The 1,153,433-nt window shown below is 41.9% G+C and overlaps 14 protein-coding genes, 1 long non-coding RNA gene, 1 other non-coding gene and 3 pseudogenes across 80 annotated transcripts; 11 read left to right on the top strand and 8 right to left on the bottom strand.

Annotated features, from left to right (window-relative positions):
- Positions 1 to 20,409: 20,409 nt before the first annotated feature.
- Positions 20,410 to 22,090, top strand: SLC18A3 (solute carrier family 18 member A3). The gene has a single exon (XM_077124365.1). The coding sequence runs from the start codon at positions 20,492 to 20,494 to the stop codon at positions 22,088 to 22,090; it is 1,599 nt and encodes a 532-aa protein (XP_076980480.1). The 5' UTR covers positions 20,410 to 20,491.
- A 13,962-nt stretch (positions 22,091 to 36,052) lies between these two features.
- CHAT (choline O-acetyltransferase) lies at positions 36,053 to 92,074 on the top strand. Its single transcript, XM_077126486.1, has 15 exons — positions 36,053 to 36,152; positions 37,196 to 37,257; positions 37,330 to 37,521; positions 38,236 to 38,354; positions 39,640 to 39,693; positions 42,775 to 42,955; positions 44,846 to 45,023; positions 70,060 to 70,229; positions 75,371 to 75,471; positions 76,075 to 76,203; positions 78,674 to 78,796; positions 83,061 to 83,202; positions 83,342 to 83,404; positions 89,938 to 90,075; positions 91,797 to 92,074. The coding sequence occupies exons 1-15, from the start codon at positions 36,053 to 36,055 to the stop codon at positions 92,064 to 92,066; spliced, it is 2,022 nt and encodes a 673-aa protein (XP_076982601.1). The 3' UTR covers positions 92,067 to 92,074.
- Positions 92,075 to 102,256: 10,182 nt separating this feature from the next.
- Positions 102,257 to 110,702, top strand: C13H10orf53 (chromosome 13 C10orf53 homolog). 2 transcript variants are annotated; one of them, XM_077124363.1, is made up of 3 exons: positions 102,257 to 102,392; positions 109,471 to 109,590; positions 110,114 to 110,702. In XM_077124363.1, exons 1-3 carry the CDS (start codon positions 102,296 to 102,298, stop codon positions 110,176 to 110,178), a joined length of 282 nt encoding a protein of 93 aa, XP_076980478.1. In that variant the 5' UTR covers positions 102,257 to 102,295; the 3' UTR covers positions 110,179 to 110,702. The 2 variants fall into 2 exon arrangements, with proteins under 2 accessions (XP_076980478.1, XP_076980479.1); XM_077124364.1 differs by lacking the exon at positions 110,114 to 110,702 and adding an exon at positions 109,676 to 109,762.
- Positions 110,703 to 151,534: 40,832 nt separating this feature from the next.
- OGDHL (oxoglutarate dehydrogenase L) lies at positions 151,535 to 187,068 on the bottom strand. Of its 5 annotated transcripts, none has more exons than XM_077124637.1 (23): positions 187,012 to 187,068; positions 181,721 to 181,925; positions 180,133 to 180,303; positions 175,457 to 175,559; positions 174,871 to 174,986; positions 174,562 to 174,716; positions 173,679 to 173,825; positions 172,201 to 172,291; positions 169,833 to 170,012; positions 169,634 to 169,762; positions 168,489 to 168,668; positions 168,084 to 168,236; positions 167,539 to 167,641; positions 166,957 to 167,085; positions 165,850 to 166,000; positions 163,823 to 163,950; positions 162,841 to 163,019; positions 161,641 to 161,712; positions 161,412 to 161,537; positions 160,989 to 161,061; positions 158,887 to 159,050; positions 158,540 to 158,694; positions 157,326 to 157,913 (listed from the first exon to the last, which is right to left on the bottom strand). In XM_077124637.1, exons 2-23 carry the CDS (start codon positions 181,922 to 181,924, stop codon positions 157,790 to 157,792), a joined length of 3,033 nt encoding a protein of 1,010 aa, XP_076980752.1. In that variant the 5' UTR covers position 181,925; positions 187,012 to 187,068; the 3' UTR covers positions 157,326 to 157,789. The 5 variants fall into 5 exon arrangements, with proteins under 5 accessions (XP_076980755.1, XP_076980752.1, XP_076980753.1 ...); XM_077124638.1 differs by lacking the exon at positions 187,012 to 187,068 and adding an exon at positions 186,935 to 186,970; XM_077124640.1 differs by lacking the exons at positions 157,326 to 157,913; positions 187,012 to 187,068 and adding an exon at positions 151,535 to 151,755 and having other exon boundaries at positions 181,721 to 182,050.
- A 58,798-nt stretch (positions 187,069 to 245,866) lies between these two features.
- PARG (poly(ADP-ribose) glycohydrolase) lies at positions 245,867 to 431,518 on the bottom strand. Of its 11 annotated transcripts, none has more exons than XM_077124627.1 (18): positions 431,009 to 431,518; positions 426,856 to 426,922; positions 419,842 to 420,810; positions 418,789 to 418,972; positions 406,743 to 406,865; positions 406,536 to 406,619; positions 402,700 to 402,774; positions 329,746 to 329,838; positions 318,792 to 318,949; positions 309,797 to 309,876; positions 304,601 to 304,661; positions 300,616 to 300,691; positions 295,146 to 295,293; positions 274,999 to 275,077; positions 273,402 to 273,510; positions 265,146 to 265,251; positions 247,664 to 247,792; positions 245,867 to 246,966 (listed from the first exon to the last, which is right to left on the bottom strand). In XM_077124627.1, the coding sequence occupies exons 1-18, from the start codon at positions 431,226 to 431,228 to the stop codon at positions 246,812 to 246,814; spliced, it is 2,916 nt and encodes a 971-aa protein (XP_076980742.1). In that variant the 5' UTR covers positions 431,229 to 431,518; the 3' UTR covers positions 245,867 to 246,811. The 11 variants fall into 11 exon arrangements, 10 of the variants coding, with proteins under 10 accessions (XP_076980742.1, XP_076980744.1, XP_076980745.1 ...); XM_077124629.1 differs by having other exon boundaries at positions 431,289 to 431,518; XM_077124630.1 differs by having other exon boundaries at positions 431,439 to 431,518.
- Positions 431,519 to 431,555: 37 nt separating this feature from the next.
- On the top strand, positions 431,556 to 455,180 carry LOC143653532 (mitochondrial import inner membrane translocase subunit Tim23). Of its 3 annotated transcripts, none has more exons than XM_077124624.1 (7): positions 431,556 to 431,803; positions 434,180 to 434,238; positions 437,000 to 437,093; positions 437,326 to 437,410; positions 439,881 to 439,939; positions 441,752 to 441,862; positions 454,619 to 455,180. In XM_077124624.1, the coding sequence occupies exons 1-7, from the start codon at positions 431,698 to 431,700 to the stop codon at positions 454,732 to 454,734; spliced, it is 630 nt and encodes a 209-aa protein (XP_076980739.1). In that variant the 5' UTR covers positions 431,556 to 431,697; the 3' UTR covers positions 454,735 to 455,180. The 3 variants fall into 3 exon arrangements, with proteins under 3 accessions (XP_076980739.1, XP_076980740.1, XP_076980741.1); XM_077124626.1 differs by lacking the exon at positions 431,556 to 431,803 and adding an exon at positions 433,917 to 434,030; XM_077124625.1 differs by lacking the exons at positions 431,556 to 431,803; positions 434,180 to 434,238 and adding an exon at positions 431,895 to 434,030.
- LOC143654684 (small nucleolar RNA SNORA74) lies at positions 439,138 to 439,334 on the top strand. Its single transcript, XR_013161880.1, has one exon. It is a non-coding gene; the product is annotated as a small nucleolar RNA SNORA74 (small nucleolar RNA).
- A 570-nt stretch (positions 455,181 to 455,750) lies between the features above and the next one.
- NCOA4 (nuclear receptor coactivator 4) lies at positions 455,751 to 523,011 on the bottom strand. 11 transcript variants are annotated; one of them, XM_077124596.1, is made up of 12 exons: positions 522,405 to 522,720; positions 487,912 to 487,951; positions 484,536 to 484,603; positions 463,643 to 463,797; positions 462,289 to 462,429; positions 462,040 to 462,128; positions 461,625 to 461,733; positions 460,997 to 461,086; positions 460,289 to 460,432; positions 458,205 to 459,236; positions 457,626 to 457,766; positions 455,751 to 457,283 (listed from the first exon to the last, which is right to left on the bottom strand). In XM_077124596.1, exons 3-12 carry the CDS (start codon positions 484,600 to 484,602, stop codon positions 457,278 to 457,280), a joined length of 1,974 nt encoding a protein of 657 aa, XP_076980711.1. In that variant the 5' UTR covers position 484,603; positions 487,912 to 487,951; positions 522,405 to 522,720; the 3' UTR covers positions 455,751 to 457,277. The 11 variants fall into 11 exon arrangements, with proteins under 11 accessions (XP_076980711.1, XP_076980713.1, XP_076980712.1 ...); XM_077124598.1 differs by lacking the exons at positions 484,536 to 484,603; positions 487,912 to 487,951; positions 522,405 to 522,720 and adding exons at positions 468,505 to 468,542; positions 469,163 to 469,237; XM_077124597.1 differs by lacking the exons at positions 484,536 to 484,603; positions 487,912 to 487,951; positions 522,405 to 522,720 and adding exons at positions 468,505 to 468,542; positions 469,141 to 469,224.
- On the top strand, positions 522,871 to 590,557 carry WASHC2A (WASH complex subunit 2A). 12 transcript variants are annotated; one of them, XM_077124589.1, is made up of 31 exons: positions 522,871 to 522,979; positions 523,665 to 523,787; positions 524,508 to 524,672; positions 531,873 to 531,935; positions 534,440 to 534,613; positions 536,983 to 537,076; positions 537,740 to 537,801; positions 539,102 to 539,149; positions 541,419 to 541,526; positions 542,079 to 542,163; positions 542,770 to 542,829; positions 544,217 to 544,332; positions 544,778 to 544,835; positions 546,383 to 546,442; positions 546,800 to 546,970; positions 548,699 to 548,826; positions 556,774 to 556,860; positions 559,912 to 560,013; positions 561,453 to 561,584; positions 563,577 to 563,746; positions 565,250 to 565,352; positions 568,669 to 568,821; positions 570,830 to 571,012; positions 576,366 to 576,494; positions 576,631 to 576,711; positions 577,415 to 577,537; positions 578,384 to 578,446; positions 578,799 to 578,999; positions 581,457 to 582,065; positions 582,718 to 582,892; positions 590,220 to 590,557. In XM_077124589.1, exons 2-31 carry the CDS (start codon positions 523,665 to 523,667, stop codon positions 590,357 to 590,359), a joined length of 3,966 nt encoding a protein of 1,321 aa, XP_076980704.1. In that variant the 5' UTR covers positions 522,871 to 522,979; the 3' UTR covers positions 590,360 to 590,557. The 12 variants fall into 12 exon arrangements, with proteins under 12 accessions (XP_076980704.1, XP_076980698.1, XP_076980693.1 ...); XM_077124583.1 differs by lacking the exons at positions 522,871 to 522,979; positions 590,220 to 590,557 and adding exons at positions 523,251 to 523,578; positions 583,551 to 584,640; XM_077124578.1 differs by lacking the exon at positions 522,871 to 522,979 and adding an exon at positions 523,253 to 523,578.
- On the bottom strand, positions 555,009 to 555,801 carry LOC143654500 (large ribosomal subunit protein mL48 pseudogene; annotated as a pseudogene).
- A 2,466-nt stretch (positions 590,558 to 593,023) lies between the features above and the next one.
- On the top strand, positions 593,024 to 683,929 carry ZFAND4 (zinc finger AN1-type containing 4). 5 transcript variants are annotated; one of them, XM_077124590.1, is made up of 10 exons: positions 593,025 to 593,284; positions 596,337 to 596,637; positions 628,348 to 628,423; positions 629,361 to 629,428; positions 633,320 to 633,506; positions 638,335 to 638,482; positions 677,472 to 678,650; positions 679,074 to 679,128; positions 681,895 to 682,012; positions 682,983 to 683,929. In XM_077124590.1, the coding sequence occupies exons 2-10, from the start codon at positions 596,454 to 596,456 to the stop codon at positions 683,116 to 683,118; spliced, it is 2,151 nt and encodes a 716-aa protein (XP_076980705.1). In that variant the 5' UTR covers positions 593,025 to 593,284; positions 596,337 to 596,453; the 3' UTR covers positions 683,119 to 683,929. The 5 variants fall into 5 exon arrangements, 4 of the variants coding, with proteins under 4 accessions (XP_076980707.1, XP_076980706.1, XP_076980705.1 ...); XM_077124592.1 differs by lacking the exon at positions 682,983 to 683,929 and having other exon boundaries at positions 593,024 to 593,284; positions 679,052 to 679,128; positions 681,895 to 682,006; XR_013161348.1 differs by lacking the exon at positions 679,074 to 679,128 and having other exon boundaries at positions 682,983 to 683,096.
- Positions 656,535 to 671,773, bottom strand: LOC143654499 (protein CLN8 pseudogene; annotated as a pseudogene).
- Positions 683,930 to 689,798: 5,869 nt separating the features above from the next.
- Positions 689,799 to 927,562, top strand: MARCHF8 (membrane associated ring-CH-type finger 8). Of its 21 annotated transcripts, none has more exons than XM_077124622.1 (11): positions 765,914 to 766,132; positions 771,433 to 771,552; positions 840,266 to 840,342; positions 842,139 to 842,280; positions 843,843 to 844,022; positions 884,815 to 884,865; positions 920,868 to 920,950; positions 921,148 to 921,990; positions 923,402 to 923,673; positions 925,459 to 925,606; positions 926,003 to 926,113. In XM_077124622.1, exons 5-10 carry the CDS (start codon positions 843,921 to 843,923, stop codon positions 925,566 to 925,568), a joined length of 1,461 nt encoding a protein of 486 aa, XP_076980737.1. In that variant the 5' UTR covers positions 765,914 to 766,132; positions 771,433 to 771,552; positions 840,266 to 840,342; positions 842,139 to 842,280; positions 843,843 to 843,920; the 3' UTR covers positions 925,569 to 925,606; positions 926,003 to 926,113. The 21 variants fall into 21 exon arrangements, 19 of the variants coding, with proteins under 19 accessions (XP_076980732.1, XP_076980731.1, XP_076980737.1 ...); XM_077124605.1 differs by having other exon boundaries at positions 765,941 to 766,132; positions 923,402 to 923,582; positions 926,003 to 927,562; XM_077124611.1 differs by lacking the exon at positions 765,914 to 766,132 and adding an exon at positions 766,245 to 766,533 and having other exon boundaries at positions 923,402 to 923,582; positions 926,003 to 927,562.
- On the bottom strand, positions 842,143 to 843,612 carry LOC143654498 (chloride intracellular channel protein 4 pseudogene; annotated as a pseudogene).
- A 7,253-nt stretch (positions 927,563 to 934,815) lies between the features above and the next one.
- Positions 934,816 to 997,786, bottom strand: ALOX5 (arachidonate 5-lipoxygenase). Of its 2 annotated transcripts, XM_077124577.1 has the most exons (15): positions 997,586 to 997,786; positions 990,205 to 990,403; positions 978,546 to 978,627; positions 958,563 to 958,685; positions 952,404 to 952,510; positions 951,463 to 951,635; positions 947,259 to 947,405; positions 940,748 to 940,951; positions 940,034 to 940,120; positions 938,051 to 938,229; positions 937,772 to 937,893; positions 937,289 to 937,389; positions 936,748 to 936,918; positions 935,502 to 935,717; positions 934,816 to 935,052 (listed from the first exon to the last, which is right to left on the bottom strand). In XM_077124577.1, the coding sequence occupies exons 1-14, from the start codon at positions 997,733 to 997,735 to the stop codon at positions 935,538 to 935,540; spliced, it is 2,025 nt and encodes a 674-aa protein (XP_076980692.1). In that variant the 5' UTR covers positions 997,736 to 997,786; the 3' UTR covers positions 934,816 to 935,052; positions 935,502 to 935,537. The 2 variants fall into 2 exon arrangements, with proteins under 2 accessions (XP_076980692.1, XP_076980691.1); XM_077124576.1 differs by having other exon boundaries at positions 934,816 to 935,717.
- A 37,785-nt stretch (positions 997,787 to 1,035,571) lies between these two features.
- OR13A1 (olfactory receptor family 13 subfamily A member 1) lies at positions 1,035,572 to 1,037,709 on the top strand. The gene is made up of 2 exons (XM_077124362.1): positions 1,035,572 to 1,036,567; positions 1,037,495 to 1,037,709. The coding sequence occupies exon 1, from the start codon at positions 1,035,572 to 1,035,574 to the stop codon at positions 1,036,496 to 1,036,498; it is 927 nt and encodes a 308-aa protein (XP_076980477.1). The 3' UTR covers positions 1,036,499 to 1,036,567; positions 1,037,495 to 1,037,709.
- A 4,719-nt stretch (positions 1,037,710 to 1,042,428) lies between these two features.
- Positions 1,042,429 to 1,048,870, top strand: LOC143654609 (retinol-binding protein 3-like). The gene is made up of 4 exons (XM_077126485.1): positions 1,042,429 to 1,043,823; positions 1,045,774 to 1,045,985; positions 1,047,583 to 1,047,725; positions 1,048,425 to 1,048,870. The coding sequence occupies exons 1-4, from the start codon at positions 1,042,429 to 1,042,431 to the stop codon at positions 1,048,868 to 1,048,870; spliced, it is 2,196 nt and encodes a 731-aa protein (XP_076982600.1).
- A 35,679-nt stretch (positions 1,048,871 to 1,084,549) lies between these two features.
- On the top strand, positions 1,084,550 to 1,133,468 carry ANTXRL (ANTXR like). Of its 2 annotated transcripts, XM_077124575.1 has the most exons (18): positions 1,084,550 to 1,084,697; positions 1,100,501 to 1,100,769; positions 1,112,139 to 1,112,210; positions 1,112,820 to 1,112,891; positions 1,114,062 to 1,114,143; positions 1,114,252 to 1,114,285; positions 1,115,331 to 1,115,410; positions 1,115,487 to 1,115,555; positions 1,115,912 to 1,115,992; positions 1,116,114 to 1,116,174; positions 1,121,241 to 1,121,339; positions 1,124,654 to 1,124,723; positions 1,125,411 to 1,125,489; positions 1,126,881 to 1,127,315; positions 1,128,089 to 1,128,130; positions 1,128,829 to 1,128,924; positions 1,130,260 to 1,130,331; positions 1,133,095 to 1,133,468. In XM_077124575.1, exons 2-18 carry the CDS (start codon positions 1,100,579 to 1,100,581, stop codon positions 1,133,326 to 1,133,328), a joined length of 1,869 nt encoding a protein of 622 aa, XP_076980690.1. In that variant the 5' UTR covers positions 1,084,550 to 1,084,697; positions 1,100,501 to 1,100,578; the 3' UTR covers positions 1,133,329 to 1,133,468. The 2 variants fall into 2 exon arrangements, with proteins under 2 accessions (XP_076980690.1, XP_076980689.1); XM_077124574.1 differs by lacking the exons at positions 1,084,550 to 1,084,697; positions 1,100,501 to 1,100,769 and adding an exon at positions 1,102,974 to 1,104,310 and having other exon boundaries at positions 1,133,095 to 1,133,374.
- Positions 1,133,469 to 1,151,784: 18,316 nt separating this feature from the next.
- Positions 1,151,785 to 1,152,920, bottom strand: LOC143652989 (uncharacterized). The gene is made up of 2 exons (XR_013160999.1): positions 1,152,796 to 1,152,920; positions 1,151,785 to 1,152,125 (listed from the first exon to the last, which is right to left on the bottom strand). It is a non-coding gene; the product is annotated as an uncharacterized LOC143652989 (long non-coding RNA).
- Between the last annotated feature and the right edge of the window lie 513 nt (positions 1,152,921 to 1,153,433).

The raw sequence follows: 1,153,433 nt of genomic DNA, 5'->3' as shown, positions 1-1,153,433 counted from the left end.
ATTTCTATCTTTACTTCAATCAACCTCCTGTAGCATTCAATGTCTCCTTCCAACTTATGGCCTGCCCTGTGCAGTTTAGATTTGCTGATCTCCATGGTTGCATGAGCCAATTCCTATAATAAATCTCCTAACATTTATATATACATACACATCCTTTTGGCTCTGTTTCTCTGGAGAACTCTGACTAACACAGCAAATAAAGCCATGCTTCCTTACCCCCAAATTTGCCCCCTGCATTTTGGAGACTTACCTCCTCATGGGTCATTGGGCACATCCATCCTCCGAGGCCCAATTGTCTGGATGTTTTCCCAAAGTGTTCTAGTTTGCTAGCTGCTGAATGCAATATACCAGGAACGGAATGGCTTTTTAAGAGGGAAATTTAATAAAATGCTAGTTTATAGTTCTAAGGCTGAGAAAATGTCTCAATTAAAACAAGTGTATAGAAATGTCCAACCAAAGACATCCACGGAAAGATACCTTGGGTTCAAGAAGGCTGATGAAGTTCAAGGTTTCTCTTTCAAGTGAGAAGGCAGATGGTGAACACTGTCGGAGTTTCTCTCTCAGCTGGAAAGGCACATGGCGAACATGGCATCATCTGCTAGCTTTCTGTCCTGGCTTCCCATTTCATGAAGTTCCCTAGGAAGTGTTTTCCTTCTTCATCTCCAAAGGTCGCTGGATGGTGGACTCTGCTTCTTGAGGCTATGTCATTCTTCTCTGTTCTTTCTGAGTCTCTCTTATTCTCCAAAATATTTCCTCTTTTATGAGATTCCAGTAAACTAATCAAAACCCATTCAAATGGGTGGAGACACGTCTTCACCTAATCCATTTTAACAAGCACTCTTAATTGAGTCACATCTCCAGGGAGATGATCTAATTACAGATTCAAACATACAGTACCAAATAGGGATTAGAAGAAACGGCTGCCTTTACAAAATGGGATTAGGATTAAAACATGGCTTTTCTAGGGTACATACATCCTTTCAAACCAGCACACAAGGGGTCAGACCTTTTCCCACGGGCCCTGTGGCCTGGGCTTGGGGTGATCTATGAGTACTCATGGGACAAATAGGGTCTTCTTTGAGAAAACTTGGAACACTGTGGATCTCAGAGCAAATCATTACTGGGACGTGCCAGCTTGCTGTCCACTCCGATCCCTGAGTGATTTGCTACTAAACCAGCATCTCTTAAACATTCATCAATGTTCTCAAGAAGAATGAAAGTGTTCAGTGGTCAAGTAAGTGGAGAAGACATCGGATAAGCTCACTAAAGTTTCTGAGAAGTTCTGTAATAAAACAGAAGACGACAACCACCACAATAACCCACCGCTCCCCAACGCAAACCTATTGGTTTAACGCAGCACCAGATTCTGCCCTCTGCCTTGATCTTGGTTTATTTCCAAGATACCAGTTGCTCCATAAGAATCACTTCAGAAAAATGATGCACTTACTGCCAGGAATTGAAGAAGTTGGGAAATTAGAAACGAAGCAAGCCAAAGTTGCATTTCAATCACTAAATCATTCATTGTTTGGCATCAGTTAGCATTAGTACCTAGCAAAAATAAAGTGATTGTAGTGCTTGTCATGGTCAGCTTCATATGTTGACTTGGCCAAGTGGTGGTACCTGTTTGTCTGGTTGGTCAAGTGCTGGCCTGTCTGTTGCAATGAGGACATTTCATAGAATTAAATCATGATCACGCTAGCTGCATCCACAGCTGATTCCATTTGTAATCAGCCAAGGGGAGTGTCTTCTGAAATGAGTGATGCTCAATCTAATCACTGGAAGCCTTTTAAGGAGAATTCAGAAGAGACAGGCTCTCTTCCTGCTTCGGCTGGCGAGCCTCTCCTGTAAAGTTCGTCCAGACCCTCCATCGGAATCGTCAGCTTCACAGCCTGCCCTGTGGATTTTGGACTCTGTGATCACATGAGACACTTTTATAAATTTTGTATTTGTGACTGTTCCTTGTTGGGTCTGTTTCTCTAGAGAACCCTAACTAATACAGTGCTTATTGTTATAAAGGACCCACCAGGAAACTCTGGAATGGGACCTGGCCTGCCTTCTTCTGGGACAGATGGACAGTAGATGGTGCTATTGTCCTTCAAAGAGGCTGGCGGAGACCTCTGTGTGTCTCCCCGAAGGTTGCCTAGGGATCTGCTCTGAGGGAGAAGGACCTGTATCTTCTGCCTTGAACAGATATTTGAAAGCCAGCCCCTTGCTTTAAAAATCCTGCTTGCCCGTTGATCTTGAGGCTTTCTCTTAGGAAACTTATTTCTGTAACAGAGAAGCTAAGCTTACCTATAATTATGCCTAAGGGTTAGCTCCAGAGAACCTCTTTTATTGCTTAGATGTGCCCCTCCCCCGCCCCGTCTCTCTCTCCACTCACCTCTGCAAGTAAAAGCATTACCCTTCCCTTACATGGGACATGCCATCCAGTGATATAAGTATCCCTGGCAACAGGGGACATGACTCCCCAGGATGAACCTGGAGCTTGCACCATGGAATTGACAGTGCCTACTGACCAAAGATAGGGGAAAAGCATGAAACAAAATAAGGTATCAGTGGCTACAAGATCTTGAATAGTTGAGAGGCTATTCGGAGCTTAGTCTTATGCAAGCTTCAGCAAGATATTGCTAATTGCAATGGTACCCCAAGACCCAACCCACAGTATTCCTGTAAGTCCTAAAGAATACCCAGGGCTCTAGCTGAGATTTTATAAAATTTTCACTTACTACGTTATTTCTCAGAAACATAAAACCCCCAGATGGTCCCTGACACCCAGAGTTACCAATCTCTCCTAAAGCGCCAACCTGTTGTATCTGTATACTTCATAATGTCAACACCTCCTTTTAACATTAAGAGGTTAGAATGGGCATTCCCTAAAGATTGGGAGAGGATCAGAGGAGAAGGAGGAGTTATAACAGAGAGGATTTAACAAATGAGTATGACTGTTGAATCATTATATTGATATTTCTTTTTCAGTCTCCAATGTCTTGGTGTAGCTAGAAGGAAATTCCTGAAATGGTGGAACTTTAAAGGTCAGAATATTCCCCACCTTTCACTAGAAAAGTTGCCCAATTGTCCTTAGAGGGGCTTGACTAAAGCTGCAAGAAAATCCGCTGTGTCTACCTCATTGCCAGGCAAGATCAACCAGCCCCATGGCCAAGACCACGTGAGCTGTCTCCAAACCCCACTGGCACCTGCGGAGGGAGCCTGTGTGTTGCTTGTTACATACACGGCAGGGATTATGGAAGGGGTGAAACCCTCACACTGTGCTCTGACTGGGGGAACCGGGTGGGGGATTCCTATTTCCAATTCAAGGAGAACAAAAGAATCAAAGTGCAGGCTAGCCCAGAGAAGGGTGCAGCCTAGTGTTTTTTCACTGAACCCCCATGAAATCGAAAAGCAGAAACTCTCCCAAGATCAGACGAATAGATTGGAATCCAGGTCTTCTAACTTTGATGAGTCCAGATTTCTTGGTTGTTCTTAGAGGTCAGCTCATAACCCTTAAAGAGATCCAGACAAAGCAGGATATTTGGGCCCTGCCATTTCAACACCAGTGACCTGTTGACCAAATTGCCTGAAGAAAAGAGATATGTTGGAACTAATCAACACAAATGGAGTAGATAAAACAGCCTAGATAAAAATTGTAACTGACTAAAAAAAATAAAAGATCTATTAATGATAATAAAACAGTCCCTAAAGAAAATTTACAGAGGTAGAAATTACATTGGCAAAATCTGACATGGATTTTTAAAGCCCTATGGCTAGATCAAATCTTCGTTGGGCAATTTACAAGGAAGAGAATTTATCGCAATGAAAACACTTTCAATGAAATGAAAACTCACATTAACAGCCAGGTGGCTGGACGTGTCATTGACATGGGTCTGAGAAAGGAACTGCCATTCTCAAGAGTGACCAGGCAGTGGCAGCAAAGACCAGTGATGGCAGCGTTCCAACGGGCAGTTCTCGCTGTGGCCCAGACCAGCAGCTTGCCGCATTGAGGTATAAGGTGATTTCCGGCAAGGGGACATAAAGCCCTTGGGGGGGATTTGTTAGAAATGCAAATTCCAAACCCATTGAATCAGAAACTCAGAGCACAGGGCTCAGCAATCTGTGGTTTAATGAGACTAATGGTCAATCACGTTTAAGAACCAGTCAAACGTGGGTCGGTTTTCTCCAAAATTAGCACGTGCTACTGTCCGAGTTGATTGCGTGTTTAGATTATTATTTCACGGAACAGCTTCCAGGCTGGCCACCCCAGCACCCGGCTGTTATCTTCCTGGTCCAAGCACTGCCACAGCACTGATTAGTTACCTAGAGGTGGGGCTTTTCTTGAGAATCTCCTCTTGGGAAGGAACCCAATGATCATCTCTAGGCATCTCTGAGTCCTAAAAAATGTTAGGGGATTAATTGTGTCCCCCCAAAAGACATGTTCAAGTCCTGACCTCTGGTCCTTATCTGGAAATTGGGTCTTAGAAGATATTGCTGGTTTAGATGGGTCCGTGCTGGCCTAGGTGTCCCATAACACAATATCACTGGTGTCCTTGCATGAAGCTGGGAATTGGACCCGGACAGACAGACAAGTGGGGGAATTCCACATGGCCATTGAGGTACACTCTGAAGCTCAAGGATTGACAGCAAAGCGTAGAATCTAGAAGAGGTGAGGAAGAACTTTCCCCAGAGCCTTCAGAGGAGGCATGGTTCTGTGGACATTTTGGTGCTGAACTTCTAGCCCTCAACTGCGAGATACAAATTTCTGTGGTTTTATGCTCCTTTGTTTGTGGTATTTTATTATGGCAACCCCAGGAGATTAAGACAATCAATTAGATGGAAAGTCCAGACCTGGCCCTCATGTCCTCCACATCTGGCCTGATTTCTCCTGTGGAAGCCTGGGAAGCCCCCCAGAGTCACACATATGAAGGGGTTTCACCATGACAGCTGAAGGGGGTGGTTATATGGAGATGCTATTGTTCAAAAAGGCTGAACTGGAGGTCTGGGTGCAGCAGGTGAAAGAACCCAAGTACTGGAAACAGACAGACCTGGTTCCAGTCTCAGCTCCCCCACTTTGGACAAGTCACAAGTCACCAAACCTCTCCAAACCTCAATTTCTGTGTCTGTAGAATGGAGCTGACACTACATTTCCCAGAGGTTCCCTGAATCATCAAGCATGAGTACAGAGGGGAGCTAGCACCTAGCAGGAGAGAGTCTTCCTTTCCTCAGAAGGTAGTGAACTCCCTGTGCCTAGCAGGATACAAGTAGAGCCACTGTGGGACAGAGGTAGCAAACTCAGATGCATTTCTACAAGCCCCCTGAGGGTTTTATTTGCCCTCGCCTGAAATTGCCTTTTACCTCCCTGCAGCATGCTGTTGGTCCTGACCACACCGAGAAGTTAGTGCAGTAGCTGAATGGGGCTTCCACGAAGCTGGAGACTGCACGCCCACCTAAGGGAGAAGTTGCCAAGTGGAAATGGGGGTCCACAGCTGTCAGACTTTCTTAATTTTCAAGAAGAGCTGGAAATATGGATTTTTTTCCTGAAGCCCAGGCTCTGGCCATCCACATGAGGACTTGTTTAGCAGAAAGAATCCATGCCCCAGGTCATGCATGGCTCCAGCATGTTGAAACCATCCATCACCCCTGAAGGTCTTCTGTGGAGTCACAAGAGGAGAGGAAGTGCCTGGCCCTGGGTCAGCAGAACTGCTTTTGCATCCTGGCTCTTCCATGACTAAATGTGAGACTCTGCAGGGACCAGCATAAGCCTCTTCTTCCCTATCTGTAAAATGGAGCTAGTAATAGTACCCAACACCAGTCTTTCGTGAGGCTTCAGAGAATGGAGGTGTTTCTGCTGATTGGTAATTACAAAGCTCATCTGATAAAGACCATTAGGACCAAGATTTTACATGAGGGTTCTCCAGAGAAACACAACCAACAGGATATATACAAAGAGATTTATTATAAGGATTTGTCTAACACAACTGTGGGGGAGGGGAGAGGAGAGGGTGGCAAGTCCACAGAGCAGGCTGCAGACTGGAAATTCTGTTAAAGGTGTTTCTAAAGTCCTTAGTCCTAATTCCCCAGGGATTCTGGCTGGAAATTCCAGCAAAAGCCAATGCCAAAGTTATGTCTGAATTCCTCTTCTGACCTCCGGAACCCCAACTTAAATGGGATGAGGAGATTCCCCACACAGCTGAGGGCGTTCTCCACTGTTGACTGCAGATGCAATTGACTAATTGTAGATGCAAGCCCCAACGCGAAATATTCGCACATTGACAAGCAGCGCTTGACCAAACAGCTGGACCCAATCACCTAGCTAAGTTGGCACATGAAATTAACCATTGCACCATTAGAGTCCAACAAGGTTAGGTTTATTAACTTGCTGCAACAAGGGGGTCTGCACACCAGAGGGATGGCTGTCCCACCAAAGGAAGCGACAGGGCTGTTATAGAATTGAGGGGAAGGGTGGAGTTGAGGTGAAATGCAAACGAAGCAGCGTTTGACACATTCAAGGCAACCTGGGGCAGTCTGTAAAGGCGTCTGTGCTGAGAAGTGGACCCAGAGCCCTGTGTGTTTGGAAACCACAAACGTAGGATCAGTAAGCAATGTTGTGCCTGAATCCCCCTTACCTGAAGCTCTGTACCTGGGCTGGAAATCAAAACCGTAGCCCCCATTCTCGCTTGCAGGATTTCAAACAGCAAGTTTCTGGCTGTCTGTGATTTTAGAGAACAAGATTACTTAACACCATGTTCTTGATAATTCACAAAGACAGTTCTTACAGATGTACAATAATAATAAAAAATAGATGCTCTGCCTTTTCTGTACCAGTTAAGATCCCACAGGTTGGAACCAGAAAGACTTGCCATGCCCCAACTCTGTGATGTTTGGTAATTACTTAATCTCTCTGAATTGCAGTTGAGAGCAAATACAGACCCATAAGCCCTTATCTTCGATTTCAAAACCTCAAAAGCACTGAAAACCAAAATATTTTTTTGTAACTCATATGGCTGCAAAACCTGCCTGGACCTAAACTCATTTGGTGGCAGACCCTGATCTCAAGTGAGGTGAGTTGCTCTATAATTTTTATGAGTCCTACAAAGTGTGAAAATTCATGCATTTCCCTGCAGAAAAAAAAAATAATGGATTTGATTATAGGGTGTTTCCACAGATTCTGCTGGGATCTTATTTGTCTAAACTCTGAAAGATTCTAGATTCCAAAACTCATCAGCCCCCAGGGTTTCGGATAAGGATTTGCAAATGTTTGGTACCAACCTCACAAGATGGTTGAGTGTTCCAGTCATTATAGTGATGGCATCAGCTTCATCAGCACCATCCACCCCTCCGAGGTCCTTCTCTCCCCTGGTTCCCCTTCTTCTCAGAGCTCCTGGGCACCTCTGCCCTCTGCCTATCCCTGCACACCACCTCTGGTCATTGCCAACCCTCGGCTGTCCTCACTTGGTGAATCCCCCTCCCAGCAGAGCCTTGTTACAGGCCAGGCTGTCCCCAGGTACCCCACAGAGCCTCCATTCCTCCCCCACAATCTGGCTGTATGGGCTTCCTCCTGAGTCCCAAACTCAACCCTCTCCTCCCCACCTTCAGTTCCACAGAAGGTTTGACCCTGTTTCCATCCAGTTCTTCCTTGGAGCTGGATGCCTGGAGCAGCTCCTCCCGGCTCTCCTCTGAACCAGCCATTCAAAGGCTCCTTTGTACCTGTTGCCTATGTGCGTGGGCCCTGGGGCCAGCCCCCCGCCTGGAGGACCCTGCCTGGCCTGTGCTCCTTCAGCAGCCAGGAGCTGGCTGCTGTGGGAGGTGGTCTCCAACCACAAGGTGGTGACCTCCAACTGATGTTCACTGAGACAGAGCCCCCCACGCCCCCTGGGGAAACACCCCGCAGCTTTCGGCTCCCTTCTAGGGGAAATGTGTCTGCAGATGTGGCTTTTCAGCCCAGGATGTCCTTGAGCAATTTCCAGGTGGAGGGGTGAGATGGGGAGTGGAGGGGGATGGTGCAATCTCAGCCATGGCTTTACTGGAGGAGGATAAATTTGTACCTCCCCGACCCCTGAGACCCCGGACCAGCTAAGGCGAGTGGGGGAAATTCAGTGGCATGGGGTCAGAAGTCACTGACCCAGGGCTGCAGGTCAGTGCCCCTAGGCTGCGTCTCTTGAGCCATGTTTTAACCACATTGACTCCAACCCCTCCTCTTTGTGTCCCTCCCCAGAGTCCCACTGCTGTGGGCTCAGCTTCACCCCTGCCTTCTGAACCCCAACACAAGTCCATGGGTGCTAACTTTTTCACCTTGCCCACTCTGTCAAACCAACGCCCTATCTCAGGGCTTTCCTGAAGGCTGGCTTTTTTCAGGGACATCCTCTCTTTCCAGCCCTCCCTCAACAGCTCTTCGGTCTTGGGGTGCCAGCATCTGCACCTCTCCAGATCCCTACCCCAAGCACCCCCCCCCCCATGCCCAGACACGGAGGACACTGATACACTCAGCCAACACTGCATATCATGTACTGCCACCCAGACTCCACCTGAAACACAGAACAGCCCAAGGTCTCTGCTCTAACCTGGGGACAGCCACCCCAGGGTGATTCTCCTTCCCTTCTCTTCCACCCCCAGCCCCTGTCTTGTGCTCTGGGAGGGTCCCCAGCCCTCCCTCTTCTTCAGCCCAGCAGCTGGTGCTAGCTCCCAGGGCTGCTGGATTCTCTCCTTCTTACCAGCTGGCATTCCACTCTGGGGTCCCACATAGCTCCCCTCTGCAGGTGGGCGTGGGAAGAAAAAGTGTTTATATATATGAAAAATCTCTAAGACCCAGATGACTAAGCGCCTTCAGTGTACCAAGTGCTATGTCAGGCACCATGAAAGCAGCCGTGGGCTTAAGTAACAATAACCTGGGCCTCTGGGAGAGGACACGGACACTAAACACAATAAATAAATGATACAGCATGTCAGATGGTGCTAAGTGCATGGAAAAAATATACACAACAGCAAGGGGTTGGGGAGTGCTGGAGAGGGCAGGTGTATTGTAACAAGGTGGTCTGAGAGGTCCATTAAGAAGTGAAGATGGAAAGGTGATTGTCATGGTCAGGTTCATGTGTCAACTTGGCCAAGTGGTGGTACCTGTTTGTCTGGTTGGGAAAGTGCTGGCTTGTCTGTTGCAGTGAGGACAGTTCATAGAATTAAATCATGATCACGTCAGCTACATCCACAGCTGATTCCATTTGTAATCAGCCAAGGGGAGTGTCTTCTGCAATGAGTGATACTTAATCTAATCACTGGAAGTCTTTTAAGGAGGATTCAAAAGAGACAGGTTCTCTTCCTGCTTCAGCCAGCGAGCCTCTCCTGTGGAGTTTGTCCAGACCCTCCATCAGAATCGTCAGCTTCACAGCCTGCCCTACAGATTTTGGACTCTATGTTCCCACAGTTAAACATGAGACATTTTTATAAATTTTATATTTATGAATATTTTCTGTTGATTCTGTTTCTCTAGAGAACCCACACTAATACAGTGATGAGGTAATGAGATATGCAAAATAGATTCACCCCAGGAAGCAAGGAAAGCACTTACAAAGGGCCTGGGGTGGTTGGAGCCACCAGGCTAAGGACCACCCAAAGCATCGGAGAAGGGTGGATGCAAACTGCAAGAAGTGTAAACTGTGAGAGTGTGAAATTGGTGTCACCAATCACCAAAGAGTGGTGGTCAAATGACATGGCATCATTAGCCCATCAACTTTTTTTTTTAAGGTAATAACATTGAGTTCTGTAGGTTAGAGCTTAGCACTTTTACAGCTGGTGAGAGTGAAATCTACCATCATCCTTTTAGGGGACCAGTAGGATTAGACAGTAAGACATTTTCAAATGGTCTTACCTTTCAGATCAATAATTCCGCATCCTTTAGAAAATGCCCAAACATGTGAGTTCTTATTTCCTTCATATTAGTCATGGAGAGCTGGTGGGTCCCCTAGGACCCTTCCTGCTGGCCCTCAAGTTCCCCCCTCCCCTGCACTTTAGTATTCTGCCTCCCTCCCTCTAGTTCCCTCACGCTGATCTGGGACACCTGCCAGGCTCCCCACCCCTTCTCCAGGTCCCCAACCTCAGTCAGGAAGATGAGTCCTCTTTCTCTTCTTTTCATTTGTAGCGGTTCTGGGCCAGCATCTTCTGGCCATCTCCCCTACCAGTGTCTGAAGCTGGGCCTTTTCTGGAAATCTTCTAGATGAGACCAGAGTCTGGGGCTCTCTCGAGCTCTGGGGATGTGCTCAGTGGAGCCCCCACTCGGGACGGATGGCCCCTGGCCTTTGCTGGCTCTCCCCCTCTGGTCACCGGTGGAAAGGACAGGGGCTTCTGGAGTAGATCAGGCACACAGACTAAAGTCTCCCAAGAGGAGTCTGAAATTTCTCCAATTCCTGGGGTCTGTTGAGAAGAACATTCCAGGTCATGCTGTCTGCTACCAAACAGCATCGGATAAGTTCAAGCAGGGTACTGGATCCTGTCCATTCATCATCTGGTCGTTTAACAAATCCATAGAAGATGGCTGTGCTGGGTGTGGTGGCTCCTTGGGCGACGGGGCGGTGGGGGTGGGGTAGTAAAACAAGCCCCTCTGGACCCTGGTAGGGGGGTGGGGGCGTGGAGGGAAAGAGACAGGCATGCAACATAGGAAGAGTCCTCTCACATGCTGTCAGGAATTAGTTTGAAACTAGTTCTAAGTGGGGTTTAATTAATTACATTTTAATTACCTAGGGAAATGATGCTCTGGTTATTTGTCTTGACACTCAAAGCAGACCATGATTTCAACCATATTGGGAGGCCCCGTTGACTTTCTCCACAGCCCCCATTCCCTCAGCCCCGGCTCCTGGGTCCACGCTGCTGGTCTGCACACCACCGGCACGTGAGTTGAGGGAGGCCACACATGCTGTCGTGTCTCCAGGTCCTCCTTCCCTTTCTGGACTTCCAAAGTTTTTAGGGGATCTCTCCAACCCCCCTTGTTCAGACAGCCCCAAGTCTGGCCCTGCTGTAGACCTCGGTGGATAGAGCCCAACGGGAAGGGCGTTGCCCTGCAGTGGGCGGCCAGCTCTCCAGGTGGCCCCTCCTCACCCCCACCCCACCCCCCAGCAGACATCCCTGCTGCACTTGCAGCTCCCCAGATTCCCGTCCTGGTCCCAGCCTGGCCCCTGCACAGACCACGGTTTGGAAGGACTCCTGATGCCTGTTGTTCAACAAGGGGAGGCCCAGTGGGCACCCATCGGGTAGAGCCAGGTGGCCGAAGCTGGACCCTGCGGGAGAGGGGGTGGGGAGCAATGGTGGGTGGTGGGTTGCTCCAGGCCTTTCCTTCCTGCTGGCCACTTCCCTAGGGTGGTCTGGGAGCTGGGAGTCACCCCAGAGTGGGCCATCACCCACCAGGTCAGGATGGCTTCCCATCCTAAGGAAACCTTAGCTCCTCACTCCCTGGTCCATCATCAAAGCTATATTAGGAGTGATCAGAAGCAGGGATTCTGCCACCACCCTGGTTGAGTTCAAAGCCTGCCTCTGTTGCTTCCTTGCTGCATGACCATGGGCAAGTTACTAAAGCTCTCTGAGTCGCAGTTCCCTCATGTACAAAATGGGAGAAAATAGAGTATCGATGTGAGCAGGATGTCAGGAATAAATGAGGCCACGCAAAGCTCAGCAGGCTGCAGGTGACACATGATTAGTTGGTTATAAAATCCGATGAGTGGGCTGTGACCAGCATTTAGCATAAATAGAGTAAAAAAGAGTTTCTCCCTTTGAAAGGCTGATTACACACCTGTACACATGGGTAGGTGTGTGCAAACCACCCCTGGATGTTTTCCTGCCTGCCAGGCTGTTCTGGGCTGTGGAGCTGTTATACGAGTTTGAAACTGGCCAGCCCAGGGAGCCCTCAGTCCTGCTGGGGAGCAGACATTGTAGGCACCCGGCCACCCCTCCTGGCAGCTAAGCACACAGGATTTCTTAGTTCATAATAGAGATGGTTGCTACACAACCATTTGAACACGTTACTCCAAAGCAAGCATCGCCCTTGGACTTTCATTGAGTCCTTCCATGAACCAGACTTTGTGCTGGGTGCTGGGCATAGCCTAGTACAGATGGTGCCCTGCCTGCTGAGCGACACAGTTTGCCGTAGCCCATGTAGGGGGCACATCTGCACGGAAAATCCTTCCGAGAGGGTTCTGTGTCCCAACATCCTCCCCCACCCCTCCCCCTTCTCCTGGCTTCCTAGGTTTTCTCTGTGCCGACTGGACATTTGTCAACTCTGAAAATGGAGGTGACTGGCTGATGAATGCTGGTTTTTCCAATCAAGACAAGCCTCCCAAACCAGAAGAAATTGCTGGTAGCCTTCATCTATCTTCTTGATTTTCCCAGCAACACTGACCCTGATGGCAAAATGCAGAGTTTTCCTTAAATATCTTTCTACCTACCGGGCTTATCAGCCAGGGGGACTTTTCATCAAGGCTGCAGCATCAGTTCACTCTTGAAGGATTCTCTTAGTCTTGGTTCTCCCCCAGCTTGTATCTGGGGGCATTTTTCAGAGCTCTGGCTTCCCTCTAACTATACCCCTGCCCACTCCAGACTCACGAGGATTTCGACATGGTGAGGATGTTCTCTTCTTTTGAACACCGTTTATTCTTTTATTCCACAGCCATTTGTTGGGTATATTCTGTACAGCAGTGAGTGAAAGAACTGACATCCCAGATCCTACCTCCCAGGGCACAGTCTGGTAGAGAAAACAGATGTGTGATCCAGAATGGCAATGCAATGCACTGGGTACAGTAGGAGAGGCATGTCCAGGGCAGGGCATAGGACGTGATTTACTTAGAGGAGGGCAAAGAGGCTCGATTTGATCATCAAAGAAAAGATGGGGAGTGTTTATAAAAATTTTTAAAATAAGAAGAAAGGAAGAACAGGAGGAAAGAAGGAGAGAAAGAAGGGAGGAAGGAAGAAAGAAATGAAGAAAGGAAGGATGGATGAACATGCTCGTAGAAAGCAGTGGGAGTTGACTTGAACAAGTAAACACAAAATAAATGTGGTTGCAATATTTTCTAATAATTTTGGTAACAGGTATATGAAGGCTTGAGTCAAGTTACTGGTGGTTGAAATAGATTGCATGGGATGGACATGAGGCAAATTTAAAAGGCACATTTCAAGAGAGAAACCTTTCACAGTGTCCACTAACATATCACGTGGCTTGTTGTAAATGCCACACAGGCAAGCATGGTTGTTTTGTTCACTGATTCCACATTGCCTAGAAGAGCACCTGGCACTGAGAGGGACAACAAAAGATGAGCAGGAATCACCCAGCAGGCAGAAGGAGGCATAGTCAACAACAGCCGCAATTTACTTGGCACCTGCCAGGGACCTAGCACTTGACCAGTCATCTCATGCCATCAGCACAAAGTCCTAAGGTGTGTCTGCCACTGCACCCGCTTCATAGGTCTGAGGTTCAGTGACTTCCAAGGTCCAAGGACTGGAGAGTAACAGAGGAGGGTTATCCTGTAAGGTAGTCCATTTTTAAAATGACGGACCTTGGCCCAGAATTTTTAAGGAAATTTTCTCAATATTGGCCAGGTATTAGGTGGTGGAAGCAGGAATCAAATCTGGGCATCACAATAAGACCATAGAGGTAAAAGGATTATAGAGGACCTTTTTATGTCAAACTAAAGAATTTGGGCTCTCTCCATTGATGATAAAGAGCCTCTGAGGGTTTGAGTTGGCGTGGCAACCTAATAACTTCTCTTATTTATCCTGCCAGTAAGTAAATCCAAGTTATGAAGAAATAACAATAGTTTTCAGCCACAACAGACATGTTCAGGGACAAAAATCTCTTTTAAAATATTAAAAATCCTTACAACTTAGTAAGGAAAAGACAAATAACCTAATGGAAGCATGGAGACAGAAAATATGGGCAATTCTTCAAAAAGAAAACACAAACAGCCAATAAAATATGAAAAGGTTTTCAGCCAATTAAAACAATACAAATAATATTTTTCTCAACAGACCGATAAAAAAGTTTGAAAAAGACTGATAATATCGCGTGTTGGCACAGGTGTGGGGAAACTGCTCAGTCATACCCTATGTGTACATTTATGCAGCCACTTTGGAGAGCAAGATGGAAATTTCCTTTAAAATTTAAATGGCACAGAGCCCATGAGCCAGCAATTCCACTTGTTGATGAATCTCCTAAGAAAGCACCCCCACACATGCATAAGGATAATCAAGGACAATATTCATTGCCACCTTGTAACACCTAGACATTTGAAATAACCTCAAGACCCTTCAGTAGGAAAACAGCTGAAAGCACTGACATGTTCATAACAGAAAATACCAAGCAGCAGGGAAGAAAATTGAGATATTTCCATATAGACCAAAATGAACGTATTGTCTAGTGGCAGAAGGACACACACATATAACATCATTTAAGCTAAAACATAAACACTGTTTCTGGCACAATTCATATCCTTATATAGATACATATGGAAAAGGGTTTAGAAAGGACTTAGAAAATACACATTAAGACAGTGCCCATGGGGATAACTGAGAGGAGACAGAGGGCACAAGGATTGAAGCCCAGGAGTGCATATTCATGATGTTTTCATTTCTATGAGAAAAATGTATTTATGCATTACTTATGTCATTGATTTTCATTTTAATAAATGTAGAAATGAATTTTTTAAGTCTCTGGCACAATAGTTCTTAGGCAAAAGGCTATGGCCAGTGCTTTGCAGAAATGCATAACAAGTGAGACCTGATGCTGCCCTCACTGCTGGTCTGATGGTGATCAGGTCTGATGCAGCAGGGTGTGGTAAATTCCAGGAGAGGAGCAGAAAATGCAATGGGATTTGAGGGGGGGGGGGGAAGGGTGTCTTTAAATATTTGAGGAATTTGGGAAGAGTTTATGGCAACCAGGGAGATGGAAAGTTTGGCGGTGGCCAAGGGAACATCAAGTTCAAAGGTGCAGAGGCCAGAGCTCCTGGGGCTGTTCAGAAAAGGAGAAGACAGGAAAGAGGAGGAGGGAACCATATCGTGGGGGCCCACTGTTTTAGTTTTCCCAGAGGTTAAAACAAATACCATGAAAATTAACAAGAGGAATTTCTTGGCTCATGGTTTCATAGGCTAGAGGGCTTGCTTCCTCCTTGGGTTGGTATCTTCTGGCTGGCCAGCACTCTTTGGGATTCCTTGACTTTTCCATCGCACGGCAATGCACATAGTGGCCTCTTCCTTCTCTTCTGGATTCCATTGACCTCCAGCTTCTGGCTGCTCCCACTGGCTTCGCTTTCTGTGTCTAGTACTTTTGCTTATAAGGACTTCAGCCACATTGGATTAAGGCCCACCCTCCTTCAGTTTGGCCATACCTTAACTGATATCATCCTCAAAGGTCCAGTTCACGGGGGGATTCACACCCACAAGACCAGGGGTTGGGACTTGAACATGTGGGGGCACATGGTTCAACCCCCATCAGCCTTGATGACGGAGAGAAGGAGTTGGAGTTCAGTTCCAAGCAGCAGGGACCCCTGCTGGGCTTGTGAGCAGGCTGGGCTCCTGCCTGAAATGTATATTGGCATCCTTGCAGGGGTGAGTTGGTTAGGACAGGTGGCAGGGAACAAGTTGAGAGGTGACTGAATGCCACAGATGTAATCTGAGCAGGAGGCAGGGGATGCAGGTGGTCTCAGGGGAGGATGGAGATGAACCTGAGAGATTGGTTGTATTGGGTTGGGTGATATGGGATGTGGATGGAGGGAGCAGAAGGCACAGGGGATCTAACGGCCATGCAAACACCCCACTGATTCATAGGAAGTGTCTGGAAGAGAAGGGAAGCAGGTGAGCCAGGTCTCCTTCCCTGGGAACTAGGAAGAGGAGCTGCAGGCCCCTTCTTTTCCCAATCTGAACAATCTATGCCATGTACAAGGCACTCTGGGGCCCATGAGGATGGAGCTGGCCAAGGGCAGGCAGGCACATCGTCGTCCTGGCTTCCAGCCACCAGACTCACAGTCTTCCGGGAAAGGCTGACACGGGGCCGCGCTGTTCCTTTGAATCTGAGACTATGTGGCCAGGGAAGCCTAAATTAATTAAGTGATGCTGAGGCCCTGCGGCCCTCCTGAGACAGCACATGGCGGGGGGAGGAGGGGTGGCGGGGGAAGGCCTGGGAAAACTGCACCCCACCTTCCAGCGCTGGAATCCAGAGAGGCTTACGTGCTTCACTGGAATGGAGCCCGTATTTAAGTGCTGCCAGGGAGACAAAGAAATAATAAATCACGAGCAGGCACCCCACCCACACATCGCTGCGACCAACGCCAACCTGCTTCTCCAGAGAAACAGTCATTTTGCATCTCTGGGGCCAGCTGTCTTAGGAAAGCAACAAATGGCAAAGCCCTGGAATTGACTCTGTCCTAAGACCTCCTCAGAAAGGAGGCCAGGCTGGGCCAATGCTTCCCTCTACTGCAAAGCCCCCTTTGCTACCCCAAACCTCCTTGCAGAGCAGACCCCACCCAAGCATGGTGCTGGCTGACTATGCCTCCTTCCCCTCCCCAAGCTCCCAGTTACAAGGCCTTCCCTGGTTCGCTGACAAGCCCCTTTTACTGCACTGGCCCAGGGTGGAACCGATTTTACTTTCTCTGACTGAGGTCACAACCTTGTCAGGCAGATGCAATGAGAAGAAAGTTGTCGGTCAGAAACCACCAAGCTGTCTGTAGCCATGCAAAATAATAATAAGCTCCTAGGAAGCCTCAGGCTTTGCGCTGGAAACTTTCAAATATACCATTTCATGTAATCATCAGCTGTTCTAGAGCAGGATGCCTATAGTTAAGAGCTGGATGCCGGAGCTAGAGCACCTGTTTTCTATGGCTTGGCTCCACCATTTGTGAGCTCTAAAACCTAGGGTAAATTGCTTTACCCCTGGGTCCCTGCCTGGAAAGGGGTAATATGAAAAATCTCTACTTCATAAGGTTGGGGAGAAGATTAAATGAGTTAATATTTGTAAAATGCTTAGGACAGTGGCTGACATATTATAAGCAAGTCTATGCCTCTAATGATAAATTCCTTCCTTGTTCACTCAGCCTTATAATGAGTTCCAGATTGTACCCTGAGGATAAAGAGGAAAATAATGCTTTTGTTTCCTCTTATGAGACTGGATGAGAAGTTCCCTTTTCCTGTAAGTTATGGGTACAGAGAGGAGTCCCAGGAAAGGAATTTACCCAACATTCAGTTTCGGAAGGAGCCATAGGTGCAGGACAAAGGACAGGGCCCTTGAGGGAGGCAGCCTGGCAAGCGGCAGAGCCCTTGGTCAGCACTCTGGATAGCTCCCCGCGGGCCGGCGCAGGAATGGCGGCAGTTGCCTTTGGTTCCCTCCCTACCACCGCTCAGGTTCTAGGGTTTTGAGACACGGGCACATCGCCTTTCTACCACTTCCCCCTCCACGCCCACTCTAGACTTTGAGAATGGGGTTGGCTTCTGAGGGAGGGAGTGTAGTGTCCCTGAAACCTCCTCAAGGGGTGAGACCTGGACCTTCCTCCCCCCAAGGGTCTCCATCTGCCTCTCCCTTCCACTGTGAGGGTGCAGCCACCCTGCAGACAGAGCAGCAGCCACCCTGAAGATAGAGCAGCAGCCACCCTGCAGACAGAGTCTTGATCGGGTGCAAGCCACAGGGAGACAGTGAGAGCTCCACAACACGGGGTCTAAGAGCCTGGGTTTCAGTCCAGCTTTGCTGCTGGGATCAGTGACAAGTGACTCCTCTCTGTAAGATGGCGGGGTTGGGGGGGTGAGTGAGGGGGATAGCACCTAACTCCTGCCTCAAATCCTCCCCCCTCTTTCTTAATCAGACAGACCAAACAAAAGGCACACAATTAATCACTGTCCCGAAGGCTGGAAGATTACCTCTGTAAGTGGCTGGAGGGGCCAGAGAGTTGTCACAAATGTGAGAAGCCAGCAGCAGGAGACTCCCATGGGCTAGACAATTTGTGTGTACTGACTAAAGGCCTTCAAGTAAAATTGAATAGAATTCTTCACCCAAACAGAGCACTCTGCAGCACCTACTTTGGCCAGAGCACTGCAGCAAGCAACCACTTGCCTGGCCCTTTACTTGACAGAGACAAGAGACTGAAACCCAGAGAGGGGCAATAACTTGCCCATCGACAGGCCAGTCTCCTTCCTTCCTCTGAAGGGGACACTGCAGACAGAGGGCAGAGTGGCCTTGGAGAGCTGCCAGCTCCCTAAGTGGATGAGTTTCTTCTCTTTCCATGGTGTGCCTGAGTGGGTGGAAAGATTTGACAAGCAGAGGCAAGATTGGTGCTTCTCGCCCTGATGCACTGGTCTCCACCACTTCACCCCACAGCTCAGGGATGGAAGCCAGCTTTCCAATGCCCTCTAGACCCCCCAGCACCCTGGACAGAGCCGGTGATCTCTATGCTTATCTCAATGCCAGGGTGCCCTTTTATCTGCTCTCCACAAATTGCACAACTGTGAAATGAAGACAAAGTAGCACATTTTGCAGATAATAATAGCAAACACCTTGCAACACTCTTACCATATACCAGGGACCCTAAACAGTATGCATGATTATTATCCCCATTTTACAGATAAGGAAACTGAGGGATAGAGAAGCCAAGTAATTCCCCCAGGTGCCCTAACCAATGAAAGGTGGGGCTGGGAGTCACCCCACTTGTCTGCCTGTAAAGCCTCCTTTTTGAAATTCATCCTGGAGATGGGGAGCACGGTGAAGGAAGAAGCTGGATCTGATGCTGGCTTGCTTTAGCAAACTAGGATGGGAAGATTTCTCTCTGGCTGTAGAAGAGAGACAAGCTGTCATCTCAACAACACAAGTGCCCCAATCCATTTAGCTGCCTCGGAGCCTCTGCCTGCAGACCGGGACACGGCCTAGAATAGGTCAACGCTCCACTGGGGACACATCAGGCACAGAGCACAGCCTGGGCGACTCCCATCTGTCTGCTGAGAACGCGGCTCCTGGGCGGGTAGAGCCTTCGCGGAAGGTGAGCCTCCCTGAGCCTCTGAAGAAAGCAGAGTTCCTGGGCGCTGCCTGGAGTGGGCGCGGCGCCCATGCGGGGTTTCCTACAGCAACGAGAGAAGACCCGTGCCCACCTGGGACCGGGAGGCTGCCCAGCCCAGACCTGGTGTTGAGGGTGGGAGTGGGACAAGGGGGTGAGGTGGAGAAGGGGCAGGGCCTCTCAGGAGAAGATGAGGGGCCTGGGAGGAGTCAGAGTGGGGAGGGGTCAGGGAAAGAGAGGAGAGACTATGCGAAGCTGGGGGTCTCAGGGAGTTAAAGTCGAAAGGCTTGGGGAGGCAGGTGGGTAGTACAGGAGGGTAGGAGGGACCGGGCCGACATTCGGGACCTTGGGTGGAGATGAGGCAATTTCTCTCCTCATCCTCCCCCCGAACCCCCCCGACCCCATGCCTAGATGCTCACAGTGGGAAATTCGCTGCCGCGACATTCTCCCCCGAGTGCCGGTGGATAGGAACCCGGCCCAGCAGTTTCTACGCCCCCCCCTCCCTTCCCCCGGGCAGAAGAGGACAGTGGGCGGGGCCAGGCAAAGGGGTGGGGGTTCCGTACCCGGCGCCCCTCCAGTGGCGGCTCCACGCGAAGCCTACGAGAACAGATGGACCACCGCGCGGCTCACCTCGGGGGCTCCCAGCCCGCTGCGCGCCGACATCCAGGCTGAGGCGGACAGCTCGAGCCCTGGCGCCCCCCCCCGCCCCTCTCTCTTGCCCCCGCCGCGGGGTAATGGGCAGCCGCGCCCGTATCCCCCAGGGGAGAGAGAGCCGCGACCCCGCGGGTCCTAGAACCCGGGGCAGAGAGCCCGCTACTAGCGCGCGGCTCCCACCTCGGGGGACTTGGCCAGAGCTGGGTACTAAGACCCCCTGCCTGGGGCTTCCAGCCCCGGCGCAGATAGAGAGGGGGACCCCCACCCCCCCACCCCCCGCCACCGCCTCCCGGCCGCGCCCCGCCCCGCCGACGTCGCATTAGCATGAGCGACGCAAATGGCCCGGGCACCACTCGGGGGCCGGGACTCGCCGCGTCACAGCCCCGAGTGGAAGAAAAAAAAAAAAAAGAAAAAGAGGAGGCGGCGGAGGAGGAGGAGGCAGGAGCCGACGCGAGGGGAGGGGAACGCCGCGGCGGGGCGGGCGGCAGCAGCATGCCCCTCGGCCCGAGCGGGCGGCCTCTCAGCGCGGTGGGGGCGGCTCCGGGCGCGCCCTGGGCGCACTGCTCCCTGCCTCCCGCCGGGACCCCGGGCCTCTAGGCGCGCGCACCGCCTCCGCCGTCCCTGAGCTCAGCAGCGGCGGGTTCGGACTCGGCTCGCTGCAGCTGCGTCGCCGCCTCGCCGGAAAGGGTCCTTGCCTTTCCCGGAGCCTGGGGCCATGAACCCCGCGGCTACCTGAGGCACCAGGGGGCTCCGCGCGGCGGGGACCGCGCCCCCCGAGGTCCGCGCCGGCTTCTCTCCACTGCCGGGGCGGAGGGGTCCTCGGAGGAGCCGCGGAATTTGAGGCCATGGAACCCGAGGCGCCGACGGGCCTGGCCCAGGCGGCTGCCACCAAGCTGTCGGAGAAGGTGGGCGCTGTGCTGCAGGAGCCCCGGAGGCAGCGGCGCCTGGTCCTGCTGATCGTGTGCGTTGCGCTCTTCCTGGACAACATGCTGTACATGGTCATCGTGCCCATCGTGCCGTACTACATCGCCCACATGCACCCGGGCAACAAGAGCTCGGACCAGATCCCCGAGGTGAGGGCGCCCACCCTGCCGCCTCCCACTCCGGCCAACACCAGCGCCATGCCGGCCAACACCTCGGAGCCCCCGATGGTCGCAAGGCCCGCGGGGTCGGCCCTGTGGCACCGCTATCCCAGGGACAGCGAGGACGTAAAGATCGGGGTGCTCTTTGCCTCCAAAGCCATCTTGCAGCTGCTGGTGAACCCCCTGAGCGGGCCCTTCATCGACCGCGTGAGCTACGACTTGCCGCTGCTCATCGGTCTGGGCGTCATGTTCGCCTCCACGGTGCTGTTCGCCTTCGCGGAGAACTACGCCACGCTGTTCGCGGCGCGCAGCCTGCAGGGCCTGGGCTCGGCCTTCGCGGACACGTCCGGCATAGCCATGATCGCTGACAAGTACCCCGAGGAGCCCGAGCGCAGCCGCGCCCTGGGCGTGGCGCTGGCCTTCATCAGCTTGGGCAGCCTGGTGGCGCCGCCCTTCGGGGGCATCCTCTACGAGTTCGCGGGAAAGTGCGTGCCCTTCCTGGTGCTAGCCGCCGTGTCGCTGCTCGACGGGCTGCTGCTGCTGGCTGTGACCAAGCCCTTCTCGGCCGCCGCGCGGGCGCGGGCCAACCTGCCCGTGGGCACGCCCATCCACCGCCTCATGCTGGACCCCTACATCGCGGTGGTGGCCGGGGCGCTCACCACCTGCAACATCCCGCTCGCCTTTCTGGAGCCCACCATTGCCACGTGGATGGAGCACACGATGGCGGCGTCCGAGTGGGAGATGGGCATGGCCTGGCTGCCCGCCTTCCTGCCGCATTTGCTGGGCGTCTACCTCACCGTGCGCCTGGCGGCTCGCTACCCCCACCTGCAGTGGCTGTACGGCGCGCTCGGGCTGGCGGTGATCGGCGTTAGCTCGTGCCTCGTGCCGGCCTGCCGCTCCTTCTGGCCGCTGGTGGCCTCGCTCTGCGTCCTCTGCTTCGGCATCGCGCTGGTTGACACGGCGCTGCTGCCCACGCTCGCCTTCCTCGTGGACCTGCGCCACGTCTCAGTCTATGGCAGCGTCTACGCCATCGCCGACATCTCCTATTCAGTGGCCTACGCGCTCGGGCCCATCGTGGCGGGTCACATCGTGCACTCGCTCGGCTTCCTGCCGCTCAGCCTCGGCATGGGCCTGGCCAACCTGCTCTACGCGCCCGTCCTGCTGCTGCTGCGCAAAGTGAGCCTCCTCACCCGCTCGCGCTCCGAACGCGACGTGCTGCTAGACGAGCCGCCCCAGGGTTTGTACGACGCTGTGCGCCTGCGTGAGCGCCCAGTGCTGGGCCCCGACGGGGCGCCCCACAGCCCGCCTGGGCCCTTTGGCCAGGGCGAGGACGGCTACAACGACTACTATGCCCGCAGCTAGCAGTCCCCCTGCTCCTCTCGGCCACCCACCCCCTGAGTCAAGGTGGCTGCCCTGCCAGCGCACAGGCCGACTCAGACTCAGGGCCCACCCCGCCAGCCAGTATCCCTGCTCCTCCCCCGACTTTGCTTCCCTGTCCCATTCCCTTCCATGTCCCTTTCTGCGTCCCCTCTTCCTGGTCCAGCTGGGTGTGGAGCACCGAGACACGCAAAGCGAATGCGCTCCCTGCAGGGGTGAAGAGGCACTCGGGCCGCCACCACGGGCCTCCCCTGTGTAGAGCCCTGCGTTCGTCTGTCCTTCCTTCTGTTCCTTCCAGTGCCAAAACCTGGCCCATGCTGCACCGTGGTGTCTCCAGGCCCGAATCAATAAATCATGTCTGTCAGAGGACGAGTCTCATTCCTGGTGGGTGTGGGCGGCCGGGCCCAGGGCCCCGGGTAGAGGGGAGGATGGGCTGGGGCTCTCAGTCCCAATGCAGGCCTGAGCCTGGTGGGCAGGGGTAAGGGTGGGGGGCTGTAGTTCTTTCACTACCTGAGAAGAACTGTGATGGATGCAAACTTACCGGGGACACTCACCCACGGACACCCTTGGTGCATACCCGCAATCCCACCCCATCCCTCAGCGTGTGGCTCCCCACACAGCCCTGCCTTCCCAGGTCAGGCGCAGCCCTCCAGGGCGCCACCTGGGGGAGCCTGGGGACACGTTCCTTACGGAGCACCATGCCCCGCCCCTCAAGGACACGCCCTGCACCAGTTCCAGAGCCGAAGCGCCAGGCTGGGTTTAGCTTTGGAGATGCGCCCGCCCCGTCCAGGCTCCGAGAAAGGAAAGAGAGAAAAACGGGCCCCATGTTCCAGGGTCCAAGCTCAGGATGCAAGCTGTGAGAAGTGCTAGCCTCTAGAGACTAGGAGTGGGGGAGGAGTTGGTGGGTGGGGTCTCCGGGAGGTTGTTCTGTGGAGCAGCGCTGTCTGAGTGGGAACCCCAGGGGGTGGGAGTGTGGGTGCCAACCTCCTCCCTGAGGCATGGAAGCCCTGCGTGGAGCTGTCAGAGAAGTTTCCACGGTAGACTCAGGCTCGTGGGTTAATCCCGGTCCCGGGAGCCCCCAACCCGCTTTTGCGCTCCACTCCCAATGCGGGCGGGCTGGCAGAGGCCCGGAGTGCTCGGATGCCGGCGTGGAGAGGCCGCCGGCTTCGGATTCCCCTGTGTCACACCGCGCCTCTCCGCTTGCGCGACGGGGTGTGTTTTGGTGTCTGGGCAGGGTCGCTCTTTGTGGGTGAGTTTGCGTGTGTTTCTGGGAGGATCTAGATCTCCGGCGGGCGCGGGGGGTGGGGGGAGGTAGCGACGGGAAGCTTCCGTCCGGGGGAGCGTCTGCCCCGAGGCTCTGTCCCTAAGCATCTCCGAGCCCGTGCGTTCAGATGGCCCAAGCCTGCCAGCAGGGACGGAATGGGAATAGAGAGGGACGGAGGTCCTGTAGTGATCAACAAACGGATTTTATTTTATTTTTTTAATTTTTTAAGGGGACGTAGTCCGGTTTGGGTTGGGTCTGGACGATGGGGAGGGCGCAGGTCCCGGGGACTCTCCTCTCCCCAGAGTTCAGCGCAAGCAGCCACCCGGGACTTGATGGGTGGGAGCACCCGGAGGGGTGGGGGAGGCTGGGCTGGGGGCAACAGGCACCGGCAGAGCGATGTTCTGCGGCCCCTTCTCAGGCCTGCGTTCCACCGTCCAGCCCAACAGCTTGTCCGCGAAGCTGTCCCGGCTGGGTCCGGAGCGACCCGAAGCGGCACCCCGCTGGGCAGGGGTGGGGCTGGGGGGAACCAGGGGACCGAGATCCGACAGGAAGAAAAAAGGGGTAGGGAAAGGGAGAGGGAAGGGGGGAGGGGAGAGGGAAGAAAAGAGAGAAAGGGGAGGGAGGGGAGGAGAGGAGAGGCGCGGCCGGCTCGCTCACAGCCAGTCGGGCGGCGACGGGGACCCGGCGACGTCGGAGGCGCGACCAAGGACAGAGCCGGCGGACCTCACCCCGGCGCTGCTGACGCGCCCCCTCCATCCCTTCCCACTCCCACCCCACACCCCTACGCCCGCCCCCAGTCCTGCTTCGTGCAGTGCAGCCGCAGCCCAGGCAGCAGAGCCCAGCAGAGCAGGTGAGCGGAGTCGGACTGGCGCCTCAGGGCGCGCGGAGCCGGCCGAGGGCAGGGAGGAAAAGGCCTCCGGGGAGGCTCCGTCTAGAGGCCGCTGGGACTGAGAGGTCCCAGGCCCAGCAGAGCCCTCCGAGTCGCGGGCTGCAGTGGCCGTCGGGGGACAGCCAGGAGACCCCTACGGAAAGTTCGGTACTCCGATGCTTCCGGCCCCCGCCCGCTGGGTCCCCCACTTCGCGGGCGCACTCCGGGTCTAGGTTGCGGTGGGAGAAGGGACTGAGACATGAGAAATTAGGAGGGAAGGTTATGGAGAAGCTTGGCCAGAGGGACCTCGGGGTTCCACGCGCGTGTTCTCACCGCGCCTGGCCCCCATCTGCTGGGTGCTGAGGTCTGGGCTTTCTGTGCCCAGGCCAAGGGCCTGCCCGACCCTCCAGAACAGCCGGCGAGCACCCACTTTTTTTGCAGACCGCAGCGGGGGGCGGGTTGCCGAGAGCCGCGTGAGTGGCACATCCGAGCTGGGTCGCAGAGAGTCCCCGCAGCGCGCGGACAGCCTGAGCTGCTGAGGCGCGCTGAACCCCTCCGGCAGCCTTCGGTAGCCAAACGGGCGGGAGCCTGGCCGCGAGGGCACCAAACAGAAATATCCACATGTACATCCCCTAGACGCCTCTGCCCAAGGGCCAAGGAGGAAGGGAACTGCTGTGGCTGGGACGGGGTCCTACCCGTAGGCTGCCCCATGCCACCGTGCGGACTCTGGGGCAGTCCAACCACCAAACCATCCTTCTCTGGCCAGGCGCACCAGGCCTGCGGTCCTGAGCTCTCCCTGGTGACTACCCGCTGTGTGCGGCCGGAGACCACAGCAAGGGGAGGCTGTCTTGGGGCCTCTTCCAATCTGACCCTGCCCTCACCGACCCCACAAGAAGCATCCAAGCCTGGGAGGACGTGCCCCGGGACTTTGCAGCTTTCACCTTAGGTGTCCCGGGGCCAGCCCCTACGCTCCCACAGCTCTCAGCATCCCTGCACAGCTTTGGGGAGGGCTTTGCACCCTCTGTCCAGCGGCTGCCAGGTAGCTCCAGGTTCTTTCTTCCCCCTAGCCATCTTTCTGGATGCTCTGGGCTTCAGGTTTACGCTCTTGGGGGAAAAACAGGGTGGGCGGGTGGAAATCGCACTGTGAGCCTTTGCAGGCTGAGGCTCAGGGGATCTGGAGGATATGAGTTGGACCCCCACCCCAGCCTTAAAAACCCACCTTTGGCCCTCTTGGTCTGGCGCAGTCCTACTGCACCTTCAAAATGAATCCACCCCTACCTGGGGAGCCCAGCTGCCTCGCTGCCTGCATCACCTCCCTGAGCTTTCCTACCTCCAGTCACCTACACTGGGGCTTCCAACCTTCCCTCACACCAGGCCCCAGCATCTTCCTTGCTCTGGTTCAGGCCCCCCGTGAGGCTCCTGGTGCCCAGGACCTTAGAGGGCAAGCCGGACAGGTATTGTCTTGTCTGCCTGCAGCTGACAGTCTAGCGAGAAACAGAGATTGTAATCAGCAAAGCTCAGACCTGTTGGCTCTGATGGGCAGGAACATGTGTGCTTTGTCAGTAACCCTGCCGACGAGGTGCTGTCAGCCAGGAGTGAAGCAGAGGGGGCAAGTCCCAGCCCTGCTCCCTCTAACCTTGCCCAGGGAGGTTGGATTGTGCTGCAGTAGCAGCAGTCTGATGGGAGCAGCCCCCAGTGGCAGGGTCACCCTCTACTATTTAGGGCCTCACAGACAGGACACTGCGGTTGGAGGTTGGTCGAGGGGTTGTGGCTGGGACTCATCACCAGGTAGGGTGGGGTGGGGATTCAGGCTGCTGGATGTGTGCAGTTCATGGAGTCTGCTGGCTGATGCCCCCCTTCTCCCCATCACCAGGTGAGTGCTTCCGTGAACCCACACCAAGAGCCACCCGCCGGGATGCCCATCCTGGAAAAAGCCTCCCATAAAGTGGCGGCAAAAGCTCCCAGCAGTGAAGAGGAGCCTGTAAGTGACATTTGGAATCCTCTCCTATCCCTGCTCCCCTCACTCCTGGCCCCCAGGGCTGTCCTGACGGTGACTGTCCCTGGTGCTGTATTGGCCCCCCGCTCTGCCCTCTCGTGGGCATGAGGAGCAGGCTGCAGCCTGTTGAGGACCCTGGGAGGGCCGGAGGGCCAGAGAGAGGCCTTGACCTGTGCCAGGTATCTGTCATTCCTCCCAGGGTGCCCCTTCTCCAAGGGAGGCCCAGGGCTGGTGGGCTGAAAGATCCCTTTCAACACCTCCAGTTTTACCTCTGATGGCTGTGAGCCTAGTGGGTGTGGTCTGAGGGTTCACCCCCAAACTTTATCACATCAAAGACCCATCTGCTGTTACTGGTTCATCCCTGGAGCTTAAAGCACCCTCTCGCCCCTGGCTTCAGAGGGATGTGCCCATCCACCCTGTCCCCACGGCAGGCATCCTGCTGTCCCCCTCACCCGCCCTTTGAGTGATTGGGCAATGTGTCCTTTCTCAGGCTGCTACATGGGTTGGTCCCTCCGGCACAAGCATCTTCTCACTGCTCCCACCTCTTCTCCCCAGCTCTCATTTGAAATCCTGATCAGAACTTTCCAGCTTCTCCCCCATAAGTTTGTTCACCAAATGCTCCCATCCTTCTGCATGACAAACAGCTCTGTCGTGGCCTTCTGGTCTCTGGCACATCTGTTATAGACAAAAGCAATGGTTTCTTCTGTCCAATGTGCTCAAATGATCAATTCCTGAGACATCAGGGTTTCAAAGAGAGAAAGAGTTTATTACTAGGTGCATAGTAGGAGATCAGAAGGCTTTTCAGCCCAAAATCTGTTTCCCCGAAATGCAATAATTCTGATTGCTTTCTAGAATTAAGAGATGGGCAGGTTTAGGATAATGAGCCCAGTGGCCCAAGATGATGTAATTAGAGGTAGTCTAACTATTCGGTGTGTGCAGACTGATTACATGCCTAGTTACAGAATGTATGTTAGAAAATGGTGGCCTTATTATGATGATGAGCATGACTTTTAGTGTTATAATGAGATATAGGTGACTCGTAGGTTAAAGTCTAAGCTACTGCCCATGTCAGGTGGGCCCACTTTGGTTAGACCCAGTCTTGGTTATCAAGATAACTTTGGACTTGGGGTGGGTTGGTCTGGGCTGACCCAAGACTCTTCATTAACAAACACTAGGGGCTGTCTTTATTGATTACAAGACTCTAAAGTTGAAAAACTGGGTAACTGGGTATAAATGAGGGTTAGTCACAAGGGTTTTACAATCACAGGGGCCCAAGATAAAGGCGCTACAATCATTATCAGAGATCAAGGCAGCTGGGTTACAATTTAGAGATTTCAGGTATTTCCCTCTGTCTGCTCCTATATATAAGAAAGCAAAAAGGAGTATTTATATAATGATTCAATAAAAAAAATCATCCCTTAAGTCCTAATTTTCTCAGTTACAATTCCTCCTTCTCGTTTGATAATTATCTCTCAATCGTGAGATAATCTTGAGAGCTATCTGGGCCATGACTCTTCTAACTGCTGCACGGCTGGAAAGGGCATTGTTATTAATGGCCAACAGGATGATACTGATGAACTAGCTGTTGTTCTTGGAGTGTCTGGTATTTCTGGGTTTCAGAACTTTTCTAGCATTGGAACTATCTGGCGGTGTTAAGTCTCTGAAAAACAAACTTCATAAGTCAAATTTTATAAAGCCCAGGATATCTTTCAGGGTTTCCAGGAATACTGTTTGTTGGAGTTTGCCATATGGTGGCAGTTTGAAATATCTGGCTGAAATTTGCATTAGAGTAGCCTCCAGAATGACCTCTTGACTGGATTTGAGATTTCTTAGCCACTGAAACTCCATTTCTTTTCCCCCTTTTGGTCAGCTAATCCATGATACCAGGGTCAGTCTCATCCTTAGGACTTAATGTCTCACGATGCCAGGGCCAGCTATGTCTCACAATGCCAGGAAAAGTTATGTCCCACGATTCCAGTCTTACATCCCTGGAAATTATGTCCCACATGGGGGGGAAGCGCAGAGTTTCGCTTAGAGAGAGACCACATTTGAGTAACAGCAGGGATTTTCTGGAGATGACTCTGAGGCACTAATTATAAGTAAGTTCTGTTTGCTATTACAGAAATAAGTTTCATAAGGGCAAGACACAAGATTGAGGCCTTGGCTTATTAAATTAGGAGCCCCTCTTGCTTAAGAAAATGTCAGGAATTCCCCAGGTGGGGAAGTATTGTAATACGTCTTTTTTCCTAGTCCCTCAAGGGACTTTGCAAATACTTTTTCATTTTCTGCCCAAAATACTCTGAAATGCATCATGATATAACATTAAGTTGTATAGAATATTAAGATTTTATTCCTTATTCTAGGTTCCATATCAAATGGAATTGAATTAGGTTGTTAAAATAAACTGACTAGACGGATTAAATTAGTGTGCCACAGAAAATTTAAATTTTGGACAAAATAAACATTCTTATTTTTGTCTCACACAAAAGTTAAAGATTTAAAAAACAGACAATATATTTTTTTACCTTGTATATTGATTTAACTTAGTTTTAACCAGATCAGCTTCATTACCTCTTTAATCGCAGTTCGATCTTTTTCAGTTTTCTTTAAACAGTTGTAATATGGACTTACACTAACTTTCAGAGCTAGAGTTCTAAATCTGAGTCTCAAGTGTCACACAGATACTTAAATTTCCAGGGAACTACTAGCTTATACTAAGAGCAAGCCATTTCAGAATTTAAAGATAACAGTTAAACCTTACCATCCAAGCTCTAATTTTTATAAGCATTTTTAAATGAAGCCACTTTCAAAATAAAAACCTTAAACAGTTGTTTTATATAAACAAACCATAGCAGAGGTTTTTTCTGTTTTACTTTTACACATTCACCAGAGTTATGTAAGTTAACAGATAAAATTTAATTTATATATTTGTCCTGCCTTTCTTTTCAAGACTTCTCTTGTTACAGATGGAGCTCTGACCTATAGCTGACCACATATACTTTTAGAAAAGTATTAGAGCAAAGCAATGCAACTGACAAGTAAATTTGGCTGTTTCTATGATCTGTAGCTTTTTAAGAATAACTAAAACCACGAATAAAAACACCACACCATTGTTTAACATCATAGAGATTAGCATCAGGATGTAATATGGACAGTGAGAATATTGTTACATTTTTATGAATTCTATATAGTCTTTAAATATATGAATAATATTATTTTACCCATACGATTTTATCAGGAACAGGATAGGATATCCCTTTTAACCACTGCAATACTTCCCAAACACCTCCTATGCAATATGTTAAACTCTTTTAGCACCTTAGTTTTATAAGGTGAAAGAGCACATTTTTCTAACAGTTTTTCTCTTAACAGTGAGAAGACATCTTCTGAATTAAAGGAGGATAAGGCCAACATAAACATTAACAAATATATTATTTTGATGTAAAATCTTTGTTTTTTAGACTGAGCACTCAGATGATTAAGAAAAACTTTTTAAAAACTTTAAGAGCAGACTAACAATCCTATAGACTAATTATAATAACCGTATTGACTAACCATAATATAAAAACTTGGTGAACTGAAGTCGAGAGCATGGGTTATTAGGTTGGAGCCTATTGTAATGGGTCCTAGATTGTAAGCTCTTCCAGCAGTCACATATATTCCAGAGTTGTAACTATTACTTCTAAATTCTGAGATCCTGAGCTGTTTGTATTTAACCTGGTCATTCCCAGAAACTTCAGGTATTTAGGTGACACCTGAGACTCAGAATTAGAGCTCTGAAGCTATGGACGTGAGCGGTGCCCCATACAGGAATTGTTTAAAAAATGAAAAAGGGATCAGACTTCAAGTAGAGATATGAAGGAAGCTGATCTGGATAGGAGCAGAATACAGGGTAAGGATAGCATCCATATTTTAAAACTTCAACTTCTGTGTGAGACCAAAGGGAGAGATGTTTGTTTGGTGCAAAATTTATATTTTGGGTAGTGCATTTCCTTCTTTAATTTACATGGTCAGTTTAGTTGAACATCGTAAGTACATGGAATCTTGAATAGGCCATGAGATTTTGTTGGATTGTCCAGGTTAGAGTGCTGCCCTGAGTAATTTGGGCAGCGAATAAAGAAGCGTTTGCAAAGTCCCCTTGAAGGACTGGGGAGAAAGGAGGAGATAGTCAGCTTCCCTGTTGGAGAATTTCTGATATTCTCTCAAGCAGTTGGGACAACCACATCAATAGCCTTGCAAGCCTTCCTTCTTGGGGTTTGCCCCTGTGAAACGTATTCCTACAAAGAATAGGCTAAGCCTACTTAAAATTAGGCCTATGAATCATCCCCTGAGAAATCTCTTCTGTTGTGCAGATGTGGCCTCTCTCTCTAAGCCAACTTGGCAGGTGAACTCATTACCCTCCCTCCTACATAGGACAGGACTCCCAGGGATGTAAATCTCCTTGGCAATATGGGACAGAACCCCTGGGATGAGCTGGGATCCAGCATCAAGAGATTGAGAAAACCTTCTAGACCAAAAGGGGGAAGAGAGAAATGAGACAAAATAAAGTTTCAGTGACTGAGAGATTTCAAACAAAGTTGAGAGGTTATCCTGGAAGTTATTCTTATACTTTATATAGATATCCCTTTCTTAGTTTTTGGTATATTGGAGTGGCTGTGAAACTGTAGCGCTGTGTTCCAGTAGCCTTGATTCTTGAAGATGATTGTATAAAGATAGAACTTTTACAATAGGACGGTGTGATTGTGAAAACCTTGTATCTGGTGCTCCTTTTGTCCAGGGTGTGGACAGATGCATGGAAGCAGGTAGATAGAAAATAGATAAATAGTGTGTGTGGGGGAGGGGTAGAATGAATTGGGTAGATGGAAATGCTGGTGGTCGATGAGAGGGAGGGGTAGAGGCTATGGTACGCGTGAGTTTTTTTCTTTTTTCTTTTTGTTTCTTTTTTTGGGAGTGATGAAATGTCTAAAGGGTCACAGTAATGATCACAGTAAGGAAGCATGGCTATGTGGTGATATTGGGACATTAATTGTAGACCATGTATGGAGTGTATGTGTGTGAAGATTTGTCAATAAAAATTTTTTAAAAAGCAGACTAACGATCCCTGTTATTTTAACAGGGAGAAAACTAATCTTTAGTTTTGCATGTATACCCAGTTTGACACAAAAGCTTTTTTTTTTTAAATTTATGATAGACATTAAATTTTGGTCAGAACTGATTATGACAGACAGAATTCACTTTAATCAACTCCTTTTTTTTCACATGGACAGGCACTGGGAATCGAACCCGGGTCCTCTGGCATAAACTCCTTTTTAAAATCAACTCTCTATATTCATTCAGAGCTTGTAGTCAACAGTGACCATAAAAAGCAAACTTCACTTCCTGCAACTCTATACACTTTCTGTATCCGTTCAGGGATGGTGGTCAACAATGAATACAGCAAAAAAAAGAAAAAAAAAGCATTTCCTTCACCTTTCTACCACTTTTCATGCCCATTTCCACTACAGGTATTATTTATCCAGACTGCACATAATCAGTAATAAATTTGATAATAAATTCACAAAGCTTTTTGAATTTGTGTACTTTCTTCCAATAATAGCATTCATGAAGGGGAGAAATGACAGAGATACTACAAAATAATGGAATAAAAGGGAAAATATATGCTTGGGTTTAGAACACAGTGAGGCATCTATATACCTTATGCTCAGAACACACAAATGATTACAATATGCCTAATATCTCTCATCCAATTCAGTACTGCCTTCAAAGGTCAGAAAAGCCCCAAGTTTGAAATATAATAAGCTTTTCTATATTTAAGGGATTTATATCCAAAATAAAAAACCTCAAATTTTTCCACAACATTTTCCCCAAGTGCCAGGAATATGTTAGTTTACAGAATTAAGTTATGGCTTCTGAAAAAAAAAAAAAAACCTAGTTCGGAGCTCTGTTTATTTAAATGCTACTTTCTTATGTAAACGTTCTACATGAGTCACCTCTTCTATGAGGTCTTCTTAGCTCATTCTTTATCTGTCTGCTTTTAAAATTCTCCCAACATTTTTATTCTTTTATTATTACTGTCTTAGACTGTGCCTTAGTAGATGTATATTCTAACTAGAATATAAACTCTTTAAAGTAAGAATTAGGTTTTCTCTATTTATGAAACCATTTACTAATGAAATACACTGGCTGGCATTAGCAAAGTCATTACAAATTCAAATTCTTCCACATACTGAGGTGAAGAATGACTTAAGTAAATGAAAGCCAAATTCTTTGAAATCCAGGTAATCAAGGCTATAAAAAATTTATTTATATTGTTTACTAAATTTAACTGACTTCTTAAATAAAATATGTTTGAAGCATTAGCATATTTTAAATTTTATTATACTTTAAATAAGTGTTATTATCACCAGGTACATTGCTCAGTTTATGTAACTTAACCTGTCTAATTAGGCTATTTTAAGAGGAATTTAAATTTTTAATTTATTTTATCAGTAAGCTTGTATAAGCTTACTTATACAAGGAATCTTACTTAGGGAGAACTTACTTAGGGATCTTACTTAGGGAGAACTTACTTAGGGAGAACATACCCAAGCAGAATAAAATAGCATTTGTTCAATTCAAATTTTATCATAAAATTCTTTTTATTGGAAGTTGAAAAAAAATCTTTATTTTCATAATATCTTAAAATTATTAACAATTTTAAAAGTACATTGACTATCAAGTTCTGGAAAATACACTGCAATTGCTTAATTTGTCCCAAACCTAAATCCAGGAAAACTTCTCCGTATCTCTCAAAGATCTTTCATTTTGCTTAGTGAAATTTGATGGATTTTATTCGATTCCTCCTATCCCAAGGCTATTTCTATTTTAATAATGATCTAATTGCTAAGGTTACCATTACAAAGGTATTATTGAAAAACAATAATATTAAGAAACAGCCTATTCTGTAGCATTTTTCATGCTTACCATTTCTAATTTCCAGGCTGAGTAAAAAGCATTCTAAACCATACCTTCCCCCCATAACTGCTTAAGGTGGTTAGGCCTTAGGGCAGGGGTAGGTTAGGCAGAAAGAAACCTGGCTTATTGAGCTTGGATCTGAAAGTTTTAGGTGAGGGCTGTGGAATTTAAGAGTTCCTATGCCCTTCTTTTAACTACTTCCAATAATTAGATCTATCTCACTACAAGCTGTGACCCCGACAAATGGAAAAGGTCTTTGCCTTTCCCAGAGGTAATTTTCCAGCAACCTTTTGTGGCTTCAGGGAAATTCCAGGGCAGTTACTTTCTAATGTCCAGGTTTGTTTATAGTAATACAGTACTAATGCTTTTGAATCTTGCTGCTCAGAGAGTTTTTCCTTATTTATTTCAGAATTAGCAATTTATATATTTATATAAAGCACCTAATTATTTCTAAGCAGCCTCATCCCATTTCTACCTCTCGTAGAACAATTTTATAATATATAATAAAATATATTTTATATATTTTATTATATATTATATAATATATATTTATATATTATATATTTATAATATATAATAATATCTTTAATTTTAACTGTATTGGTAGTCTTTTCATTTCAATTCATTTTGAGGCCAGATTATGTTACAGAAATAAACCCCTTTTTATGGACTTGCAACTGAAATCTTTGCAATTTTCAGTATAGCCCAAAGGTTCCCTTTTTAAAGAATTTTCCTAGTCAGTAACCGATTAGGAAGGTTTGAGCGATACAAATGCAAGAATATACAAACTAACAAATTTAAACAGACACTTAACACTTACTGTACTTAAGTAACACACCAATTAAGAACTAGATCGAATACATAGCTAACAATTAAATGCTTAACACACAGATTAACAATTAAACAAGCATTAAAACTCTTACTATACCTAGGTAACACAGAGGCTGGCACTGCACTACTTAATTTCATTACATGCCAATTAATGTTGGATTACTCATTTTCTAAGAGTATACTCAACAGAGAAATTTAGGGCCGGGCCTCAAACCCCATACAGCGTGGTACCCAGAGAACAGAAAGGTGTCGAGGTCAGAGCACAGGGATCATTCCAGAAGCATGACCCAGGCATAGGCTTAGGGGACTCGAACTGCCTGTTTACTCTCTGATCCACTTTTACCCCAATGACCCACTCACCAGTCAGATGCCTTGGCATGGAACTGGAAACGGCTTCTCTCCTTGAAGCTTTTTAAACTGCCAAAAGTCTCTAAAGTGCCAGCAGAGCAGCGAACCCAGGTTGCGGAGCCTCTAGACTAAATGCAGTCCAGTGGCTGCAAAAGGCTCAGTTGCCTGGCTTATTCACTCTGCTGGGGCTCCAGAGCCTCGGGCATCATCGCTTCGTGGTTGCTGAATTGTTACAGGACAAAGGCAATTGATTATTTTCTCTGATGCACTCAAAGGACCAATTCCTGAAACTCTGGGGTTTCAAAGAGAGAAAGAGTTTATTACTAGGCACAGAGCAGGAGATCAGATGGCCTATCAGCCCCAAATCTGTCTCCCCGAAATGCAGTAATTCTGATGGTTTTATAGAATTAAAAGATGGGCAGGTTTTAGAATAATGAGCACAGCGGCCCCAGCTGATGTAATTAGAGATGATCTGATTATTGAGCATGATTGATTACGTGCTTAGTCATAGAATGTATATAAGAAAATGGCGGCCTTAATATGATAATGGGTGTAAATTTTAGTATTATAATGAGGTATAGGTGACTTGTAGGCTAAAGTCTAAGCTACTGCCTGTGTCAGGTGGGCCCACTTTGGTTAGACCCAGTCTTGGTTATCAAGATAACTTTGGACTTGGGGTGGGTTATTCTGGGCTGACCTGAGACCCTTCATTAATAAACATGAGGGGCTGTCTGTAGTGATTCCAAGACTCTAAAGTTGAAAAACTGGATAACTGGGTGCAAATGAAGGTTAGTCACAAGGTTTTTACAATCACAGGGACACAAGATTAAGGCGCTACAATCATTATCAGAGATCCAAGGCAGCTGGGTTACAATTTAGAGATTTCAGGTATTTCCCTCTGTCTACTCCAATATACCAGAAAGCAAAAAGCATATCCATACAAGGATCCAGTAAGCAAAATCATCCCTTAAATCCTAATTTCTCGGTTGTATGTCTGCCCCTTCCTTGAAAGCTGGACCTGTCTCTCTGCCATCTCGAAGTCCAGCCCAGGCCCAGCTTACACGAATGACCCAGGAAAATCTGTGGAGTTGAGACTCTGGAGTCCAAAGACCCTCATTAGTGCAAGTCGTGGGGCCGAGTCCTATGAGCTGAGCTTTCCTGCCTCCTTCCCTTCTTTTCCATCCATTGGCTCCTTGTTACCATGGGCTGAGTTCCAGCTCAATGGTCTGTTTCGTGGGCCTGCCAGAGCCGGAGAAAGTGTGTCCTGTGTATATGGGGGGCTTATGGCCAGCCACCAGCTGGGCTGGGTTTTCTGAAGGGGCTGGCCGCCCCCCACCCCGACACACACACACACACACACACACACACACACACACACACACACACACACAGACCCCAGGCCCCAGGAGGAAGAGGAGAGACCCGAGCCACTGCTGGGGGTGCCTGGGCCCAGCTCTCTGGGAGTGGACCTGGCAGCTGGGGTTCCCGTCTGGACCCGTCCTGGCATCTTTCCCCAGGGCACTGACACCTTCCCTGCCTCCCGGGGCAGTGAACTCTAGAGGCAGGACCGGGCAGGAAGAGTTCCCCAGCCATCCTTCAGCACATGTGTCACTTCGCACAGCCGGCCTCTGCCCGGGCCGCGCCCGCGTGAGCAGACGGGAGGCTCCCACGTGGGATATCGCACCCATGCCAAGCCCCCCACCCCCGCCTGCTGGCTTCACAGAACCTGAGCTGAATGAGGGAGAGGCAGAGGCAGGGGATGGAAAAGGGAAGCTGGGGGGTGAGGGTAAGTGGAGGGCAATGAAGGGGAAGGGAGCACAGCAGACGCGCCGGGAAGAAGACTGGATGTCCGATGGCAGCAGGACGAGGGACTTGTCCCTGCATTCTCTGGGCTTCGGTTTCCTCAGCTACAAATGGGACAAAAATCCCTGCGCTGGCCAAGCCCCGGCACGGTGGAGCACACACAGCCGCATGGTCCCAGTGTGCACACAACTGGGGAGCTGCAGAGTGGTGTGTCCGCCTGGGGAGCACGCCCACCCGCCCCATCGAGGAAGGGCACCCCTACAGGTGGGGAGCTCTGCCCGGACTCCTCTTCTCCAAAGAGGAATTCCTGCAGCGATATGGTCACTCTGTAACATTCAAGGATGGGCCAATTTAAGGTTGGTGATCATCTCCTTCAGCTGACTCAGAGGCCCTCAATGGCAGGAGCTGTGACTTCTGTCTTTTGGAGGAGGAGGCTGAGGCTTGGAGAGATCCGGGAGAGAAGAACCCCTGCCCGCCCCCTCCCCGGCCCCCATATACCCATGGAACTAGTGGGCCTCCCCGGGTCAGGCATGCCTGACCTTCCCTGAGGATGTCGTGTGGCGTCCTGGTCAGCAGAGCCGAACTAAAATGTGCCGGCCGAGGAATTTGGGAAGCTTCCTCCCATTCCCCCCAAAACCAGACACCTGTCCAAAGCTCCGGAGGACAGCGGCACCCTTTGGGTTCAAAAGATGAATCGGATTCCAGAGCCTGGCTAGGAGCCCACATTCAGAGTGATCGGCTGCCAGCAGCATCGGTACAGGAACATGTCTTCTTAAGCACGTCCCTTGTGGTGTGTGGGCACTTTCTTGTCCTTTGTCCCTTTGATCCCGTGAGTCAGGCTTTATCATCTCCATTTTAGAGGGGAAGAAAGCGAGGCACAGAGGTAGGGTGACCGGCCCGGGTCGCATGGCTGGCCCTGGACGCCCAGGTCTTCGTGGTGCCAGCATCGAGGTCTTCTCTGCATTTTGTTCCCTCCTGGGGGTGGGGGAGAGCAACTTAGCTGTCCTCAGCCTCCTGCATTTTTAGGCTGGCTGGGCCGAGCCCTGGGAACAGGCAGGTCCCAGGCCAGGGCGCAGGATGGCGCAGAGGTAGGTGCTCGGGGATGAGGCGGGGACGGGAATAGCCGAGCTGCCGAGCCCAGCTTTGCGCCTCTCCCCCAGGAACTGCCCAAACTGCCGGTGCCCCCTCTGCAACAGACCCTGGGCACCTACCTGCGGTGCGTGAGGCACCTCGTGTCTGAGGAGCAATTCCGGAAGAGCCAGGCCATCGTGCGGCGGTTTGGGGCCCCTGGCGGCCCCGGCGAGGCCCTGCAGCAGAAGCTCCTGGAGCGGCGGGAGGGGACGGCAAACTGGGTATGTGCTGGTGGGCGCCCAGGCAGCCAGGGTGGCCTGGGGGCGGGCAGACTGCGGGAGGCGGGGGGGCGGGGGACAGACAAAGGACACACAGGGGAGGGGTAGGTGGCAGAAATGGGAGGGAGCCAGGGATTTGGATGAAGGACAGACAGGTGATAAGGATGGACAGACACGGGAGCAGGGCTGGGGGACAGCAAGGGACGAGGGGGAGGGACAGAGAAGGTGGAAGGTCGTGGTGCCAGCATCAAGGTCTTCTCTGCATTTTGTCCCCTCCTGGGGGAGGAAGAGAGATAGGGGTGGGGATAGAGGGGGACAGAGGGGGACAGGGATGGGGGATGTGGGGAGTCAGGGGACAGAACTGGGGACAGGCAGGAAGAAGAGATAGCCGAGATAGCTGAGGGCTGGGAAGTGGACAGGGGTGGAGGGCAGGAGGGACACACACCAAGCCAGGCAGGGGGACAGGGATGCAAATCCAAAGGAGCAGATGGAAGAGAGGCCACAGGAATGGGGCAAAGCCGAGGGACCGGGGCGGTGGGTTGGGTGCCCGCAGCACCTGGAGCACGACTGGGGCTCGCTCCGTGCCCATGGGATGAGTGAATGAACGATGGCGCCTGGGGACTCTGGCGGCGCCTGGGGTTGCAGGCTGGGGTTACACCATCGGGGCCACCTGCCAGCGGGCAACGGCACCCTCCTCTGCGCCCCACTCTCCGGCAGGTGTCTGAGTACTGGCTAAACGACATGTACCTCAACAACCGCCTGGCCCTGCCAGTCAACTCCAGCCCAGCTGTGATCTTTGCCCGGCAGCACTTCCACGACACCAGTGACCAGCTATGGTGAGGGCCGCAGGACTCAGGGGAGGGCGGCCTGGCTGAGCGGCGTGGGTGCAAAAGCCCTCCCTGCCCCGAGACAGCGGCTGGCCCCGGGCCCTGCCTGGGGAGAGGGTTAGGTGCAGCTGTGCCTGATAACCCCTCATCTTTCTCGGAATGCATTTACTTGGGTGGGGGTGGGGACGTGCTCATGCAAGTCGTGGGACCCCACGTGTCCCCAGGCCGGTCCTGACCTGGCTGAGGCCCAATTTGGACGCACTGAAACATCTGTGAGAGAGGGCTGCCGCTGCCCTTCAAAGCACCCCCCCCCCCCCAGCTCTAAACGGAGGCTCCAGCGGGTGGAAACGCTTTCTTCCTGCCAGCCGCCACTAGAGCCTCCGCCATCTGCTGCAATTTCTGAGTTCACTGAGCCGCTGGATGGGCCTTCTGGGCGGCTGCCGCGGGGGGTGGCGAGAAAGGTTCTCCCTGCAGGCGCCGCTCAGACGGCACCTGGTCCCAGGTCTCAAGGCAGTCTGGGGTGCAGGCTGGACACGGCTCAGAGGGAGGGCGAGCCACCCCCAGGCCCGACCCCGTATCAGCCCTTCCCGGCCGCCTGGACCCACCACACAAGGAAGGGTCTGGGCAGATGTGAGACTTCACAAAACCCTGCCCCAAATTGCCTCCTAATGCAGTTAAGCCAGGATTCATCACCTTGGACGATTAAGAAAACACGGTCCCAAAGCACGGTGCCTTTTTATTTCCTGCACCTGCTGCCCGTTTCATTAGCACAAAGGGGGCCGAAATACTGATTTTTTCCCCCAGAGGTGGGATTTCCCAGCATCTAAGGGGCACAGCCCAGTCGGGCCTCATGGCTGGTGTTTTCCAGGAAGAATTCCGTCCCTTCCAACCAGCCCTCTCCTGCTTGCACCGTGGCCGGCCTGGGCTTCCTCTCCCTCCTCCTGGTTCGTGGTCTGTTTCTTTCGTCTCCCCCAGACCGCTCTCCAAAGGACCCCTTTTAATCCAAAGCGTTTAGGGTGGGAGGTGGGAATGGGGGCCCATCTGTTGAGTGCACCTCTCAGGAGCAGGTGCCTGACCCAGGACCTGGCATATGGTGGGTGCCCATGGAGTTTGGAAGGAAAGAGGGAAGGATGGGGAAAGACAAAAGGGAGGGAGGAAAGAAGGAAGGCTAGAGGGGAGAAAGAGACAAGGAATAGAGGAAGGGAAGGAGGAAGAGAGGGAAGGGGGAAGGAAAGGAGGGGTGAAGGGACGAGGGAGGGAGAGGAAAGGCTAAGTGTTTACCTCCTGCCTGCAGGTTTGCCGCCAACCTCATCTCTGGTGTGCTCAGCTATAAGGCCCTGCTGGACAGGTAGGACCTGGGGCCCTGGCTGGGAGAGCTAGTGTCTTACTATGGCCAGTCTGGTTATGCATCTGTCTTCCTCCTGCACAGGGTGGGGAGCTCCTGCAGGGCAGGCCCCTTGTCTTTTTCCAACCCTGTGCCCCCTCCCTGGGTTCCCACTCAGCCAGAATCATGGTGGCCTGGACCCCAGCTAACTTGACCATTAACCCTTCCTTTTACTTCACTGACCTTTGAAAATGCCTCCCTCTCCCAACTCTCTCATGGTCACCCTTAGCGTGGATTTGTTTGCCAGGAGTCTTAGAGAACACATCGGAAGGAAGGGCTTCGGTGTGAGAAGATATAAGCTGAGCTTTTTGGTCCTGCAGAGTGGAAATGGTCTCCCCACTGGGAGCCTGTTCCCCCAGCACCACCAAGCCTGGTGTTCTGACAGATGGAGAGAGCTGCAACATATCATGGATTATTACTGATTTTTGGAGGAAAGCCCCTTTCTTGGCCAAGCCCCCAGGGTGCCTGGAAGCAGCCAGGAGAGGGAGAGGGCCTGGCTTCCCAGGGTACCCAGAGACGGAGACTATAAAGGCATCATACGCTGGAATGAGAGAGAGGCCCAAAGACGTGGAAGCTGAGGCTCAGAGAGGTTGTGCAAGTTGCCCGTGGTCACACAGCCAGGAGGTGGCAGGGTGAGGTGGGCACAAGAGACAAAACTCACTCTCCTTTCAACTTGGATCCAATTCAGTCTTTGCCAAGCCTTGGGGTAGAGGCCCAAACATGCAGCTCCTCCAGGAGAGGGCTGCTCTCAGGAGAGGGGAGGGCCGTGACCCAGGACAAAGGTCCTATCCTTCTGCCTCTGGGCCTGGGAACTGCTCCAAGCCCTCACTGACAGTTTAGGTTCCACACTCATGTGCACGTGTGTGTGCATGCATGTGTGTGTGTGTGCGTGTGTGCATTTGTGCACACTCACTCCAACATATATATCCACACCTATCCACACGAAGGTTTCCAGATCTAATTGTCGAGGTCCTAGTGTGGGACATCTGCCTGAGTACCTGTTGTGGACCCCTTGGTTCACAGATTCATTCATTTATTCACTTTGTGACATATTGACGCTGGGAGGATAAAAAGCAGTAAAGCCTAGCCCTGCCCCCAAAGGCTCTCAGGCTATTGGGCAAGGCAGCCACATAACCAGGCACAAGATACAGATGCAATTATCCAATCTCCTCACCTCTACTTGGGATGTCTCTTTGGATTTCCCTTCACCCGCCCCATCCCTCACTTTGCCGCTCAGTCTGTCTTTCCATCTCAGGAAATGCACCAACACATACCCAGTTTGCAAATCCAGAGACCTAGAAGTCACCTGAAGTTCCTCTTTTCTCCCTCACCCATCTGGGCTAACCCACCCTTGGGTGCAGTCAGCTCTCTCCAAAACGCATCCCCAAGCCCTCCTCTCTGCTCCCTGTTCTCCTATCACCTTCGCTTCAGCCAAAGCCCCCTGCTTTGTTCTGCCTGCGAGCCTCTTCCATCCATTCTCCACATATAGCCAGGGTCACCCAAAAAGCGAAACATGAATTACACCAGGCCACAAAAAGCGCTAAAACCTTCAACAGCTTTCACTGCACGAAGAATAAGGTAAAACCTCTGCACCGCTGACAACAGGGCCAGGTACCATGTGCCCTTGCTTACTCACGAGCTTGCTGTCCCGTCTGCCCCAGTCCCACTGGCTCCCTTCTGCCTTCTCAAACTATCTGTGGTCTGGGACCAGGTTTCATTTTAACTCTGTAAACTCTTTGTAAGACACAGCAAAAATGAATCACTAGAAAAATGAAATAAAGGCATAACATGCAAGACCAGATGTTATATTATTAGATTCAACAGACATGAAATTCCTTTGCCAAATTGCTACAGAAGTTTATGAATGTTTCCTCTCAATCTTGGCACACCCCCAGCCATGGATGGGACCCCAATGGGTCAGTCCAATGCCTGCACTTGAGTCGCAGTAGGACACCTCCGGGCCTCGCTGTCCCCTAACCTCCTCTTTTAGAAGACTTTTACTGTTTGAGTTTAGCATAAAGGACCTGTCCTCAGGGAGACCATCCCTGGCCCCACATCCTGCCCCTGCCAGTCAGCCTCTCATCACTCTGTGTTACTTTCCAACATTCTCCTTTTCATTAATTTGCAATTTGTTGTTTCTTTACTCCCTAGATATGACTCTTTACTCATCCCAGAGCCCGCACTATCTAAGAGCAGGAAACTTAACTGCTCATCAGTTGCTTTATCCCTAGAGCCAGAAGGAGCTTGGCACAGAGAAAGTGCTCAATAAACATTTATTGTCTGAAAGGGTGGAATGTATGAATGGAAGGAAGGAAGGAAGGAGGGAAGGATGGGTGAATGGATGGGTAGATGGGTGGATGGATGGATGGATGGATGGATGGATGGATGGATGGATGGGTGAGTGAGTGGCTGGATGGGTAGATGGGTGGGTGGATGGATGAATAGATGGTTAGAAGGATGGATGAGTGAGTGTGTGGGTGGATGATGGGTAGATAGGTGGACAGAAGGTAGGTGGATGGATGGATGGACAGAAGGCATGCTAAGATCACGAGGGAATGGGAACTTTCTGCCTTGAACTCAGAGGAGGTTTCTAGAAGCGTGATGAAATAGTAGGCTTTTGAAGAAAGAGGAGTTCTCTTCCCAGATTGAGTGTAGGAACAAGGGCAAAGTCATGCCAAACAAAGTTCAACATAAGCAAGGGCACAAAGGGTAAAATGGCAAGACTCTCATGCAGGGTGTGAGGCAGGGTGAGGGTGGAGGTTTGAGAAAATCCCTTGGGTCTCCATGGACCATGGCAACAGGGGCACTCCACTGCTTTAAAAATGTGGGGAATTGATCTCTTCAACTGACACCATAATGAACTTATGGATTTTGTGCCTAATCAAGTTACAACAGGCAAGTTTTTATTCCCTCTTGCTCTCCCTTCCATCCTCTCTCCTGACCCTCCTTCCATCCTCACTCTCCCTTTCCCTGTCCAACCTCCGTCTCCTCTCCACCCTTCCGCCTGGTCCTTCTACCGTCCTCCCTCCTGCTCTCACCCTCCAGTCACTCCATCCCCACAGACTCTGCCAAGGGCCAGCTGCCAGGGCAGCCCCTTTGCATGAAGCAATACTACCAGCTCTTCTCCTCCTACCGGCTCCCTGGTCACACCCAGGACATGCTGGTGGCCCAGAAAGGCAGCATCATGCCAGAGCCCGAGCACGTCATCGTGGCCTGCTGCAACCAGGTGAGCATTCCTGACCCTGTGGTCCTTTGGGCCCTTGGGGAGGGTCATGGGGCAGGCGGTGAGTCCATGAGCTGACCCTTCCTGCCCTTTCGAGGGTGTGTACCCACTCCCCAGAGCCCCGTGGACAACGGGGGCAGGGTGCCCAAGACTTGGGTCTCCTGATCCCCCATCAGCTCCATTGATCTCCACTGGCCAACGTTTAAAACCTAGAGAAACTTCAGAAAGTGCCTCCCTGAGTCAAGAGAGAAGGTCACTGGGCTCTCAGGTTGAAAGGAGCACTTCTGGGACTGAGGGTCATTCATGAGCCCCCCGCCTGGCTGCAGCCTCTCCACCTTCGGGCACGTCAATCCCCAATCAAGAGGCCACACACAGATGGATGGACTGTTATGGACAGACCCACTGGGCCCACCATGTGTCAGGCTGTGTGCTCAGCCCTGCAGGGTTTCATCCTATCCAATCCTCACCACATTCCTCCAAAGAAGGCCTTAGCATCCCTCCGCTTGACGAAGAGATGACACTCCAAGAAGTTCAGTGGCTTGTCCAAGGGGAGGGACCCCTCAGTCTACCTAAAGCCACAAGCCCACTGCAGTTAGGGTGTTCAGACTGGTTTCCATCAGGTGTTCCGGGGACAGGCTGAACGCAAGGGTTCCCAACTCTTTCCCACCAGATGCACGTCTTTTATGTATCACCACTCCATATAAATATTTCTATCTGACATAAAGGGTGAGTTTTTTCCTCCCACTAGATATTAAGTTTGACAACCACCCCAGCAACTCCCCTTGGTATTTCTTCTAAAACGTTTCCTTCTTGGGCTCATCTCACATTTTTGGTAAATCAGTAGCTCAGTGAAATTGTGCCATCCGAGAGCAGCTGTGAACCCTGTCCCCAGTCTGGAGGCTGACCTGGAGGCTTCCCAGCCCACCTGACACCCTGGCTGGGTAGCCACAAAGCAGGAGCTTTTCTCTATCTTCCTTCAAACCTCTAAACCAGCCCAAACCAGCCCCACAGCCTCAGTGGCCATGCCCCCTGCTAGAGCTTGGGCAGATGCACCCAGATGTCCTGCAGATGAAAAGGGGCTCTTGACCTTTGTTGAGAGCTGCAAACAAGAACACCCCCCAGGCTGGCATGTAAAGCACATGTAGGCACATATGTGTGTGTGTGTGTGTGTGTGTGTGTTCACATCGAGCATTTTGTGTGTCATTTTCTGATTTTCATCTTCTGGTGCATATTAGTCTCCAACTTGCCTTTTTACCACCACTCACCAGTGTGTTTGAGTCTGTGGTTCTCTCTAGAGCCAGGCCGTTCCCTTTAATGCTGGGTGGGAATACACTGGACAAACACACTGCATTTTATTTAACTGTGCCCTTACTGAAGAATATTTGGGTTGTTTCTGCTGCTTTGCTACTGAGAGCAAGGCTGGTATGCACATTCCCTCACATGTCTTCTAGTGCACACGGATATTTGTTTTTCTAAGCCTTAGGCTACAGTATGTATTTGCAAATGCAATTGCTTAGTCAGAAATTGTGCATGTTTCTAGCCTTGCTGTTAAGTGCTCTCCAACAGTGGTTGTAGCTTTTTATACTTCTCCAGCAGTGTGTGAGGACACTCGATTCCCCACAAGCAGAATGGTTTCCTGTGAACGGAGAGCCCCCAAACCCAGCGTCTTTTCAGTTAAAGGTGTTCTGGCCTTCTCTGGGAGCCCAGCACAGTCCGCAGTTTTGGGTTGGTCCCAGACTGTGGCTCTCCAGAACCATCAACCCCTTTGGGAAGCTCAGGTCTCAGCATTCCCATCCGAGCTCACGGGACAAGGGGCAATGGAGACCTGGCCCCTGGGGCCCTGTTTTGAGCTCTTTTGCCACAAGTGACGTGTTTGACCTGTCTCCCCCACAGTTCTTTGTCTTGGATGTTGTCATTAATTTCCGTCGTCTCAGTGAGGGGGACCTGTTCACTCAGTTGAGAAAGATAGTCAGAATGGCTTCCAACGAGGACGAACGCTTGCCCCCAATCGGCCTGCTGACGTCAGACGAGAGGAGCGAGTGGGCCAAGGCCAGGACTGCCCTCGTGAAAGGTTAGCAGAGTGACCCAGCACTTCTCCATGTTCATCGCATCCTCACCCTCGCTGGTTTTCCCTCCTCTGGGGCCCGGGAGCAGGGACTCACATCTCCACTAGCCGTGGCCCTCTAAGGACCGAACAGCGGGTCCTGCTGTCAGTGGCAGTGCCACGACCTCTTGTAGCCGCGTGCTTCATCTGGCAATGTTCCAGCTTCCCAATTAGACTGATTAGAGCTGCAGTGGGGGAGGAGTCCCGGGTCACGCGGGGTGCACTGGCTGGAGGAAGGCTGCCGTTAGACCGCTCTGTTTTCGCTGGTGATAAGAAACGGTGCTTATTTTGGAGATCTGAGTTGCCCGGGGAGCTTGGGGTGTGTGGGGTGAAATCCACATCTGGGAGTGTACACAGCCACCAAATCACAGTGCATGGCCATGATTTCTCGGTCCTGGGACTTTTCATCATGAAGCGAATTCTTGAAGCTGGCTTCTACTTCCAGCTGGCTGCTGCTCTTATGAATGTCTCTGGGGATTCCCACAAGAAAACCAGTAATAGTCTTAACATTTTCTAGCACCCTTCTGGAAACAACTTTTCAATTCTAAAGCCGGCCCTAGGTCCAGGAACTGGATGGAGTGCCTTCCTTTCTTGCATACTTTAGAGATTCTGGGATGAAGCGTGAGGTGTCTCTGAGTCTCCATCTGTTCATCCAACTGAGCAGTCCATTCTAGCTGAGGAGCCTGGGTTCGGGGTGGGGGATCAAAGAGGCAGAAAGGAGGTGGCCCCTGTCCATGAAGAGGTTGACTGAATAGCAAACGGGGGGAGACACAGAATGAGGGAAGAGTTCACCTACATGATAATATGAAGTCTACCCAGACAGGGCAATGTAGACAGCAAGTGCTAAATAAGTGCTCCAGGACTTCAGAGAGGGGAAGGATCCCTTCCAATTGGGAGGACGTTGAAAGGCTTCTTCGGAGGCGGTGGGAGTTGAGCAAAGCCTGATCCATGGGTGAGGTTGGCCCAGGCAGAGCTAGAGAGAGGGCACGCACCCAGGTGGGTGGACAGAGTCTCCAGGGACCACAAAGAGAGCAGTCCAGCCAATAAGGATGGCCTTGTGGGCCACACCTGGAGAGTGAGAAGGTGGTGGACCCGGCTCTGTGACGACAGACAGGCCCTCGTGCTTTCTGGCCCTCCCCCGAGACCCAGCTGGCTCCCGGCATCCCAGGCCCTTCTCACCCCCACCCGTCCCCACATGGTCCTGCATGTTTGTCTCAATTGCATTTCTCACTCTCTGAAACCAGCCTTCCATTGATTTGATTAATGCCTATTATCTGTCTTCCTCCCTGGTCTGTTAGTCCAGGGTAACAAGGACCCCGTCATCTGGTTTAACTTCTGGATCTGCTGTGCCAAACACAGCAGGGGCCCAATTACATTTGTTAAATAAAAGGATGACGTGTTGCTAATGATACTGGGCCCCAGACCTGTTTCCCACTTCCCAGTGAATTACTCTTTCATTCAATTATTGGGCGTCTGCTGAAGGCTCCGTCCGAAATTGGGGGCTGCCTCGACTACGGGAGGTGTGAGACCTGACCCCGTTCTCACAGATCTGACTGCCAATTCAGAAATTAGTTGTTTATAATCTGAAAGTGAATTAATTCCTTCAGGACACCACGATGTGATCAAATTCCACTATTCTCCCCTCCAGGGACAAAGACAGGCATCAAAATAATCGCTTCTGCTTCCCGTATGGTTTCCACTTTATTAGTGAGCCAGGCTCAAGCCATCTCCCCCCAGGGCTGACCAGGGTTGCCTTCAGGTCTAAATGCTTGGGCCACACTAATCAGAATTAATTTGTTAATGGCATTTGATCTGATTTCTGGGGGAAGAGCAACAGAAAGCAGGGAGGACACGGGCATTCTCTTTGGAAATCCAATTAATCCAGTTAGCACTCACTTTGTCATTTGCACAGCAGGAAACCAATCCTTCACAGAGCCCTCTTCCCTGCAGGAACCCCTGTCACGGACTGGAGACTGGGAAACCATTTGGGAAACCAGTTGGGTTTAAAAGTGAAAGATTATGGCAGCTCAGATTGGAGTTGAAAGAGAAGATGTATAAACATGGATGCACTCTGGCTTTATTTTGGAAGTAGAAGCAACAGGAAGGAAAAGATAAGTGAGAAAGAGTCCTGTGGTTTTGGTTTGACCAACAGAGTGGAGAGTGGTGCCATTTACTAAGATGGAAGCATGTTGGGGAAGTGTCACAGAAGGAGAAAGGGCTTCTCAGTATGTTAGGTTGGAGATGCCTTGAATCATCTAAGTGGGAACGTCAAGTTAGATCTATGCGTTTGGGGCTCAAGGGAGAGGCCAACACAGAGACATAAATTTTAGAGCCACCAGCACATAAATGTCATTTTAAGTCATGGACTTAGATGAGATCATCCAGAAAAAAAAAAAGAACAGGGACCATGAGTCAAGTGGAGAAAGATGCAAAGAGGATTGAGAAAGATTCAGCAGAAGAAAGGGGAACCGGGAGGTGAGTCACGAAATGCCAGCTTTGCGCAGAAGGAGAGGCCAACCACCCTGAACATTGCCAAGAGGTCGAGAACGGCAGGACCTCTAGGAGACACCAGATTTAGTCACCGGAAAGTCACTGGTGACCTCTAGAAGATTCAGACGGGAGTAGTTGGAAGAGCAAACAATTCTGTGCTGATGGAAATGACCCAATGGCTGAAATAAATTGTTGATGAGGAAATCATGGCATAGAATCAGTAAGTATAGATGATTCTTTTCAGACATTTTGGTATGAAAGAGAGTGGAGAAATGGGGGAGTAACTGGGAGAGGATGGGGGTCAAGGAAAGCTTTTTGAAATAAAAATTGGAGATACAAGTGCATGGTTGTATGTTGATGGAAATAATCCAGTGATAGAAATTGTGAACGAGGAGAAGGGAGAAAAATGGAAGAGTGGAATTCTTGCAAGGTGGAAGGAGATGGACCCCAGTGGATAAGAGGGCTCTGGTAAGTGCAGGGAAAGTTGAACACATAGGGAGAAGTGCCTGCAGCTGCAGCTGTGGTGGAGGAAGATGAGGTGAATCCTTACTGGTCATTTCTCAGGGTAGGAGAATCCTAGCCATGAGCTGAGGCAGGGGGTATTCTTAAAACAAAAGAGAATGCATGAAGTAGCCTCCTGGAAAGCGGAAAGGAGAACTTAGGGAACTTGGCAAGATTAATGGACTGTGTTGAGCTCATAGCGCGGGGTTTGGGGGTCATAAAATTTAGGAGAAACTAATTAGCATTGTTATGTGACTGTTCCCCCCACAATGTTCCTCAGGTTCAGGCAAAGGGAAAGCTGATTGTTGGGTTCAGCCAGGGTTGGTGAACACGAATGAGGCAGGGAGGGGAGGTGAGGCAAGGGTGTGGCTGTGGTATTGGGAACCAAACTGAGTGAGGTGCTCAGTGAAAGATGGAAGACGAAGGTGGACGGTAAAATGAGCAGTGGAGATGATGGGTCTTGGAGGTCTCAGCAAGGGCTGAGACGTGCTGCAGGGGGATTGAGAGGATGGACTGGAGAATCCGAGCTGGTCGGTGTGGGATACTGAGCACTGAGATTCCAGCGATGGTCAGAACCTAGTAACGATAAGGTCCGAGAGGTGACCGTAGGCGTGGGTGCCTGGGGGAGAGGGTTAGATGCATAAAGGTGGAGGAGGTCGAGGAATTGAGAGATGGAAATTTGGGGGAGCCGCCCAAGTGTACATGAAAGTTACAGAGAATGAAGCTACAAATGGCAAAGGGGAGGAAGGAGAACAAGGGACTAAGATCTTCACAATGAGAAGGGATGAGAAGGTGAGCATAATTCAGCAGCAAGGAGGTGAGGCAGTCTACCTCTGAAAGGAAGGGGGAAGAGATACAGCTTAGGAGGGGAAAGAGCTGTCAGGGAAGACTTCTTTCTGGCAGCCTTATGGCCCTGAGGTTCTTGAGTGTGGGAGGAAACGAGCTCCCTGGGAGAGGACTGTGGGCGAGGCAGAAGGTGAAGCAAACACTTGATGATGGCACAGGGGAACTGGCCCTTCATGAAGGCGGGGGGGACTGAACCCATTCAGAGGACATGGAGAGTGGGAAGGAGTAGCAGTGCCAATGGGTAGCCCAGGAGGCTAGTATTTGGGAGTGTGACGTGTGAGGAGGTTGTCCTGCTGGCCCTTTGGACATGGTGGGTCATCACTGCAAGTGACAGTCCCAAGTCACTGCCTGGCTGTGGTTGTTAGGGGTGAGGAGGGGTTTTCCTGGCCCTCAGCAGTTTCCCAGTCAACACTGCAGAATTGGGGGGGGTGAGGGTGAGCTGTTTCAGGGTATCATAGACCTCACACCTCCTCTGCTGAGGTCCCCCACTCCTGTCCTGGGAACTGGGGCTAGAGACCAGTGACCGGGCACTGGTGCTAAGGTGGACACTGCCCAGCAGGAAGCCTCGGTGCCCAGCCAAGCTCCCCTCGACCTGGCTGAGGTCTGGACGGAGGAACCTGAGCTCAAGCAGAAAGTGCCTCTGAATTCTCGTGCTGTCACCTGAGGCCCAGAGGAGCAGGGGCTTGTCCACCTGACCTGTCATTTCATCAACCCTCCCTCCTTTGAGGCCATCCCTGGTCCTTCAGCCCCCAACCAGATGAGCCCCCAGGCTGCCCAGGCTGACCCTAGCCAGGAAGCTAGGAGGAAATGGAGCTCATGGAGCCGGGCAGTGGCGAAACTGCGATTCTGCCCACACAAACCCATGCTCATCGCTTGTGCTTCTGGGCTCCAGGGCCCCCACGGCCCCTCACTCATGCAGAACTTCATGCAGAAAGTAATCAGCAGCCCAAGCATCCACAAATCAATACCAAATCCCCTCCTGAGGGCCAAGGTGCTAGGAGCTGGGAATAAATGACTTAAAGAACTGCCACTGCACCCCAGGGGTGTTATGACAGGAGCATTTAGGATAAAACCAAAGGAGCATCTTGGGCAAGAGTCCTGCGGGAAATTCAGAGCCTCCTTCCTCCTCCTACCACAACCTGGGAGGGCTGCCTGTAGGAGGTGGGACCTGAGGCTAAAGCCAAGTGGATTAGGGTCAGTGTGTCTCAGCCCTGCTGCAGACTGGGGTTGCCTGACTACATCAAAATCATCTACAGAATCTCTTTAAAAATACAGATCCCAGTGCTTCTCCTTGGGCAGGACAAGAGTGAGACCCAGGAGTCCGTATTTTGAAAGCACCCTGGTGTTTTCATATGCAGTCAAGTTTGGGACCCAGCAGCTGCCATGTGTCACGATCCCACCTTGAACCTGGCCCTTTATCCAGGTGCTTTTGATCCCCTGTGGACCATGACCTGGGAGGCAGGTGCTTTATCACCACTGGACAAAAGAGAAAGCCACATCTCACGGGGCTCAAGGGGCTGTGGGAGAGCCGGGATTCGCTTTCAGCACCTGCCTCCCAAGCCCGCCAACTGCAGGGGCTTAAAGAGAGCTCAGAGCCTCAGAAGGGGCCTGCCCGCCCTCTGGGGTGCATCCCTCCCCACCCAGCCAGCCGCAAAGGCCTCAGCCTCCCTGAACCCAGGAGGAGCCAACACCGTCTCTCCTGGCCTGGAAATCTAATCAGACATTCGGCCCTGCGTCTGGAAGACTGCAGCACTTGTCAATTTGTAGGAAAAGGATGGCCATCCCAGAGGCCCCGGAGCCTCTGGCTTTCCTGGGTGCCTGCGCATGGAGATCCCACACACCAGATTTCTGAGGCAGATGCTCTCCATTTACACAGTCCCGTAAATATTTATACCCAGCAGACAATGAGGGCTGAGCCACTGCTTTCAAGGAGGGAGCGCGCAGAAGGCAGCAGCTGCTGCATACAGACGGCCTCAGTGGCGGTTTGCGAGAACCGCTCAGGATGAGGCATTTTCTATTAAAGATCGTCATCCAGAGCTGGGCAAGTCTGCTGATTTTAAAACCAATTACACATTAGCAATAACAGCCTCTCCCATGTAATTGGCCCAGAGATACCTCCTGGGTGCTGTGCACTGAGCTGTTCTCTTTCTTTTGGAAGGGGCTGGGGCCAAGGCAGGTCTCCCACAATGCGAGTGTGAAATGAGGGTGCATCGTTTTATGCATCAGGAAGATGGCATCCATGCAGGGAGGGGCAGGGGGGCAGGAGCAAAGCACCGAGCTTAGCCTGTCCTTTCCCACTGGTCCTCTAGGGACTCAAACATCTCGTGGATGGCTTCTCCGCCCTGTGGAAAGGACTAAAGGGATGGTGGGTCGGCTGTGCAGCAGATGGCCTGAGGCCTGGCACACACAGGGTGTTTGCTAAATGGTAGCTCTAATTCGATTTGGGGAAACACTCTGGGGAGGCTTTGAGCAAGATCTGCAACCTCTATGGAAAAATCTGGTCAACCGAAAAGAGGCACCTGCTGAAACGGTCTTGGGGGCCAACAGCCCCCAGACTGAACGGTCTTTGCTCATTGCATGAACCCTAATGCGGATTCACTCTGGGCATACTATTTTCCTTCCCCAGGACCCTCCATGCACTCTGTGATCCCCGTGCATATACAGACCAGCCACCTCTCTCTGGTTTCTCCCCGGTTGCCATCTCTCCAACCTTCACCTCCATTTTGCATGCAGCACAGTAATTTGGGTACCAGGCATCTGGGATGTGTTTCTTGGTATCTCCTGCTTTTCCTCCTAACCCCCACACCCACCATGCCCCCTCCCTCCAATTCTGGCAGCATGACAGCACTTCATAGTCCCTGCCTTTGCGGGTGCTTGGAGAGAACCTGGAGAAAGAGCCATTCTTGGTTCTTAAGTTCCTTTTTATTGTTAAATCAAACTTCTTATTTTTAGGCCATTGCAGACTCCAAAATAATATATAGAGATTCCATGTACCCTTTCCCTGCTCCCCCAGTGGTGGCATCTCCCGAAATCTCTAGTCCAACATCACAATCAGAATGTTGACATCCATACAGCTGAGATACAGACAGTTCTGTCCCCACAGGGGTCCCCTGCGTTGCCCTTTCATAGCCACACCCACTGCCCTCCCGCCCCACCTCCTCCTTGACCTCTGCACCACTCTGGTTCTCCAGTTCTAGGATTTTGTCATGTTTAGACTGTTGCAGCGATAGAATCATCCAGATGGTGTGGTCTTTTGGATTGGCGTCTTTTCACTCGGCACCATCCCCTCGGGAATCCTCTGAGTTGCTATGGGTCTCAATACGTCACGCCTTGCCATTGCTGGGCATTTGTCCGCGGAATGAATACCCACCGCGTGTTTAATCATTTGCCTCTTGAATGACGTCTGGGCCATTTCCAGTCTTTGGTTGTTATGAATAAAGTGAACATTGGTGGATGGGGTTTTTTGCAAGAACGTAAATTTTCTGTGGAAAATTTACTGAATACGCTAGATCATAGAGCAGTTGCATGTATAGTTTTGGGGTTTTTTTTCCCCTTTTTTTTAAGAAACTGCTAAACTTTTTTCCAGAGAGGCTGTATCATTTTATATTCCCACCAGCAAGATGTGAGTGATCCAAATTTCTCTCCAGTCTCCCCAGCATTTGGTGTGTACATTATTTATTATTTTGGCCACTCTAATGGGTGTATAGTGATATCTCATTGTGGTTTTAATTTGCATTTCCCTAATGACTAATGATGTTGAAAAGCTTCTCATGTGCTTGTTTGCAACCAGTATATTTTCTTGGGTGAAATGTCTGTTCATGCATTTTTAGCCCATTTTCTAAGTGGGTCGTTTGGTTTTTTTGCTGTTGAGTTTTGAGAGTTCTCTGTATTCTAGATACTAGCCCTTTTCTGGATTTGTGGTTTGTTAAAGTTTCTCCCAGTATGTAGTTTGTCTTATTTATCTTTTAAAATAGCGTATTGCACTGAGTAAAGCTTTTAGAATTTTGATGAAGTCTAATCTATCAACTTTTTAGTTAATGGATTCTGATTTTGGTGGCAAGTCTAAGAATGCTTTGCCTAGACCTAGATCCCAAGATTCTTCTCCTATTTTTTCTAAATTGGATATTTTGCGTAAATTTTTCTAAAATGTGTGAGGTTTATTTTATTTCATTTTTTTGCCTAGTTGCTGCAGTAGTTTTATATGTTGCTGAATTCTATTTATTAATATTTTGATATATCTTGTGTCATCAATATTCATAAAAGATCTTGAACTGCAGTTTTAGTTTTTGTCTCTTATGCTGATAATGAATTGAGAAGACTTCCCTCCTCTACAATTTTCTAGAAGAGATCGTGTAGATATGGTGTTAATTCTTCTTTAAATGTTCACTAGAATTCTGCTGTGAAACCACCTAGGATGGAGATTTCTCTTTCAGGAATTTTTTAAACATGCAAATTCAATGTCCTTAACAGTTACAGGGATATTTAAATGATTTATTTTACACTGAGTATGTTGTAGTAGTTTGAACTTTTCAAGGAATTGGTCCATTTCATCTAAATTGTCAAATTTATGTTTGGAGGGCTGTTCATAGTGTTATCTTATTATCCTTTGTGTGTCTGCAGGGCCTGTAGAGCTAGCCCCCATTTCATGCCTGATATGGGTAATTATTTTTTCCTTTTGCCTTTGCCAATTGTTTTCTCTTCATTGAAGAAGTTTTAAGTTTACAGAAAAATCATGCAGGAAATAGAGATCCCATTTAATAGCCCCCCATTAGGAGCACTTTGTATTAGTGTGGTACCATTTTACAATTATGAAGGAGTATTACTATAATGACACTATTAACCCTAGTCCAAATACTTGTTTGTGGTGTCCAGTTTCCTGTAGTATTGGTTTTTAACATTTTTATTCTGGTGACAGATATACAACCTAAAATTTCCCCTTTTAACTACATTCAAATATATAATTCAGTGCTGTTAATTGCATTCACAACACTGTGCCACCATCACCACCATCCATCACCAAAGCTTTTCCATCACCCCAAACCGAAATTCTATGTCAAGTAAGCATTGACTCCCCATTCTTGGCTTCTACCCTGGTCCATGGTAACCTGTATCCTAGTTCCTGAATTTATGAATTTGCTTATTCTGATATTCTGTACCAGTGAGGTCATGCAATTTCTGTCCTTTTCTGTTGGGCTTATTTCACTCAATCTGATATCTTCCAGGCTCATTCATTGTCGCACGTATGGGGACTTCATTACTTCAAGGCTGAACCCTCTTCCATTGTATGTCTATACCACAGCTTGTTTATCCAGTTGTCTGTTAATGAGCCCTTGGACCGCTTCCATCTTTTGGAAATTTTGAATAATGCTGCTTATGAACATCACAATGTGTGTAAATGTTCAAGTCCCTGCTTTCAGTTCTTTTGGGTATATACCTAGAAGTGGGATTGTCAGGTCACATGGAAATGTTACCCTTAACTTTCTGAGAAACTGCCAAACTGTCTTCTACAATGACTGCAACAGTTTTCATTTCCACCAATAATGCATTATGGGTCCCTATTTCTTTACATCCTCACAAACGCTTGTTATTTTTCCTTTATTTCATACTAGCCATTCCGGTGGCTGTGAAAGGGTATCTCATTATGGTTTTGATTTTCATTTCCCTAATAGCTAATGATGTTGAGAATCTTTTCATGTGATTTTAGTCATTTGTATATTGTCTTTGGAGAAATGTCTATGAGGGTCTTTTATCCATTTTTAAAATTGAATTGTGTATCTGTTTGTTGTTGACTTGTAGGATTTCTTTATATATTCTTGGGTGTTAAACCCTAATTGAATATATGGTTTTGAAATATTTTCTCCCATCTATAGGTCGTCTTATCACTTTCCACTTTCATGATGAAGTTCTTTGATGTACAAAAGTTTTAAAATTTGATGAAGTCCCATTTATCTACTTTTTCTTTTGTTGCTCATGTTTGGGTATAAAGTCTAAGAAACCATTGCCTAACACAAGATCCTGAAGATACTTCCCTGTCTGTCTTTTTCTAGGAATTTTGTACTCCTGATTCTTTCATCTAGGTCCTTGATCCAAATTTTGAATTAATTTTATATGTGGAAAGGAATTTCTTTATTCTTTTGCGTATGGATATGCAGTTCTCCCGGTATCATTTATTGAGGAGACTGTTCTTTCCCCATTGAGTGACCAAGGCCCCTTGTCCAGAATCAATCGGCCATAGATGTGAGGGTTGATATTTGAACCTTCAACTCAATTCCATATGCCTATGTGTCTGTCCTCGAGTCACTGTCATGCTGTTTTCACCACTGTTGGGATATGTGAGTCCTCTAACTCCTTTTTTCTTTTTTCCAGAAGGTTTGAGTTATTCAGGGCCCCTTACCCTTCCGTATAGATTTGATAATTAACTTTTCCAGGTCTGCAGAGAAGGCTGTTAGAATATTTATTGGGATTGTGTTGAATCTGCCAGTCGCATTAGATATCTTAATATTTAATCTTCAAACCCATGATCATGGAATGTCCTTTCATTTATTTAGGTATTCTGTGATTTCTTTTAGCAATGTTTTGAAGTTTTTCATGCATAAGTCCTTTCCATCCTTGATAAATTTATTCCTAGATATTTGATTCTTTTAGTTGCTATAGCAAATGAGTTTATTTTCTTGATTTCTTTTACAAATTATCCATTACTTGTATATAGAAGCACTACTGTTTTTTGTGTGCTGATCTTGTACCCCCACTTTGCTGAATTCATTCATCAGCTCTAGTAGTTTTGGTGTGGATTTCTCGGAATTTTCTCTATATAGGATCATGTTATCTGTAAGTAGGGGAAGTTTTATTTCCTATTTTTCAATTGGGATGCTTTTATTTCTTTTTCTTGTTTAATTGCTCTGACCAGAACTTCCAGTATTATGCTGAATAACAGAGGTGGAAGTGGGTCTCCTTGTCTTTTTCTTGATTTTAGAGAGAAAGCTTTTCAGTCTTTCATTGAGTGTGATGTTAGCTGTGGGTTCCTCATATGTGCCTTTTATCATGTTAAGGAAATTTCCTTCTAATCTTCATTTTCTAAGTGTTTTTTATTAGAAGCAGTGCTGGATTTTGTCAAACAGCTTTTCCACATCAATTGAGATGATCACGTGCTTTTCTTCCTTTCATTCTGTTAATATCAGTATATTACATTAATTTATTTTATGTTGAACCCACTTGTATACATAGGATAAATCCTGTTGAGCATTGTATATAATTCTTACAATGTGCTATTGGATTCAGTTTGCTAGTATTTTGTTGAGGATTTTTGCATCTATATTTATAAGAGATATTGGCCTGTAATTTTCTTTTCTTATGGTATCTTAATCTGGCTTTGGTATTAGGTGATATTAGCCTTATAGAATGAGTTAGGTAGTATTTCTTCCTGTTCAATTTTTTGGAAGAGTTTGAGCAGGGTTAGTATTAATTCTTCTTGGACTGTTTGGTAGAATTCACTCATGAAGCCATCTGGACCTGGGCTTTTCATTGTTGGGAGATTTTTTATGACTGATTCAATCTCTTTACTTGTTATTGATCTGTTGAGATCTTGCATTCCTTCAAGAGTCAGTGTATGTAATTTGTGTGTTTCTAGGAAATTCTCCATTTCATCTAGGTTAACTAATTTGTTGGCATACGGTTGTTCTTAGTATCCTCTTATAATACTTTTTATTTCTGTGGGTTAGGGAGTATTCTCTCCCCTTTCATTTCTAAACTGTAGTTATTTGTATCCTCTCTCTTTTTTGTTGCTGTTGTTAATCTGGCTAAGATTTGTCAATTTTACAGATTTTTTTTCTAAGAAAAAAACAGCTTTTGGTTTTGTTGATTCTCTCTACTGTTTTTTATTCTCTATTTCATTTATCTCTGCTCTAACCTTTGCTTTTTCCCCTTCCTTCTGCTTGCTTTGGGTTTAGTTTGATCTTCTTTTTCTTGATTCTCCAGTTGTGAGCTTAGGTCTTTGCTTTGAGATCTTTCTTCATCTTTAATGTAAGTATACCCATACGTTTTGGTATGTTATGTTTTAATTTTCATTTGTCTCAGATATTTCCTAATTTCTCCTATGATTTCTTGTTTGATTTCTTGGTTGTTTAAGAGTGTAATGTTTAACAGCACAATAATACCTAATTGTAAAGTAATCATGTTAAAACACTGAATGAAGCTGCATCTGAGCTATAGGTTTTTTTTTTTTTTTTTTTTTACTATCATTATTACTTTTATTTCTTTTCTCTATATTAACATTCTATATCTTTTTCGGTTATGTTGCTAGTTCTTCTAAACCAATGCAAATGTACTAAGACATGATGATCATGCATCTATGTGATGATGTTAAGAATTACTGATTGCATATGTAGAATGGTATGATTTCTAAATGTTGGGTTAATTTCTTTTTTTCCATTAATTAAAAAAAAAAAAAGAGAACGGGTAATTGGAGCTGAAGGGATACAGACTGTACAACGGGACTGGATATAAAAACTCAGAAATGGACAACACAATACTACCCAATTGTAATGCAATTATGTTAAAACACTGAATGAAGCTGCATGTGAGGTACAGGTTTTTTGTTTTTTTTGTTTTTTTTTTTTCTTTCTATTATTGTTTTAATTCTTATTCTGTTGTCTTTTTATTTCTTTTTCTAAATCGATGCAAATGTACTAAGAAATGATGAATATGCAACTATGTGATGTTATTAAGAATTACTGATTGTACATGTAGATTGGAATGATTTCTAATTGTTTTGTTAATTCTTTTTTTAATTAATTAAAAAAAGAGTATAATGTTTAATTTCCACCTATTTGTGAATTTTCCAGTTTTCCCTCTGTTATTGATTTCTAGCTTCATTCCATTGTGGTCAGGGAAAATATGTTGTATGATTTCAATATTTTTTAATTTATTGAGACTAGTTTTATGACCTAGGATATGATCTATCCTAGAGAATCATCCATGTGTGCTAGAGAAGAATGTGTTGAGTGGAGCATTCTATGTATGTCAATTAAGTCGTTTGTTCATAGTATCGTCAAGTCTTCTATTTCCTTATTGATCCTCTGTCTAGATGATCTACCCATTATTGAAAGTGGCCTACTGAATCTCTTACTATTAATGTAGAACCATCTATTTCTCCCTTCTAATCTGTCAATATTTGCTTCATATATTTTGGTGCTTTGCCATTAGGTGCATATATATATTTATAATTGTTATGTCTTGTTGTTGAATTGACACCTTTACTAGTATATGAGGGACCTTTTTGTCCCTCATACCAATTTTTGACTTAAAGTCAACTTTAACTGATATTAATGTACCTATCCAAGCTCTCTTTTGTCTACTATTTGCGTGGTATAATTTTTCCATCCTTTTACTTTCAACCTGTGTGTATCTTTGAATTTAAGTTGAGTGTCTTATAAACAGCTTATTTGGGTTATGCTGTTTTATCCATTCTGTCAATCTCTGCCTTTTGACTGGAGAGTTTAATCCATTTGTATTAGAAATAACTACTGATGATACAGAATTTTCTTCTGTCTTTAGCTACATGTTCTTTATATGCCATACCTTTTTTGTCCTCAGTTATTCCATTAATGCCTTCATATTTATTTTTTTTTAATCTACCATTTTGAATCCATTCTTATTTCTATCTTTATATATTTTCTTTGTGGTTACAATAGGGCTCAAATTTAACATTCTTAATCTATAGCAACCACATTTGATTTGATACCAACTTTACTTCATAGCACACAAAGTCACTGCTCCTTTACTCTTCCATCCTCTCACCTTTTTGTTACACTTGTTACAGGTTATATCTTTATACTGTGTCCTAAAGTATATCTTTATTCTGTGTCCTAAAGTACAAATTTACCATTACATTTTATGCATTTTAGAACCTACAAAAAGTGAAAAGTGGAGTTACATACCAAAAAATATAACACAGTAGTACTGGCATTTATTATTACTCCTATGGTTACATATACCAGAGTTTTTCTTTATACCACTTTGATGCACTTTGTATTGTCCTTTCCATTCAGTCTGAAAAAATCCCTTTAGCTTGTTGGGCTGCTCTAGTGGTGATTAGCTTTTGTTTATCTGGGACTGTCTCAGTCTTCTTCTCATTCTTGAAATGAGAAGAATTTCAAAAATTCTTGGATATAAAATTCTTGGTTGACAATCGTTTTCTTTTTTCTTTTTTTTTTTTATTAACGGAAAGAAAAAAAAAAGAAATTAACACAACATTTAGAAATCATACCGTTCTACATATGCACTCAGTAATTCTTAACATCATCACATAGATGCATGATCATCGTTTCTTAGTACATTTGCATCGGTTTAGAGGAACTAGCAACACAACAGAAAAAGATATAAAATGTTAATATAAAGAAAAGAAATAAAAGTAGTAATAATAGTAAAAAACAACAACAAACAAACAAACAAACAAGCAAACAAAAACAAAAAAAACCCTATAGCTCAGATGCAGCTTCATTCAGTGTTTTAACATGATTACTTTACAATTAGGTATTATTGTGCTGTCCATTTTTGAGTTTTTGTATCTAGTCCTGTTGCACAGTCTGTATCCCTTCAGCTTCAATTACCCATTGTCTTACCCTGTTTCTAACTCCTGCTGAACTCTGTTACCAATGACATATTTCAAGTTTATTCTCGAATGTCCGTTCACATCAGTGGGACCATACAGTATTTGTCCTTTAGTTTTTGGCTGGATTCACTCAGCATAATATTCTCTAGGTCCATCCATGTTATTACATGGTTCATAAGTTTATCTTGTCTTAAAGCTGCATAATATTCCATCGTATGTATATACCACAGTTTGTTTAGCCATTCTTCTGTTGATGGACATTTTGGCTGTTTCCATCTCTTTGCAATTGTAAATAACGCTGCTATAAACATTGGTGTGCAAATGTCCATTTGTGTCTTTGCCCTTAAGTCCTTTGAGTAGATACCTAGCAATGGTATTGCTGGGTCGTATGGCAATTCTATATTCAGCTTTTTGAGGAACCGCCAAACTGCCTTCCACAGTGGTTGCACCCTTTGACATTCCCACCAACAGTGGATAAGTGTGCCTCTTTCTCCGCATCCTCTCCAGCACTTGTCATTTTCTGTTTTGTTGATAATGGCCATTCTGGTGGGTGTGAGATGATATCTCATTGTGGTTTTGATTTGCATTTCTCTAATGGCCAGGGACATTGAGCATCTCTTCATGTGCCTCTTGGCCATCGTATTTCTTCTTCTGGTAGGTGTCTGTTCAAGTCTTTTTCCCATTTTGTAATTGGGTTGGCTGTCTTTTTGTTGTTGAGTTGAACAATCTCTTTATAAATTCTGGATACTAGACCTTTATCTGATATGTCATTTCCAAATATTGTCTCCCATTGTGTAGGCTGTCTTTCTACTTTCTTGATGAAGTTCTTTGATGCACAAAAGTGTTTAATTTTGAGGAGCTCCCATTTATTTCTTTCTTTCTTCAGTGCTCTTGCTTTAGGTTTAAGGTCCATAAAACCGCCTCCAGTTGTAAGATTCGTAAGATATCTCCCAACATTTTCCTCTAACTGTTTTATGGTCTTAGACCTAATGTTTAGATCTTTGATCCATTTTGAGTTAATTTTTGTATAAGGTGTGAGATACGGGTCTTCTTTCATTCTTTTACTTATGGATATCCAGTTCTCTAGGCACCATTTATTGAAGAGACTGTTCTGTCCCAGGTGAGCTGGCTTGATTGCCTTATCAAAGATCAAATGTCCATAGATGAGAGGGTCTATATCTGAGCACTCTATTCGATTCCATTGGTTGATATATCTATCTTTATGCCAATACCATGCTGTTTTGACCACTGTGGCTTCATAATATGCCTTAAAGTCTGGCATCGCTAGACCTCCAGCTTCGTTTTTTTTCCTCAAGATGTTTTTAGCAATTCGGGGCAACCTGCCCTTCCAGATAAATTTGCTTATTGGTTTTTCTAATTCTGAAAAATAAGTTGTTGGGATTTTGATTGGTATTGCATTGAATCTGTAGATGAGTTTAGGTAGGATTGACATCTTAATTATATTTAGTCTTCCAATCCATGAACACGGTATGCCCTTCCATCTATTTAGGTCTTCTGTGATTTCTTTTAGCAGTTTTTTGTAGTTTTCTTTATATAGGTTTTTTGTCTCTTTGGTTAAATTTATTCCTAGGTATTTTATTCTTTTAGTTGCGATTGTAAATGGGATTCGTTTCTTGATTTCCGCCTCAGCTTGTTCATTACTAGTGTATAGAAAAGCTACAGATTTTTGAATGTTGATCTTGTAGCCTGCTACCCCGCTGCACTCATTCACCAGCTCTAGTAATTTTGTTGTGGATTTTTCTGGGTCTTCTACGCATAGCATCATATCGTCTGCAAACAGTGATAGTTCTACTTCCTCCTTCCCAATTTTGATGCCTTGTATTTCCTTTTCTTGCCTAATTGCTCTGGCTAGAACTTCCAACACAATGTTGAATAATAGTGGTGATAGTGGACATCCTTGTCTTGTTCCTGATCTTAGGGGGAAAGTTTTCAATTTTTCCCCTTTGAGGATGATATTAGCTGTGGGTTTTTCATATATTCCCTCTATCATTTTAAGGAAGTTCCCTTGTATTCCTATCTTTTGAAGTGTTTTCAACAGGAAAGGATGTTGAATCTTGTCAAATGCCTCCTCCGCACCAACCGAGATGATCATGTGATCCCTCTGCCTTGATTTGCCGATACGGTGCATCACATTAACTGATTTTCCCATGTTGAACCATCCCCGCATACCCGGGATGAATCCCACCTGGTCATGAAGTACAATTCTTTTAATGTGTTGCTGGACAATCGTTTTCTTTCAACACTAAGTAGTTCTTCCCACCGCCTTCTTGCTTCCATGTTTCTGATGAGATGTTGGAACATAATCTTCTTGGGACTGTCTGGTACATAACATGTTGCTTTTCTTTTATAGCTTTCAGAACTCTCCTCATCCTTGGCATTCAACAGTTTAACTACTAGTTATCAGGGTATATTCTCTTCGAGTTTATCCTGTTTGGGATTCATTGGGCTTCTTGAATATGCATATTCATGTCTTTCGTTAAGTTGGGAAAGTTTTCTGCTATTATTTCTTTGAATATTCCTTCTGACCCTTTGTCTCTTTTCCTCCATCTGAGACTCTCATGTGCACACGTTAGAATGTTTGATGGTGTCCCACAGGTCTCTTAGGCTCTGTTTGCTTTTTAAATTACATTTAATTTTTCACCTTGCCTGAAAAATTTTAATCATTTGTCTTAGGGTTCACTAATTCTTTCTGCTTCCAGCTCCAATCTGCTATTGAAACCCACGAGGAAATTTTTCATTTAAGTTGGTATGACTCTCAACTCTAGTATTTCTGTTTGGTTCCTTTTACAAATTTGTCTCTTTTTGAGATCGTGATACTGTTCATTCATTGTTTTCCTGATATCATTTAGTTCTTTCTCTGTGTTTTCCCTTCTCTCCTTGAGCATATTGAGGATATTTTTTTAACATCTTATGTCTGGCACGTCTGAAGTCTGATCTTCATTGGTAGTTTCTGGATTTTTATCCTTTTTCCTTAGGATATGCTATCATTTCTTGTTTCTTTGTTTCTCTTGCAATCTTTTGTTGCACACTGTACCTTTTAATATTTGAAAATATTAAGTCTGGGAGTTAGTCACTGAGATATCTGTTCCTTAAATTTGCATCCAGTTAAAGATATGACAGATTTCCTTGACTGCCAGGAGCTACTATGAACAAATAAAATAACACACAAAAAACAACCTTTCCACAGCCTGCAAATTGGCTTTGCCTTGCGCAAGCCTTCCATTAAGAAAATCAGCCTGAGGGGAAGGTGAAGTGCATGGTCTCCTCTGTCTTTACTGAGCCTGTGTCTTGCCCTGGGCTTGAGCTTGCTCTTGGCCTTAGGTTTCTCCCATTTACAGGAATTCAAAAGTCTGGCTAATCCCTGTGAAATAGATATTCTCCCCCTCCTGGGTGCTCCATTGCATAAATTAAACAGATAATTCTTTGTCCCAGGTGGTTTTGACTTAATTATTTCTTATACTGCTTTAGTTGTCTGCAAAGCTGCCTCTGCCTGCAGGGCAGAGTTTCCTAGTTCAGTCTTTCATGCTGCCACCTGAAAGATTGGCATCAACAAATGGGCATTCCCAGCAGGTACAGAGAGGTTACTCTGTTCCTGCAGAGGCAGGACCAAGGACCCCACAAGGAGAGCACAGGCTGGCTCCATAGCAAGCCAGATCACAGGTAGGGGAGAGGCCAGTAGGGCCCCATGAGCTTCTCCAAATACTTTAAAAGCTGTATTCGTCTTGATTCAGCGCTCACGCAGTTACTGAAACCCTTCAATTGTTCCATAGTTCTGAGGAAGATGAGTCTGCCAGCTTTCCTAGTTGCTCAAAGATTCTGTGGGGGAATGGCACACTGGAGCATCTTACACTCTACCATCTTGATTGAACAGCTTGGTCGATTATTTTGTTGTCATTTCGTTGTTAGCATCTTGGTCGATTTTGATAGATGTTTGGCAATTGATTGATCTTTTCAAGGAAGTAGCTTTTCTCATTTTTTTCCTTCTTTTTTTTATTTTCAATTTCATTGATTTCTGCGCTCATCTTTATATATTTATTTATTTATTTATTTTTTACCTTCCATCTGCTTGATTTGGATTTATTTTGCTTTTCTTTTTCTAGGTCCCTGAGACCTTAGATTATTGACTTGAGATTTTTCTTCTTTTTTAACATAAGCATAGGGCTATAAACATCCCTCTCATCACTGCTTTAGCTTTTAGTTTAGATAGGTGTAATTTTATTTTCATTCATTTCAATGTATTTTTTGTGTGTGCTGTGAGATTTCCTCTTTTTATGATCCTTGAGAAGGAAGGCTGGTTCTTCTTTCACCCATGATTTATTTAGAAGTATGTCGACTCATTTTCAAGTGATTGGAGATTTCTCTGATATTTTTCTACTCTTGATTTCTACTTTGATTTCGTCTTTGCCGTAGAACACACTCTGTGTGATTTTAATTGCTTTAAATATGTTGAGGTTTGTTTTTGTTTTAGTTTCCTAGGCTGCTTAAAGCAAATACCATGAAATGAGTGGGCTCAAACACTGGGAATTTATTTGCTTGTAGTTAGAGTACGGGAAAAATGTCCAAGTCAAGACATCAGCAAAGTGATGCTTTCTTCCAAAGACTGGCTTCCAGTGATGCTGAGCTCCTCTGCCACATGGCAAAGCACATGGGGCTCTGCTGGTCTCTCCCTTCTCTCCTAGGTTCCACTGATTTCAGCTTCTTGCTTCCAGAAGCTGGAAAGAGAGAGCTTCTCTCTCTTTCTGTTTGAGTTTCATTCTTATAAAGGACTCTAGTAGGAGGACTTAGACCTATTCAGATTCAGGTGGGTCACACCTTAACTAAGGTAGCCTCATCAAAAGATCCTATTTACTCTGGGTTTACACAGGGACAGAGTCAATTTAAGAACATGTTCTTCTGGCATACATACAATTTCAAAACCGCAGTTCTATAGACCTATATAGTCTATCTTAGTACATGTTCTGTTGACCTTTGGAAAGATTGTGTATTCTGCTGTCACTGGGTAGAGTGTTCTATAAATGCCAATTAGATCTTAGTAGTTAGTGTTATTGTTGAGTTCTTCTTCCATGCTGATTTTCTGTCTAATTGTTCTATCAACCCCCTTTTTTTTTTTTTTTTTACATGGGCAGGCACTGGGAATCTAACCCAGGTCCTCGGGCGTGGCAGGCAAGCATCTATCAACTTTTGAGAGAAGGGTATTGAAATCTCCAACTATAATTGTGGATTTGTCTATTTATCCTTTGGGTATACTAGGGTTTTTTTCCCACATATTTTGAAGCCCTGTTGTTTTGTACATACTAAATGACACATATAATTAAGATTGTGCTTTCTTAATGGATTTATCCTTTTATCTTTGGCTTTAGTTTTCAGAAATCTGACTGTTACATGTCTTAGTATGGATTTCTTTGGGTTTGGGACTCTGATGACATGAATATTAGCTCTTTTATTATTATCCTGAGGCTCTGTTTAAATTTTTCAGTCTATTTGCTTTCTGTTGTTCAAAGAGAAAAATACTCATCTACTGAGATTTTAATTTCAGTTTTCATATTTTGCAGTTACAAAAATATCTATTCTATTCTTCTCTATATCTTCCATTTCTTTGCTGAGACTTTCTATTTCTTTGAGAAGATCTATTTTTTCATATGATTCAAGTATATTCACAAATGTTTGTTGAAACATTTTATAATGGCTGCTTTAAATGTCAGATGATTCTAGCATATCTGTCATCTCAGTATTGGTGTCTACTTGTTTTTTCATTCAAGTTGAGGTTTTCCTGATTCTTGGTATGACAAGTGATTTTCAATTGATATTTTAACATGTGGGTATTATGCATGAGAATCTAGATCTTATTTAAACCTATTTTAGCTAGCTTTGTGTAATACTGCTCCAGCAGGGAAAGAGGAGATTCCCCTTAATTACTGCCAGATGGGGAAAGAAGTCCAAATTCCCCACTTGGCCTTAATTGATACCTGGGGGAAGGCTCCTCTGACTGCTGGCTGGGGATGAGAGTTTGGGCTCCCATATGGTCTCTACTACTGACACCTTGGGAATAGATTGGTTATCACCCATTGTAGGTGGAGATTCTAGCTGACATCATCAGAGATTGGGATGCCTCAGTATAGTCTGGCAATAGAAATCTAGGCTGCCTACTCAGACTCTGCTAGTTTTTGGAGGGGGGCACTGTTCTTTGTGGTATTTGGCTGAAGTAGGGTGGTTATTGTCTAAAAGTGTTCTGTCTTGCTAGGTTACCCCTTTCCTGACATTTTCACTAGGGAGAGCAGACCTTTGTCGGATTTTGTTGCTGTTGTATGTGCCCATTTGTGTTTCCAGTTTGCCGGCTTCTCCAGCTCCAAGTCAGATATACGAGGCAGAAAGGAAATGGAGGAACTCACTACAATGTGTCCCTTCGTTCCTGAGGTCTCTAGCTAGTCCCCTTTCCTCTCCATTTTTCAGAGGCTTCCCATGTTTGTTTCACATACGACACCCAGGATTTTTAGTAGGAAAAGTCTACTTCATTTTCCACTCTCATGGAAACAGGAGTCCCTTCCTCCTGTGCTCTCTAAAGGAGGCTTCTGTAATTCAAACCAAAACAGTTCTGATTTGCAGGAACCAGGTTTCACTGAGCAATAAATATTTTTTGTTGGCATTCCCATAGCTTGGTTTTTCCTCTTGGAACTGGTAATATAAAGATTACCCCACAGCCCGTGGAATAGGGAAGGAAATGGGATGTGTGATTGCAGGCTTCCTTCCCAAAGGTGATAAAATGTCATCATCTGAAGAAGGAGATGCTTGGACAGGATTAGCAAACATTTAGAAGTTCTAAATCCCTGAGAAGGAAACCAGTGCCTCCCTCTCCCAGAGCTGTGAGGGCGGTGGGGACGGCAGTAGAACAGGAAGCCATTGAAGACATGTGCCAACCTCGTAAGGAAGTTGGGGCTGTAGGTCTCTAGGTGGACATTGTCCTTTCAATTAGCAGGGGTTCTAAGTGTTCATCCACCTTCGCTCACCTGAGTAGGTAAGTCCTCAACTTCAAACTGAAAGCCCTGAGAGCCCCATGGCCTCTGCAGCTTCTGCATTGCTGAATCTGTCGACTCCTGCAGGCGTGGGTGGCAGAGCAGGCCCCTCCCATGACTCAGCCCCCACTTCTCACTATTAAACGGGGGCTCCTTGAGGAAGATTGATTTGCCCCATTAGAAGAGACCCTGTGTGCTCGGGGTGCATGTCACAAGACTAACAGCCCCTGCTGCGGGCTGCCGGCCTCCTGCTTGTGTTCCCATTACACTCAGGCCAGAGTCATGGTAGATGAGTTTGGGCGTAGTTCATTTTCTGCCTTACATGATAAATGTGTCAGCGTTTGACGGATCAGTTACGTGTATGCAGGGAGTTCACTCACAAGGCCACCTGGCTGCCCAGCAACACTGTCCTGTTCCCATCCCACTCTTCCTAATGACCCAGGACCTGGCTCCTGCTGGCTGGCCCTGAGCTCCTGGGCCCTGCAGAACCTTCACGTCTCTCCAAGCCCCTCCCCAGGGATCTCTCTCCTCTGCCTGAAAGTGGCAGGATCAGGGATGCCCAGGAGAGCGTTCCTTTCGCACTGCCAGCCTCTCATTGCCCAGGCAGAAGGAACAGTGCCAGGTCTCCACTCTCCTGCCCAGAGGCTGCACAGGCTTGCTGTGGGCTCCTGGGGAGCCTCAGCCCGCCCACTGTAGCCCATGCCCATCTGCTCTAGGCAGAGAGCCATTTCCAAGGAAGGCTTGGTGAAGGCAGGTACCAAGCCTGGGCCTATTGAACTGGCTCACTGCATGGACACCCGTCAGATTGAGTTGGGGATGTCCAAGAGGCTAGGAGGAAGTTTATGAGGCCCCCTGAAGAGACTCATCCTTGAGAGACCCAAGGATAGACTGGCTTCCTGATCTACTCCCCATTCATTCTTTATCTGGAATGGATACGTGAAAGCCTGCTATGGGGGACCAAGACCTCTCCTTCCTTCAGGGTTTGCAGGAACTGGGAGGAGAGGGATGGATACTGGACTTTGAGACAATTTTCACCCATAGACATATGTGGATTCCTAGCAAGAACCTGGAGGAATCATCTGAGCTCAGCGAAGTACACCACAGAAGTCCTTAGCATCCATGCACCCTGCAGGCATTGGGGAGACCCTTCCCTGACCACTCTAGGCATACCACACTGGGTGAAGGTGTATCCACATTCCAGAGGGATAGAGCACCCCAGAGAAGTGGTGGGTGAAGCTGGGGGCCTGGAGGAGCAGACATATCCTCACCAAGGGCCACTGCAGACCCCAGCCGGGTGGAAGAAAAGGCAGGTGCATTTCTGATGTGGTCCTCTGCTGGCAGCATCAGCAGCATTTTTTGAACTCAGCCTTCCACTGACAAAGGAGGTGCTGCTCTGTGCCGGGCTCAGCACTGCTGAACAGATGTAGCTGCCGAACAAAAGCTAAGGTCCGAGCGGGTGGAAGCAGGCTTGCTTAGACATCTTTCCTGAATCTCAAGAAGGCAGATTTCAGAAAACCCTGAGAGAAGACGGGCAAGACAGTTGGCTTGAGGAGAGAAGCCTCCAGGGCTAGGGACTCCAAAAAAGAGTCCCAGCTAGGGGAAGTGTGCATGTGACTGCACAAGCAGGCATACCCGGGTAAGCTGCCGTCTTGAAGGATGGTGAAAAGAGCTGTGGCAGAGCGTGCATGCCTGGACTCCACATTGGAGGGGCCACAGAGCTGATGACTGGAAATAACAAGAGGGTCAATACTCAGGAGCTGCGGCTGCCCAATCCCTGCCTTGATCCCGGGGTTAGGAGGAAGCAGGGAAAGGCTCAACTCACACCTGGAGGATTCCTCAGAACCCAAATGTTTCTCTCTGACAAAGACAATGGCCTTCCAGGCAGGGACCTTGAATTTAAATACGTGAAGGGAACAAGCAAATGAGATAAATAAGGGAGGGCTGTGGCAAACCAAGCGTGCAGCTTTTCAGCTCCAGCTAATCCCACCCGTGTGGGAATGTGAGCCTGACTTTGCCAGATGGTGGACACTAGGATTAGACTTGGCCACATGTCAGAAAATGCAAAGGAACAGTTGCCTAAAGAAAGCATAGGTTTCAGTCTCTCATGTAGACCGGAGGTGAGTCACCCAAAGCTGGTGACTCAAGAGGTCATTAGACATCCAGGGTTCTTCCATCCCACTGCATTGTCTTCCCGAGGGTATGACCCTCATCCATACGGTCCAAAATGGAGGCTAGAGCTCCAGCCATCACACTTGTATTCCAGGCAGCAGGAGAGAAGGTGGGAAGAAGGACAAAGAGCACATGCTTGCTATCTTTAAGAAGGTTCCTTGGAAACTATTATGCAGTTTTCTACATCTTCTTGGCAGAATTTAGATACATGGTTACCCCTGGTTCTAAGGGAGGCTGGGAAATGTAGCTTTAGTTCTGGTTGTCTGAGTGCCAAGCTGAAAACTTTTGCAACTAAACGGAGAATGAATGTGGGGGATGCAACTGCAATCTCTGCCACATAAGGCCCTTCACCTCCAAATATCCATGCATCTCATCTTCCCTTGCACACAACCCTTTCCCCCGTCCCCTGGTGATACCCCAAGCCTTATCCCATCACAGCACCCAGCCCAGAGTTGAGGATCTCTGGGCAAAGTGCAGCTCAAGTGCAGCTCTCACCTTCAGGTCCCCTTATGACTGGTGATATTCTGGCTAAGAGATAAATTATCTGCCCACACACCAGCATCTGATGGTGGAGAAAAAACACGGCCACCACCATGGAGGGTCCCGTTTGGGAGCAGGGGAGACCAGCAACCTGCAGCAGGCATGTTGCATGTTGTGCCTGGACACCACCAAATGTGACCGCAATTGAACTCTGCTGGGCAGATTACCTGAACCTCCCTATACTCAGGGAAGATGCCTGGGACAGCTCCTCTGTCCCCCACATGTCCGTCATCCCCCGTGGGAGGGTCAGGGTCCCCTGCACCCAACTCCCCTTTGGGAGGGTGGGCTTTGTCCTAATTCCTTCATTGCCACCCAGAGGTGGACATTGGAGGAATTGCCTTCTGGGGGCTGCACAGCTTTTGAAGCCCTTTTCCTGCAGGGGAAGGCTGGGACCTGGGAATTTGGGGGGTTTTGCGTCAGCAGCAAATTGCAGGCAGGCTTAGGGATCACCATAGCTTTTGGTCTATTTGTTCCCAGGTGTTTCCCAATTATCTTATTGTGATCTGGGAGTGAGGCTGGCCTCAGGGTCTAAACATCTAGGAAGAGGGCTCCCCGGGAGCCCCCTGTGTCCCAGGAGACAGGACAAATGAGCTCTCAGCCCTGGGGACAGAATTGGCTCCGCTGGAGCGTGGGTAAGGCAGAGCTTCAGGGCAGTTTGGCTGACTTCACGGCCCACCCACTGCGGGAGAGTCAGGACTGGCTCAAAATCGGGGCCTCCGCGTGTATTCAGGGGAGTCGGGGCTGACAGGGGCCCTGCGGAGGGGACCCCATCGCAGGCCAGGGCAGGCGCTAAGGCCCTGCTTGTCCTGCTCGTCAGACTCCACCAACCGAGACTCGCTGGACATGATCGAGCGCTGCGTCTGCCTTGTGTGCCTGGATGCCCCCGGCGGCGGCGAGCCCAGCGACAACGCCGCGGCCCTGCAGCTCCTTCACGGCGGGGGCTGCAGCAAGAACGGGGCCAATCGCTGGTACGACAAGTCCCTGCAGGTAAGCCCTCCCTGCAGGTAAGCCCTCCCTGCAGGTAAACCTCTCCTTGCAAGTAAACCCCTCCTTAAGGGAAACGTCTCCTTGCAGGTAAGCCCCTCCCTGCAGGCAAGCCCCTCCCTGCTGGAGCGCATAGGAGCATGCCATGCAGCAGAGCCCCACGGGCACTGTGGGGTCCCAATTCCAGGCTGAGCTCTCGCTGGAAGCCTCCTGATGGAGCCAGGGGAGCCCGAGGGTGGAAATGTCCTCCTGGGTTCAGGAGTTGGGGGCTGATTCCCCACCCCAGTGACCCTAATTGCCCAGTCCGGGGGTCAGCCCACATCACTGGACACATGCAGTGTGAGGTGGGGTCATCCCAGGGCCCAGACAGCGAGGCAGCCGCTCCCCTGAGGAGCCCCGACAAGGTCAGCAGGGTCCGTGCTCAGCGTCCAGCGTGCTAGCTGTTGTGGACGCCCAGCCAACCCGCCGGCCACCTCCGCACACCCCCTCGGTCCCTGGGGAGGAAGGGCAGCCTGGCGGCGTCAAAGCAGATCAAACAATTCATGTTTCACTCACATGACATGAGCCTGGGAATATGCTACTCTAGACATTTACTTTGGCCTAGAGGAAAATAAACACGCAGATGGGGTCAGAGATGAGGCTGAGCCATTCATTTCTGCTCCTCCCTGCTTATTTGTAAACAATTTCAAATGTACAGGACAGTTACAAAATAAGACAAAACCCATGCAGACAACTCCACATACCCCTTCCCCCAAGAACCGGAGCCACCAGTTTTAACATTTTGCCACAGTTGCTCACTTGCCTGCCTGCCTGCCTGCCTGCCTGCCTGCCTTCCTGTCTCTGCTTTTCTATCTTTCTATCTACTATCATCTATCTATCCCTGTATCTACTTCTATCTGTCTAATCTGTTCATCTGTCTATTCATCTAGTCCATATCACCCATCCATCCATTTACCGCCTGCTTTTTCCCCCAACATGGCAATCCTGAATCCAGTTGTGTTCAGTTTTAAAACCACCACACTTTTACAATGCCCACATGAGACAGAAGGCACGCACTCTTCTACGCTTTGGGTAACGCGGCTCACGTTTGTAAGCCTTTCGAGGCAATATCTCAGTTTTTCTCTTTCTTTGTCCCCAGCATCCTGTGGATTATCCTCTTTATGTGTTTGCATGTTGACGTTGTTATGTCGCATGGGTCCTCTCGCTGCTGTGCTGGCTCTTTCCAGCCTCCACCAGGGGTGGAAATGGTTTGTAATTGTTCACGGAGCAGTTGTGGAAATCAAACGAAATAATGGATGTGCAGCACCTGCAGCATAAGAAGCCTTAGTAGCAGTTTTGTTTTCTTTTGTTTTTAAGCTTTTTCTTAATGATGCTCTTGCCTTATCACTAATAATCTTCCAAGGATGATTAATCATCATAACTACTTTTTACTCTTTCATTATGTGCCAAGTGCTCTATTAAAGACTTTATAAATATCATCTCATTTAATTCTCACAACAACACTGCAGGGGAGGTATTATGTTCCTTGTTTTACAGATGAAGAAGCTGAGGCTCAGACACTCTAAGCTATTTGAAAGAAAAACAAAAAAACAGCTCCGAATTGACAGCGCCAGCAGGGGCAATTATCTGAATCCACAGCTTGGGCTTTTCTTTTTTAAATTAATAAAACCAATCAACATACAAACACGAACATTCTTAATGTGTGAACATTCCATACATGGTATACAATCAATGGATCACAATATCATCACATAATTGTATATTTATCACCATGATCATTTCTCAGAACATTTATATCACTCTAGAAAAGAAATAAAAATAAAAAACTCATACATATCATACCCCTTACCCCTCCCTCTCATTGACCACTAGTATTTCCCTCTACCCAATTTATTTTAACATTTGTTCCCCCTATTATTTATCTATTTTTAATCCATATTTTTTTACTCATCTCTCCATACCATAGATAAAAGGAGCTTCAGAGCAAAGTTCCACACTCATGCAGTCACTTTGTAAAATCTGTATCATTATACAATCATTTTAAAGAAACAAGGCTACTGGAACACAGCTCTACAGTTTCAGGCACTTCCCTCTAGTCACTCTAATACACCTTAAACCAAAAAAAGGTTATCTTTATAATGCATAAGAATAACCTCCAGGATAACCTCTCAACTCTATTTGAAATCTCTCAGCCACTGACACTTTATTTTGTCTCATTTCTCTCTTCCCCCTTTCAGTCAAGAACGTTTCCTGACTCCCTTGATGCTGATTCCCAGCTTATTCTAGGATTTCTGTCCCACGTTGCCAGGAAGGTCCACACCCCTGGGAGTCATGTCCCACGTAGAGAGGGGGAGGGCAGTGAGTTTGCTTGCTATGCTGGCTGAGAGAGAGAGGCCACATATGAACAACAAAAGAACTTCTCTGGGGGTGACTCTTAGGCCCAATTTTAAGTAGGCTTAGCCTATCCTTTGTGGGGAAAAGTTTCATATGAACAAACCCCAAGATTAGGGGCTCAGCCTATTGATTTTGTTGCCTTCACTGCTTGTGAAAATATCAGGAATTCTCCAGATGGGGAAGTTGAATTTTCCCCCTTTTTCCCCATTCCCCCAAGGGGACTTCGCAAATACTGTTTTTATCCACAGTTCAAATCACTCTGGGATTTATTAGGGCATCCCTCTGGGCAAACCTACAAGATCTCATGCCCTACTCAAGGCTCCATGTACTTATAGTTAGTGTTCAACCAAACTGTCCATATAGGTTAAATTAGGAGATGCACTAGTCAAATTATAAATTTTGTTTAGTAGTAGTTTTTAAAAGACACTATTTTCCTGTCTTTTTTTTAGTGGCAGGGACAGGGAAGCGCTGATATGTGCGTGGGCACACCCTCCCCTGCCTGGCTCGCAGGGTGCATCCAGGGTTACCTCCTGAGCCTTTTTGCAGGCTGCTCAGATGAATAGGTGAGCTGGCGAAGCCAGAGAAGCTCCATGGACATGGAGAAAGGCTCAAGAGCTCGAGAGCTCGTCTCAGTGCAGAAGGGCAGGAGAAGCTGGCGGAGAGGGAGAGAGAGAGAAGCGCGTGTGAAGGATGAGTTTTGAGAGCTTTGTGAGAGATTTGTTTGTTCATTTGCTTGTTTGTTAAAGGATGGGACTAAAGATTTGGGTAACTGACACACTCTGTGAGTGACTCATGGAAAGACACCGAGAAATGTGGTTCACGATGTGCCATGTCATAGGATCTCCCCCTGGCATTCTGCAAAGATTTCAATTTTTTGTGATGTCGTTCATGGATGATGAAGGAGTATCTCTTCAGCTGAGATGGGCTTAACACGGCTTTATTGGGGCTCCGCCTTAACAGCCAAATTTCTTCCCTCTCATTGTTTTCTCCTGACATTGTTGTGCACTGGACATGTTCCTTTTCAAAGTCAAAGCCTTTGCAAAGGGGAAGTCATAAAAAGTCGTAACTAACCTTACAGCTCGTATGGTTCTCCAATATACATTTTCTCTATCCTTGTAACAGTCCTGTCAGGTATGCATTATTGGATACACAAAAGACATGTTCAAGTTCGAACCCCCAGTCCTGTGGGGGTGAACCCTTTTGTACAATAGAACCTTTGAAGAAGGCAAATCAGGGTGTGGACTCATTTAGGTGAGGCCAAATTGAATCAGGATGACCCTAGTCTCTATAAAGAGAAGAAATTCAGATGCAGTCAGAAGCCACAAGTCAGAGGAAGCCAGAGAATGAAGCAGATTGCCAAAGGTGGAGGTAGGGCTGTAAGCCACGGAACCCCAGAAATTACACCAAGCCCATGTCAGACCCCTGCAGACTTCAGGGAGAAAGCAGACCTGCCACTGCCTTGACTTTGGACTTCCAGCCTTCAAAACCCTGAGATGATAAAGTCCTCCTGCTCGAGCCTATCAGCCTGTGGTGTTCGTCATAGCAGCCCAGGCTAACTGAGACAGACCCATTTTCAATGAGAGCAAAGTGAAGTGCAAGGGGAGACAGTGGCTCCATCAGGGCCACACAGCTGGCAGGAGTCCACAGCCCAACCAGAACACGGGCCCTTGACTCTGAGCCCGATTACAGGAGCAGCCTGTCTCTACCTCCCCTTTACCCCCAGCAAGGGATGTTTCATTTCTCCCTAAGGAATTGGCATGTCATCCAAGTACAATGGTGATCTTTTGTCGATTCATTCAACAACATTTTTGAACACCTACTTTGGGGAAAATGTTGTCTGAATTCTGAGAACAGTCAATGGGCTGCCCAAAGGAATGAGGTCCATCAAATAGACCATTACACAAAGAAACGCAGGGCATTTGTATTTTTCTATTTTTCTGAAATCAAAACTTGAAAACTTTCAGTAACATAGGTCATTGCTATAGCAAAGTCGATGTTTCTAATAACTCTCTACTTGATATTTTGAGAATGTACCCAGTTTTGATAGCTAATCAAATGGTATTTAAGTTAGTGTTTAATATTTAGAATTCAAGAAACTCTGATATCTGTATTTGTACATTTTTTTTTCCTGGTTTGCTCTAATTTTAAATTGGTTTATGAAAGTTACTGTACAGACAAGCTTTGCAATTATTATATCTTATTTAAAATGCCAAAAATTTAAAAAGGGGAGGGGAAGAAAGAAAGAGAGAGAGAAGGAAGGAAGGAAGGAAGGAAGGAAGGAAGGAAGGAAGGAAGGAAGGAAGGAAGGAAGGAAGGAAGGAAGGAAGGAAGGAAGGAAAGAAGGAAGGAAGGAAGAAAGAAAGAAAGAAATGGAGGGCAACGGCTTCAAAGTGCACATGGAAAGGGACTCGGGGCCGAAAGGAGCCAAAGGAGCTTGCCCATGGTCTGAGAACAGCATGAGCAGAGGAGATGTGAGCTGTTTGGGAGTCACTGGACTGCTCCCATTGGGGAACTTCAGGCTCCCACTCCAACACCCAGTGTATTTATAGGAAGGAGTTCGCACCAGTTAGAGCTGTTTTGCGAAGCCCATGTTCTCAGGCGGCAGCAAATGTGTACAGAGTTCTTTCTGGGAATGACATGCTTGGGGGTCCTTGGAGGAGAGGTGCCCCCGAGAGGTCAGGGGAGCAGGGCGGGGGCTGGTATGAAGTGCAGACTTAATTGGGGTCAGTCCCCTCTCTTTCTCGTTGCAGTTTGTGGTGGGCAGGGACGGCGTCTGTGGCGTGGTGTGTGAGCACTCGCCCTTCGACGGCATTGTCCTGGTGCAGTGCTCGGAGCACCTCCTCAGGCATATGTGAGTCTGGGGTACAGGGCCCTTCCGGGGAGAGCATAGGGGACCCTGCCAGACTGCCCACGCGGTGCCTGGCTGGAGCCAAAAAACTTCAGGTGGCCCCTGGGGACAGGGGGGCTGTGTTACTCTAGAAAGTGTTTTAACAAAAGATGCATTTGCTAATTCATCAGCTTGAATGAGATTCCATGTGCTTTAGGGGCCAGGGGTGGGAGGGGCCAACTGGGTAACACATTGGAGGCAGTGGGGAGAGGCTTGGCAAAGAATTCTTAGCCTTTTATGAACATCTGCTCTGGTCCAGGAGACCCTAGGTCCATACCTGTTGCTTGAATCTCCTCCCTGCATCTAAGTCCTAAATTTCTTAAACTTGATAGGGTATCTAAAACCCAGATCAACCCTTGTAGACAGAACCACACAGTTTACTTCCTAACTTGCTCTCCAAGTGTTTTATAAGCATAGGTGGTATAATGTGGTCCAGCAGGGAAAAAATAAAATAAAAAGAAATAATAGGCTTTGGCGTCAGACCGAAGTGGATTGAGTCTACCTCTGCCACTTGCTCATTTGGGGGCCTGCCTGAGCCTCTGTTTCTTCATCGGTGTTATGATTCAGGGTGAAGAGTCCCAAGAGGCTCGTCCGAGCCGACTCCGTCAGCGAGCTGCCGGCCCCCAGGAGGCTGAGGTGGAAATGCTCTCCCGAAATTCAAGGCCACTTGGCATCCTCGGCAGAAAAACTTCAACAGTAAGAGAAAACCTAAGTCCCCTGCAGGGCGAGCCTCTGATTCCTCCACAGCCCAGCTCCCCTCCCCAGCTGCCACCCGCCCACCTCACCCTGTCATGGAAATGTAGTCAAACTAAAGGGGAGTTATAACTCTCGGGGAAATTACCTTGCCGAAGTATCCATCATTTCCATAAAATGCAAACGTGGAGCTATTTTTTTTTCACGGGTTTCACCTGACTGAGCAGAGTCAAGGCCAGGCAATCATGCCCTGCTTTCAAGGGGTAATAAACAACTGGTTTGAATAGGTGATTTGAATCCCAGCTATTTCAATTTGCTTGAATTTACACTACACCTTGACAAGGGAGCCTTTCTCCCCCAGGGGAAGGAGGCTTTTGGGTCCTAACGGGATGGAGAGGAGAGCGGAGCAGAGGCAGGCACACTGGGGTGTTTCTGCCTTCCTCTTTCTAGCTGCTGCGGCTGCCCAGCTGTGGTGGGGGTCAGGCTTGTGTCCAGACCTGGGCCCTTGATTATTGGTCCCTCCTTCAGTCAATGAGCACCATGCCTGGGGCAAATGGTGCTCGAGACACCAGAGGTTAGAAGCGGAGTGGAACAAGGGGTGCCAGAACTAGTGGATATTCAGTCACTGATTCATTCATCAAGCATGAGTGGAGAAGGTAGCCCTCTAGACCAAAACCTGTATCATACGATAAGATCAGAGCCCAAACTAGAGGTAGGAGTACATACCTGAATCCACATAGAAGACAAGTGCTGAACTCTGCCAAGAGATTAAGGAGGGCTTGGCTGGGGAGATGGGCTTTGAAGGATGTGTAGGAGTTCGTGGTGCAGGTGAATGAGAAAGAGGGTAGAAAGGCAGCTCATTCAAAATACAGGTACATAAAAGATCCAGGCTGGTGTGGAGACCAGCAAGTGGGAGAGGGGCCAGAGTGGGGGCACAAAAGGGGAATAAGGCCCATTATGTTGTGGAGCCCACAGGCTGCCCTGTGGAGAGGAGTAGTTCCTGGAGGGGGTTGTGTGGGGGAAAGGCTGGAGATGGGAACAGCGGAGGTGAGCAGGATGGAGTGTGGTTGGCCTGGGGCTGTGGGAGTGGAGAGGATGGCTCATGAGGAACTGCTGCGGAGGGTAACTGGGAGGCCTCTGCTTTCATCTGTAAAACGATTGACATCTCAACTCCTACAGGGTTGTTCTGAGCATAAGTTGGCCGCCGGGTGAACGAACTGGTGGGTTAGTGACTCCTCTGTCTGTGAAGGTGCCCACACGTCTTAGGAATTCAGACAGGCCCCACCTGCTCCCAGAACCCGCAGCTCCTCTTTCCCAAGGTCAGGGAAGGAGCAGGAGCTGGGGGGTCTTGAGCTTCCCAAGGAGGCCGGTAGGGTCTGAGTGGACAGAGCCTTGGGAAGACTTTCCAGGGGCCAGTGGTGGGGTGAGAGCAGTCTGTCCAGGAGCTGGGGGCCGGAAGTCTGTGGAAACTGGGCTCCTGCACATCCCTCTGGGTCCCCAGCAGTTGGCATGGCCCCGCTGAGAACCGAGCCCCAGTGAGGTGGGAGAATTCACTCCAGGGAGGACAGGCAGGGAAAAACGCGAGTTCCCCGGGAAGGAGCAGGGGGGCAGGTGGCCCCAGGGCTGTGCACTCACGTGTGGCTGGTGGAGGAGGTGTCCCTGCGCTGGACACTGCTGCAGTGGGAAGTCATCCTGGGTCTCAGATCCATTGTCAGGAGTAAGAAGGTCAATATAGGGGTGGCGGTGGTGGCAGGGGCTGGGAAAGGAAGAAACCAGTGCTCAAGAGTCTCGGGCTAAGCACAGGGAACTTGCCTTTCACTCTGACAACGAGCACAGTGAAAACCTGTGTGTGTTGGGAGTCTCTGGGGCACAGCAGCAGTTTCTGGATGAAAAGGGTCTTCCGTCACTGGTAAAGCCACATGCCAGCGGCCCTTGCTGCAGTGATGGTGACCGCAACAGGCTGCCAGACCCAGCCTTTCCTCCCTGCAGCAGGACAGGGATGAGCCTTGGGTGCGGAGACGCTGCTTGCCTCTGAGAAACGGGCTTTTCCTTGGACAAGCCTAGGGGGGTGGGTTTGCCAGGTCCTGAGAATGGCCAGGATGCCAAAATAATTTGGAGGGGTGCTGGACACACCTTCTGGAGCAAGCCAGATGAGTGATCTCTTTCAAAGCAACGTCTGCGGGCAGAATTGTCTCGGCCCATGCAAATAAATGTCTCACATCCTCCTTGCTTCACTGCCACAGCCAGGTCCCCTGCCCCCTCCCAGGCCTCCCCCCACCCCGACCTGGTCCATCCTCACCTTCAATTCAGAGTAACCCACAGTCCGCTGTGCCCTCCCACCATTCCCATATGTCAGGGTCTGTCTCTGTGCCCCCTGCCATCCCCCAGGACCGTGTCCACACCTCGGTTAGATTCCATGCTACGGACATTCTATTTTACATGCCGTCAAAGCTCTTTTCTTTCTCCTCCACAGGATCGTAAAGAATCTGGATTTCACAGTCTACAGGTTTGACACCTACGGCAAAGACTTCATTAAGAAGCAGAAATGCAGCCCCGATGCCTTCATTCAGGTGGCGCTCCAGCTGGCCTTCTACAGGTGAGCACAGCCCGATGAGCAGTACACCTGTGCACAGGTGGGCTGACCGCCGGGGTGCTTGAGACATGAGAGTCTAGAAGCAGGGTGGAATAAGGGGTGCCTTTCTGGGGGCCGGGGTGGGGAGAGGAGGACCGGGGAAGCTGTGTGGAAGGGGATGGGTGAACCCAGCCTCAGGTGAACCCGATAGGGGAAGGAGGAAGCCCTTTCTAGACAGAGCCACTGCCTCGCCCATTAGAAACACAGCTGGTGCAGAGAGCCAAGGAAGGCAAGGTGGGTGGGCCAAATCAAGAGGTCCTGGGAGGCAGGAGAGGATTATGCACTGCAGTTTGATTGCACCCACACAATCTGAGCCCCTGGAGCTCATACCTGTCCCTCCCGTCTTCCCAAACTTGATAAGTAAATGGAACCAGCATCCACACAGTTGGTAAAGTAAAAGATTTGGAACTCCTCTTTGATTTGCCCATTTGTCTCCTTGCCCATATCTCCAAAATATCTCTCAAATCTGCCCTCCCCTGTCCACCCTGCACTGCCACCAGCCTCTTCCAAGCCTGCAGCGTGCTCCCCAGGGTTCTCTGGGCTTCCACTCTTGCCCCAGACATAATCCTGTCTTCGTGAAGCAGCAAAAGTGAACTTTGAATTATGCAAATCAGAATCTGTCACGTACCTCCTTACAACCTTCTTTTTTTTTTTTTTGAGACTCTGTATATCTGAAAATGTCTTTATTTTGCATCCACTTTTTTTTTACTTCTCTCTATATTTTTTTATTAATTAAAAAAAGAATTAACAAAACTATTAGAAATCATTCCAATCTACATGTACAATCAGTAATTCTTAATAACATCACATGGTTGCATATTCATCATTTCTTAGTACATTTGCATCGATTTAGAAAAAGAAATAAAAAGACAACAGAATAAGAATTAAAACAATAATAGAAAGAAAAAAACAAAAAACCTATACCTCACATGCAGCTTCATTCAGTGTTTTAACATAATTGCATTACAATTGGGTAGTATTGTGCTGTCCATTTCTGAGTTTTTATATCCAGTCCCGTTGTACAGTCTGTATCCCTTCAGCTCCAATTACCCGTTCTCTCTCTTTTTTTTTTAATTAATGGAAAAAAAGAAATTAACCCAACATTTAGAGATCATACCATTCTACATATGCAATCAGTAATTCTTAACATCATCACATAGATGCATGATCATCATTTCTTAGTACATTTGCATTGGTTTAGAAGAACTAGCAACATAACCGAAAAAGATATAGAATGTTAATATAGAGAAAAAAAATAAAAGTAATAATAGTAAAATCAAAACAAAACAAAAACCTATAGCTCAGATGCAGCTTCATTCAGTGTTTTAACCTGATTACTTTACAATTAGGTATTATTGTGCTGTCCATTTTTGAGTTTTTGTATCTAGTCCTGTTACACCGTCTGTATCCCTTCAACTCCAATTGGCCATTATCTTACCCTGTTTCTACCTCCTGCTGGACTCTGTTATCAAGGACATATTCCAAATTTATTCTCGAATGTCGGTTCACATCACTGGGACCATACAGTATTTGTCCTTTAGTTTTTGGCTAGACTCACTCAGCATAATGTTCTCTAGGTCCATCCATGTTATTACATGCTTCATAAGTTTATCCTGTCTTAAAGCTGCATAGTATTCCATCATATGTATATACCACAGTTTGTTTAGCCACTCTTCTGTTGATGGAGATTTCGGCTGTTTCCATCTCTTTGCAATTGTAAATAACGCTGCTATAAACATTGGTGTGCAAATGTCCGTTTGTGTCTTTGCCCTTAAGTCCTTTGAGTATATTCCCAGCAATGGTATTGCTGGGTCGTATGGCAGTTCTATATTCAGCTTTTTGAGGAACCGCCAAACTGCCTTCCACAGTGGTTGCACCATTTGACATTCCCACCAACAGTGGATAAGTGTGCCTCTTTCTCCTTACAACCTTCTGATGGCATTCCATCATGCTGGGAACAACATTCGTGCTTGGGACAGAACCCCTGTGAAATGGCCTCGCCTGGGGCCCTCCCTGCAACCTCTCTCCCACCTCAGGACCTTTGCACTCACTAATCCTTTTTCCCATCCAGTGGTCACCACCACTCTTCACATGGCCACCTTTTCTCGGTTCTCAGGGCTCCACTTGCATGTCCCCTACTCAGACGCCTTTCCTACAGCCACCACTGCATCCTCCCACCACCACCACCCAGCCCTCTCTGTCATATCACACCGCGTTTTCTCTTTCTCTCATAGCCATATTATTAATGAGAGCTGCCTTGCTCACCACTTGCAGATGCTGCTTTCTAGACTTTGGGCATTTTGGGAGCCTCTGTAGCTCCTGCATCTACACCAGACCTGGCACGGGGGTGGGGGCATCTGGGGGCTGATGGAATCTCAGAGATGAGCAGACACGACAGGAATTTTAGCAAGGAGTGGCAGGACCAGAGCTGTGATTTAGAAGCATCACCATCATTATAGCCAGACGTAGGGTCAGGGATGAGGGAGGTAAAGATCAAAGGCAGAGTTGGGGGGACAAGGCTGGTCTTTTATTGGGGCCCCAAACTCAAATGCAAAGTAGATATTCCTGGAGTGGCTCCCGGTGGTTCCAGAAACAATAGTTCAAAAACCTCCTGGCATGGCCATTCCAGGGCCACCCCACCAGACCTGCTTTCAGTTCACCCAAGAAGGAAACTGCCACGTCCCCGGGAGATGGTAAAGCGGCCCGGCCACGCAGCCGTCGTAAGGAGCGTTCACAAGTGGGCAGGCAGCACTGGGTGGGGACAGCTCCCAGGGTGACCGCCTGGCTGTGACACAGTGGGAGACAGGCACAGGCCTCCTTGGGGAAGACTGATATCACCCCATGGGACAGCTGTGGCTTCGTCACAGGGACATGAAGCCACTGACCCCTCACCGGCACGTGAGGAGAGGCAGGCCCTGGGTGTGAAACTGCAGGCAGCACCAGCCTGGTTGATGCTTGGATGGTGCGTGGTTGAAAAGGCGCACGAGGTCAGGGTCAGCCCTGACAGCTGTCTAGACCAGCTGCTCCTGGCTCCTCTGGATCTCCAGAACCGAGGGGGTCAGTGGGCCCTGCACAGGCACCCCCATTCCACCCACCAATGGTCCGTGCTGACACTGGGCATGCATGGCCAGCGGTGAATGTGGTCAAAGGCTCCTAGGCTCAAAATATGACCTGCTTCCCATGGATAAAATCCTTCAGACTCTAAGCCATTAATAATAATAATAGAAATTTAATCTTCCCCTAGGTTCAGCAGAAACCTGGAAGCTGCCTAAATTGCAGGTGGTCAGTGACTGGCCAAGGATGGGGTATATATTTGGGGGTGGGGGGTTCAGCGTAGGGTTTGCTTCCAGGAGCCATAGGACATATAGGGAGTGAGTTCCCAGCCAGAGTCTTCTGGAGGTGAGACATAAATATCTAGGAAGTTTATTCAGTCATTCACAAATGACCGGATGCTACCTTCTCTGGCCGCGTGTTTCTGTGCAGGTGTGGGTGTGAGTGTGGGCCCTTAGATGGCCAAGTGCTTGCCAAGTGAGGCCACTGCTTGCCAAGTGGCTTTGGGCTGTCATAGCCCAGCCTCTGAGCTCTTTCTCTTCCCCCAACACCACCATCAAGGGAGTTGATCAACTGGTGAGAAGCAGGTGTGCAGCCTAGAAATGCGGGTTTGTGCTGTTGCTACGGCAGCAGTCCCAGACTTCCTTGGAGGAGGGGTGCGGCCTGGATGGCACAGGTCTGGCGGAGCCCAGCTGCCCCTGGAGTGAAAGAGCTGAGCCGTTGGCACTCCAAGCCAGGAGGCCCCTCCCACACGGAACCAAGCCCGCCTTGAGCTGTTTTAAATATAACGTGGTTCCCTCAGGGGTACTGGTGATTAATTACACAATTATTCCATTCTGCGCCATGGATCATATACTCACCAGATTTCACAGAAATTTCTAGGTTTTGCCACTAGACCTGGAATGTCTTAAAAAGCTGCCAGTCATATTTTTAAAATGTTTTGATCAGAGCAGTACCACAGATATTGGAAAGTGTACCCAGCTCTCCATATTAAAGACTGCCTAACATTCATCTCGGGGAAATCTCCTCCAGAATTCTATTAACATTAAAATGAAATACTATGCCAAATAAAGTCAACCCTGTAAAAATAAAGCCTGCTGAAGCTATTTTTCTTCCCGGCGTTCATGCTTCTCTGAAAACAAATGACCGTTTGCCATTCATGCTTCATCGGGTGCAGGCGCCACGGGAAGCTGGCGCCCACCTACGAGAGCGCATCCCTCCGGCGGTTCCAGGAGGGAAGGGTGGACAACATCAGATCCGCTACCCCAGAAGCGCTGGCTTTCGTGAAAGCGGTGATTGACCGCCGGGCTGCCGTGCCAGTAAGTCCTGCCCGGGTCCTGGGTTGTGGCAGGGAAAGCAGGCGCACGGCTGGGGGCGGGGGGTGTCGCCCGTCTGTGGGTCCGTTCGGCCCCCTTAGGCTCGCTGTGTCACTGAACGCATTCTCCGCTCTGTCCGCAGGATTGCGAGAAGCTGCTGCTGTTGAAGGACGCCGTCCGCGCTCAGACGGAGTACACAGCCATGGTGAGCCCTGCGGCCAGCCCCTGGGGTGGGGTCGTGGGCCAGGACTGCGCGCGCCAGAGCTTGGCCTCCTAACGCCGTTTGGCAAGGCTCCCTCTTTCAGGGCCTCTTTTCCTTATTTCACTACCAAGGTACTAACACCACCGCTACTACTTTTTTTTTTTTTTTTTTTTTTTTTTTACCCTTACGTGACTTTCACTAGAATAGGATGATTGGCATTTGAACCCCATTGAAACAACGATAATGATAATAATAGCTCCTAATATGTACAGCACTTTGCAATTTATGCAGTGAGAGAAATCAAAGGCGAGAGCATGGGGCTAGGCCAGAGAGAGAGTTAGATTGCACTGTCCCAGGCCAGGCATTCTTTATTCTCCACTTAGGACTGGTTTTGCCTTCTTGTTCCCCGTGTCTTTATTTATTCTGCCTACAAATAAAAATGTCTTTGCTGAAAATTAATAATGAAATCAGAATTGTAAGGGAAATGTTTCCCTCATTTGGGAAATAATTTATCTTATAGCAGTGCAAAGCTGTCTTTTGCATACAAACAGTACAGAACAAGCTACGACGTGGGCTGCTGATAAATATGTTAATTGCCACTCATGCTGATAGAGTCTTTGAAGGATTGCAGTCCATGAAAAGGTGTTCACCAAATTTCAATCTCTATACTTTAAAGCGAGTACAATGCATTCCTGGTTTTTTAGAACTAACCAATTTAGTCTTTTCTCGAATTTGGTTGCTAGGTCCCCAATTCATCTGAAAATCAAGCACGCCCTTGTGTATTCGACAAGTAGGTTTTGTTCTCATGCTTTATGCCAGGCAAGGCTCTAGGTGCTAGGAAATCAAAGATGGATTCCATAAGCTCTGTCCTTAGGGAGTTTACTGTAGAGTTGGGAGGAGAAGTTCTTAAATAAGTACAATCCCATGTGAAAAGAGCCCTAGTGAAAGTAATAAGGTAGAGCCTGCAGGAACAAGCTTTTTACTCTGCTTGGGAAAGCCATGGGAGAGATGACAGACCGAGTGCTGCTGAATAAAAGACTTAAGGAGGAGGAGAAGCGAAGGATGGCCCAAGAAGGGAACAGCATATGTGAAGGCAAAGAGTCTCAAGAGAATAAGACATATTCCTAGAAAAGCTTGAAAAAATAGTTCAGTGTATGCAGTTTGTAAGAGATAGGGAAGCAGGGATGTTCGTGGTCTGGATTTCCCTGTTACAAAGCTTAGTCTGGAGGCTAGGGGGAAAAAGATTTGTTGGGGTACAGGGTGGCTTGCCGAAACGCAGAGGCACTCATTAGGAGTCTATAAAATATTTAGGGAGTGCTGGTATGATGATTGAAATTAGGCGGGAGCAGTGGGGGTTGAAGAGGAAGAGAGAGACTTCTAATTAAATACAATGTATTGAACGCAAGCATTAACTCTACCTGGAAACCCTCCAAAATGAAAGCAAAGGCATTTTTTAAAGCCATAAATTCATAAACGCAAAGAGACTGGGAAAGGAGGTGATAGCAAAGCCTTAGAGCAGGAAAATAGAACCGCAGTAACGGACTTAGTCCAGAGAAAGCTGAGACTTGAGCAAACAATGAGCAAAGCTTAGGAGCCCAGAGAATTGCACTGCAAAACCTCAGAATGTCTCAGGCATTGGATATCCAGCAAGAGTGAGGGTGCATGTGGGGCTGAAAAGAGGAGGCAGGAAGAGGCAATTAAATCCCCAGGTCCTCTCCACCACCCCAATGAACCAGCTACTACCTTCCACCTTCCCTAACGGTGGACTAGAAGTTTATTCTCTGGAGAGGGTGAGCCAGGGGGAGTCTAGACTTGAAAATAGGGAAATTGATGGAAGTCTACTTACTCACTAGTAAGCCTCCCAGCCACTCACCTCCAGGTACACTGAAGCCAGCTTGATGATGACCCACTCCCCTAAAGGAGACTAGAGGACATCTCTAGCTTACCAGGTCAAGAAATCAGTTTGCATGGCACTAGGTCCCCCAGTGAAGAAACTCAGCCAGCTCGCCCCACAGAGAAGCCCACCAGCTGACAAGGACATTCTCGCACACATATCTTCTATCCATCTGTTCAGGGCTTCTTAGATATAATCACATAGCCATAGATCACCAGACACTGGGGAAAGCTGCTTAAATGGAAGAGTGAGACTAATACAAACCAATTTTCAAAAAGGAAGTTAGAGGGAATTAAAATAATGCAAGAAACAGGAGAAACTTTTGAAGAATTATTATTAAGACTCTCTGAAAGATAAGGAAAGTTATTGCACCCATAAACAGGAACATGGCACTCAAAATTTTACAGGAAATAAAAAGAACTCTTGAGGAAATATATGATAGTGTAAAAAATGCGATGGAGGATGTTTTGGTTGAATTGTGTCCTCCCCCCGCCCCCCCCCCCGAAAAAAAAAAAAGTCCTAACTTTCAGTCCTGTGAATTTGATCTAATTTGGAGCTAGGTTCTTAGAAGATGTAATTAGTTAATGAGGCCAAGCTGAGTTAGGGTGGGGCCTAATCCGATATGACTGGTGTCCTCATAAGAAGAGGGAAATTTGTACAAAGAGACAGAAATGAGAGAGCAAGGCCATGTGACAACAGAGTCAGGGGTTGTAGGGATGCACTACAAGCCAAGGAATGCCAAGGACGGCCAGCAAACACCGGGAGCTAGAAGCAGCAAGAAGGACTCTTCCCTACAGGTTTCAGAGGAGAAGAGCTCTGCTGACACCCTAAATTTGGACTTCCTGTCTCCAGAACTGTAAGACAATAACACTTCTGCTATTTAAAGCCACCACATTTGTGGTAATTTGTTACAGCTGCCGCAGAACACTATGAGAGAACAATTGGAAGATAAAGCTGAGACAATCCTCCTCCCCCCGCCCCCCATACCCACAAAACAAGGAGATAAACTATAGGAGAGAAAATAGGCTAGTCTGGAAAGACCAACATTCTAAATAATGGACTTTTAGGAAGAGAAATCTTGGGGAAGGGGGCCGTCAGCCAAATAATTTGAGAAAATTCCCCAGGAGGACTTGAAGGACTTGAGCTTCCATGTTGAGAGAGCCCACCAAATATCTTGCATAATAGAGGAAAGATACTCATAACAAGGACATTCCACAACACTAAAGACAAAGATAAAGTTCTAACCTCTCTCAGAGAAGAAGAGAAATTGAACACAATGATCAGAACTAAAAATGGAATGGATATCTCAATAGCAGCACTGGAGGGTAGAATACAGTGAAGCACGCCTTCAAATCCTGAAGGAAGATGATTTTCAACACACACTCCATACCCAGCCAAACTTCTATCAAGCTTGAGGGTAATATTTTCAGACAAAGTCTCAAAAAATTTTAGCTATTAAGTACTCTATCTTATAAAGTTCCAGGTGGATGTAGACTGCTAAATTAAGAGAATAAAACATAAAAGAAGTGATGGGCTCCAAAAATCAGAAGGTTCAACACAAGAAAGAGGAAAAGAGACTCCCAGGATGATCAACAGCTGTTCACCTAGAGAATAACCAGCCTGTAGAGGAGCTAGAAGCAAGAGAAGGAATGAAACTGATAGATTCTCCGGCAATATATTTTAATGTGTTGAGGGAAATTTTGCACTTCTGGCTGAGCATTTAAGAATCAATAATGGACACATAGAAAGCCAAGCAGGTGGGAAAAAAACCAATTTAAATAATTTAAAATTGTCATGAGACTCAGACCTTGTGGAGTTTATGGCATAAGGGGAGGAAAAAAACTAATCAGTCATTCAATTCTAGGGGGAAAAGATGGATGAGAAAGGAAATCTCATCCTAGTACACTACATGACTCTGCTTTGAGTACTTGCATACTTATAATCATGTAAGTGCTGAATGTTGATAAAACAACAAAGAGTTTAAGCATAATTCTATGGGGATGCTGGGGTGGCAGTGTGTTTGAGGAGAGGGATATAATAGAGCAAAAATCTCATCTTCTGTAATAAGATTATATGAAAACCTGAAAAAATGCAATAATGGCAAACAATAATGGCAACCAAGCATACTATTTAGAAGTATGGAAGTAAATGTCAAAAGAAATAAATAAAAAGGTTGAAAGTGGTTGCTTCTGAGGAGTGGAAATCAGTGGAACCAAGGAGCCTTTGGTTATTGGGCTTTTTAAACCATATAGCTATATAATTTTGATGCTCATTTAAAATTTTTATGAATAATCTGGTAGAAAAATATCCTCCAAAGCATCACCATAGGATTCAGTTGTATTTATTTTAATTTGATGAGAGCACGGGACTAAGAGGGCTAGGTCGTAGAGGTGTGGCAGACGAGGGCAAGGGGAAGATGTCAGATATAAAAAAGATCCTTAGTGGGTAATTTGGTTCCTAGCTGGCCACCGAAGGTAAGGGAAAGGAGAAAGAAGCAAGAGACCCCTCCCCCACCCCACCCCAATACCTCAAATATATTCCGTGGTGATAGTGGAGGAGGGCAGTCCCAAGAGAGGAGCAAGTGTGGTCCAAGCCCCCTACCAGATACTCTCACAGTGACTGATATCTGCCCTGAGGACACCATGACCTCCATGGGGCTGAATCTATGACTCTCTTTTTCTCTACTGCAGCTCCAGAACCCAGCAGCCGCAGGCACATAGTAAGCACTCAATGCAGATTCCTTGAGTCAATGAAAGGCTGAATGATGAGCCATTTTATTCATTACTACTCATGGTTCCAGTCCAAAAAATGTGTTAACTCAACCTGAGTTGCCACAGTTAGTTCAGTGATGGTAAAACGGGAGGAGGGTTGGCTGCTTCCCCAAGTAGCTGCTTTTAGAAACCCACACAAATCAGAGAACAGAGAGAACCAGAGGAATCAAAGGCAAACTCTATTTCCTAGCTTAATTCAAAGTTCTCCTCCTCTTTCTGAGACAAGCTGAGATTGTCTAACTTCTTTTTTTCAGCATAGAATTAGGTGGGCTTGGAGTGACTGGGGCCTCTGTTTCGTCTTTATGCATTTATTCTAAACTGAAAGGGAGCAGCTGCCAAATCCCACAACGTGCCTCATGAATTGTGATCAGAGGTGTCTTCCTTTGGCTCCAGCAAAGTGGTCATCTTATGTAAGAGTGAAACTCACAAGAGTTACTTACAATTACTTGGATATTGACCCAAAGGTTATTGCTATGGGCCAAGGGTGGCCCCCAAATCTCCAGCACCCCCCCAGAGTTATCCCAAATCAACACGTAATCCAAGCAAAATCGGTGGGCATGCCATGTGCACAATCTCCAGTGGGAGAGGGGTGGGACCACTTGCTGTAGCCCCATTTCTGGCCACATTTTTACCCATGAGCCCCTCCTACACAGGAACACTGGAGCCACCTCTGCAGTTATCCTATCCTTTTATAAGGGCTTGAATATCTTATGATAAAAAAGAAAAGGTCTTTTATCATTCAACTCACTTCCCTCTTGAAAACATCAAGTGAGCCTCTGGTAAGGTGTCTAGTTCTGGCTTCACAATTTCTTAGATGATAAATCCAGTTTAAAGTGCACTGATTCTGGGTCCCTGAAATAGCAGCCCAGTTTAAGTCTCCCATCCCTTGTTCCTTGGGGTCTTGGTGGGGTGAGAGCATCTGCCCACTGATAGCCTAGGAAGTCCCAAATGATGCATAGACAGAGCACAGCAGTTCCTGACCCAGCTCACATCCTTCTCCCCAAACTTTCTCCATGTCTGAGCAGGTTAGTTCTGGGACCCACACCAGCCACCACACTCTTTTCAGTTGTAGCACCTGACAGGCAAGCTCACCAGGAACGAGCTGGGACAAGGAGTTCAGGCAAAAGCTTTATTTCAGGGAGAAACCAAGCCAGCCGGGGCAGCATTTCAAGAGACAATCGGCCGCGCAGAGGTGGCAGGGGATAGGGTTTTATGGCTTAAGGTTGGGGATTGAGGGCTAAGGTTAGGTAAGGTTCTATCATCTAGTTTTCAGAATTAGGGTGTTAGGTTAGGAGTTGGCAGTGCATCACTGATAAAGTTACAATTTAAGCGCTACCTGAAGCATGCAGGGTTGTAACTGTCTTCTACTGGAGGGTGGAGGTTTAGTAAGGGGGCTTATTATAAGAGAGCAGTTGCTAGAGGGTGAAAAGGTGCAAGCTAGGGTGGGAGAGCTGTTCGAAATATTTGCCAGGTCACCTCAAGGGGGGAAGGGGTCCTGTTCTCTAGGCCTAACAGCACCCAGACCAACAGCAACCAGGCTGTGGGTGTCGGGGCTGGGGTGCGGGGACGGTGGGTGCCTGGACTCACTGACTTTTGATCAGAACAACCTAGAGTTAGACCCTAAGGTGCTTTAGACATATTCTGTGCAATTGGAAAGGTGCCAAGGCCCAAGGAGAGGGAGGCCATTGTGTAAAGCAGCAGGCAGGTCCCAAGTAGCCATCTATGCACGACGTCAGCATCGAGCCATGGGTAACCACGTGCCTGGCCACACTGCTGTCATTAGTCTTGTGTTGTGGACTGCAGAGCAGGGCGAGGAGGTGGTGAGCGGGACCCTGTGTCATGTCTCCTGTTCTTTGTCCCATGCTGCCCAGGCCATCACAGGGATGGCCATCGACAATCACCTGCTGGGACTGCGGGAGGTGGCCCGGGAAGCATGCAAGGAGCTGCCTGAGATGTTCACAGATGAAACATACTTGACAAGCAACCGGTTTGTCCTCTCTACCAGCCAGGTAAGGGCCAAGCGTAGCCATCGCCCAAGAGGCCACATGCACTTAGTGACGCCAGTTGGCTTTCTAAAGAGCTTGGCGATGATGTGCCCATTGGTCAGAATCACGCACTTTCTGACTCAGCTTCCTATGTGCTACGTCACCTCCAGCACCACCATCTAGACTCTCAGAGCATTGGGTTTCCCATCTTCTATACGGGAATAAAGTAGGCTTTACCTTACGCAGAGGTGGAGGCAGAATGGAAATCCACGTTTTGTTGCCTTTGCCGTCATGCTGTGTCCACCTGACAGGTGTCATTATATCATGGTGACCATAGGCTCCGAAGCCGGACAGGCCAGGAGTGAAGTCCCAGCTCAACCAGATGCAATGACAGGGGTAGAAAACCCCACACCAAGCCTGGCATGGCGGAGGCCCTCCAAAGAGGCCACCAGCGTGTTTATAAATGGCCACATGATCAATAGCATAAGATTAGCCTTCCAGCCCAACGCTCTCCTTAGAGAGAGGCAGAAGGCACTGGGCGGAAAATACCCCCAATCATCATTGTCCTCAAACCACCACATCTGCAAAAGCCCTGGATGCAGCCAATAAAGGGGGCTGATAAAGTTGCGTGAAAGGATAAAAGCCCATTCGGTGATTTGATTTTGTCATTACGGCAGTTAGCTTGCAGGCATGAATAAAAGAAGGCAGAATACAGCAACATAAATTCTTCAAGAACCCATCCATGGACAAAAAGTGTTTTGAAATAGCTTTATGGCCTTCGGCTGTCACAGGGCAAATTTATCTGACAATGTGATGACTCTATTAGCAAGACTAATAGTAGTTCTGCCCCATTAAGATGGTCACAGTCACTTCTGAAGGCCCAAGTAGACAACGCCGGGAAACCTGTGGGCTTAAAAGTAACCGTGCCCTGCCCATGCCCAAGAACACATTCTATGTGTTTCCCTTAGGACCAGCTAATACATGTAATCTGGGACGTGGTGCTATTTTCAATGGGAAAATAGCATTCACAGGTCGAACATCTTCAGAAAGACATTTTCTGGGTTTGTGATCCCAGTTTTAAAAATCTCAGCACTTCTGAACTCAAAATGTATTAGAAGTGCATAACTAAAACTCACAGTTAATGGCCGTCTTTGAAATTCCCGAAGCTGGGTAATTGTGCATGGCCAGGCTGAGGGGAGAAAATCAGACCAGCCAGGCAATCTTGACAGTAATTAAGGATCTGGGGGAAGTCGACAGAGAAGACAAGCTAGATTTCCTCCAGTTCATAAATTACTCCCACCGGGAAGCCATCTCACTGTTGGGTGCCACCGGGGTGCCATTTAGTAAATTATGGTGATTGCTTTGGTGCCTCAACCAGCCCCCAGGCGAGGAAGGAACTCAACCCAAGACCAGTACCAGGGCACTCAGGGAGATACTGACTCCACAAACAAAGCAAATTCCACTATGGGGAGTGGGTCTGTTGCCCCCTCCCTCTGGCATTGTGCATCTGGATGGGTTCATTTCTATGATGCTGGCTGTGTCCATTCATGCTGAAACAGTGGGTTTGTTTGGCTAATTCAGTCAAACACACGGTGGAAAATAGTGGACCAGAGAAGCAAATATCCATTTGAGGTGGCCCGGGGTGGGGTGGGGGGTGGGGGTGGCGCCTGAATGCCGGTGTTCTAGCTGGCTGGCAGGTCATGCCTGAGAACAGGCAGCTTCTCAACTAGCCTCTCCTCCCGCAGGTACCCACGAGCATGGAGATGTTTTGCTGCTATGGTCCCGTGGTCCCCAATGGCTACGGTGCCTGCTATAACCCCCAGCCAGCCAGCATCCTGTTCTGCATTTCCAGCTTTCACGGCTGCCATGATACTTCTTCCACCAAGTTTGCCAAAGCTGTGGAAGAAAGCCTCATGGAAATGCGAGCCCTCTGCAGCCCGCCACAGTCTGCGGGGCCCCAAGCACCTGCGGCGAAGGAAAAAGCTGCCACGTCCAGCCAGGGGCACAAAGCTTGATTCCTTCCGTGAGGTTTCGCCTCCCCCAAGCCCAGCCTTCTGCAAGCCCCCACTCCTGTCCTTCAGCCCAGCTTTCTGCAGCTCCCCCAGTCCTCAGGGCCCAATTCACAGACCACACGGAGGCACCACACAGAGCTGCGGTTTGGGGAGAAATATGTCTCTTATTGTGCATGGGAATCATCCCTCTCCAAGGCACCCTGGGGCATGTGCCCTGGGACCTAAGGTTCCCTGGGCTCAGGGGCCACCTGGGGGAGGTGGGAAGCCCTTCCACGTTCCTCTGGAAGCTTCATGCATTTGCCTCCATCGCCAGCAGGACCCAGAGTGTCCAGGTGATGTTTTTGCACAATGAGAGAATGAATCCCATGCAGCGTACCTATATGAATCACCAAGGAAGCGCTCACTCTGGGTCATTACCTTTTATCTTCTGGGGAGGAATAGGAGACTTTGTTTTCAAATTCCAGGCAGTCTGAGCATGATGTTTGGGATGGCCTCGGTTGAGCTTTTCAGTCCTGTAACCACCACCTGACCCCACACACCGACACAAAGAATGCCCAGTGCAGTGACCTGGGCCCACAGATGTCTCCTTTTCCCTTCGAAGGGCAACCTTCAGTTTGAGTTCTAAAAATCTGGTCCAGCTATTTTGAAAGGGGGAAAAAAATATGATCTGTTCTCTGCTTCCCAGGTGGCACCGCGGACAGAAATGAGCAAACTGCACACCGCGAGCAAACAGGCGGCTGGTTGGGAGGTGGCGTGGGGGTGGGGGTGGGGACCAGGCTGCCTCCCCAGGGTCCCCAGCCATTGTGCTTTTTCTGGTTGCTTCCCCAATCCCCTTCCCACAATGCATGCCCCCATGGGTGGTCTGGTTTTTTAGTGGCGGGGAAAGAGGGTTGCTTTTTCTGTCTTGTTTTATTTGTTTTCAAGAAAACTGCTATGATGTTGACTTTAGAAAATGACGGTAGAGCATCTTAAGCAACTTTGGTCCCAGGGCATTGTCTAGGGTTCTGACAAAGACTGGTGCAGAGACGAGAGCATGGCCCTCTGCGGGCCTGGGGAGCTGAGGGCAGACACGGGAGGGCCGGCGGGGGGCGGCAGCGGCCAGTGCTGCAGCCAGCACCAGTGGAGAGGTCCCATGGACACTTCAGAGGGAGCCAGCATTGAGATTGTGCTGAGGGGCTGTGATCGCAGGGAGGCGTGATAGGAGCTTCTGTTTGGGGTATAATTTTATGGGCCAAGGAAGGGAAATGGGAAAGCAACCAGAAAACTTAGAAATTGCAAACAGCGGAGGGTAGCTGGCCTCTGCAGAGGATACTGAATTATGGTGTGTAACCCACGTGGGTGGCCTGGAAAAGCCCCTGGATCCTGCCGTGGCCCTCCCCCCATCATTCCAAGCGCTCCCCCCTCCCGGGAACCCTGGCGTGGGTCCCATCTCGTGGCCACTGTGAAAGCGCTCTGCACTTTGACCCCGGTTGAAGCAGGTGCCGCTGTAGTGGGGGCAGGCTCTTTGACCTTTGCCCAGCAATTTGAAAACTCAGACTCCCTCAAGCTCCTGTGCATTCCTCCGGCCCCTGGATCTCAGGCTGAAAGTGAGTTCCAAAATAGGATTTCTACTGGATGGTCAGGGAGATTTGGCCACTGCCCTTCGAATGTGCAAACTTCAGTCCCTGCTCCCTCCCTCTGAGGTCCACTTTCTCACTGTCCTTGGGAAGTTGCTGGTGAATACCCACAGGTCCCAGGGGCATCGGGGAACTGGCAGTTCACCTGCTGTAAGTTGGCTCAAAGCCACTGTCCGTTCTTACCAGATGACCGGAGCAGAGATCCGAGTTCTATCCTGGGCTTCCCTCCTGCCGGTCTGGGCAGGCAGAGAGCTGGGGCTTCGGGATCGGACAGCCCCGATGACCTTGGCTGAGTGGTTTAAACGCCCTCCAATGTGAAGGGTCCCTACCTTGCCAGGTGATGAGGATTGGAGCTAATGTGTGCAAGCAGGCAGCGTGCCCAGCGTCAGACTGACAGTTCCCCCAGTCAAATGCATTGCTTTATGTGATTTCCTTTTAAAGTACAGACACTGGTCTGACCAAACCCAACTCATATCTGCTGTTGCCTAAGCACAGGGATGGGTAACTCACACGGTCTGTTCAGGAGCAAACCATGCACTGTGTGGACCATGAGAAGTGCGGCTGGCAGAGCTTGGCAGGAGGGAATGCCTCTCTCTGAGGAAGGGGCCGGAAGCTGGTCTTCCCCCTCCAAGAGCAGGTGGGTGCCCTCAGTCTTTATGCAAAGGCAACACTGAGCCATGGCCATGCGCAGCTCTGCGGGGACCCTGGTAAGGGAAACTGCTCAAGTGTCCCCAAAGAGATGGGAAATGAAACCCGGAGAGTCATTTTAGAATAGCAACATATAATAAAATTGTATGTGGCCACCTTACAATACTGCTAAGTTGCCAAAATATATAAAGTTGATATTTTCGTTCTATTTTTATAAAATAGTTCTAGATTTATGGCAAAATGTACATGCGTATTTATAGGCTTTCCACTTTAAGTTATAGTTTTGTGCATTAAAGAAATATATATGATTAAAGAACTCTACACTGAAAGCATTCTATTCAAACTGTTTAAAGACCATGAGCCTGTATTCAATAAAAAGTAATACTGAGAAAGATGGTGTTCGCCATTGTCTCTACCCAGAAATGCTATAAAATATTTTGTTGTAGATTTAGTGAGCTGGGTCAACAATTCATTTGGTCTTTGTCTAGGAGATGAAGGGGCAGGGAGAAAGAAGAGAGGGCCCTCTCAGTCTCTCCTGCTGTATGGCATGCTGCGGGAACAGAGAAGCTTCCCAGGATATTTAGTGATCAGGTTGTCAGAAACTTGGGTGTCTCCACTTGGGTCCCTCCACCTGGGTATCTCCACCTGGAGACTCCACCTGGGAGTCTCCACCTGCGAGTCTCCACCTGGGTGTCTCCACCTAACATGTCAACAGCACGGAGTAGAGGGATAAGCTCCAGGCTGAGAGGCTGGATGCCCAGTCTGTGAGTCCAGCTCTGCCTCTACCTTGCTGTGGCCTCTAGGTAAGTCACCTGACCCTTAAGCCTCTGTTTCCTCATCTATAAAATGGGAATGTTGAGGTTAGCACAGCCCATTTCCAGGGATGTGATGAGATGGTCTGCATGAAAACAGAGGAAGTGATATAAAAACCTAGCATCCTCGTTCCGGGTCCACAGAGATAGGTGCACACAAGGTCTCTTCCCCGGTACAGCACACAGATTTATACAGGCTGCAAGATCTACTCTGCAGCTTCACAATCTGCAGATCCAGAAATGCATTTCGTCCAGATGGAAGCCCCAGAGCATTTCAATCAGAGCCCAAAAGGAACCTAAACTATATGGAGGGTGGGAATGGAGGGAAAAGAGGGAGAAAAACAGGATCAAAATAACATGGCTTTGCTCTTGTTAATATCATGTGGTCCCCAAATAACCAGATCTAGAGAGACAGACAATAGCGGGGGAGAGAACAAACAGGCAGGCCAACCCCCAACACGCAAAATAATCTACCTCCTCTTTATTGTCTCTAAAGCCCCCGAGGGGTAGATGTTGGTATGTTCCACAAAAATGCAGGGGAGACTCTCTCCTAGAGTCTTTGATAAGAGCACCAAAAATTTTCAAATTATTACTAAGCAGTTCTCCTTGGAGAGAGAAAGGAAGACTGGTGCCTTGGGTCCTCTTTATAAACCCAACCTGCTTTGTTCCTTGTCTGAGTTTTCCTTCCAAAGAAGCCTCTCAAATCATGAGATGAATAACATGCCATTTCTGGGAAAATCTGACCTCACGTCACCGAGGAGGACTCTTCTAAAAGCGCTATTCTCCCTTGGCTCCTAAGGACCAGTTCTCTTCTTATCATTCTCCTATCATCTGCTCCTTTCATCTCTAGGAGTGTCTCTTCCTATTCCTGTCCCTTATTTGTTAATGGACTGCGGGTCTCTCCTTGGTCTCTTCTCTATTTCTATTATTAAGGAGCAGCAGTATGTGAGGCTGAGCTCATGCAGAAGGAACCCCTCCACCTACAAAACATAGACGTGAAGGGAAAATTCTTTCAAATATATAATCGAGTGCAAAATAAAGAAAATAACTCCTTAAAATCTGAAGAAGAAGAAGATGGAGGAGGAGATGGTCTAAGACGGAGCAGTAAATGGGAGCTAAAGATGTGTTAGAGCAGACACAGAGCCTAGCAGATGGTAGCTGGGTTCATCACCTCTGCAAGTTGAGAGGACGTCACTCCACCTATGCAAGATGGGAAGCTGCTGCTAAACTCCCTATACAAAACTAGAACTTCACAGAGGTGTCCTAACCCTGTAAAAAAGGACTAGAAAAACTTTCCCCCTCAGCCCAGGGAAGCAGCAAGGAAGCTTGCCGTCCCCACTCAGGACTGTAGATGGGGGAGAGAAAACATCCATGCAAAATTAAAACTCATGCTTGTGCCATCTGCGGATGCAGAGTCTGAATTTATACAACTTTGTGTAAAGTAGGAATTCTAAGCCAATGATTGAAAAAAAAGTTAGCCAGTATGTCCCAAATGAAAAAAAAGTTAGCCAGTATGTCCTAAAGGGTCTCAGTAAGATCAAATGCATAGCCACTTTCCACAACTCTGGACCCACTGAATGCCCGTGATGGGAAAAATACTGCGTTATAGATGAGCTCACAGTCAAAATCTACAAACAACAGGATAAATGACTCATCAGATAAAGCAAATTAACATCACAAAGGATAAGTCTTACATTACAAAACTGGAGACAATAGATGCATGGGGAGAAGCTATGAAATTGGTATGTTATGATTTTTAAATAAATTTAAATGCAGGGAGGATAGAATAAAGAGTTCCAATAAACATGAAAGAGTTCTAGAAAGAGAGATGAGAGAGAATTGGGAGAAAGCACTCTTCAAGGAAATAATGGCTGAGAATATTTCAGAATTGAAGAAGCACATATTTCCAAGACTCATGGAAAATTTTAAATACTTAGAGCAGATGGATAATAAAGATAACTTACATCGAAACCTCTGAGATATAACATAATAAAAGTGATATTTCAGGAAAATATATAACCTTAAATACATCAGAAAAGAAGAAAGAGTGAAAATTTACGAGCTAAGTATAACTCAAAAAGTAAGAAAAAGAGCTACACAGTAAACTCAAAGAAAATAGAAGGAAGAAGATATTAAAGATAAAAGCAGTTATTAATGAAAGAGAAAATAAGCAATAGAGAGGCTAAACAAAGCAAAGTTTAATTCTTTGAAAAGACTAACAAAATAGATAAACCTCTGGCAAAATCAACCAAGGATAAAAGAGAAAGGCAGAAATAAATAATAGTATGAATAAAAAGCTGACATAATTACCAGAAACTGGACATTAAAAAGTTATCAAGAGAACATATCAGCCCCTTCTGACAACAAATTTGAAAAATAGATAAAAATGTAAAATACTTTAGAAAAATATAATTTACCCTAACAGATGGAAAAAGGAATAAAATATCTGGAGAGTCTTATAGATCTCAAAGAAATTGAAGAAGTATTTAAAATCTTCCCTCTCAGTTTAAAATTTCAACAGTGTATAAAAAAGATAATGCACCATAACTATGTCAGGTTTATCCAATAATGCAAGGTAGATTAATATTTTAAAATATCTAAATATCATTTATTCATTATAGTTTAAGAAAAAAATGTCAGGATCATTTTAACAGATCATGAAATGTAGTCAATAAAATTCAAATTATTCATAATTTTTAAAAAACTCTCATCAAAATGGACTTTGAAAAGAACTTAGCCTAAGAGGCATCTACAAAACACTCACAGTAAATATCATCCTAAGTGGATGAAATGGCGAAAGTATTCTCTTCCTTTTAAAATCAGGATAAAAAGAGGATGTTTAATAATACCACTTTTCATTTGCCAATGCACTAGAGATTCTAGCAAGGACAATAAGATAAGAAAAAGAAAATAAAGGTTTAATAAAGGAAAGAAAACTTACATTGTTTTACAGTTGTCTACCTAGAAAAACCAAAAGAATCTATAAGTAGATTAATCTAAACAATAAAAAGTTGCGGCAGTTTATTGCATTAGTCAGGTTGACACATGGACCTAACCATCACAGTTACATAAGATCAATGTATTAAAATCTGTTTCATTTAATACACCAGCAACAAACAGTAAAACAATTTTTTAAAAAAACATGGTTTACAATAGCACCTAAGAATAAATCTAACAGAACAGATGAAGACGTATACATACGTAATTATAAACCTTTAGTGAAAGATGTTGAAGAAGAACTAAATAAAGGAGAGATATTCCAAGATTCTGACCAGAAAGAGCTCAGAAAGATGCCAGTTTTCCCCAAATTGATCTTTAGATTCAATGTGACTCTAGCCAAACTCTCAACAGAGAAATTTCTGGTTCTGAAAATGGTAGACTAGTGAATTCCAACTAAGCTAACTGAAGACAGCTAAGCAATCTGGCATATATATATTAAATCTTCTTATAAAGTATGAAAGCTCTAACAAGATAGGAATTACGAGATCAAAATCTGGGAAAGGATGAGAAAAAGTGAGCATAAGTCTGGGTCTGCTTTTCCCCTGGAGCTATCTCGTGATCTTGAATAGGTGGCCCAAAGCATGAGCTGCAAGTTTTTAGTTTATCAGAACTAGTACAAAAACTGGAACCCTGGTAAGCCCCCACCCTCATTCTGCAAATATACTAAAGGGCTGCACTACAGTGTTGAAATAAACCAATCTGTACATGGGCTGCAGCCCCGTCATCCAGCTGACTCAGAAAATCTCAAGCCCCAAAACTGTACTGAGACAACCCCAGATTGCTAGTGTTACCAGGACCCGGCAAGAAATGAATTAAAATCCCCTACAGAGGAAGATATCATCTTAGACCTCAAATTATTTCTGTAAATAGTTTTTCCAATCCAATGTCCAGTACATGATTATAGTAAAACAGTCACTCTAGGAGACAAAACAAAATGAGCAGAAACCAGGAGAACAGAAACAAAGCCACAGTGTCTCTGTGTAGGATAATTCATAAGCACAGACTATAACGATGTTTCCTGTGATAAAGGAGATGAAGTTAAACCTAAAGGAACCGAGAACTACAAACGATGGCAGTGCAGATTTGAAAAGGGACTAAAATAAAAGCCTAGAATTGAAAAAGAAATAACTGAAGTAAACAATTGAATTGATGGTCTTAACAGCAATTAAGATACAGCTGAAGAGAAAATTAGTAAACTGAATTAGAGGTAAAAATGGATGAATGAATGAATGCTATCCTAAAAGAGCATGAAAAAAAGAGAGACAAACATCAAAGAGAAGAGACATAAAGAAGACACAAGGTCTAACATATACTTAGCTGGACTCCCAGGAGAGTGACAATGCAACAGAAGTAATATGTGAAGAAACAATGGCTGATTTTTCCAAAAACTGACTGTGGTAGTTTGAAGTTGTAATGTTCCCCAGAAATGTCCATGTTCTTATAATCCATTCCTATGGGTGCAGACTTATTGTAGGTGGGAACTTTTGATGAGGTTATTTCAATTGAGATGTGGCCCACCCAATTCCAGATGGGTCTTAAGTCAATCAGTGGAATCCTTTATATGAGGATAAAACACATACAGAAGCTAAGAGATGAAATTAAGAGAAGCTCAGAGAGAAAAGTCCTGGAGAAACTAGGAGGGGACCCAGAGAAGGTCAGAGAGGAAACCATTGTAACCGGAAGCTGAAAGCAGCAAAACCCAGGAGTGAAAAGGACTATCAGATGCCAGGCATGTGCCTTCCCACATGACAGAGGTGTCCTGGATGCTGTGTTTAGGGTCCAGGTATCATCCTCTTGATGCCTTGAGTTGGACATGTTCATGGTCTAAGAAACTAAATTGCAAGTCAATAAATCCCCATCGTAAAAGCCAACCCAGGGTGGTGCAACAGTGGCTCAGTGGCAGAATTCTCACCTACCATGCCGGAATCGAACCCAGGTTCAATTCTCAGTGCCTGCCCATGTGAAAAAAAAAAGCCAACTAATTTCTGGTATTTTGCATTCCGGCAGTTTTAGCACACCAAAACACTGACCAAAGGACTTAATTCAAAGTTTTAAGAAGCATGAAAAATCCCAAGATAAATAAAAAGAAACCTACACATAAATAACTCATAGTGAAACTACAGAAAACCGGATATAAAGAAACCCAGGCAGCCTTGAAAATGGAATAGTAACAAAACAATAACAATCCTCATAAAAACATTAGCAAAGATCCGATGAAAAATTTAAATTCCTAATAAATAAAAATGCTAAGGTAAGGTGAGATGTTTGCCTTTTAAAAAGAGCACATAGATTAAGGAGAACCAGACAATAAGCTCTTCCAAAGGGATGTGGCCAACTTGAGCCTAAAAGAAAAATAAGAACATTTTGCCTACCGTTGTGCCCCCCTCTACAGCCTCCTCTGCTCCGCTGTGTTGGCGAACTTCGAACTTGCTGTTTTCTGTTGTGCAAAACATTAATGAGTTGGGAAAATTACATTTGACCAAAACAACTACAGTATACTGTGAGCATTATTCTTTTATTTACCAATCAGATAAGGACAATTCTCCTTAAAGAAATGTGTGGATAAATTACAAATACAGAATCAAAACACACAGCAATAGCATATGAATTGGGAGAAAGATTAACAGAAAAGTATTTTCAAATCCTTGCCCTGTTCCAAAGAAGGGTCTTTTGGTTTGCTAATGCCATCAGAATGCAATATACCAGAAATGGATTGATTGGCTTTTGCAGAAGGAATTTATTAGGTTACAAATTTACAGTTCTAAGCCCATGAAGATGTGCAAATTAAGGTATCAACTAGAGGATACCTTCTCTCGAGAAAAGCTGATCGTTTCTGGGGTTTCTCTGTCACATGGGAAAGGATGTCTGCTGGCTTCTCCCTTTGGTTGGTTTCCAAAATGGCTCTCTCAGCTCCTGTAGGTCCTGGTTTCTCCTGGAGCGTTTCTTTCTCCGGGGAGAAAGCTTAGCATCTCCCAGGGAGTTTTCCTTCCTAGCTTCTATAACTCACTCAGTTCTCTGTTCTCTCTTAAAAGACTCCAGTCAACACATTAAGACCCTCCTGGAATGGGTGGGGTCACATCACCATGGAAACCACCTAATCAAAAGTTCCCACCCAGCAATAGGTCTGCCCCCCCCCCCACCCACCCCAAGATTGGATTAGAAGAAATTACTTTTCTGGGATACCTAAGAGTTTCAAACCAGTACAGAGAGTTAAAAATATCTACTAATATCGATTTTTAGAAATCAAGGTATGCTGTAATTAGGAAGGGAATGTTGGTTAGGTTGGGCTAATTGCTATAATACACCCTCCCAAATTCTCAGTGGTGACATGCAAATGTTTTCCTCTCGCTTTGTCACCTACTAAGGTTGATGAGGCTGGATTCCACGCAGCTATTCAGGGGCCCAGGTTCCTTCCAGGAAGTGTCTGTCATCCTCTGGGGCCGGAGGCTCCTTGGATCCCCGCATCTGGCCGCAGGTGGGGCAAGAAGGAGGCAGCAGGTGCGGGTAGCCTTTCTAGGCCCGTTCCCAGAGGACCGACGGACTCCCTGAGGCTGCCCTTCCATGAACAGAACCGCGCCAAGCAAATGGAGGCGGTGAACTTAGCGCATCGACCCGCCTGATCGCTTAACGAGTAAGAGAACAGAAACAACTTTCACACAGAGGCAAAGCAGTATCGGGAGAAAGTTATTGAACCAATCCAAAAAACAGGCAAGAAAGGGGAGAGAACACAAAGGTTTCCGATCCAAGCCACCCTCCTTGGGAAAACCACTTGGTCTCTGAAGTTCTGTTTTGTAAGCTGTGGATAATAATGCAATTGAGTTATAGGGAGACAGTATGATGTTTCAGTGGGATAATCATGGAAAGGACTTAGCACGGTGCCTGGTCGTGCTAACTGTCGCAGACATCCACTATTGCTGTTATTACCACACCAGGGTTTTACCTGGCACCTGGCCTCCAACCGGCCGCACAGTGAGTGTTTCTGGCACCTGGGAAGGGAGATTTCCCAAGGTGGGGAGGATTGCCGAGCCCCACCCGCCCAGCCTGGGCCCCACCCACGCGTGTAGCCACGCCCACCCCAGGGCGAGGAGGGCCGTTGCCTAGCAGCGCATGTTGCGCGGCAACCGTATGGGCGGAGACAGGCGGGTGGGGCCCGGCTATGCCCAAGGACGCTGTGGTCTACCTGCGCTACGGGCCGTACAGCGCGGTGGGCCTGTCGGTGGAGCACCGCACTTTCCGCCTGGAGGGCCTGCAAGGTGGGCCGCCGAGGGCCCCTGTGAGCCCACTACACTCTGTCCGCTGCCTCCCTCCTCCTTCAGTCCCAGATTAAGTGCCACTGCCTCCAGGAAGCCTTCCCTGACTTAGCATCTTCTTCAGCGCTTCCACTGCTTTCATGTAAGAATGAAACCAACACGCACTGTGAGTTAAGAGTAGATGTCTGAGCGGAAGATAAAAAGGTTGGAGTCACTGACTTGGACGGGAGATAAATTATGAATGAAAAGCCAGCCAAGGACTGAGCCTCCACACATGCCCAAATCTAGGTTCTTCCAAACAAAATGCTGTAGGAGTTCAGAGGAAGCAACATTAGTTTGGGCCCAGCAATCAGGGAGGGCCTCTTGGAGGTGGTGGCAGTGAGTTGGGCTTTGAAGGATGGAAAGGATTTCAGTCAGTAGAGAATGTGGCTTTACCCTGGCAGCGACTTAGAGTCCCTGGGCTTGCTATAGCATTTCTTTACAAACAGGGTGGGTCTTAGGCCACTGGAAAAGAACCTGCATTTAGGCGTCTCTGAGCCTTTTACTTCCTCTCCTGGTCGCCAGCCTCTCGACTTAGCAGGCTCTCTTTGCGCTCCTTACTGCTGCCACAATCAGCAAGACTATATATAGAAATCAGTTAGATCATTTACATACCAGGAGTGCTTTGAAAGCAGAATGCACAATGAGCGTGCCATAACATTGTTATAATGTATATTTTACAAGTAATGAAAAAAAAACATCCTGCAAGCTCTGTCACCTCTTCCTGGACTTCCCTCCTCCACAGTCCCTCACTGTTCTCTTGCTCCCCTCTTAACAGTCTTGGCAGGGAGATGGCAGAAGCAAAGGCGATGAACCTATCTCCCACCATTTGAAGCTGCGTGACCAAAGTCAAGACCACGATACTTTGACTTTGTGAGATTTGGTTTACTCATTGGTCAAATGGAGATGATTTTTACTTCGCTGGTGGAAAAATGCACATAACATACTAAACAACACACATTCACACAGTGAGGACTCAGCCATTGCTGAGTTTTCCCCCAAGGGAAATGTTTCCCCCAAGGGGGTCCTGGGTGGGGGGACAGCACAGCTGAAGGGGTGTCTTAAGGGAGCAGTGAGCAGTGGGGCTGGCTGTAGGACGGTGTCCAACATGAGTCAGGCTCGTGCAGAAAGTCACACGTGGCCACAGGGAGCCAGCGAATGTTCCTGAGCTAAAGAATGGTCGGTCAGGCAAGTGCTTTAAGAGGCCAATTCGGAGGGAAGAGGTTTGGAGAGAGGAAGTGGGAGAAAATGAATTCGGGTGAAACTATTAAGCCAGTTGGAAATGACATTCTGAAGTTCAGGAGAAAGATGAAGGTAGGCAGGCATTTAGCCATCTGTACGTGATGACTCCCAAATTTTGATCTCCAGTGGGGACCTCTGGCTGCCAGGGTATTTATAGGGATCGCAGACTTGATATGTCTAAAATTCCCAAAGATGTATCCTGATATGCCCTGAGCCAGCTCCTCCTGCATCCTTCCCCATCTCCGTTGTCAGGAGTCTCATTGCTTCAGTTACTTGGATCAAGACCTCTTCTCTTGCTGCTGCACTCCCCATTTAGTCTGTCAGCAAATTGCATCAGCCCTGCTTTCAAAATGTGTCCAGAATTCAACCCCTCCCTGCCACCCACCTCTTCTCTTCTCTCCAAGCCGCTAACAGGGCTTGCCTGGGTCACTGCCCGGTCTTCCTGCAGTCTAGCCTCAGCTCCAAAGCCAGGTGACCCGATATACCCAGATCAGAGACATGGCTCCTGCCCCAGACACCAGCCCAGCGGCTCCCAGCTCATTCAGAGTAGAAGCCAAAGACTCACGATGGTCCATGAGACCTCCCAGCCTCATTTCCTTCTGCCAGGCCAGGCTCTCTCCCCTCACTCCTTCTGCTCTGACAGCCAGCTGCTTGCACCACGAGATGGGCGTTGCTTTGCCTCGAATGCTCTTGTCCCAGGACTACCTGGTCCCTACTCTTGGTCTCTCAGCCTTCAGCTGGGTCTTTCTCAAAATGCCAACCCTTCCCCTTGCCTCCCTCTGCCTTTTCTCCCTTCCCTCCTTTTTGTTTCTTCTTAATGCTCGTAGTATCCAACATAACGTATATTTTACTTACTCCCTTTGTTAATCTTCCCCCTGTGTGCTTCAGGAGGGCTGGGAATCTTGTCTGCTTATCCCAGTGCCCAGAAGAGTGCCTGGCATACAGGCCAGGCCAGTAAATAGTCGTTAAGGCAATGAACCCCCATGGAGCAGAATGCTGCAACCTAAGAGAAGAGGCTTCAGAGGAAGCAAGTGGAGACAGGACAGACAGCAGGATGTTGGAGGCAGTGCCTCTGAGGGATGAGAGAGAGCATTAAGAATAGCTAGACAAGGAAGGGTTGTGAGGTTAAGAGAGCCAGGAGGTACCCAGGAGATCCAGGAGACTTTGAAGAAGAAAACGGCTAATGGGCCACTGAGCAGGAGTCAGCTCCAGAGAAGGATGAATTTGTGGTTGACAGAGAGGCTTAGGGAAAGTGTTTCTCAAACACTTGGGCTGGGGGGGTGGTACATTTCCCTAGGAACTCTGCAGAGTGGCTTGGCAGTGTCTATTAAAGTTAACCACATGCTACGGAGTCTAGCTGTTCCGTTTCTCAGTATCTTCCTTATAAAACACGCATATGCACAGAGGTGCGCACAAGGTTTATTGCAGTGTCCTTGGTGATAGTGAGAATTGGAAAACAACCAGCAAAAGACTGCCACTGTCAGATCTTTGTTGTGGGAAATACAATACAGTCATGAAAAAGAATGCAGCAGGCCTGTGTGTCTCGGCAGGCTAGCTGTCCAAGACGGAGGGTTAAAAGGAAAAGGCACGTGGCACAGTTCCATGCACAAGTTGATCCTGTTTCCATTTAAACAGACAAAGGGAGAGAGAGAGAAAGGGAAGACTAAAGGGTGATATTTTAAAATATTTGTACTTTACTTTCCTGTAACTTTGCAGCTTTGTACAACAATCATGAGGCTACATTGCACTTATAATCTGAAACAATTTTTAGAGTTTCCATTGTGTTTTTTTTTTTTTTTTCCTGCAAGAGTGTTTTCAAGAAGCAAGAAAGGGCATGGGCAACCCCGTCCATCTGTGAGAGGACTGGGGTTGGGCAAAACCGGTGACCCCATTGAAAGTGGTGATAGGATTCTTGACCGTGGACGGCAGACTCAGGAGAGGGTGGGCTGAAAGCTGCAGGGGGAGAGGAGCAAATGGGGACCAGACAGCAAGGAGAGAAGGCAGCAGGTACGGGCTGCACTTCCCGCAGTAGGGAAGGGACAGGAGTATTTTAGGAAGCTCAAAGCGAGAATTGTTATAGTTGAAGGTGACTTGAGCATGCTCAAGCTATCAGCAGGTGGTTGATTTTTAAAGTTAGCTCTGCACATCTCTGAACGGTGAATCACATAATACTGGCAGCCGATATTTACTGAGGTTTTTGCTTCCTGTGCCTTACCCCCCATCCCCTACACTGACATCCAGAGAGCCTGGAATAGGAAAATCCTCTTCTGAATCTTGTATTTTCGCTAAAAAGCACTGTCCTTTATCATTTCCTGAGGCCCTTCCAACTTCAGATATATGCCTGAACTTTCCTGAACGTACTATCACCTTGAGAAATCTGAAACTTATTTTTCTTTATTACCCACCAATTATAGTACTTCACCAAAAAAAGAAAAAAAAGAAAAAACAACCCACCCTGCAGGGGCCTACATACTGATGAAACTAAAACTTAACAGAAGTTCGAAGTGAATTCCCTGGCCCTGGTTGCTTCTTGCCTGCTGTACCTCCATCTGCCAAACGCCTCCACTGAAAGGAGCTGGAAGGAATTTAAAGTGACCCTTAAAAATGAGACACACCCTCCTTCAGTTAAGACACCCTGTGTGCCCCATCCCGATCCTGGCTGCCCTTTGGTGGCACCCGATGCTGGTTTCTCTCCGGATGCCTTGGCTTCCTCACCAGCAGCATTTAAATCCTCGGCAGATGGTGCCCAGTTCCACTGGCACTGAGCCGAGGGAGGCTTTTCTGGATCCCTTCGGTTCATCTGGGTCCCCCTTGAAGGATGAGGTGCCACTTCAAAGCGGCGGGCGTCCCGTGGGTGGTTTACCGCGTCTGCTGATTTATGCTGGAGTTTAGCCACCGTCTTTGCAGAGACTTTGTTTTGGGACCGGGTGGGGTGGTGTATATTTATCTGACCTTTCATTGAATAGACAGCCCGGCGCAGCTCATGGGGGGCGGGAGGGGGGAATGAATTGGGTCCTCCGTGCAGAGAGGTGGCATTTGGCTGAGCTGCAGGAACGCCGGGGCTCATCGGTGTTTGATCCTTTAAGCCGGCACTTGCCTCCCCGCGGCCGGGGCCAGAGCGTCCTGCCGGGCACAGGAGAGGGGACCGCGGGTGAACCGGGATGAGACCCGGTGGGGGCCCTGAGAGAGCCCAGCTATCGCTTTCAATCCGTGAGAGTCAACCTGAAGCATTCGGGGCCCAAAGTCTCTGGGATTGAGCAGTGCTTTTGCTTATCCATGGAGCCTGTGTTTAACGCCAGGAGGTGAGGAGGGGGTGCTTTGTAATAAGTGAGGGAGACGCAGACCCTGGCAGGACCAGAGAGCCTGTGCTTTGGGACCTCCTAGAAAGAAAGTCAAGTGAGGGATGTCACACTCTTCACAATTTAATGCTGTCCGGAGTTTAGATATACTTGGAGAACTTCAATGCTGAAGTGAATTTTTTAAAGTCTTTTGTAATGGAAACAATTTCCCTATAATTTATCTATTTTGTAACTTTGTGGTACAGTAAATATCCATCGTGCCACAGTTGTGCTGCTTTTCTTTCCTTCCACGGGCATGCTAAAACTCTTGTGGATTTTGTGTTGGAGAATTTATGTATTCACCGTGTGAGGAGATGAGGTATAAAAGCTAACCAGGCATAGTGAAAAGCACAAAATTTAGAGCTAAGTGGTCTTGGCATGAACCCCTATTCTACCATCCAGTACTTGCGAGCGAGTTATTTAACCTTTCTGAACCTTAGTTTTCCTCTTCCCTAAAATAGAGATAACTTGTACTTATCTTGAATGTTTGAGGTATTGGGCAAGTTATTTAAGCTTTTTGAACCTCAGTTCTTATTTGCTCGAGTATGAGGCAGACCCCCGTTATTTGGCACCTTACTACTCCGTGAGGTGGGTTGTTTGGTGTAAAAATACCTCTTTCTCATACCCACACACTGTGGCATGTCTGAGGGACGCTGTCCTCCTTAGGAAACAAACCCCAGTGCCCGGGGGGCCCTGCAGGGGGTAGGAGCATAAGGGACTGGAGGCCAACTTGTACCTGCCCGCTTGCAGCTTTTCCCTCTCTGGCTGCCCCTCCCCTTTCCTGAGGGGCCACTGCGGGGGGAGCCTGTGACACCCCCTTGCTCCAAAATCTCTGCCTATGAACTGCCTTTCTGGCTTCCTAGATGATGAACTGGCCGCTCAAAACTGGCCAGACTGCTTCATTTAGACTCGCCCTTCATCGGCCGACACCAGGTCTTCTTTCAAAGATGCCTAAGAATAAGCCATGTTGGAAGGATACAATAAATAAGCCGGAGAAGAAGATGAGGCCGTTTGTTTAGCAAGCAGCGAGAGCTGAGGCAGGGTCAATTAGACGGCCCCGGGCGCCCAAGGAGCACGCTTGTGTTAATGGAGACCCTCGCTGAGTCACTTTCTCAAGTTCCTTTCCAGAAGGGAAATTAAAGTCACGCAATTAAAATGTTCACAGTCGGGGCTGGATGTTCTTGAACTGATTGAAGGATGAAGAAGTGGACACACCAATATTTCGAAATGGTAATTGTCTCTGCAATTAAATGCAATTAACTGGCATCACTGTCTGCTTTTTTTCCGCAAAAAAATTGATTGAAACGCTAAGACTTGAAAAATCTTGCCCCCCTGTCCCCAACTGATCTTGTTTCGCATCCTCACCAGAATTCTCACCGATGTAAGAAGGCTGCTGAAGGTGAGGAGATAGCACTTAATGTAGCAAGAAAATTGGGGCACATGCTAGAGAAAATGGATTTCTCATCATTCCCATGTACTGTTCATTTCCACAATAGAGATGAAAGCTAATGATTTTCCCCTGACTGATCCCTGGAAAAGGGAGCACCAAACACAAGTGATAAGCAGTTTCCAAAGAAGAGAATAAAAGCCAAGTCCATTAGCTTTTATAAAAAACATTTTTTCTGTTTATTATTTTAGAAACCTGAAAAAATGCTAAAGAATAAAGAGGAAAGAGGGCCACGTAATCTCCCTCAGAGAGATAACCACTGTGTGTTTTCTTCTCCCTTTTTCCTATTACATATATATTTTTCGATTACTATTGGCTATATACATATATATTTGTACCCTGATTTTTCACTTAGAGCACAAAATTTTTTTCTTGCCTTTTACAAAGTCCATGAACTTTATTTTAAATGTGCAAGTGGAATCTCACTTTTCAGACTTACCACCATTTACCTGCCCATCATCTTGTTATTGTACATGTAAGTTATAGTCATTTGCATTTATAATAACACTGAGATTATATATTATATTATGTGTTTCTGATTTTTTTCCTTAGGAAGCTTTCTTTTAAGTGGAACCCTCTGGGCCAGAGACTATCCTCAGTTTTCTGTTTTTCCTTTTTCTCTTTTTTTTTTTTTGAGGCTTTTGGCACGTACTAAAATGGTCTTGTAGAAGGTGACCGATTTATATTTCCGTCTGCAGCATAAGACATGCCTAAGCCCCGACTCCTGTCCAACACTTGTCGCTGTAAGAGCACACCTCTTAGAAAACCCAGAAAGGCTCTTTCCTGGACGAAGCTTGCTTGTAACAGATAGGATGGGTCTGGAGGCAAATCTCAAGGGAAACCTGAATTGCCTGGCCCTCTAGCTCCCTGCTTCCCAAGGCAGGTGCCCATAAGGCAGCCGAGTTACCCAGGAACAACCAGAGAGCAGACCAGCTATGGTCTCAGTGAGGACAGGCCCACAGGGGGCTAGCCTGGAGGCTAGCCCCATTGCGCCCCTCTCCTCCCCCCTCTGCAGCCGTGTTAATGAGAGATGGACATGAGGTCATTTTAGAGAAGATCGAGAACTGGAACGTGGTGGAGCTCGTGCTCAACGGAGAGGTGGTTTTCTGGTGTAACATCAAGGACCTGGAGTTTGGTAAGCCCTGGGCGAGGTTCCCAGCCTCCCCCACCCCACCTCCCGCCCCCGAGTAAGGTGCTTGACGCCCTGAGGTTCCCTCCAGAACGCTGCAAGCAGAAGAGGTGACAGCAAGAAAAGGAAGCGTTAGCCTCAGACTCCCAATGAGATGGATGATATGACCTGTGTTAGGTATGGCATGTGTGTTTTATTATTATTGTTTGCTTTCAAACTGTTCTGTTCCATTTGATGATTGTATCTAGGCTTGCTAAGCAATTAGAGCTGAAAAGCCAGCAGTGTGAGTGGCATTATAGCAACATTCTAGGGAGCTCTGGCTTTACCCTGGAGAGCTTCTGGCCTGGCTGGCGGGCACAGTGCAGACCGCACTGGGCTCCTAAGTAAAAGCTTTTACAATCTACTAATAATCCGTGAAAGGTTCGTTAACCCTTTACGTGCCTGTGCCTTTTGAAAATGCACCCCAGGTGGAAGCTGCATCAAACTGTCCGTGAAGTTGTCCCAAAGACCTCTTTCTCTGTTTCCCCAGGCGGCGACGGAAAGCTGGACCCGCTATGCGAAGAGGCCAGGCTAGCTGTGCTAAAAGCCTACTAATGCCCTCACCGGCAAGGCCATCTTGGGCCGGGAAGGGCAGCGTCACCGATAGTTCTGGATGAAGGTGGCCTTGCCGGGGCCATGCCAGCCACAGCAAATCCCCTCCGGCTGGCCCCCAGCCTCCGCAGCCTCCCCCCGTTCCTCACCTGGCTGCAGGGAAACAGGGCCCCACAAAAACAACGAAACCACAGGATTTGCAGCACCTCTCCATCTTGACCCATAGGGAGAATCCTCCAATATCAGCTACGCATTGCGCTGAAGGAAATAATAAAATGCAATCAAATAACAAAGCACCGTCCCTTACTAATAACGCGCAGTTGCCAGAAGCGTTTGAGATTCCGTTCTACAGTAGGCGAAAGAGCCGGGAACAGGCAAAATTAAAAGTTGCAGGGAAATGTGTACCTTGGAAGGTCTGAACCAAAGTCAGCACTGCCATTTGGAAACCTGATTACTCGGACAGATTTGTTTCTAGCTCCCCATGGAATAAATATTTTAAACTGGCAATGTAAAAATGACCTAAAGTCAAACCTCCAGTTATTCTCACTTAAAATAAGAGAATCATCTGCCTTCTATGGGATTCCTCCGTGTGCTGAGGGGAATCCGACCAGGTGCGGGCACGGGGAGAAGGGTGAAATGACTTCCCTGTCCCTTTGGAGGAAACCACAACCCCACAGAAAGCAGGATTCCACTTAGGGTCAGTGTCAAAAGTGAGCCACATCGAAACGATGCCGTTTTTACTTTCACACCCCCCTCCCCAAAGTGTAGTCTGGGTTCTCAGGGGCAGATACTGATCTAGCGAAGTGAAATGTGAGCTCACAGTGAGAAAGGCACCGCATCTTTTGGAAGAAAGATGGACCCCTTCACAGAAGGTTCTGGAACCCTTGGAGCCAGTGTTGAAAGTGCTGAGGCAGAATCACCATCACACCAGAGTCCCAAAGCCTGCCCGAGACGCCGCGAAACCACTTGTGCACCTGCCTTCTTGTATGTGATGAAATGGGGGCTATAATTTAAAAAAAAACAACCCAGCCCAGACTTACCCAATTTGATTCAGAGATTACAAATCACTTAGGAATCTTTGGAAATAATTAACCATCCTTACTGAGAAACCGAGGCTAAAGAAAAGGCTTCCGCAGCATTCACCAGGGCTGGTTTCACACTAAGTTTGGTCAATTATCCAAGATCTAGTCTCGTCTTCTCAAAGACCAGCTTACGCGACTATATGTGTGGCACACTTTATTTCAATGTCAACATTTTATACAAGAGGAATACATTTTCATTAAAGAAAAATGGAAACACGCAAGTAAGGATAGAGTATAAAATTAAAATGTCTAACCCTTTGTCATATTTCTACGCATAAATATTCATAGAGAAATAAAGGCAAAGAGGGTAAAAGGGTAGTTCAGTGGTAGAATTCTCGCTTGCCACGCCGGAGACCCAGGTTCGATTCCCTATCTATGCACTTTCCTAAAAAACAAACAAGCAAAACAAACAAAAATGCAACTAATGGCGCTGTAATAAAGTGATACTCACGTGGAAAAATAATGAAATATGATCCCACCATACAAAAAAAAATAGACATAGAAATCAATTCTACCAAATTGGGGATCATATTATATGTGCACGATTTTATCTTTTTTAAAAAACTTACAATTTTTAAATGTTAAGCCTCTTAAACCTTCTAAAGCCTCTCTGCGCATTATCAAAACATTTTAATTAGATAATTAAAATCTATCTTTCAAAGAGTTCTGTCTTGAATCAGGAAATTTCTTCCTTCCTGAGCAGATTCCTGCTTTGATTGCCCAAAATTCTTCCCCTTGGAAACTGAAAGTGCAGGCTTTGGTCCGTCCGGGTTGGGCGCCGTGACTTCAGCTCAGGGGTCCCCACAGGGTGCTGAGCCTTCACCTGGGACTGGAACCCAGTGAGACCCCAAGCGGCCCCCTCACCCTCCTCCACCCCTGCCCCCGCCTAGCCTTGTGTGTTCCCACGGAGCAGAACCCACCCCCACGTCCCCCGGCACATCCCCCCACTTCCTCAGGGACCCACTGGGTGAGTCCAGCCGAAAGGAAGGTGAGACTGGGCAGATTCTAAAGCAACCCAGACTGCAAAGGTTTGGGACGTGGGGGTGGAGAGTGGGCATGCCCGTGCCCTGGGGTCCGGTTTAAATGAGAATTAAATGGCTTTGATTCACCCTTGCAGAGCCTTGGAAAAAGTCACAGGGTTCACCTCTGCGCGGTGGGATGGAGAAGTGGGGGGGCAGAGGTCAGGAGGACGACCGTTTCTTCCCTGTTGCAAATGTTTTCCATCATGGGATTGATTTTTTACTTTCTGAGCATGTATATTGAAGGTGGGGGGATATTTTTCCAATAAGAATTTAAAATAAGATCAAGAACTCAACATACCGGTCACCTTGTCTATGCCTCGCTCTGTGTTTGATTAGAATTGGGAAAGTAAAGAGAACTTTCTCTTTGGAAATGTGACTATCTTCTCAGTCTAAAAAAAAATATGCACAGTATTTGTGCACCAGTATCCGTGCATAGCATTATTCACAGTAGCCAAGAGACGGAAGCAACCCAAGTGTTCCTCAGCAGATGAATAAACTAAGTGTGGCCTATGCATATATATTGGAATATTACTCAGCCATAAAAAGGGAGTTCTTATACATGCGACAACACGGATGAACCCTGAAGACACTGTGTTGAGTGAAATAAACCAGACACAAAAGGACAGATATTGTATGATCTCACTTACCTGAAATCACCAGAATAAGCAAATGCATAGAGATAGAAAGTAGATTACAAGTTACCAGGGCAGGGGAGAAGGGGACTGGGGAGTTAATGCTAAACGGGTGCAGAGTTACGTTTCGGGTGCTGGAAACATTTTGGCGATGGATGGTGGTGATCGTGGCATAATGTGGTAAATGTGATTAGTGCCACTGAATTGCATACTAGGAAGTGGTTAAAATGGGAAATTTTATATTGTATGTATGTTGTCGCAATTAGTGAAAACAAATGAACAAAAGCAAGAGAAAGGATCAGAAGAACCTCTGATCTATAAAAACAGAAGGAAAACAAACCAGAACAGAAATGTGTAATCCCCTCACTATAGCCCCTTTTGCATTTACCTCCCTTTGCCTTGTGTCTTTGACATTAGATCTCCCAGCAGAGAGAGGGGAAACACAGCTTGCTCACCAATGGAAGCAAAAGTGCTCTGCTCTTGAACAGGCTAGACTTTCAGGTGCCTTTTACAGCTTTTGAAATGCCATTTAATTTAATCACATTTTAAATTTTATAAGATGCCGAATCAATTTCATTCTTATGAGAACATAAAAATAATCTTTTTAGAATACAGTTAGAATCCTGACTGTCTTACTCAATTTTAGATGGAATTTGGAGCCTCAGAATTTTTTTTCCCCTCTAGTTTTAAATTTTTTAAATATTAGAGGTTTCCAGGGCCTTGCAGGGCTTGGTACCTGGCCCTCCCTGGCTGTTCCTTCCTCCGTGGTGGTTTCAGCCTTAAAACCCTGAAAAGCAGCGTGCACGGGTGGTCCAGTGGGAGAATGCGTGCCTTCCATGTGGGAGACCCGGGTTCGATTCCTGGACCATGCACCACCCCCACACACCCCCCAAAAAAACACCTTGAAAAGCAGCATGCCCTGACAAGGCCAAGTAAAGAGAGCAACATACAAATTCAGTTCCCAAGGTAAGTTGCTGGGACATCTCCACAGTGGGGGATGGAGGGCCCTGTGGGATTCCTTGTGCCGTCAGTAGCAGTGGCTGCCCCCTGGACACATGTCCTGGCAAAGTGATGCCTGGATGCGATGCCCAGCGTGCCAGCAGCAGGCCTGATCCCCAGCTGGTGGGCTTAGCAGGCATCCCCGGAAAGAGCATCAGGTTCAGTGGGAGTGCACCCCGGGGGCACAGGTACCAGAAAGCCAGCCCAAGTCTCTGGCATAGAGCATCTGTTTTAGTTTGCTAATGCTGCCAGAATGTAATATGCCAGAAATGGGTTGACTTTTACAAAGGGGGTTATTAAGTTGCAAGTTTACAGTTCTAAGGCCATAAAAATGTCTAAACTAAGGCTTCCAGAAAAAGATACCTTGACTTAAGAATGGCCAACGTCTGTCATATGGGAAGACACGTGGCTGGCGTCTGCTGGTTCTTGTTCCCAGTTCCATTGTTTCCAGCTTCTGATGCCAGTGGTTTCCTCTCGAAGTGTCTGTGAGCTTTCACTTAGCTCCTCCAATAACACAACTCTGGGTTCTGGCTTGCTTAGCCATGGGAAGGCACATGGTGATGTCTGCTGGGCTCTGCATCTCCAAACGTCTGTGTATAGACATCTGCTCTCTCTTTCGGCACTCCAGGCATCTCCAAGCATCTGTGTCTCTGTCAGCTCTCAACTTTTTCCTCCTCCATGAACTCTCTTAAAGACTCCAGTAAACTAATCAAGCCCCACCTCCAGTGGATGAAATCACATCTAATCAAAGGGCCACACCCACAATGGGGTGTGTCACATCTCCGTGGAAGTAATCCAATGTTTCCACCCCACGATCCTGAATTAGGATTAAAAGAAACAGGGCTGGCCCCACAAGACTGGATCAGGACAAAGGATGTGGTTTTCTGGGGTATTTAACAGCTTCAGACCAGCACAGCACAGAAAAGTTTTCTTCCCAGACTGTTTGAACACTGCAGGAGTTCCTGGCAAAGTAGATATTCATGGTTAGTTCAACCCTCAAGGAATCAGGTGCTCCCAACATGGAGAGCTGGGAATGCTTTGGGTCTGTGCTGGTGTGAAAGGAAGCATGCCCCCTAAGAAAAGCCATGTTTTAATATAAATCCCATTTCATAAAGGTAGAGTAATCTCTATTCAATAGTGTATGTTTGAAACTGTAATGAGATCATCTTCCTGGATGATGTGATTTAGTTAAGAATGGTTGTTAAACTGGATTAAGGGATGATATGTCTCCACCCATTTGAGTGGGTCTTGATTGGTTTATTGGAGTCCTATAAAAGAGGAAATACTTTGGAGAAGGAGATTCAGAGAGAGCAGAGAATGCTGCAGCACCACGAAGCAGAGTCTACGAGCCAGCAACCTTTGGAGATGAAGGAAAACGCCTCCCGGGGAGCTTCATGAAACCAGAAGCCAGGAGAGAAAACTAGCAGATGACGCCATGTTCGCCATGTGCCATTCCAGCCGAGAGAGAAGCCCTGACTGTGTTCGTCATGTGCCTTCTCACTTGAGAGAGAAACCCTGAAATTCATCGGCCTTCTTGAACCAAGGTATCTTTACCTGGACACCTTAGATTGGACATTTCTATAGACTTGTTTTAATTGGGACATTTTCTCAGCCTTAGAACTGTAAACTTGCAACTCATTAAATTCTCCCCTTTAAAAGCCATTCCGTCTCTGGTATATTGCATTCCGGCAGCTAGCAAACTAGAACAGGGTCTTAGGACAGGAACCTGAATTCTCCCCCATTGTGAGCCAGAGGTCAAAAGTCACAGCCAAAGCCTACAGGGTCCAGGCAGGGGCACCCTGAGTGACACCACGCTGATACCACAAGATGCCAGGGCAAACAGCACGATGAGCACTCACAAACAGCGAGGAGGCTGTGGGAAAGCAGTGGAGAGGGATGGATTTGGAGAGCTTGTGCCCAGACTTGTGGGCAGCTGAAATCGCCCCTTCCACAATGCCGTTGCTGTACGGGAGGAAGGCGGCCCACTGTTACCTGCCTTACAGGTTTTTTCCAGAAAAGCTGGACATTTGAATTTTTATTTGAAACATGTACAATTAAAATTTTGCATTTTTATTTTAAAATGCTGGCTCAGTTAGAAAGATACTCAGTGCTACATTACTGAAAAAGCTGCATGAACTGGCAATCCCACTTCTAATGATATACCCCAAAGTATTGAAAGCGGGGACTCAGATATTTGCACACTGATATTCACAGCACTATTATTCACAATAGCCAAAAGGTGGAAACAACCCAAGTGTCCATCAGCAGGTGAATGGATAAACAAAATGTGGTGTAGCCTTACAGTGGAATAGTATTCAGCCCTAAAAAAGGAATGGGGTTCCCATATATATGACCACATGAATGAACACTGAAGGCATCATAAAATAAGGCAGAAACAAAAGGACAGACATTGTATGACTCCACTTATATGAATATGCAAATTCATAGAGATAGAAATTAGGGTCCAGGTTACCCAGGGGCCAGGGAAGACAGAAGGAGAAGTTAATGCATGAAAAGTGTAAGGTTTCTGTCTGGGGTGATGGGCAAGTTCTTGTAATAGTTGGTGGTGAGGAATGTGATTAATCTCCAGAATGGTACCCTTGGGAGTGGTTGTGATGGGAAAGTTTAAGTTAAATATATTTTCTATAATTAAAAAAACAGAGCAGAAAAGAAAACCCACAATGCTAACCAAAAACCCCATGTCTGTGCCTGTTGTTAGCATGACCATCTGCCCGGTTTGTCTGCAACACGCCAGTTTACACTTTGCTCCCGCTGTAAGCATCCCCATAAATGATCTAGCCCCCTTTCCAGCAGGTCCTCACCCACCCCCCCCCCCACAACTGTGCTGTGTAAACCCCTCTTTGTTCTAGTAAAACCACGTGACCCAACCATTTGCTTATGCAAATGAAAAGGCAGGACTCTCTGCAGATCTTTGAAAGGAAAACCTTTGTGAAGCTGAGACCCTAGAAAGCCTATCGTTCTGTGTGATCAGATACAGGGGCCCAGCGGCAGGCAGAGATGCCCCCCCCACCCGCTAGATTATGTTTCCTAGTGGGAAATGCTTTTATTCCAAGGATGGTGATAGGCCCTGTTTGCTGCACGTTTATGTGATATGTGCACTCCAGTTTGAGTGGTTGTCCTGAGCAGGTCAGAAACTGAGATCCAGAAGTCTAAAGAATGGTCCACCTCACTCTTCTCTTCATGTAGGTATAACACCCGTAAAAGGCAGCTGGATCTAACTGGGGGAAGCTCAGTGTAACCTGTATTACTGATGTCCCCAATATATAGTACTTAAGCTCCAAAATTTCTGACTGCAAGGATTGCACTGAGACCACAGCCTCTCATCAGCAGATTCTGAGTCGACTGTTACTGGACAAAGGCCGTGGATTCTTTTGCCAGACACGCTCGTGCTCAATAACCAATTCCGGAGACACCAGGATTTCAAAGGGAGAGTTTATTACTAGGCATGTAGTAGGAGAGCAGATGGCCTAAGGGCCTGTGGTAGTTAGATTCAGTTGTCAACTTGGCCAGGTGAAGGCACCTAGTTTTGTTGCTGTGGACATGAGCCAATGGTACGTGAACCTCATCTGTTGCTCATTACATCTGCAGTTGGCTAAGAGGTGTGCCTGCTGTAATGAATGATGTTTGATTTAATTGGCTGGTGCTTAAATGAGAGAGCTCAAGGTTGTACAGCCCAAGCAGCTCAGCATACCTCATCTCAGCACTTGCAGCTCACCCCAGGCCTTTGGAGATGCAGAAAGGAATCACCCCTGGGAAAGTTGTTGGAACCCAGAGGCGTGGAGAGAAGACCAGCAGAGACCATCCTGTGCCTTCCCACGTAAGAACCTCAGTGGAAAGTTAGCTGCTTTTCCTCTGAAGAACTAATGAAATAAATCCCCTTTTATTGAAAGCCAGTCTGTCTCTGGTGTGTTGCATTCTGGCAGCTAGCAAACTAGAACAGGCCCAAAATCTGTCTCCCCAAATTGGAGTAATTATAATAGTTTTATTAAAGAAAAGATGGGCAGGGTTTAGGATAATGAGCACAGTGGCCCCAGATGATGTGATTAGAGAGGATCTGATTATTGAGCATTTGCAGATTGATTACAAGCTTAGTCACAGAATGTATAGAGGAAAATGGCAGAATGAGGTCTAGGTGACTCGTAGGTTAAAGTCTAAGCTACTGCACATGTCAGGTGGACCCACTTTGGTTAGACCCAGTCTTGGTTACCAAGATAACTTTGGACTTGGGGTGGGTTAGTTCTGGGCTGACCCAAGACCCTTCATTAATACACATGAGGGGCTGTCTGTAGTGATTACAAGACTCTGAAGTTGAAAAACTGGATAACTGGGTGCAAATGAAGGTTAGTCACAGGTTTTTACAATCCAGGGGCACAAGATAAGGGCTCTACAATCATTATCAGAGATCAAGGCAACTGGATTACGATTTAGGAGTTTCAGGAATTCCCCTCTGTTTACTCCAATAGACCAGAAAGCAAAAAAGAATATCTGTATGATGATTCAGTCATCAAAATCATCCCTTAAATTCTGATTTCTCAGCTACACCCTTCCCAGGCTCTGACTTTATGGGTCTGGATGGGACCCAGAAGTCTGCATTTTTAATATGTGCCTCAGCTGATTCCTATATACCTTGGGGTATCAGGGCAAGAACCTGTCCTGTAGGTAGAGGGGACATGTCCCACTGTCTGTAGGGAATGGAGCTGCCCTCTGGCAGCCACGCTGGCCAGGACTAGGAAGACTGTTGCTAGATAAGTGAAATGGGGGCATTTCTCCCCACTGGGCCTCATGTTCTGAGACCTCATTCCAGGGAACCTAGAAGGGTTTGGGAATACTCTTGGGATCTGAGAGAAGCTGGTTTCCAGAGCATGGGGGAGGCTGTGTTCTAGTTTGCTAGCTGCCAGAATGCAATATACCAAAAACGGAATGGCTTTTAAAAGGGGGAATTTAATAAGTTACAAGTTTACGGTTTTAAGGCTGAGAAAATGTCCCAGTTAAAACAAGTCTACAGAAATGTCCAATTTAAGACATCCAGGGGAAGACACCTTGGTTCAAGAAGGCCAATGACGTTCAGTGTTTCTCTCTCAGCTGGAAGCGCACATGGCGAACATGGTGGCATCTGCTGGATTTCTTGTGGCTCTACAAAAAGGGACTCTCTCCAAAATGTTTCCTCCTTTAAAGGATTCCAGTAAGCAACTCCACCTTGAATGGGTGGAGACACACCTTCATGGAAATCATCTAATCAAAAGTTACCACCCACAATTGGGTGGGACACATTTCCATGGGAACAATCAAAATGCTCCCCCCCAGCAATATTGAATGAGGATTAAAGGACATGGCTTTTCTGGGGTCCACCACAGATTCAATCCAGCACAGGCTCGTACCTCATGAGTGTGACCAATTATTCCTGAGCCTTCAGCCAATAGTTATAGCTCCATCTGGTCTGTGATGTAAGTACTGAAGGAGGGGTTTCCCTTCTACTCTGTGACTACTTTCTATTTTATTTCTATTGTGGTAACATATATACAACACGGTGGTCCCCATTTTAACCATTTTCAAGTATATAATTCAGCTGTGCTAAAAAAGCTTGCGCTACCATCAACACCATCCATTACCTAAACTTTTCCATCACCTTGAACAGGAACTCTGTACCAATTAAGCCCTGACTCCCCATTCCGCACCTCTACCCCTGATAACCAGAATTCTAATTTCTGATTCTTGGAATATGCATATTCTAATTATTTCATATAAAATAGATCATGCAATATTTGCTCTTTTTTGTCTGGCTTATTTCATGCATTATGATGTCTTCAAGATTGAGGTACAATGTAATATGTATCAACACTTCATTCCTTTTTAAGGCTGAATAATATTCTGTAATATAGTTCTCCCACATTGTGTTTATCTATTCATTCATTGATGGACAGTTGGGTTGCTTCCACCTTTTTTGGCAATTGTGAATAATGCTGTTATCAGCATCAGTATGCAAATATCTGTTCAGGTCCCTGCTTCTATTTTTTAGGGGTAAGTGGTAAATACCTAGAAGTGGAATTGCCAGGTCACATGGTAGTTCTATCTTTAACTTTTCAAGAACTACCAAACTGCTTTACACAGTGGCTACATCATTGCAAATTTCTACCAACAATGCACAAGGGTTGTTATTCCTCTGCATCCTCACCAGCACTTGTTATTTTCCATTTTCGGTTTTTTTTTTTTATTAATTAACGGAAAAAAAGAAATTAACCCAACATTTAGAAATCATACCATTCTACATATGCAATCAGTAATTCTTAACATCATCACATAGATGCATGATCATCATTTCTTAGTACATTTGCATCGGTTTAGAAGAACTAGCAACACAACCGAAAAAGATATAGAATGTTAATATAGAGAAAAAAATAAAAGTAATAATAGTAAAAACAAAACAAAACAACAAAAACCTATAGCTCGGATGCAGCTTCATTTAGTGTTTTAACATGATTACTTTACAATTAGGTATTATTGTGCTGTCCATTTTTGAGTTTTTGTATCTAGTCCTGTTGCACAGTCTGTATCCCATCAGCTCCAATTACCCATTATCTTACCCTGTTTCTAACTCCTGCTGGATTCTGTTACCAATGACATATTCCAAGTTTATTCTCGAATGTCGATTCACATCATTGGGACCATACAGTATTTGTCTTTTAGTTTTTGGCTAGACTCACTCAGCATAATGTTCTCTAGGTCCATCCATGTTATTACATGCTTCATAAGTTTATTCTGTCTTAAAGCTGCATAATATTCCATCGTATGTATATTCCACAGTTTGTTTAGCCACTCGTCTGTTGATGGACATTTTGGCTGTTTCCATCTCTTTGCAATTGTAAATAACGCTGCTATAAACATTGGTGTGCAAATGTCCGTTTGAGTTTTTGCCCTTAATTCCTTTGAGTAGATTCCCAGAAATGGTATTGCTGGGTCATATGGCAATTCTATATTCAGCTTTTTGAGGAACCGCCAAACTGCCTTCCACAGTGGTTGCACCATTTGACATTCCCACCAACAGTGGATAAGTGTGCCTCTTTCACCGCATCCTCTCCAGCACTTGTCATTTTCTGTTTTGTTGATAATGGCCATTCTGGTGGGTGTGAGATGATATCTCATTGTGGTTTTGATTTGCATTTCTCTAATGGCCAGGGACATTGAGCATCTCTTCATGTGCCTTTTGGCCATTTGTATTTCCTCTTCTGAGAGGTGTCTGTTCAAGTCTTTTTCCCATTTTGTAATTGGGTTGGCTGTCTTTTTGTTGTTGAGTTGAACAATCTCTTTATAAATTCTGGATACTAGACCTTTATCTGATATGTCATTTCCAAATATTGTCTCCCATTGTGTAGGCTGTCTTTCTACTTTCTTGATGAAGTTCTTTGATGCACAAAAGTGTTTAATTTTGAGGAGTTCCCATTTATTTATTTCCTTCTTCAGTGCTCTTGCTTTAGGTTTAAGGTCCATAAAACTGCCTCCAATTGTAAGATTCATAAGATATCTCCCGACATTTTCCTCTAACTGTTCTATGGTCTTAGACCTAATGTTTAGATCTTTGATCCATTTTGAGTTAACTTTTGTGTAGGGTGTGAGATATGGGTCTTCTTTCATTCTATTGCATATGGATATCCAGTTCTCTAGGCACCATTTATTGAAGAGACTGTTCTGTCCCAGGTGAGTTGGCTTGACTGCCTTATCAAAGATCAAATGTCCATAGATGAGAGGGTCTATATCTGAGCACTCTATTCAATTCCATTGGTCGATATATCTATCTTTATGCCAATACCATGCTGTTTTGACCACTGTGGCTTCATAATATGCCTTAAAGTCAGGCAGTGCAAGACCTCCAGCTTCGTTTTTTTTCCTCAAGATGTTTTTAGCAATTCGGGGCACCCTGCCCTTCCAGATAAATTTGCTTATTGGTTTTTCTATTTCTGAAAAATAAGTTGTTGGGATTTTGATTGGTATTGCATTGAATCTGTAAATCAATTTAGGTAGGATCGACATCTTAATTATATTTAGTCTTCCAATCCATGAACACGGTATGCCCTTCCATCTATTTAGGTCTTCTGTGATTTCTTTTAGCAGTTTTTTGTAGTTTTCTTTATATAGGTTTTTTGTCTCTTTAGTTAAATTTATTCCTAGGTATTTTATTCTTTTAGTTGCAATTGTAAATGGGATTCGTTTCTTGATTTCCCCCTCCGCTTGTTCATTGCTAGTGTATAGAAATGCTACAGATTTTTGAATGTTGATCTTGTAACCTGCTACTTTGCTGTACTCATTTATTAGCTATAGTAGTTTTGTTGTGGATTTTTCCGGGTTTTCGACGTATAGTATCATATCGTCTGCAAACAGTGATAATTTTACTTCTTCCTTTCCAATTTTGATGCCTTGTATTTCTTTTTCTTGTCTAATTGCTCTGGCTAGAACCTCCAACACAATGTTGAATAATAGTGGTGATAGTGGACATCCTTGTCTTATTCCTGATCTTAGGGGGAAAGTTTTCAATTTTTCCCCATTGAGGATGATATTAGCTGTGGGTTTTTCATATATTCCCTCTATCATTTTAAGGAAGTTCCCTTGTATTACTATCCTTTGAAGTGTTTTCAACAGGAAAGGATGTTGAATCTTGTCAAATGCCTTCTCTGCATCAATTGAGATGATCGTGTGATTTTTCTGCTTTGATTTGTTGATATGGTGCATTATATTAATTGATTTTCTTATGTTGAACCATCCTTGCATACCTGGGATGAATCCTACTTGGCCATGATGTATAATTCTTTTAATGTGTTGTTGGATACGATTTGCTAGAATTTTATTGAGGATTTTTGCATCTATATTCATTAGAGAGATTGGCCTGTAGTTTTCTTTTTTTGTAATATCTTTGCCTGGTTTTGGTATGAGGGTGATGTTGGCTTCATAGAATGAATTAGGTAGTTTTCCGTCCGCTTCGATTTTTTTGAAGAGTTTGAGCAGAGTTGGTACTAATTCTTTCTGGAATGTTTGATAGAATTCGCATGTGAAGCCGTCCGGTCCTGGACTTTTCTTTTTAGGAAGCTTTTGAATGACTAATTCAATTTCTTTACTTGTGATTGGTTTGTTGAGGTCATCTATGTCTTCTTGAGTCAAAGTTGGTTGTTCATGTCTTTCCAGGAACCCATCCATTTCCTCTAAATTGTTGTATTTATTAGCGTATAGTTGTTCATAGTATCCTGTTATTACCTCCTTTATTTCTGTGAGGTCAGTAGTTATGTCTCCTCTTCCATTTCTGATCTTATTTATTTGCATCCTCTCTCTTCTTCTTTTTGTCAATCTTGCTAAGGGCCCATCAATCTTATTGATTTTCTCATAGAACCAACTTCTGGCCTTTTTGATTTTCTCTATTGTTTTCATGTTTTCAATTTCATTTATTTCTGCTCTAATCTTTGTTATTTCTTTCCTTTTGCTTGCTTTGGGATTAGTTTGCTGTTCTTTCTCCAGTTCTTCCAAGTGGACAGTTAATTCCTGCATTTTTGCCTTTTCTTCTTTTCTGATATAGGCATTTAGGGCAATAAATTTCCCTCTTAGCACTGCCTTTGCTGCGTCCCATAAGTTTTGATATGTTGTGTTTTCATTTTCATTCGCCTCGAGGTATTTGCTAATTTCTCTAGCAATTTCTTCTTTGACCCACTCGTTGTTTAGGAGTGTGTTGTTGAGCCTCCACGTATTTGTGAATTTTCTGGCACTCCGCCTATTATTGATTTCCAACTTCATTCCTTTATGATCTGAGAAAGTGTTGTGTATGATTTCAATCTTTTTAAATTTGTTAAGACTTGCTTTGAGACCTAGCATATGGTCTATCTTTGAGAATGATCCATGAGCACTTGAGAAAAAGGTGTATCCTGCTGTTGTGGGATGTAATGTCCTATAAATATCTGTTAAGTCTAGCTCATTTATAGTAATATTCAGATTCTCTATTTCTTTATTGATCCTCTGTCTAGATGTTCTGTCCATTGATGAGAGTGGTGAATTGAAGTCTCCAACTATTATGGTATATGAGTCTATTTCCCTTTTCAGTGTTTGCAGTGTATTCCTCACGTATTTTGGGGCATTCTGGTTCGGTGGATAAATATTTATGATTGTTATGTCTTCTTGTTTAATTGTTCCTTTTATTAGTATATAGTGTCCTTCTTTGTCTCTTTTAACTGTTTTACATTTGAAGTCTAATTTGTTGGATATTAGTATAGCCACTCCTGCTCTTTTCTGGTTGTTATTTGCATGAAATATCTTTTCCCAACCTTTCACTTTCAACCTATGTTTATCTTTGGGTCTAAGATGTGTTTCCTGTAGACAGCATATAGAAGGATCCTGTTTTTTAATCCATTCTGCCAGTCTATGTCTTTTGATTGGGGAATTCAGTCCATTAACATTTAGTGTTATTACTGTTTGGATAATATTTTCCTCTACCATTTTGCCTTTTGTATTACATATATCATATCTGATTTTCCTTCTTTCTACACTCTTCTCCATACCTCTCTCTTCTGTCTTTTTGTATCTGACTCTAGTGCTCCCTTTGGTATTTCTTGCAGAGCTGGTCTCTTGGTCACAAATTCTCTCAGTGACTTTTTGTCTGAGAATGTTTTAATTTCTCCCTCATTTTTGAAGGATAATTTTGCTGGATATAGGAGTCTTGGTTGGCAGTTTTTCTCTTTTAGTAATTTAAATATATCATTCCACTGTCTTCTAGCTTCCATGGTTTCTGCTGAGAAATCTACACATAGTCTTATTGGGTTTCCTTTGTATGTGATGGATTGTTTTTCTCTTGCTGCTTTCAAGATCCTCTCTTTCTCTTTGACCTCTGACATTCTAACTAGTAAGTGTCTTGGAGAATGCCTATTTGGGTCTAATCTCTTTGGGGTGCGCTGTACTTCTTGGATCTGTAATTTTAGGTCTTTCATAAGAGTTGGGAAATTTTCAGTGATAATTTCTTCCATTAGTTTTTCTCCTCCTTTTCCCTTCTCTTCTCCTTCTGGGACACCCACCACACGTATATTTGTGCGGTTCATATTGTCCTTGAGTTCCCTGATACCCTGTTCAAAATTTTCCATTCTTTTCCCGATATTTTCTATTTCTTTTTGGAATTCAGATGTTCCATCCTCCAAATCACTAATTCTATCTTCTGTCTCTTTAAATCTATCATTGTAGGTATCCATTGTTTTTTCCATCTTTTCTACTTTATCCTTCACTTCCATAAGTTCTGTGATTTGTTTTTCAGTTTTTCTATTTCTTCTTTATGTTCAGCCCATGTCTTCTTCATGTCCTCCCTCAATTTATCGATTTCATTTTTGAAGAGGTTTTCCATTTCTGTTCGTATATTCAGCATTAGTTGTCTCAGCTCTTGTATCTCATTTGAACTATTGGTTTGTTCCTTTGACTGGGCCATATTCTCAATCTTCTGAGCGTGGACCGTTATCTTCTGCTGCTGGCGTCTGGGCATTTAGTCAGATTTCCCTGGGTGTCGGACCCAACAAGGTTGTAAGTTTTTCTGTGAAATCTCTGCGTTCTGTTTTTCTTATCCTGCCCAGTAGGTGGCGTTCGTGGCACACGTTTGTCTCACGTGCTTGGAAGGGATCCCCCCGGTCACCGATCTCCGCGGCCTGGGGATTTCCGATCCAATTCTCTCCATTGGTTCGGGGGGCCGCGCGTGGTGGGGGCGTCAGCCGCCGCGGCTTGAGGGGATCCCGTGGCTGGTCGCCGGCTGCAGTGGGCCCAGGGAATTTGCCACCGGACCAGGACGTTGCCCGTGGGGGAGGGGCGTCGGTCACTGGCCACCACGGCCTGGGGAATTCCCCACCAGACCAGGAAGCCGCCCGTGGGGGAGGGCCACCGCGGCTTGGGTAGCCCTCTGATCTGAGACTCGTAGCCGGACCAGGAAGCCGCCCGCAAAAGAGGGGCGCCGGCCGCCTCGGCTTGGGAAACTTGCCTCTCCGAGACTCTCAGCCGGCCCAGGAAGGAGGGAGGGAGGAGCTCCGGCTGCCACAGCTGCTGCTGCTCGGGAAAGTGCGCACCGCTCGGGGATCTCACCGCAGCCAAGTCTCGCAGTCAGACTAGCCAGTCCAGACTGGGGTATGCTGTGTGTCCATTCCCTGCCGTAGCCCCGGGAGCTGTTCTGCACTGTTTCAGTTCACCTAGTAGTTGCTTTGGAGGAGGAACTAAGACGCACGTACCTTACTAAGCCGCCATCTTGGCCCCCCCCATTTTCAGTTTTGATTTGCATTTCCCTAATTGCTAACAATGTTGAGCATCGGGGCTGAAATGACCTCGGCAGTGGTGGCCAAGGGATCCTCCCAGGCCTGGTTTTGTTTGTTGGCCATGTGTTCTCAGTTGCTAGCTGCCAGAATGCAATATACCAGAAACAGAATGGCTCTTAAAAAGGGGAATTTAATAAGTTGCTAGTTTACAGTTCCAAGGCTGAGAAAATGTCCCAATTAAAGCAAGTCTATAGACATATCCAATCAAAGGCATCCAGGGAAAGATACCTCGGTTCAAGAAGGCTGATGAAGTTCAGGGTTTCTCTCTCATTTGGAAGGGCACATGGCAAACACAGTCAGAATTTCTCTCTTGGCTGAAAGGGCACATGGTGAACACGGCATCATCTGCTAGCTTTCTCTCTTGGCTTCCTGTTTCATGAAGCTCCCTGGGAGGCGTTTTCCTTCTTCATCTCCAAAAGTCGCTGGCTGGTGGACTCTGCTTCTGGTGGCTATATTGTTCTGCTCTGCTCTCTCTGAATCTCTTTCTCCAAAATGTTTCTTCTTTTATAGGACTCCAGAAACTAATCAAGACCCACCCAAATGGGTGGAGACATGTTGTCACCTAATCCAGCTTAACAACCACTCTTGACTAAATCACATCTCCAGGGAGATGATCTGATTTCAGCTTCAAACACACAGTATTGAATAGGAATTATTCTACCTTTATGAAATGGGATCTTGATTAAAACATGGCTTTTCTAGGGGACAGACATCCTCTAAACCAGCACACCATGCCTCTGGTTTCATGGCCTCCCTTTGTCTCTATCCTTTGCCCAACCTGCTTCTCCAAGCTTCCTGGCAACTCTTTGGTTTCCTTTCCAAAAGTTCCTTTCTGAGCCTATCTCAGTCAGAGTCAGCCACTGCTGCTCACAGCTGCAAACCTCAACCATGACATCTGGAAAAGAATCTAAACTCTTCACTAGATGTGAGAGACCCTTTCTGCTTGGCCTTGCTGACCTCTTCACCTGTCTGTCACATTTACAGGTGTTGCCCTGTTCTCATTCCTTCCTTCACCTGCTAAAGCCAATAAGCTCCTAGGGCTCCTCCTGGCACAGCCTTCCTCACCTTTTCTCTCCCAGCAGGACGCAGGCTTCCTCCCATGGTGCCTGCAGCTCAGGGGCTCTAGTACGCCCCCGGTTGTCACCTTTTATGTCTTTGCCTCCCACCCCACAGCCCAGCCTGGCACTCATCACCTAGTGAAACCTCAGCAGACATGACAGTGGACAAACGAAGGCTTAAAGACTAGCAATTAACATTCCATCCTGCAGGAGGGCTGGAGCCACAACCCCTCAAAGGGGCAAGGTGTGGTTTTCTGGCTTCTTGCTTCTTGGAAAGTGTCTGAAGGCCTTGAGGACATTATCTCACTTTGTGAATCAGATGACCTGCTGGAGAAAACTATCTCGCTTGGGTTCTGGGCAGCAGGGCACTGTCAGCTCCATCTTTGGGCCACCGTGGTGGACGGTAGCTGTTTGCTCCGGCTGCCTCCCTTGCATCATCTTCCATGGCAGCCCCCTTAATGTAGGGGTCCGCCTGTCCCCCAGTCTTAGCCTGTGTGGTCCTTCTGGACCCCCCTGCCCTGCCGTGCTCCAGCAGAAACTCTCGTCAGGCCCATCAGGCCAGGACAGACTGGTTCTTCTTAGGTCAAGGTCAGGTAGGTATCCTCTCACTTTGCTCCAAAATGTCTTTCACTAGATAAGCCACCAAGCACACACTAAGTGCTCAGCGAGATCCAATTGGCCCCTCTGCTCGGAGTCGCTGGCGGCCCTGGGCCCCGGGAGTTCCAAGCACCACAGCCCATCTGTGTTAGTTAGATTCAGTTGTCAACTTGGCCAGGTGAGCATACCTAGTCTTGTTGCTGCAGACATAAGCCAGTGGTACCTGAACCTCATCTGTTCCTAATTACATCTGCAGTCAGCTAGGAGGCATGTCTGCTGCAATGAGTAACGTTTGACTTAATTGGCTGGTGCTTAAATGAGAGAGCGCAACGTAGCACAGCGAAGCAGCTTGGCATTCCTCATCTCAGCACTAGCAGCTCAGCCCAGGCCTTTGGAGATGCAGAAAGAAATCACCCCGGGGAAAGTTGTTGGAACCCAGGGGCCTGGAGAGAAGACCAGCAGAGACCATCCTGTGCCTTCCACGTAAGAAAGAACCTCAGTGGAAAGTTAGCTGCCTTTCCTCTGAAGAACCAACAAAATAAATCCCCTTTTATTAAAAGCCAGTCCATCTCTGGTGTGTTGCATTCCGGCAGCTAGCAAACTAGAACACCATCCCAGCGTGGGACCCAAATCACCCAACACTCCCAACTCGGCATCCTGCTCAGCTCCCCGGCAGGGGCTGGCCATTACCACCCCTTCATCTTCCTCTTGGGGTGCCCCCAAACAACCCCCCGCTCACCCAAAGGCAACAGTGCACAAGGTAGAATTTATGGAAGATTCCATGGAGGAGAGGAGCGGGTTTCTGACACACGCCCCAGAGCAGGTGGTTTTCAGACATTCCTGGGACTTGACTGCTCTCCCCGGGCCTCTGTCCCACCCCACCCAGCCCCACCCTTCCCTCCTTCTCCTGCTCCGCCTGAGGCTCTGCCTTGCCTGCCTTCTCAGAAGCAAATACTTTGCTATTTTCTCAGAAGGCAGACATATTCAAGGTAAAAATGGACCACAGACCCGGAGTCTTCCCTGTGGTACCTGCTCGGAGCCAGGAGATTTCTGCTCTGCTATTGCAGGGTTATTGAGCTCTCCACAACCTGAAAGCTAGCAAGCCTGTCAGGTGAAGGAAGCTCCCCAGGGCCACAAGGCTGCTTCAGGGCAGAACCAGGAAGCAAGCTTGGGTCTGTGCACCCTGGGTGGAGCTGAGAACCCAGCGCGGACACATGTGGATAGATGTGGGAGAGGGCGGGCCGGAAACACTTGCCTCACCTCATTAGAGATGCAGGTGTTAGAACATGTCGGGGCTTTTGGCAAAGGTACGGAAATATATGCTATGACGTTTTTCCTGAGAAAAATGATGGCCCCATTTCCCGAGCTGCTGTTCCATGTGGCATGGTGACAGTGGCTGTTTTCCAGAAAGCAGGTATTGCACGGCGAGTAAATGTGGCTCACGGTGGCATGGACAAGCACCAGCTCGGATGGCAGCTTAGTCGTTCGAAGCACGCATTTCAACAGGAGGTAAGATCCCAGCAGAAAGTGTTCGTGGAGCCAGACAAGCATGGGCATACACGTTCCAGAAACTGCTTTGATAATTGCTGAAGTAAAAGCACATGTGTCATTTTACGGAGTGGGGGCATAGGAAAAAGAAAAGAGTGCTGCTTTCTGAGCCAAAAAAAACAACATATAGGGGGTGCAAGGGTAGCGAATTCTCACCTGCCATGCGGGAGACCCAGGTTCAATTCCCGGCCCATGCACTTCCCAAACAAACAAACAAAGAAACCAACAAAAACAAGGAAACAAAATATTCAACAAATGGTGTTGCAATAACGGGATACTCACATGGAAAAAGAATGAAATGTGGCCCCTCCATACAGCACACACACAAAAATAAATGTGTTCAGTTCAGGGGGGCGGTTTTGGAGGCAGGAGGAGTCCTAGCTCCTTGCCTACTCCCTGCATGATTTCAAACACTTACTTAACCTCCTCAGTCGCAGGTTCTTGTCTATAAAAAGGAGGGAGAGAGTGAACAATGCTTCCCTCATGGGACTAATATTATGAGGATAATTTAAATAACATGGAGGGTGGAGCCCAGGTCCTGGCACACAGGTGAGCCATCAATAAATGTGGGTCATTATTCTTCTATATGTTTTCTGTGTCTTCTTGTTTTTTTTTTTTTTTACTCAAAGGACTTTTTTCATCAGGAAAAAAAGGGTGCAGTTTGGTTTTGAAGACCATCGCAATAAAGTGGTAGCATCTGTTTTCTTTGGCTTTTCTGTTTTGGTCCAGCAGTTCTGAGATGGAAATGACTGCAAGGTGTTTTCATTTTACACGTCAGCTGGAAAGAGAGGTGCAAACAGATCATGGGCAGAGAGATAATTTGTAATAGGGTTCCACCAGAGCTTCCACATCTTGAGAACTCCCTCCCAACATGCTTAAATTTCCCCAGGTATTCAAAGAGAAAAGAGATCGCATGGTCCCATCCCACTCTCGACATATGGAGGAGACCTAAGCACACCATCTGACCCACATTGGCCAACTTGGGCGCGGTCTCATTTAATTCTCTCAACAACCTTATCAATAAGCACCTAAATCCAGAGGCGGTGTGGGTCTGGGGCTCAGCATAAAGATCCCTAGATCACAACCGTCTAAGTGTGAATCCTGGCTGCGTGACCTTAGGAAAGTTATTAACCTCTCTGAGTCTCAAAGCCTTAATTGGTAGCATGAAAGCAATCCATGCCATGTAGGGGGGATTAAAAGTGTTATTAGGTGGAAGAGACCAAGGTCAGTGTCTGGCATATAGTAAGTGCTTAAAAGTATTTGATAAATATTCGCTGTTACTATTGTTCTCACATCCATTCAGTGGCAAAGTAGAATGGGCATCTACCGCTCTACCAGTACCCATGCCGCCTTCTTCCGGGAACCACATCCCATCTTCTCCCCTGATTGTTGCATAGTCTTGGGTAGGCTGTCAATCAAGTTCTATCAAGAAAGATAGATGGCCAAGAAATGCCAATCAGATCCTCTTCCCTGGAATTTGACCCTGAAGGATAGTGACAAAATGACCGAAAGTTACTAGAAACCAAAGAATTCACTTTGGGAACAGAGCATGGACAAGCCTATCAGTTAATTCCTGTGAGTTCGTCAGATCTTTCCTGGTCACTCTTTCCATGCTGTGAGCTGCTTTCCAGTTTTCCGAATTCCAGAGATCATTTCTGTGGCTTGCCATAATAGAAATCTAAAATGTCCTTCAAAAAACCTTCCTACTTAAGCATACCTTTCTGTTCCAAGTAGATAACAATGACAGATTGATTTTTAAAGAGACGTATTCTAAGATACAGTCAGGCTGAAAAGAGGATAAATATTTTTGTGGATTCTTCTGGTTTCCTGGCTGCCAAAGCAAATACCACAGTGGATTGGCTTAATGACAGAAATTTATTGGCTCATGGTTTCAGAGGCTAGAAGGCTTGCTTCCTCCAGGGGTCAGTATCTCCTGGCTGGCCAGCAATCTTAAGGGTTCCTCGGCCTTTCTGTCACGTGGCAATGCACATGGCGGGACTTCTCTCTCTTCCTGGTCCTGTTGACGTCCAGCTTTTGGCTGCTCCCATGGCTTCTTTCTCCATCTGAATTTTGCTCTGCTTATAAAGAACTTCAGTCATCTGGATTAAATCTCAGCCTGATTCAGATGACACCTTAACAGAAGTCACATGTTGAATAAGTCTTATTTACAATTGTCCTACACCCACTAGAATGTGGACCAAGTCTGAGAACTCATCAAACACAATTCAATCCCCATCATGGCCAGAAATAGGACAGAAATATAGTATAGTGGATGGTACAGAAGCTGCAGCCTGCTGAGCAGTAGAGACAAAATCAGGCAGAGTATCTTAGCAGTTGGTTTTTGCAGGGTAATAGAACTAAAGATATTTGGTATTAAATGGGGAACTGGCACCAATCTCTGTGTAAAGTCAGGTTTTGGGATATAGAGTCCATGATCAGGAAATACAGCTGAAATAAACTCTGATCCACTGCTTGGAGCATCAACTTTATTTGAGGTCTGGACCTTTGCCTTTGGACAAAGAATGAGCCTCATAATCTAGAATTAATCTAAGCTACCTGCTGACTTTTTGTCTGAGTCTAGGAAATCACTACCATTGCCACATAACAGGAGCCCTAAAACTCCATTATCATGTTTAGTCGTAGATGGAATTCCTGGTGGCTTAAAGACAAACACAAAAGTGAAAAATTGATGGATAAGGCGGGAGCGAGATGAGAACCAACCAAAACCAAAACAAATAAAAAACTCTAAAAAATCCTACTCAAAATAGATCAGATAATCAAATTTCCCAAATATAAAGAAGAATGAAAATACTAAAAAAAAATTGCAAACGAAATCAACAATTGGACATGAATTCACTCCAGATAAAATTGTCTATAGAACAATTTGACAAATACTTTAAATTTAATATAAGCTGCTCAAATATACTATTTAAAGAATAGCATCCATTAAAAATAAGATATTTTAAATAGGCACAAATGAAAAATGCATTCTAAAATGAAATATTAAATAGATATGATAGACAATTAAGAAATCTTAGAAATGAAAAATATAGTCATTGAAATTCTTTTAGAAAATTAGTAAGCAACCTATATTCTGCAGCAACTAGAAGGAAAAATCTGAGAGGATGGAATGGTAGTCCATGACAAACTCTGGGATCTGTCCTGTAACTATTTGTTGAAGAGTGCTTTGAAAACTATTGCTTTTTTCTTTCTTTGCTTTGTATATATGTTATATTATACAATAAAAAAATCAGTAGGCAGGATAAATTTTAGGTTGAGGAGAATATTAATGAATTGGAATTCAGTACCAAGGAATTCATCTATGCCACTGTATAGATAAAGAGATTAAAGGATACATTTGACTAGACTCGCTCAGCATAATGTTCTCTAGGTCCATCCATGTTATTACATGCTTCATAAGTTTATCCTGTCTTAAAGTTGCATAATATTCCATCGTATGTATATACCGCAGTTTGTTTAGCCACTCTTCTGTTGATGGACATTTTGGCTGTTTCCATCTCTTTGCAATTGTAAATAACGCTGCTATAAACATTGGTGTGCAAATGTCCGTTTGTGTCTTTGCCCTTAAGTCCTTTGAGTAGATTCCCAGCAATGGGATTGCTGGGTCGTATGGCAATTCTATATTCAGCTTTTTGAGGAACCGCCAAACTGCCTTCCACAGTGGTTGCACCCTTTGACATTCCCACCAACAGTGGATAAGTGTGCCTCTTTCTCCGCATCCTCTCCAGCACTTGTCATTTTCTGTTTTGTTGATAATGGCCATTCTGGTGGGTGTGAGATGATATCTCATTGTGGTTTTGATTTGCATTTCTCTAATGGCCAGGGACATTGAGCATCTCTTCATGTGCCTTTTGGCCATTTGTATTTCCTCTTCTGAGAGGTGTCTGTTCAAGTCTTTTTCCCATTTTGTAATTGGGTTGGCTGTCTTTTTGTTGTTGAGTTGAACAATCTCTTTATAAATTCTGGATACTAGACCTTGATCTGATATGTCATTTCCAAATATTGTCTCCCATTGTGTAGGCTGTCTTTCTACTTTCTTGATGAAGTTCTTTGATGCACAAAAGTGTTTAATTTTGAGGAGCTCCCATTTATTTATTTCCTTCTTCAGTGTTCTTGCTTTAGGTTTAAGGTCCATAAAACCGCCTCCAGTTGTAAGATTCGTAAGATATCTCCCAACATTTTCCTCTAACTGTTTTATGGTCTTAGACCTAATGTTTAGATCTTTGATCCATTTTGAGTTAACTTTTGTATAGGGTGTGAGACATGGGTCTTCTTTCATTCTTTTGCATATGGATATCCAGTTCTCTAGGCACCATTTATTGAAGAGACTGTTCTGTCCCAGGTGAGTTGGCTTGACTGCCTTATCGAAGATCAAATGTCCATAGATGAGAGGGTCTATATCTGAGCACTCTATTCGATTCCATTGGTCGATATATCTATCTTTATGCCAATACCATGCTGTTTTGACCACTGTGGCTTCATAATATGCCTTAAAGTCAGGCAGCGCGAGACCTCCAGCTTCGTTTTTTTTCCTCAAGATGTTTTTAGCAATTCGGGGCACCCTGCCCTTCCAGATAAATTTGCTTATTGGTTTTTCTGTTTCTGAAAAATAAGTTGTTGGGATTTTGATTGGTATTGCATTGAATCTGTAAATCAATTTAGGTAGGATTGACATCTTAATTATATTTAGTCTTCCAATCCATGAACATGGTATGCCCTTTCATCTATTTAGGTCTTCTGTGATTTCTTTTAACAGTTTTTTGTAGTTTTCTTTATATAGGTTTTTGTCTCTTTAGTTAAATTTATTCCTAGGTATTTTATAAAGGATACATTTGAAAAAACAGTTATGAGACATAAAGGCAACTTTGAGATGTCTTAACATATCTAACAGGGGTTCCAGAAGAAGGGAATTGTGCTGATTTGAAAGGATGTATGTCCCCTAGAAAAGCCACGTTTTAATCAAAATCCCATTTCATAAAATGGCAGAATAATCCCTATTCAATACTACGTTTGAATCTATAATTAAATCATCTCCCTGGAGATGTGATTTAATCAAGAGTGGTTGTTAAGATGGATTAGGTGATGACATATCTCCACCCATTTGGGTGGGTCTTGATAAATTTCTGGAGTCCTATAAAAGAGGAAACGTTTTGGAGAATGGAAGGAGATTCTGAGAGAGCAGAACGACATAGCCACGAGAACCACCAGCCAGCGACCTTTGGAAATGAAGGAAAAGCCTCCCAGGGAGCTTCATGAAAAAGGAAGCCAGGAGAAGAAGCTAGCAGATGACGCTGTGTTTGCCATGTGCCCTTCCAGATGAGAGAGGAACCCTGACTGTGTGTTCTAGTTTGCTAGCTGCCAGAATGTAATATACCAGAAATGAAATGGATTTTAAAATGAGGAATTTAATAAGTTGCTAGTTTATGGTTCTAAGGCCGAGAAAATGTTCCAATTACAACAAGTCTATAGAAATGTCCAATCAAAGGCATCCAAGGAAAGATACCTTGGTTCAAGAAGGTCAATGAAGTTCAGAGTTTCTCTCTTAAGTAAGAAGGCACATGATGGACACAGTCAGAGTTTCTCTCTTGGCTGGAAGGGCACCTGGCGAGCATGGCATCATATGCTAGCTCTCTCTCCTGGCTTCCTGTTTCATGAAGCTCCCCAGGAAGTGTTTTCCTTCTTCATCTCCAAAGTGCTGGCTGATGGACTCTCCGCTTCATGGTGCTGTAGCATTCTCTGCTCTCTCTGAATCTCCGTTCTCCAAAATGTCTCCTCTTTTATAGGACTCCAGAAACTTATCAAGACCCACCCAAATGGGTGGGACATGTCATCACCTAATCCAGTTTAACAAACGCTCTTGATTTAATCACATCTCCAGGGAGATGATCTGATTACAGTTTCAAACATACAGTATTGAATAGGAATTATTCTACCTGTATGAAATGGGATTTAGATTAAAACATGGCTTTTCTAGGGGACATACATCCTTTCAAACCAACACACTGTATTTGCCATGTGCCTTTGCACTTGAGAGAGAAGCCCTGAACTTCATTGGCCTTCTTGAATCCGGGTATCTTTCCCTGGATGCCTTAGATTGGACATTTCTACAGACTTGTTTTAATTGGGACATTTTCTCGGCCTTAGAACTGTAAACTTGCAACTTATTAAATTCCCCTTTTTAAAAGCCATTCTGTTTCTGGTATATTGCATTCTGGCAGCTAGCAAACTAGAACAGGAATACATATTTTAATAGATAATAATCAACAATTTTCCAGAATTGAATAAAGGTTCCTGAAGACAAGACAGCACAAAATTGCAATTTTGCAGAATTGAATAAAGGTTCCTAAAAACAAGAGAATTAAGACAGATTAATCTACACCTAGAGGAATTATAACAAAACAGTAGAGGATCAAGGGTAAAAAGAAAATCTTAGAAGTTACTAGAGAGAAAAGACAGATCACTTATAAAGGAACAATTAGACTGATGACAGACTTTGCAAAAGGACTGAAGGAAAATAACTGTCAATCATAATTTAATGCCAGCTGAACTACTATTTATGAATGATAATAAATGGTTTTTTAAAATAATGTAAAGACTAAGATAGTTTGCCACATACAAACTCACTAAAATAATTATGAAAGATTGTATTTCAGCCCAAAGAAAAATGAACATGAGAGTAGTTGTGGAATACAAGATACAATGCTGAGCACAGAGATAAATCATGCCAATAAATATAATTAAAACATTAATATAACAATAAAAATTATTTTTTTAACAATATTATTTTTAGGCAAGCAAAACAAAATGGGGTTATTCAATCAGTAGTTAAATTTGCAAAATTCTTTTAGAGGAGGTTAGAAATACAAAATAACTTAAATTTTGTAAAATTATATTCTCAAGAATGCATACTAATAGGTATAGAAATATCTGTAGCTTTCAAATCAGCCAGATATAAATTAGATTACAAGAAAATTAAAATTTTTATTCAACAAAAGATAAAAATAAATAAATTGAAAAGTTAAGTCACAGTTTGAATAAATATATTTGTAATGCATATAACTGCAAATGATTAGATTCCAGAATTTATGAACAACTCTTTATATTCAATATGAAATAAATAGCAAGGAGTTCAAACTGTATTTTTTGTTTTATTATTTTTAAAATAGGTAAAGCATGCATGGCAAGACTCTATGAAATCATTCAAGATAAGAGGTTGATGGATATACTGATGTTGGCTCTTGTATTCCCTTTACTTATTGGTATAATTTAAACATTCTCATAATAATTATTTAAGAATTAGAAAGAAACTGAAATGTTACAGCAGGATCAAATCCATATTCTTTAGAATCCCAAGCCGTTACCTTCATCACCACACTGAAAAGCAAGTGCTATGGTGTCTTCCCACAGTGGTCCCAAAGGGACTAAGCCTCCCCAGCTTTGTGGACATGGATGTGCCAAGTAGGGGAGATCTTTCCTCCCTACGAGAGGGAGTCCCTTTCTGCTATTCAGAAGAAGCCAAAGAGCCCACACAGGATGGGGTGGGGGATGATTTCCAGCTGTCCACAACTGGAGAGTTAAGTCTCCTTCAAGTGCTCTTTTCCTGCTGAGTTCCCACGTGGTGTACGTCTACAGAGAACCACTGGCTCCCACGTTGGGTCCATCTACAGGGAACCACTGGCTCCCACGTGGTGTCCGTCTACAGGGAACCACTGGCTCCCACGTGATGTCCGTCTACAGGGAACCACTGGCTCCCACGTTGGGTCCGTCTACAGGGAACCACTGGCTCCCACGTGGTGTCCGTCTACAGGGAACCACTGGCTCCTACATGATGTCCATCTACAGAGAACCACTGGCTGCTGTGTGGTGTCCGTCTACAGGGAACCACTGGCTCCTACATGATGTCCATCTACAGAGAACCACTGGCTGCTGTGTGGTGTCCATCTACAGGGAACCACTGGCTCCCTCGTGGTGTCTGTCTACAGGGAAACACTGGCTCCTACATGGTGTCCGTCTACAGGGAACCACTGGCTCCCACGTTGGGTCCATCTACAGGGAACCACTGGCTCCCACGTGGTGTCCATCTACAGGGAACCACTGGCTCCCACGTTGGGTCCATCTACAGGGAACCACTGGCTCCCACGTGGTGTCCATCTGCAGGGAACCACTGGCTCCCACGTGGTGTCCGTCTACAGAGAACCACTGGCTCCCACGTGGTGTCCGTCTACAGGGAACCACTGGCTCCCACGTGGTGTCCATCTACAGGGAACCACTGGCTCCCTCGTGGTGTCCGTCTACAGGGAACCACTGGCTCCTACATGATGTCCGTCTACAGGGAACCACTGGCTGCCATGTGGTGTCCATCTACAGGGAACCACTGGCTCCTACATGATGTCCCTCTACAGGGAACCACTGGCTGCTGTGTGGTGTCCATCTACAGGGAACCACTGGCTCCCACGTCGGGTCCATCTACAGAGAACCACTGGCTCCCACGTGGTGTCCATCTACAGGGAACCACTGGCTCCTACATGATGTCCGTCTACAGGGAACCACTGGCTGCTGTGTGGTGTCCATCTACAGGGAACCACTGGCTCCCACGTGGTGTCCGTCTACAGGGAACCACTGGCTCCCACGTTGGGTCCATCTACAGAGAACCACTGGCTCCCACGTGGTGTCCGTCTACAGGGAACCACTGGCTCCCACGTTGGGTCCGTCTACAGGGAACCACTGGCTGCCATGTGGTGTCCATCTACAGGGAACCACTGGCTCCCACGTGGTGTCCGTCTACAGGGAACCACTGGCTCCCACGTTGGGTCCATCTACAGGGAACCACTGGCTCCCACGTTGGGTCCATCTACAGGGAACCTCTGGCTCCCTCGTGGTGTCCATCTACAGGGAACTACCGGCTGCTGCAGAGGGCTCACAGGAGGTGGGAGAGAAGATGGTGCTGTCATGTCACTTCTGCAACCTGCATCCCATTTCTACTGGCTCCCAGGAACTGTTCACTCCACAGCATTTCAGGACCTTTTGGCTTCATCAGAAGAAATAGAAAAAAATTCCTTCAGCACTTAGCCAAGGGAAGGTAGGCAAATGGGTGCAGCATTTCAGATTCCACATCCTACACTCTTCAAGAGGATGAACGAAAATAATAAAATAAATTTTAAAAGAGGATATAAGCTTCAAAGAAAAAAATTATACAAGTTGCCCCATAGCAGACAAGTTGAGAGTCCCAGGTAAGCCGGCTTCGCCAATTTGAAGCTATGTCAGTGCAATCAGTGTGTTCAATCCATAGCTGCCCAGCCCTTGTCAATCACAAAGAACTTACCTCTTAAATGGATCTTGAGGGCATTACACTGAATGAAAAAAAAGGCCCATATCAAACAGTCACTTACTATATGATTCTAGTTACACAAAACTTCAAAATGACAAAATTATAGAGATGGAAAACAGAGTAGTGATTGCAAGGGGTTAGGGACAGTTCATAGGGTGGATGACAATAAATGGGTAGCCCACGTGAGATTTTGGTTTGATGCAATAGTTCTGTATGCAATGTTAGTTACACAAATCTACATATATGTTAAAATGGCACAAAAACTATATACACCAAAAGCAAAAAAAGCAAAAAATAATAAATAATAAAAATACGCTATTGTTCCAATGTTAATTTACTGCTTTCAATATTGTACTATAGTAACATAAGATGTAACCACTAGGGTAAACTGGATGAAAGGTGCAAAGGACCTCTCTGTACTATCTCTGCAACTTCTTGTGAACCTATAATTATTTAAAAGTTAAGAGGAAAAGAACTCATGTATCAAAAGCTAAACCTATAGACTAGGAATCACCAAGTCACAGCCCATTGGCTAAGTCCAGCCCACCTTTTTTAAATGGGTTGAAAAATATAAGAATAAAGAATACAATTTTGGGCGGGCCGCGGTGGCTCAGCGGGCAAAGTGCTTGCCTGCTATGCCGGAGGACCTCGGTTCGATTCCCGGCCCCAGCCCATGTAACAAAAACGGAGAAACAGAATACAATAAAACAAGAAAATGTTTAAAAATGTTTCCCTTTCTTCCTTCCTTCCTTCCTTCTCTCTGTCTTTCCTTTAAAAAAAAAAAAAAAAAAAGAATACAATTTTGATACATGAAAATTATGTGAAATTAAAAATTCCAAGTACATAAATAAAGTTTTTCAGCCATGATCATATATTTATGTGTTGTCTACTGCTGCTTTCATGCTTCGTTGGGAGAGTTGAGTCATTGCTACAGGGACCATATGTTATTTACTATCTAGCCTGTGGTACTTAGGTTCAGGTTACAACTTGGCCAGGTAAAGGTGCCTAGTTCTGTTGCTGTGGACATGAGCCAATGGCATGTAAAGCTCATCTGTTGCTGATTACATCTGCAGTTGGCTAGGAGGCGTGCCTGCTGCAATGAATGATGCTTGATGTAATTAGCTGGAAGCTTAAGGGAGAGAGCTCAACATAGCACAGCCCAAGCAGCTCGTCATACCTCATTTCAGCACTCGCAGCTCAGCCCAGGCCTTTGGAGATGCAGAAAGGAGTCACCCCAGGGAAGGTTGTTGGAACCCAGAGGCCTGGAGAGAAGGCCAGCAGATCACCCTGTGCCTTCCCACGTAAGAAAGAACCTCAGTTGAAAGCTAGCTGCCTTTCCTCTGTACATTTTTAACTAAATAAATCCCCTATATTAACATTCTATATCTTTTTCTGCTGTTTTGCTAGTTCTTTTCCTAAATCGATGCAAATGTACTAAGAAATGATGATCATACATCTATGTGATGATACTAAGAATTACTGAGTGCATGTGTAGAATGGAATGATTTCTAAATGTTGTGTTAATTTCTTTTCTTTGATTAATAAAAAAAAATTAAAAAAAAAAAAAGCCAATCTTTCTCTGGTGTGTTGCATTCTGGCAGCTTTGGCAGGGTAAAACATAGCCATTTACAGAAAAAGTTTGCCAACTTTTGCTATAGGACATTTAGGGCTTCTAATATTTCACTGTTATGACCAATGCTGAAATGAAAATCTTTCAACTCACTTCTATGTGCACACATGTAAGAATATCTCTGGGACAGACCCAGAAGGATTTGAACAGTGAATAAAAAAGTATTTGCAAAGTCCCCTTAGGGGAATGGTGAAAAAGGGGGAAAACTCAACTTCCCCAAGTGAAGAATTCTTGATATTCTCACAAGCAGTGGGGACACCCAAAGCAATAGGCTGAGTCCCCAATCTTGGGGTTTGTTCATATGAAACTTAACCCCACAAAGGATAGGTCAAGCCTAATTAAAATTAGGCCTATGAGTCACTCCCAAGAGAACCTTTTTTGTTGCTTAGATGAGGCCTCTCTCAGCTAACAGGACAAGCAAACTCACTGCCCTCCTCCTCTCTACATGGGACATGACTCCCAGGGGTGTGGACCTTCCTGGCTATGTGGGACAGAGATCCTAGAATGAGCTGGGACTCAGCACCAAGGGATTGAGAAAACCTTCTCGACCGAAGGGGGGAAGAGAGAAATGAGACAAAATAAAATGTCAATGGCTGAGAGATTCCAAACAGAGTCAAGAGGTTATCCTGGAGGTTATTCTTACACATTAAATAGATATCACCTTTTTAGTTAAGGTGTAACAGAATGGCTGGAGGAAACTGCCTGAAAATGTAGAGCTGTGTTCCAGTAGCCATGTTTCTTGAAGATGATTGTATAATGATATAGCTTTCGCAATGTGGCTGTGTGATTGTGAAAACCTTGTGTCTGATGCCTCTTTTATCTACCTTATGGATAGATGAGTAAAACATATGGATTAAAAATAAATAAATAATAGGGGGAACAAGTGTTAAAATAAATTTAGTAGACTGAAATGCTAGTGATCAATGAATGGGAGGGGTAAGGGGTATGGTATATATGAATTTTTTTTTTTATTAATTAAAAAAAGAATTAACAAAACAATTAGAAATCATTCCAATCTACATGTACAATCAGTAATTCTTAATAGCATCACATAGTTGCATATTCATCATTTCTTAGTACATTTGCATCGATTTAGAAAAAGAAATAAAAAGACAACAGAATAAGAATTAAAACAATAATAGAAAGAAAAAAAAACAAAAAAAACAAAAACAAAAAACCTATACCTCACATGCAGCTTCATTCAGTGTTTTAACATAATTGCATTACAATTGGGTAGTATTGTGCTGTCCATTTCTGAGTTTTTATATCCAGTCCCGTTGTACAGTCTGTATCCCTTCATCTCCAATTATCCCTTCTCTCTTTTTTTTTTTAATTAACGGAAAAAAAGAAATTAACCCAACATTTAGAGATCATACCATTCTACACATGCAATCATTAATTCTTAACATCATCACATAGATGCATGATCATCATTTCTTAGTACATTTGCATTGGTTTAGAAGAACTAGCAACATAACCGAAAAAGATATAGAATGTTAATATGGAGAAAAAAATAAAAGTAATAATAGTAAAATCAAAACAAAACAAAACAAAACAAAACAAAAACCTATAGCTCAGATGCAGCTTCATTCAGTGTTTTAACATGATTACTTTACAATTAGGTATTATTGTGCTGTCCATTTTTGAGTTTTTGTATCTAGTCCTGTTGCACAGTCTGTATCCCTTCAGCTTCAATTACCCATTGTCTTACCCTGTTTCTAACTCTTGCTGAACTCTGTTACCAATGACATATTTCAAGTTTATTCTCGAATGTCCATTCACATCAGTGGGACCATACAGTATTTGTCCTTTAGTTTTTGGCTGGATTCACTCAGCATAATATTCTCTAGGTCCATCCATGTTATTACATGGTTCATAAGTTTATCTTGTCTTAAAGCTGCATAATATTCCATCGTATGTATATACCACAGTTTGTTTAGCCACTCTTCTGTTGATGGAGATTTTGGCTGTTTCCATCTCTTTGCAATTGTAAATAATGCTGCTATAAACATTGGTGTGCAAATGTCCGTTTGTGTCTTTGCCCTTAAGTCCTTTGAGTAGATACCTAGCAATGGTATTGCTGGGTCGTATGGCAATTCTATATTCAGCTTTTTGAGGAACCGCCAAACTGCCTTCCACAGTGGTTGCACCCTTTGACATTCCCACCAACAGTGGATAAGTGTGCCTCTTTCTCCGCATCCTCTCCAGCACTTGTCATTTTCTGTTTTGTTGATAATGGCCATTCTGGTGGGTGTGAGATGATATCTCATTGTGGTTTTGATTTGCATTTCTCTAATGGCCAGGGACATTGAGCATCTCTTCATGTGCCTCTTGGCCATCCGTATTTCCTCTTCTGAGAGGTGTCTGTTCAAGTCTTTTTCCCATTTTGTAATTGGGTTGGCTGTCTTTTTGTTGTTGAGATGAACAATCTCTTTATAAATTCTGGATACTAGACCTTTATCTGATATATCATTTCCAAATATTGTCTCCCATTGTGAAGGCTGTCTTTCTACTTTCTTGATGAAGTTCTTTGATGCACAAAAGTGTTTAATTTTGAGGAGTTCCCATTTATTTATTTCCTTCTTCAGTGCTTTTGCTTTAGGTTTAAGGTCCATAAAACCGCCTCCAGTTGTAAGATCCATAAGATATCTCCCAACATTTTCCTCTAACTGTTTTATGGTCTTAGACCTAATGTTTAGATCTTTGATCCATTTTGAGTTAACTTTTGTATAGGGTGTGAGAGATGGGTCTTCTTTCATTCTTTTGCATATGGATATCCAGTTCTCTAGGCACCATTTATTGAAGAGACTGCTCTGTCCCAGGTGAGTTGGCTTGACTGCCTTATCAAAGATCAAATGTCCATAGATGAGAGGGTCTATATCTGAGCACTCTATTCGATTCCATTGGTCGATATATCTATCTTTATGCCAATACCATGCTGTTTTGACCACTGTGGCTTCATAATATGCCTTAAAGTCAGGCAGCGCGAGACCTCCAGCTTCGTTTTTTTTCCTCAAGATGTTTTTAGCAATTCGTGGCACCCTGCCCTTCCAGATAAATTTGCTTATTGGTTTTTCTATTTCTGAAAAATAAGTTGTTGGGATTTTGATTGGTATTGCATTGAATCTGTAAATCAATTTAGGTAGGATTGACATCTTAACTATATTTAGTCTTCCAATCCATGAACACGGTATGCCCTTCCATCTATTTAGGTCTTCTGTGATTTCTTTTAGCAGTTTTTTGTAGTTTTCTTTATATAGGTTTTTTGTCTCTTTAGTTAAATTTATTCCTAGGTATTTTATTCTTTTAGTTGCATATATGAATTTTTTTTCTGTTTTCTTTTGATTTCTTTTTCTGAATTGATGCAAATGTTCTAAGAAATGATCATGATGGTGAATATACAACTATGTGATGAAAAAAAAAGAATGTTCATATTGAAAAAAAAAAAAAGAATATCTCTGGGATAGATTCCAAGAAATGGGGACATTTAAATTTCAATAGATGTTGCCAAATTGCCCTTCAAAACTGGTTGTTCCAGTCATGTGGGAGGAGCTTTTATTAGATTAACTCTCCTGCTGACAACATTTGCAAAATGTTAAAACAATTGTTTGAAGAACTGGGGCTCCACCAAAAGTGGGCAGAAATTTGATGGAATATGCTCTTATAAGAAGAGAAGCAAACTAAGTGAGAGCCAAATTTAACTAGCTTTTTCCTTGAGGGTTCCCCCAGCCCATATGACAATGGAGAATAGAGTTCACTCAGTAAATTACTATCTTGCAAAGCTGAAGATCCAGGTATCAGAGTTTAGGGCTGCTAGAGTGACTGCAAATTGAGGGATGAAATCCTGGATGAAGAGGCCAAAACCTGCATATAAACTCTTGTAAATTCTTAGCTGACTTGTAAGCTTTCAAGAAATCCAGTGGAAAACAACAGCTAGAAGACTAAAAGCCTGAGTAGAGATATCAACAACTTCCTGATATTTGTGAGTTGGAGTTTAGAGTTCAAGTTTTGCAACTCAGAAGATTTTGGCAAACTTCTCAGAATTTCCAATGAAGCCTCAGAAAAGTCACAACTTAGAAGTAAGGACCATCTACCAGGTTAAGGGCTGTACCCTAAGACAATGTGTGTGCCTCAGCCTTTCTTCCCATTATTTATTGCCCCTTCCCCAAAAGAGAAATCTTTAAGTCCTCTCTAGTGGGAGAAAATGAATGCTAAGGAACTGGACTTTGTCAGGTATGGTTGAGCTCTGAAGGACCACAAACCACTGAAAATATCTAGGGTGTCTCACCCCCACCAAGAATTAATTTTCATCCCATTGGAAGCAATACTGCTCCTATTGAGAGTGATAAAGTAGAGATAGGAGAATTCTGAGAAAACCTAAAGCCTTCACCAAATCAAATCAACCTATCAAAAGTTGACTGCTTGCTAGAAAAACTCAGCGTTCTTCAGAGGAAGATAAAATTCAGAGTTTTTGCAGTGTATCATCCATAATATTCAATTGCTATATATGTGAAGAAGCAGGAAAAGGGTGACCTAAACAAAGAGGAAAAATAATTGACGCAAGGAGAGAGAGCTCACCATGTGACAGGAGATTGTTGGAACGCTAAAGACTTTGGAGAAAGCAAGCCCTGCCAGTACCTTAATGTTGAGCTTGTAGTCTCTGAAACTGGGAGGCAATAAACTCCTGTTGTTAAGCCAGCTGTGCCAGTTTGAAACCATTGTGTATCCCAGAAAAGCCATGTTCTTTATCCTCATTCACCATGCTGTGTGGGGTCTTTTTTATTGTTTCCATAGGCGTGTGACCCACTCAGTTGTAGGTGGTACCTTTTGATTCAGTGGTTTCCATGGAGATGTGTCTCCACCCATTCAAAGTGGGGTTGCTTACTGGAGCCCTTTAAGAGGGAACTATTTGGAAAAAGATTCAGTACCAACAGAGCCCACACAGCCAGAAAACTTTTGAGATAAAGAAAGACAATGTCCACAGGAAAGATGTTTGAAACAAGAAACCAGAGACCTCAGCAGACACCAGCCACATGCCTTCCCAGCTGCCAGGTTGGACCCATCAGCCTTTCTCGAACCAAGGAAACTTTCAGACATTTTTAGAGCTTTCGAACCGTAAACTTGCAATTTAATAAACTCCCTTTTTAAAAGCTGTTCTGTTTCTAGTATATTGCATTCTGGAAGCTTTAACAAACTAAAACACCTACCATTGTACAGTATTTGTCGTGGCAACCCTGGCAAACAAAGACAGTTTTTGGTAATGGGAGTGGGGTGCTGCTATTACAAATTTCTAAAAATGTGGACATGGCTTTAGAATAGGGTAATGTGTAAAGGATAGAACAATTTGGAGACACTTGTGAGAAAAGGTCTAGATTGCTTTTAAAAATATTGGTAAATATATGGATATTTAAGTTATTTATGGTGAGGTCTCAGAAATATGTGAGCGCTAGAAAATGTTTCAATTGTCTTAGAGAATATCTATATCATCATGAACAGGCTACTGGTAGAAATATGGGTATCAAAGATGCTTCCAGTGAGGCCTCAGGAGGAAATGATTAATTTATTATTGGAAACTGGAATAAAGGCAATTACAATAATGTAGCAGAGAATTTGGTGAAATTGTATTCTGATGTAGAATAGAAGGCAAAATTTGTAGGTGATGGGCTTGGATATTTAGCTGGGGAGATTGAAAAATTAACTGTAAAATGTATGGACTGGTTTCTCCTCACTGCTTGTGGTAAAATGTGAGGGGTGAGAGAGAAGTTGAGGGCTGAACTCTTATGCATGAAGGAACCAGCAATCGATGTTTTGGAAATTTGGGGACCTTTCCAGACAGTGTGCTCTGACACCAGAGCCAGAATCAGCTTATCAGGGCTCTCCCTGAGCTCCTGGGAGGGGAGACTCTGTGCGAGGGTTTGACCAAACAGCTGATTGTTACGGAGATTTGATATATGACTCATAGAGCCAGTCAGCCATCTCAGAAGAAGTCAGGATTGGAAAGGCATTTATCCAGGAAGGATCTGAGGAAAATCCTTTTGTCTGACAGCTTGGATCCCCCTTAACTGCCTGCAAAACTGACAAGGATTTTGAGAATTTCATCCGAGCAGAAGCACTGCAAGCCTGGTCAGAAAGGAACAGAGATGGGGAAAAGTGAATGAAAAATGACTTCCAGGGGAGAACCATGTAAGCAGAAGTCTGAACCCAAGCACTATCCTCAGGCCAAGAGAGAGAGACTTCTGCCCCTGCCATTGGAGGGAGCGGATTTCCATCCGGATGTGCTGGGAGAGTGTGGTCACCACACCAACCCTTTTCTTCCTAATTGCACTGGAAAGAATTTCCAATAAAATGGTGAGGCAGAGTGGTGAGGGTGGCACCTGATCCTCTTCCTGATCTTAGGGGAAAGTATTGACTCCACAGCCATTAAGCACAGCGTCAACTGTGGGCTTTTCGCCCATATTTTTTTCAAGTTGAAGTTCCCTTCTGCTCCTATTCTTCTGATTCTTTTAAATCATGTGAATGGGTGTGATGGTTTGGAGGCTTTCTGGACCCCAGGAGATCATGTTCTTAAATAACCGATTCCTATGGGTGTAGACCTGTGGTGGGTGGGGGTTTGGATGAGTTTGTCTTAGTCGAGGCGTGCCCCAGGTGGGTCTTAGTCATCTTACTGCAGTCCTTCCTAAGAGGATGAAATTTAGAGAAAGACACAGAGAGAGAAAAGCCACAGAAGCTGTGAGAGAAAGCCGTGGAAGACAGAAGCTGAAAGTGATGACGCCCAGAAGTGAAGGGAGAGACCAGCAAGAGCCGCCCCGTGCCTTATTTCTGGCAGAGGAGTTCAGGTATTGTCTTGGTGATGCCTTGATTTGGACATTTTTCTCATCTTCACATCTATAAGCTTGTTAACTACTAAATCCCCATGGTAAAAGCCAACCCACTTCCGGCATTTCAGGAGCTTCAACACACTAAAACAATGAGTGTCGGAAGTTTTCAAGGCTGCTACTACAATCGATATGATCATGTGATTTTTCTCCTTTAGGCTGTTACTATGGTGGATTATATAGATTAATCTTCAAATATCAAACAAGCTTTGCATCCTCGAAATAGGCCCCACTTATTCAGGGTGTTTAATTCTCGTTATATGTTGCTGAATCCTATTTGCTAATATATTGTTAAGTAATTTTGCTTCTATGTTCATGAAGGATATTGGTCTGTAGTTTTCTATTTCAGTACTGTCTTTGATTTTGGTGTGAGGGTAATGATAATTTCATAAAATAAATTGGAGCGTGTTCCTTTTTCCACTATTTCATGGTCGTATTGGTTTCTAATGTTCGATTAATATGTTTTCTTTGGTTCTAGAATTATTCTTATTTTATTCTTTTATTCTTTCTTTTCTTTTTTCTTTTTTTAAAAGATAGTCTTAAATGTCAACAAAGTATTTGATTGCCTTTATTCCCTGAATTTGTGTCTCTTATTAGTTGAGTACATCCTCCAAGAGCGTTTTCAATGCAGGGTTTTGTGATTAAAGTCTTCGGGCATCTTGGATGCCTGAAAACAGTTTTATTGCACCCTCACATTTTGATGATAATTTAACAGAATATGAAAACACAAGGTCAGTACTCTTTTCCTTTAAAACTTTAAAAATGAAACTCAGCATGCCATGTTGATGTCGAGAAGTCTGTCTGCCACTCCTTTGAGGAATGTTGCTCTCTCTCTGCCTGAAAGAATTTTCCATTTTCTCTTGCTCTTTGATGTTCTTGAACTTCACTACAATATATCTAGATATGTTTTTTCCCTTGTATTGTCTGCTTGTCCTTTCAATCTGAGGTTTATGTTCTTTCTTCAGTTTTGAAAAATGGGTCATTATTTCCTCATTTTCTATTTTACTCTCTCCTTCTGAGATGCCTATGTTGGCATTTCTACCCATATCTCTTCATTTTCTATCTCTTTATTTCTATCTCCTTTATCTCCTTCTGCCTGTATCCATTCTGCTATTTATCCCACCTGCTGCGTTGTGTCATGGTTCTCATATCTAATCTTTCCACTTGCTTATTTTTAATGATTTTTATTCTCACATCATATTTTAGTATCTTCCGTTTCTCGTCATGTATGTTTATCACAGTGCTTGCAAATCCTTGATTCTTTTGGACCTGTAGTTCTCAACCAATGGCCATTTTGCCCCCGACAGATATTTGTCAACAGTTTGGAGACATTTTTGGTTGTCACAGGCAGTGGGTGGGTGTTAACATCCCACAATGCACAGGAGCCCCCACTCCCACCCTGTAGCAACGAATTATCTGGTCCAAAATGTCAGCAGCACCAATACTGAGAAACCCAGGTCTGTGCTAATACCTTTGCTTCAGACACTATGTTTGCTTCAGTTTGTATGTGTGTGCATATGGGTCTTGTTGGGTTTTTTTAGGAGGAGGCACAGTCTCCTTGGGTTGCCAACTATCAACTCTGGGAGTTAAGAGGATGGAATGGAGAATTAAATGATAGGAGGTAGCTGCTCAGTGTGCATCTGTTTTCATCAGTGAAACTTTTTTTGTTGATTCTAGTATACCCTGGGCTACTGCTGCTGCATCTACAATGATTTTTCCAGGGCAGCTTGGGGCAGAGGGGAGAGAATTTAAAAGGCTTCCCCTTCTTATCTCATTCCCCTGCCCATCACTCCCAATGGCAATCAGCCCCCGTACACCTACACACAAACAACGGCTCAATTTGGCCTTCAACAATCTCCTTAGATAGATATTTATCACAGGTAGTTTGGCATGGGGTGTGGGCACTTGTCCTAAAATCTAATCTTCTCTTTTTCTTCTCATAGGTTCTCCAAGTTGGTTTGTAGAGAGGAAGCCAGCTCATGACAGGAACCAGAAGTTTCTACATTTCTTAACCCTCACTGTGCTTTAGAATCACTTGAAAAGCCCCAACTCCAGAGATTCTATGGCCTTTTCTGGGGCACATAACAGCTCCAACCTAACAAATATACCCTGGAGGTTCCAATGTGTAGCCAAAGTTGAAAAGTGCAGTTCTAAGGTTGGACATCTCTGTTTTATTGTTGGGGTGTTTAATTGTTGGGTGCTTATGTTTATGTTTGATCTTATTGAGAGAAAGATGGGCAGAAGAAAGGATACTGACTTTTCTCCTTCTAAGGTCATCATGGGGAGGAGCTGGTGAGAGTGGAGAACAGGAAGCATCTTCTCACTAAGCCTTCCCTTGGACAATGGTCCTTAAAGTGTGGTTCTCAGCAGCAGCTGCAGTTCATGGAAATTTGTTAGAAAGACAAATTCTCAGGCTCCACCCCAAACATACTGAATCAGAAATTCTGGGGTGTGCCCAGCAATTTGCTCAAATAAGTCCTCCAGATGATGCAGGTACCTGCTAAAGTTTGAGAACCACTGCCTAGAAAATAGGTTCCTGTGTCATGGGCTGGCAGGAACTCAGGGGAAGGGGGTGGGTGGAGGCTGGTTTTCCTCAAAATTACTCAATCTTCATATTTTGCTTTTAAAACTGAGCAAATAATTCAACAACAAAAAGACAACCCAATTCGAAAATGGACAAAGGACTTGAATAGACATTGCTCCAAAGAAGATAAATAAATGGCCAATAAGCACATGAAAAGCTGTTCGGCACCATTAATAATTAGGGAAATGCAAACCACAATGAGATACCACTTCATACTCACTAGAATACAACTGTAGAGATTCTAATTCAAGTGACCTGAGGAGCTGACCAGGCTTTGGCAGTTTGAAAGCTATTGTTTTAGTTTGCTAAAGCTGCTAGAAGGCAATATACCAGAAATGGGTTGGTTTTTACAATGGCTATTATAAAACATTTTTTTTTAATGGAAAATGGTGAGGATGTGGAGAAACTGGAACCTTCATGCATTGCTAGTAGGAATGTACAATGGAGCAACCACTGTGGAAAATTTGCAGTTCTCCAAAATGTTAGGCGTAGAATTACCATATGATCTAGCAATTCCACTTTTAGATATATACTCAAAAGAATTGAAAACAGGGACTCAAACATACTTGTACGCCAATGTTCACAGAGGCATTATTCACAGTAGACAAAAGTAAAATAACCCAAGAGTCCATGAGCAGATCAATGGATAAACAAAATGAAGTATATATATACTACATATATATTTATATAGAATACTATTATGTTTATACTTATATAGAATATTATTCATTCATAAAAAAGAGTGAAATTCTGATACATGCTACACGGATGAACCTTGAAAACATCATGCTGAGTGAAATAAACCTGACACAAAAGGACAAATATTGTCTGATCTCATTTATACTAAATAACTAAGATATGCAAATTCATAGAGAGTGGATTAGAGGTTACCAGGGGCCAGAGGGAAGGAGAAATGGGGAGTTATTACTTAATGAGCACAGAGTTTCTATTTGAGGTGATGAAAAAGTTTGGAAATAAAGAGTGTTGGCTACATGTCATTGTGATGGTAATTAATGCCACTGAATTGTACTCTTGAAATGGTTCAGCAGAAATGTTTATGTTTTTATTTCACCATAATAAAATGTTCAAAAAACTTGTAGGGCAAATCCCATCTTATTGATGGCTTTCAGATATTTCCTGTGCATTATCAAGCTGCACAAAAGTTTCAGTTCATAGTTTGAATCTGAAATATCCTTACCGTGTCTTTGGTGGGGAGCAGCTATTATTAAAGAAAGCCCCCCTTTGCCCCCTCAGTCTGTGTGGTTAGAGAGAACAACCAGGAAATGGAGCTGATTTCCATCAGCAATGCCTAGTGTGGAGTGCAAGCCTGGGTTGCTGCAGAGCCTTGGTGCTCCCACGTCATGGGGCTGGGGGGTTGGGGGTTTGGGGGTGGGTAGGGCTTGCCTGAGAGTGAAGTCAACAGAGAGGAAGTAGGTCTAAAGAGAGAGACTGCCTGCTAATAACATCATTTGAACTCCTGGGTCCCTTCTCTGGACTTGGCAGTTATAGGAAGCAATCAGTTCCTTTGCTATTATGGTAACTCAAGTTGGGTTTTCTATTACTCTCAATCAAAAGAGAACATGTTTAGTAGCTACCCGATTAGTTCCAGTTAACTCCCTTGTATCTCCTAGAAGACTGATAATACCATCTGCAAATGAAGTTTTGAGTCTTCCGTTTATCTCATTTACTTTCTTTTCCCCTCATATTGCATCAGCTAGAACGCTGAGGGAAACGGTGGCTCAAAGGGGTGACAGCAGGAATCCTTGTGTCATTTCTAACGTGGGCAGGAGTGCCTCTTAAAGCTTTATCACTGAGTACAAAACTTGCCAGAGGTTTCCAGTGTAAACTCTTTATCAAGAAGTTTTTCTTGTATTCCTGGAAGACAAAGGATTTTTATTTAGCAATAGGGTTGAATGATCTCAAATATTTGTCAGCGTTTATTGATATAAGTCACATAGCATTTCCTTTTATCCTGTTAAGAGGGACGTTCACCCTGATAGACCTTCCTATCGTTGGCCCACTGTCGTATTCACAGAGAAACTGTTCAGTCCCGTGATGAAATATTCTTTTAATTCATTGTCGAATTCAATTTGTTCATTGTTTTGGTTTGAAAGGATGTATGTCCCCTAGAAAAGCCATGTTTGAATCCTAATCCCACTTTGTAAAGGCTTTCTTCTAATCCCTATTCAGTACTTTTTGCTTGAAACTGTAATTTGATCATCTCCTGGAGATGTGATGTAATCGAGAGTGCTTGTTAAACTGGATTAGGTGACGACCTGTCTCCAACCATTTGGGTCTTGATTAGTTTCTGAAGTCCTATAAAAGAGGAAACATTTTGGAGAATAGGAGAGTCAGAAAGAGCCAGAGAAGAACGACATAGCCGTAAGAAGTGGAGAGCCCACTAGCCAGTGACCCTTGGAGATGAAGAAGGAAAACGCCTCCCGGGGAGCTTCATGAAACAGGAAGCCAGGAGAGAAAGCTAGCAGATGATGCTGTGTTTGCCATGTGCCCTTCCAGATGAGAGAGGAACCCTGACCGTGTTCACCACGTGCCCTTCCACTTGAGAGAGAAACTCTGAACTTCATCGGCCTTCTTGAACCAAAGTATCTTTCCCTGGATGCCTTAGATTGGACATTTCTATAGACTTGTTTCAATCGGATCAATTTCTTGGCCTTAGAACTGTAAACTAGCAACTTATTAAATTCCCCTTTTTAAAAGCCATTCTGTTTCTGGTATATTGCATTCCAGCAGCTAGCAAACTAGAACACTCATCTTTTATTTAGGATTTGTGCTCATTACTGACATTAATCATAACTGAATTGGACTGTACAAGATTGATCTTGTACAAATTTGATATTCTTCATGTGTTAACTTCCTAAAATAGCTGGATACTTTTTCATCTTATGTTCTGTATTCTGTCTATATAACACGGGAATTATATATTGTTGAAGATTAAGCAGAGCTCACCAAACAAGATTTTCAGCATGATTTTACTTCTCCCCTCCTCCTCACCCCACCTCCTCCTCATTTACAATCTCCCATGAGATTACCTCTCATTTGTTCAATTTGTGAAAGTTATTTTTTGAACTGACACTCATTTATGTTTTAATGTCTTCAGTGCTCTTCACTCCTACTTGCAATAATTGTTTCTCTCATATTTATTTTTCATTTTGCTGGAATATGTCTTCAGGTAACTTTTTCAGACTAGGGTTCATGGGAGATAAATCCTCTGAGTCTATGGGTGCCCAAAAATGTCTCAACTGTGCCACCCCATTTGAACTTGAATGGTTTGGTGGTTTGAAGATATCGCTGCAATGTCTTCACGTAGCCAGTGTTACCAGTCAGAAAACTGGTGTCAATCTTATCCTTAACCCTCTGCAAATGTTATGTTTTACGTCTCTGGAAGCATTTAGGAGAGTTGTCTCTATTCCTGGTGTTCAAAAAACTTGCCAAAATTTGTCAACTTTTTCCATCTTTGATGGGCCTTTTAAGTCTGAGGGCTCAAATTTTCATGCCTAGAAAACACCCTTCCATTATCTGAATATTTACCCTCCTCTTCCTTGTCTTTTCCTCCTGAAAGATGGATGTTCGGACTGTGGGACCTATATAGACCCCATGTCTGTTTTTAAAAGTTTAAACATATATACATACATATATATATATATATATTCTAGTTTGCTAGCTGCTGGAATGTGATACACCAGAAACAGAATGGCTTTTAAAAAGAGAAATTTAATAAGTTGCAAGTTTACAGTTCTAAAGCCATAAAAATGTCCAAATTAAAGCAAGATTATAGAAATGTTCAATCTAAGGCATCCAGGGAAAGATACCTTGGTTCCAGAAGGCTGATAACGTTCAGGATTTCTCTCTGAACTTGAAAGGCGCTTGGCAACATCTGCTAGCTTTCTCTCTAGGCTTCTGGTTTCATGAAGCTCCCCAGGGAGCGTTTTCCTTCTTTGTATCCAAAGGTCTCCGGCTGCCTGGGCTCTCGTGGTTCTTGTGGCTCTGTAGTTTCCTCTGTTAAAGAATTCCAGTAAACTAATCAAAGTGCACCCGGAATGGGTGGAGTCACAGCTCCCTCTAATCAAAGGTTGACACCCACAACTGGGTGTGTCACATCTCCATGGAGACAGTCTAATCAAGTTTTCAGCCTACAGTGCTGAATAGGGTTTAAAAGAAATGGCTCGCTCCACAAGCGACACAAGAAGAGTCACAAGTAGACTCTTCAAGTCTCCTAAGGCTTGTTTGTATCCAAAGGTCTCCAGCTTTTCTAGGGCATATAAATTCTTTCAGATCGGCTCTCTCTCTCTATCTATATATATCTTTGTTCTTTGTTCTGTTCTCTTGAAAGAATTCCTTGTCCTTAGTTCCAAACACATTATTTTGCTTTTTAGCTATGTCCATTCTGCTACTCAGCACATCTATCAAGGTTTTTATTTTGACAATATTTGGTATTTTCCCAACAGCTATCTAATTTGTAGAGTTTGGAGCCTTTTTGTCATGATACTGGTTTTCCTCAAAGCTGGTGATTTTGGTGCATCCCATCTTTCCATGGACTTCCTCCGTGGTCTGTCTGCCGCCTTCCTCCAATGTCAGTGATGCAGCAACCGTGCAACGCCAGAGCGCGGGGGTTCCCTGACCACCCGGGGCCCCACGCACCCCGCTTCTTGAGGGGCAACCCCAGCAGGGTGGGAGGGGCCAGCCCACCTGCTCTTTAGTTGCAGGTCCAGGAATCCCTCTTCCCATTTCCACCAACCTTCCTTGTGGCTCCTAGGAATTCCTCATAGATGTCAGTTCAGTGAAAGACTTCCTCCATGCTTTTCACTACTGCTATAGATTTTTCTTAAATATATTTTCTGGTCATTTCTATGGGTCCAGAGCCAAAGGAAACGAGAGGGCGCAGGAGCCTGTGCTCCTTTTACCACCTTAGTTGACAAAGGTGAAAAAACCAGCGTTTCCATCGAGAAACACAAGTGGAAGGAATGCACCTCGATCTCTGGACTCTGTGTCTCAGAAGTACAGACTGTGGGTATCATGGGGAGGAGTCTTGGGAGCACCTCCTAGGGGTCTCCCAGCCTTGGGGTCAACCCCTTTAGTGACAGGCAGATCCCCATTTCTGCCGGGCTCTCTATCCCATCTTTAGCCAACACTGGCCACAGATTCTTCCTTATAATCATAAACGCACCTCCCTCTGTTCCGTTCTTGCTGCCGGAGCCTCCCAGACATTTTGGTGGTCTTCAGATGCAGGAAGGGAGTGACACACAGTTCAGGTGTCTCCAGGCTAAGAGCTCAGGGGTCCCAGGGTCCTCCCTGCCTCCTGCCACCAGCCCAGCTGTATTTCCATGGTGCAAAGAAATGTGTGTTACCGGGAGAGTTTATTTCCCAGGGAAGCAATGTGGGCTTATGGAAAGGGGCCATAGTCCAGATCCACCACTTCCTTGGCAAGTGACCTCAGGCAAATAATTTCCGGTGAACCTCAATTTCCTCAAGCACAGAACAGGCATATTCCCAACACTTAAAGCCACAGCGAAGGTTAATCGGCATTTAATAATGCATGCAAAACGCCCAGCAGAGGGCCCAGAACACAACAGGTGTGCTATCGTTATTTTTACTTTGTATCACTTAGAATGCGCCTGGGTGTGGTTCAGAGCACAGCCCAACAAACTGCACTTGAGGCTGATGAAACCTAACACCCTTCTCCAACCTCTGGCCGGTATTTTCTTTAGGTTGCCCTATCCCTGCCCAATAGTCAATATTTCTGTGACTGCTCCATAGAAACCTCTTTGTTTTCCTGAAGGATTCTTCTTTCTTCAAATACCACCACCTCCAGGAAGCCTTCCCTGACAGCCCGGTAGGTTGTAAATTGTCCCATGGACCCCTGTGCCTGCCTCCATTACAACTGATACCTCAGGGCATTACACTGTTTCCACATCCCCAGCTGGAGCCCTGAATTTGCATATCAACAGGCAGATGAGCATCTGTCCTCCCCGGGCCCTGCATCTAAACACAGAAGAAGTGCTTCGGGAAGGGATGCCCAAAAGTGCTGGTTTGAAAGTATTATGTACCCCAGAAAAGCCATGTTTTCATCCTGATCCAATCTTACGGGAGCAGCCGTTTCTTTTAATCCTGATTCAATATTCTAGGTTGGGAACTTTTGATTAGATTACCGCTACAAAAATGTGGTGCGCCCAATTGTGGGTGTGATCTTCTGATTAGATGGAGACGTGAACTCCCCCCATTCCAGGCGGGTCTTGATTTGTTTACTGGAATCCTTTAAAAGAGGAAACACTGGAGAGAGCCAGAAATGACAGAGCCGACAGAAATGTTAGAGCAGAGCTAGCACAGATGCCAACACGTGGAGAACAGAGACATGGATAAGTTTGGAGATGCTTGGAGCCCAGCACACATCACCATGAAATGTCAAGCAAACCAGAACCCGGAGAGAGGCAAGGGAAACCAAGAGATGAAAGTCAGCCCTGGAGAAGTAAAGTGAGGAAACCCCGCAGGAACAGAGGCTGAAAGCAACGGAGCCCAGGAGCCAGGGCCCAGCAGCCATGTGACTACCCAGCTGACAGAGGGGTGCCAGACCCACTGACTCTCCCTGAATTAAGGTATCTTTTACTGGATGCCTTAGTTTGAACATTTCTATAGGCTTAGAACTATAAACTTGTAACTTATTAAATTTCCCTTTTTCCAGGCCACCCCAGTTCTGGTATATCGCATTCTGGCAGCTTGCAAACTAAAACAACAAACAAATGGTCTGTGTAAAGCAAAACATCCCTTGTAGTAGTTTTCCGGGGCTGCTGTAACAAAGATCCACAGACTTAACAGAAATTTACTGTCTCATGGTTCTGGAGGCTAGAAGTCTGAAATCAAGACACCACAAGGGCTATGCTTCCTCTTAAAAGACTGCATGTTCTTCACCTCTCCTCTGGCATGTGATGGGTGTTCCTTGGCTTGTGACAGCATAACGCGATCTCTGCCAACATCGCATGGCTGTCTGTCTCTCTCTATCTCTCCCTCTGTGTCCAAATTGCCTTTGCTATAAGGACACCAGTCATTGGCATGGAGCCCACACTAATCCAGTTTCCCTCATCTTAACTAATCACAGTCTCCAAAGATCCTATTTCAAAGAGGGGTTTTCATGCCCAGGACCAGGGGTGAGAACCTGAACATACCTTTTGGGGGCACACAATTCAATCCTCTCAATCTCAGCAGCTTCCCCAGCATCTCCTGCCGGGTAGCAAAACCAACCAAAGGCAAAGGAGCGGGAATGCCAACAGATTTACAAAGGTTCTCAAAGGCACACCTGTCCAAAGGAAGCAGATATTTTATCCTCTAGATGTTGATGATTTTCTCTCCCTCCATTCCCTACCCTCTCCATACCACCTTACCCCTCCCCTTATTTCACAACACGAAAAACGAAAACAGAAACAGCCCTCTTAGGCATTTTTTATTTCCCTGTGATTTGGTTTTCTACTTTGGTACCCGTGAGCTGCGGCAGCATTTCACATGGAAGCCGACACGCCTCATAAGACACGCCCCATAAAACAGAGCACACACAGATCAGACCAGCACGGCCTGGCCTCGCCTGACTATTATTGCTAAAATCTCTATTTCTAAGAGCATCAGAGATAACATTCTCGTGACTCTACAGATGAACATGGATGGGTGGGAGACAGCATATCTTTCAGGAATGGGACTCCCAGGTGGCTGTTTTCAGACATGAACAACACAATCGCTGAAAAACTGGGAAAACACCAGTACTAGCATCCCTTTCACCAGACCCAAGGCCAAAGTCGGTGGTGCACATCCCTTGGGCTCAATCGCTGGGTAAGCTTGCTTCACTCCGGCCCCCGGGACCCCTCTCCTGGGCAGGACCTCCACCCTGACCCTTTTAGGGACAGCTCTAAAAGGTCTTGCCCTCGAAGGCCTTAAGATTGAATGCAGTATCCAAGAACTTCTTCAGAGTCACCAGGTGTGTGTTCCTGTTTCCCGTGGCTGGGGCAGCCGCTGGGTCACGGCCAACATACCTGGGCAAAGAGAGACCAGATCAGGGGAGGGGTGAGCTGGGGCCATAGGTGGGCATCTGTCCGAGGAAGGCAGGCCTTGCGGCTGTGGGTTCTGCCTTTCACCCAGGACCACTACGATGGGACATGCAGCAGACTCAGCTACCCAACCGCACAGCGGGAAGGAGCTGTCCCCTCCATGCCACTGGACTCCACGCTGACCACACACAAGGCCCCAGTTCAAAGGCTTGGAGGACAAATGCCTTTTTGGGTTCCCCAGGTTTCTCCCACAGCCCCCAGAGCCTGAGCAGACTTGAAGAGACAGAGGGTCCAAGAGCCCTGAGTGCCCTAAGAGCAAAAGCAAGAGGTGTGAGGAAGGCGGGAGTTTCTCCAAGCCGCTTCTAGCTGCAGAACAAAAACCACCCTTTATTCCCCATAAAGGAGGTATCGATGGTGACTTGACCTGGCCCCGGTGACCCTCAGAGCCCCTGGGGACTAAAAGGTCCAGTCCCTCTGTTTTCAGATGAGGCCCAGAGAAAGGCAGTGGCCGGTTCCGGGAAGCACAGAACACGGGACGTGGCAGGGCCAGGGTGAGAGCGTAGGCCGCTTTCCCCGCCTTGCGGGCCACAGGCGCCCTCCTGGGTACGTACCATATGGGCCGGGCACGACCCAGCAGGGTCATGAAGCGCGGGCTGATGTAGTCATAGTAACCCATGTTTTTGTGCTCCTCCTGGCACCAGATGAGCTCGGCACCCGAGTACTTCTCTGCCTCTTGCTTGATCAAGTCGAAGGGGAACGGGGAGATCTGGGGCCGGGCAGCGAGAAAGGGAGCAATGGCCAAGGGGAGACCCAAGATGCCCAGGGCCTGGCCCCCAGGAGAGAAGCCACGGGGCCTCACCCTCAGCCCCAGCCCTGCCCCTGCCCAGCATGCCGCCTGAAGCCGGGGGGCTGGCAATCTGCCTACGCCTGCTGCTCTGGATGTGGGGTGCAGGTGCACCTGCTCCAGGCGTGTGATGACCACCTGCTCCTCCAGGCCCCGGCTGCTCCGCTCCTTCACCAGGTCGTAGTACACCTTTCCTGTGCAAAAGATGAGCCTCCGCACCTGGTCCGGAGCCCGTGCTGCAGCCCCGCTCTCGGGGATCACCCGCTGGAAGCTGGTCCCTTAAGAGACAACAGGGGACCCAGAGGGCTGCGATGGGCTCTGCACTCGGGAGCCAACCCACCTCCCCAAAAGCCCCAGGCTCTCCCTGGCCCCAGTTTTAGACCTGTGGCTGCAGTGGGCACCTCTTGAGTCAAAAGATGGCTCAGGAGACAAATGACACTCTGAGGTATCAGCACGAGAGGAAGAGAACAAGGGCTGTAGCCAAGGGCAGAGCCCCGAGAGGTTATGGATGGTGGCGGCGGGGGTGGGGTTTCTCAAGGAGCCAGACAAGGTGAGGTCATGGCCCCCTCCAGGTAGTCCCTCTCCTGCCAGAGGGCCGGGAGGAGTCCCAGGAGGGGGGACAGGCCCTGCCTCCATCAGCCCTTGCCGACCCACCCCTACTACCTGTCAGTTCTTACTTTTAAAAACTAATGGATGCTCCCTGCCAAACACGGTTACAAAAATCTCTGAGGAAATGGCCCAAAATGTCCCAGGGTCCCAGTCAAGGAGACAAGACAGGGGCCTAACTGCATGCAAGGCCAGTACGGGAGTCAAACCCAGGGGGCCTGACCCCAGTGCTGGAGCCCAGACCACCCCCCTGGACTCAGGAATGGGTGGGCAGAGGTCATGGTCAGGGTCATGTGTCAACTTGGCCAGGTGGTGGGGCCCGGTCATCTGGTCAGGCAAGCGCTGGCCGGTCTATTGCTATGAGGGCATTTCATGGACTTCAATCATGATGATGTTGGCTGCATCCACAGCTGATTCTATTTGTAATCAGCTAAGGGGAGTGTCTTCTGCAATAAGTGATGCTTAATCTAATCACTTGAAGACTTTTAAAGAGGACTCAGAAGAGACAGGCTCTCTTCCTGCTTCGGCAGCCGAGCCTTTCCCGTGGAGTTCATCCATACCCTCCATCGGAGTCACCAGCTTCACCGCCTGCCCTACAAATTCTGGACTCTTCCATCTCCACGGTTGCCCAGCCAGCCTCTCCTCAGAGTTCGTTGAGGACTTTCATTGGAGTTACCAGCTTGCGGCCTTCCCTACAGACCTTGGACTCTACATCGCCACGGTTACGTGAGACATGTTTATAAATTTTATATCTATGGACATCTCCTGCTGATTCTGTTTCTCTAGAGAACCCCAGCTAACACAGCAGAGAGCCCTTGTATGTCCACAGATTGAGGTCAACCACCGTGGCCCACTCCATAGCATGCCCCTCTGGGCCGCCACGCCCACAATCCTGAAAGCCACGCCCCCATGCCCCCACGCCCCTCCCAGCCACCACACCACTCCTGGCGTGCTATGCCAGTCCCTACTCTTCTGGCCTCCCTGCCCTTCTCCGTGCCACGCTCTGATACTGCAAGCCACGCCCCTCCTGGCCACCACACCACGCCCCCACCCTACCCTCCTGGCCACCCTGCCCCTCTGGGTGCCACTTCCGGTCCCCACTGCGCACCGCCGCCTGGGGGCTCCAGGACCACTCTGTGTGGACAGCCTGGAGCCTGCGTCCTGCTGCGGTCTGCCAGGCTCGCATCTCCACCCCTCTGCTCTCATTTCCCACACCTGCTCCTTCCAGGGCCTACGGGACCCTGACTCCCAGGTCACCTGGGGAGGAAGCTCCTGGGTAAGGGGCTCTGGCTTTTACCACCCTGGGTCCCCAGGGCCAGGACTGAATGTTTGGCTCTTGTGTGAACGAATGGACAAATGACGGACATTGCTCAATGCTCGCCTCCCTGCACTCAGCGGGTCTCCACCAGATCTCCCCTCCCAGCCTCCCCACCCCCTCCACCCCCCCCCCCCACCCTCCAGCCAGGTCAGGCCCACGGGGCAGCTGCCAGAGCCCCAGTGACTGCCTGCCCTATGCTCAGAGCCACGACCCAAGCCCAGCCCGGCCAGGCTGGCCGCAAGCCCACCCCACTGCCCACACCCAGACAGAGGGGCCCCGGGGGGGCACCTACCCACCACCATCTGGTCGAAACTGGACTTGGCTTCTGGATGCCTCAGGAGAGACTTGGGCGTGAAGATGATGAGCTGGGAGCGGAAGAGCCCCCAGCTGTCACACACCTGCCAGGCTAGGCCCTGTGGGCCGCTGACCTCCTGGTCCCTTGGTTCCCTGCCACTTGGGCCTCCTGACCCTCCTGGGCCCTCTGGGCCCCTCCCTCCTGGACCCCCCCCCCCCCCCCCGTCCCCTCCCTCCTGACCCTCCCGGCCCTCCCTGACACCCTGGGGCCCCTCCCGGCCCCACTTGAACCCCCGGGCCTCTCCCCCCCGGCCTCCCAGGTCCCTCCCTCCTGGCCCTCCCGGCCCCCTTGGGCCCCTCCCTCCCGGCCCCCCCTCCGGCCCCCCGGGCCCGCCCCGGAAGTGGCCGCGGCAGCAATCACCGGCTTGCGGAAGGGCAGCAGGATCTGCCGCCGCAGCACGTGGAAGTAGCTGGCGGGCGTGGAGCAGTTGACCACGACCCAGTTGCAGTCATACAGCTGGCTCACCTCGAAGTCCTGGGTGAAGGCCTGGGGGGCAGGGGTCGGGCTACAGGGTGTCCCTCCTCCCCAGCCTTCCCTGGGCTGCGCGCCACGCCTGGTCCCCCTGCGTCCCGGGCTGCGCGGGCCTCACCGGGTAGGCATCCGAGTCGTCATTGCTCATCTGCAGGAAGCGCTCCGGCCTCGCCGAGGAGTGCTCAGGGCCCTGAAAGGGAACGCGGGGTGGACGGAGGGGAGGGGGATGTGCTGACACACAGGGCAGAGCAGTCCTGGAGGAGTCTAGGCGGGCTTCCTGGAGGAGGTATCCTCAGTCTGGGGCCTGAACCTCAGGAGAAACCTAGACTGTGGGCACCCCAGGAGGATCTGGCCAAAGCAAAGTGTCGGAAGGCCTGGGATATGAGGACAAGGCTAAAAGCCAATGGGGTAGGCTCTTTCTACGGAATGTTCTGGCCCACAGCAGCCTCTTCACTGAGGTCCATGTAGGTACCAGGCATGGTTCTGTGTACCCCACACACTGCCTACTAATCCTGAGGAGGACAGTCATGTCCTCACTTTGGGTGGGGGGTGAGGTAAAGAGAAATGGAGGAACTACCCTGAGATTATAAAGTCAGAAACTGACAGATTAGACCTTCCACCCTTGCCCACCACTGCTCCCTGAGAGCAGAAAAACCACCCCACACTGATCAGAGCCTGTCATGTCCAAGCTGGCTCCCCATGGCACTGCCATGGCAGCCCGATTGTACAGGGTTGGGGAGGGCCTTGGCTGGGGTCACCCAGCTGGCCAATAAGACCCTCTCCCCACTTGCCCCCTGCCGACCTGGTCTGGCTGTGTGTCCATCCTCATGACATCATGTGACACTCTGCTCTTCCCCTCACCCCAAGGGTGGCACCCCAGCCCACATACCTCACCTCTGACCCCACATGCACCTACACTGCCAGGCATATTGGAAGGGACCAGAGACAGCAGAGCGCAGCATAAGTTCAGACCCTGGCTACCAGCTGTGAGACCCTGGACACACTAACTGCACCTCTCTGTGCCTCAGTTTTCTCATCTGGGAAGCATGAACTGCAGCCACCTCACTGAGGTGCAATGAGGATTGCAAGGGTTAATGCACACAGCGGGTCTGAGTGCCTGGCACATAGCAAGTCTCCAACACTGCAATACTTCTATAATTATTACTAATAGTGTCCTCAATGCCACCAGCTGCAACACGGGAGCAGGCAGGCTCCACCTTGAGCAGACCAGTGTGCCCCAGGCTGGTCCAGCAGATACCCCCAGCCCTGCAGGGAGCTGAGGCCCCCCCCACCCAGAGCTCCGGCAGGCAGCCCTCACCATGCCCTCCATGCCGTGGGGCAGCAGCAGCACGATGCCATTATGCCGCACCCACTTGGCTTGGCCAGTGCTGATGAACTGGTCGATGATGCACTGGGCCGTGTTGTGGAAGTCACCAAACTGGGCCTCCCAGAGAACCAGGGCGTTGGGGCTGGCCATGGCGTAGCCCAGCTCAAAGCCTAAATGGAAGACGCTGAACTAGAGCCTGCTGCATGCCGTCACCAGGCGGCGCCCTCCCTGCCCCCTGCCCAGGCTTCCCATCAGGCCCGGAAGAGCACATGGACTCCCTGGGGCTCAAATGCCAGGATCCCCCTTCCTGGTAGCTGCCAACCTGCCTGGACAGCCCACCCTCAGCCCTGATCTCATGCCTGGCCAGGCTCAGTATCCTCTAGACCAAGAGCCAAGTCCAAATATATCCCAAGGTGACTGGCTGGGTCCCTGGTGGGGCTACTGTGTCTGGGAAGAATAACGGGGCTGAGAGAAAAAAAAACAGGGTAAGCAGCCTGGGAAGGCAACCCAGAAGCTGGGGAGGACTCCCTGCTTGTTTCCTGGGGAACAGAGCAGAAGAGGTAAAGTCTGGGCTCCGGAAAGGGGAAGGGAACAGGGACCAGGTCCCCTTCCACTTTGGGCTAATCAGTGGTCGCACCCACAGGGGGCTCAGTGGGCATTCGGTCTGGACCCTCAGGGTCCAGTGCTCAGGGGAGGGGCCCTGATTCTCACTGAGCCCCCACCCAGGCGGTCAGGACCACCCATCTGAGTTCCCTGGGACAGGATCTCCTCTCCCCCTTGGCCTCAGCTCCAGGAAACAATTCAGCCTGTACTGAGGGCAGCCCACAACCTTGGCCTCTCAGGGACATCCCCTGACTCAGGGCACCACAGGGCCTCTCCTGCCTCCCCCAGACCCAGGCCCAGGACAGGACATAAGGTACGAAGCCAGGACACCTCTGGGTGCCCCTCTTCCCAGCAGGCCCCTCTGACCCACCCAGGACTCCGTATTCTGAGAGGGAACTATTGCACACGGTGTAGGGGGCCTGGTCAGGCCAAAGGTGGTTCATGGGGACACAAGTCCTCCGGTCAACCTCCTGGTCGTGGAGAACGTGGTGCCGGTGACTGCGGAGACAGACAGACAGACATATGGGGGGGACAGAGGAGCAGGTGAACCATGAGGAGCCCGAGACCCAGCCGGCACAGTTAGGGGGGTCCCACCTGATGAGCAGCCCTCGGCCCGGGCTGGAGCAGACCCTTGGTGATGGGCGATGGGAACGACAGCTGGTCAACCCCTGGGAGCCACACCCACCAATGCTTGCTGGCCAGGCAGCGACTGAGTCAGGCTCCAAAACACCTGGACCTCAGAGGGATGCCCCGATAAATCCCAGAGTGATTTGAACGGTGAATAAAAAAGTATTTGCAAAATTCCCTTGGGGGAATGGTGAGAAAGGGGAAAAATTCAACTTCCCCAAGTGGAATTCTTGATATTCTCACAAGCAAGGGGACAACCAAAGTGATAGGCTGAGCCCCCCATCTTGGGGGTTGTTCATATGAAACTTAACCCCACAAAGGATAGGCTAAACCTACTTAAAATTAAGCCTAAGAGTCACCCCCAAGAGAACCTCTTTTGTTGCTTGGATGTGATCTCTCTCTCTCTCTCTCTCTCTCTCTCTCTCTCTCTGTCTCTCTCTCTCGGCCAACACAACAAGCAAACTCACTGCCCTCACCCTCTTTATGTGGGACATTACTCCCAGGAGTGTGGACCTTCCTGGCAACGTGGGACAGAAATCCTAGAATGAGCTGAGACTCAGAATCAAGGGATTGAGAAAAACCCTAGAATGAGCTGAAACTCAGCATCAAGGGATTGAGAAAACCTTCTCGACTGAAATGGGGAAAAGAGAAATGAGACAAAGTAAAGTGTCATGGCTGAGAGATTCCAGAGTCGAGAGGTTATCCTGGAGGTTATGCTTACGCATTAAGTAGATATCACCTTGTTAGTCAAGACATAATGGAGAGGCTGGAGGGAACTGCCTGAAAATGTAGAGCTGTGTTCCAGTAGCCATGTTTCTTGAAGTTGATTGTATAATGATATAGCTTTCACAATGTGACTGTGTGATTGTGAAAACCTTGTGCCTGATGCTCCTTTTATCTACCTTGTCAACAGAAGAGTAAAACATATCGAATAAAAATAAATAATGGGGGAACAAATGTTAAAATAAATTTAGATTGAAATGCTAGTGATCAATGAAAGGGAGGGGTAAAGGGTATGGTATATATGAATTTTTTTCTGTTATCTTTTTATTTTTCTGAATTGATGCAAATGTTCTAAGAAATGATCGTGATGAGGAATATGCAACTATGTGATAATATTGTGAACTACTGATTATATAAGTAGAATAGAATGATCATAAGTTAAGAATGCTTGTGTTTGTTTGTTGTTATAGTTTAAAAAAATTTTTTTAATTAATAAAAAAAACACCTGGACCTCAAGCCAGAACAAATACAATGGGTACAACTGATAAGAGTAAAGGCTTCCATTTAGATTCAAAAACTCAACTACCGAAAAGCAAGTTAGGGAGAGCTGGCTTGACAGCCATTCACACCACACAAAAAGGATCTTGGGGACCAGAGAAGACCACAAGCTAGACACAGCCAACAACCTGGGCCAAGTGGTTGGCTCTGCCTGCTTGCTCCCTGGGGGTCAAGGAGGGGCCCAGAGGCCCTCTGATGGCTTGGCCCTGAGGGTGGGGGCTAGTGAAGCTGACAAAGTTCCTGTGAACACCTCAACCAGACAAGGCCCCCACCCCCCACCCCAGACTCCCCAAACAAGATCCAGGGAGAAGAGAAAGGGCTGCTCTACCTCCATAGGTCCCGTGCTGACTTGGAGACCCCAAGCGGAACTCTGAGCTCTCCATCACCCCATCTGGTCAGCGGGGATGAGGTCCATTCCTCCAAAGTGGGATACAGGCCAGACAAGTCCAGACACCCCCTCGGGGGTCCTGAGCCTGCCGCTGCCCTCACCTGAACGTGCCCCTCTCCACATCCTGCCCACTGAGCCGCACATGGATGCCCTCCTTCAGCAGGGAGCCGAAAGCCATGTACTCAGCCAGGGCCCAGTCCACTGTCCGCTTCTTAGTCATGTCTGCTCGGGCCCGCAGGATGCGAGACAGGCCTGCAGGGGGAAGGGCTGGCCTGAGGGCTCGGGACTGGTGTGTACAGACTCAGCACAACCCCTATCCATCCACCCACCCACACAGAGGAGGGCCCCGACACCCGGTGCCCCCTCCCCTAGCAGCCCCCAGCCTCCAGCAGGTCCAGTGAGCCCCTCAAGCCAGCATCCCAGCCTCCCTCCCTGGAGAGAAGTGGCCGGTGACTCCTAACCACTGCCATGTGCAAACTGACACCCTATGGAGGGAATCTTGTTCCTCTCCCCATTCTCCAAATAAGGAGACTGAGGCTTCAAAACGCTAAGCCATTTGCCCAAGATCACACAGCTAGGAAAGTGCATCAATCGCTGCCCAGGCTTCCGGCACCCAGGGCTATGACCACACACCCAGGGTAGGCTTGGCCCAGACCCCATCAGCATGGGCGCCTGTGCATATGTGGAAGGAATTCCTCAACTGACCTCAGCAGTTTGTCAAAAGGGCTCCTGACTGGGCTTCTAGGATTCCCAAGCGGAGGCCACGATAGCCCCAGGTGGCCCAGGGGTACAGTGAGCCCCCAGCTGAACGGCTGGTGCACCCAGGAGACAGCACTCCTGCCCACCCGCCCCTCCACGGGAAGCCCTCGCTCCCTGTTCTCCTTCTGCCTGATACAGAAGGAAATTCCCCAGGGAAAAGATGCTCAGAAAACCTGAGGCACAGGGTGGTCACAGAGCATCCAGCTGGGAGGGTGGCGTCTGAACTGCCCGACCCTGGCCCCACCCCAAGAGGTAGCTGGGATGGGGGTCACCCTCACAGAGGAGCAGTTGCGGCTGTGGGAGCTGAGGGGGCCTGAAAGGGGCAGAGCTGGGGCTGGGACCAGGCATCCTGCAGCCCCAGACCCCACGCCATCTCCTGCGGTGGCCCCAACAGGCCTCCCTGCTCGGTCAGCAGCCCTTGGTTTTGGAGCCCGGCACAGTGTCCTCACCCACGTGGATCTTGAAGTCCTCCAGGGGCACCGAGCTGGCCACGTTACCAATGTGGGTGAGCATTTCCTCAGGGATGCCCGTGGTGGGGCACGTCATGCTCTTGGGCTCCCCGTCCACATTGAAAAAGCCTAAGGGGCAGAGGCTCCTTCCGCTTTTGGGCAGGGGTCCCTCACATTACCCCAGCCAGCCTAGGACAGCCAGGACAGAGGGGCCCGGCCCTGTCCTTCACCCCACCCAGCCCTGGGGACCCACCCTCACCCCAAGCCCCATCCTCGGGCCCAGTGGCAGATAAAAGCCCTCTCCTCCCTCCAGGCCTCGGCTCAGCCATTCCCTGCACCCAGGGTCACAGGTGAGCTAGTCACCCCTGTTTCAGCTTCACCCCAAGGAGAGTTCCCTTCACCCCCAGGGTACGCTCCCTTGGTTCCAGCTCACCCTGCTTAGTCCCCCTTTACCCCAGCCCTCCCCACCCCCACAGCCTCGGGGCTCTCACCTGCTCAGGACCACTCCAGGCCTGGTCCCAGGGCCACAGAGGGGGGCCCAGAGCTCAGGCAGACCTCTCCCAGCCAAGGCCACCCACTCACCCGGCCAGGGGGAGTCCAACCAGTGCTTTATGTGCAGGATCTTTTTATCCTTGGATCTGCCATAGGCCTCCTCGCAGATCCGGTCATACTTGGCAATTTCTTCCTGAAATCATGACCGTTCCATGGGCTAAGACAGCCATGCCCTGGCCCCCCTCACCAACTTATGGGATGCTCTCTCTTCCAGCCTGGGGACCCTCACGGTCAGAGGCCAAGTCTCAGGGTTGAGGGGAACCTGGACAGGTGCCCAAAGGCCTGGTAGGCCAGCCATACATTCAGCAAGGGGTTTGGGGAGATACAGGAAAGACTGATATGTCCGTTCGAGAACTGCGGGGGTAAAGCCAGCCGGGGCTGCCTCCTACTGGACGCCCTCCCTGACTCAGCCTGAGGTGGGGCTTCCCCTCTCACATCCCTCAGCACATCGGGTTGTCCTGGTTTCCTTGGTTCTCTGTTACCCTTGCTGGGCTGGGAATTCTAGGGGACAAGGGCCGTTATCAGCGATTTCAGCGGAGCCTATCTCAGGAGTCCACGCAGAGCCGCCTGTGCACCTCGAATTCCTGCAGGGTGACGGTGCCCTCGGCGATGAGCTTGTCAGCGTACTTCTTCAGCACGGGCGCCTGCCTGTGGATCTGCTTGTACATGAGGGGCTGCGTGAACATGGGCTCATCCATCTCGTTGTGGCCCCGCCGGCGGTAACAGACCTGCGGGAGGGGCGCGGAGGCTCGGTGCGTGCCCGGGGCTGTGCGGCCAGCGCCGCCTCCGCAGAATCCGGGCCCACCCGGCGGGGCCCCGACCAAGCCACGCAGACGTTGCTGTGCTCCGGTCCCCGCTGCCACCCACCAGCGCCCGGCCCTGAGCCCCTGCACGCACGGCTCAGCCCTCCCGTCCAGGCCTGACAGCACAGCGGGGACCAGAACGCACCCCCCGTTTCAGCGCCCCCCACCCCGACCCACCAGATCGACGACGACGTCTTTGTTGAAGGTGCTTCTCCACTCGGCGGCCACGCTGCACACGTACATCACAGCCTCTGGGTCGTCCGCGTTCACGTGGAAGATGGGCGCGTTGACCACGCGGGCCACGTCGGTGGGGTAGGGTGAAGAGCGGGCCATCCGGGGGTCCGTGGTGAAGCCGATCTGAAGAAGCAGGGAAAGTCGACGGCGCCCCTATGCCCTCGGAGCGCGACAGGCAGCTGCTGCCTGCGGCCACCGGGCGGGGCAAGGGGCCGGGAGAAGGGGCAGTGGCCGGGCCTGGAGGCCCCCAGGTGGGACAGCGATGGGGGTGGCTGCTGACTCCCGGGGAATCGCGCTGCCTTTTTCGCTCCCACAGATATTTCACCCAGTGGTGAACATGGGGCCTGCGTCAACGCCAGCCCCGCCGGGGATTAACTGCACACCTTGGGCAAGCACTTCAAGTCCCAGAGCCTCCTTCTCCTCATCCAGAAACTGGGTGAATTAAATACCTCCCTGGCCAGGTTGCCTGTGACGATTTAATGACTTAAAGCAAATAAAGCAGCTAGCACAGAGCCTTACGGACCCGTAAGAAGATTCACTCCTGTTCATTGTTGCTGTTTTAAAAGCAAAGGCCCGGGGTGGGGGAGGGGAAGTGCGAAGGTAGTTTAGTGGTAGAATTTCTGCCTGCCATGCTGGAGACCCAGGTTCGATTCCCGGCCCGGGCACTTCCCCAAAACAAACAAGCAAATGAAAAAACCAAGACCAAAAATCATCAACAAATGATGCAGCAATAAGGGGGATACTCATATGGAAAAAGAATGAACTGTGACTCCCACCATACAGCATACAAAAAAAAAAAAAAGAAAAAAAGCGAAGGTCCTGGGATTGTTGGCTGCATTTGAAGGCTGGTTTGTTCCCCGCAGAGCTGGAGGGAACATCTAGTTACACCCACACTGGGCTGGGCACGGGTCACAAGGTAGCGTCCGCCTTCTCCGTGCTACGTGTGCGCGCATGGGGACGTGCGTGCTCCCGCTCTCAGAGGCCAGGCAGTGCTGGCCGGGACCCCTCAGTAAGTGGCAGTGCAGCGGGTCAGCGTGGGGATCGTCCCCCTTCTCGCGGAGCTGCCGCCTGACTTCCGGGGCCCCCACCTGGTTGTTGACCACGACGTGCACAGTCCCGTTGGTGGTGTACGAGGGCAGGTCGCTCAGGTGGAAGGTCTCGTAGACCACGCCCTGGCCGGCAAAGGCGGCGTCCCCGTGCACCAGGATGGACATGACCTGCGGCGCCAGGATGTGAGCCGGGAGCAGCCCACCTCGCCCCAGCCTCCCGCCCCAGGCCCTGGCACACCTTCCTGCCCTCGGTGTCCCCGCGGTAGAACTGCTCGGCCTTCGTCTTGCCCTGCACGACGGGGTCCACGGCTTCCAGGTGGGAGGGGTTGGCCACGAGCGACAGGGCAATGTTGCGGTTGGTGGCCCGATTGATCCGCTCGTGGTACATGCCCAGGTGATACTTGACATCCCCAGAGCCCTGCAGGTGGAAGCGGGGCGTGGCGAACCCCTCTCACCCATCCCAGACTGGACCGAGGCTGGGCAGGCCCGGGAGCCCAGGGGCAGGCTGGGATGCACACCACAACCCCTGCAGAGGCCCTTGATTGTGCTCCCTGGGGACTGGACTGTCCCCCGATTTTCCCCATCATGCCCTCTTCATCACCTGAGCCTCCCATCCCTGCTCAGCTCCCACAAGAAGCCCCTCCCCACCTCAGACAGCCACCTCCTCCCATGCCCAAGGAGGCAGATGGGAAACAGTGAAATGGAATCCCTACCTTACTCCCTACACCAAAGAAATTTCTTAAAATTCAAAACACGAAAGAATTTTTTAAATGTCAAAAAATATGACATTTTATCAACTTCCCCAGGTTGAATTCTTGATGTTGTCACAGGCACTGTGGACAACCAAAGCTATGGGCTGAGCCCCCAGTCTTGGGGTTTGTTCATGTGAGACTTGACCCCATGGGGGATGGATGGGTCAAGCCTACTTAGGGTTGGGCCTAAGAGTCACCCCCAAGAGAACCTCTTTTGTTGCTCAGAGGTGGCCTCTTTCTCCAGCCAACACAACAAGCAAACTCACCACCCTCCCCCTGTCTACGTGGGACATGACTCCCAGGGGTGTGGACCTTCCTGGCAATGTGGGACAGAAATCCTAGAATGAGCTGGGACTCAGCATCAAGGGATTGAGAAAACCTTCTGGACCAAAAGGGGGAAGAGGGAAATGAGACAAAGTGTCAATGGCTGAGAGATTCCAGAGTCAAGAGGTTATCCTGAAGGTTATTCTTATGCATTAAGTAGATATCGCCTTGTTATTCAAGATGTAATGGAGAGCTGGAGGGAACTGCCTGAAAATGTGGAGCTATGTTCCAGTAGCCATGTTTCTTGATGATGACTGTATAATGATGTAGCTTTCACAAGTTGATGTGTGATTGTGAAAACCTTGTGTCTGATGCTTTTATCTACCTTGGCAACAGATGAGTAGAACATACGGAATAAAAATAAATAATAGGGGGAACAAATGTTAAAATAAATTTAGTTTGAAATGCTAGTGATCAATGAAAGGGAGGGGTAAGGGGTATAGTATGTATAAATATTTTTTCTGTTTTCGTTTTATTTCTTTTTCTGAATTAATGCAAATGTTCCAATAAATGATCATGATGACAAATATGCAACTATATTATGATATTGTGAATTGCTGATTACATATGTAGAATGGAATGATCAAAACAGGAATGTTTGTGTTTGTTTGGTGTTTTTTGGTATTTAAAAAAATAAAATAAAATAATTTTTAAAAAATATGATTTTGGAGCAAGAAAGGCCTTTCTAAAGAATATACAAAACCCAGAAGCCATAAAAGATAAGAGCGAAAATCAAATACATTTTTCCTGGGGAGCGGCAAATCCATACACGATTATTAGGAGAAAAAATTAAGCTGAGAAAAATATTTATAAGACAAATGCAGTCAAAGGGCTAATTCCCTCGATATTGCACACACACGCGCCTACGCAGGCATGTGCACATGGACTCACACACGCACACGCACACACACACGCACGGTAGACTGCAGAAAGCCAAAGCAGAGACTGCCCTGAGGTCAAAGGGGAGCCGGGGTAAGAAAGCAGCAAGCTGCCCTGGGGAGCAGCAAAGCCACTCAAGAGGAGAGAAGCAGGCCTCGAAAGAGGCAGAGAAAGCAGGAGAGGGGAAGGCAGGCCAGGCTGAGGGCCCAGCGTGGGCAAAGGCAAGACGTGTCCGCGCACTCACAGGGCGTTGTGTCGCCTTGGCTCTCCCATGGGCATAGGAAACTGTCCCCACCTCCCAAAGCTCCCCTGGGCAAAAACTGAGTGAGGGGCCCTTCAGGAGCAGCAGACAGAACTCCAGGTACAGAGACAGGGCCACACAGGTTGAGCCAAACAACTCAGATGAGTCCCTTGTCCACTGTGGGCCTCAGTTTCCCTAGCTGGAAACAGAGAGATCGGCCCAGATGATCCATGGACCCTCTCAGCTATCACAGCGATGGCACTTGCCCCCAAAGGCCTTCTGGGGCCTCACGTCGAATGTCCCCAGCCTCTCTCTCACAGTTCTGCATGTCTGCCTGTCTCAAGGTCTGTCCGACCAGCCTCTCCCGAGTCAGCTCTCCATGAGCTCTGAGACTTGGGTTTGGCACCCACCTCGTCCGCCGCCTCCAGCTTGGGGTCGAACTGGCAGAAGATCTGCTCCAAGTCCTTGCGAATCACATTGGCCAGCACATTCAGCCTACCCCTGGAGCCAGAGGGGCCTGGGTCTCACCTGGCAGGCTGCCACCCCTCGCCCCCCACTATCCCCGGCATCACTGTGTAAACTGCCCACCTGGAACCAATTGGGATTAGCATGGGGGTAGGGTGGTGGCCCCCCCTGCTGGAGCCCAAGGGAGGCTCAACTCCTTGATCCTGCCTCAGTCTACAAGAAACATGAGTGTCCGGCCAGGGACACATAGTAGACCCTCCTGAACCCAGAGCCACACAGAGTCATGGCTTGGTCTGACCTCCAACTCCATGTGGGCTTGCAATCAAAGCGCAGCCCACTACCAGCTGGGCCTCTCTCCTCTTTGGTGGATGCAGGGGTTTGGGGGCTATAGGGGCCCTATGAATGACCCTGAGCCCTTCCAAGCAAAGCCCCCCAACCTGAGAGTCCCCTCTGCATCCGGCCCCACATGGCCTCCTGGTCCCAGAGCCCTCCTGGGGCTACTGGAGCTCCAGCAGCTGCTGGACAGACCCCAATACCAGCCCTGACCACCTGGGACTACCCTGCTGCCTTCACTCTCACAGCTCGGAGAACTGACACCGTGTGTGCCCAGCCTGCCTTGGCCCATTGGGCTGGCTCTCAGCCTGACCCTCTGGGTGCTTACAAGAGCCACAGAGCCAGGAGCCTGTGACAGAAAAGCTCACACTCCCAGAGTTAGCCACAGGATGGTGTCCCTCTGCTCCTTGGGTCTATGTGCCCATGTGCACCCACCCAGCCCGGAGCTGCCGAGTCTCTGCCTCGGACACAGGAAATGTCTGGGGCTCTGCCACCCTATGAGCTACTCCTATGCCACACGCAGTAGGAGGTCAACCATCTGACTCTAACCCCCCAGGCTCCATTCCTTGTTAGTCTGTAAGTTCCAGCTCCGAGCCAACTGTCCAGCTGGCCAGCTAGCCTTCTGAGGCTGTATCAGGGTTCCAGGTGAATGGGCAAACAGGTTTGCAGCAAGGACAGAGACGCTGGGCCCAGGTCCAGAGACCTCCCTCCAGACCTGCCCTCACTTCTGGGACTCTCTCCTCCACATAGCTCCTTGTCCTCCATGGGAGCCTCAAAGAAGATCAACACACCCCTTTCTGCAACCCTGCCCCTCCTGGGGACTGTACCAACCTGGGGAGGTGAGCCTGAGAGGAGCTGGCTAGTCCCTAGCCCTGCATGGCTGAGGCTAAGACCCAGTTCTTCCTGTGACTCTGCGAGCCCAGGGACTCTGAGAACTTTCCAGGCCTCACTTCTCTCTCCTCTACCCCAGGTCCCACCCATACCCCTTCTCTGAGTTCCTCTCCCTTGTCTTCAGTCCTGTGGGTCTGCAGGAGAAGGGGCAGGGCTGAAGGAGAAGAGGGAAGCCCGGTGCCCGCCCTGCCTGCCCCACCTGTGCGGCATCCCCAGAATGACATTCTCGATGCCCATCTCGCTGGATTTGTCGATGATGGTCTTGAGAGCGGGAATCATAACCTCACAGCCCTCCAGGCCAAAGCGCTTCTCCGAGGACCACTTCCGGGCCAGGAAATCTTCAAACCTGCTTGGGGTGAGGGGGCCGGGCAGGGAGCGGCTCAACAGGGCACACGGCTGGACACCCAGGGTGGAGGAAGCTGCTGAGCCGCTGCTTCCTGCTGTCTTGGACCAGCCGGATGCCATACCTCCACCCACCGCAGGGTACACGGGGTCCCTCCAGCTTAACTAAAAACTTGTGCACCCCAGGGCCCTCATCAGCTGCCATGCTTCCTGCTTTGCTGTCAAACCTCTCCAACGATTCCTCTCCATGGGATGCCTTGGCTGCCCGCTTCCCACCCACTGCCCACCTGTACGCTCTGGAAAAGGTCATCTCCCCAAGATCTCCACGTTGCGGAATTCCGGCCTGCCCCACAGGAAGCCGGCTTGGCACCCCGCGGTCCTGGGCGCGCCCCCACCCCCACCCCCGCTGCAAGGAGGCGCTGCTACACTCACTCCGGCCCCAGAACTTTGTGCCCCGGCAGTCCCGCAGCCGTTTCCTGCCACTTCCACCCTGGCTCAGTGTGCAGACTGAGCCCCGCGGCCCCCACCGCTGCCCACCTGCCAGCTCTGCCCTGGGGTGCCCCGTCACCTTAGTTCCAGAGCTCCCCTCTAAGGACCTCCCCACCCCACCAGCCGGGGCTGAGGCTGATTCGGCCGGGCCTGACCCCTTCCTTGGTCCTCAGCCAGGTTCAGCGCATTTTCCCCGCGGCCCGGAGCCGCCCCTGCGGCAGTGGGCGACCCCCGAGCGGAGGCGCGCTGACCTCATGGAGCGCACCAGCCGGGCCAACAGAGTCCGCTTCTCCTCGCTGGAGAAGCGCATCACACCCGGGCTCTCGAACTTCTGCCGGATCCACTGGCACTGCTCCACGTCGTTAATGAACATGAACTCCAGGCCGATGTGCTGGCAGTAGGTGCTCTGGGGGGAGGGGAGGCAGGCGGGGACTCCGCGAAGATCCCGGGCACGGCCCGGCTTGGGGAACAGAAAAGGCAGCTCCCCCTGCACCCCCGTCCCCGCACTCCCGGACTCCTCCGCAGAGCCTGGTGGAGCACCGCCCACCTCCCCGGCTCACCTCCAGGCGCCGAATGATCTCGCGCAGGGACAGGGTGTTCTCGGAGCCCCCGATGAAGGTGGTCGTGGGCAGGTGAAATTCCTTATCCAGGTCAGCCTCTCCCAGGTCATAGAAAGCTGGGAAGGTGGACAGGATGGAGTTCCGGGCAGCCCAGTTGACCACAGTAGGGGCCCCGAGATTTCCCCATCCCCATGCCACCCTGGCAATGGCCTTCTTCCCGCCTCTGCCCTCCCTCCAGGTCCTGCCAGAAAGGTCAAAGGTGCTCGGCCAGCAGGAGAGAGCCAGCGAGGGTCCAGTTCTGCAGCCAGCGGCAGTGGGTGTGGGCAAGTCTCAGGCTCCTGGAGGTCTCACCAGCTGGGAAGATGGAGACAGGCCCATCCCTCTCCAGGACCCCATACTGGAGACAGCAAGGGGTCAAGAAGGAGGGCTCATGGGCTAGTCTCAGGTCCATGTGGATCCGCAGACACTCTGGTGTCCAGTTATGCCTGCCCCCCATTCCCACCCCCAGAGCCCAGACCCCTCGCGGGGGGCTCAGGCACTGGCTCTCTCAGGCATCTCGGGGCAAGTGGGAAGACAAAGTCCTCACCCAGTTTATCAATGGTTGTGATCAAATCCGAGGGCACAAAGGAATCCAAGTCAGCATCCAGAATACCCAGGGGGTCGAGCTGGGCCACGTGGTGACCCCGGATCTAAAAGGAAGGAGAAAGGACAGGCAGGGCTGGGACCCAGCAGGACAGACAGAAGGCCCCAGAACTGCACCCTAGCCCCCGGCCCCTCCCTTCCACTTGAGACTTGTATGTGTCCATATGTCCAGGCACCCCAGCCTGGGCAACGAAGGTGGCAGGAACTCAACATGGTTTAAAATTAAGCATGCAAGACATGACTCCCAGGGGTGTGGACCTTTTGACAACGTGGGACAGAGATCCTGGAATGAGCTGAGACTCAGCATCAAGGGATTGAGAAAACCTTCTCAACCAAAAGGGGGAAGAGGGAAATGAGACAAAGTGTCAATGGCTGAGAGATTCCAAACAGAGTCGAGAGATTATCCTGGAGGTTATTCTTATGCATTAAGTAGATATCACCTTGTTATCCAAGATGTAAGGGAGAGGCTGGAGGGAACTGCCTGAAAATGTAGAGCTGTGTTCCAGTAGCCATGTTTCTTGATGATGATTGTATAATGATATAGCTTTCACAATGTGACTGTGTGATTGTGAAAACCTTGTGTCTGATGCTCCTTTTATCTACCTTGTCAACAAATGAGTAGAACATATAGAATAAAAATAAGTAATAGGGGGAACAAATGCTAAAATAAATTTAGTTTGAAATGCTAGCGATCAATGAAAGTGAGGGGTAAGGGGCATGGTAGGTATAATCTTTTTTTTTCTTTCCTGTGTTCGTTTTATTTCTTTTTCTATTGTCTTTTTATTTCTTTTTCTGAATTAATGCAAATGTTCTAAGAAATGATGAATATGCAACTAAGTGATGATATTGTGAATTACTGATTATACATATGGATGTTTTATTTGGTTTGTTAATTTTTTTAATTAATAAATAAATTTTTTTTAAAAAGTAAAGCATGCAGCTGGCAAAGAGATGAAAGGACCTATACACAAAAGTATTCACTGCAGGACTTTAAATAATCATGGAATTCTAGAAACTTGCCAAATGTCCATCCAGAAAGGACTGGCATATGGAGACGGTAAGAACACACAGAGGACTACTATAGAGCAAATCGTAGAAAAGTGTGGATAACCAACCACCCATCATCTAAGAAAGGGGAGATACAAGTAAATACATACTTGCATATATTTGAATATATACAAATAAATATGTACATTAGACAGAGACTGTAAAATAAGAAAAATGATGATATATAGGAAGGGACAAAAGAGAGTGGAGAGGCAGATGGAGAAGCTAGACTTTTTAGAACATATCTTGCTTTGAAGATTGGATTGTGGGACCCTGCCAATATTTTACATAATTATAAAACAAAATTAAACATTAAAACTTGGGAAGATATCCATTTGGTGGCATAATTACCCAGAGAAGAACTGTTCCATTGGACTAATAGAGTTTTCTGTAAGGACAAACTGAACTGGAGGGTAAAATTTATTTATAAACTCTTTTCTATTACCAAGTTAGCAGTGGTGACATTAGAATTGTCATTCTAAGACTGTTGGCATGGGTACTGAGATAAATCAAGTAAGTAATTGTATTTGTGTCTTTGAGGACTTCTTTAAAAGAAGATCATGATGTAAGATTGACAAAGGCAAGGAAAACCCCTGAGTCCTGAATCTGAAGTATCTAGAAGTGTGCTGGTTTGAAACTCTAATTTACCCTGGAAAAACCATCTTCTTTTCATCATAATCCAATCTTGTGGGGGCAGACTGTTCTAGTTTGCTAGCTGCTGGAATGCAACACTCCAGCGACGGATTGGCTTTTAATAAAAGGGGGTTTATTTCATTAGTTCTTCAGAGGAAAGGCAGCTAACTTTCAACTGAGGTTCTTTCTTACATGGGAAGGCACAGGGTGATCTCTGCTGGCCTTCTCTCCAGGTCTCTGGGTTCCAACAACTTTCCCTGAGGAGATTTCTTTCTGCATCTCCAAAGGCCTGGGCTGAGCTGTAAGTGCTGAGATGAGGTATGCTGAGCTGCTTAGGCTGTGCTATGTTGAGCTCTCTCATTTAAGCACCAGCCAATTAAGTCAAACACCATTCATTGCAGCAGGCACGCCTCCTAGCCGACTGCAGATGTAATGAGCGATAGATGATGTTCATGTACCATTGGCTCATGTCCACAGCAACAGAACTAGGTACCTTCACCTGGCCAGGTTGACAACTGAATCTAACTACCACACAGACCTATGGTTTGGCCAGGATCTTTTGATTAGTTTTTTCCATGGAGATGTGGCCCTGCCCATTCAAGGTGGGTCTTATTTAGTTTATTGGAGTCTTAAAAGAGCCAATACAGATAACAGAGAGATGAAAGCAAAACACAGACATTTGGAGATGCTAAGCTAAGAAACGAAACCCAGAGTTTGCCCTAGAGAAGGTAACTGAGGACCCACAGATGCTTAGAGAGAAAGCCACTGGAAACAGGGGCTGAGAGAGCCATTTGAAACCAGGAGCCCAGAGAGGACAGCAGATGTCACCATGTGCCTTCCCAGGTGACACAGGAACTGGATGCAGCAGTCGTTCCTCCAAGAAAGTTGATGCCTTAATTTGGACATTTTCATGGCCTTAGAATTGTAACTTGTAATAAAAGCCAATCCATTTCTGATATAGCATTCCGGCAGTATTTATTAGCAAACAGAAACAGAAAGCATAGTATAAACCCACGCTGTATGCTATCTTTTTAAAAATATGTATTTCCTGGCTCCTGGAAAGGTGTAGAAGTAATGACCAAATCAAGAGCCATGAACACTCCTCATGCCCAGATTATGGTCTCAAAATACCATTTCCTAGTAAAAGGAACCAGGATCAGATTTATAGAAATTTATAACATTTTACAGAATTTATAAAAATGACAGGGGACAAAATGCAGGCAATAAAATCCAGACTTAGGAAAACATTACCAGATAAGCAGCCTAGTTTCTTCAACAACACACACACACAAAAAAAAGGCAAAAAAAAAAAAAAAAAAACCTCAAAAAGAAAGAGAGAGGAACTGAGGCTAAAGGACCACATTAGCCAAGCACAAGCAGGAGACTGCTTTGGATCCCAAGCCAAACAGGCAGTAAAAAGAAATCCTAAAACAAACAGATAAATGTAAATGCCAACTAAATATCTGATGATATTAAGGATCATTGATATTATTTTTAGGTGTAGCAATGCTGCCCTGTCACATTTTCTGAAGAGTCTTTATGTCTAGGAATATATAGAGAAGTAATTCAATGAATGGAATGACGTAATGTCTGGGATTCGCTTCTAATAACCCAGCAGTGGCAGGAAAAGGGTACAGATGAAACATGATTGGTCGCTATTCTTCCTTTGGTATGTCTGTTGCTGCAGGTGAAGCAAACCTGATCCCTGTCTCTCCCCATGTCCTGGGGCGTGGGAGCCCACCCATGACAGTAAAATAGGCTGGCGCCCACGGAACACTTCTCTTGCACCCTTGGCAGGTTTTACCAGGCAAGAGCAGAGGGATGTGCTGGAATCCAGAGACCACCCTGCTAGAAGGGTGCTCAGTCTTGGCTGGTTCAAGAAAAAAAAGGTCCCCAAAGAGCTAGGAATGGGGGCAGCATTCTGAATGTGACTGTATCCAATATTAGAGTCTTCTGTTCCTTGTCCTTCCTTTTCAATTCAATGGTTAGATCCCTTTTGGCTTCTTTCAGGCAGCCGAGAAAAACACAATCACAGCTTGCTGTCTGCAAGCAGGTGGTCCACAGCCGACCGTGGCCTCAAGCCAGGAGGGTGACCATCCCACTTGGCTCCCCTCTCCCATCCTGTGCCCAGGGCGCGCAGTCACCAACCCCCAACAAAGCCCACCTTATTCCGAGGCAAGACACCATTTCCACTGGCTGTTGCTGCTGCCTTCCCCCAGCTCCTGCAGCGGCTTCCCGCTCCTCCCACTCAGACCCAACAAGGGCCCTGGGCCCCCTGGCTCTTCTCTCTGCCACTGGTTCTCAGAGACAGCCCCAAGGGTGACCCCTGTTGTGGAGTGAACCCCCAGGGTACCCTCTGATCAGGCCTGTTCAGTCAAGCTCCAGAACAGGGAATGTCAACAGAATCTCTCCAGAGCAAGGCCCAGCCGGGGACCAGCCGGGCACCAGCCCCGGAGAGCCTTGTCTCCAAGAGCGGCTGATGTGGGGTGCTGTTCACTGCCCTCATCATTCACCCCATAAACACCCATCAGGCACCTGTAGTATACCAGTTCCTGGACTCTTGCAATGCCCTGTCTTAAGGGGACAACAAACATCAACCAGAGTCAATCTACTCAACAAAGATTTACTGGAATTGGATTCTCTATCAGTCACTTGGGGCACGGTGGTGTGCTGTGCAGGGCAGACAAAGCCCCCCGACCCCGTCTCAAGGACCCGACATTCCAGGAGGGAAACTACAAGCAACTAAACACACCGAAAAACCAGAGGAGCAGTCTAAGTGCCGTCTCAGCATGGCAACGAGACCAAGACGGCCAGGGCAGCGGGGACCCCAAGCCGCAGGGCTCAGTGAGACCCCACCCCTCTGTGCCTGGCCATGATCACCTGGGAGCCAGTCCCCCACCCGTGCCCCCACCCCCGCCCTGCTCCTGGGTGGCCCATCACCTGGTAGGCCCGGATCAGGGACTGCACGGCCAGGTGGTCCTCCACCAGCTTGCTGGTCGTGGCCCGGCTCAAGACCGCCGGCCTGCTCTCAGGGAGGACAGCCAGGGAGGGTGGCCGATCCGGGCTGGAAGAGGCTTCCTCACTGGCTTTCCGGAAGAAGCTGTCCCAGGACTGGGCAGGGACAGAAGCAAGAACACAGGCAGGTCAGAGCCTGGGAGGAATTGGGGAGCGGGGAGTAGGCTGGAGCCTTGAGGGCTCATAAGCCATTCCTAGGACCCTGCCGAGAAGGCTCCTCTCCACCAGCTCAGATCCCTCTTCCTGTCCCCCAGAACCTAGATTTCCCCAGCACCCAGCTTGAGGGGTGGAAAGGAGCTAGCAATTGTGACCCAGGGCTTCAGGTGTGAAGGGGCTTCTACTCCTGAGGGAGCTGTGTCCTCGTACACTGTGGAGGGCAATGTGGCAGGCAGGCTGTAAATATGTAAATGCACATATCTTCTGAACCAGCAATTCCACTGCTAGAAACTGATTCTACAGATGTACAGGTATGTGTGTGCCTAGATGTGTGTACCTGGATATTTTATAGTCCTTTAAAAATAAAATTATACAGTCTTTTAAAAATAAAAATAATATAGTGTTTTATTGCTGTTGATAAGAAGTATCACCAAGATATGTTACAATAGCAGTAGAGGATATGTGGTTTGCTACCATTTATGTAGCATCGAAAAACAGACATGCACACTCATAATCATTTATATGCACAGAACATTCTGGAAGAACACATATAAAAGTGCTTTCCTCCATGCATTCATACAGGACTGGTGGGAGAATAAGTTGGTGCAACTTCTGTGGAAAGCAATTTGGCAATATATATAAATTACGAAAATTATACATGCAAGATTATATACCCAAAATATTCTCTGACCCAACAATTCCACTTTTATGAATTTACGCTGCAGATTGCCTGCATATGTGCAAAATGACATATATCAAAGACTATCCATTGCAGCCCGTTCACAGTGGCTGGGGACTGGAAACAAAGCCAATGTCCACCTGTATGGACAGGTTAAATAAATTACGGTACGTCCATACAATGGGAGAATACGAAGCTGGAAAAAAAAAATAATGAAGCTCTTTATGTACTGATACAGAAGAATCTTGGAGCTGTACTGCTAAATGAAAGAAGCAAGGAGCAAAACAGTATGCGTTACATGTTACTTTCATGTAAAAGGGAGGAAAGCCCAGAGTTATATTTGTAATCAAGATGACAAAGAAATTCTCCAAGAGGATATTGAAAAAACTAAGAATAAATGGGGTCAGGGAACTGGACAGATGGGGTGGGGTGGGAGGGAGACGTTTATTTGATCAGGGCCATTCAGCCCGTCACCTCCACAGGCTGGTGCAGCAACACAAAGCAACAGGCATCCCTCACCCCGGTGTGAGGACAAGCAGGGACCACAAGGGCCTGCGTGGCAAAGACACCGGCCCAAGAGCACACAGCAGGCAGGGCGCTTCTCCCTGCACCTCCACCCCCACCCAGCCAGCTCTGCAAGGTTCCCTCCCGCGTGGTGGGCAGGGGTAGGCTGCTGACCTGGTGGACGCTCTGAGGGTTTTCCAACCAGGCGAAGTACATCTCCTCCATGTAGCTGGAGCCGCCACCAGCCCTGCTGCTCGGGAAGGCGGTGGATGGACCAGAGGACTTGCTGCACCAGCCGAACACCCGGGCATCCTGGGGGGCCAGGAGCCTTGCTGTCTGGGCACCAAGCCGGGATGCCAGCAGCCGCAGCTGACTCATTCTGGACCCAGACACAAACCACAGGCGTTTGTATTACAGCCACAGGACTGAACAAGGCCCTGTCGGCCACTCCTTTGCACGCTGGGCAGGTACTGTCTCTCTGCGTGGCGCCGCGCTAGGCAGGGTCACCGGCTGCAGGAAAGACCAACTCAGGAAACTTCGCCAGTCTGCACTGAGCATCCCTGAGCGCCAAGCCTGCCACTTTCACCCCCCACCCCACCCCCACCTTGCCTGTTGCAGAGATATCTACCACTCAGGCACTGGTTCAGGAAGCAGCCCACCCAGATATGGAGACCACCCAGGCCAGGTCCTGGGGCCCACTCAGAGCATCACTGGATATGTGCAGCCAACACTTCAAGAAAGAACGGTTCCTCTCTGTCTCTCTCAGCCAACACAGCAAGTGAACTCACCACCCTCCCCTTTTCTATGTGGGACATGACTCTCAGGGGTGTGGACCTTCCTAGCAACATGGGACAGAAATCCTAGAGTGAGCTGGGAATCAGCATCAAGGGATTGTGAAAACCTTCCTGATCAAAAGGGGTAAGAGTGAAATGAGACCAAATAAACTGTCAGTGGCTGAGAGATTTCAGAGTCAAGAGGTTATCCTGGAGATTATTCTAACACACTACATAGATATCACCTTTTTAGCTTCAGTTGTATTAGAATGGCTAGAGCTAGGAAGGGTGTGAACCTGTAGAGCTGTGTTCCAGTAGCCTTGATTCTTGAAGATGATTGTATAATGATATAGCTTTCGCAATGTGACTGTGTGATTGTGAAAACCTTGTGTCTGATGTTCCTTTTATCTATGGTATGAACAGATGAGTAAAACATATGAACAAAAAATAAATAAATAATAGGGGGAACAAATGTTAAAATAAATTGAGTAGATTGAAATACTAGTGGTCAACAAAAGGGAGTGGTAAGGGGTGTAGGAAAAAAATACGGGGACAAAGGTTAAAATATATTGGGTAGATGGAAATACTAGTGGTCAATGAGACGGAGGGAAAGGGAGTATGGTATGTATGAGTTTTTTCTTTTTTCTCTCTATTTCTTTTTCTGGCATGATGCAAATGTTCTAAGAAATGATCATGGTGATGAACACACAACTATGTGATGATGTTGTGAGCCACTGATTGTACACCAACTATGGAATGTTCATGTGTTAAGAATGTTAGTGTTTGTATGTTGTTCTGTTTTGTCAATAAAAATATTTAAAAAAGAAGAAGAAGAAGAAAGAATGGGCCCCCGTGACCCACCACCCTGGATCAGGGGAGCCCTTCAGGGGCTGGATGTGGTACACGGTTAGGAAAAAGTCAGAAGCAAAAGTGTGGGGTAGAAGGGATGATGGAGAGAAAATCTGGGATAGTGTTTGCCTCAACTGACATCCTGGGATTTTAGGGAACAGAAAGGACTTTTAAAAAGTCATTTTGCCCAATCTCCAGCAAAGCAGCAGACTACTTTCCTCATTTAAAGTGATGCCAAGGGACGGGAACCCATGCTCTTTTTCCCATTTCTTGAGACCAATATCTCTTCAAGGACCAGCTTGCACTCCCCTACCTCCAGGGAGCCCGTCTTGTGGCCCTCTGAGACCTCTGGCTCTTCATTAAAGGCAAGTGGCACAAGCAGAAAAGGCTGAGGAGTCAGAAAGCTCTGGGTTCAAACCAGGATTCACCACCAGCTGCTGAGCCACTTATGGAAATCTTCTGAGACCCATTTCTACCGTCTGAGAATGGGGACAGTGACCTCTGGATGGGGCTTTATTGAGGGTAACCAGTGTGGTCGGGTGTGGGAAGCATTTAGCTGGTACATAGGACATTTCCAATAGGCAGGGCAGTTTGATCATTAGTAAACGGCAGTGGAGACAAGCATGGGCAGGGGCTGGCCAGGAGATCCAGGTTCAAATCCCAGCTCTGCACCTTCCTAGCACTGAAATCTTGGCCAAGTCTCTGCCTCACTTTTCATTGGAGGCTGCCAGCCCCACCTCTCAGGGCCATCATGAGGATGACAGGAGGCAGCTCTACAAAATAGGGGTGGCAATGAGGGCACATTGCCTGGGTTCTGAGTTCCTGCAGCACAGCTGGGGATCGAGGTGCTGAGACCAGAGTGGCCAGTGGTGCCCTCTGACTTCACAGTGGGAAGAACCACAGTCCAAAGAGGGAAAGGGGATGTGACTGGAGCGTGGAGGGGGACAGAAGTGAAAGCAGCATCCATGCCCAGCCAGGCTCCCCAGTAGGGGAGGAATCAGAGCCTGGAGATCATCTCACCCCCTCCCCCAGCCCCAGGGAAAATTCCTGAAATGATGGGCTAGAGTTTTAAGACCCCGACCCGGCCTGGAGAGTCCCCAGGCCTCCCTGTCCAGGCAGGCTGGGGGTAACAGCCCCCTGATGACCCTGCTACCCCAGAGTCCCACTACCTTGTCCTCTGTAAGACGTGTGTAAAGTGCACCCTGTGCCCCCCTCCCCAGTCCATGACTGTGGGCTCTGCAAAGGTAGAACCCCTTTCTCTGCTCCAGCCCAGCCACTGCCTGAAAGCAGAACTCCCCTCAAATGCCCCCTGAGGCTCTCCTGCTCAGGGCACCTGACCAGTGAGCAAATTCAGAGGCTATGCAGGCAGGAGCCCCCTGTCCTGCATTCCCATAGCACAGTCCCCAGAAAACATGAATCTGGCACAACCGACTCCCAGATTCTGCCTGGGTCTGGCCCTGAGTCAGAACCCGGGCTGGGTACCAGGGCACCGCCCCAGAAGCGCACCCATGGGCCCCAGGCCAGGAACGGCCCAGCTGGGCCTTCCACTAGGGGTCAGGCAGGGCCGGCAGGGCCCTCCCCGCTGGCCTCCTCCCCTGCTCTCCAACCTCTCTCCCTCCAAAATCACAATCACGTGAGCAGGAGGGAGGGGTAGATGGTCTTCGCAGGGCCACCAGCTGCAGGTCTGAACAGAGGGAAATTCAAAAGCAAAACTAAAAAACCCACTGCAGGAAGGGAGGAGGGCGTTTCAGCTGGAGCCTGAACCCCAAGTGCCCCCTTCCACGGGCTCAGCCCCCGAAGCTGAAAGCCCTCTGGGGCTGGCTCACCCTGGGGTAAAACTCCTGGTCTGCCTCTGGCCGTCCGTCCCCAAGGTCTGGGCAATTGCAGGGCTGCCCCAGGCCAGCTGGCCATAGGAGCACAGCAGATACTGGCCTGGGGCACCTCAGTCACGAACCTAAACAGTGACCCAGGAAGCTTTATTAACCCCATTCTACAGCAAAGAAAACTGAGTACAATTCATTGGGGAAATAAAAATATAAGCAAATAACGAGTAAGCACGGATTCTGGGGTAGGCATTGTGCTTATTTAATCCTCCCAACAGCTCCACTTTATAAACAAGGAAACTGAGGCACAGAGAGGCTAAGGAATGTGTGCTAGTTCCAGGCCGGCCAGTGCTGGACCCCTGGGTTATTCCAGAGCCTATTGCTCTTGCTGCAGGGTCATGATCGAAACCCAGATTTCTCTTGACGGCCAGGCTCTCACACCACCCCCTGATGGGACGGTTAAGGCTGGGGCAGGGACAAAGGCTGGCCTTGTCTGGCCTAGCCTTGTGCAAGAACATTGTGTTCTGCAAACACTGGACACTGCTGTGGTCTTTGCCTGGCCCGGCAGCCAGGCACCCCACCCCTATCCTAGTGGGGCCCTGAGAATCCAGGAGCTCCCCTGGCACTGGGGACAGAGTAGACCACAGTAGCCTGAGCCAGGGCCGCAGCCAGCTCTGCCAGGCCCTGCCCACTCAGGCCAAGGCAGCAGGGCAGTCAGAGGTCCTGCATGGCAGGACCCAGAAGCCCATTTGCCCAGATCAGCCGAGCCCCTGGCAGATGAACAGGCAGAGTTGCTCTGAGCAGCTCTGGGAGGCTCCCCTATGTAGGGACAAGGTCATGAGCACTTCCAACCCCCACTCGAGAAGCCCAACTGCAGGACATCCTTGGTCTGGAAGCCTCCCATACGCAGGACCCCATCTGAGCTGCCCAGGTGAGGACTGCTCCGGAATGCACCCATTTCAGAAATCAGCTAACAGAGACCAGGAGAGGAGAAGGGCCCTCCCAAGACCTTGAAGTCGGGGAGGCAGCAGCAGCAGCACCTGGACTGGCATCTGCTGGCCTCTACGAGCTCCATTCTGAGAACTGAGTGGGCTTCCCTCAAGGATAATCCCTGACTCTAGTCTGTGGGGTTCTGGAACCACACAGAAGGCCCTGGAAGGCCCTGGAAGGAAGTTCTGAAGGTGGGTGCCAGGACGGAATTGCCCTTAAGAGAGACAGAGGGCCTGAGCAGAAGAGCGGAGTTAGATCTGCCTGGGGGAGGAGGCTCGCCAGGCCGGTTTAGGCCCCGCGCGGGAGGGGCGTTAGGATGAGGGGCCACTTAAAGCTCTACGCCCCGCTTTGAGGGGTTGCCCCGTCTCCCTTGGGGCGGGGGCGGCACTTCCCACGCTGGCTGGGCCCTCGGTCCAGTCCCTGCTTCACGGCGGGCCTCAGTTTCCCCGTCTGTAAGGGCCCTGCCCCCATGAGGTTCCGAGACTTCTTCGAAGCTGTCTACGTGCCGACCAGGAGGACACCGCGGCGGCCGGGTCCTCCCCATCCCCAGCGCGGCTCTCCGCAGGCCCCCACCCCTCCGACGGCGAAGGATCGCAGCCCCGTCCCGGACCGCGAACACCGAGGCGGGCAGTGGGTCCCGTCTCCGGGCTGATGCCTGAAAGCCCACCCTGGGCGCAAAATCACCGCACTCGCCGGAGCAGACACGCGCCAAGGACGGCGGGTCCTGGGGGGGGGGGGGGGGGGTAGGTCGAGGCCGGCCAAGGGCGGGGCAAGGTCACGCTCCCTCCCCCTCCCCCCGCGGCGGGCCCGGCTCGGCACCTGCGGCCCGCAGTGCCCCAAGACCGCGGAGAGGGGCCCCGGTGGGGGGGCGGGGAGTCGGGGTGAACCCGGCCCCTGGACGGCGGATGAAGGCACAAGACGCAGGGACCCGCGGGAGGAGCCGCCGCGCTCACCGGGTCGGGCGGGGGTCCCACGGGATGCAGGTCGGGGGGCTGCGCGGAGGGGGTGCGCGGCGCGCAGGGCTGGTTACCTGGGTCACGTGACGTGGCCGCGGCCGCCGCAGTCCGCGAGCGCGCGCCCCGGAGTCTCCGCGCGCGGTGGCGTCACGAGCCCCGCCCCGCCCCCGGCCTGGTTGGCGCTGTCCGCGGTGCTGACGGCCCAGGCCCCCGCCCGCCGCGGGCCGAAGGAGTGAGCGTCCCACTGTCTCAGGACGGTTTTGACGGAAAGATGCGATAATGCGTACAAAGTGCTTAACATAAAGCTTGATACGCAGGACGCACTTCGTAAATATTCCTTACTGTTATTGGTGGCGTCATTTTTATACTCGCAGATAAATCAAGTTCCCTTCTGGACTCCTTAGCATCCAGCCTCGTTGATCTCTCCCTTCTCCTCCAAACCTCCTTTATCTGGCTTCTGGAAACGCACACCCTCCGCTGGCCTCCTGACTTGCTGGTCGCCCGTCTCAGATTCCTTTGCCAAGTTTTCTTCATTTCCCGACCTCCTAACACTAGGAGACCTGGAGTTGTCCTTACTCCTCTTTGTTTCTCTCTCTACACTCATTTCGTTGGTGAGCTCATCCAGTCTCAAGGCTTAAATACCAAAAACATAGAGCCTTGTGTCTACTCATTTCCCTGACATCTTCCCTGGAACATTAGTTACTATTGCAGCATAACAAACTACCACAAACTTGATGGCTTAAAACAACATACGTTCATTACCTCACAATTTCTTGGGTCAGGAGGCTGGACAAGGCTTACACGGATCTCATGGCCACATCAAGGCATTAACCAGCGTTCTGCTTTCATCTGAGGCTTCACCTGGGCAGTAGACCCACTTCCATGTTCGCTCAGCTCCTTGCCACCTGGCTTCCTAACATAGACATTCGCTGCTTCAAAGCCAGTAGGAGAGAAAGTCTTTAAAGTCATTCTGTTAGAACACGATATAATCAAGCTAAGCACAATGTAATCACAGGAGTGGTATCCTAAAACCTTTGTCATATAGCATAATAACCTATTGATTAGAAAGCAAGTCACAGCGAGAGGATTATACAAAGGGGGAATGTGGGAAGGTGGAGATCTTTGGAAGTCAGCTTAGGATCTGTTCACTCACCTGAACAGGCATCCCAGATCCAACTGAACTGGATTTCTGATCTCCCCACTGCCAAAAAAAATCCTGCTCCACCCACAGCCTTCCGCTTCTTGGTTGATGGCAACTCCATTCTTCCAATTGCTGAGGCCCAAACCCCGGAGTCATCTCTTAATCCCGTTTTTCTCTCACATCCTGCATCCAATTTGTCAAAAAATCCTATCATTTTACCTTCAAAATTCATCCAGAATCTGACAACTTCTCACCGCTGTTACTGATACCACTGTGGTTCATAATAAATAATAAATTGCAAAGTTTATGCTAGAAGGAGGTAAGTGTCACGGAAATTGTGAATAGGAGGTCAGGACAGTCTTTGTAGGGAAAGTCATGTTTGAGTGGGACTGGGCAGTTGACCCAGAGCAATGGCGATACCATGCCATGAACTGAGGAATATAATTAACTCTATCCTCTGCATCTGAGTTCTCCCCAAAAGTTCTGTATTTGGGGATTTGTCAAGTGACATATTATAAAGGACCTTGCCTATTTTGTGCACTGTTTTATCCCCTGGATTGTTGCAACAACCTCCTAACTGGTCTCCCTGTTCTACATTCTAATTTCAGTGCAGCAGCCAAGGTTTTGCTTGCAAAATACCAATTCAGATCAAGTCACCCCTCTGCTCAAAACCCTCCAGTGACTCCCCATTTTATGCAAAAGTCCTTATATCCACTTCCAAGTCCCATCACCTTACCTCAACACTTTCGACTTTCTACCTTGCTTAATGAAGAAAAATATGAAATATATATAATGTAATGCTATGTATGTATATTAAAAGCATATACCCACAAAACTACACTAAGCATTTCAAAAGAATTCATTCAAATAAAAAAAAAATACCTATCATACACATTGAAATGTTTGCTGTGCTGGTTTGAAAGGATATATGCCCCCTAAGAAAGCCATGTTTTAATATAAATCTCATTACTTAAAGGTAGAATAATCCCTACTCAGTACTGTATATTTGAAACTGTAATGAGATCATCTCCCTAGTTGATGTGATTTAGTTAAGAACGGTTGTTAAACTGGATTAGGGGATGACATGTCTCCACCCATCTGAGTGGGTCTTGATTAGTTTCTGAAGTCCTATAAAAGAGGAAACATTTTGGAGAGAGAGATTCAGAGAGAGCAGAACGATGTAGCCATGAGATGCAGAGAGTCCACGAGCCAGCAACCTTTGGAGATGAAGAAGGAAAATGCCTCCCGGGGAGCTTCATGAAACCAGAAGCCAGGAGAGTAAGCTAGCAGATGACGCCGTGTCTGCCATGTGCCCTTCCAGCCAAGAGAGAAGCCCTGACTGCATTCGCCATGTGCCTTTCCAGATGAGAGAGAAACCCTGAACTTCATCGGCCTTCTTGAACCAAGGTATCTTTCCCCAGATGCCTTTGATTGGACATTTCTATAGACTTGTTTTAATTGGGACATTTTCTCAGCCTTAGATCTGTAAACTAGCAACTCATTAAATTTCCCCTTTTAAAAGCCATTCCATTTCTGGTATATTGCATTCCGGCAGCTAGCAAACTAGAACAGATTTTGGTACCAGGAGTGGGGTGCTGCTGCTGCAGTTTGCAAATACCAAACATGTTGGAACAGCTTTTTAAATGGATATGGGGAAGATTTTGGAAGAGTTGTGAGAAGCTTGATAGAGAAGGCCTAGAATGCTTTGGAGAGACTGTTGGTAGAAATGTGGACTCTAAAGATACCTCTGATGAGGCCTTAGAAAGAAATGAGGTACGTGTTTTTGAAAACTGGAAGGAAGGTGATCCTTGTTTTAAAATGGCAGATAATCTGGCAAAGTTGACTAATGGTATTGACTGGAAGGCAGATTTTAAAAGCCATGAACTCGGATATTTAGCAGAAGAGATCTCCAAATTAAATGTCGAAAGTGCAGTCTGGTTTCTCCTTACAGCTTATAGTGAAATGCGAAAGGAAAGAGATAAGCTGAGAACTGAACTCTTGAGTAAAAAGAAACTAGAAATTGAGGTCCTGGAAAATTCTGGGCCTACAGAAAGGGAGACTCCAGAGTATAGTGCCCTGTGTGTGGATTTAACCAAATGTGGAACCAGCCAGCCATTTCAGAGAAAGTCAGGAACGGACATGGAGTTATCCAGGAAGGATTTGTGGAAACTCCTTCTGTCTGATGGGCATGATCCAAGGCTACTGCATAGAAAGCCAACAAGAGTGCTGTGGGACCTGTATAAACAGAGCCGCTGCCAGTCTGGACTGGGAGATTCAGAGAAGGGACACATTGGAGGAAAAATAACTTCAGAGGCAAAGCCATGGAGACTGAGGTCTGAAGTCAAGAAGCCCTGGGCCAGGAGCGGGGACCCACCCAAGCACGTGGAGAGGGTGAGTTTGCCCCAAAGGCAGAGGATGGGCCTTCCACCTCATTGCAGTGGAAGAGTCATGCCGCCTCAGACCTTGGAGAAGGTGAAGCATGTTTCTTGGGGTTGGGGGAGAGCCTGGCTGCCACCACATGGAGGGGTTGAGCATGTGCCCCGGAGATGGCAGAGAGCCCGGGTGCGGCCCCAATGTCTGGAGAGGGTGGAGCCGAGAAAAAGGTGGTCTCCCCAATATCCCCCAAGGTTGTATTCAGAGAGAGGCAGGCGTAGGCATTTGGAAAGGGTGGGACTGCCACTTTCTAAAGCCCTGAGGATAAATGAGTCTCAGACTTTGAAATCTAATGGACTTTGCCCTGCAGGTTTTCGAAACTGTATGGGTCCAGTGACCCCTGTGTTCCTTCCTCCCTATGGAAATGTGTATATGTATCCTATGAATGTTCCCTCTTTATATGTTGGCAGCAAATAACTTGTTATGAGTTTTCAAAGGTCCAGAGTAAATGGAGAGAATTTTGCCTTAGGACAGACCATGCCTGTAACTGATTTGATGAGATTTTATACTGTCTCTAATTTGATACTTTGTTTGTATTGCTACTGAAAGGTTTAAGGATATCTGATATTGTTATGAAATTAATGTATTTTGTATATGGGAAAAACATGTCTTTTTTAGGGGCCAGAGGGTGGAATGTGCTGGTTTGAAAGGATATATGCCCCCTAAGAAAGCCATGTTTTAATATAAATCTCATTACTTAAAGGTAGAATAATCCCTACTCAGTACTGTATATTTGAAACTGTAATGAGATCATCTCCCTAGTTGATGTGATTTAGTTAAGAACGGTTGTTAAACTGGATTAGGGGATGACATGTCTCCACCCATCTGAGTGGGTCTTGATTAGTTTCTGAAGTCCTATAAAAGAGGAAACATTTTGGAGAGAGAGATTCAGAGAGAGCAGAACGATGTAGCCATGAGATGCAGAGAGTCCACGAGCCAGCAACCTTTGGAGATGAAGAAGGAAAATGCCTCCCGGGGAGCTTCATGAAACCAGAAGCCAGGAGAGTAAGCTAGCAGATGACGCCGTGTCTGCCATGTGCCCTTCCAGCCAAGAGAGAAGCCCTGACTGCATTCGCCATGTGCCTTTCCAGATGAGAGAGAAACCCTGAACTTCATCGGCCTTCTTGAACCAAGGTATCTTTCCCCAGATGCCTTTGATTGGACATTTCTATAGACTTGTTTTAATTGGGACATTTTCTCAGCCTTAGATCTGTAAACTAGCAACTCATTAAATTTCCCCTTTTAAAAGCCATTCCATTTCTGGTATATTGCATTCCGGCAGCTAGCAAACTAGAACATTTGCCAAAGGAGAAAGGAGGACAGAGGATGGGATGTGAAGTAATTAATCAATTGCCCAGACCCATGTTGATAGGATGCCATCAAATGAAAGAGAATTAATTCTTCACTCTGGACTTGAGGTCACTCAAAATTGTTTGTTTTGGGATTGTACTGGTTTGTTAAAGCTGCCAGAATGCAACATACCAGAAATGGAATAGCTTTTAAAAAGGGAATTTAATAAGTTACAAGTTTACAGTTCCAGGCTGTGAAAATGTCCAAATTCAGGCATCAACAAGAGGTTACCTTCACTCAACAAAGGCTGATGCTGTTTGGAACAACTCTGTTAGCTGGGAAGGCACGTGGCTGGCATCCACTCGTTCTTGTTCCTGGTTCCATTGCTTTCAGCTTCTGATGCCAATGGTTTCCTCTATAAGCATCTTGGGCCTTCACTTAGCTCCTCTAGGACATAACTCTGGGTTCTGGTTTGTTTAACATCTCATGGGAAGGCATATGGCAACTTCTGCTGGGCTTTGCCCGTATATCTGTCAGCTCTGAAGCAAGTGTTCTCCAAGCATCTGTATCTGTATCAGCTCTGAGGTGTCTTCAAAATGTTTCCCTTTTAAAGGACTCTAGTAAACTAATAAAGACCCACCTCGAATGGGTAAAGTGACATATCCATCTAATCAAAAGATCATATCCACAATTGGGCGTGTCACATCTCCTTGGATATAATCTAATCAAAACTTTCCACCCTACACTGTTGAATCAGGATTAAAAGAAACCGCTACCCCTACAAGATTGGATCAAGATTAAAACATGGCTTTTCTGGTGTCCGCTTTTCTGGTGTCCATAATAGCTTCAAACTGGCACAGGGATGCTTTGAGGTCCATATATACAAGGACCATATTTGTCTCATTTACTACTGTATTCCCAGCACTTAATGCTCAAAGAATGTTTTCAGTAAATATGTGTTGAATGAAAGAATGAATGAGTGAGTGAGTAAATGAACAGTCACTTGACTTGCATCCTAAAGGATGAGTAAGAGTTTGTCTGATGGAGAAAGGCAGGGTTCACTGGAGGTTCTTTAATTACAAGCTCCAGAAACTTACCTGGCTGGCTTAAGCCACAAAGGAGCTGATAGAAGGACTTTAAGGCAACTCACAGAATCAGAAGAAACACTGAAGAGTGACTGTCAGGAAGCAGGTCTGAGCCAGTGATAAACTGTCTCTTCAAGGTTCTTATGGTACTCAAAATTCAAAAGCCCCATGTGCAGGGGGAGAAAAGCTTTATGATCTAGGTTTGCCTGGAGGTAGGGGGTAGGGAGGCTTTGGAGTCACCCACCTGAACCGCACATGAACTGCGAGGCAAGGCAGATGGTTCATGGGACACTGGTACCACAAGAAAAAGGAGCAGATGCAGGGGAGGAAGAATCAACACATGTGCCCTGAAGGCCTCCAGTGGGAGGGAGCACCACAGCAAAGACAGAGCTGTAAGGTGGCCTGGGCTGAGTGGGAGCCAGCTTTAGATTCCAGGTGAAGGGGTCTGGATCAGATCCAGTAGTCCATGGGATACCGGCAATGTTTTAAGTTGGAAATTACATGGTCAGATTTGCTTTTCAAGAGAGATTTTTATGGAAGCTGGATCAGCAAAAGGTGAGAAGGAAAAACTGTCCAGGTGAGAAACTATCAGGCCGTGAAGATAGAGAGAGGGAGACAGGCCTGAAACATGGAGGGGCCAGCCCCACAGGCTCTGGTGGTTGGCCCGACGTGGGTGAGGGGGCAACGAGAACACACAGGTTTCTAGCTTTAGTGACTGGGGGGATAGTAGATCCTCTCTGTGAGCTGGGAAACAGGAGCACAGGGTGTGAGGAACAGTGGACAGATTTACAAGTCAGAGCTACTAAAGAACCACTTAGAAAAGATGAAGAGGTTTACAGGGAGGAGCAGACAGGAACAGTGTCCCAGCAAGTCAAAAGGCTGCAGGGCCTCCCACCCGCCCACTGTCATCTTCAGAGCTCTGGAGGGAGAGAGAGAGGAAGAGACCTGCGCCATGAAGGGAAGCTGAGTCACCGAGCATGACGTGGGAGCCAAGAACTGAATTGATTGCTGTGGGAGCCTGCAGGGGCTGCTGGCCTTCCAGCCTAATTGATGCTCTGCTAATTACACTGATTAAAGCAAACATGTGGGAGCAATTAAGACTCCCACGAATGAGGACTGTCATCCTCAGAAGAGGGAGAGGGCTTGAGGCAGCAGCTGTGGACTCAGCAATTGTCTTTGGGAGCAGACAACTTTCTTTCCTTCTTTGCCTTTGAGTGTGTGTGACAACAGAACACACAAGGTTTTGTTTAGTCTGGATACAGAGTAAAATGTGAAAATCCCCCTTTTACCTGCCTCCGTTCCAGCTTTACCCCTCCCGGAAATAACTACTTGCTGCAATTTGCTGGACATCTTTACAAAACTCTATGTGTTTACATGTGTGAATTTGTGTATGTACACACTTATGAAAGCATAAAATGGAGCACACTAGAATACAGTTCCCTGGCTTGCTTCTTTTTTCCCCTTCTGTTTATTTTAATCCCAATACAGGTAGGACCTTCATTATTTTTAATGGCTGCATTGTGTTCATTAGAAGGATGCACAGTGACCATACTTAGCTCTCCTCCATTAAATGGATATTTACATTTGGCAGTACAGGAAAACAAATTTTTACACAAATATCCTTTAGTACATGTGCAAAAATTTCTGTGAGGTTGATCCTTGGAAGAAATCAGACCCTAGGTTAGAGGATAGGCATGTTTTACATTTCAGTAGGTACTGTCATCAGTAAGACCATTCCAACATAAGCTTCCCCATTAGCATTTGAGGGCTTCTGTTTCCTTACCTCCTTACCATGATTTGTTATCAGTCTTTTAAATTTGTGCTGATCTTTGGCAAAAGCAATGATCTCATTTTGCTTTAATTTGCTTTAAAACCAATTATAAATGAAGTTGAATCTTTTTATTTGCTTATTATTTTGTACTCTCTTACTGTGAATTGCCTATTCATATTCTTTGCCCATTTTTCTATTGGACCATTTACACATTTCTTGCTGATTCATATAAACTCTTTGCATATTCTGTCCAGTAATCCTTGGTATGTTATAAATGTTGCAAATACTTCTCCCAGTTTGTCACCTGTTTTTTAACATGGCATATGGGGGGCTTTTGCATATCGTAATTTATGTTTTTTTGTTCAGGGCTCATTCCTTGATTTGGGAAACACTCAGAACTCCGGGGTTTCCCCCTCAATATAAGCTTCTCCTCCCAATTCCATTTACATCTCCTTTCTGCATCCTGGAAGCCAATCTCAAGAGGGGTTTCAGATGGCCCCATTCTACCCTCTTGGACATCTCCCCACTAGCCTGATTAAAGTTGATCTGTAAATTTTGCTTTCTTCCTCTTACGTCACATTATATTATTATCCTGGCAAAAGATAGCAAAAGGACAGAGTCAAACACCCAGAGGCTAATACTCTTAACTTTTAGACAGGTTTTATCCTCATTTTTAAAAAATATATCTTCAAAAATGCATCTGTTATGCACACAGGTAAGATAATACTTTATTTGCCTTACAGGATGACATAAACATTTCCCCCGTTCCTAAATATTTATAAACCTAATTATAATGAGTGTAAGTATATGATTGTATTTGTGTTTCCTCCAGCGGGATTTTTTTCTTAATTCCATCATTAGCTATTCTTCTCTGGGGCATTTGGCCAGACCTCCCACAGTGTTTTCTCTGTTACCCCAAAGATTATCCACCCCCTCCCAGGGCACTTCACAGGTGTCATTTCATTTGATCTTTAAAACAGTTACCAGATGAGAAAATTGACAATATATAACAATAGGTGGAGGCAGAGTGACATTCTGTGTACCAGTGAAGACATATCAGACAGGAACTCTGAGGTTGCCAGTTCTGGTCCCAACACTCGTTTCCCAGAGCTGGAAGCTCAGCACCCACCAAGGTTCTGATATTTGCACAGGGTCACAGAAGGAAGCCCACTGCATATACAAATCAGTTTTATTGTGAGATCAGTCACATACCATCCAATTCCCCTATTGCAAGTGTACAATTCAGTGGTTTTTAGTATATCCAGAGTTGTGTACCCTTCATCACAATCACTTCTTTTAACATTTTCATCACTCATAAAGAAACTGAAAAGGGAATTTTTACCAACTTAAAAAAGAAACAAGTTATTCCAAGACCTTTGGCATATTGAAAACCATCGGTGGGTACCCCAGAGTGGATAAGGGGTCTCCTGGATTAGTTTCTGGGGAATGGCCTGGAGTGGTCAGTTCTACCCCAAGGCCCAGAGGCACTTTGACAAGCTCCCCACAAGCACAACTGCCCCCCACCCACCCCAGGGTTGTCTGCCTCCAGTCGGGCCTTGGCCCCCAGCCTCCAGAGGACAGACCAGAGCTCTTCTCCCTGAAAGTTGGACTCCCTGCTGTGTGCAACTGCTGCAAACCCTTTGCATCACATCCTGCTCAATTCCAGCACAGCCGGCCCTTCCTACTGGGCCAAGAGGGTTGGAGGCAGGTAGCATGGAGGCAGTGAATAATGTAGCCTTCTGCTTGCAGGCAGCAGGATGCAAATGCAAGCCACGCCTGAGCCTCCCACCCAGAGGAGCCTCGAGGCAAGATCCCTGGCAGGTTATTACACTGAAGGCGCAGGCACCTGGTCCCAGGCCCGGCTGGCCATCGGCTCACAGGGGCCTGGTGTCTCAAGCCCCTCTGCCCAGCCCTGCCAGGCCCTGACGGGCTCTGCAACCCTGGGTGGCCAGCTCTGGGGCAGGCCTCTCCCGGGGTGTCTGGAGCTGGTGGGGGACCAGTGGCCGGTGGAACCGGGCTCTCAGTCCCATCACTAGCACCACTGGCGGCATGTCCCTTTCCTGCCTCCGAGTTTGGGATTCTCCGTGGACAGGTGCTTAGCAGACCAAAGCCTTTCCCCTCCGGACATGGTGAAGCCACTCGCCTCTGCCACAGAGCGGTCTCTGAAACCAGGAGCTCGGGGAGGACATGGGCATGAAGCAAGAGGGCTTTTGGGCTGAGTCCTGAACCCTAAGAATTCTACAGGCGGTGAAAGGGGCGAACCCAAGCAGCAGCAGGAGTAAAACCGCCGGGAGGGCCACCCTCCCTGGGCGGTTTCCTGGCGCCCGGGCTCAGAGGAGGTAGAGAAGGGAGGGAAGGCTGAAAGGCGGGTGGGGGCCAGCCCAGCCCGCGGTAGGAGGAGGGACGCGATGCAGGGACTGTACGGTCGCCACAGCCGCAGGTGGGCTAAGCCGCGTGGACCCTGGCGGGACCCCGCGCCTCCGGTTGTCTTCCGGCTGGGCTGTTGCGGCGTTTTCCCTGGGGCGGACCTGGGGGGGGGGCGGGGGGCCGGTCCTTGATGTCCCGTGGTGCGCGCCGCATCCTCGCCTTCAGCCCGCAGCTAGCACCGCCCAAGGCAGAGGGGCGAGAAGGGGGGGGGAGGGGGTGGGGGTGTGCCCAGAGCCCGGGATCAAACGCCTCAGGGCTAGAAGTGACCCCTCTTCCCATCCCGCCCCCTCCTCCTCCCCTATCCACCCAAGAAAGCTTCTCCGCCCTGAGGCTCCGCGCCCTGGGGCCAGGTGATGACTGCAGGCGCTGCACGGGGGCGGGGCCAACTAATCCACATCTCGCGGTGGCCCCGACAGCCAGGCTCCCCCTCCCCGCGTCTGAGCAGACAAGCTTCCACAGTGTTCCTTTTTTGAGAAAAACAATTACTCCGGGCCCCTGCTGCTGGGGAGGGGCGTAGGGTGGGAGAGGGACTGGGCAGGGAGGGAGTCGTGGGCTCACCGAGCAGGGCCTCAGCTTCTGGGCTGTGAGATGGAGACAGGCACCCTGAAACCTCCACACCATGTGAGGGCTTGGAGGTGGGATTCCTCCCGAAGGCAAGTGCTCAGGCAGAGCCAGACAGGGCACTCACTGCCCTGCTAACTCCCTGTCTGAGGGCAAGGGCTTCCCAGACAAAAAGGAAAGGATGTTGGGGTTATGGGGAGTTCTGTGAGCAAAGGCTGGAGGGAACTAAGGGTACCTGCTGGAAAGCACAGAGTTCCTTGTGGCCCAGTGCCACCTCTGCAGGGCATTGGATGCTTCAGGGCTGGTCTTGGAGTTGGAAGGGAAACATCAGCCAGGCTGGACAGGCCTCAAGGGCCATTATCAGGACAACTGAGTGCTCAGCACTTCCTGCTGAGGAAGCAGTTTTTAAAAACCTGCAGGGTTTTAAGTAAGGGGTATGGTGAAAATTTGTTTTAGAAAAATCATCCTGGAAACTGGTAAGGATCTGTTAGAAACTAAGACAGAAGTAAGGAGTACATTCCCCCAATCCAGGAGAGAGACAAGAGGGCAGGAGTGAATGAAGGTTGCGCCTGTGGGACTTGGGAGGAGGGGAGAGAATTACGGAGGTGGGATCCACTGGGCTGGGGGCTGGAGGGTAAGAGACAAGGATACCTGCTAGGCCCCTGGAGGTTTGCCCAGGAGCGCCCATGCGACTATGGGGCCAGTTACCACATTGGGAAGCCCTGCCCCCATGCATGGCTGGCCCTGGAATTCGTTTGACAGCAGGAGACTTATGTTTCTTCATTACCCTAGGAGAAGTAACCTGAACTCCCTGGACAGATACCCAAACAGCCCCTGCTTCCATGGTGGTTTCAGGGGGCAGGGCACTCCCAGAGGTTCAGGGAGAGCCTTCAGCCCTGAATGTGGACAGAAGGCAAGACAGAGAGAAGGCCTCTACTGGCAGAGGGACTGAAAATTAAAGACATGAAGAGAGCACTACGTGGTTAACTAATCAGGCAGTGGGCAGGACTTTTAATTGAGTCTTTTTTTTAACAGTAAAAATTTCTTTTAATTTTAAATTGCAGTATAGAGACATGCTCATTGCAGGAAGGTTGAAAGCACTGAAAAGAATTATGAGAAAATATAGTCATGTTTCAATATGAGAAATCAAAAAACCACCTGTTAGAATTTAGTGTTTTTCTTCTAGTCTTTCTTCCTTATATATTTTTCAAACTTTTAACAAAGTTGTCTTCTTAATTCACAAAGTCCCTTTTCACTTAAGATTGTCCCAAGGCATTTTCCATTGTGTAATAAATACTGAGCCACTTTAAACATTGAATTGTTGAAGCAGTGTACCCCAACCTTACCAGTTCAGCTTAACCCCTGTCCCTCAAGTTCTAGTGAATCTGCAACTTACGATTGTAAATGCCATTTGGTTTGCTTGGCTTTTCCATTATAACAGATGTTAAGAAAGCTGGCTTCCTATATTTATCAATCCTATTTTTTTTTCTGCAAAACCTTTAGACATACGTAAGTGCAATAATGTAGAAGCCCTGATGGTGTGATTAACTTCCAGTAGAATCAAGCAGGAGGTGTGGGCTGGGTTACTTAATAAGATTAGGCTGGTCTCCTGGTTTATCTGAAGTGTGTGGACCTGGAAAAATCAATGTCACTTTGGTTGGGTGGCATAGAGATATTGTCTTATTATTGAAACTCCACCACAAAAAGACCCTGTGGCATATTCTCAGGGGTTGACCCAGGAAAAAGAGGATATTGCCATTATTTACGACGTGAATGACAGCTAAAAAATGTGTATCTGCTGACCTGTCAGGAAACTCCAGGGACCGGGCCTTATCTTCTGAATCAGGGACACAGCAGCAGGAGAGTTCCACATCTTCCAGGGATGGCACTTCGTCTTTGCTCTTTAAATTGTGGTCAGAATCACCTGGGAGCTCGTGAGAAATTCAGGATCTCAGGCCTCATCCCAGACTTACTGATTAACAATATGTATTTAATCAAAATCCCCAAATGCTTTGTGTGCACATTAAATTTGAGAAGCACTGTTGTCTGTAACATCCACAATCCTGTTTTTTTAGAGACAAAAAGAGAACGAACTTCATGGCTTAACTTTCAGGGAGCTCATAGACTAAATAAAAACTCTATGTGTCTGAGAATTCTAGTCTTTGAGAATGTATTCCCTCTTTCCTTTTCAAAGGAGGCAATCATTCCTCTCCCAAGTGCTGTAGGAAGTGTTTTCTTTTATTACTTTTCATGAGAACCATACGAGTATGAAATATAAAGATCTTTCCTGGGTGTAACTCACAGATGGGCCATTCCTTCTTAGGAAGGTTTAGTGTTATGATTTTTGTACATGCATTTTTAATATATACCCCCTTTCCCATTTATTTATTCAATTATTTATATCAGTGTGGACTTGTGGATAATTATTTTCTTTTCTGGGTCATAATCTAATGTATAATTATTCATTTTGTTGCTCAAATTTCTCCAGCTAGTATATGCATTTTTAAATAACACATTTAAAAATATATATTATTGCTGCTCATTTATGGCCAGCTCTCTTTCTTCCTTTTTCAATGCCATCCTGCCAGAGCTTTATTATAGAATGGTCCCCAACTCAGAGAAAAGGGACAGGGTGGGGTTGGTGACGTGCCATGCCCTCTTTGAGGATATGGTCACAGAAATGAATTTCTGGGGAAGCAGATTAATTCTGTTAATTTCTAAAGCTGGTGATTTAAGAATCATTACCAAAGGAAATGTGTTATATGCTTTGTGGAGGAAAGATTAATATATTTGTCCCACTAAGCTTTCCATGGGCAGTAGAGGAGCTGACCGACAATCAGGGCCAAGGACACCGCCCTGGGTTGCTGGTGACCTGGAACCCCCAACAGGACAGCTTGTTCCAATGCAGGCAAAAAAAATTCCCAGCTCTGGATTTACAGCACCTTAGAGTGCCACAGAACTTTCAAAAGGTTCTTGATTTCAGGATTAATTGACTTTTAGAAAATTAACAAGGTACATCAATTTTCAGTCAGGGGAAGTAGAAGGTTGTAAAGGCCAAATAAATGATATTATGTTATGAAGCCCAAAATATGCTGGACGTGACAAGATGGCATTAAACCGCAGCAGCCCAGGCTAGACCAAATTGGCAATGCTCTCCTCCTTCCACAGTCCCACTCATCTCCTCTGCCAGCATCTCTTCTCTCCTCCTCTGCCCCATTATCCTGGGGTCATATGCAGTCAATTCAAGGAGGGAACCTGAGAAGAACTCAGAAGATACCATGCTATAGAAACAGCCATAAAATCCACTTGGCAGTATGAAATCCAACTCCCATCTCCATTTGCTTTGAGCCACTCTCACTAAGCAACAACAACAGACACAAAGCCTGCAGAGTGAGACACAGGGTGTCTGACGGTACTTAGCAAAAAAGAAGCTGCCAGCTTTCTTATCTTGAAGTGTACAGAACTGGGTTGTCTGTATCATTTCCCTAAGTTTCTGTGTATTAGTTTGTTAAGTTGCCAGAAGGCAATATACCAGAAATGGAACGACTTTTAAAAAGAGAATTTAATAAGTTACAAGTTTACAGTTTTAGTGCTAAGAAAATATCCAAACTAAAGCACCAAAAAAAGGTTACCTTCACTCAAGAAAGGCTGATGCTGTCAGGAATACCTCTATCAACTGGGAAGGCATGTGGCTGGTATGTGCTGGTCCCTTGTTCCTGGGCTCCATTGCTTTCAGCCTGTTTCCTGTGGGTTTCCTCACTTGGCAACTGGGCTCTTCACTTAGCTCCTCAAGGACACAGCTCTGAGTTCAGGCTTGCTTAACATCATCATGGGGAGGCACATGGGGATGTCTGCTGGGCTTAAAGCATCTCCAGACATCTGGGTTTCACGTTGGTTCTATCGGCTCTGAAGCAGCTGTTCTCCACGCATCTGTGTCTGCTCTGAGGTTTCTTCAAACTGTTCCCCTTTTAAAGGACTCCAGTAAACTAATCAAGATCCACCTTGAATGGTAGAGTTACACCTCCATCTAAACAAAAGGCCGCACCCATAATTGGGCATGTCACATCTCTTTAGAGATAGTCTATCAAAAGTTTCTGCCCTATAGTATAGAATTAGGATTAAAAGAATGGCTGCCCCCACAAAATTGAATCAGGATTAAAACATGGTTTTTCTGAGGTACATAATAGCTTCAAACTGGTACATTCCACCCTCCAGGCCCCCAAAAAAGACATGATCCTTCCACATATAAAATGTCTTAATTCCATTACATATCACAAAGCCTTAAACCATTTCAGTAATAAAACAAGTACAATACAAAGTCAAAACTAGTATGAAATCTCATCAAAGTCAAAAGCATGGTCTGTTCTAAGGCAAAAATTCTCCACCGGCACTGGAACTGTGAAACTTAGAACAAATTATCTACTGCCAATATACAAAGAGGGCCAGTCATGGAATACATGTTTCTATTGCTGTAGGAAGGAATTGAAAGACAAGCAGGGGTCACTGGCCCAAACAGTTCCAAAAACCTGCAGGGCAAACTCCATTGGCTTTCAAAATCTAAGAGTCATTTATCCTTGGGGCTTTAGAAAGCAATAGTCCCAGCCTTTCCAAGGGCCTATGCAGCAGGCTTTCTCTCTCCAAATGCTGGGGTGATGATTGCAAGCCTGGGGAACCACCTTTTTCTCTGCTCTACCTTCTCCAAACATTGGGGCAGCACCCAGGATCTCTGCCATCTCTGGAACACATGCTCATCCCCTCCAGAACAATGGGGTGGCAGCCAGGGTCCCCCCAATCCCTGATTTATGTGCACCACCCTCTCTGACACCTGGGGCAGCACAACTCTTCCTGATCAATGAAGCGGAAGGCATGCCTTCTGCTTCCAGGGCAAAACAGCCATATCTCATTCTCTGTATTTTTCATCATGCAATGCACATTCCTCATTTCTCCAGAAATGGAGTGGCTTTCAAAAAGGGAAGTTAATAAGTTATAAGTTTACAGTTCTAGTGTTGAGAAAATGTCCAAACTCAAGCACCAACAAGAGATTACCTTCACCCAAGAAAGGCTGATGCCATTCCTAACACCTCTGTCAGCTAGGAAGACATGTGGCTGGCATCTGCTGGTCTCTTGCTTCTGGGTTCCATTGCTTTTGGCCTGTTTCCTGTGGGGGTTCCTCACTTGGAGTCTGTTGGCTTCCACTTAGCCCCTCTGGGACACAACTCTGGGTTCTGGCTTGCCTAGTATCTCATAGGAAGGCACATGGGGACATCTGCTGGGCCCTGCAGACATCACCATGGGAGTTTGCCCTGGACACAGAGTGAGCTTGTCCTGGAACAGAGGGTGGGCCTTCTCCACATATCTGAATCTCATATTGGCTCTGTCAGCTCTGAAGCAGCTATTCTCTAAGCATCTGCATCTGCTCTGAGGTTTCTTCAAACTGTTCCCCTTTTAAAGGACCCCAATAAACTAATCAAGATCCACCTTGAATGGTAGAGTTATACCTCCATCTAAACAAAAGGCCGCACCCATAATTGAGCATGTCACATCTCCTTAGAGATAGTCTAATCAAAAGTTTCTGCCCTACAGTATAGAATTAGGATTAAAAGAATGGCCGCCCCCACAAAATTGAATCAGGATTAAAACAGGGCTTTTCTGGGGTACATAATAGCTTCAAATCAGCACAATCTCTTTCCTGAGTTAAAAGCAACCAAAAGCTTGTGTCTGCCTTAAGAGTAAATCGAATGTTGAAATGAAAAATCTCCCATAAAGTAGTAGAAGGAGGGGAGGAGGAGAAGGAGTAGGAGAAGGAAAGACAGCAGCATAATAATCCATGAAGTGGGTGTAAGGACTTTAGAAGGAAAGCTGATGTTGGTGAGTGTGACAGGGGAGGAGTCCTCATTTAACACATATTTATGGTGAGTCTTGCTCTTTGCTCTGTGCTCAGTACTGGGTACTTGGAAATGAAACAGCCAACTGTCATCCTGCTAAAGCAAAAAGAGAAGATAAGCACATGCACATATGCACAAATAATAACCAAAATGCTGTGCTGAGACTATCCTTACCACTTAAAGTGTTGCATGGACCAGCAGCCTCTGCATCACCAGGGAGCTTGTTAGAAATGCACAGTCCTAGGCTCCAGAATAGGAATCTGCACTTTAAGAGGAACTCCAGTTAACAAGAAGGTACACCAGTGTTTTAGAAGCACTGATCTGTATGGTAAGGAGCTGTGTGGAATATGGAGGTGGGAGGAGAAGGGCTATCTGTCTGAGAGGGTCAGGGAAGGCTTTGCCAAGGAGTCACTTTGGAGCTGGATCTTCAAAGGTGGCTAGGGATTTACTGGTTTGAGAAGAAGGGGAAGGAAATTCCAAGTACAGGGAGCGGTAGGATGAGAGGGCAGCAGACTGAAGAAAGATGCAACTGAACTGCAAACATAGGCTGGGATCTGATTTTGAAGATATTTACACACCACATTAAGGAATTTATGTTTTGTTTGTTTTTGAAGGAAAGAAATCAAGCAAATAGAGAGAACATTCTCCAGGCACCATGCTGATGTTTAATCAGTAGCAGAGTGTTCAAACGTGTTAGAGATGCTGATGACCTTGTTCACAGTGGAAATAATGCTTTCAGGGGGAAAAAGTCAGGAAAAGACTAGTGCTCACCAGGTTGGCTCACAGAGGGTGGGTGATCCCTGAATTTGAAAAGGGAAAAAACAGAAAAAAAGATTTTCCATGTAAGTACTTTTTTTTTTCTGAAGGTGATAAAGCAAGGAAATGCCCAATACTGCTAAATGCTATTAAACACAGCACAGTCCCAAAGGACTGGAAATTAATTTTTTCTTGGAGGTAAAGTAGCGATTTGTTTAATCTTTTAAATAGACCCATGAAAAGCCAAAGCAGATATAGCATGCTTGCCTTGATTTAGCTGAAGCTTAGTTCTAACCCAGGGCTCAAAAGTCCAGTTTTCCGGTCAGGACAGGCCATCAAAGCGCCCAATCAATTGTGTTTTGAATCGTTGCCCAGAAGCTGGGCTCTGCGTATGATTTAATGTTTCTGTTCACATTACAGGCCTTCCTTCATCTCCCAACTGATGGATTCCTCTCTGTGATGAGCCAGAGCAAGCCACGAGGCTGTCTTCCCTGCAGGTTTGCCTAGACTTTGGAAAATTCACCCAGAAGGCAGAAAGACAAAATTCAAGTGACTAAAACCAATAAATTTAATGCAGATTGGTAAATGATATATAATTTATGAATTCTATGTAATCACACATGATAGTAGTTGTTTACTTTTAAAAGTTTCACTTTGCAAATGACTTGGGCCTAGGTTTTAAATATCCAGAGTCTAAAAGCGCTTCAAATGATCGGTTTCCAGTTATTTGGTGTATAGTTTTCCTGGAACACAGTCTTCATGTCTATGTTTTACAGATGAAGGAGTATTTCATATAAATGCAAATTTGTGGGCCCATCTCATTCTTTGAGACATTAATAACAGCAAATCAACGAACATTTATCTATTGTTTACTCCTTTAGAGATGCTGTGCTAAACCCTGGAAGAGAAACAAGGGTGAGGGAGACACAGGTTCTGCTCTTGAGAGGTCTCTCTTTTGAAGAGAGATAAATCAAGCAAGTAGAGAATTAAGTAAAATAATCATAGTTTTAAAAATGTTGGTAACATTAGAAAAAAATAGAAAGAAACAGAGATAAAGGCTTTATTGGACTAAATAATATTCAGATGATACTTGTCATAGGGACTCAGGAGACAGGAGATCAGGTTCAGGAGGGTTAGGGAAATCTTTGCAGAGCTGAGATTTGTTGTTGGATTTAGAAAGGAGTTAAGATGTCTGTTCTAGTTTGCTAGCTGTCGAAATGCAATATGCCAGAAACAGAATGGCTTTTAAAAAGGGGAAATTTAATAAGCTGCTAGTTTACAGTTCTAAGGCTGAGAAAATGCCCTAATTAGAACAAGTCTATAGAAATGTCCAATCTGAGGCATCCAGGGAAAGATATGTTGGTTCAAGAAGGCTAATGAAGGTCAGGGTTTCTCTTTCAGGTGGAAAAGCACATGGTGAACACAGTCAGGGTTCCTCTCTCAGCTGGAAGGGCACAAGGCGAACATGGCATCATCTGCTAGCTTCTTCTCCTGGCTTCCTGTTTCATGAAGCTCCCTAGGAGGCATTTTCCTTCTTCATCTCCAAAGATCCCTGGCTGGTAGACTCTGCTTCTCATGGCTGCATCGTTCTTTGCTCTCTCAGACTCTCTCATTCTCCAAAATGTTTCCTCTTTTATAGGACTTCAGAAATTAATCAAGGCCCACCCAAATGGGTGTCACCTAATGTTGTCACCTAATCCAGTTTAACAACCACTCTTGATCACACAAGATCACATCAAGATCACATCAGGATCACATCAAGATGTGACTCCCTAAGGCACATCTCCAAGGAGATGATCTAATTGCAGTTTCAAACATACAGTACTGAATAGAGATTAGAAGAAACGGCTGCCTTTACAAAATGGGATTAAGTTTAAAACATGGCTTTTCTAGGGGACATACATCCTTTCAAACCAGCACAATGTCAAAAGGCAAAAAGAGAGCATGTTTATCAGTTCCCCAAAATAAGTACAGAGGAAAATGCATTTAGAGAAGAGTAAGAAGACTATTTTAAATTAGGATAAATATTTGCAATGATATACCAGGAAAAGCAAGTTGGAAACAAACTATGAAGAAGACTTGAAAGAGCCATGTAGCAATTTGGATGGCTTTCTTTAGGTGTGGAAGCCACCAAAGGTTTCTGATCTGGAGAAGAATGCCCAAACTCTTCCTGAATTTTCATCAAATGGTGCCAGGACATTTTTAAGCAAATATATAGCGGCAGAGGGCTGTGGACATAGGAATGGGAAGTGAGAGTAAGCATGAAGTTTCTTTTAGAAGTGTTTGAAAAATTCTAAGAGTAAATCCTGGTAACACTGCAAAATTCTGTACATATATTAAAAATAATGGAAGTGTGTTATTTAACACAGTTGAATTCTATGATATGTAAATAATACCTCAATAAAGCCATTAAAAAAAATTCTTCCTTCCTTCTCCCCTTCCTCCTTTCCCTCTTCCCGTCTCTTCCCTGTCCCTTATTTTCTTTTTCCTTTCTCTTTTGCTCAGATTTTAAACACAGATGATTATTAAAACATAAATGTGCAACAAACATCCATCTTACCATTCAGTTCAATAAATTGAATACTGAGCCCCAGAGTGCTGTCTCACACGTACGGCACCTCTTCTCAGCCACAATCTCTTCTTCTCTAAACAACCAGCTATCCTGACTTTTATAATAATTGCTTTCTTGCTTTTCTTTATAATTTTGCCACTAAGTATGCATCCCTAAACACGTGATGTAGGTTTTGTTTGTTTTTGGAAAAGAAGTATACAAACACATATGCATTCATGCATTTACTTTTGCGTCTTGTTTCTGTCATTCAACATGTTTCCAAAAATAGAGTCTACGAATTGATTCACATCTGTATGATCAACTGACATTTTACAAAGTTGCCAAGATCATTCACTAAGGAAAGGAAAGTCTTTTCAATAAATGATATTGGAACAAGCGGACATCGAAAAAGGAAGGTAGGAGGGAGGGAAGGAAGGAAGGAAGAAAATTGACTCTTACCTCATACCATATACAATTAACTTAAGAGAGGATGCTAGCAAAACGGCAGCTCTAAACACCTCTCCTTCCACAGAAATATTGAAAATAAGCAGAGATTCACAGAAACAACTTTGTGAGAAAAACTTTGAGTAACCAAGTGAACACATGTCCGTGGTAAGAGACATGCTCAGAAAACACCTGAGAGGGCCCTAAACTTCCAGTTTGGGGTGTCCTGCAGGCTCACTGCAAGGCTGTCAAACTGCTGAAGGGGAGCCCAGCACGGAGCCAATTTCCAAAGACGGGGAGAGATTTTTTTTGGATGTGTCGTTGTTGTTAGCTCCTGACGTTGAAGAAAAGTGAACAGAGTCCAAGGGACCGGTGGGATACTATCAAGCATAACAAAATACACATTATGAAAGTTCCAGAGGGAACAGAGAAAGAGACATGGACAGAAAGAATATGTGACGCAAAATGACTGAAAACTTCCCAAGTTTGATGAAAAACATGTATACAACCAGGAAGCCAATAAACTTTCAATAGGATAAACTCAAAGAGAGACAAAAAAGTTCTTTTTTCGTGACCAGTCTATGTTATTAGTCTTTTAAAAATACTTAGACATAATGAATTATCTGTAGTTCATCTTTATTTTCTATTTAACTAATTCCTGCTCTTTTTTCTTTCCTTCTATTTTATTTGGGTTCTATAATATTCAGCTGTTCTACTAACTTCTTCAGTTAATTTTCAACCCTCACTCATTCTTTTTCCAACATAAATTAGAAAATTCTAATAAATTTTTTTCCAAAGTATTTCTGGCTAGAAATTTTCCTCAAAGTATTGCTTTTGTTGCAAATTTTGGTATACCACATTTTTATCATTGTTTAAGGAAGTTTAAATTTTTCATCATACTTTCTTCTTATACCTAAAAGTATTCAGAATTGTTAAATACTTTTGTAAAGTACTTTTACGTTACTTGCACCATGATCAGAAAATGTGATCTACGTTTTTATAAAATCTGTTGAGACTTGCATTTTGGCATAGCATGTGCTTGATTTTGTGTAAATGTTTTAAATATGATTGAGAAGAGTGCATATCCTCTATTTTTGTATGTTCAGAGTTCTATATATATGTTTATTAAGTCGAGACTGCTATTGTGCTATTCAGATCTTCTGTAGCTTTACTATTTTTTGCACCTTTTGACCAATAATTGAGAGGTGTGTTGATCACTTCTATTGTGATGGTTTTATTAGTTTCTCCTGGAATCCTATCAATTTTGCTTTATGCTTTGGTGTATTTTGTTAGGTACAGGTAATTTCAGAACTTTTGTATTTACCTGGAAATTTTAATTTTTATCATTATGCAGTATCCCTCTTGTTCTAGTTTGCTAGTTGATGGAATGCAATATAACAGAAACGGAATGGCTTTTACAAAGGGGAATTTAATAAGTTATAGTTCTAAGGCCATGAAAATGTCCCAATTAAAGCAAGTCTATAGAAATGTCCAATCTAAGGCATCCAGGGGAAGATACCTTGATTCAAGAAGGCCAATAAAGTTCAGGGTTTCTCTCTCAAGTTGAAAGGCACATGGCGAACACAGTCAGGATTTTTCTCTCATCTGGAAAGTCACATGGTGAACACAGTCAGGGTTCCTCTCTCATCTAGAGTGGCACATGGTGAACACAGCAGCATCTGCTGGCTTTCTCTACAGGCCTCTTGTTTAATAAAGCTACCCAGGAGGCATTTCCTTCTTCATCTCCAAAGGGCGCTGGCTGGTGGACTCTGCTTCTTGTGGCTATGTCATTCTGTCATCATTTTCTGCCCCCTCAGAATCTCAAACCTTTTCCAAAACTGCTTCCTCTTTTAAAGGATTTCATTAAAGTAATCAAGACCCACCCAGAATGGGTGGAGACACATCTCTACCTAATCAAGTTTAATACCCACACTTGATTGAGTTACATTTCCATGGAAATAATCTAATTAAAGTTTCCAACATACAGTACTGAATAGGGATTAGAATTGGCTGTCTTTTTAAAAAAAATATAACAACATACAAACACGAACATTCTTACCATATAATCATTCCATTCTTGGTATATAATCAATAACTCACAATGTCATCACATAGTTGTATATTCATCACCATGATCCTTTCTTAGAACATTTGCAATTCAGAAAAAGAAATAAAAAGAAAAAAGAGAAAAACTCATACATACCATACTCCTTACCCCTCCCTCTCATTGACTGCTAATATTTCCATCTACCCAATATATTTTGACCTTTGTTTCCCTTATTTTTTCTCTATACCCCTTACCCTTCCCTTTCATTGATCACTAGCATTTCAGTCTACTAAATTTATTTTAACATTTGTTCCCACTTTTATTTGTTTATTTTTAATCCATATGTTTTACTCATCTGTCCACACTGTAGATAAAAGGAGCATCAGACAGAAGGTTTTCACAATCATACAGTCACATTGTGAAAGCTGTATCATTATGCAATCATCTTCAAGAAACATGGCTACCAGAACACAGCTCTACATTTTCAGGCACTTCCCTCCAGCCTCTCCAATATACCTTACCTAAAAAGGTGATATCTATATAATGCATAAGAATAACCTCCAGGATAACCTCTTGACTCTGAAATCTCTCAGCCATTGACACTTGTTCTAGTTTGCTTGCTGCCGGAATGCAACACACCAGAGACAGATTGGCTTTTAATAAAAGGGGATTTATTTTGTTAGTTTTTCAGAGGAAAGGCAGCTAACTTTCCACTGAGGTTCTTTCTTGCATGGGAAGGCACAGGATGGTCTCTGCTGGCCTTCTCTCCAGGCCCCTGGGTTCCAACAACTTTCCCCGGGGTGACTTCCTTCTGCATCTCCAAAGGCCTGGGCTGAGCTGCGAGTGCTGAGATGAGGAATGATGAGCTGCTGAGGCTGTGCTACACTGCGGTCTCTCATTTAAGCACCATCCAATTAAGTCAAACGTCCTTCATTGCAGCAGGCACGCCTCCTAGCCAACTGCAGATGTAAATCAGCAACAGATGAGGTTCACGTACCATTGGCTCATGTCCACAGCAACAGAACTAGGTACACTCACCTGGCCAAGTTGACAACTGAATCTAATGACAACACTTTATTTTGTCTCATTTCTCTCTTCTCTCTTTTGGTCTAGAAGATTTTCTCAATCCCTTGATGCTGAGTCCCAGCTCATTTTAGGATTTCTGTTGCACATTGCCAGGGAGGTTTACACGCCTGGGAGTCATATCCCACAGAGAGAGGGAGTAGGCCGTGAGTTTGCTTGTCATGTTGACTGACAGAGACAGGCCACATCTGAGCAATAAAGGAGGTTCTCTTTTGTTCTCTTTTGCTCCTAAGGTGTATCTTAGGCCTAATTTTAAGTAGCCTTAGCCTATCCTTTGTGGGAATGTGTCATATGAACAAACCCCAAGATTGAGGGCTCAGCCTATTGCTTTGCATATTAGTTAGGATTCTCTAGAGAAACAGAATCAACAGGGAACACTCACAAATATAACATTTATAGGAGGAGGTTGGGTGGCCAACTCCTCAAGGCAGGCTGGAGGTGGGGCAGCTATGTCCTCAGGGCAGACTATTACAGGGTTATCTAGAGAAGATTCAGCATGACCTAGGATTTCAACCTCATCCCAACATCATTATCAATCAATATGTCACCATCCCATTTTTCAGGGTCCCACTCCTTTCCAATCAATGCACTTTAAGAGCAGATACTGTGCAACATTGAGATTTCAGTTTACATTATAAAGTTGCTACTCTAACAATAAGATTCTGAGTCTGATTTTCAGAGATCTCAAGTCTACGGCTACAGGAAATAAGATTTTCCTTCAGGATACTCATAGACACTTCTACATCTGTCAGATGGCACTTAAGCTTCTTGTTTGAAGACTTAAGCCCATCCCTTTCATTCCTAAATGTAGCAAGTGTATCTAACAACAACCAGCCAACATCTCTATATCTCTTATTTCCACAAAACTCTGTAAAGGTGTCAAAAACATTATCCCCCAGAGTCTGGCTTCATACAAGTGAAGCATTAGGAGAATTGAATGGTGATATTTTGACTATCACTTTTGTCAACTCACTCCATGGATTGGCAATGTCATTCTGATTATGGGAATCAAAGTCCTTAGTGCCTTTGAGTTCAGTCAGAGTAGAAAACCATTCATAAAAACCTATTTTTAAGATTCTGTTTCTTAAGAACCACCCTCGTACCAAGATGTATTAGTTAGAGTTCTCTAGAGAAACAAAATCAACAGGGAACACTGGCAAATATAAAATTTGTAAAAGTGTCTCACGTGACCGCAGGAACACAGAGTCCAAAATCTGCAGGGCAGACTGTGAAGCCGATGATTTCAATGGAGGGTCTGGATGAACTCCACAGGAGAGGCTCACTAGCCAAAGCAGGAAGAGACGCTGTCTCTTCTGAATCCTCCTTAAAAGGCTTCCAGTGATTAGATTGAGCATCACTCATTGCAGAAGACACTCCCTTTGGCTGATTACAAATGGAATTAGCTGTGGATGCAGCTGACGTGATCATGATTTAATTCTATGAAATGTCCTCATAGTAAAAGACAGGCCAGTACTTGCCCAACCAGACAAACAGGTACCACCAACTTAGCCAAGTTGACCCATGAACCTGACCATGACTTTGGTTGTCCCTATTGCTTGTGAGACTATCAGGAAGAATTGGCTGTCTTTACAAAATGGGGTTAGGATTAAAACATGGCTTTTCTATGGTGCATAAATCCTTTCAAACATGCACACTTTTCTATGCTTTTTAATTTTTGTTGAGGTATCTTGCTGCTGTTAACATATGATTTTAGTCTCCGCTAATTTCATGCTGATGTAATTAGGTGTGGTTTTCTTTTTATTTATTCTATTTGGAATATATTGAAGCTTCTTGAAACCTTAGATTCATGTATTTCATCAGTTCTGGAAAAGTCTCTTCAAAAAAGTCTCTTCCTTTTTCCTATCGATTCTGGGCTTCTGCTTAGATCTACATTAACATCTCATTCTGCCCTCCACTTCTTTTACTAATTTTGTTTAAAATATTTTTTTTCCACAAAAAGATTTATTGTTCCCACTTTATCCATGGCTTAGTAAGGAGTCTGGGGAGTGTAAAACAAATTCCCTGGAGCTGGAGACAAAAGTATAGGTGGAAGCCCTGAGCCCATGGGGCTGCATTGGTGACCATTCAAGGCCACTGGGCTAGGCCCATAATCATGCTTGAGAGTGAGTCTTTTAAAGAGGCCTGTAGTGGTTGGTCAGATGGAAGTTGTGCTGGTTTGAAAGGATGTATGTCCCCTAGAAAAGCCATGTTTTAATCTAAATTCCATTTCATAAAGGCAGAATAATCCCTATTCAATACTGTATGTTTGAAACTGTAATTAGATCATCTCCCTGGAGATGTGATTTAATCAAGAGTGGTTGTTAAACTAGATTAGGTGATAGCATGTCTCCACCCATTTGGGTGGGTCTTGATTAATTACTGGAGTCCTGTAAAAGAGGAAACATTTTGAAGAATGAGAGATTCAGAGAGAGCAGAGCAGAATGACATAGCCATGAGAAGCAGAGTCCACCAGCCAGTGACCTTTGGAAATGAAGAAGGAAAATACCTCCCGGGGAGCTTTGTGAAGGGAAGCCAAGAGAGAAAGCTAGCAGATGATGCTGTATTCACCACATGCCTTTCCAGATGAGAGAGAAACCCTGACCCTGTTCGCCATGTGCCCTCTCACTTCAGAGAGAAACCCTGAACTTCATTGGCCTTCTTGAACCAAGGTATCTTTCCCTGGATGGCTTTGATTGGACATTTCAATAGAGTGGTTTTAATTGGGACATTTTCTCAGCCTTATAACTGTAAACTAGCAACTTATTAAACTCCTGTTTTTAAAAGCCATTCTGTTTCTGGTATATTGCATTCTGGCAGCTAGCAAACTAGAACAGAAGCCCACCCTCTTGATGAGTCTCACTTTCTGCTTTAGGAAGTAGTTTTTTAGTAAGGTCCCACAGAAATAGATGTCCATGCTGGCAGAACTTCAATTTCTTCTCCAGGACCAGAGGGCTTCAGCGATATCTAAGGTGTGACCTGAATCATCTTGGGATGGCTTTTGCTTATCACGGAAAAAGACACAGTCACCACATTTGTTGTGAAAGGGTGCATTTGGTGCCCTAGCATTTCTCCTTTGCCAACTTGAAGAAGTGGCACGTGCCTTCTAGCATACGTTGTTTGAGTTAACATAGTAGCCTAGAGTGAGGTAGGTGTTGGAGGCCCACAAAAGCAGTTTGGGTAGGCAGCAGATAGTGATCTTGGCCTCAGTGGAATAATTCTGAAAGATCTGGGAGCTCTTGGTTGGAGGCAAGGCACTGACTGTAAAGTACAGTGTTAGTGGTCTTGGAGGTGGCTGTGGCCCGAGAGGTAGTCTGGTTGCTGAGGATGAATAGGAGATTGGAGGATGGTGAAAGCCTGGAAGGTAATAGTCTTGGTGTGTCTTCCATCTAAACACTGTTGAATTGAGAGAAATCCATGAGACTTCTTATGCCTCTGAATTTGTTTTTTAATTTTTATTTGTTGACTTACCTCTGTGTACATTTTGAGTATTTTTTCACATATAACTACCAGTTCACAAATCTCTTCTCCAACTATGTTTAATCCACCATTAAATTTTTTCCTTTTTTTTTTTTTTTTGTTTCAATTTATTCTTTTCCTAATCTGTTTTGGCATTCCTGATAGTATTTTGTTGCTGGAGTCACCTTTGTGATTCCATTCTTAAATTCCTTGAACATTTCATATGTACTCTATATTTGTCATATTTCCAATCTATGAAGTCCTGGGCAGAGGTCTAAACTTTGCTGATAGCTGTTTCTACTGATTTGCTTAGAGTGGCTTGCCTTCTTCTGTGCTTAATGAATTTTTATTATAACCTTATATTTATTTGATGCTTTAGCTGAGAATCCTAAAGACCTTGTTTAAACTCGGGATTCCCCTAGAAAGGGTATCTCTTTGTGCTGGGAGCCATGATTATATCTGTGGTTTAGTTGTATTAAAAATATTTACTACACAATACTGGAAACAGAATTCTGTTGGTCCCTTCATAATCTCAAGGATGGGTAACTGTTGGATTAGGCTTACTGTTTTTAAGCAAGAGGTAGAGGGAGATTCTATATTCGTAGATACATCAAGGTTCACAGACCTGAGTTTCATGAGACTTGTAGAAAAGTCTCATGACCACCATCACTGAGACCCATAAATATTAGTTGTTCCATAATAGATCCTTGACACTGGGTAGTCCATCAGTGCTAACAGAGCTTTAAGTTCTATCAGTGGCTCCCCTTTGCTCTTAGAAAATGAAATTTTCAATGAGGTTCTAGGCCCTGGAAAGTTTGACCCCATAAAAAATTCATACTGATCGCACTCTCTTTATTTTAAATTAATGGACTTAATTTTTAGAGCAGTTTTACATTTATAGAAAAAGTGAGCACATAGTACAGAGAATTCCCATATACTCCCTCTCCTGCACATTGTTTTCCCTATTGTCAAAATTTTGCATTAGTGTGGTAATTTGTTGTAATTGATGAACCAATATCGAAACATTATTAATTAAAATCCACAGTTTACATTAAGGCTCACCCTTTATGTTGTACAGTTCTATGAGTTTTGACAAATCATAATATCATGTATGTATATTAGCAGTATCATAGAGAACAGTTTTAATGCCCTGAAAATCTAGTCTTCCATGCTCCACAAGGTCATCTCCTCCACCCACCTCTGGAAACTATCAATCTTCTTACTTCTCTATAGTTTTGTCTTTTCCAAAATATCAAATGTTGGAATAATACAGTATGTGGTCTTTCCCAACTGGGTATTTCACTTAGCAAAGTGCATTTTATGTTCCTCCATGTCTTTTTTGTGGTTTTATAGCTCATTACTTTTTATTGCTAAACAGGATACCATTGTTCATCCATTCACCTATCAAAAAATACTTCACTTCCAGTTTTTAGCAAATATGGACATAGGTTTTATCATTTGCTAAAATATACCATATTTTAGCAAAGATACCATATTTGCTAAAAACAAGGTATCTTCTTGGGTAGGTACCTAGGAGCATGATTGATAGATCATATGGTAAGAGCATGAGTGGATATAGATTTTCTTTTTTTTTTTTTTTTAACTTTTTTATTGTATAATACAACATATATACAAAGCAAAGAAAGAAAAAAGCAATAATTTTCAAAGCACTCCTCAACAAGTGGTTACAGAACAGATCCCAGAATTTCTCATGGGCTACCATTCTATCATCTCAAATTTTTCCTTCTAGCCTCTCCAAAACACTGGAGTCTAGAAGGAACATTAATATAGTAATTCAGCAGCCATACTCATTTGTTAAATCCCATATTCTCTGTTATACTTCCTCCTTCTCCTTTAATCCTTCCCCCAATCTATGGGGATCTTTGGGCAGTACCTGTTCTGACTTTTTCATGTTGAGAAGGGGTGTCCACACTAAAGGATAGGGGGTGTGATTAATTGATAATACTGGAGAGACTGGTCCCTCTGAGTTCCAGGATTTATCTGACCTAGGAATCCTCTGGGAATTATATGTTCCAGGAAGGCAAACCTAGTGCATGAAACCATTTTAGAATCTCAGTTTGAGCCTAAGTATTCTAAAGGGTCAGGAGTGATGTTGATTGGATTTAGCAAACCATGGCAATTGGCACTATCTAACTGGAGCTTGCATAAGAGTAACCTCCAGAATGCCTATTGACTCCATTTGCTCTCTCTTGGCCACTGATGCCTTATTTTATTACACTTCCTTTCCCCCTTTGTCAGGAAGGCATTGTTGATCCCATGGTCCCAGGGCCAGACTTATCCCCTGGAGTCATGCCCACGTTGTCATGAAGACGTTCATCCCTGAATGGCTTGTACTGTGTAGGGGGAGGGCAATGATCCTCCTTGTAGAGTTAGGCCTAAAGAGAGAAAGGCCATATCTAAACAACAAAGAGGCTTCCTTGAAGTAACTTTAAGGCCGCATTATGGGTGGTCCTAGCTTCTCCCCTATAGAAATAAGTTTCATAAGAGCAAGCCTCAAAATCCAGGCCTTGGCCTATTTTCTTGGGAGTCCCCAGTGGTTGAGGGGGTACCCAAGATTTTCCAGATTGGAAAGTAAAATATATATATGTATATATCAGTGGCTCCCTGGATGTGTATATATATACATATACATCATATATATATACATCATGTATATATACATATACAACATATATATATATATGTTTTCCCCCCTTCAGATCCTCAAGGGACTCTACCAATACTTTTTAATTATCATCCCACCATAGTCTGAGATGTATTCTGGTATCATATTAAGCTAAAGAGAATTACAAGGACTCATTCCTTTTCTGGACTCCAGGAGTTTGGGTTGTTTAAATGAACTATCCAGAGGTTGATTTAGATTATGTATTAGGGCTTTCTAGAGAAACAGAATCAACAGGAAATATTCGTAAATGTAAAATTTATAAAAGTGTCTCACATAACTCTGGGGACCTAGAGTCCAAAATCTGTAGGGCAGGCTCTGAAGCTGACGATTCTGATAGAGGGTCTGGACAAACTCTGCAGGAGAGTTTCACCGGCCAAAGCGGGAAGAGAACCTGTCTCTTCTGAATCCTCCTTAAAAGGCTTCCGGTGATTAGTTTAAGCATCACTCATCAACGAAGACACTTCCTTTGGCTGATGCAAATGGAATCAGATATGGATGTAACCAACTTGACCATGATTTAATTCTATGAAATGTCCTCATAGCGAAAGACAGGCCAGCACTTGCCCAAGCAGACATACAGGTACCACCACTTGGCCAAGTTAACACATGAACCTGACCATGACAGATTATGCTATAAAAAATTTTGTTTCTAGACATAATGAACCTCTCTGCCTTTGATCTCATGCAGTAATTGAAGGTCTAGAGTACATACGCTATTGTCTTTTACCCTGTTTCTAATTTACCTTAGACCCAGCCAGACCACCTTTGTATTAAATCTAATTGAGGCCCAATCTCTTTTTCAGTTACTTTAACAGTTATTGTGTATAGCTATGCTAACTTACAGGTCCATTTCCAGGACCTAAGTGTCACAGAGTTACTCAAAGTTCCAGGGAAATACCACTGATACACATATAGCTCAGTGTCTCAGAATCCAGAATACATCTACGACTTTGGACCAAATGTGGCTGCTATAAAGGCCCACAAGCTAGGCCCCCATTTTCTTATAAGTATTTCCCAAGAGAAACCTCAGCATATTTGCTCTTTTGTTTGTGGCTTATTTTGCATAACCAAGGTTTATTCAGTTCATTGTGTGCCCCTTGACATCCTTTTTTTTTTTTGTAGCCACATCAAATTCCATCATATAAATATATCATTGTTTGCCAACGCGCTTCTCGGTCATTGTATCCTTTGGCTCCCTCCCTCCATCTATTGGGCATCCTGGATACTGTCCAAAGTAAACAAACCATGTCTCACAGTACCTTCACTTGGTTGCACAACCAGCAGCACTCTCAATTTTGGATTCTCATTGGTCCATGATGACAAAGAACCAACAAACAATGTTACCAACTATCAAATCAAAACGACACTTTATTACTTGTCCCTCCCTCGCTCTGCTGATTTGAAATCATTATGTACCCCAGAAAAAACATGCTTTAATCCTGATCCAATCTTGTGGAGGCAGCCATTTCTTTCAATCCTAATTCAACATTGTAAGGCAGAAACTTTTGATTAGATTATTTCCACAGAGATGTGGCTCTGCACATTGCAGGTGGGCCTTGACTAGTTTACTGGAATCTCTTAAGAGAAGAAACATTTTGGAAAGAGTTAGAAATGACAGAAGCCTCAGAAATGACAGGGCCAACAGAAACTTCAGAGCAGAGCTGACACAGATGCTGACACTTGGAGGACAGAGACATGGATGTTTGGAAAATGCTTGGAATCCAGCAAACATTGCCATGAGATGTTAAGCAAGCCAGTACCTGGAGAGAATGAAGGGAAGCCAGGAGATGAAAGCCATCCAGAGAAGCAAAGTGAGAAACTCCTACAGGAACAGAGCTGAAAGCAACAGAGCCCAGGAGCAAGGGACCAGCAGATGTCAGGACTTTCCAACTGACAGAGGTGTCCTGTACCCCTCCACGTTCCTTGACTTAAGGGTTCTTTCCTTGGATGCTTTAGTTGGACATTTTTATAAGCTTAGAACTGTAAATCTGTAACATGAAATTCCCCTTTTTAAAAGTCATTCAGTTCTGGCATACTGCATTCCAATAGCTTGCAAACTAACACATTACCCTCTGCCCCCAGTTAGTTGTCCCCTGGTAGAGTTGTGGTACTGTTCATGTCTTCCTTTTAACTATTGGCCAGAGCATGCATTTTTAGTATTCCCCCTATATCCCTCTACTATCCTACTGATATTTGACAAGATTGCCAAGTCCACTCATTGGGATAGAATAGTCTTTTCAACAAATGGTGCTGGGAGAATATCCAAAAGAATGAAGGAGGACCCCTATCTCACACCATATACAAAAATTAACTCAAAATGGATCAGAGACCTAAATATAAGAACCAGGATTCCAAAATTCCTAGAAAAAAATGTATGGAAGCATCTTCAAGACCTGTGCTAGGCAATTGTTTCTTAGATTCTACACCCTAAGCACAAGCAAAAAAAAAAGAAAAAAATAGATAAATGGAATCTCATCAAAAGTAAAAATTGTTGTGCACCAAAGGACTTTATCACAGAAGTGAACAAATGACCTATTCATTGGGAGAAAATATATGGAAATTATGTATCCAGTAGGGTTATTGATTAGTAGTTGATTCAATTTTGGTTGGCGAGTATATTCTGTTTGATTCTAATCTCTTTAAATTTGTTGAGGTTTGTTTTATGGCCCATTTATGGTCCATCAAGGCATATGTTCCATGGACATTTAAAAGGAACTGCATCTGAGAAAAGGATTGCGCCGTCAAGGGGCAGACGCAGGAGGTAACGGACTTGTCTTTTCCTAAATTTTGGAAGCCAGATACCTATCCCACTGTTAAAACAGGTGGCATTCTGGCTGAACCCAATGTGATAATATCGATAGAATAACTCTTTCCTAATCTAAGTCACTTGGCGGCTTTGTACTTTATTTTGGAAGAACCAAAAATAGGCCTAAATAGAGAAAAGAGCCATGCCTGATTTAAATCAGTGCTGTCCAATAAAAATATGAAGCAGTGAGAGTCTTCCAAAGTTAAAGTAGCCACAACATCTTTTGCTGGTGGGACCCACAGACAGACAAGCGCCACATACTGGGCAGGATAAGAAAAACAGAGCCCAGAGACTTCACAGGAAAGTCTTTCAACCTGCTGGGTCCCACACTCAGGGAAATCTGATTAAATGCCCAGACACCAGCAAAAAATAACAAATCACACCAGGAAAATTGAAGATATGGCCCAGTCAAAGGAACAAACCAACAATTCAAATGAGATACAGGAGCTGAGACAACTAATTCTGAATATACGAACAGAAATGGAAAACCTCTTCAAAAACCAAATCAATAAATTGAGGGAGGACATGAAGAAGACATGGGATGAACAAAAAGAAGAAATGGAAAGTCTGAAAAAATAAATCACAGAATTTATGGGAATGAAAGATACAGTAGAAGAGATTAAAAAAAATGGAAACCTACAATGGTAGATTTCAAGAGACAGAGGTTAGAATTAGTGAACTGGAGGATGGAACATCTGAAATCCAAAAAGAAACAGAAACTATAGGGAAAAGAATGGAAAAACTTGAGCAGGGAATCAGGGAATTGAATGACAATATGAAGTGCACAAATATACATGTGGTGGGTGTCCCAGAAGGAGAAGAGAAGGGAAAAGGAGGAGAAAAACTAATGGAAGAAATTATCACTGAAAATTTCCCAACTCTTATGAAAGACCTAAATATACAGATCCAAGAAGTGCAGCGCACCCCAAAGAGAATAGACCCAAATAGGCATTCTCCAAGACACTTACTAGTTAGAATGCCAGAGGTCAAAGAGAAAGAGAGGATCTTGAAAGCAGCAAGAGAAAAACAATCCATCACATACAAGGGAAACCGATTAAGACTATGTGTAGATTTCTCAGCAGAAACCATGGAAGCAAGAAGACAGTGGAATGATATATTTAAATTACTAAAAGAGAAAAACTGCCAACCAAGACTTCTATATCTAGCAAAACTGTCCTTCAAAAATGAAGGAGAAATTAAAACATTTTCAGACAAAAAGTCACTGAGAGAATTTGTGACCAAGAGACCAGCTCTGCAAGAAATACTAAAGGGAGCATTAGAGTCAGATACGAAAAGACAGAAGAGAGAGGTATGGAGAAGAGTGTAGAAAGAAGGAAAATCAGATATGATATATATAATACAAAAGGCAAAATGGTAGAGGAAAGCATTACCCAAACAGTAATAACACTAAATGTTAATGGACTGAATTTCCCAATCAAAAGACATAGACTGGCAGAATGGCTTAAAAAACAGGATCCTTCTATATGCTGTCTACAGGAAACACATCTCAGACCCAAAGATAAACATAGGTTGAAAGTGAAAGGTTGGGAAAAGATATTTCATGCAAATAACAACCAGAAAAGAGCAGGAGTGGCTATACTATTATCCAACAAATTAGACTTCAAATGTAAAACAGTTAAAAGAGACAAAGAAGGATACTATCTACTAATAAAAGGAACAATTAAACAAGAAGACATAACAATCATAAATATTTATGCACCAAATCAGAATGCCCCAAAATATGTGAGGAATACACTGCAATCACTGAAAAGGGAAATAGAAACATCTACCATAATAGTTGGAGACTTCAATTCCCCACTCTCATCAATGGACAGAACATCTAGACAGAGGATCAATAAAGAAACAGAGAATTTGAATATCACAATAAATGAGCTAGACGTAACAGACATTTACAGGACATTACACCCCACAACAGCAGGATACACCTTTTTATCAAGTGCTTATGGATCATTCTCAAAGATAGACCATATGCTGGGTCACAAAGCAAGTCTCAACAAATTTAAAAAGATTGAAATCATACACAACACTTTCTCAGATCATAAAGGAATGAAGTTGGAAATCAATAATAGGCAGAGTGCCAGAAAATTCACAAATACGTGGAGGCTCAACAACACACTCTTAAACAACCAGTGGGTCAAGGAAGAAATTACAAGAGAAATTAGTAAATATTTCGAGGCGAATGAAAATGAAAACACAACATATCAAAACCTATGGGACGCAGCAAAGGCAGTGCTAGAAGGGAAATTTATTGCCCTAAATGACTATCAGAAAAGAAGAAAAGGCAAAAATTCAGGAATTAACTGTCCACTTGGAAGAACTGGAGAAAGAACAGCAAACTAACCACAAAGCAAGCAAAAGGAAAGAAATAACAAAGATTAGAGCAGAAATAAATGAAATTGAGAACATGAAAACAACAGAGAAAATCAATAAGACCAGAAGTTGGTTCTATGAGAAAATAAATAAGATTGATGGGCCCTTAGCAAGATTGACAAAAAGAAGAAGGGAGAGGATGCAAATAAATAAGATCAGAAATGGAAGAGGAGACATAACTACTGACCTCACAGAAATAAAGGAGATAATAATAGGATACTATGAACAACTTTATGCTAATAAATACAACAATGTAGATGAAATGGACAAGTTCCTAGAAAGGCATGAACAACCAACTTTGACTCAAGAAGAAATAGATGACATCAACAAACCAATCACAAGTAAAGAAATTGAATCAGTCATTCAAAAGCTTCCTAAAAAGAAAACTCCAGGACCAGACGGCTTCACATGTGAATTCTACCAAACATTCCAGAAAGAATTAGTACCAACTCTGCTCAAACTCTTCAAAAAAATCGAAGTGGAGGGAAAGCTACCTAATTCATTCTATGAAGCCAACATCACCCTCATACCAAAACCAGGCAAAGATATTACAAAAAAAGAAAACTACAGGCCAATCTCTCTAATGAATATAGATGCAAAAATCCTCAACAAAATTCTAGCAAATCGAATCCAGCAACACATTAAAAGAATTATACATCATGACCAAGTAGGATTCATCCCAGGTATGCAACGATGTTTCAACATAAGAAAATCAATTAATGTAATACACCATATCAACAAATCAAAGCAGAAAAATCACATGATCATCTCAATTGATGCAGAGAAGGCATTTGACAAGATTCAACATCCTTTCCTGTTGAAAACACTTCAAAAGATAGGAATACAATGGAACTTCCTTAAAATAATAGAGGGAATATATGAAAAACCCACAACTAATATCATCCTCAATGGGGAAAAATTGAAAACTTTCCCCCTAAGATCAGGAACAAGACAAGGATGTCCATTATCACCACTATTATTCAACATCGTGTTGGAGGTTCTAGCCAGAGCAATTAGACAAGAAAAAGAAATACAAGGCATCAAAATTGGAAAGGAAGAAGTAAAACTATCACTGTTTGCAGACGATATGATATTATACATCGAAAACCCAGAAAAATCCACAATAAAACTACTAGAGCTAATAAATGAGTACAGCAAAGTAGCAGGTTACAAGATCAACATTCAAAAATCTGTAGCATTTCTATACACTAGCAATGAACAAGCTGAGGGGGAAATCAAGAAACGAATCCCATTTACAATTGCAACTAAAAGAATAAAATACCTAGGAATAAAGTTAACTAAAGAGACAAAAAACCTATACAAAGAAAACTACAAAAAACTGTTAAAAGAAATCACAGAAGACCTAAATAGATGGAAGGGCATACTGTGTTCATGGACTGGAAGACTAAATATAGTTAAGATGTCAATCCTACCTAAATTGATTTACAGATTCAATGCAATACCAATCAAAATCCCAACAACTTATTTTTTGGAAATAGAAAAACCAATAAGCAAATTTATCTGGAAGGGCAGGGTGCCCCGAATTGCTAAAAGTATCTTGAGGAAAAAAATGAAGCTGGAGGTCTCACGCTGCCGGACTTTAAGGCATATTATGAAGCCACAGTGGTCAAAACAGCATGGTATTGGCATAAAGATAGATATATCGACCAATGGAATCGAATAGAGTGCTCAGATATAGACCCTCTCATCTATGGACATTTGATCTTTGATAAGGCAGTCAAGCCAATTCACCTGGGACAGAATAGTCTCTTCAATAAATGGTGCCTGGAGAACTGGATATCCATATGCAAAAGAATGAAAGAGGACCCGTATCTCACACCCTATACAAAAGTTAACTCAAAATGGATCAAAGATCTAAACATTAGGTCTAAGACCATAAAACAGTTAGAGGAAAATGTAGGGAGATATCTTATGAAACTTACAATTGGAGGTGGTTTTATGGACCTTAAACCTAAAGCAAGAGCACTGAAGAAATAAATAAATAAATGGGAGCTCCTCAAAATTAAGCACTTTTGTGCATCAAAGAACTTCATCAAGAAAGTAGAAAGACAGCCTACACAATGGGAGACAATATTTGGAAACGACATATCAGATAAAGGTCTAGTATCCAGAATTTATAAAGAGATTGTTCAACTCAACAACAAAAAGACAGCCAACCCAATTACAAAATGGGGAAAAGACTTGAACAGACACCTCTCAGAAAAGGAAATACAAATGGCCAAAAGGCACATGAAGAGATGCTCAATGTCCCTGGCCATTAGAGAAATGCAAATCAAAACCACAATGAGATATCATCTCACACCCACCAGAATGGCCATTATCAACAAAACAGAAAATGAGAAGTGCTGGAGAGGATGCGGAGAAAGAGGCACACTTACTTCCGGAGAAGATGGCGGCTTAGTAAGACGCGCGGGTCTTAGTTCCTCCTCCAGAAAAGCAACTAAAGAAACAGAAACAATACGAAACAGCTCCCGGAGTCACGACAGAGACCAAAAAGACAGCGTACCCCATTCTGGAACGGCTGAACGGGTAGGGAGAATCCACGGCAGTGAGATACCCGAGGGGCGCACGTTTTCCCGGCTAGGGTGGCTGGCGACTGGGGTCCCTTCCACGCACGTGGCTCCCCGGTCTGACTGGGAACATTGGATAGCGGGGCCCTCCCGTCACGCTTGGCGTCTCAGGCCAGCTGGGCAATTTGGACTGGCACTCCCCCAAGCCGCGGCCAGCGACCCCCGCCTCCACGCGCAGTTTCCCGGGCCGACTGCCCTGCAGACAAACGACTGCCACGAGCGCCACCTACTGGGCAGGAAAAGAAAAACAGAGCCCAGAGATTCCACAGAAAAACCTTTCAACCAGCTGGGTCCCACACCCAGGGAAATCTGATCAAATGCCCAGACATCAGCAGAAAATAATGGATGACGCTCGGAAAATTGAAGATATGGCCCAATCAAAGGAACAAACCAATAGTTCAAATGAGATACAGGAGCTGAGACAACTAATGCTGAATATACGAACAGAAATGGAAAAACTCTTCAAAAACCAAATCAATAAATTGAGGGAGGACATGAAGAAGACATGGGCTGAACAAAAAGAAGAAATAGAAAATCTGAAAAAACAAATCACAGAACTTGTGGGAGTGAAGGACAAAGAAGAAAAAATGGAAAAAACAATGGATATCTACAATGGTAGATCTAAAGAGACAGAAGCTACAATTAGTGAACTGGAGGATGGAACAACTGAATTCCAAAAAGAAACAGAAACTATAGGGAAAAGAATGGAAAAACTTGAGCAGGGAATCAGGGAACTGAATGACAATATGAAGCGCACAAATATACGTGTTGTGGGTGTCCCAGAAGGAGAAGAGAAGGGAAAAGGAGGAGAAAAACTAATGGAAGAAATTATCACTGAAAATTTCCCAACTCTTATGAAAGACCTAAATTCACAGATCCAAGAAGTACAGCGCACCCCAAAGAGAATAGACCCAAATAGGCGTTCTCCAAGACATTTACTAGTTAGAATGTCAGAGGTCAAAGAGAAAGAGAGGATCTTGAAAGCAGCAAGAGAAAAACAATCTGTCACATACAAGGGAAACCCAATAAGACTATGTGTAGATTTCTCAGCAGAAACCATGGAAGCTAGAAGACAGTGGGATGATATATTTAAATCACTAAAAGAGAAAAACTGCCAACCAAGACTCCTATATCCAGCAAAATTGTCCTTCAAAAATGAAGGAGAAATTAAAACATTTATAGACAAAAAGTCACTGAGAGAATTTGTGACCAAGAGACCAGCTCTGCAAGAAATACTAAAGGGAGCACTAGAGTCAGATACAAAAAGACAGAAGAGAGAGGTATGGAGTAAAGTGCAGAAAGAAGGAAAATCAGATATGATATATATAATACAAAAGCCAAAATGGTAGAGGAAAATATTATCCAAACAGTAATAACACTAAAAGTTAATGGACTGAATTTCCCAATCAAAAGACATAGAATGGCAGAATGGATTACGACCCAGCAATACCACTGCTAGGTATCTACTCAAAGGACTTAAGGGCAAAGACACAAACGGACATTTGCACACCAGTGTTTATAGCAGCATTATCTACAATTGCAAAGAGATGGAAACAGCCAAAATGTCCATCCACAGACGAGTGGCTAAACAAACTGTGGCGTATACCTACAATGGAATATTATGCAGCTTTAAGACAGACTAAACTTATGAAGCATGTAATAACATGGATGGACCTAGAGAACATTGTGCTGAGTGAGTCTAGCCCAAAACTAAAGGACAAATACTGTATGGTCCTACTGATGTGAACCGACATTCGAGAATCAGCTTGGAACATATCATTGGTAACAGAGACTAGCAGGAGTTAGAAACAGGGTAAGATAATTGGTAATTGGAGCTGAAGGGATACAGACTGTGCAACAGGACTAGATACAAAAACTCAAAAATGGACAGCACAATAATACCTAAGTGTAATGTAACTAGGTTGGAACACTGAATGAAGCTGCACCTGAAATATGGTTTTTTGTTTGTTTGTTTGTGTGTTTGTATCTTTTGTTTTTTTCTTTTTCCTTTTTATATATATATATATATTTTATTAGTATTATTATTTTTATTCTCTTCTCTATATTAACATTCTATATCTTTTTCTGCTGTTTTGCTAGTTCTTTTCCTAAATCGATGCAAATGTACTAAGAAATGATGATCATACATCTATGTGATGATACTAAGAATTACTGAGTGCATGTGTAGAATGGAATGATTTCTAAATGTTGTGTTAATTTCTTTTCTTTTTTTTGATTAATAAAAAAAATTAAAAAAAAAAGAAAGAGGCACACTTATCCACTGTTGGTGGGAATGTCAAATGGTGCAACCACTGTGGAAGGCAGTTTGGCGGTTCCTCAAAAAGCTGAATATAGAATTGCCATACGACCCAGCAATACCATTGCTAGGTATGTACTCAAAGGACTTAAGGGCAAAGACACAAACGGACATTTGCACACCAATGTTTATGGCAGCATTATTTACAATTGCAAAGAGATGGAAACAGCCAAAATGTCCATCAACAGACGAGTGGCTAAACAAACTGTGGTATATACATACGATGGAATATTATGCAGCTTTAAGACAGAATAAACTTATGAAGCATGTAATAACATGGATGGACCTAGAGAACATTATGCTGAGTGAGACTAGTCAAAAACTAAAGGACAAATACTGTATGGTCCCACTGATATGAACTGACATTCGAGAATAAACTTGGAATATGTCATTGGTAACAGAGACCATCAGGAGTTAGAAACAGGGTAAGATAATGGGTAATTGGAGCTGAAGGGATACAGACTGTGCAACAAGACTAGATACAAAAACTCAAAAACGGACAGCACAATACTACCTATTTGTAATGTAATTATGTTAAAACACTGAATGAAGTTGCATCTGAGCTATAGTTTTTGTTTGTTTGTTTTTATATATATATATTTTTCTCTATATTATTTTATTTCTTTTTCTGTTGTCTTGCTATTTCTTTTTCTAAATCGATGCAAATGTACTAAGAAATGATGATCATACATCTATGTGATGATATTAAGAACTACTGATTGCATATGTAGAATGGAATGATTTCTAAATGTTGTGTTAGTTAATTTTTTTAATTAGTAAAAAAATATCAAAAAAAAAGGAAGTGCATCTATTGTTATGGGGTGGAGTGTTCTATACATGTAAATTAAATCTTATTGATTAATGGTGTTGTTGAGTTCCTCTATACCCTTGAGGATTTTCTGTTGAACTGTTCTATCAGTTGTTGGAGAGGGATGCTGAAGTCATGAACCATAATTTTTTATTTGTCTGTTTCTCCTTTCACTTCTAACAGGTTTTCGTTTGCATATTTTGCAACCCTGTTGTTTCATGCGTAAATATATAGGATTGCTGTTATCTTCTTGGTTAATTAATCCTTTTATCATTATGTAATACCCTCTCTTTCCCTGACAGTTTTCCTTGTTCTAAAGGCTACTTTGATATTATTATTGTCACATCCTTCTTTTTTTTTGGACAGTGCATCTTTTTCTAGAATTATTTTTACTGACTCATATTTGCACACATACAGTTCATACATAGTGTACAATCAATGGCTCATAATATCACCACACAGTTGTGTACTTATCACCATGATCATTTCTTAGAACATTTGCATCGCTCCAGGAAAAGAAATAAAAAGGAAAAATAAAAATCTCATACATCCCATACCCCTGACCCCTCCCTCTCATTGACCACTATTATTTTCATCTACCCAATTTCTTTTACCCCTTATCCCCCCATTATTTATTTATTTATTTAATCCATATTTTTTCACTCATCTGTCCATGCCCTGGATAAAAGGAACATCAGACATAAGGTGTTCATAATCACACAGTCACATTGTAAAAATTATTTATTTATACAATCATCTTCAAGAATCAAGGCTACTGGGACACAGCTCAACAGTTTCAGGTACTTCCCTCCAGCCACTCTAATACACCATAAACTAAAAAGGGATATCTATATCATGCATAAGAATAACCTCCAGGATAACCTCTTGACTCTGTTTGAAATCTCTCAGCCACAGAAACTTAATTTTGTCTCATTTCTCTCTTCCCCCTTTTGGTCAAGAAGGCTTTTCAATCCCGTGATGCTGTGTTCTGGCTCATTCCTGGAATTCTGTCCCACATTGTCAGGGAGATTTACATCCCTGGGAGTCATGTCCCACAGTGAGTTCACCTGCCAAGTTGGCTTAGAGAGAGAGAGAGGCCACATCTGAGCAATAAAAGAGGTTCTCTGAGAGTGACTATTAGGCATAATTTTAAGTAGGCTTAGCCTATTCTTTGCAGGAATAAGTTTCATAGTGATGAACCCCAAGATCAAGGGCTCATTCATTCTATTGATTTGGGTTGTCCCCACTGCTTGCTAGAATATCAGAAATTCTCCAAATGGGGCAGTTGAATACTTCCTCCTTTCTCCCCAGTTCCCCAAGGGGACTTTGCAAATACTTCACTCACTGCCTCCAATACTCTGGGATATATCAGGGCATCATACTAACCTGGACCAACCAAAAAAATTTCATGCCCTATTCAAGATTCTATGTACTTATGGTGTTCAACTAAACTGAATATACAATTTAAATTAGGTAATGCACTAAACAAAATATAAATTTTGCATCAAATAAATATCTATCCCTTTGGTCTTACACAGAAGTTGAAGTTTTCAAATATGGATATCATTCCTTACCCTATATTCCAAGCTACCTTATCAGATCAGCTGATCTGATCTGATAGAAGCTGATTCTATCCAGATCAGCTTCCTTCATAGCTCTAGTCAAAGTTTAATCCTTTATTCAACTTTTTAAATAGTCCTGTATGGGGGTACTGCTGACTTTCTTAGCTTCAGAGCTCTAATTCTGAGTCTCAGCTGCGATGTAAATGCCCGAAGTTTCTGGGAACAACCGGGTTATATACAAACAGCTCATTATCTCAGAATTTAGAAATAACAGTTACAATTCCTGAATATATGTGACTACTATAAGAATTTGTAAGCTAAGACCCTTTACAATAGGCCCCAACCTGATAACTCATACTCTCAACTTCAGTTCATTGAGGTTTTTTTTTAACATTCTTAACATATGATTATTCCATTCTACTTATATATCAGTAATTCACAATATCATCACATAGTTGCATATTCATAATTATGATCATTTCGTAGAACATTTGCAATTCAGAAAAAGAAATAAAAAGACAACAGAAAAATAAAACAAAAACAGAAAAAAAATTATATATACCATACTCCTTACCCCTCCCTTTCATTGATCACTAGCATTTCAAACTAAATTTATTTTAACGTTTGTTCCCCCTATTATTTATTTTTATTCCATATATTCTACTCATCTGTTGACAAGGTAGATAAAAGGAGCATCAGACACAAGGTTTTCACAATCACACAGTCACATTGTGAAAGCTATATCATTATACAATCATCATCAAGAAACATGGCTACTGGAACACAGCTCTACATTTTCAGGCAGTTCCCTCCAGCCTCTCCACTACATCTTGGATAACAAGGTGGTATCTACTTAATGCGTAAGAATAAACTCCAGGATAACCTCTCCACTCTGTTTGGAATCTCTTAGCCATTGACACTGTCTCATTTCACCGCCTTTTTGGTCGAGAAGGTTTTCTCAATCCCTTGATGCTGAGTCTCAGCTCATTCCAGGATCTCTGTCCCACGTTGCCAGGAAGGTCCACACCCCTGGAAGTCATGTCCCACACAGAGAGGGGGAGGGTGGTGAGACTGTTCGGTGTGTTGGCTGGAGAGAGAGGCCACATCTGAGCAACAAAAGAGGCTCTCTTGGGGGTGACTTTTAGGCCTAATTTTAAGTAGGCTTGACCTATCCTTTGTGAGGTTAAGTTTCATATGAACAAACCCCAAGACTATAGCTTTGGTTGTCCACACTGCTTGTGAGAATATCAAGAATTCAACTTGGGGAGGTTGAATTTTCCCTGATTTTCACCATTCCCTGAAGGGGAGTTTGCAAATACTTTTCCACTCACTGATCAAATCACTCTGGGATTCATCGGGGCATCACTCTGGACAAACCAACAAAATCTCATGTCCTACCCAAGATTCCATGTACTTATGCTTCTCTACATAAGTTATATTAGGAAATGCACTAGTCAAAATATAAATTTTATACCAAATAAACATTTTTTGCTTTAGTCTCACACATAAGTTGAAATTTTAAAATATTAATAACCATGTATTTTCAGCACCCTGCAGTAATGACATTCCTTTATTCTTCCTCATGCAAAAACATTTTTTAAATTTGTACATTTAGTCACTATCATTATGCACTCTATGCATTCCTAGATTATACCATCTCAATCTTTATCATCTATCTTTCTTTCTGATTTTATTTATGCCCCCTGCCCTCCTCCCTCTGTCATTCTCACATTCAGCTTCATTCAGTGTTTTAACATAATTGTATTACAGTTAGGTAGTATTGTGCTGTCCATTTCTGAGTTTTTATATTCAGTTCTGTTGCACAATCTATCCCTTCAGCTCCAATTACCCAATATCTTACCCTATTTCTATCTCCTGATGGTCTCTGTTATCAATGAAATAGTCCGAGTTTATTCATTAATGTCAGTTCATATCAGTGAGACCATACAGTATTTGTCCTTTTGTTTTTGGCTAATCTCATTCAGCATAATGTCCTTACGGTCCATCCATGTTGTTACATGCTTCATAAATTTATTCTGTCTTACAGCTGCATAATATTCCATCATATGTATATGCCACAGTTTGTTTAGCCACCCATCTGTTGATGGACATTTTGGCTGTTTCCATCTCTTGGTAATTGTAAATAATGCTGCTATAAACATTGGTGTGCAAATGTCCGTTTGTGTCCTTGCCCTCATGTCCTTTGAGTAGAGAGAGCATATAGATGGGTCCTGTGTTTTAATCCATTCTCCCAGTCTATGTCTTTTTTTTCACTGTTTTTATTAATTAAAAAAAAATTAACTAACAAAACATTTAGAAATCATTCCATTCTACATATACAGTCAGTAATTCTTAATATCATCACATAGTTGCATATTCATCATTTCTTAATACATTTGCATCGATTTAGAAAAAGAAATAAGAAAACAGAAAAAGAAATAAAACGATAATAGAGAGAAAAAAAAAAACTATACGTACCATACCCCTTACCCCTCGCCTTCACCTACCACTATTTCAAACTGAATTTATTTTAACATCTGTTCCCCCTATTATTTATTTTTATTGCATATGTTCTACTCTTCTGTTGATATAGTAGCTAAAAGGAGCATCAGACATAAGGTTTTCACATTCACAGAGTCTCATTGTGAAAGCTATATCATTGTTCAATCATCATCAGGAAACATGGCTACTGGAACACAGCACTACATTTTCAGGCAAGTCCCTCCAGCCTCTCCACTACATCTTGAACAACAAGGTGATATCTACTTAATGCATAAGAATAACCTCCAGGATAACCTCTCGACTCTGTTTGGAATCTCTCAGCCATTGACACTTTGCCTCATTTTACTCTTCCCCCTTTTGGTCGAAAAGGTTCTCTCAGTCTCTTGATGTTAATTCTCAGCTCATTCTAGGTTTTTTCTCAGTCCTTTGATGCTGAGTCTTAGCTCATTCCAGGATCTTTGTCCCACATTGCCAGGAAGGTCCACACTCCTGGGAGTCATGTCCCATGCAGAGAGGGGGAGGGTGGCGAGACTGCTTGTTGTGTTGGCTGGAGAGGCCACGTCTGAGCAACAAAAGAGGCTCTCTTGGGGGTGACTCTTAGGCCTAAATTTTAAGTAGACTTCACCTATCTTTTGTGGGTTTAAGTTTCATGTGAACAAACCCCAAGACTGGGGGCTCAGCCTATAGCTTTGGTTGTCCATACTGCTTGTGAGAATATCAAGAATTCAACTTGGGGAGGTTGATTTTCTCCCCACTCTCACCATTCCCCGAAGGGGGCTTGCAAATACTTTTCCAGTCACTGATTAAATCATTCTGGGATTCATCGGGGGATCACTCTGGACAAACCAACAAAAACTCATGTGCTACCTGAGATTCCAAGTACTTATGACATTCAATCAAACTATCTACATTAGTTATATTAGGCAATGCTCTAGTCAAAATCTAAATTTTGTAACAAATAAACATTTTTTGCTTTAGTCTCACACATAATGTGACATTTTAAAGTATTAGATATCGTCTATTTTCAGCACCCTGCAATAATGACAATCCTTTGTTCTTCCTCATGCAAAAACATTTTTAAAATTTGTACATTGTACATTTCACTATTATTATACACTCTAGGCATTCCTAGATTATATCATCTCGATCTTTAACATCTATTTTTCTTTCTGATTGCATTTATGTCCCCAGCCCTCCTCCCTCTATCATTCTCACATGCAGCTTCATTCAATGTTTTAACATAATTACATTACAATTAGGTAGTATTGTGCTGTCCATTTCTGAGTTTTTGTTTCCAGTCCTGTTGCACAGTCCATATCCCTTCAGCTCCAATTACCCACTATTTTACCCTATTTCTTTCTCCTGATGGTCTCTGTTACCAATGACATATTCCAAGTTTATTCACTAATGTCGGTTCATATCAGTGAGACCATACAGTACTTGTCCTTTAGTTTTTGGCTAGTCTCACTCAGCATAATGTTCTCTAGGTCCATCCATGTTGTTACATACTTCATAAGTTTATTCTGTCTTACAGCTGCATAATATTCCATCATATGTATATACCACAGTTTGTTTAGCCACTTGTCTGTTGATGGACATTTTGGCTGTTTCCATCTCTTTGCAATTGTAAATAATGCTGCTATAAACAGTGGTGTGCAAATGTCCATTTGTGTCTTTGCTCTTAAGTCCTCTGAGTAGATACCTAGCAATGGTATTGCTGGGTCGTATGGCAATTCTATATTCAGCTTTTTGAGGAACCACCAAACTGCCTTCCACAGTGGATGCACCATTTGACATTCCCACCAACAGTGGATAAGTGTGCCTCTTTCTCCACATCCTCTCCAGCACTTGTCATTTTCTGTTTTGTTGATAATGGCCATTCTGGTGGGTGTGAGATGATATCTCATTGTGGTTTTTATTTGCATTTCTCTAATGGCCAGGGACGTTGAGCATCTCTTCATGTGCCTTTTGGCCATTTGTATTTCCTCTTCTGAGAAGTGTCTGTTCAAGTCTTTTCCCCATTTTGTAATTGGATTGGCTGTCTTTTTGTTGTCGAGTTGAACAATCTGTTTATAAATTCTGGATACTAGACCTTTATCTGATACGTCGTTTCCAAATATTGTCTCCCATTGTGTAGGCTGTCTTTCTGCTTTCTTGATGAAGTTCTTTGATGCACAAAAGTGTTTAATTTTGAGGATCTCCCATTTATTTCTTTCTTCAGTGCTCTTGCTTTAGGTGTAAGTTCCATAAAACCGCCTCCAATTATAAGTTTCATAAGATATCTCCCTACATTTTCCTCTAACTGTTTTATGGTCTTCAGTCTATGTCTTTTGATTAGGGAGTTTAATCCATTAATATTTAGGGTTTTAACTGCAAGGGTAGTACTTTCTTCTACCATTTTGCCTTTTGGATTTTATATGTCATATCTAATTTTCCTTCTTTTTACCTTTACTCATAGTCTTCCTTTCTACACTCTTCTCCACACCTCTCTCTTTCATCTTTTCATATCTGTCTCTAGTCCTCCCTTTAGTATTTCTTGCAGAGCTGGTCTCTTGGTCACAAATTCTCTCAGTGATTTTTTGTCTGAAAATATTTTAATTTCTCCCTCATTTTTGAAGGACAACTTTGCTGGATATAGAATTCTTGGTTGGCAGTTTTTCTCTTTTAATAATTTAAATATATCATCCCACTGTCTTCTTGCCTCCATGGTTTCTGCTGAGAAATGTACGCATAGTCTTATTCGGCTTCCCTTGTATGTGATGGATTGCTTTTCTCTTCCTGCTTTCAAGATTCTCTTTCTCTTTGACCTCTGACATTCTGATTAGTAAATGTCTTGTAGTACATCTATTTGGATCTATTCTTTTTGGGGTATGCTGCACTACTTGGATCTGTAATTTTAAGTCTTTCATAAGAGTTGGAAATTTTCAGTGACAATTTTCTCCATTAGTTTTTCTCCTCCTTTTCCCTTATCTTCTCCATCTGGGACACCCATAACATGTATATTATGTGCTTCATATTGTCATTCAATTCCCTGAGTCCCTGCTCATATTTTTCCATTTTTTCTCTACATTTTCTTTTTCTTGTCGGATTTCAGATGCTCCGTCCTCCAGTTCACTAATCTATCTTCTGCCTCTCAAAATCTACCATTGTAGGTTTCCATTTTTTTTCATCTCTTCTACTGTGCCTTTCATTCTCATAAGGTCTGTGATTTGTTTTTTCAGACTTTCAATTTCTTCTTTTTTTGTTCATTCCTTACCTTCTTTATATCCTCCCTCAATTCACTGATTTGTTTTTTTTTATGAGGTTTTCCATGCCTGTTCGTATACTCTGAATTAATTGTTTCAGCTCCTGTATCTCATTTGAATTGTTGGTTTGTTCCTTTGACTGGGCCATGTCTTCAATTTTCCTGGTGTGATTTGTTACTTTTTGCTGGCGTCTAGGCATTTAATTACCTTAATTAATTTATTCTGGAGATTACTTTCACTTCTTTTATCTAGGATTTTCTTGCTGGATGAATTTCTTGTCTATCTGTTCTTTGACATTCAGTTCAGCTTATTCTGGACCTCTAGCTTAGGTTTTGTTTAACAGAGGAGAATTTTTCAGTTCTTGTTTTCTTGTTTCTTGCCCTGCTTGTATGGTGACTTCCCCCACTCCCCACCCTTAGGGAGGGTCTACCTAGGTATTATAGACCCCAGCTGGATTTTCCCAAACAAAACTGGTCTCCTATCAGAAGGAAAGAGTCACCTGCGTCAGTTTTTCCTGAGGGTAAGACCCAGCAGCTTGAAAGAATTTCCTGTGAAATCTCTGGGCTCTGTTTTTTAATCTTGCCCAGTATGTGGCGCTTGTCTGACTGCAGGTCCCACCAGCATAAGATGATGCAGAACCTTTAACTTTGGCAGAGTCTCCCTGCTGGGGACATGGTGGAGATGGAGAGGTTGTAGGCTGGTTTTAATGGCTTCAAATTACCAAGCCCTGGTGTCTGAATTCCTTGAGGAAGGGATTCCACCTGAGTTGGGCTTCACCCCTCCCCTGGGGAAGGCACAGGCCCCAGACAAGCCCTCAAACAAGCTTGTTTCTGCCTATGCCTGGGGCAGTTGCAGCCTGAGAAGCCCTGCCACTGTATCCAAAGGCATTCAAGCCTTTGCAGAAACACAGCCACAAAAACCTGTTTCCTTTTTTTTTTCTTTCTTTTTCAGTCAGCCCTGCCCTCTTGGTACCGGGGCAAAAATGAGTGACCTCCGCTTTGACCAGGTTCACCTGAGCTGGGGCCTATTTTTAGTAGCAGAATTTGTTAATTAATTCCATAATTGGCGTTTGGTTGGGCTCTGCCATTGCTGCTGGTAAAGTCTCTTTCCTTTCCCCTCTGGGAAGCAGCCTGTGGGGGAGGGGCACTGGCCACCTCGGCTTGGGGAACTCACGGTTCTGGGGGGCGCTTGCAGCCAGTCCAGCTGGTCCAGACTGGGGTACGCTGTGTGTCCAGTCACTGACATGGCCCCAGGAGCTGTTCTGTACTGTTTCTGTTTATTTGGTAGTTGTTCTGGAGAATGAACTAAAACGCGCACATTGCTAAGCCACCGGCTTAGCTCGGAAGTTCCCCAGTTCACCAAGTTTTTATATTATAGTTAGACTATATGAATGAGGCATGATAATATTTGTCCATTTGCTTCTGACATTTCTTCCTTGACCAACTGGTTGTTTAAGAGTGTGTTGCTGAGCCTCCATATATTTGTGAATTCTCTGGCCCTCTCTCTGTTATTGATCTCCAACTTCATTCCATTATGATCCAAGAAAGTGTTTTGTATTATTTCAGTCTTTTCAAATTTATTGAGACTTGCTTTGTGACCCAGCATATGGTCTATTCTTGAGAATGATCCATTAGCACTTGAGAAAAATGTGTATCCTGCTATTGTGAGGTGTAATGCTGTGTAAATGTCTGTTAAGTTTAGTTCATTTATCATATTCAAATTCTCTTTTTCTTTATTGACCCTCTGTGTAGATGGTCTATCCATTGATGAGAGTGGGGAATTGAAGTCTCCAACTACTATGGAAGAGGTGTCTCTTTCTTCCTTCAGTGTTGTGTTTGCCTCACATATTTTGGAGCACTCTAGCTTGATGCATAAATATTTATGATTGGTATGTCTTCTTGTTGAATTGCTCTTTTTATTAATATATGGTGTCCTTCTTTGTCTCTTTTAATTGTTTTACATTAGAAATCTAATTTGCATAGCTACTCCTGCTCTTTTCTAATTGTGGTTTGCATAAAATATCTTTTTTTGTCCTTGGATCTAAAATGAGTCTCCTTTAGACAGCATATAGATGGGTCCTGTTTTTTTTTTTTTTTTAATTTAATCCATTCTGCCAGTCTCTGTCTTTTGATTGTGGAGTTTAATCCATTGACATTTAAGTTATTACTATAAAGGCAGTACTTTCTTCTACCATTTTGTCTTTTGGATTTTATATGTCATATTGAATTTTATTTCTCTTTTTACCTTTACTGATAGTCTTCATTTCTACATGCTTCTCCAGACCTCTCTCTCCTGCCTTTTCCTATCTGCCTGTAGTGCTCCCTTTGGTATTTCTTGCAAAGCCAGTCTCTTAGTCACAAATCCCCTCTGTGCTTGTTTGTCTGAACATATTTTACTCTCTCTCTCATTTCTGAAGCACAATTTTGCTAGGCATAGAATTCTTGGTTGGCAATTTTTCTCTTTTAGAATCTTAAATATATCTTACTATTACCTTCTCACGTCCAGGGTTTCTGCTGAAACTGTAGTCTTATTTAGCTTCCCTTGTATGTGATGGATTGCTTTTTCTCTTGCTGCTTTCAAAATTCTCTCTGTTTTTGACATTTGACAATCTGATTAATAAGTGTCTTGGAGTATGTCTATTTGGATCTATTCTGTTTGGGGTATGCTGCATTTCTTGGATCTGTAATTTTATGTCTTTCAAAACAGATGGGAAATTTTCAGTGATTATTTACTCTATTATTCTTTCTCCTTTTCCCTTCTCTTCTTCTTTTGGGATACCTACAACATGTATCTTTGTATGTTTCATGTTGTCATTCAATTCCCTGAGTCTTTGCTCATAATTTTCCATTCTTTTCCCTATTTTTCTTTTGCATGTTGGATTTCAGGTGTCCAGTCCTCTAGTTCACTAATCCTTTATACTGCCTCTTCAAACCTATTGCTGTAGGTTTCCATTGTTTCTTTTTTATCTTTTCAATTCTGCTTTTCATTCCCATAAGTTCTGTGATTTGTTTTTTTCAAGCTTTTGAGTTCTTCTCTCTGTTCACCCAATGTCTTCTTTATATCCTCCCTCAACTCATTGATTTGATTTTTGATGAGATTTTCCACGTGTGTTTGAACATCCTGAATTAGTTGCTTCAACTCCTAAATCTCATTTGAATAGTTGGTTTCTTCCTTTGATCCATATCTTTGATTTTCCTGGTATGACTCATTATTTTTTGCTGGCATCTAGGCATTTGATTCCCTTAATTAGTCTATTCTGGAGGTTGTTTTCACTCTTTTACCTAGGATTTTCTTGCTGGATGGCTTTGTTCCTTATCTGTTCTTTGACATTCAATTCAACTTATTCTAGACCTCTAGTATAGGTTCTCTTTAACTGACCAGAATTTTCAGTTCTTGTTTTTCTGTTTTCTTGCCCTGTCTATATGGAGCTGGGTTTTTTTGTTTTTTTGTTTGTTTGTTTGTTTGAGGAAGGTCTCCTCGAATCCAGTCGGAGATTTTGCCCTACCAATCAGGCCCACGTCTAAGGAGGAAAGAGTAGTTAGCATCGGTTTTCCCTGCGGGTAAGACCCAACAGGTTGTCAGACTTTCCTATGAAACCTCTCAACTCTGTGCTTTTCCTATCCTACCCAGCATATGGCACTTGTCTGACTGAGGCTTCCCACCAGCTTAAAATGATGTGGAGCCTTTAATTTCAGCAGATTCGCCCTGCCAGGGGCATGATTGAGGTGAGGTAATATGATGACTTTGCCTCAGTTTTCCAGTCCCCAGGGCCTGAATTCCCTGAAGGAGGGATTCCACTTGAGGCAGGCCTGCCCCCTTTTACTTGGGGAAGGTACACCTTTTAGGGAATTAACTCCTTTCACCTGACTAGTTACTTTGCTTCTCAGACAAGCTTAATTCCCCCCTTGCCTGGGACAGTGCTGGAGCCTGAAAGTGCTTCCAGTTCTACCTAATGAGCTGGTAAAGAGTGAAAAAAAAAAAAAAAAAAAAAAAAAGAAGCAAAAGCAAAAAAAGCCTTTTAGAGCTGGACCCCTGCTCCTCCAGTTTTCCATCAAGAGCTTCAGGTGGTATGTGGCTCTGTATCTCCAGGCTCCATGTGCCCCCTTTTCTTGGGGTCCAGCCCTTTTCCAATATTTTGTCCTGTCCAACTCAAAAAGCTTCTTTTGTTTGTTGTTATGTTTTGTTTTTCATCAGCCCTGCCCCTTTTCTGCTGGGACAAAAATTCCTAGTTCCTTTAGTATTTATTCCAGGCTTATCAGGCTGGGGGCCTGTTTTCAGAATTAATTTATTAATTAATTCTGCAACTGGAGCTTGGTTGAGCTAAGCCCTTACTGCTAGTAAAGTCTGTTTTCTTCTCCCTCAGGGAACCAGTCTGCTCTGCCTGTAGGGGAGGAGTGCCAGCCTCTGAGGCTTGGGGGCCTTACAGCTGTGTGTGGGATCGCAGCCGGTCCATCTGGTCCAGATTGGTGTACGCTGTGTGTCCATTCACTGATGTTCCCCCAGCAGTTGTTTTGTACTGATCCTAGTTATTTACTAGCTGCTCTGGAGGACAAACTAAATTCCACACTTCACTATGTTATCTTGCCCCACCCTTAGTACATTTTTTTCCCCCATCCTTTCCTTTCAACCTACCTATATCTTTATATTTTAAGTGACTTTCATATAGAGAGCATATGGTTGGTTCATGTTTTTACCCTCTCTGCCAATTCCTTTTATATTTGTCTTTATAGTTAATGTCATTATTAGTATATTAGGGCTTAAGTTTGCTATTTTTTTTCTGGTTGTTCTCTGTTTTCTATTTTCATTTTCCCATCTTCCTAGGAGTTACTTGAACATCTGTTAGAACTTCATATTTACAAATCTATAGTGTTTCGAAGTGTTACCTCTTTTTACAGCCATTCTTGTAGATTGCTCTGTGTATCACATTATAAATACATAACAGTCTACTGTTGTCCACATTTTACTGGTTTGAGTTAAGTGTAGAAATCTTACCTCTCTTTATGTCCTTTTAACCTCCCACATTTATAACATAGTTTTAATTATTTCCTGAGAACCACAATAGACAGTGGTTCAATTATGTTCAAGTCAAACATAATTTAGAAAACTCAAGTATAAGTCCATTTATTTACCTCTTTTTTCTTTTTTTAATCATTTCCTTTCTGTTTGAAGAAGTTCCTTCATTGAGGAACTTCGGCCATTGAGCCGGTCTGAATCTGTGGTGGACTCCAGAAAAGCCATGCCCTTTGATTCTCATTCAGTATTGCTGGGTGGGAGCATTTTGATTGTTTCCATGAAGATGTGACCCATACTGGGTGGTAACTTTTGATTAGATGATTTCCATGGAGGTGTGTCTCCTCCCACTGAAGGTGGAGTTGCTTGCTGGAATCCTTTAAAAGAGGAAACATTTTGGAGAGAGTCCCTTTTTGGTAGAGCCACGTGAAAGCCAGCAGATGCCACCATGTTCGCCATGTGCCCTTCCAGCTGAGAGAGAAACGTTGAATGTCGTTGGCCTTCTTGAACCAAGGTATCTTTTCCCGGATGCCTTAAATTGGACGTGTCTATAGACTTGTTTTAATTGGGACATTTTCTCGGCCTTAGAACTGTGAACTAGCAACTTATTAAATTTCCCCTTTTAAAAGCCATTCTGTTTCTGGTATATTGCATTCTGGAAGCTAGCAAACTAGAACAGCCATTCTTTTAGGGTAGATCTCCTGGCAACAAGTTTTATTTGCTTTTCTTTATCTGAGAATGTCTTTATCCTATTATTATTTGTATCCCTCAATCTTTAAGCATATTTTCATTGGTTGTATTATTGACAATTCTTTTCTTTCAGTACTTGAAAATATTGTGCCACTTTTAGTCTCCACAGTTTCTGATAAGAAATCTGTCATCAACATGAAGTGTTTGAGTTCTAAGTAATTTATTTCTGTCTTCCTGTTTTCAATATATTTTCTTTTTCTTTAGTTTTTAGAAGCTTGACTATGATGTGTCTTCCATGGATTTCTTTGGGTTTATTTCGCTTCTTGAACCTATAGGCTTTTTTCTTGCTAAATTTAGGAAATTTTCAGAAATTATTTCTTTGAGTAGTTATTCAGTCTCATCCTCTCTCTCCTCTACATCTGGAACTCCAATGACAAAAACATTAGATCTCTTAATCTCACATTTCCCTGAGACTCTGTTCCCTTTTCTTTTTTCCAGCCTGTTTTCCCTGTTGTATAGAATGGCTTATTTCTATTATTCTATCGACGTTCACTGATTCTTTCCTCTACCCTCTCTATTCTGTTGATGAGCATATCCATTCGTTTTCAAATGTTCAGTTATTATATTTTCCTGTCCTAAAATTTTCACTTGGTTCTTCTCATATCTTCAATTTCTTTGCTGAGACTTCCTGCTTTCCATTTATTTCAACATGCTCATTGAAGCACTTTTATGAAAGCTGCCCTAAAGTCCTTGAGATAATTCAATATTGTGTCAATGAAGGCTGTTGATTGTCTTTTGTTATTCAAGTTGAGTCGGGGGATCTCCTTGCTACTGCTGGACTGGTGCTGGAGCCCAGGCTCCACTATAGGTATCTGCTGACATAAGCCTGGTGGGAGGGGAAGAGGACCTTGTTACTCCTCATAATGTGTCCTCCACTGACACCGCAGGGGTTGCGTCTGTGTGAATGTGGCTTGTTTTGCTGGGCAGTGGTGAGAGGTCCTGGCTCTCCACCAGGCATCCCTTGACACCAATGGAGAGGGAGGGGAGCCTTGCTATTCCCAGATAGACACAGAAGTCCAGTTTACTCATATGTTCTCCACTCATACAGCACTGGGGAGGGGATCTGCTTACTGTCTGGCTGAGGGAGTAGGGGGTGAAGAAAGGAGGTAGAATTGGGGTTGGAGTACCTTATAACAGTCTAGAGGGTCAAAGTCTGGGTTCTCCAGTCTTTGCTGAGGGGAAGGCCTCAGAATTTTCTTTTGTCTTTGGTGTAGAGTGGTTATTCCATAAAAATTTTGTCTTGCTAGGCTTCCCCTTTCCTGGTCATTTGGCCAGAGAGTGCAGGTTTCTCTTGGGCCTTTTATTGTCTGCACTCAGCATTTCTGGGTTGCTGGCTTCTCCAGAATCCAATCCGGAATATATGAGGCAATAAGAAAATCAAATAAAATCACGACTATCATTCCTTGTTTGCCAAGATCCCTATCCACTCTGCCTTCTTCTCTCCATCTTTCAGCGTTGTCTTGTTTGTTTTATATATATATCCAGGGGTTTTAGGAGCTTTAGCAAGAGGAATATTATTGGGGTGGTGGGTGTGGGTAGAAATATAGAGGAAAATTAAGTAGCCAGGAACATCTTTGATAATTTTGAAGGTGGGTGACAGATATACGAAGGTTCATTATTTTATTTTTGTGTATATCTTAAATTCTCCTTTAAATGAAAAACAGAAAGAAAACCATTCCCTGACCACCAGTCTATGTCACATGATGTAATAATAATATTATAATAATCACAATTTGATTTATACTGACTATCTGTTTTCCTTGCTAAATATGAACTTGACACTCGGGACCAGGTATACCTTAATCACAGTTATAGCTCCAGAATCTAAGAGTGACAGGCATATAGTTGGCACTCAAATTATCGTGTTTCCTCAAATATAAGATGCATTGATTGTTAGACCTTATTTTATGTACCATTAAGAAAAGTTAGCATATGCTAAATTAGGACATATTATAAGTTTTTAGGTGTATCTTAATTTTTGAGATGCTACAATGTGGGGGGAAAAAGTCACTTAAGGATTGATGTAATATATCACCAGTGGAATAAATGAATTTTCTGAAATACTATAAGGTCAAGATCATGGTGCAAATGGTTTCTTACATTTCACTAGCAGATCAGAGTATATTTTTGAAATTATTAAAAATTCTACAAGGAAACTATTTGTTCCCAAATACTGAAATTTTATGCACAAACTTATAGGTTTCAGTTACAAACTTAAGAAAAACTGCAACATTCTGACTTGATGGTCTCTAATTTTTGTACCACCAAGGACAAAAATTTTTTCATTTTTTTAAAAATTTTACCCCCAAGGTCTCCAAATTTTGAAATGTTTCATGTCAACTTCATTTGTTAATATTTCTTTGCCTTTTATCAATTAAATGCATTAAGATTAAGGTGATATAATTACAGCTAAAATAAAAGAAACCTGACTTTTTATTAGCTGTATGGTCTCACTATGGGGAAATGTGACATTTCCACTAGGAAATTACCTTTTAACCTCCAGTGCTACTTAGAGCACACTGAGCAGCAGAATCTGAGTGGCAGGCACTAGTTCTTAGCTTCCTATAACAAGTCAAGAAAGGGCAGTTAAGCCAGCCCATCTGATATCATTATGAGTGAGTCACTTATTTACCCAACTCTCCAACAGAGGAAGTTGTGAAAGGGAGCTCAGCACTGTGCTGAATTGAAAACTATGCAGGGATCTATTCAAGTTTTTTAATTGATAGCATAAAAATTCAACTGGTTCTTCTAAGTTGAATTAGAACAGAATAATGAAAAGAAGATGCTGTTTTGTGGGGTTTTAGAGCACTTGATTTCTCTCTGTGTCTCAGTTTAGAGTTGAGTACAGGGCACAAGTCATTTGTCTTTGCATCCCATGGGATGCTCTGACTGGCCCAGAGAAAGCATTTCTAACTGTCTATTGAAGGTATGATGGGTGGAAGGACAGTGGTTTTTACTTCAGTGGCCAGTAACACCAAGGGCTGGACAGTGGTCCTCAGAACCTTCGACTCATCTTCCCTGCCCCTGATATGAGCTCTCTTGAGGAAAGATGGAAAATAGGAAAAGGGACCAAGCACCAGGAAAACACCACCAAAAAAAAAAAAAAAAAAAAAAAGAGAGAGCAGCATTAAATGTTCTAAGCTCAATTCCAGTGATGGCCAATCTTCAGCCACAGGTTGGGGCAGTAACCCCAGGCTTGAGAGAAGGAAGTACAGATTCAAATCCTCCTTGCATAAGAAAAAAAAAAAGCCATGAACCTGCCCCACCCAGATTGGAGGGGAAAAAATCAGGTGTGAATTATACGGCTGCCTCTCTTCACACCAAGGATGTTTTCAAGAATACAATCTAATTCTTTGCCCGAATATCTTCTTGGATTGGGACAACTTAATCAAAATTTGGTTTTCAAAGCAATATATATAGCTTGGGAAGCAATACTGGCGGGCAGTACCTAGCATAGCAATCATGGAGCTTGGTTAGACCTCCTTTTCAAGCTCTCTTTTAAATAGCAATTTGGGTACACCTGCCATAAAGGTCACTCCAGCCAGCAAGACCACGGATAACTCTCTCAGACGACTGAAGATGCCGTGCTGGTAACTATTCATTCATGATGAAGAATAAGCTGTATCAGGAGTTTGGGAGAGAACAAGAGTGTCCGGGCCTTTGAGCAATCAGATCCCCTACACAGCTGACAGGATAAGTCTTTCAAACTCCTGGAAGTCAAGGAAATTATTCCCTAATCTCAGAGCATGTATTAGCCCATCTGAAAAAAGGGGCTAAAATATGTAAAGCAACTAGATAATACCTAACACAACATCTCCTGATCAACTGGAAAAATAGCTGACATTTACTGAGCACTACCTATATGCGAAACCCTGTGTTCAGTGCTTTACATATTTTGTTTCCTTGTAGGTGTGATTAGCCCATTTTCTAGATGAGTTAACTAAGGCTTCATAAATCAATTTATTTAGACATGATCAAAACATTAGCTAGTGGCATGACTAGCATTTGAGCCCAGCTTCTCTGATTTAAAATCCGATGTCCTTTCTATTACTGCACATTTGCTTCCTTAAACTGCTACTGCATATTTGTGTGAGCTAGAAAGTGAAAAGTGACAGAGCCATATTAAAAATCTAAGAATTCTAAACTAAAAATGTCCTTTTGTGACCTGGTAGATTAAAGAAAGGAAGGGTAAACAACATAAAATGAAACAATAAAGCCCAAAATGGGAAAGAATAAAAAGATGCTGCTTAATTCTCAGAGTAGACACAAATGCTTTAGATGTTCAATTTTTTTATTTTTCTTTTTTGCAGAGATCATTTAAGAAGAAAATAATCAGGTTCTCTCCTCCTTCCTCTCTCCTCAAAAAAAGGGACATTATTTCCTTTCTTGTCCCAATTGATTAAGCTGTCCTACTCCCAAAATGTACTGGGACAAAGAACTAGTCAAGTTTTACTCTTCAAAACTCCTCAACAACAAGAGAGGCAGCTATGCAGACTGCCCAGTCTCTAGCTCTTTTCTGCACCAGGAGAGTGTCTTAGCTTCTGGTCTGGAATATTAGGTGGTGAAAGAACTTGGATTTGATTTCTCTACCATGTGAACTATCCTACACTGTTCATGAAACATTTTAAAGAACTGTTCATTTAGTCTTGGGGCTGGGTAGATGGGTAGAATATGGGGATAGGAAAAATAAGGAAATGAAGATAACCATGAATGCTTAACAAAGGAATAAAATGAGTTAGGAAGAAGAGAGATCTTAGTACCAGAAGAAATAAAGCCAGATTCCTTGGACTCAGCTGATTCAAAAGCTTAGTTACTATGGTAAAGAAGTTTGTCAATGACAAGTAACTGCCTTTCAGTTGTCAAATTCTCTTACCCTCTCAATCCCTAATAAACAAACAGTTACAGATACTGGGTATGGCCCTATTTTTTTTTCCCCTGCCAATAACTTTGGATTATTAACCAAATTTCCTTATTAATAGGATTTGACCTTTATTAGCTTTTCCTGACAGTTTACTATAAACCAGAATTTCAATAATGTGGTTTAGGATTATTTTCGAAGTCCAAATAAGTGCTTTTGTGATTAAACTCTACTCTCAATGAACAGAATTGGTATTGCCTTTCCTTTTAACCTTCAAAGGACATTATTTGTGTTTGCTGACAGTTTTAAATGGACACAATTGTGAATAAAGGATTTTAAACAGAGCCCCTGACGAAACCCTAATCACCTTCTATCATGTTTTACTTAGATTTTTATGTAATTGCACGTAGACATACTTAAAGAATATATATTTATAAATATAAAATATAGATGATATGGGAGTTTCTGACACATGATTTGTTAATAAAAATTTATTAACCGTATAACCTTTGAATATGAGATAAACTTAAATATGTACAAATCAGCATGAAGTTCCCAGTTCCCAAACTTTGGTTATATGAACATGCCTCAAGCACCATGGAACAGACATTAATCCTAATTAAAGAAAAAAAATCCCCCCCAAAACAAAGCAATGCTTCAACTCTCTTAAATCTGTTTTCTTTACAGCATACAAAGAAAATCCCCTGCTATTCTATATTTCCTTCCATCTTGGTCAGTTTCCAAAGATAGAAAAAATAGATAGAAAAAATGATCAGGAGACAAAGGACTGACAAACCATTACAGGTAAAGGTGGTGTCTTAAAATAACCATTGCTGGAAATTATTCTTTTTTTAAATAAGAAACTACCTTAGCTTAGGAGCTTTGTATTAAGTAACATGTATTAAAAAAAAACACCAAACTTAATCTTCAAAATTCATAAACTCAAGCAAATCAATCATGAAAAAATGGGGGTAAAAAGTTCACAGGGAGATCTTTAGTAAACCCAGTTAACCAGATTCTTGAATTTCAACCTATTCCCTAGAATCACTGTCATAAGCTAACTGTAGAGGTAATTTGTATAATATATAAGCATCAAAGAAGAGACCCAATGGGACTGAGTACAATCTTTCATGTGATTTCATAAGAAATCTGATGGGCAAAAAAAAAGAAAATTCAAAAAATGAAGACCGAAATAGAAGAAATGGGAACAAAACATATCTGCATCCATATAAGTCAGCATGGAGGACATGTTAGGTGCACAAACTGAAAATTCCATGTGCAGAAGGGCTTGCATCCTTGATCACAAATGTGGATTATACACACATTTATATTAGGTTAAATCAGTCCAATATTACACCTGACCGTTCAAACAGGCTGTGTCTGATGAGAGGCGGGGACGAGGCTTATTCCCTTGGCTCTCAGGTCTCTGTCCTTTTCCCAGCTTGGTCGGTGTTCTCCGCACAGGCATCCAGCGCATGGTATATGAACGGATACAGCTTGAGATCTGGTCCGGGGGTAGAACAGTTTCTACATTCTTCATTGTAATATCGTAGCAACAGCTTATACACTTCTCCTGGAGAGTAAAAAGGCCAAACCAATTTGTACATTTAGGTGTATGATGAAAAAAACGACAAAAGAACCCTCTAGTTAGATCTTCATCTAAATAGTATTCACTCAAAATTGGCTTTTGAAAACACAGCATGAATTTCATATGCCTGGAAAACTTTCCTGACATAAGGTTAAATAATTTAAAAAGACCTAAAAAAAAAAAACCAAACTACTTAGAGTACATGGATAGAACCAGCTAATACATGGTAGGTGCACTGTTCATGCACTGTTCTAGGAGTTCACAGCAACACTAACTATACACTCAGTTCTCAGAGCAGCAGCCTTTCAAGCCCGGCTGAGATATACTGTGAGCATGCTGGCATGTCTGAGAAACGACTCTAAGTGAGCATATTAAGTTTAAACTTGTCCTTATATGCCTTCCCCCTTTTTATTTTCTAAATATACAGAAGTAAGAACAGACAACTCCAACTTCTTGGCCTTATTTTAATAAGCTGATATACTCATTCAAAAGTGTAGACGGAATTTGTCAGAGTAGAGAAAAAGGACTTGGCAAATGCAGTCCCCTTAAGAGTTTTAGCCTTCCCACCTCAAAGTCACATATTCCTTCTGATCCTGTGTGATTCGTCTGGATTTAGCAAACACTGCTCAGAACAGTGTACAATCCATCTAGATACCAAGTGTCAACACTCGCTCCTACTTACCAACAGTCAGTTTCCGTTCAGTAAGGAAAGTGTGCATGCTGTAAATGTCTCTCATCAATTCCGAGTCCCCAAAGGTGAAATAAACCACATCTCGTTCAGCTGCAGCAGCTGCCAGGATCTGTATTAAGGCTGTGGCAAAGGAAAGACAGAGCTATATTATGACACTTTCAATCAAGAAACCGTTAGCTCTTTCAACCAGCTAAGTTATAGCTGGTGTGCCACAGCCTTTTCCTGGATTAAAGATTTATAAATCCAATATACACGTTATTAGAAACAGTGAATACAGGATGAGCATCAATCATTTAGTTGTGTGACTTTTCAGACAGGCTTCAGAGAACATCATTAAACTTCAGAATTTCCACACAAGCATCTTCCCTGGACCACCAATAAAGGAAGGTACAATGGAGGTAAAAAACAAACAAACAAAAAAATCAAGGCCCTAAGGTGGGATTTTTTCTTCCACCTATATTAACTTGGAAATAAAATGGTTTTTGCTTGTTTGATTTGTTATAATTATTTTGTCTTATTATATAGTCACTGGTCTTTTGCACCACAGGAGGGTCTGATTTTCCCTGGCTGATGCACTCAGGAGGTGCTAGGCTCCTTAAGCCCAAAGGAAGCATTCTCCAACAGGCTGGAGAGCAAACTCCCATCTCTCCTGTGCTCCATCTCCGTCCCCAGTAATGCAACCTAGAGTCAAGGTTACAGTAGATACTGTGCAGTAACCCTCCAGTGTGTTGGGATAGAAAAACAATTAAAGACTACTGTCTCCAGGAATCAAAGTTACAAATGACTGAACCTCGAGTACGCTTCCAAAAATGAAGTTCCTTCAAATGAATCTCAATAGAAAGGATTAAGTTTAAATAACAAAACTGAATATAGTTATAATAAATGCTCTTTTGCTAGTTATGTATCTTTTCTTTAATAAAAGAGGAGGTGGAAACAAATTAAAATATTATGAACTAGGAACTTTAGTGTGTTACACATTGGTAGGAATGTAAAATGGCGCTGTTGCTATGGAAAGCAATACAGTGGTTCTCCAAACAGAGTTAAACAGAATTATCAAATGACCTAGCAATTCCACTCCTATGTAAAATGGAAATAGGGACTCAGATGCTTATACACATATGTTCCCAGTGGCATTATTCACAGTAACCAAAATGCAGAAACAACCCAAGTGTCCATCAACAGATAAATAGATAAATAAAATGTGGTGTATAAACACAATGGAATATCATTCAGCTATAAGAAGGAATGAAGTTCTGAGACATGATGCAACATGGATCAACCTAATTTTATTTATTGAACCTAATTTTATTTATTGAAAACATTAACTGAAATAAACAAAGAATATAAGGGCTATTATTATACAATGTCACATATGGGATATCTAGAAATAGCAAATTTATAGACAGAAAGTAGATTACAGGGTACCAGGGAATGGGGGAGGGGGAAAAGGGAGAAGAATAAAAAAAAAACAGTGAATATAGTATCAGTCAATATATAACAAACACTATATTACTAACTGTGAAACTTTGTCTAAAATAAATGTATACTTCCTAAACTTAAAAAAAAAATTATGGAGTGTGCTGGTTTGAAAGGATGTATGTGCCCTAGAAAAGCCACATTTTAATCCTAATCCCATTTTGTAAAGGCAACTGTTTCTTCTAATCCCTATTCACTACTGCATGTTTGAAACTTTTAATTAGATCATCTCCCTGGAGATGTGACTCAATAAAGAGTGGTTGTTAAACTAGATTAGGTGGAGAACAAGAGAGAAAGTCAAGAAAGTCAGAGAGAGTAGAGAAGAATGACATAGACACGAGAAGCAGAGAGTCCACCAGCCAGCAACCTTTGGAAATGAAGAAGGAAAATGCCTCCCAGGGAGCTTCATGAAACAAGAAGCCAGGACAGAAAGCTAGCATATGACCCCATGTTCACCATGTGCCCTTCCAGATGAGAGAGAAACACTGACTGTTTTTGCCATGCGCCATCTCACCTGAGAGAGAAACCGTGAACTTCATTGGCCTTCTTGAACCAAAGTATCTTTCCTTGGATGCCTTAGATTGGACATTTCTATAGAACTGTTTTAATTGGGACATTTTCTCAGCTTGAGAACTAGAAACTAGAAACTTATCACAGTCCCCTTTTTAAAAGCCATTCCATTTCTGGCATATTGCATTCCAGCAGCTAGCAAACTAGAACATGGAGAAACATTTATGTATAGTTTTGACTTTTGGGAGCATGTTAAAAAATATTGTATATATTCAAAAAACAAAATTAAAACAGTAAAAATGAGACTGGGGAATGAACCTGTACTTGAAAACAAATAAACCCAATTTTATTTCAAATGAGTAACAAAACTATACTAAAGGGAGAGGGAAAGAGAAAGGAAAAAAGAAAGAACTAACGCAAGTAACATAAGCACAGTATCTGACTATATACTTTCAGTCTTGGGCAAGGAGGAAAGAATTGTAAACAATACCCCAACTCTTTTTACTAGGTTTGTTTATTGTAGTAGTTCAGACAATGCAGTTAGGAAATGCATTAGAGGATTAAACAAATGAATGGATGTACTGATGTTGCTAAGAGCAAGGGTTCTTCAGAGTGGGAAAAGGGACATACAAAGACAGAATGGGGAAAGACAAATCAGAATTATGTGGAGATGGATGGAAACTGAAGGTGTTGTGTGCACTCATGATTTCTCTAATAATATTTGTATGTGTGTATGTGTATGTGCATGTAGAAGCATGTATCTCCCAGCTTTGTCTGCTAAAAGGGCCAAAAAGCAGACATCCCAAAAGCAAAGAGCACACCTAGTGTCTTGGTCTCTAATCCCATCTCCCCTCAAAAGGTACTGGGTTCCTCAGGGAAACAGTCAATTCTATGGTTGGACAGGACAGTATGAGACATGCCTAGAATGTCCTGTTATACCTGAAAGTAAAGAAGTGCTCAAAAAAAAAGATGGGAGAAAAACTAAGGGGAACTTGTCAGAAGGATACAGAAGCCAGTTTGATGGAGCTTCCACTAGCTCTGGGACAATTTGAGCACCAAAATATTAAGTGTGGTGATCAATTACAAACCACTGAAAAAATACTGAATTCAGGAGTCCATACTGATAACAGATAATTAAAGGGAGAGAGGGAGGGCTCTTGCTTATAATAGAGTGCCAAGAACTAACTGCTATTTATGGAAGAAGTGCCAGAAATGGAAAATCATCTTTTTGCAACCATCATGATAAAGACTGAATCAGGCAAAAATCATTAAAGGATGCTAAACATAGGGACAAATTCTGTCTTAAAGTGTCTTCCCACAGATCACTTATTAGTTGCAATGGAGATAACTCAATAATTATGTGTGGGTAAATTTGAGATAAAAACTCATTAATCATGTGTGGGTAAATCAGGCTACACTTCGACTGGGTGATCAAAACTAACATCACTAGTGGGATCAGAGGGCCGTTCTGTCACTGAGGGCATACTCTTGGAGCCAAGCTCAACAGAGCTGCCAAAAAGAGGTTGGATTTTAAGTGATCCTAATAAGAGAAAAATAAAATGTAAAAATAATTCACATTACATTCTTGATCTCACATCCGTTTCTGTCTTGGCCTACTGTGTAAATAACCGTGAGCTGGCCAGTTGTGACCAAGAGACAGAAGGCCTGAGTCCCAAGCTACTCTCATGCTGGCTTTCCAGCTCTGTAACCCTGGCCTCATTTTTCCGAGCTGGGCAATAAAAAGACTGAATTGGATGGGACACTGAGGGCCTCCAGCTCTGATGCTGTGAGAAGGACACATCGTTTGCACAGTGTTCTGACGGAGAACGTATAACACAGGACAAAGAACACTCTTCTCTCAAAAATGCCAATGCCAGAGGAGATAAAGAAAGGCTGTGGAAATACTCCAGATTTAAAAAGGAGGCTAAGGGAGTGCAAGGGTAGTTCAGAGATAGAATTCTCACCTCCCATGCGGGAGACACGGGTTCGATTCCCCACCCGTCCTCAAAAAACATAAAAATTCAACAAATGGTGCTGCAATAATGGGATACACACATGGAAAAAGAATGAAACGTGACCCTGCCATACAGCATACAAAAAAAATGGAGGCTAAAAGATGTGACAATTCCTGATCCTAGATGGGAAGCTGTGTGAGAAGAGAGAAATGATATAAAGGACGTTTATTAGGTCATCTGACAAAACTGGAATATGGGTAATGGGTTAAAGTATCATATAAACAAATGTTTATGAATTTAATAACTTTATTGTTATAACTTTAACTATATTTATGTAAGAAAATATTTTATTCTTAGGATATACACATTGAAGTATTCAGGAAAAAGGATATAATGTATGTAACAATCTGAAAAGGTTTCAAAAAATTGTGTGTGTATATATACATAAAAGGAGGTGTATTATTGTAACTTTTTGTAAATTTGAAGTTATTTTCAAATAAAAAGTTTTAAAAAATTGTTGAGGAAGGAAAAACATTTTTTATAAAGTTAAAATGGTAAATTCGAAATAGCTGAGTATTCCCCAGATTTGGAAAATAATCTATGACAGAATAATATATGTGGAATTCTGAAACATTACCAAAATATTTTCTAATTTCCAGACTAATATTTATTGAGTAACCACAACATGTGAGGTACTGTGAACAGGCCTCATTAATCTCACAGTCTGAAAGTAATTAATCTCAAGATAGAGTTAAGTTTTAATTAAAACTGCTCAACCAATCTATGCATCATATTAAAGCTTCAGCACACCCAATTTTAAAAGGTTTGTTATTAACCTAAACTACATGTAAAAATGGAAACTAATGAATTATCATCTTCCTCAACTAAGAGGGATCATTTCTTACCTTTTAGGGAAAATGAGAAAACTTGTTTTAGTTATTAAAAAATTAAAAAAAAAAGACTTTTAAAAAAAGACTAAAGAAAAGTCCTTTTAGTTCTATTTTCTCATTACATACCGAAATCCTAGATCACTGGCCATTTGCCATTTATGAAAATGAAATATTAACAAAAACATTTAAAATGTATCTCCTTAATATAATTTATTTACAAAATGCTCCACAGGCCGTTCTGTCACGGAGGACATATTCTTGGAGCCAAGCTCAACAGAGTTAAACAGAATTATCAAATGACCTAGCAATTCCACTCCTATGTAAAATGAAAACAGGGATTCAGATGCTTATACACATATATTCCCAGTGCCAAAAAGAGGTTGGATTTTAAGTGATCCTAATAAGAGAAAAATAAAAAGTAAAACCAATTCACATTACATTTTTTTTAATTTTTTTTATTAATCAAAAAAAAGAAAAGAAATTAACACAACATTTAGAAATCATTCCATTCTACACATGCACTCAGTAATTCTTAGTATCATCACACAGATGTATGATCATCATTTCTTAGTACATTTGCATCGATTTAGGAAAAGAACTAGCAAAACAGCAGAAAAAGATATAGAATGTTAATATAGAGAAGAGAATTAAAATAATAATACTAATAAAAATATATATATATATAAAGGAAAAAGAAAAAAACAAAAACAAAGGATACAAACAAACAAACAAATAAAAAACTATATTTCAGGTGCAGCTTCATTCAGTGTTCCAACCTAGTTACATTACACTTAGGTATTATTGTGCTGTCCATTTTTGAGTTTTTGTATCTAGTCCTGTTGCACAGTCTGTATCCCTTCAGCTCCAATTACCCATTATCTTACCCTGTTTCTAACTCCTGCTGGTCTCTGTTACCAATGATATATTCCAAGCTGATTCTCGAATGTCGGTTCACATCAGTGGGACCATACGGTATTTGTCCTTTAGTTTTTGGCTAGACTCACTCAGCACAATGTTCTCTAGGTCCATCCATGTTATTACATGCTTCATAAGTTTAGTCTGTCTTAAAGCTGCATAATATTCCATCGTAGGTATACGCCACAGTTTGTTTAGCCACTCGTCTGTGGATGGACATTTTGGCTGTTTCCATCTCTTTGCAATTGTAGATAATGCTGCTATAAACACTGGTGTGCAAATGTCCATCTGTGTCTTTGCCCTTAAGTCCTTTGAGTAGATACCTAGCAGTGGTATTGCTGGGTTGTAATCCATTCTGCCAGTCTATGTCTTTTGATTGGGAAATTCAGTCCATTAACTTTTAGTGTTATTACTGTTTGGATAATATTTTCCTCTACCATTTTGGCTTTTGTATTATATATATCATATCTGATTTTCCTTCTTTCTACACTTTACTCCATACCTCTCTCTTCTGTCTTTTCGTATCTGACTCTAGTGCTCCCTTTAGTATTTCTTGCAGAGCTGGTCTCTTGGTCACAAATTCTCTCAGTGACTTTTTGTCTATAAATGTTTTAATTTCTCCTTCATTTTTGAAGGACAATTTTGCTGGATATAGGAGTCTTGGTTGGCAGTTTTTCTCTTTTAGTAATTTAAATATATCATCCCACTGTCTTCTAGCTTCCATGGTTTCTGCTGAGAAATCTACACATAGTCTTATTGGGTTTCCCTTGTATGTGACAGATTGTTTTTCTCTTGCTGCTTTCAAGATCCTCTTTCTCTTTGACCTCTGACATTCTAACTAGTAAGTGTCTTGGAGAACGCCTATTTGGGTCTATTCTCTTTGGGGTGCGCTGCACTTCTTGGATCTGTGAATTTAGGTCTTTCATAAGAGTTGGGAAATTTTCAGTGATAATTTCTTCCATTAGTTTTTCTCCTCCTTTTCCCTTCTCTTCTCCTTCTGGGACACCCACAACACGTATATATGTGCGCTTCATATTGTCATTCAGTTCCCTGATCCCCTGCTCAAGTTTTTCCATTCTTTTCCCTATAGTTTCTGTTTCTTTTTGGAATTCAGATGTTCCATCCTCCAGTTCACTAATTGTAGTTTCTGTCTCTTTAGATCTACCATTGTAGGTATCCATTGTTTTTTCCATTTTTTCTTCTTTGTCCTTCACTCCCATAAGTTCCGTGATTTGTTTTTTCAGATTTTCTATTTCTTCTTTTTGTTCATCCCATGTCTTCTTCATGTCCTCCCTCAGTTTATTGATTTGGTTTTTGAAGAGTTTTTCCATTTCTGTTCGTATATTCAGCATTAGTTGTCTCAGCTCCTATATCTCATTTGAACTATTGGTTTGTTCCTTTGACTGGGCCATATCTTCAATTTTCTGAGTGTCATCCATTATTTTCTGCTGATGTCTGGGCATTTGATCAGATTTCCCTGGGTGTGGGACCCGGCTGGTTGAAAGGTTTTTCTGTGAAATCTCTGGGCTGTTTTTCTTTTCCTGCCCAGTAGGTGGCGCTCATGGCGCTCGTCTGTCTGCGGGTCCCACCAGTAAAAGATGCTGTGGCTCCTTTAACTTGCCAATCCGAATCTCGCAGTCAGCCTGGGAAACCGTGCATGGATGGGGGGTTGCCGGCCGCCACGGCTTGGGGGAGTGCCGGTCCAAATTGCCCAGCTGGCCCGAGAAGCCAAGCGTGGCGGGAGGGCTCCACTCTCCAACGTTCCCAGTCAGACCGGGGAGCCACGTGCATGGAGGGGACCCCAGTCGCCAGCCTCCCCAGCCGGGAAAACGCGCGCCCTTCGGGTATCTCACCGCAGCGGATTCTCCCTGCCCGTTCAGCCGTTCCAGAATGGGGTACGCTGTCTTTTTGGTCTCTGTCGTGGCTCCGGGAGCTGTTTCGTATTGTTTCTGTTTCTTTAGTTGCTGTTCTGGAGGAGCTCAATAAAGTCTTTTAATCTCACATTACATTTTTGATCTCACATCCGTTTCTGTCTTGGCCTGCTATGTTAATAACCACATGTTGGCCAGTTGTGACCAAGAGACAGAAGGCCTGGGCCCAAGTCACCCTCATGCTGGCTTTCCAGCTCTGTGACCTTGGCCTCACTTCTGAACTGGGCAATGAAGAGACTGAATCAGGTGGTCCCCAAACACATTTCAAATTCAGAATACTGTGATCTCTAATATAATTTTCTCTTCACACTGGATTTTAGACTATAAATACACAAATGAAATTTCCAGAAGGATAAACCAATCTTAACCCTAGATACACAGTAATCATTACCCAAAATAATTTTTAACACAACTCTCTTCAGACCCTCATAATCTACAAAATCTTGAAGATCTCTGCAAATCTAGAGAATTATGCTGCATGATTTAAGTTAGCTCTCTTGCATCACAGGTTAGATGAGAATAAATCACAAACCTAATAATGTATGTGGACTGACTCCAAGCATCATATAAAAGCATTAAATTCTAACTTCAAGCACAACTAGGTGCCAAAATAATCACTTAAATTAACCTGCAGGGAGCTTGGTTTTAATTTTCTTTTTGGCATTGATGTTAAGCTATGAAGAAAATACAAATAAATGTGACTAACATAAAAACAAAAATTCATATAGGGCCCTGTTGCAAGATAAGCCAAACAAAACCTGGGTAACATGATAGCTGCTCATACTCCAGGTGTGGTCTGTGGACTTTGGCATGACACATTAGTGTCTGCAGCTAATACTGAGCTCTTAGAGCATGCTGACACCATCCCAGCTTTATAAGCATGAGCTCAAGATTTACAAGTACTAATTTATTTAATACTTAGAAAACTCGAATAATAAGGTAATTATTGGTATTATCTCCATTTTAAAAACAGAGAAATTTAAGCCCCCAAAGGCTAAGTAATTTGTCCAGGGTAGCAGAGCCAGAGGTCATGGAACAGAAACTGGAAGGCAGGTCTGACTCAAGACCTCTTGACCAACACACTGCAAGCTGCTGTTCCAACTCACTCTGCTCTGCTCCAAGTTAACTGTTTCCTGAAAGTTGTCTATTATTTAAAAGCTTACTGGAAGGAGGCTCAAATAACATCCACTCGAAAGGACTACTGATGTCCTTCTAATGATACCCAGGTCTTGTGTGAGCTCTAACCTCCTGAACTACCTTGAAAGCCAAGCACTGCCCCTACTCAGCAAAGGCTTTCCTCTGGTTTCCACAATAAGGCATGACTCAAGCCCTCCCTTTAGTCTCTTATTGGGCTTGCTGTTCCCTGTCCACTGTTAGTCCTTACCCTATTTGTCCCCTCTCCTTTATACCATCACTACATATATTACTGAAGGCTCAATCTTTGGTGCTGAGCTGCTTTAAATTCACTCTCTCTTCAAGAATTCAACCACCATCTCTAGAATGGCAACTCCTAAATCTATACCCAGATACAGGGTTTATACCCTAACAATGAGAATAGTATTAGCAGTTGTAACAATAATAGGGAAGAATACATATTGGTTTCTAAAGCAGACAAGACCCAGTTTGAAAGTTGGTTCTGACACTTACTAGTTTTTACTCTATAAACCATGGCTTCTCTATCTCAAAAATGGTGCCACACCCAGAGAACCTCTTTTGTTGCTCAGATGTGGCCTCTCTCTCTAAACCGACATGTCAAGTGAACTCATTGCTCTGCCCCCGAAACCCTACCACCCACCCCCACACGTGGGACATGACTTCCAGGTTGAGCCAGGACTCAGCATCAGAGGATTGAAAACAACTTCTTGACCAAAAGGGGGAAGAGAGAAATGAGAAGAAATAAAGTGTCAGTGGCTGAGAGATTTAAACAGAGTTGAAAGGTTATCCTGGAGGCTATTGTTACACATTATACAGATATCCCTTTTTAGCTCACGTGTATTGGAGAGGCTAGAGGGAAGTATCTGAAACTGTAGAGCTGTGTTCTAGTAGCCATGTTTCTTGAAGATGATTGTATAATGCAGCTTTTACAATGTGACTGTGTGATTGTGAAAACCTTGTGTCTGATGTTCCTTTTATCTAGGATAGGGATAGATGAATAAAAAAATGGATAAAAAGTAAATAATAGGAAGGACAAAATAAATTGGGTAGATGGAAATACTAGTTGTCAGTGAGAGGGAGGGGTAAAGGGTATTGCATGTATGAGTTTTTTCTTTTTTCTTTTTCTAGAGTGATGTAAATGTTCAAAAAAATTATAATGGTGATGAATACACAACTATGTAATGATTTCATGAGCCATTAATTGTACAGCATGTATGGAATGTTTGTATGCTAAGAATGTTTTCATTTGTATATTAAGTTTTATCAATTAAAATATTTGAAAAAAATGGGGTTACAAATGGGAGAGTATCTGTTCAAACTAAATGAGAAAATGCAGTGATTCTTAGATCTGGTTGATCATCAAATCCTAGATGGTTAAAAAAAATTCCTAAGGCCATTTTCCAGATCTGCTAACTCAGTAGCCTCTCCAGACTGCTGGTAACAAACATGCACTTACTCTAAACCTTTGAATGCCCACTTTCATACCAGACCACATTCTATCTGGCACTGGGGCCACAGAAGAGGAAAATACAGCAATGCTAAGGAAGGAATCTTCTGACTCTAGGTATAGGAGCAAGGCTGGGAGATGAGGAATGTGATGAGTTCTAACAGAGGAAGCAAAGGGAAAAGGAACTAGTGCAAGACACATTGAGGTAGGCTGCCTGATTATATTCTTCCACCTTTGATTTTTTAGTGATAATCACCCCTTCCCCACCTCTACAACCACACCTCCCACAAATCTGGCCAAAGGGGCAGGCTAGGCCAACCACAGTGTAGTAGAAGATGGTCTACCTATATAGTCCAGATTCCAGTCTTTCTTTGATTAGTGATTTTTCTGTATTTAGCTATTTTGATTCCAAAACAGCAAAGTAACTAGTAAAGATAATATTTGTATTTGATATAAATGGGATATAAGATAATGGAAGAAAATAAATGCATAAAAATTTTCTATATCTTGGGAAATTCTTCATTATAATATAAATGTCATAGAAATCAACTGGAAACCCTCTTAATCTCATTAGGGGATGTGCCCAGTGCTGGCTGATTCCCTAGTTACAATAACTTGGCCCTAGGGATGGGAAAGTGATTCAAGTCAGTTAAGTATTTCTATAGAATTTAAAAAACTCAAGAGAGTCCGTCTTTCCTTTTGGGCCACCCAACTACAATGCTGCAAGCCTGGAGCCATTTGGTCCTGTTTCTTGACATGCAGAGAAACCTTGATAGAAACAGAAGAGAACCTGCTAGAAACAGGAAGCTGAGGAACCAGCACACACAGACTAGAGGGAGCATTTGATTCCCTTAACCCCTGAGACCAACCTATCCTGCTTTACTCAGTCACATTAGCCAAGAGGCCCCTTGCAGGCTTAAACTATGAACCACAGAACTTGTGTGTGAGTGTGTGAAAGCGTGTGTGTGTGTGTCTATGTGTGTGCGCGTTGGGGGGCGGGTGCTGAGGGAGTTCTAAGGTTTCGCTGGAGTGCAGTCTTAAACATACAGAAGAAATTAGCCAGATAGAAGTTTCAGAAAAATGTTAAAAAATGCTTGTGAAAGGTACATGAGGTTGTTAAATAAATTGGTTACATAGAAACTCAATGAGCATATATTATTTGCAATTCACTTTTAGGCCCTGGAGGTAGTGAATAGGATTAGAAATCAGAATGAACAAGACTACAACATCAAGATACCTTCAAATAAGGCTAAATTATCAACAACATGATCTTTTTACAAGTCAGATAACACACTATTGATATATATATATATATATATATATATAAACAACTGAAAGAAATGCATGGAGAAATCGACAAAAACATAGTAGAAGAGAGAATTTTAAGCACCACTCAGTCCTTGACAAAGGAAGCAAATAAAAGCAATAAAGCAAGATAAAATCAGAAGAACAGAAGGTCTGATTTAATAGGTAAAGAACCTAATAGACATATAATATAGTAAACTTTGGTATACATACTTTCAGTGCCTATATAATATCTACAAAAATTGACTATGTTAGGCCACAAAGAAAGCTAGAAAGGTTAGTATCTTCAAAGTAGAAATAATATCTTTGATTTCAATGCAAAAAATTAGAAGGAAGAGATAAAGGAAACACATTTTTAAAAAACTCAAGCATTTAGAGATTTAAAAAGTATCTCCTAAAAATCTCATGGGTCAAAGTAAGGATCAGGTGCCTGGAGCTTCATGGTACATTTCAGGCAGAAGCCTTCCTTGTAGCATCTGCTGAGATAGACGTAGACAGCTGCAAACAAACAAAAAACAACAAACTGTTCCACCCCTAACAAGACACAATAATCTGAAAGTTGTAACTTTTACTGAGTCTACCAGAGAGCTAGTGTGATACCCTTCTAAGAAGAGATGAGATACAAGTATTGTTTCACCTACGGCAGAGCATGGAAAAAAGTGGCCATTTTACAAATGGGTAAGAATAAATCAGTTAAAATTTCAACAAAATTTTAAAAGCCAAGTGTAAGCTAAGGGGTGAATTTAGAATAGCTAGGAGTTCCCAGAAACAAGGGGAGTTCATGCTCATTCAAAAGTTCTTTCCTCCCAGGGTTGTGGACCTTTCTGGCAACATGAGACAGAAATCCTAGAATGAACTGAGACTCAGCATCAAAGGATTGAGAAAAACCCTAGAATGAGCTGAGATTCAGCATCAAGGGATTGAGAAAACCTCCACCAAAAGGGGGAAGAGTGAAATGAGACAAAGTGTCAATGGCTGAGAGATTCCAAACAGAGTCGAGAGGTTATCCTGGAGGTTATTCTTATGCATTAAGTAGACATCATCTTGTTATTCAAGATGTAATGGAGAAGCTGGAGGGAACTGCCTGAAAATGTAGAGCTGTGTTCCAGTAGCCATGTTTCTCGAGGATTACTGAATAATGATAAAGCTGTCACAATGTGACTGTGTGATTATGAAAACCTTGTGTCTGATGCTCCTTTTATCTACCTTGTCAACAAACGGGTAGAACATATGGAATAAAAATAAGTAATAGGGGGAACAAATGCTAAAATAAATTTAGTTTGAAATGCTAGTGATCAATGAAAGTGAGGGGTAAGGGGTATGGTATGTATAATCTTTTTTTTCTGTTATTGTTTTATTTCTTTTTCTGAATTGATGCAAATGTTCTAAGAAATGATGAATATGCAACTATGTGATGATAGAGAATTATTGAATATATGTAGAACAGAACTATATGTTAATGTTTTTGTTTGTTCTTAATTTTTTTTAATAATAATAAAAAAAAGTTCTTTCCTGCAGGGGTCCCAGGGAGAAGAACAGGGACTGGGCAGGAGAGGAACAGCTCCTTCGGGACAGGTAGAAAGGCTTTCTCTTTTCCAGTCTCTTCTTCCTTACACTCTGGTTCCAATGGTCTAGGTGAAAGTCCACTGCCTGTTGAGGAGGAGGAGAAGCAAATCCTGTTTGCCGTGGAGTGAAGTGAGGGTAGGATACCCTCTTGCTGCTAGGACACAAGCAAAAGTCCACTGGTGGTGGGAGAGGGGTAGAAGCAAAAACCCTCTGACCCTAAGGGTGAACTATGAACTATAACACAAAGCGAAGGTCTGCTATGTTAGAGACGGGGCATGAAATGAAACCCTCTAACAAGTGAGTTCTGCAAGGCAGCAGGATATAAGGTCAATATAAAAAAATTAACTGCATTTCTTTATAGTACCAATGAACAACTGGAATTTGAAATAAAAAAGTACCATATATAACAATAGCAAAACACATGAAGCATTTAGGGATAAACATGCATACAAGAGCTGTACACAGAAAACTACAAAATACTGAGTAGAGAAATTAAAGACCTAAATGAAAGGAAAGATTCACTGTTTATGGATAAGCAGACTTGACATTAAGCTGTCAATTCTCCTCCACTGACATAGAAGTTCCAACAGACTTTTCTGGAGAAAACGACATACTGATTCTTAAATTTATATGGAAAACAAAGGAAGAGAACAGATAAAACAATTTTGAAAAGAACAAAGTTGAAGGACTTATCCTATATGATTTCAAGATACTGAAATCTACAACTACAGTAATCAAGGCTGTGTGTTACTGAGGTAAGGACAGACATACAAGGGGAGTGGAACAGAATAGAGTCTAGAAGTTAGTTTCACATATATGGCCAATTTATTTTCAACAAAGATACAAAGTAATTCAAAGGGAAATGAATCTTTTAACAAATTGAACCCTTACCTCACACCACACTCAAAAGTGAACAAGAACTGGTTTACAGACCTATGTGAAAAAATTATTAAAATTCTTCGCTGCTTTCAGGGCTGTCTCCTGTCTGAACCTTCCCCACGGGAGGGGTGAAACCCAACTCAGGTGGAATCCCTCTCTCAAGGAATTCAGACCCCAGGGCGTGGCAATTTGAAGCCATTAAAACCAGCCTACAACCTCTCCTCTGTCTCCACCACGTCCCCAGCAGGGAGTGTCTGCCAAAGTTAAAGGAGCCACAACATCTTTTGCTGGTGGGACCTGCAGGCAGACAACCACCACATACTGGGCAGGATAAGAAAAACATGAAAATGTTTTGATAAGGTTTTTTATTACAAAAACATATGCTCACAACAAAAAAATACAGATAAAAATAAAACTTCTACACCACCCACCTAGAAACAACCATACTTAATCTCTGCACACAAACAGATGAACAGAGAGAACCTCAAATTTAGGTGGGATGTTTTATATTCATAACTTGATTTTTAAAATGGTTTATTTGGCACATACTTTGGTAATAGTCCAAGAATATCTTTCCACGTTACTAGCCATATCTCTGCAAAGGTTTCTAATGGCTGTATAATATTCCATTGCACAGATGTACCTTAATTTCTTTCTTTTCAATATCATAACTTCAATAACCAGTCTCCTACTGAAGGACATTAATGAATGCTTTTAATTTTTAAATGATTATTCAAGGTAATAATGAGAGGATGTTGTCAAAAAGCCACTGCAGAGTTTCAAAAATTGTCTGAGAAAATGAATTACGTAATGGAAATCTTTGAATGCTATGCGTGCCAGTCTCCAGAGGAAGCAAAGCTGTAGTCTGAAAGAAAGGCTTTTATGCTATAAAGAAAATAAAGCAATACATTTATAAAGCTTCTCAAATTGTCCATCAAAGATGACCAAGGCTTATGGCAGACCTGGTTCATGGATTGATGACATGAATCTAGTCATTCATTTTACTTAAGAGAAAAACAGAAAAAAGCGACTGTCATAAGATCAATAAGCCCAGAAGCGAAAAACAGGTTTTCTCAAACAAATTTAGGATGACAAAGAATATCATAAAATAAAAAACAGAAATTCTTTCTTTTATAGGCTTTCAAAAAAATGAAAAAAAAAGCACTGGCAGGTTTTGTTTTTAAACTTGAAGAAAATGTGGGTGAAATCTTAAGAATGAGGGGATAGGAAGATTTTTCTAAGCACACCACAAAAATTTGAATACATACAAATGAACTCTATATGGCAACAACCCAACAGGTAAAATAAATGAAAAGCAACAAAATGGCAGTTTTAAATGATTAATATTTCTTAATAAATAGTTATTTGCCAGTAAAAAAGCAAAACTACTTCCCAAGATATGGATAGGAGATGTAAAAAGCAATTTGCAAACCAAATAAAAATAGCTGTTAAATAGATGAAAACTGTTGAAGCTCAGAAAAATTTTAAAATATTGACAAAATTCTATTTTAGTGAAGTTGCTCAAGCAAGGAGCACATAAACTATGATAATCCTTGTCCTTCAGAAGGGTAATCTGCAAGTAGTATCAAAATATAAAGTTTGGATATCTGTGCTGGTTTGAAACTGCTGTGTACCTCAGAAAAGCCATGTTCTTTAACCCTGATTCAGTATTGCTGGATGGGATCTTCTGATTAAGCTGTTTCCATGGAGATGTGTCTCCACCCAATTCAAGGTAGGATATCTTACTGGGGTCCTTTCAGAGGGAACCACTGTGGAAAAACCTTCTGAGCCCACACAGCCAGAGACTTGGAGACACAGAAAGGAAATGGCCTTGGAGAAGTCTTTTGAAATGAGAGGCTTGGAGAGAAAGCTAGTGGAAGACAACATGTGCGTTCTCAGCTCACAGAGGTCTTTCAGACATATGTCTTCCTTGAACCAAGGTATCCTTCTCTGAATGCTTTAGTTTGGACATTTTTATAGCCTTCTTAGAACTGTAAACTTGCAACTTAATAAGTTCCCTTTTTAAAAGCCGTTCTACTTCTGGTATATTGCATTCTGGCAGCTTTAACAAACCAAAACAATATCCTTCTATTTGAGTCATTTATCTTGCTTTTAGGAATTTACCCCATGAAGGAAATAATATATAATTATATAAAGTTTAATTATATACCATAGTATTGTTTATAATATAATATAAAGCAAACTCAGCTTTCTATCATTGGAGAATTGGTGAAATAAATTACAGTAAATATGGACACAGAATAGAATAACATGTAGTTATTAAAAAATATTGACAGTGGCTCTACATTTATTCATTTTGAAACCTACCCATGACAGTAGAGGGTCTTTAAACAGAGGAGTTTAGAGAATTACAATAATATGTGATATGATCTCACTAATTTAAAAAGGCTCTATAGAATATTCACAGAGGCATCAGAAAGCATGTTTGCCAAAAAGTTAACAGAGAATTCAGGTGATTTTTACATACTTTATCGTATTTTTCTGGGTTTTTAAAAAGCAATAAATGTTTCACTTTTACAGAAATAATAAAAAGCTTTTTCTAAAAAAATGGGGGGGGGGCAATATTACATCACAGACTCAACTCTTCTAGTCCCAACGAGATGGATTTCATCTATATCTAGTTTAGCCATCAAAACCAGCTGACTGTTTCATGTATGCTTTCATTGTTATTTTGGTAACAATGGTAATGATACAATGCTATTTTGTACAACTACTTGCAAAAATAAAGCAATAAAAATAACATTAAAAAAATAAATCTGGCAATGGTAAATGGCCAATAGGTTTGATGATTAGGTTTTGTGAATTTTTCACTATAAACAATAATGCGCAAAAACAGTTTCTCCTCTTGGGTAACCAAATGCTCCCTACTCTGTGCTGTTCTGTAGCTCCCCAGACCGTCCTCCCACAGCCCTGAAGACCTCTGTTCAAGCAAGCACTCACTACCATGAGCTACATTTGCCAAGGCCTCTCTCTCATATGTGGACTATGAACCCCAAAGTGGAATCATATCTTATTCATCTTTGAATTCTTAGAGCTTTCTACAGTGCCTAGAAGTTAGCAGATGCCTCAAACATTTGATGAGTAAGTCAATGAAACAGCTCTGTCCATAAAAATCATTTCAGTTAAGAAGAACACTTGATTGGGTGCTTCGGTGTGAAATTCCTCAGTAATTTTGGTCTTCTGACCTTTCTCTATTCAATTAAATACTGTGCCTAGTAGATCACAGAGTTAAGCAACCTATGCAGGGAAATAGCAAGTGAAAAATTCCTTTAAACACCAATGAGAAAAAAAAGGAGGATGGTGTCAAATATTCTTTTTCTTTTTCTCAGATCTTTGTGATATCTTATAACAGAATATCACACATTGGGTTTGAGTAACTTTTCCGCAATGAGATTCCTTGTCTAGAGCAACTTGCTCACTTACCTTTTAATCTAGAATCACCTCCAAAGGCACCACAGCCCCAGTTTCCTGTGGCCACTGCAGAAAGATTCTCTGAAGAAACCCCAGGACGGAGAAATCCACAGTAAGCCTGCAGGATAAAGGAAACATCAAAGCACGAGTTACTAGACACTAACAGTATTTCCGATGCACTAGCATCAGTTTCATAAGCAAACTTCTTTCTCTCCCTCTCTTTTCCTTTTTGTTCTTGGGGGCCAAAGCAGACAGAAAGACAGAGAGAAAAGCCTGAGTACAAGAGAAGAAGTAAGAAATAATGCGTTCTAATATGTATTTGTATTGAGGCTGGGCAAGACATGTTTTAGTTTCTTTTTCTGATTTAAAGGAACATAAATGTAAATACCAGATATACTTCAAGAACCAATGGGATCCCAATTCCAAACTACCATGAACTAAAATGGAAGAAAGACACTAAAAAAACCTGTTTTGGGGAGGTCTTTTTTTTTTTCTTTTTGCATGGGCAGGTACCAGGAATCGAACCCAGGTCTCCAGCATGGCAGGCCAGAACTCTGCCTGCTGAGCCACCATGGGCCAGCCTGGGTGGGGAAGGCATTTGAGGACCATATTTTCATCAAGGCAGAGTTAAAACTAGGCTTCCTCAGCAATCTTTCTTTCTCGGCTTGAAATATTTGGACTAGATTAATAAGTGTGACTAACTTTTAAATGTGCTTCCTGCCACCAAAATGATTAACAAACAAGCAACCATCTAAAATAGGTATTCCTACACCTTTTATGAAATAACCATTAAGATCCCTCCTAGCTCCAAGATTCTCTACTCCCAGAGTCCTGCATTAAACTAGAATATTTAAAAATTTGCCAGCAACCCAAGAGAAGTACAGCATATCCTAAGGATGCTGGTTAAGTATTAACCGAACAGCTCACTTTGCATATAAAAAGGCTACAGTTTAAGATCTCAGTGTTTCTGATTTCCATTTCTTTGCTGTCAGCTAGTTGGTCTTTCTGCCTTCTAAAGGTTCTTACTTTACTGAGACTATCAGACTATATTAAAAGGTTTAATATAATAGCAAAGCAATGTCCCCTGGGTTCTTTCAAGTACCAAACAAAGTCTGAAACATAGCATGTATATAATAGTAAATAAAATTAGAAGAATGATCTGTGACAAGTGTTGTCAGGGAAAAACCAAGGATGAAGAAAGATGCTTCTATGAAAGCTGCACATAAAAATATAGTAAATTGCTCGCTGAAGTTTCCACAAAGGTATACAAATTTATTTCACATAATGTATGGATGAATTAAAAAGACTATTCCTTCCTCTCCCTCCTAGGCTATAAATCCTGACAGATATTAATTATAAGTTGGTACCATGTCATCATTCAACTCTCGTGGTACAAAGCTAACACAAGAACTCACAAATTACCTGCATAATCAGATGTACAGAGCTTCTGAAAATCTCTTTCAGGGCAAAAATGAGAGCTCAATTTTTTCAAGCAAGTTCTTGAAAGATAAAGAGTCCCTGCCATTATGCCAACAAGGGAGATAACAAACCCTCTGTCAGACAGACAGAACTTTGCCGCTTTCTTTCCTGTCAAATTCTCGTAATGTGTCTGTATACAAAGGTAGGTTTTATAGCCTCCAGTTCATGTCTCTGTTTTATATACTCATGTTTTTAGTCTCTTCTTCACTGCTGTCTCTAAATAACTGGGATAACTGTCATCCATGAATTAATAGCTTAGTGAAAACCAAAGCTTAAAATTGGAGAATTTGAAAGCAAAATCAAATTAAAGTATTAACTAATTTTCCTGAAAAGTATCTATTTTGACAAATGGCCACAACGAAAACAAACTATGAAATTGAAACTAAACTATATTTAGTATTTTAACCAAATAAGACTTTAACAAGTTAATCAGACAGAAATTGAATGATATAAAACAATTGCATGGTCCTTGGGTGTACACAATAAGCTGGTTATAAATGATGAAGAACAAAATTCTTTTATTCTGTGAAAATCAAGCATTTCTAAGGTCAGAAACAAGAGACAGACAAGCAGTAAGCTGCTCTGAGTCCACTTTAAAGGGACAACCCAGGCCTCCCTTTTCTCCTGCAAGGAGAGGAATACCTTAAATGCTGGACACCAGGACAGGACTGTTAATCAAGGAAACACTTCCTTTTTTTTTAATTTCATAAAAAAGTTTTAGAAATGATCCTTTGTAAATAATTTTGGTCCCCCTGCAATTTCCTAATTTTTTTTTCAATTATTAAAACAGCTTTTTGAGATATAACTCATACCAGAATTACCTATTTAAAGTGTACAATTCAGTGGTTTCTAGTATACTCAGAGTTGGGCAATCATCACTACAATCAATTTTAGAACATTTTTATGGCTTTCCCAGTAAATTCCAAACACATTAACAGTTACTTTCAATTTTTCCCTAAACTCCACAGTCCTAGGCAACCACAAATCCTCTTTGTGTAATTACAGATTTCCCTCTTCTGGATATTTCATATAAATGGAATCACCTAACATGAGGGCTTTTGTGTCTGGTTTCTTTTGTTTAGCATAATCTTTTCAAGGTTTATCCATGTTGTGTCAGTACTTCATTCCTTTTCACTGAACAGTAATATTCTAGTTTATGGATATCAGCTGATGGACATTTGGGTTGTTCCACTTTTATACTATTATGAATAATGCTGCCATGAACATCAGTGTACAAGTTTTTGCATGGACAAATGTTTTCATTTCTCTTGGGTAGAATTGCTGGTTCATATAGTGACCTATGTTTAACCTTTTGTAGAAACGCCAGACTGATTTTCCAAAGTGACTGCACCATTTTACATTTCCATCAGCTATGTTTTCCAATTTTTCCATATCTTTGTCAACTTGTTTTTGTCACTTTTTGGTTATAGCCATCCTAGTGGCTGTGAAGTGGTATTTCAGGGTGGAACCACTTCCTTGTACAGTAAGAACTGAGCTCCTTCCCTAAGAAACAAAGATCAGATAAGGATATTGAGATCCCCAAAAGAGCGCCAAGTTTCCACTTCATGGGGAAAGAGACTAGGAGCTCTCAAGAGCTCAACACTGGCAAATGCCTCCTCCACCCCCCCATCTCTCATCCAAAGCAAGAGTATGTGAGGAGAGTGATCAGTGATTCAGAGAACAAAGGAAAACCAGCTTAAACTCCAGCCACACACTGATCTGACATTACACCAACAGAGCAACTTTTGTTGACTAATAAACAACTTTACAGGGGAAAAAATAAGAGGCATTTACACCACAGGAGAGGAAGTAAGAGATACTAATGAACACCTATGTCACACTGAATTGCACTGAGTAATGAGTTTTGATTCTATAAATGATCAAATGTTGAACTCAGAAATGACCCCAGCAAGTATTGACTGGTCTTGTTATCAAAGTCTGGTTAGTAACAATTCCCTTCCAGATTTGATGGTGGTAATAATAACAAATCATTAAATAATCAATTTTAAAAATAGTAAATGGTGGTGATTCCCTGCTGGGGTAGTCACTGCACTTTAATTTCTGATCCAGAAACCTTTACAAAATATATCCATTACTCAATCTTACCTGAACAAGCCTAAAATGATTACATACAACTTTTCACAGCTGATTTCTTTCTTCCCTTGGAGAGCTATTTGCCACTTTTTCAGGCTGGAGTCATAAATCTCTCCAACTACAAAGATAATTCTCCTCTAGAATGTTGCACAGCTGATCTCCCGCAGTCAAACACGGCATCACAGGAGAATGTGATGCCTTTTAAAAGGCCTTCCTTTTAAAAACCAACACTACTTGAAGGTCACAGTGTGAGTCCTAGAGGTCAAGTGGCACCTGAATGGAGCGGACTCTCTCAAGAGGTAATAAAACACTTGGTGGGATTACCCTTCTAATATCTAGTGAGGAGTACCTATAAGTAGCAAACAGACCCTCAGAGCTTAGAAATCCATTCTGAATTCTGATGGTGAAAACTGGTTTTATGCTGTTGCTTCATTTGTCTACTTTCTCTCTAGCATGAAAATTAAAATAAAAACAGTCTGTGCAGGTTAGGTTATCCCTTGTAATTTAAGACGGACAACTGCTATAAACGTAAGTTTACAGACCTTAATAAGATGTAGAACGTTTAATTCACTATTCTCTCCAAGTTGTGCTGTCAGTTCATGCAAACCTCCCTGTTGCTTATACTAAAATTCATAAAACTATTTTATTTAATTTATTTTTTTGCACAGGCAGGCACTGGGAAACAAACCCAGGACTCTGGCGTGGCAGGTGAGAACTCTGCCTGCTGAGCCACCATGGCCTACCCCATAAACCTATTTTAATAGGTAAATTTCAGTAGGTAAAAAAGTGATAGAATGCTTTATTCTAAGTCTGAAGTTATTTGGATTAGTTTTCTAATTAAGTTGTCAATGACATTTAACAAAATCATTTATATCTTTCTCCTTTTTCAGTGAAAGAATCAGAAAAATTCCTTGCTGAAAGAAAAACTGGGGGTGCATACTGCAGTGAATAGCAGCACATTCATCCGTCAAATGCCTCCCCATGTGCCAGGTCCTGTGCCAGGTCGTGAACCAGGTGCTTTCACCCCGTTGGCCCATGTACCGATAAGGCCATCTGACACCTGCACTACTTCCTTGGTGCAAGGGAATTCAATGAATCGGCTAGGTCAAATTCCTCAAATTTCCATGAAAAACAAATAGAAAAAGATACTGAGGAAAATATTAAACATGCATGGTGCCCAAAGCCAAGAACATGATTAAGAGAAGAAGCGGCTCAGGCATATGCATGAGGAAATGATGTGATAATCAAATGCAGGGAATTATAACTAAATTCTCAGTGATTTATAACTGAACCATCGAAAAAACATGGAAGAAGAGACATAAATTATAGTAATCTCTACTTGGAAGGATTAACATTTTAAAAAGTGACCTGAAGTCAGGTGGATGTGGATTTCAGTCCAGCTCTGTCACTGCCTAGCTGTGGGACCTTAGACAAGTCACTTTCTTGCTGAGGCTCAGCTCATCAAACTGGAGGTGAGTATAGTAGCTAGGCCTCACTGGGTGGCTAAGATTAAATCAGACAATGCATATAAAGTGCTAAGAAGAGCACCAGGCACATACCCAACAATCATTTAACAATAAGCAATTACTTGTGCTATTGTTACATGTATACATTAAAAAAAAATTTCTCACTGAAAAGAATCTATTATGGATTATAAATGTGAAGCAGCATATTGACATGGAAATGGCAGACTGAAAACAAAAAACAAAAAACTGTAGCATTATACATTAAAAACTAACCCATCTACTTCATATAGTTCATTTGTTTACTGCACTTGATTTGACACTGCGTACTGGGCTTTATTTAGTATTTGAAGAATATTTAGGAGATACCAAACAATCTGTAATAATTTGAGTGATTTGAGATAATGTATTTGTATAATTTCTAAAAATTTATCTTCAAAAACTGTACTACCAGTATCTAAGAAGTTATTTAATCACTAACCATTTCATTTAACAAATTTTTAATATTTTTTATTTATTAATTAAAATTAACAACAAACAAAAATGTTAACATATCATTCCATTCTACATATACAATCAGCAATTCTCAATATCATCACATAGTTGCATATTCATCATTTCTTAGAACATTTGCGTCAATTTAGAAAAAGAAATAAAAAGACAACAGAAAAAGAAATATAACGATAACAGAAAAAAAAAAAAGATTATACATACCATACCCCTTACCCCTTGCTTTCATTTATCACTAGCATTTCAAACTAAATTTACCTTAACATTTGTTCCCCCTATTATTTATTTTTATTCCATATGTTCTACTCATCTGTTGATATGGTAGATAAAAGGAGCATCAGACACAAGGTTTTCACAGTCACAGAGTCTCATTGTGAAAGCTATATCACTGTTCAATCATCATCAAGAAACATGGCTACTGGAACACAGCTCTACATTTTCAGGCAGTTCCCTCCATTCTCTCCATTACATCTTGAATAACAAGGTGATATCTACTTAATGCATAAGAATAACCTCCAGGATAACCTCTCGACTCTGTTTGGAATCTCTCAGCCATTGACACTTTGTCTCATTTCACTCTTCACCCTTTTGATCGAGTTAACAAATATTTTTGAGAAACTCCTATAAGCAAGCATTTTGCAAGGCACTGACTGACTTGAATGAAAAAAAGAATCTTCTCCTCCGGTTGCCAGGTTACCTAAAGATACATTCTTTTTGGAAAAAGTGTGTCTCACAAGGACTCTGCATTCTACAAATAAATATTTTTCAATATGTAATACTTACAACTAACAATTTATTCACAGAGACCCAGGTCTCATATTTAAAACTTCTTGGCGTCTTTCAGGACAAGGTAAACTGAAATAAATTATAGTTTTACTGACATTGAAATGAGAATATCAATTAGCCATAGGAAATAAAAATCAAATGATTTGTTTATGCTCAAGGTTACCTTTTAAAAGGATCATAACTGCAGATAATTTCTACAAGTGAATGGTGTAGCACCCATGGAGAGAGATACATGTGAAAGTATAGATTTTATCCATAAAAAAAAACATCTTAAAATTTGTGTTAATGTATGAGATTTTGGTGAAACACATTTTAGTTTTACTTTCCTTTTCATATATTTCTCTCTACACTACCTATCTATTGCTTATATAAATGTCTTCTAGTATCAATGACCATGTGATAAATTCACAAATATGGGTTTAATAGGAAATGCCTGCTGAAAATCTAAAGACGAATTTTATTCTACTTGATATGCTATATCATAAAAACTTCATGGGTTTGTAAACTGCTTTAAGGCAAGAGTTTTGGAACAGTAAAGGTAAGCGTATTTATAAAATGGACCCAACTACAAGTAAAAGATATTCATTCATATAGGTAAATCTCTGACTTTCAAAGTCAAGTAAGAGAGAGGAAATTAGAACTGTTGATATACCAAAATATAGCTTTTCTAAGGAATTACTTCTTTTGTTAAATAAAGGATGTTTGTTATATAAGTTCGACTTTGGAAAATAGTGCATTACTTTTTAAAAACCTTTGATGAGATTCCCTTGAGAACTCTTAAAATAATCTAATAAAATTTATATAAGAACACACATTCAACAATAAACAGATTCTCAAATGGATTAGGATACAATTTAATATATAATTATATTCAAAATATGTACTAAGTTGTAAGTACATTAAAAACCTTTGTGGACTATTTGATCATTTATTTTCCTAACAATCTAAAAGGCAAGTTGAGTGAAGATAGGCAGAACAGCACCGACAGAGGATTCTTGTGGTAAGAACCAGGGAGAAGATGTGAAGATAATTCATTTCCTGTTCGACATGCCAATAAAGAACATTTACAACTTGCTCTCAACAGTACAATCCAGATTGCTGTCATTATCAAAAGTTTTTGTGTAGGGCCTGGCAAGTGTGTAGCTAGGCAAAACCACAAACCTTTATTTTTAAATATTCTCACAACTAAATCATGCTCATGGGAGGTAAACAATGGTTTTCAGAACTGGAGCAGTCTTCTTGGTTGTGTGAGTAACTGGAAGAAATGAAAAAAAAAAAGATCCCAGCTGTTCTGGTAAGGCCCCAAATCTAGAGAACAGAATTAGCACTCTATTTTACAAAAGAGTTTATTTACTGTAGTTAACAAAAGTGAACATTTGAACTAACAATAGGTAATAAAATAAAAAAAAAGAAAAAAAGAAAATTATTAGATAGTCCAGTCACAGAAAATTATAGATTCTAGGAAAATATGTCAAATGACCAAATCAACAAACAATTTACATTTCTATCTAGTTTCTGTAAATTTTACCTATAAAAGAACAACATTAACTGACTTTTTTGGTTTATCTGTTTTAATTCTGACAGCAGACCTTTTAAAGAAAACACTGGGTAGATTTGAAAAAAATGTTCAGGGTTCATTTGTTTCTATATAGTTTTTAAATGATAATGTTCCAAAGCAGCTAAAAGTACCTGATGAGATAAATGTATGTGTGGGATTTAATATCAAGCAACAATATATTTGACAACTTCTGCCAGTAATCAAACAATTACCAAATGGAAAGTACATCCTGTACAAGCCGACAGCCATTAAATCAGGAGCACTGTAGGCAGACTTATTGACACTGCAAGAATTACCAGAAAGCATTAATTTCAGCATTAATAAAATGGCAGTAATGGAGGACAGCTGCTAGATGAACTGAGAAACGAGGTTACTGGCCTTGTTGAGCTCACGTCTGATCTTCTCAGGCAGAAACTGATCAAGGTAGCGTCTGAAGTGCAGGGCATCGATGGCTACCACCTCAGTACAGCGCCTCTGCCAGTCATCCCTGGACAGGACCGAGACAGGAGAAAGATAAGGTGTGGTGAACCACTCACAAAAACAAAACCTGCAAAGGAGTCAGTTTTATGAGATAGTGGAGAAAAGAATGAAATGTGAAAATATATTAAAAACAAACCTACAAACCAGTGTCTATAGGTCTCAGCAGTAAAGAAGGGCAGGAAATACCATTTTATTTTTAGATTCAAAGGCATACCCACTGGGGACTGTTGGACAGCAAAATGAAAAATTATCAAGAGACAACACAATGTGACATTATTCACAGGTATATCCCTTACAGTGAATTTCAGGGGTTAAAGGGTAAAAGGAATTCAGTTCTCTGTTCTCCTCTAACACTAAAGTTACAGCATTTGTGTCTCAATGGGAGCTTACTCTTCCTTTGCTCTGAGAGATCTGCTCAAAGTCACTGGCTTTGTAGTACCACTATATATCAACGGGAAATAATCCCAAGAAGCCAAGTGTTTAAAAAAAAAAGTATAATGATTCAGTACAACATTCTACTGACTGTGCTCAACTGCTGACTGAGAAAAGCTATTTTTAAAAATACAGCAAACTGGGTTTGGTTCCTGATGCTTGCCCTCGTAAAAAAAAAAAATACAGTAAAGCAGACAATAACACACTGCCTGTGGAAATGGGAAGAACTCAATGAGATCATGATTTTGGAAACATGAAATTCCAAACATTTCACCTTCTGATACTGAAGAATAACAACAGAAAACGTTATGGTGGTCTATAAATAATTACCAGAAACACACAGCCACATGGATAAGTACTTTAAACAAAATAAAGGGAGAAAGAAACCAGGATCTGGACTCGAGACTACACAAAATAAATCTGTGGTAAAAATGTCACTAGTAGAAAATAGCTGATTTATTCTGCCACAATAACTCTTCCTCATAAAAACACAAGCTTTCAGGCAGCACTTCTGCAAACATTTGCCTCTGAGAAACTACATGATTTAGTGGAGAAGCAACTAGGATGTCAAAATATAAAAATATATTTCAATGAGAAATAGGAGACAGCAGAAAAGTTCACTGGATGTCCACTGTCAACTGATTTGTGGCATTAGGCAAATTGTCCCAACACAAGTTTCCTCCATCCACCTACTCTCATAGAAAAATTAAGGCTTTCTAAATGAGCTAGTCAAAGGCTTTAAGTTCTAATTAGAACCTATTCAAAGTAAGTGTGGACTTGGAAGTTACACTCCACTGCTTCCAATTGGAAGCTTAGAGATAAAGAACTGTAAAGAGCTGTGCCCTTCTGAACTAATGGAGACAGGTCCTGGTTTTTATCTCCTCTGCACTTCCCTTTGGTATATGTAGATGGTAATACTGTTCTGATTGCCAATGAACCTCTAAGACTGAGTTTAAAAGACGTGCAATGGCCAAAATAAGAGTGGATAGAAGACAGAGGGTACCCAGAGTCAAATCCACTTTTCTTTTCACTTAGTGCCACAAGAGAATCAAAGCAAACTCACCTATCACTTTCATCTTCATGGCTCCGGGCCCAGCGGTACGTCTCAGCATAGCCTGTGTATTCGCTGTACTGTTCGGAACCTAAAAGAAATAATCTGTCACTGATTTCTCAGAAAGATTTTTCCTAAAATCTATGCCTTGTAAAGGGTCTTTATAAATAAATTCATCCCTCCTTTCTAGAAATATTTTATTGGCAAAAGTCAATTAAAAAAAAAAACACAAAAAAAGCTGGTCCTAATGACTTACTTTTATTTTCCTTAAAGAAAAAACACTGACTGTTGCAAAAGCCACGCAACATTAATCATAAAAAGAGTGAAATAATGTCTCGATCAACACGTAAAATCTGCTGTCATATTCATTACTTTTTCTTTGATGAGGAATTCATGAAGACTGTTTTATAAAATCCACTATCCTCAATGTCAGTCATCTGATGGTAACACTTAACTTGTATTGTTGAGAAAAGAAATTTTTAGCATACACATTTCCTGTTAAGAAAAGTGACATTAAAATTAAGCCTAGTAGTTGTCTATCAATAGGCAAGGTACTTCAAAGGGCTTTTAAGGCCAGGATATTAGGCCTGAGAAGAAAGGGTGGGGACAAAAGCACAATCAACATTCATTTCATGAGAAAATGCATAAAGCTCTCCATTTAACAAAGATTTCAAACTCATCAGGCTTAGGCATATCAGGAGGGACATGGTCATAGGGGCCCCACCATCTAATTAAATAAACCCATTCCAATTCCCCTGGCCAACTCAATAGTCACTTGACTTTTAAAGACTCAACAGCACAGTAACAAAGAAAGAGAGGGAAAAAAAAAAGCTGAAACCCCAGAGCAAGATATCACCTTCTGTATAAACAAAAATAAAAGGAGGAAGAAGCAAGGCAACACTGGGAGCTAGGAAGTCTCAGTTCTTAGTTCAACTGCCCTAATCCTGCAGGCAGACTGAATCTCTCAGGGAGCTGAACTATTTGTTAACAAACAAATTTGTTAACCAAGCCCCAACAGTGAAAATATTTATTATAAAGACTCTGTATTCAGGAAAAAAATGAGTCTACAATACAGAGTACTTGAGAAAATGGAAATTTATAAAAATACAGAACATTTTTTAAAAATGGAAAAAATACAAAATTAAATCCAGACAAGTTCATAAATTAATTATGAACTGTCAGTAATTCACTACATGACACCGACTTAATTTCATATCTGAGGTTGGGTTATCTTCCTACCTGCTGCCTAAACAACTCCAAACATAACCACTAATCATAAAAAAGCTGGAATACCTATATAAACATCAGACAAAACAAAACAGATGTTGAGTCAAAAGGAGGATCAGGATTTAAGGGATGATTTTGATTACTGAATCATTATATAGATATTCCATTTTGCTTTCTGGTATACTGGCGCAGAAGAGGGAAATTCCTGAACTCTCTAAATTGTAATCCAGCTGCCTTGATCTCTGATAATGATTGCATAGCCCTTAATCTCATTGTGCCCCTGTGATTGTGACTAACCTTTATTTGTACCATTTATCCAGTTTTTCAACTTCAGAGTCTTGTAGTCACTAAAGACAGCCCATAATGCTTGTTAATGAAGGGTTCTGGGTCAGCCTAGAACTAACCCACCTCAACTCTAAAGTTATCTTGATAACCAAGACTGGATCTAACCAAAGTAAGCCTGCTTGACATGCGCAGTAGCTTAGACTTTAACTTACAAGTCACCTACACCTCATTCTGACATTTTCTTATACCATTTTGTGACTAAACATGTAATCAATCTATGCATTCTCAATAATCAGATCACCTCTAATTACATCATCTGGGGCCACTGTGCTCATTATCCTGAACCCTGGCCATGCTTTTCTCTATTAAAACTATCCGAATCACTACAGTTCAAGGGGACAGATTTGGGGCCATTAGGCCATCTGCTCTCCTACTATATACCTAGTAATAAACTCTCTCTGAAACCCCAGTTTCTCAGGAATTGGTTACTGAGCACATCGGGCAAAAGAATCCATGGCCTTTGTCTGGTAACAATAAAAATAAAAGGGTTAATTCACTAGAAAGATGTAATATTTATAAATGTGTATGGAGCTAACAAATGTTGCTGGAATAAGCAGATATCCCTGTGGGGGGAAAACCCACCTTAACTGCTACCTCATACTATGCATGAAAAGTAGGTTGAGATAGTAAGGGGTATGGTATGTATAATTTTTTTTTTCTGTTATCATTTTATTTCTTTTTCTGTTGTCTTTTTATTTCTTTTTCTAAATCGATGCAAATGTTCTAAGAAATGATGAATATGCAACTATGTGATGATATTAAGAATTACTGGTTATATATGTAGAATGGAATGATATGTTAATGTTTTGTTTGTTGTTAATTTTTTAAATTAATAAATAAAAATAAAAAAATAAAAAATAAAAAAAGCAGGTTGAGATAGAGCATACATATAAAAACAAAACCTAAAACCACATAGACTTCAAGAAAAAAAAAATGAAGAATAGATTTATGATATTTGGGATAAAGCTTTCTTAGATGAGATGAAGAAAGCAGTAAAGAAAAAAATTAAAAAAAAAACTAGACTGGTTTAAAATTAAATACTTCTGGTCAAAAGAACACCTTTAAGATAATGAATAGGCAAGATGGGGAAAATATTTACAAAACAAATATCTGACAAAGGCTTTGCATTCAGAATATTTGAAGAACTACAACTCAATAATTACAACAAAAATAATCCAATTTCTAAAATTGCTCTAAAAATAACCATGTGAAATAAATAGCCACATGAAAAGTGTTCAACATTATTGGTCATTAGATAAATGCAAATTAAAACCACAATAAGATATTACTACATACCCAACAGAATGGTTAAAATAAAAAGACTGACAATACTAATTGCTGTTGAAGATGGAAAGCAGATAGAATTCTTATACTGCTGGTGGATATAAAATGGTGTAACAATTTTGGAAAATGGTTTGGTAATTCTTTATAAAATTAAACACATATCCACCTCTCACTCCTAAGTATTTATCAAAAATAAACTGAAAAAATTATGTCCAAAAAAACTACATACAAGAATGTTCACGGCAGCTTTATTCATAATAATCTTGTGTCAGTTAGGGTTCAACCAAAGAAACAGAGCCAGTAGGATATATGCATACATTAAAAGATTTATTGTAAAGAATTGGCAAATATAATTTGGGGGCTAGCTTAGCAAGTCTAAAATCCACAGAACAGGCTGTCAGGAAGAACAGATGGAACTCTTGGGCAAAGGTTAAAACTGCTGTCCAAATAAAAATTCTTTTTTCTTTAGGGAAACCTTAGTTCTGCTCTTAAGTCCTTTCAACTGAATGAATCAGGCCCATCCAGATTATTGAGGATAATCTTCCTTAAGGTCACTTAATTATAGACTTTAATTACATCTATAAATAACTTTACATTTTATAGCAACACCTAGATTATTGTTTCACTTTTATAACTGCATAACCAGCCGAGTTGACAACTAAAAAAGACCATCATAAGCCTAAACATGAAAACAATCCAAATGTCCATCAACAAGAAATTAGCAAAACACATGGCATGAGCAAGCAAAGGAATACTATTTAGCAATAAACAGAAACAAACCACTGCTACACTAAAAAAATCTCACATGTATCATGTATCTTGCACACATCACACTAAGCAAAGAAGTGAGACACAAAAGAGTACATACTATATACATTTATTTATGTGAAATTATAGAAAAGACAAAAGTAACTGATGAAAAAAAATAGTGGTTAATTCAGAGTGTGGGGTAGGATTAACTGTGACAGGGACCAAGGGAATTTTCTGGGGTTGACAGAAATATTCTATGTCTTACTTAGTAGGGATATGAGTTACAAGACTATATCTATTTGCTGAAAACCATCAAAATATACACATAACATTGTATACTTTGGTGTATGTAATTTCACATAGAAAGAAAAGTATTGTAAATAAACTGTGAAATCTAACAGGTTTGCTTATTGCTCTGATATGGCTTGACAGTTCTGAAACCATCTTCTGTGTATTTGAGGGTTTCTCAAATGAGTAAGTAAATCAGAGATGCTGGGAGTCATGTTCATTATTGTTGGGGAAGCAAATTATGAATATGGAAGGGGGATGACTAGAACGTACCCCATAATGTGGGAATGGAATTGGAGGCATCAGTAGGGATTCACGATTGTGAATACATATACATGCTGTGCATGTAACACATAGGTCCTCACTCTGTCTACTGAGAGAACTAAGAGGCAATGACACCTTTAGATGCAAAGAGCACACTGAGAATTCAAATTTTGGTTTCTAAAAACTATTCTAAAACCTAGGAGTCCTTGAAGAAATGGTTGATTCTAAAGATGGGGCAAGGAATATACATGATGAACCGGAAACAGTATTTTGTACCTAAAAGGAAAATAGTGCAAGACGATCAGAAACTGAGAGAGCTTGTCAACAAAAAAATCCGTTCTATAAGAATTACTAAAGGAGATCTGTTCTATAAGAATTACTAAAGGGAGTTCTGCAGGATAACAGGAAAAGACAGGAGAAGGTGCTTGGAGTAGTGTGAAGAAATGAAGATCTTCAGTAAAAGTAATTAAAAGGGTAACTGAAAAACCCTACAGTGATACTGCACCCTCAACACACAACTCTACTCTTTAATTCCTCTAAGAGTTAGAATACAATTGAACGAGAAAAAGGTATATTTCCTGATAATGGATGCACGAAAATAAAGAGGTAATGTGGATCATAAAAAACATAAAGAGGAACTACCTGAAAATGTAGAGCTGTGTTCCAGTAGCCATGTTTCTTGAAGATGATTGTATAATGATATAGCTTTTGCAATGTGACTATGTGATTGTGAAAACCTTGTGTTTGATGCTCCTTTTACCTACCTTATGGACAGATGAGTAAAACATATGGATTAAAAATAAATAAATAACAGGGGGAATAAATGTTAAAATAAACAAACTTAGTAGATTGAAATGCTAGTGAGCCATGAAAGGGAGGGGTAAGGAGTATGGTACATATGAATTTTTTTTCTGTTTTCTTTTAATTTCTTTTTCTGAATTGATACTATTGTTCTAAGAAATGATCATGACGATGAATATATAACTATGTGATGAAAAGAAAAAGAATGTTCATATTGCACGTTAAAATAAAAATTTTAAAAAACCATAAAGAGGGGAAACAGAGGGATATGGGAGCACAGAACATGTATGTCACTGAAGCTAAGTTGGTATCTTTTCAGATTAGAAGGTTATAGATGTAGGTTGTATAATACAAATATCAGGGTTACTACAAAAAAGTATTTTAAATATACACAGAAATGGAGATGAGAAAGGGATCAGTTAAGACATATCACAAAAGATCAACAGAAAAGGAGACTGCAATAATGGAAAATGAAAGGCAAAAAAGATATAGAACATATAAAAACCAAAGGGCAAAGTGGCTAAAGTACCGTCTTTACAGTAATAACACTGAATGTTAATGGAGTAAATTCCCCAAAGAACATATTGGCAGAATGGATGAAAAAAAGCAAAATCCAACTATATGTTGTTTACAAGAGAAGCACCTTAGACCTGTGGTAGTTAGATTCAGTCGTCAACTTGGTCAGGTGAAGGTACCTAATTTTACTGCTGTGGACATGAGCCAATGGTACATGAACCTCATCTGTTGATCATTACATCTGCAGTCGCTAAGAGGCGTGCCTGCTGTAATAAATGATGTTTGATTTAATTGGTTGGTGCTTAAATGAGAGAGTTCAACGTTGCACAGCCTAAGCAGCTCTGCATATCTCATCTCAGCACTCGCAGCTCAGTCCCGGCCCTTGGAGATGCAGAAAGAAATCACCCTGGGGAAAGTTGTTGGAACAGAGGCCTGGAGAGAAGGCCAACAGAGATCACCCTGTGCCTTCCCACATAAGAAAGAACCTCAGCTGAAAGTTATTCTGCCTTTTCTCTGAAGAACTAACAAAATAAATCCCCTTTGATTAAAAGCCAATCCATCTCTGGTGCGCTGCATTCTGGCAACTAGCAAACTAGAACAGACCCAAAGAAAGAAATAGGTTGAAAGTGAAAGGTTGAAAAGAGATATTCCATGCAAACAGTAACCAAGAAAGAGCTGAGGTAGCTATACTGATATCAGAGAAAATACATCAACAGACACAACATTTAGACACAAGATCAAAAAGGAAACAGAAAAGTTGAATAATGTTATAAATGAACTAGACCTAACAGACACATATAGAACAATTATACTCCCAAACTGCAGGATATACATTTTTCTCAAGTTGCACAAGGATCATTCTCCACGAGAGACCCATGTTGGGTCATAAAACAAGTCCCAATAAATTTAGAAAGACTGAAATTATACAAATCAAATTCTCTGACGATGACGGAATAAAGCTAGAAATGAATAACAGGCAGAAAAATGGAAAATTCACAAATATATGGAATAACACACTTAAACAATCAGTGAGTCACAGAAAAAATTACAAGAGAAATCAGTAAATATCTTGAGATAAGTGAAAACAAGCACAGAACATAACAAACTTATGGGATGCAGTGAAGGTAGTGCTGAGAGAGAAATTTAGCCCTAAGTACCTACATTAAAAAAGAAGAGCTAAAATCAAAGATCTAACTGCACACCTGGAGGAACTAGAAAAAGAACTGAAAACTAAACCCAAAGCAAACAGAAAGAAAGAAATAACAAAGATTTTAGTGGAAATAAATTAATCCGAGAAAAAAACAAGCAAACAATAGAGAACATTAATAAAACCAAAAGTTGGTTCTTTGAAAAGATCATTAAAATAGACAAACCTGGGCGGGCCATGGCGGCTCAGCAGGCAAGAATGCTTGCCTGCCACGCCAGAGGACCCAGGTTCGATTCCTGGTGCCTGCCCATGTAAAAAAAAAAAAAATAATAAGACAAACCCTCGGTTAGGCTGAAAAAGAAAAAAAGAGAGAAGATGCAAATAAATGCAATTAGAATGAGACGGGGAAAATTACTAATGATTCCACAGAAATATAAAGTATCATAAGAAGATACTATGAATAACTGTGTGCCAACAAATTAAATAACCTAGATGAAATGGGCAAATTCCTAGAAATACATGAATGACCTATACTGACTCTAGAGAAAATAGTAGAACTCAGCAGACCAATTACAAGAGATTGAGTCAATCATAAAAAACCTCCCCAAAAAAGAAAATTCAAGGACCAGACAGCTTCACAGGTGAATTCTAGCAAACATTCCAAAAAAAAATTAATACCAATCGTGCTCAAACTCTTACAAAAAATTGAACATGAGGGGCACTACCTAACTCATCTTATGAGGCCAACATCACCCTGATGCGAAAGCCAGATAAAGATATCTGAGAAAAGAAAATTATAGGCCAATTTCTCTTGTGAATACAGGTGCAAAAATCCTCAATAAGAAACATACAAATCAAATCCCCCAGCACAGTAAAATATTACACACTATGATTAAGTGGGTTTTATCCCAGGTATGTAAGGGTGGTTCAACATAAGAAAATCAATTAATGTAGTACACAACAAATGAAGGGAAAAAAACACCTGATCTCAATTGATGAAAAGATTTTTAACAAAATTCAGCATCCTTTCTTGATAAAAACACTCTGAAAAATAGGAATAGAAGGAACCTTTTTAAAAATGATATAGAGCATATATGAAAAACCCACAACTATCATCATACTCAGTGGTAAAAGACAAAAGTTTTCCCTCTAAGATTTGGAACAAGACAAGGATATCCACTGTCACCCACTGTTATTCAACATTGTGCCGTAAGTTCTAACCAGAAGAGCTAGGCTAGAAAAAAAAATAAAAGGTATCCAAATTGGAAAGGAAGAAGGAAAGGTTAAAATAAATTGAGTAGATTGAAATACTAGTGGTCAATGAAAGGGAAGGGTAAGGGGTATGGTGTGTATGAGGTTTTTCTTTTTTATTTCTTTTGCTGGAGTTATGCAGGTGTTCAAAAAAAAAGATCATGGTGATGAATACACAACTATGTGATGATATTGTGAGCCACTGACTGAACACCATGTATGGAATGTCAGTATGTTAAGGATATTTGTATGTTAAATTTACTTCTTTCTTTCCAATTTGGATGCCTTTTGTGCCGGTCTGAATCTGTGGTGGACCCCAGAAAAGCCATGCCTTTTGATCCTCATTCAATATTGCTAGGTGGGAGCATTCTGATTGTTTCCATGAAGATGTGACCTACCCAATTGCGGGTGGTAACTTTTGATTAGATGATTTCCATGGAGGTGTGTCTCCACCTACTGAAGGTGGAGTTGCTTGCTGGAATCCGTGAAAAGAGGAAACATTTTGGAAAGAGTCCCTTTTTGGTAGAGCCAGCAGATACCACGATGTTCGCCATGTGTCCTTTCAGCTGAGAGAGAAATGTTGAACGTCACTGGCCTTCTTGAACCAAGGTATCTTTCCCCAGATGCCTTAAATCGGACATTTCTATAGACTTGTTTTAATTGGGACGTTTTCTCGGCCTTAGAACTGTAAACCAGCAACTTATTAAATTCCCCTTGTTAAAAGCCATTCCGTTTCTGGTTTATTGCATTCCAGCAGCTAGCAAACCAAAACACCTTTTATTTCTTTTTTCTAGACTAACTCTTCCTTTCAGGTCAAAGTGCAGTTGACTTGATCCTGTATATACAAGATCCCAAAAAAACTACATCAAAGTACAAGATCAAAATGCAAAACTCAGTACTATTTCTATAGCACTAGAAATGAGCAGTCTGAGGGGGAAATCAAGAAAAAACTCCAATTACAACAGCAACTAAAGGAATCACATCTAGGAATAAATTTAAACAAGATGTAAAGAACTCATTCAGGAAAAACTACAAAAATTTTCTAAAAGATATCAAGGAAGATCTAAATAAATGGAAGGACATTCCATGCTCATTAATTGGGAAACCAAATACTGTTAAGATGTCAATTCTACCTAAAATTATTTACAAATTCAAGGCAATCCCAATCAAAATTTTTAACAACCAACTTTGCAGAAATAGAAATGCCAATTTTCAAATTTATTTGGAAGGGTAAAGGATACAGAATAGCCAAAACTACCTCTCTCTCTAAGCTGACACTGCAAGTGAACTCACTGCCTTCCCCTCCACCCTCCACATGGGACATGACTCCCAGGGCTGTAAATCTCCCTGGCAATGTGGGACAGAAATTCCAGGATGAGCCAGGATTCGGCATCAAGGGATTGAGAAAATCTTCTTGACCAAAAGGGGGAAGAAAGAAATGAGAAAAAATAAAGTGTCAGTGGCTGAAAGATTTCAGAGTCAAGTGGTTATCCTGGAGGTTATTTTATGCATTATATGGATAACCCCTTTTTAGCTTATGGTGTATTGGAGTGGATAGAGGGAAGTATCTGAAATTGTAGAGCTGTGTTCTAGTAGCCATGTTTCTTGAAGATGACTGTATAACGATAAATAAAGCTTTTACAATGTGACTGTGTGACTGTGAAAATCTTGTGTTTGATGCTCCTTTTATCTAGGTTATGAACAGATGAGTAAAAAATATGGATAAAAAATAAATAATAGGGGAACAAAGCTTAAAATAAATCGAATAGACTGAAATATCAGTGGTCAAAGAGAGGGAAGGGTAAGGGGTATGGTATGTATGAGTTTTTCCTTTTTTATTTCTTTTGCTGGAGTGATGTAGATGTTCAACAAAATGATCATGGTGATGAATACACAACTATGTGATGATATTGTGAGCCAATGACTGAACACTATGTATGGGAATGTTTGTATGTTAAGAATATTTGTATGTTGTTTTTACAAAAAAAAAAAAAAAAAGAATAGCCAAAATTATCTTGAAAAATGACAAAGTTGGAGGACTCACACTTCCTAAATTTAAACCTTATTACAAAGCTATAGTGATCAAAACAATACAGCACTGGCACAGATGTAGAGAGACAAATGGCATAGAACTGAGAGATCAAAAATAGACCCTCACGCCGGCCACGGTAGCTCAGCAGGCAGACTTCTCGCCTGCCATGTCGGAGACCTGGGTTTGTGAGAGAAAAAAATAAAAGACCCTCATATCTACGGCCAGTTGCTTTTTGATAAGGCTGCCAAGTATACTCAATTGGTAAAGAATAGTCTCTTCAACAAACGATGCTAGGGGAACTGGAATACACATGCAAAAGAATGAAGGAAGACTCCTGTCTTAGACCATATACAAAAATTAATTCAAAACAGATTAAAGACCTAAATTTAAGAACCAGGACTATAAAACTAGTAGCATCTTCAAGACCTTGTGATAGGCAATAGTTGTTTAGACTTTACATCCAAAGCACAAGCAATAAAAGAAAAAAAAAGATCAATAGGACCTCATTAAAATTAAAAACTTCTGGTACCAAAAGACTTTATTGTGAAAGTGAAAAGAGCACCTACAGAATGAGAGACAATATTTGGAAATCACATATACGATAAGGGTTTAACATCCAGAATATCAAAAGATATCCTACAACTCAACAATAATAAATAACCCAACTAGAGACTTGGAAAAAGAGAGCAAAAGACTTTAACAGATACTTCTCCAGAGGATACACAAATGGCTAAAAAACACAACATCATTAGTTATTAAGGAAATGCAAATCAAGCCACAATGAAATATCATTTCACACCCACTAGAATGGCTACTATAAAAAAAAACAGAAAATTCAAAATGTTCAAGAAGATGTGGAGAAATACGAACACTCAATCATTGCTGGTGGGAATATAAAATGATGCTAGCTGCTATGGAAGAAATTTGCAGTTCCCCAGAAAGTTAAGTATAAATTTGACATGGCAATTCCTCTACTAGGTATATACCCAAGAGAACTGAAATGGGGCACTCGAACAAATATTTGTACACCAAAGTTCATAGTGGCATTATTCACAATTGCCAAAGGATGGAAGTAATCCTTTTTGTGGGATGTTCATACGATGGAATATTATTTACCAGTAGGAAGGAGTGAAGTCCTGAAAATGTGACAACATGGAGGAAATTTGAGGGCATTTTGTGGAGTGAAATAAGTCAGACACAAAAGGACAAATATTGTATATCTCACTGATAGGAAATAATTAGAGTGAATAAATAGAATGTATTTTAGATTCTAGTTAGTACATAGAATATAGGCTACCAAGGGCTAGGTTGGGGGTAGGGAATAGAGACTTAATGCTTAATTTGTACAGAATTTCTATTTGGGTTAATTGTAAAGTTTTGGAAATGAATGGTGGTGATGTAGTTAAACATTGTGAGTGTAATTAACAGCACTGAATTATATATGTGAAAGAAGTTAAAAGGGGAAATTTTATGTCGTACATACGTTTCTAAAATAAAAATTAAAAGATAAAACAGAGAACAGTCCAACATAGTGAATCCTACTTCAATAATGGGCTATAGTTAACAGCACAGATACAAAAATGTTCTTTCATGAATTGCAACAAATGTACCACATGAATGCAAGGTGTTAATAATAGGGTGATTTATGGGGAAAAAATAGACCCTAATGTAAATTATGGACTACAGTTAATACTACAATTATAATATTCTTTTATCAGTTGCAGCATAGGTGCTAAAAGAATGCAAACTTCAGTCATGGGGTTGATAAATGGGAATGATGCATTTTTTTTACATGATTTTTTCTATAAACTTATAAGTTCTATAATTAAAAGAAAAAAAACGGAAGGCAGTGCTCAAAGAATGATGGGCACATGAAATGGGCATACTAGTTTACAGGAAGGGATAAAGAGTCTGCTACTGGCCAAACCTGGGACGATTTCAGCATCAAAATAGATTATAAAGTGGATTATTACCCACTGAATAAAATAAGAATGCATGTGTCTTTACAAATATTAATTAGTTGACCTGATTCAGCATGGTATCTATAGTAAACGTCAGAGCCAATCTCAGCATGTTGCAGTTATCCTCAACCAAGAAATCCTTGAGTCAGAATGTAAACATGAACAATTTCTAAAGATATGTAAGAACTGTACAAGTTTTTGTACAAAGATAAGCTTTGATCAACATATCCTGCGTATTTCTCTGAACTCCCCAGTACTTTTCAAACTCTCTTATGTAAACAGAGAATTATCCAAAGCACCATATCTCCAGAAATTATTAGACCAGTTTTAAACTGTCAATATCATAGGTGCTCTTTTTTTTTCAGTGTTTACCACTAAACTGTTGTACTTGGTGCTTTTTCAACTTTCATCAAGTCAAGGATATTCACTGTCTATTATCTGAAGACTACGAGACTTTCATGCTAACTGAATTAAATCTGTACTAGATCTCTGAATAATTCACTTCTTAAAATGTACAAATTTCTCATTCTTTCACCTTTAACATTTTTTATAATGGAGGTGTTGAATCTGCTCCAGTATGTGTAACATCTTGTAAATCCCATTTGAGTAGATCATGTTTACTTCCCTGTGGAAGGAGCGCTGACTCTCTTAAAGAAAGAATAACCTTTGTGTGTTTTCCTTGAATTGTCTGTATCAAGACATGTTACTTAGAGATATCCATTCACTTTATAATTTCAACTGCGAAATATTTTATAAATCTACTTTTTTTCTAAACAACTGAGTAAAATACTGTGCAATGCATTTTATACAGATGATTTTCAAGTCGTTTGGTAGATCTCCTCTAGGTTTTGTTTGACTCAGAGTTGTTATTTTGATCAAACTGCAAATAATAGTACCATGTGTAGCATTTTGAAACATTATTTTCTAAAACTGCTGTTTTGCTTTCAACTATTAATGTGGCATTGTGAGGAACTGTGCAAAGACATTTTTGTTACAAGTAATAAAAATGTAACCAGATTCCCTCAGTAGACTATCAATGCCTCAAGGGCAGGGATAATAAATGATTAAGATTTGGGTCTACATTAGCATCTTACAATACAAGAATAGAAAAGCAGTTAAGTACAAATTAACATATTATTAACTAACAAGCAAAACAGGAAAAGCATTGCATTCACTGACTTTAGAATAATAAGTCCAGAAATACTGGACTGAAGGTACTATGTATTTGATAGCTATAAAAAATTCACATCTACAAAGACAGCATGGCATGGTAAGCAGAGCACCACACAGAGATGAGGAGACCTCTAGTGATGAAAAATGGTCTCCAGTGATGAACTTGACATGAATCTTTACTAGCTAGGTGACACTGAGAAACTAAGCCTCACTGGATTTCATTTCATCCTCTGAAAATTGGGGTTGTTAATCACTTTTATCTTGTTTACTACATAAAATTGCTTGGGAAATTAAATAAGTTAAAAATCATTCAAAACCATGAAGATGTTAGTATTGGTGTTATTAGATTTACCTTTGTAAAGGGGTAAAGAAACCAGAGATGTCTGAATCCATTTATGTGGGGCTTAAAAACAACCTGGTCTCCTGGTCTGACCAGGATCACTCTGCTGCTTTTCTGTTTTTTTGCCTAGTGAGACAGCATTATCGTCCCTGTTTATAAAAAAGAAATACTGCCTACTCTGAGCTCTTTACTATGAAAACAAGTGTTCTCCCATCTGAAAAAAACAGTGGTTGAAAAAATGTAAAATATCCATTACAAATTATGGATATGAAATAACCATTTCAAGTTAAGATGACTTTAGTCTTCTTTTCCGAGAGGAAACAGGTTAGATTTATTTCCTTCTGGTATGGGAAATAAAAAATGTATATAACAAATGCTTTTGCTCTAAACAAATTAAATCCTAGGTTTTATAAGTAGACACCTTTCAAAATTATGTAAACTGTCTGCTTCGAAAAATGAATGCTCTTAGCTTGTTTTAAATTCAAATTTATTGATGAACTATGATCAAAATATAAAGGTAAACAGTGGTAACAGCAAAGGGAAAGAAGATGAAATGACCTCTGGGACAGCGCTTCTCTAGGGCTAGCCTACAACATTTATGCTAAAAGATAAACCTTCTCTTAAGAAAAAAACTAGAAGGAACCTATTAAAATTTTATCAAGAATGCATGACAGCTACATGAGTTTTTAGACTTAATAGTAAGAAACATTATTTTCTCTTACTGGTAATGGAAGTTTTTGAAAAACATGAAAAAATATTTGGAGACTAAAAAAATTCTACTTGTCAATGGGTTACATAAAAGTTATCTTCCCTACTTTTATCAGCATCATTCATTCAGTGGTAACTATGTAGTAGGTAGAATACTCTTCCTTAATTCTCATAATTAATAAAAATTTAGAAATGACAAGCACAAAAAATGTCTGATTTCCAAACATCTTTGGAAAACTTCAACTGAATTTGGATGAGATGGTGTCATTTAGCATTGGAGTGTTTTTGTAGTGTCAGGCACATTGTTTTGTTACTCTATGAAGAGATGGTACCCGATACTTTAAAACAATGGTATCTCCTTGTCATTTCTACTGGTTCTCCTGACACTCAGAAAAGATGTAAGAACCTGTACTATCTGGAGTGATGTGATGCATTAGAGGACAGGTTTTATGTTAAGAATACTAACACTCTGATCAGTAAAAGTTTCGGCCTATGTATCTGCTTTATATGCTCACCAAACAGAAGCAGAACAACTAGCCAGAGCCACTGTAACACCCTATGGGTACTGAAACTGTTTGCTGGGTGTTACAGAAGAAAACATGGTGGGGTGGGGGTAGACATGAGGAGAAAGGGGGTTGGGAAAGAAGTTTTAATTCTCTCCATATTTATGGGAAGATATGGGTACCTCCAGGAGGATCACAGCAAACAGAGGGATAACACTGTCTGGATAAAAGTATTTGCCTGTTTGCATGACCTGTTTCATATTCATTTAAAAGGCTGATACCGACCAGATGTCCCACAATGATGATAAATTTAATTTATTTCCAATTTTTCAAACTCTTCTACAGATTCAGGCAGCACAATCAGAGCCATTAGCTCACTGAGCCTGAATGCATCATTGAAGGAATGGAATTGATCAGGCAGACAGATTACGGTACATGCTTAAGAGTGTCCTAAGAAGGGAGATGGCAGAAATCCAGACATCAAGTAGATGATGAAATGGCCATTTCCATTAAGGGAACAGCACATCACAGATATTAATTAGGAGGCACTATAATAAAGTTAAGTGGATGTTGGAAAAAATGCTGAGTTAAAAGTCACCCCTGAATGTCCTCAGCTTAAGGCAATTAAAGATCTGAAGGTGAGCCATGGACATACACTTTTCCATTCATTTTATACTGGCCACAGGTAAGTTAGAGACCAGACATAACTCTAAAGTGATCCATTTTTTAGGTAGGGGGCAAACTAGCTTTAAAAAGAAGGAAAAAATAATGTTTTCTTTTTAATATTCCAAGAGGAAATGACATCCTTTATTTATAGTAACATTAATGGCAGATAACAAGAAACATTACTTTTCTAGTACAGGAGAAATGAAACAACTTAGGTTTAAGTTTAAATGCCTAGCATTTTACCAAGTTTTTATTTCACGATGTAAATTCATCTTAATTACTGGAGGGATATTTTTGTTCTGAGACTTCAATTCAAATCTAGCTTAATTATTAAAAAATTAAACCTCTTCTAAAGTAATATTTGATACAAATGATGGGGACAGTCAAGATTCCAGACCTTTAGAGTTCCCTACAATAGTATGAGACCAATATCAAAGTTTTTAGTACCCATCAATGGATTTAATACAATTTATCTATTTTCAATGATACTATCATTTTATCCCAATAGATGAACTTTTCTATACATTTTAATGCAATTTTATTGAGATATTATACAATCCATCCAAAGTGTAAAATCAATGGCTCACACTATCATTACAAACTTGCACATTTATCACAACAATCAATTTTAGAACATTTTCATTACTCCAGGGAAAAAAACCAAACAAACAAGAAACCCAAAACATCCTATACCCCTTATCTCTCCCGTCACCGATTCCTAGCATTAGTGTGGTAAGTTGTTACTATCAATGAATGAATATTAAGATACTACTAATAGTTTATTTTTAATTTTTGTTCTTTAATTCCTTGCACTTTACCTCCCCTAAGACCTTTCGACTGCATCTTTTTTTTTTTTCATATGAAAAATGGATTGTACTGTTTAATGCAGATCCAGGTCTATGCTTTTTTGGGGTAGGTTTTACTTCCAATACAGATTTTCTTCATGTAAAATTATAAAACACAATACAATGTGAAGAGCCCAATTAAACATTTACCATGTAGCAGCCCATGTCAACACAAAGAGCTACCAATGAGGAATGAGAACAGTCAAATCTGGTGTTACAGGGGCTCATTATGTAAGCAGACTGATTGGCTACAAGTAACATGAACACATTGAAAACAGGATGAAATCATGCCTCAACAGTCACTGCTGGCCAATTTGATGGTTTAGGTTACCAAAATAACCCGTGCGAAAATTTCAAAATGATTGTGGCAGAACTCAGTATCCTATCCTCACATACAATGCTTGAAGCTCAGGAATAGCAGGTATTTCTATGTAAGCTATTTAAAAAATTGTGTGAAAAGAACTATAGGTGAAATGGATACTTTTTAAAGAAATGTTGACATTTAACTTGCAAGAGCAAAATTAAAAATGAAATGGTATGACCTGATGAAGGACAACTGCATCCTTTTTATTGCATATACAATGGACAACAAATGCAGATAAATGGCTATGACAGTTTGAATCTGTTGTGGACCCCCCAAAAGCCATGCCCTTTAATCCTCATTCAATATTGCTGGGTGGTATCTTTTTAATTGTTTCTATGGAGAGATGACCCACCCAATTGTGTGTTATAACTTTTGATTAGATGGTTTCCATGGAGTTGTGTCTCCACCTATTTAAGGTGGAGTTGCTTACTGGAGTCCTTTAAGAGGGAACCATTTTGGAAAAACCTTCAGAGTTCACTCAGCCAGTGACCTTTGGAATGAAGAAGGAAAATATCTCTGGGGGAGTTTTATGAAACAAGAAGCCAGGAGAAAAAGAACAGACTTCACAGAATAAGTTCAGTGACGTCATTAAACAGACAATAACAATGAACAGCAACAACAACACTGGAGGGAAGTGACAATCTGATTTCTGAAGTTGCCACAGTATATTTTTTAAAACATCTATTTTTCAGCAAGGAATTATAAGACCTGTAAAGAACCAAGAAAATGTGGCCAGGAAAAAAGCAATCAAAAGAACTAAAGGAAAGTATGAAAATAATGCCTCACAAATATAGAATACCAATCGATATATAAAAATAAGAAAAAAGAACCAAACAGAAATTCTGGAGTTGAAAAGTACAATAATTGAATTAAAAATTCACTAAAAGTGCTCAACAGCAGATTTGAACAGTAAGAATCACAGAATTTAGAGATAAATCAATTGAGATTATCCAGTCTCAGGATTATAAAAATGAACAAAGCCTCAGAAGACTGTGGGAGGCCATCAAGGTTACCTCCATATGCATAATGGGAATTCCAGAAGGAGAAGAGAGAGAGAAAGGCATAGAAAGAAGATCTGAAGAAATAACGGCAAAAATTTGAAGAAAAGTTTTCTGAAAAACATTTATCTAAAAATACTGAAGAAGCTCAATAAACTCCACAAAGGATGAAGTCAAAGAGATCCACACCTAGACACATCATAATCAAGCTGCTGAAAGTGAAAGTCAAAGAGAGAATCTTGAAAATTACACATATGGAACAAAATTAGATATTCCCCTGAATACTGCCTAGAAATATATCTTGAGGGAAACATTGTCACTTTAAGATTAGACCTCAGAGCCTTAGTTTTGTCATGTATCTTGGTGAAGGTAACTTAATTGATTACACATTCGATACAGTTCATAGGGGGTGATTTCTGTCCTACTGTGATATTTGGGAATGATAATAAACCAAATTTTCCAACCCAGGTGAAAATTTAGTCTACATCTAAGCTCAAAGCAGAAACAGAGTCAAAGACAAAATAAGAAACCCACTTTTGCAGAAAAATAAGGATAAATAGATGGGTAATTATGGCTTTTATGTGGAATATTCTGTTAGATACTCAAATAAAAAGCTCAACATATTGTCCAGGTTAGTGTGATGCCCTGGTAAATCCCAGAGTGATATGGACAGTGAATAAAGAAGCATTTGCAAAGTCCCCTTGGGGGAATGGAGAGAAAGGGAAAAATATTCAACTTCCCCATTTGGAGAATTTCTGATATTCTTGCAAGCAGTGGGGACAACCAAATCAATAAGCCAAGCCCTCAATCTTGGGGTTTACCCCTGTGAAACTTATTCCTGAAAAGGATGGGCTAAACCTACTTAAAATTAGTCTAAGAGTCACCCCCCCAGAGAACCTCTTTTGTTGCTCAGATGCGGCTTCTCTCTCTAAGCTGACATGGCAAGTGAACTTACTGCCCTCTCCCTCAGCCATCCCATGTGGGACATGACTCCTCTGGCAATATGGGACTAAAATCCTGGAATAAGCTGGGACCTGGCATCAAGGGACTGAGAAAACTTTCTTGACCAAAAGGGGAAAGAGAGAAATGAGAAAAAAATAAAGGGTCAGTGGCTGAGAGATTTCAAACAGAGTCGAGAGGTTATCCTGGAGTTATTCTTACACCTTATATAGATATCGCCTTTTTAGTTTATGATGTATTGGAGTGGCTAGAGAGAAGTACTGAAACTATAGAGCTGTGTCCCAGTAGCCTTGTTTCTTGAAGAGGACTGTATAATGATAATAGCTTTTACAATATGATTGTGTGGTTGTGCAAATCTTATGTTTGATGGCTCCTTTTATTTAGGGTGTGGACAGATGAGTAAAAAAATATACGGATAAAAAAATAATTAAATAATAGGGAGGGGCGGGCCGCGGTGGCTCAGCGGGCAAAGTGCTTGCCTGCTATGCCGGAGGACCTCGGTTCGATTCCCGGCCCCAGCCCATGTAACAAAAATGGAGAAACAGAATACAATAAAACCAGAAAATGTTTAAAGATGTTTCCCTTTCTTCCTTCCTTCCTTCCTTCTATCCTTCCTTCCTTCTCTCTGTCTTTCCTTTAAAAAAAAAAAAAATAAATAAATAAATAAATAAATAATAGGGAGAACAAAGGTTAAAACAAATTGGGTAGATGGAAATACTAGTGGTTAATGAGAGGAAGGGGTGAGGGGTATGGTATGTATGAGTTCTTTCTTTTTTCTTTTTTATTTCTTTTTCTGGAGTGACACACAAAAAATAATTTTAAAAAATGACCATAGTGATGAATACACAACCATGTAATGATACTGTGAGCCACTGATTCTACAACATGTATGGAATGTTTGTATGTTAAGAATATTTGTATGTTTGTTGACTTTTATCAATTAAAAAAAGCTTAACATATCTATGATGGCTGATTAAGAGTTTAGTAAGAATTATGAGACAATTGGTATTTTTTTAGGAGCTCATTCATAAGAACATATTAACATCTCAATCTGAAGAAACTTAGAGCTCATTCATAAGAACATATTAACATCTCAATCTGAAGAAACTTAGAGAAAAAAAATTTAATCTCTATAACAGACCTAAATCATAGATTTGACTAAATCTCATCCCCTTTTCCTCTAACATTAACTTAAAAGAAATCAAGGGGGCACTAAGAGAGTAACACTTTCTCTCTTAGGATTGAATAGTTAGGGTAAACATAAGGTTACTGATTTATTTTCCTTGTATAAAGCTCACTGTTATACGGATTCTCTCCAAATGCAGTAACTATGTTTTTTTTTAATTTATATTGCGGCTTCATACTGAAGTGTAATACATCACTTTCAAGATAAAATGGAAGAGTATCAACAGAACATATGCTTAAAGCATATTACTATCTTCTTTTGAAGAGTATCATTATGCTATAAAACTTCACATGGAGAGAAACGGAATAGTTTTTATTCCTCTTCCTCAGAAAAAGATGCCAAGTAAGAAAAGGTAGGGTAAAATGTCTAATGCAAGATTAGGAAAACAAGAATGTAACAATTTCAAAAAACAAAAACAAACAAATGAATAGAAATATTGGGACTAATGCCCATGGTAGAGAGAAGTTAAACATGGATGGCCTCTAGTCTTCGTGAAAGATTGACATAGAAGGGGGAAACTACCACAATGTCCAGACTTTCCCAAACTAACCTGTGATGATAAGACATTCATTGTGATCCAGCACTTCAGTGAAGAGTCGTGATACAATCAACTCAGGATTGATTAAAAAGCGGATTTCTTCCTGCACAAGTCCTGCACTGGTTACACCACCTCCAACAAAACGATTTGCAAAATCCACCTAGTTGAGAAAATGCAGCATATTAAATGATGGCCTTAAACACCCACATATATGATAAAGAAGCAAGCTCTTTTTAATCTCTAATCTTTTCAATTTCCATAAAAATCTATCTCCACATTAGCAATCTTTCCAGGGAAAAGAGATATAAGGTTGCTTGGACTTTTTTACATCTCATTGCGGTTAACATTCCTGCCCATTTCTGTGGATCCCAAAACTTTAGGAGGAGCCTAGAAAATGGAGCTTTTAAGCACTTTTGCCTAATAAGCCTCCAGGAGTTATTGGAGATACTTTGTTTATAAAACTTATTTGTGCTTCAGGAGCAACTAATCAAGGGAGAGAGTGATCTGAAAAGGTTTCAAGGTAATTTCCCCACCATTCACTACTCAATTTTCTTTTATGTATTTCACATGACTTTAACATAATTATACCTTTTTTTATATAATTTGACAATCAAACACTTGTTCTAAAGAACCAAAAAGTTTAGTAACTGACCTCTTTTTTATTGGTAACTTTTTTCTACTGTGGAAGAATAAAGGAATAGAACTGTTGTATATCTAAATCAGCCCCAAGCCCCAAATTGTATGAGTATTACAAACTATTGGGGAAAAAAAAGAACTACCAAAAGACAAGGAAGAAGAAAATTAGGAAAACCTAATTTCATAATGAAGATTCAACTAAATTAGTACTCCAGGGCGGGCCACGGTGGCTCAGCAGGTAAGAATGCTTGCCTGCCAAGCCCGAGGACCCGGGTTCGATTCCCGGTGCCTGCCCATGTAAAAATAAATAAATAAATAAATAAATTAGTACTCCAATTTAGTTAAACTAAAATGATACATAAACTTGCTGTGGATTACAATGAATGATGAGATTGTAACCAAGAAATCAAGATTTAAGGGATGATTTTGATTAATGAATCATTATATAGATATTCCTTTTTGCTTTTGTTATAGTGGAGTAGAAAAGTGAAATTCCTGAAATCTCTAAATTATAATCCAGCTGCCTTGATCTCTGATAATGATTGTACAGACTTTATCTTGTGCCCCTGTGATTGTAAAAACCTGTGACTAACCTTCATTTGTACCCAGTTATCCAGTTTTTCAACTTTAGAGTCTTGTAATCACTAAAGACGGCTACAAATGTTTATTAATGAAGGGTCTTAGGTCAACCCAGAACTAACTCACTCCAAATCTAAAGTTATCTTGATAACCAAGACTGGGTCTAACCAAAGTGGGCCCACCTGACATGCGCAGTAGCTTAGACTTTAAGCTACAAGTCACCTATACCTTATTTCACCATTTTCTTTCATACATTCTGTGACTAAGCCTGTAATCAATCTGTACACGCTCAATAATCAGATCACCTCTAATTACATCATCTGGGGCCACTGTGCTCATTATCCTGAACCTGGTCATCCTTTTCTCTAACAAAACTATTAGAATTACTGCAGTTCAGGAAGACAGATTTTGGGTCACTTAGGCCATCTGTTCTACTACATGCCTAGTAATAAACTCTTTTTCTCTGAAACCCTGGTGTCTAAGGAATTGGTTATTGAGCACGCTGGGCAAAAGTATCCATGGCCTTTGTCTGTTAACAGGATCCCCAATTCTTATTAATAAAGATTGAGTTACACAATCCTCAATACAAAGAAAACTCAACTTATCAGCATTATTTCATTTCATCTTCAACTTACCAAGCACTACAGCAGGTCTGAACTACTCCAGGCTCTATGGAGCACTATATAAGAAATGATTTTCATTTTTGCCTTACATTACTCTATTTGAAGAGTTAAGATTATAATCATACACACAACTTGCACATATACACAGTCATATATACAAATAAAACAAAATACAGTAGTACTGCAAGAGAGATTTCTATACTTTCAGACTACTCTTATAAGATTTCTTTAAATTTGTTTGTGTTCTCTAAAGCAATTACAATATTAAATGAAGTCTATTTTACTAAAAGAGTAAAACAAGAATAGGGAATAAAGAATATAAATCTTTTGATATATAAAATATATGTGAAAAAACTGAAAGAAATAGAAAAAAAAGTCTTTTTCATATTGAAGAATTTGGGCAATACTGAAAATACCACTGGACAAATTCTTGAAATGAGTTATCATAGAGAATCATATTTGGATTTGTAGTCTGGAGAACTAAATCAATGCTGAAAAAGAGAATAATTCTTTAGCTTATACAGAAAAATCAATTTGGCGAAACAAGCCAGTTGAATAAAATCAGTCACCAATTTCACGTGAGCTCTTTATGTACTGAGCGAGGCAACAAATACGTACTGAGTATCATGCTGGGAACCATGGGCTACAAAGACAGACATAGTTCCTGGCCTCAAAGTGTTAACAGTCCAGATGGGTGTCAGGCACAAGAGCAAAAATGCTTTTGATATTTGCCAAATAATACAATGAACTTTAACTGGAGTATAGGGGAACACAGGAGAGATTGACAGAGGATGTGGCGCTCAATCTGGATTTAGCTGACATGTAGAATGAGTGAACGGCATATTCAAGGATGCAGGGGAAAAAACAAATGTAAATATCTGTGTGAGGGGAATGGAAAGCAGGTTCCTCCAGCTGGCCTGTAATGGAGAGTATGTGGATGGTTACAGTTGGTGATAAGGTAGGAAGAGTGGTCTGGAATCTAGCAGACCATACCAAGGAAATTCTGAAGATTCTGGGAAAGATTCTAAAGCAGGAAAACAACAACCAGTACTTTAGGGAGATAATTCCGACTAGAGTTTAAAGAATGAACTGGGAAAGTGTAAGACTATAAGCAGAGAGGTTGACTAGGTGACTACTGAATAGTTCAGACAAGTACTAGTAGAGTCTCATTTAGGGAAGCAGGAAAGGAAGCAAAGGAAAGAAAGTAGAACCAAGAAAGAAATACAGTGGACAGCACTTGAGAACTGAGAGACTGGCTCAGTGCCTAGACATATAATGGTATTGTGAATGCAAATGAGAAATAAAGATGATTTGGGATCAGCTAAACTTAATTTTCACAGGAACAAGGTACAGAACAAAATTTAAAAGATAAGCTCTAACTTATGTACTACTTGGTAATGACAGATTGAAATATATTATTCAATGTATATGCTGCTGCTATTCATTCTGAATAAAAGGCCAACACTTATTACTTCAAAGATGTGCATAGAAATAAATATATTAAACAATACAACTCTCAAAGCAAGGTCTTTTGGAAAAGCAAAGTTTCTACTACTTAAAAAAGTTCTTAATAGGGGCGGGCCGCGGTGGCTCAGCGGGCAAAGTGCTTGCCTGCTATGCCGGAGGACCTCGGTTCGATTCCCGGCCCCAGCCCATGTAACAAAAACGGAGAAACAGAATACAATAAAAAAACAAGAAAATGTTTAAAAGATGTTTCCCTTTCTTCCTTCCTTCCTTCCTTCTATCCTTCCTTCCTTCTCTCTGTCTTTCCTTTAAAAAAAAAAATTCTTAATAAAAGGCTATTACAGGTTAGAAACCTGTTCCAGTACATGAAAACAAGCATATGAGTGCTTCTACTATATTTTTACCCAGTCATTTTCCAAGTCACTTTACTTTAAAGCTACTTGTTCAGATTACTCAGTTTCTTAATTAGAACTTGATGAAAAGAGGAAATGATACTACGCCTTTGAGAGGTTTTGTTGCTGTTGCCGTTCAGTATAATGTAATTTATATGCTACACAAGGAGCTTTGTTGTACCGCAGTACAATATTCCCTGATCTCCTGGGGATACAAAGCATGGGTAGGGAGAGCAACTAATAGTGCTAGAAGCCTTTATAATATTCTTTCAATCTTCCAAGGTCTCTCATTTCATCTATAATATATTCCAGGGAAGTAGAGAGAATCTCAACCTTGAATATTGTTAAATAATTCCTTGTTCAATTGTTCTGTAATGAAAGGTCAGCATTCCTGTGGTGCTAACTAGCAGTAAGCTTTATTTATTTCATATGTATTAAGATCCCCCTTAGTTAATCCAGGATTTCAGTGGTGGAAAAAAACTTCATCCAAAAGGGAATGTGGGTATAAAGAGATACTTACTTGAAACAATTTTTAAGTCTATTTCAAAATTATTTTTTTAAATAGAAGAAAAGGTATATGATTACATATAAATTAAAAGATCTTTTGGATGGCAATAGCTAAACAAGAGAACAGGTTATCCAAGGTATTTTGCTTATGAGCTTAAATAATCACTGGTGTGAGGTGATTTAAAACAAAACATGGTTTTTATCTCTGAAGTATTAATTATAAACATGTCTAAATAAAAGCCTATTTTTAAAAAGAATCTTATGTTCATCAGATACTTGGAGCATAAGTATATAATAACTAAAATAATTCAAATTAATCTAGTCATTTTACAATAAACATTTGGTATATATTCAAACGAATCAGCCTATTCTCACTCATCTGCTTTCTCTAGATTCTGACCTAATATAAGGGCACCAAATAAGGATCTAAGAAGAAAAATCAGCCATTCCCCATATAAATAAGATGATGTACAAGCTTCTTCCAAAGAAAACAAAATTTACAGTACTCTTATAAATGAGATAAGAACACAAAACACAATATTTGTTTCTGATTAGTGCATTAAAATAAAAGACTACTAAAAAGCAAAAGGAAAATGTGCACAGGTTAGGTCTTCTTAAAGCTAGATATATGGAGTGTTTTATTTTAATCCTTTTTTTCCAAAAAATATGCTTTAAAAGTAAAGGCAGAACAAACATCAATTAATAACAAAGACTAGGGCATGGACAAATTATCTGCTCTAAAACAGAAAAAAACATCAGCAAGCGTAGTTAGCTCACATGCTTAAAATGAACAGTTCTAAATGGGAGAGAGGCCTTTCTTATCATCTACTTGTCTGACTCCTAGACCTAAAAAAGGCTGTTCGTGGCAGAAAAAACCTCTCGAGCTGGTCATCACTTAGGGCAGAGCAAGGGCCTTTAAAGAAAAAAAAAAACAGAACATTCAAGTGACAGCTTGTCAAGACCATATCCTGGGAACTTCCTCCACTGTCAACCTACAATCAATGCCTGAACCGAGAGACCTGATATTGTCCAGATCTTAGGATTTTCTGTCAAAGCCTTTTTAAAGAGGCATGTATGAGACAAAGAGTGTGCATTGGCAAGTAACAACATTACCAAGGCTGTCAAAATGATCTGTTCGGTGTTTTTCTCCATTCTGCTATTATGCTTCTTGGCATTAAATCAGTTTAGGAGATAAACAAACAGCTTTTCAAATTTCCTTTGCTGTCAGAAGCTTGACAAGAGAAAGTCCTAAACACAGCTATACTGCTATGCAGCACCTACCTGGAGCATGCCTCGACCATTTCCTTCTATGGTTCCTTCATAGGTGACATGCAATCGAGTCAGGAGCTTTTCGCACCTGCAGTTCAAAAAGATATTCCTTTGTTTAACTTCTAAATGACCAGCCATTCACTACAGAAAAATCTGAAAATATAGATAACCATGAAAGAAAAACTGAAATCCCCTCAAATCTCAAAAGGCAGAAATAGATGCCTATTGCTATCAGTCTTAGAAATTCTAAATTAAAACTTAGAAATTCTAAGTTTCTTTCCTTTCAGACAGTTTGAAAACCGTCTCAAAACACACAAAAATTAAGGGCTATGACATTTTATTACTTGCTAGAGTTAGCAACCTAAGGAAAAATACAGAAATATTTCGCAATAAATTATGTATGATTCTCAGACGGGCTGTATTTTGATCAGTTGGTGGGGAGGGGGTGTGTTAAAAATACATGTCACAATTAAAAATAAATAATGGGGGACAACTGTTAAAATAAATTAAGTAGATTGAAATGCTAGTGATCAATAAGAGTGGTTAGGGGTATGGAAAAAAATAGGGGAAACAAAGGCTAAAATATATTGGGTGGATGGAAATATTAGCAGTCAATGAAAGGGAGGGGTAAGGGGTATGGTCTCTATGAGTTTTTTTTTCTTTTTAATTTCTTTTTCTGAATTGATGCAAATGTTCTAAGAAATGATCATGGTGATGATATTGTGAGTTTTTGATTACATACCAAGAATGAAATGATCATATGGTAAGAATGTTCATGTTGGTACGTTATATTAAAAAAAAATTAAAAATTAAAAAAAATACATGCCACAGAAATTCTGATCTATAGTATTTTTATATTAATAAGGTTGGCAGACAAATCTAGTACCTATAAGTCATTCAGAGGGCACAATTATTGTTTTCCCTTTCATAAACTATGGTCATTAAAATATTTACTTGGCTTACATTTAAATTATAAACCAATTCCCTTTTAATAATTATATTTGATGATTCTTTCCCCTGCTTACTTATTGAATAAAACATATAAATTATAATAGAATATAACAGATGAGACCCAAATATCTAATGAAGATTATACTAAGAGTGGCAATACTTAGGAGAGGAGGGGGAATTACATTTTTTAAAATAATTTAGGATGTTAGCTGGGGAAGCATTATTTACTTACTGAGATTTGCTTCCTTCCTGGTTTCAATGAGTCCAAATACATTTCTGGCAAAGGTCCAGCCCAACAGACTGCTATCCTTAAACTCAAGAGGTAATTCAGTGCAGGTCCTATTCTAAGAGCTTCATTTGTATTAACTCAATCCTCACAGCAACCCTATTATTATCTCTTTTTATAGATAAAAAAACCAAAGCACAGAAAGCATTTAAGTACCTGCCCCAAGGCTAGTGAGGTAATAGGGATTTGAATCCAGGTAATCCAATTCCATCATCTAAACTCTGAGCAACTATGATATAATCTTAGAAAAATTACTTGACAAGTCTTATGTAGAAGTAGTACCTACATCTGATTCTTTAAAACTTCCTTTTGTTTTTGGCCCTGCTTTCTCCTTTGAGGATACTACCTAAAAGATAGATTAGCAGGATCCAGGAGCCTCTGGTCTGTCAGTTGGGACTTCAACACAGAAATCCCATCTGTTGTCAACCATCCTTCATGAAGTTGATTACATATGGTGCAGTTTTCAATATAATTATGAAATTACTAAAACTGTGATTTTAGGCTTCTTTTTTTTAATCTTCCAATTCCTGGTCGGATAGGTCTCCCCTCTGGTCTCAGCAAATCTTCCACAACCCTATCCAGGAATCAGACACAGACTATTCTGTCTGGCTCTCAGTGATGAGCTAAGTCTAGCTAAGATGTTCACTGATAATCAAGGGGTTAGCTGTAACACCCTGGGAACCTGGAATTCAGAAAAGTCTCTAACTTCCTGGGTCATGCAGTCCCTTACTCTCAGGAATACCAACAATCCTCATCTCTTCTTCATTCTCCCTCTTTAAATAAATGTGTTTCTGGCTCTGGAGTCTGAGAGATTGATTTTAATTACCTTCTCCAACTCACCTATAAAGAAGCTAAAACAAAAAAGAGATCAATGAAATAAAAAGAGTTAGAAAAGGTAGTAAGTTAAATTCTGCCTATCAAATTAAGGGGACTTTCTCTCCTTTAGGGACAAAGCGATTATATTTCACTGACACAGGAGCTTTACAGTCTCTACATTTCTACCTCTCCCTTCTCCCAAATGGTGACAGACCAAATGGATGTCAGATTCAGGGGAGGGATCCTGCCCTTAATGATCTTTCAAAATTGACACCAAAGTGACATGAACAAAGCATCTGCACTCCTAGCAGAGACTGATAAAAGAGCTAAGAAAAACAAACCTTTGTTCTGGTCAGATAACATAGCACAGTGTTGTTCCTGGTTTGCAGCACCTTTTTAAAGAGGGACCAATAAACTGGTGCATATCAAGAGCAGCACAAGAGGTAGAGGGTTTAGAATCCATATGATGTGAACTAGAAGATATGAGTATGTTTGGTTGGAGCAGAAATGACTCATGCACTGGTAGAGGTGGGGATGTGTCAAGAAAGCATTTTTAAGATACATAAGGAATGTCTAAATGTTAAAAAAAGTTATGTTTATTTATTAAAACTCCAGAAGGAAGACCAGAAAAGGGGGTGGAGTGGAAAGATAACCGGAAGACTGACTTGTTTTAGCAAATGAAAGCATTAGAATAATAACACAAGTGACTAACAATGGAATGGACTTAGGTGAAGTGGTGAATTTTTCATCTCTGAAACTGTCTAGTCTCCATCTGTCACATGTATCATAGAGGAGACTGATATTTCAGTAGGTGGCTGGCCCTGATGACTTCTGGGAGTCCCTTTTATCTCTAATATGCCATGACTCCAAAATGTTATACATGCTGTCTTCCTTTTCACCTCAATTTTGCTTTTTTTTTTTTTTTTCCATCAGGTTGTTTTATCCTTTATCTACATCTTTTATTAATCATCAACCGAACCTTGCATTCAGCAAGTTTTTTTTCTTTCTCCTCAAAATTAAACATTGCTGATGGATGAAAACACCACGGGCCAGCACCTAACCAGACTTGCCTTCTTGAGTGAACTTCCCCTACCAGGGATTCCTTTATCACCAATTCCCCCTAGAAGTGATTCCTTCATCACCAATTCCAAACAAAACAACTACAAACTATGATAAAAATAATTAGAAAGTGAATACCCAGAGGCCAGAGTTAATGTAAATGCATACCCACAACATACATTCAATTGTTTGATCACTGCCTCATAGGCATTTAAAAAGCTGGTCTACACTGGGGATATACTCTCTAGATTGAGAAACGTGTTAACTTTTTCAGGGCGCTAAGGAGCTTACAAACCCAAAGTAACTCAGATTGATTATTCTCCTCAGTATCTGCAGATAAATGACACTAAAAACAAACACAGTAAATTAGCTGCTTCTACAAAATCTGCCCATAATATAAGCAAACTTCAAAATTCTTGTCATTGAGGCAAATGCTACACAATTACTGTTTATATTTTAGTTGACTAAAAAACATTTTTCTCTATTCGTGTCCTCTATTTTCTCTATTCTTGTTCAAGAAAGAGAAAACATAAAAGATAAACACTAACCAAAAAAAAAGGGGCTAGGAGGAACATTTAAATATTGGTGTTCTATTTAAAAAATAAGAGTGTCTTGACAGACAAATCTTAACCTATTAGGACATTGTTTCAGGAGGCAGAACTGAGGCAAAAGCATAGAAGACAAAGGGCTGTAGACTGTCATTCAAAAGGAAAGACCACTCTAACAACCAGAACTATCAAGGGATCACCTATGGGAATGAACTCCCTGGCACAAGGGCAATTAGAAGTTAGGAAATCATCTTTCCAGAGGCTGTAAAATAGAATCCTTTCTAACGGTAAGAGAGATTTTCTAATTCCGAAGTCCTGTGACTGTTTTTATCATTACCTTTCCCATTCTGGAAAATCTTCAAGGCTTTGTCTTGTAAATGTCACCAACCCTGTAGGCTCTACAAAAACAATAAAACAAAACCACAAAATAAGTTCCAATTTTAAAAGATTATATATAATTCAATAAAATAATGGAGCTATCAATGCCTACAAAACTAATCAGAGAATATCAAGCCTGGTGTCATGATGCAACAGTAGACTGAAAATTATGAGATCCTTACATTGGTACCTTCTGTAAAATAGCAAACAAAACTACATAAGAAACAGCTCTTCGGTAGGTACTTCTTAAAAAATGTATTTATTAATTAAAAAACAAGTAAGAACAAAAACATTAACATATCATTCCGTTCGACATATATAATCAGTAATTCTCAATATCATCACATAGCTGCATATTCATCATTTCTTAGAATATTTGCATCAATTCAGAAAAAGAAATAAAAAGACAACAGAAAAAGAAATAAAACGATAACAGAGAAAAAAAAAAGATTATACATACCATACCCCTTACCCTCACCTTCATTTATCACTAGCATTTCAAACTAAATTTATTTTAACATTTGTTCCCCCTATTATTTATTTTTATTCCATATGTTCTACTCGTCTGTTGACATGGTATATAAAAGGAGCATCAGACACAAGGTTTTCACAATCACACAGTCACACTGTGAAAACTATATCATCATTCAATCATCATCAAGAAACATGGCTACTGGAACACAGCTCTACATTTTCAGGCAGTTCCCTCCAGACTCTCCACTACATCTTGACTAACAAGGTGATATCTACTTAATGCGTAAGAATAACCTCCAGGATAACTTCTCGACTCTGTTTGGAATCTCTTGGCAATTGACACTTTGTCTCATTTTACTCTTCCCCCTTTTGGTCAAGAAGGTTTTCTCAATCCCTTGATGCTGAGTTTCAGCTCATTCTAGGGTTTTTCTCAATCCCTTGATGCTGATTCCCAGCTTATTCTAGGATTTCTGTCCCACGTTGCCAGGAAGGTCCACACCCCTGGGAGTCATGTCCCACGTAGAGAGGGGGAGGATGGTGAGTTTGCTTGTTGTGTTGGCTGGAGAGAGGCCACATCTGAGCAACAAAAGAGGCTCTCTTGGGGGTGGTGACTCTTAGGCCTAAATTTTAAGTAGACTTGACCTATCCTTTGTGGGGTTGAATTTCATATCAACAAACCCCAAGACTGGGGGCTCAGCCTATAGCTTTGGTTGTCCACACTGCTTGTAGAATATCAAGAATTCAACTTGGCGAAGTTGAATTTCTCCCCGTTCTCACCATTCACCGAAGGGGACTTTGCAATTACTTTTCCACTCACTGATCAAATCACTCTGGGATTCATCGGGGCATCACTCTGGACAAACCAACAAAATCTCATGTCCTATCCAAGATTCCAAGTATTTATGGTGTTCAATCAAGCTATCTACATAAGTTATATTAGGAAATGCACTAGTCAAAATATAAATTTTGTACCAAATAAATACTTTTTGCTTTAGTCGCACACATAAGGTGAATTTTTAAAATATTAATTACCATCTATTTTCAGCACCCTGCACTAATGACATTCCTTTGTTCTTCCTCATGTACAAACATTTTTAAAATGTGTACATTTAGTCACTATTATTATACACTCTAGGCATTCCTAGCTTATACCATCTCAATCTATATCGTCTATCTTTCTTTCTGATTTCATTTATGCCCCCAGCCCTCCTCCCTCTATTATTCTCACATGCAGTTTCATTCAGTGTTTTAACATACTTGTATTACAGTTAGGTAGCATTGTGCTGTCCATTTCTGAGTTTTTCTGAGGTACTTTTTGATGAAGTTTTCTAAACTGAACATATCTAAAAATTATTTTATAAATGGATGCATAATGGTTGTAAACTTATACAATTAGGACAAATCGAATTCTAATTTATAGTCTGCTTCGCAGAGAAAACCCTAATCCCTAACCACAGACTGCTGAACGGTATATATTAATCTATTTTAAGTTAACATAAAATGTTTAAGATTAAAATGAAAATATTGGCATTTCCTTTGAAGTTACAGCTAAATCTGAGGCTTAAATGATATACAATTGCTCTACAACCTTTGTGGAAAGGAGGAATGTGTTCTAATAGCTTAGAGAAAACATTTTTCAAGGGGCAATAGATTTGAGAGGATCAAAATAACATACTCGGGGAGCAAGGGTAGTTCAATGGTAGAATTCTCAGCTGCCATGCTGAGAGACCCAGGTTTGATTCCAGGCCCGTGCACATCACCCCCCCCCCCAAAATAAAATTCAACAAATGGTGCTGCAATAGGAGTCACATGGAAAAAAGAATGAAATGTGTCCACCACCATACAGCACACAAAAATAAATACCTAAATAAAATTAAATACTCATAATGCAGTAAACAATTTTAGAGGCTAAAACTTTCTTACATTAAGCTTACTTTTTATTTTAAGCTAGTGGCAAAAGCAACAAATAAATCAGCAGGCCAGAAGTAATTTGTTTGATTCAAATCAAAGAACAAACTCAAAAGACCAGCCATTTCTGTTTTCTTCTGTTAAAAAAAGAAAAAGAAAAGAAAAGCTCTAAAGGAAAGAAAGATGTCAGGAGCTATCAGTGCTAAGATAGTGGAGCTCCAATGAAAACTTGGCAACCCTTTCATTCTTATGGATGATTTCACATTTTTTTACTCTCACACAAGCAGTAACAACTCAAACATCATATAGAATAGTTGTGTTAGAAAACAGAATCTTGTTAATATGGATCATGAAATATTCTTTAGATATCTAACTTTCTTGAAAATAAACGGACAGCCAAAACTCATAAGCGAGAAGTCAAACTATTCAAACACCAGAGAAGCAATCCTATTGCAAACTGTCAGAATCATCCATTCAGTAACAAGAGAGAAGTAAAAACATTAAATGCCCTTTATATATACTGAGAGAGACCAAGAGAAATTCATAAAAAAATAAAACATTGCTGGCAAAGCAAGAGAAAAGGCAGAAGAACACGGTTCTTAAGATATAATTATTAGCAAAAATCTTTGGGAGCATGCCTGTTACCTTTCTCTATAAACTACATAAGGGTCATCAGTTTTTAAATATTTCTGTAAGACTTTATCTAAAACTATACTGTAAATAATCTAACTAAGAAGGCTTTTCAAAATCTTCCAGTCTCAAAGATCCTCATTATAAATATAAATGTTTGACAACACTGGAAAGTTGGTCCTGAGGGAATTATAATATTTGTATCAATTTTAAAAAGCACTTTTTTCATGTATTAAATTTCCAAAGCTGGGACACATATTTTATAATTGAAGGTATCTTGCTATTGCTGTTGGCCTGGATTAAAGTCAAACTTTTCCAGAGAAGCTGGGCATCATCTTCTGCCAGTCATCTGGGAGCACCCCACCTGAGAGTTGGTTTTAATTCAAACCTCAGCTGCAGTTTTCTGGGGACCATGCTGGATATGTGCTGTCAAACCCTAAATGTATGGCTTGTGGTTCAAATTCTCAGGGGAGATTTTTCTCCCTTCCCTCTACCCAGTGTCAAGGTTGAAACTTGCAAGTTTGTTATTTTTTTCCTGCATGAACAGGTTAATTTCTCATTTATCCTAATCAAAAGATACAGAACGTTGGTGTACCAGCTTTGTGTAAGAAGTCTCCTATTTTGACTCTCCATTTTAAGTGCTTTTATTCCCCTTAACATTACTTATCATCTAAGATGTTCTGCACTTGATAACATGTGATACTTTAAATAGATTTCTGAAGTCTCTGTTCATTAGGCTGCAGGACTTCTATACAGCTAATTATTAGGTTGCAAATCTCTTTTATTCCCCTTAGTATTTCTTCCTAATCCCTTAGCCTGACATCCTAAAGACCTATAGGAATGTTTCATTATTTTTCTACAAGGAATTAAATTAACATGTACAGTGAAATAGCCAAGAAAAAAATGGCTAGTTATAATTCATTTCTTCAGTTCAATTCTTAATAGTGAAAGTAAGTTAGTAAGGATAATTTATGATGGTTTATGCATTTCTAGTTGAAAAAATAAATTTTCTCTTTTCCCTGAAAGTATCTGAAAACTAGAAAGACAAGTTAGCTTTCAGAAAAGACCTATATGATTTCACTTTCAAGATAGACATTCTGAGATACTCAGTTAAAATCATGGAATTCTTTCCATTTAGATTTGGAATAGCAAAAATGTAGTCGTCTTTCTAAATAATTACAAATGCTAATATGGTTTTATGCTTCATGGCCTGAATGAGCCTACATTTTCCTGAATATTTCATTCATTACAGAACACAAAACTGAAATTCAATAAGCTAAAAATAAATAATTCTCTATCAAAGAAGTATGACTTTTCCCCTTCAAATGCCAAAATCCTGATCACTTCTCTCCAAATATTTGAACAACAGCTCACAGCAATACATTCAAGGAGGGAAATGCCAAATGCACTGTAATGTAGGGAGACTACTTATTAAAGGAAGGGTATGAGAAAATGATCTTAAATGATTCAATGATGTGTTTTAAGACAAACTTACAATCTGGCAACCAAAAGTGAAAAGAATTCACTTCCCTTGATCAGGACTGACCTGCTCTGGAAGGAAACTTTTGAGATGTTCTAGTTTCCTCCCATGAAAGGCCCCCCTTGATAACAGCTAACATTTATTTACTAAGCACAGAGTTTCTCATTTAATATTTGCAATTTCTCTATGAGGTAATTACATTATTTTATTTTATAGATGAGGAAACTGAGGCTTATAGATGTTAGGAAATGTGTCCAACCTCACCCAACTCCTAAGATAAGAGTAACAATGCCAATCTACTATCACAGGTCACTACCAGATTAGTTAGACTTTAAATTACTGTTTATTATTAAGTTACCTTTTTAATAAATTACTGTTTATTATTAAGTTACCTTTTTAATTCACAAAAATGCTTTTACATATGTTACACTGGTCTGATTCCAGAGTATATAACCCCCCTCACACACACACTGATAGTACACATTTACGTATATACACATGTATATACTTATGTATAACATCAACATTATAATACTCAATCACTACAGTTATGTGGTTTAGGCAGAAGGAAATATTTTGAAGACAAAATGTTTCTGATATATCATTTGATATGAACTGTTCCATCAATGGGAAAAAATTTCACTAAGAATAAAAGGAATTTACTTTTCTCTGTGACTCTTCTAAAGTAGCAGAAGAGTGTTTTAAGCTTCTCTGGTTTCCTTGAGGAACGTCCTTCAAATAACCTAAAGAGACCAAAAATAAAAGAGGGGGAAGAATGATTAACAATGCCTTAATGATTCCCCCCCAAAATGAAAATTATATTTTTTATCAAGTAATAACATAAACAATTGTTCCAGAAGCCAACTGTGTAGTGATAGAGAACTGGAAAACTGACTTGAATTAGAATGGCACCCAGAGAGGACTGAAATACGCTTCAATCCAGGCTTTTAAAAAGTTGTTCAAGTCAGATGACACCCTCTAACAGCCACACTTCTCCAATACACCTTCCTAATAAATCTTCCTCAGGGGTAGGCACCACCTGTCCCCCTAGAATCAACTAGGGTCAGAGAGTTAATTCAAGGCCATTCTTCCCAATGGCAAATACTATTTATAATTCATAATATTACTAAGTAGCTAAATGATTAAACAAAAACAGCATCTGGAAAAAAAATATCCACATTCGATTATGTTAGATTGGTGGAGGAGAAAAAGGGCAGGTATGAGATACCAGACTGACCAGTCCTTGGTAATTGAACAAAAATATAAATATATCCTTTGCATGGTAATAAAAATAGTGCCTAGTTTCCAACCTGGACTTGCACTACCTAATTTTGTTTTTGTTGAAATGACGTGGCATTGTTATTGGTAACACATAATGCAATTTATCCTGAGGAAAGAAAAGCAGGGCTTTAGAAGCATGTGCTCTCAGTAAGCAATTCACTAAAAGATTTCAAACACAAAAGCATGCTTTGCATGTAAGATCTAGTTTTCTAACAGCATCTAAAAATTAGAGGGAAAATCAGTGGCCATAAATGATGAGGATTATTCATCTGCCTCTAGTTATATATTTTGACTTTAAAACCAGAAACCCTACAAATGAAAGTACACGCTATTAAGTACTGAAATGGGTACAATTTTTCATGGTTAAAAAAGCAAGCTTATGTAACTATACAGAGAAGGAAGATTCATTCCTAACAAGTTAATTCCATAAGAAAATTGTATTGAAAATTGACATTAATTAGGAAGAGAGAAGAAATACAGCTTTCAAATGACCCTATTTTTAATTAACTGAAATCCTGCATTCAGGGTCAACTTCTGAAAAAATAACTGTGAATACTTATTTTCTACAAAGAGTCACAGGTAAAGAAACTAAACCTGTATTTTAACCAAATCTAAATACTCAGTATGTTAAAAACAGTTGAAGAGTACCTGTGTGATAATTTTTACTCATCTAAGTTATTTTTCCAAAATGTTTAATATAGGTTGATTTCCTCAGCAATATGTTATCCAGAATAGAATTTGCCAAAGTAAGTCAAAATGAGTAAGTCATTTGGCAGTTTAGTTAAACATCCTGTATCAAATAAATTATGAATTACTAAATGAATACCTTGGGATCAACTGCAAAATCCCATTCTAGACTTACCTCTTTCTTGGTAGAGGGAAGCAGTCAACACAAAGGCAGCCACTACCTTTTTCTAGAAGTGAACTGATGCACTATACAATTCCATTAAGGGAAAAGAGTTCCTTTTCAGCAGAATTGTCACACAGAGAGGAAATAATGGCTTTTCCCCTTAAGAAATAATTACCAGAAACGTAAAAAGAAAAAGTCTCTCTAAGTTTGTATATACAGTCACCTGTTTGTAAAACTGCATAAAAGTTAATACATTTCATACCTATGATAACAAACTATTAACCTTAGGAACATCTTGGGACTGCAGACTTATTACCCTAGCAATATGGACTTTCCCAGAAAATTATATGGCTGCTATTATCACCTACTACAAATGACCACCAGTGTTTAGTTTGTGGCCTCAAACCTCATGTGTACAAATCAAACAGAATCTCAATCTATTCTGTTTCTTAGTTACTACAGCCCCAAATTCAAATCACTATGGAACCAAATATGCTCTTCCATTTTCCTGATTAAGTTAAGGGAGGGAAGGAAAGGCAGGTAGAGGTGGGGAGAAAGCTGGGAGAGATAAAGCCAGTTCAAAATTCTTATACCATTGGAATACAGGGAGCCCAGAATAAAAATGAGGGCCTTTAATCCTGTACAGCTTAATATACTGCCTGGATATATCACTGAATATATTAAGCAGATAATCAAAAAGTATTGGCAAAGTTCCTTGAAGGATGAAAGAAAAAATATGGAACTATTAAACTTTACTATCAGGGAAAACCCCTGGTACTGTGTCAAATGTTAGGGACACCCAAATCAACAGGTCAAGCCCTTGAACTTGAGGCTTGCTCTTGTGAAGCTTATATATGTACTGGAAAAGCTTAGCCTACCTATAGGTGTGCCTAAGAATCGCCTCCAGAGGATCTCTTTTGTTGCTAAGATGTGGCTTCACTCTCTTTAAGTTCAACTCTGCAAATGAAATCAATGCCCTCCCCCTATATGGGACATGACATTCAGGGGTAAAAGTCTCCCTGGTGGCATGGGAAATGACTCCCAGGGATGAGTCTCGCCCTGGCACCATGGGATCAACAATGCCATCCTGACCAAAAGGGGGAAAAGAAGTATAGCAAATAAGGTATTAGTGGCTGTGAGTGTTCAAAGCCAAGAGGTTACTGTGGAGGTCACTCATGCAAATTTCAGTTAGATATTGTATCTATCATAATTTGACAAACCCCAACCAAAACCATTCCAGTTAATCCTAAAGAATACCTAGGGCAATATATAGGATTCTACAAAGGTCCCAGGCACTAGGTGACTTGCCAGAAACCTACAACCTCCAGATGGGTACAAGTCCTGAAATCTAGAGGGGCCAGCCTCACCAGAACATCAGCTAGTTCCATCTCCCTACTCCTTAATTACTGACACCCTTCCAACATGAAAAAGTTAGAATGGGCATAACCCAAATATCCCTAAGGAGTGGGAGAAAGATCAAAGGTGATAGTGGAGTTAATCAGAGAAGGTAGGGTTTAACAAATGAATATGATTGCTGAATCATTATATTGATATTTCTTTTAGTCTCAGTATCTTAGAGTAGGTAGGAGTAAAAACCAAAAATTGTGGAATTGTAATCCATACCAAACTCTGAAATTTGTTCTACAACTAATTGTTGTGCTGTGCTTTGAAATTCATTGTTTTGTATATATAATATTTTTCACATGCAAAAAAAGAAAAAAATTGATGATAAAAAAATATTTATTCCTTCTAGCCTCCAATGCTCTGGAGCAGCTAGAAGGAAAAATCTGAGATGATGGTATGGTACCTCATAACAAACTCTGTAACTACTTGTTAAAGAGTGCTTTGAGAATTACTGCTTTTTTCTTTCTTTGCTTTGTATATATGTTATATCATACAATTAAAAAAGTTTTAAAAAGGTTAAAAACAAACCCTTGTATCAATTAAAACATTCACCATTTTGCAGTCTGGTTTCTCAGTCAGGTAGCTGTGAAATTTTATACATAAAATGAATTATCCTGTTATTAAACACAAGTGAAAATAACAGAAATATCCAGGCAAACAGCAAAAGCGGAATTCATCGTGAGAGCAATGTACTAAGGGGCAGTCTTTGTCGGGGGGGTGGGAGGCGACACAGACAGGGGACTGTAGATAGAGTCTGAGAAAGGAGAAAGAAAGGCAGATGCGGCTGGGGGATAGAGAGAGGAGAGAGAGAGACAGATAGAAACAGGGTTGGGGGCAGACAAACTGGGAGAGTAGGAGACAGAGGGAGGGTATAATAGAAACTCATGGAAAGAAAGATAACCACAAAGAGACAGAAACTCAATGAGAGTGAGAAATTCTCATAATAACCAAACACCATTCATATTTTACCTTCCCAATATCTTAACTTTAATACAGATTTTTCAATTTGTGGGTATATCATTTGGAGTTATGTTTTGAGTCAGCAGGAGAGCATACAAATATGCACATAAACTCTAGACATAATAACCCCTCTGTATCTTGGGAAGACATTTTGGCATTTAATTGAATGATAATTTCAGATTATTAAAGAAAGCAAACAGAAAAAGCCAGTCTGGCAACCTCACTTTGTTCTAATCAAAAATTTTTATTTTCAAGGGAAGAAATCAATCATTGGTCATATACTTACTAACTAGTGTTTCCTTTCCATATTTATAAAGAGAAACAGTTAAATAATTCTTTCCCTGAATAGAATGGTGATAATATTATTGGACCTGCACTCTAGACACCCACTTCCCAATTATGATTTAAAGTTAAGAATTAATCCCATTAATACACAGCAAATCAGGCCCCAAACACTATAATCACTACTTTAAAATGGAAGCAAGCGATAAGAGGTGTCAGACCGAAAATCCTGGGCTTTCTGTAAGCCATTCTGCCATATGGCCCCACCAGCTTTTTCAATCCAGGGAAGAGGCAGATGTAAAAAGCCTGCTGGGCAGTACACTGCTGCAACCAGTAATTTATCTTTGACCATCTAGTTTCCAAGCAATCTCAGAGCATCAATGCTAATCACATTGGAAGCCTTTCTATGAATACATAGGCCCTGAAAGGCAAGCAGGGGAAAAGGTCAGGGGTATTTAACATAACTAAGCAGGGCTGTAAGAACATAACCATAAATAAAAAGAAGAGTTATTCAATTTATTGATGTCAGCCTCCTGCCACATACTCTTACCATTTTTCTTATTCAATCAACTAGCTAGCCATACTGCCATACCTCTTTTGAGATTAAATACACACATATACACACCCACCCCCACAACTCCTAATGGCCAGAAACCATAATCATAAATAGTAAACGTGCAAAAAAATTTTTTTAATAACTTTTTTTAAAGGAAAAGTTTTTCTGATAACAGTCCTCACTTAGAAAGAGATGCACAGTTCCTATTTTAAAAATTTAAGTCTACAACTCAGTCAAAGAACCAATTTTCTGATAAAGCCTGTAACTAAAACATCAAAGGTTTATTTTAGGGATCATCAAGACATATGCACTGGCTGGTTAGTCAAATATTTCACAGACACAAACTGCAAATGACCATTAAGAAGCTAAGTTTAAATCATCATTAATTAATCCTCCTTGTTACCAAAAACGAAAACAGAAAACCCCCAAATCGCTGGACTGTCTTCAGTATTCTGGTTAGGGCTTTATAATTTACAGCATTCTGGCAGAGTCTAGAGTTGATCAAATATTTATTTCAAATAAACAGAAAGGCTATTCACTCTTTAGAGAACCAGTATTTCCAACATAAGTAATACTCTACATGGAAACAGGCAATTATAATTCTACAAAATTAAATTTTCACTTTACTTAAATACAAAATTTGACCATTTCCTTTTCTGTATTAAAATGAGGCTACTTTAGAAGCAGAGAAAATTTTTTTCACAATTTTTTTCAAGCGAACAAAAAAAAAACCTGCATTTAACACACAGGTTCTTTACATAACAGCAATCACAGCTACCAGCGTTCTTTATTTTCTTTCAGTCTTGTCCCAAATACCAAAGAAATGAAAGGTAAAAACTGTGTTTAATTATATGTGGCTTTATAATAAAGGAACTAAATATCTTAGAGAAAGGTCTTTAAGCATTATTCCTTCAAACAAGGTACAGTTTGAACAATAAGAAGACCCAGACTAAGGGCCAGGAGGGTCTAAGTTAACAGTCTTGGCACTGCCATCAACTCAAGGCACTTCATTTCTCACCTGCTTCACTTGTAAAATTTATTTTCATTTATTCAACAAAGATTTACTGAAGGCCTATAATGTGTGAGATTTTATGAAGACAACACACAGGACAGATAAGATCCCTGCCTTGTTGGCAGGATTAAATAACCAATTATAAATAAGACAAGTAGGTGGTATAATCAGAAGAACAGAGGACACTAATGGCCACATCTGGGTGCCCTCTGTCCCGATACCTGTCTCTCAGCCCAGGACCATCACACTGCTGTGGCCTTCAAATAACTCAAGGCTCCCCCACTACAGCACCCCAGTTGCTACCATCTGTTTACTGTATTGCCATAGCCTTCCCAACCCCCGCCCCAACCCCTACACTTGGTTACCACATTGCAGCCAAATTTGGAAAAGGTAGGTTTGATCTCGTGCATCAGTGCCTGCCGCCACCCAACGCCCCAACCCCAGAATGCAATAATTTCTTTCCTCATCGGTACAAAACTCACCATTTCATACTTAATTCAAAGGTTTTGGGTAAGGAAGTGTTTCTTTATTAAATTATATCCTTCTCAAACAGGGTGTAAAGTGCTGCGAACCACTCCTTTACTCCCACAGGAGTAGTGAACTATTCCTGGCAGGACCAGAGAGTTCAGGAACCGTGACTTTATACTCACATTCTACATAACATTTGCAGGAAGAAGGAATTTTACTCCAGCTTTAACATTATTTCAGAATACAAAGAATATAGTGTGCAACAAACATTCCTGTGAGTAATGTCCAAACAGGTGAGCTTTGTCACGGAGGAGGACTAAACGCCACGAGCAGGATGTGCACACCTATCCCAGGTGGCTGTGAGGGTTAAAGTGAATAACCACCCAAGAGAAAAAAAATTCAGAAATCAGATTCTTTCTTCTCTGTAACTGAAGATATTTATTAACCCTAAAGAGAAAGACAGTAATTTTACAGTGGAAAAATCCATCAGACACCAACTTAGCCAAGTGATCACCTGTCATAAGGCACCAAGAAGGACACAACCTCCTTTCTGTGATATTCCTGCTGAAAACGCATCACCTTATTTATTTTATTTTATTTTGTTTTTCTTTTTTTAAAATTAATTAATTTTCTCTCTCTTTTTTAAATTGTAAAATATAATATATGTACAAAAAAGCAATAAACTTCCAAGTATACTTTAACAAATAGTTACAGAACAGATTTTAAAGTTTGGTATGGTTACAGTTCCATGATTTTTCATTTTTTCTTCAAGTTGCTCCAAGACACTGGAGATCAAAAGAAATGTCAGTATAATGATTCAGCAGTCATATTCATTTGTTAAGTCCTATCTTCTCTGCTATATTCCTCCTTCTCTTTAAATAACACATATATATATATATAAACAATAAATTTCAAAGTATATTGCAACAATTAGTTGTAGAACAGATTTCAGAGTTTGGTATAGGTTACAATTCCATAATTTCAGGTTTTTATTTCTAGCTGCTTTAAGGTACTGGAGGCTAAAAAGAAATATCAATATAATGATTCAGCATTCACACTCATTTATTAAACCCAATCTTCTCTGTTTAACTAGACCATCACCTTTGATCTTTCTCCCACTCTTTAGGGGCATTTGGGCTATGCCTACTCTAACTTTTTCATATTGGAAGGGCCTGTCAATAATATGGAATAGGGGGACTGAACTAGTTGATGTTCTGGAAAGACCGGTCCCTCTGCCTTTCAGGACTTAACTGGCCCAGAGACCCATCTGGAGATTGTAGTTTTTGGAGAGTTAGCCTAGTACATGGAACCTTTGCAAAATCTTATATAATGCCCTAGGTATTCTTTAGGATTGGCAGGAATGGTTTTGGTTGGGGTTTGGGCAAGTTATGATAGGTAGCAATGTCTAACTGAAGCATGCGTAAGAGCGACCTCCAGTGTAGCCTTTCGACTCTATTTGAACTCTCACAGCCACTGATACCTTATTTGTTACATTTCTTTTCCTCCTTTAGATCAGGACAGCATTGCTGATCCTATGGCATCACCTTTTTCTAACTGTGGGAAAACATGAGCCAAACCCAGATAGAGGGACATTCTACAAAATAATTGCTCAGTGGTTTTCAAAAGTATCAAAGTCATGAAAGAAAAGAAAAAACCAAGAAACAGATTGGAGGAGACTAAATGCAAATAAGAACTAAATGTAATGTGGAGTGCTGGATAGGATCCTGGAATGGAAGAAGGGCAGCAGAAAAAGTGTGGAATTCAAATAAGGATTTTAGTTGATAATATATTGTGCCAAAGTTAACTTCCTGGTTTTCATATGGGCTTCATAAGATGCTAGCATAAGGTTAAGCTGGAAGGTATATTCAGGACTTCCTGGCACTGTTTTCACAACTTTTCTGTAAGTTTAAAACTGGTTCAAAATAAAAAGTAGTTAAAGAAACTACATTAAAAAGTCACATAAAAAACAGAGCAGTGTGGCTGACAAAAGCGCCTTTGCCTTGGGCTGCCCCCTCGTATGCAGTGTGCTGCCTACACTGACGCACCCTCAGAGGTACGAGATGGGCAATTAGAGAGAGGTGGAGGAGGAGGACATGACATAATACGCGTTATACCCATTTTCTGAAGGCCCATTCCCGAACATTAGGGAAAGGAGCACACATCCTCTTCTTGGATACTATAAAGACAATTTGGAAGTGAGTGAAGGAAGGGAGGAGGAGGGAGAGAAAGAGAGAGATTCATTTGCCAAGAAGACTCCTTACAATGCTTTTGTATGTGGATAGGTGAAGAAGGATACTCCGGGAGGGATAGTTATGATCTGAAACTTTATCAACATCTTCACAAAGGATTAATTTAGCCAAATGATTTGAATAATCCTCATGACTTTATACTCACATTCTACATAACATTTGCAGGAAGAAGGAATTTTACTCCAGCTTTAACATTATTTCAGAATACAAAGAATATAGTGTGCAACAAACATTCCTGTGAGTAATGTCCAAACAGAAGAGGCATAATGAATCAGAGCACCCAAGAAGGAGAATATTCTGAAAGGATGGAAAGAACAGGGCTGGGAGTAAGACAGACCTGAGATTAAACCTCAGCTCTGGAACTGAACTCAGCTCTGGCTACTGAACCCTAAGCAAGTTTTTTTTTTAACCTCTACGAACTTTAATTACCCTGCCTGCAAAATGGCAAAAATATCACATAGGTCAAAGTATTGTATATATTAAATTAGATAACGGTAAATAAAATGCTTGGCCCATGGTAAATCACTCAATAAATATCATTAGTTTCTTCCACTCTTCTCTATTTCATTGTTAAGAGGTGTTCTCTGAAAACATACCGATTGAAGTTAATATCTGGGTAACTAGAATATTCCGATTTCATCTTAGCATTTCGTCGTGGAAATGTGCAGAAAAAAGCATTAGCTAAAAGACTGGCAATCTGCTCCTGTGACATTGTGATGGAATGATTCATCTTCTGCTTCAAGAGAGGTATTGGCTGAAAGAGGAAACAAAAAATACAGACAAGAAGAGCACTAATTAGTTTAGCAATTTCAAAAGCAGAAGCACCAAATTGCATTTGCTAAATTAGGGCAAGAATAATTTCAGGCTACTCTTGAATTCTTAAATCAGCAATATCATTAAAGTCAAGGGTTGTTTATCAGAGATGACTGGGAAAATGTTCTTGTTTGACAAATTGCAGATTTCTAATCAATAATAACGATAGTAAAGAGAACACAAAACATTACTCATCAGTGAAAAGCAAAATTGCTTGAGCAATTAAGAAATAAAGACGTTACTCATGTAAGGAAATAGTAAAAGATGAAACAGAAAAATGCAACACTGAGTTTACTTATTGTTTACACTAAATTCTTTTCTCTCATTTATGATAAAGATTGTTGGACAGAATAATTTTTATATTTTAATTCTAACATTATCTAAGGAAAAAATTCAGTAAGTCTTTCCCCTCTTATTCTGACTTACACTTCAAATTGACAATTTGTTTTTGAAACTTAAATCTAATTTTAATAAAGCAGTCAATGGCATATGTGAAAACCATCACACAAAAAATCTGCATATCACTTAACAATATAAGCATTTCCTTTATAGTAAAAAATTCCAAGTCAGGAAAGATGCATGGACTTTTTCTTAAAAATGTATATGGTCGAAATGTCTTCTATACCAACCCCAAATTCACTGACGCTTCATATTTTTCTTTAACTTTTTAAATTGTATAACATATATACAAAGTAAAGAAAGAAAAAAGCAGTAGTGCTCAAAGCACTCTTCACAAGTAGTTACAGGACAAATTCCAGAGTTTGTCATGGGCTACCATATCATCATCTCAGATTTTTCCTTCTACTGCTCCAGAACATTAGAGGCTAGAAGGAATAAATATTTTTTTACCATCACAATGGGCTTTTTTGCATGTGAAAAATAACATGTATACAAAAAAAAAAGGAATAAATTTCAAAGCACATTGCAACAATTAGCTGCAGAACAGATTTCAGAGTTTGGTATGGCTTACAATTCCACAATTTTAGGTATTTACTTCTAGCTGCTCTAAGATATTGGAGATTAAAAGAAATATCAATATAATGATTCAGCAATCATACTCGTTCATTAAACCCTACCTTCTCTGTATAAGTCCACCATCACCTTTGATCTTTCTTCCACTCTTTTGGGATATTTGGGCTAATATGCCCATTCTAACTTTTTAATGTGGGAAGGGGCTGTCAATAATATAGGGTAAGGAAATGGAACTAGTTGATGTTTTCGTGAGGCTGGCCCTTTTAGGTCTCAGGACTTATCTGGTCCAGGGACCCATCTGGAGGTTGTAGGTTTCTGGAAAGTTACACTAGTGCATAGAAACGTTGTAGAATCCTATATATTGCCCTAGGTGTTCTTAAGGACTAGCTGGAATGGTTTTGGTTGGGGTTTGGCAAGTTATGATAGGTAGAAATGTCTAACTGAAGCTTGCATAAGAATGACCTCCAGAGTAGCCTCTCGACTCTGAACTCTCTCAGCCACCGATACTTGTTTTGTTACACTTCTTTTCCCCCTTTTGGTCAGGATGGCATTGTTGATCCCACAGTATCAGGGCCGACTCATCCCTGTGAGTCATTTCCCATGCTATCAAGGAGGCAATGCTTTTTTATTGGGGGTTGGGGCTTGGTGAGGGTGGTGGTGCCTGGGAATTGAATCCAGGACTCCCGCATGGACAGCGAGCATTCTACCACTGCACCACCCATGCACCCTACAGACCTTTCATTTTGAGTATAATCTACAGGACCTGAGTAATGTGTTCAGTGTGTTTTATTCTATTTTAAAGGTTTAAACTTTATTTTTTAAAGACATGATGGTAAAACCAATGACCACCTGCCAGTTCACCTATCAGCTATTAAATCTCAAAATGCTCTAGCATAATATTTTGAGATGTTAAGTATCTTTATATCTTTGCTACAGTATGAATCTGCTAGGGACAAAAAAAGTTAAACTAGCAGTTCAGCTACTTTTCTTGGGAAAAAATTAAAAACTGGGGAAAAGGTAAAAAATTTATTTTCATTGTGTTCTCCAAAATTCTCTTTTCTTTCAGGCCTTAGCAATCACCATTTCTAATAAAGAGGAAATAAAGAGCTTATATTATATTGATCTCCATTTCCCATCCTATACATTTAAGTCACAACCTAGCACTGAGTACAGAAAAGGTGAAAGTGTGTCAGTGATTTAAAGCAAACTGTTATTTGGCTTTATTAAGAAATGAGTTTCTACCTACCATCTATCACGTCATCAAGAAAAATAATTTAAAAAATTAATGGTAACTACTTTAGGCTTAATGGACTTTAAACATTTCCTGGGCTCCAAATAACCAAATGGTATAGTTTCAAACAGAATACATGATTTCTGTTCCCTTGTGAGGAGAAGGCCTGAAAGTCACACTTGAGGAACATGTGAGGATGCAAATCCGATTAGAAGCACTCAGGAAGATAAAATCAGAGGCCAGTTACTATGAACCAAAATCTGTCCAAGTCCCTCTCCAAATAATGTCTCCTATAATTTCCTTTTTGTAAGTCTAAATTTTACCTTTTAGATTTGACCTAGAGTACTTTAATGTAATAAATCTACAATATCAATGTACGCAATTTAACTTGCGAAAAGATAAATTTTGATCGCAAATCAAAATCTTAACTTTCATAGCAAAGATTTACTTTTCAGTAAAGGGTAGAGAGGTGAATTAAGATGTTCTTCCCATTAATACACTAATGGAATGACAGTTATTTTAAGTCAAGACAAAAGACAAGGGAACTATGAGTCAGATTTTGGTTTTGTCAAGTGACTGATAAATTTAGATGCTTTTAAATCAATATCAATTCATTACATATGAAAACTTTCTCTCCTAGCATGAGAGGAAGAGAAGATTAAGTGAATCATGTCTAAAGGCTGTGTATGTGTCAATTATGCACAGTAATTGAAAAAGTATTTAAACGCCATATTAAAGACAGGACACAAAGAGATTCTATTCTGCATTCAAGGAGAATATAATCTAGTAGGAAGAGATATGTAAAGACAAAAATTTCAAAACAATGTGCATGTAATTATGATTTGATGATTTGAGAGCTGCAGCATAGATTAACTGTAGGGAGGAGAGTCAGCAAAGGCTCCAGAGAGGAAGTAAATGGTAGGTTGAGCCTAGAAGGTAGCCAAGAAACCTCCCTAGTAAGGGGAAAAGCACAGAAGGAAAGGAAAAATAATGAATACGGAGCATAATCAAGCAAATAACTTCAAACACAAACAACAAGAAGATGAATTTTAAAATATATTTTCCCACTTCTACAGAAGATAGCGGCTTAGTAAGACGTGCAGGTCTTAGTTCCTTCTCCAGAACAGCTACTAGGGGAGTAGAAACGATACAGAACAGCTCCCGGAGCCACGACAGAAATCAAGAAGACAGCGTACCCCATTCTGGAACGGCTGACTGGCTGGGAGAACCCGCTCTGGTAAGATCGCCGAGGGGCGCGGGCTTCCCTGGGCTGGGGCGGCAGGCGGCCGGAGTCCCACCCTTCCTCCTTCCCGGGCCGGCTGGGAGAATTGGACAGGCGGTCCCCTCAAGCAGCGGCGGCTGGCGCCCCCCCCGCCACGCGCGGCCCCCCGGATCAGCTGGGAGAATTGGATCGGAGATCCCCAGGCCACGGAGAACGGTGACCGAGGTCCATTCCAAACACGTGGCTTCCCGGTCTGGCTGGGAACGGTGGATAGACACTCCCCCAGGCCACGGCGGCTGGCGCCCTCCCACCACGCTTGGTGCCCCGGGCCCGGCTGGGAGATTTGGACGGGCGATCTCCCGGGCTGTGGTGACCGGCGACCTTCCCTGCGTTCGGATCCCCAGGCCGGCTGGGAGATTCGGACAGGCAATCCTCCAAGCCGCTTCGGTTGGTGAACCTCCCCCACGGCGAGAGTTTTCCAAAGTTAAAGGACCCACAGCACCTTTTACTGGTGGGACCCGCAGACAAATGAGTGCCACGAGCGCCACCTACTGGGAAGGATAAGAGAAACAGAACCCAGAGATTTCACAGAAAAATCTTTCAACCTGTTGGGTCCAACACCCCGGGAAATCTGATTAAATGCCCAGACGCCAGCAGAAGATAACGGATCACGCTCAGAAAATTGAAAATATGGCCCAGTCAAAGGAACAAACCAATAGTTCAAATGAGATACAGGAGCTGAGACAACTAATGCTGAATATACGAACAGAAATGGAAAACCTCTTCAAAAATGAAATCGATCAATTGAGGGAGGACATGAAGAAGACATGGGCTGAACAAAAAGAAGAAAGAGAAAAACTGAAAAAACAAATCGCAGAACTTATGGAAGTGAAGGATAAAGTAGAAAAGATGGAAAAAACAATGGATATCTACAATGATAGACTTAAAGAGACAGAAGATAGAATTAGTGATTTGGAGGATGGAACATCTGAATTCCAAAAGGAACAGAAACTATCGGGAAAAGAATGGAAAAATTTGAACAGGGGATCAGGGAACTGAAGGACAATATGAAGCGCAAAAATATACGTGTTGTGGGTGTCCCAGAAGGAGAAGAGAAGGGAAAAGGAGGAGAAAAACTAATGGAAGAAATTATCACTGAAACTTTCCCAACTCTTATGAAAGACCTAAAATGACAGATCCAAGAAGTGCAGCGCAACCCAAAGAGATTAGACCCAAATAGGCATTCTCCAAGACACTTACTAGTTAGAATGTCAGAGGTCAAAGAGAAAGAGAGGATCTTGAAAGCAGCAAGAGAAAAACAATCCATCACATGCAAGGGAAACCCAATAAGACTATGTGTAGATTTCTCAGCAGAAACCATGGAGGCTAGAAGACAGTGGGATGATATATTTAAATTACTAAAAGAGAAAAACTGGCAACCAAGACTCCTATATCCAGCAAAACTGTCCTTCAAAAATGAGGGAGAAATTAAAACATTCTCAGACTAAAAGTCACTGAGAGAATTTGTGACCAAGAGACCAGCTCTGCAAGAAATACTAAAGGGAGCACTAGAGTCAGATACAAAAAGACAGAAGAGAGAGGTATGGAGAAGAGTGTAGAAAGAAGGAAAATCAGATATGATATATATAATACAAGAGCCAAAATGGTAGAGGAAAATATTATCCAAACAGTAATAACACTAAATGTTAATGGACTGAATTCCCCAATCAAAAGACAAAGACTGGCAGAATGGATTAAAAAACAGGATCCTTCTATATGCTGTCTATAGGAAACACATCTTAGACCCAAAGATAAACATAGGTTGAAAGTGAAAGGTTGGGAAAAGATATTTCATGCAAATAACAACCAGAAAAGAGCAGGAGTGGCTATACTATTATCCAACAAATTAGACTTCAAATGTAAAACAGTTAAAAGAGACAAAGAAGGATACTATCTACTAATAAAAGGAACAATTAAACAAGAAGACATAACAATCATAAATATTTATGCACCGAACCGGAATGCCCCTAAATACGTTAGGAATACACTGCAAACACTGAAATAGACACATACCATAATAGTTGGAGACTTCAATTCATCACTCTCATCAATGGACAGAACATCTGGACAGAGGATCAATAAAGAAATAGAGAATCTGAATATTACTATAAATGAGCTAAACTTAACAGACATTTATAGGACATTACATCCCACAACAGCAGGATACACCTTTTTCTCAAGTGCTCATGGATCATTCTCAAAGATAGACCATATGCTGGGTCACAAAGCAAGTCTTAACAAATTTAAAGATTGAAATCATACACAACACTTTCTCGGATCATAAAGGAATGAAGTTGGAAATCAATAATAGGTGGAGTGCCAGAAAATTCACAAATACGTGGAGGCTCAACAACACACTCTTAAACGAGTGGGTCAAAGAAGAAATTGCAAGAGAAATTAGTAAATACCTCGAGGCGAATGAAAACGAAAACACAACATATCAAAACTTATGGGACGCAGCAAAGGCAGTGCTAGAAGGGAAATTTATTGCCCTAAATGCCTATATCAGAAAAGAAGAAAAGGCAAAAATTCAGGAATTAACTGTCCACTTGGAAGAACTGGAGAAAGAACAGCAAACTAATCCCAAAGCAAGCAAAAGGAAAGAAATAACAAAGATTAGAGCAGAAATAAATGAAATTGAAAACATGTAAACAACAGAGAAAATCAATAAGACCAGAAGTTGGTTCTATGAGAAAATCAATAAGATTGATGGGCCCTTAGCAAGATTGACAAAAAGAAGAAGAGAGAGGATGCAAATAAATAAGATCAGAAATGGAAAAGGAGACATAGCTACAGAACTCACAGAAACAAAGGAGGTAATAACAGGATACTATGAACAACTTTACGCTAATAAATACAACAATTTAGATGAAATGGACGGGTTCCTGGAAAGACATGAACAACCAACTTTGACTCAAGAAGACATAGATGACCTCAACAAACCAATCACAAGTAAAGAAATTGAATCAGTCATTCAAAAGCTTACAAAAAAGAAAAGTCCAGGACCAGACGGCTTCACACGTGAATTCTATCAAACATTCCAGAAAGAATTAGTACCAACTCTCCTCAAACTCTTCAAAAAAAATCGAAGTGGAGGGAAAACTACCTAATTCATTCTATGAAGCCAACATCACTCTCATACCAAAACCAGGAAAAGATATCACAAAAAAAGAAAACTACAGACCAATCTCTCTAATGAATATAGATGCAAAAATCCTCAACAAAATTCTAGCAAATCGTATCCAACAACACATTAAAAGAATTATACATCATGACCAAGTAGGATTCATCCCAGGTATGCAACGATGGTTCAACATAAGAAAATCAATTAATGTAATACACCATATCAACAAATCAAAGCAGAAAAATCACACGATCATCTCAATTGATGCAGAGAAGGCATTTGACAAGATTCAATACCCTTTCCTGTTGAAAACACTTCAAAAGATAGGAATACAAGGGAACTTCCTTAAAATGATAGAGGGAATATATGAAAAACCCACAGCTAATATCATCCTCAATGGGGAATAATTGAAAACTTTTCCCCTAAGATCAGGAACAAGACAAGGATGTCCATTATCACCACTATTATTCAACATCGTGTTGGAGGTTCTAGCCAGAGCAATTAGACAAGAAAAAGAAATACAAGGCATCAAAATTGGAAAGGAAGAAGTAAAACTATCACTGTTTGCAGACGATATGATATTATACGTCGAAAACCCAGAAAAATCCACAACAAAACTACTAGAGCTAACAAATGAGTACAGCAAAGTAGCAGGTTACAAGATCAACATTCAAAAATCTGTAGCATTTCTATACACTAGTAATGAACAAGCTGAGGGGGAAATCAAGAAATGAATCCCATTTACAATTGCAACTAAAAGAATAAAATACCTAGGAATAAAGTTAACTAAAGAGACAAAAAATCTATATAAAGAAAACTACAAAAAACTGCTAAAAGAAATCACAGAAGACCTAAGTAGATGGAAGGGCATACCGTGTTCATGGATTGGAAGACTAAATATAGTTAAGATGTCAAGTCTACCTAAATTGATTTACAGATCCAATGCAATACCAATCAAAATCCCAACAACTCATTTTTCAGAAATAGAAAAACCAATAAGCAAATTTATCTGGAAGGGCAGGGTGCCCCGAATTGCTAAAAACATCTTGAGGAAAAAAAACGAAGCTGGAGGTCTCGCGCTGCCTGACTTTAAGGCATATTATGAAGCCACAGTGGTCAAAACAGCATGGTATTGGCATAAAGATAGATATATCGACCAATGGAATCGAATAGAGTGCTCAGATATAGACCCTCTCATCTATGGACATTTGATCTTTGATAAGGCAGTCAAGCCAACTCACCTGGGACAGAACAGTCTCTTCAATAAATGGTGCCTAGAGAACTGGATATCCATATGCAAAAGAATGAAAGAAGATCCGTATCTCACACCCTATACAAAAGTTAACTCAAAATGGATCAAAGATCTAAACATTAGGTCTAACACCATAAAACAGTTAGAGGAAAATGTAGGGAGGTATCTTATGAAACTTACAATTGGAGGCGGTTTTATGGACCTTAAACCTAAAGCAAGAGCATTGAAGAAGGAAATAAATAAATGGGAGCTCCTCAAAATTAAACACTTTTGTGCATCAAAGAACTTCATCAAGAAAGTAGAAAGACAGCCTACACAATGGGAGACAATATTTGGAAATGACATATCAGATAAAGGTCTAGTATCCCGAATCTATAAAGAGATTGTCCAACTCAACAACAAAAAGACAGCCAACCCAATTACAAAATGGGAAAAAGACTTGAACAGACACCTCTCAGAAGAGGAAATACAAATGGCCAAAAGGCACATGAAGAGATGCTCAATGTCTCTGGCCACTAGAGAAATGCAAATCAAAACCACAATGAGATATCATCTCACACCCACCAGAATGGCCATTATCAACAAAACAGAAAATGACAAGTGCTGGAGAGGATGCGGAGAAAGAGGCACACCTATCCACTGTTGGTGGGAATGTCAAATGGTGCAACCACTGTGGAAGGCAGTTTGGCGGTTCCTCATAAAGCTGAATATAGAATTGCCATACGACCCAGCAATACCATTGCTGGGTATCTACTCAAAGGACTTAAGGGCAAAGACACAAACGGACATTTGCACACCAATATTTATAGCAGCGTTATTTACAATTGCAAAGAGATGGAAACAACCAAAATGTCCATCAACAGACGAGTGGCTAAACAAATTGTGGTATATACATACGATGGAATATTATGCAGCTTTAAGACAAAATAAACTTATGAAGCATGTAATAACAGGGATGGACCTAGAGAACATTATGCTGAGTGAGTCTAGCCAAAAACTAAAGGACAAATACTGTATGGTCCCACTGATGTGAACCGACATTCGAGAATAAACTTGGAATATGTCATTGGTAACAGAGTCCAGCAGGAGTTAGAAACAGGGTAAGATAATGGGTAATTGGAGCTGAAGGGATACAGACTGTGCAACAGGACTAGATACAAAAACTCAAAAATGGACAGCACAATAATATCTAATTGTAAAGTAATCATGTTAAAACACTGAATGAAGCTGCATCTGAGCTATAGGTTTTTTTTTTTTTTGTCTGTTTGTTTTTTTTCTTTTCTTTTCTTTACTATTATTATTATTTTTATTTTTTTCTCTATATTAACATTCTATATCTTTTTCTGTTGTTTTGCTAGTTCTTTTCCTAAATCGATGGAAATGTACTAAGAAATGATGATCATGCATTTATGTGATGATGTTAAGAATTACTGATTGCATATGTAGAATGGAATGATTTCTAAATGTTGTGTTAATTTCTTTTTATTCTTTAATTAATAAAGAATATATATATATTTTCACTGTCCAGTGGAAAAACTTACTTCAGACACAACACATTAATGAAGTAAAATTAAAGGTACAAAAAATCAGATCACAGTAAAATGTTAACAAATTGGGCACAATGAAAAACAATTCAATGGTTCTCAATTGAAGGTGGAATAGTCCCCATGAAGATGTTTGCATGTGTAGGTTTTTAGTTGCCCCATGGCTTCGCTTATAGTTTTGGGGTTGCCCCATTGCAATGTGTAATCCTAAACATTAAGAATTTGTTGCTCCCAAAATGTCAACAGGACCCGTGTGGAACAACAGTGATAGCAGAACCTTACTAAGATCCAGGCAGCAGGGCCCTTGCCCTAGAAATAAAAAACAAAGGAAATTCAAGCATTCTGGCCACTGTTGTGAGAAACACAGGAAGAAATCATGAAGGGCAAAACAACGAGGACCTGGTGGCAGTTTAAAAGTATGACCATAAAGCCTTCAGTAACTCCTTCCTTGAAAAGGCTAATTTCCCTTTCCTTGAGTGTGGACTGAGCTTAGTGACTAGCTTATAACAGAAAAATAATGCAAGTGGTGTGTGACTTTAGGAAGCAGGTCATAAAAGGCATTGCAGCCTCCCCTCTCTCTTTCCCTCTGGTCACCCATTGGAGGAAGCCAGCTGTTGTATTCTGAGGGCAGACAAGCAGCCCTAGGGAAACTCATGGCCAGAAAGTGAGGTTCCTGATAACATGAGTCAGCTGAGAAGTAGGCCCTCCGGCCCTCAGACTGCAGCCCTGGCTATGCTGACTGTGGCCACAAGAGACCCTTAGTCAGAACCACTCAGCCAACCTGCTCCCAGATTTCTGACCTCAGACATTGTGAAATGATGAACATTTGTTGTTTTAAGCCATTAAGTTTTGAGGCAATTTGTCATGTAGCAAAATATAAAATTAAATAATACCAAGTTCTTTCTTTTATTTTTACAAGTTAAAAAAATACTATCAACTCATTTGTAATAAAACATAACACTTTGGGAGAGGGTAGAGAAGGGGTGGGGTAGTGTCAAACCATTGTGAAGATAACATGTTGTAAATTCATTAATACGGTTTGAAATAATTACTTTTTTTTTAAGTTAGAAATTATTGAAACAAAAAGAGAAAAAGTCTGAGTAAGCAAACTTCAACAGTATAAACTGAAGCTCAGAAATTGAATACTGCATTTTTAATGTTCTTTTGCGGCATTCTCTCTCACCTCTAACCTTTTCCTTAATACAGAAAATTATCACACTCTGGAAAAAACTGTTTCCCATCTCTCTCTCTTTGACCTTTGCCATTAGAGTTTAAAGGAAATTCAACTGTTTTGTGTCCCAAGAAAGTGATGAGGAAGTTATATTCACTAACCTGGGTGCAAATATTTGGCAGACAGAGTGCAATTTTCACCATATCAGGTAAAATGGACTGATATAAATGTTGAGCTTCTGCTTCTTCAAGTACCTGCAAACCAATAAATTGTTATCAGTAAATAATAACTAATGAACAAATGCTTATTATGAAATTAAATTACATATTTGCTTTTCATGGAATACAATAAAAACCATTTACATCATCAAACATATGTAAAAGTATACCAACAAATACACTGATGAAATTACAAATTCATTTCTGAATGTATATAATTCACTTTAATGCCCTCTTAAAATGCACTAGGTATTCCAAACATCAAATCTCTCTCACATCAACATTCACAGTTAAATAAAACACTTGCAAATGAAGAACAATACATTCTGCCCTTTACGTCCATCTCCTGAAAACTGCCAGATGACTGAGATCTACCACAGAAACCCTCAAGGACCCACCTAGTTTCAATCCTCTATAATTTTTAGAAAACTACCATAAAAATCACACTAATTATTTCAGACCATATTAAATGTTGTTAAATCTCTGTTAGGAAGTAAACAATGAGGTTTCTGGTGACCTCAGTATTTTCCTTTTCTAGATCCCTTGGGAAGTTGAAAGCACAATTCCTACATCATAACTTCGAGCATAACAAAGATGGTCCTTTCTTATCTTTGATAATTTCCCATCTCTATAGGTTTTAGAAATTATTTCAATTCTTACAGATTCAATTTCTTTCTAAACATCAGGATATTTAATAATATTGCAAATGACAACATTCTTTAATTTAGAACCATTAATACCCAACCAGATCATTTACCTTCTAGAAACACACTTAAACAAGAAGTCTTCAGTTATAATCCAGTCTGATCCTGTCATTATTATAGAGAAGAGAAAAGTGAGGCCAAAGAAGTTGCCTATCTTCCTAGATTGATGAGGTCAATTAGCAACTAAAAACAAGGACCACAACTAAGTGCTCAGGCCTCTCTTCAGGGGCTCTCCGCACTGTACTATGTGACCAGGTGTCATGGTTAGGGACAGGTGTCAACTTGGCCAAGTTGTGGTACTTGTTCATCTGATTGGGCAAGCGCCGGCCTGTCTGTCGCAATGAGGACATTTCATAGGATTAGGTCATGATCACGTCAGCTACATCCACAGCTGATTCCATTTGTAATCAGCCAAAAGGGAGTGTCTTCTGTAATTAGGGATGCTAAATGCAATCATGGGAAGCCTTTTAAGGAGGACTCAGAGGAGACAGATTCCATTCCTGCTTTGGCTGGTGAGCCTCTCCTGTGGAGTTCATCCAGGCCATCCATCGGAGTCATCGGCTTCGCAGCCTGCCCTGTGGATTTTGGACTCTGCGTTCCTACGGTCACGTGAGACACTTTCATAAATTTTATATTTGCAAGTGTTCCCTGTTGATTCTGTTTCTCTAGAGAACCCTAACTAATACACCAGGGTTTAAGAATGACGAGGATGCAGACTCTTCACAAATATGTGTAGATTTTCTTTGCTATCAGGAGCTAAGTTAAAATACAGGAACAGGGTGGGCCATGATGGCTCAGCAGGCAGGAATGTTTGCCTGCGATGCCAGAGGACCCGGGTTTGCTTCCTGGTGCCTGCCCATGTAAAAAGAATAAAATAAAATAAAGGAACATCTGTTCATTTATCTGTAGGTGGACAGTGTAGGTACATAAGTAGAAAAAGTAAAAAGATAATTTATCTTCATCTGGTTGTACAGGCCAGGTCCAATACAAAGAATTCTCTTGGAACCAGAGCTCTAAAATACAACCAATGCTTACCTCCCTCCTTAAATAAGGATAATGGCAAAACACATTCATAATGAATAGAAAGACATTTGCAGTTAGGGAGTTTGGGGTCTGAGTAATCATAATATAGAAAACTAAGCAAACTGAAAAACACAAGACAATTATTAATTCTGGGGAAAACAAGAAATTGCAAAAAAAGGAAAAGTACTCATAGTTGAGCTGTGAATGGCATTTATACCATCTTACTAAAAAAAAACAGTACTCATCTAATTGAAATTGGCATGATAATTATATTGGGGAAATGGGGTGGGGGAGCACGTATTAGTGGTGATGGGGGAAATGAGGAGAAAGCTAAATTGCGATCTTCTACAGTGAGAAGTCAAGACATTAAAAAAAAAGGAAAAGAAAAGTAAAAAGCTGTGTTTTTATTATAAGCCTCTTTAACTCTGATAAAAATAAAAACTAAATGTTTAAAAATCATATATTCATAGAAGGCATTCTAGTATTTCAGAGGCACACACTAAAGATACTTGCCTTCTAAAGCCTGAAAATGCACCAAATGCATGCATTAGTTTAAAGTATTGGAACTTTTTGCTTATAATTCTTTTTTTTTTACTTTTTTTTAAAACTCTTAACTCTGAAATATTTATAGATTCACAGGAAGTTGCAAAAATAGTTTAGTTTCTCCCAGTGGTTTCATTATATGACAACCGTACATTGAAACCAGGAAATTATCACTGGTACAATGGGTGCTGTATTGTGCGTGTATAACACTTCATCATACACTTTTTTGCATATGTATATGACAATGTGTGTATATGACATTTCATCCCATGCGCATAACCTTTGGTGAATTCAAGATACAGAAATGTTCCACTATGACAAACATCTGCCTCATGCTACCCATTTACAGACACATTTTGCAATTGGGTTGGCTGTCTTTTTGTTGTTGAGTTCAACCATCTCTTTATGAATTCGGGATACTAGACCTTTATCTGATATATCATTTCCAAATATTGTTTCTCATTGTGTAGGCTGTCTTTTTACTTTCTTGACAAAGTTCTTTGATGTGCAAAAGTATGTAATTTTGAGGCATTCCCATTTATTTATTTATTTCTTCAATGCTCTTGCTTTGGGTGTAAGGTCTAGGAACCTGTCTCCTAGTATAAGATTTATAAGATATTTCCCTACATTTTCTTCCAACACGTTTATGGTCTTAGAGCTAATGTTTAGATCTTTGATCCACTTTGAGTTAATTTTTGTATACGGTGTGAGATATGGGTCCTCTTTCAGTCTTTTGCATATGGATATCCAGTTCTCTAGGCACCATTTATTGAAGAGACTGTTCAGTCCCAGGTGAGTTGGCTTGACTGCCTTATCAAAGATCAATTGTCTATAGATGAGAGGGTTTATATCTGAACACTCTATTCTATTCCATTGGTCAGTATATCTCTTTATGCCAGTAGCATACTGTTTTGACCACTGTAGCTTCATAAAATGCCTTAAAGTCAGGTGTCATGAGACCTCTGACTTCATTTTTTTTTCTCAGGATACTTTTAGTTATTCAGGGCACCCTGCCCTTCCAGATAAATTTGGTTATTGGCTTTTCTATTTCTGAAAAGTAAGTTGTTGGGATTTTAATTGGTATTGCATTGAATCTGTAAATCAATTCAGGTAGAACTGACATCTTAACTATATTTAGTCTTCCAATCCATGGACATGGTATGCCCTTCCATCTATTTAGGTCTTCTGTGATTTCTTTTAGCAATTTCTTGTAGTTTTCTTTGTGTAGGTCTTTTGTCTCCTTAGTTAAATTTATTCCTAAATATTTTATTCTTTTGGTTGCAATTGTAAATGGAATTCTTTTCTTGATTTCCTCCTCAGATTGTTCATTACTAACACTACAGATTTTTGAATGTTGATCTTGTAACCTGCCACTTTGCTGTACTCATTTATTAGCTCTGGTAGTTTTGCTGTGGATTTTTCAGGGTTTTCGACATATAGTGATAGTTTTATTTCTTCCTTTCCAATTTTGATGCCCTGTATTTCTTCTTCTTGTCTAACTGCTCTGGCTAGAACTTCCAACACAATGTTGAATAACAGTGGTGATAGTGGACATCCTTGTCTTGTTCCTGATCTTAGCGGGAAAGTTTTCAGTTTTTTCCCATTGAGGATGATGTTAGCTTTGGGTTTTTTATATATTCCGTTTATCATTTTGAGGAAGTTCCTGTCTATTCCTATCCTTTGAAGAGTTTTCAACAGGAAAGGGTGTTGAATTTTGTCAAATGCCTTTTCTGCATTAATCGAGATGATTATGTGGTTTTTCTGCTTTGATTTGCGGATACAGTGTATTACAATAATTGATTTTCTTATGTTGAACCATCCTTGCATACCTGAGATGAATCCTACTTGGTCATGATATATAATTCTTTTAATGTGTTGCTGGATTCAGTTTGCTAGAATTCTGTTGAGGATTTTTGCATCTACATTCACTAGAGAGATTGGTCTGTAGTTTTCTTTTTTTGTAATATCTTTGTCTGGCTTTGGTATGAGGGTGATGTTGGCTTAATAGAATGAGTTAGGTAGCTTTCCCTCCTCTTCAATTTTTTTGAAGAGTTTGTGTAGGATTGGAACTGATTCTTTCTGGAATGTTTGGTAGAATTCACCTATGAAGCCATCTGGTCCTGGACTTTTCTTTATGGGGAGCTTCTTAATGACTGATTTAATTTCTTTACTTGTGATTGGTTTGTTGAGGTCATCTATTTCTTCTCGAGTCAAAGCTGGTTTTTCATGCCTTCCTAGAAAGTTGTCCATTTCATCTATATTGTCATGTTTATTAGCATAAAGTTGTTCTCAGTATCCTGTCATTACTTCTTTTATTTTTGTGGGGTCAGTGGTTAATGTCTCCTCTTCCATTTTTGTTCTTATTTATGTGCAACCTCTCTCTTCTTCTTTTTGTCAATCTTACTAATGGTCCATCAATCTTACTGATTTTCTCATAGAACCAGCTTCTGGTTTTGTTGATTTTCTCAACGGTTTTCATATTCTCAATTTCATTTATTTCTGCTCTAATCTTCATTATTTCTTTGCTTTTACTTGCTTTGGGGTTAGTTTGCTGTTCTTTCTCTACTTCTTCCAAGTGGACAGTTACTTCCATGCTTTTTGCCTTTTCTTCATTTTTGATATAGGCATTTAGGGCAATAAATTTCCCTCTTAGCACTGCCTTTGCTACATCCCATAAGTTTTGATATGTTGTGTTTTCATTTTCATTTGTCTTGAGATATTTACTGATTTCCCTTGTAATTTCTTCCTTGACCCACTGGTTGTTTAAGAGGGTGATGTTAAACCTCCACATATTTGTGAAGTTTCTGGCACTCTGCCTATTATTGATTTACAACTTCATTCCTTTATGATCTGCGAAAGTGTTTTGTATGATTTCAATCTTTTAAAATTTATTGAGACTTGCTTTCTGACCCAGTATATGGTCTATCCTTGAGAATGATCCATGAGCACTCAAGGAAAAGGTGTATCCTGCTATTGTGGGGTGTAATGTCCTACAAATGTCTGTCAAGTCTAGCTCATTTATTGTACCATTCAAATTCACTGTTTCTTTATTGATTCTCTGTCTAGATGTTCTGTCCACTGATGAGAGTGGGGAATTGAAGTCCCCAACTATTATGGTAGATGTGTCTATTTCTCTTTTCAGTGTTTTCAGTGTTTACCTCATATATTTTGGAGCATTCTGGCTCAGTGCATAAATATTTATGATTGTTATGTCTTCTTGTTGAATTGTTCCTTTTATTAATACATAGTGTCCTTCTTTGACTCTTTTAACTGTTCTACATTTGAAGTCTAATTTGTTGGATATTAATATAGCTACTCCTGCTCTTTTCTGATTGTTATTTGCATGAAATATCTTTTCCCAACCTTGCACTTTCAACCTATGTTTATCCTTGGGTCTTTTGATGCGTTTCCTGTAAATAGCATATAGACGTGTCCTGTTTTTTTAATTCATTCTGCCACTCAATGTCTTTTGATTGGGGAGTTTAATCCATTAACACTTAGTGTTATTATTGTATGGGTAGTACTTTCTTCTACCATTTGCCTTTTGGATTTTATATGTCATACCTAATTTTCATTCTTTTTACACTGACTGATAGTCTTCCTTTCTACACTCTTCTCCACAACTCTTTTATCTGTCTTCTCGTATCTGCCTCTAGTGCTCCCTTTAGTATTTCCTGCAGAGCCGGTCTCTTGGACACAAATTCTCTCAGTGATTTTTTTGCCTGAAAATGTTTTAATTTCTCCCTCATTTCTGAAGGACAATTTTGGTGGATATGGAACGCTGGCTTGGCAGTTTTTCTCTTTTAGTAATTTAAATATATCATCCCACTGTCTCCTCACTTCCATGGTTTCTGCTGAGAAATCTACGCATAGTCTTATTTGGCTTCCCTTGTATGTGATAGAATGCTTTTCCCTTGCTGCTTTCAAGATTCTCTCTTTCTCTTTGACCAAAGTGTCTTGGAGTACATCTACTTGTATCTATTTTCTTTGGGGTACGCGATACTTCTTGGATCTGTAATTTTAAGCCTTTCATAAGAGTTGGGAAATTTTCAGTGATAATTTCCTCCATTAATTTTTCTCCTCCTTTTCCCTTCTCTTCTCCTTCTGGGACACTCACAACACGTATATTCGTGCGCTTCATATTGTCATTCAATTCCCTGAGTCCCCGCTCATATTTTTCCGTTTTTTCCCCTATATTTTCTTTTGCTTGTCGGATTTCAGATGTTCCATCCTCCAGTTCACTAAACCTATCTTCTACCTCTCAAAATCTAATACTGTAGGTTTCCATCGTTTTTTTTATCTCTTCTACTGTGCCGTTCATTCCCATAAGTTCTGTGATTTGTTTTTTCAGGCTTTTGATTTCTTCTTTTTGTTCATTCCTTGCCTTCTTTATATCCTCCCTCAATTCATAGATTTGATTTTTGATGAGGTTTTTCATGTCTGTTTGTACATTCTGAATTAATCGTTTCAGCTCCTGTATCTCATTTGAATTGTTGGTTTGTTCCTTTGACTGGGCCATATCTTCAATTTTCCTAGTGTGATTTGTTATTTTTTGCTGGCGTCTAGGCATTTAATTACCTTAACTAGTGTTTTTTGGAGATTGTTTTCACGTCCTTTATCTGGAGTTTTCTTGCTGGATGAATTTGTTGTCTGTCCTTTGACATTCAGTTCAGCTTTTTCTGGACCTCTAGCTTAGGTTTTGTTTAACAGAGGAGAATTTTTCAGTTTTTGTTTTCTTGTTTCTTGCCCTGTCTGTAGGGTGCCTTTCCCCCCCCACCCTTAGGAGGGTCTACTTAGGTATTATAGGCCCAGCTGGATTTTCCCAGACCAAACTGGCCTCCTGTCAGGAGGAAAGAGTCACCTGCATCAGTTTTCCCTGAGGGTGAGACCCAGCAGGTTGAAAGATTTTCCTGTAAAGTTTCTCAGCTCTGTGATTTTCTTATCCTGCCTAGTATGTGGTGCTTGTCTGCCTGTGGGTCCCACCAGCATAAGATGATGCAGTAACTTTAACTTTGGTAGACTCTCCCTGCTGGGTGCATGGTGGAGACAGAGGAGAGGTTGTAGGCTGGTTTTAATGGCTTCAAATTACCAAGCCCTGGGGTCTGAATTTCTTGAGGGAGGGATTCCACCTGAGCTGGGCCTCATCCCTCCCCTGGGGAAGGCACTGGCTCCAGACAAGCTCTCAAAGAAGCTTGTTTCTGCCTATGCCTGAGGCAGTTGCAGCGTGAGAAGCCCTGAGCTGTATACAAAGGCAGCCAAGCCTTCTTACAAACATAGTCACAAAAACCTCTGTTTCTTCTTTTTTTTCCCCCTTTTTCCATCAGCCCTGCCCCCTTAGAGCCGGGGCAGAAATCAGCGACCTCTGCTTTGACCAGGTTCACCTGAGCTGGGGGCCTATTTTTAGTAGTCAGAATTTTTGAATTAATTCAGTACTTGAAGCTTAGTTGCACTCAGCCCCTGCTGCTGTTAAAGTCCCTTTCCTTTCCCCTCTGGGAAGCAGCCTGTGGGGGAGGGGCACTGGCCACCATGGCTTGGGAAACTCATGGTTCTGGGGGAGCTGTTCTGTACTGTTCCTAGTTTTTTGGTAGATGTTCTGGAGGACAAACTAAATCCCACACTGTGCTAAGCTGACATCTTGGCTCCCAATCTCCATGTAGTCTCTTTTTAATTCTATTCCCACAAATTGGTTATGTAAGCATTTTGTTCAAAACTTACATGAGTTTCCAAATTAAAATACATTTTGATTATTTCATCTCTTTAGATTATAAACCTGTCCATTCATTTAAAAGGCCCGCCGACCAATATTTGAATAACTATGTGTCAGGTATCATGCCAGGAGTAAGGACAGAACTGTAAATGATAACAGATGTGGTCACTGACCTCATGAGTCTCACATTAGAAAGACCTATGCTCTTTCTGTGACCTCCAGCATGTCAGCCTAAACTTGAAGGACAGCAATTATTAAAATCCCTCATAGTGACTATGGTGAGGTGTTTTAGTTTTCTAGCTACTAAAATAAATACCATATAATGGACTGGCCTAACAATAGGAATTCACTGGCTCATGGTTTCATAGGTTTGCTTCTACTGGGGGTCAGTATCGTCTGGTTCAGCGGCAATCTTTGGGTTCCCAGGCTTGTCTTTTCCATCACATGGCAGTGCACATAGTGGCATCATCTTCTTTCTCTTTCAGGTGCCACTGATTTCCAGTTTTTGACTGTTCCCCTTGTCTTCCTCTAAGTCCAAATTTCATTGTACTTATAAAGGATTCCAGTGATTCAGATTAAATACCCAAACTGATGAGACTTCAGTTGGCCATAATTAGCTAAAAATAACATCTTAAAAGTTCTCATTTACATTAGGTTCACATCTACAGGAATGGATTAGGATTAAAATCCGTTTTACTGGGGATCATAACTTCAAGTAACCATAAGTGGCTCTCTTCCTTCCTTCAGCACCTACAAACACAGAAAACTAGTAAAACAGAATAACTGAATTTGTCAAACGTCAAAACCGAATGATTTAAATATGTAGAAACCTACATCTAGAAAAGAGATGATTACTTATTTCTTCTTAGAATACTTGATCAAGCAAAACTAAACCTATGAAACAATATTCTCATGTTAAAGGCATATTCATATAGTACTAAGTATACGCACTGTTCTAGTTTGCTAACTGCTGGAATGCTACACACCAGAGATGGATTTGCTTTTAATAAAAGGGGATTTACTCTGTTGGTTCTTCAGAGGAAAAGCAGCTAATCTTCAACTGAGGTTCTTTCTTACATGGGAAGGCACAGGGTGCTCTCTGCTGGCCTTCTCTCCAGGCCTCTGGGTTCCAACAACTTTCCCCAGGATGATTTCTTTCTGCATCTCCAAACGCTTGGGCTAAGCTGAGTGCTGAGATGAGGTATGCTGAGCTGCTTGGACTGTGCTATGCTGAGCTTCCTCATTTAAGCACCATCCAATTAAGTCAAACATTCACTGCAGCAGGCATGCCTCCTAGTCAACTGCAGATGTAATCAGCAACAGATGAGGTTCATGTATCATTGGCTCATGCTCACAGCAACAGAACTAGGTGCCTTCACCTGGCCAAGTTGACAACTGAATCTAACAACCACAAACACCTAGGGTAATATATAAGATTCCACAAGGGTTCCATGCACTAGAGTAACTTTCCAGAAACCTACAACCTCCAGATGGGTCCCTGGTCCAGATAAGTTCTGAAACCTAGCCTAGCCTCTCTGAAGCATCAGACAGTTCCATCTCCCTACCCTGTATTAGTGGCAGACCCTGCCAATATCAAAAAGTCAGAATTGCCATAGCCCAAACAACCCCAAAGAGAGGTATGAAAAGATCAAAGGTGATGGTAGAATTATATACAGATGATAGGATTTAATAAATGAATATGAATGCTGAATCATTAAATTGATACCTTTTAGTTTACAGTATTTTAGCGCGGCTAGAAGTAAAAACCTAAAATAGTGAAACTGTAATGTCTATCAAAGACCGAAATATGTTCTCCAACTAACTGCAGTGCTGTGTTTGGAAATTTATAGTTTTTCTGTATATATGTTATTGTTCACAAAAAAGGGAAAAAAAGTCGATTGTGATGATAAAAAAAAGTTTAAGGAGATCCAAGATGGCGGCTTAGTAAGGTACATGCGTCTTAGTTCCTCCGACTCCAAATCAACTAATAGGTGAACAGAAACAGTACAGAACAGCTCCCGGGGCTACAGCAGGGAATGGACACACAGCGTAACCCAGTCTGGGCTGGCTAGTCTGACTGCGAAACTCGGCTGCGGTGAGTGAGATCCCCGAGCGGCGCGTGATTTCCCGAGCAGCCGCAGCTGCGGCGGTCCGAGCTAAACCCTCCCTCCTTCCCGGGCTGGCTGAGAGACTCGGAGAGACAAGCTTCCCAGCCAAGGCGGCCGGCGCCACACTTTTGCGGGCGGCTTCGAGTCTCAGCTTCGAGTCCGCGGCTATGAGTCTCGGATCAGAGGGCTATCCAAAGTCTGGGCTGGCAAGTCTGACTGCGAGACTCGGCTGTGGCGAGACCCCCGAGCGGCGCGTGATTTCCTGAGCAGCTGCAGCTGCGGCGGTCCGAGCTAATCCCTCCCTTCTTCCCGGGCGGGCTGAGAGACTCGGAGAGACAAGCTTCCCAGCCAAGGCGGCCGGCGCCACACTTTTGCGGGCGGCTTCGAGTCTCGGCTTCGAGTCCGCGGCTACGAGTCTCGGATCAGAGGGCTATCCAAAGTCTGGGCTGGCTAGTCTGACTGCGAGACCCGGCTGCGGTGAGACCCCCGAGCGGCGCACGATTTCCCGATCAGCGGCAGCTACAGCGGTCCGAGCTACTCCCTCCCTCCTTCCCGGGCCGGCTGAGAGTCTCGGAGAGGCAAGTTTCCCAAGCTGAGACGGCCGGCGCCCCTCTTTTGCGGGCGGCTTCGAGTCTCTGCTTCGAGTCTCGGATCGGAGGGCTATCCAAGCCGCGGTAGCCCCCCCTCCACGGGAGGCTTCCTGGTCCGGTGGGGAATCCCCCAGGCCCGCTGCGGCCCGCAACCAGCCACAGGGTCCCCTCAAGCCGCGGCAGCTGACACCCCCACCACGCGCGGCCCCTGAACCAATGGAGAGAATTGGATCCGAAATCCCCAGGCCGCGGAGATAGGTGACTGGGGGAGACCCATTCCAAACACTTGAGACAAACATGTGCCACGTGTGCCACGTACTGGGCAAGATAAGAAAAACAGATCCCAGAGATTTCACAGAAAAATCTTACAAACTTGCTGGGTCCGACACCCAGAGAAATCTGAATAAATGCCCAGACGCCAGCAGCAGAAGATAACTGTCCACGCTCAAAATATGGAGAATATGGCCCAGTCAAAGGAACAAACCAATAGCTCAAATGAGATACAAGAGCTGAGACAACTAATGCTGAATATACGAACAGAAATGGAAAACCTCTTCAAAAATGAAATCGATAAATTGAGGGAGGACATGAAGAGGACATGGGCTGAACATAAAGAAGAAATAGAAAAACTGAAAAAACAAATCGCAGAACTTATAGAAGTGAAGGATAAAGTAGCAAACATAGAAAAAATAATGAGTAGCTACAATGATAGATTTAAAGAGGCAGAAGATAGAATTAGTGATTTGGAGGATGGAACATCTGAATTCCAAAAAGAAACAGAAACTATAGGGAAAAGAATGGAAAAATTTGAACAGGGTATCAGGGAACTCAAGGACAATATGAACCGCACAAATATACGTGTTGTGGGTGTCCCAGAAGGAGAAGAGAAGGGAAAAGGAGGAGAAAAACTAATGGAAGAAATTATCACTGAAACTTTCCCAACTCTTATGAAAGACCTAAAATGACAGATCCAAGAAGTACAGCGCACCCCAAAGAGATTAGACCCAAATAGGCGTTCTCCAAGACACTTACTAGTTAGAATGTCAGAGGTCAAAGAGAAAGAGAGGATCTTGAAAGCAGCAAGAGAAAAACAATCCATCACATACAAGGGAAACCCAATAAGACTATGTGTAGATTTCTCAGCAGAAACCATGGAAGCTAGAAGACAGTGGGATGATATATTTAAAATACTAAAAGAGAAAAACTGCCAACCAAGACTCCTATATCCAGCAAAATTATCCTTCAAAAATGAGGGAGAAATTAAAACATTCTCAGACAAAAAGTCACTGAAAGAATTTGTGACCAAGAGACCAGCTCTGCAAGAAATACTAAAGGGAGCACTAGAGTCAGATACAAAAAGACAGAAGAGAGAGATATGGAAAAGAGTGCAGAAAGAAGGAAAATCAGATATGATATATATAATACAAAAGGCAAAATGTTAGAGGAAAATATTATCCAAACAGTAATAACACTAAATGTCAATGGACTGAATTCCCCAATCAAAAGACATAGATTGGCAGAATGGATTAAAAAACAGGATCCTTCTGTATGCTGTCTACAGGAAACACATCTTAGACCCAAAGATAAACATAGGTTGAAAGTGAAAGGTTGGGAAAAGATATTTCATGCAAATAACAACCAGAAAAGAGCAGGAGTGGCTATACTAATATCCAACAAATTGGACTTCAAATGTAAAACAGTTAAAAGAGACAAAGAAGGACACTATATACTAATAAAAGGAACAATTAAATAAGAAGACATAACAATCATAAATATTTACGCACCGAACCAGAATGCCCCAAAATACGTGAGGAATACACTGCAAACACTGAAAAGGGAAATAGACTCATATACCATAATAGTTGGAGACTTCAATTCCCCACTCTCATCAATGGACAGAACATCTAGACAGAGGATCAACAAAGAAATAGAGAATCTGAATATTACTATAAATGAACTAGACTTAATAGACATTTATAGGACATTACATCCCACAACAGCAGGATACACCTTTTTCTCAAGTGCTCATGGATCATTCTCAAAGATAGACCATATGCTGGGTCACAAAGCAAGTCTTAACAAATTTAAAAAGATTGAAATCTTACACAACACTTTCTCAGACCATAAAGGAATGATGTTGGAAATCAATAATAGGCAGAGTGCCAGAAAATTCACAAATACGTGGAGGCTCAACAACACACTCCTAAACAACGAGTGGGTCAAAGAAGAAATTGCTAGAGAAATTAGCAAATACCTCGAGGCGAATGAAAATGAAAACACAACATATCAAAACTTATGGGACGCAGCAAAGGCAGTGCTAAGAGGGAAATTTATTGCTCTAAATGCCTATATCAGAAAAGAAGAAAAGGCAAAAATTCAGGAATTAACTATCCATTTGGAAGAACTGGAGAAAGAACAGCAAGCTAACCCCAAAGCAAGCAAAAGGAAAGAAATAACAAAGATTAGAGCACAAATAAATGAAATTGAAAACATGAAAACAATAGAGAAAATCAATAAGGCCAGAAGTTGGTTCTATGAGAAAATCAATAAGATTGATGGGCCCTTAGCAAGATTGACAAAAAGAAGAAGAGAGAGGATGCAAATAAATAAGATCAGAAATGGAAGAGGAGACATAACTACTGACCTCACAGAAATAAAGGAGGTAATAACAGGATACTATGAACAACTTTACGCTAATAAATTCAACAATTTAGAGGAAATGGATGGGTTCCTGGAAAGACATGAACAACCAACTTTGACTCAAGAAGACATAGATGACCTCAACAAACCAATCACAAGTAAAGAAATTGAAGCAGTCATTCAAAAGCTTCCTAAAAAGAAAAGTCCAGGACCAGACGGCTTCACATGCGAATTCTATCAAACATTCCAGAAAGAATTAGTACCAACTCTCCTCAAACTCTTCAAAAAATCGAAGTGGAGGGAAAACTACCTAATTCATTCTATGAAGCCAACAACACCCTCATACCAAAACCAGGCAAAGATATTACAAGAAAAGAAAACTACAGGCCGATCTCTCTAATGAATATAGATGCAAAAATCCTCAATAAAATTCTAGCAAATCGTATCCAACAACACATTAAAAGAATTATTCATCATGACCAAGTAGGATTCATCCCAGATATGCAAGGATGGTTCAACATAAGAAAATCAATTAATGTAATACACCATATCAACAAATCAAAGCAGAAAAATCACATGATCATCTCAATTGATGCAGAGAAGGCATTTGACAAGATTCAACATTCTTTCCTGTTGAAAACACTTCAAAGGATAGGAATACAAGGGAACTTCCTTAAAATGATAGAGGGAATATATGAAAAACCCACAGCTAATATCATCCTTAATGGGGAAAAATTGAAAACTTTCCCCCTAAGATCAGGAACAAGACAAGGATGTCCACTATCACCACTATTATTCAACATTGTGTTGGAGGTTCTAGCCAGAGCAATTAGACAAGAAAATGAAATACAAGGCATCAAAATTGGAAAGGAAGAAGTAAAACTATCACTGTTTGCAGACGATATGATACTATACGTCGAAAACCCGGAAAAATCCACAACAAAACTACTAGAGCTAATAAATGAGTACAGCAAAGTAGCAGGTTACAAGATCAACATTCAAAAATCTGTAGCATTTCTATACACTAGCAATGAACAAGCGGAGGGGGAAATCAAGAAACGAATCCCTTTTACAATTGCAACTAAAAGAATAAAATACCTAGGAATAAATTTAACTAAAGAGACAAAAAACCTATATAAAGAAAACTACAAAAAACTGCTAAAAGAAATCACAGAAGACCTAAATAGATGGAAGGGCATACCGTGTTCATGGATTGGAAGACTAAATATAGTTAAGATGTCAATCCTACCTAAATTGATTTACAGATTCAATGCAATACCAATCAAAATCCCAACAACTTATTTTTCAGAAATAGAAAAACCAATAAGCAAATTTATCTGGAAGGGCAGGGTGCCCCGAATTGCTAAAAACATCTTCAGGAAAAAAAACGAAGCTGGAGGTCTTGCAGTGACTGACTTTAAGGCATATTATGAAGCCACAGTGGTCAAAACAGCATGGTATTGGCATAAAGATAGATATATCGACCAATGGAATCGAATAGAGTGCTCAGATATAGACCCTCTCATCTATGGACATTTGATCTTTGATAAGGCAGTCAAGCCAACTCACCTGGGACAGAACAGTCTCTTCAATAAATGGTGCTTAGAGAACTGGATATCCATATGCAAAAGAATGAAAGAAGACCCATATCTCACACCCTATACAAAAGTTAACTCAAAATGGATCAAAGATCTAAACATTAGGTCTAAGACCATAGAACAGTTAGAGGAAAATGTAGGGAGATATCTTATGAATCTTACAATTGGAGGCGGTCTTATGGACCTTACACCTAAAGCAAGAGCACTGAAGAAGGAAATAAATAAATGGGAGCTCCTCAAAATTAAACACTTTTGTGCATCAAAGAACTTCATCAAGAAAGTAGAAAGACAGCCTACACAATGGGAATCAATATTTGGAAACGACATATCAGATAAAGGTCTAGTATCCAGAATTTATAATGAGATTGTTCAACTCAACAACAAAAAGACAGCCAACCCAATTACAAAATGGGAAAAAGACTTGAACAGACAGCTCTCAGAGGAGGAAATACAAATGGCCAAAAGACACATGAAGAGATGCTCAATGTCCCTGGCCATTAGCGAAATGCAAATCAAAACCACAATGAGATATCATCTCACACCCACCAGAATGGCCATTATCAACAAAACAGAAAATGTCAAGTGCTGGAAAGGATGCGGTGAAAGAGGCACACTTATCCACTGTTGGTGGGAGTGTCAAATGTTGCAACCACTGTGGAATGCAGTTTGGCGGTTCCTCAAAAAGCTGAATATAGAACTGCCATACGACCCAGCAATACCATTGCTGGGAATCTACTCAAAGGAATTAAGGGCAAAAACTCAAACAGACATTTGCACACCAATGTTTATAGCAGCGTTATTTACAATTGCAAAGAGATGGAAACAACCAAAATGTCCATCAACAGACGAGTGGCTAAACAAATTGTGGTATATACATACGATGGAATATTATGCAGCTTTAAGGCAGGATAAACTTATGAAGCATGTAATAACATGGATGGACCTAGAGAACATTATGCTGAGTGAGTCTAGCCAAAAACTAAAAGACAAATACTGTATGGTCCCAATGATGTGAATCGACACTCGAGAATAAACTTGGAATATGTCATTGGTAACAGAGTTCAGCAGGAGTTAGAAACAGGGTAAGATAATGGGTAATTGGAGCTGATGGAATACAGACTGTGCAATAGGACTAGATACAAAAACTCAAAAATGGACAGCACAATAATACCTAATTGTAAAGTAATCATGTTAAAATACTGAATGAAGCTGCATCCGAGCTATAGGTTTTTGTTTTGTTTTGTTTTGTTCTTATTATTATTACTTTTATTTTTTTTCTCTATATTAACATTCTATATCTTTTTCTGTTATATTGCTAGTTCTTCTAAACCGATGCAAAGGTACTAAGAAACGATGATCATGCATCTATGTGATGATGTTAAGAATTACTGATTGCATATGTAGAATGGTATGATTTCTAAAAAAAAAATGGTCAGCACAATACTGCCTAATTGTAATGTAATTATGTTGGAACGCTGAATGAAGCTGCATCTGAGCTATAGTTTTTTTTTTTTTTCTCTTATATATTTTTGTACTTTTTATTTTTATTTGTGTTTTCTCTCTGTGTTATCACTTTATTTCTTTTTCTGTTGTCGTGTTATTTCTTTCTCTAAATCGATGCATATGTACTGAGAAATGATGACCATACACCTATGTGATGATATTAAGAATTACTGATTGCATATGTAGAATGGATTGATTTCTAATGTTGTGTTAGTTAATTTTTTTAATTAATAAAAAAAAAAAAAAGAAAAAAAAAGTTTAAGCCCTCTAGCCTCCAATATTCTGGAGTAGCTAGAAGGAAAAACATGAGAGGACCATATGGTAGCCCATGACAAACTCTGCGATCTATTCTGAAACCACCTTTGAGGAGTGCTTTGAAAACTATTGCTTTTTTATTTCTTTGCTTTGTATATATCTTATACTGTACAATAAAAAACGTTAAAAAAAAGATATTTACATGCCACAAAGACAGCAGAAGACCACCAAGCATATCACAACGCAAACTGATATAGCCCTGCCTAATGACCAAATTAAAACACCAGGAGACACCATCATTGGAACAACTAATTGAACATGTTCATACAATTCTGCTTAATAAAATAAGTGGGATGGCAAATGACATAAAGGAGATCAAGAAGACAGTAGAAGAGCACAAAGAGGAAGAGGAATCTGAAAGAACAAACAGAAAAACAGCAGAAATTAGAGAGATTAAAGACTCTGTTGACCAAATAAAAAACATAGTAGGGGCACACAACCCAGATTTGAAGAGACAAAAGAAAGAATAAGTGATATAGAGGACAGGAAACTGATTTCAAAGACTCAAAACAGCAAAGAGCATAAAAGACGGAAAAAACTGAATGGGAACTCAGGGAAATGATAAATAAAACAAAGTGCACAAATATAAGAATCACTGGTGTTCCAGAAGGAGAAGAGAGGAGTAAAGGGCTAGGAAGAGTAGTTGAGGCACATACTAATCAGTCTGTCAAATATTGAAGTGAAACAGAAAATCCTGAAAGCAACAAGAGAAAAACAATTTACTAAATACAAGGGAGACCAAATAAGACTAAGTTCAGACTACTCAACTAGCACCCTGGAGGCAAGAAGGCAGTGGTATATATTCAAGATCCTAAAAGAGAAAGACTTCCAGCCAAGAATTCTGTACCCAGTCAAATTGTCCTTCAAAACTGAGGCAGAGATTAAAGTTTTCACAGACAAAGAAGTCCTGAAAGAATCTGTCAACAAGAGACCAGCCCTACAACAAATACTGAAAGGAGTTCTACCAGCTGAAAAAAAAAAAAAAAAAGATAGGACAGGGAGGTCCGGAGGAGGGCACAGAATTGAAGACTACCACTAAGGGTAATTAAAAGATATAAAAAGGAAGAGAGAAAAGAATATATAGATCTGACGAATAAAATTTAAAAGATAAGATGGTGGAATCAAGAAACGCCTTTTCAGTAATAATTTTGAATGTTAATGGACTAAACTTACCAACTAAAAGATACAGATTGGCAGAACGCATTCACAAACATAATCTGGCTATATGTTGTTTACAAGACTCATCTTAGGTACAAGGATACAAATAGATTGAAAGGGGAATGATAGAAAAAATTTTCCACGCAAGTTGTAACCAAAAGAACGCAGGAGTAGCTACACTAATATCGGACAAAACAGACTTTATGTAAAGACATCTATAAGAAACAAAGAAGGACATTACATACTAATTGAAAGGTCCATTCACCAAGAAGATAGAACAAACATAAATGTCTATGCTCCCGGTCAAAGGGCTCCAAAGTACATGAGACAGACACTGGCAAAACTGAAGGGAGCGATAGATGTTTCAATGATAATAGCAGGAGACTTCCATATGCCACTCTCTTCTATAGACAGAACAACCAGAAAGAAAATCAACAAGGAAATAGAGAAGTTAAATAGCTTGATAAATGAATTAGACCTGAAAGACATATACAGGTCACTGTACCCCAAAGCACAATGTTATACATTCTTCTCTACTGTACCCCAAAGCACAATGTTATACATTCTTCTCTAGTGTGAGAGAAGATCACATGCTCTAGGACAGATCATATGCTGGGGCACAAAACAGGTCTTTAAAGAATTTTAAATACTGTTAATTATTCAAAGCACTTTCTCTGATCACAATGGGATGAAGCTGGATCTCAATAACTATCAAAGAACAAGAACATTCACAAACATAGGGAGATTAAATAATATACTGTTAAACAACTAGTGGGTCAAAGAAGAAATTGCTAGAGAAATCAGTAACTATCTGGAGATGAATGAAAATGAGAATACAACTTATCAGAACTTATGGGATGTGGCAAAGGCTGTGCTGAGAGGAAAAATTATTGCCCTAAATGCCTATATTAAAAAAACAAGAAAGAGCAAAAATCAAGGATTTAACAGCAAACTTGGAGGAACTTGAGAAAGAATAGCAAACTAACCCCAAAGCACACAGAAGAGAAATAACAAAGATTAAAGCAGAGCTAACTGAATGGGAGAGCAAAAGAAGAACAGAAAGAATCAATAAAACCAAAAGTTGGTACTTTGAGAAAATCAATAAAATTGAAGGGAGCAGTAGCAAGGGTGACAAAGAAAAGAACAGAAGGATGCAAGTAAAGAAAATCAGAAATGAGAGGGGGGTCATTACCACAGACCCTGAGAAAATTTTAAAAATCATAAGAGGATACCATGAACAACTATAGGCCAACAAACTAGACAACTTAGATGAAATGGACAAATTCCTGGAAACATACAAACAAGCTACACTGACTCAAGAAGAAACAGAAGCTTTCAACAAATCAATTACAAGTAAAGAAATTCAATCAGTCATCAAAAAGCTTCCCACAAAGAAAAGTCCAGGGCCAGATGCTCTACGGGAGAATTTTATCAAACATTCCAAAAAGAATGAACACCAATCCTGCTCCAACTTTTCCACAAAACTGAGGAAAAAGGAAGACTACCTAATTCATTTTATGAAGCTATTCACTTTAATACCAAAACTGGGTAAAGATGCTACAAGAAAGGAAAACTACAGGCCAATTTCCTTAATGAATATAGATAAAAAATTTCTCAACAAAATATTAGCAAATAGAATCCAGTAACACACGAAAAGAATTATACACCATGACCAAGTGGGGTTTATACCAGGAATGCAAGTATGGTTCAACATAAGAAAATCAATTAATGTAAATATAGCACATTAACAAAACAAAAAGGAAAACTCACATGATCATCTTAAAACATTCAACAAAATTCAACATCCTTTTCTGATAGAAACACTTTAAAAAGTAGGAATCAGAGGTAACTTCCTAATATGATAAAGGGCATATATGAAAAGCCCATAGCCAGCATCATACTCAATGGAGAGATATCGAAAGCTTTCCTCCTAAGATTGGGAATAAGATAAGGACACCCTCTGTCACCATTACTATTTAACATTGTACTAGAAGTTCTAGCTAGAGGAATCAGGCAGGAAAAATAAATAAAAGGCATCCAAATTGGAAAGGAAGAAGTAAAACCTTCACTGTTTGTTGACGACATACTATACTTGGAAAATCCTAAGAAATGTACAACAAAGTTACTTGAACTAATAAACAAATTCAGCAAGGTGGCAGATATAAAATTAATGTACAAAAATCAATAATGTTTCTATATTCGAGCAATGACCTAATTGAGGAGTCAATTAAGGAAAAAAATCCATTCAAAATAGCAACTAGAAAAATGAAGTATCTAGGAATGAACTTAACTTGTGATGTAAAGGACTTGTACACTGAACACTACATAACATTGCTGAAAGAAATCAAAGAAGATCTAAATAGGTGGAAAGACATTCCAGCTCATGGATAGGAAGGTTAAATGCAGCTGTTAATTCTACCCAAATAGATCAACAGATTCAATGCAGTACCAATAAAAATTCCAAGGACATACTTTGAAGATTTGGAAAAACTAGCTACCAAACTCATCTGGAAGGGAAAGAGAACCCAACTAGCTAAAAGTATTCTAAAGAAGAATGAAGTGGGAGGATTAACACTTCCTGATTTTAAAACTTATTATAAAGCCACAGTGGTCAAAACAGAATGGTACTGACACAAAGACAGAAGTGTTGACCAATGGAATCAAATTGAGAAATAGATCAATAAATCTATGGTCAAATGATCTTCAACAAGGTCCCCAAATTCACTGAACTGGGATAAAATAGTTTTTTCAATAAATGGGCATGGGAGAAGTGGATATCAATAGCAAAAGAACAAAATAGAACCCTTACCTTACACCCTATACAAAAATTAACTCAAAGTGGATCAAACACCTAAATATAAGATCCAGTACCATAAAGCTCTTAGAAGAAAATGTAGGGAAACACCTTCAAGACTTAGTAATAGGAGGTATCTTCCCAAACTTTACACCCAAAGTACAAGCAAGAACAGAAAAAATAGATAAATGGGAACTCCTCAAAATCAAATGCTTTTGCACCTCAAAATTCTTTGTCAAAAAGGTGAAGAGGCAGTCAACTCAATGGGAGAAAATATTTGGAAATCACACATAAGATAAAAGTTTGATACCCTGTATACACAAAGAAATCATACAACACAATAGCAAAAGAACAAACAACCCAATTTTAAAGTGGGCTAAAGATATGAACAGACATTTTTTCTACATAGCAAATACATATGGCTAAAAAGCACATGAAGAGACGCTCATTTTCATTAGCTATAAGGTAAATGCAGATCAAAACTACAATGAGCTACCACCTCACACCTATAAGAATGGCTGCTATTAAACAAATGGGAAACTACAAATGTTGAAGAGGATGAGGAGAAATTGGGACACTCAGGCACTGCTGGTGGATATGTATAATGGTACAGCCACTACGGAAGACAGTTTGGTAGTTCCTTAGGAAACTAAATATCAAACTGCATTATAACCCAGCAATACCACTACTCGGTATATACCTAGAAGAGCTAAAAGCAGTGACACAAATAGGCATTTGCACACCGATGTTCATAGCAGCACTATTCATCATAGCCAAAAGATAGAAACAATCCAAGTGTCTGTTAACAGACAAGTGGATTAACAAAATGTGGTATATACATACGATGGAATATTATACAGCAGTAAGATGAAATGACATTTTGGAACACATGACAAGATGGATGAGCTTTGAGGACATAATGCTAAGTGAAATAAGCCAGACACAAAAGGACAGATACTGTATGATTCCACTTTTCTGACCATGGTAAAGATAAAATCAGAGACTTATAATATAGAATATAGTGGACCTAGAGATACACAGACGCTCGAGATGGGTGAACAATTTAGCTTATGAGGTTGAACTTAATTGTAAGCAAATAGAAGTGAAAGTGGTTCACTAGTGAGTCTATAATCCCATTTTGAAGGTGAACGTGACTGAAAGGAGTTGTATAGATTCATGTGTCCTATTGATTAACACTACAAATATTAATAAGTTCTTGCATGAACTATTGCTTAGGTATGAATCTTGTACTAAGAGTGTATAATTTCAGGGTATGGGGGAAAAATACTATTGCATGCTACGGGCTATGTTTAACAGGAAAATCTCAGCAGTACTGCAGGAATACCAGGGGTACATAATGGAGGGAGGGACAAGAGTTAGGGAGAGGTCTGGATTTTCTATTTGGTGATGGTGTATTTATTGGCTATCTTTCTCTTGGTAACAATGAAATTATCTAAACTTGATGGACTGTTGACTTTGGACATTATACACAAGGCCCAGCAGGTGGAGGTGGCTGAAAGATGCACTGATTGAAGAGCAGACTGGATATGATCAAACAATGTGCTGCAAAATGACAGTTTAATTTGTTCCTTTAATTATTAATGATGTTGAACTTTTAATCCCATGCATATAAGCCCCGCTGTGATGAGTCCACAGTTCTTCTTTTCCATTACTTTTTAACTACTATGCGAGTGCACTCTTGCTTTAAAAATGTCAACCAATTCGGATGATGCAAATCTTCCCCTTGACCACAAATTCTTAGTTTCCAACTATTTCTCAGACATTAACAGATGGCATGTCTCCTTCCTAAACTTCTAAACATACATATGGACATGTAGAAATTTAGCTTTGCATTGTTAATTTTTAAAAACTAAATGACACTATATTTTTATGCAATTTGTTTTTTGCCATAAGAGAAAGTCACAGAAATGTTGTCAAGTAATAAAACTGATAAATGCCACAGAGTATGGGTGCACAATAATTTATAATTCCTCCAATGAAGATAACCATTTTTTCCAAAATTATGAAAAATTTTGAAAATACAATAAAGTTAAAATAACTATACATTGAACACCCATATATTAGCTACTTAGTTTCTACAGTTAACATTTTATTGTATTTGTTTTTGTTGTATGTCTATCCATAATGATATATCCATCATTCCATTTTTTAATGGATATTAAAGTTATGAGCATCAATACATTTCACCTGTGCTCACTTCAGCCTGCATATAAATAACTAGAGTTCAACATTTATTTACAGTTCTTTTCTTTCGAGGTGAAATTTACATTCAATGAGATGCACAGATCTTATGTATACCCAATCATTGACTTTGGGCAAATGCATACACCTGTGTACCCAAATGCCTCTCAAGAGAGGACATTACCATCACCAAGAAATCTTTCTCATGCCCCTTCCCAGGAAACCCATGTCCCCACATTACCAGAGTCTACCATTGTTCTAATATTTTTCTACCATGGATTTAATTTTGTCTCTCATACGTTGATAATGTACAACATGTATTGTTTTGTGTTAAAGTGTTTCTTACTCAGCATGATGTTTGGGGGCTGAAATCCATGTTGTGCTTATCAGTACTTTGTTCTGTTTTACTATGTTATTCCACTCTAAGAATATACCACAGGTTTTTAAAAATCTCCTGTTATTGGAAAGCTGGGCTGTTTTCAGGTTTGGTTATTACAAGCAAAGCTGCTATGAAGATTCTTCCACAGGTCCTTTTGTGTATATTTTTCATTTCTCTTGGATGGAATGGGTAGGAATTGAATTAATGGGTTTTCTAATGAACTCTAGACCTTTTCCTAAAGTAGTAGTATCATTTTATACTCCCAATAACAACATATGAGGGTTCTCGTTGCTCCACATCTCTACTACTCTGGGTCTTTTTAATTTTAGCCTTTTTTGTGCCTGTATATTAATATCTCATTCTAGCTTTAATTTGCATTTCCCCAGTGACAAATGATACTAAGCACTTTTTAATGTATGCACTGGTCATTTGTATATTTTCCTTTATAAAGTGTCTTTTAAACTCTTGCTGTTTTTAAAATAGAATTATTCTTTTTATTTTTGAATTGTAGTCCTTTATATATTCTAAACAAAAAGCCCTTGCCAGATAAAGGTTTGGTCAATTTTCTTCATGTCTTTGGCTTGTCTTTTCATTTTCTTAATGTCTTTTCATGATGTTTTTTCATTTAAAATATTTTTACTGATAAATCTTAACATACAAATATTTCATACATGATGTACAATCAGTGGCTCAAAAAATATCATCACAATTGTGTATTTTTGCAATCTTTGCCTTCCCCAAAGTCACAAAGATTTTTTCTCTTTGCAGCTGTAATTTCCTATATTTTCTTCTGGAAGTTTTACAGTTTTAGTTTTTGTGTTTAGAGTTATTTTCTCTGCATACTGGGCAAGAAGTGAAGTATCCCCACGTAGATATCCAGTTCTTCCAGCATTATTTGTCGGAAAAAAAAAAGGTTTCTTTTCCCTTTGGCTTGCTTTGGCAATTAAATGTGGAAAATCATATGACTGTATGAGCACAGATTGACTCCTGGTCTTTCTACCCTGTTCTATTCATTAATTTGACTCTTATGGAAGTACTACACTATTTTTAAAGCTAACACTGTAGCTTTAAAAACAGACGCTCTCCGTCTGTCAACTCTGTTCTTTTTCAGGATTGCTTTGTATATTCTAGGTCCTTTGTATTTCCAAATATATTTTAGACTCAGCTTTGTATTTTCTACTGTAAGTGTGCTTGGTAATACCATTCAGGTTGCATATGGGGAAAACTGACATTTTAACAATACTGAGTCATCCAGTCTATGAGCATGGCAAAAAGCTCTTTTCATTTAGGTTTCCTTTAAATTCTTTCAGCAGTGTTTTGTAGTGTTCAGGTTACAGGTCTTATATTTTTGTTGTTGTTGTTAAATTTATTAAGTATTTTATGTTTCCTAAGGTGATTTTAAACTAAAATGTTTTCAAATTTAATTTTCTGTTTACTGATAGTACAAGAATATATACTGGATTTTTGTATACTGACCTTATATCCCGTCAAATACACTTACTACTTTCTAGCAGTTGTTTTGCAGATTCCTTGGGTTTTTCTATGTGAACAATTATATCAATTGTAAACAGAGACAGTTTAACTTCTTCCTTTCTTATTTGCTAAGCTTTTACTTCATTTTCTTACCTTATTGCAATGGCTAGGATTTCCAGTACAATGTTGAAGAGAATGAATAGCAAGGTCATCCTCGTTTCTTCCCCGATATTTGGGAAAAGCATTCGGTATTTCACCATTAAGTATGATTTTAGTAGTAGGTTTTTCATAGATACATTTATTAGAATGAGGACATTCCCTTCCAGTCCTAGTTTGCTACTAGTTCTTTACTGTGACGGTTACTAAATTTTATAAAAATTTTTTTTTTTGCATATACTGAAATAATCATATGGCTTTTTTCCTTTATTATATTAATATACTAATATGGTTAATATATTAATATGGCTTTCACATAGAAAACCAACCTCATATTTCTGGGATAAACTCTACTTGGTAATGATACACTAAGCATTTTGTAGGTTCAGTTTGCTAATATTGTGTAAAGTCTTTGTTAGATACTAGTATAGGGCTGGCTTCATAAAGTGAATTGGAAAGTACTCCCAGCTCCTCTATTTTCTGAAAGTTTGTGTGAAACTGGAATTATAACTTCTTTAAAGGTTCAACAAAATTTATCAGTGAAAATATCTGGGCCTAGACAGTAACCATTTCTTAATTGTACTTATTTTATTGGTTACTAATCCTTTGCCTCTTGTGTACGTTTAAAATATTCTTCCCTGTCTGTTCTGAAATCACTATTCAATTTTATTATCTTTATTTTTAGTACCTGGAATAAATAGTACATTTGTATTTCCACAGTACTAGTCCTTTTCCAGTTTTATCTTTAACCATTCTGTCACTTGCATGCTATACTGTAGCGATACTGAACTACTTGAAGGTCCTCAATGTTTCATACTGACTTCATCCCTTACTGCAATTAAATCACAATCTCTTTGAGCTGGTTTTCTCATTCATAATAGGAAAACACCTACCTTGCAGGGATGCAGTCAGAATTACAGGGATACAGAAGCTTTTCAATAAGCAGGATGATGATGATGATGATGCACATTTTGCTCTCTTGTCTTGTTTAACATTTTATCACCAACTGCTAAGTATGTTTCAAGACATCTTCCTGTGAAGCCTTCTCTGACCTGCCTAATTGTTCCTGTGGCACTGCAGTCACATGCATATACCTATGTTAGAACACTAATTAAAGTTTATTAACTATTCATTAACATTTTTTCCTCTCCTTTAATCCGTGAAACACTCAAGATCAGAAATTGTGATTTATACATCTTGCGAATTTGGTGCCTTGCATAGTATTTAGCACTCATAATTATTTGCTGAATAAAGAGGTGATGAACCAAAAAAAAATTACATTTTATCCTGATCAAATTCTTGTCAGATGAGTAAGGACATCCAGAGAATTTAAAACTCAAGAAGGTAGGCAGTCTGCATGTGGCTCATGGCAGTCCACGTGTGGCTTGTGTCACGTGATGGAGAAACACCTAAGATCTTTGGGGGAGAAGTACACTTTGCGCTGAGTGATCACCAGCAGCCAGAGAACGGAGGAGACTTTGGAGCAGCACTTGGAGGACACAATGACACACCCACTGCTGGCGTCCTGTGCACAGATTCTCAAGGACTTAATGTGGGCTATGTAACCAGCTGATTATAAGGGCAAAAGCATTTCATGTCAGTACCTGACACAGGAGACAGTGAACTGAATTTTGTTTTTGTGGATAATTCAATGATAGCTCCTACTACAACTCCATACTCATTTTTTGGACAGTCAGGTGACATGATATCTCTACTTCCCAGGCTGTGGGACTTTGTCACACTAGCTTGCTAGTGTGATATCAGTTCTAGCCCAGCAAGCTGCTAAGCTAACTTCTGACCCCACTGATATTCTTGTGTTATGTCTAGAATCAGATAATGGGTGAGAGTAGATGTTAGGAGATCCCTTCCTTTCCTTTTTGTTCAGAAACCTTCCTAGGAAACTTGAATGAGTCTGTTGGAGATTGAATTATGTCCCCCATAAAAGGCACATTCAGGTCCCAACCCCTGGTTCTGTAGATGTGCAACTATTAGTAAATAGAGCCTTTGAAGCTGTTATTAGTTAAGATGTACCCAAACTGGATGAAGGCGGGTCTTCACTTCAATTGAATATGGCTGAACTTGGACACCGAAAGAAAAATCACAGGTAGCAGCCAGAAGCCGGAAATCAGCAGAACTCAAAAGAGAAAGAAGACCCTACCATTTGCACCACCATGTGATGGAAAAACCAAGGAACTACAAAACTACAAAGATTGCTGGCCAGCCAGAAGATATCATTCCTGGAAGGAAGCAAGCCTTCCGGCACCTGAAACCACAAGCAACTTGCATTCCTATTAAGCTAACCCACTGTATGGTATTTGTTACGCAGCCATGAAACTAATACAGAATCTACCCTGTGTTCATCAGTAATTCCTTATTTAACATTTTCATAATGACCAGCATAGTGCAGAGATTTATTTTCTTCAAGAAATTTGAGGGAGGTTATTCTCCAAGTGGACCACAGTAACAGACAGATTGCTCTCTGAAGCTAATGTGCTTTCAGGCCACAATGACATTTAAATGAATCATAAAAATTACCATGAACTGTCAGTCTACCAAGAAAAAAGAAAGTAATAAATAGAACAGAGAAAACTAATCAAAGATCAAAACTTATGTAGTTATGGTGTATACCAAAGATATTCCAAGTGAGGGACCTCAGAATAATAAGTGAAAAAAGCAGAATATAAAAATTATTTTGGGGCGGGCCACAGTGGCTCAGCAGGCAAGAATGCTTGCCTGCCATGCCAGAGGACCCGGGTTCGTTTCCTGGTGCCTGCCCATGTAAAAAAAAAAGAAAAAATTAGTGGCATACATTGGGATTACACTACAACTGTTCTCTCCAGATTCACAAAGGAAGACACATTAGAGAAATGTCAAAAATTGGAAGTCATGGTTATAGGTCCAGATCTGCATATAATCTTTGTTTAACAAAGAAAAGTCCCTAAGCTCTTTATTTCCTCATTCATAAATAATAATTCTGTTTAACTTACAGAGTCACGGAGGCTCAAATATAAGTGTTTTTTGAATTTTTAAGTTCCATATACAAATGAGAAGCATTATTATCTAGTGGGCCTGTAATTCATAATCTTGTTGGAGCCTCTTTCTTTTATCACCCCCACATTCCATTAATACCATCTCCTATTGAGTGACTCAGCAGGACCTCCCATACTCATTACCGCCTCTTAATCACCACCAAGCCAACTGACTCAGCCCCTTACCCAGCCTCACCTACACTGCAACAATACTCTAATGCTCCAGGCTGCTAGCCCACCTTCGGTTTCTGCCCAAGCACACCCTGTGTGTCCTGCTCCACTTGAAAGCTTTCAAGGGCTTTTCGCTGCCTTTTTAATATAGTACAAACTCCTTGAACTAACAGTCAAGCTAGCTGGCCTAGATGCTTGTCTAATCTTATTTAACACATATGTACTATCTTCTGTTCATCTTACATACCAGTCTATTCACTCTTCTCCAGAACATACCTGTGCTTCCAAGGATATAATTTGCTCTCTGCCTGAAGTATCTTTCCTCCTCATCTCACCTCTTAATATCTTGCTGAAACAAGATATTTGAAACTTTTATTCAAAGTCAATTCAAATGTCTTCCTCAGATGGAAAGACATCTTTCTCATCTAATTTACATCTTTTTTTTTCACAAGAAACTCAAGATTTCTTACTTAATGTTACAGTTATTTAAGGGCATGTATTCTAGCACTTATCAGAACTTCCTTAAAAACAAGATTCATTAGGTTCCCAGATCATGCATTAAAAAAAACAAAACAAAACATACAAACAAAAAACCCCAAAATTCACTGTTGATTTATCAACAGTGAGGTTCACATGTAATATTTTCAATATAAATACTTGTTGAATTAAATGACATTTTCTATCCAGGTGAACTGACTTTAAAGGCTCATCCTCCTCTTCTCCACTGCCTATCCTAATTTCCACTGCTTACCAAAAATGCTATCGTTAAAAAATAAATTAAACTGAATAGACATGGAGCTTTCTATAATATAGCTAAAGCTTACTGGAACTACCTCTAGGGTTCTAATCCAAGAAATAGGTTCACATTTCAAAAATTACAGAAATAAGATATACAAAAATTACAGAAATAACATACAGAAATAAGATCTTTCAAATCCACCTACCTAAAGCATGTTTTAGAAAACAAAAAAATTAAACTTCAGAGGAAAAAGAAAAATTATAGCACTAAATTATAAGAGTGAAAACTCAACTAGAGAAGGTATGTGTTTCTAACATTTATCTATGAGCGACTGAGGCTGACACTTTGAAAAGAAGAACGTGACAGCTCACAAGAAAACAAGCTCACTTATTCCCCTTAATTTCTGAAGGCTCATGCAAATCTGACAGGCCAACCATGGGGTGATCTTTCATGTGTATCACCCGTGACAATTATGGTTTCAATGAAAATGTTCTCCAAATTTTAATAAAGTCCAACTGGTTTTCAGGAACGAGTCTAATGTTTCCATATTTAAGAAGGAGTATTTCACAAACGTGTCACTAACTAATTCATGGGCCTAAATACGACCATCCAGAACTTCTATCTTTTGGCATCCAAAGGGTTATAAAACTAATTTGGAGGCAGAGGGCAAAGTGATGTGAAAGGCTGAGTGGGCTGCCAGAGGTAAGCAGGGGTGACACAAGAAAAAGGCCACACTGAGAAGTTACCCTGCCTTTCAACCTTTCTTAGAGTTTTGTTTTGTTTTACTCCTCAAACACCTATTAAAAATTTCCCTGTGAATTCTCAAAGTGCCATAACACAAATCTGGGAAACCATGATAAAGATCACAGCTCATTAGGAGCATTTACAATGATTTATTCTAAGGATACATAAATGAGATACTGAGTCTTTAAAACATTTGTCCTTAACTTACACTGGAAGTGTAATTCTATACACAGAATTCATAATTCTATATGAATTCTATATGAATTATGAAACCAGGCTGCTATAAATATTCCTATTTTCTCCCCATCACTAGTTTCCAGTAGAAGACAGGGTAAAAAGGGGGGAAGGGGAACAATGGAATATCCTTTTTTTCTTAACTCTACTCCCACAGCCATGCTCTTATCAGCCAAGGAAAGGAATGAAGGGACAAACAGCCCTCCTGCCAATCTCCACCACAAACCAATTTTCATTCTCTCCCCATCATTATTTTGTTTCCAAAAATAGAACTCAACTAGTTTCTAGTTTCTCACTTCAGAAAACAAGCCTTTAGTGGCTAATAACTCACAGGCTTTGTGATTGAGTGTGGAAATTTCACCATTATGTGCTCCTAATACGAAATAATTAACAGCTAATCTGGGAAAACACTCAGTTTAGGAAGAATGCCTTCATCCAGCTCTGGAAACAAAATATGCCTCTAATAAGAAACAGTCACAGTACTTCCTACAACAAATTTCATTAGATTAAACATGAAGAATAGAATTGTGTGGATTAATGTAACATGAAGGAAGCTCTTTCCTAAACAGTTTTTATTTTTAGTTTTTCATGCTTCTAATAAAATACACAGAGCATTCTCACCTTAAAAAGGACCAAACATAATAATAAACCCTCATCATCCTCTATCTCCAAGAAGAATTTACTTCCCAATACTGTTATGGTAAATGACTGTTCTTTAGGGAATAGTCCCACACCGACACAAGATGCTCTGACAAGTCTTTCTCATCTCTCACTTCTATTACTGTATGACCACATGGCCATATCCATCAATCACTTTTGCAAACAGCACCAAACCACGGTGCTATTATAGTCAAGCCAACAGAAATTTTCAATACCATACAGTCATACTATTTTCATCTTTTAGAGACAGACTAACATGACAAGATTTCAGGGAAATACCTAATAGCAATATAAGTTTTCTAGTCCTAGAAGCAAAATGGATTTAACTTGTTCAAGAAATGTAAGTGAACAAATACTTCAACTTTTTACTATAGTTTACACTTAAATCTAATAAAATCTAGATTTTTTTTAACTATAAGAACTACTTTAAAATTACTTATTTTTACTTCTAAGTAAATTTTAAGATGGCTTTTCACACATACACCACTAGGAAAAGAAACTGCTGCACAAATCAAGTAATGTGCAGAGGTACACAGTACAGTACATAATTCTTGCATTGTCCAGTATGAATTAATAATCAATCTTGTAGTCTGAATTTTACTCTTATTAAGACTCAAACAAACGTAATTTTCCCAGAAGGTTTGCAAGCACCCCCCTGGTGGCAGAATCTTTGAGGAAAAATAAATTTACAAATTATTTAATAACTAAAACAAATGTTATTATAATGAAAAAATCTTTTTAAAAAATTGACTAAGTTCTACTCAGCAACTCATTTATTTCAGGCACTATCCAACCTGGAAAAAGTAAAATGTGAACATGGAATGTTGAGAATTCTCTGAAGCTCCCCATCAGGAGATGCAGCTTCTAGGAAGAAGATATCAGCCCCAGGAGAAATCTCCGAATCTATCTAGTTCAGGGCTACCCAGCAGAACTCTCTGCAGGGATGGGGATGTCCTAGATCTGACCTGCCTAAGACAACAATCACTAGCCACATGTCACTACTGAGCATTGAAATTATGGCTAGTGGGACTGAGAAACTGAATTTTTTTTTTTAGGTTGTTTTTTTTTTTTTACATTTATTTATTAAAAAATAAAGAAACAAAATAAAACAACATACATAATCAGTAATTCACAAAATCATCACTTAGTTGCATATTCATCATTTCTTAGAAGATTTGCATTAGAGAAACTGAATTTTAATCTTAATTTCATTTTAGTTAATTTAAATTTAAACAGCCACATATAGCTAATGGCTACTGTTTGGACAGCACAGATCTAGTCCTACTTGCAGACTCCCTGCCAATGAAACAGGCAATAGCGCTATCCAAGGGAAATTCAGAAGTTCCAAGGCATATCCAAGTACAAACACAGATGACTAAATCTGCAGCTTTGTCTGGGGATTTTAAAACACAGCTCTTTTTATTTGATTGCATCAGACTACTTTTTGTAACTGCAATTCATTTAAAAACGCAAATGTCTGAAAGTGATCAAATACGCCTCTCGAAATAATTTTGGTTTTATAGTCTACATAGAACTGAAGGCATATGAGGACTGGTGGAGCACTGAGCTTCAGCAGACAAAACAGATTAAGAACTCAGGCTCAATCTGTTTAACATGGGGCATTCATCTTTTCTTGAGTGTAGGTGATGAATGAAATAGGTAAATAGGTCCCTGAACGGACTGATGAATAACTGAGTTCAGGAAGTCAGGAATGAGAACAGCCCAACAGGTCCAGCCCCTACTTCATACCTAACTATAGTAATATGTTGCTAGTGAGCTCAAGCACATACATCCACTTTATCCAGACATCAGATTGAGCACTGTGAGTAATAAACACAGAAACAATGAAGGTCTTTGTCCTCTAGAATCTTACTAACTTTTTAGGGAAAAATTTCATAAAAACAACCATACAGATTATGTGTAATGGCCTTACCTTTTGTCTCTACTTTCCAACTGTCAATCTCAAATGGTCAGCTAGCACCTCATACAAATAATTACTAAGTCTCTCAGTAAGAGATTGTGGCTTTACCCCGCATTTCTGCATGCTGCCCTCTCCTTGAAAATCTTGAAGTCAGTTCAAGAAACATTCATAAGCACAAGCTTTAAAACAGAAAATACTATCAAGATGTCCTGGAGAAGGGCTGTCTCCTGAAGGAGGCAGACATTTCACAGACAGATCATGAACATATGGTAACTGCACAGAATTGTGTACAAAGGTACTTCTGTAAGCTCAGTGAAGGTTTTAGCTGAGGAGGACAGAAGAGGGTTTGTAGAGGACGTAAGAAGTGAGCTGAGTCTTGAAGGATGGATTAAAGGGCAAGCAAAGAGCATGTCAAACAACCACAAGCAACTTTGAGGTGTTAAAACGTCAGCTTTGGAGCAGGAATAGTGGAATGAAATGATGCCAAAGAGGTGAGCAGAGGGAATTTCATAGAGTGCATTAAATGTCACCTGACAGTTGAAAATGGATGAGGTGCCAAGAGAAGTTTTAAGATAAAAGCTTTAGACAGCTCACCATCTAAACACCGCACACAAGGGTTAATTGAATAACTTTCTGCAAGGTACCAGCTGAGTTATGATGACAGTATAAACGAGAAGAATATAACACAAACAAAGGAGAGACTTAAGAAGTGTTTAGGAAGTCAAATTCTGAGTTTTACAATAAGGGGATGAGGAAATATATATCAAAGTGGAGGAGATGGCTGAGGCATAGTAGGGCAGCTAAGACAATGAAGAATTCTGGCTTGAATGGATGGACAGATTATAGAACCATTCAGAAGGAGTGGGGATAAATGATAGTTATACGTACTTATGGAAATTTCTGGTGAATACATCTTACATGCAATTAGAAACTATAAAAGGGAATGAGCTGAAGATAAAGATCTGAGCATTACCAGCACTATTAATGTGGAATTTGAAGCTGTATGAACAGATGCTTCCTCTCAAGGATAGTCTACACAGGAAAAAGAACAGAAGTTAGTGACCAAACACTGGAAGCCACAATATGAAAAGGATGAATGGAAGAAAGAGACCATTCTGAGGGACAGGTCAGAAAAAAGGCAGTGATTCTCAGAAGATTCAAGGAGGGAATGGTTAACAGTATGAGATACCATAAAGACACAAGAAGACAAAGTCTAAAAAGGTCCTGCTGACGTGGTGATTAGGAAAGCACTGCTGAACTCCATCAGAGGAATTTTAGTAAAGTGAGTCCAGTCTGGCTGTGGTGAGTTGAAGAATGACTAAAAGATAATGGAAAGAAGATACGTGTAGAACACACTTTCAGAAAATCTGGCTGGGAAAAAAAAAAGATGGGAGGGAAAGTGGTGGCTAGAGGGGGTGTTCTAGTTTGCTAGCTGCCAGAATGCAACGCACCAAAGATGGATTGGCTTTTAATAAAAGGGGATTTATTTCACTAGTTCTTCAGAGGAAAGGCAGCTAACTTTTGACTGGGGTTCTTTCTTACGTGGGAAGGCACAGGATGATCTCTGCTGGCCTTCTCTCCAGGCCTCTGGGTTCCAACAACTTTCCCCAGGGTGATTCCTTTCTGCATCTCCAAAGGCCTGAACTGAGCTGCGAGTGCTGAAATGAGGTATGCTGAGCTGCTTGGGCTGTGCTACATTGAGCTCTCTCATTTAAGGACCAGCCAATTAAACCAAACATCATTCATTACAGCAGGCATGCCTCTTAGCCGACTGCAGATGTAATCAGCAACAGATGATGTTCATGTACCATTGGCTCATGTCCACAGCAAGAGAACTAGGTGCCTTCACTTGGCCAAGTTGACACGTGACTCTACCACAGGGGGATAATAAGAGTCAAGTATGTCTGTAAGCTGGGATAACTGAAGAGGCATATAGTTTCAGGGTAACTGAGAGAATGGGCTCAAAAGCTCAGGTAGAGGAGCTGAGGTTGGAGAGAAAGGAGCTATTGTGGGCAGTGACACAGTCACTGGAATGATAGGAAGAGAGCAATTGAGGTAGTTCATGCCAAACTGCCTCAATTACCTAAATAAAGTTAAGTGCAGGTTATTTACTAGGAGTGCAGGGCTAGTAGGAGGCACAAAGGGAGGAGACACAGCTTAGGTTCATTGTTGAGGAATGGGGAATGGGGAATGGGGAATGGGACCTGAGCAAGAATGTGTTAAAATACCAATAAACAGTGCTAGAAGTTCATAAGGCTGAATTCAACCATCTTCCAGTGGCGTCACATGACTGTGGGATTTTTTTTCCCTCTATCAAACTGATAACCATGGGTGGGGAAACAGAGAAAGGAAACTATAGGATTCATAGTAGGCCACAAATGGGGACAACTGAAATGACCTTTCTACCTTAATATGTCTCATGATGAATTTCTTTGATTTTTGTCCTTTATCATCCTCCATTGCCATGAGTTTGTTACCAAACCCTGTCCATTCTACAGGCACAATATCTCTACTATTCCCTACCTTCTCTTCACTTTCATTGCTAGTGCCCTGATTATCCTCATTATTCTGTCTGTACTATTGTCAAAGCAATTATCTAGCTTTTCTACTTTGATCCTTCCCCACCATAGTTCATTCACTCATTCAACAAATATTTAATGAGCACCTACTATATTCTCAGCATTATGCCAGGTGCTAGGAACATAACAATGAACAAATGGTAGCCTGCTATTAGGCAGGGGGAGTATGGGAAATGTGCAAGGAAACGGTCAATTACAGATATGACAGCCCCACATAAAACTAAAGGACAAGCCAGGGCTAACTGGGCACTGGGGGGAAAAGAGACAAGGTTAGAAAGCATACAAGCTGACATAGGTATTCTAAAGTATAATCCTGTTGGAAATCCTGAGTGAAATGGAGTTAAGGCTAGATCTTTCAACATAACAAGAAAGTGATGCTTGAAGAACAACCAAAAGCCCAAAATGAAAGAACAGAAAGAACTGATATTTTAGATGGCCTCAAACTTCTCAAGAAGGTGGCAAGTGAAGTAGGACAAGATGAACAGGGGCATATGAGTGACAGCTAGAGAACAATGAGGAGTAATGAGACACATGTAAAAGATGACAAAAAGAACCAAAGGGCAAGTTAAGGTTCAATAAGGAAATATGGAGGCATAGTGAGGTATGGAATTTAGTTCGTCATCCAGAGCACTGGTAAATAGCCAGGAACTGTATGGAACAACTTTTGTGGGGACATCAGTGACTGCACACATATCATACACCTGTCTGGAACATCTGAGATCCCACACAGAACTGTAAGTCTCCCAAACCATGAAGGTACTGCTGAAAACAATACCTCTAGCCCAGATAAACCCGGAGTAAGTACGCAGAATTTTCATTCCAGCAGAGAGGGGGCAGGGCTGATGGGGAAACAAAAAAACAGAGGCTTTTTGAGTTGGACAGCACAAAATACTGGGAAAGCGATGGACCCCAAGAAAAGGGGGCACACAGAGCCTGGGGACACAGAGCCGCATACCAATGTTACTGGACATGGATTCTTTTGCCTGATGCCCTCAATAACCAATTACTGAGACATAGGGGTTTCAAAGAGAAAAAGAGCTCATTACTAGGTGTGTAGTAGGAGAACAGTCGGCTCTCTACACAAAATCTGTCTCCCTAAATTGCAGCAATTCTGATAGTTTTATTAGAGAAAAAGATGGGTGGGGTTTAGGATAATGAGCACATTGATCCCAGATGATGTAGTTAGAGGGGATTCATTACTGAGCATACACAGATTGATCACATGCTTAGTTGCATAATATATATAAGAAAATGGCGGAATGAGTATAGGTGACTCGTAACTAGGTTAAAGTCTAAGCTACTGCACATGTCAGGCAGGCCCATTTTGATTAGATCCAGTCTTGGTTATCAAGGTAACTTTGGACTTGGGGTAGGTTAGTTTTGGGCTGAGCCTTCATTAATAAACATTATTATTCTGGACTGTCTTTAATGATTACAAGACCCTGAAGTTGAAAAACTGGGTAACTGGGCACAAATAAAGGTTAGTCACAGGTTTTTACAATCACAAGGGCAGAAGATGAGGGCTATACAATCATTATCAGAGATCATGGCAGCTGGATTACAATTTAGATTTCATGTATTTCTCTCTGTCTACTCCAATATACCAGAAAGCTATTAGAATTACCACAGTTCAGGGAGACAGCTGGGCAAAAGAATCCATGGCCTTTGTCCACTGACAACCAGATGAGAGGAATGCCTGAAACTCTGGAGCCCCAGCAGAGCAGGTAAGCTAGGTGACCGAGCCTTTTGTGGCCGCTGGACTGAATTATTCTGAGCTGTACTGAATTAGTCTAGAGGCTCGGCAACCAGGGTTTCTCTGTCCTACCTTCACTCCAGAGACTTTCAGTGCCTTAAAAAGTTTCAGAGAGAGAAACCATTTCCAGTTCCATGTCCAGACATCTGACTGGGTGAGTGGGTCATCAGGGTAAAAGTGGATCAGGGAGTAAATAGGCAGTTCGAGTCTCCTTGACCTAGGCCTTTGCTAGCTGCCGGAATGTAATATACCAGAAACGGAATGGCTTTTAAAAGGGGAACTTAATAATTAATAAGTTAATAATTTACAGTTCTAAGGCTGAGAAAATGTCCGAATTAAAACAAATCTATAGAAATGTCCAATCTAAGGCATCCAGGGAAAGAGAGCTTGGTTCAAGAAGGCCGATGAAGTTCAGGGTTTCTCTCTCAAGTGAGAAAGGAATTGGCAAACACAGTCGCGGTTTCTCTCTTGGCTGGAAAGGCACATGGCGAGCACAGCGTCATCTGCTACCTTTCTCTCCTGGCTTCCTGTTTCATGAAGCTCCCTGGGAAGTGTTTCCTTCTTCATCTCCAAAGCACTGGCTAATGGACTCTCTGCTTTGAGGTGCTGCAGCATTCTCTGCTCTCTCTCTCAATCTCTCTCATTCTCCAAAATGTTTCCTCTTTTATAGGACTCCAGTAAACCAATCAAGACCCACTCAAATGAGTGGAGACATATCTCCCCTAATCCAATTTAACAACCACACTTCATTGGGTTATATCTCCAAGGAGATGATCTAATTACATACAATATTGAATAGGGATTATTCTGCCTCTACAAAATGGGATTTTGATTAAAACATGGCTATTCTAGGGTACATACATCCTTTCAAACCAGCACAGTCACACTTCCGGAATTTCTGCTCTGACCTCTACACCTTCTGTTTTTGGGTACTGTGTGGCATGGGGTTTGAAAGCACTGACGTACTCCAACAATTAACTGGTGTTTAACGAAATTAAGTGGTCTGTTTAAGTGCTAGCTGATGTGTTACCTAGGTATTGTTTAATTGTTAATTGATGTGTTTGGTGTGTGTTCTATACAAGGTTTGAGGCTCTGACCTAAATTTATTGGCAGAGTATACTCCTAAAAGAAATGAGTAATACAACAATTAATTGGTATTTAATGAAATTAAGTAGGCCTGTTTAAGTGCTAGCTGGTGTGTTACCTAGGTATAGTAAGAGTTAATGTTTATTTAATTGTAAATGGCTATGTTAACCATTTAATGCCTGTTTGTTCGTTCGTGTGTTGGGTGTAGTTATTAATTGGTGTGTTTCTTAAATATAATAAGGGTTAAATGTCTGTTAGAATTTGTTAGTATGTTTCTGCATTTGTATTGGTCAAATGTTCCTATTGGTTACTGATTACAGAAATTCTTTAAAAAGGGAAACTCTGGGCTATACTAGAAATTGTAAAGAATTTGGTTGAGTCTATTAAAAAAAGGGATTTATTTCTGTAACATAATGTATGGTCTCAAAATGATTTAAAATGAAAATACTAATATTACACTTAAAACTAAAGATTTTACAATTAAAATTGTTCTGCAAAAAGGTAGCAATGGGATGAGATAATATATTCAATCCTTTGTCCCTCTCAAAAGTATTTCTGTGTTTCTGTTTCTTGTGTGAATAATTTTCTATTTGTGTCTGTCTGCATTTTTAATGCATATTCACATAACTCCAGATGGTAATAGCAAATTAATGAGAAAATTGTTAGAGCTCTATCTGAACTGCTTAGAAATAATTAGGTGCCTGATATAAATACATAAATTGGTACTTCTGAAGTAAAAGCATAAAAAGAGAAAAAACTGTCTGAATGGCAAAATTCAAAACCTTAGTTCGGTAATTACTGTAAACAAACCTGGACATTAGAAAGAACCCACTCCAGAACTAAGGCAGCAGAAAACTGCCAGCTTTTAGTAAAATAAATCTAATAACTGGAAATAGCTAAAGAAGGGCATAGGAACTCTCAAAAGTCCACAAGCAAGGCTGCATTCTGTTTGTACACCTATCCCTGCCCTAAGGCCTAACCACCTACAGCAGTTTTAGGGGGAGGGCTAGACATAGCAAGATATGGCAAAGTGTGGTTTAGAATTCATTTTACTGGGTCTGGAGATCAGAAATAGTAAGCGTAAAAAATGCTACATAATAAGCTATGTTTGCTAATATTATTTTTTTTCAATAAGAGCTTTGTAATGGTAACTGTTGTAATCAGATCATTATTAAAACATAAATAGCCTTAGGATAGGAGTTAATTGAGTAAAATCTAATTACTAAATTTCAGTAAGTAAAATGAAAGATCTGCAAGAGATACAGAAAAACTTTCATAGATTTAGACTTGAAATAAATTAAGCAATTGCAGTTTATTCTGCAGAACTTGATAATAATGTACATTTAAAACTGTTGGTAATTTTAAGACATTATGAAAACAAAGAGTTTTTTTCAACCTCCAATAAAAAGAGGTTTTGAACTGAACAAGCACAATTTTATTCTGATTGGGTGTCTTCTCCCTAAATCTATATAAGCTTATTGATAAAATAAGCTAATATTATGAATATATTCACAAAATTCCTATTAAAATAGCCTAACTAGATAGGTTAAGTTATATAAACTGAGCAATGTGCTTGGTAATAAAAATTATAAAGTACAATAATTAAAAATATGCTAATGCTACAAACATTCTATTTAGGAAATCAATAAAGTTTAGTAAGAAATATAAAAGGATTTTAGATTTAAGATTATAACCTTGATAACCAGGACTTAAAAAAATCTTGCTTTTGGTTACTTGGTCATATGTTAACTCAATATGTGACAGAATTTCAAATTATAGTGGCTTTTTTTAATGTCAATCGAGATATTTCTGTTAGTAAATGCTGCCATTAAATAGAGAAAACCTACTTCTCAGCTTCAAGGAATGTATATTCTAGTTCAAATATACTTGTACAAGGGAATAGTAGAAGACAATAATAATGAAGGAATAAAAATGCTGGAAAAATTTAAAAAGCAGATAAAGAATGACCTAAGAAGACCTTATAGAAGAGAAGACACTTGTAAGACACTTAAATAAGAAAGCAGTATTTAAATAAATAGAACTGAATTAGTTTTATAGAAGGCATAACTTAATTTTGTGAACTAACATGCCTGATATTATTTAGCATTTGAGGATACTGTTGAAAACATTTAAAACTTTTTTCTGGATGGAGGCTTAACAACGTGCGCATTTTAGTTCGTCCTCCAGAACAACTACTAAATAACCAGAAACAGTACAGAACAGCTCCCGGAGCCACGACAGTGACCAGACACACAGCGTACCCCAGTCTGGACCAGCTGGACCGGCTGCAAGCACCCCCCAGAACCGTGAGTTCCCAAAGCTGCGGCGGCCAGCGCCCCTCCCCAACAGGCCGCTTCCCAGAGGGGAAAGGAAAGGACTTTATCAGCAGCAGGGACTGGGCACAATCAAACCCCAATTGTGGAACTAATTAACAAATTCTGAGTACTAAAAATAGGCCCCCAGCTTAGGTGAACCTGATCAAAGCAGAGGTTGCTCATTTTTGCCCTGGCACCAAGGGGGCAGGACTGACAGAAAAAGGGGGAAAAAAAAAAGAAGGAAACAGAGGCAGGCCTTTTCAGGCTGCAACTGCCCCAGGCACAGGCAGAAGTGAGATCTTTTGGGGGTTATCTGGAGCTTGTGCCTTCCCCAGGGGAGGGGTGAAGCCCCACCCAGGTGGAATTCCTCCATCAAGGAATCCAGACACCAGGGCTTGGTAATTTGAAGCCATTAAAACCAGCCTACAACCTCTCCTCTGTCTCCACCATGCCCCCAGCAGGGAGAGTCTGCCAAAGTTAAAGGTACAACATCATCTTATGCTGGTGGGACCTGCAGTCAGACAAGCGCCACATACTGGGCAGAATAAGAAAAACAGAGTCCAGAGACTTCACAGGAAAGTCTTTCAACCTGCTGGGTCTCACCCTCAGGGAAATGACTCTTTCCTCCTGATAGGAGGCCAGTTTGGTCTGGGAAAATCTGGCTGGGGTCTATAACATCTAAGTAGACTCTCCTAAGTGTGTGTGGGGGGAAGGCACCACACAAGCAGGGCAAGAAACAAGAAAACAAGAACTGAAAAATTCTCCTCTGTTAAACAAAACTTAAACTAAAGGTCTAGATAAAGCTGAACGGAATGTCAAAGAACAGATAGACAACAAATTCATCCAGCAAGAAAACCCTAGATAAAAGAAGTGAAAGCAATCTCCAGAATACTTCCCGCGCCTGATCACCGCGAGAAGGTGAGTACTTCTTATTACGTGAGAGTTAAGGGCTGTGGGCGTTCAGGTAGCCCCAGTGACTCGGAAGAGCTCTCCGAGTGATTAAAGTACAGTGCCGACTGCAAGCATGGGGCAGTCAGGAAGTTCACCTTTATTACCCCCTTTAAAAACCCTTTTGAAGCAGCGGGGCATCTCGGTTAGGAAGAGTTCCCTCCTGCGGTTCTTAGACGATGTTGCTGCTTTTGCACCTTGGTTCGCCCACTCCGGGAGCCTTAGTCTGCCTTCTTGGTTAAAACTTGGTAATGACATAGAACGGGCGCGCCGGACGGGCCTTTGTATGGACCCGATCCTGGTCCCTATCTGGGAAACCGTCCGTGCTTGCCCTGAGGCAGAGTCTACTTCAGGCCTCAGTCCGTCTTCCGCCCTGCTGCAGGCACGGCACGCGCTCCAAGAAACTCAGTCAGTTTCGTCTGCGGACGGCTCCCGTAAAGGCAAGCCGCCAGAGTCAAGCGATAGTTCAGACACCTCTGATCAGAGTCAGATGGGTGAGACCGAAGGTGCGGATGCGCCTCCGTTCGATTGGGGAGGCCCCCTGTCTCACCCACGCAGCCTTCCGCCCCGCCAGCGTCTGCTGCAGGGGCGCGGCGGCTTCCGGTGAATGGTTTTGGTGATCTCGCCAAAAACCCTCACCACGGGCTCCCTCTGGTGGCCGAATCAGGTAATTACAGTGGCTGCTCTCCAACTTCTAAGCGCTTGTTAAAAGGAATGGGATATGTCCCCGGCAAAGGCTTAGGAGCCTCATTGCACGGGCGCGCAAGGCCTATACAAGCTGTCTCCAATTCTGACAGACGAGGCCTGGGTTTTTCCTAGGGGCCACTGAGGGGAGACTCCCACCCACACCTATAAAACTAAAGTGGAAGACCAGTACCCCGGTGTGGGTGCCTCAGTGGCCCTTACCAAAAGAAAAGCTGTCAGCATTGCATACTCTAGTGTCTATACAGCTAAAAGAGAGCCATATCATTCCCTCCACATCGCCTTGGAACACACCCGTATTTGTCATAAAGAAAAAATCAGGCAGATGGAGATTGTTACATGATTTAAGAGCCATTAATAATTGCATGGAGTCCTTAGGACCTGTTCAGATGGGGTTGCCCCTTCTCTCAGCTCTGCCAGAGCATTGGTCTATTTTCATCTTAGACATCAAAGACTTACTAAAGAAACAGAAAGGGGGAATAGGTCACGGCCTGTCCCCAAAGGCTCAACTGTCCATAGCCTTATTTACATATAATTTTTTAAATGAAAATTCACTAGGAATGACACCTGCTCTTCAGCATACTACTCCGAGTCCTCCACATAGAGGTCTAGTCCGTTGGAAGGATGTCCTGTCAGGACAATGGCAAGGCCCTGACCCAGTGCTCAGCTGGGCCAGAGGCTCTGTTTGTGTTTTTCCCTAGGAACCAGGACGTCAACCAGTGTGGGTTCCGGAAAGACTGGTGAGAACCGTGACGTCGCCCGAGGACGCCAAGGAACTGTTGCCCAAAAATTGATAAGCCTCAACCTGAGCCACAGATCCGGTCCCAACTCTGCTGATGATGGCGACGACGACAATGACAACAGGAGCGCTAGTCACCCTTCTATGTTAGAAGGGGACCAGTTTTAAACCCCCTACCTCTCCCTCTCCCAACAGGTGGAATCAGACCTTAGTGCTTGGGAATCAAGTTAACCCCCGTTGCCTTCGACCTTTCCAAACTGGGCGAGACTGTACAAAGTCTGTGGAACCGAGTCACCTCATGGTTCTCTTGGCCCAATTTGACTACTTGGATCTCGTGCAGTGGGACTATTAGTGGGCTTAGTCACTGTTAAATGTTTGTTAGAACGCTTGCTCCAGACACAGCAGCAATTACGTGTTACTACCATGTTGGCTATGTCACTCGCCCCTGATGCTCCTGGCAACGACCGCCCGCTGCCCAGTCCTCCCCCTCACCGGACGTCCATCCCGGCCACTCAGGGCGGGGCGCTCGAAAACAGGATCTGCTGCAAAGCCCATGGCCGTGTCCCGGGTGTAAAAGGCGGCACCAGAAGTCATAATTTTGTCTAAAGGATGATCTCTAAGGCAGAGTCACGGTCCTGGCCAGACTAGACTCCGGCCATTGCACAGAGACATCTAGTGACACCTCGACTCTGGTTGCCGCTCTCCTGAGCCCCGCTTAGCCCAGTTGCGAGGCGAAGCACTGCAGGGAGAGTCACGTTGTTTCCAGTTCACGGGCTCTCCGGTCTCTATATGAGGAGGCATTCTGGTTGGTGCCTAGCAAGCCTAGTCCAGACTCCCCAAAGCACCAAAACAAGTAGTGGGCTAATCAAGCTCACGGGAGCTCACTCATCAATGGAGACACTGGGTCTAAGAAAGGGTCTACGGACCAAAAATAATAAAAAAGGGGGAGATGTGGAGAGCCGCCTCCCGGGTCCTAGTGGACACGCTGCAGCCTGCTCTAGAGTTCCCCCCGCCCATCGAGTGAGCCAAGATGGCGCCCGCATCCTGCCTCCGCGTATGACGTACGCGCCCGTCAACCCTGTCTACCAATCACCCTTGTATACGTGGCGTAGCCCATTGGGTTTGGATTTTGTATATAAAGGTTACCCGGACGGGGGCGAGACGAACTAATTAAGGTAATTAAATGCCTAGACACCAGCAAAAAATAACAAATCACACTAGGAAAATTGAAGATATGGCCCAGTCAAAGGAACAAATCAACAATTCAAATGACATACAGGAGCTGAAACAATTAATTCAGAATGTACGAACAGACATGGAAAACCTCATCAAAAACCAAATCAATGAATTGAGGGAGGATATAAAGAAGGCAAGGAAAGAACAAAAAGAAGAAAATGAAAGTCTGAAAAATCAAATCACAGAACTTATGGGAATGAAAGACACAGTAGAAGAGATGAAAAAAACAATGGAAACCTACAAGGGTAGATTTCGAGAGACAGAACACAGGATTTCTGACCTGGAGGATGGAATATCTGAAATCCGACAAGAAACAGAAACCATAGGGAAAAAAATGGAAAAATATGAGCAGGGACTCAGGGAAATGAAAGACAATATGAAGCACATGAATATACATGTTGTGGGTATCCCAGAAGGAGAAGAGAAGGGAAAAGGAGGAGAAAAACTAATGGTGGAAATTATCACTGAAAATTTCCCAACTCTAATGAAAGACTTAAAATTACAGATGCAAGAAGTGCAGCGTACCCCAAAAAGAATAGATCCAAGTAGACATACTCCAAGACATTTAATAATCAGAATGTCAGAGGTCAAAGAGAAAGAGAGGATCTTGAAAGTAGCAAGAGAAAAGCAATCCATCATATACAAGGGAAGCCCAATAAGACTATGCACAGATCTCTCAGCAGAAACCATGGAGGTGAGGAGACAGTGGGATAATATATTTAAATTATTAAAAGAGAAAAACTGCCAACCAAGAATTCTATATCCAGCAAAATTGTCCTTCAAAAATGAGGGAGAAATTTAAACATTTTCAGACAAAAAATCACTGAGAGAATTTGTGACCAAGACACCAGCTCTGCAAGAAATACTAAAGGGAATGCTAGAGACAGATACGAAGACAGAAGAGAGAGGTGTGGAGAAGAGTGTAGAAAGGAAGACCATGAGTAAAGGTAAAAAGAAGGAAAATTACATATGACATATAAAATCCAGAAGGCAAAATAGTAGAAGAAAGTACTACCCATGCAGTAATAATGGATTAAATGTTAATGGATTAAACTCTCCAATCAAAAGACATAGTCTGGCAGAATGGATTAAAAAACAGGACCTATCTATATGCTGTCTCTACTCAAAGGACACGAGGCCACAGATTGTGCAACAGGACTGACTATAAAAACTCAGAAATGGGCAGCACAATATTACCTAACTGTAATACAATTATGTTAAAACACTGAATGAAGCTGCATATGAGAATGATAGAGGGAGGAGGGCTGGGGCATAAATGAAATCACAAAGAAAGATAGATGATAAAGATTGAGATGGTGTAATCTAGGAATGCCTAGAGTGTATAATGATAGTGACTAAATGTACAAATTTAAAAAATGTTTTTGCGTGAGGAAGAACAAAAAAGAATGTCATTACTGCAGTGTGCTGAAAATAGATGGTACTTAATATTTAAAAATTTCAACTAATGTGTGAGACTAAAGCAAAAAATGTTTATTTGGTACAAATCTATACTTTGACTAGTGCATCTCCTAATATAACTTATGTAGATAGTTGGTTGAACACCTTAAGTACATGGAACTTTGTATAGGACATGAGATTTTGTTGGTTTGTCCAGGTGATGCCCTGATGAATCCCGGAGTGATTTGATCAGTGAGTGGAAAAGTATTTGCAAAGTCCCCTTTGGGGAATGGTGACAATGGGGGAAAACTCAACTTTCCCAAGTTGAATTCTTGATATTCTCACAAGCAGTGTGGACAACCAAAGCTATAGGCTGAGCCCCCAGTCTTGGGGTTTGTTCATATGAAACTTAACCCCACAGGGGATAGGTCAAGCCTACTTGAAATTAAGCCTAAGAATCACCCCCAAGAGAACATCTTCTGTTGCTCAGATGTGGCCTCTCTCTCCAGCCAACACAGCAAGGAAACTCACCACCCTCTCCCTGTCTACGTGGGACATGACTCCCAGGGGTGTGGACCTTCCTGGCAGCGTGGGACAGAAATCCCAGAATGAGCTGAGATTCAGCATCAAGGGATTGAGAAAACTTTCTCGACCAAAACGGGGAAGAGTGAAATGAGACAAAGTGTCAATGGCTGAGAGATTCCCAACAGAGTTGAGAGGTTATCCTGGAGGTTATTCTTATGCATTAAGTAGATATCACCTTGTTATCCAAGATGTAATGGAGAGGCTGGAGGGAACTGCCAGAAAAAGCAGTGCTATGTTCCAGTAGCCATGTTTCTTGAAGATGACTGTATAATGATACAGCTTTCACAATGTGACTGTGTAATTGTGAAAACCTTGTGTCTGATGCTCCTTTTATCTACCTTGTCAACAGATGAGAGGAACATATGGAAAAAAAATAAATAATAGGGGGAACAAATGTTGAAATAGATTTAGTTTGAAATGCTACTGATCAATGAAAGTGATCAGTAAGGGGTATGGCCTGTAAATTATTTTTTTTTCTGTTTGTTATATTTTTCTGTTGTCTTTTTATTTCTTTTTTCTGAATTGATGCTAATGTTCTGGGAAATGATCATGATGATGAATATGCAACTATGTGATGATATTGTGAAATGCTTAGTGTATGTGTTGGGAATGTTTGTTTCTTGTAATTTTTTTTAATTAATAAAAAATTAAAAAAGAATTAAAAAAAATTTTTTTCTGGACATAAATCCCTTAATTATCTAAAAGCTGATTACATTCCAAACTTGGGGATTTTTCTGACCTTTGAAGGTCAGAATTGGAATGAATTGGACTGAAAGATTTTATACATATTGTAAAGTAATCATTTGTATACTCTGAGTATAAAGTATATATACGCCTGGCTATGTTCCAAACCCAAGCATAAATTTTTTCCTTCTTCTACTATTTTGTAGTATCTATGTCTCGTCTCCCATTCATGAATACTGATATTGGAAGGATATTGGCAGGTTCAAAAGCTTTGTGAATTTAGTATCAAATTTATTTCTGATTATGTGCAGTCTGGATAAATAAAAACTACAGGTGGAATGAATATTGAGGTGATAGAAAGTTTAACAAAATGGATTTTATTTGTTATAGTCATTGTTGACTACAAGCCCTGAACGGATACAAAAAATTATAGTGAGTTGGAGGAAGTGAATTTCGTTTGTTATAGTCACTGTTGACTATAAGCTCTGAATAAATTTAGAGAGCTGTAAAACAGGAGTTTAAGAAAGTGAATTCTGAATTTTGCGAAGATGGCCAAATAGGGTAGATCGAGTTCAGCCCTGCTCCAAGGAAAGGTTAGGGAAGGGACAGAAGGGCAACTGAGATGGAGATTCAAGAGTGCAACAGACCTGGGAGAGCCTTCTGCACTACCCAGGGCAGCCCTGGTTGCAAAACCTGAGGAACTGAGAAGTAGAGAACTGGAGCCTAACTTGGAAGCACAAAGCCCACGTGTACAGATAGGAGATGGGGACTAGGAAATAAGCCAAGCTGCATTCTTTGAATGAACTACCCTTCATCAGCAGAGTCTGTGATGCGTGGCTCACCCCACACCTCACACCCCACACACCTGAGCCCCTTCACCTACCTCCAACTCTCTGCGCTCCAAACACCCCCACCCCACCAACCCCTAGGTCTGTATCAGCCCCACCCCCCCACCCCAAGTGCAGCCCAACCCAACCTTCTTGCACCCCTCCAGAGTACTACCTCCTCCTCCCTACTCCCTGTAAGTTCGCCAGTGCATAAAGGCTGCAGGCACATACCTCCATACCCAGGCTACACTCACCACCAGCTCATAGTGTTGCACAGCCTCATCATGCCCCCCCTACCCCACCTCCCCAAGCACCACACATCAGTTTACGGCACTTCGAGACCCAGGCATGCACTCAGCCCTGTCACCCCTCTCAGCTCTGGGAACATCAGTTTACAGCACTCCTAGACCCATGCATGCATATGGCCCTCTATCATGCTTCCCAGCTCTGAGAAAGTGTTGACCTGCGCAACCGGGTCACATACACCCCCAGGCCATGAAAGCATAATACTGACCTGCTGCCATAGCTCTGCACATGTGCACAAAGGGCCCCACGTCCTAGCCCAGTGCATACCAAGGTTATGCCCCACAGACCAGTGCACCTGCACAGCTACATTCTCCTTAGCCACTGGGCGCCCACATTCACAAGCATTAGTGCAACATCCCCAACCTGTGCCTGTACCTGTGCTGCAACACATCACCACACTGTTGTGTCCCGCCCCATATCCTGCACCCTGCTACACATCCATCCTGCAAACATGAGGCTTTTTTATTTCTTTGCTTTGTATATATGTTATACTATACAATAAAAAAGTTGAAAAAATATTTTTAAAGCAATATAGTACACTTCTATTAGAGTTTTCTTGGTGTTTTTATTGGGAAAGTGTGCAGGGTTTTGTTAAACACTTTTCTGTATCTATTGAAATAGTCATGTTTCCCTTTGTTCTATTTATGTAGTGCACTACGCTGATCAATTTTTGCATCTTTAGTCTTCCAAAGCTGCCTGAATGTAACACACCAGAGATGGATCAGCTTTTAATAAACGCATATATTTAGTTAGAAATTTATTCATACAAAACTGAAGTTTAGTTTTCTCCCTGTTAAAATAATGTGGATTCTTAGTAAGCTTTTAATGTAAAGTTTTTCTTAATCATCCAGCGTACTCGGTCTAGAAAACAACAATCTTACATCAGAATAATATCCTTGTTGATATCCTTAGCCTTCTCATCCTTTATTTCAAAAGACAAGTCTTCTCACTGTTATGGGGGAAAAACTGTCACAAATAATTTGTTCTTTCACCTTGTATAAGTAAGTTGCTAAAACAGGTTCACCTATTGCATATAAGGTGTTGGGCAAGTATTAACTATGGTTAAAAGAGATTTTCTATCCTGTTGCTGATTAAATTTATATAGGTAAAATAATATTATTCGTATATTTAGAGACTGTATAAAATTTCTAAAAATCTGGCAATGGTGTCACTATACATGTTATGTCCTGATACTAATCAGCATGATGTTCAGTAATGTTATAACACTGCTAGTCATAGTTTTAGTTATTCTTAAAAAGATACAGGTCATAGAAACAGCCAAATTATCAGTTACACTGCTTTGCTCTAATACTTCTATAAAAGTATATGTGGTGAGCTACAGGACAGAGCTCTATCTGTAACAAGGAAAACTTTAAAAGATAGGACTTATGTATATTTTATCTGCTAACATAACTCTGGAAGATGTGTAACAGCACAAAACTTCCACTATGGTTTCTTAATATAAAACAACTGTCTAATGTTTTTATTTCTGAAAGAAGCTTCATTTAAAAATGTTTATAAAAATTAGAGCTTAGGTTTTAAGCCTTAACTGTTATCTTTAAATTCTGAAATGCTTTGTGCTTTATATAACCTAGTAGTTCCCTGGAACTTCAAATATCTGTGTGACACCTGAGACTCAAATTGAGTTCTCCTGCTCCAAAAGTCAGCATAACTCCATATAGAAATTATTAAAAAACAAACAAACTGAGAAACATTAAACTGTAACTAAAGATGTGATGAAACTGATCTGGTTAAAACTAAGGTAAATCAATATATAAGGTACACAGAATGGAACCGAGTTATCTGGCCATCTGCAGAATTACCTTCTCTAGCTGCGCTGTGGGTGCTAACCTTTTGGGTGTGATCAACTGACACTAAAACAAAGGCTTTATTGAACTACCTGCTACGTTTACTAGCAAAAACAAAACAAAACATATATACATATATACACACAAACACACACACAAAGTAAAGAATATTGTCTGATTTTTTTTTGCATGGGCAGGCACCGGGAATAGAATCCAGGTCTCCAGCATGACAGATGAGAATTCTGCCTGCTGGGCCACCATGGCCTGCCCTGTCTATAATTTAAAGGTTTAACTCTTACGTGATGCAAAAATAGATGTTTATTTTGTCCAAAATTTAAATTTTCTGAAGCATACTATCTAATCTGTCTCCTCAGTCCATTAAAATGCCCTAATTCTGCTTTATTTGTTATAGAACCTAGAATAAAAGAGAAAATCTTAACATTCTGTACAAGTTAATGTTATACCATGATGTATTTCAGAGTATTTTGGGCAGAAAATGAAAAAGTATTTGCAAAGTCCCTTGAGGGACTGGGAAAATAACAACTATTAAAATGCTTCCTCACCTGGGGAATTCCTGACATTTTCTTACACACGAGGGACTCCCAATAAAAAAAGCAAAAGCCTCAACTTTGAGGTTTGCTCTTATGAAACTTATTTCTATAAGAACAAACTGAACCTACTTATGATTAGTACCTAAGAGTTGTCTCCAGAAAATTCTCTACTGTTGCTCAAATATGGTCTCTTGAAGCCAAACTCTGAACATTCCTTCTATATAGGACATAATTTCCAGGTATGTAAACTTGGCCCTGGCATCGTGAGACATAACTGGCCCTGGCACTGTGAGACATAAGTTCCAAAGATGTCCTGGCCCTGGCATCATGGATTAACAGACCAAAACAGGGAAAAGAAATAGAGTTTCAGTGGCTAAGTGATTTCAAATCAAGTTGAGAGGTCATTCTGAAGGTTACTCTTATGCAATTTTCAGACAGATACTGCTGATTGCCACAATATGGCAAACCCCAACCAACAGTCTTCCTAGAAACCCTGAAAGATTTTACTTAATAAGTTTGTTTTCACAGACTTAAAACCTCCAGACTGATTCAATGCCAGAGAAGCTGTGAAATCCTGAGATAGTGGACTCTCCAAGAACGACAACCAGTTTCACTGTTTCGTCCCTTCGCCTTTTAATAACAATGCGTTTTCAGATCTGAAGCAGTTAGAAGAGTTATTGCCCAGATATCCCTCAATATTGAGAGATAATTATCAAATGAGAGGGCAGAACTGTGGCCAAGAAATCAGGATTTAAGGGATGATTCTGATTACTGAATCACTATATAGATATTCCTTTTTGCTTTCTGGTATAATGGAGTAGATGGAAGGAAATTCCTGAAACTCCTAAATTGTAATCCAGCTGCCTTGACTTCTGATAATGGTTGTATAGCCTTTATCTTGTGCCCCTGTGACTGTAAAAACCTTGTGACTAATCTTCATTTGTACCCAGTTATCCAGTTTTTCAACTTTAGAGTCTTGTAATCACTAAAGACAGCCCAGAATAATAATGTTTATTAATGAAGAGTCTTGGGTCAGCCCAGAACTAAGCCACCTGACGTCCAGAGTAATCCTGATAACCAAGATAGATCTAACCAAAATGGGCCCACCTGACATACACAGTAGCTTAGACTTTAACCTCTAAGTCACATATATCTCATTTCGCCACTTTCTACATACATTCTACGACTAAGTATGTAATCAATCTGTGCATGCTCAATAATTAGATCACCTCCTTTTACCTCATCTGGGGCCACTGTGCTCATTAGCCTAAACTCTGCCCATCTTTTTCTCTAAAAAAGCTATTAGAATTACTGCAGCTTGGGGAGACAGATTTTGGGCCAAGAGGCCAACTGCTCTCCTAGTATACACATGGCATTAAATTCTTTCTCTCTTTGAAACCCTGGTGTCTCAGGAATTGGTTATTCAGTGCATTGGGCAAAAGAATCCACAGCGTTTGTCTGCCAACACTCATGCTAGTAAAAATTGAAGCTTTCCATCTAAGATCAGGAACAAGACAAGGATGTCCAATGTCACCACTGTTATTAAATATTGCGCTGGAAGTTTTAGCCAAAGCAACCAGACAAGAAAAAGAAATAAAAGGCATTCAAATTGTAAAGGAAGAAGTAAAACTCTCATTGTTGCTAATGACATAATACTATATGTTAAAAATCCCAAAAAATCTACAGCAAAGCTAATAAATGAGTACAGCAAAGTGGCAGGTTCAGGATCAACACTCAAAAATCAGTAGTGTTTCTACACACTATTGATGAGCAATCTAAGGAGGAAATTAAGAAAAATATTTCATTTATAATAGAAACCAAAATAATCATATATTTAGGAATAAATTTAACTAAAGATACAAAAGACCTATACACAGAAAACTACAAGAAACTGCTAAAAGAAATCATGGAAGATCTAAATAAATGGAAGGGCATACTATGTTCATGGACTGGAAGACTAAATATACTTAAGATGGCAATTCTAACCAAATTGATCTATAGATGCAATGTCATATCAATTAAAATCCCAAAACTTATTCTAAAGAAATAGAAAACCAATAACCAGATATATTTGGAAGGGCAGGGTGCCCTAAATAGCTAAAAGTATCTAGAGAAAGAAAAATCAAGTGGGAGGTCTCACACTACCTGACTTTAAAGCATATTACAAATCTACAGTGGTCAGAATAGCATGGTATTGGCATAAAGATAGATGAACTGACCAATGGAATTGACTGAGTCTTCAGAAACAGATCTATGGACAACTGATCTTTGAGAAGGCGGTCAAGCCAATGCACCTGGGACAGAGCAGCCTCTTCATAAATGGGGTTTGAAGAACTGGGTATCCATATGCAGAAGAATGGAGAGGATTCATACCTCACACTCTACACAAAAATGAACTCAAAATGTACCAAAGACCTAACATTAGAGCTAAAACCATAAAACTTTTAGACAAAAATGTAGGGAACTATCTTAAAGATCTTGTGATAGGAGGTGGTTTCCTAGATCTTATACCCAAAGCACAAGCAATACAAAAAGAAATAGATAAATAGGATGTTCTCAAAATTAAACACTTTTGTGCATCAAAGAACTTTGTCAGGGAAGTAAAAAGGCAGCCTATGCAATGGGAGACAATATTTGGAAACCACCTATCAGATAAGGGTTTACTATCCAGAATATATAGAGATTCTACAACTCAACAACAAAAAGATAACCCAATTAAAAAATGGGCAAAAGACATGATCAGACACTTTTTAGAAGTTGTTTGTAATGACTAAAAGGCATATGAAAAGATGTTCAACTTTACTGGCTATTAGGGAAACTGGAAGTCAAAACCACAATGAGAGATCATCTCACACTCACTAGAATGGCCATTATAAAAAAATAAACAAGTGCTGGAGAGGATGTGGAGAAAAAGGCACACTTATCCACTATTGGTGGGAATGTCAAATGGTACAACTGCTCTGGAAGGCAGTTTCATGGTTCCTCAGGAAGCTAAGGATAGAATTTCAATCCTACTACTAGGTATATATTCAGAGGAACTGAAGACAAGGACACAAACAGACATTTGCACACCAATGTTTCTAGCGGCATTATTTATGATTGCCAAGAGTTGGAAACTGTCCATCAACAGATGAGTGGCTGAACAAGCTGTGGTACATACATATGATGAAATATTATGCAGTTGTAAGAGAGAATAAAGTCATGAAGTATGTAACAACATGGGTGAAACTTGAGGACTTTTTGCTGGGTGAAACTGGTCAGAAACAAAAGGACAAATACTGTATGGTTTTATTAATATGAACTAACATTAATGAGTGAACTTTGAGAATTAAAGTTAAGAACTTTGGTCATCAAAAGACAGAGGGTAGAGATTGGGCATTTGGTGCTGAAGGTACAGAATGTACAACAGGACTGATTATAAAAATTCAGAAATGTATAGCAGAATACTATCTGATGGTACACAATAAGGTAAGTACAAGAATGAAGTTGAATGTGAGCATGGTTCAGGGAGAAAGGCTGGGGGTGTACATGACACCAGAAGGAAAGACAGAGGAGAGACTGAGATGGTATAACTTAGAAAGCCTAGACTGGATGATGATGGTGAGTAAATGTACAAATATAAGAATGTTTTTGTATGAGGGAGAACAAATGAAAGTCAACATTGCAAGGTGTTGAAAATGGGATGGTATATAGGAAAAGGTACAATCAATGCAAGCTAGAGTCTATAATCAACAATAATATTGTAATATGCTTCCACTGAATGAAACAAAGGCAATATGCCAAAACAAAATATCAATAAGTGGGGGACAGAGGGGAGGGGTATGGGATTCTCTGGGGAAGAAAAGAAAACATCTCCATATAGATTTGTGGTGGCAAAGTCATGGCTATGTATTATACCAGGAACCACTGATTTTTTTACTTAGGTTGGATTGTATGGTGTGTGAATAATAAAGTAAAATAAAAAATAAATAAATAAAAAAAGATTCTGCAACATGGATTCTCTCAGGGATGCCTCCCAGTAAGATTTATGACTTTAAAATCCATATATAACTCTCCACTTATTCAGATAAAAGGAAACAGGCTTTTTCTGGGTGAGAGCAAAATTGGAAGTCAAAAGACACCAAAGGTCCAGAAGGCAAAAGATGCTAGGAGGATCTGAGTGGAAAAGTGGAATAAAGGTGCCAGGCTGGGCATGAAGAGACAGGAAAGCAGAAGAGGGCCAAAAGGCCACTCCTGGGTTCTGCAAAGTCTGTTCCACAGAATACTAGCTACAAAGGATATCTTAAGTTATTACATAAAAAGGGGTTCTTCTTATAAATAGGTTTGGAAAAATACCTTAGCTAAACAGAACTAACCATGTTGCTTTATCGCTCAAAATCATTACCAATAAAAATACATAATATGCAGCATTTCCTGCTAACTTGACCATTCAATCCTTTATTCACAAAGTATTTAAGGAACACAGCCTGGGAAATAATGGACCAGAAAAAAAAAGGTCTGCTAGAAGCTGAAGAGATCTTAAAAACAGATAGTACGGTTGGGATGAGGGAGTTGAAAACTAGGAGGCTATGGGAGTAGAGGAACTGAAATCTTAGAGAAGGAATCAGTCTAGGGGATCACAGGTCCAAACTGTAGTCATATGTGGTCACATGGATTAATAAAGTAGAGGGTCTCATGCATAGATATGGGTCATCAATAGGAATCCAAACCAGAGTTACCCAAGCTAACAGGGCTAAGAGGAAAAGAGGTCAAAGATGGGCAGATAACATGAATTTATACAGATGGCAAAGGAGTCAAAAGGACAAAAACTTTTGGAAGTTGGCAGGCGGCTTCAAGTCAGTGTCTTTAACTGAAGACAGGTCTAAGACCACTAATGCCCCCTTCTTCTACGGAATTTTTACCATCCTACCTATAATTCAAATTGTGAACTCATCAGGCCTCCCTGGCTTTATTCAACTGGTTTCTGAAATGATTTCCCCTTTTCCCTTGTCATTTCCAGTTGACCTAAGATCTCAGTGCCTTCCCTTAGTTGATATCAAAGTTCAACTCTAATGGCTTGTGCTATAGCTCACAGATGAAAGATGTCAACCCCACCTAAGCCCAGACCCTTGGTTATTACTCTGGGTTTTCATGATCTGGGACAAAAGTTAAACAATTTAACAACAGGCAAGAATCAACAGTGGGGGCTAAGGAGAGAGCACCTTCTCTTCTAGCTAACCCCTTTGAAAAGAAAAAACTGCCAACCGGAAAAACTCTTTCCTTAAGTTAAAGAAGTTAAAGGCCAGAATATTTAAGGGGCTGTTCAAGAAAGATGATCAAGTCTGCAGAAATAGAAAAGCAGTGGTTCTGAAACTTTCCTGTACATCAGAATCATCTGCAGAGCTTTGTTAAAACACACATGGCTGGTGCTGGAGATCCTGGTTCAATTCCCTGTGTCTGCCCATAAAAATAAATAAATAAATAAATAAATAAAAAATAAAAGAAACACACATGGCTGGGCCTCACTCTCAGAGTTTCTGATTCTGTAGGTCTAGGGTGGGGGTTCCAGAATTTACATTTCTAACAAGTTTCCAGGCAACGATGGCATTGCTGGTTTAGAGACCACACTTTAAAACCACTGCAGAACAGCAGGGTTTCTCAATCTTGGAACTACTGACCTGATGGGCAGGTAATTCGTTGTTGGGAGGGCTGTCTTGTGCATTGTACAATGTTTACCAGCATCTGGGGACCTCAACCCACCCTATGACAGCAGCACTCCCCCTCGCAACTGTGAGAACCAAACATGTCTCCAGGCATTGCCAGATGTCTCCTGGGAGGCAAAATCAACCACAGACGAACAGTACCACAATAGAGTTCAGCAGTTAAGAGCTAAGACTGGAGTGAGGGGTACCAGGGTTCAAATTCTACTTTACCGTTTGAGCAAGTTACTTAAACTCTCTAAACCTGATTTTCAGTAATTCATCTATAAAACAGGAACATTTATGGAGTCTAGCTAAAGGAGTAGTTGTGAGGATTAAATGAGTTAAACGAGACAGCTTAACACTGTGCTTGGCAAAAGTAAAGCGCTTTGTGCTTTTATAAGCACCACCAAAGTCTCCAACAAATAGGGTGCTCTTGCAAACAAAGAGGAGCTATCTCCAAGGCAAACTTGCAACAGGGGTAAATCTGAAGGAGACAGAGCCAAGCCTGGAATGGATGAGAGTTTGCCAGAGAATTGCGGCTGGGGTGGTCTGCAACTTAAGCACTGTTCATGAACAGCAGGTACTGAGGAAGGAAAGGGTATAAAGGGAAAAAAGGAACCAACTCTGGGAAAAGCAGTTGTGTCCAGGGTCACTGAATCAATGGTCTGACATCAAGTGGGGTCAACATTCCACTCCCAGTAAAGCTATCACGTGTTCATCTCTGAGCTGGGCTTCCCAGCATTGGGGTGGATTAGATCAATAGTAAGGATTACCTCAATATATATCACTTTGGAGTTAAACTGAAAATATTCCACATCTCAGTATGATGGAAATGGTTCTTGCTGCAGAAAATACCATCTTATAGTATGTTTAATGTACCAAAGAGCATCTGAAGCAACACCACCCAGCTTACTAAAAACTTCTTTTATACTATAAAGAATAATTGCTCAACTAGCAGAGAATCTACCTGCCTCATGTAGTTAATCATTACCTGTCATTATGATAGCAGGGTTTGGTATTCATGGATGAATACCTTTCACTACTAGAACTAACAATGAACTATAGAGAAAGATCACTGGCTTAGTCTCAGAAGTAGACACAGCTACCACATGGCTACAGTGATGCCAACGGTACATTCCCAGCGTCAAGAGAATGGTGGACCTATTCAGTGTTTTCAACCGAGTTTACTGTTTGTTTATACAGCTACACACTGAAATAGCATGTAAATTTGAAAAACAGATCTAACATTCTGTTTTTACTTACTCATTACCTTTATCCTACTTTTTATTATTTGTATACTTCATATTTTTAATTCCATTTTCCACAAAAGTCCCTCGAGTTTATAAAATAGATCTTACATGTAGGTAGGTATTAGGAGCTTACTTAAAAAGAATATCATATTTATTTTTAATGAACAGAAATATAAGGAGAGTAAATATAAATTATTTAATAAAATTAAAACAAAACAGGGCCAGTTGGTAAAGACATATAAATTATGGGAGAGATTCAGACACAGAATTATTGCCACCCCTCTAGCAGAAGAGATTTCTGAATAAAGAAATCAATGCCACAGCAACATTTAAAAGAAATGGCTACCAATGTTACTTAAATAAATAAATTATAGGTTGGAGTTACAAACTTTAATTTACTAGCTTGATTTCATTATGAGAATGTAAGAGGAATGCTACTGAATGGATTATCGCTTATAGGTACCTATAGCTTCCACCTTTCTTCCCCACATATTTAAATACAACCCACACAATGTCTCACAAATAATATACCAAACAAAATAACTACTCTAGTATCCTTAGTGGTTGAATGCATGGAGGGCTGGACTAGGACTGATGCTCCTTAATTCAGTAAGTCTGTAAAGCAGGGTGCCCAGTTGAAGCCATTACTCCTCAGAGATATGGCACTAACAAAAGTCAATCATGACTGTTACAGCCCAACATATGCTCCAATCCAAAAGCACACATTGAACCAAACACGGGGAAATTCCACATATGTCCTATGTATTTAAATCACAATTTACCTGTTTTAATATTTTAGTGACTCTGATTAGATCTCTCTGACTCCTACATTTCTCATTAAATTAAATTAACTTCAGCTATAAAGTAATGAAGACCTTACTGATTCCAGAGACTGAGTCACCAAAGGAAGCAAGTCCAAAAAGGTTAAATTTCCACTGAACTCCAAATCAGAGGTATGAAAGCTAGAGAGATAAAGACATTAGCTGTAGTCTTATGAAACATTCAAGGCTGTTTACATTTGATTTAGGAGTTTGCTATAGGCTCTTTATTGCAAATATAAGTACACAAAATTTTAAAGCTTTGAAGAAAGACCCAAAAAACAGATTAGCCAGGAAGAATTTCAAATCAGAAGCTAAGGAGCAATATTTTTCTATACATTCAGAGACTTATTTTAGCATTACCACAAAAAAAGGCTATAGTGGAAGGCTACAATCCTCACTGGTTAAGGAGATTTGTACTGTAATTTAAAACAGTGCTTGCTATAACCTGTTGCCTTAGGTCAGTGTTTCACAAATTGTTCTAAACAACATGAATGTTCCACAGATGTTTCTAGAGATTCTGGTATGGAAAATAATGGAGAGAGAAAAAAGATAAAAATCCTCTAACAATATTTTTGTTTTGAAATTGTTCACACACACACATATATATAATACTATGTATGTTTGATAACGTTATAATCATGAGATAAGCTGGCCTTAATAGTATGTCACACCCCAGAAGGCCAGGAAGGCCACAAGACAACCACTTATGTATGAACACATCAATGCTCAAGTTATGCATAAGCATACAAGTATTGTGTTTTACACTGTTTAATGATAGCCAATTTTATTCATTTTTTGCTGACAATTTCAACATATTACATTTTAATGTTAAGTGTATAATAAAGATATGAATCAAACCGTAACAATTTCCCCTAGCCATGAATGTATATTTGAAAAACGACTTTTTTGGTTAAAAAAAAAAGCCATTTCCTTTTTTAAAATACAAGCTTGTGTTGCTTCTTCTGAGTTTGTACTGATGTTCTGTCAACAAATAATTTAAAAAAAATTTTCATGGTCACGAGTTTAAAAAAATGCTTTTTAGCTATACGCAGGTAAAAAGGACATGACTCAATTTTTAACACAATGAATTACGTTGTACCTGTTTAGTTTTTGTTTTTTTTAAAGATGGGCAGGCACTGGGAATCGAACCCAGGTCTCCATGGGTTCAATGGCATGGCAGATGAGAATTCTGCCAGTGAGCCACGGTGGCCCACTCTGTACCTGCTTTTAAAATGTAGAAACTACACATAAAGAACTCTGAAGAAAAAGGTGACTTAGGCATAATAATCTGCTCCATTTAATTTCCATCCTTCAAACCTCAACAAGACCCATATTCACATTTTAAAATTAAGTAGCACATAAACAAGAAACCAAGTTCATTATTGATAGATTTGAAGACCCTCTTTTAGAAGGAAAGAGACTTTAAACTGCTATTGTCCAACCAGTCACAGCACAACAGTTGATGTGACAACACATACTCAATATTTTAATAACAGTGAAGGCAAAAAATGCACCATTCCTAAGTTGCAATAAAGAATTTATTTTATTGGTATGATCTGGGGTATAGACTGCATGCTGTATGTATCAAAAAAATTGTGGATTCCTAAGAGGATATATTACTAACTAGTTACATCAATAAAACCTTTCTACTTTTAAGTCTAAATTTTTCAGTTTTTAATTTTTCAATATCCTCTCGTTTCTCTACTCATGTCTCTCTCCCTCTTTTAGCAGTCACTAATGCAACACCAACAATGAAACTCATTTAAAAATTTATGGCAGCCTTTATGGGTAAACCAAAACAAGGAGGAAATAAGATGCTTATTCATTCATTTCCATCTTTTCAATTTCAAATATAAAACTAAACATGGAAAAGAAGATGAAACAGTCACTGAAATCCTTAGTGTCTGCCTACTACTCTACTTCTAGATTTCCTTTCAACAACTAATCCATTTGCTGTAAAGGGTAGCTATACAAACCAATTTTAGAATTTAAAACTCTTTATTTTGAGTAGTTTTAACATTTTACATTTATTGTGAAATATATATTCAAAGGGTATACTAAAATGTGCAGTTTAATGAATAACTAGAAAGCAGACACTCATTTTTAAACTATCACCCGAATCAAGAGATAGAAGCCAGCATCTCCAGAAACAGAAGTGACCCCTCTTCAATATATCCTTGCCCTTCTTTAATCATGGTACTTTCCAATTCAGAGGTTTTCATGTCTTTTCACAAGTTAATTCACTAAGAACGAAGAGAAATAGTGCCACAGGTGTTTTACTATGGAAGTATTAAAAATATCTATAAAATGCATTACTAGAGAACTTTTTCTAATATATAGGACACTTTGATAAATTTCCTGTGAAAAATGTTAGCAATAATTGTATTGATTTCTTTAGAATATAAATTACAGACAAGTGTTTGAATTTAATTCTGTAGAACACCACACAAGAGGGCCATAAAACACAGATTATCTGTTCCTAGCACTTCCAACAGCTGGCAGTGAGGAAAACCAATATTAAAGCACTTGAGATGCAAAAAGCATTAAAGCACTGCCATTTCGACCTAGTAGCCCCTAAATATATAATCGTAAATTACAAATTAATGGATTGATCTCAGTGATCTTTGCTTGGCTCTGACAAAATAATAAAATGGCAGTAGTCCTCATTAACACTCCAAAAGAGGATGCTTGCATGGCAGGATTCTGGGCCCTTCCTTGATGGCTGGAGGCTGTGCAGGGAAGAGTCATAACATGGAGCCACACAAGTGACTGCTGATATTAACTCTGCATATTCTAAGATATGGTGAGTTACAAATATGTGTGTACAAAAACTTGAGTTACAAATCTATTATAGAACTAAAGAAAGATTTTGAGGATATAAATAAAAGTGGCCCCACACTAAACCTAATTGTAAAATATTAATCTAGACATGATATTCAATTTGAACTTGGTATTTTGCCTTAACAAAGTAAGTAATTCAGAGTTCAATGTGACAATTAACTACAGGATTTCCAAATGTGGTTACTAAACAATGTTTAAGAACTCTTTATAAAGAAAGAACTCCTACTCCAGAATGTGGATACAGATAAACGCACGCAAGGATATATTAATATCTTTGGAGATATGATGGGCAGGAAAAGACACAACTGAATTCAAAACTTCTAAGGTCTTTTGTTAAGGAAACTGATAATGAAAATAGCAGTCACAGGAAGAGACACCCTTGAATCTCTATTTATGCTTTATATAAATAGAGTTCCTCAAATTTCTACACTTGGAATTGCTGTTCAAATATATAAATCTGATGGAATATTATGTAGCCATTAAGACTAAAGATTTTTAAACTATATAACATGAAAAGGTTAACATGGAAAAAACACTTATACCTAGCTAGGACTAAATAAGTGTGTGTGTGTGTGTGTGTGTGTGTCTGTGCATGTGTGTGCGTGTGTAGATGGAAAGACTTGAAGAACATAATAGGAAATGGGTATTTGGTAAAATTATGGGGCCCCTCCAAACCTTTACAGTTTTGTGAAATAAATAAAAATCAGAAGGTCAAACAAGCAATGATTCCTCTCTCTAAAGAACTGTAAAACTATCATCAGCACCTTGGTAATCACCTCGTATTTATGACCTACATTAAAGATATCAAAACTTGCTATATATTACTCTTAGAGGAATACCTCTAGACAAGGTCACCAACTAAAGGGGAAAAAGTCCTTGTCTGGGTATTCTGATTAAGAAGAGAGAAAGAAATGATGACTTTACCTCATAGTAAAGTGACAGAAGCATTTTGACCAACACCATGTTTTACTGCCATTTCAAGGTATCAAATTTATTATTAGCTCTTAAGTCAGTAGCTAATTACAAAAATTAACTACTATATCCAATTTAAGCCCAGAAAAATTACGAAATGTGCATAGACCATCTAGATTATATTTTGATAACTTCAGTGACAAAGAGTTTATCTGCTGGAACAATTTTTCAATGCATGAGAAAATATATCTCTCTGAGAGTGAGAGACACTTAGATTCAAGGATACTCTGAGGATCGATCTCCTTATGTAATTTCCTGACATAGCCATAAAGTTTCCATTACTTACTTTATGCCTGCCTTTAAACGCTATATGGGTAAAAGGCATAATAAGATCTTAAAATTACTGCTACTACACAAGATGTAGAATTAGCTTCAATTCTATAAAGGTAATTACAAAAATTACTCTCCCAACTAGCTTTTTCGCAGAAATTGACAATCATATCCTAAAATCCATGGAAATGCAAAGGATCCTGAAGAGCCAAAAATATCTTGGAGAAAAATAAATAAAGCCACAGTTAAAGGACTCACACTTTCCAATTACTACAAAGCTAGAGTAATCAAGACTGTGTTACTAGCATAAGGACAGACAAAGAGATGAATGGACAAAACTGAGCGGCCGGAAATAAACTTTCAAGTTTACAGTCAATTGGTTTTTGACTAGAATATCAAGAAAATTCAACGCAGAATAGTCTTTTTAACAAATGGTGTAGGGACAACGGGGTCCAGATCAAAAGAATGAAACTGAACCTCTATAAACTGTCATGTGCAAAAATCAACTCAATACGGATCCTAAGTGTAAGGGCTAAAACTATAAAACTCTTAGAAGAAAACAGGTTTAAATCATTGTAACCCTGGATTAACCCTTGGTCTTAGACATGGCAGCAAAAGCATAAGTGACAAATAGACTTCACAAAAATTTAAAACTATGTGCTACAAAAATAAGCCAGAAACAAAACAGCAAATACTGTATGATCTCATTTAGAAAATACATATAAGAAAACTGGGGCCTAGATAGTAAGCTCTTACAGAGTCACATTTAGTCCGGAGTGGTAACTGTTATTTTTGGATCTTTTTTCTGTTTGTTTTGTTTTTGTATGGGCAGGCACCAGGAATTGAACCTGGGTCTCTGGCATGGCAGGCAAGAACTCTGCCACTAAACCACTGTGGCCCGCCCTAGTTTTGCATTTTGAGGGGCTATTTTATTTTTTGGCTTTTTAAAAAATTTTAATTTATTTATTAATTAAAAAAATAAAGAAACAAAACAACATACATAATCAGTGTTCACAATATCATCACTTAGTTGCATATTCATCATTTCTTAGAACATTTGCATTAATTCAGAAAAAGAAATAAAAAGACAATAGAAAAAGAAATAAAATGAACATGGGAAAGAAAAAAAAAGATTATACCTACCATACCCCTTACCCCTTGCTTTCATTGATCACTAGCATTTAAACTAAATTTATTTTAGCATTTGTTCCCCCATTATTTATTTTTATTCCATATGTTTTACTCCTTTGTTGACAAGGTAGATAAAAGGAGCATCAGACACAAGGTTTTCACAATCACACAGTCACACTGTGACAGCTGTATCATTATTCAATCATCTTGAGGGGCTATTTTGTAAATGTATAACTTGGTACTTAGAAATAAGAATGATGCCAATTGGGCCGGGATTAAGGTAATTCAGAATACAGGGGTAAAGAAGACAATGCTTGTATTTTAGAACTTCACCTACTCTTTGAGACCAAAGGAAGAAAGTTTTATTATGTCCAGAACCTAGGTTTACTGTAGCACATAATCTAAATCAACTTGTCTGGATAGAAAATTTAAACAATCCAAATACAAGGAGCCCAGAATATGAATAAGAGCCTTTAATCCTGTACAGCTTAATGTAATGATTGCATATATTCCAGAGTATACTAAGCAGATAATCAAAAAGTACTGGCAAAGTCCCTTGAGGGGTGGTAGAAAAATAATGGAACTATTAAACTTTACTATCGGGTAAACCCCAGATACTGTGTGAAACATTAGGGACATCCAAATCAGTGGACCAAGTCCTTGATCTTAAGGATTGCACTTGTGAAGCTTAGGTTAGGTAGTGGAGAAACAGTCTACGTATAGGTATGTCTAGGAGTCACCTCCAGAGGATCTCTTTTGTTGCTCAGATGTGGACTTTCTCTCTCTAAGACCAGCTCTGCTAGTGAAAACTGCCCTCCCCTCTACGCGGGGACATGCCATCCAGGGGTGAAAGCCTCCCTGGCAGCATGGGAGAGGACTCCTAGGGATGGCCCTGGTCCTAGCACCATGGGATCAACAATGCCATCCTGACCAAAAAGGGGAAAAGAAGTGTAACAAATAAGGTATCAGTGATGGAGAGTTCAAATAGACTTGAGAGGCTACACTGGAGGTCTCTCTTCCATGTGCTTCAGTTTGACTTTGTTACCTATCACAACTTGCCAAATCCCAACCAAAATCATTCCTGCCAATCCTAAAGAATACCAAGGGCATTATATAAGATTCTACAAAGGTTCTATTGCACTAGGATAACTCTCTAAAAGCTACAATCTCCAGATGGGTGTCTAGACCAAATAAGTTCTGAAATGCAGAGCAGCCAGCCCTTTCAGAACATCAACTAGTTCCATTCCATATTATCAACAGCTCCCTTCAACATGAAAAAGTTAGAATGGGCAGAGCCCAAATACTCCAAAGACTGGGGGAAAGATCAAAGTTGATGGTGGAGTTATACAGAGAAGGTTGGGTTTAACAAATGAATATGAATGCTGATTCCTTATATTGATATTTCTTTTAGCCTCCAGTACCATAGAGTAGCTAGAAATATAAATTAAAATTGTGGAATTGCAATCCATACCAAACTCTGAAATCTGTTCTACAACTAATTGTTGTGATATACTTTGAAATTTGTTGCTTTTATGTATACATGTTATTTAAAGAGAAAGAGAAATATAACAGAAAAAATAGGATTTAACAAATGAGTATGACTGCTGAGTCATTATATTAATATTTCTGTTGGTCTTCAGTGTCTTGGAGCAGCTAGAAGAAAAAATGAGAAATCATGGAACTGTAACCCATATTGAACTTTAAAAGGTGTTCTATAACAGATTTAAAATGTACTTGGAAATTTACTTCTTCTTTGTATATATGTTATATTTCACAATTAAAAAAAACAACCATGTGCTGCAAACAATACCATCAAGAAAGAGAAAAGAGACTTCAGGTGTGCAAAGACTTGTCAATGAAAATAAAAAAAAAGAAAGACAGTTAAAAGACTAACCACAGAACAGGAGAAAATATGTACAAATCATGTATCTGATAAAGTGCAAGTCCATAAGACCTCCTGCAACTCAACAATAAAAGACAAACACTTTTAAAGGTGCAAAGGATTTGAACAGGCATTTTTCCAAAGAAGATATACAAATGGTCAATAAACACATCTATAGAAAGATGCTCAACATCATTAGTAATTAGGGAAATGCAAATCAAAACCACAATGAAACACTACTTCACACCCAATAGGATGGCTATAGCTAAAAAAGACACACAATCATAAGTTGTTCTAGTTTGCTAGCTGTCAGAATGGAACACACCAGAGACAGATTTTGGCTCTCAGTAAAAGGGAATTTATTGATTTAACATATAGATCTTCAGAGGAAAGGCAGCTAACTTTCAACTGAGGTTCTTTCTTACATGGGGAGGCCCAGGGCGATCTCTGCTGGCCTTCTCTCTAGGCCTCTGGGTTCCAACAGCTTTCCCCAGGGTGATTCCTTTCTGTATCGCCAAAGGCCTGGGCTGAACTGCAGGTGCTGAGATGAGGTATGCCGAGCTGCCTGGGCTGTGCTACATTGAGCTCTCTCATTTAAGCACCAGCCAACGAAATCAAACATCATTCATTGCAGCAGGCACGCCTCCTAGCCTACTGCAGATGTAATGAGCAACAGATGAGGCAGGTATCATTGGCTCATGTCCACAGCAAAAGAACCAGGCACCTTCACCTGGCCAAGCTGACAACTGACTCTAACTACCACATAAGTGTTGGCAAGGATGTGGAGAAATTGGAACCCCTGTACATTGCTGGTAGGACTGGAAAACGGTACAGCCACTTTAGAAAACAGTTGGTAGTATCTCAAAGTATTAAAGAAACAGTTACTATATGACCATCAATTTCACCCGATATATACCCAAGAGAACTGAAAACATACATCCACACAAAAGCCGGTACACAAATAATTGATAACAGTATTATTCACAATAGCCAAAAAGTGGAAATAGCCCAAATGTCCATCAACAAATGAATAGATACATGTAGTATAACCATACAATGGAATTTTATTCAGCAACAAAAAGTACAGATTCATTTTACAACATTGACGAACATTGAAAACACTATGCTAAGTGAAAGAAGCTACACAGTTAACACACTATTTGTGTAATAAATATTCCTTTTAACTGTTTCTTCTCTACACGCTTTACACCCCCAAACCATATCTTCTATAACATTTACCCAGTGCCCCCAAAACAAGTCTTTTGCCCTTCCATGATGCATGGGCTGTACTACATTATGTCTTCAACTCTGCCTAATTATTAGTCCTCTATGGACATGTCCAGTGCCCCTGCCTTATGAGAATAAGGGTTTCAATTAATTCTGTATCTTTTGTAGGGCAGTGCCTGGTGTAAGGTTTGTTCAGTGTTCTTTAGGGAAGAATCAATACACTGAAAGGAAAACAGGTTTTGGAGTACTAATCTGTGTATTCAAGGATAGTTACTGGTCACCTATTTTGTGAAAGAACTGACTTGAGTTAAAATCTAGACTCACCCATTTAATATTTGCATAATGTTGATTACGTTACTTAACCTCTCTAAACCTGATTGTATTTTCCTCTCCGAACTGAGTATGCTACCTATGCTTCACAAAGGTGTTTGAGAATTAAATGAGATAATAAATATATTACTTTTAGGACAAATACGTCCTCCACAAATAGTATTTCCTTTAGATATTGGGAAAATGCTGTATATAATAGATACACCCATGAGATAAATGATTCGAAACTTTTTGCAAGTTAAATTTTAAATTTATTATTTAGATTATAAGCCCCAAGTTTTATCATTAAAATTATCTTGAGCCTGAGAATGTCATTTAAATTGAAGAACTCTCATATCCCCCACTTACAGCACTATAGCTGCTAGGAAATTACTTAATCCTGACCACAATTTCTTTTCTAAATGCCCTGAATATCTTTTAGATGCACTTTCTTAGGAAACAAAGTTAACAAGCATATTGGGCCTTTACTCTGTATAAGAAGCAGCATAGGGTGTTTTTATGTTATCACCTTTTAAACATTCTGAGGTGGGCAGAGTGATACAAGAATCCCACACTGCTAATGAGAACCAAGTACCAGCACCAGGAATGTAAACTGACAATGCAGATCAAAGGTCTCAAAATCAGCACACCCTCTGATCCGATATTTATATTTCTAGGAATCTATTCTAAGGAAATAATGGATAATACCAAAGACCAAGGCACCAAGATGTTCACTGTAAAATAACAATTAAAAATCTACATTCAATATGCAGAGAAGGATAGAATTACATTTTCTAAAAATGGTAAGATTATTTCTGAGTAGCAAAAGGGGTTTGCTTTTCTGTAGTTTTCCAAGTTTTCTACAATTCAGATATGAAAAAGTTTTATTTTTAAGTTACAACACCAAACTGATTAAAGAATTTGAGAAAGAGAGCAGAACTTAAAAGTCATTTCAGATACGTTAGTTGAAGTCTTCAATTGTCTGTGAGACGGATAGTGGTTATTTTCGTCCATATGAAAAATGGGGAACCTAAGGCTCAGAGGTCATGTGACTTGTCCAAGGCCACAGAGAGTTGAGACCAAGAACCATACTTATTATTCCCATGTCTAGGCTCCTTTCTCTACCTGAGGTTCTTGAAGTCTGGTTCCTGAACCACCAACAGCAGCATCACCTAAGAACTTGCTAAAATTATGAAGTCTCAGGCCTCACTCCAGACCTACTGAATCACAAACTCACGGGGAGTGTTCAGCAAACCCTCCAGGCTTATCAGATGCACGTTAACTCAGCAGAACTGCTGACATGCACCATGCTGGCTTGCAAACACTTTGTAAGATCACTGAGACATCTCTGGAAAAAAAGGGAGGGGATATGTTATTTCTACCACTGTCAACTTCATTTTCACATTTTCAGGCTCTTCCACATTTTAGAAGCTATTAACTATAAAGATTCACAATAATCTTAATGTTTGGTTCCTGACAATGTAATTAACCAACCACTTTCTTTTTGAAGTACTTCCAACAGTTCTGATGACAACACTAACTAAAAATGCTCAGAAAAGGGGAAGACTTTTATAAATGGGTGTGTTGTGTACATGGATAGGAAGTGGATTCAGGAATGAGAAGCAACAATTTTATTAAACTGAACTACTGCATCTAGTGAATATCCTCCTGACCTTGGTAAACCTGAAAACCAGTGGCTGCCTGATCTCCTGTTGAAATCAAGTCCATAAATATTTACTGAGCACTGACTATCTGTCAGGTACTGTACCAGGTACTACAGAAGACACAAAGCTGAATAAAAAGGTCTCTGCACCCAAAACTTTTCACCTACTAGATGATGTCAACATTCCACAAATGTAACAAGGTAAAGAACAGGAAGGTCACAAGATAAATGAAAAACTTTGTCACGGAAATTTAAAGACAGGTGACATTTTTATTTTTTTTTAATTATTATTATTTTTTTACATGGGCAGGCACCAGGAATCAAACCAGGGTCTCCAGCATGGCAGGCGAGAACTCTGCCTGCTGACAGGTTGACATTTCATGTTGGAGGGAGCAGATGGGAATATATGAGTCTGGGGAGACAGGACTTCAACCCAAAAAAAAGAGAAAAGAGAGGGGACATCTCAGTGTCTAATCTAGAGGAAATGAAGCAGCAAGTAGGAGGGAAGGGACTTCACACCAGGCCTGCTTGCAACAGTAAAACAAAAACTTATAGGTTAGGCTGTCCCGCCTGCCACTGTCACCTTGGCTGAGAAATTTCATCTCTAAATCTCAACGGACTCATTTGTGCAAAAAGGAAAATAATAATAACCTTATTTACCTCACAGACTTATTGTAACAAATTAGAGAGACTATACAAAACCATCATGTAAAATATAAATTATTACATAAATTGTGAGGGATAAAAAGGCCAGAGAGGGAAAGCTCCCAACAAAAAGACATATTATGTTCAGAGATCAACAATTATTCTCTATTAGGTAGCCAAAACTGGGTAATATTGAAAATATTTCAGTTCAAAATGTTTCCATTCCAAAAATTATTTTCAGTTCCTGGGATTAGTAAATGAGGCCATATTAAGATGACTAAAAATAACCTGACAAGGTTCTGGGTCAAGATGGCGGCTTAACAACATGCGCATTTTAGCTCACCTCCAGAACAACTACTAAATAACCAGAAACAGTACAGAACAGCTCCCGGAGCCACGACAGTGACCAGACACACAGCGTACCCTAGTCTAGACCAGCTGAACTGGCTGCAAGCACCCCCCAGAACCATGAGTTCCCAAAGCTGCGGCGGCCAGCGCCCCTCCCCAACAGGCCACTTCCCAGAGGGGAAAGGAAAGGACTTTACCAGCAGCATGAACTGGGCACAATCAAACGCCAATTGTGGAACTAATTAACAAATTCTCACTACTAAAAATAGGCCCCCAGCTAGGTGAACCTGATCAAAGCAGAGGTTGCTCATTTTTGCCCTGGCACCAAGGGGGCAGGACTGACAGAAAAAGGGGGGGAAAAAAAAAAGAAGGAAACAGAGGGTTTTGTGGCTGTGTATCTACAAAGGCTTGACTGCCTCTGGATACAGTGGTAGGCTTTTTCAGGCTGCAACTGCCCCAGGCACAGGCAGAAGTGAGATCTTTTGGGGGCTTATCTGGAGCTTGTGCCCTCCCCAGGGGAGGGGTGAAGCCCCACCCAGGTGGAATTCCTCCATCAAGGAATCCAGACACCAGGGCTTGGTAATTTGAAGCCATTAAAACCAGCCTACAACCTCTTCTCTGTCTCCACCATGCCCCCAGCAGGGAGAGTTGGCCAAAGTTAAAGGTACAACATCATCTTATATGCTGGTGGGACCTGCAGTCAGACAAGCGCCACATACTGGGTAGGATAAGAAAAACAGAGTCCAGAGACTTCACAGGAAAGTCTTTCAACCTGCTGGGTCTCACCCTCAGGGAAATGACTCTTTCCTCCTGATAGGAGGCCAGTTTGGTCTGGGAAAATCTGGCTGGGGTCTATAACATCTAAGGAGACTCTCCTAAGTATGTGGGGGGGGAAGGCACCACACAAGCAGGGCAAGAAACAAGAAAACAAGAACTGAAAAATTCTCCTCTGTTAAACAAAACTTAAACTAAAGGTCTAGATAAAGCTGAACGGAATGTCAAAGAACAGATAGACAACAAATTCATCCAGCAAGAAAACCCTAGGTAAAAGAAGTGAAAGCAATCTCCAGAATAAACTAATTAAGGTAATTAAATGCCTAGACACCAGCAAAAAATAACAAATCACACTAGGAAAATTGAAGATATGGCCCAGTCAAAGGAACAAACCAACAATTCAAATGACATACAGGAGCTGAAACAATTAATTCAGAATGTACGAACAGACATGGAAAACCTCATCAAAAACCAAATCAATGAATTGAGGGAGGATATAAAGAAGGCAAGGAAAGAACAAAAAGAAGAAAATGAAAGTCTGAAAAAACAAATCACAGAACTTATGGGAATGAAAGACACAGTAGAAGAGATGAAAAACACAATGGAAACCTACAATGGGGGAAAACTCAACTTCCCCAAGTTGAATTCTTGATATTCTCACAAGCAGCGTGGACAACCAAAGCTATATGCTGAGCCCCCAGTCTTGGGGTTTGTTCATATGAAACTTAACCCCACAGGGGATAGGTCAAGCCTACTTAAAATTAAGCCTAAGAGTCACCCCCAAGAGAACCTCTTTTGTTACTCAGATGTGGCCTCTCTCTCCAGCCAACACAGCAAGCAGACTCACCACCCTTCCTTCCCCTGTCTACATGGGACATGACGCTCACACCCTTCCTTCCCCTGTCTACATGGGACATGACTCTCAGGGATGTGGACCTTCCTGGCAGCGTGGGACAGAAATCCCCAGAATGAGCTGAGATTCAGCATCAAGGGATTGAGAAAAACTCTAGAATGAGCTGAGACCAAGCATCAAGGGATTGAGAAAACCTTCTCGACCAAAAAGGGGAAGAGTGAAATGAGACAAAGTGTCAATGGCTGAGAGATTCCAAACAGAGTCGAGAGGTTATCCTGGAGGTTATTCTTATGCATTAAGTAGATATCACCTTGTTATCCAAGATATAAGGGAGAGGCTGGAGGTAACTGCCTGAAAATGTAGAGCTGTGTTCCAGTAGCCATGTTTCTTGATGATGATTGTATAATGATATAGCTTTCACAATGTGACTGTGTAATTGTGAAAACCTTGTGTCTGATGCTCCTTTTATCTACCTTGTCAACAGATGAGAGGAACATATGGAATAAAAATAAATAATAGGGGGAACAAATGTTAAAATAGATTTAGTTTGAAATGTTAGTGATCAATGAAAGGGATCAGTAAGGGGTATGGCCTGTAAAATTTTTTTTTCTTTTTTTCTGTTTGTTATATTTTTCTGTTGTCTTTTTATTTCTTTTTCTGAATTGATGCTAATGTTCTGGGAAATGATCATGATGATGAATATGCAACTATGTGATGATATTGTGAATTGCTGAATGCATATGTTGGGAATGTTTGTTTCTTGTAATATTTTTTAATTAAAAAAAAGGGTGAGACTCAAAAAAATAATAATAATAATAACCTGACAAGAATCAAATAGTAAACATTTTAAAAACCAGACTGTTGGACAGGCAGCAGCGGCAGAGTTCTCGCCTGCCATCAGGTTCGATTTCCAGTGTTTTGTCCATGTAAAAAAAAAAAAAAAAAAAAAAAGACTGCTTATGAAAGTATCTTTTTTTTTTTTGGCTCATTAGCAAAACTATACTACCATTTCTTGGTACAACCATTCTGATAAACAGTTTAGCAGTTATCTGCTAAAACTAAAAATGCTCATGTTTCCATATGACACAGCAATTGCACGCCTGGGCATTTATATCAGAGAAATAAAAACCTATATTCACACAAAAACCTGTATACAAAAGTTCACTGCAGCTTTAGTTGTAATAGCCAAAAACTGGAACAACCAAAATGTCCTTCAATGGATGACTGGTTAAACAGACTGTGGTCCACTCATATCGTGGAATATTACTACTCAGCAATAAAAAGGAATGAACTATTGAGGTCCCTTGGTCCTCAAGGGATTTATGCTGAGTGACAAAATCCAACTTGAAATGGATACATACTGTAACCGCCTTGAAATAACAAAATTATAGTGATAGAGAAGAGATTAGTGGTTGTTAGGGGTTGGAAAGGGGGTGGGTGGGCTGCTAAGGAATAGAACCAGTGAGTCAGGTGGTGATGATACAGTGCTATATCTTGATTGCGGTGGCTGTTACAGGAGGTATGTGATAAAACTGCACAGACCACTATATACACACAGGCACACAGACACAAAGGAGTACATATACAACTGATGAACTATAAATAAGCCACGTCAACTTCCTGGTTTTGATACTGGTAGTATAGATATGCACATGATCAACACTAGGGAAGATGGGCTGATGGGTGCACAGGGCCTCCCTGTACATCTGTTTGTAATTAGGTGGGATTAAAATTATTTCAAAGTAAATAATTCATTTTTCAAAATGGATGATGGCCATTATACTAAAGGTAGCATGAAAGTGGCATTTTTACCCATTGCTAGTGACATGGTATACTGCTACAATCTCCCATGGGAAATTACTTCACAGCATATATCCAATGCCACAAAAGTTTTGTGTCCTTTGACCCAGTCATCTAATTTCTGGGCATCACCTAGAGAAATAATATCAAATATAGGAAAATATGTATGTGTGTGTGTAAAGATATCTCTACAGTGTTACTGAGAACAGAATAAAATTGAATGCAATCTAGATGTCTGAGAATATGAGAACTGTTAAGTCTAAAAATCTTGTAGTTAAATATTATGCGGCCATTTATGTTGATGGCAGGACGAAATATAACAGAAAATGCACAATATACAGAATAAAGAAAAATTCAAAATTAACTCCTAATCATATCTCCTAAAATATGAATTAATAAGTCAGAGGAAACTCACAAAATAAAATATGAGAATTGTTATTATGATAATATTATGGGTATTTTTTCCAAACCTTATTATAAAATCATCATATTATTTTCATAAAGAAATAAGAATACTTTTACCTTATCCCAGAAATCGACCAAAGCTGTAAAGTCCCATTTCTTAGAATATGCCACATTGTATTTAAGTATAGCATCCTATGGAAAAAGCATAAATGAAACCTCATCATAAAGTCAAGTATATTATCTAATGAAAACCCAGTTTCCTCTATGAAATACTTCTGGTAAATTTCTTAATGCTGAACAAACTTTCTTCTATTATTAGCTATTTCATATCAGTACTTATGGTAACTTCTTATTCACTTAAGAAACATGAGATTAGAAAAGTTAAATAATAGAAAAAAGAAAAATCATAAGCCCCAAAGCATGTATTCACAACAGGTGTGATATCATCCCCAGAGGACAAAAACTGGATCTTGAGGGATTAAAAAGCTTAGATAATAAAACGGTTTGTGGCCCATCAAAGAGTAATACTATAGATACAGATATATAGTATATGTAATATCAAAATTTCACTGGGGAGGAGGAGAGGGTTGTGATTAAGAAAAAAAAAAACCTAAAATGGCCCATGAATGAGAAGGGCAATACTGAAAAAATAGATTGAGAAACAATGCCCTAAAGCATAAAATGGGTCTTTTTTCCCTTTCTCAGCAGCTATTTTTATGTTACATATAAATGATCATCATTCCTCAGTAGTCACACAAATTACTATTTAGGTAGAAGGAAAAAGTCAAAACAGTATGCCATCTACTGGTCTGAATAGGCAGTAATATCTACCCTGTCTCCACAGTGGGGTTGTATAAGACAACACATCAGGTATGCAAAAAGAACAATCATTATAATTATATTTTATCTCATTGTTTTATATTTCTATTTTACAATGTAATATTACATTATATTAATATAACAACATTATATTAAAGTAACAAATATGTAGAGTTTATCAATAACTATTTATATTGATAATACACATTCAAAAATCTTTTTACTGAAGGAGTTTACAATTCCGAAAAACACTGTGTTAGATTATTATTACCAACCTTTCAAATTTCTTCACTCACTGAAGTTTTAAAAAACCAGTACTCTGGAAAAGAGCTTCTGAATGCATACAATTAATCTCCAAACAATAAGGTAAACTAAGAAAAAAAGATCTAAGAAATGTATATTATTGACTTGGAATCAATGTTTTTCTGGCAAGCAAAAAAAATTTTCATTAGGAAAGAAAAGATTTCAAGTATTTTTTCCTAGTCACTGGCATCTGATTTTATTACCTCACATAAAATATTAAAAAGCAGTATCTATCAATAGACAGGTAAACAATGCATATGCTGGAAAACTTACTACTCAGCAACAAAAAAAGAACAAACTACTTGACATTTGGATTCCACAACATTAATGAATTTCAAAAATCTTCATTCTGAAAGTAGCCAGACACAATATCATACCATACATAGTATATTAGTATCTGGAGTGAAAGAAGGCAGATCAGTAGTTGCTTGGGGCCAGGAAAGAAAAGAATTGGATGAAAAATGGGCAAGAGGAAGGAAACTCTGGGATATGACAGAAACATACTGTAACTAGGCTATACAAGTGGTTTCATAGGGAGGTATACACAAATGTCAATATTTATCAAATTATACACTTTAAAAGGATACACTTACTTGTGTATAGATTATTCCTCAAAGTCATTAAGGAGAACCTTTAAAATAGCATTTCACTATAACTCTTGAATGGAGTTTTGTAATTAGCATTAACGCCTAACTAACATTTACTTTTACTTCAGTCTTTAAGTCTCAAAAGTAATCTACCATGATGAGGTCACCTGTCATTGGAAAAACCAGATGATATTCCGTATTTTTAGTTATCAAGTACTGAGTGAGGGTTTTTTAGTACATAACTCATAATAAGCATAATAGTTAAAGCACAGGAAATCCAGTTTGTGCAAATTATACCACACATCATTTACAGAAATTTTACTGTTTTAATCAGCTTTTGAGCATGCTGCTTCTTTTTTAAATTCTTAAGATCTCAAATCCCTCTTAATCTAACATTAAGTAGCAGATAAAAAGAAAAAAGACCATTATAATCAAATAGAGGGATTTAGTGTTTTCCCTTTCCTCTCCTACAGCATTCTTTCAGCAAAGGAAACAATTACCATAAGCAGAAGAAAATGTGGATGGATTATTCCGTTATGTTAAATCTACTATAAGCTAAACAAGAAAGGCAAACTTAAACTAAAGCAATTACCTCTTCCTAAAGTAACCAAGATGCACTATGGAACTGCTAAAAAGTGAGCAGACCACATAATTCAGAACACTTGGATTATTCTATGTTTATGTTTTAAGAAAAATATGAACCCCCTCAAAGATGGTGTCTCTCAAATGCAGTATTCTTGGATAACCTGTTTTTGTGTTTGTAAGTTTATAGCTATGGTTTTGGAAAACAAGGCCAAATGACAACATGTAGGAATGAAAGCTAGTACTTTAAATATATACAAAGAGTAGAAAGATTAAGCTATCCTAAAATATATTAGGCTGAGACATCCTAAGATAGGTATGTCTAACTCTAAGGAATCTCGACCACAGAAGTCAGTACCACTGATGGCTACATATAGATCCCATTTTTATATCCAGAATATCTATCAATGTTCACAATTGGTAAGAAAAGGGGTAAATACAAATTAAAGATGTATTTCTTTATACAGTATTTTTAAAAAATTCTCAGCATAGTATCTTGGGGTTTGGACAATGGTTAAGATGAACTTCTATGCAAAAAAGAAATACTGAACATAAATTCTGTTCCCTGTGATAATGAAAACAGATCAAATTATGCTCATTATGCTTAAAATGGAAAATAATCAAATTGATATAACTATATAAGCATAAGGAGTTTATTTTTAGTTTTAATTTTCTACATACAAAATTAACATTATATTAAAAATAAGCAGACCCTGGCACACCTTGAAAGTTTTTTACCATTTCAAAGGAGAACATTACAAAATTGAGAAACACTGTTCCTAAGGAATGAAACCTTCAAAATACATTATGGTACAACATATTAATGTTTTTGTGCAAAGTAAAAAAAGAAAAAAAAACAAATAGAAGATACAGAAAGATAAAGAAAGTTAAAAATAACATACGTATAGGCGGAAAACATTATGAAACCCAAGAAAATACACTCAGCAAATTGAATCTCAAAGAAAATGACATACGTTTTCTCTGAAATATAGAAAACTCTATTATGTTTATATTTATAAAAACTTTAAAAGTTTATGTGGCTATAGTGAAAAAAGAGGCTCATTTATACTTTAGATATCACAAAAACAATCTAATGACTGCCTTACAGTCGAATGAAAAAAAGATCAAAAAATAAATTATTGCCAAAATGTAAGATTAATACATAAATTATTTAACTGCTAGAAGCTAAATTAAGAATAACGAAAAACAGGAAGCTTAATGTATACTTTAATCATCAGGAAACAGGTTCCCTTTAGGCAAAAACCGCTGTATCTTAAAGTCATAATTCTCCCCTGATTTACTTTTAAAGGCATTTCAGAAACATGATAATTTCAAAACAAAAATAAAAGAGAAGCCTGGACTGAAGGAAATTGGATGGGGACTCAAGAAACTGAGGTCTTATTCATTTTGGTTCCCCGAATTATTGGTATATGTGGCTTCAGGCAAGTCATTTATAACTTCCAATTCTTCCACTCATTCCTAGTAATGGTGTGGAAACCAAGAACGTCTCCAAGGAGAGTTCCCCACAGGAAGCAAGGACTTTGAATATATGTAATGCTGTTACTTGAGTCTATTAAGAGCAGAAAATGTCCTCAGGGAAGGACAGAGGGTCCATCTGTAAGAACTACTGTATAAGAGATAGGAATGGCATGGAGTACATACCTTCAGATTTTGGGGTCGTGTGAATCTGTTGAGAAGTGCAGTCTGAATGAGCTCCCACCGGCTCCCGGCAGTTCGCTCACCATTCTTTTGGGGGCACGGAGAAGAGAAAATCAGTCCTAAGTTCTCTTACATCACAGAATCAGAAGCCAATGAAGCAAGTACTAAATCATCTTTCAGAGACTAAAACAGCAGCAGATTTGTTCTTACCTCATCTTCCACAGGGTACAAGTTTTGTTCTGAACAAGGCATTTTAACGTGTTTGTTGTCCCACAGATCTTTATAATGGGTTGGAAAAGGTTTAGGAACTTCCCCTGCTCGCAAAACATCTACCTGAAATAGAGGGTAGACAAAAATATTTTATATATATAAAAATTAGGCATATCTTCTACAAAATGATTTAAAGACTTGTATGATCTCATGGAAGCCGAAGGATGAGGATATTCTATGGAAGAAAGAATGATCAAGAGTCAAATGTGGCTGAGTCATCAATTACACTGTAAGTATTTTCACCCTCATAAGGAGGTCCTAAAGGTGATTTGTAAAGACATTTCATGGAGTCTAAGGTGACAGAACAAGTACTGGTTGAGCTTCACATAGAGGGGAACACACATGTAAGAATATGCATTATATATATATCTGTAAGTATGTGTATTTATATATAATCAAGCTCTGGCTGTCATTTCCAAGCAATTTCAGACTGCCTTTCATTTCTAAAGCTAAATATCAGCTTCATTTGGTTACTTTAAATTCTGTAACTATTCATATCTGGCATCTTAGAAGTGTGAAAAACTAAGGACTGCTTATTAAATAACTGTTAGTTACACATTATTGTATTACTAAATCCAGGGGGAACAAAACAGACTAGAAAACCATATACCAAACTGTTGACCTCTGGGAATGGGACAAGGAGGATTTGGGTATTCTGAGTCATAAAACTTTACATAACAGTTATTTTTCTTTTACAATGACCTGCATTACATTTGCAATAAAATAAAGATATTTTATAAAGATTTTAAAAATTTATAGATCACTAGATATGTAACAAATAAACAGTAATTACAGAGGTCACATAATAATGTGCTTTGGATTTTCTTTTGTGGGGTTTAGAAGAAGGAGGAAAAAATATCAACTAACTGCCCCAAGAATCTTTTTTTTCACTTCTTCACTATTAATATTCTCTCAAGTCATCCAGTCTAAGAAATTTTAACTTTTATCAATCTTTCTCATCCTCCTATTTAACAATTCTCTGTGTCCTATCAATTTTACCTCAAAACAATACAACCATTAAGTCTCTTTTTAACCCCATAGCTATAAACATATCTTAGTGATTTTCAAGCTTTTTTTAATAGCAGAACTTTTTCCCATTATGAAATCTGACATGAAATCATATCAGGGTCAAATAAAAGCTATTTCCTAAACATAATTTTACAGTAACTTTTATTTATTCTAACAACAATAAATGACAATGAGGTTATTTTAACAAGTACAAAACTTGAAATTAGGTTTACAGGTGTAGTTAAAGCTTACAACAACCGACTACTGAATTTACATCTATATTTTTTACATAGTATTTATTTTAAATGTTTTTTATTGTGATATATAACATATATATATGTACAAGAAAAGAAAGAAAAAGCAACAATTTTCATAGCATACTTCAACAAATAGTCACAGAATAGATTTCAGAGTTTGTTATGGGTTACCATTCCACTATTTCAGATTTTTCCCTCTAGCTGCTCCAAAACACTGGAGGCTACAAGAAATATCAATATAGTGATTCAGCAGCCATACTAATTTGCTAAATCCTATTTTCTCTGTTATAACTCTTCCTTCTTCTTTGATCCTTCTCTGAATCCATAGGGATCGTTAGGCACATTCCTTTTCATGCTGAGAAGGGGTGTCCACGCTAAAGGAAAGGGGGATGTAACTAGTTGATAATCTCGGAGAGGCTGATCCCTCTGGGTTTCAGGATTTATCTGGCCCAGGAACCCTCTGTAAAGTATAGGTTCTAGGAAGGCAAACTTAGTGCATGAAATTTGTAGAGAGTCTCAGTTTGAGCCTTAGGTGTTCTGTTCTGTTTTGTTTTTTGTTTGCTTGGCTTTTTCAAAGGGGAGTTATTAGGATACAAATTCACAGTCCTAAGGCCATGAAAATGTCCGAATTAAGGCATCCAGAGAAAGATACCTTGACTCTGAGGAAAGGCCAATGACATCCAGAGTTTCTCTATCACATGGGAAAGCACATGGTGATATCTGCTGCCCTTTCCCAGGTTCTGGTTTCAAATGGTTCTCTCAGCTCGTTTCCAGTGGCTTTCATTCTAAACCTCTGAGGCCTTGGTGTTCTTAAGAGTTAACAGAAGCACTGTTGGTTAGGGTTTAGCAAACCATGGCAATTAGCACTATCTAACTGAAGTTTGCATAAGAATAGCCTCCAAGATAGTCTCTTTAAACCATCTCTCCTAGCCACTGATGCCTTATTTTATTACACTTCTTTTCCTCCTTTTGGTCAGGAAGGCATTGTCAATTCCACAGTGGCAGGGCCAGATTCATCCCTAGCAGTCATGTTCCATGTTGTCATGGAGTTTCACCCTTGAATGTCATGTACCATGTAAAGTGGAGGTTAGTGATTTTTTTTTTTGTAGAGTTGGGTTTAAAGAGAGAGAAGCCACAACTGAGCAACAAAACACATTTCTTAGAAGCAACTCTCAGGCCTTGTTATAGGTAATCTTAGCATCACTCCTACAGATTAAGTTTCATAAGGGCAAGACTCAAAATCAAGGGCCTGGCATATTTCCTTAGGAGTCCCCAATAGTTGAGAGGGTACCCAGGGTTTCCCAAATGGGAAAATTTAATAGTTTCTTTTCTTTTCCTTCAGACCCTCATGAAACTCCACCAATACTTTTTAATTGTCAGCCTACCACAGTGTGAAATGTATGCAGGTACAACATTAAACTATACAGAATTACAAGGCCTCATTCCCTTTCTGGATTCCAGGCATTTGAGAGGTTTAAAGAGCTATCCAGACAGGCTGATTTAGATAGTGTGTTATAGAAGATTTAGGTTGAAATCTCTCTGCTTTTGGTCTCATACGGTAAGTAGGTAAAGGTCTAGAGTGCATACATCATCGTCTTTTACCCTGTATTCTCATTTACCTTAATCCCAACTAGATTGGCTTCAACTTTATCTCTCTCTTTCTCGGTTATTCTCTATTGCATATAGCTCTGCTAAATTTGAGGGCTGCAGCATTCTATTTCTGGGTCTTAGGTGTCACAAAGATATTCAAAATTCCAGGGAAATACCAGCTGATACACATATAGTTCAGTGTCTCAAAATCAAGAAATAAATTAAAAAATACAGACAAATTGTGGGTGCTATAAGGGCTTACAATCTAGACTCCAATTTTCTTATAAGTATTTTCTGAAAGAGACTAGCATATTTGTTCCTTTGTTTCTGGCTTATTTTGCACAACACATTGTCCCCAAGGTTTATTCAGTTTGTTACGCATCTCTCAATGACCTTCCTTTTTGTAGCTATATTTCATCATATATATGTATCATAGTTCAACTATTCTGCTTCTCAGTCATTGGACCCTTCAGCTCCCTCCATCTATTGCGCATCACAGATAATGTGCAAAATAAACAAGCCATGTCTTACAGTATCCTCATTTGGCTGTATAATCAGAAGCACTCTCAATTTTAGACAATTTTCATGGGCCCATAGAGACAAACACAGCCTCACCAAATAACAAGTGAAAACTACCCCTTATCACTTGTCCCCCACCCCCACCCCAATTAGTTGCCCCTGGTAATGCTGTGGTACTGTTGATGTCTTCCTGTTAATTATTGTCTAGAGCATGAAATTTTAGTTTTCCCCCTCTACCCCTGTGCTACTCACTCTGACCAATATCAAACCTTTAAAATAGCTCATGCAAGAACATTTATAACTATACAGTTAATCAGTGGAATACATGGAACTATACATCCCCTTTCAATTATATTCACCTTCAATATGACTATGTTACCTATAACCCCACTAAATAGTTACCATCACTTCCATCCATTCCCTTGCATTTAATTCAGCCTCACAGGTAGCCTTTCCCACATCTCTAGAATTTGTGTACCTCTAGGTCTGCTATATTTTATAGTGTAACCTCTGAAATTACCTTTACCAAAGTCCTAATAGAGAAATCATACAGTATCTATCCTTTGTGACTGGCTTATTTCATCCAGCATTATGTCCTCAAAGTTCATCCACATTGTAATATGCTTCAGGACTTCATTTTGTCTTACTGCTGCACAATATTCTATCAAATGTATATACCACATTTTGTTTATTCACTTGTCTGTTGATGTGTACTTCGACTGTTGCCATCTCTTTGCAATTGTGAATAGTGTGACTATGAACACAGGTGTACAAATGTCTGTTTGTGTCACTGCCCTCAGCTCTTCTGGGTATATATCGAGTACTGGTATTGCCAATTCATAGGGCAACTCAATACTTAGTTTTCTGAGGAATCACCAAACTGTTTTCCACAGCAACTGCACCATTATACACAGTCCCACCAACAGTGAATAAGTGTGCCAATTCCTTCCCATCCTCATCAACATTTGTATTTTTCTGTTTTTTTCAATAGCAGCCATTCTTATAGCTGTCAGGTGATCTCTCATGTCATCTTGATCTGCATTTTCCTTATAGCTAATGAAAATGAGCATCTCTTCATGTGCTTTTTGGTCATTTGTATTTGCTTTTCAGAATAGTGTCTACATATCCTCTGCCAATTTTATAATTGGGTTGTTCATTCTTTTCTTATTGCACTGTATAATTTTTTCATGTACACAGGTTATCAAGCCTTTATATGATATGTGGTTTCCAAATATTTTCTCCCATTGAGTTGGCTGCCTCTTCACCTTTTTTTACAAAGTCCTTTGAGGCACAGAAGCTTTTGATCTTAAGGGGTTCCCATTTACCTATTTTTTATTTAACTGTTTGGGCCTTAGGTACAAAGTTTAAGAAGCTACCTACTAGTAGTAGGCCTTAAAGATGTTTCCCTATACTTTCTTCTAGAAGTTTTATGGTACTGGCTCTTACATTAAGGTCTTTAATTCATTTTGAACTAATTTTTATATAGGGTATGGGTCCTCTTTCATTATTTTGGCTATTGCTATCTGTTCTAGTTTGCTAGCTGCTGTAATATAACACACCAGAGACAGATTGGCTTTTAATAAAAGGGGGTTTATTTCATTAGTTCTTCAGAGGATAGGCAGCTAACTTTCAACTGAGGTTCTTTCTTACATGGGAAGGTACAGGGTGCTCTCTGCTGGCCTTCTCTCCAGGCCTCTGGGTTCCACCAGCTTTCCCTGGGGTGATTTCTTTCTGCATCTCCAAAGGCCTGGGCTGAGCTGTGAGTGCTGAGATGAGGTATGCTGAGCTGCTTGGGCTGTGCTACCTCGAACTCTCTCATTTAAGCACCAGCCAATTAAATCAAACATCATTCATTACAGCAGGCATGCATCTTAGCCGACTGCAGATGTAATGAGCAACAGATGAGGTTCAGGTATTATTGGCTCATGTCCACAGCAACAGAAGTAGGTACCTTCACCTGGCCAAGTTGACAACTGAATCTAACTACCAGACTATCCAATTCCCCATGCTCTTTCATTGAAAAGACTATTCTGTTTCAGTTCAGTGGATTTGGAGACCTTATCAAAGATCAATTGTCCACAGATCTGATCATCCATCTCAGCACTCTTGATTTGATTTCATTGGTAGATATTTCTGTTTGTGCCATTACCATGCTGTTTTGACCACTGTGACTTTAAAGTCAGGAAGTGTTAGTCCTTCCACTTCACTCTCAATTTTGAGGACATCTGAACTATTCAGGGTCTTTTTCCCTTCCAAATAAATTTGATAACTAGCTTTTCCAAGTCTTCAAAGTAGGTTGTTGTAATTTTGATTAGCATCATATTGAATCTATAGATCAATTTGGATAGAACTGATGTCTTAACAACATTCAATCTTCCTACTCCTGAGCACAAACAGAATGTATTCCCATCTATTTAAGTTCTTATTTCTTTTAGCAATGTTTTGTAGTTTTCTGTGTACAAGTCCTTGACATCCCTGGTTAGGCTTGCTCCTAAATACCTGATTTTTTTGGTCACTATTTTGAAGGAAATTTTTTCCTTAATTGTCTCTTCAGATAGGTTATTACTTGTATATAGAAATATTATTGATTTTTGTACATTAATCTTGTATCCCACCACTTGGCTGAATTTGTTTATTAGCTCAGGTAGCTTTCTCGTAGATTTCTTAGGGTTTTCCAAGTATAGGATCATGTCATCTGCAAATAATGTAAGTTTCACTTCTTTCTTTTCTATTTGGATGACTTGAATTTCCTTTCCCATCTAATCACTCCAGCTAGGACTTCTAGTACAATGTTGAAAACCAGTGGTGACCATGGGCATCTTTGTCTCATTCCCAATCTTGGGGGTGATGCTTTCAATCTCTCACCTTTAAGTATGATGTGGGCTATAGGTTTTTCATATTTGCCCTTTATGCTTTTGAGGAAGTTTCCTTTAATTCCTACCTTTTGAAGTGTTTTTATCAGGAAAGGATAAATTTTGTCGAACACTTTCTACCATCAATCGAGATGATTATCTGCGTTTTCCCTTTCATTTTGTTAATGTGCTGTATTATGTTGATTGACTTTTGTGTTGAACCACCCTTGCTCTCCTTATATGAACCCCACTTGGTCTTGATGTATAATTCTTTTAATGTGTCATGGGATTCCGTTTGCTATTATTTTGCTCATAATTTTTACATCTATGTTCATTAGGGAGACTGTAGTTTTCCTTTCTTGTAGCATCTTTATCCGATTTTGGTATTAGAGAGATGTTAGCTTCAAAGAATGAGGAATGAGAATCTTTTTTCCTCAGTTTTTTGGAAGAGTTTGACTGCATTCGTTTTTAGTTCTTTTTGGAACGTTCAATAGAATTCCCCATGTGAAGTCATCTGATCCTGGGATTTTCTTTGTGGAAAGATTTTTGATGACAGTTGACTCTTTCTACTTATAATTGGTTTGTCGAGGTCTTCTATTTCTTCTCAAGTCAATATAGGTAGTTATTGTGTTTCTAGGAATTTGTCCATTTCACTTAAGTTGTCTAGTTGTCTACTTGTTCATAGTATCCTTTTTTTTTCAAAGACAGAAAGAGTTTATTACTACATGTGTAGCAGGGGAACAGAAAGCCTAATGGTCCCAAATTTGTCTCCCCAAACAAAGTGGAATTCAGGTTTTTAAGGATTCTAGCAAGGGTAGATGAGGTCATTTCAGATAGCAAATTCAAGGTAGGCTAGAAAACAGTGTTAATAGTAAGTTCAAAACAGAAAAGAAAACATTATGAACATAAGTTAACATAAATCAAAATGAAAGGAGGTAGAGGGTGGGCCAGAGTGGCTCAGCGGCACAGTTCTTGCCTATCATGCCATACCAGAGACCTGGGTTCGATTTCCGGTGCCTGCTCATGCAAGAAAAAAAAAATGAGGCAGAGCTATCTATCTTTCAAGGGCAGAACTTAGCAGATGATTTACAAACATGAGGACTGAGTCTAGTTAATGAGTGTTTTCCTTTAGCATTAAGGAACATGTTGCTTCCTATGGAACCAGAGCATGAAGGATATTAAGGAATGATGAGATAAGATGGGATCAGGGGGTCTGAAGATCAGCCATAACAAACAACAGACAACTTGATTCTTAACCAGATCCTGCTTATATACTGCAGGGTGACAAAAGGCATGCATGCATTTCCTGAGGGAACAGAGTACTTATCTTTCTTCATACTTAACGTAATCATTTGGGGTAAACAAACATTCTCTTCCTCCCAGACTGTTCTACATAAAGCAGATAATCTTCAGTTTACTGATGCCAGCTGCTCCCAACAAATTCTGCAGGTCTTGTTTTAACCCTTGGCTCCTACATTTCCCCCTTTTTTATTTTAATAGCTGAGGAGACTGTGCCTGTCTTAGGTTGCCCTTAAGCTCTGAAGAAAGGGTCTAACCTGTCATTGGCTACCAGTCAAGCTCTCTGACTTTGATTTGGGAGGGAGCCAAGGGCTTTTGCAAGAATCACACTGTTAGCGTGGCTTTGCTTAGTGACTGTGCCTGTCTTAGGTTGCCCTTAAGCTCTGAAGAAAGGGTCTTACCCGTCATTAGCTACCAGTCAAGCTGTCTGACTTTTGATCATTTGTTGTTTAACACAGCTGAGGGGGAAGAGAAAGAGTATAAACAGTCCCAAACCTAAGCCTATAGTAGTAAAAAATGATGGGATTTCCACTAGTAAATAGGATTAAGATTTTTTAGCTCTTGGGTAAGTGATTGTATAATATCATTTCTATGGGCTATATGTAAATTATTCTGAGATATTTCTAATACCCCTTTTTTGTAATTCTAAAATATCAAGACTTAAATCATCTGAATGCCCCAAAAGATTCCTCTTTACCTTTTCCCATTCTATTTCAGATAGGTTATATCTTAAAAGGGGTAATACAAAAACTGCTCTCATTCCAGTCATTTCAAACTTCATAAAAATTTAAATTACACATTTGATCTCCAATATGAACCAATGCCCTCTCTATATCATTTAGTCTATTATTAATTTGCTCATCAATATGAGATTGACTATGCCACAGTTCACTGGCATTTTTATGCCATTCTCTAACATAATGCTGCATCTGTATAGTTTGATGCAATGCAGTTTCAGCGACCACAGCCACTGTGATACTTTCAATGACCCAATGACAGCTGCAATAATGAGTCCAATTAGTCTCTTAGTCCTTTTCAGATATTCTTTTGCCAAATGAATCAGGACTTGTGTTTCTGGAGAGGATTGCCAGAATCTTGACATCTGCACTGGCAGCCAAATACCTCTTCTTCTCCTTGCTGCTATAATCTTCTCATTTTCCTGCAACATAAATGCTTGGAGACAAGTGAATAGAGAATAATTCTCACAGTTAGAAGTTTGATTTCTTATATGCATATGACTTTTAACAAATACATATGGATTCTCTAGTACATGTTTGCATATAGTGTTTATGGCTGCTATTTAAAGAGAAGTTATAGTTACTAGAATTTGCTATAAAAATTGGTCTCAGTCCTAGGAAAATTTTCTATAATTTCTTTGACTAATATGTTATGTTTATCATCCCATGGATTTGGCACAAATCGTTCTCCATGTATTAAACTCTGATTTAACTTGCCTGTCCGTATAATCTCAGTTATCTCCCACAGGGGCCGCATCTCTTACAACTCCATAGGAATCACTAATTATGATAACTGCCATCTATTCCAACTTTCTTTCCCAGCTAATAGGCAAGTATCGTTTGATTCCATAGAGTTATGCATATGGGTCTTTCTAAAAATGGAAGAGTTAAATTTGATACCATTTTTCTTCTTCCTTAAGTAGTTTTGGAAGCCTTGAATCTACTGGACCTGGGAATCCTAAACTAGCATTCAGATATTTTGGTAAAGTTGGATCTGCCCATGTTAGGGCCTGCAGCAGAGGTGGGTTAGGAATAGAAGCCCAGTAAGGATAATTATATCCCTGTCCTTCAGCAATTAAAGTTATATGTCCTATAATGTACATTACCCATTTAGTTATTTTCATTAGGGTCAGCATATCTGGGTTTTATTCTCTTCGAGGGAATCCAAACCAAGGTTCCGTTATCAATATGACTCGAGTCCTCTTCTATCGGCTGGACAAACGTCCCTCTAACAGAGACTTTTCCTTGGTTCCTTAATATTGTCTTGGAGTCTTCTTCTTTGAGCCCCAGGTTGGGTGCCAGATGTTGCTTCCTCACTCCATGTTGGGTTCGGTGAGCTCTGCCCAGGAGCGCAGCCAATAAAGCACACTCACTTAAAATCATTTCATCTACTTTCCTTTCTCTCAAATACCTCATATCTTAAAACCTTTCAGTTACTTCTTATAATCTTCTGAATTTAATGCCAGGCCATGTTACGGAAACGAAGGCAGGAGCTTCACACTCAGCTCCTTCTGGCTTCCTGTCACCATCATATTCTGCCCCATCGTGTAAAAGTCATTACCCCAGGAAAGCCCGTGCCTTCTCCAGGAGCAGTGAGCAGGGGTGGCCGCCATAGTATCCTTTTATGATTTTTTAAATGTCTTCAGGATCCATGTTAAAGACCTCCCTCTCATTTCTGATTTTATTTGCTTCCTCTCTCTTTTTTTCTTTATCAGTCTAGCTAGGGAGGGGTTCATCAATTTTCTTGATTTTCTTAAATAACCAACTTTTGGTTTTGTTGATTCTTTCTACTGTTTTTTTTGTTGTTGTCCAATTCATTTATTTCTGATTTAGTCTTTATTATTTCTCTTATTTGTTTTGGGGTTAGTTTGCTGTTCTCTCTTTTTTGCCAGGTGCATAGTTAAGCCCTTGATTTTTGCTCATTCTTATTTTTTATTTTTTAATTTTAGGCATTTAGGGCCATAAATTTCCCTCTCAGCACTGTCTCTGCTGCATTCCAGAAGTTCTGAAATGTTGTATTCTCATTATCTGTCTCCAGATATTAACCGATTTCTCAAGCAATTTATTCTTTGACCCACTTGTTTAAATATCTAAGAGTGTGTTGTTTAATCTCCATATATTTGTGAAAGCTCTGGTTCTTTGGTGATTATTAATTTCCAGCTTCATTTTGTTGTGGTCAGAGAATGTGCTTTGGATAATTTCAATCTTATTAAATTTATGCAGACTTGTTTTATGTCCTAGCATATGCTCTATCCTGGAGAACATTCCATATGTACCAGATAAGAATGTGTATCCTGCTGTTTTGGGTATTTTTTACACAGTACTTTATTACATAGAAAATTATGAATCCATAAAAACTGAAATAGCTGCAAATCATTACTGATAGTTTTCTAACTGCTCTTGGATGTATAAGAGCACTCTTCAGTCATACAACAGTGGCAGGAGAATCTTAATGCTATAGTCTCCACAAAAGTGAGTTCTCTCTTGGCAAACCTGCTGGAATTTCACATGCTGAAAAATGGAATTAAGCATTTTCACATTTAACTGTGCTTGTTAGCTCTTTTAATACAGAGTTTTTACAGTTATACAATATAATTTAGGGGCGTTCCACAGTGGCACAGCAGGCAGAGTTCTAGCCTGCATGCCGGAGACCCAGGTTCAATTGCTGGTGCCTGCCCATGTAAAAACAAACAAGCAAAACAAAACAAATATATACATAAGAAAATAAATTCAAGTCAAGACAGATGCCCTGAAGCACATCCACCCATGCAGCACAATTTGCTAATTACCAGCCTCACTTACTACCTCTTATCCCATCTCTTATTGGACTTCGGATTACAATGTACCCTAACTTCAATTTTCCTGACATCCAACTGTCTGGTTAAACTTGCTACAAGACAATTATTTCAATTTTCTCAGATACCTATAGGCTCAAGCCCAGTGAGAGGGGCCCAATCCACTTTTCAAGTCTTCTCCCCCACCATTCCCCCATGTGAATTCTAAGCTCTAGCAAAACAAATGCCTTCCATTTCTAAAATAAATATTTTTCAGCCACATAGTCTTTTCTTTTAAAGCCTACACATCTGTCTGAAATACTCATCTTACTATTCCTATCTTACAAACTCCACCTAAGAAATTTCTGCTCTTTCTGGGCTCAGCTCAACCTCACATCCCTAATCAATGTCTCTCCCATTATAAACATGCCAAGTATTTTGATCTTCAAAATTTTAATGACCTCTAGACTAAGCTGTATGATTAAAGAGATCATGTCTTAATTTTAAGTAGTCCCTGTGATATCTAACATAGGTACTGACAAATAAATGAGACAGATATTTATAACAACCCAGAAAGTGACGTAAATATTCGAAACCTGAATTATGGTGATAGTTGCATGACTCAGTAATGTACTAAAAATCCACTGAATTGTGCACTTAAAATAGGTGAATTTTATATACTTCAATGAAGTTATCTTAAAACAGAATCCAAGCAATTCTCTTAAAATAACAAAAAAATTCCATTTCATCATCAGTTGACAGTGACTCATCTTGCTGATTTGCTAAGCACTTAAGCTATCATTCTATTTCTCCTATAACTTCTCAGTACTTTATATTTGCAGAAAAGTGAAGAACTGTTTGTGCTTTGGTCTGCTTTTCACCTTAATAAATATCACAATGCATCAGGTCTTCACAGCCATTTCTCTTTATAGCTGAGAGGTAACACCTACCCGTATAGTTACTGTGTGATTGGCAGATGGTCTCAACTGAGGCAGCCGGATCCCACACCAAGGCATTCTTCTCATCTCCTCAATGGGAGTCCCAAGCCATTTCTTATCTGGAGAAAGGCGAGGTGGAACGTATTTAGGGATCTTCCTTTCTGGTCTTTGATGTTTGGTTTCACACTGTTCTTTTCTAAGGTCAAGACAAATGTAGTTAGTCACAAATTATTTACTGTTTAAATTCCCTCAGATACACAAGTACAAAACTTACCCAGAACTTCATTGTTAAGTGTGCCAAGCCTGCACTCTCTCCTTTATTCTTTTATATTTACAATCAATAGTAAATCCCAAGAGCTTATTTTCAACAGTCTGTAGAAGGAATTTCCAAACACGAATATATGGACACTGTCAAATGAGTAAGGGTTCATGGTATCAGCTACAAATACTGACCTGACTCTCAGGACTCTATGTAATAATTTTAAATGAAATGAACTTTTTATTGCATGCTAGAAAATTAATAATCAAGGAAATTATAATTCTGAAAGTGGGCTTTCAGTTTCCGTATGGAATAATGACAAAATATAAGCTTTGTAATGAGACAGACTTGGATTAAAACCTCAACACTAGCAGCCAAAAGTTAATGATTTCAATGAATTCTTTAATTCAAATCTCGGTTTTCTTATTTGTAAAGTGGGTACAATACCAGCTATCTGGCAGGATTGTCTAAACATCAGAAAAAATGTAGTAAACAATGATCTAGGGAAATATCTGGCCTAAAGCAGCTACTATCAATCTAATACTTTCATGTTCTAATAATTCTCATAAATTTCAAAAGGAAGTTCATAAAACCAAAAATCTGATTTCCAATACTTATTTTACTTCTTGTTTTCAGTTTTTAGAATTTAAATATTTGCGTGTAGGATTAAATTTAGCATAAATAGCTAAGAAGAAATGCAATGCCTTCATTGCTTCACAATTTAAACCGTAACTTTGTTAAACCACCTTACAAGGTTATAAAATGTGTTACACTATTAGAGAGAGTCTTCTGATGAGAAAAATTACCTTTTGTCCTCAGCTTTGGGCAATCTCATGAAATGATCTGTGATTTTAGAATCCTTTTTTCCATGTTGCTTGGAATTTCTGCATTCTACATTCAAAGTAGAACTGGCATTTAAATCATTCATTCCAGTGCGACTCTCTCCTCCTTCAAATTGGAAATGTAATCTAATTTCACTTCCCTTAGTAGAGTACCGTTTCTTATACTCAGCGTCAGCAACTCTCACTTGAAACCTTAAAGATTTATTTGCTATTTGAGAGGAACTGCCATCTTTTTGGTCATCAAAACCTGGGCTTGTCTCTTCATCTGCTTCTGAGTCCTGACAGCTGTTTTTGGAATTATCTACATCCATGGGTGACTCAGGTTCACTTTCCTTCTCAAACGGAGAATTTCCGAGGCTACTTTCTTGTCCACTCAATTTGTTGGCATTTTTTAGCCCAGTACCAATGTCCTCAAAACCAATATCTGACAATGGACTCTCTGGCACCACATCTATCTCTTCTTGCTGACAACTTCCACATTCTTCCCCAAGGTGACCAGATTCACTGAACATGTGGCTGCTTCTGGCTTCTCTGGCCTGTTCATCTTCTGCAGTCTGCTTTATACTTGCAAGCTTTACAGGTGTCAAAAATTGTTGATTATCCCTATTTTCTTCACTATCTGTGTCACTGTGATGGTCATTTTGGGAGGATTGATCAACATTAGCATTACTGAACTGTCCTGGCACCAGGGTCACTGTGGGAGGCTCACATTCCAAAAGCCGCTCTGTATGTTTCCCTTCACTTTGCCATTTGCACAGAGTTGCTTTTTGTTTCTGGTTCAAGTACTGTGCATTTTTTTCAATAGGCGATTTAGCAAGACTTAGCTGAGAAACATTTTCTAATTTTTCCGTGTTATGCTGGTAAAAGTTATCTTTTTGTACAGAACTCATCATGGATTCTACTCTTGTGTTGTTATTTTCCGTACTGTGCAAACTAGAAGAGAACAGAAAGAACTTAAAACAACTTCTGATAAAAAAGAATAACTGACCCAACACACCTCCACAATGTCACAATAAATGACTTGTGGTCACTTGAGCACACATACTGCTCTTTTGTGACTCCATGTCTTTGCATTTGTGCCTAAAATGCCCTTTCCTAAAGTCTTAAACTTCACTCACCTCTTTGTGCAGCCTTCCCTGATGACCCAAAGGTAAAACTGACTGTTCCTTCCATCTGTCAACTACCACTGCAGCTTTCCTGTTGCAAGGATCATATTATATATTAACTACGTGTTGTTGGACCTGTCCCCACCACTACACTATGAGTGTCTTCAAAACAGACTATTGCCCTTTTATCTCTATATCTCAAGTACACAGGAGGGTTCCCGACACATAGGACACTCTAAAAATGTTTATTTATAAGTTCGAAGGATGAATGAAATAGATGGAGAGGACTTCTGGAAAGATGGTAGAGTAGGGAGTTGCAGGCCTCACTCGTCTTCCTAAAGCAGCTTGTAGACAGGCAGAAATTGTCCGAAACAATTGTTGTGGGGCTCCAGAGACCAGGGGAGTACTGCACGACACACAGGAAGAGCAGGATTGAGAAACTACAGTGGAAAACTGTGATTTACCCACTCAACCCCAGCTCCTGGTGCCCATCACCCACTCTCGAGGCAAGCAGCTCTGGGTATACCAGTTCCTGCCTGCTGGGCAGCTGCAGACTGGGAGGGTCTCAGAAGTCACCTCCCTAAGTACAGAGGGGGATACAGACCAGTACTGATCCAGCTATTAGCCCCAAATTCATACTCCCCAGTTCCTGCTGCTTTACCCTGTCCTAGACAGGGATCCACCCCATTGCATCCACCAGCATTAGAGGCTGAGTTTCCAGAGGGTTAAAAATATCCTGCCATCTTAGGGCTGCAGGAAAAAGATTGCAAAGATTACTATCTGCTGTATTGGCACAACAGATAAGATTAAAAATACACTAAAGGCATACAACAGCAGATTAGAAGAAAGGATCAGCAAATTAGAGTCAGAACATTTAAAATTGAACAGACAAAAGAGAAAAGAATGGAAAAACTGAGCAGTCTCAGGAAGGACATCACAAAGCACAAAAACATTTGTGTCACAGGTGATCCAGAAGGAGAAGGGATGGGGTGGGGGTGGGGGAGTGCCAGAAAGACTATTTGAGGAAATAATAGTCGAACATTTGTCAACTCTTATGAAAGATATAAAGGTCCATGTCCAAGAAGTGCAACTACTCCAAACAGAATAAATCCAATTAGAACTAGTCCAAGACACACAATAATCAGCTGTCACCTGCAAAAGATAAGGATGGAATTCTGAAAGCAGCAAGAAAAAAGTGATTCATCCCATATAAGGGAACTGCAATAAGGCTAGGTGCTAATTTCTCATCAGAAACCATGGAGGTGAAAAGAGAGTGGTATGATATATTTAAGACACTGAGAGAGAAAAACTTCTAGCCAAGAATTCCTTCTCTGGCAAAACTGTTCCTCAAAAATGAGAGTTGGGTGGTGTGACAGTGGCTCAGTGGCAGAGTTCTCGCCTGCCATGCCGGAGACCCGGGTTCGATTCCCGGTGCCTGCCTGTGCAAAAAGAAAAAAAGAAAAATGAACGAGTTTAAAATATGCATAAATAAACAGAAGCTGAGCTGGTCTGTTAACAAGAGACCTGCCCTATAAGAAATACAAAATGGAGGTCTGCAGGTTATAAAGAAAATACAGGGCAAAAAGGCTTGAAGGAGAGTATAGAAATATAAGGGGAACAAAAAGAGTACCAAGAGAGACAAAAACAAGAATGACATATAAGAGCCAAGGGATAAAATGATTGAAGTACTGCTTCTACAGTAATAACATAGAATGTTAATGGGTTAAACTCCCCAATCAAAAGACAGAGATTGGCAAAATAGATTTAAAAAAAAATACATCTATATACTGTCTACAAGAGACTAACCTTAGACCCAAGGATACAAATAGGATAAAAGTGAACAGCTAGAAAAAGACATTCCATGTAATCAGCAATGAAAAAAGAGTTCAGATAGCTATACTAATATCAAACAAAACAGATCTTAAAAGCAAAAATATTATATATTTATAAAAAGGGCAAGAAGAAATAATAATCACAAACATTTATACACCTAACCAGGGTGCTCCAAAACACATGAGGCAAACACTGGCAAAAGTGAAGGAAAAGAGATATTTCTACGATAATATTTAGAAACTCTAACATACAACTCTCATCAATAGACAAAGAAAAGCCCAGGACCAGGTGGCTTGACAGGTTAATTCTAACAATCATCCCAAGAAAAATTAATATGAATCCTGCTCAAACTCTTCCAAAAATTAAAGAGAAGGGAACATTGCCTAATTGATTCTATGAAGCTAACATCACCCTAATACCAAAGCCAGATAAATAATCTACTAAGAAAAGAAAATGACAGACCAATCTCTCTAGTGAATAAAGATGTAAAAATCCTCAACAGTATACTTGCAAATCAAAGCCAACAGCACATTAAGACGTATACACCATGATCAAGTGGTTTTTTTTTCAAGTGTGTAAGGGTGGTGTCAACACAAGAAAATAAACTAATGTAATACACCACATTACAAATTGAAGGGAAAATCCACATCATTATATTGACTGACACAGAACAGGTATTTGGCAAACTCCAGCATCTTTTCTTGATAAAAGCACTTCAAAAGACAGGAATAGAAGGAAATTTCCTTAACATGATAAAGGGCATCAGTGAAAAACCCACAGCTAGTATAGTACACTCAATGGTGGAAGACTAAAAGCTTTCCCTCTAAGATCAGGAACAAGAAAAGGATGCCCACAGTCAGCACATTAATTCCATATTGTGCTAGAAGTTCTAGTTAATGCAATTAGGCAAAAAATAATAATAATAAAAACAAAGAAAAGATATCCAAATATGAAAGGAAGAAGTAGAACTTTCACTATCTGCAGGTGACGTAATCCCATATTTAGAAAGTTTCGAAAAATCTATGACAAAGATACTAGAGCTAACAAGTTCAGCAAAGTGGTGGGATTCAAGATCAACACCCAAAATTCAGTAGTATTTCTATACATTAGTAATGAGCAATCTGAAGAGGAAATCAATGCAATCCCAATCAAAATTCCAACAGACTCCGTTGAAGAAACTGAAAACCAATTATTAAATTAATTTGGAAATGTAAAGGGGCTCAAATAGCCAAAAACATCTTGAGAAAGAAAAATGAAGTTGGAGGACTCAAACTTCCTGACTTTAAAACACATTACATGTTTTAAAAACACATTACATGATCAAAACAACATGTTGCTGGCATAAAGATAGACATACTGATCAATGGAACCAATCTGAGAGTTCAGAAATAGACACACACCGACTTTTTACAAGATTTCCAAGTGCACTCAACTGGGACAGAACAGTCTCTTCAACATAAAGTGCTGGGAGAATTGGGTATCGATAACCAAAAGAATGAAAGAAGATCCCTAACTCATACCTTATACAAAAATTAACTCAAAGTGTACAAAAGACATAAATATAAGAGCCAGGAAACAGATAAATGGAACCTTGTCAAAATTAAATATGTTTGTCCTTCACAGGAATTTGTCAGGAAAGTGAAAAGGCAGCCAAGTCAATAAGAGAAAATATTTGGAAACCACATGTGCCAGTTTGAATTGTTGTGCACTCCACAAAAGCTATGTTTTTTAATCCTGATTCAAAACTGTCGGAACGGATCTTTTTGATTAAGTTGTTTCCATAGAGATGTAACCCACCCTACCATGAATAGGACCTTTTGATGAGGTGGTTTCCATGGAGCTATATCTCCACAAATTCAAAGTGGGGTTGCTTACTGCAGTCCTTTAAGAGGGACCCATTTTGGGAAAAGCTTCAGAACTGATACAGAGAGAGAGACACCTTTGGAGATGCAGAAACAAAACACCTCCAGGGAAGCTGCTTTGAAACCAGAAGAAATCATCCATGTGCCTTTTCAGAGCAGCCTTTCTTGATTGAGTCAAGGTATCTATCTCTGGATGCCTTAATTTGGACATTTTTATGGCCTTAAAACTGTAAACTTGTAACTCAATAAATTCCCTTTATAAAAGCCAACCCATTTCTGATATAATGCATTTCTGCAGCATTCACAAACTAAAATACCAGATATTCGATAAGGGTCTAATACCCAGAAAATATTTTAAAATCCTATACTTCCACAATAAAAAGACAAAAACCCAATTTAAAAATGGGCAAAAGGGAAAGTGCCAATTTAGAATCTGGTACCCAGTGGGCACATGGCTGATAGTGTCCCCTTTCTTTTGGCCCCCATGAGACCACACGGTGAGTGACAGAAGTGAGTTATCCAGAGCATGTGCACTTTGGGGACTTTCTAGGAGAGTGGGAATCCCTTTGGACTGGGGTGGTCTGTGAAGGCTTCTTTGAGATGCTGGGGTTCACCCTGGATTTGGAGCAGATTTGGTGAGGTAGAGTTGAGCTCTCTAGCTCTTCATCCCTCCTCGGTAGCACTTCTAGATTTTCAGCCTCAGGCATTTTCAGATATGTCTAATTCACTCATCTATTGCTGACCTTCCCCCACCCTCCCCCCCCCCCCAAAAAAGGGCAAAAGATTTGAATAGACAGCTTTCCAAAGAGGACAAAGAAATGACTAAAAAACACATGAAAAAATGCTCAACATCCCTAGCTACTAGAGAAATGAAAATCAAAACCACAATGAGATATCATTTTACACCACTAAAATAGCCAGGATCAAAAAAAAGAAAAGCCCCAGAAAACTGCAAGTGTTGGAGAGGGTATGGAGAAATAGGAAGACTCATTCACTGCTGGTGGGAATTTAAAATGGTACAGGTGCTGTGGAAGACAGTTTGACGGTTCCTGGGGAATCTAAGTATAGAAATGCAACATGACCTGACAACCCCACTACTAGTTATATACGCAGAAGAACTGAAAGTAGGTATGTGAACAGATATTTGCACACCAATTTTCACTATAGAGGCATTATTCACAATTGCCAAAAGATGAAAACAATCCAAGTGTCCATCAATTGAAGAATGTATAAACAAAATGTGATATATACCTAAGAGGGGATATTACTCAGCTATAAGAAGACAGGAAGTCCTGATGCATGCAACTACATGGATGAGCCTTGAGGACTTTATGTTGAGAAATAAGCCAGACACAAAAGGAGAAATACTGCATTATCTCACTAATATAAACTAAAAATAATGAGCAAGCTCAAGGAGTTAATATCTAGAATATTGGTTACCAGAAGATAGAATGAAGGTAGAAAATGGGGAGCTAATGCTTAATTTGGACAGAATTTTTAATAAGGTTGATGATACATGTTTGGATTTAGATATGGATCAAGGTTATGGTAGGACATTATTGTGAGTGTAATCAACAGCACCGAATTTTGAGTGTGACTGTGATTGAAAGGGCAAGCTTAGGGTCATTTATGTCACTAAAAGGAAAGTTAGAGGATAAAACATGGGACTGTAAAACACAGTGAACCCTGTTGTGGATGATGAAGGTAGTTAATAGTACAAATAAAAGAAAGTCCTTCCATGAACTAAAACAAATGTACATCACTATTACAAGGTCTCAATAATAAGGTTGTATAGGGGGAAACTGTACCTAATGCAAACTATGGACTATAGTTAACAGTAACATAATATTCTTAAGTCAACCATAACAAAGATACCACATCAATGTTACGTGTCAATAATGGGAGGCATAAAAGGCATATGGAGTTTTTCTTTTTGGAGCAATGAAAATGTTCTAAAATTGATTGTGGTGATGAATGCCCAACTGTGTGATTATACTGAGAGACAATGAATGTACACACTGGATGGACTGCATGGTGTAGGAATAAAACTGCCTTAAAAATTTTTTTCAAGTTAAAAAAGGAAAAGGATGAAGCAAAAAAAAAGAAAATAGAATGAAGCAAGATAAAACATACACGCATTATGTGATTCATTTCTCTATATAGGCAAGTTTCTATACCTTTCTGATTCAGTTGTCTTGATTGCTTTAGTGTCCATCCAACTGGTAATAGTCTTTTGTTTGAAAACTGTAAAAAAATAAAATTAATATATATGCATACATTCCTTCAAGTAGACTATCTCTACAGCATACTATACATGCAAGGCACTATGTTAGGTTCTGTGGTCAAACAAAGATTAATTACTTTCTTCTATCCTCAGACAACAGGATATAAGTGAGAAGCATAACTATATACATATGGCATAGGGTAGAAGATGACTGGCCCCTAAAAGAGTTTGTATGGCTTTATACATGAGGCGCAGGCTCTGGAAACAGACCACCTGGATTTGAATCCTGGCACTCTCACTGTGAGAGGTCATTTCTCTGTGTCTCAGATTCCTTATCTGTAAAACACGAATATTAACCGTCTCTCAGAACTACTGACCAAGGGCACAAACTAGTTCTTGTGAAAATAAAGAGTAAAAACTGAGGAAAAACTACAGACTTCACAATGACTGGAAGTTAAAGATGACTCTAAGCTCCAAACCTGAGAGACTTGAAGGATGATAATATTAAGCAGAAATGGGAAATACAGACAAATATGTTTGAACAAAATATGATTGGGTAAATACAAAATACGAGCTGCCAAAGAGATGACTGAATAGAAATGACTGGTAAACAATAGCAAAGGTAGAATCAATGGCTCAGGAAAGGGAAATGCTATATAACAAATCCAAGCCACATTTTATACGAGCTTTAGAAATAAGTGAGCTGTCAAATTTTAATGTGCTGGTTATGGGCTAAATGTATATAAAATTTTAGTATAAGGACAGATAAAATCTTTACATTCTCATCTACTCTCCAAATTGCAATGTAAGAATCTAGGCACCTCCTTAAGTCAAAGACTCAATTCATACCTATGTCTTCTCAAACACTATAATGTAAGCAAAAGAGATGCTGGCTCAAACATGCAAATCAACCGATTATCTACATCTGAGATGATAGAGTAATTAAAATACATTTCAGATTTGAAGAGACTTTTATACCAGAAAAATATTCAAAAGACATGTGATTTATATTTGCCATAAAGTACTGATATTTCAATTAGTAAAAATCTTTCATTAATAGATTTTTAAATAGTTTCTATCATAAAAATTACATATAAAATATTGAAGTTTATGATTCTTCTTGTTAAGTACCATTATTTTAGTGATTTTACTTAGTAAAATCTCAAACACAAGATTGATTCAAATAACAGATTCATTCTTTGAGTCAGTTTAGAATTTAAAACACCTTTTCCATAAACGTAAGGATTAAACAGAATGCAAAGACTAGGTCCCTCTAACACACATGAAACAGTACTACAGTGATACATCTACAGAGCCTAATAACTATATACAACATTATTTCGTGAAAAACTGTGATGAGTGTTCCAGTTAAGTACAAGGGGAAGAGGGCTCTCTCCTGCAGCCCTGACATGGAGAATCTGTTTTGTCTGGCTTCAGGAATTCTATAACCTGGAAACCTGAGAAAGGTATGAAGGAAAAGAATCAAGAGGTGAAGGGCCATTATTTTCTGCTAATAAACCATTTCTTAGTGTGGGCAGTCTTTCTTGCCTTCAAGTACCCTTGGTAAAGGACTGCTACTTCTCTTTCCCGCATCACTGCTCTGGCTTTCAAAGGTTTCTTACCTAACACATCACAGGACTGTTATAAGATGTTACCACTCTGATTCCTAAAGTAGCATAAAATCATGCAGAGGCTTCTTTCTTTTAACCAGAAATAATGAGAGCAAGGCAAAAGGGAAAAAGGAGAAGGAAAAAAGATACAAACTCTGGAGTCATGCAGCGTTAGGTTGAAATTCTGGCTCTATCATTTACTAATACCAGCTCGGGTGAGTTACTTTCCTTCTTTGAGTTTCTACTACTCTCTTGTAAAATGGGGTCAACAACACATACTTCCAAGGGTGAGAAGAGCACTCTAGGTAGTCATAACAGGCAGAAAAGCGGAGCTTCTATAGCAACGCAATTGGGTAAGTTATTCCTGACCAAGATACGAACAGCATACTGATTTCTACCTATATGTACATTCACAGATTTTAATATGAGAAACATACATAGGCAGATAAATAATACCAAATGTAAAGAAAACAAATAAATGTCCATTTCCCTACCCTACCTATTCTTCTAAAATAACTAAATACAGGTGTTTTGTTTTTTTTTTTAGGAAAAGAATTTTACTAAAAGATTTTCAAACTATGAAACAATAATTTCTGATATACATTTACTTTGAACATTCTATTAACCAATGTCCTATGTCAGGTATAAAAGAAAATATTTACACAGATGGGGTACAGTCCAAGTATTAATCTGGTTCCTCTTCTGCAGAAAACTCAAGATCCAAACAATGAGGCTTGACTATTTTACCCCCAGGAATTAGCCCCACCTCCTTTATATACAAATAAAATGAATGGAACCACAGAGTACCCTCTCACAGAAGTCAGATATAGTGCGTTGAGGTTATCCTCAATTCCTCTCCCTTGTACTCTCCTTTACCACATTCGCTGAAATCTACATTCTAAATCTTAAATCCATTCCTTCCTCTCCACCTTCAATAGCATTATCATTAAAAGAACAGTTACATCACCTATTAGTCAAGGGTATTTGCTTCCTTCAACTGGCCTCCATCACTCTTTTCTACAGTCTTAACATTCTCTAATCGAGTGTTTTACAAACTTCCAAAAATGATGAGCATTTTAAAAATGAAAGAGGATATAAGAATGCACCATACATAATTAAGGTAGGTCTTATTTCATGAAATATTTGTTTCAGTCATAAATATGAAATATTTACCACATTACATATATTTCTTACTCTGTATACTAGATAAAATGTAGTCTGCAGGGTGTAGGCAGAAAAAGTCCAAAAGATACTTCCAAAGACATCCTTCCTAAAATATTAACCAAATGGCATTCCTCTGCTTAAAAGATGTTAGTGGCTTCCATTACCTATAAGCTCTTGCCCATGTTCTCACCCTCACTCCAACATTCCTATCCAGTCCTACCAACTTTTGCAAGAGCTGTTTCCTCTGCTTATATAATGTTTTCTCCCCTTTTATACAGCAAACACTGTTCCTCCTTCAAGACTTAGTTCAAGTCTGTCTCCATTGTTTCTAAGTCCCAAGAGACCTACATATAAACCATTCACCATAGGCCTACCTGACTTTGCCCAGTTGATTGATGCACCTTTTTGAAATGTTCTCTTCTCTGCATGGCACCACAGAGGCAAGCATTTTCTGCTATCTCCCTGGTTTCTACTCTTTAGTATTCACTTAAATGTTGGTGTTCCTAAAGGTTCTGTCCCAGGTTGTGTTTACTTATCTCAACACACTTCATTTGATCTAATCTATTTCCACAGCATCAATTACATATTTATGCCAAGAACTCCCAAATCTACACTTCTGGCACAGAGCCCCATATCCACATTTCCCATTCTTTTCTAAAACCATCCACTATTTGGATATCCAAGTCTAAGCACTATTATCTACTACCTAGACTAATTCTTAACTAATCTTGGGTCTCATCCACCTCTGCCTCCTTCCAATGTTTTACGTTTTCCACACACCAGCCACAGGGAGTTTTCACACACACACACACACACACACACACACACCTGATCAGTCACTCCCCTACCCACTAGAGGGTTCTCCTTACCCTTAGGAATAAAGTTCAAAAGCCTCAGCACAAATTGCATGACCAGTTATGACCTGACCCTTGCCTACCTCTCTGCAGTTATTAGTCTCTTCTATACACCAGCCGCACTCCTGGAATACTTCTCTATCTTCTCTTCACTCAGTCAACTCCTACTCATTCTTCAGGCCTCAAATAAGCATCCCATTTTGGGTCCCACAGTCTAAGCTAGGTGGTACTTCTGACTTCCACTGTTAAACTCTGTCCTTCACTTATGACAACATCCATTACCCCTTATTATATTGACTTTATAACTGTTTATGTTCCCTGATAGATTTTTGAAGGCAGAAGCCAGGAAGTTCAGCAAGAGAACCACAGAATGGTTCGCACAAGGCCAGAAAGGAATGATGGGGGTCCCCGGGTCCTAAGAGACCGGGAAGAGATTCGAGTCCGGGAGACAGACAAAGACTTTTATGCTCCCACGTACCAAGAGAGGTGGTGCTGCCTCTGTGCGGTCCCGCCCGCCCCGGGACGCAGCCTGGAGAGGACGGTGGGACCCTGAACTGCACGGGAGCGTCCTTGAGGTCGAGGACGCGCTTCTGCCTGCCGGGGAAGCCGCGGGTGTCCGAGGCGGCCGGCGGAGAAGTTGCAGCGGCGCCCCAACGGGGTCGCTTGGTGCACGGCTCACAGCCAGGGCCCGCATTCATGCTGGGACCCACGGCGCACAGTTCCCGGGCCGACCCCGGCGGAGAGTTTCATTCACTAACCCTGAGAGGGACGGACTGCGCCTCCTTATCGGCGCTTCCCCACAACATTCCCTCTCCGCCGCTGCCGGCTTCTGCAGTTGCTGCTCCGCGGGCCTCCCAAGCCGGCCCCTATCCAGGGGCCTGTCTTCCCTCTTCTACAGGGACCCCCACCTGCCTCAGGATGCGCCGCTTTGACTCTGGCTTCGTTCACTTTCCCACCACCGGAAGGTTGCCGTCAGGTACTTCCGGCTTCCGGGGCGTACGCTGTCGCAAAGCGGAAGTGTGGCGAGTTTAGCGAGCGCTGCCGTCCGGAAGGTCAGCGTGTGAAGGAGGCGGTGGCAACGCGGGTCTCCCCGCGGTTAGTGAGGTGCAACGGCCGAGCGGACGACCCCGGCTTGAGGCATCGGCTGGAAGCAGGCGCAGGCACACCATGGAGGGCGGCGGGGGAAGTGGAAACAAAACTACGGGGGGCTTGGCCGGCTTTTTCGGAGCCGGCGGAGCGGGTTACTCGCACGCGGATTTGGCCGGCGTTCCTTGTAAGTATCGGGCCTAGCCTGCGACTATTTCTGATTCTGATTCATTTTGCGACTACACGACCTTGTGGTATTCCTTATTCTTTTTATTATTTTTTTTGCGGGCATTCACAAGTTTCAGTTCCAGGAGGGGTTAGAGTGTCTTTTGAGGATTGAAAGGATTTGGGGGCCCGTGAATCCCGGAGAGGCTCTCTGAGGTTGACCTGAACTCTGATGCTGCTTGTATTCTCCATTTTGTATCCAAAGTGGTGCTTTTTCTTTCTTCGGATACGTTGCCTGTGTGTTTGGCCCTTATATTAAGAGGGAGCCCAGCTCTGTGAGTAAATATATTCCATATAGCGAGTCTTTAGATAGCTTATTAACAGCCACGTATTCGACATCAATATCCATTTCCCTACCTAGCCGTGAAGGCAAAACGTTGAATAATTGTGTCCATTTAAGAGGTAAACATATATGAGTTGAGCCAAGCCAGGAAACCATATGAAGGAACTGGGAAGTGAGCTGAACTTTAAAGGTGACTTACAGACATGAAGAGAGAAGCCAAGTGGGGATTCTAGGTGGAGAAATATGCAAGATGCAGAGTGCAGAGACGTGGAAACCCTATCCCTGCCCTGCCCTCAATCCTAGGAATATGCATTTCAGGTGTTTGAAACTTGTTAGTCGTAGATATTCAACTGTATAAATTAGAAGTTGGACATAAAAATAATAGAAAGTTGGTGGTGGATAAGCCCTTTGCCAAAGTATTTTCTCTTTGGAGAATCCCTGGACATGTTTCTGTAGGACTTTCACACTCAAGGACAAAAAGTGCCCTTTTATATACATAGTGTCACCAGTATCAGAACTGGGTCCAGAACACAAATTATACTATATGTAATGACTTAGGCACTCTGAATTTCAGAACACAAAGGGAACTTCCTTAATGTGATGAAATATTGTTAAATTGATTTGATTAGGTTAAAGATTTGAAGATTAAATTGAGGCACTGTAAGGTGAACAGTGTTAATTAAGTACCTCCTACAGTGTGCCAGCTGCTTTTCAGGGTGAGGGGCTACAGCAGTTTAAAAAAAAATTTCTCCATTTGTGGCTCCTGCATCCTCCTGAGGTGAGCCAGTTAACACATAAAAGCATTTTGGATAATGACAAGTGCTGTAAAGGAAATAAAACAGGATCATGAGATGGTCATGGGACAGGGGTAATTTGGAGCAGGTGGTCAAGGGAAGCCACTCAGTGGAGATGACATTTGAGCTGTGACCAGACAGAGAAGTTGGCTAGTATGCGTGCCATTAGACAAAACAGTCATGTTTGAGAAACAACTGACTGTTAAGCCAGTGTGTCTGCAGAGTTGCAAGGGGGTTGAAATGGTAGGAGTTAATAGGTCAGAGAGGCTGGGAATCACAGCTAAGGTAAGTTTTGTAAACCATCCTGAGGAATTTGGGATTTGATCAACTATAGAGAAAAACCATTAGAAAGCTTTAAGTAAGGGAGTGATGTGATTGAATTTCCTTTAAAAATCACTGATTGGTATATAGAAAGTAACCAAAGGGGCAGGAGGAAGCAAGAATTCCAGTTAGGTAGGAGTCTGTGGCTATAGTCAAGGTGAGACTTGATGTTGGACTAGGGTAGTAGCAATGGAGATAGTGATAAATAACAGTTTAAGATCTATATTGAAAATAGAACAGGACTTGGAATTGATTAAAAAGACAACAGTCATGGGTAATGTAGACATTTGTGAGCAATCACTTGAGATATGGAGGTAGTCAGAAGTTAAATTTTTAATGAAAGAAAGATGATTTTCCTAGATATAGTTTTCTCTCTTTAAAGTTAGTGAAATTCATTTCTGCATCTCTGAAGGTTTGTATTTTCTTTGGTCACTACCCATCCCCATGGTGATGACCAAAGAATTCTCTTCCCTGCCGTGGTAACTCAAGACAGCAACTGTCAGCTCTAAGATCTGAAGAAACTGCCTTAAACACACGTTTTTTTCCCCCATGAAATTTGTCTTCTCTTGGTCTTATTTTGCAATTTGTGTAGTTACCAAGCATTATTTCAGCAAAGTAGAAAGTAGTTAGTTCTATAATTGACATAGGCTGTGTTTCCTGTTAGTTTGATGATTAAACCTATATTATGGCCCATATTTTCTTGGTGTGAGAATCTGCACCACCAGTGCAAGACCAAGTTGGGGCTGAGAGCCCCAGGAGGAGACACGCCCCCAGCCTGCCAGATAGGAAGGGTAAGCCTTAAGAGAAGGGCAGGGTGCATTGACAATCAGTGAGCCTATAAATTCGAATTACAAAACCCATGTAACAATCACTGAATTAACTCCAAATGAAATAGCTTTAAATAATTTTGTTGCAATACGACATTTTGTTTTTTCTCTAGTAACTGGTATGAACCCTCTGTCTCCTTATTTAAATGTGGATCCTCGCTATCTTGTGCAGGTAAGATTAAGATTAGTCCTTTTATAATTTTCCTAAATTGGTGTTTTATTTTGCCATTTTGGAAAACTGCTGGGTATTTATGATGACTTGGATGTTTGTATGACATGTACTTCTGAAGCCACCAAGTCTCTGGTCTCCCTTTTTTTTCTCACAAATCTTAGGTACTTGGCTTACATCTCCCTGAAACCAGTTGATTGACTTTCTTTTAAGGTTCATTTTCTTAAAACAACAAAGAATTAATAAAAAGAACAAATTGTGGTAGGTAGTTACAAAGTTTTTAAGAAAGCATTAGTACCAAGTTAAAAGTAAATGAAAATGAGGGTGTATGAGTGGTTCATTGGTAGTATACTCTCCTTCCATATGGGAGACCCAGGTTCGATTCCAGGACCATGCACCCCCCCAAAAAAGAGTAAATAAAAATGAAAAGCCTGGGACTCTTAAAACAGAATCTGTTTATATAAGAATAGGCGGAAAAATTTGTACCTCACTACGTGTTTATTTTATTAGGTCAGATTTATAATTTTGTTTAAAAGTTTATAAGAATTAACTTGTGATGAATGCAAACATTTGAAATTAGTAATATACAAATTTAAGATTTATATTAGCCTCAGCATCCTCAGTTTTGTTTTGTTTTGGTTGGTTGGTTTTGTATTTGTTTTTGTGTTTTTTGTACGGGGAAAATCCTTATTTACACAGGTAAAATTGTAAATGGCAGGTTTTTTAAAAGCTCAGTTTGCAGTATCACGGTGCCAGACTGAACTAATCCAGAGGCTTCAGCCAGTAGTATGTGCACATCCCAATAGTGCAAAGTTGGTTTAACATCCAAAAATCAATTAATGTTCTGTACATGTCAATATATAATAAAGGGTATGCTTGCTGAATCATTATATTGATATTTGTTTTAGTCTCTGGTACCTTAGAGCAGCTAGAAGTAAAAGCCTAAAATTGTGGAATTATAACCCATACCGAACTTTGAAATCTGTTCTACAACTAATTGTTGCATTGTACTTTGAAATGTATTGCTTTTTTGTATATATGTTATTTATCACAAAAAAAAGGAGATGAAGAAGTATAACAGAAGATAAGACTTAACAAATGAGTATGACTGCTGAATCATTATATTGATATTTATTTTGGTCTCCAGTGTCGTGGGGTAGCTGAAAGAAAAAATGAAAAATCATGGAACTGTAACCCGTACCAAACTTCAAAATCTGTTCTATAACTACTTGTTAAAATGTACTTGGAAATTTATTGTTTTTCTGAATATAAGTTATATTTCACAATTTTTTTAAAAAGTTAGGAAAAACTATATATGTATATGGAATAAAGGACAAAAAACATGTAAGAATCTCAGTAGATGCAAAAAATAATTTTACTAAATTATTATTATTATTACCCCTTCATGATTAAAAAAACATACAAAATAGAACCAGAAGGGGATATCCTCAAACTGATAAAGGGCATCTACCAAAAATCCACGCTGGTATCATACCCAAAGTTGAAAGACTGAATGTTTTCCCACTAATGTTAGGAAAAGACAAGAATACCTGTGTGTTTTACGTCTATTCAGCCTTTTGCTGGATGTTCTGTTCAGGGAAATTAGGTACAGAATGAAATAAAAGGCATCCAGATTGTAATGGAAGAAGTAAAACCGTCTCTATTTGCAGGTAACGTGTTCTTGTTATATAGAAAATCCTAAAGAATCCCCTAAAAATTTATTAGAATTAGTGAACGAGTTTAAAGTAATGTTGCAGGATACAAGATAGAATATTCATGAATCAGTTTTTTGTATTCATTGCAATGAATCTGAAAATGAAATAACACAGTTCCATTTATAGCAGCATCAAGAAGAATAGAGCGCTTAGGTAATGAAGTTTAACAAAAGAGGTACGAAACTTACATTCTGAAAAGTACAAAACATTGTTGAAAGAAATTAAAGATTTAAATAAATAGAAAGGCATTCCATGTTCTTAGATTGGAAGATTTGTTTGCTGAAGATGTGTGCAATTCATCAGAGACTTATTTAACCATTTTGGTGTGGAAAGCTTTGAGAAGAGGAATTAAATGTGTTGTTCATAAAAATGTATTGACTCTCTTCAAAATCAGCTATCATATTGTACTCTTAGAGTAACTTTCCTTAACCTAGGGTTGTTAGGTGGCTTTTAAGGGGTTCACGTTCTATTTTGTATGTACATTTTTTGGAAAGAAAGTCTTTAGTTCTCTAAAATTCTCTAATAAATATATGTCCCCCAAACATTTAAAAACCTTAAGATTATTTGCCTTTGCGTAATTCATCCAAACTGTTATACTTTTACAGATTTCCTTGTTTTTTAATGATCATTTTGGTCATACACGTTGTTAGATGATGTTCAGTAAATTGTTGCTACAGAATGAACGTTATTTTCTCTGGTAGTCATGGCTATCAGTATGCCTTTCTCTAGAGCTGTTCTTTCTCTTTCATATATTGCTACTTCATCATTAAGGTGGATTACATACAATCCATCAGTCTTACATTAAGAAGGAAACAAAGTTCTTAACCAACAACCCTCTTAAGCTCTAAAGATCATAACTATATATAGTAGATTTCATTTCACTATTCTTTAGGTGTTGCTGTTCTTGCAGAAAAGTTTTATTTTCATTTGAATAAGTAGAGTTGAGTTTGAGTTAAATTAATATTTTACTCTCTGTGAGAAATTTTAAAATATTTTGCAAAAACTGTATTTTGCGGGGGAGCTCAGCCTGGTTTTCATTATTCCTTTAGGATACAGATGAGTTTATTTTACCTACTGGAGCTAACAAAACCCGGGGCAGATTTGAACTTGCCTTCTTTACTATTGGAGGGTGTTGCATGACAGGTGGGTATGATTTGTTGTTGTTGTTTTTTAAGTGTCTTCAATCCAAGTAGTTGAAGGTGCTTGAAATCAAAAGCAATTAATGAATTGGCTTCAGATTTTTTAAACTATTACTTAAATTTATCATCTTTTTCTGTTAAATAACAATGGAAAGAATCCAGACTGCAGTTGTTTATAAATGAATTATAATGTTTATAGCTGTGTTATTTGGATGAATATTGTTTTGATTTACTAGGGGCTGCATTTGGGGCAATGAATGGTCTACGACTAGGATTGAAGGAAACCCAAACCATGGCCTGGTCGAAACCAAGAAATGTACAGTGAGTCATGTAGTGGGGTTTGAATGTTAGCCTCTGCTTTGTTGGTTCCTTGACATTACAAATATTTAGAGTTTTGATTTACTTTTTTGTTTTTCAGTTTATCTTGCTCTAAATAAAATGAACTAAGGGAGCAAGTTAATAAGTTGAAGCATTAAAAAGGAGTGTTTTTTGAGTCAGTATCCCTCAAACAACTGGTGCTACCTCAACCTAAATCAGCTCAGCAACACCTGTTCCTTTCTTCAGTACTATATGAAATGCTTTCCAAATTGATGGATTATTAATACGATGTCTGGCTTATTCAAGGTTCCTGCAGAACCAGAGGTCATGGTATTGAAGAAATAAGCACATAAGAGTGCTTGCTAGGTCTGCTGTCATTTCACTTGAACTTCTTATTCATTCTTCATTTCTGAAATGGAGAGCTACAGAAAACTTCAGTGAAACTTCTAGAACTTAGAGGTTGCTCTAAAGGGACTAAGACAATCTTCTCAGAAAACTGAAGTTTGCAGAGAAAGGAAAGTTTAGAGTTAAGAGTTGGAGAGTAAATAAAATGTATATGTTCACCTATTTAAGAAATAAAACATTATCAACTCCTGTTGATACTCCCTAAATACCGTACTGTTTAGTTTGTGTTTTTTATACTTTCTATACATGGAATCTGTATATACTCTAGTGGTTTTGTTTTGGGGCACTTTTTAGACTCCCATCTTTCTGACATTATTTAGCCAGCAGATGGCAGCAGATATACTAAAATTGACCCTGGGTAATCTTGTACGACCTTGGGTAACTTGAAAGCCTGCGGATTTTTTTGTGTTACTATTCTTTAATGGCTTGCTGCCCTTGCTTGATCTGGAATGAATTTTTTTATATTCTTAATATTTCTTGTCACTTGTTCCAATAATTTTTTTAATTTTTGTGTTATGGAGATTCTTTTTTTTGATTAATTAAAAAAAAATTAACAAAACATTTAGAAATCATTCTACATGTACAATGTTATGGAGATTCTTGAATAGACGCAAAGATGACAGACTAGTACAGTGAAAAATAATCCTTCCTCAACAAACTCCTCCTATATTTTGAAATATATATCCAATGTCATAGCACTAAATCATTATTTAATATCAGTTTGAAAGTGGTAGGTCTCCTAGTAAAACTAACCTTGTTTTTTGAGAAACTTATTAACTTCCTTGAAGACAGTTGCATTGGTATGCCTTTTTTTATCAGATTTTTAATCTTTTATCTTATATGCTTTTTCGTTCTGATCTTCCTAGATATTAAAGAGACAGCATTTCGTAATGGAAAGAACAGAAGGTTTAGAGCCAGGCAAATCTATGTAGCTTTAAATTCTAGCTTCATTACTTACTAGTTTTCTGATTTGGAGCAAGCTTTCACTAATGTCTGCTTGTAAGGATTTTCAAGAGATGCTATAAATTTGAAATAGGTAAGGGCCCAGTAAATGGGGCTATGAAGTTAAATTATATTCCCAAAGATTTTAGCAATTTGCAGTGTCACCAGAAATACAATAAAGAAAATAAATGGTTTTTAAAGCATGTTAAAATGCTGTAATTAAAATAGATTACAAATATATAACATAATTACTTAAACAGTATAGTTGTCTTTGTGAATATTGCTAATTTTTTCAAACAACCTTTGAGAAATAATTGAAATTTTTGTTATTTTAGAGCATCATGTAAGTGAGTTCTTTTCCTTTTGTTACTGTAACTTTAATTTCCAGCAGTAGTCAGCTGTCCAGACAGACTCTCTCCTGTGATGGTGTTACACTGCTGGTAGAGCAATGTCTGTCCCCTCATCTGCCTCCATCACCGTTCTGGTGGTGGTTGGCACTGATATGAGGCAGAGCTGTGCTTCCTGAGAGTGTGCTGAGCATTCACCTTGGCTGCTCAGTGCTAGTCTGGGAGCAGACAGATTGTGCTTCCTCAACATCCACTACTACTTTTTCCTTCTCTTTATTTATCTTTGATTCTACTTTATGTTTTATGCTTTAATCTGCTTTATGTCTATATTTTGATCTAATTTATATTGTGTACTTTGATTCTATTTTATATTCTAAGTATATACTTTATATTCCCCTCCACTTAAGGAAATCTGGGTAGTTTGTCATTGTTATAATGGCATTTTCTTACATAGATGAATTTCTGTAAACTTCTTTACAGAGTCCTTTCTAGTCTGTGATTCACAGCCTTTGTAGTTAGGGTTAAGAATCTGCATACATTTAATAAGAATTTGCCTTAGTCATAGCCCATAGTGTTGCCAGTTTTAACCTAACCTTCATATATAGAGAATAAGAGTCATCTTTATGGAAATCTAAGGATGTATTAAAATAAATTTAAAAATTAAGAGAACTTGGGGGCTTGGTTTTTTGCATTTAAAAGGACTTCTATTATGATTTTAAAAGCTATATGAGAGAAAAAGTGATTTCTAAACACAGATCTTTCTCTTTCTGTCCTGGTAGGATTTTGAATATGGTGACCAGGCAAGGGGCACTTTGGGCTAATACTCTAGGTTCTCTAGGTAAGTAGAGATATTGCTTGATAATAAATTATTTTATTTATTTATTGAAGAGAAGGAGTGTGTGTCATGCACAATTTGACCAACCAAAATTCTGGTCCTAGGATATGGTATAAAAAAAAAATGTAATTCCATTCTGGTGAATTGTGTAAATACTACTTAGGAAAAGACTGAGAACTGCATAATGATGTAATTCCAGGTGCCAGTATAATTCTGAATGCTATTAATCTTTTTAAATACTACATACTGTGCTGCCTAAGCAGGACAGCAAATATAATTATGTTTGGGGAAAAAAAAAATGTTTGAACTAAATGAAACACAGATGATTTAGATCAAGGCAAAGGGCTTTTATGCTAGGAAAAGCTCAAGGTCCTGTAGTGAAGCCTGACAGATTAATCCAGCACTCTTGCTCTTTTCCTAATAGCTTGTTCAGCAGTCTATCTACTTGAGTAGATTTCACAGACCTAATTGCCCCAATTGTGATACGACTTTTGTAGATAATGGAAACATTTGCGTTCTAGGCAAAGGGTAATTTAGTAATATTTGGTGACTAAGAACTGGATACTTTCATATCATGTTTCTTTGAATGACTGTTGATTGCTGATAATGTATACTTGTGGCACTAAATACCCTAATATCTAAGTTTTTCTTTATGAACTAGTTGAAAGTCTTAAAACCTTTTCATTGTGGCAGATTAATTAAGAGGAAGCAGAGACATCTCCTTGCAAAGATAGTACGCCTCTGTTGTGACAATGTAAGATCCCAGCCTTGCCACAGGACTCAGAAGCAGTACATTGTCACACCCTGAAGAAAGAGTTGTAATTTGGAATCCTAAAGATAGCCACTTGCGTATATTGCTCCCACCCACATTCTCCCCAAGCCACACCGTCACCCTCCTTCATTCCCTTTGGGTTGTTTGGTTACCTAGAGTGATCAGCTGTCTGGTCTGCCTGGGACTTTGCCGGTTTTAGCACTGAAAGCCCTGGTTCCAGAAATCCCCTTGGCACTAAGCCCAGTTGAACGGCTTATCACCCTGGAGTTCCAGTTGTCATATGATTGATCACAAGGCTGTGCTCATGTTCAGTTTCAGCTAAATAAGTTAAAACAGGAAGATAAGCTTTTATAGAAATATAAAAACATCACAACAGAGCAACTGTAAGCCTGAGCTTGTAATGGTTTTGGGTAGTGGGTGATGGGAGAGGCAGTTTAAATGTGATTATAATTTTGAGAAAGGTTAATGCATTTGTCCCTCATAAGAACCTTTAGAAGTATGGGAGAATGGTATTTTGCAAGAAGAGCTAGTTAGAACTAAATGGTGCTACTGTTACAGTTTCTAAATGTATGAGAACTAACCTTTACTTTTTAAATATTAGATTTTTTCTTGTAATGGAAGTGCATTTTTTTTAACCTAAAGTATCATTATTATGGATAAAATATAAGTGACTATTAAAAAGTTCCCAGTGGTACTTTCCAGAAATAGCTGCTATTAATGTTTCTTCTGAATCTTTCCATTTTCTTTGCATCCAGAGTCATGTGTGTGCACACACACACACATGCTTTCCATATTAATACAGATATATTTTCTTTTTAAGTGAGGATATAATGTTTCTATGACATGAAATGTCCCTTTGATTCAGTCCCCCTTAATGGGCATTTTATTTATTTACAGGTTTTTGCTATTACAAAGTATAGTCCTGTGATCATTATATATCTTTGAATGCTTATACAGTTACATCCAAAGGCTAAATTTACCTATATATATTTGCCATACTGTCTCCGTAACACAGTTTTATTGCTGATCCATTTCCCCTGTAGCTTTGCTCTATAGTGCATTTGGTGTCATCATCGAGAAGACACGAGGTGCAGAAGATGACCTTAACACAGTGGCGGCCGGAACCATGACAGGAATGTTGTACAAATGTACAGGTGAGTAACATTAAACACAGAGTCTTCTTCATTCATTGGAAGTTACTCTCACTTGCTCACACACAGCTGTTTAGTGGCCTAAACTCCCAAAGCCTGACTCCAGAGCCCATAGTGTTTTTTTTTCACTCCAGGATAGAGAAAGGAAAAAATCAGGAGAATTTCTTGAAAGGAGTAATAATAGTTTTGCTGGGACTTGAAATGATGGACTGGATTTCAAGTTTATCTCCTGGTCTATATGATGTGCTTAAGGCAAGTGTGGCAGAAGTCTGGAAAGACAGGATAAGAGCATGGAAAGCTAGGGTAAGGAATTTAAATTTGGGTTGAAAGGTAGATTTTTAGTCAGAAGCTATTTGAATTCGAACCTCCCTTGAGAGAGCGTAAACTGGAAATAGAGGGTAGGGAGGAGATTGAGCCCTAAAGTCAAACTGGCCAATAAAAATTATTACAGAAGGTTCTGGGTTGTGATAAGACCTCATTCAGCTTGGGTGATAGGTAGTGAACTTCACCACTGTTTGGATGAGGGGATGGTGAGGGAAAAGGAGAAGACTATTTCCTACTTGTTTGTTGTTTTTTTTTTCCTTTCCTAGTTTTGTTATATTGTGAAAGCAATACATGTGACTTTGAATAGCTAACATGGGCTTCCCGCACTTCCATCTGTCCCTTTCTTGCAACCCCAATTCTTTCAGAGACTGTTTTTAGCCATCAGTTCTTAGTCTATATAGTGGTTGCTTTTTTACAGCTGGTGAAAATCTTATGGAAGTTTTAGAAGGTTTATAAACCCTGAGTTAACATTTCCTGGTGTAGATGGTATACTCTTTAAAAGACTTAATGCTTAACTCTAGGAAAGGTACAATAAACATTTAAAACTTATAATTAGTTGAAAATGCTAGCATTTAGAAGGTAAAGTCCATTTATGCCAAATTCTTTACGTGGCATGGGACGCTCTATATGCTATATATTTTGTTCTTGGCATCTTTCCAACTCCATATTCTACCACTCTTCCATTGCCTTTTTTACTGTTTCTCTGATAACAACAAGTACACTCCTGTTTCAGGGCCTGCATTCTTGCTGCTACCTTCTCCTAATGTTGCTTGTCCCAGACATCCAGCTCGTGTGCTTCCTCATCCCCATCCCCTTCTTATCTTTGTTCAACTACCACCTTCTCCTTGACGATGAATTGCTGATAGTTCAGTTACTTGAGCAAAGAATCTATGTATTTAAACTGTTGATAACTAATGCTAGATTGGCCTTCAAAGTACTTTCTTACCTTTGCCAATAATTTTAAGTGTCATCAACTGTCAATTTTTTCTAAGTCAGTTGATGAAAATATCTTGATGTTTTATTTTGCTTTTTCCTGGTTTCTTGTGACATTGAGCAGCTTGTGTAGTTTTGTGATCATTTGTATTGCTTCCCTGAAGTGCTTTGTCTGTTTGGGGGAGTTGTAGGTTTAATTCATTTGTTGAAGCATTTTTTTTTATTATTAATTAACGTAAAAAAAGAAATTAACCCAACATTTAGAAATCATTCCATTCTACATATGCAATCTGTTATTCTTAACATCATCACATAGATGCATGATCATTGTTTCTTAGTACATTTGCATCGGTTTAGAAGAACTAGCAACACAACAGAAAAAGATATAGAATGTTAATATAGAGAACAAAAATACAAGTAATAATAATAGTAAAAAAAAAAACACCTATAGCTCAGATGCAGCTTCATTCAGTGTTTTAACATGATTACTTTACAATTAGGTATTACTGTGCTGTCCATTTTTGAGTTTTTGTATCTAGTCCTGTTGCACAGTCTGTATCCCTTCAGCTCCAATTACCCATTATCTTACCCTGTTTCTAACTCCTGCTGGACTCTGTTACCAATGACATATTCCAAGTTTATTCTCGAATATCGGTTCACATCAGTGGGACCATACAGTATTTGTCCTTTAGTTTTTGGCTAGACTCACTCAGCATAATGTTCTCTAGGTCCATCCATGTTATTACATGCTTCATAAGTTTATTCTGTCTTAAAGCTGCATAATATTCCATCGTATGTATATACCACAGTTTGTTTAGCCACTCGTCTGTTGATGGACATTTTGACTGTTTCCATCTCTTTGCAATTGTAAATAACGCTGCTATAAACATTGGTGTGCAAATGTCCGTTTGTGTCTTTGCCCTTAAGTCCTTTGAGTAGATACCCAGCAATGGTATTGCTGGGTTGTATGGCAATTCTATATTCAGCTTTTTGAGGAACCGCCAAACTGCCTTCCACAGTGGTTGCACCATTTGACATTCCCACCAACAGTGGATAGGTGTGCCTCTTTCTCCGCATCCTCTCCAGCACTTGTCATTTTCTATTTTGTTGATAATGGCCATTCTGGTGGGTGTGAGATGATATCTCATTGTGGTTTTGATTTGCATTTCTCTAATGGCCAGGGACATTGAGCATCTCTTCATGTGCCTTTTGGCCATTTGTATTTCCTCTTCTGAGAGGTGTGTGTTCAAGTCTTTTTCCCATTTTGTAATTGGGTTGGCTGTCTTTTTGTTGTTGAGTTGAACAATCTCTTTATAAATTCTGGATACTAGACCTTTATCTGATACGTCATTTCCAAATATTGTCTCCCATTGTGTAGGCTGTCTTTCTACTTTCTTGATGAAGTTCTTTGATGCACAAAAGTGTTTAATTATTCCTTCTTCAGTGCTCTTGCTTTAGGTTTAAGGTCCATAAAACCACCTCCAATTGTAAGATTCATAAGATATCTCCCTACATTTTCCTCTAACTGTTTTATGATCTTAGACCTAATGTTTAGATCTTTGATCCATTTTGAGTTAACTTTTGTGTAGGGTGTGAGATATGGGTCTTCTTTCATTCTTTTGCATATGGATATCCAGTTCTCTAGGCACCATTTATTGAAGAGACTGTTCTGTCCCAGGTGAGTTGGCTTGACTGCCTTATCAAAGATCAAATGTCCATAGATGAGAGGGTCTATATCTGGGCACTCTATTCGATTCCATTGGTCGATATAGCTATCTTTATGCCAATACCATGCTGTTTTGACCCTGTGACTTCATAATATGGCTTAAAGTCCGGCAGCATGAGACCTCCAGCTTTGTTTTTTTCCCTCAAGATACTTTCAGCCATTCGGGGCACCCTGCCCTTCCAGATAAATTTGCTTATTGGTTTTTCTATTTCTGAAAAATAAGTTGTTGGGATTTTGATTGGTATTGCATTGAATCTGTAAATCAATTTAGGTAGGATTGACATCTTAACTATATTTAGTCTTCCAATCCATGAACACGGAATGCCCTTCCATCTATTTAGGTCTTCTGTGATTTCTTTTAGCAGTTTTTTGTAGTTTTCTTTATATAGGTTTTTTGTCTCTTTAGTTAAATTTATTCCTAGGTATTTTATTCTTTTAGTTGCAATTGTAAATGGGATTCATTTCTTGATTTCCCCCTCAGCTTGTTCATTACTAGTGTATAGAAATGCTACAGATTTTTGAATGTTGATCTTGTAACCTGCTACTTTGCTGTACTCATTTATTAGCTCTAGTAGTTTTGTTGTGGATTTTTCCGGGTCTTCAACATATAATACCATATCATCTGCAAACAGTAATAGTTTTACTTCTTCCTTGCCAATTTTGATGCCTTGTATTTCATTTTCTTGTCTAATTGCTCTGGCTAGAACCTCCAACACGATGTTGAATAATAGTGGTGATAATGGACATCCTTGTCTTGTTCCTGATCTTAGGGGGAAAGTTTTCAGTTTTTCCCCATTGACGATGATATATTAGCTGTGGGTTTTTCATATATTCCCTCTATTATTTTAAGGAAGTTCCGTTGTATTCCTATCTTTTGTAGTGTTTTCAACAGGAAAAGATGTTGAATCTTGTCACATGCCTTCTCTGCATCAATTGAGATGATCATGTGATTTTTCTGCTTTGATTTGTTGATATGGTGTATTACATTAATTGATTTTCTTATGTTGAACCATCCTTGCATACCTGGGATGAATCCTACTTGGTCATGATGTATAATTCTTTTAATGTGTTGTTGGATACGATTTGCTAGAATTTTGTTGAGGATTTTTGCATCTATATTCATTAGAGAGATTGGTCTGTAGTTTTCTTTTTTTGTAATATCTTTTCCTGGTTTTGGTATGAGGGTGATGTTGGCTTCATAGAATGAATTAGGTAGTTTTCCCTCCACTTTGATTTTTTTGAAGAGTTTGAGGAGAGTTGGTACTAATTCTTTCTGGAATGTTTGATAGAATTCACATGTGAAGCCGTCTGGTCCTGGACTTTTCTTTTTAGGGAGCTTTTGAATGACTAATTCAATTTCTTTACTTGTGATTGGTTTGTTGAGGTCATCTACTTCTTCTTGAGTCAAAGTTGGTTGTTCATGTCTTTCCAGGAACCTGTCCATTTCATCTAAATTGTTGTATTTATTAGCATAAAGTTGTTCATAGTATCCTGTTATTACCTCCTTTATTTCTGTGAGGTCAGTGGTTATGTCTCCTGTTCCATTTCTGATCTTATTTATTTGCGTCCTCTCTCTTCTTCTTTTTGTCAATCTTGCTAAGGGCCCATCAATCTTATTGATTTTCTCATAGAACCAACTTCTGGTCTTATTGATTTTCTCTATTGTTTTCATGTTCTCAATTTCATTGATTTCTGCTCTAATCTTTGTTATTTCTTTCCTTTTCCTTGCTTTGGGGTTAGTTTGCTGTTCTTTCTCCAGTTCTTCCAAGTGGACAGTTAATTCCTGAATTTTTGCCTTTTCTTCTTTTCTGATATAGGCATTTAGGGCAATAAATTTCCCTCTTAGCACTGCCTTTGCTTCGTCCCATAGGTTTTGATATGTTCTGTTTCGTTTTCATTCGCCTCGAGATATTTACTAATTTCTCTTGCAATTTCTTCCTTGACCCACTCATTGTTTAAGAGTGTGTTGTTGAGCCTCCACGTATTTGTGAATTTTCTGGCACTCCGCCTATTGTTGATTTCCAACTTCATTCCTTTATGATCCGAGAAAGTGTTGTGTATGATTTCAATCTTTTTAAATTTGTTAAGACTTGCTTTGTGACCCAGCATATGGTCTCTCTTTGAGAATGATCCATGAGCACTTGAGAAAAAGGTGTATCCTGCTGTTGTGGGATGTAATGTCCTATAAATGTCTGTTAAGTCTAGCTCATTTATAGTAATATTCAGATTTTTTATTTCTTTATTGATCCTCTGTCTAGATGTTCTGTCCATTGATGAGAGTGGTGAATTGAAGTCTCCAGCTATTATGGTATATGAGTCTATTTCCCTTTTCAGTGTTTGCAGTGTATTCCTCACGTATTTTGGGGCATTCTGGTTCGGTGCGTAAATATTTATGATTGTTATGTTTTCTTGTTTAATTGTTCCTTTTATTAGTATATAGTGTCCTTCTTTGTCTCTTTTAACTGTTTTACATTTGAAGTCTAATTTGTTGGATATTAGTATAGCCACTCCTGCTCTTTTCTGGTTGTTATTTGCATGAAATATCTTTTCCCAACCTTTCACTTTCAACCTATGTTTATCTTTGGGTCTAAGATGTGTTTCCTGTAGACAGCATATAGAAGGATCCTGTTTTTTAATCCATTCTGCCAGTCTATGTCTTTTGATTGGGGAATTCAGTTCATTAACATTTAGTGTTATTACTGTTTGGATAATATTTTCCTCTACCATTTGGCTTTTGTATTATATATATCATATCTGATTTTCCTTCTTTCTACACTCTTCTCCATACCTCTCTCTTCTGTCTTTTCATATCTGACTCTAGTGCTCCCTTTAGTATTTCTTGCAGAGCTGGTCTCTTGGTCACAAATTCTCTCAGTGACTTTTTGTCTGAGAATGTTTTAATTTCTCCCTCATTTTTGAAGTACAATTTTGCTGGATATAGGAGTCTTGGTTGGCCGTTTTTCTCTTTTAGTAATTTAAATATATCATCCCACTGTCTTCTAGCTTCCATGGTTTCTGCTGAGAAATCTACACATAGTCTTATTGGGTTTCCCTTGTATGTGATGGATTGTTTTTCTCTTGCTGCTTTCAAGAACCTCTCTTTCTCTTTGACCTCTAACATTCTAACTAGTAAGTGTCTTGGAGAACGCATATTTGGATCTAATCTCTGGGGTGCGCTGCACTTCTTGGATCTGTAATTTTAGGTCTTTCATAAGAGTTGGGAAATTTTCAGTGATAATTTCTTCCATTAGTTTTTCTCCTCCTTTTTCCTTCTCTTTTCCTTCTGGGACACCCACAACACATATATTCGTGTGGTTCATATTGTCCTTGAGTTCCCTGATACCCTGTTCAAATTTTTCCATTCTTTTCCCGATAGTTTCTGTTTCTTTTTGGATTTCAGATGTTCCGTCCTCCAAATCACTAATTCTATCTTCTGTCTCTTTAAATCTATCATTGTAGGTATCCATTGTTTTTTCCGTCTTTTCTACTTTATCCTTCACTTCCATAAGTTCTGTGATTTGCTTTTTCAGTTTTTCTACTTCTTCTTTTTGTTCAGCCCATGTCTTCTTCATGTCCTCCCTCAATTGATCGATTTCGTTTTTGAAGAGGTTTTCCATTTATGTTCATATATTCAGCATTATTTGTCTCAGCTCCTGTATCTCATTTGAACTATTGGTTTGTTCCTTTGACTGGGCCATATTTTCAATTTTCTGAGCGTGATCCGTTATCTTCTGCTGGTGTCTGGGCATTTAGTCAGATTTCCCTGGGTGTTGGACCCAACAGGTTGAAAGATTTTTCTGTGAAATCTCTGGGTTCTGTTGTTCTTATCCTGCCCAGTAGGTGGCGCTCGTGGCACACGTTTGTCTGCGGGTCCCACCAGTAAAAGGTGCTGTGGGTCCTTTAACTTTGGAAAACTCTCGCCGTGGGGGAGGTTCACCAGCCGAAGCGGCTTGGAAGAGTGCCAGCCGGCCCGGGGGTCCGAACGCGGGGAGGGTCGCCGGCCGCCGCATCCTGGGATAGCGCCCGTCCGAATTTCCTAGTCGGCCCGGGGCGCCAAGCGTGGTGGGAGGGCACCAGCCGCCGCAGCCCGGGAGAGTGCTCTGTTCCCAGCCGGACTGGGGAGTCACATGTTTGGAAGGGACCCCCCCAGTCACTGTTCTCCGCGGCTTGGGGATTTCCGATCCAATTCTCTCAGTTGGTCCGGGGGGCTGCGCGTGGTCGTGGCACCAGCCCCCGCGGCTTGAGGGGACCACCTGCCCAATTCTGCCAGCAGGCCCGGGAAGGAGGAGGGGAGGGACTCCGGCCGCTTGCCACCCCGCCCGGGGAAGCCCGCGCCCCTCGGCGATCTCAGCGGAGCGGGTTCTCCCAGCCAGTCAGTCGTTTCAGGATGGGGTACGCTGTCTTTTTGATCTCTGTCGTGGCTCCGGGAGCTGTTCTGTATCGTTTCTACTCCCCTAGTAGCTGTTCTCGTGGCAATGGGATAGTATCCAATCCCTCAAAAGGCTCTGGAAGGGATTTAAAGCCACTTGGTGCGGTTAGAAGCACACCGAATCATCCGACTGTGCAACTCTCCATGGAACACTCCACTGTTGCCCATGAAAAAAGCTCAAACCAGGGAATTCTGCCCCGTCCAGGACCTGCGAGCAGTTAATACAGCTGCAGAAACGATCTGTTCTGTGGTCCAAATCCATACACCCTCCTCAGCGTGGTTCCAGGGAAATCTAACTCGATTTGTTGAAGCATTTTATATAGTATGGCTGTTCGCCCATGAATTTTTATTCATGGGAGGATTCTCTCTTTGGTGTGTGAAGTTTAATTTTGAAGTCCTGGCATTCTGTTTAGGTACTGATAAGCAGAACATTTTAACAACTTCCCTGATGGTAGTAGTTTAATCTGAAGTAACGAATTTGTATATCCTTTTACTTTTACTTACTTTGCTTTTACAAACGGACCTTCTCACAGAAAGTTTAGGATTAATCAGTTGGAGATTTGCATGGGTGGGTGGGGGCGAGGGGTATGCTCCTATCTTTTGGTTTCTGAGGCCTTACCTCCTAAAGATATGTGACCAGGTTTCTTAGGATTCCCAAGTTTACAGATGTTAACAGAACTACAGTTGTTCTTGTTCTGGTGGACTCCTGGTCACATGTCACAGGAAATCTGCTAATGACATTCAAACCCTTTGAAAAACATTCACATACTTTGTTAAATAAGCATTAGACCCTAAACCAACATGCATCATCACAGTCCTTCCTTTAAATGAGCCTCTTTTTAAGTCTTTCATACTCCTTTTTTATGTATTTTTCTCATGATTTTTCTTCCTATCAAAATATCTCCATACCTGCATTCATTCTAAACACCTTTCCTTTTTTTCTTATTTCTATTTTTCATAAGTACATTGGCAATTGGAAATATTTTAAGTGGACAAGAATTAGCGTCTCCCCTAAATGTAAACTTTTCTTAACAGTTTGTGTTAGCTCTATGCTAAAACTAGTGTCTGATGATGTTTCCAAATCCTTGAATCTGGCAGTTAAATCTATTTGTATTCTTACCACACAGAATTCGTAATTCTGTGTTTTGTCTTCTTGAGTTCATACTAAACCATAAATTAACAAAAGATATTGATTTCCCTTTGTTAGAGTGATTTCAGTGAACTGAGCTCTGTTAAGCCAGAAACTGAGCTGATGTTGGAATCCTGGATCAGCAGATTATTTACCTTCTCAGTGTTATACAATTGGAATGGAAACTGAAATTACTTAATTGGCTTTTGACATAGAATTATTTTTTCCTCTTTTGAGCTGAGAACTTTCTCTTTTATATTTTATATTGGAGGTATCCCAGATTGTATTATAAATGTTGTTTCTGTAACATTTTCTAATGTTTATAAATGTTGTTTCTGTGTCTTTGACACAGAAAATTAGGCTCCCACTTCCTTTGATAATATCAAATATTCAACCTTTCCTATCTTACAAATATACATAACATGTCTTAGATTAGATACTTAAGTACATTCTTAGATTCAGAGCTGTCCTTAACCCAGGAAATGTGTAACAAATTAGGGAGTGGTGGGGCTGCCTTTAGCAGTAGCTTTAATGTCCAAGAAACTTTATGAGCTTTTAAGGATAAAACTCCAAATGCAGTCTACCTTCAGTATAGAAAATGCCTGTTATATCTCAGGAAAACTTGGATTTTATAATCCTTTTGGTACTTCTCTCATGGCTGTGGAGTAAAAATGCTACAGATGTGTTACTAAAAATACACAATTAGCTAATCAGATGTCTAATTCATAAGAAAGCCATCACATGAGTAAAGATAGCTTTCAGAGGCATGGGTATGGAATGAATATAGTAATTAAGCTGTTTAAAACCAAAAGTATGATTTAAAAAATTGGGAATATCTATCACAGTTGTTTGACCTTTTGAAAACAGTCATCTTAAAACTTTGCTTATGTATAAATTGGAGTACGAATATCTTCACAGTGTTGTGAGGAATTTTAAATGAAGTTACATAAAGTACTTATTGCTGAGGATTTAACCCTAATGCCTTAATAATAATTCCGTTTCCATGTTAAAGAATGTGATAATTGATCTTCACCAAGGCTAGTGGGTGATTAGTGTTAAACATTGAACATAATTAACAACACTGAATTATATATATGAATGTAACTAGAAGGAGAAATTTTAGGTTGTTTTAAATTAAAAAAAAATTTTAATTAAAAGAAATTTAAACAAAACAGAACAGAGGACTGTACAACACACAGTGAACCATGGACTATAGTTAAAAAATAAAAACAAAATGTTTAGTCACCATCTCAATGTAAGTGATGCTGCTTGTCTAAAGCAAGAGTCTCTAGAGATTTGCTGGCAACCACCTGTTGATTGTTTGTAGGTTAGAATGTTTTTTACATTTTTAAATAGTTAAATTTTAAAGGCTTATTAAGTACTAACATAATAGCCTTTGGCCGTCAAAGCCCTTTACTGTCTGTCCTTTTTTAAACAGATTGCTGATCCCAGTGCTAAAGTAAATCTCAGTTGTGTAAACTCTAATGAACCAGCTCTGTATCTCACAAACAAGGCACTTGAATTAAATATTCTGGGTCCCATTTTCATCTTCAGAAGTGGCAATACTTGCCCTTGTTTCTGGAAGAGTTGTAAGGATCCAGCAGGATAGAAGGTGAAACTTTGAAACATGAGTCTCATGTTTGTTTTGCTTTATAGATTGACCATTGGCCTTATTTGGTTACTCCATGTCCAAAGCAGGTATATTTGCTGATGGACTTCCTGTGCTTAGTTGGGCAGAGGTTGTTTTTGATTACAGAAAGCTTAAAGCAGAGGTCCTTTACCAAGCAACCCTGGTTTTAACAATTTCAGTTTGGAAACCTGAAATGAATGGGAAAAGTTAAAATTAAAACATGGTTGACGTGATGAAAGGCTACTTCCTGTGGAGTTTCTTGGCTTGTCTTCACAATAAGTTTACAAAACATTTTGTAACCACAAATGTTTTAAGCATTTTCTGTTCAGAAATTTATCTGTAGCTTCCTCTTATTGAACTTTGGGATTATTTTTAAATAACTGGTTGGAATATTTTGCAAACCTGAAAAAGAAATTGGACACTATATTCTTCACATGGTAAAGAAATTGAACACTACTATATATATTTAGTTTCTTCCTAGAAATATTTTTCTAGCCATTATAGAAGTGACTTAATTGATCTGCACTAAGCTTCACTTTGGCCAGAAAGTAGAAAGCTTTCTAGGAACTGAATTATTCTTTTAGGAGACTTAATTCTCCTTCCCATCTTTCCCGTCGCCCTCCTGCCTCCAGCAAAGGGCCTTCCCAGAGATGCTCGATAGCCAGAAGCCAGTGTGAAAGTCCCTCCCTAGTCCTTAGGAGGAAACTCTTTGCAGGTGTTTCCAAACCAGTGGGCAGACCTCAAAATCTTGTAGATACATAAGGTCCAGGGGAGTTCTTCTGAAGTTGAATGTTTGGTCTCAGGAGACGGTTTCTGAAAAAGTATTCATTTTTTGTTTCATTCAAAATAGAGTATTACATTTTGGTGACCTGTGAGAGAGAATCTTCATTGGTCTAATAACTGAGCAATATTCAGGCTATAGCAGATAGCTTAGCCATGTTTATTCTCCTGTGCCTTTTATTGTTTTTATTTTTCCCCATTTTAGGGATTTGATGTAATTAATGAGTTAACTACAGTTTTTTGACTGACTGACTGGTCAGAGACACCAGTTAGATCCTTTACTGAACAGATTGTTTTAAGCTAGCAAGTTGAATGTATGTTATTTTCCAATTTTTATTTTTCAACTACATTGAACATAGTTGTGAATTCAACTGCCATGTATACAGTCTACATATGACATGTAGAGGATGTGGAAGAAACATCTCCAATTACTTTGATTAATGGTGTTTTTTGTTTTTAAAGTTTTGGTTCCTCTTCCCATATTTGACAGCTGTTTATAGATATCGTCTTCAGCTTGTTTGAGTCTATTTGAGAAAATTATGGCACCTCACAGTGGAAGCCTGAGAACTGAAGCAGGTTAGCTATCAGAAGTCTTCAGACTAGAGAGATTCCTAGAGGGAGTGGTCCTTTAACTTATCAGTTGGAGCCAGCTTGTTGGACAGAAGCAGCTTGTTGCAAAGCAGTTCTAAAGTGTAACTCTGCAGCTTCACTGTTCTTCAGTGAATTGGCTGGTACAGAACTAAAGGGCCTCTAACAAAGTAACCCCTGGAACTAGAGGTCCACCCCACCTTTGTCTTCCTGACAAATGACTCAAAACAAGTACTCCATATGGATAGCAAAGGCTCCCTGAAGTTGAAGATATTTTACTTGTTTGTGGAGCTGGAGGAACATACTAGGTAGCTTCTGAAGTTTGTTTGGATACCCCTGTTCCTGTGGAGTTTCTTGGTTTGGCTTGTCTTCACGGTAAGTTCATAAGACATTTTGTAACCAAAACGTTTAGAGCATTTTCAATTGAGAAATTCATCTGCAGCTTCCTCTTATTAAACTTTGGGACTGTTTTTAAATAACTTGTTGGAATATTTTACAAATATGTTCCTTCACATGAGAAATTGTTCTTTTGCTGTCAATAGTTCAAAGTCTAGCCTTTCAATTTTTTTCGACTAGTACAGTGGTGCTAGGTGACTCACTCACTGCTCATTGGTTGTGGGAGATTGTCAGATATATCAGGCCAGCAGTTGGGGGGTGAGGTAAGTTATCAGCACTCAAGGCAAAGCTTGATTATAGCGTTCCCTAACACCACTGTTCTTGAATCTTCAAAGCTAATATTTAGAGGACCTGGCCCAGGGTTTGAAAGCTACTGTTTTCAAGTAGGGTGTCAGCTTATTTACATTACAGCTTTAAATCCTCTGAATGTACCAGTTTTGAACAACAGGACTAGGAGGAAATAACTGATCTGGTTGGGACTTTCATGGTAAGTCTGTCAAGAGTAAATAAAATCATTACTGCCAATGAGATTAGGAATAAATTGACAACGTATTAAACAATTTTAAAAAGTTGAGAATCTGAAAATACAGAAGTTTATGTATTCATATTATTTTGTTCAGTTAATTTATAAACAATTGATTTGGTGGATTTATCTCCTGGACTAGTTTTTTGGTTCCTTATATTACTTTAAAACATATTTCCTCCTGTTTGGGATGAAATATTTACAAATACGGTGTCTCAGTTTTATGACTTGTTAAAACCTTTGACGATAGACACTATACAGTACAAAGCCACTTCATTTTGTTTTCTTCCCATTCTTTCAGGTGGCCTTCGGGGGATAGCACGAGGTGGTTTAGCAGGACTGACACTTACCAGCCTCTATGCGCTGTATAATAACTGGGAGCATATGAAAGGTTCCTTGCTCCAACAGTCACTCTGAAGATTTTGCTGAGTCGGGAATGGAGGACATTTTAGTAGTCATCCAGATCAATTTATAAGTCAGTCTGGACTTATTCTCTCTTCTGCCTACAATTAGTTTGAAAAATTAGATGTCCTGATTTGCTGTAATGAAGATCATTGATGGTTTATCAAGCCTGGTACTTACTTCCCAGGAGCCACATTCCTTTTGGGGGCTGAGTAATATGCTTCTTGCCTCCTTGGGAGAAGATCCTGCACATGTTCACTCTGCTATGCCCTGAACTGGAAAATGTAACTCCCAGAGTTCAGGCCAAGTTTGTGGTCAGCACTCACCGAGTTTGTCATTTGATGATCCTAAATTGTAATGTTGCTCTTTATTCCCAATAAAGGGTAAAATCAGACCCAAAGTCTTAATTCCAACATAAGCCTACTCAGTGTCTCTATTAAAAACACCCGCCTGAGTATGAATTGAAAGTTATTCCTGGCATGTTTCTGCTCTAACTAAGTAACAATATGTTTCATGTTTGTGTTGAAATGAGATGCATTTAAAGTTAGGATAAGCTTTTTCTCCAGTAGAGTTGACACTAAACAACCAAGCTATTTCAGGTTAACCATCATATAGGTAAAGTAGCATGCTAGGATAACCTGTCCAGCAATCATGCTTAATTCTTTATGAATGAACACATTTCCTTACAAGAGCTAGAAATTTTTCAAGGAAGTCTTAGGGAAGAAAACTAAAAGAAAGAAATGCACGTTATTTAATTTCTAAGTTAGTTTTCTCACCTATAAAATGTATATATTTATAAACTTTACTGCAGATTACATACATACACATATATAAAAGTTCCTAGGTTTACTTTTTTTCTTTTGTTCTTTGCTAATTTAAGGTTCATAAAATACATCGCTTTTATTGTAGTAAATCTAAACAATTTTTATATGTTCAAGTTTCTCAGTTTTACTCCTCACCAAAAGTTCACATCTGTATAATGTGATAGCACGTTTTGTGACCAAGGTAATTTTACAAACACACATGACAACTGTGGCTGTTATGCTTTTAATCGAGGGGGATGTAAAGTATGCATCGATGCAGAAGAATGTTTTACATATTCATTAGCATAGCAATTGGTGTAAATTTACAAATAGAGCAGAAAGAAAGAAACTACATAAAGTTTCCTGCACTTCAAGATATTAGAAAGGCTCTGTAAATTTTTACCAAACACCTTTTACATTATAGTTCACAAATGGTATGTCAGGGTGGCGGTAGGGGATAAAAAATAGGAGGTTGTTTTTAGCTGTGATCCAAACAATTGTAGGGTAGCTACATGGCAACAACACTGGGAATTACGAAGTTTCCCAGAAGGCCTAGAATCTAGATGACCACAACACAAAATTAAAAGTATTTCCAAAATACAGAGGCAGGTGAGAGGCTTCATAGTTTCAAAGCCTGGCAAAGAACTAAATCTTCTCATTTTTGAGAATTTTAAAACAAGTCCTATTTCTCTCCTATAGAGAAGCTAAAAAGCATGGACATGACTTTAAGATGATGGAGAAAACACATCAATAGTTTTCATAAAACTTCAATAAATACTCCAAGGCACAAGTGTTTAAAACAGCCTATTCACAACAACATCACTGCCTTAAACTTTTGGAGGTGCATTTTGTGCTTGCAGTGAGGACATGTAATGCATTCCTAGTTAAAGCACCAGGTGTGAAACTCAGCACTTGTCTTCCATTTACTCAGAATGCACCAACCATTCCTGTAAGAGTGAATAGTTCAAGTATTACATTTCCCATGTCTTTACTTTTTTGCTAAGTTAACATTAAGGCCCTTTTGCCTGTAGATGTGCAGAATATTTTGAAAGAGGCTAGGGCTACATTGAATATGGTCTTGAAATAATACAGAACCCTTCCAAGCACTCACTGGACACTTTAATAAACACTTTAAAAACGGAATAAAGAGAAATTTTGCAGTAATGTAAAATTGACAAATAGGCTAAAATACTTTGTAATTAATGTCAAAAACTTCCAAGATTATTGATACACATTTTGGTAAGGAAGAAAATCACTGTATTAGCCAGGCTAATTATTTGTGTGAAAACATAACATTTCAGATCACTAATGAAAGAAAACCCACAGCAATGGAAGCATCTAAAGAAGGTCATTGGAAAGGAAAGCTTAGTAGTTTTATGATACATCAACATACTTTTCCACAGAAATACTTCATTTTTAAAACTACAGTGCTTTAATGTACTTCTAGTAACAACCCAATCTAAGAAGGCTTAGGAAAAACACCTATCCAACAAGATGCTGTGTTTCTACTATAGGAGTAAATTAAAGAATACTTCTGTAAGAAGGAACAATCACCTCAGCATCAATTTAACAAACAGCCTTTTTCTTTTATACAGTAACTCATAATTTGAAGACTTCACTAGTTCAAAATTAGGCAGGAAAGGAAAAAAGCTGACTGGTCAAACCCAGAAACAATCATTGGCAAGCCGCAGTCACTTGGCTCATGGATGTGCAATAATTTGTAGAAAAGTTGCTAGACTCTTAGTATTCCATGTTTCATATCTGTAAAGAAAAGCCCATAGATTAAAATTCACTTCACTTCACTGTAAGATAAAGCAATTTGCTCCTCACCTTTAAAGCAGTGCTTCAATAAGTGTCAATAACCTGAGAATCCATAGAGGCTCTACAAATTTCCCTGACAATATCTTGAAACAACACTTTCAGGTACGTCAAGTTATTTCATAATTTCAAGTGAAATACAAAGTACTTATGACCTCCTATCTTTACTTGCCTAATATTACATATCATCAACAGGAATAGGGTTCACTGGGCAAAATATGCACATTGTAAGACAAAATCATCATTTCGTACACAGTTAAAATGATACTTAGAACTGCTACCTACTTGTAGGGGAGTCCGATACAACCACTTTTCTTTATCAACTTTAAGCTGCATACAGGCAAAGAGATCACAAACTGCTGGAAGGCCATAACAATCGGGGGAAAACTTATGTTCCTCCTGAAGGGGAGAAGTAAGTAATACTTCCTGCACGTAAAAAAAAAGAAAAGGAGTGGGGGTTACCACATGACAACTGGGAAGCATGAGACCAACTGAACTTTTTAGTATCTGGAAGGAATCATATAAACGTTGGCCATTGTTTCTATAAGCAAGAACAAAGATGACAACTGTTCTCCCATATCTTTCCCATAAATTGCAGTAAAACAGGCTGAAATTTTTTCTTTCCTGAGGGAGGGGAAAAGGGGATTGAGAATGTACAAAATTTTCATTCTGAGTAATTACAAGTTAACTAGATTGGTAAATCTCATTTTATCCTACATTCTGTTGCTAACATGGCATCAAATACAGACCCTTAGCCAATTTAACGTTTACCATATTTAACAATCTGGCCCATTTACAAGGTTTGGAATTAAGAAAGTAAAAATCCAGTGTATTTCAAATGGTGCTATTTTGATGTCTGCTCACCTGGGCTTTCTTTCGAAGTAGCCACTTGTCTTCTCCAGAGGAGAACTGGCTGAGATTTCCTGTTTTCTTTCCTGGCAAGACCCAGTCAGCTGTATTAAAAGGATACCAGAAAGTGGTTGTGGGGCTCACAAACATTTGTTTGCTTGGGGATACCGCTTCCTGGGCAGCTCTGTCCTCGGTACCAGGCACTTCCTTGGGACTCCCTTCTTTGCAAGAAGATCTAATGAGCCATTCTGACAAGGGACTGTTCCTTATGACCTGGAAGGAATCGATTCTAGAAGGTTCCATTGCTTTTGGTGCCTTCGCCTGTTCTGTTGCCTCTTTTCTGGAAGGACAGAGCCACATATTCAGGGAATCTTTAAGCTTCTCAGACTCAGATTTTGGATCCACAGGCATTCCATTTTTATCCCTTCCTTCTTTCTTCAGAAGCCACTTACACAGAGCTTCCTTCTCACAATTTTCATCAAACACACACTCTGAAAAACTTGTGCAGGGCTCATTGGCTTTGCATACTTCTGCTACTTTATATGGTTCTGGATGTGTCTGGACAAGCCAATCCTCAGTAATCTTGCTGGGGGTGAACAGTGGTTTCTTGGCCTCCAAGTGGTCATTCAGGCACTTCAGATTGCCCAGGTTTTCAATCTCCACACCCTTGGGCTGACTGCCCCGACAATTGGTACAGGAATCTGGTTTGACAAGCCAATCACTCACACTATAGGACTCCTGGAAAATCTGGAACAAGAACTTAAACTTCTCACTGGTTTCACAGCTGCCACTCTCAGGCTTCTCTGGCTTATGGGATTCCTGTGGAGTCACAAGCCAATCAGAAAGATCCATCTCATCTTCAAGAAGCTCTAGATCGCTGACCTTTTCAACTTCAGTGGAGAAAGAACTGGCAGTAGAATAGCTGTTATACTTTTGGTTACTTGGTTTCTCAGGAACTTCTTGCTGCTGACTTTTGAGGAGCCAGTTTTCCAAGCCCTTTAAGTTGCCCCAGACATTACTGAAGAAATTGCAGGCTCTGGGGGCAGTCTACACAAGAAGTACACAGTATTAGTTCACCAGAAACAATGACTGCTTTGGAAAGTCAATGATAAAAAGAATTTTCTTTTTATAATTACTATACTGCCCAATGTTTCTAAATTTAAGTACCACAAAGCCAAGAGGCAAGGGATTTCTCTGTTTAGACAGTAAATATATGACTACATACAAAATGAAAAGTATTAGAGGCAAACACAGTGAGAGAAAAATATGTGTAGCATACTTGATAGAAGAAAGGTTAGTATCTATATAATATGGCTTTACAAGCCAAAAATGGGGAAAGAATGGCCAAGCAATTCACCAAAGAAGGCTAATGTGAAAAAAATCCAACCTCTAGCAAACAAAGAAGCCCAAAAAATACAATATTTCAAGTCAAATTCAAAGAAAAAAAGAAACTTGTAAATGACACAAAACCTTCACCAAGAGTTCAGGGAAACAGTATAGCATCAATACTCTGCTGACAGGAATATAAATTGCTAACTTTTGGAAAGCCAAGTTGACAATATGTATCAAAAGTCTTAAAGGATATACAAAACTGTAATTTAGGAATGCAATTTCTATGAAATTATTCCTAAAGAATGAACCAAGATTGTACAAAAATAACTAGCTCCTGGATGTTTAGGGGAGTTCTGCTTATTTACAGAAAAACTGGCAATTAAGTTAAATCCAATGAAGACGATACTATGTACTATTAAGAATTGTATTTAGAAGAAATTAAATGACAGATACATCAAAATGTACCAGTGAGAAAATCTGCATACAAAAAAAGGATTACAGGATTTTTTTTTAAAGTAAATATATATAGAAAAAATGAAGTTCATAAAAATGTTACAGTAGTTGTCTGCATGGTGGAATTACGGATTTGTATTTCTCTATGTAGTTATTTTCTAAATTTTCTATTTATAGTGAGATGTCACTACAATAAGAAAGGAAGAAATTAAAAATGTGTCCAAACTAGAACTAAAAACTAAAAGACCAGTTAGGAGTAATCAGCCTCATCTACTACTACATCTAAATCAGAAACAATGAAGACAGAAACCTACTTGACAATGCTCCAAGGTCTGCTTTGGGAAGAGCCAGTCCTGGGGGTTGGCGCTGGGCACATGAGGAGCCTGGTGATCACTGACAGGTTTGCTTCCAAGGAGCCACTCGCCGAGAGGGACAGCTGTGGTGCTGGACGACGACTTCTGCCAACCACATAATACTGTGCTGCTTAACAGGGCGATGTAAAATACAGTGGAAACTGCTCCAGCAAGGGAGACCTAATCTTGGCTTTCCATTGACCTGAGCAAGTCAGGTGATATCTCTGAACTTCAACTTTCACAATTACACAATAAAGAGTATAACTAATCTCCAAGGTTCATCTCAACTTTACAAATCTAGGATTCTATATTCACAGTACCTTTAGAAGTAAGTCATCTCTATGGATTCTAAAGAAAATGATCCCCAAGAGAGAACTGGCACCAATAAAACAGCTAATGATCATTTCCTATAAACATTAATCTGGTAACAATTATTTTATCTCTTACTCAACCCATCTACAAAACCTCTCAATTTCTATTTGACATTCAAGCCCAAGAGAAGCATTTAATTCAATAATCTAACACACTGACCACTGATGGGAAGTGCTTGTTGTTTTTGTTTAACAAATAAATAAATGCTAGCCAAAAAAAGAAAAGAGATTTAGTAAAAACCCAAAAGAGATAGAGTCAAGTAGAGACTCAGTTACTTGAAACAAACTGACATTTTACCTGTTCTGGCAATGGGATATGACCTCTTTTCTCCAGGAAAGGCCCAGTATTTGATGAACTAGCATGAGCCATCAAGTACTCAGGAATTTGCTATAAAATAAAGGCAATTTAATTGTATTATTTATGCTATGCCTTCACATACCAAAATAAATGAAACCGTAATCTCTAAATTTCAAAAGTATTAACATTTCACTAAAAGAAATATTCCTCACATTAAATTCAATGACCTATGAAGTGGTTATCAACTCTGAGAATTTTCTATCTACTTCTACATAACTTTCATCAAATAAAAAGTCTTTGCCAGAATTGACAGTACATTATTTTTAAAGACCCATAGGAAACCACATTTGGTTCTTTACTAAAGATCATTCAATACATAATTTCAAGAAGAAATCTGTTGAAAATATTGACAGATATATGGGGCGATTTCCAGAGACTATGGAGTCAATACCACATTCCTAGAACTACCAGTCTAAAGCCATCACTACAGGCTTAACGAGAACATGAAATTCCTAAAGCTCAACAAATTATCAAGAGAACCACTATTTATAGGAAAAAGGGTGTGTGCTTTCTTAGGACCACAAACCTGAGAAGCCCCAATGAACTACCTCAGATCAACATTACTCACGATGGTCTTGAGGGACCCAAATGTGGTGATGGTCTGGCGCAGAGCAGTTGTATCTGCGTCAAAGAGCAGGACAGTGGAATCTTCAGGTTTGAGGGTCAAACTGCCTAATCTGGGAAGAAAATAAAGAAAAGAAGCTTGGCTTTATTTTTGAGGAATATCAACTTCAACTTCATCCAAAATAAAAGCCAAATTGTGAGGAATTTAAATTACACTTTAAATTTAAAGAAATTCAACCAAAGGCTAATCATGTATCAGCAGGTTTAATATTTAATATATAAAGCCAGATGTCTTATCACAGTGTCAGAGAATTCCCAGTTTAATCAATATCTGCAATGAGTAGTTAAGAAGTTTGATTTTAAAAAAATACACTAAGGTCAAAGAGCCAAAAATCAAAGCAAGCAACGGGTGTTTTTACCTCTCCAGGCACACAGAAACTTGATTGGCTAACTCTTTATTTTGGGTGCGCTCCAGCTGATGAATAAGACAGTTGAACTGGCCCAATAACTATTTAAAAAAAAAAAAAGGATATTTAAAGCACCAGGAATGTACAAGTTAACAAGTAGCACTTGAAATTAAACTTTTATCTGATCTCCATTACCCAGAAGGCATTCTCTGGAAACTACCACCCATGCTCAAACCAATTACGGCCATGCAGCCACCTTACCCAGTAGAGCTGCTGGGCTTGCTGCTGAAGTGTCTCCTCCTTAAGCTGATAGATGAGATCAACCTGCTCATATAGCCACACCTCGCGGCTTCGAAGGCATTCCAGGTGACGGCTTATGCAGCTGTGAATCTGAGCTTTGACCTAAGACACATAATCATGTCAGTTTCACAAGTGCTGTCCCACAGGACAGTGAAGTTCTTAAACCTTGGTGGGGTGTAGCTGGAAGGGAAGAGTCACAAAGCTTTTTGATCATCCAATGACATCTGTGGAGCATCTTCCCAGAGAAATGCATAAATCAAAATTTTACCAATAATTTCAGAGATCAGTATCCCAAAGCTCACCCATGGACCCACCAAAACCCCACACACCCCAATTTAAGAATCCCAGCCATAGAGGCATACCTAAGGTCTAAAATCCTCCTTTAATACCCCTCCTCTGAAGAGGAAGTTTATTTTGGGTATCCTAAAGTAATTAAGAGAATATAAAAGGATGTGTCAGGAGATACTAATTCCCACCCCCCTCAGTTTTCATAAATTTTAACACCTATGGCCTTAACAAGTTTATCAGTGGAATAAAACAGAACATTAATTTAACACCTAGCCCTTATCTCTTCCCATTCCTCAGACTGAGCAGTTCATTTAAGATATGCCAACTTAGCAAAGAGATGTGCCACTTTTATGTCAAAGGCTACAAAGACCTTTAGGGTAGGCTGCTTAAATAAAATTATAAACTGAGTGTTTCTGGAAGCCTACTCCGTAATCAAATGGGGGCTAAATATAAAAATCCTAAGACAAAAAAAAAAATGTAAACAGCTATAAATTATAGCCATCCACCTAAGAAACTATAGTTTAAAGCACATCTTCTGTTTAATAAAGTTGTGTTTCAAAGTCACCTAAGACTCAGTCTGACCACTCAACAACAGAATGCTATTAGCCTAACAGCTAACAGCTTTCCCTCTAGCCTGCCCCAACATGAAGTCATTTACAAAGCCATGCCACAAGTGTTAGAAGATGGTTGAGAACAGGCTGAAATGCTGTCGCATATGCATCAAGAGGACACAGCTGAGCAGGATACTGCTCATCATGTCATTATTTTTTATCAATGGCAGTGGCTGGAACAGGGACCACAACAAAGGGGCAATCAAAACTGTGTACTGAACAAGTTTTTCCAGAATCTTAACATCTGCCTTCACTTCCTTTTGCGATTAAAGGCAACTGTAAAGGATTAAGAGGTCCATGTAAAGCAGGGGTGAGACTTTTTGATTGGCACTGAGCAGTTCAGTCCCTGCCCAGCTTCTACCAGCCCTGTGCTAAGTAAGACTCCAGACAAGGGAAAGTAAAAGTGCCCGGCACACCTCTCGTGAGTTATCTTTAATTTGCTGTTCAGCCCGGAGAACTCCACCAATAGCAAGCTCCAGATCCCTCCGTGCATCACAACACCTCAAAAGGGGTTCTCTGTTACTGGAGCAGCCACTCTGGTCCTGGGGTGTACTCATCCTGCTCACTGTTCCTTGAAAAAGAAAAACAAAATCCAATAGCACTGTAATTACAATCAAAATCCCCTCTCAACCATCCCCAAAGGGTCATTCCAACCAGCTCACAATCACTAACTACTTACATTACTTCCAACACAAGACCTGGCACATGATGGACTCTTAATAAATATTGCCTCCCCAACCCCATTGTATGCGGGCCAGAAAATTCCATAAATCTACTTTGACACTTAACATGTAAACAACTATCTCTGGAAAACACACTAATTTTCCTATATCAATAGGGTGTATACTCTCGACAAAGTTAAAAGAACATTTGAGTGTAAATTTCTGTTTTTAAAACACAAAAAGTCACATGGGGTATGTGTTCCTGTTTTGCAGATTTAGACACGATGACTGAAAAGTCAGGAAGGATCCATAATTACTTACAAAATAAGCTGCCAACCATTAAAGCTGACACACAGATTTCAGAACACTGTTTCAATCTGACATTGAAATTTTTCAGGAGGATGGGAATTTTTTATTTTCTCTTTGGATGGATTTTTGTACATTTAAATTTAGAAGTTAGGGATGTCTTCACAGCTAGGAAGCTCCCAAGAATATAAATCTGACAAAATAATTTCATAGGATTCTAATGAGGATGTAAGGAGGGATTTTTACAGAAATTGGTGTGGATATATACAGAGCTCACTAACAAACTCAGGTTTATTGTGAGATAAGAAACAGAAGTGGAAAGAAAAGCACATAACCTGTGCTCTAAGAGAAGACTGTGACAGAAGAGTGCTGCAAAAGCAATGAAGCGAAGCTTGGCAAGAATCACTGGAAGAACAATTTCATTTCTATTTTCAAAAGATCTAGAATCCGAGATCGTTTCTAAACATGTAGAAAAACAAAATAATGATCACTGTCAACCAGCAGGGGTTCACCAAGCCCTGTGACATCAACGTTATTTCCTTTTAGGGGAGTTTTACTAAACTGAACAGTCAATGGAATGCTGTAGACATAATACATCTGTACTACAGTACAACTTGGACAAGGTTGCATGCTATTTTTTTTTCATGGACAGGCACCGGGAATCGAGCCCGGGTTTCTGGCACAGCAGACAAGAACTCTGCCACTGAGCCACCGTTGCCCTCCCTGTATGCTATTTTTGTGGACAATGTGAATCCAGGCTAAAGAGAAGTACAACTAGACTGAATTAGGAGGATTTTTTTTTTTTTTTACAAAGTTAAAAGTTGCAAAATGTTACAAAGTCAGGGGTTTTTTTTTTAACTGCTTAATGAACTGAAGCCAGCCTCTCAAGATTTTTAGTGGCTTGTTTTGCTCAACTGTTTTCTCTAACTGCTTGAATGAAAACAAAAGGCAGATATTAAAATTGCAGATAATGTAGGGCTACCGATACATTTAATGACAGAAACAGATTTCTAAACAATCTCTACAAAGCTGTTAAATCTAACAAATTGAAATGGAAATTTTTTGTACTTGAATAGGGAAGGACAAGGTGGAAGAGAATAATTCTTTTTTAAAGGACAGAAAATTGTCATTGAAAGTAAGGTATACTGAGTTAGCAGCGTGCTGGGTCTGAAGACAAATAACTTAGTTGCTATCTGACTACTTTTACCAAAACTATAATATCTGTTACAAAACTAATGTGTTTCATGTTCACTGGACTCAAGAATTCATTTCTGAGTAACACACTTTAGAAAAGGGCATTTAGAAGAGAGAAAGAGGCCTCAAAACCATGAAAAGCTTCTCCAGGAAGAGAAGCTGGTTAGCTAGATAAGTGTCTGGGAGGGCATGATTACTATTCTCAAATATTTGGAGAGCTGTCAGGTAGAAAAAAGGATTCAACTTGTTCAGAATAACCCCAAGGGGGGCAAAAAGAATTAACTGGAGATATTTTGGGGCAATACAAGAGAGAACTTTCTAATAATCCTAAAGGAAATCACCAGAGAAGCCTGAATAGGGGCTTACCCAGTGTGTGTCTGCCTGTTTGAGACAAAGCGCAACTTTGTCTGGCCTTGACTACACCCTCCAACCTCAATGTAGGGGCCAGGGGGGCTAGCGGAGAGCTGGATGGGGACAAAAGCAGTGTGAGCCCCACCCTCAAAAATAAAACAGTGGAAAGGAGAAGCCCAAAATACGTACTTTTTTTTTTTTTTAATCTTTCTGGTTTTTATTGATGAGGGCATGTTTTGTTATTTTTGTTATCTGTCATCTTTTTTATTCTGTAAACATTATTTCATTGTTAAATATAACATATATACAAAGAAAAGAAAGAAAAAGCAATGATTTCCAAAGTACACTTCAACAACAAGCTTACTTTTGATCATCGCAGCAAAAGATTCACATCCAGGAACTATGGCATTCCTGTAGGAAAGAAAACTTTCTAACTTCCCTTAAAATTTTATTATCTCAGTGTTTCCCCAAAATGATTTGCAGTGTCAAAGATCTCAGAGCTCTGGATGATTCAGGAGACAAATTCAAATGCATACACTGCTGACTGTATTACTAGGTGCCTAAATCAAGAATTCTCAGTGAAATCCCAAGTACTATACAACTCTGAATAAGAGTAAAATATGGCAAGAACACACCACTGGATTTTCCTCTTACCACCTATGGGCAGACTACAGGACAAGATTAAAGTTGCAAAACTGATTCCCCACTGCTACACACACACACACATATTTCTATCACGCTTCAAGCTCAAATGAGCATCATCCCTCAAAACAGGCATCTTGCTGGAACACCTCTTATATGTAAGGGTCTATAGAGTCCATCTGTCAGCCACTAGGAAAACCTGTCTCATTTCTTTATAGTCAGTCCCAGAAAATTTGCCCTTCTGCTGCCTTGGCTTTGTCCCTCCTCCTTCCTGTGGGACAATCTAGGGGCTTCGGCTTCAACAACCCAGCCCCCAAGAAGGAAACTTTAGTGCTTGCCAGTTCATATTATGGCGAAAAGGAAGCCTTTCAAAGCTGAAATCAAGAACCACACTACAAGGATGAACTAAAATCCTGAGTTGAATCATGAGCCCACTTTATGAAATGGCATATGCAGTAAGAGTTGGTCATTTGCAGCAATTTGCCATTCGTTAGAGAGCCAGTGTAGTGCAGCAAGTGTGAAGGTTAGGAGATCACTCTGAGGTGTGACAGGATGTTCCAGGATGCATCTGCAAGCCTGAGACCCATGAGCTATACTTATTTAACCTCTCCAAGCCTTGATTTCCCCTCTGGAACAATGAAGAGAAAGGGCTGCACTGTAGTTAAAGTTAAACATTACCTATAAGCCCTCACCCCAGCCGCTGCACACTATAAGCTCCCCATTACTCTCGTTGTTATTATTATTATTAGGTGTAGCTGAGTGAGGGGCACCTCAGGAACCTTCACCTTTAGAGTTCAGAAATCAGCACCGAAACTGGAATAGGCTTTGAGGTGAGAAGGCCCTAACTAAGACTCCTTTAGCCATTTATCAGTGCCATGACTCTGGACCACTTGCCCTTCTTGAACTTAACTTTCTAATTCATAAGTAAGGAAAACAATATCTGTTTCATAGGCTTGTGGGTACAGAGCTAGTACTTGCTTAATAAACAGCCCTGTCTGGTCTTTCACTATACGATGTGGCAAAAAGCAAACCGTTTTTACAACAAAAACTCATAAATTTACACCTTACAATACATTCAAAGTACGCAGTTTTGCCTGTAGAAAGATTGGACCAAATCAGTCCTAATTTCAAAATTAATATTTACTATTATTGTCCAAATTCCTGTCCTACCATCTTCAAATGAGGATCACTTTAAATTTTTATTTTTGAGACAAAGTTAAAAGTTTAAGCGCTTTCTAAATCTTCCCTGGCACTAAGATCCCAGGGTTTTGGAGGGGAGGAGAGAGGGCAGGGCACAGCAGAAGCAGCTAGAGACACACACAACCCTCAAATAACAGAACCTGGAACCTTCCTCAAAAAAAATTGTACGAACTGTACAAGCCATACTTGCACAAATCTTGTTATGAAATCCTAAGATCATGAACAACTAACCACAAATGAACCTAAGTCATTATCATATGGCTTAACCATAAAATTTCCAAAGAGCTATAAAACTCTCTTGTGACACATAAACCACAATTTAAAGTTGGAAAACACCTTGGAAATCTGCTTAGTACACCACCCTAACTTTACAGATGAAGACACAAAGGCTAGGATAGGTTAAATGACCCATCTAAAGTCTCACCATCAAATCTACCATCTAAAAGGGTATCTGGATTTTGAACTAAGGTTCCTGAGGTCTAGTCCTGGATTCTCTCCCTACCACACCTATTCTTTTCTTGGTGTATTATCACCCATGAGTTCATTTTATTTGCCAATAAGTTTCAAGGTATCATTTCAATGGTCTACTACCTAAAAAACTTCCATTAAGATTAGCTCACCTTAGACTAGATCACTTTAACTGCGCCTTCCAGTTCTCACATTCTTTATCTACCTTCCCACCCTCCCTCCTTCCCCCCAAAATAATCGATGCCCACTTTTCATCTATTTTCCTGACTCTGCTGCTAGAAGGCCAAGCCCTCAAGAAACTATGTACAGAATACATTTGTCCTATGCATTAGTAAATTCCAAATACTTAACGACCAATTACATTACCTTGGATAAGGCAACCTACATAAGATTTTGTACAAACTTTCATTAAAACAATCATAAAACAGTAATTGATAGTATGCGTTTAATTTTACCTTGGGACATTTCTTCTTTACGCCAAGAGTTTCTTCTTCTTGTCGGTTAAAAAAAAAAGATCGTTTTTTATATCAAAATTCATTAATTTTGATTAAATTCAAATTCATTAAACCATGTTACACATGGTTACCCTAGCCCACTTTCAAATTCTTTATCAAGACAAGTAGTTTCTGAAATTCAGAAACTAGTTCTGCATAACTGTTTTTAAAACCACTCAAACAAACGTTAATGTCTAAAGCTAATTAAAATAAGGTAATAATTTGAATTCGCTAGAGCATATTTTAAGGTTTTTAATACTTCAGAGCATAATGAGCTCGGATTTATCTTTTATACGTGTAACTGACTTATGGGAGCAAGTAATCCCAGTATATCAACTTTTCGAACCAGTAAACTGAAAACTGACTACAAAATTTTAGCATGGAGTGACAAGTAAAGCTCTTCTATTTCAAAAGCAACAGTGATTCATGCAGCTTTCTAGGTTTCCACATTAACTTCCACGCACTTTCCGCAGCCTCCAACCCAACCGCCCTTCACTTGCGGCTGAAGGCCGGGGCGCCGCGCAGCACGCATGCGCGCAGCCCGGGCCTCTGCTCCTGCGCGCGCCGACCCAGGAAGACTAGCTGGCCGCGACGCACCCGCGGGACTGCCGCGACGAACCTCGCAGGCCGGTCTCCGCCGCGCGAACAGGCCAGCGAGCAGGTGGCCCTTTTATCCCCGGCCTCGGCACTGAAGCTGCCCAGAGCCAACCGGCCGCGCCCCGCCTCGCCCCGCCGTCAAGCGCCCGCCCCCAGCGCCAGGGCTTCCGAAGGCATCCACGCCCTCCCTGCAGCCGGGCCAGCGTGGCAGAGAACCATCTCGCGTCTCCCCTTCAGACCCTTGGCTTCCTTTATTCCTTCCCCGTCCAAATCTTCAAGACTTCTCTGTTTTAAGGTTTTGAGGCTAGTCACTACAAAGAAATAACAAACGTGGAGGTGCTGGGCAGTTGAGTATTACTGAAATGTTCCTTCCTAACTCCCTACCTCCGTCAGCCCAGCAGAGGTTCAGCCCCCGGCCTGTTTCTGCCTCCCTGGCGTCCCCTCACATTTGTGACACGCCTCTGTCTCTGCCACATTCATATTCTCTTCTTCTCCCTCTGTCCAAAACTTCTGTTCTACAATAAACAGTGCCTGAGCCAGACAATCTACTCTCGGGGCTGGGAATACGGTAGTGAACCTGGGAGTTCCTACCAGCAAAGGCAGTAGATAGCGGCTAAGAGGATGGACTCTGCAGCCAGACAGTGTGGGTACAATACCTGGCTCTGCCACTGATGCGAGGTATAACCTTCCATCAGTCAGTTAACCACCCCGTGCCTCAGTTTCCCTATCTGTAAAATGGGGACAATAATGAACCCAACGTAACACTACCTGCTTCTGGTACTTCTAGACCAATATCCTTTTTTCCGAAGACAATCCTTTTTTATATCCTGAATCAGGGCAAAAGAGGAAATCTGGACAGCACTGTCATTCCCAGTCTATAGTCTTTTGAATGTAAAGGCTTGCTCTTGTCTATGCATGGAGCTTTTTTGGGGGGGGGGGGAAGGTAAAGAGTAAAGCAAAACCATGTGACAAAAGCAAAGGGGACCACACACATAGCCTCAATGAAGGAGGCCTTCGATTTCAAGAGAACAGTATTTGGGGGCACTCCTGCACACAGTTTCGGAGATCCCATTTCAGACATCCATTACCAAAAATATTGAGAAAACAATTTTTCCCTAATTCAAATTACCCTCATTGGATGAATATACAAAGAAAATTCAGCATCTTTCTGAATGATGAACGTTAAAAAATTCACAGTCCTCTGCACTTTGTCAATGGCTACAGAGAAGGAATTCTTCATCTGTTCAGTCAAGAACTTCTCATCTCTTTTATGTGCCCCTGTGAAGTGGTCACAATATAAATACAGGAGACACTTTACTGGCCATCACTATTTAACCAGCGGCCTCTACTCCCTCTAAAGGATTCTGACCAAGGCTCCCTCACACTGGAGGCTCCTGCTACTCCTCCACCGATGTGCCCACTGAGTTACAAAATTATCAAGTTCCGACGTGTTTGTTCTCTGGCCAGTTTATGCCAACTTCGTTACTACAAAGAAGTGATTTCATTAAATATTGCATAACATAATAAAAAACTGGAGAGAGAAATCTAGAAGAATTCTACACTCAGGCCATTTTGCAGGGTTTTTTTCACTCCATTAAGCATATTTCCCTTGTGTCTTTAAAAAATGTTTAGGTCCTGAAGGGGAAATATTGACAAAGCATTTTTTCTCCCTTCTGCCTCAAGATTTTCTATGCTATCTCAAAACAACAGAACCATCCATTCCTAGTAGATCTTTTAAAGAGAGCATGAACTTTAACATCTCCAGAGACTCCCCCACTGCCTGTGGGAGAAAGGCCAAATCACCCTGACTCTCCTGCGGTCTCCTCAGTGCAGATGCCACACCCTGACCTGCTGGACACTGTTCCACGCCTAGTCCAGGCTTACTCTCCCAGCTCTTTCTGCCAGCAGTGCCAGTCCCCCCACTTCTTCACACTGGTACATTTGTAGACTCTGTTCAAGTGAACAGAGCCCTTCCTGACCAAACATGGCACTCTTCAACAGAGATGGCCACTGCCTCCTGTGCCCACTGTAACTTGAACAGGCTTTCCACATGACACAGGTAACATGTGTTGCCCTTATGCTACATGCCTGTGTTCTGAGATTGGGAACTCCCTGAGAGAAGATATAGTGACTTATTTGCCTTTGTAGACCGTAATGCTGAAGGGACAGCCTGGTATCACTACCGTGGCATTATGCAATCCCACTCACATTCTATGCACCTCAATGAATGACATCAAGAGAATGGTGTCCCTGGAGTTGTACAATACTGCTTGAGAATAAGTTTCCTAAACATTTTCAGACCATCCAATAGCGGGGCTTGATTCTGCTTAAACATAACCAACTTGATGTCTCGCTAAGGCCTGCATTAACTCTGGAAGGGTTTTCAGAGGAGATAAAGCTTTCTAGCCTTAAAACACAGCTATTACTTTTAGTTTTCTTTCAGGCAAGACAAAGCTGACAAGTACATTGCCCATGGGGTCATGATCTTAGGCTAAGCCCTAGGATAAAATGTCCTCCCTGATACCAGGCCTGAAGCTTAACCTCACAGATGAACAAGCACCAGGAGGTTTGTGAGTTAAAGAGAAAATTATTTCTTATTTAACTTTGTATTTTTTTCTCAGACTTTGCAGTATCACAGAAATTCCACCTAATGTCAACAGGAGTTTAGTAGGCTTTCAGAACTGGGGCTTTGCCCTATCTTCAACTTTAAATGTGTGACCATAACTTAAGCAAGGGTAGGAAAACATGTTACTTATCTACCATCAGAACACCACCACCATTTTATCCCTGCTTTTACAGAGTAAACATCTCGTGTTACTCTCCTCTTCTAAAGCTTGAGGTGCTAGCAATAATGTCAAAATAGACCCCAAAATATACACATGCTTATGTTCTCATGAAATCTGCAATTGTCTAAGAACTATGACTAAACTGACAAGTCAAACAAGCACAAAGCTTTTAACCTAATAGGGTGCGGAGGGCAATGCTGGGAAAAAGAGACCTCCTAAGTACCCTGGAGTTGCAAGCACGGTGGGGGTGCAAGGGTAGTTCACTGGTAGAATTCTTGCCTGCCATGCAGGAGACCAGGGTTCAATTCCCAGCCTGTGTACTACCCCCACCCTCCAAAAAAGCAAGATAGTCACATGGAAAAAGAACGAAATGTGACCCCCCGACCATAAAGCATCCAAAACAAAAAGTGCCCAAACACAATTCTAGTTCCACCAGCAGGACACCTTGACTCCACCGCATAATGAAGCCAAGCCAAATCAGGGAGGACAACTTGGGATAAGAATGAATCATTCACGTCAGGAGTAAAAGGAGCACCCATGAAACAACTTTTCATTCACTTGCCAGTGGGCCTAATTCAGAAAATACCTGTGATGTGTACGGATATGAGGTATTGCAGGGTTGCAGGTAAGCTTATAAATCATGACCGTGATGTTATGATTTAACAATCAAAGATGACATGCTCTAACTGACAAGCAAAGACACAAAAAGCTCTTTAGAGAGCAAAAGCGGTCACCCAGCCCCTCACTCCAACCCAGGTGACCACACTGTTCACTTGAGTTCCATGTTTTTCACTTGAGTTACATATTGAAGCAATGTATGTACATCTATCTATGATAAAACAAAGCCCAAATGAAAACCTGCGACAAACATTTTAAGAGGGCTAAAACATAGCAAGAAGAGCACTAAAAATGCCATAGACACTGACAGCTCTCTCAGAAAACTGAACTTCACTGCAGGATGCACATTGGCTGGTACTGATTACAGTCATCTCAGATTTGCCTTTCACGAGCTAACCTATAAGTATCCAGAGGCGGTTCGATAATGCTGCAGAAGTCCGATCCCAACGGGGGCATATTCATTCAGCTGTACGTCTTGAATAATGTCATGCCTTCCTTCCAAATTTTTTTTTAAATTGCCAAAGATTAATGTATGCAATGCACTTTGACTAATGCTTGGCACATAGTGAGAGCTACATTGCCATTTTTATGACATTTTGTCAGAGAAAAAGCATAATAATAAGGAAAGAAGACCTTTGATTTTGTAGTTTGTCCATTTCGTAAGCCCCCACCTTCTCCAGCCCAGATTCCTGCAGAAACCTCAGGACAGCCAACCACCCCTACCCTCCTCTCTTTGCTCACTCAGTCTAGCCTCATTGCTGCTCCTCCAGCAGGCCAAGGATGCTCTGCCCTCATAACCCTTGCATGTTCTTCCAGATATCCTCATGGCTCTCCTTCCTTCAGGTGTCTGCTCAATGGTCATGTGCTCAGTGAGGTCTTTCCTGACCATCCTCTTTAAAATAATTCTTCCCTCCACCCCCTTAATGTGCTTTAGTTTTCTGCATCCTACTTATCACGATCGGACATACAGAAACTTTATTTTCTGACTCCCCTTCAGAAAATACACTGGAAGGTAAGTTCTACAGGGACAGACACCTCATCTTTGTGTTCACTATCATATAGTGGGTTTTCAATATATATTTGTTGAACAAACGAATTCAGTAAGTATTGACTTCCATATAACTATGGCCCAGGACTTTCTTTTACACAGTATCTCATGTGCTCCTCACAAACCTTTAAGGACACCATTTTTAAAATAGAGAAAATGAAGCTTAGCAAGGTTAAATATATTACATGCAGCCATAAGCTTCCAAGTGGAGGAGCCAAGTTTAGTCCCAGTTGTGAGTCTAAAGTCCACAGCCACAGACTGCATATTAAAGGAATCACTTGGATATTAAGATTTTATGTATTCATTCAACAAATACGTAGTAAGTATCTACATGTCACTTGTTGTGAGAGTCCCTAAAGATACACCGGTAGCTAGAGTAGGACTGCCACCTAGAGGAGGATTTGTGTCACTGAGTCACATAAAACTAAACAGAAAATCCCAAATCTTTAGAACTAGAGATTGAGAAAAGTCCATGAGCAGTAATGATCGGCTCTGAATGCCTTCCAGTATGCTAATATTTACCATAAGGGGTTCTCAAATGGAGAGAGGGTTACATGTCAGAATATCCTGGGGCACTTTATGGAACCCCTATACAGGTTCCAGAGGTCCGGGCACATTTAACGCTGATTTTAATAAAATGAGCGGAGGCAATGCCCTACGTGATCCTAAAAAAAAAAAACTAACTAATTCTAAAGCAAGAGACCTTCTTCCTCTTTAAGAATCACATTTTCCCTCCTCACACAGTTCAACATGTTATTCCTACTTCTTAAATATCTGTTAGCCCAAATGTAAGTGTAGAGCTTCATTTAGACGGAAGCTAACAAAAGTTTAAACCCTAAGATTTTCATTAAAAACCGAAGGATAAAGGTTCCATGGAAAAGGGGAAAGGAGAAATAAAATGTAAGGAATATCACTGTGCTAGACTTTACAGACAGTATCTCACTTACCTGTCTTCACAAACATGCAAGCTAGCAAATCTGCAAAAGGGCAAGCCAAGGGGCTTACCTAAACCATGAGGTAGTAGGTGAATCCTTCTCCAAAGTACAGGGTACATGCACCCCAATGCTGCATCTGAGTCTTTATCAAAGGGTCTGATGTTCTCTAAAGTCCAAAAATGTTACACTGGACCCCAGTGCAAAACTGGGTCAACGGCATTTCCAAATTACCAAGTAGGTGGCGGACATAACAAAAACGATATAAAATGGTGTGCTCAAAAAACCCTGCTCTTGAGGTCGGACTGTAGCACTCCGACTTCAAGTCATTCTTGATCTCAAACGTTCATACCACCTAAGACTACTCTGCTTATATGACTATAACGAGAATTTAGTTCCAAGGTAGTACGGATTTTGTCCTTTTTTTTTTTTTTTCATCGCTATATCCTCGGCGCCTGGAATAGGCACTGAGTAGCTAAATGTGAGTTGGTGGGAAGCAACAATGAATGAGCGAGCCTCGCTCTTCTCATCTGCACGACGGAACTGAGCTAGGGGCCTCTCGGAAGGGCTGGGAGAATTACACGAGATGTAATTACACGGAACACAGACGACAGACGGAACTTTCGCGTCTTCAGGCCGGATCTGAAGGGGCCCCACCGGGCCCCAAGGACTCTGACGAGCGCGAGCGGAATCTCGGAGCGGTCCCGGCAGCGCGCGGAAGGCCGCGGGTCAGGAGAGGGCCGGGCCGGCGGGCGACCGAGGAGGTGGCGGCGCCGGGCCGGACCTGGGGGGTGGAGGGGGCCGGGCTGGGACTCGCGGGGCGACCTGAGGGCGCTGTGAGGCGGCCCGGGAGGCCCGGGCCGGCGAGGAGATTGGCATTGCGAACTGAGCCAGTAGCGGCGTGAGCGGAAGGAGTCGCGCACTTCGGCCCCCGGCCCCACCCTGTTCTTACCAGCTCGATGCGTCCTCCAAGGACACCTGACAGCACCTCCAGGGACAGACACACCGCCAGACCCAAGCCAACGGCCTAAAAGGCAGCGGTCTCGCGAGAGCACAACCTCCCTCCCACTCTTCTCGCCACCCGTCTGACAGTCTCGCGAGATTTCTGCTCGGGTCAGCCCAAAGCCCTCAAACCGTCTAGAGGACGCAGAGCGCAGGCGCACACCTTCCTCAGTGTTTTTACCCTCTTCCTAGATAAGTCCAATTAAATGAAACGAACTTCTTTTGAAGGCAAACTCTGTGCTTCTCTCACACCAAATGACTTCACAAGGTAGATATTATTTGGCCTTCACGTACAGATGCAAAAACCGCACCTTGGCGCTGTGAGGTCATTTGTCCGAGGTGATCCCAGTAATAAATGTCAGTGCCCAGATTCCACCCCAAATCGCTCTGATTCCTTAGAAAGCATTTGTCTGCACCACATCAGTCCCGTATCCCACCACCCTGTCTCTCTCTCACATTCTTTCCAGTGTGGTATTAACCACACTGAACTTTCTTGTTTCTTTGTTTGTGGCCGGATGTTAAAATGGGACTCTTTCCCGCAGACCAGGTGTCCAATATTCCGTACCAACTGCCCCCCACGTTTCCTAGCAAGGTGAAGGGCCATAAGAAGAATTTGCAAAGACGGGATCATAACGGGGCATTTTGAAGCCCACCCAAGACTGATTTTACAAAGAGCAAAGCAACCTTGGCAGGAAGAGGCAGGATGTACTGACCCCATGCAGAAGCTTTAGAGGGCAATCCCAGCTGAGGTGCCGAAGGCCAGGTGGGGAGAAAGACGGGAATGCTCCAGAAGCCCACAAGGGTCCCCACGAAGAAGTCACCTTTAAAAAAGGTTGCATCAGGCCATTCAGGTAAGCTTTGCCTGCCCTTACCTCTCCTCTCTGGGAGCCTCTCTGCTACTGAGATGCAATCTCTGGAATGAGACTTTTGTAACTCGAAGTGATCACAGCACTTTTTTTATTATCTAAAGGTGATGGAAAAAGTTAAGGGAGCTTAAGCCCACACAGGAGAACTAGGGACACAGAGTTTGTTTAAACAGGTAGGTGTTTGAACACGTCTCCCGATTGCTCCACAGATGAAGACCGCCTGTTTGTTTTTTGTCACGTACACACATATCTGAGTGTAGGGACCCTGTCTCCAGGCCCAGAGCACTGCCTGACCCTGAGCAGGCACCCAGTCAAGATCTGCAGAGAGTATGAACGTTCTCTAACACAGAAACCACAAGAGGCTGTCAGTAACGACACAGTTTTAAATCACAGTATTTTGGGGTGGTCCATATGCAGCGATAGGGATAGGGAGCCCTAAGCCCACGCCATTCCCCATCAAGAGGGCAGAGTCTTTGGGTCCTTTCATTCCTGGTGAGCCGCATGTGGTCTTGGGAGCTTCTGCCAGGTTTTCTTGCTCTAACCTGCTCTAATTTCAGGTAAACACACAGGTAGGTGAGGGAGAAAGGATAGCCATGTACACCTCAAAGAGAAGCAGGGATGTGATTTCATCTTGAAGACACATTTTTTGTTTGTTTGCTTGCTTGCTTGTTTTTAATTGTTCACCAGATGCAGAACACTGAGATAGCAGAGTGCAGCTAAATCAGAAGTGGCAGAAAAGGGGCTTGCTTCCGGTATCCTGAATAGGGGATGCGCAATGATGCACTGAGGTATGGGAAAAATATTGTAATTTTTCCCACATTTTTGTCTCCTCCTTTGTCTCTGCCTTTAAATGCTTGCATGCTTTATAATGTACATTACAGTGATCATTTATAAATATAAATTTATAAATAGATAATTTAAAAATTAAAATATAAACAGATCCCAGTGTCTGCTGAGTCACAAAGAAAGTCTCAATAAATTTAAAAGGATCAAAGTCATACGGAACACTTTCTCAGATCATAATGGAATGAAGTTGGAAATCAGTAACAGGCAGAGGGCCAAAAATTCACAAATATATGGAAGCTAAACAACACACTCATACACAACCAGTGGGTCAAGGAAGAAATTACAAGAGAAATCAGTAAATATCTCGAGGCAAATGAAAATGAAAACACAACATATCAAAATGTATGTGATGCAGTAAAAGCAAGTACTAAGACGGAAATTTATTTCCTTAAATGCCTATATTGAAAAAGAAGAAAGAGCAAAAATCTAGGGATTAACTTCACGTGGGAGAACTAGAGAAAGAACAGCAAACTAACCCCAAAGTAAACAAAAGGAAAGAAATAACGAAGATTAGAGCAGAAATTAATGAAATTTAGGACATGAAAACAATTGAGAAAATCAACAAAACCAGAAGTTGGTTCTTTGGGAAAGTCAATAAAATCGATGGGCCCTTAGCTAGATTGACAAAGAAGAGAGAGAAGATGCAAATAAATAAAATCAGAAATGGAAGAGGGGATATAACCAGTGACCCCCCAGAAATAAAGGAGGTAATGAAAGGATACTATGGGCAACTATGTGGTAATAAACTAGACAATGTAGATGAAATGGACAATTTTCTAGAAAGGCATGAACAACCAACATTGACTCGAGAAAAAAATAGATGACCTGAACAGACTAATCACAAGTAAAGAGACTGAATCAGTCATCAAGAACATCCTTAAAAGAAAAGTCCAGGACCAGAGGACTTCATATGTGAATTCTACCAAGTGTTCAAGAAAGAATTAGGAAAATTCTTCAAAAAACTGAAGAGAAGGGAAAGCTGCTGTTCTAGTTTGCTAGCTGCTGGAATACAATATACCGGAGTCCTAAGAATGACTTTCTCCTAGAGTTCACTTTGTGACCACCTACTAGAGTTCCCAACTTGACAGTCTCCTAGAGCCCCCAACATTACCCTCTCCTAAGTGCCCAGTGGGACCCCTTTCGAGAGTCCCTAACGTGACTCATTGCTAAAGTCCACAGTGTGAACCCTCCTGGAGTCCCCAGTGTGACCCTACCCTAGAGTGCCCAGAGAGACCCTCTTGTGGTGTTCCCAGCATGACCCTCTCCTAGATTTCCCAGAATGATCCTCTTCTAGAGTATCCAGCGTGACCCCCTCCTAGAGTCACCAGCGTGACCACGTCCTCTGAGAATCCCCTTCATGACCTCTACTAGAGAGCCCAAAGTGACCCTCTTCCAGAGTCCCCAGCATGACCTCTTCCTGGAGTCCCCAATGTGCCCTCTCCTTAGAATACCTAGGGTGGCCCCCCCCCAGGGGCCTCAATGTGGCCATCCCCTAGAGTATCCAGGATGCTCCCACTTAGAATCCTCAATGTGACCCTCTCCTAGATGCCCCAGTGTTACCACCTCCTGGAATCCCTGTGCTGGTTTGAAATGATGTCTGTACCCTAGAAAAGCCATGTTTTAATCAAAATCCCATTTTGTAAAGGCAGCTGCTTCTTCTAATCCCTATTCAGCATCATATTTTGAAACTGTAATGAGATCATCTCCCTGGAGATGAGATTTAATCAAGAGTGGTTGTTAAATTGGATTAGCTGGAGGCATGTCTCCGTCCATTTGGGTGGGTCTGTTTGGTTTATTGCAGTCCTATAAAAGAGGAAATATTTTGGAGAATAGGAGACTCAGAGAGATCAGAGAATCCTGCAGCACCAGGAAGCAGAGAGTCCAGCAGCCAGTGCTTTGGAGATAAAGAAGAAAAATGCCTCCTGGGGAGCTTCATGAAACAGGAAGCCAGGAGAGAAAGCTAGCAGATGACGCTGTGCTTGCCATGTGCCCTTCCAGCCGAGGGAGAAACCATGACTGTTTGTCATGTGCCTTCTCGGATGAGAGAGTGACCCAGAACTTCATTGCCTTCTTGAACCAAGGTATCTTTCCCTGGATGCCTTTGATTGAACATTTCTATGGACTTGTTTTAATTGGGACATTTTTTCAGCCTTAGAACTGTAAACTAGCAACTCATTAAATTCCCCTTTTTAAAAGCCATTCTGTTTCTGGTATATTGCATTCCGGCAGCTAGCAAACTAGAATAATCCCCAAGTGAAGCCCTTCTAGAGTTCTTAGCATGATGTTCTCTTAGATTGTCAACAGTGTCCCACTCCTAGAGTCCCCAGCACAACCACATCCTAGAGTTTCCAGTGTGAGACCTTACTAGATTCCCCAGTGTGACCCTCTCCTTGAATCCCCAATCTTAACCTCTCCTAGATGCCCCAATGTGACCTTCTCCTAGTGTCTCCAGCATGACCCTCTCCTAGATTTCCCTACATCACCCTGTCCTAGAGTTCCCAACATTACCCTCTTCTAAATGCCCAAGCGTGAGCCTCTCCTAGAGTCACTGGATGACCCTCTCCTACAATCTCCAACGTTACTCTCTCATAGACACCACAGCATAACCCCCTCCCAGAGTCCTCAGTATGCCCCTCTCCTAGAGTCCCCATGTGACCCCCTACTACAGTCCCCACCATGACCCCCTTCTAGAGTCTAGAGTCCCCACATGACCCCTACTACAGTCCCCACCATGACCCCCTCCTAGAGTCTAGAGTCCCCACATGACCCCTACTACCATCCCCACGGTGACCCCTTTCTAGAGTCCCCAACGTGACCTCTCCTTGATGCCACAGTGTTTCCCTCTCCTAGATTTCTCAATGTGACCCTCTCCAAGAGTTCCTGTGGGCAAAGAATGGAAAGTGGCAGGGCCTCCTGCTGCTGACCAAGTGATATGAGAGGAGTTTAGTTGCAGGAGTCAGAGCTATCTGAGTCAGAATGTCAGGCTATTGTAGGCCAGCTGAGTGCCACTAGGCATATTTCTTAAAATCTCCCAGCCTCTCTTTCCACATTGTGAAGTAGGGAGAAGCAGATGGGTCTGAGAGTTAAATGAGATTGTGCATATCTGTACTTTAGTTAACTCAACCAGTACCTGATGGTTTCTCTATGCCAGGCTAGACCACCGAGCCTAGGACAGTGGTGGCATCTTGCATGGGGGTGTCCTTTTCTCTTTTCTGCCACGCTGCCTATCCCATCTGCACACATGGCTCCTTCCTCCCATGAGAAATGGCTTGTTGGGCCCCACTCTGCTTCCGGAAATGTGTTCATTTCTCCCTGCCATTAAGAACCAACTCCTTTTGCCCTGGAATTGCTCCACTACCCATCTAGTTTGTTTTTCTCATAATTTTTTTTTTTCTTTTGCCCATTGCACCCTTTGTGGAACACTGGGCTAGAGGCCCAGGCAGGGGACTCCCAGGCTGGTCTGGCTACCTCCCAGGAAGTGAGGCAAAAGGCAGAGGTCATCAACCACCTGCTCCGATATTTGAATAACATACCCATGTTTGTGGTTTGTTTGCCCACTTCCTCTCTGAACTGCTTTACCTACAGAGCTAGGTGTGGTTTGAATTAAAATATGCATTCAGCCATAGCAACTTACACCTGCACACAGATGGCAGAATCACACATTTTCACTTTCTATCAAAAACTTGTAATCTCTACAACCACAACCACTTTCAAACACTAAAGAAGTGTAAACTATATTTTTCCAAATGTTCACTATAAAATATTAATTGTAGAATGACTGAAAAGTACAGGAAAAAAAGAAAAATGCTCACTTCAGTATGGACAACCAAAGCTACAGGCTGAGCCCCCAGTCTTGGAGTTTGTTCATATGAAACTTAACACCACAAAGGATAGGTCAAGTCTATTTAAAATCTAGGCCTAAGAGTCACCCCCAAGAGAGCCTCTTTTGTTGCTCAGATGTGGCCTCTCCCTCCAGCCAACATGACAAGCAGTCTCACCACCCTCCCCCTCTCTGCGTGGGACATGACTCCCAGGGGTGTGGACCTTCCTGGCAACGTGGGAAAGAGATCCTGGAATGAGCTGAGACTCAGCATCAAGGGACTGAGAAAAACCCTAGAATGAGCTGAGAATTAACATCAAGGGATTGAGAGAACCTTCTCGACCAAAAGGGGGAAGAGTGAAATGAGACTAAGTGTCAATGGCTGAGAGATTTCAAACAGAGTCAAGAGTTTATCCTGGAGGTTATTCTTACGCATTAAGTAGATATCACCTTGTTGTTCAAGATGTAGTGGAGAGGCTGGAGGGAACTGCCTGAAAATGTAGAGCCGTGTTCCAGTAGCCATGTTTCTTGATGATGATTGAACAATGATACAGCTTCCACAATGTGACTATGTGAATGTGAAAACCTTGTGTCTGATGTTCCCTTTATCTACCATATCAATAAAAGAGTAGAACATATGGAATAAAAATAAATAATAGGGGGAACAAATGTTAAAATAAATTCAGTTTGAAATGTTAGTGGTAAATGAAAGCGAGGGGTAAGGGGTATGGTATGTATAACTTTTTTTTCTCTATTATCGTTTTATTTCTTTTTCTGTTATCTTTTTATTTCTTTTTCTAAATCGATGCAAATGTTCTAAGAAATGATGAATATGCAACTATGTGATGATATTAAGAATTACTGATTATGTAGAATGGAATGATATCTTATTGTTTTGTTTGTTTGTTGTTAATTTTTTTAATTAATAAAAAAATATTGAAAAAAATGCTCACTTAATATCTCACCACCTCAAAGTAACAACTGATAACATTTTGTCATAATTCCTTCTCTTTTCTAGCACTTCTTTTCTTTCTTTCTTTTACATAGCGGATTTCAAAGTTGAAGTTGCAATTCTGTGGTCTGTTTTTCCCCCCCATTAATATTCTAGCATTAGCACTGTTGCATCTCTCCCAAGCTCTCCAGAACTGGGGTGTTTGCTTATACTCAGGCACAGCCCACCCAGCGTGAGTTCATCTTCTCTCATTGCACAACTAAGAGTTGTAAATTCAAATATCTTGGGGACCCTGCGCTTCCTATAGATATGTGGCACTGGTTGAGAACAGCACTCTTGCATTTTCCTTGAAGCATGAGGCCCTCTGAATCAGTCTCTCTTTTGATACAGGCATGATGCAGATAATATTTCTGTACTTTAAAGAGAAAGTGCAGTGCAGGTGGCGTGGTGATTGGCAGGGGGCCCCTGGGCTCAGTTGGAGATGGTGTAAGGAGGACCGTGATAACAGGGGTACATGCTGGAGGTTAGAGGCAGCCCTGGCAGAGGGCATGAACCGTGAAGTTCCAGCCGGGGGAATTTTCATAGCCTTTGATTTTTCAGAGCAACTAGGAAATTGGATGTTTAAGTGAAATCTCCAACTTTTAAATATGGGACAGGAAGAAAAAACACACAGAAGAAAAAATCCACTATGGGAGCCAAATTAAACATCTCTGCGTACCTATATTTGTGTCCAGTTTGACCCCGGTGCCTGAAATCCTTAGGAGACCCTTGTGGAGATGGGTCTGGGAGGCATCCAAGCTGTGTGCTCCCGACCACCCCTGGCCACCTTCCCCATCCTGGGGGAGCTGAGGCTGGGGTCAACTGGCTGCTCCTCTCCCCACTGGGCTCTGGGTTAGCACGGAGATCTCCTGGAAAGTCTTTCTCTGGTCCCCACTTTGATTTCCTGATTACACATTTGAAAGAGGATTGCCATGCCCCATTTGTTAAGATAAAATCAAGGGCTGGGCTTTGGAGGGAAACACAGGGCCCTGGGGATGGCCGCTGCTGTATAAACTTCGGGGAGAAGGATTTTAAATCTGGAGTCTGTGGATGGGCTTCAAGGAGATGCTCAAGCAAAATTGAACGTGAGGGATGAATTTTCCCAGGGGAGGTGTTCCCGGGTTTCCACCTGCTTCTTCGTGGACTCCAGAACCCTAGGCTGGCATGACCTATTGGCTGAGCTCTTCTGGGAGGCCTCCATGCCAGGCCAAGGACCACCTGTTTCTCTCCTGTGGCATTACAACAGTGATGCTGGTCAGTCTTGGGCCTGGCTGCCACAGGCTGCCCAGTCCCAGGGTACACAGCCCTGGTCCTTGCTGTGGGCCTGTGAAAACTCCTGACGTCCTCCTGTAATCCAGGATGGAATCCAAGGACTGTGCTGGGAAAGGGCCATGTGATTCTAGGGTACAGGTAGAGCTGGTTTCCTGGAGGAGGCGATTCTGGGTTGGCTGCTAAGGAGTGCCCTCAAGTGGGTGCTAGCCAGAATAAGGGCTCCCCAGGCTGGGTGAGGAGGAACACAGGCAGCTGGAGAGTGGACAGCTTTCTCCACAGAGCTGGCCCTGGGGGGGCTCGATGTCATTTCTCTTCTAATAGGCCTTGCTCTGGTCTCAATGACAGTGTGGCTGAACTCTGAATTTTTATTTTATTTTATTTGTATTGATAAATCTTAACATACAAACACACAAACATTCTCCCGAGATCAGTCGAGATCAAGCACATTCAGGGTGGTATGGCCGTAGAACACATAAGCATTCCTAACATGCAAACATTCCATACGTGGGGTACAATCAGTGGCTCACAATATCATCGCATAGTTGTATATTCATCATCACGATCATTTTTAGAACATATGCATCACTCCAGAAGAAGAAATAAAAAGAAAAAAGAAAAACCTCATACATACCATACCCCTGACCCCTCCCTCTCATTGACCACTAGTATTTTCACCTACCCAATTTATTTTACCCTTTATTCCACCCCCTATTTATTTATTTATTTTCCTTACTTTTTTACTCATCTGTCCGTACCCCAGATAAAAAGGAGCATCAGACACAAGGTTTTCACAACCACACAGTCAACAGTGTAAAAGCTACATAATCATACAGTCTTCTTCAAAAAACAAGACTACTGTGGAAACTTCCCAGAAAATATTAAGCAGATAATCAAAAAATATTGGCAAAGTCCCCTGAGGAAGGGTAGAAAGACTATGGAACTATTAAACCTTACCATCAGGGAATCCCCTAATACTGTGCCAAAAGGGGCACCCAAATCAATAGGCCATGACCTCGATCATGAGGCTTACTCTTGTGAAGCTTACGTAGGTAGTAGAGAAACTTAGGCTACCTATAGGTATGTCTTATAGTTGCTTCTGGAGGACCTCTTTTTGTTGCTCAGATGTGGCCATAGTCTCTCTAAGCCTGACTCTGCAACTGAAATCACTGTCCTTCCCCATACATGGGACATGACATCCATGGGTGAAAGTCTACCTGGCAACACGGGAGAGGACTCCCAGGGATGAATCCAGACCTGGCACTGCGGGATCAACAATTCCATCCTGACCAAAAGAGGGAAAAGAAATGTAATTAATAAAATATCAGTGGCAGAGAAGTTCAAATAGAATTGAGAGGCTACTATGGAGGTTGCTCTTACACAAGCTTCAGTTAGACATTGCTACCTATCATAACCTGCCACCCCCAACCAGGACCATTCCAGCCAATTCTAAAGAACACCTAGGGCAATTTATAAGACTCCACAAGGGTTCCAGACACTAGAGTAGTTTTCCAGACACCTATAACCTCCAGATGGGTCCCTTGTCAGTCCTAAAACGTAACCCAGCCTCTCCAGAACATCAAATAGTTCCATCTCCTTACCCCATGTTAGTGACAGACCCTTCTAATATCAAAAATTTAGAACTGCCATAGCCCAAACAACCCCAAAGGGAGGTATGGAAAGATCAAAGGTGATGGTGGAATTATACATAGAAGATAGGACTTAACAAATGAATATGAATACTGAATCATTAAATTCATATTTCTTTTAGTCTCCAGTATTTTAGAGCAGCTAAAAGTAAAAACCTAAAATTGTGAAATTGTAACCCATGTCAAAGTCTGAAATATGTTCTACAACTAACTGTGGTTATTTATAACTAACTGTGGAAATTTATAGCTTTCTTGTATATATGTTATTGCTCACAAAAAGAGAAGGAAAAAAGTTGATTGTGATGATAAAAAAGTATTTAAGCCCACTAACCTCCTTTATTCTGGAGCAGCGAGAAGGAAAATATGACAGGATCTTATGGAAGCCTATGACAAACTCTGGGATCTATCCTGTAACCACTTTTTGAAGAGTGCTTTGAAAACTATTGCTTTTTTATTTCTTTGCTTTGTATATATGATATATTATACAATGAAAAAAGTTTTAAAAAAACAAGTCTACTAGAACACAGCTCAACAGTTTCAGGTACTTTCCTCCAGCCACTCCAACAAACTATAAACTAAAACTGGATACCTATATAATGCATAAGAATAACTCCAGGATAACCTCTTGACTCTGTCTGAAATCTCTCAGCCACTGACACTTTATTTTGTATCATTTCTCTCTTTCCACTTTTGGTCAAGAAGGCTTTCTCAATTCCTTGATGCCAGGTCCTGGCACATCCTGGGATTTCTGTCCCATGTTGCCAGGGAGATTAACACCCCATGTAGGGGGGAGGGCAGTGAATTCACCTGCTGAGTTGACTTAGAGAGAGAGAGGTCACACCTAAGCAACAAAAGAGGTTTTCTTGGGGTGACTCTTAGGCCTAATTTTTTTAATAACTTTTTTATTGTATAATATATTGCATATACAAAGCAAAGAAATAAAATAACAACAATTCCCAAAGGACCCCTCAACAAGTAGTTACAGGACAGATCCCAGAGTTTGTCATGGGCTACCATATGATCCCTTCAGATTTTTCCTTCTAGCTGCTCCAGAATATAGGAGGTTAGAAAGTATGAATTTTTATCATCACAATCAATTTTTTTTTGTGTGTGAAAAATAACATACATACAAAAAAGCAATAAATTTCGGGACTGGATATAAAAACTCAGAAATGGACAGCACAATACTACCCAATTGTAATGCAATTATGTTAAAACACTGAATGAAGCTGCATGTGAGGTATAGGTTTTTTGTTTTTGTTTTTTTTGTTTTTTTTTTCTTTCTATTATTGTTTTAATTCTTATTCTGTTGTCTTTTTATTTCTTTTTCTAAATCGATGCAAATGTACTAAGAAATGATGAATATGCAACTATGTGATGTTATTAAGAATTACTGATTGTACATGTAGATTGAAATGATTTCTAATTGTTTTGTTAATTCTTTTTTTAATTAATAAAAAAAAAAAAAGCAATAAATTTCAAAACACAGTATCACAGTTAGTTGTAGAACAGATTTCAGAGTTTGACACGGGTTACAATTCCACAATTTTAGGTTTTTACTTCCAGCTGCTGTAAGATACTGGAGACTAAAAGAGATGTCAATTTAATGATTCAGCATTCATATTCATTTGTTAATTCTATCTTCTCTGTATAACTCTGCCATCACCTTTGATCTTTATGTCCCTCTCTTTAGGGGTGTTTGGGCTATGCCATTCTAACTTTTTCACGTTGGAAGGGTCTGTAACTAATATGGGGTAAGGAGATGGAACTAACTGATGTTCTGGAGAGGCTGGGCTCTCTAGGTTTCAGGACTTGTCTGGAACAAGGACCCATCTGGAGGTTGTAGGTTTCTGGGCAGTCATGTGAGTGCATGGAACCCTTTTGGAATCTTATATATTGCCCTAGGTGCTCTTTAGGATTGGCTGGAATGGTCCTGGTTGGGGGTTGGCAGGTTACGATAGGTAGCAAGGTCCACCTGAAGCTTGCATCAAAGCAACCTCCAGACTAGCCTCTTGACTCTATTGGAACTCTCTCAGCCACTGATACTTTATTAGTTACTTCTCTTCCTCTTTTGGTCAGGATGGAATTATTGATCTTATGGTGCCAGGGCTGGATTCATCCTGGGAATCATCTCCCATGCTTCCAGGGAGACTTCCAACCCTGCATGTCATGTTCGACATAGCAGGGAGGGCAGTGATTTCACTTGCAGAATTGGGCTTAGAGAAAGTGAGATCTTAGGCCTAATTTTAAGTAGGCTTAGCCTATCCTCTGCAAGAGTAAGTTTCACAGGGACAAATTCCAAGATTGAGAGCCTGGCCTAGTGATTTGTCGTCTTCACTGCTTGTGAGAATATCAGAAATTCTTCAAATGGGAAAGTTGAATATTTCCTCTTTTCTCTCCAGTGCCCAAAGAGGGCTTTACAAATATTTCTTCATTCACCACTGCCCAGTTACTCTGGGATATATCTGGGCATTCAACTAATGTGGGCAAACCAATGAAGTCTCACACCCTATTCAAAATTCCATTTACTTATGGTGTTCAACTAAACTGACCATACAAGTTAAATTAGCAAATGCACTACCCAAAATATAAATTTTGCACCAAATAAACATTTCTTCCTTGGTCTCACACAGAAGTTGAAGTTTTAAAATATGGACGATATCATCCTTTACTGTGTATTCTGATTTAACTTAGTCCTATCCAAATCAGCTTTATTCATATCTCTACTTGAAGTGAGATCCCTTTTTCAACTTTTTAAACAGTTTTTGTATGGGGTACAGCTGACTCTCACAGGTTCAGAGCTCTTATTCTGAGTCTCAGGTGTCACGTAAATACCCAAAGTTTCTGGGAGCGATCAGGTTATAAATAAACAGCTCCATATCTCAGAATTTTAAAAAAGTGGTTACAGGGCGGACCATGGTGGCTCAGTAGGCAGAGTTCTCACCTGCCATGCTGGAGACCTGGGTTCGATTCCTGGTGCCTGCCTATGCAAAAAAAAAAAAAAAAAAAAACCAAAATTAAGATAACAGTTACAACTCTGGAATATATCTGACTGCTATAAGAACTTACAATCTAGGACCCTTTACAATAGGTTCAACCTGATAACCCATGCTGCTGACTTAAGTTCACCAAGTTTTTATATGACAGTTAGTCCATATGTGTGAGGCATTGTAATATTTGACTTTTTATTTCTGACATTTCATTCAACATACAGTCCTTTAGTTTCAATCACCTAGTTGCACGCCTCCCAGCTTTGCTGTTTCTTTTGTTCTGTCAGTAGTCCATTGTGTGTATACACACAGTTCCGCCTTCCACTCCTCAGTCAGTGTACCCTTAGGCTGCCTCGCCCCATTGTGGATTGTGAACACTGTCACAGACACCAGTGTGCAATTGTCCATGTGTGTCCCCACACTTAGATGTGTGAAACACATTTATTCACACATCATACTGAAGTAGGGAAAACTCTGTACACTGCTCAGGAAAGCACCTGAGTCCCTGAGAAGTGGACAAACTTTTATTGCCTCAGCAGACTCAGAGGATTCCCATCCAAAGTCTGAGCCCTGAATATCCTTCGTTTCCAGATTATATAGGCTAGTAAGCAAGGCGGGAGTGACTATGGGAACAAACAGCAAACGCTGTACAAATACAGAACACGCAGGGCAGGAGTTACAAAGCTAGTTTCTTTTGTCTGAGATGGGTCATGTTCAGTAGACATGCTATTTTACAGACTAACAGCAGGTTTTGCGTTCATGACTGGAGCAGGCAGATGCAGCATTTTGTTTTACTTGCTTGGGGAAAGCTTGCATTTACATACATTTATGAGTGCACAGATTCATAGTGATACACACAAACACATAAAGTGATACACACAAATTCATAAAGTTATATAGCAATAATACTGAGGTTAAACTTATGAACTACCTCAATACAATACAATCTAAGTGTATAGACATGCCTTTCCCACGATAATCTATCTGAAGACGTTTTTTTTTTCTTCCACAAAGAATCCATACTCCTTTCTCAATCCCCCTGCCTGTTGACATTTAGTTTTGACATAATGCCTTTGTTACATTCAGTGGAAGCATATTACAATGTTACTATTGACTATAGACCCAAGCTTGCCTTGACTGTGCTTTTTCCCACATACCATCTGTTTTCAATACCCTGCAATGTTGACATTCATTTGTTTTCCCTCATGAAAAACTCTTATATTTGTACATTTAATCACCATCATTGTCCATTCTAGGCATTCCAAAGGTATACCTTTTCTGTCTTTATCCTCTATCTTTCCTTCTGGTTTCATACGTGCCCCCAGCCTTTCTCCCTCAATCATACTCACATCCGGCTTCATTCAGTGTACTTATATTATTGTGCCACAATCAGGTAGCATTGTACCATCCATTTCCAAATTTTTACAATTAGTCCTGTTGCACAATCTGTATTCCTTCAGCACCAAATGCCCAAACTCTACCCTATTTCTATCTCCTGATAACCTGTTTTTAATTTCAATTATCCAAGTTTACTCATTAATGTTAGTTCATATTAGTGAGACCATACAGTACTTATTCTTTTGTTCTGGCTAATCTCACTCAGCATAATGTCCTCAAGGTCCATCCATGTTGTTATATGCTTCATGACTTTACTCTGTCTTAAGGCTGCATAATATTGCTTCATATGTATGTACCACAGCTTGTTTAGCCACACTCATCCACTGAAGGACATTTGGGCTGTTTCCATCTCTTGGCAATCATAAATAATGCTGTTAACTTAATTGAACATCATAAGTGCATGGAACCTTGAGTAGGGCATGAGACTTTGTAGGTTTGTCCAGAGTGATGCCCCAATAAATCCCAGAGCGATTAAAAATAGTGAATAAAACTGTATTTGCAAAGTCCCCTTGGGGGAATGGTGAGAATGGGGGAAAATTCAACTTCCCCAAGTGGAGAATTCTTGATGTTCTCACAAGCAGTGTGGACAATCAAAGCAATAAGCCGAGCCCCCAATTTTGGGGTTTGTTCATATGAAACTTAATCCCAAAAAGGATAGGCTAAGACTACTTAAAATTAGGCCTAAGAGTCACCCCCAAGAGAACCTCTTCTGTTGATCAGATGTGGCCTCTCTCACTCAGCCAACATGACAAGCAAACTGCCCTCCCCCTCTCTCCGTGGGACATGACTCCCAGGGGTGTGGTCTTAACTGGCAATGTGGGACAGAAATCTTAGAATAAGCTGGGACTCAGTACCAAGGGACTGAGAAAACTGTCTCAACCAGAAGAGGGAAGAGAGAAATGAGACAAAATGGAGTGTCAGTGGCTGAGAAATTCCAAACAGAGTCCATAGGTTATCCTGGAGATTATTCTTATGCATTAAATAGATATCACCTTTTTAGTTAAGGTGTAATGGAGAGGCTGGAGGGAACTGCTTGAAAATGTAGAGCTGTGTTCCAGCAGCCATGTTTCTTGAAGATGATTGTATAATGATATAGCTTTCACAATGTGACTGTGTGATTGTGAAAGCCTTGTGTCTGATGCTTCTTTTACCTACCTTATGGACTGATGAGTAAAACAGATGGATTTAAAATAAATAAATAATAGGGGAAGCAAATGTTAAAATACATTTAGTAGACTGAAATGCTAGTGATCAATGAAAAGGAGGGGTAAAGGGGTATGGTATGATAAATTTTTTTCTGTTTTCTTTTTATTTCTTTTTCTAAATTGATGCAAATGTTCTAAGAAATGATCATGATGATGAATATACAATCATGTGATGATATTGTGAATTACTGATTATATATATATAATGGAAAAAAATTTTAAAACGTGGAAAAAACAAAAATAAATAATGCTGCTATAAACATTGTTGTGCAAATGTCCATTTCTGTCCTTGCCATTAGGTCCTCAAAAATGGGATTGCTGGATCATATGGCAATCCTATACTTAGCTTCCTAAGGAACCACAAACTGCTTTCCAGAGTGGTTGATCATTTTAGATTCCCACCAACAATGCATGAGTGTGCCTCTTTCTCCACATCCATTCTAGCGCTTGTCACTTTCTGTTCTTTTTCATAATGCCCATTCTAGTAGGTGTCAGAAGATATCTCATTGTGGTTTTGATTTGCATTTCCCTAATAACCAATAAAGTTGAATATCTTTTCATGTGCCTTTTAGCTATTTGTATTTTCTCTACTGAGAAGTGTCTGTTCATGTCTTTTGTCATGAACATTTTGTCTTTTTGTTGTGGAGTTGAAGAATCTCTTTATGTATTCTGGATACTAAACTTTTATCTGATATGTGGTTTCATTTTTTAATTGGATTTTTTGTCTTTTTGTTGTGGAATTGAAGAATCTCTTTATGTATTCTGGATACTAAACTTTTATCTGATATGCAGTTTCCAAATATTGTCTCCAATATTGCTTAGGCTGCCTTTTTACTTTCTTGACAAAGTTCTTTGATGCACAAAAGTGTTTAATTTTGAGGAATTCCCATTTATCTATTTCTCTAATGCTCATGCTTTGGGTGTGAGATATATGAAACTGCTTCCTATTACAAGTTTTGTAAGATATTTTCCTATATTTTCTTCTAAAAGTTTTATGGCCTTAGCTCTAATGTTTAGGTCTTTGATCCATTTTTTTTTTTTTTTTTTTTAAAGGAAAGACAGAGAGAAGGAAGGAAGGATAGAAGGAAGGAAGGAAGGAAGAAAGGGAAACATTTTTAAACATTTTCTTGTTTTATTGTATTCTGTTTCTCCGTTTTTGTTCCATGGGCTGGGGCCGGGAATCGAACCGAGGTCCTCCGGCATAGCAGGCAAGCACTTTGCCCGCTGAGCCACCGCGGCCCGCCCATTTGATCCATTTTTGAGTTACTTTTTGTATAAGGTGTGAGATATGAATCCTCTTTCATTCTTTTGCATAAGGATATCCAGTTCCCTTAGCACCATTTATTGAAGAGGCTGCTCTGTCCCAGATTAGTTAGCTTGACTGCCTTATCAAAGATCAATTGTCCACAGGTGAGAGAGTCTATATCTGAACACTCTATTTTATTCCATTGGTCAGTATATCTATCTTTCTGCTAGTACCACACTGTTTTGACCACTGTAGCTTTATAATATGCCTTAAAGTCAGGAAGTGTGAGACCTCCAACTTCATTTTTCTTTCTCAAGATATTGTTAGCTATTTGGGGTACCTTGCCCTTCCAATTAAATTTGGTTATTAGTCTTCTACAAAGTAAGATTTTGGGATTTTAATTGGTATTACATTGAATCTATAAATCAATTTAGGTAGATGTCATGGTCAGCTTCATGTGTCAACTTGACCAAGTGGTGGTACACGTTTGTCTGGTTGGGAAAGTGCTGGTTGAGAACGTTTCATAGAATTAAATCATGATCATGTCGGCTGCATCCACAGCTGGTTCCATTTGTAATCAGCCAAGGGGAGTGTCTTCTGCAACGAAAGATGCTTAATCTAATCACTGGAAGCCTTTTAAGGAGGATTCAGAAGAGACAGGTTCTCTTTCTGCTTTGGCCAGTGAGCCCCTCCTGTGGAGTTTGTCCAGACCCTCCATTAGAATCATCAGCTTCACAGCCTGCCCTACAGATTTTGGATTCTCTGTTCCCACAGTTATGTGAGATACTTTTATAAATTTTATATTTATGAATATTTCCTGTTGATTCTGTTTCTCTAGAGAACCTTAACTAATACAGTAGAATTGACATCTTAACTATATTTGGTCTTCCAATCCATGAACAAGGTATGCTCCTCCATTTATTAAGGTCTTCAGTGATTTCTTTTAGCAATTTCTTGTAGTTTTCTATATATAGGTCTTTTGTATCCTTAGTTAAATTTATTCCTAATATATATATATATATTTTGGTTGCAATGGTAAATGGATTTTCTTTTCTTGATTTCCTCTTCAGATTGTTCATTACTAGTGTAGAGAAACACTACTGACTTTTGAATGTTGATCTTGCACCCTGCCACTTTGCTGTACTTATGAATTAGGTATAGTAGCTTTGCTGTGGATTTTTTGAGGTTTTCGACATATAGTATACCATCTGCAAACAGTGAGAGTTTCACTTCTTCCTTTCCAATTTGGATGCTTTGTATTTCTCTTTTTTGTCTAATTCCTCTGGCTAGAAATTCCAATACAATGTTGAATAATAATGTTGACAGTGGGCATTCTTGTCTTCTTCCTGATTCTAGAGGGAAAGCTTTCAGTCTTTCCCCATTGAGCATGTTACCTGTGAATTTTTTGTATATTACCTTTATCATGTTGAATGAGTTCCATTCTATTACTGTCCTTTGAAGTGTTTTCATCAAGAAAGGATGTTGGATCTTGTCAAATGCCTTTTCTGCGTCAATTGAGACAATAATATGATTTTTCTGCTTTGATTTGTTGATATGGTGTATTGCATTAATTGATTTTCTTTTGTTGAACCATCCTTGCATACCTGAAACAAAACCCACTTGGTCATGGTATATAATTCTTTTAATGTGCTGCTGGATTCAATTTGCAAGAATTTTGTTGAGGAGTTTTGCATCTATATTCATTAGAGAGATCGTTCTGCAGTTGTCTTTTCTGTAGAATCTTTGGCTTTGATATGAGGTTGATGTTGGCTTCATAGAATGAGTTCGGTAGTCTTCCCTGCTCTTCAATTTTTTTGAAGAATTTGAGCAGGATTGGTACTAATTCTTTCTTGAATGCTTAGTAGAATTCACATGTGAAGCCATCTGGTCCTGGACATTTTTTTTTGGGGGGGGGGGGGAGTTTCTTGATGACTGATTCAATCTCTTTACTTGTGATTCTTCTATTGAAGTCGTCTATTTGTTCTCAAGTCAATGTTGGTTGTTCATGCCGTTCTAGGAAGTTGTCTATTTCATCCACGTTGTCTAGTTTATTAGCATATAGTTGTTCATCGTATCCTCTAATTACCTCCTTTATTTCCACGGGGTCAGTGGTTATGTCTCCTCTTCCATTTCTGATTTTATTTATTTGCATCCTCTCTCTTTTTCTTTTTCTCAACTTTGCTAAGGGTCCCTCAATTTTATTGATTTTCTCAAAGAACTAATTTTTGGCTTTGTTGATTTTCTTATTGTTTTCATATGCTAAAATTTCATTTATTTCTGCTCTAATCTTATTTCTTTCCTCTTGTTTGCTTTGGGGGTTAGTTTGCTGTTCTTTCTCTTATTCTTCCAAGTGAACAGTTAATTTCTTGGACTTTCTTCTTTTTTTTTTTTTTCCATAGGCAGGCACCAGGAATCGAACCCCTATATTTTCTTTTGCGGTTTGGATTTCAGATATCCAGTCCTCCAGTTCAACAATCCTTTCTTCTACCTCTTCAAATCTATTGTTGTAGGTTTCCATTGATTTTTCGACCTCTTCTGCTGTGCTGTTCATTTCCATAAGTTCTGTAATTTCTTTTTCAGAATTTTGATTTCTTCTTTTTGTTCACATATTGCCTTCTTTATATCCTCCCTCAACTCACTGATTTGATTTTTGATGAGATTTTCCATGCCTGTTTGAACATCCTGAAATAATTGTTTCAACTCCTGTATCTTTGACTGGGCCATATCTTTGATTTTCCTAGTGACTCATTATTTTTTGCTGGTTCCTAAGGCATTTGATTTCCTTAATGAGTTTATTCTGGAGATTGTTTTCACTTTTTTACTTAGGATTTTCTTGCTGGATGACTTTGTTCTCTATCTGCCCTATGACATTCGGTTCAGCTTATTCTAGCCTCCAGCACAGGTTTTGTTTAACTGATTAGAATTTTTCAGTTCTTGTTTTTCTGTTTCTTACCCTGCCTATATGGAGCCTTTTTTTAAAGGAGGGCCTACTAGGATATTATACACCCAAGTCAGATTTTTCCAGACCAAACTGGCCTCCTCTCAGAAGGAAAGAGTCATCTGCATCAGTTTTCCCTGAGGGCGAGAGCCAGCAGGTTGACAGACTTTCCTATGAAGCCTCTAGACTCTATGTTTTCCTATCCTGTCCAGTATGTGGTGTTTGTCTGCCCGTGGCTTCCCACCAGCATAAACTGATGTGGTGCCTTTAACTTCATCTGAGTCTCTGCTGCAAGTATGGTTGAGACAGAGAAGAGATTGTAGGCTGGGTTTAATTGCTTCAGTTTTGTAGTCTCTGGGGTTTGAAGTCCTTGAGGGAGGGATTCCACCTGAGCTGGGCCCCAATGCTTTCCTGGGGAAGACACAGCCTCCAGGAAATTAACTCCTTTCACCTGACCAGCCACTTGCCTCTCAGACAAGGTTAATTCTACCTTGCCTGGGGCAATTGGAGCCTGACAAGCTTTGCAGTGCTATCTAATGAGCTGTTAAGAAGTACAAATAAAGCAAAATAAAAAATCCTTTTCAAAGCGGTACCTCCATTCCTTGGATTTGTTAATCAAGAGCTTAAGTTGGTATGTTGTTATATGTATCTCCAGGCTCAATGTGGCCCCCCTCTTTCTAGGGTCCAGTGCATTTCAAATATTTTGTGCTGTCTGATCCAAAAACCCTCTGTTTCATTTTGTTTTGTTTTCTGGCAGCCCTGCACCCGTTCTGCCAGTGGCAAGAACTCCTAGTACCTTTAGCTCTTATTCCAGGTTTATCTGAGCTAGGGGCCTATTTCTCATAGTCAGAATGTGTTAATTAATTCTGCAGTTGGAGCTTGGTTGTGCTAAGCCATGCTGCTAGTGAAGTCTGTTTAATTTCCCCTTGGGGAACCAGGCTGCTGTGTGCATGGAGGAGGGTGCTGGCCTCCACAGCTTGGGGGACTTACAGTTCTGTGTGATGTCACAGCTGGCTCAGTTTGTCCAGACTGGTGTAAGCTGTGGATCTAGTCACTGATATTGCCCCAGCAGTTGTTCCATACTGTTCCTGGCTATTTACTAGCTGCTCTCGAGGACAAACTAGATTCCACGCCTCACTAAGCCACCATCTTGGAACTCTCCAAACAATAACAACCAATGGGTCAAAGAAGAAATTACAAGGGATATTTGGAAATATCATCAGAAGAATGAAAATGAAAGCACAATATACCAAAAGTTATGGAATGGAGCAAAGGCAGTGCTGAGAGGGACATTTATAGTTCTAAATGCTTACATTAAAAAAGAAGAGACCTCAAATCAGCAACTAAACCTCACATTCAGAGGAGTTAGGAAAAGAAGAGTAAGCCAAAACTAAAGTGAGCAGTAGGAAAGGAATACTAAAGATTCAAGTGAAGATAAATGAAACAGAGAATTAAAAAACTTTAGAAAATCAACAGAACCAAAAGTTGGTTCTTTGAAAAGATCAATAAAACTGACAAAATTTTAAGTTGTCTGACAAAGAAAAAAAAAAGAGAAATGATTCATACAACAAAACTCAGAATGAAAGTGGGAACATCCCTACTGACCTTACAGAAATAAAAAGGACTGTAAGAAGATATTATGAACAATTGCCTGCCAACAAATTAGACTACTTAGATGAAATTGACAAACTGTTAGAAATACACAGAATACATAAATGGACTGAAGAAAAAAACAGAAGATTTCACAGAACAATAATAAGAAAAGAGATTAAATCAGTAATCAAAAACCATCCAAGAAAGAAAAAAGTCCAGGATCAGGTGCTTCACTAAGTGAATTTGACCAAACTGTCATATAAAAATTAATACAAATCCTTCTTAAAGTCTTCCAAAATTAAAGAGAAGTAAAACTTCGTTATACAGCCTGTGATTCCAGCATTATCTAAAAATTAAAGCCAGCTAGAGCTATCACAAGAAAAGAAAATTACTTATCAATACCCCTTATGTATACAGATGCAAAAATCCTCAACAAAATGCTAGAAAAGTGAATCCAACTGCACTTGAAAATGATTATACATGGTGATAAAATGGGTTTTATCGAGAATGCAAGCATGATGCAACATAAGAAAATCAATGTAATATACCACATTAATAGAATGAGAGGAAAAAGGCACATGATCAACCCTATTGACATAGAAAAGGCATTTGACAAACTCTAACACCCTTTCTTGATAAAAGCACTAAAAAAAGAAAATAGTAATGGAAGGCTACTTCTTCAATATGATAAGGGCCATTTATGGAAAACCCATAGTTCACATGGTAGCCAATAATGAAAGACTGAAATCTTTCCCCCTAGAATCAGGAATAAGGCAATGATGCCAGCTTTCATTACTGTTATGCAACATTTTACTGAAAGTGCTAGCCAGAGCAATTAGATAAGAAGAAAAAAAAAGAAATGAAAGGTACCCAAATTTTAAAGGAAGAAATAAAGCTACCATTACATGCAGATGATGTGATCATATACACAGAAAGTCCAGAAGAATCTACAAGAAAGCTACGATAACTAATAATCTAATTCAACAAAGGAGTAGGGCACCTATATGTATATCACCTTAAACCATACGTAATTTCCTAATGAAAACAACAAAAAACACTTTTTTTTCTTTTTTTTACTGAAAATACTCATTTGTCCTGCATATACTGGAAACACTTTAAATCTCTCCAGAATAGGGTGCAAATCCTTGGGCAACATCCATTCTTCAACATGATATCTTACAACTTAAATAGTATAATATGAACAAAACAGCACTACAGTCCTCGTTTCTGCAACTGATCACGTGGCCGAAGTTCATGTTTATCACTACCTTCTTCCACTACCCATTCCATGTTCCCTTTACCTTCAGCAAGCACTTCAGCTAGCCATGGTTCTTTGCCTGGTGGGGTGACCCAAAACTTCATTCTTGAAGTTTCAGAGCCATTAGTAGTCCTGCCTGGATTGTGTTGTTCAGTGTTCCACTAATTTTAATCACAGGGCATGGTAGTACTAAAAGACACCCTAGGTGATCTCCTATATTCCAAGAAAACTCTTCTTTACCTCCATTATGTAGTTGCAGTCCTACTTCCTCCTGATAGTCAGGGTCAATTACCCCAGACAATAATGTAATCCCCTTCTTGGCTTGTTGATCCAGTGGCATAAGTAGCCCAAAGTGACCAGGTGGCAGTCTTAACATCCAGTTCAGTGGAATCATTGGTGTTTCGCCTGGTGGAAGCACACCCCGTTTGGAACTAAAACCTGTAGACCAGCAGAGCTCAGGGTAGCAGGGACAGGAAGCAAAAATTTACCTAGTGGATCGCTAGGGAAAATAGTGAGTGATACCACACCCATTTCCACCCCTTGGTTCCTGGACCCATGGATCCTGGCTATGGGAGAAGCAGCAACATTCAGCGCACACTGATTCAGAGCATATACAGCTTCCTGGAGAACATTACCTCAGCCTTTCAAGGTATAGCCACCTAGTTGGAACCGTAATTGAGTTTTCAAAAGGCCATTCCACCATTCTATCAATCCAGCTGCTTCTGGATGATGGGGAACATGGTAAGACCAGAGAATTCCATGAGCATGTACCCAGTCCCGCACTTCATTTGCTGTGAAGTGTGTTCCTTGATCCGAAGCAATTCTATGTGGAATACCATGATGATGGATAAGGCATTCTGTAAGCTCACGGATGGCAGTTTTGGCAGAAGCATTGCGTGGAGGGAAAGCAAACCCATATCCAGAGTATGTATCTATTCCAGTTAGAACAAATCACTGCCCCTTCCATGAAGGGAGTGGTCCAGTGTAATCAACCTGCCACCATGTAGCTGGCTGGTCACCTCGGGGAATGGTGCCATATCGGGGGCTGAGTGTGGGTCTCTGCTGTTGGCAGATTGGGCACTCAGCAGTGGCTGTAGCTAGGTCAGCCATGGTAAGTTGAAGTCCATGTTGCTGAGGCCATGCATAACCTCCATTCCTACCACCATGACCACTTTGTTCATGAGCCCAGTGGGCAATGACAGGAGCTGCTGGGGAAAGAGGCTGACTGGTATCCACAGAATGGGTCATCTTATCCACTTGATTATTAAAATCTTCCTCTGCTAAAGTCACCCTCTGGTGCACATTCACATGGGACACAAATATCTTCATGTTTTTAGCCCACCCAGAAAGGTCTATCCACATACTTCTTCCCCAGACCTCCTTGTAACCAATTTTTCAATTATGCTCTTCCAAGTCCCTGACCATTCAGCCAAACCATTAGTAACAGCCCATAAGTCAGTATACAAACGCAAATCTGGACAGTTTTCCTTCCAAGCAAAATGAACAACCAGGTGCACTGCTCGAAGTTCTGCCCACTGGGAGGATTTCCCCTCACCACTGTTCTTCAAGGACACCCCAGAAAGGGGTTGTAATGCTGCAGCTGTCCACTTTCAGGTGTTACCTGCATATCGTGCTGAACCATCTGTAAACCAGGCCCGAGTTTTCTCTTCCTCAGTCAATTCACTGTAAGGAACTCCCTAAGAGACTACAGCTCTGGTCCGGGAAAGAGAAGGTAATGTGGCAGGAGTGGAAACCTTGGGCATTTGTGCCACTTCTTCATGTAACTTACTTGTGCCTTCAGGACCTGCTCAGGCTCTATCTTGTATATACCATTTCCTTTTACAACAGAGAGCTGCTGTGCACGCCCAAATTTGTGACTTGATGGGTCAGACAACACCCAGCTCATGATAGGTAACTCAGGTCTCATGGTAAATTGGTGGCCCATGGTTAAGCGTTCAGTCTCTACTAAGGCCCAGTAGCAGGCCAAAAGCTGTTTCTCAAAAGGAGAGTAGTTATCTGCAGCAGATGGTAAGGCTTTGCTCCAAAATCCTAAGGATCTGCGTTGTGATTCTCCTATAGGGGCCTGCCAAAGGCTCCAGACAGCATCTCTATTTGCCACTGACACTTCCAGCATCATTGGATCTGCTGGATCATATGTCCCAAGTGGCAGAGCAGCTTGCACAGCAGCCTGGACCTGTCGCAGAGCCTCCTCTTCTTCAGGTCCCCATTCAAAATTAGCAGCTTTTCTGGTCACTCGATAAATGGGCTGGAGTAGCACACCCAAATGAGGAATATATTGTCGCTAAAATCCAAAAAGACCAACTAGGCATTGTGCGTCCTTTTTGGTCATAGGAGGGGCAAGAGGTAGCAACTTATCCTTCACCTTTCAAGGGATATCTCGACATGCCATGCCCCACACCACTGGACACCTAGAAGTTTCACTGAGGTGGAAGGCCCCTGTATTTTTGTTGGATTTATCTCCCATCCTCTGACACGCAAAATGCTTTATCAGTAAATCTAGAGTAGTGGCTACTTCTTGCTCACCAGGTCCAATCAACACGATAACATCAATATAATGGACTAGTGTGATGTCTTGTGGGAGACAGAAATGATCAAGGTCTCTGTGGACAAGATTATGACCTAGGGCTGGAGAGTTGATATACCCCTGAGGTAGGACAGAGAAAGTATAATGCTGACCTTGCCAGATGAAAGCAAACTGTTTCTGGTGGTGCTTACTAATAGCTATTGAGAAAAAAGCATTTGCCAGATCAATAGCTGCATACCAGGTACCAGCGGATGTATTGATTTGCTCAAGCAATGATAACACATCTGGAACAGCAGCTGCAATTGGAGTTACCACCTGGTTGAGTTTACGATAATCCACTGTCATCCTCCAAGACCCATCTGTTTTCTGCACAGGCCAAATAGGAGAGTTGAATGGGGATGCGGTGGGAATCACCACCCCTGCATCTTTCAAGTCCTTAAGGGTGGCAGTAATCTCTGCAAGCCCTCCAGGAACCTGGTATTGCTTCTGATTTACTATTTTGCTAGGTAGGGGCAGTTCTAGTGGCTCCCACTTGGTCTTTCTCACCATAATAGCCCTCACTGCATGACTCAGAGAGCCAATATGGGGATTCTGCCAGTTGCTCAGTATGTCTATACCAATTACACATTCCGGAACTGAGGAAATAACTACAGGATGGGTCTGGGGGCCAACTGGACCCACTGTGAGACAGACCTGAGCTAAAACTCCATTGATCACCGGGCCTCCATAAGCCCCCACTCTGACTGGTGGTCCAGAGTGATATGCTGGGTCCCCTGGAGTTAATGTCATTTCTGAACCAGTGTCTAATAATTCCCGAAATATCTGATCATTTCCTTTTCTCCAAAGCACAGTTACCCTGGTAAAAGGCCGTCGGTCTCCTTGGGGAAGGCTTGGAGGAAGATTAACAGTATAAATTTGTGGCAGTGTAACAGGTTTCTCCCCCAAAGAGACCTGGCCTCCCCTTCATTCAAGGGGCTCTGGGTCTGTAAATTGTTTCAAGTCTGGAAATTGATTAAGGGGCCGTGACTCTGTGTTTTTGTAATTCAGGTTAGACTTCTGTTCACTTGACCTAGAACTCTTGTTTATACAGTTCGCGCACGAATTTAATAGACCGCCCTTCTATTGCATTTCTACGTATCCCATGATCTACTAGCCAGTGCGACAAATCTCTGCATGTCATATAATTCTGACGCCTGCTTTGAGTTTGCTGTCTGTTATAATAGCCACATTTACACTGTCTTTGGCGGTTAAGTGCTGCCACCTGGCTTCTGCCAACTCGGGATCTGGTCATCCCCATTGTGTTTAAGGACTCCAGCTCAGTGACAGCAGTTCCTACAGTAATATCTGACCTACAGAGAAGTGCAACCACAGAGCTATTGAGGGATGATGGTGCTGGTCTCACAAATTTATTTCTCACTGTTCTCGTAAAAGGTGCATCCTCTGGACATTCCTGGGGTGTAAGAGCAGGCTTTGCGTGATAAATCCACTCTAACATCCCAATCTCTCTAAGCCTCTAGATACAATCATCTACATTATACCAGGGCAGTTCTGGCACTTCAACCTCAGGTACTATTGGCCACCTTTTGATCCATGTTTCAACCAACCATCCAAACAAACTGTTAATACCTTTTCTAACTGCTCAAGCTATAACACTGAATGCAGAGTCTCTGCTTAGTGGGACCATATCAATAAATTCAGCCTGATCCAGCCTTATGTTCCCCCCACCATTATCCCACACTCTTAAAATCCATTGCCACACATATTCCCCTGATTTCTGTCTATATAAATTGGAAAACTCACACAGTTCTTTTGGAGTATAACGTACCTCCTCATGTGTAATACTTTGTACCTCACCTTCAGGGGCCTGTTGGGACTTTAGTCTAGTTATAGGTCTGGAAGTAATGAGGGGTGGTGGGGGTGGTTCATGAAAAGAATTAGAAATATCTTCCAAGCCATTTGCTTCAGGGCCTTCGTTTGCAGTTTCATCTGGTGAAACAGGATTAATCACTCTAGGGCTAATCCCTCCAGGAGGAGGTTGGGTGGCCAACTCCTCCAGGCAGGCTGGAGGTGGGATGGTTATGTCCTCAGAGCAAACTATTACAGGGTTATCTAGAGAAGACTCAGCATGATCTAGGGTTTCAACCTCACCCCCGACATCATCATCAATCTATATGTCACCATCCCATTTTTCAGGGTCCCACTCCTTTCCAATCAATGCCCTCACTTTAACAGCAGACACCATGCAAGATTGAGATTTCAGTTTACGTTGTAAAGTTGCTACTCTAACAATAAGATCCTGAGTCTGATTTTCAGAGATCTCAAGTCTACGGCTGCAGGAAATAAGATTTTCCTTCAGGGGTGCTCATAGAAACGTCTACATCTTTCAGACGACGCTTAAGCTTCTCGTTTGAAGCCTTAAACCCATCCCCTTCACCCCTTAATGTAGCCAGTGTATCTAACAACAACCAACCAACATCTCTATACCTCTTATTTCTACAAAACTCTGTAAAGGTGTCAAAAACATAATACCCCACAGTCTGGCTTCCTACAAATGAAGAATTAGGATAATCAAATGATGATATTTTGACTATCTCTTTTGCCAACCCACTCCATGGATTGGGAGTGTCATTCTGATTATGGGAATCAGAGTCTTTAGTGTCTCTGAGTCCAGTCAGAGTAGAAAATCATTTACAAAAACCCATTTTTAAGATTTTGTTTCTTAAGAACCACTCCTGGTACAAAGATGTATTAATTAGGGTCCTCTAGAGAAACAGAATCAACAGGGAACACTTGCAAATATAAAATTTATAAAAGTGTCTCACATGACCGCAGGAACACAGAGTCCAAAATTCACAGGGCAGGCTGTGAAGCTGACGACTCAGATGGAGGGTCTGGATGAACTCCACAGGAGAGGCTCACTAGCCGAAGAAGGAATGGAACCTGTCTCCTCTGAATCCTCCTTAAAAGGCTTCCCGTGATTAGATTAAGCATCACTCATTGTAGAAGTCACTCCCCTCTGGCTGATTACAAATGGAATCAGCTGTGGACGCAGCTGACATGATCATGATCTAATTCTATGAAATGTCCTCACAGCAAAAGACAGGCCAGCACTTGCCCAACCAGAAAAACAGGTACCACAACTTGGCCAAGTTGATACATGTGACTAACCATGACTCCTTCTATGCCAACTCAATACAAAACCTTAGATGATGGAAATAAATCAACTTCCAAAGTAACCCTATCAAGATAAGCAAATGCTTCAAAGCCAACAGAAAATCACAAAGCATATGAAAATGCAGGCAGATATAGCCCAGCCTAAGGATGAAATTAAAACACCAGAGGAGACAACAGTTTTTGGAGGAACTAATCAAAGATGTTCACACAACTCTACTAAAATAAGTTCAGTGAGTTGGCTAATGACATAAAGAATATCAAGGAGACACTACAACGGTATAAAGAAGAATTTGAAAAAATAAGTAGAAAAATAGCAGATATCATTGGGATGAAAGATACTGTAGACAAAATTCAAAACATACTACAGATATACAAATCAGATATGAAGAGGCAGAGGAAAAATAAGCAAACTAGAGAAAGAACAATTGAATTCAAAAGCACAAAAGAACAAATGGCAAAAAAGATGGAAAAAATTGAATTAGATCTCAAGGAAACTGTTGCTTCCTATGAGACAGAGCTCAAAGGATATTAAGGAATGATATCCTCCTGCTTGCCTCCTGCAAGCACTCAACAGTCATAAAGGTTGTGGGTGCTTACTTCCATAACCAGGCTATACCTACCCACATCCCAGCAGTTGTGTAGTTCCACCTCACACACCCTCAGGTTTGTGCACGTGTACATCAGTATACGACACAACCAGACCCATGCATGCACACGCCCCCCAACTCTGGGAAAGCACTGACCTGTGCAGTCAAGCCACATCCACCCCCAGCACATGCAGATGCAAAATGGAACCACGGCCCTAGCTCTACACATGCACACAAAGGGCCCTGCACCCTAGAATAGGGCACAACAGGGCCCCACCCCTGGGTCGGACCCCCGAGACCTGGGCATCCACACAGCCACATCCTTCCCCACTGCTGGGTGCTCATGCTAACAGGCACCACTGTAGCATCCCCAACCTGGGTCTATATTTGTACATCAATGCATCAACACAGTGCTGTGCCCTGCATCTTATCCTGGTCCACATCCACCCAGCAAAAGGCTTTAGGCTACTGAAGGAAATCAATTTCTAAGATAAGCCAATCAAGATATTTACATGCCACAAAACAGAAGATCACTAAATACATCATCATGCAGACAGATATAACCCAGCTTAACGACCAAATTAAAACACCAGAGGAGACACAGACACTGGGACAACTAATCAAAGATGTTCATATAACTCTAGTAAACAAAATAAATGGGATGGCTAATGACATAAAGGACATCAAGAAGACAACTCCAGGAATATTATGTGAAAACAGGACTGGAGCAAGTAACCAGGAATGAGGCTGTAAGCCTCCAGGAATGTTTCACTGAAACAGAACAAACTGGGATTGAGGCTCCAAAGTTTCAGTTTACTAGTCTATAGCCATAGGGCTCAGCCAAGTAGCCTCTGAAACTCTGAGCCCTGGTACAAGGTATTTATATACAAAATGGCTGCTAGCATCTTCCTAATATGGGAACTGGCTACATTCGAGGGAGGTGATTGGCCGTTGGCAGTGTTTCCCTAATATGGAACTGGTGACACTTGGGGGGAGATGAGTGGCTGCTCAATGGTGGGAGGTGACTGACTGCTGGTAGCCAGAACCAGGACTGGTTGCCAAAGCTAAGTTTACAGGAGTAGATGAGTGGTTATGGGGGGAGGAGCCTGCTTGTTCCCAGGAGCTTGCTTGCTACAGAAGAACATACAGAGGAATTTGAAAGAATAAATAAAAAATAGCAGATATCACAGAGACTAAAGATTCTGTAGACCAAATTAAAAAAATAATAGAGACACACAAGAGCAGATCTGAAGAGGCAGAAGAAAGAATAAGTGATGTCTCTTCCAGGATCTTAAATGTATAATACCACTACCTTCTTGCTTCCATGGTGCCAGCTGAGTTATCAGAACACAATCTTATGTGGCTTCCCTTGTACACAGTACATTGTTTGTCTCTTGCTGCTTTCAGAATTTTCTGCTTCTCTTCAACATTTGACAGACGGATTAATATGTGCCTTGGGGAAGGCCTATTTGGATTTATTCTGTTTGGAGTTTGTTGAGCTTCTTCGACTTGTATATTTATGTCCTTAATAAGGGTTGGGAAGTATTCCTCCATTATATCCGCAGCTAATCTTCCTACCCAATTACTTTTCTCTTCTCCTCTTGGGACATCAATGATTCTTATATTTGCGTACTTTGTTTTGTCCATCACTTCTCTGAGATCCAATTCAATTTTTCCATCTTTTCTTTCATTTACTTTTTTGAATATCAAAAACAGTTCACCTGTCCTCTAAATTTGGCTCTTTGAGAAAATCAATAAAATTCATGGGCCACTGCAAAACTGATGAAGAAAAAAAGAGAAAGGAAGCAAATTTTAGAAATTCAGAAATGAGAAGTGGTGCATTACCACAGACCCTAAAGAAATAAAAGAAATCATAAGAGGATAATATGAACAACTATATGCCAACAAACGAGACAACACAGATGAAATGGACAAATTCCTGGAAACACACACAAAAGCTATAGTGACTCTGGAAGAAACAGAAGATCTCAACAAACCAATCACGAGTAAAGAGATCAAAGAGTCATCAAAAATATTCCTACAAAGAAAAGCCCAGGGCCAGAAGCCTCCACAGGGAAATTTTATCAAACATTCCAAAAAGAACTAACACAAATCCTGCTCAAACTTTCCCAAAAAAAAAAAAAAAAAAGAGGAAAAAGGAACATTACCTAACTCATTTTATGAAGCTAATATCATTTTAACTAAAACTGGGTAACATGCTTTTTGGAAGAAAGGAAAACTACAGACCAAGCTCCCTAACGAACACTGATGCAAAAATTCTCAACAAAATACTAGCGAATCGAATTCTGTACACAGAAAACTAAATAACATTGCTAAAAAAAAAATCAAAGAAGATTTAAACAGATGGAAAAACATTCCATGCTCATGGATAGGAACATTAAATGTAGTAAAGATGTCAATTGCACCCAAAGAGATCTATCGACTCAATGCAGTACCAATCAGAATTCCAAAAATCTACTTTGAAGACTTGGAAAAGCTAGATTCAAACTCATTTAGAAGGGAAAGGGGTCTCAAATAGCTAAAAAATATACTAAAAAAGAAGAATGAAGTGGGAGGATTAACATTTCCTGATTTAAAAGCTTATTATAAAGCCACACTGGTCAAAATAGCATGGTACAGGCACAAAGATAGAACTATTGGCAAATGGAATCGAATCCTGAGTGCCAAGACAGACCACCAAATCTATGGTCAACTGATCTTTGATCAGCTTCCAAATCCACTGAACAGACTTTTCAATAAATGGGCATGGGAGAAATGCCATCAATAGCCGAAAGAATGAGAGGACCTACCCTTACCTTAGACCCTATATACAAATGAGCTCAAAATGGATTAAACTCCTAAACATATGAGCCTGCACCATAAAACTCCTAGAATAAAATACAGGGAAACATCTCCAAGACCTAGTAGTAGGAGGCAGTTTCCTAAACTTTATATCTAAAGCACAGCAACAAAAGAAAAAATAAATGGGAACTCCTCAAAATCAAATGCCACTGTGCCTCAAAAGACTTTGGGTGAAGGGGGTACACAGGTGGTTCAGTGGTAGAATGCTCACCGTTCACATGGGAGACCCGGGTTTGATTACCCGACCATACACCACCCCCCACCAAAAAAAAAAAAAAACCAAAAAAGGTGAAGAGGCAGCCAACAAAACAGGAGAAAATATTTGGAAATCACATACTGGATAAAGGATTGATATCCTGTACACATAAAGAAATCACACAACTCAACAACAACAAAAAACAAACAACCCAATTATCAAGTGTGCTAAAATATGAATAGATATTTTTCTGAAGAGCAAATACTGATAGCTAAAAAGCACATGAAGAGATGCTCATTTTCATTAGCAAAAGGGAAATGTAGATCAAGACTACAATGAGATATCATCTCACACTTATAGGAATGGCTACTATTGAACAAGAAACTACAAATGTTGGAGAGGATGTGGAGAAATTGGAATATTCATGCACTGCTGGTGGAAATGTATAATGGTACAGCTGCTATGGAACACAGTTTGGTGGTTACGTAAAAAACTAAATATCGAGTTGCTCTATGACCCAGCCATACAACTACTTGGTATATACCCAGAAGAGCTGAAAGTAGTGACATAGACAGACATTTGCATGCCAATGTTCAGAGCAGTACTATTCACAATTGCCAAAAGATGGAAACAATCCAAGTGCCCATCAACAGACGAGTGGATTAACAAAATGTGGTGCATATATGCAATGCAGTACTATGGAGCAGTAAGAATGAAATGGGGTCCTGAAGCACATGACAACAATGAACCTTGAGGACATAATGCTGAGTGAAATAAGCCAGGAAGAAACAACAGATACTGTTTTATTTTGTGATTATGATTTTGATAAAGGTAAACTCAGAGGTTTATAATATAGAACATCAGGACCTAAAGACACACAGAAGCTAGAGAGGGTGAACAGATAGCTAATGAGGCTAAACTTAAATATAAGGGACTGGATAGAAGTGAAGGCAGCACCTTAGAGGGTCTGTAAGTAATACTGCCATATTGAAGGTGAAAATGATTGCAAGGGGCTGTACAGAGTCAAGAAGCCCACCAAGTAACACTACAAATATCAATAAGCTCCGGAATAAACGACTTCAAATGTGTGGATCTTATACAAGGAGTAAATAATAGCAGGGTACAGGGGGATACAACTACTGCATGCTATGGTCCAAGTTTAGCAGGAAGACATCCACAATGCCACAGCAATGCCAGGGTAAATAATTGGGGTAAGGACAAGAGTTAAGGGGAGGTGGTTTTGACTTTCTATGTGCTGACGGTTTGTTTATTGGTTATTTTTGTCTTGGGAGCAATGAAACTTCTTTAAAATGGAGAGTCTTGATGACTGTACAACTAAGTGCGGATAATGTGCGTCATGAATTGTTGACTTTGGACACTATACATGATGCCCAATGGATGGAGGTGGCTGAAGGATACACTGACTGAGAAGTAGAATGGTGAATTGTGTACACATATGACAGAATATTGTATGGCTACAGAAAGGAATGAAGTCCTGAGGCATGCAACAAGGTGAATGAACCTTATAAGCTAGAACCAAAACAGCAAATATTGTATGGTTTCTTTTTTAAAAATATCTGTAACAAAACTGGGGCTTAGAATGTAAACTTGTATAGTAGTAACATTCAATCTGGAGCTGTAACTTTTATGTCTAGATCGTGAGATGCTGTGCTATATATGTATAACCTAGTATTTCCCTGAAATTTTGGGTACCTGTGTGACACTTAAGATTCAGAGTAGCAGTTCTGCAACTCTGAAAGTCAGCATTGCTATCATAGTGAACAACTATTCAAGAAACCAAAGAAGAAGTCATGCTTCAATTAAAGATAAGAATGAAGGTGATCATGTCCGGACTAAGGTAAATCAGAATACAGGGGTAAGAAGGACATTGTCTACATTTTAGAACTTAACCTGCTGTATGAAACCAAAGAAAGAGAGGCTTATTTTGCTCAAAACCTGAATCTTCTGTAGCATATAATCTAACTCAACCTGTGCGGATAGCTTGTTTAAACCCAAACACATGGAGCCTAGAATGGGAATGAGGGTTTGTAATTCTGAATAGCTTAATGAAATACCAAGATACATCCCAGAGTATAATGGGCAGATAATTAGAAAGTATTGGCAAAGTCCCTTGAGGGACAGGAGAAAAATTATGGAACTATTAGGCTTTACAACCAGGGAAAACCCTGATACTGCTTCAGACATTAGGGACTCCCAAATCAATATGCCAAGCCCTTTTTCTTGAAGCTTGCCCTTGTGAAGCTTGTTTATGTAGCAGAAAAGCTAAGTCTACCTAAAGTTATGCCTAGGAGTTACTTCCAGAGAACCTTTTTTGTTGTCCAGATGTGGCCTCTCTCTTTCTAAGCTCAATTCTGCAAGTAAAATCATTACCCTCCCCCCTATTTGGGATATGAATCCAGGCGTGAAAGTCCCCCTGGCAATGTGGAACATGAATCCCAGGGGTGAGCCTGGTCCTGGCACCATGGGCTCAGGTAACAAAATAAGGTATCAGTAGCTGAGAGAGTTCAAATAGAGTCAAGAGGCTATTCTGGAGGCTACTCTTACACAAGCTTCAGCTAGATATTGCTATTTACCATGGCTTGCCAAACCAAAACCAAAACCATGCCTACCAACCCTTAAGAACACTCAGGGCTGTATCTGAGATTCTACAAAAATTTCATGCACTATGATTAATTTTCAGAAACCTACAACCTCCAGATGGATTCCTAGACCAGATAATTCCTGAAACCTAGAGAGCCAGCCTCTTCAAGAACATTAACTAGTTCCAACACCCTATACTATATTATCGACACGCCTTTACAACATAAAAGTTCGAATGACGTCAGCAACTTCCTGGTATGCCCAGAAAAACATTTCGCTCCAGAACCTTCAGAAATCTTTTCCATTGCCACGGCAATCCTGGAAGCCAGATTGCATACTAATACCCCTAAAGACTGGGAAAAGGATCAAAGGAGAAGGAGGAATTATAACAGAGAAGACAGGATTTAACAAATGAGGATGACTACTCAGTCATTCATTATTGCCAGTATCTTGAAGCAGTTAGAAGGAAAAACCTAAAATTGTGAAACTGTAACCCATACCAAACTCTGAAATCTGTTCAATAACTACTTGTTACAGTATACTTTGAAATTTACTGCTTTTTTGTATTTATATTTCATAATTTTAGGCATATAAGGTGGGACGACAAAGCAAGTGGCAAAAGTGGATACATAGCAGGATTCTAATTATAAAGTGCAAAAGTACAAGAAAAGACAACAAACAGTTTAGAGATACAAATGTGATGAAACTAGAAAGAGCAAAGAAATAATAAACACAAAATATAGAGTTAGCGGTTATGTTTATAGGAGGTAAGGGGTCTAAAGGGTCACCCAGGCAGCAACAAAGGTAATGTAAGTATTTGTTCCTTAATTGGTGGGGGTTACCAGGTAAAGGTGTTTAAATTCTACACAAATATAACAAATATGCTAATGTCTACTGAATGGTTACTTTAAAAACTGAAACCCTCCAGGAATAAAACTTCTAACTCCTACATTACCAAAAAAATAAAATAAAAATATTAAAGAAAAAACACTTCATTTTTGGGCCAATAACATTCACTGAAAAAGAAAATTCAAATAATACATAAAAACCCAATCAGTTTTTAAAAATCACACGTACCTAGACATACCCAACTAGCAATTTTCTAAACATTGTTTTGACCTGTCCTGTGCATTCTGTGTGTGTGGTGTGTGTGTATGTATACTAGACAGAAAGACAGACAGAAAAGTAAGTAGGTAGGCAGGTAGAGAGACAGACAGATGGACAAAATGAAAGAGAACTGGGGTGAATAGTGCCCCCACCCCACAAAAAGTCACATCCAACAGAACCTTAGAACATGACCTTACTTGAAAATAGGGTCTTGGCAGATGTAATTGGACAATCCAACATGACTGGTATGCTTAGAAGAAGACAGCCATGTGAAGGTAATGGTAGAGATTGGAGTGATGCTGCCACAAGCCAAGGAATGCCTGGGGCCACCAGAAACTGGAGGAGGCCAGCAAGGATCCCCTTAGTGGTTTGGAGGCAGCATTACTCCACCAGCACTTTGATTTCAGATGTCTAGCCTCCAGAAACGGAGAATAAATTTCTGCTATTCAAAGCCACCCAGTTTGTGATATTCTATACAGTAGCACTTGATACAGGTCTATTCTATAAATGCTCTTTAGATCCTGTTTTTAAAATCAACTTGCTTAAGATATAATTTACATAAAATTATATGTACTCATTTTAAGTATACTGTTCGATAAATATGAGAAATGTATATACTGGTGTACCCATTACCCAAATAAGATATAAAAAACATTTCCATCGCTCCAACAAGTTCCTTCCTGCTCCTCTGCAGTCAATCCCTCCCAGCTCTGATCCCAAGTTCAACACTAATCTACTTGCTTCATTACAGATCAGTTTTGCTGATTCTAGAATTCCTTGTGAATGGAATCATACAATATGTACTCTTTTGTATCTTGGCTTCTACAGCTCAACAAAATGGCTTGCAATTGCTTGCTGTGCCATGTATCAGTCCATTTCTTTTTAACTGTGAGTAGTATTCCACTGTAGACTTGCTAATGGACAGTTTGAACACTGGTGTCCAAGTAGTGTGTGGACATAAATTTTCATTTTATATTCAGGAGTGGAACTGTGAGGTCATAACATAAATATGTGTGTGTGTGTGTGTGCTAGTTTGAAAGGATGTTTTAGTCTAAATCCCATTTTGTAAAGGCAGAATCCCTATTCAATACTGTATGTTTGCTTCTGTAATTAGATCATCTCCCTGGAGATGTAACCCAGTCAAGAGTGGTTGTTAAACTGGATTGGGGGAAATGGGTGGGTCTTCATTAGTTTTTGGAGTCCTATAAAAGAGGGAACATTCTGGAGAATGAGAGAGATTCAGAGAGGGCAGAGAATGCTGCAGCACCACAAAGCAGAGTCCACAGCCAGCAACCTTTGGAGATGAAGAAGGAAAATGCCTCCCAGGGAGCTTCATGAAACAGGAAGCCAGGAGAAGAAGCTAGCAGATGATGCTGTGTTGACCATGTGCCCTTCCAGAAGCGAGAGGAACCCTGACCGTGTTCACCATGTGCCTTTACAGATGAGAGAGAAACTCTGTGTTCACCATTTGCCCTTCCACTTGAGAGAGAAACTGTGAACTTCTCTGGCCTTCTTGAATCAAGTTATCTGTCCCTGGATGCCTCAGATTGGACATCCCTACAGACTTATTTTAATTGGGACATTTTCTTGGCCTTAGAAATGTAAACTAGCAACTTATTAAATTCCCCTTTTAAAAAACCGTTCTGTCCGCCGTAAGTGCTTGGAATCTCAGGTAGGACATGAGATTTTGTTGATTTCTCCAGAGTGATGCCGAGATGAATCTCAGAGTGATTCGATCAGTGAGTGGAAAAGTATTTGCAAAGCCCCCTTCAGAGAATGGTGAGAACGGGGAGAAATGTAACTTCCCCAAGTTGAATTCCTGATATTCTCACAAGCAGTGTGGACAACCAAAGCTATAGGCTGAGCCCCCAGTCTTGGGTTTTTTCATATGAAACTTAACCCCACAAAGGAAAGATCAAGTTTATTTATAATCTAGGCCTAAGAGTCACCCCCAAGAGAGCCTCTTTCGTTGCTCAGATGTAGCCTCTCTCTCCAGCCAACACTACGAGCAGTCTCACCACACTTCCCTCTCTGCGTGGGACATGACTTCCAGGGGTGTGGACCTTCATGGCAACATGGGACAGAGATCCTGGAATGAGCTGAGAATTAACATCAAGGAATTGAGAGAACCTTCTCGACCAAAAGGGGGAAGAGTGAAATGAGACAAAGTGTCAATGGCTGAGAGATTCCAAACAGAGTGGAGAGGTTATCCTGGAGGTTATTTTTACTCATTAAGTAGATATCACCTTGTTGTTCAAGATATAGTGGAGAGGCTGGGGGGAACTGCCTGAAAATGTAGAGCTGTGTTCCAGTAGCCATGTTCTTTGATGATGACTGAACAGTGATATAGCTTCCACAATGTAACTCTATGATTGTGAAAACTTTGTGTCTGATGCTCCTTTTATCTACCATATCAACAGAGAGTAGAACACATGGAATAAAAATAAATAATAGGGGGAACAAATGTTAAAATAAATTTAGCTTGAAATGCTAGTGATAAATGAAAGCAAGGGGTAAGGGGTATGGTATGCATAATATTTTTTTTTCTGTTATCGTTTTATTTCTTTTTCTGTTGTCTTTATTTCTTTTTCTAAATCGATGCAAATGTTCTAAGAAATGATGAATATTCAACTATGGGATGATACTGACAATTGCTGATTGTATATGTAGAATGGAATATGTTAATATTTTTGTTTGTTGTTCATTTTTTTAATTAGTAAATTAAAAAAAATAATAAAAAAAAACCATTCTGTCAAGTAGAAATTATGGAATAAAAATAAATACTAGGGGGAACAAATGTTAAAAGAAATTTAGTTTGAAATGCTAGTGATCAACGAAAAGGAGGGGTAAGGACTATGTTATGAATAAATTTTCTTCTGTTTTCGTTTTATTTCTTTTTCTGAATAGATGCAAACGTTCCAAGAAATGATCATAATGATGAATACGCAACTATGTGATGATATTGTGAATTACTGATTACCTATATAGAACGGAATGATCAAAATAAGAAGGCTTGCATTTCTTTGGTGTGTTTTTTTTGGTATTGAAAAAAATTAATTAATTTAAAAATTAAAAAAAAAACATTCTGTTCCTGATATATTGCATTCTGGCAGCTAGCAAACTAGAACAGAGTTTATGTTCAAACTTATGAAAAACGGTCAAAGTCTCTGTGCCACTATGTACTCCCACCAGCGGTTTGTAACTCCATACCCTCACCAACATTTGACATTATCAGTTTTTTAAAATTTTAGCTATTTTTGTGGGTAAAGAGTTGTGATTATCATTTTTATATGCACTTCATTGATGGCTAAATATGTTGCACTGTTTTAATGTAACTATATCAAATATCTTCTTTTGTGAAACGTCTGTCTATATCTTTCACCCATTTTGCAATTTGGGTTCTCTACCACCTTAATATTGATTTGTAGGATTGCTCTATATGTAGTGAATAAAGGTGCTTTGTCAGATATATGAATTGTAAATACTTTTCCTCCCAGTCTGTGGCTTACATTTTCTTTTTATTAACAGTGTCCTTTAAGGACCAGAAGTTTTAAATTTAGATTAAGCCCAACGTAACATTTTAAAATTTCATGATTTAGTGCTTTTGTGTTAAATGAAAGACAGAATGCTTTCCCTCAGCATGGGAACAAAACAAAGACATCAGCCCACAATCACCACTTCCATGTCCTGAGATCCTACCTAGTGAATCCTACTTAGCACATAAAACAAAGCAAAGGCAGGTTGATTGCAAAGGCTGAAGTAAAATTGCCTTTGTTCATTATCATGATTGTGTTTGCAGAAAATCCTACAGAATTTACCAAAAAAAAAAAAAAAATTCTTAAAATGAGTTAGCCTAGAAAGGCTGTAGGGTACAAGAAGTACAAAAATCAATTCTATTTCTACATATTAGCAATGAACAACTGGAAAATTAAAACTTTAAAAAACCACACATAGAACAGAATCAGACATAAAATACTTAGGGGTAAGTTTAACAAAATATGTACAGAAGCTCTACAATGTAAAATTTACAAAGCACATTTTAAGAAATTAAAGAACTAAGTAATAGAGAGATATGCCATGTTGATAGGAAGGTTCAATGTTAAGATCACAATTCTCAGCTATTCATTCAATGCAATCCCAATTAAAATCCCATGAGGATACTTTGAGAAAATGGCAAGCTGATTTTCAAATTTATATGAAAACCCAAAGGACCCAGACTACCCTCAAAAATGCTTTAAAACGCAGAACAAAGTTCGAGAATTTACACTATCCAATTTCAAAACTTACATAAGGCAAAAGCAATACAGACAGCATGACACTGGCAGAAGGACAAACACACAAATCAACAGAAAGAGTACAGAAATAAACCCATACAAATATCAGTTGATATTTACTAAATGTAAATGAGTTGTAATATAAAGGGCAAACACCAGTAACTTTTAAATATATAACAATTACCAGAAGACCATGACAATATGAGAAAAAGTCTGTGTTGCTATTTTCATGGGAAATAGATGCTCTGGTTAATAGAAATTCATAATATATCTACAGAGGTTATCAATTTCAAATTGGAATAAAACAAATATAAACTATTCTGGACATAAGTTTTACCCCAATTTAGAGGATACTTCAGGAAATGTATGTATTACTGCCTACTCATTGTCAATTACATATTTTTAAAAATGATAGTCAGCTGTAGTTTATTGATTTAACCACCACTGTTTTCTAGAACACCAAAACTAAAAGCAACACATATTTCAACGTTGCTGCTAGTATACGAAGTATGTATTGCTGCAAAATAAATTTCTCTAAAATTCAGTCGTTTAAAACAATGGTCAGATAAGTGAGAAACAAAAGAGCAAATACCATATGATCTCATTTAGAAAATACTTATAAGAAAACTGGACCCTAGACTGTAAGCTCTTATAGTAGTCACATTTAGTCCAGAGTAGTAAATGTTATTTTTGGAGTTTGAGGGGCTGTTTGATTTATATATAACCTGGTATTTAGAGATAAGAAGGAAGCTGATCGGGTCAGAATTAAGGTAATTCAGAATACAAGGGTAAGAAGAAACTGCTTGTACTTTAGAACTTCACCTACTCTTTGAGGCCAAAGGAAAAAGGTTTTATTATGTTCAGAACCTAGGTTTTCTGTAGCACATGATCGAACTCAACCTGTCTGGATAGATCATTTCAACAATCCAAACACAGGGAGCCCAGAATAAGAATGGGCTGCATAACTTAATGTAATACCTTCACACATTCGAGTATATTAGGCAAATAACCAAAAAGTACTGACCAAGTCCCTTGAAGGATGGGAGAAAATTATGGAACTATTAAACTTTACCACTGGGGAAACCCCGATATTGTGCCAAACATTAGGGACACTTAAATCAATAGGCCAAGGCCTAGATTTTAAAACTTGCTCTTGTGAAGCTTATCTATGCAGTAGAGAAGCTTAGCCTACCTATAGGTATGCCTAAGAGTTACCACCAGAGACCTCATTTGTTGCTCAAACGTGGCCTTTCTCTAAGCTCAATTCTGCAAGTGAAACCATAGCCCCTCCCCCTACATGGGGCATGACATCTAGGGATGAAAGTCTCCCTGGTGGCATGGGAGATGACCTCTGGGATGAACCTGGCCCTGGCACCATGGGGTCAACAATGCCATCCTGGCCAAAACAGAGAAAAGAAGTGTAACAAATAAGGTATCGTGGCTGAGAGGGTTCAAATAGAGTCGAGAGGCTACACAGGAGTTCACTCTTACTCACACTTCACTTAGACATCACTACCTATCATAACTTGCCAACCCCCCCCCCAAAAAAAAAACATTCCTGCCAATCCTAAAAATACCTAGGGCATTATATGAAATTATACGAAGGTTCCATACACTAGGGTAACTCCTGAAAACCTACAACCTCCAGATGGGTCCCTGGGCCAGATAAGTCCTGAAATGCAGAGGTCCAGCCTCTCCAGAACATCAACTAGTTCCATCCCACTAGCCCATATTATCAACAGCCCCTTCCGACATGAAAAAGTTAGAATGGGCATAGCCCAAATAACTCCTAAAGAGTGAAAGAAAGAAAAAAGATGATGGTGCAGTTATATAGAGGTCAGGTTTAACAAATGAGTATGACTGCTAAATCATTATACTGATATTTCTTTTAGCCTACAGTATCACTCTGAGAAGCTAGAAATAAAAACCTAAAATTATGGAACTGTAACCCATACCAAACTCTAAAATCTGTTCTACAACTAACTGTTGTGATATACTTTGAAATTTATTGCTTTTATCTATACATGTCATTTAAAAAGGAGGAATATAACAGAGAAGATAGGATTTAACAACAACAACAAAAAAGATATTATCTCAACATTTCAGGTTTGCCAATGTTATAACATATTTCAGCACTCCATACCTTTTTATTTTCAAAACATGTTCCAGCTTACATATGTACCACACCTCACCCATTCATCAGTTGATGGATATTTGGGTTGTGTCCACTTTTTGGCTATTACAAATAATGCCACAATGAATATTCATGCACAAGATTTTGAGTAAACATAGGGTTTCATTTACTTCAGTATATACTTAAGAGTGGACTTGTTGGGTCATGTGGCATCCACATGTTTAAACATTTTAGGAACTACCAGACTGTTTCCCTCCCTGGCTGCACCATTTCACATAACCATTAACACTGAATGATGAGTCCAAATTTCTCCACCTCCTCTCCAACACTTGTTATTATATGTCCTTTTGGCTGTAGACATCTTAGAAGATGTGAATTGGCATCTCATTGTGGCTTTGATTTACATTTCCCTGATTGTGAGCGTGTTTTCATGTGTTCATTGACTATCTGCATATCTTCACTGGAGAAACACTGCGATAGACTGAGTGACGCACTCCAGAAAATCACGCCCTTAACCCTAATCCATTCCTGTGCACTGTAATGAAGACCTCTTGAAGATGCTATTTTTAGTTAAGATGTGGTCAATTGAAGCAAGATGGGTCTTAATCCTATTACTGGAGGCTTTATATACAAGGCCACAGAGAGAAAACCACAGGAAGGACAAGGTGGAACTCAACAGAACCAAGAAGAAAGGAGAAAGCACCACGATACATTGCCAAGGACCAAAGATCACTGGCAGTCCGTCACAGAATGCCACAGACTTCAGGGAAGAAGTATCACCTGTCGATGCCTTGATTTTGGAATTCTCCTAGCATCAAAACTGTAAGCCAATAAATTCCTGTTGTATAGGACCCTTTGCCCACATTTAAGGTGGGTTACTGTCTTATTATTTAGTTGTAATAGTTCTTTATATATTCTACATATAAGTCCCTTATCAGATATATGATTTGCAAAAATTTTCTCCGTTCAGTAGTTTGTGTTTTCACTTTCTCGTACTTTGCACTACAAGTTCTTAATTTTGATGAATTCCAATTAAACTACTTTTTCTTTTCTCACTGGTGCTATTGATGCCATATTTAAGGTTTTCCCTAAACCAGGGCAATTTACCTAAACCTAAATTTTCTTTGGACAGCTGTATAGTTTTATCTCATACTTGCATCTGTGATCCATTTTGAGTTAAAGTTTGTATATGGCATGACTGCATATGAATATCCAGTTGTCCCAGCACAACTGAAAATCAATTTGCCTCTCAAGTCCTTTGTCTTGAGTACTCCAATATTGTAGGAAGTTTTAAAACTGGGAAGTGTGAGTCCTCCAACTTCGTACTTTTGTTTCAAGATTGTTTGGGCTATTATGAATCCCCTGCATTTCTATATGAATTTTAGGGTCAGCTTGTCAGTTTCTGTAAAAAAGCAAATTGGATTTTGATAGAAATTGTCTAAATGTATAAATATTGTTAAAATCTTAAAAATATTAAGTCTTCCAATTCATGAATGTGCGATATCTTTCCATTTAGTTAGGTCTTCTTCAATTTCATTCAAAAATATTTGTTGTTTTCAGAGTGTAAAATTTGCATTACTTTTTAAAAATACAACCCTAAGAGCTTTATTCTTTTTGATGCTTTTGTTAACAGATTTTTTCTTAATTTCCATATTGTTAATCATTAGTGTCAGAAATACGACTGATTTTTGCATATTGCTCTTGTACCCTGTAACCTTACTGCACTCATTAATTTCAGATGTTTTGGGTGGACTTTTATATATCCATAATCATGCCATCATCCGCATATGGAGTTAGTTTTATTTATTCTCCCCCAATTGTGAGGCCTTTTCTTCGCTTTTCTGGCCTACTTTCCTGGACTAGAACCTCCAGTACTCTGCTGTATAGAAATGGAAAAAGCCTGTTACAAAACTACCTAGAGCTTCCACTACTAAGTATGATATTACCTGTGGTTTCTCATAGATGCCCTTTATCAGGTGAGGAAGTTCCCTTCTAGTCCTAATTTTTTAAGTTGGTATGCTTTGTTTTGTTTCTGTTTCATAATTTTTTTTTTTCTCTAAGACTGGTGCTGACAGCCTCTGTTTAATTCCTGATTTCAATAATTTGAATCCTCTCTCTTTTTTCTTGGTCAGTATAGCTAAAAGTTTGTCAATTTTATTGATCTTCCCCAAGAACCACACTGCGGTTTCGATTTTTCTCTATTGTCTCTCTATTATATATTTCATATAGTAAAACAGCACAGAGGAGGCAAGTGGGAGTAAAACTTTAATGGATTAAGGAAATGAAGGTTAAGGTAGTAAAAGCTATAAATATATATTTGCTTTCCTTTTTAATGCTACTCTTTTTACACAAAACACAATATTATGTAAGTAATAATTATGACAATATGACCAAACTATTTTCCATGGTGGCTGTATCATTTTACAGTCCTGACAACAACGGAAAAAGCTCCTAGTTCTTGGCATCCTTACCAACACCTATTATTTTCCCTATTTTTATAGCAACCATTCTAGTGGGAAAATAGTATCTTGTGGTTTTGATATGCATTTACTTTAGGCTAATGATGGTGAACATCTTTCCATGCGCTTATTGGCCATTTGTATATCTTCTTCAGAGAAATGTCTAATCAAGTCTTTTGCCCATTTTTAATTTTTCATCTTTTTGTTATTGAAATATAGGAGTTGTTTATATATCTGGATATTAAACCCTTATCAGATATATGATTTCCAAGTATTTTCTCCTAATCTGTAGGGTATTTTTCACTTTCTTGATACTATCTTTTTTTTCTTTTTTTCACATGGGCAGGCTCCAGGAACTGAACCCTGTCTCCAGCATGGCAGATGAGAATTCTCCCACTGAGCCACCACTGCATCGCCTCTTGATAATGTCTTTTGATGCACAAAAGTTTTTAATTCTTATGTGGTCCAATGTATTCATGTTTTCTTTTGTTACTCATGTTACGGTATAAAGCCTAAGAACCCAATGACTAATATAAGGTCTTAAAGATATTTCCTAATGTTTTCTTCTAAGAGTTTTATAGGGGGTTCTTTAATTTGGGTCTTTGATTCTTTTTGAGTTAGTTTTTGCGTGTGAAGTGGGGTCCAAAATAATTATTTTGCAAATGGATATAAAGTTTTCCCAGCACTATTTGTTAAAGAGACTATTCTTTCCTCATTGAGTGGATCTAGTACCCCTGTCAAAAATCATCTGACCATAGATGAGAGGATTTATTTCTGAATCCTCAATTCTGTTCCATTGGTGTCTACGTCTGTCCTTGTGCCAGTACCACACTATTCTGATTACTGTAGCCTTGTAATAAGGTTTTACATCAGGAAATGTGAGTCCACCAACTTTGCTCTTCTTTTTCAAGATTGTTTCAGCTATTTGGGGGCATCTTGCAATTCCATATGAATTTAAGGACCAGCTTTTCCATTTCTGCTAAGAAAAACTGGGATTACTGAATCTGTAAATTGCTTTGGTTACTACTGACAAGTTAACAATATTTAGCCTTCCAATCCATGAATACAGAATGTATATCCATTTATTTAGATGTTCTTTAATTTCTTTCAGGATTGTTCATAGTTTTTTGAATGTATAAGTCCTTTACATCCTTGGTTAAATTTATCCCTAGACATGATTGTTTTAGTGGCTATTGTGACTATAACAGTTTTCTTGATTTCCTTTTCAGATTGTTCACTGTTAGTATTTAGAAACAGCAGTTTCTATATACTAATGCAGAATATTTCTATATTTCTATATTCAACACACAGAATGATCTCGTACTCCGCAATTTTGCCAAATTTGTTTATTAGTTCAAATAGCTTTCCTACTCTCTGGTAAAGTTTTGGCTACCCTAAAGTGTAGCTTGTTGCTTTCAGGGAGCTACCAGCCTCCTGCTAACTGTTACAGCCAAAATCTGTAACATTGTTTTCAAGAGCCCCTAAGGCTTGATTTCCCCTCTTCTTCAAATAAAGTCTGCTCCCTTGGGGAGAACTAAGGCCTGCCTCTCACCAGGGTAAAATCTGTGCTACTGCTACCTGCCACCTGGAGGTGCAATAGAGCACCCTGCTTTCAGAGCAAGGTGGAGCTTTGTGCAGAGGCAGTAGCCTCTGGACATCTTGGCTTATCTCTCTCTGCAGGGAAGGTATGCCCTACAAATAGAACGATGGCAAAAGGCCCCGATATTCTTCATCTGCCAAGCTTGGGGTACAGCCCCCACCCAATCAATGAAGCAGGATGAGGAAAGGGAGCCCCAACCTCTCAGCCTCATTCACCTGTAATTTATTCTTTGCAACACAAATCTGGGGGGTGGGAAAGAAGAAATTATAGTGGCCTGCCCCTCCCAGGGAGACGCTATATCCTTTGAAAGGGCGCTGAGCAGATATAGCCCCATGTTCCTGGCTACCGCTGTGCTGGGTAGGATGCTCTTCATACTGAGCCTGGGAGTGCACAACGAGGGAACAGGTCACAACTCAAGTGCCACAGACTCTAGCTGTTTTCACCAATATTAAGTAGATTCTCTTGAATAAACATTTCTTCATTTGCTAGGTACTTGTAGGACAATTCCAGAGACTACAAGCATTTTAATAAGTTTCAAATTATGGTTGTTCCACTGAGAACAGAGTTCCCAGAGTGCCTCTTGCAGCCATTCCAGAAGCCCTATTCCCTACAAATGGCATATGCGCCCCCCAAAGCAAGGGACCCACCAGAAAGCATCACAGCCTTTCTGTGACTTAATCTCAGAAGTGACAGCCCATCACTTCTACCACATATTAGATGTGAGAAACACTAAATCCAATCCACACTCAAGGGGATTATATGAGGACATTAATACAAGGACATGGGGATCACTGGGATCAGCTTCTAGGCTACTGCAACCTGTCAGTATAGGATATATAATTTTTTTTTTTTTTGGTAATACTCTACATATCCATTACAAGCATACCATTTTTAAAAGTCTGTACTCTATTTCAGATAAAGAAACGAAATAATTAGCTGGGACTATCAACTTTTTTAAGTGTTAAAGATTAGCCATCAATTCCAAAATGAAGAGCAAGCCACCCGAAAATGGTTTAAGATCTTAATCAAGGACTAGAGAATAAAGCCTTTCGGTGTGCACAAAGCAAGCCTTTAAAAAAAGACAGATGTGATGACTTTTCAAGATAGAAGAAAAGATTCCTCTTTAGTTACTAAAATGATGCTTCCCTTAAATACAGGCCCCCCCCCAAAAAAAAGAAGCAAGACAAAAAAAGCCTCTTAACCAACGCAGATTTTTATCCCTCTAGCTTCTGTAAATCAAAGTTATTTCTCTTGTTAAGAACATACTTACATTAGGTTTTGCCTAGGTGATTTCAACTTCAACTGTGAAATAACTGTCAGGTTTGGAAGAACTGTGTTTCATTCACACGCTTCTCGGTCACTAGTAACTTCCTTTCTCCTTCATTCATTCCTAGAAATGAAGAAACCCTCAAAGCGTCACTTAAAAATTTAGATTCAATGACCACACAATTGTGCTTCCTTTTTCAGTTACACTGTCCACTGAAGGCCACAACTGCTGTAATCCAAAATCATGGAGACCACTCTTGTCTGCACTGGCATTTGAACATGAATTCAAATCATTTCAGATGTAAACAGATTTAAAAACAAACAAGAATTTCTCAATTAAAAGACAAAAGATCTACCTATGCGGTCCCTTTAGCAGCTTCCAACATACGCAGAATTCTCTAGAGAGCACAAACGTCATAGGTGGCAGATCCTCACAGATCACCCAGTTCAAACTTTCACTTTACAAACGTGGAAACACAGGCCAAGGACGAGCGCGGAAAGCCTGTTCGGCGCAGGACTCACACAGGAACCCGAAGCTGCCGCCCAAGGGCAGGCGAACGCTGGCGGAGAGACCCCCAGGTTCTGTTCGCAGTCGTCTCCCGGGCAGGCCCGTGCGCCCGTCCCGCCCTGCCCACCTGTCGCGGGTCGAGAGCCCGGGAGCCACACCCCTTCCCGGACCCGGGGGCCTGCGCGGCCAGGGCCGGCGGAGACGGTGCATGCAGGGAGGGCGCACGGCCCCCTTAAGTGGGTGCTGAGCTCGCTGTCCCACGGGCTCGGACCGCTTTGACCATGCCGGAGACTCGAATGCAGCCGGGCAGTCCTCGGCCACCTCCGCGCCTGGTTATCCCTCTGGGTTGGAGGACGCGCGACTGGACCGTCACGTGACGACTGAGTCCCATGGCCGCCCGGGGCTTGGGCGGAGCGGTTGCCCGTGCCGGGCCCAGCCCGGGGATTCCTCGTCTCCCAGTCCTAGCCGGTGGCGGTAACCTTCTCCCCGCCGCTCACGAGACCGGCGCGGCGAACCTCACACCCGGTCACGTGCGCGCGGGGTCACGTGAGACCAGTCACGTGAGACGCGTCACGCGCCGGGGTCCTGTGGCCCGGCGATCGGCTTCCGGAGCTCTGCGGCCCTGTGCGGGTTTGAGCAGCGCGGCCCGCGAAGCCGCGCGACCGGGATGGTGAGGGCTGCAGGCCGGGGCCGGGCCTGGACCGGGGCTGTTGCCGTCCCTTGCCTCAGCCCCTCTTCTCGTCTTTCTCGCTGCAGATGAACTGGACGACCCCTGACGCGGAGCGGACGCCCGGGTCTGAGCCTGTGTGGGAGCGGCCCTGGTCCGTGGAGGAGATCCGCAAGAGCAGCCAGAGCTGGTCCCTGGCGGCCGACGCGGGGGTGAGAGGCGGGCCCCGGGCGGGGGCGACGGGAGCCGTCGGCTTCCCCCCAGATCCAGGTCGTTCCATATTCTCACTACTGGCTGCCGAAGACTCCGCTTCAGAGGCTGTTTTGTCCATTACAACACACACCAGTTCCTCATTCTCGAAATCTCCTTAGCTTGCCGAGTGCTCCGACTCGGGCTGCAGGGTTCTCTTCCTGGTTTGGGTTTCCCCAATAAAGTTTGGGTGCTTTCAGCTCCACCCCTGGGGGAACACATTCATTTCTGCCGCGCTGCGAGCCACTAGTGAGGCAATTCCACGTCGGTACCTGGAATGAGTGGGGCGGGAGACAAGCTGTGATGAGGGGGAATCGTTAAGTAGGGTGCCCAGGAGACGCAAAACCCAGAACCTTGATTTCCGAGTCCCATGTGAGTAGTGTTCTTTCTTAAGAGCGTGGTTTGTTGTTTTCTCCTGCATCTGTGATCCTTGTAGAATGACAGCCAAACAGGAGATTCCCCCGGAAACGAGATAGCGAGTGTCCATCCTTTCGTTGCCGTTGTTTTGATGAGTTTAGTGTTTTTCAGCACCGCTTGGTCTTTGTACAGTCAAAAGCAATATCCTTTTGATATTCCATCACAAATACGTATTCATAAAGGTGAAAAGAAATAGGCTATTTGTTTTGATACACAGGATGGAGGCTTTTAATATTGATATTGCTGTATATTTATTTCTAAAATAGCTACTGCAGTTTCTACAGGAATTCTCACAGCAGACTATCTCTAGGACCCATGAAATCAAGAAACAAGTGGATGGATTAATTCGGGAAACGAAGGCTACGGATTGCCGCCTGCATAATGTCTTCAATGACTTCCTTATGCTGTCTAATACCCAGTTCATTGAGAATGTGAGTAACTTCATTCAAACTTGAAGTGCTTTTTAGGGAGGAAGGGTTATATAATTTTAAATGAGCTGTTAGGTTCCCTCATAAACTCTCACTAAAAATTAGTGGAAATTAGTAATTGGAAGATTCTTTCTCTAGTTTTGATATCTGCTTTTTTTTTCAGTCTAATGATAAAATTTCCTCATTTTTCAGTATAATGAGCTGGTAGGTTCCCTCATAAACTCTCACTAAAATTAGTGGAAATTAGTAATTGGAAGATTCTTTCTCTAGTTTTGATATCTGCTTTTTTTTCAGTCTAATGATAAAATTTCCTCATTTTTCAGTATCTTGGTCCCTTTTGATATTTGAGAGTAGACAGCATTTGTGCTGAGTTTTGTTGCATCGAAACAACCCACCCTTGTTAAGGCATGTTTTGCAAGGGAGCCTATTCCTGGTCTCATCTGGGCCCATTATGTGTGTGCAATTATGGGCTAGGTCCATTATGTTGTGACAAATATAATAAAGGGATGTATGTGTCTGCTTGGAATACTCTCAACTAACATTTTATGACCTAATCTGTCTTATAGAATGGACCCTATATAGATGATAGTTTTTAACCCATGTGTGATTCTGTCCATGTTTTTTGAGTTTTTGCTAGGTGCTAGGAAAACACAGGTAAATTTAATGTAGCCTCTGCCTTAAAGAAGACCACAATCCACCATAAATAGCATAATTCTGGAATAGAAAGGAATCAAGTAAGTGTGCAGGTGTTAACAGATGAAGATGAAGGGTTGGCTGATCTGGCAGTTAGGGTGGCTAACTTTCTGAGTTGATGTTGTAATTCATCTGTGAAAAAGAATTTTTAAGGTAGGCTGTCTCTTGATATTGTCAGATGTAATGTAATAAAAACGATTCTCAAAATAGGAAGATTGTTAAAAGCCCGAGATTTAGAATGCTTATGAGAAGACCACAGAATGCCAGCTTGCAGTGTGTTTCAAGCTTTGGTAGTTTTAGTTTGAAATGCTGCTGCTAATCTTTTTTGGGGGGGTAGGGGGGAATCCATGTGTAAAATCCATCTTAAAGATCTCTTTGCTATTTATTTTTTTTAAACAAATGGCAAAACAAATCCTGTAAGTTGAAAACCTGACAGATATTCAAGTTGCATGCCTATGCCTGACACTGAGCATAGGTTTCTTGCTGGAAGAGTTGAGTTTCTCTAAGGAATAGTCCCTGTTTCCCTGGTTGTGTGCAGCCCCATCACTTGTTTATGGAGGTGTTTGGTGGCCTTTAAAAGATACTTGTTACTTTTCCTTCTGGATCTTTCTTGTTCGATCCAACCGTTTTCTCTGCAGTCAGTATTACAGTATGAGACTGGCCAAGGAAAAAACTTGGAAGGTTTTTTGGTACTGGATGGGAGTAATTGCTGTGCCTGTACCAGTCCTTTGTTGATGCTTTAGTAGAGAGGAGTGGGACCTTCATAAGAAGCAGGACCATCATAAACTTTTCTTTCTGAATCACAATTTTCAGGTCTTCTCTTTCCTCGACATTTTGGGGGGGGGGTGCAAAGTTTCTTAGATGCTAAGTTTTCCAGGATCCATTGTTTGTTGTCGTTCTTTATTTCTGCTCAACTTCTGTGGATTCTCTTCCTTCCACCCTCCTCTCCTTCCCCTTAGTCGATAAGTCCTTGTGCCTCTTCCTCTTGCAGTCGGCAGCCAGAATTCCCCTCTGGATGTGCTGGATTGCCACTGCCAAATATAACCATTTCCCAGACCTCTCTATATATGCCTCACATTGCAGGTTCTTTCCTTTCAAGATAAGAAAATGGCTATGTTTAAAAAAACTTTGGAATCAGCTTGCTGATACTGTATTTGACAGTGGGCTTTTTAAATGTTTTCTTCAAACTCTGACCGTGGTATGCTTGTATTAAAATTTATGCTTGAAAGATGGTGCCTTTTGGCTTAACAGTAGTTTTTGGAGAGAGATTCAAAGTCTGACTGGTTCTGGGTTTTATTAATTAACCTTAGAGCAGCCTCCAGTTTGCAAACTGCCTTATCCAATGAGTGAAACTGAAGAACAATCAGGACTTTCTAGGGTAAAGAGAAATTAGTACCTTTAATAAAGGCTCACCAGGGTATTCTGAAGGAGAAATGCTAATTAACATTGGCCAGTGCTTTAGTGTCTAATCAGAAGGGAATACAATTCTTAGAACTTCATTAATCTATTACTGTAGGAATTTTATCCTGGAACGTTAAATGCCATAGATAATGACTTCTATTTGTTAAGAGATCTCTTAAGGGAGGTTTTTTTTTTCTTTTTTGAGTTAATTGTTTGAAAATCTTTAGCTTTGTAAAATAAAAGTTTTCTAAAATGAAACTACTTTTTCCCCCATATTATCTTATCAAGTTACAAAAGCTATTTTTTTGGTCACTGTTTTCCCCTTTTCTCTTTTTCCCTTGAAGAAACAGGTTGAGTTGCTAAAACTGTCAGATGCTTAATTGCTGAGATGGGATAACACTCAAAAACTCATTGACTTATAGCTCCCTGCGCAGAATGCCCTCCCCCAACCGTATTTCACATGACCTTGTCCTTGCTCTTGACATTGCAGCCATCTGAACCCTCTCATCTCTTTGCTTATATTGCTACATGTGCCTCTGATCTTCAGTTGGCTCCTCCTCCCGAAGCCAACTTGGTCAGTGCTTTCACAGGGAGACCCTCCTTGACCCTCTGTACTGGGCAACCCCGATAAAAGCTCTTGACGCTTCAGGTGCAGTTCTTTTTTTTTTTTTTTTTTTTTTTTTTTAACATGGGCAGGCACCAGTAATCGAACCCAGGTCCTCGGGCATGGCAGGCAAGCACTCTTACCTGCTGAGCCACCGTGGCCCACCCGAGGTGCAGTTCTTTAGAAGCACTTCCCACAAGTGTAATTCTGCATTTGTTGAAATGATTTGAGGAGTTGAACTCCCCTACTAAATAAGGTCCTTTATTTTTGTTAAATATATTCCTAGAGCTCAGCAAATTCTGGTGTACAGAGACTCAACAAATATTTGAATGAATGAATGTATTAATGAATGAATGAGAGAAGAAATAAATGAAAAGGTCTAGGGCCATATATAATCTGTTAAATTCTAAGCCCTTGATTTCTTTTACTTCACACCCTATCTCCCCAACCTAGGGAAAAAGATCCTTTGAAGAGAAACGTAGAAATATTTAACAATTCTGATTCTGTGTTAATCAGCAGTTCTGGGTTCTGAATTTAAAGTGATTTAAAAAAAACACATGAAGCTGTGAGTTCAGCCTGGGAGTTAACCTTGATTCTCTGCTGTGCACCAGTCCTTGAAATGCAGCATCTTAGTCACCCTCAGAAATCCCTTGGGTTTTATGTATTGGCTGGTTGGTTTCTTAGATGAGCTGCCTGTTTTGCTAGCTTTGAGCTGCTAATGTCTTGTGTGGCCGATTTTAATGATAGGCAGTAGAGAAAGTAGGGTGTTGGTTGCTATTCATATGTTAGCATGAAACTCCACCTTTCAGGTTGGTCTTCTTGCTATTTAAATTCTGAAGTACCTCAGTAACTTGTATCTTGATGTCTCAACTTTAATATTTACTTACTTTTTTGTTTTTCTTTTTGAAAATTATTGAGGTAATTTCCAGTTTTCATAGAACGAATAGACAAAAATAAGGAAAAAGGAAAAAAGCATCTGAAGTTTCATTAGCTGGAGGAAGACTTTCAGCATTTTTTGGTGTATATATTCAAGTCCTTTTCCTTTGCAGATATTAGACTTGAAAATTTTTCTTTCTTATTATAAAAGTAATAAGCATTCATCGTAGAAAGATTGGCATAGGTTAAAAAATACTAAAATGTAAAATAATTATAAAACGACCAAAAGAATTGCTTATTACTCCCCCACTCCGTATTAATCAACTTTGAACATTTTTACGTATTCCTTTCTAGTGCTTTTTTAAAAAAATAATTTGAACCTTTTCCAGATGACAGTGTGTGTATACGTTTTTGCAGCTGGTAGTTTTCCTTAATGTTAACTTATTATAGAAGCTTTTAACACAACTTTGAGACTTTTGTGCAGTTTTTTAATGTTCTTGCTTTATTATATTACTGGATTATTATTAGCTGCTTTATTATATGACTAGATTATAATTTATTTAGCAATCTTCCAATATCCAACGTTTTTTATGGAGTATTTCATATGTAAGAACGGTATAGAAATTAACCATAAATGTGAAGAAATTGCACCACCCTGAAAGAACAGATTTTAGTACTTGCTTCAGAGACACCAATTCCCATTTTTCCCCTTTTTTGTAATAATATTTTTATTTAAGAAAACAAGCAATTTGCTTAGAACCACCAAAAACAGATATCTTAGTTAAACCATAGACATTTAAATAAAATATTCATATAATCATTGTAAAACCCGTGTTTGTGCAGTAAGTTTCATAAACCAATTTAAAATTAAGGCAACAAGGAAGAAATCTGCAAATTCAGATAGCAAAGTTCTTAAATTCTAAATATTAAATATTAACTTAAATACCATTTGATTAGCCGTCAAAACTGTGAGTGTTCTCAAAATATCAAGTAGAAAGTTATTACAAATATCTACATTACTGTAGTAATGATTACATTTTATAGTCTTCCCCAAAATTATAGACTGCTGAATCAAAAAACACGACAGTGTTATAATCCTAATAGCTATCTATTATTATATTCTATATTATATTAGAATATAATTGCTATGTTCTAATAGCTATTTTATTAAACATTTTCCTGGTTTCAGAAAAATGTGACAATACAAATATTTTTACAACTAACATATGAAAATCTTAACTACCTAAAATGGATATTTTAGTTAGCTTATCCATCGACATATTTAAATGAAATATCTAAGTAATCATTCTAGAGCCTGTTTGTACAATATGTCTCATAAACCAGTTTAAAGTTAAAGCAAGGAAGGAAAAAATCTATTGATACATATATCAAAGTTTCTTAAATTCTAAGTATTAAACAGTTGCCTTAAATACCATTTGATTAACTATCAAAACTGTGCATGTTCTCAAAATATCAAGTAAAAAGTTAAATACAAATATCAACTTTGCTATAGTAGTGAGCTATGTTACTAAGCATTTTCAAATTTTTTCAGGAATTTGTTTTATCTGATATTGCTTCAGTTGCCTATCGTTTTTTGTTGTTGTTGTAAGATATAACATATGTACAAAGAAAGGAAAGGGAAAAGCAATAATTTTCAAAGCACACGTCAACGAGCAGCTACAGGACAGGTCCCGTAGTTTGTCATGGGCTGCCATCCTTCAGCTCGGATATTTCCTTCTAGCTTCCCCCTTAATTTTTCTAACATTTCCGGTGAGGACCCCTTTGTGTTTCTGCCGTTTAAATTATTTTTCTTACCTGGAGATCATATATACCCGTGTGGCTGTGTGTGAGTGCATGTGTGTAGTGTGCGAGTTGCTCTCTGGTATGAATCTGAGGATTTTACCTTAAGACCCATGGAAAAGCCTGTGGCATTTTGATTGGAATTGCATAGAATTTATCAGTTTTGTGTTTGATTTTTCTGCTATAAATCGTGATGCCCTGAGCATCTTATTATCTTTATTTATGATTATTTTTCTTGGACTAAACTTTAAAAACTAGAAATCTTGGGTCAGGATGTGAACTTTTAAAAGCTACATTGTTTGATTAGATGGGTAGACATTTTAAAAAGTTGGACACCATCCTCTACTGGCAAAGGTTTGAGAACCAGGCACTTGAATATAGTTGATGACAGTGTAAATTGCTAACATTTGTGGACAGTAGTCTGGGAATAGCTATTGGGATTATAACACTGTCATGTTTTTTGATTCAGCAGTCTATAATTTTTGGGAAGCCTATAAAAATAAAAGGACCAGTGCCTAAGAATATATGTATACGTATGTTTAGATCATGTTTGCATATAGTAACACAACTTAGAAATCTCCTAAGTGTTCATCAATTGGGCACTACTGATTAATTATGGAATACTTTATGCCATTGAGTATTATGAAGATATAAAAAAGATGGAGCCAAATCTGTGCTTTTTCCTATAGTGTGTTTGTGAGAAATTAAATGAAAAAAGTGGCACAGAGAAACGTGTACACAGAAGAAATTAATTTTATTTAAAGAGAGAAGGAGTGGGTATCTCTAAGTAGGTTCATAAGTCTGCATGTTGTTTGTGAGCGAGCTTGGGGAAACATAGAACACACCAGGCTTAAATTGATTATTTTAATGGGTTAGGTTTAATGGGTTAGGTTGGGGGGTGGGAGGAAACCATTTTTTCAATACATCATTTGACTATACCTTTATACTGACTTGAAAATGTTTTATTGAGGTATAATTCACACACCATAAAACTTGCTCCTTTGATGTGTACAATTCAGTGGTTTTAGTATATTTTCAAAGTTTTGCAACCATTAGCACTATCTAATTCCATAAGCATTTTCATCCCCCAATTTATGTTGACTTGTTATAACAAGCAACATAACATTTTATAACTTGTTATAAAAGCTACCTTGTTTGATTAGATGGGTAGACATTTTAAAAAGTTGGACACCATGTTGGACTTTGGTAGTTTAAGAAACAATATATAGTTAAATACAGAAAAATAAAAGCAGTGATAATCAGTTATTGGCCTGACACATGCATTTTGGAAAAGATGGTCCTGCCCGCCCTGCAGGAGTCCAGCCACGTGTGTGGCCTTCTGGCAAATCAGTGGTTAGTTTGGACTGTTGGCTTTTGCATAAATGGCATAATAAACATTTATCTTCAATTTTAAGCAAACGAAAGAAAATAAGTCTTACTTTTACTGTTTCCATTGCTCAAGATATTATAGTTCTCATTATCTAGTTAAGTTACACCGATTGACATTGTCAATATCCCCACATGGGGGAGTCTTTGTCCCCCTGTCAGCATTAAGCATTAGGTTTAACAAGTGTGCAAACTGATGTCTCATTGTTTTTGTGGTTATTTGCTCAGTAATTAGCTTGAACTTTTTTCATGTTTTCTAGTCATTTGTATTTTTTTTTTTTAACTTTTGGCAAATTTTGTTTTGCTCTTTGTCTATAACCAGGGCCCTTGGCCATTTGTTAAATAATCATTTTCTTATCTTTAGTGTCTCTCTTTGTATGTTTAATTCTTCTATTTCAAATGATGTTTTTGTCCTTTTAAAAATGAATTTGTTCTATATTTAGCGTGTGTATGATGAAGAGGTGGAGGAACCGATGCTCAAGGCAGAGGCAGAAAAACCAGAACAGGTATTTGCATTAAATCATTCTTAAATTGAATTCCTAAGTTAGAGAAGAAAAGTGGTAGGAATTTGTCAATTGGTGGGTGGGGGTGGGGGTTGTAGGACAGGGGAATGGATGTTGAGGGAAATGACAGGGACTGCTACTGACAGCCCAACAGTCAAATTACAATGAAATGTATAGCAAGTAATATGTAGATGATGTTGCTGAATTCTGCAATTCAGCAGTCAAATTATACTGAAATGTGTAGCTAGTAATATGAAGTTCTTGAATTCTGACTTAAGGATAGAGCAGAGATTGACACACTTGTTCTATAAAGGGCCAGGTAGTAATAGTTTGGATTTTGTGGACAATGTAAGTCTGTCACAAATGATTTTGCTTGTTTTTTTTTTTAAACAGTTCTTTAAAGAGGTAAAAAGCGTTCTTACCTTAAGAGCTGTATAAAAACAGACCGCAGGCCAGACTGTAGTTTGCCAACCTCTGGAATAGAGTATTACATAGATCAGTTTTTGACTATGTTTTCTGAACTACAGGGCCAAACCAGTTCTATCAGCTGTTAATAGAATTGCCCCAGTCCTCTAAATGTGCTAATAACAAATTCTGATAGTCCACTAATGTGTGAAAATAAATTTCAGTACTGGTCTTTAGAGACTGTTTCCCCTTCTTTCATGACTGCTTGGATTCTTATTGTTCCTACCCAATCAGAATGGCAGTGTATGAAAACTGAGTTAGCCCACATGACTGCCTCCTGAATGCCACGACGTTAGTACCAAGGTTTCAGGATGCACACAGACATTTGTTGACTCTATAGTAAGACTCTAAGAAGTTGGCAACCTAGAGGAAGACATTGCCTTCAAGAGGACAGTTTTTGTCCTGTCACCTAGGTCTTGGAAACTTCAGACAGGGCAATCTCAGTGGTGTAAAATAGCAGGGAAAGCTTCCCTCATGATACTTTGGTGGGGGAAAGCAAGCAAGCCAGATTTGAAGGTGGGATAGTGGTGGTGGATTGCATTTCAGCCAAGAGAATGGCGTGGGCTGAGGTTCAGAGGTGGCATATTGTACCTGCTATTTTATGGGCTGTGTTTGTGGAAGTTAGTTGGGTAAGGCAAGAGGAAGAAAGTGGGAAGGGGGTTGGATTCTGGAAGAGTTCGAGAACCTGATAAAGGAGTTAGAGGCAGTAGTTCCTACCTTTTTTCCCTGTGGCTTCATGTATTATGTATATATGAGCATTCTCCCTTGGCTATTTCCACATCATTGGCCCACACAGTTAACAGACTATGGTTTAACTCATTTTCTAGCTCTTTAGCAGTGATTCTACCAGTTTTCTCCCAGGGAATAGCTTTTAATCAACTCTAATTTATTCAGAAGAAAGAACTCATTTGCAAAGTTGCTACTTTATCTGAAATAGTTACTTGTAACATAGGAAGCTATTAGTGTGGGAAAGAATGTTAGTAACCAGCTAACATTCTATTTCCAGCTTTCTTTTAAAAAATTTATTTTAGTGTTAATAGTACTCAAGGATTTGCTAACTATATAAGTGCATTAGTATTTGGGTACACCAAGTGTTGAATTTTATGGTTATCACCTGTTAGCCATTTAACTCAGAATCAAGTGTACTGGAGTAGAAAAGATGCACCCACCCCCAAAGAAAAATTAGACTTCAATGCTTAAAGTAAAAGGGTAAAGTGTTTGTTGAGTTTCCCCTTTGCTTCTCAAAACAACATTATATGGGCTGGTTTTTTCTATCACTATGAGGCAACTCCTAGAATATTTGTGAGGAGGGTAACATGAGGGTAAAAATAGTCAATTTTCAGTATTTCTCACACCAATGATACATTTGTGAGTGAGAAGACTGTCAGTGAGAACAGCAGTCATAGAGAGTGGAGACCTGGAATATTTCAGCAGACTGGTGACAGGTACAGGCGTCTTTGGAGGTTATTGTGCTGGGGCAATGTACAGGGGAGATTCAAAATGAAACTGACTTTCTGGGTGTGAAACTAGTTTGTAAGATAATTTAATTGTCCAGTTTTTGCTCTTGTTTTGTTTGTTTGTTTGTTTGTTTTGGTTTATTTTTTAAATTGTAATTGAAGAATGTGACCTCTAGCTGTGTTAACTTGTAAAATTGGGTAAGGGCTATTAACCAGAGTCGCATACAGTCATGGTAAAGGTGAAAGCCTGGGCCCTTCGTTCCTCCAGTTGAGGCGTTGCTGTGAGGGCCCTGTCTGTAGGTGTGTAACTGGATCATCATGTGACAGTCATCCTCCTGTTTCTGTACATGATGAACCCGAGGCTCTGAGACCTTCTGTCTAGAAAGTGGCCAAGTCGGGATTTGAAACAGGCAGTTCTACTCCAAAGCCTGTGTCAAGGCACTCAGTGTGCTGTAACTTGGGTTAATGTTTTTAACTAGAAGTTTTGGAACATAAGGCCGGGTTTTAGGAAGCATTCACAGGATTTTATTGGGGGTTAGTATACCAATATATTGAAGATTCATACTAATTGATATATTTTTGTAGGAGAAGACCCGGGAACAGAAAGAAGTAGATCTGATTCCTAAAGTCCAGGAGGCTGTGAACTACGGCTTACAAGTATTGGACAGTGCGTTTGAACAGCTAGATATACGAGCAGGAAACTCGGACTCTGAAGAAGATGATACCAATGAGCGGGTGGAATTGATCCTTGAACCAAAGGTAAAGACGGCTCAATTCAAATACTTACTGTTATCTGTTATACCTTGGGTACTTTACTTGGGCACACAGTGAGCAAGACGTGGGTTTTACTTCTAGGAATTAAGCATTCCCTGTAGCCATCTCATATTGACCCCATCAGAAAGCCTTGCTCTATATGAGCATTTATTGAGCACTTGTTGGATACAAAACAGTGCACTGGGTTGGGGAGGTACAAGATGCAGGACGTGGTTTCTTCTCAAAGTGCTCAGTAGAAGACACATTTATGGGAAGGATGATTGCTCACAAGTGCTCTGAGCGAGAACTAACTTCTAACCAGGAACTTAGGGTTAAACTGGGTTTTGAGTGGGGTTTTGAAGGCTGGGGGGGCCCAGGAGTGGTGGAGATTGTTGAGAACCTGAAATTCTGTTGTGCTAAGAAGGACTGCAGAAGGGTTAAAAGATTCTTGGACTGTTTGCAGGTTTTGGCTTTTATGAGCAAAATTGGCTGTGAACATTCGTGTATAGGGTTTTGCATGGACGTAAGTTTTCCTTTTTCCAAAATAAATGCCTGGAATGAGACTTCTGAGTCACATGGCAATGATTTACCTTTGTAAACAGTTAGTTGATGGAGACAGAAAATTAGAGGAAACGTTTTTGCGTGTTAGCTTATGACTGATAGCAGATGACAGACTACAGCATCAGCCTGGCAACTGTTTGTTGCTTTGCAATGTATTTTTCCCAGATTGGCAGAGGAGATGGTTGGGGACACAGAGTCACTTGCTGATAGTCATTTGCTGTGTTGTTGACTTGAAATGCCTCCGCAGTCAGTGAGCAGTCGGTCCAGTTAGCACTCTTATTTTCTTTGCACTAAATGGGTTGTTGTTGTGTGTCTGACCTTTACATTGATCGTCACAGATTTTGTTGTTGTCTGGCATCAGAGTAGTGCCTTCACTCCTCCATACCCGCGAGGTCTTTTCAATAGGAGGCGATGTTATATAGTTAAAGGGTAATGCTGCAAAGAGGATACGTAGCTTTTCCTCTTGCGGTGGAGAGAGGAGTTAGTCCTAGAGGGTAGTGCTTTCTTGAGCCTAACTTTTAAATTTGTGTTCGATAGGTGGAATTAAAAGAGATGGAGGACTGAAATAGAAGGACCTCCAGCATATATCGATGTGTACACAGTCTCCCTTGTTTAGTCCCTTTGTTTAATCATCAGTTCATATTTTATCAGTCACCTTTCTAAATTCTGTAGTGTGAGCCACTGGTGAGCATTGATCTTCTGTTCTTTGGGTTATTTTTTCTTCTAGACAGGAATTCTCAACAGTGTTTTGGGTATATGTTCCTTTAGCTTATGGAGCTTGTTTGTTTTGTTGCTATTCTGTCTTTTCACCTAATCTGTATTTCATGTGCTCTGTTCTGTTCTTTTCTTTGTCCTGGTACTGTGTGAATAAATCCTCCTTGATTCCCTTCGTACCTTGTTCATGGTCTGATTGTCCATCCCTCTGAGCTGTTGATATTGGATTAAATCCACTTTTTTTTGTAGTTTGAGATGGTGGTAGTGTGGGATAGGGGGAGAAGTCAGCTGTTGTGCTTTTTTTTCCCCTTGAGATTCCATTTTTTGAGCTGTAGCAAGTACTTTTACCAGCTGGGGGCAGAGTTAGACTCCTAGGAAGAGGGGTTTGTTCTCAGGAGTCCAGTAGATTCTGAAGTTTATCTGGAGCCCTGGAACCTGTGCTTCTTGCCGTGACTCTGAGTCACTGAGTCTGTCTGTCCCTCTACACCCATGTCCATCATCTCTGCCCTTTCTGCATGACAATCTGTCGCCCGCCCCCCACCAAACACCCCTACATCATGCTCCCAAGCCTGATAGCCCACCTACTGCACATAGCCATAAACATAGTGCGATTATCTCCTCCGTGCACTTCTCTCCAAATTTGAGGATTCTCAAGATTTTTTTTCCTTACCAGTATTACTTTTTATGGAGGAATATGGAATTAGGACTCATTAAAATTTGTCAGAATTTTTCCTTTCTTTGGTACTCCTCTTTTTGAACTTTATATTGTGAGGGTGTGTTCCTTTCCTTATTTCCTTGCTGCTAGTAAACTTTATGGAGGTTTTTGTCATTTTTGTTAATATAAATTAGGCATTTGGGTGGGGAGATACAGTGGGGAGCAGCTTTACCATCCCATCTTTGCCCAGGATTTGGCTTTTTGTTTCTAGATCAAAGAGATACTTTTTACTTTTAATCTCGCTCTTTCTTATTCTCCACTTTTATTATTTAACTTGTTTAGGGTAGTCAGATGGAACGAGATGTCAGATGGAACACCTAATTATAGGTGTAATACCTAATTATCCAGCCTCTTTAGTAGCTTATACACTTTTTGTTGTTTATAGGATCTGTACATAGATCGTCCTTTACCCTATTTAATTGGGTCCAAGCCCTTCATGGAGCAGGAAGACGTGGGTCTTGGAGAGCTGTCTAGTGAAGGTACTCTTTTATTCACCAAATATTCTTAATTTTAATGTTTGTATCTTTTTATTTAATTTAAAACTTGACCTTAAAGTTGCACGTAGTAGTACTAACACCTCCCATCTACCTTTCACCCAGGCTCACCTGTTGTTAACATTTCACCACATTTGTATTAGCATTCTCTGTACGTAATACTTTATTCAGAAAGTATTTGAGAGACACCATACGACATTGATTCTAAATATTTCTGTCATTTCTAAGCTCGTGGACATTCTCTTACATATCTGAAGTACTGTTATCTAAATCAGGAACTTTGACTATATATATAATACTATTATATGACTTGCACGTTGGCAGGCATTCTACAGGGTGGTGTGGGAGCAGCGCAGGGAGCCGGGAGGCTCTTTGTGTTGGCTTTACCTTCTGCTGTCGAAAGTGTCTGTTAGGCATTTTCACTGCTGAATTACTAAGTTTTTTCTTGGAAATTAATAAATATCTTGTGGGGAGAGACTTTGAGGCTTTGCAAATACCCCTTCCTCACCACGGTGAAGAGATTTTTAGTTCCACCGAATGAGTATGAATGCTTTTATCAAAAACTCTGTGCTGCCAGTCCATGATGCTTTGTGATCTTGAGAGGGAAATAGAGACTTTTCTCGTGACCCTTTTCTCCTTTCGGGACAGAGGGCTCAGTGGGCAGTGATCGTGGTAGCATTGTGGACAGCGAAGAAGAAAAAGAAGAGGAGGTAAGGGCTGCTTGGTGTGACCAGGCCATGGTGGGTGGGAAACAGGATGGGTTCTGCAGCCCAAGTAAATAACATACTTGTGAATTAGCAGCCTGTTTTCATAAATCCTTTGACAGCGACAGAAGCCAGAAGCTACAAGTTTTTTCCTTGGGTTTAAACTTCCTTTCCCTCTTGTGTGCAGAAACAGGGAATTTGCTGCATGTCCCTTTGACCACTGCCCTCCCTCCCATCTCGTCACCAGCTCCCTTTCTTCCCAGTGCCTTTCAGGGGAGCTGCTTAGGTGTCTTGGTGGTAGCTCTGCCTGAGACACAGTCTTTGAGTAAGTTCTGTGTTTGAATAGTTCTAGGAAAAAACCTCCATGTTAAGTTTTTTTTTTTTTTACAGTGAAGCTTTCTAACCAGAAACCTGCTTAAGGCACCTGCTTACATTCTCCTGTGCTGCTGCCTCTGAGGTCTTTGTGTGCAGGGCACAATCTGGCCCCCTGGAATTGCCTGTTTAGTTGTATTTTTATGTTTGAAAAGGGCAGAGGCACTTAGAAGGATAGTCCTTAAGTGTGAGATTTCTAAAAAAAGATGGTTTAGGGCAGGCCACAGTGGCTCAGCAGAGAGAATGCTGGAGACCCGGGTTTGATTCCTGGTGCCTGCCCATGCAAAAAAAAAAAAGTTAAATAAAAGAAGATGGTTTAGTGCAGATGCCTCTCTGTTCACCTTATTCCCTATTTTCTGTAGTCCCTGCCCTTTGCCTTCCTTCCCTTGGCCCCCCAAACGAACCCTAGCAGAAGGAAACGAACTCTTCTTAAGGGACCTTGCTGTAAGGAATGGGCATTGGCTGAATTCTTTGCTTCTAGCCACTGACACAGCACTTACCTAGTGGCTAGTAGCAAATACAGAATGTTTCCTGAATGAGGTACTTATCATACTTAGAGGGAGAGTAGGGAGTTCAGTACAAAATGTGAAATGTCACAAACCAGCTTTGGATAGTTTTTGTAATTAAATGTGAAACTATTACTTTAAATCCAAAGGTTAGAGTTGCCAGTGTAGGTAGATTTGAACAAATTGTCAGAGATATTCAGACTCCCCAAATTGCACGTTCCTTGGAAGAGGTCTTGGCAGTATGGCCAAACCTCACCTTGTCTGCACCTTGGCACTTGAGGTAACCCATAATGAGGAGAAAGAGATTGTCGGTCAGAGTGTGTCCAACGTGACAAACAGTCGCTGTGCCCCAAGGCTAGGATCCGAAATTATGTCTCTGCTTCTTAGCAAAGCCTCTGTTAACTGAAGGCCTCTTCTCTCCCCCAAAGGAGTTAGATGAAGACTCTGCCCATCACAGTGACAGTGCTCAGACCCGGGTAAGGTGCACGAATAGGAGTGACTCTTTAAATTTAATTCACAGGTAGTATACATACCACAATCACTTTTGAATGGTTTTCTGGCTTAGGAGGAAAAAGTGGGAATTTTTCATGTTTGCAACTGATTTTTTTTTTTTTTACTTTATATTTTTTAATGCTTTACATTTGATACAACTATTAAAGATCAATTTAAAAAATAGCTTTCCAGTATTTTGTGTATATATATATATATTTTTCAATCTACTAAATTTATTTTAACATTTGTTCCCCCTATTATTTATTTATTTTTAATCCATATGTTTTACTCATCTGTCGATAAGGTAGATAAAAGGAGCATCAGGCACAAGGTTTTCACAATCACACAGTCACATTGTGAAAGCTATATCATTATACAGTCATCTTCAAGAAACGTGGCTCCTCAAGCGCAGCTCTACATTTTTAGGCAGTTCCCTCCAGCCTCTCCATTACACTTTAACTAAACAAGTGATATCTATTTAATGCATAAGAATAACCTCCAGGATAACCTTTCGACTCTGTTTGGAATCTTTCAGCCAATGACAGTTTATTTTGTCTCATTTTGCTCTTCCCCCTTTTGGTCAAGAAGGTTTCCTCAGTCCCTTGGTGCTGAGTCTCAGCTCATTCTAGGATTTCTGTCCCACGTTGCCAGGAAGGTCCACACCCCTGGGAGTCATGTCCCCCATAGAGATGGGGGAGGGCAGGGAGCTTGCTTGTCATGCTGGCTGAGAGAGAGAGGCCACATCTGAGCAACAGAAGAGGTTCTCTTGGGGGTGACTCTTAGGCCTAATTTTAAGTAGGCTTAGCCTATCCTTGCAACTGATTTTTACTTCAAGCTTTGTGTGTATTTAGGCTTACTACTCCCTTGTGTGTTTCTGCCAATTTTGCTTTATATTTTATCTAACAAAATAGGAAAGAGAGCCTCTGAAAAAGGCCCATTTACCCAAACTGAACTCTTTCACATGAATCTCCTCTCCCCATTTTAGTATTTGAGACAATATAGCATCATCATGGAGCACTAAGGGGCACTCAAAAGATGAAAATCTTCTGATGCCTTGGCAAAATTGTATCGATTTTGTATACCTTTGTAAGTTCATATTTTTTTCAGTATACACATTTTATCTTCTGTTTTTTATCTATATGTGCGTCTTTGTCATTTTAAAATAGCCTGTGCAGTTTTCTTTGTCACCTGCTATACTTTTAAGCAAGCTGATGTATAAGTAAGGGAAATAGTTTATTTCTCATTTTCTCTTTTTGAGGCATTGCTGCATTCAGTACTTTCATATGAAAAAATTCTTTGCTTCTGTAGAACTGTTTCCATAGGAATATGGTGATGTGGAGTTACATAAATGGCTTTTGATATGGTCTGAAGGAAGTTTCAAATTACAGATCCCACTTTCTGCTTTTCCCGCAATCTTACAACCACCTGCCTACTGGCTTCCTGAATTTTCTTGCCATTTTATATACATATATATATATACATACACACGCACATATATATGTATTCAGTGATAAATTGAAGTTTTTTCAGTTTGCATTTCAATTTCCTAATTGAGAAGCAAGTTTTCACAAAAAAATTTTAACTATCAAATGAAGGATTTTCCATCATTTGGTTGATACTTGTATTTTCTAGTCATATTAACAAATATGGTTGGTCTCTATAATTTTCATTACTTTTACAGAGTTTATCAATAAGATTTAGTTTTTTTGACAATACAATGTAATGGTTAAAAGCACTGGCTTGAACTCTCTTTGTACTATAAAGATTGACTGGTTTTGTGTGCCATGGCTGTCGCTTCTAGCCCTGTAACCTTGAATAGTTTAATCTCAGGAGTTAAAAGAATTAAATTAGATAATCAGCTGCTTTTAACATAGGGCTTAGGCCAAGCTGATTGGTTTAAACAGTTCTGTAGTTTTTCACTTGCTCTGTCTTGGATGTCTCTCCAGTCGTTACAACTTATTCCTTATAATTATTGCTCAGTATTCACATTAAGATTATACTTAGCTTATTCAGTTTTTTAATGATGAACATATTGAACATTTTAATGATGAACATATTGAACAATTCAAATTTTTGCTCTTTATGTTTGTCTGGCACATTTACTACTCCATAGCTTTTGCTGTATTATTATTATTTGCTGTATTTTAAAAAGTTGTTACTGTTTTGAAAGAGGTGCATAGAAGCTAAGTGAGAGTGTGTCTTGTTCAGCTGGATGACTGCCCAGTAGTTCCAACCTGGTGTTTGTATTCTTAGCATGCTGTACAGATGAGTGACGAGGACGAGGACGAGGATGGCATTGACCTTTTTGCCGACTCTGAGAAGGAGGAGGAGATCGAGGACATGGAAGGAAGCACTAGACCTGTAAGAAAGGCCAGATGGAGGTGCAGTCCTGTAGCAGGGCTTTAGGAATGGCACCTAGGGTTTATTCCTTTTACCGCCACTGACATCGGCTGGCTTCTCGTTCCACATCATATTTGTAGTTTCATTTATGCTTTTAAAAATAGTGGCAAGCACCCCAAATCACCCTACAAGTACCGCTTCTCCAAATGTTACACTTTTACAAGTCAGACCATTCAAAATATATTTAGTTCCAGAAGTTTTAAGGCACTGATAGTATTTTTCCCCCTCCTCACTGAAGCACTTTTTGCTAGTTTTCTTATCTAAATGTTTGTGTTTTAAAATGAAATGTTGAAGAAGGAACTAGAGAGCCACTCCTTTTGAAGGAGTGTTTCTAAGTCCTATTTCTTAGATGATCTGTGTGGGGTGGGCATGTTCATAATTCATTTAGTTAAATCCCGTTTTCTCTTTAGTTCAATTTCTTTGCTGTTGCTGACATCATTTTGTTGTGCTGAAAAGTAAACTTGGTTGTGTATGCTATAAAAAAGTGATTCCTTTGATCTCTTCTGCCTGCAGAAAAGTAGACCTACATCATTTGCTGATGAGCTGGCTGCTCGGATCAGAGGGGATGCCACGAGCCGAGGAGAGGGGGAGCAGACAGGTATGCCCCGAAGGGGGCTTCACAGGGCAGGTGGTCGTGGCAAGGGTTGGACCCTTTCCTGGACTTCACTGAGGGCAGATCTCTCTTCTTAATTACAAGGGCACAGGAGAGGCTTAAAGCAGTAGTTCTTAATCTTTTTTTGGTTTAAGGACCCTTTTGATAACTTGAACACTGTGGACCCTCAAGAAAAATGCACACATTTCCTGTGCAATTTGAGGGGACCCCAGTGGATACCTCAGAGGACAAGAATCCCTGGCTTGATATTTACCCCTGTCCTATATTTGAATTAATAAAAATGTGTTATAAGGTCTGTTCTAATGATTTATCGAGATGAAAGGATATCAGAATAAATCTTTTCAACAACTTTAGCCCTGGTATACGCAGGGCCCTGGTGCCTAAAGTGAAGCCCTCTGCCTTGAAAAGAAGCACTTGCACCTGCCCACTCTGTGTTAAGTGCTCAGGGGAGGTTGAGGTGCGAGGTTGGCTCTTGCTCTTGGCTCTGAGTAGCGAGGTCAATAGAGCCATGTACACAGCCAATAGACGTTGACCGAGGGTGAATTGAGGATAGTGAAAGCTGTGGCATACTCTTCAAGTTTTATTCCCCAGGGCAAGGGAAACCTCAGAAGACAGTGAAAGAGAAGAAGGAAAGGAGAGTTCCCTCAGACGGTAGGCCTTTCCTCTCAATTCTCTTGTTTTAGGAGCCTCTCGACTCTGGAATGCTGACCACGTAATTCATAATCTGCCTCTTTAAATCTCATACCTGGGGTTTGTTCTAGTTTGCTAGCTGCCAGAATGCAATATACCAGAAATGGAATGGCTTTTTAAAAGGGGAATTTAATAAGTTGTTAGTTTACAGTTCTAAGGCTGAGACAATATCCCAATTAAAACAAGTCTATAAAAATGTCCAGTCAAAGGCATCCAGGAAAAGATACCTTGGTTCAAGAAGGCTGATGAAGTTCAGGGTTTCTTTCTCAAGTGAGAAGGCACATGGTGAACGCAGTCAGGGTTTCTCTCTCAGCTGGAAGGGCACATTGGCCCACATCTGCTAGCTTTCTCTCCTGGCTTCCAGTTTCATGAAGTTCCCCGGGAAGCGTTTTCCTTCTTCATCTCCAAAGGTCAGTGGCCGGCGGACTCTCTGCTTCTTGTGGCTATGTTGTTCTGCTCTGCTCTCTCTGAATCTCTCTCCTTCTCCAAAATGTTTCCTTTTTTATGGAATTCCAGTAACCTAATCAAGACCCACCTAAATGACTGGAGACACATCTCTGTCTAATCAAGCTTAATACCCACATTGATTGAGTCACATTTCCATGGAGATGATCTAATTTACAGTTTCGAACATACAGTACTGAATAGGAATTAGCAGAAACGGCTGCTTTTACAAAGTGGTGATTAGGGTTAAAACATGGCTTTTGTAGGGTACATACATCCTTTCAAACTGGCACAGGGTTTGTCTCCATTCACTTTCTCAAAGCATCTAAAAGTAGGCATGGCAGGGGAGTGTCTGAGAGAAGGAGTGGATATGGAGTAAAAATGCCTGTAAAGGTTTGAATTATTAGTGGCCATTCTAAATTCTATAGAAGTAAAGAAGCTTGTAATCTCTAGCATTTTTCTAAGTAAAGAATATCTTTGGTCCTTTTGTCTAAGCAGTAATGTGCACTCCATTCCCACTGGTGAATGTGTCAGTCTGTGGGCCCCTTTGTCCAGTGTACACCTCTTCCCCCAAGTTCCTGGTGGGATCAGTCTTGAATGTGGCAAATGTCTCAGAAGAGTTAGGTATAGATGACGGGATTACCTGAAGACTTCATTTTGCCCCAGATGTGTACACACTGAGGGTGGAGGCTCAGTGAGCCTTTTATGGGCATCAGCAGGTCTATTTAATGTTTTTTGTTTGAAATTTTGCAGAGTGCTCTCGGATACCTCTTGTTAAATGGTTAAATGTAGTCAAATGAATCTCTTGTCAGTTTTGGAGATGTTTTAGATATTAAAGCCTGGATTTTATGTCCCAAACCTATCTGTAACTCTCCCTGCAAAACCCTGTTTTCCATTTCCCTAGATGAAGGTGATAACCTGTTTGCACCCCCCAAGCTGACTGATGAAGACTTCTCACCATTTGGCTCTAGGGGAGGCCTGTTCAGTGGCGGGAAGGGGCTTTTTGATGATGAGGAGGAGGTGAGTCTTAATCAGGGATGTGCTTCAGAACTGGGTTGTGGGTCCACAAAGAAAAAAAACAAACTCTGTTCTTTTGGTGAGGAAATATTGACTTCTCAGTTGGAAGTCACTTCTGCTCCTTTGAACATCTCAAACTAAGTATCACAGAGTGAGAAACTTACTGTGTCCTGATGTCCTTCATTAGATGTGGATAGGATATAACAGCGTTAATAGTTAATACTTTACTTCATTAGGAGGTTTTCTTACCATATGCTGTCTTCTACAGGATTAAATTGTTTAAAGGTCTAATTATGCTATAGTCTTTGCTTAAGAGCTAGGGATTTTTGTGGACAGCACAGTGAATAGGAAGCTTTAAACTCTCCCGGGGCTTCTCTTTAGAAATCTTCAAATGCAGCTTCATTTTCCCCTGATTTTGAATTCTGTGTCATATGCCTCATTAAACCAGAGTGACCTCTTCACGGAAGCCCCCAAGGACCACGATGTTCGAGCCTCTGCTAATGCAGGTGAATATGGGATGGGGCCGACTTTGCTATTTAATGAACAAATTTCCCGAACCGTTTTATTCGCATTTGAAAAATGGAACACTTGAAGTTGTTCCCAAGCATTGTTTCTTTGTTAGGTAGTGTTCTAGTTTGAAAGCTGCCGAAATGGGATGTGTCAGAAACAGAACGGCTTTTAAAAAGAGCAGTTTAATAAGTTACAAGTTTATAGCTCTAAGGCTGTGAAAATGTCCAAATTAAGACATGGCTATGAAAATATCCACGTTAAGGCATCCAGGGAAAGATACCTTGGTTCAAGAGGGCCAGATACCTTGGTTCAAGAGGGCCAATGAAGTTCACGGTTTCTCTCTCAACTGGAAAGGCATGGTGACATTGGCTAGCTTTCTCTCCAGGTTTCATGTTTCATGACGCCCCTCTGGGGGTATTGTCCTTTTTCACCTCCAAAGGTCTCTGGCTGCGTGGGCTCTAAAGCTTTTTCCAAAAATGGTTCCTTCTTAAAGGGCTCCAGTAAGCAACCCCATCTTGAATGGCTGGAGACACAACTCCATGGAAACCATCTAATCAAAAGTTGCCACCCACAATTGGGTGGGTCACATCTCCATGGGTACAATAAAAATGCTCGCACCCAGTAATATTGAATGAGGATTAAAGAACTTGGTTTTTCTGGGGTATACAACAGATTGAAACCGGCACAAGTAGGAAACAATTTTTCCTCAATCTAGTTAAAAGCGGTTCATTTTTTACTAATTTCGCATTTTGGAAAAAGGAAAGAGTACTGTCTATAAAAACCACATCAGAATTTTGCCTGTTTCTTATGTGAGAGTTCAATAAAAACTCTGCCAGGAAAAAGATTCTCTTGCAGTGTTGAGGACTAGTTAAATTCAAATAAACATTCTAAAATCTGCGTGTCAATTGGAAATCAGTAATTCCCCAACCAGGGTGGGTATCAAAATCATCTGTGGAGTTTTTGAAAAATTCAAACGAAAAAAAAGTTTCTTGACATTTTATTCCATAAGGTCTCTGGTAGTTCTTGGGAATTGGAAATTAGTTACTTTAAGCAACTCAGCCTTCCCAGGCCACATATCCATTGGAATTTGGACAGCTTTGGAAACTGCTTCCTCTGTGCTTGCTCCCCTATTGGCAGACCTGACCGTCCTACAGCTTCTGCTCTCCTTAATTGGCCTCAGTAATTGCCTTGTTTCTCTCAGTCATCACTGGCTTGAATTTTCCCGTTTGGTCCTCCTGGTCTACCTGGAACTGAGTTGTTGCGGCCCTCGGGCCTGCCCTGCCTCTGGGCGGCCTGGTTCTGCCTGGCCTGCCCGTGCAGCCCCCACTGCTGTTGACCCAGCTGATCTCTCATTTGAGTCTCTTCTCGGGCTGTGTTGTTTCCAAGGAGAAACAGCATGAACTGGCAGAGAAGAATATACTTCAGGGTGTAAAAATTAATTTAAAAATGTTTATTAGTTGTCTGTGTTGTTTATTTTTCAGAAAGATGGGTTTAACAGAGAGAAAGTCATTTTCTTCATGAAATTATCTCTTTCTCATCCTAGAGCCTTCATCCTCTAAACCTGGCAGGAAGATTCCAGCAGGAGCTGTCTCTGTATTTTTAGGTATCTTAACTCGGATTTTGTTATTTTCTGACTGTTGTCTTCTGAGGGCCGGCTGGAAGGTGGGTAGTACCTGGGGGCTTCAGGGGGCATTTGATAGCTTATGGGAAGAGCTGCTTTGCTGGTGGTAGTGCATGTTCTTTTGGAAACCATTGACTTTGAATTTTTTTTCTGCTAGAGTGACCCAGATGGTTTTCACTGTGGAACTTTCTCTAGTGGTAGTGGATGAAGATTGTTGGGCCCTGTCAGTGTATTCTCTGAATGAACTGAAATCAAGTTCCTGGTGGCGGAATGTTTTCCCCTTACAGTCAGGAGGCCCCTGCTGGCTCACAGCTGTGGCTGTCTTTCTTCCACCTGCAGGGGAAGCTGATGTGTTTGGTGCCACCTCTGCTCCATCATTGAAGGAGCCACCGAAGTCTGACCACCCCCCTCCTGGGAGAAGCCCACACCTCCCAGCTCCAGCTGGCCTCTTTGATGAGGAGGAGGATGACGACTTTTTCACGACATCCCGCAGCAAACCTTCCCAGAAAGGTATCTGTTTCAGCCTTAAAAAGCTCCAATTCTGTACCTCTTGCAGTGCCAGGATTCCTTCTTGGGTATGCCTGTTATTGAGCCTCCTAACCTCTACTTCAGTGGTTTATGGCGGCTTGGAGCTCTCTACTTTATGCACCCATCTTTGCAAATGAATCACCAGGATTCTTTTCCTTATGAAGAGTTGAAATCTGTTTCCCTGTAATTTCTGCTTAGGATTTCTGTTTCTTACCTTTGCAGTTACAGAGAAAGTTTTGGTCACATTTTTTTCCTAGCCATCCATGATAAATTTCATGAGCACAGCATTACTTTCTGGCTGTTCTGTGCCCAGCTTCTCTTCCCTCTGCTGGACAGCCCAGGTACCCCTTGACAGCTCTCAGATTGCCCTGGGCTCTTTCCTTCTCCCCTCAGATGTGAGTTAGTTTGTTTATGGAGTCACTGCTCTGTGTCAGCATACTTGAATGTGCATGCGAAGGTCCATGTGCTCTTGTTGAAGTGGAGATTCTTGCTCAGTGGGCTGAGCTGGGGCTTGAGATCCCTTATTTCCGGCAGACTCCAGTGGGCCTCAGATGCTGCTGGTGTGTGTGTCACACTTGGAAGAACAAGGTTGCAAGTCACTTGGAGCTGTCAGGCTCTTCCCGAAGAGAAGGGTTGGTCACTAAAGCACCTAGTTTTCAGCATCTCAATGGAAGAGTTCTGTTTCATAGGAAAAGGTGGAACCAGAATGCACTGAGAAGCAGTGTCTCTGGATTTAGTTTCTTCTTCCTTGGTAGGTGTAGAAAGTAAAGATAGGAGAGAAATAAGAGGGAAACGATAGCCTACTTATTTTAGAAAGAGGGCGAAGATGCAAGCACACTTAGGTCTAGGCAGACTGACATGATGATGTCTTAGAGGAATCTCACTGGATAGATATGGTTGAGTCACAGATAAGCTGATGCCTGCTGCTTTCCTGAATATTGCTTGTCTCCTGGGACATTGACAAATCAGAGTCTTCACTGCTCATTCAGTGCAGCAGTGCCTTGTCAGTGAAAAGTTGAAATCCACCAAATACTTGTCAGAAGAATAAAGGAGGATCCATCCATTCAGTGTGATTTCGTGAAGCTGTAGAAATGACATTGATATATGTTGACATGGGATGGAATCCAAAACACATGAAATGAAAAAGCAAATTGTTTCGTATGTTGTTCGGATTATATTAAAATCCTTTACTTGTGAATAAAGTCAATACATTGGTGTATCCTTTGGGGAAATCAGAAGCATATATACCAAAGTTACTGATGAAATTATGGGGAGTTTTCAGTATTTGCTGTTATTTGCTTCTGAAATATTGGGCTTTTTACAGAGCAAAACCCAAGAAAGATTGACTTGGTGGCCCTCTAAATATTTTCTTTTTAAAGGTTTCTACCTATAAAGCCAGTCCTAGCTGCTCTAAGCAGTGGGTTGCTGCTGCTTGAGTAAGGTGGTTAAACTTTCTGCCCTATGTTCCATTTGGGCTGTGTGGTGTTCTTTCAGAAATTCCAAGGGAATACTTTTTTGGTGGGGGCAGGTAGGGAGTGGGGCTGGTGAACAGTATATTTCCATTAATATTTCTTCAGAACTAATCAAGAAACAGTATAATTTTCTACTTATTCTGTGGGTGAAAAGAATTTTTAACCAGTAAGTTTTACGGCAGGATTTTCTACCTTCATGTCGTCATGCTGTTTTGTGTTCTGGTATTTTTCTTTTAAGACAAAGTCAGATCCACTGCTGATATCTTTGATGATGAGGAAGGAGATCTGTTTAAAGAAAAAACAGTAGTTTTGCCAGAAGCTACTGTGAAACAGACAGATGAAAATAAAGCAAGGGCAGAAAAAAAGGTGAGTGGGATGGGAAGAGTGAGTGTGGTGTTGATTTGGGGCATCCTGTTAATTCACCCGGAACCCATTAGAAAGCATTGTTTATCTTCAAGTTTATTATGAAAAATTGCAAACATAGAGGAAAATTGAAAGAAAAGTACAATGAACACCCAAATAACTGCTCTCCACATTCAACAATTGTTAATATTTTGTCTTTATCTCATCTCTCCAAACTTTTTTATGTGTATATTTGTCCTGAACTATCTGAAAGTAAATTGTTGTCATCATGACATTTCACCCTTAAATATGTCATCACACATCTCTTAAAAAGAAAAAGACTCCTATATAAATAAAATGCCACTAACACAGATAGTAGGGTAGCAGTTGCTCTTTAATTTAGTGTGATATCCAGTCCATATTCAGATAGCACCAGTTGTCCCCAAAATGTCTTTTTTAAAGCATACCCAAGAAATACAACTTTGAAATCATCTTGTATGTGGACCATACTCAAATTCCTCCACTTGTCCCAAAGATCTCCTTTGTAAAAAGAATCCAGGGTCCAGGCAGTGCTCGCACATTGCAGTGGTTGCCCTGTCTCTTTAGCCTCCCTTTCATCTGAAACGCACACTCATCTTTTGTTTTTGTTTTTTTTTTTGAGTTTGCCTGATTTTCCTCTTATTAGATTCAGGTTAAACATTTTGGCAAATCCAGACTGAAAGATTGTACATGTCCTGTCGCCATGCCTCCTGGGCGCCCTGTTGAAGGGGCACCTTTGTGTCCGAGGCAACCCTTTGACATCATGGGAATGTCCTGTTCTCCACCAGCCTTTCATTCAGTGTTTTTTTTTTTCCTGATTATTATTGTTATTATTATTATTATTTTTACATGGGCAGGCACTGGGAATCGAACCCAGGTCCTTTGGCATTGCAAGCAAGCATTCCTGCCTGCTGAGCCACTGTGGCCTGCCCTCATTCAGTGTTTTAACATCCATTGATGATCTTTTCCTGAATCAATTTTTACATCACATGGTACAAAATAATTTTTTCTAATTCTTTCATTTCTTTTGCATATATTAATTGGCATTCTTCTGAATAGATGAGCTGTCTCTCCTCTTCCTTCCCCTTTATTCAGTATCATGATGAGGAGCATGAATTCTTTATTCAGTGTACTAAAAGCCATGACTGTTTTTTTTAAACTTAAAAGTTTGAAGGTACTTACACTTAAAAAGGTACAGGACATTTATAAAAATGCAAATTTCATGCAGAGAACTCCAATCCTCCCCAGCCCCCACACCAAGGTCCACTGATTTTAGCGTTTCGCCACATTTGCTCTATCATTCTGTATTACCCATCATCCTATCAGTCCATCTCTGTTACCAATCCATTTTCTGAACACTTGAGTTTAGATTGTATATGTCATATTTCTTAAATACTTAATGCTGCCTTGCATTTAAAAATGACTTCTTTTCTCAGGATAATTCAATTAGGTAGCCACTTTAAATGCAGTTATCAAGTTGAAGAGATTTAACATTGTTTAGAACTTACAGTCTGTTTTCCAATTTTTTCATATGTCTTTGGCATTCATCAGTTTGATTACAATATGTTGCAGTGTGGATCCTGTTTGGAGTTTGTTGAACATCTTAGCTGTGTATATACATGTCTTTTGTTAAAACTGAGAAATGTTCAACCATTATTTCTTTGAATAATTTCTCTGCTCCTTTTTCTCTTTCTGCTCCTTCTGGAATTCCCACAATGTGTATATTGGTACGCTTGATGGTTTCCCACAGGTTCCTTGGGTTCTTTTCACTTTTCTTTATTCTTTTTGCTTCTCAGTCTGGGTGACTTCAGTTGTCTTATCTTCAAGTTCACTGATTCTTTCTTCTGCTAGCTCCATTCTGCTGTTGAACCCCTCTGGGGAGTTTTTAATTTTTGTTACTGTGCTCTTCAGCTCTGGTTCTTTTCATAATTTCTATATGTATTACTCTCTTTGTGTTCATCTTTCATTTTCCTGATACCCATATTTCCCTTTAGCTCTTTGATCATATTCAGGACCATTTAAAGAAAAGTCTTAGATATGTCCCAGGTCTGGTCCTCCTCATTGATGGTTTCTAATACTTAATTTTTTTCTTTCCTTGGACCACTATTTCCTATTTCTTTGTACATTTTGTTATCTTTTATTGAAACCTGGACATTTTGATTTTTTATTTTGTTATCACTGAAATTTAGATTTAGGTGTCTCTTCCTTAGCTTACATCTAGCTAATGCTATGATAGAGCTTTCCTTGAATGCCAGGAACTTGCCAAAAAAAAAATAGTAATAAAAATAAAACAGAAAAAGGAAAATCTTTTCTATTTCTTGCAGATAAACCTGGGCAAGTGCTCTCCTTCAGAGCTTATTCATAGAAGGTGTGCTGCTTGGAAATGATGTATGTACCCTAGAAAAGCCTTGTTTTAATCCTAATCCCATTTTAAAGGCAGCTGTTTCTTTTAATCCCTATTCAGTATTGTGTGTTTGCAACTGTAATCAGATCATCTCCCTGGAGATGTGATTTAATCAAGAGTGGTTGTTAAACTGGATTAGCTGGAGGTGTGTCTCCACCTATTTGGGTGGGTCTTGATTAGTTTCTGAAGTCCTATAAAAGAGGAAACATTTTGGAGAATGAGAGATTCTGAGAGAGCAGAGAATGATGCAGCCACAAGAAGCAGAGTGCACCAGCCAGCGACCTTTGGAGATGAAGAAGGAAAATGCCTCCTGGGGAGCTTCATGAAACAGGAAGCCAGGAGAAGAAGCTAGCAGATGACGCCATGTTCACCATGTGCCCTTCCAGATAGAGGAACCCTGACCATGCTCACCATTACCTTTTCAGATGAGAGAGAAACTCTGTGTTCACCATGTGCCCTTCCACTTGAGAGAGAAACCCTGAACTTCATCAGCCTTCTTGAACCAAGGTGTCTTTCCCTGGAGGCCTTTGATTGGACATTACTATAGACTTATTTTAATTGGGACATTTTCCTGGCCTTAGAACTGTAAACTAATAATTTATTAAATTCCCCTTTTTAAAAACCATTCCATTTCTGGTATATTGTCTTCTGGCAGCTAGCAAACTAGAACAGATTTTGTAGTGAGAATGGGGTGCTGCTGCAGTTTGCAAATACCAGACATGTTGGAATGGCTTTTTAAATGGATAAGGGGAAAGTTTTGGGGGAGTTGTGAGGAGCTTGATAGTGAAGGCCTAAAATGCTTTGAAGAGACTGTTGGTAGAAATGTGGGCTCTAAAGTTACCTCTGACAAGGCCTTAGACAGAAATGACGGATGTGTTATTGTAAACTGGAAGGAAGGTGATCCTTGTTTTAAAATAGCAGATAATCTGGCAAAGTTGACTTCTGGCTTTGGCTGGAAGGCAGATTTTAAAAGCCATGAACTTGGATATTTACCAGAAGAGATCTCCAAATTAAATTTGAAAAATGCCGCCTGGTTTTTCCTCACAGCTTATAGTGAAATGCGACAGGAAAGAGATAAACTGCAAGTTGAACTCTTGGGTACAAAGAAACCAGAAATTGAAGTTCTGGAAAATTCTGGGCCTCCAGAAAGGGAGACCCCAGAGAATAGTGCCCTGTGTGAGGATTTAACCAAATGTAAAACCAGCCAGCCATTTCAGAGAAAGCCAGGATTGAACATGGAGTTATCCAGGAAGGATTTGTGGAAACTCCTCATGTGTGATGGGCATAATCCAAGGCTGCTGCATAGAAAGCCAACAAGAGGCTCTGCCAGTCTGGACTGGGGTGGTTCAGAGAAGGGACACATTGGAGGAAAAATAACTTTAGAGACAAAACCATGGAGGCTGAGGTCTGAAGTCAAGAAGCCTCAGGCCAGGAGAGTGGACCCACCCAAGCCCATGGAGAGGGTGAGTTTACCCCAGAGGCAGGAGGTGGGCCTTCCACCTCGTTGCAGTGGAAGAGTCATGCCGCCTCAGGCCTTGGAGAGTGTGAAGCACATTCCTTGGGGTTTGGGGAGAGCCTGGCTGCTACCACATGGCGGAGTTGAGCGTGTGCCTCAGAGATGGCAGAGAGCCCGGGTGCAGCACTGAGGGAGAGGGTGGAGCCAAGAAAAAGGTGTTCTCCCCAGTGTCCCCCAAGGTTGCATTTGGAGAGAGACAGGCCTCTGCCTAGGCCTTTGGAAAGGGTGGGACTGCCGGCTTTCTGAAGCCCTGAAAATAAATGATTCTCAGACTTTGAAATCTAATGGACTTCGCCCTGCAGGGTTTCGAAGCTCTATGGTCCAGTGAGGCCTGTGTTCTTTCCTCCCTATGGAAATGCATATACATATCCCATGACTGTTCCTCCTTTGTATGTTAGCAGCAAATAACTTGTTATGAGTTTTCAAAGGCCCAGAGACAGGAGAATGTGCCTTAAAACAGACCATGCTTGTAACTAACTTTGAGATTTTGTACTGGTTTTAAACTTGTTTTGTATTTGTAATGTTAGTAAAATGGTTTAAGGTTTTCTGATATTGTTACGGAATAAATAAATGTATTTTGTATACAGGGAAAACATGTCTTTTTTTAGGTGTTCTAGTTTGCTAGCTGCCAGAATGCAATATACTAGAAACAGAATGGCTTTTAAAAAGGGGGATTTAAAAAGTTGCTAGTTTACAGTTCTAAGACTGAGAAAACGTCCCAATTAAAGCAAGTCTATAGAAATGTCCAATCAAAGGTATCCAGGGAAAGATACCTTGGTTCAAGAAGGCCGATGAAGTTCAGGGTTTCTCTTTCTGTGGAAGAGAAAGAAGGGCACATGGCGAACACAGTCAGGGTTTCTCTTTCATCTGGGAAGGCATGTGGCAAACATGGTGTCATCTTCTAGCTTTCTCTCCTGGCTTCCTTTCATGAAGCTCCTGGGGAGACATTTTCCTTCTTCATCTCCAAAGGTCGCTGGATGGTAGACTCTGCTTATTGAGACTATGTCATTCTGACTGATATTTCAGAATCTCTCCTTCTCCAAAATGTTTCCGATTTTATAGGACTTCAGAAACTAATCAAGATCCACCCAGATGGGTGGAGACATGCCATCACCTAATCCAGCTTGACAACCACTCTTGATTAAATCACACCTCCAGGGAGATGATCTAATTACAGTTGCAAACATGCAATGCTGAATGGGGGTTAGAAGAAACGACTGCCTTTACAAAATGGAATTAGGATTAAAACATGGCTTTTCTAGGGTACATACATCATTTCAAACCAGCACACAAGAAGTTAGGAGAACAGCTCCAGGCCAAAGTGTAGGGGCTGCTCTGATTCTTTCTGTACTTGCGTCTTATCTTGGGCATGTGCATGTGATCCTAGGAATCCTCCTTTTAACACAGATATGATTGTCCCCTCCTCCCTAGGAAACAGTCCCCTCACGATCCCGGGCACTGTACCGAGTGTCCTATAATCAACAATGCCTCATCCCAGGCAGCCACTGGACTGCTCTCCCACAGCGTTCTTTAGGAGAGCTCTGTATGCTGCATTCTACACCTGCAGGGCAAGTTCTGGGACAGCAAGTTCCTCAGCCCACTGCCAGACAGATTGGGTCAGACCTAGAAACTCCCAGTATGTGCCTGAGGGTTACTTTGTTCCCTCCAGAACTGGGACCAGGGATCTGCCCTGGCAGGGCAGGCTGATTCTGTGAGGAGTGGGTGGGGAAGCCAGCCAGGGCTCTGTGAGATCCTAGGCTGTGTGTGTGTGTGTGTGTCCTAGTAAACCTTTATTTGTGGAAACAGGCAGTGGGTGGGATGGTCTCCAGGCAGTAGTTGGCTGACTCCTGAACGAGGTCAACTTCAGTTCTTTGCTTAAATTTACTCTGGGCAACCCTAATTAGCACTTACGTAATATCTGCCTGATATACTTATGTCAGGTCACTCACTGCACAAAGCAGTTTTTTCACTTATGCACAGACTCTGATTCTATCTAGAGAGTTTTTTCCTATACAAAGCTTAAGTCATCCTCCCTGTGACTTCTCCTCATAGAAAATTTATGTCATAAGCTTCTCCTTCACTAAAGGATACCATACCAGATTACTCAAGGATACTCAAGTTCGCTTTAATTAGACAAACACTAAAGTAGAACATGCTTTTTGGTTAAAGCTCTGGGCAAAGAGAAAATAGAATCCTTAGTTAGAAGATGGACTGACTTCTCACGCACACCCCATTAGCATATTTTTATTAGACAGAGAATACTAGGGTTAGCTTAAAGAAAAGTGGTTGAAAAATAATGAGTACAGCCACATGTGGAGGAGAGGCACTGTCCTGGCTGTGATATCTCAGAGTCAGGGTCTCCTGGCCCAGGAACCTCTCGTTAGCACTCAGTATCATCACAACTGGCCTGAAAGGGTCTGCCATGAGCTCATTCAACTTAACCAATAGTTCTTCCAATTCTGGCCAAGCCTTGAACCCTCTCTTAAAGTTGTCTTCTCTGTGTTTCTCTGGCAATGTGACTCCTTCAGGAAGATTGCTTTGGATTATTCCCAAGAAAATCTCTGCAAAAGTAGCACTTAGTCCACTCATGGCAGTAAGGACAGAGCCCAGGAACATTTTTCTGCCTTGGTCCTGCAGCTACAGCACCTCCGTGGTTTTGGTGGGCCTCGCATAACCTTCCTTGATGTTAGTGAGAGATTGTTGCAAAAGTTGTGAACATACTGGGCATAACTCTCTGCCAGGGCCGTGCCATATACTGTCATGTAAATGTTTAAAACCCTCTATTCATAATTTATCCCAAATTAACAGGCCTCATTTCCATTTTTATCCTCTTCTTGGGCTCTTGTGTTGTGATTAGGTTCTTCCATCTTCCAGTGCCTTGGGTGGGCTTTGTCTTAGAGTGCCAGTTGGTGTTCAGGAGAATGCCACCTGAAGAACAGATGGGATTCTCTCCTGACATTTTGAACCTTAAGAAGGAAAAGGCTTATTTGAAAATGGTACCATCTTCCAGGCACGGCACCTTTCCCTAGACCCTGTTCATCCTTTGCTGCTGCAGCCTATACTTGTATAAGCCGAATGTCTGCCTTAGCACCACCATCCCTAGGCGGCTGAAAACACTGACCCATCCTAGGTTTTTTTGTTTTTGCATGGGCAGGCACCAGGAATTGAACCTGGGTCTCTAGTTTGGCAGGTGAGAACTCTGCCTGCTGAGCTGCTGTGGCCCACCCCATCCTATCCTTTTAAGTAAATTTTTTCTTGATTCGATGCCTGCCTTGTTAACTGCGGGCCTTTCACTGTTTTCTGGAACTCTGAGAAAGATGTTGGTGCAGGTGCTTACCGTGTGTTCAAAGCTTTTGTCATCTTCATTCCTTCGGATGCTCACATTGCCCTGTATTTGGCCAGTGGCTTGTGTGCTCATCAGTCTTTAAGCACTTGCTGTCCTTTCCTGTGCTGTCCAGTGGATTGTGGCCCAGTGTCTTCCCAGAGCACTTCTTGTCATATCATGTCCTTGCCATGACGCTCTGATCTTCCCACTGCCAAACGCATCCATTCCAGCATTCCTAAACCCGGTAGGCCCCTGGTGGTCAGCTCTCCTGCACTGCCTGCGATTGTGCCCACCTGGTGAACCCTCTGGGCATAGACAATCCGTCCTGCTGGCTGGTACCCATCTGTGCCCTTGCTTTTTCTTGCTGTTCTTTTCCTGTATAATTCCCTCTGCCTGGAATGTCCTGTCCATCTCCCTGTGTCCGGGCCTTATCTGTCTTTCCAGGCCCAGTTCACATTTACTCTCTTCAAGGAACTGCTACTTCCCTCTTTCCTAACTTATACTGATCTTCCTTTGTTTTAGAGCTTTGTATTAATTTTATACATGTCCAGGTCCATGGCCCCCTGCTCAGGGCTGGTGCCTTAGTCATTGTAGGGACTTAGTATTTTCTGAATGAACGATTGAGTAAACCTTCCTTTCCAGGTGTCTGAATTGTTAATTCTTTTTTTTTTTTTTTTTTAAACAAAGGTTACCCTACCGTCCAACAGAAATCTCAAGCCCTTATCAGAAATAAATACTCAAAAAGGTTTATTTTCAGATGAGGAAGACTCTGAGGTATGGATTTTTTTCTTACTGCTGGATATTAGGTGACAGATATATTAGAACCTATTTCTGAATCAGGTTTTTCTAAGTAGAGGTATAAGATCTTTTAATAAATATCTCAGTTTTTTGTTTTTTTTTTTTTTGAAAATAATCTCTTCAGAACTCATGGTCTTTAGAAAGTAGTATGTATACAATGCTTTTCACTTTTGGGTTTGAATACAGGGCATATCCTGGGGGAAGTACTTTCACTTCAGGGATATACCTTGCACTGAAGACATCTGAGACTCTATTGAAAGAACTGTGGTTTGATGGAAAATCCATGCTGCTCGAAGTCTTGAGCTGTTTTTCAGAGATGCTTGTGCCAAAATTGAAATCAGCATGATGCTTCCTTCATCAACAGTGTTACTCGCCAAATAGTGTATGTGTCAATGTACATTCTGGCCCATGCCTTTTATTTTGCTGCAGATGGTGAGAGTTTGTAGGCTAGCCTTGCCTGCGCATGGCCCTGGTCTCTCCAGGATGGCCCCTGCCAGCTGTCAGAGACTTCATTGCTTTTTTTCAACTCTCAGAAGCCTTGGTCTTTTTAGGCTAGCCTGTTAGGTGGTTGGAAACCTGTATGAGAATGTAAAGCTAAGTAATAAATCCCTTCCCCAGAAAAATGTGTGGATATACAGAAGTTTATATGTAATTTCAAGAAATTGTGAACTTGAAGTTAAAACATCTCCTTGTTAGACTTTGCCCTCACAGCCAGGATCAACATATATGTATATAATTCTGGACCTGGGGCGATCACCCTTACTATAAATAAAACCTTTGTGGTTTGTATTTCAGTGAACATCTGGCAAACAAAGGATGGGAACTAACCCAAGTCTAGTTAAGCCAGACTCTGTACACACGGGCCCAGCGTGATGTGCCCTGGTGCCTGGTCTCATCCCCGTGCTCTCCCTGCCACAGCCACCCTGGCTTCAGTACTATTTCCTGGGCACACCAAGTGCAAACCCACTTGGGGTCTTGGCCCTGGCTCTTTTTTCCCTTTTCCCAGGGACTTTGTGGCTTAATTCCTCACTTATCTCAGGTTTTGGCAACATATTTCTCTGGGGGGCCTTCCCTGGCAACCCTGTATTCCATGGCAAGCCCAGCTGTGCAGCCACCCTGCTCTTCTTACCTCTGTTTTATTTTTCACCATGATACTTTGTGCCATGTGCCTTTATAATTTTGTTTATTTGGTTCCCATCTGTCTCCCCAACTAGAGACTACTCCATGAGGGCAAGGGTAAAAACCACATGTGAACAGTTTGATACTTATCCAGTTTCCCGGTTATTTATAGCTGTGAAACAGATCACTCCAAAACTTGAAGGCTGAAAACGTCAATGATGTTATTATCTTTCCTGGTTCTGGAGGCCGCCTGGGCTCAGCTGGGTCGCTCTTCCTTAGGTTCTCTCATGTGGCTTCAGTCTGGAGGCAGCTGGGATGAGAATCAACTCACATGTCTATCTGGTGCCTGGACTAGACGGACGTGAACATCTGGGGCTGTTCAGGCCATTTCTGTCTTGGTGTGATTTCTTAGCCTAGTGGCCCCCGGAAGCTGGACTTGCCAGGAGCAAGGGCCGGAGCTGTCTCACCTTTTGTAACCTGGCCTTGAAGTCGCACTGTTACTCCCTCCACATTCTCTTGGCCAAGGCAGTCACAAAGGCCCCCCAAGCCCCAGGGGAGGAATTGCCAACTCCATTTTTTGACAAGGGAACTAAAAGAATTGGTGAGTGTTTTAAAGCACATTTCCACCATAAAATGGATGTTTGTATTGGATACCGTCAGGCACTCAGGCCAGGAGAAGTAAAATCATGCAGCCTGGGCCAGCCAGACTGATGCTTCACCTCTGCCTCTGTCTCACATGCCTCTGACACCGGCCTGGTGAAAGCATTGTGGGAATTACATTTGGGGGACATATTTGAAGTGATGGAAATGTGTTTTTTCAGCACAAAATAAGGTCCAAAACCATGGTGTTGAAATTTGATTTTGCCCTTTGGTTTCTTTGTTTTGGTTTAGTTCTGTATTTTCAAAAAAGCAGCCGAGCCCTTTCTTTAAATGAAATCTTGTCAGTGGGTGAAGTGCAGGAGGGACACAGGAAGCCTGGAGCTTCTCCCAAATGGACTTTTCCACCCCACAGGGCACAGGCGAGAACCACTGCTCTAAAGAAGGAACTCTTCTCAGTGAACTAGTTAGGTCTGTATTTGAGGAGTAGACAGTGACCCCATAACTAAAAAAAAAAAAAACTATCCAAAAAGGTTTCAGAAGATGTGTTCTTTTCCCACTTAATTGTCTGGTTCTTCTCTCTAGAGGTTTCCCCTTCCAAGGGAAATGCTGTCCTATTTTGTGTTTCTAATCTGTGCAACTCAATTAGCAGATCTTTTCTTTGCCATATAGGCTGACCTTTTATAGCATTTTGAAAATTTCTTCAGGATCTATCTGAAAATTCTTTGCCTAGTGTGCAGTATCTCATGACAGTAGTTGAAGAGAAATAGCAAACATTTTAAAGTAAAAGTTTATTTTGTATTTATTTGAAAAAACATCATACCCTTAAGTGACAAGAGAGGGGTGTTACTGAATAAGACAGCCACTGAGCCTAGTGGCGGGGAACCCAACCTCTCTTTCTGTGATGGAATTGGTTCCTTTACTCTGATTCTGTGGGTAGAGAAGGGAGGCATTCTTATTTTTCAGCCCGACAGGGTATGCATTTAGGAAATTTCCTCCTGCCTAATGGCATTCAAGTGGGAATCTAGAAACCTCTTGATTCTGATGAGACCACCTGAGTTTTCAGTGTGGGCCTCTTCCTTCTTGCCCACAGGCCTTTGTCCCCCAACCCTCAGGACAGACTCCGGTTAATGCCCCTTTGAGGGCTGGCGTCAGACCCCTTTCCTCTGACCATCGATGAAGGGCTCAGATTAAGCCTGGACTTAATGACAGCCTTCGTGTCCTTGTCTTCATTGTTTTGTATTGAACTGACATTTAAAAAACTCTAATATATTCTTCTAACCTGCAACATTTCTCTTGATCTTCCAACAGGATTTATTTTCTTCTCAGAATGCTAGTAAGTCAAAAAGTACACCTTCCCTGCCTGGCAAACTCCCTACACCAATCTCACTTTTCGATGACGACGATGAAGAGGTAAACACTGTTATTGAAACACTAGATAATTAACTTCTAGATTGGTAGGAAACTATTGCTGTTGCAGTCTCCCAGCTGGAGGCTCATGCATGAGAAAAGTTGATAGGGAAATAGTTAAGCTATCTGAGGCTTATGCAACAAAATATTTTGTTTTTATTTTACTGACTTCTTTGTTATATTTTCTGAGCTATACAGTGGAAGGGACATTAGATTCTTGACCCAGTTCTTACAAAAGGTTTTATAGATTTCCATTTTTAAAAATCTGCCTTGAAGAAATACCTAGAGGTTGGATCTTTGTTATACCTAGTGAGGTGTATAGAATGTCATGGCTAAGGTGGGAGAGGAGAGGCTCTCCTTCTGCCCCCTCCCTGGGAGGGGAACTGAATCCAAACCGATGTGAGCGATTGCGCGGTGGCTAAGCACGTAGCCTTTTGCATCAGAGGCTCCTGGGTTCATGCCCCAGCTCCTCTACTTGCAAAGCAGGGGCCCTCAGACAGGGAGCGTAACCTTTCTGAATCTCCAGCACACAGGGTGGTGGTGACAGTTGAGCCAGGTGACTGGCATGGAGTGCTAAGCCCAGGCCTGGCGCCCAGTAGGTGCGTCGTGAGCATTGGCTCCTACCATTAGTGTGCCTGTTTGCCGCAAGTTCATTGTTTTCATGGCCCTTCCTCCCAGCCCCTCTAAGGGACCCCATTTCTCTGCAGGCCAAACCTGGGGATGTCGAGTATTTTTCCATCCTGTCTCAGGCCCGCTGAAGTTTTGTTCCCATTACCTTAGCGCCTTAGTGGTAAATACTTGTGCAGTACTTAACCGTACAAGAATTTACACATGACATTGACTGTTGTGATCAGCCCTTAATTGGCCAGTAATTTTATTTAGTCAGCTATTTCTTAAATTTGTACTGTCTCTTTAAAATTAATTAGATGCATAAGTCATAGCTTCCCTTTGTCCCAGGTTCATGTCTTTTGTTGATGTAAAAGAGAGGAGCAAGTCCCCTGTTTTTCTCTCCTTTTCCCTATTGCTCAAGTTTCTGACTCATGAAAGAGAAAGTTGCGAGCTGCTGTTTGTGTTGGGGTCTGCAGGGGTCTGCACTGCTGTCTGTCTCTTTCCACTTTGGGTCCACCCTCCTTTGCCACAGGAGGACGTCTGCTTCTGTGGTCCTGTCCTCACATGTGCTGCCTTCGAGCTCCATGGTGCCCTTTTGTGGATGGAGATTACTGCTAGGAAAGACTATCAGCCTATCCTAGATGTATATGTAAGAGAGCAGCAGGATTTACTAGCGTTTTTTGATTTTTTTTTTTCCAAAGGCATTAAAATTACCTGACTGGAAGTTTGCAGGAGAATGTGTTGTTTTATGACATGGGGAGAACGTGTTGTGTTTTATGACTCTGTGTTATATGTACGAAGTTGTCATCTCCTTCTGCCATTTGTTTTTCTAGGACAATTTGTTTGGAGCTACAGCCGTTAAAAAGCAGACATCATCTCTGTTAATTCAGAGTCAAGAGAAAGCAAAACTCTCTGAGCCCACCAAAAAGAAAGCCCCTTCCTTATTGTTTAGCAGTGATGAGGAGGTGAGTGAAGGTTGTACCTAAAGAAGAGGAAAAGATTATTCAGTGTAATTAAAGAAAGTGGCAAGACTCAACTGGTTTTTTTTGGGGGGGGGAGGAGGCAGGGGGGAGGGAGGGTCCATCTGTTTATATCTAGTGAGGTTCGGTTAGCAAAGACTACGTTCACAAGACTATTTCTTTTGGAAGGTATTTAGTATAATACATTAATTTAAAGATCAATCTTTTCAAATGGTTGTGAATAAATATGGCCTCCACACTGTAGTATATGTTCTAACCGGATTGAATTAGGTCTTAGTCCCCATTGCCGAATGGTTACTTTGTTTCATTAATCTAGAACTATATCCAGACATGTTTGAAGTATCCCATGCGCTGTTTAACTGCTTTTTCATGGGAGTTTTAGAAATATTTTCATTTGCAGTATGAATACATATTGGTAAAATCAGGGAAATATAATTTAGCTACTGTTCAAATTTAGCTGTTCAGGGAAAAAAAAACTTCTAAAACAATGATATTAAAATCCCTGAGCATTAAAAGTCTTTTCATATTATAATCATTTTTATTATAACATTGTAGGCAAGAGGGTTTGATGTGATAAATCTGAGATATGTTAATGAAAGCAACTTAAAAATGATGCAACATGATTTGCTTTTTTTGCTCAAAGTTGTTAAATTATGACAACATTCATTTTTTTTTCTTTTTTTAGCAGAACTGTGGTTATTTGCCCTGTAGTAAAGGCCAGTCATCATTATTATAGTGGCTCAGGGAAAATAAAGCATTAACTAAAGCTGAGAGCAAAAGTATGTGTAGTGAAGATAATTAGGGTTCTAGAAGAGTGATTCTTAGCCTTGGCTATCCATTGGACAAACTGGGGGGAACTTTAAAGAGTAGTGATGCTTGGCGCGGGCCACGACGGCTCAGCAGGCAGAGCTTTTGCCTGCCATGTCCCCGGGTTCGATTCCTGGTGCCTGCCCATACAAAGAAAAAAAAATGTGATGCCTGAGTCTCACCACCAGCCACTTGAATTAATGGCTGCGGGCCTGGTTGGTCACTGGGGTATTTTGAAACATTGATTCCACATGGTCACTGTTGAGCACCACTCCTCTCAAACTTAAGTGGGAAGATGTCGCCTGGGGAGCTTGTTAAAAATGCAGCTTCTGAGGCAGGAAGTCTGGGACAGGACCTGAGGTTCTGTGTTTCTGATGAGCAGATGCTGTTGGTCATGAATTTCACTCTGAGTGCCCAGAGCTCTAGCTGTGGAGACTAAAGGACCACTTAGGCCAGGTTTCATGGCCTTCTAGATTAGGAGGGATGAGCAGAGGTGGGGGAAGTTCAATAAATGCTTTCTGAAGGCCTGATTCAGACTTCAGTGGTCAAAGGTTCACTAGCACTGGTGCCTGCCGATGCAGAAAAAAAAATGTTCACTAGCAGCTTTCATCACATCCTGTTTGATTGTGACTTTCATGACTTTTTTATCCTTTTTTTTTCAGGCTGCTTTGGAGTTTTAAAATATCAGTCTCCCCAAAAGTTGAGAGTGCTTGCTTTTTTCACAATCCTCTCCCTTCTCATCCCCCCACTATAAGTAATTTTGATCTCCTAGAATAGGTTCCCTTATCCTAATGCGGGGCAGAACCATGGAGAGGAGAAGCACACAGTCGATAGTGGAGTGAGCGAGATTGTGAAAATGCCTATTAGGACAAAGAATCTGGTTTTCTAGATTTGAGAACAAAGAAGAGTGTGTGGATATGAACGTTCTTTAAGAGTTCAGTACACTTCTTTCAATATTGAAATACACCTTAACTAATGTTAATTTTTTTTTTTTTTTTTTTTTTTTAATTTTACATGGGCAGGCACCAGGAATCGAACCCGGGTCCTCGGGCATGGTAGGCAAGCATTCTTACCTGCTGAGCCACCGTGGCCCGCCCTGTTAATTTTATTTTATTTACCATATTCCTTAATCTGAATTGCCGCTGAAATTGTAATGTATTTTTTTTTCAGGACCAGTGGAATATTACTGATTCACAGAAAAACTCGGCAACTGACAGCAGGTCTAGAGGAGGGCTTAGGGACTCTGGGATCACCCAGAACCGAGAGTCCAAGGCGGTGAAAAAGACCAGCCTGTTTGAGGAGGAAGACGAAGATGATCTGTTTGCTATTGCTAAAGACAGGTGAGACGCTCTTCACAAGAAATCACATCATCAGTGTCGGTGGTAACGAGGGACAGCATCTGGTGCATGAGGCGTCAGTCACCTGGGGGTGACATACTGGTCATGCAGCACCATGTCCGTGCGACGAGAATGTCTGCTTCTCATTCCTAGGAGCAGGAGATTGTTCACCTTACAGTATTTGCACTTCATGCCTCCAAGATGAAGCATGTTATACTTGTAGCTCCTTAACTGGTTTCTTCTGCCTGTTATATATATTTTTTTAACTCAACATTTCTTTTTCTTACTTGTCAGCCTGCCCTTCTTGTTCTTGTTTTTCCTGTCTGGGATATTCTAAAGAACATAATGTTTGCTCTCTTGAGTTTGCCATTGGGATAGAGCAACTTCTCAGCTTTGGGAAGCATCTTGGTAGAGGGGTGTTCTCTGCTGAGCTGGCCGTGCCCACCTGTTGCTGATGACCCTTAGATGATCTAGGCAGCCCACCCTCTTAGTACCTGACCTGAAGCTAGAGGGACATTCAGCATGAGCCTCGGATGTGATTGATAGTGAAACATGCTGCCAAATTACCTGCAGATTCAGAATCACTCCCTGTGAATTTTTTTTTTTTAAGAAGCATAAATGATTACTTTGAAATTCAACAACCTCATAAAGAAGCAGTTGATTGGAAGCCTGAGTCCTATGCCTTGGTGTGATTGTTAGGCTTTTATTTTGATTTTTAGATTTAAAAGTACTTCGTCTTCTGTTTCAGAGTATTGTGATCTCATCAAACATCACTGTTTCTACTTTAGGCCCCTGTGAGTTGACTGCTAGGTCTATCTTTGATCTCTTGACACCTTGACTTAGTGGTTAAGAAAACAGGCTCTGGAATCCCAGTACCTGAAGTAGCTTAAAATTCTGGCCCTACCAGTTCTTCTCTGAATAACCTTAGGCAAGTTACCTAACCTCTCTGTGCCTGTTCCTTCATCTGCTAAACAAAAATAATAGTAGTAACTCTCATAAGGTTGTTGAGAAGATGAAGTGAAATCGAAATGTGAAATTCTTAGCGCAACAGCTGGTATGTTGTGAGCACTCAAATGTTACCATTTACCATCATAAGTGCAAAGAGATAGCATTTCACGCCATTATTTTTGGTGTTCTCTTTTGGATGCTCTCTTCCTTTATTACTTGGCCAGGTATTTTCAAGACTCAGTATAAGTTCTCTTTTATGAAGTCTTCCGTAACCCAAGCAGAAGAAAGAAAGAAGAAATAGTGTACCTACTCAAATGATTAGGGGTGGCACTGGACTCCTCCACACATGGGGAAGGACAGAGGCCAGGACTTTAAGATTTTACAACTTCCAAGTTTTTTTCTATTTGCTTTAACCTGTATGAAGTCAACAGACAGCTCGGGCATTTTGGCGATAGGCGATGGTGGTGTTGGGATTCCGTTAGTTGTGACCTGGAAGGAGTATTGTATTATTTTTTTACATCATTTTCCTCTAATTTTGCCGTTTGCTTCTTTGTGTAGCCAAAAGAAGACCCAGAGGGTGTCGCTCCTCTTTGAAGACGATGCTGACAGCGGAGGCTCTCTGTTTGGCTCTCCTCCCACGTCCATTCCTCCAGCAGCAACGGTATTCTTAGCCCCTCAGACCCGGGACACATCTTTGAGGTTGTGTTACATGAATGGTGGTACTGTCCCAGTTAGCGCTTGAAATCCGACCTTTTAGGCTCAGTCTTGTGGGAAAACTCATTTGCATCATTTTAGAAAGTAGTCTTGTGGCTAACGGTGTTTTGCAAATGAAGCACACGTGCAAAGCCTGCATAAAGCAGTTCTTCCATGTCACACAGCCTGTGCAGTATCAGGAGTCAGGGCAAGAAACTGAGATTGTGAAGTCTCTGAGCTTAGCCCCAGCTGGCCTGTCTGAAACATACCTGCTTTCCTGAAATTCTGCTAGCATGAGACCAGGCTAGTTAAGCACAAGGTATTCCTTTCTGGGAGCACGTTTCAGTAATGACACCTTGGTCCTGATTTGTATTAATAGGCATTCAGTGGCTGTTAAGTCTGAATACCCTTCTAGTGGTAAACTCCGAAAGCACCACTGTTACACATGACCTAAGCTAAAAAACCTAGTCTTCCTTTATAATAGTCATACTTAAAGGGGCATAAAAGGTGTGAGCAAAGTTTCACAATAGTAATGTTTTTGTCGAGGAAACTGAGGTGTCCTGAGGTGCTGTCACTGGCCCATCAGTCTACCTTCCCCAACGCATGTCCTGTGGGCAGCTGAGTGAGTGTGCTTAGATCAGAGGACCAGGAAGGAGTATTTTATTGCCCCCTGGAATTGCTGAGCACCCCAAGGTGTAATTTAGGACTCTATAAGTTATTTCCCATGGAGACCTTCACCTGAGCTGGGTTAGGTTGAAAGGCTAGGAATCACAGCCCCCTCCAAAGCCTGCTGTGACCACCTCCTACCCCAGCCTCAGACCACTCCAGTTTGTGTGTGTGAAGCAGAAAGATACAAAAGACAGGGAAAGAGGAGTAAGCCCCTGACCTTCCGTGTGGGAATTGCCGGAGTCCGAAGTGGCAGCTCATCCTCATGTGCTTGATGACCAACACAAAGAAGACACACTCACCCACCCTGGCAAGGGGCAGTGGAATCCCTGAACTTGCACAGCCCTAGGGATGTTGTCCCTCTTTGAGGATACAGTTGAAGAGGAGATGGGAGTACAGGAGTCTATAGCTTCCCTTTCCCTAGAGGCTGTTACTTGATTCTCCTTCCATACCTCCTGAATACTTTTGTTTAGAGTTTAATTTTAATTGCATAGTAATGCATGAATGCATTCTTTATGAAGGTTAAAACGTGGCACATGGAGTGCTGAGTCCCCCTTCCACACCCCTCTCTAGCTGTAATCATTGGGAACTGTGTGCTTCCTATCCTTTCAGACCTGTTCCTAGACATTTAGGGCATATATTTTTTTATTTAAATGGGATCATATTATACTTTTATATATATCGTTTTTTATACTGCTCTACCTGGATCTTTGTACTGCTGCAAAGTGTCCCATGGTGTAACTGTATTGGGACATGTTTGACCATTTCTCTGTTGGTGGAATAATCCTTCACTGTTCTGTCAGTTTTATGGCAGGGATGTGTCTTCCCATCCTGCTACCTTGTCATCTCTAGACAATCTGGCCTCCCTGTGAATGTTCTTTTCCTTCAGTCTACTTTCCTTCCTGAAGCCATAGTTCCCAGAGACAGAAACCAGTCCTTGTTGAGATGCCTTAGCTTAGCTCCTGGTTGTCTTGTTTAGACTTGTCCCACCTCCTTTGCCTTGTACTTTAGCCACACAGAGTAAATCACTTAGTCTCAAAACACCCCAGAAAGGAGACTGTTACCTCTCTTGTCTGCAAAGTTCTTCATATATTCAGACGTAGTACAAATGTTAACCTCTCCTATGAAATCTTCCCAGACAGGCACATGCAAGTTAGTGAATTAATAACTCTCTCCTCAGCACATTCCCATCAAGTTGGGTTGCACAAGGCTCTTTCAGCATTGGAGAGCAGAGCGTGTGTTGCTTTCCATGGGCTCTGGAGCTCACTGCTAGTGGCTCTGAGATGCTGTAATCATCCATACTTACTTCTAGTGACTCCCTGGTTAAAAGATTTGGGAGATCTGGTGTGAATAATAATAAATAATAATTTCTACACTGGATAAATAAGAAAGTTTAATTTTGAAGGCTCTAGAAATGTAAAACTTCTGGTAACCTGTTGTGATTGTTAAAAGAAAAGTCAAGACATGCATCTTAAGTAGTTGATCGACCTGCACACATGTTTCTTTTTACCATCTGTGAAATAAAATCACCCTTAGACAATAGTAGAAAAAAAGTTGTTTTCAGTTTAGGCATCCTAGAATATTTTAAACTATGTTAAATATGGCTTGTCGGTTAGCCAGCCAAGAAAATAGATTTCTTAATGTAGATGAGCAGTCACTGTTTCTTCAGAAAGATTTAAAATCTGTAGTTAGGCATTTTCCAAGCTTAAAAGAATATAGTTATGTGTGGGCCACGGTGGCTCAGCAGGCAGAGTTCTTGCCTGCCATACTGGAGACCCGGGTTCGATTCCTGGTGCCTGCCCATGAGAAAAAAAAAAAAAAAGAACATAGTTATATGAAGGGAGAAGGTTTCCCTGAAATTAAGCCTTTTTTTTCCTAAAGCCTCAATCAACTTGCATCTTGCATCTAGATTACATACAGTTTTCAAAGAGTACAGCGTGTTCCACAAAATTTTTCCTTTTGTGAATCAGTTCAGTGTTGTCTTATCTCTTCTGAAATTTTTTTGTAGGCTTCCAGTCTTCTTTTATTTCAAGCTCAAATGATTTTGCATTTTCAGGACCTCTTCCTAACAATAAGTAAAAAATCCCCTTAACCCTGTTCTTCTTACTTATTCATAATTTTTTTTCCTGTTTAAGTTAGTAATGTCCTTTAGTCTCCCAAGTCTGCCGTCCCAGCTTGATTTAGACAGTGTTTCAAAGCTTCTTTCCTTATATCACCTATTCTTGTTAGTATGTTGGAGCTACATTATTTTTTTCCTTAAGAACTTGTTGATAAATCATTTATCCCAGGGAAGCTGATGCTAACTCCAGGTAGAGCATGTAAACTCCACGTCCTAATCTGAAAATCCCTTCCTCTCAGGTAAGGAACAGATGGAATATTGGCCAAAGATCTTTCAAAGTTGTGTTGAGCATCTACTTGCTATAAAACACTGTAAGTGGCTGTAGAAATTACTAAATGTGCTGTTAGGCAATTGTACAAACAGGTGTTTGGTAGCTATTAATTCAAATTAGGAAGAAAGTAAGGACCAGGTGAAGACAGAAATAAGATGCTTGGAAGAATGAAGTAGGCACAGACAACTTTGGTTATTTTTGAGTATGTCATTTTCCTTCTTTCGGTAGGACACGGAGACAGTCCCTCAGGCAACACCTGTGTTGTTCAGTGATGAAGAGAAGGAGGCACCATTTGGAGTGTTGCCTGTGAATAAGGGGCTTGAGGGTGACCTCAAACCACCAGAATTTGGGAGAACTGGTATGGCCGAGGAGTCAGAAAAGGTACCCTTTCTTGTGTGCTCCATTTTGTCTGTCTCTCATGTCTTGCTTTTAAACCCACAAACACATACACAGCCTTCGGTTTTCCTACCACAGAAAACACATGTTCATTTGTAGAAAACTTTGAAAACACTGAAATGTCTGAAGAAGAAACTGTATGTTCCCACCATCCAGGGAGACCCATGACAGCTCCTCTTGCCATCGTGGCCCTTGTTGGGTGCATTAGGGTTCTCAGGAGATATTTGTAAATATTAGGAGATTTTATAAGAACTGGATCACACGATAGGGGATGGGCAGGTTCAAATTCCATAGGGCAGGCTGCAAGCTGGGAATTCTGATGAAGGTGTTCAGTGAATTCCCCCGGAGAAGATAGCTGGCTGAAGTAAGTCGTCTGTTATGACTCTGAAATCATCACTTCTCCTTTCATTCAACCTTCAGCTGGTTGGACAAGTCTTCTCTCATTGCTAAAGGTAATCTCCTCAGTTGATTGTAGGCGTCATCAGCATAGACGCAGTCACCTTAAGTCACCTTACTGATGATTTAAGTCCACGGGATGTCCTCACAATGACAATCAGGCCAGTGCTTGCTTGACCCAACAACTGGGTACCATCAGCTGACCAAGTTGACACATGACTTAACCATCACAGCGCGTGTATGCAGCAACGTGCTTTTTTCCTTTTACACATTACTGTTGTCATGTTGTGGGGGCACAGTATGACTTTCTTTCTGCTGAGTGTTCATTCACATTTTATTTTTCATTTCAGTGTTCTGTCTACACCTTCGCTTTTTCTGTACCCTTGGTTCTCTTCCAGTTCCCACCTGCACTTGAATTAAAATGCCAATTTTGATGTATCATTCTTTTTTTCACTTAGTTGACATTGGCTGTGAATTTCAGAGTACAGTGAGTCTTGTATCTCTTTTAACTTTGGCTTTCTTCTCCTGGACTGCCTGTTGTCCCTGGCAGACAGCCAGGCAGTAGAGCAGCTGCTGCATCTGGGAACCAGCATCAACAACTTTTCTGTCTCTTATGCCTCTTCTTTCTTCCTAACTCTTGTCCAACAACTTAGCTTTAATCTCTTTCCTAGGGCCTCTGTGAAGACTGTTGTTTTTGCTTTTCTTGGGGAAGCTCCTTGAGGCTGTGGCAGTACAAGTATTTTATCAGGACCTCTGTGAGCTCTTCCCTGTCACAGCTGTGCGCACTTTTCCTGCCCTCCTGTGGGACTTGTGCTGCCCTGGTTGCAGCCCGTGCTGCGGGGCTCCACTTCCATGTCGTTCTGGCCTCTCCCCTGCTCAGGTCTGAGCTCCTGGAGGATTGGGATGGGGCCTTCTTGCCCACTAGCACTTCTGTGGCCTCTTTACCATGTTGCTTGTGCCAGGGCCTTTATTAGTATATTTTCTTCTGAAAAGTGTCTTTTTTTCACAGTTTAACTGTACTGAAATTGGATGTGCCTCATGGTCAATGGCATGCCATAGTTTAATTGGGAACCATTTTCTCTTTCTTGGTGGCACACGTGCAACTATCGCACATCTTACAGTCAGTGGCTTCTTAGCTGAAATGTAGTACTTGTTGAATGAATAATGCATTTCAGGATTATTAAAGAGCTTCTCCTAATTGCTGATCCTAAAATGTGAGTATCTATTCTTTGTTTGATTAGTTTCCTTTAGGATTTATGTATACAGTAAATATATGACCAACTCCTAATCATTGGCATTTGTGTTTTCTCTGTGACTTAGGAGTTTTTCCTAGCTCATGAGCAGTCTTCTGCAGATCAGGGTTATAACATCTCTGTCATCACTTGATTGGAAAGATTATCTTTGGCTATAAATTATCCGTATTATGAGATTCTCTGTGGGAGCAGCTCGTTCAGAATTGACCTTATTTGTTACCTGGGAGCAGGCATGGTTAGCCAGGGTGCCCTGCACATGCACATATGGTGCTTGGGAGGCCCCATATGATGGAATTTATATTTCCAGGTTTTACCAATTTTTTTCTTCTTATTTCCGTTTTCAGGAAAGGCCATTGACTAGATCTGCTCAGGAAACAGTCCAGCATTCTGGTTTGTTTTCTTCACCATCACCATTGGTTAAAGGAGCCAAGGATAGAACCAAAACTGTTCTTAGCTTATTTGATGATGAAGATGATAAAACTGAAGCTCAAAACAGCATCCATACTCTGCAGAAAGAAGTAGGAAAGGTGAGCATAAGAAAAATCAAGGATAAAAGAATCTCATTTTATGGCACCAGCTCTGTCATGAGTTTCTTGGAGAAATCTTAGCTCTAGCTACAGAGTGTAACTGTTTCTCTTGATTGTTTATGTTTGGAAGTCTAAATCAGTGACCCTTACTGCAAAATCAGCCAGCATTGCTGGCTTTGGGATCAGAATTTCACCTTCCTCACTTTGGACATACTACAGAACCTTGTTTTGACTGTTAGAAAAACTTTGCCCCTTTTTCAGTTATGGGGTATGAGTAAAAGGAAAGGGGAATCAGGCTAGATGTGTAAATCTAAATGTTTCTAACATTTGCTTTTAGAAACATAGGTTGGTGATGAACCTTTCATGTCTATTGGTGCATCAGCAAACTTTTTATGTAAAGGGCCAGGTAAGAGTTATGTCAAGCTTTGCAAGCCCCGTGGGCTCTTGCAACTGTTCAGCTCTGCCATTGGCAGCATGAATGCAGCCACTGAATACATGAAAATGAAAGGGTGTGACTGTGTCCCACTAATGCTTTATTTACAAAAATAGGCAATGATAATTCTGTGAGGCATTTCCCTTATATCAAAATCAGGCAAGTACATCACAAGAAAACTACACACCAATCAATATCCTCTCTTTTTTCTGAATTTGAGAACATGTTAGTGTACAAAACAATTATGCATAAAACACAGGATTCCCATATACCATCCCACATCTTGCGTTGGTGTGGAACATTTGTTATCATTGGTGATATCACACTTTAATAATTATACTATTAAATAAAATCCATGCTTTAACTTAGGCGTCACTGTTTGTAGTTTGTATAATGTAGATTCATGGCTTTTTTAGAAAAACGGTTATTCTGTTACCATATATATAATCTAACATTCCCATTTTTAATGATATTCAGATATATATTTTGATATTGTTAATTGCAGTCACAATGTTTTGTTAACATCACCACCATCCAATACCAAACATTTCCATTGTTCCCAGTAGGGGAAGCCTTAATTTCCCATTCCCTATCCCACCCCGTAACTCCTGGTAACCTGTATTCTAGATTCTGGCTCTATGAGTGTGCTTATTCTGATTGTTTCAAATTAGAGCATACATTGTTTTTCCTTTTGTTTCTGGCTTATTGCACTTAACATGATGTCTTCAGGTTCATTCATGTTGATGCATGTATTAGGACTTCATTCCTTTTTCTGGCTGAGTAACGGGAAGGGTGCTGGTAGCTGCCATGCAGAGAGAGCAGTCTGTAGTTTGTTACCATAATTTATCAGCCTGTTTCTCAGCTCTACACTGGATGCTGCACAGTGGTCTTCTGTTCTTCAAACAGTTGCTGCCTGTTTTAAGTTGTTTTGGTGGAAGGACTGAGTCCTGGAAGTCCCTACTCTGCCATCTTCCCTGCAGGTGCTTCAGCATCTTTTTTCTTTTTTAACATGGGCAGGCACCGGGAATTGAACCCGGTCTCCAGCATGGCAGGCGAGAAGTCTGCTGCTGAGCCACCGTGGCCCGCCCTCTTTAATATCCTCTTATGCCAGTACAACAATCCTCAATGAGAACTGGCAAACCTAATTCAGCATACTATAAAAAGGATTATACACTGTGACTAAGTGGAATTTATTCCAGAAATAGAGTAAAGGACAAAAGTCACACGATCACATTAGATCTCAAAAAAGCATTTAACAAAATCTAACACCTTTTTGTGATTTAAAAAAAAGACATAAAACAAACAAATAAGGCATAGAATGGGGCTTCCTCAGCCTGGTAAAGGACGTCTATAAAAAGCCCACAGCTAACATCCTTAATGGTGAAAGACCGAGCGCTTCCTTCTATGGTCAGGAGCAGGCAGGGGTGTTCACTCTCTTTACTTCTGTTCAGCAGTGTGCTGCAGGGTCTAGGCAGGGCAGTTGGGCAAAAAAAAAAAAAAAAAAGAAAGAAAGAAAAGGTTCAGATTAGAAAAGAAGTAAAACTATATTTACTGACTACTTGATTCTATAGAAAGTTCTAAGACATCGTACACTGTTAAACTAAGAAATAAGTTGATCAGGATATAAGATTGATACACAAAAATCAGTTGTATTTCTGTTTAGTAGCAATGAACAATTTGAAAATGAATTTGTTCTAGTTTGCTAGCTGCCAGAATGCAATATACCAGAAACGGATGGCTTTTAAAAAGGGGAATTTAATGAGTTGCTAGTTTACAGTTCTGAGGCCGAGAAAATGTTCCAATTAGAACAAGTCTTTGGAAATGTCCAATCAAAGGCATCCATCCAGGGAAACATACCTTGGTTCAAGAAGGCTGATGAAGTTCAGGGTTTCTTTCTCAAGTGAGAAGGCACATGGTGAATATATTCAGGGCTTCTCTCTCAACTGGAAGGGCACATGGTGAACATGGTATCATCTGCTAGCTTTCTCTCCTGGCTTCCGGTTTCATGATGCTCCCCAGGAGGCATTTTCCTTCTTCATCTCCAAAGGTCGCTGGTTGGTAGACTCTCTCCTTCGTGGTGCTGCAGCATTCTCTGCTCTCTCCGAATCTCCTTCATTCTCCAAAATGTTTCCTCTTTTATAGGACCCCAGAAACTTATCAAGACCCACCCAAATGGGTAGAGTCACCTAGTCTTGTTTCACAACCACTCTTGATTAAATCACATCTCCAGGGAGATGATCTGATTATAATTTCAAACATACAGTATTGAATAGGGATTATTCTACCTTTATGAAATGGGATTTTGATTAAAACATGGCTTTTCTAGGGTACGTACATCCTTTCAAACCAGCACAGAAATTAAGAAAACAATTCCATTTACAATAGCATCTAAAAGAATAAAATATTTCAGTAAGTGCAAGACTTGTACACTCGATATGAAAAACATTGTTGAAAGAAATTAAGGAAGACCTAAAGGAGTGGGAAGACATCGTGGAAGACTTGATATTGTTAAGGTGGCGGTGCTCCCCAAATTGATGTACAGATTCAGTGCAGTGCCTATCAGAATCCAAGCTGGCTTTTTGCACAGATGACCAAGCTGATTCTAAATTTGTATAGAAATTCAAGGGACTTAGAACAGCCAAAACAATCTTGAAAAGAACAAAATTTGTGTGCTCATACTTCCTGATTTCAAAACTTACTACAAGCTACTGTAATCAAAACTTTGTGATACTGGCATAATGATAGACGTATAGAATAAAATTGTAAGTCCAAAAATAAATCTTCACATTTGGTTTTTGAAAAGAGGGCCAAGATTATTAAAATAGTCATTTTGAGTAAGATAGTCTTTTGAACAGTAGTGCTAAGACAACTCTATATACACATGCAAAAGGTTAAATTCAGACCCCTACCTCAAACCACATACAAAAATAAACTAAAAATGGATCATAACCTACATATAAGAGCTAATGCCATAAAACACTTAGAAGAAAACATAGGAGTAAATCTCCAGACTTTGGGTTAGACAAAACTCCCTTAAATATAACACCAGTAGGACAAGCAATAAAGAAAACAAAGCTAATAGCTAAATTGGACTTCACCAGAATTTTTTATATAAAGAACTCTTAAAACTCTTTAATAAAAGACAAGAAACCCAAATAAAAAAATAGGCAAAGGACTCGAATACATTTTTCCAAAGAAAATATGAAAATGGCCAATAAGCACATGAAAAGATGCTCAACATTATTAGTCATCAGGGAAATGTGAATCAAAACCAGAATGAGATACCACTTCATATCCACTGTTATTGAAAAGACAGATGATAATTAGTTGGCAAGGAAGTGGAGGGAAACTGGTGCCCTCATTCATTGCTATTGGGGATGTAAAATGATACAGCCACTTTGGAGAACAGGTGGTTCTCTCAAATTGTTAATCATAGAGTTAGCACACATGACCCACCCAGTGGAATGAAAACATGTTCATTGTAGCATTAATAATAGGCTCAAAAACACAAACAACCAAATTTCCATCATTGTATAGCCATACAATGGAATATGATTTGGCACTAAAAAGAAATGACATTCTGGTACATGCTACTGTATGGATGAACCTTGAAAGCATTATGCTAAGTGAAAGAAGCCAGTAACATGATTCATTATGATTCCATTTTGTGAAATGCGCATTATAGGCAAATCTATAGTGAAAGTAGCTTAGTGGTTGCCTGGGTGGGGGGAGAGGTTGTGGATGGAAATAGGAAATGACTGCTAATGAGTTTGGAGTTTCTTTATGGCATGATGAAAATGTTCTAAACTGAGATTGTGGTGATGTTTGTATAATTTTGTGAATTACTAAATATCATTGAATTATGTAGTTTATACAGGTGAATTTTATGGTATGTGAATGATATCTTGATAAGGAAGGTCAAAAAAACAGGTGCAGGCCATAGATTGCCAATCCAATTTCTATATCAAACCCAAAAAAGAGTCTAAGTTAGATTTCTAATAAAAAAAATTGCATGAATTTTTTTATCACCTCAGTAAAATAACTTCATTACCTACATAAGAGCTGCACATAGTCAATATGAACAATTTGTTAAATTTTCTTCCATTCTTTTTCTGTATATAGTTTTTTCCCTTGTATTTTAACTTTTGTTGCTATGTTAAGCTGATTTTTATGTAGTAGTAGTAATAATAATAGTTATTAACTGAATATTATGCATTTTGTTGGTGTGGGTCTTTTAGTTTGTTTTCAACTGTGGTTGTGATTCTCAGGAAATAGGAATGGATTTCAGAATGTCAACTCCTGGGGCATTGGCAGTATCATACTGAGTAATTCTAATGGTAATGTTTAAATGCCAGATATCCTTGCAAACAAAAAAGGAACTCACTTGGAGCCTTAAGAGAGTGGGTTTGAAGTGTGAGAAGGGCTCAGGGGAAGTCTTGCTGGATTAGAGCTGTGCTGGGTTATAATAGGTCTTGGCACTGACATGCTGGCAGGGTAGGGACACCCACTCTGCCACCCTACTCATTTTCTGGGGCTAAGCCAGTTGACAGATGTTCCTTCCTTTGGGGATAAAATGGATAGAACTTGTTTAATTTTGACCATTTTTATCCCCATAGTTCTTATTATGGAAATAATATATATATATTTTAATAAAAAAAGTCAGACATTACAAAAAGGTTGAGATGATCTTTGCAGATTATCTCTGTGTTACCTCTATTTTTAAATATATTCTCTACCATATTCCTTTATGTGGATGAGTGCACTTCCCTACCGATCAGCACTTGGGCTGTGTTCAGGTTTGGCTGTTGTCAAAACCTGCCGTGGACACCTTTGCTGTGCCCGCTGTTGCATGTGTCTAGATTTCTTTGGAATAAACTCTGGGAAGCTGAAACGTGAGTGGCCTTCCTTCTCTCTTGCCAGAGCCCTGGTCCTGCTGCCCGCCCCAAGAGCACGGGCGTCTTCCAGGATGAGGAGCTCCTCTTCAGCCACCAGCTGCAGAAGGACAATGACCCCGATGTCGATCTCTTCTCCGGCACCAGGAAACCCAGGGTCAGTTCCACACAATCCCCCGCTGCATGACTCTGCGATTGTGGTGGATATTGTCCGGTAGCTCAGGCGTTGCTTTGCTTTCTTGATCGGTTGCCTTGGTGTTGTGTACTGAATTTGAGCGTTCTGTTTCTTCCAGTTGTTGCAGCCCAGTGCAGGGAGTCTGTTTGGGGATGAGGAAGATGATGATCTTTTCAGCTCGGCCAAGTCCCAGCCTTTGGTACCAGCCTTTTGTTGTCTTTGCTGGGGGTAGAGGGTGGGGAAGGCCTATGGGAGAGGACATTAATCTCCAGTTATATACTTTGAGAACATCCACAGAGCATTGTAATTGAACAGTGACAAATGTGCCAATGGGAGCTGGTAAGCAGGATGGGACTCTCAGTTCTCACTATTCCCTAATTCCAGTTACCTGATTTTTCAACATCTGAAACATTAACTAGGTTAATGTGAGCTTCATTAGTGTATTACAGATTAGTTTGATTTTAAGATTGCTTATTGTGAGACCGGTGCATACCATCTGGTGATCTGTGTGTGCCTTTCCAGTTAAAAACTGTGGATCCGAGTGGTAGTCTGTGTGGACCATTTCTCCCTGCCCTAGTAGGTTTTGTTAGTACTTCATATTTTCTTTTCCCTTTTTTTTTTTAACATGGGCAGGCACCGGGAATCGAACCCGGGTCCTCGGGCATGGAAGACAAGCATTCTTACCTGCTGAACCACCGTGGCCCACCCTTCCCTTTCTTTTTAATTGTAGGGTTCCAGAGAGTCTCTAGAATGCTGTTTCAGATTAGCTGTCTTTGAGACAGTTCAGCCTTCACTGAGAAAGAATTTTTAAAAATCAGAAGTCAGGTTCCTTTGATGCGTTATGCTTTTTTCTTAATTTCTAAGCTACATGACACATTTTTGGCACTTTTTGCTTTTTAAAGATACCAGAGAAGAAGAGTGTAGTGAAAAAAGACCAGTCTGTTTCTTCTTTCAAGAACCAGAAACAACCTGAATCTACTCAAAGTATCAAAGAAAAAAACACATGGAAACTGGAAACACCTCAGGTTAGAACTGATCATTTATTCAGCTGTCATTTATTTGCTTGTATCCCAGGACAAAAAATCTCCATTTTGCAAACAGAAAGTTTTTCAGAGTTTTTTAATTTAGGGGAAAACAGCAAGTGGGCTGCTCTTTCCTCATCCAGACTGTCGTAAATCTGTACGTCATTAATTTTGGAGTACCTCTGAATTTGATTCTAGGATAGATCAAAGAGTCTTCAGACTAGAACCCTCATTACTCTCTTTGGGAGACCTTCCAAAAAAATTAAATTATATTTAAATGGAAATTGAATCCGATTTCTTGGCGGTGCATCTTTTGGGGTCTTTGCATTAGGCCCCCCCACCTCAGCAGTATCCTCGATGGAGCTCCTGAGAACAGGCCAGGTCCTGTGTTTCTGGTCGCGGCTCACGGGGGCGTGGGACAGCAGATGTCCGGTGCCTCTTCCGAAGCCTCAGCTCCTGTTGCCTCTAGAACCAGTGCATTTGGCTGTGAGTGAGTGTCTGTGCTGTAATGTTTGCCGTGTAGGATAACCACCGTGGTAACACTGCCTGTTGGTTCTCGGATAAGTGACCGCTCTTATGATCTTATTCATGATCTCTGTCTCCCTTTACCCCATGGAGGATGTAGCTGCCTTCCATCCACCCTACAGATGAGGAGGACACAGGGAGTCACATTAGTGAAGAATTTCGAGGCGCTAGGAGAGATTTGAATGCCTTCCCCTTTAGAGAACTACAGAAGGTGACCAGCTTGGTTCCACCACAGATTTATTTATAGGCATTAGTAAAGTCCCAAGAGACACTTCCCTTTCTATTTTTCCAAACAGATTTTTAACTGAATGTAATTTCACACAGGACTCACCAGGTCTCGCTCCATTTAAAACCAAAGTGTCATCTACTCGGATCGGGAAAATACAAGTAATTATAACACTTCTGGAATCTTCTGCCTCGTGGCATCTATAAACTTTTTGGATTTTTACTTTTGTCAGCTGCTACCAAGCATTTTCTCATCTCTTCCCTACCCTCTAGTTGTTGCTTGTTATGTGCTATATCTTAACATCTTTTCTTTGATCCAGTGGTGGGCACAGTGGTATGACTGATCCTCTATCTTAATTCTGAAACTAGATCAGGGGAGTTTCCTGCATTTCTATTTTTTCCTCTTCTATTAGACATTGTGTACACTGAGTTTCTTTGTGACATGTCACAGTGATGATAATAGACTCCTATATTGAAGGAAAAATTCAGAGTGAGTTTCATTTTTCTTCTTTAGGCAAATATAGCGATTAACCCAGCGACCTTGCTGCCTTCGGCGACTCCCCAGATCTCCGGAGTGAAGCCTGTTTTGCCAGAGCCATGTGACCCTGAGAGGACCCATGGTCTGGAGAGTGCACGTGTTCTCCCTGGGCATGGAGAGGCCGGAGTGAGCTTTGATTTTCCAGCTCAGGCAGACACCTTACATAGTGCAAACAAGGTGATGAACCAACTTTGTTTTTTTTTGGTTTTTTTTTGCCAGAATAGTTTCTGTTTATTTTTTGAGAATAGTGGCTACGTGTATAGCCCAACTATTACACACAATAATCCTACACCCTATTTGGAGGAAACACCTCATCCCTCCGTCAGCCTGCCTTCATGGCTTCCACCTCCCTGTTTTTCTATCTCGTGTCTCCTTTTCACTTGTCTGTATCTTTTGCTTGATAGCCATAGCAGGTCCCACTCACCTAAGCTGGTCTCTGTGCTTCCGGTGGCTGGCACCTCCGGGCTCTCCTGCATTGCCACACAAGGGATCTTCCAAGCACACGGCTGGTTGAGTCACCTCTCTGCTGGTCCCTCACTGCCCAGATGAGACTATTCTAGCTCGGTTTGATATTAAAGCACTTTTCCAGCTTCATTCCCTGCCATTTACCCCACATCAAATCTGACCTCAGGTCACTCCAGCCCCATCTTCAGAGCATATAGGTCCTGTCCTCTGCTGCATCTCAGCCTGTGTGACTTTCTTGCCATGAATGTGCTTCTCACCTCCCGTTCATCCAGCTGCCACCTTTTCCCTGGCCCCAGTCTTCATTGTACTTGCCACAGTGTCTTCCTGATGCACTTTGAACTCTTGAGACTTTGCTTAAGTTTCAGTTGGCTACTTCCCACAGTGGTTTGTGAAATTCATATGAAATAGGCAGACATAGTAAAGTACTTAGCCCAAAGTAGGTTGTACTTTTCTGAAACTTTACTTCATAGTATATTTTGAAAAATATCAGATATGGCATTATTGCTAATTGACTGATGTTTTACTAACAGTTCTGACTTCTAAGCCATATTTTTTACATGAAAAACTTAATGTTTGAAGCCATTGTTTGTTGACTTGAATAAAACAGTCCCTTGGATTTGTTGTCTTGTCTCTCCTTCTTTGTTGTCTTATGTCTCCCTGCTCCTGGAGCCCAATTTTAGGCTAGGTTCCTAATAGAGTTTAGTGTCAGAATTACCCCTGATTCTTCTCATTTTGAAAGATGCCCAGATTTAATTTCAAAGCAGAGTAGGGGAGGGAGGCTGTGGGACACTGAGCCCCGTCAAGTCTACTCTCTTGAGGTTCTAGTTGCAGATAGTCTTTCGTGTGAAACTGAATAGAAATTACACTCAAAAGTCTCAATCCCAAAGGATGATTTTGTCTTGGAGTACTGGTAGCTATTAAAATCCCTTTGTGCTAATCATCTTTAAAAATGTTTAAGAAATAACCTCTTCTGTGTTTTAGACAACGTCTGGATCAGGGTGAACTAGATAACCTTACGTAACCTTACAATATTCTCAGTCACTGACTTTTCAAACTGTCAGTTTTCAACTTTTTTTGAAATTTTTATTGAGATATCTTCACATATGTACAGTCCATACATGGTATACAGTCAGTAGCTCACATATCATCCCATAGTTGTTTATTCATCACCATGATCATTTTTAGAAAATTTGCATCACTCCAGAGAAAGAAATAAAAAATTCATACATCCCATACCCCATACCCCTCCCTCTCATTGATGTCTAATATTTCAATCTACCTAATTTTTTTTAAACCCTTATCCCCCCTATTATTTATTTATATGGTGTCCTTATTTTTTTACTCATTTGTCCATACACTGGATAAAAGGAGCATTAGACATAAAGTTTTTACAATCCCATGGGGTCATATTGTATACTGTATATAGTCATACAATTGCCTTCAGGCATCAGGACTACTAGAAAACTGTTCAACAGTTTCAGGTACTTCCTTGTGCCACTCCAGTGCACCATAAACTGAAAAGGGATATCTATATAATGCATAAGAATAACCCCCCAGATAACCTCTTGACTCTGTTTGAAATCTCTCACCCACTGAAGCTTTATTTTCTCTCATTTCTTTTTTCCTCCTTTTGGTCAAGAAGGCTTTCTCAATCCCATGATGCTGTGTCCCAGCTCATCCTGGCAGTTCTGTCCCACATTGCCAGGGAGATTCACACCCCTGAGAGTCATGTCCTATGTAGGGGTGGAGGACAGTGAGTTCATCTGCCAAGTTGATTTAGAGAGGCCACATCTGAGCAACAAAAGAGGTTCTTTGGGGGTGACTCTTAGGCATAATTATCAGTAGGTTTAGCTACTGATAAGTTTCATAGGGGCAAGCCCCCAAGATCAAGGGCTCAGCCTATTGAATTGGTTGTCCCCACTGCTTGTGAGAATGTCAGCAATTCTACAAAGAGGGAGGTTTAATATTCCCTCCTTTCTCCCCAGTGCTCCAAGGAGACTTTATAAATACTTTTTTATTCTCTGCCCAGATTACTCTGGAAAATATATAGTCATCACACTAACCTGTACAAACCAAAAGATCTCACACCCTATTCAAGATTTCATGTGATTATGTGAACAATTTTTTTTTTTAATCATCAGATCAATGTATGGTTTTATGTCATTGCAGAGCCGAGTCAAAGTGAGAGGGAAACGCAGACCGCAGACCCGAGCAGCTCGGCGGCTGGCTGCCCAGGAGTCCAGTGAAGCAGAGGATACAAGTGTTGCCAGAGGACCCACTGCACAGTTAGGAGATGTTGCACTTTCACCGGATGGCCGTCAGACACTGCCCAGGGTCTCCGGAGAAGATGGCTCTGAGACAGCTGCAGCAGCTTCCATTCTGACTTCAGAAGGTGGTTCTGTGCCTGAAGTGGACAGAAGTCCCTTTGCAAAATCTCTGGGTCAGCCTCTTGGGGACAACCTTTTCAATTCTGGGGATATCTTTTCTAAAGGTGCTGGATCTCAGTACAAAACAAAAGCCAAGGAGAAGACTGCGGAGGCTTTGCCCAACCAGCCAAGGGGAAGTAAAGGAAAGAGCTCCATTTTTTCTGCTCTAGATGAGACAGGTAGCGACGACGATCTCTTTCAGTCTGTTAAACCAAAACCAGCAAGGAAAATAAATCCCTTTCCTCTCTTGGAAGATGAAAATGGTCTCTTTACAGAGCAGAGAGGCGAGAAGAATGGGTCAAAATCCAGCAGTCATCAGGAGGCTCTATCAAAAACACAGGATATTTTTGAGGTAACGGAACATAGCAGTATGTTTTTATACCTGATTCTGTATTAAGGAAAAGACCTGATTGGTTCATTTGAGCCACTGATCTTGTTAAGCTGGGTTCATGCATTCCTGATATCTATTTCTCACGAACTATATTTAGGATCTCTTACTAATTATTCCAAAATTTACTCAAAAGGTTTTTCATCTTATTGCATGTCTGGGGTGTTCTTGGCTGAGCTGACAATTGATAGAGGTCTGGATAGTTTTTAAATAAGAATGTTGGCGTAACAGCTTCCTTGGACTGCACTTTGACATGTACAAAACTATATTGGTTCAGCTTGAGTGTTTGACCTCTGGTTCTGGGGAACTGGCCCTTGTTTGGAGATGCAGGCTAAGCACATGTGGTCAGGCCCTCCGTGATAGGTGCCTAGCAGGTGTTTATTGTGCATCTGTGTGCTGGAGGTATGAGTGACTAGTGCTCTGTTCTCACAGAGCTTCCAGCAAGGGGCACAGATGTTAACAGGGCAACAGAGAATTAAGGTGTTTTAAAAGACATTAAGTGCCCTGAGGAAAGTTAGCCAGCAGATCAGATGCCCAGCAATTTGTGAAAATAAGTACGTTTAGTGAAAAATATTTTCCATTAAAATTGTTTTTGCTTGCTTTTTGGCTTAACAAGGATGATATATTTGCTACAGAAGCTATTAAACCATCACAAAAAACAAAGGAGAAGGAAAGAACATTGGAACCCAACTTATTTGATAACATTGATATTTTTGCTGACCTAACTGTAAAACCAAAAGAAAAGTCCAAAAAGAAAGTGGAAGCTAAGTCGATATTTGATGATGACATGGGTAAGTTCAGTTTTCTGCCTGTGACATAGTGAATCGTTTCTGTTCAGTCATTGCTTATTTCTCCTGCTACCTTTGTTTTCCTGGAAAATGTTCCCCAGTGGGTTTCTTTTGGTTTGTCATATAATCTCCGAGTTAGGCTAAGGGTAGATTAATACATGCACTTTGGTATGATGGATCTCAGAGAGTTTGAAGGAGACCATAATTTGACCTGTAAGTGTAATTTAACCTTTATCCCAAAAGCATCCTACCAACCATCTGTGACAAATTCAAACAACATTCCAATGTTCTGAAAGGAGGACCAGAAACTCCCCCAGTATTAACGTAGGTGGAAGATGGAGGCCCAGACGTGACACAGTGGGTGGGCTGGGGTCTTGCTGGAGAGTGTCAGTCTCTGGAGAGTCAAGGGGCAGTGCAGGAGAGGAGGGCTGTACTGAAAGGTGGGTGATAAATCAAACTCTGCAACTCACTGGAGATTTTCAGCATTTGTAAACATCCTTGTTTTCCACTGCATGGCATAACATTTACTTTATTAATGGGCCAAACAAATGTCCAATAGCCCTAAATTTAGGGCTTCTATTATATGTGATATGGGTAGATAAGACTTGGGCCTGAAAGCAAATACATACTTCCTGCTGCTTTCCGTTTCTCCCCGATTTAGACCTTGGGGTAAAGTAGAAGAAAGTCAGCAGTGTGAAGCCAGCATGGGATGCATTCCCCCAGCTGACTGGGGGCTCCGTCTCCACCTGAGTGCTGAAAAGACTTCATCAGTTTCCTTTCTCACTAAAAAGTACACGTGCTTATTGTAATTGAATAATGCAATTCAGAAAATGTAAAAAGTGAAAATCCCTAGAGATAACCATTATTTTAAATTTTTTTATTTTTAAATGCAGTTTTATTGAAATATATTCAGACAGCATATAAACCATGTGAAGTTTACAGTCACTGATTCACAGTATCTTAACATGGGTGGGCATACAGACATATGATCAAATTTAGAACATTTTCATTACTGTAGAAAATAATTGGAAATAAAGAAGAAACCCTAATCCTCCCATACTCCTTATAGTCTGATATTATCGACCCATACAGTTGATAGGATACATTTGTTAGTGTTGATGATAGAGTATTACAATATTACTGTGAACTATAGTCCATAATTTGCACTAGGTACATTTTTCCCATATATTCCTTTATTATTAACTCCTTATAATAGTGGTGTACATCTGCTCTAGTTCATGACAGAACTTTTTTGTATTTGTACAGTTAATTATGTACATTGTCCACCACACAAAATTCACTGTGGTATGCATTCCTATGTTTTAACCTCCAGATATCCTTCTCTAAACTTCCCCTTTCTACCACACTTACACACCATTCAGCCCTGTTAGTTATTTTCACAATAACATGCTACCATCACCTCTACGCATTTCCAAACATTTAAGTTCAACCTAGTTAAACGCTACACATATTTTTTGTTTGTTTTGTTTTCAATATTTTTATTATAAACAATGAACCAACGTACCAACATTCGAGACGTTCTTGACATGGTTGCACTCGGTGGCTCCTAACATAGTGTGTCGTCATCACCGTGATCATTTTTTTTGAACATTTGCATCTCTCCAGAAAAAGAAAAAAGAAAACACTCATACATGCTATATACTGCTACTCCCTTTCATTGACCACTAGTATTTCAATCTACTCAACTTTAACCTTTGTTCCCCCTATTATTTGTTTATTTTTTATCCATGTTTTTTACTCATCTGTCTATACCGTAGATAAAAGCATCAGACAAAAGGTTTTCACAATCACATGGTCACATTGTGAATGCTATATCATTATACAATCATCTTCAAGAAAAAAGGCTACTGGAATGCAGCTCAACAGTTTCAGGCACTTCTCTGTAGCCACTCTAATACATTATATACTAAAAAAGGGAATTCAGCCTAAGAATGACCTTTCGACTCTGTTTGAAATCTCTCAGCCACCGACACTTTGTCTCATTTGTCTCTTCCCCCTTTCGATCAAGAAGGTTTTCCTAATCCCTTGGTGCCGAGTCTCAGCTTATTCTAGGATTTCTGTTCCATGTTGCCAGCGAGTTTTACACCCCTGGGAATACTATACATATTAAGTGACCACTCCCAATTCTTTAGCCTTGTTCTGTATCCTGGTAACCTATATACTGTGTTTAATGTTGATGAGCTTAATTTATACCAGTGAGATCATAAAATATTTGTCCTTGTGTGTCTGACTAATATCCTTAAGATTCAACCATATTATCACATGCTTCAAGACTTCATTCCTTTAGAATGAGCTGAGACCCAGCATTAAGGGATTGAGAAAACATTCTCCACCAAAAGGGGAAAGAGTGAAATGAGACAAAGTGTCAATGGCTGAGAGATTCCAAACAGAGTCGAGAGGTTATCCTGGAGGTTATTCTTATGCATTAAGTAGATATCACCTTGTTATCCAAGATGTAATGGAGAGGCTGGAGGGAACTGCCTGAAAATGTGGAGCTGTGTTCCAGTAGCCATATTTCTTGATGATGATTGTATAATATAGCTTTCACAATGTGATGTGTGATTGTGAAAACCTTGTGTCTGATGCTTTTATCTACCTTGTCAACAGATGAGAGGGACATAAGGAATAAAAATAAATAATAGGGGGAACAAATGTTAAAATGAATTTAGTTTGAAATACTAGTGATCAATGAAAGGGATCAGTAAGGGGTATGGCATGTAAAATTTTTTTTTTTCTGTTGTCTTTTTATTTCTTTTTCTGAATTGATGCTAATGTTCTGGGAAATGATCATGATGATGAATATGCAACTATGTGATGATATTGTGAATTCCTGAGTGTATGTGTTGGGAATGTTTCTTGTAATTTTTTTTAATTAATAAAAAATTTTTAAAAAAAAGACTTCATTCCTTCTTACTGCTGAGTAATATTCTATTTTCTTCATTCACTAATCTGTTGATGGATACTTGGGTTATTTCCATCATTTGGAAATTGTGAATAATGCTACTATGATCATCAGTGTGCAGATGTCTGTTTGCATCCCTGCTTTCAGATATTCTGGGTACTTTCCAAGTATCAGAATTGGTTTCAAGGCAACTCTAGAGTTAATTTCCTGAGGAACCACCAAAATGTCCTCCATGGTGGCTGTACCATTTTACATTCCCACAAGTAGTGACTGATGTTCCAGTGTCTCTACGTCCTGACATTTGTAGTTGCCCGTTTAATAGCAGCCAATCTGGTAGGTGTGAGATAACTCATTGTGGCTTTGATTTTTATTTCCCTAAAAGCTAGTAAAACTTCTCATCTTTTCATGTGCCTCTTAGCCCTCTCTGTTTCCTCTGTGGGAAATGTCATTTCATGTCTTTTACCCAATTTTTATTGTGTTGTTTTCTTTTAATTGTTGAGTTGTAGAATTTCTTTATATATACTGGATATTAAACCCTAAATAGATATATGCTTTCCAAATATTTTCTCTCATTGGGTCAGTTGCCTGTTCACCCTTTTGAACAAAGTTCTTTGAAATACTGAAATGTCTGATTTTTAGGAGTTCCCATTTATTTTTATTTCATTACTTGTGCTTTGGGTATAAGAAACTACCACCTGCCACTAGATCTTGAAGATGTTTCCCTACATATTCTTTTAAGATTTATGGTACTGGTTCTTATATTTAGGTCTTTGATCCATTTTGAGTTAATTTTTGTATAGGACATGAGATAGTAGGCCTCTTTCATTCTTTTGGTTATGGATATCCAGTTAGATAACCATTATTAACAGTTTAGCATTTATTCTTTCAGATATGATGATGTTAATATATGTTTTTTTTTCCAATTGCCAGTCTTTTTTTTTTTTTTAATGTTTTTGTTGAGCTATCTTCATACGCATACAGTACAGCCAAAGTATACCATCAGTGGCTCACAATATCATCACATAGTTGTGTATTCATCACCATAATCATTTGTAAAACATTTGAATCACACCAGAAAGAGAAATAAAGAGAAAAAAGAAAAACTTATACATCCCATCTCCTTTATCGACCACTAATATTGCAGTCTACACAATCTTTTTTTTCTTAACCTCTTATTCCCTCCCATTATTTATTTTTTGTCATTTTATTTTTTACTAATCTGTCCATACCCTGGAAAAAGAAGTGTCAGCCACACGGTTTTCATAATCACAAGGTCACAAAAGCTACATAGTTATATGATCATCGTCAAGAATCAAGGCAGTTCAGTTTCAAGTACTTCCTTCTAGCCACTCTTAATACATCACAAACTGAAAAGGGATATCTGTATAATGCATAAGAATCACCTCCAGGAAAACCTCTCGACTCTGAAATCTCTGTTCCTCTTTTGGTCAAATAGGTTTTCTCAATCTCATGAAACTGGGTCTTGGTTTTGCATTTTCTGAACAGTGTCTTCAGAAGAATAAATGTTCTTGATTTTGAGGAAGTCTGATTAATCAGTTACCTTTTATGTTTCAGGCCTATGATGCCATTTCTAAAAAAATCTTTGCCTAATCCAAGTCACAAAGATTTTTGCCTGTATTTTCTTCTAGAAGATTTATATACAGTTTTGATTTTATATTTGTCAGTGACTTATTTTTTATTGATATATTATATATTCACATACCATGTAATCACCCAAAGTGTACAGTGGTTCACAATATAATATAGCTATGCATTTATCATCATAGTTGACTTTTTTCTTCTCTTTTGTGAAAAATAACATGCATACAAAAAAGCAATAAATTTTTTTAATTTATTAATTTAAAAAATTGAACAAACAAAAACATTAACATATGATCATTCCATTCTACATATATAATCAGTAATTCACAATATCATCACCTAGTTGCATAGTCATCATTTCTTAGAACATTTGCATCAATTCAGAAAAAGAAATAAAAACAGAAAAAAAGATTATACAAACCATACCCCTTATCCCTTGCTTTCATTGATCACTAGCATTTCAAACTAAATTTATTTTAAAATTTGTTCCCCCATTATTTATTTTTATTCCATATGTTCTACTCTTCTGTTGATATAGCTAAAAGGAGCATCAGACATAAGGTTTTCACATTCACAGAGTCTCATTGTGAAAGCTATATCATTGTTCAATCATCATCAAGAAACATGGCTACTGGAACACAGCTCTACATTTTCAGGCAGTTCCCTCCAGCCTCTCCATTACATCTTGGATAACAAGGTGATATCTACTTAATACGTAAGAATAACCTCCAGGATAACCTCTCGACTCTGTTTAGAATCTCTCAGCCATTGACACTTAGTGACATTTCACTCTTCCCCCTTTTGGTCGAGGAGGTTTTCTCAATCCCTCGATGCTGAGTCTCAGCTCATTCTAGGATTTCTGTCCCAAGTTGCCAGGAAGGTCCACACCCCTGGGAGTCATGTCCCACGTAGACAGGGGGAGGGTGGTGAGTTTGCTTGTTGTGTTGGCTGGAGAGAGAGGCCACATCTGATCAACAAAAGAGGTTCTCTTGGGGGTGACTCTTAGGCCTAAATTTTAAGTAGGCTTGACCTATCCTTTTGTGGGGTTAAGTTTCATATGAACAAACCCTAAGACTGGGGGCTCAGCCTATAGCTTTGGTTGTCCACACTGCTTGTGAGAATATCAAGAATTCAACTTGGGGAAGTTGAATTTCTCCCCATTCTCACCATTCCCCAAAGGGGACTTTGCAAATACTTTTCCATTCACTGATCGAATCACTCTGGGATTCATTGGGGCATCACTCTGGACAAACCAACAAAATCTCATGTCCTACCCAAGATTCCAAGTACTTAATGGTGTTCAATCAAGCTATCTACATAAGTTATATTAGGAGATGCACTAGTCAAAATATAAATATTGTACCAAATAAACATTTTTTGCTTTAGTCTCACACATAAGTTGAAATTTTAAAATATTACCATCTATTTTCAGCACCCTGCAGTAATGGCACTCATTTGTTCTTCCTCATGCAAAAACATTTTTAAAATTTGTACATTTAGTCACTATTATTATACACTCTAGGCATTCCTAGATTATACCATCTCAATCTTTCTTGTCTATCTTTCTTTCTGATTTCATTTATGCCCCCAGCCATCCTCCCTCTATCATTCTCACATGCAGCTTCATTCAGTGAAAAAAGCAATAAATTTTAAAGCACATTGCAACAATTAGTTGTAGAACAGATTTCAGAATTTGATATGGGTTACAGTTCCACAATTACAAGTTCTTACTACTAGCTGCTCTAAGATACTGGAGAATAATAGAAGTATCAATATAATGATTCAGCAATCATATTCATTTGTTAAACGCTACCCTCTCTGTATAACTCCACCATCACCTTTGATCTTTCTCCCACTCTTTAGGAGTATTTGGGGTATGGCTGTTCTAACTTTTTCATGTTGGAAGGGGCTGTCAATAATATAGAATAGGGGTATAATATATTTTTATATACATATATACATTTTCCTTCAAAATGAGAATAGACTGTAATTGTGTTGCTAGTTGCTTTTAGTCACTTGCTATATTGTAGACATCTTTCCATACCAGTGTACAAAGATTAATTCCTTGTTTTGAGTGGTTTAGCATTGATTAGGTTGTTGATGGTCATATAGATTGTTTCTAAGTTTTCATGATTACAGATAATGACAGTGGTCTTTAATATCTGTATGTGCTTACATCCTTATGTGCATGTGCTCAAAATCTCTAGTATAGAATCCTAACAGTAAAATATCCAGGTTATAAAGTAAGATGCGCTTTAGAGTCAGTAAAACATTAAACATGAATATTAAATGGAATGTAGCCCCAACTTATGTTCTTAGCATTGAGATGTCACAAACAGATGCATTTATTCTGAAAGAGGATGAACGTATTTCTGATTTCCTTTTCCCTATTTTTAAATTACTTTCCTTTTAAAATCCAGTTTGAAAATAATGTAGAAATAAATATAAGGTCACAGATAGCAAAATCACGGACTGGATTGGAGAGCTAGTTACTCTCCCTGTCTCCTCTCTTGCACACACGTATGAGTGTGCACACCCCATCACCCATGCATCACCCCCCCAACACACTGTTGTAGCTGAGGCAGTGTGATCATAGAGAACTTGGGACTTGCACGTGATCAGAAAGCTTCATTAGTAGCAGAGCCAGGACAGACTCTAAGAGCTTTGACTTTCATCTTAGTATTTTTTGGTATTTCACACTTAAATTACCAGCCTTGGTTCTTTGGTCATGTGTGTGGATGTATATTAAAGCACCTGTTTTCTTACCTAAGTGACTTATTTTTTTTCTTTCTTTTCTTACTAAAGATGATATCTTCTCCTCTGGTACCCAGGCTAAGACAACCAAACCAAAAAGCCGATCTGCACAGATAGCATCTGAACAAAGCTCTGAGCACAAGGTGTCCAGCATATTTGAAGACCCACTGAATGCCTTTGGAGGCCAGTAGAGCATTTGGGGCAGCCACACAACCCTTCAGCTAAACCTTGAGTTAATCATGTTGTCCTATACTTAGTGTCTTAACTGGATGACAAAAAGCAAATACTGAAACAGCTTGCTCACTCCTTACCCATTGCAGCTATTTTTCTGCGCCAGTTTTAATCATGCTTAGTACTACAAAACAAAAATAAATGTTTCACAAATGGTTTGTTTGTTTTGATTTAACCTTTTTAGGTCCACAATATGATTTCAGGCATGTTAGAAAAGAAACCTATCTGGGACTGCCATGGTGGGCAGGGAATCATGGAGGTATGAAGGGTGCCTTGAATTCTTCTTTCCACGAATGGGAGGCCTACATTAGTCAGCGCATGGGCAGGTGAAGAGAGAAAGGGGATGAGAGATGAGACTCATGAGGCTTAGCAAAAGGAGAGGAAGAGTCTACTGAATTCTGAAGGTGCCTCTGCAGGTTCTCAAAGTCAGGGTCAGTATCAGTGGCCCTCCACTGCCTGTTTCTGTAACTGCAATTTAATTGGAACATGATCCCACCCATTCATTTACATGGCTGTTTTTGCCATCCCTACAATGCCAGAGTTGAGTAGGTGCAACAAAGAATGGATAGCCGCAAAGTCTGATGCATATTCTGGCTAGCCCTTCACAGAAATAGTTTGTCATCCTTGCTCTATGACGTCCATTTCCATTCCTTGGAGCTTTGAGAATACATCTCCTTTCCATTCCTTGTATTCCTTGTGTATAGTTCTCCTGCTCTGAGTCTGAGCCCAAAGTGAGGTCTGATTAAATAAGCATTTGTTCAGCACTTTTATCTTTTGGAGCAACTTAATCTACTCATCAGTTACTAGGATAGATTCCAGGAGATTCAGATGACAGGGTCAGAAAATAAGTGCATTACCGTTTTGAAAGAGGAAGGGAACTACATATAAATGGTAGGCATTTTCATGTTCTTTTATTCAAACTTCATAACTACCAGTAAGGTAATGCATACATTTTACAGATGAGGCTAAAAATCTGGAAGCAGTGTGGAATAACAGAACAAGTTTGGACTTTTGTTTTGAGACCTAGATTTAAAGGGTTCAGCCACTCGCAACTGTTTGACTATAGGCAAATTGTTCTGCTTCAGCTTTTGCCTCTGAAGACTAGGGGTTTCAGCACCAATTTTGAAGGATTATAATGAAAGAATCTAGCCCTTGAAAAATGGTGAATGATGATAATATTAGCATGTATGGCTTGGCCAAGGTCACAGGGTTTCCAGCATTGGAACCTGAGACCTTGAACTTGTCTGCCTGTTTCCAAAGCTGATCCATGCTCTTCATTCTGCCTGTGACTGAATTGGGAGGGTTGAGAAGTTAATATTTTTATTTAGTAGGACTCAGTCCATCACAGGCATTATCCTAAGCTTTGGTATACAAAGAGTCTCTCCCCTCTCAAGGGATTCCAATCCATCGAGCATTAAGCACACATGTAAGAAGGAACCAGTGGCTAGAGAGAGAGGAGATAAGTCAAAGTCTGGTGCCTCACATATACTGCTGTATGCTCTATGGTTATTTGAATTGCGAAGATAAGTTGGCGGGTGGTTCTCAGTCTCAAAGGAGAATCACAGGGTGGGAGCCAGAGCGGGTGTTCGGGTACACCCCAGACTGGTTCCTGTGAGTCACAAGTTGAGGACGAATGAATGTGCAGAAGAATTTGGGGGCAGCGGGTGGGAAGATGAGGCTCACTAGCTGAATAATCCGTATTATGATTATTATATCGGTCAGCGGGGTTGGAACCGCCCGTGTGGAGGATGGACCGAACCATTCAGAGGTGGGGGCCCACCTCAGGTTGGGTGGTCCGTGTCGTCTTTCGCCTGGGCTCTAGCTTGGAAACTGCAGCAAAGAAAAAGCTCTGAGCCCACCCACCACAGGGGTCTGACAGCCCAGGATGCCCCCGTGAATGCTTATGGAATAGATACAGGGGCCCACTGCTTTTCCCTGAGTCCTCAAGCGGATATGGTAACCTCCCCCTTACCCCGCCCCCGCCATTTTTCAGGTGAGGCAATGGAGGCCAGAAACGTGCGGTGCCGGAGAAGCGCGGGCAGGGGAATTTATTCCAGGCGGGACCGACTGCCCTTCTCCGACATGTCAGATCCTTCCGCCTGGACCCAGGGGACGTGCCGCCCATAGCCTCTGCCAATCGGAGACCGACAACGCCATTCCCAGCAGGCCGTGTTACAGTCCTAACCTGAAGTGACCTGCGTCCGGCCAGGTGTCCCCAGTGGTTGGTATTGAAGGGTCAACATCCGGGCTCCTCCCAACCGACACCGCAGCCAGCGGACGAGGGATAACCAGGTTCCTGAGCAACCGCCGGCGTCGAAAGGCGAAGCCCCGCCTCGCCCACGCTGATTGGACAGAGAAGGGAGCGCCAGCGTGCGATTGGTTGGCGGTGTCACAAAGGGGCGGGAGCCGCCGAAGCGTTGCCCGTCGGGTCCTTGGTGCGGCGTCGCTCTCCCGGCGGCGCCTCCTAGTCAGCTTGCGGCTTAGCGGGCAAGCGGGCCATACACCGGTGAAGGCGAGCGGGCGAACCAGCGCGCCTCCTTCCTCCTTCGGGGCTGGGTCGGATGCGGAGGGCGTCCGGCACCGCGGGCCGCTGAGCAGGCCGAGCCGGGCAGCCCGCGGCGGCGCTCTAGTCCCCGCCGGCCCGGGGCTCCCGCCTCCCGCAGCTGCCCGGAGGCCGCGCTCTCCGCCTTGGTCCCGGGGGGGTGCTGACCCCCGAGCCGCCCACCGGGAATTGAACCGTGGTGCGCCAGCTTCAGGCCCGGGAGTCTGCCTAGCGGGGTGTATTCTGGAGAGGCATGGGCTGCGCGGGAGACTGAATGGCCTTCAGGTGTTGACGAAGGTGTGCATGCTGACTCTCGCCTTTTCTGGTTCCGCCTGAGACTCCGGTAGGTGTTGAGGGGACTGGGATAGTCAGCTCTAGAGGAGTTGAGGGTACCGGCTCTGTGGTTACTTAAGCTTGGGTTTGAAACTTTCCCACGTCAGTATTTTCCCACATCGAGCAATATATACCTGTATTAACATTTTAAATTGCTGCATAAGATTTTGGAAACGTTTCTGGGGAAAAAGTTTTAAAGATAACTTCACTTATGTGGCTAGATATTTTTAGAGCAGAGAATAGATACCAAATTCAGAATTATTGCAACTACCTTTATCAGCTGTGTTATTGCCTTATGTACCTTTTAACTTCCCTTTTACTTTTCGTGATTGTGTTTTTTAAGAACATTTTTCGGAATACATGAAAGACATGTTTTGGGAATTGATTTAGCCATGTCTTTTGATGTCATTACTTTAATAGGAATGGATGATGCTTTTTGAATTATTCATAACAATTTTGGAAATGCTTTTTTTCTCTACCTGTTGTCTTTCTCTCATCTCCCCCTTCCTCCTTTTAGCTGTTCTTATTCTTGCATGATTTCCCATCCGTCTTTGAGTCTTCCTTGCCCCTCATTTTCCGACATCCTAGGATTCCGTAATATATTTAGCCAGTGAACTACATACCACTTTAGAAGTTGCCTGTGGATTCTAGTCTCCATAATTGGCTCAGCCTTTAGCCTGTTGAGTGTCCATCCCCTACTCCTCTAGTCTGGCTTAACCACATTTCGTCCTCTGTTACACTGATTTCTGCTTAGGAAAAGTATAATTTTTATAGAGGTAAACGTTTTCAGTTTTAAATGTGGCAATTTTGCCAACCTTGGTTCTTTCTGCATATTGGAAATTTCTCTGTTGATTAGGACTCAAACTTCTGATGGCTGCTCCGGTGCAAAAATGCTGCAACTACTGTTGTATTTTACATCTAGCCCATAGCCACTTTATCCATTCTCGTGACTTTGTCATCATTAAGAGGAGGGATTCAAGGTCTGCCTTTCTTTTACTTTCTCCCTACTCCCATCTTGTTTACTCTTCTCAGAGGGTCCTGAGGAGAAGAGCAGTGTGGTGAAGGCAAATGCAGTGCTCCTTATAGCCTCCGTCTCTAAATTCCTTGGGCATGCACGTATGGTCACCCATACTCTTATTTCTGTAATGTTTATTTTGGTGATCCTGACTCCTATTGCTGGCGATACTGTGAGCAGTTTGGGGGGAACAGGAGCCCACCTGCTGAGAATACTGTAGTATACTCTTATTTGATGGCCTGTTCTTAAGAATCCACGTTATCCAAAATCATATAATAAAGCAATTATTTCAGTAAGGGGAAAATTCGGGGGGTGGGCTAGGGTGTGAGAGTGTTTTACAAAGTTATTTTCTTCAGGCATTTCAGTATTAAAGATATAAAAATATGTAACAAAACCTGACCAATACAGCTTTTAAATTAGGTTTTAAGAGTCATCGTCTTTACCACTAGCATCAGCAATATTATCAGTATTACAGCATTTTGTATGCATTCTTACTGTTTCTATTACTCATAATTTTGATTAATAGTATAACAGCAGTCATAGCAGTTGTGCTCAAGGTAACAGCTTTTCTTCCTTTCTGTGGTGCTGTCTCTTTAGGACTCCTAGCTGTTGGCACAGTAACTTTCAGATTAATTAATTAGTTATATTTCCTCTTTTATGCAAGCTGACACTGTAGGAGAAATCCCTGGATGTGCATGTGTGTATCCAACGCGTAAACTTCAGTGCACTTAACTTGGTTGGGAAGCCAACAATACCTCCAAGCAAACATTTGGAGCATTAACAAATATTTCTTCAGCTCTAAAACAGGGGTGGTTTTTGGGGGGTGGAGTCGGGGTTGTGTTTGTGCATGGGCTGGGAAATGAAGAATAGTTGATATTTGAACTGAGTTTTGAGAGATGGTTAGACACTTATCAGGTGGTCAGTGGTGGGGATGATGGTAGGTAGAGCAGGAGCAAAGATAGGCTGATGTGACCAGGAAGCTACTGTGCAGATGATTAGATGATAATGTACCAAAGGTTTGCAGGATGGGGTGAGTTATATGAAGAAGTAAAATGGAACTGGAAAGTGAGATGAGTGCTCTCCAGAGCCTTTCTAAGGAGCCTGAATTTTATACTGTAGGTAGTGGGAAACCATTCTTGCGTCTTGAACTAAGAAATGACATTTTCAAATCTACATTTTAAAAAGGTAACTGTTGGTGTCATAGAAGATGGATTAGTAGAATTAAGGGGAGGAATCAAGGATTATAGTTAGACTATTAGAATTATCAGTTGGTAGATAATGAAGGCCTGGACTAAGTCCTAACCAGTGTGGATGGAGAGGGTGACAGATTATAGAAATACTAGGAAGTTGTGTTGTCAAGATTAGTCAGTAAAAGATGTCAAAAGAAATGGGGGAGAAATTTAAATTGATTTCCTAGATTTTTTACTTGAATGACTGGATGAATAGTGATACTGTTTACCAACATGGAGATTGTAGGACAGAAAGGAGGTTTGTGGTGAAAGATGAATAGTTTGGATGTCTGAGTTAGTTTGAATGTGTTTATGTAGTGTCCACATCTCAGATGCCTGTAGAATGTCATGCTCATAGAGTGGAGATGTAAAACAACAATCTTTTAAAAATAACTGCTTTTTAAAACACATTGCTATGAAAATGACAGTGACTTCACTTATATTTTTTGATAAAAAAGTGAAATACTTATCACCCATATTTCTTTTTGACTCTTGCACTTCTGTATAGTATTCACTTTCTGTTTAACTAGGTCATTTCTCTGATATCCTTCTCCCACTTTGAGGCATTACCCATCCTAAAATATATCCAAAGTTACTGACATCTAGTGAACACTTCCCAAATCATTCTATGAGACCAATATTATGCTGATACCAAAACCAGGTACACGTCTAAAGAAGAAAAAAAAACTATGCACCAGTAACTCTTATGATATAGACACAAAATTTCTTCAAAAACACTAGCAAACCAAGTCATTCACTTAGATAAAAGATTATATGCCATGTTCAAATTGGGTTAAAAAATCATTGTTTTTTTTTAGGTACGGAACTCAAAATATGAACAACGATGTGAATAACCAATATGCAAAACTGATTTGGCTAGAACTGGAATACAGTTGCCTACAACATATTCCAGAAGAATTAAAAAAGTCAAAGTAATGGATAACAAAAAAGAACCTCCATTCTTCAATGAGGATAACGTGAGACCATTTTACTACAAACTTTCTTTCTATGATACCATGGAGCTCTTCATTGAAACTTTGACTGGAACATGTTTTGAGCTGAGAGTTTCACCTTTTGAAGCTGTGATTTCTGTGAAGGCAAAAATTCAGCGATTAGAAGGTACTATTCTTTATTTTTAGAATGTGAGAATTTAATTCGTTCAAAGTTGATTTTTTAACTTTTCTTATAGAGAAAATTTCAAATATATATGAAAGTAAAAAGACTAGGGTCATGAACTGCCATAGCCCTTCAGTTCAACAATTACTGACTTATAAACTGTCTTGTTACTACTTCTGTGTTCCCCCTTCCTAGTATCTTCACTGCCGTGATTCCTTGAAATACATTCTAGGCATCTGATGTGAAAGAATATTTTAAAATAGTGTTTCAACAGGTTATGATGACATCCTGCCATAGCTATCTTAATTACTTCTAATAGAACAAAGTAATTGCATTTCCCTTTTTTTAAATGCAACTTTTTTGAGATAAATTCACACACCATACAGTCCACCCAAAGTGTGCAATCAGTGTCTCACAGTATCATCATGTATTTCCTTTTAGTGACCTTGTTTACAGTTTGGGCACTGCTTTGATAATATATTTTTGGTTTAACTGTGGAGATTTTCTGAGAAGAGTATTTGGTTTACGTTTACATATATCTGAAGTTCCTTTAAAACAGCAGGCGTACTGAACATTATGTTCTTTTGTGGTTCATGTGTGTGAAAATTGCTGTATGTTACTGTGTGTTAAAATTAGAATCTTCCTTTTTTTTTTGTACGTTGCTGGTTTCTGCAATAACTGTTCATTTATGATGTGAAAGTCCAGTTTTGACTAGGAAATTAAATTGTCCCAAGTAACGTTAAATGAATCTTTGCTGATCAAGCCAGCTACAACTAGCTTGTAATATAAAGGTAGAAACTAGGCTTGCCCTCCATCCAGCCCTGTTTAAGTTCAGAATTATAGAAGAATGAGGAAAGTTGGAATTTTATCTTCATGAATATAAGTGTTACCTGAGCTTCTGAATGTTTGCTGATACTCCAAATAAGTTCTGTCCAAGTGAGTGGGCAGCTGAGTCCAGTGACCACATGAGCATTATTTAGTAATGGTACATGAAGCTTTTGTCCCCTAAACTGATTTGGTGTGATCTGGAGTCAGAACAATTTTCTTTGACCTTGTTTTACTTTTTTATATTTGTGGTGATGTAATGATACTTTTTTAGGATCAGTAAGGTAAAACACTCTTTCTTATATTCTAAATAATCTCTGTATTTTTTTCCTCTAGCTTTCATGCAGAAACACTTCAGAGCATACTGTTCAAGTCTCTTGTTGTCATAAGAGGGAACCTGGACTTTAAGAAGATAAATGTTATAGTGTCCTAGGCTGTTCAAAGCAAATGCCATGAAATACGTTGGCCTAGATAGCGGGAATTTATTTGCTTATGGTTTTGAGGCCAGGAAAACGGCCAAATCAAGGCATCACCAAGGTGATGCTTTCTTCCTAAAGACTGGCTGCTGGCAGTCCTTGTCTCCTCTGTCACATGGCAAGGCACATTGTGATGTGTGCTGGTATCTCCCTTCTCTCCCAGGTTACATTGACTTCACCTTCTTGTTTTCATAGTGTGTGTGAGTACTCTGTCTCTCTTTCTCTTTCTATTTTGTTTATAAAGGACTCCAATAGTAGGATTAAAACCCATCCTGAAGAGATGGGTCACACCTTAACTGACATTTTCTCATAAAAAGGTCCTACTTATGATGGATTTATACACACAGGAATGAATTAGAATTAAGTAGATGTTTTTCTGGAATACAGTACAGCTTCGAACCACTGTAATGAGGAAGTGACTCAAGGGAAGTAATTAGTTACTGACAGTGTCAGGACCAAAGCCAAGATGTACACTCCAAGGAGACATTGTTGGGGTAACAACGCTGGCTTTTTAGTTACTAGACAGTTACATCGCAGTTTAGACATCTATAAAACAAATATTGTTATTGGGGAATTAAGTGAAGTAATGTGTAAAATGCCTACCATGGATGGACAAGTTTTGTTCTTTCAAATTTTTCCCATTCTTCTTCCTGCCACTCCCAACCCTGACCATCCCTTCCTTTCTCCCTACGTCCCTGTCTTCCCTCTTGGTCTGCATGCTTTCTCTTTTAATCCTAGTGGCTTCTTTTTTTTTTTTAATTTTTTATTAATTAAAAAAAAAATAGCAAGAAAGAAAACAAACATTCTTAATATATGTTCATTCCGTTCTACATATATAATCAGGAATTCACAATATCATCACATAGTTGCATATTCATCATCATGATCATTTCTTAGAGCATGTGCATCAATTCAGAAAAAGAAAAAGACACAGAAAAAAATTCATACATACCATACCCCTTTCCCCTCCCTTTCGTTGATCACTAGCATTTCAAACTAAATTTATTTTAACATTTATTCCCACTATTATTTATTTTTATTCCATATGTTCTACTTGTCTGTTGACAAGGTAGATAAAAGGAGCATCAGACACAAGGTTTTCACAATCACACAGTCACATTCTAAAAGCTATATCATTATACAGTCATTATCAAGAAACATGGCTGCTGGTACACAGCTCTACATTTTCAGGCAGTTCCTTCCAGCCTCTCCATTACGTCTTGGATAACAAGGTGATATCTACTTAATGCGTAAGAATAACCTCCAGGATAACCTCTCGACTCTGTTTGGAATCTCTCAGCCATTGACACTTAGTGACATTTCACTCTTCCCCCTTTTGGTTGAGAAGGTTTTCTCAATCCCTTGGTGCTGGGTCTCAGCTCATTCTAGAGTTACTCTCAATCCCTTGATGCTGAATCTCAGCTTATTCTGGGATTTCTGTCCTACGTTGCCAGGAAGGTCCACACCCCTGAGAGTCATGCCCCACGTAGACAGGCGGAGGGTGGTGAGTTTGCTTGTTGTGTTGGTTGGAGAGAGAGGCCACATCTGAGCAACAAAAGAGGTTCTCTTGGGGGTGACTCTTAGGCCTAATTTTAAGTAGGCTTGACCTATCCTTTGTGGGGTTAAGATTCATGAACAAACCCCAAGACTCGGGGCTCAGCCTATAGCTTTGGTTGTCCACACTGCTTGTGAGAATATCAAGAATTCAACTTGGGGAGGTTGAATTTTCCCCCATTCTCACCATGCTTTGCAAATACTTTTCCATTCACTGATCAAATCACTCTGAGATTCATTGGGGCATCACCCTGGACAAACAAACAAAATCTCATGTCCTACCCAAGGTTCCATGTACTTATGGTGTTCAACCAACTATCTACATAAGTTATATTAGGAGATCCACTAGTCAAAATATAAATTTGTACCAAATAAACATTTTTTCTTTAGTGTCACACATAAGTTAAAATTTTAAAACATTAATTGCCATCTATTTTCAGCCCCCTGCAGTAATGACATTCCTTTGTTCTTCCTTATGCAAAAACATTTTTTAAATTTGTACATTTAGTCACTATCATTGTACACTCTAGGCATTCCTAGATTGTACCATCTCAGTCTTTATCATCTATCTTTCTTTCTGATTTCGTTTGTGCCCCCAGCTCTCCTCCCTCTATCATTCCCATATTCAGCTTCATTCAGTGTTTTAACGTAATTGTATTACAATTAGGTAGTATTGTGCTGTCCATTCCTGAGTTTTTATATTCAGTCCTGTTGCACAATCTGTATCCTTTCAGCTCCAGTTACCCAATATCTTACCCTATTTCTATCTCCTGATGGTCTCTGTTACCAACGAAATTCTCCATGTTTATTCACTAATGTCAGTTCATATCAGTGAGACCATACAGTATTTGTCCTTTTGCTTCTAGCTAATCTCACTCAGCATAATGTCCTTAAGGTCCATCCATGTTGTTACATACTTCATAACTTTATTCTCTCTTACAGCTGCATAATATTCCATTGTATGTATATATCACAGTTTGTTTAGCCACCCGTCTGTTGATGGACATTTTGACTATTTTCATCTCTTGGTAATTGTAAATAATGCTGCTATAAATATTGGTGTGCAAATGTCTGTTTGTGTCCTTGCCCTCATGTCCTTTGAGTAGAGACAGCATATAGATGGGTCCCGTTCCCTAATCCATTCTGCCAGTCCATGTCCCCCAATTGGGAAGCTTAATCCATCAACATCAGTGTTATTACTGTCCAGGCAGTACCCTCCTCTACCATTTTGCCTTCTGGCTTTTATACGTCCTTCTAATTTTCCTTCTTTTCACCTTTACTCATGGTCTTCCTTTCTGCACTCTTCTCCACTCCTCTCTCTTCTGTACTTTCGTATCTGTTTCTAGTGTTCCCTTTAGTATTTCTTGCAGAGTTAGTCTCTTGGTCACAAATTCTCTCAGTGATTTTTTTTGTCTGAAAATGTTTTAATTTCTCTCTTATTTTTGAAGGACAATTTTGTTGGATATAGAATTCTTGATTGGCGGTTTTTCTCTTTTAATAATTTAAATATATCATCCCACTGTCTTCTTGCCTCCATGGTTTCTGCTGAGAGATCTGCGCATAGTCTTATTGGGCTTCCCTTGTATGTGATGGATTGCTTTTCTCTTGCTGCTTTCAAGATTCTCTCTTTCTCCTTGACCTCTGACATTCTGATTAGTAAATGTCTTGGAGTATGTTTATTTGGATATATTCTCTTTGGGGTACGCTGCACTTCTTGGATCTGTAATTTTAAGTCTTTCATAAGAGTTGGGAAATTTTCAGTGATAATTTCCTCCATTAGTTTTTCTCCTCCTTTTTCCTTCTCTTCTCCTTCTGGGACACCCACAACACGTATATTTGTGCGCTTCATATTGTCTTTCAGTTCCCTGAGTCCCTGCTCATATTTTTCCATTTTTTTCTTATATTTTCTTTTTCTTGCTGGATTTCAGATGTTCCATCCTCCAGGTCACTAATACTATGTTCTGTCTCTCAAAATCTACCATTGTAGGTTTCCATTGGTTTTTTTTTTTCATCTCTTCTGCGGTGCTTTCATTCCCATAAATTCTGTGCATTGTTTTTTCAGACTTTCGATTTCTTCTTTTTGTTCATTCCTTGCCTTCTTTATATCCTCCCTCAATTCATTGATTTGGTTTTTGATGAGGTTTTCCATTTCTGTTCATATATTCTGAATTAATTGTTTCAGCTCCTGTATCTCATTTGAATTGTTGGTTTGTTCCTTTGACTGGGCCATATCTTCAGTTTTCCTAGTGTGATTTGTTATTTTTTGCTGGTGTCTAGGCATTTAATTACCTTAATTAGTTTATTTTGGAGATTGCTTTCACTTCTTTTACCTAGGGTTTTCTTGCTGGATGAATTTGTTGTCTATCTGTTCTTTGACATTCAGTTCAGCTTTATCTGGATCTCTAGCTTCGGTTTTGTTTAACAGAGGAGAATTTTTCATTTCTTATTTTCTTGTTTCTTGCCCTGCTTATATGGTGTCTTTCCCCCACACACACTTAGGAGGGTCTATTTAGGTATTATAGACCCCAGCTGGATTTTCCCAGACCAAACTGGCCTCCTGTCAGGAGGAAAGAGTCACCTGCATCAGTTTTCCCTGAGAGTGAGACCCAGCATGTTGAAAGACTTTCCTGTGAAATCTCTGGACTCTGTTTTTCTTATCCTGCCCTGTGTGTGGTGCTTGTCTGACTGCAGGTCCCACCAGCATAAGATGATGCGGTACCTTTAACTTTGGCAGACTCTCCCTGCTGGGGACGTGGTGGAGACAGAGGAGAGGTTGTAGGCTGGTTTTAATGGGTTCAAATTACCAAACCCTGATGTCTGAATTCCTTGAGGGAGGGATTCCACCTGAGTTGGGCTTCACCCTCCCCTGGGGAAGGCACAGACTCCAGACGGGCCCTCGAACGAGCTTGTTTCTGCCTATGCCTGGGGCAGTTGCAGCCTGAGAAGCCCTACCACTATATCCAAAAGCAGTCAAACCTTTGTAGGAACACAGCCACACAAAACCTCTGTTTCCTCCCTCCGCCCCCACCCCATCAGCACTGCCCTCTTGGTGCTGGGGCAAGAATGAGTGATCTCTGCTTTGACCAGGTTCACCTGAGCTGGGGGCCTATTTTCAGTAGTCAGAATTTGTTATTTAATTCCACAGTTGGGATTTGGTTTGGCTCAGCCCCTCCTGGCTGGTAAAGTCTCTTTCCTTTCCCCTCTGTGAAGCAGCCTATGGGGGAGGGGAGCCGGCCACCACGGCTTGGGGATCTCACAGTTCTGGGGGGGCTCCCAGCTGGTACACTGTATGTCTGGTCACTGACGTGGCCCGGAAGCTGTTCTGTACTGTTTCTGGTTATTTAGTAATTGTTTTGGAGGATGAACTAAAATGCGCACATTGCTAAGCCACCATCTTGGCCCAGAAGTCAATCCTAGTCACTTCTTAAAGCCATGAGCAGTGGTTATAATTCTTTATCAGGAGACCTGAAATGCCCTCAGGGCAGGGCAGCCTTCATGATTTATTACAAGGAAATTGTAGTCCTTTATATTTATAAATTATATATAAAGTGATCTTTATATTTTTACTGCTTTAAAAACCAGAAGGACATTTGGGGCTAACATGATGGGTAAGATTCCTACAGTGGTGTGTAGAATAGGGTGAATGGAGATGGGTGTGTGTGGTCGGGGGTGGGGTGGGAGGGTGTGCTGTTTTGAGAGGATGTATGTACCCTAGAAAAGCCATATTTTAATCAAAATCCCATTTCATAAAGGTAGAATAATCCCTATTCAATACTGTATGTTTGAAACTGTAATCATATCATCTCCCTGGAGATGTAATTTAACCAAGAGTGGTTGTTAAGCTGGATTAGGTGATGACATGTCTCCAACCATTTGGGTGGGTCTTGATTAGTTTCTGGAGTCCTATAAAAGAGGGAACATTTTGGAGAATGAGAGAGATTCGAAGAGAACAGAGAATGCTGCAGCGCCATGAAGCAGAGAGTCCATGAGCCAGCAACCTTCGGAGATGAAGAAGGAAAATGCCTCCCATGCAGCTTCATGAAACCGGAAGCCAGGAGAGAAAGCTAGTAGATGACGCCGTGTTCGCCATGTGCCCTTCCAGCTGAGAGAGAAACCTTGTATTCACCATGTGCCTTCTCACTTGAGAGAGAAACCCTGAACTTCATTGGCTTTCTTGAACCAAGGTATCTTTCCCTAGATGGATGCCTTTGATTGGACATTTCTATAGACTTGTTTTAATTGGGAAATTTTCTCAGCCTTAGAACTGTAAACTAGCAATTTAGTAAATTCCCCTTTTTAAAAGCCATTCTGTTTCTGGTATATTGAATTCCGGCAGCTAGCAAACTAGAACAAGGGGTGGGGGGTGGGAAGGAATAAGGTAGGTTGGCAGAGACAACACTGTTTGGATTGGTCCTGTGGAAAAGTGGTTATTCAGCTAGTCTTTTCCTTTTGGATGACTTTTGGTGAATTCAGAAACTGGAGCTTGGTGGGAGAGGGAATGAAGTAACTGTGGAGAAAAGGTTGAAGGAATGTGGTGGCTTAGGAATGAAGAGGTTGCAGTGGTAGAGGAGTGGTACCCCTAAGGGGACTTTACAATGACCCTTCAAGGAACAGGAGTGCTGAAGCCAGCTTGTCTGAGTTCAGACTACTAGCTAAGCAAATTGCTTACCCAATCTGGACCTCAATTTTCCCAGCTGTAAAATGGTAATAGTAATTGCATCTATCCCAAAGGGTTGTTTTAGGATTAAGTGAGTTTATAAATGTAAAGCACTTATCAGAGTACCTGTTGTTCTTTGTCAGGGAAAAGATCATTAGTCTCTGGAGATAGTGCACTATATATGCAGGAATATAAGAGCTGTGCACTTGGGAGGAGAGGTGGTTCTCTGAGCTTCCAGAAAAGGAGAATTTTTTGGAACTTATCATTAGAGCTGTGTTCTGCAAAAGAGAGTATATGCCCTGTCTCCACCCCCCCCCCCCCATGCTCAGTATCAAAATGATCTTTGATACTGATAGAGTTTGGGAGAATATATGTGCCAAGAAATGTAAGAGATTATTATTAAATTTTTCTTTACTGGGCATTTGATCCCCTGGTTTTGCCATCTAGTCCTTGGCATTATTGTTTTTCTCTGATAAATGTCTCTTTTAGCTTCTGGGCATGTGGTAGGATTGTCTTCCTTGGCCCCCTTATGAGTAATTATGACCAGTGAGCTATGGATGCAAGATGACTGGCAGTGTTCAAGATGGTGGCTGCTCCATCAGCCTGGATCCCTGAGTGACGATATTGAGTAGAAGTTCACTACTGACGTGAAATGGACATGTAGCTTGAGCAAGAAGGAAACCTTTGTTTTAATTTACAGCTTAACCTAGTTTGTTCTGATTGATATGATATCAAATAGGGATCCAGTTTTTCCCCATATATAGATAATTGGGTATCTAAATGATATTGAAGTTTAGTCTCTTTTCTCACTAATGTCATACCTGTCATGTATCACATTTCCATATATGCACAACTCTTTTGATCATCTGAATGGTTTGTCTATTTCTCCTTATGTTTGTCTGTTTCTCCTTATCACAGTCTTTTTTACTGTAAATATACCTTATAGGTTTGGTAACTGGTAGTGTGAGTCTCTCTACCTTGTTATTTAAATGTGTCACTTTTCATTCTTAGCTCCGAGTTATTTTGTAGAACTAACTTTGCCTTGTAAAATTATTGAACCTTATAGGTTCTGTATATGGGAAAGGTGGGAGACATATTTTTAACTTTTTGAGTCTATTATAAAAATATGTTTTGCTGGGAATTTGTTTATTTTGCCTACATTTTCTAATTTATCACTATGAAGTTTTTTCAAGTTTTTCTCTTCTGTTTTTAAACTGTCTGTAGTTATGGTCCAACTACCATAGCTTTCTTGGTTTGTGTCTTTTGTCTTCATTTCTTGACAAAAATTCCCAGAGAATTTTCTGTTTTATTTGTCTTTTCAAAGACAGTTTTCATCTCTGATTGCTCGCAATTTTTGTTTTTTATTAATTTCTGCTTTTGACCTTTTATTTTTTGTGTGTGCTTAATTTGTACCTTATCTTACTCTTAATTCATTAGTTTTCACCCATCTTTTTTTTTTTTGCTTACTTTAGGCTTAAATTCTTGTTCTTTCTCTAGTTTCCCAAGGTAGAAGCTTAGATCATTGATTTTAGATCTTGGTCCTTTTCTAATGTATACATTTAATGCTATAAATTTCCCTTTAACACTGCTTTTGTTGAATCCTATGGCTTTTGATAAGTTGTGTATTCATTTAAAAATATTTTAAAACTTCTCTTGAGAGATCTTCTTTCATCTATGTGTTATTTAGAAGTGTTTTGCCTAATTTCGGAATATTTGGGTATATTACAGGTATCCTTCTGTTATTAATTTCTAGTTTAATTCTCTTGTGGTCTGAGTGTATACTTTGCATGATTTCTTTTCTTTTTTGAAATTTAAGGCACTTTTATGGCTTAGAGTATGGTCTGTGTTGGTGGACATTACAATGAGCTTGAGAAATGTGTCATCTGCTCTTGTTGGATGGAGTAGTCTATAAATGTCAATTAGATCATGTTGATTGACACTGTTCTTCAGGTCATGTGTATCCTCACTGATTTTTTGTTTGTTTGCATAATCTGTCAATGACAGAGGGGTGTTGAAATCTCTAAGTATGATAGTGAATTTGTCTATTCTTCCTTGCAGTTCTATCAGTTTTTGCCTTATGTATTTTGATGCTTATGTTGTCAGATTCATACATATTGAGGATTGTTAGGATTTCATAGAGAATTGACTCCTTTATCATTATGGAATACCCCTCTATATATCCCTTATAATTCTTTGTCTGAAATTAATGTATCTACTCCAGCTTTATTTAGACCAGTGTTAGCATGGTACTCCATTCCTTTACTTTTTTTTGGATGTGCCTGTGTATCACATAGTTTATTTTAACAGCTTTATTGAGGTCAAATGAACACACAATAAACTGTTCCTATTAAAATGTACAATTCAGTAAAACTTGATATATATATGTTACATATATGTATATACATTTACATATATGTAAAACCATCACCATAATTAAGATAGCGAACATATCCCTCATCCCCCAAAGTTAATGGGTTAATATAAATGCCAATACTACTGTAGTTTTGCTCTGTAACTATACTCTTTATACATGATCTTAAAGGCAATTACATAAAATGTACTAACAAATCAATAGTTTCGGATTCATAATGTATAAAGATATAATGTGTAACAGAGCAAGAAAATGGTGGTAATGGGGTGAAGGATATAGGAACTTTGAATATGATACTGAACTTAAATTGGTATCAAATCAAATGTGATTGTTACATATTTAGGATGTTAAATTTAGGCCTCTTGGTAACCACAAAGAAAATCTGTACAGAAAGAAGTGGGAAGGGACTAAAAATGTCACAATACAAAAAATCAAATAAATTTGAAAGTGGGCATTTTTGGAAGGATTGAGGGAGAAAAAAAGTTAAGACTTAGAGAAATCCTGTAGCAAAATAGAAGAAACTCCTGCATTATTAGTTGTGATTTTAAATGTACATGTTTTAAACTCTCCAGTCTAAAGGCACAGATGGGCAGAATGGTTTAAAAAAAAAAAAAGACCCAATCATATGCTGTTTATAAGAGACTAAGGTTAAATTCAGAGAAACAAGTAGGTGGAAAGTAAATGAATGGAAAAAAATATACCATGCAAATAGTAACCAAAAGAGAGCTGGGGTAGCTATACTAATATCAGATAAAATAGTCTTTGAAAACTGTTAGGAGAGACAAGAAAGTCACTACACACTTATAAAGGGGTCAACAAGAAGACATAGCAATTATAAATATATATGCACCTAACAATACAGCCCCAAAATATATGAAGCAAACACTGACAGATTTGAAGGGAGGACCAAATGAATGGTTCTGCATTAATAGTAAGAGACTTTAATCTTACCAATTTCAATGATAAATAGAACATCTAGATAAAGGATAAATAAGAAAACAGAAAATTTGAATAATAAAATAAACCAACTAGACCTAATAGACATATATGCAACACTTAACAGCAGAAGACTACACATTCTTCTTTAGTACACATGAGTCATTCTCCAATACACACCATATGTCAGGTCGTGAAATAAGTCACAATTAATTTAAAAATATTTAAATCATACAATGAATCTTCTCCCTGACTACAAGGAAACAAGGCTAGGAACCAATAACAGAGGGGAAACTAGGAAATTCATGAGTATGTAGAAGTGAAACAACATATTCTTAAACAATAATTGGGTCAAAGAAGAAATCACAAGAGAAATTAGGAAATATCCGGAGGCAAATGAAAACAAAAACACACCATACCAAAACATATAAGATGCAGCAAAGACAGTGCTGAGAGGGAAATTTATAGATTTAAATGCAAATATTAAAAAATAGGAAAGATCTCTAATCAGAGAACTACATCACAACTGGGGGATTTAGAAACATAAGAAGCTAAACCGAGAGCACACAGAAGAAAAGAAATAATGTGAATAAGAATAGAGATAAATGAAAAAGATTTTAAAAACAGATAAACAGAAGCAACAATTGTTTCTTTGAAAATATCAGTAAATTTGGCAAATCTTTAACTAGACTGACAAAAGAGAAAGGAAGGGAATAACTAAAATCAGAAATGAAATGGAGGATATAACAATCGATCTCAGAGAAACAAAAAGTTTTATAAGATAAGCTGTACAAGCTTATCTCATTTAGTGGAAGGTTAGCAGCAACCCTGCACTGAACACATTATTGGTGCCATTTTTCTAACCAAATGTGTTCACTTTGGAGCTCCATAGCACATTTTAATTTAGATATATACATTGTCTTCTCAGACGTAATGCTATTGCACTCTTAATAAATTGCAGTATAGTGTAAAATAACTTTCATATGCACTGGGAAACCAGAAAATTTGTGTGACTTTATTGCAGTATTTTTTGTAATTTTAGGTTTCATGTTTATGTTTTGGGTATATTTTGAGTTAATTTTTTGTGCATTAAGTTCATTGCTTTTCTGCGTATTGATATCTACTTGTTCTAGTATCATTTATTGAAAAGGTTATCCTTCCTTTGTCCAGCCTGGCAGTATTTTCAAATATCAACTCAAATACATATGAGTTGTCCTCATATGTATGAATTTTATTCTGGCATATTTTATCCCATTGATCTGTGTGTCTATTTTGATGCAAATAGAACTGTGTTTTGATTACTGTAGTTTGAAATAAGGTAGTCTGAGCCCTTCGGTTTTGTTCTGCTTAAAGGTGTTTTGACTATTCTAGGATTTTTTAATTTCGTATGAATTTTAGAATCAGCTTGTCAGTTTCTACAAAAAGACTGCTGAGATTTTGGCTGGGGTTCCTTTGAATCTGTCAATTTGGAAACAGTTGACATCTTACCAGAATTGTGTCTTGACCTATGATTAAAATATATCTCTCCATTTATTTGGTCTTCTTTAATTTCTCAGCATTGTTTTATAGTTTTCACTATTCAGGTCTATTCCATTTTTTTTGTAAGAGTTATTATGTATATCATAACTGCTTCTGGTATTGTGAATGGCATTATTTAATTTCAATTCATACTTTTTATTTGCTACTATATAAAAATACAGTTGTTTTTAAAAGTACATTTTACAAGTAGTTCTAGAACATATTTCAATAGATGATATGTGTTACAGTCCTACAATTTCAGGTATTTCTTTCTAGCTACTCAGGACACTGGAGACTAAAAAGAAATACCAATATAACGGTTCAGTTGATCTTTGTGTATTAATCTTGTATCTTGCAACATTGCTAAAAATCACTTATTATTGTAGTAGCTTCTCTTGTAGTTTATAGCAGATTTTCTACATAGATAATCAAGATTGTCTGCAAGTAAAGAGAATTTTACTTATTTTTCTATTCCGGTGCCTTATTTATTTTTTATCTGTGTATGTGTGTATGACTGCAATGATTATAAACTTGAGTACATGTTGAATAGAAGTGGTTGAGAGCAGATATCTTTATTTTGTCATCTTGAATAAAACATTCAGTTTTTTTACATTTAAGTATGATCTTAACTATAAATTTTATTAGACTGAGGAGATACCCCTCTATTCTCATTTGCTGATAGTTCTTATAGAAAGAGTTTTGTTTTTTTCCCGTATGATTTTTCTGCATCTGTTGAAATGATAAAATGGCTTTTCTTTTCAGTTAATATGGTTGTTTCAGTTTGCTAAATCTGCTGCAATGCAATATATCAGAAAGACTTGGCTTTTGCAATGGGGATTTATTAGCTTACAAATTTACAGTTCTAAAGTTGTGAAAATGTCCAAATTAAGGCATCAATGAGATGATACCTTCTTCTCTAAAGGAAGACCCACAGCATCTGGAACATCTCCATCCCATGAGAAGGCTTATGGTCAGCATCTGCTGGTCCTCTCTGGATTTCTTTGCTTTTAGCTCCTGGCTTCAGTGGCTTTCTCTCTCAGTTTCTGTAGTGTGTCCTTGTCTCTCAGCTTCTCTGGGGCTTCTTTGAGCTCTCTGGGCATTTTCTGTCTTTATCCTCTCATAAGGGCCTCCAGTAAAATGATTAAGACCCATCTTGACTGGAGTTGGGCACACCTGAATTGAAATAACCTAGTCAAGAGGTTCTACCCATAATAAGTCTCCACTGACATGAATGGGTTAAAAGAGTATGGCCTTTTCTGGGGTACCTAACAGCTTTAAACTAACACAATAGTATATTACATGGATTGGTTTTTAAAATGTTTAATTAAACCTTCATTCCTGTCATTAATCTCACTTCCTTAGTGTTGGATTCTATTCACTAAAATTTTGCCTAGGATTTTTATATTTATTTTCATAAAGAATATTGCCTTTGCAAGACTTTCAGCAGGACAGGTATTAATTCTTCTTGGAATGTTTGGTAAAATTGACCTGTGAAGCTATCTGGTCCTGAACTTTTCTTTTTTGAAAGCTTTTTTTTTTTTTTAATATTAATCCAATCTCCTTAGTTGTTATAGGTCTATTTAGATTTTCAGTTTCTTCTTGAGTCAGTTTTGATTGTTGTAGTATGTTATGTTTTCATTTTCATTCTACTCAAAATATTTTCAATTTCTGATTTCTCCTTTGGTCGATTCTTTTCTTATTAGAGAATTTGTGCATTTCCAAAATAATGATGCATAAAATAGAGGATTCCCACATTAATACCTTGCAATTAGTGTGGAACATTTGTTAGAATTGGTGACAGCTCCTTTTTATAACTGTACTGCTAATTATAGTACATGGTTTAACTTAGGGTTTACTGTTTGTGTAGTGTAGTTACATATATTTTGTTTTGAATTTTTACTCTGTTACCATATATACAATCTAAACTTTCCCTTTATAATCACATTCAGCTATATTAATTCAATTCTGTTAATTATATTCACAATGTTGTGCTACTGTCATCATCACCCGTTACCAAAACATTTCCATCCTTCCAAACAAGAACCCTGACCATTTTGACCCTTAACTTTCCATTCCCTAACTCCACCCTGTACCCTGGTAACCTAATTTCTAGATTTTGAAACCATGAGTTTGCTTATTCTGTTTCAAATCGATGAGTTCATACTGTATTTGTCCTTTTATGTCTGGCTTATTTCACTCAACAAGATGTCCATGTCACATCTATCAGGATGTTATTCCTTTTTACATCTGAATAATATTCGATTGTATGAGTATATCATTAATTTATCTATTCATCAGTTGATAGATAGTTGGATAGCTTCCATCTTTTGGCAAGATGTCACTGGGAACATCATTGTGAAAATATCAGTTTAAGTCCCTCCTATAAGTTCCTTTATGTATATACCAAGTACTGAGATTGCTGGGTCATAGGATAGTTCTATACTTAGCTCTCTGAGGAACTAGAGAGGCTATACCATTTTATATTGCCACCAGCCATGAGTGAATGTTCTTACTTCTCTGCATCTTCTTCAGCACTGGTGGTTTTCAGTTTTTATTTTTTTAGGGAAGGTACTTAATAGTTATATAATCAAAATATATCAAGAATGGATGAGCCAAGGACTGAGGCAAGCCACCTCAGCAGGAAACCAACATACATTGCCCAATTTGTTTTTATAATAGCAGCTGTTTTAATGGGTCTGAAATGGTATATCGTAGTTTTTTGTTGTTGTTGTTGACAAGCAAAAGCAACATACAAACATGAACACTCTTAACATACAAATATTCCATACGTGGTGTACAATCAGTGGTGTACAGTATCATCACATAGTAGTATATTCATCACCATGATCATTTTTTAGAACATTTGCACCACTCCAGAAAAAGAAATAAAAAGAAAAAAGAAAAAACTCATACATACCATACCACGTGCCCCTCCCTTTCATTGACCACTAGTATTTCCATTTGCCCAATATATTTTAAGCTTTGTTCCACCTATTTTTTCTATACCTCTTAGCACTCCCTTTCATTGATCACTAGTATTTCAATCTATTCAATTTATTTTAACATTTGATCCCCTATTATTTTTTTTCTGCCTCATGCAAAAACATTTTTAAAATTGTACCTTGTACATTTCACTGTTATTATACACTCTAGGCATTCCTAGATTATACCATGTCAATCTTTAACTTCTGATTTCAATATGTCCCCAGTCCTCCTCCCTCTATCATTCTCACATGCAGCTTCATTCAGTGTTTTAACATAATTATATTACAGTTAGGTAGTATTGTGCTGTCCATTTCTGAGTTTTTGTATCCAGTCCTGTTGCACAGTCTGTATCCCTTCAGCTCCAATTACCCAATGTCTTACCCTATTTCTGTCTCCTGATGGTCTCTGTTACGAACAAAATATTCCAAGTTTATTCAATAATGTCAGTTCATATCAATGAGACCATGCAGTATTTGTCCTTTAGTTTTTGGCTAGTCTCACTCAGTATAATGTTCTCAAGGTCCATCCATGTTGTTACATACTTCCTAAGTTTATTCTGTCTTAAAGCTGCATAATATTCCATCGTATGTATATACCACAGTTTGTTTTGCCACTCTTCTGTTGATGGACATTTTGGCTGTTTCCATCTCTTTACAATTGTAAATAATGCTGCTATAAACATTGGTGTGCAAATGTCCGTTTGTGTCTTTGCCCTTATGTCCTCAGAGTAGATACCTAGCAATGGTATTGCTGGGTCATATGGCAATTCTATATTCAGCTTTTAGAGGAACCGCCAAACTGCCTTCCACAGTGGTTGCACCATTTGACATTCCCACCAACAGTGAATAAGTGTGCCTCTTTCTCCACATCCTCTCCAGCACTTGTCATTTTCTGTTTTGTTGATAATGGCCATTCTGGTGGGTGTGAAATGATATCTCATTGTGGTTTTGATTTACATTTCTCTAATGGCCAGGGACATTGAGCATCTCTTCATGTGCCTTTTGGCCATTTGTATTTCCTCTTCTGAGAAGTGTCTGTTCTAGTCTTTTTCCCATTTTGTAATTGGGTTGGCTGTCTTTTTGTTGTTGAGTTGGACAATCTCTTTGTAAATTCTGGATACTAGACCTTTATCTGATATGTTGTTTCCAAATATTGTCTCCCATTGGGTAGGCTGTCTTTTTACTTTCTTGATGAAGTTCTTTGATGCACAAAAGTGTTTAATTTTGAGGAGCGCCCATTTCTTTCTTTCTTTCTTCAGTGCTCTTGCTTTAGGTGTAAGGTCCATAAACCCGCCTCCAATTATAAAATTTATAAGATATCTCCCTATATTTTCCTCTAACTGTTTTATGGTCTTAGACCTAATGTTTAGATCTTTGATCCATTTTGAGTTAACTTTTGTATAGGGTGTGAGATACAGGTCCTCTTTCATTCTTTTGCATATGGATATCCAGTTCTCTAGGCAGCATTTATTGAAGAGACTGTTCTGTCCCAGGTGAGTTGGCTTGACTGCCTTATCAAAGATCAAATGTCCATAGATGAGAGGGTCTATATCTGAACACTCTATTCGATTCCATTGGTCAATATATCTATGTTTATGCCAGTACCATGCTGTTTTGACCACTGTGGCTTCATAATATGCCTTAAAGTCAGGCAGCATGAGACCTCCAGCTTTGTTTTTTTTCCTCAAGATGTTTTTGGCACTTCGGGGCACCCTGCCCTTCCAGATAAATTTGCTTATTGGTTTTTATTTTTCTGAAAAGTAAGTTGTTGGGATTTTGAGTGGTATTGCGTTGAATCTGTAAATCAGTTTACGTAGACTTGACATCTTAACTATAATTAGTCTTCCAATCCATGAACATGGTATGCCCTTCCATCTATTCAGGTCTTCTGTGATTTCTTTTAACAGTTTCTTGTAGTTTTCTTTGTATAGGTCTTTTGTCTCTTTAGTTAAATTTATTCCTAAGTATTTTATTTTTTTAGTTGCAATTGTAAATGGAATTTGTTTCTTGATTTCCCCCTCAGCTTGTTCATTGCTAGTGTATAGAAACGCTACAGATTTTTGAATGTTGATCTTGTAACCTGCCACTTTGCTGTACTCGTTTATTAGCTCTAGTAGTTTTGCTGTGGACTTTTCAGGGTTTTCGACGTATAGTATCATATCATCTGCAAACAGTGATAGTTTTACTTCTTCCTTTCCAATTTTGAGGCCTTGTATTTCTTTTTCTTGTCTAATTGCTCTGGCTAGAACTTCCAACACAATGTTGAATAACAGTGGTGATAGTGGACATCCTTGTCTTGTTCCTGATCCATTGAGGATGATATTAGCTGTGGCTTTTTCATATATTCCCTCTATCACTTTAAGGAAGTTCCCTTGTATTCCTATCCTTTGAAGTGTTTTCAACAGGAAAGGATGTTGACTCTTGTCAAATGCCTTCTCTGCATCAATTGAGATGATCATGTGATTTTTCTGCTTTGATTTGTTGATATGGTGTATTACATTAATTGATTTTCTTATGTTGAACCATCCTTGCATACCTGGGATGAATCCTACTTGGTCATGATGTATAATTCTTTTAATGTGTTGCTGGATTCGATTTGCTAGAATTTTGTTGAGGATTTTTGCATCTATTTTCATCAGAGAGATTGGTCTGTAGTTCTCTTTTATTTGTAATATCTTTGCCTGGTTTTGGTATGAGGGTGATGTTGGCTTCATAGAATGAATTAGGTAGCTTTCCCTCCACTTCAATTTTTTTGAAGAGTTTGCGCAGGATTGGTACTAATTTTCTCTGGAATGTTTGGTAGAATTCACATGTGAAGCTGTCTGGTCCTGGACTTTTATTTTGGGCAGCTTGTTAATGACTGATTCAATTTCTTTGCTTGTGATTGGTTTGTTGAGGTCACCTATTTCTTCTTGAGTCAAAGTTGGTTGTTCATTCCCTTCTAGGAAGTTGTCCATTTCATCTACATTGTTGTATTTATTAGCATAAAGTTGTTCATAGTATCCTGTTATTACCTCCTTTATTTCTGTGAGGTCAGTGGTTATGTCTCCTCTTCCATTTCTGATCTTATTTGTTTGCGTCCTCTCTCTTCTTCTTTTTGTCAGTCTTGCTAAGGGCCCTTCAATCTTATTGATTTTCTCATAGAACCAACTTCTGGTCTTATTGATTTTCTCTGTTATTTTCATGTTCTCAATTTCATTTATTTCTGCTCTAATCTTTGTTATTTCTTTCCTTTTGTTTGCTTTGGGGTTAGTTTGCTGTTCTTTCTCCAGTTCTTCCAAATGGACAGTTAATTCTCTAATTTTTGCCCCTTCTTTTTTTTTGATATAGGCATTTAGGGCAATAAATTTCCCTCTTAGCACTGCCTTTGCTGCATCCCATAAGTTTTGATACGTTGTGTTTTCATTTTCATTCGCCTCGAGATATTTACTGATTTCTCTTGTAATTTCTTCCTTGACCCACTGGTTGTTTAAGAGTGTGTTGTTGAGCCTCCATGTATTTGTGAATTTTCTGGCGCTTTACCTGTTATTGATTTCCAACTTCATTCCTTTATGATCTGAGAAAGTGTTGTGTATGATTTCAATCTTTTTAAATTTGTTGAGACTTGCTTTGTGACCCAGCATATGGTCTATCTTTGAGAATGATCCATGAGCACTTGAGAAAAAGGTGTATCCTGCTGTTTGGGGTGTAATGTTCTATAGATGTCTGTTAAGTCTAGCTCATTTATTATAATATTCAACTTCTCTGTTTCTTTATTGATCCTCTGTCTAGATGTTCTGTCCATTGATGAGAGTGGGGAGTTGAAGTCTCCAACTATTATGGTAGATGTGTCTATTTCCCTTTTCAGTGTTTGCAGTGTATTCCTCACGTATTTTGGGGCATTCTGGTTTGGTGCATAAATATTTATAATTGTTATGTCTTCTTGTTGAATTGTTCCTTTTATTAGTACATAGTATCCTTCTTTGTCTCTTTTAACTGTTTTACATTTGAAGTATAATTTGTTGGATATTAGTATAGCTACTTGTGCTCTTTTCTGGTTGTTATTTGCATAAAATATCTTTTCCTAACCTTTCACTTTCAACCTATGTTTATCTTTGGGTCTAGGATGTGTCTCCTGTAGACAGCATACAGAAGGATCCTGTTTTTTAATCCATTCTGCCAGTCTATATCTTTTGATTGGGGAGTTCAATCCATTAACATTTATTGTTATTATTGTTTGGGTAGTACTTTCCTCTACCATTTTGCCTTTTGTATTTTGTATGTCATATCTAATTTTCCTTCTTTCTACACTCTTCTCCACACCTCTCTCTTCTGTCTTTTCGTATCAGTCTCTAGTGCTCCCTTTAGTAGTTCTTGCAGAGCTGGTCTCTTGGTCACAAATTCTCTCAGTGATTTTTTGTCTGAAAATGTTTTAATTTCTCCCTCATTTTTGAAGGACAGTCTTGCTGGGTATAGGATTCTTGTTTGGCAGTTTTTCTCTTTTAGTAATTTAAATATATCATCCCACTGTCTTCTCGCCTCCATGGTTTCTGCTGTGAAATCTACACATAGTCTTATTGGGTTTCCCTCGTATGTGATGGATTGCTTTTCTCTTGCTGCTTTCAAGATCCTCTCTTTCTCTTTGACCTATGACATTCTGACCAGTAAATGTCTTGGAGAACGTCTATTTGGATCTATTCTCTTTGGGGTACGCTGCACTTCTTGGATCTGTAATTCCCCTGACCTAACACTTGCAGTACTTTAAATTTCTCAGCCTACTCCCTTATCACCACCTCGGTTTCTGATGAGAAATTGGCACTTAATGTTATGAGGATTCCTTTTTATGTCACAAATCTTTTCTCTCTTGCTGCTTTTAGGATCTTTTTTTCCATTGTCCTTCAGCATTTTAATTACAATTTGTCTTGGCATGGATCTCTTTGAGTTTATCCTATTTGGAGTTTATTGGGTTTCTTGGAGGTGTTTATTCATGTCTTTCATTAATTTTGGAAAGAACTTGGGCATTATCTTTTCAGATATTCTTTCTGCACCTTTCTCTTTCTGTTTTTCTTTTCAGATTTCCATAACGTATAGATTTGCTTCATGTTGAACCACACACTGAAGTTCCTTAGGCTCTGCTTGCTCTTTTCATTCTTTTTTTTTCTGCTCTTCAGATTGAATAATTTCAATTATCCTGTCTTTTATTAGTTTGCTGATACTTTCTTCTGCCTTTCCTAGTCTACTTTTAAATCTCCCATTTATTTTTTGTTATTGAATGTTTCATCCCCAACATTTCCTATTTGGTTCCTTTAATAAAATTTCAAAGTTCTTTTGTTCAGTCATTGTCTTCTTGATTTCCTTTAGTTTTATGCCCTTGTTTTCCTGTTTTTTAATTTCCTTTACTGCATTGAACTCATTTAGTAGAGTTGACTTCACAGCTTTTCTTAGTTGTTTTGATGCCTGTACTTCCTCTCTTGTTTTATTCCTTTGGGTGGGCCATCTCCTCCTGCTTATTTGTATTGCTTGTAATATTTATTCCAACCTGAGTATTTGAATATTTTGATGTGCTAACTCTAGATGTCAATTCTTTCTTTTACCCAGGCTTTTACTGAACTTTGGCTCTGTTTTGAGGCTCTTCTTTAACCCTTAGACTAATTTATACTGAAGCTCTAAATCTGACTGTGGTGAACATTTAGGTTCTTCTCAAGTCTTTCTGAGCCTGTGTCTTACCCTGGTTATGTGTGATAGCTTTCTGGAATTCACCAATATTTGTGACTGTTTCCCCTATAAAAATGTAACTTCTCTCCTCACCATCTCCTCTTGGTTCCCAAGCTGTGCTCTCTTTTTCAATTGCAGTCTCATGCTCCAGGCAGCTATAGACAGTTCAGCTCTGCTCAGCCACTTCGCCCTATCTTTCCACTCCACCTTTACACGCAGGCTATTATGCCCACCACTCTACACTCTCCTCCCATTCCATGCCTCTTCTCCATCCCTGGTAAACTTCAGGTTAGATGACCTAGATATGCACTGTGAGTCGGTGTTCCATGGAGCTAGTTTGGGCCATTGTTCAAAGACACCCAATATTTTCCTTAAAGTCACCAATAATTAGGCCCTGGGGCCTGCTTTTGAGTACACACAGGTGCCAAGCTGCCTCTGTGTATTGCCACAAACTACTTTATGGAACTAAGGAGGAATGGAGGGGCATAGTCAAGTAAACTTATCCCTTGTCTTTCCTACCAGGTTTTATATTTCCTCTTTGAATTGCTGTCAATCCTCAGCCATTTTCCAGAGTTTGGGGAAAATTTGTTCTGATAGATTCTGCCTATTTTTTTCTACTTCCAAAAGAACTATTTGTCAAGGGTGTTTTACTTGCTATCTGGCTGATATCACTCTATAATAGTAACAGGGCACTTTTGATACCAAATTGACTTCAATAGGAAATGAAAACCTTGCTGTATACCACTCCATGCCCTCCTGTATGTTGTTGTTGTCTTATATCTTTATACATGTATGCCCAATCACATAGATTTATAATCACTTTTTTATGCCTTTGTGTTTTAAATCATACAGAAAACAAAAAGCATTACAAAGCCAAAATATTATAAGCTGTCCTATGTATTTATCTATGTTGTTTTAGTTAATACTGCTTGGATGCATTATACCAGAAATGGAATGACTTTAAAAAACAGAATTTCTCCAGCCAACACAACAAGCAGTCTCACCACCCTACCCCTCTCTACGCGGGACATGACTACCAGGGATGTGGACCTTCCTGGCAATGTAGGACAGAGATCTGGGAATGAACGGAGCCTCAGCATCAAGGGATTGAGAAAAACCTTAGAATGAGCTGAGACTTAGCATCAAGGGATTGAGAAAACCTTCTCGACCAAAAGGGGGAAGAGTGAAATGAGACAAAGTGTCAATGGCTGAGAGATTCCAAACAGAGTCAAGAGGTTATCCTGGAGGTTATTCTTATGCATCAAGTAGATATCACCTTGTTATTCAAGATGTAGTGGAGAGGCTGGAGGGAACTGCCTGAAAATGTAGAGCTGTGTTCCAGTAGCCATGTTTCTTGAGGATGATTGAATAATGATACAGCTGTCACAGTGTGACGGTGTGATTGTGAAAACCTTGTGTCTGATCCTCCTTTTATCTACCTTGTCAACAAAGGAGTAGAACATATGGAATAAAAATAAGTAATAGGGGAAACAAATGCTAAAATAAATTTAGTTTAAATGCTAGTGATCAATGAAAGCAAGGGGTAAGGGGTTTGGTAGGTATAATCTTTTTTTTTTTTCCTTTCCTGTGTTTGTTTTATTTCTTTTTCTACTGCCTTTTAATTTCTTTTTCTGAATTAATGCAAATGTTCTAAGAAATGATGAATATGCAACTAAGTGATGATATTGTGAATTACTGATTATGTATGTTTTATTTTGTTTCTTTATTTTTTAATTAATAAATAAAATAAAACAAAAAAAAACAGAATTTATTAAGTTGCAGGTGTATAGTTCTGAGGCCATAAAAATGTCCAAACTAATATATCCACAGAAAGATACCTTGACTCAAGAAAGGCCGATTCCCATCTGGAGTTTCTCTGTCACATGGCAAAGGTCATGGCTGACATCTGCTTGTACTTGTTCCCTGTCTGTTGCTTCCAGCTTCTGATTCCAGTGGCTTTCTCTCTGAGTATCTATAACCTTCACTTAGCTGCTCCAGGACAACATTCTGGGCTTCTTCTCTTAGTTTAGCATCTTCTAGGGCTGTAGATATCTTCTCTTCTGGCTGCTGGCTTGCTTAGCATTTCATGGGAAGCTACATGGCGATGTCTGCTGGACTGCACATCTCCAAATGTCTGAATCTCATGTTGGCTCTGAAGATTTTTTTCAAAACGTTTCCTCTTTTAAAGGACTCCATTAAACAAATCAGTACTCACCCCGAATGGGTGGAGTGACATCTCCATCTAATAAAAAGGCTGCACCTACTATTGATTGTGCCACATCTCCCTGGAAGTAATCCAATCAGAAAGGTCACATCCACAGTTGAGTGGGTCATTCTACATGAAAACAATCTAATCAAAGATTTCCACCCTAAACAATATGTTTGGCCCCACAAGATTGGATCTGAATTAAAACATGGCTTTTCTGGGGTACATAATAGTTTCAAATCAGCACACATGCAATTATCTTTATCACTGATCTATATTTCTTCATATGGCTGGCTTTATGTTACTGACTTGTATCCTTTCATTTCAACCTAAAGTACTGCCATTAGCATTTCTTATAAAGCAGGTCTAACAATAATCTTAACTTCTCCCATATTTTTGAAGGATAGTTTTGCTGTCTGTAGAATTCTTGGATGGCAAATTTTTTTCTTTTGAAACTTGAAATAGTTTAAAAATATTTTAAAAGTTTAAATATTTTTAATTTAAATAAATCATCTTATTGCCTTCTGACTTTCATAGTTTCTCATTCAAAATTGGCTTTAATCTTATTGAAGCTTCCCTGTTCATCACCAGCCACTTCTGTGTTGCTGCTTTCAAGATTCTCTCTTTTTCTTTGCCATTCAGCGGTTTTATTATGTGTCTCAGTGTGGGTCTCTTTAAATTTTTCCTTCTTGGAGTTTGTTGAACTCTGTGGACATTATAAATTCATAAAATTTACAAATACTTATATTTCTTCTAGTGGTAATAATGTTTTTAAAAAATGCTTTTATTCACCTGTTTAGTTATTTAAACTTTTGCTAGCTGGTTTATTGGTTGCTATTTGGTATTTGTTAACTTCCACCTGGTGTGGTGCCTCTGGAGTAATTTATGAGTTTATTCTACATCCTCTTCCCTTTTATATTAACATCATTTATAATTTGTCACAACACATAACGTTTCTTCATTACTCTTCCAACCTTAGTTCCCACTTTTATTTTAGATTTAGATGTAAATTACATATTTCTAAATGCCCACTGTTTTAGTTTGTTAAAGCTGCCAAAATGCAACACACCGGACATGGACTGGCTTTTTTTTTTTTTTTTTTTTTACATGGGCAGGTTCCAGGAATTGAACCCAGGTCTCCGATATGGCAGGAGAGAACTCTGCCACTGAGCCACCATTGCCCACCTGGATTGGCTTTTAATAACGGGGCTTATTTAGTTACAGATTTAAAGTTGTTCAGAGGAAAGACAGTTGGCTTTCTTCTGGCTTTCTCTGTTGCAGAGGAAGGCACATGGTGGATGTCTGCTGGGCCTCCCTCCCGGCTTCTGGCTTCAAACGGCTTTCCCTGGAGTGATTCCTCTCTGCATCTCTAAACATCTGGGTCTCAGCTCTAAGTGCCGAGATGAAGTATGCTGAGCTGTCAACCTCTTTTCTTACCTCTCTCTTTTAAGCCTCTAGCTAATTAAATTAAATGTCACTCATTGTGAAAGACACTCCACCTAGCTGACTACAGATGTAATCAGCCATAGATGGGGAATTTCAGCATAGAATTTCATATGCTGATGATTTAAGTCCCCAGTAACAGAACAGTGGAGCATCATCACTTGGCCAAGTTGATATCTGAACCTAATTATCCCCCTGTCCTTTCGCTGAAGATTTCCCTATCATATCTTGGTTGGATGAATTTCATCCCATATTAGATTCTTCAAGATAAGCTCCCAGGTATAGAATTCTCTTGTAAAATTTCATAATGTGATAACTGTTTCAGTAGCTGTGGTAGACAGGATACTGGCCCCAGAGATGTCTATGTCTTTTGTCCCCAGAACCTGTGAATGTGTAAGGTTAATATAGCTAGAGGTCAATTAAAGCTGCAGATGGAAATAAAAATTGACAATCACTTACCCTTAAATTGGGGAGATTGTACTGGATTATCTGGGTGGACTCATGGGTACTTATAGATGGAAGAGAGAGGTAGAAGAGTCAGTGTCAGATACATATTTGAAGATGCCATTCTGCTGGATTTGAAGATCTAGCAATAAGCTACAAGCCAAGGAATACAGGCATTCTCTAAAATTTAGAAAAGACCAAGAAGAGAATTTCCCCTAGAACTTCCCGAAGGGATGTAAACCTGCTGGCTCCTTGATTTTAGCCCAGTGAGACCAATTTCAGACTTTTGATCTCTAGATTTTTAAGATAATAAAACTATGGGTTTAAGCTAGTAAGTTTGTAGTAGTTTGTTATAGCAGTAGTAGGAAACTAATGCAGTAGGTTTGTTGTTTGCAGGACACATGGCTAGATATAAAATATTGGTTCAAACTTTCCTTAATTGAATTTATTAGAGAAGTTGTTGGTTTACAGAAGTATTATACAGAAACTACACACTTATCACATATGCAGTTTTCTGTATGGGTAACAATATGCATTAGTGTGATACCTGTGTTACAGTTGGTGGAACAATATTATTATAATTGTACTATTATAATCTGTAGTTTATATTAGCTATCATTCTGTTATATAGTTCTATTTTTTTCAAAATTTTCATTCTGATAACATATATACAACCTAAAATTCCTATTTTTATCACTTTCAAATATACAACTTAGTGGTATTAATTATATTCAGGTCTTACCACCATCACCACCTTCCATTACTGAAAATTTTCCATCACCCAAACAGAAATTCGGTACCATTTAAACCCATTCCCTACCCCTACCCTGGCCCCTGGTAAGCATGTATTCTAGTTTCTGACCTTATGAATTTGCATATTCTAGTTATGTCATATGAATGAGAATTTATATTTATTCTTTTGCATCTGGCTGTTTTATGCAATGTTATGTCTTCAAGGTCGATCATGTTGTAGCATGTATCAGGACTTCATTCCTTTCTGTGACTGAATAATGTTTCTTCATATGGAATACCACATTTTGTTTAGCCATTCATCAGTCGATGAATATTAGAGTTGCTTCCATCCATTTTCTTTCAGTACTATATTTCAACCTGTTGCCTCCTTGCCTCCATGGTTTTTTATTTTTTAACTTTTTCTTATTGGACAATATATGTACAAAGCAAAGAAAGAAAAAAGCAATGGTTTTCAAAGCACTCTTCAACAAGTAGTTACAGGACAGATCACAGAGTTTGTTATGGAATATCATACCATCATCTCATATTTTTACTTCTAGCTCCTCCAGAATGTACCTCCATGTTTTCTGATGAGGAATTAGCACTTAATCTAATTAGGACTCCCTAGTTTATAATATGTTGCCTTTTTCTTATGGCTTTCAGTGCTCTTTCCTTGTCCTTTGTAATTGAAAGTTTTTTCAGTACGTGATAGGGTGAATTTGTCAAGTTTATCTTGTGCATCTAATGTCCTTTACTGTCAGTCTGAAGAACTCACTTTTAGGTTAGGTCTAGTGGTAATGAAATCCCTTAGCATTTCTCTGGAAATGTCTTTATCTCTTCCTCATTTTTGAAAGAAAGTCTCACTAAATATTAAATTGGCAATTGTTTTCTTTCAGCACTTTAAATATTTCCTACCACTGCCTACTTGCCCCCATGGTTTCTGATAAGAAATCAGTACTTAATCATGGTGGAATTCCTTTGTACATAACTTGTTGCTTTTCTCTCACTATTTTCCCGAACTCTCTTTTTGTCCTTGGCCTTAGATAGTTTAATTACTATGTATCTGATAATGCTTCTCTTTGAATTTATCTGGTTTGGATTTCGTTGGGTTTCCTGAGTGTACATATTCATGCTTTTTTGTTAAATTTGGGAAGTTTTCTGCCATTAGTATTTATTTGAATAGTTCTTCTGTCTCTTCCTCTCTCTCTCTTCTCTCTCTGGGATTCCCAATTATGCATAGAGTGTTACACTTGATGGTGTCCCACAGGTCTCTATGGCTCTGTTTGATATTTTTTAGTCTTTGTTCTTTTTGCTCTTCAGCCTGAAGCACTTCAATTGTCTTGTGTTTGTAAGCACTGATCCTTTCTTCTCCCACCTTTTGAAATTATCTAAGAAATTTTTCTTTTCATTAATCTTGTTTTTCAACCCCAATATTGCTGGCTGTGTGGTTCCTGCTGATGATCTCAAAGAAATTCCTGTATTGTTCATTCATTGTTTTCCTCTTATACTTTAGTTCCCTTTCCATGTTTTCCTTATGTCCTAGAGCATATTAAGGACTTTTTTTGATTTTCTGGTAATTCAAAAATCTAGTCCTCTTCATTGATGGTTTCTGGATTTTTATCTTGTTTTGGATGTCTATAATTTATTTTATCTTTCATTAGTCTTGTAATTTTTTGTTGCACTCTGTACATTTTAACATTTTAAAGTGTTAATTCTGGGATTTAGTCCCTGGGCTTTTTCTTAAATTTATATCCAGTTAGTGTTATGATAGAGATTTTCTTGAATGCCAGGATCTAATAAAAAAAAACAAAACAAAGCAAAAATTTCCTTTGATTCTCTTTGCAAATTGTCCCTGCTTTGGCTTAGCTCACCTCTCTTGAAGATCAGCCTGAACACATGTAAATTTCAGGGTCCTTTCTGTTTTAGCCAAGCTTCTGTGGCACCATGGAGCCTGCGTCTTTTGCTGCGATTTTGTTTACTAGTGGCCTTAGGAATTCCCCCATTTACTGTTTACAGGAATTCCAGTGAACACCCCTCTACTCACTTTGAAATAGATTTTCACCCTGTGTTGTGTGCACTTTTTTGTACTTGATGCATGTTGTCTTTTGCCCCAGGCCACTTCCACTTATGTGTTCCTCATACTTTCCCAGCTGTTTGCAAGCCACTTCTCTGCTCTCAGGAACAGACTTTGGATGGGTGAGACAGAGAGATACCTTCCCAACTCCGTCTCTAAGACTTCCACCCAATATTTTGGTCCTGAATACATGCACCCCAGAATGTGCACCGAGGCCACTTCACACCTGCAGTGTGGTCAGGGACCCACATTGGAAGCACAAGTTGACTCCACCCTGCTTTGTGGAGGGGTTGGGAGAGGGACCAACAAGGGTGCCAAAGTGTCTTTGGCTTTTGAAGGTGCATTTCTTGGTTCAAGCATTTGCCTGGTTAGTGCAGCCCTTTAACTGTTTTCCATAGTTTGAGGAAAAGTACTGTCTTTAGGTTTCCTTTCCCACCTTTGTCTGAGAGGGGTTGGAAAAGTGGCAGCCCTCAGAGTTGACCCTTAGTAATCTGAAGTAGCTAATCAAAAGCAGTGATCAGCCAGAAGACTATACTCCCCTGGGGTTTGGAGATCTAGGTCTTTATATCCCACCTTGGCATTAGCAAGCTGTGCCAGGAACTGCTGGTGATGAGTTAAAGAATGAGGGATCTTGGCTGCTGCAGAAAGGGGGAAACTTATCGGTCTTCATCACAGTTTACCAGTTTCTTTCACCTGCTCCTCCCTGGGTGCAGCACAATGTTCTACTAGAACCCAGAGTTTCAAAAGAGTTGATTCAGATAGCTCCTACCAGTTCAATAATTGTTTTGGTGGAAGAACTAATTCCTCAAGTTTTCTATTCTGCCATCTTCCCATAATTCTTTCCTTTCACCATTGTGTTTTTGCTCCCTAGATGTCCTCTTGGTTCTACTTTTATGATTTATATTATTTACAAATGTGAACATATTCTCAAAAATGTTTATGTGCATGCCCCACACATTTATCTCTCTGAAAACTCTAAGACTAAAGAGAATTGTTTGATCCATTATATATACCCAAACACATGTACATACATATATCACAGCTCTGTTTATAATAGTGAGAAATATCTCTTAGTAGTGGATTTTGTGAGTAAATTATGACAGAAAAGTATATTGGAGTACCATCTTGCCATTAACTACAATGTATATTTTTATTTATTGACATGAAAAAATTTACACAATATGTTAAGTAGGAAGAACAGTTTATAAGTCATCTCACAATGTGTGTTTCTATTTTACTAAAAGAAAATTTTAAGGCTATATTCCAAAAATGTTAGGAATAGTTTCTACCAAAGGTAAGATTACCTGTAGTTTTCATTTTCTTTCATATAGTCCTTTGTCAACTATTTTTTCATTAGTGACTATTATTTTTCTTCTAAGAAGCAAATAGTTACATTTTAAAAGGGGCTTAAAGTGTTGAATAGGTATTTATATATGTGTATTCCGCTTGAGGAGAGCCGTGCTTATTTTATAGCAATTAATTTTTCTGGATTTAGTTGTGCAGGAAAGAAGAGCTGAAGTTTTAAAGCAAAACATGGTACCCTTAGATACTTTATAGGAAAATTAGTTTGCTTTATATACTTGAAATTCTAAATGTGATAGTGGTAGAATGAAACTTAATAATTTTTAATGAGCAAGAAAATAAATTAGAACTCAAAGAGATAAGGACTTTCTGAAAGTCATCCAGCAGCTCAAATGACTGTCAGATCACAACTTGGTCTTGGATGCTTCCCTTTGGATACATGCCAACCTTCTGTTTTTGTTAGCTACTAAATGCTGGTTAAGAGTATGAAAAATGATTATGGAGTTATGTTTAAGTTATGTTGTTATTGGCTGTTCACTCTAGTGCTATAAGTTCCATTACAAAAATATTACTATATAATATTGATTGAATATAATGTTACTGCCCCAATTGCTTTATTTAGTTATGCTAGGAAAGTCAGAATTTAGATTGAAAAGATGATCTTGAAACATTAAAAATTTTTAAATTATGAAAATACTTTTACTGTGAAATGATTTCCAGCTTTAAACTGGCATTTTCTTTTAGCTGGAAGGAAAAAGGTTTAGACTTCCATTCAGGAGATGTGTATTTATCTGCTCCCTCACCCTCTGTATTCTATAGTGGTCTTTATAACATCTGATGAACACATATTATACATTCAGGTTTGCTAACAGCCAATACCACTGAAACGTTCCCTCCCAGACATCTATTTCCACTTTGTAGAGGCTGATTTTGTAGAATGATTAATATAAAGGTTGAGAGAGCAGGCTCTGGAGTCAGCCTGCTGGGTCTTCATCTTTCTGATCCACCATATACTCAACTGTGTGTCACTTAATCTCTCTGTGCTTCAGGAGACTTGTAGAACATTCACCCTATAAGCCAAGGATCTCTTGAGGTCCGTTCTCCCCACAAGAGCAGAATCTGAGGCTGCTATGGGCTAGAGCTACCACAGCAGTAATGGCTCCAGTATCATTCAAACCTGAGGACAACTCTGGGCCACTGGAGCCTACCAGTTGGTTGGGACTTTGGAGTCACCCAGTCAGACTGTGCAAGCTTTGACTGGATATGTCAATATAGCATTACACATACATCAATATATAGCATCTCACACACACACACGCACACACATATACATGTTAGAGGTCCTGGGTGGAAGCTTTCGGAGAGCAACATAACCATTTCATATTTTGCAATTCTAATACACTAAATGGGCCCCCTTGTGTTTTGAGTCATTGTGTATTTTTAATTGCCTAACTTCATGTGCAGGAACAGCTCTAGGAAGAACCAGCCTTTATATAAAACCAGAAAGAAAAAAGGGGCTTATCTGCTTCTAATTTCTTACATATGTATCTCAGTGGTGTGTATGTTTTTTAAAATCTCATGAATGTGGGAAGTTATATATTGCCTCTGATATTGTTGGAACCAATATTAGGAAATAATAGGAAGCAGAAGGTGTACAATGAATGAAAATACTTATAGATAATAATGTCATAGAATCAGCAAATATACAGTCTGTTTATGTTTCTGTGATGTTAAAGGAACATAGGCAGATCCTATACTCTTACATAATTAAACTTTTTTGGGGAGACAAACTGCTCATTTGAATGCCCAGAGAAAATAATAGGATAACAGTAGCCTAAGAGTGAACATTGTATATGAATAGTGATAATTAGGGAAATGTTTCACATATCGCCTTCTCAAATTGCTATTTCTTATACCATAAAATAAGCTGACTAAAATAATAATAACAGTAACAGCTGTTAGCTTTTATTACTTTAATATCTACTTTCATACTTTAATTGTTCTAAATACTTGACCTACGTTATAAATTTAACCCCAACACCAGCTTTGCAAAGTAGGCACCAATATTATCCCCATTTTAGAGATGTAACATCACAGAAACATAAAGAGACTGTTTTTAGCTTTAATCATTGTCCATAATATATCTTCAACACTGAATGTAACTGAGTGAAGACCACATTTGTGGCATTTAGAACTATCTTCTAGATCTTAAATTTTTGTCTTCAGAGCCGATTCATATCTTGTCCTTTAAAGAGCTCTCTAATCTTTACTTTGTTTCAGAGTCAGAAAGTTATTGAAACATACTGCTCTAAGCATCAGTGCTTCTTAAGTGAGTGGATTGGACTATATCTACTTTTGGCCATACTTTCTACCTCTGATTTTGTAAATCTGAGCACCTAGCATCCAATTTAGAAATGTTTGTTAGTGTTTGTATTGTACTCTCTTAGAGAAGCTATTGAACTTTTTAACACCTTTTTCTTATAACCTTCCCCCCAAGGTATTCCCATCTGTCAGCAGCACTTAATTTGGAATAACATGGAACTTGAAGATGATTATTGCTTGAATGATTACAAGTGAGTGTAATTGCATATTAGTTGTTTTATAGACTCTGATTATTGTAAATCACAACTCCAAATACCCACTATTTTTCCTTCTGAGTGTTTGGGTGATGTTTCTTCTTACTCTGAATAGCTCTCTGGTCCTTTCAGTATACATCCTCAACTTTAACATTCGTTGCCTGGACACCCAGATAACCTATTTTTGTCATCTTATACTTTGTTTTACCCTTCATTTATCACACCAAGCTATTTGTCCTCTGCCTTGTAAACTCTTCCTATTCTTATCTTCTTGCCTTATTTGCTCTATCTTCTTTCTTTGAATATTGACCTGTTTATTCCTAAGTTCCTTTTCTTTCCATTTTCACAAAGAGTTTTAGATCAGATGGAATTGCTCTCCACCAAGACTTTGATTTTTCGTTAAACATTCCTTCTGTTACTATATATACTAATGAATGCAAACATCATCTTTTCTGACCATTTATCTTTCTCCCTTCTCTCACATAACGTATCATTCTTTTCTTAATAAAAGAGCAAAGTGGTAAGAGGCAATGTGGAGTAGATGGAAGACTACTAGGAGTCAAGAGACCTTGTAGACTTGGCTCTGCCATTTTCTAACATGTTGAGTCTTGTGCAAGCCTCTTTTCTTCTTTGGACCTCTCTTTCCTTAATATGTAAAATGAAGAGATTAAACCACATGATTACAAACATTCTTTCCAGTGCTTTGATTCTGGGATTTTAAGTCACATTTAAGTCTTATGAGAGTTTTTTCACATTTTCATTATTTGTACAGGTAAATTAGTTAACATTTTTTATTTATTCACTACATTGCTGCATCTTCTTTTATATTTTAGAGGGTGGGGACTTTGCCTGAGAAGCCAGCAGATTATTATGTATATTTAACTCTGAATGCATTTTGATGATTATGGTTTATTTTTGTATTAACTACTTACAGCATTTCAGAAGGTTGTACCTTGAAGCTGGTATTGACTATGCGTGGTGGACCTATAAATACTAGAAGAGGTAGGCATATATTGTAATGATGCATATTAAAGCAATATGACAATGATATTCAAGCAAACTAGCATTGTGTAGCTTCAGGTTTTAGTCACATTCTTTCTCTGCTAGATCTTAGAACAATCACATTTATTTTCTCTAGGTATTTTGTTCTTTAAAGCCTAAATGCATAGGCTGGAGCTCTAAAATATATTCCAGAAAAATTTGTGATTCCTGACTCAGTCCAAGGAGATTTAAAAATAAGCCTCACCAATATAAGGAAGGGAAATGGGATCATATAGTATAAATATGATGTTGTTATCATTGTGTTCAGGTTGTGTTCATATCAATCTTGTTGCTTTTTTAATCCATTGAGTGTTCATCTCCTGGGATAGTGATTGTTATGGCAAATTCCAGAGATGTCTGTCTTCCTGGCTTATGATAGATATTATCCTGGCCCTTTTGTATCCTTTCTCGGATTGTGGGTAGCCTCTGGGAAGTCCATTCATTCATTCTACAAATATAAATTGAGCATCTGAAGTGTGATAAATATGGGAAACTAAGCCCCTACTTTTAGGATGCTGACTAACTATATAAATATGTAGAGAAATGATGTGATTTCAAGTAGTCTTAGGGCTATGGAGAAAACAGGGTGATGTGATAGCATCTATGCAAGTTGGGAGTATGATTGTGGAAGGGTCCTTGGAGCAGATGACATTTGAGCCGTGACCTGGTTGACAAGAAGGCTCTAACTGTGTGAAGAGCTGGGTTACTCACATGCAACATGAATCCAAACCAAACACAAGAAGCCTTGTACTGCTCAGAGTCATGATCTGCAGGCCTCATTTTGGGGATAGTTTCCAGATTTGCTTAATCCTTCCGTAACCCAGAACACTTAAATTTAATTACTGACTTATTCCCAGCAAGTCAAATTATGCCTCTATGCTTCATTATTTTGGTTAGAAAATATGTTTATAACTATCCTTTTCCTAGCTGCCTCAAGAGGATCTTGTGAGATATGCAACTTGGCTGTTGAACTGTTTTGTCTAAGTTTCAGAAATCAAAAGTGATAAATGTTAAGGCTGATTAACTGACATTCCTGATATTAGGGACCTTCTGTTAATTTGTCTTTTATGAGATTGTCCTTGATGGCATAAGGTAATGTTTTATAGTAATGACTCTGAGAGTAGTGTAAGAACCTTTAGAATGAATTATTTAGTGTTAATTAATTAATGACATGTTAATTACATTGTGTTAGAATTTTGTTATTTGTTTATAGTACTTTCCTGAAGCCAGAGTATTTACTCAGAATATCTGATTTTCGGACAGTGACTAAAGTTCTTTTATATATTTATGAGAAGGAGCCCAAATACTTAAACATATAGATGGTGGTGACTCCTGCTGCTGCTGCTTTTTTTTAACTTCTACTTTTTTTTTTAATGAAAATTAAAATCATCCCTATCTTCTGGTAGTTGAAGATTTCCTAGCCATAATTTTTTTTCTTTTATTTTTTTAAATACCAAAAAAAACCCAAATAAACGCAAACATTCCTATTTTGATCATTCCATTCTACATATATAATCAGTAATTCACAATATCATCACATAGTTGCATAGTCATCATGATCATTTCTTGGAACATTTGCTTCTATTTAGAAAAAGAAAGAAAACGAAAACAGAAAAAGAAAAAAATTATACATAGCATACCCCTTAACCCTCCCTTTCATTGATCACTAGCATTTCAAACTAATTTATTTTAACATTTGTTTCCCCTATTATTTATTTTTATTCCATATGTTCTACTCGTCTGTTGACAAGGTAGATGAAAGAAGCATCAGATACAAGGTTTTCACAATCACACAGTCACACTGTGAAAGCTGTATCATTATACAATCATCATCAAGGAACATGGCTACTGGAACACAGCTCTACATTTTCAGGCATTTCCCTCCAGCCTCTCCATTACATCTTGACTAACAAGGTGATATCTACTTAATGCGTAAGAATAACCTCCAGGATAACCTCTCAACTCTGTTTGCAATCTCTCAGCCATTGACACTTTGTCTCATTTCACTCTTCCCCCTTTTGGTTGAGAAGGTTTTTTCAATCCCTTGATGCTGAGTCTCAGCTCATTCTCCTAGCCATAATTTTTGTCCCTACAACTTTTTATTCCTTGTTTTGCAAATTGAAAAATCATTAGTTAGTGCTTGTTTAGATGGATGAATTTTCTTTTATTGTATTATTTATTTGCTTTTATTGAATCAGCTTTTTTAAAACTATGAGCTTGCTTTTGCTCATCTTCTTTGAAAGCTGCAAAAAAATTGTGTTTAGATTTAGTGTTATATTTGAGAAACCATATCTTTATCATTTATTCATTATTTGAAAATTATGGTTTAGAAATCAGTTTTATGATGTGAGTTTCAGTGATCAATATTTAGCTTTTAAATTTGTTCTTGAAATAACCATTATCAGAAACCTTAGAAAAGGCTTTCCTTTCTAAAACTAAATTTTACCCTAAACTATATATTCAGTGTTTTGTGTGCTCTCTTGTATAAGAAAGGCTTTGCCAAAGCCTTTTCTTTTGGCAGTGGGAACATCCAAAAACTTGGTTATCACAGTTTTTATTTCTCATTAATTTAATGTGGAAAGTGTAGCATTAACTTGAAAATAACAAGAACTTGTTTGAAAATTCTTTTGGGCTATATTTCTAAGGATTTTGTTTTCTCTCTCAAGATTTTATTAGTAGTAGTAGTGTTGAATTTAGGATATGGGAATATGTACCTCATTACTTTCAGAGCTTAATATTTTCCCATTGCTACAACTTTTTTTATTTAAAAAAAAAAGGATATTGATTAGTAAATAAGTTACTTAAATGAATGTTATACAGCTTGAGAAATTGTTGCTGCTTTTAAAAAACAAGGAGAGGAACATGAGAATGTCTTTGGGAGAAAGCTCATTTTTGCTATAAATGTTATTTAGACTCCCAAATCTGAGATTCAGGAGACTTGCAGAACATTCACCCTATAAGCCAAAGATCTCTTGAGGTCCATTCCCCCCACAAGAGCAGAATCTCTGACTACTGTGGGCTAGAGCTACCACAGCAGCAATGGCTTCAGTATCATTCAAACCCGAGGACAACTCTGGGCCACTGGAGCCTACCAGTTGGATGGGACTTTGGAGTCACCCAGTCAGTCTGCGGACCTTCTGCAAGCTTCAATATATAGCATCACACAAACACACACACACACACACACACACACCTACCCACACAGACACACACACACACGCGCGTGAGTTAGGGGTCCTGGGTGGGAGCTTTCAGAAAGCAACATAACCATTTCATATTTTGCAGTTCTAATACACTAAGTGGGCCCCCTTGTGTTCTGAGTTATTGTGTACTTTTAATTGCCTAACTTCGTGTGAAGGAACAGTTCTAGGAAAAACCAGTCTTTATATAAAACCAGAAAAAAAAAGGGGGCTTATCTGCTTCTAATTTCTTACATACGTCTCACAGTGGTGTGTATGTGTTTTAAAGTCTGATGTATGTGGGAAGCTATATACTGCCTCTGATATTGTTGGAACCAATATTAGAAAGTAAAAGGAAGCAGAATGCGTACAATGAATGAAAATACTTATAGATAATAATGTCATAGAATCAGCAGATATACAGATTCTAGTGGAACAGGAAAGAACTCATGTTTGGATAAGCCCTATTTTTGGAAATAAAACAATAATGCTTTCTGTTACTTTCATATTAATACAACATAGGAGAAGGTATATTAACTATGAAAAGATCAGAAACTTATTTGAAGAATATTATTGCATTATTGTATTCAGCATATTATGTCCTTTCACTGTACCATGATGCATAAAAGATGATATAAATTGAAAGCTTGTTCATCAGTTTTTCTATTTGTAGTTCCCGTGGAAGATCCGCTTAGGGAGATGGCTGAATATATTGATTCCAGTAGAGACGAGATCTGGGAAAAGACCTCCTGCAACAAGCAAGTTACGTTTTTGGTATACCGAGAAGGAGATCAATTGAATTTTTTTCGTGTAGTAGATAGGGGAGATGGCACTTTAACACCGTTATCTGAATCTTTAAGGTAAATAAATTTTCATTCACATGTGTCATTAGAAAAAGGACATTATGTTATAATCTATACTTTATGTTTACCTTGTCAAAATCTTAGTATATTCAGAAGACCAACTAAATTTCATATTTCCCTCCCACTTTCCCCAAAATATATCATTTTTTTTTTTTTTTGCATGGGCAGGCACTTGGAATCAAACCTGGGTATCCGGCATGGCAAGTGAGAAATCTGCCACTGAGCCACCATTGCACCGCTCCCAAAATATATAGTTCTGGCTTTGTCCTTCTTATAATTGATACTGAAATTTGTTTATGGGGAAGGATTTTTTCTACCTATCTAGGTTATAAAAAGATTTGTTTTTATTGCTTTTTTTTTAATTCTAAAATGCCTATTAGATTATAGGCTCTTGTAATAATAGTGTTACTATACAATTTTGGCATAACATTGAAAGAGTTGAACCTAAAGTTGGAATATGTTCTTCAAAATTCACTTGCTGTTCAGAGGTGGACACATTTCTTTACTATGGCCTTGCTTTCCTAAGCTATAAAAATAGGGCAGGGGGTGATTGTATCATTTCTAAAGTCAAGGAAAAAATTCTAAAGATGTATTATTAATGTGCCGGAAGTGCAGTGTACCAGAAATGGAATGGCTTTTATAAAGGGAATTTATTAAGTCACAAGGTTACAATTCTAAGGTCATAAAAATGTCCAAACTAAGGCATCCAGATAAAGATACCTTGACTCAAGAAAGGGCCGATGAAGTTCGGGGTTTTTCTGTCAACTGGAAGGCACTTGGCAACCTCTGCTCGTTTTCTGTCCCAGTGGCTTCTTGTTTCAAAAGCCTTCCTTGGGGGCATTTTTGTTTTGCATCTCCAAATGTCTCTTGTCTGTGTCAGCTCTGAAACTTTTTCTAAAATGGTTCCCTGTTAAAGGACTCCAGTAGATGGATTAAGACCCACCTTGTATGGGTAGAGACACATCTCTGTGGAAACACCCTAATCAAAAGGTCCCACCCACAATTGGGTGGGTCACATCTCCATATAAAAAACTTAATTAAAAATCCCACCCAGTAGTATTCAATCAAGATTAAAAAAGCATAGCTTTTCTGGGGTATAGAACAGTTTCAAACTAGCACATTATATAAATAGGCAATAAAAATAATCAGGAAATATGTTTCTCTGCACTTTGACTTAATATATTTCTCTCACTTACTGTGATGTGCTTTCACTTAAAGCCAATAAACATTTACTAAACCATTATAGTGCTGGGATTATAAAGATGATTGTTCCTACCTTAATAGAGCTTGTGATCTGTATAAGTAGTAGCTATGATAAAATGTTGGCAATTGCTTCTGTTATAAGTAGTAGCTATGATATAATGTTGGCAATTGCTATAAAAAGATGCCCACCATCTCTGGGGAAATACATGAGAGGGACTTCATTTTGCCTGAGTGGCAGGGAATTAGGGCCAACTACTGAGCGGCAGTGACCTTAAAGAAGGAGAAGAAATTTTCTAAGCAGATGAAAGGAGGAAAGACATTACAGGTCACTAAATCTAATCCCATAAGAAGTAAACCATTCATAGAAACAAACAGCTTGTACTCTAGAGAACAGTTCCTGAGCGTCAGGAGTCTAGGGTCTCAGAAGGCTGGCTGCATTCTTTTTTTTGCATGGACAGGCACCAGGAATCAAACCCGGGTCTCCAACATGGCAGGTGAGACAGAGCCATCATGGCCTGCCCAGTTGGCTGCATTCTTATCTGGAGGCTCATCAGGGAAGAATCTGCCTTCAAGGTGGGATTCATTTCCATGTTACTTTATCATGGTGGGCCCCAGCTTTTTGCTTGCTGTTGGTTAGAGATTGCCCTTACTTTTTACCTCCTTGCTATGAGTGCTTCTCCAGTATGTCTGCTTACTTCATGAAGCCTGCAAAAGAGGTAGAGAGTCTACTTCAACAGATCCAGTCTGTCTTCTTAAGGCCTTCACCTAATTAAGTCAGGCCCCTCTAGGTTAATCTCCCATTTAATTAACACAGAATCAACTGATTTGCAACCTTAACAATATCTGCAAAATCAGTTTACCTTTATACAGAACTTCTTGGCTGAAAACAAGTCACAGATCCTGCCTGCACTCAAGGGGAGGAGATTATTTAGGGCCAGGAATCTTTGGGCCCCATTTTAGAACATTGCTTATCACAGATTGTTAGGTGGAAAAGAGACCATACCCATTTTTTTTTTTTTTTTTTTTTTTTGTGGCCCCAGGGAGTAGAATTGTGACCACTGGGTATTGCTAGTTGGAAATAACCCCTCCAGGTTTGGTTAACACTGCAAAAATGGGTTAAACATAAAGAAGTAGAGAAGAGGGATCAGTGAGATCTACAACTTTAGTCTACTTTCTCTCACTTAAGCCATTATGAGTCTTAGAATTTATTCACATCAGTCTCTCCATGTGCTTGTTCACTGTTTGGCTTTTTTTCCTAAGAACAAATTTGCTTAACATCCTCTTTTGGCTCTCATTTCCTAAAGGATAAATTGTAAGTTTCTTAGCTTAACATGCAATGACTTTTAAAAAGTCATTACTGGTTTTCCAAGTCTTTTCACTGTGCCGTGTTTTTGCACTTCTTTTTCTCTTTGCCTGAAATGTTATTTCCTCTTTTTATCCCGGTTTTTCCTCAGTTAACTTGTATTTGTGTTTAAGACATAGTCAAAATGTCACCATGAATTTCAATTAAAATTGTACTGTTCCTCTTAAGATAATTTTTAAAAAATTTTTTTCTCTTCCTTTTCATAAACCCACCAAAATCGGCCCCAGTATTCAAAAATAAGGAAAAGGGCTAGGTGGATGACAAAGGGAAGTAGAAAACTTCATTTGGTCATCATTTGAAGAATACTTTTCTCACTGATATTCCAGAACAGGGGCCAGCAGACTTTTTCCTACAAAATAGTGAATAAATATTTTAGATTTTGTGGGCCTTGATACAAAATCAAGGATATGATATAGGTATGCATATAAGAAGAGAAAAAATGAATTTCCTTAAAACTTTATTGCCAAAACTGCAAACATATGAATACCAACTGAGTGTTTTTTTTGTTTGTTTTTTTTTTTTTTGGTAATACAGGTCTGCTTATGAGGAGAATGAAGTTACTGTCATAGGGGGTGGTGGTGGGGATAATATTTCCCTTCTTTAAGGTTCAAACTTAGTGTTTCCTTTCATCAAAATTATTTGCAAATGTTCATCTAATTATATATAGTGAGATTTTACATATTTTATTTTTGAAAATGTCTCTTCACCTCAATAGGTACTGCCAAATACTATCAGTCCTTGAGCATATGATTTTTTAAAATTTTTTATTGCAATTATATATATATGTACACACATATACATAAACATAAAATGTGCCATTTTAACCATTTTTAAGTGTAAAATTCAGTGGCATCAAGTACATTTATAGTGTTGTTTAACCATCACCACCATGTGAACATGAGATTTTTTTTTTAAGGCATACTTCCTTTTTATTCAAATATAAGCACATGTAGTACATTCAGACCTATGCAAGGCAATTGGGGATTTTTTTTTTTTTTTAACTTTTTTTGTTTAGTATAACAAAGCAAAGAAATAAGAAAGCTATAGCTTTCAAAGCACTCTTCAAAAAGTGGTTACAGTATAGATCCCACAGTTTGTCGTGGGCTACTATACAATCCTCTCATATTTTTCCTTTTAGCTCTCCAGAATATAGGAGGCTAGAGGGCTTAAGTGCTTTTTTATCATCACATCAACTTTTTTTTCCCTTCTTTTTTGTCAACAATAACATATATACAAAAGAAGCTATAAATTTCAAAGCACAGCGCCACAATTAGTTCTAGAATCTATTTCAGACTTTGACATGGGTTACAATTTCACAATTTTAGGTTTTTACTTCTAGCTGCTCTAAAATACTGGAGACTAAAAGAGATATCAATTTAATGATTCAGCCTTCATATTCATTTGTTAGGTCCTGTCTTCTATGTATAATTCCGCCATCACCTTTGATCTTTCCATACCTCTCTTTGTGATTGTTTAGGCTATGGCAGTTCTCAATTTTTGCTATTGGAAGGGTCTGTCACTAATATGGGGTAGGGACATGGAACTATGTGATGTTCTGGGAGAGGCGGGACTAGGTTTCAGGACTTACCTGGACCAGGACCAGGATTTATCTGGAGGTTGTAGGTTTCTGGCAAGTTATTCTTGTGCCTGGAACCCTTGTGGAATCTTATAGATTGCCCTAGGTGTTCTTTAGGATTGGCTGGAATGGTCATGGTTGGAGGTTGGCAGGTTATGACAAGTAGCAAGTCTACCTGAAGCTTGTGTAGGAGCAACCTCCAGAGTAGCCTCTCTTGACCCTATTTGAACTCTCTCTGCCACTGATACTTTACTAATTATGCTTCTTTCCCCCATTTTGATCAGGATGTAATTGTTGATCCCATGATGCCAGGTCTGGATTCGTCCCTGGAATCCTCTCAGATGTTGCCAGGGAAACTTTCACCCCTGGATGTTGTGAACATGAAATTTTAATTGAACATATTCATTGCTTGGAAGTCATTTATAGAATTCTATTAGAATGTTCTCTTGCTGTTTGCCTTGTAGCTGTACCAGATTTTCTAAAGCTAGATCTTAGTGTTTATCCCCATTTAATTTTTTTTCTTCTGAGAAATACATGTTTTGAAATAAAATTTCTTTTCATTATGTTTAAGCAATCAATTTATTTTGTCATTAGAAGTATCTGTAGTTTCTTTTGGCACTGAGTGTTTTTAATCACTAAGTAGGTATCAGACATTTCAGTAAAAGTTATTATTTTCTTTGCAGTGGTGGTTCTGTGTATAATCTGTATATAGATGAGGATGAAGAAATTGAACCTTCTCCTTCTGGGCAGCAGATCATTGAAAATTCGATAACAATGAATAAGATGAAGCTGTTGAAGGCTAAGATGGAGAACATGAATCTCAGCAAAAAGGTAATATTGTTGGCATTTGGTTAGACCTTTTTTTCTAGTCACCCCAACAGGGCTCACAGCAAGGAGGTCTGTTGGTAATTGTGAAAACAAGTTATTTATAAAATATTACTCATTTCAAGCTTTTAGCCCAATTATTTGTTGAGATATTAAAAGGGATAAATAGATGTTTAGACCAGTAACATATCAAAAATGACTACTCTTAATTCCTAATTTTTTAAAATTTCATAGCGTTAGAGTTAAAAAAGATAATAAAATGTAGCCTAACCTAATCTTGCAGTTATTACTATTTAAGATGTCCTGTTAATATGTATTTACTATAGCTATCTCCCGTTCCCTGTCATGGATTGGTAAGGAGTTGATATGTTCAGCTTTAGTAGTTATTGTCAGTTTTCCAAAGTGATTGAACCAATTTACTTTCTTGCCGGCAAAGAATGGGAGTTGGATATCACCGAAGTTCTTGCCAGTATATGGTGTGAATCATCTTTTTCAGTTTTGCCCTAAGACTAGTGAAGTTGGAGAATGTTCATTGCATTGTTGGCTATGTAGATATTTTTTTTGGTTAAAATACTTGTTCGAGTCTTTTGCTGTTGAGTTTTTTTTTTTCTGTTGGGTTGTAAGTCTTGCTTATTGGTGTTTTTGGATTTTTAAAATATATTCTTGCTTTATGACTTTTCTTTTCACTTTCTCAGTGGTTCCCTCCTCCCCTTTTCTTAATTCAAACATAATGCAAACATATAACATGGTATGCACTCATAGAGCTATGAGGTTCCCTCATAACCCTTCCCTGTCAAAACCTCCCTTTCCCCACTCCCAGATTTAACTACTATTCTGATACTTGTCACCATGAAGTTTTGCTTGTTCTTGAATGTTGTATAAATGGAATCATAGAGAATGTATACTTGTGGCACTCTTGTTGTTCAACATAATATTTTGTGGACTCATCTGTAGTGCACAGAAGTATCAGTTCATCCTCTTTTTATTCCTTTGTACTATTCTTTTTTTTTTTTTTTTTTTAACATGGGCAGGCACTGGGAACCAAATCCCGGTCTCTGACATGGCAAGTGAGAATTCTGCCATAACGCACCATCACACAACCCTGTACTATTCCATCTTATTGCTAAACTTCATTTTGTTTCTCTCTTGATAGTTATTTGGATTGTTTCCAGTTTTGGCTTTTATCAATACAGTTACTTTGAACATTTTTACACATGTCTTTGTTGGATCTAGGCACTTCTTTCTAGGAACAGACTCACAAAGTCAAAGGGTAAGAATCTGTTTACCTTCAGTAGTTATGTCAAACAATTTTGCAGAGTATTTGAGCCAATTTACACTCCATTAGCAACATGAGGTTTCAGTTTGTGCCACATCTTTGTCAACACTTGATGTTATCATCCTTTCCAATTTTAGCCATTCTGGTGGGTGTGTAGTGATATTTCATCATGATTTTTTTTTCTTGATTCTTTATTGGAAGTACATTTATTTTAGGTTTTTAAAAAACTTTTAAATAGTGGTCAGTTAGAGGGAGGGGTAAGGGATATGGCATGTTTGAGTTTTTTCTTTTTTCTTTTTTATTTCTTTTGCTGGAGAGGTGCAGATGTTCAAGAAAAACATCAAGGTGATGGATACACAACTATGTGATGATATTGTGAGCCACTGATTGTATACCATGTATACAATGTTTGTATGTCAAGACTGTATGTATGTTTGTTGTTTACATTAAAAATTCTAAAAAAACCTTTTGAAATTTATTTCATACCGCAAATTTTAAATCATATAAAGAAGTACATTTGAATTTAGTGAGTAGAAACTTTGTTCCTTGCAAGCATTTAAATAAAAATACAGTAGTAAATAAATTCTTTTTAATATTATATTAGGGAAAAATACATGCATAGTTAACTCTGGTGTTTACTGATCTTATGTAGAGCTTAATGAAATTCCTAAAATTTGTGTAATACCTTTTGTCATGGTCAGGTTCATGTGTGAACTTGGCCAAGTGGTGGTACCTGTTTGGTTGGGCAAGTGCTGACCTGTCTATTGCAATGAGGACATTTCATAGAATTAAATCATGAGCATGTCAGCTGCATCCACAGCTGATTCCATTTGTAATCAGCCAAGGGGAGTATCTTCTCATGCTCAGTCTAGTCACTGGAAGCCTTTAAAGGAGGATTCAGAAGAGAAACGCTCTCTTCCTTCTTGCTTTGGCTGGCGAGCCTCTCCAGGGGAGTTTGTCCAGACCCTCCATCAGAATCATTGGCATCATGGCCTGCCCTGTGGATCTGGGACTGTGTGTTCCCATGGTCATGTGAGACACTTTTATAAATTTTACATTTGCGAGTGTTCCCTGTTGATTCTGTTTCTCTAAAGAACCCTAACTAATACACCTTTCATTATTCTTAAAGTCCATTACTGAATAATGTTGGTTATAAAAAATTATTCTTCAGACTCAACTTCTTACATTTATCATTGTCTAAGAAAATAATACTAGCTTTGAATAAATAACAATGATCTAAAGAATTATCACATTTCTAATCTCTCTTTTGTAGAGCCTAATTATTCAGCAAGGCCTCAAGGCCTGTGTGAATTCAAATAGTCCATTATTAACTACAGCAAACCAATCTAGAATTCAGAATTTACAGAGGTATGCTTAGAAGTATACCTATTACAGGTTTAGTACCGTTTTTTTACAACAAAAATGCCAAATTTAACTTCAAATATTCTTCAGAAGCTCTTTAAAGCTCACATTATTGTAGCTTATAGATAATTATAATAGTCGGGTTTTTAATTGTTTTGATACCTGGAAGGTAAAGATAGCCATATAATTCTTAAGTTTTAAAAATTAATGCAACTAAGAATATAGGTGACTTTATGGAATAGATGAGCGTTTTTTTTAAATCAAATTTGTTTAAAAAAGTTTTGTCATTGGTTAGGTACAGTTGGTCAGGCAAATTAGCTTTAAACATGATATGATGCATGAAATTGGTGAAATGTTATTAGGTAACATAAAAGCCCAACATGAACACCTTATTCAGGATTAGAAGGTATCTTGTATCTTCAAATGCAGGTTTTTAACAGAGGTGTAACAATTCTCTGTTTATGGAAAGTTACATTTAGATACTTGTACCTAAGAATGTTATCCATAAAACTGACAACAATAGGAATGTTGAGAGATAATCTGCAGTTCTAAATACTTAGGTAAACAAACTATAAAATTTGGTTTACAGTTTTGTGTTCAACAGCAACCAAGATTTTAAAATTTACAGTACAATTTTCTGTCTATCTGAACTGATTATTATTATTATTATTATTAATTTTTGCTTAATCTGAAGTAGGATCAAGATCTGTTTTTTTCTTACATGGAGAACAAGTGTCCCAGCACTATCTAAAAAATAAACCTTCCCCACAGTCTTAAATGTACCTAATAAGAACAGAACTTAAGGATATATGAAGCAGAATCTTCAAAGAAAAACAGACAAATCCATATTTCCATTTGAAGATTTCAGCACCCCCCCAACTCTATAAATTTCTGACAGATTAGTCAGAAAACCAGAAAGGATATAAAAGACCTGCACAACACTAGTTTTCCCAAGTGGCATTTATAAAATGCTCCACCTGACAACAGAAATATACGTTCTTTTCAAGTGCACACAGAATATTTATTAAGATTGACTATATTATGGGCCATTAAACAAGTCCTAATAAAGTTTTAAAGATTCAAATAATATAAAACATGCTCTCTGATCACAGTGGAATCAAATTAGAAATAAATAACAGAGGAGGTGGGGCAAGATGGCAGCATAGTGAAGTATGGAATTTGGTTTGTCCTCCAGAGCAGTTAGTAAATAGCCAGGTAGGGTACAGAAGAGCTAGTGGGGGAACACCAGTGACTGGGCAAACACCATAAACCAGCTTGGACCAGGTGGAAAAGCTAAGATCCCACTCAGAACTGTAAATACCCCAAGCCCTGGAGGCTGGTGCCCTCCCCCATGGGCACAGTAGGCTGGTTCCTCAAGGGGAAAGGAAGCAGACTTTACTAGGAGCAAGGGCTTACCTCAACCAAGCTCCAATTGTGGAATTAATTAACAAATTTTGACTACTGAAAACAGACCCCAGCACAGATAAAACTGGAATAAGCACTAAAGGAACTAGGAGTTTTTGACCCAGCAGAAAGGGGGCAGGGATGATGGAAAACAAACAAAACAGAGGCTTTTTGAGAGAGGTTACACAAAATACTAGAAAAGGGCTGGACCCCCAATGAAGGGGGCACATAGAACCTGGCAATACGTAGAGCCATGTACCAACTAAGTTCTTGATTGACACACCCAAGGAGCAGGCATTTGACTCTGAAAGGCTTTTTTTTCTTATTCCTTAACAACTCATTAAATAGAACTTGAAGTATTCTCGGGCTCTAGCACTGCCCCAGGCAAGGGTTGAATTAAGCTTGTCTGAGAGACAAAATAATTAGTTGAAAGGAGTTAATTCCCTAAAGGCTGTACCTTCCCTAAGAGAAAAGTAGTACTGAGCTCAAGTGGAATCCCTCCTCCTAGGAATTCAGGTCCCAGGGGCTGGAAAACAAGCATTTAAAGCCCACCTACTGCTTCTCCTCTGTCTCAACCATGCCCCTTTCAGGGAGAATCTGCTGAAATTAAAGGAACCACATCACCATAAGCTGGTGGGAAGCCATGGGCAGACAAGTGCCACACATGGGGCAGGATAGGAAAAACAGAGAGTCTAGAGGCATTATAGGAAAGCCTGACAACTGTTGGTTCTCACCCTCAGGGAAAACTGATGCTGACTACTCTTTCTTCTGGAGATGTGTGCCTGTCTGGTCTGGGAATATCTGACTGGGGTCTACAATATCTGAGGAGAACCTACTCCTACTCAAAAAAAAAAAAAAAGTCTCCATATAGGCAGGGTAAGAAATAGAAAAAGAAGAACTGAAAAATTCTGATCCAGTTAAATGTAACCTATGCTAGAGGTCTAGAATAAGTTAAACTTAATGTTAAAGGACAGATAGAAAACAAAGTCGTCCAGCAAGAAAATTCTAGGTGTAAGAGTGAAAACAACCTCTGGAATAAACTAATTAAGGAAATCAAATGCCCAGATGCCCGCAAAAAATTGAGGCATTCTAGGAAAATTGAAGATATGGCTCAAAGGACAAACTAAAACTTCAAAGCAGGTACACATGCAGCAAAAGCTGTGCTGAGAGGGACATTTATCACCCTAGAGGCCTATACTAAAAAACAAGAGTGGGAAAAAATTGAGTACTTAACTGCTGACCTGGAGGAATTTAAGAAAGAACAGCAAACTAACCCCAAAGCAAATAGAAGAAGAGAAATAACAAAGACTAGAGTTAAATGAATGGGAGGACAAAAGAACAATAGAAAAAGAATTAATAAAACCAAAAGTTCGTTCGTTCTTTGAGAAAATCCATAAAATTGATGAGCCACTATCAAGACTGACAAAGAAAAAAAAAAAAGAAAAAGGATGCAAATAAAATCAGAAATGAGAAGGGGTGCATTACCATAGACCCTGAAGAAATCAGAAGAGGATACCATGAACAACTATATGTCAACAAACTAGACAACTTAGGTGAAATGGACAAATTCCAGAAACACACAAGCTACAGTGACTCAGGAAGAAACAGAAGATCTAAACAAATCAGTCATAAATAAAGAGATTCAATCAGTCATCAAAAATCTTCCTTGTAAGATAAGCCCAGGGCCAGAAATCTTCACAAGGGAATTTAGTCAAACATGCCAGAAAGAGCTAACACCAATCCTGCTCACACATTTCCAAAAAATTGAGGAAAAAGCAACTCTACCTATTCATTTTATGAAGCTGATATTTTAATACCCAAACCAGGTAAAGATGCTATAAGAAAGGAAAACTATAGGCCAATCTCCTTAATGATCTTAGATGTAAAAATTCCCAACAAAATACTAGCAAATCAAATCCAACAACAAATTAAAAGAATTATATACACCACAACCAAGTGGAGTTTATACTAGGAATGCAAGGATTGTTCAGTCAAAGAAAATTAATTAATGTAATACAGCACATTAACAAATCAAAAGGGAAAAATCAAATGATCATCTCGATTGATGCTCAAAAAGCATTAGACAAAAATACCTATATCCTTTTCTGGTAAAAACATTTCAAAAGGTAGGAATCAAAGGAAACTACTTCAGCATGGTAAAGAGCATATATGAAAAACCGATAGCCACCAGTGTACTCAAGGGTGAGAGACTGAAAGCTTCCCTTTAATCAGGAATGAGACAAGGATGCCCACTGTCACAACTGTTATTCAATATTGTGCTAGAAGTTCTAGCTGGAGCAGTCAGGCAAGATGAAGAAATCAAAGGCACCCAAATTGGAAAGGACGAAGTAAAACTTCCATTATTTGCAGTTGATGTGATACTATGCTTGGAAAATTCTGAGAAATCAATAGCATAGTTATTTGAGCTAATAAAATTCAGCAAGGTGGCGGAATATAAGATTAATGTGCAAACATCAGTAATGTTTCTATACACAAGCAATGACCTAACTGAGGAGTCAATTAAGGAAAAAAATCGGTTCAAAATAGCAACGAAAAGAATCAAGTATTTAGGAATGAACTTAACTAGGGACGTAAAGGGCTTGTACCCAGAAAACTACATAGCATTGTTAAAAGAAATAGAACAAGATCTAAATAGGTGGAAAGACATTTACTGCTCATGGGTAGGAAAGTTAAATATAGTTAAGATGTCAATTCTATCCAAATTGATCTACAGATTCAACACAGTACCAATAAAAATTCCAACAACCTACTTTGAAGACTTGGAGAAACTAGTTGCCAAATTTATCTGGAAGGGAAAGAGACCTTGAATAGCAAAAAGCATCATAAAAAATAAAAATGAAGTGGGAGGATTAACACTTTCTGACTTTGAAACTTATTATAAAGCCATAATGGTCAAAACAGCATGGTACTGGCCAGAGATAGAAGTAATGGAATTCAATTGAGAGTGCAGAAATAGTTCACCAAATCTATGGTCAACTGATTTTTGACAAGGCCCCAAAAGGACAAAATAGTTTTTTCAATAAATGGGCACGGGAGAACTGGATGTCAATAGCAAAAACAATAAAAGAGGGCCCTTACCTTACAACCTATACAAAAATTAACTCCAAGTGGCTCAAACACCTAAATGTAAGAGCTAGCACCATAAAACTTCTAGAAGAAAATATAGGGAAACATCTTCAAGACTTAGTAGTACGAGGTAGCTTTCTAAACTTTATACCCCATTCACAAGCTGCAAAAGAAAAAAACAGATAAATGGGAACTCCTCAAAATCAAATGCTTCTGCACCTCAAAAAACTGTCAAAAAAATTGAGGAGGCAGCCAACTCAATGGGAGATAACATTTAGAAGTCACACATTGGACAAAGGTTTGATATCCTGTTACATAAAGAAAACTTAGAACTCAACAACAGCAGAACAAACAACCCTGTTATAAAATGGGCTAAAGATATGAATAGGCATTTTTCTGAAGAACAAATACAGATGGCTCCAAAGCACATGTAGAGGTGCTCATTTTCAGTAGCTATAAGGGAAGTGCAGATCAAGACTACAATGAGATACCACCTCACACCTATAAGAATGACTGCTCTTAAACAAACAGGAAGCTATAAATGTTGGGAAAGTTTTGGAGAAAATGGGATACTTATGCACTGCTGGTGGGAATATATAATGGTACAGCCACTATGGAAGACAGTGTGGCAGTCCCTTAGGAAACTAAATATTGAGTTGCTCTATGACCAGCCGTAACACTACTTGGTATATACCCAGAAGAGCTGAAAACTGTAACAGAAACAGACAATTGCACACTGATGTTCATGGCAGCATTTTTCAGTCGTCAAGGAATGGTGACAATCTGGAAGCTCATTAATAAATGAGTGGATTAACAAGATGTGGTATATACATATGATGGAATATTATGTCACAGTAAGACAAAATGACATCCTGAAGCACATGACAAGATGGATGAGCCTTAAGGACAAAATGCTGAGTGAAATGAGCCAGACCCAAAAGTTAGATACTGTATGTCTCCACCTTTATGACCATGGTAAAGGTGGCTGAAGGATGCACTGACTGAGAAGTAGATTGGCGAACAATGGTGTATGCATATGATCAAATATTGTGCTGCTACATGAAAAGGAACAAAGTCATGAGGCATGCAATGATCTGAATGAACTTACGGGACATTTAGTCAGGCAAAATAATCCAGAAGCAGAATAATTATTGTATGGTCTACTTTAGAAAATGCTTATAAGAAAGCAGGAACATAGATTGTAAGCTCTTATAGCAGACACAGTTAGACTGGAGTGGTAATTATTTTTGGATTTTGAGAGGCTGTTTTATATATCTGTAACATGGTTTTTAGAGATAAGAACAAAGTTGATCAGGTTGGGATTAAGGTAATTCAGAACACAAGGTAAAGAAGATATTGTCTATATTTTAGAACTACACCTACTCTTTGAGGCCAAAGGAAGAAAAGTTTATTTTGTCTGGAACATGAATTTTCTGTAGCACATAATCTAACTCAGCCTGTCTGCATAGCTCATTTGAACAATTGAAACACAGGGAGCCCAGAATAAGAATGTGGGCCTTTAATCCTGTATAGCCTAATGTAATGCCTGGATACATTCTAGAATATATTAAGCAGATAATCAGAAAGTATTGGCAAAGTCCCTTGAGGGATGGGAGAAAAAATATGAAACTATTAAACTTTACCATTAGGGAATCCTGCTACGATGTCAAGCATCAGGGACACCAAAATCAATAGGCCAAGCCCTTGATCTTGAGGCTTACTCTTATGATGCTTTTGTAGGTAGCGGAGAAGCTTAGCCTACCTATAAGTATGCCTAAGAGTTACTGTTGGAGGACCTCTTTTGTTGCTCAGATTTCAGGAAGTTGACCTAGTGCATGGAAACTTTGTACTATCTTATATATTGCTCTAGGTGTTCTTTAGGATTGGCTGGAATGGTTTTGGTTGGGGTCTGGCAAGTTGTGATGTAGCTATGTCTAACTGAAGCTTGAGTTAGAGTGACCTCAAGTATCCTCTCGACACTATATAAGCTCTCTCAGCCACTGATACTGTAAGCCAAATTCTGCAAGTGAAATCATTCCCTTCTTGCTATATGGGACATGACATCCAGCAGTGAAAGTCTCCCTGGCAGCATGGGAGATGACTCCCAGGAATGAGTCTGGCCCTGGCATTGTGGGATCAACAATTCCATACTAACTAAATGTGGAAAAGAAGTGTAACTAATAAAATATCAGTGGCTGAGAGAGCTTATATAGTGTTGAGAGGATACTCGAGGTCACTCTAACTCAAACTTCAGTTAGACATAGCTATGTGTCACAACTTACCAGACCCCAACCAAAACCATTCCAGCCAATCCTAAAGAACACCTAGAGCAATATATAAGAGCCTACAAAGTTTCCATGCACTAGGTCAACTTTCTGAAATCTACAACCTCCAGATGGGTCCTTGGACCAGATAAGTCCTGAAACTTTGAGGGCCCAGCTCCTCCAGAACATCAGAAAGTTTCATCTCCCTACCCTATATCATTGACATCCTCTTCCAACGTGAAAATGTTAGAATTGTGATAGTCCAAATTCCCCTAAAGAGTGGGATAGAAAGATCAAAGGTGATGATGGAGTTATGCAGAGAAGGTAGGGTTTAACAAATGAATATGACTGCTGAGTCATTAAATTGGTATTTCTATTAGTCTCTGGTATCTTAGAGCACCTACAAGTAAAAACTGAAAATCGTGGAACTGTAACCCATAACAAACTCTGAAATCTGTTCTACAGCTATTTGTTGTGCAGTGCTTTGAAATTTAGTGCTTTTTGTATATATGTTATTTTTCAGTATTAAGGAAAAAAAAGTCAATTCTGTTGATAAAAATTTTTTTTTTCTAGCTTCCTATATTCTGGAGCAGCTAGAAGGAAAAATCTGAAATGATGGTATTGTAGTCAATGATAAACTTTGGGATCTGTCATGTATCTACTTCTTGAAGAATGCTTTGAAAACTATTGCTCTTTTCTTTGAATATATGCTGTATTATACAAATAAATATGTTTTTTTAAAAACCACACATAGTAGTTGAAACAACTCATTCAGGATGTTCGAACAGTCATGGAAAGACTCATCAAAAATCAAATCAGTGAGTTGAAGGAGGATATAAAGCAGACATTGGGTGAACAGAAAGAAAAATTGAAAATTTGATAAAACAAATCACAGAATTTATAGAAATGAAAGGCACAATAGAAGAGATGGAAAAAAAAAAAAACAGAAGCCTGCAACAATAGATTTGAAGAGGTAGAAGAAAGAATTAGTGAACTTGAGGACTGAACACCTGAATTCCATCTCACAAAAGAAAATATAGGGAAAAGAATGGAAAAAATATGAGCAGGATCTCAGGGAATTGAATAACAACATGAAACACATGAATATACATGTTGTGGGTGTCCCAGAAAGAGAAGAAAAAGGAAAACAGGAGAAAAACTACTGGAGGAAATAATCATTGAAAATTTCCTACTCTTATGGAGGAACTAAAATTACAGATTCAAGAATTGCAGTGTACCCCAAACAGAATATATCCAAATAGACATACTCCAAGACACTTACTAATCACATTGTCAAATGTCAAAGACAAAGAGAGAATTTTGAAGGCAGTAAGAGAAAAACAATCCATCACATGCAAGAGAAGCCAAATAAGACTGTGTGTGGTTTTCTCAGCAGAAGCCAAGAAGGCAAGAAGGCAGTGGTATGATGTATTTAAGATTCTAAAAGAGAAATATTGCCAACCAAAAATTTCATACCCAACAAAATTGTCCTTCAAAAATGACAGGGAGATTAAAATAATTTCAGGCACAAACAGTCAGAGAACTTGTGAGTAGGAGACCGGCTCTGTTAGAAATACTAAAAGGAGCACTGCAGGCAGGTAGGAAAATGCTGAAGAGAGAGGTCTGGAGAAGAGTTGAAATAAAGACTATCAGTAAAGATAAAAAGACAAAAAGAAATTAGCCATGACATATAAAATCCAAAAGACAAAATGGTAGAAGAAAGTACAGCATTTACAGTAAAAACCTTAAATGTCAATGGATTAAACTACCCAATCAAAAGACACAGACTGGCAGAATGGATTAAAAAACAGAACCCATCTATATGCTGTCTATAGGAGCTCATTTTAGACCCAAGGACAAAAATAGGTTGAAAGTGAATGGTTGGGAAAAGATACTTCATGCAACAATAATCAGAAAAGAGGATACTAATAGCTGACAAATTAGACTTCAAATGTAAAATGAAAGAGTCAAAGAAGGACACTATGTATTAATAAAAGGAACAATTCAACAAGAAGAGAGAATAATCGTTAATAATTATGCACGGAGTCAGAGTGCTCCAAAATACCTGAAGCAAACACTGACAACACTGATTGGAGAAATAGACACCTCTATCATAATAATTAGAGACTTCAGTTCCCCAGTCTCATTAATGGTACATCTAGACAGAGGATTAGTAAAGAAACAGAGAATTTGAATAATAAGATAAGTGAACTAGATTTAACAGACATTTACAGGACATTACACCCCACAACAGCTGGATACATAGATTTCTCAAGTGCTCATTAATCATTCTCAAGGATTGACCATATGCTGGGTCACAAAGCAAGTCTCAAGAAATATAAAAAATTTGAAACAGTACACAACACTTTCTCAGATCCTAAGGGAATGAAATTGGAACTCAGTAACAGGCAGACAGCCAGAAAATTCACAAATATATGGAGGCTAAACAGCATACTCTTAAAACAACCAGTGGGTCAAGGAAGAAATTACTAAAATAAATCAGCAAAAATCTTGAGGTAAATGGAAATGAAAACAGAACATATCAAAATTTATTGAATGTGGCAAAAGCAGTTGTAAGAGGGAAATTTATTGCCTGAAATACCTATATTAAAAAAAGAAGGGCCAAGAATTAAGGAATTAACTGTTTGCTTGGAAGAACTAGAGAAAGAAGAACAAGCTAACCGCAAAGCAAGCAAAAAGGAAAGAAACAACAAAGATTAGAGCAGAAATAAATAAAATTGAGAACATGAAAACAATGGGGAGTATCAAGAAAACCAAAAGTTGATTCTTTGAGAAAATCAATCAAATTGATGGACCCTTAGCTAGGTTGCCCAAAAAAAGAGAGAGGGGATGCAGAAAATCAGAAATGGAATAGGGGACATAACAACTGACCCCACAGTAGTATAGGAGGTAATGAGAGTATACTATAAGCATCTATATGCTAATAAACTAGGCAACATAGGTGAAATGGACAACTTTGTAAGAACAGTATGAACAACCAACTCAAACTCTTCAAAAAAAGTAGAAGAGGAGGGAAAGCTACCTAACTCATTCTATCAAGTGAGCATCACCCTCATACCAAAGTCAGACAAAGATATTATAATAAAAGGAAATTGCAGACCAATCTCTTTAATGAATATAGATACAAAAATTCTCAAGAAAATAGTTCCAAATTGATTCCACAAGCCCATTAAACAAATTATACACCATGACAATTTATTCCAGGTATACAAGGATGGTTCAACATAAGAAAATCAATGTAATAAACCATATCAACATATCAAAGCAGAAAAAAACACATGATCATCTCAATTGATGCAGAAAAAGCATTTGACAATGTGGATGAACTTGAGGACATTATGCTGAGTGAAATTAGTGAAATCAGAAACAAAAGGGTAAATCCTGTGTGGTCTCACTAATATGAACTAACATTAGTGAGTAAACTTTGAGAGTTGAAGTTAAGAACACTTGTTATCAGGAGATAGAAATAGGGTAGAGATTGGGCATTTAATGCTAATGGAATATAGATTGTGTAAGAGAACTGATTGTGAAAGTTCAGAAATGGGTAGCACAATAATATCTGATTATAGCACAACAATATTAGTACACTGAGTGAAGCTGAATGTGAGCATGCTTGAGGAAGAAGGGCTGAGGGCACATATGAAACCAGAAGGAAAGATAGAGGATAAAGACTAAAAAGGTATAACTTAGGAATGCCTAGAGTGGGCAATGATGGTGATTAAATGTACAAATAAAAAATGTTTTTGCATGAGGGAGAACAATTAAATGTGAAAATTGAAAGGTGTTGAAGATGCATAGTATAGAGGAAGAAGTATAGTCAATGCAAGCTATGGTCTGCAGTCAACAGTAACATTGTAATATGCTTCCACTGAATGTTAACAAAGGCATTATGCCAAAACTAAATGTCAAAAGGTGAGGGAGGAGGATGGGGGGAGGGATGTAGATTCTTTGTGAAAGAAAATGAAATTTCTTCATACAGTTTATGGTGCTTTATTCCGTTGTACAGATGCATAATATTCCATCATATGTATACCATTCCTTGTTTAGCCATTCATCCATTGATGGACATTTGGGCTGTGTCCACCTCTTGGCGAAGTCATGCCTATATATTTATTGGATTGTATGATATGTAAATAAAACTGGTTAAAAACGAATATAGAGGTGGAGTAAGAGTTGTACCTATTCATTGTTGGTAGGGAAACAGAGTGCAGTCCCTTGCAGGGCAGTGTGGCGGTTCCATAGGAAGCTAGAAGTGAGGTTCCTATAGGATCCTGAAACCCTGTTGGTCAGTTTATACCTGGAGGAAGTGAATAAACATTTGCAGGCTGGTGTTTGTGGGGGCAGTGTTTGTGATTCACAATGAATGGAGGTGGCCTAAAGTACAACTGAGGAATGGAAGGGGTAACTGTGGTGTATAGAGAGAACAGACTGCTGAGTAGCTGCAAGAAGGAATGAAGTTTTGAGGCATGCAACTAGGACAGTGAACCTTAAGGACTGTATGTGAATGAAATGTCAGGAATAAAAAGACAAATATTATCATGCCTCAATCATAGGGGCTAATTATGATATAAAAACTTGGTGAACTAAAGTTGAAAACCTGGGGTTATCAGGTTGGGGCATATTGTAAAGGATCCTGGATTGTAAGCTCTTAGAGCAATCACATGTATTCGGGAAGTGTAGCTGTTATTTATAAATTTTGAGATACAGAGCTGTTTGTATATAACCTGGTCATTCCCAGAAACTCCTGGCATTTAGGTGACACCTGGGACTCAGAATTAGAGCTCTGAAGCTATGAAAGTCAGCAGTACCCCATATAGGAATTGTTTAAAAAGTTGTGAAAGGGATCAGACTTTGAGTAGAGATACGAAGGAAGCTGATCTGTATAGGACTAAGATCAGAAAATGGGGTAAAGGATGATATCATCCATATTCCAGAACTTCAGCCTCTGTGTGAGACCGAAGGGAGCGATGTTTATTTGCTGCAAAATTTATATTTTCGATAGCATATTACCTATTTTAAATTGTGTGGTCAGTTTAGTTGAACACCATAGTACATGAAATTTTGACTAGGGCATGAGATTTTGTTGGTTGGTTCAGGTTAGTGTGATGCCCTGATATATCCCTGAGTGATTTGGGCAGTGAACAAAGAAGTATTTGCAAAGTCCCCTTGGGAGACGGGAGAAAGGAGGAAATACTCAACTTCCCCATTTGGCGAATATCTGTATTCTCACAAGCAGTGGCGACAAACAAATCAATAGGCCGAGCCTATGAAACTTATTCCTGCAAAGGATAGGCTTAGCCTACTTAGAATTAGGCTTAGGAGTCACCCCAGAGAACCTCGTTTATTGGTCAGATATGGCCTCTCTCTCTAAGCCAGCTCAGCAGATAAACTCACTGCTTTCCCCTGCATATGTGGAACATGACTCTCAGGGGTGTAACTCTCCCTGGTAATGAAGGATGTAACTCCCAGTTAGTCAGTACTCACCACCAAGGGATTGAGAAAGATTTCTTGATCAAAAATGGGAAGAGAGAAATGAGACAAAGTGTTTGAGAGACTTCAAACAGAATGGAGGGATTATCCTGGAAGTTATTCTTCTTTTGCATTGTATAGAATCCCTTTTTAGTTTATGGTATATTGGAGTGGCTGGAGGGAAGCACCTGAAATTGTTGAGCGATGTTCCAATAGCCTTGATTCTTGAAGATGATTGTATAATGATATAGCTTTTACAGCGTGGCTGTAATAACCTTGTGTCTGAATACCCCTTTATCTAGGGTATGGGCAGCTGAGAAAAAATAAATAGAATAATAAATAAATATGGGGGGGAGTAAGGGGTAAAATAAATTGGGTAGATGAAAATATTAGTGGTCAAAGACAAGGAGGGGAAATGGGTATGGGATGTAAGAGTTTTTTCTTTTTTCTTTTTATTTCTTTTTCTGGAGTGATGCAAATGTTCCAAAAATGATCATGGTGATGAAGACACAACTATGTGATGATATTGTGAACCTTTGATTGTATACCATCTATGGACTATATGTGTGTGAAGATATGCCAATTAAAAAAAATAGCAGAAAGCTATCTGGAAAATCTAATTTTAGAGTAATGCGTTGCTCTACCAAATAGGAAATAGAAAGGGAAATTTAAAAATTGAAAATTATTTAAGTTAATAAAAAATATTCTGTAATGTGGCACATTGATTTATTTGAAAAATAAAAATCCCTCTTGCATTTTTAGAGTAACATTTTCTTGGTTAACATTTTCCTTTTTATATCTTTAGATTTAAGTTACTAATATTTTCAAGGTTATGCTGCTCTTCAACTTGAGTTGCAATGAGCTCCTTTATTCTGTGAATCAATTTGTATATAGTTAGTGCTATTTCTTTCTTAAATGTTTGGAAGAATCCACAAGTGAAACAGTCTAGGTCTGGAGTTTTCTTTGTGGAAAGATGTTGAATAATGAATTAACTTTCTTTAATAGAGTTAAGAATATTCATATGTTTTATTTTTAAAATTTATTTTGGTAAATTGTATTTTAAAGGAATTTTCCTGTTTTGTTAAAATTGCCAAATTATTGGGTTAAAATTGTCCATAATGTCCTTTTATTTTCACTGTCTTCAGGGTCTGTCTGTAGTGAATTCCTCTTTTTCATTGCTAACATTGGCACTTTATGTTTTTCTTTTCTGTTTACATTGGATGAATCTTGCCAAGAGGTTATCATTATTATTTTTCAAAAACTAACTTCTTTGTTCATTTTTTCCTGTGGCCATTTATTTTCTATTTCAACTAATTTCTTTTGCTGCATTTTCTTCCTTTTACTTTCATGGGCTTAATTTGCAGTTCTCTTTTTCATTTTCTTGTAATGAAAGTTTTGATAATTGACTTTTAGTCTCTTTTGCTAATATATTTAATTAAAGCCATAAATTTCCCTCCGAGTTCTGCCTTAGCACTATCTCACCAGTTTTCTCTTCATAATCTGTCAGTTCAAAATATTTTCTAATTTTCCTTGTGGGTTTTTTTTTTTTTTTTGCTTTTTTTTATTGTATAATATAACATATATACAAAGGAAAGAAAGAAAAAAGCAATAGTTTTCAAAGTACTCTTCAACAAGATGTTACAGGACAGATCCCAGAATTTGTCATGGGTGACCATACCATCATCTCAGATTTTTCCTAATAGCTTCTCTGAAATATAGGAGGCTAGAGGAATAAATACTTTTTTATCATCACAATCAAATTTTTTTTTCCTTTTTTGTGAAAAATAACATATATACAAAACAATAAATTTCAATACACAGCACAACAATTAGTTGTAGAACAGATTTTAGAGTTTGGTATGGGTTACAGTTCCACAATTTTTGGTTTTTCCTTCTAGCTGCTTTAAGATACTGGAGACTAAGATAGCAGTTTAATGATTCAGCAGTCGTATTCATTTGATAAACCCCACCTTCTCTGTATAACTCCTATTACCTTTGTGTGATTTCTTTTTAACTCATGACTTTTTTTAGAGTTGCAAAGATGTGTCATTTTTGTATACTTTTTTTTTAAATCATCATATTGTTTATCTTCAAAGTTTAAAACATTCACAATGACATAAACAGGAATGTACATTTATTTTGAGAGACAGGAACTGACATCCATTTGGGTCCTGTAAACATCAGTTACATGATTCTTCTCCGGCGCAGTAGGAAAACACTAGCTGTCATTGCTTTCACAAGAAAGGACATAACTGCTCAGTGAGTAGACCATCAGGGAGCTACAGGGATTTTGGTTGAATCATTGTATAGCAACATGATTTACTGGATATTTTTAATATTTAAATCACTTTTCAAATATGATAGATATTATATATCTTGACCTAAATATAGTCAATCATTTATGAAGTTTAAAGCACAACTAATAAAAATACACTATTGCTTACCAGCACAAGTCACATAACTTTCAGGACCACTATGCACAATATGCTTTTGAAAAAAACACATTTTATTTTAATTACATACTCATGGCCAAAATAAAATTGTGTACATCTGTCAATAATGTTCCTAAGTTGACATTGATAGACCTTGTGTGTCAGCAGGAAAAGGAAAACAGGACATCTTATCAGGTATTGAAAAGAGAATGACCCAACCCCAGCACTCTGGAGTCCCACTCAAGGGAATGTTGCAAGAAACCTTCTGGGGATCTCAGGCTGCAACTAATGATAGTCTCTAAAAATGTCCCGGTGTAGCTCATATCATGTAGGGCAACAGTGATCAATATCCTGAAATCTACAGAGAAACACTACAGAATTAGGGCCCAGTTTGAACGCCGTTAGGTAACTTAGTCATTTTAAATGGCGCTAAAATCTAGACATACCTGGTTACTAAAATCCTTCCGTGATCTCAAGGACCTCTTTTCTTAAAGGAGTTAAAGTGATCCCTTGGTTCATTCCTGGTTAAGCTTACCAGGAATGAACCAAAACAGTTCAATTATAATGACAAAAATCTGATCCTACAGGTAAACCAAGAATCTACTCCAAGGTTACTTCAAAATTAATACTAATGAAATATGAAGTTAGCATTTTACTTAGAAACAAGACTAAATAAAAACATTCACTTTTTTTAAATATATAAAATTCATTCTTTAAGGAACTTCATATAAGCACATGCACTATTATCTTGCAGGTAGGTAATATCAGGAGTCATTTTGTTCCTGAAACTGCTATTGCTTCTTCTGGAGTACCTGCCCATTGGTTTTTTCAGGTTGACGGCTCTTTGTTTCTGGTTGTGCGAATTCCCAATCTACTGGATTGTGAAGTTGCTGAGTCTTCTTATGGGTCCAGTATGGATTAATTATTAGTGTAAGCAGAGCTAGTCCAACAAGGAAGAGTGAGTGCACAGTGAGGCAGATACAATGACTGCCGATGAAACCTTCCCAGTGCCAAAAACGCACTCACCACATGTGGTAGGTTAGGATAATGTGGCAATGAAACATGTGAATCATCAGCCACTGATTTAGCTTCCAAAACAGAGACTCTGACCAACCAACCTTTAAGAGCATCTAGGAAATGCAAGTAAAAGAGGTACTTATCTCCAAAAGCATTCTGGTCATAGCTAGATAGTGGCCAGCTTTGAGAGCGATCATGGAACCAAGAAATCCAAGAAAGGCAAAGATATGATGGATAATAAAAGCAAATCAAACATCTGGAAAAACAGGTTGGACAGGTGAAATGTCACATTTTCAAAGAAAAAGAATCCATTTATAGTTGCAATGTTGAACCAATACCAGTTCTGCTTGTTAACTACTTTATCACCTTGAAGAATAGGGTCCAACAGCAAAGCCCACAGACTTGCCACTGTACTCTGAACACCAGAGACAGCCCGAGTGGCTGCCAAGATTCCAGAAGACCTTTTCTTTGGCCCCCAAAGAACAATAAGTGGAGTTCAAGGAGGAAGACAGCTGGTGGCAGACAACAGAAAACGCCCAGGTAAAAGAAAAAAAACAGCTATCACTAATGTTAAGTGAATTTTCCACAAAGCATCATCCAAATAAAAAATGCTCTCTGATGTTTCTCCATTCCTTTCAAGATTTGTTGTCCTAAATTTTATATCAGAGGTCTTTCAAGGTAAATATAGGGCTTGTAGGTCCTATATTGTGTCTTTTCCAAGAAAAAGTCAATGCAATTGTTTCTGTGATCTTCAAATATGTGTCTTCAGTCTCAGCTTGATATGCCGCCTTGCTCCCGGGTGGTGTTGCCTCACCCCTCCAGCTTCCCTGGGCCACACCTGTATAACTTTTTGTTATTGATTTGTAGCCTAGTTTTGCTGTGGTCAGAAAATATATTCTAAGTGATTTCAATCATTTAAAATTCATTGAGATTTGATTTGTGACTGAGCATATGGGTCAATGCCACTCCTGCATTTGAAAACGAATGTCTATTCTTTAGTTATATGCATTGTTGTGTGTGTGTCAGTTAGAGCCAATTTGCTGACTGTATTTTTCAGAACTTCTGTATCCCTTCTGATTTGGGGGGAGGGTAGCTTTAGGTGTTTTCTTAGAGGATTTTCGGAGTTTAGTCGGTTTTTATTTTTTATATTCCTATTTTTTTTTTTTGCCCATTTGTGGCCTTAATTTTTGAGTTTATGATCTCCTGTGCCTGTAAAAAACCAAAATCTACAAATATTAACTTAAGGGTATAAATCAGATCAGGGTGTTGTGATATAGTTTTCTTTTGCTTCATTGTTTTAGGGGAGAATTTTTGTCAGCTGAAATAGTCTGATTCTCCCTTTTTTATAGTGGCTATTTATGCATTTGGTTTGCCTTTTTCTGTTTATTTTCTGATTTTCCTAATTTTCATTTACTTGGATAAGCATTAACAGTTTTGTGTATTCAGAAATGAGGAATTTGGATTGGAAAGTAAGATTCTTATTTCAGGGGCACCCTCTTCTCTTAGTATAGTGAATTGCAGGTTTTTAAATCCATTACACTTGTTTTTTGGAGGGGCAGAGGTGGTTGTGTTTTCTGATTTTGTGATCCCCTTTAGTTTATATAGGATCCTGACTTTCCACCTCTTGCTTTCTCCGTTACCTTCACTATCAGATGCCCAAAGGGTGCCCTCTCCTACTTTCCCCTAGAAGTGTTGCCCTAATAACTTTTTTGTTATGACACGTTCGACTTGCTTTCAGTATTTTCATAATTAAATGGAACTTTCTTTTTTGGAGGATTATTTTATTTTTGTTCCATGACAGTTTTGTCTGTGATGAGGTGTCCACCCTATCTTTCTCTCACCAGAAGCATTTCAGTTCAGTCTGTCGGATTTGAGTGTTTTCCTACTCACAGGTGATTGAAAGTTTATTACATTTTCCCTCTCCTATTTTTTTCTGAAGACGTGGGTTATGGGTGATTTTATTTGCTTTCCTTTTTGATCTGTTTTTTGTTTTGGAGAATGCATGGAGAAGTTCAAATTTAAGCAACTACTATTGCTCTCTGGCAATCCTGAAGTCATTATCTTCATTTTTTAAAGAAACATATCAGAACTTGATTTTAAAACCTTTTAAATTAGCAACAGTTAGAGTGTAATATTCTCTTAACGTGATCTTTTGTCCTACATTTGAAAGGTGTTTCATCTTTATTAAAATTTCCTTGACTTTTTTAAAGTCATCTTGTTAAAAACTCTGCTAACACTGTCAATATATTCTTTGTTTACCTCTGACATTGGATTCAGTCTCTTTTGTGCCTCCTTCTGTGAGATTTTCTGTGATTTCCATTATTTCCATGAGGAATTCCCTGTCCATTTCATAATCATTCTCCTCATGAATCTCAATTCCGTGGAGCTTTAGTTTACAAGGTGTGCTGATTTGAATCTGTTATATAACCCAGAAAAGCCATGTTTTAATGCTGATCCAGTCTTTTAGGAGCAGCCGTTTCTTTCTATCCCTATTCAGTGCTGTAGGTTGGAAACTTGATTAGATTATCTCCATAGAGATGTGACACACCCAACTGTGGGTATTAACTTTTGATTAGATGAAGATATTACTCCATCCATTCCAGGTGGATCTTAATTAGCTTATAGGAATCCTTTAAAAGAGGAAACATTTTGGAGAGAGAGCCAGAAATGACAGAGCTTAGAGAATTGACAGAGCCTAGCAAAGCGGCAGAAATGACAGAAGCCTCAGAAATTTCAGAGCAGAGATGACACAGATGCGGATTTGTGGAGAATAGAGGTATGGATCTTTAGAGATGCTTGAAACACAGCAGACATTCCCATGAGGTGTTAAGCAAGAACCTGGAGAGAGCCAAGGGAAGCCAAGAGATGAAAGCCAGCCCTTGAGAGGCAAGGTGAGGAACCCCCACAGGCACAGAGGCTGAAAAGCAATGGAGCACAGGAGCAAGGGATGTGCAGATCCAGCCATGTGATTTCTCAGCTAACAGAGGTATTCTAGACCCATTGGCCTTTCTTGAAGTAACCGTTATTCTTTACCTTAATTTGGACACTTTCACTTCCTTAGAACTGTAAACTTTAACTTATTAAATTCCCCCTTTTAAATGCTGTTCCAGTTCTGGTATATTGCATTCTGTCAGCTTGCAAACTAACACACAAGGTATACAGTCCCCTCGGGGTCCAGAAGAGTCTTAGAAGCATCATACATCAGGGTTGAATGCTTCTTTGAGAAGTCCTTTTCAGTCTGAGACCTCTGGCTGAAAAAATCTGATTGGCAAGACACTGTAGTGGCTGGTACCTATGCTGGATCTTTGCAGTGTCAACTCTGAAGGAAAGCCTGCAGTCCCTGTGAGGCATGGGCTACTGCAGTTCCAACATTGGGAGGGCTCGTCTCATGCCTGGACTCAGCATTGGAGCTTAGAGCTCTCTTCCAGGGAACCCCTTCTGGCCACAACCCCAACACCTGGAGGAAACATCTGGCCTACCCACTCACCCACATCTGGCCTGCTGCCTTTGTCTTTGCAGTTCATTTTTTTTTTAATGTTTATCATCATTATTCATTAGCAAAATGGAAATCAAAATCAAATAATAGCACTTCATCCCTCCTAGGGTGGCTGTATTCTAAAAGACAGATAATAAGAAGTGTTGAGAAAGATGTAGAGTAATTGAAACCCTGATGTATTACTGCTTGCATTGTAAAATAGAGAAGTCACTCTGGAAAACAACTCAATACTTCCGCAAAATGCTAAATATAGAGTCACTATATGACCCAGCAATTTAATACTTAACTAGGTACCAAAGATAAATGAAAATATATGTCATACAAAAATTTGCATGTGGGAGAGGGGCCAAGATGGCGGCTTAGTAATGTGCGCGCGTTTTAGTTCGTCCTCCAGATCAACTACTAAATAAACAGAAAACAGTACAGAACAGCTTCCAGAGCCACGACAGTGACCGGACACACAGTGTACCCCAGTCTGGACCAGCTGGACCGGCTGCAAGTCTCCGGATCAGTGAGTTCCCCAAGCCGGGGCGCCCAGCGCCCCTCCCCCACAGGTGGCTTCCCGGAGGGAAAGGAAAGAAACTCTAATAGTAGCAGAGACTGAGTCCAAACAAACACCAGTAGTGGCATTAATAAACAAATTCTGACTACTAAAAATAGGCCCCCAGCTCAGGCGAAATTGGTCAAGTGGAGGTCGCCTATTGGGCTAACCGAAAAAGAGGAAAGGGGACGAAACAGAGCCTTCTGTGGCTGTTTCTACGGAGGCTTGGCTGCCTCTGGATTCAGTGGCGGGATTACACAGGCTGCAACGGCCCCAAGCATACGCAGAAACAGGCTGCTCTCAGGGCTGTCTCCTGCCTGAACCTTCCCCACGGGAGGGGTGAAACGCAACTCAGGTGGAATCCCTCTCTCAAGGAATTCAGACCCCAGGGCTTCGCAATTTGAAGCCATTAAAACCAGCCTACAACCTTTCCTCCTTCTCCACCACGCCCCCAGCAGGGAGGGCCTTCCAAAGTTAAAGGAGCAACAACACCTTTTGCTGGGGGACCTGCAGACAGACAAGCGCCACATACTGGGCAGGATAAGAAAAACAGAGCCCAGAGACTTCACAGGAAAGTCTTCCAACCTGCTGGGTCTCACACTCAGGGAAAACTGACGCAGGTGATTCCTTCCCCCTGAAAGAAGGCCAGCTTAGTCCGGGAAAACCTGGCTGGAGTCTGTAATACCTACGTAGACCCTCCTAAGGGTGGGGAGGGAAAAGGTACCTTACAAGCAGGACAAGAAACAAGAAAATAAGAACTGAAAAATTACCCTCTGTTAAACAAACCTTAAGCTAGAGGCCCAGAAAAACCTGAACTGAAGGTCAATGAACAGATAGAAAACAAACTCATCTAGCAAGAAAACCCTAGGTAAGATAAGTGAAAGCAATCTCCAGAATAAACTAATTAAGGTAATTAAATGTCCAGACGCCAGCAAAAAATAACAAATCACACCAGGAAAATTGAAGATATGGCCCAGTCAAAGGAACAAACCAATAGTTCAAATGAGATACAGGAGCTGAGACAACTAATTCTGAATATACGAACAGAAATGGAAAACCTCATCAAAAACAAAATCAATGAATTGAGGGAGGACATGAAGAAGGCAAGAAATGAACAAAAAGAAGAAATTGAAAGTCTGAAAAAACAAATCACAGAACTTATGGGAATGAAAGATACAGTAGAAGAGATGAAAACAACAATGGAAACCTACAATGGTAGATTTCAAGAGACACAGGTTAGGATTAGTGAACTGGAGGACGGAACATCTGAAATCCAACAAGATACAGAAAGTATAGGGGAAAAAATGGAAAAATATGAGCAGGGACTCAGGGAACTGAATGATAATATGAAGCGCACAAATATACGTGTTGTGGGGGTCCTGGAAGGAGAAGAGAAGGGAAAAGGAGGAGAAAAACGAATGGAAGAAATTATCACTAAAAATTTCCCAACTCTTATGAAAGACCTAAAATTACAGATCCAAGAAGTGCAGCATACCCCAAAGAGAATAGATCCAAACAGATGTTCTCCAAGACACTTACTAGTCAGAGTGTCAGAGGTCAAAGAGAGAGAGAGGATCTTGAAAGCAGCAAGAGAAAAGCAATCTATCACATACAAGGGAAACCCAATAAGACTATAGATTTCTCAGCAGAAACCATGGAGGCAAGAAGACAGTGGGATGGTGTATTTAAATTACTAAAAGAGAAAAACTGCCAACCAAGAATTCTATATCCAGCAAAATTTCCTTCAAAAATGAGGGAGAAATTAAAACATTTTCAGACAAAAAGTCACTGAGAGAATTTGTGACCAAGAGACCAGCTCTGCAAGAAATACTAAAGGGGGCACTAGAGACAGATACAAAAAGACAGGAGAGAGAGGTGTGGATAAGAGTGTAGAAAGAAGGAAAATTAGATATGATATATAAAATACAAAAGACAAAATGGTAGAGGAAAGTACTACCTAAACAGTAATAACACTAAATGTTAAGGGACTGAACTCCCCAATCAAAAGACATAGACTGGCAGAATGGATTAAAAAACAGGATCCTTCTATATGCTGTCTACAGGAAACACATCTTAGACCCAAAGATAAACATAGGTTGAAAGTGAGAGGCTGGGAACAGATATTTCATGCAAATAACAACCAGAAAAGAGCGGGAGTAGCTATACTAATATCCAACAAATTATACTTCAAATGTAAAACAGTTAAAAGAGACAAAGAAGGATACTATCTACTAATAAAAGTAACAATTCAACAAGAAGACATAACAATCATAAATATTTATGCACCGAACCACAATGCCCCAAAATACATGAGACAAACACTGCAAACACTGAAAAGGGAAATAGACACATCTACCATAATAGTTGGAGACTTCAACTCCCCACTCTCATCAATGGACAGAACATCTAGACAGAGGATCAATAAAGAAACAGAGAATTTGAATATTACAATAAATGAGGTAGACGTAACAGACATTTATAGGACATTACACCTGACAACAGCAGGATACACCTTTTTCTCAAGTGCTCATGGATCATTCTCAAAGATAGACCATATGCTAGGTCACAAAGCAAGTCTCAACAAATTTAAAAAGATTGAAATCATACACAACACTTTCTCAGATCATAAAGGAATTTAGTTGGAAATCAATAATAGACAAAGCGCCAGAAAATTCACAAATACATGGAGGCTCAACAACACACTCTTAAACAACCAGTGGGTCAAGGAAGAAATTACAAGAGAAATTAGTAAATATCTCGAGGCGAATGAAAATGAAAACACAACGTATCAAAACTTATGGGATGCAGCAAAGGCAGTGCTAAGAGGGAAATTTATTGCCCTAAATGCCTATATCAAAAAAAAAGAAAGGGCAGAAATTAAAGAATTAACTGTCCATTTGGAAGAACTGGAGAAAGAACAGCAAACTAACCCCAAGTCAAGCAAAAGGAAAGAAATAACAAAGATTAGAGCAGAAATAAATGAAATTGAGAACATGAAAATAATAGAGAAAATCAATAAGACCAGAAGTTGGTTCTATGAGAAAATCAATAAGATTGAAGGGCCCTTAGCAAGACTGACAGAAAGAAGAAGAGAGAGGACGCAAACAAATAAGATCAGAAATGGAAGAGGAGACATAACCACTGACCTCACAGAAATAAAGGAGGTAATAACAGGATACTATGAACAACTTTATGCTAATAAATACAACAATGTAGATGAAATGGACAACTTCCTAGAAGGGAATGAACAACCAACTTTGACTCAAGAAGAAATAGGTGACCTCAACAAACCAATCACAAGCAAAGAAATTGAATCATTCATTAACAAGCTGCCCAAAATAAAAGTCCAGGATCAGACAGCTTCACATGTGAATTCTACCAAACATTCCAGAGAAAATTAGTACCAATCCTGCGCAAACTCTTCAAAAAAATTAAAGTGGAGGGAAAGCTACCTAATTCATTCTATGAAGCCAACATCACCCTCATACCAAAACCAGGCAAAGATATTACAAAAAAAGAGAACTACAGACCAATCTCTCTAATGAAAATAGATGCAAAAATCCTCAACAAAATTCTAGCAAATCGAATCCAGCAACACATTAAAAGAATTATACATCATGACCAAGTAGGATTCATCCCAGGTATGCAAGGATGGTTCAACATAAGAAAATCAATTAATGTAATACACCATATCAACAAATCAAAGCAGAAAAATCACATGATCATCTCAATTGATGCAGAGAAGGCATTTGACAAGAGTCAACATCCTTTCCTGTTGAAAACACTTCAAAGGATAGGAATACAAGGGAACTTCCTTAAAGTGATAGAGGGAATATATGAAAAAGCCACAGCTAATATCATCCTCAATGAATCAGGAACAAGACAAGGATGTCCATTATCACCACTGTTATTCAACATTGTGTTGGAAGTTCTAGCCAGAGCAATTAGACAAGAAAAAGAAATACAAGGCCCCAAAATTGGAAAGGAAGAAGTAAAACTATCACTGTTTGCAGATGATATGATACTATACGTCGAAAACCCTGAAAAGTCCACAGCAAAACTACTAGAGCTAATAAACGAGTACAGCAAAGTGGCAGGTTACAAGATCAACATTCAAAAATCTGTAGCGTTTCTATACACTAGCAATGAACAAGCTGAGGGGGAAATCAAGAAACAAATTCCATTTACAATTGCAACTAAAAAAATAAAATACTTAGCAATAAATTTAACTAAAGAGACAAAAGACCTATACAAAGAAAACTACAAGAAACTGTTAAAGGAAATCACAGAAGACCTAAGTAGATGGAAGGGCATACCATGTTCATGGATTGGAAGACTAAATATAGTTAAGATGTCAAGTCTACCTAAATTGATTTACAGATTCAATGCAATACCAATCAAAATCCCAACAACTTACTTTTCAGAAATGGAAAAACCAATAAGCAAATTTATCTAGAAGGGCAGGGTGCCCCGAATTGCTAAAAGTATCTTGAGGAAAAAAAACAAAGCTGAGGTCTCACGCTACCTGACTTTAAGGCATATTATGAAGCCACAGTGGTCTAAAACCGTGGTACTGGCATAAAGATATATCGACCAATGGAATCGAATAGAGTGCTCAGATATAGACCCTCTCATCTATGGACATTTGATCTTTGATCAGGCAGTCAAGCCAACTCACCTGGGACAGAACAGTTCCTTCAATAAATAATGCCTAGAGAACTGGATATCCATATGCAAAAGAATGAAAGCGGACCCGTATCTCACACCCTATACAAAAGTTTACTCAAAATGGATCAAAGATCTAAACATTAGGTCTAAGACCATAAAACAGTTAGAGGAAAATGTAGGGAGATATCTTATGAATCTTATAATTGGAGGCGGTTTTATGGACCTTACACCTAAAGCAAGAGCACTGAAGAAAAAAAGAAATAAATGGGAGCTCCTCAAAATTAAACACTTTTCTGCATCAAAGAACTTCATCAAGAAAGTAAAAAGACAGCCTACACAATGGGAGACAATATTTGGAAACGACATATCAGATAAAGGTCTAGTATCCAGAATTTATAAAGAGATTGTTGAACTCAACAACAAAAAGACAGCCAATCCAGTTACAAAATGGGAAGAAGACTTGAACAGACACTTCTCAGAAGAGGAAATACAAATAGTCAAAAGGCACATGAAGAGATGCTCAATGTCCCTGGCCATTAGAGAAATGTAAATCAAAATCACAATGAGATATCATTTCACACCCACCAGAATGGCCATTATCAACAAAACAGAAAATGACGAGTGCTGGAGAGGATGTGGAGAAAGAGGCACACTTATCCATTGTTAGTGGGAATGTCAAATGATGCAACCACTGTGGAAGGCAGTTTGGCGGTTCCTCAAAAAGCTTTATATAGAATTGCCATATGACCCAGCAATACCATTGCTAGGTATCTACTCAGAGGACTTAAGGGCAAAGACACAAACGGACATCTGCACACCAATGTTTATAGCAGCATTATTTACAATTGCAAGGAGATGGAAACAGCCAAAATGTCCATCAACAGAGAGGAGCTAAACAAACTGTGGTATATACATATGATGGAATATTATGCAGCTCTAAGACAGAATAAACTTATGAAGTATGTAACAACATAGATGGACCTAGAGAACATTATGCTGAGTGAGACTAGACAAAAACTAAAGGACAAATACTGTATGGTCTCACTGATATGAACCGACATTAGTGAATAAACTTGGAATATGTCATTGGTAACAGAGACCATCAGGAGATAGAAATAGGGTAAGATAGTGGGTAATTGGAGCTGAAGGGATTCGGACTGTGCAACAGGACTGGATACAAAAACTCAGAAATGGACAGCACAATACTACCTAACTGTAATGTAATTATGTTAAAACACTGAATGAAGCTGCATGTGAGAATAATAGAGGGAGGAGGGCTGGGGACAGAAATGAAATGAGAAAGAAAGATAGATGTTAAAGATTGAGATGGTATAATCTAGGAATGCCTAGAGTGTATAAGAATGGTGAAATGTACAATGTACAAATTTTAAAACGGTTTTCCATGAGGAAGAACAAAGGATTGTCATTATTGCAGGGTGCTGAAAATAGATGATAACTAATACTTAAAAATGTCACCTTATGTGTGAGACTAATGCAAAAAATGTTTATTCGTTACAAAATTTAGATTTTGACTAGAGCATTTCCTAATATAACTCATGTAGATAGTTTGATTGAATGTCATAAGTACTTGGAATCTCAGGTAGCACATGAGATTTTGTTGGTTTGTCCAGAGTGATCCCCCGATGAATCCCAGAATGATTTGATCAGTGACTGGAATAGTATTTGCAAGCTCCCTTCAGGGAATGGTGAGAGTGGGGAGAAATTCAACTTCCCCAAGTTGAATTCTTGATATTCTCACAAGCAGTGTGGACAACCAAAGCTGTAGGCTGCGTCCCCAGTCTTGGGGTTTGTTCCCATGAAACTTAACCCCACAAAAGATAGGTCAAGTCTACTTAAAATTTAGGCCTAAGAGTCAACCCCAAGAGAGCCTGTTTTGTTGCTCAGGTGTGGCCTCTCTCTCCAGCCAATATGAGGAGCAGTCTCACCACCCTCCCCCTCTCTGCGTGGGACATGACTCCCAGGGGTGTGGACCTTCCTGGCAACGTGGGACTAAGATCCTGGAATGAGCTGAGACTTAGCATCAAAGGACTGAGAAAAACCCTAGAATGAGCTGAGAATTTACATCAGGAGACTGAGAGAACCTTCTTGAACGAAAGGGGGAAGAGTAAAATGAGACAAAGTTTCAATGGCTGAGAGATAACAAACAGAGTCAAGAGGTTATCCTGGAGGTTATTCTTACACATTAAGTAGATATCACCTTGTTGTTCAAGATGTAGTGGAGAGGCTGGAGGGAATTGCCTGAAAATGTAGTGCTGTGTTCCAGTAGCCATGTTTCTTGATGATGATTGAACAGTGATACAGCTTTCACAATGAAACTGTGTGAATGTGAAAACCTTATGTCTGATGCTCCTTTTAGCTACCATATCAACAGAAGAGTAGAACATATGGAATAAAAATAAATAATAGGGGGAATAAATGTTAAAATAAATTAAGTTTGCAATAGTGAAAGCGATGGGTAAGGGGTACGGTATGTATAGTTTTTTTTCACTATTATTTCTTTTTCTGTTGTCTTTTTATTTCTTTTTCTAAATCAATGCAAATGTACTAAGAAATGATGAATATGCAACTATGTGATGATATTAAGAATTACTGATTTTATATGTAGAATGGAATGATTTCTAAATGTTTTGTTAATTTTTTTAATGGATAAAATAGTTAAAAAAAATTTGCATGTGAATGTTCATGGCAGTACCATCCATAGTAGCCAAAAATGTGGATACAAATCGAATGTCCATCAATAAATAAACAGATAGCCACAATATGTCTTATCTATACAGTGAGACACAATTTGATAGATAAATGCTTACTGCAAGATCAGGGAACCTTGAAAAAATTATACTGAGTGAAAGAAGCCAGTCAACTACAAACCACATATATGACTCAATTGCATCATCTTTATTTTTTCTTAATGTTTTTATTGAAAAGTCTTCACACACATACATTCCATATATGGTATATAATCAGTGGCTCTCAGTAACATCACATAGTTGTGTATTCATCACTGCGATCATTTTTTCAAACATTTGTATCACTCCAGAAAAAGAAATTAAAAAAAAAACAACTCATACATATCATACCCCTTATCCTTTCTCTCATTGGCCACTAGTAGTTCCATCTACCTACTTTATTTTACACTTTGTCGTCCCCCTCTGCTTTATTTGCTCATTTATTTATTATTGGTATTTTTTTATTCATCTGTCCATACCCTGGGTAAAAGGAGCATCAGGCACAAGGGTTTCACGATCACACAGTCACATTGTAAAAATTATATCTTTATACAATTGTCTTCGACAATCAAGGGTACTGGAACACAACTCAACAGTTTCAGGTGCTTCCCTCCAGCTGCTGCAATACACCATAAATTACAAAGGGATATCTATGTAATGCATAAAAATAACCTCCAGGATAACCTCTTGACTCTGAAATCTCTCAGCCATTGAACTTTATTTTGTCTCACTTATCTCTTCCCTCTTTTTGTCAAAAAATCTTTCTCAATCCCTTGATACCAGGTCCTGGCTCATCCTGGAATTTCTGTCCTGCCTTGCCAGGGAGATTTACACCCACATAGGAGGGAGGGCAGTGAGTTCACTTGCTGAGTTGGCTTAGAGAGAGAGGCCACATCTGAGAAACAAAAGACGTTCTCTGGGGGTGACTCTTAGGCCTGATTAGGAATAAGTTTCATAATGGCAAACCCCGACATTGAGGGCTTGGCCTATTGATTTGGTTGTTCCTACTGCTTGCACGAGTATCAGAAATTCTCCAAATGAGGAAGTTGAGTATTTTCTTTCTCCCCGTTCCCCCAAGGGGACTTTGCGTCTTTATTCACTGCCTGTGCTGTTAAAATGGATTTGTGTATCCTAGAAAAGCCATGTTTAAATCCTGATCAATCTTGTGGGAGCAACTGTTTTCTTTTCATCCCTATTCAATAATGTAGGGTGGAAACTTGATTAAGTTATCTCCATGCACATGTGACTCACCCAGTTATGGGTATTAAATTTTGAACAGAGGGAGATGTGACTCCACGTATTCCAGGTGGACTTGATTAGTTTACTGGAATCCTTTGAAAGAGGAAGTATTTTGGAAAAAGCCTGAGGATGATGAGAGCCACAGAGAGACCTTTGGAAATGAAGAAGAAAAACGCCCCTAGGGGAGCTCCATGAAATAAGAAGCCTTGAGAAAAAGCTAGCAGAAGTCGCTATCTTTGCCGTGTGTCTTTCCAGTTGAGAGAGAAACCCTGAACCTCATCGGCCTTGAACTAAGGCATCTCTGGATGCCTTAGATTGGACATTTCTGTAACCTTGCTTTAATTTGGACATTTTTACAGCTTTAGAACTATAAACCTGCAACTTAATAAATTCCCCAATTTATAAAAAAATTTTTATTTTTTAATTTATTAATTAAAAAAATTAAGAACAAAAACATTAACATATCATTCCATTCTACATATATAATCAGTAATTCTTAATATCATCACATAGTTGCATATTCTTCATTTCTTAGAACATTTGCATCAGTTCAGAAAAAGAAATAAAAAGACAACAGAAAAAGAAAACGATAACAGAGAGAAAAAAAAAGATTGTACATACCATACCCCTTACCCCTCGCTTTCATTTATCACTAGCATTTCAAACTAAATTTATTTTAACATTTGTTCCCTCTATTATTTATCTTTATTCCATATGTTCTACTCATCTGTTGGCAGGGTAGATAAAAGGAGCATCAGACACAAAGTTTTCACAATCTCAGTCACACTGTGAAAGCTATATCATTATTCAATCATCATCAAGAAACATGGCTACTGGAACACAGTTCTACATTTTCAGGCAGTTCCCTCCAGCCTCTTCATTACATCTTGGTTAACAAGGTGATATCTACTTAATGTGTAAGAATAACCTCCAGGATAACCTCTCAACTCTGTTTGGAATCTCTCAGCCATTGACACTTTGTCTCATTTCACTCTTCCCCCTTTTGGTCAAGAAGGTTTTCTCAATCCCTTGATGCTGAATCTCAGCTTATTCTGGGATTTCTGTTCCACATTGCCAGGAAGATCCACACCCCTGGTAGTCACGTCCCACATAGACAGGGGAAGGGTGATGAGTTTGCTTGCTGTGTTGGCTGGAGAGAGAGGCCACATATGAGCAACAAAAGAGGTTCCATATCTTCAATTTTCCTAGTGTGGTTTCTTATTTTTTGCTGGTGTCTAGGCATTTAATTTCCTTAATTAGTTTATTCTGGAGATTGCTTTCACTTCTTTTACCTAGGGTTTTCTTGCTGGAAGAATTTGTTGTCTGTCTATTCTTTGACATTCAGTTGAGCTTTATCTGGACCTCTAGCTTAACTTTTGTTTAACAGAGGAGAATTTTTCAGTTCTTGTTTTCTTGTTTCTTCCCTTACTTGTATGATGCCTATCTCCCCTTCCCCCACCACCCTTAGGAGGGTCTACTTATTATAGACCCCAACCGGATTTTCCCAGACCAAAATGGCCTCCTGTCAGAAGGAAAGAGTCACCTGCATCAGTTTTCCCTGAGAGTGAGAGCCAGCAGTTTGAAAGAATTTGCTGTGCAGTCTCTGGGCTCTGTTTTTCTTATCCTGCCCAGTATTTGATAGTTGTCTGCCTGCAGTTCCCACCAGCATAAGATGATGCGGTACCTTTAACTTTGGCAGACTCTCCCTGCTGGGGGCATGCTGGAGACAAAGGAGAGGTTGTAGGCTGGTTTTAATGGCTTCAAATTACCAAGACCTGGTGTCTGAATTCCTTGAGAGAGGGATTCCACCTGAGTTGGGCTTCATCCCTCCTCTGGGGAAGGCACAGGCTCCAGACAAGCCCCCAAAAGAGCTCACTTCTGCCTATACCTGGGGCAGTTGCAGCCTGAGAAGTCCTCTTGCTATATCCAAAGGCAGTCAAGCCTTTGTAGAAACACAGCCACAAAAACCTCTGTTTCCTTCTCCCCCCCCCTTTTTCTGTCAGCCCTGCCCCCTTGGTGCCGGGGCAAAAATTAGCAACCTCCACTTCGACCAGGTTCACCTAAGCTGGGGGGCCTATTTTTAGTAGTCAGAATTTGTTAATTAATTCCACAATTAGCATTTAATTGTGCTCAGTCCCTGCTGCTGGTAAATTTCCTTTCCTTTCCCCTCTGGGAATCAGCCTGTGGGGGAGAGGCGCCAGCAGCCGCAGCTTTGGGAACTCACGGTTCTGGGGGGGCTCGCAGCTTGTTTGACTGGTCGAGACTGGGGTACATGGTGTTTCCAGTCACGTGATGTGGCCCCAGGAGCTGTTCTGTACTGTTTCTGGTTATTTAGTAGTTGTTCTGGAGGACGAACTACAATGCACACACTGTTAAGCCGCCATCTTGACCAGGAAGTCTCATAAATTCCCCCTTTTAAAAGCCATTCATTTCTAGTATATCATGTTCCAGCAGCTAGCAAACCAGGACACTGCCCAAGTTACTCTGAGCATCATGCTAACCTGGACCAAATAACAATATCTCACGCCCTATTCAAGATTCCTTGTGCTTAGGGTGTTCAACTAAACTGACCATAGAAATTAAGTTAGGAAATGTACTACCCAAAATATAAATTTTGCAGCAAATGAACAACTCTCCCTTTGGTCTCAAATAGAAGTTGAAGTTTTGAAATATGGATGATATCATCCCTTACCCTGTATTCTGATCTATTTTAGTCCTACCCAGATCAGCTTCCTTCATATCTCTAGTCAAAGTCTGATCCCTCTCATAACTTTTTAAACAGTTCCTGTATGGGGTACTTCTGACTTTCATAGCTTCAGAGCTCTAACTCTGAGTCTCAGGTGTCATGTAAATACCGAAGTTTCTGGGAACAACCAGGTTATAAACAAACAGCTCAGAATCTCAGAATTTAGAAATAACAGCTACACCTCCTGAATATATGTAACTACTTTAAGAGCTTACAATCTAGGACCCTTTACAATATGCCCCAACCTGATAACCCACGTTCTCGACATCAGTTCACCAAATTTTTATATTATAGTTAGTCCATATGAATTAGGCATGTTAATAATATTTGTCTTTTTGTTCTGACATTTCATTCAACATGCAGTCCTTAAGGTTCGTACACCTAGTTGCAAGCCTAACAACTTCATTCCTTCTTGCAGCTGCTCAGTAGTCCATTCTATGTATACATCATAGTTCCCCTTTCCATTCCTCAGTTGTTATACCCTTAGACCACCTCCATCTATCATAGATCATGAACACTGCTGCCGTAAACCCCAGTGTACCAATGTCCATTTGTGTCCCCATACTCAGTTCCTCCAGGTATATACTGAGCAACTGAACTTCAGGATCATATGGCAACCCCACCCCTAGCCTCCTGTGGATTCACCACACTGCCCTCCAAGGGGCTGCGTTTCCCTGCTGACAGTGAATAGGTACATTTCTTTTGCTAGCACTTGTTTTTCTCTGTTCATTTTTTTTCTGCTCATTTTTAAACAACTGTTTAAATAAAACTTTATTCATGCATCATACAATCCAACATAAGTGTATAGATATGTCTGTGCCACCATAATATATGAAGACATTTCCTGTTATTCCACAAAAAATCTGTACCCTTTTCCCATGCAATCCGCCCCCTACCCCCACTGCCTGTTGATATTTAGTTTTGGCATAATGTCTTTGTTGCATTCAGTAGAGGCATATTACAGTTTTACTGACAATAGACACTATCTTACATTGATTGTACTTTTCCTCATATGCCATCTGTCTTCAACACCCTGCAATATTGAATTTCATTTGTTCTCCCTCATGCGACAATAGTTTTTGAATAAATAAATAAATAATAGGGGGGACAAAGCGTAAAATAAATTGAGTAGATGGAAACACTGGTGGTCAATGAGAGGGAGGGGTAAGGTGTATGGTATGTATGAATTTTTTCTTTTTATTTCTTCTGGAATGATGCACATGTTCTAAAAAATGATCATCTTGATGAAGACACAACTATGTGATGATAATGTGAACCATTGATTATACACTATGTACAGAAAGTATGTGTGTGAAGATTTCTCAGTAAAGAAATAATTAAAGGTTTTTTTATTTGTACATTTAATCACTATTATTGTCCACTCTAGGCATTCCTAAATTTTACCATCTCAGTCTTCATCTTCTATTTTTTTTTCTGGTTTCATACATGCCCCCAGCCCTTCTCCCTCATTCATACTCACTTTCAGCTTCATTCAGTGTATTTATATTATTGTGCTACAGTCGGGTAGTAGTGTGCTATCCATTTCTGAATTTTTACAATCAGTCCTGATGTACACAATCTGTATTCCTTTGGCACCAGTTGCCCAATCTCTATTTTATTTCTCTCTCCTGATAACCTGTGTTCTTAACTTCAACTCAGAGTTCACTATTTAATTCTCCAAGTTCATTCATTAATGTTAGTTTATATTAGTGAGACCATAGAGTATTTGTCCTTTTGTTTGTGGCTAATTTCACTCACCATGATGTCCTCCAGGTTCATCCATACTATTACATGTTTCATGACTTTATTCTGTCTTACAGTTGTATAATATTACATCATAAGTATATACCACAGCTTGTTTAGTCACTCATCCATTGGTGGACATCTGGGCTGATTTCATCTCTTGGTAATTGTAAATAATGCTGCTGTAAACATAGGTGTGCAAATGTCTGTTTGTGACTTTGCCCTCAGGTCTTCTGAATAAATACCTAGTAATGTGGTTGCCGGATCATATGGCAGTTCTATACTTAATTTCTGCCAACTGCCATCCAGAGTGGATGCACCATTTGACATTCCTACCAGCAGTGCATAAGTGTGCCTCTTTGTCCACATCCTCTCCAGCACTTGTCATTTTCTGTTTTCTTTGATGGCCATTGTAGTAGGTGTCAGATGATACCTCATTGTGGTTTTGATTTGCATTTACCTAATAGCCAGGGAAGTTGAACATCTTTTCCTGTGCCTTTTAGCCATTTGTATTTTCTCTTCCGAGAAGTGGCTGTTCATGTCTTTTGCCCATTTTGTAATTGGGATGTTTGTCTTTTTGTTGTTGAGTTGAAGAATCTCTTTATATGTTTTGGACACTAAACCCTTATCTGATAAGTGGTTTCCAAATATTGTCTCCAATTGCATAGACTGCCTTTTTACTTTCTTGTTAAAATTATTTGATGCACGAAAGTGTTTAATTTTGAGCAGTTCCCATTTATCTATTTCTTTTCTCAATGCTCATGCTTTGGGTGTAAGAAAACTGTCTCATTACAAGCTCCATGATCATTTTTTTAAAATATATTTTTATTGTAAACAACAAAGAAACACACAAACATTCTTGACATACAAACATTCTATATATGGTGTACAATCAGTGGCTCACAGTATCATCACATAGTTGTGTATTTATCACCATCATCATTTTTTTAACATTTGCCTCTGTCCAGCCAAAGAAATAAAACAAGAAAAAACTCATACATACCATACCCCTTACCCCTCCCTCTTATTGACCTCTTATTTCAATCTACTTAATTCATTTCAACCTTTGTTCACCCTATTATTTCTTTTTTATCCATATTTTTTACTTGTCTGTTCACACCATAAATAAAAGGAATATCAGACACAAGGTTTCCCCACTCACACAGTCATATTGCAAAAACTGTATCATTATACAGTCATCTTCAAGAACATTGGCTACTGGAACACAACTCTGCAGTTTTAGGTACTTCACTGTAGCCACTCTAATACACCATAAATAAAAAGGGGTTATCTATATAATACTTAAGAATAATCTCCAGGATAACCTCTCGACTCTGAAATCTCTCAGCCACTGACACTTTATTTTCCTCATTTCTGTCTTCTCTCTTCCCACTTTTGGTCGAGAAGATTTTTTTTTTCAGTCTGTTGTTGCTGAGTCCCACTCATCACAGGATTTCTGTCCTACGTTGCCAGGGAGGTTTACACCCCTGGAAGTCATGTCCCACATAGAGGGGGGAGGGCAGTGAGTTCGCTTGCCATGCTGGTTTAGAGAGATAGAGGTCACATCTGAGCAACAAAAGATGTTCTCTGGGGGTGACGCTTAGGCATAATTTTAAGTGGGTTTAGCCTGTCCTTTTCAGGGATAAGTTTCATAGGGACAAACCCCAAGTTCTAGGGCTCAGCCTATTGATTTGGTCATCCCTACTGCTTCTGAGAATATCAGGCATTCTCCAAATGGGGAAGTTGATATTTCCCCCCTTTCTTGCCATTCCCCAAGGGGACTTTGCAAATACTTCTTTATTCACTCTTCACATCACTCTGGGATATATCAGGACATCACACTAAACTGGAAAAACCATCAAAAATCTCATGCCCTGTTTAAGGTTCCATGTACTTATGGTGTTCAATTAAACTGACCATACAAGTCAAATTTGGAAATGCACTAGTCAAAATATAAATTTTGGACCAAATGAGCATTTCTCACTTTAGTCTCACACAAAAGTTCAAGTTTTAAAATATGAATGACCATATATTTTCAACACCCTACAATACTGACATTTTGTTCTTCCTCATGCAAAAATATTTGATAATTTTTACATTTAGTCACTATCATTGTACATTCTAGGCATTCCTAATTTATACCATCTCAGTCTTTATCGTCTATCTTTCCCTCTGCTTTCATACTGGCCCCCAGCCCTTCTCCCTTTATCATGCTCAGATTCAGCTTTATTCATTGTACTTACATTATTGTACTATAATCAGGTAGTATTGTGCTATCCATTTCTGACTTTTTATAATTGGTCCTGTTGTACAATCTATATCACGTCAGCACCAATTACCCAATCTCTATCCTATTTCTATCTCCTGATAACATGTGTTCTTAACTGAAATTCTCCAAGTTCATTCATTAATGTTAGTTCATATTAGTGAGACCATACAATATTTCTCCTTTTGTTTGTGGTTAATTTCACTCAGCATAATGTCTTCAAGATCCATCCATGTCATTACATGCTTCATGACTTTATTCTGTCTTACAGCTGTGTAATATTCTATCACATGTATATACCACAGCTTGTTTAGCCACTGATCTGTGGACAGACATTCAGGCTGTTTCCATCTCTTGGCAATTGTAAATAATGCTGCTGTAAACTTAGGTGTGCAAATGTCCGTTTGTGTCTTTGCTGTCCTTTGAATAGATACCTAGTAATGTGATTGCTGGATCACATGGCAGTTGTATACTTAGCTTCCTAAGGAGCTGCCATATTGCCTTCCACAGTGGTTGTACCATTTTACATTCCCACCAGCAGTGCATAAGTGTGCCTCTTTCTCCACATCCTCTCCAGCACTTGTCATTTTCTGTTTTTTTTTGATAATGGCCATTATGGTGGGTGTGAGATGATATATCATTGTGGTTTTGATTTGCATTTCCCATATAGCCAGGGAAGTTGAGCATCTTTTCATGTGCCTTATAGCCATTGTATTTCCTCTTCTGAGAAGTGTCTGTTCATAACTTTTGCCCATATTTTAATTGTGGTGTTTGTCTTTTTTGTTGCTGAGTTGAAGAATTTCAACCCTTTTCTGATACGTGGTTTTGAAATACTGTCTCCCAACTTTGCATGTAGACCTTTTCAAGGATAGCAGTGTAGGCCTGCTATGTTACTCTTCTCTGCCGCTACCCTATTAGAAATTACCGTTAGGGATCTAAATTAGGTCAGCAATGTTATATCTGATAATAGTGAGGAAAACAAAACAAAATTATTTTTCTTTCCCATTCTCAGGAAATCATTCTCAATGAAGGAGGAGAGAAAAATTGTTCTTAGTTATAAGCTTAAGGTTTTAATATTTTTAAACATGTTAAATTGAGATAATCAAAATGATAGTATGTTATCATAAGAAATATTTTCTTCTTTCCTTAGATTTTCTTTTTAATGGATAGAGAAAATGAGTATGTGAAGGAATTATATGTTCACTCTTTTCTTTCAGCCTAAGAAAGCTGTCAATGTTAAACCTCATCCACCTGTAGCTCCTCAACCTTCTAGTGGTTCAAAGGCAGCAGCTCGCCACAGATTCTTAAGAGTTCTCCCCCACATCGGGGAGTCTTGCTTACCTTTTCTTACAAATACATATCTACCTGAGATCTCCAAGAATGCAGCTGCAGATTTAGCAACTCTGCCACCTGCTGATAGACCTCTATCATCAATCGCTAGTGATTTCCTTAAGGATGATAATAACTGGGAGAGTAACACACTGTCTCATTCTAGTAGTAGCATCAGACTACCACCACAGATACACCATCTGGAGTTTGAATATGACAAAGAACCTACAGATTCTAGTCTCCATCTTGGAACATCTCTGCCTAGGCATACAGAACACTTTTCAGGAAACTTGCCATCTAATAATGAGGATGAGATTCCTTTATTTCCAACTACAGAACAGTGTGTAACTGAAGAATCCCTTCTACCTGAAGTAGGTTCATTCACATCGTTAACAGAAGGAAACACTGATGAACAGAGCAGTGGATTAGAAAGCATGCCAAAGGTAAATCCTGAGTTCTTCCTCGCTAATGGTGGCAAAGAGTTGAAAGCTACAGAGCACCATCTTAAACATGTGGCCAGGGCATTGAGTGGTAGGGAATCAGTAGAGACGACCTTTCTTAACCACCATGAGTTAAGTCCTCACAAGAATAGATTCTTGTCTCCTCTTCGCTGTTCTCCACCAATGTCACTAAAAAAGTCTCTGGTGAAACCACAATGGCAGTCTAAATGTTTAGAGTCTGGGAACCTCCAGTCTTCTTCTTCACAAAATGTGTTCCAGTCACTAGATGTTCGAAATATAACTGATCCTTCCTTCCCTAGGACTACTTGCTTTCGAGGTGTTAAAGTTGATTCACCTGGGAAAAGATCTGATATTATTTCTAAAGTTCAGGCTCGGGATATCACAGAAGTGGCTAATAAGGCTTCCAAAGAGCCTGGTGGTTGTATAAATAATATAGGTTTTTTTGCTTCGCTGGACCGGAGTGCAAGCAGAGACAGTTTACAGAGCACAGGTGGAGCAGGCAGGCTTCAGACCTCTGGAATTGGACTGTCTACAAACTTCCAGTATTTTCAGGAAGAAGGCCTTCGGAAAACCTCTCCACAATTAGAACCTACAGAGATTTTTCTAGTAAGTAATTTTCTTTTGTCATGCTTTAGTATTAATCCTTGAAGTGATTTAGCATTTTTAAAGTTTGTTTTCTGTTTACATGAATTTTTTCTCTAAATTGAGAATTGTAATTTGAAAATAATTTTACATAAAACATTTTATCACAATTTTAAATGCTAAAGCTTTTTATTAATATTTTTTCCCCAAATAAGAACTTTTCTTTGAGCTATCAGATTTTTTTCTCTTAAAGACAAGTAAGCCCAATATTGTTGGATGTCAGAATCTGGTTCCAAGTTAATTTAATAAAACAATAACTAAATTAAATAATTTTAAATGGAAGTTTGACAGCATTTTGGTAATAAACTATAAGTAGTTCATGTTTGGTGATCTCTTCTTCATTCTCCATTGACTCATCTTTGTAGATGTTTTATGTTTTAATTATAGTCTGCCCGTGGTATTGGAATGAATGGAAATAATGCAGCAGCAGGGAAAAGAGTAGGTAAGCTACAGATAATTTTGTAAAATGTAAGGCTAATAATCACAGCATTATGCTTACCATTGAATTTTCAGAGAGAAATGGGAAGAACATTCTCTATGGTATGTAAAAAAGTAGATCTCTCCTTTAACTTTTTCTCTTAAGCAAATGAGAACTGACTGTAGGACATATTTGGAAAATAAAACAAATGTAGAAATTGAGGTGTCAGCTGCTTTGGCAGAGGTGTGGTCTATGGGAAAACAAGATGAATGGAGAATTACATGTTGTTCCCAAAGCTTGGTCACTGGCCATTCTAGAGCTGTGATGAGCTACTGGGTGGGCTTTGAAAAATTACCCAAAAAGGTAGGTTTCTTTTGATATCAAAGGCAATAGAAAGAAGCTCTTTTTGATGAACTGGTTATTTCTGGGCAAAAGAAAGGGACAGTCTCTAAAACCACCCCTTTCCAAGGCACAGTGTTAGAAGTAACTATAATTTTAGCATTTCCTTCTTCCAGAAATAACCCCTTAAGGGTTCACCAGCCATTATTTCCAAGGTGGCGGAAAGTCACCGCTATCATCGTTCTTTTGTGTTTTAATGCTTAGACTAGGGATGGCAAATTCATTACCAAAGATGTACCATCTTTATAGCCCAAGGTTTTAAAGGATACTTTTATATATTGTAGTTGTCATGTGAGTTTTATGTTTATTTTCCATTTCTGTATAAGGCTCCACATTAATATCCACTTTTAGGGTTATAGTTACTTTCCCTTATACATACTCAAGTCTCTCCTACCTTAACCCATAAACCTCTTGGAAGTCTGTATATATCTGTCTCTACTTTCCTAGCTTTATTAAGATTCAGTGCTATCTCTATTTTTGTTCTCATTGTTCCTCAGAGGTTGCTGTTCTAAGGTCACCAAAGCTCTCCAAGTTTTAAAAGCCAGTGGGCACTTGTATATCCTTATCTTACTTGATCATTGTGGCCCTCCTTGAAATCTTTCTTTTTTTCTAAAATTCTGGGCTATTGCATTGTTGTAGATTTTTGTTTAGGATTGTTTGTTTTTGTTTTCTTTTAACTCGGTTCTCTGCTCTCTCTTACCAGTCCTATGCTTTTCCTGTTGACCTGTACACTTTTTTTGCTTGATTTCATTTAATTAAGACATCAGCTGCCATCTGCAGTGATGATTCCCCTACTAGAGCTGTATAATTTTTTGCTGTTTCCTCGCAGTAATAACTATCAGTTTTCTCATGCTTTTGAATTACTTGGAAGAGTGTTTTCCTTGGTGTAAGTTTTATTTAATTTACTTATTTAATTCCTCCATTAGTCCTCTTCCTATTTTCACTGTAGGGTCTCCATTCTCATAGTTTTAGTCATTATTTCTATGCAGATGACTACCATACTTATGCAGAGGACTACCAAACTTGGATCTTGAATGCTAATCTATTACTTAATTGGCTGCTTTCTGGTTGGGTAAGCTTTTATATAGCACTGTATTAGACCAAATACTGTACTAGGGAAATGACAAACCAGTGAGTTAACCCCAAAATTTTTCTGAAAAGCAGTTCTTTACATTAGCATTATTTTATTGGCTTTTCCTTATTTGCATTTGATATACATTTGAGAGAAGGCTTCAGAGAGAAGTTGATGATTAATGGTATCTTACAGATAAAAAAAATTATACCAGATTGACAGGATGGAGTCAGGCATTTGAGAGGCAGATGTGAATGGGTCTGGTGCATCATTCAGGGTGGTTATGAATGTTAAGTGGCAGGAAATGATTCTTTAAAATTAGGCAGATGAGATTTTTAAGACAAATGTCAATCCAATTTGGATTTTTCCTGTTGGTAGTAAACCTGTATTTTAATGATGGAGAGAAGTATGAAGCAGATGACTAATAAATGGTTTTCTCTGACTAATAAATGAATAGAGGAGTGTACAGAGACTGTTCTCATAAGGAGAAGAATGCAGTTACGTTTTTGAGCCACCTCTTTTCCTTCAATAATGTGTTCTAAACTTTTTGCACATTCTTAATGGTTCTTGGAGAAAGCTTGGGAAACATTGAGTTAAGCATCCCCAAAGGCAAGAAAAATAATGAAAATGTGGCTACACTGAATTAAATTATCATCAACAGACTCTTCTGTTGTTTAAGAAACACTATCCTATTCCTGAATTTCAAAGATTATTTCTATTAGATAAACTTCAAGAGAATATCTTGTAGTATATGTTTCCACAATTCCTGTGCAAATGCCATCTTATTTTTATTTTTAAAATGTGGAAAGTATCCCATCACCTTTGTGAAATGTTCTTTTTATCTCTAAGTGTACTTGAGGAAGAAATTCCCCAAACTGAATCTGGGTTGGGCAGAAGGTATAACACCAAGTCATTGTAAATCAAATTTTTTGAACCAGTGAAAATTTTTAAAGATGTTTAACTGCCACACAAACATTAAACCCAGATTCCCAAACCTTTTTCAGTAGTGGAGAATAGATGCCAGCAGTGTTTTTTCATAATTCTTTGTCATGTACTATGTATAAACTGAAAAGTGTTGGTGTAAACAAAAAGTCCTAGAAATATACATATCAGTGAAAACCTATCATGCATTAAAAAATAAATAGTAATTTCTATAGTGTTATCATTTACAAATCACGTAATTAACTCTACCCAAATTTTATACAAATTAATTTTTTATGGCATAGAAGTTTAGTGTGAACTAAATATATTTTGCTTAATGGTATTTCACAATTAGAGTTTTATGCCTGTATTAATTAAGGTGTCCTTTCTCTAAACAGGAGAATGTACTCATCACCTCCCACCCGTGAAAGTTCCTATCCAAACAAAGAAGAAAATGGCAAAGTATTGTTTTCTTTGTGGAAAGAAAACGGGACTGGCTACTAGCTACGAATGCAGGCAGGTTGGCCAGCTGGAGAAGCTGAAATGCTTTCTCTGTGGTGACCCAGCTTTGGAATTATGCAAAATAAAACATTCTTTAAATTGGCTATTCATAATACCATTATTAAGGTGATGTTCAATAGCGGTTGAACTCCTAATTGGCTGAAGTCAAGAACTAGTAGACAGCATGTGAATTTCCAAAAGGTGAAAGCAGATCCTCTCTTGCCCTTTAAATGTAAAGCAAATTGTCTTGTGATATACTTGGTTTTTGTTTTAATATAGCTTGGAAGGATCTCCCCTCACTCCAAGAATCTATTTAAAATTCAACGAAAAAAGGATCAAATTTAAAGTTTATGTACTATAAACTTTAACAATTGTATGTTACTCTTTTATTTAAACAGCTGGATAATATCTTCTCAAAAAAATAATCAAACAGATACTAGCTTTTTCCACCTGTGATTATTTCTTTTATTCACATTGGATTGACATGCTACAAGAATGGTATCTGCCCTTAGGTTGAGGTCAGACATTGAAAACAACTGCTGCTTTTTAGAGTATTTCTGTCAAATAGAAACTGCTTATCTAATTGCTAGAAATATTTTAGAAAATCCTTTCTTGGCATAGGCAGTTTTCTCATCTTATACTGAATTTCTAAGATATTCAGTTTCCCAGGTGTGCTAGAAATAAAAAAGTGGTGGACATATATATCAGCTATTGCAATTTTACTCTTTCCTAAAGGTCTATAGCTTGTTTCATTTTTAGAGGTTCTTTTTTTATAAACTGTTTTGTTCATAGACAACTGATTATCTGGGCGGGAGGTGGAGGGACTTCTGCCTGTTTATCAGTGGAAGGGAATTGTCAGCTCTGAAATTGCTAAAGAGAACCAAAGGGCTTCTGTTGGATTATCTGAAGTCAAGCTCTGATCTCGCAAAGAGATGAGCCTTTCATAGAAATGTGACTATTCACGTAAACTTTTTTTGTGCTTTAGATGTGGAAACAACTTCTGTGCATCTCATCGCTATGCAGAAACTCACGGCTGCACCTATGATTACAAGAGTGCAGGGAGGAGATACTTGCAGGAGACAAATCCTGTTGTTAATGCACCAAAACTTCCAAAAATCTAACTCTTGCTCTGCATTTAACTGTTCTGCCCGAGGAATTGTATTATAATGACAGAAGAAATATTGTTTAGACTGCATTATTTTTGTTCAACTCCAAAAGATTTACCAAATAACAAAAGCATACAATGCATATTGTTGGAGTATGAGAATACGGCTGTAGTTGACATCTTTATTGTTTGGTGAATCAAAAGTTTTAAAAGTAGTTCTAAAAAACTCACACCATAATGACTTTATTTTGTTATTGCACGTCTTGTATTAAGTGTTTTATATTTGATATTGTAGGTTCACTAGACAAGTCTTCAAAAGATGCATTTTAGGAAGTTGGCACTGAGTGTGTAACCAGGCTTTCCTGTGCACAGGAGTGAGCAGTCATATAATGGCTTTATTCAAACATACCACGTGGGTGTATCTTTTTGGTGGCAGCTAGGAGGGTGTATTTTATTAATTCCATGTACGAAACTTTATTGAGTTTACTAGGTACTTTTTATAAAAAGAATATTTGGTTTTCCAGTATGATTTTTAACACATACCTATTTTTTTCACATTCAGATTGACTTTCAGATATGTGTATCCATTCTATAAAACATATCATGTTAATCATAGTATATATTTCTTAAAATGCTACTTTTTGAGCAGTAGTTTTAAAATAGACCATATCCCACTTTTTGCCATTAAATACAGGTAACCAAAAATAGATTCACCTTTAAAAAAATGGGTACATTTAAAACAAAATTTCATAGCTTGGTTTGTTTCTCTTCATATGTTGAGTGCTATTACCAGGAGAAATTCAAATAAATATTTAATTACACTGTGAGTTTGATTATTTGGTTATTTACAATAATTTTTCTTTCATAAATAGGTTTTCTTTTATAAGAGGCTTTCACATATCTGAAAGCCTCTTGTTTTTCAGAGGCTTGATTGAGGCTGATAATGAGCTCTGGTCAAGAGCCTGCAGGCAGCCCAAATCAACCCTGGACCTGCTTCCCAGGGGTGCCCAAAGGCTTTAATAGGTGCTCCTTAGATACTATTTCCTCTAAGAGATTTGAGTGTCAACTCCCTTCAGAGCAGGAGAGAAATATGCTTACAAGAGATGAAAAAAATTAGTGGAAGATCTAAACAACTTGGGGTTGAAGAAATGCTTTTTTAGACAAGAGGGGATAGGGGGTGGTGGTGGTGGTAAGGGGATTTAGGTTACTGAAAATATTTCCATCTATGTTAATTTTTTATCCTTTATCAAGAAAACTTGTGCTTTAGTTATTTAAAATCTAAGAACTCTTATTTTGTGGATAGACTGCTGAAAAATGGACCGAAACATATTTACTCTATAACATACCTTGACATATATCCTTAGTGCTTTTAAACCAACACTAAAGTAAATATAAGACTTGTTTTAAGTTTTACCAAAGATTTTGGGCAAAGTTGAGTCTCTTTACTAATTTCCAAAAAGTATTGGTTATTTCATTTACTAACATCACTGAGAGATGAGCAGTTTAATGCAAAAAGAAATTGTCATTAGTGAGAAACATTTCTGTAAGTTTTAAATTTTTATAGAGGAAGTGATCATAATTTTAGACACCTCAAATCTGTCTTTGCTTTTCTAGCAATTAACAGATGTCCTCGCATATAAGTAATGGTTAAACATTATTTGAATAAATCAATTGTTGTATTCAGATACTTAACATGATAAAAACAAAGGCATTGAAATTTCTTATTTAACTAAACTAATTTTATATGTCAGCATTCAGTTTCATGATTTTTTAAAAACAATAAGCATTTGGTTTTAACAGCACTGAAAGTCTAACTTTAAAATTTTAATTTTTATCTGTGTGAAACATTTTCAAGACAGTCAAATATGGAAAATTCAGATAGATGTTTTTAAATTTTATCAATGGTATAAATTGTAGAGGGATTTAATTACAAAAAATATGACAGGAAATCATTTTCTGGTGTATGTTTAATATGATTTTAAGCCATCATGATAAATAACTCAATCTTGTGTCCAGTGGTGTTTCCCAAAATGTGACCCTGTATATTATTCCTTGAACATGAGATCTAAGGGGTACATGGATGAACATTTTTTATTTTTAATTGTTCTGTATTTTAAATGTATTTTAAGAAATAAAACTACAGTTAGCTTAATTGGAACATAAATTGATTCAGGTAAAAAATGAGTAGGGAGGCAGGGTCAAGATGGCGGCTTAGTAAGGTACGTGCATCTTAGTTCCTCCTCCAGAGCAACTACTAGGTGAACAGAAACAGTGCAGAACAGCTCCCAGGGCCACGCAGGGAATGGACACACAGCGTACCCCAGTCTGGACTGGCTAGTCTGACTGCGAGACTCGGCTGCGGTGAGATCCCAGAGTGGCGCGCGATTTCCTGAGCAGTGGCAGCTGTGGCGGCTGGAGCTCCTCCCTCCCTCCTTCCCGGGCCAGCTGAGAGTCTCAGGGAGGCAAGTTTCCAAAGCCGCGGCGGCCGGCGCCCCTCTTTTGCGGGCGGCTTCCTTGACCGGCTACGAGTCTTGGATCAGAAGGCTAACCAAGCTGCAGTGGCCCTCCCCCGCGGGCAACTTCCTTGTCCGGTGGCGAATTCCCCAGGTCGCGGTGGCCGGTGACCGACGCCCCTCCCACGCAGGCGACTTCCTGGTCCGGTGACGAATTCCCCGGGCCCGCTGCGGCCGGCGACTGACACCCCTCCAGGGAGAGGAAGGAATTTCCGACAGTGGCAGGTACTGGATCCAACCAAACACCAATAGGGGAATTAATAAAGGAGCCACAGGGTCCCCTCAAGCCGCGGCGGCTGACGCCCCCACCATGCGCGGCTCCCCGAACCAACTGAGAGAATTGGATCGGAAATCCCCAGGCCGCGGAGATCGGTGACCGGGGGGATCCCTTCCAAACACGTGAAACAAACGTGTGCCATGAGCGCCACCTACTGGGCAGGATAAGAAAAACAGAACCCAGAGATTTCACAGAAAAATCTTACAACCTTGTTGGGTCCAACACCCAGGGAAATCTGACTAAATGCCCAGACGCCAGCAGCAGAAGATAACGGTCCACGCTCAGAAGATTGAGAATATGTCCCAGTCAAAGGAACAAACCAATAGTTCAAATGAGATACAAGAGCTGAGACAACTAATGCTGAATATATGAACAGAAATGGAAAACCTCTTCAAAAATGAAATCGATAAATTGAGGGAGGACATGAAGAAGACATGGGCTGAACAAAAAGAAGAAATAGAAAAACTGAAAAAACAAATCACAAAACTTATGGAAGTGAAGGATGAAGTAGAAAAGATGGAAAAAACAATAGATACCTACAATGATAGATTTAAAGAGACAGAAGATAGAATTAGCGATTTGGAGGATGGAACATCTGAATTCCAAAAAGAAACAGAAACTATCGGGAAAAGAATGGAAAAATTTGAACAGGGTATCAGGGAACTCAAGGACATTATGAACCGCACAAATATACGTGTTTTGGGTGTCCCAGAAGGAGAAGAGAAGGGAAAAGGAGGAGAAAAACTAATGGAAGAAATTATCACTGAAAATTTCCCAACCCTTATGAAAGACCTAAAATTACAGATCCAAGAAGTGCAGCGCAGCCCAAAGAGATTAGACCCAAATAGGCGTTCTCCAAGACACTTACTAGTTAGAATGTCAGAGGTCAAAGAGAAAGAGAGGATCTTGAAAGCAGCAAGAGAAAAACAATCCATCACATACAAGGGAAACCCAATAAGACTATGTGTAGATTTCTCAACACAAACCATGGAAGCTAAAAGACAGTGGGATGATATATTTAAATTACTAAAAGAGAAAAACTGCCAACCAAGACTCCTATATCCAGCAAAATTATCCTTCAAAAATGAGGGAGAAATTAAAACATTCTTAGACAAAAAGTCACTGAGAGAATTTGTGACCAAGAGAACAGCTCTGCAAGAAATACTAAAGGGAGCACTAGAGTCAGATACAAAAAGACAGAAGAGAGAGGTATGGAGAAGAGTGTAGAAAGAAGGAAAATCAGATATGATATATATAATAAAAAAGGCAAAATGTTAGAGGAAAATACTATCCAAACAGTAATAACACTAAATGTTAATGGACTGAATTCCCCAATCAAAAGACATAGATTGGCAGAATGGATTAAAAAACAGGATCCTTCGATATACTGTCTACAGGAAACACATCTTAGACCCAAAGATAAACATAGTGAAAGGTTGGGAAAAGATATTTCATGCAAATAACAACCAGAAAAGAGCAGGAGTGGCTATACTAATATCCAACAAATTAGGCTTCAAATGTAAAACAGTTAAAAGAGACAAAGAAGGACACTATCTACTAATAAAAGGAACAATTAAACAAGAAGACATAACAATCATAAATATTTACGCACCGAACCAGAATGCCCCAAAATACGTGAGGAATACACTGTAAACACTGAAAAGGGAAATAGACTCATATACCATAATAGTTGGAGACTTCAATTCACCACTGTCATCAATGGACAGAACATCTAGACAGAGGATCAATAAAGAAATAGAGAATCTGAATATTACTATAAATGAGCTAGACTTAACAGACATTTATAGGACATTACATCCCACAACAGCAGGATACACCTTTTTCTCAAGTGCTCATGGATCATTCTCAAAGATAGACCATATGCTGGGTCACAAAACAAGTCTTAACAAATTTAAAAAGATTGAAATCATACACAACACTTTCTCGGATCATAAAGGAATGAAGTTGGAAATCAATAATAGGCGGAGTGCCAGAAAATTCACAAATACGTGGAGGCTCAACAGCACACCCTTAAACAACGAGTGGGTCAAAGACGAAATTGCTAGAGAAATTAGCAAATACCTCGAGGCGAATGAAAATGAAAACACAACATATCAAAACTTATGGGATGCAGCAAAGGCAGTGCTAAGAGGGAAATTTATTGCCCTAAATGCCTATATCAGAAAAGAAGAAAAGGCAAAAATGCAGGAATTAACTGTCCACTTGGAAGAACTGGAGAAAGAACAGCAAACTAATCCCAAAGCAAGCAAATGGAAAGAAATAACAAAGATTAGAGCAGAAATAAATGAAATTGAAAACATGAAAACAATAGAGAAAATCAATAAGGCCAGAAGTTGGTTCTATGAGAAAATCAATAAGATTGATGGGCCCTTGCAAGATTGACAAAAAGAAGAAGAGAGAGGATGCAAATAAATAAGATCAGAAATGGAAGAGGAGACATAACTACTGACCTCACAGAAATAAAGGAGGTAATAACAGGATACTATGAACAACTTTACGCTAATAAATACAAGAATTTAGAGGAAATGGACGGGTTCCTGGAAAGACATGAACAACCAACTTTGACTCAAGAAGACATAGATGTCCTCAACAAACCAATCACAAGTAAAGAAATTGAATTAGTCATTCAAAAGCTTCCTAAAAAGAAAAGTCCAGGACCAGATGGCTTCACATGTGAATTCTATCAAACATTCCAGAAAGAATTAGTACCAACTCTCCTCAAACTCTTCAAAAAAATCGAAGTGGAGGGAAAACTACCTAATTCATTCTATGAAGCCAACATCACCCTCATACCAAAACCAGGCAAAGATATTACAAAAAAAGAAAACTACAGGCCAATCTCTCTAATGAATATAGATGCAAAAATCCTCAATAAAATTCTAGCAAATCGTATCCAACAACACATTAAAAGAATTATACATCATGACCAAGTAGGATTCATCCCAGGTATGCAAGGATGGTTCAACATAAGAAAATCAATTAATGTAATACACCATATCAACAAATCAAAGCAGAAAAATCACATGATCATCTCAATTGATGCAGAGAAGGCATTTGACAAGATTCAACATCCTTTCCTGTTGAAAACACTTCAAAAGATAGGAATACAAGGGAACTTCCTCAAAATGATAGAGGGAATGTATGAAAAACGCACAGCTAATATCATCCTCAATGGGGTAAAATTGAAAACTTTCCCCCTAAGGTCAGGAACAAGACAAGGATGTCCACTATCACCACTATTATTCAACATTGTGTTGGAGGTTCTAGCCAGAGCAATTAGACAAGAAAAAGAAATACAAGGCATCAAAATTGGAAAGGAAGAAGTAAAACTATCACTGTTTGCAGACGATATGATACTATACATCGAAAACCCGGAAAAATCCACAACAAAACTACTAGAGCTAATAAATGAGTACAGCAAAGTAGCAGGTTACAAGATCAACATTCAAAAATCTGTAGCATTTCTATACACTAGCAATGAACAAGTGGAGGGGGAAATCAAGAAACGAATCCCATTTACAATTGCAACTAAAAGAATTAAATACCTAGGAATAAATTTAACTAAAGAGACAAAAAACCTATATAAAGAAAACTACAAAAAACTGCTAAAAGAAATCACAGAAGACCTAAACAGATGGAAGGGCATACCGTGTTCATGGATTGGAATACTAAATATAGTTAAGATGTCAATCCTACCTAAATTGATTTACAGATTCAATGCAATACCAGTCAAAATCCCAACAACTTATTTTTCAGTAATAGAAAAACCAATAAGCAAATTTATCTGGAAGGGCAGGGTGCCCCGAATTGCTAAAAACATCTTGAGGAAAAAAAACGAAGCTTGAGGTCTCGCGCTGCCTGACTTTAAGGCATATTATGAAGCCACAGTGATCAAAACAGCATGGTATTGGCATAAAGATAGATATATCGACCAATGGAATCGAATAGAGTGCTCAGATATAGACCCTCTCATCTATGGACATTTGATCTTTGATAAGGCAGTCAAGCCAACTCACCTGGGACAGAACAGTCTCTTCAATAAATGGTGCCTAGAGAACTGGATATCCATATGCAAAAGAATGAAAGAAGACCCATATCTCACACCCTACACAAAAGTTAACTCAAAATGGATCAAAGATCTAAATGTTAGGTCTAAGACCATAAAACAGTTAGAGGAAAATGTAGGGAGATATCTTATGAATCTTACAATTGGAGGCAGTTTTATGGACCTTAAACCTAAAGCAAGAGCACTGAAGAAGGAAAAATTAAACACTTTTGTGCATCAAAGAACTTCATCAAGAAAGTAGAAAGACAGCCTACACAATGGGAAACAATATTTGGAAATGACATATCAGATAAAGGTCTAGTATCCAGAATTTATAAAGAGATTGTTCAACTCAACAACAAAAAGACAGCCAACCCAATTACAAAATGGGAAAAAGACTTGAACAGACACCTCTCACAGGAGGAAATACAAATGGCCAAAAGGCACATGAAGAGATGCTCAATGTCCCTGGCCATTAGAGAAATGCAAATCAAAACCACAATGAGATATCATCTCACACCCACCAGAATGGCCATTATCAACAAAACAAAATGACAAGTGCTGGAGAGGATGCGGTGAAAGAGGCACACTTATCCACTGTTGGTGGGAATGTCAAATGGTGCAACCACTGTGGAAGGCAGTTTGGCGGTTCCTCAAAAAGCTGAATATAGAATTGCCATACGACCCAGCAATACCATTGCTGGGAATCTACTCAAAGGAATTAAGGGCAAAAACTCAAACGGACATTTACACACCAATGTTTATAGCAGCGTTATTTACAATTGCAAAGAGATGGAAACAGCCAAAATGTCCATCTACAGACGAGTGGCTAAACAAACTGTGGTATATACATACGATGGAATATTATGCAGCTTTAAGACAGAATAAACTTATGAAGCATGTAATAACATGGATGGACCTAGAGAGCATTATGCTGAGTGAGTCTAGCCAAAAACTAAAAGGCAAATACTGTATGGTCCCAATGATGTGAATCAACATTCGAGAATAAACTTGGAATATGTCATTGGTAACAGAGTTCAGCAGGAGTTAGAAACAGGGTAAGATAATGGGTAATTGGAGCTGATGGGATACAGACTGCGCAACAGGACTAGATACAAAAACTCAAAAATGGACAGCACAATAATACCTAATTGTAAAGTAATCATGTTAAAACACTGAATGAAGCTGCATCCGAGCTATAGGTTTTTGTTCTGTTTTGTTTTGTTTTTACTATTATTACTTTTATTTTTTTCTCTATATTAACATTCTATATCTTTTTCTGTTGTGTTGCTAGTTCTTCTAAACCGATGCAAATGTACTAAGAAACGATGATCATGTATCTATGTGATGATGTTAAGAATTACTGATTGCATATGTAGAATGGTATGATTTCTAAATGTTGGGTTAATTTCTTTTTTTCCGTTAATTAATAAAAAAAAATTTTTTTTAATTTAAAAAAAATTAGAAGTTCAGGGAAGGCGATAGTATAGTTCATTGCCTTGGGTGTATGATGATAAATAGTAGAAGATGACGTTTAACTACCTAATGATGGAAGGCCCTTGTATATCACTCTCAGGAGATTAAATTCTGTTTTATTGGCACCAGGAAGTCATAAAAGTTTTATGCAGAAGGAAAAAAAAAAATGAGTAGGTTGAGAATTGACAAGCAGTAATACATATAAAATCATGAAGGTAGATGTGAATTACTAATATTTAGACAATGAAAGCATGATGAGTTCACTTTTCTTTGAAAATTGTTTAATATTTAGGATGGTTGTTGAAAGTAATATTACATGTTTTAGAAAAATAATTAAAAAAAAAAAAAGTACAAGTTTCACTGTAGGTCCCAGAATTTGCTTTTCTGATGATTATCATCATATTTTTGGCCAATACATTCTAGATGTTGTTTTTTGTTTCTTTGCCTGCTGTATGGTGGGGGTCACATTTCATTTTTTTTTTCCACGTGAGTATCCCCTTATTGCAGTACCATTTGTTGAATTTTTGTTTGTTTTTTCATTTGTTTGTTTACTTGTTTGTTTGGGAAGTCCATGGACCTGGAATCGAACCTGGGTCTCCTGCATGGCAGCCAAGAATTCTTACAACTACCCTTGCAACCTAGATACTGTTTTTTGAACCCCATTATTAATGGTGAGGAATCTCATACATTACTTTAGTGCTTTACTTTCTAATTTTTCTCATTTGTTTTTAGGTCTGGTAATTATTTCATATTCATCTATCCACTGCAGTGACCCTAGTTCAGGTTAGCATAGCTTTCACTGGACTGTTAGAATAGCTCCTCTTGTCTGTTGTCTACGTTGCAGCCAGAGTGAGTTGTAAAAATGGCAATTTAAGCATGTCAGTGCTTGAAATCTTTCAGTGACTCCAGTTGTTTTTAGGATAACCTAATTCCTTAACCCTTACTAGGAAGATTCCCTGTGATCTGGTGCCCACTTACCTCTCCAGCCTCGAAGTGCTGTTTCCCCACGTTTAGTATTTGACTCACTTCAGCGTGTTTCACCTCATTAATACCCACTTTTCTTTCTGGGGTCAACTCCATCACTACTGCAGGAAGCCTCTCTTGATTATCCTATCTAGGTCAGTACCCTTTCTCACCACCATTTGTCCTTCATGACATCACAGTTTTAATTTAACATTTTTTGCGTGTGATCCTTTGAATCACACCAGATAACAAGTCTATGAGAACAGGAATTTCCCTCCTGTCCATCTATCTGTTCTTGTTCTGTAGTGTTGTGTGCACCATTACCTACTCGTGTACTGCATGTGATTCAATAATATTTGTTGAATGAATGAAAAAGTTTCAAGATATACTAAGCCTTTTTAGTGATCTATCAACTTTAAGTCGTATCTATAAGACCTCAAGGTTTCTAACATATTTCTCTTAAGCTATAGCCTTCCCTGCCTTATTTTTATGTTATTTTAAAGCTGGGACCAATCAGTAACTCAAAATATTACATTTGCAGAAATATTGTTCACTGATGATCCAGTTAATATGAGAGTATGTTGTTTCATGTAGTTAGATGTCACTTTATAAGTTATCAGTACAGGAAAAAAAAAAATGTAGTTCTCAAGGGTTAGCTCAGGTTCACTGGCTATAAATATTTCATCGTAGTGGGACTCGGTTCTAGTTTGCTAGCTGCCAAAATGCAACACATCAGAGACGGATTGGCTTTTAATAAAAGGGAATTTATTTTGTTAGTTCTTCAGAGGAAAGGCAGCTAACTTGCATCTGAGGTTCTTTCTTACGTGGGGAGGTTCAGGGTAATCTCTGCTGGCCTTCTCTCCAGGCCTCTGGGTTCCAACAGCTTTCCCCGGGGTGATTCCTTTCTGCATCTCCAAAGGCCTGGACTGAGCTGCGAGTACTGAGATGAGGTATGCTGAGCTGCTTGGGCTGTGCTATGTTGTGCTCTCGCATTTAAGTACCAGTCAATTAAGTCAAACATCATTCGCTGCAGCAGGCACATCTCCTAGCCAGCTGCAGATGTAATCTGCAAAAGATGAGGTTCACATACCTTTGGTTCATGTCTGCAGCAACAGAACTAGATGCCTTCACCTGGCCAAGTTGACAACTGAATCTAATTACCACAGGCTCTTATTTCTTTTTTCTCTTTTTGTGTAGTATACCCATTATCATTAATCTTTTTCTGAACCAATTGAAAGTAAGATACAGACAAGATGCCCCTTCCATCTGTAAATACTCGACTGTGCATTACCCCCAAACAAGAACACTTATTGACACAACTGCCATCCATCCAACCCTCCATAGAAGGAAATCAGTGCTGTTTGTTACAATATTACCACCCAAGCTACCATCCCCCTTCAAATTTCACTGACTTCTTCAATAATGTTTCTTTTTCCTCTCTGGTCCAAGATCCTTGAGCAGAATTTTTATATGGAGCCTAGAAAATGTAAACTTAATGCCTTTCCTGGCATGTATAAAATTGCCCTACATCTGCCTTCCCACTTAATGTGATTTTGCTGGGCTCTCGAAGTCTGTTCAAAATCTTTTACCCTCAAAATTTTAAAAGCTAATGGAATTCTAACATTGATCTAATACTTATATCTTTGTTAGTAAACTAGTTTTTCCGTTTTTTGGTTGTTTTCTAGAGATCAGAGGTTTTTCCTATTAGTTTTTGAAATCTGAAGTTTTACTAGGGTGAATCTACGTATGAGTGTTTCATTACTTTTTTTTTTTTGGCTCTTGGTGTGCCTGTTGAAATTTTCTACAGTTCAGGGATTTATTTTCTCATTTTTAGAAAATTGATTTTTCTTCTTTGTTTCTGTTTTCTTCTCCTAAACAGATCCTCCATCTGTGTTGTTTTTTTTTTACCCATTTTTAATCATTTTAAAAAAATGTGAAGTACAACACAAACAGAAAAATTAATACACACAAAAAATGTGCATCTTGGTGACTTATTACAAACCAGTTACAAAGCTGAATTGTATAGCATGTATTCTGTATCTTTTTTCATTCAGAGTTGTGAGATTTATTAATGTTGCCTATATTTGTAGTTTATTTTTTATTTTATTTTGTTGTATGAACGTGCCACAGTTTGTTCATCCGTTCTACTGTTGATGGCCATTTGGGTTGTTTCTAGATTTGGCTATTACAAATAATGTTGCTGTGAACACTCATGTCATTTACCTCTTGGAGCACATGTGCAATTATTTATTTTAGAGTCTAGATATAGGAGTAGAACTGCTGGATCATAAGATGATCTACATTTTTTCAACCTATTATATGATCCTAAACAATTTTCCTAAGTGGTTTTATGTATTTATATCCTCTCTACCCATAGTTTGGCTATAATGTATCTAGGTTTAGATCTCTTTGTTTATTCTCTTTGGGGTTTACTGAGATTCTTGATCTGTAAATTAATGTTTTTTATGAACTTTGGGAAGTTTTTGCCATTTTTTCAAGTTTTTATTTCTTTCCTTTTTCTCAGAGTTTCCATCTGCTTCATATTCTTACTAATACTTGATATACGTAATTTGGTCATTCTGGCTTTTGTTTACAACTTCTCAAATTCCTCTCCCCCAAACACCAAGGTACCTTTCTTGGCAGCCCTAGGGTTAGAGAGGTGAAGTGGGAGCTTAGCTTTCAGGAGGAGAGGGTCTCCCTTAGATGATGCTGAGCTTTCATGTCTGTCTCCCTGACCCTGGGAGACCCATCAGAACCCAAACACGCATCTACCCAGTTTGGCATATATCTTAGTATAGACAGGATTTCAGTTTTCTGCTTATTTCTTTAGATTTAGATGCATGTTTTCACTTAGTTTTAGCCCCACAGTTCTTTAAAATCTTGCCAATTCTTTGCTTCTTTAAGAAGATACATTTTAAAAAATTATCTAGTATTTTTAGTTTGAGGAGTGACTCTAATAACCTGAATCAGCACTATTTCTGGAAATTGAAGTTTTTGTTTTTCACAGTTTTTAAATTGGTTCTCTTGGATTCTTTGTCAGTCTTAATCTCTTTTGTGCTGTTATTTTTCCTCAAATGTTTGGTGATCTTGCACATAGCTGTGAATTAAGAATGTAACTAAGTGTGGTTAAGTGTATAAGAGAAAAGTGGAAGTACAGTTTATGTTTACGTGGTGATTGTGCTTAATTATTTAAGTCTTTTGCAAATTCATTTATTCACACATTTTTTAGTTCTTCCTGTGTGCAAGGGACTATAGTAAGTATTTGGAATATAGTGGTGAACTAAATGGAGTTGACGTTGCAGTGGAGATGGAGTTTAAAAAACTAACTATGTAATCTTCTAAATTTTGAAAAATATAAAGGGGAAGTAAATGTAACTATGAACATATGCAATAGTAGTACCTGACCTAGTACAGGATTCTTTCATTTGAAACCTCTCAAAGAGTGAAGTGAGAATTAGCTAGGAAAGGGGAAAGCTGATGGAAAGAGACCTACTAGGAGGAATAAAACCACATACACACACATAGAAACACACACTAAGGCTTTTTCCTTAGTGGGATTTTACCTTTTTATTCAGTAAGGAATGCCCCCCTGTTCAGTAACTTTGGCATATATGTGTGTGTGTGTGTGTGTGTATGACTTTTTTTAAAAGATAAAGGCTTTTTTTTAATGGTTAAATAGATTTTATCCTGAATCAAAGGGTGCATTTTATCAATTCCTGTTTCTTTAAAGTTAGAATTACATTCCTGTAGAATCTCTGCATTTAGATAGACTGCTGAAAAATATGAGAATTTCCAGGTTCACCCAAACCAGTTGCCTGACAGGTCTAGTATAAGACCTTTACCAGCAGCCCTAGGGAACAATTTCTAGGTACATGTGGCAGTTTTCCTTCAAAGCCTTATATTCATATTTTGGATGGTGTTACATGTGTGACAGTGCATTTAGCATGGACCTGCCATTCCTTAGCTTAATCTTTCTGTTCCATAGTATCCTCCACTGTAAAATGGGTATGATGATGATAATGTCTACCTCATAAGTGTTCTTACTATTATGCTTAGTAATATAATCCAAGTAATATAACTCTGAGTTCTTTTAATTCTATGGTTTTACCACAACTTAAGGTTTTACCATCTAGCTGCTCTAAAGCAGTGGAGGCCAAAAGAAGCATCAATTAAGTGATTCAGCATTCATACTTGTCTGTTAAATCCTATCATCTCTATTACAACTCCTCCTCCTCCTCTGATTGTACTCCCAATCTGTGAGGATTTTTGGGTTTGCCCATTCTAACTTTTTTATGTTGAAAAGGGGTATCAACAGTGTAGGATGGGGGATGGAATTAGTTGATTCTTGGAGAGGCTGGCCCCTCTAGATTTCAAGACTTATCTGTCCTCTGAGCTCTCTGAAAGTTGTAAGTTTCAGGAAAGTGAACTTAGTGCATGAAACTTTTGTGGAGTCTCAGAGCCCTAGGTATTCTTGAGGGTAAACAGGCATGATGTTGGTTGGGGTTTGGCAAACCATGGCAATTAACAATATCTAACTGATGCTTGCATAAGAGTAGCCCCCAGGGATGAATCCAGACCTGGCAGCTTGGGATCAACAATTGTATCCTGACCAAATGGGGAAAAAGTAGTGTAATTAATAAAGTATCAGTGGCAGAGAGAGTTCAAATAGAGTCGTGAGGCTACTCTCGAGGTTATTCTTACACGAGCTTCAGGTAGAGCTTGCTACCTGTTGTAACCTGCCAACCCCCAACCAGGACCATTCCAGCCAATCCTAAAGAACACCTAGGGCAATCTGTGAGATTCCACAAGGGTTCCAGGCACTAGAGTAACTTGCCAGAAACCTACAACCTCCAGATGGGTCCCTGGTCCAGATAAGTCCTGAAACCTAACCCACCCTCTTCAGAACATCAGATAGTTCCATCTCCCTACCCCTTGTTAGTGACAAACCCTTCCAATAGCAAAAATTTAGAATTGCCATAGCCCAAACAACCCCAATGAGCGGTATGGAAAGATCAAAGGTGATGGTGGAATTCTACATAGAAGATAGGACTTACATGAATATGAATGCTGAATCATTATCATTGATACCTCTTTTAGTCTCCGGTATTTTAGAGCAGCTAGAAGTAAAAACCTAAAATTGTGAAATTGTAACCCATGTCAACATCTGAAATATGTTATACAACCATTTGTGGTGCTGTGCTTGGAAATTTATAGCTTTTTTATATATATGTTATTCACAAAGAAGGAAAAAAGTCAATTGTGATGATAAAGTATTTAAGCCCTCTAGCCTCCTATATTCTGGAGCAGCTAGAAGGTAAATTTGAGAGGGTCATATGTTAGCCCATGACAAACTCTGGGATCTATCCTGTAACCACTTTTTGAAGAGTGCTTTGAAAACTATTCTTTTTTTTTTTCCTTGCTTTGTATATATGTTATACAATTTAAAAAAAAAAACTTTAAAAAAAAAAAAACAACCTCCAGAATAACCTGTTGGCTCCATTTGAACTCTCTTAGACATTGATACCTTATTTTTTTACATTTCTTTTACCCCTTTTAGTCTGAAAGATTTTGTTGATCCCACAGTCCCAGGACCATGCTAATCCCTATGAATCATGTCCAATGCTTTCAGGGAGACTTTCACCCCTGACTGTCTTATTCCATGCAGTGGGAGGGTGCCATGGTTAGGGACAGGTGTCAACTTGGCCAAGTTGTGGTAGCTGTTCATCTGATTGGGCAAGCGCTGGCCTGTCTGTTGCAATGAGGACATTTCATAGGATTAGGTCATGATCACATCAGCTACATCCACAGCTGATTCCATTTGTAATCAGCCAAAGGGGAGTGTCTTCTGCAATTAGTGATGCTAAATGCAATCATGGGAAGCCTTTTAAGGAGGACTCAGAGGAGACAGGTCCCATTCCTGCTTTGGCTGGTGAGCCTCTCCTGTGGAGTTCATCCAGGCCATCCATCAGCGTCATCGGCTTCACAGCCTGCCCTGTGGATTTTGGACTCTGCCTTCCTACGGTCACGTGAGACACTTGCATAAATTTTATATTTGCAAGTGTTCCCTGTTGATTCTGTTTCTCTAGAGAACCCTAGCTAATACATCTTGGTACCAGGAGTGGTTCTTAAGGAACAGAATCTTAAAAATGGGTTTTTATGAATGGTTTTCTACTGACTAGACTCAGAGACACTAAGGACTCTGATTCCCGTAATCAGAATGACACTCCCAATCCATGGACTGAGTTGGCAAAGGAGATAGTCAAAATATCATCATTCGATTCTCCTAATGCTTCACTTGTACGAAGCCAGACTCTGGGGGATAATGTTTTTGACACCTTTACAGAGTTTTGTAGAAATAAGAGTTATAGAGATGTTGGTTGGTTGTTGTTAGATACACTGTCTACATTAAAGGGTGAAAGGGATGGGCTTAAGGCTTCAAACGAGAAGCTTAAGCGCCGTCTGAAAGATGTAGAGGTTTCTATGAGTATCCTGAAGGAAAATCTTATTTCCTGTAGCCGTAGACTTGAGATCTCTGAAAATCAGACTCAGAATCTTATTGTTAGAGTAGCAACTTTACAACGTAAACTGAAATCTCAGTCTTTAGCATGGTGTCTACTGTTAAAGTGAGGGCATTGATTGGAAAGGAGTGGGACCCTGAAAAATGGGATGGTGACATATGGATTGATAATGATGTTGGGGGTGAGGTTGAAACCCTAGACCGTGCTGAGCCTTCTTTAGATAACCCTGTAATAGTCTGCCCTGAGGACACAGCCACCCCACTTCCAGCCTGCCTTGAGGAATTAGCCACCCAACCTCCTCCTGAAGGGATTAGCCCTAGAGTTATTAATCCTGTTTCACCAGATGAAACTGCAAATGAAAGCCCTGAAGCAAATGGCTTGGAAGATATTTCTAATTCTTTTCATGACCCACCCCCACCCCCTCTCATTTCTTCTAGACCTATAACTAGACTAAAGTCCCATCAGGCCCCTAAAGGGGAGGTACAAAGTATCACACATGAGGAGGTACGTTATACTCCAAAAGAACTGTGTGAGTTTTCCAATTTATATCGACAGAAATCAGTGGAATATGTGTGGCAATGGATTTTAAGAGTGTGGGATAATGGTGGGAGGAATATAAGGCTGGATCAGGCTGAATTTATTGATATGGGCCCACTAAGCAGAGATTCTGCATTCAGTGTTATAGTTCGAGCGTTAGAAAAGGTGTTAACAGCTTGTTTGGGTGGTTGGTTGAAACATGGATCAAAAGGTGGCCAACATTACCTGAGGTTGAAATGCCAGAACTGCCCTGGTATAATGTAGATGAGGGGATCCAGAGGCTTAGAGAGATTGGGATGTTAGAGTGGATTTATCATGCAAAGCCTGCTCTTACACCCCAGGAATGTCCAGAGGATGCACCTTTTACCAGAACAGTGAGAAATAAGTTTGTGAGACTAGCACCATCATCCCTCAAGAGCTCTGTGGTTGCACTTCTCTGTAGGTCAGATATTACTGTAGGAACTGCTGTCACTGAGCTGGAATCCTTAAACACAATGGGGATGACAGGATCCCGAGTTGGCAGAAGCCAGGTGGCAGCACTTAATCACCAAAGACAGGGTAGACACGGCTATTACAATAGACAACAAACTCAAAGGAGGCATCAAAATTATATGACTCGCAGAGATTTGTGGCATTGGCTAGTTAATCATGGGGTGCCTAGAAATACAATAGAAGGGCAGTCTACTAAATTCTTGTTGGAGATGTATAAACAAAAAGAGTTCTAGGTCAAGGGAACAGAAGTCTAACCTGAAATACAAAAACACAGAGTCACGGCCCCTTAATCAATTTCCAGACTTGAAACAGTTTACAGACCCTGAGCCCCTTGAATGAAGGGGAGGCCAGGTCCCTATGGGGGAGAAACCTGTTACACTGCCACAAATTTATACTGTTAACCTTCCTCTAAGTCTTCCCCAAGGAGACCGACGGCCTTTTACCAGGGTAACTGTGCATTGGGGAAAAGGAAATGATCAGATATTTCGGAGATTATTAGACACTGGTTCAGAAGTGACATTAATTCCAGGGGACCCAAAACATCACTCTGGACCACCAGTCAGAGTGGGGGCTTATGGAGGCCAGGTGATCAATGGAGTTTTAGCTCAGGTCCGTCTCACAGTGGGTACAGTGGGCCCGCGGACCCATCCTGTCGTTATTTCCCCAGTTCCGGAATGTATAATTGGCATAGACATACTGAGCAACTGGCAGAATCCCCACGTTGGTTCTCTAACTCGGGCAGTGAGGGCTATTATGGTGGGAAAGGCCAAGTGGAAGCCACTAGAACTGCCCCTACCAAGCAAAATAGTAAATCAAAAGCAATACTGTATTCCTGGAGGGATTGCAGAGATTACTACCACTCTTAAGGACTTGAAAGATGCAGGGGTGGTGATTCCCACCATATCCCCATTCAACTCTCCTATTTGGCCTGTGCAGAAAACAGATGGGTCTTGGAGGATGACAGTGGATTATCGTAAACTCAACCAGGTGGTAACTCCAATTGCAGCTGCTGTTCCAGGGGTGGTAGTATTGCTTGAGCAAATCAATACATCCCCTGGTACCTGGTATGCAGCTATTGATCTGGCAAATGATTTTTTCTCAATAGCTATTAGTAAGGACCACCAGAAACAGTTTGCTTTCAGCTGGCAAGGTCAGCAATATACTTTCACTGTCCCACCTCAGGGGTATATCAACTCTCCAGCCCTATGTCATAATCTTGTTCACAGAGACCTTGATCGTTTCTCCCTCCCACAAGACATCACACTGGTCCATTATATTGATGATATCATGTTGATTGGGCCTAGTGAGCAAGAAGTAGCAACTACTCTAGATTTACTGGTAAGGCATTTGCGTGTCAGAGGATGGGAGATAAATCCAACAAAAATACAGGGGCCTTCCACCTCAGTAAAATTTCTAGGTGTCCAGTGGTGTGGGGCATGTCGAGATATCCCTTCTAAGGTGAAGGATAAATTGCTGCATCTGGCCCCTCCCACAACCAAAAAAGAGGCACAACGCCTAGTTGGTCTTTTTGAATTTTGGCGACAACATATTCCTCATTTGGGTGTGCTACTCCGGCCCATTTATCGAGTGACCAGAAAAGCTGCTAATTTTGAGTGGGGACCTGAACAAGAGGAGGCTCTGCGACAGGTCCAGGCTCCTGTGCAAGCTGCTCTGCCACTTGGGCCGTATGATCCAGCAGATCCAATGGTGCTGGAAGTGTCAGTGGCAAATACAGATGCTGTCTGGAGCCTATGGCAGGCCCTTATAGGAGAATCACAACACAGACCCTTAGGATTTTGGAGCAAAGCCTTACCATCTGTTGCAGATAACTACTCTCCTTTTGAGAAACAGCTTTTGGCCTGCTACTGAGACTGAATGCTTAACCATGGGCCACCAAGTTACCATGAGACCTGAGTTGCCTATCATGAGTTGGGTGTTGTCTGACCCACCAAGCCATAAATTTGGGCGTGTACAGCAGCACTCTATTGTAAAGTGGATGAGATAGAGCCAGAGCAGATCCTGACGGCACAAGTAAGTTACATGAAGAAGTGGCACAAATGTCCATGGTTTCCACTCCTGCTGCCACTTTACCTTCTCTTTCCCAGACCAGAGCTATGGCCTCTTGGGGAGTTCCTTACAGTGAATTGACTGAGGAAGAGAAAACTCGGTCCTGGTTTACAGATGGTTCAGCACGATATGCAGGTACCACCCGAAAGTGGACAGCTGCAGCATTACAACCCCTTTCTGGGGTGTCGTTGAAGGACAGTGGTGAGGGGAAATCCTCCCAGTGGGCAGAACTTCGAGCAGTGCACCTGGTTGTTCATTTTGCTTGGAAGGAAAACTGGCCAGAGGTGCATTTGTATACTGACTCATGGGCTGTTGCTAATGGTTTGGCTGGATGGTCAGGGACTTGGAAAGACCATAATTGGAAAATTGGTGACAAAGAGGTCTGGGGAAGAAGTATGTGGATAGACCTTTCTGAGTGGGCTAAAAACATGAAGATATTTGTGTCCCATGTGAATGCTCACCAGAGGGTGACTTCAGCAGAGGAAGATTTTAATAATCAAGTGGATAAGATGACCCGTTCTATGAATGCCTCTTTCCCCAGCAACTCCTGTTATTGCCCAATGGGCTCATGAACAAAGTAGTCATGGTGGTAGGGATGGAGGTTATGCATGGGCTCAGCAACATGGACTTCCACTCACCAAGGCTGACTTGGCTACAGCCACTGCTGAGTGCCCAATCTGCCAGCAGCAGAGACCCACACTCAGCCCCCGATATGGCACCAGTCCCCAAGGTGACCAGCCAGCTACATGGTGGCAGGTTGATTACATTGGACCACTCCCTTCATGGAAGGGGCAGCGATTTGTTCTAACTGGAATAGACACATACTCTGGATATGGGTTTGCTTTCCCTGCACGCAATGCTTCTGCCAAAACTACTATCCGTGGGCTTACAGAATGCCTTACCCATCGTCATGGTATTCCACATAGCATTGCTTCGGATCAAGGAACACACTTCACAGCAAATGAAGTGCGGGACTGGGCACATGCTCATGGAATTCTCTGGTCTTACCATGTTCCCCATCATCTAGAAGCAGCTGGATTGATAGAACGGTGGAATGGCCTTTTGAAAGCTCAGTTACGGTGCCAACTAGGTGGCAAAAACTTGAAAGGCTGGGGTAATGTTCTCCAGGAAGCTGTGTATGCTCTGAATCAGCGTCCGCTGTATGGTGCTGTTTCTCCCATAGCCAGGATCCATGGGTCCAGGAACCAAGGGGTGGAAATGGGTGTGGTGCCACTCACTGTTACTCCTAGTGATCCACTAGGAAAATTTTTGCTTCCTGTCCCTGCTACCCTGAGTTCTGCTGGTCTGCAGGTTTTAATTCCAAATGGGGTGTGCTTTCTCCAGGAGAAACAACAGTGATACCACTGAACTGGAAGTTTAAGATTGCCACCTGGCCACTTTGGGCTACTTATACCTCTGGATCAACACACCAAGAAGGGGATTACATTATTGTCTGGGGTAATTGACCCTGACTATCAGAAGGGAGTAGGACTGCAACTACATAATGGAGGTAAAGAAGAGTTTTCTTGGAATAAGAGATCCCCTGGGGCGTCTATTAGTACTACCATGCCCTGTGATTAAAATCAATGGAAAAGTGCAACAACACAATCCAGGCAGGACCACTAATGGCTCTGAGACTTCAGGAATGAAGGTTTGGGTCACCCCACCAGGCAAAGAACCACGGCCATCTGAAGTGCTTGCTGAGGGGAAAGGGAACATGGAATGGGTAGTGCAAGAAGGTAGTGATAAATATGAACTTTGACCACGTGATCAGTTACAGAAACTAGGACTGTAATGCTGTTTTGTTTGTGTTATACTATTTAAGTTGTAAGATATCAAGTTTAAGAATGAATGTTGCCCAAGGATTTGCACCCTATTCTGGAGAGATTTAATCTGTTTCCAGTTATATGCAGGATAGTTGAGTATTATCAGGTAAAAGAAAAAATGTGTGCTTATTTGTTTTCATTTGGAGATTAAGTATGGTCTAAGGTGATATATATATATATATTATATATATATATATATATATAAGTGCCAAGTTGACAAGGGGTGGACTGTCATGGTTAGGGACAGGTGTCAACTTAGCCAAGTTGTGGTAGCTGTTCATCTGATTGGGCAAGCGCTGGCCTGTCTGTTGCAATGAGGACATTTCATAGGATTAGGTCATGATCACATCAGCTACATCCACACCTGATTCCATTTGTAATCAGCCAAAGGGGAGTGTCTTCTGCAATTAGTGTTGCTAAATGCAATCATGGGAAGCCTTTTAAGGAGGACTCAGAGGAGACAGGTCCCATTCCTGCTTTGGCTGGTGAGCCTCTCCTGTGGAGTTCATCCAGGGCATCCATCAGAGTCATCGGCTTCGCAGCCTGCCCTGTGGATTTTGGACTCTGCATTCCTACGGTCATGTGAGACACTTGCATAAATTTTATATTTGCAAGTGTTCCCTGTTGATTCTGTTTCTCTAGAGAACCCTAGCTAATACAGAGGGTAATCATTTTCCTTGCACAGTTGGGCTTAGAGAGAGAGAGGCCACATCTGAGCAATGAAAGAGGTTTCTTTGGCTAAGAGAAGCAACTCTTAGCCATATTATAAGTAGTCTTAGCTTCTCTGTGATGGAAATGAGTTTAGTACAGGCAGTGCTTAAATTAACGGCTTTGTCAATTTTCTAGGGAGTTCATGATATTTGGGAGAGTACCAGCGGTTTCTCAGATAGGGAAATTTAAAAGTTCCATATTTTTTCTCTAGTCCTAACAAGGGACTCTACCAGTACTTTTTCATTATCAACCCACAGTAGTCTGGGACGTCTCTGGGTATTCCCTTAAGCCATACCATATTACAAGGCCTCGTTCCTGTTCTGGGTTCCATGTGTGTAGATTGTTGAAATGAGCTATCCAGGCAGGTTGATGTACACTGTGTGTGACACTAAATTAGGTTCTAGACACAATAAACCTCTTTACCTTTGGTCTCTTACAGTAGATGAGTCTCTAAATATGTACACTATCATCCTTTGCCCTGTGTTATGATTTACCTTAGACCCTACCAGATAGGCTTTTTTATTTTTTTAAATCTCTTACTGAGTCCTGATCTCTCTTTTTGTTACTCTAGAAATTGCTATAGTAGTGTTGCTGACTTTCAGAGCTGCGGAATTCCAGCTCTGAGTATTATAGAGGTATCCAGTGTTCCAGGAAAATACCAACTTATACACATAATAGCACAGCATCTCAGAATCTAGAGAATACACTTACAACTCTGGCAGAAGTATATCTGTTATGAGAGCTTACAATCTAGGGTCCAGTTTTCTTATAAGTATTTTCTACGAGAGACCATACTATATTTGTTCTTTTGTTTCTGGCTTATTTTAACTTTGGCCTCTGTTTTATTGGCCAGAATCCTGTCCTAAGAGTAGCTGTTACTAGAGTACCTGGGGAGTCAAAATTTTAGCCTTTCCAGTATAGCAGTTTCAAGGAAAGCGAGAAAGTGGTTGGGAATGGAGATTGGTTTGGGTCAGCTAGCTGCAGTATCTGCCACAGGGTGGGGAACAGAGAAATGAGATACAAGAGATGACAATTTAAGGTTTATTGAGATGGGAGAAAAATGTAAAGCACAAAATCCTAATGAAGAAAATGTGGGAACTAAATTGCCCCCAAAACTCATATCCAGTCTTCCCTAGAAGGAAATCTAACATTTTATTGTATTCATAGAGTAGGAAAAAAATGAGTAAGATTGAGATTTTAGACTACAAAGCATTTAACTTTCTTGGTTATAACCACATCCTTAATATCTGAACGTATTCACTCCTATTTTACTGAAACCAATGTCTGCCAACAGAAATACTTAAAGTAGAGTAAGATAAAGACTTTTAGAGGAGATGTGTTTATTTCTTGGCTACTAATACAAGCATCATACAATGGGTTGGCTTAACAGTAGTAATTTATTGGCTCATGGTTTCAGAGGCTAGAAGGCTTGCTTCCTCTCAGTGTATCTTCTGGGTGGCCAGCAAACTTTGGGGTCCCTTGGCTTTTCCATCACATGCCAATGCACATGGTGGTGTCTTTTCCTTTCTCTTCTGTATTCAATTGGCTGTCACCTCTGGCTCCTCTCTGTGGCATTTTTTTCTCGCGTGCCTGATTTTTTTTGCTTTAAGGACTTAAGCCATATTAAATTAAGGTCGACCCTCACTCAGTTTGGGCACACTTTAAAATCTCGAAAGTCCTATTCACAAATGGGTTCACACCCACAAGACCAGAGCCTTGTGGGGGAGGTGATTCAATTCACCACAGGAGGAAAGTTGATAAAGGATGAAATGAATACTAATAGACTTAAGTCTTCCATAAGCAGAAGTTCCAGGTAGGATCAAAAAATAAAATCCAACACCTTGCTGCCTGTAATAAACACCCAAAGTAGATGATATAGACAAATATTAGGCCACTATTTTATGATTAGCCTATCACATGCATGCTGATAAAAAATAGTTTCAATTAAGACTGAATTTAGTGGTGTTTGGAAACACTGGAATGTAAACGTGCATTTTCCATAATTGGAAGGTGATATTAAAAAACATAGTGGACTTCTGATGCTCATTTAATATAAATAAAAAAGATAGGTGGTTGCATATTAGCCTGTGTATATCCCCATTCCTATAAATACTTCTATATGTAACTATCTGTTTATTAAACTAAACATGAGTTCATACTGATGTTTTCATCATTACATCGACTTGGCTCATTCTAGCTTATTCCCCATGAGTATCTGTAAATTCTGCTCCAACTGTGAGAAATCTGGCTACCACCATCAGCTATCTATTTACTTAACTGTTCAATTCCAGTACATATTTATAGTGATACCAGAATTATTAACCTGTACCCCTGTGGCAAACTTTACTGACTAGAGTATAGTGTTTATGTACAATTTATTTTGTCCTTCGTTTTAAAGAGTTCACTCATTTCCAAAGTTATTTAGGTCAACCCCAATTCCTTTTATTGTCCAAACCCCTTTCAGTGAGGTTTTTTTTTTTTTGTCTTTTTTTTAATATATCAGTGTTACATAGATTGTCTTGTCTCACTTTGTATACCATTCTGGTATTCCCCAACCTTCTAAATGTTGTTTTTAAAATTTTCAAACATTAAAGTTCACTCAGTGCTGTGAAGTTCAGTGGGTTTTGAAGAATGTATAGTGTCATGTAACCACTATTACAGCATTATGCAGAATAGTTTGACCACCTTTTTTTAAAATCCCTTTTGCTATACTTATTCATGCGCCAGCAAACTCTTGGCAGACACTTATTGTTTTGCACTTGCTATGGTTTGTATTTTCCAGAGTGTCTTATTAGTAGAAACATGTAGTATGTCACTTTTTCAGACCAACTGCTTTCACTTATCAATATGCTTTTAATATATAACCATGTCTTTCTGTGGCTTTATGCTCATTTATTTTTATTGCTGAATAGTATTTTACTGTACAGATCTATTTCATTGCTCTTTCAGCAGAGAGCCTAGCAATGAGCACAATTATCACCCAAATCTTGGATTCTAATGCAATACTCCAATAAAAGGAACCAGGATTCCTTGGAGAAATGGCTTATTGTAGGATATATTGTACTGCCAAAACAAAAAGAACTGTCCAAAATAAAACAAAATCCCACAGTGATGGATCCTACAGTCAAAGTAACAGAGGAATCAACTGAAAGAACTCCCCATGTCCAAAGATAGAATAATTAGAGCAACAAAATAAAGCAGTACTGGATCATTACTCGAAAGTATAAAGTAAGTTTCTATGAGTCTATACTCATATATAATGAATGCATGAATAGAAAAGACGGATTTGTGCAGAAGTCCAAATTTATGTAGATAAGCCTTCCTTAAGGAGGAGCATAATTCCCTGTGCCCTAAGTTTTGACTGCAAATAGTGATTTCCTTGCAAAGAATACAGTATGAAAGGAGAAAAAGTAACTTGGCAGTGGAGAACCTTTTTTTTTTTTTTAATTTAATTTTTTTTTTTTGGCATGAGCAGGCACTGGGAATTGAACCCGGGTCTCTGGCATGGCAGGTGAGAATTCCGCCTGCAGAGCCATTGTGGCTTGCCCGCAGTGGAGAATCTTGACAAACTCAGGTGGTCAAGGTCAGTATCAACATTGGTAAGTCATAGTGAGAGCATGTACCCATGAATTGAGGTGATGAGAAGGGCAGTTCACTGCTGTGGTCTTACTCTCCAAAACCTGTAACTCCAGCCTATCCTGAGAAAAACATCAGGTATTTTCCAATAATGAGACATTCTATAAAAATCTTGATAAGTACTCAAAACTGTCAAGAGCATCATAAAAGAAGGAAAGTGTGTGAAATTGTCAGTCTAAAGGAGCCTACAGAGAACACGACAACTAAATGCACTGTGGTATACTGGATGGTGTGGGAAACTGCTTATGGCACCGGCAGTGTGCCGGCCATCTTGTGGTCTGATGCCATCTTAGGTACTAACTCAAGTTAAGTTTCTATCTCAAGTTACGTTTCTATTTCCTCACTTCTGCTCTGCCTTTCCCCAAAATCAGCTGACCAGCCTTGGCTGATCAGCCTTTCCCTGCTTAGTCTCTGCTGATTGGTTGCTTAACTGCAGGGTAATGCCCAACCTCTGCTGACGTTCGATACAAGTCACCTCCCCTTCCTTGCTGCATAAATACCCTGAATTTGCCCTCAATAAACGAGACTTGATCAGAATCCTGTCTTGTCTCCATTTTATGTGTCTTTTGTCCCCCTCCCTCCCTCAGGTCCAGGTTCGTCTGTCCCGCGGGTCGGGTCAGGATGGGATCCTAGGATAGTAAAGGGAAATTAGGTGAAAATCTTGGAAATTGGAATAAAGTACGGCTTTAATAATGTGCCAGTATTGGTTCATTAATTGTAATAAACATACCATAATAATGTAATAAGTTAATAGGGGATGGCGGGCCAAGGTGGCTAAGCAGGGAGGGTTCTCACCTACAGTGCCGGAGACCTGAGTTCTGTTTCATGTTAAAATTAAGAAAAAGATAATAGGGAAACTGTGAGTATGTTGGAACACACTGTAATATCTTAGAAATGTTTCTATAAAAATGTTCTAAAAATAGTTGATAAAAATAAAGTCTCAGATTCAGTAGATGCAGGAAGAAATGGAATAGCAGGTGCCTTAGTACCCATTTTTAATATGATAGGACAAGTCAACAGTGAAAAACAAAATTTTCAACAGATTTTTGTCAATGTTAAATGGGATAAATAGGGAATATGTTTTTCAAGTGTTTCTGATTCCTAAATCTGTAGAAAAATATAAAAAGTAGAAATTTTACATACTACATGCTTAGAGTCTGTCTAGTAAAATGCTGTCATTAAAATAAAATAACTGAAGAATCTTTACACTTGGGTCAAAGGAGAATTCTAGAATATATTGTTTTATATAACAACAGTTATATGTACTAATAAAGTTTGCAGAATTTTCTGTAAATACCAGGAAATTCATAGTGCTATATACTTTATTCTAGAAAGGCAGAAATATCTATTATGAAGAAAGAGAAATATACAAACTACAATTTAAAACTTGGGAAAAGGACTCAGAAAACCAAAGGTAAGAAAAAAAATGTTATTTAGGAAAAGAAAAATGAAAACCATAAATTGAATCAACTTGTACTTGTCTTGAGATTTCATCCAGATTCAAAACTTCTATATTACCTTAAGAAAGAAAAGTAAAAGTAGACATGAAAAGGGAAGTATATTTCAGAGGATTCTTAAAAATATGTTAAGAAAATATTGCAAAATGACTAGATCCACACACAGAAAGATTTTCTTTGAAACATTTCATTAAAACCTAGTATGCAGTCATTCATTAAGTATTAAGACTTTATTAGGTGTCAGACACTTTTTTTGAGTTTTTTATTAAACTGTATAATATATATTTCACATATACAAAGCAAAGAAAGAAAAATGCAATAATTTTCAAAGCACTCTTCAACACGTAGTTACAGGACAGATACCAGAGTTTGTCATGGGCTACCATACCATTCTCTTAGATTTTTCCTTCTAGCTGTTTCAGAATATAGGAGGTCAGAAGAAATAAGTATTTTCTTACCACATTCAACTTTTTTTTCTTTTTGGTGAAAAATAACATGAAAAAGCAATGAATTTCAAAGCAAAGCATGACACACAGTTGTAGAATGGAGTTCAGAGTTTGGTATGGGTTACAATTCAACAATTTTCGACTTTTACTTCTAGGTGCTCTAAGATAGTGTAGACTAAGAGAAATATCCATTCAATGATTCAGTCATATTTGTATGATTGATCCTACCCTCTCTGTATAACTCTACCATCACCTTTGATCTTTCTATCCCACTCTTTAGGGGTATTTGGGCAATGGTCATTCTAACTTTTTCATGTTAGAAGGGACTGTCAATGATATGGGGTAGGGAGATGGTACTTTCTGATGTTCTTGAGGAGCTGGGCCCTCAATGTTTCAGGACTTATCTGGTCCAGGGACCCATCTGGAGATTGTAGGTTTCAGAAAGTTGACCTAGTACGTGAAACTTTGTAGGATCTTATATATTGCTCTAGGTGTTCTTTAGGTTTGGCTGGAATGGTTTTGGTTGGAGTTTTGCAAATTGTAATAGATAGCTTTGTCTAACTGAAGTTTGAGTTAGAGTGACCTCAAGTGTCCTCTCCATTCTATTTAAACTCTCAGACACTGATACTTTATTAGTTAGACTTCTTTACCCCCTTTCAGTCAGGATGGAATTGTTGATCCCACTGTGCCATGGCTGGACTCATCCCTGGGAGTCATCTCCTATGCTGCCAGGGAGACTTTGACCACTGGATGTCATGTCTCACGTAGCAGCGAGGGCAATGATTTCACTTACTGAGTTGGGCTTAGAGACTGAGATCATATGTGAGCAACAAAAGAGGTCCTCCAGAAGTAACTTTTAGGCATACATATAAGTAGGCTAAGCTTTTCTGCTACCTACATAAGCTTCACATGAGTAAGCCTCAAGATCAAGGGCTTGGCCTATGGATATGGATGTCCCTAATGTTTGACAGAGTATCGGGATTCCCTGATGGTAAACTTTGATAGTTCCATATTTTTTCTCCCATCCCTCAAGGGACTTTGCCAATACTTTTTGATTATCTGCTTTATATATTCTAGGATGTATGTAGGCATTACTTTAAACTATACAGAATTAAAGGCTCTCATTCTTAATCTGGGCTCCTGTGTTCCATTTGTTCAAATGAGCTGTCCAGACAGTTTGAGTAAGATTATATGTTGCAGAAAATTTAGGTTCCAGACAAAATAAACCTTCCATCCTTTGGTATCAAAGAGTAGGTGTGGTTCTAAAATATAGATACTCTTCCTTACCCCTGTGTTCTGAATTACCTTAATCCTGACCTGATCAGCTTCGCTCTTGTCTCTAAATACCAGGTTGTAGATTGTTCTAGTTTGCTAGCTGCCAGAATGCAATATACCAGAAACAGAACGGCTTTTAAAAAGGGGAATTTAATAAGTTGCTAGTTTACAGTTCTAAGGCTGAGAAAATGTCTCAATTAAAACAAGTCTATAAAAATGTCCAATCAAAGGTATCCGTCCAGGGAATGATACCTTGGTTCAAGAAGGCCGATGAAATTCAGGGTTTCTCTCTCAAGTGAGAAGGCACATGGCAAACACAGTCAGGGCTTCTCTCTCAGCTGGAAGGGTACATGGTGAACACAGCGTCATCTCCTAGCTTTCTCTCCTGGCTTCCCGTTTCATGAAGCTCCCAGGGAGGCGTTATCCTTCTTCATTTCCAAAGGTTGCTGGCTCATGGACTCTCTGCTTCATGGTGCTGCAGCATTCTCTGCTCTCTCCAAATCTCGCTCTTAATCTCCCAAAATGTTTCCTCTTTTATAGGACTTCAGAAACTAATCAAGACCCACCCAAATGGGTGGAGACACATCTCCTCTAATCCAGTTTAACAAGCAGTCTTGATTGGGTTACATCTCCAGGGAGATGACTTAATTACATACAGTATTGAATAGGGATTATTCTGCCTTTATGAAATGGGATTTAGATTAAAACATGGATTTTCTAGGGGACATACATCCTTTCAAACCAGCACATAGATATAAAACAGCCTCTCGAAATCCAGAAATAATAATTACCACTGTGGCCTAACTGAGTCTGCTATACGAGTTTACAATCTAGGCCCCTGTTTTCTTATAAGCATTTTCTAAAGGAGACCATACAATAGTTGTTCTTTCATTTCTGCTTATTTTATTTTGCCTCAGCAAATGTCCCACAGGTTCATTCACATTTTTGCATGCCTCACGACTTCCTTCCTTTTTGTAGCAGCACAATATTTAACCATATGTATATATATTTCACCATCATTTGCCAATCAGTCAGTGCATCCTTCAGCCACCTGCATTCGTTGGGCATTATGTATAATGCCCAAAGTCCACAATCTGTCAACACTCTCAATTTTAGATAATGTCATCGTTCCCAAGAGAAAAATAATCAATAAACATATCCTCACCAAATACGAAATCTAAACTTCCCCTTAACTCTTGTACCTCCCCCAATTATTTACCCCTGCTGTTGCTGTGGTATTGCTGATGTTTTCCTGTTAAACATAGCCCATAGCATACAATAGCCATTTTCCCTCTGCACCCTGGACTTAAGCAAATGCTCTTTGTACACGAATCATACCTTTGAAGTAGTTCTTGTAAGAACTTATTTATCTTTCTAGTATTAATCAGTGGGACACATAGATCTATACAACCCTTTTCAATCTTTTTTACCTTCAGTGTAGTACTCTTCTTGGAGAACCACCTTCACTTCTATTTATTCCCTTACATTTGTCTTCAACCTCATAAGCTAACCATTCACCCATCTTTAGCTTCTATGTATCTCTAAGTCCCCTATATTCTGTATCATAAGCCTCTGATTTTACCTTTACCATAGTCATAAAAGTGGAGTCATACAGTATCCTTTTGTGTCTGACTTATTTCACTCAGCATTATGTCCTCAAGAATCATCCATCTTGTCATGTGCTTCAGGACATCATTTCATCTTACTGCTGTATAATATTCCATTGTATGTATATAAGGCATTTTGTTAATCCACTGTTCTGTTGATGGGCATTTGGGTTATGTCCATCTTTTGGCGGTTGTGAATAATGCTGCTATGAACGTTGATGTGCAAATGTCTGTTTCTATCATTGCTTTCAGCTTTTCTGGGTATATACCATAGTGTTCTTGCTGGGTCATAGGGCCACTTGATATTGTGTTTCCTAAGGAACTGCCAAACTGTCTTCCATAGCAGCTGTACTATTATATATTCCCACCAGCAGTGCATACGTGTCCTAATTAAATAAGTGTCCACATCCTCTCCAACATTTAGTTTCCTGTTCATTTAATAGTAGCTGTTCTTATAGATGTGAGGTGGTATCTCATTGTAGTCTTGATCTGCATTTCTCTTATACCTAATGAAAATGAGCATCTCTTCAAGTGCTTTTTAGCCATCTGTATTTGCTCTTCAGAAATACGCCTCTTCACATCTCTAGCCACTCCCCCCCCCCTTTTTTTTTTGCATGGACAGGCACTGGGAATCAAACCTCGGTCTCCTGCACGGCAGGCGAGAATTCTGCCACTGACCCACCATCGTACTACCCCTTCAGCCCATTTTATAATTGGGTTGTTTCTCCCTTTGTTGTTCAGTTGTATGATTTCTTTATGTATATAGGATATCAAACCTTTGTCCCATGTGTGATTTTCAAATATTTTCTTCCATTGAGATAGCAGCCTCTTCACATTTTTGAGAGTCGTGTGAGGTGCAGAAGCATTTGATTTTGAGGAGTTTCCATTCATCTATTTTTTGTTGTTGTTGTTGCTTATACTTTGGGTATAAAGTTTAGGAAGCAACCTCCTATTACTGGGTCTTGAAGATGTTTCACTACATTTTCTTCTAGACACTTTAAGGTCCTAGTTTTTACATTTAGGTGTTTGATCTACTTGGAGTTAATTTTTGTATAGGGTGTAAGGTAGGGATCCTCTTTCATTCTCTTTGCTATTGATATCCAGTTCTTCCATCCCCAATTATTGAAAAGACTATTTTGTCCCAATGCAGAGGATTTGGGGTGCCTTGTCAAAAATCAGTTTCCTATAGATTTGGTGGTCTATTTCTGCACTTTTGATTCGATTCCACTGGTCAATGCTTCTGTCTTTGTGCTAGTACCATCCTGTTTTGACCATTGTGGCTTTATAATAGGTGTTAAAGTCAGGGGCTGTTAATCCTCCCACTTTGTTCTTCTTTTTTTAGGATGCTTTTAGCTATTCGGGGTCTCTTTCCTTTTCCAGGTAAATTTGGTAGTTAGCTTTTCGAAATCTTCAAAGTAGGTTGTTGGAATTTTGATTGGTACTATGTTGAGTCTGTAAATCAATTTGGGGAGAATTGATATCTTAATTATATTTAGCCTTCTTGTCCATGAGCGGGGAATGTCTTTCCACCTATTTAGATCTCCTTTAGCAATGTTATGTAGTTTTGTGTGTACAAGTTCTTTATGTCCCTAGTTAAGTTCATTCCTAAATATTTGATTCTTTTAGTTGCTATTTTGAATGAAATTTTTTCCTTAACTGATTCCTCAGCTAGATCATTGCTTGTGTATAGAAATCTTACTGATATTTGCACATTAATTTTTTTTTTTTTTTTTTTTTTTTAAGGGAGGAAGGGAAGGAAAGACAGAGAGAAGGAAAGAAGGATGGAAGGAAGGAAGGAAGAGAAACATCTTTAAACATTTTCTTGTTTTATTATATTTTGTTTGTTTGTTTGTTTTTTACATGGGCTGGGGCCGGGAATCGAACCGAGGTCCTCCGGCATGGCAGGCAAGCACTCTTGCCCGCTGAGCCACCGCGGCCCGCCTGCACATTAATTTTATATCCTGCTATCTTGCTGAATTTGTTTATTAGCTCAAGTAACTTTGCTGTAGATTTCTCAGAATGTTCCAATATAGTATCAAATCATCTGCAAATAATGGGAGTTTTACTTTGTCCTTTCCTATTTGGATGCCTTTTATTTCTTTATCCTGCCTGATTGCTACAGCTGGAACTTCTAGCAAAATGTTGAATAATAGTGGTGACAGTGGGCATCCTTTTCTTGCACCTGTTCTTAGGGGGATCATTTCTCTCCATTGAGTATGATGCTGGCTATCAGTTTTTCATTTATTCCCTTTCTCATTTTGAGGTAGTTACCTTTGATTCCTGTCTTTTGGAGGGTGAATTTTGTTGAATGCTTTTGCAGCATCAATCAAGATGATTATGTGATTTTTCCTCTTTCAATTTGTTTCTGTGCTGTATTACATTAATTGATGTTTTTGTGTTGAACCATCCTTCCATTCCTGGTATAAACCCCACTTGGTTTTGGTGTATAATTCTTTTAATGTGTTCTTGGGTTTGATTTGCTAATGTTTTACTGAGAATTTTTGCATCTATGTTCTTTATGGAGATTGGCTATAGTTTTTCTTTCTTATAGCATCTTTACCGGTTTTGGTATTAAAATGATATTAGCTTCATAAAATGAGTTAGGTAGAGTTCCTCTTTCCTCAGTTTTTTGGACAAGTTTGAGTAGGATTGGTGTTAGTTCTTTCTGGAATGTTGGTGTTAGTTCTTTTTGGAATGTTTGATAAAATTTCCCTATGAAGCCGTCTGGCCCTGGGCTTTTCTTTGTAGGAATATATTTTTGTTAATTTAAAAAAAATTTTTTGAATACCGAAAAACACCAAACAAATGCAAACTTTCATAATTTTTGACCATTCCATTCTACATATATAATCAGATAGTTGCATATTGATCATCATGATCATTTCTTGAAACATTTGCATCTATTCAGAAAAAGAAATAAAAAGAAAACAGAAAAAAATTCATGCATACCATACCCCCTCCTCCTCCCCCTCCCCATTCCCTGAAGGGGACTTTGCAAATACATTTTTATTCACAGCATTTCACTCTAAATTTATTTTAACATTTGTTCTCCCTATTATTCATCTTTATTCCATATGTTTTATTCATCTGTTGGTAAGGTAGATAAAAGGAGCATCAAACACAAGATTTTCACAATCACACAGTCACATTGTGAAAGCTGTATCATTATACAATCATCTTCAAGAAACATGGCTACTGGAACACAGCTCCACATTTTCAGGCAGATCCTTCCAGCCTCTCCATTACATCTTGACTAACAAGGTGATATCTACTTAATGCGTAAGAATAACCTCCAGGATAACCTCTCGACTCTGTTTGGAATCTCTCAGCCATTGACACTTTATTTTATCTCATTTCACTCTTCCCCCTTTTGGTCGAGAAGGTTTTCTCAGTTCCCTGATGCTGAGTCTTAGCTCATTTTAGGGGTTTTCTCAATCCCTTGATGCTGACTCTCAACTCATTCCAGGATTTCTGTCCAACATTGCCAGGAAGGTCCACACCCCTCGGAGTCATATCCCACATAGACAGGGGAGGGTAGTGAGTTTGCCTGTTGTGTTGGCTGGAGAGAGAGGCCACATCTGAGCAACAGAAGAGGTTCTCTTGGGGGTGACTCTTAGGACTAATTTTAAGTAGGCATGACCTATCCTTTCTGGGGTTAAGTTTCATATGAACAAACCCCAAGACTGGGGGCTCAGCCTGTAACTTTGGTTGTCCACACTGCTTGTGAGAATATTAAGAATTCAACTTGGGGAAGTTAAATTTTCCCCCATTCACAGCATTCCCTGAAGGGGACTTTACAAAAACTTTTTTATTCAGTGTTCAAATCCCTCTGGGATTTATCAGAGCATCACTCTGGAAAAACCAACAAAATCTCATGTCCTACTCAAAGTTCCACGTACTTATGGTGTTCAATTAAGTTGTCTACATAAGTTATATTAGGAAATGCACTAGTCAAAATATAAATTGTCTACATAAGTTATATTAGGAAATGCACTAGTCAAAATATAAGTTTTGTATGAAATAAACCTTGGCTTTAGTCTCACACATAAGGTAAAATTTTAAAATATTAATTACCATCTATTTTCAACACCCTGCAGTAATGACGTTCCTTTGTTTGTCCTCATCCAAAAACATTTTTTTAATTTGTATATTTAGTCACTATCATTATACTCTCTAGGTGTTCCTAGATTACACCATCTCAGTCTTTATCGTCTTTCTTTCTGATTTCATTTGTGCCCCCAGACCTCTTCCCTCTACCATTCTCACATTCAGCTTCAGTCAGTGTTCTAACATTATTGTATTACAGTTAGGTAGTATTGTGCTGTCCATTTCTGAGTTTCTACATTCAGTCCTGTTGCACAATCTGTATCCCTTCAGCTGCAATTATCCAATATCTTACCCTTTTTCTATCTCCTGATGGTTTCTGTTACCAATGAAATTCTCCAAGTTTATTCAGTAATGTCAGTTCATATCAGTGAGACCATACAGCATTTGTCGTTTTGTTTCTGGCTAATCTCACTCAGCATAATGTCCTTAAGCTCCATCCATGCTGTTATATTCTTCATAACTTTATTCTGTTTTACAGCTGCATAATATTCCATCGTATGTATATACCACAGTTTGTTTAGCCACTCGTCTGCTGATTGACATTTTGGCTGTTTCCATCTCTTCACAATTGTAAATAATGCTGCTATAAACACGGGTGTGCAAATGTCCGCTTGTGTCCTTGCCCTCATGTCCTCTGAGTAGATACCTAGCAATGGTATTGCTGGGTCGTATGGCAATTCTATATTTAGCTTTTTGAGGAACCGCCAAACTGCCTTCCACAGTGGTTGCACCATTTGACATTCCCACCAACAGTGGATAAGTGTGCCTCTTTCTCCACATCCTCTCCCACACTAGTCAGTTTCTGATTTATTGATAATGACCATTCTGGTGAGTGTGAGATGATATCTCATTGTGGTTTTGATTTGCATGTCTCTAATAGCCACTGAAGTTCAGAATCTCTTCATGTGCCTTTTGGCCATTTTATTTCCTCTTCTGAGAAGTGTCTGTTCAAGTCTTTTTCCCATTTTGTAATTGGGTTGGCTGTCTTTTTGTTGTTGAGTTGAACAATCTCTTTATTCTGGATACTAGACCTTTGTCTGATATATCATTTCCAAATATTGTCTCCCATTGTGTAGGCTGTCTTTTTACTTTCTTCACGAAGTTCTTTGATGCACAAAAGTGTTTAACTTTAAGGAGTTACCATTTATTTCTTTCTTTCTTCAATGCTCTTTGGGTCTAGGAAACCGACTCCTAGTATAAGATTTATGAGATACTTCCCTACATTTTCTTCTAACAGTTTTATGGTCTTAGATCTAATGTTTCGGTCTTTGATTCATTTTGAGTTAATTTTTCTATAGGGTGTGAGACACGGGTCCTCTTTCATTCTTTTGCATATAGATATCCAGTTCTCTAGGCACCATTTATTAAAGAGACTGTTCTGTCCCACGTGAGTTGGCTTGACTGCCTTATCAAAGATCAATTGTCCATAGATGAGAGGGTCTATATCTGAACACACTATCATATTCCATTCGTAACTATTATCTGTCTTCATGCCAGTATCATGCTGTTTTGACCACTGTAGTTTCATAATACACCTTAAAGTCAGGTAGCATGAGACCTCCAACTTCACTTTTTTTCCTTGGGATACTTTTAGCTATTTGGGGCACCCTGCCCTTCCAGATAAATTTGGTTATTGGTTTTTCTGTTTCTGAAAAGTAAGTTTTTGTGATTTTAATTGGTGTTACATTGAATCTGTAGATCAAGTTAGGTAAAATTGACATCTTAACTATATTTAGTCTTCTAATCCATGAACACGGTATGCCCTTCCATCTATTTAGGTCTTCTTTGATTTCTTTTTTTTTTTTTTTTCACCTATTGAAGGTATTGCATCTTGAGTTTTATTCATGCAAATCAGACTAGGATACAATCTAAGAGATAGATACTGTATTTAACTGGATTCTTCTTCCTCAGTCTCTGCAGTGTGCACTTCGTAGGGATCTCATTTGAGGATTTTGACTTTCTTCTTTTTTTTTTTTTTATTAATTAAAAAAAATTAACTAACACAACATTAGAAATCAATCCATTCTACATATGCAATCAGTAATTCTTAATATCGTCACATAGGTGTATGGTCATCATTTCTCAGTACTTATGCATCGATTTAGAGAAAGAAATAGCACGACAACAGAAAAAGAAATAAAGTGATAACACAGAGAAAACACAAATAGAAATAAAAACTACAAAAATATATAAGAGAAAGAAAAAAAAAACAAAAAAAAACTATAGATCAGATGCAGCTTCATTCAGCGTTCCAACATAATTACATTACAGTTAGGCAGTATTTTTTTTTTTTTTTTTTAGACATCATACCATTCTACATATGCAATCAGTAATTCTTAACATCATCACATAGATGCATGTGATCTATGATGCATCGTTTCTTAGTACATTTGCATCGGTTTAGAAGAACTAGCAGTATAACAGAAGAAAATATAGAATGTTAATATAGAGAAAAAAAATAAAAGTAATAATAATAAGAACAAAACAAACAAAACAAAACAAAGCAAGAACCTATCGCTCGGATGCAGCTTCGTTCAGTATTTTAACATGATTACTTTACAATTAGGTATTATTGTGCTGTCCATTTTTGAGTTTTTGTATCTAGTCCTGTTGCGCAGTCTGTATTCCATCAGCTCCAATTACCCATTATCTTACCCTGTTTCTAACTCCTGCTGACCTCTGTTACCAGTGACATATTCCAAGTTTATTCTCGAGTGTCGATTCACATCATTGGGACCATACAGTATTTGTCTTTTAGTTTTTGGCTAGACTCACTCAGCATAATGTTCTCTAGGTCCATCCATGTTATTACATGCTTCATAAGTTTATCCTGCCTTAAAGCTGCATAATATTCCATCGTATGTATATACCACAGTTTGTTTAGCCACTCATCTGTTCATGGACATTTTGGCTGTTTCCATCTCTTTGCAATTGTAAATAACGCTGCTATAAACATTGGTGTGCAAATGTCTGTTTGAGTTTTTGCCCTTAATTCCTTTGAGTAGATTCCCAGCAATGGTATTGCTGGGTCGTATGGCAATTCTATATTCAGCTTTTTGAGGAACCGCCAAACTGCCTTCCACAGTGGTTGCACCATTTGGCATTCCCACCAACAGTGGATAAGTGTGCCTCTTTCACCGCATCCTCTCCAGCACTTGTCATTTTCTGTTTTGTTGATAATGGCCATTCTGGTGGGTGTGAGATGATATCTCATTGTGGTTTTGATTTGCATTTCTCTAATGGCCAGGGACATTGAGCATCTCTTCATGTGTCTTTTGGCCATTTGTATTTCCTCCTCTGAGAGGTGTCTATTCAAGTCTTTTTCCCATTTTGTAATTGGGTTGGCTATCTTTTTTTGTTGAGTTGAACAATCTCATTATAAATTCTGGATACTAGACCTTTATCTGATATGTCGTTTCCAAATATTGATTCCCATTGTGTAGGCTGTCTTTCTACTTTCTTGATGAAGTTCTTTGATGCACAAAAGTGTTTAATTTTGAGGAGTTCCCATTTATTTATTTCCTTCTTCAGTGCTCTTGCTTTAGGTGTAAGGTCCATAAAACCGCCTCCAATTGTAAGATTCATAAGATATCTCCCTACATTTTCCTCTAACTGTTCTATGGTCTTAGACCTAATGTTTAGATCTTTGATCCATTTTGAGTTAACTTTTGTGTAGGGTGTGAGATATGGGTCTTCTTTCATTCTTTTGCATATGGATATCCAGTTCTCTAGGCACCATTTATTGAAGAGACTGTTCTGTCCCAGGTGAGTTGGCTTGACTGTCTTATCAAAGATCAAATGTCCATAGATGAGAGGGTCTATATCTGAGCACTCTATTCAATTCCATTGGTCGATATATCTATCTTTATGCCAATACCATGCTGTTTTGACCACTGTGGCTTCATAATATGCCTTAAAGTCAGGCAGTGCAAGACCTCCAGCTTCGTTTTTTTTCCTCAAGATGTTTTTAGCAATTCGGGGCACCCTGCCCTTCCAGATAAATTTGCTTATTGGTTTTTCTATTTCTGAAAAATACGTTGTTGGGATTTTGATTGGTATTGCATTGAATCTGTAAATCAATTTAGGTAGGATTGACATCTTAACTATATTTAGTCTTCCAATCCATGAACACGGTATGCCCTTCCATCTGTTTAGGTCTTCTGTGATTTCTTTTAGCAGTTTTTTGTAGTTTTCTTTATATAGGTTTTTTGTCTCTTTAGTTAAATTTATTCCTAGGTATTTAATTCTTTTAGTTGCAATTGTAAATGGGATTCGTTTCTTGATTTCCCCCTCCACTTGTTCATTGCTAGTGTATAGAAATGCTACAGATTTTTGAATGTTGATCTTGTAACCTGCTACTTTGCTGTACTCATTTATTAGCTCTAGTAGTTTTGTTGTGGATTTTTCCGGGCTTTCGACGTATATTATCATATCATCTGCAAACAGTGATAGTTTTACTTCTTCCTTTCCAATTTTGATGCCTTGTATTTCTTTTTCTTGTCTAATTGCTCTGGCTAGAACCTCCAACACAATGTTAAATAATAGTGGTGATAGTGGACATCCTTGTCTTGTTCCTGATCTTAGGGGGAACGTTTTCAATTTTTCCCCATTAAGGATGATATTAGCTGTGGGTTTTTCATACATTCCCTCTATCATTTTAAGGAAGTTCCCTTGTATTCCTATCCTTTGAAGTGTTTTCAACAGGAAAGGATGTTGAATCTTGTCAAATGCCTTCTCTGCATCAATTGAGATGATCATGTGATTTTTCTGCTTTGATTTGTTGATATGGTGTATTACATTAATTGATTTTCTTATGTTGAACCATCCTTGCATACCTGGGATGAATCCTACTTGGTCATGATGAATAATTCTTTTAATGTGTTGTTGGATACGATTTGCTAGAATTTTATTGAGGATTTTTGCATCTATATTCATTAGAGAGATCGGCCTGTAGTTTTCTTTTCTTGTAATATCTTTGCCTGGTTTTGGTATGAGGGTAATGTTGGCGTCATAGAATGAATTAGGTAGTTTTCCCTCCACTTTGATTTTTTTGAAGAGTTTGAGGAGAGTTGGTACTAATTCTTTCTGGAATGTTTGATAGAATTCACATGTGAAGCCATCTGGTCCTTGACTTTTCTTTTTAGGAAGCTTTTGAATGACTGCTTCAATTTCTTTACTTGTGATTGGTTTGTTGAGGTCATCTATGTCTTCTTGAGTCAAAGTTGGTTGTTCATGTCTTTCCAGGAACCCGTCCATTTCATCTAAATTGTTGTATTTATTAGCGTAAAGTTGTTCATAGTATCCTGTTATTACCTCCTTTATTTCTGTGAGGTCAGTAGTTATGTCTCCTCTTCCATTTCTGATCTTATTTATTTGCATCCTCTCTCTTCTTCTTTTTGTCAATCTTGCTAAGGGCCCATCAATCTTATTGATTTTCTCATAGAACCAACTTCTGGCCTTATTGATTTTCTCTATTGTTTTCAATTTCATTTATTTGTGCTCTAATCTTTGTTATTTCTTTCCTTTTGCTTGCTTTGGGGTTAGCTTGCTGTTCTTTCTCCAGTTCTTCCAAATGGATAGTTAATTCCTGAATTTTTGCCATTTCTTCTTTTCTGATATAGGCATTTAGAGCAATAAATTTCCCTCTTAGCACTGCCTTTGCTGTGTCCCATAAGTTTTGATATGTTGTGTTTTCATTTTCATTCGCCTCGTGGTATTTGCCAATTTCTCTAGCAATTTCTTCTTTGACCCAGTCGTTGTTTAGGAGTGTGTTGTTGAGCCTCCACGTATTTGTGAATTTTCTGGCACTCTGCCTATTATTGATTTCCAACATCATTCCTTTATGGTCCGAGAAAGTGTTGTGTAAGATTTCAATCTTTTTAAATTTGTTAAGACTTGCTTTGTGACCCAGCATATGGTCTATCTTTGAGAATGATCCATGAGCACTTGAGAAAAAGGTGTATCCTGCTGTTGTGGGATGTAATGTCCTATAAATGTCTATTAAGTCTAGTTCATTTATAGTAATATTCAGATTCTCTATTTCTTTGTTGATCCTCTGTCTAGGTGTTCTGTCCATTGATGAGAGTGGTGAGTAGAAGTCTCCAACTATTATGGTATATGAGTCTATTTCCCTTTTCAGTGTTTGCAGTATATTCCTCACGTATTTTGGGGCATTCTGATTCGGTGCGTAAATATTTATGATTGTTATGTCTTCTTGTTTAATTGTTCCTTTTATTAGTATATAATGTCCTTTGTCTCTTTTAACTGTTTTACATTTGAAGTCTAATTTGTTGGATATTAGTATAGCCACTCCTGCTCTTTTTCTGGTTGTTATTTGCATGAAATATCTTTTCCCAACCTTTCACTTTCAACCTATGTTTATCTTTGGGTCTAAGATGTGTTTCCTGTAGACAGCATATAGAAGGATCCTGTTTTTTAATCCATTCTGCCAATCTATGTCTTTTGATTGGGGAATTCAGTCCATTGACATTTAGTGTTATTACTGTTTGGATAATATTTTCCTCTAACATTTTGCCTTTTGTATTATATATATCATATCTGATTTTCCTTCTTTCTACACTCTTTTCCATATCTCTCTCTTCTGTCTTTTTGTGTCTGACTCTAGTGCTCCCTTTAGTATTTCTTGCAGAGCTGGTCTCTTGGTCACAAATTCTTTCAGTGACTTTTTGTCTGAGAATGTTTTAATTTCTCCCTCATTTTTGAAGGATAATTTTGCTGGATATAGGAGTCTTGGTTGGCAGTTTTTCTCTTTTAGTATTTTAAATATATCATCCCACTGTCTTCTAGCTTCCATGGTTTCTGCTGAGAAATCTACACAAAGTCTTATTGGGTTTCCCTTGTATGTAATGGATTGTTTTTCTCTTGCTGCTTTCAAGATCTTCTCTTTCTCTTTGACCTCTGACATTCTAACTAGTAAGTGTCTTGGAGAACGCCTATTTGGGTCTAATCTCTTTGGGGTGCGCTGCACTTCTTGTATCTGTAATTTTAGGTCTTTCATAAGAGTTGGGAAATTTTCAGTGATAATTTCTTCCATTAGTTTTTCTCCTCCTTTTCCCTTCTCTTCTCCTTCTGGGACACCCACAACACGTATATTTGTGCGGTTCATATTGTCCTTGAGTTCCCTGATACCCTGTTCAAATTTTTCCATTCTTTTCCCTATAGTTTCTGTTTCTTTTTGGAATTCAGATGTTCCATCCTCCAAATCACTAATTCTATCTTCTGTCTCTTTAAATCTATCATTGTAGCTATCCATTATTTTTTCTATGTTTGCTACTTTATCCTTCACTTCCATAAGTTCTGCGATTTGTTTTTTCAGTTTTTCTATTTCTTCTTTATGTTCAGCCCATGTCCTCTTCATGTCCTCCCTCAATTTATCGATTTCATTTTTGAAGAGGTTTTCCATTTCTGTTCGTATATTCAGCATTAGTTGTCTCAGCTCTTGTGTCTCATTTGAGCTATTGGTTTGTTCCTTTGACTGAGCCATATTCTCAATCTTTTGAGCGTGGACAGTTATCTTCTGCTGCTGGCGTCTGGGCATTTATTCAGATTTCTCTTGGTGTTGGACCCAGCAAGGTTGTAATATTTTTCTGTGAAATCTCTGGGATCTGTTTTTCTTATCTTGCCCAGTATGTGGCGCACGTGGCACACGTTTGTCTCAAGTGTTTGGAATGGGTCTCCCCCAGTCACCAATCTCCGTGGCCTGGGGATTTCGGGTCCAATTCTCTCCGTTGGTTCAGGGGCCGCGCGTGGTTGGAGCGTCAGCTGCCGCGGCTTGAGGGGACCCTGTGGCTGGTTGTGGGCCGCAGCGGGCCTGGGGGATTCCCCACCGGACCAGGAAGCCTCCCGTCGGGGGGGGGCTACCGTGGCTTGGATAGCCCTCCTATCCGAGACTCGTATCCGCGGACTCGAAGCAGAAACTCGAAGCCGCCCGCAAAAGAGGGGTGCCGCCTGCCTCGGCTTGGGAAACTTGCTTCTCCAATACTCTCAGCCGGCCCGGAAAGGAGGGAGGGAGTAGCTCGGACCACCGCAGCTGCCGCTGATCGGGAAATCACGCGCCGCTCGGGGGTCTCACCGCAGCCGAGTCTCGCAGTCAGTCTAGCCAGCCCAGACTTTGGATAGCCCTCTGATCTGAGATTCGTAGCCGCGGACTCAATGCCGAGACTCGAAGCCGCCCGCAGAAGAAGGGCGCCGCCTGCCTCGGCTTGGGAAACTTGCTTCTCCGATACTCTCAGCCGGCCCGGGAAGGAGGGAGGGATTAGCTCGGACCGCCGCAGCTGCGGCTGCTCGGCAAATCACGTGCTGCTCGGGGGTCTCGCCGCAGCCAAGAGTCGCTGTCAGACTTGCCAGCCCAGACTTTGGAATGCCCTCTGATCCGAGACTCGTAGCTGCGGACTCGAAGCCGAGACTCGAAGCCGCCCACAAAAGTGTGGCGCCGGCCGCCTTGGCTGGGAAGCTTGTCTCTCCGAGTCTCTCAGCCAGCCCGGGAAGGAGGGAGGGATTAGCTCGGACCGCCGCAGCTGCGGCCGCTCGGGGGTCTCGCCGCAGCCAAGTCTCGCAGTCAGACTTGCCAGCCCAGACTTTGGATAGCCCTCTGATGCGAGACTCGTAGTCGCGGACTCGAAGCCGAGACTCGAAGCCACCCGCAAAAGTGTGGCGCCGGCCGCCTTGGCTGGGAAGCTTGTCTCTCCGCGTCCCTCAGCCAGCCCGGGAAGGAGGGAGGGATTAGCTCGGACCGCCGCAGCTGCGGCTGCTCGGGAAATCGCCCGCCGCTCGGGGATCTCACTCACCGCAGCCGAGTTTCGCAGTCAGACTAACCAGCCCAGACTGGGTTACGCTGTGTGTCCATTCCCTGTTGTAGCCCCGGGAGCTGTTCTGTACTGTTTCTGTTCACCTATTAGTTGATTTGGAGTCGGAGGAACTAAGACGCATGTACCTTACTAAGACGCCATCTTGGATCCCCCTTCCTTCTTTGATTTCTTTTAACAATTTATTGTAGTTTTCTTTGTATAGGTCTTTTGTCCCTTTAGTAAAATTTATTCCTAAATATTTTATTCTTTTGGTTGCAATTGTGAATGGAATTCTTTTCTTGATTTCCCCCTCAGATTGTTCATTACTAATGTATAGAAACACTACAGATTTTTGAGTGTTGATCTTGTAACCTGCCACTTTGCTGTACTCATTTATTAGCTCTGGTAGTTTTGCTGTGAATTTTTTTGGGTTTTCGACATATAGTAGCATATCGTCTGCAAACAGAGTTTTTCTTCTTCCTTTCCCATTTTGATGCCTTGTATTTCTTTTTCTCGTCTAATTGCACTGACTAGAACTTCCCAACACGATGTTGAATAGCAGTGGTGATAGTGGATATCCTTGTCTTGTTCCTGATCTTAGGGATAAAGTTTTCAGTTTTTCCCCATTGAGGATGATGTTAGTTGTGAGTTTTTCACATATTCCCTTCATCATGTTGAGGAAGTTCCCCTCTATTCCTATCCTTTGAAGTGTTTTCAACAAGAAAGGATGTTCAATTTCGTCAAATGCCTTTTCTGCATCAATTGAGATGATCATGTGGTTTTTCTGCTTTGATTTGTTGATATGGTGTATTACTTTAATTGATTTTCTCACATTGAACCATCCTTACATACCTGGGATAAATCCTACTTGATCATGATGTATAATACATTTGTGTTGCTGGAATCGATTTGCTAGAATTTTGTTGATAAGCAAATGCCTTGAAGCCAACAGAAAATCACAAAGCATATGAAGATGCAGGCAGATATAGCTCAGCGTAAGGATGAAATTAAAACAGCAGAGGAGACAACAGTTTTTGGGGAACTAATCAAAGATGTTCACACAACTCTACTAAAATAAGTCCAGTGAGTTGCATAATGACATAAAGAATATCAAGGAGACACTAGAACAGTATAAAGAAGAATTTGAAAAAATAAGTAGAAAAATAGCAGATATCATCAGGATGAAAGATACTATACAGGAAATTCAAAATATACTACAGATATACAAAAGCAGGTGTTAAGAGGCAGAGGAAAAATAAGCACACTAGAGAAAGAACCATTGAATGCAAAAGCACAAAAGAACAAATGGCAAAAAAGATGGAAAATTTTGAATTAGACCTCAGGGAAATTATTCCTTCCTATGAGACGGAGCTCGAAGGATATTAAGGAATCATGATCAAGAAAGAGACAGATGGGATCAGGGGGTCTGAAGCTTACCTTTAGCAAACAACAGACTACTTTATTCTTCACTAGTTCCTGCTTATATACTGCAGGGTTTACGTGACTAAAAGCATGCGTACATTTTTTATGAAGTTTAAAATGTGACTGGAATGAGAACAATTTTTGTATTACCCTCTTTAAAATATAATCAATCTATATTAGAATGAACTCAGAATAATTTACATATAGTGTACATTTCAGAATAAAACAGAGTACCTACTTTTCAGTATATTTCTCCTTACATACAAGAGATAGCCAACAAGACCTTGGGGTTAAGGAAGAAACAAACATTCTCTCCCTCTCAGACTGTCCTCCAATTAAGCAGATAACAGTCTCCTCAATTTCTTTTTTTTTTTTTAGATTTTATTTTATTTTATTTTATTTTTAACAGGAATTGAATGCAGGTCCTCTGGCATGGCAGGCAAGCATTCTTGCCTGCTGAGCCACAGTGGCCGGCCCCCTCCTCAATTTCTTGCCGCTACTCTGATGCCAGCTGCTCCCAACAAATTGTGCAGGTCTTGTTTTAACCCTTGGCTCCTACATTTCCCCCTTTTGATTTTATTAGCCGAGGAGACTGTGCCTGTCTTAGGTTGCCCTTAAGCTCTGAAGGAAGGGTCTTACCCGTTACTGGCTACCAGTCAAGCTCTCTGACTTTGATTCAGGAGGGAGCCACGAGGTTTTGCAAGAATCACACTGTTAGGGTGGCTATGCTTTGTGGCATGGCTTGCTACTTTGAACATTTGTTGTTTGACACAGCTGAGGAGGCAGAGAAAGAGCATAAACAGCACCAAACCTAGACCTACAGGAGTCAACAAATGATGTGATTTCTACCAGTAAATAGGATTAAGATTTTTTAGCTCTTGGGTAAGTGATTTTATAATATCGTGTCCTTAGGCTATATCTAAATTATTCTGAGTTAATTCTAATACAGATTGATTATATCTTAAAGAGGGTAATACAAATTCTGCAGGCCTTGTTTTAACCCTTGGCTCCTACAGGAAATGATGGACAACATGAAGCACAGAAATTTAAGAATCACTGGGGACCCAAAAAAGAGAGAAGAGTAGGCTAGGAAGTTGAAGAGATAATGGGGTAAAACTTTAAAAAGATATAAATATGCAAATGAAAGAAGCCCAACAAACCACAAATAGAATAAATCCAAATAGGCCTACTCCAAGACACACACCAATGAGTCTGTCAAATGTTGAAGAGAAGCAGAAAATTCTGAAAGTAACTCAACACATACAAAGGAAACCACCTAAGACTGAGTTCAGACTACTCAACAAGCACCATGGAGGTGAGAAGGCAGTGGTATGGATATATCTAAAATCCTGAAAGAAAAAACTTCCAGCCAAGAATTGAGTATCCAGCTACATTATCCTTCAAAAATGAGGGAGAGATTAAAATTTTCACAGACAGATGAAGGCTGAGGAGAGATTGGCACTCTCTTCAGGCTCCCCACCTGTCCAATCTACTCCCTCTGCACTCCAGTCAGCTCCAGGTGTGTCCCTCCACACACCAATCAGCCTTGCCACTGTCATCACCACACCATCAAACTTTCCCAGGAACCACCTCTGGTTCCAAGAAGTTCTGCAGTAAAAAATAATCTGCATGGATAGAGTTCTAGGAAGACAGGTAAATAGGACACATTGAGTTCAACCCTACTCCAAGGAACAGCTAGAGAAGAGACAGAAAGGTGACTGAGATGACGAGTCCAGGGTGTAAGTGACCTGGGAGAGTCTTCTGCACCACATACGGCAGCCCTAGTTGCAAACCCTGAGGACATGAGAAGCAGGGAATTGGAGATCGTCTGACTGGTGCAAAGAGCCCAACGCGGAAGCCTGCAGCCCTCAGGAGTGCATGGACAGGTAGACACGACTAGGAAGTAAGCAAAGCCACATTCCTTCATGCGCTACCCTCACCAGCACAGTCCTGCGACCTGTGACTTACCGCACACTCCAATGCACCTGAGCCCAGGCCCTCACCCCTATGCCCTGTGCTGCAAGTGCGCCCACCCCAACAAACTCTTGTAGGTGGACGTGCCTCAGAAACCCACCACAAACGCACGCACACCTACCACAGCCAAACCCACCTCTCCTGTGCACACGCAGTCTCGCTCCACCACTCCCAAGTCCTACTTCCCAGTCCCTGCCTCATGCAAGCACTCACCAGTCATAAAGCCTGTGGTTGCTTACCTCCATAGCCAGGCTATACCTGTCCACAACCCAGTCGTTGTGTAGCTCCATGTGGCACACCCTGAGATCCGCGCACATGTGTACATCAGTATACAACACTACCAGACCCATGCATGCGCACGGCTTCCCAGCTCTGGAAAAGCACTGAGCTGCGCAGTTAGGCCACAACCACCCCCAGCACATGCAGGTGCAACACGGACCAACTGCGCTAGGCCTGCACCTGCGCACAAACGGCCCTGTGCCCTAGAATGGGGCACAAAAAGGCCCCGCCCTCGGGGCCCGACCCTTGAGACCTGGGCATCCACACAGCCACATCCTTCCCCACTGCTGGGTGTCCATGCTAACAGGCACTACTGTAGCATCCCCAACCCGTGTCTATACGTGCACATCAATGCAGCAACACAGTGCTGTGCCTTGCCCCGTCCCCTGAATCATATCCTGCTCCACATCCACCCAGCAAAAGGCTTTAGGCTACTGAAGGAAATCAATTTCTAAGATAAGCCAATCAACATATTTACATGCCACAAAACAGAAGATCACTGAATATATCATCATGCAGACAGATACAGCCTAGCTTAACAACCAAATTAAAACACCAGAGGAGACACAGACATTGGGACAACTAATCAAAGATGTTCATATACCTCTAGTAAACAAAATAAATGGGATGGCTAATGACATAAAGGACATCAAGAAGACACTAGAAATGTAGCACGAAATGGAACAAGGTTCTGCAAGAAACTCCAGGAACATTATGTGAAAACAGCACTGAAGCAAGTAAACAGGAAAGAGGCTGCAAGCCTCCAGGAATGTTTCACAGAAACAGAACAAACTGGGATCGAGGCTCCAAAGTTTCAGTTTACTAGTCTATGGCCATAGGACTCAGCCAAGTAGCCTCCGAAACTCTGAGCCCTGGTACAAGGCATTTATATACAGAATGGCTGCTAGCATCTTCCTAATATGGGAACTGGCTACATCCAAGGGAGGTGATTGGATGCTGGCAGTGTTTCCCTAACATGGAACTGGCGACACTTGGGGGAGATGATTGGCTGCTCAATGGTGGGAGGTGACTGGCTGCTGGTAGCCAGAACGAGGACTGGTTGCCAAAGCTAAGTTTACAGGAGTAGATGAGTGGTTATGGGGGGAGGGGCCTGCTTGCTGCCAGGAGCTTGCTTGCTACAGAAGAGCAGAAAGTGGAATTTGAAAGAATAAATAAAAAATAGCAGACATTACTGAGACTAAAGATTCTGTAGACCAAATTAAAAAAATACTACAGACATACAAGAGCAGATCTGAAGAGGCAGAAGAAAGAATAAGTGATCTCTCTCTCAGGATCTTAAATGTATAATACCACTGCCTTCTTGCCTCCATGGTGCCAGCTGAGGTATCCGAACAAATCTTATGTGGCTTTCCTTGTACACAGTACCTTGTCTGTCTCTTGCTGCTTTCAGCATTTTCTGCTTCTCTTCAATATTTGATAGACGGATTAATATGTGCCTTGGGGAAGGCCTATTTGGATTTATTCTGTTTGGAGTTCGTTGAGCTTCTTCGACTTGTACATTGTATATTAAGGACTTAATAAGGGTTGGGAAGTATTCCCCCATTATATCTTCACCTAATCTTCATAGCCCAATTGCTTTTCTCTTTTCCTTGAGGGACATCAATGATTCTTATATTTGCGTACTTCGTTTTGTCCATCACTTCTCTGAGATCCAATTCAATTTTTCCATCTTTTCTTTCATTTACTTTTTTGAATATCGAAAACAGTTCACCTGTCCTCTAAATTTGGCTCTTTGAGAAAATCAATAAAATTCACGGACCACCACAAAACTGATGAAGAAAAAAACAGAAAGGAAGCAAATTTTAAAAATTCAGAAATGAGAAGTGGTGCATTAGCACAGACCCTAAAGAAATAAAAGAAATCATAAGAGGATAATATGAACAACTATATGCCAACAAACAAGACAACACAGATGAAATGGACAAATTCCTGGAAACACAAAAAAAAAGGTACATGACTCAGGAAGAAATAGAACATCTCAACAAACCGATCACTAGTAAACAGATCAATCAGTCATCAAAAATCTTCCTATAAAGAAAAGCACAGGGCCAGAAGCGTCCATAGGGGAATTTTATCAAACATTCCAAAAAGAACTAACACAAATCCTGCTAAAATTTTTCCAAAAAAAAAAAGAGGAAAAAGGAACATTACCTAACTCATTTTATGAAGCTAATATCATTTTAACTAAAACTTAATTAACTAAGATGATTTTTGTAAGAAAGGAAAACTACAGACCAAGCTCCCTAATGAACACTGATGCAAAAATTCTCAACAAAATACTAGTGAATTGAATTCTCTACACGGAACACTAAATAACATTGCTAAAAAAAATCAAAGAAGATTTAAATAGATGGAAAAACATTCCCTGCTCATGGATAGGAACATTAAATGTAGTAAAGATGTCAATTGCACCCAAATAGATCTATCGACTCAATGCAGTACCAATCAGAATTCCAAAAATCTACTTTGAAGACTTGGAAAAGCTAGATTCAAACTCATTTAGAAGGGAAAGGGGTCTCAAATAGCTAAAAAATATACTAAAAAAGAAGAATGAAGTGGGAGGATTAACATTTCCTGATTTAAAAGCTTATTATAAAGCTGTGTTCAAAATAGCATGGTACAGGCACAAAGATAGAACTATTAGCAAATGGAATCGAATCAAGAGTGCCAAGACAGACCACCAAATCTATGGTCAGCTGATCTTTGACCAGCTCACAAATCCACTGAATAGACTTTTCAATAAATGGGCATGGGAGAATTGCCATCAATAGCCAAAGAAATGAGAGGACCTACCCTTACTTTAGACCCTATATAAAAATTAGCTCAAAATGGATCAAACTCCTAAACATATGAGCCTGCACCATAACACTCCGAGAATAAAATACAGGCAAAAATCTCGAAGACCTAGTGGTAGGAGGTACCTTCCTAAGCTTTATATCTGAAGCACAGCAACAAAAGAAAAAATAAATGGGAACTCCTCAAAATCAAATGCCGCTGTGCCTCAAAAGACTTTATCAAAAAGGTGAAGGGGATACACAGGAGGTTCACTGGTAGAATTCTCGCTTTTCACGTGGGAGACCCGGGTTTGATTCCCAGACCATGCACCACCCCCCACCAAAAAAAAACCCCAAAAAAGGTGAAGGGGCAGCCAACAAAACGGGAGAAAATATTTGTAAATCACATACTGGATAAAGGACTGATATCCTGTACACATAAAGTAATCACACAACTGAAAAACAGAAAAAACAACCCAATTACCAAGTGGGCTAAAGATATGAATAGATATTTTTCCGAAGAGCAAATACTGATAGCTAAAAAGCACATGAAGAGATGCTCATTTTCATTAGCATAAGGGAAATGTAGATCAAGACTACAATGAGATAATCATCTCACACTTATAAGAATGGCTACTATTGAACAAGAAACTACAAATGTTGGAGAGGATGTGGAGAAATTGGAATATTCATGCACTGCTGGTGGAAATGTATAATGGTACAGCTGCTATGGAACACAGTTTGGTGGTTCCTTAAAAAACTAAATATCGAGGACCCTATGACCCAGCCATACAACTACTTGGTATATACCCAGAAGAGCTGAAAGTAGTCACATAGACAGACATTTGCATACCGATGTTCAGAGCAGTACTACTCACAATTGCCAAAAGATGGAAACAATCCAAGTGCCCATCAACAGACGAGTGGATTAACAAAACGTGGTGCATATATGCGATGCAGTACTATGGAGCAGTAAGAATGAAATGGGGTCCTGAAGCACATGACAACAATGAACCTTGAGGACATAATGCTGAGTGAAATAAGCCAGGGAGAAAAGGACAGATACTGTTTTATTTTGTGATTATGATCTCGAGAAAGGTAAACTCAGAGGTGTATAATATAGAACATCGGGACCTAAAGACACACAGAAGCTAGAGAGGGTGAACAGATAGCTAATGAGGCTAAACTTAAATATAAGGGACTGGATAGAAGTGAAGGCAGCACCTTAGAGGGTCTGTAAGTAATACTGCCATATTGAAGGTGAAAATGATTGCAAGGGGTTGTACAGAGTCAAGAAGCCCACCAAGTAACACTACAAATATCAATAAGCTCCTGAATAAACTACTCCAAATGTGTGGATCTTATACAAAGAGTAAATAATAGCAGGGTACAGGGGGATACAACTACTGCATGCTATGGTCCAAGTTTAGCAGGAAGACATCCACAATGCCACAGCAATGCCAGGGTAAATAATTGGGGTAAGGACAAGAGTTAAGGGGAGGTGGTTTTGACTTTCTATGTGCTGACGGTTTGTTTATTGGTTATTTTTGTCTTGGGAGCAATGAAACTTCTTTAAAATGGAGAGTCTTGATGACTGTACAACTAAGTGCGGATAATGTGCGTCATGAATTGTTGACTTTGGACACTATACATGATGCCCAATGGATGGAGGTGGCTGAAGGATACACTGACTGAGAAGTAGAATGGTGAATTGTGTACACATATGACAGAATATTGTATGGCTACAGAAAGGAATGAAGTCCTGAGGCATGCAACAAGGTGAATGAACCTTATAAGCTAGAACCAAAACAGCAAATATTGTATGGTTTCTTTTTAAAAAATATCTGTAAGAAAACTAGGGCTTAGATGTAAACTTGTATAGTAGTCACATTCAATCTGGAGCTGTAACTTTTATTTCTAGATCGTGAGATGCTGTGCTATATATGTATAACCTAGTATTTCCCTGAAATTTTGGGTACCTGCGTGACACTTAAGATTCAGAGTAGCAGTTCTGCAACTCTGAAAGTCAGCATTGCTATCATAGTGAACAACTATTTAAGAAACCAAAGAAGAGGTCATGCTTCAATTAAAGATAAGAATGAAGGTGATCATGTCCGGACTAAGGTAAATCAGAATACAGGGGTAAGAAGGACATTGTCTACATTTTACAACTTAACCTGCTGTATGAAACCAAAGAAAGAGAGGCTTATTTTGCTCAAAACCTGAATCTTCTGTAGTATATAATGTAACTCAACCTGTGCGGATAGCTTGTTTAAACCCAAACACATGGAGCCTAGAATGGGAATGAGGGTTTGTAATCCTGAATAGCTTAATGAAATACCAAGATACATCCCAGAGTATAATGGGCAGATAATTAGAAAGTATTGGCAAAGTCCCTTGAAGGACAGGAGAAAAATTATGGAAGTATTAGGCTTTACAACCAGGGAAATCCCTGATACTGCTTCAGACATTAGGGATTCCCAAATCAATATGCCAAGCCCTTTTTCTTGAAGCTTGCCCTTGTGAAGCTTGTTTATGTAGCAGAAAAGCTAAGCCTACCTAAAGTTATGCCTAGGAGTTACTTCCAGAGAGCCTCTTGTTGTTCAGATGTGGCCTCTCTCTTTCTAAGCTCAACTCTACAAGTAAAATCATTACCCTCCCCCCTACTTGGGATATAAATCCAGGTGTGAAAGTCCCCCTGGGAATGTGGAACATGAATCCCAGGGGTGAGCCTGGTTCTGGCACCATGGGCTCAGGTAACAAAATAAGGTACCAGTGGCTGAGAGAGTTCAAATAGAATCAACCTTTGCTAGCACTTAATATTGTCAGAATAGTCAAATAGGCTATTCTGGAGACTACTCTTACACAAGCTTCAGCTAGATATTGCTATTTACCATGGCTTCCCAAAGCAAAACCAAAACCATGCCTACCAACCCTTAAGAACACCCAGGGCTCTATCTGAGGTTCTACAAAAATTTCATGCACTATGATTAATTTCTAGAAACCTACAACCTCCAATACAGCACAACCAAGTGCTTCCTAAACTGCTTGGTGTGAACTGGGGATCCCTATGAGGGTGAAGACTCTGACTCAGTAGGTGTGGGATAGGACCTGAAGTTCTATGTTCCTCACAGGCTCCAGGTGATAACTTGTGGGGCTGTATATGGAATATACTTTGAGGAGCAAGAGCCCAAACTACCTTGACTAGTATACAGTAGGAGAACAGGTAATTCTGGAGAAACTGAATGACCTCAGAATGGTGTTGTGTATGTGTGTGTGTGTGTGTGTGTGTGTGTGTGTGTGTGTGGCGGAGGGGAGAGAGGGTTTGTCTTCCAACAAAAGACTCGCTCCTTGATTTCTCTAGGGTAAAATTTGTCAGAATACAAGTTCTGAGCATACACAACACTTCCCACAAAGAGAAAAATGGCAAAGGGCAATCCTTCCTCATCTGTAATTACTTTAAGTGTAAATGGATTAAACTCTCCAAATAAAAAGCAGAGACTGGCAAAATGGACAAAACACATGACCCAGCTATGTGCTGCCTACCAGAGATTCATATAAGATACAAAGACACAAACAGGTTGACAGTGAAAGGTGTGAAGTGCTGATACATATGATGATACTTACAATGATACCTATGATGGATTTCAAAAACCTTCAGCTAGTTCATAGAAAAGGTCATCTACTGCATGATTTCAACTATATGAACATCCAGAATAGATAAATCCATAGAGACAGCAAGCAGATTAATGGATGCTAGGGGCTGGACGTGTTTAAAAATAATATATGCAGCATTTTCTGCATGTTTAAAAAAATACACACAGTACTTTTCTCCTTTTATTAAAAAGCATAATGATGCTGAAGATGTATTTTTCTTTATGCACTATCAATACAGCACTGACATTTTTATTTTGCAATTAACATATGTTACCTGTGTCATTCTTTCGAAGGCAAAAAAAATCAACTTGTCATATGGATAAAAGCAGCAACAAGTGAAAGCAGAAAAGAATGGTGGCCAGGAGGGGAAAAAAACCCTACTTTTTAAAAAGAGGTATTGCTATGCAGAAAAATAAGGGAAGATGCATATCATTTACTTCTAGATGTTTACCTACTATATATAATTTCCCCTCATCATACGTACCTTCAAGAAACTCTCACATATTCACACGGAGAACTAACACATAATCTAAGATCCAAATTTCCATCAGTAGATCAAGTACAACATATTCTCACACAATTAAATATCAAAGAGAAGTTACCAAAAAATCATAGATAAACCTCAAAAACATAATTCTAAATGAAAACTCCTTAAGTTAGGGAGGACATACATTATAAAACTATTCATGTAAAGTTTTTAATAAAGCAATAAATCTAACCACCTATTATTTATGGATAAATAAGGACATATAAATACAGATTAAAAACTACCATGAGGTTCTACCTCATAGCCACCAGATGTTCAAAAAATTAAATATCTGACAATATTAAGTGCTAGCAAAGGTGTAGAAAGACAGGAAATCTATACTGCTGGAAAAAACTCATAATGGCACAACTACTATCAAAAACAATCACAATTATCTACTTCGGTACCCAGAATTCTAAACATGTCCCCCCAAAATTCCCATCCCCTGGTTATTCAATCAAACACTAATCTAGGTACAGCTGTGAAAGAATTCTACGGCTAAAACAGGGAGTGTACCCTACCTAGCCAGATGTGCCCAATCTAATCACATGAGCCCTTAAAAGCAGAAAACTATCTCCAGCTAGAGGCAAAAATGAAATGAGGCAGAAGAGGAGGACATGACGATCTGAAGCATGAAAAGGACTCCACTCACCACTGCTGCCTTTGAAGAGAAAGGGAAGAGACCATGAGGAAAGGAAAGTGAGTGGCACCTAGAAGCTAAGAAAGACCCCAGCTGACAAACAGCAAGGAAATGCAAACCTCAGTCCTACCAGTGCATGAAAGTAAATTCCACCAAAAATGTGAAGGTACCTGGAAATACATTCACCCACAGAGTCTCCAGAAAGGAGTCCAGTCTTAACTCCACCTTAATCTCAGTCTTGTAAGAATCCAGCACAGCCTGCTAGATTTCTGATCCACAGAACTGTGAGAAATTAAATTTGACTTTTAATTTTGTGGCAATTTGTGACAAAACAACAGAAAACTAATACTCTAAAGCTGTAAAAGAAACGCATGCCCTCAACTCAGCAGCTATAGAACTATCGTCCCAGAGAAGCTCTTGCCCATGTGAGCCAGAAGATGTGCCCAGGAATGTTCACCTCGCCACTGCTCAGATGAGTAAACACAAATGAAAACCCAATCACTCATCAAGAGTACAAAGGACAAAATGATCATGATGATGAATATGCAACTATGTGATGATATTGTGAATTGCTGAGTGTTATGTGCTGGGAATGTTTGTGTTTCTTGTAATTTTTTTTTTAATTAATAAAAATTTTTTTTAAAACGAGTAGAAAGGACAGACTGTGCAATACTCACACAAGGTAACACAACACAGCAATGAAAATGCACTAACTGCAACTACAAGCAAAAATCTGGATGAGTCTCAGCCATATAACGTGGGATGACAAACCAAGTGGCAAAAGTGGATACATAGCAGGATTCTAATTATAAAGTGCAAAAGTACAAGAAAAGACAACAAACAGTTTAGAGATACAAATGTGATGAAACTAGAAAGAACAAAGAAATAATAAACACAAAATACAGAGTTAGCGGTTATGTTTATAGGAGGTAAGGGGTCAAAAGGGTCACCCAGGCAGCAACAAAGGTAATGTAAGTATTTGTTCCGTAATTGGTGGAGGTTACCAGGTAAAGGTGTTTAAATTCTACACAAATGTAACAAATACGCTAATGTCTACTCAATGGTTACTTTAAAAACTGAAACCCTCCAGGAATAAAGCTCCTATATTACCAAAAAAAACGAAATAAAAATAATAAAGAAAAAACACCTCATTTTTTGGCCAATAACATTCACTGAAAAAGAAAATTCAAATAATACATAAAAGCCCAATCAGTTTTTAAAAATCACACGTACCTAGACATAACCAACTAGCAATTTGCTAAACATTGTTTTGACCTGTCCTATGCATTATGGGTGTGTGGTGTGTGCATGTATATAGACAGAAAGACAGACAGAAAAGTAAGTAGGTAGGCAGGTAGACAGAAATGATCACAATGATGAATATGCAACTATGCGATGATATTGTGAATTACTGATTATCTATGTAGAATGGAACGATCAAAATAAGAAGGTTTGCGCTTCTTTGGTGTGTTTTTTTGTATTAAAAAATTAATTAATTTAAAAATTAAAAAAAAAATTCTGTTCCTGGTATATTGCATTCTGGTAGCTAGTAAACTAGAACAGAGATTATGTTCAAACTTATGAAAAACGGTCAAAGTGTCTGTGCCACTATGTACTCCCACCAGCGGTTTGTTACTCCATACCCTCACCAACATTTAGCTATTTTTGTGGGTAAAGAGATGTCATTTTAAATTTTAGCTATTTTTGTGGGTAAAGAGTTGTCATTATCATTTTTATTTGCATTTCACTGATGGCTAAATATGTTGCACTGTTTTAATGCAACTATATCAAATATCTTCTTTTGTGAAATGTCTGTCTATATCTTTCACCCATTTTGCAATTTGGGTTCTCTACCACCTTAATATTGATTTGTAGGATTGCTTTATATGTAGTGAATAAAGGTGCTTTGTCAGATATATGAATTGTAAATACTTTTCCTCCCAGTCTGTGGCTTACATTTTCTTTTTATTAACAGTGTCCTTTAAGGACCAGAAGTTTTAAATTTAGATTAAGCCCAATGCAACATTTTAAAATTTCATGATTTAGTGCTTTTGTGTTAAATGAAAGACAGAATGCTTTCCCTCGGCATGGGAACAAAACAAAGACATCAGCCCACAATCACCACTTCCATGTCCTGAGAGCCTACCTAGTGAATCCTACTTAGCACATAAAACAAAGCAAAGGCAGGTTGATTGCAAAGGCTGAAGTAAAATTGCCTTTGTTCATTATCATGATTGTGTTTGCAGAAAATCCTACAGAATTTACCAAAAAAAAAAAAAAAAAAAATTCTTAGAATAAGTTAACCTAGAAAGGCTGTAGGATACAAGAAGTACAAAAATCAATTCTATTTCTACATATTTGCAATGAACAACTGGAAAATTAAAACTTTAAAAAACCACACATAGAACAGAATCAGACATAAAATACTTAGGGGTAAGTTTAACAAAATATGTACAGAACCTCTACAATGTAAAATTTACAAAGCACATTTTAAGAAATTAAAGAACTAAGTAATAGAGAGATATGCCATGTTGATAGGAAGGTTCAATGTTAAGATCACAATTCTCAGCTATTCATTCAATGCAATCCCAATTAAAATCCCATGAGGATACTTTGAGAAAATGGCAAGCTGATTTTCAAATTTATATGAAAACCCAAAGGACCCAGACTACCCTCAAAAATGTTTTAAAACGTAGAACAAAGTTGGAGAATTTACACTATCCAATTTCAAAACTTACATAAGGCAAAAGCAATACAGACAGCATGACACTGGCAGAAGGACAAACACACAAATCAACAGAAAGAGTACAGAAATAAACCCATACAAATATCAGTTGATATTTACTAAATGTAAATGAGTTGTAATACAAAGGGCAAACACCAGTAACTTTTAAATATATAACAATTACCAGAAGACCATGACAATATGAGAAAAAGTCTGTGTTGCTATTTTCATGGGAAATAGATGCTCTGGTTAATAGAAATTCATAATATATCTACAGAGGTTATCAATTTCAAATTGGAATAAAACAAATATAAACTATTCTGGACATAAGTTTTACCCCAATTTAGAGGATACTTCAGGAAATGTATGTATTACTGCCTACTCATTGTCAATTACATATTTTTAAAAATGATAGTCAGCTGTAGTTTATTGATTTAACCACCACTGTTTTCTAGAACACCAAAACTAAAAGCAACACATATTTCAACGTTGCTGCTAGTATACGAAGTATGTATTGCTGCAAAATAAATTTCTCTAAACTTCAGTCGTTTAAAACAATGGTCAGATAAGTGAGAAACAAAAGAGCAAATACCATATGATTTCATTTAGAAAATACTTATAAGAAAACTGGACCCTAGACTGTAAGCTCTTATAGTAGTCACATTTAGTCCAGAGTAGTAAATGTTATTTTTGGAGTTTGAGGGGCTGTTTGATTTATATATAACCTGGTATTTAGAGATAAGAAGGAAGCTGATCGGGTCAGAATTAAGGTAATTCAGAATACCAGGGTAGGAAGAAACTGCTTGTACTTTAGAACTTCACCTACTCTTTGAGGCCAAAGGAAAAAGGTTTTATTATGTTCAGAACCTAGGTTTTCTGTAGCACATGATCTAACTCAACCTGTCTGGATAGATCATTTCAACAATCCAAACACAGGGAGCCCAGAATAAGAATGAGAGCCTTTAATCCTGTATAACTTAATGTAATACCTTCACACATTCGAGTATATTAGGCAAATAACCAAAAAGTACTGACCAAGTCCCTTGAAGGATGGGAGGAAATTATGGAACTATTAAACTTTACCACTGGGGAAACCCCGATATTGTGCCAAACATTAGGGACACTTAAATCAATAGGCCAAGGCCTAGATTTTAAAACTTGCTCTTGTGAAGCTTATCTATGCAGTAGAGAAGCTTAGCCTACCTATAGGTATGCCTAAGAGTTACCACCAGAGACCTCATTTGTTGCTCAAACATGGCCTTTCTCTAAGCTCAATTCTGCAAGTGAAACCATAGCCCCTCCCCGTACATGGGGCATGACATCTAGGGATGAAAGTCTCCCTGGTGGCATGGGAGATGACCTCTGGGATGAACCCGGCCCTGGCACCATGGGGTCAACAATGCCATCCTGGCCAAAACAGAGAAAAGAAGTGTAACAAATAAGGTATCGTGGCTGAGAGGGTTCAAATACAGTCGAGAGGCTACACAGGAGTTCACTCTTACTCACACTTCACTTAGACATCACTACCTATCATAACTTGCCAACCCCCCCCCCCCCCAAAAAAAAACATTCCTGCCAATCCTAAAAATACCTAGGGCATTATACGAAATTATACGAAGGTTCCATACACTAGGGTAACTCCTGAAAACCTACAACCTCCAGATGGGTCCCTGGGCCAGATAAGTCCTGAAATGCAGAGGTCCAGCCTCTCCAGAACATCAACTAGTTCCATCCCACTAGCCCATATTATCAACAGCCCCTTCCGACATGAAAAAGTTAGAATGGGCATAGCCCAAATAACTCCTAAAGAGTGGAAGAAAGAAAAAAGATGATGGTGCAGTTATATAGAGGTCAGGTTTAACAAATGAGTATGACTGCTAAATCATTATACTGATATTTCTTTTAGCCTACAGTATCACTCTGAGAAGCTAGAAATAAAAACCTAAAATTATGGAACTGTAACCCATATCAAACTCTAAAATCTGTTCTACAACTAACTGTTGTGATATACTTTGAAATTTATTGCTTTTATCTATACATGTCATTTAAAAAGGAGGAATATAACAGAGAAGATAGGATTTAACAACAACAACAAAAAAGATATTATCTCAACATTTCAGGTTTGCCAATGTTATAACATATTTCAGCACTCCATACCTTTTTATTTTCAAAACATGTTCCAGCTTACATATGTACCACACCTCACCCATTCATCAGTTGATGGATATTTGGGTTGTGTCCACTTTTTGGCTATTACAAATAATGCCACAATGAATATTCATGCACAAGATTTTGAGTAAACATAGGGTTTCATTTACTTCAGTATATACTTAAGAGTGGACTTGTTGGGTCATGTGGCATCCACATGTTTAAACATTTTAGGAACTACCAGACTGTTTCCCTCCCTGGCTGCACCATTTCACATAACCATTAACACTGAATGATGAGTCCAAATTTCTCCACCTCCTCTCCAACACTTGTTATTATATGTCCTTTTGGCTGGAGACATCTTAGAAGATGTGAATTGGCATCTCATTGTGGCTTTGATTTACATTTCCCTGATTGTGAGCGTGTTTTCATGTGTTCATTGACTATCTGCATATCTTCACTGGAGAAACACTGCGATAGACTGAGTGACACACTCCAGAAAATCACGCCCTTAACCCTAATCCATTCCTGTGCACTGTAATGAAGACCTCTTGAAGATGCTATTTTTAGTTAAGATGTGGTCAATTGAAACAAGATGGGTCTTAATCCTATTACTGGAGGCTTTATATACAAGGCCACAGAGAGAAAACCACAGGAAGGACAAGGTGGAACTCAACAGAACCAAGAAGAAAGGAGAAAGCACCACGATACATTGCCAAGGACCAAAGATCACTGGCAGTCCGTCACAGAATGCCACAGACTTCAGGGAAGAAGTATCACCTGTCGATGCCTCGATTTTGGAATTCTCCTAGCATCAAAACCGTAAGCCAATAAATTCCTGTTGTATAGGACCCTTTGCCCACATTTAAGGTGGGTTACTGTCTTATTATTTAGTTGTAATAGTTCTTTATATATTCTACATATAAGTCCCTTATCAGATATATGATTTGCAAAAATTTTCTCCGTTCAGTAGTTTGTGTTTTCACTTTCTTGTACTTTGCACTACAAGTTCTTAATTTTGATGAATTCCAATTAAACTACTTTTTCTTTTCTCACTGGTGCTATTGATGCCATATTTAAGGTTTTCCCTAAACCAGGGCAATTTACCTAAACCTAAATTTTCTTTGGACAGCTGTATAGTTTTATCTCATACTTGCATCTGTGATCCATTTTGAGTTAAAGTTTGTATATGGCATGACTGCATATGAATATCCAGTTGTCCCAGCACAACTGAAAATCAATTTGCCTCTCAAGTCCTTTGTCTTGAGTACTCCAATATTGTAGGAAGTTTTAAAACTGGGAAGTGTGAGTCCTCCAACTTCGTACTTTTGTTTCAAGATTGTTTGGGCTATTATGAATCCCCTGCATTTCTATATGAATTTTAGGGTCAGCTTGTCAGTTTCTGTAAAAAAGCAAATTGGATTTTGATAGAAATTGTCTAAATGTATAAATATTGTTAAAATCTTAAAAATATTAAGTCTTCCAATTCATGAATGTGCGATATCTTTCCATTTAGTTAGTTCTTCTTCAATTTCATTCAAAAATATTTGCTGTTTTCAGAGTGTAAAATTTGCATTACTTTTTAAAAACTCATCCCTAAGAGCTTTATTCTTTTTGATGCTTCTGTAAACACGTTTTTTTCTTAAATTCATTTCCATATTGCTAATCATTAATGTCAGAAATATGACTGATTTTTGCATATTGGTCTTGCACCCTGCACCCTTACTGCACTCATTAATTTCAGACGTTTTTGGTGGACTGCATAACATTTTCTATATCCATAATCATGCCATCATCCGCATATGGAGTTAGTTTTATTTATTCTCCCCCAATTGTGAGGCCTTTTCTTCGCTCTTCTGGCCTACTTTCCTGGACTAGAACCTCCAGTACTCTGCTGTATAGAAATGGAAAAAGCCTGTTACAAAACTACCTAGAGCTTCCACTACTAAGTATGATATTACCTGTGGTTTCTCATAGATGCCCTTTATCAGGTGAGGAAGTTCCCTTCTAGTCCTAATTTTTTAAGTTGGTATGCTTTGTTTTGTATCTGTTTCGTAATTTTTTTTTTCTGTACGACTGGTGCTGACAGCCTCTGTTTAATTCTTGATTTCAGTAATTTGAATCCTCTTTTTTCTTGGTCAGTATAGCTAAAAGTTTGTCAATTTTATTGATCTTTCCCAAGAACCACACTGTGGTTTCGATTTTTCTCTATTGTCTCTCTATCATATATTTCATATAGTAAAACAGCACAAAGGAGGCAAGTGGGAGTAAAACTTTAATGGATTAAGGAAATGAAGGTTAATGTAGCAAAAGCTATAAATATATATATTTGCTTTCCTTTCTTTTTTCTGCTACTCTTTTTACACAAAACACAATATTATCTAAGTAATAATTATGACAATATGACCAAACTGTTTTCCATGGTGGCTGTATCATTTTACACTCCTGCGAACAATGGAAAAGGGCTCCTATTTCTCAGCATCCATACCAACACCTATTGTTTTCCATTTTTTAATAACAGCCATTCTAGTGGGAAAATAGTATCTTGTGGTTTTGATATGCATTTACTTTAGGCTAATGATGGTGAACATCTTTCCATGTGCTTATTGGCCATTTGTATATCTTCTTCAGAGAAATGTCTAATCAAGTCTTTTGCTCATTTTTAAGTGTTCATCCTTTTGTTATTGAATTGCAGGAGTTCTTTATATATCTGGGTATTAAACCCTTATTAGATATACGATGTTCAAGTATTTTCTCCTATTCTGTAGGGTGTTTTTCACTTTCTTGATAGCCTTTTTTTTTTTCACATGGGCAGGCTCCAGGAACTGAACCCTGTCTCCAGCATGGCAGATGAGAATTCTCCCACTGAGCCACCACTGCATCGCCTCTTATGTCTTTTGATGCACAAAAGATTTTAATTCTTATGTGGTCCAATGTATTCATATTTTCTTTTGTTACTCATGTTATGGTATAAAGTCTAAGAACCAAATGACTAATATAAAGTCTTAAAGATATTTCCTTATGTTTTCTTCTAAGAGTTTCACAGTGGGTTCTTTAACTTGGGTCTTTGATTCTTTTTGAGTTAGTTTTTGTGTGTGAGGTGGGGTCCAAAATAATCATTTTGCAAACGGATATAAAATTTTCCCAGCACTATTTGTTGAAGAGACTATTCTTTCCTTATTGATTGGATCTACTACCCCTGCCGAAAATCATCTGACCATAGATGAGAGGATTTATTTCTGAATCCTCAATTCTGTTCCATTGCTGTCTATGTCTGTCCTTGTGCCAGTACCACACTGTTCTGATTACTGTAGCCTTGTAATAAGGTTTTAAATCAGGAAATGCGAGTCCACCAACTTTGCTCTTCTTTTTCAAGATTGTTTCAGCTATTTGGGGGCATCTTGCAATTCCATATGAATTTAAGGACCAGCTTTTCCATTTCTGCTAAGAAAAACTGGGATTACTGAATCTGTAAATTGCTTTGGTTACTACTGACAAGTTAACAATATTTAGCCTTCCAATCCATGAATACAGAATGTATATCCATTTATTTAGATGCTCTTTAATTTCTTTCAGGATAGTTCAAAGTTTTTTGAATGTATAAGTCCTTTACATCCTTGGTTAAATTTATCCCTAGACATGATTGTTTTAGTGGCTATGTGATTATAACAGTTTTCTTGATTTCCTTTTCAGATTGTTCACTGTTAGTATTTGGAAACAGCAGTTTCTATATACTAATGCAGAATATTTCTATATTTCTATATTCAACACACAGAATGATCTCGTACTCCACAATTTTGCCAGATTTGTTTACTAGCTCAAATAGCTTTCCTACTCTCTGGTAAAGTTTTGGCTACCCTAAAGTGTAGCTTGTTGCTTTCAGGTAGCTACCAGCCTCCTGCTAACTGTTACAGCCAAAATCTGTAACATTGTTTTCAAGAGCTCCCTAAGGTTTGAATTCCCCTCTTTTTCAAATAAAGTCTATTCCCTTGGGGAGAATTAAGGCCTGCCTCTCACCAGGGTAAAATCTGTGCTACTGCTACCTGCCACCTGGAGGTGCAATAGAGCACCCTGCTTTCAGAGCAAGGTGGAGCTTTGCGCAAGGCAGTAGCCTCTGGACATCTTGGCTTATCTCTCTCTGCAGGGAAGGTATGCCCTACAAATAGAACGATGGCAAAAGGCCCCAATATTCTTCATCTGCCAAGCTTGGGGTACAGCCCCCACCCAATCAATGAAGCAGGATGGGGAAAGGGAGCCCCAACCTCTCAGCCTCATTCACCTGTAATTTATTCTTTGCAACACAAATCTAGGGGGTGGGAAAGAAGAAATTATAGTGGCCTGCCCCTCCCAGGGAGACGCTATATCCTTTGAAAGGGCGCTGAGCAGATATAGCCCCATGTTCCTGGCTACCGCTGTGCTGGGTAGGATGCTCTTCATACTGAGCCTGGGAGTGCAGAACGAGGGAGCAGGTCACAACTCAAGTGCCACAGACTCTAGCTGTTTTCACCAATATTAAGTAGATTCTCTTGAATAAACATTTCTTCATTTGTTAGGTACTTGTAGGACAATTCCAGAGACTACAAGCATTTTAATAAGTTTCAAATTATGGTTGTTCCACTGAGAACAGAGTTCCCAGAGTGCCTCTTGCAGCCATTCCAGAAGCCCTATCCCCTAAAATATGGCATATGCGCCCCCCAAAGCAAGGGACCCACCAGAAAGCATCACAGCCTTTCTGTGACTTAATCTCAGAAGTGACAGCCCATCACTTCTACCACATATTAGATGTGAGAAACACTAAATCCAATCCACACTCAAGGGGATTATATGAGGACATTAATACAAGGACATGGGGATCACTGGGATCAGCTTCTAGGCTACTGCAACCTGTCAGTATAGGATATATAATTTTTTTTTTTTTTGGTAATACTCTACATATCCATTACAAGCATACCATTTTTAAATGTTTGTAGTCTATTTTCAGACAAAGAAATGAAATAATTAGCTGGGACTATCAACTTTTTTAAGTGTTAAAGATTAGCCATCAATTCCAAAATGAAGAGCAAGCCACACGAAAATGGTTTAGGATCTCAATCAAGGACTAGAGAATAAAGCCTTTTGGTGTGTACAAAGCAAGCCTTTAAAAGAAGACAGATGTGATGACTTTCAAGATAGAAGAAAAGATTCCTCTTGTTACTAAAATGATGCTTCCCTTAAATACAGACCCCCCCCCCAAAAAAGAAGCAAGACAAAAAAAGCCTCTTAACCAATGCAGATTTTTATCCCTCTAGCTTCTGTAAATCAAAGTTATTTCTCTTGTTAAGAACATACTTACATTAGGTTTTGCCTAGGTGATTTCAACTTCAACTGTGAAATAACTGTCAGGTTTGGAAGAACTGTGTTTCATTCACACGCTTCTCGGTCACTAGTAACTTCCTTTCTCCTTCATTCATTCCTAGAAATGAAGAAACCCTCAAAGCGTCACTTAAAAATTTAGATTCAATGACCACACAATTGTGCTTCCTTTTTCAGTTACACTGTCCACTGAAGGCCACAGCTGCTCTAATCCAAAATCATGGAGACCACTCTTGTCTGCACTGGCATTTGAACATGAATTCAAATCATTTCAGATGTAAACAGATTTAAAAACAAACAAGAATTTCTCAATTAAAAGACAAAAGATCTACCTATGCGGTCCCTTTAGCAGCTTCCAACATACGCAGAATTCTCTAGAGAGCACAAACGTCATAGGTGGCAGATCCTCACAGATCACCCAGTTCAAACTTTCACTTTACAAACGTGGAAACACAGGCCAAGGACGAGCGCGGAAAGCCTGTTCGGCGCAGGACTCACACAGGAACCCGAAGCTGCCGCCCAAGGGCAGGCGAACGCTGGCGGAGAGACCCCCAGGTTCTGTTCGCAGTCGTCTCCCGGGCAGGCCCGTGCGCCCGTCCCGCCCTGCCCACCTGTCGCGGGTCGAGAGCCCGGGAGCCACACCCCTTCCCGGACCCGGGGGCCTGCGCGGCCAGGGCCGGCGGAGACGGTGCATGCAGGGAGGGCGCACGGCCCCCTTAAGTGGGTGCTGAGCTCGCTGTCCCACGGGCTCGGACCGCTTTGACCATGCCGGAGACTCGAATGCAGCCGGGCAGTCCTCGGCCACCTCCGCGCCTGGTTATCCCTCTGGGTTGGAGGACGCGCGACTGGACCGTCACGTGACGACTGGGTCCCATGGCCGCCCGGGGCTTGGGCGGAGCGGTTGCCCGTGCCGGGCCCAGCCCGGGGATTCCTCGTCTCCCAGTCCTAGCCGGTGGCGGTAACCTTCTCCCCGCCGCTCACGAGACCGGCGCGGCGAACCTCACACCCGGTCACGTGCGCGCGGGGTCACGTGAGACGCGTCACGCGCCGGGGTCCTGTGGCCCGGCGATCGGCTTCCGGAGTTCTGCGGCCCTGTGCGGGTTTGAGCAGCGCGGCCCGCGAAGCCGCGCGACCGGGATGGTGAGGGCTGCGGGCCGGGGCCGGGCCTGGACCGGGGCTGTTGCCGTCCCTTGCCTCAGCCCCTCTTCTCGTCTTTCCCGCTGCAGATGAACTGGACGACCCCTGACGCGGAGCGGACGCCCGGGTCTGAGCCTGTGTGGGAGCGGCCCTGGTCCGTGGAGGAGATCCGCAAGAGCAGCCAGAGCTGGTCCCTGGCGGCCGACGCGGGGGTGAGAGGCGGGCCCCGGGCGGGGGCGACGGGAGCCGTCGGCTTCCCCCCAGATCCAGGTCGTTCCATATTCTCACTACTGGCTGCCGAAGACTCCGCTTCAGAGGCTGTTTTGTCCATTACAACACACACCAGTTCCTCATTCTCGAAATCTCCTTAGCTTGCAGAGTGCTCCGACTCGGGCTGCGGGGTTCTCTCCCTGGTTTGGGTTTCCCCAATAAAGTTTGGGTGCTTTCAGCTCCACCCCTGGGGGAACACATTCATTTCTGCCGCGCTGCGAGCCACTAGTGAGGCAATTCCACGTCGGTACCTGGAATGAGTGGGGCGGGAGACAAGCTGTGATGAGGGGGAATCGTTAAGTAGGGTGCCCAGGAGACGCAAAACCCAGAACCTTGATTTCCGAGTCCCATGTGAGTAGTGTTCTTTCTTAAGAGCGTGGTTTGTTGTTTTCTCCTGCATCTGTGATCCTTGTAGAATGACAGCCAAACAGGAGATTCCCCCGGAAACGAGATAGCGAGTGTCCATCCTTTCGTTGCCGTTGTTTTGATGAGTTTAGTGTTTTTCAGCACCGCTTGGTCTTTGTACAGTCAAAAGCAATATCCTTTTGATATTCCATCACAAATACGTATTCATAAAGGTGAAAAGAAATAGGCTATTTGTTTTGATACACAGGATGGAGGCTTTTAATATTGATATTGCTGTATATTTATTTCTAAAATAGCTACTGCAGTTTCTACAGGAATTCTCACAGCAGACTATCTCTAGGACCCATGAAATCAAGAAACAAGTGGATGGATTAATTCGGGAAACGAAGGCTACGGATTGCCGCCTGCATAATGTCTTCAATGACTTCCTTACACTGTCTAATACCCGGTGCCCCTCCCTCTGGCGGCTTCCCAGAGGGGGGTTACACACGCTGCAACTGCCCCAAATGCAGAAACAGGCTGCTTTCAGGGCTGTCTCCCGCCTGAACCTTCTCCTGGGGGGGTGTGGGGGGTGGGGGGGGGTGGAAACGCAACTCAGGTGGAATCCCTCTCTCAAGGAATTCAGACCCCAGGGCTTCACAATTTGAAGCCATTAAAACCAGCCTACAACCTTTCCTCCTTCTCTACCACGCCCCCAGCAGGGAGAGCCTTCCAAAGTTAAAGGAGCCACAACATCTTTTGCTGGTGGGACCCACAGGCAGACAAGCACCACATACTGGGCAGGATAAGAAAAACAGAGCCCAGAGACTTCACAGGAAAGTCTTTCAACCTGCTGGGTCTCACCCTCAGGGAAAACTGATGCAGGTGATTCCTTCCCCCTGAAAGGAGGTAAGCTTAGTCCAGGAAAACCCGACTGGAGTCTGTAATACCTACGTAGACCCTCCTAAGGGTGGGGAGGGAAAAGGCACATTACAAGCAGGACAAGAAACAAGAAAACAAGAACTGAAAAATTACCCTCTGTTAAACAAAACTTAAGCTAGAAGCCCAAAAAAAGGATGGAAAAATTTGAGCAGGGGCTCAGGGAATTGAATGATAATATGAAGCGCACAAATATACGTGTTGTGGGTGTCCCAGAAGGAGAAGAGAAGGGAAAAGGAGGAGAAAAACTAATGGAAGAAATTAGCACTGAAAGTTTCCCAACTCTCATGAAAGACCTAAAATTACAGATCCAAGAAGTGCAGCGCACCCCAAAGAGAATAGATCCAAATAGACGTTCTCCAAGACACTTACTAGTTAGAATGTCAAAGGTCAAAGAGAAAGAGAGGATCTTGAAAGCAGCAAAAGAAAAGCAATCCATCACATACAAGGGAAACCCAATAAGACTATGTGTAGATTTCTCAGCAGAAACCATGGAGGCAAGAAGACAGTGGGATGATATATTTAAATTACTAAAAGAGAAAAACTGCCGACCAAGAATTCTATATCCAGCAAAATTGTCCTTCAAAAATGAGGGAGAAATTAAAACATTTTCAGACAAAAAGTCACTGAGAGAATTTGTGACCAAGAGACCAGCTCTGCAAGAAATACTAAAGGGAGCACTAGAGACAGATATAATTTTTGGAAAGTCTATAAAAATAAAAGGAACAGTGCCTAAGAATATATGTATGCATATGTTTAGGTCAGGTTTGCATATAGTAGCACAACTTAGAAATCTCCTAAGTGTTCATCAATTGGGCACTACTGATTAATTATGGAATACTTTATCCCATTGGGTATTATGAAGATATAGAAAAGATGGAGCCAAATCTGTGCTTTTTCCTATAGTGTGTTTGTGAGAAATTAAGTGAAAAAAGTGGCACGGAGAAACGTATACACAGAGGAAATTAATTTTATTTAAAGAGAGAAGGAGTGGGTATCTCTAAGTAGGTTCATAAGTCTGTATGTTGTTTGTGAGAGAGCTTGGGGAAACAGAACACACCAGGCTTAAATTGGTTATCTTAGTGGGTTAGATTTAATGGGTCAGGTTGGGAGTTGGGAGGAAACCATTTTTTCAATGCATAATTTGACTATACCTTTATACTGACTTGAAAACATTTTATGGAGGTATAATTCACACACCATAAAATTTGCTTCTTTCTTGTGTACAATTCAGTGGTTTAAGTATATTTTCAAAGTTTTGCTACCATTACCACTAACTAATTCCATAAACATTTTCATCCCCCAATTTATGTTGACTTGTTATACCAAGCATGTTGGACTTTGGTAGTTTAAGAAACAATATATAGTTAAATACATAAAAATAAAAGCAGTGATGATGAGTTATGGGCCTAACACATGCATTTTGGAAAAGATGTTCCTGCCTGCCCTGCAGGAGTCCAGGGAAGACTGGAAAAGAATGGAAAAATATGAGCAGGATCTCAGGGAATTGAGCCACGTGGATGGTCTTCTGGCAAATCAGTGGTTAGTTTGGACTGTTGGCTTTTGCATAAATGGCATAATAAACATTTATCTTCAATTTTAAGCAAACGAAAGAAAATAAGTCTTACTTTTACTGTTTCCATTGCTCAAGATATTATAGTTCTCATTATCTAGTTAAGTTACACCGATTAACATTGTCAGTATCCCCACATGGGGGAGTCTTTGTCCCCCTGTCAGCATTAAGCATTAGGTTTAACAAGTGTGCAAACTGATGTCTCATTGTTTTAGTGGTTCTTTGCTCAGTAATGAGCTTGAACTTTTTCATGTTTCCTAGTTATTTGTTTTTGTTTCTGTTTTTTAACTTTTGGCAAATTTTGTTTTGCTCTTTGTCCATAACCAGGGCCCTTTGCCATTTGTTGAATAATCGTTTTCTCATCTTTATTATCTCTTTTTGTATATTTAATTCTTCTATTTCAAATGATGTTTTTGGGCAGGCCATGGTGGCTCAGCAGGCAAAAATGCTTGCCTGCCATGACAGAGGACCCGGGTTTGATTCCCGGTGCCTGCCCATGTAAAAAAATAATAATAAATTCTTTAAAAAGTTGTCAGTTCTACCCAAAAAGATCAACAGATTCAATGCAATACTAATTAAAATCCCAACAACCTACTTCGAAGACTTGGAAAGCTGGTTATAAAATTTATATGGAAGAGAAAGAGAACCCAAATAGGAAAAGATATCCAAAAAAAAAAGATGGGTGAAATGGGAGGACTATCAGATCCTGACTTTATAGCTGACTATAGAACCACAATGGTCAAAACAGCATGGTACTGGCACAATGACAAATGGATTGACCAGTGGAATAGGGTAAAGAGTGCAGAGACTGGGCATAAAACAGATCTTTATGAATTTGAAAATACTGAAATTATTCAAAGCACTTTCTCTGATCACAATCGGATGAAGATGGATCTCAATAACCACCAAAGAATGAGAACAGTCACAAATATATGGAGATTAAATAACACATTCTTAAACAACCAGTGGATCAAAGAAGAACTTGCTAGAGAAATCAGTAGCTATCTGGAGATAAGTGAAAATGAGAATATAACGTATCAGAATTTATGGTGTGATACAGGCTGTGCTGAGGGGGAAGTTTGTCACCATAAATGCCTATGTTAAGAAAAAAAGAAAGAGCAAAAATCAAGGACTTAGCAGCAAACCTGGAGGAACTTGAGAAGGAAGAGCAAACTAACCCCAAAGCAAACAGGTGAAGAAAAATAAAGATTAAAGCAGAGATAAATGAATGGGAGAACAAAAGAACAATAGAAAGAATCAATAAAGCTAAAAGTTGGTTCTTTGAGAAAATTAATAAAATTGATGGGCCACTAGCAAGACTGACAAAGAAAAAAAGAGAGAAGATGCAAATGAATAAAATCAGAAATGAGGAGTGGTGCATTACAACAGAGCCAGAAAAATAAAGGAAATCATAAGAGGACAGTATGAACAACTGTACACCAACAAACTAGACAACTTAGAAGAAATGAACAAATAACTGGAAACACACATAAGTTACACGGATTCAGGAAGAAATAGAAGATCTCAGAACAATCACAATTAAAGAGAAACAATCAGTCATCAAAAATATTCCTACAAAGGCTGAAATCTACCAACCATTCCAAGAATAATTAAGTTCTGCTCAAACTCTTCCAAAAAAATTGAAGAAGAGTGATGGACCAAATGTTAGCTTAGCAAGGTGTGGGATTTAGTTCACCCTCCAGAACAACTACTGAATAACCAGAAACAGTACAGAACAACTCATGGGGCCACTTCAGTGACTGGACACACAGTGTACCCGAGTCTGGACCAGCTGGACCAGCTATGAGCCCCCCAGAATCATGAATTCCCCAAGCCACAGCAGCCGGCGCCCCTCACCCACAAGCTACTTCCCAGAGGGGAAAGGAAGAAGATTTTACCAGCAGCAGGGGCTAAGTACAATTAACCTTCAAGTGTGGAATTAATTAATAAATTCTGACTACTAAAAATAGGCCCCCAGCTCAGGTGAACCCGGTCAACGCAGAGGTCATGATTTTTGCCCCGCTGCCAAGGGGACAGGACTGACGGAAAAAGAGAAAAAAAAAGAAACAGGTTTTTGTGGATGTGTTTCTACAAAGGCTCGACTACCTTTGCATACAGCAGCAAGAATTCTCAAGCTGCAACTTCCCCAGGCATAGGCAGAAACAAGCTTCTTTGAAACCTGGTCTTGAGCTTGTGCCTTCCCCAGGGAGGGGTGAGGCCCACCCAACTCAGGTGGAATCCCTCCCTCAAGGAATTCAGACCACAGGGTTTGGTAATTTGAAACCATTAAAAGCAGCCTACAACCTCTCCTCTGTCTCCACCACGTCCCCAGCAGGGAGAGTCTGTCAAAGGTAAAGGTACCACATCATCTTATGCTGGTGGGACTTGCAGGCAGACAAGCACCACATACTGCGCAGGATAAAAAAAAACAGAGCCCAAAAACTTCACAGGAAAATCTTTCAACCTGCTGGGTCTTACCCTCAGGGAAAACTGATGCAAGGGACTCTTTCCTCCTGACAGCAGGCTAGTTTGGTCTGGGAAAATCCAGCTGGGGTCTATAATACCTATGTAGACCCTTCTCAGGCTGGGGGCGAAAAAGGCACCATACAAGCAGGGCAAGAAACAAGAAAACAAGAACTGAAAAATTCTCTGTTAAACAAAACCTAAGCTAGTGGTTCAGAAAATGCTGAACTGAACATCAAAGAAAGACAACAAATTCATCCAGCAAGAAAACCCTAGGTAGAAGAAGTGCAAGCAATCTCCAGAATAAACTAATTAAGGCCTAGACGCCAGCAAAAAATAAATCACACTAGGAAAATTGAAGATATGGCCCAGTCAAAGGAACAAACCAACAATTCAAATGAGATACAGGAGCTGAAACATTTAATTCAGAATATACAAACAGACATGGAAAGCCTCATCAAAAACCAAATCAATGAATTGATGGAGGATATAAAGAAGGCAAGGAATGAACAAAAAGAAGAAATTGAAAGTCTGAAAAAAACAAATCACAGAACTTACGGAAATGAAAGGCACAGCAGAAGAGATGAAAAAACAATGGAAACCTACGATGTTAGATTTTGAGAGGCAGAAGATAGGATTACTAAGCTGGAGGATGGAACATGGGAAATCTGACAAGCAAAAGATAATATAGGGAAAAAAAAATAGAAAAAATTTGAGCAGGGACTCAGGGAACTGAAAGACAATATGAAGCCCACAAATATACGTGTTGTGGGTGTCCCAGGAGGAGAAGAGAAGGAAAAAGGAGGAGAAAAACTAATGGAGGAAATTATCACTGAAAATTTCCCAACTCTTGTGAAGGACTTGAAATTACAGATCCAAGAAGTGCAGTGTACCCCAAACAATACATCCAAATAGACGTACTCCGAGACACTTACTGATCAGAATGTCAGAGGTCAAAGAGAAAGAGAGAATCTTGAAAGCAAAAGAGAAAAGCAATCCATTACATACAAGGGAAGCCCAGTAAGACTATGCGTAAATTTCTCAACAGAAACCATGGAGACGAGAAGACAGTGGGATGATATATTTAAATTTTTAAAAGAGAAAAACTGCCAACCAAGAATTCTATATCCAGCAAAATTGTCCTTCAAAATTGAGGGAGAAATTCAAACATTTTCAGACAAAAAATCACTGAGGGAATTTGTGACCAAGAGACCAGGTCTGCAAGAAATATTGAAGTGAGCGCTAGAGACAGATATGAAGGCAGAAGAGAGAGGTGTGGAGAAGAGTGCAGAAAGGAAGACCGTGAGTAAAGGTAAAAAGAAGGAAAATTAGAAGGACATATAAAAGCCAAAAGGCAAAATGGTAGAGGAGGGTACTGCCCGGACAGTAATAACACTGATGTATTCGATTAAGCTTCCCAATTAGGGGACATGGACTGGCAGAATGGATTAGGGAATGGGACCCATCTATATGCTCTCTCTACTCAAAGGACATGAGGACAAGGACACAAACAGACATTTGCACACCAATGTTTATACCAGCATTATTTACAATTACCAAGAGATGAAAACAGCCAAAATGTCCATCAACAGACGGCTAAACAAACTGTGATATATACATACAATGGAATATTATGCAACTGTAAGACAGAATAAAGTTATGAAGTATGTAACAACTTGGTTGGACCTTAAGGACATTATGCTTAGTGAGATTAGCCAGAAACAAAAGGACAAATACTGTATGGTCTCACTGATATGGACTGACATTAGTGAATAAACATGGAGAATTTCGTTGGTAACAGAGACCATCAGGAGATAGAAATAGGGGAAAATATTGGGTAATTGGAGCTGAAGGGATACAGACTATGCAACAGGACTGAATGAAAAACTCAGGAATGGACAGCACAATACTACCTAATTGTAATACAATTATGTTAAAACAGTGAATGAAACTGAATGTGAGAATGGTAGAGGAAAGAGGTCTAGGGGGCATAAATGAAATCAGAAAGAAAGATAGACGATAAAGATTGAGATGGTATAATCTAGGATTTCCTAGAGTGTGTAATGACAGTGACTAAATGTACAAATTTTAAAAATATTTTTGCATGAAGAAGAACAAAGAAATGTCATTACTGCAGGATGCTGAAAATAGATGCTAATTAATATTTAAAATTTTCAACTTATGTATGAGACTAAAGCAAAAAATGTTTATTTGGTACAATATTTATATTTTGACTAGTGCATCTCCTAATATAACTTATGTAGATAGTTGGTTGAACACCATAAGTACATGGAACCTTGGGTAGGACATGAGATTTTGTTGGTTTGTGCAGAGTGATGCTCCACTGAATCCCAAATGATTCGATCAGTGAGCAGAAAAGTATTTGCAAAGTCCCCTTCTGGGAATGGTGAGAACGGGGGAAATTTCAACCTCCCCAGGTTGAATTCTTGATATTCTCACAAGCAGTGTGGACAACCAAAGCTATAGGCTGAGCCCCTGGTCTTGGGGTTTGTTCATATGAAACTTAACCCCACAAAGGATAGGTCAAGCCTACTTAAAATTAGGCCTAAGAGTCAACCCCAAGAGAATCTCTTTTGTTGCTCAGATGTGGACTCTCTCTCCAGCCAACACAACAAGCAAACTTACTGCCCTCCCCCTGTCTACGTGGGGCATGACTCCCAGGGGTGTGGACCTTCCTGGCAACGTGGGACAGAAATCCTAGAATGAGGTGGGACTCAGCATAAAGGGATTGAGAAAAACCCTAGAATGAGTTGCGACCAAACATCAAGGGATTGAGAAAATCCTCTTGAGCAAAAGGGGGAAGAGTGAAATGAGACAAAGTGTCAATGGCTGAGACATTCCAAAAACATGCTGGATTTTGTCAAATGTATTTTCAGCATCAATCAATATGATCGTGTGATTTTTCCCTTTCGATTTGTTAATGTGCTGTATTACATTGATTGATTTTCTTATGTTGAACCACCCTTGCATTCCTAATAAAAATCCCACTTGGTCATGATGTGTTATTCTTTTAATGTGTTGTTGGATTCAATTTGCTAGTATTTTGTTAAGAATTTTTACATTCTTAAAATTTGCTATCTTTATTAGCGAGATTGGTCTGTAGTTTTCTTTTCTTGTATTGTCTTTATCCAATTTTGTATTAGAGTGATGTTAGCTTCATAAAATGAGTTAGGTTGCTTTCCTTTTCCTCAAGTTTTTGAAGAGTTTGAGCAGAATTTGCTTTAGTTCTTTTTGAAATGTTTGGTAAAATTCTCCTGTGAAGCCATCTAGTCCTGGGCTTTTCTTTGTGGGAAATTTTTAATGACATTTGGTCTGTTTACTTGTAATTGCTTTGTTGAGATCTTCTGTTTTTTCTCTAGTCAGTATAGGAAATTCTTGTGTTTCTAAGTATTTGCCCATTTCATCTAAGTTATCTAGTTTGTTGGTATATAGTTGTTCATAATATTCCCTAATGATTTTTGAATTTCTTCCTGATCTGTGGTAATGACCCCCATTTCTGATTTATTTGTGTCCTCAGTTTTTTTCTTCATTAGTCTAGCTAGAGGACCACCCGGTTTTTTTATTAATTTAAAATTTTTTTTAATTATAAATACTAACATTCTTAACATATGATCATTCCATTCTACATACATAATCAGTAATTCACAATATCACATATTTGCATATTCATCATTATAATGATCATTTCTTATAATATTTGCATCAATTCAGAAAAAGAAAAAGACAACAGGAAAAAATTCATACATACCATACCCCTTACCTCTCCCTTTCATTGATCATTAGCATTTCAATCTACTAAATTTATTTTAACATTTGTTCTCCCTATTATTTATTTGTATTCTGTATGTTTTATTCGTCTATTGATAAGGTAGATAAAAGGAGCATCAGACACAAGGTTTTCACAATCACACAGTCACATTGTGAAAGCTATATCATTATACAGTCATCTTCAAGAAACATGGATATTGGAACACAGCTCTACATTTTCAGGCAGTTTTGGGGACCATGATTTTATTGATTTTCTCAAAGAACCAAGTTTTAGTTTTGTTGATTCTTTCTATTGTTTTGTTCTCCCGTTTGTTTATTTCTGCTTTAGTCTTAATTATGTCTCTTCTTTTATTTGCTTTGGGGTTAGTTGATTGTTCTTTCTCTAAATTGTCCATATGAACAGTTAAATCCTCAAGTTTTGCTCATTCATGTTTTTTAATACAGACATTATGGGCAATGAATTTACCTCTCAGCACTGTCTTTGCTGCATCCCATAAGTTTGATATGTTGTATTCCCATTTTCATTAATCTGCAGATAATTACTAATTTCTCTAACAATTTCTTCCTTGACCCACTGATTCTTTAAATGTGTTGTTTAATCTTCATATATTCATGAAAGCTCTGGTTTCTTTGGTGATTATTAATTTCCAATTTTATTCCATTGTCATCAGAGAAAGTGCTTTGGGCAATTTCTGTCTTGTTAAATTTATAAAGACTCACTTTGCATTCCAGTATATGATCTACCATGGAGAACATTCTATGTGCACTAGCGAAGAATGTATATCCTGGTGTTTAGAATGTAATTATCTATGTCTATTTTGTCTAATTCATTTATCCCATTGTTTAGGTTTTCTATTTTCTTGTTGATTCTCTGTCTTGTTTTTCTGTCTATAGTGGAGAGTGGTATATTGAAGTCTCCCACTCTCAGTGTTGATATGTAGATGGGTCCCTTCAGTTTTTCCAGTGTGTGCCTCATATACTTTGGAGCTCCATGATTGGGAGCTTACACATTTATGATTGCTATTTCTTCTTGGTAAATTTTCCCCTTTATTAATTTGTAGCATCCTTCTTTGTCTGTTAGGATGTCTTTACATTTAAAGTCTATCTTGTGTGATATTACCATAGCTACTCCTACTTTCTTTTGGTTATAGCTTGCATTGAAGATCTTTTTCCATCCTTTCATTTTCAAGCTGTGTCTGTGAGTCTAAAATTGTGTCTCTTCTAAACAGCATATAGATAATTGTGTTTTCTAATCCATTGTGCCAGTGTATCTTTTAATTGGTGAGTTTAGTCCATTAATATTCAAAGTAATTACGGTAAAAGCAGTTCTTGTCTCTACCATCTTGTCCTTTAGTTTTTATTTTTCAGATCTGTATATTATTTTCCTTTGCTCTCTTTTATTTCTTTAAATTACCATTATTCTTATTCTTCAATTCTGTGCCCTCCTCCAGACCTCCCTTTCCTGTCTTTTTTCTTTTCAGCTGATGAACTCCCTTTAGTATTTCTTGTAGAGCTGGTCTCTTGTTAACTAGTTTTCTCAATCTTTCTCTGTCTTTGAAGATGTTAATCTCTCCCTCAATTTTGAGGGATAACTTGGCTGAATAAAGAATTCTTGGTTGAAAGCCTTTTTTGTTCAGGATCTTAAATATATCATGTCACTGCCTTCTTACTTCCATGGTTCCTGTTGAGTCTGAAGTCAGTCTTATTTGTTTTCCCTTGTATGTAGTAGATTGCTTTTCTTGTGCTGCTTTTAGGTCTTTCTGTTTTTCTTCAGCACCTGAAAGTTTGATTAGTATGTGTCTCGGAGTAGACCTGTTCAGATTTATTGTATTTGGAGCTTGTTGATCCTCTTCGACTTGCATATTTACATCTTTTATAAGGGCTGGGAAGTTTTCCCTGGTTCTAGCTTCAATTAACTTTCCCAACCATTTACTCTTCTCTTCTTCTGGGGCACCAATGATTCTTATTTTTGTGTGCCTCTTGTTATCCTTCATTTCCCTAAGATCCACTTGCACTTTTTTTCCATTTTCCTTGCCATTTGTTCTTTTGTGTGCTCTAATTCAATTGTCCTATCTTTTAGCTCACTTAGTCTGCCTTCTTCTTTGAATCTGCTATCATGTGTCTGTAGTATATTTCTAATTTGTTCTATCTTTTGTTTCTATGATATCTGTCCTTTTTCTCTTTAACCTTCTAAATTCTTTATGCTTTTCTAGTGTCTTGTTGATATCTGTTGTTTCTTTTTAAATATCCTTGAGTAGTTGTTCCATATTCTGTGTTTGCTCTGGAATTTTGATTTGTTCATTTGGCTGGGCCATTTCTGTTTGGATCTTCATGTGCTTTGTGTCTTTTCTGTTGTGTTTGGGGCATTTGATAATCTTGATATGGTTATTTTGTAATTTGGTTTCCTTCACTCTTATAAAGTTTTGTATTTAATTAGTTTTTACTGAATTTTTCCTTTTGCACTTGGTTTGTCAGTTATACTCCAACAAATCAAGGTCCAAATCCCATGTGGGGAATATAATTCAACTTAAGGATCTATTAGAAGCTAAGCATGGATTCGCGGGTGGCAGATTCAGTGGCAGAATGGCTGCCTACCATGTGGGAGACCCAGGCTCAACTTCTGGACCATGCATCAAAAAAAAAAAAAAAAAAAAAAACAGTAAAGAAGAGAAAAAGAGATAATAAGAATGTAATAAAATTATGAAACACAAAATCAAGAAAAACAACAAAACACACTTCAACATTAGTAGGCCCCAGAATCAAAAGGAGACACTCCAGGGTATACCTGGAGTGAAGTCAGACTGGTGCCCACCAATGGGGGAGAAAATTTAAGAGAAAAAAGAAATGAGAAAATGAATAATATGTGGAATAAGAAATAAAGAATAAAAATATAAAATATCTATAAAAATAAAAAATAATGAAAAGCACAGTGATGCTACTAATAAAAATGTATAGAAAAATATATTTTAAAAAGTGGGGAAAGAAAAAAGATATTAAGACAAAAAGTAAAAGTAGAAAATAAAAACCTACGCAGATAGGGAGTTTGTCTGCCTGCACTTACTCCTTCTCCCCAATGCATGGTACACCTGCTTCTTCTTTTTCAGCCCCACCCATCCTGGCCAAAGCGACTCAAGGATGGTGTGCTCTGCAGGGGGCTGCTCCTGGCCCAGGGTGGCCCATCCGTGGGTCTCTGCCAGGAGGACTGGGCAGCCAACCAGTCGACCTGGTGGATCAGCTGTCCTGTAGTGGTGGTGGGTCTCCCAGGCACCACTCTAGCAGGCTGGCTATTTCTAGCACCCAGCTGGGTGCTTACTTCACCTGTCCCTAGTCCCACCCCCACAGTGGAAGATCAGGCCCACCTTTGGGCTCCCCCTGGGTACTGTTCACTGTGATCCTTGTGGGGAGTTTTACCCAGCCTGCAGCTGGTTCAGGTTAGAGCCAAGGATAGTCAGCTCCCTCTTATGGTACCTTCCTGCACACTGCGAAACAGCCTGCCCAGTGGGGAGCTCGGTCACCTGACCTACCCGCTTTCCTCCCCAGAACTGCCTAAAGACCCTCTTTGTTTCCTCACACCGTGGGACCCCTGTGCTAGTCATTTTCTTCCCATCCCCTATCTTGTTTCACAGAGCCGGATTGAACTCACCCCACTCCGGTCTGCCATTTTCCCGGAAATCCCCCTTTTGTATTTCTTGTAAAGCAGATCTCTTGTTAATGAACTCTCTCAGTGTCTGTTTACATGTGACTATTTTAAACTTTCCCTCATTTTTGAAGGACAGTTTTTCTGGGTGAAGCATTCTTGGTTGGCAGCTTTTCTCCTTCAGTTCCCTAAATATATCATACCTCTGCCTTTTTGCCTTCATAGTTTCTGATGAGAAATTGGGACTTGGTGTTATTAAGTGTCCCTCATATGTGATGAATCACTTCTTTCTTGGTACTTTCAGAATTCTCTGACTTTGGCATTTAACATTCTGATTAGTATGTATTTTGGAGTAGGTTCATTAAGGTTTATTCTGTTCAGAGTATATTGTACTTCTTGGACATGTACCTTTATGTCTTTCATAAGAGTTGGGCAATTTTCAGCCATTATCTCCTCAAATATTCTTTCTACCCATTTTCCTCTTTTTTTTTTCTTCTGGAACCCCATGACATGTATGTGCACTTTGTACTGTCATTCAGTACCTGAGACCCTGCTTCATTTTTTTCCATTCTTTTCTCTATCTGTTCTTCTGATTGTAAGATTTTAGGTGTCCTGTCCTCTAGCTTGCTGATCCTTTCTTCTTCCTGTTTAAATATGCCACTGTATGTCTCTAATGTACTTTTTTATCTCTTCTATTTTACTTTAATTTCCATAAGTTCTGTTAATATTTTGCATGCTTTTGAGTTTTTCTTTATGCTCACTCAGTGTTTTCTTAGTATCCTTTACTTAGTATCCTTAGTTCCCTTCAGTGTTTTCTTAGTATCCTTTACTTAGTATCCTTAGTTCCCTTCATCTCCTTGGATGGATTTAGGAGGTTTTTTTGAACATGATTGATTAGTAGTTTGAAATCCTGTATCTTATCTCGGTTTTAATTTTTTCCTTTTACTGGGCCGTATCCTTCTACTTCTAAGTACGGCTTGTAATTTTTTACTCGTATCTAGGCATCTGATTACCTTGATGAGTTTACTCTGAGGGTCAGTTTCTCTCGTCTAAGGTTTTCTTGTTAATTGGCTTTGTGTTTAAAAAAAAAACCTCTTCTTTAACAAACCTTCTCTACTTATTTTAGACCTTTAGAGTAGCTTCTGTTTAACCAATCAGAATTTTTAAAGTCTTATTTATCTGATTCCTACCCTGCATATTTTGTATGATTTTTGAGATTGCACTATTGTGCATTTGTTTCACCCCAGGAGAAAGCTTCCATTCCCCTTTTCCTCCTTCTGGAATGTTGATCTGTTCTGTTTGTTTTTTATTTTCCTCTGTAGCATTTTAACACTCCTTTCTTTGTCTCTAGCTGCTTTTCCATGGATGTAATTCTCTGGATGAGGGTCACCCCAGAGAGGACCTTCTCAAGTCAGTATTTCCCAGTTAAAACAGGGATAGGTCCCATGAAAGGGGTGTAAATTGGTTCTAGAGTACCTTGGGGATGAGAACTGGAAGGATACCAGTCTTTTCTTTGATGGTTCCCTGAAACTGTACCCTCCTGGCCTACCCATCAGTTGGTGCTTTAGCCAATTTTTCTTGACAGTCCTAAGGTTTGTACTATGCCTTTGATTTTCAACCTACCCACTCCTGCCAGGGGTGCAGTTGAAATCAAGACTGCCAGCCCCTTTTATCTGCAGTGGTTTGAAATTCTTGTTCAGCTCCCCAGATCCTGTGATGTGAATTCTCTAATCAACAGTGTCAAACTGCACTGGGCTGTGCCTCCCTGCCCCTTCTCTTGGGGAAGAGCCACCCTTCAAACTGTTCCCTGCCACCCTGAGAAGTTACTGCATTTCTCAATCACCCCCACTTCCTCCCTTGCCAGGGGTGTGGTTGAAACCAAGGCTGCCGGCTGCTTTAGAATGTAGCTGTTCCCAGTGGTCTGAATTTTCTGCTCAAAAGCCACAGTTGGTGCCTGGCTGTTTTCCTGCCCTGTTCTTGGGAAAGAAAGCTTCTGTTTGCAGCCAGAGAGTGGCTCTTCAAGGCAGCCTGCTGTGTCAGGGTGGATGGGCACCAGTCTTTGTGGCATGGAAATATGTATACATTGATCTTCACTGCAATTTATTAGTTTCTTCCACTTTTCCCTGGATGGTATACAGTGTCCCTGTGTTTTCTATGGACCCTCAAATAGTTGTTCCAGACTATTCCTGCTTATTTACCAGCTTCCATGGAGGATGAACAATTCTAGACATCCCTACTCCACCATCTTGAAAAAAAATTGGTTTTGTCTTTGAAATATGTCAAAAATAATTGTTGGTAGCATACAACAGGCAGGTCAGAATCAGGAATGAGTAAACAAAGATATTGTGAAACCATATCTTCATGTTTATTAATAACGGGAAAAGGCACTCAAAGTTGGAATCAGGAAATATGATTTTAAGCTCTACCTCATAATAGCTTTGTTACGACTTATTATTGTTCATAGCTTTGCAGTATTTCTTACATTCTGCATTGTAACAGGAACACTTGTATATCCTCTATGGTGGATGAAATGCCATTATAGAAAATATACATTTGCAGTATATCTTATACATAACAATGCATTTTATACGTACTTAACATTGGCACTCTAAGTAAATTAGTACATGGTTAAAATGTTATGGTGGAGAATTAGGTTTGACTGGCTCTGAGGGTAACATGGGTCACCTGGCTCAAGCAGTCCTCTAGGAAGGGATGGGTAATTTCCCTATAAGGCCAAGGCTATGGAAAGGAGTGTACAAGAAGTCCCCATCAACATAAACAGGATTTGGAATTAACTTGCTGTAACAGGCCAGCACTCTGTTTGGGATAGGCACCTAATCACCTGTGAGAATTCCTCCCTATGACAGCCTTCCCTTCCATTCTATTTGCAGAAGCTCCTTCCCAATGCTGCTTTACTTTCTTGCTGCAGGCCAGGCGGCAAGGGTCCTGATCTGGTACAGAACACACATACTGAGGTTTTCAGCCCCCTTTACCTCAGGACTCTGAGCACCTATATCACTACTATGTTGCCAAAAGATGTTTACATTTATTGTTCACTTTGTGTTGTCCCAAAATATTGTCAGGCATTTCCTCTCCATAACCATTCTATTCAGTAGTTGTCTTTCTTCCTCTTAGAGGATGAAAGATGCTCAGAAAGGTTAAGTATATCGCCACGATGTTAATGCCTGACTTGCCCTAGTTTTGCCTCCATGAAGACTGCTTCTCAGCCCTTCTGCACAGCCCATAGATCTCTCTGGAATCAGGAAGGTTGTCTGCCACTTCCCATAGATATGCAGGATTCCAGGTCCATAGATTATTCAACCAACTTTTTTTTTTTGCTCACCGGCATGGTCTAGACATAAGGTAAGCCAGTGGAAGATAATGTTCCTGCTTTCATGGAAATACCTGGGGAAAAGCCAAAGCAGCAGAAATACCCAACAATGTTGTGGCAGCTGGCCTTGACAACCTGTTCTCTTCTGAGAAATAAGTATGCAGAAAATTCATTACTGCACTTCCTCCTCTTCATGTTGCATTGTAGCTGTGGTATAGAAATGAAGGTATTTGACCCTGCTTTACTGACCTGGAGTAGATTTTGAGCTTGCTGTTTGGGCCTGTCATTTTGTCCTTTACTGAGACAGCAAATATATGCAACATGATCAGACTTGTAGCGACGACTGGATCAGCTATGCAATCGATCACTCCTGGACAACAGAACAATTCTGAAATAGTTGAGAGGCTTTGCTTTTAACTCAATAATTTACTGAGAAAAAAAATACAAACTACTAGTGTTTTATCCTGTTTATTATGAATATTATGGGAGAAATAAAATTGACAATTGCAGGAACTTTATATCTGCAAAGTTTGATCTAGGAAAACTATTTGGTAGAGATATTCACTAAAAACTAGCTACATAGCGAAAGGTTGAATATTAAATCAAGTAGATATGTGTATTTACACAGAGACTAATAACTATGAAAATTGTAATAAAATATAAAATAAAAGTTTTAAGTCCTGTATCCCTCCCTGCTGCTCTTTCTCTGGCGGGAAAAGGCTGTGGGCATCAACCTTTCACTCCGGATAAAGGAGCAAACAACACTATTTAGTCCCCTGTGCCCTGTTGTCTTTTGTGAAGTTTGGGTTTAAAATAAAAGCGTTCTCCATTTTCTTCAAGTTCAACACAAGGCAGGCTAAATTCCCTTCTCCCCAAACACGAATACTACTACCGGTCAAGTCCAAGGGTCACTAAAGCCGTAAGTCAAAGCCTTAGGTAGCCTTTCATTTCTCGACCTGGGTGGGTCAAGGTGCGTCATCTGTTGCTTCCGCCCAACAGATAAACGGCAGCCCAGAGGGCTGCAGCGTTCAGCTACCAGCGCGCTGGGGTTGCCAGGGTAACAGCTCCGCCCAAGCCCCAGGCGACCACGTGACTACGTTGTCACGTGACGGTCCAGTCGAGTGTCTTCCAACCGAGAGGTGTAAACAGGCGTGGAGGTGGCGGAGGACTGCCCGGCTGCTTTCGAGTCTCCGGCATGGTCAAAGCGGGCCGAGCCCGTTGGGCAGCGAGCTCAGCACCCACTTGAGGTAAGTCTCGCGGCCCCCGGGGCCGTGCGCCCTCCCTGCATGCACCGTCTCCGCCGGCCCTGGCCGCGCAGGCCCCCGGGTCCGGGAAGGGGTGTGGCTCCCGGTTGCTCGGCCCTCGACAGGTGGGCAGGGCGGGGCGGGCGCAGGGGCCTGCCGGGGAGACGACAGCGAACATTACCCGGGGGTCTCTCCGCCGGCGCTCGCCTGCCCTTGGGCGGCAGCTTCGGGTTCCTGTGTGAGTCCTGCTCCGGACAGGCTTTCCGCGCTCGTCCTTGGCCTGTGTTTCCACGTTTGTAAAGTGAAAGTTTGAACTGGGTGATCTGTGAGGATCTGCCACCTATGACGTTTGTGCTCTCTAGAGAATTCTGCGTATGTTGGAAGCTGCTAAAGGGACCGCATAGGTAGATCTTTTGTCCTTTAATAGCGAAGTTCTTGTTTGTTTTTAAATCTGTTTACATCTAAGACGATTTGGATTCATGTTCACCTGTGTGGAATTTTTTTGTGGAAAACTTTCTAGGAGCACAACGACTTATATTATTGAATTTTCAAGTTTTTTTGTTTTTAAAGCAGTGCAACCATCTTTTTAAAATTTATTCTTTTTATTCACTGAATTTCAGTTTTTACAAATACTCTTACAACAGTTTAGTTTCCTCAGGTTTCGGGGAAAACACTTCTTGTATATGAAAAACTCTATTATCTGCTCCGTTTTTCCGCAGATAATTCTGTTGGCTGGATTAAGAAACGCTAACAGAAACGGTTTTTTTTGTTGTTGTTAAGCCATAGAGTAATGCATTTATATTTACAAAAAGCCACAAATAGATATGCATTTTTCCTGTATTGGGAAGTCTTAAATAGAAGTTTAAACTTGGAGGCAGTGATGATTTTAATCATAATGAAATTCTAAGTTGAGGCTTTGTTTTGAAATCCATATTCATAGACAACTGATCAATGCAAACTCTTTTTCTACGAAGTTGAGTTCATGTGCACAGGATGTGTAGCATTTGCCCACTACCAACGAGTCTTCTGTATCTGATGTATGGAATATGAATTAGTAGCAACACCATCATTTTACTTCAAGGAATTACTAGTCCCCTTGAAGGTTTTCTTTTGAGGATTTAGCCTTCAGTAGCACAGGTTATGTACAAAAGAAGAGACAAAACATTTCTTGGTAAAGTCAGAACATTTACAAACTGCACTGATTCTTACTTTTCTGAAAATTGACCAACAATTAAGCAGGATCTCCTAAATAGAAAAAATAGGAAAAATATATTTGACTGTGCGCCCATCTCATAACAAAATATGTATATATTCTTGGTGATTGAAGAAATACGTCCTTGCCTTCTTTATTCTCTTTGAAGAAGACTGTTTGGTATAACTTTCTTAAAAAAAAGAAAAAAGCCAAGTGCCAACTACCTTATTTTTGTTGGTTCTGTTTTGTAACTGCTACCCTCAAGGTACAGTAATACCCTTGCTAGACCAATGTCTTTCAGAAATCATTCAAGGAGAGGAGATGAGTGGTGGCTGAAGGAAGGTGGCTAACTTTAAAATAATTGTAGATTGAATCTTGCGCTATTAAGCTTAGTAAAAGTGCCACACATTGATATATAGGGGAAAGTGTCCTTTTCTCTTCGCACTTTTTTTTTTTTTAACTTACAGTGTGATAAAACTCAGATCCAGCCTGTGGCAACCCTCTTTCTTTAAACAAAGCCTTATTTGGAAGCCTAATTTGTAAAAAATATTGTAATGAAACTTTTGTCTCTTTCTTTCCCACACTACTGTCAAGGACTCCCAGGGAACACTGGTTGAGAAGCTCTGAGTTGAGGAACTGTTTTGTGTATTTGTTAATGTGCCATTCATCTGGAAGATGAACTCTTTGTGAGTGTGGCGCTTTCTGTCATTTTTTCTTTGCTTTTCTATTCCTGTTTGAAAACAGACTCACTTTCTTGATCTTTAATTTAAGCTTAGGTAAGCCACTTCCTTTCTTTGGGTCTCAGTTTCTTCTACAAAATGAGGAAATTAAATCGATTTCATGTTTGGCTCCAACTAGGTTTGCCCAATAAAATGTAGGTTGCCCTTGTTAAATTTGAATTTCAGATAATAATAAATTTTTAGTATATATACTGCATGGGACAAACTTATACTAAAAATGTATTCTTTGTATCTGAGATCCAAATTTAACTGGGAGTCCTGTATTTTTACTTGCTTGATCTAGCAACTCTTGTGCTACCCTTTTGTCTTCTTTAAATTAGCTCCAAGTAGAACTGAGCTCAAAGCATAGACTGGAATGAATTGATTTAACTAGTCGTGCCCCCCACCCACCCTGTTTATTATCAGTAGTGTCTAGTCTTGAGAAGCATCCCTGTTAATTTGTGGTCTCTATTTTTTCCTATGTAGTAGTTCACTTCTGGCATAACCACTTAATGTTTAGGCTTATAGTTTTGGAGGAAAAAGTTTAAATATCCCAAAGCAAAAAAAAAAATTGCTAAAATTTCTAACTGAGTCTTGAAATGCCAAATTCTTTTTTTTCCTCTGTTAAAATTACTTGTGAACCAAACCTGTTTTCTAGTTATGTGACTGGTTTCCAAGATAATTTGTAGTGCAGTGGACTGTACTGGTAGTAAAAAATCTTTCAGGAAGTTCTTATGCCTTCTAATTCTGGCTACTGTGAATATGGAAGCTGATCAATGTATGTACTACAAACATTATTTTTTGCTTTAGCTGACAATTTTTAATCTCATCTTCTTTGTATGAACAATTTTGATGCTGAAATCTTCACATGATGTAATTTTTGATTCTTCAGTTTTTGAGAGTGTTTTTACTAGGCTGGATACAGTTTCTTTACTCGGCCCACTCTGATATGCCTGGCTGTTTTTACTCATTTGGTCATTCAGTGGTCAGCAAATAAGTGAGTGCCTTTTCTGGGCCAGGCTGCTATGTCTAAAGTTCTAGTTCTCCAGGTGCTTATCTCTGATAGAGGATTCAGTGTAATCCTAGGTAATATGATAAGGGCCTTGAAGTAAAAGGAGTGCTGTTGAGATGGAGAGAATTGGTGCTCCTAGGTCTGATAGGTTGATGGGCAGAGTTTCCTGGGGAAGTGGTATTTAATTCAGGTTCAGAGGTTGAGCTGGTAGAAGGTGAATTGGTCAAGAAGATAGAGGTTTAAGGAAAGGTAGGGAGAAACAGGAAAGGTCAGGGAATCTACTTCAGTTCTGCAATATATACGCTTTCTGGGATTGAACATCGTTGATCATATTGTGTGTTAACTTTTGGCTCACTCTGAGGGTTCTAATGAACATGTGCATATTGGGATCCAACTGCATCAGTGTCAGTATCTTTCTGTATTGGAAAGGCCTTAGTTGTCAGTTTGGCTCTTTAAAAAAAAAATTTATGAAATACAGCACATATACAGAACATGTAATTTGCATATATAAAGTTCTAAAAATAGAATATTACCAATATCTTTTAAATCTCCTCTGTGCCCCTTCCTGATGGGCTTTCTCTTCCCTTCAGAAGTAACTTGTAGCATAATGGAAAATTTAGCTGGTCCTAGTGATTGTAGTGTCTTCTGTTATTCATGATGGGGCCAGACACACCTGTAGTCTTAGGGTGGGGACTGGCCGCACCAGAAAGTCTGACCATGTGTTGAGGAGGTTAGGAGTCGGAGCCAAGTCATGCCAGCCTGTCTTCCTGGATGGGATGGGGAGCTGCAGATTGAGTTCAACCATGTGGGCGTTTGAGTTTTCCAATCTCGCCTGCTTAACGAAACCCATATGAACCTAGACACTTGAAGCTTCAGTGAGCTTTTGTGTTTGAGAAGATACATATCTGTGGTGCAAGAGTGGTGTGTTCTGAGTCCATGTAGAGAGGATCTGGAAACTTGCATTCGAGACCCTCCCAGACCTCACCCTGTGTCTCTTCTTTTCTACTGCTTTGTATTCTTTTACTGTAATCAACTATAATAGTAGATATGGCACTTTCAGTGAGTTCTATGTGTAGTTCTAGGAAATTATCAAAAAAAAAAAACAGAGTGGGGGGGATTCCAGATTTTGGTCAGTCAGTCAGCAGTCTTGGTTATAATTGCCTGTGGCCTAGCCTCTGAACTTATGAACAATAATTGCAGTCCTCAAACAGTCTTGCAGAGGATTGCCCTTAACCTGTGGAATTTGGTCTAACTCTGGTTAGTCAGAGTCAGAATTGAAATGAATTGAGTTACGGCCGTCTTTGCAGTTGCTAATTGAACTTTTGAACGCACATATAACCGCTCTTGCAGTCTGTGTTATCATTTCCTTCATTTCTTTACTTTCTTGGATACTCTTACTTTATCTGTGTGCTTTCCTGTCTTAGTTCCCCAGCTGCTAAACCAGGTATCATGTGATGGATTAGTTTAAACAACACACATTTATTGGCTCATGGTTTTGAGGCTAGGAGAGATCCAGAATTGAGGTGTCAGCAAGGCAATGTTTTCTCCCCAATAGGGGAGAAATAGGATTAAGGCCCAACCTAATTCAGTTGGGCCACACCTAAACAAAAACAATGTCTTCAGGAGATCCTATTTGCAGTGACTTTCACACACACAGGATTGTGTTAAGATCCTGTATTTTTCTCCGGTGCATAATTGACATTACCACAATCCTCAAACAGTGTATTGTTTACTTTTGCATATTTTTCAACTTTATATAATATAATGCATCATATTATGTGGAATTATTTTCTATGACCTTTTCCTTTATAATTATGTTGCTGACTTTGGTTTGTGTTTGTTGTCTGTAGAGCTAGTTCATTTTTTTTCTTCTGCTGAGTAATATTCCATTATAGAAATACATTTATCAATTATATCTGCCTATTCACAGGCTTATAACTCATTTTTCTACTTTCCTATTGATGGACATTTTTGTAAGTAGTTTCCTTTTTTCTTTGCGGTGTAACTCTGAATAAACTTTTTAATTTCTCTTAGTGCAAAAATTTCTCTGGGGTATACATTTAGAAGTGGAGTTCCCGATTATAGATACACATCTGTAACTTTATGAGATAATGCCAGGTTACTTTCCCAAGTGTTACACTGTTTCACCCTTCCTGTAGTAGTGTATGAGAGGTTGGTTATCTCTGGGCTGAAGATTTCCCGTGACTAATCTTGAGCTTTTGACCCATAGGTGCCAGTGCAGACAAGAGTGGGTCTCCATGATTTTGGATTAGGGGAGTTGTGGCCTTCAGTGGACTTTGTTATTGAAAAAGGAAGCACAATTATGTAGTCATTCAGTTTAAATTTTTAAGTGAAGCTTAGAGGGTTTCTTCATTTCTAGGAATGAATGAAGGAGAAAGGAAGTTACCAGTGACCGAGAAGCGTGTGAATGAAACACAGTTCTTCCAAACCTGACAGTTATTTCACAGTTGAAGTTGAAATCACCTAGGCAAAACCTAATGTAAGTATGTTCTTAACAAGAGAAATAACTTTGATTTACAGAAGCTAGAGGGATAAAAATCTGCGTTGGTTAAGAGGCTTTTTTTGTCTTGCTTCTTTTTTGGGGGGGGGTTTGTATTTAAGGGAAGCATCATTTTAGTAACTAAAGAGGAATCTTTTCTTCTATCTTGAAAAGTCATCACATCTGTCTTTTTTTAAAGGCTTGCTTTGTGCACACCGAAAGGCTTTATTCTCTAGTCCTTGATTAAGATCCTAAACCATTTTCGTGTGGCTTGCTCTTCATTTTGGAATTGATGGCTAATCTTTAACACTTAAAAAAGTTGATAGTCCCAGCTAATTATTTCATTTCTTTATCTGAAATAGAGTACAGACTTTTAAAAATGGTATGCTTGTAATGGATATGTAGAGTATTACCAAAAAAAAAAAAAAATTATATATCCTATACTGACAGGTTGCAGTAGCCTAGAAGCTGATCCCAGTGATCCCCATGTCCTTGTATTAATGTCCTCATATAATCCCCTTGAGTGTGGATTGGATTTAGTGTTTCTCACATCTAATATGTGGTAGAAGTGATGGGCTGTCACTTCTGAGATTAAGTCACAGAAAGGCTGTGATGCTTTCTGGTGGGTCCCTTGCTTTGGGGGGCGCATATGCCATATTTTAGGGGATAGGGCTTCTGGAATGGCTGCAAGAGGCACTCTGGGAACTCTGTTCTCAGTGGAACAACCATAATTTGAAACTTATTAAAATGCTTGTAGTCTCTGGAATTGTCCTACAAGTACCTAGCAAATGAAGAAATGTTTATTCAAGAGAATCTACTTAATATTGGTGAAAACAGCTAGAGTCTGTGGCACGTGTGTTGTGACCTGCTTCCTCGTTGTGCACTCCCAGGCTCAGTATGAAGAGCATCCTACCCAGCACAGCGGTAGCCAGGAACATGGGGCTATATCTGCTCAGCGCCCTTTCAAAGGATATAGCGTCTCCCTGGGAGGGGCAGGCCACTATAATTTCTTCTTTCCCACCCCCCAGATTTGTGTTGCAAAGAATAAATTAAGGTGAATGAGGCTGAGAGGTTGGGGCTCCCTTTCCCCATCCTGCTTCATTGATTGGGTGGGGGCTGTACCCCAAGCTTGGCAGATGAAGAATATCGGGGCCTTTTGCCATCGTTCTATTTGTAGGGCATACCTTCCCTGCAGAGAGAGATAAGCCAAGATGTCCAGAGGCTACTGCCTCTGCACAAAGCTCCACCTTGCTCTGAAAGCAGGGTGCTCTATTCCACCTCCAGGTGGAAGGTAGCAGTAGCACAGATTTTACCCTGGTGAGAGGCAGGCCTTAATTCTCCCCAAGGGAGCAGACTTTATTTGAAGAAGAGGGGAATTCAAGCCTTAGGGAGCTCTTGAAAACAATGTTACAGATTTTGGCTGTAACAGTTAGCAGGAGGCTGGTAGCTCCCTGAAAGCAACAAGCTACACTTTAGGGTAGCCAAAACTTTACCAGAGAGTAGGAAAGCTATTTGAACTAATAAACAAATTTGGCAAAATTGCGGAGTACGAGATCATTCTGTGTGTTGAATATAGAAATATAGAAATATTCTGCATTAGTATATAGAAACTGCTGTTTCTAAATACTAACAGTGAACAATCTGAAAAGGAAATCAAGAAAACTGTTATAATCACATAGCCACTAAAACAATCATGTCTAGGGATAAATTTAACCAAGGATGTAAAGGACTTATACATTCAAAAAACTATGAACAATCCTGAAAGAAATTAAAGAACATCTAAATAAATGGATATACATTCTGTATTCATGGATTGGAAGGCTAAATATTGTTAACTTGTCAGTAGTAACCAAAGCAATTTACAGATTCAGTAATCCCAGTTTTTCTTAGCAGAAATGGAAAAGCTGGTCCTTAAATTCATATGGAATTGCAAGATGCCCCCAAATAGCTGAAACAATCTTGAAAAAGAAGAGCAAAGTTGGTGGACTCACATTTCCTGATGTAAAACCTTATTACAAGGCTACAGTAATCAGAATAGTGTGGTACTGGCACAAGGACAGACATAGACACCAATGGAACAGAATTGAGGATTCAGAAATAAATCCTCTCATCTATGGTCAGATGATTTTTGACAGGGGTACTAGATCCACTCAATGAGGAAAGAATAGTCTCTTTAACAAATAGTGCTGGGAAAACTTTATATCCATTTGCAAAATAATTATTTTGGACCCCACTTCACACGCAAAAACTAACTCAAAAAGAATCAAAGACCCAAATTAAAGAACCCCCTATAAAACTCTTAGAAGAAAACATTAGGAAATATCTTTAAGACCTTATATTAGTCATTGGGTTCTTAGGCTTTATACCGTAACATGAGTAACAAAAGAAAACATGAATACATTGGACCACATAAGAATTAAAAACTTTTGTGCATCAAAAGACATTATCAAGAGGCGATGCAGTGGTGGCTCAGTGGGAGAATTCTCATCTGCCATGCTGGAGACAGGGTTCAGTTCCTGGAGCCTGCCCATGTGAAAAAAAGAAAAAAAAGATAGTATCAAGAAAGTGAAAAATACCCTACAGATTAGGAGAAAATACTTGGAAATCATATATCTGATAAGGGTTTAATATCCAGATATATAAACAACTCCTATATTTCAATAACAAAAAGATGAAAAATTAAAAATGGGCAAAAGACTTGATTAGACATTTCTCTGAAGAAGATATACAAATGGCCAATAAGCGCATGGAAAGATGTTCACCATCATTAGCCTAAAGTAAATGCATATCAAAACCACAAGATACTATTTTCCCACTAGAATGGTTGCTATAAAAATAGGGAAAATAATAGGTGTTGGTAAGGATGCCAAGAACTAGGAGCTTTTTCCGTTGTTGTCAGGACTGTAAAATGATACAGCCACCATGGAAAATAGTTTGGTCATATTGTCATAATTATTACTTACATAATATTGTGTTTTGTGTAAAAAGAGTAGCATTAAAAAGGAAAGCAAATATATATTTATAGCTTTTACTACCTTAACCTTCATTTCCTTAATCCATTAAAGTTTTACTCCCACTTGCCTCCGCTGTGCTGTTTTACTATATGAAATATATAATAGAGAGACAATAGAGAAAAATCGAAACCGCAGTGTGGTTCTTGGGGAAGATCAATAAAATTGACAAACTTTTAGCTATACTGACCAAGAAAAAAGAGAGAGGATTCAAATTATTGAAATCAGAAATTAAACAGAGGCTGTCAGCACCAGTCTTAGAGAAAAAAAAAATTATGAAACAGAAACAAAACAAAGCATACCAACTTAAAAAATTAGGACTAGAAGGGAACTTCCTCACCTGATAAAGGGCATCTATGAGAAACCACAGGTAATATCATACTTAGTAGTGGAAGCTCTAGGTAGTTTTGTAACAGGCTTTTTCCATTTCTATACAGCAGAGTACTGGAGGTTCTAGTCCAGGAAAGTAGGCCAGAAAAGCGAAGAAAAGGCCTCACAATTGGGGGAGAATAAATAAAACTAACTCCATATGCGGATGATGGCATGATTATGGATATAGAAAAGTCCACCCAAAACATCTGAAATTAATGAGTGCAGTAAGGTTACAGGGTACAAGACCAATATGCAAAAATCAGTCGTATTTCTGACACTAATGATTAACAATATGGAAATTAAGAAAAAATCTGTTTACAAAAGCATCAAAAAGAATAAAGCTCTTAGGGTTGTGTTTTTAAAAAGTAATGCAAATTTTACACTCTGAAAACAACAAATATTTTTGAATGAAATTGAAGAAGAACTAACTAAATGGAAAGATATCGCACATTCATGAATTGGAAGACTTAATATTTTTAAGATTTTAACAATATTTATACATTTAGACAATTTCTATCAAAATCCAATTTGCTTTTTTACAGAAACTGACAAGCTGACCCTAAAATTCATATAGAAATGCAGGGGATTCATAATAGCCCAAACAATCTTGAAACAAAAGTACGAAGTTGGAGGACTCACACTTCCCAGTTTTAAAACTTCCTACAATATTGGAGTACTCAAGACAAAGGACTTGAGAGGCAAATTGATTTTCAGTTGTGCTGGGACAACTGGATATTCATATGCAGTCATGCCATATACAAACTTTAACTCAAAATGGATCACAGATGCAAGTATGAGATAAAACTATACAGCTGTCCAAAGAAAATTTAGGTTTAGGTAAATTGCCCTGGTTTAGGGAAAACCTTAAATATGGCATCAATAGCACCAGTGAGAAAAGAAAAAGTAGTTTAATTGGAATTCATCAAAATTAAGAACTTGTAGTGCAAAGTACAAGAAAGTGAAAACACAAACTACTGAACGGAGAAAATTTTTGCAAATCATATATCTGATAAGGGACTTATATGTAGAATATATAAAGAACTATTACAACTAAATAATAAGACAGTAACCCACCTTAAATGTGGGCAAAGGGTCCTATACAACAGGAATTTATTGGCTTACGGTTTTGATGCTAGGAGAATTCCAAAATCAAGGCATCGACAGGTGATACTTCTTCCCTGAAGTCTGTGGCATTCTGTGACGGACTGCCAGTGATCTTTGGTCCTTGGCAATGTATCGTGGTGCTTTCTCCTTTCTTCTTGGTTCTGTTGAGTTCCACCTTGTCCTTCCTGTGGTTTTCTCTCTGTGGCCTTGTATATAAAGCCTCCAGTAATAGGATTAAGACCCATCTTGTTTCAATTGACCACATCTTAACTAAAAATAGCATCTTCAAGAGGTCTTCATTACAGTGCACAGGAATGGATTAGGGTTAAGGGCGTGATTTTCTGGAGTGTGTCACTCAGTCTATCGCAGTGTTTCTCCAGTGAAGATATGCAGATAGTCAATGAACACATGAAAACACGCTCACAATCAGGGAAATGTAAATCAAAGCCACAATGAGATGCCAATTCACATCTTCTAAGATGTCTCCAGCCAAAAGGACATATAATAACAAGTGTTGGAGAGGAGGTGGAGAAATTTGGACTCATCATTCAGTGTTAATGGTTATGTGAAATGGTGCAGCCAGGGAGGGAAACAGTCTGGTAGTTCCTAAAATGTTTAAACATGTGGATGCCACATGACCCAACAAGTCCACTCTTAAGTATATACTGAAGTAAATGAAACCCTATGTTTACTCAAAATCTTGTGCATGAATATTCATTGTGGCATTATTTGTAATAGCCAAAAAGTGGACACAACCCAAATATCCATCAACTGATGAATGGGTGAGGTGTGGTACATATGTAAGCTGGAACATGTTTTGAAAATAAAAAGGTATGGAGTGCTGAAATATGTTATAACATTGGCAAACCTGAAATGTTGAGATAATATCTTTTTTGTTGTTGTTGTTAAATCCTATCTTCTCTGTTATATTCCTCCTTTTTAAATGACATGTATAGATAAAAGCAATAAATTTCAAAGTATATCACAACAGTTAGTTGTAGAACAGATTTTAGAGTTTGATATGGGTTACAGTTCCATAATTTTAGGTTTTTATTTCTAGCTTCTCAGAGTGATACTGTAGGCTAAAAGAAATATCAGTATAATGATTTAGCAGTCATACTCATTTGTTAAACCTGACCTCTATATAACTGCACCATCATCTTTTTTCTTTCTTCCACTCTTTAGGAGTTATTTGGGCTATGCCCATTCTAACTTTTTCATGTCGGAAGGGGCTGTTGATAATATGGGCTAGTGGGATGGAACTAGTTGATGTTCTGGAGAGGCTGGACCTCTGCATTTCAGGACTTATCTGGCCCAGGGACCCATCTGGAGGTTGTAGGTTTTCAGGAGTTACCCTAGTGTATGGAACCTTCGTATAATTTCGTATAATGCCCTAGGTATTTTTAGGATTGGCAGGAATGTTTTTTTTTGGGGGGGGGGGGGGTTGGCAAGTTATGATAGGTAGTGATGTCTAAGTGAAGTGTGAGTAAGAGTGAACTCCTGTGTAGCCTCTCGACTGTATTTGAACCCTCTCAGCCACGATACCTTATTTGTTACACTTCTTTTCTCTGTTTTGGCCAGGATGGCATTGTTGACCCCATGGTGCCAGGGCCGGGTTCATCCCAGAGGTCATCTCCCATGCCACCAGGGAGACTTTCATCCCTAGATGTCATGCCCCATGTACGGGGAGGGGCTATGGTTTCACTTGCAGAATTGAGCTTAGAGAAAGGCCATGTTTGAGCAACAAATGAGGTCTCTGGTGGTAACTCTTAGGCATACCTATAGGTAGGCTAAGCTTCTCTACTGCATAGATAAGCTTCACAAGAGCAAGTTTTAAAATCTAGGCCTTGGCCTATTGATTTAAGTGTCCCTAATGTTTGGCACAATATCGGGGTTTCCCCAGTGGTAAAGTTTAATAGTTCCATAATTTCCTCCCATCCTTCAAGGGACTTGGTCAGTACTTTTTGGTTATTTGCCTAATATACTCGAATGTGTGAAGGTATTACATTAAGTTATACAGGATTAAAGGCTCTCATTCTTATTCTGGGCTCCCTGTGTTTGGATTGTTGAAATGATCTATCCAGACAGGTTGAGTTAGATCATGTGCTACAGAAAACCTAGGTTCTGAACATAATAAAACCTTTTTCCTTTGGCCTCAAAGAGTAGGTGAAGTTCTAAAGTACAAGCAGTTTCTTCCTACCCTGGTATTCTGAATTACCTTAATTCTGACCCGATCAGCTTCCTTCTTATCTCTAAATACCAGGTTATATATAAATCAAACAGCCCCTCAAACTCCAAAAATAACATTTACTACTCTGGACTAAATGTGACTACTATAAGAGCTTACAGTCTAGGGTCCAGTTTTCTTATAAGTATTTTCTAAATGAAATCATATGGTATTTGCTCTTTTGTTTCTCACTTATCTGACCATTGTTTTAAACGACTGAAGTTTAGAGAAATTTATTTTGCAGCAATACATACTTCGTATACTAGCAGCAACGTTGAAATATGTGTTGCTTTTAGTTTTGGTGTTCTAGAAAACAGTGGTGGTTAAATCAATAAACTACAGCTGACTATCATTTTTAAAAATATGTAATTGACAATGAGTAGGCAGTAATACATACATTTCCTGAAGTATCCTCTAAATTGGGGTAAAACTTATGTCCAGAATAGTTTATATTTGTTTTATTCCAATTTGAAATTGATAACCTCTGTAGATATATTATGAATTTCTATTAACCAGAGCATCTATTTCCCATGAAAATAGCAACACAGACTTTTTCTCATATTGTCATGGTCTTCTGGTAATTGTTATATATTTAAAAGTTACTGGTGTTTGCCCTTTGTATTACAACTCATTTACATTTAGTAAATATCAACTGATATTTGTATGGGTTTATTTCTGTACTCTTTCTGTTGATTTGTGTGTTTGTCCTTCTGCCAGTGTCATGCTGTCTGTATTGCTTTTGCCTTATGTAAGTTTTGAAATTGGATAGTGTAAATTCTCCAACTTTGTTCTACGTTTTAAAACATTTTTGAGGGTAGTCTGGGTCCTTTGGGTTTTCATATAAATTTGAAAATCAGCTTGCCATTTTCTCAAAGTATCCTCATGGGATTTTAATTGGGATTGCATTGAATGAATAGCTGAGAATTGTGATCTTAACATTGAACCTTCCTATCAACATGGCATATCTCTCTATTACTTAGTTCTTTAATTTCTTAAAATGTGCTTTGTAAATTTTACATTGTAGAGGTTCTGTACATATTTTGTTAAACTTACCCCTAAGTATTTTATGTCTGATTCTGTTCTATGTGTGGTTTTTTAAAGTTTTAATTTTCCAGTTGTTCATTGCAAATATGTAGAAATAGAATTGATTTTTGTACTTCTTGTATCCTACAGCCTTTCTAGGTTAACTTATTCTAAGAATTTTTTTTTTTTTTTTTTTTGGTAAATTCTGTAGGATTTTCTGCAAACACAATCATGATAATGAACAAAGGCAATTTTACTTCAGCCTTTGCAATCAACCTGCCTTTGCTTTGTTTTATGTGCTAAGTAGGATTCACTAGGTAGGCTCTCAGGACATGGAAGTGGTGATTGTGGGCTGATGTCTTTGTTTTGTTCCCATGCCGAGGGAAAGCATTCTGTCTTTCATTTAACACAAAAGCACTAAATCATGAAATTTTAAAATGTTGCATTGGGCTTAATCTAAATTTAAAACTTCTGGTCCTTAAAGGACACTGTTAATAAAAAGAAAATGTAAGCCACAGACTGGGAGGAAAAGTATTTACAATTCATATATCTGACAAAGCACCTTTATTCACTACATATAAAGCAATCCTACAAATCAATATTAAGGTGGTAGAGAACCCAAATTGCAAAATGGGTGAAAGATATAGACAGACATTTCACAAAAGAAGATATTTGATATAGTTGCATTAAAACAGTGCAACATATTTAGCCATCAGTGAAATGCAAATAAAAATGATAATGACAACTCTTTACCCACAAAAATAGCTAAAATTTAAAATGACATCTCTTTACCCACAAAAATAGCTAAATGTTGGTGAGGGTATGGAGTAACAAACCGCTGGTGGGAGTACATAGTGGCACAGACACTTTGACCGTTTTTCATAAGTTTGAACATAATCTCTGTTCTAGTTTACTAGCTACCAGAATGCAATATACCAGGAACAGAATTTTTTTTTTAATTTTTAAATTAATTAATTTTTTAATACAAAAAAACACACCAAAGAAGCGCAAACCTTCTTATTTTGATCGTTCCATTCTACATAGATAATCAGTAATTCACAATATCATCGCATAGTTGCATATTCATCATTGTGATCATTTCTGTCTACCTGCCTACCTACTTACTTTTCTGTCTGTCTTTCTGTCTATATACATGCACACACCACACACCCATAATGCATAGGACAGGTCAAAACAATGTTTAGCAAATTGCTAGTTGGTTATGTCTAGGTACGTGTGATTTTTAAAAACTGATTGGGCTTTTATGTATTATTTGAATTTTCTTTTTCAGTGAATGTTATTGGCCAAAAAATGAGGTGTTTTTTCTTTATTATTTTTATTTCGTTTTTTTGGTAATATAGGAGCTTTATTCCTGGAGGGTTTCAGTTTTTAAAGTAACCATTGAGTAGACATTAGCGTATTTGTTACATTTGTGTAGAATTTAAACACCTTTACCTGGTAACCTCCACCAATTACGGAACAAATACTTACATTACCTTTGTTGCTGCCTGGGTGACCCTTTTGACCCCTTACCTCCTATAAACATAACCGCTAACTCTGTATTTTGTGTTTATTATTTCTTTGTTCTTTCTAGTTTCATCACATTTGTATCTCTAAACTGTTTGTTGTCTTTTCTTGTACTTTTGCACTTTATAATTAGAATCCTGCTATGTATCCACTTTTGCCACTTGGTTTGTCATCCCACGTTATATGGCTGAGACTCATCCAGATTTTTGCTTGTAGTTGCAGTTAGTGCATTTTCATTGCTGTGTTGTGTTACCTTGTGTGAGTATTGCACAGTCTGTCCTTTCTACTCGTTTTAAAAAAAATTTTTATTAATTAAAAAAAAAATTACAAGAAACACAAACATTCCCAGCACATAACACTCAGCAATTCACAATATCATCACATAGTTGCATATTCATCATCATGATCATTTTGTCCTTTGTACTCTTGATGAGTGATTGGGTTTTCATTTGTGTTTACTCATCTGAGCAGTGGCGAGGTGAACATTCCTGGGCACATCTTCTGGCTCACATGGGCAAGAGCTTCTCTGGGACGATAGTTCTATAGCTGCTGAGTTGAGGGCATGCGTTTCTTTTACAGCTTTAGAGTATTAGTTTTCTGTTGTTTTGTCACAAATTGCCACAAAATTAAAAGTCAAATTTAATTTCTCACAGTTCTGTGGATCAGAAATCTAGCAGGCTGTGCTGGATTCTTACAAGACTGAGATTAAGGTGGAGTTAAGACTGGACTCCTTTCTGGAGACTCTGTGGGTGAATGTATTTCCAGGTACCTTCACATTTTTGGTGGAATTTACTTTCATGCACTGGTAGGACTGAGGTTTGCATTTCCTTGCTGTTTGTCAGCTGGGGTCTTTCTTAGCTTCTAGGTGCCACTCACTTTCCTTTCCTCATGGTCTCTTCCCTTTCTCTTCAAAGGCAGCAGTGGTGAGTGGAGTCCTTTTCATGCTTCAGATCGTCATGTCCTCCTCTTCTGCCTCATTTCATTTTTGCCTCTAGCTGGAGATAGTTTTCTGCTTTTAAGGGCTCATGTGATTAGATTGGGCACATCTGGCTAGGTAGGGTACACTCCCTGTTTTAGCCGTAGAATTCTTTCACAGCTGTACCTAGATTAGTGTTTGATTGAATAACCAGGGGATGGGAATTTTGGGGGGACATGTTTAGAATTCTGGGTACCGAAGTAGATAATTGTGATTGTTTTTGATAGTAGTTGTGCCATTATGAGTTTTTTCCAGCAGTATAGATTTCCTGTCTTTCTACACCTTTGCTAGCACTTAATATTGTCAGATATTTAATTTTTTGAACATCTGGTGGCTATGAGGTAGAACCTCATGGTAGTTTTTAATCTGTATTTATATGTCCTTATTTATCCATAAATAATAGGTGGTTAGATTTATTGCTTTATTAAAAACTTTACATGAATAGTTTTATAATGTATGTCCTCCCTAACTTAAGGAGTTTTCATTTAGAATTATGTTTTTGAGGTTTATCTATGATTTTTTGGTAACTTCTCTTTGATATTTAATTGTGTGAGAATATGTTGTACTTGATCTACTGATGGAAATTTGGATCTTAGATTATGTGTTAGTTCTCCGTGTGAATATGTGAGAGTTTCTTGAAGGTACGTATGATGAGGGGAAATTATATATAGTAGGTAAACATCTAGAAGTAAATGATATGCATCTTCCCTTATTTTTCTGCATAGCAATACCTCTTTTTAAAAAGTAGGGTTTTTTTCCCCTCCTGGCCACCATTCTTTTCTGCTTTCACTTGTTGCTGCTTTTATCCATATGACAAGTTGATTTTTTTTGCCTTCGAAAGAATGACACAGGTAACATATGTTAATTGCAAAATAAAAATGTCAGTGCTGTATTGATAGTGCATAAAGAAAAATACATCTTCAGCATCATTATGCTTTTTAATAAAAGGAGAAAAGTACTGTGTGTATTTTTTTAAACATGCAGAAAATGCTGCATATATTATTTTTAAACACGTCCAGCCCCTAGCATCCATTAATCTGCTTGCTGTCTCTATGGATTTATCTATTCTGGATGTTCATATAGTTGAAATCATGCAGTAGATGACCTTTTCTATGAACTAGCTGAAGGTTTTTGAAATCCATCATAGGTATCATTGTAAGTATCATCATGTGTATCAGCACTTCACACCTTTCACTGTCAACCTGTTTGTGTCTTTGTATCTTATATGAATCTCTGGTAGGCAGCACATAGCTGGGTCATGTGTTTTGTCCATTTTGCCAGTCTCTGCTTTTTATTTGGAGAGTTTAATCCATTTACACTTAAAGTAATTACAGATGAGGAAGGATTGCCCTTTGCCATTTTTCTCTTTGTGGGAAGTGTTGTGTATGCTCAGAACTTGTATTCTGACAAATTTTACCCTAGAGAAATCAAGGAGCGAGTCTTTTGTTGGAAGACAAACCCTCTCTCCCCTCCGCCACACACACACACACACACACACACACACACACACACACATACACAACACCATTCTGAGGTCATTCAGTTTCTCCAGAATTACCTGTTCTCCTACTGTATACTAGTCAAGGTAGTTTGGGCTCTTGCTCCTCAAAGTATATTCCATATACAGCCCCACAAGTTATCACCTGGAGCCTGTGAGGAACATAGAACTTCAGGTCCTATCCCACACCTACTGAGTCAGAGTCTTCACCCTCATAGGGATCCCCAGTTCACACCAAGCAGTTTAGGAAGCACTTGGTTGTGCTGTATTGGAGGTTGTAGGTTTCTAGAAATTAATCATAGTGCATGAAATTTTTGTAGAACCTCAGATAGAGCCCTGGGTGTTCTTAAGGGTTGGTAGGCATGGTTTTGGTTTTGCTTTGGGAAGCCATGGTAAATAGCAATATCTAGCTGAAGCTTGTGTAAGAGTAGTCTCCAGAATAGCCTATTTGACTATTCTGACAATATTAAGTGCTAGCAAAGGTTGATTCTATTTGAACTCTCTCAGCCACTGGTACCTTATTTTGTTACCTGAGCCCATGGTGCCAGAACCAGGCTCACCCCTGGGATTCATGTTCCACATTCCCAGGGGGACTTTCACACCTGGATTTATATCCCAAGTAGGGGGGAGGGTAATGATTTTACTTGTAGAGTTGAGCTTAGAAAGAGAGAGGCCACATCTGAACAACAAGAGGCTCTCTGGAAGTAACTCCTAGGCATAACTTTAGGTAGGCTTAGCTTTTCTGCTACATAAACAAGCTTCACAAGGGCAAGCTTCAAGAAAAAGGGCTTGGCATATTGATTTGGGAATCCCTAATGTCTGAAGCAGTATCAGGGATTTCCCTGGTTGTAAAGCCTAATACTTCCATAATTTTTCTCCTGTCCTTCAAGGGACTTTGCCAATACTTTCTAATTATCTGCCCATTATACTCTGGGATGTATCTTGGTATTTCATTAAGCTATTCAGGATTACAAACCCTCATTCCCATTCTAGGCTCCATGTGTTTGGGTTTAAACAAGCTATCCGCACAGGTTGAGTTACATTATATACTACAGAAGATTCAGGTTTTGAGCAAAATAAGCCTCTCTTTCTTTGGTTTCATACAGCAGGTTAAGTTGTAAAATGTAGACAATGTCCTTCTTACCCCTGTATTCTGATTTACCTTAGTCCGGACATGATCACCTTCATTCTTATCTTTAATTGAAGCATGACCTCTTCTTTGGTTTCTTAAATAGTTGTTCACTATGATAGCAATGCTGACTTTCAGAGTTGCAGAACTGCTACTCTGAATCTTAAGTGTCACGCAGGTACCCAAAATTTCAGGGAAATACTAGGTTATACATATATAGCACAGCATCTCACGATCTAGAAATAAAAGTTACAGCTCCAGATTGAATGTGACTACTATACAAGTTTACATCTAAGCCCTAGTTTTCTTACAGATATTTTTTAAAAAGAAACCATACAATATTTGCTGTTTTGGTTCTAGCTTATAAGGTTCATTCACCTTGTTGCATGCCTCAGGACTTCATTCCTTTCTGTAGCCATACAATATTCTGTCATATGTGTACACAATTCACCATTCTACTTCTCAGTCAGTGTATCCTTCAGCCACCTCCATCCATTGGGCATCATGTATAGTGTCCAAAGTCAACAATTCATGACGCACATTATCCGCACTTAGTTGTACAGTCATCAAGACTCTCCATTTTAAAGAAGTTTCATTGCTCCCAAGACAAAAATAACCAATAAACAAACCGTCAGCACATAGAAAGTCAAAACCACCTCCCCTTAACTCTTGTCCTTACCCCAATTATTTACCCTGGCATTGCTGTGGCATTGTGGATGTCTTCCTGCTAAACTTGGACCATAGCATGCAGTAGTTGTATCCCCCTGTACCCTGCTATTATTTACTCTTTGTATAAGATCCACACATTTGGAGTAGTTTATTCAGGAGCTTATTGATATTTGTAGTGTTACTTGGTGGGCTTCTTGACTCTGTACAACCCCTTGCAATCATTTTCACCTTCAATATGGCAGTATTACTTACAGACCCTCTAAGGTGCTGCCTTCACTTCTATCCAGTCCCTTATATTTAAGTTTAGCCTCATTAGCTATCTGTTCACCCTCTCTAGCTTCTGTGTGTCTTTAGGTCCCGATGTTCTATATTATACACCTCTGAGTTTACCTTTCTCGAGATCATAATCACAAAATAAAACAGTATCTGTCCTTTTCTCCCTGGCTTATTTCACTCAGCATTATGTCCTCAAGGTTCATTGTTGTCATGTGCTTCAGGACCCCATTTCATTCTTACTGCTCCATAGTACTGCATCGCATATATGCACCACGTTTTGTTAATCCACTCGTCTGTTGATGGGCACTTGGATTGTTTCCATCTTTTGGCAATTGTGAGTAGTACTGCTCTGAACATCGGTATGCAAATGTCTGTCTATGTGACTACTTTCAGCTCTTCTGGGTATATACCAAGTAGTTGTATGGCTGGGTCATAGGGTCCTCGATATTTAGTTTTTTAAGGAACCACCAAACTGTGTTCCATAGCAGCTGTACCATTATACATTTCCACCAGCAGTGCATGAATATTCCAATTTCTCCACATCCTCTCCAACATTTGTAGTTTCTTGTTCAATAGTAGCCATTCTTATAAGTGTGAGATGATTATCTCATTGTAGTCTTGATCTACATTTCCCTTATGCTAATGAAAATGAGCATCTCTTCATGTGCTTTTTAGCTATCAGTATTTGCTCTTCGGAAAAATATCTATTCATATCTTTAGCCCACTTGGTAATTGGGTTGTTTTTTCTGTTTTTCAGTTGTGTGATTACTTTATGTGTACAGGATATCAGTCCTTTATCCAGTATGTGATTTACAAATATTTTCTCCCGTTTTGTTGGCTGCCCCTTCACCTTTTTTGGGGTTTTTTTTGGTGGGGGGTGGTGCATGGTCTGGGAATCAAACCCGGGTCTCCCACGTGAAAAGCGAGAATTCTACCAGTGAACCTCCTGTGTATCCCCTTCACCTTTTTGATAAAGTCTTTTGAGGCACAGCGGCATTTGATTTTGAGGAGTTCCCATTTATTTTTTCTTTTGTTGCTGTGCTTCAGATATAAAGCTTAGGAAGGTACCTCCTACCACTAGGTCTTCGAGATTTTTGCCTGTATTTTATTCTCGGAGTGTTATGGTGCAGGCTCATATGTTTAGGAGTTTGATCCATTTTGAGCTAATTTTTATATAGGGTCTAAAGTAAGGGTAGGTCCTCTCATTTCTTTGGCTATTGATGGCAATTCTCCCATGCCCATTTATTGAAAAGTCTATTCAGTGGATTTGTGAGCTGGTCAAAGATCAGCTGACCATAGATTTGGTGGTCTGTCTTGGCACTCTTGATTCGATTCCATTTGCTAATAGTTCTATCTTTGTGCCTGTACCATGCTATTTTGAACACAGCTTTATAATAAGCTTTTAAATCAGGAAATGTTAATCCTCCCACTTCATTCTTCTTTTTTAGTATATTTTTTAGCTATTTGAGACCCCTTTCCCTTCTAAATGAGTTTGAATCTAGCTTTTCCAAGTCTTCAAAGTAGATTTTTGGAATTCTGATTGGTACTGCATTGAGTCGATAGATCTATTTGGGTGCAATTGACATCTTTACTACATTTAATGTTCCTATCCATGAGCAGGGAATGTTTTTCCATCTATTTAAATCTTCTTTGATTTTTTTTAGCAATGTTATTTAGTGTTCCGTGTAGAGAATTCAATTCACTAGTATTTTGTTGAGAATTTTTGCATCAGTGTTCATTAGGGAGCTTGGTCTGTAGTTTTCCTTTCTTACAAAAATCATCTTAGTTAATTAAGTTTTAGTTAAAATGATATTAGCTTCATAAAATGAGTTAGGTAATGTTCCTTTTTCCTCTTTTTTTTTTTGGAAAAATTTTAGCAGGATTTGTGTTAGTTCTTTTTGGAATGTTTGATAAAATTCCCCTATGGACGCTTCTGGCCCTGTGCTTTTCTTTATAGGAAGATTTTTGATGACTGATTGATCTGTTTACTAGTGATCGGTTTGTTGAGATGTTCTATTTCTTCCTGAGTCATGTACCTTTTTTTTTGTGTTTCCAGGAATTTGTCCATTTCATCTGTGTTGTCTTGTTTGTTGGCATATAGTTGTTCATATTATCCTCTTATGATTTCTTTTATTTCTTTAGGGTCTGTGCTAATGCACCACTTCTCATTTCTGAATTTTTAAAATTTGCTTCCTTTCTGTTTTTTTCTTCATCAGTTTTGTGGTGGTCCGTGAATTTTATTGATTTTCTCAAAGAGCCAAATTTAGAGGACAGGTGAACTGTTTTCGATATTCAAAAAAGTAAATGAAAGAAAAGATGGAAAAATTGAATTGGATCTCAGAGAAGTGATGGACAAAACGAAGTACGCAAATATAAGAATCATTGATGTCCCTCAAGGAAAAGAGAAAAGTAATTGGGCTATGAAGATTAGGTGAAGATATAATGGGGGAATACTTCCCAACCCTTATTAAGTCCTTAATATACAATGTACAAGTCGAAGAAGCTCAACGAACTCCAAACAGAATAAATCCAAATAGGCCTTCCCCAAGGCACATATTAATCCGTCTATCAAATATTGAAGAGAAGCAGAAAATGCTGAAAGCAGCAAGAGACAGACAAGGTACTGTGTACAAGGAAAGCCACATAAGATTTGTTCGGATACCTCAGCTGGCACCATGGAGGCAAGAAGGCAGTGGTATTATACATTTAAGATCCTGAGAGAGAGATCACTTATTCTTTCTTCTGCCTCTTCAGATCTGCTCTTGTATGTCTGTAGTATTTTTTTAATTTGGTCTACAGAATCTTTAGTCTCAGTAATGTCTGCTATTTTTTATTTATTCTTTCAAATTCCACTTTCTGCTCTTCTGTAGCAAGCAAGCTCCTGGCAGCAAGCAGGCCCCTCCCCCCATAACCACTCATCTACTCCTGTAAACTTAGCTTTGGCAACCAGTCCTCGTTCTGGCTACCAGCAGCCAGTCACCTCCCACCATTGAGCAGCCAATCATCTCCCCCAAGTGTCGCCAGTTCCATGTTAGGGAAACACTGCCAGCATCCAATCACCTCCCTTGGATGTAGCCAGTTCCCATATTAGGAAGATGCTAGCAGCCATTCTGTATATAAATGCCTTGTACCAGGGCTCAGAGTTTCGGAGGCTACTTGGCTGAGTCCTATGGCCATAGACTAGTAAACTGAAACTTTGGAGCCTCGATCCCAGTTTGTTCTGTTTCTGTGAAACATTCCTGGAGGCTTGCAGCCTCTTTCCTGTTTACTTGCTTCAGTGCTGTTTTCACATAATGTTCCTGGAGTTTCTTGCAGAACCTTGTTCCATTTCGTGCTACATTTCTAGTGTCTTCTTGATGTCCTTTATGTCATTAGCCATCCCATTTATTTTGTTTACTAGAGGTATATGAACATCTTTGATTAGTTGTCCCAATGTCTGTGTCTCCTCTGGTGTTTTAATTTGGTTGTTAAGCTAGGCTGTATCTGTCTGCATGATGATATATTCAGTGATCTTCTGTTTTGTGGCATGTAAATATGTTGATTGGCTTATCTTAGAAATTGATTTCCTTCAGTAGCCTAAAGCCTTTTGCTGGGTGGATGTGGAGCAGGATATGATTCAGGGGACGGGGCAAGGCACAGCACTGTGTTGCTGCATTGATGTGCACGTATAGACACGGGTTGGGGATGCTACAGTAGTGCCTGTTAGCATGGACACCCAGCAGTGGGGAAGGATGTGGCTGTGTGGATGCCCAGGTCTCAAGGGTCGGGCCCCGAGGGCGGGGCCTTTTTGTGCCCCATTCTAGGGCACAGGGCCGTTTGTGCGCAGGTGCAGGCCTAGCGCAGTTGGTCCGTGTTGCACCTGCATGTGCTGGGGGTGGTTGTGGCCTAACTGCGCAGCTCAGTGCTTTTCCAGAGCTGGGAAGCCGTGCGCATGCATGGGTCTGGTAGTGTTGTATACTGATGTACACATGTGCGCGGATCTCAGGGTGTGCCACATGGAGCTACACAACGACTGGGTTGTGGATAGTTATAACTTGGCTATGGAGGTAAGCAACCACGGGCTTTATGACTGGTGAGTGCTTGCATGAGGCAGGGACTGGGAAGTAGGGCTTGGCAGTGGTGGATCGAGACTGCATGTGCACAGGAGAGGTGGGTTCGGCTGTGGTAGGTGTGCACCCGTCTGGGGTTGGTTTCTGAGGCACGTACACCCACAAGGGTTTGTTACGGTGGGCGCACTTGGAGGGTGGAGAGTGGGGGTGAGGGACAGGGCTCAGGTGAAGTGGAGTGTGGGGTAAGTCACAGGTCGCAGGGCTGTGCTGGTGAGGGTAGCGCACTCAACGAATGTGGCTTTGCATACTTCCTAGTCCCTGTCTCCCTGTCCATGCACTCCTGAGGGCTGTAGGCTTCCGTGTTAGGCTGTTTGAACCAGCCGGACGATCTCAAGTTCCCTGCTTCTCATGTTCTCAGCTTTTCAACCAGGGCTGCCGTATGTGGTGCAGAAGACTCTCCCAGGTCACTTACCCCCTGACATGGTCATCTCAGTCACCTTCCTGTCTCTTCTCTAGCTGTTCCTTGGAGCAGGGTTGAACTCTATCTGTCCTATTTCCCTATCTTCATAGAACTCTATCCATGCAGATTATTTTTTACTGCAGAACTTCTTGGCACCAGAGCTGGTTCCCGGGAAAGTTTGATGGTGTGGCGACCACAGTGGCCAGGCTGATCGATGTGTGGTGGTGGCACCCTGGAGCCGACTGGAGTGCAGAGGGAGTCAATTGGAGAAGTGGGGAGCCTGGAAGAGAGTGCCAATCTCTTCTCAGCCTTCATCTGTCTGTGAAAATTTTAATCTTTCCCTCATTTTTTGAACGTTAATGTAGCTGGATACTGAATTCTTGGCTGGAGGTTTTTTTCTTTCAGGATCTTAGATGTATCATACCACTGCCTTCTCACCTCCATGGCGTTTGTTGAGTAGTCTCAACTCAGTCTTAGGTGGTTTCCTTTGTATATGTTGAGTTGCTTTCAGGATTTTCTGCTTCTCTTCAACATTTTACAGACTGATTACTATGTGTCTTGAAGTAGGCCTATTTGGATTTATTCTATTTGTGGTTTGTTGGACTTCTTTCATTTGCATATTTATAACTTTTTAAAATTTTACCCCATTATCTCTTCAACTTCCTAGCCTACTCTTCTCTCTTTTTTGGGTCCCCAGTGACTCTTACATTTCTGTGCTTCATGTTGTCCATCATTTCCTGTAGGAGCCAAGGGTTAAAACAAGACCTGCAGAATTTGTATTACCCTCTTTAAGATATAATCAATCTGTATTAGAATTAACTGAGAATAATTTACATATAGCCTAAGGAGATGATATTATATAATCACTTGCCCAATAGTTAAAAATCTTAATCCTATTTACTGGTGGAAATCACATCATTTGTTAACTCCTGTAGGTCTAGGTTTGGTGCTGTTTATGCTCTTTCTCTTCCTCCTCAGCTGTGTCAAACAACAAATGTTCAAAATAGCAAGCCATGCCACAAAGCATAGCCCCGCTAATAGTGTGATTCTTGTAAAACTTTTTGACTCCCTCCTGAATCAAAGTCAGAGAGCTTGACTGGTAGCCAATGACGGGTAAGACCCTTCCTTCAGAGCTTAAGGGCAACCTACGACAGGCACAGTCACTAAGCAGAGCTGCCCTAACAGCGTGATTCTTACAAAAACTCTTGGCTCCCTCCTGAATCAAAGTCAGAGAGCTTGACTCTTAGCCAATAATGGGTTAGACCTTTCTTTCAGAGCTTAAGGGCAACCAAGACAGGCACAGTCACCTTGGCTAATAAAATAAAAAGGGGGAAATGTCAGAAGCAGGGGTTAAAACAAGACATGCAGAATTTGTTGGGAGCAGCTGGCCTCAGAGTGGCGGCAAGAAATTGAGGAGATTGTTATCTGCTTAAGTGGAGGACAGTCTGAGAGGGAGAGAATGTTTGTTTCTTCTTTAACCCCAAGGTCTTGTTAGCTGTCTGTTCTGTGCAGGGAGACATGTACTGTAAAGTAGGCACTCTTCTCGAAATGTACGCTATATGCAAATTATTCTGAGTTAATTCTAATACAGATTGATTATATCGTAAAGAGGGTAATACAAAAATTGTTCTCATTCCAGTCACATTTTAAACTTCAAAAAAAATGTATGCATGGTTTTAGTCACGTAAACCCTGCAGTATATAAGCAGGAAATAGTTAAGAATAAACTTGTCTATTGTTTGCTTAAGTTAAACTTCAGACCCCCTGATTCTGTCTGTCTCTTTCTTTCTTTCTCTCTTTCTTTCTCATCATTCCTTAATATCCTTCGAGCTCCGTCTCATAGGAAGCAGCAGTTTCCCTGAGATCTAATCAAATTTTTCCATCTTTTTTGCCTTTTGTTCTTTTGTGCTTTTGAATTCAATTTTTCTTTCTCTAGTTTGCTTATTTTTCATCTGCCTCTTTACATCTGCTTTTGTATATCTGTAGTATATTTTGAATTTTGTCTATAGTATCTTTCATCTCAATGATACCTGGTATTTTTCTACTTATTTTTTCAAATTCTTCTTCATACTGTTGTAGTGTCTCCTTGATATTATTTATGTCATTAGCCAACTCACTGAACTTGTTTTAGTAGAGCTGTATGAACATTTTTGATTAGTTCCTCCAAAAGCTGTTGTCTCCTCTGCTGTTTTAATTTCGTCCTTAGGCTGGGCTATATCTGCTTGCATCTTCATATGCTTTGTGATTTTCTGTTGGCTTCGAGGCATTTCTTTATCTTGATAGGGTTACTTTGGAAGTTGATTTATTTCTATCATCTAAGATTTTGTATTGAGTTGGCATAGAAGGTGTCATGGTTAGGAGCATGTGTCAACTTGGCCAAGTTGTGGTACCTGTTTATCTGGTTGGGCAAGTGCTAGACTGTCTTTTGCTATGAGGACATTTCATAGAATTAGATCATGATCGCATTAGCTGCATCCACAGCTGATTCCATTTGTAATCAGCCAAAGGGGAGTGTCTTCTGCAATGAGTGATGCTTAATCTAATCACGGGAAGTCTTTTAAGGAAGATTCAGAGGAGACAGGTTCCATTCCTGCTTCGGCTGGTGAGCCTCTCCTGTGAAGTTCATCCAGACCCTCCATTGGAGTCATCGGCTTGACAGCCTGCCCTGCAGATTTTGGACTCTGCATTCCTGCGGTCACGTGAGACACTTTTATAAATTTTATATTTGCAAGTGTTCCCTGTTGATTCTGTTTCTCTAGAGAACCCTAACTAATATGTCTTGGTACCAGGAGTGGTTCTTAAGAAACAGAATCTTAAAAATGGGTTTTTATGAATGGTTTTCTATTCTGACTGGACTCAGAGACAATAAGGGCTCTGATTCCTGTAATCAGAATGACACTCCCAATCCATGGAGTGAGTTGGAAAAAGAGATAGTCAAAATATCATCATTCGATTATCCTAATGCTTCGTTTGTACAAAGGCAGTCTCTGGAGGATAATGTTTTTGACACCTTTACAGAGTTTTGTAGAAATAAGAGGTTTAGAGATGTTGGTTGGTTGTTGTTAGATACACTGGCTACATTAAGGGGTGAAAGGCATGGGCTTAAGGCTTCAAACGAGAAGCTTAAGCGTCGTCTGAAAGATGTAGACATTTCTATGATCATCCTGAAGGAAAATCTTATTTCCTGTAGCCGTAGCCTTGAGATCTCTGAAAATCAGACTCAAAGTCTTACTGTTAGATTAGCAAATTGACAACGTAAACTGAAATCTCAGTGTTGCATGGTGTCTGCTGTTAAAGTGAGGAACTTGATTGGAAAGGAGTAGGATCCTGAAAAATGGGATGGTGACATATGGATTGATGATGATGTCGGCGGTGAGGTTGAAACCCTAGATCATGCTCAGTCTTCTCTAGATAGCCCTGTTATAGTTTGCCCTGAGGACATAACCACCCCACCTCCAGCCTGCCTTTTGGAGTTGGCCACCCAACCTCCTCCTGAAGAGATTAGCCCTAGAGTGATTAATTCTGTTTCGAGATGAAACTGCAAGTGAAGGCCCTGAAGCAAATGGCTTGGAAGATATTTCTAATTCTTTTCATGAACCACCCCCACCACCCCTCATTTCTTCCAGACCTATAACTCGACTAAAGTCCCAACAGGCCCCTAAAGGTGAGGTACAAAGTATCACACATGAGGAGGTACGTTATACTCCAAAAGAACTGTGTGAGTTTTCCAATTTATATAGACAGAAATCAGGGGAATATGTGTGGCAATGGATTTTAAGGGTGTGGGATAGTGGTGGGAGGAATATAAGGCTGGATCAGACTGAATTTATTGATATGAGCCCACTAAGCAGAGATTCTGCGTTCAATGTTATAGCTCGAGCAGTTAGAAAAGGTGTTAACAGCTTATTTGGGTGGTTGGTTGAGACATGGATCAAAAAGTGGCCAACAGTACCTGAGGTTGAAATGCAAGAACTACCCTGGTATAATGTAGGTGAGGGGATCCAGAGGCTTAGAGATATTGGAATGTTAGAGTGGATGCACCTTTTACGAGAACAGTGAGAACTAAATTTGTGAGACCAGCACCATTATCCCTAAAGGGCTCTGTGTTTGCACTTCTCTGTAGGTCAGATATTACTGTAGGAACTGCTGTCACTGAGCTGGAATCCTTAAACACAATGAGGATGACCGGATCCCGAGTTGGCAGAAGCCAGGTGGCAGCACTTAACCACCAAAGACAGCGTAGATGTGGCTATTATAACAGACAGCAAACTCAAAGCAGGCGTCAAAATTATATGACATGCAGAGATTTGTGGCATTGGCTAGTAAATCGTGGGGTACCTAGAAATACAATAAATAGAAGGGCAGTGTACTAAATGCTTGCTCAAGCTGTATAAACAAAAGAATTCTAGGTCAAGTGAACAGAAGTCTAACCTGAACTACAAAAACACAGAATCACGGCTCCTTAATCAATTTCCAGACTTGAAACAGTTTACAGACCCAGAGCCCCTCGAATGAAGGGGAGGCCAGGTCTCTTTAGGGGAGAAACTTGTTACACTGCCATAAATTTATAGTGTTAATCTTCCTCCAAGCCTTCCCCAAGGAGACCGATGGCCTTTTACCAGGGTAACTGTGCATTGGGGAAAAGGAAATGATCAGATATTTCGGGGATTATTAGACACTGGTTCAGAAGTGACATTAATTCCAGGGGACCCAACCCGTCACTCTGGACCACCAGTCAGAGAGGGGCTTATGGAGGCCAGGTGATCAATGGAGTTTTAGCTCAGGTCTGTTTCACAGTGGGTCCAGTGGGCCCCTGGCCCATCCTGTAGTTATTTCCCCAGTTCTGGAATGTGTAATTGGTATAGACATACTGAGCAACTGGCAGAATCCCCATATTGGCTCTCTAACTCGTGCAGTGAGGGCTATTATGGTGGAAAAGGCCAAGTGGGAGCCACTAGAACTGCCCCTACCTAGCAAAATAGTAAATCAGAAGCAATACCAGATTCCTGGAGGGCTTGCAGAGATTACTGCCACCCTTAAGGACTTGAAAGATGCAGGGGTGGTGATTCCCACCACATCCCAGTTCAACTCTCCTATTTGGCCTGTGCAGAAAACGTATGGGTCTTGGAGGATGACAGTGGATTATCGTAAACTCAACCAGGTGGTAACTCCAATTGCAGCTGCTGTTCCAGATGTGTTATCATTGCTTGAGCAAATCAATACATCCCCTGGTACCTGGTGTGCAGCTATTGATCTGGCAAATGCTTTTTTTCTCAATAGCTATTAGTAAGGACCACCAGAAACAGTTTGCTTTCAGCTGGCAAGGTCAGCAATATACTTTCACTGTCCTACCTCAGGGGTATATCAACTCTCCAGCCCTAGGTCATAATCTTGTCCACAGAGACCTTGATCATTTCTGTCTCCCACAAGAGATCACTCTGGTTCATTATATTGATGTTATCATGTTGATTGGACCTGGTGAGCAAGAGGTAGCCACTACTCTAGATTTACTGATAAGGCATTTGCGTGTCAGAGCGTGGGAGATAAATCCAACAAAAATACAGGGGCTTTCCACCTCAGTGAAATTTCTAGGTGTCCAGTGGTGTGGGGCATGGCATGTCGGGATATCCCTTCCAAGGTGAAGGATAAGTTGCTGCATCTTGCCCCTCCTATGACTAAAAAGGAGGCACAATGTCTAGTTGGTCTTCTTGGATTTTAGTGACAATATATTCCTCATTTGGGTGTGCTACTCTGGCCCATTTATCGAGTGACCAGAAAAGCTGCTAATTTTGAGTGGGGACCTGAACAAGAGGAGGCTCTGTGACAGGTCCAGGCTGCTGTACAAGCTGCTCTGCCACTTGGGCCGTATGATCCAGCAGATCCAATGGTGCTGGAAGTGTCAGTGGCAAATAGTGATGCTGTCTGGAGCCTTTGGCAGGCCCTTCTAGGAGAATCACAACGCAGACCCTTAGGATTTTGGAGCAAAGCCTTACCATCTGCTGCAGATAACTACTCTCCTTTTGAGAAACAGCTTTTGGCCTGCTACTGAGACTGAATGCTTAACCATGGGCCACCAAGTTACCATGAGACCTGAGTTGCCTATCATGAGGTGGATGTTGTCTGACCCACCAAGTCATAAAGTTGGATGTGTGCAGCAGCACTCTATTGTAAAATGGAAATGGTATATACGAGATAGAGCCAGAGCAGGTCCTGAAGGCACAAGTAAGTTACATGAAGAAGTGGCACAAATGCCCATGGTTTCCACTCCTGCTGCCACATTACCTTCTCTTTCCCAGACCAGAGCTGTAGTCTCTTGGGAAGTTCCTTACAGTGAATTGACTGAGGAAGAGAAAACTCGGTCCTGGTTTACAGATGGTTCAGCACGATATGCAGGTACCACCCGAAAGTAGACAGCTGCAGCATTACAACCCCTTTCTGGGGTGTCCTCGAAGGACAGTGGTGAGGGGAAATCCTCCCAGTGGGCAGAACTTCGAGCAGTGCACCTGGTTGTTCATTTTGCTTGGAAGGAAAACTGGCCAGAGGTGCGTTTGTATACTGACTCATGGGCTGTTGCTAATGGTTTGGCTGGATGCTCAGGGACTTGGAAAGATCATAACTGGAAAATTGGTGACAGTGAGGTCTGGGGAAGAAGTATGTGGATAGACCTTTCTGAGTGGGCTAAAAACATGAAGATATTTGTGTCCCATGTGAATGCTCACCAGAGGGTGACTTCAGCAGAGGAAGATTTTAATAATCAAGTGGATAAGATGACCCGTTCTATGAATGCCTCTTTCCCCAGCAACTCCTGTTATTGCCCAATGGGCTCATGAACAAAGTAATCATGGTGGTAGGGATGGAGGTTATGCATGGGCTCAGCAACATGGACTTCCACTCACCAAGGCTGACTTGGCTACAGCCACTGCTGAGTGCCCAATCTGCCAGCAGCAGAGACCCACACTCAGCCCCCGATATGGTACCAGTCCCCAAGGTGACCAGCCAGCTACATGGTGGCAGGTTGATTACATTGGACCACTCCCTTCATGAAAGGGGCAGCGATTTGTTCTAACTGGAATAGACACATACTCTGGATATGGGTTTGCTTTCCCTGCACGCAATGCTTCTGCCAAAACTACCATCCGTGGCCTTACAGAATGCCTTATCCATCATCATGGTATTTCACATAGAATTGCTTCGTATCAAGGAACACACTTCACAGCAAATGAAGCGCGGGAATGGGCACATGCTCATGGAATTCTCTGGTCTTACTGTGTTCCCCATCATCCAGAAGCATCTGGATTGATAGAATGGTGGAATGGCCTTTTGAAAACTCAATTACGGTGCCAACTAGGTGGCAGTTTCTTGATAGGCTGAGGTAATGTTCTCCAGGAAGCTGTATATGCTCTGAATCAGCGTCCGCTGTATGGTGCTGTTTCTCTCATAGCCAGGATCCATGGATCCAGGAACTAAGGGGTAGAAATGGGTGTGGTACCACTCACTATTACCCCTAGTGATCCACTAGAAAAATTTTTGCTTCCTGTCCCTCCACCCTTGATCCCTGCTGGTCTACAGGTTTTAGTTCCAAAGGTGGTGCATTTCCACCAGGAGAAACAACAATGATTCCACTAAACTGGAAGTTAAGACTGCCACCTGGTCACTTTGGGTTTCTTATGCCACTGGATCAACAAGCCAAGAAGAGGATTACATTATTGTCTGGAGTAATTGACCCTGACTATCAGGAGGAAGTAGGACTGCAACTACATAATGGAGATAAAGAAGAGTTTTCTTGGAATATAGGACATTCCTTAGGGCGTCTATTAGTACTACCATGCCCTGTGATTAAAATCAATGGGAACCTGCAACAACGCAATCCAGGCAGGACTACTAATGGCTCTGAAACTTCAGGAATGAAGGTTTGGGTCACCCCACCAGGCAAAGAACCATGGCCAGCTGAAGTGCTTGCTGAGGGGAAAGGGAACTTGGAATGGGTAGTAGAAGAAGGTAGTGATAAATATGAACTTTGGCCACGTGATTAGTTACAGAAACGACTGTAGTGTTGTTTTGTTCATATTATACTATTTAAGTTGTAAGATATCAAGTTTAAGAATGAATGTTGCCCAAGGATATTCACCCTGTTCTGGAGATATTTAATGTGTTTCTATTATATGCACGACAATTGAGTATTGTCACGTAAAAAAAAAAAGAGTGTTTTTTATTGTTTTCATTTAGAAATTAAGTATTGTTTAAAGTGATATATATATAGGTTGCCAGATTGACAAGTGGTGGACTGTCATGGTTAGGGACATGTGTCAACTTGGTCAAGTTGTGGTACCTGTTTATCTGGTTGGGCAAGTGCTAGCCTGTCTTTTGGAATGAGAACATTTCATAGAATTAGATCATGCTCACACCAGCTGCATCCATATCTGATTCCATTTGTAATCAGCCAAAGGGGAGTGTCTTCTACAATGAGCGATGCTTAATCTAATCACGGGAAGCCTTTTAAGGAGGATTCAGAGGAGACAGATTCCATTCCTGCTTCGGCTAGTGAGCCTCTCCTGTGAAGTTCATCCAGACCCTCCATTGGATCCATCGGCTTCACAGCCTGCCCTGCAGATTTTGGACTCTGCATTCCTGCAGTCACGTGAGACACTTTTATAAATTTTATATTTGCAAGTGTTCCCTGTTGATTCTGTTTCTCTAGAGAATCCTAACTAATACTAAAAGGGTCTCCTTTTGCACTTGGTTCATCATTAATTCCCCAACAAACCATGGTCTAGACCTCACACAAAGGATGCAAGTCTACTTGAGGATCTCTTTGAAGCTAGACAAACAGGCAGTTTTTCAGACTGCATTTTCCATTTCTTCCCAGCAGATGATGCTCTTTGGTCTCCTCTTCCGCTTAGGCCCACCTCTCCCTGACTGTGGCAGCTGGGTGCACTTGATGGAAATATAGTGCGATTCTCATGCATGATGAAACCCCAGGGCTGGTGGATGGGTAGTGTGCATCTAGGGTGAGATTCTGCTTGTATACCTGATGGGGCTGGTGGCCCCCAGCCTCCTGCTTAGAATAATCTTGCATTGTGGGACTGGGTATGTAAGCTGCTCCTGTTCACAGCCAAACTGGAAATGCCTGCTGGCTAGACATGGTTTGGGGTGCAAGACACAGGGACATGGGGAATGGGGAGTGGGAGCACAGAGAGTTTGCACGAGGTGTGGCACAGGGTGCAGGAGGTTTGGTATGGGGGGTGAGGTCGCAGGGTGGGCCTCGAGCAGTTTGTGGGGCATGGGGCAAAAGGCTCATCGCAGAGCTCTGCACAGGGGATGCGCTCTGCAGGTGCCTTTGGGCATGGAATACAGGACACCAGCTTCAGGTGCGGCACAGTCAGGGCATAGGGCATGGGGGATGTGGAAACAGGGCATGGTGGAAGATGGTACTGGAGATGGTGTGGGTGCGCCGCTGTGCAGCGCACGGGGGGTGGTGTGTTGGGGAGCAGTGTGCAGGGTGCTGGGGGTTGGTACTGGTTTGTGGAGCATGGTGGGGTGGGGCACGGGGGTCAGGTGGGGGTGCTCCCGGCACGTGTAGCCATGGGGCAGTTGTGGCACACAGTATGGTTTACTTTCTTTTGCCCATCTCCCTATCCATGCACTCCTGAGGGCTCTGGGTGTCCATTTGGAAAGGTGTGCCATAGGCACAGTGCACTAGATGGATGGTCTCTATGAGAAGGGAAAGCTAGTTTACTGGTTCCTGGGTTCTCCACGTGAGTTCTGGCCTGTATAGCTGAGAGGGCTGATATCCCAAGCTACGCGCAGTGGCAGGCACTTTCCTGTCATGGCCTCTTGTCTCTGGTGGAGTCCCCATGACGCCCACTCCTCTGGTTCTCTGTGTCTCAATTCCTCAGTTTTCTCATCCAGCATCTTATACAGTATAGACCTACTCAGGTCACTGGCACTCTGGACCCCGTGTCCCAGTCATTTTCCCATCACTTCTCTAGCTGTTCCTTGGAGCAGGGGTGAACTCAGCCTCCAGATTGGCTTTTTAAAAGGGTTCAAGTGAGCTGTGAACAAGAAGACAGGTTATCTGTGTTCCTCCCCCCATCCGAAGTCGAGTAAGTGTTTTAGTTTGAGAGCAGCCGAAATGGGATATACCAGAAATGGAACAGCTTTTAAAAGGAGAGTTTATTAAATTGCAGGTTTCCAGTTCTAAGACTGTGAAAACATCCAAATTAAGGTACCAGTTACCTTCACTCAAGAAAGGAGAGTGAAATTCCCGGTTTCTCTCACATGGCAACGTTTGCTAGCTTTCTTTCCAGGAATCTACAGTAGTTTCCCGAGGCTATCTGTTGTGTTGGCTCTGTCAGTTCTGGTGGCTCTAAAATTTTTCCCAAAATGGTTCCCCCTTAAAGGTCTCCAGTGAGCAACCCCCACCTCAAATGGGTAGAGACACACCACCACCCCCCAAGAAAGTTACCATCCATAGTTGTGTGGGTCACCTCTCCCTGGACAGTCAAAAAGGTCCCACTGAGCAGTGTTAATTGAAGATTAAATGACATGATTTTTCTGGAGTACATAATGGCTTCAAACCAGCACAGTAAGGACAGGGCACACCTAGTAAACAATCTCTTGAAGAAGGAGAAGCACAGAGACATAATATTTTGCTCTCCTTTAAAAGAATAGCGTTTAAAAAGGAGGGTTTATTGAATTGCAAGTTTACAGTTTTAAGATCTTGAAAATGTCCAAATTTGTCCAAATGACCTCAGGAAGGGTCGGTGAAGTTCAGGATTTCTCTCTCAGCTGGAAAGGCACAAGACAGCATCTGCTAGCTTTCTCTCCAGGAATCTTCAGATTGTCTTTTTAAAAGGGTTCAAGTGAGCTGTGAACTAAGGAGACAGGTTATCTTTAGTCCTTTTAGACAAATACTGTAAAGGTCCCCTTATTTGCAAAGGAAGGATGCTTATTGATTAGGCCTGGGAGAAACTCACATCTCCATTTTTCTCCATGGCCCTGGGACCCTTTCCTAGGAGCTTCTTTTTCCATTTTCTTCATTGACCTCATTCTCATCTGACCTGGGTATTGGAAGCAAACTCTCCTTCAGTACTTAGAATTTGGCCTCCTTTTGTAGAAGAATGGATACCCTGGGATTGTTTTAGTTTTTGAACAGTCATGGACTTTCTAAATTTGGGCTTGTAGTTTCTCTGCCAGGATATTTCCCTCAGAATCTTAGCAGAATCCTTATCCATTTGCTTTCAGTTAACTCACAGTGCCAGTAACAATAATCAAAAACTTTTTTGAGATATAGTTCTCAAATATACTATATTTTTCTGCTCACTTGCCCCTATACCTCTCTCTTGTTTCAGTAGAAGTCATCTAGAAGTTCACACCATGACCTGATGTTCTCCAAGATTCTTTCTTGTAATATTTTGCTAAAAATAGTCAGTAGTAACCAGCACAATATAAAGTTTTCATTTTTCACCTTCTCTAGAGCTGTAAGCTCTCTAGGCATGTGGTTTGCCTTCTAAGTTATAGCTGGCAACAGATTTTCCCAGTGTTTTGTCAGTCCATAAGGTCATCATCGTCTTTCCAGCCTCCGATGGGAGTTTCCTCACTGTCTATAGCCTGACGATGAAGCTAATGGAATTTGTTCAGGTTTCTTTTGTGGCAGCACCCCACGTCTGGTAGGAGTTTCTGGTTGGCAAGGGAGCCCGTGGATGGACCAACTGATTTATTTGCAGACTTTTAATATCTCTCTCTCTCACTTTTTTTTATCACCACTCTCATATCCAGAGTTCCAAGTCTCTCTGGGTCCTGCATACCAATCAGCTCATTTTGTGTCATTATCCATCGCTTCATGCTCTTCACATGTGACTTTCTCCTCCTTGATTAATTAATCCCCGCTTCTTAATTTTCTGTTTTCAAAACCCAGTGTTGAAGTCTGTTTTGTGGCCTTGTGATTTGCATCTTTTCTTTCTTCATTTTTTTAAACTAAACTCGTTTTGTGACAATTGTAGGTTCACAAGCAGTTGTAAATTTTACAATCCTATGTACCTTTTACAATGGAAAACTCTAGTCCAGTGTTGCAACCAGGGACATTGACATTTTTGTAGTCAAGATATAGCCCATTTCTGTCACCCAAGGGTCCCTCATAACATCCTTTTTAGCCACACCCACTTCCTTCCTGCCCCACCCTCTTCTCAGTCCCTGCCAGTGACTACCCTGTTCTCCGTTTCTATAATTTTGTCATTTCGAGAATGTTATATAAATGGAATCATACAGTATATAACCTTTTGAAATTGTTTTTTTTTTCCCCTTCAGTATAACAATCTGGAGATTTCATCTAGATTGTTGCTTATGTAAATATTTCATTCCTTTTTATTCCTGAATAGAATTTCGTGTTATGGATGTACCCAGAATTTGGCCATTCATTCACCTGATGAAGGACATCTGGTTGAATAAACATTTGTGTACAGATTTTTATGGGAACAGACGTTTTAATTTCTCTGGGATTAAAGCCTGGTAGTGCAATTGTTAGTTGTATGGTAGTTGCTTGTATAGTTTTATGAGAAACTCCCAAAATATGTTCCGGAGTGTTTGTACCATTTTACATTGCCAACTACGAATAGGTGGTCCAGTTCTGGAAAGACTGGATAAGAGCAGTGACAGCAGACATCATTGCCTGTTCCCAATCACAGAAGGAAAATATCCAGTCTTCCACCGTTGAGTGTACTGTTAGGTGTAGGTCTTGTAATTTACAGATGCTCTTCATCAAGTTGAGGGAGTCACCCATTATTCCTATTTTTCTGAGTTTTTAATCAAGGAGTTGAATTTTGTCAAGTGCTTTTTCTGCATCCATTGATGATATGTGATTTTTCTTTGTTAGCCTCTGCACATGGTAGATTATATTGATTAATTTTTGAATATTAAACCATTCTTGCATCCCGGGAATAAACCTCACTTTGTCACGGTATTGTGTAATTCTGTTTATATATTGCTGAATTCTATTTGCTAGTATTTTATTTCTTTTTTGTTAAGAGAACTTCCATTAGCCATTCCTTCTTTTTTTTTCTGCATGGGCAGTGACTGGGAATCGAACCTGGGTCTCCAACATGGCAGGCGAGAACTCTGCCACTGAGCCATTGTTGCCCATCCCCATTAATCAGTCTTTGTGCGTATGTCTGCTGGTGACATTCTCCTAGTTCATCTGAAAATGTCTTGATTTCTTCTTCTGAGGATATTTTTGCATAATATAGGACTCTCAGTTGGAAATTCTCTTTTTCAGCTCTTGAAAGATGTTGTGTCACTTCTTTCTGACCTTTATGGTTTCTGAGGAAAAATTAACTGACATTTAGATTGTTTTTCCCTCATAGGTAAGGTGGTGTTTTTCTCTCTGCTTACAAGATGTTTTATTTTTCTTTAGTGTTCAGAAGTTTGTGCTGGGTTTTGGTATAGATTTCTTGCAGGAAATCTGATGATTTCTATTTGGGGTTTGTTCGGACACTTGCATCTTTAAGTTAATATATCCTTTTGCCAAATTGGGGTAGTTTAAAGCCATTATTTCAAGTACATTTTCAGTCCTGCTATCTTTCTCCTCTCCTCTGGGAGTGTGATGATATGAATGTTCAATCTTTATTCTCCCAGGGATCCTTGAAGCTCTGTTTGTTACTGTTTTTCGGCCTGTTTTACTTCTGGGTAATTTCTTTTGTTCTGTCTTGTAGTTCATTGAATCTTTCTCCTGTCTCCTCCATTATGCTGTGAGCCCATCCATTGAATTTTTTTTACTTTGGTAATTATATTTTTCTGTTCTAAAATTTCCATTTATTCCTTCTTTGTAGCTTATATATTTTTTGTTGAAACTTCCTGTTTTTTTGCTGAGATTTCTGATTTTTTCATTTGTCCCAAGCATGTTTGTAATTGCTTGCTGAAGTGTTTTCATGATGGCTCCTTTAAAAATCTTTGTCAGTGGGCGGGCCGCGGTGGCTCAGCGGGTAAAGTGCTTGCCTGCCATGCCGGAGGACCTCGGTTCGATTCCCGGCCCCAGCCCATGTAAAAAAAACAAACAAACAAACAAAATACAATAAAACAAGAAAATGTTTAAAGATGTTTCCCTTTCTTCCTCCTTTCCTTCCTTCTCTCTGTCTTTCCTTCCTCCCTCTCTCAAAAAAAAAAAAAAAAAATCTTTGTCAGATAATTCTGGCATCTTTCATCTGTGTTGGCATCTACTACTGATTGGCTTTTTTCTTCAGTTTGAGGTCTTTCTGGTTCTTGGTATGAAAGGTGATTTTCACTTGAAACCTAGCCATTTCAGGTATTATGAGACTGGATCTTATCTAAACCTTCTGTTTTAGCTGTATTTGTTTGACACCACTTTCATTAGGGAAAGGAGATATGCCACCTTGTTACTGTTATTTGGAATGAGATGTCCAGGTCTCCACATAGCCTCCATCAGCACCTGAGAGGGGGCTCTTGTTATTGCTGGGCAGATTTGGGAGTCCCAGCTCTCCCCTAAGCTTCCCCTGATATTTCCCTAGCTAGGAGGAGCGGGCTTGCCTCATTATCATCCTGATGTGGTCTTCACTGCCACTGTGGGGGCAGGGGCAGGGGCATTAGCCTTGTACTGCTGGATCCTGGTGAATGGCCTGGCTTTCCACCACCGGGCTTCCTGGATTACACCCTGTCCCCACCAAGGAGTGGGGGGACCTGTCCGCACTGCCAGGTGGGGGTGGAAGTCCAGGCTCTGTCCAAGGTCTCCACGGGCATTGCAGTAGGCAAGGATGGCATATTACAGACCTGTGAGGGTGAAAGTCCTGGTTCCTTCCTCAGCCTTCTGAGACACCACCGTGCAGGTATGTTGGGACTCCTCTTTCCATCCCTGCCAGGATGGAAGGGTAGGAACCCCTTCCATCTCCGCTAATGGTTGGGCATGACCACAGTGTTTTCCGTGGTGTTTGCTTGAAGTAGAACAGTTATTGTCTAATGGGCTGCCCCATTCTTGATCTTTTGGCTGGAGAGAGCAAGCTCTTCATGGTGTTTCCAGCTTGCTGCCTTCTTTAGCACCAATTTGGGAGTTGATGAGGTCAAAGCAAAACCCAAGGAGTTCACCAAACGTGATTTTGAGGTCTCTAGAATATTTGCCTCCTTTTCTTTACCTTTTAGGGTGTCCTCGTATTTGTTTTATGTATAATATCCAGGGTTTTAGTTGTTCTTACTGGTAGGAATGGGAAGGAGTATATTTACTCCATCTTCCCAGAAGTGAAGGCTTTTTCTTTAAAAAAAAAAATCGTTTTATTATCATTTCAGAATAATCATAAGGTTCAGTCCAACACCTTTATAACTTCTTATAATTTTATTACCTTGTATGAATTAGGCAAAGGAAATGTTTTATTTGCTTTGTGCTTATTTGCTCATGCCATGCAGTCTCATGTGGAAGAGGCTTTGAGGAAAGATTGAGAAACAGAAACATGCTTGGATAAGGGTTCTCAAAAAACTTGATGCCATAAAATGAGTTACTTTTGCATTATACCCAGAAAGGGTTAGTTTCCTTCTAGGTGAATTATTTCAGGGTAGCAGATATAGAAGATGATAGTTAATACTATAACTGATTTTAAAATTAAAATTATTTTTCATTTTGTGCAAGGGGGCTACACACTGTAGACCTTTAAATTTATATTAATTTGGTAAAAGTCATTGAAATATGTTCTCAGAAAGAATAAATTTTATATGAGCTTTATGCAAGGTGTAAGTATTTAAAGAATTTTTAGAAGTCATGAGTTTATTGACGCACTCTGCAATGGTATTAGAGCTGTTTCCATATTTATCAGTGGAGTGTGGGGTTGAGGATATGCTTTACCACTTAGCAACTGTGTCACCTTGGGCTAGAATTTCCTTATCTGCAATAAAGGGAGTGATGACAGTTATACTGCTTCTTAGGGTGGTTGTGGATTAAATGAGTCAATATAGGGCAGCACTTGGAGGAGTACTAACACATGGTTAACTGCTGCTACTATTTGTCTTTGGTATTTATTATAACTGAGAGTATTTATAAACCTGCAGTTTTTCACAAAGTGAAACTTCTTTGAACTTGTCATAAATGTAAACATGCTTCTATTGTATCATAGAATTTTTTTTAAGTGTAGCTGTTGTATTATTAACACACCATCTTATTATATAACTCGATGTGTTTCTTTTGGACTTAAGAGTTAGGAAACCCAGGTTCCACTCCTGGCTTTCTTTGCTTGATCTCTAGCAAGTTTCTTCACCTCCCTCTGGCTCACTTTACTCATTCATAAAATTGGGATTGGATTTGAGCTCATTGGTTTTTAAGATTCCTTCTTGTTTGCCATCCTGTTTTTGTTTTTGGCTCCCACTGAATCATAATTGTATCAGTTAAAAAGCTAGCCATCACACGGGTCATGAAGAGAGCACATTTCACAACCTGGAGAAGAAAGAGCCTTGGGGTGGGGTCACCACCCCAAGTCTTACAGAGACTTCAAGGGCTCATGAATAGAGATTAATTATATCTGTCTCACATGTCTTTAATGGAGGGCAAAACTAACACTTGTGGGTGGAAGGGAGGCCCTCTTTTGGCTCTTTTTTTTGTTTTTTAACTTTTTTTTATTGTATAGTATAACATATATGCAAAGCAAAGAAATAAAAAAGGAGTAGTTCTTAAAGCACTCTTCAAAAAGTGGTTACAGGACAGATCCCAGATTTTGTCATGGGCTACCATACGATCCTCTCATATTTTTCCTTCCAGTTGTTCCAGAATGTAGGAGGCTAGAGAGCCTAAATACTTTTCTATCATCATAATCGACTTTTTTTCCTTCTTTGTTCGTGAACAATAACATACATACAAAAAAGCTATACATTTCCAAGCACAGCACCACAAATAGTTGTAGAACATATTTTCATATTTCAAACTTTGGCATGGGATACAATTTCACAATTTTAGGTTTTTACTTCTAGCTGCTCTAAAATACTGGAAACTAAAAGGAATATCAATTTAATGATTCAGCATTCATATTCATTTGTTAAGTCCTATCTTCTGTGTATAATTCCACCATCACCCATGATCTTTACATGCCTCTCTTTGGGGTTGTTTGGGTTATGGCAATTCTGAATTTTTAATATAGGAAAGGTCTGTCACTAATATGGGGTAGGGAGATGGAACTATCTGATGTTCTGGCTGGGCTAGGTTTCAGAACTAAACTGGACCAGGGACCCATCTGGAGGTAGTAGGTGTCTGGAAAGTTACTCTAGTGCCTGGAACCCTTGTGGGGTTTTGCCCTAGGTATTCCTCAGGATTGGCTGGAATGGTCCTAGTTGGAGGTTGGCAGGTTATGACAGGTAGCAAGGTCTACCTGAAGCCTGTGTAAGAGCAGAGTAGCCTCTCCACTCTATTTGAACTCTCTCTGCCACTGATGCTTTATTAATTATGCGGGAGCCGGTCCGGTCCGGTGCTCCCGCTTGGGGTCTGTCTCTCAGCGAACGGGGGGACTCTGGCAGTCGCGATCTGCTTTCGGTCCCGGGGGCTCGAAGGTGTGTGAGGGCGCGCGACGCTTAAAAGAAGAGTCGCAGGAACGAGTGGCGTTACACATCGAACGTTTATTACAGGAAGTGCAGAGGTTTATATAGTGGTGAGGCAGAAATGGGGGGGGGGGCCAGGGGAGGCGCTCTGCGTAATTGGTGAGGAGGCTAAGGGTGGCAGCGAGGGATTGGGTGTGCTGAGAGCCAATTAGAGGATGTTGCTGGGCAAATAACTATGCTGTTGCTGGGCAGAGGACTATGCTGTTGCTGGGCAGAGGACTATGGCCAAGAGTGGGCCAATCAGATAGTGGTGTGATGTGACATCAGAAGTTGCTAGGTGAAGGGCCTGAGAGATGAGGTTGATATAGTATCGGGCAAATTATACTTCTTTTCCCCTTTTTGGTCAGGATGTCCTTGTTGATCCCATGGTGCCAGGTCTGAATTCATCCTTGGGAGTCCTCTACCATGTTGCCAGAGAGACTTTCACTCCTGGATGTCATGTCTCACTAGGGGAGAGGGCAATGATTTCACTTACAGAGTTGAGCTTAGAGAGAGAGAGGCCACATCTAAGCAACAACAGAGGTCCTCCAGAAGTAACTCTTAGGCATGCCTGTAGCTAGTCTCCACTACCTACATAAGCTTCACAAGAGTAAACCTCATGATTGAGGGCATGGCCTATTGATTTGGGTGTCCCTAAAGTTTGACACAGTTTCAGTTTAATAGTTCCATAGTCTTTCTCCCCTCCCTCAGTGGACTTTGCCAGTCCTTTTTGATTATCTGCTTAGTATACTCTAGGATATTTCCAGGCATTACAATAATCTTAATAATACAGGATTAAAGGATCTTTTTCTTATTTTGTGCTTCCTGTGTTTCAGTTGTTCAGTTGAGCTATACAAAGGGTTGAATTAGATTATGCACTACAGAAAATTTCAGTTGTAGACCAATTAACCTTTCTTCCATTAGTCTCAAAGAGTATGTGTGTTCTAAAATATAGACACTGTCTTCCTTAGCCCTATGTTCTGAGTTACCTTGACCCCACCCAGTTCGGCTTAGTTCTTATCTTTAAATATCAGGTTATATATATAAAACAGCCTCTCAAAATCCAGAAATAATAATCATCATTCTGGACTTAATGTGTCTGCTCTAAAAACTTCCAATCTAGGCCCCTGTTTTCTTATGTGCATTTTCTAAAGGTGATCATACCATTGTTGTTTTTTTGTTTCTGGCTTATTTTGTCTCAAGAAATGTCCCACATGTTCAATCACATCATTGTATGCCTCATGACATTGTTCCTTTTATTAGCATCACAGCCTTCGTTCATAAGTATACACCGTCGTTTGCTAACTTACATCTCTGTCATTGCATCCTTCAGCCACTTGCATTCAGCAGGCATCATGTAGAAGGCCCAAAGTCCGCAGTCCATCAATATTCTCAATTTTAGATAATTTCATTGTTCCCAAGAGACAGAAGACCAATAAACATACCCTCACCAAATAGGAAATCTAAACCTCTTCTTAACTCTTGTCCCTCCCTCCATTATTCACCTCTGCTATTGCTGTGGTAGTGCTGATGGTTTCCTTTTGAACACAGCTCATAGCATGTAATAGCAGTTTCCCCCTGTACCCTGGATTTAAACACTCTTTGTACAAGAATCATATTTCATTACTTTCATTACTACAAAGTAATACTTGTAGAACAAATTCGTATTTCTAGTGTTAATCAGTGGAACACGTAGGCCTATACAACCCCTTTCAACCTTGTTCATCTTCAATATGGTAATATTAGTTCTAGACCCACTAGAGAATCACCTTCACTCCTATCTATTCACTTACATTGAAGTTCACCCTAATTAGCTAACGGTTTACCCATTTCTAGCTTCTATATATCTCTAAGTCCCCTATATTCTGTATTATAAGCCTCTGATTATACTTTTATGCTGGTCATAAAAGTGGAATCATACAGTATCTGTCCTTTTCTGTCTGCCTAATTTCACTCAGCTTTATGTCCTCAAGGCTCATCTATCTTGTCATGTGCTTCAGGATGTCATTGTCTTACTGCTGCATAATATTCCATCGTACGTATATACCACGTTTTGTCAATCCACTTGTCTGTTGATGGGCATTTGGTTTGTTTCCATCTTTTGGATTGTGAATAAGGCTGCTGTGAACATTGGTGTGCAAATGTCTGTTTGTGTTATTGCTTTCAACTCTTCTGGGTATATACCAAGTGGTGCTTTTGCTGGGTCATAGGGCAACTCAATATTTAGTTTCCTAAGAAACTGCCAAGCAGTATTCCATAGTGGCTGCACCATTATACATTCCCACCAGCTGTGCATAAGTGTCCCAGTTTCTCCACATCCTCTCCAACATGTATAGTTTCCGGTTTGTTTAATAGCAGCCATTCTTACAGGTGTGAGGTGATATCTTGTTGTAGTCTTGATCTGCATTTCCCTTAGAGCCAATGAAAAGGAGCATCTCTTCATGTGCTTTTTTTTTTTTTTTGGCTTTCAAAAGGGGAATTTAGTAAGTTGCTAGTTTATAGTTCTAAGGCTGAGAAAATGTCCCAATTAAAGCAAGTCTATAGAAATGTCCAATCAAAGGCATCCAAGGAAAGATACCTTGATTCAAGAAGACTGATGAAGTTCAGAGTTCCTCTGTCATCTGGAAGGGCACCTGGCAAACACTGCGTCATCTGCTAGCTTCTTCTCCAGGCTTCTGGTTTCATGAAGCTTCCCAGGAGGTGCTTTCCTTCTTCATCTCCAAAGGTCACTGGCTCATGGACTCTCTGCTTTGTGGTGCTGCTCTCTCTGAATCTCCCATTCTCCCAAATGTTTCCTCTTTTATAGGACTCCAATAAACCAATCAAGACACACTCAAATGGGTGGAGAGGTGTTGTCACCTAATCCAGTTTAACAATCACTCTTGACTAAATCACATCATTGAGGGAGATGATCTGAATATAGTTTCAAACATACAGTATTGAATAGGGACTATTCCACCTTTATGAAATTGGATTTTGATCAAAACATGGCTTTTCTAGGGGGCATACTTACTTTCAAATAAGCACATTCCCCATCCTCTGGCCCCTAAAAAAGACATGTTTTTCCCACATACAAATACATTAATTTCATAACAATATTAGAAATCCTTTAACCATTTCAGTAGCAATACAAATGAAATACAAAGTTCTATCAAAGTTAGTTACAGGCATGGTCTGTTCTAAGGCAATGTTCTCTAGCTCTGGACCTTTGAAAACTTATAATAAGTTATTTGTTGCCAACATACAAAGGAGAACCAGTCATGGGATACATATACATATTTCCATACGGAGGAAGGAAAGGAACAGAGGGGTCAGTGAACCCATACAGTTTCAAAAACCTGCAGGGCAAAGTCCATTAGATTTCAGTGTCTGAGGATCATTTAGCTTTGGGGCTTTGGAAAATGGCAGTCCCACCCTTTCCAAGGGCCTACGCAGAAGCCTGCCTCTCTCCAAACGCAACCTTGGGGGATTTGGGGGAGACCACCTTTTTCTCAGCTCCACCCTCTCCAAGGATCGGGGCTGCACCCAGACTCGCTGCCATCTCCAGGGCATGTGCTCAACCCCTCCATGTGGCGGCAGCCAGGCTCTCCCTAAACCCCAAGGAATGTACTTCACCCTCTCCAAGGCCTGAGGTGGCATGACTCTTCCACTGCAATGAGGTGGAAGGCCCATTCTCTGCCTTCGGGGCAAACTCTTCCTCTCCACGGGCTTGGGTGGGTCCACTCTCCTGGCCTGAGGCTTCTTGACTTCAGACCTCAGTCTCCATGGTTTTGCCTCTGAAGTTATTTTTCCTTCAGTGTGTCCCTTCTCTGAACGCCCCCAGTCCAGACTGGCAGTGGCTCTGTTTATACAGGTCCCACAGCACTCTCATTGGCCTTCTATGCAGTAGCCTTGGACCATGCCGATCAGACGTAAGGAGTTTCCACACATCCTTCCTGGATAACTCCATGTCTGATCCTGGCTTTCTCTGAAATGACTGACTGGTTTCACATTTGGTTAACTCCTCATGTGGGGCCCTGTTCTCTGGGTTCTCCCTTCCTGGTGGCCCAGAATTTTCCAGAACATCAATTTCTGGTTTCTTTGTAGCCAAGAGTTCAGTTCTCAGCTGATCTCTCTCCTGTCGCATTTCACTGTAAGCTGCAAGGAGAAACCAGGCTGCACTTTCAATGTTTAGTCTCGAGATCTCTTCTTCTAAATATCCAAGTTCATGGGTTTTAAAATTTTCCTTCCAGCCAAAGCCACTAGTCAATTTTGCCAGATTGTCTGCCATTTTAAAACAAGGATCACCTTTCTTCCAGTCTGCAATACCGTGTGCCTCACTTTTGTCTAAGGCCTTATCAGAAGTATCGTTAGAGTCCGCATTTCTACCAACAGTCTCTTCAAAACATTTTAGGCCTTCTCTATCAAGCTCCTCACAACTCTTCCAGAATCTTCCCCTTATGCATTTAAAAAGCTGTTCCAACATGTTTGTTATTTGCGAACTGCAGCAGCACCCCACTCCTCTGGTACCAAAATCTGTTCTAGTTTGCTAGCTGCTGGAATGCAAAAATACCAGAAACAGAATGACATTTAAAAAGGGAAATTTAATAAATTGCTAGTTTACAGTTCTAAGGCTGAGAAAATGTCCCAATTAAAACAAGTCTATAGAAATGTTCAATCAAAGGCATCCAGGGAAAGATACCTTGATTCAAGAAGGCAGATGAAGTTCAGGGTTTCTCTCTCAGCTGAAAGGGCATATGGTGAACCTCTTCATGTGCTTTTGAGCCATCTGTATTTGCTCTTCAGAAAAATGCCTATTCATGTCTTTAGCCCATTTTATAATCAGGTCGTTTCTTCTTCTGTTGTTGAGTTGTATGATTTCTTTGTATATACAGGAAGTTAAACCTTTGTCTGGTATGTGATTTCCAAATATTTTCTCCCATTGAATTGGTTGCCTCTTCACATTTTTGATTAAGCTTTTGAGATGCAGAAGCATTTCATTTGAGGAGTTATCATTTATGTATTTTGTTGCTTATCCTTTGGATGTAACGTTTAAGAAGCTACCTCCTGTTACTAGGTCTTGAAGATGTTTCCCTACATTTTCTTCTAGAAGCTTAATGGTGCTAGTTCTTATCTTTAGGTGTTTGATCCACTTTGAGTTAATTTTTGTGCAGGGTGTAAGATAGGGTTTCTCTTTCATTGTTTTGGTTATTGGTATTCAATTCTTCCATGTTCAATTATTGAAAAGGCTATCTTGTCCCAGTTCAGAGGATTTTTGAGCCTTGTCAAAAATCAGTTGACCATAGGTTTGGTGGTCTATTTCTGTACTCTCGATTCAATCCCATTGGTCAATGCTTCTGTCTTTGTGCCAGTACCATGCCGTTTTAACCACTGTCAAAGCCACTGTGACTTTAAAATAGGTTTTGAAGATAGGCAATGTTAATTATCCCACTTTGTTCTTCTTTTTTAGAATACTTTTAGCTATTCAGGGTCTCTTTCCCTTCCAGATAAATTTGGTAGTTAGCTTTTCCAAATCTTCAAAGTAAGTTGTTGGAATTTTGATTGGTATTGTGTTGAATCTATAGATCAGTTTGGGGAGAATTGACATTTTAACTATATTTGGCCTTCCTATCCATGAGCAGGGACTGTCTTTCCACCTATTTAGATATCTTTTGATTTCTTTTAGCAATGTTATGTAGTTTTCTGTGTACAAGTCCTTTACGTCCCTAGTTAAGTTCATTCCTAAGTATTTGATTCTTTTAATTGATATTTTAATGGAATTTTTCCTTAACTGACTCCTCAACTAGGTCATTGCTTGTGTATAGAAATGTTACTGCTTTTTGCACATTAATTTTGTATCCCGCTACCTTGCTGAGTTTGTTTATTAGCTCAAATAACTTTGCTGTAGATTTCTCAGGATCTTTCAAATCTAGCATCATATCATCTGCAAATAACAAGAGTTTTACTTTGTCCTTTCCAATTTGGATGCCTTTTATTTCTTTGTCCTGCCTGGTTCCTCTACTAGAACTTCTGGCACAATATTGAATAATAGTGGTGATGGTGGGTATCCTTGTCTTGTACCTGATCTTAGGGGGAAGGCTTACAGTCTCTCTCCATTGAATACAATGCTGGGTTTTGGTTTTTCATATATTCCCTTTATCATATCGAGGTAGTTACCTTTGATTCCTATATTTTGGAGTGTTTTTATCAGAAAAGGATGCTGAATTTTGTCAAATGCTTTTTCAGCATCAATTGAGATGATCATGTGATTTTTCCCTTTTGATTTGTTAATGTGCCATATTACATTAATTGATTTTCTTTCATTGAACCATCCTTGCATTCCTGGTATAAATCCTACTTGGTCATGGTGTATAATTCTTTTAATGTGTTGTTGGATTAGATTTGCTAATATTTTATTGAGAAATTTTGCCTCCATGTTCCTTAGGGAGATTGGCCTATAGTTTTCTTTTCTTATAGCAACTTTACTTGGTTTTGGTATATAAAATGATGTTAGCTTCATAAAATGAGTTAGGTAGAGTTCCTTTTTCCTCAATTTTTTGGAAAAATTTGAGCAGGATTGGTGTTAGTTGTTTCTGGAATGTTTGGTAAAAGTCCCCTGTGAAGGCGTCTGGCCCTAGGCCTTTCTTTATGGGAAGATTTTTGATGATCTCTTTATTTGTGATTGCTTTGTTGAGATATTCTGTTTCTTCCAGAGTCAGTTTAGCTTGTTTGTGTGTCTCCAGGAATTTCATCTAAGTTGCCTTGTTTATGGGCATATAGCTGTTTATAGCATCTTCTTATGATTTCTTTTATTTCTTCAGGGTCTGTGGTAATGCACCCCTTCTCGTTTCTGATTTTGTTTATTTGTATCCTCTTTTTTTTCTTAGTCAGTCTTGCTAGTGGCCCATCACTTTTCTTGATTTTCTCAAAGAACCAACTTTTGGTTTTATTAATTTTTTCTGTTGTTCTTTTGTTCTCCCATTCATTTATCTCTGCTTTAATCTTTGTTATTTCTCTTTTCCTATTTGCTTTGAGGTTCATTTGCAGTGCTTTCTCAAGTTCCTCCAGGTTTGCTGTTAAGTCCTCAATTTTTACTCTTTCTTGTTTTTTAATATAGGCATTTATGGCAGTAAATTTCCCTCTCAGCCCAGCCTTTGCCACATTGCATAAGTTCTGATAAGTTGTATTCTCGTTTTCACTCACTCCAGATAGCTACTGATTTCTCTAGCAAGTTCTTTTTTGACCCACTGGTTGTTTAAGAGTGTGTTATTTAATCTCCATATATATGTGAATGTTCTCGTTCTTTGGTGGTTATTGAGATCCATCTTCATCCCATTGTGATCAGAGAAAGTGCTGTGAATAATTTCATATTTTTTAATTTATAGAGACCTGTTTTATGCTCCAGCGTATGATCTGTCCTGGACAATGTTCCATGAGCCCTAGAGAAGAATGTATAACCTTATGCTTTGGGGTGCAATGACATATATATGTCTGTTAGGTTTATTTCATTTATCAAGCTATTTAACTTCTCTATTTCCTTCTTGATCTTCTGTCTAGTTGTTCTGTCTATAGAGGAGAGTGGTATATTGAAGTTTCCTGCTATTATTGTTGAAATATCTGTAGCTCCCTTCAGTTTTGCCATGTGCTTTTTGTCTGTCTCATGTGCTTTTGAGCCCCTTGATTGGAAGCATAAATACTTATGATTGTTACGTGGTAAATTGACCCTTTAATTAGTATACAGTGTCCTTCTTTTTCTCTTATGATGTCTTTCCATTTAAAGTCTACTTTGTCTTCTTGGATTGTTTTAGTGGACCTGTTCCTGTTCCTTCTCTTGTCCAGTAGTGGAGTGGGCCACGTCTGCACTGGTGCACCTCAACACTGAAAGGACAAAGGGCAGGGTTAGACTTCAGAGTGGACATTGTGTAAGTCTCAGCCAGGGGCAGTATGGGGCAACTTCTGTCCCCTTGCTTGCTGTGGGTGGAAATCATGGCACAATAAAGTTTTTAAAATAATCGAGAAAAACTCCAGTGTTGAATGACACAGTGGCCTTTGACTTAAAGTGGATATGATGCTTAATGTACTAAATTCTTGCTTATCTGCTTTTTTTGATGTTGGAATACAAACTAAGTGCAGTTTGTTTTCTGTTTTGCAACTGTTGTTTTGATGAAATTTTTGATAATTTATAGCAGCACTATTATTTTCTTCTCTGTGTTTGAGTATTTTGCCACTTCCTTCTCAAGCCAAGCTGGGAACTGTGAGTTTGGGTTCTTAGGTCCTGTGGAGATACCCAGCCATATTTATCATCAAATATGTGGGTGTGTTGCCAGCTTTTCTGGAGATGTTTACTGTCTGGGCAACTTTGATAATATTATCTTCTTTACAAGTTCTGCTGTGAATCTGTTTTGGAGAAATATATGATATGTGGAGGTGTTCATCCTTAGAAAAAAGGATATTTTTATTACTTATATTAAATTATAATGTTTTTGTTTCTACTTCCTGAGGTTGAATTTTGATCACCAGAGGAACAATTCTCTCCCTGCCCTAGTGTGTGTGTGTGTGTTTCCTTTCCCAACCGCCTCAGGTCTTCTTCGCCCACTGGGTGTCCCCTTCCTACTGGTTGGGTTAGATTCTCCAGAACTGGTGGAGAAATCAACTGATGGCAGGCTTTCTCAGCCTCAGCCCTCTGACCTCTTGAGCAAGATGATTCTTTGAAGCGGGGGCTGTCCTGTGCATTGTAGGGGTCAGCAGTGACCCTGGGCTCTCTCTAGTATATGCCAGTAGTACCTCCTCAGCTGTGAAACCAAAAATATCTCTAGAAAGTATTGCCAGATGTTCCCTGGAGGGCAGAATCACCTGGTTGAGAACCACTGACTTGTGGACTCTTTCCAGACAGCTGTAGTCGTCCCACTCCCCTCTGCTTTCTCTGTGCTGAGGCCTTGCTCTCAGCCTCCTCTCCCTGACTGTGCTCAGCTCAGCTCATTAGGCTGAAAGTTGCCAAGTGGAAGGTGGAATCCGTGGGGAATAGGGCAGAGCTGGAGTTAGGTGTGGCCCTGGGTAGTGGCTGAGCTCAGCACCACACAGATGGGTGTGTTTTTGGTGTCAGCTAATGATTAGACGATTAAAACAGATGCCGTCTGACATGAAAGTGAGCGGACAGCGACAGCGGGCAGTCCTACCAGACATCTCCATCCTGGTATGTGGTGTCTTCCTGTTGTGTGATGCTTGCTTGCCCTGTAGGGTTAAGAAAGTTCCAGGGATATTTTCTCCTTAGTGCTTTTATTTGAATGAAGCAAAATAATAAGAGAGAGGAACTGCTTCTCCATGGGCTTCCACATTCAATTTAGGTCTCTTTTGTGAGGTGACTTTGATAGCTAGAGTGAATCAAATAATCTCTTTAAATGTATGAAATGAGGCAGGAGATTTTTTCATTGAGAAGCAGTAGATGTTTACTGAATGCAGCTGGGGATGGTACCTTGTCTGCTAGTGGGAAAAGGGACAGGTCAATACTTAATGAACTTAAAATGTAAGGAAAGGTAGCCCTGTTTTGGGCAGGGGATAGCAACTCCATAGATAAACCGGATGCTGGGACAGTTCACACTTCTAGTTCATTTTCATTTCCAAACAATTACTCTTTATACTGTGGGCTTTATTTATTTTTTTTTTTTGCTGAGAGCATACTGAATAGCCATTTCTTATAAACTTTATTATCTCAACATTTATTATATAAGGTTTCCCATTTTTTAAATAGCTTTTAATGACTGTATATTCCATTTTATGGTATTATCATCATTTACTTACCCATTCCCTATTATTTAATATGAAGATTATTTTAAAGAAATTTGCTGTTATAAATTTCCCTTAATGCACATCTTTGTGTATGAATTTTAATCCTCAGTTCAGATTATTTCCTTAGAGGTATGGTCGTGAACTGGAATCACTGGGTTCAGTGGCCTGGGTATTTTTCAGGCCCTTAATTCATATTGCTGAACTGCCTTCTTGAAGGGTTGTAGTGGCCATTCCTACCAGCAGGGACTTGAGTGGCCATTTTTAGGGCATCTTTACCAGTGTCGGGTGTTTTTAAAAGAGAAAATTACTCACTTAATAGAAAATAGATCAAATAGAAAAAAATCTCACTGTTGTTCTACTTCATTTAAATTATTAATGAACTTGATTTGTTATTGTTGTTGTTCTTTATTTTTCTTTTGTTTTTTTTTTCTTTAAAGTAGCTTAACTTCTTTTGTGAATTGGCTATATGTTTCCTTTTCCCATTAATCTGTTGGGGTATTGTTGTTTTTTTAATTACTTGTTTTATGCTATTCCTTTATATATTTAGGGTAGTAACATTTATCTGTCATATCTATCACAATACTTTTCCAGTTGTTTGTGAATTATGTCTTTTGCTTTATGCATAGCTTTTTATTTCTGTATAATTTCAGTCTTACAAAAAAAAAATGTAAGAATAGAACCAGGAACTCCTACATGTCCTTTACGCTTGTTTACATCTTAGCCCATTGCCTTATTATTCTTTCTCTAGTTCATATAAATACACTTTTTCCTGGGATTCATTTAAGACTAAGGGTACATATTTCCTAAGAACACTTCAGTGTTTATTTTATAAGTGGAAGGATAGTCTCTTCCCTAACCACAGTAAAATGATCAAAATCAGGAGAATTTAATATTGACACAGTATTGTTACCCAATTCACACTTTGTGTAACAGTTTCAACAGTTGTCAGAATAATGCCCTTTATTTTCTCAGTCTGTTATCCAGTCCATAATCACACTGAATTTCGTTGGCATGTCTCTTTAGTCTCCTTTAATCTGAAATAACTTCTCAACCTCTCTTTACCATTCTTAACATTGGCATTTTTGAAGCATACAGACCAGTCATTTTCTCGAATACTTAGAGTGATATATGCTGCACATATCCATCAATGAGGAGCCTTATGCAGACTTTGTGTTGTTGAATTGTAGGAATTCTTCATATACTGTGTGTTCCTACTTCCTACTGATGCCTTTTTGATGCATAAAAGTTTTAAATTTTGATATAGTCCAATTTCTCTCTTTTTTCTTTTGTTACTCATGCTTTTGAGATGTCATATCTAAAAGTCCATTGCTAGTACAGATCTTATGTTTTCTTTGAAGAGTTTTATGGGTTTAGCTGTTATATTTAGGTCATTGATCTAGTTTAATTTTTGTAAATGGTGTGAAAAAGAACTTCATTGTCTTGCATGTAGAAATCCAGTTTTCCCAGCATCATTTGTTGAAGAGATTATTCTTTCTACGTTGAATGAAGTCCATATTTGGTAAATTCTATTCAGCTGGGCCGTGTATCTATCTTTATGCCAGTACCACACTGTTTTGATTACTATAGGTTTGTAGTAAGTTTTAAAAATCAGGAATTGTGAGACTTTCACTTTTTTCTTTTTCAAGATTAGTTTGGCTTTATGTAACCCCTTGCCATTTAATATGTGTTTGAGGATTGGCTTTTCAGTTTTTGCAAAAAAGATCACTAGAATTGATTCCTTTCTATTTAATGTGTTAGTTATTTATTTGTTGCCAAATTTGAATGAGCTAATAAACAAATACCCTGCCATCCTAGAGAACTGAAATATAAGAATTATCTTCTTGCATGTGCAGGTGATGTGATTTTATCATAAACAACTGGGAATGGTATTAATATAGCTTCAAAATGAGAAAAAAAGAAAAAGGACTGTTATTTTTAGCTTACTCCTTTTCTTCTTTGTCTCATTTCCCTTGCATATTTAAATATATTTTATTGTAGTATGTACCTTGTGTGAGGCTTTTTTGGTTTTATAGAATAAAAAATTATTTAAGTGTCTTTCTAGAACAAGAATATTTATTTTAAGGCCACACAGTTTTAGGAACCAGTTACACTTACTGGCTTCTCTCATCCTGTCTCATCTCTGCTGTTCTCTTCGCATCTGCTCCATTCTTCCCTTGAAACCAGAAGGCTTCCTTTGCTCCTAGAATGTCTTTTCTCTGTTTCATGTCTTCTGTTCATGGTTCTCACCTTCTTTTGACCTTGACCTTACTTGTGAATCTTTGAGGATCTTACTTCACTTTGTATATCCTTTTAGCTTCAACCCCTTTGTTACATGCCTATTTCCCAGTGCAGATTCTGCCCCACCACACCGGATCCCACATGCTGACTTCCCTAACTAGGCACTCTCCCATGAGTGGATTGAGTCACATGCCTTTTCCTGGTCTGGATCACTGTGTTGGTGGAAGAAAACTCGTGATCAAAACACAAGTGCCCAAGGCTCTTGCTTGGCTGAATGCCATGATGATATGTCTAGGACTGGTCATTCAAAGCAATTTAGAATACTTTTTGGAACCATGGAGAATATAAAAAGACAGCCCTCTAACCTAGAAAAAGAATGATCTTGTTGCGGAAATGTTTGGTGAATTAAAAATTCCTATGCTATTTATCCTTGAGTGAAAATCTTGATGAATCCAATGTACATTTGGAGTTTTATTCTTCTGGGATTCAAGCCAAGAAGGAAATGCAGGTTCCTAGTCATATTTATGGAGAGTTCAATTGCATAGACATGATATTCATCTTTATTGAAATATCATTAATCATAAGAGCATTACCAGCTGAGTGAAAACAAATTCTTATGGGGGGTGCACGGATGGTTCAGTGGTAGAATGCTTGCCTTTCATGCGGGAGACCCGGGTTCAATTCCTGGACCGTGCACCCAAAAAAAAAAAAATTCTTATGGGTATGACTATCAGTAATATAAGAAATGGACTTACGGACCATTTTATTTCTCTAAAATTGATTATATTGTGTTCTATAACAGAAAGTCAAACGAGAGATTGTAGACGTGTTTGTAGATGGTAGACATTATTTAAAAACACAGTTTAACTATCATTTGAATAATACTGCATAGGTTACAGAGCACATTTTGCATTTTTAATGTCATTCATGTCTCTTATGAGACATCTCATATCAGTAAAATTTCCGTTTCACAAAGAAGGAACAAACCATCAGGAGGGTAGCCAGTTACTGAATTATGGATTATGCGCACCATCGCAGTATTATGCAGCTGTTAAAAGGGATGAATTATGACACAGTGGGACAGACAGAATATGATCCCACTTACATGAAATAACTAGACTATGCAAACTCCAAAAGACGAAAAGTAGAATACAGGAAACCAGGGGAGGAAAAGGGAATGCGGAGTTAACACATAATGGGTATAAGGTTTCTCTTTGGGAGATTGGGAAGGTCTGGTAAGGGATGGTGGTGACGTTGGCCTAGCATTGTGAGTGTGATTAATGCCACCAAGTGGTGTGTTAGGAAGTGACTGAGATACGGAAGTTCATGTTGTATATATGTTCCTACAATTTTTTTTTAAAAAGCACCTAAAGAGACAGTAACAATTAAATGTGATACATGTTTCTAGACAGGCTAATAGTGGAGGAGAAAAGGTCTAAAAGGACCTTACTGGGACATATGAAAAAATTGGAATTAGATATACAATTTTATCTGTATTAATTTTCTTAATTTGATAGCTGTACTTAAGGTGATTATGTAAGTGAATCACTGTTTCTTTAGGAATATACAAGGAAGTATTACATATTCTAGGAACGTGATGTATAGAATACACTCTGAAATGTTCAGAAAACAGAGACATAGGCAGATAGACAGAACTGACAGATAGAGGGAAAGATAAAATGATATGGCAAATGTGGCAAAATGTTTAAGTTGATGGATCTGGGTGTGGGGGGAGCGGGTTATGTTAGAGTTCTCTGTATGGTTTTTGTATTATTTTTCTAACTGCCCTGTAAGTTTGAAGTTATTTGAAAATAAAAAGGTGAAAAAAAGATTAGGTCTCTATGTATTGACCTAGGAAGGAATCATGATGTTTTCTTAAATTAAGGCAGCGTGTAGCAAAATAATGTATATTACATAGAATAGTTTTCATTTAATAAATAAGTGGATTATCTGTATAAATGTTGATATGATATAGAAGTATGCATTCCAAAATGTTTTTTTTTAATTTTTTATTTTGTTTTATTTTTTTAACACCAGTCACCACAAAACCCAGATTGGAGGGGAAAGAGTCTTCTTTACATATCTATTATTTGACTTGTTTCAGTGAGCTCATATTAGCTTTTTTATTTTGAAAGAACCCTATGTTAAGAACATGAAGGCAGACCGAGACGGGCTCACACCCGTATAGAGGAAGACTATTTTTATACTTCATTGGTGGTTGTTTTCTATCCTCAGAGGCAGTTAGACCTAACTTCCCTTTCTCAAAGGTGAAATGCTGAGAGAACCCCAACAATCTCCTCTTTCTCTTTTGTTGTCTCTGAGTGTTTTCCGTCTTCTTGTAGAGACAAGGAGGGTTCAGGCTGTTCCTTAGCTTTTTTCAAAATCTTCTGGCAAGGGTAGTAGAAGGGTCGCTCAGTGGCAGAATTCTCACCTGACATGTGGGAGACCCGGGTTTCATTCCTGCAGCCTGCCTGCACATGCCAAAAAAACCCGCAAAGAACAAAAGACACTTTCTTTAGGGTTGCGCAGGTGGTTCAGTGGTAGAATGTTCTCCTTCCATGTGGGAGACCCATGTTCGATTCCTGGACCATACACCCCCCCAAAAAAAATCTTCTGGTAAAACCAGACTTGAGTCCAAGCCCCTTTCTAGTAATCATGCCTGCTTTACCCTGACTCGTGGACATGGGATTTGATGGTGTGCATGGTGGAGTGAGTCCACTCTGAGGAGCCCCTAACTCAGAGGCATCTCTGGGGACACACATTGTCCTTGAGCTGAGTCCTGACCTGTTCTCTCTTCCAAGCCCCACACCATTGCCTCCCTCCCTACTCATCACCTTGACAACTTTCTTGCCCCTTTTCTTGGCTCCAGTCTGTGAGACAGCATATTGAAACCTACCTTGAATAGTCTGCCATAGTAAAGATGAAAAAACTCAAGGATATCAGCTTTCGTTTTAAAATGCAGGCTTTTTCTCTGTGGCTTGTGATATTTTCAAGTGAACTTGAAATGATAAAGTTAAGTCTGTTACAATTTGAACCTATCTATTAGAGGTACATTTTACTGCCTTAAAAGATCCACTCTTGAAATACCTAAATTATTGTCTTAAATTTTTAGCAAGTATACCCACTACTTTAGTCAGATATCCCTCCACAAGGATAAAAACGAAGCAGCTTTTATTAAGTATTACACATCTGAGTTCCATATTGTCTTTTGTGTCCGTGTATGTAATAACTGTGTCTAATATAATAACTCTTCTTTACTACAACAAAACCAGCAATATGATCAGGTTTTATATTTGTCTTCTAATATCAGTGCACTGTGAAACAAAAAAAGTCCTATGTATTTTAAGCTCACCTTGGAAGTCACTGCAGACTACCATATTTAGTAAAGAATAAGTTGTACATTTTATTCACATTTTAATGTCTTTGAATTTGGGATGCTTCTTTCATTCAATGGCACTCTAGATTCCCTTGTTAAGCAGGGGGCAGCCATGGCTTATAAGAAAACTTTTTAGTCACACGTGAGGTCCAGTAAAACACGGCTGTGAAGCCTCAGGAAGTTCCTGAACTTCTCCACATTACAGTGTCCTCCCATGTGACGTGGAGGTAAGCCAGCACCCATCCTCCTGGCTGTGGTGGGAGTTCAGTGAGGATGCTGCAGGAAAAACAGCTAGGATTTGCAGATGCTTTCATCTGTTGATATTCCCCCCAGCATTATTATTTATAAGTGATATATCTATAATTTCCAGTTTGTTTTTCTTAATTTATCACCTGTTTAAAGTGTTTATGCTTTGCATTTCATTTTCCACTTATCTTTAACACTGCATATTTATTGTTCTTTAGTATTAATTTCACTCTTCATTACCTCTTCTCGTGCTTTGAATTCTGGGGAATTTTAAAACTTTTAGAAACTCAATCTTTTACATGTTTCTGAGTAAATGTTATCCAGCCTGTGGGATATGTTTGTGTGTTGTGTGAGTTATTTTCTTCACTTTTGGTGATTGCATGTATATTATCTTGTTGTTACTGCTTTGTTCTATTTTCTAATTGTGTTTTAAAATTTTCATGTTCATTTTGATGTATTTTTTAATAAGCTTAATTTTCTTGAAGCTAATAGTGTTAACAGACAAAACCTAAATAACAGAGCTTTGTTCAGACTTTTTCTTAGTGGAAGGCATGTGGAGATCTTGTGAGTTTAATTCCATCATCTTTCCTGAAATTCCCAAGACTATAATGCTTAATTTTGGAGCAGAGTAATCCTTAGACTTTAAGGCTGTGCCTTGCTATGCAGTGGTCTTAGTAGAGTTGAGATAGTGACCCCAACGTAATTTGCTCTCTTCTTTCTTCTGTGGCTGAGTGGAAGATACTAATACTTTGAAGTGAATATGGAGCTGTTTCTTCAAGAATTTGCTACTTGTCCAGCATTAAGATTTTTTATTCAAAAGTTAAAATTTCTCATCTGTAAAGTATGAAACGTAAAAGAGCTTTCATTAGTAGTTCCTAGCAATTGTAGTTGTGGACTTTCAGAATTATAGTTAAAAATATTTAGGTCACATTTCATTATATTTGATTTCTATTACCATTTTAAAACTAAGTGTGAAGTGCTTAATCTGCTGCAGTTATTTAAAAGTTAATGCTTTCTTCCCAAATGATATGGATTGTATCAGGATGAAAATATTGAATTTTTGTTAATATTTTCAAGCCTCATGTTTTGCAACCTTGATCAGCATTTGAGATAGTGAACATTTCTGGTTATAGATTAAGTTGCAAGTGAAATACCCAGCCAGTGCTGGCTCCTGTGTCAGGCAGATTAACCCAGTCAGCACTTTCTGAATCATTCTTTTGTGGTAGGCACTGAGCTTGAGAGAAGGAGAAACAGGGATGGGCAAAATGAGATATGGTCTCTGCCTTTGGGAAACTTGCGGTCCAATAGGAGAAAAACTTTAATCAAAGAATCTGAATCAGGTTAAAATGATTATTGTTAATGACGTAAAGATTCTCCATTTGTACTGCGAAGACCTATAAAAGTGGGATTTCCTCCCTGTGAAATGGATGCTGCTTGAGCTGAGATCTGATGCTTGAGTAAGAGTTAATTACATCATGAAGGAAAGGGAGAGCCTAGCAGGTAAGAGAACAGTGTAGAGAAAGGCCCTTTGGGGAAGTAGCTAGGAAGTCTGGGGCACTGAAGGAACGCCAGTGTGGTTGGACTGCAGTGGGAGAAGGGGGTACACTATGAAGTTAGATAATAGGGGCCGGACCTCACAAGGACTTGTAGGCTGTGTTAAATGAGCATCTGGAGGTGTATGTAGAGACTGTAAAATTCACTGATTGAAAATATGGAAGTTAGTGATTTGACTAAATTTATAGAGTTGCACAACTATCATGATAATCCCATTTGGGACATTTCCATTACTTTCAAAAGTTTCCACGTGCTCATTTGCAGTTAATCCCCACTCCAGCTCCCAACCACAGGCAACCAGTGGTCTACTTTCTGTCTCTGTGAATTTGCCTTTTCAAGACATATCATAAAAATGGAATCATACAATATGTAGCCTTTTGATCTGGTGTCTTTCTTTGACTTAGCTTAATGTTTTCAAGGTTCATCCATATTGTGGCATCTGTCAGTGGTTTGTTCCTTTTAATTGCAGAATAGTATTTTCTGGGACGGATTTGCCACACATTGTTTATGTTGTCATTGGTTGATGGACGTGTGAAGTGTTTCCGGCTTGGGGCAGTTATGAGCAATGTGTGGTGGACATTCTCGAAGTTGTCTGTGTGTAGATAATATGTTTTCACTCGTCTTGGGTAGAAAGGCAAAGCTGAGAATTAAAAATTCCCAAATTCATATGACTTACCATTTCTGATATTATGAAATTTCATAGCAGTATGCTGTCTTAGTTTACTCGCACTGTTATAAAAAAGTACCAACAGCTCAAGGGTTTAAATCACCAGAAATTTATTGTCTCCCATTTCTGGCGGGAAGCAGTCTGAAATCCAGGTGTGGGCAGGGCCATGCCCGTCTGAAGTCTGTAGGGAAGAGTCTGTTCCATTCCTCTCTTCTGGCATTTGGCAGTGGCAGCAATCCTTGGTGTTCCCTGGTGTGTGACACCACTCAATTCTTACCTCCATCATCCTGTGACAGTCTTCTCTCTGTGTCTTTCTCTTCTTCTTTCTTATAAATACCCCAGTCGTATTGGATTAAGGACCCACTCAACTCCAGGCGACCTCATTTTAACTTGTCTGATTCCATCCCTAATGACTCTATTTCCAAATGACGTCACTTTCTGAGGTACTGGGTATTAGGATATCAACATATCTTCTGGGGGACGTTATTCGATCCCTAACAAATGCCTTGATGTTAGTCTTTTTGTATTTATTGTGCTGTGTATAGGTAGACCCTTTTACAAATGTCTTGATGTTAGTCTTTTTATGTTTATTGTGCTGTGTATAGGTAGGCCCTTTTAGTTTTGGCATGGTGTTCTTTGGTTCTAGAGAATATTCTTACATAACTCCTTTCCGTTTTCTTTCTCATGAAGGAATTTTTATTAGTCACACACAAGCCCCCCTAATTCCTTATCTTTTCTTTACTGTTACTGTGGTGGTTTGAAAGGATGTATGTCCCCTAGAAAAGCCATCTTTTAATCTAAATTCCATTTCATAAAGGCAGAATAATCCCTATGCAATACTGTATGTTTGAAATATCTCATATAACCATATAACATAGGATTTAACAAGTAAGTGTGACTGCAGAATCATTATACTGATATTTCTTAAAGACTCCTGATATGATTGGTGGTAATATAGGTGAATGTGTCAAAATTTAGAAGACCTGTATAACTCAGTGAACCAGTATTTTCCAAAATGACTGATGTATGATATTACAAACCCATGCATGTATAAAAAATATACTCAAAGTTCTACATAAAACAATGAATTTTTTTCAAAGTATACAGTCCAGTGGTTTTTAATATGTTCTTGAGGTTGTATAGCTATCAACACTATCTAATTACAAAACATTTTTATCACTCCATAAAGAAACCCCATACCTGTTTGCAGTTACTCCCTGTCTCCCCCACCCCCTCCACTCCCCCCATCTTGACTTTTGAGACTTTTCATCTTGTCTTGCTATGCAGCTGAATCCTTGGAACATCACTTTGTGCTTCTCCTAACTGATAATGACTGCTGTTTGCATCCCACGACTTTTCTCTTCCTTAATTTGGATTCTTGTTTTGCTGGAGTGTATTATCCAGGAATTTCTATTAAAAAGGTATATGGGAAAAAAATGTTTCCAAGTTTTCTCAAGCCCGGAGTATCATTGTTCTCCCTTACTCATTTATTTGGATACAGGATTCTACATTGAGAATATTTTGAAGACATTATGCCTCTGTCCTCTGGATCTAGTGGTGCTGTTGAAAAGCCTGATTCCATTTATATTTATATGCCTTTGTAACATCACTCTCTGTCTACCCTCCTCCCTGCCTGAGAAATTTTTCTTTTTGTATTTTTCTTTATTCTTGGTGGTCTAGCATTTTATGATAATGTATATGCTTTGGTGTGGACTTTTCAGAAAAAATCATCATGCTAGATGCTTAATGGCTTAATTGAGCCATTTTTGTCTGGGGACTGGTGTCTTTCCCTGTGGGGACTTCCTTGTATCCCTTCTCTGATGAGTTCCTCCCTTCTGTGTTCTCTTCTTTTCCTTCTGAAGCTTCTCTTGGGTCAGATGTTGGAATTCCTGTACTGGTCTTTAGATATTCTTAAATCCACAAATCCTATTTTGTATTTTCTGGATGATTTCCACAACTTAGTTTTTTAACCCTTCTATTGAATCACTAATTTTTCTCATCATTTTTAATTTTCAGAAGCTCTTCTTTTTTCATATCATCATATTTTGGCTGTATGGGTACTATATCATCTTTACCTCTAAGAGAGTGTCGGTGCTATATTATCTTTACCTCTAAGAGAGTATCAATTAACTTATTTACAAGATTTTTAAAAACCTGAAAAATTATCTTTGTTTTCTCCAGTGTTCTTTTTTTATGTATTTATTTTGGTCCCTTGGCATTTTTTTCATGTGCCTGAGCAGTAAATAAGAAAAGGCTGAGAATAGTTTCTATGAAATGTGGGAGCAGAACTTCAAGTGCAGTAAATTGAGTTGAGAGAGAGACAAAGTGGAGCCCCCCTCTGTAGACAACTCAGAAAATTTGGCTTTAGAGGAAAAGAGGGCAATAGCATTGAAAGCGTTTCTATTTTTTATTTTAAATATGGGAGCCCCTTAAATTAAAGCATTTTAAAATTCTGTGTTGATGTTGGATTTTTCTTTTTGTATGCTGTTTGGCAGGGTCACATTTCGTTATTTTTCCACGTGAGTATCCCATTATTACAGCACAGCACCATTTGTTGAATTTTTTGTATTGTTTGGTTTTGCTTGTTTTGTTTTTTGGAAAGTGCGTGGACCGGAAATCGAATGATGTTGGATTTTATCATTTATTATAGCATTTGGTGACATAAAGTATTATTCCATTAATTTCCCTTGGAAAACTGGTTCTGATGTTGAGGAGCTTTTTGAATGCGAATATGAGGGAGGATGTTGGCTAGTGAGAGTGAGGCCCTGTACCTCCAGCAGAAAGGGGTCCCAGAGCCAAGTGCTTCCCAGAGAGAGGACCTCTTCCTTTGAACCTCATAATCTAATTTGCATAATTCGATAAAGGGTTGGGGACAGAGGTAAATTTTTAGGATCAGTGGGAGGAAATTGAAGAACCTTTCCAGTAAATACTGTTTAAACAGCATAAGTGCCTCGTGTCATGGTTGTGGCCTGGGTGTGTGGGCCTCCTTCACAGGGAGCTCTGTGGTTACGAGAGAATAAGCCCTTCTCTTGGTCGAAGAAGGCTTTCAGTGCTTTGTAACAAGGGATTTCTTTTATAACCATTTTAAAAGAAAAAAAAAACATTGACTAATAGCCCATGTGTATTATTCTTTCCTTGCTCTGTAAAGGATAATGGTTCTTGCCACAGATAGGACTCTGCCAGCGTTAACAAGGGCAGACACGGGAAAAAACTGTGCAGACGAGCAGAAAGCCTTGTCAGCGCTGGGCCCGTCAGGTTTGTGAACAGGGGCCTGGGGTTCAGTGCTGTGTTCCTTCTCAGCCTGTTTTTGCTGGCGTGCAAAGGTTGCATTTTATCGGAAGTGTGCAGACTTCCAGTAGCATGGCCTGAAAACACTGATGAAGTTTTACTGGGTGTAAAATATAAAATAATGTAATCCCCCCAAAGCAGTCGCTTTAGAATGAAAGTCAAATGTAGTCCAGCATGACAAAGAAAGCCACACTATTCCCATGATGTGCTATGCTGTCTTCTAAAAGACAGTACTCTTCAAAAACATGAGAGGAGGTGCTGGAAAAACTAAAACCCTACAGGGCTCGCCAACCTCTGTGCTTGGAGAATGCGTCCCCTTATGTGATGTTTATGTGAGAACTTCAGAAATGCATTCCTCACGGAAAATGAGACTGCCCTTTATGGTTGGATGTCTTCATTGATAACATAACGTTTTTACTATCGTCACCCTTTGTGGAGTGATCTCAGCTTTTTATTTTAGTGCTTTAAAAAAATACATCTTCCTTTCTGCCTCTGGAGGCATCGTTGAAGTCTTCCTCCCGCTGCCACCCAGTCTAAGTGAGCTTCTCCTCAAGACCTGCCCACTGCGAAAGCTCTTCAGTGGAGGGTTAAGCCTTGAAACAACTGGTGAGAGTCCAAGGAGCCGTCTTGAGCAATGGGGAGCGCTCACAGACTGTGTGGCAGTGAGTGATCCAGACACCAAGAGCTCCGGAGGCTTTGGGTTTCTCACCTACGCGGCTGTGGAGGAGGCGGATGCAGCCACGAAGCAAGGCCACCTAAAGTGGATGGAAGAGCCGTGGAACCAGAGACGGCTGTCTTAAGAGAAGACTCTCAGAGACCAGGTATCCACTTAACTGTGAAAACGATCTTTGTCGGTGGCATTAAGAAGGCACTGAAGAGCACCACCTACGAGATTATTTTAAGCAGTATGGGAAAATTGAAGTGATTGACATCATGACTGACTGAGCAGTGGCGAGAAGAGAGGCTTTGCTTGTGTAACCTTTGATGACCACGACTCTGTGGATAGGACTGTGACTCAGAAATACATCCTGTGAATGGCCACGCCTGTGAAGGAAGGGAAGCCCTGCCGTTGTGGAGCTGGAAGACTGTGACTCAGAAATACATCCTGTGAATGGCCACGCCTGTGAAGGAAGGGAAGCCCTGCCGTTGTGGAGCTGGCAGAAGCCACAATGATTTTGGCAATTACGACATCGGTCTTCAAATTTTAGACCCATGAAGGGAGGAAACTTTGGAGGCAGAACCTCTGGCCCTTGTGGTGTGGAGGCCAATGCTTTGGCAAACCACAAAACCAAGGTGGCTTTGGTGGTTCCAGGAGCAGCAGTAGCTATGACAGTAGCAGGTTTTAATTCCTTCCAGGAAACAAAGCTTAGCAGGAGAGGAGAGCCAGAGCAGTGACAGTGAAGCTGTAGATTACAGCAGATTTGTGAACTCAGCCAAGCACAGTGGTAGCAGGGCCTGGCTGTTATAAAGAACACAAGTTTTAGACAATACCCATATATATGGGCAAAAAAACACAAGGACTATTTGTGACTAACTGTATGGCAGGTTATGTTGGCTGGTTCTGTGGGCGGTAGTAAGTATTCCAACAAAAGGTTTTAATGTGGGTTATTTTGGGGGCATCTGTACTTTTGATTGTCTGATCATGAGGCTGAACTTAAAAATGTGTCTTTAAAAAATAAGTACATTTAAACTGTAGAAGAAATAGAAGTTTTGGGAAATAGAGAACTTAATACATTCATTTGCAGTTCAACCTTATTCTACTTTTCTGCATTCTTTAAAATGTTTATGCTCAAGTTTGTATCTGTTAGAATTTATTGCAGTGAATGAAATATGGGTGTAAATTGATTTTTCCCCTCTCAAATTGTTAACCAGTTATCCTAATACCATATATTGAATAACATGTACCCCCTTTCCTATATTTTTGTGCTGCTTCCTTTATCAGCTATTATATTCTTCTGAATAATTACATCAATTTTTGAACTCTTTTCAGTCTTATAGCTGTATCTTTCTTTTTAATAATAATTGCCTTGTAATATTTTATTTCATAGGATTCATGTCTTTGTTGCTTTTCTTTTAGCATTTAATTTTTTTTTTTATATTTCAGGTGCAGCTTCATTCAGTGTTCCAACATAGTTACATTACACTTAGGTATTATTGTGCTGTCCATTTTTGAGTTTTTGTATCTAGTCCTGTTGCACAGTCTGTATCCCTTCAGCTCCAATTACCCATTATCTTACCCTGTTTCTAACTCCTGCTGGTCTCTGTTACCAATGATATATTCCAAGCTGATTCTCGAATGTCGGTTCATATCAGTGGGACCATACAGTATTTGTCCTTTAGTTTTTGGCTAGACTCACTCAGCATAATGTTCTCTAAGTCCAGCCATGTTATTACATGCTTCATAAGTTTAGTCTGTCTTAAAGCTGCATAATATTCCATCGTAGGTATACGCCACAGTTTGTTTAGCCACTCGTCTGTTGATGGACATTTTGGCTGTTTCCATCTCTTTGCAATTGTAGATAATGCTGCTATAAACACTGGTGTGCAAATATCCGTCTGTGTCTTTGCCCTTAAGTCCTTTGAGTAGATACCTAGCAGTGGTATTGCTGGGTCGCAATCCATTCTGCCAGTCTATGTCTTTTGATTGGGAAATTCAGTCCATTAACTTTTAGTGTTATTACTGTTTGGATAATATTTTCCTCTACCATTTTGGCTTTTGTATTATATATATCATATCTGATTTTCCTTCTTTCTACACTTTACTCCATACCTCTCTCTTCTGTCTTTTCGTATCTGACTCTAGTGCTCCCTTTAGTATTTCTTGCAGAGCTGGTCTCTTGGTCACAAATTCTCTCAGTGACTTTTTGTCTATAAATGTTTTAATTTCTCCTTCATTTTTGAAGGACAATTTTGCTGGATATAGAAGTCTTGGTTGGCAGTTTTTCTCTTTTAGTAATTTAAATATATCATCCCACTGTCTTCTAGCTTCCATGGTTTCTGCTGAGAAATCTACACATAGTCTTATTGGGTTTCCCTTGTATGTGACAGATTGTTTTTCTCTTGCTGCTTTCAAGATCCTCTCTTTCTCTTTGACCTCTGACATTCTAACTAGTAAGTGTCTTGGAGAACGCCTATTTGGGTCTATTCTCTTTGGGGTGCGCTGCACTTCTTGGATCTGTAAATTTAGGTCTTTCATAAGAGTTGGGAAATTTTCAGTGATCATTTCTTCCATTAGTTTTTCTCCTCCTTTTCCCTTCTCTTCTCCTTCTGGGACACCCACAACACGTATATTTGTGCGCTTCATATTGTCCTTCAGTTCCCTGATCCCCTGCTCAAGTTTTTCCATTCTTTTCCCTATAGTTTCTGTTTCTTTTTGGAATTCAGATGTTCCATCCTCCAGTTCACTAATTGTAGCTTCTGTCTCTTTAGATCTACCATTGTAGGTATCCATTGTTTTTTCCATTTTTTCTTCTTTGTCCTTCACTCCCATAAGTTCTGTGATTTGTTTTTTCAGATTTTCCATTTCTTCTTTTTGTTCAGCCCATGTCTTCTTCATGTCCTCCCTCAATTTATCGATTTGGTTTTTGAAGAGTTTTTCCATTTCTGTTCGTATATTCAGCATTAGTTGTCTCAGCTCCTGTATCTCATTTGAACTATTGGTTTGTTCCTTTGACTGGGCCATATCTTCAATTTTCCGAGCATCATCCATTATTTTCTGCTGGTGTCTGGGCATTTGATCAGATTTCCCTGGGTGTGGGACCCGGCTGGTTGAAAGGTTTTTCTGTGAAATCTCTGGGCTCTGTTTTTCTTTTCCTGCCCAGTAGGTGGCGCTCGTGGCGCTCGTCTGTCTGTGGGTCCCACCAGTAAAAGATGCTGTGGCTGCTTTAACTTGCCAATCTGAATCTCGCAGTCGGCCAGGGAAACCGCGCGTGGAGGGTGGGGTCGCCGGCCGCCGCGGCTTGGGGGAATGCTGGTCCAAATTGCCCAGCTGGCCCGAGACGCCAAGCGTGGTGGGAGGGCCCCACTATCCAACGTTCCCAGTCAGACCGGGGAGCCACGTGCGTGGAGGGGACCCCAGTTGCCAGCCGCCCCGGCCGGGAAAACGCGTGCCCCTTGGGTATCTCACCACAGAGGATTCTCCCTGCCCGTTCAGCCGTTCCAGAATGGGGTACGCTGTCTTTTTGGTCTCTGTCATGGCTCTGGGAGCTGTTTCGTATTGTTTCTGTTTTTTTAGTTGCTTTTCTGGAGGAGGAACTAAGACCCGCGTGTCTTACTAAGCCGCCATCTTCTCCGGAAGTGTGACCGCAGGAACGCAGAGTCCAAAATCCACAGGAGGGTCTGGATGAACTCCACAGGAGAGGCTCACCAGCCGAAGCAGGAATCTTTAGCATTTTATTTGATCACATTTATTCTTATGCTTTAGAATCATTTTTCAAGTGAAAAAAAATCTTGCTCGGGCGGGCCACGGTGGCTCAGCAGGCAAGAATGCTTGCCTGCCATGCCAGAGGACCCGGGTTCGATTCCCGGTGCCTGCCCATGTTAAAAAAAAAAAATCTTGCTCAATCTTTGATTGGAATTGCAATAAATATATGCATTTAATTTGGTGAGAACTGACCTTTCTTGTAGTATTCAATTATACTTTAAAATAATTGAATGAAATACTGTGCTTTTCATGAAAAATTCCTAAATTGTCTTTATGTCATTTATCCCTATTTATTTTATACTTTTTTTGTTGATATACAGGAATATTGGTGACTTTAATATATTTATTTTACAGTAGAATACATTACTGACTTTATAAAAATGATTCCAGTAGTTCTTAGAAAGTTCTTTTGAGCCTTGCTTGTCTATTGTACTGTAAAGTTCTCTTTTTATTTTTAGGTCTTATTCTATTAGCAGAAAAATCTAAACCTATATTAAATGATAGCCGTGATAATGGGTTTAGTTTGCTTTTTTAGTGGAACTAAATTGCATGTAAGAGTTTTGCTCTGTGAATATAAAGTTAAATCTTGGTATGAGACATATTTTTTAGGTTAGGTTTTCTCCGTTGGCTGTTTTCTGAGAGGTTTTAAAATTCTGTACTGTTCTTAGGTTTTATCCTTTGTTTATCCTTTGCACCTAATGACAAGCTGCTTTACCAGTTTTTCTTAGGAACCTGATTGCATCCCTGTTGCTTCAGGTGTGAGGCTGTGCTGGTGACTGTGGACAGATCTTGAATTTCCCACAGACAAGTCACACTCAGGGTGCACTGGTGAGCTCCTGTGCTCCCTGTCCCCAGCCCTGTCCCTCCTGCAAAAGGCACGGTGGGAACCAGCAGACAGCTTAGTGACCTTGCTGGGCTTTTCTTTTCAGATTGTTTCTCTCTCTTCTTTCCATGTCTGCTGCTTTCATTCAGTCCTCCATCTTTCCATGCTCTGTATCTGTAACTAGTCTCTTCTGTCTCCTTTTTGCTTGTTTCATTTCTTGGGTCCTCTTGCTGCTTTGCACAGACTTCTTTTTTTATATGAAGACGAGACTGACTTACAGCTGTTGAGTCTAGTAGCACCAGTCTTGATGTTGGGGGCCACAGCAGGAGGTTGGGGTGCTATTGGAGCTTGGCATGCTATTCAAGAGTACTGGGAGGCTGGGCAAAGGCCCCCCAGGGAGGCTGGGCCACAACCCTGTCTTCTGGCTGCCACTCGGTAATCCTCATTTCTGCATAGCATTGTCATTGGGATGGGCAGAATCCATCATTTCACTTGGCCATCTGGAAAGCACATATTAGAGTTTGCTTGTTCAGCCACACTGCAGAAGAGAGGCCTGAGTTGGCCTTGGGATTGGGCCTTCTGCCGCTCTCTTTACATGGAGAGCCCTGTCAAGTCTACTTCTTTCAGGCAGGCTGCCTAGAGGTTCTATATAAATGTCAGAAAGGACCTGAGTTTGCAGACAGGCATAAGGGCATAGGAAAGAGAGACAAAGCAAACCCACTTTGTGGTGAGAGGAGTACTGCAAGGGCCAGAGAAGCAAGCTGGGAAGATGCATGGGGGTTGGAAACCTGGTGTCCGTGTTTGTGCTTCCCTTCTTATTTGTCCCTCACAGCAATCTGTGAACTAAGGAGAGATTATTCCTCTGCTGTCTTAACAGACATGGAAACAGAGAGTCTCTGAACTTCATCAGTTTAACCAACATGATACAGTATTTAATACAGTCTGGGCTTGAACTTAGGTTTCCAGTTGCTGATTCTTTGCTATTTCTGCTTCCTTTCTCAAAACCGTAGGTTGATAGGGTACCGCTCCATGTCATCTGAATAAATTACATGACAAATAGTACAAAGAAAAAAGTAAATTTCCTTTACATAATCCACTCTGTAATATTTCTATCTTTTTTTTGTTTTTATTTTTTGGTGTCAGGAGTGGGATCCATCTTCTTTTTTAAAACAGTGTTTTTGAGATTGTATTCATATACCCTATAATCCCCCTATTTAAGTATCCTATTCAGTGACTCTTAGTATACTCAAGAGTTATACACCCATCACCACAGTATATTTTAGAACATTTTCATTACCCTTTAGTCATCACCTCCCAATCTCCCCAGTTAACCCAGCCCTTGGCAACCACTAGTCTACTTTCTGTCTCTATAGATTTGCCTGTTCTGGACATTTCATATAAATGTATTCATGCAATACGTAAGCTTTTACAAGTGGCTTCTTATCCTTAGCATAATGTGTTCAAGGTTCATCCATGTTGTAGCATCAGTTCTTTCAGTACTTCATTTCTTTGTGTTGCCAATTAATATCCTAACTTTTTTTTCAATTTATACATTGGTGGATATTTGGAGTTATTATGAATAATGCTGGCGATAACATTGCACACAAGTTTTTGTATGGATCTGTGTTTTCATTTCTCTAGGTACTTACCTTAAGGTAGAATGGAATTAGTGGGTCATATGGTAATTATATTTTATATTCTGAAGAACTGTCAGACTTTTCCAAAGTCGTTGCATCTTTGTACATTCCCACCAGCAGTGTTGTTCCAATTTCCCGCATCCTCGTCAGTGCTTGTTAATCCATCTTAAATACAGCAGTAGTTAAAGTGGTGTCTCATTGTGGTTTGATTTGCATTTCCTTGAAGGTTAATGACATTGAGCTTCTTTCATGCGTTTTTTGGTCATGTGCATGTCTTCTTTGGGGAAATGTCTATTCAGATGCTTTGCCCATTTAAAAAATTGGGTTGTCTTTTTAGTCATTTAGTTGTAAGAATCCTTTATGTATTCCAGAAATAAATTCCTTATCAGATATGTGATTGGCAAATATTTTCTCCCATTCCTTGAATCATCTTTTCACTTTCTGATGGTGTTCTTTGAAGCATAAACATTTTTAATTATGATTATATCCTGCTTATCCACATTTTTTTGTTGCTTGCACTTTTGATATTATATCTGAGAATCCATTGTCAAATTCATGGTCATAAGGGTTTAACCTGTGTTTACTTTTAAGAGTTTTATAATTTTTGCACATACATTTAGGTTTTTGATCTGTTTTGAGTTAGTATTTGTATGTAGTGTTAAGTAAAGGTTCAGCTTCATTTTTTTCATGTATGGAAGTCCAGTTGTCCCAGCACCATTTATTGAAAAGACTGTTCTTCCTCCTTTGAATGGTCTTGGCACCCTTGTCGAAAATCAGTTGATCATATATACAGGCATACCTCAGAGATATTGAAGGTTCAGTTTTGGATCCCCAGCATAAAGCAAATATCACAGTAAAGCAAGTCATGCAAATTTTTTGGTTTGCCAAAAAATACACTATGCTGTAAGTCTATTAAGTGTGTAATAGCATTGTGTCTAAAAAGAAAAAGCAGTATACACACCTTAAAGAATAGTTTATTGCTAAAAAATGCTAACCATCATCTGAGCCTTCAGTCAGTCATAATCATTTTCCTGTTGAGCATCTTGTCCCACTGTTGATGGCTGCTGACTGCTCAGGGTCATGGTTGCTAAAGGTTGGGATGGCTGTGGCCGTTTAAAATAAAACATCATCCTGAAAATCTGCTCACAGGTCTTCTCACAACTTTGTTCGTGGTCTTTTTCTTGAAATACTTAAGCCGTCTTGTTCTCTACTCCAGACCTGTTTCCCAGTTTTCTTGGTTCTGACCCAGTCACTCATTTTTTTTGTTTATGGCTCCATAGTTTTCTTGGATTTTAGTCTTGGAAAAACTGCCTAATGTTTAATATCCATCCTTGGCCAGTATTCGTATTTGTTCCTTTGAATGTGCTACTTTTCCTTTCCCCACAAACACTCCTGTGGGCCTTTCCCTGTGCCTGAGCTATTGCTACTCTTTGCCCTGTTGGGCCTGCCCTTTTCCCAAGAGCAGGACTCGAACCCTAAAGTGAAGCAGTAGCAAGAAAACAGCAAGAAGAGAACATTATGCTGAGTGAGTCTAGCCAAAAACTAAAGGACAAATACTGTATGGTCCCACTGATGTGAACCGACACTCGAGAATAAACTTGGAATATGTCATTGGTAACAGAGTTCAGCAGGAGTTAGAAACAGGGTAAGATAATGGGTAATTGGAGCTGATGGGATACAGACTGTGCAATAGGACTAGATACAAAAACTCAAAAATGGACAGCACAATAATACCTAATTGTAAAGTAATCATGTTAAAACACTGAATGAAGCTGCATCTGAGCTATAGGTTTTTTGTTTGTTTGTTTGTTTGTGTCTTTTTTTATTATTATTTTTATTTTTTTCTCTATATTAACATTCTCTATCTTTTTCTGTTGTTTTGCTAGTTCTTTTCCTAAATCGATGCAAATGTACTAAGAAATGATCATGCATCTATGTGATGATGTTAAGAATTACTGATTGCATATGTAGAATGGAATGATTTCTAAATGTTGTGTTAATTTCTTTTTTTCTTTAATTAATAAAAAAAAAAAAAGAAAAGAAAACAGCAAGAATAACAACCGAGATTCTAGATGGCTCTGGCCAAGTGAAGATGTGGGTGATGCTGGAATTCTTAGTGGACCAAGGGCTGGAATATCAAACAAGGTGGCTGATACAGTGCCATCCATTTATACTTGTGTTTCTCCTTGGGCTTGTCATGGCCATATGCCATGATGTAATAATGATGATGATACCAGAAACACCAGAAGCAGCTATTAGCCTGATACATGGTAGGGCTCTGGGCATGGTTGGCTTGACTAAGTATTCTAAGATGCCATGTGGGGTTTGTTATCTGTGACAGAGGGCTTTAGTGCATTAGTGATGAAAAAACTGCTCACTGATTATTCTGATCTCCCAGAGTGTTTAAGCCAACAACGCAAGTAAGTGCTTCTTGTCTTGCCTAATGTTCTTAAATGCAAATGTTCATACCGTTTTGGGGCACAGTGCTCCATTTTGTGGGAGCCTTATCAAAAGCTTGACATAGAGTTGGTGGTGGATAGTTACTAGAGTGAAGATCTTATTTTCCTATTTTATTGGTTGTCAATGATCACCCTTCTGTTATACAATTAAATTTTTAAAAACATTATTCTCTCAGTTTATTTTCCTATACACATATGTTGATCCCTTCCAGTTTCTTGTTCCTTCCTGTTGTCTGTAGATTAGAATCCATTTCAGCTTGATGGGTAATAAGTACTGTGAGAACTGGGACTGCAATCCCCAGCCAGCAGCCTTACCTGCATTTGGTCCAGAACAGAGTTAGGGGAGAGGTGGAGTAGACGACTATCTGTCACATGTGACCTCAGGTTGTCAGACCCACTGTTTACCTTCTTGCCAACCTTCCCACCTTCCAAATGCATAGTTGATAAATAGAAATCCCCAAGTTAGAGATTCGTTCTTTCAGTTTAAAGCTTAATCTGGATCACTTAAATAATTTATATTTAATGTGTTATGTATTCATTTGATAGATCTCAGTGGAAAAAGGGAGGAGAGGGAGAGAGAAAGAGAGAACACCCAATTCAATAACTAGACACTTGGGGGTAATGTAGGAGAAAACCAGAAAAGGGGCCTGGTTGCCTGGAATTATCGAGTACCGTTGTGTATAAGCTACTGTTTAATCCAAGGGCAGCGCTATCATGGCCCAGGTGGCCAGGTAAACACATTCATTATCTATGATCACTTCCATCTTCCTTGAAAAACCCTTTAGAGGCAGAAGTTAGTAAACTACTGTCTGTGAACTAAATCTAGCCTGCTTCCCTGTTTTTTGTTGTTGTTTTTGTTTTTGTTTTTTTTGATATAGTGAGAATTTTATTTCTTTGGTATAATAGCTGCCAGCAATATACTGTTGTTTGAGTTCCGAGAGAGAAAAGAAAATACAGGCATTCTATAATAAGCTTTCATTTGCCTTTTCAAACAGTTCTAAAGAAAATTCTCCAGTTCTGCTCAGCCTTATAGATTGAGGAATTGAACACTTTTTCCATGATAGAAATATAATTATGGTGACCCCAATCTTGATAATTTGTTAAGGGTAGAATAAAAAAGGCCCATATAGTCTACCAGTAATGAATGTCTCCTGCTTTTTGAATTAAATGATGATTTTAACCAGTTTAAGAAATGAGTATGAATAAACTTTAATGAAATGTTCATCAAAATGTACATGAAAAAATACATTTGTTTCCTCTCATTTTAGCTCTGAAGATATTTCCAAATGGATTTTTTTAATACACAGAAATAAAAGCTATCTACATATAACTCTGGAGAGATTTAAACCAACAGAAATAAAATAATAATGCCTAAATTTGAGTAAATCAGCTTGGTGTAAATAAACATCAGAAATCTCTTAAACGTATATACATTGCTCAAAGTTTTAAAGATAACTTATGAAGGACAGAGCGACCAAGAAATAAAATCTCATTCAAATGTCATCACAAAAGTTAACAATGCTAGTAAAAGATAACAGAATTGTATAGAAAATTTGCATCCAAATTAAAAAGAAAGAACTGAAATAAAGCACTTTCCACTTGTCAGAAACAAAATTTCTCAAAATCCATTAGAAAGTAGTGAAACTTCCTATTCAGACTCTCTTCTCTTTGAAGTAGAATAAAGAGGGAAATGATTGGGTAAATGGAGAAATACCATCAGATAATTTTCTTTAGGTCAACCATATATTTACTACATGATATCACCATGAATACTTATGTTCCAAATCGCCCAAGATTGTAAGCTACAATCTTTCCACAGACATAAAAGCATATTGTAGAATCATCCTTCTTCTTAGCTCCCATCCATTTGCCTACCTCAATTTCATTTTACTAGCTTCCCCGATAAAGTAGTAAAATCTGTCTTTCTACAGAGGAAAATAATTCTATTTCTGTTTATACTAGTCGACCAGCCAAGTGTGACAATCTGCACAAATGCCTTCTTTGATCATCCAGTTAGGCAGCCAAATGTACTCGTTGTATAAGGACTTTAAAAGGCAATGAGGAGGATAAATATCCAAAGTGCAAATATTTCACAATTGAGTTACAGAATGTGTTTTGTTTTCATGAATGTATTTGGGGAAACATAGCTCTTTCCTCTATTAGCTCTCCACTTAGTCCATCATTCAGTAGAAAGAACAGACATCCCTTCTCTCAAATCTTTTTTATGCTGTAAGTTATAGAGAAAGGTTCAACATCACCTGAATGCTAAGCTGCCACTGTTTAAAAGGTAGATGAAAAGTGATCATTCCAGCCTCTGTAATAACTTTTATCCACAGAAGTAACTGAAGTGTAATTCCTCAATAGGTAATTTGCGTGAAGTGCCTGATAGTGCTTTTTCCTGGAACTAGATGAATCAGTGCCCAGTATCTAATTACAAAAAGGTATGTGCCAAAACTTGTGACAGCATAAGGAGTTCTCAGAACAGAAAGATAAAGGAATCTTCCTGAGCCAAATAGATACAATATAAGCTTTTTCTATCATCTTTCTATACCAAGGTAATTACTGATATCTGAAAAATGGAGTAAGCTTATAGAAGTCTGACTGCTTCCATATAGCCAGTGCTTACTAAATGTTTGCATATAAAAGGGAGGGAAACATTGCCATTTTAAAGCAATATATTTAAAATTTTCAAAAACAATCTATGGGAAATAGCACTTCTTAAAACAAGTTGGGTCTAAAAATGACCGAAAATGTATTATAGTCACAGCCACAGTCTTTGGAATAGTATTTAGAAAGTTCATTAAAAAATACAAATTAATAAATAAGTAGCAAACATTTGTTTTATTTTCACTAAGTTCCTCCTCCTCTGTTAGAGCACAAATAATTCCTGGTATAGGACTTCAATTTAAAAATAAAACAACAAAAAAATTCATGCAGAGTGCTCTTTCTCATCATGACCATAGAAAAAACTTAACTCATGGAATTGCATCAATTAAGATTAGGCAAAATTGAAGTAAAATATACACTTACCACGGCAACTGTATTTCAGTCCAAAAGAGTGAATGATTCCCTCTATCCAAAGTCTAACACATTAAACGGGGATAGAATGGAATAGTTGTATTTTATCTTGCTTTTAACATAGGACGGAGAATGCATTCTTTACAGAAATTAACTACATTAAATGTGCCTTAGAAACAAAATTTTACTTAGTATTTTGACAAACCCACCCCACACTCCTTAGGTTAATTTTTGTATAAGTATTAGTTTTTACATTACTAATCATTGTATGGTACAGCTAAATCAACTAAATATTAGTCTATGTAGTGTTGCTCAAAAGATCTCCAAAAATGGGTCTATCTTTATCTTAAAAAGGAGCTTTTTAAAATAAAAACAAACTGGAAGACGGCAATAACGTTCTACGTGAATGTCACTAGGCCAATTACGTATAACAAATAACCGATTTAGATAGATTATCAGGTGTCCATCAGTTTCTCTCATAAGGATTAAATGCTTGAGGAAGATCTTGAGATGACCTTCCCCTCCCTTTGAAGTTTTAGCTTCTATATAGTAGCATATGTACAGTTGGTATAAAGGATAAATGCTTTTAGACAAAAATAAAAATCCATCTACAAACCATACTAGCAAAATCTGTAGTGACTATTTGTGAAAGACTCTCTTCTCTGGTGGTAGTATCTTTTAATACATACCCAGGATAGAATAAATTGAAACAGAAAATTTCTGATTCAATAGCAATCTTTTCATGAACTTTTTTTTTTTTCCATGGGCAGGTACTGGGAATTGAACCCAGGTCTCCAGCATGCCAGGGAAGAACTCTGCCTGCTGAGCCACCGTGGCCCGCCCAACCTTTTCATATACTTTTATTAACTATTATAAAATTCCAAAAAATACATAGATATCCCTGTACCGTGCTCTCTGCACCTGTTTGTGGCAGATTGATGAAGTCATCACTACCATTTTAATAGTTCAGCATTGCATCTCAAAAGTTCTGCCATCTATATACAGTGTTTGGTGAGGGCTCCTCTAAACTGAAAAGTTTTTGTTGGAATATCTCCAAATTAGAGGAGAGGGGGTTATGGACAGGGGAGGTAGGCAGGATAAGAGAATTTTAATACTGCTTGGGAGTATATATTTTAAGATAGCTACTATACCTTGTCTAATTTTTAACCTACTCCTGAATAACTGCATGTTCATACAAGATAAAATTTCTACCTTATAGGAAGAGGAGCAGTCTGTTCGGAAAAGCATATTCTGTTAGGGGAAGATGTGAAGACATCTCTCACTCATCAGTTCCTTTTTAACCTGTTGAGTCTTTTGGCTGCATCACTATCCACTATTTCAACCTCCTTTCATTGGCACAGGTATTGGTGAGCTCATCCCTACTGTAAGCATTAGTGAAGTATCTCCAGATGCTGGTCATTCCTTCTGAAATAACAAAGGTGTGATACTTTTTGGCCACATCTTGACAACAACAACAAAAAAAAATGTGCAGTTTGAGCAGCAGGTTGCAATCAGTTAATATCTTTTCATTGCCATCCAGAAAATTACATGTAGAAAATTTAAGATCCTCCATCTATTCTTATCAGTATCATCAGGAAGGGGAGAATTCAGATATTCACCTAGTTTCTGCGGTGTCTTCAAGTGACCTCTCTCTAGCGCTTCCTTTGGCCCCTGAAATTGAATTCTTGATATATGTAGAGAATTTGGCAAAGATGTCCATTCTAGCAGTATTTGATTCTGGGTATTTTGCTGAAAGATTAGAGTACTTGTGAGAGCGTAAGACTTCTTCTAGAAATTCCTCAATCTTATTTACATCCATTTTGACTCCGTTGTTGACAGTTATAAATGGTGGGTGGGCCCCAGGAGCCAAGTTCTGCAAGTCTGCAGGTTTTCTCTTCATGTCAGCAGTCCTGACCCTAAATACAAGTTCTTTGAGCCAAAGAATCAGAAAGAGAGAGCCTCAGGGTAAAAGGTCAGTTTCCTGTGCTTTCACTGTCACTGCCGGCCTTGACAAGAGTGTGGTGATGGGCTCTTGTCCTCCCTCCAGTCTGTTCAGTGGCATGGACAACGCCGTAGCCAATTTGGCTGGCTCTGCAGTGGCTGCTGCTCTGGGGCTGCTCTGGCTGCCAGCTCTGCCATGCGCACTTCCCTTGGGAGTCTCGGCATCTAGTTCGAAGTGGACTTGGCCCCACAGCACTGCCCCACCTGTTTTTGTGGCAATAACATTTTATTGGACTGTATTGGCTTTCATTCATTACATGCTGTTTACAGCCGCTTTCACAGTGTAGGGGCACACTTCAGCAGATGCAAAAGATATGGCCTGAAAAGCCAGAGGACTATTGCGGGAAAGTTTGCTAACCCCTGGTCTAAAGAATCTAGACTTTTGGAAGGTGAAACATGGATCATAGATATATCTTGAATTTATTTCAGACATCTTAACCTCTGACTGAACATTATGTGGGTATTCTTATGTCATCATATGGTAGGTATTACTATGTCAGAGCAGCAGCTTTGAAGAAAAGACACTACGTTATATCAGGATGAATTCTTTTTCAAGAAAAAAGTTTTTCTTCAAAATTGTTCTTATAATAAAGGATGACATTGTTGTGTCTTAAACCTAACTAATTTTATGAAAAGATTATCTCTTGGTTATACGTGTGCTTGATCCACCAACCTCTTCCAGGTGTTCCCATCTTATTTCATGAGAAAAATGTTACAGCTTTCCCCCGGATATTCATTGCCTTTCATTTTTGAAGGATAAGCATTTATGTCCGATATTGTAACTTAACTTAAACATGAAAACAAATATGATATATATATATAAAAAAAATACAGATCTCACAGTTGGAAATTTGAAGTGTTTTAGCTCAGTGGTGTTTCTCTTTTCTTCTCTTCCCTTATGATTTCTCTTTTCCTCCTGCAGCTGGAAGCCCATGGCCCAAAATGACTCTGCCAGTGGAGACCCTTATCTGTGACAGGGAGGGTCAGACTGGAGGCTGGCATGAGCATGCCACTGCAGCAGGCCTCTGCCACCCCCTCCCAGGATGCCGCCTCTGCTAGAGCCTACCTGAGTAAGACCAAAGAGAAGGAGAGGGAAGAGCAGGTAAAGGGGACATGGCTTTCAGTTTCACTGTTTTTGTTAAATTTTCATGAAGTATGATCTAAAGCCATACTTAAGCCCTGTAGATCAAGTTTCTCTCTGGTGATATACTGAAAAGCACGTGGTGTTGATAATTGTGCTCAGAAAATATTGTCCTTTGTCCTGCTTGTAGCTTTCAGATTTAGGTGTAAATTTATGTTGCTCATAAATAGTTATAAGTGACTAATTTATCTTTCATTGGTCAAATCTACCCTATTTGTTGTGGTAAATTTCTGAGACAAAGTTCTTTGGAGACTCAGAATCTGATGCAAAGAATAAGTTTATTCGAACAAAGATTTATTGAGTGCCCTGTACATAAAATCTCTCTACTTCATACAGAGGTATTATAGTTAACATGACAGAGCCTCTTTCTGCCCTTATCCAGCTTGCCATCTGGCCCTGAAACCTGACAATTAAATACTTGTGGAGTCAGTGAAGGTCAATGGTGGGGGAAGCTCATTCCCCCCAGTCTCAGTCCAAGCATCAGGCAGGGCTTCCTGGAGAAAATTACACTTAAATGGAGGACACGCATGGTGACCTGGAGTTACCTAGGAAAAGGGAGCCAGAAGTCTGTCTTGGTGGGGGAAATATAACATGCTGAAGACCCAGAGGTTAGAGCCAGTTGTGTTGAAGAAGTTTGAGAATAGCTGGAACATAAAGAACAAACTGAGTAATGGCAAGATAGGAGATGGGAAAGTTAACAAGAGTTCCATTAGGCAGTTTGCAAAAGAATGTTTGGATTTGTGTTCTTGAAACTCACTCAGACTGTTGTTTAGAGAATAAATTGAAGGGATAGTAGGGGGACAAGTAAGAGGATTATGTAATAGCCTGCCCGCTTTCTCTGTAAAGACCCAGATGGTAAATATTTTAGGCTTTGTGGTCCATACAGTCTCTGTTGCAGATATTCACTCAAATCTGCCATTATGGTACAAAAGCAGCCAAAGACAGTATATGGGCCCATGTTCTGATAAAATCAGGCAGCAGGCTAGATTTGGCCAACAGGCAATAGTTTGTCAGTCCTTGGCTGTGGGAAAGGTGAAGGTGAGTTTGTCAATACTTGGCTGTGGGAAAGAGGAAGGTGACCTAGTCTAGGATATGGACAGTGGCGATGGAGAATTATTTTAGTATATGAATCCACTGGACTTGATGATTGGGTGTGGGGAGGGAAAAGGTGAAGTCAGGGGTGATTACTTTCTACCTTGTCTGTACAACATTTGCTTATTAGTTCTCAGAGCATTCCTGTTTTAGGGTTGAACATGATCTCTGTCTACTTCTGTGAAGATTCCTTATTCAATCTAGAATTAGTTAAGTCTTGTTTGAATTTGAATCATAGTTGATAGGACACCTTTCTTTCCATTATCCCATAAATATTTTTTTCTTTTTATAAATCAGTGCTATCATGGTTTTGAAGTAGGTCCCATAAGAATTACCAGGGGTCTTTTCTTGGTTTGTTTGCTTTGTTAGTATACACCCTTTCTGTCTGCGTTAGTGCTCTCTTAGGAGAAGAAGTACAGTCCAAATTGGTTGACATGCCGCCTGCGGATGGTGGTGTGATGGATGGTTTGTGGATGTAGTGTTGTTTTCAGTATTTTACTTTTTCCTCAACTTGCTAGGTCTGGGAGAATACCCCTAAATATCTTTCTCATAGTCTTTATCAAAGGAAGGTTCATTTAAATTAATAATCTTTTCTTGTAACCCTTCTTAGCCTATCTGAGTTTTTAAATATCACCGATTAGATTGTTTCCTTAGTCTAGGATGTTTGACTCTACCAAGTAGAGACTGCCAGTTCATTGTAGTGTTGAATTTAGACACCAGATGGTAGAAGTTTCTTGGTATTCATATGAAGAAGCTATCAAACTTGTTTGGAATAGTGATCAATAGCACTGCCAGAGAAAGGAAGATATCTAAAATTTTAGTCCAGAAAGGGACTTTTTTTAAACATTTTTATTGTATAGTAACCGTTTCTTGAAAAGGAGTATTTTTTTCCTCAGGGTTTTAGGTGTTGATTCTCTCATCTGCATTGAGAGCCCTGATGTGGTTGTTACTTGTATTCTTTCAAAAGAAATCTATTCTTTAATTCTAGTAGTTTTCTTGGAGAATGTTTTCTTTTTCCTTATAGTTTAAAGAGTTATTGGTAGGCATCTTGCTTATTCATGGTGGTTTTCTTGAGTTCATATGGGGGATTTTCAAGCCTTTCAGTCTTCTTTAATTCTAAAATCTTTTCTTCTGCCTTAAATGATGAACTCTGCACTGTGGTTCTCTTGGGGATTGCTGATGAGGTTTTAAATATCCATACTCTCATAGCTGTTGTGTTTTTCAGATTCTTTCCATTAGCTTGTTCTGTACTCAGGTTCTTTGGGATTGGCTTTTTCCACACTGCCCCGTTGTGCTGACTCAGCACTTCTTAGCCAGCTTCTTCCTGTATCCAAGGAAGTTCTTAATTGATCTGTTGACATCATGATTGCTGTTCTTTTCAGGCGTGGGCAGGCTCTAATCAACATGCATGCACAAACATTCTTCATGTGTGAATATTCCATACTTGGTGTGCAATCAGTGGCTCAAAATATCATCACCTAGTTGTATATTCTTCACCATGATCATTTCTCAGAACATTTACATCACTCCAGAAAAAGAAATTTTAAAAAAAAAGAAAAAACTCATACATACCATACCCCTTACCCGTCCCTCTCATTGACCACTAGTATTTCCCTCTACCCAATTTATTTTAACATTTGTTTCCCCTATTATTAACTTATTTTTAATCCATATTTTTTATTCATCTGTCCATACCATAGATAAAAAGAGCATCAGAACAAGGTTTTCACAATCACGCAGTCACTTTGCGAAAGCTATATCATTTATACAATCATCTTAAAGAAACGTGGCTACCAGAGCACAAGTCTCCAGTTTCAGGTACTTCCCTCTAGCCACTCTAGTACACCTTAAACTAAAAAGGGGATATCTGTATAATGCGTAAGAATAACCTCCAGGATAACCACTCGATTCTATTTGAAATCTTTCAGCCACTGACACATTATTTTGTCTCATTTCTCTCTTTCCCGTTTCAGTTGAGAAGGTTTTCTCAGTCCCTTAGTACTGAGTCCCCTTCATTCTAGGATTTCTGTTCCATGTTGCCAGGAAGGTTTACACCCCTGGGAGTCATGTCCCACATACAGAGGGGTGGGCAGTGAGTTTGCTTGCCATGTTGGCTGAGAGATAGGCCACATTTGAGCAACAAAAGAGGTTCTCTGAGGGTGGCTCTTAGGCCTAATTTTAAGTAGGTTTAGCCTGTCCTTTGCGGGGATATGTTTCATATGAACAAACCCCAAGATTAAGGGTTTGGCCTATTGATTTTGTTGTCCTCACTGCTTGCAAGAATATCTGGCCTTCTCCACATAGGGAAGTTGAATTTTCCCCCTTTCTCACATTTCCCCCAAGGGAATTTTGCAAATACTTTTTTTATTTACTGTTCATATCACTCTGGGATTTATTGGGGCATCACTCTGGACAAACCTACAAAATCTCATGCCCTACTCAAGGTTCAATGTATTTATGGTGTTCAATTAAACTGTCCATATAAGTTATATTAGGAGATGCACGAGTCAAAATATGAATTTTGTACCAAATAAACATTTTTTGCTTTAGTCTCACACATAAGTTTAAGTTTTATAATTATGAATTACCATCTATTTTCAACACCCTGAAATTGCACCCTGTTCTTCCTGATGCAAAAACATTTTTTAATTTGTACATTTAGTTACTATCATTGTACGCTCTAGGCATTCCTGGAGTATACCTACTCAGTCGTTATCATCTATCTTTCCTTCTGGTTTCATCTGTGCCCCCAGCCCTCCTCCCTCTATGATCCTCACATTCAGCTTCATTCAGTGTGCTAACATTATTGTACCACAGTTAGTATTGTGCTATCCATTTCTGAATTTTTACAGTCAGACCTGTTGCACAATCTGTCTCCCTTCAGCTCCAATTACCCAATATCTACCCTGTTTCTATCTCCTGATGGTCTCTGTTCTTAACCGAAATTTTCCAAGTTCATTCATTAGTTAGTCCATATCAGTGAGACCATACAGTATTTGTCCTTTTGTTCATGGCTAATCTCACTCAGCATAATGTCCTCAAAGTCCATCCATGTTGTTACATACTTCATAACTTTATTCTGTCTTACATCTGCATAATATTCCATCGTAAGTATATGCCAGAAGTTGTTTAGCCACTCATCTGTTGATGGACATTTGGACTATTTCCATCTCTTGGCAGTTATAAATAATGCTGCTATAAACATTGCTGTGCAAATGTCCATTGTGTCCTTGCCCTCATGTCCTCTGAGTAGGTGCCTAGCCAATGGTATTGCCAGATCATATGGCAATTTTATACTTACTTCCTGAGGACCTGCCAAACTGCCTTCCACAGCGGTTGTATTATTTTTCATTCCCACCAGGAATGGTTAAGTGTGCCTCTTTCTCTACATCCTCTCCAGCACTTGTCATTTTCTGTTTTATTGGTAATGGCCATTCTGGTGGGTGTGAGATGATATCTCATTGTGGTTTTGATATGCATTTTCCTAATAGCCAGGAAAGTTGAGCATCTTTTCATGTGCCTTTTTATCATTTGTATTTCCTCTTCTGAGAAGTGTCTGTTCATATCTTTTGCCCATTTTGTAATTGGGTTGTTTTGTCTTTTTGTTGTTGAGTTGAACAATCGCTTTATATATTCTGGATACTAGACCCTTATCTGATATATCATTTCCAAATATTGTCTCCCATTGTGTAGGATGTCTTTTTACTTTCTTCACAAAGTTCTTTGATGCACAAAAGTGTTTAATTTTGAGGAGTTCCCATTTATCTATTTCTTTCTTCAATGCTTGTGTTTTAGCTGTAAGATCTAGGATATCACCTCCTATGAAAAGATTTGTAAAATATTTCCCTACATTTTTTTCTATAAGTTTTATGGTCTTAGATCTAATATTTAGGTCTTAGATCCATTTTGAGTTAGTTTTTTTGTATAGGGTGTGAGATATGGATTGTCTTTCATTCTTTTGCATGTGGATATCCAGTTCTTCAGGCACCATTTATTGTACAGACTGTTCTGTCCCAGGTGAGTTGGCTTGACTGCCTTATCAAAGATCAATTGTCCATAGATGAGAGAGTCTCTATCTGAACACTCTATTTTATTCCATTGGTCAGTGTATCTATCTTCATGCCAGTACCATGCTGTTTTGACCACTGTAACTTCGTAATAACTCCTTAAAGTCAGGTAGTGTGAGACTTCCAACTTCATTTTTGTTTCTCAGGATATTTTTAGCTGTTCGGGGCACCATACCCTTATAGCTAAATTTTGTTATTGGTTTTCCTATTTCTGAAAAGTAAGTTTTTGGGATTTTAATTGGTATTGCATTGAATCTATAAATCAATTTAGGTAGAAGTCTCATCTTAACTGTATCTGGTCTTGTAATCCATGAACACATTATACCCTTCCATTTATTTAGGTCTTCTGTGATTTCTTTTAGCAATTTCTTGTAGTTTTCTTTGTATAGGTTTTTTGTAATCTTAGTTAAATTTATTCCTAAATATTTTATTCTTTTGGTTGCAATTATAAGTGGAATTTTTTTCTTGATTTCCCCCTCAGATTGCTCATTACTAGTGTAAAGAAACACTACAGATTTTTGACTGTTGATCTTGTAACCTGCCACTTTGTTGTACTCATTTATTAGCTCTAGTAGTTTTGCTGCTTGATGCTTTTTGATAAGTTTATGTGGACTTTTTTTTTTGCTTCAAAAGAAACCATTTTTAGTAAAAAATTATTTACTACACAAATATATGCATTCAAAATGGTTATATATTTAATAATCATTCAGTAATTGTTAAATTATTATACACAACTGCACTCAGCACAATTATGTACATACTCATGGCTCATGTGCAAAGGTCACAGGAAACTAGTCTCAAATGTGGGAGTTCACCACATACAGGGTCCTGAAATCTAACTTTCATGGGGAGCCTAGCTAAGAAAAGGCTTCCAAGGGAAGAGTGAGAAGGAAGGATATTATAGATGAGGGAGCCTTTGTCAGTATCATACAGGCTCACAGTTCCATTGTCATAATCCAGAAACACCCCAGCCTGGCCCAGAGGTTGTTTCAGAGTCTGTAACGATTTTTTAACTTCAGAAAAATGGGAGGAATGCATCCCTATGATCAGTAAGGAATCAATTTCATTTATCTAAGAATTCTTCGAAAGGCTCACGTGGTAACAGGCCGTTTCCAGATCTAGAGCTATGTCCACTCCACTAAGAGGTGGGAAAAACAGTTCAAGGAAAGATGTTACACAGGTCTCAGGGGAATAGACCCTACCCAGTGTGTCCCTTCATTTGCACCCTCCTTCAAGGAGATACAGAATTGTATCAAGCACTTATACAGCGAAAACCTACAAACATACAGAAATTTAAAAATCAGAACATATGTGCAGTCTGAAGCATCACTTTAATGTCAGCCTCTGGCGTTTTTCTTTTTTTCAGGACAGACCTACAATTAGAGTGTTCTCTGTTTTTCTTCTATGAGCAGAAGACTCTTCTTAGATTTATTGTCTGTAATATTCTCAATAAATAGACCCTCTCCTATGATATATGGTCTGTACATTTTAAACATCAAACAATTAATGAGAAATCCAAATATGCACAGTAAGAAATTTCTTAAGATGACAATCTGGCTTTACATTTTTGGTTCATATGCTGGATTCAGCCCAGTTCCAGTGGTGCTGGCTCTCTGTCAGGTGGCCTGCTTCCAGTGTGTATGTTACATAGTTGGGCCACCTTCAGGGTTCTGTTGCCTATCAGTAGTTTAAGAATTGACTGGAAAACGCTCTGACGCCTATCAGCATCTTGAGGACCCTGGGATGTGTTATGTAGGGAGGTTGGGTTGTACTGGCTGGGGCACCTGCATCTCTACCGGCTCAGCCCTTTCCAGTGTGTTTCCCAGGTCCTGGAGCAGCTGATTGATGGCTGTGACCCGGATGCTGTGGTAACTCAGAGCAGAGACCGACCACAGGGCAGGTTCTTGTCAACTTCACAGAAGGGCTTCTTTGCCTCCTTGTGTGTCCTGCAGATCTGCTCTCAGAGTTCTGCTTGTGGCATGGTCTGACTTTTCTGGCAAGAAAACCAGCTTTTTAGTTGGTTTTGAAGTCTAGCTCCTGAGATGTTTCCCTGCACTCAGGACAGTGAATAGGAACTTGACTGTCCTGCCAGCAGAAGCAAAGGCCACAGTCTAAGGTGATGTGGTCTGTGAAATATTTCATGCAGATGGAGCCAGTGAGTTCATTCTGAAATGCTTGCAGGATGTCTGAATCCATGCTTCTTTGGCATGTCTGCACTGTCTGTCAGGATCAGAGTGGGTTGTACGTAGGTTTTACTGGGGACAAAAAATAACTCTCATTTCGCCAGCCAAAGCCAGTCTTCACTGGAGACATGAACTTGCTTTTCACTGTGATTCCATAGTTCCTTTTCTGGTTTTCAAGAGTATTTTTAGTTTCAATTTGTTTTGCCTTTAAACAGCTTTATTGAGATATACTATTGTACTGACATGAAATAAACAGTGTATATTTAAAGTGTACAATTGTACACTTTGGTGTTCTAGTTTGCTAGCTGCTGTAATGGAACACACCAGAGATGGGTTGGCTTTCAGTAAAAGGGGATTTATTTAGTTAAGGTATAGTTCTTCAGAGGAAAGTCAGTTAACTTTCAGTTGAGGTTCTTTCTTTCTTACGTGGGAAGGCACCAGGTGATCTCTGCTGGCCTTCTCTCCAGGTCTCTGAGTTCCAACAACTTTCTCCGGGGTGATTCTTTTCTGCATCTCCAAAGGCCTGGGCTGAGCTGTGAGTGCTGAGATGAGGTATGCTGAGCTGCTTGGGCTGTGCTACATTGAGCTCTCTCATTTAAGCACCAGCCAATTAAATCAAACATCATTCATTGCAGCAGGCACACCTGTGGCACCTAGGCCCAGGCCCTCCCCCTGTGCACCCACAGCACAGACGCCTTCCCACAGTGCACCCGCGGCACCTGGGCCCGGGCCCTCCCCCCGCCGTGCACCCACAGCACAGACGCCTTCCCACAGTGCACCCGCGGCACCTGGGCCCGGGCCCTCCCCCCGCCGTGCACCCACAGCACAGACGCCTTCCCACAGTGCACCCGCGGCACCTGGGCCCGGGCCCTCCCCCCGCCGTGCACCCACAGCACAGACGCCTTCCCACAGTGCACCCGCGGCACCTGGGCCCGGGCCCTCCCCCCGCCGTGCACCCACAGCACAGACGCCTTCCCACAGTGCACCCGCGGCACCTGGGCCCGGGTCCTCCCCCCGCCGTGCACCCACAGCACAGACGCCTTCCCACAGTGCACCCGCGGCACCTGGGCCCGGGCCCTCCCTCCGCCGTGCACCCACAGCACAGACGCCTTCCCACAGTGCACCCGCGGCACCTGGGCCTGGGCCCTCCCACCATGCACCCACAGCACAGACGCCTTCCCACCGTGCACCCGCGGCACCTGGGCCTGGGCCCTCCCACCATGCACCCACAGCACAGACGCCTTCCCACAGTGCACCCGCGGCACCTGGGCCCGGGCCCTCCCCCCGCCGTGCACCCACAGCACAGACGCCTTCCCACAGTGCACCCGCGGCACCTGGGCCTGGGCCCTCCCACCATGCACCCACAGCACAGACGCCTTCCCACAGTGCACCCGCGGCACCTGGGCCCGGGCCCTCCCCCCGCCGTGCACCCACAGCACAGACGCCTTCCCACAGTGCACCTGCGGCACCTGGGCCCAGGCCCTCCCCCCGCCGTGCACCCACAGCACAGACGCCTTCCCACAGTGCACCCGCGGCACCTGGGCCCGGCCCCTCCCCCCGCCGTGCACCCACAGCACAGACGCCTTCCCACAGTGCACCCGCGGCACCTGGGCCCAGGCCCTCCCCCCGCCGTGCACCCACAGCACAGACGCCTTCCCACTGTGTACCACAGCACCTGGGCCTGGCCCCTCCACCTTACACCCCCAACACCCACAACAGCTGTACCATTATGCATTTTCACAGTGAATAAGTGTTCCAGTTTCTCCACATGCTCTCCAACATTTGTAGCTTTCTGTTTGTACGTTAGCAGCCATTCCTATAGGTGTGAGGTGATATTTCATTGTCGTCTTGATTTGTATTTCCCTTATAGCTAATGAAGATGGGTATCTCTTCATGTGCTTTTCAGCCATTTGTATTTGCTCTTCAGAAAAAAGTCTATTCATATTCTTGGCCTATTTTGTAATTGGGCTGTTTGTTCTTTTGTTATTGAGTTGTATAATTTCTTTATGTATGTATATTTCTTAACAGGATATGAAACCTTTGTCCAATATGTGGTTTCCAAATATTTTCTCCCATTGAGTTGACTTCCTCTTCACCTTTTCAATAAAGTCCTTTAAAGCACAGAAGCATTTGATTTTGAGGAGTTTTGATTTTTTTTTTTTTTCTTTCATTGCTGGTGCTTTAGGTGTAAAGTTCAGAAGCTACCTCCTGGTACTGGATCTTGAAGATGTTTCCCTATATTTTCTTCTAGAATTTTTATGGTGCTGGCTCTTATACTTAGGTCTTTAATCCACTTTGAGTTAATTTTTGTGTAGGGTGTAAGGTAGGGGTCCCCTTTGGCTCTTTTGGCTGTTGATATCCAATTTTCCTGTGCCCTTTATTGAAAAGACCATTCTGTCCCAGTATGGTTGATTTGGGGGCCTTGTCAAAGAGCAGTTGACCATAGATTGATGGTCTGTCTGCACATTCTTGATTTGATTCCATTGGTGAATATTTATATCTTTGTGCTAATACCATGCTGTTTTGACTACCATGACTTTATAATAAACATTAAAGTCTGGAAATGTTAGTCCTCCCACTTCACTGTTTTTTTTATATATATAGGATATTTTTAGCTATTCAAAGTCTCTTTCCCTTGCAAATAAATTTGATAACCAGCTTTTCCAAGTCTTCAAAGTAGGTTGTTGGAATTTTTACTGGTATTGCATTAAATCTGTAGATCAATTTGGGATGAATTGATTTCTTAACAATATTCAGCCTTCCTATCCATGAGCACACAATGTCTTTCCACCTATTTAAGATCTTCTTTAATTTCTTTTAGCAGTGTTTTGTAGTTTTTTGTGTACAAGTCCTTAACATCCCTGGTTAAGCTTATCCCTAGGTACTTATTTCTTTTAATTGCTATTTTGAATGGAATTTTTTCCTCAGTTATTTCCTCAGATAGATCATTACTTGTGTATGGAAACATAAGTGATTTTTGTATAATAATCTTGTATCTGCCACTTTGCTTAATTGATTAGCTCATATATCTTTGCAATAGATTTCTTAGGATTTTCTGAGTATAGGATCATGTTGTCTGCAAATAATGAAAGTTTTACTTCTCTTTTCCTATTTGAATGCCTTTTATTCCTTTCTCCTGCCTGACTGCTCTGGCCAGAACTTCTGCTACAGTGGTAAGTAAGAGTGGTGACAGTGGGCATTCTTGTTTTGTTCCTGATCTTATGGCAGTGCTTTCAATTTCTCACCATAAGGTATGATGCTAGCTTTGGGTTTTTCATATATGCCCTTTATCATATTGAGGAAGTTTCCCTTGGTTCCCACCTCTTGAAGTATTTTTAGCAGAAAAGAATACTGGATTTTGTTGAATGCTTTTTCAGCATCAATCTGTATGTTCATGTGATGTTTCCCTTTCACTTTGTTAATGTGCTCTATTACACTGATTTTTTTTGTATTGAACTACCCTTGCATTCCTGGTATGCAAAGGAGAAACCTTACTTTCTCGTGATGTATAGTTCTTTTACTGTGTCATTAGATTTGATTTACTAGTATTTTGTTCAGGATTTTTGCATCTCTATTCATTAGGGAGATTGGCCTGTAGTTTTCCTTTCTTGTAGCATCTTTATCCAGTTTTGGTATTAGAGTGATGCTAGCTAGCATCATAAAATGAATTAGATAGTGTTCCTTTTTCCTCAGTTTGTTGGAAGAGTTTTAGCAAGATGGGTATTAGTTCTTTTTGAAATGTTTGATAAAATTTCCTTGTGCAATGGTTTTGATACTTAATCAAATGGTATTTAAGATACTGTTTAATATTTAGAATTCAGGTAATTCTGGTATCTATATTTATAGATTTTTTCCTTCCTTGCTTTAATTTTAAATTAATTTATGAAACATATTGTACAGACAGGCTTAACAATTATTACTTAGATTTTTTTAAATATGCATATGGATAAGCTGACTTAGATATCCATTTTAAGTGGTTAAGATTTCCATATGTTACTAGTGGTCAATGAGAGGAAGGGGTAAGGGGTATGGTATGTGTGTGAGTTTTTTCTTTTTATTTCTTTTTCTCTAGTGTTGCAAATGTTCTAAAAAATGATGGTGGTGATGAATATACTACTACGTGATAATATTGTGAACCATTGATTGTACACCATACATGGAATGTTTGTATGGTAAGAATAGTCATGTTTGTGTGTTGTTTTGGTTTGATAATACAAATAAATTTTTTAAAAACTGGAAAAAAAGATTTTCATATGTTAATTGTAAAAATATTTGCAGTGCAGATATTTGTAAGTTCTTCTTGATATTTTGAGAACGTTCACAATTTTGGCAGCTGACCAAATGGTATCTAAGTTAGTTTTTAATACTTAGAATTTAAGAACTTTGCTATCTGAATATGTAGATGTTTTCCTTGTTGCCTTAATTTTAAATTGGTTTATGAAACTTACTGCATGAACACAGGCTTTACAACGATTCTATGGACACTATGGTTAAGCTAACGAAGATATCCATTGTTGGTGGTTTTAAGGGTATTGTTCGTTTTCTTTTGTTTGTTTTTCTTTGTTTTCTTAAATTAAAAAATTAACAAGAAGAAAAGCTCTGGGCTTTGTAGGAATATATTTGATGACTGATTGAATCTTTGTACTTGTAATTAGTTTGCTGAGATGTTTTTCTTCTTGAGTCAGTGTAAGTTGTTCATGTGTTTCTGTGACTTTGTCCATTTCATGTAAATTGTCTAGTGTATTCGCGTGTAGTTGTTACAGTATCTGCTTAGGATTTTAAAAATTTCTTCATGATCCGTGGTAATGATTCTCCCCCCCCCATTTCTAATTTTGTTAATTTGCATCCTCTCTCTTTTTTTCTTTCTCAGCCTAGCAAGGGTCCATCGATTTTATTGATATTCTCAAAGAACCGACTTATGTTTTTCTTGACTTTCTATTATTTGTTTGTCCTCCAGTTTGTTTATTTCTGCTTTAATCTTTGTTATTTCTCTTCTTCTATTTGTTTTGGGGTTATATTGCTGTTCTCTCTCTAGTTCTTCAAGGCGAGCACTTAAGTCCTTAATTTTTACCCCTTCTTACTTTTTAGTGTAGGCATTTAGGACAATAAATTTCTCTCTCAGCACTGCCTTTGATGCATCCCAAAAGTTCTGATATGTTGTATTCTCATTTTCATTCCTCTCTAGATAGCTACCATTCCTCTAGCAGCCTCTTCTTTGACATACTGATTACTCAAGAGTGTATTGTTTAATCTCCTACTGATTACTCAAGAGTGTATTGTTTAATCTCCATATATTTGTGAAAGTTCTGGTTCTTTGGTGTTTATTAAATTTCAGCTTCATTCAGTTGTGATTAGCGAAAGTGCTGTATATAATTTTTTTTTTTTTTTGCATGGGCGGGCACTAGGAGTCGAACTCTGCCACTGAGCCACCGTTGCCCATCCTGTGTATAATTTTTATCTTATTAAATTTGTGAAGACTTGTTTTGTGTTCCAGTGTATGATCTGTCCTAGAGAATGTTCCATGAGCACTAGAGAAGAATGTATTCTATTTTTCCATGTATTCTTTCAAATTCTTCTTTATGCTCTTTCAGTATTTTTTTGATATTTTTTATGTCCTCATGAACCTTCTTGAGTAGTTCCAAATTCCATGCCCCTCTGGTGTTTTAACTTGGTGATTTGGCTGGGCCATACCTGCTTGAATCTTTACGTGCTTTGTGATTTTCTGTTGTGCTCAGGCATTTAAGCACAACCCTATCTTGATAGGGTTATTTTGCAAATTGATTTCCTTCATTCATCTAAGGTTTTGTATTTGCTTAGGTTTTCTTTGACGGTCCCCTTTTGCAATTGGTTTGTCAGTAATTCCCCCACCAAACCAAGGCCCAGATCTCATGGAGGAAATGCAATTCTACTTGAGGCTTCCCAACAGATGGTGCCCTTGAGATACCTCTTCCCCTCAGGCCTTTCTCTCCCTGACTTCGGTGAGCCTCTCTGCTGGTTTGAAAGGAAGCATGCCCCTTAAGAAAAGCCATGTTTTAATATAAATCCCATTTCATAAAGGTAGAATAATCTCTATTCAATGCTGTATGTTTGAAACTGTAATGAGATCATCTCTCTGGATGATTTGATTTAGTCAAGAATGGTTGTTAAACTGGATTAGGGGATGACATGTCTCCACCCATTCGAGTGGGTCTTGATTAGTTTCTGAAGTCCTATAAAAGAGGAAACATTTTGGAGAATGAGAGATTCAGAGAGGGCAGAGAATGCTGCAGCACCACGATGAGGCAGAGTCCACCAGCCAGGGACTTTTGGTGATGAAGAAGGAAAACACCTCCCGGGGAGCTTCATAAAACGGGAAGCCAGGAGAGAAAGGTAGCAGATGATGCCGTGTCTGCCATGTGCCCTTCCAGCCGAGAGAGAAACCCTGACTGTGTTCACCATGTGCCTTCTCACTTGAGAGAGAAACCCTGAACTTCATCGGCCTTCTTGAACCAAGGTATCTTTCCCTGGGTGCCTTTGATTGGACATTTCTATAGACTTGTAATTGGGGCATTTTCTCAGCCTTAGAACTATAAACTAGCAACTCATTAAATTCCTCCTTTTAAAAGCCATTCCATTTCTGGTATATTGTACTCTGTCAGCTAGCAAACTAGAACAGCCTCTAAGCAAGATGGATACCCAATGTAATTCTAGCCCACTGATCTTGGCTTGTGCTGAGTGAGGGCCACCAACCCTGGGTTTGGTTAGCAGTATGTATCTCAGTGGAGATTCCACTTATAGGCCTGATGGGTTTGGTGGTTCCCCAGCTCTCACTTGGGATGACTTTGGGCCATGGGGCTGGCTATTTCAGCTGCCCCTGCCCACAGCCAACCCAGAAATGCCTGGCAACTGGTCACAGCACCTGGCAAAGCAGTTGGTCACAGTGGCTGGCCAGGCACACTTCTGGGTTCTGCTCAGGAGCTCCTGACTGTGGAGCTGCATGGGATGATCTCCCACACTAGCTGTGCGGTAGGCTAGAGTGGAGGGACAGTCCGCTCCTTTGGACCTGCACTTCCCTGCATGCTGCTGTTTGCCCCTGGTGGGATGACATCCGTGCTCTCTCACCCTGTTATCTCTATCTTAATTTCTCCATGTTTTCATCCAGGACCTCTGTATATAATTTAGAAAACCTTCTCTGGTCACTTGCACCCAGGAACCGCAGTCCCAGTCATTTTTCTATCCCTTTTCTCATACCATAAAATAGGGGTGAACTCAGCCTATTCTATTTCACCATATTCTGCAATTCAGCTCTTTGCCTTTGCCACAGGTCCCACCCAAAGCCAATATTGGCACTGGCCATATCTAATTTGCAAGGCATATCTGTGTCTACCCTCCATAAAGCTTGAGCCAATGTGGATGGCCTTCTGGCTTTTCTAAAAGCAGCCTGCTGGGAGGTATCCCATTCCCAGTGATAGCTTTTCCTAATCAAAATATACACAGGTTTTCCCATTTGAACTGAGTGAGGGATGACATCTTTACAGTACCCCAACAATCCCAAGAAAGCAGTTAGTTGTTTTGGCACATGTGACATAGCAAAACTTTGTATCTCTCACGACCACCGGGTAGTGGTGCTGTCCTGGAACAGCTGGCCTCCAGAGATGATGGAAAAGTGTTGCTCACACCTGTAAAAGGCACTACCTCTTAGTTGTCTATGCTAGAAACTGGGGCATGCCATGGATCTTCACCTCCTTATCCTAGCAATCAATAAATATTATCAGTTCTACCTCCGACTTATATCCTGTGTCCATCCCCTTCTCCCTATCTTGGTATAACTGCCCTTTAAAGACAGGGCTTGGCAAATGATGGCCTGTGGGCCATATCTGGCTCACTGCCTGTTTTTGTATGGCTTGTGCATAAAGCATGGTTTTGACATTTTTAAATGAAACATGAAAATTATATAAAATTCATATTTCAGTGTTTGTAACTTAAGTTCTATTGGAATGCAGCCCTGCTCCCTTTTTGTGCTGGCTGACACTGCTTTCACCCAACATTGGCATAGTTGTAGCAGAGACTGGATGGTTCACAAAGCCTGAAAGGTCTATCTGGCCTTTTACAGAAAAAGTTCGCCAACTCCTGGTCTAGATGATTGCCACAGCCTACTTACTGGCTTCCCAAATTCAGCTCTGCTTCCTCTCCTTCCTCCACTGTGAGTGCCTGTGGGGGGACATGTGAAAGAGAGGAAGCCAACTTAGCATCTGTGTCTTTGAAGTGGCACTTAACTTAATTCTGTTGCATTGTTGTTACCTGTTGGTTTTTGCCTGTTTTTATCCCATAATAGAGCATGAACTCCATTGTGGGTAGGGTTTATATCTTACTCATTAGTGAAAGTCCCTTGCAGCTGTAGAATGGTGCTTAGCCTGCACATTGGTGGACTTGAAGAATATACTTAAGCTATTGTAAGTGGTAATTGTAATTCTTAGTCAGATGTTCAAATTTCCATTTTTAAGAGTTTTCAAAAACATGTATAGCAGCAGTTGGTAATAGCTGGCAGAGATTTTTCGTGTGTAGATTATATGCCAGTATATTGCTAACATTTCAGTAGCCCTGGCGTCCTTAACACTTTTGCTATGACACTTGCAAGACCCCCATATCCTCAGACAAGGACAAGGGTGTTTGAAAGATAATTGCTTTAACTTGTGTATGATGCACATTTTATTAAAAGTGAAAACTCTGTGAGCATTCTGGTACTGAGCAGTGACGTACTACTGGTAGTTTTGGAAATGCCCTTGACTGTGGCAGGAGGGAACTGCACCGTTGTCTGAGGGTGCCAGGCCAAGACGGCCATGGTAGATAACATGGAAGACTTTGTGGGTTCCTCAGTGTGTTCTTGGGTAGCCCCTTAGGAACCAGGAAGTCTGGTTCTCCTGAAAGGATCAAACAGGTGTGTAGTAAACATCAGAGCACACCGAAATTTCATCCGGAGTATTGGGCAGTGTTTGAGGGAGCAGGTTTCAAAGATCCCGAGAGGCTGGAGTTCTCGTGTCAGGGTCTTCGGAGTAGTGTCATTCAAGGAAAGTCCCTGAATGAGTTTTCACCCCAAGGCAGCCGGGGTGGTCGGTACTCTCCTTTACTCTTCTCCTTCCTCAAGGACAACCGCCCCCGGCTCATAGGTCATTGCACAGAGATACTTGAAAGAGGACCGAGTCAAGGAATGGGTGACAGTTAGAGAGACAATAGAGAAAATAAATTGATAACTAAAAAAATTTTTTATAATTTGAATGTGCAAGTAACATTGAGAACCAAGATGGTGATCATCTTAATATTGGAGGATTGGTTTATCACATAGAGTTACTTACTACATTCCCCAGGACTCCCTTAGGTTTGTCTGGTATTGGTCATTGGAAAAAAATGTTGAAAATCCTTGCCTGTGCTATATATTTAAGATTTGTTCACCACATACTCAGTCTGCCTAGGTGAACATTGAAAATGTCAAGTACTTTCATGAAGATATAAAGGAAAATGTGAATTTGATGTTATGTTCTAAAATGTTTCCTTGTAAAGTTTTAGTTTCTTATAGTTTTAAGCACTTCTTAGAGAAGAGGTTCTCCTTTATATTATATTCGTATTGTTGTTCTGGAGTGGGGAGTGAAAGAGACCTTGAAACACAGAGTAGAATTGTGCATGTGCAAAATCCCTAAGAAGTAATTTTACCATCATGGTGAAATGCTAATGGGTTCATAGTTCCACTGTCAGCTAACTGATATTTTCAGGAATTTGATGTCTGCCATGTACCTTTTCATGCCATCTTATTCACTACTGCTGCCACTGTTGTGCCCTGTCTCCTGCCCTCCTTTTAATTTGCTTTTTTTGGCGTGGGCAGGATCCGGGAATTGAACCCAGATCTCCAGCTTGACATGGGAGAATTCTTGCCTCTGAGCCACTGTTACACCACCCTTAATAGCTTTTAAAATCAGTGTTACAACAGATACCTCAGGTCAAGGAGAGCCAGGAATTAGGACCCATCTTTGGCATAATGAATCAAATCTTTTGCCTGCTGAGGTACCTGGAGAGCTGTCGCTTGGGGTGCTGGAGAAACAGCCTCAGCTCTTGGCTGCAATATTGTAGAAGGGCACAGTGGGACTGAATGGCTTTATGTCTCTGAATCCTGAGAATCACTAATTTTCTGAGCACCCTCAACTGTTCTTGATTCTTAAAAATCAGTTTGAAGTTTTACATTAATTTAAAAAATAAATGCTCAAACAGAAGGATTAAATATTACAGATAGTCCAAATCTGTGTTAGGATGCAAGGAACGGTGCAACTTAACCTGGCTTAAAGAGTAAAACTAATTACCAGGTCACATAATAGAATGTTCACAAGTGGTTGTCTAGGGTTGACCTAGAACAACAGAGGCATTCTTGTAACCAAGAAGTTAGGATTTAACAAAGGATTATGATTACTGAATCATTATATAGATATTTCTTCTTACTTTCTAGTATAATAAGATAAGCCAGAGAGAAATACCTGAAACCTCTGAACTGTAATCCAGTTGCCCTCATCTCTGATATGATTGTATAACTATATAGCTTTTATCTTGTGATTGTAAAAACCTCATGATTGACCTTCAAAGTTTATCCGGTTTTTAAACTGTAGTCTTAAGATCACCAAAGACATAACTATGCAGCTTTTACAATCTGATTGTGAAAACCTTGCTTCTGATGCTCCTTTTATCCAGGGTATGAAGAGATGAGTGAAAAAAATATATGAATAACAAATAAATAATTGGGGGAAATAAAGGGGAAAAATTGGGTAGAGTGAAATACTGGTGGTCATTGAGAGGGAGGGGTAAGCAGTATGGGATGTATGAGTTCTTTTTTTTTTGTATTTCTTTTTCTTGAGTGATGGATGTGTTCTAAAAATGATCAAGGTGAAGAATACACAACTAGGTGATGATATTGTGAGCCATTGATTGTATGATATGGTTGGACAGTATGTGTGTCGATTATTTTTCAATAAAAACATTTATTTTTAAAATCACTGAAGACAGCCCCTAATGTTTATTAATGATGGGTCCTCATTCAGTCCAGAACTAATCCACCCCAATTCCAAAGCTCTCTTGATAGAAGGAGCTGGATCTAACCAAAATGGGTCTGCCTGGCATGTGGAGTAGCTTAGACTTTATCCTATAAATGATGTATATCCCATTACAGTAATAAAGATCATGCCCATCATCATTTAGGACCATCATCTTCTTATCTTCATTCTGTGACTAAGCATGTAATCAATTCGCAAATGCTCAATAATTAGATCACCTCTAATTACATCATCTGGGGTCACTGTGCTCATTATTCTAAAACCTGCCCATCTTTTAATTCTATAAAACTATCAGAGTTACTGTACTTCAGGGAGACAGATTTTTGTGCCAGTAGGCTTTCTGATCTCCTGCTTCATGCCTAGCAATAAACTCTTTCTCTCTTTGAAACCCTGGGTCTCAGGAATTGGTCATTTCAGTGCATCAGGCAAAGAACCCACTGCTTTTGATTGGTATCATCCTCAAAGACCTAGGTTATTTCTGTCTGTCTGTTCTACCATTCATGGTGTCTGCCTCATCTAGCAGCAGTGTCCCCTTAGCATTGTCGAAGTGTCATCCGTGACATTCAGGGCTACACTTGGCCTTGTCCATGTCTGCTGGTGGGATGGGAAGCTTCCCATTGCTGTAAGGATGAGGAAGGCTTTTCCCTAATGCCCCCAGCAGATCTCACCTCATGAACCAGAGGTGGGCCCTCGCTAGTCACCCTACTGCAGAACGAAGGATGAGGTCAGCATCCCTGAGTGCATGGAGCTGTGTAGGGAAGAGGTCACTGTGGAGAACAGGGTTCTGATAAGTAGGAGGAAGAAGGGAGGTGTGGGCATGTAGGCAACCAACAGTAGCAGTTTACACATTTTGTTAAAATGCTAGTATTTTGAAATCCATTATGCCATAAGTATTTGAGTTTGAATTTTTTTTTGGGGGGGGGGGATGAGGGGGTGCATGGTCCAGGAATCAAACCAGGTCTCCCACATGGAAGGCAAGCATTCTACCACTGTGAGCCACCTGTGCACCCAACTTTTGAATTATTTTTGATGAGGCCCATTTAGTTTATACTGTGGGGTTTTGGTTTTTGTTTGTTGATCTACATATGTGATTTCTGTTTTAAGAAAGCCAGGTGAAACCAGATTTCAAAATATCTGTCCTCTTGGACTTAATGATATCAACAGCAAAGAAAATAGCTGATAGTGAGAGAAATAGAAGTTTCCAGGAATTCAGAGGGGTTGGCTCAGAGGTATCCTTAATGTCACGCTCTGAATTAGCTCTATGAGAGAAAAGGTTACTGAGCAAAATACTGAAAAAATGGCTTATGAGAGGGGAGTCAGCATAGGCAGTCCTGGCAGGGATTCTGGAAATTTCCAGGGGTCTGAAACTCTCTCCCCTTCCCCTGACTTACCTCTCTCACGTGACAAAGGAGCTCATACCAGAGAACACTATTTCTGTGTCCAGTCTGGGGAAAAAGTAGAGAAGAAAGGTAGAAGAGTGAGAAAAGCCCTAGAGCTGAGTGACCATCTTGATCAGTAAGCAGGGAGCTGGCAGAATGCAACCCAGAGGGAAATAAATGACTCCCCAGGTGATGGGGCCCCCTTGTCTCTTTGCTCTCATGATTTGGAAGAAAAGGAATCACTGCAAAAAGGAAAAGAATAATCTGGGCCGACTCTTTGCTGGAGATGAAATCTTATAAGACATCGAGGGAATCTAAGAATGCTGGGGAGCAATAGAATATATCCCTGACTAGGAGGGGAGAGCAGAGGTTTAGGGCTTCCAGCGAGGGCTTGCTTGTAGCCCTCAATGCATGCACTCCTGGAGAGGAACACTGCATGAGGGAGCAGGGTGAGGATCTAGTCTGGAAGAAAAAAAAACTTAAGAACCTGCATGTTATAAAGTCAGGCTCAGAAATGATATTATAAAAGAACAGAATGAGGTGAAAAGAGAATATCCAGGACCAAGGTGACACACAGAGAACTGATAGCAGAACCAACAAATAAATTAGAAGCTATTAGGAACAGAATAGGCATGGCTGAAAAATTAAGTTAGGACAGAGCACAAAGGCTTGAGATACTCACAGCAAGTGCAGAGAAAAAGGAAACAAAGATGGAAGCAGCTTGGTATAAAATGACAGGACTGAGAAGCAGAGGGAGAGAGACCCTTGCAGGACTGGGCTTCCTGGAGAGGGTGCCAAGAGAATTGGAGCACAGGCTTTCTACAGCCCATTGGTTCAATCCTCTTATAATTACGCTTTCAGTTGCAGAGAACATGTATGTGGAAATGTGTAAGCATTGAGAAAATGGTGAAAATGAATGTTCATGTTCTTCCTAGAACTCACCAGTGAGGAGAAAGGTTTATTTATAGCCTGACAGCCAGGAAAATTCCCCTTTGAAGTAATTTGCTTCCTGGCATTGATGTACAGAGGAGCTCCCCTCCCCCATGGTGGAATCCCTTTCTCTGGTTGACTGGAGCTAAGATCTCTGTTTGAAGGAAAATACCAACCTGCAGGTCTCAGGGAAGTACTCTATTGCTTACTCTACAATCAGAACTTACTTTGTGCATCACAGGTTTCATGGAGGAGAAAAAAAGATTGATTGTTGTTCAGGCCAGCTTGGTGGTTATTCATTTACCTTTTCTATGTTTTCATTTTCGGTTGTCCCAAGTAAGTCTGGGTGATAGATTAGCAGGAAAGAAGAGCAAACAGATGCAGCAGCATTTACTGTCCTTAAGCAGAGAACTGAATTTTCATTCCTTGCATGCCAGCAAGTATGGTCTAGAATCTTCACATTACAAATTACGGGGAGGAGACTACAGGGCAGAGGGAAGAAATCAGTTGCTGGAATGGACTCGTCATGAATTATTCATTAACTCCCTCTTCCTTTGGAAATCAGCTGAAGGAAGTAGTTAGTCCAGTGTGATTACCGGAGTGCTCGGCCCAGGGCTTCCACAGGTCCTCACGGGTCCACTGACGGGACAAGGGGCCTCTGCAGGCTGCCGCCCTCTGCAACTGGACAGGCAGATCCTGGAGACCATGCTGCCCGGGAAGCCGCAGCCAACACACGTGAATGTATTCTTGCTGGGAAATGAAGCTTCAGGTAGGAGAAGGGCCCTGACAGCTGCAAGCAGATTTATTTTAAGGGTGCCACCAGGCTTCATTGAACAAATACGTTCAGGACTGAGCAGCAGTTCAGGGGTTCCTCATTTGAGGACCCCAAGTGGAGAAGCTTGGCAGTTTCATTCCTCATTAAGTATTTTGTTTCTAACAAAACTGTTCCTGGAAATTGTGGAATATGTTCTTAAGCCAGTCACCATTATAAATATATAAATGAAGGCATTTCATGATATCCTCCTACTCTTGGTATAAAAAAGTATCATTGTAGATACTCCTCATGTAATTTTAAATCATGGAATTATGACTTTGGAAAATCCTGAGAAAGACCACTTAGTGTTCCTAATTTGAATGAGCACAGCTGCAGGCTCCGTTGCTGTTTTTTAGAATAAGTTGCTTTCAGAAACTACCTTCGTTCTTTCTGGAAAGATAGTGTAGCTTCTCATAGGATGGAAAAATGGGAGAAAGGATGGACCAGAAACAAAGGGTCTTTGTTCTGTTTGTGTGCATTATTTACCATGTTTGTGCACGTTCAGGTACAGGACAAGACATGTAATTTCATTTGGCAGAGGCTCTGGTGTTGTCCTTTGCTCTGTCTTGTTTTGCATGGATGCAGTTTCTGTTAACTTTGCTGAACCTGCAGATGCTCTTGAGCTATGAGGACACAAAGATAGTAAAGATGAAGAGAGTCAAAACAACAAGGGATCTGGCCCAAATTGGATATACTTATTTCATCATGAAGTATCATTTACAGTTTTGAAACCCTGAGCCAGCCTTAGAAAACTGACATTTGTATCTCCTTCCACACCTGCTTCTTAAGGGCAAGTACTTTGTTTTGTTTGCTCACCATTCCCAAACGCCTGCAACAGAAGCTTGCACATACTAGATGGTCAGTAAATGTGCCCCTGGCATGCGTGCATTCTGTGCTAAAGGCCTTCCTACAAAGGTTACTTACTCATTAAGTGCTGTTGAAAGTATGTACGATCTCTGCAATGATTTTTATAACAAATATATTCCTATTGGTATTGATATAGATTATTTCAGCTAACTTCAAGTGTTTAAGTATTTATTGGATATATAGGGTTTTTTTGTCTTGTTTTTTTGTATACTATAAAGGCGGGGTCACATTTCATTCTTTTTTCCATGTGAGCTTCCCCTTATTGCAGTGCCGTTTATTGAATTTTTGTTTGTTTGGTTTTTCATTTGTTTGTTTGTCTGGGAAGTATATAAGCCAGGAATCAGTCCTGGGTCTCCTACACGGCAGGTGAGAATTCTACCACTGAACTACCCTTGCACTCCCCCTACATAGAACTTTTAAATGGCAGAAATTAAAATCTGTTCATTTTAATGTTTGTATAATTAGTTTTTTTTAAAAGTTCACAATGAATACAAGACCTTTAATTTGTTTCCAGCAAAACTTTATTTCATATTCAAAAAATGAAATTGAAAATGGAAAAATGGGTGGAAAATGGTTTTGAAAAAGATTGTATTCATAGATAAATTACTAGGAAGATTATAATTCTAGTCTCAAATCATTTATATGAAGCATTTTAAGAAGGATTTATTCATGTCAGGGGAGTTTTTTAAACTATAAACCATTTATTCATAACTTTGAGGGTAAGTTTTTTTTTTTAATTAGAAAAGTTGTACGTTTACAGAAAAATCATGCAGAAACCATGTGCCCTCCCCCCACACACGGTTTTGCCGTTACTAACACTTTGCCTTTAGTGTGGTACTTTTGTTCCAATCAGTGAAGCTATTATAAAAATTATACGGTTGACTGTAGTTCACAGTTTACGTTACAGTTTACTGTTTGTGTTGTATTCTTCTATGGTTTTTTAAATTTTTATTCCGATAACATTTATAACCTAAAGTTTCCTATTCTAACCACTTTTAAATATACAATTCAGTGGTGTTGATTGCATTCACGATGTTGTGCTACCATCACCACCATCCATTACCAAAACTTTTCCATTATCACAAACAGAAACCCTACCCAGTAAGCAGTAACTCCCCATTTCCCATCCCCACAGGCCCCTGGTAACCTAATTTCTGAGTCTGTAAATTTGCATATTCTAATTATTTCAGAAAACTAAGGTCCTACAATATTTGTCCTTTTGTGTCTGGCTCATTTCACTCAATGTGATGTCTTTGTGCTGGTAAGGTGTATGTACACTGCACTCTGGTACTGAGTGGACCCAGCAGGCCAGCCTGTCCTCCGTGGACCACCACGTTCGAGAGATCGGAAGAACCCACCCCTGTCCCTCCGCACGAGCACACTTCATCGAGAAAGCAGAAATCCAGAGAGTACAATGGCCCTGGAAACCCTGGTAGCCAGTAGGCGCGTATGTTTGGTCGCCTCATGTGTTTCTACTTGCTTGTTATTCTGTTATTGCCTCTGAAATGAAGCAGCTAATTACAATTACTGTTAATTTGGACTGAATTGTTTTACTTAAAACAATTTTTGATGAATTTGCATTAATTTAAATAAATTACCCAAGTTCATTTAATGAAATACAATTTTACAAACTGTAAGCTTTCCCCTCTAATTTTGGTGATTTAATTTTTTCCTGAGTTAACATTATTATGACTAAATTTGCCCTAAATTTTATTTCACATTTGAGCTTCTTGAAAATGATAGGTAGCAATGTCTAACTGAAGCTTGTGTAAGAGCAACCTCTGGAGTAGCCTCTCGACACTATTTGAACTCTTTCAGCCATTGATAGTTTATTTGTTACACTTCTTTCCCCACTTTTCATCAAGATGGAATTGTCGATCCCACGGTGCCAGGGCTGGACTCATCCCTGGGAGTCATTTCCCATGCCGTCAGGGAGACTCTCACCCCTGGATGTCATGTCCCACACAGGGCGGGGAGCAATGATTTCACTTACAAAGTTGAGCTTAGAGAGAGAAAGGCCACATCTGAGCAAGAAAAGATGTCCTCCAGAAGTAACTCTTAGACATGCCTATATGTAGGCTAAGTTACCTACATAAGCTTCATAAGAGTAAGCGTCAAGATCAAGGGCTTGGCCTATTCAGTTAGGTTTCCCTAATGTTTGACACAGGGTCAGGGGATTTCCTGATGGTAAAGTTTAATAGTTCCATATTTTCTCTCCCATCCCTCAATGGACTTTGCCAATACTTTTTGATTATCTGCTTACTATATTATATTCTAGGATGTATCCAGGAATTACTTTAAACTATAAAGGATTAAGTCATTGTTATTCTGGGCTCCCTGTGTTTCAGTTGTTCAAATAAGCTATCCAGACGTGTTGAGTTAGATTAGGTGCTACAGAAAATTTAAGTTCCAGATGAAATAAATCTTTCTTCCTTTGGTCTCAGAGAGTAGGTATAGTTCTAAAATATAGACAATGTCTTCCTTACCCCTGTGTTCTGCATCACTTTAATCCTGACCTGATCGGCTTCGTTCTTGTCTCTAAATACCAGGTAACAGATATATAAAACAGCCTTTCAGAAGCCAGAAATAATAATTACCACTCTAGATTAAATGTGTTTGCTATAAGAGCTTTCAGTCTAGATCCCTGTTTTCTTGTAAAGCATTTTCTAAAGTAGACCATACAATAATTGTTCTTTTGTTTCTGGCTTCTTTTGCCCCACAAATGTCCCACAAGTTTATTCATATTGTTGCATGCCTCACATACATGCCTGCTATATTTGTACCAGCACAATATTCAGTCATATATATATACCATCATTCGCCAATGTACTTCTCAGTCAGTTCATCGTTCAGCCACCTGCATTCTTTAGGCATCATGTATAATGCTTAAAATCCACAGTCCATCCACACTCTCAATTTTAGATAATTTCATTGCTTCTAAGAGGAAGATAACCAATAAACACACGCACACCAAGTAGGAAATCTAAATCTTCCCTTAACTCTTGTCCCTACCACCATTATTTACCCCTTCTGTTGCTGTGGTACTGCTGACGTTTTCCTGTTAAATATAGTCCATTGCATACAATAGCAAAAACTCTCCCTCATTTTTAAAGGACAGTTTTTCTGGATAAAGAATTTTTGGCTGAGCCTTAAATGTGTCATACCACACTGCCTTCTTGTTTCAGTGGTGTTTGATGAGAAATCAGAATTTATTCTTTTTATTATTTTTTTATTATTTATTTTTATTAATTAAAAAAATTAACTAACACAACATCTAGAAATCATTCCATTCTACGTATGCAATCAGTAATTCTTAATATCATCACTAGATGTATGATCATCATCTCTTAGTACATTTGCATCGATTTAGAAAAAGAAATAGCAAGACAACAGAAAAAGAAATAAAATGATAATATAGAGAAAAAAATAAAAATAAAAAATAACAAAAAATATATATAAAAACAAACAAAAAAAAGACTATAGCTCAGATGCGGTTTCATTCAGTGTTTTAACATAATTACATTACAATTAGGTAGTATTGTGCTGTCCATTTTTGAGTTTTTGTATCTAGTCCTATTGTACAGTCTGTATCCCTTCAGCTCCAGTTACCCATTATCTTACCCTATTTCTAGCTCCTGATGGTCTCTGTTACCAATGACATATTCCAAGTTTATTCTCTAATGTCGGTTCACATCAGTGGGATCATACAGTATTTGTCCTTTAGTTTTTGGCTAGTCTCACTCAGCATAATGTTCTCTAGGTCCATCCATGTTATTACATGCTTCATAAGTTTATTCTGTCTTAAAGCTGCATAATATTCCATCGTATGTATATACCACAGTTTGTTTAGCCACTCGTCTGTTGATGGACATTTTGGCTGTTTCCATCTCTTTGCAATTGTAAATATATAGCAGCGTCTGCTATAAACATTGGTGTGCAAATGTCCATTTGTGTCTTTGCCCTTAAGTCCTTTGAGTAGATACCTAGCAATGGTATTGCTGGGTCGTATGGCAATTCTATATTCAGTTTTTTGAGGAACCGCCAAACTGCCTTCCACAGTGGTTGCACCATTTGACATTCCCACCAACAGTGGATAAGTGTGCCTCTTTCTCCGCATCCTCTCTAGCACTTGTCATTTTCTGTTTTGTTGATAATGGCCATTCTGGTGGGTGTGAGATGATAGCTCATTGTGGTTTTGATTTGCATTTCTCTAATGGCCAGGGACATTGAGCATCTCTTCATGTGCCTTTTGGCCATTTGTATTTCCTCTTCTGAGAGGTGTCTGTTCAAGTCTTTTTCCCATTTTGTAATTGGGTTGGCTGTCTTTTTGTTGTTGAGTTGAACAATCTCTTTATAAATTCTGGATACTAGACCTTTATCTGATATGTCATTTCCAAATATTGTCTCCCATTGTGTAGGCTGTCTTTCTACTTTCTTGATGAAGTTCTTTGATGCACAAAAGTGTTTAATTTTGAGGAGTTCCCATTTATTTATTTCCTTCTTCAGTGCTCTTGCTTTAGGTTTAAGGTCCATAAAATTGCCTCCAATTGTAAGTTTCATAAGATATCTCCCTACATTTTCCTCTAACTGTTTTATGGTGTTAGACCTAATGTTTAGATCTTTGATCCATTTTGAGTTAACTTTTATATAGGGTGTGAGATACGGGTCCTCTTTCATTCTTTTGCATATGGATATCCAGTTCTCTAGGCACCATTTATTGAAGAGACTGTTCTGTCCCAGGTGAATTGTCTTGACTGCCTTATCAAAGATCAAATGTCCATAGATGAGAGGGTCTATATCTGAGCACTCTATTCGATTCCATTGGTCGATATATCTGTCTTTATGCCAATACCATGCTGTTTTGACCACTGTGGCTTCATAATATGCCTTAAAGTCTGGCAGCTTGAGACCTCCAGCTTCGTTTTTTTTCCTCAAGATACTTTTAGCAATTCGGGGCACCCTGCCCTTCCAGATAAATTTGCTTATTGGTTTTTCTATTTCTGAAAAATAAGTTGTTGGGATTTTGATTCGTATTGCATTGAATCTGTAAATCAATTTAGGTAGGATTGACATCTTAACTATATTTAGTCTTCCAATCCATGAACACAGTATGCCCTTCCATCTATTTAGGTCTTCTGTGATTTCTTTTAACAGTTTTTTGTAGTTTTCTTTGTGTAGGTCTTTTGTCTCTTTAGTTAAATTTATTCCTAAGTACTTTATTCTTTTAGTTGCAATTGTAAATGGAATTCGTTTCTTGATTTCCCGCTCAGCTTGTTCATTGCTAGTGTATAGAAACGCTACAGATTTTTGAATGTTGATCTTGTAACCTGCTACGTTGCTGTACTCATTTATTAGCTCTAGTAGTTTTGTTGTGGATTTTTCCGGGTTTTTGACGTATAGTGTCATATCGTCTGCAAACAGTGATAGTTTTACTTCTTCCTTTCCAATTTTGATGCCTTGTATTCCTTTTTCTTGTCTAATTGCTCTGGCTAGAACCTCCAACACGATGTTGAATAATATTGGTGATAATGGACATCCTTGTCTTGTTCCTGATCTTAGGGGGAAAGTTTTCAATTTTTCCCCATTGAGGATGATATTAGCTGTGGGTTTTTCATACATTCCCTCTATCATTTTAAGGAAGTTCCCTTGTATTCCTATCTTTTGAAGTGTTTTCAACAGGAAAGGATGTTAAATCTTGTCAAATGCCTTCTCTGAATCAATTGAGATGATCATGTGATTTTTCTGCTTTGATTTGTTGATATGGTGTATTACATTAATTGATTTTCTTATGTTGAACCATCCTTGCTTACCTGGGATGAATCCTACTTGGTCATGATGTATAATTCTTTTAATGTGTTGCTGGATTCGATTTGCTAGAATTTTGTTGAGGATTTTTGCATCTATATTCATTAGAGAGATTGGTCTGTAGTTTTCTTTTTTTGTAATATCTTTGCCTGGTTTTGGTATGAGGGTGATGTTGGCTTCATAGAATGAATTAGGTAGTTTTCCCTCCATTTTGATTTTTTTGAAGAGTTTGAGGAGAGTTGGTACTAATTCTTTCTGGAATGTTTGGTACAATTCACATGTGAAGCCGTCTGGTCCTGGACTTTGCTTTTTAGGAAGCTTTTGAATGACTGGTTCAATTTCTTTACTTGTGATTGGTTTGTTGAAGTCATCTATTTCTTCTTGAGTCAAAGTTGGTTGTTCATGTCTTTCCAGGAACCTGTCCATTTCATCTAAATTGTTGTATTTATTAGCGTAAAGTTGTTCATAGTATCCTGTTATTACCTCCTTTATTTCTGTGAGGTCAGTGGTTATGTCTCCTCTTCCATTTCTGATCTTATTTATTTGCATCCTCTCTCTTCTTCTTTTTGTCAGTCTTGCTAAGGGCCCATCAATCTTATTGATTTTCTCATAGAACCAACTTCTGGTCTTATTGATTTTCTCTATTGTTTTCATGTTCTCAATTTCATTTATTTCTGCTCTAATCTTTGTTATTTCTTTCCTTTTGCTTGCTTTGGGATTAGTTTGCTGTTCTTTCTCCAGTTCTTCCAAGTGGACAGTTAATTCCTGAATTTTTGCCTTTTCTTCTTTTCTGATATAGGCATTTAGGGTAATAAATTTCCCTCTTAGCACTGCCTTTGCTGTGTCCCATAGGTTTTGATATGTTGTGTTTTCATTTTCATTCGCCTCAAGATATTTACTAATTTCTCTTGTAATTTCTTCCTTAACCCACTCGTTGTTTAAGAGTGTGTTGTTGAGCCTCCACGTATTTGTGAATTTTCTGGCACTCTGCCTATTATTGATTTCAAACTTCATTCCTTTATGATCCGAGAAAGTGTTGTGTATGATTTCAATCTTTTTAAATTTGTTGAGACTTGCTTTGTGACCCAGCATATGGTCTATCTTTGAGAATGATCCATGAGCACTTGAGAAAAAGGTGTAACCTGCTGTTGTGGGATGTAATGTCCTATAAATGTCTGTTAAGTCTATCTCATTTATTGTAATATTCAAATTCTCTGTTTCTTTATTCATCCTCTGTCTAGATGTTCTGTCCATTGATGAGAGTGGCGAATTGAAGTCTCCAACTATTATGGTGGATGTGTCTATTTCCCTTTTCAGTGATTACAGTGTATTCCTCACGTATTTTGGGGCATTTTGATTCGGTGCATAAATATTTATGATTGTTATGTCTTCTTGTTGAATTGTTCCTTTTATTAGTAGATAGTATCCTTCTTTGTCTCTTTTAACTGTTTTACATTTGAAGTCTAATTTGTTGGATATTAGTATAGCCACTCCTGCTCTTTTCTGGTTGTTATTTGCATGAAATATCTTTTCCCAACCTTTCACTTTCAACCTATGTTTATCTTTGGGTCTAAGATGTGTTTCCTGTAGACAGCATATAGAAGGATCCTGTTTTTTAATCCATTCTGCCCGTTTATGTCTTTTGATTGGGGAATTCAGTCCATTAACATTTAGTGTTATTATTGTTTGGGTAATACTTTCCTCTACCATTTTGCCTTTTGTATTATATATATCATATCTGATTTTCCTTCTTTCTACACTCTTCTCCATACCTCTCTCTTCTGTCTTTTCGTATCTGACTCTAGTGCTCCCTTTAGTATTTCTTGCAGAGCTGGTCTCTTGGTCACAAATTCTCTCAGTGACTTTTTGTCTGAAAATGTTTTAATTTCTCCCTCATTTTTGAAGGACAATTTTGCTGGATATAGAAGTCTTGTTTGGCGATTTTTCTCTTTTAGTAATTTAAATATATCATCCCACTGTCTTCTAGCTTCCATGGTTTCTGCTGAGAAATCTACACATAGTCTTATTGGGTTTCCCTTGAATGTGACAGATTGTTTTTCTCTTGCTGCTTTCAAGATCCTCTCTTTCTCTTTGACCTCTGACATTCTAACTAGTAAGTGTCTTGGAGAATGCCTATTTGGGTCTAATCTCTTTGGGGTGCGCTGCACTTCTTGGATCTGTAAATTTAGGTCTTTCATAAGAGTTGGGAAATTTTCAGTGATAATTTCTTCCATTCGTTTTTCTCCTCCTTTTCCCTTCTCTTCTCCTTCTGGGACACCCACAACACGTATATTTGTGCGCTTCATATTATCATTCAATTCCCTGAGCCCCTGCTCAGATTTTTCCGTTCTTTTCCCTATAGTTTTTGTTTCTTTTTGGATTTCAGATGTTCCATCCTCCAGTTCACTAATTCTATCCTCTGTCTCTTTAAGTCTACCATTGTAGGTTTCCATTGTTTTTTTCATCTCTTCTACTGTCTTTCAATCCCATAAGTTCTGTGATTTGTTTTTTCAAACTTTCCATTTCTTCTTTTTGTTGATCCCATGCCTTCTTCATGTCCTCCCTCAATTGATTGATTTGGTTTTTGAAGAGGTTTTCCATTTCTGTTGGTATATTCAGAATTAGTTGTCTCAGCTCCTGTATCTCATTTGAGCTATTGGTTTGTTCCTTTGACTGGGCCATATCTTCAATTTTCTGAGCGTGATCCATTATCATCTGCTGGCGTCTGGGCATTTAATCAGATTTCCCTGAGTGTGGGACTCAGCAGGTTGAAAAACTTTCCTGTGAAGTCTCTGGGCTCTGTTTTTCTTATCCTGCCCAGTATGTGGTGCTTGTCTGTCTGCGGGTCCCACCAGCAAAAGATGTTGTGGCTCCTTTAACTTTGGAAGACTCTCGCTGCTGGGTGTGTGGTGGAGACAGAGGAAAGGTTGTAGGTTGGTTTTAATGGCTTCAAATTGTGAAGTCCTGGGATCTGAATTCCTTGAGAGAGGGATTCCACCTGAGTTGTGTTTCACCCCTCCCGCAGGGAAGGTTCAGGTGGTAGAGAGCCCTGAAAGCAGCCTGTTTCTGGGTTCGGGGCTGTTGCAACCTGTGTAGTCCCAGCACTGAGCCCAGAGGTAACAAAGCCTCTGTAGAAACAGCCGCAGAAGGCTCTGTTTTGCCCCCTTTCCTCTTTTTAAGTCAGCCCAATTGGCGACTTCCGCCTTGATCAGTTTCGCCTGAGCTGAGGGCCTATTTTTAGTAGTCAGAAGTTGTTCATTAATGCCAATATTGGTGTTAGATTGTGCTCAGTCTCTGCTACTGTTGGAGACTCTTTACTTTCCCTATGGGAAGTCGCCTGTGGGGGAGGATCGCCAGCTGCCACAGCTTGGGGAACCACTGTTCGGAGGCTCCCAGCCGGCCCGGGAAGCCGTGTGTGGGAGGGCCGCCGCGGCTTGTGGAACCGCCGATCCAAGGTTCCCAGCCGGCCCGGGAAGCCGCGTGTGTGGAAGGGGCTCCAGTCGCCAGCCACCGTGGCTTGGGGAATCTGATCCAAAGCTCCGACCCGGCCCCAGAAGGAGGGAGGGAGGGGCTCCAGCCACCAGTCGCCGCGGCCCGGGGAAGCGCGCGCCTCTCGGAGACCTCACCGCAGCGGAGTCTCTTAGCTGGTCCAGCCGGTCCAGAATGGGGTACGCTGTGTGTCTGGTCTCTGTCGTGGCTCCAGGAGCTGTTCTGTATTGTTTCTAGTTCTTTAGTAGTTGTTCTGAAGGAGGAACTAAGACCCGCGTGCCTTACTAAGCCGCCATCTTCTCCGGAAGTCTCAGAATTTATTCTTATTGAGGATCCCTTGTCTGTAACAAATTGCTCTTCTGGTGCTGCTTTCAGAATTCTCTATCTATGGCATTTGAAATTCTGGTTAGTATATGTCTTGGAGTAGGTCTATTAGAGTTTGCTTTGTTTGGAGTACATTTTGCTTCTTGGATATGTATATTAATGTCTTCCATAAGAGTTGGGAAATTTTCAGTCATTATTTTCTCAAATATTCTTTCTGCTCCTTTTCTCTTCTCTTCTTCTGGGACACTCATGATGCATAAATATGCACACTTCATGCTGTCACTCAAATTTCCAAGCCTCTGCTCAATTTTTTCTATTCTTTTCTCTATCTGTTCTTCTGACTGTATGATTTCAATTTTCCTATCTTCTAATTCACTGTTTCTTTCTTCACTCTATTGAAATCTCTGTTGTAGGACTCTGGGGTATTGTTTGTTCTACTATTGTGTCTTTTAGTCCATGATTTATATTGTTTTCTTTTACGCTTTCTAATTCTTCTTTATATTCACACATTGTCTTCTTAATATCTGTGCCAGTTTAAAAGTATTCTGTGCCCCTGAAAAGCCATGTCCTTAAATCCTGATTCAGTATTGTAGGGTAGAAACCCTTTTAATTAGATTATCTCCACAGAGATGTGGTGCTCCCAGTAGTGGGTGTGACCATTTGATGAGATTCTGTCCAGGAAGATGTGGCGTGTCCAGCTGTGGGTGTGGCCTTAGATGGAGATGCAACTCCACCCATTCTGGGTGGGTCTTGATTAGTTTACTGGAATCCTTGAAAAGGGAAAACTTTTTGGAGAAACCTCAGATGCAGATGTGTGAAGAACAGTTGCTTTAAAGCTGACAGACACATGGATGTTTGGAGATGCTTGGAATGCTAACAGAGAGGGCTGGTGCTTAGACATGGACAGAGGCCAGCCGACATTACCATGTGCATTCCCATGAGATACTAAGTAAGCCAGAACCCAGAGTTGTGTCCTGGAGGAACTAACTGAAGGCCCACAGACCCTTAGAGAGAAAACCACTGGCATCAGAAGCTGGAAGCAACAAGGCTGGAGACAAAGACCAGCAGACACCAGCCATGTGCCTTCCCAGCTGACAGAGGTGTTCCAGACGGCGTCAGCCTTTCTTGAGTGAAGGAAGCCTCTTGTTGGTGGCTTAACCTTTACATTTTCACAGCCGTAGAATTGTAACTTGCAACTTATTAAATTCTCTTTTAAAAGCTATTCCATTTCTGGTATATTGCATTTCAACAGCTTAAAAAACTAATACAGTATCCTTTATCTTTTTTAAGCATATTTTCCTTCATCTCCTTGAATTTATTTAGCACATTTGTTTGAACTTCTGTGATTAGTTGTTCCAAATTCCCTATCTCCTTTGAAGTTTTAATTTATTCCCTTGTCTAAACCATATCTTCCTGTTTTTTATTATGGCTTATAATTTTTTTTCCTGATGTTTATGCATCTGATCATCTTTATATATTAACTCTGAAGATCAATCTCTCCCTCTTATTTAGGGTTTTATTGTTGATTGGCTTTGTGTAGACTCTTCTTTGACTCTTGATCCACTTATTCTAGACCTTCAGAATGACTTGTGTTTAACTGGTTAGATTTTCTCAGCTCTTCTTCATATGATTCTTGACCTGGATATGCCGTTTTAAGGTTGTATTTTTGTGTAATTGTTTCACCTCCAGGAGAAAATTTCCTTTCCTCTGTTCCTTCACTGGGAATCTTGATTTGTTCTGTTTGTTTTTGTGCAGAATTTTCTCCCCAGCTCCTATAATTTGTTTAATTTTTCTCCCTTACTTAGTGCCCTGTTTTCCTTATACTTTTCAGTTTTGGGACTCTCTCATCTTACAGCAGTTCATTCTAAACCTGCCATTTCCCCACCCACCCCCCATAAAAAGTAAAACCACTCCCTTGTTTTCATGCTTGTTCTCCCTCTCTCTGTCTCTAAAGCTTCTCTGCCACTGTTTTTTCCCCTTTAGGGTATCCTAACCTGGAGAGCTAGATGTGATCAATCCAGAAAGGTGGGTCACTCCACAAAGTCTGTTTTACTTTTTAGGTGGTCCAGCCAACAGAAACTGAATTGAGTAAGGGAACAGTAGTTCCTACCAGCCTTTCTTTCACAGTCTTTCTCCTCCCCTCACCCCCCACTCCCTTGGGGCCCTTTTGTATGTAGCAACAGCTTGTGTTCTGCCCTGGGTCTCTGTGGACTTGGGTCCTTGCCCTCATATACATGGGGTTCTAACTTGGCAGCTGTGAGTTCCTCTATAGTCTGTGTCCTCAGTGGGAAGGATCCAGGCTGCTGCCTCTGAGCAACTCTGAAGCTGCACAGGACCAGGTAAAGGGAAGGAAAGATGTCTGGTGGTCTGGATGGAAGTTTCCTACCTGATATTTTTCTTTTTCTTCAATTCAGGGTTTGGAATCCTCCATTTCTACTATCCTCCAGAGTTCTAATCAAGTGGGAATTGTTCTTTTATGCACTGAATCACTGGGAAGGTTTTTTTTTCCCCCCAGAAATTGTCTTTTATCACTATGTTAATCATGTCCTCAAATCTATTTTTTAGTGGAAGCTGCTCACGCCCTGTCTTCAGCATCACCACTTCCACAGCGATACAGCTGTTCATGTGTCTTCTTGATTGAAGTGACTCCTATCATGTTGAAAGATGGTGGCGCTCTGCAACCAGTTATCAGTAGACATGAGAGTACAGAGGGCACCACCATTTTTCAATTGCATTTTTTTTTATTAATTAAAAAAAAATTAACTAACACAACATTTAGAAATCATTCCATTCTACATATGCAATCAGTAATTCTTAATATCATTACATAGATGTGTGATCATCATTTCTTAGTACATTTGCATCGTCAATTGCATTTTTATATTATGGAATCTTTTTTCTCTCTGTTGGTTCAGTTGGATACTTGCTGTGTTCCATCTTAAGTTCACTGATTCTTTTCTTCTTCATTTTGTTTTCAGTCCATCCCAGTGAGTTTTTAATTTCAATTATTATATTGTTTAGTTCCAAATGTTCCGTGTGGTTGTTCTTTATACCTTCTGTTCCCTTGTAGAAGCTTTCAGTTTTAACATTTGTGAAAGAGTATATGTGCAGAGACTGCTCAAATTTCTTGCCCATTTCTCTACTGAATTGACAGCCCTTTTCTTATAGATGTTTAGTGTCCTTTATATATTATGAATAATGATCTTTGTCAGTTACTCTCTGACTGGTCTTTTCACTTTCCTCAAAAGATCTTTCAATGAACAAAAAGTTCTTCATTTCAATGAACAAAAAGTTCTTCATTTTGAGGTAGTTGAACTCATCAGTCTTTTCCTTTATGGTCAATAACTTTTGAGTCCTGTTTGAAAAATCTTTTAACTTTGAGGCCCAATGAAGAATAATCTCCTATATTCTAAAAGTTTTATAGTTTTGCTATTAAAATTTAAATCTCATCGACCGCAAACTGAGGTGGAGTTCAGTTTCTTCTTTTTTACTTTGTTCTCCCACTCCACTGACAATCTAACAGCCTTTTCCTTTTAATTAGTTTTTTTATCCTGTTTGTGTGTGTGTTTAAACAAATACATATTACTTTAATTTTGAGATCATTATAGATTCACATACAGTTGTAGAGAATAATAATACAGGGAAATCCCCTGTACCCACTATCACATAAAGGCAACATCTTATAAAACTATGGTCAAGATGTAGGGTAGCTTCCCTCACTACAAATCACCCTCAGTTTCCCTTAGATAGCCACACTTACTTCCCCTCCTGCAATCATTTTTTCCTTAACCACAGCAACCACTAATCTTATCATCAGTTCTATAATTTTGACATTTGAAGACTATTATGTAAATGGAATCATATGGTGTATAATCTTTGGGGATTGACTGTTTTACTTAGTGTAATTCTCTGGAGATTATTCCAGGTTGTTTTTTATCAAGAGCTTGTTCTCTTTCACTGAGTAATGCATGGTGTGGATATGCCACAGTGTTTAACCATTCAGCTGCTGAAGGACATTGGGTATTTCTCTGGACAAATTTTTGTGTGGACATAAGTTTTTATTTCTTGGGATGAATGCTCAGGAGAGTGATTGTACCAACCACAGTAGGCTTGACAGCTCATCAATAAGTAAAGACTTTTCTTATGAGATTGATGTTCATATGAATGAATGTGGGTTTTTTGATATTATATAATGAGATGCATTAGCAATTGAGAGATGTGCATAACTTAATGAACCAGTATTTTCTAAATGACCATTGCATGATGTTTTGAAGTCACACAAGAGTAGAGATTTACCAAGTATAAGATGTACCAATGGATTTTAATGTGACTGAGTACCAAAAATTCATTGACATGGTTTCATATTCCATATTGCAGCTCCCCTTTAAGAAAACACTACTGGAGTTTTTGTGTTATATCAAAGAATAATATCCACAGTTGTCTGAAATGGCTATTACTTATTCCTCTTCTATTACATAATTGTATAAAACTAGTTTTTCTTTGCTTCCAAGTAACATATCACAAGATTGCAGGAATGTAAAACAATACCACTCTGCTCACTTATGCCTTTTTTGTTGTTGGGGATAGTAGTTATTTTTCATAAAAATGTCACTTATATTAACTAAATTTATTATTGTTAATGCCAAATGAATTAATAAATATTTCTTGAATTCTCAGTTTTACTTTCTAAAGGAGTATAATACATTTTTATATCTCATATAATAAATATCTATAGATGTAACCCACAGGGAAATAAAAGGTCTTTGGGGTCTTCAGTAATTTTTTACAGTATAAAAACCAAAAAGTTTGAGAATGGCTAGTGTGTGCCTTTCTTCCTCATGGTCCCAGGATGACTGCTGTCTGTCTGTATTGCAGACTGGAAGAGACAAGAATGCAAGAAAACGGGTATCACCTGTATCAGGAAGGCAAAACCCTTTCCTAGAAAACTCCATATTAATTTCATTACAAAGAACTTTCTCACATATTTCACCCTTAACTGCAGGGTAGTCAGGGAAGGTGAGAGCTTTTAGATGGCCCCATTGCTGATCAGGACATAACCGGGGGTTCTTCTAGTGAGGAAAAAGGGAAATGGATATTGGTAGACAGCTACCAGTGTCTCCAAGTTCCAGGGAATGCCCAGGGGAAATTCTTTCGTTTGATTCTTTTATACAGACTCCCCAAAACTTGTTTAGGCACCTCACCTCATTGTCTTCTTGACAATTCTTGGCCTCTGCTTCCCAGAGTGTTTGGTTTCCATGGGCTCTGCTTCTTGGTTCTACCCCCAAGGTATATTCTATTGTAATTGTGTATGGACTTGCAAAACATCATAAGCAAGACTGATCCAAATTGTGAAATGTCCCTTATTCTCCAAAAGAGCTTCTGTTTATCTTTGTGATTTGGTAACGTTCTTACTTTGTGATTTGGTAATAAAACTGCTTTCACACACCTCAGGCTCAGTCTTTCCCAATCTAGGTGTGCTAGTTTGAAAATATCACATACCCCAGAAAAGCCGTGTTTTAATCCTGATCTAATCTTGTAGGAGTAGCTGTTGCTTTTAATCCTGATTCAATACTGGAATTTGGAAACTTTCTATTAGATTATCTCCATGGAGATGTGACATACCCAATTGTGGGTGTGACCTTTTGATTTGATGTGACTCTACCCATTCAAAGTGGGTCTTGGTTAATTTACTGGAGTCCTTTAAAAGGGGAGACATTTTGGAGAAAGCACAGTTGCTTCAGACAGAGACATTTGGAGATGCAGAAACAAAACGCTCCCAGGGAAGCTGTTTGAAACCAGAAGCCAAAGGACCAATAGACACCAGCCACATGCCTTTCCAGCTGGTAAAAGAGTTCCAAACGCCATCAGGCTTTCTTGAGTCAAGATCTTTCTCTGGATGCCTTAATTTGGACATTTTCATGGCCTTGGAACTATAAACTTGTAACTTAATAAATCCCCTTTATAAAAGCCATCCCATTTCTGGTATCTTGCTTTCTGGCAGCATTAGCAAACTAGAACAGACATTGAGGCTTAGTTTTGATCTGAATGGGAGCTCTTTTCTTTCTGGTATGCCTGATTCCAATCTTGACACTGATGATTTGGCGCATTTGCACCTCATCTTATTTGGAAACTTGCCATTCTGACCATGGGATTGCATGGTGGCACCCACCCATACCCAGATATAATTTTTGTGCTTTTATATATCAATATTCATCTTTTCCTTCATTTGTGCATTTCTCATCAAAGCATTATTTTTTAAAAAGTTCTGTGCTAGCAGTTACCATTGGCACAGGGCTAGGAATCAGATTCAATTTTGTCTGGATTCTGTGCCTCTAACAATTCTTTGCATATAGTATTTGCACAAGAAATAAATGTGAAATGAATAAATGAATAATTTGAATGAATCCTCGGATTTGCTTTCTCAAAAACAGATCTGCTCTGGTTCTATACTTTTTAGTTTTTTCTGTAGGTCCAAATAACTGGACATGAAGTAGCAATGTAAAAAAAAAGAGTTTCTACGTGGGTTGATAGAGAAGTTTAGGTGATGGATGGTGGTCTTGGTAGTACAACTTGTGAGCATGGGTAATAGCACTGAATTATGTATTTGAATGTGGTAAAAAGGGGACATTTGAGGTCGTATATATGTTAGTAAAATGAATTTTAAAATAAAGTCCATGGTATTGCACAACACAGGAACTGTAACTTAAACCATGGACTATAATTAATAAGTACAATTATAGAAATATGCTTTTATCAATTGTAATAAAGTACCACACTAGTGCAAGATGTTACTAATATGGTGGTATATGGGAACCCTGTATTTTATACATGATTGTTCTGTAAACTGACAACTTCTCTAATAAGAACCACAAAAAAAACTCTGTATTTTCCAGGACTGGTTATTTGATTTTACAAATGCAAAATACTGGATTGTTCTAGCAAGTTAAAAAGAATAAAAGTTTTTCACATTTAAAAATTTTTTAAGATAAAGAGCACCTTGTAGTTCTCAGTCAGGATATATAATGTAATCCACCTTAACAGCTATGTCCGTCCCTACCCCAAATCCATTCTGTGTGGAAGAATGAATGTCATGAAGGTTAGGGGTTGACATACTTCTCTCACCATCTTAGAACTTGTGTCGATTTCCAGATGGTGTCAGATTGAGCCATTCCTTGTGAGATAATGAATATTGTGATAGTGTTGTAATTGGGTTTTCTGTACAAATAACCTAAACGTATGGCACCTTAGTTGTAGTTTAATAACCCCATTAAGATTCAGTGGTGTATCATCAGTAGGTGTCCCTTACGCCTACCCACTTGCATCCTTGACCCGGACAAAAACTTGCATGGTTACAGAGCAGCCTGGCTTGTGCCCAGAGCAGCCTCTCCATTTCCTGCAAATCAGAACTCGAGTCAGATGTTGGAGTGAAATCCCTAATCATGGCTGGTCTTTTGAGACAGACTTCATTAAGCATATTTTATGATTTTCTTCTTTTCCTTCCTGATTACCTAACTGACTGGCTTAAGACCCAAGAAATATTCCATTGAGGCTAAACACTTAGTAGCTATGTCTGCATTGTATTCCACTTAAGAGACCTGAACTTCAGTTTTCCACTCAGATTTATAAAATAAGAAAGTATAATAAAAATATTGAAACGATTTCACAAGCATTGCTGTAACGACAAAGGGATGACATGACTGAGCAGAAATGCCAGCTGGCAGCTTTCTTTGACATCTCGGAACGTGTTTTTAGGTGACTTGAGGGGAAGGGAACTTTGCGCGTTTCTTGATGGTTAGCTCTCTTTAAGGGGAGCTTCAGTGGAGTAGAGTCATCTTTTTCTCAGAGGAGTTTTTCCATGACCCTAGTTGCTGTGCACTTAGGACTGACCAGAGGACTTCACCTGCGGTCTCATCTTCACCTTCTGGCCATCCCCAGGGTTACTGTACGTGAACAGAGAATGTGTTGATTTAAAAAGATAGAAGAGCCTCTCTTCCTTTTGTATTAGCATTTTACTTATTTGGGTTTAGAGTAAGGATCACTGGATTCAGGAGAAGTTCCTTTCTTATTTTTAAAATTCAGATTTATGTTCCAGAATGTTCCCCTATTTAGCAAGCCTAGTGTGGAAGACTGCATCAGAAGGTCAGCCTAAAAGCAAAAAAGCCAGGTGGGAGGTGAAGAACTTGAAAGTCGAAGACTTGGACAACAGAAATGGAGATGAGAGTTGAGATTGAGCAACAGGAAGGAGGAAGATTTGATTCAGGGCTTTGTGAGTGAGTCGGGAGGGGAGTAGAGTGACCCGTAGCTTCTCTAGTCCAGAAGGAAGGGAAGACAGGTTGTGTAGTCTCCCTGTTGAACAGTCACATCCACAGCTAAGTCGCTTAGGTGGACTCAGCAGTTCTGTCTTTTTGGATCACTCTCCTTGGGATTCATGGTCTTCCTATCTAACTCAATATGTTGTTTCTGTGTACTTTGACTTAGATGTTTTGAAGACTCAGTTATAGCTCATTTCAAACTCTTTTTCTTTCCTTGCTCTTGGATATTAAATTCCTTTAGGGCAGGCATTGTCTGTTTTATTTATCTTTGCCAAATTCTACGAGATGTGGACCTTACATAATTTGGGCTCAGCAAATTCTAGCTGAAGGAATTATTTGTCAGAATTGTTATGATCAATGACTTGTTCTTTGCATATTTTAACCAAAGCTTTATACTTAACACCTGTTTGGTTTCCTTGCAGCATGAGAAGACTTTGGGACATTCCATGAGTCATTCAAGTAACATTTCTAAGGTATGGTGCCACCAAAATGTGTTATTTTTGTAGCTTATGTTCTCATACCTGTGCACAATAATCTGGTTTTTTGTTTGTTTGTTTTTTTACATGGGCAGGCACCGGGAATCGAACCTGTGTCCTCTGACATGGCAGGCAAGCATTCTTGCCTGCTGAGCCACCGTGGCCTGCCCTGTTTTGTTTTTTTAAAGACATAAAGTGCTTTGGTACGTTTCTTTAATCTGCTCTGGGATTGTATACCTATACAAACAAAGCATGTGGGAGTTGTTTTTATAATGAGCAGTTTTGTATGTGTTGGAAGAAGTAACAGTAAGGAGAAAATCCTTTTTGAAGGAACCTAGAGAATCACCCCAAGAATCTCTTACCTCAATTAGGAATGCATTTGACTCCAAGGAGCAGAAAGCCACATCTGGAAACTTCAATAGCTAGGGGGTTAAGTGGGTCATGTGACAGGATCACGTGTCAGATACCCAGAGTGGGTGAAGTTTCTCAAAGATGTCACCAGGGACCCAGGCACCTCATGTCTTCTCTGTGCCACCATCCTCAACACATTGTTACCGGCCTGCTCGTTCTCTAAAGGTCCCGAGATGGGAGCTAGACCTCTGGGTACCCTGACTGTGTCATTAGCATGCGCGAGAAGGGTGATGAAGGATAGAAGGTGTTACGACAGGAAGGTGGAGGCTTTCCTTGAAGCCTCTCCTTGCTATTGATATTGACCAGAATTGGATCACAAGGTACCCCTCGCTGGGAGGGGGCTGGGAAAGAGAGCATGGCAGGGCAGCCCAGCCAGCCACAGCACCCACCAAGCTGGTCTCCCAGGTAGACAGGGTGGGGGCACATAAGTGGCTGGGTGTTGGAGGTGGGAGTCAGCATCTCTCACTCAGCCCAGACACAGAATCTGGCCAGCCTCTTGTCCATCTACCATGCCATACAGGTAAGCATTGACTTTCTCCCTAGACCTGTGCTCTGGCCAAACATCGCTCCGGAGTCCAACTGGAAGATTTGAGCAATGTGACAAAACCTGGTTTGTCTCAGGCCTCATAAATACTCTGAAATCTGCAGGCACATTATTTACCATCTTAACTACACAGATGTTTTCATTCTTTCACATCAACCTATCTTTAAAGAGTAAAAGTAGAATTTAGCAAATCCTCTAGTCCATTCTCAGACATATTTGTGAACCAGTTGTATCACTCTTTCACTTACTTTTCCATAAGAAGAAAAGTTCAGCTTAGCCTGACATTAAAGCCTGTTTGGAGTTGGTGCTCAGCTCTCACCAAACCTGTCACTTGAACCACCTGCTTTGGCCACATCCTGTACGTGCCTTTCACTTCAGGTCCCTCCTGTCCCGTTGCTTTTCCTTCCCCTGCCGTGCTGGGGCTGTACTAACTGTGCGGTGGCAGGTCATTGTTGTTCCTGAATAAAGAGTCCATTAGTGGAGCTGTTTGACGTCATAGTGTTGAGAAAAGTTCAAGGTTGTGGCGGACTCAGGTGGCCGGTGGAGTTAGACCAGATTAAGCTTACCTACAGCCTGCAGCAGTGCCTGCTGCCTGGCCCCAGAGACTGCTAGGGAGTTCTAAAGGTTCTAAAGATTGGTGTGATCCTGCACCTCAGATCTCTGTCTCTGTTCCTTTGTTTCAGGGTCTGGAGAAGATTTTATTTGGAGAAAAGGGCCCTTCTATAGTTAAAACAAAAACATGGAGGCCCATGACCTAAGACCTACAGAGGAGTGGCTGTGGGCTTGGCACCAGCCTGGGCCTGGGGGTTCCGAGTTGCTCTGTGAAGACTTGGGGGTCGTGTCCTCAAGGTTTACTGGCTCTGTGACCATGAGGAGAAGGGGCAATCTTCTGAACTTTAATTCCATTCTGAGTAAGATTAGGGTAGTAATACAACCTTCACAGTTGCTGTGGGCCTTGCAAGGTAACATCTGTCAAGGAGCCATGCAGGCCCTCCCCCATTGCAGTGAGCAAGTACTCCTAACTTGGTTGAATTTCAGGTTTGCTCCAGGTGGTTTTAGGTGATTGGGCCAGGAAAGTCTTTTTTTTTTTAAATTGAAATACTTTTTATTGGAGAAATACTGTGTTTACAGAACAATCATGTATAAAATGCAGGATTCCTGTCCCCCACCCCCCACCAGCAACATTTGCATTGGTGTGGAAAATTTGTTATAATTGATGATAGCACTTTTTGGTAACTCTATTTTTTAACAGTAGTTACATTTGTTATAATTTATAAAAGATTATTAAAATAGTACTATTAACTGTTGCCCATAGTTCATGAAGTTTATTTTTTTCCCATATTCCCAACCTATAATTTTTGTTTTCATGCATGTCTTTATTACTCATTCTACCCATACAGTAGATGGATAAAGCAGGTGTTGGTCACAAGGTTTTCACAATTACACTGTCACATGATAAAGGCTATATAGTTCTACAGTCATTATCAAAGATCGAGACTCCTAGATTACATTTTCAGGTATTTCGTTCTGATGATTCTAATACACTAGCAACTAAAAAGAAATATCTATGTAATGATTCAGTAGTCATAATCATTTGTTAAATCGTAACTTCTCAGTTCTAACTCCTCCCTCTCACTTCATCCTTCTCCCAATCTTTAGGAATATTTGGGCAATGACAGTCTAACTTCTTTGTGCTGAAGTAAAGGGTGTCAACCTTATGGGGTAGAGAATGAAACTGGTTGATATTCTTGGAGAGACTGGTATCTCTGGGTTTCAGGGCTTATCTGGCATAGAAACAGTCTGAAGGCTTTCAATTTCTGAAAATATATACTTAATAAGTAAAACTTTTATGGAATCTTAGATGGAGCCCAGTGTATTCTTTAGGGTTTCCAGGGACCCTGTTGGTTGGTGTCCTCATTTGCTAGCTGCCAGAATGTGATATACCAGAAACAGAATGGCTTTTAAAAAAGAAAATTTATTAAGTTGCAAGTTTATAGTTCTGAAGCTGTGAAAATGTCCAAGTTAAGGCACCAGCAAGAGGTTACCTTCACTCAAGAAAGGCCAATGAAGTTCAGGGTTTCTCTCTCAGCTGAAAGGGCACATGGTGAAGTCTACTAGCTTTCTCTCCTGGCTTCTTGTTTCATGAAGCTCCCTGGGGGGTGTTTTCCTTCTTCCTCTCAAAGGTCTCTGGCTGCCATGGGTTCTAAAGCTTTTTCCAAAAAATGGTTCCCTCTGAAAGGGCTCCAGTAAGCAGCCCCAACCTGAATGGGTGGAGATGCACCTCCATGGAATCCACCTAATCAAAATTATCACCCACAATTGGTGGGTCACATCTCCATGGATACAATAAAAAAGCTCCCACCCAGCAATATTGAATGAGGATTAAAGGACTTGGCTTTTCTGGGATATACAACAGATTCAAACTGGCACAGTTGGGGTTTGGCATACTGTGGCAATTTGCAAAAACTAGCTGAAGCTGGCATGAGAGTAATCTCCAGAATGACATCTTAACTCTATTTGAAATCTCTTAGCCACTGAAACTTTTGTTTCATTTCTTTTTTCCCTTTTGTTCAAGAAGGTACAGTCCATCCCATGATGATGCCAGGGCCAGGCTCATCCCTAGGAGTTCTGTCCCACTTTGCCAGGGAAACTTACATCCCTAGAAGTCATGTCCCACATAGTGGGGAAGGCAGTGAGTTTATTTGCGGGGTTTAGCTTAGAGAGAGCCCACATCTGAGCAATAAAAGAGGTTCTCTGGGGTGACTCTTAGGCATAATTATAAGCTTTGCCTTTATAGAAATAAGTTTCATAAGAGTAGGCCTGAAGATCAAGGACTTGGCTTATTAAATTGGGAGGCCCTAATACTTGAGAGAATATCAGGACTTCCCCAGGTGGGAAAGTTTATATTCCCACATTTTTTCTCCAGTTCCTCAAGGGACTTTGCAAATACTTTTTTATTTTCTGCCCTAAATACTCTGGAATGTGTCAAGGTATTACATTAACCTGTACAGAATAACTAGATCTCATTTCCTACTCTAGGTTCTGTGTAATTAGGCTGTTTAAAAAAACTGACCAGATAGATTAAATTTGATAGTGTGCCACAGAAAATTTAAATTTTGCACAAAATAGACATCTCTTCCTTTAGTATCACACAGAAGTTAAAATTTCAAAATACAGATGACATTATCCTTTACCATGTATTCTCATTTACCTTAATCCTAACCAGAGCAGCTCCATTCATGTCTCTAATTGAAGTCTGGTCTCTTTCAGTTCCCTTAACAGTTGTTTTATAGAGTAATGCTGACTTTCAGAGTTAGAGAACACTAAGTCTCAGGTGACACTCAGATACCCAGAGTTCCAGGAAACTACCAGAATTTAGCTCAGGAATAAATATGACTTCTGTAAGGGCTTACAGTCTAGGCCCTGACTTTCTTATGAGCATTTTCACACCGAATTGTGCTGTTCATTTCCGATCCTTTACAGTGATTCTTACTGAACATTCTGTACTTCCTCATCATCAGGTGCCCAATCTCTGTCCACTTATCTCCTTATAACCTATGCTTTCGAATTTAATTCTCAGTTTACTCATCGTAGTTAGTTTATATTAGTGAGATCATAGAGTATTTGGCCTTTTGTTTTTGGCTTATTCCCAAGACAGACTTTAATGGTCGCTATTTTTATTTTGTTGCTGATCAGGGGCAGAACCATGTGCTTTCTTTCATTACCACCTGGGTGTGGAAATTGAGAAATCTCACCAAAACTCTGGCTTTCCTAGAGCCATTGCCAAGGTGTTCCTTGCCTCTCCCTTCCTCCTTCCTGTACACATTTTTATTGGGTGCTGCTTTATTGCCAGAGAATGAGGAGCAAAGTACACATGGCCCCTGACCTTTGGAACTTTCCTGTAGGGAAGTTGAAATTGTCTTTGAAAGCTCTAACTTGCCTTTCAAGAAAGGGTGAAGCCTCAGAGCCTTCTGCCATCCTTTGACACTTCAGGTGGTCAGGTAAATATCAGAAATGGAGTGGGCCTTTTAGGGCCTTTGATGACCCACACAGCTGCCCAGGAAATCAGTCAGGATGACATTTTGTTGCAAAATATACTCCTAAGTAAGGAAGAAGAAAGTTATCAAAGTGTATGAAATTATCAGGTAAACCAGTTAAATGGGGCTGGGGGGGTTGGAAAGGGCAGGACTGCTATGAGAGAGAACTTTGTTTTGGTGAATGTGGTTCTTTATGGCAGAGTCTATAAAATGAACTTGTTTGAGGGTACTTCTAGGACATGACACATCAAACCCTGTCTTCAGTGTAGCAGATACAGTTCAGCAGTTGCTTCAAATACTTGAGATAGAAGTCAGAAAGAAAGGAAGCCAGGACGTAGGTCTGTGGGTCTGCTTTATCTGACTTGCGGGTGCCTTGTCTCTGCCTAGCCTCTGTCCCCGGGCCCTGGCTGCTCACTGCTGGCCAGTACTGGCGCTGCCCGGTCACCTGCCATCAGCCTGAGGCCTTTGCACTTTGCCTCTCACTGCTTCCTGTTAGTGAAGTTAAATGTTGTGAACAGTTAAAAAGAAACCTTCAAATTGTCTCATAGTATTCCATATAGATTTTTTTTTAATTATGGTAATATATGCAAAATTTCCCATTTTACCTACAATTCAATGGCATTAATTACTTTAATTATGGTAATACGTACATCATACAAAATTTCCCACTTTACCTCCAATTCAATGGCATTAATTACCTCCATGGTATTGTGCCACTCCCACCACCATACATTACTAGGACTTTCCATCACCTCGCGCAGAAGCTCTGAACCATGAAGCATGTACTCCCTGCCCCCTCCCTGCCCCATACGGATGTCGCCACAAGGTGATGAAGCATTTCAGTGTTCGTTGGAGGTTCCCCTGGTTCTCACAGACCTCATACTAAGCTTTTGTAGAAGAAAGCAGGTGGGTTCAGTGGAAGGTGTGAAGAGCAGCTAGGGCTGCAGTGGGCATCTAGACCACTTTACAGAGTTAGGAAGGGGAGAGAGTTGGGACATTTAAGCAGTTCTGATGGCAGAATGTTTGCCCAGTACTTGCTTGTGTTGGTACTAACCGTTTCATGGGATATCATTGGCTGAGCCCCTGTTACAAGTACAGGGTTTCATGAAATTGCTCGTCCTAACTGCCCCCATGGTCTCCCAGTCACTCTCTATTCCTCTTCCTGTTTTATTTTCATCGTATCACTTCTCTCCATCTGGCTTTTTATTGAATTTTTGCCATCGTGCCTCTCCCAAGACATCAGCCCCATGAACTTTGAGCCTCGTCTTGTTTGCTGTATGTCTTCAGGGCAAAGACAGAATCTGGGTCCCAAAGGAATGTTTGATGCCTGCTGTTGTGCTGGACACCTTATAGTTAACCTGGGCCATGCCCCCTCAACTTCTACTGTGGCTTTCCGATATTCCCCCTACATTCTTGCCAACTCCCCAGCTGATTGTCACCCAGCAGCCAGTTAAATAAGATCCTGAGGATTCTCTTTTCAAGTCTCAGTGGCCTCTCAAAACTTCTAGAATCAGATTCCACCTCCCTGCCTTCATGTGGCACATCTACCGTGGTCTGGCCACTCATAGCCTCATCCAGCAAACAGTCCCCTGGGTCAGTAGGACCAAGGACAATGGCCACCTTGGTGACCCTTTCCCATCTCCAGACCTCTGCACGCACTACTCCCTCTGACTGAAAATTGCCCCCTCCCTGTGCCCCCCCTCCACACACACATAGTTTGCACAAATGGCCCCTTCCTAACTCCTATTTTTCCTTCACATCTTAGCTACTTTAGAGGGAGAGGGCCATCCCTTGACACTTTCTCCCACTCTACATCGTTTGGGCCCCATATTCTTTTCCTTTACAGTTTTTATCACAACTTGCCATGGTGTCTAGCAACGTGTAGGGAATCTTATGTGTTTTACAAGCAGCAGAATGGCCCCTAGGAAAAGACCCGTATTGTTGGCTGAGGGACTAGACAGGCTGTTGAAGGTGGGACAAGGCCCTAGGAGCAATGCTGTGGCAAGGTGGCATTCCACGGCCCCCGCAGGCAGCCCCACACTAGCCTTTGCCACCTGAGTGAGTCTCTGTTCAGAGGGACCAGCAGAGCCAGCACGGAGCAGGGTCCCCAGGTGTGAGCATCTGTGCACCTCCAAGGCCGTAGTGATGTGGTCATTCTCGTCACGCCAACTCACTGTGTCCAATTAAATAAATATATTTGCAAAGAAAATGTCATTGTGTAATATCTGAGATCACACCTTTGACTTTCTAGTTTGCTTTCTAGCATGATATTAATACATAACTATTATAAACTCTGTTCTTTGGTATGCCACCTAAAATCATTTGCTTGCTGTCACTGATTCTGACTTGTTCTTTGCAGAATAGAGCTCTGAGAATAGAGGGGGATGTGGGAGGCTGTGTGGTCTGGAGGAGGGCAGGCAGACACCCCATGTCTGCCATAGGAAGTGTGGCTTGTAGCCCCTACCTGTCGTGGTCCACCTCCCAGACTCCCCATTGGGTCTGACCCCCAGGTCCTCATCTGTAGCCTTCCATTAGGGTCTGTCTCATGGTGCAATATAGAGTGCTGGTTGGAGGATGCATAAGTACAGTGTCCAAGTGGATACAGGTAGCAGGAGGCTGCTGGTGGGAGGCCTGCCATGTCAGGATGAGGGCCCATTACTGTCCATTCCAGGGTCTGGTGCCTGGTGTCCCCATGCCCTCACCCAGGTGTATCCTGGGTAGTGATAGCCTCATCTGTGAAGTGGGGCCAGTGAGCCCAGGGCAGTGCTTCTGAGGACTATGTAAGGTTGTTGGTCCTCCCTGAAGGTTGTAGGGCTTATTGTGGGCTGGACACCATGCTTCACTTGCCGAGGCAGATAAGCAAATAAAATACCCACAGACAGAGATGATTATCACAAAGGAGACAGAGCAAGATGAAGGTAGAGAATTACAAGGAACCCTAAATTAGAAAGGTTGCTCAGGGAGGATGTGGCTGAGGAGAGTCACTTAAGCCAGGACACAGAAGGTAGAAGGAGCCCACACAATGAGGTTAAGCAGCCATAGGAAAGCAGTTTGTCTACTCCTTGAGAAACTAGGACTACAGATATATAAGGCAGCAGGGAACTGTGCACCTCAGCAGCCCAGGATAATTTCCATCAGGGTTGCCCCATGGCAGGCGTTTCACACCGTGGGTCCCTGGGGGCAGGCTAGCTGGGCTGGGCCCGTCAGGCCCACTAGGTTTGAAGGACAAACCCACTCTGTCCAGCTGGATGCTCTTTACGTACTTGGAATGGGCCTAGTCCAAGCCTGGCATTGGGGCCAAGCTTCCTGGAGACTCTGCCACACCTCTTGGGAGGGTTCTGGCACAGGAAGGAGCAGTAACAAGGCATGATGTCATTTTAGCACCTGAGAAGCATTCTTGTTCCACCCTGGGAATTGGAATTGGTCCAGGTAACACCATTTCCTGAGCAGCTTCATGATTGGTGGCCACTCCCCATAGGGAGCAGGTGGTAGTGACTCAAGCTAAGGCAGTTGCTGAAGTCTGGTGCCCTGTAAAGTATTTTCCAAGCTTTGCATAAGGTTGTTTGGATTCCATAAGCATTTTAAACCTTGGTTAATCAAATATTCTTGGGTAGAAGTCAGACTGGGTATATTTAATGTGCACTTAAAATGATTGCTGTTGTGTTGTTTGGCAAGCAGACCTCAATGCCTTTGAATATCTATCTCCTAGATGTCTTGAATATTTTCCTGGTTATTATTGTCGTTAGACAAAAATGGCTGCAACATTGTGTTACATATCAGAGACCCACTTTTGTTACACAGATTACTCTGTGTCACAGGGGATGGTCTGAGCACAGCTTGCCACCTCTCACTGTGACCCACAAATAAGCCCTTTGTTTAGGCTGGCACTTAGAACGGGATGATAAATGCGGACTGTCTCCCTTCTCCTGCCTTGAGTTAAAACCCCTCCCCCACAGACAATGGTCTTCCTGCGGGCACATTCCTTCCTCTATTGTCTAAGCATGTGGGAGCATTCACTGGAGACCAGTGGGCATGTTTTACAGCATCCGGGTCCCCACCACCACCCCAAGGTGGTGTGTCTCTGGTGCAGAGGGAGCCAAGTCCCTCCATCATGCACCAGAGGTGTATGCATAGATCAGAATGGCAGTTGGCATCAGCCAGCCCATCAGGACCACTGGCTACAGGGCATGGATATCCACAAGTAAAGGTGGACTTGCCTGTTCTTTCTCCCTGTGAGTCTCTGTCTTTCCATCAGAGCCTGTGAGAGTCAAGCTCTGGCTGGCAGCCCAGACACCTGTATTGGAGTGGGCAGACTTCTCAGCTGTCCCTCTTTCTGACAGAGAGCCTGGCACAGCGATCAGGGCACCAATAGTTCCATGGTCCAACACGTATTCACTCAGACTCACAGGTAATGTGTAAGGCAAGATGCATGTCTCCTAATTTATGCTGAAGAAAGCAAGCATCCCTAAGTTAAGACTTCCCTTCATATGACCAGAACAAGGGAGTGAGCTGGAGAAATTGAGTGATACCAAGCAGGGGCAACCTCTCCCAGCAGCATACGGATTCCGTGTTCCCTCCCTTTGTGTCCTGATGGAGAACCGTGAGACATGCTTTGCTGTTTAGCTCCCTTTTGCAAGTCTCCCTTCTTTCTGGCATTTTTTTTTTCTCCAACTGATTATAGTTTAGTCTTTGGCTAAAGCTTTAAAGCAAGTGCTTTTCAAAGTGTGGTCCAGGGTCTCTGAAATGGAGGAGAAGGGTCTTAGGGTTAACCCAGTTTCACAATAGGATCAAAACGTTATCTGCCTTTGTATGCTCGTTCTCTCATGAGTATGCACTGGGGCTCCCAGGGGCTGCCTAAAATGTGAGATAGCATCTTCCCTCAGAGGGTGATAAAATATGTGCTTGTGCTCTCTTGGGTTTAAAATCCTTCAGATTTAATTTCTCATATAGTAAATATTGACAGATATAATCTGCATAAACAAAAACTCTAGAGGGTTCTTGACTTTTTTTTTGCATAGACAGGCATTGGGAATCCTCTGGCATGACAGGCGAGAACTCTGCCTGCTGAGCCACTGTGGCTCACCCAGTCTTGGTTTTTTTAGAGTGTTAAAAGGGGTCCTGAGACCAGAAAGTTTGAGGAACTCTGTTTTAGACATACCGATAGAGATACTGTCTTCCCAGAGTGTAATTATTTCTTCCATTCAGTGAATATTCAGATATCTGCATGGCACCAGGCATTGCTCAGCCAACAGCAGTTTACATGTTTCAGAAACATCTCATTTTTTTAAACGATTTATTTTGAAATAATTTCAAACTCATAGGAAAGTTACAAGCATAATATAAAAATAATCCAAAAACTCCAATATACCCCCTACCCAGATACCCAAAATTTTAACAAAATTAAAAGTTAAATGCAATACATACATGATCCTGGATTGGATCTAATAATAGAGAAGAAAATGCCCAAATGAATTTGCATATTCTAAATATTTTATATACGTAGAATCATACAGTATCTGCCTTTTTGTGTCTGGCATATTTCACTCTGCATGTCTTCAGTATTCTTTTTTTTGTATTGTAGCGTGTGCCAGAACTTCCTTTCTCTGACCTAGTAGTATTCCATTGTATGCATACACCACATCCGTCCATGGATGGACACTTGAGTTGTACCCACATTTTGGCTGTTGGGCATAATGCTGCTATGAACATAGGGATACAAGTATCTATTCCAGTCCCTGCTTTCAGTCTTTTTGGTTTATACCCAGAAGTGGTATTGCTGGGTCATATGGTAATTCGGTGTTTAACTTTTTGAGGAACTGCCAAACTGTTTTCCACAGGATTCCTATTTCTTTGCATCCTCTCCAACACTGGCTATTTTCTGTTTTTCAAAATAATAGCAATTCTTATAGATGTGCCATATTGTCTCATGGTTTTGATTTGCATTCCCCTAACAGCTAATGATATTGGGCATCTTTTTATTTGCTTATTGGGTCATTTGTATATCTTCTTTTGGAGAAATATCAATTCAAGTCCTTGGACTATTTTTTAAATAATTTTTTTATTGTGAAATATAATGTATATACAAAAAAGCTATAAATTTCCAGGTACATTTTAACAAGTAGTTATAGAAAGGATTTTAAAGTTGGTATCGGTTACAGTTCCATGATTTTTCATTTTTTCTTCTAGCTGCTCCAAGACACTGAAACCAACAGAAATATCAATGTAATGATTCATCAGTCACACTCATTTGTTAAATCCTATCTTCTCTGTTATACTTCTCCTTCTCTTTAAATAACATATATACATAAAGGCAATAAATTTCAAAGTACATCGCAGCAATTAGTTGTAGAACAAATTTCAGAGTTTGGTATGGGTTACAGTTCCACAATTTTAGGTTTATTTCTAGCTGCTGTAAGGTTAAACTGGAGGCTAAAACAAATATCAGTATCATGATTCAGCGCTTATACTCATTTGTTAAACCCGACCTTCTTTGTATAAATCCACCATTACCTTTGATCTTTCTCCCATTCTTTAGGGGTATTTGGGCTATGCCCATTCTAACTTTTTCATGTTGGATGGGGCTGTCGATAATACAAGGTAGGGGGATGGGACTAGTAGATATTTTGGAGAGGCTGGACCTCTGTATTTCAGGACTTATCTGGTCCAGGGAACCATCTGGAGGTTGTAGGTTTTGGAGAGTTACCCAGTGCATGCAACCTTTGTAGAATCTTATATAATCCTTGGCCCATTTTTAAATTGAGTTGTTTGTCTTTTTGTTGTGGAGTTGTAGGAGTTCTTTGCATGTTCCATATAGTAAATCCTTATCAGATAAATGTTTTCCAAGTATTGTCTCTCGTTCTATCGGTTGTCTTTTCACTTTCTTGATAATATCCTTTGATGCACAAAAGTGTTTAATTTGGATGAAGTCCACTTTATCTCTCCCCAGCTGTGACTTGAAAACCTGCTTTGGAAGATAAGCCATAAAAGTCCTTCAAGCTCTTGACTTCCTTCTAGCAGTCCTGTGATACATGCCTGGAGTTGTCCTGGGGAAATGCTGCTTTTCAAATGATTCTAACTCCCTCTAACTGGCAGCCAGAGAAGACAATTCAGTATTAGAGCTGCTTGCTATGCAAGGCTAATGAGACTCATTTATAATGGATATTGTTTTAGAATTCAGTAGACTTTATTGCATATTCACCCCAATGAATCCTGTATTGTATGTATTTGCTTTTTTTTTTTACATGGGCAGGCACCGGGAATCAACCCAGGTCCTCGGGCATGGCAGGCAAGCACTCTTACCTGCTGAGCCACCGTGGCCCACCCTGTATTTGCTTTTTTTAATGATCAGTTCTAATTAATTGCCTTTGTAAAATCTCCTTCTTGGCACAGCCCTTCATCAAAAGTCAACATGTATTTCACAAAACAGCCACAGAATTTCCTTTCCTCCTTTAATTGTAGCTTATTTTTGAAGTAGACTACAACAGGGTATTTATAGCAGTTGAAGTCTCACAATGAAGCGCTGGTTTTGTAACTTCTGTGCTGATCAGAAAGTTCACTGAACTGTCTCTAGCTGCACACTGCAGTAACTAAACTGCAGTGGGACTTGTTTGGCTTTATCGTGTGAGGTCAGGCCTCTTGAACTGGCAGCAGGAGCAAATCACTGTCTCTGCTTTGGAAAGGAGAGGATAGTAACCTGTAGCAGCCTCCTGAGCAAGAAGCAAATGTGAGGTGGCCTTGTAGGCAGAGTTTCTAAAAGATCTTCCTGATGAAGCCCCACCCTGACGCCTAGAGCCTGTGAATATGAAGGAGCACTGCTCCCATGATAATACTATGTTTATGGCAAATTGACCTTAAAATAGGGAAATTAGCTTGGATTATTCGCCTGGGCCCAGTGTAGGCACAAGTCCTTGAAAGCAGAGTGCTTTTCTAGCTGGTGGCTAATGAGGCAGTCAGAGGGCTGTAAAGCAGAGCAGGCTAGAAGGTGGGAGAGGTCCTAGGATGAGAAGTGCAGGCATCTCCCCCTCACTCCCACAGCCAGCTAGGAAAGAAACCTCAGCCCTGTAGCTGCAAGGAACTGGACTTCAAAACCTGAATGAACTTGGAAGAGGGTTCTTCCTAAACTTCCAGAAAGGAATGCAGCCCTGCCAACACTTTGTACCTTACCTTGTACAAACTTGAGGAGAGAATCTAGTCATGCCATGCCTGGGCTCCTGACACATGGAAACCAGGAGATAATAATTAAGTCTGTTGTTACACAGCAGAGTTAAGTTGTTACACAGCAGCAGGGGATGCATCCAGGTGGCATGTGCTGTCCATGTAGAGGAAAGGACTTGTCTGCTGAAGCTGGCACATGTGTTCACTTCCCAAGTCTCTGCTGACAGTGAAATAGACTCTTGATTTAGCTTTCCCTTAATTTGATATTTCCTAATGTCCCTGTAGAAATAGAGTAGTGCTGTGATGTTCAGATTATTTTGACCATGATCCAAAGTCAAAAATAGGTTGTACATTGAAATGCAGTTCACTCACACACACAACTGAAAAAGAAAATCTCCCCTGAAAGACTTAATCCTTATGGTGTGAGATGCACTTGGACATTCTCTATTTTTTTTACATGGGCAGGCAACGGAAACTGAACCCAGGTCTCCAACTTGGCAGGTGAGAACTCTGCCACTGAGCCACCATTGCCCGCCCTATTTCATTTTTTTTTACGTGCCGGTTATGACCTACTAAATCAATTTCTTCACCTTTTTTCCTAGAGTTGGAAATCATTGCAGTTGGTTGTACTTCTGTAATTTTGCTTCTTGAACTTTTAATCCCATTATTTTTAGAATTTATTTCTGTCTAGGAAGCACCTACTCATGGTCTAATGATTGGGAAGGGGGCTTTCTGAACTGTTCAGAAAGAAGGGAAAAAGAAGAGGGGACCCCCCCCCCCTTCTGTCCAGGTACCCTGGTATCCTTCCAGTTTTCAGAGATAACCACTGTTGAGAACTTATAATTTTCTTTCTTTGAACATTCGAATGTATTTGAACATTCAAGTACAAATAGCATATTACTCTGTTGTTTCTTGTCATGTATCCATTACTGGACATCCAGAGTTCTCCCTTCTTTTTGGTGACTCTCTGGTGTTCCGTCGTTGACTCAATCAGCTCCACATGGGCGTTCAGGTTGATGCCAGTCCTTTCCCATCACAAACAGTGCCTTAGAGACTTCTGTGCACACAGGTGAGGATGCATTCCTAAAGGAAGACTGGTTGGGACAGAGCATATGTGCATTTATAATTCTGAGAGAAATTGCCAGATTGCCTTCTCCTGAAGGTTAACCTATTTGCTTTTCCACCAGCAATGTGTAAGCATGCTTGTTTCCTCACACTTGTCCCAACACAGGTATTATTTGATTTAAAAAAAAATGTGCTGACCATGTATGAACAAATAATGAGAGACAGTATGTCATTATAGCTTTAACTTATGCTTCTCATTATGAGTGAGGTTAAGCACCTCTTCCTGTTTTAAGACCCATTTGTACTTCTTTTCCCATTTTTCTGTTGGGTCATTGATTTGATAGACTGAAGATCAGCTGTGATTGTGAGCGCTCCTTGCCTCTTTCCCTTGTTTGGTCCCTTTTTCAGTTCCTCCTGGTGTGAACACAAGCAAACCCAACCAGACCATTTCCTGTTGAGGTAAATCAGATGGGAAAATTTATATTTGTCAGGATCTGAAAAGTTGCTTTGCTAATAAATGAAAGGACCCAGTGGGAGTGAGCAGCAGAGAAAGAGGGGAGAGTACTGAGGGATACTGGGAGGTAGCCCCATGGAAGGGGCGTGCAAAGCAGTGAAGTAGAAGGAAAGCCAGGAGGAAAACGCTGGGTCTGCAGTGAGAAGATCACTTACATGTAGCGTCAGTGCATCCCCTGCACTGAAATCTACGTGGTGTGTCTGCAGTGACAGCTGTTCATGGGCAGCTATTCTCTTGAAGGAAGCAGAGGAGGGGAATGCCAGTTTCTACTAAGAATATACGGGAAATTTACTTTTCTCTCTACATTCTTGGCCACCTTGTTACAATCATTTAAAACAGCACATCTAGTAGGAAAGGCAGCCTCTAGTGACTCATAACAAATTGTCCAAGATTATTTCTTTATTCCTTTAAATCAACTAGGACTGAGGCTTGGACAGAACCCACCATTTGTTTGGTGTAATTGATTACAACATCTCAAGAGGGGATTTTTAACAAAAATGTTTTTGTAGTGAGATTGCTTGGTTTAACTTCTCATGACTCAAGTTAAGAAAAGTGTCATGTTTAAGAACCAAAAAGGAACCTCAGGAACAGAGAGTTCACGTTTTCTTGACACCTTAGGATTTTCTCTGTTTGTAAGTGTGGGGTCCTGTGTAGCCTCATCCTAATGGGCTGGGCTGTGGTTGCCCACTGAGGCCCAGAGCTGCTGCAGAGCCCTCGCAGAGAGGACTGTTGGCTCTCGGACTTAGCTTGATTCCTAGAACCAGACCCCGGAAGTCATCAGAAGTTTTAGTCTCCATTTGGTATTGCTGCTGCTGCTGCTGATCCCAGACACTCTTTCAAGTCCTCATTGGTAGGTTGGTGGATTTTACTCAGTTTGATTCCAGCCACAAATAAAACTCTTTAATACACTGTGCTTTGGTGATCATTCTTACCACACTTAGCAAGTGTATTTGTCTTTTATCAGTAAAGGAAGTGAGTCTCTAATGGGAGATACGGTGGCCCTGGAACTCCGACTCACTTTTCTGCTCTTACTGGAGTTAATTCCTTTGTTGACATTGGATTTCAAATGCTCTGAATTATAAAACAATAGAAGTAATAAGTTCACTGGAAACCTTATGATCTTCTTAGACATTACCTGCTGAGTGTCTCATGGTGTTTCCCATGAGATTGGAGAGGGTGAAATGAAGGTGGGTGCATAGAACTGCTCCCATCCCTGAACTGCTCCTGTCTTCATAATAAAAATGAAGTAAGGCATGAGGAGCTTGTGGGAAGATGGTAGAGTAGGAAACTCCAGGAATCAGTCCCATCACCAGAATAACTATTAAACTGGTAGGAACACTCCGATTCATCTGTTTTAAAACTCTGGAGTCTCATGCTGCATCCAGGGAGGATTTGTATGACCACCCCACTCCCACCCCCATCTCCCAACTGGTGGCAGACAGTAGCAGTTCAGACTGCAGCTTAGGTTCTTGGTGCCAGGGAGGGCTTAAGGACCCCAAAATCTTGGGGCTGTGGTCAGATTGCTGACCACGGTTTTGATAAAGCTACTTTAGATCACTGTAGGCCTGGCTCTGCAGGTGGCCGTTGTTCCCACCCTCCTCAGGCAAAAGCAGCAGAAGTCCTACAGAGGCAGGACCTCTTTGTGCCAGTTTGAAAGTATTATGTACGCCAGAAAAGCCATGTTTTAATCCTGATCCAATCTTGTGGGAGCAGCCATGTCTTTTAATCCTGCTTCAGTATTGTTTGGCAGAAACTTATGATGAAATTATCTCCATGGAGATAGGACACACCCGATTGTGGGTGTGACCTTTTGATTAGATGGAGATGTGACTCTGCCCATAAAGGGTGGGTCTTGATTCGTTTACTGGGATCCTTTAAAAGAGGAAACATTTTGGAGAAACCTCAGTAAATGACAGAGCCAACAGAAACTTCAGAGTAGAACTGACAGGCAGAGAGTGGAGACATGGATGTTTGGTGATGCTTGAAGCCCAGAAGCTGTCATCATGAGATGTTAAGCAAGCCAGAACCTAAAGAGAGCCAAGGGAAGCCATGAGATGAAAGCCAACCTGGGAGAAACAAAATGAGGAACCCTCATAATAACAGAGGCTGAAATCAGCAGAGCCCAGGAGCAAGGGACCAGCAGATACCAGTCATGTGACTGTCCAGCTGACAGAGGTGTTCCTGACCCATTGGCCCTCCTTGAATTTAGGGTATCTCTCCCTGGATGCCTTAGTTTGGACAATTTTATAGACTTAGAACTGTAAAGTTGTAATTTACTTAATTCCCCTTTTTAAAAACTGTACCAGTTCTCATATATCACATTCCGGCAGCTTGCTAACTAACTCACTCTTTTTTTTTTTTTCTTTTCTTCTCTTTTCTCTTTCCATTCTCCATTTGATAACAAAAATAGTTTGAAGAACTCAATCCCAGAGGGGTGAGAGAACTAGGCTTCAAAGGTATAACAACATAATGCTTGAATATCCAGTTCTCTCGATGAAGAATTAATGAAACACAAACAGGAAAATAGGCCTGTTCACAGGAAAAACAAAGAAGACTTTGCCAGAAACCATTTTTGAGGAAGGTCATACATTGGAATTAGTTAAAGACTTTAAATCAACTATATTAAATATGTTCAGTGAGCCAAGTGAATCCACATGCAGAGAACTAAAGGAAATTAGAATAGCTTTGCTTGAACAAAATAGGTAGAAATTATAAAGAGTAACCAAACAAATTTTGGAGTTGCAAAGTATAGCAATTGAAATGAAAAACTCACTAGAGGGTTTGAACAGGCAGAAGAAAAAAATCTACAGATTTGTAGACAAGATCATTGATATTATCTATTGTGAGAAACAGAAGGAAAATAAATAAAGAAAAATGAGCAGAGCCTGAGGGAGCTTCTGGACACCGTAGGTGTACCAACATATTCATCACTGGAGTACCAGAAGGGTGGAATGGTTGGGTGGGGGTAGAAGAAGCAGTTGAAGAAAAAATGATTGAAAAATTTCCAAATCTCATGAAAGATATGAATATACAAATGCAGGAAGCTCAATAAACTCTAAATAGGGTAGACTCTTAAGAGATCTAGATCAAAACACGTTATAGCAAAATTGTCAAAATCCAAAGACAAAAAAAGACAATTTTGAGAGCAGCAAGTAAGAAATGACTTGTCAAATATAATGGATTCCCAACAAGACGACTAGTAGTTTTTCCTCAGAAACCATGGCAGCCAGAAGAGTGGGATGATATATTTAAATATGTCATATATTTAAAGCTCTTAAATTAAATAAAAAAGAAACTAGGATTCTATAGCCAGCAAAATTATCCTTCAAAAATGAAGAAGAAATTGAAACTTTTACAGATTGAAAGCTGAAAGAGTTCATTACCAGAAGACCTACCCCACAAGAAGTGATGGAAACATTCAGGCTGGAGTAGAAAGACACTGTTTTAATTTGCTAAAGCTGCTGGAATGCAATACACCAGAAATGGATGGACTTTTAAAATGGGGATTTATTTAGTTACAAATTTACAATTCCTCAGAGAAAAGCTTTTGTCTAGATTTCTCTATCACATGGGAAGGCATACTGTGACATGTGTGGGGCTTCTCTCTCCGCTTCTGGGTTCAATCAGCTTTCCCTGGGGCATCCAGTTTCTGCATCTCCAAATATCTGGTCTGAGTTGCTTAGCTCTTTTCTGATCACTCTCTGTTAAGCCTTCAGCTAATTAAATTAAGCATCACTCATTGCAAAAGGCATTCCCCTTAGCCAACTGCAGATGTAATCAACCAGAGATGAATTTCACATAGTGATGATTTAAGTCCACAGAAACAGAACAGCTGGGCACCATCACCTGGCTAAATTGACACCTGAACCTATTACAGATACTAAACGGTATTTCAAAGCCGTAAGGAGCAATAAAAAACAGTGGTAAACGTAACTACATAGATAAATATAAAATACTGTATTATTATACTTTGGGTTTTAACTGCTTTTTTCCTTCCTACATGACTTAATAGGCAAATGTGTAAAATAATAAATAAAATCTTTTTATAGGCATACAATGTATAAAGTTGTAATCTGAGATAATAGCAATATATAGAGGGGAGGGGCAGAGATATGAAGGCACAGAGAGTTTGTATACTAGTGAAAGTAGGTTAGTACTGGTCAAAGGAAGTTATTAATAGTTTAAAATGTTAATTGTAATTACAAAGATAACCACTAAGAAAATAACCAAAAAATACAGAGAAAAAAGAAGGGAATCAAAATGGTACACTACAGAAAAGTAGTTAAATAATAAAAAAGGCATTGATGGAGTAACTGAGGATCAAAAAATATTCAAGAGATGCAGAAAGCAAATAGCTAAATGGCAGAAATAAAACCTACCTTTTCAGTTCAATGTCAGTGGATTTAACTCCACTATTGAAAAAGCAGAGGTTAGCAGATTGGTTGAGAAAACAGGAGCCATATATGTGCTCTCTGCCAGAGACTCACTGTACTGGTTTGAATCTGTTATGTACCCCAGAAAAGCCATGTGTTCTAGTTTGCTAGCTGCCGGAATGCAACACACCAGAGACGGATTGGCTTTTAATAAAAGGGGAATTTATTTTGTTGGTTCTTCAGAGGAAAGGCAGCTAACTTTCCACTGAGGTTCTTTCTTACGTGGAAGGCACAGGATGGTCTCTGCTGGTCTTCTCTCCAGGCCCCTGGGTTCCAACAACTTTCCCCGGGGTGATTTCTTTCTCCATCTCCAAGGGCCCGGGCTGAGCTGCAAGTGCTGAGATGAGGAATGCCAAGCTGCTAGACTGTGCTACATTGCGTTCTCTCATTTAAGCACAAGCCAATTAAGTTAAACGTCACTCATTGCAGCAGACACGCCTCCTAGCCGACTGCGGATGTAATTAGCAACAGATGAGATTCACCTACCATTGGCTCATGTCCACAGCAACAGAACTAGGTGCTTTCACCTGGCCAAGTTGACAACTGAATCTAACTACCACACCATGTTTTAATCTTCATCATACGTTGTGGGGCAAACTTTTCTTTTAATCCCTATTCAGTACTGTAGAGTGGAACCTTGATTAGATTATCTGCATGGAGATGTGACTTCACCCATCCCAGGTGGGTCTTGATTAGCTTACTGGAATCCTTTGAAAGAGAAAACATTTTGGAGAGAGCTCAGAGCTGACAGAGCTGATGTAGATGTTTGGGGATCAAGACAGAAATAAATAGCCTGGGTGCTAAGCAAAGATTCAGAAATAGCCAAAACTGAAGAAAAGAAATCTCTGGCTCTGGCAGATTCTAAATTTAGAGATGAAACCCAGAATTTTGTCCCAAAGCAGCTAAGTGAAGGCCCACAGATGCTTAGAGAGGAAACCACTGGCATCAGAATCTGAAGGAACGGAACTGGAAACGAGGACCAGCAGGCACCAGCTACATGCCTTCCCAAATCACCCTTCCTGGATGCCTTAGTTAGGATATATTTATGGCCTTAGAACTGTAAACTTGTAACGTGTTAAATTCCCTTTTAAAAACCATTCCGTTTCTGGTATACTGCATCCTGGCAGCTTAACAAACTAATCTCTCACTTTATTACTTTTTTTGGTCAGATCAGGTATTTTTTAAATATATTTTTAAGCGTTTTTTTATTGTATAGTATAACGTACACAAAACAAAGAAAGAAAAAGCAATAACTTTCAAAGCATACTTTAACAGGTAGTTATAGAACAGATCCCAGAGTTTGTCATGGGCTACCATTCCATCCTCTCACATTCTTCCTTCTAGAGGCTTCAAAACATTAGAGCAAAAAGGAATATTAATATGTTGATTTAGTAGCCATGCTTGTTTGTTAAATCCCATTTTCTCTGTTATACCTCCTCCTCCTTTAATCCTTCTCCCAATCCACAGGGACCTTTGGGGAAATGCCTGTTCTGACTTTTTCATGTTGAGAAGGGGTGTCCACATTAAAAGATAGGGAGATGGGGCAGGCCAAGGCCACGGTGGCTCAGCAGGCAAAGAGTTCTCACCTGCCATGCCAGAGACCAGGTTCGATTCCCGGTGCCTGCCCATGCGAAAGAAAGAAATAGGAAGATGTGATTAATTGATAATCCTGGAGGCTAGTCCCTCTGAGTTTCAGGATTTATCTGACCTAGGAACCCTCTTGAAATTATATGTTCCAGGAAGGCAAACCAAGTGAATGAAACATTTATCGAGTCTCAGTTCAAGCCTTAGGAATTCTCAAGAGTCAACAGGAGTAATGTCGATTGAGGTTCAGCAAAACCATGACAATCAGCACTATCTAACTGAAGCTTGTGCAGAACAACCTCTTGACTCCATCTGATCTCTCTTTGTCACTGATGCCTTGTTTCATTACACTTCTTTCCCCCCTTTTGGTCAGGAAGTGTGGTCAATTCCATGGTGCCAGGGCCAGACTCATCCCTGGGAGTCATGCCCCATGTTGTCAGGGAGATTTTCATCTCTGAATGGCTTGTACCATGTAGGGGTGAGGGCAACAAATTTCTTTGCAGAGTTGAGCTTAGAGAGAGGCCACATCTGAGCAACAAAGATGCTTCCTGAAAGCAGCACTTAAGGCCTCATTATGGGTAGTCTTACTTTTCCCTTATAGAAATAAATTTCATAAAAGCAAGCCTCAAAATCCAAGGCTGGCAGAAACAAAAGAGCAATTATTGTATGCTCTCTATTTAGAAAATACTTAAAAGAAAATAGGGGCCTAGAGTGTAAGCTCTTATAGCAGATGCATTTAGTCCTGAGTGGTAATTATTATTTCTGGATTTTGAGAGGCTGTTTTATATATGTATAACCTAGTACTCAGAGGTAAGAACAGAGTTGATTAGGTCAGGATTAAGGTAATTTCAGGATACAGGGGTAAGGAAGACATTGTTTATATTCTAGAACCTCCTCTACTCTTTGAGACAAAAGAAAGAAAGGTTTATTTTGTCCAGAACCTAAGTTTTCTGTAGCACATAATCTAAATCAGCCTGTTTGGATAGATCATTGAAACAATCCAAACACAGGGAGACCAGAATAAGAATGAGGGCCTTTAATCCTGTATAGCTTAATGTAATGCCTGGGTGTATCCCAGAGTATATTAAGCAGATAAGCAAATAATATCGGCTAAGTCCTTTGAGGGATGAGAGAAAAAATATGGAACTATTAGACTTTACCACTGGGGAAACTCCTGATACTGTGTCAAACATTGGGGACACCCACATCAATAGGCCAAGCCCTTCATCTTGTGAAACTTATTTGTGTAGCAGAGAAGCTTAGACTACCTATATATATATACATCTAAGAGTTACTTTCAGAGGACCTCTTTTATTGCTCAGTTGTGGCCCTGCTCTCGTTAAGCCCAACTCTGCAAGTAAAATCATTGCCCTCCCCCCTACCTGGAACATGACATCCAGGGATGAAAGTCTCCCTGGCAACATGCGAGATGACTCCCAGGGATGAATCCAGACCCGGCACTGTGGGATCAATAATTCCATCCTGAACAAAAGAGGGAAAAGAAATGTAATTAATAAAATATCAGTGGCAGAGAGAGTTCAAATAGAGTCTAGAGGCTACTTTGGAGGCCACTCCTAGGCAAAGTTCTTTAGACATTGCTACCTATCATAACTTGCCAAATCCCAACCAAAACCATTCCAGCTAATCCTGAAGAACACCTAGAGCAATATATAAGATTCTACACAGATTCCATGCACTAAGGTAACTTTCCAGAAACCTACAACCTCCAGATGGGTCCCTGTACCAGATAAGTCCTGAAATGCAGAGGGCCCAGCCTCTCCAGAACATCAACTAGTTCCATTCCCCTAACCCATATTATCAACAGTCCCTTCCAACATAGTTAGAAAGTTAGAATGGGCATAGCCCAAATGCCCCCTAAAGGGTGGGAGAAAGATCAAAGGTGATGGTGGAGTTATACAGAGAAGGTAGAGTTTAACAAATGAGTATGAGTGCTGAATCATTATATTGATATTCTTTTAGTCTCCAGTATTTTAGGGCAGCTAGAAATAAAAACCTAAAATTGTGGAATTGTAACCCATACCAAACTCTGAAATCTGTTCTACAAATTATTGCAATGTGCTTTGAAATTTACGGCTTTTTTGTATATATGTTATTTTTCACACACATGCAAAACATGTATTTCTTCTAGCCTCCAGTGTTTTGGAGCAACAGGAAGGAAAAATCTCAAAGAGTGAAGTGGTAACCCACAACGAACTCTGAAATCTGTTCTGTAATTACTTGTTGAAGTGTACTTTGAAAATCATTGCTTTTTCTTTCTTTTCATTGTATATATGTTATATTTAACAATAAATTTTTTTTTTTTTAATCCCAGGCTTGACCTATTTTCTTGGACCAAGAACTATCTGACCTAGGAACTCTCTGGGAATTATATGTTCCAGTAAGACAAACCTAGTGCATGAAGCCTTTACAGAGTCCCAGTCCAAGCCCTAGGTGTTCTCAAGAGTCATCCCCAGGACATATCCTCGCATTATATAAAGTTATAGAGAATTACAAGGCCTTGTTCCCTTTCTGGACTCCAGGAGTTTGAGTTGCTTAAAGGAGGTATCCAGATAGATTTAGATTATATGCCACAGAAAATTTAGGTTCTAGCCATAATAAACCTCTCTGCCTTTGGTCTCATACGGTAGCTGAAGGTCTGGAGTACATACACAATCATCTTTTACCTTGCATTCTAATTTACCTTATACCCAGGCAGATTGGCTTTGTTTTAAATTCTAATTGAGGCCTGATCTCTTTTTCAGTTACTTTAAATCAAGCTTTTATCTGATATGTGGTTTCCAAATATTTTCTCCCATTGAGTTGGCTGCGTCTTCACCTTTTTAACAAAGTCCTTTGAGGCACAGAAGCTCTTGATCTTAAAGGGTTCCCACTTGTCTGTTTTTTCTTTTACTCCTTTGCCTTAGGTATAAAGTTTGAGAAGCTACCTTCTATTACTAGATCTTGAAGATGTTTCCCTGCATTTTTTTCTTAGAAGTTTTGTGGTACTGGCCCTTACATTTAAGTCTTTAATCTATTTTGAATTAATTTTTGTATAGGGTATAAGGTAGGGGACCTCCTTCATTCTATTGGCTGTTGATATCCAATTCTCCCATGCCCATTTATTGAAAAGACCATTCTGTCCCAGTTCACTGGATTTGGGGGCCTTATTGAAGATCAAATGTCCATAGATTTGGTGGTCTATCTCTGCACTCTAGATTTGATCCCATTGGTCCATATTTCTCTTTGTACCAGTACCATGCTGTTTTGATTACTGTGGCTTTATAGTAAGCTTTAAAGTCAGGAAGTGATATTCCTCCAACTTCGCTCTTCTTTTTTAGGATATCTTCAGCTATCAAGGGTCTCTTTCTCTTCCATATAAATTTGATAACCAGCTGTTCCAAGTCTTCAAAGTAGGTCATTGAGATTTTGATTGTTATTGCATTGAATTTGTAGATCAGCTTGGTTAGAATTGACATCTTAACCTTTCTATACATGAACCTGGAATTTCTTTTCGTCTGATTAGGTCATTTTTAATTTTTGTAAAAGTTATTTGTAATTTTCTGTGTATAAGTCCTTGACATCCTTGGTGAGGCTTATTTCTAGATACCTGATTCCTTTGGTTGTGATTTTGAATGAAATGTTTTCTCAGTTGTCTCTACAGGTAGGTCATTGCTTGTGTATAGAACCATTACTGATTTTTTGTTCATTTATCTCGTATCCCACCACTTTGCCAAATTTATTAGCTCAAGTAGCTCTGCTGCAGCTTTCCTTTATTTATCAGCTCAAGTAGCTTTGCAGCTTTTCTCAGGATCATGCCCCCTGCAAATAATGTGAGTTTTACTTCTTCCTTTCCTATTTGGATGCCTTTTATTTCTTTCTCCTGTCTAATCACTCCAGCTAAGACTTCTTTACAGTGTTCTGTAATAGTGGTGACAATGGGCATCCTTGTCTCATTCCTGATTTTAGGGGGGAATGCTTTGTCTTTCACTGTTAAGTATGATGCTGGCTATGGGTTATTCATATATGTCCTGTATGATATTGAGAAATTTCCTTCCTAACTTTTGAAGTGCTTTTATGAGGAAAGTATACTGGATTTTGTCAAATGGTTTTTCGTCATCAACCAATATGATTATGTGATTATTCCCTTTTGATTTGTTAATGTGCTGTTACATTGATTGATTTTCTTATGCTGAACCATCCTTGCATTCCTGGTATAAATCCCACTTAGTCATGATGTTCAACTCTTTTAATGTGTTATTGAATTCAATTTGCTAGTATTTTGTTAAGAATTTTCTTATCTATGTTCATCAGGGAAATTGGTCTCTAGTTTTCCTTTCTTGTAGTGTCATTTTCCTTTCTTGGTAGAGTAATGTTAGCTGCATAAAATGAATGAGTTAGGGCAGGCCATGGTGGCTCAGCAGGTAAGAATGCTTGCCTGCCATGCCAGAGGACCCGGGTTCGATTCCTGGTGCCTGCCCATGTAAAAAAAAAGATGAATGAGTTAGTGTTCCTTTTTCCTTGGTTTTTTGGAATCATTTGAGCAAGATTGGTGTTAGTTCTTTTTTGAAATGTTTTATAAAATTCACCTTTGAAGCCAGCCACCTGGTCCTGGACTTTTCATTGTGGAAAGATTTTTGATGACTGATTGAATCTCTTTACTTGTAGTTGGTTTGTTTATTAGCTCTTCTGTTTCTTCTTAAGTAAGTATAGGTAATTCTTGTCTTTCTATGACTTTGTCCATTTCATTTGGATTGTCTAGTTTGTTGGCATATAGTTCTTCATAATATTCTCATGATTTTTAAAATTTCTTCATGATCTGTGGTAATGACCCCCCCCCCCCATCACCACCACCATTTCGGATTTTACTTGCATCCTCTCTCTTTTTTCCTTTGTTAGTCTAGGTAGGGATCCATTAATCTTAGTGATTTTCTCAAAGAACCAGCTTTTGGTTTTGTTGATTCTTTCTATTGATTTGTTGTTCTCCAGCTTGTTATTTCTGCTTTAATTTTTATTATTTTTCTTCTTTTATTTGCTTTGAGGTTTGTTTGCTGTTCTTCCTCTAAATTTGCCAGGTGAACAGTTCAGCCCTCAAATTTTGCTCGTTCTTGTTTTTTAATATAGGCATTTAGTGCAATAACATTCCCTCTCAGCACTGCCTTTGCTACATCCCATAAGTTTTGATATGTTGTATTCTCATTATCATTTGTCTCCAGATGTTTACCAATTTCTCCAGCAATTTCTTCCTTGTAAGTGTGTGCTGTTTAATCTCCATATATTTGTGAAAGCTCTGGTTCTTTGGTGGTTATTAATTTCCAGTTTTTTCTGTTGTGATCAGAGAAAGTGCTTTGGATAGTTTCCATGTTATTAAATTTATAAAGAATCAATTTGTGTCCCAGCATATGATCTCTCATGGATAACGTTCCATGTGCGCTAGAAAAGAATATATATCCTGGTGTTTTGGGGTGTAATAATCTATATATATCTGTTAGATCTGATTTATTTATCCCATTGCTTAGGTTCTCTGTTTCTTTGTTGATACTCTGTCTAGTTGTTCTATCTATAGTGGAGAGTGGTGTTTTGAAGTCTCCCACTATTGCAGTTGAAATGTGTATCACTTCCTTTGATTTTGCCAGTGTTTGTGCCATGTACTTTGGAGCTCTGTGATTGGCAGCATACAAATTTATAATTGTTATTTCTTCTTGGTGAATTGTCCCTTTTATTAATATGGAGTGTCCTTCTTTGTCTCTTATGACACTTTACATTTAAAGTCTATTTTGTCTGATATTAGTGTAGGTACTCCTGCTTTCTTTTGGTTATAGCTTGCGTAGGAGATCTTTTTCCATCTTTTCACTTTCAATCTAATTGTTTGCTTGAGTCTAAGGTTCATCTCTTTTAAGCGGTATATAATATTTCTTGTCAGGCAGGTGTCTGTTGACTGGTTCTCTCAGTCTTGGTTTTGAACATTTTAATCTCTCCCTCAATTTTAAAGTATAACTTGGCTGGATAAAATATTCTTGACTAAAACCCTTTCTTGTTCAGAATCTTAAATACGTCATACTACTGTCTTCTTGCTTCCATGGTGCCTGTTGAGTGCTCCAAAGTCAGTCTTTTGTGGTTACCTTTATATGTAGTAGATTGTTTTTCTCATGCTGCATTCAGGACTTTCTGTTTTGCATCAGCATTTGACAGTTTCATTAGTATGTGTCTTGGAGTAGGCCTATTTGGATTTATTCTATTTGGAGTTCACTGGGCCTCTTTGATTTGCATGTTTATGTCTTTTGTAAGGGTTGGGAAGTTCTCCCTGAATATATCTTCGAACTAACTTTCCCAGCCCTTTACTTTCCTGGCCCCCGTCTGGGGCACCAGTGCTTCTGTATTTGTGCACCTCCTGTTGTCAGGCCTTTCCCTGAGGTCTTGTCCATTTTTTCCATCTTTCTTGCCCTTTGTTCTTTTCTGTGCCCTAGTTCAATTGTTCTGTCTTCCAACTCACTTACTCTGTCTTCTGCTTCTTTGAATGTGCTAGCATGTGTCTGGTATATTTCTAATTTGTTCTACTGTATCTTTCATTCTTATGAGAGCTGCCATTTTTCTATTTAATCTTCCATATTCTTCTTTATGCTTATCTAGTAACTTCCTGATACCCTTTATTTCTTTATAAATATTTTTGAGTAGTTCCATATTCTGTGTCCCCTTTGGAATATCTATTTTTTTTTTTTTTTTGTCTGAGCCATTTTTGCTTGGATCTTCATGTGCTTGGTGATTTTCAGTTGTGTTTGGGGTATTTGAAACCTTAATATGGTTATTTTGCAAGTTGGCTCCCTTCACTTATCTGAATTTTTGTGTTGAAAGTTTATTTTTACAGTTATTCTCTGCCAAAGCAAGGTCTGAATCTCCTGTAGGGGATACATTTCAACTTGAGGACCTATTAGAAGCTAGGCCAGGATGCACGGGTACTTCAGTGGCAGACTGACCCACCATGCAGGAGACCCAGCCTTGACTTCCAGCCCATGCACCACCACCCCCCAAAAAAGAAAAAGTAATGATAATATGATAAAAATATGAAAAAAACAACATCAAGAACAACAACAATATATACCTCAACAGTAGTAGGCCCCAGAGTCAGAAGGAGACACACCAGCATATACTGGGAGTGAACGCAGACTAGTGCCCACCAAAGGGAGAGAAAAACTAAGGAAAAAAATAATAAAAAATAAATGAAATAAAATGCAATAGTAAAAAAAATAGATAAAATAAGAAATAAAAAATAATCAAAGAATAGAAAAGTAGGAATATATGTATAAATAAAACTAAAAAGTAATGAAAATATTTATACTACCAATAACAAATATATAGAAAAATATATTTTAAAAAGGAGGAAAAAGAAAAGAATATTAGGGAAAAAAAAAAACCCTAGGCAGATAGTGTTAGTCTTCCTGGACTTACACCTTCTCCCCAGCAAGTGGTGATTCTGAGGCACGTTCTCACCAGCAGGTTTCTCTCCCAAGGTTCCTCCTCCCTCAAACCCACCCCTCCTGGCCTGCAGTGGTTCAAAGACAATGTGAATGGCTAGGGGGTGGGGGTGGGGTGCTGCTCCTGGCCCACAGTGGCCAGTCCCCACCAGTGGGGCTGGGGAGCCAATAGTGCCCAGGGGATCAGCCAATCCACAGTGCCCAGCACCTGGCGGGTCTACCAGGCACCATGCCTTTAGGGCCCACAACTCTCAGCACATGGCCAGGCAGTCTCTCCCAGCACCTGGAGCCCGAGTTGCTGAAAACCGCAGGCCCACGCAGGGAGATTTCCCCAGGCAGCAGCTGGAGCAGGGAGCAGTAGAGGGACAATCAGTTCCCTCTGATCGCACGTCCCTCAGGCTTCAGCCAGCCCTTGGCGGGGGAGGTTATGGTCAGCCCACCCACCCTACTCTCCCCATCCCAATCTTCCCACCTCTCTCTCCCCAAAAACTCCCTAGAGATCCTGTTTGATTACTCACACTCTGGATTGCAGTCCTGGTCGTTTTCTCCCTGTTCCCTATCTTGTTCCACGGAGTTGAAGTAAACTCAATCCACTCTACTCTGCCAGCTTGAGACTTACTTTAGGTACAAAGCACAAAGAGGTTGAGAGTAACAGGGTGGAAAAGGCTGGGTGCAAAGGTAGTTCAGTGGTAGAATTCTCGCCTGCCATGCGGGAGACCTGGGTGTGATTTCCAGTCCATGTACTCCCCCCAAACAAACAAACAAATAAGCAAAACAAACAAACAGAAGTCAACAAATGGTGCTGTAATAACAGGATCCTCACATGGAAAAATAATGAAATGTGACCCCACCACACAGGATGCAAAAAAAGGTGGGAAAGGTAATGTAAAAGAGAGCTGTAATAGCTGTGTTATTGTCAGACAAAATGGACTGAAAGACAAAAAAGATTAAAAGAGATAAAGAAGGAAACTATACAATGATGAAATATTCAATCCAGGAAGGAGGCCATAATGATTATTAACAAATATTCATCTAAGAACAGAGGTTCAAAACATAGAAGCAAAAATGGCAGTTTTGAAGGGAGAAAGAGGTAGTTCTACAATAATAGTTGGACACTTCAATATACCATTTTCCATAATTGATAGGATATCTTATTCGTGAGATGAATAAGGGAATAGAGGACTTACAGCACTCTTAGCCAATTAGACCCACTACATATGCGTAGAGCACTCCATCCAACAGCAGCAGTTGTCTTTTCAAGTACATATTGATCATTTTCCAGGATACTACACATGTTAGGCTGCAAGCTCAGTCTTCATACATTTAAAAATATTGGAGTCATACAAAATACCTTCTCAGACCACAATGGAATAAAGGTAGAGGTGAGTAACAGAAGGAAAACTGGAAAATCTACAAATATGTGAAAATTAAACAACCCATAGGTCAAAGAAGAAAGAACAGGGAAATTAGGAAATATCTTGAGATAACTTAAGTGAAAGTCCAGCATACCAGTGCTTACGGCATGGAGCCTAGCATTCTGGAGCGCGGCCAGGGAGCCTTGGCCCTGGGCTCCTCTGTCACACGCAGCGTACATACTGGCCTCTCTTGGTCTCTCCCTTCTCTTCTGGGTTCCACTGACTTTCATCTTCTGGCTGACCCCTCTGTGGCTTTCTGTCTGAATTTTTTTTTAACTTTTTTTATTGTATAATATAACGTATATACAAAGCAGAGAAAGAAAATAGCAATAGCTTTCAAAGCACTCTTCAACAAGTAATTACAGGACAGATCCCAGAGTAGTCATGGGCTACCATACCATCATCTCAGATTTTCCTTCTAGCTGCTCCAGAACATTGGAGGCCAGAGGAATATGTATTTTTTTATTATTACTTTTTTCTTTTTTGTGAAAAATAATGTATATACAAAAAAGCAATAAGTTTCAAAGCATAGCACAACAATATGTTGTAGAACAGATTTCAGAATTTGGTATGGGTTACAGTTCCACAATTTTACATTTTTACTCCTAGCTGCTCTAAGATCCTAGAGACTAAAATAAGTATCAATAAAATAATTCAGCAGTCATACTTGTTTGTTAAACCCTACCTTCCTATATAATTCTGCCATCACCTTTCATTTTTCTATCCCACTCTTGATGGGGTTTTTGGGCTACGCCCATCCTAACTTTTTCACGTAGGAAGGGGCTGTTGATAATATGGGATGGGAGATGGAACTATTTGATGTTCTGGAGAGGCTGGCCCCTCTGCATTTCAGGACTTATCTGGTCCAGGGACCATCTGGAGGTTGTAGGTTTCTAGAGAGTTACTCTAGTGCATGGAAGCTTTGTGTATCTTATATATTACCCTAAGGGTTCTTTTTAGGGTAATATATAAGAATTGAAAGCAGGGACTTGGACAGGTATTTGTACACTAGTGTTCATTGTGGCATTATCCACAATAGCCAAAAAGTGGAAGCACCCTAATTGTCCATTGTTCTCATTTGCTAGCTGCTGGAATGCAACACACCAAAGACAAATTGGCTTTCAATAAAAGGGGTTTTATTTAATTGACGGGTAGTTCTTCAGAGGAAAGGCTGCTAACTTTCAACTGAGGTTCTTTCTTACGTGGGAAGGAAGTACAGGGTGATCTCTGCTGGCCTTCTCTCCAGGCCTCTGGGTTCCAACAACTTTTCCCGGGGTGATTCCTTTCTACATCTCCAAAGGTCTGGACTGAGCTGCGAGTGCTGAGATGAGGTATGCTGAGCTGCTTGGACTGTGCTACGTTGAACTCTCGCATTTAAGCATCAGTCAATTAATTCAAACATCATTCATTGCAGCAGGCACACCTCTTAGCCGACTGCAGATATAATCAGCAACAGATGAGGCTCACATGCCATTGTCTCATATCCACAGCAGTAGAACTAGGCACCTTCACCTAGCCAAGTTGACACCTGAATCTAACTACCACATCCATCAACAGATGAATGGCTAAACAAAATGCTGTGTGTGTGTGTATATATATCTATATCTGATATATGCTACAACATGGATGAACCTCAAAGACATCATGTTGTGTGAAATAAGCCAGGCACAGAAGGACAAATACTGTATGACTTCTGTTATATGAAAAATTTAGAATAAATAAATTCATAGAGACAGAGAGTAGAATAGTGGTTACCAGGGTTGGGAGCAGGGGAGAATGGTTATGAAATCTCAGTTGAGGATGAGAAAAATAGTCTGGAAATAGTGACAAAAGTTATAAAATACTGTCAATGTGCTTAATGCAAAGACTTATCCTAAAAATGGTTAAAATTATTTTTATGTTATATGTATTTTACTGCAATGAAAAATAAATAAAATTTAAAAATAGCTAAAGCAAGGTATGATGTACGCAGCCCAGTCAGGACGCCCATCCTCCTTGAGACTGCTGCTCAGTGCTCCGGGCCCTGGTGGCTGCCCGCAGGTACTAACATGATCCCAGTGGCCTTTCGAGACAGGGCGCCCTGGGCAGGAGCCTCGGGCCCTGTGGTGTCTGAAAGTGGTCTCCTGCAGCAACTGTCGTGCTGCAGGCTCTTTCCTCCTCACGCCCGGTGGCGTTGTAACAACAGGCATGCGATTGTGTGATCAGTTCACCACTCCAGAGAGCCCTTTTCGTCTGGATGACTTAAAGAGTTGGGAGCAGGAGGGAGAGGCCCCTTCCTCTCGATTCCAGCGTGCTGCCTGAGACTTGCCTCCTCCCGGACATGGATCCTGGTAGGGTTTCACTTAGCAGACAAGACTTCACCTTCTTCCCTCAGGGCTTCTCTTTTCCTTCAGAGTGCCAGAGCACACACAGCGTTTCTGGGGAGCGTGTCCTTACTAAAGATGCAGGAAGTTTGGTAAACAGTAATCCCTCGGTCCTCTAGATGAAGGAGGGAGCTTCCTTCTGGCCTCAGTACAAACGTTCTTGACCCAGAGACACAGAGGAAGAGGAGGTGACCCCAAAGCAGTGAAGGGCCTAGACGTGAATGTAGTGGGCCTTTCGGAACTCCCTTCTGCCCAGGTCTGCTTGGGCAGGTGGGGCGTGACAACTTCCCCTTCCTTGCAGCACTGTATCTCACCTGGGCCTTGCCGGGAGAGGCTGCACAGACGGGTGGGCCCAGCTCTCAGTTGGTGACCCTGCTGTCTGAGATTGAGCCCTCCGTACAGGTTCTGCCAAGTCAATAATCTGACTCTAAGCAAACAATTTGAAACTGATTCTAGTTTCAGTGACTTTAAAGAGAATGGGTAGTGGGGGAGAATGAGTTTCTTTGCATTGGCCAGAGTACTGTACCTGAGGTGGGGCCTCAAGCATGGCACACTGGGGTCATGGTGCCTGTGGGCGGCCCCTGAGCACTGTCCCCCTGTCCTGGGCGCTCTGAGCATCCCGTCAGATGTCAGAGTCCCTCTGCACTCACAGGAATTCAACAGCAAGAGGCTTCTGCTGAGTTTGCCAGGGTAGAGATTCTTCAAGGCAGGGAAAGTCTTCGCACCTTTCTGCTTGTTCCATGACTTATTTTGTAAAGAACTCTTAAATTTTTGTTTTTGAGCTATTTAATAATTATGTTTAAGTCTTAGAACTCATCTGTAAAAGAATGTAAATGCTAGTAAATTACATGGTATGTATAAGTTAATGCTGATTTTATATTTAATCTCTATCCACTATTAATTAATTGGAAATGTTTACTCCTTTGAAATAATTCTCAGAGAGTCAGCTGTGTGGCTGACAAGGATTTTGCTCTGCCTGGCATTGAAGTGTGTTGCTTTGTGTGGTACAGGACAAAAGACCCCAAGGGAGCAGAAGCTTCTGTCCACATGGACATGCTCAGAGACAGCCACTGTCTTTACTCTACCAAAGAGGAGAAGAGGGGGTTCTTGAGGAAGGGAGGTCTTTGGAAGAGCATCTTCAGAAAGGGCAACTTAGCAGCATCAGGTGGTGCCCTTATGATGCAAAACAAAGGCACGAAGTCCAAGGAGGCTTTCGCCTCAGGACGGGGTTAGGGCAGGTGACCCTTAACCTCAGTTTGGGATGTAGAGTAACAGCCTGGTTCTGAAGGGCCCGGCTGCTCGTCTCTGGGGTTTTGGAAGGTGGAGCCAGAGCCTGTGCCGGGGCCAGGCCTGGGGGGATTGGCAGAGGAACCCCAGGGTGGAGTCAGCAATGCCCAGGCAGAGGAGGACAGCTCCTGCTCTCGGGTACAGAGAAGAACTGCAAAGTGGTTGTGATATGGACTGTTTGGGTGTCTCCAAAGAAATTAAACTTCAGATTCTTAAGAACTTTAAGCAGTAATTTTTTTCAAGAAAATGCACCCAGTGTTCATATGCACATTTAGTTTGAAAATAAATGTTTGTTTTCCAGTGACCTAAAAGTGTGAGACCTGAGCAGTGCTGACTGAGTTTAGCAATTTTGAGTCAGGTTTCTTTAAGTCAAGGATGATTTAAAACCTGCTGTTCAGTCTGGGCTGAGGATAGGAGCCACAGACCCGTGAGCACCCAGACCAGGGCGTGGTGTTGGCGGGGGGCGGCGTTGGCATTCCCCACCCAGAGTGTGAGCGGGCAGGGGATGGTGGGCAGGGCACGCATCCAGGAGCCCAAGTGGGTGAGTGGGAGGGTGGGAAGTGCAGCAGCGCACACACTACCAGCCTCAGAGCTCCAGCCGACATGCTAGGCTGCCAGGCACAGACATTCCAGGCTTTCTCCTCCAGAGGGAGGAGGGCACCAGTGCTTGCTCCTGGGCCTGTGGGGGTCAGGGAGCTGAGAGTGGGGGCCAGTACGTGGGCGAGCGGAGCTGAGAGTGGGGGCAGTGCGTGGGCAAGGGGAGCTGAGAGTGGGGGCCGGGGCATGGGCGAGGCAAGCTGAGAGTGGGGGCCAGTGCGTGGGCAAGGGGAGCTGAGAGTGGGGGCCAGGGAGTGGGCAAGGCAAGCTGAGAGTGGGGGCCAGTGTGTGGGCAAGGGGAACTGAGAGTGGGGGCCAGTGCGTGGGCAAGGGGAGCTGAGAGTGGAGGCCAGGGAGTGGGCGAGGCAAGCTGAGAGTGGGGGCCAGTGTGTGGGCAAGGGGAACTGAGAGTGGGGGCCAGTGCGTGGGCAAGGGGAGCTGAGAGTGGGAGACAGTGCGTGGGCGAGGCAAGCTGAGAGTGGAGGCCAGTGCGTGGGCAAGGGGAGCTGGGAGTGGGGGCCAGTGCGTGGGCGAGCGGAGCTGAGCGTGGGGGCCAGTACGTGGGCAAGGGGAGCTGAGTGTGGGGGCCAATACGTGGGCAAGGGGAGCTGAGAGTGGGGGCCGGTGCGTCGGCGAGGCGAGCTGAGAGTGGGGGCCAGCGCGTGGGCGAGGCGAGCTGAGCGTGGGGGCCAGCGCGTGGGCGAGGGGAGCAGGCACTCAGGGTGGGTGTGGGACTCCACTGCTGGCCTGACCCTGCTGAAAGCAGATACCGCTGCTCTTCTGTTCTCCTTTCTCTCCACCACTCCTCTCCCCTCGGCACAGCTTCCCTATCCTACTGGCTCTTTGCTATTAGGACCCCGCCCTACCCTCTGACCTCTTCATGTATGTTCTTTCACATCTGTTCTTTCACATCTAACTGCCATTGCTAATTGCTGATTCTGTAAATTTTCTCGATTAGTTTTTTAATTCTGAGCCCCAAGATCAGACATATCAGGAGTGTTCTGTGCCTGCCACCACCCACTCGTGGCCCTGGGGTCAGGGGTCTGCCCTTCGTAGAGAGATTGCAGGGTTGGGGGGTTCTGTGGACTGCACTGTGGTCCCCTGAGGCTGTGAGGTGTGAGGATGGTGCCTCACATTTCTACCACGTGTGCATAGCGCCTCACGATACTTGTTTCCTGAGTTCAGTGTACACTGGCTACAGGCAGGTGCTGTAGGAAGTGAGCAGCACCCCACGCGCGGGGAGGGTCTTTCTTCCCGTGGTTGTGTCTGGCCTGTGTCCTGTGAGCTGTGCTGTCCCCCACGTGTAAGCAGACAATGACACTAAAATCATGGCTTTCAGTTGTCGGGTCTGCCCCATCCAGTGCCTAACAGAAAAACCAGTCTCTTGGCGAGAAGTTTCATTACAGGTGCATAAGGAACTAGAAGAAATCTTTCCAGGAATAGTTCGAAGTGAAAAAAGGGGACTCAGGTTTTTTATGGCCCAAGAAGGCAAAGAAATGGCAGTGGGTTCAGAAGTAAACAGAAAATAAGAAAGAAAAAGCCTGAGTAATAGTCCCAGGATTCATTAAAATTGAGCAATGGCCGCCTGCTTCATTCTTGTGTGGTCAGCACATCCTCTTATCCTGTGGGTCCTCATCTCTTTGCTGACTATCCAGGCATCTCAGGTCTTCGAGGGAGGAAGGTGCTGATTTATTAGTCCGTGTGGTGGTTTCTGGCGCCGTCCCCTCTTGCTTTAGGATGTGATCTCATTCCTGCCAGTGAAGCTGAGGAGGTCTGGTTAATGTACTTAGGAACAGAGAGTAAACTTTTGAGATTAGATCAACAGCAAGCTATTCCATCAAGAGCTTTGAATCAAAGCTGCTTGAGTGAAGAGATTATAAAAACCTGTTTTCTAGCTACCTAAAGCTAAACTAAGCATTTTCCAGCTAAAGGATTAAATTGAGCATTTTTCCAGTGCCCAGCTATCAGCTAGGTGATGCCTGATGGCTTTGCCTGGACTTGAAGGACCAGCACACTGGGTGGGCCATGCACACTGAGCAGTAGGACCACACAGCATGGTTACTCTCGAGCCCCCACCTTCCAGGGGTGCTGACTCCTTACAACTGACTGCAGGTGTGTCATTGCAGGCCGGGAGTCCGTCCTCAGCATCCGCTCCAGTGTCTGCCTTCTCGCGCACCTCCGTTACGCCATCCAATCAGGACATCTGCAGGTAACACTCTCCTTCAGGCGCGCTGGGGTCCCTGTGTAGCCTGGGAGTGAGCACCAGTGTTCAGAGGGCCTCGGGCCAAGCCGCCAGCCCCACTGTCACATGCTGTCCACTCTAGGCTCATTTCTTCACTTTAATGTGTATTCTCCTTTAAAATTGTTTTCACTTTCTGTGCTTTTATTCCACTGTTCTGCATGCAGTTCCAGTGCAGTGTTTTCTGAGTGTTGTCACCACAGTCCTGTGCAGTCTGCTGTTGTCTTGAAAGCTCCTCAGTGCCAGAGTTCTCTGACCCAAGGGCTCACTGTGACGGTTCTCTGTAAGGACACATTGCAGGTGCCCAAGAGACGCTCCTGCAGCCCAGAGCAGGGGCCAGCCCTGAAGCCTGGGAGGGGCCGCAAAGCCAGGAGAGTGCTCAGGTTCTCCAGGTCCCTCAACGATGTGGGCACGAAGGCCCAGGAGGCTGTGAGAGGGTTTGGCTATGTGGAAAGGACTTGTTCAGAAGGAAAACTGGTGCTTCCCCAAGATCCAGGGCTCAGAATGAACAGGTTCCATCGTCAAGAGAAAAGAATCCTGACTCGGAAGCCTCTTGGTAATTCCCAGGGCTCTGGCATTTCAGCCCTTTCTGTCCATTGCTCAACTCCTTCAGAGGTCGAAGGTGGCCAGGAAAGCATCCACATCCCACTTCTGGATGAGAAAGCAGATGGTGAGGCTGTGTCCAGAAGCAGGCGCTTGCTCCGATATCTCTTCTCACTCTCACATGGCTCGAGCGCCAGCAGCCTGCACAGGTTCCACGAGCTGGAGAGCTATGCTGCTTACCTGCACGCCACCAAGTCCTCCAGTGGGCTGGCGGGGAGCACAGGGTTTTGCTCTGAAATGGGTGATGACGATGTCTTTGAGGACAGCACGTCCACAAAACTGAAGAGCAGGGCCCTTCGAGCTCCTCTCTGCTCAGTCGAAAAGGACAGCGATCTCGACTGCCCTTCTCCCCTCTCTGAAAAACGCCCCCCCACGTCTCCTGGGTCCACATCAGGGGACGCCTGCAGGTTGGTGCCAAGAGCCACCATTCGAGCCGTCTCCACTTCCCACACCTCTGTAGCCACATTTGCTTTAATATGTGGAGTTTTGGGACAGTAGAGTGTGATATAGTCAAGAGTTACCAGTTTTCTCCAGAAGAATGGAGCTTTGACATAATTTAAAAACCTGTTTTTTTTATGACTTGGGTCCCAAGATAGTTTCATTGAAGGTAAAATAGGAAGAAGCTGCACATATTAAAGGCCAAGCCAACTCTACTCATTTCAAAATAACTACTTACTTTTACTTTGTGTAATAAAAGTGGAAGAAAGAAAATAGTATCTCCAGCTTTCCAGCTTGGTGGCCCAGATCTTAAGCATGTTCACTTTGTTCCCTAATCCACCCCCCAACCTCAGTTTCCACCCATTCCCTGAGATGTGACACACCTATAGAGCAGTGTTCCAGCAGCTCTTTCCCACCACGGATGGGACCACATCACCCACTCTTCTGTATCCTCCTTTTTTCTTCCCTTGTGCAGCTTTCCTTTCTCTGCCCCAAATCTTTCAGAATTGACTTTTTCTCACCACTCTCACTCCTCCCCCGTTCTGATCTCCCCTCACCTTCCCCTCATTGCCAGCTGTTGTCATTCTAGTGATTGGATCAGAAACCCCTCTCAAAGCAACCCAGCGAGAGCCCAGCCCGGCCAGCCTGAGCTCATGTTAGGACACATCCCTCACTGTTTTCCCAGATGCCAGAAAACCCCCTTCTAGTTCACAAAAGCCTATTAAGTTCCCTGAGGTTAGTAGTTGCATCCCACTGCATGCTCCCTTGGAAATAATAAATGGTTTCAAGTTAATTCCCGGGTTGGGGGGGTAGAAGAAAGAAGAACTTGCAGCTTCTTGTAACGGTGAGATTTTTAGGTCCAGGAGAGTTCTATGATTTCTCTGTTGATACTCTGAAAAGGACAGAAGTGTGTCATTATGGTGGGTGGTGGGGTGAGTGATCATAGCTCCCAAGCAAGTTCCATCATCTTTCTAAGTCACTGTGTTACTTTTGGAAGATGTAGTGCAAGTTTTGTTTACATTATAATAGTTTCCACTGATGATTTTAGCATCTGTTGTTCTGGAAAATACTGCTTTGTTGTCTTAAAATCATCATTCAGTGAAGTTCTCCACGTCCTACCAAATGATTGCTCTGTCATTTCTTACATCGTTTTTTCCTCCCCATTGCCCATCGCCATCCAGACTTTCCATGTGGGTGCGGTAAGCTAGAAGTCTGTAGCCTGTAGTGTCCGTTCTCCTTTCTGTCTGTGTGTTTCTGTGCTCGCGGTCACTTTCGCGCGCTCCTTTCTGAAAGCTTCCTTTGGGGAGTTGTCACCCCCTGGCCCACCATCTTCCTTAGGTGTGGCTCTCCTTGTAATGCCTGGCTTTGCTTCCAACGCAGGATCTGCCACTGTGAAGGGGACGACGAGAGCCCCCTCATCACACCTTGCCGCTGCTCAGGCAGCCTTCACTTCGTGCACCAGGCCTGCCTGCAGCAGTGGATCAAGAGCTCAGACACGCGGTGCTGCGAGCTCTGCAAGTACGAGTTCATCATGGAGGCCAGGCTGAAGCCACTCAGGAAAGTACGTGCAGGGGGTTCTCTGGCAAAACTGTACCCCGCCGAGAAGAAGTCCTGGACGAGCGGATCCCTTGGCCCACGTGAAGCTTGCACGTGTTAGTTTATTTTAGAGTAGGTGCTTGTGCATGCATTTCACGGGGGAGAGGGCATTGTGTCGTGCTAATTGCCACATCCCACCCCACAGGAAGAAAATCTTTGTAACCCCTGTCATGGTTTCTTTTCCTTTCAAACCTAGAGCCCTTGCTTGTCTGGGTCAGCCATGTGGTGCTTGACCACAGACTGCCTTGTGACATCTGAGCCAGTGTTTGGCTTTATGTGTGTTAACTGTTGATGTCTTGCCTCTCCATCAAAGACCCTCTGCTAGAGATTAGTATCAAGGCTGGTGGGCACACGGTCAGCTCATTCGGTTATGCCCATGATAAGTCTGTGCTGGATGGGAGCAAGAGGGGTGCCCCAGCGGGATGACACGTAACACCTGACCAAGGGGAGGCGCTCTGTTAGGCACGCAGCTCCTGAGTCCAGATGTTCACCATTTAATAAGTTCCTCTAGATGCCCAACATGGAAGGCTTTGTATGGAAAAAATGAAAGACTGGTTTCTTACTCAAAACCTTAATGTATCAGTTGCAAGGTGAATCACATAATCAGGTGACAGGACGTGAAATGCTGAGTGTGTGGTGCTGGGCTGCCTCAGATATTCAGAGAAGGAAGAATTTGTGGTGGGGTCAAGGGAGACAAGAAGGGCAGGGGGCGGAAAGCATCAGAGAACGTTGGGGTTCTCGAGCAGTTCTTGAAGGAAGAGGAGGATTTGGAAGCAGATGGAAAGGAGTTGAGGGAGACCAAGTTGTCTGCAGAGAAAAGTATAAGCAAAAAAGTTGAAGGCGAGCGTCTTGGGGGAGAGTGAAAGGACCAAAGTGGGTGTGTCTCAGGAGATGGGTGGCAGGGAGCAGGGGAGATGGAAGGCACTCCCTGACTGCATTTCAGGTAGGAAGCCTGATGAAGACACAGGGGAAAGCCACCACAGAAAGGAATTCCGGAGGTTATAGAAGCCTCTGGGAAAATGATTTGCCCAAGTAAAAGCCTTATAGTTTATTGGGTGTGAGTCCTGAGACACTTGGGCCAATGTAGGCAATTCTTAAGGCTCTAATTTCAATTTGTCCTGCGTTGAAGCATCTGGAAAAAGGCTGTGACTAGGGTTGGCAAAGGATATGCAGAGTGTTTACACTTTGTTCTTTCTTTCTACCTTTGTATGTTTTCTTCTGATTCGGAAACCAGTAAATTTGGCGTAAATTAATGAGTTCCTAGAGGCGATGGGACTGGCAGAGGCCGCTTGTACCAGGAACTCTTAGCATCGATTTCCAGCAGTTGCTGCCACAGTAGCAGAGGACCAAAGCGTGAGCTCCATCTGCCGTTCACTCTCACGATGTAGTGTGACCCATCTGCTAGAGTGCTGTGGCTTCATCCCCCCACCCTCCCCTGTCCCCTTGTCCATGCCAGTCAGAAAGTCAGGGAGACTCAGAGTGTTGCACCGGGCCTTGATGTCAGGACTGATGTCACAGAATCCATCACCAGGCCATTTAATTTCTGCTTCCAAGAACAAATACATGGAGGGAGGAGGGTTGCAGGTGCTAGACCATGGCTCATCCCAATCCACCTCTTCATCGCCTAGAAGATTGGCTCCTGACAGGTACCAACGCCAGGTACCTGGTTGGCACCAAGTGGTGTAAAGAGAATGACTTTGGGGATTGGGAGAAATTCATCTCGTTTGGAAAAGGGGGAGAGGGGAGGAAAGACAGCTGGACCCATCTACGGTGCTCTCACTCATGTTCAGCCCCCCCGCCCCACAAGCCGGACCCTCACGCCCTGTTTATTGTCTTACTAGTGGGAGAAGCTGCAGATGACAGCCAGCGAGCGCAGGAAGATCATGTGCTCCGTCACATTCCACGTCGTCGCCATCACCTGCGTGGTCTGGTCCCTGTACGTGCTCATTGATCGCACCGCCGAGGAAATCAAGCAGGGGCAGGCCACAGGTACTTGCCTGGGCTGAGGCGCCAGCATGGAGCACGCTCCAGGGTCAGCAGTGGGCAGCTTTCCTCCACATTGGTATCCAAGTCTGCCCCTTGGTGTCTGCGTTTTTGGAGGGACACCCATTAGGAGGGACCCGAGTGTCATTTTGGGCTCATATTCTTGCTGCAATGGAGGTTTTGAAATGTGGTCAGAAGAGGTCAAATCCGAGAGCCTGCGGCTCCCCAAGCATCAGCCCTGGAGGAATGAAAGGTGGCAGCGCTTCTCCAGCCCTTCCTTGGGCTTAGTTTTGATGATTTAAGAAGCCTTTAGTTACGGGAAGTCTAGAAGTTTGTTTTGTTTCCTTCAGCTCTTAAACAGGCTTTGCTGATGGGCTGACGCATTTTTATTTTCTCATGCAGGCATCCTGGAGTGGCCCTTTTGGACTAAACTGGTGGTTGTGGCCATCGGCTTCACTGGAGGGCTTCTCTTCATGTACGTGCAGTGCAAGGTGTATGTGCAATTGTGGAAGAGACTCAAGGCTTACAACAGAGTCATCTATGTTCAGAACTGCCCAGAAACAAGCAAAAAGAATGTTTTTGAGAAACCTGCACTAACAGAGCCCAACTTTGAAAATAAAGCTGGACGTGGAACCTGTCATTCTGACACAAACTCTTCTTGTTGCACAGAGCCTGAGGACACTGGAGCAGAAGTTGTTCAAGTCTGATGGTGTGGAGAGTTTATTTTTCCTGGACATTCCTGAAGAACTGAAGGAAATTGTTTACTGCCAGTTGTGTACCTTTTCTTATGTCCTTTAATAGCATTGACTGGGCAGGTGAATATTCTTAATGGCTTCTCTTTTTCTAAATCCCTCCTCATGCATCTTCTGGAAAGACCTCCTCTGGCACTGCCAGCTCCCACTTCTGCTGGTGTGCCCATGAGGTAGGGAAGCCCAGGACCCCCTAGCACCACTGGCCGAGCTCCAGCCCACACTGCAGAGCAGAGTGAGTCAAACGCCACAGCGAGGGGCAGGCAGAAGGGGCACCCCAGGCCTGCATTAGCCGCTGGGGACCATCCTGCTGTCAGGAGTGGAGAGCAGCCCCTCCAAGCCAAACACTTGCCTCCCCCACTGCCACTGCTGCTGGCATTTATCATCAGCAGGCAGGTGACCCACGGTGCCCTCTGTGCGGTGGCAGGTGGCTCGCTAAGCAAGCAGCACTTTACAAAAAGTCCTTATTTTGTAATAATGTGTGTCCAGTGGGATTGAAACTTAAAAGAATGTCTTATTTAGAGATTTCCCGTTCAGTATGTGTCTTCTTTTACATTACACAGCTAATGAAAACCCTTTTTGCCTTATAAAATTTAATATACATGACATCCATTCACTCGGTGCCCAAAACACAGATGTGTGGTTACTAAACGGGACAAAGAGAACTGAGGCTTTTTCATGAACAGCTCTCATGGGAATTAATGGAAGCGAAATGGCAGTTTCAGCATAACTCCTCTGGTTCATACCTGTTTTGTGAAAAGTCCTTATCACATAGGCTTGCCCCAAACATTTCATTTCTGCCAATATTGAAAAAGAAGGGTTTCTGAAATCTAGGCAGAAGGAAAGAAAGTCAATAATTAGAGTAAGATTGAATATTTTAAAAATATTCCTTTACAGTTTCCTCTTCAGTTTCTGCTGGGTTTACATTTTAGAAGTGCAGGCAGGCCTCAGCCCTGGTCTGGGGTGGGGGCACTGCGGGTGTTCTCGCACCTGCCCAGCCTGCACAGCTTCCGCAGGTGCCCCATGAGGGTCTGTGGGCCCTGCTGCAGGCGGGGAGGGATGTGGGCGGGAGGGGCAGACCAGCCAGCTTTCCCTGACCACACCTGCCTGGCTCACCATGACCAGGCTGAAGCCCAGTCTATTCTGCCATCAGGCATTGCCTCCTGTACTGTTTTTTCATACAGCAAACAAAATGAAAATCACTGTCGTCAAATGGCCTTTGTCCTTTCTAAAAGTCTGTTGAAAGTTCTGTTTTCAAAAACCCAATTTCATAGTGCCAGGCAAACCGGGCAACAGCAGAAAGGGCAGAGGGTTTGCAACATGTTAACGTGAGAACCGCCAGATGCTTCCTCAGGTATCCCTTGTCCCTTTCAGAGGGTGAAGCAAATACAGTATGACGTCTTCGCCTGCACGGTTTGCAGCTCTCTGATTTATTAAGAAGGCCAGGAGGCAGCTAAGGGGTCTCTGAGCTCCTGAGGGAGGGCACATGGTAGAGGCTTTCCCTCCCCTCCCCTCTGTCCCAGCGACAGACTCACTGAGACCCCAGGCTCAGGACATTCCCCACCCCACCCCCCCGAAAATAGGTCTGACCATCCTGACCCCTAGGTCACCTCCAACTGTGCCTGTGCTCACTGCGCCTCAAGGTGCAATTCCCCAGGCCCCTCTCAACCTGGTGGCACCCGGTGGCTCTGCCCTGCCTGAGTCCTTAGGAGCTGCCCAGGCAAGGCCCTCTCCAGTGGCAAATGAGCGTTCAAATGAAGACCAGGACAGGTTTTATGTATGAATCTGCACTGCCTCCCAAAGAACACCTGATGCTGAACTTGCAAAGCACTGAGCCTTCCTGTAGTGATAGCGGGCGTAGGTGTCACCCAGCTCATAACCAAGGCACCTATAGAACCCTGCCTTGTTTTTGCACCCAACCCAAACTGATTTGGACCTGAAGCCCTCTCACTGTTTTCAGGAAGCCCTAGCACCACCTCATCTCTGGCCGTCTTCCCAAGAGCCCTCTTCCCTGGACAGCCTGCCCAGCGGCCTTATTTCTTCTGCTGAAATGGCACAGGCACCTCGCCTTTTTTTTTTTTGCTTGCCCTCCCTCTAGCCCCACTCCTGTGACTAATCCCGAGCCCTGACAAGATTGTGCTTTGCTGCCATCTGCTGGTGGCTGCAGGTCTGCCAGGTTCTAGTCTGTGTGAACTTGCCCTCCAGACACTTGGGGGTGGGGTGAGGCTTGTAATTCCCCAGTTCCCCCACTTTCTGCACCTGGCCATAGTGGGAGGACGGCTTCGCACACATGCACATTCCAGATGGAACTCGGCTGAACCATCTAGAAAGCCGGGGTCAGCCTGCAGGTCTCAAGGCCAGGAGGGATGGGGCGGGTGGGGTAGGGTGCAGGGGCCTCTGAGGTGTCCCCAGGCAGCCTGTTTCCGATACGTCGTGCAGGACTGCAGGGCTTCTCACCTGGGCTACCAGAACTATTTTGATGTATGTGCCTAAGTTTATTGCAAGAAGCTCCTGGGAACCCTGAGAGAGGTCTCCATCTCTTCCCTCCTTGCTCCAACTCCCAGGCCTGGTTTTCATCCCCGCGGTACCCTCTCGCCACAGCAGTCAGTCCCAGGCCGGGGAGGCAGGCTGCAGGAATGGGAGGACCGGAAAGGAGAGGCCCAGCCTGGGGCTGCGACGGGAGCACAATGCCCATTCGGCTGGCTGCGATACACTTTTGGCATACTTGACCTCAGTGTAGCTTGAAATATGCAGCTTCTGTCTCTAGTCCAAGGAGAGACTGAAACAGGGAAATTGAGGCACTTCTCTTCGTTTGGGGAGCAATTGTTCAAGTTGTGCAGCCAATCACCTCTTTAGATGCAATGTTTGTAGGACACCGAATGTTAATAAAAACCAAATTTACACTGGCATGTGTGGTGTGGTTTCTAAAAGGCACTTCACATTTGTAATTTTTCTTAACTGGAAAAGTTTCTAGTTCTATACCTGTCTAGTTTTGTATCCTTTTGTGTACTCTCACTGTTTCTCAGTGTTACAATGTGAATAATTTCCTGTGGGGGTGGGATGGGGGTGGAGAGGCAATTCTCTGTGCTCTCCAAGGGTGTGTCATTGCAGCAATAAAGCCTTTCTTTGAAAGGAGCTTGGCCTGGATAGTGTTTCCTGCTAGGAGGCTGGAGAGTGGCTGGCACGCAGGCAGCCCTGACCCCTTTCCAGGCCCTGCTAGCTCGCTCATCTGGGAAGAAAATTATGCCACCTGTGGAGGACTCTAATCCCCCCTGCAAAGGAGGAAACCCAGAGACGGGTTGGGGGGGGCAGGTGTGGACTGATGGGGGCGGGGGGCAGTGGTAACACCCCATTCACATAGGCACATTTGCTCCCAACGTCTGGACGCCGCTCAGTGCCAAGGGAGGCTGGCCTGAGGTGCAAGTGCGCCGGCCAGTGGCCTGTCTGGGCCGGGCATCCGTGCACTGCCTCCCTCCCCCACGGCCCGGCTGGGTGAGAGAACCCGGGTGACCAACAGGGTAGGAGGCAGCAGCCTTGCGGGGCTGCACACCCACCCAGGCTTCGGAAGGGAAGAACGGCCGGCCCACGGGCCTCCCCCCTGCTCAGTCCTGGCCTGGCTGTGAGCTGCTGGAGGGTGGAGACCCAGGGGTCCCCAGGGTCTGAGGGAGCAGGGGAAGCAGGCCCCATGAGTTGGGGCGTCCTGGAAGCTCCTGAGCGCACCAGGTGTGGACACTGCCCTCCCCCACCACCGCCGGAGACCCCTCAGACTCCCCAGCACCCAGGGCAAAATCTAGGAGGGGAGGCAGGGGCAGGCACACCCTCCAGAACAGGAGGGCCAGGGCTACCACGGAGGAGGCACTACATTCTGAGATTTATTCATGGGGTTCCTTTCACTTGTGGAGAAATAAAATTCCATTAAGACACCAGTTTCTTAATCCATTTTTTTGTTGTTGCTCGATACTTGAGCAGTCCTCAGTTTTGGGCTATTATAAATAAAACTGTGAACATTCTTATACAGATATCTTCGTGGACAGTGATTTCATTTCTCTTGGGAAAATACCAATGACGAGAATACTGGTTCAGAGAAGATAGGGGTATTTTTAGTTTTAAAAGAAACTGCTCGACATTTTCCCAAAGCAAGCCCTATTTTACATTCCCACCAACACTGGGTAAGGGTTTCAGTTACTTGATATCCTTGCCAGCACTGGGTATGTCTGTCGTTTCCATTTTAGCTATTCTGCTAGATGAGTAGTCTTATTGTGGTTTCCATGTGCTTTTTGCTGAAATAATGATGTTGACCATCTTTTTATTTGCATCATTTCATAAGCTTATTTGCCATTCATATAGATTCTTTGGTCATGTGTCAAAATATTTTTCCTATTTTTAATTGTTTTTTGTGTTTTTATAATTGAGTAGCAGGTGTTCTTTTGATATACCAGCCATCCACTTACTTTCAACTTAAGTATCTCTTTATATCTCTTTTATACAAGGGGCTAGCAAATTACAGTCCACTGGCCAAATCCAGCCTGTGGTATATTTTGGTAAGGCCATGTGAGCTAAAAATGTGTATATATATTTAAAGGGAAGAAAAATATACAACAGAGATTGTGTATGGCTTGCAAAGCTCAAAATATTTTGCAGAAAAAAAATTTGCTGACCCTGCTGTGTATTTAAAGTGTGCGTCTTTTTATACAGCATATTGTTGAGTATTGATTTTTTAATCCATTCTGATAATATCTGCCTTTTAATTGGAGCTTTGGTCCACTAACATTTGATGTAATAATTGACATGGATGCATTTACATCCATTGTTGGACTTTATTATTTGATTTTTATGTTCTTCCATTTTTTTTATTCTTCTATTCCTCTTTACTTGCCCTCTTTTTGAATGTTTGGTTATTTTAGAATTCAGTAAAAATCAATAGATTTTTAGCTTTACATCTTTGCATTATTTTTAGTGGTTGCTCTAGGGATTATAATAAACCTCCTTAAATTTTCACTAATTACTCAGAACTAATATTTTACCACTTGATATAATAGAGACATTGTAACTAAATAAGTCCATTTACCACCCACTTGTCTTTTACATTATCTTCCTATATATCACACCTACATGCATTATAAAGGCCACATGACAATGTTATATTATTTACTTTAAATAGTCACATGTATTTTAAAGGCTTTAAGAGGGTGGGGGAAATCCTTTCTATTTGCCTGAATAGTTACCATTTCTGATGTTCTCCATTTCTTTCTGAGGATCTGAGTTTCTATCTAACATCATTTCTCTTCAGCCTGAAGAATTTTCTTCAGCATTTCTTAGTGCAGGTCAGTTGGCACTAGATTATCTTTGTTTTACTTCACCTGAGTATTTCCATTTCATTCTTGAAGGATTTTTTTTTTTTTTTTGGCTGTTTCTGTGTTAGGAGATTGTTTCTCTTTCACTACTTTAAAAATGTGGTTCTGTTGTCTTCTGAAGTCCACAGCTGTACTTCAAATTATTGTTCCACTGTGTGTTATATATTCCTTTTCTCTGGCTGCTTTCAAGATTTTCTGTTTATCCCTGGTTATGAACAGTCTGACTCTGTTGTATATAGTTATGGTTTTCTTTGTATTTATTCTGTTTGCATTTGACTGAGCTTTTAAAATTATATTTTTATTACAATAAACAGTGAGCTTCTTGAAGCTTTAAATTTACATCTTGCACAAAATATAGGAAAATTTTGGCCATTTTATTTCTTCAAATATATTTTCTGCCTCATTATTTTTCTCTTCCCCTCTCCTTCTGGGACTCTAATTACCTCTGCATAAAGCTGTTTGATATTGTCCCATAGACTTATGAGACAATGTCATTAAAAAAACAAAAACAAAAAAACCTCTGCTCTCTGTATGTTAGATTGCATCATCTTTTCCTTAATTGGGGGAATATTTTCTTTAACTCAATGAGCAGTTATGAAAGCTGCTTTAAAATCACTGTCTGCTATGAGTAAAGTATACGGAATGAAAATGAGTGATAGGGGAACAAATGTTAAAATAGATTTGGATTGGGATGCTGGTGGTTGGTGAGGGGGAGGGGTAGGGGGTATGGTGTGTGTGAATTTTTTCTGTTTTCTTTTTATTTCTTTTTCCGGGTGGATGCAAATGTTCCGAGAGATGATCATGGTGGTGAATATGCAACTGTGTGATGATATTGTGAATTATTGATTATATATATAGAACGGAACGATCAAAAGTTAAGAATGTTTGCGTTTGTTTGGTGTTTTTTTGTATTTAAAAAAAATTTTTTTTTAAATCATGGTCTGCTAACTCCAATATCTGTGTCATTTTGTGGTTGGTTTCTATTGCCTTTTCCCTTGAGAATGGGTCACATTTCCCTAGTTCATTTTAGATCAAATAATTTTGGATTATGTCGGAAATGTTATTTCGTGGAGACTCTGGGTTCTGTTAAATTCCTTTTAAGAGTGTTGATTTTTTTTTTAAATAGGCAGTTAAGTTGGTTGGACTTACATTGAAAACTGTATCTCTTGGGTGACAGCTCAAACTTCAGTTTGGTTGTTTATTCTTAATTGGGCTCTTTGCTGTTTGCCCGATGCATGTATGGTTTAGCAGCCAGCAAGAGGTTTGCATAGAATTTGGGGCTCTCCCACTCTTGTGGCTGAAATGGAGCTGTGCAGACTTCAGGAGGACAACCTATGGAGAACATAGCTGACCAACAGCCACAGCTCCTATATCTGCCTAGATATTTACCATGTCTCCCATATCTGATCCACTCATGCCTAGACCACTTTCGTCATCACTGCCTGATGCGAGATTTCTGTAATGAGCTGTTTTAGTTCGTTACAGCTGCCAGAATGCAATAAACCAGAAATGGAATGGCTTTGAAAGAAGGAATTTATTAAGTTGCAAGTTTACAGTTCTAAGGTTATAAAAATGCCCAAACTGAGGCATCCAGGGAAAGATATTTCAACTCAGGAAAGGCCAGTTGTTGGAACACTTCTGTCAGCTGGGAAGGCATCTAATAAGATCTTCGGCTTCTAGTTTCAAACAGCTTCTCTGGGGGGCATTTACTTCCTGCATATCCAAATGTCTGGGTCTCCTGTAGGCTCTGAAGCTTTTTCCAAAATGGTTCTCTCTGAAAGGACTCTAGTAAGAGATCCCAGCTTGAATCGGTGGAGACACATCCCCATGGAAATCACCTAATCAGAAGGTCCCACCCACAACTGAGTGGGTCACATCTTCATGGAAATAACTTAATCAAAAGATCCTACCCAACAATATTTAATCAGGATTAAAGAACATGGCTTTTTCAGGGTGCACAACACTTTCAAACAAGCACGAGGGAACTTTTGCTTGGGGACTTCACATTAGCTGGGCTGAGACTGAGAGCCGTGTCATAGTCTGAAGCTCTTTCTACACAATCCTTACATCCCTGGTTCCTTTCACAGGTGTGAGACCTGCATCACCATCCCTACCTTCTCCTATTCCTTCCAATTCCCTTCTCGCTCAAGTGGGCTTTTGGGTTCTAAAGGTTGGTGTGTAGGCTCTCACTGTGACATAGAGCTGAGTGTCTCTACCACAGTCATGTATTTATGGCTTCTCTTATCAAGGTCATTCACAAGGTCAAATGCTGTGGGCATGTCCCACAAGGACAGCAGGGAGTCTGGAGCAGTAAGGGCTGGACCTCTCCAATACACTCCTCCAATGTCAAGGTTCCCAGGGGACCTTGTGGCCTCAAGAACACATGCATAGCTTCTCCTATGTGATGCTGGTCCTGGATGTAAGCATTTTACGCAGACATCGAGCTGCTGGCTTACCACACTGAGACCACCTTCCAGAAACACTGGGGGAACCTGCTGACCCAATTCTGAGGACAGGGGCTTGGGCGGGGTGTGTGGGGTACCTGTGTAGACAGCACATTATATCACCAGACCTGGGCTCAGGGCTGGCTCTACTTCTTGGGCCTGGAGAAAGAGAAGGCTTTTTTGTTTAAGTCATGGCAAGTCTGCTGTTCCAGGAGAAAGCAGTCCCCAGCCCTCAGCTGCCCAGACAATGCCTGAAATCTGTCACCCAGATGCCTTGTCAGGAGGAAAATGAGGCGGCAGTATGCTGGTGTCCTCCGGGGACTCCTGTTCTAACGGAAAGAGGCCACATGGGAAGGCAGCCACAGAGTTCCAGACAAACTCCTAGGGGCCAGACAAGCTCTGTCTCGGCAAGCAAGGATGACTTCCCAAAGGGGGTGACATTTGGGACGGGCTCTGAAGAAAGAGTAGGAGCTGTTTGACTCAAGAAGAGTGAATATGAAACTTCTGTTCAGATAAGTTGGGGGTGTGGAAATTTTGCTTAGATGCACTCATGGTTATGGCTTTGTGTGTGTGTGTGTGTGTGTGTGTGTGTGTGTGTGTGTGATCTACTGGGGGTGCTTGGAACACAGCATGTGGAAGGAGACCTGATTCAAATGAACTTATTTACATGACAAACAAATCTTAATTCACTCAAGAATTTATTTGGGCACCTGCAATATGCAAGACATTGAACTAAAGCATAAATAGAACAGAAAGATATATCATTCCATTTCTCTAACAAGAACAAAACTTCTCTCATTCATCATCCTAATTTGCCGTTGCCACTGAGCACGGAAGTGCTGGACTCAGCTGAAGCCGTGCAGTCCTGCCCTGGGTAGGAGGGTTTGCACAAAGTCTCAGGTTCTCTGAAGACAGGAGTAAATGAGGAAAAGGCACTGGAGCTTTGCTATCATGTCACCCACCCACTTTGGTTTAAAGCAAATCCCCCCTGGGGTCTGAAAGAGTAATTCCCAGGGAGCCGGGGCGGGGGGTGGGCGGTTCCTGGGATAGTGAGCAGCCCCCATGTTCCAAAGCCAGCCCCAGCAAGCCCGCACAGCAGCTGCAGTCTGGAGACCCTGCTCAACCAGGAAAAGCTTCTCTTATCAAGGTCATTCACAAGGTCAAATGCTGTGGGCATGTCCCACAAGGACAGCAGGGAGTCTGGAGCAGTAAGGGCTGGACCTCTCCAATACACTCCTCCAATGTCAAGGTTCCCAGGGGACCTTGTGGCCTCAAGAACACATGCATAGCTTCTCCTATGTGATGCTGGTCCTGGATGTAAGCATTTTACGCAGACATCAAGCTGCTGGCTTACCACACTGGTAATGAATGCTCGGGCACAGCGGGCCACTCATATGGCCACGCTGTTGGGAATCTGGTCTGGAGACAGGTAGTAATAAGGCATCTTCTTCTTCTTGTTACGCTGAGCGATCACGTCAACGATGGCGTCGAGGTCCTTGCGGAATCGGACCATGGCCTCCTTCACTGGCTTCTCGATGAAATGCTCCTCTGGGTACATGCCCAGGAACAGCTAGGCCCACACGGCCACAGAGAGACAGACGGGTTACCCTGGGCCAGTCGGATTTGCAGGCCTTGTCCCAGGCCCCGGGGACGGCCCCTCGGGGCGAGGGAGCGTGATTCCCACCCCCCAGGCCCGCTCTCCCTTCCCGCAGCACCCCCTCAGCACTCCCACCCCAGCTTTCCTTAGGGAAGTCTCAGGGGCTGGGCCTCATTTACACATGGGAAACAGGGTGAGTCTCAGGGCCAGTCAGGATGCAGGAAAAGTGGAGGCAATTTGTGTCCTAGCTGAGCAGGGTGTGGCCACAGTGGCCAGCTTGGCCCTGTCCCATCGGCACTGCCGCCTCGGGCAGGGAAGCTCCAGGGATGCAGGGCCCCCCCCCAACCCTCCCCCTCCCCCATGTGGCCCTGCGGACCTGCAGGAGGGAAGTGGGAGGGAGGCCTTCAGGTTTGGGGGTGGTGCTTAGCTATGCTGAGACACCAGATCTGCAAGTTAAAATCAGACAGGTCTTGAAAGAAAAAAAAAAGATTGGATTGTTAAAATTGGACCTTTCCATACCCAGGGCTGGAAAGGGTAAGAAAAGCATTCTGCACTGCTGATGGGATTTTGGAATTTTGTGGATGCCAATTCAGTCTCAACCAAGGAATTCCTCAACTAGGAATGAATCCTCCTGTCCTACTGAACACACGTGCAAAGACAGACAAGGGTGCCAGAATTCGGTTTAAAAAGGTGGTGCACGAAAACATCTGCAAGGACCCCCAGGATTCTCCCGCAGGCGGCGGATGGGTGGGCTGCCGGCCTGAGTGGCCCCGAGCACGGTGCATTGCTGAGCGGGGAGCTGAGCCTTCCGCGTTCCCGCCCCGCCCTCCCCGGGGGCTCAGCCCGGGCTCAGGCCTGGGGACCTCGTGACCCCTCTGGGTCCTGGAACATCGAGTTTCCCGGAGGCGACAGGAGGCCCCTCTGAGCGCCGAGGGGCCGAGCTCTGAGGGTGACGGGTGGGTCCCCGGCCCCGCGGGGGAGGGCGCGCAGCGGGGCGCCTCACCTCGTTCTCCTGGAACTGGCTCAGCGCCCACACGGCGCCCAGATGCCAGCAGGAGCGGCCGCGGTCGGGCAGCGTCTCCACGATGTGCTGGATGGTGACCACGCCCTTGGCCGAGGGCGGCGGGGCCCGCATGGTCGGGGGCGCATTGGGGATCCAGGAGCACCAGTCGTACTGCAGGGGCGACACGGCCCCGCGTGGGCGGCGGGAGATTTCGCCCCCTTCCCCCAGCACCACCCCCCCCCCCCCGCCAAGCTCTCCAGCCCCGGGAGGGGCGCTGGCCTCGGGGTGTCTCGGGCCTGAGTGGGTGCTCTGTCCCCCCAAGAGCGGCGTCTCCCTCCTCCCCTCGCCCCCGCCCGGCCCTCCCATCCTCACGGAGCCCCGCCCCACGCTGCCAGGGGGCTCGGCGGGAGGTGGGCTCGGTGACCCGGCACGGGGTGCGGAGGGGTGGGCTCGGGTTCAGGCCCCACTGGTCCCGGAGACCCAGGGGGTTTGGGGTCAGACGCGCTCCCCTCTCCCGCCCCATCCCCAAAGCCCGCCCTACCTGGCCGAAGTTCACTGCCGCGTGCTGCGCAGAGGCGGTGAAGATGACCAAGGTCAAGTATTCGGCCAGCTTCTCCCTGGTTCTGATGGACTCCGGGAACCCTAGAGCGGAACCCAGGGCTAGCGGGGACCTGCCCCCCGCCGAGGGAGGGACAGGGACCGCAGACCCCTCTGTCGCTGCTTCTCTCCCCTCCTTCCCCCCAACAGGGCTGGCCAACACGGCCCGGGGGCTGCCGGGGGCCCAGGAATGCCAGTGCAGTGGGTGGGGGTGGGGGTGGGGAGTGGGGGGTGCGTGTGTTGGACGGGGCGGCGGTGGGTCCAGGGTGCCTGAGGTTTGGGGTGTGCTCTCTGGGCTGCCCAGGAGGCACGTGGGTGGGCAGGGCGCCGCCCCTCCCGTGGGGGCTCAGACCCAGCGCCAAGCACTAAGATGGGGGGGTGGCAGGATGGAGGAGGTGGGCGGGTGGGGGGGTGGAGGGTCTCCTACCCGAGGACTTCTTGCCCCGCATGCCGTACACGTAGACGTCCATCACGAAGTCCTGAAGCTCCTGGTCCTCCGCCACCACCTGGTCGCTCTCATAGTAGATGCCCACCACCTCGGCCGTGAACCTGGCTCAGGGCGGAGGGCCCCATCGGTGACCCCGTCTCTGGCCCCTCCACGTCCAGACTCCGGGCTCCCCATGGAGGGCTCCGTGCACAGCAGAGCCCCACCCCCACCCCACCTCCAGCCCGGGCTCCCGCCCCCCGGCGCCCAGTCGCCGCTCACTTCTGGATGGCTTCCCACACCAGGAGACCGTCGTCCCGGTAGAAGTAGTTGGGGATGTCTTCTTTGCTGCCCATGCCCCTGGCCTCGATGGCCTCCGGGAAGCACAGGGAGCCATAGGTCAGGCCCTGCATGGCTCGCTGCACCATCTTCACGTGCCCGCCGCCCCCCGTGGCGTTAGCCTGGAAGGGGAGGACAGCGCGGTGAGCGTGGAGCTGCCCTCGCCCCGGCCATCCAGCCCTGCAGCACCTCCCCTGAGAAACTGTCCCCGGGCAGAGCCAAACTGCAGGAGAGAAGACTGGGGGTGGCCGAGCACTGAGGGCAGCCGGGGCTGCCGGCCGGTGTGGAAGTGGGCAGGTGTGCCCACAGAACGGGTGGGGGGGGGGGGGCAGCTGCAGTGGGGGGAGTGAGCCCTGTTCTTGCGGCAGAGCAAGGGGCTACGCCAGAAGCCCCCAGGCCTGGTCTGGTCTCCAGGCAGCAGGGTGCTCAGCGTCTGAGGAGCTGGCGGGCTAGAAAAGTGCAGAGAGCCATCCTCCAGGCCTGCTGTGTGCTCAGGGAAGGCTGGGGACAGGCACAGGAAGGGATCTGGGCCCCCCTTCCAGCTGCTGAGGTATGGACACGTGCACCCAGAGACACACTCACATGCACACAGGCACGCATACAGGTCCACACATTACCCCACAGACACGCACACACACACACTCAGGCACAAGCTCACGTGTACATACATGTCCCACATAGTGCTCGCACACAGAGACACATGCATGCACACCCAACAGAAGTGCACACACATGCAGACACACACAGGCATATGTCCCACGTAGTGCACACAGGCAGAAACAGACATGTACACCCGTGCACATGTGTGTGCACACCTAGCAGCATACATCCCAGTGTGCACATGCACAAGTGTGCACACACGCACCCATAAATGTGCACATATGTGCGCACACTCCCCAACAGACACATGCAGGCATACACACGCTCGGGTCCACACACATCCCACACAGACATGCACTCACAGAGAGGAAGATGTTTGCACGTGTGCACACCCCCAAAAGACATATATAGCCCATAAGGTGTACACATGCAGATTTGCACACACACACTCACACCCCCAAAAGACACATGCAAGCACATGCACATGTCCCACATAGTGCACACATTCAGACATGCATATATGCACACACAGAAAGGAATATGTATACATGCACACACACATCCAACAGGACCACACACACACACACACATCCCACATAGTACACACATACACAGACACATGCACACAGATAGGCATGTATGCATGTGCACGCGTGTACATACACCTCCAACAGACACACCCACATACAGGCACATATACACACACGCCCCACACACATGTGCAATGCCTGCACAGGTGCACATGTATAGCACACACTCATGCACATGCACACAGGCCTGGCCAGGCAGGCAGGGCCTCAGAATTTTCCTAGGAGGACTCTGGAGCTGGAGTGCCAGAGATGAGACCCCAGCGGCCATGTGACCCAGGCAGAATGACCCAGGTATTTACTTTCAGATGCTGCAGTTTGAAGAGAGAAAGAGAGTGTGAGCGTGTGCATGTATCCAGGTGACATTATTTGAATCCCTGGACCCATCTTGGCCTGAGGCTCCCTCCACCCCTGTCATTTCTAGGTATATGGAAGGAGTGGGTGTCAGAAGGGGGATCCCAGAGGGGGTTCAGAGAAGGTGGGGAGACAGCTCCACAGCGGGAGCAGGCAGTGCACTTAGAGCTGGGAGGGGCCCGTGGCTGCATGGAAGGAGCTCCCGATTGGCCACCAAACCTGGGGGCAGGCTAGCCCCCTGCCCCGGCTCTGCCAGTGCCTGGTCTCCAAGAGGAAATACGGTCCCAGGGCGTGGGTGGGGGCCGCTGAGGGTCCAAGGAGACAGATGTCCCCCTGGCAGGGCTCTTGGGGACACGGGAGGCTGGGGGCCTGGGGGAGGGCCTACCTTGTCGAAGAGGCCGTACTTGCAAATGAGCTGCTCGCGAGCCTTGGTGTTGATGGCGATGGTGAACCGCACGTGTGCCACCAGGAGCTGGCAGGGCGGGGGCACCTTAGGAGCACTGGGGGAGCCTCCTCCGGACCCCCACCCTCACCCCGGGCAGCTGTGGAGAGGCGCTGTGCCAGCTCGGGGAGGGGGAAACGTAGGCCTGGGGGGGCGCAGCTTTGGGACTTCATGCTAACGCAGATTGCGGGAACTTGCAAACCACTCAGCTCTGGATATAATTACTATTTCAATCCTCACAAGACCCTTTAAGGGGTGGGGGTGGGGGGCACTATTGTGGCCTGTTTTACAGATGGGGAAACTGAGGCACAGAGAGGTTGTTTCTCCTAGAGCCCGAGGTCACCCCCGGGGTCAGCGCTGGTTGAATTTGGAACTAGGGGAAGGGCGGTGTCGGTGGAGACCGGTCAACTGGGAGCAGTTGAGGGCCACCCTCAGCCCGTCTGCCTTCTTGAAGCCTTCCCCAGGGCCAGCCAAGCCCCCGGGAGGCCCCCGGGCTTTCTCCCTCCTGCAGCCCGGGTGTGGGGGGCATGATGGCCTCTCTGAGCATCTCTCCAGCGGTCCCTCCCAGCCACAGTCCCGCCTGTGGGGGTGTCACCCCTTTTTCCCCCTGCTTCCCCAGTGACCTCCCCCACCAGGTGAGGCAACCACTCGCTGTACCTTGAAGATGGGGTGCACGGCGGGCAGCTGGCGGTACATGGCGATGCCGAAGACCTCGGACATGAGGTGTGTCCGCAGAAGGTGGGTGACGGTCTGGTGGATGTGGAAGTCGCTGGAGCGCACCCAGATTTTGGCCAGAAGCCAGTCATAGTTTGCATCCGAAGGCAGGAAAATGGGGTTCTCATCTCCTGGGACCTGGTTGAGCTGACATGTTGGAGAAAGAAAACACATTGCAACATTTTCCTTCAGATCATAGCTGTTGGAGAGCTCAGCCTCCCAGGAAATTCCAGAATTTCTAAAATAGAAACTTCCAGATCGTGAGAGAGGTGTGGGGAAAGGCAGAGAGCCTGCGGTTCAAACGTCCAGCCCCAGCCACATCACTCACTACCTGTGGGACCCTGGATAAACTACCAGATCTTCCTGAGCTCTGCTTTCATCATTGCAAATACGGGGATATGATTATTCACCTCTTGCTGTGTCTTCTGTATCCTGAAACAAGGAGGCTGCCCTGGCCTCCTTCAATCTCCTCCCTCAGAGTTTGCTCCTGTTTTCTCCTCTTGCTCTTGAAGTTACCCTCCTGTTCACAGGCTCTTGGACCTGAATTCCAGCTCCACAGCTCCAGCTATCCCCAGGCCACGGACCTTTGCCTTGTCCTTGCCTTCCACCTTATCTTCTCTGCAATTTTAGCTCCACACTGGGGCCAAAGTGAGTTTTTTCTAAAATGCAAATCTTGTCATGCCAACCCCTTCTTTAAAAACATTCAATTTTCTCTTAAGGCCTAGAATATAATGTCCCCAAACGCCACGATCTGGCTGCCGGCAGCCTCTCCAGAAGTATCCCTACCACCCTCACCCCAGCCTCACCCCCTCTTCTCCAGCTTTGCCCAAGACAGCAGCCTCTCAGGGCCACTGCCTGTGCCAGGTATAACGTTAGCACCTGGCATGCATGATTGTGTGAGCTGGTAAGGAGGTGCTCCTGCTAACCCATCTTTTATGCCAAGACAAGGAGTCAGAGGGGTGGACATTTAAGAAAAGATCTGAGTTGTCTGGATGAGAGCAGAAGAATGGAGGAATAGCATTCTGGCAGAGGGTGCACGAAAGGAACTGGTTAAGGGTCAAGGAGTGGGAAGAGACCAGAGACTCTGCTAGAGCAGAGTGACCGGGGTGGGGTGGGGGGCTAGTTTCTGAAGATGAGGTGAGCGATGTAGGAAGGGGCCAGGTCAAGTGGGTCTTCACAGTTGGGCTGGGAATTTTGGAAGGTGGTTTCCTTATCTTTCTTCCCCTTTAAAACAGGATTATCCAATGGACATATAACTCAAGCCTCATACGAAATCTTAAAATTTTAAGTAGATATGTGAATGAGTAAATGATGATTTTCCTGTGTCCATGATCTGAATGTGTCAGTCTGAGCTGAAGTTGCTTGGTCAAACTCTGGCCTGGGTGTTACTAGGAGGGTATTTTTTTAGACGGAATTTGCATCTACAATTATTTGATTTAATCTACAACCAACAAGGGAGATTGCCCTGAGCAATATGGGCAACCAGTCAGTGGGAGGTTGTAAAAGCCAGAACTGAGGGTTTCAGAGGTCAGAAGGAGAATTTCTGCCTTTACAACATTGGCTCTTGCTGGAATTTCGAGCCAGCTTTCCCTGGGGCATTTGAACTAAGGAGTTCAACATTCCTTTACTGGAGTTTCCAGCCTATGGCCTGCCCTACAAGGATTAGATTTGTCAACCTCCATGACTGCATAAACCAATTCCTTATAATAAATGTCTTAATATATTTAACTCTTTCACCTATAGCTATGTCATCTATGTCTATTTCTACTTCTTGTTGGTTCCGTTTCTCTGAAGAACCCTTATTAATACAGTGCAAAAGGAAACAGGTGAAATAATGTTAATAATTGTTGTTACCCAGTACATTAGTTTGAGAGAGCTATTTATATAGTTTAGATATTCATTGTTTATCTTTTAGTTGGATCATAACTCTTTTTCTCTTCTACCATTTGTCTTTTGGCTCTGTTTTTGCTATATTTTGTCGTTCAAATTATTTTATTCTTTAAAAATATTTTTATTGACAAATCCACACGCACATACAATCCATACACGGTATATTATCAGTGGCTCACACTATCATCACATAGTTGTGTCTTCATCACCATGATCCTTTTTTAGAACATTTGCATCACCCCATAAAAAGAAATAAAAGGAAATAAAAACTCATCCATCCCATATCCCTTACCCCTAGTATGTAGAAGCCAAAGGGTTAAAACAAGACCTGCAGAATTTGTTGGGAGCAGCTGGCGTCCCCCAGTGGGCAAGAAACTGAGGAGATTGTTACTTGCTTTGTTTGGAACAGTCTGGGAGGAACAGAATATTCCTTACCCCCAAATGGTTACATTAAGTATGTAGAAAGTTAAGTACTTTGTTTCCTCAGGAGAAGCAGGCATGCCTTTTGTTACCCTGTAGTACACAAGCAGGATCTGGTCCAGAATAAAGTTGTCTGTTTGTTGTTCGCTAGAGTTAAGCTTCAGACACCCTGATCCAGTCTGTCTGTCTCTTTCTTTCAGTCTCTCTCTTTCTTTCTTATCATTCCTTAATATCCTTCGAGCTCCATTTCATAGGAAGCAACACTAGTATTTCATCTAATTCAATTTATTTTTAGTTACATAATTCAGCATGCCCATCTGTGCTAGTTTGGAGCTGTTAAGCACCCCAGAAGAGGCCATGCCCTTTTAATCCACTCCTGTGGGTGCAGACCTGTTGTGGGTGGGAACTTCTGGTTACGTTGTTTCAATTGAGATGTGCCCCAGCCCATTCAAGGTGAGGATTAATCCTTTACTGGAGGCCTTTATGAGAGATGAAATTAATAGAAGGTCACAGAGAAAAAAACCCCAGAGGAGCTGAGAGAGGAAGCCACTGAAGCCAGAAGCTGAAAGGAATGAAACCCGGGAGAGAAGGGCCAGCAGACACCAGCCATGTGCCTTCCTATGAGACAGAGTTGTCCCAGATGCCGGCAGTCTTTCTTCAGAGAAGTTGTCATCCTGTGGATGCCATTTTTATGGCCTCAGAGCAGTAAATTTGTAAGAAAATAAATCCCCTTTGTAAAAGCCAACTCATTTCTGGCATATTGTATTCCAGCAGCTTTAGCAAGCTGAAACACCATTTTTTCCTTTATAACTTCTTGGTTTCCGGTGTTTGCTTTAAAAAGTCTCCTTAACCCCACATTATATATTGTGCTTCTAAATTCTCTTTAAAAGTTTTTACATTTATATCTTTACTTCCTCTGCTGCTTATTTTTTTGTTTTTCATCTTTTTCTGCTGTTTATTTTTGTAAATGGTAGGACATATGGGGTACAATTTAATTTTTCACTTTTTGCAAAAGTAGTTGTGATAGCACTGTTTAAATGCTATCACTTTATACCAGATTGAAAAACCTGAAAATTCCTGTATATCGGGATATGTTTCCGGACTTTCTCCATACACCGTGCCACCGTTCTGTCTGTTTTCATGCAGTGTCACCGGCATTGAAGGGTGACTTACAGGCCCCTTAGAAGGCGGCAGGGAATGTCTTCTGTCTGCATTTTCTTCCTCAAAAAGTTTGTGACTTTTTTTTCTAGGTCCATCTCATCTCATTACCCAAAAAAGACAGTTTTCACTGTTTTTTAAAAATATTTTCATTGATTATTCTCGTTCTATCAGATGTGCTAGGACCTGTAAACAATGTTGAATAATAATAGTGACACCAGTACGCCTTCCCTATTTATGATTTTGATGACTATATTTAGGTTGCACCTTTTGAATGTCTGTTTCTTTATGATAGGTGCATCGGTACCTTCAATTACTCATTTATTTTTATTAGGGTGGCTACTAAATGTTATTACAGTCCCTTTTAGTGCCAACTGGTACAGTCAGAAGATTCTTCCTTATTGGTGTAATGAATTATGCTTGGTATCTTCCCTGACACTGAAACATCTGGAATAAACCCTACTTGATTATAGCATAGTTATTCGTGACACTCACACATTCAATGCGCTAATCTCTTTTTAGAACTCTTTTTTTAGATCTCTGTTTGTAAATTAGATTGGCCTGAGCTTTCTTTCTGGTCCTGTCTGCATCAGGTGTCAGGACCAAGGCTATGCTGGCATCACAGAGTTAACCTGGGGAGAACGCGAAGAGACCTGGAGTCATTTGCTGTCCAAAGGGAATGAAACCCAGCTGTGCGTCCCAGGGCCTCTTGCCAGTCCAGACATTTAATCAGCTTTGAGGGAAACTGGTCTATTTACATTTTCTACAATCCTTTCTAGTCATTTATATTTCGTGAAGTTGCTATCCATTTCTTCTAGCTTTTCAAATTTGTAGCCAAATAATTAGTCTATTTTAATCTGTAAGTATGTCTCCTTTCTCATTCCTGTCTTGTCCCGTTTTGTACTCTCTTTTCTTCTTTCATCAGATAGGAAAAGGATATTTATTTATTTCAGGTATATAGATTTTTTTCTTCCTTAAACTTAATTGGAAATACTTTCAAACTTAAAGGTCAGTTGCAAAAAGAATTCTAAACTCCACACACAGAACTCCAGCCTTACCCCCTGCCTCACTCCCAGATTCCCAGATATGCATTTTTTTGACTTTTGAAAAGGACCAGCATTTGGTTTTATCATCCTCTAGCTTTCCTCTGTGTGGGTCTTTAGAGTTCCAAAGTTTCCATTTTCAGGAGAGGAAAGAGGCTCGGGAACATTCCACGACTTGCCAAAGTCCCATGGCAAGTGGCCGAGCTCCGGCTGAGACCTGGTTCAAATCTACGCGACTGTGAGTGGGTCCTCAGAGCGGTCCCTCGGAGGGGTCCTGGGTGACACATGGCCTCAGGTCACCGCCGAGGGGAAAGACCCCTCTCCTTCCACCCTCTGGCTCTGCTTTACTTCTCTCCCCTCACCTGTCCTTTTACGTTTTGCTTCAGTTTCTTAGGCTAGGGACTCCTTTGGGGGAGAGGTGCCTCCATCTGGTTGTTTTGAGGCTGTACGACATAATGGGGGACGCATGGTCTCGGTGCCAGATGGCTTGGCTTGACTCTGTGCACAAGTGCCTCAGTTTCTTTACGTGCATAAAATGACAGACACCAGCGGAGCCCACTGACTTTGCCATGCCTCTCCGCTTCGCCTGTGGCCATGTGTTCCAGAATCCAGAATCTGGGGGAATGTAGCAGTGTGCAGATTTCATCACGTGGCATCCCCACCGGGCCCAGGGCAGCATAATATTTTAGAATCGAGCCTGTTACTTCACAATCCCTAAGTGGGACCGTAGTGTTGTTTCAATTCACATTCCCCTGACCACTGGTGAGCTGAGCTCATTTTCCTTTGGTAAGTATCCATGTGCATTGCCTCTTTTCTGAATTGCTTATTGATGGGCTTCATTTCTCTATAGGGGTCTTTGTTTTATTAATCTAAAGGAGCTCTTTATGTATTAGAATAGTGGCCATTTGTTAGATGTATTGCGTCTATCATTTGTCTTCTGTTGCTTTTGTCATATAGATTTGAGCTCATTACTATTTAACAGCACGCATTGCTTTTCCTTTCTAACCTGCCCATTCATGCTGAATGGGATCCAGCCTCCCAACAGTCTCTCCTGTTGTTTCAGGACACGTCTCGCCACCAACAAATTTGCTGCCAAATTTTGGCAAATGTTGCAGTCTTCAAAATCTTTTAGATCTCAGAAGAGGGGGTAAGGGATTGTACAGCCCAGCCCTTCAAACAGAATAGTGCTCGACGAATGCCTGCTGCTGCCTTGCCTGGAGCACCCAGCGCATGGCTCATATCCGAATGCCTGTCCCCCTGGGGGTGGGGTGGGGGGGTCCTGCTGCAGCCCTTTGCCCCGGCCCTCATGGACTCAGGCTCTTCTCTGGTCCTGCCCTCGCTGCTTCTCATGCCTTCCTTGTAAGGCGCGTCTGGGAGCTTGAGGTCCTTTTCCTTGCTGTGTCTGGGTGCCAGCTCCCCCCAGCGCCGTGGCGGGCTGGTGCTTAGAGGAACACAGAGGGCAGCTGGGAGTGGCAGCTCCTCCACTTCCTGGGAGGAAACCAGAGCCCAGGGGGCACTCAGGAGGCAGCCATCCAAGGCTGGCGTGGTCCCTGACACGGACCCGATGGTGCCCTGCAGGCACCTCTGTCTCCAGCTTAGTTCGCAGGTTCCTTCATCTGCCTGACCCTGTCCGTGTTTTGATTTGGGGGCCTCCCAGATCAGGGATGCCAGGTCCGCCCCAGCACCCCTTGCCCTGCCATGGGTCTCTCAAGGGGATCTTGGGGAGCGGAGCCGTTTTGCACCCTGGGAAGGCAGCCCTTCCCACGGCGGGGAGACAAAGGACTCAGGCGCAGTTTCTTGTCTCCCCATCCGCCTGGCACAGGCCGGCGGCTTCAGGCGCCCCTCTTTAGGAGCTTTAAGGCAGAGCTGCCTCCTCCTCCTGAGAGTGCCGGAAGCCCCCACTCCTCGAGGGCCCAGGGAAAGGGGAGAGCCGGGTCACCCACCTGGATGGCGATGGGGACGATCTTGTTCACCAGATTCTTGTACAGCAGGCAGATGGGGGCGGCCAGGAACTGCAGGGTGCACGGGTCGGTTTTGTTGGCCTCGATACCATCCAGCAGCTCATAGTCCACGATGAAGACGTTTCCCTGCTGCAGGAGACAGGAGGGAAATGACCCCCGTCAGTTCCAGCCAGTGGCAGACTCTAGACTCAGGCCTGGGATGGACAGCCAGGCTCCAGAGGCTCCTGCAACCTCTGGAGTTCAGAATTTATTGCTTTTTTTGTCCTCTGGCTCAAAGGCTGAGGTTAGGCCAGTCAGAGCCGCAAAAAGCGTGTTTGCAGGTCTGGGCTGTCTTTGAACAGCAGTGGCCAATTCTGCATTTCCGGTCCCTAAAACCTGCTTGGACTTCATGAAAGATGCTGATGACCACCCAGGCCGGCAGTTTAATGAGAAGAAAGCAGACAGTTTAGATGACATAGATGAAGGAACTCAAATGCAAAAGAGGCGCTACGAGAGTCCGCGTACAGGAGGTTCAAAACCCTGCCGTCCTGATTTCAGTGTCACAATAAGGGCCGCCCTTGGGAGAAGGCAGGTGTGTTGCACTATGGCTGCTGCACTTCAGTGGCCCTGATCTGGGGAAAACAGAAAGCTGCCCTTTCCCAACTGCCCTTTGTGTCCTCGAGGTTAGGCCTGCCGGTGGGCGGTGAGTGCTCAGGGAGGGGAGCAGCGTCGGTGGAAGGCGAGGGGCTCTTTCCCAAAGTCTTTTTGCTTTTCTGCTTCAGCCAAGTTACGACAGAAGGGTGGGGGTGGGGGCGCAGCTGTGGTGAAGGTGGGAGGGAGGGGTCCAAATATGCTCAAAGGAAACGTGTGCATGTCTACAGCTCAGCTGTGCAATACAGGGGACCGAATCACGCACCCCAATTCAGACACGTTCTTAATCTTGACCCGCATTCCCGTGGGCGTGACCTCATGTCAACAGGGCCTCCTGGAAATGCTGTTTTTAGTTAGACTGTGGCCCAACTGAGGGAGAGAGGGTCTTACTCCCTATTCCCGGAGGCCTCATGAAGAAAAGAAAGCAGAAGCCAGAAGTCGGAGAAGCCCATGCGGGAGAAAGTTGGAAATCAGCAGAAACCATTACAGTGACAAAAGGAAAGGCTATCTCCATGTGACTGATGGGAAAGGAACCCCAAGGACTGCCCGCGGCCAGCCCGGATTCCAGGAGAATGCAAGCCTTGCCGATTTCTTGATTTGAGGCTTCTTCTACCCTCAAGACTGTGAGGCAATAAATTCCTGCTTAAGCCAAAACCAGTTTGGGGTTTCTGCAACAGCATCCTGGCGGACGAAGATAAGCACATGCTTCACCAACGCCAGCAGGGCTGCTGAGAAAAGGGCTGGGTCGAGGACAGGAGACCCAAAGCTCTGCAGCTGTCCGACAATCAGTCATGAGCTCAGAACCGCGTGGAACCAAGGATTCTTAGAACCAACTCTAAGAATGAAAACAGTCTTGAAGAGTTGTCGCAAGGGGTCAGAACCAATCACAGGGCTCAAATATCTCTCTTTGGGTTGCAAAAAACACAATTGCCCAGGTAACGCCGAAAAGAAGACAGAAACTCAGCAGTGTTGGATGGCCAAAAGCTTAACACAGATCACCAAGATGCACAGAGGGTTACAGAAATGAAGAATTGTGCTAGGGTGTGTGTGTGTGTGTGTGTAGGTAAGAGATGGGGCAGTGTGGGTAAGACGTGATGGCCTCTAGATATGTGTTTGCAGCCAACGCCACAAGGGCGTGTCACAACCATGGGGGACCAAGGCCAGCGAGAGCCGGCTGGGGTGGCAGGGATGCCTGCATGCCAAGTGAAGGCTGGTCTTTATCCCTGACTCCTGGGAGGTAACCTCTGAACTCTTGGGAGGTAACCTCTGAACTCCTGGGATTTCTCAAGTGACAAGAGTGATTTTGTTGTTCCTGGTGGGCTCTTTGGGACCATGTGATTCAGGCCCCACTTCTGGGGAGTGGGGATTGGCGCTGGAGACCGACTGCAGTGGGCAATTAACCGACCCGCCGTGCCTAATATTGGGTATGGGAGCATGGGGGCTCCCCAGGTGGGCGTAACGTCACATGCAGAGGCTGCTACTGCATCCAGAGGACAAGGGGAGTATCGTGTCTGGGGCCCTCCCAGGCTCTGCTCCGCGCCTCTCTTCCTTTGACGGGTTTTCTGTCTCCTTTCCCAGGCATAATTCACAACCATGAGGATAGCAGCTCTCAGGGAGTTCTGAGTCCTTCCAGCAAATCCTTAAACCTCCTCCACCGCACAAGGCAGTCTGAATGCATGTCTTGCACTTGGGGTCAGAAGTAAGGGTGGGCTTGTGTGGCCTCTTCCCTCTGACTTCCGAGTTGGACCCTAACTCCTTGCAGTTGGGGTCACAGGTCTTGGGCGGGCCTGGCAGTCTGGAGGGCCGTGCTCTCCCCCTTTCAGTTTGGCTAACTGTGTAATGCCCTGAACCCATTTGTCTTGGAAGGTGGCACAGGAGTCCCCAGTTGCGGTGGTCTCCCCACCTGGGTGCCAAGGAAGGGCCCTCCTTGGGTGGTTGGCTGCTCTGTCCCTTCCAATCCTTGGATTAAGCTTTTCAGGGTCTATGATTCTGAGTTGAAGTTTAAACCTAAGCTACTGAATCAAAGTTAATCATGAGTCCAGCTATGGAACCTACAGAGAAATACTGGTCTGTGGGTGTGGTTGTCGCTAGTTGCCCAAGTAACCTGATAGTGTCCCGGGACTTGGGAGGGTCCAGGAGGAGAGGGCTAGGGCCACCCGAACAGGGACAAGGCCTTGCTTGGGAGCTGGAGGTGGGCAGGCGGCCCTAGAGGGTCAGGTGGGCAGGGGGTCAGAGCGGAGAGGGCTGTCCACAGAGGGTGCTGCCCATCCTTCTCTGGCTGGGTCCCAAGGGGGAGCCGAGCAAGAAGACCTGGTGACTACAAGCAGCAGAAGCCAGCCTAGGTCCCTGGGGGACAGAAAAGCATGGGGGTGGGTGGCAGGAAGCCCAGTGCTCGGTCCTTCCGAGTGCAAAAAGGCCAGAGGGCCATTCCTGGAAGGTGCTGGACATCAGGTCCACGAGCCCCAAGGTGGAGGTGGTCCATGCCCTCTGTGTTGAGGCCATGGTAGTCTTGGAACTAGTCAGGGCTGTCCCAGCAGGTAAGGGCTGGGGGTGAGGGCTGGGAAGAGGGTGAAGGCAGGAGCACAGGAGTCCAACACTGTGATGGTTTGAAGCTGTACATACCCCAGAAAAGATTGTGTTCTTAAAGACAATCCATTCCTGCAGCTGTAGACCTATGGTGGGTGGGACTTTTGATTAGGTTGTTTCCGTTGAGGCTCTAACTGGAGTCCTTCATAAGAGGATGAAAGAGAGAAGACAAGGAAACTGAGAGAAGACACAGAAGCTCAGAGCAGAGAGAAAAGCCACAGAAGAAAGGGAGAAGGACACACACAGAAGTTGAGAGGGAAAGCCACAAAACCAGAGAGGAAGCCACTGAAGCCAGAAGCTGGAAGCAGTGAAACCTGGAAGAGAAGGGAGAGACCAGCAGATGTCATGTGCCAAGTCATGTCGCCAAGGAGTCCAGGTATTGTCTGATGATGTCTTGATTTGGACATTTTCACGGCTTTAGAACTGCAAGCTATGTAAGCAAATAAATCCCCATCATTTAAAGCCAGTCTATTTCTGATATATTGCATTTATGCAACTTTAGTGAACTAAAACATTTCTAATTAAAATTGAAATTAAAAGTGAAAAACTCCATTGGTTTTCTCTCTCTTTAGTTTTGTCCTGTTTCTTTGACTCATTTCTTTACAGAATTTGAGAACAATGTGTGTTGAAAGCACCTGGTCACATGCTCATACACAACTCCGACCCTAGCAGGTAAATTTAATGAGTTATTGATATTACATCCCCAAACACCAGCATCGTGGAGACATCCTCCCCCAATCCCTCTTTCCACAGGGCCCGAGACAGTTGGCACACATGCCCAGGACCCTCGCTGCCCAGGCGCTGCCTTCTTGTAGCTAGGAAAAGGAAGCGGCAACTTCGCCAAGGCGGCTCCTCCAGCCACCAGCCCGATGGAAGAGCCGGGCAAAGGAGCCCTGGAGAGCTCCAGCCAGCACGAGGCGTCTCCACCCTGAGGGACTGTGACCGGATCCCCGGCCAGCCTAGGCCCTACCTCGACCTCTTCCTCCAAGGTGAGCTGCCGTTCCAGGCTGCACTTCACCATCTCCGTGGTCACCGGAAGCTTCTTGGGCAGCTTCGTGCACCGCTCGATCAGCACGGGGTTGCACCCGTTCAGGAACTGGTAGCCGAACATGAGGTCTTCCTGCCAGTGATTCATGACCCGTTCTGGGGCAGGGGATGGGGGAGAGGGTACAGGGGTGTGGACAGGCACGGACCAGGCCTGAGCTTCGGCTAGGCGTAGAGGTGGGGGTGGGAGGGTTCAGCCCAGGCCACAGCCCTCCCCCTGACCCTGGCACAGAGCTGGAGTCTTGAGGCCTGGCTAGGCACGGGCTGTGACCCCACGTGTGTCCCCCTGCCCGTCACAGGCGCCCGGCCTCCCACGACACCCCTCCTTCAAGAACCCCAGGCCCTTCAGACCCGTGGGGAGGGACAAGGAGAGGAGGGTCGGAAATGTCCCAGCAAGACAACATTTCATGTGCTTATCTCAACACCTCTTCTTCCTCCAGTGATTTCTGGCTCCTTTCTGCTGAGGCCTGTTCTTCCTGTGCCATCACTGGAAATTTCTATGCTATTCCTCTAATCAAATCCTCATCCAAAGGAACACTGCTCTTAAGACAAATGCTTCTATCACAAGCTAAAGCCTGCCTTTCCTCTGCTTGTGAGTATCATTAGCAATTGATTCTTATAAAGGAAGCTTTCTGACGTTTTTGAGGCTGTTGACAAGGCAGTGAGGTCGTGGGTGGTGCACCCTGAGTGTCCAGGGAGGGGGGGCTTCAGTGACTCAGGGGATGGTCAGAGGTGAAGTGTAGTGCCAAGGGGTGCAGGGGGCCCCGGGCTGGGGGTGGCCAGCAGGCCCGGGCACCGCGGCCCCAGGTGGGGAAACAGCACCTTTTGCTCCCCGGCGCCACGAGCAGCCCCCACGGGGACACCCACCAGAAATGGTGTTGCTGATCTTGACGAAGATTTTCTCGAAGTCGGCGAAGTCGCTCCAGGAGGACTGGAACATGTGCATGAAGCGGTTGATGAAGAGATTTTCCATCCTGCGGGCCGGCAGGCAGTGTCACCCCCAGGCCACAGCCCTGCCCACGCCTGCATCACGGGGCCCCTTCCCGCCACCGTCTCCCTGGCCTCTCTCAGCACCCCCAGAGGGGACCAGGGAGCCCAGGAGATTCCCATGCCTTGTGGAGCTGCCCCCCACGCTGCTTGCCAGCGGACCCAGGCGCCCCGCCTCCCCCCCGCCACACACACACACACACACACACACACACACACACACACAAAACGGGGACTTTGTGCAAGGGACTGTGCCCCGGGCGCTGCTCCAGAGCTCCCCGTGGGTCCCCCTTCCAGCAGGGAGACACGGGCCTCTTTTGGAAATCTGCCCCAGAGCTGCAGAGCCACGTCCCCCTCCCCCAGCCCGCCTGCCGTCTCATCACATCCCACCCCCTCGTACCCCCACCCCCACCCCCCACCCTCATCCACACAGAAGAACCGTGCACACCCTTTTTATAGTTCTCCCAAGGCCACTGCAGGCCAGGGCCCTGGGATGCCTCCAGCCAAGCTTCTTCCAGCTTTTCTGGGTTCCTTCCTTGCCCGGTGGCCCAGGGATTCCTAAGCATCCTGGGACTGAAACCCTGATCGCATTGTGAGGCTAGCATCACGCTGGGCGTGGCAAAAAAGGGTACATTTCTGGAAAAAGAGAGGTCTTTCCAGCCCCCTAAAATCTTTGCATACCCTGAGGATGGCCCTGCCACCAGATGGGCACCCAGGAAAGATGCCCCATGCACAGAGCGCCCCTGGTCCGCGGCTCGCCACCCGCCCCGGGGAACCCTGCAGGGGATGCAGAGTGAACCAGCGCCTGGCAAGGGGCAGAGTTTCCCTAACTGGGTTCCCTTGACCGCAGATCGGAAGATTAACTCTGAAAATAGGGCTGGGTGTGGCAGTAATCCGGAGAGGCCACTGATCCAGGGAGAAGTGCAATTAAGAGAAGTGACATTTATTTGTCATCTAGGGACACTTATAGACATCTGGCGTCAGAGAACTTCAAAGAGCTGTTATTGCACTAAAGAGGAAACAGCGGCCCAGAGAGGGGATCCAACCCCCTGGGGGCCACACAGCCTGGTAACGCCTACTCCCCCCAGCACAGCCCTCCTGCCTGGCCGTCTCCCACCCTGAGTTGCTGGCATGAGGGGGACAGAAGCTGCTGGCCGTGTGCCGGGAGAGGTGGGAGCTCCTGCTTCCTCTACTTTTCCCTGCCCCCTTCCTTCTAACAGCTTCTCCATTTTCCATGCTACAGTTTTGCTGTTTGGGGGGAGCTCAGAGCTAAATGGGCAAAGGCTGGCCCTGTTCCAGATGGGAGCAGGTGGCTCAGAGGAAACAAGCCGCCCATGTTACCCAGAAGTGACGAGGAAACAAAGCTGTCCAAGCCAGAAGGTCAGCAGGGACGGCTTCTGGTGCCCTTGGCTGGGAGTTCTGAGTCACACGGGTTGGGACTGGGCTGTGCCCGGGCACAGTGGCAGCCGGAGGGGCTGCAGAGGGGGTCTCAGGGCCTGGGTCTGTGGGTTCTCTTCAACCATCCATCGGGGGCCTAGACTGGGGGGTCTCAGGCCCCACCCCCACCCACCCATCTGGTGTGCTGAGACTCTAGACACAAGAATCCCAGAGTGGGACTGGGAGCCGAGGTGCCAGGCTGGGTGGGGGCAAGAGCAGACAGCCTGGCACAGTGGGTCAAGGGCTTCCTGACCGCGTGACCTCCGGCAGCTCCCTTAACCATGCTGTGCCTCAGTTTCCCCATCCCCATGATGGTCCCTGCCACACAGAGTTGACGTGAGGTCTGGGTACCTAAAGAGAGCTGGACAAACATTGGCGGAAACTTGTGATGAACACATGTGACCAATATTAAGGGCTGGAGCAAGGCCAGTGGACGAACTGACTGGCTAGTCTGCAGTGCCGCCAATTCATTCAACCGCGATCTTCCTTCCATACCCAGTTCACAGAACAGTCTTCCCTGCTTCCTTCCCCTCTGCCCCAGCCCCCTGCAGAGGCTCTCCCCAGGGGCGCTGATGACTTCTGAGCAGCACATCCCAAGGGGATGTCCCTGGACCTCTCTGAAGCACCTGAAGACTGATCCCTCCCTCCTTGGCCCTCCTCTGGAACCCGGCATCCCTGGGGCTCTGCCTTGGGAGGTGGCAAAGGCTCTCGGCAGGCCTGGACTGTGCAGGAGGCTGCCCCCCACCCACACCCCCAGAAACCAGTCCCTTTCCGCACTGTCACTTTCTGTGCTGGGAAGGAAGCTGTCTTTCTCAATTTCCTTTCAAGAGGGCATTTCCCTTATCAGCCCTGGCCGTCTCTGCAATCAAGTAGCGGACATACACACTGCCCCTTCCTGATGTCATGACATGTCACAACCTGCTTGGTTCTCCAAGCAGGCCACACCGTGTCACCGCTTTGCAGGCAGGGAACTCTCAGTCACAGCATCCTTTCCTCACCTCCAACAGTCTGGCCAATGGCAAAGTCAGGTCAGTGCCTCTCTACTGGGAAGCGTTCCTGGACCCCACTGATGAGCCTGACTGAGCGTCTCAAGGGCAGGAACCGGTCTGAGGAGGCAGGTGCTCATGGATGGGTAATGGCACAGGGTGGCATCCCAGCTGTCCTGGCCCCATCGCCCAGCATGGACAAGGACTCTACTTGGTCCTGTTCTCTTCTCCTAACACCCCTGAGCAGGAGCTGTGGTCTCATTTTCAGGTAGGGAAACTGAGGCCCGTGAGGTTAGACACTAGCCAAGAGCTCCAATGCCGCTACGTCTCCTGGACAGGTTTCCTCTGAGCTGCTCCCTGCCGTCCACCCTCTTGGCTCAGGCCGCACCTTCCTCGCCTGCAGGGCAGAGCCTCCTTCTTCCTAGCTGGCCCCCTCCGGTTGTCCTGGGCCAGGAGGGGCTGAAGGGCCCACCCTGGCATCTCTGTGCCTTGTTCCAGTCAATTAGCTTGAGGGGTAGAGTGGCACGGAGCATGTCGAGAGCGAGAGGCGTGGTCGAGGGGTGGAGGGCGGACTGCGTGGGGGCACAGGGAGAGCTCACACAACCCTGGGGCTTCCAGGAACTTCTAGGAGTAGGCGGCGCCTCACCCTGGCTCTGAAAGTTGACAAGTTGGACTGAGCCAGGCAAAGGAAGCTGCTCAGGGAAAGGCGAGGCAGCTTTGGGTCAACTGTGCTGGCATGTGCAGTGCACAGGAGAAGGCAGGGGAGGGTCAGCTGCTGGGAAGGGACAGCCTGTGGGGCTCTCTCCTGCAGTTGAGGAAAATCACTGAAGGGTTTTAAACAAGGAGAGAAAGAATTAGATGTGCATTTTAGAGAGAGTCTCTGATGGATGACTTGTGCACCTGAGAAGAAGCCATGCATGATGGGGCCTGGGGAAGTAGGCAGCACCTTCCCCAATTTCCCCCGGGAGAGGCAGTGGGGCTGGGGCAAGGGGTGAGTTCCCAGACCCTAGTGATGGGTGGATGGTGACGAGGGGGGCGCATCTAGGGCAGGGGCCTCAGCCCTGCGGCCCCTAGAGTCACGGAGGGAGCTGTAGAATGGCACCCCGGCCCTGGCTGCAGAGAAGACATTCAGCTGTCTGGATGGCCCAATGCAGCCTCTGGACTGACAGCCGCTGGTCTGGGTTGCCCTGAGCCCTGCCAGTGAACACCTGAAGGGGAGAGGTAATTGTAGGTGTGAGGCGCATATGGGGGGGGTCCTTTCCCCACAGTGAAGCTAGGGCTTGTGAGGCGGCAACAAGGGCCCCTGAAGGCCAGCTTGGTCGTACTCAATTCACTTGACAGAATTTCCTGAGCACCTATTTTGTGGCAGCTGCTATGCCAGGCTCCTGAGCTAGAAGAGGGCAATGACTTCAAGGAACATTGAGTAATAAATGTCTTTTCTCTCTTTAAAGACCTCTGATACAAAAAGGCACAACTTCTCCATCCCTCCTTCTCTTCTTCTCTCTTTCCCTCCACCTCTCCCAACATTTTTCCTTCCTTCCATGCATCCATGCATCCATCCATGCATCTATCCATCCATGTGCATCCATCCATCCATCCATCCATCCATCCATGCATCCATCTATCCATCCATTCACCTACCCACTCTTCATCCTTCCGTACCTCTCTCCATCCATCCATCCATTCCTCCAACCATCCACCCTACCCTCCCTCCCTCTCTCCAACCACCCACCCATTTATCTCTCCATCCCTCCATCTCTCCTTCCTTCTCTTGATGTCTCCACACCCCAGCACAGCCCAGCCCAGGTGGTGCACCTCCTCAGTGCATATGGCACTTCTTTCACAGGGCCTCCACCTGCCTGCCCCATCCTGGGCTGGGCTCTGCCCTAATAAAGCTACACAGCTTTGACTCAAAAGCACCAATCCCTAGGTGGAAAGCAAAACATTTAATCACTGTGATTTCCCAGCTAAGCCAATGTAGGGCACTGTTTCATTACAAATCCAGATGTTTGGATTTCAATTTTATCTCCCGCTCGATCTGGATTGCAGTAAGGGGAAAAACTCCCCAGCTTTGGAGCTAAACAGACCTGGATTCAAATTCTGGTTTTGCCACGTCTTGCCTATATGATTTTTTGTGGGTTCTTTGACCTTTAACTCATCTGAGCCTTCATTTGTTCACCCAGAACCTTTCAATATTAGTCCCTCCCTCCCAGAGTTGCTGTGAAGGCTGAAAGGACACCTCCACATAGGAAGCACCCACAACAGTGCCTTGCCTTAGCAGCGCCCTGACAGTTCCTTACTTCTCCCTCTCTCTACTTGCAGCCTTGGACAGACGAATGCATGTGGTCTTTCTGACCCCAGGGGTTAGAAACCCTGCAGAGGCTGCTCATAAGGTTTTGGGTGCATACCTGTGGTATGGCTATGTATGTGCACATGTGCATGGATACATTTACACATGTATGGTGCGTTTGTGGGTGTGAATGTGGATATGTGTGTGTGTGTGCATGTGAGAATGTGTATATGTGAGTGCATGTGCGGATATGAATGTAGGTATGTGTGCACGCATGTATGCATGTTGTGTGTGTGAATGTGTGCATGTGTGTGTGCATGTGTGCATGTGTGGGGCTGCAGGCATGTGTGGTGCATACGTATGTGCACGTGTGTTGTGTCCGTGGCAAGGTCCTCTCACATGTCCTGAGGTGGCAGGCCTGGCTCAGGCCCTCCGTGGCCTCCCACAGCCCTTCTCTCCGATGCCTGAGCACATGAGGCACCCTTTTCAAGGGGAGCAGCTCCCCAATTAGCGCATGCTGACCCGCATCCCGCCAGGTCCGTGTCTGGGCCCTGCCTGCACATTTCTCGGCTGAGGCGGGGTCCTGTCTGTGATGCTGGCTGCCGGTCTGCGGTGAGCCCAAAGCTCCTCAGGAGACCCTATGTTCCCCGGGGTTTCAGAACCACTTCGCAGTCTTCTCCAGACTTGCAGGATTTGAGAATCCCGGAAAGGTCCAACACACAGAATGAAAGGCCTCAGGGACCCCTGGGGTGGGGCTGGGAAGCTGCATCTCTAATACTTACAACACCTTGGTCCGTCTCAAGAGCTGACAAGTTTTAAGAAAAACCCTAAAGTAATTCAGACTTGAGGGAAGGGAAAGAGGGAGTGCAGTGCTGGCACCTCCGCTGCTGGCTCGCAGGGCCGCATGGGGCGGGGTATCTGACCTCCTCCTTCTTTGACTCCCTCAATTGCAAAATGGGAGTGATGGGGGCAGTGAACACCCGGGGTGGGGGTGGGAGGCTGTGAGGCGCGAGGGGCTGGTGCAGATGAAGGAATCAGGCCTGATGGCCGGCGCGCCCGGGCCCCCACGCTCTGGGGCTCAGCCTGCACACCGGGGCTGCAATGTGAGTGGACACGGGGGCTTCCAGCAAGACCTCTGCTCCCCACGCCGGTCACCTGGCTCCTGAGGCTGCAGCTGGGTTAGACTCAGGTTATCCTATGAATGGGAACCTCAGGACAACCAAGGTGCCATCAAAAGTTTGGGGGAACAGTCGCCAAGGCTGAGCTGCGCCCCAGCTCAAGGGGTTAAGGGGACCCACCCCCGTCCCGCCGCCGCCACGGACTCACGCTTTGGAGTAGTTCAGAACGAAGTCCACGCCTTTCTCGCTGTCGAACTGGATGTCGCGGGGTAAGTCCTTGTGGCACTTGGCGTCGATACTTAAGGGGAAGCCAGGGTTCCACTCCATCCAGCTGAGCGGGAGAAAGCAGAAGACAGTGGGGCTCAACATCTGCCTTCGTGCCACCCCCACAGGCGGAAGGCTGCTCGCATCGCCATGACAAGGTCACAACCGGTCCTGGGTGCACATGAAGCACGCAGGTCAACACGGTACAGGCTGACCTCGTATCCTGCGCTGGGGGCACCAGGAGCCCACGGGCTGACCCCTCCAAAGGTCTGGGGGCAGCAGCCTTCGCTGTGCCCCAAGCAGAAGCCTGAAGTTTGCAGCCAAGGGTCAGCAGACAGTATGTGTGCACCAGTGAATAAAAAGGAGAGGAGAAGGAAGCCCCCGAGGACTTAATTTGAGGCAGCTCCCAATGACGACGGCTCCCCGTAACACATCCTCCCATGCTGGCCATGGAGGAGAGGTGGGTAAGCCGCCCCAGCACGCCCGGGCACCCGAGGCCGCCCCAGCACGCCTGGACATCTGTTCTGCACCAGCCAGTCAGTGTACATCATTAGACTCGTACTTGATTGGCTAGTGGTGGTCAGGGGGGAAGCAGGACTGTTTCCAAGCCTTTAGCACTGGGTCTGCAAGCAGCAGCGTGGCTGTCCAAGGGCCCCATCCCCATCCCCAGCGCGAAGGGCTGCCCTCCTGCTAACTGCAGCCAACAGCAGGTTTAGAGAGTGTTCTGGATGGAATCGTGCTCCCCACAAAGGCCTGTTCAAGTGCGGGCCACCAGTCCTGTGGGCGCTGACCCATCCGGAAACGGAATGTGTGAAGCCGGTGTTAGGCAAGGGGAGGCAAACCGAATCAGGGGACCTTAGTCCAGTGCGGCTGGCGTCCTTATCAGCAGAGGAAACTGGGCACGGGGGAGAGAGCAGCAGACAGCAGGGGAAGGAGCCAGGGGGTGGAGGCAGATGGAGTTATGGCCGGCCGGCAGGACATGTAGACTTTGGCATGACCCTACTGACACCAGGATTTTGGCCTTCTGGCCTCCAAAACCGTGACCATAAATTCCTGCTGTTTAAGCCAGACAGCCTGTGGTGCTGTTACAGCAGCCCTGGCAGACTGAGACAGAGACTGCCAGCATCAAAATAGCTGCCCACCCCCCCCCCAAAAAAAAACAGAACAAAAACAACCCACCTACTCTAGTCAGCCAAAACCTTTAGATGCCAGTGACCTCGTTTATTCACCAAACTTGGACCAGGAAAACAAAAAGCCGTTGGTGTCTTGGGAGAGAAGGTGTGGTCTTGTGTTTATTTAAAAAACAAAATTGTTTTCAGAGATTTCAGCTTTTTCAGTTTTGTTCCTAATTCTCCTTCCTTTTCAAAGTCTCTTATGAGAAGAAAATAAAATTTTAAGCAGATTTTAGATGACAAGGAAGTCTCACATCGCTTAAATATGATCTTGTATTTATTTTTTATTTTTTGGTATGCTGTATGGCAGGGTCACATTTCATTCTTTTTCCATGTGAGTATCCCCTTATGGCAGCACCATTTGTTGAATTTTTGCTTGTTTGGTTTTGGTTTTTCATTTGTTTGTTTGCTTGTTTGTTTGTTTGGGAAGTGCATGGGCCAGAAATCAAACCCAGGTCTCCTGCATGGCAGGCGAGAATTCTACCACGGAACTACCCTTGCACCCCCAATCTTGCTTTTTGTTTTTGCATGGGCAGGCACTGATCTTGTATTTTTAATGTCACGAAATCTCCCACTGCGCATCCTGGAGTCCTGATGGCCCAGAGCGCATCTCATCAGGATATAATAGGTGAATAGGAATTGAGATATGATCAATCCTACAGCAAATCCATTTCCAGTAGTGTTTTCTGTTATGCAGCACTGTACATGTCTCACTGCTTTTTTCTCGTAATATTCTAATTTCCAAGACTTGAAGAAAACCTATTTTTTTAAACTTCTTTTGTTGTGTAGTATAACATATATACAAAGCAATTCTCTCAGATTTTTCCTTCTAGCTGCTCTGGAATATAGGAGGCTGGAGGCTTTCAATACTTTTTTATCATCACAATCAACTTTTTTCCTTTTTGTGTGTGAAAAATAACATATATACAAAAAGGCAATAAATTTCAAAGCACAGCACCACAATTGGTTGTAGAACATATTTCAGAATGTGGTATGGGTTAAATTCCACAATTTTAGGTTTTTACTTCTAGCTGCTCTAAGATGCTGGAGACTAAAAGCGATACCAATTTAATGATTCAGCATTCATATTCATTTGTTAAACCCTACCTTCTCTGTATAACTCCACCATCACCTTTGATCTTTCTCCCTCTCTTTAGGGGTATTTGGACTATGGCCATTCTAACTTTTTCATGTTGGAAGGGTCTGGCACTATTATGGGGTAGGGAGATGGAACTATCTGATGTTCTGGAGAGGCTGGGCCCTCTAGGTTTCAGGACTTGTCTGGTCCAGGGACCCATCTGGAGATTGTAGGTTTCTGGAAAGTTACCCTAGTGCATGGAACCCTTGTGGAATCTTATAAATTGCCCTAGGTGTTCTTTAGGACTGGCAGGAATGGTCCTGGTTGGGGGTTGGCAGGTTATGACAGGTAGCAATGTCTACCTGAAGCTTGTGTAAGAGTAAGAAAACCTACTTTTATAGTTTGTAATGATATCGATGCTGATATATTAACTAGGATAAAAACACGTTACAAGTGTACAAGCCTCAACTAATTTACTGATTTTTTTGAAAAAGAAGATAATTCATGGCTTCTCTAATATGCATCTGAAATTAAGCCAATCATTTGGTAGCCCTATAAACATTATCAATTAGTTAGTTATCATTAGTCTTATCAATCAAAGTATTACTAACAATTTTCTCCATGGCACCGGGAAGTTCAATTAAGAGCCCAGTGAGACTGGATGTTTTCGGCATGCAAACATTAAGCCCAGTGAGGAGAAATGTGCCAGCAAATGTCACTCCCATTTTCTTAAGTGTAGAGTTTACTTGGAAAGACATGGAATGCATTTCCTCAGCACAGAGAAGGCCTGATGGCTGCAGTGCCTGCCCTGGGTGCTTAGGAGAGGACGGTCTCTCTATGCTGCTCACACCCAGAGAACTGTGGAATTCTGCTTTAGCTCCTGCAGAGACGGGGCCATTGGCCAGAGAATTTGTTACTGGCCCTCTGAAACCAAACACTGACGTCCTTTCAACTTCCGGACAGGTCACTTGTTGCCTGAGAACCGCTGACAGCCTGACATAAAAAGGAGCCATGGCAGAGTTCTCGCCAGTCTTGCTGGAGACCGAGGTTCGATTTCCAGAGCCTGCCCATGCCAAAAAAATAAAAAATAAAAAGGAGGTCAAGAGCCTCATACCCACAGGCATAAATAGACAAAGAAAAAAATCCCAATCCATTGAGGAAGACCAAGCTGAACAACGAGGCAGAACCAAGGAAGTAGCAGAAAAGATATCTAATTGATTTATTTATTTTGGGGAATGCCTGGTCCGGGAATTGAACCCGGGTCTCCCGCATGGAAGGCAGCCATTCTAACTTTTATTTTTAAAATAATAAAAATGCTTAAGGAGATGCAAATTGATTAGAAAAAGACTTTCTGCAACCAGAAAACATGGTTTCTGACTTGACAAATTCAATGGTGACATGGAGGAAGAAAACATTTACTACTGAGAACGGATGGGTCTTCTGGAAGACAATGTTTATTCGTTCAGCAGGTATAATGATGGAGCACTCATATGTGCCCCACGGAAGAAAATGTAACACGACACAGAGCAAAACACAAAGCAATGGAAAACATGAATGAAAATATAGAAGACAGGAAAGCCAGTGTGTAGTAAAGAATTTGGTCTTGCGCAGAGAGGTCTGGTCTTTGACCCCAACTCCGAGGAGGTGACCCTAAACCCTTGGAACTTCTCAAGTGACAGGAGGGTCTTTGCTACCCTCACCCCCACTGGGCCACACCTGAGTTTTTATGCTCATGAGGTGACCCATGGTGGCCCCTCAGGCCATATATCAGCCTGACCTCCTGGGAGAGGGACAGGGAAGCTGGAGACTGAGTTCCCCAGTGGCAACCCCGGATACAGACGCTCAGGCACCTTCTGGGGTTGGCAATACTTCTTGCAGATCGTCACACATCGAGGCCAGGGGAGTGGCGTGTGCTGAGGACAATGGCAGCTTGTCTGATGCCTCAATTCCCTTGGCAGGGGCTAATTTGTGTCCTTCCCCTGGAATAAAAGCTGCCCATGAGTATAATAGCTTCCGCTGTGTTCTGTGACTCTTTTTAGTAAATTAGCGAGGCTGAGGGTGGTTTGGGGAAATCCCTGAACTTGCAGTTGGGGTAGAAGTGACGTGGTCCTGTGAGGCCTCTTCTCTCTAACATTGTGGTCAGACCCTAACTCCTTGCAGTTGGGGCCAGAAGTCTCGGACAGGCCTGGCAGGCTGGAGGAACGCACCCTTCCCCTTACGATCTGGTAGGCAGATGCAGAAGATTTAATATGGAAAGAGTAGAAGAGAAGTTCCAAAATACAGAAAGGAATAGAAGAGAGAGAAGGAAAAAATCAAAGACAGACTAGGAAAAAACTTCCTTAAGCTGAAAAAGATGGACATTTTCTGATTGAAGGCACTCTCTAAATTCCAGGCCAAAAAAGAAAGAAACAAAGAGAGAAAAAGAAAAACACACCCAGATATATACTGATAGAACTGAAAAATGTCAGAGTGATAGAAGAATATGAGAGATAAGGGGTGTGTGTCTCATAAGCTTCTGAGAAAAGAGAAATAATCAGATTATCACTAGATTTCTCATTTTCTAAACTGATAATACAAAACAGTATAAAGCATTTACTTTTTTTTTTAAAGAACATTATCAAGCAATTGGTGGGGACAGGATAATTTTTTCTTTTTGAGATGCAAGGACTCGGATGTCATACTACCCACATCCCCTTTCTGAGGAAGTTAACTGAAGAAGCTAAGCTAAACACAAATTCAAACCAGAAAGAACCAAGAATTGCTACATATAGCAATCAAAAAGTGAAAGCAGGGCGTGTATGGGTGATTCAGTGGTAGAATTCTTGCCTGCCATGCGGGAGACCCGGGTTCAATTCCCGGCCAATGCACCTCCCCAAAAAATGCTGTGAACAAAATTCCCTATGATATACATATCACAAAATCGCCTCTGTGTGTCTGTATAGATACAGAAATACATTTATTTGTAGGGAGATACATAAAAAGAGCAACAGCAAATACCATATTAAACAGAAATACCAAAGGCGTTTTCTTAAAATCAAGACAAGAGAGGGATGTTCATTCTTACGACTATTAATTGTGTTGGGAATTCCAGCCATGCAATAAGAAAAGAATATCAGTGGTGTAAGTAATGGAAAAGAGACAAATGATCATTATTTAGATAATATGATTAAGCAGATAACTAAAAATCTATTAGAACAATTAAAAGAGTTTAGTAAGATGTCGACACAAGGCAAATATATAAAAGCTAGTCATTTACCTATATCGCAGCAATAAGGATTTAGCAGCAGAAAAGTATCCCATTCAGGATGGCAAATGTGATAAGATCCCTTAATATAAAGTACCTTGAAAGGCAAAAGAGCTGCAGGAAGAAAATTAAAGTTTCTACTGAAGTTCATCAAACAAGATCCAGATGGGCAGAAAGAAATACCATGTTCTTGGGCGGAAAAGACTTAATATCATAAAAATGCCAATCTATAATAAATTTATATGTAATTCAAAGGAATTCTCACCATGAATATCTTAAACGAGCAGTGAGACAGTAAACAGATCTTAACATTTATAATCAAAAGGGTTTGGTGGTGCTTGTGTCTGGGATTGACAAACAGACTAAACCATCAAGTCCCAGAAACAGACTCATGAAAATATTATATAATGATTATTATATTTACAGCATTATAAAATATTATAAATTATGTATTATAATTTATTGCATGCTTTCCACCTGCCAAATGCCACGGTGGCTGTCTTCCTGGTTTAACTCACCTGGTGAATTAGGTCCTACTAACTCCCCATTTTACGGGTGAGGAAAATGAGGCACAGACAGACAGAATGGCTTTCATAGGGCACAGGGGAAGTGTGAGAGAACCCAAGCCCTTGTCGCACAGCCTGTGCACGCACAGCCACCCTCCTCTGCCAGCCTCGGGAAGTGTGGTCCGTGTAAAAGACCACAACATGGAACAAATAAGACCGGGAAAGTTCAGCCCTTCTTCCGTGTCATGTATAATAACACATGGCAGATGAGTTAAAGCTTAAAACTTAATGCAAAACTATAAAAGTATTTTTAAAAAGTAGAGAAATATGTGTGTACAATTCAGGTGTGGGGGGGGCTGCTTAAGCAAAGCAGGAAACCCAAGTTTAGAAAGGGAAACCAATGCACGTAGTTAAAAAATAAAGAGCTAAGATTTTCTATGTGACAAAAGCACCAGAAGACAAATGGTAGATGTGATACACAGAACAAATGGCCACTATTCTAATACATAAAGAGCTCCTTTAAATTAATAAAACAAAGACCCACCCCCATAGAAAAATAAAGCATATAAACAGGCAATTCAAAAAAGAGGCAATGCAAATGAATAATCACCGAATGAAAATATGCTCAAGTCACCAGTGGTTAGGGGAATGTGAGTTAAATCATGCCACTTAGGGATGATTAGATGTCAAAAATTGAAAATATCGGTGAAGGAATGAGTGGAAGTGTATTCTCATATTCAGTTAGTGGGACTGACAACTACTATGGCATTTTGGAAGTATTTTATCAGTGTTCCATAAAATGAAGCCCACTGCCCAGGGATGAATCCGGCCCTGGCACCATGGAATCAAAATTCCATCCTGACAAAAAGGGGGAAAAAAACAAATAACATATCAGTGGCAGAGAAAGTTCAAATAGAGTTGAGAGGCTACTCTGAAGGTTGCTCTTACACAAGCTTCAGGTGGACCTTGCTACCTGTCATAACCTACCAACCCCCAACCAGGACCATTCCAGCCAATCCTAAAGAACATATAAGATCCCACAAGTGTTCCAGGCACTAAAGTAACTTTCCAGAAACCTACAACCTCCAGATGGACCCCTGGACCAGGTAAGTCCTGAAACCTAGTCCAGTCTCTCCAGAACATCAGATAGTTCCATCTCCCTACCCCATGTTAGTGACAGACACTTCCAACATGAAGAAGTTAGAATGGCCATAACCCAAATACCTATAAAAAGTGGGACAGAAAGATCAAAGGTGATGGTGGAGTTATACAGAGAAGATAGGGTTTAACAAATGAAAACAATTACTGAATCATTAAATTGATATTTCCTTTAGTCTCCAGTATCTTACAGCAGCTAGGAGTAAAGACCTAAAATTGAGGAATTGTAACCCATACCAAACTCTGACATCTGTTCTATAAGTAATTATTGTGCTGTGCGCTTTGAAATCTTTTGCTTTTTTGCATTATGCTATTTTTTACAAAAAAAGAAAAAACGTCAATTGTGATGATAAAAAATATTTATCCCTTCTAGCCTCCTATGTTCTTGAGCAGCTAGAAGAAAACATCTGAGATGATAGTATGTTGTAGCCCATGACAAACTCTGGGATCTGTCCTGTAACCACCTGCTGAAGAGTGCTTTGAAAATGATTGCTTTTTCTTTCTTTCTTTGCTTTGTATATATGCTATATTATACAATTTAAAAAGTTAAAAAAAAATGAAGCCAAGTATGTAAGATGTTTGTTGTAAAATGCTTCATGCAGCCCCGTTTGCATTACCAAAATCCAACATACAACCTGGAAACAAGCTGAATGTCTATCAATAGCTGGAGAGTTGAATAAGGAATGGCACCTTCAGATAAGGCAAGAAATAGGAGGCAATTCAAGAATGAGGAAAAAACGAGTTACTATTCCACACACCACAGATGGACAGGAATAAAAATGCCTAAAGATGTAAGGTGGTGCTCATGATGAAGGAAATACCAATTCTGAAAAGCTGCTCCTTGGGTACATATTGGCAAAACCCTTCTGGAACACAGCTGATAGCATCTAGTCAACTTACAATGCATGTGGCCGGCAATGCTGCAAGTCTCTTTTTAGAGATTCGACCTACAGTCAGTCTTCCAGGCAAGTACCAGAAGGCACAGGAGGAAGCTCAGTGCAGCTTTGTTGGGACGAGCTAAAAGCTAAGGCCAACCCAAATGCCCATCAGCAGGACTGTGGATAAGTAAAAGGAGGTTTATCCACACAACAGTACAGTGCACAGAAGCTAGAGCAGCTGGTCTACATCTCTTGGTGTCAGCTGGAGGCTCCTCAAAGCATAATGATGAGTGAAAAGAGCAATTCATGAAATGACTAGATTAAACTCATCAACAACTATTCTACCTATACGCATCAGGTAAGCACACCCACACATATGCAGTGATGCATGTATGTTGGGGTTTGGACCTCTGGGGGCTTCTCCCTCTTCCTGCATGCAAGTCTGCGCTGCGACGGTCCACTGGACTCGCCAGCCCTGCCACCCTGGGGACTGCTGTTGGTTGTCCCTTAACTTCTAAACTTAGGATGGAAGTCTGTGAGTTCATGGGAAAGAGGAAGTTCCAGGATCGTGCAGACGGTGCAAAGTTCAGGGTTTCCTGAATGCTGGGCTGAAGAGGAAGCAGAGGAGAGAGACTGAAAAAGACAGCTGAGTGTCAGAAGGAAGAAAAAAATGATGATTAGATCTAAGAAAGGTGCAAGCAATCTCCCTCTGCCCATCTGCCTAGTACTGCCCGAAGCCCCACCCCCATAAAAGAAATCCTCCTCTCTTTGGGTAAAGGGAGTGTTTCCCAGAGGGTGTTCCGTGGAGTGCCTAATCCTGCAGGGTGCCAACAGTTGTATGTCAAATCTCTTGAGAAACACCTCGTTAAAAGAAATTAACCACAGTTCATTACTACAGACCTTCTCAGAATTTTAAATACCTCTGTGCACCCTGAGCCTCCAGAAGGAGAGCGTACTACCTTTTCCTGTGGAGAAAGTTTTGGGACCAATATTCCACACTTTAGAAATGCCTCCAGGAATATCATCAGCCACTAACACTTTAGTCTGAATTAGTGGAGCAATGCTAAGCCTTGCCATTCCTCAGCCTTGCCATTCCTCAGTTAACTGGACACAGACTAGCCTGATTCTCTTGTTTAATATCGGTGCCGCGCAGGACACCTTCTTCCCTCAGAGCCAGAAGCAGGGTGAGCGCTCTCTGTGGGGCTTTGCTGGCGACAGCTGAGGTTGGGAGGGAAGCTGAGGAAGGAGTGTAGAAACAGCAACTCTTTAGGATGCGGGGTGAAGCACTCAGACAGTGCCAGAGGCGCTCTGCCAAGTGTAACAGCCTCAAAAGATGTCATTACGGGGCTTGTGGTAGTCTAAACAAAAACTCTCAAACACATTGAGAATTCACATATCCTTGAGAACATCCATCATATAAAATTAGGTTACTCTCCCAACATCTGGTGCTAGAGAAATGAAATTTGTCTTTTTTAAGCTTTTCACTATGAAATGGAATATACGTTTATATGTAGATGAACATTTATATTCATATATAATTTATATTTTTACATAAATTTATACATTTATTTATGTATATCTTTTCACTATGAAATGGGATATATATTATATAGATGATATTTATATATTATAAATTTATATACATTTATTTATATCTTTTCACTATGAAATGGAGTATACATATAAATATTTATATAATAAATTATAAATTTAAATAAATTATATACAAATGTACATAAATTTATATAAATAATATAATTTATATATAATTATATAATGTACATATAAATATGTAATAAAATTACATATATAATTTATAGAAACACAAATATATATTTATACATAGATTAATATCTATGTCCATATATAGATGAAATATATATATTTATATTTATATATAGTTGAAACACCTGCTGACCACCACCACCCAGGATGCGAAACTGCTCCAGAACCCTGGGCAGCCCCTCTCCTGCCCCTGCCCCACATAGGCGCACCCACTCACCCACCCAGCGTAGCTGCCATCCTGGCTCTTATGATAATCCTCTCCTTGCTTTTGCTGAGAGTTATACTACCCTATCTGATTCCCCCCCCCAATATAATTTCAAACTGTATGGGCTGGCCAGAGGTATGGGCTGGCCTCTTTCTCTCATAGCTGTATTTTGGAGGTTGGTCCGTGTGGCTACGTGTAGCATTAGTTGCTTGATTTCCCTTGCTGTGTAGAATTTGCCACAATTTCTTTCTCTACTGTTCCCACTTTTAGGTTATCACAGAGGAGGTTGTGAGTATCTGTATATTCACATATATTCACAGACTGTCTGTACCTGTGTATTTGGGGACACACACACGTGAATTTGTAGCTAGGGATGGACTCCAGGTGTAGGTTATAATGTAGCTTCAACTTTACTAGATGATGCCAAAGTGTTTCCCTAGAGGTTGTATCAATTTCTACTCCTTGCAGCAGCATGTGAGCATGCCCAAGCATTGTGAAATTGTTTCATCTCCTAACCGGGGTGGGCATGTGTGTGTCTGTGTGTACTAGTTGCTCGCGGTGCCCTGCCTTTTCATTTTGCTGATTCCTAAGGCAGCCCCTGAGCCCCACTCTGTGGACTTGCTGCTGACACTCGGTGCAGTGTCTGCTCAAATCTCTTGCTCAGTTTACTGCAGAACTGACAGTCCTTTACGATCTGTAGGGTCCTCTATGACTTGTCTTTTCAATGGGGTGTCTTTTAATGAACGTAAGTGCTTCCTTTCCAGGTGGTTAGATTCTCACTTTTTCCTTTATGCTTAGTGTGTTTTGAGTCTTGTTTGAGAATCTTATTCCCTGAAGAATAATTTCCTATATTCTATATGTAAGTCAAATCAACCCTAAACTGAGTGCATGACGTGAGGTAGGGGGCCAGTTCTCCTTCTCTTCTTCATTCTCCCCCTCCCCCTTCTATAGTTACCCAGTTGTCCCCCTCACCGTTTATGGTGACTGCTCTTTCCCCACTCATTGGCAGGAGGACCCCCATATTTACTTGCGTCAGTGTGGGGTCCTTTTCTCATTTCTTTAATCCATTTATGGAAAGGTGTGTTTTTGATGGAAAGGGGATGGAGCTAAAGATAAATTTTGATGCTGGGGAAACCAGCCGTCAGAATGGGAGATTTCTCAATAGCGTGACAGCAGAGGGGAGTATAAGGAGCTGAGAGTGGGTAGAGTATAAGGAGCTTAGGGCGAGGGCAGTATAAGGAGCTCGAAGATGAGAGACACCTTTACAAATTAGAAAAGTTAAAACAAAAGGTGCTATCCGCCTATGGCAAGTGTTTGGGTGAAAAGGGTAGCCATACACTGCGGATGAAGATGGGTTAAATGGTTTTGGAGAGAAATTTGTCAATACATGCTAACAAATAATACTGTTTGATTTAGTAATTTCACTGCTAAGTGAAATGCACAATAATGCATAAAAAGTTTCACGTAAACACATTTTCTCATTGTTATAATGATAAAAATGAGAAATATCTTAATTGTCCAGTGAGATTGCGTGTCAAGTAAATTATGGTACACCCATACAATGGAGTATCACGTGAAAACTGGAATAATGTTTAAGATGAGATTTTAAAAACATAGGATCACGGGAGAGACTGGGCTGCCATGCGGGAAACCTGGGTTCAATTCCATGTACCACCCTCTCCAAAAAAATAAATAAATAAGAAGAAAAAAAAAAGGAAATAATACTGCTAAGGGGAAAAAAGCAGCATGCAAAGCTATATACACAGTATGACTCCAAATAAGTAAAAGTTAAAATGGATGAGTTATGGATAATTTTCTGCTTCTGATTAATGCCTATATTTTTCACATGACCTGCATCATTCCCCTTCTTTGGCTTTACTGAGTTTATAAAACCTGAAAACAAAACTACAGACATACTCTGTGTTCCTTGACAGAAGTTTAAATCGGAGAAGAAAGTATAACAACCAATTCCAGGTCACGATGCTGTGTGGCTGGTTCCTCCCACATCTCTCCCTTGGAAAGTACAACACACTCAGACGTCTTGGGGGCCAAGGCAGGAAATGAAATGAATGAAGTCTTGTCAGAAGACAAGGGACAGAAAAGAACTAGGGGAAATGGGAAAAAATATGGGAAAAATGCCTTCTCAAAATTTCAAACAATGCCACCCTAAAACACCGAGTGAGGCTGCATATGGTCCCTGGGCTACCTGTTTCCAGATGATGGCTTGTGATTATTTTAAAAGTAGGTTCATGAGACATCATCTATACACCCTAAAATTCACCCCTGAAAAGTATGCAATTCAATCATTTAGTATATTTATAGAGTTGCGCAACCATCACCATAATCCTATTTTGGAATATTTTCACCCCAAAAAGAAAGCTTGCAATCATTAGCAGTCACTCCCCATTCTCCACCACTAATACCCAGCCCTAGGCAACCACTAATCTATAATAATCTGTCTCTATGGCTATGCCTACTCAAATAAATGGAATCTAATTTCATATAAATGTAATCATATAAAACATGGTCTTTTGTTATGGCTTCTTTAGCATAAAGTTTTTGAGGCTCAGGTATGGTCTAGCTTGTATCAGTACTTCATTCCTTTTCATGGCCAAATATTCCATTGTATGGGTATACCACATTTATCAGTTAATGAGCATTCAGGTTGTTCTCACTTCTTGGCTATTATGAATAAAGTAGATATGAACATTTGTTTACACAGCTTTGCATGGACATGTGTTTTCATTATTTTGGGGAGCGAAATTGCTGGGTCATATGGTAACTCTGATAGGTAAATTCTATACTCCAACAAACACATTCCTAATCTTAATCCACATGCCTGTGGGAGTGAACCCATTGCACATAGCTCCTTTTGGAAGTGCTACTTTAGGGTAAGGTGTGGCCCAACTGAATGAGGTCAGGTTTTGACCCATAAAGAGAAGGACACAGGGAGAAACCAGAATTAAGAGGTCAGGAGGAACCCAGAAGAGAAAGGAGAAGGCATTGCCATGTGACAGGAGACTGGGAATCAAGCCAAGGAACCCCAAGGATCACCAGCAACCAGCACCAGAGAGCTATAGATTCTGGGGAGAAAGCAAGCCTTGCCAATATCTTGATTTTGAACATCCAACTTCTAAAACTGTGAGTCAATAAATTCCTGTTGTTAAGCCAACACTTTATGTGGTTTTTGTGATAGGAGCTCAGGCAAACTACGACCATGGCTCTATGTTTAACATTTTTTGGAACTGCCAAACTTTTCTACAAAGTGGTTGCATCATTTTACATCCCGACTGGAAAATACAAGAGTTCCAACTTCTCCATATCCTAGCCAATACCTGTTATTATCTTTTTTTTTTATTATAGCTGTTCTACTGAATATGAAGTGGTATTTTATTGTGGTTTTGATTTGCATTTCCCCAATGGCTAATGATGTTGAGCATCTTTTCATATGCTCTTTGGCCATTCATATATTTTCTTTGGAGAAGTATCTATTCAAATTCTTTGCTAATTTTTACATTATTTGTGTTTTCATTATTGAGTTGTAAGAGTTCTGTAAATGTTCTGGATATAAGTCCCTTAACAGATATATGATTGCAAGTATTTTCTACCATTATATGGGCTGTCTTTTTCTTTCTTGAAGATGATGTTTGAAGAGCAAAAGTTTTTTATTTTGATTGTCTAATTTATCAGATTTTTCTTTTATTGCTTGTGTTTTTAGTGTCATCTCCAGGAAATCACTACTTAACACAAAATCATGAATATTTACTCTTATGTTTTCTTTTAAGAGTTTTGTAATTTAAGCATTTGTATGTAAGTCTATAATCTATTTTGAGTAACTTTTGTGTATGGTGTGAGGCAGGGGTTCAATTTTAATCTTTTGCATGTGAATATCTTTTTGTCTCAGCACCATTTATTGAAAAGACTGTTCTTTCCTCATTGAGCTGACTTGGAATCTTTGCTGAAAATAAACTGACTATAAATGTAAGAACTTATTTCTGGACTCTCAATTCTATTCCACTATTCTATATGTCTATCTTATGCCAGAACCACACTGTCTTGACTACTGAAGCTGTGTGGTAAGTTTTGATATCAGGAATTACGAGTTCTAGCTTAGTTTTTGTTTTTCAAGAAGGCTTTTGGCTATTCACGTGTGAATTGCAAGGTACATTTCCATGTGAATTGTATGGAAAGTTTATCAATATCTGCAAACAAAACCACTGGCATCCTCTCTCTCTCTCTGAACCCAACTCTGCAAGTAAAATCATTGCCCTCCCCACTACATGGGACATGACATCCATAAGTGTGAGTCTCCCTGGCAATGTGTCACACAACTCTGGGGATGAGCCTGGCCCTGGCACTATGGGATCCACAATGCCTTCCTGATCAAAAAGGGGAAAAGAAATGCAGCATAATAAGGTATCAATGGCTAAGAGAGGTCAAATAGAGTCAAGAGGTTACTCTGAAAGCTACTCTTTTGCAAACTTCAGCTAGATACTGCTAATTACCATGGTTTGCCAAACCCCAGCCAGCTCATTCCTGTTAACCCTAAAGAACACCCAGGGCTCTATCTAAGATCCTACAAAAGTTACACACACCAAGTTTACTTTTCAGAAACCTAAAACCTTCAGATGGTTCCTAGGCCAGTTAAGTCCAAGAACATCACCCAGTTTCATCTCCTTATTCCATATCGTCAACACCCTTTTCAACATGAATAAAGTTAGAATGGGCACAACCCAAAGATTGGGAGAAGGCTCACAGGAGAAGGAAGAGTTATAACAGAGAAGGTAGGATTTAACAAATGAGCATGACTTCTGAATCATTATATTGACATTACTTTTTAGTCTCCAGTGCTATGGAGCAGCTAGAAGGAAAAGCCTGAACTTGTGGAACTGTAACCCAGACCAAACTCTGCGATCCATTCTATAGCTACTTCTTAAAATGTACTATGAAATTTATTGGCTTTTTTTTGTACATGTGTCATATTTCACAACAAAAAATATTTTTAAAAAACCACTGACATCTTGATAGGGAATGTACTGAACCTGTAAATCTATTTGGAGAGTAGTGGTTTGAAGCTGTATGTACCCCAGAGAAACATATTCTTAAGGTTAATCTAGTCCCATGGGCATGAACCCATTGTAAGTAAGGCATTTGGGAAAGGTTTCTAAAGTGCGGCCCATCTCCATTACCCTGGGTCTTAACCTTATTACTGGAGTTCTTCAGAGAAGGATGAAACTCAGACAGAGAGAAAAGCACCAGAAGCAAGAGGCTGAAACAGAACTGGAAGAGAAGGAAGAGACCTGGAGATGCTGCCACGTGCCTTGTCATGGGACAGGGGAACGCAGGCTTGCTGGGAGCAGCCACCACAGACCATCACTGTCTTCAGGGAGAAAGCATCCCTTTGCTGCTTTGACTTGGACATTTCCCGGCCTCTAAACCGTGAGTGATTAATGCCCATTAAGCAGACCCATTTCATGGTATTAGCTAAAGCAGCCTAGGAAACTAAAACACCAACTTAACAATATTAAGTCTTCCTACCCACAGCCAGGAAATCGCTTTCCATTTTTTTAGATTTTCTTTAATTTCTTTCAATAAGGTTTTGTAGTTTTCATGTACGAGTATTGGACTTCTTTTGTCAAATTAATTATTCAATATTTTATTCCTTTGTGCTATTGTAAATAAAGTTTTTTTCTTCATTTCATTTTCAGATTTTTGCTACTCTATAGAAAAACAATTGACTTTTGAAAAATGATCTTGCCACATTCCTGATTCATTTATGAGTTCTATTATTTTAATTAATTAATTATTTTTTCATCACATAGTTATATATTCATCATCATGATAATTTCTTAGAATATTTGCATCAATTCAGAAAAAGAAATAAAAAGAAAACAGAAAAAAATTCATACATACCATACCCCTTGCCCCTCTCTTTCATTGATCACTAGCATTTCAATCTACTAAATTTATTTTAACATTTGTTCCCCTTATTATTTATTTTTATTCCATATGTTTTACTCATCTGTTGATAAGGTAGATAAAAGGAGCATCAGACACAAGGTTTTCACAATCACACAGTCACATTGCAAAAGCTGTATCATTATACAATCATCTTCAAGAAACATGGCTACTGGAACACAGCTTCTACATTTTCAGGCAGTTCCCTCCAGCCTCTCTGTTACACCTTAACTAAAAAGGTGATATCTATTTAATGTGTAAGAATAACCTCCAGGATAACCTCTCGACTCTGTTTGGAATCTCTTAGCCATTGACACTTCATTTTGTCTCATTTCTCCCTCTCCCCTTTTCGTTGAGAAGGTTTTCTCAATCTCTTGGTGCTGAGTCCTAGGTCATTCTAGGATTTCTGTCCCACATTGCCAGGAAGGTCCACACCCCTGGGAGTCATCATCCCACATAGAGAGGGGAGGGCAGTGAGTTTGATTGTCATGTTGGCTGAGAGAGAGAGGCCACATCTGAGCAACAAAAGAGGTTCTCTTGGGGGCCACTCTCAGGCCTAATTTTAAGTAAGCTTAGCCTATCCTTTGCAGGATTAAGTTTCATATGAACAATCTTCAAGATTGGGGGTTCAGCCTATTGCTTTGGTTGTCCCCACTGCTTGTGAGAATATCAAGAATTCTCCACTTGGAGAAGTTGAATTTTCCCCCTTTCTCACCAGGGGACTTTGCAAATACTTTTTTATTCACTGTTCAAACCCTTCTGGGATTTATCAAGGCATCACTCTGGACAAACCTGCAAAATCTCATGGCCTACTCAAGGTTCCATGTACTTATGGTGTTCAATTAAGCTGTCCATATAATTTATATTAGGAAATGCACTCGTCAAAACATAAATTTTGTACCAAATGAACATATTTTGCTTTGATCAAACACGTAAGTTAAAGCTTTAAAATATTAATTACCATCTATTTTCAACACCCTACGTTATTGACTTTTCTTTGTTCTTCCTCATGCAAAATATTTTTAAATTTGTATATTTAGTCACTATCATTATACACTCTAGGCATTCCTAGATTATACCATCTTAGTCTTTATCATATATCTTTCTTTCTAATTTCATTTGTGCCCACAGACCTCCTCCCTCTATCATTCTCACATTCAGTTTCATTCAGTGTTCTAACATTATATTACAGTTAGGTAGTACTGTGCTTCCATTTCTGAATTTTTGCAATCCATCCCGTTGCACGATCTGTATCCCTTCAGTTTCAATTACCCAATTATCTACCTTATTTTTATCTCCTGATGACCTCTGTTCTTAACTGAAATTTTCCAAGTTCACTCATTAATGTTAGTTCATATCAGCAAGACCATACAGTATTTGTTCTTTTGTTTCTGGCTAATCTCACTCAGCATAATGTCCTTAAGGTCCACCCATGATGTTACATACTTCATAACTTTATTCTGTTTTACAGCTGCATAATATGCCATCGCATGTATATACCACAGCTTGTTTAGCCCGTCATCTGTTGATGGACATTTGGGCTGTTTCCATCTCTTGGCAATTGTAAATAATACTACTATAAAAATTGGGGTGCAAATGTCCATTTGTGTCTTTGCTCTCATGTCCTCTGAGTAGATACCTAGCAATGGTATTGCTGGGTCATATGGCAGTTCTATACTTAGTTTCCTGAGGAACCACCAAACTGCTTTCCATAGCAGTTGTACCATTTGACATTGCCACCAACAGTGAATAAGTGTACCTCTTTCTCTACATCCTCTCCAGCACTTGTCGTTTTCTGTTTTATTGATAATGGCCATTCTCATGGGTGTGAGATGATATCTCATTGTGGTTTTGATTTGCATTTCCCTAATAGCCAGGGAGGTTGAGGATCTTTTCATTTGCCTTTTGGCCATTTGTATTTCCTCTTCTCAGTCTTTTGCCCATTTTGTAATTGGGTTGTCTGTCTTTTTGTTGTTGAGTTGAACAATCTCTCTATATATTCTAGATACTAGACTTATCTGATATATCGTTTCCAAATCTTGTCTCCCATTGTGTAGGCTGTCTTTTTACTTTCTTGACGAAGTTCTTTGATGCACTAAAGTGTTTAATTTTGAGCAGTTCCCATTTATTTATTTATTTCTTCAATGCTCGTGCTTTGGGTGTAAGGTCTAGGAAACTGCCTCAGATTTTTCCTTCTAGCTACTCCAAAATATAGGAGGCTAGAAAGTTTAAATACTTTTTATCATCACAATCGACTTTCTTTCTTTTTTTGGTGAAAAATAAAATATATACAAAAAAAGCAATAAATGTCAAAGCACAGCACCACAATTAGTTGTAGAACATATTTCAGAGTTTGACATGAATCACAATTCCACAATTTTAGGTTTTTACTTCTAGCTGCTCTAAGATATCACTTTAATGATTCAGCAATCATATTCATTTGTTAAATCCTATCTCTCTATATAACTCCACCATCACCTTCGATCTTTCCATCCCTCTCTTTAGGGGTGTTTGGGCTATAGGCATTATAATTTTTCATGTTGGAAGGGTCTGTCACTTATATGGGGTAGGGAGATGGAACTATCTGATGTTCTGGAGAGGCTGGGCCCTCTAGGTTTCAGGACTTGTCTGGTCTAGAGACCCATCTGGGGGTTGCAGGTTTTTGGAAAGTTACTCTAGTGGATGGAACCCTTGTGGAATCTTATATATTGCCCTAGGTGTTCTTTAGGATTGGCTGGAATTGTCTTGGTTGGGGGTTGGCAGGTTATGGTAGGTAGCAATGTCTACCTGAAGCTTGTGTAAGAGCAACCTCCAGAGTAGCCTCTCAACTCTATTTGAACTCTTTCCACCACTGATACTTTATTAGCTACATTCCTTTTTCCCCTTTTGGTCAGGATGGAATTGTTGATCCTTTGTGGGTAGTTTTTTTTGGGGGGGTACATGGTCTGAGAATGGAACCTGGGTCTCCCACATGGAAGGCGGGCATCCTAACCACTGAATTACCTATGCACCACCTTGGTGGGTAGTTTTTTAAAAACTCAAAAAAAAAATAATTTCAAACTTATAGGAGAGCTGCAAAATAATACAACCCCATATACAGAACGCCAACATTCTCCTCCATTCCCAGCCCAAAGGCCCAGAGCTACCAATTTTAATATTTTGCTATATCATTCTATCTATTCCTCTGTCAACCCATCCATCTTTCTATCTACCTTGTGGGTAGTTTTAAAATTACTAATCCAATCTCTTGTGATTGGTCTATTGAGAAAGTCTATCCTACTTGAGTCACATTTGGTAGTTTTGTGTCTTTTGGGAATCTGTCCATTTCATCTAGGGTATCTAATTAGTTGCCATACAGTTGTTCATAGTATTCCCTTTTATTCATTTTAATTTATCTGAGGTTGGTCTTGACGTCCCCTCTTTCATTCTGTTTTTTTCTTTTTTTTTCGCATGGGCAGGCACTGGGAATTAACCCAGGCAGGTGAGAACTCTGCCACCGAGCCACCATTGTACCACCCATAACACCATCACACTACTCTTCCATTCTTAATTTTAGCAATTTAAGTCTTAGCTCGTTTTTTCTTGATCTAACTAAAGCTTTGTTGATTTTGTCATAGACCATGTATTACTTTTATAATGGCATTATAATAAGAAGACCTAAAAAGTAAGGGGCAATCCCTAGAAAGGGAGTATTAAAGCAAATCAACCCTTGCTGCCCCCTCCCTCCTACATGCCAGTATGGTTGATCCCATTTTCCACATAACCCTCCTCACCATCTCTACCTGGGGAGGTAGGTGAGGAGAAGCTTGGACTGTGAGGAGTTCCCTAGGGAGCTGGTGCCTTGGACACTTGCAAGCAGCTGTGCAGGGTTTATTTCATACCATGAACCTGACATAGAAGAAACCATGGTCCCAGGGATGCTTGGTCTAAGGCTGCAACTCACCGATACTGTTTTTGCCGCATTTCCAGCTCTGCGCGTCTGTGCTGCTTGAGGATGTGAATTTGGTCATCTCGGGCCAGCTTTGCTGTAACGAAAGGACAAGTATGAGAAAAGCCTAAGGAAGAAAAATAAAATATCTAATATTCTTGTGTCCATCATACCTTCTTCCCCCATGCTGAGAGGTTTCCATACGTTTTCTCACTTGAGCCTCAGAACCCTCCTTCCAATTCTATGGTGGGGAAACCGAGACTTGAGGTTGAATGGCTTTGTCCTTGAATTTGCCCAAGGACAATACCTAGCTAGTGTATTTTCAACATAAGACTCAAATCCCATGTTCTCGGAACTCCCTTTATAAGAAGTATGTCCAGTTCCCTTGTCCCCTACAGGCTCACTCAATGAACTTGAGGCCCCTGCCCCTTAGTGCTGATGGAACAACACCCAGATATGTGAGCCAGGCTTGGTTCTCATCTGGCTCTCCAGAGATGTGGGGTGATGATTCTCTGCCTCTCTCGCAGGTTGTCATAGGTCCCAATGACTGTCTACTCTGCCCCTCAACCATTGCTTCTGAGGCTGGCTGTACGCTTCTGCATTAACTGAACAGTGGGGACACACGGCTCTTATGTTCTAAGTCCATTTGGTTTCTTGATAGAGAAATCTTTGACTTAAACCCAACAGACAGGCACTGACACAGTCCAGTGGGGCCTACACAGAGACTTGAGAAAGGAGCTCACCCCTAAAGCAGAATGCAGACACCTCAAATCCAGACTTCAGAAGAGACGCACCTGAGTTTGGACCTAAGCTCTGTCACTTAAAGCTATGGGACTTCACATAAGTTGCCTTGGTTTCCTCATATAAGGACAATGAGGGTCATGGTGGGGATTTAGAGAGAGAATGCAGCAGGGAACTTGCAGGGCTCGGCAGGCAGTGCGTGCCCACCAAACAGGAGCGATGGCCTGGATCATGAAGGCTTGGGGCTTCTTTCCTCCGTCCAAGCCTGGGCTTCAAATGGTTTTCATCTCTCAGTCCATCCTGCCGCCGTCTCCCCTTTCACCACGGCAGCATCGGGCTAAGGGCAGGGCTGCAGTTCCCAAGTCTTGAGAACAGAAGGACATGTGTCCTGGGTGCTCTTCATATGATCATCTAAAGTCAGGTTGAGCTCCAAGGAGGACAAGTCCACTGAGTCTCCTGAGAAGGGAGGCTACAGCAGAGCTTCTCCAGGATCTGAGGTAAGGACTGAGGTTTTAAAACTTCCATTCCATCACACAGCGATATTTTTGTAAAATGTGATAAAAATTAATGACTAGAAAAATGAATTTTAGCAAAGACGTTTTAAAAATACAAACCCGGGCGGGCCGCGGTGGCTCAGCGGGCAAAGTGCTTGCCTGCTATGCCGGAGGACCTCGGTTCGATTCCCGGCCCCAGCCCATGTAACAAAAACGGAGAAACAGAATACAATAAAACAAGAAAATGTTTAAAAATGTTTCCCTTTCTTCCTTCCTTCCTTCTATCCTTCCTTCCTTCTCTCTGTCTTTAAAAAAAAAAAAAAAAAAAAAAAAAAAAAAAAATACAAACCCTATTGTTCTAGTTTGCTAGCTGCCAAAATGCAACACACCAGAGACAGGTTGGCTTCTAATAAAAGGGGATTTATTTTGTTAGTTCTTCAGAGAAAAGGCAGCTAACTTTCCACTGAGGTTCTTCCTTACGTGGAAGGCACAGGATGGTCTGCTGGTCTTCTCTCCAGGCCCCTGGGTTGCAACAACTTTCCCGGGGTGACTTCTTTCTGCATCTACCAAAGGCCTGGGCTGAGCTGCTAGTGCTGAGATGAGGAATGCCAAGCTGCTTAGGCTGTGCTACGGTGCGCTCTCTCATTTAAGCACCAGCCAATTAAGTCAAATGTCACTCATTGCAGCAGACATGCCTCCTAGCCAACTGCAGATGTAATTAGCAACAGATGAGGTTCACGTACCGTTGGCTTATGTCCACAGCAACAAGACTAGGTATGCTCACCTGGCCAAGTTGACAACTGAATCTAACACACCTATGTATTAGTTTGTTAAGCTTCAGGACTGCAATATACCAGAAATGGAATGACTTTTAAAAAGGGAATTTAAAAATGTACTTGGAAATTTATTGCTTTTTTGTATATAGGCTATATTTCACAATAAAAAAACGTTAAAAAGGGAATTTAATAAGCTTACAAGTTTACAGTTCTAAGCCTATAAAAATGGTCAAACTAAGACATCCAGGGATTAATTCAAGAAAGGTCAATGGGCCTTTGTCAGCATATGAAGGCACGTAGCAGGCATCTGCTGGTCCTTTGGCTTCTGGCTTCATCTGCAAAGGTCTCTCTGACTGAGTAGGCCTTAGCATTTCTGCACTCCAAGTGTCTGCACTGGCTCTGAAATCTTGTGAAAATGTTTCCCCTTTTAAAGGACTCTAGCAAACAAATCAAGACCCACCTTGAATGGATGGAGTTAATCTCCATCTAATCAAAAGGTCACACCCACAGATGTTGGGCATGCCACATCTCAGAAGGGATAATCTAATCAAAAGCTTCCACCCCACAACACTGAATCATGATTAAAAGAAATGGCTGCTCCCCCAAGATTGAATCAGGACTAAAACATGGCTTTTCTGGGGTACAAAACAGATTCATACTGGCACTGCAATTTTTTCATTATCAGATTCAACAGTCATCATACCATTCTCTCAGGCTGCTATAAAAGTTTCTAAACACCTACTCTCAATCTCTGTATTTATTTCCTTGTAGACGAAGAACCAAGAGTGCTCAGACCTCACTGGGAGCCGCTCTGGTCCAAAGCCCCTCCTGGAGATGGAGAGTTTCTGTCCCTAAATCTGGGAACTGGGACCCAAAGAGAAAGCCAGTGGGACACCTCTGCCTTTTCCCCTGGGCATGGGAAGCCAGCTACTAAGAGTACACTGTGGGCATCAAAGGTAAGTCAAGTGTTGATTACCCATATCTCTCATCTACCCAGTTGTCTGGGGCTCGTGGCACTGAGGAGTGGAGTCCTTTCAGCCTTACTGGTTTGAATAAGCCAGAACAAGCATAATTGCCCCATCCCTCATTTCAAAGGCTAATGGCTCTGCTTCTCCTGGCTCTGAGGCTGTGGGACAACTTTCCCTAATGATAGGTCGAACTTCCAGGACCACAGTGGGAGACAAAGCCTAACGGAGTACCGAAGGGCAGATTCCCCAAGGCTCAAACGTGGAGGGTCGTACTCAAACTGTCTGCATACAGATGTTTCAGATGCTGGGGCCACAGCAGCTGCAGGTGATTTTACATGACCTTTATGTTTACCCAAGGCATGGTGGTGAAGCATTAGATTTAATGTAATGTAAACCCACACATCTATGCCCAATGTTTTTCTTTTTCAGTTAGAGCAGTTGTAGTTGCAGAAAAATCATGCAGAAAGTTCAGAGTTCCCATACCCCACCCCCCAAAGTATTCCCTATTATTAACATTTTGCATCGGTATGGTAGCCTTGTTATAATTGATGAAACAGTATTATTATAATTATGCTATTAACTTAGCCTGCTGTTTATATTAGGGTTCAAACTTTGTATTGTATAGTTCTATGTGACCAATTGATTTTAATTTTTAAATTAATCAATTTTAACTTTTGTTGTTGTATAGTATAACATATATACAAAGCAAAAAAATAAAAAAGCAATAGTTTTCAAAGCACTCTTCAACAAGTGGTTACAGGACAGATCCTAGAGTTTGTCATGGGCTACCATATGATCCTCTCATATTTTTCCTTCTAGCTGCTCCAGAATACAGGAGGCTAGAGGGCGTAAATATTTCTTTATCATCACAATCAACTTTTTTTCCTTCTTTTTTGTGAAAAATGACATATATACAAAAAAGCTATAAATTTTCAAAGCGCAGCACCCCAACTGGTTGTAGAACATATTTCAGACTTTGACATGGGTTACAATTTCACAATTTTAGGTTTTTACTTCCAGCTGCTCTAAGATATGGAGACTAAAAGAGATATCAATTTAATGATTCAGCATTCATATTCATTTGTTAAATCCTATCTCCTTTGCATAATTCCACCATCACCTTTGATCTTTCCATACCTCCCTTTGGGGTTGTTTTGGCTATGGCAATTCTAAATTTTTGCTATTGGAAGGGTCTGTCACTAACATGGGGTAGGGAGATGGAACTATCTGATGTTCTGGAGAGGCTGGGCTAGGTTTCAGGACTTATCTGGACCAGGGACCCATCTGGAGGTTGTAGGTTTCTGGCAAGTTACTCTAGTGCCTGGAACCCTTGTGGAATCTTATATATTGCCCTAGGTGTTCTTTAGGATTGGCTGGAATGGTCCCGGTTGGGGGTTGGCAGGGTATGATAGGTAGCAAGGTCCACCTAAAGCTTGTGTAAGAGCAACCTCCAGAGTAGCCTCTCAACTCTATTTGAACTCTCTCTGCCACTGATACTTTATTAGTTACACTTCTTTCCCCCTATTTGGTCAGGATGCAATTGTTGGTCCCATGGTGCCAGGGCAGATTGATCCCTGGGAGTCATCTCCCACAACACCAGAGACTTTCACCCCAGGATGTCATGTCCCATGTAGTGGGGAGGACAAAGATTTCACTTGCATCTTTGAGTCTTAGAGAGACTGAGGCCACATCTGAGCAACAACAGAGGTCCTCCAGAAGTAACTCTTAGGCAGGCCTATAGGTAGTCTAAGCTTCCCCACTACTTACATAAGTTTCACAAGAATAAGCCTCATAATCAAGGGCATGGCCTCTTGATTTTGGTGTCCCTAAAGTGTGATACAGTATCAGAGGATTCCCTGATGGTAAAGTTTAATATAGTCCCATATTCTTTCTCCCGTCCCTCAGGGAACTTTGTCAATACTTTTTGATTATCTGCTTACTGTACTCTAGGATGCATCCAGTCATTATGAAAACCTATATAGGATTAAAGGGACCTTTTATTTTATTCTGGGCGCCCTGTGTTTCAGTTGTTCAAATGAGCTATACAGATAGGTTGAATTAGATTATGCACCACAGAAAATTTCAGTTCCAGACCAAATAAAACTTTCTTCCATTGGTCTCAAAGAGTATGTGTGGTTCTAAAATATAGACACTTGTCTTTCTTACCCCTATGTCTTGAATTACTTTAACCCCAATTTGTTCAGCTTTGTTCTTATCTCTAAATATCAGGTTATATATATATATAACAGCCTCTCAAAAACCCAGAAATGGTAACCACCACTCTGGACGTAATGTGTCTGCTGTAAAAGCTTACAATCTAGGCCCCTGTTTTCTTATAAGCAATTTCTAAAGGTGACCATGCCATTCTTGTTCTTTTGTTTCTGGCTTATTTTGTCTCACCAAATGGCCCGCATATTCAATCACACCATTGCATGCCTCACGATTTTGTTTCTTTTTGTAGCAGCACAGCTTTCGTTCATAAGTATACACCATCGTTCACCAAGCTACTTCTCCGTCAGTGCACCCTTCAGCCACCTGCATTCCTTGGGCATCGTTTAGAGGGCCCAAAGTCCACAGTCAATCAACATTCTCAATTTTAGATAATTTCATTGTTACCAAGAGAAAGAAAACCAGTAAACCCATCCTCGCCAAAGAGGAAATCTGAATCTCATCTTAACTTTTGTTCCTCCCCCCATTATTTACCTCTGCTGTGGCTGTGGTAGTGCTAATGGTTTCCTTTTAAACACAGCTCATAGCATGCAATAGCAGTTTCCCCCTGTACCCTGGACTTAAACACTCTTTATACAAGAATCATATCTTTGAAGTAATTCTTGTGAGAACTAATTCATATTTCTAGTGTTGATCAGTGGGACACCTCTTTCAATCTTGTTCATTCTCAATATGGTAATATTACTTATAGACCCACTAGAGAACCACCTTCATTCCTATCTATTCCCTTACATTGGAGTTCAACCTCATTAGCTAACAGTTCACCCATCTCTAGCTTCTATTTCTCTCTAAGTCCCCTTTTTTCTGTATTATAAGCCTTTGATTATACTTTTATGCTGGTCATAAAAGCGGAATCATACAGTATCTGTCCTTTTGTGTCTGCCTAAGTTCACTCAGCATTATGTCTTCAAGGATCATCCATCTTTTCATGTGCTTCAGGACATCATTTTGTCTTATTGCTGAATAATATTCCATCATATGTATATACCACATTTTGTTGATCCATCATCTGTTGATAGGCATTTGGTTTGCTTCCATCTCTGGCGATTGTGAATAATGCTGCTATGAACTTCGGGGTACAATGCCTGTTTGAGTCATTGCTTTCAGTTCTTCTGGGTGTAGTGCTATTGCTGGGTCATAGGGCAACTCAATATTTAGTTTCCTAAGAAACCACCAAACAGTCTTCCATAGTGGCTGCACCATTACACATTCCCATCTGCAGTAACATTTATAGTTTCCTGTTTGTTAATAGCAGCCATTCTTTTAGGTGTGAGGTGGTATCTCATTGTAGTCTTGATCTGCATTTCCATTATAGCCAATGAAAATGAGCATCTCTTCATGTGCTTTTGAGCCATCTGTATTTGCTCTTCAGAAAAATGCCTATTCATATCTTTACCCCATTTTATAAATGAGTTGTTTGTTCTTTTGTTGTTGAGTTGTATTATTTCTTTGTATATATAGGAAATCAAACCTTTCTCTGATATGTGATTTCCAAATATGTTCTTCCATTGAGTTGGCTGCCTCTTCACCTTTTTCACAAAGTCTTTTGAAATGCAGAAGCATTTGATTTTGAGGCGCTCCCCCCACCCCCTACTTTATTAATTTTTCCTTTTGTTGCTTGTGCTTTGGGTGTAAAGTTTAGGAAGTTACCTCTTATTACTAGGTCTTGAAGATGTTTCCCTACCTTTTCTTCTAGAAGCTCTATGGTGCTTCTTTTTATATTTAGGTGTTTGATTCACTTTGAATTAATTTTTGTGTAAGGTATAAGATACGGGTCCTCCTTCATTCTCTTGGCTGTTGATATCTAGTTCTCCCATACCCAATTACTGAAAAGACTATTTTGTCCCAGTTCAGAGGATTTCAGGGCCTTGTCAAAAATCAGCTGACCATAGATTTGGTGGTCTAGTACTGCACTCTCGATTTGATTCCATTGGTCAAGCTTCTATCTTTGTGCCAGTACCATGCTGCTTTGACTACTGTGGGTTTATAATAGGTTTCAAAGTCAGGGAGTGTTAATCCTCTCATTTCCTTTGTTCTTCTTTTTTAGGATGCTTTCAGCTCTTCAGGGTCTCTTTCCCTTCCAGAGGAATTTGGTAACGAGCTTTTCCAAATCTTCAAAGTAGATTGTTGGAATTTTGATGTGGTACTGTGTTTAATCTGTAGGTCAATTTGGGGAGAATTGACATCTTAACTATATTTAGCCTTCCTATCCATGAGCAGGGAATGTCTTTCCACCTATTTAGATCTCCTTTGATTTCTTTTAGCAATGTTATGTAGTTTTCTGTGTACAAGTCCTTTACACCCCTAGTTAAGTTCTTTCCTAAGTACTTGATTCTTTTAGTTGCTATTCTGAATAGAATTTTTTTCCTTAACTGACTCCTCAGCTAGGTCATTGCTTGGGTATAGAAATATTACTGATTTTTGCACATCAATTTTATATTCCGCCACCTTGCTGAATTTGTTATTAGCTCAAGTAACTTTGTTGTAGATTTCTCAGGATCTTCCAAGAATAGTATCATATCATTTGCAAATAATGAGGGTTTTACTTCTTTCCAATTTGGATGCCTTTTATTTCTTTGTCCTGCTTGATTGTCCTAGCTAGAACTTCTAAAACAATATTGAACAATAGTGGTGACAGTGGGCATCCTTGTCTTGTTCCTTTCTCAAGTTCCTCCAGGTGTGTTGTTACGTTCTCAATTTTTGCTCTTTCTTGTTTCTTATTATAGGCATTTAGGGCAATAAATTTTCCTCTGACCACAGCCTTTGCCACATCCCATAAGTTCTGATAAGTTGTATTCTCATTTTCATTCATCTCCAGATAGCTACTGATTTCTCTAGAAATTTCTTCTTTGACCCACTGATTGTTTAAGAGTGTATTATTTAATCTCCATATATTTGTGAATGTTCTCATTCTTTGGTGGTTATTGAGATCCAGCTTCATCCCATAGTGATCAGAGAAAGTGCTTTGAATAATTTCAATGTTTTTAAATTTATAAAGACCTGTTTTGTGCCCCAGCATATGATCTATCCTGGAGAATGTTCCATGAGCACTAGAGAAGAATGTAAATCCTTGCACTTTGGGGTGCAATGACCTAAGTCTAATTCATTTATCACGTTATTTAACTTCTCTATTTCTTTGCTGATCTTCTGTCTGGTTGTTCTGTCTATAGAGGACAGTGGTGTATTGAAGTCTTTTACTGTTATTGTTGGAACATCTATCACTCCCTTCATTTTTGCCAATGTCTGTTTCATGTACTTTGGAGCTCCTTGATTGGGAGCGTAAACATTAAAAAAAATCCATCAAATTGCATAACATAAACAGTGAATCTTAAGTTAACCCATGGATTATAGTCAATAGGACACTTACAAAAATGTACTTTTCTTTAGGGCGGGCCACGGTGGCTCAGCAGGCAAGAATGCTTGCCTGCCATGCCAGAGGACTCGGGTTCATTTCCCGGTGCCTGTCCATGTAAAATAAAAAATAATTAAAAAAAAAAAAAGTACTTTTCTTTGATGGTAACAGATGTACCACACCAATGCAAAGTGTGAATAAAAGGGTGGTATATGGGAACTCTATTTTATGCATGATTGTTCTGTAAACCTATAAATTCTCCAATTAAAGAAATAAGCATGGACTAAAAAATAATCATACAAATAAATAAATAAATCATTGTTTTAAAAAGTGTTTGCCATGTGGTGAGTGACTGAGTTACTTGAGGGCTGGGTTCCCTCATTTCACATTGTCCAAAGGAGTGGTTGCTGTGCCATGCTAAGGATGAAAGATGGGCACATGTTTTTTGAAAATACTCCCGTCAAGAGCAGTTCTATGTCCTTTCTCCTTGAATCTCTCTGGGTTCTGTGACAGCTTGACCAATAGACAGGGTGGAATTTATACTAAATTTCCAGGTCTAAGCCTTAAGAGAGTAGCAGCTTCTACTTTCCGTCTCTTCAAATGCAAATACCCAGAAACTACCATGCTGTAGGAAACCCAAGCTACATGGAGAAGCCTTAAAGAATGAGATGCTGTGTGGAGAGAGCAGCCAAAGGCACTGAGGGGCTAAGGATGTGACATAAGATGCCATTTTAGAAGCAAATCCTCCAACTCCAGCTGCCTGAGTTGATGCCACATGGATCAGAGATTAACAGGCTAGCTGAGTCTTTCCCAAATCCCTGCCCCACAAAATCATGAGCAAAATAAAATGGCTGTTTAAATCCACTAACTCATACACAGCCATGGAACAGAGGAATTGGCCGGATGGCTTTCAGATGCTGCAGTGGTTTGAAGCTGCGTGTGCTCCAGAAAAATATGTTCTTAAATCTAATCCATTCCTGTGGGGTAAACCATTGTAAGGAGGAACTTTTGATTTTAGTAGTTTCCTCAATGAACCAACTCTTGGTTTTACTTCAGTTAAAAAGGTATGGCCCTAGCGGGCAAAGTGCTTGCCTGCTATGCCGGAGGACCTCGGTTCGATTCCCGGCCCCAGCCCATGTAACAAAAACGGAGAAACAGAATACAATAAAACAAGAAAATGTTAAAAAAAAAAAAGGTATGGCCCAGCCCAATCGGGATAAATCTTAATCTTATTACCAGGGTCCTTAGAAGCAGAATGAAATTCAGATACACAGAGAGAAAGAAAGCCACAGGAAGCAAGAAGCTGAAACGGAATCTGGAAGAGAAGGAAGAGACTGAGAGATGCTGCCACGTGCCTTGTCATGTGACAGGGGACCAAAGGATGGCTGGCAGCAGCCCTGCAATACCACAGTCCTTGTGGAGAAAGTGCTGCCTTGATGATGACTTGATTTGGGCATTTTCCCGCCCTCAAAACCATGAGCAAACAAAGCCCCACAGTGCCACCTGGCCAACTGCAGGGTATTTGCTTGTGCAGCCTGGGAAACTAAAGCAGATGCTCTCTGATGTGACCCTTCTCCACTCTGTCCTGTCTTTCAAAGTGTCAGAATGGACTGCATCAATGGGCTTCCCCTTGGGTTGAGCCAACAGGGACCCCAACAGAGACTCGAAGGGGTGGGGCATGAGGTCAAGAGCCTGTCCGTGTGGCTGCTGAAGCCAGGCTCCTCCCAAGGGACCTCCTTCTCCATGACACTGTCCTTCTGGAGTCTGGCGTTCTCCACCCCCTCCAGCCCCGAGTCAGGACTAATGGTGGTGATGGCGTGTGGTTCCCTTTCCCTTACAGACTGGCCCACACTTGTCTAAATAGTCCCTTTCTCAAATCATCCTGTTCATTCTGGGGAAAAGCCACAAGACAAGAGTCTATGGAATGAAGAACTTGCAATGTGTATGTGCATGGGGGGTGGGGTGGGGGCAGGAGGGAAATGTGGAGCTAGGGTTTCCACCCCTAGAGAAAGGGAGATGCGCCCTCTCAACAACCTACCCCATTCTGCCACAAGACAAAGAATTTTGTGATCTGTTTCCTGCCACGAGGCAGGGGACAACCATCCTCTGAGCCCCAGTCCTGCAGCCCAGAAATACTACTGGAGTTTGGTTTCTGAAGTCAAGGAACATATCAGAAACAACATGGTGTGGCTTGACTGCTTAGGGAGGGAGAGGGAAGTTTTTCTCGCGCATCTTGCTTTACGTACCCCCTCACACTTCTGGGAAGAACACGCGAGCCAGTGAAAGGAAATACTTTGTCAGCTACTTAGGAGTAGCTGCCCTGCCTCTTGTGATAGTAGATGCTTGGTATCTGGAGACTGATTATTCTAAATTCAGATTGTGAGCAAACTGAGGGCCGTGGCTGGGAGCGGGCTGTGATTTTCCCTGGGCACAGATATGACTCATGTAGGTTGAGAGGCTGGGGTGCAGGGGAGTGGTTCAGCGAGAGGGCACCTTCCTGTCCCCTGGCATCTGCACTGCTCTCTCATACCCCAAACCAGAAAAGCTGTATGTCTCTTGACAAAGAATGGCCTCTCATGCAAGTGCACAACTGGGGTCGGCACATCTAGGGGACTTGCCTAAATCCTTTTTGCAATACATTCAGATTCCGGTTTAGCAACTTGTGAGCATGTAGCTCCAGGGAGCTGACCTTTGGGGCAGCCTTGGCTAACCCCTTCCCTTCCCAGGCCTGACTGGGGAGCCCTGGGTGACCTCACAGAGGGCAGAGGGCTGTCTGGGCTTGGCAATTGCTGCTGAACCTGGAAAAGGCTGTTTCAATGACCCAGGTGATGCCCCAACCTTGCCAACGGAAGAACTGTCTGTGTGGGTGCACGTCCCACAGGTATTTGCACTAGGGATTCTCGACACCTTCCAAGAAAGAGGGGGTCCTAATTCTCCCCCCTGCAGGGCTGCAGTGCAGAGGGTGGATCTGGCTGGTCTGGGGACCTGGGAGCCCCTCAGTGTGCTGAGGAAGCCGTCTCCTGCCACCCTGCACGTGCACTGAGGCACAGAGCAGGTGCCTCCTAACGCACGCAGAACAGAGGCCCAGGTGGAGGCCAGGGGCCAGAGGCTCACCTCGCCCGTCCCGCAGGACGATCTCATCCTCGCCCGTGATCCAGCGGTAGCAGGGGAACTCAATGTAGTCCCCGTGGGGCGTCTTCAGCGTGATGTACTTCAAGTACCAGTCATCATGGAGCCAGTACTTGCGCTTCTCGATTTTGAGGAGATGGATCTCGCCCAGCTCTTCATCCACCGTCACATCGTAGGAGTCGACCTGCGGAGGAGAAAAAGAAGATCAGCCCAGCCTGTGGTCTCCTGAGCCCCGAGCACCGCGGAATGCGGCCACCGGCCAGGCTCCTGGGCTGGGCCTCGGGATGACAGTCCAGCGGTGAGGCGCCAGGGAAAGCAGAGAGGAAGGGACACCTCTGCTGGGGGCGGGGGGAGGGACAGTGTGCTGCCCGCAGAGGGCTTCATTGGGGAGGTGGAGATTCTGGGCAAGTGCTGGGGGCGGGTCCCTGCAGCTGCCTATGTGCACGCCGAAGCCACAGTGGCTTCTGGTCTTTCTCCCCTGCTGGGCTGCAGGATCAATCTGGCTGGCACACGCACACACGGGCTGTCCTTTAAGGTTTGCAAAGGGCCAGAGGATGATCACTGCAGTTTCCCACAGCAGCACTGGGAGGGGAGGGGGATGGATGGGGGGTTCAGACCAGATTTACAGGTGCAGACACCCAAGAATCAGTAAGTCTCACTCTGGCCATCAAGTCGCAGTGCTGGAACTCAAATCCAGGCCTTTCCGCTACCTTCATCTTCCCCTAGCTTCCCACGGGGCCCAGAGCGGCATAAGGCTGGAGAGAGGTTCAGGCACAAATGCAGCCACAAGAGATTCATGTCCTCCGGGGACGCCCAGGGCTCCCTGAACCATCAGGGCTGCAGCAAGAACAAGCAGACCGAGCAGTGCCCGCTGCGTTTAGGGTGCTGGCAGGGGACCAAGGCTGGCCTTGCAGTTAGAAGGGGCCACCTGGTGGGGGGGGGGGTGGCAGCACCGCCATCGGGTCCCTGGGAGACGGCCGGGCGCGGCAGCTCTGGGCAGCCCCTGAAAGGCAGCGTGAGGGTTCGGGCATTGCCTCGGGCCGGTCTGCCAGCCAGTAGGGTCGGGGAGCTCTGGATGCAACAATCTCCAAGGCTCTTTCTCAGCCAGATTGCACCAATCCTTGACCCTTTTCCTAGAGTTCTCGGAGTGATAGTGGGAGATGGGGAGACTATTCTTCCTGCAGATGGTCTGAGCTGGGCTGAATTAGGTACCCCGATTTAGACATGTCCATCCTAATCTGCATACCTGTGGGAGGGAACCTGCTGTACGCAGGACCTTTCGAGGATGTTATTTTAGTTAAGGGTAGGTCCAACTGGACAAAGGTGGCTCTTAACCTGGGTTACGGAAGTTCTTTATAAGGAGAAGAAATTCGCACAGTCAGAGAAAGCCACGGGAGATGCTGGAAGCCGGAGGTCAGTGGGAACCCGTAAGAGAAAGGAGAGGACATTGCTATGTGATGGGAGGTGGGGATACAAGTCAAAGGACCCCGAGGTTGGCCACAGCCAGCACCACAGGCTACAGTCTCTGGGGAGAAAGCAGCGCCTGGCTGACACCTCAATCGTAGAACTCGGCTGACCTCAAAACCACGAGCCAACAAGTTCCGTTGTTCGGGCCAATGTATGTGTTTGTCACAGCGGCGTGGCAAACTAAGATGTGGTCCAGTGCATCCCCATTTCTGTCCCTCGACCTCCAAGTGGCCAGGGGAGCCCCAGAATGGCCTCCTTTGGGGAACGGGGCGTGGGGTGTGCTCAGCCAACCTCAGAGCCACTCGTGCAGAGACGGGGGCTTCCTTGCCGGGCCCCGGGGGTCCCACCCTGGGCTTCCACTAGGAACCGTCTCTGAGCACAGAGGGGCCAGACCTCCACACCGGGGCCACCCTTCCCAGATCCCACCCGGAGGGTCACAGCCCCACAGGATGCCTCGCTGTGGTCTGGCCACCACAGAGAAAGAAGCCTCTGCCCCACGGGGACCCGGGGAGGAGGGGGCTGGCGGGGAGGCCACACGACACAGCTTGCAGCCCCTGTTCCTGTGTCCTGCGTGGTCTAGGGCAAGGAGGAATCTGAAAATCTGTGGGGATCCCGGGCTGAGGCGGCAGTGGGGCCAAGGGCAGGACAGGGAGGCTCTGACGTGAGGAGCAGAGTGGGGCCGGGCACCCCAGGACTGGCCGCCTGCAGGACTCCCACCCCCAACTCCGTCTCTGCCTAAAGCAGCACTTGCAGAGGCCTCGGCCCCTACCCAGTGGGGCACGGACGGGAAGACGGGAACACGGCCCACCACCCACGCAGGGATCCCAGGGAGGGTCTGAGGGCCCAAGGCTGCAGCGGGTGCTGCCTTGGTGTAGGGGTACGTCCTCTGACGTCAGGGGTCTCTGACTTTATTCCCCAGCTCCCAAGCGACTGGCTGCTTCTTCATCTCTCCGGGGAGATGCCACGGAGCCTGCAGGGCCTTTGAGACATCTGAACGGCAGAATGCCTGGTAGGCCTGGCAAGGGGTCCACGGCCCCCATCTCCAGGGTGCCGCCCAGCCTGCCGTGCCCACCAGACCCTTGGTCCTCCCTCCCCATTCACTAGGGGGTTGCGGGTAGCCAGGCCCTGCACAGCCTGCAGCCCTGGAATTTCTATGACTCCGTGCTCCAAACTGAAGAGCCGCAAGTAGATGGGAATCCTGAGCTCAAACCCTTTGGCTCCCCAAAATGGGAGGGTGGAGGAGGACCCTGAGGCCAGAGGGAGAGCAGGAGTCATTTAGGGGCTGGCAGAGGGAGCGCAGGGAGCAGAGAGAGGGGAATGCTGGAGAAGGCCAGACGGGGTGGGGGCTGCTCCGCAGGAAGTGGCTCAGAGGGGTGGGAGGGGCCCCATCCAGGAAGGCTGCAGGGCGGGGAGAAGAGGGTGGTTCTAAAGCAGCAGGCCAAGGGAAGTTCTGAGGGGGACACACCCGCAGAGGGAGGAGTCCTGCACCTGGCCGCAAAAGGGGAAGGGAGGGGGCACCTAGGAGGCGCTTAGGCCTGGGGGGGACTCTCAGAGGGAGGGCCAAGTGGTGGCCCACTAGGAAGACAGCAGCTGGCATCGGCACATGGGTGGCGAGGCCACAGGAGACGGGGTCCCTCCAGGAGCCCAGACCGCCTTGCCCAGCCCCCTCCCCATCCCTGCTGGGGCTTGGTGAAAGGCCCTGGACTTTCACCCGGGAAGACCTGTGTAGGAGCTCTGTTGGCTCTGGCTTCAGGTCAGTGGACAGGAGCAAACCAGGGCCCAAGGGGCTCAGCCTGGACCCAGGAAGTCCTGGGGACAGAGTCTGCCAGCTGTGGCTCCAGCATCCAGAAGGAGCAACTGCTGGAGGAGCCACAGGGCATAGAGAAAGGCTTTCAGACATTTCAGAGCCACATGGGTCATGAGAGCAAAATAAGGTCCCAGGGAGGTGGGAAGAGTTACAAGGTATAAGGACCCTTTCCTCGCCTCTGTGTGGGGTGCACTGGGCTGGCTTGCCTGCTCGTTGGAACTAACTGAATTCCCATGGCTCCTTTGTGCTGTGCACGCTAAAAGCTGCAAACACCCCCTGCCTGGCAATATATAGTCCACAAGGGACTGCTGAGCAGTCGTTCACCCCATTTCCCAGAGGAGCCAGTGAGTCAGTGTGGAGCCCTATCGGCTCCCATGCCCTGACCTCCCGGACTTCTCGTCCTGGTCCGTGCAGCTGCCCAGTGGGAAGGGCAGGAACCAGGAGGCCAGGTTTCCCACCTTTAATGGGAACATAAAGGGCAACATGGCATGGGGGTGGAAGGACAGGGAAAAGTTCCGTGGAAGGTAGCATTTCAGAGCTGGTGAGATTTCAGTGGGTGAAATTTCAGTGGGTAAGCAGGTAGTAAGAGGGATGTCAGGGTATTTCCAACACAGGGAACTGGGGGAGCAGGGTACCTGTGGGGGGGATGAATGCATGTGTGGGAAAAAGGGAGGCTGGAGTGTGGAGCTCCGAGGGGTGGCAGTAAGGACAATTCACCAGTGTCAGTTCTCTGAGGGCCCGTGGGCTGAGTTCATTTGTTACTTTCAACTGTAGTTTGGAAATAAGACTTTGTTTTGTTTTTAACTGAATGCAGTTTTTAAAACTGAATGCATTCTTTAGAAATAGAGTTTTAAAGTTTTTGACCATTTTTCGTTTGATTTTTTTTTTTTTTTTTTTTTGCATGGGCAGGTACCGGGAATCGAACCAGGGTCTCCAGTAGGCAGGTGAGAACTCTGCCTGCCGAGCCACGGTCGCACCGCCCTTCCTTTGCTCTTTATATCATCATCGTAAGAAACGTTTCTGTTGCCTCTGCCCAGATCCCTTTTGTGGCTGGAGCAGGGAGAGAGTGGAGAGTCAGCAGGGCACATGGCCCAGCCCAGGCTGTCTTGTAGAACGGGGGGATGAGAGTGGGTAAGGGAGGGAGAGAGGAGAAGGCTGTGGAGCAGAGAGAAGACTGGGGGAAGTGAAGCCTGAGGGTCAGAGAGAGGGGTGACTGGGGATGGGGTGGGGCAAATGGTGAGGGAGCTTAGGGGTAGAGAGAGGGAAAATGGGGGGCAGAGAAGGAGTTGGAGAGATTGGAAGAGAGAGTGGAAAGGAAAAGTCAGAGCAGAGAGAAGGGAGTGTAAAAATGGGGACCTTTGGGGGATTTTGAGGAGCAGGGAATAGAGGAAGGATGAGTGGGAGGATGAGGGGGTCAGAATGTAGGGAAGAGATGGTTCAGAGAGGGCAGTCGGCGGGGGATGGAGAGAGACCCATGGAAGGTCCCAAGAAGGAAATGTTTATTCCCCATCAATATATTCTTATTTCTGAGTCGGAGGTATTCCAGGATGTATTCTGCATGAATGTATTAGAAAAAGAATATTCACTGAAAATATGGAAGAAGTATATAGGATGGCAAGGGTTTGTTTAGATTTACTGAATCTATTCAAGGATAATAAATAAATCACACCCTACTGCCCTTTTCAAGGAATGAACATGGGCCCACCAAATTTCCCCCCAAATCTCTGGATTTCATCCCATCCAACTCGAATTACTTTAAATTTACACAGTTAAAGAAACACATGAACTTATCAAGTTTGCCTCACTTGGGCTAGTGTCAGGGAATAAGGCCGTTTGGTTCCACAGCTGGGGCTTCTCCCAGGGAGCCACGGAAGGTCTGACTGTTTTACAGGAAACCTCAGTTACAAAGAACTCCAGTCCCCAGTCCCGCCTGGAACCACTGTGCCAAACTCTAATGAGAATCATCAGGGATTCTTCACTCAATTAACTGAGGGAAAAAGAAATCAGTCTCGTCTATTATCTGGCGAAACTGTGCATTGGGAAGTGGCAACATTGACCATGGAAGAGACAGGATTGGTTGTGTTGGTGGAAACAGATTTGAATATCATTACTTTTACTTTTAACAACAGCAACCTTTCTGCTTTCCCGGGTGCCACAGGTCAGTCCTTCTTGTCCACAAGGATTTCCTCTACGATTTCTCTTTCACCTTTACCCAGAAGAGACAGACTGTCCTTAGAGAGACACCGCAGGGGAAGGAGGAAGTGGTTCTGGTCTGTGTAAGACCAAGTATGGATGGAGTAACTTCGCATCAACAGGAACTTTCTCAAAAGCTGGTGTTTTTGCAAACAGCCTTTACTTGCCAGCCTACCTCATACAAATGGACAGTATGACATGCAAATCTCTCCTGAAATTCGCTTCTGGGCCTCTCCCTGCAGTATTTAATCACCCACGTCATTTGAATGAATTATCAGAGTGGGGATGGCAGAGCAAAGAGAGAAACCAGTAAACAGGGGTGGCTTCACCCTTCTTTCTTCTAGTCATACACGGTGTCTGTGGCCTCGAGGTGGGGTGGGCTGGAGGAGGGCCAGCTCACTGCAGCCACTTACAAATCCAGGATATAATGGAAATACAGGAAGACAAGTCAGAATGTCAGAGGGCATCGTGATGCAGAACGGATGTCCTCAGGGTCCACCTTTTTGATTGGGGAAACCAAGCTACTAGGAGGTCACTCTTAACTTTCCTTGAACAAAGCTCCACACAGATTAAGCTGTGCTGAACTTTGCTAAATGCCATGTCCGAACTACACCAAGATACTGGTGGCTTCTGGGTAGGGGTCAAGTCTACCTGAGTTTGGAATCCAGAAAAGCAGTGGACTATTCCTGCCAACAGGCTCTGCAAACCTAAAACACATTTCATGAATTTTACTCAAGAAGTATTAGGTTGGCCCATACGAAATTACAAGTGTTTTAATGCAAAAAAAAAAAAAAAAAGAAAAAAATTGTCATATATGAGCAAGTTCATAGGGTTCAGTCTAGTTATCAACGACTTGGTGAAAAGAGAGCTTTGCGAAGTCGAAACCTTTGATTGTTCGGTTCAGGGGCTATGGTGTGGGAAGGAAGGTGATACTCCCACTGGAGCTTGCGGTTTCTGGAACTAGGCACCCATGGGTAAATTTTTTGTCAATTTTGAGCCCTCCTGAGCACGGGGAATTGGGCTAAGATCTTCTACAGACTCACTGGGTGAAGAAGGTAAGCTGATCCCTCCGGAGAAATTTGGGGTGGGGTGGGGTGGGGGACCGGAATTCTCACCCAGGGGGTGGTCACCAGGGCCTGGCCCCACACAGGCTGCCACCACATAGTAGATGCTCAGTTAATTTTGGCTGCCTCGGCCCCCTGAATTCCCACAGCTCCAGGAGCAGCCTTCTCTGGGTCTCCAGGGACTGGTGGGGAACCCTCCTTCCTCCTCTTCTTCCACTGGGTGCTCCCACCTGGTGTGGAACTGCTCCCTGGAAGCTGGGAGCAGGTAACAGCCTCCAGGTTTCCCAAAGGTCTCACCTTGCCTGGGTTCTAAGTACCCCTGGGGTCTTTTCCTGAGTTAGGGGCTGCCCGGGCGTGACAGGCCTCTGCAAGAGCCACTGTGAGCCACCAGCTGGGCTGGGGCTCACCCAGGACGTCCACACCAGCCAATCCTGCCACTTTCCAGTTGGGGAAACCAGAGACCCAGAGAGGAAGAGTGAGGGAGCTGGTGGTCTAGCCCAGGCTGAACTCAGGTCTCTCCACCCCCGGACCTGCACTCTCTCCCCACGGCGCCAGGGCCAGGAGAGCTTCGAGAAGCCAACCACCCTCCACCCACTCCCACCCCTGCAACACGGGGAAGGCGCCCCACGGCCCCGCGCGCCCAGCGAGGGGCTTCTCAGAGCCCGGGGTCCCCCGTCTGTAAAACCGACAGGATGCCGAGTGCCTTCTCCTCTCGCCCGGTGGGGCGGCTCGGCACAGACCGCGCGCTGGAAGACCTCGGGTCCCGCCCACGGGACCAAACCCCGGCGCGCATCCCCCCCGGCGCCCACACCCGGCCCCGGGGCGCCCTCCTCACCGCGCCGCGCTCGAAGTCGTTGTAGAAGGGCTTGTCCAGCAGGTGCTTCTCGCTGCAGCCCGCCGAGCCCACGAGGGTCAGGTAGATGTAGTCGTCGGTGCCGGCGAACCACTGGCTGCCGGTGGCCACGGTGACCGTGTAGGAGGGCATGGCGGCGGCAGCGAGCCCGCGGGCAGGGCAGGGGGGCGCCGAGCGCAGGAGCCTGGGTGCGCGCGGCCTCGCGTCTCCACCGCGCCTCCTCCCCCCGGCCCCGCCCCCCCCCCCCCGCCCCCCTGCCCCCCCCCCCCCCCCGCCCCCCCCCCCCCCCCCCCCCCCCCCCCCCCGGTCACGTCCGATCCGGGCCTGCCCGCTGCCCTCCTGCCGCGCTGGCCCCGCAGGACCTCGCCGTTCGGTCGGAGCCGGGGCCTCCATCCCTGTCCTTACCTATTCGGCTCAGTGTTTTGTTCTAACAGCCAGGGTCTGGGGCGACTTCAGCGGCCATCTCTTCCTTCGTTCGTTCGTTCTTTCATTCATTCATTCATCCATTCGTTCTCTCAGCCTCATTGCTTCCACCCTGCACATCTCCTTCCTGCCCCAGCTTCCCGCAATGACAGGTACCTGGGTAAGGCGCTGGGTAAGGCGCTGGGTGGGGCTCTGGGTGGGGCTCTGGGGATCCAAGAAAGCTCAGTATAGTCCCTGCCATCGCCAGTCACCCATGCTGTGGGTGAGTTACAGCAGGGACAGGCTGCGAGTCTGGAACTGGAGAGGACCCCACCTGGGCAGGCAGGCAGGCTTCCTGGAGGAGGCCGCAGCCGAGCCGCTCCTGAAGGGGAGCTTCGGGTCAACACTGGCTTCTCTCCCAGGCTCTGCCCGGGCAGCTGGTCGGCCGGGCGCCGAGTGGGGCGGGATGCCGGGGGCACCGAGGTGACCCAGATGTCGGCCTTGCTGGGGCCAGGAAACAAACAAACAAACACCGGATTCTGGACACGGGGCTCTCTCGGGGAGGTCAGCTCAGTTGGGGAGGCAACTGGCTGAAGAAACCCGGCTTTCCTAGCCAGAGCCTTGGGTGGGAAAGGAATTAGGCTTGTTTGGAGATGGCTTGCAGGAGTGAGCCCATGGCAGGAGGTGAATGGTGTGCCCACTGTTGAGATAGGGCAGGTGAAGATACATAAGAGTGGGGGATGCTCTGGGTCCTGGCCCCCAGGAGGCAAGCTGCATCCTGCAGGGAACCCTGAAGGACAAGTGGGGGATGGATACAGAATTGCCCTTCAAATCTAAGGGGTTTTTTTTTGTTTGTTTTAACTTTTCTTTTTTTATTGTATAATATAATATATATACAAAGCAAGGAAATAAAAAAGCAATCGTTTTCAAAGCATTCTTCAAAAAGTAGTTACAGGACGGATCCCAGAGTCTGTCATGGGCTACCATACCATCCTCTCATATTTTTCCTCTAGCTGCTCCAGAATATAGGAGGTTAGCGGGCTTAAATACTTTTTTTATCATCACAATCGACTTTTTTTTTCCCTTCTTTTTTTGTGAACAATAACATATATACAAAAAAGCTATACATTTCCAAACACAGCACCACAGTTAGTTGTAGAACATATTTCAGACTTTGACATGGGTTACAGTTTCACGATTTTAAGTTTTTACTTCTAGCAGCTCTGAAATACTGGAGACTAAAAGAGAACAATTTAATGATTCAGCATTCATATTCATTTAAGTCCTATCTTCTATGTATAATTCCACCGTCACCTTTGATTTTTCCATACCTCTCATTGGGGTTGGTTGGGCTATGGCAATTCTAGATTTTTGCTATTGGAAGGGTCTGTCACTAATATGGGGTAGGGAGATGGAACTATCTGATGTTCTGGAGAGGCTGGACCATGTTTCAGGACTTATTTGGACCAGGGACCCATCCGGAGTTTGTAGGTTTCCGGCAAGTTACTCTAGTGCCTGGAAGGTTTTTGTTTTTTTTAAAGGAAATAAAGTGCCTATTTCTTATCAAAGGAATGCACCAACATTTGATACCATTAAGAGCACATTGTATGTGCAAATTTGTGTCATATTTCCTTTTCCGCTTAATATAATAACATAAACATTTTCCTAAGTATATTAGTCAGAATTCTTCACATAAACAGAATTTATAGGATATATGTAAGCATATATACATATGTGTATATATATGTGTAATGCATATATACACACATTTGCATATACATGTATGTATATTAAAACAGAGATTTATTTTCAGGAATTGGTGCAATTGTGGGGGCTGACAAGTCCAAAATCTGTGGGGATGCTGGCTGGCTAGAAACTCAATAAGGAGTTAATAATGCTATAGTTTTGAGGCAGAATTTCTTCTCTCTGGAAAGCCTCCAACTGATTGGATGATGCACACTGACATTATCAAGGAAACTCTCCTTTATTTCAAGTCAACTGATTCGAGATGCTAAATCCCTTTTACCAAACCTTCCCAACAACTTCTAGACCAGTTTTTGACTAAGTGACTGGGTGCCATAGCCCAGCCAAGTCAACAAATTAAATTTGTTTTTGTGCTCTGTAATTTCACTTTTTAAATATTTTTGACTGCATTTTATTCCATTATGTGGATGTACCATAATTTCCTTAGTTAGTCCAATAGCAATTAAATTCACTCTTACAAATAGCACTCTACACTCTTACAAGTAACATTTTATGCATAAAACCTTTTAAGACATTTTTCGGAAGATACGTACTATTATGGGTTGAATTGTGTCCTCCAGAAAAGTTAGATTGAAGTCCTCATTCCCAGTCCCTGTGAATGTGATCTGATTTGGAAATAGGGTTTTTGCCGTGGAATCAAGTTAAAGGTCATAGTGACTTAGGTGGGGGCCTAATCCACCATGCCCAGGGCTCTTCTAAGAGGGAATTTGGACACAGAGATAGAGAGAAGATGGCAAAGTGAGGTTGGAAACAGAAATTGAAGTGATGCTGCCACAAGCCAAGGACCATCTGGAGCCACCAGAAGCTGAAAAGGGAAGGAAACGTCCTTCCCCAGAAGCTTCAGATGGGGCACAGCCCTGGTGACTATTTAATCTCAGACTTCTAGCCTCCAGAATTGTGAGACAATAAATAGCTGTTGTTTTAAGCCACCAGTTTGTAGTGCTTTGTTATGGCAGCCCCAGGAAACCACTACAGAGGCTTAGAAAAGGGCCAAAATCTGTCAACATTTTATACACATTTGTTACTTGTGATTAAGCTACTCTCCCAAGGATTGTAGCAATTTTTCTTCAATTTTTTTTTTCGGAATTTATAATCTCTATCGTTCTATCTTCGATTTCTCTGATTGTTTCTTCTGCCATCTCTATACAGTTTATCCCCTCTCAGGAAATTTTCATTTTGGTTCTTACATTTTTTTTAACTCCAAAATTTCCATTTGTTGTTGTTTTTCTTTTTTGAAATCATGTCCATCTGTTGGCATGCTATTCAATGAGACATTGTCATTGTTCCTTCCTTTACTTCTTCAAACATGGTTTCCTTTAGTTTATTGAGCATATTTATAATAACTGATTTGAAGTCTTTTTCTGCTAAGCCTGATATCTGGGCCCTCTCAAAGGCAGTTTCTGCCACCTGCCTTTTTTCCTGTGTATGACTTACATTTTCTCGTTACTCTGCATACTTATTCCTGCCCGGCCCCTAGGGGGCTATTTGATTATTTTTTAGTGACTTGGATGTATTAGATAGTAAAATCTATTTCCTTTGCAGTGTTCAGCATCTGAGGTCACTCCTCAGGGGATTCAGCCTTGCATATGTGCATTCTCAAATTGGAATGAAAATAGTTTTAGCAGTGCTCTGACTGTTAATACCATGATTTGTTAAGCTGTTTGCCTCTGTTGGTGTCACACCCAGCTGGTAGCTGCCTCACTTATTGTTGGCTGATTGTGCTGCTGTTTTTGACAGTTGCTTGGACTGTAAATTTCTCCATAGTCTAATCAAAATAAATTTGGACTTTTTTTGCAGGAATACTCTTTGGAGTCAGTATTTGAGATTTTTTCTGACCTCAGGAGGGCTCCTCTTAGCTTTCTCTTCCCTAGGTTTCTGTCATACACTTCTACCTTGTTTATAATTTACCTTGATCTCATGAAGCCGTCAACTTCCTCTTAATTGCTTGCCACCAAAAGCAAAAGAAAGTTCAGTGCCCTTAACTTGAACTTTCCCACACTTCGTTCCAAATAAAGTCAGTCCCCGTAGGGAGACCTGTGGAGCTCCTTGTTTCTATGACCTTCTTCCCCTCCCTGGGAAGAACTTTGGGGCCATTGCTCTGTATCTGGGGATGGGGACAGTGGCAGGTGTTTCTCAGATGACACCTTTTCTACGAACAGCGCACTGAGTAGGTTCATTAGTCCCTGGTCTTCTCATCTTGCTCCTCCTTGCATGGAACCTCTGACCTACGAGCAAGAGGGAGTGAGGGTACTTGGGGCCTAAAATTCTTGACCTGCTGTGCCTGCGATAGAGCTGTGTTTATGGAGTGGAGACTGGGTGGGAGAGCCTCAGAACTCTTAGCTGAGCTTGCCTGGAATATAGCTTCTGCAACATGGAGTTGTGGGGATGTGGGTGAGAAATGTGGGTTGTCAGTTCCTCACATTGAGAAACCACAGCCTTAGACAGGGAACCGGTGGAGGAGGGAGCCCTGTGTCGTGGTGGTACCTGCCCAGAGTAGAGCCTCTTTCTTCTTAAGCTGGGTAGGAGGGAGGAAGTGACTGAGTTAAATGCCACAGATTGTCACTATTCTTACTGAAATCTGAGATTTTCTTTTAAAATGCTTCCCCATTTCTTGTATGCTGTTAGCATAATTTCCAAAGACTTTAATGCTTTTATAAAAAGAACATTTTTTTTTTCACCAGTTACGGTTGTTTCTTTCTGGAGAATATGCATTGAGCTTCTCATGCCAGCATTCCAGAGTGCTTCCTTCATCATTGCTTTCTGACACCTGAGAAAATGAATCCTTTTTTTTTCAAATGAAATCCTACAAGGAAACAGATAAAAGTGGAGATGCATAAAGTGAACTGATGCAGGGGATTGGGAGTTTTGACTGTTGACTTTTCTCTGATTCCATTCCTCTCCTCACCCCATTCTCCAAGCCCTTGTTGCTTGAGGTTGGAGAATCTCTGTTTGTGAATCATTTGTCTTCAGGGTGAAGCCCCGACTCTGTGCCTTGGCCTCTCACAGTCTCACCCAGCCTGCCTTCTGAGCTTGTCTCATCCACTTAATCCTCTACCCTTGCCATGCCACCACCACAATGCTCTTTCCTACGTAGATTGCATCTTCTCATCCCCAAAGAACCTTGATACATTCCCTTCCCTTGACTCAGAATGTGTCTACCCTCTTTCTGTCTTCTTATTTCCTCCTCCAAGAACCTGCACAAATGCTGCTTCTTCCATTACTCCAGACCCCCCTGGCTCTCCCGGGCAGAATTGGTAGCTCCTCTTCTGTGCTCCCACAACCTTTGCCCATGCCCATTGCAATCCTATCACATCAGTATTTGCTTCTTTTTAAAAAAATATTTTTATTGAGAAATCTTCACATACATACAGCCTGTCCATACTATACAGTTAGTGGCTCACAATATCATCACATAGTTGTGTATTCATCACCGTAATCATTTTTAGAACATTGCATTACTCCAGAAGAACAAATAAAAAGAAAAAACTCATGCATCCCATACCACTTACCCCTCCTTCTCATTGACCAGTAGTATTTCTATGTACCTAATTTTTTTGGCCCATATCCCCCCTATTATTTATTTATTTTGTCTTTATTGTTTTACTTATTTTTCCATACCCTGTATAAAAGGAGCATCAGACACAAGGCTTTCACAATCACAAGGTCACATTGTAAAAGCTGTATACTTGTACAATCATATTCAAGAATCAAGGCTACTGGAACACAGTCCAACAGTTTCAGGTACTTCCCTCCAGTCACTTCAGTACACCATACACTAAAAAGGAATATCTATACAATGCATGAGGATAACTTCCAGGATAACCTCTTGAGTCTGTTTGAAATCTCTCAGCCACTGACACTTTATTTTGTCTCATTTTGGTATTTGCTTTTGTCTCTATCTTCCCCACATCACACTGAGGTTTCCGAAGACAGAAACTGCATCTTTTGGCCTCCAGTGCCTATCACAGTGTCAGGCCCAGAGAAGCTGGGTATAAATCCTAGGTAGGCTGAGTTAATGGAAGGTCTGTGACTTGCTAGGAAAGGATGGTTTTTGTGGGTAGACAGGCAGCATTAGCCTAAGCTCAAGATGGCAGCCCCGGCTTCCCTTCCAGCCAGCCACATGATCCTCTGACTCACGATGTGGGACTTGCGGGATGTCCACGGGAAGGATGCCCACAAACATGACTTCATGGAAAGTGTGCCCGTCCTGCGGGACAATACAACTCTGGTCCCCTGGCTGCTAGGAGCAGGTGCGTCTGAGTCACCATTTTCCTCCAGAGGGTGCTTTGGGGACCATGTTTCTTTTGGTGAACTCCAAACATTTACAGCCTATCTCAGTTTGTCCCGACTCATTTGCAGATTAACGTGAATTAAGCAGCGTCTGCCACTTAGCACTAAAAACAGAGTTCATTCTTTGGTGGTTTCGAGAAAGGGAGAAAAAGAAATCAATTGTCTAGAACCACATTTCCCCACTCCTGCTCTAGGAGAGAGGACATTCTCAGTTCTGGAAGACTTTCCCTTGGGGTGGATGCTGTGCTAGTTTGAAAGTGTTCTATACGCCAGAAAAGCCGTGTCCTTTAATCCTGATTCAATATAGTAGGGTGGAAACCCTTTTGATTACATTGTTACCACGGAGACGTGACATGCCCAATTCTGGGTGTGGCCTTTTGATTAGCTGGAGATGATTAATCAAAGTGGGCCTTGGTTAGTTCACTGGAGCCCTTTAAAAAAGGAAGCACTTTGAAGAGACCTCAGATGCAGACGCTTGGGGAACAGTTGCTTCAGAGCTGACAGAGACACGGGTGTTGGGAGATGCTTGGAGTGCTGAAGATAGCGGATGCTTAGATACGGGCAGCGCCCAGCAGATGTTGCCATGTGCCGTCCGATGAGATGCGAAGCAAGCCAGAACCCAGAGGAGCTAAGTGAAGCCCACAGATGCTTAGAGAGGAAACCACTGGCATCAGAAGCTGGACGCATCTGGCAATAAGGACCAGCAGATACCAGCCACATGCCTTTCCAGCTGATAGAGGCATTCCAGACGGCATCAGCCTTTCTTGGTACCTTAGTTTGGACATTTTCTTGGCAGTAGAACTGTAAATTGGTAACTTATTAAATTCCCTTTAAAAAAAAGCTCTTCCTGTTTCTGATATATTGCATTAGCTTTTTGGAGATCAGAATTCAGGTATTTTTTTGGTGACTGTCCCACCCTCCTTCTCCCACTTGTGCTGTCAGAACAAGACCAGACTCTGGCAGGTCAGCCCCTCTTGCATCCCTCTGGTACGTAAGGAGTGGGGGCTGGTCACCCCACACTAACTTACACTGGCTTATGATCTCTTAAGACCCAGGGAAGTTTAACATCTGTGACTCAACTGAGCTACTTTATTTTACCTTGGGAGATAAATTTGATGAATATTGTTCCCCGTGAACCTTCTTGACTATGTGTAAAGGTCCTTTTGCTTCATGATGCACGTGAGTCAAGTAGACTTGCTATATTTGTGATTCGTGTGACCTTGATTCCTAATTTTTTAAAAAAGGGAGAAAAATTCTCATACTTGGGCTGAAATCCCTTTGGCAACAGTCATCCCAATATTAGATAATTACAATAGATTATATGTACAAGCCCTGACTGAACAATTATGGGAGAAATAATTCATTCCAAGAGGTCTGAGTGTGGGCTTCTCTGAGGTTGCCTTCTCAAAGAAACCTGTCCTGACCACTGCCTGAAAGGGAGACTGGTTGTCTTGACTACCTCAAGCTGTGTGAACTTTCTTCAGTAACTTATCACTATCTGATATAGTTTTATGAATTTCTGCTAGAATCCAATGCTGTGAGATCTCATCTGTTTTGTCCATTTTCACATGTTATGCCCGCAGTAATAATTGTGGTGAGGTGTGGGTAGAAAAGTGGGAACTAAAATATTTTTAGCACTCTGTACAAGGAAATTCTACATACTCTATGTCATTTATTCTTACAACTTCCCTGGGGAGGGACATATCATTACTCAATTTTACACATAAGGAAGCCCAAATTCACGTATTTCCTAAATGGTATTGTATAGTATGTGTGTGTGTTTGAAAATCTCTCAAGTATGTAAGGACTTCAGTAAGTATCTAAGAAAGTACCACTTGGAGTGAAAAAGCAGTAAAGATGGAAAATGTTCCAGTATAAGGAAAACCCAATCTATGAAAGCACCAGTGATGAGGGTGAAGAGAAATCACCTTCATTGGGGTTCAGTGGTGCTAGGTGCTATGCCGAATGCCTTGTGGGACTATATACTATTCTCCAACCTCCCCTTTTTTTTTTATTATCAATGTCAATTTCCTGCTTGTGATATGGTACTATAGATTTTAATGCAATTTTATTAAGATATATTCATACACCATACAATCCATCCAAAGTATACAAACAATGGCTCAAGTATCATCACATAGTTGCGCATTCATCACCACAATCAATTTTAGAACATTTTCATTACTTTAGGGGAGAACAAAAGAAAGAAAAAAAGAGAAAACCCAAAACATCCCATACTACTATAGATTTTTAAAACAGCCTTATTGGGATGTAATTCACATACCATAAAATTTACCCATTGAAGATGTCCAATTACATGACTTTTAGTAGATTCGCAGGCATGAGCAACTATTACCGCAGTTCACTTTAGAGCATTTCATCACCTCAAAGAAGCGCTTTACTCCCATACCCCATCCTCATACACTCCTCTCCCAGCTTGATGCACTCATTAATCTACTTTCTATATCCATGGATTTCCTCATTCTGGACTTAGATATGGATGGAATAATAAAATAGGTGGCCTTCTGAGACTCACTCCTTTCACTTAATGTTTTCAAAGTTGGTCCATGCTGTAACACTGTGTTAGTTAGATTCAGTTGTCAACTTGGCCAGGTGAGCACACCTAATCTTGTTGCTGCGGACATAAGCCAATGGTACGTGAACCTCATCTGTTGCCAATTACATCTGCAGTCAGCTAGGAGGCGTGTCTGCTGCAATGAGTGACTTTGACTTAATTGGCTGGTGCTTAAATGAGAGAACGCAATGTAGCACAGCCTAAGCAGCTCAGCATTCCTCATCTCAGCACTTGCAGCTCAGCCCAGGCCTTTGGAGATGCAGAAAGAAGTCACCCCGGGGAAAGTTGCTGCAACCCAGAGGCCTGGAGAGAAGACCAGCAGACCATCCTGTGCCTTCCACGTAAGAAAGAACCTCAGTGGAAAGTTAGCTGCCTTTCCTCTGAAGAACTAACAAAATAAATTCTCTTTTATTAAAAGCCAATCCATCTCTGGTGTGTTGCATTCCAGCAGCTAGCAAACTAGAACAAACATTCATTTCTTTTTATGACCAAATAACCTTCCATTGTATGGATATATTACAGTTTGTTTATCCATTCATCAGTGGATGGACACTTGGGTTGCTCCCAACTTTTGTCAAATAAATAATGCTACCGTGAACATTTGTGTCCAAGTTTTTTGTGTGTGGACATACATTTTCATTTCTCTTCACCTAGGAGAGAAATTTCTGGGTCATTGGTCATTTGGTCATTCCACATTCAATTGTTTGAGGAACTGCCAGACAGTTTTCCAAAGTGACTGCACCATTTTATATTCCCGCCAGCAGTGTATGTTACAATTTCTTGACATTCTTGCCAACACTTTTTGACTCTCGTCATCCTAGTAGGTGTGGAGTGGTAATATTTTTGTAGTTTTAATTTGCGTTTCCCTATTGATTAGTGAAATTTAGCATTTTTAAAAGCAGTTTTATTGAGAAACATTAAAACACCATACAATCTATCCAAAATGTACAAAAAAAATGGCTTGCAGCATAATCACAGAGTTGTGTATTCATCACCACAATCAATTTTAGAACATTTTTATTACACCAGAAAGAAAAAACCCATACGCCATATGCCCCTTTATTGTTTACACTTAGCATTGGTGTGGTACCTTTGTTACAACTGATGAAAGAATATTAAAATATTACTGTTAGCTATAGTCCATGCTTTGCAATAGGTGTACTTTCCCATACACCACTCTGTTATTAACACCCTGTAATAGTGACTGCCATTTGGTCTAGTTCATGAAAGAACTTGCTTGTATGTGGACAATTAACCATGGTCATTATCCACACCAGGGGTTCACTGTGTTATACAGTCGCACGTATTATCCTCTAGCTTTCTTCTAGTGACAGACGTGACCTAAACTTCCCTTTCGACCACAGTCACACACATAATTAACTCTGGTAAGGACACTTAACTTTTATTTGCAGTCAGGACTGGCTCCCAGGGCAGTCTGCCATGAGAATAGGGGGCAGGCACTGGCCTCTGCAGCGTGGAGAGATCTACTCACAGATCTGCACCACAGGTTTTCAATCTCTCCTTCCTCCTCTTCCCTGCATTGTGTACAGTGTCTTCTGGTCTCTGGAGCCCCGAACAGTTGTTTCAGACGCTTCCTGGCTGTTTACTAGCTGCCCTGGAGGATGCCCTGAACCATGGACTCCCTACACCTCCATCTTACCCCTGGTCCTGGGTCATCAACTGAAATTGAACATCTTTTCATGTGTCACTTGTATATTTTTCTTTGAGAAATATCTATTCATATCCTTTTTCCATTTCAATGGAGTTACTTGTCTTTTTATTATTGAATTGAAAGTGTTCTTTATAAATTCTAGATGCAAATCCATTATCAGATCTGTGATTGGTAAATAACTTCATTCAAGCTGGTGGTGGGTTACTATTACTTATTTATTTATATTTCTGTCAACCCAGGTCTCTTAGAAAATCAATCAGCTCCTTATTTATTTGATATGTCAGACCCATGAGCCCACAGCCATTCCCATACTTCTTTGAAACACGCCTTCTCTCTAGACTTAATTATGAGTGTCTTGAGCTAACCAGGCTGCCTACCCTTAGCCTCTTTTTTCTGAGCTATTTTGTCCAACTGTAAGGATTTGTTGAGTGCCACCTTATTTGGGCTTTAATAAAGTGCCGTAGCTACTTCTTAATTTGGCACATCTCGTAAAATTAGTTCTTAAGTTTTTGGTGCGTACAAGTCTTCTCAGTTTCAACTTTTAACTTGGGTTTGGATGAGAAATTACTATAACTCTTAACACTGCAATTCCTGGAATTTCTGGCTTCTCTCTATTTCTTTTCATACCCATTTTCTATCTGGTGAATTCCTTTCTGAGCTCATTTTTCTCACATAGTACATTGTATGACATGCCACAGAAATGAAGGCACACTCTTAATAGTCTATTTTCCTATTTCTTCACCCAAATGCACAGAAGCATTAAGTATGTTTTCTGTCTTACAAGTTATTGCAGGGAGAAATTTTACTAATTTTCGACACTACATAACAAGGGTGAATGTTTTTATAATCCCCAAGAACACTATCCTTATCCTTACTGCCCATTGCCCACACCTAGAGCCCGTCCGTCATGTTTTTATGGTTTGCTGTGGTTGTTCTTGTTAAATCATCATTCCACTTCTAGGGGACAATTTCAATCTTAGTTAGCTCTCACTGGTTATGCTGCAGTAACAAAACCCAAAAACGTCAATGATATATGATAACAAAAGACTATTTCTCCCTTATTTCGCATGTTGTCTGCAGGTTGGTTTCAGCCATGCTTTGCATCACATCCTTTTTACTCAATAATATAGGCTAAAGGAATATCCCTTTTCTGGGTTATTAATATGCTTGTAGGGAAAGGAAAAAGAGTGGTGAAAGAAGCACATGATATCATACTTAATACTGAGTTTTCTGTTATATGTTATTATTTAATGTCATTTTATAAACATATTATTGCCATACGAAAACGTTAAGGAAACATTTGTACACTTGCATTTTAGTAAACATTTAAAATCAGGACTGAATGTTAATGTTGCCGATTAACTTTTGTAAATTTGTTAAGGTTATATGTTTTTTCCCCTTTGGCTAACTTACATGGATAATTTATAATCCTGTAATAAGACTCATTTGAGCATAGTCAATTTTTAAAAGACTGTTGTATTGGATTTGCTAATTTTATTGTGTTTTTGCATTAGCATTCACTAGTGAATTTTGTCTATGTGGTTTGTGATTGTTTATGTACATGCCATATTCGTTATCTTTACTGGGACGTCTCCCTGGCACTTCAAACTCAACATCTGTTCAAATTAGACTCATTTTCTCCCCGCCCCCACCCCAGACCAAGTCTTCTTCTATTCTCCCCTATCTCAGTGAAAGTCACACCTGTTCTGGTGCTCAAGCCAGAATGGTGGAAGTTAACCCTCAATTTATGCCTCTCCTCTCTCACCAGCTACACTCAATCACCAATGCCTATTGATTCTACCTGCTGAATATTCCTTAAAATTGTTACAACACTAACATTTTTACATAGGCACTCTGCTTCCATTCTTGTCCCCTTCTAATCCACTCTTCCAAGTACAGCCAGATTAGGCTTCTAAACATCAGCATCTCAGTATGTCACTCCATCACTGCCACCACTATGTTATCTGCTTAAAATGGCTTCAATATTTCCACAATTCACTTGGTATAAACTGTAAAATCTTTAACATGGCTTGCTAGACACTACACAGTCTGTCCCCTGTCTGCTTCTTCAGCATCATCCCACACCATTTCCCAAAAATTATATGTTCCAGACACACATTTTTCAGTTCCTCAAGATTGTCATTCTGATTCAGTGGAGAACATGTTGTTCTCTAGTTCTAGAATATTCTCCCCATTGCCCCTCTCTTCTGAATTAATGCCTGTTCATCTTTTAGGTCTCCACTTAGATATCACTTCCTGTTTCTTCAAGGAATCTTCAACTTGAGATGCATTAGAGTTAGCATCATATAAAAGATAAGGAACTTAGCACAATCATTCACCTCTCACCCCAGCATGGTCCATTATTATGCCTTGTATTGTGTGGAAATAATCGTGGAATGTGAGTCAGTCTGTCATAATGTTTTAAATTATGAAGTTTTGTCAAGTTTATGGTGTGAATTTAAGTTGTAACTATTATTTAATGTAATTCCGTGTTTGAATGTATGCAGGGCTCGTTGACTTCCCATCCATGGCATTTCCATTGCTAGTTAGTTATTTTCCTTCATTTTTTTATTAGGGAAATTTGAGGGTTACAGAAAAATCACGGAGAAAGTACTGGTTTCCCATATACTCCCCACACATGCAGTTTTCCCTAATATTAACACTTTGCCTCAGTGTGCTACTCTTATAACAAGTGTAAAACAATGTAATTATACAATTAAGGACGGTATATAGTTTACATTAGGGCTCACTGTGTGGTACAGTTCTATGGTTTTTAAAAATTTTTATTTTTCAATATGGTTTGTATCTGATAACATATATAAAACTTAAATTTCCCATTTTAACCACTTTCAAATGTATAATTCAGTGGTGTTAATTACATTCACAATGCAATGCTGCCTTCACCACCATCCATCATCAAAACTCTTCTGTCACCCCAAACAGAGACCGCGTACTGATTAAGTATTAGATCCCCAGTACCTATCCCTACTCTGTCCCCTGGTATGCTCTATTCTAGATTCTGACTCTCCGAGCTTGCTTATTTTAATTGTTTCAAATTGGGGAGATCATACAATATTTGTCCCTTGGTGTCTGGATTATTTTACTCAACATGGTGTCCTCAAGGTTCATCCATGTTGTCGCGGGCATCAGAACTTCATTCCTTTTTGTGGCCGAACAATATTCCACTGTATGTATAGTCTACATTTTGTTTACCATTCATGTGCTGTTGGGTTGTTTACAAACTTTGGCAATTGTGAGTAATGCTGGTATGAACATCAGTGTACAAATATTTATTCAAGTCCTTGCTTTCAATTTTTCTGGTTATATACCTAGTAGCAGGAGTTCCAGATGATATGGTGATTCTATACTTAACTTTTTGAGGAACCACCAAATTGTCTTTCACAGCAGTGAAACCATTTTACATTGCCACCAGCAGTGAATGACTGTTTCTGTTTCTCCACATCCTCCCCAACACATGTAATCTTCCATTTTTATTAAATAGAAGCCATTCTAATGAGTGTGAAGTGGTATCTTGTGTTTTTCACTTGCACTTCCCTAGTGGCTAATGATGTTGAGCATCTTTTCATGTGCTTTCTGGCCATTTATATTCTTTTTTTAAAAAACTTTTTTATTGTATAATATAACATATACAAAGCAAAGAAATAAAAAAGCAATAGTTTTCAAAGCACTCTTCAACAAGTAGTTAAAGGACAGATCCCAGATTTTGTCTTGGGTTACCTATGATCCTCTCAGATTTTTCCTTCTAGCTGTTCCAGAATATAGGAGCTAGAAGGCTTAATTTTTCTTATCACCACAATTGACCTTTTTTTTTCATTTTTTATGAAAAATAACATATACACAAAATAGCAATAAATTTCAGAGCACAGCACCACAATTAGTTGTAGAACATATTTCAGAGTTAGACGTGTTTCAAACCATTCCACAATTTTAGGTTTTTACTTCTAGCTACTCTAAGATACTGGAGCCTAAAAGAGATCTCAATTTACTGATTCAGCAATTATATTCATTTGTTAAATCCTATCTTCTCTGTATAAGTCCACCATCACCTTTGATCTTTCTATCCCACTCTTTAGAGGTATTTGGACTATTGTACCTATTCTAACTTTTTCATGTTGGAAGGGTCTGTCACTAATATGGGGTAGGGAAATGAAACTATCCGATATTCTGGAAAGGCTGGGCCCCCTAGGTTTCAGGACTTATCCGGACCAGGGATTCACATTAGGGGTTTTAGGTTTCTGGAAAGTTACGCTAATGCATGGAATCTTTGTGGAATCTTATATATTGCCCTAGGTGTTCTTTAGGACTGGCTGGAATGGTCCTGGATGGGGGTTGGTAGGTTATGATAGGTAGTAAGATCTTCCTGAAGCTTGCATATGAGCAACTTCCAGACTACTCTCAATTCTATTTGAACTCTCTCTACCACTGATACTTTATTAGTTACACTTCTTTTCCCCCTTGTTGTCAGGATGGAATTGTTGACCCCATGGTGCCAGGGTCAGATTCATCCTTGGGAGTCATCTCCCATGTCACCAGGGAGACTTTCACCCCTGATATCATGTCCCACATGGGGTGAGGGCAATGATTTCACTTGCAGAGTTGGGTTTAGAGAGAGTGAGGTCTGGCCAATTGTACTCTTTGGAGAGAAGTCTATTCAAGTCTTTTGCCCATTTTTAAATTGGTTTGTCTTTTTGTTAGGTTGAAGGATTTTTTTTTATTCTGGATGTTAAACCCTTATCAGTTATGTGTTTTCCAAATATTTTCTCCCATTGTGTAGGTTGTTTTCCTTTCATGATAAAGTCGTTTGAGACATAAAGGTTTTTTATTTTGCTGAGGTCTTATTTATCTATTTTTCTTTGGTCATTTGTGCTTTGGGTATAATGTTTAAGAAACCATTCCCTAACACAAGGTTCAGAAGACCCTACAGTTTCTTCAAGGAGTTTGCTTGTCCTGGTGCTTATGTTTAGGTCTTTGATCTATTTTGAGTTCATTTTTGTATAAGGTGTGAAGTAGAGACCCTCCTATTTTTTTGCAAGTGGAGAAGCAGTTTTCCTAGCACCATTTGTTGAAGAGACTATTTTTTCCCAATTGAGTAGTCTTTGTTTTCTAAAAATTAGTTGGCCATAAATGTGAGGGTTGATTTCTGAACTCTCAATTCAGTTCCATCAGTCTATATGTCTGTCTTTGTGCCAGTACCATGGTATTTCGATTACTGCTGCTATGTAGTAGTTTAAGATTGGAAAGTGTGAGTCCTCCAACTTCATTTTTCTTTTCAACATGTCTTTGACTATTCAAGAGCCCTTACCCTTCTATACAAATTTGATGATTGGCTTTTCCATTTCTGCAAAGAAAGTCTTTGTAATTGATTGGGATTGCATGGAATCTGTAAATCACCGTGGGTATAACTGACACCCTAATGATATTTTGTTCTCCAGTCCATGAACACAGAATAGCCTTCCATTTATTTAGGTCTTTTTTTTTAACAATGCTTTTAAAATTTTCTGTGTATAAGTTCTTTATATCCTTAGATTTATTCCTAGATATTTGATTCTTTTAGTTGCTATCATAAATGTGATTTTTTTTCCAATTGTTCATTGCTAGTGTATAGAAACACTATGATTTGAGGGTGTTTACCTTGTACCATGACACTTGGCTGAATTTTTATGTTAGCCCTAGGAGCTTTGCTGTTGGTTTTTCAGACTTCCTCTCTCTATATAGAAGTATGTCATCTGCAAAGAGGGGAAGTTTCCTTCATTCTCTTAATGTGGTGTATTACATTAATTGATTTTCTTATGTTGAACCACTCTTGCATACCTGGGATTAACCTTTTAATGTGTAGTTGAAATCTATTTGAAAGTATTTTTTTTTAATGTTTCTGTTTTTAAGCAGTTTTTTTTTGAGGCAGATTCACATACCATACAATCCAGCTAAGGTGTACAATCAATGTCTTCTAGTGTACTAACAGAGTTGTGAATTCATCACTACAGTCAACTTTAGAATACTGTCACCATCAAGAGGGGTCACTGTGTCATCAGTCCCATGTTTCATCCTCTGGCTTTCTTTCTAGTGACAAACACCCAAAACTTCCCCTTTTTACCACAGTCATACCCACATATCATCACCATTAATTATACTCACTATAGTGTGCTACTGTCAACTCTATACAGCTCCAAACATTTACAATCAACCTTATTACCTATTCTTCACAAATTAATCATCAGCTCCCCAATCTCTGACCTCATTTTATCTTCTTTTGACCTATGTTCTAGATATTAACACCATGTGTTTGCTAATTGTATTTAGTCCATATTAGTGAGGCCATGCAATATTTGTCCTTTTGTGTCTGATTTCACTCAACATAATGTCCTCAAGGCTCATCCATGTAGTCACGTACATCATGACTTCATTTCTTCTTAGAGTTACCTAATATTCCATTATATATACATGATTATATATATATATGTATCGTATTTTGTTTATCCATTCATTGGTTGATGGACACCTGGGCTGTTTCCATGTTTTGGTAATTGTGAATAAAGCCTCTATGGAGATCAGTGTGCAGATGTCTGTTCGTGCCCCTGCTTTCAGTTCTTCTGAGTATATACATAGCAGCAGGATTGCTGGATCTTATGGCAGGTCTATACTTCGCCACCTTAGGAACAGCCAAAGTGTCTTCCACAGCAGCTGTACCATTCCATATTTCCACCAACAGTGAATATATGTTCCTATTTTTCTACATCCTCTCCAACACTTGCAGTTTTCAATTTCTTTTTTAATAGTGGTCATTCTAGTAGGTATGAAATGATATTTCAAGGTAGTCTTGATTTGCATTTCCCTAATAGCTAGTGATGTTGAACATCTTTTCATGTGCTTTTTACTCAGTTCTATACACTTTGGAAAATGTTTATTCATGATTTTTGCCAATTTTTAATTGCACTGCTTGTCTTAATGTTGTAAGATCTTTTTATGTATCCTATATATTAAATCTTTATCATATACGTGGTTTACAAATATTTTCTCCCATTGAATAGGTTGCCTTTTCACCCTGTTGATAAGTCCTTTGACGCACAGAAGTATTGAGGTAGTTCTATTTTTTTTTTATTTTTCTTTCATTGCTTGTGCTTTGGGTATAAGTCTAAGAAGCCATACCCGACCACAAGCTCTTGAAGATACTGCCCTACATTTTCTTCTATGAGTTTTATGGTTCCAGCTTTTCTATTTAGGTCTTTTTATCCCTTTTGTGTGGTGGAGTTTTTTTTGTTTATTTGTTTTTTTGTATTGAGTGTGAGATAGAAGTCCTCATTTATTCTTTTGGAAATGGATACCCAGTTCCCCCAGTAACATTTGTTGAAGAAACTGCTCTATCCCAGTTGCATGAATTTGGCAGCCTGGTAAGAAGTCAATTGCCCATAGACATGAGAGTCTGTCTGTGAACTTTCACTCTGACTCCATTGGTCAATTTGTCTACTTTTATGCCAATACCATGCTGTCGTGACCCCTGTAGCTTGTAATATGCTACAAACTTAGGAGGTGAGAATCCACCAGCTTCATTTTTCCTTTTCAAGATGTTTTTAACTATTCAGGGCTGCTTACCCTTCCAAAACTTTTTTGGCTTTTCTAATTCTGCAAAGAATATTATGGTATTTTGATTGGGGTTGCATTTAATGTGTAAATTTGTTTGAGCAGAATTGATATCTCAACAAGATTTAGTCTTCCAATTCATGGACATGGGGTGTCCTTCCATTTATTTGGGAATTTTTTTTATCTTTTGACAATGTTTTGTAGTTTTTTATGAACAAGTCCTTTACATCTCTAGTTACATTTATTCCTGATATTTGATTCTTTTAGTTGCTATTGTGAATGGGTCCCCCCACCCCGATTTCCTCCTCATATTGCTCCTTCCTGGTGTATAGAAATACTACATATTTTTTGCATATTGATCTCATATCCCACCACTTTGCTCAACATGTTTATTAGGTCTAGTAACTTTTTGTTAGTTTTTTTTGGATTTTCTTGGTATAGGGTCATAGCATCTGAAAACAGTGAAAGTTTTCATTCTTCCTTTCAAATTTGGATGCCCTTTTATTTATTATTCTTTCCTAATTGCTCTAGCTAGAGCTTTTAGCACAATGTTGAATAACAGTGGTGATGGTGGGCATTCTTTGCCTTGTTCCCAAACTCAGTGGGAATGCTTCCACTAGTTTTCCATTGAGTACAGTGTTAGCTGTGGGGTTTATATATATGCCCTTTATCATGTTGACAAAGTTTTTTCTATATCTATCTTTCAAAATGTTTTTATCAAGAAAGGATGTTGCATTTTTTCAACTGCCTTTTCTGCATCAATAGAGATCATAGTGCAATTTTCCCCTTCAATTTGTTAATGTGGTGTGGTATATTAATTTATTTTCTTGGGTTGAACCACCCCTTGCTTACCTGGGATAAAACCCACTTCATCATGGTGTACGATTCTTTTAATGTGTAGTAAGATTTGATTTGGAAGTATTTTGTTGAACTTCTATATACATTAGAGAAATAGGTTTATAATTTTCCTTTCTTGTAGTATCTTTATTTGGTTTTGGTAGTAGGGTGATTTCGGCTTCATAGAATGAGTTAGGTAGCATTCCCTCCTCTTAAACTTTTTGAAAGAATTTGAGCAGGATTGGTAATACTTCTTCTTAGAACAATTGGTATAATTCACCAGTGAATACATCTGGCTTTTCTTTGTTGGGAGGTTTTTGATGACTGTTTTGATCTCTTTATTTGTGAGTGGTTTATGGAGGTCTACTATTTCTTATGGAGTCAACATAGGTTGCTCATGTGCTTCTAAAAATTGTCCATTTCATCTAAGTTGTCTAGTTTGTTAGCATACAGTTGTTTTTAATATCATTATATGATCCTTTTTATTTCTGTAGGTCAGTGGTAATGTCCCCTCTCTTATTTCCGATTTTATCTATTTGCATCTTCTCTGGTTTTTACTTTGTTAGTTTAGTTAAGGGCTTGCCAATTGTGTTGAACTTCTCAAGGAACCAACGTTTGGTTTTTTTGAGCCTATTTTTTTGTTGTTGTTGGTCTCAATTTTACTTATGTCTGCCATAATCTTTGTTCTTTCTTTCCTTCTGCTTGCTTTGGGATTAGTTTGCAGCTCTTTTTCTAGTTCCTCCAAGTTTGTGGTTCGGCCTTTGATTTTAGACCTTTCTTCCCTTTTTTAGTGTGGGCTTGTAGGTCTATAAAATTCCCTCTCAGCACCGACTTCCTGGCAACCCATGACTTTTGATATGTGGTGTTCTCATTTTTATTCATCTTGAGATATGTAATGATTTCTCTTGCAATTTATTCTTTAATCCACTGATTAAGAAAGTATTGTTTAACCTCCATAAATCTGTGCATTTTCCCGTTCCTCTTCCTGTTGTTTATTTCCAACTTCATTCCATTATGATCAGAGAAAGTGCTTTGTATAATTTCAGTCTTTTAAAATTTATTAATACCTGTTTGTGACCCAACATGTGGTCTATTCTGGAGCATGTTTCAGGAGCACTTGAGAAGAATGTATGTCCTGTTGTTTTGGGGGTTCATTGTTCTGTATATGTCAGTTAAGTCTAGTTCATTTGTCAAATTATTCAAGTTCTCTTTTCATTATTGAGCCTCTGTCCAGATATTCTATCTGATGATGTGAGTGGTGTATTGAAGTCTCCAACTACTTTGATAGGTATCTATTTCTCCCTTCAGTTTCTGTAGTGTTTGCCTCACATTTTGGGGCTTCCTAGTTAGGTGCACATATATTTATGATTGTCATTTATTCTTGGTGGATTGCCCTTTTTATTAATATATCCTTTTTTGTTTTTTAGCTTTGCACTCAAAATCTTTTTTTTTTTTTTTGGATAGTGTTTGCATATAACATCATTTTCTAGTCTTTCACCTTCAGCCTATTTATATCCTTGGGTTTAAGGTTATTCTCTTATGGACAGCTTATAAATGGCTCGTTTTTTTAATCTGTTCTGCTACTCTGTCTTTTGATTGGCGAGTTTAATACATTAACATTCAATATTATTGTTCTACTGGTAGTCCTAACTTCAACCACTGTATCCTTTGGCTTTTTTTTTTTTTTTCTCTACATGCCTTCAAATTTTCTTTATGTTCATCCGGTGTCTTTTTGACATTCTTTATCTCTTTAGCTATCTCCTTGAACTATTTCAGGAGATTTGTTTGAATGTCTTGAATCAGTTGTTTCAGATTCTGTATCTGCTTTGGCTTTTTGATTTGCTCCTTTGACTGGGCCATATCTTCCTGTTATTTTTTGCTAATATTTGGGCATCAGATAATCTTTGTGAATTTACTCTGAAGGTTGGATTCTCTTTCTTGTCAAAGCTTCCATCTTTCACTCAGTTTGTGTTAATGCTATTCTTTGAAACTTGGTTCATCAATATTATTCAATCAGGACAGGGCCATGGTCACACAGATGTTCCACAGGGCTCTTGGGAGAAGGTTAGGTAAAGACCAAAAAGCCTATAATTCTGCTCTCCAAAGGTGGTTTTTTTATGGTTTGCTGTGGTAATTTGGAGCTGCTATGCACCCCCAAAAAAGCCATGTTCTTTTAACCCTTTCTTGTGAGTGCAGAACTACTGTGGATGGGACCTTTTGATTAGGTTGTTTCAATTAAAATGTGACCCAGCCCATTCAAGGTGGGTCTTGATCCTTTACTGGAGTCCTTTATGTGAAGATAAAAGGCAGAGCACTGAGAGAGATTTTTAGAGAGATACCCCACAGAGAGAGCTCACAGAGGAAAAGGAAGCAAGGACCCACGGAAACCAAAAAAGCCAGAACCTGAAAACAGTGAAACCCAGGAGAAAAGGGTCAGCAGACACTGGTTATGGCCTTCCCATGTGACAGAGGAAATTGGAGGTCAGTAGTCTTTCTGCAGAATAAGTATCGTCCTCTTGATGCCTTAATTTAGACATTTTCATGGCCTTAGAACTGTCAATTTGTAAACTAATAAACCCCCATTGTAAAAGCCAACCTGGAGTGGGCAATGGTGACCCAGTGGCAGAGCTCTCGCCTGCCATGCTGGAGACCCAGTGCCTGCCTCCCCCACCCCAAAACAAAACCAACTTATTCTGGTATGTTCTGTATATATTCTGGTATAAAGCACTCAAACCGCTTCAGCACACTGAAACATCTATCCAGCATATGGCCCTCTTCGCCCCAAATCCTTTTAGATGTCTTCTTGGAGGTGTGCTTTTTGGCCTGTCTGCAGATGATGCTCTTTGGGAACGTATTCACCTCAGCCTAAGAAGGCAAGGTGTTCTTAGTTGTTGGCTCCAGACAATGGCATAGCCACATTTGGCTGAGCAGGTTGAAACCTCAGGTCCAGGAGTCCCTAATTTGCCAGCCAAAAGCTGGAAGAGTGCTAGACCATGTCCTGCCCTTTCTTAGGAGAGTGGACTTCCACTAGCCTTTCAGTCTATAGCTGCCTGCCCACCAGGGACTGATACACCAAAGCTCTGTACCCTGAGAATGTGGGGTGGACACCAGGAGCCAGGGCTGAAGGGAGTCACTCATGATCTCCCAGTGCAGTCTCTCAGTCTCTTTGTTCTGCACTCGCCTGGGTATTGCGCAGCTCTCCCCCGATGTGCAGAGCTCCAGGATCACTGCTCTGGACAGTTTCTGCCTGTTCCTGGTGGTTTTTCTGGGAGAGAAGGGAGCCTAGCTGCTCCTTAGTCATCTTGGATCCTCCTCTTTAATTTGCAAGTATTTTGGTGAGAATTTCTGCATCTAAGTTCATTAGAGATATTGACCGTAATTTTCTTTTCTTGTGGCATCTTTATGTGGCTCTGATTGAAGGTGATAGTGGCCTTGTAGCATGAAATCAGGGAATGTTCTTTCCTCTTCAATTGTTTTAAAGAGTTGGCACAGGATTGGTATTAATTCTTCTTGAAATATTTGGTCAAGTTTTCCCATGCAGATTTCCAATGGATGGATGTGGCCCAAGGGTCCAGTGACTGAAGAGCAGAAGGGTGAGCTGTAGTGTATACGTACAATGGAACATTGCATGGTTGCAGAAAGGAATGAAGTCGTGGGGCATTCAACCATGTGGATGAACCTTGAGGACATTATGTTGAGCAGAATAGGCCAGAAACAGGGCCAAGTACTGTGTGGTCTCACTAATATGAAGTAACTATTATGAGCAAACTCTGAGAGCTCAATTAGAGAGCACAGGTTATCAGGAGGTCGAAAAAGGGCAGAGACTGGGTAGTCTATGATTAAGGAGTACAGAATGTTCAATAACGGTGATCGTAAAGGTTCAAAAATGGATAGCACAGAACTACGTGATTGTAGTACTATACTGTAAGTGTAATTAACAAAGCTGAATATGAGTATGGATGAGAGAGAAAGGGTAGCATCGTGTATGTCACCAGAAGGAAAGCTAGAGGCTAAAAACTGGAACAGTAAAACTTAGTGAAACCTAGAATGGACAATGATGGTAGTTAATTATATAAATATACGAAAATTCTTGCATGAACTAGAGCAAACACATTAGGGTATTATAAGGTGCTAACAATAGGGTGGTATATGGGAAAAATACAATTAATATAAACTAAGATCTATAGTAAAAGTAACATTTACTATTCTGGCATTAATGGTACAAAGGCACTATACCAAAGCTAAATGTCAATAATAGGAGAATATAAGAGGTATGGGGTTTTTTTTCTCCAGAAGAAATAAGAATGTTCTTATATTAACTGTAGTGATGAATGCATACTATGGGATTATACCAAAAGCCATTAATTGTATACTTAGGATGGATTTATTTTTATTTTTGGAGGAAGGAAAATGATCTAAAATTGATTGTGGTAATGAATGCATAACTATATGATGATACTGTGAACCAATGATTGTATATTTTGAATGGATTATGTGGTCTGTGAATAAATCTCAATAAAATTGCGTTAAAAATTTCTCTGTGGGTGGAAAAAAATTTCCCTGTGAAGCCATCAGATCCTGGGCTATCTTTGTTGGGAAGTTTTAGTTTAGTGATTCAATCTCTACTTGTTATTGGTTTGTTAAGATCTTGTATTTCTTTCTGAGGCAGCGTACATAGTTTTTGTGCTTCTAGGACTTTTTCCATTCATCTAGTTTATCTAAATTTGGGTATAGAGTTGTTCATTGTAAGCTCCTGTTATTTCAGTGGGTTTGGTAGTTAATGTTTGCTGTTTTATATCTGATTTCTGTCATTTGTGTCCTCTCTCTTTTTTTCTTCATCAGTCTAGGTAAAGGTTTGCCAATTCTATTGATCTATTCAAAAATCAACTTTGGTTTTATTTGTTTCTATTAACTATTTCATTTATCTATGCTCCAATCTTTGTTATTTCCTTTCTTTTATTTACTTTGGGTTTAATTTGTTCTTCTTTTTCTAGTTCTTCCAGTTTTGAAGTTAGCTGTTTTATTTGAAATATTTCTTCTTTTTAATATAAGCATTTATAACTATAAATTTCCCTCTCAGAACTTCTTTTGTTGCATCCAATAAGTTTCAGCATACTATATTTCACTTCCATTTGCATCAGGATATTGTCTAATTTCCCTTGTGATTTCCTCTTTAGCCCATTGGTTGTTGAAGAGTATGATGACTAATTTCCACATAGTTGTGAATTTTCCATTTTCCCTCTGTTACTGATTTCTAGCTTCATTCCAGTGTGATCACAGAAGATACACTGTATGATTTCAATATTTTTGAATGACTTGTTTAGTGACCTAATATTTAGTCTATACTGGAGAATGATCCATGAACACTCAAGAAGAATATGCATTCTGTTGTTCTTTTTTTTGGAAGTGTTCTAGTTTGGGAAGTTGGGTCTAGTTAGTTTAGAGTATTGTTCAAGTTTTGCATTTCCTTGTTGATCTTCCATCTGGATTTTCTATTCATTATTGAAAGTGGTCTATTAAGTTTCCTCCTATTGATGTAGAACCCTCTATTTCTTCCTTTAAATTTGTCATAATTTGCTTCATATATTTTGAAGGTCTTCTCTTAGGTACATATATACTTATAATTGTTACAGCTTCTTGTTAAATTTAATTGGTGTACTGGTTTGAATCTGTTGTGTACCCCAGAAAAAAAGGACATGGCTTTTCTGGGGTACACAACAGATTCAAACCAGTACACCAATAAAGGGGACAATTTAACAAGAAGCTGTAACAATTATAAGTATAATCCCCATTCAGTATTTCTTGGTAGGATCTTTTTTATTGTTTCCATGGAGATGTGACCCATCTGATTATGGGTGGTAACTTTTTATTAGATAGTTTCCGTGAAGATGTGTGTCCACCCATTCAAGGTGGGTTAGCTTACTGGAGCCCTTAAAGAGGGAATCATTTTGGAAAAAACTTTAAAACCACCAGAGCAACCAGAACCAACAGAGTCTACACAGCCAGAGACCTTTGGAGATGAAGAAGGAACATTCCCCCAGGGGAGCTTCATGAAATAAGAAGCTGGGAAAGAAAGCCAGCAGACATCACTATGTGTCCTCTTAGCTGAGAGAGAAACCTCAAACTTCATCGGCCTTTCTTGAGTGAAGGTAAACTCTTGTTGGTGTCTTAATTTGGACATTTCCACAGCCTTAGAACTCTAAACTTGCAACTTAATAAATTCCCCTTTTTAAAAGCCATTCTGTTTCTGGTATATCACATTCTGGCAGCTTAGTAGAATGTGTAACTAAAGCAATTGGTATAAAAGGCTTATTGTTGTCCATCATAACAGTTTTTTACTTAATGTCTATTTTGTCTGATATAGCTACCCCAACTCTCTTTTGTTTCTACTTGCATGGTTTAGTTTTGTCCCTATCCTTTCCCTTTTAACCTATTTATGTCTTTGAATTTAAGCTGGGGCTCTCGTAGACAGCATTTAGTTGTATCATCCTGTTTTTCAAAATTCATTCTGCCAGTCTCTGCCTGTGGACTGGAGAATTTAATCCATTTACATTTAAAGTGCTGCTGACAATGCAGGACTTTCTTCTGCCATTTTGCTATTTGATCTTTGAAAGTTGTATACATTTTAAATGAAGTTTCATGGTGATATATTCCCACACTATACAAAGCATCTGAAATATACAATCACTGACTCACAATATCATCACTTATTTGTGCATACAATCCCATAATCAATTTTAGAACATTTTCATTACTCCAGAAAAGAAATAAAAATAAGAAAGAAAACCCAAACCCTCTTATACCCTACATTCTCCCCTATTATTGACCCATAGTGTTGGTGTAGTGCATTAGTTACAGTTGATGAAAGAGTACTAAAATATTACTGTTAACTATAGTCAATGGTTTGCAATAAGTACATTTCCCCCATAAACCCCTCTATGTATTGTTAGCTCTTTGTAAAAGTATGATACATTTGTTCTAGTTCATGAAAGAACTTTTTAATATTTGTACAGTTAATCATAGACATTGTCCGCCACAAGATTCATTGTGTTATACATTCCCATGTTTTAAACTTCAACTTTCCTTCTGGTGGCATACATGACTCTAAACTTCCCCTTCCATCATATTTATTGTTTTAGTTTGCTAGCTGCCAGAATGTAATATACCAGAAACAGAATGGCTTTTACAAGGGGAATTTAATGAGTTGCTACTTTATAGTTCTAAGGCCAAGAAAATGTCCCAATTGAAACAAGGTTATAGACATGTCCAATCTAAGGGATCCAGGGAAAGATACGTTGGTTCAAGAAGGCCGATGAGGTCCAGGGTTTCTCTCTCAAGTGGAAGGGCACATGGCGAACACAGTCACAGTTTCTCTCTCATCTTGAAAGGCACATAATGAACACGGTCAGGGTTCCTTTCTCATCTGAAAGGGCACATGGTGAACACGGCATCATCTGCTAGCTTCTTCTCCTGGCTTCCTGTTTCATGAAGCTTCCCAGGAAGAATCTTCCTTTTTCATCTCCAAAGCGCTGGCTGGTGGACTCTGCTTCTTGTGGCTATGTCATTCTGTGCTCTCTCAGAATCTCTCTTCCTCCAAAATGTTTCCTCTTTTACAGGATTCCAGTAAACTAATCAAGACCCACCCAAATGGGTAGAGACACACCTCCACCTAATCCAGTTTAACAACCACTCTTGATTAAATCCAATCTCCAGGGAGATCTAATTACAGTTTCACACATACAATACTGAATAGGGATTAGAAAATACAGCTGCCTTTACAAAATGGGATTAGGAGTAAAACATGGCTTTTCTAGGGTACATACATCCTTCCAAACCAGCACATTTATATACCATTCAACCCTGTTAATTATACTCACTATAACTTGCTCCCATCACCTCTGTCCATTTCCAAATGTCGAAGTTCAACCCAGTTAAACACTCTGCACATCTTGTCTTATATATATACTTTATATATTTTATATATTTTTGCTTCTCAATTCTTCTGTTAATGCTTACATTCGTATTTATTTTACTTTTTGTTTTGTATCATATTGAGTCAGTTCTTATTTCTACCTGGATATATTTTTTCATTTATTTTGCTTCTCTTTACCATAAAGTTAAAATTTAATATCCTAAATATGTAGTAATCATATCTGATTCTATACCAACTTGACCTCACTACCATACACACATACCATTCCTATACTCCTCAGCTGCCCCTACCATTTTTAAATACTTACATCTGTGTACATTGCATGCCCCAAACCATAGGGTTTTCATTACTTTTTATGGATTTTTAAAATTCTATCACCTGTTGGAAGTAATAATTGGAGTTACATTCTGAAAAATGCAATAAAATAATACTGGTTTTAAACTAGCCAAATGGTTACCATTACTAGAGGTCTTTATTTCTTTATGCCACTTTGATCCACTATTGTCCTTTCCTTTCAGTCTGAAGAGCTCCCTTTAGCACTGCTTGTGTGCCATGTCTAGTGGTGATGAAAAGTGGTGATGAAATCCCTCAGCTTTTATATATCTAAGGACATATTAATCTTTCCTTATTTTTGAAAGACGGTCTTACCAAATGTAAAATTCTTGCTTGGCATTTTTAAAATGTCAGCTCTTTAATTAATTCAACCTACTGTCATCTTGTCTCCTTGGTTTCTGATGAGAAATCAGTATTTAATTTAATTGCTCTCCCTTGTACATAACACATTGCTTTTTCCTGCAGCTTCACTGTTCTCTCTTTGTCCTTTGAATTCAACAGTTTGATCAGTTTGTGACTGATATTTTTCTTCAATTTTATGTTTGGTATCCTCTGAGTTTCTTGGATGAATATATTTATATCTTTTGCTAAGTTTGTAAAGTTTTCTGTCATTATTTGTTTGAGTATTCCTTCTGCTTTTTTCTGTTGTTTCCTCTGGGGCCCCCATAATGCATACATTGGTGCGCTCAGTGGTGTCTGAAAGGCTACTTTTGCTTTATAATTCTTTCTATTTCTGTACCTCAACCTGACTCTTTCCAATTGTCTTGTCTTTGCATTTGCTGATTCTTTCTTCTGTCTGCTCCAATCTGCTGTTGAAACCCTCCTGGAAATTTTTCATTTCAGTTATTGGGGTCTTCAACCCCAGTATATCGTTTGGTTTCTTTTTAAAACTTTCATCTCTTTATTGAGGTTCTCATATTGGTCATTCATTGCTTTTCTTATATCTTTTAGTTTTTTGTTTGTATTTTCCTTCATCTCCTTGTGCATACCGAAGATCATTTTTTTAAAAAAATTTGGTCCCAGTATGTACACAGTCTGGTTTTCTTCATTGGTGTTTTGTGGATTTTCCTCCTTTTCTGTTGGATGGACCATCATATCCTGTTTCTTTGTTTGTCTTGTGCCCTTTACTGCACAGTATACATTGTACTATTTAGAATGTTAACTCTGGGATTCATTCTCTGACTTGTCTGTTTCTTGTATCTGTAACAGGTTGGTGACATGACAGAGATTTGCTTGAGCTTCAGTGTCCCAGGCAGCAAGGCCCATCCTAGGAACTGCAACGCGCTGGGCCCTTCCTTTCTTTTCTGGACCTGTTTCTTGTCCTGTGCTTGGGCTCGCTGGTGGCCTTAGGAGCGTTCCTACTTGCAGGGGCTTAAATGCACCTTCTACTTCCCACCAGTCAGACCTCTTCCCTCTCCCCGGTGTCCCACCGTTGGACTAAAGCAGGCAAGCCTTTCATCCAGGCCATGGCCTCAGTTGTGGCTTAGACTGTCTTGATTGCTTCAAGCACCTTTTGCCTGGTTGGCAGCTTTGGAATGGAGCACACCAGACAGGAGTTTCCCAAGTCACTCTCCACCAGACAGAACAAAGCCAGGGACCAGCAAAGGGGGTGCTGGCTGCCTCCAAACTGCCCTGGAGAGGGTATGAGGGGGTGTTCGAGAAGTGCACCAGGAACTTCTTCTACAGTCCCCCTAACCTGAGCTTTCTTGACCTGCCCAGTGAATGCAGCCCTTCCACTGTTCTTTGTAGCTCTGAGGAGGGGTGCTGTCTTTAAGTCGCTCCTGCCACCTTGTCTGAGCTGGGTTGCAACAATGGGCAGCCTCAGAGGTGGGCCGCAGCGAACCAAAGCAGCTAATCTAAAGCTGTGAGCAGCGACTGGCCCATGCATCGCCCCATTCTCCTGATGGTGGGAAAGGAGAGTTTTGTGCAGAGTCTCTGGTACCAGTAACCTATGCCCGTGGCCAGATCCCATTACTGCCAGTTGTGAGAGTGGGGGAGGGCACTTTTCCCCAACACTGGAAAGGGCAATTTTCTGGTAATTGCCATAATTTACCAGCCTCTTCTTCCCACTCTTCCTTGGATGCTATACATATTCTACTGGACTCCAGAGTTTTGAAATGGTTGATTTGGGCAGTTCCTCCTTGTTTAATATTGTTCTGCTGGAACAGCTGATTCCCAGAACTTCCTACTCAGCCATGTTCCCACATCCCATCCGTTCCAAACCAGCTCTAGGAGGGCTTGGGTTGAGGCAGCCCAAAGACCAAAGGACACATCAGGCATGGAGTGAGACGTGAATTTTATTAGGACTTACGAACAGGAGAAGATTCTCTCCATGGTGGCTGGTTGGTCTGGAGATGGAAGTTAATGCTCTGCACAGAAGGCAGGGGAGTGCAAGGGCTGCTAAGATTTTAGGACAAGGGTGTGAGCACAGAGCTTCAGCTGGGCCTCGAGACACAGGGCTTGGAGGTTTGTTATCAACAGTGATCAGGGGAGGGGAGTTTTAATGTTAGTTCACACTATCATCTGTACATTCTCCCTGACCCCTGCATCCCCTCCCCGGGAGATGTAAATTTTGCCTTCTGTCCTGGTTGTTTTAGGTGACTACCAGGCAGTAACTTATTCTCAATGTGGAGGTGAGGGCCTGAGCCAAGCGTCTCCACACCACCCATCTGTTCTTGCCTATTGTCCTTTCTTTTCATTAGAGCCCTTAGCATATTGACCATAGTTATCACTGGTCTAGTGATTCCAATATCTCTGCCAAACCTGCGTCTGGTTGTGACACTTGCTTTGTCTCTTCAGATTGCTTCTCTTCTTTCAGGATGTTTATAATTTTTTTTGTTCAATGCTGGACATTATGTATCAGGTAACAGGGGCTGAGGTGAGGAGACTCTGCATGTGATGTCCTGTATTTATCTGGCTAGGAGTTAGGCTGGGCTTAATCTTTGCCACAGCTGTAGGTGTCAAAGCTTCGGTTTCCTTTAGGTCCTTATCTTTGTCTCCATTGTCAACTTTGGGTTTTCCTAAAAACAGAAGTAGTGTCTGTGCCTTACAGCTTTCCCAGTGTAATCCACTGTAACTCTACCAGAGCCCTGCGGATGTGCTGGTAGGGTATTAGGAGGGGAAGCATTCTATAATCTTATGATTAAATCTCCATTTTTTCCCTTTTTTAGTGGGCTTGAGTCCCTAGTATGTGTTACTCAGAAGAATTTCTTAGCAATTCCATCCTCCCCTTTGTGTGTCAGGAAGGCCAGCAGTGCTCCAGCCGTCCCATTGCTTTTCCCAAGGTCAGACAAAACTCCAGAAGGTAACTTCCCCTGAGAGCAGGGCCCTGACACCAAGAACAGAGCTGTCTGGGCATATTCCAACATTCCTAGTTTTCCAAACCCCTTGCCTGAAGGACCAGGGAATTTTTTTTTCCCTACACTCTTCACTGTGAGAACCTGGGCAGGCTTCTGGAAGTAAAACTCACAAAAGTGTGGGCGCTCCCTAAGACTGGGCCATCGGGGTTTACAGCTCGTCCACATTCAGCCTCCAGCAATTCATCCAGGGCTGTGTGTGTTCCTGCCAGCTTGTGGCTCCAGCAGCAGCTTCTGTTCCCAGGAAGCTGTGATTCCCTGTGTCTGCCTGTCCCTTCACACTTGTGGGTAGTGGTCTGTCCTGTGACCTCAATTCTCTGGTCTGTCTGAGAAGAGTTGTTGGTTTTCAGGCCTGCCCTGTCTGATGAGTCTCACGGCCCAGCGTGCAGCTCTCTTCTGGTCACTCGTGCACACCTTTTCTTTCCTTCATCAGGTGGCAGGTATTTGGGGTCTGCAATACTCTACAGACAGCCACCACTCTGGGACCGACACTTTCTGGACACTGTATGAGAACTCGTTTTCTTGTTTTGTACCTTTAAATTTCAACGTGTTGATCATTTGTTTCTACTTATTTCACCTTTCCTTTGTCTTCTCCCTCCTTTCCGTATGATAATTCCCCTTTTCTTTCTTAATTTCTTTTCTGTTGTATGGGGTAAGATATGAGTCATCCTCTTCTTCGGTCTTCTTTCTAAACCCTTTCTCCCTAGTTTCCTTTTTCATATCTGTAGCAATTGTTAGTTCCCCCTACCTAAATTCGTTCCGACTTTTCCCGTCCACCTGCCTTCCCGGTTTGATACATTACACAGATTCCCTTACAGCTAGATGAGACCATGGGATTGAAGTCTTGCCAATAAAATGTGAGCAGAAGTTATATATTCAGTATCTTCCTTACTTGCTTAAAATAAATTGCCTGACCTGGCATCTCTCTCTCTTCTTTCCTACAGGTTGGGATGTAGAGGCAACGGCAATGCAACTTGAATCTTGATGAGAATAATGGCCTAGGAATTTGAGAATCATTGACTTGAGAGGAACCTGAGTCCCCAGGTGACTTGATGGAGCAAAGCCACACCCACCGCTCACCTTCAGACAGTTGAGTGAAAGAGAAAATTTCAAGCTGCCACATTTTCAGGTGGCTCAGTTGCAGCGGCTCGCCTCTAACCTAACTCATATATTCCTGACTGCCAGCATTACCATCACCGAAAGGAAGTCCCTGTTCATGTGTCTTTTATTTCGCTGAAAAATTAACCTGCACCTAATGCTGCCAAAGCAGAGGTTTTTTTTGTATAATTGTTTCTCTAGATGATTATGCAAGCAACTGCTAAAATGGATTTTCAAGTAAATTAATGTCCAACATTTCATTTAATCCAAAGAACAATAGTAAAAGTACATATTATCATACCCATGCTGTAGATGAAAAAACTGGAAATCTGAGAGTTCTCTGAGACCTACACAATCCATATAGCTAGTTAAGTAACAGAGTTACGTCTCAAAGTCATTTGTCAATTATTTAATTCAGTACACATTCCAGGTATATCCTGCTGTTTTGTACAATTATAATTGTTTGAAATGCCTTTTTATAACAAACCCATTAACCCTACAACCAGACTATTCAATCACTTAATCAACAATTATGTGTGACGTGCCAATTATGTTCAGGGCACTTTCCTAGGATAAATAATACAGATATACCTGGCTTGTTCCTTTCTTGCTAAGTAATACTGACAGAAGAGCACACTTGTAAATAAATGCCAAATTGATGGAAGAGAAAATAAAATATTTTAAATTTTATTTTGAGCCCTTTCTATGTTTCATGTACAATGATAATGGGCCAGTTCCTATCATCTTTTAGAATTGAGTCTCGGAGAGGTTAGGAGACTTGTCTGTGATTATATGACCAGTAGCTTTAAGGATTTTTATTTCACCCCATGTCTGTCAATTACTCCTAAAGTATGATGGGGGACCCCTGAATGTGACAGAGGGTGAGCAGAGGGACTGAATGTCTCCCTCTGGTGAGTCAGGGAAGGCTTGGTGGAGGAGGTGGAGTGAGATCTGGGTGGTATTTGGACAGGGGAAGAAAATTTGGGGGTAGAGGAATTGAAGTGTCAAAGTAGGGGAGCAAGGTGTGAAGGCTCAGCTCCAACAGAGGGGGTAGTTTATGTGGAGGAAGATGATGATGTTTGCTCCATGCTTTTAGCCTTCCATGGAAAGCAATCCAGAAATTCTAGCTACCCAACTAATCTCCTTGTCCAGTGGATGTGTGTGAACACGTTATTCGGAGCATCTGAGGAACTGGGTCTACACTGCCACAGATGTGTGAGTTGAGAGATTTTATCCTACCCCTGGCTTAGACCCTCCACCATGCCCTTGGATCAGAAGTCTGAACTGGCTTTTGTGTGAACATTGACAACTGCAAGTCCCCAGCAAAGAGACACTTAATTTAATTGCTCCTTCAGGGTCCACTTAGAGTAATAGCTGTGCACACCTCTCCCAGGTGTTTCCCACAGGCAATGACAAACTTTGTTGGAGATGAGTCACAAATTCTCTGCAAGATCAACTTAAATAGGGGAAGGAAGCCTTCCTCCTGTCTAGACCGATCTTGTCTTAGACTGCACGCTACCTCATTGTCACCCCTGCCAGGACCTCGGCTGTGGTCAGCAGGGGAAGGACAGCCACTCATAAAAGCATTAGCTCCAAAAAGGGGAAAGAATTTTTTCAAGGTAATTATGAATATTCAGGGCAGTATAAAAGAATGAGAAAAGTTTTGATTATAATTCTAAGTCTGTTTAGTTATAATCATGAATTGCATGAAAGACCTCATGGTTTCTGTTTAGCTGACCTATGGTCAGTGACCTTTGTGTATTTCTCATATGTATCATTACTGTTTGATCAGTCAATGAAGTAATAATAAATGGGATGCTAAAAGTGACTGAGAGTTGAGGGTTTGCATTTTACATCTCAAACATAAATGATCATATATATCTTTGTTTATTTTCTTTTATTTTACTTCTTTGACATTTGACTGAGTTGGACTTAGGCAGGCAACTACCGAATTACACAGAATTAAGGTTACGAAGACTTCTGGACTCAAATCCCAAAGCCCTAAAGTTAGATGCTAATATTTGTATAATATTAGCTTTTTCACTAATGCTCTGTGTGACTTGAGGGAAGTCACTTAGACTCCTTTGAGTCATGACTAAAGTGAATTTCAGACAAAATTGAAAGTATCAGATTTTGAAGTTTTCTGTTCTTAAAATGTTTACAATATGAACATCTACCTTCAGATATAATAGAAACGCACTGAACTAATATGCATCCGTGAAAATCCTCCAACCTCTTTAAAGATAATAATGAAATAGACAAAATCTCCATTATTAATATATAATATATGAGAATAACAATTTTCCATTTTTGAAACTATGAACCATAAATTGGTACTCAAAACTTTGCTAAAAGTAAGCCCCTTTCCCCGTAAAATTCATCTTATCTTTAGAAACACTCAATGCAATGGACATTTTTAATTTCAGGGATTTTTGAGGAGGGCAGTGAATTCTCTTTCTTTAAAATGATAAAAATCATTCAAGATGCATTTTTATTTCCTATAAAGTTTGCTGAAGGGCCTTCTGAATGTGGAAAATAACCACTGTCTGAAAGTCCCATCTCTTTGCACATAGGGAGTCATTGTGTTGTTTGAGAGCAGTGTGTGCTTAAATCTGGTGATTGTTACTTGACAGCATTTTCTTTCCCTTCAAATCCTTAGTAATATCTTCATGATGACTGATGAGAGTGAAAACCAATGCTTTTCTAAACCTCAGGGAGAAATGTCTTTCCTATTTTCAGGAGAGGAAATGGCTGGCTGAGGTCCAACAGAGATTTCATGGTCATTCTCATGGAAAGAGTCTTGGCGTCTTGCTTCTTTGATCTCCCTGTTGACCAATTGGATGACAAAACTGTCCACCTGCTCTGGAAATTACAGTGAGCGGATAATTATCTGAAGGGGTAATTTGTTCTCTGAATGTGAGTCGGTTTATTGAAGCTTCCTTCTGCTGAGCACCTGTTCTAAACCATTTATGTTTTTTTTTTCTATCCTCTTTCTGGAGCTGAATTAAAAGAAAGATCAGGTTTAAGGTTTCCTTCATGGTTTTCTTGGTGCTCTAGTAGTGGTGGGATGGATCTGGTGCACAAAATGCTCAGTAGTGTTTGGTGATGGATATACTTATCTCCTCCCAGATGCCACCAGAGGGTTATGACTCTGATATTGCTTGGAATGTACTTTGGAGTAGACAGTGATGGCTCAGGGATTCAGGTGGTTAGAATCCTAGGGAGGACCTCAGTGGGAAGTGCTTAAACCTCCCATTGAGACATCCATGGGGCAAATCCAACCCTGCTATTTTTGACCAACCTCTGCCTTTCAGCCTGACAGTACCCCCTACAGTTAAACAAAATCACTCACTGGGCTATGGCGAGGAGTAAATAAACTTAGCCCATTTTGTTCTCCAATCCTTGCCTCAAACTGCAGAAAAGAAATTCTTCAACCCTTTGTCTCTTTCACAAACAAAATATGAAATAATCTGAAGAATGTTTTATTTATTATATCCACCAAAATGATCGAGCTGAGCCCTGATACTTTGCTGCTAAAAGGATGCACAGGTGGAACTCTTCATATCTATCAGCTTTGAACAGAATTCATACAAATAGAGCCTGATTGCAAAGGGCAGTGCCTTCACCTTATAAAGTGCTGATATACCTCAAAATATAGGTGAAGTTCGAGTATTTTACATAAACATTTTAAGGATTCAGTGGTGGATTAATTTCTGGAAACTTGACAAAAAAACAGAATTCTTAATTTAAAATAAACATCTTCCTTATCACTTGTGATGAACAAAGAGTTGAAAAGAAGGAAGAAGCAAATGTGATGGCATGTGTTTTCATCTTGAGCAATACAGGACATGCTCTCCCTTGAGAACAGAAAGCATCCTGCTTTGACTCATACTGGGGTCTTCTTTAGTATTATTTAAACAAACATATTTGAGTGCCTGCCAGTTCCATGTTGGGCTCCACACTGGATGCCATTAAGGGATGTCCAGGGATGAAGGAGGCATTGGCAGCTACCCTAGGGAAGACAGTCAGGTAACCCTATCATGCAGTGAGGTGTGACAGGTGCTAGGATAGAAGTCAGAACAGAATATGTTGGAGACACAAAGGAGAGAGTGGTCCTTTCTCTCTTGGGAAGGGATGTTAGGAAAGGAGGGAGCTGACAATTGACCTGGTTCTTGAGAAGGAGGAAAGTCCTGTCTGAGGGAGCTGCAAAAACAGTCAAGAAAGCCTGACGTGTCCTGGTGCAATGGAAAGACTGATCATGTGGATATGGCAGGAGCTTTGGTCTTGAGCAGTACGATGAGGGGAAAGAGATGGGCTGGAGAGGAGATGGATCCAGGAGGAATAGCTGGGGAGCTTTTGTCTGTTAGCAATGCGGAGCCACGGAAACATTTCTAGCGGGAGAATTACAAGACAGCTTTGCTGTTTAGGAAGATTACTATATAGAAAAAGCAGAAAATACAGATTAGCAAAAAGAAGGAAGTGAAAATTAACCATAATCCATCCTCACTGTTCAAATATGTTGGGCTGCCATTTGCCAGATGTTTTACCTACAGTACAATTACAAACATGCTTTAAAAAAAAACAAATGGGATCTTATTGTACAAAATATTTATAGTCTTTGCTCATGCTATTTCTATAAGCATCAATAAAACACTCTATAGTAGCATTTTGACAACCATACACCATCCCGTTATACCATTACATAATAATGTACTCTTAAGAAAACAGGTTGCTCTCAGATTTTTACAATTATATTTAATTATGTATTGACATCTCAAAAATAGTTTTGATTATTTCCTTAGGATAAATTCCTGCAAGTAAAAATTCTGGCTCAAATGGAATGCATATTTTAAAAAGCCCCCATCTTTGCCGTCACGCTAGTGCTGGTCATTATCTTTGCCAAATCATGGATGATTAAGAGTGGATCATGGATTTAGTCTGCATCTCTTTGGCTGAGATTAAATGATGCTATACAAGTTAATTGGTCATTGTATTTATTGTATTTATTTATTGTATATATTGTATATATATATATATATATATATTTCTTTTAGTAGAGAATGTGCAGGTTTACAGGACAATCATGCATAAAATAGAAGGTTCCCATATACCAGTCCGCCACCAACACCTTGCCTCAGTGTTGAGTGTTTGTTACAATTGATGATAGCATGTTGTAAAATAATACTTATTTAAATATTTAAAATCCATGATTTAACTTAGGGTTCACTGTGCAGTGTAGTATTGCTTCCTATGAAATGGAGCTCAAAGGATATTAAGGAATGACGAGAAAGAAAGAAAGAGAGAGAGAAAGAAAGAAAGAAAGATGGGATCGGGGTCTGAAGCTTAGCTATAACAAACAACAGACAACTTTATTCTGAACCAGATCCTGCTTATTTACTGCAGGGTAACAAAAGGCATGCCTGCTTCTCCTGAGGAAACAAAGTACTTAACTTCTTCATACTTACTGTAACCATTTGGGGGTAAAGAACATTCTGTTCCTCCCAGACTGTTCCAAACAAAGCAAGTAACAATCTCCTCAGTTTCTTGCCCACCCAGGGAAGCCAGCTGCTCCCAACAAATTTTGCAGGTCTTGTTTTAACCCTTTGGCTCCTACAGTGTAGTTCCATGGATTTTTAAAAAACGTTTTATTCTATTACCTTACATACAATCTAACATTTCCTCTTTGGATCACTTTCAGATAAATATTTCAGTACTATTAATTGCATTCACCATGTTTGCTACCAAACTATCCATTCCTCAAACATTCCCATCCTTCCAAATAGGAACCCTGCACATTTTAGACCTTAACTTTCCATTCCCCATCCCCGCCCGGTCTTCTGGTAACCTATGTTCTAGATTCTGATTCTATGAGTTTGCTTATTCTGATTGCTTATTGACTGGCTTGACGTGTTCATGCCTTTTGCTTATTGTTATATAGGTATGTTTGCTTCGATTAATAAGTCCTAGTATATCTGTATGTCAGGTATAAATGAACGTGGTGGTAGCCTTCCTAAGACATCTCTCATTTCCCTTTCAAGCCCCCAAATCACACGAAACTGTGGGTGAAGATTCTCCTGAGAGTCTCAGAAACTCTTTCAGCCCAAGCACCATGAGTAACCAGACTCTGGTAACAGAGTTCATACTGCAAGGCTTTTCGGAACACCCAGAATACCGCATGCTCTTATTCAGCTGTTTCCTCTCCCTCTACTCCATAGCCCTTACGGGGAATGTCCTCATCGTCTTGGCCATCACCTTCAACCCCGGGCTCCACACACCCATGTACTTTTTCTTATTCAACTTGGCCTCCATGGACATAATCTGCACCTCCTCCATCATGCCCAAAGCCCTGGAGGGCCTGGTGTCAAAGGAGAGCGCCATCTCCTATGGGGGCTGCATGGCCCAGCTCTACTTCCTCACCTGGACTGCATCCTCGGAGCTTCTCCTCCTCACTGTCATGGCCTATGACCGGTACGCGGCCATCTGCCACCCCCTGCATTACAGCACCATGATGGGCAATGCCTTCTGCAGCGTGCTGGCCACCAGCGTGTGGGGGCTCTGTGCCTTCAACACAGCCATTCACACCGGGCTGATGATGCGCCTGGACTTCTGCGGCCCCAATGTCATTACCCATTTCTTCTGTGAGGTGCCCCCCCTGCTCCTTCTCTCCTGCAGCTCCACCTACGTGAACAGCATCATGATTGTCCTGGCTGATGCCTTCTATGGCTTAGTCAACTTCCTGATGACCGTCGTGTCCTACGGCTTCATCATCTCCAGCATCCTCAAGATGCGCATGGTGGAGGGGAGGAGGAAAGCCTTCTCCACCTGCTCCTCTCACCTCATTGTGGTGTGCATGTACTACACGGCTGTCTTCTATGCCTACATAAGCCCTGTCTCCAGCTACAGTGCGGAGAAGAGCAAGCTGGCTGGCGTGCTGTACACCATGCTGAGCCCAACCCTCAACCCCCTCATCTACACTTTGAGAAATAAGGAGGTTAAAGCAGCCCTCAGAAGGCTTCTTCCCTTCTGCAAAAGTTAAATGTGCCTTCTTTGAAGTTCTTCTCTTGGGATGCTGATGTGTGTGATGAGTGCGTTTGGGGACTGGAAGGTAAGTAGAGCTGTCTGCATGGATCAGCTCAGAATTCTGGTGCCCTGGGAGACGTGTGGTTGGGTGGGAGCCCATAAGCCTCGGGGAGAGTGGGTCTCATGGCCTGTCTCCAAGTTAATATTGAGGCTATGCTTGCAGTGGAACAAGGCTCCCTGGGAGAAGGAAATGCTCCTTGTGTTTTAGAATGACTGGAGCAAGAAGATCTGGGTTTCTTTCTCCTTTTCATTTTTGTATGTACAACACTCAGGCTATAAAATGACATATCCCTGAAACCACACCTAGAATTTTGGTGTGTGAGCCTGACAAGGTTAGGCAGGATGGTTCCTCAGTACTTAGAAGGCGAGAATTGTCAGACTGAAGAATTTCTTTTAAGTGGTAGACTTCTGGTCCCTAAGAAACATTCTAGCTCTACTCTCATCTCACATGTTTCCTCTGGAGCCAGCTGGATGTCAAAAAAAAAAAATTCTGATTTCTAAGGCCAATGGTTGCCTCTGTTTTTCCCTTTTCTTTTTACTAACACTCAAGGTGAAATATACTATGATAATCACTTTGCTTTGAATGGAGAAATTCCAACTTTAAAATTGGACATGTGACACTGAATGAAGCTGCATCTGAGCTATAGGGTTTTTTTTTTTTTCTATTATTACTACTTTTATTTCTTTTCTTTATATTAGCATTTTATATATTTTTCTGTTGTGTTGCTAGTTCCTCTAAACCGATGCAAATGTACTAAGGAACGATGATCATGCATCTATGTGATGATGTTAAGAATTACTGAGTGCATATGTAGAACGGTATGATTTCTAAATGTTGTGTTAATTTCTTTTTTTTTCTTTCCGTTAATAAAAAAAAAAATTGGACATGTGGGCTATCCATCTAGAAAAATGACCACGATTTATCATCCAACCCCCGTGAATTTGTTTTCAGTAGTGTCGATTTGACTGGCCTCACTGGCCTGGAGTGGGGACAACTGCAAGGACTCAGCTCTGCACATCTACCCAGCATTGTAAGAAGGCGATGCCGTCCTTCCATTGCTTCAGAGTAAAGCCAGGTGGATAAACCCTTCGTGTCTAATGCAGACAGGCCTTGGGACTTGTGCTCCATGTTGTCAGGAAACCAGACCAGGCTCTATTCCTTCCAGAATGATCTATTAATGATGAAAGAAACAAGAAGTAACTATGGAATTGTATCTTTGGGACTGAATAAAGGTACACATTGTTTGCTATTGTAGATGGAAGCTAAAAGTAGAGTTCGACCTTTCATTTGTAAGGGGTGACTTGTGCATGGTTCTTTATCCAGTACTTTCATTATTCAGAAACAAATTGATTTGGGGCATGAATTCAAGAATTTGATGAATCGTGAGCTGATTTTGACACAGCACATAGATCAATACGAGCAAGCTAGCCTTTTCTAATAGAATTCTGACCCCAAATAATGTGTAAATCCCACAGTGGCCTCTGAAACTTTCCAAACAACAAGGCTTTGAAAACTACCATTAATGACTCAGCATGCCACGGAAAGCATTTATTATATTATTCATCTTAATTTCTTATCATTTTTACATTTTCTACATTTATAAAGGATTTTTTTAAAATAGTAAGTATTTAGACAAATATAGAGTGAACATTATTAACTGGCCAACCCCAGAAATATGAGACTTGATTCTATCTTCATACAGCTGGTAATCCAGTTAAGACACTTGTACATGTAGTAATGAACAGTAAAAATAGAAAACTATAGAGAGTGCTGTGTTGCAAGGGATGAGGCAATGGAGTCGTGGGTGCTCAGAAAAGAGGTGGGGTATTGTGGAAAGAGCCTTGAGAAGGGAGTGAAAAGGTCAGGGTTCAAGTCCCAAATCTCTCCGAAGCACTCAAATGATTAGGGCATTATTTCCTTCTCATATAATGGGGACAATAAATCAAACCTGGAGTTGCTGCTAAAATGGAATGAGAGAAGTGCAGAGAATGACATCAAGGGCTAGGAACAACCAAGACACAGCTATCAGTGAGATCCTAGAGCAGGGAGCCGCTGAGGAAGCCTGATGCCTCTGGCAGATCCTTGCAGCAAGCAACCCCTTTCTCCTGGCACAGGTGATCTGAGTGGCTGGCCAGAGAAGGTAAGTTGGGGCTGAGTGGCCTGGGATACAGGGAGGGACTATTGGGGCAGCTGTGGACTGGACCCTCTAAATACTGACCAAGTGAAAAGAGGCAATTAGGGTGGGTGAATGGGAAGCCTTCAAGTGCTTCCTGATGTGAATGGATCCATCCATCTCAGGATGCTTCAGGTAGCGTACCCACTCAGGGAAGGCAAAGTAAGGGAATTCCCTGACACAGATGGATTCTCAATCTTCCTTGCTGGTGGGTTCTCCTAGATCCCCAAATCCATCTTCTTTGGCCCAAGCCTTTGCTCCTGCTATCCAAACTCAAACAGGTATATTATAGTCATCTGATTACAGATCTCTTCCCTGTCCAGGTTGATGCAGCTTCCTCTGAACACTCTGTGAGCAGCAGGTCCTCCCTGCTTCAGCCTCTTAGGCCCAGGTGGAACATCTCTCCCTGCCAAAGCAACCTGTCTTACCCAGTGTTTACCTTCTCAGGAACAAATGCATTCTCTCCCTTCAACTGACCTGCCAACTGAGGCTTTGTTCTTTTTGTAGCCTTTTGCAAGATCTAACACCAATTTGCTTCTCTGAGCTGAGACAGAGAAGTAGCTCTTGCTCCCCCCATAATGCTATCTCTTAAAATGAGTCCTTGTGATTTAATGCAGACAAACCCACGACTCCACAGGCAGTACCTCCTGTGACAGCTGACAACCTCACATTATCAAGTCTTCAGAGCCACAGAGAGGAACTGAGAGAACTTCCACTTCACCAACTTCTCTGCTTTTTGACTTTGATAATGCATATAAGTAAGGCAAATACATTCTTTCTTGATTCCCAAACCACTAACTAGCCTTTACCTTTTTTTTTTTTTTCACATGGGTAGGCACTGGGAATCGAACCTGGGTCTCCAGCTTGGCAGGCGAGAACTCTGCCACTGAGCCACCGTGGCCCACCCTAGCCTTTACCCTTTTGACCTCCCAGAGTAAGCAGACCCTTGCTAAGTGGGGAAACCAGAAGGGTTTACCAGCACCAGAAACCATCTGATGGAGACATGACCTGGGGCTGCAGGGCATCCAGGTCTCTTTCTGTGGACGCTGCTTCTTGAACTTTCTGGACAATAAGGTGGTGGTATGCTTGGGTTTTATACTTTCCTTTTTCTTCAGGTCAGGGTTTGAACCTGGAGTTTCAGAATTTCTCCACCATGGCAGTATGCATTTGGGGCTGGATAAATCTTCATTGTGGAGGCCTCTCCCTGGGCACTGCAGGATGTTTAGCAGCATCTCTGGCATCTGTTCACTAGATTCTAGCAGTGCTGCTCCAGCTATGACAACTAAGGATGCCTATAGACATTGCAAAAGTCCCTAGGGACAAGATCACCCTTATTTTAATTTCCTTGCTGCTCAAGCATATACCATGCAACAGGTTGGTTTAAGCAATGAGAATTACTGGCTCGCGGCTTCGAGGCTAGGGGAAGACCTAAACTGGGGTGTTATCAAAGTGATGCTTTCTCCCAGAAGACTGCGGCCTTCGGGGGCTGGCTGTCAGCACTATTTGCTTCCTTGGCTTTCATGTCACATGGCAGCCTCTTCTGGCTTCTTTCTTCTCTCTTAGGTTCCACTGACTTTCAGCTTCTGCCTGCTCCCTGTAGCTTGTTTTTCTGTCTGTGACTTTCTCTATAAGGATATGGTAATAAGATTAAGACTTATCTGGATTTTGCTGGGCCACACCTTAACTGAAGTAACCTCATCAAAACGTCCTAGATATGATGGGTTCACATCCACTTGTATGGATTACGCTTAAAGGCATACTTTTTGTGGGTTCATATCTCCAAGCCATCATACTCTTCTGAATTGCGGCCAACCAGATACTTCTATCTCACATTTGGAATGATTTATGGTTGCTACTGTGCTGTTTTTACCTTCACATAACAGTCATTGAGAGTTCCTATATACCGGCTTTGGGGCTAATACTGACATACTTCATCTCCAGTTCTCTGGGACCACATCAGTGGCTATAAAGGAAATGCCAATCAAAACTATTAGAATGGTCATTATCAAAAAACAGAAAACTGCCAGTGCTGGAGAGGATGTGGAGAAATAGGTGCACTTATTCACTGCTGGTGATAATGTGAAATGGTTCAACTGCTTTGGAAGGCAGTTTAGTGATTCCTCTGGAAACTAAGTATATAAATGCCATATGTCTGGCAATCTCATTACTAGTTCTATAATCCAAAGAAATGAAAACAGGGATGTGAATAGACATTTGTACACCAATATTTATAACAGCATTATTCACAATTGCCAATAGATGGAAACAGCCCAAGTGTCTATCAACTGAAGAATGGTTGAACAAATTGTAGTGTATACATACAATGGAATATCATATGTTCATAAGATGGAAAAGGTCCTGATGCATGCACCAAGGTGGATGAAACGTAAGGATATTATGTAGAGGGAAATAAGCCAGAAACAAGAGGACAAATACTCTATGATTTTGCTAATATGAACTTACTATAATGAGCAGATTCTGGGAGTTAAAATATAGAGTATAAGTTACCAGGAGATAGAAACAGGGTGGAGAATTGACAAACGACAATTAAGGTGTACATAATATTCAATAAGGCTAATTGTAAATATTTGGATGTGGATAGGTGTGATGGTGGCACAATACTCTAAGTGTAATTGACAATGCCGACAGTGTGTATGGCTGAAAGAGGAAGTCTAGGGTCAAATACGGCACTGGAAGGGAAGCTAGAGGATAAAACCTGGGACTGTATAACATAGCAAACCTGGGGCTGTATAACATCGCGAAACCTATTGTGGATGATGATTTACTTAATTGTACAAATATAAGAAAGTTCTTACATGAACTAGAACAATGTACATCACTATTACAAGGTATTAATAATGGGTGGTATATGGGAAAATACAATTAATGCAAATGAAGGACTATAGATAACAGTAGTATTGTAATTTTCTTTCGTCAATTGTAATAAAAGTGCTAAACCAAAGATAAGCATCATTAATAGGGGGAATAAGGGATATGGGATTTTACTTTTATTTATTTTTTGAGCAATGAGAATGCTCTCAAATCGATTATGATGGTGAATGCATAACTATGCCATTATAACAAGAGCCACTGATTGTACAGTTTTGATGGATTGTGTGGTGTGTGGTTAAAACTGTTAAAAAACAAGGGCACATGTGATGTAGGCCATATATCCCAAGATGAAGAATATCATCACCATTTTTCCATGGGCCAGGCATGGAGGAAATGTGGTCCTGACAATTGGTGCTATTTCCATCAGTACCTTAATTCCTTCATAGCCACGTGCAATCTTCATTTTATTTAAGTGCCTATTGGTAAATAGTCATTAATTCTGCCAAAACATGTGTGTGACTACAGAGAAAGTAGAGTGTAAATTGCTAAATTTTAGTTATTCCATGCATATAATTTATATCAGAAGGAAGAATAAAAATTCAGTAAATGATCATGATATAAAAACTGATTGGTAACAATGTGTGAAAGATTTAGGGAGAAGATAGCAATGCACAGCCAGGTAAAATGTGGCCTTAAATAAAAGAGATTTGCATTTTGCTTGGGACATGCAAACAGAGATGAAGTGAACTCTGTCAGAGACTCTCCACTGGACACTAGTGGAGGAGGTTGCTACATTGTACGGATTGGGGACAAAAGGTCCTCAGAGGCCTAACACTCCACGCTTACATCATCTTCTTTTATCTTACTATTTCCATTCTGCATGTGGTCTCAGTCGCTGGGCTGGGCCACGCTGGTGGGCGAGATCACGGCGGGCAGCCTGCTGCACAGCTGCACCGTGCTCCTGCTGGAGGGCCCCGCGGGCGGCCTGGTCCTCACCGTGCCGGTGCTCACCATCATCGACAACCACGGCGAGTGCTGGCTGGGGGGCGGCGTGGTCCCCGATGCCATCGTGCTGGCCGAGGAGGCCCTGGACCGTGCCCGGGAGGTCCTGGACTTCCACCGCAGCCTGCCGGCCTGGGTGGAGGGCACCGGGCAGCGGCTGGAAGCCCACTACGCGCGCCCAGAGGTCGTCGGGCAGACCAGGGCGCTGCTCCAGGCGAAGCTGGCCCAGGGGGCCTACCGCACGGCCGTGGACCTCGAATCACTGGCCTCGCAGCTGACCGCGGACCTGCAGGAGGCGTCCGGGGACCACCGGATGCTGGTGTTCCACAGCTCCGGGGAGCCGGTGGCCGAGGAGTTGCCCCTGCCGCTCCCCCCTGTCCCCTCTCCTGAGGAACTCACCTACCTCATCGAGGCTGTGTTCAAGACGGAGGTGCTGCCCGGGCGGCTGGGCTACCTGCGCTTCGACGCCATGGCCGAGCTGGAGACAATGAAGGCCCTGGGGCCGCAGCTGGTGCCGCTGGTGTGGCACAGGCTGGTGGACACGGCCGCGCTGGTGGTGGACCTGCGCCAAAACCCCGGCGGCTACACGGCCGCGGTGCCGCTGCTCTGCTCCTACTTCTTCGCGGCCGAGCCCCGCCGGCACCTCTATTCTGTCTTTGACTGGGCCACCTCGAGCATCACGCAAGTGTGGACGGTGCCCCAGGTCGCCGGCCCGCGCTACGGCCCCGACAAGGACCTCTACGTGCTGGTGGGCCACGGCAGTGGCGCAGCAGCCGAGACCTTCGCCCACGCCATGCAGGATCTGCAGCGAGCCACCGTCATCGGGGAGCCCACGGCCGGGCGGGCCCTTTCGGTGGGCATCTACCAGGTGGGCCGCAGCCCCCTCTATGCCTCCATGCCCACCCAGACGGCCCTGAGCACCTCCATGGGGGAAGCCTGGGGCCTGGCGGGCGTGGAGCCCGACATTGCTGTACCTGTGGGCGAGGCCCTCACCACCGCCCGGGACATCGTGGCCCTGCGTGCCAAGGTGCCCACGGTGCTGCAGACAGCCGGGAAGCTGGTGGCTGACAACTACGCCTCCCCCGAGCTGGGGGCCGAGGTGGCAGCCAAGCTGAGCCGACTGCAGAGCCGCTACGCCAGGGTGACCTCCGAAGTGGCCCTGGCCGAGATGCTGGGGGCTGACCTGCAGGCACTCTCTGGTGACCCCCACCTGAAGACGGCACACATTCCTGAGGATGCCAAGGACCGCATTCCAGGGATTGTGCCCCTGCAGGTAAGGGATGAGGGGCCTGGGGCCTCAGCCTGCCCTGGCATGAGTTGACCAGTTGTCCAGGTTCTGCTTCAAGCTGGGCAAAGGCTTGTAGACTTAGTTCAGTGTCCAGGCTTTCACCTACCAATCTCAATCCCGCTTCCTCTCTCACCCCATCATCCCACCCACTCCCTGTGCACCTCTGTAGGACATGCCTACCCATGGGACCCAGTTTGAAAAAGCCTGGGGAAGGAGAAAGAGCTTCACTCTTGGCTGGGTGGAGGGCAAGTGTTGGCAGGGTTCTCATTTCAGTGCTGGGAAAAAGATTGGTAGGATGCATGAGGACACCACACTGTGATTTCCTCCTCAGTAGCCACGGGATTCTTGCTATTCCCCAACCCTGCCTACCAAGATGCCAGTGGGCAGGGTGGGGCTGGGTCACAGGCAGACGGCCTGGCCTCCCAGTTGCCCCAAAACGTAAGTGTGGAGCCTGGCATGGGCCCTGGGGCTGATGGGGTGCCTAGGACAGCCCAGAGACCAACAGCACCAGCCTTCTAGAGTTAGGTTCCACCACCCACCATCTCCACCCCCAATGCGTAACTCAGCAGGGAGACTTGTGATCCAAGGGCAAGTTGGATAGGAAATTTTGAGCAAGGCTACTGGGGTCAAAGTATTTGACAGCAAGCAGTGAAGCTTGGAAAAATGGTGAAAAAGTCAACCCCAGGTCTAGAGGAGGGAAGTTCTCAAGGCCCTTGACCAAAGTGGTCTTAAGATACACGTGATCCTCCAGTGAGTGCTAAGAGCTCAGCCAAAGCATCTCCTCGGGCTGTTTGCTCACCGGTTGTTTTACTCAGGGGGCAGAGGTGGGAAAGGTGGTCTTTGTCTTGGTTTCTCTTGAAAGCATAGCCTGAGATGGGGATGTGAATGCAGGCCATTTATTTGAGGATAATGGCTAAAGCGGGGTTGAGTGGTCAGGAGAGCGTGAACGGAAAGAGGGGCAAGCCAACATCTGGGGCATTGTTGAAGGCAATGGGGGCTCAAGACCACCAGGACCCTGACGATGTGGGGCCATCCCTCTGTGGGCAGGAGGGCTTGACCCGGCCACTGTCACCTTCCACTGGCTGAGAGTGGCCTCAGGGATAAGGACTGTCTCACTCACTGAGACAGAGCATGCTCACCCAACTTCAAAGAAGGTCCTGAGCAGAGAGTGGAATGGTGTAGAGTCTACCTGAACTCCATCTGCCACAGAATTGTCATCCCTTTTGAACAAAGGGAGAATGAGGCCCTGAGGGGTGCAGAGAAGAGTGGCCTGTGTCAAAGGGCATGTGAGTGATGGTAGAGCCAGGCCTGGAGGTCAGCTGTTCCCATCAGCACAGCACAGCTCACCGCCCAGCTGCCCTTCAGTGGACCCTGGAGAGACAGTGAAGGAGGAGTCCACAGTCATCATTGGAGTCCGATGCAGATTCAAATTCTGACTTCCATTCCCCAGCTACACGCCACATGAGGGTCACTTCATTTTCAGTTTGTCATTGAAAAGACAGAGAAGAAATCTACTCTCCAGGATACCCAAGAGGCTGACAATATGGGTTGCAAAAAGCTTAGCACAGGCCTGGGCAGCAGGTAGTCAGGCCCTATTAGCAGGAAGAAGACAAGGCCAAGGTCACCAGGAACTGGCTGGTAAGGCTGGGGGTGGCTCAGCTCTGATTGGCAGGCGTGGACAGTCCTTTGAAGGAGGGTGCCCTAGAGGACATGGGGTAGTCCCGGGACTCCCACCCATGTGGATTTCCTGGGCCCTGTCCTAGGCTGAGCCACCTCTGGGCCAGTCAGCAGCACCCACCAACTCCCGCCATATGTCAGTCTCCTTCCCGTGCCCTCACTGTGTCTGTGCTATCGAGGAGGAGGTTCCTGGATCCTGTTTCCCGGGGTCGGCCATAGGTGCCCCCATCTCTGAGCCTGACCTCCAAACCCCCACAGATACCCGCCCCCGAGGTCTTCAGAGACCTGATCGAGTTTTTCTTCCGCACAAACATGTTCGAAGACAACATCGGCTACCTGAGGTTCGACGTGTTTGCAGACTGCGAGCTGCTCGCCCAGGTCTCTGAGCTGCTGGTGCGGCACGTCTGGGCGAAGATTGTGCACACGGACGCCATGGTCATCGACATGCGATCAGTGCGGAGGGGCCGCTGGTTCTGCAAAGTCCCCAAGGGAGGGAGAGCAGCTCTGGGCCAGGGGACAGGAGCAGAGAAGGAATGGGTCCCCTGCCCACCAGGGCTTCAGAGTGAGCCAGGGGGTTCTGTTTTACTTGGCCTGGGGAGGGGGCAGCACTGGTCTTTCCCTAAAGTCCCTCGGCGAAGCCTGATGTGCATCCCAGTGGCAAATCTCAGCACTCACCCAGCAGTTCCCAAATCATCAGGCAGGTGGGTCACCCGCTCAGAGAGAGGAAATAAAAAAAAAACCGATTCCTGGGCCCCTCCCCAGCCCTAACAAATCAGAACCCAGAGGGTGCGGCCTGGCAATCTGCATATCTGACAGGCCCCAGGTGATCCCCTCTTCCCCAGGCCCGCACTTCTGCTTCTATGAAACATGCCTTATATATGAAGAGATCCCAGCAGAGGGCAAGGGCTGGAGGTGGAAGATGCTCCCAGGCAGTGGCAGGGCCCAGGCTTCCTGTGACCCCCAGGCCCAGCAGTGGACATGCCCCAGGCATCCTCCGTGGGCACAGGGGGGCTGGCTGCTTCGCCTCAGGAGCCGACGCTCTCACCCTCCCCTGCTGCTGGAGTAGCAGCAGGGGCTGGCGGAGAAGGAGCACCAAGCCCAGTTCTGCCTCATTGACCACCAAAGTCACCAGGTTCTGAGCCATCGGTGGGTGACCCTGGGTTCTCATGGGCTTCTCTCCTCCCTGGAGGACTGCAGGCCAAGCATCCTTGGTGCTCAGGTTTTGTGTGTGCTGAGAGCAGGAGCTTGGGGGGCCTCCCGTAGTGCCTTTGATCATTTTATTCCTCAAACTCTCTACCAAACACGCAAGTAACTTCGTGGTGGGACCCTTTCCTTGTCACTGTCCCATCCATATATTTTAAAGAGGAAAAGACCCACCTTCCGGGGACACTTTGGTTAAAAACCCTTCCATTCCTGAGATTGGGAGGTACAGACACTGAGCCCTGAACCCCAAACTCAGCTAGGCATGCTCACACCGTGGCTGGAAGAGGCTTAAATGTGTCACCAGCCCTGAACTCCTCCTTTTCCACCTGGGATCCAGGGGCCCCGTGAGGGGGGACACCCCACTCATTGTCACACAGTGAGGCAAATTCAAACGGTCCAGAATTCAGATCCTTTCTTATGGGCAGTTCCGTACCCTGAGTCCTCGGCACTGGGTCCACGTCAGAGATCCAAAGGCACCCAGGGGATCTTCAGGGTTCTCAGTGTTTCCCAATGCGTGCTCCCCTCACAGGAGGCGTGGGGGCGGGGAAGAATTCCCTGGTCAATCAGTGGGGGAAACTGATCGGCACGGTCATGCTTGCAGGACTTGTCAGAGCTTTAGATGTTTCATATGTGATCAGAGAGGGAGGATACAGTAGGCAGTGGTTTCTAAACTTATTTGACTGCAGAGGCTCTCATTTTCAAGAGACTTGAACTCTGGAAACACTCTGAGAAACGCCAACCTGAAGAGTGATGTGAAAGGAGATGGTGACCGACCAGAAGCTGCTGTAATCAGAGCACTCCATGGACAAAGATCCAGCCTAAATGTGACCTCTGCCCCACGCTGGGCTCTACTTCCTCCCCCAGGTTCAATCTTGGTGGCCCCACCTCCTCCATTCCAGCCCTGTGCTCTTACTTCTTCGACGAGGGCCCTCCAATTTTGCTGGACAAAATCTACAACCGGCCCAGTGACTCCATCAATGAAATCTGGACCCAAACCCAGCTGGCAGGTGCGTGGAATGGCATTCTCCTTGCAGCTTATCATTCCAGGAGCTCCTGATGTTGGCCTTCCTCATAAATAAATCAGGGCAATATAGCTTGGCTTCAGTAAGATAAACAGCAGCTAAATATAAAGACGCTGACCTGGTCCACGTGCTTTGTGCATAACATCCTTAATCCCCACAAAACAGGCACTGTTATGCCCATTTTCAAGGGGAGAAAATGAGTCCCAACTAGTTTGAGTATCTTGCCTATGGTGACACAGCTAGCAAAAGAGTCAAATTTGAACACTGGTTTTTCTAAGAGCATAAAGTCCCTGGCAGTTTGCAGCCTTGAGCAAAGTGAGAAGCCCCCTGCTCATGGCTCCAGAGCCCCCTCCCTGCCAGCGCTAAGCCCAATGTGCATATCCAAGACAATGCACCTTGCCTGAACCCAGCAGCAGCGTTTAGCACACCTGCCCAAGAAAGTTCACGATTTCCACCAGCTTTCCATTGCTGGACTGGATCCAGAGCAGGGACAGGAGGTGCCTCAGTGGACTCTGGACTGGGAGGCCACCACACCAGCTCCTTTCTGGTTAGGGGAGTTGGGAACCTCAGTCCATTTCCCTTGTCAGCATGCAGAAACTGGGGATCAGAAAGGTCAAGCGATGTGCGGGGAGGACCTGGGGTGGCGAATCGATGCCCGACTCTGAAGTGCCTTGTGTCTTCCAGGGGACCGCTATGGCTCCGTGACGCCTGTGGTCATTCTGACCAGCAGCGTGACAGCAGGTGCCGCGGAGGAGTTTACCTACATCATGAAGAGGCTGGGCCGGGCGCAGGTCATAGGGGAGGTGACCAGCGGGGGCTGCCAGCCGCCACAGACCTACCACGTGGACGACACGCACCTGTACATCACCATCCCCTCGGCGCGCTCCGTGGGCTCCGCAGACGGCAGCTCCTGGGAAGGGGTGGGCGTGGCGCCCCACGTGGAGGTCCCCGCAGACGCTGCCCTCGCGCGAGCCAAGGAGACGCTGCAGCGCACCCTGCGGAGGGCGAAGCGCAGCTCAGGCCTGCACAGCCAAAGGGTGGGACTCCCAGAGCCGCGCCCCAGGGCGGGCGGAACCTCCCGGCCTCCCACGAAGGGCCCTCCTGTGTGGGGTCCTGCCCCAGACCTCTGACGGGCAGCACGGGGCAGCCTGGAGCTCCCGTGGGGCTTGGAGTGGAGGCATCCTTGGAGCTCATTTATACCCTCTCGTCACCAGCGCAGCAAGCTCCCTGGTTGTACACGCCAGGGACAGGGAGCTCACCCCCTGCAAAACCTCTCCCTTCCATCTTCACACGGTAGACACCGGGGGAGCTCACGTCCCCACCCATCCCCACTCTTCCTAAGAGCCCAGCCCTGGTCCTCAGGTTCTCACCCAGAGCAGCTCTGTCCAGAGGAGCTGCAGTGGGAGCTGCACATGGGTGCCAGGAAAGTCATTTTAAATTTCCCAGTAGCTACATTTAAAAAAAAAAAAAAAAAAATCTTCATGATTTTTCTGTAAATCCACAACTTCTCTAATTAAAAAGAAAAAAAGGTGAAATTCAAGTAATAGTGTATTTATTCCACCCGCTAGACACACAGTAGTATCATTTAGCCACATTCAATATAAAAAGTTTTAATGAGCGTTGCAATGTGAGGTCTTTGAATTCTACCCTGTGTTTTGCACCCACACATCCAGTGAGCACTGGCCTCATTCTCAGTTCTTCACGGCCACCTTGCCTCCCTGAGCGACCGCACTGGCCAGGGGTGGCCAGAGGCCTCTTTCCCCACATCCTGTCCCCACTCTGCCCGCCCTGTTTCTCCATCCTCCCAGGGGTGCCCGTCCTACACGTGTCCAGGGGGATTTTGCTCCCCCCCGTGCACCCCCTCATCGCTGATCCCTCACCCGGCACCTGGTGGACGCTCAATGAGTCCCTGGGCTATGGGCGAGCAGAAGGCGGGGCAGCTTCCTCCTCCCCAGGGAAGCCCCTCAGAAGCGGGAAGAGGGGCCCCAGGTTCCCGTGGACCCTCCTCGCCCTGCTGGTGCCGGGGGCCACCCAATCCTGCTTCTGCTGGTGGGCCAGGGACCCACACTGAAAGTTCCCTGGGCGCTGCCCAAGGTCACTGAGGGGTGAGGCTGCAGGAGGAAGAGTCCAGCACGGACATCAGTGTGGGGGTGCCCGGGGCCCCAGGACTGGTCCATTGACCTATTGGTCTGGCCATACTTGGCATGTGCTCTGCTTCCAGCAGGACCAGGGAAGCTTCCTCGAGCATCTTCCCACAAGGCTGCCAGGCAGAGCCCTGGACGCCTGACTCCCCCAGGCCCTCCCCAGACCCCAGAGAGCAAACCCCTTGCCCATCCCTCGGGGATTTTCCAGGTGGGAAACCCTGGTTCAGTCCTGAAAGCCCAGACAGGAGGGAAGATGTCACTTCCGTTCCATCCACTGCTGTGAAATCCAGTGAGGTTGAATGTATTCACTGCGGGTCAGCAGCAGCACACAGCCTGTGGTCGCAGGGTCTCCTTCACTGTCCCTCCTGCCCTAGGCACGGAGGCCACGCTGGGACGGCTCCACACAGGCTCCGTCCTGGGGCTTCCTGCCCTCCTCTCTCCTATATACACGGCTCTGTGATTATCAATTGCCTAAATTTTAGTAATACTTTTTCTAGCTGGTGGAATCTGGGGTTATTTTTATAACAGTCTTCTTTATGCTGGCTCTTGGGGCCCTGGGCTCGGGGGGTTGCCTGTAAGGAGAGGCCCTGTTCCCCATGCAATTTCACGGTGAGAGGCTGCAGACCACAGCACACTCCAGGTCCCCCCCGTGACACACACACACACACCCCTGCCTACACATCCCACCTCACTACCTGCCATCAGCTGGGGACCTCCTGGCCACCGCCCTGAGAATAGCTTCTAGCCCAGACAGCTTAGGACAACAGGGGACAGAAGCCCTTGTCCTCTCGCCTCCTGGCCCTGGAAACAGGAGACAGCCTGCAAGATAAGTTCAGCTAAGTAGCCCCCCACCCTGCCTCCCTGCCCCACTTCCATGCAAAGAGGCCTCCAACTATTCTTCTCTGCTAGAAAGCGGCACAAGCTAAATCACGTGGGGGGAAAGGTCTCCTTGAGAGAAATCACATCTTCCTACCTAGTTTTTAGGCTTCCCAATTTGCCTTCCAAAAGTAAACAAATGATGCAAATGAAAGGGTACGCCATCCCCTCCCTGGCAAAAGGACTTGCAGAGGAGGCCCACAGGGGGCGCCGTCGTTCCATGAAAGGAAGGTTCAGGCTCCTGGACTGGTGTTTCACCCCTCACGGGGATCCCTTCCTGTGCCCAGAGGAACGGGTGGTCCCTGTGAGCTTAGGGGTCCCCAGTCCAGCGGGCCTGTGGGGGGCAGGGAGCATATTAGCATCAGGGCTTCCCGCCTCCCTCCCTCTCTCACCACAAACAGGCCTCCTAACCCTCCGCCACCTCTGTTCCGCCTGATTTCCTCATTGCCAGGTGCTGAGAAGGAGGCAGGTAGTACTCGGCTGTGCTGTGCGGTGACCTAATGTGCTTCTCAGTCACACAGCAGGGCAGGGAGGAAGCTGGGGTGAGGGCGGCATCGACTCCAAGGGACCTGGGATAAGAAAGAGGGCCGGGTGGGTAAAAGAAGTCTCACCCGCATGGAATAGCTTTGAACAGCAAGCATCCTGAATCCACATCAGTTTTTACCAAAATGAACGCCATCTTAAAAAGCAGAGCTGGGGAAGATGTTTGGCTGTGTTTCTTCATCACTTCGAATCTTCCCATGTCTGTCTCACCTGGGAATGATGTCACGGGGCCCTGAGGCACTTCCATTCCTGGGCAGTGCAGGCTTAGGCTCTGCCCAGCTGGGGTGGGTGAGCCGTGGAATGGGGGTCACAGTTGTAGAATTTCATGGGTGCTAGTCTGGACTGTACTCCCCTTCTTTCAGCCCCCCCCCCCAGTCTCTGGCTCCCCTCCCTGCTGGTGTTCAGCAGCCCCTGACCCTCCAGAAGCTTCTCCAGGCTCCTTTCCCCCTGGGTGGAGCCCCTCGCACCTCCCTCTCCCCACTGTATGTTAGGGGTTTCTACTTTCCTGCACAAATCCTCTCCCTCCAGGAGCTGAGGGCCCTGAGGCTTCTGATTCCCTCCAGATCCCTGGGATGCCCTGGGGTGCCCCAGTCACATGGTGCTCTGACCTTGGGCGTGGGGGACCTGCAGAGGGACTCGGCCCACCGAGGGCCACGTGCCTGGGTTTGCTCATCCCCAAAGGAGGCTGTGGGTCTGGGAAAGGGGCTGTGGGCTTGGGGCCCTGCCCCGCCCTCCCTCCCCAAACACTCTCCCCACCACCTCCATAGAATTACCCAAGGCTGCAGAAAGGGGACAAACGGCTTCACCCTGGAAAAGTGGTAAAAATGGAGTACGATGGGTGTCAAATCTGCTAACTGGTGAGGCAGAAAGCCTTCTTGTTTGTTCCATGACTCTGCAAACACATTTTGAAATCAGTTTTTAAAATTGGACCGGGAGATAAACGTGAGCCACAAGCGCCCTCTCCTGGAGGCATCTGCAGGCCACTCGAGCCTCCCATCTTCCCAGTCCCCAGGGGATACCTGGACACCCGGTGCCTGAGGCAGGAAGGCCCTGGAGTGGGGAGCGGGTGTCCATCAGCCCCCACCCCGTGTCTTCTGGCCGTGCGCCCCGTGGGGCTCCCCAGCCAACCCCTGAGGCAGCCCTTGGCCCCTCCCCACCCCACCCTCCCCCAGGGCCCCCCTGCTGTGCACGGTTTCCTGATGCCCAGGGAGCACCTCCCAGCGCTCTGGGTTCTCGGAGCCAGAATTTGCTTCCCAGGGGGCCCTGCCCAGTGGTGGGGGGGCACGGTAGTAGCAGGGACAGGCTGGATGAAGGCTCAGGGTTCCCAGACACCATGCACCCTGTCTCTAGGGCTCGAGGATCCCAGGTCACATTTGGGTTCAGGAACTGACAGGCTGGTCGGTTTTTCTCCCTGGATGTCACCGGACCCCCCAAATAGCTCGAGAACACAGAGCACGGAGCCCCACCCCAGCCCAATGGGGAACCACCTGCTCCTCTGCTCCCACCTGTCACAGGAGGTGTTGCGTCCCAAGTTCCCTCCCAGGCCCTGCAGCCTGAGCGGAGCTACTGGGTCCCGGTCCAGCACTGCCCCCCACCCTCATAGGGGAGCCGCCGCTTCCTGAGCTGCTGCCCTGAGTGGGGGGCACCGGGCAGAGTCTCATCGGGACTCCCCTCCTCCCACTTGGCCATGGCCGTCCACGGGCCGGGACCATGGGCTCAAGCACGACAGCGGCCTTTTGGTCTCCAAAGCTCAGGGGGTCTTTCCACGGGACCACCTTGTCCCACAGGACCCCCCACTTGAAGAAGGGCTCCTGAGGTTTCAGCTCAGCCAGACCCCCACTTCCTGCACATAAGTGATGGGGGCCCCCCTCCGGGCAGCTCCGGCCCAGGGGGACGATGGGGGCGGCAGGGCTGGGGTCTGCTGGAGGGGTCTTCACTGGGCAGGTGAGCCATCGGGAGCCCAGCTGGACCCCAGGGCCCAGTGCCCCGAGGGCGTGAGAGGGCCAGCCCCGGGGGCGAGAGGGGGGTGGGGCGGCAAGTGTACCCCACAGAGGACACAGGGATCAGGCTCCCCACCATGTGAAAGGTCGCTTTGGGGGCGCCTGACAGCCCACCATCACGCCCTCCTAACACCGCCCCTCTCCCTGCTGGGCCCTGGCAGCAGCCCCGTTGGTGTCATGTGACCCTGGGGGGGGCCAGGAGCGACCTGAGCAGGGCCACTCAGCATCTCTCCAGGGAGGGGCCTGGGGAGCTGCCCGGGAGCCCCCACCCTCCCCCCGCCCCTGCCATGGTCCTCTCTTTGCTCCTTGGGAATCCATGGGCTGTGGGCATCAGACACAGAGCGGGGAGGGCACAGCCCAGAGGCCCCCAGGGCAGGAGCCTGAAGGAGGCAATGCCAGCTGGGTCCCACAGGCTGTCCAGCTTCCGGGGCCCTGAGGCTTGGTTACCTCCCACCACTGCCAGCACCCCACGCCCCAGCCCCCCTCAGTCCAGACCCCAGGCCCACTCCCATGGCCCAGGGCCCCATTTCACAGCCCCCCTCAGCCCAGCCCCCCAGGGCCCAGTCCCCCACAGCTTAGCACCTGCCTCTGCACAGCCTGAGGCTGGTCAGACCTGTGTCCTGCTGGGAGCAGCCTTAGCCAAGACTGCTTCGCTGTCTCCATGGAAATCCCCCATTTGACAGAGGAAGGGAAGGACAGATCCTTTGCTGTGAAATGTTTTAAACATTTTGCAGTTCCCGGAAAGCTTCCTTATTAAACAATGGAATTTCTCACATCTAAGAACACAGCCTTCCAGGCTCCTGAATCTGCCTCTGGCAGTGAGGCCCCTTCTCAGTCCTCGGAGCTGCCCAGGTCCCTAATAGGGGCCCGGCCTGCTTGGGCCTTTGGTCCACCCACCTCCCTGGGGTTCTGTCCCTGAGCAATGAGCAGATGCCCCATTTATGCTTGATCCCTGACCCCGAGCTCTGCCCCTGTCCCTGTCGACCCCACCCTCATTCAGAGACTCAGCTTTGCCTGTGAGGTGAGCTTCAGCCGTTGCACACGATGAGAGGGCTGCTGATGTCCAGCCTTCTCTTTCCCATCTGCGCACACCTGGCCTGGCTCCCTGCTGGCTCTGGAAATAGAAACCGAGAGAGCAGGGTTGAAGATGCATCTCCAGAGGTCGCCTCACCTGGGTGCAGGTTGCCTGGTGAGGCCCAGGCAGAAGTCCTCGGACAGGTTTGAAAAATGAAGTTACCTGCACCTACCCCCAATCTCTCATCCATGATCTGTCCACCTTCTGGGCTAGGCCTGGGGGTCGTGGCGCACAGACAAGGGGGCTGGGAGCAGTCTGGGGCACTGCATCTGTAGGTGCACGTGCTCCTACATGGGCTTGCAAGTGTGCGAGCTTGTCCATGTGTGTGTGCACGGGAGGCCATGCTGCCCGGGGCTCCAAGGGAGGGTCCTGCCTTCGAGAGGCACAAGCGTTGGCCAGGGCTTGGAGACCCCGTGGAGGGACAGGAGGGGCTGAGCACCCCAGCCTAGGAGGACCCCAGCAGCCCAGGGTCAGGGTCTCCCAGCCATCAGCGGGCCCCAGGCTGGGGGAGGGGTGGGTTCCTTTCAGGCTCTGGCGCTCCTGGTGGCCAGTGCTGACCTGGCAGGTGCTGGGCAAGGACGGACTCCAGGCTGCGGGTCTCTGTGGAGGCCGGCACCACCCCCCAACCCCCTACCCCACCCTCCCTGGAGACCCCCAGTACTCCTCTGAACACGGCTTGTCTGCATTTGCCTCCTGGTCCCCCCAGGGAAAAGATGTGGGATCCTGGGCAAGTGCCTTTCAATTCTCAGGCCCATGGTTTGTTGATCCCTCAAAAGGGTGTCAGCACACAAAGGTGGGTGGGGGTCCCCTGAGTGCCGGGCACTCACTGGGGTGGGGTGGGGGCTCACACCCAGGGTGTGTGCACTCGGTGAGGCTCCGCAGGGATTCTGGCATGACATCCCCACCCCACCCGCAGACCAGGGTTCAGCACGGAGGGCGGGCTAATACACACCGAGCCCCCATGCCAGGCACCCAGCGTGTGTCACAAGAGCTGAAGTCCCCCGGGCTCCACTAAAGCAGTGACATCAGCCCCATGTTTGGGGGAGCCTGGGCTTCTGCTCTCACCCTGGAAGGTGGGGGCCACCTGGGGTGCAGAGGAGCCACGTCTTCTCGCTGGGGCTGGGGCTGCCCCGTGTGCAGAGACCTCAGGACAGATGGTTGGATTAGTTTAGCCAGGGTGGTCTGAGCAAGCTTCTTGGAGGAAACAGCATCTGAATCTGAAGGCTGAAAAAATCCAAAATCCAGACGTCTCAGGGAGGAGTGCTTTAGGTACAGGGAACAGCCAGTGGGGAAGCCCTGAGAGGATGGAGACTGTTGTGAAGGTTAAGTGAGCTGATACCTGCAAAGGACTCATCCCTTTCCATGCTTAATTTCTAGTTCTGCTCCCCAGGCATCCACTGCAATGAATCTGCTCTTTCTGCCAAAGGAAGACCTTGAGAGGCACCAGGCCCAGTGATCAGATAAAGGGCTCTGAACCCTTTCAATTGAGATGATTGTGGATTTTTTTTTTACTTCATTCTATTAATGCCATGAATTTCTCTGATTTTCTTAGGTTGAACTAGCCCTGCATTCCTGGGATAAATTCCCATATAGTTACAACATCTGTTCTGGTTTGCTAAAGCTGTCAGAATGTAATATACCAGAAGTGGGTTGGCTTTTACAATAGGAATTTATTAATATACAATTTACAGTTCTTAGGCCAGAAAAATGTCCCACCTCAAGGCATCAACAGGATGATACCTGGACTCTGAAGACAGGTTGCTGGCACCTGGAACATATCTGTCACATGGGAAGGCACATGGCTGGTATCTGCTAGTCCTTCTCTCCTGGGTTTTGTTGCCTTCAGCTTCTGGCTTCAGTGGCTTTCTCTCTCTGAGCTTCTCCTAGCTTTTGTATGTGTTTATCCTCTTAAAATGGACTCCAGTCAGAGGATTAAGACCCACCCTGGGGCAAGTCTTAACTGAAATAACCTAACCAGTAAAATGAGTAAGTCACAACTTGAATTGGGTGGGTTGTGTCTCTATGAAAACAACCTAATCAAAAGGCCCCACACACAAGATTGGATTAAAAGAATATGGCTTTTCTGGAATACATACATTTCAAACCAGCACACCCTCAAAAAATGAAATTCCTCCTGCTTCTCTTGCTGGATCAGGCACTGTTTTTGGGGGTCTCCATTGTAGCTTGCTTTCTACCTTACAACCACGGCACTGCTTCTCCATCTTGCTTCTCCGCCCAGTTTCTCCACCTTGGTAACTTTCTATACTAGGCAAAACCACTGATGACCTGAGTGAGTCCTCCTGGAGTGGGTGTGAGTGGACATGGAAATACACTAAAGGGGACCCACTCCATGAACCTGCACCATCACATTGGCCCTTCATCTGACTGCTTACTGTTCACCCTTGAATAATGTCCAGAATTCTAGGAAAATTGGTTCCAGTCATTTCAGCTTCTTTCTTCACTGTTTGGGGGAAGGGAGATGGCATTCCCCCAGAGGTCTTACCCTGACATCTTGTTAATGCCACCTCTCTTAACCTCATCATACCCAGTGAAAAGGCACCCTATCGTTTTCCCTGAGTCACAAAACACCCATGATCAACAGCTCAATTTTCCAGCGTGCCATGTGTTTTGATGGGACTATCCAGGGCACATTTGTACATGAGTCAGCAAAGGTCATCTAGACACACAGGGGCACTGTTGGGGCTTCCTTCTCCCCCTCGCATTTTCATGGGGCATTTGGGATACCCACCTCCGGACCCTGCCCCTCAGGCTGCATGTGGTGCTAAGAGTGCTTGGGATGAATAACTCTATCAGTCCAGCAGTGAAATGGAAACGCACAGTACTTCCTCATTCTCTGTACTTACATAAACAAATTAAAAAAAAAAGAAAGCTGACCAGCTTGGGCATCTCAGCCCACAAGGAATGCTAGGAAGTGAGGTGTGGGGAAGGCACATGCTCTGGGATCAAGTCTACAAATAAGGCCACAATTGAACTGCTGAGTCCGGTTCACAGGACTTTCAGCTCCTGCTCCCACAGTCCTGACTCCAGGTGGGCCTGTGGCTCTGACAGGCCTGGTGCTTGGCATTTTGTCGCAGAAATGACATGCTTCTACCCATCTGGGAGACAATTTGTTGGCAGACGGACAGGCTAGGAAGGCATGGCAGGTAATGTTCTCCCCACCCTATATCTTGGGAGCTGGCTGGACACAGATGATGGGGGGTGAGAGCCTAGCTCACTAGAGGGCTTGGGAAGTGGCAGCAGGGGCTGGGGGCCCGCGAAAACAACAACTCCCAGACATGGATACTTTGAAGGCTAGAAATGATCTGACTGAGGGTAAGCTTGCAAATTCTCCTGACATACAAACATACAAGCCCTTCCAGAAAAACTTGTGTTTCTTAAGCATTAGGGAAAATATGCTTATTTCCCTCACTAGTCATCTAACTCATTTGATCTGCCAATAGTTTTCCCTGTTCCTGCTTTATAGTGACTCAAATGAAAGGCAGAACTGTAGCAATCAAGAGGTCGGTAATGGGGGTGGAGAGCAATCTAGTTTCTTAAATCAGTAAGATTATTCAGAATGATGAGGCTTCCCTCTCAGTCACAGCCACCCTTGGAGACACTCTAGAGGTGCTCAAGTCCCGTGCAAGGTTCTGAGGACCCGTGGGCCTGGCGATTTCACAGTCACATGGAGACCGCATGCCTGCTGGGAGGACGCTGCTAAATCTCATCCTGGCTGGGCATGGATCCACCAATGGTGGCAGATAGAACGCAGACAGGGAGTTGTTTTTCTTGTCTAATGGAGTGGAGAGGATTCCATGACATTTCCCTGGGCTTGGGGACAGTTTGGGACACCTGGATAGAGAAGTCAGGCTTCCAGCTTGAGACCTTTGGAGCATCCTCACCCTCTTCTATGACACACTCAGAATTGGGGACTTCACAATTGGAAACAAGGGACATGGAGTGAAGATGAGAAGTTCAAATGTTTCTCTTTTCAAAAACTTAGTGTCACGGTCAGGTTTCTTGTGTCAGCTTGGCCAGCTGATGGTGCCCAGTTGTCTCTTTGGGCAAGCACTAGCCTGTCTGTTGCGATGAGGACATTTCATAGAATTAAATCATGATTATGTAAGCTGCATCCACAGCTGATTGCATTTGTAATCAACTAAGGGGAGTGTCTTCTGCGATGAGTGATTCTTAATCTAATCACAAGAAGTCTTTTAAGGAGGATTCAAAAGAGACAGTCACTCTTCTTGCTTCAGCCAGTGAGCTTCTCCTGTGGAGCTCATCCAGACCATTGGAGTTGCCAGCTTCACAGCCTACCCTGTGGATTTGGGACTCTTCTATTCTGATGGTTGTTCAGCCAACTTCTCCTGAGAGTTTATTGAGGAACTTCATCAGAGTTACCAGCTTGTGGCCTGCCCTACAGACCTTGGGCTCTACATTCCCGTGGTTTCCCAGCCAGCCTCTCCTGAGAGTTTGTTGGGGACCCTCATTGGAGTTACCAACCTGTGGCCTGCCCTACAGACCTTGGGCTCTACATTCCCATGGTTATATGAGACACTTTTATAAAGTTTATACCTACGGATATCTCCTGCTGATTCTGTTTCTCTACAGAACCCTAGCTAATACAGCTTGGTACCAGGAGTGGTTCTTAAGAAACAGAATCTTAAAAATGGGTTTTTACAATTGGTTTTCTACTTTAACTGGACTCAAAAGCATTAAGCACTATGTTTCCCATAATCAGAATGACACTGCCAATCCATGGGACGAGGTGACAAAAGAGACAGTCAAAATAGCACCATTGGATTCTTCTAGTTCTTCATTTGTATCAAGTCAGGCTCTGGGAGATGTTTTTGACACATTTATGGAGTTTTGTTGGACATAGGAGGTATAGAGATGTTGACTGTATGCTATATACATTAATAAGGGAAAGGCATAAGTTTACGTGCCTTATGACAGATGTAAATGTTCTATGACTGCCGTGAAGGAAAATCATATTTCCTGTAACTTATAAATCTTTTAAGTCCTGTAGACTTGAGATCTCCAAAACTCAGACTCAGAATCTTATTGTTAGAGCCGCAACTTTTCAACATAAATTGAAATCTCAATCTTGCATGGTGTCTGCCGTTAAAGTGAGGGCATTAATTGGAAAGGAGTGGGACCCTGAAAATTGAGATGGCCACATGTGGATTGATAATGATGTCGATGGAGAGATTGAAACCCTAGGCCATGCTGAGTCTTTTCTAAATAACCTTGTAATAATTTGCCCTGAGGACATAACCATCTCACCTCCAGCCCTCCCTGAGGAGTTGGGCACCCATCCTCCACCTGAATGGATTAACCCTATAGTGTTTAATCACATTTCACCAGATGAAACTGCCGTGAATGCCCTGGAAGCAGTTTGCTCAGAAAATACTTCTAATTCTTTTCATGACCTACTCCCACTGCCCCCTCATTTATTCCAGACCTATAACTAGACAAAATTCCCAACAGGCCTCAAAAGGTGAGGTACAAAGTGTCACCTATGAGGATATCCACTATATTCCAAAAGAACTGCATGAGTTTTCCAATTTATTAGACAGGAATCAGGGGAATATGTGTGACAATGGATTTTAAGGGTGTGGGATAATGGTGGGAGGAATATAAAGCTGTATCAAGATGAATTTACTGATATAGGCCCAGTAAGCAGAAATTCTGCATTCAATGTTATAGCTCGATGGGTTAGAAAAGGCATTAACAGTTTGTTTGGATGGTTGGCTGAAACATGGCTCAAAAGGAGGCTGACATTACCTGAGGTTGAAATGCCAGAACTGCCCTGGCATAATGTAGGTAAAGAGATCCAATGGATTAGAGAGATTGGAATGTTAGAGTGGATTTATCATGGAAAGCCTGCTCATACATCCCAGGAATGTCTGAAGAATACCCTTTTACCAGAACTGTGAGAAATAAATTTGTGAGACTAGCTCCAACATCCCTGAAGAGCTCTGTAATTGCCCTTATCTGTGGGAACTGCTGTCACTGAGCTGGAATCCTTAAACACAACAGGGATGATTGGATTCCAAGTTGGCAGAAACCAAGTGGCAGCACTTATTTGCCAAAGACAAGGTGGACATGGCTATCGTAATGGACAGCAGACTGAAAGCAGGAGTCAAAAGAATCTGACCTGCAGAGACTCGTGGCATTGGTTAGTAGGTCATGGGGTACCTAGAAGTAAATAGATGGGCATTCTACTAAATTCTTATTTGAGCTGTATAAGGAAAAGAGTTCTAGATCAAGTGAACAGAAGTCTAACTTGAATTAAAAAACAGAGAGGCATGGCCCCTTAATCAATTTGCAGACTTGAGACATTTCACAGACCCAGAGCCCCTTGAATGTAGGGGAGGCCAGGTCCCTTTGGGGGAGAAACCTGTTACACTGCCACAAATTTATACTGTTAATCTTCCTCTAAGCCTTCCCCAAAGACACCAATGGCCTTTTACCAGGGTAACTGTGCACTGGGGAGAAAGAAATGATCACATATTTGGGGGATTATTAGGCACCAGTTCAGAAGTGACATTAATTCTATGGGACCCAAAACATCACTCTGGTCTTCCAGTCAGAGTGGGGCTTAGGGGGGGTCAGGTGATCGATGGAGTTTTAGCTCAGGTCTAACTCACAGTGAGTCCGGTGGGCCCCTGAAATATTTCCCCAGTTCCAGAGTGCATAATTGGAATAGACACACTGAGCAATTGGTAGAATTCCTATATTGGCTCTCTAACTCATGGAGTGAGGGCTGTTATGGTAGGAAAAACCAATGGAAGCCACTAAAACTGCCCCTACCTAGCAAAATAATAAATCTGAAGCAATACCAGATTCCTGGCGGGATTGCAGAGATTACTACCACTCTTAAGGACTTGAAGGACAAAGATGTGGTGATTCCCATTCAACTCCCCTCTTTAGCCTGTGCAGAAACAGATGGGTCTTGAAGGATGACAGTGGGTTATTGTAATCTCAACTAGGGGGTAACTCCAATTACAGCTGCTGTTATGGATGTGGTATCATTGCTTGAGCAAATCAATACAACCCCTGGTACCTGGTATGCAGCTATTGATCTGGCAAATGCTTTTTGCTCCACAGCTGTTAGTATGGACCACCAGAAACAGTTTGCATTCAGCTGGCTAGGTCAGAAATATACTTTCACTTTCTTACCTCAGGGGTATATCAACTCTTCAGCCTTATGTCATAATCTTGTCAGCAAAGAACTTGAACATTTCTCCCTCCCATAAGACATCACACTGGTCCATTATATTGATAATATCATGTTGATTGGGCCTAGTGAGCAAGAAGTAGCACCAACTCTAGACTTATTGGTAAGGTATTTACATGTCAGAGGATGGGAGATAAATCCAACAAAAATACAGGGGCCTTTTCTCTCCAGCCAACATAACAAGCAAACTCACCACCCTCCCCCTGTCTATGTGGGACATGACTCCCTGGGGTGTGGGCCTTCCTGGCAACATGGGACAGAAATCCTAGAATAAGCTGAGACTCAGCATCAAGGGATTGAGAAAACCTGCTCAACCAAAAGGGGAAAGAGTGAAATGAGACAAAATAAAATGTCAATGGCTGAGAAATTCCAAACAGTGTCAAGAGGTTATCCTGGAGGTTACTCTTACGCATTAAATAGATATCACCTTGTTAGTCAAAATGTAATGGAGAGGCTGGAGGGAACTGCCTGAAAATGTAGAGCTGTGTTCCAGTAGCCATATTTCTTGAAGATGATTGTACAATGATATAGCTCTCACAATGTGACTCTGTGAATGTGAAAACCTTGTGGCTGATGCTCCTTTTATCTACCATATCAACAGAAGAGTAGAACATATGGAATAAAAATAAATAATAGGGGGAACAAATGTTAAAATGAATTTAGATTGAAATGCTAGTGATCAATGAAAGGGAGGGGTAAGGGGCATGGTACGTATGATTTTTTCCTGTTTTCTTTTTATTTCTTTTTCTGAATAGATGCAAATGTTCCAATAAATTATCATAATGATGAATATGCAACTATGTGATGATATTGTGAATTACTGATTATATATGTAGAACGGAATGATCAAAAGTTAAGAATGTTTGTGTTTGGTGTTTTTTTGGTATTTAAAAAAAATTTTAATTAATAAAAAAATAAAAAATACAGGGGCCTTCCACCTCAGTGAAATTTCTAGGTGTCCAGTGCTGTAGGGCATGTCAAGATATCCCTTCTAAGGTGCAGGTTAAGTTGCTGCTTCTGGCCCCTGATACAACTGAAAAAGAGGCACAATGCCTAGTTGGTCTCTTTGGATTTTGGAGACAACATATTCCGCATTTGGGTACTCCCATCATGGAAGGGGCAGCAATTTGTTCTAACTGGAATAGACACATACTCTGGGTATGGGCTTGCTTTCTCTGCACTCAGTGCTTCTGCCAAAACTACAATCTGTGGACTTACAGAATGCCTTATCCATCATCATGGTATTCCACACAGTATTGCTTCTGAGCATGGAACCCACTTCACAGCAAACGAAGTGCAGGAATGGGTACATGCCCATGGAATTCTCTGGTCTTAACATGTTCTCCATCCTCCAGCTGGATTGATAGAATGGTGGAACGGCCTTTTGAAAACTCAGTTATGGTGCTAACTAGGTTGCAAAACCTTGCAGGGCTGGGGTGATGTTCTCCAGATGGTTTTGTATGCTCTGAATCAGCATCTGCTGAATGGTACTGTTTCTCCCATAGCCAGGATCCATAAGTCCAAGAAACAAGAGATGGATGGAACCACTCACTATTACCCCTAGTGAGTCACTAGGAAAATTTTTGCTTCCTGTCCCTGTAACCTTGAGTTCTACTGGTCTACAGAAGGCAGAGTGTTTCCACCAGGAGAAACAACAATGCTTCCATTGAACTGGAATCTAAGACTGCCACCTGGTCACTTTGGACTACTCAAGCCCCTAGATCAACAAACCAAGAAGGGGATTATTTTACTGGCTGGGGTGATTGACCTTGGCTATCAGGGGGAAATAGAACTGCAACTACACAATGGAAGTAAATAAGAGTTTTCCTGGAATATAGGAGATCCCGTAGGGTATCTTTTAGTACTACCATGCTCTGTGATTAAAATCAATGGAAAAGTGCAACAACCCAATCCAGGCAAGACTACCAATGGCTCTCAAACTTCAGGAATGAAGGTTTGGGTCACCCCACCAGGCGAAGAACCACAGCCAGCTCAAGTGCTTGCTGAGGGTAAAGGGACCATGGAATAGGTAGTGGAAGAAGGTAGTGATAAATATGAACTATGATCATGTGATCAATTACAGAAACTAGGACTTTAAGGCTGTTTTGTCCATGCTAAGGTATTTAAGTTGTAAGATATCAAGTTTAAGAGTGAATATTACCCAAGGACTTTCACTATATTCTAGAGAGATTTAATGCATTTCCAGTAATACACAGGACAGTTGAGTATTGTTAGGTGAGGAAAAAATGTGGCCATTATTTTCTATTTAGAGATTAAATAGAAATAGTGGCTTCAGGTGATGCGTATAGCTGCCAAGTTGACAAGGGATGGACTGTCATGGTCAGGTTCATGTGTCAACTTGGCCAGGTGTAGGTGTCTGGTCATCTGTTCAGGCAAGTGTTGGCCTGTCTGTTGCTATGAGGACATTTCATGGACTTAAATCATGATTACATCAGCTGCATCCACAGCTGATTGCATTTGTCACTGCAATGAGTGACATTTAATCTAATCTTTGAAAGTTTTTTAAGGAGGATTCAGAAAGGACACTCTTTTTGCTTCAGTTGGCCAACCTCTCCTGTGGAGCTTGTCCAGACCCTTCACTGGAGTTTCCAGCTTCACAGCCTGCCCTATGGATTTTAGACTCTTCCATTACCACAGTTGTTCACCCAGCCTCTCCTGAGAGTTTGTTGTGGAACTTCATTGGAGTTAACAGCTTATGGCCTGCCCTATAGACCTTGGACTCTACATTCCCATGGTTATGTGAGTCAGTTTTATAAATTTTATATCTATGGATGTCTCCTGCTGATTCTGTTTCTCTAGAGAACCCTGAAACAGGGAGGGATATGCAGAATTGGATTATTTCCCAATATCTCTTTGGGTTTTTTTCACAGAGCAGTATTTTGCAAGAGACTGCGCACATTACAGCCCCTGGGGGTGAATGAAGACAAGGCTGTCAAGAGTGGCACAACCTGTGTCCAATATCCACAGGACCCCTGGGTGTTTTTTTTCTAGCAGGCGTAGTATAAATGCATCTCATATAGGACAGCAACTCTCACCAAGTAATAAACTCTTTTAAATCAACAGCAACAAATGTCAACACCTCTTGACTATAAACCCAAACTCTCTGTGTCCAACTCAGCAAGCTTAAGAATCTTGGCTGCTTGATGTTTTATTTAGCCCTTGGGGGTAGGGCTTGCACATGGCAGTTGAGGGAGTACCCGGGAGCAGGGAGGGACCAGAGGCAGCATCCTGGAGAACTAGGAGTAGAAGCAAGGACAATGGCAGCAAGGCGGGCAGACTGGGAAGGTGACTTGCTCCTGGCTGTCCTGTAGGGCAGAGAAGAGACAGAAGGTCATGAAGAAGCCATTTGATTTGGGAACAGAGGCTGCAGTTTCCTTGGTCCATGTGCTGGGCTCAGGTCCCACATGGACCACAGGGTGGGCCTTTGTGGATGCTTCTCAAATCCCTGGAGTGCTGGCCTCCAGCCTCAGTCCTGCTGGGAGATGAGATTTGGCCACACCCCTTTGGCAGAGGCTTCCCTGCCCTCCCCAGGGAGGCTTAAGTGTTCTGACCTCTGACCTTGCTGCCTCCCCATGGACTGGGAGCCTTGAGAGTAAGGGCAAGGCCTGACTTCCCTCCAGGGCACTAGGCTGTCCAGCTCGGGCCTTGGCACCTGAAGACCCTGGTGGGCACCTGTTGAAGGGGTGAACCAGGCAGGGCTCAGTGGTTCCCTGGGCATGAGGCAGGTGCCCCAGCGGACCCTAAAAGCAGAGGGGTCTACACCACCTGCTTTGTGAAGATGATTCAGACCCTCTAGGACAGTCAGCAAAATCTGTCTGTCTGCAGTACCTACTCCCCCAGGTTTGCTGTCATCTCTGCCCCTCCCCAACTTGGGCTTGCCAAAGACCCCCCCACACACACCTTCACTCAAAGATCCTCACAAGCACCATGTGAATGTCTGGAACACACTGGCCCCTCCCTCTAACTCCCAATTGAGGAAGGGTCTCCTCATTTCAGGCAGCACACGTGGGAGAAGTGAGAACACCCCAACCTCCCTGATACCCCAGCTTTCCTCCAAGATCTCAGAGATGGCCTATAAACCAAACCCACTCCCAACCCCCAGTGCAGGCAGGCCTCAGCAGTACTGGCTGAGCAAGGGCCCCCCAACATGGTCCTTGCACCCCATCCTCAGCCCCAAGCCAGTGGCTGCCAGCCTCCACTGTCATTAACATGAAGGAGCCTGTGATGCGCTGCTGCTGTCCTGATGGACCCACTGGCCAGTAGAGCCAGAGTCATCCTCGTCACATTGAAGTTGGAGTGGGGGATGGTGATGGCAAACTTTATGGTGGTTAGGCTAGAGTGCCCAGTTGTCTGGTCAAACAGTAGTCTTGATGTTGGGAAGATATTCTGTCATTCAACATCTACCATCGGTTGTCTTTAAGTGAAGGTGATTGCCTACAATTATGTGTCCCCTCATTCCATCAGTTGGAGGCCCTTAGAGCAAGAACTGTAGCTTGCAGAAAAAGAAGAAATTCTGCCCCAAGATGCCACCATCTGCTCCACCATGTGTTTCCAGCCTCAGGCCTTGATTATGGACTTCAGTCTCAAGACTTCAACATCAACTCTTGGCAGATTTTCTGACCTGCTGGCCTGCCCTACCTCTTTCAGACTTGCCAACCCACCACAATTGCATAAACTTATTACTTAAAATAAATCTCTTAATATACATAGACATAGTTCCTGTTGGCTCTATCTCTCTGGAGAACCCTGGTTGAGGCATGGGGCAGCCTGCACCAGACCCCAAGAATGCCAGGCCATCTGGCTGCACAGACTCCTCCAGGCATTCAGTGAACTGCATAAGAACAGGACCTGGCACTCTTCATAAGTGGAATCTAGGGACAATGGAGCTTTATAAATTCTTTTCCTTATTTTAAAGACGAGAAAAGTGAGGCTGGAGAGTTTAAGCAATGAGGCCAAATTTACAGAGTTAGTAACTGGTTAAGCCAAGTTCTTTCCTATAGTCACCCCTGAAAATGCCAAAAGGACCTTTTCTGCTTCTCCACAATTGCCTACCAAAGAGAATTCCTGTGCCTTATACATGCCAGATCCAAATGTTCTTTTTGGTATCAGAGAGATGATCAAAAGTATCTTCACAAGTCCATGTCTGTCACGGTCTGGTTCATGTGTCAACTTGGCCAAGTGGTGGTTGAGCAAGTGCTGGCTTGTCTGTTGCAATGAAGACATTTACTAGAATTAAATCATGATCATGTCAGCTGCATCCACAGTTGATTCCATTTGTAATCAGCCAAAGGAGCACGTCTTCTGCAATGAGTGATGCTTAATCTAATCACTGAAAGACTTATAAGGAGGATTCAGAAGAGACAGGCTCTTCCTGTTTCGGCTGGTGAGCCTTTCCTGTGGAGTTCATCCAGACCCTCCATCGGAATCATCAGCTTCACAGCCTACTCTGCAGATTGTGGACTCTGAGTTCCCGCGGTCACATGAGACATTTTTATAAATTTTATATTTGCGAGTGTTCCCTGTTGATTCTGTTTCTCTAGAGAACCCTAACTAATACAATGTCTAACTATAAATTCTCATCCACCCAACTACCCATCCATCCATCCATCATCCATAATTCCATAATCTACCACACAACCACCCATCCATCTGTCATGCATCCATCTACTTACCCATCCATTCATCTAACCATCCAACCACGTGCATCCATCCATTCATCCATCCATCCATCTAACCATCCACCCACCCACCTGCCTAACACCCATCCATCTACCCATCCATCTGTCCACTCATCCACAGAGAGCTCTGCATCTACAGACCCAGGTACTGTAGTGCGAAAACCAGGAACAAGTCCGCAGGCCTCCAGGAACGTTCCGCGAAGTTAGAACAGGCTGAGACTAAGGATCCGCAGTTTCGGGAAGTAGGTTTTATTAGCTCATGCACACGAGTACCCAGCTAAGTCACCTCAAAAGTCTGAACCCCGAACAAAAGGCAACCTTAGCTTTTTTTTATTTTTATTTTTTTACATCTCATCAACTTTTTTTAATTAAAAAAATTAACACAACATTTAGAAATCATTCCATTCTATATATACAATCAGTAATTCTTAATATCACATAGATGCATATTCATCGTTTAGTACATTTGCATCGATTTAGAAAACTAGAAAGACAACAGAACTTAGCTTTTATAGACTTTTTGACATGTTAAAGACAAGGTACACAATTGGCTGATTTGAGAATGGCCCAGAGCTGAACCGTTGAGGGGCGCCCACCCCAGGAATGTCTTCTTTTGCCTATGTGCATCTTTACCAGTTCCTGAAGGCTGGGGGAGGGGGTTTCTATACCAGGAAATGTGCCTTATCTTGCTTGCCTGCAAGGGGAGGGGGGTTGGGGATTTTTCAGAGAGCACAGCTAAACCAGAGAGACGGAAAGGCCTGCCTGCTACATTTCCCCCCTTTGATGCTTACCCCGACTTTTAGGGAGGGGTTATAGCAACACTTAAATTTCATTTTATTTACTGCAGGTGCTGGTATATTCTGATCTGAGCTGGACATGGGAAGCAATGTAGCTATGCAGGGTTTAGGCCCCTGTGAAGTTGGGGGGGTAAAGGTCTGTGTTCTCCCTCTGTTGGCCTCAAATTTTCTCCTGATGGCCCCTTTTGGACTGTGCCTGTCTTAGGTTGTTCCTCCCCTGAGGAATCTTACCCGTCTTTGGCTAACCAGCCATCTTCCAGGGCCAAGCAGGGTGGTATCAGGTGTGCAAGTGAGGGAGCAGTAACAACCCCTGAGAGGGTCTGATCTGTCTCTTTGACAGCCTATGCCCCTTGGCCTCTATGCCCAGTACCTGCTTTGGGATTTTTTTTCACCTGCTCATGGAGCATTAGCTTTGGTTACATGCTTTTTGGAAGCTTATGTTTTTTCTTTTTTTTCAGTGAAGGCTTATCTCCTAACTTTTGGGCAAGAGATAAAGTTAGCACCAGCTCCCAGGAGGCCTTCTCAGTTTTTGCCATCCTAGAGTAACGAAAACAGCATTATTGAACCTGGTGAGGTGGGATTATAGTATACTGGTACATATCTTTAGTCAAGTGCAAAATTATTTACCAGCAAGAAAGATAAAGGTTGTTTGCATGCAAAAGCCATACAATGCAAAAACAAGTTCCAGGAGGTAAATATTTCTAAGGCTAGGATGTTAATTTCCCTTAAGCAAGTCTTTTCCACACCTCATTGTGTTTTATCTGCATATCTCAGCTTCTATTGTAGTTCCAGATCCTGAAATCCCAAATCTGCATTTCCTCATAGACTTGTGTCTGCAAGCTTGGGGTTAAACATCAAGCTCTTAACTCTTATAAACAGTGACTTACTTTCTATCCTAAAAACCTTTTTAAAATATTAGTGTAGACACACACACTGAACAGCAGCTAGGAAGGGGGAGGTTACCCGGGTAAGAGGGATTCCATCAAATTAAAGTTGGTTTTCAGGAAGAACTCCAGGAGACCTATTTCCAGGAGCGCTAAAACTGCTAAACGAAAGACAAATACAAAGAACAAGAAAAGACAGTTAGTCCACAGACCCGGCAGGCCGGGATGTCCATGTGTTGATTTCCTAATTTTTGGCCCTGCGTAGATCAGTCAGCTTCCGGGGTGACTGAGGCAGGGCTCGGAGGTCTCCTCAGGCTTCGACCGTGTGTTGACTAGCTGCTTCCGGTGAGCTAGAGCAGGGCAATGATGGTCACTCTGGCCTCAGTTGCGGGCTGGTCAGCTCATCTTAGCTGCGATGGAGAAGGGCACAGTGGCTCCTGGAGGACGGTGCATCTCAGGTGTTCAGATCAGGGCTGCACTCCCAGGGGAGGTGTGCAGTGGCCCTTTTGACCTGAGAGTGGTGAATTTATAGGATGCGCCTCACGGCTTTGACAGCTGTTGGGATTACTAAAGCAACATGGTAAGGACCTTTCTATTAAGACTGGAGGGAGCCTCTTTTTTAAATTTTTTTCCTCTTTACAGCTTTTTTTTTTTACCCATACCATGTTTCCTGGCTTGACCTCAGGTAAGGGAGGGTAAAGGGTAAAGAGTTTGGATACTGTTTTTAATACCTCTCCTTTTAGTTCATTTAGAACTTTTCTTAATTTTGACCATAATTTTCCCTTTACAAATCTCTGATAACTTATTATATTCATTCAGGCATCATCCCACATTTTTTCATTCTACAACAGCCAGTTACTTGATGTTAGGACAAAACTACTGTTTTCCTCTCAGCAAAAAAAAAATATCCTTTATATCCTTCAAACTTAAGTCACCACTTCAAGCAAACATTTCATTATACACAGTTATTATGAAAATTAAATTTGTTGGAATAATGTTCAGTACACAGAACACTCCAGTTAATGTACAACCGAAATTCCAACATATAAAAATTTTTGTTGTTTGTTCATTTTGGCTTTTCCTTTCCCTGTATTCCGTCTCACATGTTTCCCAGCTTTGCCGCTTTATGAAGTATACCAGAGTCGATTGTTTTGTAGCCACAGTGTCAGCAGGGCATTGCTTATTACACCTTTGCACAACCAACGCCAGACAGATAGAACGTTTTCCAGTTCGCCGATTAAATTTTTTTTAAAAAGCAGTCTATATGATGGGGCGGGGTTGGTGCCAATTTTTATAAATTTTATACAATCTGCATAATCCGATACCACTCCTTCAGCCCCCACATCAGCAATTTTGACCATCCAGATAATTAATATATATATTTTTTCCTTTCCTGACAAAAGTTTTTTATTTAAAAATATTTCTATTATCTGCTTTATTCTATACATTAACATTCTACTTATCAGGGTTCTAATCACAGTGACAGTGGCTAATACCATATGTACTTTTCCTTTGTTAATTTTATCTTATCTTTCTTACATCTATATTGGGTTATATGGACTGTGGCCCTTTCAGCTATTGATTGATAATTAAAACAATTTCTTCAAAAACAAAATTTTGAAACTGCAGTATTCACAGTTTTTCCTGTAATTCTACCAATTCCTCTTCATAGGCTTCTCCTGTTTTATTTTATTTTCCCAATTTTTGCAGGGTCCTGTGCATTTTGCTCATTCCTCTGCAAGTGAGGAATAAGGTAAATTATTCCATCCTGGGATTTCTTGGTTTTTTTATTTTGAGCTTAGAGGATCTTTTTCCTTAAAAAAAAATGACATTATTTCCTAATCTATGTTAAAAGCCCATGGCTTACTGTTAATTCACTTTAAGTAAACTTTGAAGAGGGCCTACTGACATAAAAATTCCCAAATGTCTTAAAGCATCAGAAAGTATAACCCAGGGAGACAAAATATTTAAATTTAAAACAATTCTGCATACGAAAGGACAAGAAAACAGCAGCTTTCAATTTATCAAGTATAGTCCTAATGAAGCATCACAATATTTAGAAGAACATATGCCACAGTTTCTGCATACATTTTTAAAGCTTGTCTCATTGATCTCTACTACTATGAAGCCATGCTGAAATGCGAATCCTGCTCCCAGTGCCAATTTTGTGCATAAAAGACAACGTGATATTTGGGGCCATTTAATTTATAGGTTTGGATTCGCGGACAACACTGACTTCAGTTTTATAAAAATAGATTTTGTCAGCATAGTTACATCACCAGGTAAGGTGGCATTACCACATGAAGAGAAGTACTGGAGAATTTCAGAAGCAGCATTATAACTTTCAGTAAAAATCCATAGCAATTTTGGGGACAGCATTCAGAGTTTCCTTAGTTAAGATACATAGCAAAGCACAAGATTTTGATGAGGTACTGTTCCTTTCTCATAAGATTTTTCTCTTTCCTCTTTTTATGATAACTTCACAGAGTAGTGGCCAAATTCTAATTAGCTTGTTTGACTAGGCCCAGTCTGGTCCTCTGGGAACTGGCTAGGGACCAAGAGGAGCTTCCTGGGACCTAGTTATTTTTATTAAAGTACACCTCCTTCTGAGAGGATAGCCAGTCCTCCCAGCTAGAGTGCACATTTTAACTATTTTGTTTGTTTTACCAAGGTTACACAATGGCAACGTTAATTGTACATACAGAGCAGATTTTCTTCATGAAATCAATTTTAAAACCCTTACACAGATGTTTTCCTTTTACCTTGAAATGTGTAAGATTTACTTCATAAGACAGAGTAATGACAAGCTGTAATATAAGAAAATTTCTTTTTATTCTTCCTAAAGTGGTCCACTTTAATTCATACAGTTTCCTAAGTCAGTCAGGGGTCAGCTTGATTCCCCAGTCATTAGTGAAAGCCTTTTTTAAAATTAGAAATCATGCATTTCAACTGTGTCTTACTGACTTCACCTCTCACATCTGCGGCACCAGTGAGTAGTGGGAGGGCTTGCAGACAAACAGCAAAGGGTTTTGAATAAACTTACTTCCTTCAGTCTGGCTGCTCCCCAATGGGGACACTGGGAATCTAAACCCCCAGCCAGCGCCCCCCCCCCCCCCTTTCAGGGTCGCTCACCCTGAGCCATGAGAGGTTTGCCACAAACTTGCAGAATCCGAACTCACTCATGGCCTGGTGCGCAGCCCAGGACTTCCTTCAGTTCACACAATTACACACACACACACACACACACACGCACACACACACACACACACACACACTCACTCACTCTCTCTCTCTCTCTCTCTCTCCAACACTCCCCCCCCTGCACCGCCCTTTCCAGAACCGAACCTGAAGACTTCCGTTTTCCCTGGTCCTCCAACTGGAGACCGGTACTCAGGTAGTTTGGGAGTTGATCAGGCTCCCCTTCCACTCAGGCCCCCCAGCCTTGTATGAGTGGGCTGATAACCTGACGCACTCGAGTGCTTACCAGACAGACGGGTGGTGCTCCCAGAAACCTGGTTCCAGAGACTGTTCCGGATCCATTGCCGCTCTGGCGGTGACAGGCGTCCCATCCAGGGAGTTCAGGAATCCAAGAGACGGGGAAATGCCCCGCTGCCGGCACTGGATTCCTTCGGGTCTACAGTCAGGGTGCCGACACCACCATGGGCGAGGGAGGTGACAGTATACCTGCCTCATATCCTGGATGAGCCCCCAGAAACATAGCGTGAAAACCAGGAACGAGGCCGCAGGCCTCCAGGAACGTTCCACGAAGTTAGAACAGGCTGAGACTAAGGATCCGCAGTTTCGGGAAGTAGGTTTTATTAGCTCGTGCGCACGGGGGCCCAGCTAAGTCACCTCAAAAGTCTGAGCCCCGAACAAAAGGCAACCTTAGCTTTTATAGGCTTTTTGACATGTTAAAGACAAGGTACACAATTGGCTGATTTAAGTCGAGAATGGCCCAGAGCTGAACCGTTGAGGGGCCCCCACCCCAGGAATGTCTTCTTTTGCCTACGGGCATCTTTACCAGTTCCTGAAGGCTGGGGGAGGGGGTTTCTATACGAGGAAATGTGCCTTATCTCGTTTGCCTGCAAGGAGAGGGGGTTTGGGAATTTTTCACAGAGAGCACAGCTAAACCAGAAAGAAGGAAAGGCCTGCCTGCTGCAGGATAACTGATTCAGACAGCTAGTTCCTGTCTGTCTCAGCTGAGACCCGCACCCTCTCTGTGCTGACACTGAATACCATCCTGGACCTTGGTCAGGTAGTTGATGAAGATGGTATTTGCTTTCCCTCTCTCTAGCCTCCCTGACTCTCTGCACCAAAATCAGGCCCCCTTGGCCCTTTGCACTTATTCAAAAACTATGTTTTAGGGGGTTCTATTTATTCATGGGGACTTTGTTGCTATTGTGAATAGAATGGATCTTTATCATTGTTTCCAGCTCCTTTCTTTCTGCTTATTTACTTCATAACATGAGCCACTCATTCTAGGGCTGGTCTTCCCCAAGGGCTGGGAGGTCCCTTTGATTTCCCATAGGGCATCACCTACCACACACTATGGCCTCTCCCCAGGTCATTGCCCATTGTCAGGAGATGGGCAGAGGCTCCTCTAAGGAGATCTGAACAGGTGCTGACAGATGGGGTCAGGTGGAGGTATCCTGGACACCTCCACATAGTGGAGATTTCAGGAGGGGGCTGCAGAGACCCAGAATTGGCAGCATGGGCATTTGGGGATGAAGGGACGTGATGTGAGCCCAGAGGACGGGTTGGTTCTCCTCTGTTCATCAAACAATGTAGAGATCAAAGCTAGTTACCAATTATTTCTCACATCAGTTCAGCCACTTGGTAGCTAAGGGACATTTTTTTAAACCAGTTAGCAAAGAATTGATTGTTAGCCTTAGTTTCCAGTGCTTTGGGGCTTTGACACTTTTTTCTGGAATTCCTGGGGATGTGAGAGGGGGGCATGGGCCATGCACTGAGCCCGGGGAGCAGGAGCCTGGCAGCAGGCGTGTTTGCAGAAAGGAGAGGGGTCACTATAGGTCATGGTTTTAAAATCTAAACAAAACAGTATTTGTGTTGGTGAGGGGAGAAGTCAGGGGCTCCTTTCAGAGGACAAGTTCAAAGGTTCGAGGAGCTACATGAGGAAAGAGGAGAAGTTCCTGAGGGAGAGCAAGAGGGGGACAGGGGCTGGGCAGGAGCTCAGGGAGGGGGAGGGACATCTGAAGTGGAGAGGGGGAAAGGATAGCAAGGAGAGGTGGGGAAAAGTAAGAGGTCCGTGCCTGGCTCTGGGGGCAGGTTCCTGATACCAGTGTGGGGAGTTAGAAGAGGAACAGCCCAAAAAGGAGCCCTGGACCAGCAGAGGGCAGAGCTTCAGGTGGTCTGACGGGCCAGGACAGGGGGTGCCTGTGCCCTGCAGGCTGGAACAAGTCACCATGTCAGGACAGGGGCAGGGCTGGCAGATGCAGTGCCTTCCGGGGCCCCAGAGGAGCCAGCAGGCCCAGGAGGAAGCACTGGGGGGGAGCACCGCAGAGCCGATGCAGGAGCAGGGCGGGAGACTGTAAGAGCACAGCCCCTCTCCAGCCATATCATCCCACGGCCCTGGGCCGGGCTGGACTCTCCCGACCCCGGGGGGCATGGTGGGGGTAGCGTGTCCTGGGGGCGCGGGTCCCTGGTGGTGAACGGCTTTGACTTGGGTTCCCAGGTCACAAGCCCCAGCTCAGGTCACTTGACGACAGGGCTTTGGGCTTCTCCACCTTGGCACCTCTGCCATGCAGCCCTGGGCCCCGCCCCGGCTACGTCCTCACTCTGCCTGAAAGGGCCGCTGTCAGGCCCGGCTGCCTCAGCACTTCCAGACACTTGGAAAGGGCCGAAGTCTATGTCTCTGACCCTCTCCACCCTCTTTATGACTCAGTCTGGTTTTCCCTTCCACCTGCTGGCCTAAATTTGGAATCTGAGCCAAGGCAGAGCCAAGCAAACCAGCGGCTGTGAGCCAGCAGCTAGCACCCAGAGGCCACGAGGAGGCAGGGGGGGCCAAGGATGGGGAACAATGAGGGTGCCTGGAACACGACCCTCCTGCTTCGGGCCCTCCCCTGGCCCTCGACACCCGAGGATAAAGCCCAGGCACCCAGGACCCTTGTCTCCCCCCAGGCAGAGCCTTCTGCCTGGGTCTCTGCATGCTGACCTGGCACCCTCTATCCTGCCCCAGCCGGGCATGGGGGCAGCCCTGCTTACCTCCATGGGCCTCAGGCAGACAGATCTGTAGCACGCACAGCAACAGTTAATCGGGATGGGACACGGCGGCAGGCATCCCCTCCCCCAGAATGAGAAGCACTGTTGTCCGCTACTGGACAAGGGAACTGCGGTGGCCCAGTGCTGCCGCTCAGCAAACGTTTGTGGGTGGGTGAAAGAACCACTGAGCAGGGGTGAGTGACCTGGGATTCCCATCACTCGCCTCCAGGCCACAGGGAGCATCCTCTGGGGCAAACAAGCCAACCCCTCAGGCTGTGCACATGTGACTCGTCCCCAAAATGCTGGCAACTCTCCCCTCCCCTCTCACTCCCCTTGAGGCCCTGCCAGTGGCAGAGGCCTTGTGTTGAGGCTGAGCCCTGTGCTGGGGATGGAATCATGGGCCCCAGAAAAGAAGTGTCCCAGTGTCCATCCGCGTCCCTGAGGGGGTGACCGAGCCTGTTTGTAAATAGGACCTGTGACAGTGAGGTTCCTAGGCAAAGCGTGGCCAGAGAGCCTGGCAGACCTTCTCCATGTTACTGGAGGCCTCATAAAAAAGAGAAAATTCGGACTCCATCAGTTAGAAGAAGCCCAAAACCAGAAGTCAGAGGAAGTCACAGGAGGAGACCGAGGGCAGAACACTGCCCCGTACAGAGGCAGTGAAGCCAGCTAAGGAACCCCAAGGATTGCAGTGAGCCAGCTCCAGAAAGCTACAGGCTCTGGGAGAAAGCATGGCCTGGCTGGACCTTGGTTTTGGATTTGTCACCTTCTGTTCTAGTTTACTAGCCGCTGGAATGCAATATGCCAGAAATGGAATGGCTTCTAAAAAGGGGAATTTAATCAGTTGCTAGTTTATAGTTCCAAGGCCGAGAAAATGTCCCAGTTGAAATAAGTCTATAGAAATGTCCAATCTAAGCCATCCAGGGAAAGATACCTTGGTTCAAGAAGGCCGATGTAAGATGCCAGAGCAGCAGCCAGACTCTCCTGTGGAAGGTGTACTGCAGGGATCATGGCAAGGGGACACCAGGGCCAGGAAGGACCTGGGGGGGTCCCCACCAGTGTCCTGGGGCTCAAGACACCTGGCCAATTGAGAAAGGACCTGTTCTGACTTACCGGTGGCTGTTTGTAATCTTTTACGCCCGCACTGTGGGAAACTGCTTAGGGCACCTGCAGTGTGCCGGCCATCTTGAGGTCTGACACCATCTAAGGTGCTAATTCAAGTTTCTATCTCAAGTTAAGTGTCTATTTCCTCACTTTTGTTCTGCCCTTCCCCGAAATCAGCTGACCAGCCTTGGCTAATCTGCCCTTCCCAACTTTTTAAACCCTTCCTGCATGAATGTAGATCCCTCAGGTATGATAGTCTGAAGGTCTTTAAGGCCAGGTTCAAATCTTGTCTGAAACAAAATAGAGAAGAGGGGGTTGAGTTGGGGGGTGCTGCTAACCAATCGTGCTGCATGGATGAGCAAGGATGTGGGGCGTCTGACCCCCGGGCAGGTCAGCACCATGGGGGGCAGCTCTGCTGTTCCCATGGGCCCGGACTGGTTTGCTGGGGGCTCATTCATGTCCCGTGGCTCCCAGCCTCCAGCCCCCAGGGACCTACCCAGGGCCCGGCCTCTGATGTCCACAGTCCAAGTGGGGAACGTTCCCAGCATGGGGAGCTGTAAGTCAGGACTCAGGGTGGATCACTTTCCACCAAAGTCCTCAGGGTCCTCAGGGCAGCACCCGCCCCTCCCGTGGGGGTGGTTTGGGAAAGTGCCCCCCGCTTGTCTGCTGTTCCCCCCGCCCCCCACGGCCACAGACTCCTGGGGTGAGCTCATTCCCACTGGCTGCTTCCCCTTGAGTCAACACTAAAGGAAGGAGAGGCTGTTCCTAATCAGAGTGCCAGGGCCCCTTGGGTTCCTGTGCTCCTCAGAGAAAAAGGCCAGAGGCTGGGAGGAGTCAGCCCCACAAGGTGTCTGTGCAACCCTGTCAGGTGCCATTAGAGCAGATGCACAGGTCAGGGCAGGCAGGGCTGGTGCTGGGGACCGGGGGGGATTGCAGTCAGGCTAATCTGACATGATGTGGTGGACCTGGCCCAGCAAGGCTGGCCTCAGGCTAGGGGCAGAGGGTCTGCTGCAGTGGGGTGAGTGCTCAGGGGCTCAGGCCCAGTTGAGGAGGTGAGGGGGCCTTGGATCCAGATCCCTGTAGGGGGCTGCCCTGCAGGCAGGTCTGCAACCCCCCGCCTCTGTGGACAAGCCTTCTCCTTGTGAAGACACTTTCATCCTGAGAAACCCTCTTCCTGGTTTTCCCCCTCCCCTGACAGCTTTGCAGCCCCTCTGCACTCTGGCCTCCTGCCTGCAGGGCAGCCTGCTTTGAGGACCCTGGTCCTCAGCCAACTGCAGCCCATCAGCATCACCTCGGAATGCACCACCCCAGCCCAGCCCAGGCCATGGGTTCTCAACGGACCATGCAGGGGGCCCTCCTGCCTCTCCTCTCAGGCTCCATGGGCCCCCTTTGGAGGACCCCGCCAGGCAGGTCCCACTCCTGCCCCTCTGTGCCTCCCTCCTCAGCTCCTGGGCAGTGGGACACGTTTGGGAATAACCAATCCTAGGTTGAGCCCAGCTCTGATGGAAATCCCATGGGCCCTCCTTGGGCTGGCTGCCGGAGGACTCAGAGTGCCATGGCGCTGCATCCTTCCATGTACACTGCATCTTTTCCACTCCCCTGTCCCCCACCCCTCATTCCTGTCGTGCCCCCCCCCAACAACTCCACTGCCCAAGGAGACCAAGGAGGTCACTGCCAGCCTCCCAGCCCTGCTCCCTGAAGCCTCCCTGCCCGGGAAGAAGCAGTAGCCTCCCCATGTCACAGGCCAGCTCCTCCTCCTGACACCCATGCCCTCTCCTGTCTCCTTCCTCTCTGCCCCCTGCCAGGGTCCTTCCCATGGACCTTTTCCCATTTCAAACCCACTTGGGTCCTCTCTCCCAAACCCAAATGACACCCACGTGCACCCCGCCTGGCTTTCTCCCAGCCCCGGAACCTCAGCGTGTTCTAGTTTTTCTGGGAGCCAGACGCTTGGCGGGCTGTCCACATTCCTGCTTTACTGCACCCCCTTCTCCCTGGAGGACGCCCACAGCCTCCCCTGCTGCCCGAGCTTCTCTCCAAGGTGCTGAAGCGCTCTCCGCATCCAGAACCTAGGCGCCCTCTCCAGCTGAGGTGTTCTTCCCTCTCTTTTGGGTGTCCCCACTCTGGATTGGGCTCCAGGCCCTTGTGTCCCTGAGTGCCCTGAAACCTTTCATGGATCAGCAGCTCTGCAAGCCCCATTCCCTCTGCTTCTGCACAGGCCTCCAGATCTGCCTTGAAAAGTTACGATGGCACTTACCTGTCTGGTGTGAGCGGCATGAGAGTGAAACCGTCGGTTGAATATAAAATAAACGACATCCGCAGCTTCGGGCTGGGGACGAAGCACCCACTCGTGAGAAGTAATTCACACAGATGGAAATGACACCAGCAAACAGCCAGGCCAGGGAACAGGCCAAATACCTCCTGTCCACCTCCATCTCTTCCATTTGGGACTCGATCCCAACCAGGTAATGCCCACACCTTTAGTGAAGGATTTCAAGAGCTTTAACTCAAGAGAGGGTACCGGGATGACAATTTGCTCCATCCATAAACCCCAACACCCCAAAATACATGCACGCACCCATACCTATATCACCTCTTACAGTGACATCAAGACCTGCCCTCTTGTCCCTCAGGCCGCAGCATATTTCCCTTCTACTGTGATATATTTCATAGCTTCCTACTTCCTTTCCTCCCCCTCCTCCCACCTCAAACTAATTACTCTCCCTTTGGGGAGTGGGTCAGAGACGTCCCTCTCCTTCATTGCCCTGCCCAGTCTTTAACAAGCTCCTCCCAACCCCCAGGTGCTCCACCCCTCAGTGACCACAATGGACTGTTCAGTGGGATCCCTTCTCCACTCCTCATCAGTGCCCTGGGCTCAGGAAACCCATCCGAGGGACTTGCAGGCCCCCCAAGTCTAAAAAGGCTGTGCACTCTGCCAGGCAGAGGACAGGTACCCTACAGCACTGAGAAGCCCGCATCATGGGGAAGCCGTACTTCTTGAACTTATTTACTAGGTCCTCCACAAAATTATAAACTTCCATCCAGTTGTCGCTGATGCTGCCCAACATGAAAAAAGAAAACAGGGGCCAGGGAGATGTGGCACATGGGTCCAGCTCTCCCCCCTTCCATCCTCTTCTCCAACAAGCCCCTCCCCTCCCCAGCACAGCCTTGGAGTGCAGCAGCCCTCAGGCACCAGGGTGCATGGCCCTGGCCAAGGGTTTTCATCATGGTGGACAGTGGAGCTGGAGTGGCCCTCTGACCCGTTTGCCCAGGTTGGACAAGCCCCTGGACTTGGGACTTCCAGGGCTGAAACCAAGACAGTCCCAGGCAGACCAGGAGAGGTGGCCCCTAGGTGGGAGTTGTTTAGACAAGGAATCAGGGGAGATGTATTTCAGGGCAAATCCCCAGTGGATTCTGAGGGGCTGCCTTCTCATGGGCCTACCTCTCCTTGGTAATGACCATTCCCAGCTGTCGGCTCCTCTCTGGCCCTTTAAAGGTGTCTGTGATGGAGTGAGGGCAGGAGCTCTTCTGCACCACTCCCACCCTAAGTCCTTTGTAAGCTACAGCCCAGCTCTGCAGGTTACCCAGGTCTAATGTGGAAGTGCCTCTGCTGGACTCTTGCCTTCACGGGCTTCAGGCTCTGCCTGACCTGACCTCTTAGGTAGGGAATCTATTGGGAGTCTGTTTCTGATCTACCAAGCCTTCCTCACTGCACCCCCAAGTTATGTCCTCTCCCTCCTAGTTCCAGCATTACTCTCATTTAACACATGAAATAACTGAGGATAAGGCAGGGCAAGCTGTTTGCCACAATTTCTAGAGCTAGCATGGATGTGAACCTACCTCCAACTGCAAGCCCCTGCTCTACACATTGCCAGAGGTGCAAACACCCTGAGTGATGCCCTAGCATCTGAAGTTTGCTGGCAGCAATGCACTAGCCTCTGGAAACATACCTACAGTACAGATTTTACACTCAGCAGCCTCCAAGCTAATGTGCAAGGCCACTCCTTTTCCTAACTAATGCTGACACTATTCACTCCCCTCTCATTACTCCTCTTCTCTCTTGTTGCACCCTTCCCCTCAGTGCACCCTGAGCAGGTGAGCGGTGGGGGCGGGGCCTGTCTCCATAGCTCACTACCAGGCAGCTGGCTGCGGGTGCCCCAAAACTGCTTCCTACTGAGACGTGCTGGAGCCTCAGGGCTCCACCTGCAGAGCTCGTTCTTGCTCAGACCATCCCCAAAAAGCACCGTTTCCTCCCCCGGGTCCCTGCTCCAGATGCCACTGGCTATTTACATATCTAGGATGAAACAGAGGTCAAAATCCGAATTGTACATATCCCCGTCAGCCTGCTTTAAGCCGCTCCTGTCTCTGCTGAAAAGACCCTGGGAACTATCTTCAGCGCCAGGCAGCTGCAGTGGCAGGAGCAGCACCAGCAGCCAGAAGGGTGCCTGGGGGGCACAGATCCCCATCTCCCTTCCTTTCTGGCTGCCCCGCAAATGGGATCCTGGGGCTGGGCCCTGCCGCGGCCCAGGACCTAAATGTGTACCTATATATATTATCTATATATAGATAAACAAAAGCACACCACCGCCTCCTGGCTACCAAAACACCTTCCGCCCTGACCGCACACCCGCTCAGCGCACGCACAGGGGGAAACTGCTCGCTCAGGGCACCCGCAGCCAACTGCCTGATAGCGCGCTACTGAGACACGCCCAGCCATCACCGCATACCTCATCACCACAGTATTGTGGTCCCCCAAAACTTAAATACAGACGTGCCATATCACCGGTGCATCAATTCAACTCCTAACTATAGAATCCAAAAAAGTGAAAACAGCGACTTCACTAGATACCTTTCTATTATCCACAGCAGCATTATTTATCTAGAGCCGAAAGGTGGAAACAAGGTTCTAATAAAATATGAATTCAACCCAATCACCCCACTTGATGGTGAGAGCCAGAAGTCCTCCAGAAACACGATGATGGTTTCTGTTCCCCTCCATAGAAGAAGCATCTGGAGAAAAGCCTAGCGCATTCTTTCTGCCTCAGGAAACAAGGAGTTCGCAGGGGCACCTCCGGTGTGCCTGAACCTGGGAATGCCCGTGAACCTCCAGGAGACAAAGAGGCTCTCTGGGTCCCCAGGCAAGGATCAGAGGGCCTCAGGGCTCCACCTGCAGAGCTCGTTCTTGCTCAGACCATCCCCAACAAGCACCGTTTCCTCCCCCGGGTCCCTGCTCCAGATGCCACTGGCTACTTACATATCTAGGATGAAACAGAGGTCAAAATCCGAATTGCACATCTCCTCCTCAGCCTGCTTTAAGCCGCTCCTGCCTCTGCTGAAAAGGCCCTGGGAACTGTCTTCAGCGCCAGGCAGCTGCAGTGGCAGGAGCAGCAGCAGCAGCCAGAAGGGCCCCGGGGGCGGGGGGGGCACATCTCCCCATCTTCCCTCCCTTTCTGGCTGCCCCGCAAATGGGATCCTGGGGCTGGGCTCTGCCGCAGCCCAGGACCTAAATGTATATCTATATATATTATCTATATATAGGTAGACAAAAGCACATGACCGCCTCTTGGCTACCAAAACACGCTCCGACCTGACCGCACACCCGCTCAGCGCACTCACAGGGGGAAACTGCTGGCTCGGGGCACCCGCAGCCAACTACCTGATAGCGCGCTACCGAGACACGCCCAGCCATCACCGCACACCTCATCACCACAGTATGGTGGTCCCCCAAAACTTAAATACAGACGTGCCATATCACCGGTGCATCAATTCAACTCCTAACTAGAGAATCCAAAAAAGTGAAGACAGGGACTCCACCAGATACTTTTCTATTATCCACAGCAGCATTATTTATCTAGAGCCGAAAGGTGGAAACAAGGTTCTAATAAAATATGAATTCAACCCAATCACCCCACTTGATGGTGAGAGCCAGAAGTCCTCCAGAAACACTATGATGGTTTCTGTTCCCCTCCATAGAAGAAGCATCTGGAGAAAAGCCTAGCCCATTCTTTCTGCCTCAGGAAACAAGGAGTTTGCAGGGGCACCTCTGGTGTGCCTGAACCTGGGAATGCCCGTGAACCCCCAGGAGACAAAGAGGCTCTCTGTGTCCCCAGGCCAGGATTGGGGGTCCTCAGGGCTCCACCTGCAGAGCTCGGTCTTGCTCAGCTTGTCCCCGATGCGCACTGTTTCTTCCCCCGGGTCCCTGCTCCAGATGCCACTGGTTACTTACATGTCTAAGATGAAATAGAGGTCAAAGATGGAATTGCAGGTTTCCTTCTCAGCCTCCTTTAAACCGCTCTGGCCTCTGCCCAAAAGACCCTGGGGCCTGCCCTCAGCGCCAGGCAGTTGCAGCGGCAGGAGCAGCAGCAGCAGCCAGAAGGGTGCCGGGGGGGCACAGCTCCCCATCTTCCCTCCCTTTCTGGCTGCCCCGCAAATGGGATCCTGGGGCTGGGCTCTGCCGCGGCCCAGGACCTAAATGTATACCTATATATAGATACCTATATATAGATAAACAAAAGCACATGACCACCTCCTCGCTACCAAAACACACTCCGCCCTGACCGCACACCCGCTCAGCGCACACACAGGGGGAAACTGCTGGCTCGGGGCACCCGCAGCCAACTACCTGGTAAAGCGCTACCGAGACACGCCCAGCCATCACCGCACACCTCATCACCACAGTATGGTGGTCCCCCAAAAGTTAAATATAGACATGCCATATCACCAGTGCATCAATTCCACTCCTAACTATAGAATCCAAAAAAGTGAAAACAGGGACTCCACCAGATACTTTTCTATTATCCACAGCAGCATTATTTGTCTAGAGCCGAATGTGGAAACAAGGGTCTAATAAAATATGAATTCAACCCAATCACCCCACTTGATGGTGAGAGCCAGAAGTGCTCCAGGAACACGATGATGGTTTCTGTTCCCCTCCGTAGAAGAAGCATCTGGAGAAAAGCCTAGCGCATTCTTTCTGCCTCAGGAAACAAGGAGTTTGCAGGGGCACCTCTGGTGTGCCTGAACCTGGGAATGCCCGTGAACCTCCAGGAGACAAAGAGGCTCTCTGTGTCCCCAGGCAAGGATCAGAGGGCCTCAGGGCTCCACCTGCAGAGCTCGGTCTTGCTCAGACCATCCCCAACGCGCACCGTTTCCTCCCCCGGGTCCCTGTTCCAGACGCCACTGGCTACTTACATATCTAGGATGAAACAGAGGTCAAAATCCGAATTGCACAGCTCCTCCTCAGCCTGCTTTAAGCCGCTCCTGCCTCTGCCAAAAAGACCCTGGGGTCTGCCCTCAGCCCCAGGCAGTTGCAGCGGCAGGAGCAGCAGCAGCAGCCAGAAGGGCGCTGGGGGGGTGGGGGGACACAGTTCTCCATCTTCTTTTTCTTTCTGCCTGCCCCGCAATTGCGATCCTGGGGCTGGGCTCTCCCGCTGCCCAGGATCCAAGTCTATATCTATATATAGATGTCGGCCACCGCGGCCACCACGACCACCTCCTTGCTACCGAGGGGCCGCTCCTCCTGCGTCCTTGAACTAGACGCCCTCCGCCCTCACCGCGCACCTGCTCAGAATGCGCTGAGGGGAAACGGCTGGCTCGGAACACCCGAAGCCAACTGCCGCGCTAACGTCGCCCAGAGACCGTTATCACAGGGCCATGAAGGTTGACCTGCAACTTTGTGACCTGCAGCTCTGCGGGTCTGTTAACAATAGCAAAGGGGGCGCCATTGGATCTTTGCGGGGTGGGATGCACTTAAGTGGTTAAGTGGTCATTTCCACCACACCCGTACAGGTCCCACTAGGACCCTCAAAAAGACATCGTGTTTGTTGTTGTTGTTGTTAATTGTGTGTTTACAAAAGTATCATGTATTTGCTGCTGAGTACCTGGCACGCCCTTGCTCCCCTCCTGGTGCCCACGGACCCCAGCCTGGGAGGCAGAGGCTCCAGCTTACACAGCTCTGGACGTCCCCAGTTTTTCTCAGTCCTACAGGAGGTGAAAGAGGAACAGAGAGGGACCTTCCAGGACTGAGGCCACACCTCCTGTCCTCTTCCAGCAGGAGCTGGTCCTCTAGGTTCTCCCCTTACTACCCCAGGGCTCCACTGCCCAGCTTCAGAGGGAAAGTGAGACCCTGCAGGAAGGAGCTCTGCCTGAGGCCTCACAGCCAGCAGTGGGGGAGGCCCTGGCACTGTGTCCCCGGGGGTGGGACCCAGTGTCCCACTGTGGGCGTGGTAAGGGCTGGGTTTGCCCCTAACTCTAGAGGGGAGCCATTTCCCCAGGGATGCAGAGGCCATTTCTCCTGGAGAGAAAGCCCAGCTGCGGCTCGTGGGGACTGAGCTGGGGAGACCCTGCTGCACTGCTGCTCGGCCTCCTTCCCCAGGACAGGTACAGTCACAGGGCCAGGCTGGGTCAGCCCCATACAGCACCCCAGAGCCAGCAGGTAAGAAGGTCAGTGGCCCCACAGGGCCAGGACAGGAGAAAGAAGGAGAGAGGGGGGGCAGAATAACCACCCCAGAGGAAGAGACCCTGAAAAGGGGAGGCAGAGAGGGCAGGGCGGGGTTAGCAGAGGTAGAGGCCACAAAAGAAATCTCAAGAATCCCTCAGCAGGAGGGAGCCCACTGAGCTGAAGGGTCCCCCAAATCCCCCATCCTCCTACCACCCTCCAGTCCTTCTCTGCATTCCCCGCCCCCACCTGTCCTGCCACATCTGCCGCCACCGCCCTCCCTTCCCCAGGCCCTGCAGGCACCATGAGGATTTCCCTGGACCCATACCCTCCCCTGGCTCCGCAGGAACTCAGACATCCACACAGCCCCTCAGGCTGCACTCTGGGGGCTGCGTGCCCAAGCAGAACATCCCCCTGCCCTTTGCAGGACTCTTCTTGGGGAGAGTGTGACACCCTCAGAAAGGGGACCCTCGGTCACAGCACCCGACAGGGTCCCCTTCTTGTTTTCTTCCTGCAGCCTCCAACCACCCCTGCCTGATGAGAAATTCCATGAGACACAAGTCCCTGGAGGCTCAGCTGTGACTTACTGAAAGGTTTTAAGAAATGAGGTATTTGAGAGAAAGGAAAGTAGATGAAATGATTTTAAGTGAGTGTGCTGTACTGGCCACAGCACCAGGGATTAGGTCTTTGTGGGGATATGATACCATTCCTAACTAATTAACTAACTATAAACACACACACACACACACACATATGTATGTTCGTATGTATATGTATGTGTATACAAGCATATGATAAAAATAACCTGGCACAATATTCATAAAATGTTAGCAGTGCCTATTTATCATCTAAATTTTTATAGTGAATCTATATTACTTCTGTAGTAAAAAACAAAACAGCATTTTGTGATTTTGGAAAAGGAGATTACATGTATGAGTATTAAGGACTCTAAATGAATAAAAGATTCATTTTAGAAGAAAACCAAACTACTCAATTAAAATCCCTGAAGTGGGAAGTGAATAGAAAAACAAATGAGTGATATAGAAAACTGGATTAAGGAATTTCCACAGAACTCAGAGAAAAAAGTCAATAATAATTAAAGTGCTAAAGGATACAGAGGATATAAAAATAATACTAAAAAGGAATTTCAAATACTATACACAGTGGAAAAGAAATAATCCAAGGGTCACAAAAGAAAAGTTCCCCAAACTGAAGCAACAATAGTAGACTTTAATGCAAACATGCATACCAAGTCTGAGTAACGTGCTAGGCAGTCTATACACATAATCTTGACTTCATTTCAGAACCATCCTTCAAAAGGGCTGGTATTATTATTTATGCTTTGCACGTAAGAACCTAAGTCATTTGCTAGATACTCTGCAGCAATGCTTCTAGATTCCAGAGTCCGAATCAGACCATGCTCTGCTTCCCTTTAGAAAACTCATGTTTGCTGAAGCAAAAGTCCAGTAAGTGCCAGGCAACATTAATGAAGAGAGCCCCACACCTAAACATTACCTAGTAAAAGGTCAATTTAAGGATAAAGGAAAAAAGGAATCCAGTCATCAAGGCAGGAGAATACAGACTGCCCATAAAGAGATCTGCCTCATTTTGTCATCAGACTTCTCTTAGGCAACTCTAAATGTTGGAAGTCAACAGAATCATGTCCACGGAGACCTGAAAAGAAAAGATTATGAACCAATAATTTTATATTCAGAAAATTTATAACAAATGAACACAAGAAAAATAAATTTTTCAACAGGCAAAGATTCAGAAAGCTTACAGTTCATGAACAATCCCTGAAAAGTATACTCAGAGAAGTACCCTGACTCATGAAAAACTAAATCAAAACAAAGATTTCAGATAAAAGAAAGACATGAAATAAAAGTAATGGCAGTGATAATGAAAGAAGCAATCATCAGAAATATAAAACTGTTTGAAATGACAAAAATAATTCTTGAAAAAATTGGGGCAGTCAGTTTAGACAAGGGAAGTTAATACATAATGGGTCATTATTGCTAATGGAGACAAATACAGGCTCAATTAAGCATGTTAAGAATTTAAGGGTACTGCTATTTAAAGGTACTCCAATAGAGCACTGGAATAAAAATTAATAGAACATTTCTCAAAAGATACTGGGGGAAGGGGGAGGTACCTTTACTTTTCTAACTACAGTTGGGAAAAAAAAAATGAAAGAAATAACGAGAAAACATAATAAAAGAAAAACATAAGATGAGAGAAATAAGTCCAAACAACATGGTGCCTAAATTAAAGAACAACAAAACAAATCTAAAAGATGTCAACATACACATACACACACAAATAAAACTGACAAGGAAATTAATGGTCTGTTCTTTGAAAACAACAAAAGTTTATGAATACAAATCTAAAACAAATGAAAAGTCAAACTTTTAATTAAGTTAATCAAAGAAAATACATTAGGAACGACGTGTAGAAGAAAACAAACGATTAGAAGACAATCCTAATGTAAAAATTCAAAAAATAGAGTAATAAATCTAAAAATGGAAATAAAATGAAAAGCCTTATAGGAAAATATCAGTTACCAAAGTAAATCAATAATAGAGAACCTGATTAGGGCAGTAACCATAAAAGAAATTGATACTACATATGGGTCTGTTGTTGGTAAGAAGAAAAGAGAAGGTAAAGAATCACAAGCCTAAGGGAAACAAACCATCAGCCAGACAGAAAATAGGTGAACACAGAATAAGTGTGCAATGGATTAATATGGCTGAAAGATGAGATGACTTTAACAAGGTCAACACATTGGGGTGAACACATAAAAACACTCAAGCATACGCTTTTCTGGAAACAAAATAATATAATATAATCTGTAAGCTAAAAGTTTTAATAGATGACTGAAAAGAGGAAGGTCATCTTTAAATTTAAATTAGTTTCCCAATCAATCCAGTTTTTTAAAAAAGAAAATAAAAATAAAAATATATATAAAGAGAGAGAAAAACATGTGAAGAAAGCCAGAAAGAGGCAAAAACAAAGAACTAATGAGAGGAAAGATGAAAATCACATAAACCCAATCCAAGAGACCAAACCTACAAATCCCAGGAGCTCTGGAAGAATGAGGAGCAGACTGAGGAAGAGCAGTTACTAAATAATTGAAGAAACTTTACCAGAGCTAAAGAAAGAGTCTGAAAATTAAAATGTTCTATGAGTTCTAGGTAAGACTGACAAAAAGGAAAGACACCTGGTGAAATTAATGAATTCCAGGAAAAACATATAAGTAATGAGTTTTAAGAATAAAAGAGTACATTTCTTATAGAAGAAAGGGGTTCAGATGACCACACTGTTTTTCATCCACAACACTGGCAGCTAGAGGAAGATGAAGCAACAATCAGAGAAACTGAGAGAAAAAGGATAAAAGGAGAGAGAAAGCATTACCTGCTGATAGGCAGACCTTGACACAAGGTCATCTACGTAGCCCACCGCAATCCAAACGACTAATAACTCAGAAGAAGGACCTCAAATTAAGGAAAGCTAAAGAGAAAAGGAAACTGTAGAGAGCAACTAGCCTTGAAAAACAGTTTTATATAAGCACGTGGGCGTACATATACACACTTACTGTGTGTTACACAGAGTGTGTAACCATGAAACTGTGACTGGGATTTTATAATTTAGATGCTAAAAATGGTTGCTTAAAATAGAAAATAACATACTGCACAGGAAAACCTATTAATAGTCTGGAAAGAGAAGTAAATGAGAGAAGCACAATGCCATGGTGCTAAATCCGAGGTTTGAAACTGAGACCTCTTATTTGCATGTGACCATGGAGAAATTCCTTAGTCTCTTTTAGCCTCTGTCAAATGAAGAGAGGAAGACTAGTAACATCATAGGGTGGTTGGGAGGATTAAATAAGCTAGTGAAAGGACTAGATCAGGCAGTACTAATATTATCCCTACTAATCATAGACTACTACTAGTTTATTATTTACTATTTAATATTAATAACAGTAATTACTACAGAAACATACAGTGACTTCACTATAGTATGGATGCTTTTTAAATCTCCACCTTAAAGAGCTGGGATTTTTCCAGAAATCTACATTACAATGGTAAAGTTTGCCAAAGCTGTGTAAGTGTGATTTACCTTTTCTACTCAAAAATGGTATTTTTAAGTTTATTAAGATCAGACTGGCATACATGTACACCCCCGAAACCATCAGTACAATGGAAATGGGGAATGTTATCTGTCACTGCACATCACACTCTAATGTGTCCTTCCTGCTCTGTGCCTGCCTCAAGGCAACAGCGGATAGACTTCATGTCAACAGAGATTGGTTGGAATGTTGTAGAATTTTATATAAACGGAATTCACACAGTACGCACTCCATTGACTGACTTATTCTACTCAGCAGAATTATTTTGGTATTCATCACTACCACTGAAGAGGCGGTTTGATGTGTGTATTTCTGAAGAATATTCTGTGGTATGGGCACACCACCATGTGGTCATCCGCTCTTCCACTGGTGAACACTTGGCTTGTTCCCAATTTTGGTTATTGTAAATAAGGCTATAAACATTTATGTACAGATTTTTTGCAGATGTATTCATTTTTTGCAGATATTTTCACTTTGGTAAATATCTAGGAATGGAACGGCTGGACCATGTGGGAGATAAGTAAGTAATTTTATCAGAAACTATTAAACACTCTTCCATTTTATGGGTGTGAAATGGTATGTCACAATGGTTTTTAAATTTTTAACAAATGTTTCACTATGGTTATTTTTAAAATTTTCAATAATAATTTTATATTAAATAAATTGATTTATAAAACATAATAAATAGAAGAAAATCTAAATAAACAACAACAAGGAGACCAGAAGTGAGACACAGAGAGATGAAATAACATCACTTCTTAGCCATGTGGCTCTAGACACCTCCCTATGGGGCCTCAGTTTCCTTATAAGTAAAATGGGGGTGGTTATCATCACTTTGGGGGTTATTGTTAGGGTTACGTGGGGCTCTGTACCAAGCAGGTAGTAAGAGTTCAATTCCTGGCTGATCATATGACTAATAAAGTTAGAAAGTAGCAGCAGCCCCACAGCCAGGGGTGTCAGTTCCAGTGGGGGCCTTCAGAGGAAAGTCCACACATCAATCTGCTGAGCCAGACCCTCCCAAATGCCATCAAGGGCATCATCGACCAGAAGAAAGGACAGTGACATTCTAATCAGAGACACAGCCACTTAGGGAAGTAAGATACTCTTAAAAGCATTGTAGCTTGAGAATTAGGGTGGTATTAAAAAGTTGGTCTGATTACCTGTTTTTAAGAAAAGTTGCCACCTCTGGGATTTCTGGATCCTAGAATCCTTCTGCTAAGCAAAGCAGACGTGCTGATTGTAAAGCCTTTGAAAAGCATCCCTTTTACCTCTCACAATTAAGATAGACTGGAGGTCACAGGCTAAAGATTTAAAAGAGAATAGCTTGTCAAGTCAGAATAGTGTCCCCTAATGGAAGTCCCACATATATACCTATGAATTTGTCTAATGTTCTTTGATCTAATGTGAAAAAAAACCTTCCCTCCTCCATCATGTCCACTTCTTCTGCGTGATTTATCAACTGTCAAGTTCCTTTTCTACATTGCTATAGAGTCAAATAAGCTGATTATCATTAAAGACCATCACAAACTAAAACAGGTCAAAATGTTCATATGAAGCCAAAGCTTCAAGATTTAGCTGGTAATTAACATTCTTAAAACAAAAAAGCTTTCTTTATATAACAGCATACATATCTCCACATATTACATATGTGTGTGCATATCTGTGTTTGAATATATATTTTCAGACATACGAATCCCAAGGCGTTTACTACCCACACAACCTTGGTGAAATAGTTATTTAGGAATGTACTTAAGAAGGAAATGGGACTCACATGAAAGGAGTAGGCTTCAAGAAAAAGGGCTGAGCAAAGGAACTGAAAAAAACATGCTGATTATGACAAATAACTATATACTGAAATTAACCAGGATAATCAGCAATTTGGAGAATTATTTGAAAAGGAGAGAGGGAACAGTGGAGGATGGGTAGTTAGAGTCTCAGAGGGTAGAAGCCTTCCATGTAAGTTTCAGCTAGGCCAATGGGAGTCCTTGGGCTAACAGAAGAGACACAAGACTCCTAGGAATGGCCTGCCTTAACATCTGTCCTGGGCTGGGTCACTGTCAGGAAGCAGCGTCAGTGGCACTGCCTGGTGTAAATGTGGTGGGTGACCAGTGGATTCCAGGAAACACTGACCCCCTCAGCCTTTCATACCCCTTACTTTAGGAGATCTGAGTGGCACATTTTCATGAACTCCACCAAATAAATGGACTTAAGTTACCATAGCATTTGTCAGTTTTTATTTTTTTAAATCTGGTTGTATACTTTTTAAAAGAGACACATCTAATGTATAAGGACATGAAAAAGTGGAATGTAATAGAAGTGAAAAAAATTTGCCAGAGATGCTGGGAAAATGCCAATCAAAAAAGCTGGAGTCACTTTACTCATTAAAAAGACAAAAGATTTCAACACACATACACAAATATTAGGGTTAAAGAAGATCAGTTGCTAAGGATAAGAGTTTCATTTTGCAGAAAGCTATAAACATTCTAAGTTTGCATTCTCCTAATAAAACACAATGAGTGATAGAAGTATAAAGAGAAATGGACAAATCCACTATTACTGTGAGAAATTTCAACGTACCTGGTCAAGTAGACAAAATGCTATTAACATTTGAGAAGATCTGAATATCACAACAGAAAGAACTCTTTGAAACAATGTGATAAGCACATAACAAGAAAGCCATAAATGCAGGTGATAACTCTTTAGAAACAATATGAACATCTGACAATCACTGGCAAAAATTAAAAATTACTGTATGCTAAAGCCCATATAACACCAATCAACCTTATCCAACCCAATGCATGGCTCTTGAACTTGCCTTTGCTAATTCCTTTAGCATGTACTCTTTATTTTTGATATATATGTATATATATATATATAAACTTTTTCATTGTAGAGTATAATATATATACAAAGCAAAGAAATAAAAAAGCAATAGTTTTCAAAGCACTCTTCAACAAGTAATTACAGGACAGATCCCAGAGTTTGTCATGGACTACTATATGGTCTTCTCAGATTTTTCCTTCTAACTGCTCCAGAATATAGGAGGCTAGGCTTAAATATTTTTTTATCATCACAATCGACTTTTCTTCCTTCTTTTTTGTGAAAAATAACATATATACAAAAAGCAATAAATTTCAGAGCACAGCACCACAATAAGTTATTGAACAGATTTCAGAGTTTGGCATGGGTTACAACTCCACAATTTTAGAACAGTGAGAGTTTAGCAGGATGGCTGGATATATCAATAAGGAGAACAATTCGTTACTTCACAACAGCAATAAACAGTTGGGAGATTTAATTTAAAACTACCAAAACAGTAGCAGTAAAATACAAGGTATTTAGGTGTGCTGGTTTGAAAGGAAGTATGCCCCCTAGAAAAGCCATGTTTTACTCAAAATCCTATTTCATAAAGGTAGAATAATCCCTATTCAATACTGTATGTTTGAAACTGTAATCAGGTCATCTCCTTGGATGATGGGATTTAGTCAAGAGTGGTTGTTAAACTGGATTAGGTGACGACATGTCTCCACCCATTTGGGTGGGTCTTGATTAGTTTCTGAAGTCCCATAAAACAGGAAACATTTCAGAGAAAGAAAGAGATTCAGAAAGAGCAGCACCACACAGCAGAGAGTCCACAAGCCAGTGACCTTTGGAGATGAAGAAGGAAAATGCCTCCTGGGGAGTTTCATGAAACCAGAAGACAGGAGAGAAAACTAGCAGATGACACCGTGTTCGCCATGTGCCCTTCCAGCTGAGAGAGAAACTCTGACTGTGTTCGCCACGTGCCCTTCCACTTGAGAGAGAAACCCTGAACTTTATCGACCTTCTTGAAACAAGGTATCTTTCCCTGGATGGATGCCTTAGATTAGACATTGCTATAGACTTGTTTTAATTGGGACATTTTCTCGGCTTTAGAACTGTAAACTTGCAACTTATTAAATTCCCCTTTTTAAAAGCCATTCCATTTCTGGTATATTGCATTCCTGCAGCAGCAAACTAGGACATTAGGGAAGATGCCAAAGAGGTCAAGACCTTTGAAGATAAATTAATGTGGAATGCACCCAAGAAGAACTAGATAAATGGAGACGTGCCACATCCATGCACAGAAGACTCCATTCTGCAAGGACAGTTCATTGCCCTCAATGAGCCTACATCATTAATGTTGTTATAATCAGTCAGGGGCAGGAGAGCCCTTGAAGAGCTGATTCCAAAAGTTTTATGAAAGAAAGGCAGCCACTTCTTCTAATAATCCCTATTCAGCATTGTATGTTTGAAACTCCAATTAAGTCATCTCCTTGGAAATGTGATTTAATCAAGGGTGGTTATTGAACTGGATTACATAGAGGCGTGTCTCCACTCATTTGGGTGGGTCTTGATAAATTTCTGGAGTCCTATATAAGAGGAAACACTTTGGAGAATGAAGGAGATTCGGAGAGAGCAGAGAATGCTGCAGCACCATGAAGCAGAGAGTCTATCAATCAGTACTTTGGAGATGAAGAAGGAAAATGCCTCCTAGGGAGCTTCATGAAACAGGAAGCCAGGAGAGAAAGCTAGCAGATGACGCTGTGTTCACCATGTGCCTTTCCGGATAAGAAAGGAACCCTGAACTTCATCAGCTTTCTTGAACCAAGGTGTCTTTCCCTGGATGCCTTTCACTGGACATCTCTATAGACTTGTTTTAATTGGGACATTTTCTCGGCCTTATAACTATAAGTTAGCAACTTATTAAATTTCCCTTTTAAAAAAAAGTTTTATGAAAGAGCATATGGCCAACAATTACAAGGAAAATAGAGCTTCCCCTATGAAATATCAAGAAGTGGATCCATGGGTCAGAATTGTCTGGGCTATCTTCTGGTAATGAAACTTCCTAAATCTTACCAGCAAGAAATTTCCTTCTCACTCACCCTCACAACCATCCCAGGTCCCAAAGGGGCCTTGCCCACCATCCTCACTCAGGCACCAGGCAGTGAGGGCCACTAAACTCAGGATTCTGTCTCCATGTCACAGCGCACGTCCCTTCTATAAGCATCTCAATGGGTGAAGCAAGTCGTGGGGTCCACTTGTCATACTGTAGGGTTGTGGGGCCCACCTGTCATGCTGTGGGGTCGTGGGGCCCACCTGTCATGCTGTGGGGTCGTGGGGTCACCTGTCATGCTGTGGGGTCGTGGGGCCCACCTGTCATGCTGGGGGGTCGAGGGGTCGTGTCTGCACCATCCTCCCCCAAGAGGGGGCGGAGCAGTGGAAGCAGCAGCACCACTGTCCACACCAGCAGCTAAGCTTTGCAGTACAGGCACAGCCGACCCAAACCAAGAGACACCCAGAAACTGGGACTGGAGCTGGGAAGATGGAGCTGGAAACAGCCGAGGCGGCAGGTGGATCAGTGAGGAAGGGCAGAATGTTCCATGAGTGGGGCTGGGACAATTGGTTACCTCCAGGGGAAAAAAAAATGGGAACTGATCCCTAGCACAAATCATACTTATGAATCACTCCCACGTGGATTAAAGACATAGATAAAGAGGCAAAACTTGAGCACTTTTAAAATATAGGAGACTGTTCTTTTCACCTTTAATAGGAGAGAATTCCCTAAACAGGAGACAGTACAAGACAGCCGAAATTTAGTTTCAAAAGTGGATATCTTCAACTAGGTTGAAATTAAGGATTTCTGCTTGTTAAAAGTCACAGCAAAGGAAGCGGAAAAAGCAAACCACAAACTGGAAGAAGATATTTGCAACGACACTTAAAGGATTAGTATCCATAATACATAAAGAATGCAAAGGAGTCAATGCAAGGAAGATAAACACCCAAATCAAAGAAGGATGCAGGCATGGAGAGGCCCTTCACAGAGCAGGAAACATGAATGGCCCAAAATCATGTGAACAGATACCCCACCCCCACCAGAAATTAGGACAATACCGGTAAAAAGCCAAAGAATGAGACGCCCAATAAATAGGACAAACTGTTAAAATATGGCGATATGAATGACATGACGGATGTCAACCAGGAGACACCTAACAGGGAAATATGTTCGATTTCAACAATTCTGAAGTGTCCTATACTCCATAATTTTGAATACCACTCCAAAGAGAGGGAGAAAAACAACAATGTAATTTGTTTAATCACCTTACTATTATGTTGTTACATATATTGCAAGCTATTTTTTTTTATTGCATAGTATAGCATATATACAACACAGAGAAAGAAAGAAAAAAGCAATGGTTTTCAAAGCACCCTTCAACAAGTAGTTATAGGACAGATCCCAGAGTTTGTCATGGGCAAACGATCCACTCAGATTTTTCCTTCTAGCTGCTCTAGAATATGAGAGGCTAGAAGGAATGAATATTTTTTTTATCATTTATCATAACAAAAAATTGACTTGTTTGTGTGTGAAAAATAACATCTATACAAAAGCACAGCACCACAGTTAGTTGTAGAACAGATTTCAGAGTTTGACCTGGGTTACAATTCCACAATTTTAGGTTGTTACTTTTAGCTACTCTAAGATACTGAAGACTAAAAGAGTTAGTGTAATGATTCAGCAATCATATTCATTTGTTAAATCCTATCTTCTCTGTATAACTCTACCATCACCTTTGACCTTTCTAGCCCTCTTTTTAGGACTGTTTGGGCTATAGCCATTCTAACTTTTTCATGTTGGAAGAGGCTGTCAGTAATATGGGGTAGGGAGATGGAACTAGCCGATGTTCTGGAGAGGCTGGGCCCTGTAGGTTTCAGGACTTATCTGGTCCAGGGAACCATCTGGGGGTTGTAGGTTTCTGGAAAGTTACCTTAGTGCATGGAGCCTTTGTAGAATCTTATATGTCGCTCTAGGTGTTCTTTAGGATTGGCTGGAATGGTTTTGGTTTTGGTTTGGCAATTGTGTGCTAGGTAGCAATGTCTAACCGAAGTTTGCATAAGAGTGACCTCCAGAGTGGCTTCTTGACACTATTTGAACTCTCCCAGCCATTGATATTTGAACTCTCCCAGCCATTGATATTTTATTACTAAAACTTTTTTCCCCCTTTTGGTCAGGTTGGAATTGTTGATCCCATGGTGCCAAGGCCAGACTCATTCCTGGGAGTCATCTGCCATGCCACTCCGGAGACTGAACGCTATCTTTTATAATTAATTAATAAAAAGTTTTTATCATATTCATTCAAAAAATAATTTTGTTAAGATATTTTTAAATATTTTTTTACATTCAGGTCTGACATTTTAAAATTATTTATAATTCAGAGTTGCCTATGCCCTTTGGTGCACAATGTAACCTCCAGGCCACTGAAAACATCTGTGAGGCTGCAGTTTTCAAACCCAGTGGAAGTATCCGGACATCCTCCCATGGAGAGGCATGTCCTGGGTCCCTCTCCTTGATCTTGGGCCAATAGAGTCCAGCTGGAGTGACATGGTCTGATTGCCAGGTGATGTCATAAAGGCCCTGCCGTTTCTGCCTTTTTCCTGGGAAGTGGAGATCAAAGAGGCTGGAGCCAGCGTGTAGAGCCTGTAGTCACCCCGAAACCACCCAGCTGGAGGGAGCCCAGAGCTCCTGGGCAGGCCCCATGGTGGGCTTCATGACAGTCCCAGCTGAGCCCGCCTTCCAGTCTTCCCTGCCCAGGTGCCAGGCCCGGGGAGGAAGAGGCCTGAAGATACCCTGGTCTCCAGCCATTGGGGCCATGTCCAGCTGCTCACGTCTTTGTACCTGAGCCAAGACAATCCAGGATTTGAGAGGCGCCACCTCTGCTCTGCCCCATCTGATTCTCTGCCCCTCCATATCGTTAGCTCAATCACAGGGCTGTTGCTGCAGGGCATTCAGGCCAGGGGGCTCCTTCCTCAGCCCAGGGACCCCAACTGTCCCTGTGCACAGAGGACTTGGGTCTCAGTGAGCCTTCTCTTCTCCAACCAGACCCTGTCACCCCTGGTGGCTTCAATGTTCCCGCAAGTGACCCGTCTACTCTCTGGACTCCTACAGTTGGCCTCCCATTCACCTTAGAGAGACCCTGCGGATGGCACTTAAGGCACAACTCTAGCCATCATGAACTTCTTCACAATTTCATCTTTGGACCTGTGCTTTATGGTGAAGTCTGATGGGACATGAGCAGGAGCTGGGGCTTGGAGGCTCAGTTTTCAGGCTGCTTCCTGGACTCCCCCAGACAGGTTCCTCCATCCTCTGGTCTCAGGCCCTGTTCAGCCTCCCCTCCCTTCCTGCCACAGTAATTGTTGCCACCCTGTGCATAGCACAGGTGACATCCTGTGTCAGGCCTGCTATGTGCTACCCCAGCCATGGCAGCACCCCTGGGTGCCTGGTGAGCAGACTGGTGGGTGAGTAGCTTCTCCCTCACCTGGGTTATGGATCTGAGAATGTCCTGACTCAGAGGGTGCAGTGCCTTGTTCTGGGTGGGGATGGCTGCGGTGGGCAAAGGGACCCTCATTGACTTCTCCATCTTTGGCCAGGACATACCACATTGGTGGGCTCATGGCAGGATGGAAAACTCAGCAACTGTTGGCTGCACAGGGGGCCACAGGTCACAGGGTGGACAGAGCTCCCACTCCCCTGGGGGTATCCCCAGGCCGAGGAAACATAACATTAAGTTACAAATGAAAAGCAGTTTGACTGCTTGAGAGAAAGACTGCAAGGGGCTCTCTTGAGCAAGGGGCTCAGCCTTTCCTTCTGCACAGGAGTTACACAGCAAGCTCTGCCCTGGCATCTAACACAGGGCCTGCTGGATGAGAGGAGCCTAATAATTGTGTACTGAATTAGAGAACTATGAGATCACAAGTGTCCTTTCCAGCTCTTGGTGAAGACTCGCCCTGTCCTCACACAGCCCTGGCGGGCTGAACCTGTACTCCAGGGGGCTGCAAGGAGCTCCCAGGGAGGGCCCCAAGACCCTGCGGCAGGCGTGGGCGGCTCCCAGTGCCAGTCTCACACTGGACCCCCACCCTGCCTGTGCTGACGGCCCGAAGGTGCCTCCCCAGGCCCAGCTGGTGGTGCTTTCTGAGGCTGGGTGCCACCCAGGCTCTTCCCCAGAAGCACCCTCCCAGCTCCAACCCTCAGACCGCATCCCTGACCTGCCGGCTGAGCAGGCCTGTCCCCCCAAAGCAGGGTGGGTCTTTGTGCCCTGAATGTGTGGAGTTTCAGTTTGATGGGTGGAGTTTCAGGCAGTCATTTGCGCTGATGCACCACCTCTGCAATGAGGGGAGACTCTGCCCCTCTGCAGCCAGGGGGACTGAGTGCCGGACGCCCTCCAGGAGCATCCTGCGGGCAGGAGAGGAGGGTGGAGGCCGCCACTAGCTACAGGGACCCGCCCTCCCATCAGTCATGCCTGCTCCAGTGTCCTATTGACCAAACACCCTGTCAGAGAGAGAGGGGCAAAGAGGACAGGGTGCACGGCAGCCTGTCTCACCTCCATGGCTGACCTCGTGCAGGTGGGTGCTCAGGCTACACAGGCTGGTGAGAAAAGCCAGGGGCACACCCAGGTGTTCTTTGCTCCAGTCGGTCCTGGTCCTGAAATTCCTACGTATGTGACCTTGGCCTTCACCTCTCTGAGCCCGAGTTTCCTCATCTTTAAAATGGACAAGAGCACCCTCAGGTCCCTAAGGATTAGAGATCATGTGCCCAGCCTGGGGGAGTCTCCATTTCTCGCCTGGGGCGGGCATCTGCCACCTGGAAACAGGAAGAGCTGGGTGATTCCACGGAGACCAGAGCTGGGGTGGTCTGGGGGTCTTCTCTCCACTGTAGTCCCCTGCCCCCAACTCCATGATTCCTAAATGCTTCTTAAGTTTCTCTGCAGAATTCCACTCAGTTGTCCCACGGAGGCCACAGTCACCAATCTAGGCTCTGAAGGGGTGGGTCTCCCTGCTGGGACCCCCCAGTGGCATAGGGGGTGGAGACAGTCTGCCACCATCCTTGGGCTCAGGGAGGAGAGACGCAGGGACAATGCCTAGGGGCCCAGGAAGGGGAGCTGCCAGGGTCCTGTGTGCTGTGACCTGCCGCATTCTTCCCTTTCTCTGGCTAAGGACTTGGTCCCATCATCTGTCCCTCAAGCAGGGCCAGGAGTCTCTGGAGCCAGTGACAATAAGACCAAGTCCCAGAGCTGAGGGTGTGAATCCCTGCCTTACAAAATCTGGGGCTGCAAGTTCAGGCCATGCTCCCAGTTTAAACATTCTCCATCCATTGCTGACCAGAGGTGTGCTGTTGCTTTAGCGAGAGACGTGGATTGGGGGGTTCTTACAGCTCCTGCAGGACAGCCAGACTGCCTCCTTGACCCTCACCCAATCTCTCGCGAATTCCATAGAGATGCCAGATGCATCTGGGTTCATGAAAAAGTTAAGGGCCCCCTGAATGAAATTCCCCTTGAAAAATGAATTGGGTCTGTCATTCAGGTAACTGAAACCTGGGCCACGTGAGCCCAGAGGCAGGGAGTCCCACAGCCCATCACAGCTTCCTGTGGCTCACGGGTAAACCCCTCTTGAAGCCCATCAAGGCCCTGGTGGTCCAGGACATGTGATGACCCCACCCCCACTGTCCTCATGGCTCCTTCCCTCCCTCTGCCCACCGAGAACCCTGTAGGGCTGTGCTGGCTTCATGCCCCAACCCCCGTTTTAACAACTCTGCTCTCCCTGCTGCTTTCCTTGACAGCACCCTGGCTTGCTCCCTGGCTGCGCTGTCATCTTTGCTTCTTTCTCTGATCCTCTGATCTGATTCTCTCCATGCCCCACCCCACTCAGGTTGGGGTCTGCCTCCCCCCTTCTCCTGACGGCTTTATCCTGTCTCTGGTCCCTGAAACTTGGTGCTTTGTAGGAGCTCAGTAAAGGTCAGTTTAGTGGCAGCTTATGTAAGTCACAGCTGAGCCTCCAGGGACTTGCCTCTTATGGAATTTCTCATCAGGCAGGGGTGGTTGGAGGCTGCAGGAGGAACACAAGAAAGGGACCCTGTCGGGTGCTGTGACCGAGGGTCCCCTTTCTGAGGGTGTCACATTGTGCACACACTCTCCCCAAGAAGAGTCCTGCAAAGGGCAGGGGCAGGGGGATGTTCTGCTTGGGCACGCAGCCCCCAGAGTGCAGCCTGAGGGACTGTGTGGATGTTTGAGTTCCTGCTGAGACAGGGAAGGGTGTGGGTCCAGGGAAATGGTCATGGTGCCTGCAGGGCCTGGGGAAGGGAGGGCGGTGGTGGTGGGTAGGGAGTGAGGGAAAGACTGAAATGGGTTGGGGGTGGAAGGACCCTTGGGCTCATTGGGTTCCCTCCTACTGCAGGTTTCTGGAGGGTTCTCCCGTGCCCCCCACACCTGCCCCTCCCCCTCGGTGCAGCCTCCCCCCTTCCCCTGAGGCCTTCCTCCTCCTCCGGCTTCACTCCCCTGTTCTGGCCCTCTGGGACCACTGACCTTACCTGCTGGCCCTGAGGTGCTGTACACAGAGCTGCAGGTCACAAAGCCTCCTGTCAACCTTCATGGCCGTTGTAATAAAGGTCTCTGGGCGAGGTCAGGGCGGGGCACTACCAGGAGTCAGCTGCGGGTGCCCTGAGCCAGCAGTTTCCCCCTGTGTGTGCGCTGAGCGGGTGTGCGGTCAGGGCGGAGCGTGTTTTGGTAGCGAGGAGGTGGTTGTGTGCTATATATACGTGTCTGTATATAGGTACACATTCAGATCCTGGGCTGCGGCAGAGCCCAGCCCCAGGATCCCAATTGCGGGACAGCCAGAAAGGGAGGGAAGATGGGGAGCTGTGCCCCCCCGGCGCCCTTCTGGCTGCTGGTGCTGGTGCTATTGCTGCTCCTGCCGACGCAGCTGCCTGGCGCTGAAGGCAGACCCCATCTTGTTCGGGGCGGAAGGAGCGTTTGGAGCCAGACTTCGGGCAGTTCACCAGAGTGCAAGCCATCCTATCACCTCCACTTCGTCCTGGAGAAGTAATTATCCCCGGCACCTGGGGCAGAGGTCCAGATGGGGGTGGGTGGGGGCGAGGTGCCTGCGGAGGTGGGAGGCGGGGCGGGAGAGGGGCAGTCTGAGAGGACCCAGCACAGCAGTAGGCGACCTGAGACCGTTCCCGGAGCGCCTCTCTGTCTCCTGGGGGCACTGCCAGCAGTCCCAGGCTCAGGCACAACCAGAGGCATCTCTGCCAAGTCCTGTTTCCTGCGACAGAAGTGTTGCTCCAGGCCTTTGTTTCCAGACGTTTTTTTCTTTGGAGGTTTCTACTGGGAAATAAAAAACGAAGCCGCAAGGCAACAAAGGTGTTTATTTGGGGTCTTAGAATGGCAATCCTGGGTGCACAGGTTCAGATAGCACCCAAATAGTGTTCTGTCTTGGCACTTGCGGGCAAGGGTTTTTAAAGAAAAAGATTCCGTAAGTTGTGTGTAGGAAGATATTTGGCGTGCTCCCAATGTCCTTTGAGTTATCACATAGCTGAGTTCTTTATCTTGTTTGTTTATGGGGTCCCGTTGTCTTTAGGGTTTTGAAGTACATTGTCACTTGAAGCTTTACATACTTCGGTAGTTTGTGATCGCTGGCTGAGATTTGCAGAAGAATAACCTCCAGAATGGCCTCCCGACCCCATTTAAAATCTCTTAGCCTTCGTAACTCTATTTTGTTTGATTTCTTTATACAGAGCAGTCATGCTTCTGGAAGACCTTTGACCCTCCTTCAAGAGGCCTGCTCCTTAATCTATAAGATTTCTGTCTTTACAGGATCCCAAGGAAGCTGCCTGTTGCTGCTGTGGCACAAGGTGTCTCAGATGCTGAGGAATTCTTTTGCTTTGCTTCCTGTAGTTGCTTTCCTTTGTTGTTCTTCAAGCTGGGGGCCCATCTTACATCCATGCAATTTCAGGAGCAGTTGGTCTGTCTGGGTATGGGTATCATGTTTGTAAAAGCTGTCAGAATGCAATATACCAGAAATGGAGTGGGCTTTAAAAGGGGGAATTTATTAAGTTGTAAGTTTACGTTTCTAAGGCTGTGAAAATGTCCAAACTAAAGCATCCAGGGAAGGTTACCTTGATTCAAGAAGGGACCAATGAAGTTTGGGGTTTTTCTCCCAAGCGGGAGGACACATGGTGATGTCTGCTAGCTTTCTCTCCTCATCTCATAAAGCTTCCCCAGGGGCATTATTCTGCATTTGCAGACGTGTCTTGGCTGAGTGGGCTCTATTGGCTCTAAAGCTTTTTCCAAAATGATTCCCTCATAAAGGGCTCTAGTGAGTGGCCCCACCTTGAGTGGATAGAGAGGCATCTCCATGGAAACCATCTAATGAAAAATTATCACCCACAATTGGTTGGGTCACATCCATGGGAACAATACAAAAGATCCCACCCAGCGATATTGAATGAGGATTAAATGACATAACTTTTCTGGGGTACATAATAGCTTTAAACTGGCATGTTCCACCCTTTGGAACCCCAAAAGATATGTTCTTTCCAAGTGCAAAATACAGTCATTCCGTAACAATAGCAGAAAGTCTTAAACCATTTCAGTAGCAATACAAAGTCAGAAACAGTACAGAATCTCATCAAAATCAGCTACATGTTTGGTCTGTCCTAAGACAAAATTCTCTTCTGGCTCTGGACATGTAAAACTCAGAACAAGTTATCTGCCACCAACGTACAAAGGAAGAACAGTTGTCGGATACATATACCCATTTCTGTAGGGAGAAATTGGAAGGAACACAGGGGTCACTGAACCGAAACAGTTCTGAAAACCTGCAGGTTTCAAAAAGGAACCACTTTGGAAAGAGCTTTAAAACCACAAGAGCCCACACAGACAGAGACCTTTGGAGATGCAGAGGGAGAACACCCCAGAGGAAGCCTTATGAAATGAGGAGAGAAAGCTAACAGACATAACCACATTCCCTTCCCATTGAGAAAGAAACCCTAAACTTTGTCAGTCCCTTCTTGAATCAAGGTATCTTTCCCTGGTTGCCTGAGACATTTTCATGGCCTTATAACTATGAAGTTACAACTTAATAAATTCCCCCTTTTTAAAAGCCATTCCACTCCTGCTATATTGCATTCCAGCAGCTTTTACAAATTAAACTGGATTTAGTAACAGAGAAGTGGGGTGCTGCTGCGATTTGTGAATATGAAACATGTAGAATAGCTTTTTTAAATGAATAAGGGGAAGATTCTGGAAGAACTGTGAGGAACATATTAGAAAAGGCCTGGAATGCTTTGAAGAGACTGTTGGTAGAAATGTGGAATCTAAAAATACCTCTGATAAGGCCTTACACAGAAATGATGCATGTGTTACTGCAAACTGGCAGGAAGGCGATCCTTGTTTTAAAGTAGCAACGAATCTGGCAAAATTGATGGCAGGTTTTAGATGAAAGGCGTATGTTTAAAGGCACAAGCCTGGATATTTAGCAGAAGAGATGTCCAAATTAAACGTAGAAAGTGCAGCTTGGTTTCTGCTTAAAGCTTATAGCGAAATAAGACAGGAAATAGATAAGCTGAGAACTGAACTCTTGGGTACAACAAAACCAGAAATTGATGTTCTGGAACACTATGGGCTTCCAGAAAGGGAGACCCCAGAGAAATGGTGCCCCATGTGAGGATTTAACCAAACTTGGGAAAAAATTAGACATTTCAGAAAAAGCCAGGATTGAAGATGCAGGTATCCAGGAAGGATTTCTGGAAAGTCCTATTGCCTGATGGGCATGATCCCAACGTACTGCATAGAAAACCATCAAGAGTGTTGTGGAGTTTGTATAGACAGGATCCTGCCAATCTGGACTAAAATGGACAGAAAAAGGGCCTCTTGGAGGAAAAACAATTTCAAAGGTAGAACCATGGAAACCAAGGTCTGAAGCCAAGAAACCTCGGGCCAGGGCCATGGAACGACCCATGCACTTGGAGACGGTGAATTTGCCTTGAAAGCAGAGAGTGGGCCTTCCACCTCAATGTTCTGGCTGCTGTAGTTTTGTCTGTGATTGTGTTGGATCCGTACATTGCGAAGGGTAATATTGATATTTTAACAATATTAACTCTCTCAATCTGTGAACACGAGCTCTCATGCCTTTTATTTATGCCTTCTTTTTTTGTATAACTTTTTAAAACTATTTTCGTTGTAATCAACAAACAAACACAAACATTCTTGACATGGTTACAATCGGTAGCTTACAAAATCATCACATGGTTGTGTATTCATCGCCATGATCATTTTTTTTGAACATTTGCATTTCTCCAGCAAAAGAAACAAAACGAAAAAAGAAAAAACTCATACATACCATGCCCCCTACCCCTGCTTCTCACTGACCATAGTATTTCAATCTATTCAATTTATTTTAACCTTTGTTCCCCTGTTGTTTATTTCTTATCCATATTTTTTACTCCTCTGTCTATACTGTAGATAAAAGGAGCATCAAACACAAGGTTTTTACAATCACATGGTCACATTGTGAAAGCTATATCATTATGCAATCATCTTCAAGAAACATGGCTACTGGAACACAGCTGTACAGTTTTAGGTACTTCTATTTAGCCACTCTAATACACCATAAACTAAAAAGGGGATATCGATATAATGTGTAAGAATAACCTCCAGGATAACCTATCAACTCTGTTTGAAATCTCTCAGCCACTGTCACTTTCTTTTGTCTTCTTTCTCTCTTCCCCGTTTTGGTCGAGAAGGTTTTCTCAATCCCTTAATGGTGAGTCTCAGCTCATTCTAGGATTTCTGTCCCATGTTGCCAGGGAGTTTACACCTCTGGGAGTCGTGTCCCATGTAGGGTGGGGAAGGCAGTGAGTTGACTTGCCATGTCGGCTGAGAGAGAGAGGGAGAGAGAGGCCACGTCTGAGCAACAAAAAAGGTTCTCTGGGGGTGACTCTTAGGCCTAATTTTAATAGGCTCAGCTTATCCTTTCGAGGGATAAGTTTCATAGGGGCAAACCCCAAGTCTGAGGGCTCGGCCTGTTGATTTGGTTTTCCCCACTGCTTTATGCCTTCCCTAAAAAATTTTTTTTTTATTAGAGAACTTGTGGCTTTACAGGAAAGTCATGCATAAAATACAAGATTCCCATGCACCAACCCACCACCAACACTTGCATCGGTGCAGAAAATTTGTTAGCATTGATGCTAACACTTTTTTTTAATTCTACTATTTTTAAACACTAGTTATATTTGTAACAATTGATGAGAGATTATTACAGGAGTATTATAACTATTGTCCATAATTTACGTAGGGCTTTCCTCCATATTCCCAACCATTTATTACTGTTTTTTCACGCATGCCTTTATTTTATCTATCCATACTCTGGATAGAGGGAGTATCAGTCACAAGGTTTTCATAATCACATGGTCACATGATAAAAGTTAAATAGCTATGCAAGCATTATCAGAGATTAAGGCTACTGGATTACAGTTCAACAGTTTCGGGTATTTCCTCCTTGTTATTCTGAAACATTTGAAAGAAAAAAGAAATATCTATTTAATGAGTCAGTAATCATAATCAAGAATCATAATCATTTGTTAAATCTTAATTTCTCAGTTAAACCTCCTCCCTCTCATGTGATCATTCTCTCAATCTTCCGGGATACCCGGGCAATGATCATTTTAGCTTCTTCATGTTGGAAAGGGATGTAAGCCTTATGGGGTAGAGGAATGAAACTCATTGATATTCTTAAAGAGGCTGATACCTCTGGGTTTCAGGTCTTATCTGGCATAGGAACAATCTAGAGGCCTTAAGTTTATGAATAAATAAACTTACAAAGAAAAACATTTATAGCGTCTTAGATACAGCCCAGTGTATTCTTTAGAGTTTTCAGGAATAGTGTTGGTTGGGGTTTGGCATAATGTGACAATTTGTGACATCTGGCTGAAGCTTGCATAAGAGTAACCACCAGAATGACCTCTCAACCTATTTGAAATCTGTGAGCCACTGAAACTTTATTTTGGTCTATTTATTTCCCCCCTTTTTGTCAGAAGGGCATTCTCAATCCCACAATGCCAGGGCCAGGCTCATCCCTGGGAAGCATGTTCCATATAAGGGGGAGGGTAGTGAGTTTATTTGCTGAGTTGACTTAAAGAGAGAGGCCACTACTGGGGGGAGGGGGGGGTGACTGTTCGGCATAATTTTAAGTAGGCTTAGTTTTGCCACTGCAGAAATAAGTTTCATAAGGGCAAGCTTCAAGACTGAAGGCTTGGCTTATTAAATTGGGAGTCTCCAATGCTTGAGAGACTATTGGGAGCTCCCCAGGAGGGGAAGTTCAATGCTTCCACATTTTTTTCTTCAGTCCCTTAAGGGGATTTTGGAAATATTTTTTTATTTTCTGCCCCCAGTACTCTGGAATGTATCCGGATATTATAGTAACCTGTATAGAGTAACGAGATCTCATTCCCTATTCTAGGTCCCATGTATTTAGGTTGTTTAAATACACTGGTCAGAGAGGTTAAATTAGACATAGTGCTACAGAAATTTTAAATTTGGGGCAAGATAAGCATCTCTTCCTTTGCTTTCATTCAGAAGTTGGAGTTTTTTCTTTGAACATCTTTGATTAGTTGTACCAAATTCTGTTTCTCATCCCATTTTTAATTTGTTTGGCATAGCCGCATGTTATTTTTCTCAGTGTGTCTTGTAATTTTTTGCTGGTGTCTGGGTATCTGATTATGTTGACAAGATTGGGCTGTTACTTAGGTTTTTATTAAAGGTCTTCTTTGGTACTCAGTTGTATTTCCCTGCTAAAACAGGGTCTGAGTCCCACATAGGGTGTGAAGACCCATTCCAGTGGGTCCCGGATAGAGAGGGTCAGGAAAGCTGCCTCCCAAGACTACACTTTCCTAGCAGCTGGTGCTCTTTGGCAGCCCCTTCCCCACAACTCTACAAAGGTAGGCTATGTTTTAAACTACTGACCCCTCTGTTTCTGAGGCAGGTGGAAATAATGGCCCTGAGGTGCTTCAGGCACCCGTCCAGAAAGGACCAAGTCTGTGGGACACATGGTCCAATTTTCTCCTTCAGTAGTTAAGCCAGAACTGTACCATGCCCCCTCCCCCTGCCATTTGTTCCTGGGTGGAAGGGCTTTACCTGACTCTCCCAATCTGCAGAAGCCAATTGGGCAGGGTCAGGGCCAACCAGGAGCTGTGCCAGAGGTGCGGTTGAACCCAGTTGATTGTTTCAGTTTATCTATGGATGGGAAATAATGGAGCTGTGAGCACCCACTCTGGGTCCTGCAGACCTGACACTTTCTCAGACCACAGCAGCCAGCTGGGTGAGAACCAGGCTGACCTGAAACTGCCGACCTCGAGGGTGGAGGATGGTTGCCAGGGATCGTGGTGGAGATCAGTCAAATGACAGGAGATCAGTCATTTGCTGCAGTCTCTCTCCTTGTGGAAATTATGGAGCCATGGGCATTCCCTGCTCCTCTGTAGAAAGGCTCATGGTTGCAGGATCCAGAGTGTTAACTTTGCTGGCCAATGGTTGGATCAGAACTGTGCCACATCTTGCCAGCTGGGCAAGAACCAGGCCAACTCACAGCTGCCAGCCTCCAGGGTGGAGGACTGGCACCAGAAGCTATGGGCAAGTTCACCCACTGCAATTTCTTGTAGTTTCTGTTTTTCCATTCAACTCTTCCTTCCCTGGTCTTAGCAATGGTCCTTCCCTGCCTGGTCCCCTGAGCCCCAGAATCACTGACTGATTTTGACAGTTTCTGCCTGTTCTCTAGGTGTTTTTGGTGGAGGAGTGAGTTCTGCCTGTCCTTAATGCTTTCGTCTTCCTGGAAGTCCGATGTGAGACAAGTTTCCTTGTCTTCCCAGTGTTCTGAGCATTTTTACCAAGAAAGCGTGCTGGGTTTTTTCAAATGTGTTTTCTGCATACATTGAGATGATCATGTTCTTTTGTTTCCTTCATTCCATTTATAGGATGTTTTATATTGATTGATAAACATATTTAACCAGACTTGCTTTCATAGGATGAATACCACTTGATCATGGTGTACAATCTGTTTAACATGCTGTTGGATTCATTTTGATGTTGTTTTGTTAAAGTTTTTTTGCATCGATATTCATTAAAAAATTGGTCTGTAATTTTCTTTCCTAAGGATATCTTTTTCAGGCCTTGCTATCATAGTCATACTGGCCTCATGGAATGGATTAGGAACGGTTCCTTCTTAAATGCGCTGCAAGGATTAAAGAAGGGTGATGTTAATTTCTTCTTGAGATGTTGGAAGAATTCGCCTTTGAAGCTGCCTGTTCCTAGACTTCCTTTGGTGCAAATGTTCTGTTTATTTATACAGTGTCTATATTTGTTATAGATTTGTTGCACTCTTCTATTTCTTCTTGAGCCAGTTTAGGTAATTAGTGTGTTTTTTACAATTCTTCCAATTCATCTAGGTTTTCTAATTTTTTTTGGTGTAAAATTGTGCATAATAGCCTCTTATAATCTTTTTCATTTCTATGCATTCGATAGTAATGCCACTACTTTATTTTTTATTTTAGTTATGTCTTTTTTCTTTGACACATTACTAAAACTGAGAAAATCTTGTTGTCTTTTCAATGAACTAATACCTAATTTTGTTGAAGCTCTCAATTTTTTACATATTCATTGATATCTGCTGTAATCTTTTAATAATGTCTTCCTTCTGCTAATTTTGAATTTACTTTCCTCTCTTTCAGATGTGAAGTCAAGTTATTGATTTGAAATCTTTCTTCTTCTTAATATAGGAATTCATAGCTAAAAATTTCCTTCTCAGCTGTGTCTTCACTGCATCCCATAACTTTTGCTATGCGGTGTTTTTAATGTTTCATCCTTCTCCAAGTAGTTTCTAATTTCCCTTGTGATTTCTTCTTTAACTCATTGGTTGTTGAAGAGTTTATTGTTTAGTTTCCACATATTGTAAATTTCCTGGTGGTTCTTCTGTTATTAGTTTCTAGGTTCATTGCATTGTGCTTCAGGAAGTTACTTTGAATGATTTCAGTCTTTTAAAATGATCATGAATTGTCTTGTGCCTTAACACGTGGTCTTCTTAAGAGTGATCCATGTGCACTTGAAACAAATATTTATTCTGCCGTCATTGGGTACATTATTCTACATATGTCTGTTAGCTCTAGATGGTTTATGGTTCTGTTTAAGTCTTCTATTTCCATGTTGATTTTTTTTTGTCTCAGTATTCTATGCAGTATGGAAAATAGTGTGTTGAAACCTCTGACAATTATTATAGAACTGTCTATTTTTCCCTTCAGCTCTTTTTAGGTTTGTTTCATGTATTTGGGGTCCCTGTTGTTAGGTGGCCAGAGGAGGTCAGGGAAGGCTTATCTGGACCACAGCTGACTGCTTCTCCTTAGTCCCGGGAAGCTAACAACTCCTCCCTGGGTGCTGAGTTCTCCCAGGTGGAGGTTGAAGAAGATGATGGTGAAGATAAAGTGGTGGAGGAGGACATGATGATTGGCCAGATTCTAGATTCATACTGAAGATAGAGGTCACAGGGTTTGACAGTTTGGATGGGGGAGGCAAGGTGTGGCCTGAGCTGGGATAAATGTAAGAGATGAAAGTAACTTCCTTGACTGAGGCTGCTTGACAGTGCTTTGGGCAAATGGTATTCCCTTTGCTTTATGGATGAGGAGAGGAGGAGGGTTAAGGACAGGCAGTGATCTATTGAAGCTTCTAGAAAGAAGACATGGAGCCAAGATTGGAACTCTGGAATTTCTGACTCTGGGGCCCATTCCAAAACCACACAAGTTGGCATGCGGAAGTCCCTGAGAATTGCTGGGATGGTCTGAGAGGCAGAAACAATCTGTTATTTGCATGGAGGCTCTCTGGTTATCACTTCTCTTCTGGAGAGAAGGGTTTGGTGCCAGCTGCGACTTTAATTCACTAGATGGAGTTTGGTGAATGTGGGAGAGCCCCTAAGTACATCCATTTCATTGGCCTGGGTACCACAGAGCACCTGGGAAGGGACTCCATGCTGAAGGCAAAGCCTGTGCAAAGGTCCAAGGGAGGCAGACCTCAGGTGATCCCAGCAGGACTGGAGCTTGAGGAAGGGGGAGGACGGGGAGAAGCCAGATGGTGGGGACTTGAAGCCCGAAGAAGGTTTGCTCTTCAGTTCAAGAGCATTTGGGGGTTCTAGTTTGCTAGCTGCTGAAATGCAGTATATGAGGAATGGAATGACTTTTTTAAAGGGGAATTTAATAAGCTGCTAGTTTACAGTTCTAAGGCTGAGAAAATGTTCCAATTAAAGCAAGTCTATAAAAATGTCCAATTGAAGGCATCCAGGGAGAGATATCTGGGTCAAGAAGGCTGATGAGGTTTAGGGTTTCTCTCTCAACTGGAAGAGTACATGGTGAACATGGCAATGTCTGCTAGCTTCCTCTCCAGGCCTCTTGCTCCAGGAAACTCTGCCAGGGGTGTTCTTCCTCATCTCCAAAGGCTGCTGGCTGGTGGACTCTCTGCTTCTCGTGGCTATGTCATTCTGAAGCTTTTTCCAAAATGCTTCTGCTTTTAAAGGATTCTAGTAAAGTAAACAAGATCCATCTAGAATGGGTGGAAAAAGCCACATCTCCATCTCATCAGGTTTAATACCCACACTTGATCGAATCACATCTCTTTGGAGATAATCCAATCAAGCAGCCAGGCTTGCAGTTGGATTTGGGTTCAAATCCATGCCAGCTCTAGAAATTGTGGCAAATGGTTTGACCTACCTGAGTCTCAGTTATCTCATCTGAACGTGAGAATAATGCCGGTATCATGAGGTTGTTCTGGAATTGGAAACCATCATGCAAACTGCCTGGGATATAAGTGCTCCATAAATGATAGTTCTGATATTGTGAGAACCCTCTGTCCTTAGTTTCCTCACCATCTCTTGATGGTATTAGATGCAGCCTAAAGGAGGCAGTAAGGATGGTGCAGAGGAGAAGTCTGCTTTTGGGTAAATGGAAACACACAGAGACATGTCATTTAGAGTTGTTTTAGTTTTCTCCATGCAGTAGCTTGGCTTCAACAATGCAAATGTAGTGGCTCATGGTTTTGAGGTTAAGAGAAGTACAAGTCAAGCCATCACTCAGGTGATGCTTTCCTCCCAAAGAATGGCATACTGAGGATGGCAGCTTGTGTAGATTCTGGGCTCTTCTGTCACAAGCAATGCATATGGCAGCTTCTCCTGGCCTTTCTGTTCTCTGACTTTCAGCTTCTGGGTGCCCCTTCTGTGGCTTCTTTCTCTCTCTGTGACCCTTAACCTAGAAATAGTTCCATTTCCATGATGCTGAGCAGAGCAGCAGATCTGTGGACGTGCAAAGACCCTGAACCTTGGGCTGTGGGCAGATGTGAGCGGCTTCCCTCCTAGCCAGATGGGGCTTGGACCTCAGCCCCTTCACCCTCCTTAGTGTCCTTCCAGGTACTAAGTACAACTTGGAGAAGTCTCTCAGTTTATTCAGTGGGAGAAAGTGTCGGAAGGTACAGACTGGAGGTCCTGGGCTTTCCCTGCTGGCCAGTGCCTGATGAAGCCAGTAGGGCCGGATTCTGGCTTGCTCTTGCTCCTCCCCCTGGCAGGGACAGCTGGAGGAGACTTTTATGCCAAGACTGGCTCAGCTTTGCAGGGTGCTAGGAGACAAGGGAAAGAAGTCTGGCCTGCCCTCTTCCCTTGCTGAGACACAGGGTCCTGTAGGGAATGTCCCATCCCACCATTTGGGTGCTGGGAAATGGGAGGGAGAGGGCAGAACTTGGGGGTGCAGTGAGCAAGCCCTGGCAGGTCAGAAACAGACTTCTCTACGTAAGGGGGTAGGTTGGGCAGAGTCCAAAACCCAAGGAGGCAAGAGTCCATCAGGAGCACTTCCACATTAGATCTGGGTAACCTGTGGAGCTGGACTGTGGCTTCCAAGGGGCGTGTGGAGGGAGTGATGTAGAAGAGCTCCCACCCTCACTCAATCACAGACACCTTTAAAGGGTCAGAGAGGAGCAAGTAGCTGGAATGTGGTCATTACCAAAGAGTGAGGAACCCACGAGAAGGCGGCCCCTCAGAATCCGCTGGGGCTTTGTCCAGCAATATATCCTTCCCAGTTCCTTGTCTGCAAGCCCTCTCTCCTGGTCTGCCACCTCTCCTGGTCTGCCTGGGACTGTCTTGGGTTTAGCCTTGGAAATCCCAGGCCAGGGGCTTCCCCAACCTGGACAAATGGGTCCGTGGGCCACCCCACATCCACTGTCCACCCTGATGAAAATCCTTGACCGGGGCCATGCACCGTGGTGCCTGAGGGCTGCTGCACCCCAAGGCTGGGGAGGGGAGGAGCTTGTTGCGGAAGAGGCTGGAAGAGGAGGAGAGGGGGAAGCTCGAACCATGTGCCTTACCTCCCTGACCCATGTTTTGTTTTCTTCAGGTCTGACAGTGTGAGACATAGCTGGCCGATCATCGCGGAATTCGTGACGACGCTAGTAGAAAAACTGAAGAAGTATGACTTCTCTGCACTGTGGGGTGCCTGTTGTCTTCCGGGCAAAGTGCACATCTCTTTTAGGCTCAGGGGGCCTGCAAGCACCTTGGGTGGGAGCTCCAAGCCCGGGGCCCTGATGAGGATCCCACTGGACGGTCCACTGTGGTCGCTGAGGGATGGTGCACCCTGTGGTGGGGAAGAGCTTATTAAAGACTGGGCAGGGCAAGGCAGGGGAGGGATGTCCCTGACCTGCTCCCCAGATGGAGAAGAATTACTTTGAGGTGGGAGGAGGGAGGAGGAAAGGAGGGACAAAGCTATAAAATATATCACAGTAGAAGGGAGATGTTCTGCAGCCTCAGGGACAAGAGGGCAGGTCTCAGTGTCACTGTAAGAGTGGGTGTGGGTGTGTACATGTACTTTGGGGTGTTGGGGGTTTATGGATGGAGCAGGTTGTCATCCTGGTAACCTTCTCCAGAGTGAAAGCCCTTGAAAACCTTCCCTAAAAGTATCAGTATTACCCGGTCTGGGAATGGTTCCCAAATGGAAAAGGTAAGGTGGGGAGCAGGCAATGGGCTGGTGTCATTCCCAGCTGTGTGAAAGGCTTCTCACGAGTGGGTGTCCCCTCCGCAGCCCGAACATGCCGATATCGTTTATTACCTCCAGTGCGAAGGCTGACATCATCATGCTCCCCACCACAGATGCGTAAGTTCTCGCTCAGAAGAGCCGCTTCCTCCCTGACCTCCCTAGACAGATCGTGGGCAGTGAGGGAGTGACCTTGGTGCCCCCTTCATCCCCATCCCTGGCCCCTGGGTTCCCTAAAGAGTCCCTGTCACCCGCAGACAATTGCATTTCCCAGTGTTCTCTCCTCAACCCATGCCGACCCCTGGCCCCAATCTGTCCTGAGCTCCTCCTTGCAGCAATCCATTCTTGTCTTCGAGCCTCTGAGGATTCCTGGCATCCAGGGGTGCTGATGGGGAGAGGTGTGCCTCCTTTTCCAACACCAGCGTATGTTCTGAGCACCTTTCTATAGGCATGGCCCTCTCTCTTCTAGGCTAGTGGGAAGAGAGAAGACTGGGCCAGAGCCATGCCGGACAATGGGGGGCAGTCGGGGTGCCGGGGTCTTTAGTGGAGGGGAAGGGATACCACCACGGTGGGCCCCAAAAGAGGCGCCTGAGAGCAGGCTGACACCAAGCTGGCTGGGACACTCGAAAAGGTCAGATTAGCCTGACCACAACCCCTCCGTCCCCAGTAGCAGCCCTGCCTGTCCCGACCTGCACGTCTGCTCTGATGGTGGCTGACAGGTTTGCACAGACAGCCTGTGGGGCTCACTCCTCCCAGCATCTGGCCTTTTTCTCTGCAGAGCGCAGGAACTCACAGGGCCCTGGCACTCTGATTAAGGGCATCCACTCCTTCCTCTAGCACTGACTCAAGGGGAAGCAGCCAGTGGGACTGAGCCCACCCCAGGAGTCTGCAGCAGTGGGAGGGGGGCAGCAGACAAGCAGGAGGCACTTTTCCAAACCACCCCCATGGGAAAGGGGGGTACTTGCCCTGAGGACCCTGAGTTCCGACCCACAGCTCCCCATGCTTGGAATGTTCCCTGCTTGGACGTGGACATCAGAGGCACGGCCCTGGGGGGCAGAGGCTGGAAGCCATGGGACACGGATGAGCCCCCAGCAAGCCAGGCTGGGCCCATAGAGACATCAGAGTCACCCCCCACTATGCTGACCATCCCAGGGACAGGGCGGGGGTGGCACGGGCAGAGCAGGGACCAGTGGGTCAGATGCCCCCACATCCTTGCCCATCCACGCAAAGTGAATATTTAGCCACCGCCCCCACCCCCAATTCAACACCCCTTTTTTCTTCTGTTTTCAGAGAAGCTCTTAGGTTTGGCATTAAGAAGCTAAAGAACCAAGTAAATACGGGGAGTCTCCACATAAATGAAGGCCTTAAAAAGGTACAGATTGCCAGAGCTTGGAGAATGTTTGTGGATGGATAAAATTCTCAGAGTATTGCTTGGATCATCTAACCTCCCTTCTCCCAATGTTTCCTCATTTTGTTTCAGGCAAATGCGATGATTAATGGAGCCAACTCTGGAGGTAAGCTGCCTACAGACTGCAGTGTTCTCAGGTGTAGAGGGCAAGGCCAGGCTGGCTGGGGCTTCGGGAAGCTCTGGGTTCCAGTCTCACCACAGCCACATTCTAGTGCTGAGTTGGAGAAAGTTCCTTCACCTCTTGGAGCCACAGATTCCTCGTCTGTACAATGAGGATAAGGAAATGCCACATCTAGTGACGTATGAGAACTAAACAAAATCTGCCTGTGATTCTTGGTCTTGATAAGTTTGAGATGCTTCCACGTGAGGCCGTGTCCCTCTGGTGACTGCAGTTCGACTGCATGAAAAGCAAAGGAAGCAGCCAAGGGCACCTTGAGCAGACTTAGGTTTCTGTTTACAGATGTTCACCCTTCCCTGAGGATGCACTTTTAGCTTTTGGCTCCTTTTCCTTTCACCCTGTGACTCCATCTCTGACCGTATGCGAAGCTGTCCTCAGACCAGGACTTCCACCTAGAATTAGGGATTCTAGTTTTGTAAGGGGAGATGCGCCAGCATTCGCTGAGGCCTTGAGCTGGGCCTATGGTCCCTTGTCAAGGGACTTGGCCAGGGGTCCTAAGCCCCAGGACTGGCAGAGACCCCCCCCAACTCCACCCCGGGTCCTGCCTGGCCCTGGGGTGCCCTTGCCGTGAGCCCTGCAGCACACCTTCCACAGGAGAGTCTGGCTGCTGCTCTGGCGTCTTACACCTGTCAAGGTTAGCCCAAGTGTATGGGCTCCGTCTCCCATCTTGGCACAGGCTGTCCCATCTGTTGATGGGAAGGATGTGGGCACCCAGCAAGAAGGGGCCCTAAAGGGTCTCAGTCTCCTTGTCTGCAGTGTGGGCCCTGGGCTGAGGCTCTTCTCACTCCGGGGTCTGCTGCGAAGCCTGCAGGAGTTGGATGTGGTGCTTGTGTCTCCCAGGGAGCTGCCCACGCCTTGCCCACGAACACTTGGTGTCAGGGGCACTGGGCCTGTTCCTGGGTTTGGCGTCCCCATGGTCTGGGTTTGTCCCTGGTGCCTGGCCCGACACAGCCACTCCTTGCTTGTCCTACAGGTATGAGTGTTGCCAGCGTCGTCGTCATTGTGCTTGGGTCACCTATTCCTGGAGCGGATTATCCGCTGGCGGTGGAAGAGGTGAGTTCAATCCATTGTTACCTGCTGTATGCTGCACTTAGTTTGGTGATTTATACTTAATGTCTTCTTTCTAAAGGCAAAAAAGGCTCGAGATATGGGGGCGATTGTTTTCTGCGTGGGTTTAAGTAAATTTCAGCCACCGCAGGTAAGACAGAACCGGTAACCCAGGGGCCACCCTTGGGCCTGGCTGGGGGAAGGTATCAGAGGCTGCTTTCCCTGGGGGTTCCGGGATGATTCTGCAGCTCACACAATTATTTGTGGCCACCCTTGTCCACTGCAGAACATGGTAATGGGGCTTGGTCAAATGAGCACCCTCAGATGAGGGTGGAGGAGTTTGCTGTTCCTTAAGGGGGTTCTGCCGGCAGACAGAAGGATCTGGTCCTCAAGTGTAACACTCCCTGGGCCCCAGATATGGTAGCTAGAGACTGTCCCCTATGTGGGGAGCCCGCTGCCCCCTCTCCCTCCAGGCTGTGGGTCTAAGCCACCTCCTCTCCCTTGTAGGCAGAAGGCCTTGCAGACAGCAAGGGCCATGTGTTTGGGGTGCCTGGCAGGTCGAGCACCTTGCCAAACGTCGTTCCCCAGGTGAGCGGGTGCTGACGTGAGAAGCGGGGTGGGTGTGAGAAGCCCCCAGTGAGGAGGGGCTTCTCATCAGGCTCTTCCGTGGCTCACCTCCCCTGCTCTTCTGTCCCACTCTGTGTCCTAGATCATGAAGAAATTATGCATCCTTTTTGAGTCTTTGGAGCCTACCAGTGTCTGTATGGGAGGTAAGAGCTGAGGTGGCCGTAATGTAGACAGAGGTGTGTGCAAGTGTGTATGTGTTTCTGGATATACATATGTACATGTACATGTGCGTGCTTGTATACATGTGGGAGTGCATGGGCACATGCCTGTCTGTGTGAGGAGTGTGTATGTATGCACGTATGGCACGTGTATGTATGCATATTTTTGCTCATGTATATGTGTGTATGTGTGCACACATGTCTGTGTATCATGGTTGTATGTATGTATGTGCATTTGTCAGTGTGTGTATGTATGTGACTGCACACGTGCATCTGTGTGCATAATCATGCATGTATGTTGACGTGTATGTGTGCATTTCATGTGTATGTATGTGCATGTGTGTATATGCGTGTGCATGTGTGTATATGTGTATGCTTTTGTGTGTGTGTATGTGTTCATGGGTGTATGTGAGAATAATTGTGCATCTGTATATGTGTGTGTGTATTTGTGTGTGTGTGGTGTGTGCCCATGTGTATGTTTGTGTGTTTATATGTTGGTGTATCTGTGTGCGTGTGTGTGTGCATGCATTGTTTGTGGTGTGCGAGTGTGTTTGGAGTATATATGTAGGTGTTCATTTGTTTGTGGGTGGGCTCTGAGGGCATTTGTGCGGATATGTGTGTGAGTACTTTTTTCCCCTCTCAAAGTAAAATGTTTAATTAAAAATAATTAGAAAGGAAAAATGTATTTAGAACCCCCTTAACGAAATGCTCACACGTGGAATCTAGCGATATATAAAAGGGACAGAACATCAGGAACAATTAGCAGTCATCCCAGCTGTGCAAAACTGAGCGGACATTTGAAAACTGAATGTGAGTTGCAGCATCAAAAGAAAAAAAAAAACGTAATCATCTCAGTGGATGTAGAGAAGAGGTGGACACAGCTCCACGACCCACAAGACGTCTGTGCTTGGCAGAGTGGGAAAGGAGGGCCCTCCCTTGCCTGCCAAGGGCGTCCCCCCAGCCAGCCAGCACCTCCCGCCATCCCCGAGGTGAAATCCCATGAACCTTCCCTGAGACCAGGAACTGGACGGGCGGTGAGAGGGGGCCTCCTTGGGCAGTGCCTTTGGGTCCCGCATCTGGGGATGTGGGTGCACCTTTGCACCCCTGGGCTCCATAAAATGGAAGCTGATGGAGAGAAAGGGCAGTGGGCTTCTCCCCTGATAACAACGCACCCGTGAGGGGCAGCCCTGGGGCTCAGGTCAGGTGGCGGGGGCTCCACTGCCGCAGCGCCATCGGCTCCCACAGAGACACGCGCCTCCCGGACCTCTGCTCCCCAGGGCTGCAGCCCGGCATGTGGCCCCAGGTCTGGGAGCACTGGTTTTGACTTCAAACAGGGACCCAGACACCCACTGTCAGGGCTGCGGTGAGGGCTTGAGTTGGTGGTTTTTGGGGTGTCTGGCCTTGTGTCTGGAAGGCAGTCAGCTGAGGAATGGTCGCTGTGCTCATATTTCCCTCTGAGTTCTGGTTTCTGTCCCCACTCCTGAGATTGCAGGGCTGAGCTTGGGGGTAGAAATGGTGGGTGAAGAAATCCAGTGAGGGATTTCCTCCAACTGAGCCAGCTGTTGGTGACAGCTGTCTGACTCCTCATGCGTTCTGACTCTGTAGCCTGTAGTATGAGGCATGGAGGGGGTGGGGGGAAGGGAGCAGGGGAGACACCTTGTAGGAGGAAATGTGGATGGGGGCAGGGGTCCTGCATTGGGAGACTTGGTGGGACGGAGGGTCCTGGGTTTTATGATGGCTCTTTTGCTCAACTTTCTCGATCACATGTCTGTCCACCTCCCTCTCTGTTATCAGCCCACAAAGGAGTGGCAAGGAAATGGAAGGGGACAGCATGGGCAAAGCTCCAGCAGGGGCTCAATGCCTGGAGGGGACACAGAAAACAGGTCATCTGAGGGGCTGACATGGGTCTCCTAGAATGTCCCTCCCTTCTGGGCTGGTGAGTTGGAGCCAGGGGCTCACCTCAGGAAGCTGTGAGAGGCGGAGGAGGCCCCCAGGGGTCCCCCAAGCTGCAGTCAAAGTTTCTGGGTGTCTGGGTGTCCTTTCATTCAATTGTTCTCCTCCCCCAAAACAGGGTCAGAGCCCTTGCCAACGTGCTCTTGGTTATTTCAGACAGTACTTGCATTGTTTTCATGCAGGCATGCAGCCTCAACACCAGTCCCTAGCCACAGAACATGATGCAGCCTCTCTCATTCCTTGTTTCCCACCCTCTCTTGCTCCCTCCCATTTTTTTCCCCTTTCTCTTTTTATATTACCTGATGCTTAACTGCTTGATCATTGCGATAAGTAATACAAACCATTCAAAAGTCTAAGGGACAAAACAGTAGAAGACCCCCCTAGGCCCAGTCTTCTCTTTTCCCAGCTGTAGCCGCCAGAGAGAGGTGATTATTTGTAGGCAATCTTCTCTATGTCAGTACACCTAAAAAAAAAATGGTCTTTTACAGCATTGGGCTCCTGCCCTTCCCCCCCAGCATGGGGTGCTGTCCATCTGTCTGTCCTGGGTGTCTGTCTAATGGCAGGCTGGCCCACATAATGTCCCCCTGCTCAGCTTCTGCCCGGCCTGCCCACTTCCTTGGGGGGTCCCCTGCCTGCCCAGCTCTGCTCCCCTCCCTGGGCAGCCTGCCTGGTGCAGGGCTTTCAGAGGGAAAGTCTCCTTTCCAGAAAGCCTGGGTCTCCTCCAAAGGCTGCTGGAGCCTGAGGACGGCTGGGAGTCTGGGCCTGGATGGGTGTCCCAGGCAGAGGGCGTGGGGGGGGTGATGGGGGGCGCTGTGCATGCCATGCAGGGGTCCGCCCTGGACCTCCCTCCCTGCCCGCACCCCACCCATGCTGGGGGCTTTCTGGTCAGTACCCACTGCCTCCCTGTGCTGAAGACCCCTTCTAGGGGGGTCAGGGGCTATTGTGAGGAGAGAGCTTCCACAGTGAAGAGGACCGACAAGATCCAGCCCCAGCGGCCGTGCCTACTTGGAAAGCAGCCTTGGATCCAGAACCAGGCAGGCTGAGGGCACACCCTGGCCCTGCACCCGCTGGGGCTGGCGGAGCCCTCTGTTAACCTGTTCCTATAAAATGGCAACATTCTGCACATGGAGATGCTCAGGAAGTAGGGACTGCTATTTTGGATGAGCATGCTCAGTACAAGCCTGGCCGGGTACAGGTTTGCCCATTTTGGGTTCCTGTTACCTCTTTGCTTACCTCATCTACAGCCTGATTTGTCTGCATTCAGGCTGCTGAACTTTACCTTTTCCACTTGTATCTAGTCACATCAGACGAGGTTAGCTTAGGGTTTCACCTTGCAAAAAATGCTTCCTTGCAATAAATACTTCTGGGCTGTAAGTTGGAAATGACCCCTCCTTGAGACCGAGAGGCAATCCTTTGGGCTGGTTCGACTGGTTACAAAGGGTTGGTGTGGGAGAGGAGCCTAATATTCCCTCCAATGCAAAGATGATGCAGCATCCTGCTGTCTGAGCAGGGAGAGGCTGAGGGGGTAGCCAGGAAGCAATGATGCATAAGGGGTGTCGTGCCTCGGGCCCAGTGATGGGGAGCGCCCACTGTGACACAGCCTGTCCTGTGGCACGCACGCAGCATTTCTTCCTGCAAGACCTCTCAGTGTGCTAGGGCCGCTGTGACAAATGCCTGTGCTGGTTGGCTCAACCATGAGAATTTATCAGCTCGCAACTTGGGAGGCTACACGTCCAACCTCACCATGGTCTCGATAGCCATGCTTTCTGCGGAATCGGTAGCTCCTGGGGGAAGTTTGTTGCAGTCTTGGGGATACCTCTGCTGGCATCTCTGCCTCCTGATACGGGGTGATCTGTCTCCTGGGCCGCCTCCTGTGTTTTTTTTCTCATTGCCTGCATCTGGATTTCCAATGTTTTATGAGGCCTCCAATCATATAGGTGAAGACCTAACACTGATTCAATTGGGACTCATCTCCATAGGATTGCTGAGCTTCCTTTTAATAATGAATTCACGCCTTAACTAATCACATCTTCAAAGGTCCTAGCCATGATGGATTCATCCCCACAGGGCCATGGGTTATGGTTTGGACATGGGTTTTGGGGGGTACATGATAGGACCCCTGGCTCCCAAGCGGCTCACTGCCAGGGCCACCAGTTGTTCCCGTGAGCAAGGGAATCTTGCAAGCTGCATGGGTCAAGCAGTTTTCAGAGGAAACACCCCTCGGTTCACTTCCTTGGGACCCTGCAAGTGCTGGGGCTGGAATTAACTGGCCTGGGTCAGGAGGCAGCTCTGTGGAAGGAATGGGGTTCCAGTGGACAGACAGACCTGGAACACCAGAGGACTCCCCGAGGGACCAGCTGCCCTCCCCGCGTCTGCTTAATGTTTGCCTTGGGGTTGAAGAGCCCAGGAGCACCCACCCCCCGCCCCAACAGCCACCTGGCCAGGGGCTCTGCCCTGAACAAGCCCTCAGCGTCTCAGCCTTTCACACACCGGGGCAAGGAAATATCCACTGAGCCCCAGCGTGAGCCAACAGGGGCCTGGTGGGCCAGGAGGAGACGGGGGCTGACACGTCATCCCAGTTCTGGAGCCACAGCTAAGACAGAGCCGCCCCTTCCATGACGGATTCTCGTGAGCAGTGTGTGAGGTGCTGTACCGGGCACCAAAAGCACAGAGAGAAGGAATAGCCACCTAAGTGGTCAGAAGCCCCGTGGACCTCCAGGCCTGGGTGCCCAGCTCAGGCATGAGACAGGTGCTTGGGGCATGCTCGGTCAGGTCCTTTCTCACCTGTAAGGCAAGGCCTGGCTGAGCCCACTGCTGCACCCTGTGGTTTTAGGGACCCCCGTGGGACTTCAGGGTCAGAACCCCCCGGCTGAGCCTGCCCCTAGTGAGGGGCCAGGCCGGGCATGTTTCGGGGATCCCCTCTCCCCAACACTACGCCAGCCCAGTCCCCTCCCAGCAAGGACACACAGGTGGCTCCCACACAGCTGCTTCCTCCCTGAGCCCCTTGAACATCCTCTGGGGATGCCCCACCCTGAACAGCCAGGCCAGACGGAGCACAGCCCGGGTCCTCCTCACAAGCCTGTGCCTTGTCCTTGCAGAGGAATACCAAGTGGTGGTTCGAGGGCACGGTTTTTTGAATGCTTTGGAGAAAGAGAGAGTTATGTGCAAGTTCAAGTTCAGCAGAACCAAGTTCGAAGGTAAGTACCACTCTCGAGACTTCTGAATCCCGAATCACCCCGTGCAGGGCTGCATTGCATCTGACACAGCCACTTCTTCCCAGCCCTTGCCGGCTATTTGTTGTGGGGTTGGAGGCAACTGGGGGACAGACCAGGCTGGGGGGACTGGCCATCCCTCATCTGTAAAGTGGGGAGTCTGCAAACTCCAGTGAGCGTCTGGGATCAGGCCTGAGCTCTCGGCCGAGGTGGGTGCAGGGGCTGGTCTGCCCTCACCGGGCATTGTCCCTGAGAGCCAAGGATGGATGTACAGAGCACTGGCTGGTGGGAATCGTCGGCAGCCAGACCGGGACTCTGTGCCTTGCCTGGTTAGTAGCAAGTCCGGGAAAGTTCTGTTTGTCCTGAATTGAGGGAAGGAGCCCCTGCCAGGCCTGGGCTTCAGAATCAGAGGCTCAGACCCCACTGAGCCTTCCCTTCTGAGCCTCTGTTTTCTTGCCTGTAAAATGGGCCTAGGGGTTGTTGCACAAACTAAGCAAGATCATGTATGTGGACCACGGGGTCTTAATAACTGTGTGAAAATTTAAGGGGAAACCTGTGAGTTGGAAGTCCTCAGGCATCAGGCAGGCCCCGTGGACGGTGAGGGGCTTGAGGAGGCTGAAGGTCCAGGCAGGAGGCGCCTCTGAGCTGAGGTGGGGGTGGGCTTCCACGCAGCCCGGGGACCGGTGGGCCTCTTGCCCCCTCCTCACCTCCCCAGCTGGCTCCTTTGCTCCCGTGAGAGCTTTCTGTTCAATGCGGCCATCTGGTCAACCCAGAACAGCTCCCCTCTCCTAGCACTTCTGGGCATCTCTGCTGCTCTCTGGGAGCACCGCTGGCCCTCTACCCTGCAGCGTGAGTGACGGCCTCAGGGACTGACCTTCCCCTTCCCCTGCACTTTCTCAGGATGGCCTGGGGACTAAGCACCCCATTAATACTGACCAGAACCATCGGAGGACTCCCCACGGCGGTGAGGCTCAGAGCTGGAGACACTGTCTCTAGAAACCTCACAGCCGCCCCCTGGGGACTGCTGTGTGTGGGTCAGGAAACAGGGCTGGGGATGGAGGGGTCTGTCCAAGGGCTCCTGGCCAGTGTCGGCCAAGCTGGACGTGGCCCTGGGCACTGCGGTTAAGGAGGGCGGCTTCTATTAACTGAGAAGCCAGGTCCGGGGGCAGGTGAAGCCCCCCAACTGCCCCAGAAATACGTCCAGACCCCTGCGGCTGGGGTGTGGGGGTCCTGACTTGTCCCCTGAGGCATCCTGGCTGCTGGGCACATGGTCACTTCTCTTGGGCAGGGCCAGGGCTGTTGTGTCCATGGCTATGGTGCATCACCAGGAGTTCTGGTACCCCGAGGAAGTGCTGACTTCTTATCACGTCTTCCTCCTGTTAACACATCTGGGAAAACATTTTAGAAAACTCGGACCAGAGAAGAAAAATGTAAAATTCAGTGTTTCTCTGTTCCACATTTTCTGCTTTTCGCATGTGCTGTTTTCACAGCAGGGAGAAGGTGCTGCGTGCAGCCTCTTTTCTAATGGCCTGGCTGGATACCTGCCCCTGGCTTGGCCGCGAGGTGCCCACCACAACACGTGGGCACCTGCAAACCCCCTGCTCACCCTGCTCCAAACCACGGGGGCTCACAAGTCAGTCTCACCCCCTTGGGCCCTGTTTTCCCTGCAAGCCCCAGCCAGCCCACCCTTCTGACAAGTGCCTTCCTTGGACCTGACTTTGGAGATTAGCTTCCAGAATGCTTTAGAGGATCAGAGGCCTGGCTGAGCCGACAGTGAGTTGGGCCAACAGGCTGGTCCTGTGGAAAGACGCTTTCTGTTGAGAACAGCCCCGATCTGGGGTAGAAAAAAAGAAAATAACCGTTATTGGAGCTTCTTAATTACAAGAGTAAGATGTATGATACAGCAGGAGCAGAGGAACAGTGAAAAGAATATAGGACAAAATATAATACGAATCCCTACCCACATATACTGACTGCTAATGCTCAGATATCTTTCTCAACTTTAATGGAAGAAAAGGAAACTAACTGGAATTAAAGACACTGTCATGTCCCACAAATGTTTCTCTATGAGACACCCCTAAAGGACACCCCTAAAGTTAAAAGGAGACTATCAAACCTTAAAGAGTTAGTTTATAACTGGGGAAATCTGTTTCACTTCTGGTCTGTGTGATTTAAAGGTTAACACAGGAACACAGGACACACCCCCACCGAAATCGGTGAACAGTTTTAAACAAGACTATTTTAAGAAGCATTTTAAGAGAACCTCCTTTACACCCCCTCTCCTTGGGAAGGATGTTCCCTGAGTGCGCCTCTGGAGGGCTGGCCCAAACCTGCAAACGGGCCCTTCTGCTGCAGTGGGCAGCGCGGCTCCCATCTGCTCTGCTCTCATCCTTTGTGGGTTGCACGGCAATGGGAGACCAGGCCTCCCTCTGCAGACAGACAGGCGGACAGCGTCGGCTCACCCTCATGCCCAGGGCGGAGCAGTGGGCCTGGGCTCTGGGAAGCAGAGGTTGCTCCTCCAGCCTTGGGGGGCCTGGGCACCCACCGGCCTCTGGAATCCTGGAGGGCAGAACTCTGAGGCCTCTGAGACCAGTCGTCCCAGCTGCCAGGGAAGCAGGGGACGGGAGCAGAGAGCTGGGAGCCACGTCTGCACAGGAAAGCAGCCCTTTACCCCAGTTCAGGGGCTTATGAACAGGTGTGGGCTGTGGACCCAGCAGGTTCCACCCCACAAGTTGTGAGACTGTTCAGAGCCTCGTGTGTCCCAACTCCCAAACCCACAAAGAAATCAAAAGCAAAAGCCAAACCCAACCACCCCAAATCCCCTTCCCATCTCATGCTTCCCCCTCACCGGAAAGGGCACCACCGTCCTCTCAGTCCTCTGGTCACAAACCTGGACGTCCCCCGATTCCTCTTTGCTTCTGCCCCACATCCAGCCACCGAAGTCCTGCTGCCTTTATATCCAGGCCACATCCAGAATCTGTCAGCCCCGGACAGACCTGCTGTCCTGGAAGTAAGACCCAAACTTCCCATCCACGCCTGCCTCCTCCCTTCCTGCACAAACACAACCACTTAGAACCTCAGGACCTTGGCACATGCCACTCCCACAGCCTGGAAATTTCCTGCCTTTGATCTCTCCCTGCTGGTTTCTTTACCTTTTCAGGCCTAGCACAGGCACTGCCTCCTCAGAGAGCCCTGATTTTTAATAGACATTTCAACAACATATAAAAGTTGCGAGACTTGTCTACTGAACTTGAAGCATCCCTCACTCTGACTCGCTCCTCGTGTGATTTCTCTTTTAGTTAAAGCAGCCCTGTCTCTTGAAGATAAAGTCATAACTTGCCCTGGAGTACAACCACAGGTAGTTGGAAAGTAAGTGCCCCAGTTTGGGGACCCTCATGTGCAGGAGACCAGGTGGGCAGTGTGGGTGCCCTTTAGGGGTCTAGGATATGGACATCCTCAGCCAGGCACCCAGGGAGCCCTCCATCCCTGCCCTGCCGGATGGTCCCTGGAGGTGGTCAGGGATCCGTGAAGCCCGGCTGTGCTGAGGACACCAGGAAGCGAAAGGGTACCTGCCTTAGTTTCCCCACTCCTAAGACACATGTACAGTGGGCTCCCCGTGACTTCCAGCTCTCCTCCGAGTGACTGTGTCTTCACAAAGCTCCAGCAGTAGAGTAAGGCCCAAGCCTGTTCAGTTGAGCCACAAGTAACATCTTCAAAAGGTCTCATTTCCAGTGGGTTCACACCCACGGGAACAGAGGAAGGGCAAGAACATGTGCTGTTTCCAGGGCCTGTAACTGAGCTGAACCCACATGGCCATCCCCTCACTCGGCGTGTGGCTGTGCTGGCCGTCAGATGGAGGCCGGGCTCTCAGGGACGGCAGTGTCCCCTGGGCCCTCCCTGCCAGGCCGCCTTCCCAGTGCCTTGGGGAAGGCGCTCTGGCCCCTGCTGTCTCCTCTCCATCAGCCCCAGAGGCCTTATTGGCAAAGTCAGTACATCCAGGAGGGCCAGAGCCCAGGGTAAGATCTGCTTGTCACCCTCTGCCCTCTCTGTGCTCAGGCCCATTGCAGTTGAAGTCAGCCTCAACAACGGCATTTTCTTCTTCAGGAACAACCTCAGAATCACTGGAAAGCAGTGTGTGAGTACCTGGGTGGGGCAGCTGCCATCTCGGCCTATTGGGAGCCCAGCGCTGGGGGCAGACACACCTCGGGGGGTCAGGCTGTCAGCCAGGGTGAGTGGGCGGGGTGGGAGGGGTCCCCCTCAGCCAGAACCGAGGTCCAGGACTGTGACAGCCCCTGGCCCCGCAGGACCTCAGGGCTGTCCCCTCCAGGTCGGGGTCCAGGGCCAGTAGGCTGTGCCGAGCTGTGACCTGGTAGCCCTGCCCTGGCCCGGCCTCACCCCGCTGTAAGCCCGCACGGCCCCCACCTCCCTGGCCCGCCTGGTCCATGTCCACTCTCGTCCTCGGGCTCCTCAGCTGTCTCCTCTGCTCACTGTCCCTGACTCTACAGGATGGTTCTCTCCCGCGGTAGACGGGATCTCAGCAGGTGGAAGGGGAGGCACTGGGGCTTGGCTCCAAGGGAAATACCCTGGCATGCAGGTGCTGCTGCTGTGGCCCAGCCGTCCAGAGCTCACGTTGGGTGGACATCTTGTCCCAGGGCAGCAGACCTCAGGCGGGGAAATGTGAGGCCCGAGCAAGTGGTACCTGGAGGGTGGAGGCGAGAGGAAACTGATGACCCACCCTGTGAACCCAAAGAACTGTTAATGTTCTCCCGTCTTAGACACACAGCTGCATGCTTCCGTTACTCACCCCTGCACATCTGCTCACCGACCAGCCAGTCACACTCCATCCTTGCCCAGCAGTTCTTCCCCAGCCTGCCCTGGACACACACATGTTAAAGGGCAGGAGCTGACCTGGAGCCTGGAGCCCTCCCGGCAGCCAGCCTGTCTCTGGAGGGTGGCTTCCTTTCCCCTGATCCCTGGCAGGTGGCACAGTTTCCTCCATACCCTGGCCCAGCATCTGGTTTCTCTGAACCCTCTCTCCATGTCCCATGTGCCTTCCAAGAAGGGATGGCCATTTTCCTGGGAAGGGGGTGGAGCCTGAGACTCAATTGGCCGCTGACGAGCTTTCCCAGAGTTGGGACTGGGTACAGGAAATGGGAAGAGAGCCCAGCTCTAGTGTCCCCATTCTCCACACCGGGTCTCTCAGCGACCTCCAATGGCCAGTCCTTCACCCGTCTGCAGAATTGTACCTTCCAGGGTCCTCCACCCCTCCTCCACTGTCAGCTGAGGCATCCCGTTGAGGTCTTTGCAGGGCTCTGGTCAGGGCGTGGAGGAGGGCCAGAGGCTGCGTCCGTGGTCCCTCTGTGGTCCCTGGAGGTGGGCAGCTGAGGAGCAGGGGAGGTGGAGATTGGCTGGGTCAGGTGGAAAGCCAGGGGCTGGGAGCCGGGAGGGGGCCCCAGGCCCAGCCCAGCCCACGGCCACGCATTCTCTGCCCAGCAAGGCTGCACAGTGACCAGGCCCTTTCCGCAGGAGGAGACCCCTGCCAGCCCACCCGGTGCAGGGGACAGTGGGAGCCCCAGCGAGATCGACAGCCAAATCCTCCCTGCGAAAACCCAGGCGGATGCTCCTGAGAAGCCCCTTGAGAGCGCCCCTGAGGTGCTCCCCAAAAAGCCTCCTAAGGAGACCTCTGAAAAGGCTCCCGAGGAGGCTCCGGAGAAGCCTGTAGAAAGCCCTGGGAGTCCCCCCGAGAACCCCAATGAGGAAGACGATGAGGAGGACGAGGAGGGTTACGAGGAGGGCTCCGAGGGCGGTTACGAGGACGACGTGCACGAGTCCCACGAGACCCACAGCAGTGGCCAGGGGAGCAGCTCCGAGGGGTTCCCCATGGTCCCCGTGCTCGCCGGCGTGGCGGGGCTGCTGGCCCTGCTGCTGCTGCTGTGCTGCCTCTGGTACCTGTGCAGGCGGGTGAGTGCCCCTCCCCAGCCAGCCCTGCCCGCAGGCAGGTCCCCTCAGCTCCCAGGTGGTCCCGGGAGCCACCACTGAGGCTCAGGCTGTGTCATCCCCCTGGGAGCCCACTGGGGCCCCGAGCTGCTCTCGAGCCTCCTGTTCTGTCTGCGGTGAGGCTTTCCTGGGCATGCTGTGCCTGCTGGGCCAGGCCCGTCCCGGTGCCCACAGTCTGGGGTCCAGATGGTGGGTGATGGGGACAGACCGTCCACCCTTCTGTGGGTGGGGGGATGGAGAGGACCCTTCCTTGAGAGCTGGAGGCAGAAAGTGGAGAAAGCAGGGCTGTGCAGGGGAGAGGGGCCCGCAGAGAACAGGCAGGTGAGTCTCTGCTCAGGAGGAGCAGCAAGCAGGGAAGTCCTGGTAGGGGACTGTCCCTGAAGGAATCGCAGCTGTGATGGCTGCACAGGGAGGGCAGGGAATTCCAGGTGGATGGACAGGGACAGCATCCTTCTGTCTCCACAGGGTGTTTGGGCTGATGATAAACCTACTGGGTGTGGCTCAGTCAGGGATGGGACCCTCAGCCTGCCTGGTCTGCCCCCAGCCCTCCAGGGAAGGGGCAGTATTGCTATGACAAATAGGGAAACAGGCTCAGAGGCAACTGTGCCAGCTGCAGCCCCACGGGCAACCCTGTCTTTGTCCCACGGGCCCAGATCAGGGTCAGGTCCCACCCACAGGGGCTGAGGCAGAGCCCAAACTGCCCCTTCCAGCCCGAGTGTGTCTTTATAATGTTATAGGAGGAGAAGGAACCGCCGCCACCGCCGCCACCACCCAGCTGCGTAAGTTGTGACTTCTCTGTTCTCTTGGGAGCAGGTTTGATAAGCACTGAGTCCCCTAGAGAGTCTCCTGTGGCCTGTGGAGATGTTTGTACTCCCTGCCCCAGGAGCTCCCACCTCCCTGAGCAAAGAGCTGGAAAAAAGAGGAGGGTGAATGGGGAGTCAGAGACTTTCAGTGTCAGCACCAAACACCTCCCTTCCCGGGCTCCCAGCGTAACCTGGTCAGGCCTTCTACAGAGTGGGCAGCTACAGGCTGACTTGGGGGTCTGCTGTGATCCCTCCTGAGATAAGGGGGCTGTGTGGGGCATGGCTGGTTGGCAGGATGGTGCTCCCTGAGAACTGAGGAGAGCTTCTGGAAAAGGAGCCTCATTTCCAAGGACCCAGTTCCAGGCTCTTGCTGTGTCCTTGTCTTAATCTCAGTCTCCTGGCACGGTCGAGGAGCCGGGTGGGAGTCAGTTTTAGGGGCAAGTAGGGGAGAGCTGCCAGCATTTTGGGGGCGAGTCACATGTGCACAGCCTGAGGGGTTGTCTTGTTTGCCCCAGAGGATGCTCCCTGTGGCCTGGAGGCGAGTGATGGGAATCCCGGGTCACTCACCGCAGCTCAATAGTTCTTTCGCTCACCCGCACATGTTTGCTGAGTGGCAGAGCTGGGCCATCGCAGTCCCCTTGTCCAGTAGCGGACAACTGTGCTTCTCCTTCTAGGAGAAAGTGTGCCCGCTGCCGTGTCCCATCATGATGTCCCGTTGCTGTGCGTGCTACAGATCTGTCTGCCCATGGAGACAGATGGAGCCCATGGAGGTAAGCAGGGCTGCCCCCACGCCCGGCTGGGGCAGGATAGAGGGTGCCAGGTCAGGATGCAGAGGCCCGGCCGGAAGGCTCTGCCTGGGGGGAGACAAGGGTCCTGGGTGCCTGGGCTTTATCCCTGGGTGTCGAGGGCCAGGGGAGGGCCCGAAGCAGGAGGGTCGTGTTCCAGGCACCCTCATTGTTCCCCGTCCTTGGCCCCCCCTGCCTCCTCGTGGCCTCTGGGTGCTAGCTGCTGGCTCACAGCCGCTGGTTTGCTCGGCTCTGCCTTGGCTCAGATTCCAAATTTAGGCCAGTGGGTGGAAGGGAAAACCAGACTGAGTCATAAAGAGGGTGGAGAGGGTCAGAGACATAGACTTCGGCCCTTTCCGAGTGTCTGGAAGTGCTGAGGCAGCCGGGCCTGACAGCGGCCCTTTCAGGCAGAGTGAGGACGTAGCCGGGGCGGGGCCCAGGGCTGCATGGCAGAGGCGCCAAGGTGGAGAAGCCCAAAGCCCTGTCGTCAAGTGACCTGAGCTGGGACTTGTGACCTGGGAACCCAAGTCAGAGCCGTTCACCACCAGGGACCCGCGCCCCCAGGACACGCTACCCCCACCATGCCCCCCGGGGTCGGGAGAGTCCCGCCCGGCCCAGGGCCGTGGGATGATATGGCTGGAGAGGGGCTATGCTCTTACAGTCTCCCGCCCTGCTCCTGCATCGGCTCTGCGGTGCTCCCCCCCAGTGCTTCCTCCTGGGCCTGCTGGCTCCTCTGGGGCCCCGGAAGGCACTGCATCTGCCAGCCCTGCCCCTGTCCTGACATGGTGACTTGTTCCAGCCTGCAGGGCACAGGCACCCCCTGTCCTGGCCCGTGAGACCACCTGAAGCACTGCCCTCTGCTGATCCAGGGCTCCTTTTTGGGCTGTTCCTCTTCTAACTCCCCACACTGGTATCAGGAACCTGCCCCCAGAGCTGGGCACGGACCTCTTACTTTTCCCCACCTCTCCTTGCTATCCTTTCCCCCTCTCCACTTCAGATGTCCCTCCCCCTCCCTGAGCTCCTGCCCAGCCCCTGTTCCCCTCTTGCTGTCCCTCAAGAACTCCTCTTTCCTCATGTAGCTCCTCCAACCTTTGAACTTGTCCTCTAAAAGGAGCCCCTGACTTCTCCCCCCACCAACACAAATACTGTTTTGTTCAGATTTTAAAACTGACCTATAGTGACCCCTCTCCTTCCCGCAAACATGCCCGCTGCCAGGCTCCTGCTCCCCAGGCTCGGTGCGTGGTCTTGCCATCCCATTAGGAGCTGGAGGTCCCTGACCCTTTCTGGATGTGCCACCCTCATGCTGCGTCTGCTTTGCAGGGCCAGCTGGATCTCCTTTCCAATCCTCGTTGCAGCCCATTACGACTGATGGCGTCCCCGTTCAGGACCATGGTGAGCGGGCATGGGACGTTCCCCTTGTGGGCAGAACGGCCCCGGGCCAATGCTTGTCACTTATGACTGTTGCCCATGGGTTGTGGGTCAGGAAGCCATGCCTTGCCCCTGCCAGTACACAGGGTCCAGCCGTGGAATATGAGCTTGTTTGTCTCAAGGCAGGGTCTGAATGTGACCACCTGCTTGCTCTTTGCATCATTGTCTTGGGATGGGGCTGGGGGTGTGCGTGTCCAGAGACTGTCAGAGCTGGAGACTGACGGGCAAAAGTCAAGGACAGAGGTCTGCAGAGCAAGGCCGGCCATTGGCTCTGGGGGCCCTGGTCCCCATCCTTTCCCCATGCACCTTGGGCCCTGTGGTCTACTCTTAAATGCACAGAGAAGTTTAGTGCCTTGTCCCACCTCATACTGCCAGTGTAGGGCAGGGATGGACCAGAACCCGGTGGCCTGGCTCCAGAGTCCAGCACGTGTCTTCACCCTGAACTGCTACCCTTCAGGTCAGCATTCAGGATCTCATGGTACCTCAGTCTTATCATCCTGGGGATATCTCAAGGTACCTCAGTCTTATCATACTGGGGAAATTCACGTTGAGGGACATTGTGGCCACCAAGAGACATTTGATGTGTGAATAAGAGGTTCTGGGAAGCCTGGAGTGGCCATAACCTGGGAGGGGTGAAGATGCTTTGGGGATGGGGCAGCCCGTGTATCCCTAATCCCCCATCTCTCCATCCCCCACCCCCCCACCTCCTACACCAGCCCTCCTTACCTCCAGCCTCCTTTATGGATTAAAGGTCTTTGCATACAAAGTCTGTTCTGGATGGAAAACAATGCCCTTACCATCAGATGAGCATCATCATGCTTGTCAGACCCATCAGCCACTTTAATGGTATGGGAAGGGTTGGAACAGACGAGAAAAAAACAATCCCATGGCAATGCAGTCTGCTCTTAGATATGCCTCCAAGCAAAGCATCTCCCAATTAAATACAGTGAAGGAGAAATTCACCTTAATAAAGGTAAGGACCTGTGGCATCGTAGTGGTCCCAGGGCCACACGGCACCCTCTTCAGTCCCCTGGGGCTCATAGATTTTGGACCCAGCGGGTGTGCAAATCCTCACCATCCTGTGCTCCTTGGCTTGCTTTTGTTCTGTTTTAGATCCAGGAGCTGTGTGATCGGGTAGCTAATTGGTCAAACCTGATGCCTCAAGAGTCCACCAAATATTACCCTGCAGAACATGCCCTTTCCCTTCTAGGGAAATCCTTTGCAGGTCTCCAGTTGAGGAGAATTTATAAATTGCAGCAGCAGTGGTGTCTCTATGTGCTAGAACATTTTATGAGTGCCCTGTGGTTCTTAACCCTTATGTGTCCAGTCCATGCTGAACCTCAGTGTCTTGTAGAGGTTTTGAAACTTGCCCGGGTCCTTCAGTTGACAAAAGGTTGAGCTGGGAGTTGCCCTCCCTTTGCTGCCGTCTGCATCTGCCCACTGTCCCTCATGGATGAGATCCTAAAAATGACACAAACCACACAGAATCCCAATGGATGGCACTGTGGCCTCTCTGGGTCTTTCTCCACTTCTAGCCTCTTACTGCTTCTCCTCTCGTGTAGCCAAACCTTGCTCTGCCTCCTCTAATGAGGACCTTGCAGTGACACTTAGGACCCATCCAGAAAGTCCAGGGTCCTCTTCCCATCTCAAGGTCTTGCATTTCCTCACATATGCAGCATCCCTTTTGCCATATAACAGGTTTACAGGATGGGGACCTGGTCATTTTTGGGGGCCACTGAAATGGAAACTTCCCTGAGAGCAGGGACTGCCCCGATATTCAGACCTTGTTCAGTGCAGGGACCTGACAGGCTCTAAGGCCACACATCAGGAAGGACCGAAGGTGTGCGTGGATGTGGTGGAGGTTGGCAGCCACTGGCTTGGGGCTGAGGAGGGGGGCCAGGACCATGTTGGGGGGCCCTTGCTCAGCCGGTACTGCTGAGACCTGCCTGCCTTGGGGGTTGGGAGTGGGTTTGGTTTACAGGTCATCTCTGTGGTCTTGGAGGAAAGCTGGGGTCTCAGGGGAGGTTGGGGTGTTCTCACTTCTCCTACGTGTGCTGCCTGAAATGAGGAGACCCTTCCTCAATTGGGAGTTAGAGGGAGGGGCTGGTGTGCTCCAGACATTCACCATGGTGCTTGTGGGGATCTTAGAATGAAGGGGTGGGGGTGGGGGTCTTTGGCAAGCCCAAGTTGGGGGGCAGAGATGACAGCAAACCTGGGGGAGTAGGTACTGCAGACAGACAGATTTTGCTGACTGTCCTAGAGGGTCTGAATCATCTTCACAAAGCAGGTGGTGTAGACCCCTCTGCCTTTAGGGTCTGCTGGGGCCCCTGCCTCATGCCCAGGGAGCCACAGAGCTCTGCCTCAGGTGCCCGCTGAGGGTCTTCAGGTGCCAAGGCCCGAGCTGGACAGCCTAGGGCCCTGGAGGGAAGCCAGGCCTTGCTCTCAAGGCTCCCAGTCCATGGGGAGGCAGCAAGGTCAGAGGTCAGAACACTTAAGCCTCCCTGGGGAGGGCAGGGGAGCCTCTGCCAAAGGGGTGTGGCCAAATCTCATCTCCCAGCAGGACTGAGGCTGGAGGCCAGGACTCCAGGGAGTTGAGAAGCATCCACAAAGGCCCACCCTGTGGGTCCAGGTGGGATCTAAGCCCAGCACATGAACCAAGGAAACTGCAGCCTCTGTTCCCAAATCAAATGGCTTCTTCATGACTTCTGTCTCTTCTCTGCCCTACAGGAGAGGTGCCTCACTCTCACCCCGGTGAGGTCCCCATACACACCCATGGTCTGCGGCCCAAGCCAGTGCCTTCCACCCTCCCGGGAGCAAGTCCCCTTCCCCGTCTGCCCGCCGTGCTGCCATTGCCATTGTCCTTGGTCCTGCTCCCAGTCCTCCAGGATGCTGCCGCTGGTTCCTCCCTGCTCCCGGGCACTCCCCAGCTGCCATGTGCAAGCCCTACCCCCAGAGCCCTAAGCTAAATAAAGCTTCAAGCAGCCAAGATTCTCTTTTGTGTTTGTTTCTTTGTTTTCGGGTTTTTTTTTGTTTGTTTGTTTTACCAAATAAACATTTTTTGCTTTAGTCTCACACATAAGTTGGAATTTTAAAATATTAATTACCATCTATTTTCAGCACCCTGCAGTAATGACATTCCTTTGTTCTTCTTCATGCAAAAACATTTTTAAATTTGTACATTTAATCACTGTCATTATACACTCTAGGCAATCCTGGATCACACCATCTCAATCTTTATAGTCTGTCTTTCTTTCTGATTTCATTTGTGTCCCCAGCCCTCCTCCCTCTATCATTCTCACATTCAGCTTCATTCAGTGTTTTAACATAATTGTATTACAGTTAGGTAGTATTGTGCTGTCCATTTCTGAGTTTTTACATTCAGTCCTGTTGCACAATCTGTATCCCTTCAGCTCCAATTACCCAATATCTTACCCTATTTCTATCTCCTGATGGTCTGTGTTACCAATGAAGTTCTCCAAGTTTATTCACTAATGTCAGTTCATATCAGTGAGACCATAGAGTATCTGTCCTTTTGTTTCTGGCTAATCTCACTCAGCATAATGTCCTTAAGGTCCAACCATGTTGTTACATACGTCATAACTTTATTCTGCCTTAGAACTGCATAATATTCCATCGTATGTATACACCACAGTTTGTTTAGCCACCCATCTGTTGATAGACATTTTGGCTCTTTTCCATCTCTTGGTAATCGTAAATAATGCTGCTATAAACATTGGTGTGCAAAGGTCCGTTTGAGTCCTTGCCCTCATGTCCTTTGAGTAGAGACAGCATATAGATGGGTCCCGTTCCCTAATCCATTCTGCCAGTCCATGTCCCCTAATTGGGAAGCTTAATCCATCAACATCAGTGTTATTACTGCCCGGGCAGTACCCTCCTCTACCATTTTGCCTTCTGGCTTTTATATGTCCTTCTAATTTTCCTTCTTTTCACCTTTACTCATGGTCTTCCTTTCTACACTCTTCTCAACACCTCTCTCTTCTGTCTTTTCGTATCTATCTCTAGTGCTCCCTTTAGTACTTCTTGCAGAGCTGGTCTCTTGGTCATGAATTCTCTTAGTGATTTTTTGTCTGAAAATGTTTTAATTTTTGAAGGACAATTTTGCTGGATATAGAATTCTTGGTTGGCAGTTTTTCTCTTTTAATAATTCAAATATATCATCCCACTGTCTTCTCGCCTCCATGGTTTCTGCTGAGTAATCTACACATAGTCTTATTGGGCTTCCCCTGTATGTGATGGATTGCTTTTCTCTTGCTGCTTTCAAGATTCTCTCTTTCTCTTTGACCTCTGACATTCTGATTAGTAAACGTCTTGGAGTACATCTATTTGGGTGTATTCTCTTTGGGGTACACTGCACTTCTTGGGTCTCTAATTTTAAGTTTTTCATAAGAGTAGGACATTTTCAGTGGTAATTTCCTCCATTAGTTTTTCTCCTCCTCTTCCGTTCTCTTCTCCTTCTGAGACACTCACAACATGTGTATTTGTGCGCTTCATATTGTCATTCAATTCCCTGAGTCCCTGCTCATATTTTTCCATTTTTTTCCCTATATTTTCTTTTTCTTGTCGGATTTCAGATGCTCCATCCTCCAGTTCACTAATCCTATCTTCTGCCTCTTGAAATCTATCATTGCAGGTTTCCATTGTTGTTTTTCTTTTCATCTCTTCTACTGTGCCTTTCATTCCCATAAGTTCTGTGATTTTTTTTTCAGACTTTCGATTTCTTCTTTTTGTTCTTTCCTTGCCTTCTTTATATCCTCCCTCAATTCAATGATTTGGTTTTTGATTAGGTTTTCCATGTCTGTTCGTATATTCTGAATTAGTTGTTTCAGCTCCTGTATCATTTGAATTGCTGGTTTGTTCCTTTGACTGGGCCATATCTTCAGTTTTCCTAGTGTGATTTTTTTTTTTTGCTTGCCTCTAGGCATTTAATTACCTTAATTAGTTTATTCTGGAGATTGCTTTCACTTCTTTTACCTAGTGTTTTTTTGCTGGATGAATTTGTTGTCTATCTGTTCTTTGACATGCAGTTCAGCTTTATCTGGACCTTTAGCTTAGGTTTTGTTTAACAGAGGATAATTTTTCAGTCCTTGTTTTCTTGTTTCTTGCCCTGCTGTATGGTGCCTTCCCCCCCCCCCCACACTTAGGAGGGTCTGCTTAGGTATTATAGACCCCAGCTGGATTTTCCCAGACCAAAATGGCCTCCTGTCAGGAGGAAAGAGTCACCTGCATTGGTTTTCCCTGAGAATGAGAGCCAGCAGGTTGAAAGACTTTTCTGTGAAGTCTCTGAGCTCTATTTTTCTTATCCTGCCCAGTATGTGGTGCTTGTCTGCCTGCAGGTCCCACCAGCATAAGATGATGCGGTACCTTTAACTTTGGAAGACTCTCCCTGCTGGGGGCATGGTGGAGACAGAGGAGAGGTTGTAGACTGGTTTTAATGTCTTCAAATTGCCAAGCCCTGGGGTCTGAATTCCTTGAGGGAGGGATTCCACCTGAGTTGGGCTTCACCCCTCCCCTGGGGAAGGCACAGGCTCCAGACAAGCCCTCAAACGAGCTTGTTTCTGCCTATACCTGGGGCAGTTGCAGCCTGAGAAGCCCTGCCACTGTATCCAAAGGCATTCAAGCCTTTGTAGAAACACAGCCACAAAAACCTCTGTTTCCTTTTTTTTTCTTTCTTTTTCTGTCGGCCCTGCCCTCTTGGTGCCAGGGCAAAAATCAGCGACCTCCGCTTTGACCAGGTTCACCTGAGTGGGGGCCTATTTTTAGTAGCAGAATTTGTTAATTAATTCCATAATTGGCGTTTGGTTGGGCTCTGCCCCTGCTGCTGGTAAAAGTCTCTTTCCTTTCCCCTCTGGGAAGCAGCCTGTGGGGGAGGGGCACTGGCCACCTCAGCTTGGGGAACTCACGGTTCTGGGGGGGGCTTGCAGCCGGTCTAGCTGGTCCAGACTGGGGTACGCTGTGTGTCTGGTCACTGACATGGCCCCAGGAGCTGTTCTGTACTGTTTCTGGTTATTTAGTAGGTGTTATGGAGAACGAACTAAAACATGCATATTGCTAAACCTCCATCTTAGCTCAGAAGTCCCCCAGTTCACCAAGTTTTTATATTATAGTTAGACTATATGAATGAGGCATGATAATATTTGTCCATTTGCTTCTGGCATTTCTTCCTTGACCAACTGGTTGTTAAAGAGTGTGTTGCTGAGCCTCCATATATTTGTGAATTCTCTGGCCCCCTGTTATTGATCTCCAACTTCATTCCATTATGATCCAAGAAAGTGTTTTGTATGATTTCAATCTTTTTAAATTTATTGAGACTTGCTTTGTGACCCAGCATATAGTCTATTCTTGAGAATGATCCATTAGCACTTGAGAAAAATGTGTATCCTGCTATTGTGAGGTGTAATGCTGTGTAAATGTCTGTTAAGTTTAGTTCATTTATCATATTCAAATTTTCCATTTCCTTATTGACACTCTGTGTAATGTTCTATCCATTGATGAGAGTGGGGAATTGAAGTGTCCAACTACTGTGGGAGAGGTGTCTCTTTCTTCCTTCAGTGTTGTGTTTGCCTCATGTATTTTGGAGCCCTCTAGCTTGATGCATAAATATTTATGATTGTTATGTCTTCTTGTTGAATTGATCTTTTTGTTAATACATGGTGTCCTTCTTTGTCCCTTTTAATTGTTTTACATTAGAAATCTAATTTGCATAGCTACTCCTGCTCTTTTCTAGTTGTGGTTTGCGTAAAATATCTTTTTTTGTCCTTGGGTCTAAAATGAGTCTCCTTTAGACAGATACAAATGGGTCCTGTTTTTCTTCTTAATCCATTCTGCCAGTCTATGTCTTTTGATTAGGGCATTTAATCCATTGACATTTAAGTTATTACTATAAAGGCAGTACTTTCTTCTACCATTTTGTCTTTTGGGTTTTATATGTCATATGAATTTTCTTTCTCTTTTTACCTTTACTGATAGTCTTCGTTTCTACATGCTTCTCCAGACCTCTCTCTCCTGCCTTTTCTTATCTGCCTGTAGTGCTCCCTTTAGTATTTCTTGCAAAGTCAGTCTCTTAGTCACAAATCCTCTCTGTGCTTGTTCGTCTGAACATATTTTACTCTCTCATTTCTGAAGTACAATTCTGCTAGGCACAGAATTCTTGGTTGACAGTTTTTCTCTTTTAGAATCTTAAATATATCTTACTACTGCCTTCTCACCTCCATGGTTTCTGCTGAAACCATAGTCTTATTGAGCTTCCCTTGTATGTGATGGGTTGCTTTTCTCTTGCTGCTTTCAAAATTCTCTTTCTCTTTGGCATTTGACAATCTGATTAATAAGTGTCTTGGAGTATGTCTATTTAGATCTATTCTGTTTGGGGTATGCTGCATTTCTTGGATCTGTAATTTTATGTCTTTCATAACAGGTGGGAAATTTTCAGTGATTATTTACTCCATTATTCTTTCTCCTTTTCCCTTCTCCTCTTTTGGGATACCTACTGTAAAGAAGGATTTTATAAAACTTAACAGTAGCTAACTTTTCTTATGTAAAGAAGGATTGTAAAGAAAAGAGTTATGGGCCCCATCAGGCTAAGAAAAACAACCCGGGACTTCCCAGGGGCCGTTATCTGCTGCCTTTGTTATGCAAGGTTTTCTGCTGCCTTGGTTATGCAAGGTTGTAACTGCCGGAGAAAGTTTATCTAAGAATGCAACTGAGAAGGTTGAGTAAGGGAGTTTTGCATGAGACAGCTGCTTCTTGCATGAAGCAGCTCCCATGACTCATGCGCGAAAAATGTTTGATATCTGCTTCTTGCAAAATGTTTGTTATCTACTTCTTGCAAAATGTTTGTTATCTACTTCCTGCATAAAGCAGAACCTGTAGCTCATGTTCAACCCTCAAACCCCACCCCCTTATCCTGGCCCTTAAAAGGCTTCCCAAACCCAGGCTCGGGGCTCTCTGTTCCTGCGTGTTCAGTGAGCCCCACGCATGTGTGGTAAATAAACCCCTTGCGTGTTGCATGAGAGAACGTCTCTTGGAGTCTTCCTTTGCTTGGCAAAACTCTCGAATTCTCGAATTCTTACATTTGGAGGTCCCACCGAGATCGGCTCTTCGTAAGGGGAGGCTCCAACAGCTCTTTCTTTCGGGGTAAGTGAGGCCTTTTTGTCTGAGGTGCGATCGCTTAGTCTGTCAGACTGGCAGTGACTGTCGGAGAGTTGCGTGATCACTCCCCGACGGCAACCGGCAGACGTGTCCAGGGGTTTCAGGTCACTCTCCCGAGGGACGCCTTGGGATTGGGGGACCTCCGGGGATGCCTGGAGGCTTCCTACAGGGCCGACTCTGATTCTGTTTCCCTTCTGACGGGGGGAGACTCGATCACAGTCATCAGGCCAGTCTGAGCTGTGTCTCTGAAACTGTATAAACGTGGTGTGCCGGCTCTCTGTGTGTCTGTCTGTATTTGTGTGTTAGGAATTGTTTTTGTTTTACCAAAGATGGGTCAGGGAACGTCGACTCCACTTTCTCTGACCTTAAGACACTGGTCTGAGGTCAGGGAAAGAGGTCAGAATCTATCTCTTATTGTAAAAAAGGCAAATGGCAGACCTTCTGCTCGGCCGAGTGGCCCTCTTTTAACGTGGAATGGCCGCGTGAAGGAGCTTTTCATCTACCCTTGATTCGGGCCGTCAAGTCAGTCATCTTCCGCCCTGACCCGTATGGCCACCCGGACCAGCAGCCCTACATCATGGTTTTGCAGGACTTGTGTGAAAACCCACCTCCATGGGTAAAGCCGTTTCTTACTCCTCTTGGTCAACATGACTCTCCCTCTGTACTTCCAATCAAGGAGCCGGGTCCTTCTCTAGCGCCAAAACTCTATCCTTCTTTGCCTCCTGCAGTCTTACCAGAATCCCAATCGGATGTACTCCTCTTCGACACAGGTCCTTCTTCCCCTCCTCCCTACCCTTCAGCTCCGGTACAGGACCCCCCTTCTCTTAGCTCATCTTCTCCCTCCTCTAGTTCCCTCTCTCCGCCCTCTTCCATTCCCTCTTCGCAGGTTCACCAACAGACGATCCCAGATGAACCAGGACCGGCACATAGTACACGAAGCAGACGAGCACAAAGCCCATCTGATGTGGCGGTCACTCTCCCCCTCAGACCGTATGGGCCTCCAGTGGATGATAGACACGGGGGAGAAATGCCCGCTCTACAATACTGGCCCTTTTCCTCCTCTGACTTATATAACTGGAAAAATAATAACCCTCCTTTTTCCGAGGCTCCCACTAGGCTGACTGGATTGGTGGAGTCCCTTATGTTCTCTCACCAGCCCACTTGGGATGACTGTCAAAAACTCCTGGGGACTCTCTTCACCACGGAGGAGCGAGATCGGATCCTACTGGAAGCCAGGAAGCAAGTTCCTGGACAAGACGGGAGACCCACCCAACTCCAGCATGTCATCGACAATCGGTTCCCGCTGCGCCACCCTAATTGGGACCCGAACACTTCTGAAGGTAGGGAGCATCTGTCCATCTATCGCCATATTCTAGTAGCGGGTCTCCGAGCAGCCGCACGCCGGCCCACCAATTTGGCCAAGGTAAGAGAGGTTATTCAGGGAGTGGACGAATCACCCTTAGTCTTTTTAGAAAAACTAATGGAAGCATACCGTAGGTATACTCCCTTTGACCCTCAATCAGAGGATCAAAGAGCCTCAGTGGCCATGGCCTTTATCGGCCAATCAGCTCCAGACATTAGACGCAAGCTGCAGCGCTTAGACGGGTTGCAGGACCTAGCCTTGCGAGATTTAGTCACAGAATCTGAAAAAAGTGTTTTATAAGAGAGAAACAGAGGAGGAAAAAGAACAAAGGAGAGAAAGAGAGAGAGAAAAAAAAATTAGTAAGAGAAAAAAGATTAATACAGCTAATTAAGGACCAAATTAATTCTGCCCTAAGCAGGCCCATTCAAGTGCGTTATCACTGGCTTCATCTCGGTGACCAAGGTATGAATCCAGAATATCTGACTGCTACCCACCCTCTCGGGTAAGAATCCCCACTCCTACAGGAGCAGCATACAACTCGAAAATATGCTTCTAGCTTATGCTATGATTGGTACCGCTGGGTGCAAGGCAAAGCACTGCAAAGGAGGGCCAAAACAATTAAAGGCCATTTTCGAGCTCCTTGAGAAGTATGCCTCATCTTGCATAGAGGTTCACTCTACAAAAATTCCTCTCCCCAGAAAAACAGAGCCACAAACAACCTGGGGGATGAGGCCTCTACTTCCCCCAGCAAAGGTTAATGCCAAAAGAATGCTGGATCAGCATTCTTCCTCCATCCTTTTAAAAAAACAAAGGGAGGAAATGTTGGGGACAATTAAAATAGCATGTATAAAATCCACCCTCAGCAATGCTGGAAACATGCAACAAGGCCGCCAGGGCTGAAACAAAGCACTAGCCATTGTCCACTGTGCTAGCCACCAAAGAGGCTCGGACCTAGTAACCATGGGTAATAGGCGAGCAGATAAAGAAGCAAAAGCGGCAGCATTAAGGGACCCTATAAACTTGGTCCTAATAACCAAAGAAAACCAGCAACCCCCTGAGACACTATCTGAGGTTACACCCCAAGGAGAGTCGGAAGCCCTAGCTTACATACAGCAGGTCCACCAGCTCACTCACCTGGGGACAGGGAAACTACAGCAGCTCCTGCAAGACCAGAGGGAATTGTACCCTCTGGCAGCCTCAAAAAGGAAAGAACTGGCAGATTGCGTAGCCAGAGAGTGTCAGGCGTGTCAAATCGTAAACGCCTACCCCCCAAAGCTCCTAACGAAAAAAAGACTAAGGGGAACTCGACCTGGGCAGTTCTGGGAAGTCGACTTTACTGAAATTAAACCTGCAAAATATGGACTTAAATACTTACTAGTTTTTATAGACACCTTTTCAGGATGGGTTGAAGCCTACCCAACTAAGAGAGAAACGGCCCAGGTCGTAGTCAAGAAGATTATGGAAAAATTTTTCCCCGGTTCGGTCTACCAAAGGTAATAGGGTCAGATAACGGACCTGCATATGTAGCCCAGGTAAGTCAGGGTGTGGCCAGGATATTGGGGATTGATTGGAAATTGCATTGCGCATACAGACCCCAAAGCTCAGGACAGGTAGAAAGAATGAACAGGACAATTAAAGAGACCCTAACCAAATTAGCTATAGAGACTGGCTTGAAAGATTGGACCATGCTCCTGCCTTATGCCCTGTTCAGGGCCCGGAATACCCCCTCTGCTCTCATGTGTAATCTAACCCCTTATAAAATCTTATATGGAGCGCCAACTCCAGTCAAGGACATGTCCTCCATTCTAGAAATTAATAGTTCCCTCCATACCCCCTTGCTTGACAGGCTGCGAGCCTTGGAAAAAGCCCAGCGGTTCCTGTGGCGGCAGCTCTCCACCTCCTTCAAGCCAGGAGATAACAGAACTCCGCATCAATATCAGGTGGGAGACTTCGTCTACGTCCGCCGCCACCAGGTACAGACTCTTGAACCTCGCTGGAAAGGACCATATCAGGTACTCTTGACCACCCCCACCACAGTCAAGGTCGATGGCATCGCTTACTGGATCCATGCGTCTTTGCCCTCTGAGTCCCAATGAAAACTGGAAAGGACTGACAATCCTCTCAAGCTGCGGGTTCGTAGGGTTACTACTCCTTCTCCTCCTTCCCCTAGGGGAACCCAGTTCCAACCCGCATAAGCCTTGGAAATGGACAATAACCAGATGGGATGATGGGAAGACTATAAAAACTTGGGAGGGAGCAGGGGAGCCTTCTTTTCTAGTGACCCCTTGTAATCTTACCACTCTGGGGAACGAGCCCTGTTGCGACCTGACCCCCATCTACCTATGTCCCGCATCCAATCAGGGAAAAAGTTACTGTAACAGCCCAGGACACTATTATTGTGCCTACTGGGGCTGTGAGACTTTAGCTTCAAAATGGACAACCTTAGGCAACCCCTTCCTCAAAATAGGGTACCAGAAAACCTGTTCTAATCCTGGAAGCTGTGGGTCTGATGGATGGCCCGGGGCCCACCATGGAACACTCATGACCGGCGGTAGGCCTACAACAGATTTCTCACAAAACCCTTGCGCTAAAATTTGGCTTAATATCACTAACCCCTCAGATAATAGTTGGATAACTGGAAAAACCTGGGGAGCCAGATTATACGAAACTGGCACAGACAGGGGGAGGCTAATACTAATTAAAAAGGAAGAAATTCCCCAAAAAGCTATCAGGGTAGGCCCCAACCCTGTTCTGACTATGAAAAACCCAGGGCCTCATGCAAAGCCTACGTCCCCAGGAAGCCCTAGCAATAGCTCCCTAATTCCCACTTCTTCCCCCCTTCCGACTCCCAGTAGTACTTCTCCCTACAATCCAGAGACTCCTGGCGACCAATTATACAACCTAATTCTAGGAGCCTTTTCTGCCCTCAATCACTCCCGAGCTAATCTCACCCAGTCATGCTGGCTTTGTCTGTCAGCTTCGCCGCCCTATTATGAAGGAATAGCTATAAATAAGTCATATACCATCCTCCCTAATGGCACGTCTTGCGACTGGGACGGCAACCATAAACTCACCCTGTCTGAGGTTACGGGACAAGGAACTTGTATAGGTAACCCTCCTCCCCACGTTAAAATCTTATGTGCCACCATTAATCAAACCCAAGATAATGATAAATTCCTTCAACCTCCCCCAGGTTTAAAGTGGGCATGTGACACTGGAATTACCCCTTGTGTACCTACAAAGGTTTTTAACAACTCTGTCAACTATTGTGTGTTGGTTTCTATATACCCCCGAATTCTCTATCATTCAGGGACAGACTTAGAAACTACACTATTAAGCCAAACCAGATACAGAAGGGAACCAATCTCAATAACCCTGGCAGTTCTTATAGGGGTAACCGCCGCTGCCGGTATAGGCACAGGGACTGCTGCCATTGTACATAGCAATCAACAAACCAGTCAATTACAGGCCGTGATAGATCAAGACTTAAACGAAATAGAGAGATCTGTCTCAGCCCTTCAGAACTCTCTAACCTTCCTTTCAGAAGTAGTTCTGCAAAATAGGCGAAGACTTGACTTACTTTTCCTTAAAGAGGGGGGATTATGTGCAGCTTTAAAAGAACAGTGCTGTTTCTATGCGGATCACTCTGGTGTTGTTAAAGAGTCCATAACAAAACTCAGAGAGCACCTTCATGAAAGACAAAAACAACGAGAGGCGCAACAGGGGTGGTTTGAATCTTGGTTTACTAAGTCCCCCTGGTTGACAACGCTATTATCTGCTCTCACTGGGCCTTTAATTGTGTTGCTTTTAATAATAAATATAGGACCATATATTCTAAATAGAATTATACAGTTTTTACAAAGGCAGATTGGAAATGTCAAATTAATGCTCATCAGACAACAGTACTCATTATTAAATAACCCAGAAAATCTCTAAGATTAGAGATATGTACAAAAAGGAGTGGGGAATGTAAAGAAGGATTTTATAAAACTTAACAGTAGCTAACTTTTCTTATGTAAAGAAGGATTGTAAAGAAAAGAGTTATGGGCCCCATCAGGCTAAGAAAAACAACCCGGGACTTCCCAGGGGCCGTTATCTGCTGCCTTTGTTATGCAAGGTTTTCTGCTGCCTTGGTTATGCAAGGTTGTAACTGCCGGAGAAAGTTTATCTAAGAATGCAACTGAGAAGGTTGAGTAAGGGAGTTTTGCATGAGACAGCTGCTTCTTGCATGAAGCAGCTCCCATGACTCATGCGCGAAAAATGTTTGTTATCTGCTTCTTGCAAAATGTTTGTTATCTACTTCTTGCAAAATGTTTGTTATCTACTTCCTGCATAAAGCAGAACCTGTAGCTCATGTTCAACCCTCAAAACCCCACCCCCTTATCCTGGCCCTTAAAAAGCTTCCCAAACCCAGGCTCGGGGCTCTCTGTTCCTGCGTGTTCAGTGAGCCCCACGCATGTGTGGTAAATAAACCCCTTGCGTGTTGCATGAGAGAACGTCTCTTGGAGTCTTCCTTTGCATGGCAAAACTCTCGAATTCTCGAATTCTTACACTACAACATGTATCTTTGTATGTTTCATGTTGTCATTCAATTCCCTGAATCTCTGCTCATAATTTTCCATTCTTTTCCCTATTTTTCTTTTGCGTGTTGGATTTCAGATGTCCAGTCCTCTAGTTCACTATTCCTTTATACTGCCTCTTCAAACCTATTGTGTAGGTTTCCATTGTTTCTTTTTTATCTTTTCAGTTCTGCTTTTCATTCCCGTAAGTTCTGTGATTTGTTTTTTTCAAACTTTTGAGTTCTTCTTTCTGTTCACCCAATGTCTTCTTTATAACCTCCCTCAACTCGTTGATTTGATTTTTGATGAGATTTTCTATGCGTGTTTGAACATCCTGAATTAGTTGCTTCAACTCCTGTACCTCATTTGAATAGTTGGTTTCTTCCTTTGACTGCTCCATATCTTTGATTTTCCTAGTATGACTCATTATTTTTTGCTGGCATCTAGGCATTTGATTCCCTTAATTAGTCTATTCTGGAGGTTGTTTTCACTCTTTTACCTAGGATTTTCTTGCTGGATGGCTTTGTTCCTTACCTGTTCTTTGACATTCAATTCAACTTATTCTAGACCTCTAGTATAGGTTCTCTTTAACTGACCAGAATTTTCAGTTCTTGTTTTTCTGTTTTCTTGCCCTGTCTATATGGAGCTGGGTTTTTTTGTTTTTTTGTTTGTTTGTTTGTTTGAGGAAGGTCTCCTCAAATCCAGTCGGAGATTTTGCCCTACCAATCAGGCCCACGTCTAAGGAGGAAAGAGTAGCTAGCATCGGTTTTCCCTGTGGGTAAGACCCAACAGGTTGTCAGACTTTCCTATGAAACCTCTCAACTCTGTGCTTTTCCTATCCTACCCAGCATATGGCACTTGTCTGACTGAGGCTTCCCACCAGCTTAAAATGATGTGGAGCCTTTAATTTCAGCAGATTCACCCTGCCAGGGGCATGATTGAGGTGAGGTAATATGATGACTTTGCTTCAGTTTTCCAGTCCCCAGGGCCTGAATTCCCTGAAGGAGGGATTCCACTTGAGGCAGGCCTGCCCCCTTTTACTTGGGGAAGGTACACCTTTTAGGGAATTAACTCCTTTCACCTGACTAGTTACTTTGCTTCTCAGACAAGCTTAATTCCCCCCTTGCCTGGGACAGTGCTGGAGCCTGAAAGTGCTTCCAGTTCTACCTAATGAGCTGGTAAAGAGTGAAAAAAAAAAGCCTTTTAGAGCTGGACCCCTGCTCCTCCAGTTTTCCATCAAGAGCTTCAGGTGGTATGTGGCTCTGTATCTCCAGGCTCCATGTGCCCCCTTTTCTTGGGGTCCAGCCCTTTTCCAATATTTTGTCCTGTCCAACTCAAAAAGCTTCTTTTGTTTGTTTGTTTGTTGTTATGTTTTGTTTTTCATCAGCCCTGCCCCTTTTCTGCTGGGACAAAAATTCCTAGTTCCTTTAGTATTTATTCCAGGCTTATCAGGCTGGGGGCCTGTTTTCAGAATTAATTTATTAATTAATTCTGCAACTGGAACTTGGTTGAGCTAAGCCCTTACTGCTAGTAAAGTCTGTTTTCTTCTCCCTCAGGGAACCAGTCTGCTGTGCCTGTAGGGGAGGAGTGCCAGCCTCTGAGGCTCGGGGGTCTTAAAGCTCTGTGTGGGATCGCAGCCGGTCCATCTGGTCCAGATTGGTGTACGCTGTGTGTCCATTCACTGATGTTCCCCCAGCAGTTGTTTTGTACTGATCCTGGTTATTTACTAGCTGCTCTGGAGGACAAACTAAATTCCACACTGCACTATGTCATCTTGCCTCACCCTTAGTACATTTTTTCCCCCATCCTTTCCTTTCAACCTACCTATATCTTTATATTTTAAGTGACTTTCATATAGAGAGCATATGGTTGGTTCATGTTTTTACCCTCTCTGCCAATTCCTTTTATATTTGTCTTTATAGTTAATGTCATTATTAGTATATTAGGGCTTAAGTTTGCTATTTTTTTTCTGGTTGTTCTCTGTTTTCTATTTTCATTTTCCCATCTTCCTAGGAGTTGCTTGAACATCTGTTAGAACTTCATATTTACAAATCTATAGTGTTTCGAAGTGTTACCTCTTTTTACAGCCATTCTTGTAGATTGCTCTGTGTATCACATTATAAATACATAACAGTCTACTGTTGTCCACATTTTACTGGTTTGAGTTAAGTGTAGAAATCTTACCTCTCTTTATGTCCTTTTAACCTCCCACATTTATAACATAGTTTTAATTATTTCCTGAGAACCACAATAGACAGTGGTTCAATTATGTTCAAGTCAAACATAATTTAGAAAACTCAAGTATAAGTCCATTTATTTACCTCTTTTTTCTTTTTTTAATCATTTCCTTTCTGTTTGAAGAAGTTCCTTCAGCCATTGAGCCGGTCTGAATCTGTGGTGGACCCCAGAAAAGCCATGCCCTTTGATTCTCATTCAGTATTGCTGGGTGGGAGCATTTTGATTGTTTCCATGAAGATGTGACCCATACTGGGTGGTAACTTTTGATTAGATGATTTCCATGGAGGTGTGTCTCCACCCATTGAAGGTGGAGTTGCTTGCTGGAATCCTTTAAAAGAGGAAACACTTTGGAGAGAGTCCCTTTTTGGTCGAGCCACGTGAAAGCCAGCAGATGCCACCATATTCGCCATGTGCCCTTCCAGCTGAGAGAAATGTTGAATGTCGTTGGCCTTCTTGAACCAAGGTATCTTTCCCCGGATGCCTTAAATTGGACATGTCTATAGACTTGTTTTAATTGGGACATTTTCTCGGCCTTAGATCTGTGAACTAGCAACTTATTAAATTTCCCCTTTTAAAAGCCATTCCGTTTCTGGTATATTGCATTCTGGCAGCTAGCAAACTAGAACAGCCATTCTTTTAGGGTAGATCTCCTGGCAACAAGTTTTATTTGCTTTTCTTTATCTGAGAATGTCTTTATCCTATTATTATTTGTATCCCTCAATCTTTAAGGATATTTTCATTGGTTGTAGTATTGACAATTCTTTTCTTTTATTATTTGTATCCCTCAATCTTTAAGGATATTTTCATTGGTTGTAGTATTGACAATTCTTTTCTTTCAGTACTTGAAAATATTGTGCCACTTTTAGTCTCCACAGTTTCTGATAAGAAATTTATCAACATGCAGTGTTTGAGTTATAAGTAATTTACTTCTGTCTTCCTGTTTTCAATATATTTTCTTTTTCTTTAGTTTTTAGAAACTTGACTATGATGTGTCTTCCATGGATTTCTTTGGGTTTATTCTGCTTCTTGAATCTATAGGCTTTTTTCTTGCTAAATTTAGGAAATTTTCAGAAATTATTTCTTTGAGTAGTTATTCAGTCTCACCCTCTCTCCTCTACATCTGGAACTCCAATGACAACTGGTTCTTCTAAGTTGAATTAGAACAGAATAGTGAAAAGAAGATGCTGTTTTGTGGGGTTTTAGAGCACTTGATTTCTCTCTGTGTCTCAGTTTAGAGTTGAGTACAGGGCACAAGTCATTTGTCTTTGCATCCCATGGGGTGCTCTGAATGGCCCAGAGAAAGCATTTCTAAGTGTCTATTGAAGGTATGATGGGTGGAAGGACAGTGGTCTTTACTTCAGTGGCCAGTAACACCAAGGGCTGGACAGTGGTCCTCAGAACCTTTGATTCATCTTCCCTGCCCCTGATATGAGCTCTCTTGAGGAAAGACGGAAAATAGGAAAAGGGACCAAGCACCAGGAAAACACCACCAAGAAAAAAAAGACACCAAGGAAAGGTTCCTTTCCTCAGGAACCCAGCAGGAAAGAAACACTATGCAGTCAGAACTCACTTGACCTTTGGAAAGCTCCTCATACCAGTGACCACCTCTACATGGCAGCCTAACGTGGAATGACGAATCTACATGCAAGAAGTTTCACCAAATCCCCAAGACACACTCTACATTTTTTAAATGAGAACATACAAGAAATCTCTAATGAAAAGTGGCACTGAGAAAAAGAGAGGTGGTGACAAGATCAGAATTTATTCTCTTCCTACAAAAAATCATGTGAACATCAGCACAGATCTCTCCTTATGCCCAAATTCAAACTCATCATGACTCATTAACCCTATGTTTAAAATAAACAATCAGGAAAAATAACACCAGTTATCAGATGAACACACAGTTTTGGTTGCCTTTTGTTCTGAAGGCTTTTGTTCTGATGTGTTCAAAACACACATCAGAGCGTGATCTGATGAAGAGGAACTGAGGGCACTGGGCCATCGGGAAGGAGGGCAGCAATTGTTCAGTGAATTCCAGCAGTTCGTCCTAGTAAGCGTTACATTGTGAACTTCCCAGACCCACTACCACCACCAAAAAAAAAGAGAGAGAGCAGCATTAAATGTTCTAAGCTCAATTCCAGTGATGGCCAGTCTTCCTCTTCTCTCCAGCCACAGGTTGGGGCAGTAACCCCAGGCTTGAGAGAAGGAAGTGCAGATTCAAATCCTCCTTGCATAAGAAAAAAAAAAAGCCATGAACCTGCCCCACCCAGATTGGAGGGAAAAAAATCAGGTGTGAATTATATGGCTGCCTCTCTTCACACCAAGGATGTTTTCAAGAATACAATCTAATTCTTTCCCCGAATATCTTCTTGGATTGGGACAGCTTAATCAAAATTTGATTTTCAAAGCAATATATATAGCTTGGGAAGCAATACTGGCAGGAAGTACCTAGCATAGCAATCATGGAGCTTGGTTAGACCTCCTTTTCAAGCTTTTAAATAGCAATTTGGATATACCTGCCATAAAGGTCACTCCAGCCAGCAAGACCACGGATAACTCTCTCAGACGACTGAAGGTGCCGTGCTGGTAACTATTCATTCATGAAGAAGAATAAGCTGTATCAGGAGTTTGGGAGAAAACAAGAGTGTCCGGGCCTTTGAGCAATCAGATCCCCTACACAGCTGACAGAATAAGTCTTCTTTCAAACTCCTGGAAGTCAAGGAAATTATTCCCTAATCTCAGAGCATGCATTAGCCCATCTGAAAAAAGGGACTAAAATATGTTAAGCAACTAGATAATACCTAACACAGCGTCTCCTGATCAACTGGAAAAATAGCTGACATTTACTGGGCACTACTTATATGCAAAACCCTGTGTTCGGTGCTTTACATATTTTGTTTCCCGGTAGGTGTGATTAGTCCATTTTCTAGATGAGTTAACTAAGGCTTCATAAATCAGTTTATTTAGACCCGGTCAAAATATTAGCTAGTGGCATGACTAGCATTTGAGCCCAGCTTCTCTGATTTAAAATCTGATGTCCTTTCTATTACTGCACATTTGCTTCCTTAAACTGCTACTGCATATTTGTGTGGGCTAGAAAGTGAAAAGCGACAGAGCCATATTAAAAATCTAAGAATTCTAAACTAAAAATGTCCTTTTGTGACCTGGTAGATTAAAGCACGGAAGGGTAAACAACATAAAATGAAACAATAAAGCCCAAATTGGGAAAGAATAAAAAGATGCTGCTTAATTCTCAGAGTAGACACAAATGCTTTAGATGTTCAATTTATTTTTATTTTTTGCAGAGATCATTTAAGAAGAAAATAATCAGGTTCTCTCCTCCTTCCTCTTTCCTCAAAAAAAGGGACATTATTTCCTTTCTTGTCTCAATTGATTAAGCTGTCCTACTCCCAAAATGTGCTGGGACAAAGAACTTGTCAAGTTTTACTCTTCAAAACTCAACAAGAGAGGCAGCTATGCAGACTGCCCAGTCACTAGCTCTTTTCTGCACCAGGAGAGAGTCTTAGCTTCTGGTCTGGAATATTAGGTGGGGGTCTTCTTTCTTGGATTTGATTTCTCTACCATGTGAACTATCCTACACTCTTCATGAAACATTTTAAAGAACTGTTCATTTAGTCTTGGGGCTGGGTAGATGGGTAGAATATGGGGATAGGAAAAATAAGGAAATGAGGATAACCATGAATGCTTAACAAAGGAATAAAATGAGTTAGGAAGAAGAGAGATCTTAGTACCAGAAGAAATAAAGCCGGATTCCTTGGACTCAGAGAGCTGATTCAAAAGCTTGGTTACTATGGTAAAGAAGTTTGTCAATGACAAGTGACTGCCTTTCAGTTGTCAAATTCTCTTACCCTCTCAATCCCTAATAAACAAACAGTTACAGATACTGGGTATGGCCCTATTTTTTTTCCCCCTGCCAATAAATTTGGATTATTTGCCAAATTTCCTTATTAATAGGATTTGACCTTTACTAGCTTTTCCTGACAGTTTACTATAAACCAGAATTTCAACAATGTGGTTTAGGATTATTTTCGAAGTACAAATAAGTGCTTTTGTGATTAAACTCTACTCTCAATAAACAGAATTGGTATTGCCTTTCCTTTTAACCTTCAAAAGACATTATTTGTGTTTGCTGACAGTTTTAAATGGACACAATTGTGAATAAAGGATTTTAAACAGAGCCCCTGATGAAACCTAATCACCTTCTATCATGTTTTACTTAGATTTTTATGTAATCGCATGTAGACACACTTAAAGAATATATATTTATAAATATAAAATATAGATGATATGGGAGTTTATGACAAATGATTTGTTAATAAAAAATTTATTAACCGTATAACCTTTGAATATGAGATAAACTTAAATATGTACAAATCAGCATGAAGTTCCCAGTTCCCAAACTTTGGTTATATGAACATGCCTCAAGCACCATGGAACAGACATTAATCCTAATTAAAGAAAAAAAATCCCCCCCAAAACAAAGCAATGCTTCAACTCTCTGAAATCTGTTTTCTTTACAGCATACAAAGAAAATCCCCTGCTATTCTATATTTCCTTCCATCTTGGTCAGTTTCCAAAGATAGAAAAAATAGATAGAAAAAATAATCAGGAGACAAAGGACTGAGAAACCATTACAGGTAAAGGTGGTATCTTAAAATAACCACTGCTGGAAATTATTCTTCTTTTAAATAAGAAACTACTTTAGCTTAGGAGCTTTGTATTAAGTAACATGTATTAAAAAAAAAAACCACCAAACTTAATCTTCAAAATTCATAAACTCAAGCAAATCAATCATGAAAAAATGGGGGTAAAAAGTTCACAGGGAGATCTTTAGTAAACCCAGTTAACCAGATTCTTGAATTTCAACCTATTCCCTAGAATCACTGTCATAAGCTAACTGTAGAGGTAATTTGTATAATATATAAGCATCAAAGAAGAGACCCAATGGGACTGAGTACAATCTTTCATGTGATTTCATAAGAAATCTGATGGGCAAAAAAAAAAGAAAATTCAAAAAATGAAGACTGAAATAGAAGAAATGGGAACAAAACATATCTGCATCCATATCAGTCAGCATGGAGGACGTGTTAGGTGCACAAACTGAAAATTCCATGTGCAGAAGGGCTTGCATCCTTGATCACAAATGTGGATTATACACACATTTATATTAGGTTAAATCAGTCCAATATTACACCTGACCGTTCAAACAGGCTGTGTCTGATGAGAGGCGGGGACGAGGCTTGACTCCCTTGGCTCTCAGGTCTCTGTCCTTTTCCCAGCTTGGTCGGTGTTCTCCGCACAGGCATCCAGCGCATGGTATATGAACGGATACAGCTTGAGATCTGGTCCGGGGGTAGAACAGTTTCTACATTCTTCATTGTAATATCGTAGCAACAGCTTATACACTTCTCCTGGAGAGTAAAAAGGCCAAACCAATTTGTACATTTAGGTGTATGATGAAAAAAACGACAAAAGAACCCTCTGGTTAGATCTTCATCTAAATAGTATTCACTCAAAATTGGCTTTTGAAAACACAGCATGAATTTCATATGCCTGGAAAACTTTCCTGACATAAGGTTAAATAATTTAAAAAGACCTAAAAAAAAAACCAAACTACTTAGAGTACATGGATAGAACCAGCTAATACATGGTAGGTGCACTGTTCATGCACTGTTCTAGGAGTTCACAGCAACACTAACTATACACTCAGTTCTCAGAGCAGCAGCCTTTCAAGCCCGGCTGAGATATACTGTGAGCATGCTGGCATGTCTTAAGTTTAAACTTGTCCTTATATGCCTTCCCCCTTTTTATTTTCTAAATATACAGAAGTAAGAACAGACAACTCCAACTTCTTGGCCTTATTTTAATAAGCTGATATACTCATTCAAAAGTGTAGATGGAATTTGTCAGAGTAGAGAAAAAGGACTTGGCAAATGCAGTCCCCTTAAGAGTTTTAGCCTTCCCACCTCAAAGTCACATATTCCTTCTGATCCTGTGTGATTCGTCTGGATTTAGCAAACACTGCTCAGAATAGTGTACAATCCATCTAGATACCAAGTGTCAACACTCGTTCCTACTTACCAACAGTCAGTTTCCGTTCAGTAAGGAAAGTGTGCATGCTGTAAATGTCTCTCATCAATTCCGAGTCCCCAAAGGTGAAATAAACCACATCTCGTTCAGCTGCAGCAGCTGCCAGGATCTGTATTAAGGCTGTGGCAAAGAGGAAAGACACAGCTATATTATGACACTTTCAATCAAGAAACCATTAGCTCTTTCAACCAGGTAAGTTATAGCTGGTGTGCCACAGCCTTTTCCTGGATTAAAGATTTATAAATCCAATATACACGTTATTAGAAACAGTGAATACGGGATGAGCATCAATCATTTAGTTGTGTGACTTTTCAGACAGGCTTCAGAGAACATCATTAAACTGCAGAATTTCCACACAAGCATCTTTCCTGGACCACCAATAAAGGAAGGTGCAATGGAGGTAAAAAAAAAAAAAAAAAAAAATCAAGGCCCTAAGGTGGGATTTTTTCTTCCACCTATATTAACTTGGAAATAAAATGGTTTTTGCTTGTTTGATTTGTTATAATTGGTTGAGGGTCAGAGTCCCGGGGCTGAAGGTTCAAGAAAGGGAAAGAAGGTGAAAGCTGGAATCTTGTTCTTGGGGTGTTTCATTTCTCTTCCAGATAAAAGTAAAAAAGAAAACCAGTTCT

The sequence above is a fragment of the Tamandua tetradactyla genome, chromosome 13 (genome assembly GCF_023851605.1).
Source record: "Tamandua tetradactyla isolate mTamTet1 chromosome 13, mTamTet1.pri, whole genome shotgun sequence".
NCBI lineage: Eukaryota > Metazoa > Chordata > Mammalia > Pilosa > Myrmecophagidae > Tamandua > Tamandua tetradactyla.
The sequence above is the reverse complement of the archived record's forward strand: the minus strand, read 5'-3'. Positions and strand labels throughout refer to the sequence as shown.

Excerpts from the sequence above, each read along its gene's own strand:
- SLC18A3 (XM_077124365.1), top strand. The coding sequence starts at position 20,492 with ATGGAACCCGAGGCGCCGACGGGCCTGGCCCAGGCGGCTGCCACCAAG.
- CHAT (XM_077126486.1), top strand. The coding sequence starts at position 36,053 with ATGCCAAGCCCCCCACCCCCGCCTGCTGGCTTCACAGAACCTGAGCTG. Across the intron at positions 37,522-38,235 it reads GGGAGGGGACGGCAAACTGG|GTGTCTGAGTACTGGCTAAA; the intron begins GTATGTGCTGGT and ends ACTCTCCGGCAG. Across the intron at positions 83,203-83,341 it reads ACCGCCGGGCTGCCGTGCCA|GATTGCGAGAAGCTGCTGCT; the intron begins GTAAGTCCTGCC and ends CTCTGTCCGCAG.
- C13H10orf53 (XM_077124363.1), top strand. The coding sequence starts at position 102,296 with ATGCCCAAGGACGCTGTGGTCTACCTGCGCTACGGGCCGTACAGCGCG. Across the intron at positions 102,393-109,470 it reads CCGCCTGGAGGGCCTGCAAG|CCGTGTTAATGAGAGATGGA; the intron begins GTGGGCCGCCGA and ends CCCCCTCTGCAG. Across the intron at positions 109,591-110,113 it reads CATCAAGGACCTGGAGTTTG|GCGGCGACGGAAAGCTGGAC; the intron begins GTAAGCCCTGGG and ends CTGTTTCCCCAG.
- OGDHL (XM_077124637.1), bottom strand. The coding sequence starts at position 181,924 with ATGAGTCAGCTGCGGCTGCTGGCATCCCGGCTTGGTGCCCAGACAGCA. Across the intron at positions 167,086-167,538 it reads GTTGGACTCCCCCTGGCCGG|GCTTTTTCAATGTGGACGGG; the intron begins GTGAGTGGGTGG and ends TCTGCCCCTTAG. Across the intron at positions 161,713-162,840 it reads CCCACGGCATGGAGGGCATG|GGCCCTGAGCACTCCTCGGC; the intron begins GTGAGGGCTGCC and ends GTTCCCTTTCAG.
- PARG (XM_077124627.1), bottom strand. The coding sequence starts at position 431,228 with ATGAATGCGGGCCCTGGCTGTGAGCCGTGCACCAAGCGACCCCGTTGG. Across the intron at positions 418,973-419,841 it reads CCCAAAGCTGAGGACAAAAG|AAAAGAACAGTGTGAAACCA; the intron begins GTAATTTTTCTC and ends TCTTGACCTTAG. Across the intron at positions 295,294-300,615 it reads ATGGTCGAGGCATGCTCCAG|GTGGATTTTGCAAATCGTTT; the intron begins GTAGGTGCTGCA and ends TTTCTCAACTAG.
- LOC143653532 (XM_077124624.1), top strand. The coding sequence starts at position 431,698 with ATGGAGGGCGGCGGGGGAAGTGGAAACAAAACTACGGGGGGCTTGGCC. Across the intron at positions 431,804-434,179 it reads GGATTTGGCCGGCGTTCCTT|TAACTGGTATGAACCCTCTG; the intron begins GTAAGTATCGGG and ends TTTTTTCTCTAG. Across the intron at positions 437,411-439,880 it reads TCGAAACCAAGAAATGTACA|GATTTTGAATATGGTGACCA; the intron begins GTGAGTCATGTA and ends CTGTCCTGGTAG.
- NCOA4 (XM_077124594.1), bottom strand. The coding sequence starts at position 469,075 with ATGCGTGCTGCGCGGCGCCCCGGCCTTCAGCCGCAAGTGAAGGGCGGT. Across the intron at positions 462,129-462,288 it reads AAGCCCAGCAGCTCTACTGG|TTATTGGGCCAGTTCAACTG; the intron begins GTAAGGTGGCTG and ends TTTTTTAAATAG. Across the intron at positions 461,734-462,039 it reads GTTTCTGTGTGCCTGGAGAG|ATTAGGCAGTTTGACCCTCA; the intron begins GTAAAAACACCC and ends TTTTCTTCCCAG.
- WASHC2A (XM_077124578.1), top strand. Across the intron at positions 531,936-534,439 it reads AGGCAGAAAAACCAGAACAG|GAGAAGACCCGGGAACAGAA; the intron begins GTATTTGCATTA and ends ATATTTTTGTAG. Across the intron at positions 568,822-570,829 it reads TGGCCGAGGAGTCAGAAAAG|GAAAGGCCATTGACTAGATC; the intron begins GTACCCTTTCTT and ends TTCCGTTTTCAG.
- ZFAND4 (XM_077124590.1), top strand. The coding sequence starts at position 596,454 with ATGGATAACAAAAAAGAACCTCCATTCTTCAATGAGGATAACGTGAGA. Across the intron at positions 596,638-628,347 it reads AAAAATTCAGCGATTAGAAG|GTATTCCCATCTGTCAGCAG; the intron begins GTACTATTCTTT and ends CTTCCCCCCAAG. Across the intron at positions 629,429-633,319 it reads ACCTATAAATACTAGAAGAG|TTCCCGTGGAAGATCCGCTT; the intron begins GTAGGCATATAT and ends TTCTATTTGTAG.
- MARCHF8 (XM_077124617.1), top strand. The coding sequence starts at position 843,921 with ATGAGCATGCCACTGCAGCAGGCCTCTGCCACCCCCTCCCAGGATGCC. Across the intron at positions 884,866-920,867 it reads ATTCAAGTAACATTTCTAAG|GCCGGGAGTCCGTCCTCAGC; the intron begins GTATGGTGCCAC and ends GTGTCATTGCAG. Across the intron at positions 923,583-925,458 it reads GGCTGAAGCCACTCAGGAAA|TGGGAGAAGCTGCAGATGAC; the intron begins GTACGTGCAGGG and ends TTGTCTTACTAG.
- ALOX5 (XM_077124576.1), bottom strand. The coding sequence starts at position 997,735 with ATGCCCTCCTACACGGTCACCGTGGCCACCGGCAGCCAGTGGTTCGCC. Across the intron at positions 937,894-938,050 it reads GTGTGGGAAGCCATCCAGAA|GTTCACGGCCGAGGTGGTGG; the intron begins GTGAGCGGCGAC and ends GCCCTGAGCCAG. Across the intron at positions 936,919-937,288 it reads CGGCAGTGAACTTCGGCCAG|TACGACTGGTGCTCCTGGAT; the intron begins GTAGGGCGGGCT and ends TCGCCCCTGCAG.
- OR13A1 (XM_077124362.1), top strand. The coding sequence starts at position 1,035,572 with ATGAGTAACCAGACTCTGGTAACAGAGTTCATACTGCAAGGCTTTTCG.
- LOC143654609 (XM_077126485.1), top strand. The coding sequence starts at position 1,042,429 with ATGTGGTCTCAGTCGCTGGGCTGGGCCACGCTGGTGGGCGAGATCACG. Across the intron at positions 1,043,824-1,045,773 it reads CAGGGATTGTGCCCCTGCAG|ATACCCGCCCCCGAGGTCTT; the intron begins GTAAGGGATGAG and ends AAACCCCCACAG. Across the intron at positions 1,047,726-1,048,424 it reads GACCCAAACCCAGCTGGCAG|GGGACCGCTATGGCTCCGTG; the intron begins GTGCGTGGAATG and ends TGTGTCTTCCAG.
- ANTXRL (XM_077124575.1), top strand. The coding sequence starts at position 1,100,579 with ATGGGGAGCTGTGCCCCCCCGGCGCCCTTCTGGCTGCTGGTGCTGGTG. Across the intron at positions 1,112,892-1,114,061 it reads ATGCTCCCCACCACAGATGC|AGAAGCTCTTAGGTTTGGCA; the intron begins GTAAGTTCTCGC and ends TTCTGTTTTCAG. Across the intron at positions 1,114,144-1,114,251 it reads TAAATGAAGGCCTTAAAAAG|GCAAATGCGATGATTAATGG; the intron begins GTACAGATTGCC and ends ATTTTGTTTCAG.